At 46.7% G+C, this 1,153,433-nt stretch overlaps 1 protein-coding gene across 3 annotated transcripts; it reads left to right on the forward strand.

Annotated features, from left to right (window-relative positions):
• Positions 1-375,562: 375,562 nt before the first annotated feature.
• Positions 375,563-897,140, forward strand: LOC147726023 (transcription factor COE3-like). 3 transcript variants are annotated; one of them, XM_086960140.1, is made up of 17 exons: positions 375,563-376,564; positions 588,682-588,838; positions 601,032-601,095; positions 602,827-602,882; positions 618,530-618,603; positions 620,917-620,985; positions 793,264-793,345; positions 808,486-808,603; positions 809,373-809,506; positions 810,511-810,637; positions 831,441-831,529; positions 873,679-873,744; positions 879,745-879,922; positions 886,600-886,785; positions 888,731-888,934; positions 889,730-889,805; positions 894,848-897,140. In XM_086960140.1, the coding sequence occupies exons 1-16, from the start codon at positions 376,431-376,433 to the stop codon at positions 889,798-889,800; spliced, it is 1,809 nt and encodes a 602-aa protein (XP_086816266.1). In that variant the 5' UTR covers positions 375,563-376,430; the 3' UTR covers positions 889,801-889,805; positions 894,848-897,140. The 3 variants fall into 3 exon arrangements, with proteins under 3 accessions (XP_086816266.1, XP_086816264.1, XP_086816265.1); XM_086960138.1 differs by lacking the exon at positions 889,730-889,805 and having other exon boundaries at positions 376,292-376,564; positions 894,848-895,019; XM_086960139.1 differs by lacking the exon at positions 889,730-889,805 and having other exon boundaries at positions 376,292-376,564; positions 809,376-809,506; positions 894,848-895,019.
• The last annotated feature ends 256,293 nt before the right edge of the window (positions 897,141-1,153,433 follow it).

A 1,153,433-nucleotide genomic window follows, 5' to 3' on the forward strand; every position in this document is an offset into this window, starting at 1 on the left:
GAGTACGGATAAATAAAAGGTGAAGCTGATGCTAAGTACAAAGATTACGTAGGGTGAAAACAGTGGTAAGGGCGCGCGCACACCCCGCACTGAATATGAATAGAGACCAGCTCTGAACAACCCTAAGAAAAATAACCTCTAAACTTAAAGTAACAGCAAATACAAGAAGCACCCAATCATGAACCTAAATCTGGACCACTAAATTTGTACCATGTAAGTAGCAACAACCAATTAAATCATAAAGGTAATACAGACTTACTGCTGTATAAAGCATTGAAAGTAATACAGTCTTACTCGAATTGCTGTACCAAGCGTTGAAAGTAATACAGACTAGAATCGCTGTATAAAGCATTGAAAGTAACACAGACTTACTTGAATTGCTGTATGAAGCATTAAACGTAAAACAGCCTTGTTTGAATTACTGTATGAAGCATTAAACGTAATACAGGCTTATCTGAATAGCTGTATAAATCATGAAAACAAAACAGTCTAACTTAAATATCAGTATAAATAATCATAAATGTAGAACAGCAGACTTACTAGATTGCTGTATGAATTATTTAAACATCACTGCAATCTTACTTACATAAATTGCTGAATGGATAACTTCACGTAAAGCAGACTTATATGAATTGCCGTATAAATAATTAAAACATTACAGTATTAGATATATAGCTGTATCAAATTACTAAAGCCTTACAGACTTATTTAAATTGCTGAAAACTTTAAAACATTACATATAAGTAGTTATAAATATGAGCTCCATGTATAAATGTGAGCTCCATGAAACATGGACATTCAAGGAATGAATACAAGTTGAGTACCAACTTAATCCAGAAGATGGCAGCATTGCACAGCACAGTGAAAGTAAGATTACACACTCGTGAGGAAAAGGGCTCCGAAAATTCTTGCAAGTAAAATTGGCCCATAGCTTGATGTTGGATCGACAGGATTCCAATGAGGATTGAAGACAAGCTTACTTTACTGAATCCGAATTGCAGCTGCACTGTAACAGTGAACACACGTCAAGTGATGAAGCACAAAGAAACTCCCAACAGCGCACATGTTGTCATACAAAAAGAATAAAAGTGCTTGTGAGTTCCTTCCGTTTTTTTTTTTAGAAAGGAAAGTTTATTAGTAACAGCATGCACTGCCAATATTAATATGGCGGCACGCTGTGTCACGGCTTGCCGAGGACCTCTGACCTCTGAACTAGACGTCTTCCTCACGCACGTTGAGATGACGTGCTGACATGTCCAAGAAGAATCACTGGCTCGTATCCCTGATGACGCATGAAGCACAAACGCTGACTCCCAAAGAAAGTTCTACAGCGTCATCAGAATCAATTGGAGACTGCACAGTAAAGAGCTCCAGAGTAACGGACTTTCCCAAGGATAAATAGAGAACAGTTGAACACTCAGACGAGCCAGGTTAGGTGAACGAGCCTTTTTTAAATTCACAGCTGGTACGTGGTAATGCTGGAAATAACCACTTTTACCAATGAATAGCAACTTAGTCTGATGTCTAAAAAGTATGTTTTAACACACGGAGATGTCAGTGTGCAAAGAGCAAGGCAGTTGGCAGTTGGAGTAAAGTAAGATCGCTCATCTATTGTTACCAAATTAACTTCAGACTTTAATGGAAAACACCTGTTTTTTCAATGAAAACCACTCGTTTTTTCCTCTTTGCAGCAAACTGTATTTTCCTTATAGGACAGTCTTTTTTAAATTTCTTGCTCTCAGACTTCCTCACAACTGAATTTTAAATGAAAACCATTCGTTTTTCCCCTCTTCTTGGTAGCAAGAAAGCGAGTGTCATAACAGTACCTGACTTTAAATAGTCTTTTCAAGTTTATTCGTTAGGCAAACAGTACTTTTAATTTAAAGGTCAAACAATTCTCATTGGGTTTGTGACCTTGAGCTAGATCTGGCACTTATAAGAGTTTAGGGCGACCGATTTCGGGGTCACTGGTGGGGTTTCGAAGTGCCAGGTAGCATAACAAAAGTTTAGAAATGTAAAAGTCCTTTACCTTAATGAATTCTTCTCCTTAGATTTGTATTGCTTGAAGGTACCTTAATTCGCTTGTAAATAGTATGTTGCACGCTGTCAGTTCTTCAATCGTCGCCAAAATGTAGTGAATAAAAATGATGAATGGTCAGGTAGATTCTTGAAGCTCTTTATTTGAAGTAAGATGAACAGGAGGAAACCCCACCAGGAACAGGATGGTCACTGCTCAGCCCTCTCTCATCAACTGTCATTCCACATACACACCAGGCACACTAACATTCTACTCACTCTGTCATCCAGCATTCAACATTCCACACAGACATCACATTCATACTGGCTGAGCAGCAGGCAAGGAGATAACATAAGGCACAACACAGGGCAGCAGTCCTTCGTAGCCGTCGGAAAGCGGGGAACCTCGCAGCAAAGACTTTCGGACCACGACGACATACAGGGGTCGATGAAGTGGCAGGCCTTACTCCAGAATTTTCACACAAAGCTCCTCACGATCTTCAGGCTTGGACCGGTACAGCTGAAGTCGCCCCACAGTGGGCGCCAACTGAAGAACCGGGTTTTAGAACCCAGCGGCGCGAGGGATAACGCCTGATGTCTTCGGATTCCCCAGCCTTGGCAAACAGAGACACGGGACACTTCTTGATGACGTCAAAGACCAAATTTATTGGCTGCAACCAGGAACAGAGGTCTACGAAGCACAACACGGGTGGTTCGCTAGAGACTGGACAAATTCATAGAGCGGAGCATCGTTCCAGCCCACCAAAAATGACCAAGCAAAATCCAACATTCCTGTTCGAACTGGCCGGACAAACCCATCGTAAAGACCTCAGCCCAATCAATAATTAAGCCATAAAGGAAGGAACAGAAGCAGATGAGAAGCAAGATAGAAGGGTGTGTGCATGTACCATAAACTCAGCAATGTCCTACTCTTTGATCTCTATCTGACCAGCTGCTTAACAAGGAACTGGCTCAACGAGGTCAGCCTCGGACAAGGGAGTCAGTTCGGTCAGGTCACTCAGGAGTCAACTGAGGTGTACGTGTCCCAAAGACTCGTTCGGCCGTAGTCATCGGCCTGTGAGGGCAACCACACAAAATGGCTGCCGTACACAAAATGGAACCCGATGGTTCGAACGAAATCCATGAATATGTAGCGTTCCCATTGATCATGACGAAAACACTCGTACATACCGCACTCGTCATTTGCGGTCCTCTGACACCAAAATCGTCCATATCCGACGACCTTCATTGAACGGGTTCAAAATCATGGAACCACAGGACCGTAGAACCACACAGCTTGCTAATAGAGCTATAGAATTATCGCCGCTTAGCGGCCGAAAACGGCCGCTAAACCAGCGATAATTGCCTATCGCCCCCCCTGGTAATATGCCCCTATGTTTTGATGTCTGTGTAAGTCTGAAAACATCCATCAGTGTTAGCTCTTGGAATCTTCGGGGTGTACGGCAAAATGTCCTTAAGTGGATCACCTCCGTCCTTACATGACACACACAGAGCATCCGGCTGCCTCCCTTCACCTCTAAACCCAAGGGTCATCCCTCTGCCCCACCTTATTCAGCACATTCATGACCCACCTCCACCTCTCCCCTCACAGATGTCATCACATCCCATGGCCTAAACATATTCTCCTTTGCAGACGACACCCAACTTATCCTCTCCCTCACAGATGACCCCTACAACGTCAAAACAAACTTCTGTGATACCACGATCAACACAGCCAACTGTATGAAAGACAGTTGACTAAAACTCAACTTCCACAAGACTAAAGTCAAATCTTCAGGAAGAACACTCCTGTCTGGGTCCACAGCTGGTGGTCAGCAGACATCGGACCATCACCCACACCAATAGACAACACACGCAACCTAGGCATCATCCTCGATGGTAAACTGTCTGTGACATGACAGATCAACGCAGTCGCCTCCTCCTGCTTTCGCACCCTCCTCATGCTCTGTCGATTCTTCAGATGGATCCCAGTCAACACCAGAAAGACCATTACTCATCAGTGTGAGAAGTTGGCCCGATATGCAACGTTCGCTATTCTAGCGACCGCTATGTATCATTCCAACGACCCTTATGGTGTTTGGTTGTAAGTCAACCTATAGACCAGCTATCCTAGTAGCGTGGATACGAGCAGTCTAAGGCTAAAGACTCGAGAGGGCGTGTTAAGCCAGCTGTTTACCACACATGTACCCCTTGAACACCCAGTGAAAGGACACCACACAAGTGTTATGAAAATAAACAGTATATTTATTAAGAATCACAACAGCCCTGTACTCTTTATGAGGACAGGGTACTAAGCACAAACCAAATCTCTTTAGCAAATACTTCAAGTGCACAATTTAAAAACAAGTGTCCGAGGACACGGGAAGGTTAAGATCTCGGGCGGACCCGATAAGGCAAGTCGGAAGCGAGGGACTCGGGACCCTAGAGTAAGGAGGCTATGCAGGCACCGAAATGCCGAGTTACCTAGCCACGAGGGCTGCGGCTGCACAAGTCTTACAGGCGTCGGGGTCTTCGCTGACGAGCCAGGAGCCGGAAGAAAAGGAGTTGCTGGCCGGCGACCAGTGCTGAATAGTTCGTAGAGATCCAAGCCTGGATCGGAGATTGAAGAAACCTGAAAGCAGAGGGGACCAAGTTCGTACTACTAGCCAGTAGTCAGAGGGTACCAGGAAGGCACCGGTTGGCCGTCACCTCGACCAGGTGAGTGGGCGACGCTAGGCTCTGCAGTCTCACGGACCAGGAGGCGTTGTCGGCGACCACGGTGGAGGTGCGAGCTGTCCCACGAAGGATGATGCTGTCGGCGTCGCTGGGCCCAGGATGGGGCAACAAGCCTTGGCAGTTCTCAGGGCCACGTGGTGGGCCTAAGATGGCGTCTTGAGTGGACCAGGAGGGTCCGGGGTGCTTCTCGCAAAGATGGAAGCAAGGGCCAGTCTGGAGCAACCAGACCAGCAGGGATGATTCTCGGATGTCGTCACAGAAGGACACAAGCCAGCGGCTAGTGACCAGACAACGTGCTGAGCAGCGAGCAGAAGGGCCCCACGCAGATCGTGGAGATGCTGGGAGACTGCACTTCGGTGCTGGAGCGGCTCAGGGTCGGGGCTTCTCGGACCCCAGAGCACTCACCAGAGAGTTACCTCGATGGTCGTGCTGGTTTTTAAGAGCGTGCAGGTTCTGATGATGGCCGGTCCCTCGAGGTCTCGTCGCACCCACAGATCACAGCTGAGCTGATGACGGGGGTAGAGGTCAGAGGTGCCAGGGAAGCCGGTTCTCGTCGAGCTGGGCCGTCGGATTCCTTGAGGAAGGACTTACAGCAAACCGCAGAGTTCTTAGATGGTGCCCGCTGATGCAGGGTGACTACTCCTTAGCCACAAGGGAGAAATCTTGAGAAGAGTCTTGAAGTCCTTTCGTAGAAAGTATTCTTGATTCAAAGATGATCTAATTTGGAAGGGTCCCCGCTCCGGCCTTTATCCTAAAGAAAGGGGTGGGTACATGACTAGGTCCTGCCCTAAGGGTGAGACCAGGAAGGGGGGTAGTTACACCCCTCTCCCCTGCCGGACTTTCCCCAGGCCAGGGCTGTCGCCCCTGGAACTGGTTCTAACCGGCAGATGCGTAGTGAGCACCGGGGTGCCACTCCGCAGTCACCTTCTCGCAAAAGCCCTACCTACCCAGAATACACAAACCCTGTCTGGGACGGTGCGAACACCGCCCTCGACAGGAAACCCTTTGTCCAAGCGCTCCTCGCTGGAAGGACTCCCAGCAGCAGGAGGTCAGACTCGTGTCTGTGGTGGCAGCATCCATTTTGTGGAGCTGAGGCTTTCGTTAACTTTAACCGGGGTTCACAGTTACGTACATGTCGTGTCCCTCTAGAAGGGCGGAATGCTAACCTCGTCGCCAGAGTTGGTGAGAGGGCAGCATCCCGATTCGTATGACACCTTACTCGACATGTCTTGATAACGCGACACCGAAGTTACCGATGTGGTACGCGTTATCATGGAACAGCCATTGGGTCTTTTTCTCCGCAAGCTGCAACCGGCTCGGCTCGGGCCAGAACACAGTTCACGCGAGCCCATGCACTCTGCCTTCAGGATTGTCAAGGCCTGCCATAGGAGTGACTGATAGGGACTCGGGTGTCCATTGTATGGTTAGATATAGAGCTACTATATCTAAAGCAAAGGGTGATTACACGACTTCGCCCCAGCTGTCATGCAGCCAGTTGTGTCAAATTTAGGAGGCCAGCCAGGGGTGGCATAATACATGCTGCAGCCCCTGGCGGCCCTGGGTACACCTATGCCCTGAGTTACAGGGTCTGATAAGGTGGCCCAGTACCAATTGGTAAATGCACCTAGGGTACATATCGTAATTTAGAAAGAGAACAGCCAGGCTGTGGGTCTGATTGGCAGGCCCACAGCCAGAGGAAGTCGTAAACCAGTGAAACAAAAGCAAAAAATCTGGGTGATCATAGGATTGCAGACCCTACTCTCCTACATGACCCCCCCCCCAAACGTCGGAACAACTAGCTAACCTTGACCAGGTAAGTCTTCTTGTTCTAAGTGGAAATATCTGGAGAGCCCATCGGCATTGCCATGATCAGTACCAGGTCTATGTTCCACTGTGAAGTCCATCCCCTGTAGGGAAATGGACCACCTAAGCAGTTTGGGGTTTTCACCCTTCATCTGATTTAGCCACAAGAGGGGCTTATGGTCGGTCTGAATCTTGAAGTGAGTGCCAAACAAGTATGGCCTCAGCTTCTTCAGGGCCCAAACCACAGCAAAGGCCTCCCTCTCGATAGCTGACCAATTCTTCTCTCTAGGGGTCAGCCTTCTGCTTATAAAAGCAATGGGCTGGTCTTGACCATCAAAATTCAGTTGAGAAAGAACAGCTCCCACACCCAACTCAGAAGCATCTGTTTGGACAATGAATGGTTTGGAGTAGTCCGGACTCTTGAGGATAGGCGCCGTGCACATGGCCTGCTTTAGGTCATCGAATGCTTTTTGACAGCTCGCTGTCCACTGAACCTTTTTTGGCATTTTCTTACTTGTCAGTTCATTTAATGGTGTCACGATGGAACCATAGTTCCTGACAAACTTCCTATAGTAACCAGTCAGGCCCAAGAAAGCTCGAACCTGAGTCTGGGTGGTTGGAGGAGCCCAGTCCCTGATTGACTGTATCTTGCTCTCCAGTGGCTGAACCTGACCTCCACCTACAAGGTGGCCCAGGTATACAACCTGTGTCTGCCCTATCTGGCACTTGGTGGCCTTGATAGTGAGGCCTGCTGCTTGCAGCGCCTCCAATGTCTTCCGCAGGTGGACCAGGTGATCCTCCCAGGTGGAGCTAAAGACAGCAATATCGTCAAGATACGCCGCACAGAAGTCATCCAGCCCAGTAAGGACGTGATTCACCAACCGTTGGAAGGTGGCAGGTGCATTTTTCAGACCAAAGGGCATCACCACGAACTGATAATGCCCACCAGGGGTTGAAAATGCTGTTTTAGGCTTGGCGTCCTCAGCTAACCTGATTTGCCAATACCCAGCTGTCAGGTCAAACGTACTTAAGTAGTTGGCCGAAGCCAGCCTATCAATAAGCTCGTCTGCCCTTGGTATTGGGTGGGCGTCAGTCTTAGTGACTGCATTGAGACCCCTGTAGTCTACGCAGAACCTCATCTCTCTCTTACCACCCTGGGTGTGAGGTTTCGGCACTAGAACTACGGGACTAGCCCAAGGGCTATCCGAGGGTTCAATGACTCCCAGCTCCAACATTTTCTGCACTTCACTTTTGATGCAGTCTCTAACGTGATCAGGCTGCCTGTAGATTTTACTCTTTACGGGCAGGCTGTCACCAGTGTCGACCTCATGGGTGCACCAATCGGTCTGACTGGGTGTCAGAGAAAACAGATGTCGGAACGACTGAAGAACCTGTTTACAGTCGCTCTGTTGATGTTCGGAGAGGCTGCCACAAAAGACAACACCATCTACCGAGCCATCGTCAGGATTCTGAGTGAGCAGGTCGGGGAGAGGGTCACTCTCCTCTTCCTGTCCCTCATCTAGGGCCATGAGCAAACTCATGTCCTTCCTGTCGACATATGCTTTTAGCCTGTTGACATGAAGCACCCTGTGGGGGCTCCGGGGAGTTCCCAGGTCGACCAGGTAGGTGACCTCTCCCTTCTTCTCCAGGATGGTGTGGGGCCCGGACCATTTGTCCTTGAGTGCTGCTGGGGCCACTGGCTCCAACACCCACACCTTCTGTCCGGGCTGGTAAACAGTCAAGACAGCCTTTTGGTCATGCCAAGTTTTTTGGAGTTCTTGGCTGGCCTTAAGGTTTTCGGATGCCTTCTCCATGTATTCAGCCATCCGCGAGCGGAGGCCGAGCACATAGTCCACTATGTTGGTTGCCGGCTTTTTGAGAGGTCTCTCCCATCCTTCCTTCACCAAACACAGGGGTCCTCTTACAGGATGCCCGTACAAAAGTTCAAAAGGGCTGTAGCCAACCCCCTTCTGTGGGACTTCTCTGTAGGCGAACAAGAGGCAGGGGATCAGGACGTCCCATCTACGCCGAAGCTTTTCCGGTAGTCCATGAATCATCCCTTTTAGGGTCCTGTTGAATCTCTCAACAAGCCCATTGCATTGTGGATGATAGGGTGTAGTGAACTTGTAGTTGACACCACATTCCTTCCACATAGCAGTTAAGTAGCTCGACATAAAGTTTGCACCTCTGTCGGAGACGACCTCCTTAGGGAAGCCCACTCTGGAGAATACTCCAACCAGGGCTCTTGCCACAACAGGTGCTGTAGTGGTCCTAAGGGGAATAGCTTCAGGGTACCTGGTGGCATGATCCACTACCACCAGTATAAACTTGTGCCCTGATGCTGTTGGTGGTTCCATGGGACCGACGATGTCGATCCCCACCCGTTCAAAGGGCACCCCCACCACAGGCATTGGTATAAGGGGGGCCTTTGTCGTGCCACCTGACTTACCACTGGCTTGGCAAGTGACACAGGAGCGGCAAAACTCCTTGGTATCTTCATTCATGTGAGGCCAGTGAAAGTGCGAGACAAGCCTGTCCCACGTTTTCGTCTGGCCTAAGTGACCTGCTAAGGGAATCTCGTGGGCCAAGGTAAGTAGGAAACCACGCTGAGACAAGGGGACGACCAGCCTCCTGGTCATGCCAGGCTTGGGGTCTCTTGACTCAGTGTACAGGAGTCCATCTTCCCAGTATACCTTGTGGGTACCTGTGGCGTTCCCAGCAGCCTCAGCAGCAGCCTGCTGTCTGAGGGGTTCAAGAGAAGGGCAGTCTAACTGGTCCTTCCCCAGGTCTTCCCTTGAGGGTCCCCCTGAGCCCAAGAATTCAACTTGATCAAGTTCGAACTCCCGAGGCTCAGTTTCCCTCAATTCCTGTAGGTCAGCCTCCTCTGAGACTTGATCCTCGACCTGGGGCAAGGGGGAAGGCGCAGCCTTAACCCTACTGCTCTTTTTCTTGGGAGGTGTCTGGTCCGTTGTTCCAGGATCCAGCACCTGTTCAGTGGGGCATTTCCTGACCTGTGACCTAGTCACAGCGAACACATGTGCTGGCAAACCTAACATTTCCATGTGAGTCCGGTGCTCCACTTCTGACCATTGTGACGACTCCAAATCATTGCCCAACAAACAATCCACTGGGAGGTCTGGACTAACTACAACCTTCTTTTGGCCAGTTACCCCTCCCCAGGAGAAAGCTACAATTGCCATACTGTGATTGGTAGTGACATTGCTTGCATTGGTCACCAGGAATTCTGTACCTGGCATGATCTGTCCAGGGTCCACAAAGTTAGGCGTCACCATGGTGACGCTGGCACAAGTGTCCCTATAGGCCTGAGCCATCTTTCCATTTATGAAAGGCGTCTGTCGGTATTTGCCCAGCGTATTGGGACTTATGTCAGGGGACACGTCCGCGTCCCCCGTACTGACAAGGACAGCCTGAGTGAGTGTGCCAACTAAGTTGTCACGCCCCTCAGAACCCAGGGTTAACCCTACTAAACCCTTGGGAGGCGCACTACCACTGCTGACTGTACTAGGGGGCACAGGTGCCTTAGGGGCTGCAGTGGCAGGAGTCTGCCCTCCTCCTTTCTTGGTGCACTCACTAAACCAGTGAGATTTACTTTTACAGTACTGGCACCATCTTTTGGATTGGCCTTCTTTCTTCTTTTGGGGAGCCTGACCCCCACCCTCTTTGGGTTGTTGGGGACCTGTCGAAGACTTCTGGTCATTTTGTTCCCCCTTAGAATCTTTACCCTTTTGGTCTGCTTTCTTCTGACCACCTTGATTCTGGCCCTGGTTCTGTTTAACTCTCGTACGAACCCATCTGTCTGCCTTCTTTCCCAATTCTTGGGGAGAGGTCAGATCCGAGTCGACAAGATGCTGATGCAACAACTGGTTCTGACAATTGTTTAAAATTTGTTCTCTCATCATCAAATTATACAATCCTGTGTAATCAGTAACCTTACTGCCCAGCAACCAGCCCTCAAAAGCCTTAGTGGCACAATCGACAAAATCAGACCAGTCTTGAGCCTGCGTTTTCTGGGTATCCCTGAACAGCACCCTGTACTGCTCAGTGGTTAGGCCGAACCCTTCAACGAGTGTATTCTTCAAGACTTGGTAATTATTAGCGTCCTCTACCCTTGTGGTGAGGAGCTTGTCTCTTCCTTTTCCTTCAAAGGAGAGCCACAAGATAGCTGCCCACTGACTCTGGGGAACGCCTTGCACAGTGCAGGCCCTCTCCAAAGCAGTAATCCATTTGTGGATGTCGTCCCCTTGTTTAAAGGGGGGCACTATCTTCCCAAGGTGTTTCGTATCGAAACTCTTTTCCCTATTACTAGGTACATTGCTGCCACCAGTGGGGATTGCCCCACTTAACTGTTGCTCTCTAGCGAAAGCAAGCTTTTCCTTGGCCAGGGCAAGTTCTTCCCTTTCGATCCTTAGATTAGCTGCCCTTTCCTTCGCTTCGTACACTCTCCTCTGAGGGGACGTCATCCCTCTTTGAGAAGAGTTGTGAGAGCCGTTGGTATGAAGGGATCTGCCAGAGTCTCTTGACAGAGATCGGGCTCGTCCATTCCCCATGTTAAGCGGAACCGACAGTAGCGCCGGGGTTCCCCCAGTACCACTATCGTGTCTGCTTAAGTTGGACCGTGTTAGTCTGACGACTTCTACCTGTCCCTTATCTGCCTCGTCCCCAGAGAGATCCTCATCCTCGTCCTCCTCTCCCTCTTCGTTCTCAGTTACGAGGTGGATGAGGTCAGGATCATCTCGGGTTCCCTCGAGGGGAGGCATGTCTCCTTCTGGATTAGAAGAGCTACGAAGTTTCTCAGCTCTCCTGGCATCATAAGTCTCCAAGAGACCAATCAGAAAGGACGTTGTGGGGTTAGACCCCTGCTGAATCTTCCGGGAGTGACACAGTCGTCTTAACTCCTTGAAGCTCAGCACAGTATATCCTGAAGGGATGACCTGTGGAGGGTCAACTGACACAAGGGGAGACTCAGAGTTTCCTCCTTGGCCCGACATACTGTTTCTAGTGTGGTGTAAGTGATGCACCTACCTACACTATGTGTTTTCCTACTGATCCCTTGCTAGGAGTTGTAGCCAAGGTGTGCTAAGCCTTGAGGAGCTACAACAGCTGGTTCAGTAGAACTCAGAGTATTCTAAGCTTTAGTTATATGTACTAACAGTACTTGCGCGATCTTTCAACAAGATATTCTTAGGATACGTGTGGTAAAACAACAGCAAGCTCAAATCCCAACCGCTGCTCACCAATGTGAGAAGTTGGCCCGATATGCAACGTTCGCTATTCTAGCGACCGCTATGTATCGTTCCAACGACCCTTATGGTGTTTGGTTGTAAGTCAACCTATAGACCAGCTATCCTAGTAGCGTGGATACGAGCAGTCTAAGGCTAAAGACTCGAGAGGGCGTGTTAAGCCAGCTGTTTACCACACATGTACCCCTTGAACACCCAGTGAAAGGACACCACACAAGTGTTATGAAAATAAACAGTATATTTATTAAGAATCACAACAGCCCTGTACTCTTTATGAGGACAGGGTACTAAGCACAAACCAAATCTCTTTAGCAAATACTTCAAGTGCACAATTTAAAAACAAGTGTCCGAGGACACGGGAAGGTTAAGATCTCGGGCGGACCCGATAAGGCAAGTCGGAAGCGAGGGACTCGGGACCCTAGAGTAAGGAGGCTATGCAGGCACCGAAATGCCGAGTTACCTAGCCACGAGGGCTGCGGCTGCACAAGTCTTACAGGCGTCGGGGTCTTCGCTGACGAGCCAGGAGCCGGAAGAAAAGGAGTTGCTGGCCGGCGACCAGTGCTGAATAGTTCGTAGAGATCCAAGCCTGGATCGGAGATTGAAGAAACCTGAAAGCAGAGGGGACCAAGTTCGTACTACTAGCCAGTAGTCAGAGGGTACCAGGAAGGCACCGGTTGGCCGTCACCTCGACCAGGTGAGTGGGCGACGCTAGGCTCTGCAGTCTCACGGACCAGGAGGCGTTGTCGGCGACCACGGTGGAGGTGCGAGCTGTCCCACGAAGGATGATGCTGTCGGCGTCGCTGGGCCCAGGATGGGGCAACAAGCCTTGGCAGTTCTCAGGGCCACGTGGTGGGCCTAAGATGGCGTCTTGAGTGGACCAGGAGGGTCCGGGGTGCTTCTCGCAAAGATGGAAGCAAGGGCCAGTCTGGAGCAACCAGACCAGCAGGGATGATTCTCGGATGTCGTCACAGAAGGACACAAGCCAGCGGCTAGTGACCAGACAACGTGCTGAGCAGCGAGCAGAAGGGCCCCACGCAGATCGTGGAGATGCTGGGAGACTGCACTTCGGTGCTGGAGCGGCTCAGGGTCGGGGCTTCTCGGACCCCAGAGCACTCACCAGAGAGTTACCTCGATGGTCGTGCTGGTTTTTAAGAGCGTGCAGGTTCTGATGATGGCCGGTCCCTCGAGGTCTCGTCGCACCCACAGATCACAGCTGAGCTGATGACGGGGGTAGAGGTCAGAGGTGCCAGGGAAGACGGTTCTCGTCGAGCTGGGCCGTCGGATTCCTTGAGGAAGGACTTACAGCAAACCGCAGAGTTCTTAGATGGTGCCCGCTGATGCAGGGTGACTACTCCTTAGCCACAAGGGAGAAATCTTGAGAAGAGTTTTGAAGTCCTTTCGTAGAAAGTATTCTTGATTCAAAGATGATCTAATTTGGAAGGGTCCCCGCTCCGGCCTTTATCCTAAAGAAAGGGGTGGGTACATGACTAGGTCCTGCCCTAAGGGTGGGACCAGGAAGGGGGGTAGTTACACCCCTCTCCCCTGCCGGACTTTCCCCAGGCCAGGGCTGTCGCCCCTGGAACTGGTTCTAACCGGCAGATGCGTAGTGAGCACCGGGGTGCCACTCCGCAGTCACCTTCTCGCAAAAGCCCTACCTACCCAGAATACACAAACCCTGTCTGGGACGGTGCGAACACCGCCCTCGACAGGAAACCCTTTGTCCAAGCGCTCCTCGCTGGAAGGACTCCCAGCAGCAGGAGGTCAGACTCGTGTCTGTGGTGGCAGCATCCATTTTGTGGAGCTGAGGCTTTCGTTAACTTTAACCGGGGTTCACAGTTACGTACATGTCGTGTCCCTCTAGAAGGGCGGAATGCTAACCTCGTCGCCAGAGTTGGTGAGAGGGCAGCATCCCGATTCGTATGACACCTTACTCGACATGTCTTGATAACGCGACACCGAAGTTACCGATGTGGTACGCGTTATCATGGAACAGCCATTGGGTCTTTTTCTCCGCAAGCTGCAACCGGCTCGGCTCGGGCCAGAACACAGTTCACGCGAGCCCATGCACTCTGCCTTCAGGATTGTCAAGGCCTGCCATAGGAGTGACTGATAGGGACTCGGGTGTCCATTGTATGGTTAGATATAGAGCTACTATATCTAAAGCAAAGGGTGATTACACGACTTCGCCCCAGCTGTCATGCAGCCAGTTGTGTCAAATTTAGGAGGCCAGCCAGGGGTGGCATAATACATGCTGCAGCCCCTGGCGGCCCTGGGTACACCTATGCCCTGAGTTACAGGGTCTGATAAGGTGGCCCAGTACCAATTGGTAAATGCACCTAGGGTACATATCGTAATTTAGAAAGAGAACAGCCAGGCTGTGGGTCTGATTGGCAGGCCCACAGCCAGAGGAAGTCGTAAACCAGTGAAACAAAAGCAAAAAATCTGGGTGATCATAGGATTGCAGACCCTACTCTCCTACAATCAGGCCCTCATCACCAGCAGTCTTGACTATGGTAATGCTTGCTACGCTGGCATCTCCACCCAGCTACTACGAAGACTCCATCCAGACCATAAAGAATGCTGCAGCGTGACTCATCCTGGACACCACCCCTCACCCCAGAAACCTCCCCTGGCTCCTCATCTAGAAGAGATGTCAGTTTAACCCCTACGATGAGGCACAGTGGAGCTGTGCTCATGACGAGCCGAGCTCGTCATAACTGCCGCAGAACGCCCACGCGGAGCTGATTCCCATCCTGTGCGGACATTCCACGGGAGTGGGCGGAGATGTGACAAGCTCAGCTCACGAGCTCGCGGCGCCACACATAGTACAAAATAGTAGGAGTTTAGAGAGCAATAAGGAGAGGTTTGGGGAGGGACATGCAAATACAAACACTCATAAACAAAGAGTTATCTCATTCATTTTCACAGACTAGACTTCTAAAGTTACTACAGACAAGGAGGTCCCAAACCAGTAACTTTTAACAAATGTATGTGTGTATGTATCTAGGTGAAAATGTTTGTGTATATATATATATATTTCCTTTTTTAGTACGGTTTAGGCAGAGAAAATGTTACTTTCACCCAAAGGATGCCTGAGTGAAACAGCCAGCCTGTTTGCTTCTTGATCCTCAAGTGTGAGAATTTGTTTCTCATTTACCTGCACCAGGAATCAGGAGCGCATTGAAAGTCATGAAACTTGTAGGGAAACCGCAGTGCACTTTTCATAACCATGCATCTACTGGCTGAAACTTAATTTGCTAGCCATGGTCATGAATGATTGATTGTATTCCCTCTGAGGATGTTGGTGTGCACTGCAGTGCAGCACACATGCAAAGTTGGAAAAGCTTTGAGAAATAAAAGCATGCCTCCTAGTTAATGTCAAAGAAGTGTTATTTTATGGTGCAAAATACTATCTACTACTGTTCGTAAATAGAGCTTTGTGTCCAAAAGCCAATGGTGGTTGCATAAGAATGCAGGATACGGAAGCGTCCTAACTTTCAGTGTGTCATCCCGTCGGATTATGTACCTGCCACTTCGTTGTATGTTTGTATCTATGTTACATTTTTTATACTTTGAACCATCCCCCATGATTTCAAACTGTACCTTTATTGTGTTCCACATTATGATATACACTAGTGATGCTCCAAACACGGCCCGGGGGCCGCAGGCGGCCCTCCTGTCCTGGTCACTGAGCTGCTGTTCACTGGGCTCAGCATTAACATTAAAAAAGATTGCAAATAACATGCTCACCTTTGTTTAAAGGTTAATTTAAGTTAAAGAAAGGAAGTATCTGCACTGCTTAACTTTAAGGGCACTTTCCATCACTGTTCAACATCTACATGGAGCCACTCACCATCATCCTCAAAAAAGCCAATATTCCCTTTGATCTCTATGCTGATGACACCCAGACCTATCTCAAAACCTCCACCGTAGCGGACATGCAAAGACTCAATGACACCCTAGTAGAAGTCCAAAAATGGCTGCCTCAAAACCATCTGAAACTCAAGCAAGGCAAAACGGAAATCCTCCTCAAAGCCAACAAAGAGCAGACCACCGAATCACGGAATGGATAAAGTCTATCGATGTTCTCGCCTGCACTCTCATCCCGGCAGACTCTGTGAAGTCATTGGGAATCACTCTAGACCCCAAACTTGACATGGTCAAACACATCAAGAACACCGCAAGATGGGCCTTCTTCAACGTAAAACTACTAAACAAAATCAACCCCTTCATCTCCCCAAATGACCTTAAGCAAGTCACGCATTCCCTCCTGCTATCCAAATTAGACTACGGGAACGCCACCCTCACAGGCACGGCTAAACTACACCTTGCTCCTCTTAGATCACACTAAATGCAGCAGCCAGAATAGTGACGGGAGTAAAGAAATATGAACACATCTCCCCCGCTCTCAAAGAACTTAAGTGGCTCCCAATGGAAATGCGGGCTAACTACAGAACTGCCTGTCTCACCCACAAAGCTCTGTACACTGGTAAACCCACCTATCTAGCCGCCAAACTCAACAAAGCGGGACAGACAAGAAATCTCAGAAGCACCAACACTCTGCTACTCATCCCCCTGAAAACCCGCAAATAAAATACCTTATCTCGGTCTTTCTCCAGGAAATGCACCCAGAATTTGGAATGCCATCTCAATACATATCGGGAATAACTCATCCTTCAAAGAATTCAAAAGCCAGCTCAAAGTGCTCTTCCTCACTCAAGCCCGAAAAGAACATCTCATTACAGCATCTTCCTCTTGACCCGCACAGTCCTCCCCCTACTTTTACCACCAACACTACTGCTCTGCATTAGTCTCAGGCAAGCCTCATGTGAAAGGGCCTGCGTCAGCCTTACGCCTGCTGTGAGGCAGGCGCAAGATTTTGACGCAACGGCGTCCTAAAAGTGACGCAGTGAAATCTCATAGATTTCTCTGTGTCACTTATTTATTTATTTATTTATCGATTTGTTAAGCGCAGTTGCTGCCCAGCTGCGTCCAAGCGCTGAGTATAGACAGAGACGTGGCAGAGCACACAAGGAACTAAAGGGACTTCATGAATAGTATAGTTTTCAGTTTCCTGCGGAATGACAGCAGGTCGGGTGTGGATCGAAGAGCAAGGGGGAGGGCATTCCAAAGCTTGGCGGCGTTCAACGAGAACATCCTGCCCCCAGACCTGGCTCTCTTTACTCTGGGTACCGCTGCCAGAAAAGCACCGGTAGACCGGAGGTTCCTATTAGGGTGGTAGGGGGTGACAAGGCTGGCGTTGATTGCTGATCCGGTCTTCCAGAAGGCCCGATGGGTGATACACAGAGCCTTGAATGCCACTCTCTGTCTCACAGGCAGCCAATGTAGGCTTTTCAGTCCCTGTCTGCCGGACTGAGACCGTGGGATTTGGAGTATGGTACGTGCTGCGCAGTTTTGTACCACCTGTAGCTTTCGGAGAGTCATCTCAGGCGCCCCTAGGTATAGTGCGTTGTTTGAGTCCAAACGGGACTGGATGAGGCCTTGTACCGCCACCTTCTTGGCATCCAGAGGTAGAAGTGGCAGGACCTTCCTCAGCGTTCTTAATAGTCCAAAACAGGTGGCAGACAACTTGGTGGCCTGAGTGGAGAAGGAGAGTTTGTGGTCTAACCAGACTCCCAAGCTCTTAACACTGTCCTTGGGGGTAGGAGGTGCCCCTAGGCCAGCGGGCCACAAGGAAGAAAAAGATAGTGGTGAGGCTGGACCCAGGAGCATAAGTTCAGTCTTTCCTCCGTTCAGTTTGAGGGAGGAGTTGGTCATCCATTCCCTCACGCTCTCCAAGCAGTTCAGCAGGCCGGCTGAGGCTTGCCCACCGTTCTCTTGAGCCAATGAAACCACTAGCTGGGTGTCGTCGGCGTACGACACGATTTTGATGCCGTACGGTTCTACTACCCCAGCCAGTGGTTTCATGTATGCGTTGAACAGTACAGGGCTCAGCGATGAGCCCTGCGGAACTCCACAGCTAAGGGGCTTGCTGGTAGATGTTGTGTTCCCATCAATGATCTGGAAGGATCTATCAGCCAGGAAGGAACTGAACCACCTTAGTGCGTTTCCCGAGACTCCGATGTTCTACGACCCTTCCTTGCGTCAATACGCCCCCCTTGCATATATTATCCCTGGCGCAGGTATAATGTGGCGCAGGGGTTTATAAAGTGGCGCATCTACCTAGATGCGTCACTTTGTGAATATGGCGCAACAAGGCGCATTTTTTACGCCACTGGTGCGTCACAAAAAGTGACGCACAGCCTCATAAATGAGGCCCCATGTTTACTGTGCCACTCTGTGTATACTTGTCTGTCATTGAAAAATGTTGTAAAGCGCTCCAATACCTTCGGGTCTGGCTTGCGCTATATAAAACTCCAAAATAAATAAAAAATAAGTAATAAATAAACATCTTGCACAAGAAAAGAGTAAATCTATGATGTTTGCTGCAAAATTCAAAAAGTATATTTTAATATTATGTAAAAGTGTTACACCTTAGTATATCAGATCACATCAGTGCATCGATAAGTATTTATTTTTACAAAGTGATAGTTTTCGAACAGGAATTCAGAATCGTTCATTAAAGAAAAGTGACACTCGATTGTGTTTTCTTAATTTAATGTGGTAGAATTGTAGACGCGTGAATTTCACATAAATATTCACACGAGGGCGCTTTTCTACCAAAAATATATAAACTGTCAAATGAACTGACGATGAATAGTTTTAGATGCTATGCCTGGTTGTATTTCGCAGAGCGCTCACATTGACACGTTTCCGGTCCTTTAAAACTTTCCCCTTAAACTTTTGGTAAATCTTGACCCCAGACCGCGTTTTTCAGACACGGTGACTTACCTCTAATAAATGCATCCGGCCCCGTGCATTCAATGTCCACGGAGTTTTACAAAGCACGTCATTTTAGGAGGCGAATCAATCGACCAGCAAAGAATGCACTTCGTGTATCATCCATGACGAGTGTTAGTGCAATAGACGTATAATCTATTTAATGCAAAATTATCACACAGCATTTCTATAAAGTCCTGACTGATAAAATAAGCAGTAGCTTTCTTTAAAATTAACCTAACGGCAATGGTCTCTTAGATATTGAAGCAAACTCAAGGATGTCGCGTAACGGCCAGATTTGCCGACTTTGGAACTGGGGAACCAGGTTCGAGTCTCGGTGGCGGCTCAAAAGCATGTGATTCTGGGAAAATCACTTAGGGGCAGATTTACAATAACTGGCGCATCCCCAGGGATGCACCAGCTATTGTGCGCGCAGCTCCGCCAACCATGGTGCGTCACATTTGCAATGCGGCGCACCATGGGGCAAAAATGGCACAGATGCGTGACGCATCTGTGCCGTAAAGGTGGCGCATTGCTGGAGTTGCGCTGCAAGCGCGACGCAGCTCCAGCAAGGCTCGGGTGTGCCCTATCTGTCCAATGCTGTGCCAAGCCTTACGCCTGCTTCAAGCAGGCGCAGGGTTTTGACGCAGCATTGGCCTAAAAGTGACTGAGTGAAATCTTGTAGATTTCACTCAGCCACTTTTGCGAGGCGCACCTGCCCCGGAACGCCCACCCTGCGCCGGAACGCCCACATGTGGCGCAGGGCTGTGGAACGTGACGCATCTGCCTAGATGCGTCACGTTGTAAATAGGCCGCAGGGATGCGCCACGTTTATGCCACCATTGCGTGACGCAAAGGCGGCGCAAGTCCGACATAAATCTGCCCCTTAATTCCCCCATGCCTTCCAAAAATTAATGTGTCCTTGTGTAATGTAACTGGTGTTCATTTTAACCCCTTCACTGCGGCGGCTATTCCGCCACAGTGCTAAAGGGGTGGGGGGGCCGAGCGGCGGTCCCGTGCTCGTGACGGAACCGCTCCGTCACGGCACGCGGGTGAGCTGTGCTTGTGATGGTACGGTTCCGTCACGGCCCCACCCGCGCTACAGAACGTTAGCGCAGGCGAGAGGGCCGTGACGGAACCGTTCCATCACCAGCACAGCCCACCCGAGGCTCGTGACGGAACAGTTCCGTCACGAGCATGGGAGGGGTTAAAGCGCTTCAGTACCTTTGGGTCGAGTTTGCGCTATGTAAAACTGAAAAAAATGTAAATAAATAAAATAAATGGCTCTCGTGTTTTACGTATCCCAGTCACCCTTCAATAGGGACAACCACAGAACGTCCTGGTATGTAGAAGGTACAAAGAGCGTCTGCAATAAAATGACCCTCACATTTATAACAGAACTGCACAAACAATTTTTTACAGGAGAATCTCCCCATCTTTTTGTTTTTATCTTTAATAATACTCTGCGGGGCAACTCTGGCAGAAATCTCTTTGCTTCAGGATCGAGTTATAGGTTCACCGGTCGGAGATTATCTTCATAGCTCTAGATACCAGTTTTCTGCCCTATCTAGGCGCTCAGGTTTTTATACACCTATGGGCCTTATTAACAATATTTTGGTGCACAGCAGCACAGCAAACCTTCCTGCTACGCTGCCAAGCGCAAAAAAAAAAACTGTAGGATTGCGCTATATCTATAAAATTGCACATTCATGACCTTTCCCCCTGCACTAGCATGCAACGGGCTGCCATGCGCCAACGCAGTCACCCTTGTGTCATGGTGCAAGGGTGTCTGTGTTGTAGGGGGGGATTATTTTGTGCATACCTACCTGCACAAAGATAATCACAAGGGACGTTTTCCTCTTTCTATGTGTGCTGCAGCACACATATAAAAAGGACTAGAAAAAGGAAAAACAAGGAGAAATAATCGTACTTTTTTTTCCTGTTGTCTCCCTTATGCCTTCCCTAAGGAGGTGTAGGAATCTGACACATTCCCAGGTTTACAGAACCTTGTAGATCTGGGAATGTGTCAAGTTCCATGGTTGCTGTGTAGGCCCACAGCAACACCCATGGAACAACCCTTTTTCGCAAAGCAATGCGTGAAACAGGCCCAAATTTGCAAGGCCATGAAAAGTCACGCAGGGTGACTTTACGTGGCCTTGTATATATGGGCAAGCCCACCGTGCTGCAGGCACGTAAAAAAAAAGTGCCTCACCAGCGGCACAGTGTGCTTGTAAATAAGCTCTTTAGGCTGTTGAACCACATCAGATACATGTTTTTTTCTGGATGACACAATCTTCACCCAGGGCATGAACTGGGATTAAAACTTGGGCCTCCCGTTTCAGAGAGAACTTGTATATTACACACCAGACCATATCCTGGGCAGGACACGTTATGTTAGACGTGTGCCTTTGTATTGCGCATGCTCACTCTTTATATCATCTGAATTCTGAAAGTGGTTTATTTAGTGCAGACATCACACTGGGGTATCAAAGTTCTCTGCAAGAGGACAGGTACAGCAAGAGTCAGGGGTGCAACCTGACCCAAATTTCAGAGGACCCTAGGACTCCCAGCCGAGGCCGGCTTTAGCACTGGTGGCACCTGGTGCTACAATCTTTAGTGGCGCTCTTCTCCCCCATAACCTCCTTCTCCATGAATTCTCTCACTACCAGTCTCCAACAGTGCACCTCATCTCTCCATAGCCTCTCTCTGACATACATTTCATTTTTTTATAGTGCCATTTATAGTTCACTCACATTCAGTTCTGCGATCTGCATGGTACACGTTCTTTGCAGCAGGCACATTAACCCGCAGCGCTTCTTTACGATGAGCCAAAACTGCCTCTAGACAAAATTCCAAACTCTCACCAGTAAGAACATTAGTCACCTGTGTTATCTTGACATTTTAATTGTTTCCTGAAAACTGCTTGATGCACAAAGAAGTTTGTGTGCTTTTAAACTTAAAATAATTTCTAAACACATTGCCCCCCCACCAAAGTCAATGCCTGGTGCGGCTGCACTGGATGCACTGCCCTGAAGCAAATTCTGCTCCCAGCAATGGGGCAGGGCAAGCATTTCCAGAAATGGAATTATATCTGCTAACCTCATAGCTATTATATGAGGAAAAATACCTATGTTAGTGGTGGGCGGAGATACTTCCCCAAATTACAGCAAGCAAAACAATTGAGCAGATGTCTTGTAGATGATATAAGGGAGTGTGGCCCTTTCCACTGAGAATTTTTTTAAACTCTTGGGATTAGATTTCTGAAACGCCGCAGATCTTATGGGCATTCAAGAAATATTCCAGTACTTTCATGGTGCACCAGGGAAGCCTGGCCTTTCCTAGGCGTAGGTCTTGTTTTTTTCAATTGTCTTACGTCCGAAATTACTTCCACTATTCCAAGGTAATCTGATTTTTTCATTTTTAAGCCCCTTATGCCAAGGAGTACATTCAATAGACCCTGCCAGAAATGTACCATGGATATTTCAGCCACAGCCACGGGTACCTCCCAAAATTCCCTCCAGTATACAAGGGTCTGTATTTTGCATTTGACACCCCCTTTAAAACGAGTACAGGAAATCTAATCGATCAATTAATCAGGGAATTGTAAGCACTCTACTCACCCGTGAGGGTCTCAAGCAGCTGAGAGGGGTCAGGGGTGAGGGGCGGGGGCCAGTAGATCTGTTTAGCCGAAGAGCCAGGTCTTGAGGGTCTTCCTGGAGGTGTTCAGGGAGGGGTAGCATCTAATGTCTGCCGGTAGCTCATTCCAGGTCTTGGCTGCAAAGTGAGAGAAGGATCTTCCGCCTGCTCTGGCTCTGTGGATGCGCTGGGTTTCGGCCAGTGCGAGGTTGGAAGATCGGAGGTTTCTTTTGGGTTCGTGGAAGTTGATTCTGTTGTTGAGGTATTTGGGTCCGTTGTTGTGTAGGCATTTGTAGGTGAGAAGAGTTACCTCAGATATCAGTTCCAACATTTTCTATGGATCTACCCCATATGCTAAGAATTGAGTGCACCATGTTAGGGTCTTCCGCCAAGTGTGGTGGCACGTGTTCTGTGTTCCTGCCACTGGGTCTGACTGGACAAGCAGCTTTTTCAGTTCAAGTCCTCACAGTCAATGATGGTGTCCTAATTGAAGAATGTCTGGCCTGCAGTTTGTAAAGAAACTGGAGCCTCATCAGGTGCCACAGCCCAGGATACACAGCAAAATATGGGAAACAGATCTACTAAGGTTCCACCAGCTACTTTTTATTTTAATCCAATTTATTCCGCAAGTAGTCCAGATTTTGACCTTAATTTTTCATCTTTCAGACTTTCCAATAGTTCAACGAGTTCCAATCTAGGCTTTACTCCAAGACACAAAAGATTCACAATCCTATACAATTTAACATTAAGGTGGGGATCCCAATGCATTTCAGGCAGACATTTATTTTAATTATGATTTTTTGCTGGATGATACGAGGTTCTCATGTGTTTCTTCTTTACAGTAATAGCCCCTGAGGAAAATCATATCTGCCCAAAATGCAATGGAATCCACACCATTACGATGAATCTGAACCACTTGCGGAATAAACTGAATTAAAATAAGAAGTTACTGGTTGAACGGCATTGGATCAGTTTCATGTATTTAGCTGTGCATCCTGGACTGCGGGACCTATCGAGGCTCCAGCAACTTTACTGCTATATTCTCGTACACGGATGGAGCGTGTTCTAGGGTAGGACGCCCCACACACTGCCTAGAATATCGCAATACAATGAATTCTGCTGTTTTCCATAGGTAACACCTCCCATTCATATTCAATTAGTGCCCTTGTCCATAAGGCAAGAACAACCTCCAATATACCAGACATGCAGCACACTTGCATGCACAACACACACACTCACACACACACACATTCTCGCTATTTCTCTTGCACTCTATTGTACGTTTGTACTCTAACACACAGACACACTGTCTTTCACACTTCCTTTAGTCAATCTGCTTATATTGTGCTGAAAAAGCTTGCCCTGCTGCTCCTGCTATAACTGCATTGCATTTTTGTGAAGCTTAACCCCTTCGCTGCGGCGGCTATTCCGCCGCAGTGCTAAGGGGGTGGGGCGGCCGCGCGGCGGTTCCGTGCTTGTGACGGAACCGCTCCGTCACGGCTCGCGGGTGAGCTGTGCTTGTGACGGAACGGTTCCGTCACGAACCCACCCGCCCATTAAAACGTCAGCGCAGGCGCGGAATTCGCGCCGTGCAGGTGCTGCGAGCGGGCCGTGACGGAACCGTTCCGTCACAAGCACAGCTCACCCAAGGCTTGTGACGGAACGGTTCCGTCACAAGCATGCAAGGGGTCAATAAAAAATATTCTCCATACACTATTAAAAAACAATAATATATTGCCTTGTGAATATTTGTTGCAAGTATGATGTGAATGAAAAGTGCACTCCCTAAAAATAGCTGTGCAGGGCTTATATTTTGTTTCAAGGTGGATGAAGCAGTTAAAGTATTGGAAATTAAATAGTCCACATCCCAACAAGTAATATCACAGCATCCAACTGATCTGATGAAATGCTTGACTTGTTCGGCAACTATGGATTTTTTCATGAAACACTTTGCATTTTTTGAAACCTAATTTACAATGTAAAATAAATAAAAAATGCCCCAAAATGAAGCATTGAGATGAATGGAAAGCCAGGAATGGCTGAAGGTGTCACTTGATCCTAAATCCATCACCATACCCCAAAGCCTCAGACCAGGTATCCTTCCTCACACCATTCCACATTCTCAGTTCACTCGCCCTTCTGGCACCAGCCCCATTGTTGCAGATGGAATTAGGTAGGCATCTAGTACCACGGAAAGAGCGGGTGCTTTGTAGAACTTGTGAGAGGTGTGCTTATGTAAGTGCTGAGTGATGTTGAGTAGTGTGAGTGAGTGCTGAGGGAGTGGTGCTAGTGTAGGGTGGAAAATGTGATGATGTGAGTATCAGGTGAGCTGCATGAATGCAATGTGAGAGAAGGGCCAATGTGAGCGTTGGGTGAGAGGAATGGCTGCAGATTAAGAGAAGTGAGTGCATGGTGCTGTGAGCCGTGTAAATGCAGGGTGAATGGTGTGCTAGTGCATGGTGCAGGGTGAGCAGCAAGAGCGAAGGGTGATCTGTGAGAGTGAACTGATGAGTGCATGGTGAGAGGATTTAGTGCAGAGGGAGTGGTGTATCCCTATGTGTTTCAGCAAACTATTGTCCATGTGTACAGGCAGCATGAACAGTGTGCCTGTATGAATGCAGGCTGAGAGGTTTCTCTGTGTGAGTGCAGGGTGAGAGGAGGAAGTGCAGGGTAAGTGGAGTGACTCCAAGGTGAGTGCTGTGCTTGCTTGCCTGGTCTGAGTGCAGGGTGAGTGCTGTGCCCATGTAAGTGAACGGTGAGCTGTGTGAGTGACAGGAGTGCCTACTTGAGTGCATAGTTAGCGATGTGACAGTGTAAGAGTAGGGTGAGACGAGTGACTTCAGGGTGAGTGATGTGACATTTGGGTGAGGGTGAAAGTGCAGAGTGGGAGGAATTAATGCATGGTGAGAGTTGTGTTTGAGTGAGATTACGGAGTGAGTAATGAATGACAGGTGAGTGCAGTGTCACATGAGTGCATGGTGATTAGTGTGCTTCTTTAAATGCAGGGTGAAAAGCATGAGTGCATGTTGAGTGGTGTGGGTGCACTGTGATCAATGTGAGTGCAGGGTGAGCGGTGTGCTCATATGACCGCAGGGTAAGTGGAGTGAGAGCACCACGAGTTCATGTCGAGGGCATGAGTGCATTGTGGTCGCTATGAGTTCAAGGGGAGAGGTGTGCTTGTGTGAGCACAGGGTAGGAGGAGGATGAATGGTGTGAGTGCAGGGTAACAGCGTGATTGCAGTGTGATTGCTGAGTGTAGGGTGAGTGGTGAAAGTGACAAGTGAGCGGAGTGTCATGTTCCTGTCGGTTAATGGTGTGCTCATATGAGTGCAGGGTAGAAGGAGGGTGAATGGCATGAGTGCATTGTGAGCAGTGTGAGTGCAGTGTGATTGCTGTGAATGCAAGGTGAGCAGTGAGAATGAGAAGTGAGTTGTTTGAATGCAGGATGTATTCCCAGACACCTGGAGTTGCTGAGCATTGTATTGACGGCTAGCGTAGGGTTTCACATATAAGTTAAACGGTACACAGACAAAATATCGAGTTTTAAATTTCGATATACAATTATATCGAAGTTTAAATATCGATGGGACAAAATATCGAAGGTAAGTAATATCGACAGTCTTAATATCGATATTAGTATGATATCAGTAATATCGAAGTTTTAAATATCGATGTCAATAATATCTAAATAAATAACTTTGATGTTACTAATATCAATTTTTAAATAAATTTAGTGTATATTATATTGTATTTATTATGTTTTATTATTTATTTTTAATGTAATTTAATTAAATATTGTCTTTTACTACTGTAGCGGGTTGTGGGTTTATAGGGGAATAGGGTGGGAAGTAATTTAATTATGTTAAATTAATTGTTAATTAATAGGAATTATTAATTAATTAATTGAGAATTAATTTTTAATTATTTTTAATTAATTGATTAATTGATAAATATGTTCTGTAGCGGGTTATGGGTTTATAGGGGAATAGGGTGGGAAGTAATTTAATAATAATTAATTAATTAATATATGTTTGTACATATTTTATTTAATAATTAATTGGTAATTAATTTATATTAATTAGTTAAATAATTAATATAATTTTGTACATATTTTTAATTATTAATTAGTTGGTAATTAATTAATATTAATTAGTTAATTACATTAATTAGAGTAATTTTTTTATATATAATTTTTTGTTATTCTTAATTAATTAATTGGGAAAAATAATATTAATTATTACATTAAATTAATTACAGCTAATGTGCTAATATATTTACTTTATTGTTATTGGTAATTAATAATTAATTGGTAATTAAATAATATTAATTAATTTTGGGTAAAGGAGTATTTTTAGGGTTCAGGGTCAGTTTTCAGTTTTTGGGTAAAGGGGTATTTTTAGGGTTCAGGGTCAGTTTTCAGTTCTTGGGTAAAGGGGTATTTTTAGGGTTCAGGGTCAGTTTTCAGTTTTTGGGTAAAGGGGTATTTTTAGGGTTCAGGGTCAGTTTTCAGTTTTTGGGTAAAGGGGTATTTTTAGGGTTCAGGGTCAGTTTTCAGTTCTTGGGTAAAGGGGTATTTTTAGGGTTCAGGGTCAGTTTTCAGTTTTTGGGTAAAGGGGTATTTTTAGGGTTCAGGGTCAGTTTTCAGTTTTTGGGTAAAGGGGTATTTTTAGGGTTCAGGGTCAGTTTTGGGTTTTTGGGGTACAGGGATATTTTTAGGGTTCAGGGTCAGTTTTGGGTTTTTGGGGTACAGGAATATTTTTAGGGTTCAGGGTCAGTTTTGGGTTTTTGGGGTACAGGCGTACAGGGTAAAAATAATTTTTTTTTTACATTAAATCAATTAAATGAAATTAAAAAAAAAGAAAATTACATTAAATTATTAAGTGTTTTATTTATTTTAAATGTATATGTATTAGTTTTAATTTTGTTTTAATATTTTTATTTAATATATGTAAAATTATATGTATTTTAAAATTATTTTTACATTATTATTAATACATTTAAAAAAACGATATTTTTAATTTCGATATTTTTGTACTACGATATTATTTTTTCGATATTTTTGTACTTACCTTTATGAAGATATGACTCCGATATTTTTGATGTCGATATTTTTGTGCCGATATTTTTGTATTTCGATATTATGTCTGTCGATATTATGTCAGACATTCAAGTTAAACTATTGGTATTATGGCATCAATCAGGGATGGAGGAAATAAATAATGTGCTGGTCCTGCAACAATCTTTCAGTCTCCTGATTAGGGTTGCCAGCTGATCAGATTTCTACCAATACCATTGATAATTTAATGTCCCAGCCACTACAACAGTTAGCAAAATCACCTCAAGGTGGTATTTTTAGCACTTATCTGTGCATACTTCAAACAGCAAATAGAAATAGAAAGCAGTTTTACATGTGTTCTTGGGCTGCATTAATGATCCTTGACTAATAATTACAGTTTAAGTTTAATTAAAGAAAAGGAAACAAAGACAGAAAAGTCATGTTACAAGTCAATACACACAATTTTATTTACAACCCCCTTTAGTGTCATGGCAAGGCCTTTGCAGACTCTTCTAACAACGGCAAATGGCGGGTATTTTAATTTTGGAAAGATGGCATCCCGACTCGCGAGATGTGTTTTCACTAAATGCATGCCCCCACTGTGGCAGTAAAAATAAAATACAAATATAATGAATAGGCAGAGGGGGGATTAAGTGGGTACTGGATCCAGTGAACAAAACAAACAAAGCCCTCTTAACCAGTTCACAAAAGACACGTCAATATGTAAATGGTCTTTTAAAGGCCTGTGAAAAGCTCGGGTGTGGTGGAGATAAGGCTCCAGGCACTGCCCGCCGATGCTATCTCAGCTCAAGCTGCAGCGGCCCGGTCTGAGATACATGATGGGGTGAGCCTAAAGCCACTTCAGCCCTATGGACGTTGCACGCCTGGCAGGAGTACATTAGAACATTCCTCCATCACCTTGTTTCTTGTAGTAGATGCCATTACTGAGAGGGCTATGCCAAGATGAGGATCCCGGGCTCATTTTGATTTAGGACTCCAGCTATACCTCACAGACGAGACATAAGTAGGTTGAAATTGGGCTAGGGTTACTTGTGCTCCCATCTGCATGGCATCTGACCTGGCAGCCATTCGAGTCCAATTTATCCTTACTTTCTCTCCATTCATTCAACTCATTTTCCGTAGCTTCAGCTTGGATGGATTTCACACTCTCAATCGTATCTTCACACATACTTTTCTCTGGAACCCATCTCGCCGAACCTGCAACATACATTCGGCTCATCACATCTCTTTCATTATCTTGTTTTCTTTTCTTTTTTTGCTGGAGTACATTTACACTTCTTCATAACTTTAGGGCTGTGATAGCATTAGGAGTGTAATTTGTAGCCATAGTCTTGCATTTTTGTGGGTATGTATTTGTATTCGCATATTTCTCCCTAAACTCCTCCTTATATTTCCCCGAAGCCCGCCCATTTGCAAATAAATATTCTGTATTTTTCAGCCACTCGTCCATGTTTACTTCCTTTGATTGCAGAGCTCTCCACTCTCTGTTCAGAACATTTGGGGGGCTGGAGGTCTCTGCACATAGGTTTATGCATAGGGTTTGTGAACAGCCTTTTGTAGTACATGAGTTAAAATCATCAATCAGCACCTGTATACCGCAGCACTGTCACCCCTGGGAGTATCTGGGTGCTGTGGATGTGAGGTCTCCTTTGAAGAGCCAGGTCTAGAGTTTTCAGTGTCCAGGGATGAGGGTGGGGTGCTGGGAAAAGGATAACAGTGGGAAGAGGAAAGAAACAAGCAGAAAGAGGCAAACTAGAGGTGAGAAACAAGTAGAAAGAAGCAGAATAAAGGTGAGAAACAAGCAGAAAGAGGCAGAATAAAGGTTAGAAACGAGCAGAAAGAGGCAAAAGAGAGATCAGAAAACGAGCAGATAAAGGCAAAATAAAGGTCAGAAACAGGCAGAAAGAGGTATAATAAAGGTCAGAAGTGAGCAGAAAAAAGCCAGAAAACAAGCACAAATCGATCAGAGGAAGCACACCCAAAGGCAGCAGATGGAGGTGGACTGCAGACAAGTTGGACAGGAAGACTGTTGCAGGGGGAGCAGACACAGGACCTGCATGCTATGAAATGCAGTTTGTGTAGAGGGCCTTTACATGCATGTGATAGCTTATTGTTCACTTCTTCAAAATACATTATCTGAATGAGAGAGAAAAATGTACACTAATTTCAGCTGTCTCTTCCAGAACAAACCAGATACCAAGATTCATATTAGGTGTGCAATCCAGTAAAAGGTTTGACTGCCAGATACAGTTGTATTGATAACAAAAGTAACTTTTGAACGTTGTACAAATTGGAAATATTTTGCCTGTGATTATTATTCATTTGCCAAGGTACTTGCCATTGCTGTGAAATGGAAAATTGATGAAGCTAGTAAAAGGAGTTTGATGTGTTTTGTGGGAGTCACTTTTCAGAGTGTGAAGATGAGAAATAAAACAATTCAGAGAACTTACAACCCAACTTCTCTCTACGTTTGTTTGGAGGAAGGGTAATATTTCATACATCATTGCAGGCCTTCGCTGGGATGATACATTCTGGTACTTGCTGTGCTAGTTTTCCCTTTATTATTAGACTCACATCTGCTTAGCAGCAGGATACCCTCTCGGTGATTGTGCACTCGACAAATCTGTAAAACTTGAATCTAAAATAACATATATGGCGCTACAAGTTCCTGAATGCACAATAAAAATAGAAGGGGATGACCAGTTACAGTTGGACACCTTAAATCCCCTTCTGTAATTCTTATGGTGAAAGGGTGATTTGCCTGTGATGAGCACCTTGGGGTGGATTGCTCTCCACTCCAAATCATGTTCAATCAATCAAACAGGATTTATAAAGCGCTGCTAATCACCTGCGAGGGTATTGAGAAAGGAAAAGGGGGAGAAGCAACTCATGATACCCTAGAACCCCGGAAACATCAGGACACTTGGAGGAATCCACGTTTACAAAAGATTCCGTTCAGTGCTCAGAAGGAGAGTGCTGGACCAGTAGCTTCGCTGCCAAGATGGCTTGACTCGCATTGGTTATTGTTTGCGCGGTCATGATCCCAGGTGCAGGCACTTAGGGCCCGATTCACAGAACTAACTTAAGACAAAATCCTAAACTTACTACCATTTTGGTAGTCACAGAAGGCACGTACTCATTTCCGTATTTACAGAAGTTAGGAGTCCTAACTTTAAACTCCTAAATGCCTTCTGTGAATACCGAAAGTCTTGAAGTTAGAATTTTCTCAGTTTAGGAGGTGTAAAGTTAGGACTCCTAACTTTAGGACTCCTAAATTGAGAAAAATCCTAACTTTAAGACTTTCGGTATTCACAGAAGGCATTTAGGAGTCCTAAAGTTAAGAAACTGAGTTGCCCCCAGGAGAAATGTACTCGCAGCCGGTATCTTACCAGAGAAAGACGGTTTATTAGATTCCTTTTTCCCAGAAATTCCATGCCTGATGCGTTTCGGGCCAACGCCCTCATCAGAGGCAATCTGTGATAGAAATGACAAAGTTACCAATAGAAACATCCCCTCTTTTATGTCCATTACCTCAGGTGAGTCCAGGAGGCAAGTGCTATTATTTCTGTGAACCGTAGTTCACAATATTACCCATGTGGGCTACCGAGTAAAGGCCTTTTGATACATTTGGTAGAAAGTGACATTTGGGAAGTTTGCCAAGATCGACATTGAATTATCAATAAAGATGTAATAGCATCAAGAGGCATTGTGGGCCTTGGAGTCCAAAAATGGAAAACAGAAGTATGAACAGCGAAAACGTTAGGGTGAATCTTAAGTATACCAAAAGAGACTTCTGTACTATACATAATAAAGGAATTAAGCAAGTACTCATGACCTTAACTGAATAAAACAATTTACAGATAACAACGATATAACGGACTGCCTCTTTAAGCGAACAGACATTTGTCCTTCTACAATGTCTAAGTTACGTGTGAAATAGCTAACGAACCCTCCCTTGCAACTATGCATATGATTAAGAGGAGTCTTAGCTTGAAACGCGTCATGCTGTTTGGCTGGAATAAAAGTTTTAAAATTACGCTGGTGTGGCCGGTTTCATGCTGCTGAAGGTTGCATGTGTGCTTTGTTTGATATATATATACATATAGATATATATATATAGATATATATATATATATATATCTATATATATATATAGATATTACCTACTGGCGGTCGCCAGTAGGTATATATAGTTAGGATTTTTTCTCTATGGGATTTTTGAAAATTCTATGTCTAATAACTTTGGCGTTTGTGGACGGAATTGGCTGAAATGTTCAGGAAAATGGAACATTTTGTTTCTGAGCAGCCCCTGACAATTTGGGGGGGGTTTCATCAAGGGGGGGCCGAGAAAAAAGGGGGGTCCCAAAACGCGTTTTTCCCATGTTAATTTCCATAGGGCGGTTGGCCTCACTTTTAGCTCGAACGGCTGAATGGATTTGCACGAAACTTGGCAAAATTGTAGGGACTGTTAGTCCGATGTGCCTTTGCTAGGTCTCAATATATGTGCTCCAGTGGATTTTGAGTAATTTAGGTTCAAAAAAAGATATATATCTGGGCGGAGCCTAACCACACATCTGATCTGATTGGCTGTCAGCACTTCATCCAAGAAGTGTTGGCAGCCATCTTGGGACCAATATACATGATAGCACCTCATTAAAAAGCATTGTAGTTAATAGAGGGTTTTAGGACTTTAGTTACATTATAAATCATTTGTTGATTGTACCATACTCGTTTTAGGAATTGTGGTGGGTTCTAAGGTGATTTTACCATGTGAAAAAACCTTCTGCTGTGATATCATGAATATTGTTTGAAAGAAAACTAATATCTCATGATTTTCCCACCGTGGTTTGGAAGGGGATCTATGAGCTAAACTGAAAGCATATTTTCTGTGAATTCACATTATCTTTCTCAGTCATGTGAAAATTAAGTCTGACATTCTCAGTAAAACATATACATCCAACAAGGACAGAGACTGTCAGTTGATTCCTTTGTGCTCTACTGCAGCCTCCTAAAGTGTTCTAAAGAACAACAAGAGCGCTAACAGTCCTTCGTATTACAAAGGTATAGCACACCTGGAGCCATCGTGATGGGAATAAAGTGGTAACTCTTAAAACATTTAATTTAAAAAGGAACAAAATGAGGGGGTATATTATGCAATAGAAGGTATTATTAGTGCTGCAGAAAGAAAAATTAGGGCACATTTTGAGTGACTTCTCAAACCCTCTTCAATTTCATTAAATAATTCTGACATACAGTCTCCCAAGATGGCCACCAGAGACAAAAGAGCCTAAATGTAGCCCAAATATCACCCAGATGTACCCCAAGTATAGCCCAATGACAGAATGTCCCAGAGTGTTCTGAAGAACTAGAGCGCTAACAGTCTTACTTATGACAAAAGTATGGCACACCGGAAGCCATCTTGATTGGAATGAAGTGGTAAGTCTGAAAACACTCAATTTAAAAAGGAACAACATGAGGGGGTTAATTTTGCCATAGAAAGTATGATTAGTGCTTCAGAAAGAAAAATTAGGGATCATTTTGAGTGACTTCTCAAATCCCATTCTATTTCATTAAAAAAATTCTGACATGCAGACTGAAACATGCACTTTGAATACCAGCAGCAGACGTCCCTGGTGAGCAGTAGCATTACTACAGTGATCTAATGTGCAACTAGAGTGCTAACATTCAGAATTTATGGCAAATGTGTGACAAATCTGAATGCCTTCTTGATGGAACCAAAGTAAACAAGCATTGAAAATGCAATAGATCTCGCCCTCGTTTAAGTTAAAGCCATTCTGTTTGTAATGAGGTGGCTTTTTAGCTTTGCTTTTATTAGTGTTTTTTCAACTTTCATGTAAATAACATGCATCTGTATGCATATAAGTATATGTATGCATGCATTTATGTTTGTATTTATATGGATATACAGATGATATATGTTTATATATGTATGTATATATATATATTCACTGAAAAAACCATAGGTTATAGACCATATATAGTTAGGAATTAGCATTTACAAAACCTTGAAAATTCACTGAAAAAACCATAGGTTATAGACCATATATAGTTAGGAATTAGCATTTACAAAACCTTGAAAATTCACTGAAAAAACCATAGGTTATAGACCATATATAGTTAGGAATTCGCATTTACAAAACCTTATTTTACTCACACAAAACCATTGAAATTCCATATATAGTTAGTTGCACTAACTATATATCGCGCACCCGCAATCCACTGCTGATGATGTCACATATTACATCATTCATGACATGGTCAGTGACATCACTGATGACATCTCAAATGACATCACTGATGACATCACTGATGACAACATCCAGTGACTGTATGTTTCTGTAAAGTTAAAATATGTCTTACATATTGAAGAATGAGTGGATGTATAAGTGTCTGGATGAAGGATTTAGTAGGTGCATGACTGACTGTATGAGTGAGTGATTAAATGTGTCTCACTGAGTGCATGGGTTAGTGACTAAACTGTCTTAATTTGTGCATCATTATGTCTGTTGTTCTGTAAACTGTTGCATGTGTTGATAAGTAGCTATATGAGTAACTATATGGGTTATTGATTGGTTGCCCAAGTATTTGTATGGGAGACTGAGTGTGTGTGTGGGTGGCTGGGAGGTGTATGACTCTGTGCATAGATGTGTGAGCAGTTGATTCACTAGATGTATGGTTTCAAAAGTGCATGTGGAAACAGCTGTATGGGCGGTTGACTGTGTGCATGAGTGTATTGGTGAGTGAATGGATATCTCAGTGCTACATGTCAAAGTAAGTACATATGTAAAACACAGTACATGTGAGAGTTGACATATATAAATAACTGTGCATAAGAGCCAGTGAATGTGTGAGTGGCTGTATGGATCATTGTGAACTTGTATCAGGGATTGTATAAGAGAGTAAATATGTGTTAGTATATGTTTGCATAAGTAAAATTTGTATAACTGTATAGTTGAGGAAATGGAGGTGTGATTGATTCTTTGCATGACTGACTAGGTGTGTGAGTAACTCCATGGATGAGTGACAGTCTGTGAGTGTCTGTTTACACTGATTGTATCTAAGGTTATATTAGAGTCTGAAGAGGTTCATCGTATTATCACATGAATGATATCATCAGTGATGTGATCAGTAATGTCAAATGAGATGTCATCAGTGATGTCATCAGTGATGTCATTTGAGATGCCATCAGTGATGTCATTTGAGATGTCATCAGTGATGTCATCAGTGATGTCACTGACCATGTCATGAATGATGTAATATGTGACATCATCAGCAGTGGATTGCGGGTGCGCGATATATAGTTAGTGCAACTAACTATATATGGAATTTCAATGGTTTTGTGTGAGTGAAATAAGGTTTTGTAAATGCGAATTCCTAACTATATATGGTCTATAACCTATGGTTTTTTCAGTGAATTTTCAAGGTTTTGTAAATGCTAATTCCTAACTATATATGGTCTATAACCTATGGTTTTTTCAGTGAATATATATATATATACATATATATATATATATATATATATATAAATACACGTTAAGAAACTGAGTTGCCCCCAGGAGAAATGTAATCGCTGCCGGTATCCTAACAGAGAGACGGTTTATTAGATTCCTTTTTCCCAGAAATTCCATGCCTGATATGTTTCGGGCCAACACCCTCATCAGAGGCAATCTGTAATAGAAATGACAAAGTTATGAATGGAAGCATCCCCTCTTTTATGTCCATTACCTCAGGTGAGTCCAAGAGGCAAGTGCCAAGTGCCATTATTTCTGCCAAACGTAGTACACAATATTACCCATGTGGGCTGTCATCATCACAACAACCAAAGTTCATAACTTAGCGGAAGGAATCCAACAACAATGACTTTCTTTAATTTAGAGTCCCGCTGTGCCACTCCTTGCTGGCCCCAACAAGCCGGCTGTAGCCCCGCAGCTCAATCTTGCGGTGGTGCATTTTCTGACCGATATATATATATATATATATATATATATATATATATATATATATATATATATATATTTAATGTGTGGATGTTTTCCGGCCGGTCCCGGTCGGGGAGATGGCCTCTCGCTGAAGTGCGGGTCCTCAAGGTTCCATTGGTGCCTACAACTAGGAAGGAGGAGATCTGGCGCCTTTCAGGAGGGGGCCAGATTGCTTTTGATTGCAGCAACAAAGCGGGGCAGATAATGCACTGTGTCCTCACCTACCCACTGGGGAAACATTTCTGTGTACTATGGATGACTTTTGCAGCACGCCCACTTGGGAATAATCATCGCGCACTTCAACAACCAGAAGGCTGTGCATACGGCCACGCCCTCACAGGCAGGTGTTTATATTTGACTTGTGCGTGACGAAAATGTGCTCCCAGGCTCCCATTATTCACATGCCACTGAAGAAAGGACTGCTACTGTCCTGAAACGCGTCTGGCTTTTTAAATTCTGGAGTGATTTCATTGTTGCCGTGTCTGCTTGCAAGCTGCAACTAAAGAATAAAAGCGTCACTGAAATCCTCCTGTGGTCTCTCCGCTTTGGGCAAACCTGAAATGTGTGGATATATATATATACCTTGGCCGTGGAAGAGGGGCACCACTTCTGCTTCCAACAAAACTCAGCGGGAGCACAAAGGCGCTTCTGAAATGGAACTGTTTCCCTTTCATCGGAAGTACACGTTGTCTTACGAATTTCAGCACACCTAAGCCAACCTTTTTTTCCTACTTAAGGATTTGAAACGCAAACAATTAATAAAGGGACTGAGCCCACTTAGGGTTAAAACATTGGACTCACGTTACCAAGGACTGCAACTACCAGCATTCCGCTGGATATTTCAACTGCTGCCACGCCCAGTGCAGGGCGTTTTTCCCTCAATAAAGGTCGGAAAACAAAGGTATAGTGAGATGTCATTCCCTTTATGCGCAGTTCATGAGGAAGGGGCGTTGGCCCTGAAACGCGTCGAACTTGGATTATAAACATTATGAAGGTTGCCAAAGGGTGCTGCAGGGCAATAAGGCTGGATGGCTGACAGCGTGTGAGTAGCCCTCTTCAAGCTCCAAGGCTGTTGCTCTCACATTACTCACACGGCTACCTTGGCCGTGGAAGAGGGGCACCACTTCTGCTTCCAACAAAACTCAGCGGGAGCACGAAGGCGCTTCTGAAATGGAACTGTTTCCCTTTCATCGGCAGTACACGTTGTCTTACGAATTTCAGCACACCTAAGCCAACCTTTTTTTCCTACTTAAGGATTTGAAACGCAAACAATTAATAAAGGGACTGAGCCCACTTAGGGTTAAAAAATTGGACTCACGTTACCAAGGACTGCAACTACCAGCATTCCGCTGGATATTTCAACTGCTGCCACGCCCAGTGCAGGGCGTTTTTCCCTCAATAAAGGTCGGAAAACAAAGGTATAGTGAGATGTCATTCCCTTTATGCGCAGTTCATGAGGAAGGGGCGTTGGCCCTGAAACGCGTCGAACTTGGATTATAAACATTATGAAGGTTGCCAAAGGGTGCTGCAGGGCAATAAGGCTGGATGGCTGACAGCGTGTGAGTAGCCCTCTTCAAGCTCCAAGGCTGTTGCTCATATATATATATATATATATATATATATATATATATATATATATATATATATATATATATATATATATATATATATATATATATATATATATATATATATATATATATATATATATATATATATATATATATATATATATATATATATATATATATATATATATATATATATATATATATATATATATATATATATATATATATATATATATATATATATATATATATATATATATATATATATATAGTTAGGATTTTTTCCCTATGGGATTTTTGAAAATTCTATGTCTAATAACTTTGGCGTTTGTGGACGGAATCGGCTGAAATTTTCAGGAAAATGGCACATTTTGTTTCTGAGCAGCCCCTGTAAATTTGGTGGGGTTTCGTCAAGGGGGGGGGCGAGAAAAAAGGGGGGTTCCAAAACGCGTTTTTCCCATTCATTTTTCCATAGGGCGGTTGGACTCACTTTTAGCTCGAACGGCTGAATGGATTTGCACGAAACTTGGCAAAATTGTAGGGACTGTTAGCCCGATGTGCCTTTGCTAGGTCTCAATATATGTGCTCCAGTAGTTTTTGAGAAATTAACGTTCAAAACAAGATATATATCTGTAACAGCGCTCCGGGCAGCGATCCGGTCCGCTTACTTTTCGCGAAACGGAACTTTGCGCGCAGAAAGCTGATTGGCTCTCCGGTGTCTGTCAACATTCTAAACAGTCCGGAGCGGCCGCCATCTTATCTCTCGGTAGGATCGAGAGAGAAGAAGAGGTGAAAAACGAAGGGGGAATTTAATGAAAGGGGACAAGGTATACCCCTCTTGACCCCCTAGGATTGTTGTTGGGGTTATTAAAGGGTCCCGTGGGGAAAATAAAAAAAAAAATGATTTTTCACGGTAGAAGCGCTTCACGGGCCGCGAACTGGGCCGCAAACTAGTAGCGAAACGGGAATTCGCCATTTTGTGCTTCGTTTTAATTGTTTAGAGACAAAAATTATCGCCGCACATCGGCCACAATGCATGAATATCGCTGAAAAGTCAGCGATATTCATGCATTATCCAGCAAATGCTCTTAGCCATGTTATCCACCTTCCATTGGATAACAGAAAGCTGATTGGCTCTCCGGTGTCTGTCAACATTCTAAACAGTCCGGAGCGGCCGCCATCTTATCTCTCGGTAGGATCGAGAGAGAAGAAGAGGTGAAAAACGAAGGGGGAATTTATTGAAAGGGGGCAAGGTATACCCCTCTTGACCCCCTAGGAATGTTGTTGGGGTTATTAAAGGGTCCCGTGGGGAAAATAAAAAAAAAATGATTTTTCACGGTAGAAGCGCTTCGCGGGCCGCGAACTGGGCCGCAAACTGGTAGCGAAACGGGAATTCGCCATTTTGTGCTTCGTTTTAATTGTTTAGAGACAAAAATTATCGCCGCACATCGGCCACAATGCATGAATATCGCTGAAAAGTCAGCGATATTCATGCATTATCCAGCAAATGCTCTTAGCCATGTTATCCACCTTCCATTGGATAACATGGCTAAAAACTGCTCTGTGCGTGAGCTTTTTTTTTTTTTTTTTGCTGCGTGACGTTTGTTAACGTTCGATTCGATGGAAATCAGGAAGTGTTGACCACCATTTTGTCACTGCGAGTAAATATTTTGTTATAAATGAATCCTTATTGATAAACATTGTCTGCGCCATCTTGCGTTTTTGTCCAATGCCACAATTTTGTCGTGCACGGCAGCCATTTTAGATGCCTTGACCAGGGCCACTCTCTGCACGCCGCCGATCCTCAGCATGGCTCCCCACCCTCGCAAGCATCTCCCCCACGCACTGGTCACCCCCGCTGTTTCTCTCATGCATGGGCCATATACTTCCCCCCATCTGCGCTGCTCTTCTCTGAGAATCACACCCTGTGCCCGCCCGACACCTCCCTTTCACCCTATTCACTACCGCACCCTCTGACACTCCTCTTCCTCTGTGTCCGATTGTCCAGGCCGGACCTAGGCTATCACCTAGCCCTGCGGATGTAGTTTATGGCCCCAGCTGTAGAGTATCCAGACATGCCAACCCTCCCGATTCAGGCGTGAGACTACTGATTTCAGTGCTAGTCTCCCGCCTCCCGATTCCTGCAAGCAAAAACCCGGGGGCATATTACCAACAACTAGCGATAATTTTTGTCTCTAACTTGTTTAGAGACAAAAATTATCGCCGCACATCGGCGAATTTTATCGCACATAAACCTTGCTATTAGCAAGGTTTATCGCAAATGCGATAAAAAACGGCCGCAATGCATGAATATCGTTGAAAAGTCAGCGATATTCATGCATTATCCAGCAAATGCTCTTAGCCATGTTATCCACTTCCCATTGGATAACATGGCTAAAACTGCTCAGGGCAGGTGTTAGCTTTTGGAGATATTCGCGCTTAGCGCGAATATCTCCAAAAGTTGGTAATAGGAGATAGCGATGGTTAGGGACTGTTTCCAGTCGCTAAAATCTTGGCACGCCCACTTTGCATGTCATTAGTGATAAATATCACTGATATGCAAAGCGGGGCCCAAGATGGTCGCTATCACCTTTTAGCTGTCACTAACTGGTGTTAGCGACAGCTTGGTAATAGGGAGATAATTTTATCTCTTTTTTTTTTGGCTTTTAAAGCCCAAAAAGCGGAAATAAACCCCCTTGATAATATGCCCCATGATTTCTCGGGGGTTTCAGCTGACAGGGCTTGGTATTGTGTTACGTGCTAATTCTTCCAGGAAACGTCAGAGGGTCGATGCAGGGGCTCTAGAAGGGGTGATAAACCATTTAAGCCTCATGAACAAGCGCATGGTCTTTTAAAGATTTGTGAAGTACTCGGGGCGGCGGTGTGTGTGTGCCCTCTTTCAGGAGCGGGCGGGGGGGGCACTGCCAGCAACTTGCCAGGCCAGGCAGTGTTCAACACGTGCATCACCCTTTCTCTGCCTGCTATTGCGCTCCATGCTTCGGAAAGGTAAGAAAAAGAACGTGCATTTGAGTTTGAAATGTCCGATCTTGTAGCAGTACACTTGCAAAGCCCACACATGACAATAACCCGATTCAAGCCCCATTCACTCGATTTTTTAAACATATATAGCACTCCAACAAAGTTAGATTTTAAATCTTTATTAACATTTAACTATAATGAATGGAACAAAAACTGTAAAAACATTTAAACATTTTTCACCCAAAAAAGCAACAATGGTCAGAAGCTGTCTTTTGTGCGAATAGTCCCAAGGCAGCACAACGTGCAGAGTTCTGGACGGCACCCAGGTGATGTCGCCTGGGTGCCGCACTGGTTTTGGGATCCTACAATGCTGCTCCGAAAATTGGCGTGGGGCGTCCCGGGTGGGGCGGGGGGAGGCCTCGTCACTAGCGGTCTGTTGTGCGAATAGTCCCAAGGCAGCAGAACGCGCTGAGATGTTGATGGCACCCAGGTGATGTCCAGTAAACTGCCGCACTGGTTTTGGTATCCTACAATGCTGCTCCGAAAATGTGCGTGCGGCGGCCCGGGGGGGGGGGGGGGGGGGGCGTGGGGGAGGCGGCGTGAACGGGCCTCCCCAGGTGGCGGCCATCCAGCTGAGTTGCGCCCGCTCTTGCGGCTACAGCGTCTCGCTCACCATGTTGTTGAGTTGCTCCCACTCTTGCAGTGCAGCGATAGGCGCCTGCCACATGACTCTTAAAATGGCGGACGGCTCTTCGGTTTTGGGCCTGGTCCACTGAAATGGCCCTGGGACACCTTGGAACTCGGACGCTTGCCTGCTAGGGCTTGGGCTCCATTCTCGAAAAGCGTCCCCTCAGCCGTGAAGATTCTACAAAAGTCTTGGGGGCCCCCGACTCCCGCAGGCTTCCGGTGGGGAGCGGCTGCCATGATTGCTCGCGGAATGACCACGACGGAGCCACGAGATGGTGGTGCTCTCATGCTGACGCCAGCTTCAGTCTGAATGATCCAGAAACAAGGTGGGGCTTTCATCGTTTGGGAAAAAAAAATGTTCTAAACCAATGAAAAGTGTTATTTTTAGGTCATATGACCAAGCCTTCCACCTTTAGGAAACCAAAAGTAAAATGATCCAATGAAAAGTTTTATAAACAAGTCATATGACCTGTTATGCGGCATAGGGCTACAAAAAGCGTAGAAAATCCGTTGGCACGTGAGGCGGCGTCAGTAGCGGACCGATGTGCGAATAGGCCGAAGGCAGCACAACGCGCCGAGATCCGGATGGCACCGAGTTAGTGTCCAGCAAGTTGCTGCACTGGTGTGGCTATCCTAAAATGCTGCGCCGAAAGACGGCGTATCCAGCTGAGTTGCGGTGACTCTTGCGGTACAGTGACTCGAACGCGCCGAGATCCGGATGGCACCGAGGTGGTGTCCAGCAAATTGCCGCACTGGTGTGGCCATTCTACAATGCTGCGCCGAAAGACGGCGTGTCCAGCTGAGTTGCGGTCACTCTTGCGGTACAGTGACTCGAACGCGCCGAGATCCGGATGGCACCGAGGTGGTGTCCAGCAAATTGCCGCACTGGTGTGGCCATCCTACAATGCTGCGCCGAAAGACGGCGTGTCCAGCTGAGTTGCGGTCCCTCTTGCGGTACAGTGAGTCGAACGCGCCGAGATCCGGATGGCACCGAGGTTGTGTCCAGCAATTTGCCGCACTGGTGTGGCCATCCTACAATGCTGCGCCGAAAGTCGGCGTGGGGTGCCCCATTGGCTTATGAGGTGATGTCAGTAGTGGACCGATGTGTGAATAGGTCGGAACCAGCACAAGGCGCCAAGATCCGAATGGCAAGTCCTGGATGTTGAGTGCCTCAGTTGAGATTTCTGAGCAGTGCTTGTAAGACTGTCTGAAGCTTATTTGCACCTGCTGCAGCTTCACTATTGCCCTGGTGTGGCCAAAGGTCGCACATGACATAGGCGGCCGGCTCCCGAGGTCCGGCGGAACTTTTTTCCTTTTCCTTTCTGCTTCTTTTCCTACAATCCGTTTCATCTGAAGACACGACCAGGTCCCTGAATGTGTGCAGGGGGACGCTATTGATTGAATGAAAATGGCGGCTTGACACAAAGCTGACTCAAGCGTTGCTGTTGATGCTATACAGACAAAAATTGGTTTTCAGTTTGTACATTCTTCAGGATTTTTTTTTCTATCCAAGTCTGATTGAGAGTTTGTAGAAAAATGGCTTCAGATTTTCCACATACTACTCTTCAACATTCTTCCTAAATGTAACAATGTGAAACTCACTAGGAGAACGGCTGTTTCTGTTTCCTTTCAAAATGCTGCCAACAATATTTTCTGAATGGAAGACACCATCTTGTAGCATAAAGGGCCGAAAGGGGTTCTGGTCTGGCCGATGGTTGGTGGAGACATTTTGACTATATCTTGGACCTGCCCGGTCTCGCACAAAATGGCGCCGGTATAAATGGGACTCGTAACTCCTTGCCCGCAAATGTATATCTAGAAAATGTTATTGTAAGTGGCCCTGTCGTATTTTAATTACAAAATGTACGTCCACCGATTCCGCAACTGTTAGACACCTTTGTTCTTGCAACCTAATGGCCCGCTCGTTACGTTCCTCTACAGTGTAAATGTCTCCTCATCATATACGATTTCTGTTTGCTCCGTGGCCGGCCCACGTGGTTATAGGCCCGTATTTGTATACTGACATTTTCACAATAAAGGTTTTTAAAACAAAACACGGTAGTAGTATTTACATTGGTAAAGTTTTTACTTTTAGTCACTGTTTTCGAATCAGTAAAAGGCAAGTGAAATAAAGCAGTCCAATTACATGACGGATAAAAGGTATAATATGTAGGAACGCAGTAAAGATAAATGGTCAAGGGCAGTTGTGTTTTTCATTTCTGCAACATAAAGTGATCGATAAGAATCTGATAATCAGGCGTATCGGCGACTAAGACAGCAGGCCGAGTCTCTTTTACTCAACGGCTCCGTCATGGAACGAAGAAACGCCCTTTTTCTCGAAAAAGGAATATATTTTACTTGCAGGACAGTTGTAAATTTTCCGGGAAAGTACATTAGCCTGGAATATTATAACATATATGTTTTAAAAAAAATAATGTTCGAAAACAATAAAAAGCCTAATTTTTAGGTCATATGACCAAGCTTTTCATCATTAAAATAACAAAAGCAAAATGAACCAATGAAAAGTTTTATTAACAAGTCACATGACCTGTTATGCTTACGTTACGCGCTGCGCGCCGCGCCTCGGATCACTTCCGGGTGCGCTAACGCGGCGTGTCATATAACGCATTACGCGACAACGTAGGTCAAGAATATAGTCAAAATGTCTCCACCAACCAGCGTTCGGAACACAACCCCTTTCAGCAGTCTAAAAAGTTCTGTTAAATGACAACAGAGGGGACAGGCAAGAAGAACCATCAGTCAAAGAGGGGAGGGCAAGTTCTTCTCTTCCGGGTCATGTTGGGGCGCTACCGGAACTGATCGAATTGGTAGTCTACAGTGTTTCTGGATGTTTCAGACTAAAGCTGGCGTCAGCATGAGAGCACTACCATCTCGTAGCTCCGTCGTGGCCATTCCACGAGCAATCATGGCAGCCGCTCCCCACCAGAAGCCTGCTGGAGTCGGAGGCCCCCAAGACTTTTGTAGAATCTTCACGGCTGAGGGGACGCTTTCGAGAATGGGACCCAAGCCCTATCAGGGAAGCGTCCGAGTTCAAAGGTGTCCCAGGGCCATTTTAGTGGACCAGGCCCAAAACCGAAGAGCCGGCCGCCATTTTGAGAGTCCTGTGGCAGCCGCCTATCGCTGCACCGCAAGAGCGGGAGCAACTCAACTACATGATGAGCGAGACGCTGTAGTCGCAAGAGCGGGCGGTAAACAGCAGAATGGCGGAAGAGGCACAGTGTAGCAAAAGCGGGCGGAATGGCAACTGAAACGGTAAAGGGGCGCCCCACTACAGCGTGTCTTCAGGTCAAACGGATTGTGGGACAAGGTCCCGAATTGAAGAGTCATCAAAAGGCAAAAAGTTCCGCCGGACCCCGGGAGCCGGCCGCTTATGTCGGGGGCGATCTCAGGCTACACCAGTGCTATAAGACTTGGGGAGGGTGTCGGAGCCAAGCGTCTTCTCCGAGTCCATGGCCATCACACCGCCCCTCAGGGGCCTCCGTCAAGCTGTTTAGGAAGGTAACATATCACATTGTTTTCTAATGCAGTCAGGTCCACAAACGACACTCACTTACTTTGAGAATAGTGAAGCTGCAGTAGGTGGAAATAAGCTTCAGACAGTGTTACAAGCACTGCTCAGAACTCTTAACTATGGCACCCAACATCCAGAACTTATGCCATTTGAGAATGGCAGTGACATTGAAGCAACTCAGGGACCAAAACCATTAACGTACTTTCACGTATGAAAAACTTACTTGGGGAGGGGGCAGGAGCGAAGCGCCCCCTCCCAGTCCGCGCCACCACACCGTATGTTGAAAATCTGAAGCCATCGTTCTACAAAGTCAACCAACCTTGGATTGAAAAATCTAGAAAAATGTACAAACTGAAAACCAGTTTTGGTCTGCATAGCATCAGTAGCAACGCTTGCTATCAGAGTGCATGAGTTTCATGCTCAATCGATTGACCTAGCCGGATCGGGCAATAAAAAGTATAAAATAGTTATGTAAATAGTTATTTAATAAAATGTTTTACCCTCTTTCTTTGCTGGTGTGTTGTCTATATTTTTAATATTTGCATAGGGTTTGTCGTTATTTTGGGCGGGGTGGGTGACGGAGTCGAGCTGTCTTGCAGCCCTCATCGTGTGGAGCTCAGTTCATCTCACTATTTTCGTATTTCTCATGAAGGGTTGTTCCTAATATTTCTATTTTAGCGAGGTCAAAAAGAGATCCAATTAGTGGCCTACTGATTTTGCTCGATTACTTTTATTTTTTTACACGATTTTTCACTATCTGCAAAGACTAAACAGAGTATTGCGACTTTGTGCTTGTTTGTAAATAGAGAATGATCCAAAGAGAACCAATTCTAAAACAGTAAATGCTTGGATAACAATCAATCAAATGGAGAGACAAGCAGACACGACGGATTACAACGGGGGCAAAGGCCTGCGTTAACTACCGTTCACTATCTGCAAAGAGAGAGTACTACTAAGCGAAAAGAGGGGAGGGGGGAGCAGCGTTCAAAGCACATCAGCGTGCATAAATACGAAAATGTTTTTATCTATCACGTACTTGACATTTTAAAGCTTTTCATATTTGCTATTAAAAAACCAATGAAATTCACAGAAAAAACCATAGGTTATAGTGGATATATAGTTAGGAATTTGCATTTACAAAACCTTGAAAATTCAATGAAAAAACCATTGGTTTTAGGCCATATATAGTTAGGGATTTGCATTTACAAAACCTTATTTTACTCGCATAAAACCATTGAAATTCCATATATTGTTATAAGCTCTAACTATATATCGCGCACCCGCAATCCACTGCTGATGATGTCACATATTACATCATTCATGACATGGTTAGTGACATCACTGATGACATCACTGATGACATCTCAAATGACATCACTGATGACATCACTGAAAACATCTCATTTGACATGACTGATAACATCACTGATGATATCATTCATGTGATAATACCATGAACCTCTTCAGACTCTAATATAACCTTAGATACAATCAGTGTAAACAGACAGTCACAGACTGTCACTCATCCATGGAGTTACTCACACACCTAGTCAGTTATGCCAAAAATCAATCACACCTCCATTTTCTCAACTATACAGTTATACACACCTTACTTATTCAAACATATATTAACACATATTTACTTTACTCTCTTATACAATCTCTGATACATGTTCACAATGATCCATACAGCCACTCACACATTCACTGGCTCTTATGCACAGTTATTTATAGATGTCAACTCTCACATGTACTGTGTTTTACATATGTACTTAATTTGACATGTAGCACTGAGATATCCATTCACTCACTAATACACTCATGCACAGTCAACCGCCCATACAGCTGTTTCCACATACACTTTTGAATCCATACATATAGTGAATCAACTACTCACACATCTATGTACAGTCACACACCTCCCAGCCACCCATACACACACACTCAGTTTCCCATACAAATACTTGGACAACCAATGAATAACCCATACAGTTACTCATATAGCTACTGATCAACACATGCAGCAGTTTACAGAACAACAGACATAATGATGCACAAATTAAAACAGTTTAGTCACTAACCCATGCACTCAGTGAGACACATTTAATCACTCACTCATACAGTCAGTCATGCACCTAGTAAATCCTTCATCCAGACACTTATACATCCACTCATTCTTCAATATGTAAAACATATTTTAACTTTACAGAAACATACAGTCACTGGATGTTGTATTCAGTGATGTCATCAGTGATGTCATTTGAGATGTCATCAGTGATGTCATCAGTGATGTCACTGACCATGTCATGAATGATGTAATATGTGACATCATCAGCAGTGGATTGCGGGTGCGCGATATATAGTTAGCGCTTATAACTATATATGGAATTTCAATGGTTTTGTGTGAGTGAAATAAGGTTTTGTAAATGCGAATTCCTAACTATATATGGTCTATAACCTATGGTTTTTTCAGTGAATTTTCAAGGTTTTGTAAATGCTAATTCCTAACTATATATGGTCTATAACCTATGGTTTTTTCAGTGAATATACATATATATATATATATATATATATATATATATATATATATATATATATATATATATATATATATATATATATAAATACACGTTAAAAAACTGAGTTGCCCCCAGGAGAAATGTAATCGCTGCCGGTATCCTAACAGAGAGACGGTTTATTAGATTCCTTTTTCCCAGAAATTCCATGCCTGATATGTTTCGGGCCAACACCCTCATCAGAGGCAATCTGTAATAGAAATGACAAAGTTATGAATGGAAGCATCCCCTCTTTTATGTCCATTACCTCAGGTGAGTCCAAGAGGCAAGTGCCAAGTGCCATTATTTCTGCCAAACGTAGTACACAATATTACCCATGTGGGCTGTCATCATCACAACAACCAAAGTTCATAACTTAGCGGAAGGAATCCAACAACAATGACTTTCTTTAATTTAGAGTCCCGCTGTGCCACTCCTTGCTGGCCCCAACAAGCCGGCTGTAGCCCCGCAGCTCAATCTTGCGGTGGTGCATTTTCTGACCGATATATATATATATATATATATATATATATATATATATATATACATATATATATATATATATATATATATATCCACAGAATCCTCTCGTTCCGAACAAGGATGACAAGCCACACCATCAGGTACTTCAGAAGGTTGTTTATTTGGGCATAAACAAACGACGCGTTTCGAGCTCACGGGCTCTTGGTCACGTGGAGGGATTTCACGTGCGTAATGTAGAGTACGCATCCACTTGGATTAACATTGGCAGCAACTACAACACGCAGGAGGCAGTTCGCCTCCACGCCCTGGGAGGGGCAGGTGTTTCCGTTTAAAAGTAACAATGCGAGAACTCCTTCGTTTGCATCATGCCACTGAGGAAGGGAGCTTGCCATGCTCCCGAAACGCGTCTGGCAATTAAAGACATGAAGGTGCCGGTTTGTTTTCCCTCAACAGCACACTGTAAATAAAAGCGTTCGAAATCGACTTTCGTTTGGTGTCCTTCCACATTTGGCTCCTGGACTGTTGGAATATATATATATATATATATATATATATATATATATATATATATATATATATATATATATATATATATGCAGCTCCAATTCCTCAACTCCTCGGTAAGGAAACAGCACTCGGAGACTGGACTGGTGCTAGTACTTAATTTATTTTCTCAAACAGAGTGAAACAGATGCGTTTCGGCTACAAGCCTTCCTCGGTGTCAACCGAGCCTAGCAGGTGAGCCATACATATTCTGTAAGTTGGGTTGTAAACATAGACGACGGACCACAACCATAGCGCATCCATGGGGGCCATCTTTGAGTGGAGTTTTGGTGTTTGTGTTGCCGTGGATCGGCATGTCACCCTTCAAGAGAAATGCTGTTGAGGGTTTATATGGTCTCATAGGTATAAATGATAGTTTAAATGATTTCTAAACAATCTAAATTATCTAAATTAATTAATTCATTTGTCAAATGGACCCAAATATATTGCCGTGGATCGGCTGGGTACCCTCGTCCGAAAACTCTAACGAGGGCCATACCTATGTAGACCATATAAAATATCATAACAACTCCATGTTACATCTTCAGTTGAATACCATTTTGCATAACCATATGCAATGTTTACAAAACATCAACATTATCAGTACTGTACATCTGTGGGAGCTTTATCTGTCTAGGAATTAGTGTAAAAGTAGTAAATACGATACTTCAAATAATTGCGTTTTAATTTATCACATCATAAGGCTGGATTTGCCCCATATAGAAAGAACGAAGAGTTCATGAGCCCATAAACTAACCAATTTGCTTGTCCAAGCAGAAGAAGAAAGAAGAAAAATGGAAAAAATAGAAAAAGGAAGAAGAAGGAAAGAAAAAGGAAAGAAAAATTTATAAGGAAAAATATATATAAAAATGTAATTATAGTTATAAATATAAATAGACAAGAGGGAAAAAGGAAGCAGGGAGAAAAACATATGATTTGGAGAATAAGTTGTCTATATATACATACATTCAAACTAAATTCATGGAGTAAGGTAGGTCAATTTGATTTGCTATCATGCTCAGATTTAAATTCTAATTCCCAGTCATTACCTTACATTTCATGAAGCTTACTCACAATATTCTCATAAGTCTCAGTTTTATCATGTTTTGGCACTTTCCACATTTTTAGCATTTTTAGCAACTATAGCATTTTAAGCACTTCAAGCAGATGATATAGCGAAATACGGATCTCTATTCTTACCAGTGTATTATCTACTTGCCCAGGTGAACAGCCAGTTCTTCTCCGCTGTTCAGCCCTCGAGGTACCTTTGTCATCAGATCAATTATGTATCTTGATTCTAGACGTCTAAGTTGTTTTAGTCTATCACCTCCCCGAATGCTTGCTGGGATACAATCAAGCCCGAAGTATTGTAGCTTACTCCTATCTCTGTTGTGTGCCTCATTGAAGTGTCTTGCGACTGGGTTTGATGTATCGACCTTCTCAATCGCCCTTTGATGTTCCAGGACCCTCATCTTTAATGGATTGATGGTGCTACCCACATATCTTAGGCCGCAAGGGCAGACAAGACAATAGACTGCAAATGGTGTACTGCATGTCAAAAATTTCTTTATGGGTTTCATGATATCTGCTCCCGGTACATGATAGGATAGTATCCGTCTGCTCCCAGCACAGGCTTTACATTTACCACAAGGGAAAAAAACCTTCATTTCGGTTAGTGTCTGTTGTTTGGGTTTCCTCTGTTCGAAATGGCTTCGCACAAGCGTATCTCTGAGAGATCTCGCTTTGCGGAATGTGATCTGTAGTTTCGCAGGAATATCCTCTTTGATTGTCTGATCAGTCAAGAGGATGTGCCAGTTTTTGGCCATTATCCCTTTAAATATGTGTGATTCTGAGCTATAGGTTGTTATCATGCGGAACTTGCCGCCTATGTCTTCCTTTTTTGCTTCAATTCTCGTTTGGAGTAAACCTGCCCTTGGAATTTTCCTAACCTTTGCCAGTGTTCTTTCTAAAGAGTATATATCATATCCTCTTTTGATAAATCTTTCGATGCTCCCCTCTGCCGCTAATTCAAAGTCTTCATCTCTGCTGCTGTTTCTCTTTAGCCTTAACAGCTCTCTATAGGGAATGCTCTGTATGAGTTTAGTTGGGTGATTGCTGCTTGCCCTTAGAATTGAATTGCCTGCCGTGGGTTTACGGTATAGTGAGGTATGCAGTCTTTCCTGGTCAACAAACACTCTCAGGTCAAGAAAATCCACTGCCACTGGATCTACCTTTCCCGAGAAGTGTAGATTGTAATTGTTGGCATTTAAGACCTCGATATACCTCAGAGCCATCTCCATCGTCCCTTGCCACACGATGAAGAGGTCGTCGATATATCGGTGCCACCTCACTACCCTGCCTGACTCTTGTCCATCTGTGCAAAGTACCATGGGCACCCGCTCCTCCCACCAGCCCACGAACAGGTTCACGTAGCTGGGAGCGAAGCAGGTACCCATGGCCGTCCCAGATACCTGTATATAGTGATGATCATCAAACAGGAAGATATTACTTGTCAGGCAAAATTCGACAAATTCCAACAACATACAGTTATGTAAGGCAAATCTTGCTGGTCTCTTATTAAGATAATATTCGACAGCTGTAATGCCAAGTTCGTGTCTTATGTTCGTATAGAGACTCGATATGTCCAAAACCATCAGCAGATAAGTTGGTTCCCATGTGAGGTCCTCAATTTTCATCAGGAAGTCTTTAGTATCCCTGATGTGAGATTTCAACTCTCTAACCAATGGGAATAGATAGTTATCGATAAACTTGGACATATTCTCCGTCAGGCCATTAATCGATGAGACTATTGGTCTCCCTGGTGGTTCAGTGGCATTTTTATGGAGTTTCGGCAGGTGATAGAATGTTGGTACCGTTGGGTTATTGCTACGTAGGAAGAGATTTTCCTCACTGCCCAGCATTGATCTTTTATACCATTTATTTATCAGTTCGTCGTATTGCTTTACACTCTCGTTGTATCTCTCCCCAGTTGTTTTCTGGTAGTAGCTAGTGTCCGCTAATTGTTTTAGGGCTTCTTTATGATAATAGTCCCTGGAGAGGATCACAACATTTCCACCCTTATCCGAGGGTTTTATGAAGATTTCTTCATCTTGTTGCAGATTTTTGAGTGCACTCCTTTGCTCGACTGTGATAGTATCCGCCCATTTTGATGTTTTTGGCTTGCCTCTCATTTCCACTAAATCTTTCAAGACTGTTTCTGAGAATGCATCAATGGCGTCCCAGGGCATGATTGGACAGAAGGTAGATGCTGGTTTAAATGAACTTTCATCTCTGTCCTGTTCAATTTCATTCCTTAGTGCTCTCTCCACCATTGAGGCCTCTTGTGAGTTCGGTGTGTCGACATTTAATCTCAGTCTCTCGAGATTGTCCACACTCCTTAGGTCATTGCACGATAGGAGGTCAGTGGCCGTCATTCTTTTCAATATTGTTTTCGTGGTTTTTGTTGCTGCTCTGATCTTATGATATTTGTGCAGTTTAAGTTTTCTTACAAAGCCATGTAGATCGATTCTAGTTTGCGTGTATTCGGATCTACTGTTTGGACTGAAGGTTAACCCCAAACGCAGTAGATTTTCTTCCGCTTCAGTTAATGATTTATTTGTGAGGTTAACAACAGTTAGATCCTCAGATGTTCCTAAAATCTGTTCGTTTTCTTTCGGTTTCTCCTTGGCCGGCTTTGTTCTCCTCCTGCCACCGCCTGCCCTGCGTGTCCTGCGTTTTGGCTCTCCGGTGGTTTCACCTTTCCCCCACGCAGCCATGCTTGGCATATGACCTTGAACTCGTCCTGTAAATGGGGAGTTGAGGCTGCCTCTTCGCCCTTAGATCTCTCGGCTGTAGATTTCTTATGGCGGTCCTCCACTGATTTGTTATCCGTTACATCTGATTCAGATGTTACTTCTGGTGAGACTACGCCCAATGCTTTCCTTCGGTATACCTCCTTTCTAGGGGCGTCATATTTCTTGGCAAAGGTAAGTACTCTACCTTGTAGATAGTCGTTTTCGTCTCTGGTATATTTTTCCTGTTTTCTTGTCTTTATTTTTTCTTCATATTTGGTTAGTCTAGTTTTCATCTGATCCTTTAGTGTTGAAATTTTGTCAACTGCTTCCTCCTTCGCCAGATCTGCTTCTAATGTCGCAATCTCCGCTAGAGCTTTGTCGCGGTCACTCCAAGCATACTGGACCAAGATTCTTAATGTTCCCTCACAGTAATTAGCGGTATGTGCCGCCCAGTCTGTCAGCAGTTGGGGATCAGGGTTCTCATATGATAGGATGGTATATACTCTGAGACCTCTCGGCACCCTTTTGTCGTCGATGTAACTCTGCAAGCTTGTTGCTTCCCACCACTTGTACACCTCGTGCTCATAAAGTCTCTCCAACTTGATCAGGAGCTCTTCCAGCTTTGTGTGACTCTGTGGCTGCTGTGTATTTGTTACTACAGCTGCTGCATCCTGTTTCCTAAACGTGTCCCTGGCTGCATCTCTGCGTGCATTCTCGCAATACATGCCCTGAATGGGCTATTTGTTTTCCACTCTGTTTGTGTCAGTACGCGTGCACCAGTCTCTGGTTCCCTGTCACCCAGCTGCGTGTCGCAGTTGCTCAACATATGCTTTTGAGCGCGCGCTCACCTCGGGAATGGATCTAGCTCCGGTCTCCTCGGGCTGTCATCATCACAACAACCAAAGTTCATAACTTAGCGGAAGGAATCCAACAACAATGACTTTCTTTAATTTAGAGTCCCGCTGTGCCACTCCTTGCCGGCCCCAACAAGCCGGCTGTAGCCCCGCAGCTCAATCTTGCGGTGGTGCATTTTCTGACCGATATAACACCTGCCCCTCCCAGGGCGTGGAGGGATTTCACGTGCGTAATGTGAAGGAGTACGCATCCACTTGGATTAACATTGGCAGCAACTACAACACGCAGGAGGCAGTTCGCCTCCACGCCCTGGGAGGGGCAGGTGTTTCGGTTTAAAAGTAACAATGCGAGAACTCATTCGTTTGCATCATGCCACTGAGGAAGGGAGCTTGCCATGCTCCCGAAACGCGTCTGGCAATTAAAGACATGAAGGTGCCGGTTTGTTTTCCCTCAACAGCACACTGTAAATAAAAGCGTTCGAAATCGGCTTTCGTTTGGTGTCCTTCCACATTTGGCTCCTGGACTGTCGCGGAGCGCCGCGAGGCAAATTTGAGGACATTTTCAGGCAGATTCCCCAACCGGCGCCAAAGTTATTCCCAATAGAATGTTGCAATTTCCCCATTAAAAATAATCCTAACTATAACTACCTACTGGCAACCGCCAGTAGGTTATATATATATATATATACCAGTAGGTAGTTATAGTTAGGATTATTTTTAATGGGGAAATTGCAACATTCTATTGGGAATAACTTTGGCGCCGGTTGAGGAATCTGCCTGAAAATTTCCTCAAATTTGCCTCGCGGCGCTCCGGTCCTTCTCTGACAGTTTTGGGGGAATCCGTCAAGCGGGGGCCGAGATAAAAGGGGGGTCCCAAAACATGTTTTCCCCATGTTAATTTCCATAGGGCGGTCGACCTCACTTTTAGCCCGAACGGCTGAATAGATTTCCACCAAACTTGGCAAAATTGTAGGGACTGGTAACCCGATATGCCTTTGCTATGTCTCAAGATATGTGCTCCAGTGGATTTTGAGTAATTTAGGTTAAAACAAAATATTTATCTGTAAGCGCGCCCCCGTACGCGCACCGGGGCGTGAACCATCGCACTACGCGAGTTCACGCCCCGGAAAGCTGATTGGCTCTAGGGTGTCTGTAAACATTCCAAACAGTCCGGTGCGGCCGCCATCTTGTGTCTTGGTAGGATCGAGACACAAGAGGTGGCAAAAACAAAGAGGGGAAATGACCAAAAGGGGGCAGGGTAGATCCCCCTGACCACCTAGGTTTGATGTGGGGGCCATAAAAGGGCCCCGCGAGGCAAAAAAAACAAAAACGATTTGCACGGGGGGAGCGCCCGGTACGCGCACCGCGGAGCGTACCGGGGAGCGTACCCAGGAGAAAAAAGAATGACAGAGTTTTTTAAAAATGTAGTTTTTTTTAATAAATTGGAGGTAGTTCTAAAAACAGTTTTTTTATTCTTTTTGTTGTTTTATATTTTTTTATTCTTTTTTTGAACATTTTTTACTTTTTTGGGGTTTTCTGAACAGTTTTATATTTTTTTTGTATTTTTTATGTGGAGAAACAAAAAACAGGGAATTATAAACGGTTCAACTGGAGAAAAAAAAAACACAAAAATAATTAGGGTTTCTTCGGGCACTTGTGGTTATCACCAGCAATGTTGATGAGGGTAATACTCTTCTCACCATAAGTAATGGTTTTGCCACAATAAATGTAAACGATTTTGAAACCACCAAACTTAGTTTGTATATTTGGAACCATCTGACTTGCTTCTGGACCTGATGGAGTGGGTTCTTTGGTTGTTGTAGTGCTGGCAGACGATTGTGGAATGCTTCTGCACAGTTCTCTCACCTCTGCTGCAGAATAGTTGGGGTGCAATCGTTGCATGTGCCGAATCATCGTGTGATTCCCAAATGAATATTTTTTTGCAGGGTTCCCCCTGGATAGTACAGCGCTACAGATGAGACAAGTCACCTTTGCAGCGTTTACCTTCTTTGCACCCCTTGGGATTTCAAAAAACTCCCATATAAAGTGCTCCTTAGGTTTATATGGGGCTTTGTCTTCAGGCAGGAAATGCCTTGTCTGCCTACACTCCTCCTCCTCTTCCTCCTCTTCTTCTTGACCACCAATGTGATGTTGTGGTGGTCCTTGTGGTGGTGGTGGTGGTGCAGATGCTCCAGCTGCTGCTGCAGCCATTTCTCTAACAATAGAAGCAGGTCTTCCTCACTCAAACAACAAAGTGAGAATGAGGAAAAAAGGTGGGGGCTTTCATCATTTGGAAACCAAAAGTGTTCTGAACCAATGAAAAGTGTTATTTTCAGGTCACATGACCTGACGTGCTTACGCTACGCGCCCCGGGGAGCGTTAGGGCGCGCCCTGTGGCGCTTATGTAGCGCAATCGTATGTGCTCCGGTGATTCCGGGTGCGCTTACGCCGTGCGTCATAACACGCATCACGCGGCTACGCGATACGTCACGATGATGTTCGTTCGCGGCAATAGCGCAAACGGGGCGCTCACTGGTACGCAAACCGGTGCGCGGCAAAACTGCGCTTACCGGTAAGCACATCGGTTCGCGCCCCGGGAGCGCTCCGGGGCAATTTTTAAAAAAAAAACATAAAAAAATAGTATTATATAAATATACAATATAGGATTCATTTAAAAAAATATTACATTTCATAGTTATAGAAATTTGCTATTAAAAAACCTTTGAAATTCACTGAAAAAACCATAGGTTTCACACCAGTTATAGTTAGGAATTAGCATTTAAAAAACCTATGAAATTCACTGAAAAAACCATAGGTTTCACACCAGTTATAGTTAGGCATTAGCATTTAAAAAACCTATTAAATTCACTGAAAAAACCATAGGTTTCACACCAGTTATAGTTAGCTGGACATTTTACTAACATAAAACCATTGAAATTCCCACGTTATAGTTAGTTGGACTCACTATAACTTGCGCGCCTGCAATGCACTGCTGATGACGTCACATATTACATCACTCATGGCATGGTCAGTGACATCACTCATGACATCACTCATGACACCATCCTTGTGACAGACTGACAGACCTCCTTTCAGTGTAATGTAACCCTTGAAACACATATTCAAAAATAGAAACTAACATTTTCAAAAAAATGGAGATACCCATACCAGTTACAACAACCAATTCAGTAATTCCAACATCTATATACACATCCACTCATTCAGCAACAGTTCTATATACTCACTCATCATATGAAGTGAAACACATATACATCCTGTTACACACCGACAGTCAACCAAAAGTTACTCACACACATACTCACACATGCAAATAAACTATTGAACATCCATTTATTTGCATATACAACTATACACACACTCGTACATTACTTCTAAGGAAACTTACACATACTCTCTTAAACAATCCCTTATAGAAACACATACTTATTTAAGCAGGAACTCTTTCAATCTCTCACTCTCACACATACTCACTTATATACATCAATACTCACATATACTAGATTAAAAGATATGTAGTTACTCATAAAGACACTAGTGAGGCAGGCATTCACTCACTAACACACACATATACACACTCATCCACCCTTACAATCCAACACATATGCTGTCTTCAAAACACATACAAACAGTGAGTCAGTCACAAATGCTTCTATGTGCTAAGTAATACCCCCACCAAACCATACGAACACTCATACTGATATTAAAAAAAATCTAATAACCCATACACACACACACATGTAGCTACTTACCAACCCATGCAGCCACTTATACACAAAGTGAAACACTGATTCTTATATTTAAATATTGAAAAATTACTTGCTAATATATGTATTCACTAAGATACACTTAATAAGCCAGTTAACCAATCATTTTTTTTTTAAACATCCATTTAGACACTTATATACAAATGTATTCTTCCATCGACCTTTACAAATACATATGTAAAACATATTTATTTTACTGAAAAACACACATTCACTGGATGGTGTCATCAGTGATGTCATAAGTGATTGATGTAATATGTGACGTCATCAGCAGTGCATTGCAGGCGCGCAAGTTATAGTGAGTCCAACTAACTATAACGTTGGAATTTCAATGGTTTTATGTCAGTAAAATATCCAGCTAACTATAACTGGTGTGAAACCTATGGTTTTTTCAGTGAATTTAATAGGTTTTTTAAATGCTAATTACTAACTATAACTGGTGTGACACCTATGGTTTTTTCAGTGAATATAGATAGATATAGATATATATATATCTCTCTCTCTATATATAGAGATATATATATATATATATATATATAGAGAGAGAGAGAGAGAGATATATTATATAGAGATATATTTCTTAGACTCTCCTCACTTCGACCTTCACAGTAGAAGTCACGGCACAGCAAGCAGGTAAGATTTTTCAAAAGTTCTTTATTCACACCTCATGTGCAAATTAACGTGCATTGAATCGGACGGCCTACGCGTTTCGGCTACTGCTAGCCTTCCACTGGACCATAGAGTCCCTGGAGTCTAGACCATTTTTAAAGTGCTCAGTGCAGTAAAAATATATATATAGATCTATATATATAGATATATATATATACTAGCAGCCCGTCCCGACCTTGTCCGGGAGCAATAAGGCTTCCCCGACCCCCGGCTGCCCCGACATTGTCCAGCATTTCGGGCCCCCGCCCACCCCGTGCCCCGCCTGCCCCTGTCACAGCAGTGCACTATAATGTAAAACCGTCTCACTGTATTGCAGCTATAACTCCAGCCTTTGCCTGGAAATTACCATTTCCATGTGTTTAGAGTGGGGATAAACCGATCCAGATTTCCTGGCTTTCCTTCGGACTGCTTGCTTTGCCTGTCCCCGCCCGCCCCGTCCCCCGCCTGCCCCGACCCCTGCCTGCACGGACATTGTCCTCCAGAGCCTTAAAAAGGCGAAATATGATAGTCACAGCAGTGCGCTTCGGGCTGTTTACTTTCCCCGTCCACATGAAAAGTACCACGAAAAGAGGGCACATTTAAACACGGCTCCGAGGTTAACGGATCACTTTCGCCTGTGGGGTCTCTTTGAGCGGGGTTTACCCTTGACGGAGCTCGGCGTGCCGAGATTCCAGCATGGTAACATAATGCCCGCGTGTCAACCTAATGACCCTAAAAGCTGAAACGCTGAAACGCTGGCGCTCTGCAGTTCAACTTCCTGAGCTGTGTTTGAGGTAAAACTAATGAGCGTGATCGTGGTAGTTTGGAGCCTTACATCACCCCGTCCCCCGCCTGCCCCGACCCCCGCTGCCTTACCTCACCCGCCGCTCCTCAGTCCACCGCTCCTCGCCGCTCGTCACCGCTCTTCCCCCGTGCCATGTCCGCCGCTCCTGGATGCCGCTCCTCCCCGTGCTCCTGACGTCAGCACGCAGGTCGCGGCCGGCGCTACTTCGAGGGGACTACTTTTTTTATAATGTAAATTTTTGAAATATAACATATTTTTTAACTTTATATAGCCTATGTCCATCTGCACACCCTGAGGATTCCAACGAGGTATCGGGTGTGTGGATTTGTGCTGTGGTTCCCGAGTTTACCCGCCTCAAAGCCTGAAAGTTCTTCCTTTATAATAGTAGTATAGATATATAAATACATATATAAATGGGAAACATTTTTTTGTAAAAGAATACATTAATATCAACAATGTTAACATTTATATGAATTAACATTAAAAATACAATTAGTATCATAATTAATTAACAAATAAAATTAATATTTAAAAAAGTAAAAGTAAATTAAATATTTGCATAAAAACTGATATAAACATTAAAGAAAAATACACAATATTAAAAAATAGGAATCAAAAACTTGCCATACTGGCAAGTATCCTTCATTGCTTTATGGTGTTGTAAAGCCTGCTCCATGTAAACAGAATCATCTCTACACCCAATGCTGATGATATTGAACTCCTTCTATGATGTTTAAGAGGGACATGGTGTTGAGATTGTGATGCTGAGGATGGGATGCGGTGGACGACATCCACATGCTTTTCAAATGTCCATCTCTGATAGGATTCTGGAGCAGTGTGGGTAAAGTACTATCAATGATCCTTAAGAGTGAGATTACTCAGGGCCACTGGAAGTCTGCAATTCTGCAGGTGTGGTGATTTCCACATAGTAATGGATTTGTTGCATTTGCCACATAATCCATTCTTGTGCCTCAGAATCTGCTGATTCTAACAAAGAAAGAATTTTGTTTCTAGCAGATATAAATCAAAAGTTACAAAACAATATGGTGACATGGGTTCTTGCAGGCTGGAAGGCTTCACACAAATGTTGACTGCTAATTTTTCAGAACGGTATTGCTGTATCTTGGTTTTAAATGTATACTAATAGGGTAATCTATTTTTCCTGACACTGCTACCAGGTGTAAAACGACTAAATAAAGTAAAACTAACACAAAATGTGCCACATTCTGCTGCATAATTTGCCTTTTCTTTCTGCATAATTTAGTCAGCCCTGCTGCATAAATTGGTCCTTCTATGCTGCATAATTCCAGTGTTCCTAGCTTTACCTTTAGTCTTATTTGGTGTTGTAGTGAACGAACTGGGAATGGTGGAGATGGGCTTAGATGAGAAAAAGTAGATTTTTTGCCTAATGCTGGATTTATGAAGGGCTTGCTTTGCTCTTGCGTCATGCAAGGTGACGTAAGGCAGTGCAGGCTCTTAAATCAGACTTACTGTGCCGCGCAGAGCCATCCTGTGTGGTTCTGCATGGCGTGGTAAATCTGGAGTACCGCGAGGCAGTGCAAGTCACTGTGTTGCGTGACTCTGCACTCGGAAGGCGGTCCATAGGGGAGCGTAGGTGTTCCCACTCATTCGCCCATCTTTTTTTCCGTATTCCCGGATTTACTTACACTTGTCAATCTGGAATGTGTCAAAATGCTAAGCCCCCCAGGTGAGGTGTAGCGAATAGAATATCTTTTTCTCCTCGTTCATTCCTCTCTCTGCATGTGCCGGATTCTGCAGCACACATAAAAACAGAAAATTGTCTCAGAAGATTGTTTTTGTGCAGGAATGTCCCTCGCAAAACCAATTCTGCCTGTAATGCTGGCATCCTTGCACCATGGTATAAGGGAACCTCTGTTGGCGTAGGCTGCAGTCAGTGTGCTAATTCAGAGAGAGAGCAGAAATGCACCATATTTTAGCATAAATGGCCCAATCCTGCCCTCTCCATGTGATGCAGCAATTTGTGTTGCTGCACAGTGTTCCGTCAAATCTTTGTAAATTTGCCCCTTAGTTACCACCAATATTACATAGGAAGAGAAAGGTGAAACCCCCGAGGAAGGGAGGAAGAGGGGAGCCTCGCCTGCTTGAAGGTAACCTTCTGTAGCATAACAGAGAAATCTGTACAGGAAAATAAGAAATGACAATTAACTAATTGGCGTAAATTGTGTTCTAGAGTATTATAAAAACAGAATGATATGATATCTACCAAACCTGAAAGTGGTAATGGCATAAACTGGACTGTAGGAGTCTATGTTATCCACACTTGCTTACATCACATCCAAGGAATATTCTGTACAAGCAGAAAATACACTCGTAGAATCAGACAAGATGTGGCCTCTTAAGAAACAGTTCTAGTTAAGTCCAGGTTATTATTCAACAATAGAACATCATAACGTTTCCGGAGCCCAACTGTGCCTACCGGCCCTAAGACTTACTAAATCTTCGGGAAATTTCATAGAGTATGAAGAAACTCCGTCACATGTTGAAAACTTACAACCAATTAAAAGTCCTTTGCCTGGCTTAAGAATCAGGAGTGCTTTAGAATGGGCCAGAAACTCCACTTAGCCAGACTGACCACAATTTTCCTTTTAACGCCTGCAATTACTTTTTTTCAGACACTTCTGTACCCTTCCGGTAGTGTCGTCTGCCGGAATGTTCTGGTATAATGCTGCAACGCACAGCATGCTGGGAAGTGTTGTTCCAAACACTATCAATGAGTAACCAATCAGCAGAAAACACAGCCTGCTGGGTACTGTAGTCCTAAGAATTGCAAACACCTGCAGCAACATCTGTGGCCTTGAATAGGCCACACAACCAAATCACCACGTTTCCGTTAAATACCGAAAGGCCTGCTCCATACCCCCTACACTGAGATGGGGCCAAAGATGAGGCTAGAGTCATTGGCCTGGGGTTTTTTCCCAATATTCAGGGCAGCGGTTGTATGGACGTCATTCATGTAGTTCCACCCTTTGGTGCAGGGACAATTCTTTTGAAAAGAGGGGTCTGCACCATAGTAGATTGCATGCACCTGGGCAAGGAGGAAAGCTCTCTCCTTCGAAGAGGTGGGGTGGAAAGGCCACCATCAGATCTTGGGTGTTTGGATTTAGAAAAGGTCCAAAATGTATCTTACATTCAGGGCAGAAGATCACCGGCACATGGAGGGTCAATCCCTGATTCCTTAAATGTCGGCATCTCTTGATGACACATGCAAATGGTCACACCCTTGAGATGATGTTTGTGGTGCCGGGTCTAGTGACTGCCTCTTAATTTAGAGTGACCATCAACTCATCCCTTTGTTTGTTATCCTGCTGCCCAGAGCAGCTACCACAGGACCAGCCTTGAACACGATGGGCCCGATACACAAAAGTAATCTGAGACAAAATCCCAACTTTACGACTTTTGCTTTTCACAAAAGGCATTTAGGTGTAGGAAAGTTCGGATTCCTAACTTTACTACTACTAAATGATTTTTCTGAATACCGAAAGTCAGAAAGTTAGGATTTAGTCTCAGTTTAGGAGTAGTAAAGTTCGGATTCCTAACTTTACTACTACCAAATGCCTTCTGTGAATATCGAAAGTCGTAAAGTTAGGATTTTGCCACAGATTACTTTTGTGAATCGGGCCCAATATGTTTACGGTGTGGGGGGGGACTCTGCTTTACAGGGGGAACCTCTACCTTTGAGTACTTGACTCCTATCACACAAAGAGCTCTCCCAACAAACTAATACCAGAGGTGGATCAGGTCTTCAACTGGCTTATCCAAGGCTTTGACAGTCTCCCTAAAAAGACATTCTCTTGCCACCAAGCACATACCAAGGATCCCTTGGATGAGTGGAAAGAGAAAAAAAGAAATAAGTTAGTTCCGTACAATGCAATGGGCAAAACCAATGCAGATCTGCCAACAAAGCCACAAAAGTATTGACAAATTATGTATCAATAGTGCAGAAAGTCGTGACTACTCCATGCACATTAACAATGCAGAAGGGGCCATCAAAAGAAAAGCATAAGATGGACTTCACATCTCAGCATGGTCATCAAAATGCCACACTCACTTAAAAGCCTTTTGCAATGTCTTAGCTACCAAACTTGTCACCTAACCAAATACCTGGATGACAACTTCAGGAGCAAGACCACAACATCCCTTCCACAAAGATCATGATGACACATCAAGGGCCTTATTTTAAAATGGGAAAAAGTGACGTACCTGTGGCGCAAGGCCTTCATAAATGAGTCCCCAAGTGTCAAGACACAAGTCTCTGCCCATCTTAAGACCGCTCTTAGAATCCAAATGTAAGGAACTGGATAAGGCAATCAAGCCACCTGGCTCTCCAAAATTCTACTCCAATATAGCTCTAACCCAGGGAAGAGGGGTCTCGGCATCTTGGATTTGGGCAGAGAAATGCACTGTGATATTGTTTTGTGTCAATACCCCAGGAAGTGGTCTAAGAGTGCATACGGAATCTTTACAGCTTTGAATATATCAGCTCGTGTCTTTGCCCCTCAAAGCCAGAGGAGCTGAATGTTTGCTTGTTTTCTTTACATAGCCAGTTGCTAGGTCTCTGCTCTTTTTCCTTTTATCTATAGGTTCCGCTGCGCTCTTGTTTAGCGCCTAGACTCGTCCATCACTCGCGCAGAGCACTGACAGGACTCCTTGCCTCTGATCCCCTGTTATGAGAAATAAATGCAGGAGGTGCGCCTCAGAGGGCAGGGTGGTGGGGACAGGGAGGGTCCGGTGCCGTGTAGGGGTGGTAATCCCATTACTGCCTCATCGCCTCCTGTTACCGGCTGCCACGCACCAGGGCTGTCCTTTTTCATTTCCTAAGCCCTCTGTCAGGGGTACACCCAGGCAGCGGAGGGACAGGACAACGGGACAATTTAATCGAAAAATTGCCTTCCATCACTTCATCAGGAGTATTATTTAGCAATTTGTTTATTAAATGATCTTGCTTAGATGCGTGCCGCTCTTACCAATTAGTTAGTGGTGAAACCGCGCTGTGCAGCATGAAATGGGATAAAAGCCATGCATGGTTTGACTTATCAGGTCTGATGTCATCAGATGGCTCTGATGAAAGCCTTTCAACGCAACTGTGGAAGGGAAGCAGGGGAGGGATGTTCATGGCTGCCTCTCCCCCTGCTGCACCCCAGTCTAAGTTTCCTTCTCCACCCTGGGTCTCTACCCTGCTTTACTCAGGGGGCCTCATTTATGAGAAATTACGCATGGCTGCGTGAGAGCAGCGATGCGTTGCTTCTCAGTGCGCACTCCTTGCGACATTCCTTATTCATCATATTTAATGTATGACGCATCATGTCGCAAGGAGTTACAGACACTTCAGTATTTCTGACGTATCTATAAGCGCAAAAGTGACACATTGCTGGAGTGTGTCACAAAAGTGACACAACTCCAGAAATGCGTCCTTTCACACGGGGCAAGCCCCATGTGAAAGGGCTTGCGTCAGTCTTACGCCTGCTGTTAGGCAGGCGCAAGATTTTGACGCAACGGATCCTAAAAGTGACGCAGTGAAATCTCATAGATTTCACTGCGTCACTTCTACGACCCCTCCTTGCGTCAATACGCCCCCCTTGCATACATTATACCTGGCGCAGGTATAATGTGGCACAGGGGTTTACAACGTGATGCATCTACCTAGATGCGTCACTTCGTGCTTCAACATCCTACGCATGCTACGGAAGATCTTCTGGTGGATCCCCACCGAGACCAGGAAGACCGTCACCCAGGCCCTCGTCACCAGCCGACTGGACTACGGCAACGCCCTCTACGCCGGTACCACCGCCAAGCTCCAGAAGAGACTCCAGCGGATCCAGAACGCCTCAGCCAGACTCATCCTCGACATCCCACGAACCAGTCACATCTCCGGACATCTGAAAGACCTTCACTGGCTCCCCGTCAACAAAAGAATCACCTTCCGCCTCCTCACCCACGCACACAAAGCCCTACACGACCAAGGCCCGAGCTACCTCAACAGCCGAGTCAACTTCTACGCTCCCAAATGCCACCTCCGATCAGCCAACCACGCCCTCGCCGCCGTCCCCCGCATCCGAAGAGCGACTACAGGAGGAAGGTCCTTCTCCTACCTGGCCGCCAAGACCTGGAACTCCCTCCCGACCGACCTGCGCCTGACCCAAGACCACCTCTCCTTCAGGAAGAAGCTGAAGACCTGGCTGTTCGAGCAGTAGCGGCACCCCCCCCCCCCCCAGCGCCTTGAGACCCTACGGGTATGTAGCGCGCTTTATAAGTGTCAATGATTGATTGATTGATTGATTTGTAAATATGGCGCAACAAGGCGCATTTTATATGCCACTGGTGCGTCACAAAAAGTGACGCACCGGCGGTGTAAAAGTGACACAAGGGCTCATAAATGAGGCCCCATGGTCTTGAGGACCCTTCCTTAGCCACTTACACCAGTGTCACAACCACTGCCTGCTAAGCTCCAAGTTTGTGTGTCTGCCTATAACCATCATATTGTCCTTTCTCGAGCAAATCACAGGAGGAAGGCTAACGGCGCGTTCATTCACCATATGGAACTGCATGTGACCTCTTAGCATATGGAGACAGTTGTACTGTGAAGTACAATGGGGCCTTGCACAAACCTCTATTTTAGTTACACATTTTAAACTTGACATCTTTTTCTAAACGGTGACTATCTGCTTTTTACATGCCTTGCACTTACACAATAACATGCTTAGAAATATTCTGCAGGCAGTACATTTCTAAGCATAATATCATATTGTTGCCACATTCTATATAAGGCTAAGGAACACTGTGCACAATGCCCTTCATTTTAGTTGTCCGGTTTGCGACAACTCTGAGCCTCAAGACAAACAATTCCATCGTAGTTGTACCATTGACACTGTCTAATTGGGAACTGTGCTTTTGTTATATAAATCACCTCTGAGCTAACTTAAGCAGAGGAGCACTTCGTCTAAGGTTAACCTGGAACGCTGTGCCTGAAATGCAGCCCTGTTGACTCTAGACTTCATCCCACTGTAGAAGGTAGCCTGCTCTACACCAGATTAGCTTCCTGATACAAGTGTGAGGATGTTGGGTTGTCCCAAGAGATCTGGAAAACAGTAGTTCCACTGTGTTCTCGATAGTGTAGGTAGAATTAGGATAGGAGAATACATTTATAAAAATAACCATTATCACACTGGAATGTTGTAATGGTTGAACAGTTTATCTTTTTCACTATTCTTGAAATGCAGGTAACAATGCTTTCTTTCATTCTACTAATTACAGCAGCTCACACTTTTTACACAATAATACAATTGCTTTAATAAATGTTTGAAAACCAATATGTATCTTTCTTGGGTCACCCTTTGGGCATGCCTGAGTAACAACGAAAGGGTAGATCTGTTTCACGATTTCCTTGGGAAATGAGAGGGGTCATGTTCTGAAGCTACAGATACCATCTGGTATCCTGGTCAATTTACCGGTCCAGATGGGGACTGTGAGCTAGCTAGGAATTAGGCCAACATACTCAGGTGATATGTGTGGGATTATTCCCCATATTTTGACAGTTATGTCTGCCAAATGCACAGTCCTACTTAATTTGGTGTAACCGTATGACAGTTGTCAAGATGGCTGCTATAAATGAGCCTTTACTGAATAGCCTCTGGTGATGGTGTAAAGTGCCTGAGCGAGGCTGCCGCAGGTTGACGCCCGCCAAGGCTCACATGATCTGTGTAGTGCATCTTTAGGTGGTAAATAAAATGCAGAAATAGAACATGCCGGAAGCTAGGTTATACTGCTCTGCCATCCAGGGCTGCACAGAGTCTGTTCTCTAATAAAGGTGGACCCCAGTCTATGGTCTGGGGGTCATGAACTGGTCCTTACACAATCCCTTACGGACAGCAAATTGACCAGATCACTTGTGTAGCCTGGGCTCAGAGGAGCATTGTGGGGACAGAAGTTCCCCTTGCTTGGTGTACAGTAGTGTCCCCCGCCCAGTGCCCGACTGCAAGGATCTGGTATTCTGAGTTTGGTGCTGGTTTCACGCTAATCTAGTTTATGAACAGAGGCCCAGGCCTGTCCCTTCACATAAGTAAGCCCTTGTCATGTGACCTGCAAGGAGGCACCAAATGTGCCCTAATTGGCAGGCAGTGGATGGCTGCCCCTTTCTTGGGTTTAGTACATAGAGCGATAGTGGCAGTGTAGCAGGTTTTGTGAATCCATAGCTGGGGCCAGACATTTTTATTGGTGTAACAGGATTAGAGGCGTGTCAAACATGAGGATAACCATGGCACTCTGATCAGTTCAATATTGTTACATATGTAGTTCTCAAATCAATTTGGACAGGCAAGGAACAATTTTTGACTTGTACAATTTAATAAAGTTATATGGAACATACAAGTTTAACAGTGTACTAAAAAGCAAAGCATTCCAATAACATTATATTTCACAAATGGGGGGCACAGATCAATAATCCTCCTGGAGGGCATTGGACCAGCAGCCAACATGTGTTTCATTACAAAGTAACTTTTTCAAGACTGCAAAAAATGCCATAGCGAAATATTAGATGTTACAAACTCGATAAGCAGGAAACAAGAAGATACGAGTATAGGAGCAGTGAGAGTTAGAAAGAATGTTTAAAAATGTATTAACCATAGTTACCAAACTATGGTATTGTAGTGATGGGCAAAGAATTATTTCGGTGTTACGTACAAAGCTAGAGAAAACAGACCCAGGGTAACCAAATAGTGATATAAATTGTTCATGCTGTGCTCAAACACCCAATAAAGAAAATAAAGGTGGTGAAAACAAGAGATGGTGAAGGATTAGTATAAAAAGTCCATGACTAGTTTAGGCATCAAGATCTATACCTTAAATAAATATTGAATTTGGCTCAACAGTATTCCATACGTGTTCGAGGTCTTCCAATAAAAAGATAACCACTTGTCTAACAGAAATAATTGAGGAAAAACGAAAACTTTTAATAGTAGAAATCTTGATATAAGAAGAGATGTATTATTGTTAATGTTACCCCTATCGGGTTCCCTAAAAAGTGCATGGTGATGACAAATATACCTATTAGTCTATTTTGATATCTCTTGTCCGGGACGGAAGTGGCAGCACACATTTTCAGTGGATCCAAATAGTTGCCTTCTACAAAAAGAAAAGAGGGGGAAGGGAGAATAGTCTGCCTTCAAAATTAGTCAGAAATAGCCCCTCATACATTCCCAATAGAGGAAATATGGATTAATATCTCCAACGATAGTGGAGTGGTGTGGCTCACTGGTTAGAGGCGACAGACCAGAGTGCTGAGGACGGCCCGGGACCAGGGTTCGATTCCTGACGCAGCAGGGTCGTGGACCAGGGTCAGCAGACTCGATAATTCTCACCTCGGTGCCTACTCTAACCAGGGATCACACTCGGCAACTCTGGGCATTAGCTTGCCTCATCTCCACAACGGCCCCCACATACGCCAGGGATGCCTGGTTTCACCATCTCACAGGGAAAGCCAGGACAGGTTCCCCAGCGGTCTACTGCGCAGAGATACTCCTTCGGGAGTCAATTCTAGCGCATTACAAACCCACAATTAATTAATTAATGATAAAAAGTCAAATTGTATAAAGGTATTCATTCTTTTTTAAAATAACAAGATCCTGCAGAGAAAATAATCGTATTTATAAATATGCAGGAAATTTCTCGCCATCACTACATTGACGATAAATCTTCAAGTCCCATGTTTTTGAACAACCGAGTATGTCAAAACGGATAGCGGGAGGTTGCTGCTAATCTCAAGTGGCCTATAGTTTATAGTTTAGTATATAGTATATTCAATGTGTAAAATAAACTTTACCAGAGGCTAAGATGGCTTATCTTATCGTATATTTACACAATTTTCTGTATTTAACTGTTAACAGGAGACATGAGACAGAAAACAAATGTACACGATGTAAGCAATGCTGGTAAGAACATTTCAAGCTTTGGATATAATAACGTAATTTTTTTATTTCAAATGATTTTATTAGATAATTATTATATATATAGTACAGTACTGATACAGTGAGGGCAATACTGGTAAGCTTCAGACGCCGTTGGGGTTACAGTAGGCGTATCGTCGAACATGAATATTCGGGTGTACAGATGGTAGGTGGTCAAGATCTTGGTGTCTCTTGCCATGGAGTAAAATTGCATTACCCTTGAAGCGGGGAAAGCGAAAGAGGGAAGAAGAGATAAATAAAGAAAAAGAGAGGACAGAGTGGGTAGCGCGATAGTTGACCTCCATGCTTCCAGAGATTGCGGTTACGGTTGTCGGCCTACCTCGGGAGGTTTGTACGATCCCAGGTGTTTGTCCAGGGAGGTCCACATCTCGCCCTTTGCTTTGTGGTTGGGGGAACATTTTGATGTTATGTAGTCTGCCCCTCTAAGGAAGGTAACCCAGTTGAACCAACTTTTGTAGGAAGCCTTTCCTGTGTCTTTCCAGTTCATTAGGATGTTTTAACAGCCACTGTGAGCAGGAGATCAATTAGATCACTGTCGTTTTTGGATTGCAGTTCTGGGGCCATGAATGCGGTGATTATCCCTATGAAATCTGGCTGCATGTAGTGTCCCACTATGTTGTTTATGAAGTCTCTAACCTTGCCCCAGAATGTCTTGACCTTGGGGCAGTAAAATATAAGGTGTGCTAAGTAAACCTTTTGTTTGTGGCAGTTCCAGCATAGGTCGCTCTCCCGGATCCCAACCACCGCTAGGCGGGTTGGGGTCCAGTACGCTTTGTGGAGGAGCCAGTATTTAGTTTGGGCTAGTGTTGGAGTGACTTTGTTTTTGGCTGTTGAGGTCCACAGGCTGAGCTTTTCTTTCTTACCGAAGCGTCTATTATGTAGGTTTTCCCCGAATTCTAGTGTTTTGGCATTTAGTTTTGTCGTATCTGGGCTCAGAAGTTTGTATAGGTGGGATGTTTGGTGGCCAATCTTGTTTAGGTTCGCCATGTATTGCATGATAGTAGGGGCCTCCTTACTAAAGTTTGCTCTCGTAAGTGCCGCCCTGATTTTTAGGAAGACATAGAACTCAATGTCAGGTAGCTTGTGCAGGTGTTTTAGGGTATCGAATGTGAGTGGCGTGCTGAGCTTTTCTAATTGTATGGGGGTGGCTATGCCCCGTTCGTACCAGGCGTATTGTTCAGTATCTTGTCTTTGTATTTTATCTTATTGTTGAACCAGATGGATTTCCATCTTGTGTTTTTAATGCTTTGTTCCATTCTTTTGTCGACCCTGAGGAGGGCGGTCCTAGTGTTTTTAAGAATGATGTTGTTGGCCTCAGGGTGCTTGTTCGCTGTGAGTATGGCTAAGGGATCGAGACCATCCAGGATTGCTCTCTCAAGTGACAGCCATACCGGCGTGTAGTCTTGGTCTGGCGAGAGCCAGTATATCCACTGTTTGGCTAAGCATGCAGTCTGGAATGTTTTGAAGTTAGTGAGGTTAAGTCCCCCTAAGTTTTTGTTTAGCTTTAGTTTCTGTCGACTTATCCTTGTTTTTTTCCTCTCCAGAGGAATTTATTAGTAATGTTATCCAGCTGTTTGTGAAAATCATCTGTCGTTATAAGTGGGGGCATACTGAGCATGTAGTTAACCATGGGCGTTAACATCATTTTAATTGACTCCGCCCTCCCCCACCAGCTGATATACTTTAGTGACCAAGAATCCAGCTTCTCTTTCAGCTTCTTAAGCATTATTTTTTCATTGTAGTCTTGTGTTGACTTGAGGTCCCTACCAAAGTAAAGACCAAGGTATTTCAGGAATTTCTTCTGCCAGTCCAGCCCTGAGTCCCCTAGAACTGCACTGGTAGTGTGGACATTCAGAGGTTTGCATTCTGACTTATCCCTATTTAGTTTGTACCCCGAAACCTGTGCATACCCCTCAATGGTGGTCATTAGGGCTGCTATCGATGGGCCGGGGTTCTCAGTTATAATTAGTATGTCATCCGCGTATGCCACAAGCTTAACCGTTTTCCCCCTGATTGGGATTTCTTTTATCTCGGTATTACTCCTGATCATGGAGAGGAGTGGTTCGAGAGCAAGTAGAAAAAGTGCAGGGGAAAGAGGACACCCCTGTCTCGTTCCTCTCCCTAAGGATAGTGGTTCAGAGGGGCCCCCCTTAACTACCACTCAGGCTCGCGGTTCTTTATAGAGTGCCATGACCATTCTTCTATAGTTATCTCCCAGACCGAAATTTTGCATACAATGGTCAAGGAAGGGCCATGACACTCTGTCGAACGCCTTCTCTGTGTCAAGTGCGATCATGACTGCTGGATCATTGATGGTGGAGGTGTGATTAATTATGTTGCATAGGAGTCTCGTATTATCTTGGGACATCCTGTTCTTGAGGAATCCCACCTGTGAGTTGTGTATTAGGTTTGGGAGCTGCGTGTTAAGCCTTGCCACTAAGACTTTTGCATAGATCTTGCAATCAACATTAATTAGGGAGATTGGACGGTAGTTTTGGGGGTGTTGTGGGTCTTTGCCCTCCTTTGGGATGACTATTAAGTTGGCCTCTGCCATTGAGCATGTCATATTCCCCTTTTGGACACAGTGCATGAAGACCTCGACCATTGTGGGTTTTAGTGGATTGAGGAAGTGCTTGTAGAAACCCGCTGTGTAGCCGTCCGGCCCAGGTGCTTTGTTATCTTTGAGTGTTGCCACTGTTTTCTCTATTTCTGGCCCGGTTATATCTTGTTGTAGCGACTTTCTCTGGTCCTCTGACACCTTGGGTAGGGTTAGCTTGTCTAGGAGACTTGCTCCCCCATCTGCTTTAAGGTCCTTATCCTCCCTGTAGAGGCGTTCATAGAAGTCCTTAAAGACCTTGAGGATCTCTTTGTTTGACGTTTGTGACTTGTTGTTACTGTCCGTTATTGCGGCAATCGTGTGCTGTCTCTGCTTGTATTTTAGGTATGAGGGTAGTGTTTCCCTGCTTTGTTCACTGTACATAGGTTTATTGCCTTGTATTTATTTATCCACATACTGCTCTCTCACTTAAAATGTTTTTCAGTTCATATTTCTTCTTGGTTAGGTCTGTGAGGGTGTTCCTGTCTGATAGGTTGGCACAGTGGCCCCTTTCCAGGTCCCTTATCTGATTTTCGAGCTGTGATACCTTTTTTTTTCTTTCCATATTCATTTTGGCTTTGATGCGGAGAAATTTGCCTCTAATTGTGGCCTTCATGGCGTCCCAGAGGGTGCCTCTGTCTGTGTACGTGCTGTCATTGAATTCAAGGTATTCTTTAATGGCCTCCTCAATTTCAGCTATGGTAATAGGGTGTCTAAGTATGTCACTGTTCAGTCTCCATCTGCGGTTAGCGCACTCATTGTGTCTCCCACTAAGAGTTAAGCTAATGTGCGAGTGGTCTGATATTGTCCTCGGGGCGATTTCAGTTTGGTCTATAAGGTGCGTGTGTGAGGCCGACATGAGAATGTAATAGATCCTACTGTATGAGTTATGTGGGTGCGAGTAGAAGGTGTAGTCCCTGGCGTCCGGGTGTTGCAGTCTCCAGGGGTCTCTAAGTTGGAGTTTAGTGCACAGGTTCTTCAGGATGTTCTGCCCCTGGGAACCGTGGCTAGTTCTGTGCGGGTGCCTATCTGTAGTCTGGTCAAGCACCTGATTGAGGTCGCCTGCTACCACCAGAAGGTCATCCTGGGGGAGCTTACTCAATCTGTTCTCTACCTCTTCCCAAAAATGCCTTGTCATCTGTGTTGGGCCCATATATGTTGGCAATGTGGATCATCTCCTCCCCTCCCTTGAGGCTGGTTATTAGTATTCTCCCTTCCACATCGGCATAGCTCTCATGTAGTGTGAGTCTGGCTTTCTTGTTTATGAGTGTGATAACCCCTCTCTTTTTATGCACAGCCGGTGAGCAAAATGACTCCCCTATCCAGTTCGCTCTCAATCGTTGGGCGTCCTCTGCTGACAATTTCGTTTCCTGGAGCACGCAAACATCGCTCTTTAGTTTTGTTAGGTGTTCTATCACTTTCCTTCTCTTAACCGGGTGGTTGAGCCCCTTGACATTAAAGGATACTACTTTGATATCTGAGAGTATCTGACTGTGCGCTGGGAGTGTCATCCCTTAGAGTGAATGTCGCTCATCAGTGTGGTGTCTTTGGGAGTGTCTAGCCGCCCTGCCTGGTTCCCCCGCCCATCTTTTGTTATTGACCCACTGACATACAGGCCTGGAAGCACTGGCTGGCTTAGTAATTGTTTACATCTGTTCACGAAGTAGGAGGAAAATATAGTGAAAGAGGGGGAAACGAAAAGGACGAAGAGTAAAGGAAACAAAGATAACTGTACTTGTTGATCCCCCCAGCACCCCCCAACCCCCCACCCTGCCAACCCCCTCCCCGCAATACTTTGGCATACGGGCGTGCAACAGCAAGGGTCCCTCCCTCCCCTCTTCCCCCGAGGATTGTGGTGGGCTTAGTCCCAGAGTGTCTTACATTATAGTCTGAGTCCCCAAGTGGTCATAATAGGCCCGCGATCCTGCTTGGCCATGACATGCCCCTAAAAGAAAAGAAAAAAGAAACAGCTTATTAATGTTGTAACCCTAATCATAAGACTATGGGCCAGATGTAGGAAGCCTAAACCGGTCGGTAATGGCTGAAATTACCGAATTTCGGCCGTTATTGACCGGTATTAGACTTTTCAGATGTAGGAGGCCACATTACAGGATTCGGTAATTTACCGAATCAGTAATTTAAGAAATCAGTAAATTACCGAATTCTTAAAATACCGATTTGGTAAAAAACTCAAGTGAGTGCTTCTTACATTAAGGATTTGTTATTTACCACCAACTATTAGTTGGTGGTAAATGACAAATTCCTTTTAAAAAGCAATTGTTTGCTTCTTATTCAGTGCCATTGGGCAGACATACATGCCCTTAGGGCATGTATGTGTGCCATATGTGCACCCATGCACTATTCAGGGGTGCAACAGGGTGTCAATGTGACACCCTGCCACCCTTATTTATTTATTTATTTATTTTAACATTTGTAAAGCGCGAAACGAAGGCCCGTGGGCATCTCGGCGCTAAGTAACTGCAATGTTTGGCCAACAAGGGGATTAGGAGATCATTGATTAAAAAGCCAAGTTTTGAGGTTTTTTCGGAAAGACCAGAGAGACGTGCTGGTCTTGATCGAATGAGGCAGTGTGTTCCATAGTTTTGGAGCAGCCACCAGGAATCTTATGTCACCCCAGTTGACAGATTTAGTTCGGGGGATCACCAGGTCCAGGGAGCTGGAAGAGCGCAGTGCTCTAGATGGACAGTAGGGGGTAAGGTTCTGAGTGAAGAACGCTGGGACGGCGTTGTGTAAAGCCTTGTATACCAGGCACAAGGTTTTAAACTTAATCCTCTTCCTCACCGGAAGCCAATGGAGTTGTTTCATGGTGGGTGAGACCGGATGGAATTTGGGGATTCGCCCTAGGAGCCTGGCGGCCGCGTTCTGTATAGACTGCATTTTTGTTAACACTCTCTCCTGGGCCCCTAGAAACAAAGCGTTACAATAGTCTAGGGTGGAGAGCACCAGGGAACTTACCAGTGTTTTCGCCATGTTTTCCGGTAAAAAGGGCAGAATTTTTTTGATGAGCCTAAGTTTATGAAAGGCTGAAGAGGATATCTGGTTGGCATGTGGAAGGAAGTTCAGACGGTTGTCGAACATGACACCCAGGTTCCTCACTTTGTCAACCGGGGCTGGGGGCTGGCCCATGGATGACGGCCACCAAAGAGGGGACCACTCCGGAGAGAGATTGCCGAATATTACAACCTCTGATTTGTCGGAGTTTAGCTTCAGACAATTGTGTGACATCCAGTTCCCGATAGCCGACATGCCCTGGTTGAACAAGTTGGCTTTCTGAAACCCGTCATTTTTGACGGCAAGGACCAGTTGAGTGTCATCAGCGTATGAAGTAAGGCTCATCCCGTGTGCCCTGATGACGTTGGCAAGGTCCGACACATAAATGTTAAATAGTGTCGGACTAAGGGATGAGCCTTGGGGAACTCCACACGGTAGTGACAGGGGGGAGGATTCAAAAGGTCCCACAGTGACGACCTGGGTCCTGTTGGCCAGGAAGGAGGCAAGAAGATTTTTGGCGTTACCTTGAATGCCTATGCTCTCGACACGGTCGACCAAGGTGGTATGGTCGACCGTGTCAAAGGCCGCCGACAGGTCTAGTAATATCAGGACGGTTCCCCCTATTACCGATTCGGTATTTACCGAATTGGGATTTACCTAATCGGTAATTCCCATTCATTCCTATGGACCTTCAGGCCCATAGGAATGAATGGGAATTACTGAATCGGTATTTACCGATTCTGTAAATACCGAATCTGTAAATACCGATTATTAATTACCGAATCTTACCGATTCGGTAATTTTTACCGAAAAATTATCCACATTCCATTTAACTATTCTTAAATACCGAATCGGTAAAATTCGGTATTTAAGAATAGGTAAATTGAGATTACCTACATCTGGCCCCCTATATGTGATACTACTATTATGTAAATTATTTTTCTATTTTTAGATTTAAATAAAGCAAAACTTCAATATAATGGCTATTTGTAATCCAAAATTAAATACGATAATAGCCATCCATCAGATGTCATTGCTTACAATGCTACAGACCTGGATAGTTAATAAGTTTTGATAATAATAGTAAGAACAAGGCTTGTTTATTTAAGGCTTGTTTATTTAAAAAGCCCCAAGCCACCACTATTTCGTTTTGGCCATCCTATGTTATGCACTAACCTGTTCGTGTGAAGTTACGCTGTATATGGCACTGTCCCGAGTAGGTCATCGACGGGTCGCTAGGTTTTACGACCCCCTTTTAAACTTCACCTCTTTGTTTAAGTATGACGCATTTCCGACAAATGGAGTGCCGACACATTGATTGTTAGAAAGTAAGAGAGGACAAAGGATCATTCTCTACTATTAGAACAGCGGCCATTACTAAGTGGTTTTTTATGTCTCCATATAGTGTTCAGTATCACGATCCTGTTATTAATAAAATTCTCTCTGCAGTTAAAAGTTTATTTATGTGAGAAAAGGCATCTTAGTGAGCGATTCATGCCAGTACATTTTTAGGGTAAAAGATAAAGGTTAATAGAGGTTGGCGTTAGTAAATTTAAAGGCAAGAGGTTAGTTGATTATAAGTGATTTTTTTTGTAGTACCTTCTAATTTCTATTGTAATATCAACATGTAACCACATAGGAAAAATATATATATATATATTTTGTGTCAAACCTAAATTCAAACTTTAACATCATAGTATATCTTCTAATCTACAATTTGATAACAGTATCATAGTCATTTTCCTGTATTTGTGGCAGCATGATGGAGCAACAATAACATCTCCCAACATGTACTGAGAGAACATGTCTTTTTGGTTGATCAGACATATCGGTCATAAAATGATTTCCATATCTTATATTTAGAATCTATTTATAATCAATTTATGACACGTCTTACATTTCAGCTTATATTTTTTTAAAAACACCCATTCATTGTCAAATATATCTCCAAGTTGTGACATCGATGATTTTGAAATACATGAATAGAGATAATGGTCTGTTCTCATAAATTCTATCTAATCTTTCAGAAAAACATGTATTTTTTTATCAATGTTGATACCTATCTCTACTGCACGAAGGCAAATAATCCATTGTGCTTCAGCTTTTCTCAAAGCTAATGTTCTATCCCCCCTCTAGCACCCATCTGTACTTCTGCAATACCATGGAAACTGAGACCCGTGATAGTTCTATTGGGATGGTTGGTATTGTAGTGTACCGCTAGAGGGTAGCTCAAATCATTGTTACGGCTGGCCCTCATATGTTCTTGGATTCTCTCCTTCAACGGACGTATTGTGCTGCCCATATACATTAGGCCACCGATGCAACGTATACAATAGATTACATATTTTGTGTTGCAATTCATAAACTAACAAATTTGATATGTTGTGTTTGTATTATATCTGAAATCCTTCAATTTGTTGCAAGCAAATTGACACATGTTGCAACGTGCACATTTGTAAAAGCCATTCAGTTTACCGGGTAACCAGGTATTGTCAATATGTTTAGGGGGTAAATAACTTGAGCACAGAAAATTCCTTAGTGTCCTGCCCCTTCTGTATACAATGTAGGAATTGGGTGGAACAAACTTCTTCATTGATCCGTCTAAATTCAAAAGATGCCAATGTTTCTTCCTGATTTTATATATTTGGAGGCTTTGAGAGTTATATTTAGTTATAAGACAAATTTTTTCTCTAGTCTTCTTCTGCTGTCTGCCACCTGATTTTTTTTTGTTGAATGTCTGGTTTTCTGTAAGATTCTTTTCCTAGATTGTTTTAACACGTTTTGAGGATATCCTCTACTTTGGAATCGAACTTCAAGATTCATCAGCTGCTGATTGAATACATCCTCCGTCCTGTGATCCTGGAAGCTTTAAACACCTCCATTGTGTCCAGGTCGGTCCCACTCGCTTGGAAGTGTGCCATGGTGAGGGCGCTTCTCAAGAAACCCTCCCTGGACCAGAACAACCTGTCCAACTACCGCCCCATTTCGTTGCTTCCCTGGTTGAGTAAACTGCTGGAGAGGCACACCAACAATATCTTAACAGACTATCTGGAATCCAACTGTCTGTTGCGTGTCTCCCAGACAGGTTTTCGCCCTCAAAATGGCACAGAAACTGCCATGTTGGCAAGCACAGAGGAAGCAAGAACGACTTTGGATCGGGGAGGAAAGGTGGCCATTATCCTGTTAGACCTTAGTGCCGCGTTCGACACGGTGAACCATGCCACGCTAGTATACCGACTGGCGGGCATGGGCGTGTCGGGCGCAGCTCTGGACTGGCTCACCTCCTTTTTGAGTGAGCGCTTTTTCCGGGTCTTTGAGGGTGAGACAGTCTCTCCAAAACATCCTCTCAGGTGTGGGGTCCCTCAGGGCTCCTCCCTGAGCCCGACCCTCTTTAACGCCTACATGGAACCTCTGGACAGGATAGTCCATCCCTTTGGTGTGCGTATAGTCACCTACGCGGATGATACGCAGCTGGTGGTCTCGTTAGACCACGCAGATGGATCATCCAACACCTTAGGCCCCTGTCTAGAGGCTGTTGCCAGTTGGATGCAAGCTTCCTGTCTCAAGCTTAACGGGGAGAAGACAGACATCATTCTCCTTGGAAATCCCTCCCCGTCTGCTCTTGCACCCGTCTGGCCACCATGTCTTGGCGCTCCTCCTGCGCCCAAGTCTCAGATAAAGAGCCTCGGGATCTGGCTTGACACTGCCCTTGATTTCTCTGTCCAGGCTACTAAGACTGCTGCCACTTGCTTCGGACTAATGAGGATGCTCCGGCGGGTGCTCCCTTTGCTCCCTTTCCAGGCGAGGAGGATCATGGTCCAGGCCCTCATTCTCTCTCGCCTGGATTACGGGAACGCTCTCTACCTGGGAGCACCGGCTTTGGTCCTTCAGAGGCTCCAGGTCACACAAAACAGTGCGGCTCGCCTATTGTTCAATCTGTCCCGTCGGCAATCGGCGAGGAAGGCTCTGAAGGACCTTCATTGGCTCTCAATGGCTGCCAGAGTGCAGTTTAAAGCTCTGTGCATCATGCACAAATCCTTCCACCGTGTAGGCCCAGCAATTCTGCACCCTCTGGTTACGCCTTATGTTCCAACACGCCCCCTTCGGTCTGGTACCCTGCAGCTGGCCACCTCCTCTAAAATTAACAAAGCCCGTTGGGGTGGCCGCTCTTTTTCCCATTCGGCGACCAGACTCTGGAATGCCCTCCCCTTTGCCATCCGGGGTAACAGCAACCTCCTCTCGTTCAGGAAGGCCCTAAAAACGCATTTGTTTGCTAAATCTCTCTGATCGGCCCCGAGCCTGCGCTAAAACCATTTTATCTTCAAGCGCTGCGAGGCCCTAGGGCGGTTATGCGCTATACAAATGCAATTTTTCATTTCATTTCATTTCATCCTCCTCACTACAATTCCTCCTGAGTCTGGTCATTTCCCCAAAGGGAATTGCGTTGACCTGCATTGTGGGGTGGGCACTGGAGGCATGCAATATAGCATTGTATGCCGTTGGCTTCCTATATAGTCTTGACATGATTTTGTTGTCCTAGATGTAAATGGTGACATCCCAAAAATTCTATCTTGGATTTGTCATGTTTGGCAGTAAATTTAAATTGGAGATATTGTTGTTGAGATAGTCCGTCAGGGCCTCAAATTGGATCACGCTACCAGAACAAATGACAAATATGTCATCTATATAGCGTGTCCAATACACTATACGTTTTGTCAATTCAGGGGGTCCTAGTAGCCACACATGTTTGGCTTCGAATCTCCCCATGAGATTAGTGTACGATGGGGAGAACTTCGATCCCATGGCAACACCCATTGATTGTTTAAACCATGTGCCTTGATGTAAGAATAGATTGTTATCTAGTACTATCTGTGTAAAGTCTAGCAACACCTCAGTATGTTCATACCAATGCCCTACAGGAGGATTACTGAACTGTGACCTCCATTTGTGAAATATAATGTTATTGGAATGCTTTGCTTTTTAGTACACTGTTAAACTTGTATGTTCCATATAACTTTATTAAATTGAACAACAAGTCAAAAATTGTTCTTTTCCTGTCCAAATTGATTTGAGAACTACATATGTAACAATATTGAACTGATCAGAGTGCCTAGGTTATCTTCATGTTTGACATTTGACACCGGGTTCTTTTAGGACCTTAGTGGTTTGACACCTTAGATAGTGGGGTGTAGGTGTAGGTATCTAACCTTGAGGGGCACCAATACCACAAAACTCATATTGAATGCATACAAAGAATGATGAGCTACCAGTGAGACCACCACTACCATTTATAAATAGGATTAGAGGCCTACTGGCCCTCTCGTGTAAAGTTCCACTTCTATGATGCTTGCCTAGTTTCTGCTCTAACATCCTGAGTCTAGGTTATGCTTGTTTAGTAGTGTGGCCTGTGTGGTACATGGATGGTTTGTGTGAGTGAGCCAAAGTAATGGAAGCCTGCTGGAACCATTTTGAATGCCTAAAGCCTGGCCTTTGCAAAAGATGGAGGTGAGGGTTGTTTTTCCAGACAATTACTGAAGCTGGATGGAGGATATCTGGACTCTGAAGTGAGGAGAGTGGAGAATGGATTCATTTAGACATTCGATTAGGACCTTTGGTTATCAAGGAGTTGTTGATTAGTCTTTTTGAAAATCTCAGTTTTGTGTATGGGAGGAGAGAGGAGTGGGACTACAGATTCTGCTGTGCAAATTGGGGAAACCTTTAGGCAAAGCTTACCCTTTTGTCTCCTCCTGCTTACTCCCTTGCTTTGGCTGATAGCAGCCAGGTTCATAAACCTCATACTGTGTTCAATTCGCATGTATAAAAGTAGGGCCCTGCTACTTCTCTTGTTCCAATTCCAAGTGCTCTATGGCCTAGGAAGGGTATGCTCTGCAGAGTACTCAGAGGACTGCATTGCAACTAGGGCTAGTGTCTGCTTGACAGATAATCTGCCAGAGGTGAGAGCATTGGTGAAAGAATAGCCCCTGTGGTATGGGGGGGCCTGAGCTGCAAGGAACCCCTTCAAGCTATGTGCACGGACGACAGGCTCCTGGCCTGAGAGCTCCTAACTGGGTTAGGATTTTGAGGACCCCCCTCCATGTACTTTGCGGGGTCCCCCTCAAGTTTCATTACATCACTGGGTGAGGGAGCATCACCGGAGTATGGCTCTCTTGCTAGAAGAGCTGGGTAGCTTTTCTGAAGCAACATCACAAAATAAAAAGATGGACAAAGTGTTGAAACCTTTCAAACACTCACTCCCAGCCCTAGATCTGGGTTTAATCCATTGTTATTTTGCTCCCATGTCAAGGCTAGCATGAATCCAGTGGCGGAGCGAGCAAGGGACCCACGTCTGGGCATACCCTTAGCCACTTAGTGTAAACATAGCAACATCACAAAGTAAAATGATGGATGGAGTGTTGAAACACTCGCCCCCAGTAACAGACCTGGGCTTAATCCATTGTTATTTTGCTCGTCACGTCACACCCAGACATGGGTCCCTTGCTCGCTGTGCCACTGGAGTTGAGCTAGCCTGGCTGATGAGGGGTGATACCCCGAAACCGCTCCCAGGATGCTTGTTTCTGGTGAAGGGAGGACCTGGCCTGGCAGTTCGGTCTGGATGGTTCCCATGAGGCACAGGATTAAGACTGATTTGCATATAGCTGGGTCTAAACTAGGGTGGCATGGTGAGCAAAAAAACAATGGTTTAAACATGGATCTCTTGACTGGGGGTGAGTGTTTGAACATGTTCAGCATTCCGCCCATCATCTTGTGTTTGCTAGCTTTTCCTAAGCACTTAGAAGCCTTCCTGCCTGCTAATAGAGGAAAGGAGCCTGCCAATCCTGTAAGCCTTACCGAAGAATAAAAGGCGAGGTGCAGTATGTTTCAGGTTCTGTAGAGAAGACGAGGAAAGTGATCTGCTGGTCCACAGTGGCATCTGCTCCATGTCCTTCTCTGTGCTTGTTCTTTGCTAGAACTGTAAACCTGTGACCGCAATAGCCATGCCCCGTCGGGGCTGTGATTGAGTGTCAGATCCAGCCTTTGCATGGCCACCACTGTCAGCTGATGATTCCACCTGCGCATAGGCCTTTTTTAGATGACAAGAGTGCTGCCTTGTTGCATTGTCATTTTGCATCACACAACGTGGCAACCATTATGAAAGTATGAATATATTGCTTCCTGCACTTTGGAATCAGCACTGCCTTACATTTTCACATGGCACCAAGCACATGGCGGCCATCTTGAAAGTATAGAAAACAACTTTTTATATACTTTTAAGAATGGAAAACAATGTTTTTTTAAATAATTATATTAGGCCGGTCATAACAATCGACTTTGTGAATATCAGCACATTTTAAAAACATTCAGCATTGACAAAGCCAATGATGGCAGCTGCACAGCATTGGCAAAGTGAAGCCAATTAGCTTGGCCAATGCTTGTAACTCCTGTCTCTAGAGCCTTCACGATGTAGAAATTTGGCACATATACAAAGTTCTACAGAAGGTATGGCAGTAGCCTTTCACTGAAGCTTCCCAAAAACTAACATGGACTTTTAGAATCCTTTCACCACAGATAACTAAAAGCCTTACAGCAGCGTTGAGCTGTAGAATTCAAGCATGATTAAAGCAGGGTGCTGCAGAGACTAAAATCTCAAACCTGCATTGAGAAGAAAAATCCACTCACCAAATCAAACCAAACTTTTATAGCAGCATAGAGCTGCAGAATTGCCGCCCACCTAATAATTCAAAGTCTTAAAATTACAGAGTTTCAGACTCTTCTCACCACAGCTACTACACAACCATGTCGCAGCAAAGAGCAGCAGAAGCCACCAAATCCACCTCAGAGTTTACAGCAGCACAGAGGTACAGAACCCTCTCACTCCAGCTAATCAAAGATTACCAGCAGCACAGAGGTACAGAACCCTCTCACCGCAGCTAATCAAAGATTAACAGCAGCACAGAGGTACAGAACCCTCTAACCGCAGCTAATCCAAATACAAACAGCAGCACAGAGGTACAGAACCCTCTCACCGAAGCGAATCCAAAGATTAACAGTAGCACAGAGGTACAGAACCCTCTCACCACAGCTAATACAAAAATATACAGCAACACAGTGGTACAGAACCCTCTTGCCGCAGCTAATCCAAAGATCTACAGCAGTGCAGAGGTACGGAACCTTCTCACCCCAGCTAATCCAAAAATTAACAGTGGCACAGAGGTAGAGAAGCCTCTCACCGCAGCTAATCTGAAAATTAACAGTGGCACAGAGGTAGAGAAGCCTCTCACCGCAGCTAATCCAACAATGAACAGCGGCACAGAGGTAGAGAAGCCTCTTGCCGCAGCTAATCCAAAAATCTACAGCAGTGCAGAGGTATGGAACCCTCTCACCCCAGCTAATCCAAAAATGAACAGCGGCACAGAGGTAGAGAAGCCTATCACCGCAGCTAATCTAAAAATTCACAGCGGCACCGGGGTAGAGAAGCACAGCTGCACAGAGGTAGAGAAGCCTCTCACCGCAGCTAATCCAAAAATTAACAGCAGCACAGAGGTAGAGAAGCCTCTTACCGCAGCTAATCTAAAAATGAACAGCGGCACAGAGGTAGAGGAGCCTCTCACTGCAGCTAATCCAAAAATTAACAGCGGCACAGAGGTAGAGAAGCCTCTCACCGCAGCTAATCCAAAAATTAACAGCGGCACAGAGGTAGAGAAGCCTCTCACCGCAGCTAATCCAAAAATTAACAGCGACACAGAGGTAGAGAAGCCTCTCACCGCAGCTAATCCAAAAATTAACAGCGGCACAGAGGTAGAGAAGCCTCTCACCGCAGCTAATCCAAAAATTAACAGCGGCACAGAGGTAGAGAAGCCTCTCACCACAGCTAATCCAAAAATTAACAGCGGCACAGAGGTAGAGAAGCCTCTCACCGCAGCTAATCCAAAAATTAATAGCGGCACAGAGGTAGAGAAGCCTCTCACCACAGCCAATCCAAAAATTAACAGTGGCACAGAGGTAGAGAAGCCTCTCACCGCAGCTAATCCAAAAATTAATAGCGGCACAGAGGTAGAGAAGCCTCTCACCGCAGCTAATCCAAAAATCAACAGCGGCACAGAGGTACAGAATCCTCTCCCCACAGCTAATCCAAAAATTAACAGCAGCACAGAGGTAGAGAAGCCTCTCACCGCAGCTAATCCAAAAATTAATAGCGGCACAGAAGTAGAGAAGCCTCTCACCACAGCCAATCCAAAAATTAACAGCGGCACAGAGGTAGAGAAGCCTCTCACCGCAGCTAATCCAAAAATTAATAGCGGCACAGAGGTAGAGAAGCCTCTCACCGCAGCTAATCCAAAAATCAACAGCGGCACAGAGGTAAAGAAGCCTCTCACCGCAGCTCATCCAAAAATTAATAGCGGCACAGAGGTAGAGAAGCCTCTCACCACAGCCAATCCAAAAATTAATAGCGGCACAGAGGTAGAGAAGCCTCTCACCACAGCCAATCCAAAAATCAACAGCGGCACAGAGGTAAAGAAGCCTCTCACCGCAGCTCATCCAAAAATTAATAGCGGCACAGAGGTAGAGAAGCCTCTCACCACAGCCAATCCAAAAATTAATAGCGGCACAGAGGTAGAGAAGCCTCTCACCACAGCCAATCCAAAAATTAACAGCGGCACAGAGGTAGAGAAGCCTCTCACCGCAGCTAATCCAAAAATTAATAGCGGCACAGAGGTAGAGAAGCCTCTCCCCACAGCTAATCCAAAAATTAACAGCAGCACAGAGGTACAGAACCCTTTCTCACAGAGGTAGAGTGGAAACAATCACAGACATATAAAGCTCAGGCAAAGGTTGATCAGAGCAATTTGAGGTAAAGATGCAGTCTGATGATGAGCTGTTTCCTTTGGGCTTGAAAGAAAGATGCTAAAAGCCTGAAACCTTTTGACGTCTGTGTGCCGGGGCCAATATCTGAAAACAAATTGAACGGAAAAGTCAAACCCGGCCTGGATCTGAATTTAAATAAACTGAAAACTGTGATAAGTACACCTGCAATAAATTATTATTACCCAAGAGTAATTAGTGTGATTTTGGCAATTTTACATTACTCTTGTGGCGCATAATTACTGAAAATTGTGCGGATACACTCGTTCATGGAACTTTGGGTAATTTGGGGGAAAAAGTGCTTACCCAAGAGCACAGGTAGTGTGATTGGCTGTTGGGTGCTGCTGTTCCTGTTCTGTTGTATTTCGCTCTATTTTATTAGCCCAGAATGCATCTTCAGGTCCATTTTGGGCACAAGGGTGCAGTGTGTGCTAAAAATATAGCGGTAAATGCAGGATTATATTCTTCACATAATTCTGTGTATTTTGCGTAACTACATTACAGGATTTTTTTTTTAAAGGGGAAGCCACCTGAACTACCAACCTCTTATCACCCTTTTTGTCTGATAAACTGTGATGCTAAATTATTTTTAAAAGTTTTGACCAACCGGCTAGAAACGATTATAGTCACTTTAGCCTCACCATGGCAGCATTGCTTTATATCGGGCAGGGGACCACAGATCATGTAAGGTGAGTTATCTCTCTGTTGGATATAGCTGAAGCTACGGGGGTGAGATGGCTGTGATCCATCTAGACGCAGAGAAAGCCTTTGACCGGGTCTCATGGCAATATTTGTGGGGGGTTTTGGCAGAGAGAAGGTTCGGCCCCCGTCTTATCACCGCTATACGAGCAATGTATTATAAACCCTGTGCCCGCTACAAATGATGGGTAATGCATCGGGGGAAATAGAGGTGGCCAGAGGGACGAGGCAGGGCTGTCCCTGCTCACCAATCCTCTTTGCTATGTATATAGACCCACTTATCAGTCTGATCTTACAAAATCGAGAAAAAAAACGGTAACCAATAACAGGTATGATACCAAGATCTTGGCATACGGGGACGATATTGCTATTATCACCACAGGCCAGGAGTAGTCAATTATATAGGTTGAAATCAGGGCAGGGGAATTTGGGAGGGAATCTGGGTACTCCTTGAATAAAGGGTAGATGCAGAAAATCTGCTCTAGAAGCATTAATTTTCAAGATCCTTGAAAAGTTATATTTGCTACTTATCTGGGGGTCAAGATGAGTAATACCCTGGATGGTATTTGGCCTACTAATATAGACCAGCGACTAACCAGTATAAGCATTGAATTAGGATGCTTAGATAAGCTACATTTAACAATTATAGGGAGGTCTAACATGCTTAAAATGATAGTTTTTCCTCAACTGAAGTATTTATTTCGCTCTATCCCCCTAGAAGTAGCAGATATAACTATTAAAAAGCTGAATGCTATGTTTATAAATTTCATAGGGCAGTACCAGAAAACCCATAGAGCACTAAAAACTCTGCCGCACCCTTAGGAAAGAGGTGGTTGGGCTGCTGCATTACAACAGATGGGAATCTTGTTTACAGCTGATAGATTGATTACTAGTGACTTAGAAATTCCCTCCATCTACCAGCTGGCTATTGGAAGCGAGGCACCTGGGGTTCTCCTTAGAGAACTTGAACCTAACTACCACAAAAATACATTTTTCAAGTGTATAAGGGCTGCTTGGGAGATCTGGATGAAGGCTGGTAGATTGCCTAAAATTTCTATGATAGGTACACTCCTTTGTGGCATTCGTTGCTTTTCTCGGCTGAGCTCTATGATGTAATGGGTAAGAACTGGGAAGAAGCAGGGATTGGCAGGATACCACACCTGTATAATGCTGCCGAGGTCTCCACATTTACAGACTTAGTCCAATGCTATGGGATAGACAATAGAGCACAATTTAAAGATATACAGATTAAGGAATGTCTCATACGATTATCCACTGGGTCTTTTATTCTAGATAAAATCCCAATTTTGGAAATAATGGGGCATGGGGACTACAGGATCACGGGTATCTATAAAATCCTAACTGAAACCATCCCAGAAGACTTAAAAAAGATGGAAGCGAAATAGGCTGTGAAGGTAGGGGATGGGAATGTAGATCTAGACGTGTCATTGACAATTGTGATGAAGATCTTCCTATCTGCCAACTTGAAGGCACAGCACTACAAAACAATCTTTAATCTATACTATCCACCTGCAATGCTATTTGACTGGGGGAAGAGGGAAAATGATAATTGCCTGAGGTGCCAAAAAGAGCCCGCTGAAAGTATACACATGTTCTTTTCATGTAACAAAGTGTAGCCTCTAAGAACTGGCATTGGGTCCTTCTGGCAACAAACAGTTAACAAGGTAACCTATATTAGTCCACTTTAGATGCTACTGGGATATGATGGTCAGGGTGACCTAAATGCAAAAATAAATAAATCATTTTATATTTGTCTCAGTTGCCGTGGCCTGCCTATTGATAGCTACGGCATGGAAAGACACAGATCCCCCTACATATCAGGCTTGGATTAACCACTTATTGAGCATTTATGTGTAGGAAACATCTTTGTATAATTGTAAAGGCTACTGTGAAAGAAATAGGGACTGTGAGATCTGGGCACCTCTGACAACATGGCTTAATAATAGGTTGGGATAGAGGAGTAGCTATGAGCTAGATATAAATGGGATTGAGAATCTTAGTATATGGAACGCTGTGGGTATCTAGCTCTCTCGTGTTATGCTCTGTGCCCAAGTAGGACCTAAGGAATGTGGTGTGGTAGGCTTCTTCCAACATGGACATGCAGTGGCTTAGCTAATCGGATGTAGAACTTCATAAACTAAATGAGAGGGATCTGGAGTACACCGAGCTGCCTAACCAACCATGTGCTCCCACAGACTATTTCGCTGCTTACTCTCTTCTTTTTATTAACTTAGAGGATTAATGGAGCTCTGTAGCTATGTATTAATGTACGTTCAAAGATTATTATGTATGTTATTTATTCTTCTTTTTACCTTTCTGAGCAAAAATTTAATTAATTAAAAAATGCAGGGTTATGCTCTTCACATAATTCTGCGTAATCTTGCATACTCTACAGGAAATTATGTATGTTACGCCCACCCCTCCTGACAAGTGATTCTTGTACTGAGTGCTAGATACAGCAACAGGAAAGCCTGAGAGAGATCCTTCAATCTCCATCTTATATTGACTAATAATGAATCAATACTGAAAGCAGGAGGCAACCCATGTCAAGTACCAGTACATTCCAAGAAATGAAGCTGAGAGTGGAGACTCCAACATCAACACCACAAGTACAAGGGACAAGTGCGTGCCTTGCAGAGAGAATCCGCCAAAAACCAAACTCCATCCCAGGGAAGAAGAGTAGGCTGCTAGAGATAAATCACAAACCACCAGTCAACCCGCAGCAGTGATGGTGTAATGGCAAAGTCAATACACTGTAGACTCTATCCCAGGGAAGAATGACAGGCATCTGGAGATAAACCACAAACCACCAGTCAACTCCCAGGAGGCCTCATGCCTCACCCTATTGTGTAATGCCTAAGCCACCTCACCAAAGACTACATCCCAGGGAAGAAGAACAGGCAGTTAGAGATAAACCACAAACCACCAGTCAACCCCCATGAGTGATGAGGCCTCACCCTATGTTGCTAATGCAAAAGCCAAATCACTGTAGACTCCATCCCAGGGAAGAAGAGCATGCCGCTAGAGGGAAACCACAAACCATCAGTCAACTCCCATGAGTGATGATGCCTCACCATTTGTGTAATGCCAAAGCCAACTCACCGTAGACTCCATTCCATGGAAGAAGAGCAGGCAGCTAGAGATAGACCAAAAACCACAAGTCAACCCCCAGGAGTGATGATGCCCCACCTGTAGTGTAGTTCCGATAGTACCCTTTCATGCAGGACCTACGCTGTTTATGGATAACATATACTGTGGACTTGGTGGCAAACTGACTCTGTACACCCCCAACGAATATGTCAGCCTATGTTTTCGCATGAGCTAGCTCACAGTGCCACTAGTATCTCCTATTATCAGAGAGATTTGTTTTTGCAACTTCAGAACATAATAACCTCAGACTCTTGGAAACAATATACTACTTTTCACCCAGACACTCGTGCTTGCTTTTTTTGCTCTCAGAGAGATACATAGAAGAAACAGTCGAGCGTGTTTACAATAAGAATTTATTGTACCGTTGTTCTTCTCCTGTAAAATAAGTGTGCTGCTACAACTGTAACACAGTAGCAGAGATATAAAACCAGCAGTACAGTTAATAAGAAGAAATAGTATTGTTCTATCATTTTACAATAGTCATGAACACATACATGAATATGAAATGCATTTGTAAAAGAAAGTATGTACTCCTAAGATGCCTGTTTAGATGTACCTAAGTGTACCAAGAGCCAAGTACCAAGTGCGAAAGAGCCTAAGTCTAAGTGCCAAGAATCCCACTAGGATTTACTCGAACCCCCATACCTGAATAGTGAGAGTGTGGGACCTCGTCCTGGACTTGAGTTGGACACCCTGCAAGGGATTGTCAGAGCACTGTCATCTGGAGCGATGGCATGCCGGAGCTGCAGCGTCTCTGGTCAGTGTGTCGGCCTAGAAGTCTCGGTTCCCTCCTGCCTACTGATAGCAAGAGGTGCTGTATTTATACAGTCTATGTGCGTATGTTCCCCATTGTTCAGTCTGAAGATGACGTTGGGTAATAAACTTTGTGCGCTGATGGGAGAGGTGAAGTGGACCTCCTGTAGAGTGTACTCATAAATTATTCATATGTGCTAAGGATGACGTCTTAGCAATATCAATTTCGGAAAACTCCCCCTTGACATGGAACTTGGTGAAAGGTTTAGTCCATAAAAGGCTACAGTCCTTATAAGGCGTTATGTCCAGACAAGGCAGTCTGTCCTTATTTGGAGTTATGTCCCTATAAGGCTTGTTCATATGAAATGACGGGGAGATTATGAAGGGAAAGTGTACTATGTTCACAAGACCTATATCAGGGTACCGATATGAAATATGAAATTAAATGAAAAGGGCATTTGTAGAGTGCATGGCTACCAGAAGGCCTCTCAGCGCTAGGCATGCCTGGAGAATATAACACACTCTATGGTGTGATGGCAAAGTCAACTCCTGTAGACTCCGTCCAAGGGAAGAAGAGCGTACAGCTAGAGATAAACACAGACCACTATCCAACCACCATGCGTGATAATGCTTAACCACCTGATGCATTTCCAAAGTCAACTCACCCTAGACTCCATCCTAGTGAAGATGATCAGGCAGCTAGAGACCACCAGTCAACCCCCAGGAATGATGATGCCTCACCCTCTGGTGTAATGCAAAAGCCAAATCACTGTAGACTCCATCCCTGGAAAGCAGAACAGGCAGCTAGACATAAACCACAAGCCCCCAGTCAACCCCCAGGAGTGATGATGCCAAGGTTTTCTTACATTTTTGACCAGAGAAGGAAGAGTGCCTAGCTCCTCTTGCCACCAATTTGGAGACCAGAATGTGATGTGATTGCCAGACAAAATAACATCTTGGATGAATTGAGCTTCAGACAGTTTTTATCCATCCAGAGACTTACTTGCGTCATGTAGCTCCAGAAGGGGGTACTCATGTCAGGAGCCTTATCAGATATCAGATATTGAAACCACAAATCATCAGCATAAGATACCAGCGACAACCCAAACGATTTGATTAAAGCTGCTAGTGGGGTTACATAGAGCTTGACCAACGTAGGGCCCAACGATGAGCCCTGTGGTACCCCACAAAGCAACGTGAAGGGATCAGAAGTAAAATTCTGTGATGTAAACTGATTGAATGCACTCCGTAAGGAATGATCGCAGTTGGGAAACGACCTTTACAATGAAGTCTTAACCACACAATGCCTTTACCACAAAGTCAAAACAAGACATGCCTTTACAACGCTAATACCATTACCAGGAATGCTTTAAAGAGGACTGCTAAAACAAATGGTAGGTGGTTTCAAAAACTGTTGGATTTTTTGAGGATCTATTCTAATTGGATTTGAGTTTTTTTTAAACAAAGATGGCTTTAGTGGAGTAGCCATATTTTTCGAGATTTTGGTTTTTTGTTTGGTGGTAATTTCCCTGCAAGGACTTGGATTAAAGTAGACTCTTGGTGACAGAAGTATTTGAGAAGTCACCAGGGGTTGAAAAAAAAGAAGACAGCTACAAGTAGGAACCCCAACATTTTTTCATTTAGATTTAGAAAATTGCTAAAATATGAATGGAATTGTAGTGAGTTTATAAATCTGGAAAGCAATGTAGGTAGTTGTTAGTAGGGGTTAGACATGTAATATGTATGCCAAACTATCTAGGTAGTCTGAAGCCACCATCAATCAAAATTGTTTAATTTTGCCCAATAGCCTTTCGAACATATCCTTCCTTTTTTGGGACACCCGTGGGTTCAGGCTACCTGACAGTGATGGGGCATGTCTCATTTCTTGAAAGCTTTTTGTCCTTCTTCAAAATTTTCAAGAAGTTATAAAGGTTCGGGTGATGTTTGCCAATTGATTTGTTGAAAGAATTGTGCCATCACTCTATGGCATTGTTAGTTTTTGCACCATATCTCTAAACAGGCCATGTAGCAGTTACACCTTTCAATGGGAAACCTTGGTTTCCTCCTGCTTAGACAGCTAATCCACATATCTTCAAAATAATGTAGTAATGGAGCCAATTTGTCTTAATTTTGTGCAAAATATTTTGATTCAGTATCTGAAGTGTAGAACTCATCTACACTGTTATGTGGTATAAAAGCATAATGCAGTTAATGTTCACAACTCATACTGTAGTTTACTGCTCATCAAGTAATCCTCAAATAAGGATGTTTTTTAATTATTCACCAATATACCTGTGAAAAGTGAACAAAACATCCTTGTATTTGGGTATCAGGGTACAATTTAGTAACAGTATTACTCATTGTCAATTCAAAATCAATTATTACTTTTCTTCATCGTTTGGATTTGATCACTGTTAAAAACCCAGTGCAAGTTGAGGATTGCTTGTCAGGGAGTAAGGCATACACTAGCGGAACAGTTGGGTTGTTTATGTTGGCTTGAATAGTGTACATTTGGGTGAATGGATGGGGGTTGACTTAAATGTTCCATCCATCATCCAAATTGGACTATTCTCCAGGGTAACTAGGTATGGGGTGTGCTTAAAACTAAGGGGCTTATATGCAAGTCCCTTGCTCCGATGGTGCATCACTTTTTCTGGCGGTAAAAGGGGCTTGTAAATAAACCACTAAGATACTTTTCTGATGGTTTTCATTGCCATGCAGGAGGAAAGGTTCTTCGGGGAAAGTCACAGTTAATTAAGGGGGATGTTAACATCTCCATAGGTTTGGGGAGTTACATGACGGGAGTTACTTGCCTGTTTTTGTCCCTGGACCATTCTCTTAAGGTTGGGTATGGTGGGCATGCTACCAGCGATGCATATGGGAATGTTTTGGGCTACCTCCCTCAAAACTGAACCATAGGACTCATTGGAGGTGTGTGCTAGTTTTCAATATGCTGTGCATGTTCACATACTTCAAATTCCATTGCGCAGGGAGAGTTGTTATGCTCAGTTGTCCTAACAACTGTCTTCCAGAGTAACCGTTATATTCTGTGCAATTGGAAGAGAAATATTCCGTGGACCTCCAATGACTCCTGGACTCAGTCAACTTCTCCTTAGAGTAGAGAGAGCCACCATACTTTAATAATCTGTTGCCTCTTCTCGACTTAACAAAAGGAGCCCAGCAAGCTGATGCCATTGCTGTTAGATATACAAAAAAAGAGAAATAAAGAACTATTTCACTATTTGCTGTTACCGATTTAATGCATTTCTGAATTTTGTTGTTTTACCTGGTACGAGAAAGACAAAACTAATTGTTAATTACTGTGCTCTGGGAAAAAAGAAAAGTGTTTAAATGCCCTTTGAATTTAGAAATTTTAATGTTTGTTATTTCTTTTGGCTTAAAAAAAATGTAATTGTGATAGGTTAATAGATATTTCATTTGTAGTTTATTACCTGAGGATTTCTGTCTCTTGTGGCTTGCTGATGGAAAGGAGTGGTACTTGTGTTTTTGTTTTGGAAGTGGTGTTTTTGGAGATACTGGTAATTTCAAGTATTGTTCTTTTCTGATTACAATGATAAAAACGTAATTTTCAATATATTAATATGGTAAAAGAATAATGGTAACTTTCTTTCTAGTCTCCAAACAATAGTAATAATATTATTAGTAGTATTAGTAGTAAGTTTTGCCCCCAGACACTGTCCAGCACCTTCCCTGAGGCAAGCACTCAGTGGAGTTAGAATATTGATTTTGTCCCCCAGACACTGTCCAGCACCTTCCCTGAGGCAAGCACTCAGTAGAGTTAGACAAGTACTGTTGTCCCCAGTCAGCATCCAGCACCTTCCCTGAGGTAAGCACCGAGTAGTGTTAGAATAGTAACTCCCCCCCCCCCCCCCCCAGTCAGTGTCCAGCACCTTCCCTGAAGCAAGCACCCGGTGGAGTTAGAATAGTTATTTTGGGCCAGATGTATCAAGCTAAATAGCGATCGCAAACGCGGAATTGTTTTGCTGTGTGCAATGTAGGAAAGAAAAATCTACTTGCAAAACAAGGAATCGCAAAATTTGCAATTCCCTATTGTGCGTATGCATTTAGCGAATCACAATTTGCGATTCCCTAAAGGCTATTCGAGTAGCCATCACAAACTGCAATATTGCTGTAAGCAATCGCAAATTGCCACCAACTTCAAGTTGGTGGTAATTTGCGATTTCATCAAAAAAAAACTTTTTTGCTTTTTTCAATGTGCCATGTGGCACACATACATGCCCTTCAGACATGTATGTGCACCACATGTGCACACATGCACATTTCAGGTGTGCATCAGGGTGTCATTTTGGAACCCTTGCACCCTTGAAATTGCGGGTGCAATTTGCAAGTACCTATTGGGTACTTGCAAATTGCGCATACAATTCCAATTCATTCCAATGGGCCTCTTGGCACAAATGAATAAATGGGAAGCCATTCCATATTTGCACCTCGCAATTTGAGAGTCGCAAATAAGGAATGCGTAGGAATCGTTATTTTAAATGCGAAACCTACCTGCATAGCAGTTTTGCAGTCCTTAATAGCGATTCGCAAAAAATTGCTATTAAGGACTCGCAAACCTGTTCTTTCATACATGTGCCCCTTCATCCCTAGTTACTGTCCAGCATCTGCTCTGAGGTAATGCTGGAGTTGTGTATTAACTAAGGAAAACTTTTAAATGCCCTCTTGAATTTAGAATTTTTATTATTTGTGATCTCTTTTGGTTGAAAATAAATATTTGGGTTAGGTTAATAGATATTTCATTACCTGACAATTTTGTAGTTTGCTGAAGAAAAGGAGTGGTACTTGTTTCTTTAGCTTAGTATTGGTGTTTTTGGAGATACTGGTAAGTACTGTTCTTTTCTGTTTAAAATAATAAAAATGCAAATTAAAATGTATTTATATGTTGGAAAACATTTAGAGACTGATTACGAGTTTGGCGGTCCTCCTGTAGGTCCCAGGAGGACCGCCAAGCCCGTGGTGCACCTGCCTGCCGGATTCCAAGTTGAATCCAGGGCGGGCAGTGTGATGTTAGGTCTGTTAGGTGTATAAGAGAGCCTAACAAGCGGACCACCACCATGACTGTGCTTACAGCACATTCCTGCATGGTGTGGCATTCACCATGTCGTGTATGCCACATATTGCAGGAACAAAGGTGCAAATATGGGGAGCATGCACGCTCCTCCATAGGCAAATTCACCTCGTAGCCCTGTTAGGACCCCCTTACATGCATGTCCACCATCATTTTTTTTGGTGGGGTCACTGCCATGAAATGAGCGTTAGAAATGCACCTCGGAATATGCTCGCCAGTGGTAGCATTGGCATAGCCAGCATATTCTTGCCCTTTTTCACACCACTACCTCAGAGGGACCCTGGGGGTCCGACTGTCACCCTTGAAATACGTTGAGTGGACCCGCAGGCGTGGCAGTGGTTGAGCTGCCACTGCGGGTCCGCTGTACTCGTACTAAGCCCCTTGGTGATTTACTTTCAAGTCTCTCTTGATTTTTTCTAAACTTGGTGGTAATGTGATTTTTCTGTAAAATATGTTCCTCTATGTGAAGATTTTCTGTTGTTTTTTGGTAGGTTTATCTGTTTAAATAATGAAAAATATTGTTCAAGTTGTGCATTATTTAAGTTTGTATTTTACATCAGCAGCCATGGTCCAAAACCTACATTGAGGTTAGTACCCGGCGTAGTTATATTAATTTTGCCCCCAATTACTGTCTAACATCTTCCCTGAGGTAAATAGTCTGTCAGAGTGTGAATAGTAATTTTCCCCCAGTCACTGTCCAACACCTGAGGTAAATATCCGGCAGAGTTTGATTAATAATTTAGCCCAGCAGACACTGTCCAGCACCTGCCCTGAAGTAAACATAGTAATTTTGCCACCCATCCACTGTCCAGCACCTGCCCTGAAGTAAACATAGTAATTTTGCCACCCATCCACTGTCCAGCACCTGCCCTGAAGTAAACATAGTAATTTTGCCACCCATCCACTGTCCAGCACCTTCCCTCAGATAAGTACTCAGCAGAGTAAAAATAGTAATGTTGGCCCCTAACCACAGCCCAGAAGACCCTAAGGTAAGTAACCAGCAGAGATAGAATAGTTATTTACCCCCCGGTATCTGTCCTAAGTTGAGTAGCTGGTGGAGTAAGAATAGTAATTGTGGCCCCCAACCACTTTCCAGTACCTTCTCTGAGGTAAGCATTCGGCAGAAATAGAATAGTAATTTTGCCCCCCCAAAATGACTGTCCAACACTTTGCCTGAGGTAAGTACCCTGCAGAGTTAGAATACTAATACTAAAAGTACCCAATAGAATAAGAATAGTAGTTTTACCCCCGAGTTACTGTCCAGCACCTTCACAGATGCAAGTACCTGGTGGAGTTTGAAGAGTAATTTTACAGCTAGTCACTGTCCAGCATCTGTTTGGCTTTTTAGTTATTTTTTGTTTTGGAGTCTTTGGCTGTTACTCTGTTTCCTCTTCTTCGCGCCAGGATACTCTGGCAGTAATTGAGCGCGTTACAAAACAGCATAATAATAATAATAATAATAATAATCTGCAACGAGGGTAAAGCCTCCTTACATTACTATTTGTCTCATTTCCAGGCAGTGTACAACAATAGCCCTGAGGTATTCTGCTGGGTGTCTTACTATTGTTAGTTTTAACTGAAACATAACACCTAGGAACTGTCCTATTGAGATACAAATTTGAGGTGGCACATTGTGTTAAAAATTGCACAAAAGACATAACATTTAGTAGTACAGTAATTATTTTGTGCTTTTTCACCTTCTGGAATTGTGGAATAACTAAGGGATCTTGAGTGGTCCGCTGGAGCAATTAATTTCAAAGTTTGCGAAATACTTTTTTAAACTAACTCAATACATGCTCAGGTATTTTTCTAGTATTAATATTGAAGTTTTTCATAATGATATACCTACTTGGGTGGCTAAATGGCAGTATTTCCAACTGGCTACGACTGATTAGTTCTTCGCTCGTAACGATGTGTGTGGTCACGAAGGAACTCAGTATACCAGTGACCTCATAATGGTGGACGCTTTTTATATATGTTTGGTGTGTGGTGTTCCATAATTTTAAAAAGAAAATATGTTTTAAGCAGCATTTTTTAGCGGGCGTTTGATTGTGACAGAACGTATATTTTTTTGTTCGGTTTAAAAAATGATGTTTATTTGCGTTCCTCACATAAAACCCCAGCCACTTTAATGTGGAGTGCATGTAATGTGCTATGAAAGTAAAGGAAGGACTATTCTGTAAACGGGATACCTTGAAATCCGTTTATGCAAAAACATGATTATTTGGCCTCGAATTAGTGTAAATGGTAAATTTTGAAATATTGTGTTGCCAATACTAATGTACTGCTTAGTTTTTTAAAATTGTTTTTTAATACTTTTCCACAATATTTGAGTATAAGCATAGTAATGGAATGCATAGCCAAGGTATGCATGGTCAAGGGGCGTGCAATTTATGCATATGCATGGTAGACACATGCGTGGTAAAAACTTGCATTGTAGTGGTAGGGTCGTTGTAGCACTTGTGTTGAAAAGGCATGCGCGGTTAAAAAATGTGATGTCCTGTCATCCAACCATTGCAGGCAGGTTCAAGGGGGCACCATGAGTCCCCAAAGCCTGTGACTAGTCAATCAGAAGGTCATGACTGACCCTGTCAAATGCCGCAGATATGTCGAGCAGGATAAGGGTGGCATTTAGGGACAGGCGGCATGGCTCGCAGGTGTCAGGAAGGCACAGGGGGCACGCAGGAGAATCGTGTAGGGTGTCGCAGGCGGCGAATAAAAAAATAAAAGTAAAAAAGAAACATAACTTTCTGCGTCTCTGCTCCTGCTCTACTGTCTCCACTCCAGGAATAGGAAGAAGGCAGCCAGGCTCCCTCCCCATAACCAATCACAATGCTGCAGCATTGTGATTGGTCTGAGCACCGTGACACGGCTCTCAGCCAGGGGCTGGAGGAGAGGGCATGTTATCCATGCAGACTGTAATGCAGCCTGCATGGAGATTGGGGAAGTGCACATTACTTTTTTGGGCAGCCCAGGAGGGCTGACCAAACAGTCATTGCGCACTTAGGAGAGGGTAAACCACTCCTCCCCTGCCCGGCTACGAGAGCAGAGCAGACCCGCCCACCCGCCCGAAAAACAGCAGGAAGCATAAAATGATAATAACGCAAAGTTATTATCATGTTATGTTGCTACTATGTATGCCACGCACTGCTTAAATGCAGTGGGGCAATGCTCCTCCACCATAGCAGAGGAGCTGCCACTGGTGGCATTAGCGCCCATATCCACTCGGGCCCTGATCTCTTCGGTGGCCACAATCACTACTGACTCCGTACTGTGGACACCACGAAAGCCAAACCGTGTGTCATTGAGCAGACCATTGTTCTCCACAAAAGCAGCAAGCTGGGTGTTCATGGCTTACTCCACCAGCGTTACTGGAAGGGGAAGACTTGAAATCAGACAATAACTCTTCGGGTCCTGTTCACTTAGGTTTGGTTTTTTCACTACTGTAAGAAACTGTAAGAAGTACTGAAGAAAACCAACCACTGCTTAGGAAAAACACCAGAGCAAAACATAGCATTGAAAAAAAATGTTAAAACTGGGGCCGCTGCATCAGGGACTCGGTTGAAAATACCGGGAGGATGGGGATCCAAAGTAGAACCACTGGAGATAAAAATAATTAAAATCACCTCCACTTTTTGTTGAAAAGAATTCACCAAAGAATTACCGACAGCTTGGCTACCTCCCTCCATATTACGCGACTCTGGTACCAAGAGTTCAGCTACGGTTTGAAATTGTGCCTTAATTGAATTACTGGCTGTTGTAAAGTGGGTTTCTGTTGCAGTAACCCCACTCACTTTTTGCCAGAATTCTGATGCTCTTTGACAGAGTGTGCCCTGGATAACTGCCAAACAGGTTCCCAGGGCCTGTGTTCTTTCCCTAAACCTCTACCATTGTTTCCACAATTGGCACAACTCTGACCTACCTGCAAACCCCTTGTAAAGAGGGCCATGGGCATGGTGGGCAAGGAAAAGCCCCTGAGGGCTGCAGCATGTATTATGTCACCCTCAGAGACCTCTCACCACAAACATGACCCGCCGCCATTGCAGCCTGCATATTGCAGTGCAGCTAAAAGGGAAGAGTTGACATGGCACACATCCCTGCGTGCCATGCCTACCCAGCACTGCGTGAGGCCTAGATAAGTCACCCTTAAGGCAAGGTGCCCCATACCTCATGTGAGGACCTACCTGCATGAGCAGACAGGTCCCTATAATATCTAAGGCCATTATTAAATATTATAAGTACCCAGTAAAGCCATCCTGGGTATAAGGTGTGTAAACTGGTTATTACGAGTTTCCTAGCACCATAATAGCTTTACTGATTCCTGGGATGTTTGGTATCAAACATTTCAGAATAATAACCCTGTACTGATTCCAGTGTCAGATTTATTATTCTCTGCACTCAGGGGCCCCATTTAGAGGGGACCCCTGAACGAAACCATCCTCTGGTAAGTTCCTGACTAGTGACCACAAGCATGCTTCCATGACACAAGTTTCTGGACCCCTGGGGTGGGAGCCTCGCTTCCTGGGCCTGAAACATAGATTTTCCTGGGTGGAGGTGTTCACATCTCCCCCAGGTCAGGAAGAGCCATCAGTGGCAGGGGAGCTTCAAAGGCCTTGCCGCCTTTGCAAAGCGACCCCCAGTCTCTCCTGCTATCAGGAGCAGGCCCCTTACTGTCTCATCCCCTTTTCAGCTGGAAGGGTGATGGGAAAAACTAGAAAAACCCACTAGATGTGCCCACATCTGCCAACTTCACCCCTCAGGTGGGGGAGGCAAGGTGAATCTCATTCTTCAGTGCCCTCCATCTTGCAGATGGCAGTCATCATCCAATCAGGGTTAGGGAGTGTTCCCACTCTCCCACGTGGGGTGAGCACACTAAGGTGTAGTCACCGTAAGGCCAGTATTACATTGATTACTGACCTTGAGACCCCTAAAATGCCCCCTAAATATAGTATTTAGGGGGTAGCCCTGAACCCAGAAGTCTGTTCTCAATGACCTAAGAAGATTGGAATCCGGAAGACGTCGCAACAGTGAAGACTCCTGGCCCAACCGACTTGGCCCCAGTCCTAATGGCCAGCCTGCAGCTTTGAAGAAAACTTTGGATCTAAACAGGATCAGCAATCTCCGGTCTTGCTTAGGGCTGATCCCCCACTTCAACAAAGACTTGAGACTCCCGAGGACAGTGGCCATGTCCACAAACGAAGATCCAGCTCCTGCGGGACCAAGTAACCCTGCTCCAGGACTTACAACTTGCCCCCTCCACCGCGACCGGACCGGTAAGCAGATTCCTGATGTCAAAAGGCACACCTGCAGTCTCTGACCCGGTGCCCTTCTGACCCAGTCCTGAAGTGTCCAGACATCGAGGGACAGCTGTTCTTACCTGCCCAGCTGTTGGTTCCTCCCAGACGACTTCCTGGACTGAGCCTGCAACCGAAATCCAAAACTGTCATCCTCCATAGGATTGCATTGGGCTCCTGACACCTCCTAGACACCCTGCACCTGGCCACTCCTGCACCGCTGGTAGTGTAGTCTTGGTGATAAATTGGGACCCCTTTGCCCTCACCTTAACCCCAGGAGCTTGTCCCCAAGATCAAGTGGCCTGCCCGTGAGTGGCCCCCATCCGAGGGGCCCCATAGCACCATTGGCTAACATTGGCACTCTGCACCTGGCCGCCCTAGTGCCACTGGTGGTGCCCCGTGAGTGCCAACCTGAACCTTGGGGAAGCTTGGTTTTACCCCCAAAACTCCATGTTTACTTACCTGTAAACTTAACCCTTCCGTTTTCTCCATAAGATTGTATGGTGGATTTTCTCTGTAAAATATTGTGTTGAACTGTCTTGTACAGCAACAAAATCAATTCAGTGCCTTTAAAAGAGTTAACATATTTACTGATGTCCTGTGCTGTTTAAAATATGTTAGGGGTTTGATTCAAGTCAAACTAGAAAAGTATGTTCAAAGTAATCTTAAAGTAATTTCAAGTGTTTTTGAACAGCTTACAAACCATTTTGTTAATTGCAAAAGTAAACTGAATGTTCCTACAAAGCCAATGCTCACTGCCCTTTGAAAAGTAACATTGAATGAAAAGTATAGCTTACCTGCTAATAAGTAAATCTTGGTCCTAGAAATAAAACAACAAAATAACAACATTTTATACAAACAATTGGTTTGGATTCAGTCTTTGAGTGTGTGACATCATTTCTTGCCAGAGTGTGTACAACAAGTGCTTAACACTACCCTCTGAGAAACCTGACTGCTCGACCACACTACCACTAAAGAGAGTGAGGTATTATCTACTTAAGCCTCTGCTAAACCTCTGGGGATCCACTGGACTCTGTGCAAACTATACCTTACATTGATATAGTATATACCGAGCAAACTTCCTACACCCGCTGATTTTATTTGGTCGATAAAAAAGTCTGATTTAACCTCCAGCACACGTTTTCTTATATAGCGTGATGCGTGATTTGTCTTTTTCTCTCTCTAGGGGGGTCATGGTCCATCTTCCAGATTCTCTCTTGCCTACAACAACCTTGCCTTGTAACTCTGAGAGTATCATTGAACCAAGGTACCGTAGGCTTACCTCTTCTAGTAATTTTCAATTCAGCTGGGGCTAATTCCGTAACCGTCACATTCAGCCAACCAGAAAAGTTTTCGCATATTAAGTGCACATTGTTGCTTTCTTCTTGTAGAGAGCTCGCAAGAATGGAAACAATTAATAGTGTCAATTAACAATTTTGTGTTAGGGTCCAAATGATTATCAATACAAAAATTGATGTCTCCCAATAGCGTAAAGGTTGATTTGTTTAGAGAAGTTTCCCGGAAAGATTCAATAGCATTGATGAAAGTGCTTCTCATCCCAGGCAGGCGATAGATCAAGTGACCATTATACGACTGAGTTTTGGCTAGTTCTATTTTAAACAAAAGGCCTTCGTGCACATCTGAAGATGCTGGCGTGAATACAGCGGAGAAGGAGTCGCAAAAATTGACTGCAATCCGTCCTCCATTTTTATTGGGTCAATGTAGCCTAGAGATTTTTTAACCTATAGGTACCACAAAAGTCTTCTCAGGACCTGAAGTCTGGTCGGCCCAGGTTTCCGTGACAAAGACAATGTCGACTTGAAGCGTATCGATGAACTCAGAAAAGTCGACGTGGTGATCAACCAGTGATCTAGCACTGATCGGAGCACAGCAGACTCTTGGGCATGGTGTCCCTTCTTTGTTTGTCCTTCCTCCTAAACCCATAGTCAATGAATATTCAACCTTTTGGAACCTAGGTTATCAAGCTTGGTATTAGACACCTGAGGGTTTGAATAGATGGTTTCCGGAGCAGTGGGGCTTAGAAGCGCGCAAAGCTGGTCATTAACCGGAGGTCTAAGTGCTTGGAGTGCCTCTCTTGAATAGGTCTTCCGGGGGGATCTCTGTGGATTGCCTGGGGAACAGGCCCTGGGCCCGGTCCAGGCACAGACAGGCGCAGACGGGCTTGCTCCAGGGAGCCCTAAATGGCAGACCAAACAAACAGATGGGGCAAATCAAAGGTCACTGGGGTCCAGCAACCCCTTTTTCAAATCGCAGGTTCACCTGCGAGGCGCAAGATACTGGTATTAAAAGAAGTTCATAGTCATCTAGTGCTAATTCAAGCAACAAAGGAAATAGAATTTCATGTTAGGAAATACATGATTTGCTGAATAATTTAGAAAAAAACAATTAAAGTAAGGCTTCTCTTAAAAGATAAAAATGCTGCCTATAGGTGTTACAATTATTACCTTCCCCTTTGAAGGGAGGGGTCTAATTGCAGTGTCGCTTCCACGGCGTGCGTTGTTACCAATGGCGACTGCTCCTACGTCTACAGCTTATGCATATTCACAGGGGAAAGCCCACCAGTTTGCGTTCCGATGGCATGGTCATTGATACAAGCTGCTTCCTATTGACAGAATGGGCTATTGAAAAGCACAGTATTGATTTATGCGCTTCAAAGGTAATGGCCCTCGACGCTGCAAAGGTCCAATGGATTTTCTTTCTGGCTTGAGAAGTATCCACTTAACTCTGCATAGTGACTGGTTCGTAAAACTTTACGAGAGCCATTTACCCTTCTTTAGCTAAGGGCGAGGTATTCCCACTACTAGGGACAGCATTTTTAACACTCAAAAGGGCGTGGTGATTTAATGTTGTCAAGTTGACCCAGCACTGTCACAAAACAAACATTTGCAATGTAATAGGTCTCGCATTTGTGAGAGTTTGAGCTACTGACATTATAAATGATAATGCCTTTTATTTATGTGTTTTCAAAACCTGCAAGCGGTGCATGAACACATTTTGCAGGTTTTCTACACGCATAAATAAAATTCATTGTCATTTACAATGCCAACAGCTCAAACTCTTGCAAAACAAGACCTTTGTGGCACTCGCACTTTAGCTGTAAACATTGCTAGCTAAAGCGCGGGTGTAAAAATAAAGAAATAGAAAAACCTTTTTTTTTCAATTTCCTTAATTTTTAAGCAATAGTGAAAATCGTGCTTTTGCTTAAGATGTTTAAAGCGAAAGCGCAATTGCTGCGATTGTAACAAAAGTGAACGAATAGAAAAGAAATGGCAGCTGCACGCTTTTTAAAATGTGTTTGCTTTTGCTACAATGGCAGCAACCGCGCTGAGGCTTTGAACATCTTAAGCTAAAGCAAGGCACAATTTTTTCTATTTGTTTACTTTTTAAGCAATCGGGCACCCGCATTTTAGCTTAAAATGTTTAAAGCTAAAGCGCAGGTGCTGACATTGTTAAAAGAGTAGATAAATACCGCGTTCGGCGATTGCAAGAAACAAAAGAAAACGCGCGTCCACCATTATTATTGCCGAGGCGTGCTGTGCTAGTGAAATAAAAGAAGAAGAAAAAAACATTGCAGGAGAACTTGTCCTTCCTGCAAAAGGAGGCTGGAGAAACCCCGATAAGAAATTAGTACTCGGATGCTATCATTAAAATCTACAGAGTAACAACACATGTAGTGTCTTCAAAGGAGGTTACAAGAAGTGAAAAGGTGGTACTAAAGGAGGGACTACTAAGCCTATTGACCACTGAAAAGCCACCATTTACAAATAACAGGGAAAGGAACTAATTAAAAAGATGGGAGGAAAGTGGGCGGAGCTTCACACCTTTATCACGAATACAAAGCGGTACAAAAGGGGGTGGTGATGGACAGAGCATCTGAACCAATCAAACACTCACACCCAGTCAACAGATCTGGGTTTAATCCATCACCATTCTTTAGACCACTCTGCCACCCCAGTTCAGACATGGCCATATGCAAATCAGTCTGAGTTCCTTTTGTACCACTTTGTTCGCCATAAATTGGCAGGGTATGCTCAGACGTGAGTCCCTTGCTCACTTTGCCACTCGATTCAAGCAAGCCGGACTGAAGACGGCTGCAATGCCAGAAACCGGTCCTCGAAGCTTGTTTCCGGTCCAGGGAAGGCATGGCTTGATAGTTCGGGCTGGACTGTTTCCATGAGGCACAGGCTCAGACTGATTTGCATATGGCCATGTCTGAACTGGGGTGGCAGAGTGGGCTAAATAACGGTGATGGATTAAACCCAGATCTGTTGACTGGGTGTGAGTGTTTGATTGGTTTAGATGCTCCGTCCATCACCACCCCCTTTTGTGCCACTTTATCATGAATACAGCATGTCTAGAAGAGACAGCGCAAGCTCTGAATAGACGAGATCTAAAAAGAACATTCTATTATTATTAATGAAGGCGAATAGAATTATTAATAACAGAGCAGCGAGGTTACAACCTAAACAAACAGGATTGTGTCACCAGCAACAAAGAGGTGCAGTAAACTTACAAAGCACTAAGAATGGGATTCGCCATTGTCATCAGTAAAGGGGTGTGGTTTCATCACCCACAAAGAGGCGCATCATTGTCATCAGAAAAGGGGCATGGCACAGGACTACAGGAAGTGGACTCGCACTGATATTGGTTTAGGTTACTAAGGCGCGTTCTATTAAGATTATCACCCAGAGAAAGAAACTTTAGGCTGGCTGATTTTTAAAGGTCTCACATTTGAGAAGTTCACAATATAAAGTAACTACTCTAAGGTGAGACCTTTCATGTTGGATAATGACCCCATGAAATAAAGGCCTCAGCTTGACCTGGAGTCCCATGTTTTCCATCAGGGTCATTATTCCTTAATGATAGTTGCTCCAGAAGAAGACATCCTATCTGGTAGGGGTATTAGCTATGAAATGTAAAGAATTGCAGGCTGAGGTTTGTCAATATCAGTATATCAGAATCTTCCCAAGTTTCCAGGGCGCTGAAGCCACAGTGTGTGATGAACAAGTCCCATTCCTTCCTTCATTAATTCAGAAATTAACCACTTTGGTAATAGTAAGTTCAGTTTTTCATCATTTAATATATAGGGTCTTGATTACACTTAATCCCAGTGTGCACTACAGATCTGATGTAAACACAGGGCCAGGTACTGCCCGGCACTGGCTAGCCTACTGTGGTACCCAAAGGCCTCAGAGGTGCTGGATAAACCTTGTCTCTGCCTTATTTCTTTCGTGAGGTACTGAATACAAATGAATATAGAATTCTATCACTAATCCAGAGCATAAAGCCAGGAAATAATTTTATGCATCTGTTATACAGTTAGATTGTAGATTTACATAGCGTGGTTTATCTCCCGTGGGGTTATCCTGTCGCTGGTGGGTGCGGGAAGATCAAAGGCCTCCTTTACAAGAAAATCATGCATTGGCATTGATGCGTCAGTTTCAGTGCGCCTTCTCTAAATGTCCTTGCGACACCATGGATGCGCTGAATTTATAATAGGCTCAAGGATTAGCAGATGCGTTAGAAATTCTGACACATCTTTTGGCGTAAAAGTGGTGCATTGCTGAAGTTGGTCGTAAAAATGATGCAACCCCAGCAATGCATCAGAACACGGAGGCGGGTCTCATTGTGAAAACCCTGCGTCATTCCTTACACCTGGTCTGAGCAGACGTAAGGATTTTGACGCAGTAAAATCGAAGAGGGATGCTGTGAAATATTGTAAATTTCACTGCATCACTTCTACATGCCTTTTTTTTGCATTGGAACGCCTACCCTGCATACATTATACTTGGTGCAGGTATAATATGACAAAGGACTCTACAATCTGATACATTGGACCCAATGTGTCAGTTTGTAGATATCACACAGTATGGCATTCTGATTGTGCCTCTGCCGCTGTGTCAAAATAAAGTGACGCAGCAAATGTGTAAGAGGCCTTCAGAGTTTGCGAGAATCACAAGCTATTAAGCCGATGCAGAGAACAGATTCCAGAACCCCAGATCTCAAGTTGGCAGCTCTGACCGCTGCACCACATCCTGCCCCCCACAAATACATTTAATTAAATCAATAAAAGATTTTGTTTAACCAATGTCTGAGAAACCTTCTCGAACAAACACTTGAATATTTGATTTGTATGCCATAATGCAACAAATTCATACAGACAAATCATTTACAAATTAATAAATAAGTCCCAACCCCTACCCATCCCTAGAGTGCATCCCTAAAATTCAACCATTCTCTCAAATTCATCCTCAATCTCTCAAAATTAAACAGAAATAAACTTGACTTCATCAGGCTCTGAGCAACACTCAAGATGCAAGCATTGTTTTCACCTTCGATGATTTATAAAGTGTAGTTTTTCAACTTTCCATTGATCTATAATGTTTATTGAACATAGCTTTACAAAGCCTTATTAAGGCTCTGAAGATCCCATTATCGTATTTCTTATGATCACCATCCATCTTTTTTTTAAGATCACAGTCCTCGAAGCTGGTTTCCACACAGGGTTGTACATTCCGAGATTTTTGTTTCTGGTTATTGTTGGACCGGGCCCGCTCTGCAGGGTCATACCCAAACTGTCTGCCTTAACCCTCCTGTTTCCTGAATTCATTTTTATTGGCATTTAGGACTCCACACTTTACCACTGCTAACCAGTGCTAAAGTGCTTGTGCTCGCTCCTTCAAACACGCTGAAACTGGCTTACACCCAATTGGCACATTTGATTTGCTTGTAAATCCCTAGTAAAGTGGTACTGGTACTGCCTCTACCCAGGGTCAGTACATGAAATGCTACTAGTTGGCCTGTAGCACTTATTGCGCCACCCACATAAATACCATTTTTAAACATGTATCAAACCTACCATTACATCCTGTGTATGCAGTTTTAAACTGCTGTTTCGACCTGGCAAAATAAACGTTTTGCCAGGCCTACATCTTCCTTTTTAATACATATAAGTCACTCCTAGACAGACCCTAAACAGCCCATAGGGCAGGGTGCATTCCATTTAAAAGGTTGCATATGTACTTTTAAGTTTTACATGTCATGGTAGTGGAAAACTCTCAAATTTGTTTTTCACTATTGCAAGGCCTTCCTATCCCATACCATAAAATTGGGTAACTCTATTCAATTTAATTAGTTATAACGTTTGTGTGAGAATAGGTAGCAATATCATGTTTGGTGTATGAGGAATTCTAATTTAAAACCCTTTTTAATGGTAACGTCATATTTTAAGTCACAATTCTGAAAATGGAACTTTTAGAAAGTTGGCATTTTCTTTGTCATAACTATTTGGTGCCCGCGGCCGGGTCCTGGGAGTAGGAAAGTGCCCCTTTTTGCATGGTTACCCCCCCCCACGTTTTGCCTGACATCCGATGCAACCTGATTTGATGTACCCTGGGTACCTGCCACTCAGGTTCCCAAGGCGTGTGTTCTCTCTGCAGGCTGTACCTTTTTACTCACAATTGGCACATCTCTGGCCACAGGTAACCCTTGCAAAAGGTACCATAAGTGACCGGGAAAGCCTCTAAAGGCTTTAGCACCTATTGTGCTACCCTTAGAGGCCCTGTAACTAAACACCCACACACTGCCATTACAGGCTTCGTGTTTTGGTGCAGAGAAAAGTGAAGAGTCGACATGGCACACATGTTTGCCATGCCGACAACCCACTGCCAGAGGCCTAGGTAAGCCACTCCTCTAGCAGGGTGCACTAGCCCTCAGGTTAGGGTACAGTGGCATGAGCCCTATACACCTACAGTGTCTAAGTGCATTCTTATACATTGTAAGTGTAGTAAAGCCATTAAGAGTATATGGTCTGGGAGTTGTACATTACAAACTCCAAAGCTCCATAACGGCTTTAATAAACCTGCAAAGTTTGGTAGCAAACTACTCAGCACAATAAACCCACATTGATGCCAGTATGGGATTTAATGTAAAATGCACCTAGAAGGCATCTTAGAGATGCCCCCTGAAAAACGACCAGCCCTGGTGTGGTTTCTGAATGGCTGCCCGCCATTTGTCACCACCACACAAGTTTCTGGACACCAGGGTAGAGAGATGACGCTCTTGGGGTCCTGACGCTTAGTCCATCCTGGGTAGAGGTGTCATGCCTCCTCCCCCAGGATGGGTGGGTCCACAAAGGGGAAGTTCCAAAGGCCTGCCGTTTTTGGAAGCTGTCCCTGCCTTTTGCCGCCCTCAGCAACTGGCTCCCACCGGTTCTGCCCCCCACTTTGGGTGGGAGAATCGGCAGGAAAACCCAGCCAGGAAGAGAGGTGTACCCACCTTTGCCAACCCCACCCCTCAGGTGGGGGAGGCGAGGTGAAGCACAAATTTCAGACCTCTCCATCTTGAAGATGTGGGGACTCAGCCAATTAGAGAGAGGCTCATGCTCCCTCCCAGTAGAGGGTGGCATAATAGGGGGTGTAACCACCCGATGGAAAGGACTCATTGGTCCAGACCTACACACCGCTTTAAATGCCCCTACATTTTGTATTTAAGGGTAACCCTGAACCTTGTCTCCTCAGATTTGAGGAAGAAAGAAAAAGGACAGAGGAGCCGTGCTGACCCAGGAAGAAGACTCTTCCTCCTGCTTTGGCGCCAGCCCTACCTGTCTGTCCCAACTCCAACCTGCCTACAGCAAAGAAACCAGCATGTCCAGCAGCCAGCAGCCACTCAGAGCCGAGAGGACCTGCTTTGCACTCACCCTATAAACTCTGTCTCCCGTGAACACTGGATTTGTTCAAGCCAAAGACTCCAAGACCAGAACCCGGATACAGGTGGCTCTGTGGTCCTGCACCACTCTGCACCTGGCCGCCACGGCCCAAGTCCGAGTGGCCCAACACTATGAGAAGGTCTCCCCAGCTATCCTGGCCTGGGATTTGGTCCCACAAGCTTTGAGACAGCGCCTGCAGCATCAACCTGAAGGGTTCCCCCTAACTGCGACCAAAGTCGGTAAGAAGACCCCGACGGAAGCGGTCTGAAGAGACCTACCACGACCCAAGGCGGTCAGAAGAATCCAATGCCAAAAGACACCCAACGGCTTTGGGTGACCCCACCGACAGTGTCGAGGCATCCTCAAAGATCCCAACTTACCTCTCCAGCCTCTGGTCGCCTTCAGAAAGTCTCCCTGCCCATGCCTGCAGCCCCTTTTCCAAACCGAAGATCTCCATTGATATCCACTGGGTCCTCGACGTCGCCTTGGCACTCTGCATCCGGCCACCTCTGTGCCGCTGGTGGTGCAGCTCCTGGGCTGATTGTTTGTCCCTGCAGGGCTGATCTTAACCACAGGAGCTTTGCTCCCACACCCCTGTGGCCTGCTCTTAAGCAGCCACTGACCGAAGGCCTCTTAGTTCCATTAGCTAACATTGGGGCCCTGCACTCTGCACCTGGCCGCCTCAGTGCCACTGGTGGAGCAACTTGAGTGCCAACCTAGACCTTGGGGAACCTTGGTCCTCATCCCCAAAACTCCCACTCGTAAGATGTTGGCTTACCTGTGAAACCGATAACCATTTTTCTCCCATAGGAACCAATGTGTTAAGCTGATGTTTTGTATAAAGTAACTACACTGCAATCCTAAAAAGTCTTACTTACTTTGTATTGTGAGATCACTGGTGTGGGATCTAGGCATACCACCCCATGTAGCCTAGGCATTCAAAAAGCAATCTAAAAGCAATCCAAAAGTAATTACTGTTTAATTTAAACTGCTTTTTTAAACCATAACAACCTGTGACAATTGCAAACCCATTCCCAATTGCCTTTCTGTGTAAATGTTAAACATTGAAAGTATTTTCTACCTACCTGTACCAAGTCCTGCTTAGTACTAGAAATAAAACACAAGTATACCTTTTTTATACTTACCCAATTGGTCTTGATTCTGTCTCTGAGTATGTGTAATCAGTCCTTGATTGAGTGAATACAATAAATGCTTAACACATCCTCTGGATAAGCCAAACTGGTTGCCCACACTACCACAAAGAGACCTGTTAGTACTTACCTAATTTGGTCTCTGCTATACCTCTGGGAACTCCTGTTTTCTGGGCACACTATACTTTACTTTGGTATAGTATGTACAGAGCCAGCTTGCTACACTGGATAACATGACTAAGTGTACTTGGCAGTTGGCCTTTGTGTATCCCTTCCAGGCAGTATCACAATAGAGGGTCTGGGTCTTGGCAGAATGAGCCATCTCTATCAAGATGGGCGGGGCAGAACTGTCTCGTACCACACTTGCATTTCAAAGGCAATGGCCCAGCTCACACAAAAGGACTTCATACTAGCCTAGTGTCCCCCCATACAGACTGAGATCAGTGCAGGGAGGCCAGAAACTACAGACAACTTTAAAGGGGCAAACTCTAGAGGCTTCTTCAACTTCAAAGTGGGTGCCAGGCATACAAATGGGACCTTGAGACCTCTCTTCAGTAAACTCCTGGACCTGTAGATACTACAGAATAAGTACACCATGCTGCTTGATGCCTGCCCTGCTTGCTGCGAAGGTAGACTGGACCCACACCTTTGATCACAGGCTGAGGTAACTCAGGGGTCAGCTGACTGAGCTACACAACACAACAAACGCCAGAGGCCTCTCTGCAACTGCCCAGCTGACCTGCCGCAACTGGACCTGCGCGGACATTCTTGAGCCCTGAAGACCTCTGCTGGAGTGAGTCAGTGAGCACCAAAAGGCACCTCCTAGGTCCTGAGCCCTTGGTGTGTCATCAGTTGAGCTCCTCCTTGAAGAAAAGGAAAAATCATGACGTTTTGGGCTCTTTATGAGTGTGAACGGGACTGTTGACCCCAAGATCTTGCCACCAGCGCTGACCGCCAACAGGAAGCTCTGGTGAACCAGACTCTTCATGCTACTGCGACCAGCAGAGACACCCGGCAATGCAAGATCGGCACTTTGCGCTACAGCATTGACTGCCAGAGAAGACCGCTAATGCAAATTTCGAACAATTACTGTCTGTGACGCGCAGCAGTTTATTTGCGATACAGCAACGACCATCTGCAACGCCTGGCCTGCTTTTCACGCTACAGTGCCGAACATCCACAACACTCTCCCTGCTCCTCGCAGCCTCCTCCACCTCGAGCTAAACTCTTCTCACTGGACTTTACAAGGTAACTCTTTCCGCGGGACTAATCTGGTCCCTGCATCCGGCCCATGCCCTATTGGAGTCAGCCTGTACTTCTCTCTCACACGACCAGATAGCTACAAGTGGAGTTTTGTGCTTTTAGGCACTATACTTACCAGAAACCTTTAAAATTGATTATCTCCATTTGTATTGATTAGATTTTTGTCATTTTGGTGTCAAATAATTTACAAACTTTTACGCTGTGTTTCTAAATTAGTGTTGGATTTTTCTTGTGTTTTGTCTTCACTTTATTACTGTTAAAGTGCTGCATAAATACTTTACACATTGCCACTAAGTTAAGCCTGGCTGCTTTTGTGCCAAGGTACTGGAGGGTTAAGTGCAACCTAATTTCGTGACTTTTTGTGGTTCACCCTGACCAGGATTGTGGCTGTTGCTTGAGTGCGGCTCCATCCCCCACCCCCTTTCAATCAACAACCCAATTTCTCACATTTATAGTCCTGAGCAGACATAGGTTGGAGGGATAAATGCTCAGGAGATATGCTGTGATGGTCTTTTTTTTTCAATCATCTCTGATATGAATTTCATCGTGAGATTTAAATAAGTGGAAATAGGAAAGTGGTCTAAATTAGATCCTCTGGTTGCCAGCGGCATACACGTAAGCTCTTCAGTTATTCCATGCCTGTTTGGTTGGAGATGGGTGGTTTGCTGCTGTGGAGAGGTACAGTATTAGGTGAAAGACACAACCTGTAGAGTTCTGTCTTACATGAGTCTAAGAGTGCCAAGCAGTATAAGGGAATTATTACTTCTTAAATTACTGGAGATAGAAAGTTGTAAGACAGTTTGCCAACAACTGAAACGTGTGCTGGTCTGACTGTTGCACATGTGGACTGTAGATTGTACTTAAAAAAGAGAATATCGTTCTGGGTTACTTTTATCTCAGGGTTATGGGGTGGTGTAGTTTCCTGGTGACAGCCATGTTTTCCCCTTCGCTTCTGAACTATAGGTGCCCTTGGATGGTCAAATCTTGGCTGGGAGTCCCTTGCAGAGCTTACAGGCCTGTACAGAGAAAGAAGCACCGAATATATGTATTTCTTATAATAAGACATGCTTGTCAGTGGTGAAAGGCTGAAGGACAATGCCCAATATTGCTTGCATTGACTGACTTTCATTTGTTCTTTTAGAGTTACTGATATTCAATTTCCTGCATGATATATATATATATATATTTTTTAATTATTATTTTTATATACCTTATACATTCACAATTAATGTTACAGGGTTAGCCACGAGTGGCAGAGATCATTCTTACATTATAGTTTATGTAGCTACCCCTTACTTTTATCTTTGGAGAGTGAAAGAAGTGTAAGGAGGAAAGGATAGGAAAACTTAGTGGTGAAGCCAAAGTGGGATAAGACAGGCATGTAGAGAGGTACAGATGTTTGGTATTCCATTGGTGGCAGCTATACCTACTACATTATGACTTTTCAGATATACGGTGTCTGTGAGTCCACGTGCGAGCCTGCACGAGCTCTGTTTCGGTCTGCGGCTGTTGCTCGAGGATCGGCCATCTAAGTGTGGAGGCCAGATGTTTATGGAGGTTTATAAGGATCTAGGTACGTGCCTAGCGCTTGCCACAGCCCCCTCAAGGACGCTTTCCTTGCTGAGTGCTGTAGCGCGATGTTGTTCTCTCCTGTGAGGTGTGTGTTCCAGTTAATCCATCCTTTGTACTTTGTTTTGCTTGCATCTTTCCAGTTGGTTAGTACCACTTTAACCGCTGCTGTCACTAAAGGTCTATTAGATCTTTATCCCTCTCGGAGCTTAGATTTGTGCGTATAACCGCCGTTTGTGAGGGTCAAGAGTTCCATCGCTAAATTACAGCTAAACACATTATTGATGAAGTCAAAAACCTTTCCCCAGAATACCTTGAGTGTTGGGCATAGGAAGATAAGGTGTGCTACATCCCCCTTCACTGTGTTACAGTTCCAGCAGAGGGGTCCTCACTAAGTCCAAGTGTGTGTAGTCTGGCTGGGGTCCAGAACGCTTTGTGGAGCAGCCAGAGATTAGTTTGCGCTAGAACTCGGGTGATCTTATTACGGAGGCCGCGGCCCACAGCGTTGCCCATTCCTGTTTGTTTAGCGGGGTGTTGGACTGTTTGTTCCAGTATGCTATTGTTTTGTCATTAAGTTTGTTGGTTTTGGGGCGTAGTAGCTTGTATAGTTGTGAGACTTGGGGGGTCATTAGGATGACAGGCGGACTTATCGGCCCCCATCCTATCGGTTATTGGGACCGCCCGCCATAAGGGCGGGGGTCCCGTGGGGGGTATTAGGATGCGCCCGCCACTGTGGCGGGCGCATCCTGCATTTTTAGCATTGTGGCGGGCGGTGCTCTCAGCACCGCCCGCCACAATGCTAAAAATGCACGTATGAAATTTGCATAAACAAAGCGGCAAGCACCTTGCGGTGCCTGCTGCTTTGTTTATGCAAAGGCAGGGGGGTACCACAGGTACCCCCCATGTGCACCCCCACCTCTCCTTCAGTCTGGGGGCCCACAGGGGGCCCCCAAAGTGAAGACCGCATCACCACCACGGAAAGCATCTACAAAAGACCATGTTAATATGGCTGGCGGTGTCTATTAGATACCGTCACCACATTGGATCTTTTCCGCCCGGTCGAAAGGCGACCAGGGCAGGAAAGCGGCGGACGTTCTTTCCGTCCGCCGCGGTCCCCCCGCCATCCTAATATGGCGGGGGGGGTCATTTAGGTGAGGATGGCGGGCGGATTGCCCCCGCCACCGCCAGCCTGGCGGGGGCAATCCGCCCGCCATCCTAATGGGCCCCTTGGTGTGCTATTTTGTTAATGTTTGTGACATATCGAAGATTGAGGGATGGTCACTAGTTAGTTTACTCTTTGATATGGCTGTTCTTATTTTCAGGGATCTGTAAAAATCTATGTAAACTGATGTCTCCAAATGTATTGGCTCCATGAGCAATATTCACAATGATCAGTATAAAACAACGTTGTCGAAGACTCTCACAATAAAAATAGGAAGCATTGTAGAGATAATTCACAAGGGAAATTGTGAAGCATAAAATCATAAGTTTGTGGAAGACGCTCAAGAGAAGGATGTCTATCGAAAAATGATAGTTTGGCCCTTTACTGGAAAACCCATAAGGGCTGAGGTGGCCCTACCAGAGTTCAAACTTGTTATCTGGAAGTATTCAGTGAGGAGGTAACTCACAGACTATTACCAGAGTTCAAACTTGTTATCTGGGAGCAGGGCTTTCAGTGGGATGAAAAAACTGGGGGGTCTCTCAAAGGGGAGTGGCCAATATAATTAAGGGCGTGGCTTAAAACACACAAGCTTAAAATTTGTGCTTAGCATAGTGTGCCATCCGGCTTTTATTTTGCTGTTTCTGTGGTAAACAACCTTTACAACGCAGTCAAAACACCGCAGTGGCATCACAACTCAGATTTTAAAACACAAGCCGTTACCACGACTTGCACTGGAGGTCGCTCTAGACTAAGGAATAGTAGATTTACTATTCCAACACCTTCCCTACTCTATGTAGGCTGGAGCTGGAATAGTAAATTGTACTATTCCTAAATCCAGCCCCCTACAGTGCAAGTTGTGGTAACAATGTGCGTTGTAAAAGCTGCGTTGTGATGTACCGCGATCATTTTGATCGCGTGGTAACATTATACATCCGTTTCTATCATTGCATCCAGATATATGATACAACAAGTAACATCATACTTACAACAAGTCACGACTATTGGCTTTCTCAATGGTTTTTAGTTGTATAAGATAAATAAGCAGCAACTATGAACTATGGCTTGTATAGAATATATTGAAAAAGCTTCCACTTAAAGCCCTGGTGACACCTCAACAATGTTGCTGCTCCTGAGATTCAAAAAGAGAAGTGGCAATTTGCAGTGTTCGCTATGCAATAGGGCCCCCTAACTCGCAAAAGCACTCAGAGTCTTATGCGGTAAAAAGCAGACACATGGGAGATGTAAGAAGCAAGGATTTCCCTTCTCCTTCAACGCTCACTTGGTATGACGTCATGCCGTAACCTCTCCATTAGTAAGAAGTAAGCAGTGTGAGCAGCGCACATCGATGTGCCTGCTCTCACTGCAGTCCAGAAAACAACGCACTGCCCGTTTCGAGGCCCCCTTTAAAAAACTGCTGGTGCTCAGACCGGGTGAGACCTGGCCCACTTAAAGCCCTGCCTGGAAATAGTCAGTGTGAAGGTAACTCACAGACTATTCATCAAGGGGATCCCCACATTTGTGATGACAAATGCCAAGGGCATATTGTTAGGCTTCAAGGACAATATATATATATATTTTTTCCACTGGACAAGTGGGCTCGATCGCCTTCAAAACAACCCCTTTGGCTGCCAGTTTACAGTAACACAATATGGATCTGTGAAAGAGCATAAAACACAAAAGGATAGATTTATGCAGATATGGTTGGCCCTGCACATCTAAAGCTAAGAGACCAACTCACAGATTTAATCCTGAATTTATCAAGCTATAACATGCGTAGTCCCACAGCCAACACGTGTTTATTGATTTGACTCTTCTTCAGGGCTTTTGTGGGATTGTTAATGCGTGAAAAAGGATATAGCTGGAATGCCAAGTAGTAATGAATTCCTAATTTATTATTGATTCATCCTATATTTAAACCTGTTAATTTCCACATCTTATATTAACTGTATTATATAATCAATCAAGACTTGCTTGTGCTCATTTTAAAAATGGGTGTGCGAAACGTGTGTAATTTGCTATAGTGAATCTACGCAACATTGCTGCAAAATGAATGCTTCTCACATTCAAAGAATTTCCCGAATACACTGTTCAGGTAAAACTTGCACTCAAAAAAGTAATTTTGAGTTAATTTCTGCTCGCTCAAGTTCAAAACACTGCCCTTGTTCGGATTTGTAGTTTTGCTCTCAGAAATTACCCGGAAAAAAAATTCTACTTGACATTCCACTTGCATTCAAAAATTACCAGAATTGTAAATCTCATATAAAAATTTCTTCCCAAAATTACATGATATGTAGTAATTTCACATACATTTTGTTATGAAAAATTGCCATAATTACGCCAATTACTCTGGTGTAATTAAAATTTTGCCGAGGGGGGAGGAGCCAGGCTGGCGACCGAAATGGCCGCTTAGGCGCTCGGCTCCGTGGACCTCTCTGCCCCGCGATGGTATCCTGCTCGATATCCTGTGCCTGCACTGCAGTTCCGTGAGGGTGAATAGTCGGGAGTGCCGATCGTGTGCCTCCGAGGATTCTACCAGCTGTGATGCTGGAGAGGCGTCCCGTCTTTGACAGCTGCCTGTGATGGCGCCGGAGCCGGGGCTTTGAGTGGGACATTACGCTGACCGCCGATACAACAATGGCGGCCACAAGTGACGAAGCCTGATCGGTCGCCCGGAGCGGGAGAATGACTTGCCCTGTTCCATCGGCAATGACTCAGCCCCACTAGCGGTGCAATTGAGAGGGTCCGGACCACCACCGCATCGACAACAGCTTTCGGAACCGGAGTGCTTGCTGGTGTGGTACTCGGACGTGGAGTGTTGCCTCTCCCGATAACAGCGGGAGTCTCCCGAAACGTGAAGGAGTCTGTTTTTGTCCATGTGAAATATAACTGGGGGCGTCGGTGAGTTGATTGATGCACCCGATCTTACAGGCTTGTAAGTGACACCATGGAATCTCCCACTCCTTTGTTTGGAACCGGCTCCCGATCCTGCACAGGGCTGGATGCAGGACGAGCCGCAATTCGGGACAGTGATATTCTGCCTCATGTATCCCAAGGCGATGGGGGACTCGGCGCAGGAAGACACGCTGAGGTCGGGGCGCATTGCGAAGGGATAATGGTCGGTGATCTTGTTCTTGCCCTCGGCGCCCTGAGCAATGTCCTAGAATGTGGCGCACGAAACCTGGGTGAAAAGTTAGACGCCATTACTGCTACCCCGAGGAAGAGGACGCCAGTCGGATCTGGGGCGATTGAACATTTGCAAGATTCCGAATCAGTGGGCTGTGCTTTTGATATCCCACCGACAAGTGAGACTCTGAGGGACCCGAACCTTGCAACTCCTATCTGGCCTACGAGAGGTCCACATGATTCGGTAGGTTTTGGACTTGTAACGCCGGAGGGGCCGATGGAACGCGCAGCGCCCTCGAACAAATCAACAAGGTTCCGTCGGTGGGATGACGATGTGACTCTTCCCCACTTGCTAAGGGCCCCACGCTCAGACTTGCTACGGTGTTTGGTGAAAGTATTGGGGTGGATTGACCTCTGCGACGATGTCTTTTTGCATGGCCGACTGCTCCCCCCACTTGGGTCACCCGGGTCTCCCGTAAAAACTTTCTTAGATGCCGACTGGCTGCTATGTTTGGGTGGGCTCGACAGGGTGGGCCAAGGTTAGGGGTGGTTTTACTATGCAAGGATTGCTGACTGGCTGATGGAGGGGCGAAGACATGGAAATGTTATGTGACTATGTTGCTTTGCAGGCTAACAAAGTATCTTATAAACCTTCGGCGGACTGGTTGTATCCAGTTTAGTTTTGTTTATTGCACTGAGGGTTTAGCGTGGGGTGGGGAGGGGCCGGGGGGCTGGCCTGGAGGTCCTCCTCCACTTCACTCGTTACTATTTTCCTTTCTTCCTTAGATAGTTTAGTTATTATACTCTTTTGGGGGTTTCAATTTCTTAGGGCGACAGGCACACTGTTAGGGGGGGTAGGCCGTAGCCATCTACAGGAGTGCAGGGTGGGGGGATAGGGGATGGGTCTTTCTTGGTTTTGTCCTTCTATTGTTTCTATGGCCCTTTTCTCCTTTCTATTTTCTTTTCACTTTCCGGGATCTGGGTAGTGTATCTCTGTATTTTTTGCTAGTCTATTTCACTAGGGTGGATGTTCCTACGATATTCATAGGTGTGGCGGACGGATGCTACAACGGTGCAAAAGTGTAATGTTTTTATTGATTATCCTGGTTAATGCGTGCCGGCGCCAATATTTCAACTACAGTAATCCTGCCGGTGAATATCCTGTAATGTGGTGATCCCTTAATTTGTTATTGATTGATTATACGATACCAGATCCTGTTCTTCTTTATACTATAAAAAAGAAACCTTCTTTAATCCTGACATAAACGTGATATGCTTAGGGGCAAATGTTATTCAGCTTTAATAATGGGCCTGCGGGTGGCGGATTATTGTCTCTCCTGATATGATTGACTTGATTTGATCATAACCGAATTAGCGGCCAGCCATGATGGTTGTAGGCCCATGCCTGTACTTGATTGACGTAACAATAAAGGTTTACCAAAAAAAAAAAATAATAAATAAATTTTGCCGAGATGTAATTTAGAATGTGTTTTCCTAAGAATCCGGACCAATGGTAAAAACTAAGACCATGACTCTGCACTGCTATTCGGCTAGACGGCCGGTGAAATGAAAGATTCGAGAGATACTGTGTGTCATGAAAATTGTAGCGTTTGATTGAAAATGTTGGGAAAACGGATGAATCACTATTTTTGTATCCATCATACCTGAAAGTGAGGAGAATATTAGAGGACCAGCAACATGATTATTTGTTCACAGGGACCTTCCTGATAGATCAATCTCATGCACCCAGGTAAGATTTGTGGTTTTCGTTGGGCGGTAAGGTGTGGAGGGAACCATCAGCATTCATTTTTTTGAGACCATCACCTACTTTTCTTAATATGACTTTCACCCAGATCAGGTAAAGGACAAATACATAAAGGGAAAAGAAAGAAGATCAGAAAAATTGAAAAAACAATGACGAAGGGAGAAAGCAAGAATTTGCAAGAAAGAGTGTCTGGTGGTGGATTATATAGGCATGAGGTAGAATCAAGACTATGGAACCTTGGTATTGGACACACTAACCATCAAGAGCCCTGGCTGTGGACTTATCAGCAAAACCTGGCCCGAACACTTATTTGGTTTTACCATTCAAGCACTGGCACATGTGATTGTATTGATGCACATTGATGACTTTCAGGAAATCAGAGGAGTTCACAGAAGTACACCGAGCAAACATTTGGGAATTCAATTTTTGCATGTGCAGAACTGTTGCAAATCTACCTTCTGTACACCTCCTTTTCCCCTTCCTTGTCAGAAGTACACTTTCAGTCTTTTCCATGGGAACAGATTAATGAGGAATTGGAGATACCCATAAGCATATCATTTTGTGGGTGTGCACGTGCTCACAGAGTATTCTAAACCTGTAACTACTACTCCTGCCTACTTCTGCCTTCATGTAGATGTGGAAAGGTGACAAAATCGGAGTGTTGCTAGAATCCAAAACCTGATATAATGCTATCTCTAGTAAGATCAGGGAGGCTAGTTTACAGGATATGTTGATTTATGTAGGACCCAACCATCCTTACGACAAGTAGATTATTTTTTTATTAGACACCCCTTTACCTTTATAGTTTTCCATTAACATCACAAGATTGTAGTACCTTCACTGGGTACTACACTCTTCACGGAGAGTGCAAAAGAGCATGCACAATGGTTAAAGTCATGATATTCTATTATAAATCCAATTTTCTAAACAGTGCTAACTTTGCATTTTTAAGCAGTGAAATGCACATTGCAATTGCATATTCTTTCACATTTTTCCCACATATAAATTTCTCATTTTAGTTGGTAAAGACTTAGGGCCCGATTCACAGAATGAATTTAAGACTAAATCCTAAACTTACTACTGTTTGGTATTCACAGAATGCACTTACTACTTTCGGGATTCACAGAGTGAACTTACTACTTTCGGGATTCACAGAATGAACTTACTACTTTCGGTATTCACAGAATAGATTTAAGACTACTAACTTTACGTCCGAACTCGGGCCGTAAATTCCGGCCCAGAGGCGGAGTTTCCGGCCCAGAGGCGGAGCTTCCGGCTTGGGGGCAGAGCTTGCGGCCCGGAGGCGGAGCTTCCGGGCCGGAGGCGGAGCTTGCAGCCGAAAAGTGGGGATTTAGCCATGGCTGAAATGCCCACCTCTGGGCCGCAAGCTCTGCCTCCGGCCCGGAAGCTCCGCCTCTGGGCCGCAAGCTCCGCCCCCAAGCCGGAAGCTCCACCTCCAGGCCGGAAACTCCGCCTCCGGGCCGTAATGTACGGCCCGAGTTCGGACGTAAAGTTAGTAGTCTTAAATCTATTCTGTGAATACCGAAAGTAGTAAGTTCATTCTGTGAATCCCGAAAGTAGTAAGTTCACTCTGTGAATCCCGAAAGTAGTAAGTGCATTCTGTGAACACCAAACATTAGTAAGTTTAGGATTTAGTCTTAAGTTCATTCTGTGAATCGGGCCCATAGAAGAGAGATTGTATCAGGATGTATGACGTTACAACGCATACTTTTACAACGCATACCTTTACAACACATTTTTACAATGCAACATCCATTACAACGCATTCCATTACAACGCATGCCATTACAACGAATTTTTAAAAACTACCTTTACAATGCATTCCAGTACAACGCATACTACCTTTACAACGCATAACATTACATTGCATGTAAGGTAAGTATTGGATAGTGTAGGGGTACAAATTACTATTCTAACTCAAGGGGGTGCAACAGTAGGGTAAGTGTTGGATAGTGTAGGGGTACAAATTACTATTCTAACTCCAGGGGGTGCAACAGTAGGGCAAGTGTTGGATAGTGTAGGGGTAAAAATTACTATTCTAACTCCAGGGGGTGCTACAGTAGGGTAAGTGTTGGATAGCGTAGGGGTAACAATTACCATTCTAACTCCAGGGGGTGCTACCGTAGGGTAAGTGTTGGATAGTTTAGGGGTAAAAATTACTATTCTAACTCCAGGGGGGGTGCAACAGTAGTGTAAGTGTTGGATAGTGTAGGGGTAAAAATTACTATTCTAACTCCAGGGGGTGCAACAGTAGGGTAAGTGTTGGATAGTGTAAGGGTACTATGTGTTGTAATGCTATGCGTTGTAATGGTATGCATTGTAATGACTGCGTTGTAATGACATGCGTTGTAGTGGTATGCGTTCTAATGGATGTTGCATTGTAAAAGTTTCGTTGTAATGGTAGTGCGTTGTAAAAGTTGCATTGTAAAGGTTGTTTCCCATTGTATCATGGTTAATTGTTCCCAGTGCACATTATTTTTAAAACTTAGGGCCCGATTTATATGTTGGTGGTAAGCATACTCTGTTGCAACGGAGCATGCTTACCGCCAACATAATGGTCCGCCTCCCAAACTTAAACGAGGGCGAACAGTAGTTTGATCACGATGGAGAGTACTCTGTCTCTGCCATTGCCAAAGATCTGCGATGCCTCGCTTAGTAAGGGCCGTTGGAGAATTGGTTACATGCCGGCCTGCCTAATTTAGATGGGCGTACAATAAGCTGGTCTTTACTGCCCATTACTGCCAGGAAAATCCTGGCATTAAAGGCAGGAAAAAACAAAATATGACCCCTTGCCTATAGGAGATGACTGCTATGGTGAGGTTGGCATTGTGATTTTTTATTTTGAATAACATTATCCCACTTCGTGGTTTTATTTTTGAAAATAAAGAAACTTTGGAAACTTTGCGGTTACGGATCCATCATGTTCGACGGAGCCGTATGACGAAGTTCAAATGCATTCACAGGAACCACTTTGACGGCGGTTCTTGTGAATGCTTGAAATGTCAGTCGGGCTAACGGAAATTGTTTAGTTTGGCGGTTGGGACCGCCACCAGGGCAACAGAGTAAATTAGTCCGTAGCCCTGACGCAGGACAGATAACGGACAAATTATAAATTGGGACCATGATCAAAAATTCTCAGGACTCATTTATGAGAAATGTAAATTGATACTTGTATAGCGCACTACTCACCCGCAAGGGTCTCAAGGCGCTTGTACGAATACCGCTGTGGAACCCGTCCTGGCTTTCCCTGTGAGGCGTCCACTCCTGGGCACCACCAAGGTGAAGGCCAGGCATCCGTAGTGTTGTGGGGGCCGTTGTGGAGATTAAGCAAGCTATTGCCCAGAGTTGCAGAGTGGGACTATATGATTAGAATAGGCACCGAGGCGAGAATTATCATGTCCGTGGAATTTTTGAGCCCAAGACCCACCGAGGCGGGGAATTGAACCCTGGTCCCGGGCTAGACCTCTGCATCAGGGTCTGCCGCTCTAACCATTGAGCCACACTTCTCCATGAGAAGTGACGCATCACTGTGTGAAAGCACCAATGCGTCACTTCTCAGTGCGCCCTCCTTGCGACATGATGGATGCGTCATATTTACTGTATGACGCATCATGTCGCAAGGAGTTACAGATACGGCAGTATGTCTGAGGTATCTGTAGGTGCCAAAGTGACGCATTGCTGGAGTGTGTCACAAAAGTGACACAACGCCAGCAATGTGTCCTTTCACATGGGGAAAGCCCCATGTGAAAGGGCCTGCGTCAGTCTTACGTCTACTGTGAGGCAGGCGTAAGATATTGACGTATTTGCACCCTAGAAGTGGCGCAGTGAAATCTCGTAGAGTTCACTCCGTCACTTCTACGAGGCTTACTTACCTGGGAACTCCCACCCTGCATACATTGTACCTGGCGCAGATATAATGTAGCGCAGGGGTTTACAAAGTGACGCATCTGCTTATATGCATCACTTTGTACATAGGGCGCAACAGAAGGCATGTTTAACACCTCCAATGCGTCACAAAAAGTGACGAAGCGGAAGCGCAAAACTGTCTAAAAGCCTCATAAATAAGGCCCTATGCATTTACTCTCTGATCTGAATTTTACCTCATTGAAACACATAGAAAACGAATTTCTTAGTATTGTACACCAGCAGAGCTGGAAAGACAGAAAACAAATTAACAAAATGCATTGACACAGCATTTTTTAGATTGATCTGAATTGATTAGTTCACCTTCAGCAGGACCTCCTGTCAATTATATTTAATCCAATATTCAAAAATCATCTCCGCTGTAATGGAAAGGTCTTACAACTGCTCTCCTGGGCGGACAGGTTCCCTCATCTCTACATAAAGCATAGGATGTGTCCAGTGTTATTTCCTATAATAATTGTTGACAATTTAAGAGGCCTTGTACGATTAAGTTATTGCCTATTTCAGATTTTATTTCCAGGATGCATGCATTTAGAGCATTGTTTGATGTGCATGTGCAAGAACTCTTCTCCGCATGGAAAGTCTATCTGGTGTGAATAATCACTGTCATATGTTGTTCCACAGACAATCACTACACAAAGGGGTCTATTTATAAGGCCGTTTGCGTCGTTCTAGCGCAAGAGTGACGGAAACCTTAAAACAGATTTTTGGCTCCAAGAATGTGGAGTAACAAAAGGGAGCGCAAATTGCAGTATTGCGTTGCTCTGTCATGGGAAGTCGTTGCATGGGCGCAGTGTGGGTGTTCCCACACAACTATCATGGATTTTGACCCATCCGCAGATTTACAAGAAATTGTGAACCTGAGGATGTGTCAAAATCTTACACCTTGTGAGTTGAAACCAGGAAAACGATATCTACTTCTCGTGTCTTCCGTTTTCTAGGTGTGCTGCATTCTGCAGGAATATGCCTCCCAGGAATGTTTTTGTGCAGGAAGGCTTCCTGCGCAGACACAATACTGCATGCAACACAGGCACTCTTGCACGATTGTGCAAAGGAGCCTGCGATGCCGCTAGGCAGCCAAAAGTGCATCAGCGCGGGCAGAAAGGACAGGAATGCACCATATGATGTTAAATACAGTGGGCCTCATTTATGAGAAATGACGCATCGCTGCATGAAAGCAGCGATGCTTCACTTCTCAGTGCGCACTCCTTGTGACATTCCTGATGCGTCATATTTAATGTATGACGCATCATGTCGCAAGGAGTTACAGATACGTCAGTATTTCTGACGTATCTGTAAGTGCAAAAGTGACGCATTGCTGGAGTGTGTCACAAAAGTGACGCAACTCCAGCAATGCGTCCTTTCAAATGGGGCAAGCCCCATGTGAAAGGGCCTGCGTCAGTCTTACGCCTGTTGTGAGGCAGGCACAAGACTTTGACGCACCGGCAGCGTAAAAGCGATGTACAGCCTCATAAATGGGGCCCAGTGCATTTCTGCCCTTTCCCTGTCACGCAGCTCAGCAAGCTGCCTTGTGCGTTGCAATGCATCAGCCCCAAAGATCTTTGCATTGGTGCAGGGATGACTCATGGTATCTTTTGAGTCTGTGTCGTTCAGCATCAGCGTGGCATCCCCATCACAGTGGGTTCTCATCCCCCAGCACAGACCTGCCTGATGCCTCTGAGGGAGGCTACCTGCTGCTTTCCTGACACATGAACCTAGGTATCATGTGGACCAAATTGGAGGGGAAAAAAGTTGAAAAGTTTGTACCACAATTATTACCAATACTATTTGTTATTCATATAATTTCTTTGCCGCGGACCAGGCCGAGGGTGGCACTAAAATATCTCTTTCTTCATAAGTCCATCCATTTACATAAAGTATTCTTGCCTGAGACCTGTAATATGTCATAATCTTGTCTTGTTATATTAGGACACTATTGACACTATTATTTCTTCAGGTGGGCATTGGCATTAGGGTCAGTGCCTCTGTGTACTGCAGCCAACACAGCAGCTGGCACTGCCAGTCGAATGTTTACAAGAGATCAATGGGAAAGAAAAATCGAGCACAGTTGGTAAAAACAAATCTTGTGAATAGATCAATGGAAGAAGCTAGAATGTCTTTTGCACTTGAGGGCATATTCATCAGAACTGTGGCACAGGGCAGCACAGCAATTCACCTTGTTGCGCTGCGTCACAGTAAAAGGAGAGGAATGCACTGTATTTATCCAATACGGTGCACTCCTGTCCTTTACCCCCTGCACTGGCACTGTTTCGGCAGCCTGGAGCCAATGCAGGCACCCTTGCACTATGGTGCAAAGGTGTCTGTGCTGTAAGCAGGATTCTTTTTGTCCAGGAAGGTGACCCTTCCTGGACAAAAGCCATCCGTGGAGGAGTTTTCCTTTTTCCATGTGTGCTGCAGCATGCGCCACACAAGGAAAGAGGAATTAACAAGCAGAGATAAAGATATTTCTTGTTGCTGTAACTCACCTGGGGAGGTGTAAAATGTTGACACATTCCCAGGTTTACGAGTACTTATAAATCTGGAAATGTATCAAAAACCATGAGAGGTGTGTGAACACCCACCGCAACGCCCATGGAACACCTCCCTTGCGTAGAGTAAGGCAACGCAGTGATTTGCGCTGCGTTGCATTAATCCATATTTGTGAAGCCAGTCAAAGCCAAGCGAAGTGTCTCTGTGTGACTTCATAAATATGTCTTAGAGATGTGCATCAATCATATACAAATATCCTGCTTGGTTGGAAAGAACCTGTGTCCACCATGGGTGCAGTGCGCGGCTCGGGAAAACCTATAAACTTCACCATAAAGATCATGCTGGGCTACTGTCGACCTGGTTCTCTAGATTTCATCTAACTTGAAGTGGCCTCCAGGAAACCCTCAGTGAATAAATATAAATACAAACATTCAACAAACACAGGTTCACATTACCTTGAGAAATCATTGTTGGGATGGAGAAGGCCCAAGCATGGTGGTGGATATGTATCCCTGCTCTCAGTGCCCCAGCTGCCGTGATATATGTATCCTTGCAAACAATTTTTGGTCATGGACCAACACTAATCATGCATGTGCACCATGACCTATGCCTGCCTCATGGATTGTGGTCTTGCTAGGCCCGGAGGGGTTCCCAAAGTGCTACCCTTAAGTGACAGAAGGCTACTGCCTTCACCGAGAGTTAAGCAGCACGAGCACGGTGGTGGCAGTGTACCATGTAGTGATCAGTAGGAGTGAACAGGTATTTTTACCTGTGTCACAGGAGTGATGCCTCATGGCCCACTCTGGTAAAGTTCCGCTGCTGGGTGCTTAGTTTACACCCTTGGCCTGCACTGGGTTGTATGCAGTGCTGGGCAGTATCTCACTGTGCATGCTGGGATATGTGCAGGGCTGGACTGGCTGTAGCGGGCACCGGGTGTTACCCTGGTAGGACGGAAGGGTGAGGGCTAGTTTTCTACTGGTGAGGGCCGTTTTTGTTACTGGGGGCCAGTTTTGCAGCAGTGTTGCAAAATCAGCCCCCTGTAACAAAAGCGCAGCAGAAGTGCCACCCCAGCCACCCTTCCTCCTGACCCTCACCTCTCCCCCCGGCCAGTCCGATGTAATTGCCTGAGCGGGTTTGCGATCCCAGTCTGGCCCAGGATATGTGTGTTTCTGTGAAGTAGTACAGTGTATGAGGGTAAGGGCCCGCTGTTGTGTGTGCGTGCTGGAGTTCATGTTGGGTGTTTGTACCAGGACTGGGCACTAAGGGTCCGCCTGTCTCCCTGCTGGGTGAGGGGAAATCACCCAGGAGAATGAAGTCCACTCTCCCTGGTGTTTGGAGCACCAATGTCTGCCTGGCCCAAGACCAGGGAGATTGCCTGGAGAGAGCACGGTTCAGTGGAGATCCTCTCTAGTGGCTCCCAGGAGCAGAGTGTGAGGTTCAGGTCCAGGTCGGGACCGCTGCATCGATTGAGCCATGTGTACTGTTCACGACCACCATATGCCAAGTGGGGACCATATAGCAGGTCCAGGGTCATTGCCTTGGTGCAGCATTGTGGTAGGCCTGGGCTGTAAATTCCATTCCGTTCGCAGAATTTGCCGAATTTGAGAAATTTCGCGTACCGCAGAGAATGCGAACTTGCCGAAAAGCCTACGTTCCGCAACTTCGTGAAATTTTTTGCTTGTTTAAGTTTTCAAAATACGTGTTCGGGAGATATTTCTCCCCGAGCACGCAAACAGCGATTGCGAATAGTAAAAAAGCATTGAGAACAAGCAATTCCGCGTGTTCGCAGAACTTCTGCTTGTTCATGGAGATTTTTTACCCTTTCCGGGAGATTTGTGTAACGCGATTCCGCAAATTTCGCCCACCCCTACATTGTGGTGTAGAGGGCAGAGGCGGCTGGTGGATTTTTAAAGTGGTGAGGCGAAAATGTTCTACCCAAGTATAATGAGTGTCTGCACTCTTCAGTCTGTGGGCACCTACTCTTTTTCTTGCCAGACAGCCTCACGGGAAAACAACGGGGGTATCTGCAAAAGACTATGCGAGTGGGCTGGAGAACCATACAGCAATTCTCGCAAACGACCTCTGACACTCCACAGCACGCTCCCTGCAGCCCACGCGCCCCGCAATTCTAGTGCCCAACCAAAGACTAATGTCAGCCTGACTTAAACATCAGGAGATGACACAAGGGCATTCAGCCAGCAGAGCACTGAGGGTTACTCGGTGGTTCCAGGCATCTAGCGTCCCCACGTGAACAAATGTACCTCACCTCGGCCCAGGGAAATCGGTGTGTGTAATCCCAGGTCGCCTCCTACACCAGCAGCAGCCAGCATGACTGGGGGGAAGGGGAGGTGGGGGGTTCCCGCGGGGACGGGGGGAGGCGTTTATTTAAACGAATAAGATAAAAGCAAAGTTACCAGGCATCTCCTCTGCCGGTTCCACGTCGCATCACGCACGTCTCTTCTCACACACTTGAATAACTTCTCCCTGCTCTTTTGCTTGACTGGCAAGTGGCATGACTGGGGGCGGCTACTATGCTCAGGTTGTATCCTAACATTTGAATGGGCATGGGGCGACTGTACGTCACCGCCCGAGCAGGATCCCATCTCCAGACTCCTGCACTACACTAGGCATGCACAGCATGCCTAATGTAATGTCAATGGAGTGGGGGTGCTAAAATAAAAAACTCCCCTCGCAGATGGGCAGTCAGAGTCTGGACTCCTGCTGCTCTGGCCTGCGTGCACTGTGCGTTAGTTGTTGACTCATGCGCACTTGAGGCTGTGAAGCAGCTGCCAGAAAAGGGCGGAAATGTAAACAGACGAATTGTCAAAGCTGTCAATTCGTCTGCTTACATTTCTTGCTGCCCGATTATTAATATTGAGCAGTCAGTTTTGCCTAGTGGGGCACTGTCCTGTCGCCCCCTATGGAGTAGCCGCCACTGGAATTGGGCCGTTGCCCTGTGCAGCTTTGAGACATGAAGCGTACACCACATTAGCTGAGTTTGTGGTCCCTGTATGCCAGGTGGGGGCCACAGTGAGTCTTAGGGGCTGTCTCCCACGTGCAGCGTAGTGGTGTAGAGAGCTGTCACCCTGTGCAACATTGTGACCTGAAGAGGGACATCTGCTCAAGTGCTTGTTTGTGGCTCCTGTATGCCAGGTGAGGGCGACGATGAAGCTTGAGGAATTTCGCACTCATGTAAGATTGTGGTATTGAGATGACTGCCACCTTGGACAGTGTTGTGACCCGCAGAGGGACGTCTTCTTGAGAGCACAGGAAGTTACCCCGGTATGGCAAGAGGGGGCTGTGGAAGAAAGCATGGGCTGTGATCATGAACCGAGTGCCAAACTGTGATCCGAGCTGCTCCATCACCTTCAGAACATTAGGAGCATCCTGAGTCTGCCATCAAGGCCAAAACTCGGTTGTGTATATAGCGGGTAAGACCAACCTTGAGTCATTGAGCCCATGGGTGGAGGCTACCGGTGTGCCTGTACCACCGAGGGCACTGGGACACAGTGGGGCATATTTACAAGCCCCTTGCGGCACCTTTACGCCGCCGTTACGTCTCTTTTGTGACGCAGCGGCGGCGCAAAAGATGCACCATGGTGTGGGGTATTTACAACGTGACGCATCTGGGACATGCGTCACGTTGTAAAGCTTTGTGCCAGAAGGAGGCATTCCTGCGCAGGGGGAGGCGTTCCGGTGCAGGAACGCCTCCTGAAAGTAGCTGAATGAAATCTACAAGATTTCACTCAGTCATTTTGGGGCCCATGCTGCGTCAAAACCCTGCGCCTGCTTGAAGCAGCATTTGAAGAATAGGCCCCCCTGCGAGCATTGCGGAGCTGCGTTGTGCTTTCGACGCAACTCCAGCAATGCGACACTTTTATGGCACAGATGCGTGACGCATCTGTGCCGTTTTTGCCCCATGGTGCGCCGCATTGTAAATGCAGCGCAACCATGTTGGCGTAGGCATGGTGCACAATAAGTGGCTTTGACTTTAGCTAGCCATGGAGTGGCTACTAAGGCTCGTATTCTCTAGTGGAGCGTATCCTGGATGTTGCCTCAAGTGAATGGGAAATAACCCGGTCTGTAGTTAGAATAGTGGGATGCTATTGCCATGGAGACCGTGCTAGAATACAGACCTTACAAAGAGTGTTTTATCATTTATTGTGTACTGTATTTCACTTTGTCTGTGTTGAAATACTACTTTTTATAAAAGCAAGTATTTGTCTGGACATTCAATAAATATAATTGCTGAATGTTCTAGTTGTGAGCCCTACAGCTGCCTCTTCCCCGAGAAGCCTTCAAAGGCCTGACTTGTGGTACTACTCAGAGTCAAGTGTGAAAGGGGCAGTAGGCCCAGTTACTGGGAGCCCATCGGAGGCCGGGTTCTGGTACATCAGGACTAAAAGGCCTCAACCACTGTGGTTTTGTCCAGAAGCTCCTGCGTGCCCCGTGACCATGTGAAAGGGGTTCTACTGAACAACATCCCATGTTTGCATTTACAATTCTGGCATAGGTCCCCTTTCAGGCGGGGAAATGGTTGCATGTGCCATCAAAAAGAAGCACATGTGGACTCTGTACCACAGGCACATGCAGAGTATTTTGCTGTCCTTTTCCAAACTGATTAATTATGAATCCTGCTTTAACCCCTTCAGCACCGTGCTGAAGGTTCTATTGAGCGGGCGGGCCGTGACAGAGCGGTTCCGTCATTAGCACAGCCCAACCGGCGTTCGTGACTGAACCACTCCATCATGAGCACCGCAGGGGTGAACTCATTTTCCAATAAACGTTTCCTCTATTTATTGATGCGCCTTGGACGGACCAGGCTATCTCAATAATTCTGAAAAATATTATACAAAGAAAGGTAAACATACATTGTCTCATTGTTGATAGGCGTGTCTGTCCTACTGTCTCTGTCTTTGTCATAATACATCTGACTGTCTGTCAGTCTCTCTGTTACTTATAAATAAGGCTCCCAGTGTTCAGTTTTTAATGATTTTTACAGATAAATACAGACAGAAAACAATGTGTTTCCTCTCAGTATACATTTTTAAAAGAGGAAAAATACAGATAATTGGACTTACTGCTGTTCCATACTCCTGTTCCTGAATTCCTGGCCTATAGCTACACAGATTGACAGCATCAGGAGTATAAAAACAGGATAAGATTTCCTTGCATAACTCCACATCTCAACATGTGTTTGTGGTACTGTGCTAATATTGCCATGTGGGTGTTTTATTTTATTATATTTGACTTTATAATTTGCTAAACCCAGACAGGCATCAAAGTATAAAGTCACATTTTCAGTTAAATAAATGTGGAAATATATGAGTTACAACTTCATTTGATCACAAAACCCAAATTAAATAATGATAAATACTGGTTAGATTGACAGAAACGAAATATGGCTAAATACAGATGGAAATGTTAAAAAATAAATACTATATAGCCGGGTGCCATATTTACGTAACACTGACACTACAAGTTTATTGGGTGCGTAGCAAAAAATATTGAAGGACAAATTACCCAGTGGTTACTTACTTTATGCTGAATTATACAATGTCCCATTATTTAGAAGTTTCGGTCTGTAAAGCTATCTTTATATATCTATATATATATCTATATCTATATATATATATATATATATATATCTATATCTATATATATATATATATATATATATATATATATATATATATATATATATATATATATATATATATATAATTCACCTCTGTATTGGCACTATGAGAAAGTACAGGCAAATGTATTCATACATATAGTATTTTATCTATGTCCATCACTTTGACATGTGACTGCACTATACAACTTTAAAAAGGGCAACAGCGATCTGTATCGCCATGTGACCAAGGCCGCTGGGACGGCCGAAACGCGTCATGACTTTCTGGTTAATGGCTGAATAAAAAAGATGCTGAGAAAAGCTGGTCCTTGCCTCGTGTTTCTTTGAAGGAGCGCTGCTGCGAGGTATTTGCATATATATATATATATATATATATATATATATATATATATATATATATATATATATATATATCTTGTCTGTATGCTTACCTAGACCTCTGTCTGTCTCTGTGTCTATCTGACATACAAGAGCTTTGAAACTGTTGGCATATCTGGCGCACTAATCACATTAATACATGGCATAAACTCCAGGGAGAAGCCACCCATGGTGCATGCAGGCGCTACTGGGCCCAACCCTGTGGGGGTTGAGGTATTTTACTTCTAATATCCCAGGGCCCGACCTATTATGGATCCTGGACAACTGGGCCATGTACCCCTTCTGTACTTCTCTCAGTCGAAATGTAGTTGATCAGCCCAAGGCTCCCTCGGCGGGAGGTGGATACAGGGTAGTGAACCTCGACTCACAACTCAAAATGTGTGCAGCAGCAGCAATACATCACTGTCCAGCTAAATACTCAGTTTTATGAAAAAAATAAATGAATTTTTCATTACTGCTTACCAACACAAATGAAAAATAGACATTCACTAACACTACACAATCCCCTTTAGGTTGTGGCTCTAGTGTTTCCCTGATGTCTTCCTGTCCCTCTTTCTCTTCACTCTAGTGATAGTGGTTATTTCCCATTCACTTTTGGCATAATCCAGGGTATGCCCCAGTAGCAGTCAAGGGTCCCAGCACTGATGCACTAACTAGTCGGCAAGTTCCCCCTGGGCCGACTGGCCTGAAGTCTTATCCACACCAGCAGGCTCGGAGGTTCTGTAGTTCCTGAGTGTACCCCCTCTGTGAGTATCGGAGTTGCAGCAGCTGGTATAGGTGAGTTTACTGCACAAGGCCCAGGCACTCGCCGATCTCCTCACATGTGGGCATGCTACCGCGGCGATCAGAGGTTTCTCTCAGCTCCTCATTGCAGGTAAGTGTTTTGGTCTCTCCCCCGATGGGAGGAAGATGATGAGAAGTTCCTGGTGCTGATCCATCATCAAGGGGTCCTTGCGTTGGGGTTTTCCATGGTGGTCTCACTCATTCGATGATGCTCTGGGTCAGTACACACTTCTGGCTAGTTCCAGCGACCTCCCTCTGGCATTTGGGGTCACCGCGTCAATAATCTACAAAGGTTCTGACCTGCTCAGCACAGAAGGTGTCTGTGCGGCAGCGCCTGCAGGGATATGAGGCTGCCAATCCATAGCTGCACACCTCCCGATCAGAATAACGTTCAGCCAAGTTGAGCCAAGTTCACTTGCGTTAATATGTGCTTCACGCATGGCCCATTTTAGTTTCCCTATGTTAGCCTAGCTGTGCACATTTTAGGCCACATTTCTTTGCACACGTTACTAAATAAACACGTTTGCTTTTGCACCACGCTGTATTCTCACACAGAACCTGCTTATATTTTCGTGTTCTTTTCTTTTCCTGGGATTTAGTCTGAGCACCATACACATGGTCAAACAACAATGCCCCTTGTTGTTCTCGCTGGTCAGACACTAGCACCTAAACATAACATGAGAATGCAGCTGCTGTTTATGAACACACGTCATATACCTGAGTACAGGATTTCTAAAAACATACTCACTGAGCGAAGGTCCTGAAGCAAGATTGCTGTACATCTGAGATGTAGAATGTCCTTCTATGTAAGCTAAGGTACGGGGTCCATCACTAAGCCTAGAGATCTTTGATATATGATCATTTAGCTTCATTAGGAAGAGGGGGTTAGGCCAATCTGTTTTATATTTTTGATATGCATTTGTTTTTTAATTTTTTTAATTGTGGCTTGAATACTGCATCCTAGTGCACAATAGTTTAAATAAATATTCTAAACTTCCTTTGTGTCTCTTGTTTATCTTATTGTGGACAAGTACGAGTGAGAGGACATTTTTGGGGTATTGCCGGATCCCGCCCAGCCCGAGATACTTGTGCATATCTTGTTCAGCATTTTTAATTTGCTTACAGAATACTCAGGAAAGCTCTATTAATAATACAATGGACCATAGTTGTGATTGTCCATGCTGCAAGATAAACATATCTTGTTGTAACATGTCAATTGCCGACAATAATGTTGCCCAGTGAATATATCCTACATATTAATGTGGTCATACCATTGTCATACCATTGTCATACCATTGTCTACCACAGCCAAAGCCTTTTCTAAGTTAACCCTGTCAATCTTGCGCAGTTTCTAAGCAGCCTCCTGTTTATAAACTTTCCACAGCTCGCTGTATATTGCATACAAGAAGCGCGTTGGATGTCGATTCTCTTTACTTTTCCCTAATTTTTCACTGCTTTCTCCTTGCCTTTTCTCCCATTTTTTTGAGAGCCTTCGCCTTACTTTTGCCTCATTTGCCCCAGCTGTCTCCTTGTTTTTCCCTCATTGCGAGTAAATGAACAGATCACCATGAAGCAGTTAGCAACCCCAGCGCCTTGAGACCCTCACGGGTGATTTGCTGCGCTTTTGTAAATCTTTGATTGATTGATTGATGATGCATTGTCCTTTCTATATATGCTGCATCCTAATATCTCATCTGCCTTAACATGTTTTTGCAGAATGTTAAACACATTTATTATGCAAGGTTCGGTGTGGGTTATACGTTCTATATAGTCTATCACATTCCAGGCACAGATGAAGTCTAGTGATCGCAGTTTCACTTCCAACAGACTGGTATGGATGGACTAGAGTCCGTCTTATATCTTCAGCGGTTTCTGTGAGGCTATCATGTCTGTATCAGAGATGAAATCAAATTAGTAGGCCTGGGCGGGCATAATTTGCATAATTGTGTGAATTTTGTGTTAGGCTTGTTACTCAAAATTCCTGAAAATGAGCCATTATGCCATGCAGTTTACTTATGCACCATTTGCAGTAAAAGAAAATGGCTGTGTTAGCGCCATTGACTGTAAAATGTAAAACAAATTAACTGGAAGAACAGAATGCGAGCTGCAAAATTCGTCTTCAAATCATAAATTGACGTGAGGATACATTTTACACTAAAATGTAGTGCTAAATGATGGATTTGCATTTCACATTATCACTATCTTCATGCAATTTTTATGAAATTAAATATGCGGTATGCCAGTGAACCTGATATGGTCACTTAATAAGGGTAGTGCTGGATCAGGGTCAGTAACATGTTAGATTGATGACCTAAGAGGAGGCAAGGCTAGACATAATTAGTAATCTTTCGTGCCTATTGGAGGCAGAAGAGAAGTCAATCGCGTATTAGTCCAAGGTGTGGCAATTGAGGTTATAGAAGGTTCTCCGCATACCAGGGCAATACCTCTAGATTGCTGAAAGAGCTGGAGTACAGTGAGTTGCATTTTAAGTTGGTGTCTCTGGAAGGGTGGGTTTGTGTGCAGTCAGTTACTTGTCAGGTCAACGTCCCTGTAAGGTGGAGGGTCTGGGGCAAAGTCATTCACATCTCAGAGAAGGGTTTTAAGTGTGAGGCCAGAATGTTATAATCTGGTTTCAATTGCAAAAACTATGAAAAATTCATGAGGTTGGACTTTTGCATGAAAATGCGTAAATCTGAGCTTTCCTGAGTATTCTGTAAGCAAATTAAAAATGCTGAACAAGATATGCACAAGTACCTCTGGCTGGGCGGGATCCGGGGGGGTGTTGGGAATGGGTTCGGGGGGAAGGCTGGGGAGGGAGGGGTGTGTTCAATTTGTTGTAACATCTGATTTTAAAAAGACTGTGTAGATTGCCGATTTGAAATGAGCCATTTTATTGTGCAGTTGACCTCGGTGTGTGAGGGGCTGCTTTATCTGTGCAATCTCTCAATAAAAATGTGTTCTAAAAAAAAAAAAAGATATGCACAAGTACACAAAATTCTTGCAAGTTACAGGTGCACCACACATTAAGAGAGCTTCCAAATAAAGCACAGCATTGTATACAGTTGTATACGAAATGTGGAAAAGGTATAGGTACCAAATAACGCTCTCAAGAGAAATCCATGCGCGTGCCTTAGGTACGAAACCATCTCACCTGTTTCACTCCTCCCATTTCACTCTACAACCTCCTTTATATCCCCATTTTCCCCTGTCACTTGCCCTCCAAACATCTTCTCATGAATTTCATTCATGCTCATTATATCCCACGCCTGCCATCAATCACCTGTTTTTCGTGCCCCTCCTAGGGGTAGATCCGCCTGTATGTGACTAACTACCCGTACAAAGTACCACAAACAAGGAAACCTCCATAGGGAGGTTGTCTGCCCTCCGCAACAGTTCCTGTGCACCTTCCCCCCCTCAGTATTCCTTGCAGCACCAAATGGACTCATTCCATTGTCGCGTTCTAATCTAGGACCCTGATCGATACAGTGACCTTATGCCCCTATACGGCTATAATCCCTTTCTACCCCTATATTGGCATAACCGATCAAATGCAATATTCAGAAACTCGTCTCTGGCCTCACACGAACAGAGCCACATTTCAGAATTGCTTCCTCTGCAACTTCCTTTGCAGCTCATTAGGGCAAATGACACAGCAGAAGCTACTATCTGAGATTCCTAGATTACACTCAACAAGATAAAAACTAAGCAACCAGGGAAAGCCCCGCTTGCTATGTTTTGATTAGTAATAGAACTCTAATGAGCACTGAGAGACGATCACTTCCTAGTGACATCTTTATTGACGTCTTATGTCCAAAAACCAGGCACCTTTCAGGTATAAATATTACCAACGTTGCCTTAAGCAAATGCTGATGATACCATCGCTGACTATCGCTACTGCTATCGCTGCTAACGAGCGAACGATGGTGTGGTGCACATAGGAGCTGAACAGCTGTCCCCCTGCAAGAGCCCAGCAGATGCAAGCTGCCCGCGGACGCTGCCCCTCCTCTTCCTCGACGCGCTGAGAGAGACGCTGTCTTTTCTCCTGCCGAGAAATCCAGCTCCGGTGTTTCCAGCCTACTCTTGCGAGTGACTGGTATATCGAGTCCCTGGAAGGAGATACCAGACCTCCAAAATTCTATTTCAGAGGTATGGTGTCGACTAAACCCTTAGAGAGAATTCTTGAAGCAAACCTTGGCAAAACCAACTTAACTAAAACTGCTACTTACTTACTCCCTCCCAAGTATTAGGCTTAGGTCAGGTACACTGGGGTAGGCGTAGTTAGAAGCACCAGTTGAGTACATTAGCCTAATGTATATATGAATGTATATATGTTTTATTCATTCTAAACCATTGTATGGCTAAGAAACCATATCAATGCTTTTACAGTATTATTTCGCAATACTCATTTTACTGTACGCACTTTTTATAATAACAAGTCTTGCAATTGTGGCAATTCATTTCTCTTGTACGAGAAGAAAGACTGTTCAATAAATAATACCTTTTTATTGAAAACGCCCGTCTCTCTATTCTCTGCACTTTGGTGAAAGTAATCTGCACAAAACTGACTGAGTAAAATAACTGTCTATTGTTTCACACAACTCTAGAGATTGACTCTTATTCTAAGGAGCAAAGTTGTCATGTTTATGCGGTTGTTGGAAAACTGAATCCCTTCTTGTCTGTACCAGGGAAGTTGACCACTTCCTATTCAGTCAAGAAAGTTTCCAGTGACCTCTGAGCTAGTTGGTAACAAACCCAATTAAGTGTAGCATAGTCAGTGGAGACCTGGAAGATCCACACTTCTACGTCCATACTACTGTTTATGTTATTCCAATGCGCAGGGCCTATTGGGAAAATAGGAACTTCACTACATGGCATCCAAACGTTTAGTAAGGCGATAAACTAAAGCAAGACGTTAGAGTAACTCAGTCGTGCATTTTTCACACAGACCCCTTTCTCCCGTAAATACTCCAATAGACGTCTGGAGTGGGTGAAAGGTTAAAATCCGCCCGACCTTAGTAGGAAGAGATTCCTATGTAAAGCTCTGGTTTATTCAACGTTGAAGGATAAAGTGTTCCAAAATATTGTGCACCTAATCTTTATCTCCTTGGAGACCTGCTCAGCAAACCTTGCATTTATACAATGCCAGGAGAAAACGAGACCGTTGAAACCGCAGTAGATGCAAACCAACGGGACGCCGGCACATTTAAGAAAATCTATAACGTCAAACTTATAGAAAATGGACTGACCACACAAGGTGGCACAGTCGTCTTCGTGATAGAGGCACACGAATATCGGCAGACAGATGTATTCTATTCTTGGATAAAATTTCCAGCGGCAAACGCCGCAACACACGAGTTCCACTACTATATAGTAGGGGATCCACCGGAAGAGTACGATCCTTTCGAGGAGACTGAAATCCCATTAAAATTCCAAGAGCATTTGCTCTGGTTTAAAGGCGCCCTAAAACACAATGATCATATTACCAGTCTCGGTCCACTAGGTAGACCAGGAGCAACGTGGCTGGTTCTAGCCAGCTACACACCACATCCGGACATTGCAAAAATGTCTAGTGAAGAACTCTTAGTAAAAATAAGAGAATTAACAAAGGCATATAGAGAGTTAGTTCAATTGACAATGGAGGATACAACGATCTGCCAGAAGTTGAAGGAAACAGATATAACAGATCAACCAATTGAGCTTGCTAGAATCATAGAAAAATGCTATGAAGAACTAGGTAGAGACAGCTTGGGTGGAAAACCAGCTCGAAAATCCTGAAAAATTATTTATTAAAAATAATTCAAACACTCCTAAAAAGAGCTGGGATGGAAATAAACAATCCACTCCCAAGGAAAAAGTTTTCCAGTCCAGAGGAAGGTCTCCTCGACGGAGGGAAAGAACTCCGACTCAAGAACACCAGTCTCCCCAGAGGGAGCCCTCTGAGAAAAGATATAACCTTAGAAATAGGGATAATTTGAAGAAGCCTGATAGATATCAAAGTATTGATACAAGTCCCTCTCGATCTTTTTCGCAGAAATCGGAAAGAAGAGGACGGTCAGACCCAGGAGAGCACACCAAGTCCAAATACAAGGAACCTGCTCAAAGTAAAAAAAACTCAATTTCCAAGAAAGAAGGTAGCCAGTATTAGAGTAATCGAACATGCTGAGAATAATGAGGACACAGCTGAAAAAGGGGAGTGGGCACAGACAATGTTAGACAGTGCAGCAGAAATCAGTATAGCCGCAAGATCCTGATGAGTCATCTGGAGACAGTGGACACGAATTAATACATTCAGGTTGAAACTGCCGACACTAGAGTTAGCGAGCCCCATAAAATATACGAAATAACATTGCGTATAGAGGGTGATAAGACTAGGAAAATAAGGGGTCTATTTTGGGATAAACTCTCAAAAGGCTATGATATTCTGTTAGCTGAAAAAGATTGGCCCCCAGAGTTTGTCAGGGAGTGCCCTCGTGGCGAAGAAATTATTATGCCTGCCTTCTCGAATCACATTCCGATTCACAAAAAATATACTTATACAAGGAAATGGGCAGTAGCCCAGGCACCTGCATTATATAAAAATCATGTAGGATGGGATGAGGACTCTCCTCCTCACAAAATCCAGTTAAAAAGTGAACCAACTGCACAAAGGCAGTATCCCATTAAGCAAGAAGCTAAAAAACAAGTCAGGGAGATTTTAGATCAACTTGAACACCAGGGGGTGATTGAAACATGCACCTCTCAAATGAACAATCCTTTGTTTCCTGTCTCCAAACCAGACAATTCATATCGTCTAGTTTTGGACTACAGACACCTGAATGCATGTTGCAAAACATTTGCAGTACAAAATTTGCATAGTGCTGCACTAATGAATAACATAGTTAAGAAAACATATAAAACAACATTAGACATATCTAATGGTTTCTTTTGTCAAAATATTGCACCAGAAAGCAGATACTTGACCGCTTTCTCAGTAATGGGGTCACAGATAAATTTCTGTAGGCTCCCACAGGGATTCAAGAACAGCCCAGGACTATTCTCAGCCAGAGTAACAGAGTTACTACAAATATATGATGATGAGGCATTATCTTACGTAGATGATATCTATCTCACAGACGACGACTTGGATACTCACTTGAAAAGAGTGAACACCATTATACTTGGGTTTGCAGCAGAGGGTTACAAATTCAACTTTAAAAAGTCTCGAATTGCCCATCTGACAGTATTATTTTTAGGATACGAGTTATCAAGTCAAGGAAAAAGCCTAGCGGACAACTTCTTAGAGAAGTGCGCTGTACTCCAAGCTCCAAAATCGCTGAAGAACTTACAATCGATTTTAGGCTTCCTGAATTTCGGTAGAACTTACATTCTAAATTATGCGGAGAGGGTTAAACCTCTCTAGGAATTAATTAAACCTGATTTTAAACAAATCACCTGGACTCAAAAACACACAGAAATTTTGAGATCACTGCAAACAGACATGTTAGCAAAAACAAAATTAGATACACGTGACAACACAGGCAATCTTGTAATCCGAGTCATCCCAGGAAGATGCGGATTCACGTACCTAACCTCTAATGAGGGAGAAAAGATACCAATAGCTTACAAATCACATTTGTACACAAAGCCTGAAATAAAATTGAGTTCAACTGAGAAAATTCTAACTGCGGTTCTGACGGCTGTGGCAAAAGAAAGGGCCCTAGCACAAGGTAAACGAATAATAATCGTTACACCTATACCGGCTTTAGAAGCGGTAACTAAAGCAAGCATTCCTAATGCTAAAGCTTTGCATCCGAGATGGACCCAGTGGGTTAATTCTCTTGCTGCAACAGACGTAGTTTACGAATTTGATCCTAACTTAAAGACACAGGAATTTTTACAATATGAATATGAATGTCCTCTGCCAATTGAAATCCTGCCTCTAGAAGAATACGGAAGTATTATATATACTGACGGATCACCACAACCCGCAGTTGGGGGCAAACAAGCTTACAGTGCTGCGTGCGCGATTGTTAAAGGTCGGTGGCACAAAGGAAAATTTAGACCAATGGTCACTAAAACACAGTCTCTAGGAGATTGCTTAGCTCAATGAGCTGAATTGGTAGCATTTAAGATGGCGCTAGAAAATACCGAACGCGAATTCTCCACACTAATATTGTGTGATTCTTAATATTGCGTACAATCTTATAATGAATACTTGCAGAATTGGGTGGAAAATGGTTTCAAAGATGCAAAAGGTGGCACAACTAAGCATAAAATGCTTTGTGAACAAGTAGTTCTTTTACAGAAGGAACTACAAAAGACTCACGTGATACACACTTTGAGTCATCAACGTGATGGCGTTGCAGGGAATTCATTGGCTGATGAAGCCTCGAAGGCAGGTGTGCAAACGGCTTCCGTAGCTGCGATTTCTCGGTCACAAACAAAAATAGACAGCGACATTCTACAAGCTGTCAGTGCGTCAGTAAAAGATGATAAGAAAACACTCCCAAAAGGGATTCCAGAAAAGTACTTATATTCAACAGATACAAATAATGTTCCTTTTGCTCGAATCCCTGGAGTGGGGGATAGAGTAATTCCAAACATGGAACACAGGTTAGGACTAATAAAAGTGGCACATGAAGGGCTTGCTTCTGCACACATTGGCGTTTCCGCAACAATATCACTATTAAAACAAAGATATTGTTGGCCTCGCATGAGAATACAAACTAAGAAGTATGTATTAGAATGCGAAATATGCCAAAGAATGAAAGTATCAACAGTAAAACGACCAGCGCAGACACCCCTTCTCATCTCAGATAAACCATTTGCATGTGTTTACCTGGACCACTGTGGTCCCCTACAAAGGGACGGCAACTATAGATATATCATGGTCGCAGTGGATTCCTGTACGAGATTCATATGGATGTGGCCCGAGCGCTCGGCTGACGCCAGAACGGTTATAAAAGATCTGCGAGTCTTTATCGGCACATACGCAATTGCCATGGTCCATTCTGACCAGGGTCCTGCTTTCAGCTCTCAAGCTTATAAGGAGGCCATGGCCAGCATGGGCGTTGGCTTGTGGTATTCTTGTCTGTCACACCCTGAATGGAACAGTGTGGTAGAAAGAAAAAAACGGGACATAAAGCAATCTATAACAGCGAAGGTATTAGGTTCTGGTGCTGGGTGGGTCAAACATTTAATAAGTGTCCAGTTAAGCCTAAATAACTTGCCAAGAATTTCTCTAAAAGGTTTCAGCCCATACGAACTATTGTTCGGAACTAGAATGCGAATTCAGGACTTAGATAGTCAGGTATCAGTGGTAGAAGATAAGAAAACAGTCTTTGACATCAGAGATCGTTTGGCTGTTTTACAGGACTTGAACGAAACAAGAAAATCCTTAAGCAACATAAAGTTAAAGCAACAGCCAGCTACCACTGACGAGGCACCACCAGCCCCAGCAAGGCCTGTCTGGATTCCAAAGATTGGGGATATAGTCAGAGAAAAAATAGCGGTAAAGAAGGAATTTGGGCCTTCTTACAGAAAAGCAGTACCTGTCTTAGCAGTCAACGGAACAAGATCAGTAGTACTACCGCCCCTTGCTGGTAAAAAGGAGAACAGAGTTATATCAATCGACCTGGTAAAACCACAAGGATGTGGCCTATAACCAACAGTAGGCCCAGTGGACTCCCGAGAAACAACAGAATACCCAAACTTGCAACAATTCAAGAGGTTCAAACTGAAAGACTAATCACATTCGATCAGCCTGCAGTGCACAGAGAGGGACTATGCAATAATGCCATGGAACTCGTGCCTCTTGAGAAACAGTTTGTCAAGAAACACCAGTCTACAATGATGTGGCATCAGAATGTGCTACCGAAAGACAAATGGAAAGAACAATTCCGACAATTGACAGAACTGCCTCTGGCTCCTTCATCAACTTTGATAACTTTTCTGAGGATCAAAGCAACCCAGAAGTGATGCCAGAAAAAAAATACTTTTAAAGAAAAAGCAACAGAACTCTTTCAACAAATCAAAGAAGTATATCTGGATGCACCGTTGATTGAGCATTGGATTATTTCAGGGGTATTCATACTCCTACTATGCCTAATTTTAGTTTTAATTTTAGGAAAGTTTATTACAATACAATGGACACAGCAAGTTAGAACATCAACTTAGTCCTCAAACCACACAGATCATCCCACGTGAAGAAAAGAGACCTGTCAACAGTAAATGTCACAACCATTCCAATAACCGGTGGGGTAGTATGGGAGAAAACTGACTATGAAATCTATGGTCCGGTCGAGATCCTGAAGTATCCTCATCAATTCAAGGTTTCCTTAAGTGACTTTGTAAAACCTAGTACATTCTCTGATGATTGGGACTTTGAAAGTATTATTAATATGATGTCTGATTTAGTAATGTCAGCTAGATTCACAGATCATGATTATTTACAAGGTTCGTCTAGTTATGAACAGATGTTCTGCTACACATACTATGGTGATCATTACTTGCATTAATCTGCACAACCTAGAAATGTTTTTAAGTATAACCAATGGGAACATTTTGCTACACCACCTAAAAGCAGTTCTAAAACATTCTATGAGAATTTTCAGTACTTCTCAGGGTTTAACACCAGTGATGCAGAAACGTTTTTATTACAAACTGTTAGATAAAGCAGGATTGAAAACAATGCTGACAAATACTAAATTGATATATTCAGAAGCATTTTATGAAAAAATGATGACATTTGGTTTTGATTATTGGAAAAATAACATTGAAACAAAAACAATCTGGGGTACAAAAGAGTGGCAGGTACAAGGCCTAGAAGCACTATTTCGAGCCTGCATGATCCCAGAGCAAATAATGTTTTTAAATGAAACAATTCACCAAACAACCTGTCTTGGCCTAGCTAAGATCAAAGACCTTAACAAACCGTCTATTCCAAAGCCAATACCTGATAATGCAACAACAGATATTGAGATAGACGTATCTAAAATTTTACATTTAAACAGAACACATCCTGATTGGAAAAAGTGGTTAATCTGGCCTACTGACACAAACAACTGTCAAGATAGATTCCTGAACAAAACACAGGGGTTAACAATGTCCAGACAAGAGCCTAGATACTCCCAGAGACAACACCCAGGGATAGTAACAACATACAGTGTCGGGAAGCTGTGCCTTGAATGGCTAGAATCATCCGCACTGGCTGATATTAAGCAACACTTGTCTTTACTTAAAGATGGTGCTGATTTGCGCGATTTTATTATGGGACCACACAAACAGCGTCAGAAACGCTTCATAGCGGCCAGCACCTATGCTGCATACAACGAGGCTTGGAAAGTCACGCAAATTGAAACAGCTGAAAAAATACGAGAAATTGATCGTATTCATTTGGAAAAATCACTTTCTGTTGTGGACAATGGGTTAATGACTCTGTCCTCCAGAATATATTCACTGGGCAGTATTGTATCATCTGCCATAGATATAATAGACAAAGACTTGCTAATGTTACAGCATGGCCAGTCACAATTGCGTTCTATTGTACAATTAGGCTGGACGCTGCAAAATCTTCGTTCAGGCTATGTGCCTTGGCGTTTAATCAACACAACGTCATTGTTTTCCATCTTTAACCTTACTGATAAACAAATCAGCTTGGCACAGAAAGGAGCAGACTATACAATCCTGAGCATCGAAAAACTTGAGAGATTACCTTTGACAATGTCAGAAAGTCCTGTCATTGAATGGATAATACACAGGATTATCACAATTCCGATAACAACTTTCCAATATAAAAAATGCCTTGAATACATACCTACTGGCCAGTATGAACGATTGGGGAAAGGATATATTAAGTCAACATGGAAATGACCATACACACACACATGCTATAGTGACAGCAACAAAAATGTATTTCTTAGTGGTGAAAACTGTAAACGTTCACTAAGCGGTATACTTTTGTGCCAGGGTATTCATTTACACGGAGCCTGTGAAGGAAATTCTAACAACCTTTCATGCCACCAGCATGTCACACCTGCAACGCAGATAGTGCCTGACTTTAAACAGCTCTCGAATGGGAGTTACATTCTGAGAACGGATCACAGATGTTGTGGCCTTTTGCCAGGAAAAGCCTATCTCGTAAGCGTAACATCCATGGTCAAATGCTGTATGCAAGCATTGTTTCCAAATGGCCCTGGAGACACTGAGACTCCCTTATGGCCTCATTTGAATTTCTCTTCTATGCGAACTGATACTTTAGGCAGAATGAAGTCTGTGCTTTTGCAGACAACAGTGCCCATCACGTCATCAAAAGAGACGTATGATCTCCTAGTCGCAAGGACGTCTACAGAGATTCATGACCTTTTATCAACAAATTGCCCCGTGCATTTCACAGAAATGCTTAGCCAACTCCTTAACATGTCTAGTGCCACAGGCATCCCAGGCATATTTAAGACGATTTTTACAGGACTGCTAACACCATTTCAAGCAATTCTGGGAATCATTCCTAATTTTGTCCATTCAGTCTTTGGCGGCATATCCCTATTTTTGGGACTTGTAGCAGGCATTTTATTTTTGACCCTCCTGCTCCGATATGGCAAGCCAAAACTCAGACATGACTCCTACAAGGATGGAAGAAACGATCCTAGCAATACGCTACCGGGACAGAATAACTAGAGTCCTTGGATTGGCCAGGCTGAGAGATCTAAACATGACCTGGTTTCTTTCATTCAGACCAATATGGCAGACCTGCATCTTACCTGTGCTTCGATGTATGCTATGCGGAGATGAGTGCGTGTTGGACATCTGTCTTGCACTTCCATCAGCAGTACCAATGGATATCGATACTTTGCTAAGTCCGATAACGGCTCACGCATTGTGTTGTCCCCAATCCTGATGACGGCATTCATTGAGACTCCTGTGCTACGACTAGGTGGTAACAGTTGAGCGAGAAATAAAAGCAACATCACCCAGGTACGACCTTCTGTGAGCATTGCTGATCCAGACTTTGATGACAGCAATCATTGTCACACCTGCCAAGTTACAGCGTTATGGAACTTGGTCGAACTGTCACCTGATTTTATAGACCAATTCTTTGAGAGCCTGTCTGATATGATGTTCTCACCTGAACAGAAACAATAACTTTAGAGAAGCATTCTGACACACAGCGTTCCCATGAACTCTGAATTCGGCCTTCAGTTTTGATCAACAAAAACTGCTGAAAAGCGTTGGAACTCTATTTCCCCCGTTCAAATAAGAATTTTTTTTAATTGAACACTTTTGAAAAAAAATATATATTCCTTTTTTCTGGCACGAAAAATCTTTGCTTAAAGTAGACCTATTCATAAAGAACAGAAGCTTCTACTTCTATTTATAGGTAAATCTAGAGACATAATAACTTTACTCCAGCCTCTACCACATTTTATAACAAATACATTTATATGTGATGAAATTATCTTGCACTTCTTTTCTGTATTAAGAGATATTTCATGTGTAATTTTTTTTGCAAAATCGTTCATTGATTACATATGCTATCATTTTGAATGATTTCTATGCTTAAAGACGTACAGTACATTCCATGTATTTTCAAATACGCCATTTCAAATGCATATATGTATTTTGGGGTGGGTAATGTTACACGTGCATCTTTTGCTATAGTTTTTAGTAAATTGATGGACATAAAATCGTGGAGTGGGTGTCGAGTTCTAATCTAGGACCCTGATCGATACTGTGACCTTATGCGCCTATATGGCTATAATCCCTTTCTACCCCTATATTGGCATAAACGATCAAATGCAATATTCAGAAACTCGTCTCTGGCCTCACACGAACAGAGCCACATTTCAGAATTGCTTCCTCTGCTACTTCCTTTGCAGCTCATTAGGGCAAATGGCACAGCAGAAGCTACTATCTGAGATTCCTAGATTACACTCCGAGTTCTTCAACAAGATAAAAACTCAGCAACCTGGGAATGCCCCGCTTGCTATGTTTTGATTAGTAATAGAACTCTAATGAGCACTGAGAACGATCACTTCCTAGTGACATCTTTATTGACATCTTATGCCCAAAAACTTACGTCAAACCAGGCACCTTTCAGGTATAAATATTACCAACGTTGCCATAAGCAAATGCTGATGATACCATCGCTGACTATCGCTACTGCTATCGCTGCTAACGAGCGAACGATGGTGTGGTGCACATAGGAGCTGAACAGCTGTCCCCCTGCAAGAACCCAGCAGATGCAAGCTGCCCGCGGACGCTGCCCCTCCTCTTCCTCGATGCGCTGAGAGAGACGCTGTCTTTTCTCCTGCCGAGAAATCCAGCTTCGGCGTATCCAGCCTACTCTTGCGAGTGACTGGGATATCGAGTCCCTTGAAGGAGATACCAGACCTCCAACATTCTATTTCAGAGGTATGGTGTTGACTAAACCCTTAGAGAGAATTCTTGAAGCAAACCTTGGCAAAACCAACTTAACTAAAAATGCTACTTACTTACTCCCTCCCAAGTATTAGGCTTAGGTCAGGTACACTGGGGTAGGCGTAGTTAGAAGCACCAGTTGAGTACGTTAGCCTAATGTATATATGAATATATATATGTTTTATTCATTTTAAACCATTGTATGGCTAAGAAACCATATCAATGCTTTTACAGTATTATTTCGCAATACTCATTTTACTGTACGCACTTTTTATAATAACAAGTCTTGCAATTGTGGCAATTCATTTCTCTTGTACGAGAAGAAAGACTGTTCAATAAATAATACCTTTTTATTGAAAACGCCCGTCTCTCTATTCTCTGCAATTTGGTGAAAGTAATCTGCACAAAACTGACTGAGTAAAATAACTGTCTATTGTTTCACACGACTCTAGAGATTGACTCTTATTCTAAAGAGCAAAGTTGTCATGTTTATGCGGTTGTTGGAAAACTGAATCCCTTCTTGTCTGTACAAGGGAAGCTGATCACTTCCTATTCAGTCAAGAAAGTTTCCAGTGACCTCCGAGCTAGTTGGTAACAAACCCAATTAAGTTTAGCATAGTCAGTGGAGACCTGGAAGATCCGCACTTCTACGTCCATACTACTGTTTATGTTATTCCAATGCGCAGGGCCTATTGGGAAAATAGGAACTACACTACACCATAACTTACTAATCACATCCCGCATCTCCATCAAATAGTATGCATACCCCACCCGCGAAAGGGGCACCCCATCTTCACTGAAAAATAACGGCTCCTCCAACCTGAGACCCTCATGGGCAATCACCTTAATGTCCTTGGTCTGGCAAAATACCCTCATTGCCCTATTCAATTTTCTGCTAGACTTATCAAAGGTTTCATGCTTGACAGCCCCCTCCATACTTTGCAAGGCACAAACTCGGTCCATATTTGGCATGTTCCAGCAAAGTTCCTCTTTATCACCTCTAAATCCCTCCGCATGTGCTGCAGTAGCGACAGGCCTGACAAACGCACCAGTTCCTTCTCTCCCAGGTGTATTACCAGCATGTCTGGGCAACCCCTCTTCTGTACCATTTTCATCAACCAAGGCAATAACGTCCCTCATCGCATTCCCCCTTTATGCCACCAAAAGACTTCATGATGACTACTCGTCAAGCCCAGGTTTCATCCATAAACCTGTTGGTCTTCATATTTAGCTGCCAAGTGGTCGAAAGAATATCCCAAGATCCAGGTAATCATCTTGGTTCCCAGGCGGCTCAAGCATCCTACGACAGAAAAGACATTGATCAGCCCTGAAGAAAACCTCCCCTCACCCCTGTGCTCAGGCCCCTCCTGCCCCCGGCTCTGCCCCAAGCTCCATGCCTCTATTTGCGCACATATCTCTCGTAGCACCGGTACCTCGATCCTCCGATCTGCTAGATTTTCCCCAAGTCCACCCTAAACATGCCTCCCCTGTGGCAGCCCCAATGCGAATGGAGTGTGTGCCAAACTCGACTGGCTCCTTTCCCATCTTGCGTAATGCCATGCGCAAAACTGTCAGCATCTGAAACACCGTCACTCGTCCTCCAGATGCATGACAAAAAAAATCTGGAAACGGCCGCCCCGGTCTTGACATCTACTCCCTCCATTTTTGCACCAGGTATACTCCACTGCAGGCACTCTCATTCAACCAAACCCATCTACTTCTGCATGCCTGATCTGTATTAGAATGACTGGGCCAGATTCCCAACCAAGCCTGGTACAATCGCACTTCCCAATACGACACCCCCACCTGCCTTCCCCAACAACTCCAAAACCCAAAAAAGCACAAAAACATTAAAATCCCACATAGTCTGAAGATTGACACCTCAAATGGGTCACAACATCATTTCGGCAAAACCCCCAACAACTCTTGCAACAGTTCAAATGGGATGGCCTCCCTCAGACCCCACCCCACCTCTCTCACGTCCCCAACTTTCAACATCCTGCTCAAAATCTTTGGCAGGATCAAAACCTAAGTATAACTTGCAGTAAAAAAATATCCCTGCCAGCTTTCCTGCTACTGTCGTCTATGATAAACCTTTGTCCATGCAACGTAAAACAAAACTCAACACTTACTGCTCAGTGCCCTGACGCTTGCGGCTCAGTGCAGCTACTGATTGACCCATAACCTCCCCAAATTCTGCCCACACGAGCATGTAGCTCTGGCTTGTAGATTCCGCCAAAGACCTCTCGACCAGGCCTATCACTCTCACTCCCCGCAGGCCCAGATGTTGTCCGGTAGCTCTGTCTTGCATTCGTTCATTCCCGGCGCCAGTCCTTGTAATCACTGCCACTGCGAATGAGACAATGCATCCATGATGTAATTGCTCGCTCCTGGTACATGCTTGGCCCGAAACACAACATTCAGCCTTAGACACATTAGCATAAAATGCTGCAACAGCCTCAAAACCCTCAAGTCTCTCACTTTCTGCCTGTTCACCAGTTCTACCACTGTCATGTTGTCCACATGGAAAAGCACTGTCCGACTCTACGGCTTCGCCCCCCCAGATGGCCAATGCCACCAACAGCGGAAAAAACTCCAAGAATACAATGCTATGTTCTTGCCTCAACCAGTGTGCCGGCCACTTTTCTGTGCACCTGAGTCCATCCCAAAACAGCCCAAAACCAGAAGCTCCAACCGCATCTGAAAAAATATGAAACTGCCAAACTGCGTTTTCTTCCACAAAGTCCAACAACACTCCATTGAAATCAGCAGAGAACTTTTGCCACACCCCCGAGTCTGGCCTGACCCCCATCAAATTCCTCATCCTGTGGTGAGGCATCACTGCTCCTGACAAAGCCATGCCTAGGTGCTGGAAAAACATTCTCTCTGCTCTCACCATCTTGCATGAAAAAATTCAGGAAGCCCAGCAACTTCTGCACCGCTCTGAACTCAATCTTCCTCTGACCCGCCACCTGTAACAAAAAGGCCTGGATGTCCTCCACTTTTTCTTTGGGCAGCCACGCCATCCAGAGTACTGAGTCCAGTTCGATACCCAAAAAGGTCTGTCTGCAAAGGGGCCTAGACGGTTTTTCTGGTGCCAACGGCACCCCAAAACCTGTGTCAATCCCTCAAAGTGATATAATGCTTTTACAGCACATCACATCGCACAATCCCCGGAGGCTACCTTCCCTATGAACAGAAAATCGTCCAGGTAATGAGACACACCAAGTGACCGCTACTTTTTGTGAAGAGCCACTTCAGAACATCTCAAACCGGGCACAGTAGATTGTGCAGCCTTTTGGCAATACGTTGTCCACATATATGGCTCCCTCAAACTGCATCCCTAGTATTGGGAAATTCCCCGGGTGTATTGGCAGCAAGCAAAGGGCAGATTTGACATCACATTTTGCCATTTCTGCTACCTGCCCACAGACCTTCACCAAGCGAATGCCATCATCCGCTGAGGCATAGAGAACCCTAGAGTCTTCTTCTGCGATTAACTCATTGACGTACTCCCCTTCCGGCCAAATTAAATGGTGAATCATTCTGAACTCCCCAGGCTCTTTCTTAGGCACCACCCCGAAAGGCAAGATGATCAAGTTCTCCAAGGGCCATTGTATGAATCCTGCCTTCCTGCACTTCCTTTCTCAATTTTGCTGCTACTACCTGTGGCAATTCTTTAGCTGATTTAAAGTTTTCCGCCCACCTGCACCCGTGGACCTTGGTATCCCACCCGGAAACACTTGATGAATCCCACTGTATCCGTAACACCGCCTCCTTGTCGGGGTACATCAAGTGCCATGGGACCATGGCCTCGATCCTAACTGGGGTAGGGGCTTTTTGTACAGACTGCCCCATCCTTTAGTGGCCCTCCACTGCTTCTCTGTGGTGGCCAACATGAAACACTGTTCAAGTGGATGTAAATGTTGTAAATGTTTGTATACTTGTAAAGCGCACTATCACCTGACAGGCATCTTGGCGCTGTATACCGCTGTGGAACCCGTCCTGGCTTTCCCTGTGAGATGCTCCCTTCTGGGCACCTCCAAGGTGAAACCAGGCATCCCAGCGCTTTAGGGCCGTTGTGGAGATTTAGCAAGCTATTGCCCAGAGTTGCAGAGTGTGGACCCATGATTAGAGTAGGCACTGAGGCGAGAATTATCAAGTCCGTGGACATTGAGCCCAAGACCCTGCCGCGTTGGGAATTGAACCCTGGTCCCGGCCATACCTCTTCATTGCTCTAACCATTGAGCCACACAACCGCATTTGGAGCATTTGTTTTTAAAGTTCCATGGGTGCCTGGAACAAAATCCTCTATTAAAGTTCCACATGACCCTGTGGTGGCCCCCGCCTGTTTTGGTGTGAAACCTGCCCCTCCTACCCCAAAAGTTGCTGAGCGGCACACGCCTGAAAGGATCGACACACCACCGGCAAGCCTCTGGCCATATGCGTGGATGCTGAGGATTGTGAAGAGGACATCAACTTCATCCAAAACTCTTGACCTACCTCACCTCAAGGTTTATCTGTGTTGATGCTGAGCTTGGCCCTGAATTCCTCATCATAAGTCAGCCTGGCAAAATCCCCAAAATGCATCTGTGCCTTACGGATAATATCCATGTATTTCAATAAGGCAATCGCACTATCCAGGTGCTTCTCGCAGTAAATACTGGCATAGATCAAGAAAGCTGAGGTCCAGTTTTCCATGTTAATGGGCACCCTCGGTCTTCTTTTCAATCCTCCTCTTTAGAGCCCTCCTTCACCTGTATCTCTCTATTCAATAATTTGAAAACATCCACATACTTGTGCTTCCACATCCTGTTCATTATTTTCTCAGATGAGTGCAACCTAATGGCATCGCCAGCCCCATGTATGGCAACTTCTAGTGGTGTTTATCCTCTGCTTTCCCCTCCTTATCTTCACTCTCCTCCACCTTGTCCATCTGGACACTTGCGCCTACGAAACAATGTGCGCCGCTTTTATCCCTGTCCAACACAGATGCCGCAGCTGCACCTGTCGCTACTACCGATTCCCTCACTGTCCCATTACCCACTGACCGGCAGGATTTCCCCTTTTGTCCTTTTTCACCCCCATCCCATGCCGGCCACCATTCCCCTGTACCTGAGAGTCCGCCTTGGACCTTCTTGTCCATGTCCTGGCTGGTGTGCTTCTTCTGTCCCACAGGTTTCAACATGGCCGGTTGGCCGCACTTGCCTCCTGTAAAGCACCAATCTTCATGGTTGCTTCTCCGTTGCCCCAGAGTCTCCCTCAGTCGCTTCCTCCTCATCGCGCTCTTCTCCTTCTTCCCATTCATCGCTCTCATCCCCGTAATCTAACACTATCTCTGCCTCACTCTCCATCGCGCCCCAAATCTCATTAAACACCACTTGCTTCTGTCCTTTCGTACTCATGCCACGCTTTACAGCTCAATCCTTTGGTATCGTGCTCACTGCATGCTCCCTCTTTGGAGGGCAGGCCACCACGGACCCCCCTGCTGCTTTTGAACAGCATTCCAGAGCCGTTGTGCACCTCGCTGGCATCAAACTCCCTCTACTGGCCTCTTTTGACGGTCTCGTCCCCCCTCCCCCTCATAAGAGACATCAAAGTTCCCACCAATAGCAGTCATATCTTTGTGGCCCACTGCCACCTGGGCCCCAGCCCTTCTGGACTTCTTTGAGGCTAGGCCCAGGCTGCCTGCTCTCCCCTGGAAGCTTATTCCGGGCTTGGTCTCTGCCGGCGCCAGGCTCCAGCCCCACCCCACTGCTTACCTGTTCTTCACCCTCTTCCTTTTCTGGCAGCCGTGCGGGCAGGTTTTTCCTCATGCCCAAGCGCTTGGCTCCCTCAACGTCTTTTTTTAGGGCCCTCCCACGACCTCCTGTAGTCTTCCCGGCATGTGGCGGCTCAGCAAGGCACAGCCGCCGCCACACTGCTCGACGCAGACCGCGTGGGTCAAACACCAGCAAGGCCGCCCATCCCGCATTGCTATCGGGTGACGCCATAACTCCTCTGCCGCACAACCAGGTAAGCCTAAACCAACTGGGCAGAAGCTGCTGCCCTAACTATGCCTCACCCTGCCCAACCAAGTAGGCCCCGCCTAAAACAATACCACTAATTTAACAAAATTCCTATCCTCCCGGTGGTGCTATGTGTCAGGAAGTGGCTGGCTCCTCCCTTCCCGACACCTTTATACCACCCTCACTCCCGCCCCTTCCCTTGCTCCAATCAATCAATCAATCAATCAGACAATTTGAACCCAGTAGGGTCTCAAGGCTCCCTATGACCCCTCCCCCCCTCGTCCTTCCAGCCCTGTGTGAAGTGTCCCGGGGGAAGACTGGTCTGCAACCTTCAAGCTGCCTCCTGCTGAACCACTGCACTCGGATCCATTTTACTTTAAAGAGAATTAACATTCAGCATTATAGTGGAGTGGTGTGGCTCACTGGTTAGAGGCGGCAGACCCGGAAGCAGAGAACGGCCCGGGACCAGGGTTCAATTCCCGACGCGGCAGGGTCGTCGACCAGGGTCAGCGGACTTGAAAATTCTCGCCTCGGTGCCTACTCTAACCAGGGATCACACTCGGCAACTCTGGGCATTAGCTTGCCTCATCTCTACAACGGCCCCCCACATTCGCCGGGGATGCCTGGTTTCACCTTAGAGATACCCAGTAGGGACCATCTCACAGGGATAGCCAGGACGGGTTCCCCAGCGGTCTACAGCGCCACGACGCCTCAGCGCAGCAGTGCGCTTTACAAGACACATACATACATACATATTAAATAAACCAGGAAGTGTTTATTCACAAGCTAACATGGAAATGAAGCAAATAAGGTATTACTTTTTTGAGACATCTTGCAACAAACCATTAATAATAATAATACACATTTTCTCGTAAAGCAAAAAAGTGTATTTCATTAACAAGCACAAGTGTTTCGCTTTAGAACACCAGATTAGATTAGTGCATCGAGAAGTATTTTTTAAAAGTCATTATTTTAAAAAATTAGCAAAGAAACATTCATTTCTACTCCCACCCCGACAACAATGCCTGTAGTGAACCAAGAGGCAGGTCAGGTGTGACATAAAACCCTCTGGGTGACCTGGGTTGTTATGATACATGGATACCATTATAGTTTATTAAATCAAACACAAGAGAAGTTTTTGTACAGTGTGCCTCATAAATGCATGTATTTCAAGGTGCTCTTTCATGTGATAATAAACAATAAAGGAGGCAAGGTGAAATAAACAATTGCCAAGGATCACTCAATTTGGCCAAGTGGGGAAGCCGGGATTGAATGTAGGTGTTCTGGTTTCACATTGTGCAATTCTATTTCGTTCCAACCAAGAAGGAAGTAACTTCTTTTTTACACTTGACTCTCTGGAGGTAGTGCTAGCACGTAAATAAGGCTTACCCCAGGGTGGGGTAGAGGTAAAAAGATTCGGATATAGCATAGTACAGCATTGTTAAATCTATGACGCACTTAGAGACTAGGGGCTGAATTTAGAATGCATTATGGAGTGAAAACCTCAAAATAGCTCCATGACTCACTGACTACACCATGTACATGCTTCTCTTCCCTAAGATCCACATCCGCCTTGTCTCTTTCTCCCCCACCCCTCACACACACAGCCTCACCAGCAAACCCCACTCCCAATCTGCACACCTGAGACCATACCTCGTGGCCCCTGGGAAAGTGTTTGCGAGCACCCCTGCTCACAAACACTTTGTTACATGTATATCTGTATCTTGTTAAAGAAAAAACAATAAAAATATATTTTAAAAAAAGTTAGCACACCCCTAACCAGAGCCTTCCAAACTTTCAAAAGGAACTTGCAGAAGGAGTCATCCTATCAGGATGAAGATACCGTTCCTGCTCTGCAGCCACGAGCTCTGGGGGCGGGTCCACCCGAGGAGGCCGGCAGAGGCGCCATTAATCACACTTCCCTGTGTTTGTTGGGCCTCATTCCAGGCTGGCTCTCTGCAGCATGAACCAGGCCCAAGGGCCCCAGAGCTCTGCACAGCAATTAGAACCAGGTCTAAAACAGAGAAATAGATCATATTTTCAGGTCGAGGACATCCATAAATCACTTTTAATAACTGGACAAGGAGTGCAGCGCCTTCATTAGAACAGACTTACCTCGAGGTGGAGGGGCAAAGGGCGCAGGGGGGATCCAACTGGAGGATGTCAGAGAGGGCTTTGGGAGGCGTGGGGCTGGCATGGGGAAAGGGGCATCAGAGAGGGAAGATGAGGCAGGGGGCTAGCGGGGAGGAGGGGTATCAGAGAGGGAAGAGGAGGCATGAGGCTAGCAGGAAAGAGGGGTATTTGAAAGGGAAGAGGGGGCATGAGGCTAGCAGGGAGGAGGGGTATCAGAGAGGGGAGAGGAGGAAGGAGGCTAGCAGGAAGGAGGGGTATTTGTAAATAAAGAGGAGGCATGGGGCTAGCAGGGAGAGGGGTATCAGAGAGAGAAGAGGAGGCATGAGGCTAGCAGGGAGGAGGGGTATCAGAGAGGAACAAGGAGGAATGAGGCTACCAGGGATAGGGGTACCAGAGAGGGAAGAGGAGGAGTGGAGTTAGCTGGGATGGTTATCAGAGAGGAAAGAGGAAGCATGAGGCAGCAGGGAGGAGGGGCATTTGTAAATAAAGAGGAGGCATGGGGCTAGCAGGGAGAGGGGTATCAGAGAGAGAAGAGGAGGCATGAGGCTAGCAGGGAGGAGGGGTTTGAAAAGGGAAGAGGAGGCAGGGGGATAGCAGGAAGGAGGGATATCAGAGAGGGAAAAGGAGGAATGAGGCTACCAGGGATAGGGGTACCAGAAAGGAAAGAGGAGGAGTGGGGTTAGCTGGGATGGTTATCAGAGAGGAAATAGGAAGCATGGGGCAGCAGGCAGAGGGGTATCAGAGAGAGAAGAGAGTCATGGAGCTAGCAGGCAGAGGGGTATTAGTGAGGTAAGGGGAGGCATGAGGCTAGCAAGGAGGAGGGTTATCAGAGAGGGAAGATAAGATGTGGGGCTAGCATGGAACATGGGTATCGGGGAGGGCTTTGGGAGACATGAGGCTAGCAGGGACAGGGGTATCATAGAGGGAAGGGGGTTTTAAGGCTAGCAGGGAGGAGGGGTATCTGAGAGGGAAGAGTAGGCAAGAGGCTAGCAGGGAGGAGGGGTATCAGAGAGGGCTTTGGGAGGGGTATCAGAGAGGTACGATGAGGCATGGAGCTAGCTGGGAGGAGGGTTATCAGAGAGGGAAGAGGAGGCATGGGGCTGGCAGGAAAGAGAGATACCAGAGAGGAAAGAGGAGGCATGGTGCTGGCAGGGAGGAGGGGTATCAGAGAGGGAAGGGGAGGCATGAGGCTAGCAGGGAGGAGGGGTATCAGAGAGGGAAGAGGAGGCATGAGACTAGGAGGGAGGAGCGGTATCAAAGGGAAGAGGAGGCATGAGGCTAGCAGGGAGGAGGGGTGTCAGAGAGGGGAGAGGAGGCAAGAGGCGAGCTGGAGAGTGGGGGATCAGAGAGGGCTTTGGGAGGCATGTGGCCAGTGTTCTGCCTGGACCTTTTGGGGCCACCAGTGGCCTCAATGACTTGGCGCCCTTGCGCAGGGGTTGGCAGCACGCAGCAGCACAGAAGACACCGACACAGGGTCACTGTCGGAAGTGACGTGCACGAGCGCGCGCCCTCCCTTTATTGTACGCCGCAGGCCACGCCTGGCCTGCGGGTGCATGGGTGCGTGTACGTGCGGAACACTAGAACGTTGCAGGACACTACATCCCTCTCCAACTTGCAAATGTTGGTTTTTTTCTCTCTAACAGATAACAAGAAAAACAGATTCAGTCTTATAACATGTGATATGAGAATGCCTGGGTACTTGCGTGTCCCCTGGTGTTGGGCTCAGGACATCAGCCGGCAGGCATAGTCTTTCAGCATCTGGCTCGGCGGGGGGGTTAGGCCTTAGATTGTATTTTCGGGTGTTGCTCCTACCACCTTCACTAGTCTGGTAAGTGTCTCTGTTTGCAGCCGCCGGTGTTTGGGGCGCTGCCACGGAGTCACGTTCTTCCGCTCGGCATTCGGGGGCACTGATGTTTTCTTCGTCGGTCGTCGCCACTCCACTGGGTCGGATTTCCTCTCCTGCCGCTTCCGGTCGCTGACTGGATTCTTGCAGAAGCGCCTTGAACCACGAGGTGTTTTGTGATATTTCCTCTCCTCCTCTTTTGGCTGTGACCATGGTACCTTTGGTGGACGTAACAGTCCACGGGCCTGGTTCGTATCGGGTTTGGAACTTCCCACCGGGACGTCGGTTACGAATGATCACTCGGGTCCCCGGGCTGAGGCTTCTCGGCTGGGCCCTCCTGTACGTGCTGGCACATCGGTTTTCTTGTTGCCTCCGTAGCTGGGCCTCTTCCATGTCGGCCGGGGGTGGCGCCCATCCTGGCGCAGTTGGGAGGAGGTCTCTCCGTGGTCCTTGGAACATCAGGGTCCATGGGCTCCTTTGTGTCGCACAGTGTGGTGTGCCTCTGTATTCCCTCAGGAATTCGTGTAGTCTTTGCTCGGGATCAGCTTGTTCCACCAGAGCGATACGGAATACTTTATTGAGAGTCCGCATAAACCTCTCCGTTTGCTTGTGGCCACTGAGGGGTAATGCGGTGGTGTTGAAGTCCCCGGGTCGTGAGGAACGTGGCAAATTCTGCCCCTTGGAACGGCGGCCCATTGTCGCTTCGGAACTCCGACGGGTAACCGAACATGGAGAAGATCTTCTCTAGTGCTGGTCCCACATGAGCAAATGCCGTGGAGACGACTCTCTCCACTACTGGATATTTAGAGTATGAGTCAATGGCTACCAGTGTATGTCCCTCTCCCGGAAAACTTCCGAAGTCTATACTGATTTTGGTCCACGGGGAAGTGCAGGCCTCTTCTGTGATTATTGGCACGGGTCTCTCCAGGTCACTGGTCAGCTGACAGGCCATGCACCCTCGTACGTATTCTTCCACCCTACTTTCCAAGTCTGGAAACCAGACCTTTTCTCTCATCCGCGCCTTCATTTTCGTCGAGCCTTGATGTCCTCCGTGGGCCAATTGTATTGCCCGGTGTCTCAGGCTATGGGGTATGACCAGCCTTGAGCCTCTCAATAGCACTCCGTCTTCCATGGCACTCAACTCGTGCCGGATTCGCCAGAATCTTGTGAGTGATTCTTTGTCTTCCGCGCCCCAGGATGTGGGTGGGCGCAGGTATTCTGTCCACGATCCATCCTGCACTGCCTGGATGGTCCTCCGGTACACATTATCATCTGTTGCGGCTTCCTTTATTTCATCTATGGTCATGCTGTTCGGGCATGACGCAATGGCCACCCACTGAGCGTACTCCTCGCGGTCATCCTCCATTGATTCATGTTCCTGGGGGGAGGGGTGGCGTGACAGATAGTCCGCGGGATTCTTGGCTCCCGGGCGATAAGTGACTTCCATCTCGTAGGATTGTAATTGTATCACGAACCGTTCGATGCGAGGTGGAGGGTGTGGAGCGGTTCCTTTGAAAAGGGACACTAGCGGTTGGTGGTCAGTGACCATTACGAACGGATGTCCTTGCAAGTAAAGGTGGAAGTGGCCGCAGGCCCACTTGATAGCAAGAGCCTCCCTTTCGATTTGGGCATATCTGGTCTCCGTCGGGGTCAGGGCCTTGCTGGCGAATGCTAGCGCCGTCCATTGGCCGGGTTCATGTTCTTGGGTCAGGACCGCGCCGAGTCCCACCGGGCTGGCGTCCACGATCACCTCTGTACGCTTCTTAGGGTCGAAGTAGGATAGCGTGGCCTTTTCCAGGAGCGCCTCTTTGATTCCCCGGAAGGCCTCTTCTTCCTACGGGCCCCACTGCCACGAGACATCCGTCTTTGTCAGTGCTCGCAGCGGTTCACTCCTGGTGGCGAAACCCGGTACGAACCGGCCACAGTATGTGGCCATACCAAGGAAGCTTCTCACCTCCGTCGGGGATTTTGGCGCGAGGGCGTCTTTGATGGCCTTGGACTTCTTTGGATCAATTTGAATGCCCTCCTGATTGAACACGTAACCAAAGAATTCTATCGAGGGCTGAAAGAATTGGCATTTCTCTTTGTGGAGTGTTGCTCCATGGACGCTGAGTCTTTTCAGGACGTCTCTCAGGTGCTTGTGGTGTTCCGATGCTGTGGCAGAGTGTATCAGGATGTCATCGCTGACGTTGATGACCCCCGGTAAACCTGAGAGGAGTTCACGGATGGTGTTTTGGAACACTTCCGCCGCTGACGAAATGCAGAAGTTTAGTCGTTTGTAACACCGGAGTACCAAGTGAGTGCTGAAGGTGGTAATGAAGCGACTCTCCTCCGCTAGTGGCAGTTGGTGGTATCAGGTGTTTCGATCTATCTTCGAGAACCACTTCGACCCATTTACGTCAGCAACGATGTCGTCCATGGTTGGAGTCAGATGTCTCTCTCTCCGGATGGCGGCGTTTGGTAGCCGCATGTCGATACACAGGCAGATGGCGCCTGGCTGCTTAGGTTTTTCTACAATCACCATAGGTGACACCCATGGGGTGGGCCCTGTGACTTTCTCGATGACCCCGAGAGTCTCTAGTTTCTCCAGTTCTTTCTCCACCAGTGGGCGTAGGTGGAAAGGTATTCGGCGGTGCCGCAAAGCGGTGGGAGTGACGGATTTATCTATATGCAATTTGATGGGCTCGCATTTGATACTGCCTAGGCCCTGGAACAGTTCGGGAAATCGCGCCAAAAGTTCATCCACCTGGTGTGATCTAATCCGATTAGCGAAGGCGATGAGTTTCAAGTCCTCTGCTGTGTGACTGCTGATTCGGGTGTCGGCTTCCCGGTTGATGATGTGGATTGTTGCCATTACTTATGCCTCATCAGCCTGAATTGGTATTGTTATTTTTCCTTTTAGCGGCAGGGGAGTGTCCGCTCCATAAGCAAAAATCCTGGTCTTGGACGGTAATATTTCGGGCCGTGGGCGTAGTCTGTTGAATTGTTGCAAGCCCATTACGTTGACAGTAGCGCCAGTGTCGATTATGGCCTTAACTTAGTTTCCCGCCATTTGCACAATGCACGTGGGCTGTGGCCGTCGTCGCTGTTTTAGCTCTCGTGCAAACGACACGATGTATGCCTCTTCATCCTCCGACTCTGAGTCATCGTACACCATGGGAAGGTGTTTCTCTGCTCTGGCTGGTGTTGCTTCTTCCAACGACAGCTGACGGACGGCTTTTGTGGGTGCCCGTGGCCTCCGAAAAGGTTTTGACGTGTTTCTTTTGCGGCATACCGAGGCGAAATGATTTGGTATCCCGCAGTTCGCGCAAGTTTTGCCTTGAGCCGGGCAGTCTTTTGCCCCATGAGGTTCATGTCCGCAATACCCACATCGCACCCGCGGTGGATCTCTCCGATATTCCCTTTGCGGTGGTCCCCGTGGCTGAGGTCGTACAGCATCCGCCCGTTCTACCTTGATGACCTCTGCTTTGACCTGTGGTTGGTGTAGTGCCTGTTCCATGGCGGAGGCCCTGACGCTTGAGAGTTCATGAGATCTAGCAAGGATCAAGATGTCTTCTAGCGTTATGCCTGGCTTGCGTAGGATCGCCCCTCTCAGCGTTTTGTCCCGGCACCCCTGGATGATCATCCGCCTTATGGCCCTTGGTTGGTCTTCATCGGTGGAGCTGGCCAGCTCCCTGACACGGGTGTGGAATTGGTCCATCGTCTCACCTTCCCTTTGACGCGCTTGACCCAGCTTGAAGACCTCGAAGTCTACGTTCAGTTGGGGGTCGAAATGGCCGTTCAGGGCGGCGACCGCTGCGTCATAGTCGTCTCCTGTATTGGGCAAATGTTTGAACAATCTGAAGATTTCATCGCCAGCATAGTGTAGTAGAAGTGACCGCTTCACCGCTTTATCGGTTTCCCTTGTGACGATGAAATAATTTTCCAACCGTTCCAACCATATCTTCCATCTTGGGGAAGCCGTAGACGGGTCTGCCGCCTCGCTAAAAGGTGGTAGCACCCCTGTCGCAGCATGCTGGAATGGGATGGTGATAACCGGCGCCGGTGCGTCTTCATCCGCCATGGTAGTGGTACCACGGGGTCGCTAGTGAGTCTCTCTTGTCTTGTCCTCCCTTGCGCACACACTGCGACGTCGCGCAGCTCACCTCTGTGTAGTCGTCGCAATGGCAGGCCTCAGGACACCTTGTGATGGTCTCGCTGCAGGGCGTGTTCCTCCCTTGGTGACGAGGAGCTCGAGGAGCACACAGGGTGTGGCGCGCCGGTCCCACAGCTGCACTGCTGCTGGCCACAGTGGGGGGTCACTCAGGGAGTGGTGGGTGCACCCTTCGTCCTCTATCCCCAAGCACCACTGAAACCGCTTTCAGGTTGTTCCAGGCGTCACACGCGCAATGCGTGAGGAAAACAGGGCACCGGGCCATCCGCGTCACACGCGCAATGCGTGAGAAATGGCATGTGAACGCAGAAGGCGGGCCGGCTCCGTGCTCAGCCGCGCCGCTTGACTTCCCTCAATGCAGGGGGGGTCCTCCGCCCCAGGTAGCCCTTCCACAAGGTTCGAAGGGGTGAATAGGCCTGAAGCAAAGGCCCAGATAGGCACACAGGTTCCCAGAGCGGACAACTGCAGAAAGGCCGCAGAAGCGCGGTAGGCACCGCGGGATGGAGCGAGACTGCTCCGAGGTGGCACGGGGGTGCGAGCGAGGGTTGGACCCCCTCCGCTCGTCACCAGTGTTCTGCCTGGACCTTTTGGGGCCACCAGTGGCCTCAATGACTTGGCGCCCTTGCGCAGGGGTTGGCAGCACGCAGCAGCACAGAAGACACTGACACAGGGTCACTGTCGGAAGTGACGTGCACGAGCGCACGCCCTTCCTTTATTGTACACCGCAGGCCACGCCTGGCCTGTGGGTGCATGGGTGCGTGTACGTGCGGAACATTAGAACGTTGCAGGACACTACAGCTAGCAGGGAGGAGAGGTATCAGAGAGGGAAGCGGAATAATGAGGCTAGCGGGGACGAGCGGTATCAGAGAGGGCTTTAGGAGATGTGGGGCTGGCATGGAGGAGGGGGATCAGAGAGGGAAGAGGAGGCATGAGACTTACAGGAAGGAGGGGTATTTGAGAGGAAAGAGGAGGCTTGGGACTAGCAGGGTAAGAGGTATCGGAGGGAAGAGGAGGCATGGGGCTGGCACAGAGGAGGGGTATCGAAGAGGAAAGAGGATGTGGGAGGCTAGCAGGAAAAGGGGGTATCAGAGAAGGCTTTGGAAGGCATGGGGCTAGCAGGGAGGAGGGGTATCAGAGAGAGAAGAGGAGGCATGGGGCCGGAAGGGAAGAGATGTACCAGAGAGGGAAGAGAGGGCAGGGGCTGGCACGGAGAAGAGATATCAGAGAGGTAAGGGGAGGCATGTGTGGCTCACTGGTTAGAGGCGGCAGACCCGAGAGCAGAGAACGGCCCGGGACCAGGGTTCGATTCCCTACGCGGCAGGGTCTTGGACCAGGATCAGCGGACTGATAATTCTCGCATCGGTGCCTACTCCGACCAGGGATCACACTCGGCAACTCTGGGCATTAGCTTGCCTCATCTCCACAACGGCCCCACACAAACGCCGGGGATGCCTGGTTTCACCTTGGAAACCCCCAGGAGGGACTATCTCACAGGGAAAGCCAGGACGGGTTCCCCAGCGGTCTATAGCGCTACGAGGCCTGCGGTGCGGGTAGCAGTGCGCTTTACAAGACACAATTTACAATTTACAATTTACATGTGGCTAGCAGGTAGGAGGGGTATCAAAGAGGGAAAAGGAGGTATGAGGCTAGAAGGGAGGAGGAGTATCAGAGGGAAGAGGAGGCATGAAGCTATCAGGGAGGAGGGGTACCAGAGAGGGAAGAGGAGGCATGGGGCTTGCAGGAAAGAGGGGTATCAGAAAGGGCTTTGGGAGGCATGTGGCTAGCAGGGAGGAGTGGTATCAGAGGGAAGAGGAGGCATGAGGCATGCATGGAGGAGGGGTATAAGAGGGAAGAGGAGGCATGAGGCATGCATGGAGTAGGGGTATAAGAGGGAAGAGGAGGCATGAGGCTATGCGCCTAGCAGGGAGGAGGGGTACCAGAGAGGGAAGCAGTGTCATGAGGCAAGCAGAGAGGAGGGGTATCAGAGAGGGAAGAGGAGTAATGAGGCTAGTAGGGGGGCGCTAGAGGGCGCCGGACAAGATGGCCGCACTTGCGTGAGGCTCTGTCTGGACCACACAATATTCGTCCATTAATCCTGCTTACTTCGCAGCCTGCACCCTGTAATTGAGCTGGGGGGGCCCCGCTGACACTGGGGGCCTGTTGCATACCCTTTGGACGGAATCTGAGGCTGTCCTGAGCGCAGTTGGGGAGGAGCGCTGCGAGCCGGGAACCTGCCGCCTGCAACGCTCGCACCTCGTGGACCTGGATTGCCGCTGCTGGCTGACTTGGGCACCCGCTGGATCCTGTAGCTGCCGGTCGGCGGAGACGGGGACTGGGACCGGCGAAAGCGAGGCGGAGCGGGGTCGACCCGCGGTGTGTCCCCGGAGAGGCGCAGGAGCGGAGAGCGGCCTGGACCCGGCTCCGCCGGGGTTGGTGAGTGGGGCGGGGCGCTACGCAAGCCCGGGGCTGCGGAGGTGGCGCTGGGCCTGCCGAGGCCGCGCCGCGTGAGCCGATTCCAGTGGGGGCAGGGAAAGGGGGTGAGCGGAGCTGTGGAGCGGAGGGGGGCCACCACTGACTGCAGCGCCTTCACCCTGGACAACGACTGGGCGCTAGTTTGGCCGCCTCTGCACTGCTACCTTCCATAGCCATGTTGGATGCGTGAGAGATCTATGGGAAGCCCGCCAATTCACTGTTTCACGCTGCAGGCTTAAGGCTATCGGTCCCTGAGTGGGGGGCTGAGACTCGCTACTTTGGGGGGGAGCGTTGCGATTATCTAGACTTGATTGGGGTGCTGGTTCCTGTTGGGAGCGGTGACCTTGCTTGAACTTCGGACAGGTACATTACAGTGGGCTGAAGCTGCGGAGCCCGCCTGATAGTTGCAACGGACCCACTCGGCTGGCACGTCGGATCTGCTAACTTGTATACTTGGTAGTGCTGAGTGCTCTGCAACCATGGGCCGAACGGACAGGAGCCAGCCGAAAATCACATTCGAGGCAAAAAAAACTGCACTCTCGTCCTCCCAGGCTCCGGTGGACACTGACCAGGGGGGGGCCGTGGGGGGCGCCCCGAATCTGGAGTCCACGTTAGTAGCCATGCAAAAAACCCTACAATCCATCGAGGGCACCATGGAGTCAGTCAATCGCCGTCTCGATCAAATGGCGACGCAATTTGACCGCCAAAATGAGCGAATGGGGGAGGTGGAGCAGAGAGTGTCTGCCACGGAGGACGGTCTGGCCACTGTCTCATCTAAAGTATTCAGCATGGAGAGGGTTCTGGCGGTCATACAGGCGAAGAACGAAGAGTTGGAAGGGAGGTCCAGGAGGAACAACGTAAGGGTCACGGGCCTGCCGGAATCCACGAATGTAGGACGCATGGAGGACTATATGGAAAGGATGCTCATTGACATATTTGGAGCAGATCAGTTGTCTAGGGTCTTCATAGTGGAGCGCGCCCATCGTTCACTGGCCAAACGACCGCCACCTGGGGCGCCGCCGCGGCCGATAGTAGCCAGAATTCTGAACTATAGGGACAGGGACACTATACTTTGGCTCGCCAGGGAGAAGGGGGCCATTGAATATCAGGGCAACAGGCTAGAGTTCTACCCCGACTTCACCATGGCGGTGCAAACAGCCCGTAAAGAATTCGCTCCGGTGAAACAACTGCTGAGGAATAATGACGTTGCGTACGCCATGTTGTATCCTGCGCGCCTGAGGATAGGGCCACCGTCGGACAACAAGATCTTCTCCTCCCCCAAAGCAGCACTGGACTACGCCAAAAAATTGAAAAAGCGCGCCAAGGAACCGGACGGGAGACATGCGGCTGAAGATGAGGGGCAGGAAGAGGCCGAGTGAGCTGTGTTTGGACTGATTGATTGCGACAGGGGCGCTGCTGCGGGGTGCTGTGCTGAGCTCTCCCCTGTGGTCTTTTATCTGCTTATTTTCTAACAATGTTGAGCGATCCACTGAGGCCTGGGGAATTTCAGAGCGAGAACATGTACATTGCGGCATGAGGGAGGAGCTGGCGGAAGGCATTTTTACATTTGCTGTGGACTTACGGTTAGCTGGCTCTGTCCCCACTGCACAAGATTGAAAGCTTGATCGGGCGGTGGGCACGGGGGGGGGGGCTGGTACTGGGGCTGCCTGTGCTCTTGGTTATGCTTATAGCGCTGATGGTTGTGGACAAATCCGGGGCACTCCTGACAATGTACTGCCAATGTTTGTCTTACCACTGGGTGTTTTGATTACGACATCAGGGTTGTAAGGTTGGAGGTATTTTTATTTAGAGTGGTCCACGCTCCCGTCACTTCTTGGCGGGGGAAGTGTGCCTCTACGCCCCCCGATATGGGAGATCCCCACACACTGTTGGTTGTCTTGTTGAGGGTTGTGCGGTGTTGGGTTTCGGGATGGCTTTGGCAAATTGGGTGCGCTGAAGTGGGTGGTGGGATGGGGGACGGGGATTGGAGGGATGTTGGGGGATTGTTTTCATTTCTGGTCTGGGATGAGGGATCTGTGATGCTGGTAATGTATATTCGACTCCATTGGTTGGGGGTCGACCTTCTCAATGAAGATATTCCTGTTGCTCATGGTTTGTGGGGTGCAGAGGTGGGGTCCTCGGGGTGGACAGGGGGGCTGCTCTACTGGCTTTTGGGAGGCTTACAGAACGGGAGATATGGATAGGGGGGGTAAGATCACATGCGTAACTTGGAATGTACGGGGTCTTAATAGGCCGCAAAAGACAAGACAAATGCTTGCATTTTTGAATCGACATGGCGCACAAGTGGTGTTCCTGCAGGAAACACACCTTCAGGGCAGGGCGGCTGAAATGGTGGGCAGACAATGGGCGGGGGTGCGCTTGGCCACTAAGTACTCTTCCTATGCTCGGGGGGTGATGATTTTGATCAAGAGAAATATACCCTTTGAAGTGGTACATGAGGACATAGATCAGGAGGGAAGGTTTATTATTGTGCAGGGCAAATTATGTGGTACGCTGATTACCTTGCTTAATGTGTATGGTCCAAATATTGACGATCCTGATTTCTATGTTATGCTCTGGAACAAACTTTATGTGCTGGCTCCGTCAGCTATCATATGCGGGGGGGATTGGAATGTCACGCTGGACTCGGAGCTGGACAAGAAACATGATAGACCTGTTGTGCACAAGAGGGCGGCGGAAGCGGTGCGAGAGGGTATGGCTGGGCTGCAATTGCTGGATGTATGGAGACTACGAAATCCGACTGCGCGAGTGGGTACTTGTTACACATCGGCACACGACACATGGTCGAGACTGGACTTCTGGCTGGTGACTAGGGATGTGAGTGGATGGGTGGTGGAAGCTGCGCATTTGCCTCGCACTATCTCAGATCATGCACCTACTACACTGGTATTGCGGATACCATCACATGCTCCGCCCCCTTTCACTTGGAGACTCTCTCCCGGGATACTGACCGATCAGGTGCTTTCCGAGCGCCTGGGGCAGATAGTGGAGGATTTCTTTGTTAATAACGTGGGATCTGTTGAAGAGATAGGTACGGTGTGGGAGGCCTTTAAGGTGACGGTGAGAGGTGCATGCATAGGTTTGCGATCAGGGGTGCTCACGTCCATCAGGGACTCCATGTCCAGGCTGGAAAGGGAGTTGTTATCCCTTGAACGACGGTTGGAAGAGGGTGCGGAGGGCACGATACTTGCAGATATCAGGCTGAAGGTCACTGAGTACAATGAGTTGGCGGAGCAAGAGGTGAAATTCATGGCTAAACACGCTACTGCTAGATACTATGGAGAAGGGGGCAGGCCGGGAAAAGGGCTGGCGGATCGCATCAGAGAGCCGTGGGCGCGTCACTGCACGGTACATGAGATCGAGGACCAAGGGGAAGTGGTGACTAATACTGAAGGCATCTTGGCTTGCTTCTCGAAGCATTATGCGCAACTCTATGAGCGAAGGGACACGGCTGATGAGGAAGAGGTGAACCGTTTCCTAGAGGGTGTTGCCTTGGTGTGGCTCTCCAGAGGTCAGCAAGAATTCCTAATGCACCATATTACGGAAGCTGAGTTTAGGGATGCTATTGCGGCACTTCCGAATGGGAAGGCAGCCGGCACGGATGGCCTACCCTCCGAATTTTATAAAAAATATGCTGATATCCTGATTCCGCAGCTGGCGCAGGTCTTGGAAGAAGCGTTTGAGTGCGGGCGACTCCCAGCGTCCATGAGAGAGGCGCTCTTGGTGGCGCTGCCCAAACCTGGAAAACCACCAGATAAATGCGATTCCTATCGTCCCCTATCGCTTATGAATACGGACGTCAAGATCATTGCCAAAGTCTTAGCTACAAGACTGCGTCTCCTCCTGCCGGTCATGGTACTACCGGACCAATCAGGATTCATCCCCCTCAGGTCCACGTCGCATAATCTGCGGACCCTTTTCGCCGTATTACACCTGCTTAAGCCGGACCTTCCTGCAGCTGCAGTCCTGTTGGATGCGGCTAAGGCCTTTGATTCGGTGGCATGGAAATATATGTTAACTGTTCTTCACCGGATGGGGGTGCCTTTTTTCTTCACTTCCCTTATTGCGCTATTGTACACTGCGCCGACTGCAAGAGTCAGGGTCAACGGGCATGTCTCCTCGTCGTTCCCGATCCAGAGGGGGACAAGGCAGGGGTGTCCTCTATCGCCGCTACTATTTGCCATCATGATGGAACCTTTAGCCTGTATTCTGCGGCAAAGATACGCGGAAGCAACGTTAAAATTCCCCCTCAGATCGCTGGCTGTGTCGATGTATGCGGACGACATGGTCCTGTATGTAAGAGACCCGGGGCTTCATCTCGAAAATATACTCCGCGAATTCATTAAGTTTGGTCGGCACTCCGGGTTGACTATCAATTGGGATAAATCGGTGATACTCCCACTCACGGATGCGACTAGCCAGATACCGCTGGAATTCCCTCTGGAGTGGGCAACGGAGTCAGTTCGCTATCTGGGCGTCTGGGTGCACAGGGACTGCCAGGAGGTCATAAGGGCTAACTACGGGGACGCCATATCTAAGTTGGAGGATCAGGTGGCGAGATGGACTCGGCTCCCTCTAACGCTTGCTGATCGCACCTCATTAATTAAAATGGTGGTTCTGCCGAAGTTTCTTTATCTATTCGTAAATATCCCTGTACAGATGAAGTCGCACTTTTTTGCGAGACTGAAGTCTCTTCTGATCTCGCTCACCTGGGCCGGCAAGAAACCGCGTGTGACTTGGGACGTCATGATCAAGCCGCATGCCCTGGGTGGGTTCGCCTTACCGGACATGAAGCTGTACTATCTATGCGCGCAAGCGCAATTTGCTAGTTATTGGATACAAGCTCCGCCGTATACACCACATGTGGCGCTTGAAGCTAGTGCAGTCCTGCCGTATCCGCTTAGGGCGATGATAACTAACAAACATTCGATATTTGAGAAAGGGGAGATCGATACTGTGCGGCGCACGGCATCCGCCTGGGAGGAACTTGGTAGACGAGCTGCCAGATTGCCGCTATATGCCCCGGCTGTGCCTCTGTTGTACCACTCAGATGTCTCAGTGACCAGTGAACCCGGGGGATTGCAGGTTTTGAGGGAAGCTGGAGTTCAGACCATGGGGGATCTCTTCCCAGGGGCGTCCTTTCTTTCTTTACAAGACATGACAGCAGGCCCCACCAACGCAACTATGGCTACCTTTGTTTATGCACGATTGAGGGCAGCGGTACGAGATTTGTTTCCATCATATCCGGCGGAACCGCCGACGCTTGGGGCGTTACAGCTGCTCTACACAGCCAAAGATAGAACTAAATTATTCTCTAGACTTTATAAGGCTGCGCAGGAGGATGAGGGAGGAGGGGCGGTCTTGGCCAGGGCGCGCTGGGATAGGAGCCTACCAGAACCTCTGAGCGATGGTGAATGGGAAGAATGCTGTAGCATGACTGGGGGGTGCGTGATTAATGGGAACTTTCGCCTTCTGCACTTTAAATTTCTGCACCAATGGTATTACACACCGGTCCAGCTTGTCAGATATGGGCTCCGGGCTAGTGCCCAATGTGTTCGATGTGGAGCTGACGACGCCGATTTTATACACCTGGCATGGGGTTGTCCGCGTGTGTATGACTTTTGGAAAGAGGTGACTGAAAGACTGACTGTTATGATCTCTAGCGAGGTAAAATTGGATGTGCGTCTCTGCCTCTTGGGCATCGCTTCTGGGGTACCAGCCCAATCGAGACGGCTTGTGGTCCTGGCTTTGCAGTTGGCTAAGAGAAGAGTTGCGGTTGGATGGGGGGGAGACGGGCGCCTGATGTACAGCTGTGGCTGAAAGACATGGCCTACTGTAGAGACCAACTGCACTGCTATTATGAGGGGCTGCCAGAGAGATCTCGTCCGAAGGATGTGTGGGAGCCGTTTACGCTCTACGTGCTGTCATTGGAAGATTCTGATAGCGAAAGGAGTGAGATCGTTGAATTGCCGGGGGGGGTCCAGGAATCTGCTTAAATGCGGCCACACTCTGTATGAGACGTCCCTGCTATGTGGGATGTATGACTAGTAATGCCCCCTGGGTCTCTCGCCTTTGCCCTGAGAAATGTCGGGAATTTGCTGGCCTTTGTTGCTCCGTACTAATGTGATTGTTGAAACAGAAACTGTGGGATATTGCCCAACTCGTTTCTGTACCCTGTTGAACCAGTTGACATGTGTTCCACACACTGACTTGATTTGGTATCTTCGTTAGGACCAGGATGGAGAAGGGAGGGAGGGTGTTGGGGTTGGATGTTGGTTACCTTTAGTTCTACAAAAATGGAAAAAAGACCGAGATCACATAAGGGCTATACGGCCGGAATTGATAGTGCACCTTGGACAACGTTTCTGGAACATTCGTGGTGCCTTCATGGGCTTAGCATACACTGCATATGCGATTGTACTGAACTGACACGATGTATTGCTTGCCCTGTCTATTCTGTGGTGCTCTGATTGCGGCCGGCCCTATCAGTGGGTTGTAGGCACACCGCTGTGTAAATGTATAATGTACAATAAAGGTCTACCAAAAAAAAAAAAAAAAAAAAAAAAAAGAGTAATGAGGCTAGTAGGGAGGAGGGGTATCAGAGAGGGCTTTGAGGGACATGGTGTTAGCATGGAGGAGGGGATCAGAGAGGGCTTCAGGAGATGTGGGGCTGGCATGGGGGAGGAGGATCACGGAGGGAAGAGGAGGCATGAGCCTTACAGGAAGGAGAGGTATTTGAGAGGGAAGAAGAGGCGTAGGGCTAGCAGGAAAGAGGGGTATCAGAGAGGGCTTTGGGAGGCATGTGGTTAGCAGGGAGGAGAGGTATCAGAGAGGGAAGCAGTGTCATGAGGCAAGCAGAGAGGAGGGGTATCAGAGAGGGAAGAGGAGTAATGAGGCTAGTAGGGAGGAGGGGTATCAGAGAGGGCTTTGAGGGACATGGTGTTAGCATGGAGGAGGGGATCAGAGAGGGCTTCAGGAGATGTGGGGCTGGCATGGGGGAGGAGGATCACGGAGGGAAGAGGAGGCATGAGCCTTACAGGAAGTAAAGGTATTTGAGAGGGAAGAAGAGGCGTAGGGCTAACAGGAAAGAGGGGTATCAGAGAGGGAAGAGGAGTAATGAGGCTAGTAGGGAGGAGGGGTATCAGAGAGGGAAGGGGAATCATGAGGCTAGCAGGGAGTAGGGGTATCAGAGAGAATAGGAGGCATTATGCTAGCAGGGAGGAGGTGTACCAGAGAGGAAAGAGGAGGCGTGATGCTAGGAGGAAAGAGGGGTATCAGAGAAGGCTTTGGGAGGCATGGGGCTAGCAGGGAGGAGGGGTATCAGAGAAAGAATAGGAGGCATTGGGCGGCAGGGAAGAGATGTACCAGAGAGGGAAGAGGAGGCAGGGGACTTGCACGGTGGAGGGGTTTCAGAGAGGGAAGGGAAGGCATGAGGCTAGCAGGTAGGAGGGGTATCAGAGAGGGAAAAGGAGATATGAGGCTAGGAGGGAGGAGGAGTATCAGAGGGAAAAGGAGGCATGAGGCTAGCAGGGAGGAAGGGTACCAGAGAGGGAAGAGGAGGCATGGGGCTAGCAGGAAAGATGGGTATCAGAGAGGGCTTTGGGAGGCATGTGGCTAGCAGGGAGGAAGGGTACCAGAGAGGGAAGTGGAGTCATGAGGCTATCAGGAGGGAGGGGTATCAGAGAGGGTGGAGGAGTAATGAGGCTAACAGGGAGGAGGGGTATCAGAGAGGGCTTTGGGAGGCATGGTGTTAGCATGGAGAAGGGGGTCAGAGAGGGAAGAGGAGGCATGAGGCTAGAAGAAAGGATGGTTATTTGAGAAGGGAGAGGAGGCATGGGGCTAGCAGGGGGAGGGGTATCAGAAGGAAACAAGGGGGCATGAAGTTAGCAGGGAGGAGGGGTACCAGAGAGGGAAGAGGAGAAATGAGGCTAGCAGAAAAGAGGGGTATCAGAGAGGGCTTTGGGAGGCATGGGACTAGCAGGGAGGAGAGGTATCAGAGAGGGAGGGAAGTGGAGACATGAGGCAGGCAGAGAAGAGGGGTATCAGAGAGGGAAGAGGAGTAATGAGGCTAGCGGGGAGGAAGGGTATCAGAGAGGGCTTTGAGAGGCATGGTGCTAGCATGGAGGAGGGGCTCAGAGCGGGCTTTAGGAGACTTGGGGCTGGCAAGGAGGAGGGGGATCAGAGAGGTAAGAGAAGGCATGAGGCTAGCAGGAAGGAGGGGTATTTGAGATGGGAGAGGAGACATGGGGCTAGTAGGGAAGAGGGGTATCAGAGACGAAAGAAGAGGCATGGGGCTACCATGGAACAGGGGTATTAGGGAGGGCTTTGGGAGACATAAAGCTAGCAGGCAAGAGGGGTATCAGAGAGAAATAGGAAGAAGAGGCATGAGTCTGCAGGGAGGAGGGGTATCATAGAGAGAAGCGAAGACATGGGATGGCAGGGAGGAGGGGTATCAGATAGCAAAGAGGAGGAATGAGGCTAGCACAGAGGAATGGCATCAGCGAGGTAAGAGGAGGCATGGGGCTAGTAGGGGGGAGGAGGTTCAGAGGGGTAAGGTGAGATATGGGGTAGCACGAAAGAGGAGTATCGGTGAGGGCTTTGGGAGGAGGGGTATCAGAGAGAGAATGGGAGGCTTGGGGCTAGTAGGGAGGAGAGGTATCAGAGAGGAAAGGGGAGTCAGGGGGCTAGCAGGGAGGAGAGGTATCAGAGAGGGAAGAGGAAGCATGAGGCTAGCAGTGAGAAGGGTTTCATAGAGGGAAGGGGAGGCATGGGGCTGGCAGGGAGGAGAGGTACCAGAGAGGGAATAGAAGGCATATGGCTGGCTCAGAGGACGGGTATCAGAGAGGGAAGGAAGGCATGAGGCTAGCAGGGAGGAGGGGTATCAGAGAAGTAATAAGAGGCATAAGGCTAGCAGTGAGTAGGGGTACCGAAGAGGAGGCATGAGGCTAGCAGGGATAGGATTACCAGAGAAGGAAGAGGAGGTATGAGGCTATTAGGAAAGAGGGGTATCAGAGAGGGCTTTGGGAGGCATAGGGCTAGCATGGAGGAAGGGTATCAGAGAGGGAAGGGGAGGCTTGGGGCTAGTGGGAGTAGAGGTATCAGAGAGGAAAGAGGAGTAATTAGGCTAGCAGGGAAGAAGGGTATCAGAGAGTGTTTTGGGAGGCATAGGGTTAGTAGGGAGGAGGGGATCAGAGAGGGCTTTGGTAGATGTGGGGCTGGCACGGAGGAGGGGGATCAGCGAGGGCTTTGGGAGACATATGGCTAGCAGGGAGGAGGCGTATCACAAAGGGAAGAGAGGAATGAGGCTAGCCAGGAGGAGGGGTCTGGAGGCTAGCAGGGAGGAGGGGCATCAGAGAGGGAAGAGGAGGCATGAGGCTAGCAGGGAGGAGCAGTATCAGAGAGGGAAGAGGAGGCTTGGGGCTAGGAGGGAGGTGGGGTATCAGATAGGGAAGGGGATACATGGAGCTAGCAGGGAGGAGTGTATGCGAGAGGGAAGAGGAAGCATGGGTCTAGCAGGTAGGATGAGTAAGGAGGGATATCAGAGAGAGAAGTGGCGGCATTGGGGCTAGCAGGGAGAAGGGGTAAGGAGGGTTATCAGAGAGAGAAGTGGAGGCATGAGGCTAGAAGGGAGGAGGCGTATCAGAGAGGGAGGAGGAATCCTGGAGCTAACAGAAAGGAGGGTATCTGAGAGGGAAGAGGAGGCATGAAGCTAGCAGGGAGGGGGTATCAGAAGGAAGAGGAGGCATGGGGCTACCAGGGAGGAGGGGTAAGGAGGGGTATCAGAGAGGGAAGTGGAGGCATGAGGCTAGTAGGGAGGAGGGGTATCAGAGGGGAGACAAGGCTTAGGACTAGCAGGGATAAGGGTTAAGGAGGGGTATCAGAGAGGGAATTAGAGACATGATGCTAGCAGGGGGAAGGGGTAAGGAGGTGTACCAGAGAAAGAAGAGGAGGCATGGGAATAGCAGGGATCAGGGGTATAAGAGAGGGAAGAAGAGGTATAGGGCTAGCAGGGAGGAAGGGTAAAAGAGAGGGTAGAGGAGACACGAGGATAGCAGTGAGGAGGGGTATCAGAGAGGGAAGAGGAGTCTTGGGGCAAGGAGGAAGGAGGGGTAAGGAGGGGTAATCAGAGTGGGAAGTGAAGGCATGGGGCTATCAGGGAGGATGAGTAAGGAGGGGCATTTGTGAGGGAAGTGGAGGAATGGGGCTAGAAGGGAGGAGGCGTATCAGAGACGGAGGAGGAGGCATGTAGCTAGCAGGAAGGAGGGGTATCAGAGAGGGAAGAGGAGGCATGAGGCCAGCAGGGAGGAGGGGCATCAGAGAGGGAAGGGGGCTTGGGGCTAGCAGGCAGGAGGGGTAAGGAGCGGTATCAGAAAGGGAAGAGGCGGCACGGGCTAGCAGGAAGGATGGGTATCAGAGAACTCTAGGGAGGCATGAGGCTAGCAGGGAGGAAGGATATAAGCAAAGGAAAAGGAGGTATGAGGCAGGCTTAGAGTAGGGGTATCAGAGAGGGAAGTGGAAGATGAGGCTAGCAGGAAGGAGAAGTATCAGACATGGAAGCGGAGGCACAAGGTTAGCAGGAAGGAGGGGTATCAGACAGGGAAGAGGAGGCATGAGGCTAGCAGGAAGGAGTGGTAACAGACACGGAAGAGGAGGCACAAGGCTAGCAGGAAGGAGGGGAAGGGGAGGCATGAGGCTAACAGAAAGGAGGGGTTTCACAGCTGTAATAGGATGTGTGGGTCCTGGAGAGAGGAGGGGTATCAGAGAGCGAAGAGGAGGTAAGGAGAAGAAGTATCATAGAGGGTAGTGGGGGCATGGAGCTAGGAGAGAGGAGGGGTATCAGGAGGGGTATCAGAGAAGGCTTGGGAGGCATGGAGCTGACAGAGAGGTTGAGTATCAAAGGCTGGGGAGGCATGGGGCTAGCATGGAGGGAAGTATTAGAGAAGAAAGAAAAGGCGAGCAGGGAGAAGTATCAGAGACGGAAGAAATTGCAAAGAGAAGAGGTATCATAGCGGACCAGGGAAACATGGGGCTACGAGGGAGGAGAGATATCAGAGAAGGCTTGGGAGGCATGGGGTTAGCAGGCAGGAGGGGTATCAGAGATGGTTTGGTAGGAATGGTGCTGACAGGGAGAACAAGGATCACAGAAGGCTGGGCATGCAAGGAGGAAGGTTTCATAGAGAGCTAGGCCATCATAGGGCTAGCACAAAGGAGGGGTATTAGAGAACTCTTGAAAGGCATGGAGCTAGAAGAGAGGAGGGGTATCCGAGAGGGGAGAGGAGTCATGAGGCTAGCAGGGAGAGGGATAGCTGAGAGGGAAGGTGAGGAATGGGGATATCAAGGAGAAGAAGTATTGAAGGGGACAGGAGAGGCATGAGGCTAGCAGGGACTAGGTGTATCAGAGTGGCAGGGAGGGTTGGGGAAAGAATAAGCTATTAGGGAGAAGGAGTTTGCAGAGAGGGCTGGGGAGGCATGGCGCTAGAGAGGGGGAGGGTTTCAAAGACTGCTATTGGGGGAATTGCAGTAGCGGGATGCCTGGCATCTGAGAAGGGGGAGTCTTGGGGTTAGCAGGTAGGGAGGTTATCAGAGAAGTTTGGAGAGGCATGGAGCTAGCAGAGAAGAAAGTTATTGGCACAGGCTGAGGGAGGCGGTATGGCTAGTATGTAGAAGGGGTAAGAGAGAGAGTGCTAGGGGGGATAGGACAAAGAAAGTTGGGGAGATATATAAGTAAGGGTGGGCGGACATTTCCGTTCCATCCACGGAATGTGCAATAATTTGCACCTTCCACATAGAAGGCGGAAAAATGGGGCAAATTTCTGTACATTCGTGGGCGGAACGGAATATCGCGGAGAGGCACGGAGATATGTCCCTTCCGCGACTTCCGCCCACCCCTATATATGAGTAGCAGGTGTGTGAAAGGAAAGGACACATACATGTGTGCCATATTTATTTATTTATTTAGTTATCATATGTATAGCTCTCGGTGCTATTATATTTATATGCTAAGGCCTTAGGCATGGTTTCCCGGGTGCCCTTATGCCCCATTGCCATGCACTGCTTATTACCTACCATATTACATGGCTTATGACACGTTCAATGACATAATTGATAATATCACTGCAACATCTGAAATTACATCATTGATGACTACACAGTAACTAGCGTGTTATAGTTACTTTAAAGCATGAGTTACGGTTACTTGAAATAACTATAAGTGGTAAATTTCAGTGGTTTTGCTTGTTTAAAATGGTATGTTTCGACTGACATTTTCACCCACTATAATCTTTGTTTTTTTTTGCAGTGAATATATATGTTTTCACTAGGTAGTTATAGTTAGGACCACTTTTCCATAGGAAAAGATTTTTGGGTTGGCTTATAACGTTGGTGCCGTTTTATGAATCTTCACAATACTTTCCAAAGAAAAGTTTCATTCATCTCAGCTCATCCCTGGAAAGTTTCGGGGTGATCTGTCAAACTGAGGCCGAGCAAAATGGCGGGGTCCCAAAACACTTTTTCTCCATTCATTTTTCCAAAAGAAATTTCGACTAAGCTAAAACCTAAATGACTTAAAAGATTTACACCAAATTTGGCAGAAAGCTAGATCATGCTCTAGAAAGCATGCTTTTTAAATCTCGCCTGCAGCAGCACATGGGCTCTTGCTTGTGGGAGATATTGTATACAACCAGGGGCTTGGAGCTCGTCCATTGCTGAACATTTTTTGGCTTCATTGTAACTCTTTTTTGCTGCCTTCTAACTTTATATCCTCTTCTTTCGGATGGAACATGGACCATTTACTGATTGCTTCAGCTTGCTTGCTGTCCCTCCGCTGATCGTGGTGTGTTGAGGTACTGCTTTTATTTTTTCTTCTTCCCTGTGATCCTCGTTAAACCTCTTGTCATTTGCAGCTATGTTTTACTCTGCCACATGCACTTCAAAGGGGCCCCTTTCTCCCTTGAAAGTGATGTTTAGTGTGACGATGGATGTTACCTGCTGCTATATGTTTCCAAATGCATTTTTATTAAGACATGCACATGCATGTAATTGCTTTCTTTATGTATGTAATAGGATTTCTTGCCCGATGTTATATGTTTTTCTTTCTCATACATGGGGAGATTAACTTATTTCCTCAGAATCACAGGGGTGTTGGCTAGGACCTAAAAAGCATGGGTAAAGCCAATAGATCTCATCTTTGAGACTGTGGGGGCTGCAATTTGCTTTTGTTTGTGCTTTAAAGCACAGGGATTGCCAACTTTGGCAATGATTTGTAGCCATGCTCTATAGCAGCATGGCTAAAAATAATGTTAAGAAAAGCATTATGATGCATCCGGTGTTAACAGGCTATTATAACAGAAGTGCTTTAGCCCTGGCTGCATCAAAGTACTGTTCATTATTAGTTTTAACCACACTGAGCAGCATCTGCGCTGCTGTACAGCGTGACTAAAAAATATTTGCCAAAGCCAATAGCTCTAATAGGCAAGACCTACTGGCTTAGCCAATGCTTGTTGTGATTTGGTGTCAATCTGTTCTGTTTATTTTTTAGATATTAAGGCTCAAAATGTATAGATATTTCGTGCCACAGAGAATTCATGGAGCTTAAAGATCTCAAGATGAGATCTGATTGGCTGCCACCTTGTTAGAAATTGGGACTCTAGTTGGCAGAGATGTTCACCCTGTCCAAGTAAGGACCACCATCCTAGTAAGGGCAAGTCACTACACGAGCTAAATTATCCTGTGCTCACCCTCTGGTAGCTTGGCACAGAGCAGTTAGGCTTACCTTAGAAGGCATGGTGTAAAGTATTTGTGCAATAACTCATACAACAACACAGTAAATACACCACAAAAAGACTCCACACCAGGTTAGAAAAATAGATTATTATATTCTGAACAAAACAAGACCAACACAACAACAAAACGTGTAGAAGTTGAGATATTGAATTTTAAAGTGATAAATGCAGTAAAGTGCTCATAAGCAAGTAGCGCTAAAAAGGCTAGTCTATGTAGAGCTGTACTGGGGCAAAGTCAAAGCTCGGGCCGACCTTGTGGAACACAGGCCGGCTATGAGACCTACGCTGAATATAGTGAGCAAAGTACTTTTCCTTGTCACAAGCTACGAGATGCGTGGATTTTTTCCACTTCATGGAGGCAATGTGTTGGTTCTGAAGGTGAGTTGCAGGAGTTGAAAGGCATTGAGTATGTGCCAGACTCTGTCACGCAGTCGAGGAATGTGTTGATCTAACCAAAGTGCAGTAGTACCGAAAAGCTGTGCAATGCGTTGCTCTCGGAAGGTAAATCACTGGTTCCGATGCAATGCGCCGATTTTGCTCCCATAACCGTTATCACACGCATACTCAGCTCATCTGTAGCCATGCGGGGTGTCCCCACGTCTCCAGCCGACACAGCCCTTCCGGAGGCTATATGCAAAGCCCGGTCCTGGGTGGAAGGGTGGTGGGCCAACAAAGGTAGGGAGAAAGAGCGTTCCGACATCCAGGCCGATGAGAGCGAGGACAGAAGGAACTACAAAATACAGTTCCCATAAGGCAAAGCGGAATTTCGGCGATTGCCTCATGGGGAAAGAACTGCTATGTTCCTGGAGGTCCGCCCCTGGCACCCCGGGCCTGGGGCGCGCTAGTCATGTGACTCCTGATAATAAAAAGAGGTCTTGCACGCACGCAGGCGTTCAGAGGCGCGCAGACCAAGCAACAAAGTTATTCCCAGTGTCCGACTGAGTTTATTCTAGGGCCACGTGTTAGGCCTAGTTAGGATTAGATGCCCCGGAGGGTAGGTCCCAGATTGATACCCCTAGGGCGATCTCTCCCCATCTGCAGGACACAACAATTGGCGACGAGGGTGGTTGCCGACCCCTCGCTACGGGCGTGTGTGTGCCCATTCCAGGGTGAGGCGGCTGCGAGCGCTCTCATTTGCTCGTGGTGCTCGTGCCTTGCTGCCACACACACCCCCACACGGCGCACCTGGAGGGACGACGACTTCTATCCCTGGCTCCTTGAAGGTGAGCGGCGCTGCCCGCCGCTACCCTGCTGCGCTTCGAGGCATAATTGGTCGCGCGAGGCCATTCCCCCGCAGGATCTTCCCGTCCGGTGCCGCACCGTGCTCGGTGGCACGTGCGTGAATCGCACCTCGGCACGCCTGGCGAGGCGATCTGGACGGCGTCCGGTCCTGCCTAGCTGCTCGAGGGGCCGGGGTGTCTGCCCGTCCCTAGGCGCTGCATTGCCGCCCGAGTCCGGAGCGCCGGTCGCATGCGCTCCGCTGCGGTCGCTGAGGGAAACACTGCGATCATCGTCCGCACTGCCGGTGGGCATTGACGCGTCCGTGCAAAACCCCAGTCGTCGACGGCCCCATCGAAGTGTCTCCTCGGACCTCACCTCGGCCGGCCACGGGCCTAATCAAGCGCGTCCTGGGCGATTGCTACCATTCCGCCCATTGAACCGTTTGTGGTGGAGGGTGCGTCCTCCACTCTCGCTCCGAAATGGAAGGAGTGGGTGGACAGGCTCCTAATATTCTTCGAGGCCACCAAGGTCCACAAGGAACAGAAGCGTGCCATGGTTCTCCACCTTGGTGGCAAAGACATTCATTCCATCGCTCGGACCCTCACAGAGGCGACCCCCAAGACTCATCATACCCTGATTAACGCGCTCAATGCACACTTTGAGCCAATGGCGAACCAGGACTATGAACGGTTCATCTTCCGACAAGCACGGCAACTGCCGGAAGAGTCGCTGGATGCCTACCACACCAGACTTAAGAAACTGGCGCTAACTTGTGGGTTCCAGGATGTAACGGAGGAGATCAGGGGACAGATAATTCAAGGGTGCGCTTCTGCAAAGTTGCGAGAGAGGATCTTGGAAGAATCGGGGAAGCCTCTACCCGACATTCTCACCCTTGGCCGCACGAAGGAGCTGTCCAAGGCCAGGGCGGCCCACATGGAGGCTGCATTACAAGCCAATGTGAAGGTGGAACCGATCAACAAGATACAGGTCCAGACACCGTCCAAATGGCCCAAAAGAGCGACCCCCCCTCAAGGCGGGGCATCAGGACAGTCATGCGGCTACTGTGGAGGCCCGAAACACCCGGCACCAGAGTGTCCAGCACGGGGCAAAAAATGCTCAGGATGTGGCAAGATGAACCACTTCGAAAAGGTATGCCGGTCCAAGAGGTTCCTCAAGCCATGCCAGACGGTGCACACGGTCGCAGAAGGTGAGCCCAGCAACAGCGACATGGATGACGATGACGAGGAGGAACGGACCGTACACAAGGTGCACATGATCGGCACCGCCACCAGATGCACCAGGACACTGCCCCAATGCTCCATCCAGGTGGCGGATCAGGAAATCATGGCGGCAGTAGACACCGGCGCATCTATAAACCTCATGAGTGCGTCTCTCTACAGCAACATGTCTACACCTCCGAGACTCAGCCCCACCCCCATCACGGTGTATGCCTATGGTCAAGACATCCCGCTTCGGATCCGTGGGAAGTTCAAAGCAGCAGTCCGCCATGGGGACAAAGTCACAAGAGCCAACATCTTCGTGTCGGAAGAGGGTCAAGGCATGCTCCTGAGCTGTAGAACAGCCGAAGACCTGGGGGTGGTCACTTTTGCCTTTGGAGTGCATGAAGAGTCGGTGCAACAGCTGATCATGGACTTTCCTGATCTATTTGAGGGAATTGGGTGTCTCAAAGGTCGTGAAATACATCTGCACGTGGACCCCACCGTGCAACCTGTGGCCCTGCGACACCGTCGCATTGCATTCCACCTTCGGCCACTAGTGGAAGAAGAACTGCAGAAGCTGGAAGCAGCCGGAATAATCGAGAAGGTATCAGGCCCCACCCCCTGGGTTTCGCCCATCGTGGTCACGCGGAAACCAAAACAGCCGGGAGCAGTCCGGATCTGCGTAGATATGCGCCTCCCAAATGCTGCCATCAAGAGGGAGCGCCATATCACCCCCACGATAGATGACTTAATCGGGGAAATGGCTGGAGCCTGTTGGTTTTCCAATCTTGACCTTCGTGCGGGGTATCACCAACTGGTGCTAGACAAAGAGTCAAGAAACATCACAACCTTCTCCACCCACATTGGGCTTCGCAGATACACCAGACTCAGCTTTGGGATATCCAGTGCGGCTGAAGTCTTCCAAAATGTCATTCAGGAGCTGATCGCTGGCATACCTGGAGTGATAAATGTCAGCGATGATATCATGGTGCATGCCCGGACAATTCCAGAACACAATCAGCGGTTGGCGCAAGTATTCCGCAAGCTCCGCAGTGCGGGACTCACGCTACACCGAGACAAGTGTGAATTCTTACGGACCAAATTAGGGTTCTTTGGGTATGTCTTCTCAGCTGACGGCGTCAACCCCGATCCTGACAAAGTCAAAGACATTAAGGATGCGCCACCACCCACGACGGTCACGGAAGTCAGGAGTTTTCTTGGCATGGTAAACTACTGTGGTCGTTTCATCAAGGACCTGGCCAACCTGACCCTCCCGCTACGTGAGCTCACTAAGGACTCCACTCCGTGGAGCTGGGGACCGGAACAGGAGAAGGCGTTCCAGGACATCAAGAGCTCCCTCTCCAGCAACACCACGCTGGCGTTCTTCGACCCGCGAAACTCCACACTTATCGCGGTAGATGCTGGACCGGCGGGGTTGGGGGCCGTACTTATGCAAAGGCCAAGAGATGAAATCGACTGGACACCAGTTGCCTTCGCCAGCAGGTCCCTCACGGACACTGAGCAAAGGTACTCACAGATCGAGAAAGAAGCCATCGCAATTCATTGGGGATGTCGCCACTTCCACCTGTACGTCTATGGGAAACCGTTTACGGTAGTGACCGACCACAAGCCGCTGGTGGCTCTGTTCTCAGGGACCTCATCGAAACCACCCCCAAGAATTGAGAAATGGATATTGCAACTGCAGGAATACAACTGCAACATCGAGTATCAACCAGGAGCGAAGAACCCGGCAGATTACTTATTGCGACATCCCAGACCTGCGACTCCAGAAGAAATGGATGAGGCGGAAGAGACAGAAGCGTATGTGAAGTGGGTAGTGGCCAGGTCATGCCCGCGTCCCATATCCCTGGAGGACGTCGTGAGCGCCACGGCTCAAGACGCCTGCATACAGCGGGCCAAGGACCTCCTTCGGACTGCCAACTGGCAGAAAGCTAAGGAGAGCTGGAAGGCGCTCACCCCGGAGGCTCAGAAAATCATGGAAAGTCTGTACCATGTCAGGGCTGAACTTAATGAAGACACGGCAGGATGCCTACTGCGAGGACATCGCCTAGTAATACCAACGGCTCTCACGGGACAAGTGATACAACTAGCCCACATAGGTCACCAGGGAATGGTCAAAACCAAGGCCCGGCTGCGAACCAAAGTATGGTTCCCCCTCATGGACGACATGGTGGAGAGCGTGGTGAGGTCGTGCACTGCCTGCCAAGTCACGGGAGACACCTCCCGGGAAGCCCCCATCATCGTGGAGCCCCGACCACAAGGACCCTGGGAGCGGGTCAGTATGGATTTTGGCAGTCTCCCGGATGGAAGACACACTCTGGTAATGATAGATGACCATTCAAAGTACCCCGAAGTGGAAATCGTAACAAGTACCAGTGCAGACTGTGTCATACCCAAAATGGAAAAGATTGTTGCCACTCATGGTGCCATGAAGGAACTTTGAACGGACAATGGACTGCCATTTCAAGGACAGGATCTGGCCACCTACTTGTCATCTCTTGGGACACGCCACAGGCGCATAACCCCTCGGTGGCCTCAAGCCAATGGGGAAGCCGAGAGGTTCATGAGGACACTGAACAAAGTTATCCGTATTGCTCATGATAAGGGACAGTCCGTGGAAATGGCCATTTTCACGTTTCTTCGAAGCTATCGCCAGACCCCTCACTCCACAACGGGGGTTGCCCCAGCACATCTTCTCCTAGGACGAGTGATAACGGATTCCATCCCTCATCATCCACAGTGGTCACCTAAAGTGGTAAATGAGGAGGTGGTTGCGAGGAGATGAAACACCACGTTCGCCAAAATCAGCCAAAGACGACGGACGGTGCCACCCCAGTTCAGACGAGGAGATGTGGTGCTTCTTCGCAATCGCGTCACTAGTGGCAAGTTTAGACTCAATTATGAGAAAAGGCCGTGGCGAGTGATTGGAGTGAAAGGCACCCATCTCACAGCAATTCGAGGACGAGAGAGGGTGACTCGCAATGTGTCTCACTTCAAACTGTTTCATTCAGCAGCCCCGGAGTCAGAGCGTCGGCAGGGTGGTGAACAAACTGAAACTGCAACTAATTCACCAAATGTCGAATCAACACCCAGTCACAAGGTCAGACAAAGTAACGATCCACAGGCCTTCAGTGAAGAAGTGGGAGGTGACGCGGAGGCCCTTGAGGAGGCCCCAGATCCGGAGGGGGCCGACAGAGAGGCGCCAAGTCACGAGTTGGAGGCTGGAGCGGAAATGCTGAGTCACAGGGGGTCGCAACGTCGATTAAGAGACAATCCCACCCCCTCCGGCTGGTTAAGAGACTACTTCACGTAAGACTGTTCCCTTTTAAATATGCATATAGTTGAGCAGACCAGCCAGTAAAGTGGCGCTGCGTTTAAAGGACGCTGTAGGTATCGGTCCTAATGTTCCCTGGAACGGGAGTGGAAATGTTGAAGTGTGATTTTGTTTGTGTTTTGGTTTTTCCTTGTTTTAGGAGGAATGTTATGTTCCTGGAGGTCCGCCCCTGGCGCCCGGGCCTGGGGCGCGCTAGTCATGTGACTCCTGATAATAAAAAGAGGTCTCGCACGCACGCAGGCGTTCAGAGGCGCGCAGACCAAGCAACAAAGTTATTCCCAGTGTCCGACTGAGTTTATTCTAGCACCACGTGTTAGGCCTAGTTAGGATTAGATGCCCCGGAGTGTAGGTCCCAGATTGATACCCCTAGGGCGATCGCTCCCCATCTGCAGGACACAACAAGAACCACGTGACCTGGAAGCAGTAATAGTTCAAAAGAACCTCTGGTGCCGGACTCGAAGCTAATTATTCTTCGTGATACAGCGCAATGTGCTGCCAGTCCCTGTTTTGTTTCCCTGGTACCTGTAAGGGTGCACATGCACCAAGACTTTGATATATAGAACGGCAAACGCTTTAAAAGCACGTTTTGGGATTCTCATTGGAGGCATCTGGATAACATTGGCCACCGGTGGATTTGGAGTGTTTTCTAACTTGCCTTGACGGTCCATACCAACTACATTGTTGCACGCTGACCTACTAGCACCTGTGGGTGCATTAGGTGTTTAGTAACTATGTTCATATGAAACCGACCATTGCGCACAATTTTTATGACTTGAGATATATATAATTTCCGAGGCAGTAAACCAAAAGTAGTATTTTGTGTGATTGTTGTTTGTGCATTCCTAACAGGGGGTTCAAGACGCAGTCTTTTGCTCTTCCCCTGTGAAGCGGGCACTGCCAGGCCTGATGCGCAATTCCCCCTTCCCTGCGAGTCTAAAGATAAGGTTATTCATACAGTCCTTCCTTGGAACGAGGACAGTTATTTGTTTTACAGGTACGCAAGGGTCAGTAGGTAGAAAGAGGGTTGCCTTATATAAATATTCAGGGTTGGGACTGGTGAGAGGTGGACCCCGTTTTGGCATCGTACCGTTCCTGAGGAATCATCGAGCTGACAACCGTGTTGATGCGTCGGTTGTGCTATGAACAGAAAGGAGCTGTGTTGAAATCTATGTTGCAGGTACCTTGGACCTTGGCTATTTCCAGTGAGTCAGACACAGGAACAGGGGTAAATACTTTGATTTCTTAGAGTCTCAAGCCAACTGGAGGCAAGCCAACAAGCCCTTGGAGATCACATGGAAGAAGACGGAGTCTAGCTCTTCTTCAGCACAGCCAGAGGGCAGCAGGCAGTAGGGCAACAAGCAGAGGAACAGTCCTTCCAGAAATGCAGTCCAGTTGAGTACTTTGAGGAACACAGCAGTTCTTCTGATAGAGTCTGATTTGTGGGAGCTTGGGACTGAGTACTTATACTAAAAAGCGCCTTTGAAGGGAAGATAGTCAGCCCAGGGGTTAAGCCCAATGACAGGAACCAGGTAGGGCCAATAATACAATATACACAGAAAAAGTACCTGGATTCCCACTTTTTAATTTTTAAATTTTTAAATAAACCACACTTATATTCTTTTTGTGGTTTGGGTTATTTATTTAACCTCTTGTTTTTTTTTTTAATTCTCACTACTTATTCAAAATAGGAAACCTCTTCTTTCTCAGAAGGACATACAATATACACCACAAATACACATTAAACACAACAACATATATAAATGACCTGGATCAAAATTAATTAGACTAAATGAACGAACATATATTCACAAATTGCTCCAAAATTGCAACATACATTAAAGCTCACTGCATTTAATTTATGCAAATGTATTCACGTTTCTTTTTGATTCAAGGAAAATGCTGCTCAATACAATTCAACCAAGAAGCAACAAAACAGATGATTGCCTATTTCTAAAACACTCTGCTAGAATTTTATCAGTTCATTCAATTTAAGAATATGCCAATATGCCAATAGGCTTACGGCCCAGGGGATAGAGACCCCCCAGGGTCAGTATTGGTTCAGGGATGGGGTTGCCTGGCTCCCTCCCCTCTAAATGAAATTGGGTCCCACCATATGGAGTCCCCACGGCCAGTGTTGGGTAAAGAGGTCAAATGCCCCCCTCTCCTTTAAATGAATTTGGCCCTGGGTGATGGGGTCTCCGGGCCTTGCTGGTTTGGGAGAGGTGTCACATTTCCCTCCTCTTTAATTAAAGTTCAGCCCGAGAGATGGGGTCTCTGGGAACAGTGTCAGTTTAGGAAGTGGGCCACATGACTCCTCCCAAATATATATATATATTTTAAACAAAATGACTGGGCGGCTCCCTCTGGCACCTAGGATGTGTGCTGGCCGGGGAGCCAGCGCGGCCGCGGGGGACATGGTGCTCCCCCAATCGGTGCCCAATAGAAAAAATATATCTTGGTGTTCTGGGTTGGCACTGGGGCCCACAAAATATACATTTGAAAAAAATGAAAAATAAATAAGCAGCAGGAGCTGCTCATTTAATATTTACTGCTCCTTACAAGGAGTAGCACATGATGCCCTGAAAGGGCTTTTGAAACATCAGCCTGCTGATGCTCCTAGAAGGGGTAAGGACACCAACAAATGTGTTTTATTGTTTAGGGCGCTGCAGGGTGTGCAGCAGCCCCCAGCAACATTTTAAAAACTGTAAGTCTCCTGAGTCATTAAATCCATGACTCTAGGAGAGCTTACCATATTGTTTTAAAGCACTCCTGGCTGGAGCTCTATGCTTTTCAGCTGGAGTGCAGAGCCCTCTTGTGGTCAGTTCTATGGCTGCAATTTATAGCTTGAATAATGTTAATAAAGACTCAAGAAAGTGTTGATGCTTTTTTAATAATACTTTTCATTATTAATGACAATCACTTTTATTAAACATTGAACTAAGTGAAATATAATATATGATTATAATTATTGGTCATTTTTTTTACAAAGAATATACAGCTTCATAAATCCACTAGGCACACTTTTTATATTTTTATATTATGAACCTTTGCCAAAGTCAGTAGCTCTGCCTTACTTTAAATGACACCCATTATATTCTATATAAATCAATGTGGACTAGCTAGTTTAGGGGGGAGGTTTTTTAATGACTCAGGTACATCAGACAATAATAGATAAGGAAAAAAGCACTGTTTTCCTTATAAAGCCCTCACCCACCGACCTAGTCGGTGGCATGCTTCATCATCGGGCCCACCACAGTGGCACCGAATGTGCCCCGGGTGTGCTACAACGCCAGGTGACTGCGGAGCTGGTATATTGCTGAGTGTGCAGTGAAGGGGTGAGATAAGTGAAGTTTAAAATGCTATACAGGAGGTCCCAGCACCCGAGGGTTAACAATATTTAATAAACTGGGCCTCTGTTAGCAGGTTAAAAAGGCAAGAGGACGTTAAAGGAGTGTTATGATGACCTCCGGCGTCCAGTGTGGTCTACATGTTTCAGCCAGTGCCTTTTAATTCTAAGCTGGCTTTCCTCAGGACCAAAGAGAAATGTGATAAGGTGCAAACTTATAATAAACTTAACTTAAGTGTGTGTCTCTTTTTGACTATGTGTTGCGCACGCTAAGGCGCTATAACTGTTAGAGGGGGATTCCCTCAAGCTTTTTCTGTTATTTCTCAGTAAAAAGCCTCATGGGTCGCCTGGCAGAGAAAGAGACCGAGTAGTTCGGTCTGGTTCCTCCTTGGACCTATTCGTCCTTCCGCGGCGCCCGAATAACAGAAAAAGCTTGAGGGAATCCCCCTCTAACAGTTATAGCGCCTTAGCGTGCGCAACACATAGTCAAAATAAGACACACACTTAAGTTAAGTTTATTATAAGTTTGCACCTTATCACATTTCTCTTTGGTCCTGAGGAAAGCCAGCTTAGAATTAAAAGCCACTGGCTGAAACATGTAGACCACACTGGACGCCGGAGGTCATCATAACACTCCTTTAACGTCCTCTTGCCTTTTTTAACCTGCTAACAGAGGCCCAGTTTATTAAATATTGTTAACCCTCGAGTGCTGGGACCTCCTGTATAGCATTTTAAACTTCACTTATCTCACCCGTTCACTGCACACTCAGCACTATACCAGCTCCGCAGTCACCTGGCGTTGTAGCACACCCGGGGCACATTCGGTGCCACTGTGATGGGCCCGATGATGAAGCATGTCACCGACTAGGTCGGTGGGTGAGGGCTTTATAAGGAAAACAGTGCTTTTTTCCTTATCTATTATTGTCTGACGTACCTGAGTCATTTAAAAACCTCCCCCCTAAACTAGCTAGTCCACATTGATTTATATATATAACATTGGGGATACGGGCTAGCTTACCTAGTCCTCTCTCTCTCTTTGATCTGCATAACCCATTATATTCTAACATGTGCACCCACAGGAGTTTGGGCTTCAACAACCCGCTTCACATGGCTTGTGCGCAGCAGGGGGATTGGACATCTGCAGGGGTTGGGCATAGAGCCTTGCCCATGGTTAACTCCAACCTGCACATGGCCACAGGCCATGCATGTCATGCTTTGGTTGCCCGTGAGTTTTGGACACAGCTCCTGTGGTTAGCCTTAAGCCACACACAGTCGAAGGCCGCATGTGGCGTGGGGTTGGCTTCTAGCAAGGGGTTGGATTCTGGGTCTGGCCACAGGCTAGAACCTGTGACTGACCCCATTCCACGCACGCCTGTGGGCAACGTAATTGATGACAACACTGTGCATGGCAGAGGTGCATTTTATACAGTGACGGCTCCTCAGCAATGGCGGAGGAGCGTCGCCCTACTGCCTGGCTCAGAGCCAGCAAATGTAAAATAAAACAATGTTCTTGCATATTTTATTTTACATTTGCCAGCAGTGTTGGGAGGGGTGGGTCGAGGCATGGGAAGGGGAGGAGGAGTGCTAGTGCACTCGACTCCCTAAGAACTCATCTGTGTTCGGCTATCCAAAACACACATGCACACTTAGGTTTTCTCCAGCCCGGCTGCAATGAGCAGCTGGGCAAGGAGAAACACCCACAGACTCCCTGGTCTGAGCAGGGCATCTTTCCTGCCTGCTTGGACCAATCTCTGTGGTGCTACACAGCATGGGGATTGGAAAGGTAGTCTGTCCCAGGGGCTGCTGGGACAAGCAGGAAGAGAAGAGGCGGTGTGACGAGGCACAACACTGGAGGCGGCCAGCAGCAACCCATAAATTCATTTAAAAAAAATATTGTATCCCCCCCTAGCACAATGCCTTTCATGCGACCCCACCCGCCCCACCACTCTTTGTTTATGGCAGCCACAACTGCATTTATAGTTACTTTAGGGCACGAGTTATAGTTACTTGAGAAAACTAAAACTGATGAATTTCAGTGGGTTCACTTGTTTAAAACTGTGAGGCATATGTACTAGAAAATTGTGCAGTGCTACAAACCATCTTGCTCAGCTGAGCTGCAACATTAGGAAAATGCAGGGATGTGTTGTATTTACAGCAATACCACGCATCCCTGTGCTTTTCTCTGCGCTGGCACACATTTGGCTGCCCATGGTGCAAGGATGCCTGCGTTGTTTTTGTGAAGGAAGGGACTTCTTCCTGCACAAAACAGTCATTGATGGCGTTTTCCTGCTTGTATGTGTGCTACATATAAATAGAAAAGAAGGAGGAGAAATAAAGGTATTTTTCCTCGTTGTGCCACTTTAACGCCTCCTGTGGTAAGACGTTAGAATCTTGACCCACTCCCAGGTTCATGACGCTTTGTAAAACTGGGAATGCATCAGAATCCATGGGTGTTACGAAGGAACACCCGTAACAACACCCATGGAATACCCATTCACGCAGAGTAATACTTGAAAGGAGGATATATTTACAAGGCCATTAAAGATACACTCTGTGGCTTTGTGTGGCCTTGTAAATATAGCTAAGCATTGTGTGCCACCAGAGTGTCAAAAAAGTGACGCTCCGGTGGCCCAGCGGCCTCGTACATATGCCCGTGTGTTTTAACTGACATTTTCATCTAACTATAACATTTGTTCGATCTTTTAATCTTTCGTGGTATATATATTGAAAACCAAGGGTAGTTTATGGGGATTGGTGTCACTACAACGCATGCTTTTACATCGCATGCCTTTACAACGCGTTTTTTACCACGCAGTCCATTACAACGCATAATGCTTTTAGGCGCTGGATAGTGAATTATTTAATTTACTATTCCAACTCCAGTCCCCGTGGATAGCAGGGAAGGTGTTGGATAGTAAATTAAATATATTCCCTATCCTAGAGCGCCCCCCAGCGCAATGCGTTGTAATGGTATGCGTTGTAAAAAATGCGTTGTAAGTGATGTTCCCCGTTTATGGTGCCTATGTCTCTTTCCCCAGCTTGCTGAGGTTAACTGCAGTGGGTATGATGGGAAGGCTTCAAGAGTGCGAGGGTGAAAGGAAGAATGGGGGAAGAGAGACAGCAAGAGAAGGGAGAGGAAGAAGAGAGAGAGAGGAGGGATAGAGAAAATGGATGGATGAACAGAGATAGATTGTGCAAGGAGAGCAATGGAGAGGGGCTGGTTTGAGCTTATAATGCCAGGGCTGCTCACGGTTCCCCGGTTCGGCCCTGGTTTTGTTCAGGATATTGTTATTCATTGATATGTGTGTTCGATATTCAATAGTGCATTCCCGAAAAATATGTATTGGCTTAGTTAATTCTGGACAGGATTTCGGCTTTCACCGAAGACTACAGATGCAGCAGAACAAAAGAAAGTATATTTTTGCAGAGAGTGTACTTCTTTAAGGAAGGTTCGTATCTTTGTATTCTTTATTCGAGAATCGTTAAGGTGCATTTTATCATTTCATTGTACTGTCTTCAGTTTACTGCCTTGCTATTGAAGTGTCCAGTCATGGGTCCTACATGTGGAATAAATCCTGTTTCCAACTTCAACCTCCCTTGGATTCTTACTTTGGAAATAACTTTGGATTCTATGGCAGGACCGGAGGCTTCTGATTATGCTTTCTCATTTCTTTACTGCAACAACAGCAGCCAATGAAAATGAAAGTACACATGTAAAAAATAACATTTGTCATGAGGCTTTGAACCACGCCTCTCTTACAACAACCAATCACAATGGTATCATGTCTATAAATCCTGGAGACACTACTCCGGCCTCCTCTTTCTTTGCTGCTCCGCAGCCCAGATAAGTGCTCTTTCCTTTCATGTTTGCTTTATCACTTGTGACTTATGCCTTTTGCATTGTTTGGTGCCATTGATTATTGTTTCTTCATTATTCGTGTATATTGCATTACTTGATTGATCGCTTCACGCTCTCTTTGGCACTGTTTATTCGTACATTGTCCGATTTGCTCTTAGATTGGGGCCGGAGCTTCGCTCCGTTCCCCTTGGTGGCGCGTGTTGCGCACTTAGGCCCGTCCAACCCTTCCCCCCGACTTCCAGTCATCGCTGCCTGCGGCGCACGCTTCGGCTAGCCGCACTAGTGAGGGGTGTAGCCCCCCCTCGGGGACGAGCGTACGTCGGAGCCGTTGAGGCCTGACGTACGTCTCGGGGAGCCCGCGCACGCCGTGTTGGCACACGCAGTTCTCGAAGGTGCCAGATCGACGCTCTGCCCCCGGCTGAAGTGGGGATCGACGCTGCTTGGGCCAGGAGCCATGGGCGATTTCCGTGCTCTTGGCAGCTTACATTGGTTCAGGCGACGGTGCCTACCTGCTTGACCTTGTCCTTCCAGAAGATTCTGAGACCTTTTCATATTTTCCTCCGTTAGCCCTAGAGTGGGACTATACCTTGATCTTGTTTTTTCCTAGTATTTCCGGCTCCTGCGCCTGGCACCCCCCACCATCGACGCCCCTGCTTGGGCTGGTTTTTGCTTCCCGCTGGGGATTAGAGTTGGAATTTCGGATTCCTGATTGCGATGGCAGACGCTGAGTACTGCGGAGAGGAGGATGCTGCGTATGGTTATCAAGGCCAACAAGAATTCTATGAAGGGGACTCCATGGAGGAGATCATAGACAAAAAACTCGATGCCAAATTGGATAAAGCCCTTTCCTCGGCCCTCTCCCCTTTGGCCAAGAAGTTGGACCTGCTAGTTCCGGGTAAGCCGATGCCCGCTCCGGGCAAAGATCCCCTTAAACCCCCCCCCCCCTAAGAAGGCTGCTCATGACCTATCCTGGCCTTATGCCCAGTCTTACGACAAACTTTATAAGTCTCAGGAGTCCCGGTCCCAGGACAAGCCTGTTACCTCTCCCCTCACTTCCCCCCTGGTTATCACCACTACGGATACTGGCACCGATACCGATTCCTCGGATGCCGCTCCCCGCAAACGCACTAAAAAGCGTAAGCACACTTCACCGGTCATTCCCACCCCCTTTTCATTTGATCCGACGGACATTGTCCACCCCAGATCATCCGACTGGGTTCCCCCTCCTGCTGTGGCGGCCTATCTGGAGACTCATCTCCGCAAGGGATTCGACAAGGAGGTTCGTTCCCGCCTGAAATCTGAATGCCCACGCCCTGATTTGCCCCACAAAGTGGCTATCACGCCAGATATAGACCCCTCCATGACCACTTTTCTTAATAAGTATAAGAAAGACCCGAAGAAAGGGATTGATCGCGCGCTCAGAGCGTGCCAAGATAAGGTCCTCGACCTTTCGGGCCCGTTGGCCATCCTGGAGTTGGCCCTGCAGGCGCAAGAGACCGGTGCCGCCATACATCCTGAGGTTCTGGCGGGTTGGGCTCAGAGGGCCATTTGTATGCTGGGCAACGCGAATTGCGCCCTTGCCTCTGAACAACGGAAATCCGTCCTTCTCCGAATCGACCCCCAACTGATGGAATTGGCTTCCTCGGAACCGGGTCCTTTGGCGGAAGGACAGTTGTTTGGGGACAATTTTGTTAAGGATATTGCCAAGTTTGTGAACACTTTTGCTTCCTTGGACAAGTCTCAGGCCTCGCTGAAACGTGTTCTGCAGGTCTCTGGTAGGGCCGGGCGTGGCAGAGGACGCTCGACCGGCCGCTACTCAAATCCCAGTCCTCAAAGAGGCTACGCCCCTAGACGGGGAAGAGGGTACACACAAGAACCGGATCAAGCCGGATTTTACCCGTCCCGATCACGCGGCTTCAGGGGCCGCTATAACAAGGGAATCACTCGAGGCTACAAGAACTTCGATAACCAATCTTCCGGTAAGTCTCTCTCTTCCTTTACTTCCGTTAGGAGGAAGATTGCGCCATTTTGTCAAGAATTGGGCAGTTCTCACTTCAGATGTGTGGGTCCTTCGGACCGTCCAGGGTTACGAGATAGAGATGGTGTCTTGCCCCACTCAGCCCTCACCCCCCCCCGTCCTCTGCTTTTTTCCCATCTCGAACAGAGTTTTATAGGCTCAGAACTGGACGAGCTTTTGGCAAAACAGGCCATTGCTGTAGGACCCTTCCTTCCGGGAGGCTTCTGCAGCAACGTCTTTCTTGTTCAAAAGAAAGGAGGCGGTCAGCGCCTCGTGTTAAATCTGAGGGATTTCAACCCCTTTGTCACGTATCGCCATTCAAGATGGAGGGCATCCATCTTTTGCGAGACCTTCTCTTAGAAAATGACTGGATGGTCAGACTGGACCTGAAAGATGCTTACTTGACGGTCCCAGTCTGCCCATCACATCAAAAGTTTTTGCAGTTCCCCTGGAAAGGGCGTTGGTTTCGTTACGAGGTACATCCTTTCGGACTGTCCTCGGCCCCTTGGGTGTTCACCAAACTGCTCAAGCCGGTGGTCTCCCGCCTCCGGGAGATGGGAGTTCGGCTGATTGTCTACCTAGACGATATGCTGATCCTGGCCCAGGACTGGTCCCTCCTTCTCACGCATTTGGAGTGGACGACGTCCTTATTACAGAATCTGGGATTCGTGATCAACACCAAGAAATCGGTGCTGATACCGAATCGGCAGATGGAATTCCTGGGCTTCCTGATAGACTCGGTCTCGGCCCAGCTTCTCCTTCCCCTTTCAAAGATCAGGTCGATCAAGAGAGAGATTACAGCTACCCTGGCCAAAGAGAAGATTTCTTTGAGGGTTTTGGCACGAATTGTGGGCCTTCTGGCCTCTTCGATTCAGGCCATTTTCCCCGGACTTTTGCATTACAGAGCTCTGCAGAGGCTCAAGATCTTCTACCTGCAAAGAAACTTTCACTACGATCGTTTGATCCCTCTCTCCCCCGAGTCCAGGGAGGATCTTCAGTGGTGGCTGGACCACATGTCAGCCTGGAACGGCCGAGCTATTTTCGGCACGGCCCCGGATGTGGTGGTGAAATCCGACGCCAGCCAGTGGGGCTGGGGCGCTCGCTGCGGCGAGTTTGCCACAGGAGGACGTTGGTCTGCAGACGAACTATCACTACACATCAATTGTTTAGAGCTTCTGGCAGGGTCCTTTGCCATCAGATCTATCTCACCGCTGAAGAGCAATTGTTGTATTCTCCTTCGGATGGACAATGTCTCCGCGGTGCGATACATCAATCGATTGGGCGGGACGAAGTCCCGGATGTTGGTGCACATTGCGAAGGAATTCTGGCACTTCTGCCTGGATCGCAAGATCTCCGTGGTGGCGGAATACCTTCCCGGGAAACTCAATCAGGTAGCGGATTGGCATTCCCGATTTCTCCGGGACTCTAGCGATTGGAGACTCCACCCATCGCTGTTTTTCCGGATCATGTCACTACGAGGCCCATGTCGGATAGACCTGTTTGCCTCGCGCCTCAATGCCCACCTTCCCCTGTTTTACAGTTGGAGACCGGACCCGATGGCACTGGGGACGGACGCGTTCCTTCATCATTGGGGACATCAGAGGAATTATGTGTTTCCACCGTTTGCACTGATCCCGAGAGTAGCGGCGTTGCTACGCCGACAGGAGGCGACGGTGGTGTTGGTAACGCCTTATTGGTCGACTCAGTCGTGGTTTCCCACACTGTTGGAATTGTCAATAGACCTCCCCTTCCGGCTCCCAGTCTTCCCAACGCTTCTGCAGGACCCAGTGGGAACGTGCCACCCCCTGGTCCTGCAGAACCAACTGTCATTGATGGTATGGACGCTCTCCGGAGACATGAACGCCTTGCAGGCCTTTCACGAGAGGCTTCCAGTTTTATGCAGCAGGCGTGGGCTCCTTCCACCCGAAAGCGATACTCTGCTTCTTGGAAGAAGTGGGTGGGTTGGTGCCTTTCAAAACAGGTGGATCCTGTGGGATCAAATATAACAGAGGTATTGAACTTTTTGTCAGAGTGCGCGACTTCTGGCCTGGCTTACAGGTCGGTTAACAACTTCAGGTCTGCTATTTCTGCTGGTCACGACCACATAGATGGTAAACCTGTGGGGATGCATCCCTTGGTATGTAAGTTGCTTAAAGGTGTGAGTGTGGCCAACCCTCCTCGGCCCAGGTATTCCACCATGTGGGATGTTAATAAGGTTCTGAATTTGTTGGAATCCTGGCCCGATAATGGTGATTTGTTGCTGAAACAGCTCTCTGCCAAGCTTACTATGCTGTTGTGCCTTATTTCATGTCGGAGGGTTTCGGATGTCAGAGCTTTGGATTTGGCTGGGTGGATGTTTTCACCCCAAGGTGTATCCTTTGTCATTACTAGACGTACTAAGACCATGTCCCGTTCGGTTGATTATCCAGCCTTTCCTCATAACGGCAGGCTGTGTGTTCTTCAATGTCTTAAATGTTATGAGGAGCGTACTAGTGTACACAGGACAGATCCTCTGGGGCAGTTATTGATATCTATTCAAAAACCGTTCAAGCCAGTCGCTGCTGCTACTTTAGCCAGATGGGTTAGGTGGATCATGTCGGAAGCCGGCATTGATATTTCTGCTTATGGGGCACACTCTGTGAGGGGTGCGATGGCTTCCAAGGCTTACTTACTGGGTTCCCGCTTGGAGGACATTCTGAAGGCAGCTGACTGGTCCTCAGATTCAATGTTTAAAGTGTTTTATTACAAACCGATTCCTCATGTTTCTGATGCTGTGATTGACGAGATTTAATGTGAGCTTTGAACCAGCATAATCAGAAGCCTCCGGTCCTGCCATAGAATACAAAATGTTCTAGCTATCGCGACAAGAATTTTAGATTCTATTAAGGACACGGAGGCGAGGATCATCCCACCCGTTGGGACTGTTATGCAACTGTTGTTGTTTACGTGGTTTTATCTAACAGTTTGCCCACCCTTACAACGATCTAGGTTGTGGTGGAAACTTTTCTCAAACTTCCTTTTTCTGTTCTAGGAAACGACTCCAACAAGAGTTGAAGACCGCCTGTGGTTTTGGCTGCCGCTCCTTCCGGATGGAGGTTTTCCTTTGCTGTTCAAATTTTCTCCGTTGAGACTTCTGGTGGATCTGTTTTCCGTTGCAGAAATAAACTTTTCAGTGTGAAGAGACTGTTACTGACTGTTCGCGCAAAGAAAGAGGAGGCCGGAGTAGTGTCTCCAGGATTTATAGACATGATACCATTGTGATTGGTTGTTGTAAGAGAGGCGTGGTTCAAAGCCTCATGAGAAATGTTATTTTTTACATGTGTACTTTCATTTTCATTGGCTGCTGTTGTTGCAGTAAAGAAATGAGAAAGCATAATCCTCGCCGCCGTGTCCTTAATAGAATCTAAAATTCTTGTTGCGATAGCTAGAAAATTTTGTATTCTACTTCCTACAATTATTGGCGACGTTGTTTATTTCAAGACCCACCGGCTTCTGGAAGAAAATATTTGGAAGAAAGAAGATTTCCTTTATACTCTCTCTACACCTTTCAGGTACTTTTAATTTGTGTTGGAGATTTTGACACCTACTTTAACGAAAACGTTAGCTCTAATTTTATTGTTTAGCTAACTAGAGCTCGTGTGGGAATATCGAGCATTTCTGGCGCTTGTGCTTTCATCATGCACAAAAGAAGCATCGTGCGCACAAGACTTAATTTATTTCATTCACTCTGCGGCTGACTTTTAACAACGTTGGCACAATTCCTGGGGCATTTCCATGCTTGATTCAACAATGAATGTCTCACAGGCGCAGTGCAACATTTGAAATATCGCTCCTCTCTCAACAGCTGCTTTTACCTGCATTCTCGCGTGCCATTCCAGGAGCCTAGCGGCTTTGTTCCTCCATTGCAGGTGACTTCTAGACGTTCGCGTTTGTGACGTACCAAGGTGCTCACTGCTAAAGGTCAAGCCAGCGCGTCAGCACGTCACGTTAGAGTGTCGAGGTCACGCTCTGTCACCATCTTGGATTAGTATTGCGGCTAGAATCGCCTTTTCAAGGGATTTGGAGCAACTTCACAGCGCGTCTGATGGAAATTTGATTTTTGCTTCTTTTCAATGCAATGTTTGGAATTCTTACAGTATCTATTTTTGAAGTGCTTTTTCTTCAGTGATAAGCACACATGTGATACAAGCTTCTGATGGTGACATTATTTTTACAACTCAATATTTATAATTAGCATATCTTTCAAGTTATTATATTACCATTCATTTTAGTTTTAATTTGTGCTTTCTTATTTATACTTTGCTGATTATCTTTTATTTCAATTCTACAGTGTATATTTATTTAGAAGAAATGTCCTCTGCTTCTTCTAATAATGTGGTGCAACCTCCTCCTTTTCTACAGGTTCCTGGTAAACCTTTAGTACCTTGGCACAAGTGGTTTAGGGTTTTTGACAACTACCTTAAAGCTATTGATGCTACTAAGTATGCTGCCTCACGTAAAAAAGCATTACTATTTAATCATTTAGGTATTGCTGGCCAAGATGTTTTTGACAATTTGCCTGTTGTAGCAGCACCATCTGGTGATGACGCTTGGAATGTTTACAGAGAGGCATTACCTAGACTTGGAAGGAATTACGTGGATGAGCCCTCTGTTATGGTGGAGAGGCAAGTTTTTTTCAAAAGAAAACAAATGCAAGACGAGTTCATAGAAGACTACCTTGCTGTTTTGAGAGTATTAGCCTCTAAATGTCAGTTTGGAGATTACCTAGACACTGCACTAAGGGATCAGTTGGTCTTCAACTGTTTTAATAAAAAAATCCAAGAGCGAATATTAACCTGTAAGAATCCAACTTTGGACGAGGTTATGGACATTGCTCGCAGTATTGAGAGATCTGTAGTCTCTTCAAAAATTTTAACACAAGATGTGTCAAACAAACTCACAGCTGCGGATCCTTCATCTTGTGTTAAGGGCAATTATCCTACTGTTAATGTTATTTCCTCAAAACCTAAAAATGCTTATGTACATCCTGATGGTAAAATGGCACATGCTGATAGTAAAGGGGTTTGTTATAGGTGTGGTTCCAAGTACCACTTTGGCAATAATCCAACTTGTCCAGCTATGCGTAAAAGATGCATTAAATGCAAGAAAATTGGCCACTTTAATACAGTGTGTAGAGCTTCTAAATATAAGAAAAAGGTGAATTCTCTAGAAATTGATGAGGATGAATTATGCCAAGCAATGAGTAATACTCTATCTACGATCTTGCGATCTTGCGATCTTGCGATTAGCGAGGGACTTTTTGTACCTAACCCGCATATCCTTGATAAGCACCGGATCTCTTGGTTTAGTTTTCAATGCTATCTTGAGCTCACGGCTAGCCTTAGAGCAGTCTTTATCAAACCACTTTGGATTACTATTTACATTCCCTTTGACTGGTACCGTTAACAGTGATTCTACTTTTAAGGCAACCTCCTCAAATGATGCTAGAATTTGTTGCGGTGCTGATACAGGTGATGTACATACTGAAAGTTCCGGACTACACACATTATTAATAGAAGTATACACATTTTCACAATCCACCAATGACCATTTTAAGCAACGCTTTCCATTTATACATTTTGTAAATCCCCGATCTACACGTGGATTTCGTTTTTCAAAAATTTTCGCACCTATTTTAATGCATATAGGATTATGATCACTATAAATGCTCATTTGGATGCAGTAGTCCAGAACAATATTAACAAGGTCAGCAGACAATAAAATATGGTCTATATATGATCCTGTTGCATGGCCTTTAAATGTGGGAATAGAAAAGAGAGTTTTGTCCGCCACTGTGGACATTGCTGTGATAAGGTTATTTTCATTCATTAGCGCGTTTAGCTCTGTTCCACGTCGCGAGTGGTCAAAATGGAGACCTTCCAGGCTATTACATCCCAGTTGGCCAACAGTGGTCTCTCCAGGGTTCCCACATAGATGTGTGTTAAAATCACCTGCAATTATTTTTTGGCGAGGCAAATATCCATCATTTTCCCTTAAGAATTCACATAAAGGCTGTATGTTACAGTCGCCAGTCTGATTCACTGCATTATAAAAATTAAACAATATGCGCTTAGTTTTTCCCCTCTTTAACTCTAACGCCTGGATATTTCTATTACCAGTGTAATGTTCAACTTTGAGGCATGTAAGGGCCAAATTGACATATATTGCCAACCCCCCTTTTGCTCTGCCACTAGCTGAGGGAACTGCTGGAAAAAAGAAACTTTGATAACCCTCAATGTGTACGTTTTTATCCACCACCCATGTTTCTTGGAGACATATTACCACATATTCCTTGACAAAGGACAACCAACCTTGATCACTGGATTTGTCATAGAGCCCGGCTATGTTCCAAGATATTAAGCTTTCATTACATGTTAATGGTGAGCACAGAGTTTTATCTACATTTTCCTTTTCATCTATGATAAGGAGCATTTCGCCTGTACTACTGTCTACCGTTACTGCTACAGAATTATATATAGTGGGAACTAGACTAGGAACAGAATTTATTACATTAGGTAAAATTGTTGATCCATTTATCTGAACCGATGGACCCATCATCTCAGTGTTAAGTCCATACGGTGCAGGTACATGGTCCTCTTTTCCCAGTCCTACATCTCGTTGTGTACGATCAGTATAGGCAGGAGTGAATGGTGTAGCAAGAAGTCATTCCACCCCTTCCAACCCTCTCTGGCCATAGAAGGCATCAAACCTATTAGATATGGGAATGTTGTACTGGTTGTTAAAATGGATAGGGTATTGATATTCTTGCTGGTGTGTCTGTTGCGGACCACCCCATCTGTCTGAGCTAAACCCCCAATTATTAGTTGGGGCACCTTGGTCCCAACCATTTGTTGTTCCAGGCCACACTGGCCTGGTGTAGGTGTAAGTTGGCTTGGGGTATGTCATGCTTCGCTGTTTTTTGCCGAAAAATTCTAGGGTAAGTGGAACAATGGTGCCTCTCCTGCGCTGCGGAGGGAGAATGTTTGATAGAATATTTGGTAATACAGCGGAGTTTGTAAAGTTTAAAACTATACAGTCACCTTTGAATTTTTTGGGATTTTGACCTATCCAGGGTACCCTTCTGGCTGATTTAAGGTCTCCTGCTAGCTGTTGTTTCCCCCAGGGGGCCATCTGCATATTACCAGACAGCCAATGCAGGGCATTGCTTGTCAGTGCTGTGGGGGATTCTAGTTGACCTATAGCCAATGGGGGGACATTTGTCAGTACCAACACTAGGGGTGATGCATCTTCTATGAATTGTAGTGAGTCTTCTTTTGTACCTGATGTAGTCGTTACAGATGGTTTTGGGGGCTGATCCTCTCTTATCATTGATTGATTATGCACTGTTACTAGGGCCTGTCCAGTGGGGTTGGTATGTAATTCATTTGTACCTCTCTCCATTTCTCTCGCGGTAAACTCTTTTGTAGTAATGGCTAGATTTGTGACTATGGTTGTTATATTTGTCACTTCTTTCGCTATCTTTTTCTGGACCGCACCTAATTTCTTTACATCAGCAGAAAGCTTATCTAATTTAGCCACTACTGGTTTAATGAGTGCCTTAAATTTACAATCAATCATGTCAGCTATCCTAGTTAGGAGCTCTTTATCCATAATTTGTATCCCATTTTCATCAAATTCTCCACTATTGCGTATCATTTACTCACGAGATGAGTTACTTGCATTACGCATTAATCCCCCGGAAAAGTACCCTGTTACCAACATGGGTGCGCGGATACTCCCCCCACGAGGATTGGACGCATTGCCTCATCCTCCTCCTGATAGAAGTACTTTACTATGGGGCATGCTTAATTGCAGGTCACTTCCGTGTCATGCCGTAGAAATTAATATTCTTATTCAAGAGCACGAACTAGACATCTTGTTTCTGTCGGAAACGTGGATTACTTCTAGTTCTGATGCGGACATTGTACCTGCCCTCCCTCCAAGTTACCTTATCGGTCATTTGGATAGACCTGAGGGACGAGGGGGTGGACTTGCCGTTATCTATCGTGATAACCTTAATTGCAGGGTCTGGAGGGGCTTGGTGGCAGATTGTGAGAGTTGCCACTTTTCCATACAGGTATTACCAACGGTTACATTGGCTGGCCTGCTGATTTATCGACCCCCGGGTAAGGTCGGCAACTTCGTAAGCTCGGTGATGGAAACGGTAACCCTCTTGGCAACATCCACATCTTCCTTCATTGTGCTAGGGGACCTGAACCTGCACTTTGAGGACACTGCGGATAGGATCGCGGCAGACCTCAAAGGAGATCTATCTGCTTGTGAGCTCCGGTTAGTCAACACAGGAGCCACCCACGTGAAGGGCCATTTGCTGGATCCGGTATTTTCGAACATCCCTCGGCTGAGGGCCAGACCAGCTCTTCCGCTCCCATGGTCAGATCACTCCTTAGTGTCGATGGAATGGCAAATCAATCTGCCCTTTAAACCGACATCTCAAGAGGTGGTGGTGGACCGTATATGGTCCAGACTACCGATCGGTGACTGGACTCAGGCCCTGGCAAATTCACAACCCGTAGCTGAGGCAGACCCGATTCAAGGAGATGCTGACCTCAACCGATGGTTGATTGCCTCGCTTGATGGCTTCATACCGGTGAAAACCCTACAGAAGAGGGAGAAACGAGTGGGCTCCGCCCCCTGGTTCACGGCTGAGCTCCGCCTGCTTAAGAAAGGATGTAAGAAACTGGAAAGGGCCTGGAGGAAGAAATTTGATGCGGCCAGGCGTAAGGACTACTGGACAGCGATGAGAGCCTATAAAGCGGCCCTCCGCCTGGCAAAAGCACAATTTTTTGAGGAGCGAATACAACTTGCCTCAAACTCCTCCAGGGAGACCTTTAAGGTGGTGCAAGAACTACTAAAAGTTCCTGAGCCACCAGTCACCCATGACCCTGAGAGGTGTAAGGAGTTGGCCAATTTTTTCCATACTAAAATAGTAAAAATACTAGACTCTTTACCCCAGGTTGCTATATCTCATGGGATTCAAGAAGAACCCCTCCCTGTGGAGATAAAAGAGTGTCCTTTCTCCCTTGACACGTTCGGCCCAGTTTCAGAAAGTGAAACATTAAAAGCTATAGTTTCCATAAAAAGCGGTTCCCCCATGGACCCTGTCCCTTTTAAAATCCTAAAACAAGCGGCAATCGCTGTGGTTGGGCCCATTACGAACTTGATCAACGCCTCCTTCTCTCGTGGTCTGGTGCCACCCACCTGGAAAAAAGCCGTGGTCAAGGCTCTTCTAAAAAAATCTAACCTTGACGCGGCTGAGCTGGCCAATTTTAGGCCCATTTCTCTGTTGCCAGGTCTCAGCAAAATTGCTGAGAAACTTGCTAACCATCGACTGTCCAACTTTCTTGAGTCAAATGGTCTGCTCCGAGACTCGCAGACCGGCTTCCGTCCCGGCCATGGCACCGACACGGCCCTCCTGGCGGTCGTTGAGGAATCGAGGCGCATCTTAGATTCGGGAGGATCAGTGGCAGTGATCCTCCTGGATCTGAGTGCGGCATTCGACACCGTTGACCATCAGGTGTTGACCCAACGGCTGTCAAAGGTGGGTGTGGCAGGTGTCGCCCTGAAATGGCTCTGTTCATTCCTGGAACACCGCTCCTATCAGGTCTGGGAAGGAAGCAACAAGTCTCCATCTATTTCTCTCCAGTGGGGGGTGCCGCAGGGCTCGTCCCTGAGCCCGACATTATTTAATGTCTATATGGCCCCCCTGGAGGATGTGGTGACCCCTTATAACATCAAAATCATCAGCTATGCTGATGATACTCAGCTGGTGGTCGCCCTTCCTCAACTGGTGGAGAACCCTGACTTGTTGCACTCATGTCTGGCGGACGTCCACACCTGGATGAGCAGTTCAGCCCTGAAGCTGAACGGCTCTAAAACAGAGATCATGCTGCTTGGAAACAAAGCGCCACCACTGTCACCTTCATGTTGGCCAAGCTGTATGGGTGACTTTCCAACCATGAAAGAGGAGATCAAGAGCTTGGGAGTCTGGCTGGAGCAAGATCTTTCCCTTAGAACTCACGCCAAAAGAACTGCGGGTGTCTGTTTTGCCCTGCTGCGGGCGGCGCGGAAAATTCTTCCGCTTCTTCCTTTTCCATCAAGGAAGTTGTTGATTCAGGGTTTGATAACATCTCGCCTTGATTACAGCAACAGTCTGTTTCTGGGCGCCCCTGAATCGACTTTTAACAAGCTTCAGCAGGTGCAAAACGCGGCAGCTAGACTCCTTATGGGTATCCCCCGAACAGAATCCGCCAGACCTGCTCTCAAGGCACTGCACTGGTTACCGGTGCGGGAGAGAGTACAGTTCAAGGCACTGTCCATCGCCCATAAAACATTCCAGGGCGGTGGGCCTCCTCTTCTGGGGAGCTTGGTAGTACCTTATAAAGCGAATAGAGCACTGAGGTCTGACCAGAGGTGTCTGCTCCAGGTCCCGAGAGTAAAAAGATCACGCACGGGAGGAAGGCGATTCTCGGTGCATACAGCAATGCTCTGGAACTCCCTCCCATTAAAACTCCGCGCTGAGACCTGCACCCTGCGTTTTCGCAGAGGCTTGAAAACACATCTGTTTCCCCTGTGAGTCGCTATCTTTTTTCCATGGTCCCACGGTTGATGTACTGTTCATAGCGCCGGGATGCCCCAGGGTAGCTGCGCGCTATATAAGTTTTAATAATAATAATAATAATAATCTCCTTTCCCCCTATTTTTTTCCTTAATTTTCGGTGGCGACGCAGCCCTCTTCCTCCCTGTATGAGACCCACCCCGATGTATTTGTGGTTTTCTGCACTTTCTAAACGCCCGTGTAACCGGTACAAGAACAGGGGGGTCTTCATCTACAGTATTCGTCTGTACACCCTCCTGCACGGGGGGATCTTGTTCTGTATCATCTATCTGGGACTCTGTATCATTATCTTGGGCTAAATCTTGATCGGATTCTATGAGTACACTCTGGTTAGGTGTCCCACTATCCTGTGTCTCTGTATCTGGGATTTCGATTCCCACATCCTGAGATGGTATGTCTACCCACGGTGAGTTTGGCGGTGGGCTCAGGGGGGAAAGATTAGGGGATTGACTTAAGCCTAATGACTGTCTCCTTTCATTATTTATCTTGGATACCACATGTACCATATAATTGTCCCACAGCGACTGGAATCTTTTTTGGCATCCTCAATAATATTAGTAGCAATGCTTGGGTTTTTTTTTTTAAATTTTATTTCGCGTAGGTGGGTTTGGCAAATAAATATATCAAAAGTGCTATACAAATAAGTCACACAGAGAATATATTTAAGAGCAATTAGTCTTACTGCTGCCAGATGAGTCGTGTTCATCAAGGACAGTATAACGTGCCCAGTCCAGTCACGGCCTGTCACGGACTGTCTAAGACTGTCCGCCCTTTGTCCGGGCTTAGTCCGGCGTCCTGCATGCGTCCCGCTTAGCGTCGGGGGAGTGTTTTTATAGGAGGAGGAGTAGGGGGCGGGAAGAGACTCCAGGTGCTCTACGATGATCCTGCGCGGAACCCTGGGTCTCGCAGTCCCTGCCCCTGTGTGGACAGCCTCACTCGAACCTGGTGGTAGATTTCTCCTTTCCTCAATGCACGGTATGGACAAAAAGCCAAGCAGAGTCACAGTATCAGCAATCAGCTGCGAGCGGCACCACAGAGAGGTCAAAGCTGGAGACATTGTTTGGGTAAAGTAATTCAAAATGGATGGTGAACAGATATCATCATTGTAGGGGCGAGACCTCAACATCTGTAATAAGGAGAAGAATGACATAGGCTGAACCCTCTTCTCTTATTTTATATTATTTTATTGAAAAAGATAGTTGGGGTGCACATTAGGTCAAATATGATAAAAATAAGCAAGCATTTTCTCTTAAGTTTATTATATTTGGCAGTAGCATATATCCATTCCCGAAACTGCATGCAGCTGAACAGTAATACATAAGAGTACATTACAAATTTAGGGCCCTGTTTATCAAGAGTTTGCACCACGTTTGCACCACGCAACATGGTGCATGCATGATGCAAATGCTAAAATGTGATTTATCAAGCCAGGCAAGGCCACTTTGTATGGCCCTACCTGGCTAAATGAAACCGGAGTAACCCATCGCTGTGTGAATAACTGCTTAACATTACTCTGCTGTGGGATGGGGTCCATGGGAATTGCATAGGTGTTCCCTAATTTACCATCAGTGGTAGACCTAGGAATGCACCAAAAAGATACACCGTCTCAGGGGAGGAGTAACAAGGAGAAATATATTTATTTCTCCTCGTTACTTTGTCACCACACATAGAAAGAGGAATGTGCCTCTCAGGACTGTTTTTGTGCAGGAAGGTGCCCATTCGCGCACACAAATAAACCTGCATGCAATGCCGAAACCCTTGCACTATGGTGCATGGGGGCCTGCGTTGGAGCTAGGCTGCCCAGTTTGCTGCAAAGTTCTGCCCATCCCTGTAACAAAGCGCAGCAAGCTGACTTGCTGCACTGCAATGCATTAGTTAACTTCCAACCAGGTTACTTCCACCGGTTCAGTGTAGCTTGAAATTTCCCCCTGCTATTCCTAACTTTTCGCTTATGGACAGCTGCCTCCAACTGAGATCTCTCCATATATTTTTCCCACTGTTGCTCCACATCTGCTGGGTTTGAAGTGAACTAGTATGTGGCTTTGTGGGCTCGGCGGTGTAGAGGTTTAAAGTCTGATAGAAAGGGAGGAAGAGAAACTGCTTAGCAACCTCCTGACAAGATGGAGGAAAGCCTGTCAAAGGCCCGCCCTCCGACTCTGACCCCTGCCAATCTGCCAATAAGGGTGGACTGGGAGACAGTGTCAAAGGTCGTGGAAGGATCTAGTAGGATGAGGATAGCTCTGTGCCATGCATTCATTAGAACTCAGAACAAAAACAAGAACTCTTTGCATGCAATATTATGGATGAAAAGTGATGGACGAGCATCACAGTGGGGTGAGGCTCCAAACAGCAGACAGAGGAGCATTGGCAAAAGACTCTGATTGTGGGAGCATCAGGAGGAGGGATGGAGGGCTGGCTAGAGAGAACTGTGGGATCTGCTGGAAACTTCTTCAGAAGAGGGGCTAGCAGCACCTGCTTCCAAGAGTTGAGGCCAGTAGCGGCTCATGGTAGGAGTGCTGCAGGGCGGTGGGGCGGGGCGGGGGAGGGGCAGCGTGGAGGGTTGTAAACGTTGGCATACGGTCGACCGGAAGTAAGTACATAAATAAATAAAATTAATTATATTGCGCACGCTGCAATGCCATTTGCGTTGCAGCGCGTGCAATGTAATTTGTTTTATTTATTTATTTATGTACTTACCTCCGGTCGGCCGTATGCTGGAGTTTACTACCCCCCTGCCCTCTCCCTCCCCCCCAACCTGCCGCACCACCCCGCAGCACTCCCACCACGAGCCGCTACTGGCTGAGGCTAATACCTTGTGAGAAGGAAGAGTTAAACAAGTCCGTCCAATGAGGGGCAGTAAGTGGAGCCCATAGATTCAGAAGCTTGCTGGGCATGCCACAAGTGGAGAGCTTCAGGACAAGGGGGTGATTTTGTCCTGTTAGCTGTATAATTTATATATGTTCTAGCCTTCATTCTTGCAAGTTTGACAAATTAGATTTTTTCTGTTGTTCCTTATTTTTATTTATTTTTATAAATGTTACCATACATTTTCTATGGGCTCTTATTTACTTTGTTGTCTTTTGATTTTTATACACAGACCTGTTTATTCGTCTTGTTGCAATACTGTCCTGGGGGACAATATTTTTGGTCTTTAAAGTACAACTGATTGATGAATTGCTTAATCGTATTTAAATTATCCAGCTTCTTAAAGACATTGAGTAGCCCCGATTTTAATGATATAAATTTGGATGCTCAAGTCTTTGAGACTACAAGGATTTTGGAGGAAAAACAGAGATATGTCTAAGATTACTGTTAGATTAGGAGGAGTTACTATACAAAGAAGAGTAACTTGGTAGAAGATGACTACAAGGAAGAGACGTGATATGGTCAGTGGCAGGAATGGTTTATATTACTGTATTATCCTGGTTCAGTAACACAAAGTGATGTCATCGAGTCGATGAGAAGCACATAGAAGGGGATATTCTCAAGAACGTGTGAGAACTATAATAAAATTAGCTTAACGCAACTTTCAACATCGTAGTCTATCACGGGAAAATGATGCCGTGTTAACTAAGTATTCACAACACGGCGATACCATGCAATAGTCTCACGATAACGAATCAAATGACTGCATTAAAATAAACGCGATGCCGCAAAAATGCAAAACACGAACGCTTACAAATGTACGATGAGGCCAATCGGGATACAAAAATCAGTGAAAACCAGCGACAGGCCTGCAATTCACAAGCCTCAGGTGGGAAAAATCACCATAAAATTTGAAAAAAAGCCAGCAAACAAATACCAAACAACAGCAAAGCACAATGGATGTTGCCGAAGCCAGTACGGAGAAAAACCAGAACCCTACAAGCCACCCCAGAGGACCTGCCTGGGACCTCGAGGTCAGGGAAGGCCAAGGAGGAAGGACATGAAGAAGCAGTTCAGTCCGCAGGAAAACAGGATCCTGATAACTGAGGTGGTAAAAGACCATCAACAACTGTTCATCACCTCCGCTGTGTCATTGGCAACCAAAGGTGAACTATGGCAGTCCATCGTGGACAAGGTGAATGCAGTCGGAGTGCTGAAGAGGACAATGGAAGAGGTGAAGAGGCGCTGGAATGACGTCAAGCGCAAATCCAAGCTGAAACTCGCCAACAACCGGAAAGCAGCAATGCAGACTGGAGGTGGGAGTCCTGCACCACAGGAGGAGCTGGACGATATGGAGGAAATGGTGTCCACAGTCATCAGTGGGGAGATATGGGCAGGAGTTGGGGGACTGTACACTGCTCAACATGACCGGACACAACAGCACCAGAGTGAGTAACGACCAGGAACTGGGGGGATGGAGGGAGATGGGCACAATGGCACACATGCACAATTGAGCTGAGAACATCTGTGGACAAACCATGCCCCAGCCCTCAACTCCCACCAAGAGGCCAATGCACCCACGTATGCAACAACTCAGCACTGTATAAGCACAGAAGTCAAAGGCACATCGCATGAAATAGAGAAGGGGCAGCAAAATCAGAGCTGCAGGTGCAACTCCCCTGCAGCTCTCACACACATAACATGCAGAGCACATCAACACTGACATTAATGTGGTACAAAATGCAACAAGTCCACAACAGACTACAGGATACAACTGGTCCCGACTGGGTGTAGACACTGGCCAATCACATTTGGCATTGCAGTGAAATGTGAGTTGATAATGTACAAGTACAAACACACATCCGTTATGTTGTCAAAATGACCACTGCCCCCCAACAAATAGGCAGCACCTCCCAAACAGCCACAATGTACACAGTCATGCAGTCTGTATGAAAACATGTACAATGCGACAACATACTTGTGGACACAATGTTAAACTGCATCCCCCCCTTCACATTGCAGAGGGAGAATCAACAGGTCCTGCAGAGCAGCCCAACCTCTCTTCTCTGATGACAAAGAGGACCACCATAGCTTCGACTCTGATGCTCTCCAACAGCTCGTGGACAGCCTTCGCAGCCCACTTCCAAGAGCTGGTCAGCCCAGCTGCATCGATGGGACCCCACCCCCTGCACAGATCACACAGCAGGCAGCACCCACCACCACAACAGCTTTCCAGGACCCCCACGAACAACACATGGCCTTCTAACGTCGTGTGTTGGGATACCAGGAGATTCTGGCTGAACAGGTGCGGGTGGGCTTCGACCGCATGGCAGACAAACTAGATATCATACATGGCTGTCTAAGTCCCATCATGGACCACTCACAGTCCCCAACGGACACCCACATTCCACTCCATGAACTCCAACGGACCATGGCTGACATCGCTGGAGTCCTGACTCAGAGAATAGAACAACTGTCCAGCCAGAGTGCCTCTAGCGATGTCACACAGGAGTTGGGAAACATGCAGAGGTTAATGGAGACCATGAAGCGGGCAAATGCGGAAAGATTGGCTGCCACGGCTGCACACCAGTGAGTGGTAATTGGGCTCCTCAATGACTTCAAGACCATCCTCATGGCATTGCTGTCACAAGGCCTGGTGCTGATGCATGCAGCTGCTACCGATGCATTCACATCTCCACCCCCTGAGTTGTCACCGCCACACAGTGCAGGAGACAGACACACATGAAGCACATGCAACAGCAGTGAACAAAGATGTGGATGAACCTGCCTTTGTGGTAATAAGGACGCAGTAGCATTATTCTCCACCATATGGCCGGTTTCTGCTTGGTTCTGCCCTCTGCATCATCACCTGCCACTGTCCCCCGAAGCACTCTGCGACACTCACCTTGAACCTCGACATGGACTGCCATATTCTGCTTGATCACCAATGACACAGCAATCAGACTGCAGACTGAACTCTTCCTCTTCCTTTGGACTTGTCATTCCCTGAAGGAGTCTGGCTGGCTCTCCACAGGCCAACATTGTCATGTGGGGTTTGTACAGTCCTGTACTGCTCCAGATGCAACACTCCACCGAATGTGCATTAAACCTTCCTAACACACAGATGTGTCATGTCTATGGTCTTTCAAGTGTGGAAGTATGGATGAATGTAGTGTCAGTGAATTCCTCTTACGTCCATGTGGCTCATGTTAAAGAACTTGGGTCACAGGGTGACACAGTGCCGAATGCGGTCCGGGTAGCGCGGACACAAAAACAGGGACACACACATTAGTTTCTTCCTTGTCCAGCCCCGTACGGAACCACACCCAGAGCTCCGGGGTCATTGTTCACACCCTAACGGCTGGACTAGCATACGCCCACTCCGCTTATGCTCACAGGGGGGACAGCAACGCTACATGTCCCGGGTCTACCCTGTAGTGATCTGCTAATCACCGGTCTAGTTGTCAGCATGCCACAGCCACTCCCTCACAGCTGGTGTACACCCACACCACACCCATCCCGGACACGCATCACAGGACATGCGACCATGCCAATAAAAAGGGCCGGGCGCACGTGCTCAACGCCATTTCCAACCCCTCTCTGGGTGTATCCGTGTGGTGTTCATGTAGGCATGAGTGCCCAGGGCCTGCAACATCACATTCCCCTGGCCCGGAGGTGACATGATGGTGTCGGCACCATGATACCCAATCATACAGGGTCCATGACTTGCGGGGCACAGACTTGGTGGCACCAGTTACACTGCGGCCATCACAGGCACACCACCACGAAACGGTGACTTTCGGTGCACTGAGGTAGGTGCACCTTAAGCGCTGAGCGGGTGTGCAGCCTGCGATGATGCCCCGTCCCGGCGGTCCAGACTGCTCAGGATTTCTGTGCCCTGCTGGACTGCAGTGTAGGCCAGAGCCAGAGGGGCAGCTCGGGCCTACCTCCATGTGGCATCACCTCCAGCATCACAGAGTTGAGTTAGTGGCAGCCTGCAATGATGCCGGCTGCACAGGTATGTCCTCTGCCATAGCGAAATCAAGACCCAGAATCAAATGTGAGACCTGATGGCCTCTGGAGCGGGGCTGCACAATGTGGAGGGTGCCATGTTCGCGGGCCCCGGCTTGGAGCTTGCAGCGGCACATGGTGGGCCCTCATTGTGACTCGCCGGTGGCGGAAGGTGAGCTGTGAGGCCTGGGTGCGTAGGGGCCAGAATGCACCAATGGGCGGTGGGAGGGGCTGGGGTGCAGCTGCCTGGGTGCCCAGGGACGGGCATGCACCGCTGGGTGGCGGGAGGGGCTGGGGTGTCGCTGCCTCTGTGCGCAGGAGCGGACAGGCGATGATATTGTGTGCAATTGTATGGACTTTGCCATTAACGTATCTGGACTCTGTTTCAGATGACGGATCTGTTTTAGATGTGGGACCTGGTGAACTGCACTACATACCGGCACGCTGTTGGAAACACACCGGTGACAGCAGGTGAGCAGTGAGGCCTGGGTGCTCAGTGTCAGCACTCTCTCTCCCTGTCCATCTCTTCTGTTATCTGTTTCTCGCTCCCCCTGTCTTTCCGTCTTTCTCTCTCTCCCCCTCTCTTTCCATCTTTCTCTCTCTCCCCCTCTCTGTTCATCTTTCACTCTCCCCCTCTCTGTCTGTCTTTCTCTCTCTCTCTCCCTCTCTGTCCGTCTTTCTCTCACTCCCTCTCTTTCTCTCTCTCTGTATCTCTCTCCTTCGCTCTCTCATCTGGATTTTTGTCTTGCAGGCTGTGACCTACAGATTGTCGCGAGGAGAGTCGCCATGTGTCTTCATTTCTGTTCTGTGTTTATTTGAATACATTTTCAATTGTTAATTCGAAGGTGAATGTGTGATGCTCATTTTTCTGATGACACATGCATGTCACCAGATGTGATTGTGCAACATCAGGCAGATTATTTGGTACATGTTTCGTGTAGTTGATGTGGCATGTATTTGCCCGGGGGGGATTGGTGCCCGGGGAGGGGAGGTACTGGGGGTGGTGGCGGTGGGTGTTGTGGCCCGATTAGGGCTTCCAGCCCCATGATCGTTGGCTCCATGTCATCTGTTACCCTTCAGGTGTGGCTGTGGGCTGGGCTCCCTGTTGTGGTGCAGGCTTTCGTCTGACTTTACATCAGGTCAGAGGAGGTGTCAGTTTCCTGCTGCTAACGCCGCCTTATCGCCTGTTTTGGATTCTTATTGCAGATCTGGCTGGTCGTTGAGAATGTTGCAGAGTGGTGTTGTCATAGCTTTTGGCACGGGAACGCCTACTCTGCATCTCATTAGCGATAGTTGCAGAGGTCATCTGTGGCGATGTTTTTTGCAGCTGCTAACTCAGGTTAACTGGTGATTTGAGCTGTTTGCACCAGCTTGTGAATAGGGTGATGTATTTATCGCCACTTTGGCTGCGATAAAGTGCCGTTAACTCGGCGATAGCTCCTTGAGAATATGCCCCTGCGCTTTTTTAAATGCACACTCATTTAAAAAAGTCATTTTATTGTCGGCTCCTCTTCAGTAAAACATTCTATAATGGTCATAAGTACAGGTACTACTAAAATCCCTTTATTTAAGATCTACAAAAAAATGTGGCGATTTGAAAATAATAACCTCGTCGCCATTCGTATTTCACAGCTTCTCAACTTTTGTTGTAGATTTTTAAAATATTGTTTTCGAGTCCGAGTTGCAGTGTTTTAAATGTCAATGCGGAGGCCCCGTCTCGGTAATGAGGTAAAGACGACAGATGCGCGGCCCTGTCAGCCGTCTCGGTGGTGGCGCATCGCCAGGCCTGGACGCCTGGACCGATTTCAGGTGCAAACCTCTCCAATTAGGGTCTAATGCCATGCTTCTGTGGGCTGCTGAGGCCCCCATTAGCCGAACACATCTGCACAAAAGTGAACACCGGGCCCTGTTTGTCGATCAATACTCGTCTCGCTCCACAAACAAAGCCACAATCGAACATAGTATTGCCAAATAGGTTTATAAACAACACAGCGCATCGTTAGTTGAAACTCAGTGTGAGGTTACACCTGTGTTTTTTTAATTCATTATCTTGTAGGTAATGAGCCAGTTTCGACTCACAAAGAATGGTATTACAGAGTATTGTCTTTCTAGACATCAGGGGTTTCTTGAGAAGTAACAGTTTGTAACACAGAGTGAACATTTAACGAGAGCCACTGTGGAGTCATACCACTTAAAGTTACTTATCAGTATTGGGAAAGGTACAATTTACTGCTTTTGTCAAGTGCATTTATATTAGAAATCCACTGAAAATGCAAAAGAAAACATTCGGATGTAAATTACTGATGTTTTTTGGTTGATCAGGCCACTTCAATGTAAGGATGTTTATGTTTGAAGGTGGAGCTCACAACTACTTAACATCCCAAAAGTAGACATATTTTTCACAGTTGTAAGTATATGAAAGGGTTTGGGAAATGAGTTTTTCTCTGATAGATGCGTGTGGACGACAAATGGGAATATTGTAATTACAAATTTCCCAATGTTTTTTCTACCCCAAATAGACTCATAAAATTAGCTGCGTGGAGAGAACCCAAAGGCAGCATTTAAGGAGAAGAAGGGTGAGTTTACCAAATAAACGCCTAACGATTGTCCAGAGTCCTGACAAATGAGTTAATTAGCTAAACTCACTCACAAATCTTAGACCTAGTAATGTCTTGGGATCAAACCCTATTATGTAAGATCTGAGCTCACTTTTTGTGTTAAATCGCCTTTTTTGCTAGCTTATGTGAGTTTGAAACATATGAACTTGCTCCATGAGATTTGCTTATTAAATATCTTTATTTTAGATCTTTTTGCGCGATGCAGCGCGACACCAACTATATCGAACGACCGAACTCTCCAAGTTCATGAACGACCCCAAGACCTGGCTCTTCGATGGATTGCAGTGAAACCCCAGGATCTGCGCACCCTTCCCCACAGCGCCTTGAGACCCTATCAGGTGAGTAGTTGCGCTCAACAAACCTATGATTGATTGATCAGCTTGCCCAGCCGAAATGTTTTTTGTGTGGAAAGTTGTGAGCGAGGTGCCAAATCATTTTGTGTTGAGTTGTTCAAAATATCCAGCAATGCATGCAAAGTGGGTGCGATGGGGCAGGAATGACGCATACCACTGTTGGCATCAACGCTTAGCGATGCCTGCTGAAACCATGCAAGTAGTGTGGCATAGCATCAGTGGACATTGCGTAAAATACACCACCACTGGAAAGCAGGAGCAAGCAATGAGGAAAAATTGGAGTGGGCAACATTGCATGTTTTTTTCTGCACATAATACATTACATTTTGCACACATGAAGCAATTTACCTGTGGGCTTTTGCCTTCCTGAAGTTCATACTTGAGGCAGGTGAACCAAGCAAGGTACTACGCATGCATTGATTGGTTGCCTGGCTTACGTTTCTGTTACTTTATTGGGTTAGGTCGAGCAGGAGATATTGCATAGACTTCTCTTTTGATGGGTCACTCGCCAGAAGCACAAACTCTCAAGGATACATTTCTAGAAAATCTCTTCTGAGAAACACCACTTTAACTTCACAGGTTTTGTAGTGCTTATCTGATTTCAAATTTAGTGCATCCAAGTGTTATGTTATGTTATGTTAAGGGGTGTCTTATATAGCGCACGGTTACTCCAAGGAGTGTCCCGGCGCTTTCTGACCCATGGCTGAAAAGAGAGATAAGGAAACAGGGGACATACCAGTTATTGATTGTAAAGCCATGTTTTCAAGGCCTTTCTAAAAGCCAGCAGATTGGGAATGCGGCGCAGATCGACAGGAAGAGAGTTCCACATTTTAGGGGCGAGATCTTTAAACGAGCGTCCACCTATCCTGACTTTCTTAACCCCTTCCAGGCTCATGACGAGCTGGGCTCGTCATGGTGTAGCCTCCTCGCACACTGATGACGAGCCCAGCTCGTCATGAAGCATGGGATTTAGTAAATCCCAGCATAGAAGGAGAATTCCACTAGCGCGGATGTGGTTAATGGGTGGAACAGTTGCCAGGCCAAGGAATTCAGATCTAAGAGATCGAGTGGGCTTATAGAGAGAAAGCCGTTTCTGAATATAATCGGCACCTGCCGAATGGAGTGCCTTATGGGCCAATGTAAGAGCCTTAAATGTAATCCGCTTCCTGACAGGAAGCCAGTGAAGGGAAAGAAGCAACTCCGATGCCCTGGCATGGCGGGGTAAGCCAAAAATGGCCCTTGCCGCGGAATTCTGGACTACCTGAAGTTTGTGCAGGAGGTAGTCTGGCTAACCAAGGTAGAGGACATTGGAGTAATCAATCCTGGAACAAATTAAAGCCTGTACCGTCAGCTTCCTGTGGACCAAAGGGAGCAGAGGAAGAAATTTGTGCAGCATTTTTAACAGACCAAAACAAGTACTGGTGAGACCTGTAATTTGGGACTTCAGTGAAAGGGTGTTGTCAATTTTAATCCCAAGGTTTTTAGCAACCGTGGATGAAGAAGAAGAGGGTGACATACTCACTGGCCACTGTGCATCATTTCTCAGATTTATACAATTTCTGGGGATATCTATGGTACAAGAACATACCAGGATCTGTACAACTCTATTCCACCTGAATGTTAATTTGTGTTTCTATACACGGGGGGGTTTATATGCAAGGCCATTGTTCTGGCTATTTTGACTCACCGGTGGCACAGAGTGCAGACCCATATCTAAGAGGCCACCCAAAGCCACTTAGCGTGGCTTTTCATGCCCTGGTAGAAATGGAGTAAGGCAAAGCAATGCAAGTCGCTGCGTTGTCTTACTTTGCATCAAAGAGATTTTCCATGGGCGTTACCGTGGGTGTTCACACGCAACACCCTTGGATTTTGACGCATTCCCAGATCTACAAGTGAGGCATAACGAGGAGAAATGTCTTTATTTTTCCTCGGTTTTTCTCTTTCTATAGAAGAAAGAAACTCATCCATTGATTGTTTTGTGTAGAAAGGTGTCCTATCCCCTTGCACGCTTTCAACAAGGTGCAAGGGTGCCTGCGTTGGCACAAGGCAGCCATTTATGTACAGTGCACTGGAAGAGGACAGGAATGCACCGTATCTCTTAGATACACAGCATTCCTGCCCTTTTCTTTTGACACAGGCCAGCACAGCAAAGCGACTCGCTGTACTGCCCTGTGCCAAAATCTAGTAAATAAGCCACCAAGTTAGGAATGGATTGGTCAAAAACAATAGTAACCAAGCACAAGAGCCATGCTATTAACACAGAAAGGACTTTATTTCCAGACAAAGGGAATTCAAAGAATATCAGGATTCATGCCTAGACATTATGCTTAGAAAATTAAAAAATATATTATCGTATATATGAGTGGATTAAATGTAACCAAGAAGCACCAGGAAGTGGTACAATTTTGGAATAAAGGATACACAGTCGAGGTAGTGATCAGCAGGAAGGAACAGACCTTTTTACCTGTGTCACTGCAGTGAGGCCGACGGGCTAGCTCAATTTAAGTCCTGCTGCTGTGTGCTTAACTCACCCTTGGTTTTGTGTGTAGTGCTGCACAGTGCATGTGCTGGGTGTGCGTGTGTGCCTGTGAATGGTACAACACATGAAAGATGTGCAGCTGTGCAGTGTTTGTATGCTGAGTACATGTGCTGGGCGTATGTGTGCCTGTGAGGAGCACAATACATTGTGTACCACTGCATTTATGTAAGCTGGGTGGGACACACTAGAGGAAGGGTGAACCAGGCTCTCCAGCACACTTCAAAGCATGCTCTTTATTCAGAGAGATGTTGAAGGGAAGGGGTCTAGACACATCTGAGGAAAGAGATGGGGCTGACAAGAGACTCATAAGGAATAGGGCTGGGACCCGGGGCTAACCTTCTGATGCACATAGTACTGTGGCTGACATCTAAGTGTGAACCTCTCGTCACTCCCATGGACGGTGTTGTGGTGCTATCAGAGTTGGAGTGGCCCCTGTTGTGATGGACTGCATTCGGAAAGAACTGAGAACAGAGGAGGGGGCACTTCAAAAGGAAGCTGACCCCTATCCTAAAAAAAATACATTTGGTGTATGGAAATTTACTATAAGAAGGACAGCCTGAGGCCCCAAAAATAGCAAACAGCCAGTCAGGATGTGCATGAAGGGAGGAGCTCTGCAGGACTTCTGCCCGAAATAAGGATTGGGGACCAAGGTCTGATAGTTTCCCGCTGGGAGAGGGGATATCACCAAGGAAATCCAAGACCACCAGTCTTTGGAGTCTGCAGCACCATCGCCCGCCTAATTGCCAAGACTAGTGTGCCTTTGTAAGGAAGAGAAGAGCTTTGGAGGGAGCAAGGTCCAATGGAGGAGTCCTGGTGAGTTGATCTCTGTAGCAAGGTGTGAGGAGATGGCTACTATGCTAATTGGGTTGTTGTTCGTGTGCAGGGGAAAGTCGGCAACCCCGTTTGCCAGGAGATGGCTGCCGTGAAGTGAGCCGTAATTGTTGCTGCATTAAACCTGTCATCTCCCATGTCCAGTATCTAGTCAGGATCCTGTATGCCAGGTGAGGCTGCTGTGAAGTTTGCTGCTGTGCCGATCAGACTGTAGCTTATGTGTAGAGGAGGAACAGTGACCCCTATGCCAGGTATAGCTGCCAGGACAAAGCAGGAAGCATGGTGTGATCGAGACCATCAACAGAAGAAGGAGGCCTCCGTTGTGACCCGAGCAGGCCCAAGCAGCAATGGAGTACTGTAGTACAGTGGGCTGCTTGAAATGCCCCCCCCCCCTATTGTCCCTATTTGGACTTCCAGATGCTGTGGTAATTGATCTGAAAGTGTGCTGTGTCCTCCTGCTAATCAAGCCCAACACCAGTGCTCTTTCCAATAATCTGTAAACATGACTTGCTGCACCCAATTGGCAATTACGTATACACCCTGTAAGGCCTTAGTATATGTTACAAGTGGTACCCAGGGCAGGAATATAAAAGGGGTACCAGGGCTACAGCACTTCTTGTGCCACCCTGAGTGACCCGAGTAAAAACAAAGTCTTCAGGTCTGCCATGTCAACCCTGCACAAGCAGCTTGTCTGCTCGAAGTCGACCCAGCACACACTAAGGGGCCGATTCCGATTCGGGTCGAAATCGGTCTGACTGACTCGTCCCGGGAACGTAGTCCGACTGACACCTACAGGCACCGTACGACCTATGAAGTACGATGTGAAAGCCGTTACCTACAACTGAGCCGTACGATAAACAAGCCATACGACCGAGCCGTAAAAAAATCAGCCATCCGGCCGGAAAATGGGTACGAGCCGCACTGACCGAACCCAACCCGGAATGAACACGACTGATAAGTACCCGTAACGTCCGAGCCGCACAGTACGATGCTAAACGTATGAAATCCGACCGAATCGCACGGAGCCAAAGCCTCATGACCTACCTGAACCAAAAACGTATCTGAAGCGAGAGAGACCACCAAGATCGACTCACATGCAACACAGAACAAAATCAGCATGAAAGACACGGAGCAGCCCGCACAAGCCAACATGAGCGTCCGAGTTGGTCAAAAGAACGTCTCCTACATGCCCACCAAAAACAATGACAAAAACACAACAAAAGGACCAGTCACGCAATGACAAAGTCAATAAATACAACAACAAAAAACAAAGACACACCCACAACTCCACCTATAAAAAGGCAGAAATACACTACCATGATCCTTTGCAAATACAACAGAGCAGCCAGCACACAACAACTTGAGACACCAACCACTGACACACACACAGCTCACCCATCACACAACCCACACACCATCAGCACCCCTCCAAAAACTCACACACATACACCCATCCAAAACAGACAAACAACCACCCACCCTCAATTGCACCCACCCACCCACATCACTCCTCACCACCAACCAACACCATGCCCCCTAAGAAGAATCCACAGTTCACAGACATTGAGCTACAAATATTGGCAGATGAGATCCTCAGAGTGGAGCCACATTTGTTTGGCGCATTGGTATAAAGGACCCCCATGTCACAGAAAACCAAGATGTGGGACTGGATCGTGGACAAGGTGTAAATGTAAATGTAAATGTAAATTGATACTTGTATAGCGCACTACTCACCAGCAAGGGTCTCAAGGCGCTTGTACAAATACCGCTGTGGAACCCATCCTGGCTTTCCCTGTGAGTCGTCCACTCCTGGGCACCCCCAAGGTTGAGGCCAGGCATCCTTAGCGTTGTGGGGGCCGTTGTGGAGATTAAGCAAGCTATTGCCCAGAGTTGCAGAGTGGGACTCCATGATTGGAATAGGCACCGAGGCGAGAATTATCAGGTACGTGGAATTTTGAGCCCAAGACCCGCCGAGGCAGGGAATTGAACCCTGGTCCCGGGCTAGACCTCTGTATCAGGGTCTGCCTCTCTAATCATTGAGCCACACTTCTCCACAAGGTGAACGCACAAGCACCAGCGTATCGCATAAAGACCGACATCCAGAACAGGTGGTATGACGTGCGCAGGAGGGTCAAGAAGCTCCTCTAGAAGGAACACACCCTAAACCAGATCACTGGCAGTGGGCCTCCTGCCAAACCAGTCTACTTCAGGTCCTCGGAGTAGAAAGGTGCGGGACATCCTACCACCAGTGGGCATCCATGGCCTATCTGACATACCAGAGCCTGGTGAGTTCACAACCAATATACCCAATATTGTGTCGCAATACACACACATCACCGTTAAGGGGGCAGTGAAACCATGCACTGATAGCAAAGGCCCAGTAAACAAAAGACAATCAGCCCAAGAAGTGTATGCTAGTCAGACCAACACAATAATGGTCACGTCATAGTGATTTGTAACTGTGTCATGACATGTACAAAACTACCAACAAATAGGGCAAGGCATTAGCACTAATCTGAGTAAACACTGTCAGACATCCCTGCCACCACAACCAATATCTCACAGTGAAGCTGACTGACAGGAAGGAATAGTGGGTATGCTTGTGAAGTCAGTGTATACCAAAGCACGATGGTGTTGTTGTTACAGATAATGCACCCCCTCACAATTGTACCATCCACACCTCTCTGAAGAATTCTCACCTTAGAGCGGCTGCAAATGGGCTGGCAAGTACTCTGTGACTGGGTTCTGTTGTGGGGAGAACAAGGCCCTGCTGGGAATTGGCCAACACCAAATACTTATACTCTACTGTCAGCCATCTTGTCAGTACACAGACCCCCTCACAGGGAAGCAGAGTCGGAAGGAGGGAAGTGTGGGCATGCTGGGAAGGGGGTGTAGCCAAGAACATGCTGGGAGTTGCAGTCACTCACAATTCCCACCCACCCAAATGGCCCAGCAAGCTCACACTGAACCATGCTCATCTCATCTCGTCAGCACAGGCACACCCTCACAAGGAAGCAGAGTCAAATGTTAACAGGGAACACACTTCTGTGTCAGCCACCTGAAGGCCCTTGAGTAACAATGACCATGTACATGGAAATCCATACACGAGCTGGGTATGTGCACACATCAACATGTACATTGAAAGGCTTCATGCTGGCAGGACAATGCGCTACCACATCAATCTCTGTCTGTGACGACTGAAGACAATGCAGTGTTCAGGCATGCATCCTGACGTCACGTTGCAAATGTCATGTAGATCTAACATTATCACAAAGATCAAGGAGGGGTGAATGGTCCACTCCTCCTGTGCAAACTGGTTCATAACTGATTGTGTTGCCTCCATTGAAAGCCTCACATATGTACACATGCGTAGTGCGTGATATCATGCTAATCCGCATCAGTGTACTGTAGCAGCAGCATCATTGGCTCCCCCTTGTTGCAAATATGCTGTGCCTCCACCTGGTGGTAACCTGCCTGGTTCACCAGTAGTGCCCAGAGAAGAAAACTGAGAGTGTGTTTGTGCTCAAGGGCTGTGAGTCAAAAATACACTCAAAGGCAAAGCTAAAATGTTGAACTTTGTGATGTATGAAGTAACAAACAAAGGTGTTGTGTGTGTGGATCCAGCTACTGATCCACCGCACCTAGGGTTGGTCACTGTTGGTCAACATGTAGCAGCCCCAGGTGATCCTAGAGCTAATATCTCCTCTGGACACTACTGGGAAAGCAGCCAGTCTACCTCCAGGTGGAGGCACATCATATTTGCGGTAAAGGTAAACCAAAGTAAATGCAGCTAAAGTACACTGAGGCAGCAATCCAAGAAGCACCGCCCCATTCCTGTATATGTATAGGAGGGAATTTACTAAAGAATGATATACTGTACATACCATGGCTGCAAAGGATGAGTGATCCCTTGCCCCCTCCTTCATTGTTAGTACTACCCATTGCAAGATGAATGTATCAGTACCTCTTCCTCCCTCCCTGTTGCAATATACATAGTTCAACCATTGATGTCTGTAGTAACATGGCTGACAATGTCTGTTTCTTCCAAACACAGGTGCCACTGGGGAAACAGCAGCAAGTGAGGATGAGTTCCTGGCCCAGACTCTGGTGGATGATGTGCACTCTGGTGTGGATGTGGCTCTGTCCTCTTCGGATGACGAAGATCAACCTGGCACCTTCGGTGTGAGTCATCAGGCAGTCCCACCATCAGAAACACCTGCACCCCCTGCAGCCACGCAAAAACCATCTGGCCACAGACCTAACACCCCCGCCAACACGGACTGACCTAGGAGACCTAGTTAAAGCAGCACAGGGGCCCCGGCCACACAGGACGCTACAAACAATGACACCAGTAGCAGCACCCAAGGGGCCCCAGGGTGAACTGTGCCTGCCACCACAGGTACAGCCCGTGTGTCTAGGGGTGGTGGGAGTGGTGTTAGGTAGAAGTCACGATCTGCAGAGGGGCCTGGACTGCCTGATGACCCCCAACTGGTACGCAACATAGATGCGTACCAGGATAGCACCGGAGGATTCATGCAGGTAGTGTGGGTCCTCAAGGACATGCAACGGGAGCAGGCTGGCCATCATGCACGCATGGAGGACAAGTTAGACAAACTTACAGCGGTGCATATGGACATATTAACATGCCTCCGCCAGATCAGCACAAATATGTCCACACCTCCCTGTGTGCCCACAACATCTCTTGCAACAACATCTGCAAATGCCACAGGTAGGGAGGATGAATCCGGTGGAGAGTCCGATGCAACATTGGCACATGCTCCTGAGGATCCCCCACAGAAGAAGAGGAGGGGTCGTCCGTAGAAAGACAAGTGAGCCTCAGTTGTCCCTGCACATTCCCCAGGAACCCAGAACCTGTTTTGGATGTTGGTCTTTGTGTGCAAAGCATTCACCTTGTTCCACATGACAACTCCACAACATGACTTGGAGGGTCCATGTTGTACTAATGTAGAAGATGAATGTGGACTTCACTCTGGACATTTCATCTACCAATACTTCTAACTCATCTGTGAACTTTGGATTCTAAACATCATGTACAGCACTATCTCCACTCATGTATGTAAATAAACTCATTATTATACTATATTTGCCTTTGTTGTGATTCAAACTTGGTATGTGTCATGGAGCTGATGAAATGACGAAGTACACAGTGCATGCCGACTACTACAGCAATGTCCTTACCGTTATGTGACTCATGTTGATGTGACACCTATGAGGGAGACATACCAATAGGGCACCACAACCCATACTCACCATGGACGGTTCCATGTTCAAATATCGTTAACATAAATATCGTCTGATAAAAATATCGTCACTAAAACATCGTTTACATAAATATCGTCATCCTATACTTAAACTAGAATTCACACAAATATCGATATTTTTTTATCGACAACCCTAATATCGTTCACACTAATATCGACTACTTAAATATCGACTACTACATTATCGACTTTATTTTAAATAACATTACCTTTGACATATATATCGACTACACTAACATCGACGACCTATGTGCTCTAAAAATATACAAAAAATATCGTCGTTTTGTTTATAACTCGAAATGCACTATTCTTGAATTTACTCATTTTTTTTGATATTTTTTTTACAAAACTATGAACACATATTATTTTTTTGTTTTCCTATTACTTATTTGTAACATAAAATATTAATATAGTGATTTTTTTTTTACTTTTACTGATACTATATTACACTCCGATGGCCTAAATATTATAAACATTTCTTTATTTTCAACATATAAACGATTTAAATATTACACAAAAATGTAACTTATAACACATTTTAATATATTCTTTTACAAACAAACAGTGAAACAACATAGTCTTACGAAAATAACGGTTTTCCCATGCCAAATAACGTTCTCAACCAATGAATTTGAATTTTCACTAATTGAACCAATCAAAAAGTACCATTAATTAACTCACTAATATAAATACAATGACACACTTAACGTAATTTACCATTTTTGGCCCAACCTTGGAGAAAAACGGTTACCTTGCTGAGAGAAGAGAATACAAACCAACGACTACAACTACAATACATCACACTACACTTCAAGTAAGTTAAATACCATTTTTTCTTCGAACTTACTATAAGTAGATAAAGTCCCTATTTTTAAAACTGTTGATCTTTAGAGTGAAAACTAAACATGTTGAACTTATCAACAACGACAATACAGTTAGATGTAAAAACATTTATAAACTACCTTATCCATGTCTATTTAGATAGCTGATAAAAATTATTTAAACTTGCTAAGTAAATGTACAATGTAAATAATATGTATCCAACTATTATCATCCAAATACTACAAGTAACACAATGATAATTTTTTCCACAGACTCTACAAAATTATTTGCCTATCTACAACTACACTACCAACATCCTCTACTACATCAAGTAAGTATAGTCAGTATATCTATAACAATTCAGAAAGTAAAATGATACACCTATTACACTAAAGTATTTCTTTCTATTATTCTTTAACACTACTACAGAACGTAAAAGGGAGACAATTCTGAAAAATAAATAAGAATAAAAGGTTTACCAGTGAAGCCACATAGTAAGTATATGTTTACACTTTTGCCTAGTCTTATACACACCTCTAAAATGGTGTTCAATGTTCTAAAAAAGACATATATATATTTCCACAGATCTACCTTAGACATGGCAACTGGAGCTACTTTCATTACTTCGCAAAAAGGAAAACTAATGCTGAGCTACATGGGTTACACCTACACCCAAGAAAGAGTGAAAGCTAATAAGACCCATTGGAAATGTAGTAAATATTACTCAAATGCATGCTATGGTAGAGCAACAACTGTTGATAACAATGTGGTAAATGTACGTGAGCATAACCACCCACCAAATGTAACTGAAGTGGAAGTGAGAGAAGCACTAGAAACATTGAAAGATGCTAGTACAGGATCACAAGAAACAAGCACTAGCATTTTGAAAAATGTTTTAAGCAAAGTGCCTGAACATGTGACAGGACAGCTACCTTCTATTCCCAACTTAAAGAGATTAATTGCTAAAACTAAACGTGCTTCTGATCCAACTCCACCAACACCAGAAAGTTTTCAGGATATAAAAATATATCCAGAATATACCATTACACATAATGAGGATACATTCTTAATGTATGACAACAACAGTCATGAACAAAAGAATTTTACTTTTTGCTACTAATAGTAATTTGCAAAAGCTTAAATCATGTGAAACATGGATGATGGACGGGACTTTTAAAGTTTGTCCCAAACCTTTCTATCAACTTTACACCATTCATGGGGAATACCAAGATACAAATATACCTCTAATTTATACTCTGCTGCCAAACAAAACAAATACTACCTACGTTGAAATTTTAACAACGATCAAAGAATTAACTGATAATTACTATCCTCAAAGAATTGTAATTGACTTTGAAATGGCCATGATTCAAGCTATCCTTAAAATATATCCCCATACCTCCATACAAGGTTGTTATTATCACTACAACCAAAGCATATGGAGGCACTTACAAAAATCAACTTTAAGCATTGAATATTGTACAAACAGTAACTTTGCTTATCAAATAAAGAAGTTGATAGCATTAGCATATGTACCAACAACAGAAGTAGCTAACTACTGCAATTTATTAATTGACAGCCCTTTCTACCGCACCAATGAAAAAAAGCTAACTCCCTTCTTAGACTACTTTGAAGATACATGGGTTGGAAGATTACATCGTTCAGGCCACCGTAGAAAACCTAAATTTCAAATTCCATGGTGGAATGTCTATGCTAGTACAATAGCCCAGAAAGCTAAAACTAATAACGCAGTTGAAGGATGGCATAATGCCTTCCAAGCGACTTTAGGAAGAAGTCAACCAACACTTCACAAACTGATCCAAAGCATTAAAAAAGAGCAAAGCTACCAAGAACTCAGAATAGAGCAATCACTTTCAAAAATTGGCCCTAAACTAAGTAAACAAACATTAAACATGTACGAATATCTCCAGCAAAAAACTAGAATGTACCCAAGTATAGAAGGTCTAGCATACTTAGATCTAATAGCTAAATCAATCCTTTAAATATAAATTCCCAAAAAGTGAGCAAAGGACAATTAAAGATAATATGTAGTTAAATATCGTAATATTATGTCATGTAAAATGATCAATAATATATTTTTACAAGACATAATAATATAACATTTAACTAAACAGTAGACTATACCACAATGCAACCCAAAAGTAAATATCACTTTTACTTACGGTTCTGCTGCTGTAGAATATGTTCCATGGTGATGATTTCCACAGGAATAATACCAAAAGCTATCCATGTCCAATATCGAAAAATCCCAATCAAAATGCAAAAAATACAACTGTTTGATAATACTCCCGTTGCAATCCTCTCGAATTGGAAACCATAAAAAAGTAGATAAATCTTCACGAGTAAAAAAAGTAGAGACCCCGAAAATGCAGGACATTTTCAAAAATATGTACCTGCTTAAAAAAAAAAAACGTCACAGTCCATCTGCTCACCAAAACGAAGACCTGTAAATTATCGAAAAAATAACAAACCTCAAAACATTGGAAATACGCATAGCCTACACATAGCATATAACACATAAAAACAATCTGAATTCATCCATTAATACAACAGTAAACGTTACTTTTGTTCGAACTACCTCACAAAGTACGCTCTCCATAACGACGCAAAATAACACGTAATTCGCACATAATATGTAAAGTACTACACATATCTACACGTACACACTACAACTATCACTAAACTTAAGCTAAATATCTTTAAAAGTAAAGTGAAACAAACTTACCTTCACAAACAAGAAACAGCTCCCAACCGCGAGCTTCCGTTTTCTAAAATGACCCAAACAACGATGTTGATAGAATAAAAAGTGAAGTTCCAAAAAGTAAAATGGCTGCATAATAAAAACTAAAATAGGACAAAATAGCCTTTAACTAAAAAATAAATTGTATTAAATAGCATAATATATGCAATATGTATTAATAATTTTTTTTCTTGTTAAAAAACATATGAATATTGTAAAATAGACATTAATATGTTTAAAAGAGTTATGTATTAATTGTTTTTTATTAAAAAAATGTATTTCATTGTTAAATATTTTTCTCAGATATTACAAAATGTTAATTTATGTTATGTACATATCTTGATAAAAACAATGCCATAATAAATATGTAATATATTAAATTTTAATTATAATTATTAAAATTTAATATAATAATTTATGTATAATACAAACAGTATTTATGTAAAAAAATGCTATATAATTTGTGACCAAAAATTATGTAAAATGTTTTTTGAAAAATTGTAATATCTTTGCAATACCAAACTAAACTCTCAATAAAAAAAATTTTATAAAAATTTGTTTCTTATTTTTGACTTGTCATATTAATGTAAAAATGTTATAAAAATGTTTTTAATGTATATTTATGAAATGAATATTACTACATAACATATATGATTCTTATTAAAAATAATAAATAGATACTGCTGAATTAAAAATAATAATAATTCTGCTGGACAGTAAACCATAATAAATTACTATTCTAACTCCAATCCAACATAAGTCAGGGAAAGTGCTGGATAATAAACCATAATAATTTACTATTCTAACTCCAATCCAACATAAGTCAGGGAATGTGCTGGATAATAAACCATAATAATTTACTATTCTAACTCCAATCCAACATAAGTCAGGGAAAGTGCTGGATAATAAACCATAATAATTTACTATTCTAACTCCAATCCAACATAAGTCAGGGAAAGTGCTGGATAATAAACCATAATAATTTACTATTCTAACTCCAATCCAACATAACTCAGGGAAAGTGCTGGATAGTAAAGCATAATAAATTACTATTCTAACTCCAATTCAACATAAGTCAGGGAAAGTGCTGGATAATAAACCATAATAAATTACTATTCTAACTCCAATCCAACATAAGTCAGGGAAAGTGCTGGATAATAAACCATAATAATTTACTATTCTAACTCCAATCCAACATAATTCAGGGAAAGTGCTGGATAATAAACCATAATGATTTACTATTCTAACTCCAATCCAACATAAGTCAGGGAAAGTGCTGGATAATAAACCATAATAATTTACTATTCTAACTCCAATCCAACATAACTCAGGGAAAGTGCTGGATAGTAAAGCATAATAAATTACTATTCTAACTCCAATCCAACATAAGTCAGGGAAAGTGCTGGATAATAAACCATAATAAATTACTATTCTAACTCCAATCCAACATAAGTCAGGGAAAGTGCTGGATAATAAACCATAATAATTTACTATTCTAACTCCAATCCAACATAATTCAGGGAAAGTGCTGGATAATAAACCATAATGATTTACTATTCTAACTCCAATCCAACATAAGTCAGGGAAAGTGCAGGATAGTAAAACATAATAATTTACTATTCTAACTCCAATCCAACATAAGTCAGGGAAAGTGCTGGATAATAAACCATAATAATTTACTATTCTAACTCCAATCCAACATAAGTCAGGGAAAGTGCTGGATAGTAAACCATAATAAATTACTATTCTAACTCCAATCCAACATAAGTCAGGGAAAGTGCTAGATAATAAACAATAATAATTTACTATTCTAACTCCAATCCTACATAAGTCAGGGAAAGTGCTGGATAGTAAACCATAATAAATTACTATTCTAACTCCAATCCAACATAAGTCAGGTAAAGTGCTGGATAATAAACCATAATAATTTACTATTCTAACTCCTATCCAACATAAGTCAGGGAAAGTGCTGGATAGTAAACCATAATAAATTACTATTCTAACTCCAATCCAACATAAGTCAGGGAAAGTGCTGGATAATAAACCATAATAATTTACTATTCTAACTCCAATCCTACATAAGTCAGGGAAAGTGCTGGATAATAAACCATAATAATTTACTATTCTAACTCCTATCCAACATAAGTCAGGGAAAGTGCTGGCTAGTAAACCATAATAAATTACTATTCTAACTCCAATCCAACATAAGTCAGGGAAAGTGCTGGATAGTAAACAATAATAAATTACTATTCTTACTCCAAACATAACTTAACTCAGGGAATGTGCTGGACAGTAAAATTTAAAAAATTACTATTCTAACTCCAATCACACTTATATCAGGGAATGTGCAGGATAGTAAACAATATACATATTACAATTAAAATTTCGTGACAATTTCAAATTTTGATTTGTAAATTTCGAATTCTGATTAAATTTCTAATTTGTTCTTAATTTTCGATTTTTTTAATACATATTATCTAATTTACTACCCACCCTTATCCCCTATTATACCAATAACCCGCTACTAAAATATTAATATGAAAATTTTCCCTATCATTACAAAAATAATTTCGTTTAAATTTCTAAATTTTATTGTTAAATTTCTATTTCTGATTTATTTTCGATTTTTTTATTATTTTTTTTTTTATTAATTTTCAAATTAATACCCACCCTTAGCCCCTAAAATACCAATGACCCACTACTAAAATTTAAATATGAATTATTAATTAATGATTACAAATAAAATTTCGTGAAATATTCTATTTAGAAATTTTAAATTTCGAATTCTGATTAAATTCCTATTTTGTTCATTTTTTATATTAAATTTTAAATTACTACCCACCCTTATCCCCTATAATACCAATAACCCGCTACTAAAATTTTAACAAATCTTTTGTAAAAAATATTTTTTTATAATTATTATTATTAAAAGTATTTTTCTAAATTTTTTAAAAAAATATTAATTATTGTTTTTTTTTTTTAAACACATTATATTTTTTTGTCGATATTATATACAACGATTTTTTAGTCAACGATATTCTATTCATCGATATTTTTGTTTGACGATATTTATGTCATTCTAACAAAACGATATTTTTTACAACGATATTTACTAAGACGATATTTTTTTCTTTCGCTATTCTTACCACGATATTAATGCTAGTCGATATTTTCCCGTCGATATTCTATCTTAATACCCCATGGACATGTGACACATTGCCTACAAAGATGGTTGCAAGATATATGGTAGAATGCACAGACACCACACCTTTCCACTGTCACTGACAACAAACCCACAGGTGAGGTTACCAAATATCAGTCAGATGTGTGAAGACAGACAACCCACATAACTAAGTGAAGCACAGGTTTATTACAAATCAGAAACTAGTTTATTACACAACAATATCAAGGTAAATCCACATGACAGTGGCAACATGGCCACCAAGTACTGTCAAATGGTGATTTAAGGGTGGATTCTGGTAGCCGGTGTCAGACTTGCCACAGCAACTGGCAAAGTACCTTGGGAAGGACAGACATGAGACACAGTTAGAAGCACACAAGAACAGGATGGAAATGCAATAAACATGTCACAAAAAACCTATACAGTAACAACTTAACATGTCAACACCATTGTGGACTACAGACCATCTGACAGGACACATCCCTGCACACATCCAGTCAAGTAGCACACAGACAAACTCAAACAGCAACTGAGAGCTGCACAAACACATCACAGGCTTACTCAGGACATTGACATGACAACCCTGTGAACTCACCTTCAGCGGAAGAAGTTGTTGATGAGCTGTGTGAGGACATCACCCTCATCATCATCAGTGGCCTCGTGGCCCAGGCCAGGATCCTCCACAGGTGGTGGATGTTGGTCGTCGTCGTCCTGGATGAGAGGCACCTCCTTCCGTACTGCCATGATCTGTAGCATGCAGCAGACGATGATGATTTTATACACCCTGGCTGGCTCATATGGGAGGTCCCCTCCGGTCTTGTCCAGACAGCGGAAGCGGCTTTTCAGGAGACCAAAGGTACACTCGATGACTCGCCTGGTTCTGCCATGTGCCTGATTGTAGCGCATCTCGGATGCTGTCACAGGGTTCCTCAGGGGTGTCAACAACCATGGCATGTTGGGGTATCCAGAGTCACCTACATACAAAGAATCACACATTAGTGGAGTATTGTAAGGGTGCAGGAGACAACATTGCAAAATACACACAATGGTAAACAGTACACAGCAACAAGCCAGGCACGCTGGTTTGGCATCTGTGACATCATCAACGGTATGCGACTCCTCCTCAAGATGTAGGCATCGTTGGCCGAACCAGGGAAATGTACACACACATGTGTAATCACCAAGTCCGCCAGGCATACCACAAGAGCATTGATTGAATGGTATTGTTTGCGGTTGCGGTATGTCTGTTCCTGTGCCCATGGTGGTATTAGGGCCACATGTGTGCCATCGATTGAGCCAATCACGTTTGACATCCTCCCCAGTACATAAGGCATCCTTGATCTCTGCGAGTTCACCCGGGCTAGGAATCTTGATGTAGGAGTCCAGGTGAGTCAACATCCCCTCCAAGACATCTCAAAGCACACAGCTGAACATAGTTTATGACATACCACCAACACTATGCACAGTGTGTTGGACCGTACCGGTGGTAAAGAAGTACAGGGCTGCCATCTCCTTCACATTTGGTGTCAGTGCGGTCGGGTATGTGCGGCCAGGTAGCAGATTTGGTGCCAACTGCTCCGCCAACTCATTGATCATGCTCCTGGTGAATATTAACCGTCGGATGCTGTCGCGTTCCTACATGGTCTCGAGGTCAGGGAACCGTCTATGGACTGCTGGGGCCCTGCAGTACAGAGATGAGCAAAGTAACATCATATATTCAGCTACCCATGTGGCACTCCCCTTGCAAACACATTATACATCATTATTATTATTATTATTGACATTTGTTGAGCGCACGGCTACCCCCAACGGGGGTGTCCCGGCGCTGAGGACTGCGAGCAGAGGGAGATAAATTAGCAGCCAGAAAATAGAAAGGTCTTTAATTTGCCCCTGAATTGAGATTCGCTATCAATGAGACGAAGGCTGATGGGTAGGGAGTTCCAGAGTTTTGATACCACCACTGCAAAAGCGCTACCACCCTTTCTCGCAAGGCGGAATCTGGGAGGGATTAAGAGACGGAGATGGTTTGATCTGAGATTGAGAGACGATTGGACTATTTTTAGTCTATGTCTAAGGTATCTGGGGCCTTTTCCGTTCAGAGCTCTGAAAACTAGTACAAGGGCCTTGAATCTGATGCGAGCAGTGATAGGGAGCCAATGCAACTTCCTCAAGTGAGGTGAAATGAAATATCAAAAGGGGACCTTGCAGATCAGCCTGGCTGCGGTGTTCTGCACGATCTGCAGCCTGTGTAGTAGGTAGGCAGGAAGTCCTACATACAGACTGTTCGCATAGTCCAGGTGCAAAGTAATCAAGGCGTGAGTCACTGTCTTCAGTGAATCAGTGGGGAGAAAGGGGGAGATTTTTTTTAACATGTGGAGTTTACCAAAACATGCCGAAGTGACTTTCTGGATCTGGGTTTTAAAGGATAATTTGTTGTCGAATTGGACTCCAAGATTACGTGCCACCTTTACCGGGGAGGGCGGAGGATTGAGTTCCGCAGGCCACCAGGTGGCGGGTGACATGGGAGTCGCTTGATTAAAAAACTACACCTCCGTTTTGTCCGTATTAAGTTTTAGCGTGTTCAGAGTCATCCAGGCTACAATATTGGAAAGACAAGTTCTAAACATTTTGAAACCAAGGGGTGAGTGGTCTCTGATGGAAAAAATAAGCTGAGTATCATCAGCGTAGGAGATCACTCTAACCCCAGATGTCTCGATCACCTTTGCCAGGGGTGCAACATAAACGTTAAAAAAAAGAGGACTGAGGGCAGATCCTTGGGGGACCCCACAGCCGAGCGGTTTCTTGTCTTTAGACCAGAACGGTCGGCACCATACTTGTTGTGTACGGTCCGTTAAAAAGGAGGTGATCCAGGCTAGAGGGGTATCACAGATCCCCATCTCTAGGAGTCTGTTCAAGAGGATGACATGGGAGACCGTGTCGAAAGCTGCGGACAGTTCGAGGAGCACAAGCATGGCTACCTCTCTCTTGTCCACACTCTCCCGCACGGTCTCTGAAACCTCCAGAAGTGCTGTCTCAGTACTATAGCCGGTCCTAAATCCAGATTGTGAAGCATGTAGGAGATCATTGCTTTCTAAATAGTCAGAAAGTTGTTCTTGGACTATTTTTTCCAGGATTTTAGCTGGTTTTGGGAGCAGTGATATCGGGCGATAGTTGCTGAGTACAGCAGGGTCAGCCTCTGTTTTTTTCAGGAGGGGGATAAGAATGGCCTGTTTCCATGTCTCCGGGAACTGACCTGATGAGAGAGAGGAGTTCCATATTGTTGCAAGGGGTTGTACAATCGCAGGAGCAACTGCAGAAAACACTTGAGCGGGCATAGGATCTAGGGGTGAACCTGATTACATAGCTGAAGTTTATTCAATGCTGCGTCTAGAGTGAAAGGTTTGAACGCGCTTAGCCTAATGTCCTTAGCAGTGGGATGCGTAGGAGGTGTGACCTTTGTGTTAGATCTGTTCGCTACATTGAAAGAAGCATAGATGAGGTTCATTTTCTCGTGGAAAAAAATTGACAGTCCATTGCAGAGTTCTTGGCAGGGCTCTGTCTTGTGCGTGAGGGCCGCAGGATTGGTGAAATCTTTCACAATCTGAAAGAGCACCTTGGCTGAATTATCTGCGGATTTAATTTTGCTGGCAAAATATTCTCTCATAATATTTTGTTTCGTTTTGTGAATTTTTTTTAGCGCCACTCTATAAGTTGTTTTGGCAGCTGCATCATAAGTGCGGCGCCAAAGGCGTTCTAACCTTTTACATTTGCTTTTTTCTTCCCGTAACAACTGGGAGAACCAGGGTGCAGAAGGTTTGGTTCTGGCTGAGGAGAGAAATGTAAGGGGAGCGATGCTCTCAATGGCCGTGGTGAAGTATTGATTTAGGTTTGCTACGTCCTCATTTATGTTTATGGGTGGTTGCCATTTGAGCTCTGCTAATGCCGGCTCTATCGCTTCCAGCGTTACTTTGAACCACTTTCTTCCCACCTTCTCTGTCCTACAGATAGGAGTCATAGTTGGTGGGAATTTAAGGTTAAAAGGAATGATAAAATGGTCTGACCATGTCACAGGGAGGGGGGCAAGGGTAGAGAGGCCAGGCAAGTTCGTGAAAATAAGGTGTAGAGTGTGACCAGCAGTATGGTGAGGCCCACAACTTTCTGAAGGCGGTTAATGCCCGCCATAGTTTCTACTAGGGAACATGCTTTTGCACAGTTACTGTCATCTACATGTAGATTAAAGTCCCCAAGGACAGTGAAATGGGGGTGTTTTAGCGAGAGGTCAGCCAGGATCGTAAGTAAATCCGTGGTAAGGGGGGGGGTGGGGTATTGGGTGGGTTGTAAATTAGCACCCCTGCACCAATGAGGAGAGAGGCCTCGGAGATACTGAAGTACATGGCTTCAATAGACCCCAGGTTAGCTAATTTTCTGGAAGAGATTTTCCAGTGGGATCTAAGAATAATAGCTATGCCTCCCCCTATTTTTGATCCGGGTCTGTTTAACCCGACAAATTGATAGTCTGGGGGGACTGCTAGAGCAATATCGGGATTGGAGGCATCTTTCGTCCATGTTTCCGTAAGAAACATCAAATCCCAGGCGTTCGATGTGAGAGAGAGCCAGATATCACTAGCATGTTTAGGCAGGGACCGACAGTTGACTAGGCAGGCTTTCAGTTCACGTAGGGGAGTGAGAAGGCGTCTCTCTCTTGTGTCCTTGCATGGATAAGGCGGAGGGGGATGGAAATAATAGTGGCAGTTTGAACAGGTGTAATGTTCCTGTGATAACGCAGGGTCGTACCTTGTGTGATTACCTACTTTTGAGGGTCTCAGTTCTAAGAGACTTTCTCTAGACCATCTGCGGCATTCTATCGGGTCGATTTGGGCAGAGTGACCGGCGCTGGGCGCGGGACAGGCGCGGACGGGCGCAGACGGGCTTGCCTTAGGCGGGCCCGCTGCGCTCGCCCGCTGCGCACGCGCTGACACATGGGTTATGTAGAGAGCGAAGCTCGTGATCAGCTCTGCCCCATGTACTGCCGGGAACGCCCTGCGCGTTCTAGTGCCCGGTCTCCACGCCCTCCACACAAACAGCACACAGCTGCGGGGACCGAGGCGGGAGCTAAGAGAGGTACAGAAATATATGTGTGCAAATAAGGCAAATTTAACAGTTTTTAAAATCGCTACTCATTTTAAAAACATTGCTGAGTTTAAAAGGAATACAAAAAGCTCTGCTCAATTCATAAAGTGAAACACCAGATAGTATTAGTCTCAAACGATGTTGGTGGGGTCAGGCAGCCGCCTACTCACCGCAATCCTCAGAGAGCAGTGATGACATCATAGCTATTCACAATTTACCAAGGTGTGTGCGGTTGGTCATGGACACATATGTCACCTTCTTGCCCATCATCTCACATATAAATCACACATGTGTACATGAGTTTCTTGGGTTGCAATGGCAAATCATTGGTCTGTGGCACAGTACCCATGGACTGCAGTCACGTTCAGTACATACGACACAGTGACATGGGAGGACTGATGTTTCACAGGCATCACAAATCCATGTCAGGGAAATAGCCATGGTCCCTGTATTGCAACATGTGCACTGGAATGACATGTTGTATCATGGACATCACACAACCAATAATGTGTCACACAGTTAGTGGCCCCTGTTGTCCCTGCAGACCATACATGGATGCCCCTTAGACACACACACAGCATGAAATTGCATGCACAGGGCACATGGAGGACCCTGTCCCACATTGGGCACATGGAACCACAAACATCAGAGACACAACATGCACACAGACTGTGAGGTTAGATCATGATTGTAGTCATGGGTCTGGCTGAGACGTACATGACATGCAACCCTGTACTCATGTTGTATGTGACAGGTCATACACATCTCCAGACTGGTACAGTGTCCAGGACTCATGCCAATAAGACAACACTTGGACATTACATTTGTGAGGTGCACCACACCAAAACCAATCTGTCGCCATGAACTCCTGCCCAGCCTGGGAGTAGCTTGACCTAAGTGCCATTCAAGAATAGAAATGTTGCCCCCCCCACACACACACAGGTGATACAGCCATACATGCCATCGGATGCAGTGTGGGACATGCTGTGGTGTTGAAGGTTTGGCCATGGCACTTAAATCTTTTTTTTGAAACCGTCTGCAAGCCACACCAATGTGATCCGACACGGCTGACTGTGTATGCAGACGCGCTGTACATGCATGGACAGAGTAGTGCTCACATCTTGTCCATTGACTGCACGATGTGTATGCATTAGTCACCCATATCGGATCACATTGATGCCAATGGACAATGCGTGCGCACGGCTCGATTCATGCATGTGGGACGTGTATGCAATCTGACCCAAAGCGGGTGACTTGTAAGCATATGCGTTGTACAGGCATGGACCGAGCTGTGCGCACGCATAGCTCATAGATTCATATCCAGACGAATGCGTCCTGTTAAAAAAATATGCGTCAGATAGTCAGTTTACCGAGCTGTGCGCACTCATTGGCAGTGGGCTGTCATGGAGATGGATGCGAATACAAAAAACGTTGGAGTCGTGCGCTGGAAATACAGTTGGATGCGTACAACAATGTTGCAATCCTAGGGCGTCCTGAAGGTGAGTGATTTGAACGATGCGGAAGACATGTAGGAGTTTTACATTTACATGGATTGGACAGATTCATAGAATGCACCCGTGTCTGGCCTATCAGTGAGGGGCAATGTCACAGAATCTGCCTCTGCAGCACTGATTTAAGGCTGTCAAGCCCCCAGGGAGCTTACTTGCCTGCACTACATGCTACAGGACCACTTTCACCAATCCACTGCTGCTGCTGTCTCTGCTTCCTCTGGATCCTGCAATGGCACGTACTTTGGAGAGGGCCCCAGCATTCACTGAGGAGGAGAACCAGGCCCTGCTGGATGGGGTCCTCCCAGAGTACAGCAAGCTGTATGGGAAACCAGGGGAGCAGGTGAGTGTGCAGTCCACTGCCTTTCATTTTATGCAAGTTTTCTGACTAAAAGTAAGAGAAGTGTGCACAGCAGTGTGAGGCATATGCACTGAGTACTTTCACCTAACTATTTATGTGGGTTCATGTGATGAACAGGTGTCCTGCTGCAGTAAGATCTGTGGGGGTCTCAAGCGCCGGATTAGCAACTGCCATAAGAGGTGACAGGACCTACGTGGCTGGACCCGGAGGATCACGAGGGTCCAGCTGAAGCTGCCATCTCCTCGCCGTAGGGGTGGACACCGGACCCTAACCCCCCACATGCTCAGGATTCTGGCGGTGGTCTTGCCGAACATGGATGGGCAACTGAAGGCCAGACAGCAGCAAGGAGGGGGTAAGTCCAAGCCTGATATGTGAACATGTTTGACATGCCATTTGCAGTCTTTTGCTGCCTGGTCATACTCCCCCATTACCTTGGTCTTGGAGTCCAGGGCTCTTGTCCCTCATTTGTGTCCGTCACACTCCTCCTCTAATCCACAGTTGTGGCCCCTACAGTCTGTAACTTTTTTAACTTGGGCACTGTGTCCCTTCATTCAGCTATGCTGAGGGTCCTGCACAGCATATATTACTGGGACTCTGATGTGTGCATCGTGGGTGGGTCTGTTCTTTGCACTATGCCTGGTCTCTGACATGTGTTCTGTGTGTGCCTTTCATATGTGTTCAAATTGCTGGTCTAGTCACAACATGTGTGTGGGGTTCTTAAAACATGCCCATGAATCAGGTGAGTCCATGTGATGTCCTCAGGAGTGTGTTTGGGAAGTATGTCACACTTGCACAGACACCTGCCTACTGTCCAGGCCAATACACTGTTTTAGGTTTCCCTGGTCAGTCATGCCCACTCCATGGCATTGGGAGAGTCTGTACTCACACTCACGTGTATGGACCTACTGATTGTGCTTCCTGAAATGTGCCATCAGGTGTCTGACACAATGTCATTGTGGTGTGGCTTCCTTTTTGTGACAACTGGTGTGTTGAGGATTTTAGTGTGAGCAGGACAGCTGAGTTGTGACAATGGTGATCACACCTGTGCAACATATAGGGGTGTGGTCAGTTAAATGTGCACAATGCTGTATGCAAGAGTGACTTACACGCAGCTGTGTGTCATTGTCAGCAGACTGCGCGGTGCTCATGTTCATGTAGTTGTGTTTGCAGTCACTCATATGTCAGATTTGGTTGATGTAGGTTCATCATAGTCCAAGAACAGTGTGTGGCAGGGGACAGAGTGGTGCACTGGTCGGCTGCAGAGTTTGGTATGGGCACGACCTATGAATGTGACGCAGTGCAGACTGATGTTGTCCGGGTGCATTGCCCCATGACATGTGACAGTGAAGACTGACTTACCATGCATGTCTGTGCCAGGGCATGGACTTGAGAAGAGGGATCCTGCATTGGAGTCAGAGGTGCTCCAGGCACCCCATTGTGTCATTCACTTTCAGGACGTAAGGACATCATTGTGTGTTGTGCTGCTAGGCATCACAAGATTGTGAAATGTGAGTCTTGGCATACATTCATCCAGACAACTGTACTGAGTGATTGGCATGCGCTGTGATGTATGTCAATGGTATTGTACTTCTACATGGTCATTTGCATGCTCAACAACTGTGTATGTGGTGCATGTGTGCACTTTGGGGGTATTATCAGCCAGCATGCAACAGACATATGGGTCCAGGTCCAGGAGGGATTTGTGTGCCATGGTTGATGTTCAGACTGGCTATTGCCCTATGTACACCTGTGTGCGCATTATGAGCACATATCAGCTAAGGATGCCAGTGCATGGCCTGTGATGTGGTGTATTTACAGTGTTGTGTGCAGTCAGTGCAGGTGACTAATGTGGTCCTTCTTTTCCTACTTATATGCAGATACATCCACGGACACAGGAGACAGCGCCACGGAACAGGAGGAGCCGCAGAGCCAGCCTGGGCCAGCGACTGTGGAGTCGGAGGGACCCAGTGGCAGGAAGGGTGAGGGGAGCCACACCGAGGAGTCCTCAGCACCATCACCTCAGCTGAGGACCACAGCAGCTCGGAGGATGACTCCCTTGTGGGGGCGGGTGTCAGCAGCCAGGAAACAACAGATAGTGAGGCTGTCACTGCCACCACCACCACCACCCTCCCCGTGGCAGCTCCCGTGTTCGGGAGCATGTCTCCTACCTGCCAGGCACCTCACCCCCTGCACCTGTGTCCCCTGCTGCCCTGAGTGTGGAGTCTGTGGACCAACTTAAACAGATCCATGTAGGGTAGACATCAATGCTGAGTGTCCTCAATGCACACACCGACACAACTGGTGTCGTTCATGGCGGGCATCTCATCTGGCACGTCTGCCCTACAGAGGACCAATCAGTCCAAGGCCTCCTCACTGACAGCAGCAGTATCCCTCTTCCAGCAGTCCATGACCCCTTCAGCCTCAGCCCAAACAACATCTCCTAGCACCCTACCTGTCCCCAGCACACACACACCTGCACAGTCACCAAAACACACAGACACAAACAGCACACAATCACCCAAACATAAGTCTAAACGTGCACGCAAGCTAAGTCAGGGGACTGATACCACACACACAGGTGATGGGTCGCATACATGCACACAGGCATCCACAACCACTACCCAGTCCTCAGAACCATCTCCCTCCAAGAGCCCTTCCCTTGCCTCACCTGCAACCCCATCTCCTAAGAAGCTCTTCCTGTGTGACCTAGGCCTCTTCCCCTCAGATCCAGCAGATCCTGACTACAGGGGAAAGGGGAAGTCCCCCCACACAGAGAAGAGTGCCCGTCACACCCAGACACCCTCCCCCAAGCGCAGGCAGACTGAGGCCCCTACCCGCAAGTCACCCCGTACCCAGAAGAGCAAGTCCCCACCCCCACCCCCCAGCTCCACTGCACAGTCTCCTTCCTCCATCCCCCAGGTCAGCACACCACAGGTTCCCCCGCCACTCCCTGTCCCAGGTTCCCCCACCCACAGATACATCATCCCCAAAATGCTCAGGCCCTCCCCAACTCGCACTTGCTCTTCCACTGACACCACCACCAGTCTGTCTCTTGCTGTAACTACTGTGGGGAGCGTGTCCCCCCAGCTATCCTGACTACCTCACCTGCACCCCTTTCCACTCCCATGGGGTTAGGCACTGCAGTGGAGTCCACGCCCACCCAGTCTGACATGAGCACTGCAGTGGTGACCATCTCCACTAGACCTGACCTGCCCACTGTAGTGGTTCCAGCACTCACCCCATCAGACTTGTGCTCCACAGTTGTGACGGCACAACCCATGTCAGACCCCTCCACTGCAGTCTGACTCCCCTGCACCCAGCACCCCTTCCCAACCTCCTTCTGAGCCCTGATCCTGTCCCTGTGGTGCCTGGCCTGCTCCATGTATGCCCCTCAGAGTGGATTTCCCCAGTCCTTATCAGTGCAGGGAAGCAATGGATGACAGGTGTCACTCACACCATCATTGGACTTTTGATTTTCAAATGGACATTGGACTACATTTCATTTTTGTTTTTCCCTTCCAAATGGCAGATTGCTGATTAAAGCATGTTTTGTTCTCCTTGTGCATTTGATTGAGCTGTAGATTTTGTTGATGCTGTTTAGCCTGACCTTGCTGTGATGATGCAGGATTTACAAATGTCTGTTACTGAGGTGTTGATGTGGTGTACTCCATGTGGCCCATGAGATGTGTTTTATGTTCAGGTTGGTATCCATGTCATCTTTTGCAGCTGAGTGGGTGTGTCATGACTAACTAATTTGGCACAGGGATGGTAACATTCCATTGGCATGGCCACATCTGTGGCTTCCACCCATGCACATATGATGTGCTTCACAATGTCCAATTTGACACTTTCCCAGACTGTTGTGCCATCTCCACTGTACATGCAGGTGTGGTCATCACTGGTGTAAAGTCAACTGTGTCCTCTGTGCAACTTGGTAGACATATGTATTGTCTATGTTCAGGTGACTTAAGGGGCAATACCGTACCCAGGCGTATGTCACCAGTGCCTACATTGGGTGGTAGATGAAGGTTGACTGTACAGGTGTTGTGCTGACATGGCCAGGAATCATACATACTGATTGGCATGAGCTGCTATTTCCATGATGACACCTACCTTGTGGTCACTGTGATGATGGGCAATGTTCACCCTTTGTCACAATGCTCAACTTTAGCTGCAGTTTGTGTCCACACATTTTACATTGGATGTGCACACTGATGGGGTGTTTTCACACATTGGCCCAGTGCTATTTCAAAGCTTGACTTGTGTAGCCCACACTCTGGTGTCGCTCACACATGTGATGGTAGTTACTATGTGTGTCATGAATCAAAATCACTGCTGGGGCTATTTGTCAGGCACTACACACTGTTGGCATGAAGTGGTTGATGTTTGATGATGTGTGTCGCATCATCCTCCCTATGGGTGGGGGTGTCAATATTGCCTGCCACACTGACCCCTATGGGTGGGTGAGGCAGTATTGATAGGTAACATGACACATATGGGTGGGTTGGCAGTGGTGGTGGGTGACATGACCTTATGGGTAGGGTGGCATCAGTGATAGGTAACATGCCCCTATGGGTGGGGTGGCATCAGTGATAGGCAACATAACACATATGGGTGGGGTGGCATCAGTGATAGGCAATATGCCCCTATGGGTTTGGTGGCATCAGTGATAGGCAACGTGCCCCTATGGGTTGGGTGGCATCAGTCATACGCAACATGACACATATGGGTGGGGTGGCATCAGTGGTAGGTAACATGCCCCTATGAGTGGGGTGGCATCAGTGATAGGTAACATGCCCCTATGGGTGGCATGGCAGCAGTGATAGGTAACATGCCCCTAATGGTGGGATGGCAGTGGTGGTGAGTAACATGCCCCTATGGGTGGGGTGGCATCAGTGATAGGTAACATGCCCCTATGGGTGGGGTGGCATCAGTGATAGGCAACATAACATATATGGGTGGGGTGGCATCAGTGATAGGTAACATGCCCCTATGGGTGGGTTGGCATCAGTGATAGGCAACATGCCCCTATGGGTGGGGTGGCATCAGTGATAGGCAACATAACACATATGAGTGGGGTGGCATCAGTGATAGGTAACATTCCCCTATGGGTGGGGTGGCATCAGTGATAGGTAACATGCCCCTATGGCTGGGGTGGCATCAGTGAGAGGTAACATGACACATATGGGTGGGGTGGCATCAGTGATAGGCAACATGACACATATGGGTGGGGCAGCATCAGTGATAGGTAACATGCCCCTATGGGTGGGGTGGCATCCGTGATAGGTAACATGCCCCTATGGGTGGGGTGGCATCAGTGGTAGGCAACATGACACATATGGGTGGGGTGGCAGTGGTGGTGGGTAACATGCCCCTATGGGTGGGGTGGCATCAGTGATAGGTAACATGCCCCTATGGGTGGGGTGGCATCAGTGGGAGGTAACATGACACATAAGGGTGGGGTGGCATCAGTGATAGGCAACATGACACATATGGGTGGGGCAGCATCAGTGATAGGTAACATGACACATATGGGTGGGGTGGCAGTGTTGGTGGGTAACATACCCCTATGGATGGGTTGGCAGTAGTGGTGGCCATGGGTTCCCTAAGGAGGTGTGGTAATGGTGGACACAGTGTGGACCCTCTGGATTTGTTTGTGGGGTGGGTGTCTGACTTACCATCTGCACAGTCCACGCCTGTTCCTGATCCGGTCATGTATGGACAGGACTGGTATGACCTGCACGATTGGATTCATGCTCCTTCTCGATCCGTTGCTGGCTGCTCCATTCCAAATCCGTGGAATGGGTTACTGGCGCGAATCGGAGTTGATATGCAGCTCTTCCTGGTGCTGTGATGTGCTGTACTTGGAGACCCGTCCGGAACGTAGGAACTGAGCTTCGTACCTGACCGGCCGGAAGTAGCAGTGTTTATGGTGCCGTGCGGCGCGATTGGGTGTTTCTGGGTCAGGCTCGGACGGAAATTGATGATGGAGTCGGAGCGTGCGGATCAGTCGGGGATTTGGCACTTTTCCGCATCGTACTTCCTCACCCGGACGGTCCCGCTCTTGGTACGGTTCGGCCGTAAGGTAAGGCTACTAGCACGTCTCGGAGGGCTGACCGACCGAGATCGGAATCGACCCCTAAGTGTGACAGTGTCACCCCACTGCATTTAATATAAGTCAGCCATCTCTAAGGCAGGCCTCCTACAGCCCAGGAGGGAGGGTGCAGTATATTATATGTGTGATAATATATGTGCAAGCATACTGAGGTGGATTAGCAGCAGGACTAGATGCCCATTGGCTACTAGCCCTCATACCCATTAACACCCCCTAAATCCAGGATTTAGAAGGCACCCCAGACACCAGAACCTTAGATTCGATGAGAAACAAGAGATCCATGTCCGAACGAAAGCATGACTGCACAAAAAGAAAGGCGTGAAGTACTGCACCTGCACAGCCACACTGCACCCGCTGGACTATGACTCACCCAGGACCAGAGACTAGTTCCAAAAAGAAGGTGAAACTCTTTGCAACCTAAAGACTTCGAAGGAACTCCCTAGGATTAGAGGAACTAGTCCCTTGCAGTCGGCAGGCAAGAAACAGCATTTACAACGCTATCATTACATTTCCCTACTATTACAACACAGTTGTTAAAACAACAGAGTTGTTAGTAGGTGAGGCATTTACATCGCAAGTCATTACTACGACTTGCACTAGGGGGCGCTGAGGTATTGGAAATTAATTCCAACATTTTCCCTACTGTTGCGCAAACTGGAGAAGGAAAAGTAATTAATGCTATTCCTAAGTCCAGTGCGCCCCTAGTTCAAGTCTTTTAATGACTTGCGATGTAAATGCATCATGTACTAACAAAGCGGTAATTGTAACGACTGCGTTATAAAAGCACGCAATGTAATACATCGCGATGTAATGAGCCATATTCTGGGCAGGCACAAACCGCTAAGTACACAACTTTGAAATCCTGTTTCCCGAGCTTTCTGGCATGGTGTCTCAAAGTCCTTGGGCAGGTGGCTTGTGGAAACTGTAGTCTTGACCCTCAGTGAGGTTGACCTTTCTACAACATTCCCTGGTTCTCTGGATATAGATGTCCTCAACCGGAGTGCTTGCAGGTACCAAGGCTTTTTGGTGGTCAGTCTGACTACAATCTGCTTTAGTCAATGCTTCAAGAGAAGAGATTCATCTGCTTGAATGACGAGCCACCCCTGTGGCTCCATAGGAAAGATATTTCATTTATTTTTACCCTCTCTAGGCACTCCTGCCAGCTCCTCTTGCCGCCGATACGGTTCAGCACCACGGACAGCCAGAAACACCTCTGCACCCGAGTCCCCCGAGCCAGGTAGATTGGATTTGCTTGTAGACTCCTGGTCCAGGGCAAGCTCCTTGCGTAAGTTCGAAAGGGTTTTGCTCAACTCACCTGCAGTACCTTTTTGCTAAGGAAACCTTAACCACTACTGCAAGCCTGATTGACAGCTGCGTTTGACAGCTAAAATACACCTCTGCATGTTGAAAACTGCCTGTTGAAAACTGGTATAGGGACTCATGACACCTTAACTCTGAGTGGGCTCCATTAAACCCACTCTCTAAGTAACCAATTGCATATATGTGTTTTTCCCATTGACCACAACGCCAATGTTTACACATTGGAAAGTACTCATTAATTTAATGCTTCAAAATTGATAACTCAGATTATATAGTATGTATTGATTTGATTTTGGGGTCTAAAAATCAGAGCTATTTTTATAAGTTGGTGTCAGATTTCTCGTGAGTCGTGTCAATTGCTTATCGTCTATGTTGGTGATAAGAAGTGTTTACCATTTGTCCCTCTAGGTAGCCTGTCTGCTCTCTGCCACTCTACCAGGACTGAGAGAAGGTGTACTAAGAGGGTACCCCGGGACCATCTTTGCGTATTGTGCTAATATTACATGGTTAGGCCCTCCTGCCATACCACATGATACTTGCACCTTGCAATAAGGACCAACACCAGTATCGTCACCCTCTCCCCTACCCCCCAGTCCATGGGAAGGAACCTGGGTAACTGTTCAAGCATCAGAGGAGCATTGAGCACCCCCCGGATGCTGCACGACCACATGTGAGGAACAGGAGGACACCGGACCGCAGCCCTTTCGAGCCGCGCATGAAAGACTTACCGGAGACAGCAACTGCAGCTTCAGCACCGGTGAAGGAGGCGTGCTCAAAGACGCTGTCGTTCAAGTACTGTTGGTGCAGGTAAAATTGATTTTTGGGCCAGAGGGCCCGGGGAGAACTTGTTTGCGAGAGAGTTTTGAAAAACTGGAACAGTACTGGAACACTTTTGACTTCAATCAAGATTTGAAGTTGGAGTTCTGAGTCTCGGACTACTATTGGACCTTAAACTGAATGTCTAAGTGTCTCAGTGAATGGGGAATAACCTCTAACACTATCTAAAGGGGAGTGGGACCCAGGGACCATCCTATCAAGCACTACAGTCCTGACCTCAGGGCACTTTTCCCGAGCCAGTGTCGGCTGCGGAACAGCTCGTAATTTGGGGGTGATCTTCACCCCAAATTTACAGCTTGACATGCACGTCAATAAAACCATCTCCACGTGCATGATGCTGCTACGCATGTTGCGTAAAGTTCTGCCCCTCCTCCCCGCTCAGGCCAGGCCGGAAGTAGTCCGCGGGACCATACTAAGTCGTTTAGACTATTGTAATGCGCTACTTCTGGAGGCCCCAAAAAACCTGCTGGGGAAGTTACAACGGGTGCAGAATATGGCCGCCAAGTTGTCTCTTTCCCGCCCTAATTTTAGCTCTTCTACTCTAGCTCTAAGAGATCTACACTGGCTACCGCACCTGCGTGTATTGTATAAAGCGGCGTGCCTGGTGCTTAAGGTGGTACATCAACAGGGTCCAGTGCCCTTGCAGAATATGTTCGCCTGGTACTCTGCTTCGCGGCCCCTCCGCTCTTCTTCGGCACAACTGCTTGTGGTCCCGAGGTTTCAGAGAGTCAGGATGGGTGGCCGCTCATTTAGTGTTGCAGCGGCCAAACTTTGGAACTCCCGGCCAATCTCCTTGAGAAGCCACAGGGATTATTTCCCGTTCAGGAAAGCCTTAAAAACGCATCTCTTTCCTAGAAATGTCTGAGCAGTGAAAAGTGTGATCATCCGAAGTTCAAGCGCCAGGATGCCCTTCGGGTGACAGGATTGCGCTCTATAAGTACACCTGCATACATACATACATACTGTGTGTATTGTTTGCGAATGTCGTATTTTACTTTCTGGTGGTATATAAATAATCTTTTTCTTCATAAAAGCAAGTATTTAACTAGAATATCATTTATTGCTGCTGCTGCACATATTTTGAATTTTGAGACTGTGTTCACACCCCTGTTGTCTACTCCCTCCACCCCCGAAAAGCCTTGGACTGCTGGATCCACGCTACCACTGAGAGTCAAGTAATTAAGGGGTTCTTGGCCCAGTTGCTGAGGATACATAGTAGGTCGGTCCAGGGCTCCAGGTGGAAAAACAGTGCTTAATTTGAGCTGGGGGTTTCCGGTGCCTGGCACGGTACTTAATTGATAGCACTGCTCTAGTGACAGTCCACCACATGGTGGTGCTGTCTGCCTAAATTTGAGATGCGTATAATAACACAGCTTAGTAAGTCAATATACATTAAACAAAAATGTTTCCTGCCACTCACGCCATTGTTATAGCTTTGAATGGCCTAGAATAGGCAGAATTTTCACACTTGTGTGATGGTTTATAGTTTAATTGGTTCTGCTATTGGCAGTGCTGGCAAGTGTGATGGGTGGTGCAGGCCACAGTGGCCTCCAGAGAAAGGCCCAGGCACTTACTTTTTTACAAATTAAGTACTAAGAATAAGGCCCAGTGGCGGCTAGAAATATAAAAATCGAGGGCCCGAAATTTGAGAACTAACTTAAGACAAAATCCTAAACTTACTACCATTTTGGTATTCACAGAAGGCACTTACTCATTGATGAGTAAGTGCCTTCTGTGAATACCAAAATGGTAGTAATTTTAGGATTTTGTCTTAGGTTAGTTCTGTGAATCAGGCCCATGGTGAGGCACGATGGCGCCAAACTCACCATAAAAACTGCTCCTGCCCGGTGCGGCACTTCTCTCCCAGCGATCAGTGTCCACGAGCAGAAAAGGGAAATACTTCCTTCCTGCTGAGTGGAACACCAATCAACCAATCTTAGAGCTGCTTTCATGCTGTTTTCAGCATGAGAACAGATCCAGGATTGGGTGGAGCTAGCTAACCCTGTGTTCATTTTGAGGCTAGGGGCCTGTGGCAGCTACCCCCCAGCTGTTTCACTGCCCTGGGATTGCTGGGTCCACAGTGCGCATGTCGGGTTGTCCATCCCAAGGCAGCTGGCCAACCTGACATGTGCACTGGCAGGGACAGCTGCCATTCTGCCATTGCAGGTTTCAGCCCTGCCCCCTGCCCACACACGTGTGCTGGTGGCACAATACAATGGTACTGCCATGCCATTTTACTTATTTGTGTTTGCCTGCTGATCTAGAAGCGGGTGGGGTGACGCTCCTCCACCCTTAAGGAGGAACCGCCCAGGAAAAGGCCTCAACCCTCACGGCTGGGACCAGTAGCTCCTGCTTTTTATTCATGGTGCAAATCTGTCTTGGGAAATGACTGTCTAAATTGGGGTGTTGGCAGGGTCTACCTCTGGGACTGAGTCAGGCAGTGATTGGTCATGGACATAGGAAAGTGCAAGGTCCGAAACTGTCACAGTTTGCTTTTAGGCCACCAAAACTGACACACATAGACCCTGCCAGCCTGAGTCTGTCACTGTTATGTGAAAGGTCATGTCCATCTTCTGAAGTTTGTGTAACCTCTGACCGTTGTGAGATGTAGTTTGTACAGGCACCTTTATTATCTTTCACATATGTGTACAATGTCACTGTCACTCTTAGCGGGGGCTCACATTTATCAGAGAGCTCCATTTAAAACTTCAAATCTGTTGGTAGATTGTAACAAGAATCAGGATTGTCAGTGGGAGGAGAAGGAGCCACTGGTTGCTGAAGGTGGAAAATATATGGAGTTTGGGATGGTTAGCATTTTTTTTAAACGTGGGCGTGATGTAAGGTGGTGTCCTGTGGTAAAGGCTTTCACTCAGCTCTCATAATAGGTTGAGGGTAGGCATCGCAATGCTGTAGCAAACAGCTCACCCGCACACTCCACTCAGCAGATCATAGCAGAAGGCCAGTTGCGGCAGGCATGGCTCGTGGGTTGTTTGGCAGGCACGGGTGGCAGGGTGGGTGGGGGTTAGAGGGTGGGGAGGTGTCATGCATGGGGGTCAGAATAAATGAAAACTTACCTTGAGGCCGGGTCCCACGTCTTCTCTGCTCGCATCGTCTCTGCTCCTGCTCTCCTGCCTGCGGCTCTGACAGGAATGGGAAGAAGGCAGCCAGGCTCCCTTCCCTAAGCAAATCATAACTCAATGCAGCATTGTGATTGGTCTGAGCGCCATGACACGGCGCTCAGCCAGGGGTTGGAGGGGTGGTCATGTTCTCCATGGAGGCTGTAATGCAGCCTGCATGGAGAATGGGGAAAGTGCGCATGACTGGTTTGGGCGTCCCGAGAGGACCAACCAAACAGTCATTGCACACTTAGGAGTGGGTAAACCACTCCTCCCCTGATCCGAGAGCAGAGCATCCGGCCCACTTGCCCGAAGCGACACAAAGCATAAAATGTTAATTAATCTAAGTTATTCTTACTTTATGTTTCCCACTGCTTAAAAGCAGTGGGGCAGTGCTCCTCCACCATAGCGGTGGAGTCATCCCTGAAGCAGGCATGGCTTCTTGTGACTGCTTGTAGCAGCATACATAACTGCAAATGAAGTGTGGTGCATGAGGGCACCGTCTTTTCCCTCACCCCCACCATGAATTACACCATAGAACGTCAAATGGATTTCTCAGTTTAAGATGAAAGATGCAGTATGTTGCCAGATTGGTCCTAGAATCTCAGCATAGTGTTGTTTCTGACCATAGTTGTATGTCACTGTATCAAAATCTGTAGTATCGATCTATGTTAATATCGCATCCAACTACACAGGCTGCTACTACACCACAGGGTAAGGGCATATTTACTATTCTTCACTCAGCCCATACTTTCCCAGAGATGCAGTGGTTTTGTTGATGCTGTAAACACATATTTATTGTTCTGAGATATTGTGTTTGCACTATTGTGACTGTGTCCTGTCACTTGCTTTATCAATTGTGCTGCGATCCCCCTGATGTTATGGCTATTCATACAGAGCTAACTATCTCTGATGAGGTGCAAAATATTTAATGGAATGCTGGGACACTGCTCTGTGAGAACCAATGCCAGTTTTTAGTCAATTAGGCAGTTTAATCAGATCTGCTTAGCCCAGAGTGATCTCCACTGGATTGAAATCGAGAAGAAGGTGCATTTTAAATGATTCTGTATAGCACATACCCTTAGGACATTAATGGGCATGATAAACATGAGCATTATTTGACTGTACAGTCCTATATCCCTTCTCAGTAGCTGCACTCCCTATATCCGTGTTCGGTCTCTACAATCTATATATCCCTGATTGGTTACTGTGATACTTATATCCCTACTCGGTAGCTGCGATCCTTATGTCCGTGCTCGGTTACTGCAATCCCTATATTCCTGATCGGTCACTTCGATCACTATATCCCTATTTAGTTGCTGCGTTCCCTATATCCCTGCTTGATCGCTGCAATCCCCATATCCCTGCTCAGTCCCCGCAATCCCTATCTGCCTGCTTGATCACTGCAATCCCTAGATTACTGAGATATGTGGCTGTGCTCAGTCACTGCCATTCCTGGATCCCTGCTCAGTCACTGCAATCCCTATGTCTCTGTACGGTCACTGGGATCCCTATATCCCTGCTCGGTCACTTTGATTCCTATATCTCTGCTCTCTCACTGCAATACTTATATCTCTGCTCGGTCACTGCGATCCCTATATCCCTGCACAGTCACTGTGACCCGCATACTCCTGTTCGGTCTCTCCGATCCCTATATCCCTGCTCGGTCACTGTGATACTTATATCCCTGTTTGGTAGCTGCGATCTCTATATCCATGGTCTGTTACTACAATCCCTATATTCCTGCTTGGTCACTTTGATCACTATATCCCTACTTGGATGCTGTGTTTCCTACATCCCTGCTTGGTTGCTGCAATCCCTAAATCCCTGCTCGGTCACTGCAATCCCTATGTCTCTGCTGGATCACTGTGATCCATATATCCCTGCTCAGTCACTGCCATCCCTAGATTCTTGCTGGGTCACTGTGATCCCTATATCCATGCTTGGTCGCACTGATTCCTACATCCCTCCTCAGTCGCAGCTCCTGATATCCCTGCGCGGTTACTGCGATCCCTAGATCCCTGTTTTTTTTTTGTCCTCATATATGACTTACGCCCAAGATTTATGCTGGGAATGACTTGGGGTGCAGCAGTGTTGATAATGGCTTAGTCTCCTTTTAGAGCCTCCTTCAAACCATTTAGGAGGAAGATTGCATTCAGCGTTGCCAACCTCCTCAGCTCTTGAAGTGTGTCTTAATCCTCAGACTGTTCTGGCGATTATTGAGCCTATAAAAGTGCAATATTGCCGCCTGGCAGGGCCAACCCACTCATCATAGTGCATCACCCGTATATTTGCGAGCAGTAGATACCACATGTTTTTCCTTTGAGCAGACCCAATTTGAGCAGTCCAGCCTGCAAATATGTCTAGTAAAGGTCACTCACTAAGATATAGATGGTGTAATAGGGGAGACCCATTTCGTGCAAATTTCCCTTTGTGCAATTATTATCAGAATAAAAAGCAGTTGAGCCCAAACTTTCTCCAACATGTGATAGTTCCCATCACCAACTGAAATCCCAAAGATGACCAGTTCAAGGCTTACCTCTATCTTACCCTCAAAAAAGTCTCAACAGAAAGTTATTGATGTCTTGCCAGAGGAGTTGGATCGTTGGACACCGCCATAATAGATGAACATCATCTGCATTCTCTAGCACACACTTAGGGTACAGTCTCTTCTTACTTCTTCCCAAATTTGACAGCTTCTTAGGAGATCAGGATGCCCTGTGTAAAGTAAACAGATGGTTCCTCCTCAGGGTTGCAGATCTCACCGTAACCCAAAGTGCAGCCATAGATACTTGCCATAGGTTTAGAATGTCTAGCTTCGGCATGTCCATCTTCCAAATCTACTCTGGTAATGTTTGAGGACGATTCTCCTCTTGCACCATCATCCAATACCATTTGGACACTTACTTCATATATCTCTGTTCCCTCGTTATCTCTTCCTCCTAGTCTGTTTTAAGCCCAATATGAGGTTGCTTATGGGACAAGCTCACTAGTTGGTGGTATTTAAACCTTGATAAAGTGAAGTTAGTGCTGGCTACTAAAGAGTCCCATGATGCCAAGGAGCCTTGATCAAACAGGTGACCCCATCTTGTCAAGCCTGCTGTTGATAAGGGCACAGCTAGTGCATCTAAAAAGCATTGAGGGATTCCAGGCAAATTCCATATCCGGGTATTGCATCTATGGTACGGGATTTCAAGAATCTGTTTAACTTGAATCCACAGTTCACAGGCTGCTGATAAAACCGTGAATTTAATTTTCTTAAAAAACATAGGGTGGTCAAATTTGAAAAGAAAAAAGTCGCCCTATATCCCTGCTCAGTCACTGCTATCAGCAAATCCCTGCTTGGTCACTGTGATCCCTATATCCCTGTTCAGTCTCTTCCATCCCTTAGAGTCCTGCTCAGTCACTGTGATCCCTATATCCCTAATCGGTCACTGCAATCCATATGTCCTTGCTTGGTTACTGCGATCCCAATATCCCTGATCGTCAACTGCAATCCCTATATCCCTGCTCGATCACTGTGATCCTTATAGCCCTCTTTAGTCACTGCAATCCCTATATCCCTCATCAGTCTCTGTGAGCACAATATTCCTGCCCAGTCACTGCAATCCTTATATCACTGCTTGGTGAATGTGATATCCCTGCTTAGTTGCTGTGATCCCTATATCCCAGCTAAGTCACAGCGAGGCCTATTTCCCTGGTTTGTCACTGCAAACCCTATATCCCTGCGCAGTCACTGCAATCCCTATATCCCTGCTCAGACACTGCTATACCTATATCCCTGCTCAGTCACTTGTATCCCTATATCCCTGCTCAGTCGCTGCAATCCCTATATCCCTGCTCAGTCACTGCAATCCCTATATCCCTGCTCAATCACTGCAATCCCTATATCCCTGCTCAGTCACTGCTATCCCAATATCCCTGCTCAATCACTGCAATCCCTATATCCCTGCTCAGACACTGCTATACCTATATCCCTGCTCAGTCACTTGTATCCCTATATCCCTGCTCAGTCGCTGCAATCCCTATATCCCTGCTCAGTCACTGCGATCCCTATGTCCCTGCTCAATCACTGCAATCCCTATATCCCTGCTCCGTCACTGCAATCCCTATATCCCTGCTCAGTCACTGCTATCCCTATATCCCTGCTCAGTCACTGCTATCCGCTTATCCCTGCTTTGTCACTGCAATCTCTGTATTCCTGCTCAGTCACAGCGACACCTATATCCCTGCTTGGTCACAGGAATCCTTATATCCCTGTTCTGTCACTGCAATGTCTAAATCCCTGCTCAGTCTTTGTGATCCTTATAGCCCTCTTTAGTCACTGAAATCCCTATATCCCTGCCTAGTCACTGCAATCCCTATATCCCTGTTCGGTCACTACAACCCCTATATCCTTACCCAGTCGCTGCTATTCACATATCCCTGCTCAGTTTCTTCGATTTCTGTATTCCTTCTTGGTCACTGTGATACTTATATCCCTGCTCAGTCACGGCGATGCCTATTTCCCTGTTTGGTCACTGCAATGCCTATTTCCCCGCTCTGTCACTGTAATCCTTATAGCCCTGCTCTGTCACTGCGACCCCTATTTCTCTGCTCGGTCACAGTGATGCCTATATACCTGCTCTGTCACTGCGATCCCTATATCCCTGTTTGGTTACTGTAATGCCTATATCCCTGCTTGGTCACTGGGATCCTTATTTCCCTGTTCTGTCACTGCAATGCCTAAATCCCTGTCAGTCTTTGTGATCCCTGTTTCCCTGCTTGCTCACTGCGAACCCTATATCCTTGCTTGGTTACAGTGATCCGTATATCCCTGCTCAGTCTCTGTGATCCGTATATCCCTCATCAGTTGCTGCTATCCCTATATCACTGCTCGGTCACAAGGAGGCCTAGTTCTCTGGTTTGTCACTTCAAACCCTATACCCTTGTTTGGTCACTACAAAGCATATATATCCCTGCTCAGTCTTTACAATCCCCATATCCCTGCTAGGTCACTGCGATCCCTCTTTTCCTATTTGGTCATTGTGATCCGTATATCCCTGCTTGGTTCCTGCGATCCCTATGTCCCTGCTCAGTCTCTGTGATCCATATATCCCTGCTCAGCCAAGGGGACTTCATCCCCTAACCAGTAGTGCGCCAGGAGGCCCCTGTGAAGAGTGGTTAAGAAATGGGGTAAGGCATCTGACAAAGTCTCAGCAATCCCACTGTGGGGAACCTACTTGTTGCAACAATAGGGGTTCCTGGCCCCTAACTACCCTGAACAGCCAAGGAGACTTCATCCTCCAACCAATAATGCCCCAGGAGGCCCTTGTGCAGAGTGGTTGAGAAAGAGGGCAGGCTTCCGAAAACATCTCAGCAATCCCACTGTGGGGGATTTACTTGTCGCAACAATAGGGATTCTTGGCCCTTAACGACCCTCAGCAGCCAAGGGGACATGATTAGTGGTGGCCAAGCAATACTCCGCCCGCTCACGGAACTTCACGGAATATGGTGGAGTTTTTTGGCAACTCAGTTGAATTCCGCAGAGTGAAACTTCGTGAGCACCGCCCAGGCCTAGATATGATGTCCCTAGAGAGGCTTTGATTGGGTAACAGCATCACTGTCAGTGCAGGCTGTTGTAGTTCAAAAACTGCAGGAACTACTCCACGTGCATTAACATGAAAAACTGCAACAACTACCCAAGTGTATTAACATGCAAAACTAAACTAACTACCCCTGGTGCATTAACATGCAAAACTGCAACAACTACCCAAGTGTATTAACATGCAAAACTGCACTAACTACTCCATGTGCATTAACATGCAAAACTGCAACAACTACCCAAGTGTATTAACATGCAAAACTGCACTAACTACCCCAGGTGCATTAACATCCAAAGCTGCAACTACCCAAGTGTATTAACATGTAAAACTGCACTAACTACCCCTGGTGCATTAACATGCAAAAACTGCAACAACCACCCAAGTGTATTAATATGCAAAACTGCACTAACTACCCCAGGTGCATTAACATGCAAAACTGCAACAACTACCCAAGTGTATTAACATGCAAAAATCCACTAACTACCCCAGGTGCATTAACATGCAAAACTGCAACAACTACCCAAGTGTATTAACATGCAAAACTCCACTAACTACCCCAGGTGCATTAACATGCAAAACTGCAACAACTACCCAAGTGTATTAACATGCAAAACTGCACTAACTACCCCTGGTGCATTAACATGCAAAACTGCAGGAACTACCCAAGTGTATTAACATTCAAAACTGCACTAACTACCCCAGGTGCATTAACATGCAAAACTGCAGGAACTACCCAAGTGTATTAACATGCAAAACTGCACTAACTACCCCAGGTGCATTAACATGCAAAAATGCAACAACTACCCAAGTGTATTAACATGCAAAACTGCACTAACTACCCCAGGTGCATTAACATGCAAAACTGCAACAACTACTCAAGTGTATTAATATGCAAAGCTGCACTAACTACCCCAGGTACATTAACATGCAAAACTGCAACAACTACCCAAGTGTATTGACATGCAAAACTGCACTAACTACTCCAGGTGCATTAACATGCAAATCTGAAACAACTACCCAATTGTATTAACATGCAAAACTGCACTGACAACCCCAGGTGCATTAACATGCAAAACTGCAGGAACTACCCAAGCGTATAAACATGCAAAACTGCACTAACTACCCCAGGTGCATTAACATGCAAAACTGCAGGAACTACCCAAGTGTATTAACATGCAAAACTGCACTAACTACCCCAGGTGCATTAACATGCAAAACTGCAGGAACTACCCAAGTGTATTAACATGCAAAACTGCACTAACTACCCCTGGTGCATTAACATGCAAAACTGCAACAACTACCCAAGTGTATTAACATGCAAAACTCCACTAACTACCCCAGGTGCATTAACATGCAAAACTGCAACAACTACCCAAGTGTACTAATATGCAAAACTGCACTAACTACTCCATGTGCATTAACATGCAAAACTGCAACTACCCAAGTGTATTAACATGTAAAACTGCACTAACTACCCCTGGTGCATTAACATGCAAAAACTGCAACAACTACCCAAGTGTATTAATATGCAAAACTGCACTAACTACCCCAGGTGCATTAACATGCAAAACTGCAACAACTACCCAAGTGTATTAACATGCAAAAATGCACTAACTACCCCAGGTGCATTAACATGCAAAACTGCAACAACTACCCAAGTGTATTAACATGCAAAACTCCACTAACTACCCCAGGTGCATTAACATGCAAAACTGCAACAACTACCCAAGTGTATTAACATGCAAAACTGCACTAACTACCCCAGGTGCATTAACATGCAAAACTGCAACAACTACTCAAGTGTATTAATATGCAAAACTGCACTAACTACCCCAGGTGCATTAACATGCAAAACTGCAACAACTACCCAAGTGTATTGCCATGCAAAACTGCACTAACTACCCCAGGTGCATTAACATTCAAATCTGAAACAACTACCCAATTGTATTAACATGCAAAACTGCACTGACAACCCCAGGTGCATTAACATGCAAAACTGCAGGAACTACCCAAGCGTATAAACATGCAAAACTGCACTAACTACCCCAGGTGCATTAACATGCAAAACTGCAGGAACTACCCAAGTGAATTAACATGCAAAACTGCACTAACTACCCCAGGTGCATTAACATGCAAAACTGCAGGAACTACCCAAGTGTATTAACATGCAAAACTGCACTAACTACCCCTGGTGCATTAACATGCAAAACTGCAACAACTACCCAAGTGTATTAACATGCAAAACTGCACTAACTACCCCAGGTGCATTAACATGCAACAGTATAATATACATGATAAGCAAATCATAGCCCCGTGAATAAGATTCTCCCACTACACAGGGTTGAAGGGGGATAGCTCAGTGTGTCTGAGCCAGAGCTGCAGTGATTGTGCGCAGTACATAAAGCACATCACTGAAAATTGAACTAGAACGAACCTTTGAATGTAAGGGTGCTCCTGCTTCTCAAAATAAATCTGGACAACATCTGCTGTTCTGGGGTGTATGGTGTGCTGGCAATGTGGCTTTTATTAATGCAACAGTGGGTCAAAATAGCATAGGCACTGGCTTTGAAATGCAAAGATGCAGGTGGCAAGTTGCACAAAGCATATAGTGAGTGAAAAATATCTTTTCAACTCACAAAGTGTACTTTGCGACCCACAGTGAATTGCAAATTAAAGAGGGCATGTGATGGGTGACCCAATCACCTTTGTAATTGGCTATACAATGCCTCAATGCTTTCTGGGCAGCAGATGCAGTGGGCAGGCACTGATCTGTGTGGTAATGTGTTTGCAAAGTGGAAGCTGTCTGGAAGGGCCCATTTTCACATTGTGCTTGGTGGCTGTAGACATTGGAGGGAGCACAGAGTATACCAGAGCACCCCTCACCCCCCATTTCATGCTCTGAATTATAACTTTATCTTTGAATGCAGTTGTCTCTTTAACGGGAGAGATGATTTACAAAAATATGTAACATATGCTGGGGCTGGATCTGCAGTGGCGCTGGAGTCTCCATCCCTGTGAGATGCTAAAGGCAGCATGAATATTAATGAAGCAGGAGTTGTTGTGATTTCCTGTGAGTGGGTATTACACAAGGAACAGCTAGTTTATGGGTACCAGGGAATATGCTTGTTCTCATCCAGCCGGGCCTACATCATGGCTCCTGTGCAGGCTCGCCTCCACGAGTGGTCCTCCACACAGGTCTGTCAGCTGGGCCATGTGCGTGTCCTCCAGGCCTTCCCTGTGTGCCCCAGTCAGTGGTCGAAGTGGACTGGAGCTGAGGGGCACGACGTGCCCATACTATTTAATTAAATCTAAACGGTTCCCCTACTTTTTGAGGAAAGACAACCATCCCAGGATGGTTAATTCCGGTATTTGAAATGCTTCAGCTGAAGTGTAAAGCAGGGAGACTCCTGGGCTGTGAAACCGAGGGAGGAGCAGGCTGCTAAACAAGCCTTCAAGCCAGGGTGCTTGCTTGCCTGAAAGAAATGCAAAGGTTCTCAACTGGTCAATTTGCAAATGTGAAGGATTCTTGTAAGCTGGTATTGGCTTTAATTGATGGAATCACTTGAAGCTTCCTGATAACACAGATTTATTCATTTTAATTGCTAATGCAACGAAGTTACCAGCTGAGCTGTGAAGTGGATGCTTTTAAAAGACAGTTATGAAAAAATTGCTCTACTTACAGGCTGAGTGTTACTAAAATCTATATTTTGGAAGCACTTTTTTTAATCTTAAAATCTTTTGCACATTTTACAGCAGCCTAACTTATACTGTGTGTAATGTAAGAATCAAATAATGACTTACATATTCACAGTGTTTTTTGTCACAGACTAGGACCTCCTAGCACTAAACATTCATAAGTCACTATTCTCTACTGCACCGACGAGGATTTCCCATCGATTAACTTAACTTGCTGTTGTTTTTCATTTAAACTGTGTGTTATTTTATATTACTACTCAAAGATAAAGACAATGAAGGGTCTCATACTTGGTGCACTGGAGAGCAGTCCAACTAAAGAGTCTTGTAATCATTAAATAAGCGAATCAAGCTCAACTTCCTACGAGAGGCATCGTCAATGACCTCTACAACTATTAAATAAATCAAAATAGGAGAGGAGCGTGTCAAGTTATAGTAATCAATATCATATTTCAAATCAAAACATCACAAACAAGAATCAACAATCAATAACAATCTTCCAGATGAGTACTGTATGATGATTTTCTTTTTATTTCAATACGTATATTGCCATCAGTCAGCTTGATACCAGTTTAAAACAAAGTCAACAGCCGACGCATTTCGTCCCCTCATGGGACGGGGAACAGCGTTTACAACGCAACTTTTACCACGCAGTACCTTTACCACGCAACTTTTACAACGCAAGTCGTTACAACGACTTGCGCTGGGGGGCGCTGTAGGATAGGGAATAGTTTAATTTACTATCCAAAACCTTCCCTACTATCCACGGGGACTGGAGTTGGAATAGTAAATTAAACTATTCACTATCCAGCGCCCCCCCAACGCAAGTCGTTGTAACACTTGCGTTGTAAAACCTGCGTGGGACAGGCATGCGTTGTAAAAGCATGCGTAGTAGCGACATACATCCTCATGGGACATCATCAAGGCTTTCTCTAAGTCTTGTGGTTTTGGACAATAGGGAAACAGTATCCTACACTCCACTTGTTTTCCAGTAGATGACCAAAAACTCTAGTCGTGCCTCAGCCTGGTCCTTCACTCGGTCAACTCAAGCTCAAATGTTCCCTGTCCTCAATATCTTCCCATCTGTAATACATGGCTGCCTGTTATTTCAGAATGTTTGTCCCCATCAGAAATCCATCCCTACGAAAAATACTCCAGTACCGCTCAATTCTTTATGCAACGTCACTAATTAGGGCAGATTGGAACCTTGGTACTTCCCAATGGTCCATCACCGCTTTAAAAAGCTTTACCAACTGAGGAAAAGTATTTTTCGATCGACAAACATTTTAACAGGACTCCATTGGTCTTTTGCATTGCCATCTCGTGGCAAACACTTTCCCACAACCCATGTGGTTGTTTTTTCTGATGTACGAGAAAATTCTATCAACACGACACAAAGTCCATTCTTGCAGCCTGCATTCCTGCCCGGAAACTGTTGTGCACCCAACCCCAGTTCATAACAGTTCACAGGAATATTACAAAACAATCATGACTTGCGGAAAGGATTCTTCCTCTCCTGCTCCCAGCCTGATAAAACATCCTTGACACCATGATCGGGTTATCTGGACAATGGTCTGCCTGCTGAACTTTCATCCAGACAATCGGAGAATGGCTCGTAAAGCCGGGGCTTTTTGATCAAGGCAACTGGGTACAGAAAACCTGAGGAAACTAAGCCCCGATCAAAGCTAAACTAACATTTGACTGGGTACTTTGCCTTGACCAGGTTGCTAACTACAAACACCACCTGGATCCAGCTAATCAACAACAATCACTGCCCTGATCGAACAATGGATTAACAGCCAAATGAATATAATAAGAAATATATAAAAGGCATGTAAGCTACAGAGTGAAGTAGCAGCCTCCTTTGCACTGTCGCTTGACTTGCTTGGGACTCTCTTCCATAGCACGGGCTATTGCAATAAATCTGGATACCTCCTGCAGACGAAGGTTCCTTTGTCTCCTTTTTATTTAAGTATGCAAAGTATGGAAGACTAGGACGATCCCCCCGTCGCCGAGACTCAGGGAGTGGGTTAATCCGGTTCTTCAAATGGCGCCCGAATAGGAACTCCACGAGTTCGGTGGTCAGACCCGGTGGATGTGAGAAGGAGCACAGAGAGACTCCGATGGAGGCGCCTACCCGAAGGATTCTTGTATTCCGGTAGACCGAACGATTTACCCGCTGCTCCTCCTGACCCGGTCTGGGCCACTTGACCGCTTTCTCGCTGGAGTCCATTAGCAAGTAATGCAGAAGAGAACTTCCCCTGTAAGGTAAGGGTGGACTGATCATCCACCAAGTCAGGCTGTTCTGTTATTGACTTTCGCAAAAGCCAAGCAAGCGAGGTAAATTTTAAAACCCGCTGGTGTCTGGTCTGTATGGTTCTGTATGTATATTGACTGATATCTGTTCTTAAACATGCCGATCAATAGTAAGTTCAAGAAATTGTGTTGTTGTATGTGTTCACAGGACTCCCAGCTAAGCATGGGCGGAAAATCCGTTCGGCTCGCGGATTTTGCGGATTTTCGGTAAATTCGCAATCCGTGAGATTTGCGGATTTCCCGCAAAATACGCAAATTCGCACGCAGCGGATTTTTTTTTCTTGGTGATACAATTTTGCGGCGTGCGGCGTTCACTTACCGTCATTCAGCGTTTGCCGAGTTGTTTTTCTCGATATTTTGCGAGTGCTGCGCCATTTTGGATCTTGCTGCGGGATCCCGCGGGAATTTGGCAAGCGCGATTACGTAATCGCGGCTTGCCAACTTTTACAGCGAGAGTTTGTCAACGCGAGTACGCCGTGATCACGTATCGCGGTACTTCGCAATTGCGAGCTTTGAGATGCGGCGACCAGCAACAATCTCGCACACGCGAAAATATAAAATTTGCAATTCTGCACAAGAAATCCACCAGCAAGCAGCATAAACCTTCTGGAAATGATGATTTTTATCTGAATAACTCCTTAGGTTGACATTTGCCTGCACTTTTTTTGCGAGGAGTCCATTTTGGGGAGGGGGGGCGGTAGGAGGAAGGAAGTGCCCCACAGTCTTCAACTTCCTGTTCCTGTCCAGCAGGCTCCTCCCAGTGCTTTGTCCATCTCCTGGTCACTTTTCATTTGGATCTGGAGCTGGAAGGATTACTTTTTGTGGATGCTGCTGGATATTTGGATTTGAGGCCTTTTTGACTTTCTTTGGATCACTTTTGGATTAGAAATTTCACAAGTAAGTTTGTTTGGGGCATTACAGTTGCTGCAACTACAATTTTGGAATTTTCGATTTTTGGGCTGTTTTGGGGCCTTTTGCCCAGGGGTACTCAGTGGTGGGTGCACTGAGTCTTTCTGTGGGGTGTTTTGAATTTAAACATCATGGAGGGGCTGGATGGCTTGGGATTGTGCTGATTTATCTGTGATTTTCGTTTTTTTGGCCTGTTGTGGCCTTTTCACCCGGGGTAGTGAGTGGTGCATATGCCTAGTCTTTCTGTGGGTTGTCTTGAATTTAAACATCATGGAGGGGCTGGATGGCATGGGATTGTGCTGATTTTTCTGTGATTTTCGTTTTTTGGGCCTGTTGTGGATGGACAGGCCATGTGGTTGGGGGCCATTTTGAGTGCTGCTACAGGCCCTGGCCATGTGCTGTGACGGAGGGGGCTATTTTGAATGCAGGCAGTGTTCTCAGGCCTGCACCCATTTTGCCTAGCTTTCATCCATTATGCCCAGGGCCCAGGGGTAGTGAGTGGTGCATGTGCCTAGTCTTTCTGTGGGTTGTCTTGAATTTAAACATCATGGAGGGGCTGGATGGCATGGGATTGTGCTGATTTTTCTGTGATTTTCGTTTTTTGGGCCTGTTGTGGATGGACAGGCCATGTAGTTGGGGGCCATTTTGAGTGCTGCTACAGGCCCTGGCCATGTGCTGTGATGGAGGGGGCCATTTTGAATGCAGGCAGTGTTCTCAGGCCTGCACCAATTTTGCCTAGCTTTCCTCCATTATGCCCAGGGCCCAGGGGTAGTGAGTGATGCATGTGCCTAGTCTTTCTGTGGGTTGTCTTGAATTTAAACATCATGGAGGGGCTGGATGGCATGGGATTGTGCTGATTTTTCTGTGATTTTCGTTTTCTGGGCCTGTTGTGGATGGACAGGCCATGTGGTTGGGGGCCATTTTGAGTGCTGCTACAGGCCCTGGCCATGTGCTGTGATGGAGGGGGCCATTTTGAATGCAGGCAGTGTTCTCAGGCCTGCACCCATTTTGCCTAGCTTTCATCCATTATGCCCAGGGCCCAGGGGTAGTGAGTGGTGCATGTGCCTAGTCTTTCTGTGGGTTGTCTTGAATTTAAACATCATGGAGGGGCTGGATGGCATGGGATTGTGCTGATTTTTCTGTGATTTTCGTTTTTTGGGCCTGTTGTGGATGTACAGGCCATGTGGTTGGGGGCCATTTTGAGTGCTGCTACAGGCTCTGGCCATGTGCTGTGATGGAGGGGGCCATTTTGAATGCAGGCAGTGTTCTCAGGCCTGCACCCATTTTGCCTAGCTTTCATCCATTATGCCCAGGGCCCAGGGGTAGTGAGTGGTGCATGTGCCTAGTCTTTCTGTGGGTTGTCTTGAATTTAAACATCATGGAGGGGCTGGATGGCATGGGATTGTGCTGATTTTTCTGTGATTTTCGTTTTTTGGGCCTGTTGTGGATGGACAGGCCATGTGGTTGGGGGCCATTTTGAGTGCTGCTACAGGCCCTGGCCATGTGCTGTGATGGAGGGGGCCATTTTGAATGCAGGCAGTGTTCTCAGGCCTGCACCCATTTTGCCTAGCTTTCATCCATTATGCCCAGGGCCCAGGGGTAGTGAGTGGTGCATGTGCCTAGTCTTTCTGTGGGTTGTCTTGAATTTAAACATCATGGAGGGGCTGGATGGCATGGGATTGTGCTTATTTTTCTGTGATTTTCGTTTTTTGGGCCTGTTGTGGATGGACAGGCCATGTGGTTGGGGGCCATTTTGAGTGCTGCTACAGGCCCTGGCCATGTGCTGTGATGGAGGGGGCCATTTTGAATGCAGGCAGTGTTCTCAGGCCTGCACCCATTTTGCCTAGCTTTCATCCATTATGCCCAGGGCCCAGGGGTAGTGAGTGGTGCATGTGCCTAGTCTTTCTGTGGGTTGTCTTGAATTTAAACATCATGGAGGGGCTGGATGGCATGGGATTGTGCTGATTTTTCTGTGATTTTCGTTTTTTGGGCCTGTTGTGGCTGGACAGGCCATGTGGTTGGGGGCCATTTTGAGTGCTGCTACAGGCCCTGGCCATGTGCTGTGATGGAGGGGGGCATTTTGAATGCAGGTAGTGTTCTCAGGCCTGCACCCATTTTGCCTAGCTTTCATCCATTATGCCCAGGGCCCAGGGGTAGTGTGTGGTGCATGTGCCTAGTCTTTCTGTGGGTTGTCTTGAATTTAAACATCATGGAGGGGCTGGATGGCATGGGATTGTGCTGATTTTTCTGTGATTTTCGTTTTTTGAGCCTGTTGTGGATGGACAGGCCATGTGGTTGGGGGCCATTTTGAGTGCTGCTACAGGCCCTGGCCATGTGCTGTGATGGAGGGGGCCATTTTGAATGCAGGCAGTGTTCTCAGGCCTGCACCCATTTTGCCTAGCTTTCATCCATTATGCCCAGGGCCCAGGGGTAGTGAGTGGTGCATGTGCCTAGTCTTTCTGTGGGTTGTCTTGAATTTAAACATCATGGAGGGGCTGGATGGCATGGGATTGTGCTGATTTTTCTGTGATTTTCGTTTTTTTGGCCTGTTGTTGAGGCCTTTTCACCAGGGGTAGTGACTAGTGAGTGTTGCATGTGCCTAGTCTTTCTGTGGGGTGTCTTGAATTTAAGCATCAAGGAGGGCATGGGATTGTGCTGATTTTTCAGTTTTTTTTCGATTCATTTTGGGGTGTATAACTGAACTGATGTTCCTCTGTCTTCCATTGCTTTTAGGTGCACAAGACTCAAGAGAACCACCAGTGCCAGGAAGAAGTCCTGCAGCGGTGTGTGTGTGCAGCATAACGTCACGCGACGTAACGTCTGGCCTCAGACAACTCTACAATTCGTGCAACTGCAGCCTGCTGTCTGACCTGCTCTGAAGAAGATGGCCCCAAAAAAAGGTCTCCGTAGCTCCTCTAGCAAGAAAGTTGCTAGTAAGGAGCAGAAGAAGCAAGTTACCAAGGAGGCTGGTGTGCCGGCTGCCCCGTTTTATGGGAGCAAAAAAAAAAGTACGCCTGCAGCAGCAGCAGGATCTGCTGTGGACCAAGCTGGGAGCAGCACCCCCGCTCCATTGGGTTCAGTACCTCCACCACCACGCCAACTTAAGTCAAAGCCCTTGAGTGCTTCAGAGGCAGTCAGTGTACTTCTCCAATCACCATCGACCAGTGATGTTGGCTCATCGCAAGAAAGTAGCAGCAATGTCCCTGAATAAACACAGGTTGTTGTAACTCATCTGACAAGTGTTGAACAACCACAGCCGCAACAACAACACCATGTGCAAGTACAAATCCCAAGTACATGTGGAAGGAGAGGCAGCGCAAGGAGATGCGCAAGCAGAGGTGCATGGAGGGTCACAAGTGCCCACAATAGTTGTTCCTCCCGAAGTAGGGGCACATCAGGAAATCGACAATCAAGCCGAGGTATGATTGGAAGCCACTCCTCCTGATGATCATTCATTGTCTTCCACATCCCTAGCAAGGAAAAGATCAAGGTTGGTGTCTACATCTTCTTCAAGCCCACCTCCTTCTGATGATACGGATCCCAATTGGGAACCAGCACCACTGCCGTCTGAGAGTGAGGCACACCATGATCTGACAAAGGTACCTAAGCGTAAAAGGAAGGTCGTCGAAAAACTCATAGCTATGGAGTGTGATGAGGCTCAACAAGAAGTGACGGATACTACTGCTGATGAAGCCTCTCACGATGACGACGAGCCAGTCATCATAAAGGTCACTGCAGCCCCAGCGGGCATGCAGCAAAGAGACATTTTGACCCTATCCCGAAAAGCTGCTGAGCGTGATGATGATGTCGACGAGGAGGCAATGGAAATGGAAACACAACAATCATTAGATTTGGAGTTAACTAGTACACCAACACCTACCGCTTCCATATTTCTTTATCGCAAGAAGGGACCTCCATCCACCTCGACCTCAATTAGTGGTGGTGAAAGTGCAAAACGCACTGAAGTTCGGCAATCCACATCCTCCACTTCATCTGGCATTAGCAGCAGGACCACCACCACCAGTATCGCCGCCTCCTCCGGCCCCCAAAGACATTTCAAGTCTCCAGTTTGGGACTTCTTTAGTGTTTGCCCAAAAAAGGAAAACGTAGCCATTTGTAGCATTTGTAAGCTTCGAGTTAGTCGTGGTAAGTTTGGTACCAACTATGGTACCGGAGGCCAGAGAGGTCATCTTAGGAGAACGCACACTGTCCAATGGTTTGCGCACCTAGAGGCGGTCAAGGAAGCCCGAATTGCACGTAATGAAAACGGTAAATTTTCATCTGATGATGACGAGGAGGAAGAAGACGATTCAAACACTTCACTTACACCCAGTACCCCTGTCAGCAGCACACCCCATGTGAGCCACACTAAGAGTGTGGGAGAGAGTGAGACACCAATGCAAAAAAGTTCATCAGCGAGCGTAACTGGGTCGAAGATATCATCATCATCATCCCGTAAATCCTTGGTCCAGGGCAACATTAAAAAGATGTTATTTACAGAAGCGCAATGTGAACGCAACCACCCACTGACGCGTCTGTATAACACTAAGCTGGCTAAAATGCTAGCTCTGGACCTTCTCCCTTTTTCTTTTGCAGAAGGGGTTGGTTTTCTAGAATTAGTGGCAGCGCTCTGCCCTAAATGGAAGGTTCCTAGCCGGTTCTATTTTGCCCGAGTTGCGGTTCCAGCACTACATGAAGATGTTCTGGAGGTGATTGGGGCAGCTTTGCAGAAGAGTGCTGTTCACACTATACATCTGACAACAGACATGTGGACCAGTGGCGCAGGCGCTGATTACATGTGCATCACTGCACACTGGGTCTCTTTTTCAGGGGCTAAAGCAAAGCTAAACGCAGGTGTTGACCCGGACATTGTTTTTAAAGCTGCTCGGAAACATGCAACACTAGCCATGTTTGGTTTGGAGAAACGTCACACAGCACAAAACATTTTGGATGTCTTCAACACAAAGGTCCTTGACTGGCTGTCCCCAAAAAATGCCAGGTTGGCTATGTTTCCACGGACAATGGCTCCAATATAGTTAAGGCCATGCAGCTGGGTGACTATTTCAGAGTGCCGTGTTTGGCGCACTGTATAAACCTGGTTGTCAAAAAATTCTTGGGTGATAAAGACAGTGCAGCGTACAGAGTAGTGGAGACCTGCCGAAAAATGTGCAACCATTTCAGCCATTCTTTTAAGGCCCGGAAGCATCTGAGGAGCCTGCTATATGAATGTCAAATGCCAGTGAAAGCACTCATCCAGGAGGTGGTAACACGTTGGAACTCAACCTTCTACATGCTTGAGCGTCTGTATGAGCAGTATACGGTACTCGATCACTATTTCTTAACACAGGGTACAGCTCAGAAGGAGGACCTGAGGATGGGTGTGGTGCAATGGAACATAGTTAAAAGCCTGACACGCATGCTTCGTCCTTTTGAGTTCTTCACGCATGCAGTCAGCAAGGAGGACTGTAATTTGGGATAAGCTATCCTATTGTTGTACATGCGGGAGCACCAACTGAAGGAGGTGTGTTCTGTGTTTGAAAAAGATGAAAAAAACCAAGACCCTTTTGTTCTGGCTGAGAAATTATTAGTGTATGAATGGTTGGGGGTATTGCACTCTATTACTCAAAGTTTGATTATTTGTTCGATATGTGTGCTGCACTAGATTAGTGCCTGCTGAACTCGTGTGTGACAATGAATATGGCCTGGGATCGCTAGATCACCAGGACTCTAGTGCGCACTACTAAATAATAAGTTTTTAAAAATGAAACCATTTTTCAATATACGTTTTATCTTTTGATAAATCTCAAAATTATTTTCTTCAATTCAAATAATACATGATCCATAAACAATCATTATATAATACTCATACACATGTCTTGAATCAATGAATACACAACACAATTATATGTACAACCCAATGCATTTCGGGGTTCACACCCCTTCGTCAGGGGTCTATGAGAAGGAAAGAAGAACAGAAAAGGAAACTAGATTAATCTGGATACTTTAGGAGATATGTTTTGTGTAGTCTAAGTTAATACGTGATTCTCTTACCAACATAACTGGTTGTAGCGTAGTTGTGTATGCTGTGGAGTTTTAGGATAAATCTGAAGGAATTAACAGAAGAATCAATAACGTGATCCATACGTAAGAAAGCACTATGCATTGAATAGTACTCAAATAGATTACCTTGATTGCGGGTTGGGAAAAACCTATCTGTAAAATAATTGAAAATATAAAAATCAAGAACTGTCTTTATAATACCTAATAGTTTTAAATGGACTAAAGCACAAAGCTCACCTGCATTTCTTCTGAAATTAGCCGCAAAGTTATGGAATCTATTAAGATAAATAGACGGATATTGCTTATAGCCTTATGCAAACGTTTTTAGTTTACTATGCAGTTACCGAGATTTGTTTATAGAAGATGTTTACCTGCTAGCCTTGAATTAAATTGTGATGGTCTCGCTTGCAACGGCGTACTCCCTTGCTGGAGAGAACAAAAATAAACAAATGCCGAATTTTAATACTCGGTTTACCATGTTGGCAACCTTCGTGTATTAAGACTTTAACGGGAATTCGCTTACCGGGAGACAAATCCGACCGGCTTTGTAACGGCGTCCTCGCTCGATGTTTGCACCGATGGCGGAAACGTGTGTGAAGAGTCCTTTCTCTATATTCGTATGGTGAATCCGACATTAAAAAAGGACTGAATTGCGGACTGATGGCGGCCATATTTAAATGGGAAAATATCCCGAGTAACTAAATGAAAATTCGAACGAGGTGAGAATGTTGTTTTGGTTCGTAATGTGCAATAGCCTTATGTCAGTGTGTGAGCGAAAATAATAGTCATCAGTTTAGATGAAGGAAAAAAGTAAAAAGGTAAAGAAACATTTTCCTATGCCGATGACTTAAATTATGCATACAATAAACAACAGAATACCATATTGGCACAAGCACTTAAAGAAATAAAGATAAAATAATAAAATATAAATGATCAAATTTTACAGCTTATGGTGGGCAATGTGTTTTTGCAACCTATTGTGAATAACACTGTGTTAGTAAACCCTTTGAGAAATCAGCTTTGTGTCCTGATGTCCAAGTTCCTGTTTATAGGAAGAATATCATTTCTAGTTTGTCATTTAGCCCTCTCTCCTCAGGAGGATTTTGGCATTGTCAAATCCCAATCGTTGTGGAACTTGTTCGATAATTTGGAAACGAATTTGAGCTATCGTGTGTCCCATTTCGATCCAATGCCTTGCCAATGGTGATGTTACATTTTTATTCCGAATTCTACTCTTGTGTTCAGCCAGACGTGTTTTCAATTTCCTGTCGGTTTTACCGACGTACAGTAATCCGCACGGGCACTTTATCGTGTAAACCACATGTTCTGCATTGCAGTTTGCCGAATGTCTTAAACTTATCTTTTCTCCTGTGCGGGGATGTGATAAAGTACTCCCTGTAATTACATTATTACAGTTTTTACAATTAAAGCATTTTGTTGTGCCTTTAGGCGTGACTGCACTGAGTTCCATGTCTCCTGGTTTATTTAGAAGTTCTTTTAGGTTCCTTGACCTTGCAAAAGCAAACAAAGGTTTTTGTTGATAAAGTTGTCCAAAATCATTTTCCATTTGTAGAATTTCCCATCTCTTGATTATAGTTCTTTTTATTTCTCTTGATGCAGTAGAATATTTTGAAACAAATACCATTCTCTTGTTCGCAACTTTGATCTTTTTTTGCAGAAGTTCTGCTCGTGGTATTGTTTTAACCCTTTCCATTTGCATAGTGATGAGCTTTTCAGGATACCCTCTTTCAAGGTAACATTGTTTTTGCTGTTCCAGACTTCTTGTACATTGAGTTTCATTGGACGATATCCGTTTAATTCTCATGAATTCGGGATATTGGGAGATTGTGTTTCAAAGTAGTCGGGTGGAAGCTTCCATACTGTAATGAGGTATTTTTGTCCGTGGGTTTTTTATATAGTTGTGTAACAATAGTGCTGCCGTCTATTCCCACCTGAACATCCAAGAATGGAATTGTAGTAGTGCTCATTTGACTCGTGAATTTAATTCTGGGATTCACAAGATTTAGACTGTCAATATTTTTCATCAAGTCTGCAATTGGTTTCTTCCATATTAAAAATATATCATCGATATATCGTTTATAGAATAGGATACCATTTTGCCAAGTGATATCTTCCACTATATACTCAAGCTCAAATTTCGCCATGAATATATTTGCGTAGATACATGCTCCCGGAAAGCCCATGGCAGGGCCACTTAGTTGGGTGAAGTATTCGTTTTGCCAAACGAAATAGCTATTGTTCAAACAGAACTCCAATAGCTGTAAGATCAAACATTTCGTCTCCATAGGTAAACATCTTCTATAAACAAATCTCGGTAACTGCATAGTAAACTAAAAAAGTTTGCATAAGGCTATAAGCAATATCCATCTATTTATCTTAATAGATTCCATAACTTTGCGGCTAATTTCAGAAGATATGCAGGTGAGCTTTGTGCTTTAGTCCATTTAAAACTATTAGGTATTATAAAGACAGTTCTTGATTTTTAAATTTTCAATTATTTTACAGATAGGTTTTTCCCAACCCGCAATCAAGGTAATCTATTTGAGTACTATTCAATGCATAGTGCTTTCTTACGTATGGATCACGTTATTGATTCTTCTGTTAATTCCTTCAGATTTATCCTAAAACTCCACAGCATACACACCTACGCTACAACCAGTTATGTTGGTAAGAGAATCACGTATTAACTTAGACTACACAAAACATATCTCCTAAAGTATCCAGATTAATCTAGTTTCCTTTTCTGTTCTTCTTTCCTTCTCATAGACCCCTGACGAAGGGGTGTGAACCCCGAAATGCATTGGGTTGTACATATAATTGTGTTGTGTATTCATTGATTCAAGACATGTGTATGATTATTATATAATGATTGTTTATGGATCATGTATAATTTGAATTGAAGAAAATAATTTTGAGATTTATCAAAAGATAAAACGTATATTGAAAAATGGTTTCATTTTGAAAAACTTATTATTTAGTAGTGCGCACTAGAGTCCTGGTGATCTAGCGATCCCAGGCCATATTCATTGTCACACACGAGTTCAGCAGGCACTAATCTAGTGCAGCACACATATGAACAAATAATCGAACTTTGAGTAATAGAGTGCAATACCCCCAACCATTCATACATTAATTTTCTACTGCACCAACGCGGTATTGGCACCACGGGAATAATGTCTTTTGACTCCATAGCAGCATTAACGGACAACCGTGCTAATACTAAAGCTTATACGCCGGATGAAGCAACACAAATATACAAGCTAATAAAGGAGACCAAATCTTTTGATGCACAAGGAGGCTCAGTTATACAACAACTCAAACAACTTGAGTATTTGTCTAAACGTGAACTCAATCAACGTTTACACGCAACCACTCTTATTCAGTACCACCGTGTTAGGAGAATCCCGCGAGGATTGAGCTTGCCATCAGACCTATGCTATATCGATTAAACAGCAATCCAAAATTCATGGAGAAATGGTTCGAAATTTTGAATAAGTGTTCTCTGGATTTGATATTGCTACTCATTGAAGAACTTGCCAAAACTATAAAAGATCTAGAGGATGAAATATACAATTTAAAAAGAGAACTATCAGAAAGGATTGAAGACGAGCCATGGAGCAAATATTTGGAAGAAATAGATACTAAACTGGAAAAGTATGGCAAAGAATTACAGGAGACAAAATTGCGCAAATTCAAGCGTGATACAATAGATTATAATTTGAATGAGGCCTACACATGGGCAGAAGTTTATGCCAAGAGACGATTCACAGGAAAGAAACAACAAACAACTTCATCTCAAGAGAGCGTGGTCTCTGATAGTGAAACAAGCATTTCTAGGCAACCTTTACCGCAAGAGCAATCACGTAAAAAAGATTCTGAAAAGACCGTAACGATAGACCTGGCCTCTACATCAGCTATAGATCCTTTTTTAGAGAGGGGCATAAACTTAGGCAAACCTCCAGATCAGGCAACAACACTGAGTGGCGACAAAAAACAAGAAGAGGACAAAGCAAAAGAAAAAGAGAAAGAGCAAGCGAAGAAATCGGGACTACGGAGTCAGAGCAGAATATAGTAATCAATATTTCCAAATACTCACCATCTAAATTTGAGATTCAACTATTAAACAAAGGACCTACCTTCGTAAGCACCTATCGTATGAATGAACTTGAGACCAAAGTGGCCTTCTCCAAATTTATGAGGATTTTACGCTTGAAATACTTTTTCACCATTCTAAATCCCATAGAGTCACCGGACAATGTAGTTGATCAGTTCAAACCCAAAAGTAACTTCATGGCTCCAGTTTCACACAAAAGCCTGGATTTATTCGAAACTTTGGTCAAGGCAGACATGACTAAAATTCAGTACAAAAGTAAACTAAAAAATTTGACACGAGCAAAGCATAGTGCACTACGCGCTTTGAGTAACAACAAAGACATTGTCATTCAAAAGGCAGACAAAGGGGGAGGCCTTGTTATTATGGATTCTGATTTCTATACCATGAAAGGAAATGAACATGTTTTAGATGGTGAATTTTACCTTAAACTTTCACAAGATCCGACAAACGAGATATCCCACAACCTGGACCAAATTCTAGACAAGGCTGAGGAGTTAGGCTGGATTACCCTTGCAAAAAAAGATACCTAAGACAAATATACCCAAGGCGACCAAAAATATACTTTTTGCCAAAAGTGCATAAACATTTACAAAAACCACCCATCAGGCCAATTGTATCAGGTTGTTCATCAATTTTTGAGAACTTGGGCATATTCATTGATTCTCATATGCAAGCTTTCATACAAACTAGGCCTACATATCTGGAAGACACTTCGCACTTTCTAAGAAGCTTGACTTCTCTCAATTTGGAAGAAGAAGAAAATCTGATACTCTGCACTATCGACGTCATGTCATTATACACTTCGATTCCCCACAAATTAGGCCTTGAGGCTATGGAATGGGCCCTGTTGAGGACAGAAAAACCTATGGAGACCCGAAATGTTTGATCTTACAGCTATTGGAGTTCTGTTTGAACAATAGCTATTTCGTTTGGCAAAACGAATACTTCACCCAACTAAGTGGCACTGCCATGGGCTTTCCGGGAGCATGTATCTACGCAAATATATTCATGGCGAAATTTGAGCTTGAGTATATATTGGAAGATATCACTTGGCAAAATGGTATCCTATTCTATAAACGATATATCGATGATATCTTTTTAATATGGAAGAAACCAATTGCAGACTTGATTAAAAATATTGACAGTCTAAATCTTGTGAATCCCAGAATTAAATTCACGAGTCAAATGAGCACTACTACAATTCCATTCTTGGATGTTCAGGTGGGAATAGACGGCAGCACTATTGTTACACAACTATATAAAAAACCCACGGACAAAAATACCTCATTACAGTATGGAAGCTTCCACCCGACTACTTTGAAAGACAATCTCCCAATATCCCAATTCATGAGAATTAAACGGATATCGTCCAATGAAACTCAATGTACAAGAAGTCTGGAACAGCAAAAACAATGTTACCTTGAAAGAGGGTATCCTGAAAAGCTCATCACTATGCAAATGGAAAGGGTTAAAACAATACCACGAGCAGAACTTCTGCAAAAAAAGATCAAAGTTGCGAACAAGAGAATGGTATTTGTTTCAAAATATTCTACTGCATCAAGAGAAATAAAAAGAACTATAATCAAGAGATGGGAAATTCTACAAATGGAAAATGATTTTGGACAACTTTATCAACAAAAACCTTTGTTTGCTTTGGCAAGGTCAAGGAACCTAAAAGAACTTCTTAATAAACCAGGAGACATGAAACTCAGTGCAGTCACGCCAAAAGGCACAACAAAATGCTTTAATTGTAAAAACTGTAATAATGTAATTACAGGTAGTACTTTATCACATCCCCGCACAGGAGAAAAGATAAGTTTAAGACATTCGGCAAACTGCAATGCAGAACATGTGGTTTACACGATAAAGTGCCCGTGCGGATTACTGTACGTCGGTAAAACCGACAGGAAATTGAAAACACGTCTGGCTGAACACAAGAGTAGAATTCGGAATAAAAATGTAACATCACCATTGGCAAGGCATTGGATCAAAATGGGACACACGATAGCTCAAATTCGTTTCCAAATTATCGAACAAGTTACACAACGATTGGGATTTGACAATGCCAAAATCCTCCTGAGGAGAGAGACCTTTTGGATTCGAAGATTGCACACTTTGGCCCCCGACGGGCTAAATGACAAACTAGAAATGATATGCTTCCTATAAACAGGAACTTGGACATCAGGACACAAAGCTGATTTCTCAAAGGGTTTACTAACACAGTGTTATTCACAATAGGTTGCAAAAACACATTGCCCACCATAAGCTGTAAAATTTGATCATTTATATTTTATTATTTTATCTTTATTTCTTTAAGTGCTTGTGCCAACATGGTATTCTGTTGTTTATTGTATGCATAATTTAAGTCATTGGCATAGGAAAATGTTTCTTTACCTTTTTACTTTTTTCCTTCATCTAAACTGATGACTATTACTTTCGCTCACACACTGACATAAGGCTATTGCACATTACGAACCGAAACAACATTCTCGCCTTGTTCGGATTTTCATTTAGTTACTCAGGATATTTTCCCATTTAAATATGGCCGCCATCAGTCCGCACTTCAGTCCTTTTTTAATGTCGGATTCACCATACGAATATAGAGAAAGGACTCTTCACACACGTTTCCGCCATCGGTGCAAACATCGAGCGAGGACGCCGTTACAAAGCCGGTCGGATTGGTCTCCCGGTAAGCTAATTCCCATTAAAGTCTTAATACACGAAGGTTGCCAACATGGTAAACCGAGTATTAAAATTCGGCATTTGTTTATTTTTGTTCTCTCCAGCAAGGGAGTACGCCGTTGCAAGCGAGATCATCACAATTTAATTCAAGGCTCGCAGGTAAACATCTTCTATAAACAAATCTCGGTAACTGCATAGTAAACTAAAAACGTTTGCATAAGGCTATAAGCAATATCCGTCTATTTATCTTAATAGATTCCATAACTTTGCGGCTAATTTCAGAAGAAATGCAGGTGAGCTTTGTGCTTTAGTCCATTTAAAACTATTAGGTATTATAAAGACAGTTCTTGATTTTTATATTTTCAATTATTTTACAGATAGGTTTTTCCCAACCCGCAATCAAGGTAATCTATTTGAGTACTATTCAATGCATAGTGCTTTCTTACGTATGGATCACTTTATTGATTCTTCTGTTAATTCCTTCAGATTTATCCTAAAACTCCACAGCATACACAACTACGCTACAACTAGTTATGTTGGTAAGAGAATCACGTATTAACTTAGACTACACAAAACATATCTCCTAAAGTATCTAGATTAATCTAGTTTCCTTTTCTGTTCTTCTTTCCTTCTCATAGACCTCTGACGAAGGGGTGTGAACCCCGAAATGCATTGGGTTGTACATATAATTGTGTTGTGTATTCATTGATTCAAGACATGTGTATGAGTATTATATAATGATTGTTTATGGATCATGTATAATTTGAATTGAAGAAAATAATTTTGAGATTTATCAAAAGATAAAACGTATATTGAAAAATGGTTTCATTTTGAAAAACTTATTATTTAGTAGTGCGCACTAGAGTCCTGGTGATCTAGCGATCCCAGGCCATATTCATTGAGAAATTATTAGAGCACCTACAAGGTGATGAACGTCTTAAAATGATCCACTCAAACCAGCATTACATTTGTGCTACTATTCTGGATCCACGCTACAAAAAGGCGCTGGCAGGCCAAGCATTCTTTCCTTTTGCTGATGAAGATGTTACAAAGTACAAACAGTGGATAGCCTCCTCAGCCAAGAGGTTTGAAAGAGAACGGCAGCAAATTGAAGGAAAAGGCAGTACATCAGCATCAGCAGGCCATCCCCAGTCACAACAATCCACTTCTGCACCTGTGGATGCGGCACAAGTGACCTCTCAGCCGTTAAAGAGACCGGTAACCGGATCATCTGCACCACCAGACACAACAGTAACATTGGAGGCTGAAGAGGATTGGCTAGCTCGGCTTGGGTTTGGTTCTCAAAAGGTCACAGCAACAGCTAAGCAAAGTGGAGGAACCTTGGAGGAGAACCTTGATTCGATGGTCAAGGACTATCTGAATGACTCAACAGAGGTCTATGTTAATGCTGACCCATTGGCGTATTGGCATGGGAAAAAATAATTGTGGCCACAGCTCACCAACCTGGCTTTAAACTACTTGTCTTGCCCACTCACAAGCGTGTCTTCTGAACGTGTTTTCAGTGCTGCTGGTGGCATTGTAACTTCCAAACGGAGCCGCCTCTCGTCCAAAAATGTGGAGAGGTTAACAATGATCAAGATGAATCACCACCAGATTTCAGAGTACGAGAAAGCGCACCGGATGAAGACGAGGTGGACAGCAACATAGATGAGGGAATTTCTTCTCTGTCAGGTGACACTGACCTCACCCTGCCTGAATTCGCAGAGTATGATGACGAAGCCTTATTCTTATTCATGGACCGTGATACCGAGCCCTGAAAATGAGACAACGAATCAATAACTTTCTTTTTCGTCCTTATTCACTTTTATTCCTGTGTGTCTGTCTTTCTTTGTTGTGCACAGTTAATATAATTCAAACTTTAATCAGATAATCACAAAAACAAGCCCATCAGCAGAACTGTCTTCACTTGTTTGCTAATTGATTTGAAGGTGCCGCAGTCTGCATTCCTCAGGTTCACAAGTTCAGAAGAACATGCTCCTCTATCCTCCTCCTCCAGACTCCTATTTCCATCAAAGCAGAGGGCTGGTTTACGCCCAATGAAGAAAGACTCAGCACTTGTGGGGGTGTTGTTCTACCTCTTTGCAGGTGAGTTGACGGCTCTGGGGCCATTGCTGGGAAGCTCTAATACCGGATAAAAGTGGTTTGGACCAAATCCGAGGCGGAATTGTTTTTGTTTTTGCTGACTTGCTTGCGTTTGAGGTGCTCTTAGGGGGGTTTCCGTCTGTTTGTGGGTGAGTTTCGGGGTCTGTGAGCACTGCTGGGACACTCTAATCTTGATTGCATTTGCTTTTCAGGAAATCCGTGGTGGCAAACCGGACTTATGGCCTAGCTACGCAACGCGTTTGGACCGAAGGCCGAGAAATATTGTAAGTAGGAGATGTTGCTTTTGGCCTGTTTGGGGGTGTTATGCTTTTTGGCGGGTGGGTTGGCGGGTCTTGGGGCATTCCTGGGAAGGTCTAATACCGGGTAGAAGTGGTTGGGACAAAATCCACGCTGATTTTTTGTTGTTGCTATTTCTGACATTTTGCTCAATGTAGCCTTTTTCGGGGGCCTGTTTGGGGGGATTCCTGGTGTTTGTGGGTGGGTTTCGGGGTCTGGCAGCACTGCTGGCTATAGATACTTTACTTTGCAAGAGGTTTGAAGCAAATCCATGGTGGCAGAGGGGAGTTAGGGCCCAGCTGCAGAGCGCGCGCGGAGTGATTTGGGAAATTTGGAAAAAAATGATTAAGTCCCCATTTTTGTACTTTTGCTCTTTGGCTGTTTGGGGGTCTTCTACTCGTTTTCAGGTTGACGGCTCTGGGGCCATTGCTGGGAAGCTCTAATAACGGATAAAAGTGGTTTGGACAAAATCCGAGGCGGAAATGTTTTTGTGTTTTTGCTGACTTGCTTGCCTTTGAGGTGCTCTTAGGGGGGTTCTGTCTGTTTGTGGGTGAGTTTCGGGGTCTGTGAGCACTGCTGGGACACTCTAATCTTGATTGCATTTGCTTTTCAGGAAATCCGTGGTGGCAAACCGCACTTATGGCCTAGCTACGCAGCGTGTTTGGACCGAAGGCAGAGAAATATTGTAAGTAGGAGATGTTGCTTTTGGCCTGTTTGGGGGTGTTATGCTTTTTGGCGGGTGGGTTGGCGGGTCTTGGGGCATTCCTGGGAAGGTCTAATACCGGGTAGAAGTGGTTGGGACAAAATCCACGCCGAAAAGCCTTTTGGCACTTTTTGTAACTTAGGATTCGTTAGGGTTAGCCCTAGCAGCAGGATTGCATGTGTTTCGGGGTGTTCTAGATTTTTGCAACTGAGTTCTGGGGTCTTAGAGCACTCGTGAGAATGTGTAATTTTGGTTGCAAGTCAATTGAAGAAAATCCATGGTGGGAAAAGGGGGATTTGGCATAGTTAAAGAAAGCCTTTGCCACTATTCTTAACTTAGGGTTCGTTAGGTTTAGCAACAATTTCTATTGCATGTGTTTGGGTGGGGGGGTTTTCGAGTCTTGGAGCGATGCTGGCTATGGATACTTTTGCTTGGTTGCTTACAAGTGGTTTGAATGCAATCCACGGTGGGTAAGGGGGTATTTGGGCCTACTTTTACTTTCAAAGTACGTTTTGTCACCAGTTTTCTGCTAGGCCTCGTTTTTTGCGATTTGATTGGGGGTCTTCTACATTTTTGCGACTGGCTTTCGTAAGGGTCTGGGTGGGAGCACTGCTGGGAAGATCTAATTTTGTTCTAATACACAGTTTACAGTATACCTAGCTTGAGGGGAAAGATCCGCTACATTAATTTTCCCATACTTATTTATCCTTCAAAAGGTGACTCAGACAGAGTACGCACTGTCAAAAATATTGTACTGTCGACTAGGAAAATCAAAGTGTGACTTTTTGCACGCCACAGCCTACATACCTTATATTTATTTATCAGTGGTGTTGTAATATTATATCACTTCCTGTTTTTCGTTGAATAATTACAGGCCGGGTTTCAGTCTGTGCAATGGGGAAAAAAGGATGGAGTCAGGCTTCACATTAGCGAGCCGCAATTCAGCATCCGCCAGGCAGGCAGTGGACAGGGTGTCTTCTGGTCACCAACATTGATGGACGAAGCGTCAGATGGAATGGAGGAGTGCCGCTAATAAGAGGATTTTTTTTCTGCATGCAACTTACTTACCAAATTCAACAGGACAACTACAACAACATACAGATACAGTATCCATTGTGTTTTTCTATGACTGTGACTGCATTTCTTGGATCTCTCTCTGCTTCTAAATTGATCCCTTAATACATCACTTAGTCCACTCCACTATCACATCTGCACCACACATAGTCATTTGTAAGTGCTCCTACGTAATTCGCAAGTCGCAGCACGCCCCAGCCCGTAGAGGACTGGGATGGCCCCAATGATGAAGCATGTCACCAAGGGGCAACCCTGGTGAGTGAGGGAACACCTAGAAAAAGAGCAATTTCTCCTTTTCTATCTACTACACCTTCCAGACCAACCCCATTGAGTGTTGTGAATGGATTTATAGTGACCAGCAAGGCTCTCAGGTATCTGGCAACAGAGACCTTATGTTGAATATAGTTATCAATAATTCCACACACGCCCTGTACTGTCGCATTCTTTCTTCCACAGTTGTCGAAAGTACTACTTACTTTTCACTGACATGCATGCAGTAGTGCATGCACTTTCAAAGATTGATGGATAGGTTTGTACCCAAAGATTTGTTTATGTTCACAATTGTTTGTCCATGCTGTGCTATTTTTTCTTGTCTCACAATACCTTTCCCAAAAACCCCCGTACCCATCCATTTTTCAAACCCCAACCCTCTTCCCCCGGGCTGTGTGGTTTTGATTGATGTGTGACTAAATTACAGCAATAAATCCAAACACTTGCTGGGGAGGATAAGGTGATACCAACAGGCTGGTGAAGAAATCCGAGGATATATTCTTACTCTGCTTGACAAAGACCCATGGCTAATGTCAAAGAACTTCAACCAAATTAGTAGTTATACTTTACCATTTGTTAGGCTACAATGTGGCACTGTTCTAGTGTACTGTCACCTGCTATATTCTCTATTGTACCGTTGTATTGCTCAGGAGGACAAACCAGATTTCATTTTCTGTTTTTTTCATAGGCATGCAACTGCCACTGTGTCACACCACTAGTACCACCGCCATGAGGAAATTTTATCCGCCCAGGATTGCCAACCTTATTCACTGTTTCCCGTGGAGCCAGCCCTGGGCCTAGCCCTACTTGCAAACAGAAATTACAGGTAAGATAGGCGTTTGGTTGGAGGTAGTATAATGGAGTATTAGGAGAGACGAGAGATTGACGGTAGTACCACTAAAGTCCTAGGACTATTCAGGAAAACAAACTTACTGTTAAACCCCCACCCACCAGACTCAAAAGCAGTAAAAAACAGGTATGTCAGATAAAGTTTCAAAAAGTATATTTTTATAGCCCTAACAAAATAATCTCCTGCAAGACCCTCCCTAACCCCAACGATTGTCCTTCAAAAGTCCCCAAAAAACCCAACTCCCAATTCCCACCCCCCAAAAGTCTCTAAAAAAGGGGCAAGGAACACTATGGCAGGGTGCTGTTGGCTTTAGCAGCCAGGGCATCATGCTCCTTGCGGAGAGTGGCAAGTTCGAAGTGGAGGCCCTCCACCAAGTTCTTATAGTTCAGGACCTCCTGCTCCAGGTAGGACAGTCTGAGGGATAAGCGGCGCCGGTGTGCCTTGCAAATCCTGTGGGGGGCAGCTGCTGTCTTTGCTGCTCGGCGTTGGCGTTTGGCTTTGGTAGCCCGGCTCCGTACCGCTGGAGCACTGCGCTGGCTGGCAGCCCGCACGGAGGAGGATGCAGCTGTCCCCGTGGACGTTGTTGTTGTACCAGACTGCGTCTCCTCCTCCTCCAGGGCCACCTGCCGCCGATATTCAGTGACAGTGGCTTCCAGCCTCCGTTGCCGGGCCATTCGAGCCAGCTCCTTCCTCCTTGATGGTGTCTTGGATTTGAAAGGAGCAACTACATGAAGAAAGAAAGACATAGTCTGTAACCAATGCTCCTTAAGATTAACACAAAATGATTGAGCAGAAAGTTGTCACAGTACAAGTAGCAAATTGAAAGCACAGTACATAACTATTGAGGACAGTATCTATGTAACCTCCGACTTCTTCATCCTTGCTCTAACATTAGTGGGAGTTTAAGGAACAAATTCTACAAGCACTATGGACTTCCATTACAGTCGACTATGACAGTACACCAGTCTTCTTCTTCTTCTTCTCTCTTGTTTAGGAAAATTGGTACGTTATCTTATGCAAGACGGCATAATGCCAGCGCAGTGAACTTGCACCCGAGAAAAACAGATGCACACCATGGTGAGTGAGACAGACTTGCGTTACTGTACCGGTCCAATACATGCAGGTGGTGAAGCTCTTACTTTTCTATTACGGGTGGCACTGAGATTACTCTGTTAAAAGGGCTACTGCTTAATTAATTTAGCTTTCACCCTACAGTGCAAATGAGTATTAGAAAAGGAAAATAAAGAAGCTAAATAATCTGATTATCTATCACTTCACATGGGATGTATTTGATGACATATGGGATGACTTTAGGTGCTTTGCTTATTATTGAGTGAACAGTGATACCCCCACACATGAATGACGTACTACTACTAAACTAAAGTTATTAAGAGAGGTAGGGAGTGTCCACCATAATAACCGGATATATGCTGTGCTTGCAGTTGCAATACAAACTACTGCTACTATTCATGGTAGTATTTGGACAAAATTACAACTTCTTTTCCTTGCCTTTCCTACACTGGAACGGACGTGCGGGTGCGGTCCTACATGCTCTTCAAAGTAACACTTAGTTCATCCAGTGACCGTCTACTCTCTCTAGATACACATATGCTATCTAAGAGTCAGATAGTACCATGAATGATCCAGGCATCCATCCATTCAAAGTATATGCACACATACAGTTTCTGTTTCACCCACCCAGGCTGTTCTCCTTACACCCATCCTTGCTTCATCATTCACCCAGCCATGCACCATACCATATTCTTTCCTTCCCAGCCACCTCGGGGACCAAGCAAACACATATCATTCTTCTTTGCCAGTCATCATTACATTTCTCGTCCTTCCACACTTACTTACACCCTTCTTTCGCTTTTCGTTCATCCCTTCCATCAAGTTCACCTCAGATCTGATTGGGATTCTTCTCGCCAAAAACTTCACAGCTAAGTCGAAGTACATTTAGAGGAGGCTACTACCTGGTTTATTTATAATACACCCGTGCAGAAAGCACACTCTGCAGTCTTCAATCTCAAATGAGTAAGGAATGTATAGCTTACCTCTGCCCGCCACCACCGTGTCATCCCCCACAGATTTGTCCGGCACTTCCACCGCCTCCTCCCCAGAGTTGTCCTCGTCCAATGCCACCACCACCTCGATGCTGGCCCCGCCTCCAGATGTTCCACCTACAAAGTGGAGAAGTGTGGCTCACTGGTTAGAGCAGGCAGACCCTGAAGCAGAGGTCAGACCCGGGACCAGGGTTCGATTCCCGGCGCGGCAGGGTGTTGAGCTCAAATGTCCACGGACTCGATAATTCTCGCTTCGGTGCCTGACCTAATCATGGGTTCACACTCTGCAACTCTGGGCATTAAGCTTGCTTAATCTCCACAATGGCCCCCCGCGGCGGGATGCCTGGCTTTCACCTTGGGGATGCCCTGTAGGGGCTATCTCACAGGGAAAAACCAGGACGGGTTCCCAAGGCAAGCGCGGAGATACCCCTTCGGGGGTCGATTCTGGCGCTATATAAGAAATGTAATAATAATAATAATAAAGTACATTTAATAATGTTAGAATACACCACTCACTACTATATAATATTTGGTCTAGGAGGAAGAAAGAAATGTGAAAAAAAACAGTATACAATTTAATAATTTGTGACTGTCTACTGTAAAGTAAAAATGTCCCTTTTTCCAAGGAAGGCTGTAGTCTTGCTGCACTTTTTGGCACAACAGATGAATGCTTGCTTTTTATTTTTAACACGCACCACTTTTTCTCCTAACAGACAGAAGCTTGACTTCTAAGAACACGAGCAGGATCAAGTTCAAACCAGGTGAGAGCTCGGCTCGACCACAAGAAATGTGTCCAATTAATCGTCAGCAATAAGCACTTTTCCATTTCCAGTTAAACGTTTACTTTTATGACAAACTTGATTTCAATAAATGTGTTTACTTTTAATAAAGCTTTTAAACTTAAATAGACTCTGTGGTTTTTGGTCCTCCAGACTAGAGTGGATGAGCTAAAGGTTTTGGAATTTTTGCAAGCATAAGTCCGTGCCTCTGCCATCGGTGACTTTGGGAGCTAAATGACTCTGCCACACTATCTAGTCAGTAAGGAGATTGGGAGTTCAACTACAAAGTCTGTTATCACTGAGGTATGTGGAAAGTCTAACAGCACCTATTATAATTGAGAAGCTAAGCAATGCATTATTTAGTGTCCATAGTTCTGTTTGTGCAGATTTGTCCCTGCAACAGTAGAAGAATGGATTGTCCTCCTATCCAAACCAAAAGTAAAGTAGTACCTTATTCTTTCTTGGTGGTCATTCACCTTTTTATTGTTGGCAATTGTCAAAGCATAAACATTTAGAATACTTGAAAAGACATTATGGGCAATCCCAGAGGACTGCACTCAGTGCATAGAGCTATTGCTGACTAGAATGGGAGTCCAATGGAAATGCCAAATGTGCAATCTTAGTTAGCTACACAGACAGACTAATAAGAATAATCTAGTAATACCACACGGAGTCATAGTCGAGGCAGGATAAGAATTTAGATCCTGTCTACAAGAAGATCAAAGACGATTTATAAAAAATCGAATGAGGAACGCTAGGAAAAAATAAGTACTCTATATTAAAATTAAAACTTACTGGGGCCAGCAAAGGAGCCCTCGCCTGCCCGGTCCTGGCCTGCATCGTCAACAGCACCCTCCTCCTCCTGTGTCCTCCTCTTGCCCCTGGGGGAAGCTGATGTACAACATGAAAGAAAGAAAAACAGAAAACATGGATGATATTTGTCAACCAAATCAAACATTTCAAAAGAACTAACAAAATATTTTTGTGAAATAGCAAATAGACAACTACTCCACGGGATATATTATTGACCAATCTCATGTGGTCGACTACGTTATTACTTTAGTATTGCTTGATTTACGGACCGTCGAATTGGAAATTACCTTATGTAACTCACTAAACAAAGTACTAAAAAGGTTTGCCTAGGATTGGCAGGCAGCAGTCCGCAGCACGCGAAGTGACAGCTAAAGTCCATCGTGATTGAAGATCAGCGACAACACTAAAGTTTCCTACTACATTAACCAGTCATTAAAATACTCAAACTATCAATCCACCACCACTATTTCTTCTTATCGCCATGTGTACAAAGGAAGGACTGGACTTGAGTCTGTAGGGGCTGATTTAGAAGCCCCTTGCGGCTCTTTTGCTCCATTGTTGCGTGACTTTTGTGACGCAGCAGCAGCACAAAAGAGGCGCAATGGTGCGGCGTATATTAACAACGTGACGCATATGGGAGATGCATCACGTTGTAAAGCCCTGCGCCAATAGGGGGAGTTCCGGCGCAAGGGAGGGCGTTCCTGTGCAGGAACGCATCCTAAAAGTGGCTGAGGGAAATCTACAAGATTTCAATCAGTCACTTTGAGGACAATGATGCGTGACTCAAACCCTGCGCCTGCTTGAAGCAGACGTACTGCTTGCCGCAGCATTGGGGAGATAGGGCACCCCAGAGCATTGATGGAGCTGCACCATCGTTGCGACGCAACTCCAGCAATGCGCTGCCTTTACGGCACAGATGCGTAACGCTTTGGTGACGTTTTGGGCCCATGGTGCGCCGCATTGTAAATACGGCGCACCATGGGTGATGGTGGCGTGACGCACAATTACTGGCGCATCCCTGCTACTTTGCAGGGATGCGCCGATAATTAAAAATCTGAACCTTAGTGTGTAGCATTACGCAGTTCTTTAAACTACACTCATACATAATTTCACAGGCCAATGAAATGAACACAAAATCTAAAACAAATAAGCATAGTAGCAACACTACTGAGAAGAAGGAGAGCAGTGTACCTGAAATGCACAGAAGATTTTGAAATATAATTTACCTACAATGTAATGAGCAGCATTATTGCTCTTGGTAAAAAACAAAAATTTGCAATATAATAACACAGCAGGAGAAAACATAGTAGTAAAGAAATAGCTACTACTACTCACCAAGCCCGGGGATCTCAAGGCCAAGGAGGTCGAGCAGATCTCGCTCACGGGTCAGGACATCCGTCCAGCGGTGGGTGGCCTGGTTGTAGGTGCGCCAGACCCAAGAGTGGTGGTAAATGGCCTGGCACACCTTCTCCCACCGCTTCCTGCGCTCCCGGACCCCGTACCCGGCACTGACCTTGCCGCCTCCCGTGATGGTCCTGGGAAGGCGGCGATGAACATAAAAAATTAGTTGGCCCACCTCCTCCGGGCTAAAGATCTCCCTGGGTACGACCTCCTCCCCCCTCAAACGCCCGCACGGGAGCCGGACACGGGGTCCGGGACCCTTCCCTTTCTCGGGATGCTTCCCGGCTCCCTTCACCATGGTCTGGGCGGAAAGGAATAAAGAAAATAGAATAGGGAAGAGAAGAAAAGAAAAGAGTTTAAAAAAGTAGTTTAAAATTAACCAAAAGTAGCAGTAAACACAAAAATATAGGGCTAGAAAAATAGAGGGATAGATAATAAGTAAAATAGATTAAAAAAAACTTCAAACAAGCAAAGGATGGCAGAGATTTAGAGAGGATACAAAGACCATGCCCAGAACCATAGCAATGAATGAGAAACAAGATGGCCGCGCCCGTTCACGACCGCACGGGTAAGTTCGCGCGAGATTTTCCTTGCGAACACTCGCGAAACTGTACTGGCGAGCCGCACACTTTGCGAGATTACACTTCGCGCCCAGAAACGGAAATACATCAGGCAAACAAGATGGCCGCGCTCTTGAACAACCGCGAGGGTAACTTCGCGCCTTGCGCTACGAGCGGCTCGCAAAAATGCACAAAACCTGGCGAACTAACACGCCGCAAAAAAACAAATTGCATATTCGCATGAATTCGCGGCTTCCGAATCCGATCTCGCGAGTGTTCGCGCCCCGCAAATCCCGCGAAATTGCAGTAAAACGAGTTTTGCAAAACTGAAAGCACTCGGCAGGTGCAAGAGTTCAAACTCATCATTAGTAACAATTCCCTGTAGTGCTTCCTGACTGGGGCCCCTCCAGAATTCAGTTGCTAGTTGCAACAATTGTATGACCCTGCTCTGACCCTCACAGCAGGCTCATAGAATAGCTACAAGTAGGCCACAAAGGTACTGGAAAAAAAAATACACTGCAACAGAAAGCAAACTACAGAAAAGGAAGCAGGTGCCAGACTGGAATTTTAAAACAGTGACACATTAATAAACTAACCCCAAATTAATTCATGTCAGTTGAAGCAGGGCTGGTGTGCTTGCTTTCCCCTCCCATAATCTACAGTGATGATGAACCAGAGGGTGGCATTGATGTAACAGAGGGTGGCAGTGGTGAAACAGAGGGTGCTGGGAACCTGTGATAATGAACCAGACGTAGAAACAACATAATCGCGACCGTTGCGAGCCGAAATGTAAGTTCGTAAATTGCGAACTGGTACGAAACCCTCGCAAACTCGCAGAAATCCTTGCGAACACACAAAAAAAATCCGCTAACTCGCAAGAATTCGCGGATTTTGTGGATTGCGAGTTCGCAAATCCGCAAAATACGCGAACGCGAGATTCGCAAAATTCCCCCATACTTACTCCCAGCTGGAGGCAGCTTGTCCGCTCCCTCCAGAAGGGACCCCTAGCCGTACGATGTATGCTAAACATGGCCCTTTTGCCAAAATGTTTTCCTCACTTTGGGTAAAATATACCAGACGTAGTAGCCCCAAATTACAGTGGCCACTTTTTGGCTCCTTTAATTCCCAAGTTCTCACCAACTTGGAAGACCAGTTAATGAAGTGAAAAACACGCCCATCTATGTTTGAATCGGTCCGATTTTGGAGAAAAGAGATAGAACAGAGAGCTAGAAAACAGAAAGCTCAAGAAAGAAGACAGGAACATATGTCTATGGCCGACCACGCCAGAGACAATTTACAAAGTCAGATGATAAAATCAGTAGAAATAGCTGAAAGGGAGAATGGGGCACGGGTACAGAAATGTTATCCAGCTCGTGAGGAAAAGGGGAAAGGCCATATAGAAGAAGGAGGAGAACGCAATTTTTTACTTGATACTATGCTAGAAAGCCCTCCTGCGTATGCCCCGATGTACCCTACCCTGACGCCGACACTCCACATGTTCCCCGCCACCGCCCACTCGTGCTCCCACTGCCCCTCCTCCTGTTTTCCCTGTCGCTCTGCCATCGCGACTTTTCCTATGGCCCTAACCACGTCCGTCAACCCTGTCCTCATCGAGGGAATGACAGCCAGTTCCCATTTACCCGACCCATGCGACTTGACCCCTACCCACCCTTCTTCTACTTCCCCGTGGTCTACGGTTAAACAGGATTTGTATAAATTGCGGAATTCCCCAAGTCTGGCCTCCCTGCGCTCTGCAGTCAGCTTTTCGTCCCTTCGAGAAAACAACCTACAGAGGCAGCAGTGTGAGTGTTGGATAAATAACGGAAAAATATATACCTTTAAAGAAATATGGTCCACCCTTTCTCAGTGGAAGATTATGGAACAGACCACCTGGGCTGAACATATGTGTACTTTAGTCATGCAAAGATTTGAGAAAGCGCTTAAACCAGTACCCACTGGATTAATGAACCTTAGGTCCCAAATAAAAAGAGGCGATGATCAGGGAGAGGACATGTTTAGCGATATGTCTGCTGTAGTTACTTACCGTGATATGATAGCCTTCCTCAACACCACTCTGGACACGGCTATGCTAATGAGAGAGGCCGCCCCTGTATTTGTTAATGCCCTTACTGATGCCCAAAATAATGGCTGTTGAAGAACATTGGCGCAGGCTCTGGGTTCATGTTCCTTGGAAAAGGTCAGAAGTCATGCAGTTAAAGGGACAGTTACCAGATCCCCGAAAGAACCCGGATGCCTTTTACCGAGAATTAGGTCAGATTATATCTGCAGGTAATCTTGTTCTAGAAGATATAGAACGGTGGTCCCCACTGAGCTTTGGGACAAAATTCGGCACACCGACCATGAAGTAGCGTTGGGAGGTAAATGGGCTGACCTAGAGGCCATGGAAGAAGCCAGGGTAGGAGGGACTAAACCAGAAGATGCTATCCTGACATTACCCGGCAAAATCATGACGTTTATGAAAACGCTTTTGACGTAAACTGTCATTAACTGGGATAAGATAAACACCTATAGGCAGCGAAAAGATGAGAATGTAGCTGATTTCTTTACCCGCTTTGAGACAGAATACAATGGACATAGTGGTTTGGATCCCCGGACCCCGGGTTCAGGCCCAGTGTTTGTCGATAAGTTCGCCAGCAACCTCCTTCCTGAGATCTCAGCCAGGCTTAAGAAAGTTGAGAGCAAGTGGTCTGCCCAAACTATGACTGGTATCTTGGCTATGGCATAATATCACGAGAATAGAGAGAATGAGGATAAAGACAAGGAAAGTAAGAAGGTTAAGGATCTTAAGACTAAGGCCCTTCTGCAACAGGCTTACCCTCCCTGAGGTCCAGAAGCCTGTGGAAATTTTGGTCCACAACCCCAACCCCCTCCGAGGGCCCGCCAGTCTACCCCGTCCAGCCCGCTATGTACGGGAGCCCTCCAAACCGATCAGTGCGCCTATTGTAAGGGATACGGATGAGTATCTGTGGATAGATGAGTGTCCTATATTAGCTGAAAACATTCGAACAGGGAGGAACCGGCCTCGCGCTCCCAGGGAGGGGAGGCCGACTAGGGACAATGGACCGCCCCTTCGACAGGATAAAGAACGTAGGCCCAGGGATGACACTCCCGTCCGGCCACGCCCGGCCAACAGGTTTAATGGATACGAAGCAACACGCACGTATTTCAATGAAGATTATAAAGAAATTGATGAAACAAGATCCTACCAAGCATAGGACAGCCAGGAAAGGGGTATTACCAGAGTGCAAATTCAGTGGATTTTTCTGTGATTTTCGTTTTTTGGGCCTGTTGTGGATGGACAGGCCATGTGGTTGGGGGCCATTTTGAGTGCTGCTACAGGCTCTGGCCATGTGCTGTGATGGAGGGGGCCATTTTGAATGCAGGCAGTGTTCTCAGGCCTGCACCCATTTTGCCTAGCTTTCATCCATTATGCCCAGGGCCCAGGGGTAGTGGGTGGTGCATGTGCCTAGTCTTTCTGTGGGTTGTCTTGAATTTAAACATCATGGAGGGGCTGGATGGCATGGGATTGTGCTGATTTTTCTGTGATTTTCGTTTTTTGGGCCTGTTGTGGATGGACAGGCCATGTGGTTGGGGGCCATTTTGAGTGCTGCTACAGGCCCTGGCCATGTGATGTGATGGAGGGGGCCATTTTGAATGCCGGCAGTGTTCTCAGGCCTGCACCCATTTTGCCTAGCTTTCATCCATTATGCCCAGGGCCCAGGGGTAGTGAGTGGTGCATGTGCCTAGTCTTTCTGTGGGTTGTCTTGAATTTAAACATCATGGAGGGGCTGGATGGCATGGGATTGTGCTGATTTTTCTGTGATTTTCGTTTTTTGGGCCTGTTGTGGATGGACAGGCCATGTGGTTGGGGGCCATTTTGAGTGCTGCTACAGGCCCTGGCCATGTGCTGTGATGGAGGGGGCCATTTTGAATGCAGGCAGTGTTCTCAGGCCTGCACCCATTTTGCCTAGCTTTCATCCATTATGCCCAGGGGTAGTGAGTGGTGCATGTGCCTAGTCTTTCTGTGGGTTGTCTTGAATTTAAACATCATGGAGGGGCTGGATAGCATGGGATTGTGCTGATTTTTCTGTGATTTTCGTTTTTTGGGCCTGTTGTGGATGGACAGGCCATGTGGTTGGGGGCCATTTTGAGTGCTGCTACAGGCCCTGGCCATGTGCTGTGATGGAGGGGGCCATTTTGAATGCAGGCAGTGTTCTCAGGCCTGCACCCATTTTGCCTAGCTTTCATCCATTATGCCCAGGGCCCAGGGGTAGTGAGTGGTGCATGTGCCTAGTCTTTCTGTGGGCTGTCTTGAATTTAAACATCATGGAGGGGCTGGATGGCATGGGATTGTGCTGATTTTTCTGTGATTTACGTTTTTTGGGGCTGTTGTGGATGGACAGGCCATATGGTTGGGGCCCATTTTGAGTGCTGCTACAGGCCCTGGCCATGTGCTGTGATGGAGGGGGCCATTTTGAAAGCAGGCAGTGTTCTCAGGCCTGCACCCATTTTGCCTAGCTTTCATCCATTATGCCCAGGGCCCAGGGGTAGTGAGTGGTGCATGTGCCTAGTCTTTCTGTGGGTTGTCTTGAATTTAAACATCATGGAGGGGCTGGATGGCACGGGATTGTGCTGATTTTTCTGTGATTTTCGTTTTTTGGGCCTGTTGTGGCTGGACAGGCCATGTGGTTGGGGGCCATTTTGAGTGCTGCTACAGGCCCTGGCCATGTGCTGTGATGGAGGGGGGCATTTTGAATGCAGGTAGTGTTCTCAGGCCTGCACCCATTTTGCCTAGCTTTCATCCATTATGCCCAGGGCCCAGGGGTAGTGTGTGGTGCATGTGCCTAGTCTTTCTGTGGGTTGTCTTGAATTTAAACATCATGGAGGGGCTGGATGGCATGGGATTGTGCTGATTTTTCTGTGATTTTCGTTTTTTTGGCCTGTTGTTGTGGCCTTTTCACCAGGGGTAGTGACTAATGAGTGTTGCATGTGCCTAGTCTTTCTGTGGGGTGTCTTGAATTTGAGCATCATGGAGGGCATGGGATTTTGCTGATTTTTCTGTTTTTTTTAAAAAAAATTTGGGGTGTATAACTGAACTGATGTTCCTCTGTCTTCCATTGTTTTAGGTGCACAAGACTCGAGAGAACCACCTTTGCCAGGAAGAAGTCCTGTAGCGGTGTGTGTGTGCAGCATAACGTCACGCGACGTCACGTCTGGCCTCAGACAACTCTACAATTCGTGCAACTGCGGCCTGCTGTCTGACCTGCTCTGAAGAAGATGGCCCCAAAAAAAGGTCTCCGTAGCTCCTCTAGCAAGAAAGTTGCTAGTAAGGAGCAGAAGAAGCAAGTTACCAAGGAGGCTGGTGTGCCGGCCGCCGCGTTTTTTGGGAGCAAAAAAAAGAAGTACGCCTGCAGCAGCAGCAGGATCTGCTGGGGACCAAGCTGGGAGCCGCACCCCCGCTCCATTGGGTTCAGTGCCTCCACCACCACGCCAACTTAAGTCAAAGCCCTTGAGTGCTTCAGAGGCAGTCAGTGTACTTCTCCAATCACCATCGACCAGTGATGTTGGCTCATCGCAAGAAAGTAGCAGCAATGTCCCTGAATCAACACAGGTTGTTGTAACTCATCTGACAAGTGTTGAACAACCACAGCCGCAACAACAACACCATGTGCAAGTACAAGCCCAAGTACATGTGGAAGGAGAGGCAGCGCAAGGAGATGCGCAGGCAGAGGTGCATGGAGGGTCACAAGTGCCCACAAAAGTTGTTCCTCCCGAAGTAGGGGCACATCAGGAAATTGACAATCAAGCCGAGGTATCATTGGAAGCCACTCCTCCTGATGATCATTCGTTGTCTTCCACATCCCTAGCAAGGAAAAGATCAAGGTTGGTGTCTACATCTTCTTCAAGCCCACCTCCTTCTGATGATACGGATCCCAATTGGGAACCAGCACCACTGCCGTCTGAGAGTGAGGCACATCATGATCTGACAAAGGTACCTAAGCGTAAAAGGAAGGTCGTCGAAAAACTCATAGCTATGGAGTGTGATGAGGCTCAACAAGAAGTGACGGATACTGCTGCTGATGAAACCTCTCACGATGACGACGAGCCAGTCATCATAAAGGTCACTGCAGCCCCAGCGGGCATGCAGCAAAGAGACATTTTGACCCTATCCCGAGAAGCTGCTGAGCGTGATGATGATGTCGACGAGGAGGCAATGGAAATGGAAACACAACAATCATTAGATTTGGAGTTAACTAGTACACCAACACCTACCGCTTCCATATTTCTTTCTCGCAAGAAGGGACCTCCATCCACCTCGACCTCAATTAGTGGTGGTGAAAGTGCAAAACGTACTGAAGTTCGGCAATCCACATCCTCCACTTCATCTGGCATTAGCAGCAGGACCACCACCCCCAGTATCGCCGCCTCCTCCGGCCCCGTAAGACATTTCAAGTCTCCAGTTTGGGACTTCTTTAGTGTTTGCCCAAAAAAGGAAAACATAGCCATTTGTAGCATTTGTAAGCTTCGAGTTTGTCATGTGCTTATCTAGGTTCCTGATCGATACTGTGACCTTATGCCCCTATTCGGCTATAAATCCATTTATTCCCTATATTGGCATAACCGTTCAAGTGCGATTTTCTGTAAAGTCATCTCTGGCCTCACACGAGCAGAGCCACAGAGCCACATTCCAGCATGACTCTCTGCTACTTCCTTTGCGACCAATTAGTGCAATGACAGAGCAGCAGTCACTATCTGATATTCCTAGATAACACTCCGAGTTCTTCAACAAGATAAAAACTTAGCAAACCTGGAAATCCCCGCTTGCTATGTTTTGATTAGTAATGGAACTCTAATGAGCAACTGATAGCTGCCACTTCCTAGTGACATCTTTAATTGACGTCTTATGTCCAGCAAACTTGCGTCAAACCCGGCACCTGTCAGGTATAAATATTACCAACGTTGCCTTAAGCAATACGAAGCTGTGAGCTGTGAGAGCGAAGCTAACTGCTGTTGAGCGTTGCCTGTCGCTGCAGCCTGCTATCCTGTGGTGGTGAAGCTACTGATTACCATTATCGCCGCTACAGCGCGACCTATGGTGCAGTACGCTTGAGGAGCCGTGCAGCCGTCCTCTGCGAAGACATCCAGCCCAGCTGCCCGCGGACGCTGTCACCCCTCCTTCCTCCAGACGCGCTGAGAGAAGCCGCTGCCTTTCTCGTGCAGAGAAATCCAGTCCCGGCGCTTCCAGTTTACCCTCGCAGGTGACTGGGATATCGAGAGAGACCCCTGAAGGAGATACCAATCCTCCATCATTCTATTCAGAGGTATGGTGTTGACTAAACCCTTAAGACGAGAATTCTTGAAACAAACCTTGGCAAAACCAACTTAACTTAAACTACTTACTTACTCCCCCTTCTCACGTGTTAGGCTTAGGTCAGGCACACTGGGGTAGGCTTAGTTAGAAGCACCAGTTGAGTATGTTAGCCTAATGTATATATGACTGTATATATGTTTTATTACTTTTAAACCATTGTATGGCTAAGAAACCATATCAATGCTTTTACAGTTCTATTTCGCAATACTTATCTTACTGTACGTACTTTTTATAATAACAGTTATTGCAATTGTGGCAATACATTTCTCTTGTATGAGAAGAAAGACTGTTCAATAAATGTTAACCCTTTATTGATACACGCCCGTCTCTCTATTCTCTACATACTGTGAAAGTAAACTGCACTAGACTGACTGAGTGAAATCTGTGTCTATTGTTTCACACGACCCTAGAGATCGACTCTTGATCTGAGGAGCAAAGTTGTCATGTTGCACGGTTGTTGGAAAGCTGAATCCCTTCTTGTCTGTGCCAAGGAAGCTGATCACTTCCTATGCAGAGAAGAAAGTTTCCAGTGACCTCTGAGCTAGTTGGTAACACAACCCAATTAAGTTTAGCATAGTCAGTGGAGGCCTGGAATATAAGCAGTTCCACGTCGATACTACTGTTTATGTTATTCCAATGCGCAGGGCCTAGTGGGAAACTAGGAACTACACTACATGGCGCCCAACGTTTGGTAAGGCGATAAACTAACGTAAGACTTGTAGAGTAACTCAGTCGTGCATATTTCACACCCCTTTCTCCCGTAAATACTCCAATAGACGTCTGGAGTGGGTGAAAGGTTAAAATCCGCCCGACCTTAGTAGGAAGAGATTCCTATGTAAAGCTCTGGTTTATTCAACGTTGAAGGATACAGTGTTCCAAAATATTGTGCATCTAATCTTTGTCTCCTTGGAGACCTACTCTGCAAAAACTGCATTTATACAATGTCAGTAGAAAACAACGGCACCACTGGGGCCGCAGTAGATGCGACTCAGCAAGGTCCCGAATACACAGACCCGGGTGCTATTATCATCCCGGTCCAGTTAAGAAGATCTATAACTTTAAAACTTATAGAAAACGGACTGCCACCTCAAGGTGGTACAGTAATTTTCGTGATAGAGGCTCACGAGTATCGGCAGACAGAGGTATTCTATTCATGGATAAACTTTCCAGCGGTAAACGCTATAACACAAGAGTTTCACTATTACAAAATAGAGGAACCTCCGGAAGAGTACGCTCCTTTCGAGGAGGTTGAAATTCCACTTAAATTTCAAGAGCACCTGCTCTGGTTTAATGGCGCCCTAAAACACAATGATCACATAACCAGGCTCGGTCCACTAGGTAGACCAGGAGCCACGTGGCCGGTTCTAGCCAGCTACACACCACATCCTGACATTGTAAAAATGTCTAGAGAAGAGCTGTTAGCACAGCTAAACACATTAATAAAAATACATAGGCAATTAGTCCAATATGTAATAAGGACTGCTACAGTCCAGCCAGCTGTTAATACACCACAGCTGACCCCTCATCAGGGGAACACAAATAAAATTACACCACAGAACATACAGTCATGTCTTGGTAAAACACCCGTAAAACGGGAACAAATTCCTTTCTGGTTAGCCCAGAAAATCACTCAAATAGAGGCAGTATTTCCTGATACTACCCCTGTTGAGAAACACAGAATCTTGACCATCTGCCTTCCCATGGGAATCGCACCACACGTGGAGGACTGTGACACTTGGGGTACAGTCTTTGCTTCCATTTACACAAAAACACACGGTGTTCCGTCTATGGCGGTAATACCAGACGTGCTAAAACAGATTCAAAATGAATTCGGTCCAGAACCAGCTTTAAATCTAGGTATGAAATTACTGAAAGACTTCAAGCAGGTCACGGCTATATTATTAGCCAATGTAAAGGGAGAAGCAGCATCTGTGGCGATTCGCCAGAAGTTGAGGGAAACAGATATAAAAGATCCTGTTGAGCTTGCAAAAATCATAGAAAAATGCTATGAAGAATTAGGTAGAGACAGCTTGGGTGGGAAACCAGTTAAGCCCCAACTGCTCGAAAATCCTGAAAAATTATTTATTAAAAATAATTCAAATACTCCTAAAAAGAGCTGGGATGGAAATAAACAATCCAGTCCCAAGGAAAAAGTTTTCCAGTCCAGAGGAAGGTCTCCTCGACGGAGGGAGAGAACTCCGACTCGAGAACGCCAGTCTCCCCAACGGGAGCCCTCTGAGAAAAGATATAACCTTAGAAATAGGGATAATATAAAAAAACCTGATAGATATCAAAGTATTGATACACGTCCCTCTCGATCTCTTCCACAGAATTCGGAAAGAAGAGGACGGTCAGACCCAGGAGAGCACACCAAGTCCAAAGACAAGGAACCTGCTCAAAATAAGAAATCTCAATTTCAGAAAAAGAAGGTAGCCAGTATTAGAGTAATCAACCATGCCGAGAATACTGAGGACACAGTTGAAAAACGGGGAGTGGGCATTGACAATGTTGGACAGTGCAGCAGAGATCAGTATAGCGCGCAAGATCTTGATGAGTCATCTGGAGACAGTGGACACGAATGAATACATTCAGGTTGAAACTGCCGACGCCAGACTTAGCGAGCCCCATAAAATATACGAAATAACATTGCGTATAGAGGGTGATAAGACTAGGAAAATTAAGGGTCTATTTTGGGATAAGCTCTCAAAAGGCTATGATATTCTGTTAGCTGAAAAAGATTGGCCCCCGGAGTTTGTCAGGGAGTGCCCTCGTGGCGAAGAAGTGATTATGCCTGCCTTCTCGAATCACATTCCGATTCATAAAAAATACACATATGCAAGGAAATGGGCAGTAGCCCAGGCACCTGCATTGTATAAAAATCATGTAGGATGGGATGAGGATTCTACACCTCACAAAATCCAACTAAAAAGTGAACCAACTGCCCAACGGCAGTATCCCATAAAGCAAGAAGCTAAAAAACAGGTCAGGGAGATCTTAGATCAACTTGAGTACCAGGGGGTGATTGAAACATGCACCTCTCAAATGAACAATCCTTTGTTTCCTGTCTCCAAGCCAGACAATTCATATCGTCTAGTTTTGGACTACAGACACCTTAATACATGTTGCAAAACTTTTGCAGTACAAAACTCGCATAGTGCAGCCCTAATGAATAACATAGTTAGGAAAAAATACAAAACGACATTAGACATTTCTAATGGTTTCTTTTGTCAAAACATTGCACCAGAAAGCAGATACTTGACCGCTTTCTCCGCATTTGGGTCACAGAAAAAATTCTGTCGACTCCCACAGGGGTTCAAGAACAGCCCAGGACTATTCTCAGCTAGGGTAACAGAGTTACTACAAATCTATGATGATGAGGCATTATCTTACGTAGATGATATTTATCTCACAGACGACGACTTGGATACTCACTTGAAAAGAGTGAACACCATTATACTTGGGTTCGCAGCAGAGGGTTACAAATTCAACTTTAAAAAGTCCCGAATTGCCCATCTGACAGTACTATTTTTAGGGTACGAATTATCAAGTGAAGGAAAAAGCCTAGCGGACAACTTCTTAGAGAAGTGCGCTGTACTCCAAGCTCCAAAAACGCTGAAGAATTTACAATCAATACTAGGTTTTCTGAATTTCGGAAGAACTTACATACTAAATTACGCAGAGAGGGTTAAACCTCTCTACGAACTAATAAAACCTGATTTAAAACAAATCAATTGGACTCAAAAACACACAGAAATTTTGAGATCACTGCAAACAGACATGTTAGCAAAAACAAAATTAGATACACGTGACAACACGATCGATCTTGTAATCCGAGTCATCCCAGGAAGATGCGGATTCACGTACCTAACCTCTAATGAGGGAGAAAAGGTACCAATTTCAATTAAATCTCACTTGTACACACAAGCAGAAAAAACATTCAGTCGCACAGAAAGAACTGTGAACGCAGTGCAAATCGCATTAGCAAATGAACGAGAACTAGCACACGGCAAACGGATTAATATCCTTACAGCGGAATCCGCCTTCGAGGCGCTATTCAGCCCAGTAAACCTGCCTACAGTGTCACTGGATCCAAAATGGATACAGTGCATAGATTCTCTAGGAGCGGAAGACGTGAAATACTATTTCGCCCCGCAATACGAAGAACTGAATGATTTAGAATATGAAGAAGAATATCCTCTGCCAATCGAAATCCTGCCTCTCCCACAATACGCATGTATAATCTATACAGATAGCTTTGTACAGCATTTCAACGTAGAGAGAAAATCCTACGATGCAGCATGTGCGATTATTAAAGGTCGTTGGCTGTGCGGTAAATTCAGACCGAAAGTAACAAAAACTGAATCTGTAAGAAACTGTTCGGTTCAAAGAACTGAAATCAGATCTTTAAAGATGGCGCTCGAAAATGCAGAACGCGAATTCCCCACACTTATAGTGTGCGATTCTCATTTTTGCGTCAATTCTTACAACAATAAACTGCAGAGTTGGATCGAAAACGACTACAAAGATGACACAGGTGCCACAATAAAGCATAAATTGCTTTGGAACGAGGTAGCTCTTTTAAGTAAAGAACTACAAAAGACTCACGTGATTCACGCACAGAGTCTTCAGCGTGATGGCGTTCACGTTGCAGGGAATTCATTGGCTAATACAGCCACCGCGGAAGCAACTAACCCGGCTTCCGTAGCCACAAAAAAGCGTACAGATAAGTACATAGACGGGGAAACCATGCTGGCAGTAAAAACGACCGTAAAAGGCGACTGTGCAGCACTACCCGTAAACTATCCACTCAATTATGCATACATAATCGATGCAAACTCCGTTCCTTTTGCTCGAATCCCTGGAGTGGGGGACAGAGTAATTCCAAACATGAACAGGAGAATATTTTTAATAGCAGACGCACACATGGGTTTGGGTCTACGGCACAGAGAGATCAAGGAATCACTGACTGAATTACAATCAGTATTCTGGTGGCCGGGAATGAGTGTAGAACACCAAATATATGCAAACAACTGTGAAAACTGCAATAGGGATCGCAGTAACGAACCTTGCTACCGGCTACCAGTCAGAAAGAGCGTAACGCTGCCTACACCCCATCCTGCGTCCTATTAATAGTTAAGACGAAATACACTTAAAAAAATGAGGCCTCCAGCGCTCGGCTGACGCTAGAACGGTTATAAAAGATTTGCGAGTCTTTATCGGCACATACGCAATTACCACGTTCCATTCTGACCAGGGTCCTGCTTTCAGCTCTCGAGCCTATAAGGAGGCCATGGCCAGCATGGGAATTGGGTTGCGGTATTCTTGTCCGTCGCACAAGTGTGATAGAAAGAAAAAACCGGGACATAAAGCAATCTATAACAGCGAAGGTATTAGGTTCAGGCGCTGGGTGGGTCAAACATTTAATAAGTGTCCAGACTAGTCTTAACAACATGCCAAGAAATTCTCTAAAAGGTTTCAGCCCATACGAACTATTGTTCGGAATTAGAATGAACGTTCAGGACCTCGATAGTCAGATGTCAGTGGTACAGGCAGAAACAAAGCAGTTTGAAGTAAAAGACCGTTTGGCTGTTTTACAGGAACTGAATGAAACAAGAAAATCATTAAGCAACATAAAGTTAAAGCAACAGCCAAATACCACTGACGAGGCACCACCCGCAACAGCCCCAGCAAGGCCTGTCTGGATTCCAAAGATTGGGGATCTAGTCAGAGAAAAGATCGCGGTTAAGAAGGAATTTGGGCCTTCTTACAGAAAAGCAGTACCTGTCTTAGCAGTCACCGGAACAAGATCAGTTGTGCTACCGCCCCTTGCTGGTAAAAAGGAGAACAGAGTCGTGTCCATCGACCTGGTAAAACCACAAGCATGTGGCCTATAATAAACAGTAGGCCCAGTGGACTCCCAAGAAACAACAGAATACCCAAACTTGCAACAATCCAAGAGGTTCAAACTGAAAGACTAATCACATTCGATCAGCCTGCAGTGCACAATGAAGGACTATGCAATAATGCCATGGAACTCGTGCCTCTTGAAACACAGATTGAAACAGTTCGTCAAGAAACAACACCAGTCTACAATGATGTGGCATCAGAAAGTGCTACCGAGAGACAGATTGAAAGAACAATCCCATCAATTGACAGAACTGCCTCTGGTTATTTCATCAACTTCGACAACTTCTCTGAAGATTTAAATGACCCCGAAGTGATGCCAGAAACAAAAAAGTCTTTTAAAGAAAAAGCAACGGAACTCTTTCATCAACTGAAGGAAATCTACCTAATTTCCCCTTGGCTAGAGTTCTGGTTCGGTCTAGGTGTATTTTTCCTCCTGCTTTGGCTCATCATGGTACTGTGTTTGGGAAAATTCATTGAAGGAAAATATATTACAATGGACACAGCAAGTCAGAACATCAACCTAGTCCTGAAACCACACAGATCATCCCACGTGAAGAAAAGAGAACTGTCAACAGTTAATGTCACAGCAATTCCAATACCTGGTGGGGTAGTATGGGAGAAAACAGACTATGAGATCTATGGTCCGGTCGAAATCCTGAAGTATCCTCATCAACTAAAGGTTTCCTTAAGTGACTTTGTTACACCTAGTACATTCTCTGATGATTGGGACTTTAACAGTATTAATGACATGATGTCTGATTTAGTAATGTCAGCTAGATTCACAGATCATGATTATTTACAAGGTTCATCTAGTTATGAGCAGTTATTCTGTTATACCCACTATGGGGATCATTACTTGCATAAATCTGCACAGCCTAGAAATGTTTTTATGTATAATCAATGGGAACATTGTTCTACACCACCTAAAAGCAGTTCTAAAGCATTTTTTGAGAAATTCAAATATTTTTCAGGGTTTAACACCAGTGATGCAGAAACGTTTTATTATAAACTGTTAGATAAAACAGGCATGAAAACAATGCTGACAAATTCTAAATTGATATATTCAGAAGCATTTTATGACAAAATGATGACATTTGGTTTTGATTATTGGAAAAATAATATTGAAACAAAATCAATTTGGGGTACAAAAGATTGGCAGGTGCAAGGCATAGAAGCACTGTTTAGAACCTGCATGATACCAGAACAAATGTTATTTTTAAATGACACTGTACACCAAACATCTTGTCTTGGCCTAGCTAAGAACAAAGAAATGAAAACACCGTCTATACCAAAGCCAATAGCTGAGAATACAACTGCAGATAATGAGTTAGACGTGTCACACATTTTACATTTCAACAGAACACATCCGGATTGGAAAAAGTGGTTAATCTGGCCTACAGACACAAATAGCTGTCAAGATAGATTCCTGAACAAAACACAGGGTTTAAAAATGACCAGATTAGACTCGAGATATTCCCAGAGACAACATCCAGGAATTATAACCACATACAGTGTAGGTAAACTCTGCCTAGAATGGCTAACTTCATCCACACTGGCTGAAATTAAGCAACACTTGTCTTTGTTAAAAGATGGTGCTGATTTGCGCGATTTCATTCTTGGACCACGCAAACAGCGTCAAAAGCGTTTCATAGCGACCAGCATCTATGCTGCTTACAACGAGGCTTGGAAAGTAAAGCAAATTGAAACTGCTGAAAAGATACGAGAAATTGATCGTATTAATTTGGAAAAATCACTTTCTGTGGTAGACAATGGGTTAATGACTCTGTCTTCCAGAATATATTCTTTGGACAATATTGTATCCTCTGCCTTTGATGTGATAGACAGAGATTTGCTAATGTTACAACATGGCCAGTCTCAATTACGCTCTATTATAGAACTAGGCTGGACGCTGCAAAATCTTCGTTCAGGCTATGTGCCTTGGCGTCTGATAAACACAACGTCATTATTTTCCATTTTTAACCTTACTGATAAACAGATCAGTTTGGCACAGAAAGGAGCAGACTATACAATTTTGAGCATCGAGAAACTCGAGAGATTATCATTGACAATGTCAGAGAGCCCTGTCATTGAATGGATAATACACGGAATTATCACAATTCCGATAACAACTTTCCGATTTCATAAATGCCTTGAATACATACCTGCTGGCCAGTATGAACAATTGGGTAAGGGATATGTTAAATCCGAATGGAAATTACCATACACTCATTCTTGCTATAGTGACAGCGACAAAAATGTATTTCTTAGTGGTGACAACTGTAAACACTCACTAAGCGGTATACTTTTGTGTCAGGGTATTAATTTACACGGAGCATGTGATGGCAATTCAAACAACCTTTCATGCCACCAGCTAGTCACACCTGCAACTCAGATAGAGCCCTTCTTTATGCAACTCGCAAACGGGAGTTACATTCTAAGAACGGATCACAGGTGCTGTGGCCTCGCGCCCGGACTAAGTTATCTAGTAGAAGTAACGTCCATGGTCAAATGTTGTATGCAAGCATTGTTCCCGAGCGGGCCTCCAGACACAGTGACTCCCCTCTGGCCTCGTCTGAATCTCTATTCTATACGAATTGATACATTAAGCAAAATTAAATCTGTGCTTTTACAGACAACAGTGCCTATAACGTCATCTAAAGAGACGTATGATCTTCTAGTCGCAAGGACGGCTACTGAGGTCCATGACCTTTTATCAACAAATTGCCCCGTGCATTTCGTACAAATGCTCGACGAACTCCTTAACATGTCTAGTGCTACAAGCATCCCAGGCATATTTAAGACAGTCCTTACGGGACTGCTAACACCCTTCCAGGCAATTTTGGGAATCTTTCCTAATTTTGTGCACTCCATCTTTGGTGGTATTCCACTATTTTTTGGACTCATCGCAGGGATTCTATTTTTGACCCTTCTGCTACGTTATGGCAAGCCTCGGCTCAGACATAGCTCCCATGGGAATGGAAGAAACAATCCTAGCAATGCGCTACAGGGACAGGATAACTAACGTCCTCGGATTGGCCAGGCTGAGAGATCTAAACATGACCTGGTTCCTTTCATTCAGACCGATATGGCAAAATTGCATTTTACCTGTGCTACGGTGTATGCTTTGCGGCGATGAATGTGTGTTGGACATCTGTCTTTCACTTCCATCAGCAGTACCAATGGACGTCGATACTTTGCTCAGTCCAATAACGGCTCACGCATTGTGTTGTCCCCAGCGGCTACCAATCCTGATGACGGCATTCGTGGAGACTCCTGTACTACAGCCAAGTGGTAACAGTGGAGCGAGTGACAAAAGCAACATCATCCAGGTACAACGTTCTGTGAGCATTGCTGATCCTGCCTTCGATGACAGCAATCACTCTCACACCTGCCAAGTTACAGCGCTATCTAATTTGGTTGAACTATCACCTGATTTTGTAGACCAATTCTTTGCGAGCCTGTCTGATACGATGTTCTCACCCACAGAGAAACAATAACTTTTGAGAAGCTTTCCGACACACAGCGTTCCCATGAACTCTGTATTCGGCCTTCAGTTTTGATCAACATAAAACTGCCAGGAGCTTTGGTAAACTGATTTTTCTTTTGGACAATTTTTTTAAAAAATATTGACCCTCTCTTTTTGGCACGAACAATTCTTTGCTTAACGTAAAAACTATTCTTAGAGAACAGAAGCTTCACACTTCTATTTCAAATAAACACATCTAGAGACATATTAACATAACACCAGCCTCTAGCACACATATTATTACAATGCATTTTTATGTGATGATTTATCTCGCATTTCTTCTGTCAGAGGTACTTCATGTGTAATTCTTTTGCATAATCGTTCATTGACTTCATATGCAATACCTTTTGAATGATTACTATGCTTTAAAAAACGTACAGTACCTAAATTCCATGTATTACAAGTACGCCTATTTCGAATGCATTTATGTATTTTGGGGTGGGCTATGTTACACAATGTTACACATACATCTAAATTGCTTAGTTTTAGTAATTTTGATGGACATGAATTCGTGGAGTGGGTGTCATGTGCTTATCTAGGTTCCTGATCGATACTGTGACCTTATGCCCCTATTCGGCTATAAATCCATTTATTCCCTATATTGGCATAACCGTTCAAGTGCGATTTTCTGTAAAGTCATCTCTGGCCTCACACGAGCAGAGCCACAGAGCCACATTCCAGCATGACTCTCTGCTACTTCCTTTGCGACCAATTAGTGCAATGACAGAGCAGCAGTCACTATCTGATATTCCTAGATAACACTCCGAGTTCTTCAACAAGATAAAAACTTAGCAAACCTGGAAATCCCCGCTTGCTATGTTTTGATTAGTAATGGAACTCTAATGAGCAACTGATAGCTGCCACTTCCTAGTGACATCTTTAATTGACGTCTTATGTCCAGCAAACTTGCGTCAAACCCGGCACCTGTCAGGTATAAATATTACCAACGTTGCCTTAAGCAATACGAAGCTGTGAGCTGTGAGAGCGAAGCTAACTGCTGTTGAGCGTTGCCTGTCGCTGCAGCCTGCTATCCTGTGGTGGTGAAGCTACTGATTACCATTATCGCCGCTACAGCGCGACCTATGGTGCAGTACGCTTGAGGAGCCGTGCAGCCGTCCTCTGCGAAGACATCCAGCCCAGCTGCCCGCGGACGCTGTCACCCCTCCTTCCTCCAGACGCGCTGAGAGAAGCCGCTGCCTTTCTCGTGCAGAGAAATCCAGTCCCGGCGCTTCCAGTTTACCCTCGCAGGTGACTGGGATATCGAGAGAGACCCCTGAAGGAGATACCAATCCTCCATCATTCTATTCAGAGGTATGGTGTTGACTAAACCCTTAAGACGAGAATTCTTGAAACAAACCTTGGCAAAACCAACTTAACTTAAACTACTTACTTACTCCCCCTTCTCACGTGTTAGGCTTAGGTCAGGCACACTGGGGTAGGCTTAGTTAGAAGCACCAGTTGAGTATGTTAGCCTAATGTATATATGACTGTATATATGTTTTATTACTTTTAAACCATTGTATGGCTAAGAAACCATATCAATGCTTTTACAGTTCTATTTCGCAATACTTATCTTACTGTACGTACTTTTTATAATAACAGTTATTGCAATTGTGGCAATACATTTCTCTTGTATGAGAAGAAAGACTGTTCAATAAATGTTAACCCTTTATTGATACACGCCCGTCTCTCTATTCTCTACATACTGTGAAAGTAAACTGCACTAGACTGACTGAGTGAAATCTGTGTCTATTGTTTCACACGACCCTAGAGATCGACTCTTGATCTGAGGAGCAAAGTTGTCATGTTGCACGGTTGTTGGAAAGCTGAATCCCTTCTTGTCTGTGCCAAGGAAGCTGATCACTTCCTATGCAGAGAAGAAAGTTTCCAGTGACCTCTGAGCTAGTTGGTAACACAACCCAATTAAGTTTAGCATAGTCAGTGGAGGCCTGGAATATAAGCAGTTCCACGTCGATACTACTGTTTATGTTATTCCAATGCGCAGGGCCTAGTGGGAAACTAGGAACTACACTACAAGTTAGTCGTGGTAAATTTGGTACCAACTATGGTACCGGAGGCCAGAGAGGTCATCTTAGGAGAGCGCACACTGTCCAATGGTTTGCGCACCTAGAGGCGGTCAAGGAAGCCCGAATTGCACGTAATGAAAACGTTGATTTTTCATCTGATGATGACGAGGAGAAGGAAGACGATTCAAACACTTCACTTACACCCAGTACCCCTGTCAGCAGCACACCCCATGTGAGCCACACTAAGAGTGTGGGAGAGAGTGAGACACCAATGCAAAAAAGTTCATCAGCGAGCGTAACTGGGTCGAAGATATCATCATCATCATCCCGTAAATCCTTGGTCCAGGGCAACATTAAAAAGATGTTGTTTACAGAAGCGCAATATGGAAGCAACCACCCACTGACGCGTCTGTATAACACTAAGCTGGCTAAAATGCTAGCTCTGGACCTTCTCCCTTTTTCTTTTGTAGAGGGGGTTGGTTTTCTAGAATTAGTGGCAGCACTCTGCCCTAAATGGAAGGTTCCTAGCCGGTTCTATTTTGCCCGAGATGCGGTTCCAGCACTACATGAAGATGTTCTGGAGGTGATTGGGGCAGCTTTGCAGAAGAGTGCTGTTCACACTATACATCTGACAACAGACATGTGGACCAGTGGCGCAGGCGCTGATTACATGTGTATCACTGCACACTGGGTCTCTTTTTCAGGGGCTAAAGCAAAGCTAAACGCAGGTGTTGACCCGGACATTGTTTTTAAAGCTGCTCAGAAACATGCAACACTAGCCATGTTTGGTTTGGAGAAACGTCACACAGCACAAAACATTTTGGATGTCTTCAACACAAAGGCCCTTGACTGGCTGTCCCCAAAAAAACGCCAGGTTGGTTATGTTTCCATGGACAATGGCTCCAATATAGTTAAGGCCATGCAGCTGGGTGACTATTTCAGAGTGCCGTGTTTGGCACACTGTATAATCCTGGTTGTCAAAAAATTCTTGGGTGATAAAGACAGTGCACCGTACAGAGTAGTGGAGACCTGCCGAAAAATGTGCAACCATTTCAGCCATTCTTTTAAGGCCCGGAAGCATCTGAGGAGCCTGCTATATGAACGTCAAGTGCCAGTGAAAGCACTCATCCAGGAGGTGGTAACACGTTGGAACTCAACCTTCTACATGCTTGAGCGTCTGTATGAGCAGTATACGGTACTCGATCACTATTTCTTAACACAGGGTACAGCTCAGAAGGAGGACCTGAGGATGGGTGCGGCGCAATGGAACATAGTTAAAAGCCTGACACGCATGCTTCGTCCTTTTGAGTTCTTCACGCGTGCAGTCAGCAAGGAGGACTGTAATTTGGGAAAAGCTATCCCATTGTTGTACATGCTGGAGCACCAACTGAAGGAGGTGTGTTCTGTGTTTGAAAAAGATGAAAAAAACCAAGACCCTTTTGTTCTGGCTGGGAAATTATTAGAGCACCTACAAGGTGATGAACGTCTTAAAATGATCCACTCGAAACCAGCATTACATTTGTGCTACTATTCTGGATCCACACTACAAAAAGGCGCTGGCAGGCCAAGCATTCTTTCCTTTTGCTGATGAAGATGTTACAAAGTACAAACAGTGGATAGCCTCCTCAGCCAAGAGGTTTGAAAGAGAACGGCAGCAAATTGAAGGAAAAGGCAGTACATCAGCATCAGCAGGCCATCCCCAGTCACAACAATCCACTTCTGCACCTGTGGATGCGGCACAAGTGACCTCTCAGCCGTTAAAGAGACCGGCAACCGGATCATCTGCACCACCCGACACAACAGTAACATTGGAGGCTGAAGAGGATTGGCTAGCTCGGCTTGGGTTTGGTTCTCAAAAGGTCAGAGCAACAGCTAAGCAAAGTGGAGGAACCTTGGAGGAGAACCTTGATTCCATGGTCAAGGACTATCTGAATGACTCAACAGAGGTCTATGTTAATGCTGACCCATTAGCGTATTGGCATGGGAAAAAAGAATTGTGGCCACAGCTCACCAACCTGGCTTTAAACTACTTGTCTTGCCCACTCGCAAGCGTGTCTTCTGAACGTGTTTTCAGTGCTGCTGGTGGCATTGTAACTTCCAAACGGAGCCGCCTCTCGCCCAAAAATGTGGAGGTTAACAATGATCAAGATGAATCACCACCAGATTTCAGAGTACGAGAAAGCGCGCCGGATGAAGACGAGGTGGACAGCAACATAGATGAAGGAATTTCTTCTCTGTCAGGTGACACTGACCTCACCCTGCCTGAATCCGCAGAGTATGATGACGAAGCCTTATTCTTATTCATGGACCGTGATACCGAGCCCTGAAAATGAGACAACGAATCAATAACTTTCTTTTTCGTCCTTATTCACTTTTATTCCTGTGTGTCTGTCTTTCTTTGTTGTGCACAGTTAATATAATTCAAACTTTAATCAGATAATCACAAAAACAAGCCCATCAGCAGAACTGTCTTCACTTGTTTGCTAATTGATTTGAAGGTGCCGCAGTCTGCATTCCTCAGGTTCACAAGTTCAGAAGAACATGCTCCTCTATCCTCCTCCTCCAGACTCCTATTTCCATCAAAGCAGAGGGCTGGTTTACGCCCAATGAAGAAAGACTCAGCACTTGTGGGGGTGTTGTTCTACCTCTTTGCAGGTGAGTTGACGGCTCTGGGGCCATTGCTGGGAAGCTCTAATACCGGATAAAAGTGGTTTGGACCAAATCCGAGGCGGAATTTTTTTTGTGTTTTTGCTGACTTGCTTGCCTTTGAGGTGCTCTTAGGGGGGGTTCTGTCTGTTTGTGGGTGAGTTTCGGGGTCTGTGAGCACTGCTGGGACACTCTAATCTTGATTGCATTTGCTTTTCAGGAAATCCGTGGTGGCAAACCAGACTTATGGCCTAGCTACGCAGTGCGTTTGGACCGAAGGCCGAGAAATATTGTAAGTAGGAGATGTTGCTTTTGGCCTGTTTGGGGGTGTTATGCTTTTTGGCGGGTGGGTTGGCGGGTCTTGGGGCATTCCTGGGAAGGTCTAATACCGGGTAGAAGTGGTTGGGACAAAATCCACGCCGATTTTTCTTTTGCTATTTCTGACATTTTGCTCAATGTAGCGTTTTCGGGGGCCTGTTTGGGGGGCTTCCTGGTGTTTGTGGGTGGGTTTCGGGGTCTGGGAGCACTGCTGGCTATGCATACTTTACTTTGCAAGAGGTTTGAAGCAAATCCATGGTGGCAGAGGGGAGTTAGGGCCTAGCTGCAGAGCGCGCGCGGAGTGATTTGGGAAATTTGGAAAAAAATGACTAAGTCCCCATTTTTGTACTTTTTCTCTTTGGCTGTTTGGGGGTCTTCTACTCGTTTTCTCCTGGGTTGACGGCTCTGGGGCCATTGCTGGGAAGCTCTAATAACGGATAAAAGTGGTTTGGACCAAATCCGAGGCGGAAATTTTTTTGTGTTTTTGCTGACTTGCTTGCCTTTGAGGTGCTCTTGGGGGGGGTCCGTCTGTTTATGGGTGAGTTTCGGGGTCTGTGAGCACTGCTGGGACACTCTAATCTTGATTGCATTTGCTTTTCAGGAAATCCGTGGTGGCAAACCGGACTTATGGCCTAGCTACGCAGCGCGTTTGGACCGAAGGCTGAGAAATATTGTAAGTAGGAGATGTATTTTTTGGCCTGTTTGGGGGTGTTATGCTTTTTGGCGGGTGGGTTGGCGGGTCTTGGGGCATTCCTGGGAAGGTCTAATACCGGGTAGAAGTGGTTGGGACAAAATCCACGCCGATTTTTTGTTGTTGCTATTTCTGACATTTTGCTCAATGTAGCATTTTCGGGGGCCTGTTTGGGGGGCTTCCTGGTGTTTGTGGGTGGGTTTCGGGGTCTGGGAGCACTGCTGGCTATGGATACTTTACTTTGCAAGAGGTTTGAAGCAAATCCATGGTGGCAGAGGGGAGTTAGGGCCTAGCTGCAGAGCGCGCGCGAAGTGATTTGGGAAATTTGGAAAAAAATGACTAAGTCCCTATTTTTGTACTTTTGCTCTTTGGCTCTTTGGGGTCTTCTACTCGTTTTCTCCTGGGTTGACGGCTCTGGGGCCATTGCTGGGAAGCTCTAATAACGGATAAAAGTGGTTTGGACCAAATCCGAGGCAGAATTTTTTTGTGTGTTTTTGCTGACTTGCTTGCCTTTGAGGTGCTCTTAGGGGGGGGGGGGTCCGTCTGTTTGTGGGTGAGTTTCAGGGTCTGTGAGCACTGCTGGGACACTCTAATCTTGATTGCATTTGCTTTTCAGGAAATCCGTGGTGGCAAACCGGACTTATGGCCTAGCTACGCAGCGCGTTTGGACCGAAGGCCGATAAATATTGTAAGTAGGACATGTTGCTTTTGGCCTGTTTGGGGGTGTTATGCTTTTTGGCGGGTGGGTTGGCGGGTCTTGGGGCATTCCTGGGAAGGTCTAATACCGGGTAGAAGTGGTTGGGACAAAATCCACGCCGATTTTTTGTTGTTGCTATTTCTGACATTTTGCTCAATGTAGCGTTTTTGGGGGCCTGTTTGGGGGGCTTCCTGGTGTTTGTGGGTGGGTTTCGGGGTCTGGGAGCACAGCTGGCTATGGATACTTTACTTTGCAAGAAGTTTGAAGCAAATCCATGGCGGCAGAGGGGAGTTAGGGCCTAGCTGCAGAGCGCGCGCGGAGTGATTTGGGAAATTTGGAAAAAAATGATAAAGTCCCCATTTTTGTACTTTTGCTCTTTGTCTGTTTGGGGGTCTTCTACTCATTTTCTCCTGGGTTGACGGCTCTGGGGCCATTGCTGGGAAGCTCTAATAACAGATAAAAGTGGTTTGGACCAAATCCAAAGCGGAAATTTTTTTGTGTTTTTGCTGACTTGCTTGCCTTTGAGGTGCTCTTAGGGGGGGTTCCGTCTGTTTGTGGGTGAGTTTCGGGGTCTGTGAGCACTGCTGGGACACTCTAATCTTGATTGTATTTGCTTTTCAGGAAATCCGTGGTGGCAAACCGGACTTATGGCCTAGCTACACAGCGCGTTTGGACCGAAGGCCGAGAAATATTGTAAGTAGGAGATGTTGCTTTTGGCCTGTTTGGGGGTGTTATGCTTTTTGGCGGGTGGGTTGGCGGGTCTTGGGGCATTCCTGGGAAGGTCTAATACCGGGTAGAAGTGGTTGGGACAAAATCCACGCCGAAAAGCCTTTTGGCACTTTTTGTAACTTAGGGTTCGTTAGGGTTAGCCCTAGCAGCAGGATTGCATGTGTTTCGGGGTGTTCTAGATTTTTGCAACTGAGTTCTGGGGTCTTAGAGCACTCGTGAGAATGTGTAATTTTGGTTGCAAGTCATTTGAAGAAAATCCATGGTGGGAAAGGGGGGATTTGGCATAGTTAAAGAAAGCCTTTGCCACTATTCTTAACTTAGGGTTCGTTAGGGTTAGCAGTATTTCTATTGCATGTGTTTGGGTGGGGGGTTTTCGAGTCTTGGAGCGATGCTGGCTATGGATACTTTTGCTTGGTTGCTTACAAGTGGTTTGAATGCAATCCACGGTGGGTAAGGGGGTATTTGGGCCTACTTTTACTTTCAAAGTACGTTTTGTCACTAGTTTTCTGCTAGGCCTCGTTTTTTGCGATTTGATTGGGGGTCTTCTACATTTTTGCGACTGGCTTTGGTAAGGGTCTGGGTGGGAGCACTGCTGGGAAGATCTAATTTTGTTCTAAAACACAGTTTACAGTACACCTAGCTTGAGGGGAAAGATCCGCTACATTAATTTGCCCATACTTATTTATCCTTCAAAAGGTGACGCAGACAGAGTACGCACTGTCAAAAATATTGTGCTGTCTACTAGGAAAATCAAAGTGTGACTTTTTGCACTCCACAGCCTACATACCTTATATTTATTTATCAGTGGTGTTGTAATATTATATCACTTCCTGTTTTTCGTTGAATAATTACAGGCCGGGTTTCAGTCTGTGCAATGGGGAAAAAAGGATGGAGTCAGGCTTCACATTAGTGAGCCGCAATTCAGCATCCGTCAGGCAGGCAGTGGACAGGGTGTCTTCTGGTCACCAACATTGATGGACGAAGCGTCAGATGGAATGGAGGAGTGCCGCTAATAAGAGGAATTTTTTTCTGCATGCAACTTACTTACCAAATTCAACAGGACAACTTCAACAACATACAGATACAGTATCCATTGTGTTTTTCTATGACTGTGACTGCATTTCTTGGATCTCTCTCTGCTTCTAAATTGATCCCTTAACACATCACTTAGTCCACTCCACTATCACATCTGCACCACACATAGTCATTTCTAAGTGCTCCTACGTAATTCGCAAGTCGCAGCACGCCCCAGCCCGTAGAGGACTGGGATGGCCCCAATGATGAAGCATGTCACCAAGGGGCAACCCCGGTGAGTGAGGGGACACCTAGAAAAAGAGCAATTTCTCCTTTTCTATCTACAACACCTTCCAGACCAACCCCATTGAGTGTTGTGAATGGATTTATAGTGACCAGCAAGGCTCTCAGGTGTCTGGCAACAGAGACCTTATGTTGAATATAGTTATCAATAATTCCACACACGCACTGTACTGTCGCATTCTTTCTTCCTCAGTTGTCGAAAGTACTACTTACTTTTCACTGACATGCATGCAGTAGTGCATGCACTTTCAAAGATTGATGGATAGGTTTGTACCCAAAGATTTGTTTATGTTCAATTGTTTGTCCATGCTGTGCTTTTTTTACAGGGTGTCTTCTGGTGGTGACCAACATCGATGGATGAAGCGTCAGCTGCAATGGAGGAGTGCCGCTAATAAGAGGATTTTTTTTCTGCATGCAACTTATTTACCAAATTCAACAGGACAACTACAACAACATACAGATACAGTATCCATTGTGTTTTTCTATGACTGTGACTGCATTTCTTGGATCTCTCTCCGCTTCTAAATTGATCCTTTAACACATCACTTAGTCCACTCCACTATCACATCTGCACCACACATAGTCATTTGTAAGTGCTCCTACGTAATTTGCAAGTCGCAGCACGCCCCAGCCCGTAGAGGACTGGGATGGCCCCAATGATGAAGCATGTCACCAAGGGGCAACCCTGGTGAGTGAGGGGACACCTAGAAAAAGAGCAATTTCTCCTTTTCTATCTACTATACCTTCCAGACCAACCCCATTGAGGGTTGTGAATGGATTTATAGTGACCAGCAAGGCTCTCAGGTATCTGGCAACAGAGACCTTATCTTGAATATAGTTATCAATATTTCCACACATGCCCTGTACTGTCGCATTCTTTCTTCCACAGTTGTCGAAAGTACTACTTACTTTTCACTGACATGCATGCAGTAGTGCATGCACTTTCAAAGATTGATGGATAGGTTTGTACCCAAAGATGTGTTTATGTTCACAATTGTTTGCCCATGCTGTGCTATTTTTTCTTGTCTCACAAAACCTTTCTCAAAAACCCCCGTACCCATCCATTTTTCAAACCCTAACCCTCTTCCCCCGGGCTGTGTGGTTTTGATTGATGTGTGACTAAATTACAGCAATAAATCCACACACTTGCTGGGGAGGATAAGGTGATACCAACAGGCTGGTGAAGAAATCCGAGGATATATTCTTACTCTGCTTGACAAAGACCCATGGCTAATGTCAAAGAACTTCAACCGAATTAGTAGTTATACTTTACCATTTGTTAGGCTACAATGTGGCACTGTTCTAGTGTACTGTCACCTGCTATATTCTCTATTGTACCGTTGTATTGCTCAGGAGGACAAACCAGATTTCATTTTCTTTTTTTTCATAGGCATGCCACTGCCACTGTGTCACACCACTAGTACCACCGCTATGAGGAAATTTTATCCGCCCAGGATTGCCAACCTTATTCGCTGTTTCCCGTGGAGCCAGCCCTGGGCCTAGCCCTACTTGCAAACAGAAATTACAGGTAAGATAGGCGTTTGGTTGGAGGTAGTATAATGGAGTATTAGGAGAGACGAGAGATTGACGGTAGTACTACTAAAGTCCTAGGACTATTCAGGAAAACAAACTTACTGTTAAAACCCCACCCACCAGACTCAAAAGCAGTAAAAAACAGGTATGGTCAGATAAAGTTTCAAAAAGTATATTTTTATAGCCCTAATAAAATAATCTCCCGCAAGACCCTCTCTAACCCCAACAATTGTCCTTCAAAAGTCCCCAAAAAAACCAACTCCCAATTCCCACCCCCCAAAAGTCTCTAAAAAAGGGGCAAGGGACACTATGGCAGGGTGCTGTTGGCTTTAGCAGCCAGGGCATCATGCTCCTTGCGGAGGGTGGCAAGTTTGAAGCGGAGGCCCTCCACCTAGTTCTTATAGTTCAGGACCTCCTGCTCCAGGTAGGACAGTCTGAGGGATAAGCGGCGCCGGTGTGCCTTGCAAATCCTGTGGGGGGCAGCTGCTGTCTTTGCTGCTCGGCGTTGAGTTTGGCTTTGGTAGCCCGGCTCCGTACCGCTGGAGCACTGCGCTGGCTGGCAGCCCGCACGGAGGAGGATGCAGCTGTCCCCGTGGACGTTGTTGTTGTACCAGACTGCGTCTTCTCCTCCTCCAGGGCCACCAGCCACCGATATTCAGTGACAGTGGCATCCAGCCTCCGTTGCCGGGCCATTCGAGCCAGCTCCTTCCTCCTTGATGGTGTCTTGGATTTGGAAGGAACAACTACATGAAGAAAGAAAGACATAGTCTGTAACCAATGCTCCTAAAGATTAACACAAAATGATTGAGCAGAAAGTTGTCACAGTACAAGTAGCAAATTGAAAGCACAGTACATAACTATTGAGGACAGTATCTATGTAACCTCCGACTTCTTCATCCTTGCTCTAACATTAGTGGGAGTTTAAGGAACAAATTCTACAAGCACTATGGACTTCCATTACAGTCGACTATGACAGTACACCAGTCTTATTCTTCTTCTTCTCTCTTGTTTAGGAAAATTGGTACGTTATCTTATGCAAGCCGGCATAATGCCAGCGCAGTGAACTTGCACCCGAGAAAAACAGATGCACACCATGGTGAGTGAGACAGACTTGCGTTACTGTACCGGTCCAATACATGCAGGTGGTGAAGCTCTTACTTTTCTATTACGGGTGGCACTGAGATTACTCTGTTAAAAGGGCAACTGCTTAATTAATTTAGCTTTCACCCTCCAGTGCAAATGAGTATTAGAAAAGGAAAATAAAGAAGCTAAATAATCTGATTATCTATCACTTCACATGGGATGTATTTGATGACATATGGGATGACTTTAGGTGCTTTGCTTATGATTGAGTGAACAGTGATACCCCCACACATGAATGACGTACTACTACTAAACTAAAGTTATTAAGAGAGGTAGGGAGTGTCCACCATAATAACCGGATATATGCTGTGCTTGCAGTTGCAATACAAACTACTGCTACTATTCATGGTAGTATTTGGACAAAATTACAACTTCTTTTCCTTGCCTTTCCTACACTGGAACGGACGTGCGGGTGCGGTCCTACATGGTCTTCAAAGTAACACTTAGTTCATCCAGTGACCGTCTACTCTCTCTAGATACACATATGCTATCTAAGAGTCAGATAGTACCATGAATGATCCAGGCATCCATCCATTCAAAGTATATGCACAGATGCAGTTTCTGTTTCACCCACCCAGGCTGTTCTCCTTACACCCATCCTTGCTTCATCATTCACCCAGCCATGCACCATACCATATTCTTTCCTTCCCAGCCACCTTGGGGACCAAGCAAACACATATCATTCTTCTTTGCCAGTCATCATTACATTTCTCGTCCTTCCACACTTACTTACACCCTTCTTTCGATTTTCGTTCATCCCTTCCATCAAGTTCACCTCAGATCTCATTTTGATTCTTCTCGCCAAAAACTTCACAGCTAAGTCGAAGTACATTTAGAGGAGGCTACTACCTGGTTTATTTATAATGCACCCGTGCAGAAAGCACACTCTGCAGTCTTCAATCTCAAATGAGTAAGGAATGTATAGCTTACCTCTGCCCGCCACCACGGTGTCATCCCCCACAGATTTGTCCGGCACTTCCACCGCCTCCTCCCCAGAGTTGTCCTCGTCCAATGCCACCACCACCTCGACGCTGGCCCCGCCTCCAGATGTTCCACCTACAAAGTACATTTAATAATGTTAGAATACACCACTCACTACTATATAATATTTGGTCTAGGAGGAAGAAAGAAATGTGAAAAAAAACAGTATACAATTTAATAATTTGTGACTGTCTACTGTAAAGTAAAAATGTCCCTTTTTCCAGGGAAGGCTGTTGTCTTGCTGCACTTTTTTGCACAACTGATGAATGCTTGCTTTTTATTTTTAACACGCACCACTTTTTCTCCTAACAGACAGAAGCTTGACTTCTAAGAACACGAGCAGGATCAAGTTCAAACCAGGTGAGAGCTCGGCTCGACCACAAGAAATGTGTCCAATTAATCGTCAGCACTAAGCACTTTTCCATTTCCAGTTAAACGTTTACTTTTATGACAAACTTGATTTCAATAAATGTGTTTACCTTTAATAAAGCTTTTAAACTTAAATAGACTCTGTGGTTTTTGGTCCTCCAGACTAGAGTGGATGAGCTAAAGGTTTTGGAATTTTTGCAAGCATAAGTCCGTGCCTCTGCCATCGGTGACTTTGGGAGCTAAATGACTCTGCCACACTATCTAGTCAGTAAGGAGATTGGGGGTTCAACTACAAAGTCTGTTATCACTGAGGTATGTGGAAAGTCTAACAGCACCTATTATAATTGATAAGCTAAGCAATGCATTATTTAGTGTCCATAGTTCTGTTTGTGCAGATTTGTCCCTGCAACAGTAGTAGAATGGATTGTCCTCCTATCCAAACCAAAAGTAAAGTAGTATCTTATTCTTTCTTGGTGGTCATTCACCTTTTCATTGTTGGCAATTGTCAAAGCATAAACATTTAGAATACTTGAAAAGACATTATGGACAATCCCAGAGGACTGCACTCAGTGCATAGAGCTATTGCTGACTAGAATGGGAGTCCAATGGAAATGCCAAATGTGCAATCTTAGTTAGCTACACAGACAGACCAATAAGAATAATCTAGTAATACCACACAGAGTCACAGTCGAGGCAGGATAAGAATTTAGATCCTGTCTACAAGAAGATCAAAGACGATTTATAAAAAATCGAATGAGGAACGCTAGGAAAAAATAAGTACTCTATATTAAAATTAAAACTTACTGGGGCCAGCAAAGGAGCCCTCGCCTGCCCGGTCCTGGCCTGCATCGCCAACAGCACCCTCCTCCTCCTCCTGTGTCCTCCTCTTGCCCCTGGGGGAAGCTGATGTACAACATGAAAGAAAGAAAAACAGAAAACATGGATGATATTTGTCAACCAAATCAAACATTTCAAAAGAACTAACAAAATATTTTTGCGAAATAGCAAATAGACAACTACTCCACGGGATATATTATTGACCAATCTCATGTGGTCGACTACGTTATTACTTTAGTATTGCTTGATTTACGGACCGTCGAATTGGAAATTACCTTATGTAACTCACTAAACAAAGTACTAAAAAGGTTTGCCTAGGATTGGCAGGCAGCAGTCCGCAGCACGCGAAGTGACAGCCAAAGTCCATCGTGATTGAAGATCAGCGACAACACTAAAGTTTCCTACTACATTAACCAGTCAATAAAATACTCAAACTATCAATCCACCACCACTATTTCTTCTTATCGCCATGTGTACAAAGGAAGGACTGGACTTGAGTCTGTAGGGTCTGATTTAGAAGCCCCTTGCGGCTCTTTTGCTCCATTGTTGAGTGACTTTTGTGACGCATCGGCAGCACAAAAGAGGCGCAATGGTGCGGCGTATATTAACAACGTGACGCATATGGGAAATGCATCACGTTGTAAAGCCCTGCACCAATAGGGGGCGTTCCGGCGCAAGGGAGGGCGTTCCTGCGCAGGAACGCATCCTAAAAGTGGCTGAGGGAAATCTACAAGATTTCAATCAGTCACTTTGAGGACAATAATGTGTGACTCAAACCCTGCGCCTGCTTGAAGCAGACGTACGGCTTGACGCAGCATTGGGGAGATAGGGCACCCCAGAGCATTGATGGAGCTGCAACATCGTTGCGACGCAACTCCAGCAATGCGCCGCCTTTACGGCACAGATGCGTAAGGCTTTGGTGACGTTTTGGGCCCATGGTGCGCCGCATTGTAAATACGGCGCACCATGTGTGATGGTGGCATGACGCACAATTACTGGCGCATCCCTGCTACTTTGCAGGGATGCACCGGTAATTAAAAATCTGAATCTTAGTGTGTAGCATTACGCAGTTCTTTAAACTACACTCATACATAATTTCACAGGCCAATGAAATGAACACAAAATCTAAAACAAATAAGCATAGTAGCAACACTACTGAGAAGAAGGAGAGCAGTGTACCTGAAATGCACAGTAGATTTTGAAATATAATTTACCTACAATGTAATGAGCAGCATTATTGCTCTTAGTAAAAAACAAAAATTTGCAATATAATAACACAGCAGGAGAAAACATAGTAGTAAAGAAATAGCTACTACTACTCACCAAGCCCGGGGATCTCAAGGCCAAGGAGGTCGAGCAGATCTCGCTCACGGGTCAGGAGATCCGTCCAGCGGTGGGTGGCCTGTTTGTAGGTGCGCCAGACTAGGCATGAGCGGATTTTGCGGATTGGCAATCCGCGAATTTGCGGATTTGCGAACTCGCAATCCGCAAAATCCGCGAATTCCCGCGAATTTGCGGATTTTTTTTTTTTTTTGTGTTCGCCCGTGTTTCTGCCAGTTCGCGAGGGTTTTTACAATTTCGCAATTTGCGAACTTACCTGTCGGGTCGCAAGTTTTGCGAACTTGTTGTTTCTACGTGTCCAACCTGTTTGGGACACTCTTCTTCATCACTGCCACTCTCTGTCACCACTGCCACTCTCTGACTACTCATGCCACCCTCTGGCCCACCCATGCCACCCTCTGTTTCATCACCACACCCTCTGGTTGTCCAGTGTACATTATTTTCGGCAAAGCAAAGCACACCTTCCCTGCCTCAAGTGACCTGAATTAATTTGGGGCTGATTAATGTGTCACAGAATATTTTTTTAGCTGGCACCTGCTTCCTTAGTGCGCCCTGATTAGTGATCTTTTGCACTTGCTAAGTGCTTTCATTGTTGCAAAATTAGTTACAACACCTGCCCTGCCCCAACTGACAATAATGAATTAGGGGCTGATTAATGGATTTTAACTTCCAGCCTGGCTCCTGCTTGTCTCCCTTAGCTGTAATTCATGACCTTTGTGGCATATGTGTAACTATTCTGAGGTTCAGAGCAGGGTCACATAATAGTTTCAACTGGCAACTGAACTCTGGAGGGGCCCCTCAGGAAGCACTACAGGAAATGGCTACTAATGATGTGCCTGAACTTTTGAACCTGGTAAGTAGTTACTTTCAGTTTTGCTTAGATCATATTTCTGCAATTTCGCACTTATTCGCGGGGCGCGAACTCACGCGAACAGTGCGAGCAGTGCGAGCAAAATCCGCTGCTCGCGGATTTGCGGATTTTGCAGGAAATTCGCAAATCTCGCGGATTGCGGATTTCCCGAAAATCCGCAAAATCCGCGAGCGGAACGGATTTTCCGCCCATGCCTACGCCAGACCCGAGAGTGGTGGTAAATGGCCTGGCACACCTTCTCCCACCGCTTCCTGCGCTCCCGGACCCCGTACCCGGCACTGATCTTGCCGCCTCCCATGATGGACCTAGGGAGGCGGCGCTGAACATAAAAAAAGAGTTGGCCCACCTCCTCCGGGCTAAAGATCTCCCTGGGTACTTCCTCCTCCCCCCTCAAACGCCCGCACGGGAGCCGCACACGGGGTGCGGGACCCTTCCCCTTCTCGGGATGCTTCCCGGCTCCCTTCACCATGGTCTGGGCGGAAAGGAATAAAGAAAATAGAATAGTGAAGAGAAGAAAAGAAAAGAGTTTAATAAAGTAGTTTAAAATTAACCAAAAGTACCAGTAAACACAAAAATAAAGGGCTAGAAAAATAGAGGGATAGATAATAAGTAAAATAGATCAAAAAAAACTTCAAACAAGCAAAGGATGGCAGAGATTTAGAGAGGATACAAAGACCATGCCCAGAACCATAGCAATGAATGAGAAACAAGATGGCCACGCCCGTTCATGATCGCGCGGGTAAGTTCGCATGAGATTTTCCTTGCGAACACTCACGAAACTGTACTGGCGAGCCGCACACTTTGCGAGATTACACTTCGCGCCCGGAAACGGAAATACGTCAGGCAAACAAGATGGCCACGCCCTTGAACAACCGCGAGGGTAACTTCGCGCCTTGCGCTACGAGCGGCTCGCAAAAACGCACAAAACCTTGCGAACTAACACACCGCAAAAAAACAAATTGCATATTCGCACGAATTCGTGGCTTCCGAATCCGATCTCGCGAGTGTTTGCGCCCCGCAAATCCCGCGAAATTGCAGTAAAACGAGTTTTGCAAAACTGAAAGCACTCGGCAGGTGCAAGAGTTCAAACTCATCATTAGTAACAATTCCCTGTAGTGCTTCCTGACTGGGGCCTCTCCAGAATTCAGTTGCTAGTTGCAACAATTGTATGACCCTGCTCTGACCCTCACAGCAGGCTCATAGAATAGCTACAAGTAGGCCACAAAGGTCCTGGAAAAAAAAATGCACTGCAACAGAAAGCAAATTACAGAAAAGGAAGCAGGTGCCAGACTGGAATTTTAAAACAGTGACACATTAATAAACTAACCCCAAATTAATTCATGTCAGTTGAAGCAGGGCTGGTGTGCTTGCTTTTCCCCCCCATAATCTACAGTGATGATGAACCAGAGGGTGGCATTGATGTAACAGAGGGTGGCAGTGGTGAAACAGAGGGTGCTGGGAACCTGTGATGATGAACCAGACGTAGAAACAACATAATCGCGACCGTTGCGAGCCGAAATGTAAGTTCGCAATTGCGAACTGGTACGAAACCCTCGCGAACTGGCAGAAATCCTTGCGAACACACAAAAAAAAATCCGCAAATTCGCAAGAATTCGTGGATTTTGCGGATTGCAAGTTCGCAAATCCGCAAAATTCGCAAACGCGAGATTCGCAAAATTCACCCATACTTACTCCCAGCTGGAGGCGGCTTGTCCGCTCCCTCCAGAAGGGACCCCTAGCCGTACGATGTATGCTAAACATGGCCCTTTTGCCAAAATGTTTTCCTCACTTTGGGTAAAATATACTAGACATAGTAGCCCCAAATTACAGTAGCCACTTTTTGGCTCCTTTAATTCCCAAGTTCTCACCAACTTAGAAGACCAGTTAATGAAGTGAAAAACACGCCCATCTATGTTTGAATCAGTCCGATTTTGGAGAAAAGAGATAGAACAGAGAGCTAGAAAACAGAAAGCTCAAGAAAGAAGACAGGAACATATGTCTATGGCCGACCCCGCCAGAGACAATTTGCAAAGTCAGATGATAAAATCAGTAGAAATAGCTGAAAGGGAGAATGGGGCACTGGTACAGAAATGTTATCCAGCTCGTGAGGAAAAGGGGAAAGGCCATATAGAAGAAAGAGGAGAACGCAATTCTTTACTTGATACTATGCTAGAAAGCCCTCCTGCGTATGCCCCGATGTACCCTACCCTGACGCCGACACTTTACATGTTCCCCGCCACCGCCCACTCGTGCTCCCACTGCCCCTCCTCCTGTTTTCCCTGTCGCTCTGCCATCGCGACCTTTCCTATGGCCCTAACCACGTCCGTCAACCCTGTCCTCATCGAGGGAATGACAGCCAGTTCCCATTCACCCGACCCATGCGACTTGACCTCTACCCACCCTTCTTCTACTTCCCCGTGGTCTACGGTTAAACAGGATTTTTATAAATTGCGGAATTCCCCACGTCTGGCCTCCCTGCGCTCTGCAGTCAGCTTTTCGTCCCTTCGAGAAAACGACCTACAGAGGCAGCAGTGTGAGTGTTGGATAAATAACGGAAAAATATATACCTTTAAAGAAATATGGTCCACCCTTTCTCAGTGGAAGATTATGGAACAGACCACCTGGGCTGAACATATGTGTACTTTAGTCATGCAAAGATTTGAGAAAGCGCTTAAACCAGTACCCACCGGATTAATGAACCTTAGGTCCCAAATAAAAAGAGGCGATGATCAGGGAGAGGACATGTTTAGCGATATGTCTGCTGTAGTTACTTACCGTGATATGATAGCCTTCCTCAACACCCCTCTGGACACGGCTATGCCAATGAGAGAGGCCGCCCCTGTATTTGTTAATGCCCTTACTGATGCCCAAAATAATGGCCGAGGTGCTGTTGAAGAACATTGGCGCAGGCTCTGGGTTCATGTTCCTTGGAAGAGGTCAGAAGTCATGCAGTTAAAGGGACAGTTACCAGATCCCCGAAAGAACCCGGCTGCCTTTTACCGAGAATTAGGTCTCTGCAAGTAATCTTGTTCTAGAAGATATAGAACGGTGGTCCCCACTGAGCTTTGGGACAAAATTCGGCACACCGACCATGAAGTAGCGTTGGGAGGTAAATGGGCTGACCTAGAGGCCATGGAAGAAGCCAGGGTAGGAGGGACTAAACCAGAAGATGCTATCCTGACATTACCCGGCAAAATCATGACGTTTATGAAAACGCTTTTGACGTAAACTTTCATTAACTGGGATAAGATAAACACCTATAGGCAGCGAAAAGATGAGAATGTAGCTGATTTCTTTACCCGCTTTGAGACAGAATACAATGGACATAGTGGTTTGGATCCCCGGACCCCGGGTTCAGGCCCAGTGTTTGTCGATAAGTTCGTCAGCAACCTCCTTCCTGAGATCTCAGCCAGGCTTAAGAAAGTTGAGAGCAAGTGGTCTGCCCAAACTATGACTGGTATCTTGGCTATGGCATAATATCACGAGAATAGAGAGGATGAGGATAAAGACAAGGAAGTCAGAAGGTTAAGGATCTTAAGACTAAGGCCCTTCTGCAACAGGCTTACCCTCCCCGAGGTCCAGATGCCCGTGGAAATTTTGGTCCACAACCCCAACCCCCTCCGAGGGCCCGCCAGTCTACCCCGTCCAGCCCGCCATGTAAGGGAGCCCTCCAAACCGATTAGTGTGCCTATTGTAAGGGATACGGATGAGTATCTGTGGATAGATGAGTGTCCTATATTAGCTGAAAACATTCGAACAGGGAGGAACCGGCCTCGCGCTCCCAGGGAGGGGAGGCCGACTAGGGACAATGGACCGCCCCTTCGACAGGATAAAGAACGTAGGCCCAGGGATGACACTCCCGTCCGGCCAGGCCCGGCCAACAGGTTTAATGGATACGAAGCAACACGCACATATTTCAATGAAGATTATGAAGAAATTGATGAAACAAGATCCTACCAAGCATAGGACAGCCAGGAAAGGGGTATTACCAGAGTGCAAATTCCAGTGGATCAAAGGGGCCAATAAATGTTCAAATGTCAGTTGTGGGGAAAGATAAGAATTTTCTTTTGGGTACTGGGGCCACCAGGTCTTCTATTGCACATCTGTCAGTCCCGGAGGCACCCCTTTCTGGCGATATGAATGTCTCCGTGGGTTTTTCAGGAACACCTGTGACTAGCCCTGTCTCTGAACCCCTCCCTCTCGATATTGGCCCTGCACATGTCGACGCTTCCTTGGTCCTTACTGACGGTTGCAGTGAAACTTTGTTAGGCATTGACCTACTGAAAGCTCTGTGTGTGCGACCATATCATGTAGCCCCCAAGGTGTAGCCCTAACAATTTCTCCCACCACAGCTTCCTACATGTATCTGTCAGGTCCTCTTCCACCAGAGTTTCAGTTTTTACCTTCCTCCCTCTGGGCATCATCAGACACTTATGTAGGGTGTCTCAACATACCCCCTCATGTGTTACACGTCCAGCTAGGTGCAATTCTCCCCTGCCTCCGACAGTATCGACTACCCGCGGAAGGAGAAATGGCCCTTTTGACAATAATATCTGAGTTAATGGACAAGGGCGTAGTGGAAGAGACACGTGGCAATATCTGTAACAGTCCCATCATTCCTATTCTTAAAAAGACCAATGGAGATGCTCTCTCCCCTAAAATATACCGATTTGTGATTGATCTGAGAGCTCTTAACAAAATAACAATCTCTCAATACCCTGTTGTCCCCGACATCACATCCCTCCTAACAATGGTCCCTTCTGATGCCACACACTTCTCTGTCATAAACCTGAAGAATGCCTTTTTAAGTATTCCAATACATCCTGACAGCAGACATTATTTTGGTTTCTCCCTTGGTGGGCGGAGCTTTAGATTCTGCTGCGCCCCCCAAGGTTTCACCGAGAGCCCCAGTATATATAGTCAAGCTCTAAAAAGTCAACTAGATTCCTTGGAACTCCCTAATAATTCCACACTATTACAGTATGTAGATGACCTCCTCATAGCTGCAAATTCTGCCCCAGCATGTAAAGAAGCTACTATCTGTCTGTTACGCCACCTTGCCCTTCATAACTACAAAGTTTCTTTGAAAAAGCTCCAGTTTTGTCAAGAGAAGGTGACCTATTTAGGTCATCTTATCTCGAAGGAGGGAAGGCAGCTCACCGCTGAACGTGTAGCCACGCACACAATTCAGCGAGGACATCGCCGACTTCGTCAGCCCGCATGCCCTCCCCTCCGCTGACTACATCCTCCTGGGGGACATCAACTTCCACCTGGAGAACAACAACGACCGCAACACCATCACCCTGCTCGACAACCTCGCCAACCTCGGACTCAAGCAGCTGGTGTCCACCCCCACCCACCTCGCCGGACACACACTCGACGCCGTCTTCTAATCCAGCAAAGACATCGCCTTCAGCCACGCCACTACACTCCACTGGACGGACCACAGCTGCGTCCACTTCACCTTCAGAAGAACGACGATCCACCACCACCAGCAACAGGTTGCTCAAAGAAGCTGGAACAAGATCACAGCCGACCAGCTCGCCGCTTCCCTGAGCCAGCACCCTCCCGCCAGCTCAGCGAACCCCAGCCAGGCCGCCGACAACCTCACGAAGTGGATCAGCAACTGCGTGGACGAACTCGCCCCACTGAGGACCCCGCCCAGCAGACCCGGCAGCAAGAAGGCCCCATGGCTCACCGACGAACTCAAGAGCTCCAAGAAGAACTGCCGAGCCCTCGAGAAAGCCTGGAGAAGAGAACCAACACCGGACAACATGACCACCCTCAAGCTTGCCACCCGGAAGCACCACCAACTGATCCGCGCCACCAAGAAAACTGCATTCAAGGACCGGCTGGACAACAACGCACACAACTGCAAGGAACTCTTCAACATCGTGAAAGAGCTCTCCAACCCCAACGCCGGAAACAACGACATCACCCCATCGCAAGACCTCTGCAACTCCCTCGCCTCCTACTTCCACAACAAGATCGCGGACATACACAACAGCTTCAGCACTCAACCGATGCACGCCACGACTGAACCACCGCCCCCCACCACCACCCTCCGTGCCTGGACTCCAACCAGCACCGAAGACACCGTCCGCATGATGAACTCCATCCACTCCGGATCTCCGACGGACCCCTGCCCTCACCACGTCTTCAACAAGGCCGACGCTGTCATCGCACCCCACCTGTGGGACATCATCAACACCTCCTTCGACACCGCCACCTTCCCGGAGAGCTGAAAGCATGCCGAACTCAGCGCTCTACTAAAGAAACCAACAGCGGACCCCACCGAACTCAAGAATTACCGCCCCATCTCGCTCCTCCCGTTTCCAGCCAAAGTCATCAAGAAGACCGTCAACAAACAGCTGGCCGCCTTCCTCGAGACGAATGGATCCCTCGACCCCTCACAGTCTGGCTTCCGAGCCAACCACAGCACCGAGACCGCCCTCATCGCTGCCACCGATGACATCCGAGCCCTGATGGACAACGGAGAAACAGCGGCCCTCATCCTCCTAGACCTCTCTGCGGCATTCGACACTGTCTGCCACCGCACCCTAGTGCAGCGCCTCAGCAACGTCGGAATCCAGGAGAAGGCACTGGAATGGATCATCTGCTTCCTCGACGGAAGAACACAGAGAGTCCATCTACCACCGTACAAGTCAGAGGCCACCGAAGTCATCTGCGGCGTCCCTCAAGGATCCTCGCTGAGCCCCACCCTCTTCAACGTCTACATGAGCCCCCTCGCGGTCATCGCACGCCAACACAACCTCAACATCATCTCCTACGCCGACGACACCCAGCTGATCCTCTTCCTGACCAATGACCCTGCCGCCGCCAGAGCCAACCTTCACGAAGGGATGAAAGACGTAGCCGAGTGGATGACGACCAGCCGCCTGAAACTGAACTCAGACAAGACAGAAGTCCTCATCCTGGGCTCCTCGCCCTCCGCCTGGGATGACTCCTGGTGGCCCCCCGCCCTGGGCACCGCACCCAAACCGACAGACCACGCACGCAACCTGGGCTTCATCCTGGACTCCTCCCTCTCCATGACCAGACAAGTCAACGCCGTCTCCTCGTCGTGCTGCAACATCCTGCGCATGCTACGGAAGATCTTCCGGTGGATCCCCACCGAGATCAGGAAGACGGTCACCCAGGCCCTCGTCACCAGCCGACTGGACTACGGCAACGCCCTCTATGCCTGAACCACCGCCAAGCTCCAGAAGAGACTCCAGCGGATTCAGAACACCTCAGCCAGACTCATCCTCGACATCCCACGACACAGCCACATCTCCGGACATCTGAGAGACCTGCATTGGCTCCCCGTCAACAAAAGAATCACCTTCCGGCTCCTCACCCACGCACACAAAGCCCTACACGATCAAGGCCCGAGCTACCTCAACAACCGCATCAACTTCTACACTCCCAAACGCCATCTCCGATCAGCCAGTCACGCCCTCGCCGCCGTCCCCCGCATCCGAAGAGCGACAACAGGAGGAAGGTCCTTCTCCTACCTGGCCGCCAAGACCTGGAACTCCCTCCCGACCGACCTGCGCCTGACCCAAGACCACCTCTCCTTCAGGAAGAAGCTCAAGACCTGGCTGTTCGAGCAGTAGCAGCACCCCCCCTCCCCAAAGCACCTTGAGACCCTCCGGGTAAGTAGTGTGCTCTATAAATGTCCTTGATTGATTGATTATCAATGCCATGACGGCTCCACAAACTCAAAAGCAGGTACGAGCTTTCATTGGCTTAGACAGTGGATCTCAAATTGAGACCCTCCGGGTAAGTAGTGTGCTCTATAAATGTCCTTGATTGATTGATTATCAATGCCATGACGGCTCCACAAACTCAAAAGCAGGTACGAGCTTTCATTGGCTTAGACAGTGGATCTAAAATTTTTCGGCCATGGTAAAACCCCTCCTTGCCCTCACCACTAAGGACATATCAGATAGTTCCTTTCCATGGACTACAGAACATGCAAAATCCTTCCAAGATTTGAAGAGAGCCCTGTGTATTGCCCCAGTCCTTGGTACTCCTGACTATAACAAACAATTCTTGCTTTTTGTACACAAAACGGACGGCTGCGCATGCGCTGTCTTGACCCTGATTTTCGGAGGTCACCAACGACCATGTGCCTATTTCTCAGCCACCTTAGATCCTGTTGCAAGGGCTCTCCCAGGATGTCTACGAGCAACCGCTGTGGCCGCCCTCATGGTCCACCAGAGTGCGGGAATCGTCATGAACTCCCCCCTGACTCTAATGATCCCCCATTCGGTAGATACTCTCCTCGATAACACCAAGACACAGTACCTCACTAGCGCACGACTCACAGGGTACGAACTGACACTCTTTGCCAGCCACATTAACATCAAACGATGCACTGTACTAAACCCCGCCACATTACTCCCATGGGATACTCAGGATGCCCACTTAGACCCACATGACTGCATATTAAGGACAGAGGAGGAGACGAAGGGACGGGTTGACTTACAGGATACCCTGATAGGAGAACGAGAAGGTACACTGTATGTGGACGGATCATGTCTCAGAGGGCCAGATGGTAACACCTCAGCCGTCTACGCCCTCACGACATTAGGGCAAATAGTAGAAACAACCCAGATTCCACAGTGCTCTGCTCAAGCAGCAGAATTAGTGGCCCTCACTAAAGCCTGTGAGTTAAGCAAGGGAATGACAGTAAATTTATATACTGAGAGTCAGTATGCCTTCGTGGCCCACAACTTCAGGAGGCTGTGGAAAGAAAGGAATTTCCTTACTTCTCATGGGACCAAGATTCAACATGGCCCCCTAATTCACCGACTGTTAGACTCCCTGACACTCCCCAGAAAGGTGGCCATTATAAAATGCAAGGCCCATAAGAAATTAACAGATGATGTTGGGAAAGGCAATGCTCTGGCTGACCAAACGGCCAGACAAACAGCTCTTAGGAAAAGGGAAGGCATGTATGTAGGAGGTCCCACCATGTGGGTGGCCGACGAGGGCATGATTGAAAACACAGTGCAGAGTGTAATTGATATTCAGTCTCACACTACTCCTGAGGAACTAAAGGTATGGAAGGAGCAATTAACAAAGGAGGGAACTGATGGTTGCTGGGTCCGTATGACTATAGAAAGACAATGGATGTTACCTGACAGTCATGTGCCAGCAGTAGTCACGATGGCTCATGGTCCCGCACACATTAGCGCAAAAGGAGGGGGGCGTGGCTTGGATGCCGAGGAGGTAGGCAGCGTGAGCTCGGAGCTCCGTGCCCGATCCCGGAAAATATCCTGAAAATGTATTCGAACCCCGAGATAAAGGACACTATCCGGTACTGGACGGTACTGCGGAGGGTCCGGGACCCGCGGAGGACGACACCGAGCCTTCCCACAGCAGTATCTTAACTTTGAAAGCTGAACTCGGCCGAGAAGTCGCGGACCCCAAAATGGCGGCGATGGCATGAGATCGCTTGTGACGGAGACATCTGCCCGGAGACCCACTGAAGACCGCTCCCGGACACGCTAGAGGTGCTGGCGGCCGCGTCGCGCCTCTCCCCAGGTGCCGGAAGGACTTTGGGCGCGCCCTTGGGCGGTGGTTGAGGACCGTCTCCTGATTGGGGCGACAACGGTGCGACAGTGACCCGGAGACGAGAACCCCGGACCTCTGGCGCAACTGGCGCTGGCCGGGCCACGACCGCTCGGTGCTTCCTGCCTCTTGGCGACATTTCTGGACCTGAGAACCCGGCCGGAGGACGGTGCCCGGCGACGCTCGGAGGGCGACCAGGAACACATTTGAGGACCACCGCCCATCCCGGCCCAGATGGGGAAGCCGAAGGGGAAGGGAGATGGCGCGACCGACACTGAGGCGGCGGAAGGAGCGGAGAGAGACCAAGCGGCGTTACAGCGGATGCAGGATCGTATCCTGGAAGCCATCGCCACCACAAAGGATGCCCTGCAGCAAGATATAGCTCAGGTGGCAACGGGCTTGGGCCTCCTGAAGGCCGACCACGACAAACTTAAGAACAGGGTGAAATCCGTGGAGACCACGGTTAAGGACTTAGCCCCGGCCCAGGCAACGGTGAAGGCCCAGATGGCCGACGTGATGGACCGTCTGAAGGTGCTGGAAAGGAGGGCCGAGGATGCAGAGAACAGGAACAGGCGCAACAACGTACGCCAAGTGGGCCTGCCGGAGAAAATTGAAGGCGACGACATGGTGGGCTACTTGGATAACTGGCTGCGGACGGAGGTGGCACCTGAAGGTCTGTCCCCCTTCTTCTCCCTGGAGCGGGCACATAGAGTTCCGGCGCGTCCGCCAGCCTTGGGCCTTCCTCCTCGCCCGGTGGTGTTCAAGTTGCTCCATTACCGGGACAGAGACTGGCTTTTGCAGAGGGCGAGAGAGGCAGGGCCCTTTCAAGTGGAAAACAACAGAGTCACCATGTTCCCGGACTACACGTTTGAGACTCAGCGACTTCGGGCAAACTTCCTGTCCCTCAAGCGAGAGCTCTGCCAGGAAGGCATCAAGTACTCCCTGTTGTTTCCTGCCAAGCTAAGAGTGGTGGTGGACGAGAAGTCTTTATTCTTCACGACTTCCGCGGATGCATGGGACTGGTGGGACACTTATAAGGCGGGAACGGACGGTGCTAAGGCCAGGGAGGAAGAGGCCAAGGTGGAAAAGCCGATCAGGCAGTCCCAACGGATCAGAAGGAATCGCAAGAGGACCGGGAAACCCTCGATGTCGCAGACGGAGGCGGAGAGGCAGGCGGCCCTACAGGCGGTGGTGGACTTATCTAGAGCCGCCAGGACTCAGTCTGGGAAGGGCACGGATTCGGAGGCCCCGGGAACGGGCTCAGAGACAGGACAATCGGAATTTGGTGGAGCCCGGGGCCCTATTGTGACGCCGCAGACCTCGGGAGAGATACTGGAGGCGTGTTGAACTGGTTTGGCGGAATGGACTCGCTGGTTGGACACTGGGGCGATGGACCCGCAGCAGTGGAAAGACATTGATTGAGGTTTTGGGGATCTGTAATGTGGGGATTGTGGGGTGGAGCGCGCGGGGCTGATTTGTTGGAGGTCTTATAGCATTGAGCCGCGCCTTACTGGCCCCTAAGGTCATCGCAGTGGGGACTGCGAATATTACCACCTTTCCTTGAGGGGTGGTCGGGAGTGTTGGTTTGGATGGGGGTACTTCCAGTTGCGGGGGGGCCTGTCCTGGGGGGGTGGGAGTTGCGAGCAGTTGGGGTTGCTCAGGGGGTTGTAGTTGTTGGAGGGGTTTGGCTTCCTGTTTGGAGAGGGTGGGGGGGAGGGTCCGTGGTCGCGGGACTTAAGCGAACGCTGTTCTTTGCTGTATGGTCCGGTTGTGTAGGGGGGAATGGCTAGTACTGGAGCGTTGAAATGTGTGACCTGGAATGTGTGGGGTATGCAGTCCATGACGCGCAGACATAAGGTTCAGGCGTACCTCAAGCGTAGGGGGGTTCACATTGCGTTCCTGCAGGAGACGCACCTAAATAAGCAGGAAGGGGCGGCTCTACAAAGGCGCTGGAGGGGGCAGTTATTCTACACGACATTTTCAGCATTTGCGAGGGGGACATTGATTTGGATACGGGCGGGGGTCCCCTTCCAAGTCTCGAAGTCGTCGATAGACCCAGAGGGCAGATATGTGGCGGTGGAAGGAAGGCTGAGAGGCAGGATGATATCGCTCTGTAATGTGTATGCTCCTAATGTAGACCTGCCCGCTTTCTTGTCTAACATCTCGGGCAAATTGGCGGGTTACTTGGCAGGACCGGTCCTCTTGGGGGGGGACTTCAACTCGGTTGAGGATGTGCTACTAGATAGGTCCCATCCCCCGCTGCGCGCGTCCCCAGCACATAGGATCGCCAAGCGTAGATTAGAATGGCAGGAGAGCTGGGCCCTCACGGATGCATGGAGGGCGTTGCACCCCACCACTAGGGACTACTCCTTTCACTCGCACCTGCATGATTTACATGTGAGGCTGGATGCGTTTCTTTGTTCGGAATGTGTGCTCCCTGCGGTGGGAGGGGCGGAATACTTGGCCAGGACGATATCGGACCACAACCCCTTGTTGATGTCTCTGGAATGGATGGTGGCTGTTAACTGCGTGCCAACATGGCGCCTGCAACCTGACACCCTGGACGACTTGTTGTTCAGGGAGGCCCTGAGTGAACGTATCGAGAGGTATTTTGAGGAGAACAGTGGCTCGGCTTCCACGAGGGCGGTTGAATGGGATGCTTTCAAGGTGGTGGTGCGGGGACACTGTATTGGGCACACGGCAGGGGCACGGAAGACTTTGTTGGATGACTTAGATAAGGCTGAGACACGGCTGAGGGATCTTGAGAAGAGGCGCCCGAATCACCCTGAACTGCAGGAGGGGCTTAGCGGGGCGCGGGAGGGGCTGGCGGTAGAGCTAGAGCGGCTGCGTAGTTTCGACCACAAGGCGTACGTGACGAGGGCGCATGCGGAAGGTGATAAGGCGGGGGCGATGTTGGCTTGGCTTGCTAACCCTATCCGGGGGGGAGGGCCGATCATGAGGATCCAGGAGCCAGGGGAGGAGCCTTGCCACTCCCAACCCGGGATCCTGAACAAGTTCCGAGCCTATTATGAAGGGCTCTATCTGAGTGGTGACACGGGAGGGACGGAGGAGCTTGAGGAGTTCTTGGACGGGCTAGAGTTGCCGCGAGTGGAGGACTCGGAGGCAGAAGAGTTAGGGCGGCCCATCTCCCTCGGAGAAATAGGTTGTGCTGTAAAACAGATGGCTAGAAACAAGACCCCGGGCCTTGACGGTCTACCGATCGAATTTTATGGCAAATACCTAGAGCATCTTGCTCCGCGGCTGCGCGAGGTATACAATGAGGCGCAGGAGAAGGGCCGACTCCCGGGCTCTATGTGCGAGGCCCTTATGATCCCACTCTTGAAGCCGGGCAGAGAGGGTGCGGCGCTGTCCTCGTACCGTCCGTTATCTATGTTGACGACGGATTACAAAATCCTCAGTAAAATTCTGGCCAACAGATTGCTAGTGCACATGACGAGCCTGGTTCATGGTGACCAGTGCGGTTTCATACCGACACGCAATACCACTCATAACATCCGCAGACTCACGAGACTGATGGGTGTGGACTGGCTGGACACCGTCTCGCCATTTGTCCTGTCCATCGACATTGAGAAGGCATTTGACAGCCTCGAATGGGGATACCTGTACGAGGTGATGCGTCGCTTCGGGTTGGGAGACGGATACATACAGTGGACCAAGGTCCTCTATACTGAGGCGGTAGCGAGGGTCCGGGTGGGTGCGCTGATCTCGAGACAATACCCGATCAGGCGTGGCACTAGACAGGGTTGTTCCCTATCCCCGCTACTGTTTGCGTTGGCAATGGAACCCTTCGCTGCGGTAGCCAGACTGGGCCGCCACTACGCAGGTTTGCCTTTTAGGGGGAGGCCACACCTCATCTCCCTTTATGCGGATGACCTGTTGATGTTTTTGGCCGATGCCGGCGCCGAACTTCAGGGGGCGCGGAGGCTACTGGAGCAGTTCGGTAGGTTATCGGGCCTGAGGGTCAACTGGCCTAAATCCTGCCTGTTTCCCCTGAGGCCGGGAGAGCCGTGCCCACTCACTGCTCAGGAACTCCGGTGGGAGCCGCGCTGCCTACATTATCTAGGGGTTTATGTTTACCACACCCCGTCCGACCTGCTGGATGGCAACGTAACTCGCTGTATTAACGCCCTACGTGGATCTATGGACTTCTGGGCGACTCTACCGCTCTCCCTGGCTGGTAGAATTTCCCTGCTTAAAATGATAGCCCTGCCCAGGCTTTTGTATTATTTTAGGACACTGCCGGTATGGATCCCGAGTTCGGTTTTCAAACGCCTGAGGTCACTGATCATAGCGTTCCTGTGGGGCACGGGTAGGAGACGCATAGCGCTCGACACGCTGTTACGCCCCAAAGATGAGGGAGGTATGGCAGTGCCGGACTTCGAAGGATATTACCTCGCTGCCCAGCTGCAGACTTTTACTCAGGAGGTGGCGAGAGTGTATAGAGGTCCCGAGGACGCGAGAGTCGAAGGCACCCCGCGACACGTACTGGCTTATATTACGCTGCACCAGAAACTCCGAGTGGGAGACCTGACGGTCGAGGAGCAGACTTTCCGGCTATGTTGGGACCGGGCCCGTAAGCGGGCGGGTGTCCGCCTTATGTATGCCCCCGAAATACCGCTGGGAATGGTCACTGCCCTCCCACATGGAGGTGACTGGTCACGCTTGCTAGGGTGGGAGGAGGCGGGAGTACACGTGCTGGGTGACCTCTACGAAGATGGGGTGTTGCTGCCGTTTCGGGACCTGCAGGAGAGATTTGACCTACCGAGGGGTGACTACCTGCTGCACGCGGCAGTCACAGGCGCCATGCGAGCCCACTGGGGGGAAGGGCTGCAGGAACCAGGTACCTCGATGGCCTGCCAGTACGCCATGATGGCGGCGGGAACCTTTAAGGCCGTCACGTGCCTGTACTCGAGGATGCAGCGGGAGGCCTTGCAACCTTTGGCAGCCCTGAAGGCCAAGTGGGAGCTGGACCTCCAGGTGGAGATACCAGACACGACCTGGGCCAACTGCTGAGGAGGGCGCGGAAGAGCTCGAGGAATGCCAGGTTCCAATTGATCCACTTTTATGTTATCCACAGGGCATACCTCACGCCCGGGAAAATCCAACAGTACTTTGGGGCGACCGACGCTGCTTGCCCCAGATGTAATACAGCGGGGGCGGATCTATGTCATATGCTGTGGGATTGCCCCTCTTTAGGCGACTATTGGCAGGAAGTTGGGCGGGCCCTTAACGGTGCGACGGACAGGGATATCCAGTATACTAAAGCAGTTGGCATCCTTCACTGGTTCCCACACACACCTAGAAATACGATGTCAAGTAAATTTATAGACTTAGGGCTTATCTTGGCCAAGCGGGAGATCACACGAAATTGGAAGTCCAGAGTGGGGCCCACGTATAAAAGATGGTATGGGGAGTGTCTGAGATGGGCCGCGTGTGATAGTACCCTACGATACCAGATGGCCTGGAGGTCGAATGACGAGAAAGCACTGGAAAGGGCGACTGCATGGGAGGTGATGGTGCAGGCGCTCAGGGATGTGGACGATGAGGGGCGGGAAGGCGAGAGCGAAATAGATGAAGCAGACCCTAACACTATACAGGAGAACACACCTTAGCGATTGTTTGCTTCCTCCTACAACACACCAGGCACTGATACATGGTTACTCAAGCGCAGCGCGACCACGGGGGAGGGCGGGTAGGAAGCTGGTTTGGAGGGATGTTGGGGTACCGAAATTTGGGGAGGGGGAGGGGCGTAAATCACAAAAGCATTCCAGGGTTATGTGCAAAATGAAGCGGTCAGACAATGTAAGAAGTACGAGACCAAGACGGAGATGAAGCCGCCCGCGTCAAGAGCGGGGAGATCCCACCGGACGAAGAACGAATGTCTTCAATTGAACTGGTTCATATCATACTAATCTTGCTGAATATCTTGTCTGTACATTTATATTGGTGATGCAATAAAAATGATGTTAAAAAAAAAAAAATTAGCGCAAAAGGAATCTGTAAATTACTGGCACCCACATGGTACAACTCCAAGATCCTAGCATATGCTGAAAAACTGGTAAAAACATGCATGATTTGCCTAATGTACAACCCAGGGAAGGGCACAGTCACCCCTAAAGGAGGGTTCTCTCCTCCTACCTTCCCTTTTGAAGTCCTCCAAATGGATTATATCCAGATGGACCGATGTAACAACTTAAAATATGTTCTGGTTTTGGTCTGTGCCTTCAGCCGATGGGGGGAAGCCTACCCCGTCAAAGACTGCACCGCTATCACTACCGCCAACGTCCTGTTAAAAGAGTACCTCCCAACCCATGAGGGTTGTGAGGACACAAAAAGATGGCTAAACAGTCCCCTTCATAGCAGTTTATGGAGAACATGAATATAGAAGACAAGAGGAGCGGTTGGCGCTCTAGTTGTTCAAGATAGAGCAGGTACTTCTGAAATATTGTGGCTGTCTTCAGGGTGGAAAGGCACAGAATCAGCACGTGAAAGGGCTCATGCGGTTCTCACCAACTGGAAAAGTTTAGTGAGGTTTCGTGGTGATACTCCAGTTTACACAGTTTCCCCGCTCCTTCATGTTTGTTTTGTTTTCCCTTTAGATTGCTCACATAGCTAAGGACTGCGGCTTTATTGTCTTGGCTCTTTCCCTCTGCTGTGGGACGAAGGCTACATAAAGTGCTTAATGGTCTACTAAAACAGCACCTTCATTTGGGAAGTTGCTTCGAGACCTGGTAGGCAAGGAGCAACTCGAGGTTTACACTCAAGAGCTCCAGAAGCGTCTAGACCTAAAGATTTTTTGGCCCCGCTAATTGCTTATCTCCCGGTAAACCTGGACCTAGTATAAGCAAATCGAAAACACTTGGACGAGTGCACTAACAGAAATATGTAGAAATTTACAGTTGAGATGCCTTTGGAGTGCATCTCAAAATGTAATGTAATACTGACATACCTGCCTGAGTTGGTTTAAATGGTTATTCTTCTTCTTTTTCGTAAATTATTGGATATAGATGGGTGGGTTTGGGACACATCTGCTGGAATAAGACGAGCAAGTCTACAGTCATGTGAATGTTATGTCATTGTTTATCGCAAGTGAGATGCTCGCCGCTGTATTTGCAATTCAATTTGTTGAAATAAAATCAATTAAAAAAAAGAAAAGTGCTTAATACGAGCCAGTGTTTTCTGGTGCTCGGCACTGGCACTTATTTGTCAGCATCAGCAGTTATTTGACAGCTCACCACACAGTGGCGCAGTCTGTCTATATTTCAAAAGAGCACATCAGAAGATTGTTGAAAATGTAATATGCTTTAAAATAAAATTCTACGTCTAAGACATTCTTAATGGCTTTGGTGAAATGTTTGTTGGAGTGTGACAGTTCTTAGTAAAGGTGCGCTGCATTTGGCACCACTGGCACGGTGTGCGAGCTGCAGGGGTCTCCCATGAAGTACATAGGGTCCTGGCACTTTTTCTTTTTTTAAACAAATTAATCACTACATACAGGACTCAGAATTCAGAACATAGGATTAAAAGGTGCACACAAGGGACAAATCACAAATCACTCCGTTCAAACACAGGACATACATACTAGATAAAGACCAAGATGGAGTCGGAAAGTGTGGATTTGTAGGCTGGACCTGGGGAGACTGGTCTTCCAGGACATACACAGATGATCGCTATCTCTCTGTCCGCATAACAGACCAAGTGCCTTATGTATTAAGATTCTCATTAGGAAATAATAAATTGCATCAAATAACAATTTGCGATTTCTTACAAGGAATCTACTAAAATGCGTTTTGTTAAAAGTGGGTGCAGTTTGCTTACTCACTTCTACTAAATACATTGGTAATTTGTGAACTAACCAATGTTTTAATATGTTGGTTACCAAAATACTGATTCATGGTGGGTCGCAATTTGACCTACCTCATTAGGATGGTAAACAGACAAAATATCGACTACAAAATATCGAATGGACATAATATCGAGTACAAAATATAGGCTGGACAGAATATCGAATGGATAGAATATAGACATCAAAAATATCGTTTTGAAGGTAAGTAATGTAATATCGAATTTTGAAATATAGATAGTCAAAATATCGAAGTACATAATATAAGTTCATAAAAATATCGAACATTTAATAATATCGAATTTTTTATAGTGTATTTTATGTGTTAAAAGTGTTTATTTATGTTATAATGCTATTTAATTAATGAATTTAATGATATTTAAATTTTGTGTAATTTAATTCTGTAGAGGGTTGGGGGTTTATAGGGGAATACGGTGGGAAGTAATTTAATTATAATTAATTAAATATGGAAATTTATTTATTGGTATTTGTTTATAATGAATTGTTAATTAATTTTTATTTTGTAATTAATTACATTTTAATTGCCAATTCATTTTATTTAATTGATTAATTGATTATTATGTTAATTTACCTAATTTATTTTCTGTAGCTGGTTGTGGGTTTATAGGGGAGTAGGGTGGGAAGTAATTTAATTATAATTAATTAAATATGTTCATTTATGTAGTGTTATTTATTTATAATTAATTGTTAAATAATTTTATTTGGTAATTAATTACATTTTAATTGAGAATTAATTTTATTAAATTGATTAATTGATAATTATGTTAATTTTACTAATTTATTTTCTGTAGTGGGTTGTGGGTTTATAGGGGAATAGGGGGGGAAGTAATTTAAATATAACTAATTACATATGTTAATGTTTTGGGGTATTTATTAGATTTTAATTGTTAAGTAACTTTTTAATTACTAATTAATTAATTGTTAATTTGTAATAATTAGTATTTATTTATTTATTTTATTTATTTATTTGGCACATTTGTAGAGCGCTCTGTTACCCGGAGGTGTCCTGGCGCTGGTATGATAGAGCTAGCGTGAGTGAGCAGGCTTACTGAGTAAAGAGCCAAGTCTTGAGGCCTCTTCTAAAGGCCATCAGATCCTGAGATTGTCTGAGCACAAGTGGGAGTTTGTTCCAGGCCTCTGCCGCCCTAAGGGAGAAGCTCCTACCTCCCCAGCGAGCTCTTTTGATTCTGGGGACCGTGACCAGAGCCAATTCTCCTGACCTCAGGGTTCGTGCTGGTTTATGCCAGCGAAAAAGCAATTTCATGTGTCTAGGGCCCATATCATGAAGGGCTTTGAAGACCATGCATAGTGCCTTCAATGCAATTCTCTTACGAATTGGCAGCCAATGCAGTGCCACCAGGTCCTGAGTTACCGAAGCAAATTTGGGAGTATTGGTGATCAGGCGGGCGGCTGCATTTTGCAATAGTTGGAGTTTGTTGAGTACACTCTGCTGGGCGTTTAACATCAGGCTGTTACAGTAGTCCAGGCGTGAGAGCACTAGACCTGTAATAATCGTTTTCCTGTGTTTCTTCTCCAGATACGGGAGAATTTTTCTAATGGTTTTAAGAGTATAATGGATGGAGGAAGAGAGTGCATTAATGTGGGGTTTAAAGGACAGGGAGCTGTCCACCAGTATGCCCAGGTTTTTTACTTTCTCTACCGGCACGGGGAGTGGTCCCATTTCGCCTGGCCACCACCTCAGGGACCAGAAGTTCTCCATAGCTCCAAAGAGCAGGACCTCTGTCTTCGAGGAGTTCAGTTTAAGGCAGCTTTGTGCCATCCAGCACCCCACTTCGTGCATACAGTTTTTGAATCTGTCTGCTGTATTATCAGTGTTGCCGGGTAGAAGGGACACCACAATCTGTGTGTCGTCGGCGTAAGCCGTGAGTTGAAAACCGAACGATCGAATCACCGAGGCGAGGGTCGACACATAAACATTAAAAAGGGTGGGGCTAAGCGAAGATCCCTGGGGGACTCCACAGGGTAGTACAAATGAATGCGATTCATGGCCTCCTAGCGCCACTGACTGGGTTCTATCGGACAGGAAAGCCTGTAGGATTTTTAGTGCTTTTCCCTGGATTCCACAGGCCCTCAACCGGTCCACCAGTAATTTGTGGTGGACCGTATCGAAGGCCGTGGAAAGATCCAACAGAATCAGGGCCGCTCTGCCTCCTGCGTCCATCACCTGCCTTATGTCTTCCATTGATTTGATCAGGACGGATTCCGTGCTGTGTTCCGCACGAAAACCGTGCTGGGAAGAGTCAAGATGATCCCCTGTTTTTAGAAAGGCGCTTAGTTGTGCATTCAGGCTACCTTCTATTATTTTGGCAGGGAGGGGGATTCGGGCTATCGGGCGATAGTTGTTCATCTCAGTGATGTCTAAGTTAGGTTTTTTTAGTAGGGGTAGGATGGAGACTCGCTTCCATCTAGAAGGATATTCCCCTTTCTCCAGCATCTGATTAAAAAGGGGCGTGAGTCCCCTGGCAATGGCATCTGATGCTAGTTTGGTTACTGCAGTGGGACAGGGATCATGAGGGGAGCCTGATTTAATTTTTAGTATGCGTCTCATCACTTCCTTTTCCGTGATGGGCTGGAAGTGTTGAAGTGTTACCACAGGTCTGAGGGGATCCGGGTCCTCGCTCGAGGAAGAAGTCTTCACCTGACTGTCTAGGGAAAAAAAGATGTTCTCAACCTTTTCACGAAAAAAGGTGGCCAAACTTTCACAAAGTGAGAGACTGGAGGGAATTTCTGTGGTTTTTGGGTTTGCTAGGGAAGAGACCGTTTGGAATAGTTCTTTGGGGGTATTGCTGGCATCTTCTATCTGTTTAGTGAGAAAGGCCTTTTTTGCTTGTAGGATTCTTTCTTTATAACGTCTTTGCTCAGAATTGAGAATTTGTTTATCCGACTCGCTATAATTAATTCGCCAGATTTTTTAGAGCTTTTTACATCGTATTTTGTGTTCCCTGATTTGTTCTGTAAACCACTGGGCAGCGGGATTAGCCCGGGTGGAGTGGGTGGTTTTGGGGGGAGCCAAGAGTAAGCAAGCCTGGTCCAACCAGGCCGTATAGGTCCTAGCTGCTTCCTCCACGTTGTTAGGAAGAGGGGTCAGGGAGTTTTTTAGTATGTTATCCAGATTGTCCCCTTTAATGTTCTTCCATTTTCTAACTTGTCTCGGGACGTTTCTAGTGCTGGGTGGTTTTTCAGGAGTGGTGAGGGGAATGGCAAAGTGAATTGCTGAGTGATCTGACCAGGAGACTGGTAAAACCGAAGTAACTTTTAGACTGGGAAGATTCGAGAAAGTCCCATCTAGGGTGTGTCCTGCTCTGTGTGTGGGATCAGATACCAGTTGCATCATATCAATCCCCAGCAGTAGGTCTATTAGCTCTCGAGTATCTGTGTCTGCATTGCATTCCAGATGAAAATTAAAGTCACCCAGTAGAGTGAACCTTTGGGTACATGCTGCCGCTCCTAGTAGTTTACTCAATGCTGCTAGAAATCGGGTTTTCTCACCTAGGGGCCTGTAAACAAGGCAGCCTGTGAAGGACAGGTGGTTTGAGAGAGTGAAATTAAAAAGCAGAGATTCATCAAGGCCGGCGGGACCTGGTTGAAAAGAGCCTCTAATGTTTTTGTGGTGGATGATGGCTAGGCCACCCCCTCTCCTCTTGTCCCTGTCTTGGGTGTGGCAAACAAAGTCCTGGGGGGTGGCTTTAACTATATCTGGGCCTGATGCTGCATCAGTCCATGATTCAGTAATGAATGCTATTTTTATATCCTCATCCTGGATTAGCTCTGCTATTTCCGAGCTGTGTTTAACTAGCGACCTCGTATTAAGAAGGAGGCACTTCACCAGTGAGTCTTTTTTTCTAATGAAAGCAGTGTTTTGGTTTTCTTGGGGTGCAATAGGTAGCCAGAGAAGTGCTTTCGTCCCAGGTTCCCATACTTTACAACCCTTGCTGGAGGACTTGTTGTTTAAGGCCCAGAGTGTCTCTCTATTGTAAGCCTGTTTGAGTATAGGGCTTAGATTAGGAGAGGCAGGGGGTATGGCCCTGGGCACGGGTCCGGCACGGACGGGCGCAGACGGGCTCGCCTTTGGCGAGCCTTCGGCGCGCCGCCGGCGCGCCCACTGCGCTACTCCGCCGCGCTTCCTAGTGAGGGGAGCCATTTAATGAGGAAAGGGCGGGAGGGGCGGAGCACTGCACTGCTCGGCCGGCTCCCGACCCAAAATGGCGGAACCCACAGGAGCAAGTAGCCTCCAATGATGGGTTCGAGTACAGTGCACAATAGTGGCAGTTTTAGTAAAATAAGTAACACGCAAACACAGGTGTATTTTAAAAAGTATTACTCATAAAATAAACAGAGCAGCAATCGCAATGTTTTTAAAAGTAACAGTAACACCGTACCGTATTAATAGATAACTTATTGTAATGATTAAATTAAATTAGTATTATTAATTATTATATTATATTAAATTGGTAATTACTTTTAATTATTTTTTATAGATATTAATATATATTTTTAAATAATATATGAAGTATCTACTTTCCCTACTGTTGCACTCACTGGAGTGGGAATAGTAATTTTTACCCCTACGCTATCCAACGCTTTCCCTACTGTTGCACTCTCTGGAGTGGGAATAGTAATTTTTACCCCTACGCTATCCAACACTTTCCCTACTGTTGCACTCTCTGGAGTGGGAATAGTAATTTTTACCCCTACGCTATCCAACCCTTTCCCTACTGTTGCACTCTCTGGAGTGGGAATAGTAATTTTTACCTCTACGCTTTCCAACGCCTTACCTACTGTTGCACTTTCTGGAGTGGGAATAGTAATTTTAACCCCTAAGCTATCCAACGCTTTCCCTACTGTTGCACTTTCTGGAGTGGGAATAGTAATTTTTACCCCTACGCTATCCAACGCTTTCCCTACTGTTGCACTCTCTGGAGTGAGAATAGTAATTTTTACCCCTATGCTATCCAACGCTTTCCTTAATGTTGCACTCTCTGGAGTGGGAATATTAAGTTTTATCCCTACGCTATCCAACCCTTTCCCTACTGTTGCACTCTCTGGAGTGGGAGTAGTAAGTTTTACCCCTACGCTATCCAACCCTTTCCCTACTGTTGCACTCTCTGGAGTGGGAATAGTAATTTTTACCCCTATGCTTTCCAACGCTTTGCCTACTGTTGCACTCTCTGGAGTGGGAATAGTTATTTGTACCCCTACGCTATCCAGCGCTTTCCCTACTGTTGCACTCTCTGGAGTGGGAATAGTAATTTTTACCTCTACGCTATCCAACGCCTTATCTACTGTTGCACTCTCTGGAGTGGGAATAGTAATTTTACACTTCCGCTATCCTACGGTAATAATATTGGATATTTTTTAATTATATTATGTTACTATATATATATGTTTTAACAAATATGATTGTAAAAAAAATTATTTATAACTTTAATTAATTATTTAATTATTATAAGGTATTTTAAGTATTTTTAAGTATATTTTAGTAAATACTTTTTAATATTAATTTAATTTAACATGGTTTTTAATAAAGTCGATATTTTTACAAACTATATTTTTGTAAACAATATTTTTTACTTTATATTTTTGTACTTACCTGTTTGTAGATACGTCGATATTCTGTCTGTCGATATTTTTTCGCCGATATTTTTGGTAGTCGATATTATGTCCCTCGATATTATGTCAGTGATCCCATTAATATACATGAGGTAGTTCGCAAATTGAGACCGTCTATGATTGGCTACTGTCGCAGACATGGTTGTCTGCTGAAGTGAGCAGAACACCATGGCCAGGACTGCTTATGAATAAAACAGTCGAGCCTGGGCAGCACATACGCTGCTCTGCGAGGTGTGCTGTATTCAGGTATGGACTTGAAAATCCGCCCATTTTCCATCCATCTTTTCAATTGGCTCCTGTTACTGTCCTTTCTGATTGGTTGCTTTTGATTCATGAATTCATGAATAGGCTTAGTAGTCCCTCATTAGTACCGCCTTGTCTGCATTTGCACACTCCCATGAGGAGTGGACATTTTAGTTGTGTTGCTATACGGTCTCTTTTAGCTACAGTCTGTGAGCACTATTTTCATTTATGTCTTTATACTACCTACTATTGCAGCCATGACAAGCTCTCCTCAATCAACCCTGAGTGCCGCGCCCGCACATGGATGCTGCACTTTATCTTTAAAACATACTCCCTGCACAGTGCGGGACTTCTGCATGAGCTATGCCGAATAACAAATTTTTTTTTTTGTAAAAGCAGCACATACTGAGCTTACACTTTAATGGCAGCCACGCACCTTTCTCTAGATGGGGGTTGTCTAAAGAAAGGGGTGTGGCCGCCATTAAAGTGAAAGCGCAGCAGGGGCTGCTTTTACAAAAAAAAACATCTAATAAGTAATAGGTCTCCCATTTGCGAGAGTTTAAGTTATTGGCATTGCAAATTACAATGCTTTTTATTTGTATTTTAAAAACCAACACATAAATAAAAGGCATTGTCATTTACAATGCCAATAGCTCAAACTCCCGCAAATGCGAGACCAATTGCATTGCAAATGCTTGTTTTTTTAAATTGAAGGGATGCATTTTAAAAAGAAAATGAATACTTTTCTGAACATGTTTTATGAGCAGGCAGTGGTCCAAGGAGCCACACTGCTTGCTCGTAAAATATGTTTTTGTTGACATTCACAAAGGAGGTGCTCTTTAGAGGCCTCTTACCGTTTGCAAATGCTTACCACAACTTTTGATTCGGTGGGAAAAAAACAATGTCTTGTGACCGGATTTTGGTTGCAAAACATTAATACATAAGCTGAAGAATCTGTATTTGGAAGGGATGCCCATTACATACTTCTTCCATGTACTGATTTTCTATTGATTCTAAAACCCAAATTGCGATTCAGAAGCAAATTACCAAACTGCAATATGTTGTTATCACATTTAATAAAGGTATTTTGCAGTTGCAATGGCTCAAATTTGACTTTTACTCCTGTAAAATCGCGCGATACATGGGGCCCTTAGAGCTGTGCCCTCCAGGGCAGCCACCTTGCATATTTCGTTGTTGTAAGGTTCCCAGCGCCATGAGTCATCCACTATTAGGATCCCATCACCTCAGTTGTTTTTCTTCCCAGCCTCTGGCCTTGTGTTTCTTTGCAGGAACATGTCACTGTTTGAAGCCCGAGTGTGTCTAGCTCATACCGACCAGCCTTCCCAGCTTCTACTGGCTACTCTTCCAGGGTCTGGGCTATCAAGGCGCTGTGGAGCCCTGGTGTGCGGTTACGCCTCTTGTAACTCTGTAAGTCATGTTTGCTGGCTTTATCTCCAACACTAATTTGTGGTGCCCAGGCCCGGTGTTGGCCCCCTTTAGACGAGGTCAGACACCCAGTGAAGACGCAGGGTCCTCTGATATCACCTGTCTGAGGTCACTCGTGAGCCGGAGGGGGCTCTGCTGAGGCTGACCCATTCTCCTCACCTGGAGGCCACTACCTGCGGTGATGTCCATCCTGCTCGGTTTTGGCCTCACAGAGTGTAGGACGGGTGGACACGCATCAGCCTCTTCCTCGCCTCCCCTTTCACGCCAGGACCTGACACGCTGCTCATTCGCTCTGGGTTTCTTCCTTGTGTGTATCCAGTTCTGCCCGGCTGGGCGTACGGTGACCAGACGTCCCGCATTTGGCAGGACAGTCCCAGTTGTTGAACGCGTGTTCTGGTGTCCGACAGTTTTGCTTCAAATGGAATGGAGCAAAATATGGAGAACATGACCCGGTTTTGGACGTATATACCAATGCCAGTGTTGTCCAATGAAATACATGTCCCAGTTTTGGACGTATATCCCAACGCCAGTGTTCTCCAAATGGAGTACATATCCGAAGTTTTGGACGTATGTCCAGTTGCCAGTGTTGTCCAATGAGATACATCTCCCAGTTGTGGGCATATGTCCATGTGTCAGTGTTCTCCGAATTAATGACATGTTCTAGTTTTGTACATAGGTCCCATTTCTAGTGTTGACCAATAAAGTACATGTCCCAGTTTTGGACTTATGTCCATGTGTCAGTGTTCTCCATATGGAGTTACATGTCCCAGTTCTGGACGTATGTTCGGTGCCAGTGTTCTCTGAATGACATACATGCCCCCGTTTTGAGAAGGAGGTCAGGTGTGCCACAGCTCTGCCCTTCAAATGCTGCACTTAGATCTGACCCTCTCTTGTGGTGATGCTTTTTACAACTCGCTCAAAAATACCCACCCTCCATTCTCTCAGCTTCATTCAGAGCTGAGCTTTGCATGTAACATGCCACACAGCGTGTTGCATGTTTTATGACATGTCATTTTAAAAACATTTTCAAAAACTTTTGTTTGTGTCCTGCAAATCAGGCATGACACGTCTGCATAGAGCAGGTCAGGTCTCTGGCACCACCATATCAGCCATTTCCATTGCCACGGTTCACTCCCCTCACCCTGTCTTGACATTGCATTGCCAAGTGCTTATGCTGGAAATGGAAATTTAATCTGGATCTGAACATTTGCATTTAATGCCCTTTGTGGTTACCACCAAAAAGCCTGTTCAACGTTGTGTGATTGGTATTGCTATTAGTATCAATACAATGTATATTACATGGGGCCTGATATAAGTCTAGTCAGACAGATTACTCCGTCACAACGTGCCTGATATAGCTCTCGGCAGACAGGTTACTCCGTCACAACAGTGACGAATATCCCATCTGTCGAAACATAAATCCCATAGGATATGATGGGATTTATATTTTGGCTGACATGTTGTCTGTCACCGTTGTGATGGAGTAACCCGTCGGCCGAGATCTAAATTAGGCCTGTTGTGACCGAGTAACCCGTCTGCCGAGATCTAAATTAGGCCTGTTGTGACTGAGTAACCCGTCGGCCGAGATCTAAATGAGGACTGTTGTGACCGAGTAACCCGTCTGCCAAGATGTAAATTAGGCCTGTTGTGACCGAGTAACCCGTCGGCCAAGATCTAAATTAGGCATGTTGTGATCGAGTAACCCATCGGCTGAGATCGAAATGAGGCCTGTTGTGATCGAAAACCCGTCGGCCGAGATCTAAATCAGGCAGATATTATCTAGCTTTTGTGCTATTGTTGTCCTCATCGCAGAGGGCTATTATTATAGTGCTATTTCTATATTAGTAGAATGTCCCGGTGTTTGCTTTTGAGATTCCGGTCACCCAAGCTTGGTGGGGAGTTTCCGCTGTTACCCGGGGCATGGAGTCAGTTCTTGTTCTTCTTCCACATTCTTCACCTCCAGTGAGAACGACAGCCTGGCAAGGTGGACTAAGTCAAACACATAAAAGATCATGGGCGGATGCTTACAATCATTCTCATCAATAGCAATCACTCAGGGTGGCATTCCAAACCATCGTTGTTTTGCTCACCATGCCACCTCAGATGAGACCCAGCCATATGCAAATCAGCCTTGACCATGTGCCTCATGGGAACAGTCCACCCTGAACTGCCAGACCCAGTCCTTCCTAAACAGGAACACAAGCAGCCCGAGAGCTGTTTGACACTGATTGGGAATCTTCAGTTGGGTGCAGCTTGGGTCCAGTGGCACAGTGAGCAAGGGACCCAGTCTGGGCATATCCATGGCCACTTAGGGCATTGCATCGAACACACAGAAAGTGATGGGAGAGATGCTAGCAATAAGATAGTTGGGTTCCTTAAATGTGTGCATAATTCTGATGTAGTTGTTCTGTGATTGTGTTTGTTCGGACTGATCTCTTCAGGATGAAACGCCTTCTATGGTCCACTGATATAACTAATTGATTGATAAAGTTGAGTGGGCCGGAAGGAACCACTGTTCTCTGTGTTGATGCCTGGTGAGAATGTATCAGCCAGTTGGGTGTGGGGGGTTGGGGGTAGATGGTCAGAGGTCGCATCAGACAGAGAATAGCGGGCAGCACCTACAGGAGACCCTCCAACCTGGCATGAAACAACGCGTTCTCTGCAGGGACACGACTGCTGAGAACCAATGGTACTGAGAATCCATAATGGAAGCTGAGAGGGACCTGAAACGCCTCAAAGCATACATTTAAGACATGTTGTGCTCTGCACCCCATCCTGATCTCCCTAATCCTGAGCAGTGCGCTTACTGACTGTGGACTCAGTGCTTAATTTGTGCCTGTTTATTCCAGTGCTCATCCTTGCCACCTTCTCCTCATGACTTTACTTCATAAAGTCTCTATGACAATCATTAGCCCCCACTGAACTACCCCACACCCCTCCGTCCCTTCTCCCAACTGCCTCTTCCTGCCCCGTGCTGTATTTCTCTTGAATGTAGATGACTTATCAGTTACTTTATTTATTTATTCATGTATTTATTTGTTTAATTATGTATTTATTTATGTACCTAATCATGTGTTTTTTTTATTTATTTAAAAATGTATTTTCGCATTTATTTATTCGTTTGTTTATTTCTTTATGTATGTAATCATTTGTTTATTTATTTATGAATGTATGTACGTAATAATTTGTTTGTTTGCTTATTTATTTATTTGTTTGTTGGTTTATTAATTTATTTACGTTTTTATTTATGTATTTAGTTGGAGTTTTACAAAAGCACTGTTAATCACCGTACAGTGGTCTCAGAGTGCTCTCAGGGAGGGAACATACCCCTGGGCGCAGAGTCCGTCCGACGTCCTGTGGCGACGACTAGTACAGGAGACAGCAGCACGCCTTTGAGTATGATCCTGAGAGGGTCTTTAGACCTGATGAAGGACAGTTCCACTCTTAGGCACATGACCGAGTGGACATTTGATACGGCTGAACTAACATGAAGATGGGACGGAGGGGAGATACTCCAAAAGCCAAATGAAAAAGTTGAACTTTAGGCACAGGGGGACAGATTTACAACTGCTGGTGCATCTCTGCTAATCAGCAGGGATGCGCCAGAACAGTTGTGACACGCCAAACCACCGGTGTGCCACCACTGATGCACCGCATTTACAATGTGGTGCACCGTGGCACACGGATGGGCAGATGTGTGTCGCGTCCCTCGGAGGAAAGGCAGCGCATTGCTTGAGTTGCGTCGCAAGCGCGATGCAGCTCCAGCAATGCTCTGGGGGACCCTATCTGTAACATGCTGCGGAAATCTTTACGCCTGCTTCAAGCAGGCGCACGGTTTCGATGCAACATGGCGGTAAAAGTGACTGAGTGGAATCTTGTAGATTTCACTCAGCCACTTTTACGAGGCGTTCCTGCACCGGAACGCCCCACCCCTGTGCCGGAACGCCCACATGTGGCGCAGGGTTTTACAACGTGAAGCATCTCCCAGATGCGTCACATTGTAAATACCCTGCAGCATGGCGCTGGCTTCACGCAGCTGCCGCATCACAAAAGTGAAGCAACGGCGGCGCAACTGTGCCATACGGGGCTTGTAAATCTACCCCTTTGTGAATTTGGGGAAGCCATTTCCCAGCCAGCTGTGAATGGGCTATGGGTTCCAGAGGGAGGAGCCATTAAAGGGAAAATATAGCTCTTTTATCTGAGTGGTTAGATTGGCAGGGAGATCCTTTCGGCAGATCTGAGGCTTCAGAATGAGTGATAGGAAACAAAGTGTCTTACAAGGTAGTTCAGTGTGCAGCCATGAAGCGCCTTGTGAACGAAGGACAGGGTTTCAAATGGCACTTTTTCCTTTAATGGGCACCAGGGGAGGCATCTGAGGGCAGGGCTAGGGTGGTTCTACTGTTTCGGCCTAAGAGGAGGCATGCCACATAATACTCCACTCTGTGGTGTTTTGAGAGGGATGCAGTGGAGAGGCCAGTATAAAGGCTCCTACAGTGACTATGGTCAAATATGGCCATGGTGAGGATAATAGTGTATCGCCGGTAACCTTGCTTCATTGGCCGGAGACCTTTCAACAGCTGTAGGCGGTGGAATACCAGCTCTGATGCTATTTTAGTCTGGAAGGATGAAGGGAACATGAGACCCCCTGTCCCAAAGACATAAATTGGCCTATCTAAGGAAGACAACTGGGGTGGGAAAATTGGGATAGACCGGTGAATTTATTCCCAAGTGGCGGCGACTGGTGAATGTGGGACTAATCGGCGTGAGGAAAGGCGGCTGGAGTGCTTGTAAGCTGCACGGCGCTAGCGAGCAAAGGCTGGCCAGACAGTTTACACTTGAGAGCCACACGAGGAGCACCGAGCCAGCCACCGGAAGGCCAAACTTCAAACCTTCTCCTTGCTAGATGGATGGTGCCATGGTCGCAGGGCTTAGTGTCTACTTGTCTCTAGACATGGTCCCTTCCATCATTTACTAGTAGCGGTTGGTTTTACTGCTGCCTCCTCTGTGGCAGTTTCCTTGTAGTCCTCATGAGTTGACCCTTTTATCCTTCTGAACAACAGTCATGAAAGGATTATGACTTTAGTGAAGCTCTCCTCCTGTTCATTGGCCTGCTCCTCTTACTTGCACATTTTCTAGGGCCATTCTATCTTTCCCTCTCTAAGAAATGTAAATATTATTTGGGGTGGATGGCTACCCCCTAAAGGAACAATGACAACGCTTGTCAGGGTGAGCCCTCAGAGTCACTGAAATTCCTGGTAGATATGGCACAGGGTGACAGGCTTAGCTTAGGGCAACATGCAAAGTATTTATGCAGTACCCAAAAAGCAATAAAGTCAAAATGCAAAACAATTAAACTCCAAACTGAATTAGAATAGAGCTCAATTTAAAAATGCATAACAAGAAAATTTCAAACTGAATTAGAATAGAACTAAGTTTAATAAACATAAGACTTTCAAAAATGACAAAAATCCAATCAGGGGAATCAGAGAATTAATCTTTCAAACTTTTAATTAGAATTAGCGCCATAAAAGTATGAACTGCTAATGATAGTCAATGGTCGCAGTAAACCAAAAACCAAACTCAGTTCGAGGCTGACCGTGATAAGAGCGGGTTACATACACCAACCAGGTGAAAGATTTTACCTTCTGACTTGTTCATGTAAATCCCAAAGTACCACAAGAGCACACTTCTAAAGCTCAAACCCTCTCCCCCCAGGACATCAGTGTAGATACTTAGAGATGCATAAGGAATCTTTCTGAGGCCAACAGGAGGGTCCAGTCCAGGTCCAGGTGCCACTGGTCAGCTGGGAAGTTGCAGGAAAAGTGTCTTGCAGCTAGTTATCTCCCTATAGCTTGAACAGAAGGTCTTTGAACCTTGGAGTCCACTTCTTTCGCCTGGGTGCAAGTGTGAGCAGGTGCAGTCCTGCAGGACTCCTTTCAGGTCACAGGCAGAATGTTCAATCCTCTTCTGTTCTACCTAAGGTCCAGCAGTGTTCCTAACTGGATGCCTGGAGGTGCGAAATGTATGCCTGGCATGAGCTAGTGTTAGGATTTTAATCTGCACTCTGGTTTTCTACATAGAACAGCTAGGCCCCCAAGTTTTAAATGTAAAAATTAGACACAAAAGTCTGGTAGGACAAAATCAGGATTCTTCAGCAACCAGACAATGGATACACAATATTTGTCTTGGCATCATGTTCCCTTACTTTCATGTGTGCCCCAAGTGTTACATGTAAAATCCAGAGACAGAAGTCTAGTAAAACAAAGGCAGGATACTTCAGCAGCCAGACAGTGGACATTGTTCTGGCATCCCGTTCCCTCCCTTTCAAGTGTGTCACAAGTAATTTTGACAATTTTATTAATAAACTGCATGATTACTTAAAATCTTTACAGTATAAAAAAGAAAAAAAAGAGAGAAAAAAAAAGAATAAAAAGCTTTATGAACGTCCCGACTCCCCCACTCTCATGACCCATCCAAACATAGAGGTGAGAGTGACTTTAAGTTAAAATACTAACATATTAGTCCTGATTAGCTGTCCAAAACAGGGTTCTTTTAAAAAGAGTGATGCATAGGTTGAATAAGTGATTCCCAGCTAATAAAAGGGGGCACATGAAAGTTCTGTAGAGTCAATTCATGTACCAAGGGCTGTTGATGAAAGATGGATTCTTCGTGGATCTTTATACCAGCCCAGGTTAGATAACTGGGGCAGAAGGCTTCCGGTTACTTTGCTGACAATGCCGTTAAGTGGGAGTCGAGTGCCATTTTTACCTGGTGTATAAATTTCCCAACTCTGGCTATCAAACAGGTCGTGGAGACTGAGAGGCACCAGTCCGAGGCCTCTCTACAAGTTCTATTGGCCGTATTCCGTAACATCGGAAGCAGCAAGCGATGGCGGTCATTGGCCGGCTTTGGGCAGCAGCACAGCAAGTGTAGCCAGGATTCCCTGCGGTAATTGCATAGACGACAGGCCAAGGTGCCATCCGTACGGGCCCATTTGGGGTTGAAGTCCGTGATCCTGAGGGCCAAAAGTCGAAAGTACAAAATTTTCTTTCTCGCATAAGCGGATACTGGATCTTGCAGGTAAGGTTGAGGTTTACCTGGAATATATGATTTGTCCAGGGCCTGAGTTAGTGGATTTTGCCGAAGCGATGCAAGGTCAAGTCCAAAGGAGATGGTCCGGACTTGGCGCTTAACAGCTTGGGCCCAGGCTGAGAAAGGAATTTCGTGCAGGGGCAAACTCTTTCTTTCGATTTTCAATGCTGCAATAGCTTGTCCTACCTTTAAGTACCAGGGGGAGCCCGCCTCCTCAAAGATTGATCTTAGGGAGTGCTTTAGCGAATGTTCTGGTGCTTTCAGTACTCTAATATAGAGTTTTCAAAGGTCCCCTCATAATACCAGCTCCGGTCGCTTAAGGCCTATTTCTAGCCTTAATCTAGTGTTCCTTGCGTATCTAGGGGCCTGTAGCACCAACTTATAGGCTTTCGCCTGGGTCGCGTTGACCACTTTGTCAAATGCACCAGGGTAGGCTGTGTGCCCATAAGCAATGGCAGGGATCAGTTTTGCCCGGAGCACTGTCAACATTGGTTCTGCTGAGGGACTGTCCAAGCGGTGGCATAGGCGTCTTAGCGACAGAATGGTTTTGTCAATTTTAGGTTTAAGCTCCTTCAGATGTTTGGCTGCAGAGGCATTCTCGGAGACCCAGGTGCCCAGATAGTTGTAGGATGAGGCAGTGATGATACGGTGCTCCCCCAGAGACCATGAAACTTCTTTTTTGAGGGGGTATTTGCCAAAAATGACAATTTTGGTCTTGCCCACGTTGATCCGTAAGTCATTTGACTTATTGTATAATGCCAAACTGCTTAAGGCTCTTTGGAGCCCCACCCTATTGTGGTCCATGATCACCGTGTCGTCTGCATACTGGAGTGTTCCCAAGACGAGCCTCCCCAGTTTTGGAGGTGGTAAGTTGGCATCTTTCAGAGCTGTCCCCATGTCCGCAGTATACAAGTTAAACAGCATGGGGGCCAAGACGCACCCCTGCTTGAGGCCCGAGTTGGTTTCAATTCTTGCAGTTGTTATTGTAGGGCTTAGCTTCACCTTGACCCAGGTGCCCTCATAGAGCGCTTTTATAGCTTTTAGTAGAGCCTGTGGTAGCCCCCACAAGTCGAGTTTTGCCCAGAGCCGGCCCCTGTTCACTTGATCAAAGGCTGTGGAGTAGTCTATGAAACAGCAGAACAGGGGCGGTTTGTTCCTCATATTGGCCTTCTTCGCAAGGTAGGAAAGGGCTAAGATGTTGTCAAGAGTGGAGCTGTGAGCCCTAAAGCCGGTCTGTGTGGGCGGAAGAATACCGTTCTTATCCACCCAGTCCTCCAGATCCCTGAGAAGAAGGCGGGCATATATCTTTGCTTCTACGTCGAGGAGAGCTATAAGCCTATAATTGGCCGGGTTCGTGTGGTCCCCCTTTTTATGGATGGGGAAAAGAATAGAGCCTTTCCAAGAGGATGGCAACATTGCCGTGGCAAAAGAATGGTTAAATAAAGGGGTGAGTCTGGATGCAAAAAAGGCTGAGGCAGTTTTCAGAACCTGGGCCGGAATTCCATTTGGGCCTGGAGCGCCATCAGATCTAATGGCCTTGATGCACTTTAGTACCTCCATTTCTGAGAGCGATCCGATGCAGGTCAGATTTGCGCCTTCTGTCGTAACTCTTTCGGGTTCGATAATTTCCGCCGCCACCTTGGACCACGCACAGCTTCCTGCTGTGGGATGATTTGACTCGCAGGTATACAGCCCCTTGGCATACTGTTCCCACACTTTCCCTGCAACACTATTTTCCTTTTGCTCTCCTCTGGGGGTAAGACTGTTGATGAAACGCCAAAGCTTGCTGTTGTCATTTCCTTTAATTAAGGAGAACACAGTCAACCAGTTCTGTTCAGTCTGCCGTTTTTTGTGGGCCCAGACTTTCTTTTTATAGTCAGTTCGCAGAGCAGCAATGGAGTATCTCCCTGACAGATGAGTGCCTTTCTTTTGTGCCCTGATTGCCTTATTTAGATCACGCTTACACTGTGACAGGCACCACGATGTTAGACGGCGAGGATCCGAGTGAAATTGGCGACTTCTTGGATGACGGTTATTGCCCAGATGTTCCAATAAATCGAAGGTCAGAGTTTCCCAGCCGTGGATGAGATTTTTAGTTTGAACTGGGTTAGGTTCTTCCTCCCTTCTAGCTACATAGTCTAGCAGGCTTTGACTGAGATTGATTGACCATTTTATTCTTTTAAGCACATTATGATGTTCCTCCCCCGTGGTAGTTCCAATAGCTACTTGTAATTCTGCTTGTACCTGTGCCAGATTGAATGTGGCGCGGAGGGGCCTATGATCACTTTCCTCTCTGTCGTCCACTGTGAAGTTGCTAAGATTGTGGACAAGCCCTTCGTTGATAAAGATGTAGTCTATAGTAGAGACATTTCTAAAGGTCGGGTTGGTGATCCATTCAGGATGAGTCTTTTTTTGTATTCTATGGGTAGAGTGCAGCTTGAAATTTGCGAGAAATTCAGTCAGTAAGGCTGACTTCTTGCTTGATGGAGCCTCCGAAATTAAACCCAAGCCTCTGTGATTAAAGTCGCCCACGATTATTACGTCTTGGTCATTCCAATTTATTAAAAGATCTTCCAAAATTGAAATAAGTGATTCCATGGCCTGGGCGGATTGATACGTATTTGGATTAAAATAACAATTAATTAGTAGAAGGGGGCGAGATATTTGTCCCGGTGACAACCCACTGATTATGATGGCTTGAAGATCAGGAGACCCCAACTTTAATTCAGTTGTATTAATTTTGCACGCATGACTTACGTAGATAGAAAGACCTCCTGACGGGCGTCCAAAGATTGTCCTTTTGGTCGCTGGTTTAAAATGTTTGTAAAAGCCACCAATGGCGGTCGTTGCCCTTGCCCAGGTTTCGTGAATACACAGTATGTCCCCCTGTGCGAGGTATTCAGATGTAGTAATGTCCCTAAAGATGTTGCTCACCCCCGCAATGTTCCATGAAATAATGGATAACTCGCGAACTAGGCCCCTGAGTGAGTTTGAACAGGCATTATTTGCGTGGCGGTTTATTAGGTTAGGGACGCTGTCTCCATGTGGCCTCCAGGTGATCCGATGTCTGGAGATGCCGCTGCACCCTCTGTTGCCCGTCATTTTGCTGGATTTTGATTTTTAGCGGGGTTTTTGCCCGCCCTTATTTCGCCCCTATTTCTGGACGGGTGTGCCTTATGCCTTTAAGAATGGATGCCGGTTCGTGTGTGTCCTGTTGCGGCAACAGGACGTGTGGATATTTCAGTGTTCTTGGAACAACGACTTCAATGCCCCATTCAGCGAACAATGTTGCTTCCTTAAGGACAGCCTGTTGGACTTGCTGACTTGCAAGTCCGATTATGGTGGAATCGTCGTGAGTGTCTGTCTCCAGTCTCTTGAATATCACTAAGCATGGGCGAATTTTGGGAATCTCGCGTTCGCGAATTTTGCGGATTTGCGAACTCGCAATCCGCAAAAATCCGCGAATTCTCGCGAATTTGCGGATTTTTTTTTGTGTTCGCGCGGGTTTCTGCCAGTTCGCAAGGGTTTTGTACAATTTCGCAAACGCTAACTTACCTGTCGGGTCGCAAGTTTTGCGAACTTGTTGTTTCTACGTGTCCAGCCTGTTTGGGACACTCTTCTTCATCTCTGCCACCCTCTGTCACCACTGCCACTCTCTGACTACTCATGCCACCCTCTGGCCCACCCATGCCACCCTCTGTTTCATCACAGCACCCTCTGGTTGTCCAGCGTACATTATTGTGGCAAAGCAAAGCACACCTTCCCTGCCTCAAGTGAACTGAATTAATTTGGGGCAGATTAATGTGTCACAGAATATTTTTTTAGCTGGCACCTGCTTCCTTAGTGCTTCCTGATTAGTGATCTTTTGCACTTGCTAAGTGCTTTCATTGTTGCAAAATTAGTTACAACACCTGCCCTGCCCCAACTGACAATAATGAATTAGGGGCTGATTAATGTGTCACTGTTGGATTTGAACTTCCAGCCTGGCTCCTGCTTGTCTCCCTTAGCTGTAATTCAGGACCTTTGTGGCATATGTGTAACTATTCTGAGGTTCAGAGCAGGGTCACATAATAGTTGCAAGTAGGCAACTGAACTCTGGAGGGGCCCCTCAGGAAGCACTACAGGAAATGGCTACTAATGATGAGCTTGAACTTTTGAACCTGGTAAGTAGTTTCAGTTTTGCTAAGATCGTATTTCTGCAATTTAGCGCTTATTCGCGGGGCGCGAAGTTGAACTGGGAAGCCGCGAACTCACGCGAACAGTGCGAGCAAGCCATAAAATCCGCTGCTCGCGGATTTGCGGATTTTGCGGGAAATTCGCGAATCTCGCGGATTGCGAATTTACCGAAAATCCGCGAGCGGAACGGATTTTCCGCCCATACTTAAATATCACCCACTCAATATTTTCTGAGGTGATTTGGGCCAGCGAGGCAATATGGCCAAAGAGGCGGACAATATTGGACCTGTTCAAGATGTCAAAAGAGCCTTTTGCTGTATATCTTGGGGTTAACTGCAGCTCATAGGTGGATTGTTTGTTTTTTTGTGTGATGGAGCACAAACTCACCCCTTCTCCCTGGAGCTTTAGACTCGAGTTATTGAAATTTAAAGGGTTTATGAGAGTGGATTCAGGCTGGTGCCCATTGGGCCCCACGCTTGATTGGCCTTCCACACTCTGACATCCTTGCCACTCCCCCTGGTCTGATGTTAAATTTAGGTAATGTTTGAGTGCGACTCCTGGTTGCTGATTCCCTTGCCCCTCAGTTGGTGGACCTACCACTCTTGACAGTACTGGTTGTGCGCCCTGTTGTAGTTTGGGATTTGTTACAAACTCATGTTTCAGAACCCAACCGGAAGGGCTGGGGGCACTTAAAGGTGCTGAGACGGCCACCTGTGAAGGCCTTTGTTGAAGAGCCTCATTAGTTTGACCCTCCATGAGAGGGATTTGTTGGCTTTGGGCCTCACCGCGAACAAGAGGAGCGTCACATGGCTTGCCCATTTTAGACACCTGCTTGGGTATGAAAATGGGGAAGAGTGGTTTGGGGATACATTTAGTTTCAGTGTCGCTCAGGGTTAATACCACCGAGGATGTGTTTCTGCTTCTAGCTTTGGACTTCTTAAGTTGTTTTTTAAGTCTTTTTTTGGCTCTCCTTGATAACGGAGCTTTGGCACTTGATAATGCTCCTTCGACCCTCTCCTCTTGAGGGGTAGTAACAGAAAGGTCTTCACTAACGGTCTCGAGATCCGAGGCCTCTGGGTCACCGTTCCCTTTATTAGCCGAAGTAAAGTTAATACGGGGCCCTACTAGGGGAACCTTAGTGGCGCTATTGCCCGTTTTAGTATTATATGTGGCTCACAGACCTGCCATCAGAATCTGATAGGTAAAAAGGATGCCCACAGCCCCACAATGCGTATTCTGTTGATCTCAGTGGAATTATCTCTGCACATCCCGGTCAGCCTATGGTTTGCTCCAGGAAGGCATTTCACACTTATTCAAGACTAATTCCTGGCTGAGAGCTGGCAGAGGAGTATGCTAATTAGACTTTTGACAGTTCAGGTAGGTAAAGAGTAACTTTCTAAAAATTACTTTTCTTTAACACATATTGACAATCTGACTACACCATTGAATTGAATTTTTAACAACTGTTAAAAATGATTGTATTTTTTTTCTAGCTAGTGCCATTCCTGAGATACAGTATTAGGATTTTAATATGCACCCTGGTTTTCTACATAAAGCAGCTAGGTCTGCAGCAGTGAACAATAGCTTCTGGGTGCTAGTCACTGTAAAGACATGTTAACATTAAATTTCTATATGCTCTTCTTTTCAATACTATTCACAAGGCCTACATAAGGGTTACATTATTGTTTAAAAAGGAGGTTTTGACCTGCCAAAAGAGTTTATTTTGATAGACTGAATTGCAGTTTCACACTGCCATTGTCAGGCTACAATGAAGCCTGAAGCCATGTGTTTGCACTGTCGCTGCAGTGGATAGCACCACAGGTGCTGCACTCCAGTGCGGGCATTAAACGTCCAGGTTCTAGGTACATCTTGTGCCATATGTTAGTATTTAAAGGTAGTTAAATACACCAATTTCGAGTGTGCAAAATCGATCATGTTATAAATAGGAGCACAGGCACTTTAGTACTGGATCAATCAATCAATCAATCAATCAATCAATCATAGCATTTGTAAAGCGCACTACATGCCTGTGAGGGTCTCAAGGCGCTAGGGGGGGGAATGCTACTACTGTTCAAAGAACTAGGGGCATATTATCAAGGCCCTTATCGCCGCTTTAGCTGGACTTTTTCCCGCTAAAGCGGTGATAATTTCATCGCCCTATTAGCAAACTGTCGCTAACAGCAGTAAGCGACAGTTTGTAGGCGATAGCGACTGGTTTGGGGCCCACTTTGCTGTCAGCGATATTTATTGCTAGAGACATGCAAAGTGAGCGTACCCAACCTGTTAGCGACTGAAAGCAGTCGCTAACATCGCTATCGCCTATTATCAACGCAGGCACAGCGATAAAGAAAGTGTGCTAAGCGCGAATATCGGCAAAAACTAACGCCTGCTCAGACCACTTCTTAACCTGTATATCCAATGGGAGTTGGATATTCAGGTTAAGACCCTATTGGCGTTAATGCCTGAATATCGCTGGATTTCCAGCGATATTCATGCATTGAGTCGCTATCGCTGGATATTTTATCGCATTTGAGATAAATGTTACTATTAGCACGTTATCTCTGCGATAAAATCCGGCGATGCACGGCGATAAAAAAAATATCGCTAAGCTCACTCAGCGATAAATATCGCTAGTTGTTGATAATATGCCCCCAGGTCTTGAGGAGTCTCCTGAAGGTTAGGAGGTCTTCGGTCTGCCGTAGGCGGATGGGAAGAGTGTTTCACGTCTTGGCAGCGAGGTGGGAGAATGATCTGCCGCCAGCAGTCACTCTTCGGATGCGGGGGACAGTGGCGAGGGTGCAGTCTGCAGAATGGAGCTTGCGTGATGGGGTGTAGAGGCTGAGTCGGCTGTTGAGGTACGTGGGTGAGGAGCTTGACGGTTATCCTCTTGTTGATGGGAAGCCAGTGCAGGTCTCTCAGGTGGGGTGTGAAGTGATGTGGCTGCGGCGCGGGATGTCGAGGATCAGTCGTGCGGAGGCGTTCTGGATGCGATGGAGCCGCTTCAGGAGTTTGGCCCTGGATCCTGCATAGAGTGCGTTGCCGTAGTCCAGTCTACTGCTGAGGAGGGCCTGGGTGACCGTCCTTCTAGTTGTGGTGGAGATCAACTTGAAGATCCTGCGAAGCATGCGGAGGGTGTTGAGGCAGGAGGAGGAGACGACGTTGACCTGCTTTGCCATGGAGAGTGTGGAGTCGAGGATGACCCCCAGGTTTCGTGCGTGGTCGGTGGGTGTAGGGGATGCTCCTAGTGCCGTCGGCCACCAGGAGTTGTCCCAGGCTGAGGGGGTGGAACCGAGGATGAGGACCTCCGTCTTGTCCGAGTTTAGCTACAGACAGCTGTTCCCCATCCAGTCGGCGACAGCCTTCATTCCTTTGTGGAGGTTGGTTTTGGTGGTGTGGGGGTCCTTGGTAAGCGAGAGGATCAGTTGGGTGTCATCAGTGCAGCAGATGATGTTTAGGTCGTGCCGTCGGGCGACGTGGGCGAGCGGTGCCATGTATACGTTGAACTGGATAAAAGAGGAGAAGGAGTAAAGTGCACAGATTTCTAATGCCAGTAAAAATATATGGCAAACATCTGGGGTACACCAAACACAAGGGGGTGAGTTCCTATACCCAGTGTCTCCAGACTTGGAAATGCTGGATCTGCAGCTCTGTATCAAATTATTCTAGACCAGGACACACCGGACGCAGACCTCTATGCTAAGTAGGATGGCGGACAGCGTCAGCTCCTGCCCTCCTTTCCTGCAGTGTATGAGGGGAGGAGCCAATGTTCTAGCCTCACCTGCTCTGCCCTCCCACCGCCACCTTCACCATAGGCCTGCAACCAGCCCCCGGCACACATTGACAATGGGCCTGAAATAAGCCCTCAATGTGTGAGTATGTGGGCCTCTTGTATCTCCGAAATAGGGTCAACGTGAGAAATTGGACCCGGTATTGCTGTGTCTGTGTGTTATTCCCCCTTCTAGGCAAACACTTTGCCATCCATAGATTTAAGTGCACGGTTGGCAATCAGAGATTCCGGTTTCCATGCACCTACATCTGGTCAATTTGCAAAAGGAGCCCCAACTGCTTTGCACCCTGCGCATTATTTTGCAGATTTTTTTCTTAAATCACACCCTGTCTCTAAAGCGCCTGGGGTTGCTTTTAAAAATTAAAGTTGGTGCTGCTGTATTGCTATTGATTATAGATTTGTTTGTGTTACCAAAAATGTGATGCAACAGATGACTATATGGATACACGGATATGCCTTGTACCTGTGCACACGCTCTACCCATACCCCCTTCTCTTCTATAAATTCCCTTCTTTTTTCAAAAAACTCTTTTCATCAAACAGAGCTATAGATTCTCATACTTCTGATCCGAATAAGGTATGAAGACCTTTTGATTAATTTCAGTTTTGATTCCCTGTTGCTAGCCTTGTGTTATTGCTTGTTTTTTAAAACTCAATAAAGATTATTTGAACAAAAATAAAATGTGAGTTGGCAGCATGGGGGTGGCACAGAGGGGAGCGTTCAGAGCCCCCCAAGGGTGGCAGCCGTCATTCTCAAAATGGAAGATGCACCACTTTGTGAATCAGAGACCCCCCCAGGGTGGGTGTCAGTGTCTGCTCGTTGTTGTGGTCTCAAATAACTGATGCATTTCATTAGAAATCGCAATGATGGTAGAGAAGCCCCTTCCACACTCCCTTTTATTTGTGATTCCCAATGAGTTGCAAAAGAAAGTCAGTGAGCCTGAAAAACTCTCCCTACGTGTAGAGTAGGGTGATTTTATGGACCGCAGGATTAGCGACTGCCCAATAGTTTTGTGCGCCTTGTGTCTATATGCACGCAGGGATCCATAAAGTGTGAATCTAGATGCAAAGCAAAAAACCTCTGAACAAATGTGGGAAGGGGTGAAGAAGATCCTGTTTCACATGAGGGATAAAATAGTGCCCATGTTGGACACCCCTTGCCCCAGCTCCAATCTGCATTAAAAAGTAATAACGTGTAGCTGCTGCCAGTAAGAATGAGTCATTCCAGGTCTGATCTGTTCTTCCTGGTGACATCATCAGACACCGGCTGAGGCAGTCACTCTATGATGACCTCATGGAGTGGTGATGTCATCAGAAGGCAGATGAAAATGTACTTTCAATGAGCAGCAGCAGGGACAATTTAACAAGATGCCTGTGTGCTCTGATGGGGGCTGGTGATGGCAGGGTGGGGCATGAGGTCACCTTTCACCACCCCTTGTCTCACGGCTGTGAAGGCCCTGGCAGGGCACAGCAAGTTTGCAATTGTTTAGCAGTGGAACAACAGTGCTGTGATGTATTGCTCTCCGCCCCTGACTCAAGACTTCAGAGAGTCCACTCCTGTCAAGCAGCCTTACCCTGCCTGCAGCCCCTTTGCCACCCCTCTGTTGCTTTCCTATTGTTCTGTGCCCTTTAGTTTCCACTCTATTTTCTGCAGGATTCCCTACAGATTGTCTGCCTCTGCAGCATCCCCCTTCCTTGGGGCTCTTTATCCCTTCAACAACAACAAGGTGATGGATGGAATGCTTGAATTAACCTCAGCCACTGGTAAAAGCTCGGGCCGCATGCCAATCCATGGTTGTTGTCCCACCATGCCACCTCAGTTTGGACCCAGCCATATGCAGATCAGCCTTGCCCTGTGCCGCATGGGAACAGCCCAGTCAAATTGCCAAGCAGGTCCTCCTTGACCCAGAAAACAAGCAACCCAGGACCGGTTTCGCCCTTGTTATTGGCTCGTCAGCCAAGAGTAGCTTGATTCTAGTGGGACAGAGACCACGGACCCATGTCTGGGCATGCCCGGCGCACTTATGCCATCAAGTGCAAAAACAACACATTGACGGATGGAAAGCTTGAAATGATCTCAGCCACTGACGGTTGTGGTTCTTTCTCCCTTCACCCCTGCATTCTTTCGGTCTTATTTGCTCTTTTACTCCAGCCTCAGATCTCAGCACACCAGACCCTGATGTCATGCTCCAGCGTTGGCCTCACTCCCACCCTCAGCCGCACATTCACTCTTCCCTTCATCATAACATCATTATTAATCAATTCTTGTTGAGCACATGTCTACCCATAGGCATCCCAGCGCTATGGAAGCAACGGACAGAGACCAGGGCCTAGATGTATCAAGCCTTTTGCAATTCGTTAAGGCCGAAATTCGCAGAATTTCGGCCTTAAGGAATCGCAAACGGACATTTAGCATCTTTTGGGATGTATCACACATTAGCAAAATAAGGAATCGCAAAAAATTGCGATTCCTTATTTTGCTTATGCATTTAAGGAATCGCAATTTTGCGATTCCTTAAATGGCATGTATGAAACTTTTTTAAATTGCGAATTCGGGTTAAGGAATCGCAAATTAACACCAATTTGAGGTTCGTGTTAATTTGCGAAATCCTTTTAAAAAACAAAGGCCTAGATGTATCAAGCCTTTTGCGATTCGTTAAGGCCGAAATTCGCAGAATTTCGGCCTTAAGGAATCGCAAACGGACATTTAGCATCTTTTGGGATGTATCAAAAATTAGCAAAATAAGGAATCGCAAAAAATTGCGATTCCTTATTTTGCTTATGCATTTAAGGAATCGCAATTTTGCGATTCCTTAAATGGCATGTATGAAACTTTTTTGAATTGCGAAATCGGGTTAAGGAATCGCAAATTAACACCAATTTGAGGTTCGTGTTAATTTGCGAAATCCTTTTAAAAAACAAAATATGACTATTTTGAAGGTGGCATGTGACACACATACATGCCCATAGGGCATGTATGTGTGCCATATGCACACACATGTAAGTTTCAGGGGTGCAGCAGGGTGTCCATGAGACACCCCTGCACCCTTGAAATAATTCTCAAATTGCGATTAGCAAATTGCGAATTCGCAATTTGAGAATTACTGCACAATCATTCCTATGGGCCTCCTGGCCCATTGAAATTAATGGGAAATTATTCCTTAATTGCGATTAGCAATTTGCTAATCGCAATTAAGGAATTTTAAGGAATCGCTAAAAAATAGCGAAATTCTACATACATACCATTTTGCACTTCTCAAGTAGCGATTCCTTAACAATCGCTATTTGAGAAGTGCAAAATGGTTTCTTGATACATCTGCCCCCAAGAGTCTTTACTGCAGGTTCTGGAATAACCATGTTTTTAGTTGTTTCCTGAATGTTAGGTGGTCTGGAGTGGATCTGAGCTTGGACGGGAGGGAGTTCCATAGGGTGGAGGCATTTTAGGAAAACATGCGTCCACCTGCTTGCACTCGCCTTGTTTTAGGTACTCTGGATTGAAAGAGGTTGGCAGATCTTAGATTACTCATGGGTCGGTGAAAAGTTAAGAGGGCATGATTTATTTTTGGGCCTGTGCCCCAGAGCCTCTTGTGCGCAATGCATAGGGATTTAAACGTAACGCGTTCTGCTATGGGCAGCCAGTGCAGTGCTATTATTGCTGGTTTCGCTGATTGTTTTCCCGGGATTTTGTGTAGTAAATCTGCAGGGTGAGCCCGGATTGGTCATAACCTCTGGTGCATGTCTTTCTCATCAGTGTCCCAAACGCAAACGGTCCTGCTCTGTCTACGTACACCGTCTTTCCCATCCTGTCTCCTCCAGTTCTGAATGCAGCAACTCGCCGTATGTATCTCACCCTAACATACTCTCTGCTAAAATCCTTCTCCAGACCAAGGCTGTCAATTGATTGATCCACCATCACAGTCTTCTGCATTCACTCACTTCTCTTCTATTTACTCCTTGTTCCTCAGTATCTCTCAACATCTCACAACTGCATTGCAGCACCCCACCAGTGACATCACCATCGCACCGCTCACCATCACATCCGTTCAATCCATACCACCTTACAACTCAACAGCACCAACGCATCAGCCCATCACCACAATCTCATCACTCACTATAACATCCAACCAGTCTATCACCATTGCACCACACACCATCACATCCCATCAATCTATCAAAACCACCTCACATTTGAACAACACCAACTCATCAGCCCATTGCCACAATCTCACCACTCATTTTCACATCCAACCAGCCCATCACGTCACTCACCATCACATCCCAACAATCCATCAAAGACATCCCACCACTAACTAAAACCACCATTACAGTCCATCACCGCAATCTCACCACTCACTATCACATCCAACCAGTCCATCACACCACTCACCATCACATCCCACCAATCCATCAAAAACATCCCACCACTAACCAACACCACTCCAACTGTCCATTGCCACAATCTCACCACTCACTATCACAACCCACCAGTCCATCACACCATTGCACTACTAATCAAAACCACCTCACAACTAAACAACACCACCTGATCATTCTATTGCACCACTCCCCACAATCATCTTACCATGCATCAACACCACCCAACCAGTTGATTATCACCATCTGACCATCACGTCTCATCAGTCCATTGCCACCATATAATCATTCACCATCACAACCATCAAACCGCTCATCACTGCATATCAGCAATCTATCAAACCATCTAAAACTAATAATGATCATTCCACCAATCCATTACCATCTCATCACTCATCACCATCATGCACCTGTCCATCACCATGATCCCACCACTCAACCTTACATCCCACAATACTACAAAACAATCTCACTTATAAACCATGCCACCCCACCAGTCCATAGTCACCATTTCACCACTCACTATCACATTGCACCAGTTCATCAACACCACCTCATCACTCATCACCTCCACCCCACCTGTGCATCACCACCATCTCATCATTCACCATCTGAACCCTCACACCACTCATCACTGCATCCAACCGATTTATCAAGATCATCTCACCACTAATCAACACTATTCCATCACCACATCTCAACACATATCACAAAGATCCCAAGAGTCTGTCACCACACTGGCACTATTCTATTAATACTATCTTTCCAGTTCATTCACTACACTGCACCATTCTATCACCAATGTGTCACCACTCATCACCATCATCCCACCAGTCTATCACATCAGAGTGGAGATTGGAACACAAGGACCAGACATTAGTCTAGTTTGTGCATAGAATGATAAGAAACAGAGCAGTGTTAATGTTAATATTAATGTTATTTGTACTTGTAGAGCGCTAACTGATACCCGAAGGTGTCCTGGCGCTGTGAGAAGGCCTACTGTCAGCTTAAGAAATGGGGCATCTCCAGTTATGTTGTAAACAACCAGGTTTTAAGTTCTTTTCTGAAAAGGAGGAGGTTGGGAATGTTTCTTATGTTTAGTGGTAGTGAGTTCCAGGATTTTGCCGCATTAGTCGTGAAACTCCTTCCACCCCAGTTTGCTTTTCTTACTTGAGGAGTGCCGATGAGCTTTTGGTCGGGTGACCGCAGTGCTCTATTTGGTTTGTACCAGGTAAAACGTTCTTGAAGAAATTTTGGTCCTATGCCATGAAGAGCTTTAAATACCAGGCAAAGTGCTTTGAATTTCGTGCGCTTACTGACTGTAAGCCAGTGAAGCTGTTTAATTTTGTTCGAGAAGGATTTGTATTTGGGTGTGGCTGTTATAAGTCTTGCAGCTGCATTTTGTATCATCTGCAGCTTGTTCATTGATCCTTTTTGAACAGTTAGGTACAGACTGTTGCAATAATCCAATCTTGACATTACAAGGTCTGCTACCACGGTTTGTTGAGCTTCCTTAGGTAAAAGGGGCATCATTTTGTTGCATGATTTGAGGATGTACGATGTGGTGGAAACAGCCTGATTTATTTGGTTCTTAAAATTCATTTTATCATCAATCAGGATGCCCAGAGTTTTAACTTTTTTTATAGGGATCGGCAGTGATCCCATCTCTTCAGGCCAGCAATTGGGAGTCCCGAAATTGGGGTCATTGCCAAAAAGAACCACCTCTGTCTTGCCGGAGTTAAACTTTAAGCAATTTTGGACATCCAAGCTCCTACTGCTTTCATGCAATCCTTTAATTTTGTTGCGGTTTCATATAGATTTTCCAGTAAAAGAGACACGACGATTTGGGTGTCATCGGCATATGATGTTAGGGAAAATCCGAAACTTTGAATTAAGAGGGATAGGGAGGACACATAGACATTGATCAATGTTGGGCTTATTGATGATCCCTGTGGCACACCACACGGAAAGGAGAAAGGTGTGGCCTTAAATTCATCCAGGGTCACAGTTTGGGTTCTGACTGTAAGAAATGACTTAAGAAGTTTCCATGCGTTGTTTTTGATTCCTAGTTTGTCCAGTCGATCCATCAACAGATCGTGATGGACCGTGTCGAAAGCCGCAAATAAATCCAGCATTATCAATACGGCTTTCCCTCCATGATCTAGAATGGTTCTGATCTCTTCTGTGGACTTCAGGAGTGCTGTCTCTGTACTGTGGGCCTCTCTAAAACCATATTGGGTTGGATCAAGAGCATGTGTGTCCTGTAGGAACTTATAAAGCTGGGAGTTCATGTTACTTTCTATGAGTTTTGCAGGAAGGGGAGCCTGGAAATTGGTCTAAAGCTGTTTGGAACATTGGTGTCCAGGTTTGTCTTTTTTAAGAGGGGTAGGATGGTTGCGTGTTTCCATTCCTTGGGAAAATAGCCCTCCTGATAGATGATGTTGAATATATTGGTTAGCTGTAAAGCAATGGGTCCAGCAGCCATTTTTACTATAGAGCAAGGGCATGGATCGGTTGGGGAGCCTGAATTGACCTTATTTAGAAGTTTAAGAGTATCATCTATCTCTAATGTAGAGAAGACGTTGAGAGTTGGAATTTCGGGATTAGTTGCTTGCCAGTTAAAATTTGTGCATATGGTAGAGAGATGCACGAAAGAGAGTGGTGCTGACCGTCGAAGGATAGTCCATTATGTGACCAGAATCAACAACTAAACAGGCAGCAAACAGTCGCTATTGAGGACAAGGAGCTAAGAAGTCAATTTATTTATTTATTTTTGAGTTTTATAGAGTACGAACTTGACCCATTAGGGTATCAGAGTGCTTTACAGGAATCAGCAGTAGTATACAAAGACTTGGGGGGATTTTTATTTATTTTATTTATTTTAGGTTTTTCTAAAGCGCGTAGTCACCCAGAAGGTATCCCAGCGCTGAACCTCTTACTCACAGGGGGGAGAAAGCCAGGAGAGATAATGACTCAGGGAAAGAGTAGGGTTTTGAGAGATTTCTTGAACCTCAGGAGGTTTGGTTCTGCTCTGAGGCTCAGGGGGAGTGCGTTCCATTTTTTTCCCGTGTTGACCGGCTTTCTTCACCTTGGGGATCGTGATGAAGTTTCCATGTTCGGAGCGGAGCGCTCTCGTGGGTCTGTAGGGTTTGATCCAGTTATTTAGGATTGGGGGGCCAGTGTTGTGAAGTACCTTGTGGGCCAGACAAAGGGCCTTGAAAGTTACCCTTTCCCTGATAGGGAGCCAATGCAGCGTCCTCAGTGCGGGCTTGGCAGATGTTCTGGCCGGGGTGTTCGTTAGAAGTCGGGCTGCGGCATTTTGAGCTTTTTGCAGAGTTTGGAGAGTGGATTTTGGGGATCCCAGGTAAATGGCGTTGCTGAAGTCCAGCCTGGATAAAATTAGGCCTTGGATCAGCAGGAGACGCGACTGGAAAGGCAGTAGAGGGATCACCTTCCTGCAAGATCTAAGTAGTCCGTAGCATATGCCGGCCGTCTTTCTTGCCTGTGTCCTGAAGGTGAGATCAGTCTCCAGCCACACTCCGAGACTCTTGACCTCCGTCTTGGGGGTGGGGGGTTCACCCATGCAGGCGGGCCAGATGTTAGGGGGGAGGTTCGTGGTGTTATGCCCTAGGAGCAGGATTTCTGTTTTGGAGCCGTTTAATTTCAGGGCAGAGTCACTCATCCACTGATGTACGTTGGAGAGGCAGTCGTGGAGATTGGAGGGCTCTAGCTTGGGGTGGGAAAGCGTCACCACCAGCTGTGTATCGTCGGCGTAGCTGACGATAGTGACTCCAAAGGGTGAGACCAGTTCCTCCAGTGGGGCCATGTACACGTTGAACAACGTGGGGCTCAGGGATGAGCCCTGTGGCACACCACACTGGAGGGGGATGGAGGGGGAGCGGCTTTCACCTTCCCAAACTTGAAAAGAGCGTCGGGAGAGGAAAGACGAGAGCCATTTCAACGCCCTGTCTTTTACCCCGATGTTATCGAGACGTTGGATTAAGACCTGATGACTGACCGTGTCAAAGGCCGCGCTCAGATCGGATCTGGATACATAAGGGATAAAAAATACAAGTAAGTACATTTTACATTTACACTTTATGAGAAATGAAGGTCCAAGGGTCCATGAAGGGATGCCGGGAGGTGCAGGGTGGATAGTGTCTGGGTACTCAAGGGGGATGCATTAAACGGAAGTAGAGCAAGGTCTCTGGGTGATTAGAAGGCAAAAGTTAGGTGACTAATTTGCCCATTAGGAAGGTTTTGGCATCCTTTTTTAACCGAGCCAGAGAAGGGATTCAATCATGATTACAACCCATAACTCCAACAACACAGTTTCATCACTAATCTTCACATCCCACAAGTCCATCAGCACTATCTCACACTCAACACCACAATATCACCACTCATCACCACCATCCCACAACTCCAACACCATGTCTCATTACTAATCTTCACATCCTACCAGTCCTTCAGCACTATCCCACACTCAACACCACAATATCACCACTCATCACCACCAACCCACAGCCCCAACACCAGCATCTCATCACTAATCATCACATCCCACCAGCCAATTATCACTATCACACACTCAACACCACAATACCACCACTCATCACCACCATCCCACAAATCCAACACCACTGTCCCATCAATATTCATCACATCCCACCAGTCCATCGGCACTATCACACACTCAACACCACAATATCCCCATTCCTTCATTGCCATGTCACCACTCATCACCACCATCCCACAACTACAACACCACCGTCTAATCACTAAACATCACATCCCACCAGCCAATCATCATTATCACACCCTCAACTCTACAATATCACCACTCATCACCACCATCCCGCAACTCCAACAGCACCGTCCCATCACCAATCATCACATCCCACGTATCAATCAGCACTATCTCACACTGTCACTATTCTATCAGCGCCATGTAACCACTCATCACCACCATTCCACAACTCCAACAGCACTGTCTCATCACTAATCATCAAATACCACCAGTCCATCAGCACTATCTCACTCTCAACACCATAATATCACCATTACATCAGTGCCATGTGATCACTCATCACAACCATCCCACAAGTCCTTCACCACCGTCTCATCACTAATCATCATATCCCACCAGTCGATCAGCACTATCTCACACTCAACACCACAATATCACCATTCTGTCAGCGCCATGTCACGATTCATAACCACCATCCCACAATTCCAACACCACCAGCTCATCACTAATCATCACATCCCACCAGTCCATCAGCAGTACCTCACACTCAACACCACAATATCAACACTCATCACCACCATACCACAACTCAAACACCAAAGTCTCATCACTAATCATCACATCCCACCAGTCCATCAGCACTATCTCACACTCAACACCACAATATCACCATTCTATCAGCGCCAGGTCACCACTCATCCCCCCATCCGCCAACACCTTCACCACTGTCTCATCACTGATTATCTCAATTGACCAGTCCATCATCACTATCTCACACTCAACATCGCAATATCACCACTCATCATCACCACCCGACAACTCCTTCACCACTGTCTCATCACAAATCATCACATCCCACCTGTCCATCAGCACTATCTCACATTCAACACCACAATATCACCACTCATCACCACCATTCCACAACTCCAACACCACCGTCTCATCACTAATCATCACATACCACGAGTCCATCAGCAGTATCTCACACTCAACACCTCAATATCACCTTTCTATCAGCGCTATGTCACCACTCATCACCACGATCCCACAACTCCTACACAACCGTCTAATCACTAATTATCACATCCCCCCACGCCATCATCACTATCTCACACTCAACACCACAATATCACCACTTATCACCACCATCCCACAACTCCAACACCACTGTCACATCATTAATCATCACATCCCACAAGTCCATCAGCACTATGAGGTTCCGTGATTCTGAACCCGTGCAATAAAGGTCGTCGTATCGTGACGATTTTGGTATCAGCGAACCGCAAATGACGAGTGCGGCCTGTACGAGTGTTTTCGTCATGTTCGATTGATGGATTCACTGTGTATTCAGGGATTTCATTCTGAACCTTTGGGCTCCATTTTGTGTACAGCAGCCATTTTGTGGTTGCCCTCACATAGGCCGATGACTACGGCCGAGCGAGTCTTTGGGACACGTACACCTTTATCTGACTTCGGTGTGACCTGAACGAACTGACTCCATTGCCCGAAGCTAACCTTGTTGAGCCAGTTCCTTGTTCGGCAGCTGGTCAAGATAGAGATCAAAGAGCAGGACATTGCTGAGTTTATGGTACATGCACCCTCCCTTCTATCTTGCTTCTCATCTGTTTCTGCTCCTTTTTTTATGGCCTATTTATGGTTTGGGTTGAGGTCTTTTATTATGGGTTCGTCCGGCCTGTCCGAGCAAGAATGTTGGGTTTGCCTTGTAATTGATGATGGGCTGGACAACTGAAAAGTGGGCTTGCCGTTATGCGATATCTTTTGAAATGTCACTTGGTGATTGGACAGTTTGTGAGTAATTGTTGCTAGTCAGGAATGTGATTTTTGGCATAAAAGACATGTCTCGCAATACGAAATTGTGCAGTCTCTAGCGAACCACCCGTGTCGTGCTTCGTAGACCTCTGTTCCTGGTTGCTGCCAATAAATTTGATCTTTGACGTCACCGAGAAGTATCCCGTGTTTTTTTATTCTAAGACAGGTAAACCCGAAGACATTAGGCGTGCCCCTGGCGCCGCTGGGTTCTAAAACCCGGTTCTTCACTATTTCACACTCAACACCACCATATCACCACTCATCACCACCCTTCCACAACTCCAACACCACCGTCTCATCACTAATCATTACATCCCACCAGTCCATCAGCACTATTGAGGTTCCGTGATTCTGAATCCGTTCAATAAAGGTCGTCGTATCGTGATGATTTTGGTATCAGCGAACCGCAAATGACGAGTGCGGCATGTTCGAGTGTTTTCGTCATGTTTGATTGATGGATTCACTGTGTATTTAGGGATTTCATTCTGAACCTTTGGGTTCCATTTTGTGTACAGCAGCCATTTTGTGGTTGCCCTCACATAGGCTGATGACTACGGCCGAGCGAGTCTTTGGGACACGTACACCTTTAGCTGACTTCTGTGTGACCTGAACGAACTGACTCCATGTCCCGAAGCTAACCTTGTTGAGCCAGTTCCTTGTTCGGCAGCTGGTCAAGATAGAGAGCAAAGAGCAGGACATTGCTGAGTTTATGGTACATGCACACCCCCTTCTATCTTGCTTCTCATCTGTTTCTGTTCCTTTTTTTATGGCCTATTTATGGTTTGGGTTGAGGTCTTTTATTATGGGTTCGTCCGGCCTGTCCGAACAAGAATGTTGGGTTTGCCTTGTAATTGATGATGGGCTGGACAACTGAAAAGTGGGCTTGCCGTTATGCGATATCATTTGAAATGTCACTTGGTGATTGGACAGTTTGTGAGTAATTGTTGCTAGTCAGGAATGTGATTTTTGGCATAAAAGACCATGTCTCGCAATACGAAATTGTGCAGTCTCTAGCGAACCACCCGTGTCGTGCTTCGTAGACCTCTATTCCTGGTTGCAGCCAATAAATTTGATCTTTGACGTCACCGAGAAGTATCCCGTGTCTCTGTATTCTAAGACAGGTGAACCCGAAGACATTAGGCGTGCCCCTGGCGCCGCTGGGTTCTAAAACCCGGTTTCACCTTTCTATCAGCACCATGTCACCACTCATCACCACCATCCCACAACTCCAACACCAGCAGCTCATCACTAATCATCACATCCCACCAGTCCATCAGCACTACCTCACACTCAACACCACAATATCACCACTCATCACTAGCAACCCACAACTCCAACACCAAAGTCTGATCACTAATAATCACATCACCAGTCCGTCAACACTATCTCACACTCAACACCACAATATCACCATTCTGTCAGCGCCATCTCACCACTCATCACCACCATCCCACTACTCCAACACCACAGTCTCATCAATAATCATCACATCCCACCAGTCCATCAGCAGTATCTCACACTCAACACCACAATATCACCATTCTATCAGCACCATGTCACCACTCATCACACCCATCCCACAACTCCTTCACTATCGTCTCATCACTAATCATTACATCCCACCAGTTCATCAGCAGTATCTCAAACTCAACACCTCAATACCACCTTTCTATCAGCGCCATGTCACCACTCATCACCACCATCCCACAACTCCAACACCACTGTCTCATCACTAATCATCACATCCCACCAGTCCATCAGCAGTATCTCACACTCAACACCACAATATCACCATTCTATCAGCACCATGTCACCACTCATCACACCCATCCCAGAACTCCTTCACTATCGCCTCATCACTAATCATCACATCACACCAGTTCATCAGCAGTATCTCACACTCAGCACCTCAATATCACCTTTCTATCAGCGCCATTTCACCACTCATCACCACCATCCCACAGCTCCTTCACCACCGCCTCATCACTGATCATCACATCCGACCAGCCAATCAATACTATCACACACTCAACACCACAATATCACCACTCATTCCCATCATCCCATAATTCCTACACAACCGTCCCATCACTAATTATCACATTGCACCACTCCATCATCACTATCTCACACTCAATACAACAATATCACCACCACCATCCCACAACTCTAAATCCAACGTCTCATCACTAATCATCAATCAATCAATCAATCAAGGCATTTATAGAGCGCACTACTCACCCGGTGGGTTTCAAGGCGCTGGGGGGGGGGGGGGGGGGGTGCCGCTACTGCTCGAACAGCCAGGTCTTGAGCTTCTTCCTGAAGGAGAGGTGATCTTGGGTCAGGCGAAGGTCGGGAGGGAGGGTGTTCCAGGTCTTGGCGGCCAGGTATGAGAAGGATCTTCCTCCTGTTGTCGCTCTTCGGATGCGGGGGACGGCGGCGAGGGCGTGATTGATTGGTCGATCGCAGGTGGCGTTTGGGAGCGTAGAAGAGAGGCGGTTGTTGAGGTAGCTCGGGCCTTGGTCGTGTAGGGCTTTGTGTGCGTGGGTGAGGAGACGGAAGGTAATTCTCTTGTTGACGGGGAGCCAGTGCAGGTCTCTCAGATGTCCGGAGATGTGGCTGCGTCTGGGGACGTCGAGGATGAGTCTGGCTGAGGCGTTCTGGATTCGCTGGAGTCTCTTCTGGAGCTTGGCGGTGGTTCCGGCGTAGAGGGCGTTGCCGTAGTCCAGTCGGCTGGTGATGAGGGCCTGGGTGACCGTCTTCATGGTCTCGGTGGGGATCCATCGGAAGATCTTCCGTAGCATGCGCAGGATGTTGAAACAGGACGAGGAGACGGCGTTGACTTGTCTGGTCATGGAGAGCGAGGAGTCCAGGATGAAACCCAGGTTGCGTGCGTGGTCTGTCGGTTTGGGTGCGGTGCCCAGGGCGGGGGGCCACCAGGAGTCGTCCCAGGCGGAGGGCGAGGAGCCCAGGATGAGGACTTCCGTCTTGTCTGAGTTCAGTTTCAGGCGGCTGGTCGTCATCCACTCGGCTACATCTTTCATCCCTTCGTGGAGGTTGGTTCTGGCGGTGGCAGCGTCGTTGGTCAGGGAGAGGATCAGCTGGGTGTTTTCGGCGTAGGAGATGATGTTGAGGTTGTGTTGGCGTGCGATGGCCGCAAGGGGGCTCATGTAGACGTTGACGAGGGTGGGGCTGAGCGAGGAGCCCTGAGGAACGCCGCAGATGACTTCCGTCGGCTGCAGATCTGAACGATGGTAGGCGGACTCTCTGTGTCCTTCCAGCGAGGAAGGAGATGATCCACTCCAGTGCCTTCTCCTGGATTCCGATGTTGCTGAGGTGCTGTATTAGGGTCCCAGGCACTCCACACCACTTGGAGTCAAGCTAGCCGGGCTGATGAGAGGTGTTACCCGAAACCGGTCCGGTCCTCGGATGCTTGATTCCGTTCTGGGAAGGACATGGCTTTTGTAGTTCGGACTGGACTGTTCCCATGGGGCAACAGGGTCAGAGCTGATTTGCATATCGCCATTGTCTAACCCAGGGTGGTGTGGAGTGCAAAAAAAACGATGGATTTGGGCCCAGATCTTTTGACTGGGGGAATGTGCGACATTGATCCACATTCGGTCCATCACTTGTTGTTTTTGCAATTGCCGCCCTAAGTGCGCTGGGGATGCCCAGACGTGGGTCCCAGGCACTCCACACCACTTGGAGTCAAGCTAGCCGGGCTGATGAGAGGTGTTACCTCGAAACCGGTCCGGTCCTCGGATGCTTGATTCCGTTCTGGGAAGGACATGGCTTTTGTAGTTCGGACTGGACTGTTCCCATGGGGCAACAGGGTCAGAGCTGATTTGCACATCGCCATTGTCTAACCCAGGGTGGTGTGGAGTGCAAAAAAAACGATGGATTTGGGCCCAGATCTTTTGACTGGGGGAATGTGCGACATTGATCCACATTCGGTCCATCACTTGTTGTTTTTGTATTAGGGTGCCGTGGCACCCTAATACAGCGCATCACATCCCACCAGTCCATCAGCACTATCTCACACTCAACACTACGATATCACCACTGATCACAACCATCCCACAACTCCAACACAGTGTCTCATTCCTAATCATCACATCCCACCAGTCCATCAGCACTATCTCACACTCAACACCACAATATCATCACTCATCACCACCATTCCACAACCCCAACACCACCCTCTCATCACTAATCATCACATCCCACCAGTCCATCAGCACTATCTCACACTCAACACCACAATATCACCATTCCATCAGTGCCATGTCACGATTCATCGCCACCATCCCACAACTCCAACACCACCAGCTCATCACTAATCATCACATCCCACCAGTCCATCAGCACTACTTCACACTGAACACCACAATATCACCACTCATCACCACCAACCCACACCTCCAACACCAAAGTCTCATCACTAATTATCACATCCCACCAGTCCATCAGATCTCTCTCACACGCAACACCACAATATCACCATTCTATCAGTGCCATGTCACCACTCATCCCCACCATCCCACAAATCCAACACCACGTCTCATCACTAATCATCACATCCCACGTATACATCAGCAGTTTCTCACACTCAACACCACAACATCACTGCTCCATCAGCGCTTTGTCACCACTCATCACCACCATCTCACAACTACAACACCACTGTTTCATCACTGATCATCACATCAGACCAGACAATCATCACTATCACACACTCAACACCACAATATCACCACTCATCCCCACCATCCAACAATTACTACACAACCGTCTCATCACTAATTATCACATCCCACTACTCCATCATCGCTATTTCACACTCAACACCACAATTTTACCATTCATCACCACCATCCGACAACTCCAACACCACTGTCTCATCACTAATCATTACATCCCACCAGTCCATCAGCAGTATCTCACACTCAACACTACAATATCACCATTCTATCAGCACCATGTCACCACTCATCAACACTATCCCACAACTCCTTCATCACCGTCTCAGCACTAATCATCACATCCCACCAGTCCATCAGCAGTATCTCACACTCAACACCTCAATATCACCTTTCTATCAGTGCCATGTCACCACTCATCACCACCATCCCACAACTCAAGTGCCACCGTCTCTTCACTTATTATCACATCCCACCACTCCATAATCATTATCCCACACTCAACACCACAATATCACCATTTCCTCTGCGCCATGTTACCACTCATCACCACCATCCCACAATTCCAACACCACCGTCTCATCACTAATCATCACATACCACGAGTCCATCAGCAGTATCTCACACTCAACACCACAATATCACCATTCTATCAGCACCATGTCACCACTCATCACCACCATCTCATCACTAATGATCACATCCCACCAGTCCATCAGCAGTATCTCACTCTCAACACCTCAATATCACCTTTATATCAGCGCCATGTCACCACACATCACCACCATCCCACAACTCGAGTGCCACCGTCTCATCACTAATCATCACATCCCACCAGTCCATCAGCAGTATCTCACACTCAACACCTCAATATCACCTTTCTATCAGAGCCATGTCACCACTCATCACCACCATCCCACAACTCCTACACAACCGTCTAATCACTAATTATCATATCCCACCACACCATCATCACTATCTCACACTCAACACCACAATATAACCACTCATCACCACCATCCCACAACTCCAACACCACCGTCCCCACTAATCATCACATCTCACCAGTCCATCACCAGTATCTCACACTCAACACCACAATATCCCAATTCCATCAGTGCCATGTCGCCACTCATCACCACCATCCCGCAACTCTAACACCAAAGTCTCATCAGTAATCATCACATCCGACCATTCCAAAAGCACTATCTCCAACTAAACACCACAATATCAGCACTCATCACCACCATTCCACAACTCCAACACCACCGTCTCATCACTAATCATCAAATCCCACCAGTCCACCAGCACTATCTCACACTCAACACCACAATATCACCACTCATCACCACCATCCCACAACTCCAACATCACTGACTCATCACTAATCATCACATCCCACAAGTCCATCAGCAGTATCTCACACTCAACACCACAATTTCACCATTCTATCAGCACCATGTCACCACTCATCACCACCATCCCACAACTCCTTCACTATCGTCTCATCACTAATCATCACATCTCACCAGTTCATCAGCAGTATCTCACACTCAACACCTCAATATCACCTTTCTATCAGCGCCATTTCACCACTCATCACCACCATCCCACAACTCCTTCACCACCGCCTCATCACTAATCATCACATCCGACCAGCCAATCATTACTATCACACACTCAACAGCACAATATCACCACTCATCCCCCCCATCCCACAATTCCTACACAACTGTCTCATAACTAATTATCACATCCCACCACTCCATCATCACTATCTCACACTCAACACTACAATATCACCACTGATCACCACCATTCTACAACTCCAACACCACTGTCTCATCACTAATCATCAAATCCCACTAGTCCATCAGCACTATCTCACACTCAACACCACAATATCATCACTCATCACCACCATTCTACAACTCCAACACCACTGTCTCATCACTAATCATCAAATCCCACCAGTCCATCAGCACTATCTCACACTCAACACCACAATATCACCATTCCATCAGCACCATGTCACCACTCATCACTACCATCCCACAACTCCAACACCACCGTCTCATCTCTAATCTTCACATCCCACCAGTCCATCATCACTATCTCACACTCAACACAACAATATCACCACTCATCACCACCATCCCACAACTCCAACACCACCATCTCATCTCTAATCTTCACATCCCACCAGTCCATCATCACTATCTCACACTCAACACAACAATAACACCACTCATCATCACCATCCCATGACTCCAATAACACCTTCTCATCACTAATCAGCACATCCAATCAGCCGATGATCATTACCTCAGCACTCATCATCACATCCCTCCATTTTTAGTCCATCGCCACCATCTCACCACTCGCCATCACCCTACCGCCACTCATCAGACAGTAACTTATTATATCAGCCCCAGTGTCTCACAACTATCCCATCATTCCCTCCCCACAGTGCATCACCGTCATCTCACCACAACATGCTCACAGTGCCTCAGCTCCATACTACCACCACCAATAAAGCATGCTATACTCTGTTCTTCTTTTATATGAAGGCAGGACGCACACCATGTGTTTACCAAATGTAATCCGTAGTTTTCATTCATTTATCATTCCGTGCGTGCGACTTCACTATGGTGCCATACCCAATAGCACTAAGGTACTAACATGAACAGAGGTGGGACTGCATCCAGTCCCCAGTGAATGCACAGCATAATGCCATTTTCGGCCAATATTTTATGCATCATTTAATCCTTGTCATTTTTATCCTTGTCATCAGCATCCTTAGAACCATAGTTATCATTTTTTGAAGTTTTATGAAACGGGACGACACGCTGCGTGTACACGTTATTTTCAAGTTTCTACTGTTCAACGGCGTCAATATAGACTTTTTCCAAGAACATGATGGATACATGAATTCATATAAAGCAGTGTTTATTCCAATAAAATCACCCCATGCATTTCTGGCTGCATACCCTTCTTCGGGGGTCACTGTAGAATAATTACACAATCATACAATTAACATACTGTTAACTCAACTTTTCACGTCATTTAATCTAACAGCTTTTACTACAAAGTAACGCTATCTGTTCTGCGCAAAGTTAATCACCCCGTTTAGAAGTGAATGAATCAACATAACATGCCACTCTGATCAACGTATCTATTATCCACCCATGATGATGTATTTCAAAGCTTTTAACATTCGCTATGCCCCTTCTAACCTCTCTAGGCCTTCCTCTATTGTGTGTCTAACATGCTGTTCAAACAGTAATACAAAGATAAATCAATATTTTCACTTTTAACATAGTTCCCCTCATCACCACCATTCTACAACTCCAACACCACTGTCTAATCACTAATCATCAAATCCCACCAGTCCATCAGCACTATCTCACACTCAACACCACAATATCACCATTCCATCAGCACCATGTCACCACTCATCACCACCATCCCACAACTCCAACACCACCATCTCATCTCTAATCTTCCCATCTCACCAGTCCATCATCACTATCTCACACTCAACACAACAATAACACCACTCATCATCACCATCCCATGACTCCAATAACACCTTCTCATCACTAATCAGCACATCCAATCAGCCGATGATCATTACCTCAGCACTCATCATCACATCCCTCCATTTCTAGTCCATCGCCACCATCTCACCACTCGCCATCACCCTTCTGCCACTCATCAGACAGTAACTTATAATATCAGCACCAGTGTCTCACAACTATCCCATCATTCTCTCCCCACAGTGCATTACCGTCTTCTCACCACAACATGCTCACAGTGCCTCAGCTCCATACTACCACCACCAATAAAGCATGCTATACTCTGTTCTTCACCACCAAACACCACTCAATCCTCACTGTGCCACACCAGCTCTTCTTCATGGTACCTCACCCTCTCATCACTTGGGCTTTATCCGCCCTCCTCTTACCCAGCTCACCCTCAACTAAAACATTTCAGTTGGTGTTACTTTTCCTGCACTTTAAAACTTATCAACAGAAAGTGCATCTCTACCTTACCATTTGCCTCAGTCACCACAGACCAATCACCGTGAAGAACATCTCTCAACTCCTATTCATGCTGCACAGAATCCAGATCCGTGCCTCGTCTCTACGCTTACCTCACTACCTCCACCCCAGTCACCCTTCATCATTGCTATCACATATCTACCTTCAACTTTAATATTATCTCATCATTATTCTCACCTCATTCTCACCTCTCACAGCACCACACATCACATATCTACTCTCACCTAAACACCTCCAACCTCTTCACATCACCTCTACTGTCATCCCACCATCTCTAACCAAATCACTATACTTTGTCTGCTCTCACCTCACTACGCCCAGGCCTATCATCACATCATCTTTACTATCACCTCCCTACCTCCAACCACAACCCCACACATCACGTCACCTCTACTTTCACCTCATCATGTCTAACCACATCACTGTATCATGTCTACTCTCACCTCCCTACCTCCAAACACATCACCACACATCACGTCACCTCTACTTTCACCTCATCATGTCTAACCAGATCATCATCTCGTCTTCTCTCACCTTCCTACTTTCAACCACATCACCACACATCACATCATCTCTACATTTACCTGAATACCTCTAACCACATCATGATCTCATGTCTACTCTCACCTCGTTACCTCCAAACACATCACCACATACAAAATCACTGGACCTCGGCATGAAATTCTGCTCAGCTTGCTGAGTTTGCGGAGTGTTTCTCACTCTGTGTAGAACGTGGAGTTCTGCAAAAACTCTCTGGAGCGTAGCAGAGTTTTTTCTTTGCTCGCCAATGATAAGTTGGCAAGCAAGAGCGAGGAAACTCTAACTCCAGACCACCTCCCGGCGAGATTTCTCAACGCGGGCGGTCGGGATGGTCACTAGCGCTCGTGTTGAGAAATCTTCAGCTTGCGTTGATGAAGTTGCCTCTCTAGTAGAATATCTACTCGAGCGGCAGAAAGAAGCAGCACCCTGTTGCACTGTGCGTGATGCCTTTTGAGCTGATCATGTCTACTCTCAATTTCCTACTCCCAACCCTATCACGACACACTGCATCGTCTCTACTATCACCTCAACACCTCCAATTACAACGGAAAAGCAAACCAGTGTAGACTCTCTGATGCTGGCACTGGTATGTGCAACGACATATTTGATTAGAATTGAAAGTGATCCACTGTTCATGAACCCACTGCTAAGGAATCACATCATAAGCAAATTTAGAAAGAGATGGGAACAAATGTGCTAGTATTGCAAATATATCAATCTCAATTTGAGGATATTAGGAAGCCAATGTTCGTTGTGTCTTATCTTTTCAATACCAATTTAGTACAAGAAACATGGAAAAGTCCTATTACAACGGAGTCACGCATTCATGTGGTAAATTCTTCTTTTATTTCTCTTTAAAGCTTTACATCAATCAGCCAAGCCAACACGTTTCATCCCTGAGGACTTCATCAGGGTTCTGGTAATATCTATGTGCATGCCTGACAATTCACTCTGTCTGTTACCCAACTTCAAAATAGTTCTTGTAGAGTTGTATTCATTTTATACGTTGGGCATCGCCATTTCTAAGAGAGTGTCAGTCCAATCCGTACACTCAAGATGCCACAACCTCGTTGAAGGATTTGATTCGATGGAACTTAAAATGTTCTCAAGTCCAGCGCGCAACGCCCAACCACATCACCATACACCACATCAATTCTACCCTCACCTGAACAGCTCTAAGCACATCATAATCTCATGCCCACTTTCAGCTTCATATTGGCACTACATCACCTCTACTCTGGCCTCAACTCCACCAATACTGTCTCCTCCTACAATATGTTTATGTTTATGTTTATAGGATTCGTAAAGCGCGTGACTACCCTTGGGCATCTCAGCGCTGTTACATCCAACCACATCAAAACACAGCCCACCTCCTTTGAACCCTTCCCTCGCCTTCACCAAGCCCTCTGCCAGCCATGCCGCCCTCTCCATCTCTGCTCTAAACTGCATGGACACAGATGCCACAGTGCACTTCAAGTGTGTCAAGGGCCCTTGTGCAAAGCATGAAATGGGGTCCTTGGCCGCTGTCTGGCCTGTGGAGTGCATAAATAATCAGGGTTCAGTGGGATCCTCAGGCTCTGGGCCCCGGAGCCACTGCACCTGCTGCACCAATGGAAGCTATGCCTCTGAGAGGGCATGTACATCCCACTGGCCTCTTTAACCAACCCACCATCACCACTGGTACTCTCACCCCAGTCCCTGGTCGCACCTCTGGTGCTGCACCTCACCAGCCCTTCTGGCCTCACCTCCATGCCTCAGCAACCCCACAACACTGACCCTCCTCTCTGCTCACCCCCGCTCCTCACCCCTCCAACACCACACTTGAACCCCACCACCCCATCAGTAGACACACAAACTCCTCCTCGCTTTGTTTATATCCATCTCTCCCCTACTCCTCCCTCCCCCTATCTGTCACAACCGCCCCCCCACACCCTCACACACTTCATCAGCCCATCCCTCCATCTCAACTTCTCATACTGCACCGACCCCCTGCAGTCGCTTCCCCTGGGACCCGACCACCCCTCTCCCCCCTCTTACCTCCGCAGCTTCCCCTGGGGGCAGCCCCTCCCCTCACCACGACCCTATTTATTTATTTAATGTGATTTTCTATAGCGCAAACATTACCCGAAGGTGTCAGAGCGCTTTACAAAAGAACCAGTTGCGATACATAAGGATTTAGGATTACATGAGTTACATAAAAGATACAAACAGGAAAAAAAATTGCAAATGTACAAGTTGTAAAGTCACACATGGAAGAGGTACAAATAGAAAAAATTGCAAATGTACAAGTTGTAAAGTCACTCAAGGAAGAGATACAAATGGATAAACTCTAATAATCACATAGGAATGGTAGTGAGTACAAAGGTCTACTGCATATACTAGTGGTTATAGTTAACTCTATAAACATATATATACAAATAGTAGATTTTCTCAGGATTCCATTGTAGCAGCGATGGGGATGCGCGTGGGGTCCTGAGCAGCCACACCTCCCCTACCCCTCTCGGCCGGAGGGGGCGCCCGGCCGCTGCTCCGGGAGGATGGATGGATGGAGGGAGGGATAGATGGATGGAGGAGGGAGGGAGGGGCCGGGTGAGCTCCGGCAGCAGCGGCTCCAGCTGCAGCTACCCAATCCCCCGGCTCCCCGGGGACGGGCGGCTCGCAGAGCCCCGGCCAGCCCAGCCTCCTCCCCCCGAGGCAGCAGCAGGCTGAGCCCTGCATGGTAATGATCGGCGGCAGCAGAGCTGCTCCGCACTCCTCCAGGCAGCAAGCACCTCTCCCCGCTCCCCTCTGCCGCCCCCTCCGGGCACAGCGCCCCCCGCCGGCCGGAGCACCCCTGCGCCCTCACACTTCCACAACTCTGGCCCAACTTCCCTGGCAGGGTGCCGGTGCGTTATCCCACGGGCACACGGTGCGTCTGCGGACAAGTTCTGGTCCGGAGGAGCGTGAACGTGGTTTCCATGCCCCACCCAGCAGCCTTGACGCCCCCCGCGGAGCCACCCCAGGACCGCTGCTGAGAAATCCTGAGAGCACGGGGCAGCTGAGACCTCCAGCGACCACCACAAACATCTGCAGCCCAACCCTGATGCCCCCGGGGCACTTATGAGACCCCCGTGCAGTGTCCGGAGACCTCTGCAGAGCAGGCTGGAGACGGCCTCGGCGCAATCCTAGGACCACCACAGACTGCTTCGAGACCACCGCCGGCAGCCTTGACAGCTCCAAGACCTCCTCGTCCAGCGCCCTGAAGCCCACCGGGGCACCTTGGCGCTCTCCCGGAGACGGCCCCTCGTCCGCCGTGGAAAGGATCTGGGTTGGCTTTGGGTTGGAGAGACGGCGCCGCGCGCAGAGAGGACCCCGCGTGCCCGGATCGTCCTGATCGCGGAGTTCACCCAAGCGCTCTCTTCTTCCTTTGTGGGATTTGCTTCTTGGCGCTACTTTGATTCACTCGGAGACAGGACCCCGCTGTTTTGATGTTTTCTATCCAGGATACTCTGCCCCGAGGGGGGCTGACCATGAAGGAAGAGCCGATGAGTGGGGGCCTGACCTCCGTCCGCTCCTGGATGCAGAGCAGCGGGATCCTGGACGCCAATACCGCGGCCCAGAGGTAAGGACCGCGGAGCCCCTCACGCCCCCCCCCCCATCCCACCCCCCCCCCCGTGGGTGGGACCCTCACGGCGCCCCGTGTGATCTGTGAACGGCTCCCGCTCCAGACCTGACAATACCAGCTTGAAATATCAATGTGCATAGAAGTGGAAGGCGCTTTCTAGTTTAAGGCGCTTTGCAGGGCACCTTCCTGCCTGGGGTCACGTATTCACTATTATCGTTCAGTAACAGAAGAGAGGCAGGAAGCTCTGCCAACTTCATCCCAAACTATGGACTTGTTTTCCCTTTTGATATTTGACCCCCTGTTGGTATTTTCACCCAAAAACAAATTGCATTTATGTAGCGCTTACTAACTCTGACCAAATGTTCGAGCGCTTTGCAGCGAGCAGTAAGCTATCCCAGAACTCTTTGCCGCTCTCCATCACTTTGTGAGTAGGGCGCTAGGCTTAGCAGATCCGTACCACCCAGAAGCCATGTCACTGTAACCTAGCGCTTGAGCACAATGTGGTCATAACCCAGTGGTTTACGCTATAGTATGTGCTACGCACACTGATTGGATTGCGTTTCTTTAACATAGCCCTTGAGACCTCCTTGTCGGTGCTTCAGTGCGCTAATCTGGATAATTACTTGGCGAAAGATCAGTAGTCTCGAGCGTTATAGTTTTCTACAGAAATATAAAGTACGTTCTATATTTCAGTAAAAAAAAAAAAGAAAAAAAGATCATAAAAAATACATTCTAAATGTGTCTACAAAACAGTGTCGGCGATAAAGTTATCCGAATGTCTGGAGTTCCGCGTGTGGTGTGCCCGCAGAGTCGATGCTGTCCCGCGCGCCTCTCCCAGAGCTCGGCGAACACATCTCTGGGAATCTAGCGCTCATCGCGGCTGCAAGAGGCTGCCAGGCGCTGCTCCTGGAAGACATTAGACTTCCGCCCCCCGTAGCGGCATCGCGTCTGCATTATTAGGACAGCATCTTTCAGGCAAAGTCACTTTAACTTGTTACAGCTCTGTCGGCGCTATGCGCGCGCCTACATCTACACCACTCGCTTCAAACGTACATTAACGGAGCAAACCATCCTAAACAAGCGTGGCAAAGGCAGCAGCCTTCATCCAGCACACGCTCAGAAGGGGGCAAATGTCACGGAACCACCCCATCGTTCCCCGCGATTCGGGTGGAAAATCCGCTGCATTAGGACTTCTATCCGCTTTTCGTAACAATCTGGGACTCTGGTTCCAAGCAGCGAGGTTTGTTCCGGTCCTTTTACGCGCACCTCCAGCAGTGAGGGGGGCTGCTGCGCGGTATACGGGGGGCGCCGCTGTCTCCCTTCTGGTACCCCGAGCTTCTCCCACGTTTGTGGTCTGCTCAGGTTGAACTGATTCTTCCAATGGGAGTGATGTGCGCGGATTTCTGTCAGTTTGGGCGCACATCCCGTTAGAGCGCAGGCACTGCGCGCACGCGGGTGCTCCCAGAAGCCCGCGCAGGGATGCTCACTCTTCGGGACTGGGAGGCTTTCCTGACTGACGGACCCTTAGGGGGTCCGCCTGGACTGAGCGCCCGCGTCTGCGCCAGCCCTGCGCCGCGCAGTCTCCAAGAGAGCGCAGGCTGGGATGGATCTGAGGGACGCCGTCCAGGTCCAACTGCGGAAATGATACATGCGATTATGTCACTTTACCGATCGAGGATAAATCACGTGAAACATGTCAGCCTCTCCAAGCCACTACATCAAGGGGGAGGCGCGCAACCGCCCTGCGTGCCGAAGATGGGCTGGCGAGGGGTCCGAGCGCTGCCTCAGACAGAGGACTGTTCGCGTCTTCTTCTACCCTTGTGTCCTAAAGAAGTTTTGAGTGTTGCTTGTCATGTTGGTTTTGTATAGTGCTTACTTTTGGTAATTGACGGGTTTCTAAGCACTCCTTCAGAGGCAAACTGGTGACCGGAAATGAAAGTGGTTAAGATCACAAGATAAAGTAAAATTAGGAAGCTAGGATAAGAAATCTGCCCCCCACGCCGTGCACAGCTGGAAACTTCACCGCGTCTTCTCCCAGCCTGTGCCCAGAGGCTGTGAAGTCTGTGGCGGGTGCTGTGCCCGTGGACGCCACGCTCTCTTGGCTGGCACACTGCGCGCGTGGTGACCTTTCCCTGCTGGCTGCATCCCTGCACGGCTGTGCCAAGCATGCCCACCGCTGCATCTCACCAGCGCCCGCTGCTTGCTGCGGGCATTGCACTGGGCGGGACCTGTTATAGCTAGTTCGGGGCTAGCAGGCAAGCGCGCTTCTCCAACCCCGCTGCATTTGCCCAGAGCGCCGAAAGTGCTGCTAGGCGCTGCGTACTACCCGTCCCTCGCAAACAAATACACCTTTACAACGTAAATGCCCGTGAAACAAACGGCGTATGCCCGCCAGGTAGTTGTGCACCATGTGTATGTGGTGTACTCTCCGTAGCTTGTGCCAGGGCACTTCAGCGCTCGGAAGCACCCTTCTGGTGCGTGGCACTATAACAAACACACGAACTATTAATTAAATAAAACAAATTCTTCCATAACACTGCAATGTGCGTAATACAGTGCTCCATGTTCAGTGCACAATTTAAAAAGACGGCAGATAAATGTACACCGTGGGAGTAAATTAATGGGGCCCATGCGCAAACGCTCATAAATTCACTACGAAATAAACAAACAAAAAGAGTCTTTCGCTGGACTGTTCAATCCCCACTGGATATTCCAGCGCCCGCATACCTTGTATTTGAAGTAACTCTGCTTCTGTGCGCTGATCTAATGATTTTTGCGACACCTAGCGCTGAACAGCCAACCCCGCTTTATTTCTAAACACTCTCAATTGCTGCAGGTGAAGCCCGCACATGTTGCAATTTGCCCAGGAACACACTTTTTGTAAACAGGGAACGCCGGGATTGGAAGTCCGGTGTGCTCGACTCCCTGCTGACAACATTCTCCCATGTTTTACTGCTTTACAATTACTGTCAGGGTAACATGAACCATATTTTGTTAAGAACTACGGAAGTATAATGGACACATTAATTTGTGAACCCACGAGCGAGTGAACAGAGTATTATTATCGCGACAGAAGGGGCCGCACACATAGTTTACAGCGCACGCCCACCCCACTGTTAGTGAAGTTGGGGTGTTCTTTGCACCCTCCCCATCCTGCTAGCACCCCAGTAAAACAGCTCAAACTTCGACACTCAGGCGATTCTATTCGGAAAAAGTTTCTTGAACTCAGGGGCGTCGTTTCGTCTTCACTCTCGTACAACTGCCTAACGGAGTATTACATATAAATGGATACCACCCTTCATAGCGCACACCGCAGAACTTCGGTGCATGTAGGCGCTTCAGGGAGATAACCAGACGGATTCGATGCAGGGGCCTAGCACAATGCATTGACCCATCGCCCTTATGTATAAATTATTTTTAGCGGCACTCTTTTCATCATCGGCAAAAGGATGAAAGGTGAGTGGGCTCTGACTGAGTTCAGACCTGGGGGCTGCACGCGCCCCCTCGGCTGCGGGTGCTGATCAGAAGCAGCCCCCTGTCTCGGAGGGCACCCCGTGCCCCCGTGTGTGACTGGCACAGTCCGTGCCACACTCCTCTGCCTCTGGAGGGAGGGCAGCGCTCCCTCGGACTGGCAGCTGTTGCCATTTCACACCGGCAGAAAATACCAAACTGGTCCTTTTGAAACGTCCCGCAACATTTCTGAAAAGTCGGCAGTTCGCAGACCGACCCGAATTATATTTACTTTAAAAGACAAGCGAGGTGCGGTCTTGCATCTGTGAGTGCGGGAGACCTGGACCTCAGAGCGCCCACTGTCCGGGCCGAGCCGCTCTTTCGGGCTTCTAGGCGCAAGCGGACCCGCTCTGGGATTCTGCACAGCTTATTGGACACGGCATTAACAGCTGGCTTTATATAGCGTCTCAGGGCCCAGTTCGAAGCGCTGTAAATATCATGCGTTAGTCTTACCCAGCTAAAGGGTCCTGCACCTGCTGACCTTGGAAGCATGGACGCCTAAACGGGCCCTGCCTAAATGTACAATCTGCAGCTCACTCACTGCACCTCACTGAAGCAACCTACCAACTTTGGAGCCGCAGAGTCTACTGGTGTGCCCACGTGTGTGTGCGCCGGGACCACAGTGCCCCGTGGGCACAGCCGCGTCCCGGTCCGGGGAGGGTTCCATCCCTACAGTATCCATGGAACAATGTGTCTCACAGACACGGACACGTCCTTAGCGCTGGCTGCAGTCATTCCGCACGTGGAATACATGTCTTACTCTCGCCCTTTGTCCAGGCCAACGAGCGCCCTTCACAAACTTGAGTGCACACACTGGTTTGTTGACGAGCAAAATAAGCAGTTTGCTTTGGTAATTTCACACCTCATATCTGATCCACAGGCTCTGGATTAGGGGAATTAGAAAAATCCGAAATTTCACTCTGCGGCATTGGATGAGGCCCCGCGCAGCCGACTTCAGAACCCAGGGCCCCCTGCCTCGGCGCACGCCAACATCGTGTGATTCTGGGCAAATCCCTTGACCTGCCTGTACCTCAGAGCTTGTATTCTAATGTACGAGGTGTACTTGTTTGATGTACACAATCTAGTCTTCCAACCCCCGGTAATGCAGTGTCCGCTTAAGGATTTTTGAAGATCTGGGCCAGAGAAGTTTTGGAATACCTGTTAGTAACGTTTTTGAATATTGTTATGCATCTTGCTTTTTTTAAGCCCACAAAAGCCAAACAAACATTTAGAAAGTGTTCACACAAAAAAAAAACTTTGAAATGCCTCTTTCCCAGGCACCTAAAACAAATCTTAAAATACTTCTAGGCAAAGAGAAACAGAGTTAGAGGCAGAGCTAGGCAGAGAGAAGGAGAGAGGCGGAGATATAGAAACAGGTGAGCTAGAGAGGGAGAGAGTGTCCATTCCATGGGGCAGCCCATGGCATGTGGGGCCCTGGGCATCACTTTCCCCACGCCTTAAAATGTCTCTGAAGTATTGTACAGTGCCGCGTTACCAGTTCTTAATTTGAGCCGGTGGCTGCATCGGCACTCATGTTTGGGGACCCAATTTGTTTCCCTCATCCTCCTATGACCCAGAACAAGAGAGAAGAAGACAAAAGGCAGGGAAGAAGAGAATGACAAAAAATGGCGACAGAGAAAGAAAATAGGGGCGAAAAAGAACCTAAAATATTGAGTTGAACTGGCAGTGAGTACCTGATGGTGGGTGAACGAAGGATGACGTGGGATCAAAACTCCGCAGCCTGAGTATTCAGCACCCCAGACATGCAATAGCCCCATTTCTGAGCAAAACTTTGAGCCCTGGCATGAATTCTTTCTACAAATTAAGCGCTGGATTCCCCCATGTAATAGCGCTCCGTTATTTCAGAGCTAGGCTTGCGCTATACAGATACCAGTGACACAGGGGCAGATGCTCCCATGTTTACAACATAGCAGAAGTGTTGAGGTTAGACTTGATTCTGAAAGGTGTAGGGGCAGCCAGGTGAGTTGACAGTGTTCACAAACACTTTACAGGTTGTCTCTTATCAGTGAAACACAAGCACATACTCACTCCTGTGGGCAGCTGGAGGGTGGGCCACCCAGGGAGGGGTGGGGGACCCCCATAGTTCACAGGCGAGCGGGAGAAAGCAGGGGTACCCTGGCCGTCCTTGAGTACAATTCACAAAGCTTTTTCTGTGAGTTGTGGTTACACCATGCATAGGTGTGACATACTCATGAATTTCCAGGAGTAAAACAGAAGTATTCACAGCAAACAGCGTTGTGAGTCAGCGGCCATGAGCACGTCACACCCCAGGCTGCGTCGGGACTCGGCTGCTCACACCAGCGGTTGTTGAATCAGGCCGGGTGGTCGGGCGTAAATCATACCTGAGGCAGGAGGAAACCCAACTACTCACACCAAGCGCTTTCTGAGTTTGGCCTTGAAGTCCAGCAGTTAGTCACACCTGAGACAGAGCAGCGGCTCAGAATCAGTCCCAAAATGTAGGTTACATTGTAATGGAACACTGATCCCATTACGGCCGTCGGGGCCCCTATCACACCCAACACCCCCAAAAAAGGACTGTAGTTTATCAGAAGTATTGAGTGACAGAACAACTGAAAGTTATTTTATAGCGTAAAGTACTCTCTCATGGGTGTCTAAGCGCTTTACAAAATATATGAATCTGTATAAATCAAATTCTGTTATTGGCGGAGATTAAAGATATTTGTATTGACAGCAGAACAAGAAGGTCATGAGTCAGGCCCGCACGCCACCCCCAAGGATCGCACAGGTTCCTGCAGCAGGCGCAATAGCCCGCTGCGCTATTTTACAGGCAGGATAAGTAGAGCACTCGTGCCACCACGAACGCATACATTTCTGCATCAGGTGCACTGGCCCGCTGCGCTATTCTGCAAACAGGATGAGTGCACACGTGTCCGCTTCAGGTGACTCACGGTGTTCTGCAGCAGGTGCACTAGCCCGCTGCACTATTTTACAGCCTGGATGAGTGCGCTTGTGTTAGCTTCAGGCGACGCACTCATTTCTGCAGCAGGTGCACCAACCCGCTGCACTAGTTCACATGCAGGATGAGTGAACTCCTCACACTTTCAGGTGACGCACACATTACTGCAGCAGGTGCACCAACCCGCTGCACTAGTTCACATGCAGGATGAGTGAACTCCTCACACTTTCAGGTGACGCACACATTTCTGCAGCATGTGCACTAGCCCGCTGCACTTCTTTACATGCAAGATGCGTGAACTCATGCCACTTTCAGGTGGCGCACACATTTCTGCAGCAGGTGCATCAACCAGCTGCACTAGTTCACATGCAGGTTGAGTGAACTCCTCACACTTTCAGGTGACGCACACATTTCTGCAGCATGTGCACTAGCCCGCTGCACTTCTTTACATGCAAGATGCGTGAACTCATGCCACTTTCAGGTGGCGCACACATTTCTGCAGCAGGTGCATCAACCAGCTGCACTAGTTCACATGCAGGTTGAGTGAACTCCTCACACTTTCAGGTGACCCACACATTTCTGCAGCAGGTGCACCAATCCGCTGCACCATTTTACAGACAGGATCAGCGCACTCGTGGAATGTCTGCCGCTGCAACAAACTACAAGCTCCGAAGATCGGAAGGCGGAAGTGACGTTAATGTAAACAATACGCTGTCGAGATTAAAGCATGAGATGAGTAGGCAATGTGAACGAATGATTGGATTAACCAAGTGTGTAGTGCCTGGGACAGGCCTGTCGCTCCCACAGCGCTACCACCCTTGCAGAGGCACTGGATTTCAGGAAGTTTCTGCCCCCACCCCTGCACACACCTTTTGGTGAAAGGCGTGACTGTGCTGTTGTAGGAAGTGACATCAGAGGCCCCTCTGGGGCAGGGACCGGGCAGTTGGGGGCCAATGCTGACGGAGGAGCGCTCCTAGGGGTGAAGCTGTCCCTCTGCAGGGCTGCTGTGCGCAGCGGGGGACACGCACGTCCTGATGACGCGTTTCATATTATTACTTAGGCCGATTCAGGCCCCACTCTTTAAAAGTCCAGACTCAGACCCAGCCGTGAAGAGCGGAGCCAGGCCTACTGCTGCTGCCGCCTGCGTCTCGCAGAGCAGTGCAACAGCGGTGGAGGCCAAAGCGCTTCGAGGCCGAGGGACACCAAGCGCTGTAGGAACGGAGCGAGCCAAAGGGGCCGCGCCTGCTGCCCTCGCCTCGCTCTCCCGCCTTTACACTAATAAGATGCAACAATTTGTGTTTACATTTAAATTTCATATATATATATATATATATATATATATATATATATATATATATATATATATATATATATATATATACATATATATATATATATATATATATATATACATATATATATATATATATATATATATATATATATATATATATATATATATATATATATATATATATATATATATATATATATATATATATATATATATATATATATATATATATATATATATATATATATATATATAGCGCTTACTAACCCGGACGACCTTGACAGCACTACAGTGGGGCATTCAATCATTTTCACATTTGCACGTCCATCTATTCATTCATCATCCTGTCCAACATTGCTAGTGTAAATAATATCCATCCATCCGTCCATCCGTATGTCCGCCTACCCACTTCTTTGTCCATTATCAATTTTTCTACTAACCACCATCCGTACACCAGCCTGGTAATTTACCTGTCCAGCCGTCTGTCCACGTAGGTGAGCCTGTCTCTATCTGCTCACCTATTACAGCCTTTGTCTGTTTGTCCGGTTCGAATTCTATCTACCAGTTCACCTATCTGTCATGCTTCTGTCCTTCTGTCTGTCTTCTCACCCACCTGTTTATCTGCTCTTTTGTTTGTCTGTACGGTCATTTGTCGGTCTGTCCATCTGTGTATCCCTCCCGTTGCTTATGTGCCTATCCATCTGACCATTCACCTGCCCGTATGTCCACCCGTCTGTCTTCTCTGTCCGTATTTTGTCTGCCTGGCCATCTATTCATCTGACCGTGCACCTGCCCATATGCATGCATTGGAATTATGCGGCAATGGATGGCCACATTATTTGGCAGTGTTGAGTAAATTATACGGCAAGAAAGTGAAAATTATGCCACGTAATGCGGCACATTTGTTGCTAATAATACTTAATTATTTTGCACTTTTTACACTTGTCACCAGTGTCTGGGCATTTTGTGCAGCTCATTAGTTCTAGTTTAACACCAAGTATAGCAATAAGCAACCGAAAGGTGACCAGTCAACAGTTACAAAGGGCCTTCCACCGCAGGGCAACGGGTTTTTAGTAACTTTTGAACTGTTTGAGCTAGAAACAATTTTTTTTGTATTAAAATCTGAAGATTATGCAGCAGATGATGGAGTCAGTAGCAAATGCAGGAAATCTATAATCATGCAAAAATCACCACAGAACTGCATAATTCCAGTGGCCATGCCCATATGTCCCTGTGTCTGTCTACATCATCCTTATTTAGTCTGTCTGCCCGTATGTCCACCTGTCTCTCTACCTGGTCCATATTTTGTCTCTCTGCCCATCTACCCGTCTGGTCATTGATTTGTCTGTTGTAATAAATAAATAAATAATAAATCCACATTTGTAAAGCGCACAATCACCCGCAAGGGTCTCTAGGTGTTGGGGGCCGTGGGGAAGATTAAGCAAGCTATTGCCCAGAGTCACATGGTGCTGGGCTAATCTGCCACCGGTGCCGGGGATCGAACCGTAATCCCCAGATTCCGGAGTCAGTCGCCCTAGCCGCGGCGCCACACCTCTTCCGTTGTCCGCTTTGTCTTTCCGCTGCCCTGTCCACCTCGCTCTTCCGTTGTGTATTTCACGGCCGTTGCGGTGCCGTACTCTTTTCTTGTAGTAGACATTAGATTCGGTCACTCCTGGACCGAGGCCCACAGAGAGGTGCATGTTTTGTCTGGACATCCTACCGCTGACCACAGAAATAAACAGAACACTTGACGCGTCCAGGAAAGTGGCCGCTCCCCTATTGGGTGCAGTACCGGAATATTGTAACCGAACTATCGTCGCTCGGAAATATTGTGTCCTAAATATTGTTTACAAAAAAATCACAGCATTTGAGTTAATAATAGAAAATCTACTCTTAGGCCCTGATCACGAGTATGGGCGCTGTTTATCGCACCTGATAAAGTACATTACCGCGGGGTACGTTATTTAACGGGTGTGATAAATAGCACATATTACGTGTTTGTGGGGAATAACATGCAGATTTTTTTTTTGAACGCAGTAGAATCTGTGAGATATAGTAAATATTGTTTGCCGTTTCCACCATTAAATTTCGGCAGGTTTGACCTGCTGAAATTTAACATAAGTTAAGGAATTGAATGCATCCAATAATTATCGGATATATTAAATACCTAACAACTCGTAATTCCGACCCGTGCGTAAACAAGCCTTTGTGCTTGGGTCAGAATACACCGACCAATTTGTAACCGGGGCCTCAGTGGGAGGACGCTTTAAGCCGGATGTTAGCTTTGCTAAGAATATTCTGATGTACCACCCACCCCGTGCTTGGTGTATACCACATAGGGCCTTTCTTCTCCTAGGGATGGGGTGGACCTCTCTAAAGCTCGGCCTCATGCAGGCACCACTGGACCCCCCCATACACCCCCATCTCGCGGTCTTTGGGTTGATGTCACAGAGTCTGAGCACTTTGGCCCATCTCATCTGGAGCAACAGGTAAATGTAAAATGTAAATGTAAATTGATACTTGTATAGCGCACTACTCACCCTCAAGGGTCTCAAGGCGCTTGCACGAATACCGCTGTGGAACCCATCCTGGCTTTCCCTGTGAGGCGTCCACTCCTGGGCACCCCCAAGGTGGAGGCCAGGCATCCTTAGCGTTGTGGAGGCCTTTGTGGAGATTAAGCAAGCTGTTGCCCGGATTTGCAGAGTGGGACTCCATGATTGGAATAGGCACCGAGGCGAGAATTATCAGGTCCGTGGAATTTTGAGCCCAAGACCCGCCGAGGCGGGGAATTGAAAGTGGAATCACCAATGAACGAGTCCCTTAGAGTCCGACTGACAAGTGTTTCTGTGGACAGCTGTGTCCTACTTCTGACTAAGGGTATCATCACAAAACCCCTGTTTTACTTACAAGTGATACCCAGGGCCACTGGAATTATACGGCAGGGAGGGACAATTTATGTGGCAGGGTTGAGTAAATTATGCTGCAAAAAAAGAAAAATTATGCGGCATTATGTGAGACACTTTGGGATAGTGTTACTTCATTATTTTGTCATTTTTAAACTTGTTAAGACTGCCTGGGCATTAGTTGCAACTCATTAGTACCAGTTTAACACTCAAACAAAGCAATAAGCTACAGAAAAGTGACCAATCAATCTTTGCAGAGAACCTTCCACTGCGCTGCAACGTGTCGATTAATTATTAGTATCTTTGAAACTGCTTGAGCTAGAAACAAGTTTTCTGTAAAAATCGGAAGATTATGAAGTAGATGATGGATTATGTGGTAAATGCTCTAAATGTATAATGATGCCAAAACTACCACAGCCGCACAACCACGCAATTCCAGAGGCTCTGGACACACAGCACCCCTAAAAGGCAATACATTTCACTCTGAACGCCTGTTAAAAGTCGGGCACACCGTGTGGAATCTAAGCTTCACTCCCCAATGCTGTACATTTTACGCACTCCAATAGTTTTCCTGTTGACATTTCACCAGGTCTGTTTTCTGGGGTGAAATGTGAACTGCGGATATTTCCCGATGCCCCTAATTCCCCGCTCAAGTTACACTTCCCAGTCCTGTGAAAACGTCTGCCCTCCAATGAGGCCCTCAGATGTGACACACGCAGTTTGTGCCAGGAATAAGTTACACAGAGGTATATTTTCTTTAGATACTATTAACACGTGCACTTAATGGACTCTAAGCGCTATGCATCTAGTCGGACACAGAGGCAACAGAAGGGGTGGGCAGTTAAGGGTATGTAGTGATTGCTACATACCATTGCACTGTGCATATTAGGGTCGGACTGGGCCAGAAAACAGGCCTGGGCAGCGAAACAAAGTGGCCCCCATTAGTAAATCAGAAAGCTAGAAGAAGGGCCCGGGCGTGCAAACCGGCCCTTTTCTATACTTGTAAAAATACGCTGTATGGGTGTCTTACATTGTACGGGAGAAAATGCGTTAGGGCTTGCAGCATGCAATGCTTGTTTTAATATCAGGGGGATCAACAGTAAAAGCTGGCCCACCAGATCACAAAACAGGTCAACAGACCACCAAAATGAGACCAGCCCTTCTGACGCTGCCTGAATGCCTCACAGGCAGGGTCACCGGGATTATGCGATTGTGTCCGCTGCAATGTTTGCATGATTCGCGTTTTGCCGCATTTGCAACATAATACATCATCTGCAGATTTAACCAAAAAAAAAAAAATCTAATTCAAATGGTTCAGAAGTTACTAGAAATGATGCACCACGACAAGTGTTACTGCACGGTGGAAGGTCCTTTGCGAAGCTGGACTGGGCACCTGTCTGTTGCCTTGGGTGTTAAACAGGTTCTAACGAGGTGCATCCAATAGCTAGACAGTGTTATCAAGTTTAAAAAGGACAAAAAAACTAATACTTGAAAAAAGATGCCACATTATGCTGCATAATTTGCCTTTTCTTGCTGCATAATTTACTCCACCCTACCACATAATTTGTCGCTTTCCTGCCGTAAAGTTCCAGGGGCCCTGCTTGAAGGCCAGTCCGACCCTGACACACATTATGGAGCTGGGGCAAGGGCTGCGCTGGAGAGGGTGAGGGTCTCACAGGGGCTTAAAAGAAAAATAAACACCTGTTTGGCTGAGTCAAAGCATCCACCCTGCTAAGATCAGCATCACAGACCAGCTCTGACATCCGCCCCCCCCCCCACCGGGAAAGAGTGTCAGGTGCAAGCGATACAGATACACAGCCCCCAGGCTGAGCTGACGTCAGCTCAGCGTTTGATAAGCAGCGTCACAGCCAGGCGTCGACAAATAGCGCCAAAGCAGCCACGCCCACACCTCCATGGGTTCATAAGCGATACACGGGTCAGGGTCTTGACACCCAGCAGCACACGAGGCTGGTGCCCCCTCCTCTCTTTCAACAATTACCACCAACAACATGGTCGTCCCGTGGCCAATCAGGACCACAGACAGGACCGGTGCCCCCTAAACTCTGGACAGCAACACCAACCGACCCAGGGTCAGCTCTTTGAATAGCATCACCCACAACATGCCAAGTACCACGACTATGCTTCCACCAGTCAGCAGCACAGCCAGGCCTGATGTCATGTCCACCCATTGACCAATCAGCGTCGCAGCCAGGCCTGATGTCATGTCCACCCATTGACCAATCAGCATCACAGCCAGGCCTGATGTCCTTTCCACCTATTGACCAATCAACATCACAGCCAGGCCTGATGTCCTTTCCACCTATTGACCAATCAACATCACAGCCAGGCCTCATGTCCTTTCCACCTATTGACCAATCAGCATCACAACCAGGCCTGATGTCCTTTCCCCCTACTGACCAATCAACATCACAGCCAGGCCTGATGTCACCTCTATACTTTATATAAACAGCACCACAGCCAGGCCTGGTGTCACCTCCATACATTACATAAACAGCCCCACAGCCAGGCCCAGTGCCACCTCAATACTTTTCATAAACATCACCACAGCCAGGCCCGGTGTCACCTCCATACTTTACATAAACAGCCCCACAGCCAGGCCCAGTGCCACCTCAATACTTTTCATAAACATCACCACAGCCAGGCCCGGTGTCACCTCCATACTTTACATAAACAGCCCCACAGCCAGGCCCAGTGCCACCTCAATACTTTTCATAAACATCACCACAGCCAGGCCCGGTGTCACCTCCATACTTTACATAAACAGCACCACAGCCAGGCCAGGTGTCACCTCCATACTTTACATAAACATCACCACAGCCAGGCCCGGTGTCACCGCCATACTTTACATAAACAGCACCACAGCCAGGCCCAGTGTCACCTCCATAGTTTACAAAAACAGCACTGCAGCCATGCCCGGTGTCACCTCCATACTTTACAGAAACAGCACCACAGCCAGGCCCGGTGCCACCTCCATACTTTACATGCACAGCACCACAGCCAGGCCCGGTGTCACCTCCATACTTTACATGCACAGCACCACAGCCAGGGCTGGTGTCACCACCATACTTTACATAAACAGCACCACAGCCAGGCCCAGTGTCACCTCCATAGTTTACAAAAACAGCACTGCAGCCATGCCCGGTGTCACCTCCATACTTTACAGAAACAGCACCACAGCCAGGCCCGGTGCCACCACCATACTTTAAAGAAACAGCACCAGAGCCGGGCCCGTTGTCATCTCCATAGTTTACAAAAACAGCACCACAGCCATTGCAACTGTCACCTGCACCAAAGCCAGGCCCGGTGTCACCTCCATACTTTACAGAAAGAGCACCAGAGCCAGGCCCGGTGTCATCTCCATAGTTTACAAAAACAGTAGCACAGCCATTCCAACTGTCACCTCCATACTTTACAGAAACATCACCACAGCCAGGCCCGGTGTCACCTCCATACTTTAATTAAACATCACCAAAGCCTGGCCCGGTGTCACCTCCATACTTTACAGAAACAGCACCACAGCCAGGCCCGGTGTCACCTTCATACTTTACATAAACAGCACCCCAGCCAGGACCAATGTCACCTCTATACTTTTCATAAACAGCACCACAGCCAGGCCCGGTGTCACCATCATACTTCACATAAACAGCACCACACCCATTTCTGGTGTCACCTCTATACTTTATATAAACAGCACCACAGCCAGGCCTGGTGTCACCTTCATACTTCACATAAATAGCACCACATCCAGGCCGGTGTCACCTCCATAATTTACATAAACAGCACCACAGCCTGGCCCAGTGTCACCTCCACAGTTTACCTTAACAGTACCACATCCAGGCCCGGTGTCACCTCCATACTTTACAGAAACATCACCACAGCCAGGCCCGGTGTCACCTCCATACTTTAATTAAACATCACCAAAGCCTGGCCCGGTGTCACCTCCATACTTTACAGAAACAGCACCACAGCCAGGCCCGGTGTCACCTTCATACTATACATAAACAGCACCCCAGCCAGGACCAATGTCACCTCTATACTTTTCATAAACAGCACCACAGCCAGGCCCGGTGTCACCATCATACTTCACATAAACAGCACCACACCCATTTCTGGTGTCACCTCTATACTTTATATAAACAGCACCACAGCCAGGCCTGGTGTCACCTTCATACTTTACAGAAACAGCACCAGAGCCGGGCCCGTTGTCATCTCCATAGTTTACAAAAACAGCACCACAGCCATTGCAACTGTCACCTCCATACTTAACATAAACAGCACCAAAGCCAGGCCCGGTGTCACCTTCATACTTTACATAAACAGCACCGCAACCAGGCCCAGTGTCACCTCCAAACTTTACATAAACAGCACCACAGCCAGGCCCAGTGTCGCCTCCAAACTTTACATAAACAGCACCACAGCCAGGCCCGATGTCACCTCCATACTTTACAGAAAGAGCACCAGAGCCAGGCCCGGTGTCATCTCCATAGTTTACAAAAACAGCAGCACAGCCATTCCAACTGTCACCTCCATACTTTACAGAAACATCACCACAGCCAGGCCCGGTGTCACCTCCATACTTTACATAAACAGCACCACAGCCAGGCCAGGTGTCACCTCCAAACTTTACATAAACAGCACCACAGCCAGGCCTGGCGTCACCTCCATACTTTACATAAACAGCACCACAGCAAGGCCAAGTGTCACCTCCAACGTTTACATAAACAGCACCACAGCCAGGCCCAGTGTCGCCTCCGAACTTTACATAAACAGCACCACAGCCAGGCTCGGTGTCACCACCATACTTTACATAAACAGCACCACAGCCAGACCCAGTGTGGTCTCCAAACTTTACATAAACAGCACCACAGCCAGGCCCGGTGTTACCTCCATACTTTACATAAACAGCACCACAGCCAGGCCCAGTGTCACCTCCATACTTTACATAAACAGCACCACAGCCAGGCCCGGTGTCACCTCCATACTTTACATAAACAGCACCACAGCCTGGCCCGGTGTCACCTCCATATTTTACATAAACAGCACCACAGCCAGGCCTGGTGTCAACTCCATACTTTACATAAACATTACCACATCCAGGCCGTGTCACCTCCATACTTTACATAAACAGCACCACAGCCAGTCCTGGTGTCACCTCCATACTTTACATACACATCACCACATCCAGGCCCAGTGTCACCTCCATACTTTACATAAACAGCACAACAGCCTGGCCCGGTGTCACCTCCATACTTTACATGCACAGCACCACAGCCAGGCCCGGTGTCACCTCCATACTTTACATAAAAAGCACCACAGCCAGGCCTGGTGTCACCTCCATACTTTACATAAACAGCACCACAGCCAGGCCCGGTGTCACCTCCATACTTTACATAAACAGCACCACAGCCTGGCCCGGTGTCACCTCCATACTTTACATAAACAGCACCACAGCCAGGCCTGGTGTCACCTCCATACTTTACTGAAACAGCACCACAGACAGGCCCGGCGTCACCTCCATACTTTACATAAACAGCACCACAACCAGACCCGGTGTCACCTCCATACTTTACATAAACAGCACCACAGCCAGGCCCGGTATCACAATCATACTTTACATAAACAGCACCACACCCAGCTGAGTTTTCACTCCACTCTTTAAAAAGCACCCTATCCACCCTGTATAGATTAGCACGAGGTGATGGGGATTACACAAGGGTGAGTGTGTGTGTATGTGTGTGGTGTTATCATCCTATACAACAGCCCTCCTTTTATCAGCCATCCTAGGGGTCCACCCGTCGGGGTTTGGAGCCTGTGAGTGTTTGCCGCAGTTGTTTTCATCCTTTCTACCACGAGGCGAGGCTAACTTTATTCGTTTTCGCTCACTTTCTAATGGAGCTGCGAGGAGGCGCGAGACACACATTCCCTATTGTCAGGAAGCGCCGAATCAGCGCCTATTTTTATATTTCATATTATTATTTTATATGGCTGGGGTCTGACAAAGGCCACATATTTTTCTTTTTCGTTGATGCTGACACTAACTGCAAAAAGCAGTTGTTAAAGCCCGGAAGAAGGCCTATTATCCCTCAGAAAGTGTCCCCACCCTGGCTAATGAGACTATTAAGGTAAAATGTAAGCCTGGGAGTCCTGGTGGTTTATGAACCAGGGGGGCAGGAGGCGAGGCCGAGGCTGTAATTGCCTCCGTCCGCTCCTCGCCCAGCACTTTATCATTCCTACCCTGGTCCCGAAGGGCCCTCCCAGGAGTTTGCCGCATTATTTGGTATGGGTCAATTAAAGTTGGGCTTGGCAGTGTGCGCTTAACCAGGTGGAATGCTGGGAGCTTTTTTCCCCGAGAGTGTGCGTGATTTTCCCACCTCGAGCAAGTGATTCATGCCTTGGCCAGCCAGAAACCTACCTCAGACTCCTACCTCAGGATGACGAGGTCAGGGCGATGGACAACAGACAGTGGTTAATTTGTAAAAATGTAAGTGCCAGGACCCTCGTCAGTAGACCACTGCAGCTTGCACCACCCATTGCCCAGCCAGCGCTACCCATGACCGTACCAACACAACTACGAACCATCACGCGCCTACAAGTGTGACAATTCAGACTATTTCAGGTCCCCAAAGCTATAAGAATAACTTTGGTGGCAGGTAACAGTCTATTTTAATGTCTAGTGAATTAATGATTAACTGTTGCTGTGGTCATGTCTAAATTAGCCAGACAGCGCCATCTTGTGGCAGACTGTCAAAAGCACAGGTGTAAATAATTAAGTGTAGGTGCGGAGCACCGGAAACCACCAGCTCAAATTAAGCACTGACCACATTGTATTATGTCTGGCCTGCTGTCAGGGTCCACCACCTGTAGGTTACTGGCTAAGGACTTCCAAATGTCCTTGGAGACCAAAGTCCCTCATTGGGATGGGTACCGCGAGTAATGGGTGAGTTTGGTTGCCTTGACTCTACGTTGACCTTGTTTGTCTCGGCTCAACCTTGGGCCTGGTCACATTTGATTTAGATGCTATTTAAGGTCTTACATCCACACGAAATGTTGCTATCTTGGCTCAATATTGATTTGGGGATCTAGGTCAATATTGCGCTTTGGTGTTTTAGCAACTTGGGGTTTAGTGTTAGCGCAGCATTGAGTTTTGTGGTCTTGGATTGACATTCAGTTTGGTTTTTTCTCACCAGCAATGGGTGGTGGTAGTGTAGCTTGGTCTTGCATGGACACTGACTTTGGTGGTGTTAGCTCAACATTTAGTTGGATGTTCTTGCACCAACCCTGGGTGTGTTTACTTCAGCATGGAACTTGCTGGTCTTGGACGTGCACTGGGTCTGCTGGTTTTTGGTATGACAAAGAGATTGCTGTTCTTGTACAGACACAGTTTGAGGCTAGGTCCAATCCTGAGGTTCGAAGTCTTTGATCAGCCTGGAGATGCTGTTTTTGAGCACCCTGGTTCATTTTTAGGAGTTGAGGCGGCTGATTGGATCACTGCAGGTGATGTTTAGATGTGTTTCTGTATCCTTAAGGATCCCTTGTTTACCTGTGGCAGTAGCAAATATGTCAACGTCTCCACCAAGGGCTATATTTTCGCAAGTGGAGTCAGGAGAGCCAGGATTCGAATCCCAGCTGTAACATTTTATCTAGTTGTGCGATCCTAGTAAAATCCCTGTAACTGCGATTATATCTTCATACCTCAGTTTTCAAATGTGTGAGCCTTTGTAGAGCGGTCAATCAGTGGTATTTAGCAATTTAGGAGCTACAAATATATGGAGGAACCCGCGGCCCCCCTTCAACACTCGCGCTCGTTCCCTGAAAACGTTTTCTTGGTAAATTGACGCTAGATGAAGCACTACCTTCATGATTCTTTCTGATCACAGCCAGACAGAAGACACTGGCCTTGCACCACCGAGAGCGAGAGAGAGCACAGACATATCTAACAGCATAGAGTGTCAGAGACTGCAGAATGAGGCTTTAAACCGTAGGGTGCCAGAGACGGCAAAAAGTACAACTAAACCACCATGGTGTCTCATAACCCAGAGAGAGGCCTTAAAGCACGTCCCGCAAGAAGAGAGTGAGAGACGGCAAAGGGTGTGCGTAGATCATGTGCATTAAAAACAATAATATAAGATCATGTTTTATTGCACAATGACTTGAAATCATCGCAATCATGTTGGGTTAAAATCAAAATATCACTTGCATGGTGTATGACAGTATGCTTTCAAAAAATACTTAATTCATAGAGTGAAAGGAACTGAAAAGAGTTTGCCATTACACCACAGTCTCGCGCAGCACCCTCAAGGCAGGGAGTGTCTATTAAATCATGGGGTGCAGTGGGTAGCAGAGAGCACCTGTGAGGGACAGCAAAGAACCCCTGAAACCCCTCCTGGGCCACAGACTGCAAAGAGAGAACCCTCTGAAACTATAGTGTCAGAGACTGCAAAGGCCACTCTCACATGGTGACCCGAGAGGCCAGAGAGAGAGCATCTTCTAACTATGGACCAGGAGGCGGTAGACAGTCCTTTCCGTGGAGGGTTACTGGCGACAGGAGGCGCCGGCGTATATGGAGAGAACAGCTTATACCAAAGCGCGTCATAGCACACAGAAATCACTGTCACTATGGTGTCTTTCCCACCGCAGAGAGCACACTCAAACCACAGAGATGCACGGACTGCAGGAAGCACACATACCATAGAGTGCTACAGACCACAGTGATCCCATTTGAATCATAGAGTGCTATGGACACCAGAGACCATGTATGAACCATAGAGCACCTGGTGTTGCAGGAAGCACCCATACCATAGAGTGATACAGACCACAGTGAGCCCCTTTGAACCATGGAGCACCTGGTGTTGCAGGAAGCACACATACCATAGAGTGTTACAGACCACGGTGAGCACCCTTGAATCATAGAGCACCTGGTGTTGCAGGAAGCACCCATACCATAGAGTGTTACAGACCACAGTGAGCACCCTTGAATCATAGAGTGCTATGGACACCAGAGACCATACGTGGACCATGGACCACCAGGTGTTGCAGGAAATACCCATACTATAAAGTGTTACAGACCACACTGAGCCCCTTTGAATCATAGAGAGCTATGGACACTAGAGACCATGTTTGAACCATAGAGCACCTGGTGTTGCAAGAAGCACCCATACCATAGAGTGCTACAGACCACAGTGAGCCCCTTTGAATCATAGAGTGCTATGGACACCAGAGACCGTGTTTGAACCATAGAGCACCTGGTGTTGCAGGAAGCACCCATACCATAGAGTGTTACAGACCACAGTGAGCCTTTTGAACCATAGAGCACCTGGTGTTGCAGGAAGCACCCATACCATAGAGTGTTACAGACCACAGTGAGCCCTTTTGAACCATAGAGCACCTGGTGTTGCAGGAAGCACCCATACCATAGAGTGTTACAGACCACAGTGAGCCCCTTTGAACCATAGAGCACCTGGTGTTGCAGGAAGCACCCATACCATAGAGTGATACAGACCACAGTGAGCCCCTTTGAACCATGGAGCACCTGGTGTTGCAGGAAGCACACATACCATAGAGTGTTACAGACCACGGTGAGCACCCTTGAATCATAGAGCACCTGGTGTTGCAGGAAGCACCCATACCATAGAGTGTTACAGACCACAGTGAGCACCCTTGAATCATAGAGTGCTATGGACACCAGAGACCATACGTGGACCATGGACCACCAGGTGTTGCAGGAAATACCCATACTATAAAGTGTTACAGACCACACTGAGCCCCTTTGAATCATAGAGAGCTATGGACACTAGAGACCATGTTTGAACCATAGAGCACCTGGTGTTGCAAGAAGCACCCATACCATAGAGTGCTACAGACCACAGTGAGCCCCTTTGAATCATAGAGTGCTATGGACACCAGAGACCGTGTTTGAACCATAGAGCACCTGGTGTTGCAGGAAGCACCCATACCATAGAGTGTTACAGACCACAGTGAGCCCTTTTGAACCATAGAGCACCTGGTGTTGCAGGAAGCACCCATACCATAGAGTGTTACAGACCACAGTGAGCCCTTTTGAACCATAGAGCACCTGGTGTTGCAGGAAGCACCCATACCATAGAGTGTTACAGACCACAGTGAGCCCTTTTGAACCATAGAGCACCTGGTGTTGCAGGAAGCACCCATACCATAGAGTGTTACAGACCACAGTGAGCCCCTTTGAACCATAGAGCACCTGGTGTTGCAGGAAGCACCCATACCATAGAGTGTTACAGACCACAGTGAGCCCCTTTGAACCATAGAGCACCTGGTGTTGCAGGAAGCACCCATACCATAGAGTGTTACAGACCACAGTGAGCCCCTTTGAACCATAGAGCACCTGGTGTTGCAGGAAGCACCCATACCATAGAGTGTTACAGACCACAGTGAGCCCCTTTGAATCATAGAGTGCTATGGACACCAGAGACCATGCAGAACCATAGAGCACCTGGTGTTGCAGGAAGCACCCATACCATAGAGTGTTACAGACCACAGTGAGCCCCTTTGAACCATAAAGCACCTGGTGTTGCAGGAAGCACCCATACCATAGAATGTTACAGACCACAGTGAGCCCCTTTGGCCCATAGAGTGCTATGGACACCAGAGACCATGTTTGAACCATAGAGCACCTGGTGTTGCAGGAAGCACCCATACCATATAGTGTAAAGACCACGGTGAACACTCTTGAATCATAGAGTGATAGGGTCACCAGAGACCATACGTAAACCATAGAGCACCAGGTGTTGCAGGAATCACCCATACCATAGAGTGTGGAGACCACTAGGAGTCATTAGAACCATAGAGTGCTAGGGACACCACAGACCACCCTTTGAATCTTAGAGTCAGGACCATTGGGATTATGTGGCAGGGATGGGTCAAATTATGCGGCAGGGCTGAATAAATTCTGCAACAATAAAAGGCAAATTAGGCAGCGTAATTCAGCATATTTTGTGATAGTATTATTTCATTCTTTTTTTCATTTTTACCTTTAGTAACACTGTCTGGGCATTGGTTGCACCTCATTAGTACCATTTAACACACAAATATAGCAAGAAGCTACAGAAAGATGACAGGCCAAACTTTGCAAAGGGCCTTCCGATGAGCGGCAGCTTATCACTGCGTTGAACCCTTTGAGCTAGAAACTATTTTTTGTGTTAAAATCTGCAGATTACGCAACAGTTGCTGGATTACGTGGCAAATCTATAATTATGTGAAAAAAGCAGCTGCTGCACAATCACATACCAGTGACAAAGCATAGAGGGCTGGGAACAGCAGTTAGAACCCTAAAGCCACAGAGTGTCAGGGCCTGCAGAGTGCAGACCTCGGCTACAGTCTCTTTTATCGACTCAGTACAATGAGAACCTCATCCCTTCTACACTCTTACCTGCTTTTTATATATATATATATATATATATATAGTTCAATTCATTTAAATAACATTTTTACCTGTGCTGTATAGAAAGATACACCAACAGTAAGTAAACCATATGTCCAAATTTAAATATGACAAATAGAACGGGAAGGAGAGAAGTCTGTTTGTACTCTCTGAAGATGTGTTTGTGCACTCCAATTGTAAGGTATATACAGTTCACTGGAATTCTGCAATTCTGCAGCTCTTTTCAAACAAGTTTGGTTTTGTCACATTTTTCACATAATCCATCATCTGCTGCATAATCTGCAGATATTAACAAAAACAAAAAAATTTCTAGCCCAAAGGGATCAAAAGTTACTAAAAACATGGAGAAATGCGTTTACACACAGTGGAGGGCCCGTCACAAAGAGTTAATGGTCATGTTTCAGATATTTATTTCTGTATTTGATTGCTAAACTGGTACTAATGAGGTGAAGTCTTTACCCAGATAGTATTACTGTCTGTAAAAATGTCAAAATAATGAATTATTCCTCTCAAAGAGTGTGCCGCATAATGTGCCATTTCCTGCTGCATAATTTGGTACTCCCCTGCCGCATAATGCCATTGGCCCTGGGTATATAGCTGAAGACATATTTAGGAGGGGGTCACTTTTTATTTTAGGCTAGCTGCTCCTAGATTTGTTGACATAAAGATAGAGCAAAAGATTGAGATACAACTCATAGAGAAACAGAAGTGAACAATGAAGAGAGTGAAGGGTAGAGGAAAGCAGGCAGGCATGACGTAAGATAAAGCACAGATAGAAAGACAAGGTAAACAAAGGACAGAGTCAGTGTGGAAAGTGTGTTTGTATGCATGAGGTGTAAAACATGGAGCTCCCTGCAAAATAAACTGGAAACAAAAAGTAATAAGATGACATAGGAGGACAAAGGAGAGAGAAAGAGCAGTATATAAAGTAGGAAAGCTAGAAAAAAGAAATTGATAGAAAAACTAAGAGGAAAATGACAATTTCTACATAAAACAATAAGCTTTTGTAATGCAATAGGTCTCGCATTTACGCAAGTTTAAGCTATTGGCATTGTAAATGACAATGCCTTTTATTTATGTATTTAAAAACAAAAATAAAAGGCATTATTATTTGCAATGTCAATAGCTCAAACGTGCGTAAATGCAAGACCTATTGCATTGCAAATGCTTGTTTTGTTTGCACCCATTAGTTCGGCTAGTTTCCTCTGTACATTCTCAAATCGGCCAGTGCTCTAACGCCTTTGGGCCAAGTTAACGCTATATAAAACTGCATTATCCCAGTCCTTAGTTTTTCTTGGTGATTGAAATTATACGATTATTGAGTGGCAAAACAATTCATTTTGTATTGTGTGCCTCACAAATAGCCCTTACTAGTGCAGTTAAACACATCAACCTACATAAGTGGAATGCTTTACATATAAAATGCTTTAAATAGGCATTTTTCACCAGTTAAACCATGGACTGAACATATCTTGCTGTCCAGCGTTTTTGTACAACCATTATAACACACATACTCTTCACCTTTCTTATTCTTAATAATGTAAAGCACTGTAATGTCTGGCTTTATCTCTTGACTTACTTGTTAAGTCACAAGGCAGGGCTTAAGTGTGTTCCCTGTGATAGGCTAGAAGCAAGGAGATGACTGTCCCCGGTTCAGGGGCGGCTCTAGGCTCATAGCGGCCCTGTGCAGGGAGCGTAGGTAGGGGGCCCCGGAAGAGGGGGTCCAGCGGGGCGGAGCAAGGACGCCAGTGAAGAGGGGGGGTCAGGGTGTTTGGAAGTGGAACAGAGCCGGAGGCCGCCAAATCCCTGCCAGGGGCCGCCACACAAATATGTGTCCATCATCAGAGGATTATTATATTAAGGATATATATTGGCATGGTGGCCCCTGGGGGTTTGGCGGCCCTGTGCAGGTGCAGAGCTTGCACATGCCCAAGGTCCCCCCTGCCCGGTTGTGCTCCCTTAGACTTTGACACCTGCTCTTAGCAAGGGCTCAGGTGACAAAATGAATGACTGAGTTGTGGTGCAGTTGTGGTACTGCAAGTTTTTCATCACTGCCATGCAGACTAATGAAAGCGCCTGGGCCCCAGCAAACATTTGGGCACCCTTAATATTCTGTACCCTGACTGTAGGCTGGACTGGAAACCAAAGCCAGCCCTGGCAAAAATGTTTCCACCAGTTCCACACTGCAGGGGGCTGCTGCTAAAATTGTGTTATAGTGGGATCATAGCAGCCCTTCCAGCTCTAAAATAAGCTCCATAGGCCAAAGCCCACTTCCACAACAGAAAGCCAATCAGCGCACAAAGCCACGCCAAGATACAATCGCTCAACTCCTGGGTCAACAAGGTCCACAGCAGAAAGCACATGGAAACTCTAATGCCAATCCCGACCCAAAGGAAAATAAAGGAGTCAGGGTGGTGGATTTTTTTAAATCTACTTCTTAATGGGAAGTAAACCTTCCAAAATCTACTTCTCATTTAAAATTAGTTTGGCTAACACACACATATTAGGATTTATAATTTGTTTTACTGGAACTGCCAATTAAAATGAATGTTTTGTAATGATCCTAACGTGAAACTTATTTTTTATTTGGAAAATATATCTGAGGAGAAGTTTGAGGTTGCCTTGGTTGTGACGTGGTGCATTTTTAAAGAACGTGTTTCAATTTGTTTTTTAATCTCCTCGTTATAATGCCTGGCGTCTATCGATATGGAGCTGATACTGTAGATAAGGTATCTGTTTCACTAGGACTGACACCCCTCAGCTACAGGTTTCGCAGCAACAAGTGCAGTGGCTGCATTCACCCACTCCCTACTTCAAATAGAACTTGTTAACACCAGCTTACGCTCAGGTCTCATTTGGTGGCGTTTAGGAATTCATCTACCAGTCCCATACTCAGCAGAATATACTCCAATCAGACGTGACCCAGACAATTACCCCATGAGGCCCTCATTATTTTTAGTAAGGGCTATTCCTTTAAAAAAAATATTTGAATGAACATTTTGTCACAAAAGGTAGCCATGCTTCGGAACAAGGACGTAATAAATCATGGAGCCTGCAGCAGGTGGAGGATTGTAAAACAAGAGATGTGCAGCAACAGTCATTATATATATTTTTTCATATATTTCTGTATTAATTTTACTCGTGACATATATCGTTCACCGTAAGATATGGCAGTACAATTGTGTAGTTTAATCTGACCCAGATGTTCCGTGCGCTATTGTATCCATATAGTACTGAAAGGATAAACATCATTCCATGTTAACACTAGAATTAGAACCATGCATCTAAATAAGGAAGAAACAATGATCAACAATACAATCACCTCCGCTCGTCTCCCCGTCTCACCCACCCGCCCCTAATTCCCAGGAAAAGAAAAGCAATATCACTCTAGCGGCATAAAACAACACCTCAAGGACATCAGCGTGGGAGATCCTGGCTTGTTCGGCAGGGCGTCAGTAAATCTACATTGCATTGTTTCTCGCCGCTACATCTATTGGTGTAAATTGTGTGAAAAAAAATAATGAAGCAAGAAAAGAAAAAAATACATTCGATCTAGCCGAAAGTGTTTGTCGTACCAAACATTCTCTCAACATAATCTCTCTAAGGACACTGTGGGTAATTGTATAAGGGATTGGTGTATAGCTAACATGTTTGTGGTGGGGAGGGGCCTCCTGTATTTCTCGAGTGTATTCACCCGTGCAACAAGAATACGTCAACCAGGCCAAACCTAAACAATGGAAAGCATGTGTTCGGACAAAAAATGCGCGTGCGTGTGCACAGCCTTATGCTAATGAAAGTAAACAAAGATAGCGTCGGGCTGTCCACATGCGCGTGCATTTTTTTGTCAGTACGCGTGCATGTTTACGTGGTGGCTGGCGAGAGCAGCCATCTTTGTCTATCTGGACGTGCGTGCTTTCAGCTTTGGCTGAATCAAGTACAAAAGGTCCTCCATATGGCGAGAGCAGCGCATGCGCTGCTTTCGCCCAGCGAGACCTAAAAATGGACACACAGTGATATTGAAAGTGTGAAGTAAAGAGTAGTTCAGCAGAATAAAGATCTGAAAATATTGAGAAAGAAGTGATACAAGAGAATAAGAGAAAAGGAAGAAGATTGAAAAGGAAAAACTAAACAAGATCAGTTAGAAGAAAGAGAAAAGAAGGAAAAAAACAAAGAAGGAAAAAGTGAGTCATGAAGAAAGAACACAGGAAGAAAGAAACATAATATTTAAGAAAGTGCGAGATGAAAGGGAATTAAATAGGAAGAGGAAGAAAATAGAGTGAATCAGAGTGAGGGAAGTATTCAAAGAGACCGTGGGAAAAAACAAAACGTGAAAGAGGATTGTAGTGAAGAACGAGAAAAACTAGTGGAAATGAAAGAGGGGTAAAGGATGGTATTTTAAAAAAACAAGTGAAGAACGGGAGAAGAAAGGAAGAAAGAAAAACAAACGATATAAGTGGATTTAGAAAACAGATGAAAGAGAAGTGGACTTGAGGTTATGGAAGGGATAGAAATGAATGGCTGGATAATCTAGAAGAGAGACATGCTAGTCGAAAGAAAGGAAATAGAGAGAAAGATACACATGATGAATGAAATCTGAATGAGGAAACGTAAAAAAGCGAAAGTCAAGGAAGAAAATAATAAACAACAGAGACGGGCAGTGGAAGGACTGAAAGAGAAATACGACAAAATATTAACGAGAGAAGGTACGGAGTGTAACGATAAATAATTAAAAACAGACTGCAATAAAGGAAAGGGAGAAGGAATATTGAAGCAAATGGAAGGAATTTAAGAAAAGAAGAGAAAAACAGGTCGGAAAAGCAGTAGGAGAAATAAGAGAAAGTCAAACATAAAGGAAGAAAAAGAATAAAAAGAGTGAAGGTGGAGTGAAAAGAGAACGTTAGCAATCATTGACTTCATAAAGGCGCTTAACACCAAATAAGCGCTGTTCTTTATTTCTGTGTATTTATTTATTATAAAGCGCTGCGAGTCGCTAATAAGTGGCATCGTGTTGCTATATAATGTGCTTCTTATGCAAGCCTGTCTGAGACCTGCTCCCTTATCACCTTCGGAAAAAAACAGTCACAATCCAGTTTATACTTCTCTGTGCACCTCTTTCTCTACGTCAAAAGGCGCCTTGAGGAGATTCGATGTGAAGCAGCAGAGCAGCTCACCCATCAATTCATTCATTCATTCACGGAAGCAGTCTGATATGAATGAATCAATACGGAGGCAGAGCGCGGAGGGGGAGGCGGGCGCACTTCCTTTCAATAGCTCCTCCCTCTTCGCACCTCCCAGAAGGGAATAGGCAGAGAGCGCGCTCCCCCTCCACCCCCCTTCCCCCTTCTCGGCCCACTCCAGGAGCTGAGCCCCCAGAGCCGAGAACCGCAAAACACAACCAGAAACGAAACACCCAAAATACGTCGAAACGTAAACGGGAATAAAGTTGTCGTGTTCCCAGTTGGCTAATGAACTGGGCCGCGTGGAACAGTCACCCCACCCCCCTCCTCACCCATCTGTGTTGTTGGTGAGGCAAGAGAGGGTGGTCTCGATTACGTTTTTCTTTTAAAAAAAGAACACCATCTGCAGCCCCTCCCCCCTTCCAGCCACCCGTTAACAACCCAGTTGCAATAACTTTCTGAGTATTACCATAACCTGCGGAATGTGGAACACATAAGGAAAGGAGAAGGAAGGGAAAAAAGACAAAACGAAACGAAGGAAGAAGAAGAAGAAATAAGACGAAAACATGTACAAAGGAAAAGAAACACATTATTGGCATGGCTAAGAAACGTGGCAAAAAATGTAATGAACAGAGCACACATTGGAAACATATGGAGCACATGTGAAGAAAGAGAGAAGTCTACAACAGCAGAAGATTGTAGAGTCATACATGGCAAAACAGACAAAAAAGAAATATACGAAGAAAGCAGGGTAAAGGCAGGCACACGGAAACTATGAGAAAGAAGGCCGCGAGTACTCAAGAGGAAGGACAAGAAAGAAAGAAAGAGGGAGAGAGACTGAAAGTAAGATATAGAGAAGCAAATACAAATAAAACAGAGGAGAAAAGAGAGTAGAGGAATGAGAAGAAATGAGACCTCGACGAGTGAACGGATGTGAGTTTGTTAAAGTAGTGCACACGGCGCATTGAAGCTGCCTGTTTAGGAGCTGCGGGGCTTGGCCTTCTAGGAAGAGCTCGTCGTGAGCTCTGGGGCATCTTCGGTCGCGGGTCCTAGAGTTTACTTTCGCTTTTAACGACCCACTGTGCTTCTGTTTATTTCCAAGTACTCGCCATGAATACACACCGCAGGAAAAACAAAGAGAAATACAAAAGAAACAGGGAGCAGGAGAAGAGAAACGGGCACCTACTTCGGATCTAAATCGTGGGAAAAAAACATGAAAGTCTGGGTACATCTAGGTGCAGTAAGTGTACCCCGTACTTTGCACGGATTTCCTCCTTCCGGTTATCCATAAAGGGACAGGCCTGCTCCCGTGACTGTCTCCCTCCCCAGAGGCCCGCCGTGGGCCTTTCAACGCCAGCCTACGACTGGCTGACTCTAAGCGCAAAGGTTACAGTAAAAATGCAACCCTTTCCTTTCTTTTTCTCACCTTTGAAAATAATGTCCTGTTGAAGAAATACCTTCAGTTACATCTCTTAAAAATGGGGAGTTCTTTCCTAAACTCAAGCATCACTTACGCCAAAGTGAGTAGGTGAAACTTTCAAAGTACGGTAAATAGGAACTGTTTGTGAACACACCACAATGTTGCGCCTTTGTCAGTGGCACGCGGTCCCCTTCTGCATCCAACAAATTCTTGTGGCTGGGAAATATCCTTCCAGCAGGCGGGATTCCCGGAGTGTGGAGACCTGCGTCTGGGGGGCTCTGTGATTGGCGTTTTGTGACTCAGGATCTGTTGTTTGTGGGGGTCACATTATGTGTGAGACGTCCCAGGCACTGGGGCAGAAGCTTTTAAGAATGAGGCTGGTGAAGTGTTTATTTACAGACAGTTCTTGTCAGCTACCACCTTACCAGCTCAGGTGTGGGACCGCGCCACATAGTTCTTGTTGACTACCACCTCACCAGCTCAGGTGTGGGACCGCTCCTCATAGTTCTTGTTGACTACCACCTCACAAGCTCAGGTGTGGGACCGTTCCACAAAGTTCTTGTTGACTAGCACCTCACCAGCTCAGGTGTGGGACCGTTCCACAAAGTTCTTGTTGACTAGCACCTCACCAGCTCAGGTGTGGGACCGTTCCACAAAGTTCTTGTTGACTAGCACCTCACCAGCTCAGGTGTGGGACCGTTCCACAAAGTTCTTGTTGACTAGCACCTCACCAGCTCAGGTGTGGGACAGATCCTCATAGTTCTTGTTGACTACCACCTCACCAGCTCAGGTGTGGGACCGCTCCACATAGTTCTTGTTGACTACCACCTCACCAGCTCAGGTGTGGGACAGATCCTCATAGTTCTTGTTGACTACCACCTCACCAGCTCAGGTGTGGGACAGATCCTCATAGTTCTTGTTGACTACCACCTCACCAGCTCAGGTGTGGGACCGCTCTAAATAGTTCTTGTTGACTACCACCTCACCAGCTCAGGTGTGGGACAGCTCCACATAGTTCTTGTTGACTAGCACCTCACCAGCTCAGGTGTGGGATCGCTCCACATAGTTCTTGTTGACTATTACCTCACCAGCTCAGGTGTGGGACAGATCCTCATAGTTCTTGTTGACTACCACCTCACCAGCTCAGGTGTAGGACCGTTCCACATAGATAGTTCTCGTTGACTACCACCTCACCAGCTCAGGTGTGGGACCGCTCCACATAGTTCTTGTTGACTATTACCTCACCAGCTCAGGTGTGGGACAGATCCTCATAGTTCTTGTTGACTAGCACCTCACCAGCTCAGGTGTGGGACAGATCCTCATAGTTCTTGTTGACTACCACCTCACCAGCTCAGGTGTGGGACCGCTCCACATAGTTCTTGTTGACTACCACCTCACCAGCTCAGGTGTGGGACTGCTCCTCAAGGCCCATGGGACTTATGGAGTATGGACAAGACATACCTGTGACCCTCTGGAAACAAGGCCCGGACAATTCAAACACCCGCTACTCAGGAAGAAACACGCTCTGGTGGCAGCCATCTCCACCTAGGCATAGTTTGAAATCTGCCTTTTTTTGTCGATTTATGCTCCTAATATATTTTGATCGATATTCAGAATGATAGTAAGTTAGTAGTATTAATGACAGAATGGTGAAAATATTGACCACGAGCATGCCTACCCCCTTCACCCTCAATGGCTGATGACGTAGCGGCTCTGAGTTGGGTACCTTGGGTCTAAGGAGCCCACCGTGATGGGCAAGTAGAGTTTCATCATGTTAGGTCATCGAGGAAGCAGCATTCTTACCTCTCAGGACTTCTCCCCTCTCTCATTCTCACGTCCTACCTGTCTGCACTGAGAGCTTCCTGAGACCTGTCTCTTTGAAGTGTGGACCCCATCCCTATACCCGCTCTGCCCCAACCTCCTCTGCCTGTCTTTATCTCTACCACCTGATATTGCTTATTTGTCTCTGCAAATTTGTAAAGTCTCTGATACTCACAAGGGTCATGTGCGAGCTACAAAGCTATCAAAATAAATAAATAAAAAAGCTACAAACGTGAATGCGGACGCCCACCGACTCCCTGTAGGGTCTCATGCTGCCCCACAGACTCCTGAGGACTCGCTCTGGTCTGATCGTCTTCTCTGTACATTATATATAGTCTATAGTACATGCCTTCTCCTTGCTGATATAGTGTACTGTAGCTGCTCGTTAACAGGCTGGACATTTGTTGCTATATATCTATACTAATATAATAAAGAGAGAGACCAAACCTTTGAGGCGGGTAATCTCAGGAACCACAGGACCAATCACAACACCCAATACAGCGTTGGAAAGGGCAGTTGCAGCAGAAGGACATAGGCTATGCAGACGCCCACCATATACATTTAAAAGGTAAAAGAACGTGCCAGCAAAGTAGTCCCTTGTGGGCGTGTCTGCGTTGTGCTGTGGGCGTGTGCTGGGGGCGTGACAAACGCTGGGGGCGTGTGGTACGTTCCGCCCTTCATGCCATATCTCATATTGTGTGCTGTGGACGTGTGCTGGGGGCGTGGGCGTGTGCGGGGCGCGGGATTACGGAAAAAAAAGCGAGCGTTGTGCCCAATATTTCATTGCTTTTTCTTCCCAGGTTCTGTACATTCCAGCTCCGGGTGTGCTTGCCCTGCGCTCCCAGTGACGTGCACCTGCTTTACTGTATGGAGGTCAGGCATGGCGCTATTCCCAAGGGCCGGAAGGAGCGCAAACAGGGGCCATTGTGCAGGAAATGTAATCTCGCCTTAACTTCCGGTGACGCCTGAAGTGCACACTGGAGATTTTCCACTTCTGTTGCGCACAGGCCTCGCGCCACGCACATCCGGACACAAGGCCCGCCTCCACGGAAATAGCAAGAAAGGGAATGGGAATATGTGATGATATTCCGCAAACCAACATCCCGCATACTATCACTCTGCAATTTTTATAACGCAGGACTATTACTCGACAAAGACATCATTTCTAAAACTTTTACAACGCATATGACTTTATCACTCATGCCATTATAACGCAAATGCATGTGTGGTAAAGTCATATACATTGTAAAAGTACATTATTAAAACATCAAATATATGTTTGTATATATATATATATATATATATATATATATATATATATATATATATATATATATATATATATATATATATATATATATATATATATATATATATTCCAACACACTTTAACTCGGTTGAGTTAAAAAATGGCAAGCACTCAGATATCCGTTCACCCAATGCTTTATTACAAACCCCTCACCCCCGACAGACGCGTTTCCCTTTGCAGCTTCTTCAGTGTCTGTTAGTGTACACAAAAAGTCGCCATTTTAACCCTCCGGTTTACCCAGAAGCTTCAACAACATAGAAGACGGTGCCTAATGCAGCTATTGCAAATGAAGTGGCCATCTTTAAATATATCTGTACTTTTTTATTTGATTGGGTTATCATGGAATACAATAAAGAGCTCAAGTGCTCATCAAAAAAAATATGCGACAGCAACTAATTAATCAAGTGCATACGTGCTTTGAACATTATTAGGGACTTTTCGACATGATTATATATACCATTAAGTTGAATTATCATGTGCTCTCAATGGCACTTCGCAATGCATATGTCAGATCAGTGTCCCTTTATATATTTACTAGCAGCCCACCCCAGCGTTGCCTGGGGCAGAAGGGGGCTGGGGGCTGCATTTGTAGCCGGGGCCAGAAGGTGGCTGGGGCAGCATGTTGTCTTGCGGTGCACCCGCCGACTCCCTCCCGCCGTCCCCCGCCTCCAGCCTCCAGCCTCCCGCCCCCGCCTCTAGCCTCCCGAGTACTGCCCGACTCCCTCCCGCCCCCGACTATTTACTTTTATTACCTGACCCGCCGCTCCTCCTCTTCATGTCGCCACCACTGCACCGCCGCCCCTTCATGTCATTGCCGCCGCTACTCACTGCACCACTGCACCACCGCCCACCGCTCCTCCATGATGCCGCCGCTCTCCATGACGCCGCCACTCCTCCTTCGTGATGACGCACGTCGCGTCCAGCGCTAGGTCCCGGCCGGCGCTACTTTCAGGGGACTACTTTGTTTGTTTGTGCCGGACTTTGTGTGCCTGCTCCTCCTTTGAAAAAGACCGTGGAACGGTCGAAATGCATCAGGAATTAAACGGAGCTTTGAAAATATACCAGCTGAAAACCTACCGCATTAAGTGTGCGACTCATCTTTCTCCTTGTGAGAGGCTGCTGAAATCTATGACGGCGTGGTCTTGCCGTGGAACACCGCACCTCCAAGCAACGAGCGCTGCATCTGCCCGAAAAAGACCAAGAAATAATTCCGCCGCCAGGCATAGGGCAGTGGCTGCCGCCACGGACTGGACTGTGGAATGGCCCTTATTAGCTCGCAAAAGAGTTGTGAGGGTAATGCGGAGCAAGTCAATCAGGCAAGAAAATCACCCACTGAAGGGAAAACATTGCCGGTTTCAAATCGCACTACAGGGACCAGGATGCTCACAGTGAAATGAAACGCCCATGATGGGCTGGACTAAATAAATGAAGCACCGATATGGCCCTGTGAGACGAAATGCTGCCGGACTTTGTGTGCCTGCTCCTCCTTTGAAAAAGACCATGGAACGGTCGAAATGCATCAGGAATTAAACGGAGCTTTGAAAATAAAACCAGCCGAAAACCTACCGCATTAAGTGTGCGACTCATCTTTCTCCTTGTGAGAGGCTGCTGAAATATATATATATATATATATATATATATATATATATATATATATATATATATATTACCTACTGGCGGTCGCCAGTAGGTATATATAGTTAGGATTTTTTCTCTATGGGATTTTTGAAAATTCTATGTCTAATAACTTTGGCGTTTGTGGACGGAATTGGCTGAAATTTTCAGGAAAATGGAACATTTTGTTTCTGAGCAGCCCCTGACAATTTGGGGGGGTTTCATCAAGGGGGGGGCGAGAAAAAAGGGGGGTCCCAAAACGCGTTTTTCCCATGTTAATTTCCATAGGGCGGTTGGCCTCACTTTTAGCTCGAACGGCTGAATGAATTTGCACAAAACTTGGCAAAATTGTAGGGACTGTTAGCCCGATGTGCCTTTGCTAGGTCTCAATATATGTGCTCCAGTGGATTTTGAGTAATTTAGGTTCAAAAAAAGATATATATCTGGGCGGAGCCTAACCACACATCTGATCTGATTGGCTGTCAGCACTTCATCCAAGAAGTGTTGGCAGCCATCTTGGGACCAATATACATGATAGCACCTCATTAAAAAGCATTGTAGTTAATAGAGGGTTTTAGGACTTTAGTTACATTATAAATCATTTGTTGATGGTACCATACTCGTTTTAGGAATTGTGGTGGGTTCTAAGGTGATTTTACCATGTGAAAAAACCTTCTGCTGTGATATCATGAATATTGTTTGAAAGAAAACTAATATCTCATGATTTTCCCACAGTGGTTTGGAAGGGGATCTATAAGCTAAACTGAAAGCATATTTTCTGTAAATTCACATTATCTTTCTCAGTCATGTGAAAATGAAGTCTGACATTCTCAGTAAAACATGTACATCGAACAAGGACAGAGACTGTCAGTTGATTCCTTTGTGTTCTACTGCAGCCTCCTAGAGTGTTCTAAAGAACAACTAGAGCGCTAACAGTCCTACTTATTACAAAGGTATGGCACACCTGAAGCCATCTTGATTGGAATAAAGTGGTAACTCTTAAAACATTTAATTTAAAAAGAAACAACATGAGGGGGTATATTTTGCCATAGAAAGTATGATTAGTGCTGCAGAATGAAAAATTAGGGCACATTTTGAGTGACTTCTCAAATCCTTTTCTATTTCATTAAAACATTCTGACATGCAGTCTCCCAAAATGGCCACCAGAGACAAAAGAGCCCAAATGTAGCCCAAATATCACCCAGATGTAGCCCAAGTATAGCCCAATGACAGAATGTCCCAGAGTGTTCTAAAGAACAACTAGAGCGCTAACAGTCCTACTTATTACAAAGGTATGGCACACCTGAAGCCATCTTGATTGGAATAAAGTGGTAACTCTTAAAACATTTAATTTAAAAAGAAACAACATTAGGGGGTATATTTTGCCATAGAAAGTATGATTAGTGCTGCAGAATGAAAAATTAGGGCACATTTTGAGTGACTTCTCAAATCCTTTTCTATTTCATTAAAACATTCTGACATGCAGTCTCCCATGTCCCAGAGTGTTCTAAAGAACAACTAGAGCGCTAACAGTCCTACTTATTACAAAGGTATAGCACACCTGGAGCCATCTTGATGTGAATAAAGTGGTAACTCTTAAAACATTTAATTTAAAAAGGAACAAAATGAGGGGGTATATTATGCAATAGAAGGTATTATTAGTGCTGCAGAAAGAAAAATTAGGGCACATTTTGAGTGACTTTTCAAATCCTCTTCTATTTCATTAAAAAATTCTGACATGCAGTCTCCCAAAATGGCCACCAGAGACAAAAGAGCCCAAATGTAGCCCAAATATCACCCAGATGTAGCCCAAGTATAGCCCAATGACAGAATGTCCCAGAGTGTTCTAAAGAACAACTAGAGCGCTAACAGTCCTACTTATTACAAAGGTATGGCACACCTGAAGCCATCTTGATTGGAATAAAGTGGTAATTCTTAAAACATTTAATTTAAAAAGGAACAAAATGAGGGGGTATATTTTGCCATATGAATTATGATTAGTGCTGCAGAAAGAAAAATTAGGGCACATTTTGAGTGACTTCTCAAACCCTCTTCAATTTCATTAAAACATTCTGACATACAGTCTCCCAAGATGGCCACCAGAGACAAAAGAGCCTAAATGTAGCCCAAATATCACCCAGATGTACCCCAAGTATAGCCCAATGACAGAATGTCCCAGAGTGTTCTAAAGAACAACTAGAGCGCTAACAGTCTTACTTATGACAAAAGTATGGCACACCAGAAGCCATCTTGATTGGAATGAAGTGGTAAGTCTGAAAACACTCAATTTAAAAAGGAACAACATGAGGGGGTTAATTTTGCCATAGAAAGTATGATTAGTGCTTCAGAAAGAAAAATTAGGGATCATTTTGAGTGACTTCTCAAATCCTCTTCTATTTCATTAAAAAAATTCTGACATGCAGACTGAAACATGCACTTTGAATACCAGCAGCAGACGTCCCTGGTGAGCAGTAGCTTTACTACAGTGATCTAATGTGCAACTAGAGTGCTAACATTCAGAATTTATGGCAAATGTGTGACACATCTGAATGCCTTCTTGATGGAACCAAAGTAAACAAGCATTGAAAATGCAATAGATCTCGCCCTCGTTTAAGTTAAAGCCATTCTGTTTGTAATGAGGTGGCTTTTTAGCTTTGCTTTTATTAGTGTTTTTTCAACTTTCATGTAAATAACATGCATCTGTATGCATATAAGTATATGTATGCATGCATTTATGTTTGTATTTATATAGATATACAGATGATATATGTTTATATATGTATGTATATATATATATATATTCACTGAAAAAACCATAGGCTATAGACCATATATAGTTAGGAATTAGCATTTACAAAACCTTGAAAATTCACTGAAAAAACCATAGGTTATAGACCATATATAGTTAGGAATTAGCATTTACAAAACCTTGAAAATTCACTGAAAAAACCATAGGTTATAGACCATATATAGTTAGGAATTCGCATTTACAAAACCTTATTTTACTCACACAAAACCATTGAAATTCCATATATAGTTAGTTGCACTAACTATATATCGCGCACCCGCAATCCACTGCTGATGATGTCACATATTACATCATTCATGACATGGTCAGTGACATCACTGATGACATCACTGATGACATCTCAAATGACATCACTGATGACATCACTGATGACAACATCCAGTGACTGTATGTTTCTGTAAAGTTAAAATATGTCTTACATATTGAAGAATGAGTGGATGTATAAGTGTCTGGATGAAGGATTTAGTAGGTGCATGACTGACTGTATGAGTGAGTGATTAAATGTGTCTCACTGAGTGCATGGGTTAGTGACTAAACTGTCTTAATTTGTGCATCATTATGTCTGTTGTTCTGTAAACTGTTGCATGTGTTGATAAGTAGCTATATGAGTAACTATATGGGTTATTGATTGGTTGCCCAAGTATTTGTATGGGAGACTGAGCGTGTGTGTGGGTGGCTGGGAGGTGTATGACTCTGTGCATAGATGTGTGAGCAGTTGATTCACTAGATGTATGGTTTCAAAAGTGCATGTGGAAACAGCTGTATGGGCGGTTGACTGTGTGCATGAGTGTATTGGTGAGTGAATGGATATCTCAGTGCTACATGTCAAAGTAAGTACATATGTAAAACACAGTACATGTGAGAGTTGACATATATAAATAACTGTGCATAAGAGCCAGTGAATGTGTGAGTGGCTGTATGGATCATTGTGAACTTGTATCAGGGATTGTATAAGAGAGTAAATATGTGTTAGTATATGTTTGAATAAGTAAAGTTTGTATAACTGTATAGTTGAGGAAATGGAGGTGTGATTGATTCTTTGCATGACTGACTAGGTGTGTGAGTAACTCCATGGATGAGTGACAGTCTGTGAGTGTCTGTTTACACTGATTGTATCTAAGGTTATATTAGAGTCTGAAGAGGTTCATCGTATTATCACATGAATGATATCATCAGTGATGTGATCAGTAATGTCAAATGAGATGTCATCAGTGATGTCATCAGTGATGTCATTTGAGATGTCATCAGTGATGTCATTTGAGATGTCATCAGTGATGTCATCAGTGATGTCACTGACCATGTCATGAATGATGTAATATGTGACATCATCAGCAGTGGATTGCGGGTGCGCGATATATAGTTAGTGCAACTAACTATATATGGAATTTCAATGGTTTTGTGTGAGTAAAATAAGGTTTTGTAAATGCGAATTCCTAACTATATATGGTCTATAACCTATGGTTTTTTCAGTGAATATATATATATATTGCTGGTCCGGTCCTCTTCCTTGCTGGCGTGGAGGCGGTGTCTGCGAGCGCAGAGCAGGCTGGGGAGGAATCCTTTTTTCATATATATATATATATATATATTCCAACACACTTTAACTCGGTTGAGTTAAAAAACGGCAAGCACTCAGATATCCGTTCACCCAATGCTTTATTACAAACCCCTCACCCCCGACAGACGCGTTTCCCTTTGCAGCTTCTTCAGTGTCTGTTAGTGTACACACAAAGTCGCCATTTTAACCCTCCGGTTTACCCAGAAGCTTCAACAACATAGAAGACGGTGCCTAATGCAGCTATTGCAAATGAAGTGGCCATCTTTAAATATATCTGTACTTTTTTATTTGATTGGGTTATCATGGAATACAATAAAGAGCTCAAGTGCTCATTAAAAAAAATATGCGACAGCAACTAATTAATCAAGTGCATACGTGCTTTGAACATTATTAGGGACTTTTCGACATGATTATATATACCATTAAGTTGTATTATCATGTGCTCTCAATGGCACTTCGCAATGCATATGTCAGATCAGTGTCCCTTTATATATTTACTAGCAGCCCACCCCAGCGTTGCCTGGGGCAGAAGGGGGCTGGGGGCTGCATTTGTAGCCGGGGCCAGAAGGTGGCTGGGGCAGCATGTTGTCTTGCGGTGCACCCGCCGACTCCCTCCCGCCGTCCCCCGCCTCCAGCCTCCAGCCTCCCGCCCCCCGCCTCTAGCCTCCCGAGTACCGCCCGACTCCCTCCCGCCCCCGACTATTTACTTTTGTTACCTGACCTGCCGCTCCTCCTTTTCATGTCGCCACCACTGCACCGCCGCCCCTTCATGTCATTGCCGCCGCTACTCACTGCACCACTGCACCACCGCCCACCGCTCCTCCATGACGCCGCCGCTCTCCATGACGCCGCCGCTCCTCCTTCGTGATGACGCATGTCGCGTCCAGCGCTAGGTCCCGGCCGGCGCTACTTTCAGGGGACTACTTTGTTTTGTAAATTATTTTTTTTATTTTGCTTTTTTTTAAAATTTATATTGCCTATGTCCATCTACACACCCTGACATTTTCAAAGATTTATCGGGTGTGTAGATTGGCGCTGTGGTTCCCGAGATTACCTTGCCAAAAGGTGCAAGTTCTCTCTTTATAATAGTAGTATAGATTTGTATAGCCCTGTATGGGCAAATTATTCCTGTTTAAATACATTTACTAGACAGGCAAATCACACACTGGACTAAAGGATGATATATATCTGCTATATCTTGCTATTCTCGCCCCCTACTACAGTTCTCTCCAGGACTACTTTCCTACATGATCCCATGTCGGATTTAGAGGTGTACCCACATTTCCTCATCATTATTAAGCCCCCATGGGGCCTGGTTTTTAGATCGATGATGTACTTTGATTCCAACACTCGGAGTGCCTTGACCCTGTCTCCTCCTCGTTCTGAACAATCTATTTGATCTATACAATAGAAACTCAATTGTTCCCTATTACTCTGGTGCAGATCTGAAAAAAAAAATATATATATACAATTTTTTTATTTAATTAAAACATTTATTCTTTTAAATTGCATTATTTATATTATTTTTATTTATTATTTTATTTTATTACCCTTTACACCCTAAAAACTAATCCCACCCTGCTCCCTTTAAATACCCCTGCTCCCCATAATCATAACCCACCCTTACTCCTTAAAATACCCCAACACCCTTAAACACTAACCCATCTTAACCCTATAAATATGCCATGTACCCCAAAACCCAAACCTATCCCTAAACCCTAAAAATACCCCTGTACCCCAAAACCCAAAGCTACCCCTGAGCCCTAAAATACCCCTGTACCCCAAAACTCAATCGTAGCCCTGAACCCTTAAAATACCCCTGTACCCTAAAACCCAAACCTACCCCTGAACCCTAAAAATACCCCTGTACCCCAAAACCCAAACCTACCCCTGAACCCTAAAAATAACCCAATACCCCAAAACCCAAACCTAGCCCTGAACCCTTAAAATACCCCTGTACCCCAAAACCCAAACTTACCCCTGAACCCTAAAAATACCCCTATACCCCAAAACCCAAACCTAGCCCTGAACCCTAATAATACCCCTGTACCCCAAAACCCATACCTATCCCTAAACCCTAAAACTACCCCTGTACCCCATAACCCAAAACTACAAATGAACCCTTAAAATACCCAAACACCCCAAAACATATACCTCAGTACCCCAAAACATATACCCCTATACCCATACTTACCTTATCCTAACAAAAAAAAAACATGCTTTTACCATTCATGCATTTACAACGAATTTCGTTGTAAATGTATGCGTGGTAAAAGCATATAAAATGTAATGCTATGCGTTATAATGGCATTGCGGAGTCATGGTACTTTCGTAATGAAAGTATGCGGAGTGATGGTATGCGTAAAGAAAGTTGCGGAATAATGGGTGTTTACCCTCCCCCGGTAAGTACATTGGTGGCACGGCGGCCCACATCTCTAGCAACATATTCACATTTTTTCACCACCCATTTGAAAAATGCACAGGTGTCTCTCATTGATGGCCAGCACCGACATACACTTTTAGACACACCTCCCGCCACAAGTTCTAGAATTGCGAACTTTAGAGCTGGGGAGCTACGTTTGAATCTCGGCATCAGCTCAACATCCTGTGATTCCAGGCAAATCGTTTTGTCTCCCCGTGCCTACCACAAATGAATGTGTTCTTCTGTAATGTAAATTGTGCTCATGCCATGTTGTCGAGTTCGCGCTATATAATATTGCAAGGAAAAATAAAGTAGGGAAACTCGAGTTCACACACTACTGAATGCGCACTCTTAAGTGCATCAGCAATGCACTGTGAATTGGAGCATTTCACAGGCCTGTCACAGATAATAAATGCTATCAAAACGAAATCCTACAAAACAATATACTATTGGCCGGCAGCAATTCATATACGGACAACGTCGGGACGGGCTGCTAGTTTATTATAAAGAGGCCATCCAGAGAATGATGTCATGTTACATTTTAAAACCCAAGCTGACGTCATCAACAAGGCCACATTCTAGAACGCCTTTTGTCGGTGATTGTTAGAGATGCTGGTGATTGGTTTAAGGTGTGTGTGAATAATTTGCATAATTATACAAAATGTCAGCAAAATTGTGCAAAATGACACGTAATTACAAAAAATGCTAATCTGTCATTTAGATCTATTTTTGAGCACACAGTCCTTGCATCAATTTTTTAAAAATGTAAGTCTAAAAAAACAGTGCAAAAAAAAAAAAACAGAGCATCATGTTGTTTCTGTGCGCTCGTTGTGAATTTTTACTCCGAATGGCATGTATGGCGAAGTGGCATAATGATGTGATTTCTGGAATTTGCATAACAAGGAATCACAAAAAACCTAAAATGACGTAAATGATGCCAGCGTAATTTACATTTCTCCCAGACCTATGTGATATCCGGTTGCTGCTACTGTAGGTATGGTACATGGGTGCTTCTGTGGTTTACTGTTACTGTAATGTTACATTGTTTCTGCTATGGCATATAATTTCTGGTTTTATACATTGTTGCTGCTGCGGCCACAGTGGTACGAGCTTGCTACAATGTCTTATTGCTATGATACATTGTTACTGCAATGGTATGTTGATGCTGATACTGTGTGTTGACGCTATTTTTGTATATGGTACGAGTTTGTAGCTGCTGTGATGGAGCTTGCTGTTACTGTACTCTTTAGCAGCCCTAGTATTATTTCCGCGATGGTGTAAGGCTCTTTCTACGATGCTTTGCTGCTAGTATGGTTTATGACTGCTGATACGGTATCCTGCTTCCCCTAACAAATGAAGCTGCTGTTGTTTGCTTTTATGGTACATTGTTGCTCTCAGGCAATATAGTTGTTGCTTTGGTTAATTGCTGCTGGTATAATATACAGTAGCTGCTATGATACATTGTTTCAGCTATGAGATATTATTTTTGTTGTGGTAGATGGGTGTTACTAGGGCACACTTCTGCTCCTGCGTTGTATGGTTGATGCGTTTTTATATTGTTACTCCAATTGTATATTGGTTGCTATGGTATACACTTGTTCCTATGGTACAAGGTGGATCTAGAGTTTTAAATATTGCTGCTATGATATACATTTGTTCCTATGGTACAAGGTGGATCTAGCATTTTAAATATTGCTGCTATGATATACATTTGTTCCTATGGTACAAGGTGGATCTAGCATTTTAAATATTGCTGCTATGGTATACATTTATTCCTATGGTACAAGGTGGATATAGCATTTTAAATATTGCTGCTATGGTATACACTTGGTGCTATGGTACAATGTGGGTGTAGTGTTTTGAATATTGCTGCTATGGTATACACTTGTTGCTACGGTACAATGTTGATCTAGTGGTTTAAAAATTGCTGCTATAGTATACACATGTTACTACGGTACAATGTGGATCTAGGGCCAGCGTTACAAGGTAATTGCGCCACTTTTGCGTCACTTTTAACATGGGAAAAGTGACGCAGAAATGGCGCAAGGGGCTTGTAATTCTGCCCCGTAGTGTTTTAAATATTACTGCTATGGTATTGTCTTGTTGCTATGGTACAAGGTGGATCTATTGTTTTAACTGTTGCTGCTCTGGTATAAACCTGCTGCTATGGTACAAGGTGGATCTAGTATTTTAAATACTGATGATATTGCTAGGGTACTATGTGGATCTAGTATTTTAAAATACTGCTGCTATGGTATAAACTTCTTGCTATGGTACAAGGTGGATCGAGTATTCTAAATATTGCTGCTATGGTAAACACGTGTTCCCATGGTACAAGTGAAATCTAGTCTTTTAAATATTGCTGCTATGGCATACACTTGTTGCTTTCGTACACGTTAAATCTAGTGTTTTAAATATTGCTGCTATGGTATACACTTGCTGCTATGGTACACGTGAAATCTAGTGTTTTAAATATTGCTGCTATGGTATACACTTGTTGCCATGGTACAAGTGAAATCCAGTCTTTTAAATATTGCTGCTATGGTATACACTTGTTGCTATGGCACAAGGTGGATCTAGTATTTTAAATATTGCTGCATCAAGCGTGGTATATTGTAGGCCCAGACAAAATGTAAATAAAGTCAATGCCATTTTCATATTTTCAGTAATTTGCATTACACTTATTACACGAGATTCCCGGGATTACAGCATTATGCTACATTGAGTAATTATGCTGTACCTTGTGGCTAAATTATAGCAAGACAGTGTGGGACCAATGCGCACTGCCTGAACGTGAGAGGGTGTGGTACGCAGCAATAATAATTTTTGCACTGTGTTGTACTTTAAAAGAGTCCTCCTTTCAAAGATTGACACGAGGAGGCAATTGATGCTAATATGTAGCACTAAATGTCAGATTTCCTTTTTGCATCAGGTCTGCTTAAATTTCAAGTAATTTCCCCCACATTTCACACTATTACTGGAAAGAAAATAACTCCAATGTCACACACTTCTAGTATCTCTCTGATGCTGTTCTTTAACGTATTCGTTTTAGTATCATTCTGCGTGCAAATATTTTATGGAAATGTCTTGAAAATCTGACATGGATCTGGCCCTCCAGAACTTATTTATTTTGTATTCATTTTATGAATTTATAAAGCACGTGGCTACCCTAAGGCTTCTCAGTGCTAGAATGATGAGAAGACTGCAGAGAGAGCTTACTGAGGGAAGAGCCGGGCATTGAGCACTTTATGTTGGAAACTTGGGATGAGATGCTGTTCCTGCCACTTTAAGGCTCTTTATGACTCTGTATACTCTGTAGACATACAAAGATACAAACACAAGCGTGAATTTAAATTAATTGTTGCCTTGGTGGAGGGTACATAGTCCCCCTGGGGGACCTGGTCTTCCCCCATGATGCTTTCAATAAAGAGTTGAGGGTTTGTGTATGTGGATAGACACCTGGATCAATCTTTAAAGCCACAACTCCTGTCAGTGTTGTTCAGTGGCGACCAGGGGCCAAGAGCAGTTGGTATCCTCTTTAGTCTTATAAGGCTGTCTCTATGACGCCCACCATCCTAGGAGATCTCAACACCGACAACATCCTCCTTTCAAGCCAGAAATGGGCAGATATGGGGAGGAAGGTCGGGCAAGGGAACACTGTTTTATTTTTTTTGTCTTTATTTTGCTGTTCACTCATTTACTTATTGTCATATATTGGGCTGGCCTCAGTCTTTCAAGAGGACCAGGAGCCCCCAAAAGGATGCTGGCCCAAAATTGAGAGTGGTGGCTGCGAGGCTATGAATTTGTGGTGATGGGAGGAGAAATCAGTGGCTGTGTTTGTTAAAAGTTTCATCTGAAAAGCTGTCCAAGGAGAGAGGAGACCTAGACCCTCACCAGAGTGGGTGTTCTTAATAAAAATTTCCAGCAGATGAGGGGAATTCGGTTGGTGAAGGGGGGGTCAGTGGAGGCCTTGAATGCAAGTGCTGGTTATTACTTTCAGTGGACTGCCTTCTAATCAGGACCACAGGAATTATGCAATTGTGCGGCTGATACGATTTTCACATAATTATAGATTTACCACATTTACCACATAATACATCATCTGCTGCATAATCTTCAGATTTAAAAAAAATGTTACTTTCTCAAGTAGTTCAAAAGTTACTAAAAATGCAGCAACATGTGTTGCTGCATAGTTGAAGGCCTTTTGCAAAGCAGGACTGGTCACCTTTCTGTTACTTATTCCTATTTGCTATATTTGGATGTTCAACTGGTACTAATGAAGTGCAACCAATGCCCATGCAGTGTTACCAAGTTTTAACATGATGAAATAATGAAGTAACAGTATTACAAAATGTACCATATTATGCCACGTCATTTGCCTTCTCTCGCCACATAATTTACTCAACACTGCCACATAATTTGCCCCTCTCCTGACGTGTAATTCCAGTGATATGCCTATAGGGAAATAAGTAGATTTCTGTAGGACCCACCGCGGGCTGGTATTATACGGCTGACGTTAGGTGCCTGCCTATCACCTGTATCAACGTCCTATGTGGTGAAAGCAAGGATATCCCTCCAGCGCCCGGGTGGGCATCAAACATCACTTGGTGTAGTCTGCTTTGAGAACACCAAAACACATCCCTGCCTCTGTGGTAAGCCCCTACACTCTCTTCTCATTACACCTTATTTTATTCCCATACTCAGCATCTCTTCAGGTTTCTTAGCCCCACCCCCTACCGCGAAGAGTAACGAGCACTTTGCGTTCACTCTTCTCACCCAGGCCTGAGGCTGATTTCCCTCGTGAGCAGAATCTGGTGAACGTGCGTGACATACAGCCTCGGGGATGGGGACACATCAAGGGTTAGTTTGAAATCCCTGAGACGTCTATAGGATGGGGAAAGACACAGGCTGACTGGCAACACACAAAACCAGATAAAATACCAATCTCATTCCGAATTATAGTTATCAAAGCAAGACAAAGGCAAAACGCCATCGTTTAAAAAATTCCTAAAAACTCGACTAACACGTTGAGGGCCATATGTACGACATTTCCATTTTGCATTTCCTAAATAGCGAATCCCAAGAAATCGCTATTTAGGAGATGCAAAATTGAATGTACAAAAATAGAGATTTCTTAAGAAGGAATCGCTATTCGGAAATCGCAAATTAGGAAATGCAAAACTAAAGGTGCCTATGGGCCTAAGGCCCCCCCTTAATGTACCCCCAAATTGCATTACAATCAAATGCCCATGGGGCATGTGTGTGCTACATGGCACTTTAAAAAATGCATTCTGGGTGCATTTCTTTAAATTACACATGGTTACCATGGACTTAGAGTGAATGGTAAAATAATTTGCTAAATTCCCATTTTGCATTTAGGAAATGCTTCGTAGATGTGCTTAGGTTATTGCAAATAGGAAATCCCTATTTGAGATATCCTATCTAGGGAATAGCAAAATTTAGATTTCTGCAGAGTAGAAATCACATTTTGCTATTCCTTCTCTGCCTTTGTACATATGAAAAGGCAATTTAACACTTAACGGACCGGAATTGCAATTCGGTTCGTTAAGAAATGCTAAATCCGTTCGTGCACGCGGCCCAAATGTTTTAAAAATACAGAAAATGCTGAGGATAATTCCATAAAACATTTAAACACTTGAAAAAAAAACACAATTCATATTCAGTACACAATTAAAATATTCACAGTTGCAGCCAACTCAACGGATACAATATCAGTCATACACTCAACACAAACGCACCTCAGGGACAGGAGGACGCCGGATACACAACAGAGGGCAAATTAACCACACAATCCTATATAATAAAAATCCTGTTGCACGATCTTTAAAGAAATCATAATTTGTTTAAATAAATGAACTCAGAGGTTATAAAAATCGTATGCTGAAACATTGTTATCCATGAGGAGCGTGAATTTACTTTAGATCCAAACTAAGAAAATTGTAATTCATTTCACTATTAAGACTGATTGGTTTGAGGACCACTATATATCTATATTGCTCTGCTGACCCCAGCAGGCCACCATACCTGTGATGGCTGCGATTCCTAGTGTTTTGCAAACTGTGACCTACCTCATTAGATCGGGTTATGATCCACTAGGAATTGCAAGCATGAAACAAAGAGTTTTATACGTAAGGAACAGCGATTTCCAAATAGTGCTTCGGATGAAATTGCTATTCCTATTCTGTGGACATTAGACCCTAAGTGTGATGTGCACCTGGGGCCAATGCTAGGTGTGGCCTGGAGGGGCCCCTGCAGACCTGTTGTTTGTTGACACAGGTGGTAAGTATAAGACTATGAGGCTGATTTTTGGAAATGCTTCAGAAATTAAGACCACTGCGATTTTTGCTGATCAATATTTAGTATTGGCTGATTGATAGGTATTTTTAAAGAAAGCTCACCAGACTCAGAACACCCCCATTTGTTTATTTTCTAGGGATCACCACAGAAAAATGTACCATATTCTGGAAACTCAGAAAAACAGACGAAATTGCAGGTCTTTCTTTTTTCCGAGCAAAATAAGTCTGCTCTTATGCGAAGCCTAAGCTCTGTTCACTTATGCTCACGTCCCATCCACCCCAGAGCCACCCACCTGGGGCAGACCCAGCACCCGCATGAGAGATGGTCTGGGCAACTGGGCCATAACTTAGTCCCCTGGCACAACCACATTCTTCACCACCCCAAAGGGCCATAGAAAGTTAGAGCAGAGAGCGGGCATTGGGGGACAGCATAAGTGAGTGCCTCAACCCCCAGCAAAAGTGCAGTGTGATGAATATGCCCCCTTTGATGTCCTTGTAAAACTGCTACTCTATGTGCCTTATTCCCTGTGAGATGACAAGGTGATCAGAAGTTTCCCGAAACCCCATGAAATCACTTCACCCCTTGTCAACAATAGGCAGAGAATATAACATACAACTTATTACGAGCAGGAAACAAAAATGAGACCTAATGCCATCAGTATACACCCTAAAAACTCTGTAATACACGGGATGGGTGGGCGGAAACAAAGGAATGGGGGGTTTTGAGTGGCAGCTGCGGGAGTCATGTCGGTTGCAGGTGGCAGCACGTCGGCATCGGCGGGGGCGGGGCGCAGGAATAAAGAGACAGAGCCCTATGTCCCTGTAATCGCATTTAAATAGCAATTTGCACCCCTGACGGGGCGTTAAAGCGCTATTTGGTGTGTAACACGCTACTCCGGAACACAAAAAGGATTTTGGGTGGATTAATATAGTGAAATATAAGATCATTTGAGCAGTGGACATGTGAGTCTGTTAGTTGGATTCAAAATGATGAAGGAGAGATAGAAGAGGGAAGAGACCAGAAAGTGTTATTTGGGAGCTCATATTCGCTAGATGAGGTTTGGGATGAGTAAAATGTGAGACGGAAGAGGGAAGAGTCTCTAGAAAGGGATGAGGGAGATCGTTGTGGTAGAATGAGCTTTGGGATGAGTCAAAGGAGGGATACACGAGGGAAGAGTTTAGAAAGGGAAGTTTAGGAGATTATAGAAGTAAAATGAGGGTGTGGGTGAATCAAGGAGGGATAGAGGAGGGAAGAGTCCAGAAAGGGTTATTTTAGAGATCATAGTAGTAGAGTGAATTTGGGATGAGTCAAAGAGTGGAGGTAGAGGATATATTGAGAGGTGTATGGGGTGAGACACAGAATAGTGCATCGGAGAGAGTCAAAGGATGTTTTCCTTCTTCTACAGTAAGAGTCCAGTAATAAATATATAGATACATAACTACATCCAGAGCGTTGGGTCATATACGGACCGAGCCCATAGCCAGGTGGTACATAACGCTGATTATGTCCCGAAATCAGCAATGTAATCAATCCAATTTTTTGCGTATTAATTGCAGGAAAACTTATCCTGGATTCCGAGTGTGCATTTAATACACAAAAAATTGGATAGCTACATAACTACATAGAGAGGGTATACATGCATAAGGAACATATTATATTGAAACTGAATGTTGTATTGTATGAACTCAGACTTTCTAGTGTTGCTAAACTTGAAGCGAATTTATTTGTGTTTTATACTTATTTTTTTTATTTTACCATTTCCTCAACATGTCAATAGTGAAGTTCTTGCAAATTTTTTTTTTATGATAATATTCACATATTGTAACAGGTAAATAAAACAGAGACCCATAAGCATCTAATCAAATAACCTATTCCAAAACTATGAAGTAACCTCTAAATATGTTAACCATACAATAATATATGCATATATATTTAATCGTAAGTAATATATACATTTGTTAAGCAGACCTAAAGAACATCTATATATTTTAATGACCATATTAAATATTGTACAAAGAAATACACATATCTGGATACATATATATATATTCAAATTATACATTCTTACAAACACAGGGGTGTGCTGTACATTAGTTTTTGAGCATGGGATTATGAAGGAACGAGCCAAGTCTTGAGTATCCTTCTGAAAGATGGTATTGTTCTCCTTGGATCTAATGCGGGGGTTATGAACACCATAGTCTGGCTGCTTGAACAGAGAAGGATGTACCACCGACTTTTTTTTCTTGTTTTGTGGTGTTTTGATGTGAGGTGCCAATCTGGTACAGAGGTTCCGTTGCTTAATGCATTTTGTGATTTTATTTCTGACGAAAACCGGTCCTGTTCAATGGATTGTTTGTGGTGGTACAAGGCAGCTTGGAGATGGATCTTTTGGCAAAAGGTGTCCAATGTAGGCTCACAAAGCCTATGAAGGTGGAGGGGAGACCACGCCAATGTTTAATTTGAGCTGGTTGCTTCCGGTGCTTTGCCCCAACCTAATTGTCAGCGCTAGGGACAGTCTGCCACAAGGTGGTGCTGTCTGGCCAATTTAGAGATGACCACAATAGTTGTTTATTAATTAAATAAACATTAAAATGACTAGTACCTGCCACTGCCACCTACGCCATTCTTAGAGCTTTGGGGGCTGAAATAGTCCGCATTGTCACACTTGTAACAGTGTGAGGGATAGTAGTTGTGTTGTTACTATCATTGGCAGCATCACAGGGCAATGTGTGTCAGAAGCTGCAGTGGCCTCCTGACAGAGCATGGACAAATTAAGCACTGGCCATGCCCTGCCGCCCCAGCAGTCTCAGGACTCCCACTGAACCGGAAGCAGGGTGGCCCCCAGGTACAGGATTCTAATCCTTGCTTGCCCCATCTTGCCTCTTCCGGCCCGCTGCGCCCTCCAGAGCATCAGCTCTCCCCGTTCAGAGTGTGTGCTCTTGGACATGTCTGTGTGCACACATCTCTTGCCACGTCACAGTGCTCCCTCTGTACCTCTAGCAGGGCCCCTGCCTCAACGTGTATATCCATCAATGTGTCTGTTTCGACACTATCCCTCTGTCCCTCGTGATTACAGCAGGGGTGTCTGTGACCCACACTGAGGGTGTCCGTGTTCTATCCTGTGTACAATGAGGTCTGTGGTTGATGGTGAATGCACTAGCAGTGTTTGTGACTCATGACGTCAGTGAAAGTGTTGGTGCTTCCTCGTGATGCAACGAGCTGCGGTGCGGTCTACACCCCGCCCCCTCCCAGCACGCGAACCTGTGCCCAGCTGCCCGGGGTGGACAGAGGCATTCAGGGTTAGTGACGAATGCCTGCTCGTTGTACCCCAGACATCCGGGAGCTGCGACCAGACACGGCCTCCCCGAGCCAGGACGTCACGGCTTTAATGTTGAACCTTCACTCTCGCCGCCCTCGCTTCTTATCTTGCTTCTTTTTCACTCCCACCATTCCTCTTCACTCCCCCTTATAACGCCCTTCTTCTCACTTTTCGTCCTCTCCCTCACAACCCCACAGCCGTCCCCTTCTCACTTTCCTGACTCCTACCCCTCCTCCTCTTTGCCGGATCTGGTGGCTCGACGGTGGGTTGTAACAATTTGTGTTTGACCTTGTAGCCACATGTTGAATTTTGCAGGGCCGCTAAGCCATTTATATTTCCGAGGTCAGTACTCTTATTCCACTGCAATCAAAAACTCGGCCCTTTCTCCGAGACTCCGTGTGATCTTCAGTCGGGCAACGATTGATATGGGATACAAGTGTACTGAAATATCTATTTTGACAAATGTATGATATGTGGTGTTTGTCAAGTTTTAAGTTCACTTCTTTTAAGCTGCACGCAAATAAACACGCTTGTCAATGCGGAATCCATGATAACTCAGGCTTGTTAATGGCGAATTCTGAGGCCAAACTGTTATGTGGTTACTTTTTTGTTACTTGATGACTGTTTGTCCCTGGCTTTAACACTTTAACTACACAAATTGTGCTGGAAAACGCACGAGCTCGCAAAATTGCAACTATCTTCCCTTCAAACCATTGTGAAGTTTTTTTATTTTTTTATCTTGGCAATCTGTGCGAAATTCACGAAGAATTAAAGTTGGAAAAAAAAATGTTGGGTGAAAAAAATCTTGACAACTTATGGTTTGTGCAACCTCTTTTACGTGAAAAAAAATCCAAGTGAAGACTTTTGAGCGGAATTTCTATTTTTTAGTTCTTGCAAGAGTTTTGGTCTGCAGGCGAATTCTTACACAATTCATGAATTTGGCACGCTTGTGTGGATGCAAAGTTTGTCACCTTCTTTAAACATTCCTGACACAAGGACCATTTTGCGCATCATCCAAGTGAAACAAGACAGGTACAGTTGTGTTTTGTTATGTTAGTGGCACCGGTGTCACACATAGGGTGCTTCGCCGTGGTGGGTTCTGGTGTCGTTTGTTAATTAGTCTGCACTCTGCCCTCGATATGGTTGAAAGATTTAAACCCAGACTGCAGTCCTAGCAGCCTCATGTGATAAACATCTGTTTTGTGTCTGTGTTCTACTCAGTCCCTCGGCTGGGGACCAATATCTAATTCAATGGACTCTGGGTTTTGTGTGTCACTTTATGGCTTTAGTGATGCTGACGCCTAGCTTAGGGTTTATCAATAAAATTAGATACAACTTGGAGGGGATGGGAAACAACAGAAATATTTTTTCATATAGATCCAATAATTTATTTTAACTCATAGTCCATTATTTCTTATTGAACACATAGGAAAAAAAGTTGCCCAAAGTATCTTCAGAATGTTTATTCTTCTCAGATTGCCATCAGATATCTTCACGGCCAGATGGCGTGTTTCACAGAAACCCCTCTTTTTCAAGGCACCTGATGAGCACAAAATATGCCGCGTACAGCCCTCATTCTGCCAATTCCTATATTTTATTAGCGAAATCCACTTCAATCTAAATCTTCTATTTTGTCCTCAAGATATGACCATCCACTCGTAACTCTTAGAAAGCTGTGAGTGTCATCTTCATATTAATCTACATCTGTGATTCAGGCAATGGAACACCCTGCAGCGGGGCGGCCTTTTGGCTTCTTTCATTGACCACATTTTGTTTCCATATTGCATTTAATTTTTTTACTATTACAATCTCCCTAGTGGGTAACTAGGGATCTGGAAGGTGGAGTGCCAGGCTATTTCGTGGTTTACCCCATTGCGTTTAGTAAACGTAGCTTTGGTTGTTAACCTATTCATTGCCCGGCTGTTATTGGCGGTCTAGACCTGGTGTTGCTGTCTGTGTACCATTGGGTCGGGCAGACTAATATCCGCGCGTGCTTTCTGTTGAGGGAAATATTGTGGGCTAAGAACATGCAGGGGGTTTGGATCCCGCCCATTGCTTGCCATTGGCTGCCTTTCCTGTCACTCTCATCTGCCTGGTTCCTATTGATTGGTTTGCCTTGCCCTTCCTGTGTCTCATTCGTCCCATGGATTGTCAATTTACTTGTGTCCTTTCACTGCTCACTTTTAGGGAGCTACTTTTTTCTCTTCTCTTGAGCACACCCATGGCCAGACTGGCTGTAGTGGGCACCAGGCGTTTCCCCGGTGGCCACCATGGTGAGACTGCATGTTTTTTCCAGCTGTCTCCCCAGTGTGCTTCTCTTCACTCCTCTGAGCTCAGTGTGACGCTCTCTCACCTGTAAAGTTCTCCAGCCACCCCTTCCACACTGCTCTCTCACCCTTTGCTTCCCCCCACCGGGCCCTCAGTGTCGCTTTCTCAAAACCCTTGTCCTCCTTCTCTCTCGCTGGTTGTTTCTTTGCCTCATAGTGCCTTCGTTAAGTTTATTTCACTTAACCATGCTGCAGAGCCTCGAAGATAATATGCTGTACGGCTAAAATCCATTGTCAAACCCACAAGCTCCGAATGCGAGACCTATTGGCTTTGCCAGTGTTTGTTTTTAAGCTGTGTTGGACACGTGTGTTGTGTTACGAGTGAGCTGTGCTCTAAAGGTGTGTCCGAGTAGCTTTGGTGAATGGGTTTGTGTAGGGCGTTGTGCCTAATGTGTTCTGTTAGGAGTTTGAGCGTGGTGTATCTTACTAAGTGCTGTTGGCGTTAAGAGGGAACTGGAGAGGGGGGAGGGGTGTAAAAAAAAACCTAGAGACGAAATTAGGCGAGAGGGAGACGGGTGATACTCGAGGGTAGAGGATTGGCAGAGTTTGGACTCACAGTCCACCAATGGAAATAATTTTCGGGAGGCCATAGAACGAGCCCGTGGGAGTCAGTGTCCACCTCCCTGGCTCCAGAGTGTCAGGGGCAGACCTCTCATAAACCCTCTTCTCCTGTTCACACATTTAAAGGATTTAGAAGGTGAGGAGGGTGCCCGAGCCTTCCTCCTTGACCCAGGTGTTCGGGCCTTTAGAAGGACAGGCGTCCTGGGGTTCGGACAGGATTAGGCCTCGGCGGTAAATTCCATACCTGCTTGTGAAATTTGTGGAGTTTGGGTAAATTTGCGTTCCGCGGAGAACGCAAAATTGGCCAAAATTCTGCGTTCCGTGACCTCGCGAAATTTTTTGCTTGTTCACATTCTAAAAATGCGCGTTTGCGAGATATTTCCCCCAAGCACGCAAACAGCGATTGCGTACAGTAAAAAAGCATCGCGAACAAGCAATTCAGCATGTTCGCGGAATTCCTGCATGTTCGCGGAGATTTTTACAGCTTTGCAGAGATTTGTGTAACGCGATTACGCAAATTCCGCCCACCCCTAGACAGGAGCCTTCTGCCGGGGGCAGATGGGTGGGCCTACAGTGAGCTGCCCCTAGCTCCCAGAGATGAAGGCCTCAGCCCAGGTGTCCACACTGGCCCTTTCAGAGAGGCTACCTGTGCTTACCCTGCACAGGGCGAGTGCTTTCATGCACAGGGCACAGAACCCAGCCCTGTACGCAGCAGGATTTCCAGGGTGCAGCAAGTGGACAGATTTGGCAGACCTGGAGTTTACCAGTGCTTAATTAGTAAACGAACAAGTGCCAGGGCCATGACTCAGGAGGCCACTGCAGGGTGCACTACCGACTGGAACTGCCATCGCTGCCACATGCCAGTTTGAACACTCCCTGCTAACCATCACACTCCTATAAATGTTACAGCTTGGACTCTTCCAGGCCACCCAAAGCAGTAAAAATGGCCGGAGTGATCTAGAATTATTTGCATCTAGAATTATTTTTTAAATGTTAATTTAATTGTTAGACTAATGTGTTCAAGCAGACAGACAACGCCACCATGTGGTGGGCTGCCATAAGTAAGTGCAGGTATTGACAAGTGTCACACAGGCAACCACCATCACAAATTAAGCACTGGTTCTGATGCTGCTCAGACTGTTGGCACACCTGAGGGAGGGCATCCATTTGCAGTACGACATTACATAATGAAAGGGACTTGATTGGGTTTAGTGATATAGATTAACTATGCCCCCCTCCTTACAATTGTATGGCACCCCTGCCCACCATAACCCCACCTCTTTCCGCCCAAAATGTGCTAACGATCTAGAGCCCTGAGATGTCTCTCTCCTTCCCCAGAGATACACTCTCCTTGTGCCAGGGTGTCTCCTCTCCGTGCCCCAAGCATTGAGCGCTCTGCATCCTAGTCTTCAGTGTCCTGGGTCTTGATCTGACCATGCGAAGAGAGCAGGAGTGCAGATACCCAGCCACACCACTAGATGGCAGCTTACCTAATTTATAAGAAAGCTGGTTGGGGGAGGGGCATGATATGTCTTAAACATGGAGGCTCGCTTTACCCGAGCCTTCCATTGTCAGGTTGAACAAATATCTAAGACGGGCGAGGGCCGAGCCTGGTGTGGGTCTGAGGTGCTTACTGGTCTGATGAGCTAGGACTGGTCCTAGGAGCTAAAATCAGTCTTGGGACCTAGGAGCTTGGGAGCTAGGATTGGTCTGAGGAGCTAACACTGGTCTGAGCAGTGAGGGCTGGTCTGAGGAGGTAGTACTGGTCCAAGGAGGTAAAATAAGTCTTGGGACCTAGGATTGGTCTGAGAAGCTAACACTGGTCTGAGGAGTGAGGGCTGGTCTGAGGAGGTAGAATAAGTCTCGGGACCTAGGACTGGTCTGATGAGCTTGGAAGGGTCTTTGGAGCTACGACTGGTCCAAGGAGCTAAATCTAATCTGAGGGCCATGGACTGATTTGAGGCGCTAACACTGCTATGAAAAGATGTCACTGGTCTGAGAAGCTAGCAATAATCTGAGTAGCTAGCAATTGTCTGAGGAGCTAGCAATGGTCTGAGGAGCTAGCAATTGTCTGAGGAGCTAGCAAGGGTCTGAGGAGCTAGCAATGGTCTGAGGAGCTAGCAATGGTCGGAGGAGCTAGCAATGGTCAGAGGAGCTGAGAATTAACTAAGGTGTGAAAAATTCAGATCCAGAGAACCTGACTAACTACTGGAACATGACACCTTTAGGTCTGTTGCAGAAACAGGGAAAGAAAACTTTTTCTTTATAGTCCCCTCACTCACCGGAGTTTCCTCACGGTGACATGCTTCATCATTGGGGCTTCTCAACCCTCTACGGGTTGAGGCGTGCTACGACTATCGCAATTGCATAGGAGCACTTTTTTATGAAGACTATGTGTCGTGTAATGTGAGAGAAAGGGGAAAATGAAGTGGAGTGAAAAAAATTTAAAAATATCCTGCTAGTGAGCTAAACTAACTTTATTCAGGCTCCTAGTGGATATATTAAAAATGGGGTGGTTTACTAGGTAAACCGGTTCTATTATGGAACACAGTGCCTAGTAAAAGTGTCAACTAGTTTCGAGCTGTACCCCACAGCTCTTCTTCAGGACTACAACAGGGTCCAGCCCTGTGAGTACCACTCCAAAACAAAAAGTGTAAAGTATGCCTATATTAATTTATGAATATACATACTCTTTTCTTGCAATTCAATGGCATATCTGAAAAGAAAAATACTTTCAATGTTATAGGTTCAATGTTCATTTGTCAAGTGGAGTAATCAGAATTAAAAGTGACATTTCATATTAAATGGTGTCTAAATGACCTTCTTAGTGATAGTATAGTGAACACCTTCACCCATTTCACATACACACTTTTCAGAACCGAGTGGTCCCTTCATCTGAAGGAGCACCCTTCGTGAATTGCCTGTGACTATACATCAATATAAACAGCACACATGCGACCTGGTCTGTGGGTCCAACACAAAACATAACGGACGAAACAAACAAAAAAGGAAAAATTCATACTTTTTCTAAGGTTTCACTGAACCTCATGGTCAATCGCGGGAAAGTCATATGTCCCCGTAATTACCTGAAAGATGAAATAATCAGAAACAAGTATGGGTTCTAGAATATTTAGATATCGGAGCAATACGCGCTTACGAGAACGCGTGGTGCTGGTAGCTGTGTTATTCCGATAACTAGGATGGATCTTACTTGTTACGAGGCTCTGTCTTGGCGGTAAACCTACTCGGCTCCCCTAGAGACCGGCGATCGCTGTCTCATGCTGGGAAAGTGTGTATTAAACTTTCCCAATACTCGTCTCGCTTCCGGTTGCGGAGCTAGACCGCGTTTGTTGTTCAAAGATGGCCGCTCGTGTTGGAACCGAGCGAGTGCCAAATTTGAATACTCGGGGTGGTCGGATATTGAATTTGTACAGAGTTACAAGGAGATCAAAGTAATAATGGTGATTGAAGCCAACATATAAAAGAGAATTACGGATATTGCAGAACTAGTTATTTAAGCTTATACATATCGTGATCTCTTAACCATAGAATTATGTGGCTGATGGGTAATACTGCTAATACGCACAAATCTTTGTATTGATAAACATTATCTAGACAAAGAGCATCACAGAACATTGTATATTAAGCTTATCTATTTATGGTCTTGCTTGAGATGCAAAACTAGACTGCTTTTATTATTCAAAAATGGCCGCTCGTTATGGAGCCAAGTGAGAGCCATCTTTGGATGCTTGGGTTAATTCAAGAAACCAGATTGGTACAGTATTGTTGCAAGTTAATCAACATGACAATGGTTATAGACAACATATAGAGGAAACTTACGGGTTTTTCAGGAACTCAGTATTTTTTAGCGCATACAGATCATGATCTCCAATCCATAGATCTTTATGCAGGGTGGGTTATGCTATTAATAAACACAGTTCTTTATATTGTTTACCATTATTTCGCCAGGAGGCCCCATGGGATGGTGTCATTAAGTCCATGGGTGTCAGTTTTCAACTTGTACACCCAACGTTGTTCTTTATTCAGGAGGCGATGTTCCAAGTTATCCTGTCCATACAGTCTTTCAAGAATTACCCATTTCATATCGTTGGGCGTGTGATTACATTCAATAAAATGGGATATCATTTTGGTTGTAATTTTCTTCCGTCTGATATTACTTCTGTGTTCGACTATCCTAGTACTGGCTTTTCTAGTTGTCATTCCGATGTAGTGCAATTGACAGTTACAGGTTATCATATATACTACTCCAGAAGTATTACAATTCGTGAAGTCTTTCAATTCCCAAGTCATGTTGTTGTTGAATGTTATTCTTTTTGTGGCTTTTGTCAAATGATAGACACTACAATCCCCACATGGGTAATGTCCTGTAGGCACTGTACTGATGGTTCTTTGTTTCGGGTTTCTGTTTTCCACTTGTGGGCGAGTATGGACTAGATGGTCCTTCAAATTTTTGCTTCTTTTATGGCTGAACATCGGTTTTGGTATATCCAGACTGTCACAGTTCAGGATGCGCCAGTATTTTCTGACGATATTTGTTACCATGTTAGAGGCAATATTGTAGGTGGTAATGCAAATTGGTCTTTTTTCACAGTTCTCTTTGGCGATTTTTGGTTCCAATAATGCATCCCTGTTATTATTAGCAGCTCGTTTTTTTGCTTTTTTCACCAGATGTGTTGGGTATTGTCTGTCTAATAGTTTTTTCGTGAGGTCATTGGCTTGTTGGTTAAAACAAACTTGAATCTTAAGTATGCCGATGCTTTCCTAAGACCACTGATTCAAGCCACTGAGACCTATCTACAGGACACAAAATCGGTCCTCACAGTATTAAGAGATCTACCATTTGACCCCACAAAGAATATCCTGATTGGATTGGACGTGGAAAGTCTTTATACTAGCTTACCCCATGCCGATACCCTACAGATATTGGAAGATGTTTTATTTGAAGAAGAATGGGAGTATCAGACACCACGCCATGTCGTTTTGGAATGTTGCCGCTTGGCCCTAACAGAAAATTTCTTTCGCTTCGAAGACACTCTCTTCCGACAGTCCCATGGCACTAGCATGGGAAGGACTTTTGCGCCGAGCGTAGCAGGGTTATACGTTCACCACCTGGAAAAATGGAAAATTCTTAATGATACTAACCCTCACAAACAGCATGTGAGTCTCTGGAAAAGGTATATCGATGATGTCCTTCTCATCTGGGAAGGTACGGAGATAGAGGCACAAGATTTCCTGCTTTGGCTAAACCAACAAGATCCTTTTCTCAAATTTACTCACACTATGAGTAGGTCACAACTAGTGTTTCTGGATTTAAATATCATGGTTAATGGATTGTCTCTCAGCACTACGACGCACTTTAAACCAACTGCAAGAAATTGCCTTTTAGTGTTTGATAGTTTTCATCCTAGACATTTAAAAGAGAATTTACAATTTGGCCAGTTTCTAAGACTGAGACGAAATTGTAGTTCCAAGGAAGATTTTAACCAACAAGCCAATGACCTCACGAAAAAACTATTAGACAGACAATACCCAGCACATCTGGTGAAAAAAGCAAAAAAACGAGTTGCTAATAATAACAGGGATGCATTATTGGAACCAAAAATCGCCAAAGAGAACTGTGAAAAAAGACCAATTTGCATTACCACCTACAATATTGCCTCTAACATGGTAACAAATATCGTCAGAAAATACTGGCGCATCCTGAACTGTGACAGTCTGGATATACCAAAACCGATGTTCAGCCATAAAAGAAGCAAAAATTTGAAAGACCATCTAGTCCATACTCGCCCACAAGTGGAAAACAGAAACCCGAAACAAAGAACCATCAGTACAGTGCCTACAGGACATTACCCTTGTGGGGATTGTAGTGTCTGTCATTTGACAAAAGCCACAAAAAGAATAACATTCAACAACAACATGACTTGGGAATTGAAAGACTTCACAATTGTAATACTTCTGGAGAAGTATATATGATAACCTGTAACTGTCAATTGCACTACATCGGAATGACAACTAGAAAAGCCAGTACTAGGATAGTCGAACACAGAAGTAATATCAGACGGAAGAAAATTACAACCAAAATGATATCCCATTTTATTGAATGTAATCACACGCCCAACGATATGAAATGGGTAATTCTTGAAAGACTGTATGGACAGGATAACTTGGAACATCGCCTCCTGAATAAAGAACAACGTTGGGTGTACAAGTTGAAAACTGACACCCATGGACTTAATGACACCATCCCATGGGGCCTCCTGGCGAAATAATGGTAAACAATATAAAGAACTGTGTTTATTAATAGCATAACCCACCCTGCATAAAGATCTATGGATTGGAGATCATGATCTGTATGCGCTAGGAAATAATGAGTTCCTGAAAAACCCGTAAGTTTCCTCTATATGTTGTCTATAACCATTGTCATGTTGATTAACTTGCAACACTACTGTACCAATCTGGTTTCTTGAATCAACCCAAGCATCCAAAGATGGCTCTCGCTCGGCTCCATAACGAGCGGCCATTTTTGAATAATAAAAGCAGTCTAGTTTTGCATCTCAAGCAAGACCATAAATAGATAAGCTTAATATACAATGTTCCGTGATGCTCTTTGTCTAGATAATGTTTATCAATACAAAGATTTGTGCGTATTAGCAGTATTACCCATCAGCCACATAATTCTATGGTTAAGAGATCACGATATGTATAAGCTTAAATAACTAGTTCTGCAATATCCGTAATTCTCTTTTATATGTTGGCTTCAATCACCATTATTACTTTGATCTCCTTGTAACTCTGTACAAATTCAATATCCGACCACCCCGAGTATTCAAAGATGGCACTCGCTCGGTTCCAACACGAGCGGCCATCTTTGAACAACAAACGCGGTCTAGCTCCGCAACCGGAAGCGAGACGAGTATTGGGAAAGTTTAATACACACTTTCCCTGCATGAGACAGCGATCGCCGGTCTCTAGGGGAGCCGAGTAGGTTTACCGCCAAGACAGAGCCTCGTAACAAGTAAGATCCATCCTAGTTATCGGAATAACACAGCTACCAGCACCACGCGTTCTCGTAAGCGCGTATTGCTCCGATATCTAAATATTCTAGAACCCATACTTGTTTCTGATTATTTCATCTTTCAGGTAATTCCGGGGACATATGACTTTCCCGCGATTGACCATGAGGTTCAGTGAAACCTTAGAAAAAGTATGAATTTTTCCTTTTTTGTTTGTTTCGTCCGTTATGTTTTGTGTTGGACCCACAGACCAGGTCACATGTGTGCTGTTTATATTGATGTATAGTCACAGGCAATTCACGAAGGGTGCTCCTTCAGATGAAGGGACCACTCGGTTCTGAAAAGTGTGTATGTGAAATGGGTGAAGGTGTTCACTATACTATCACTAAGAAGGTCATTTAGACACCATTTAATATGAAATGTCACTTTTAATTCTGATAACTCCACTTGACAAATGAACATTGAACCTATAACATTGAAAGTATTTTTCTTTTCAGATATGCCATTGAATTGCAAGAAAAGAGTATGTATATTCATAAATTAATATAGGCATACTTTACACTTTTTGTTTTGGAGTGGTACTCACAGGGCTGGACCCTGTTGTAGTCCTGAAGAAGAGCTGTGGGGTACAGCTCGAAACTAGTTGACACTTTTACTAGGCACTGTGTTCCATAATAGAACCGGTTTACCTAGTAAACCACCCCATTTTTAATATATCCACTAGGAGCCTGAATAAAGTTAGTTTAGCTCACTAGCAGGATATTTTTAAATTTTTTTCACTCCACTTCATTTTCCCCTTTCTCTCACATTACAGGACACATAGTCTTCATTAAAAAAGTGCTCCTACGCAATTCCGATAGTCGTAGCACGCCTCAACCCGTAGAGGGTTGAGAAGCCCCAATGATGAAGCATGTCACCGTGAGGAAACTCCGGTGAGTGAGGGGACTATAAAGAAAAAGTTTTCTTTCACTGTTTCTGCACCAGACCTAAAGGTGTCATGTTCCAGTAGTTAGTCAGGTTCTCTGGATCTGAATTTTTCAGATCTTTTTTGAATAAGTATTGCTGTGGAGAGCGAACCTGGCTGATCTCTCCCTCTACCTCCCCCTGTTTTGTATTTCAATTAACTAAGGTGGTCAGACGTGTCTAAGGAGTTAGAACGGGTCTAAGGTGCTAGAACTGAAACGAGGAGCTAACAGTGGTCTAAGAGGGTAGCAGTGGCCTACGGAGCTATTACTGCTCTGAGGAATTAGGAGTGGTCTGAGGAGCTAACACGGGTCTGTGGAGCTAGCAATGGTCTGAGGAGCTGACACGGGTCTGAGAAGATAGCATTGAAATGAGGAGCTAACGCAGGTTTCAGGAGATAGGACTGATTTGAGGATAGGACTGGTCTGAGGAGATAACACTACTATACGGAGACAACACTAGTCTAAGAAGCTAGCAGTGGTTTGAGTAGCTAGGACTGGCCTACGGAGCTATCACTGCTCTGAGGAATTAGGAGTGGTCTGAGGAGCGAACACCGGTCTGAGAAGTCAAGACTGGTCTGAGGAGCTAACACAGGTCTGAGGAGCTAACACAGGTCTGAGAAGTCAAGACTGGTCTGAGGAGCTAACACAGGTCTGAGGAGCTAACACAGGTCTGAGAAGTCAAGACTGGTCTGAGGAGCTAACACAGGTCTGAGGAGCTAACACAGGTCTGAGAAGTCAAGACTGGTCTGAGGAGCTAACACAGGTCTGAGGAGCGAACACCGGTCTGAGAAGTCAAGATTGGTCTGAGGAGCGAACACAGGTCTGAGGAGCTAACACAGGTCTCAGGAGATAGGGGTTTTCTGAGGAGCTATAATTGGTCTGAGGAGCTGACACGGGTCTGAGAAGTCAAGACTGGTCTGAGGAGCTAACACAGGTCTGAGGAGCTAACACAGGTCTGAGAAGTCAAGACTGGTCTGAGGAGCTAACACAGGTCTGAGGAGCTAACACAGGTCTGAGAAGTCAAGACTGGTCTGAAGAGCTAACACAGGTCTGGGGAGCTAACACAGGTCTGTGGAGCTAGCAATAGTCTGAGGAGCTGACACGGGTCTGAGAAGATAGCATTGAAATGAGGAGCTAACGCAGGTTTCAGGAGATAGGACTGATTTGAGGATAGGACTGGTCTGAGGAGATAACACTACTATGCGGAGACAACACTAGTCTAAGAAGCTAGCAGTGGTTTGAGTAGCTAGGACTGGCCTACGGAGCTATCACTGCTCTGAGGAATTGGGAGTGGTCTGAGGAGCGAACACAGGTCTGAGGAGCTAACACAGGTCTGAGAAGTCAAGACTGGTCTGAGGAGCTAACACAGGTCTGAGGAGCTAACACAGGTCTGAGAAGTCAAGACTGGTCTGAGGAGCTAACACAGGTCTGAGGACCTAACACAGGTCTGAGAAGTCAAGACTGGTCTGAGGAGCTAACACAGGTCTGAGGAGGGAACACCGGTCTGAGAAGTCAAGATTGGTCTGAGGAGCTAACACAGGTCTGAGGAGCTAACACAGGTCTGAGAAGTCAAGACTGGTCTGAGGAGCTAACACAGGTCTGAGGAGCTAACACAGGTCTGAGAAGTCAAGACTGGTCTGAGGAGCTAACACAGGTCTGAGGAGCGAACACCGGTTTGAGAAGTCAAGATTGGTCTGAGGAGCTAACACAGGTCTGAGGAGCTAACACAGGTCTCAGGAGATAGGGGTTTTCTGAGGAGCTATAATTGGTCTGAGGAGCTGACACGGGTCTGAGAAGTCAAGACTGGTCTGAGGAGCTAACACAGGTCTGAGGAGCTAACACAGGTCTGAGAAGTCAAGACTGGTCTGAGGAGCTAACACAGGTCTGAGGAGCTAACACAGGTCTGAGAAGTCAAGACTGGTCTGAAGAGCTAACACAGGTCTGAGGAGCTAACACAGGTCTGTGGAGCTAGCAATAGTCTGAGGAGCTGACACGGGTCTGAGAAGATAGCATTGAAATGAGGAGCTAACCCAGGTTTCAGGAGATAGGACTGATTTGAGGATAGGACTGGTCTGAGGAGATAACACTACTATGCGGAGACAACACTAGTCTAAGAAGCTAGCAGTGGTTTGAGTAGCTAGGACTGGCCTACGGAGCTATCACTGCTCTGAGGAATTGGGAGTGGTCTGAGGAGCGAACACAGGTCTGAGGAGCTAACACAGGTCTGAGAAGTCAAGACTGGTCTGAGGAGCTAACACAGGTCTGAGAAGTCAAGACGGGTCTGAGGAGCTAACACAGGTCTGAGGAGTGAACACCGGTCTGAGAAGTCAAGATTGGTCTGAGGAGCTAACACAGGTCTGAGGAGCTAACACAGGTCTGAGAAGTCAAGACTGGTCTGAGGAGCTAACACAGGTCTGAGGAGCTAACACAGGTCTGAGAAGTCAAGACTGGTCTGAGGAGCTAACACAGGTCTGAGGAGCGAACACCGGTCTGAGAAGTCAAGATTGGTCTGAGGAGCTAACACAGGTCTGAGGAGCTAACACAGGTCTCAGGAGATAGGGGTTTTCTGAGGAGCTATAATTGGTCTGAGGAGCTGACACGGGTCTGAGAAGTCAAGACTGGTCTGAGGAGCTAACACAGGTCTGAGGAGCTAACACAGGTCTGAGAAGTCAAGACTGGTCTGAGGAGCTAACACAGGTCTGAGGAGCTAACACAGGTCTGGGAAGTCAAGACTGGTCTGAAGAGCTAACACAGGTCTGAGGAGCTAACACAGGTCTGTGGAGCTAGCAATAGTCTGAGGAGCTGACACGGGTCTGAGAAGATAGCATTGAAATGAGGAGCTAACGCAGGTTTCAGGAGATAGGACTGATTTGAGGATAGGACTGGTCTGAGGAGATAACACTACTATGCGGAGACAACACTAGTCTAAGAAGCTAGCAGAGGTTTGAGTAGCTAGGACTGGCCTACGGAGCTATCACTGCTCTGAGGAATTAGGAGTGGTCTGAGGAGCGAACACCGGTCTGAGAAGTCAAGACTGGTCTGAGGAGCTAACAGAGGTCTGAGGAGCTAACACAGGTCTGAGAAGTCAAGACTGGTCTGAGGAGCTAACACAGGTCTGAGGAGCTAACACAGGTCTGAGAAGTCAAGACTGGTCTGAGGAGCTAACACAGGTCTGAGGAGCGAACACAGGTCTGAGAAGTCAAGACTGGTCTGAGGAGCTATCACAGGTCTGAGGAGCTAACACAGGTCTCAGGAGATAGGGGTTTTCTGAGGAGCTATAATTGGTCTGAGGAGCTGACACAGGTCTGAGAAGTCAAGGCTGGTCTGAGGAGCTAACACAGGTCTGAGGAGCTAACACAGGTCTGAGAAGTCAAGACTGGTCTGAGGAGCTAACACAGGTCTGAGGAGCTAACACAGGTCTGAGAAGTCAAGACTGTCTGAGGAGCTAACACAGGTCTGAGGAGCTAACACAGGTCTGAGGAGCTAACACAGGTCCGAGGAGCTAACACAGGTCTCAGGAGATAGGAGTTTTCTGAGGAGCTATAATTGGTCTGAGGAGATAAAACTAGTCTAAGGGACTAAAACACCTTTGAGGCGGTAAGACTGTGCTGCAGAATTAGGACTAGGCTGCGGAACATGGGCTAGAACTGGTCTGAGGAGCTGTGCTTGGTTTGAGGCGCTAACACTAGTCTCAGGAGCTCAGATTAGTCTAAGAAGATAACAGTGTGGAGCTAACATTGTTTTGATGAGGTAAGACAAGAGTCTTACCTCATCAGAGGAAGGACTGCCCTGTGGAACTACAATAGTCGGAGGAGCTCGGACTGGACGGTGGCGCTAACATTGGTCTGATGAGCTAAGACTGGTCTGAGGAAGTAGGACTGGTCTGAGGAACTAAGACTACTCTTAGGGGCTACTGAAGCTCTGAGGAGGTAGGACTGGTCTGAGGAGCTAGGGTTTGTCTGAGGAGGAAGGACGGGTCCGTGGAGCTAACATTAGTCTAATGAGCTCATACTGGTGTAAGGAGCTAGGACGTGTGTGAGACGCCAGGACTGGTTTGGGGAGCTAACAGTGATCTAAGAAGCTAACACTGGTCTGAGGAGCTAGGATTGGTCTGAGGAGCTAGGATTGGTTTGAGGAGCTAGGATTAGTCTGAGGAGCTAACACTGGCCTGAGGAGCTAACACAGTGAGTGAAGGTAGAGTCAGAGCTCTCAAGGCCGGTGATTTCTAGATACCGGGGACGCGTATAGCACTAACGGCCAGTCTTGGACACCACCTCAGCGACGTGAAAGTAGGCCGTACTCTAGGCAAATGTAGCGATTTCAGAAAAAGATGAAACCCTTAATGGCTAGCAGGGCTGGGGCAGAGTCATAGACATGGAACGGTGTGATTTTAATATAAGATACGACCTCTACCATTCAGTAGGGCTTTGGCAGAAAAAGACAGCTATGTTATCTTTTAGAAATAAATATTTTTAGGGATGTGGTCTGTTAGCTTTGCAATATTATGTTTGTTGTACACGTTAAAGGAATAGTTCTTTTTAAAGTTCTTTAATGCGAAAAGGCGTCATATTTTAATAGCTGTGTTCCTCTTTTTAACGCTCCTATTTAGCACTGCTTAAATAAATATCGCAGAATTACAGGCCTGCTATTAACTTTACTGGCGTTCACTTCCACCATATTTTAAACATTTCTACACTTAGGGGGATTATTTATCAGGCCAGACTGTAGTCCTTTCAACCAAATATTCCTCTGCGCTGCAGCTTATGTGCCTCGATATCTAATCGATACCCTCCATAAATACAATTACTTTACAATATTGTATAATAAGCATTGTTTCTGTCGGTCATTAGCACAAAGCTGCCTGGCGAGAAAAGGCTGCCACAGAGCTGAGATATTTCCGGCCACAGCCGAGGGTGTGGCCTAATACCGGCACGACTCCGAGTCATTTCCAGAAATGTTTGGATCATTTCAAACTGCCAGTAACCCAATTAACAGACACTTTCCCTTTCAAGCGCTACTGGCATGATTAGAATGAATTTCCAAAGCATTTTTGTGGATTTTAGATTCAGAGTATGTTTATGCTTCTTTTGGTTGGATTATTGCCTTGTTTTCAAGGGTGGTGGTGCTTGCTTTGGATTTTATTCCAGACAATACTGCTCTCAACGGCGTGACGTCATCTTGAAAATACTGAACGCAGCGTCCTGACGTAAGCACGGCACCCCTAATGTTTATAGTGTCACTGGGAAAGAGCACATGAAGAAAAATAACTTTTATGAAACATGTTGACTTAAAAAATGGTAAACTCATTTTTGTTGCCAAGTTTGTTGCCAGCGTCTGTGAGATCAAGAACTGGGCTCCTGGGGGCGAACGACAAAGTCATTTATGTTTACAAGAAGGGGTTCAACAGGAGTACTCATTAGGTACTCTTACATTCCTTTGTTAATTGGTCTTCAGCTCCATTTTAATGAAGGTGCAGAGAACACAGCCCTTTCTATTTTTATTAATTTTATGGGATTATTTCCTGAATATTAGCCTTTCAAATGTGTTGGGGCCAATTTACAAGGTATGTACGAGTAAGGTAACAGGTATTTTGTGCGCCAATATACCTTTGTGAATTGACTCCCTGGACCATTGTCCTCCAATCAACCCTCTTGATCAATTGTGTGATCTTTGGCACGCTAAAGATGTGTGCTAGCTCCCTCTGCCTTGGTTTCCCTATCTGCCAAAACTCTCTGTAACCAGGTCTGGATTAATGTCAGTGTTAAATGGCTGAATGCATTTACCTAAATCGGTAGAGCTTTAATGAATTGTTGTGTTCTCTTAAGCACCTCTGTGGCAACAGGGGCACAGTGTTCGTCTGAGCGCCTTTTAGGACCAGAATGGAAACAGTGCTCGGTTACTGTTTGTTCACCACTTACCACTGGCTTTCAGATGGAGGCAACTGTCCAGATTTCACAGGAAAAAGAAGCATTGGCAAAACCTTTAGTTCACACTTTTATAATTCGACTACTGAGTGGTTGGGTTTGCCAATGTTTGTCTGTATTGTATTGTTTAAAAAAGATAACATTAAAATCAATTCTAAATACTGCAGGAAAAGCATGTGCATAGCATAAGGGATCTCAAAACTGTACTTATAAATGACCTGATTGACTTTTCAAATACTTTTTGCTCAGGAAACACCATATAGAATTAAAAAACAATAAGGATGTCCCAGAATGTAAAGGGAAACACTTATCAAGAGCTAATTTACGCCATTTGGCCCTCTGCGGTAGCCCAAGGAGCAGATTTATGGGCCTCAAGAAGAAAAGTCATGCTTCTGCCTCAGCTGCCTGGGGAGTGCTTAGGTGGCCCTTCCCACAGCGCTATAAAAGCCTCTGTGTGCCGAAGCATGTTCTTCCCTGCAATATGTGCAGTGCTAGAGATACGTCGGCTCCGAAGCCGTACACGGATACAATATCCCTGTTGTTGTCCTTTTACAGACAGGGTGTGACGGGTAGGGAACAAAACAGTGTTAATGGAGACAGGTAGGGGGGAAGCAGCGCAGGAATCAGAGCTAGAATACACACGGGGGAATATTAACAAGGGCCTTATCTCTGCTTTTTTGGCTTTAAAAGCCAAAAAAGCAGAGTTGATCTTTTCCCCCTATTTGCAAGCCGGTGCTAACATGCATTAGTGCATGTTAGCAGCCGCTTTGCAGACGCCTCGCTTAACATCTCTAATGAGATGCAAAGTGGGCGTCACTAGGCGTACCCATGACGGACTACCTTGTAAATTATCGTGAAATGCACATCGCATTATTTACAAGGTGGCCCTCAGGATTTATAGCAGACGTTTTACCTGACTTACCTATTCATAACATAGGGGGTGGATTATGCTGATACGACCACAGGGTCGTATCACCAAGGTTATCGCCGTTTTCCATGGAACATCACTGGAAAACCAGCGATGTTCCATGGAAAACACCGCTATCGCAGGAATAATTATCGCCATTGTGCTATGCGTTGTTGATGCAGCGCTAGCATGGTGATAATTTCATGCAATAAAAAAACTATCGCTAAGCGCGGCCAGTGATAATTATCTCTGGCCGTTGATAATATGCCCCATGCACTCTCATGTAGTGCTGAATGCAAATGAAAAAAATAGTTCCCTGAATGTGAAAAATAGAAGGATACATGTAAACCAATCAAAAGGACTGTAAATTGGAGCCAGGGGAGGGACAGCACAAGAGAGGAAGACATGCCATTCAATAGGAAACACATGAGAGTGACAATAAAGCCGGCCAATGGTAAGAGCTGGGCAGGCCGTAGACCCACTGTAAGCTAACAACAGGTCTTTTGCAATCAGAAGCTTGCCCTGTTTGGAAAGCAAGACCTAAGGAGATAATATTAATTGAAACATGGGTGTCAAGACATCTTAGTCTTCTTTCTTCTGTAAGTCAAGTGGAAAAACCCTGCAAGCTTGGGACACGAGTACCACCCACGGGCATTATTTAGCACGTGACATCACCGACTGGGCATGAATGACTTCAAAAGATTCACTGCCAGGCACGTGCCTTGGAATGCTACCAGCTGTGAACTTTTGGAGTACTTCTGAGAAGTTATTCCCTGACTGCTTGTCATGTGATTATTTCTGGCATTAAATCTACATTCAACATTACTTTTCTTTTTTACTTGAATTGCTAAGACCTTTTCAGTTGTTACCTTATTGTGTGCAGCTGCACTACTGGTGTAATTGTGCCTCGCACAGGCACCTTTAGAGCAGGTGGTCTGCTAGTGATAAGAAACACCTAGCTCCACCTTCTTGCACCAGGATCAGAGCCTGATAGCACTTTGCCACCAGCTCACACAGAGTGTCAGAGGTATACTCGTTCAGCTGCCAAGTCAGTGCAGTTCCTACAATGTTACCTTCTTTTCCAGAGTGCACACATGCTGTCAGTACAACCTCATGGAGCTATGCTCTGCACATCGTGTCAGCTCCCATGGTGTGTCTGTGGTATTGCGTGTTGTGTATTGTGTTGTGACCAAGCTGTGCTCAGTGTGTAATGTGACACATGTCCACTGGATTCATGAGTGGGCATGACAGACGGTTGGCAGGCAGAGGTGGACTTTGCATTGGTGGGGCACTTGAGGAAGTGTTTGCAGGGGTCGAGGAGGGAGCAGAAAGGAATCTCTGCTCCTGGGGGCTTGAGGTTCGCATGTGATGCGTGGCCGTGGAGTGTGACACTCCGGTGGCGCAAACTACAAAATCATATCTATGAGGTCTCACATGTTGCCAAAACTATACGTTTCCTCAGCGGAAGCACAATTAGGCAAGATAACTTTATTCCTCCTCATTTGTTTCTCTTTCTATGTGTGCTGCGGTATGCCGCACTCATAGAAAGAGGAAAACGCCTCCCAGGATCGCTCTTGTGCAGGAAAGTGCCCCTTCCTGCACAAAAACAATGCTGCCTACTAGACAGGCACCCTTGCACCGTGGTGCAAGGGTGCCTGAGCTACCTTGCTTTGCTCTCATTTATTTGTTTTTGATTCCCCGTGAAATAATATTTTGATCAATTCAATTCAATACCTTTTCAGATATAATTATTTTTCTGTGTGCTTCTTGTATCTTTTTGTTTTTGACATTGAATGTTTTCCTTATTGAAAATAACTGTATTGTTACCCTATGGGTATATTCTAGTTAGATTCTTTAGAACTAACTCTATTGACTGATGCCATCAAATTAATTCAACTCAGTAAACAAACCAAATCCCTTGGAGCTTTTCCCTACTCTGAAATGCTGTTGTAACGGCGCAAGGGGAAAGGACTGGAATGCGCCATATTGAATAAATACGATGGATCCCTGCCCTTTCACTTTGACGTAGGGAAGCATAGCGCGGTGCCTTGCTATCCTGACCTGCGCCAAAACCCCATAAATGCGGCCCCACAGTGTCTTATTGTTTGAGCTGTGAGTTTGTATCAATATTCTGCACGCATGACTAGAGTTTTCTCTTTCTTATGTTACTTCCGGGTTTAGTGAAGGGCGTAGCTATCATAGTGCCGCAGGTGCAGTGGCACCGAGTGTGAAGGTCTATCTGCACCTCAAAGATGCTGCCAATCTATGGTTGGTGACCACATTTCCATTGCTTCAATTGAGGCCCATGGCAGCTTTGCTACACCACTTTTTGTTAGAGGGACGTTTGGTCATTAGAATTCATCCACTGGTCTGTTGATTTTGCTTGCACCCACCACTGCTAATACTGTGGGCAGAGAGTTAGCCCACTTTACCCATTGGCTTTCTTTTCTTTGAGTGACTGCATAAAGCTTGTGCACATTGTTCAAATCCCCTCAGAAATAGTTTCTTTCAATTCAGACACAAAGCTCTTGCAAAGTATTCTTTTCAGTTTCATTTTTATATAGTTTTTTTTTTAATTGCTATTTATTTTGCTTCCACTCAGGCGCCAAGTTAGATAATGATTTATTTCCTGTCTGTTTTTTATGTCTGGTATTAGCCAAGGCCTTTTAATTTTAATAAAATTATACGTATTACATAATTTCTGATGGCTTTCTTCATTCATTGGTCTGTTAGTGAGTCATTTACATTTTAGTTCTGCCCATCACAGCATACAGCATGGGGCACAGGGTTATCCCATTTGCCCATTGACTTACCGCTCAGAAAGGGACATGATTCTAATCTATCAGAACGTGCACGAACCCACAAAGAGTAGTGCCCTCACACAGTTTTACAAAAATGTTTACAAACATTAGCAAATCCAAAATTCGGCAGGCAACGCAGACCTATTAGCTTTGCCAATGCTTGTTGAAGTTACTGTTATAATGTTTGTATGTGACATTGTAGTTACCTGCAATTTGAGTGCTTCAGTGGGTCATGATTTCTTCTCACCTTCATAAAAATTAATAGTAACATGTGCAATAAACCTGAAAGTTCTTTATCATAAAAAATAATACTAACATAGCTATATCAGTGATTTAAAAAAAATGTCATTTAACATTTGTATCACACACATACTGTGACCACATTTATTTGGAAGTCTTTATTCATTTTCTTTATTTTTGAGGTATATGCTTGCTATAATAAATGTTAAAAAATGAATGCCTAGCATAGGTTTTGTAATAGAAGGGCCTGCTTAGACATACTTTGAAATGTTCCCATAGGTGAAATGAAACCATTCCTCCTGGCCTGCACCTGCCTCAAGGTGTTATTGTTTGCCATGAAGCCCTGTCTACCATTGTTAATAATCAGGCTTTGCGTCAAAAAGCCAAGGGCGGTTGCGTGGGAAGGCCCATGTACCGCCACCCAGAGGACGCCCTTTTCTCACAAAGTAGCACAAAGCAGTGCAAAGCGCTATTCGTGTTACTTTTTGGGCAACTTTCTGGTGCAAAATTTTTTTGCACTGCAAAGTAAATAGATAATCAAGACTTTGCACCAGATTGTGTCTTTTTTGTGACTTTGCAGCTGTGCAGATTCTTGACTATTCCGCCTTATTGTGAGCATGCTTTTGGAATGTTGTTTGAGCACAATGCTGAGATTGTGTGTTGTTTGCATGTTTATTTGGGAGCAGTGAGGCCTAATTCATCACATGAAGCCACCACTTGCCAGCCATACCTGAAAGCAGCCTTCTAAAGAACACTCTGCTGACCAGGATCCTAACGCTGCCCGTACGGGAATATAGGACCCTGGGCGTAGCGGGCGTAGCGGGGCTACGCGGAGGTCCACGGAGTTGCAAACAAACTCAGCGAAACTCTGCTATGCCACCCGGCCCCCCCCTACATTATCAATTAAATCTACATTACATACTAGTAGTTAGATTCCGTGGCTGGCAATTTTCTGGTTGGCACAGAGTGTTCCTTAGGTTTTGCTCTAGGACCTAGATGTTCTATAAATGCCCTCTCTAAGTGTTCATTGTTCATTTTGGGTGCCGATGGAATACTGCTGCTGGTAATATCTAAATTAATTATTTCACTGTTTGTGTCTCTGTTGGCATCTACCCTTCGGCTGCCTTGCTGAGCCCTCATGCTAATTTTATCAAGATTTCCACTTAGCTTGTGAACCTCCCTGGCTAAATGATCAACCTTGTCATGGAGTGGCCTAAGCAACTCAATTAATCTCTCAAAGATAACTTCTAAATTTGGTGTGCCATGGGCCACATCGGGGCCTTGTTTATTATTTGTAGTTACTGTATCCCCCCGTAAAGAAGATTTCTTGTCTTTTTTGGCCTTTGCATTTCCCTGGCCTGTTGTTTTCCTTTTGTATCCCTTTATTTGATTGGGGAGACAGGTGAAGGGTGGGGGAAGGGGCCAGGTTAGATAGTCCGGGTGTATTAGAAATGCGGGAGTGCTCTACTTCAATGTTAATCGCGCCGTCAATTAAACCGATTGTATCTGTAGGAGTAACAGCTAGCACAGAAGCATTCATCTGTCTTCAGTCTTCACTAGACAAAATAGGTTCTTCACTTACACTGACCTTGTCTCCAAACATGAGACTAGACCCCTTAGATAGGCGTCTTTCCGTACGATTGATTTCCTCGGATAAGGCGCTAACTGCTTTTACTAAATATGTATATATAGTGGTCGGAGTTTTTTCCATCAGGGGTTTTGCTCATCGCCTTGCCATAGTGGGGGGATAAACAGTACTCAATCTAGCACTACAATATAGTAACTTGGCTTAGAATCCTGAGTAATATAAAATTGGGGGAACAATAATACCATTTACAAGCCCTAACCCAGCAACACAACTTCAGTACTTTATTAGAAGTCCACACCCAGTCCGTTTCAGAATTTAGGGGGGTGGCCCAGCCCGGCCTACTTTGGCCTCTGATGGGCGCGGACGGGCCCGCCCTTGGCCCAGGCTTCGCCAGCGCGCGTCCCGGGCTGCAGGAGGGCCGGGCCGGTCTTAAGGGCCTCTGGCGCCCTACAACCAGGCCACTGGCTCCGCACCTCGCGAGGTCCCCTGGGAGTTGGAGTCCTGGGCCTCGGGGGTGTCCTACCGACTTCGCTCTCCCTCGGTGCGGCAAACGATGGTGACAGAAGTGAAGGCTGGGTCGTCGGTGCACTGCTTCCTCGTGTTAGGGCCCCTACAGGTAAATGCTGGTTGCCGTTCCCCTCACGGCTGACTCTCACTGGTCCGCGTCCTGCGCTGCGGGAGGGCCGGGCCGGTCTTAAGGGCCTCTGGCACCCTACAACCGCATCACTGGCTCCGCGCCTCTCGAGGCCCCCTGGGAGTTGGAGTCCTAGGCCTCGGGGGTGTCCTGGCGACTTCGCTCTCCCTCGGTGCGGCAAACGATGGTGACAGAAGTGAAGGCTGGGTCGTCGGTGCACTGCTGCCTCGTGTTAGGGCCCCTACAGGTAAATGCTGGTTGCCGTTCCCCTCACGGCTGACTCTCATTGGTCCGCTTCCCGCGCTGCTGGAGGGCCGGTCTTAAGGGCCTCTGGCGCCCTACAACCGCATCACTGGCTCCGTGCCTCTCGAGGCCCCCTGGGAGTTGGAGTCCTGGGCCTCGGGGGTGTCCTGGCGACTTCGCTTTCCCTCGGTGCGGCAAACGATAGTGACAGAAGTGAAGGCTGGGTCGTCGGTGCACTGCTTCCTCGTGTTAGGGCCCCCACAGGTAAATGCTGATTGCCGTTCCCCTCACGGCTGACTCTCACTGGTTCGCGTCCTAGTCAAACTTATCAGTGAGTTTGCATGCGTGTAAGAGCCCTAGTCATAAAAGCCACGGAGTTTATACCAGTCCTAATTACGAGCTCTTCTTTACTCTTTTACGAGCGAAACTATTCCACCACCTAAACACTGCACAAAATTAAATGACGTTTGCTCGACTAGTTTTACTGTTACATACTAGTAAATTTAAACCACTTACCTAGCATAAGGCAGGGGCGGCTCTAGGTTCATGGTGGCCCTGGGCAGGAAGCGTAGGTAGGGGCCCCCGGAAGAGGGGGTCTGGGCGGGGCGGAGCGCAGAGGCCAGTGAAGAGGGGGGGTCCGGTTGTTTGGAAGTGGAATAGAGCCAGAGGCCACCAAATCCCTGCCAGGGGCCGCCACACAAATATGTATCCATCCTCAGAGGAATATTATATTAAGGATATATATTGATGTGGTGGCCCCTGGGGTTTGGTGGCCCTGTGCAGGTGCACAGCTTGCACATGCCTAAGGCCGGTCCTGCATAAGGCATCCTCCTCCGCCTCGCAGGAACGGTAATCCTTGATAAAACTGCGCATGCACGCGTGCCAGCGCATGCTCATTTTTTGCAGGAAATTTGCATGCACAGGTGCCCGCTCAGTTTTCTTAAGGATTATCGATACAGCGAGGAAGAGGAGGAGGTCAGCCCGGGGACACCGCATGACAGGTAAGTGGTTTAAATTTACTAGTATGTAATGTAGATTTACTTGATAATATAAGGGCGGTGGAAGCGGGGCTGGCCAACTCCGCTCCGCTGCGGAGTGTGCGAAGATTTGCCTTCTCCCTGTAATGCGGAGGAGGCCAAATCTATGCACACTCCGCGGGCGGAGCGGAGGTCTCCACCCAGGCTTAATATAGGTCCCACTGGAAGAGCATTCCCCCAGGTCATGGACAGTGCAGGCCGAGCCAATATCCCTCGCATTCGGCAGTGCCCATTGTATGTTGTTGCTGTTGCCCTGCACCGCTGCTTCAGAGCCGAGTCTAGGAGCATTTGTTCTGCAAAATGCTATAAGAACATGCAAAGAGGCCCTGATATATATTTTACATAAGTTGTCCCAATGGAACCAGCATCGATCAGCAAGTATTTTGCTATTGCTCGGAAGCTTTTGCGAGATGCCCTCCCACCCTTTCAGACAGCCACTTGACAGTCTTAAGTATGAACTTAGAATGACATTGATTGATATGAATATATATGATAGATAACCTGGTACTATGCACTTCGAAAGAAATGATCTTCTCTAGTCATAGCCACACCTTCGTTATGTCTTTAACAAGCTATGTTTGATTACAAACCTCTGAGCCAGCATGTGGCACTTTAACGATATAGCACCCTCGTCCTACAAGCGGATGCCCCAAGGCGGGCTTCGATTTGACTCACCTGATTAGTTTTGACATCGCGGCACTGTGTACTGTGACTGGTATGCACGTTTACAATGTGCTCTTGCCCCAGCACGTGGCACTTCAGTAAACAACTCTACAACTTGGCTCCTTGTATCTTACAAACATGTGCATGCTTAAAGATTGCTCTTGCACCAGCGCGTGGCACTTTAATGAGCAGCTCTACAACTTGGCTCCTTGTATCTTACAAACATGTGCACGCTTAAAGATTGCTCTTGCACTAGCGCGTGGCACTTTAGTTAGCAGCTCTACAAATCGGCTCCTTGTACCTTGCAAACATATGCATGCTTAAAGATTGCTCTTGCACCGGCGCGTGGCACTTTAATGAGCAGCTCTACAACTTGGCTCCTTGTACCTTGCAAACATATGCATGCTTAAAGATTGCTCTTGCGCCGGCGCGTGGCACTTTAATGAGCAGCTCTACAACTTGGCTCCTTGTATCTTACAAACATGTGCACGCTTAAGGATTGCTCTTGCACCGGCGCGTGGCACTTTAATGAGCAGCTCTACAACTTTGCTACTTGTATCTTACAAACATGTGCAGGCTTAAAGATTGCTCTTGCGCCGGCGCGTGGCACTTTAATGAGCAGCTCTACAACTTGGCTCCTTGTATCTTACAAACATGTGCACGCTTAAAGATTGCTCTTGCGCCGGCGCGTGGCACTTTAATGAGCAGCTCTACAACTTGGCTCCTTGTATCTTACAAACATGTGCACGCTTAAAGATTGGTCTTGCACCGGCGCGTGGCACTTTAATGAGCAGCTCTACAACTTGGCTCCTTGTATCTTACAAACATGCGCACTCTTAAAGATTGCTCTTGCGCCGGCGCGTGGTACTTTCGTGAACAGCTCTACAACTTGGCTCCTTGTATCTTACAAACATGTGCACGCTTAAAGATTGCTCTTGCGCAGGCGCGTGGTACTTTAGTGACCAGCTCTACAACTTGGCTCCTTGTATCTTACAAACATGTGCACGCTTAAAGATTGCTCTTGCGCAGGCGCGTGGTACTTTAGTGAACAGCTCTACAACTTGGCCCCTTGTACCTTGCAAACATATGCATGCTTAAAGTTTGCTCTTGCACTGGCGCGTGGCACTTTAGTGAAAAGCTCTACAACTGGCTCCATATGCACGCTTAAAGATTGCTCTTGCACCGGCGTGTGGTACTTTAGTGTACAGCTCTACAACTTGGCTCCTTGTACCTAGCAAACACATGCACGCTTAAAGATTGCTCTTGCACCAGCGCGTGGTACTTTAGTGAACAGCTCTACAACTTGGTCCTTGTACCTTGCAAACACATGCGTGCTTAAATATTGCTCTTGCACCGGCGCGTGGTACTTTAGTGAACAGCTCTACAACTTGGCTCCTTGTACCTTGCAAACACATGCACGCTTTAAGATTGCTCTTGCTCCGGCACGTGGTACTTTAGTGAACAGCTCTACAACTTGGCTACTTGTACCTTGCAAACACATGCGTGCTTAAAGATTGCTCTCGCACCGGCGCGTGGTACTTTAGTATGGGATGCTGTGAACCCGGTGGCAGTGGGTTCTAGGCTAGCTGCGTGTGTGTCGTGATTGGCGGTCGGCTTTTGGCTGCACAAATTCTATTTTTAAATTGTACCCTCACCTTACTTTTATCCTGTGTTTCTTGCCTGGCCCCCGCTCCCCCAGCCCCAGTCCGACACGGCTGAGTGCCGATTGATCGGAGGGCTGACGGGGTTGTTGGTCGCCATCTTGGGAGCCTTCTCCCAGGTGAGTGCTCTAGTCTCCTGCGCCTCTGACCTACTTAAGCCTCCCCTCATGCGCACGCGCAGCGGATGCTGTGAACCATGTGGCAGTGGGTTCTAGGCTAGCTGCGTGTGTGTCGTGGTTGGCGGTCGGCTTTTGGCTGCACAAATTCTATTTTTAAATTGTACCCTCACCTTATTTTTATCCTGTGTTTCTTGCCTGGCCCCCGATCCCCTAGCCCCAGTCCGACACGGCTGAGTGCCGATTGATCGGAGGGCTGACGGGGTTGTTGGTCGCCATCTTGGGAGCCTTCTCCCAGGTCAGCGCTCTAGTCTCCTGCGCCTCTGACCTACTTAAGCCCCCCCTCATGCGCACGCGCAGGGGATGCTGTGAACCCGGTGGCAGTTGGTTCTAGGCTAGCTGCGTGTGTGTCGTGGTTGGCGGTCAGCTTTTGGCTGGACAAATTCTATTTTTAAATTGTACCCTCGCCTTATTTTTATCCTGTGTTTCTTGCCTGGCCCCCGCTCTCCTAGCCCCGGTCCGACATGGCTGAGTGCCGATTGATTGGAGGGCTGACGGGATTGTTGGTCGCCATCTTGGGAGCCTTCTCTCAGGTCAGCGCTCTAGTTTCCTGCGCCTCTGACCTACTTAAGCCCCCCCTCATGTGCACGTGCAGCGGACGCGCACAGCGGGCGCGCCGGCGGCGCGCTAAAAAGGCAAGCCCGTCTGCGCCCGTCCGCGGCCGGCAGGGGCTAGGGGCAACCCACTATGCCCGTTTTCTTTCTTACTCCGCTGCACAACTCTGTTTTCATCAGGCTCCCTGGCCACTTCAGCCAGCCTCCCTTACACGGGTCACAGAACTTGGCCTGGCCCGAGGAAGGCCCTCATGCACTCTTCCTGCTTCTCTGTCCTTTCTCTCCCCCCCTCTCCTTTCCCAAAATCCTCCCTTCTCTAACCCTACACCTACCACTTCGGTTTACCTTCTGAACACCAGGTCGGCGGTCAAGCATCAGCTTGAACTGTTTAACCTTTTGGATTCTCACAAACCAGACCTCTTGTGCCTGACGGAAACGTGATTTCGCACAGACTCACTACCCAGTATATTAGCAGCTCTTCCCCCCCCTACTTCATCCTCCGTGCCGATCGGCCGGAGGGAAAGACGGGGGTGGGGTCGCCCTGATTGCCCGCACCGGTTTCCATTTCCAGGTACTTCCTTCCCCTCCCATATCAGCGGTCGACTACCTAGTTGTGCGTTCCGCTTCCTTTCAGACCCCCATCACGTGTGTGTTAATTTATCGCCCACCCCAGCCCTGCCCATTTTTTATCCCAGCCATTCAAGACTTACTTGCCACATTGGTAGTCAACAATGCATCTGTTCTGGTCCTAGGGGACTTCAATTTTTGGTCCAATGACCCGGCGGAAGACGCTATGTCTAGAGACTTTACCCAGCTTCTTCTTAGTCTTAATTTTGCTTCTCAGGTTCACACCCCTACTCACTCCCGAGGTCACACTTTCGACCAAATCTGGACCCTCAATATCCCAGTCACCACCCCTATTGTTGCACCCTGTGCGTGGTCCGATCATTTCCTGATTTCTTTTTTCCTGGACCTCAGCTTTGCAAAAAAAACCTTCCTCCCCAAAAACACTTGGGCAGGAACTGGAGCAGAGCAGATGTCCCTTCCCTCTGCGCCTCCCTCTCAGCCACCTGTCCTGATTTAGCAGGTCGTACTTCACCATCTCAAACAGCCACCCTGGACAGATGGCTCTCGAGGGCCTGTGACCAAGCGGCCCCTATGAAGCGTGTTGCAATTGTAGAGCCCATCAGGCTAACAAGTGGTTTACCCCTGACCAAAAAGCAAAAAAACTTGAAGTGCGCCAAGCAGAACGAGCCTGGAGGCTCGCCTATTGTCCTACCCTTAAAATCCGTTATACTTCCACCCTTAACGAATACAAAAGAGACATCCTCCTCGCCAAGACCGAATACTTCTCGGGTAGGATTCTCGCAGCCGAGAGCCAGCCAAAAGAAATCTTTGCTACAGTTCCTGAGCTGGCTTCCTCTGACAGGACATCTTCCAAAACCCCCCCTCCCAGCTTCTTTGCGACTCTCTCAATGATTTTTTCACTGAGAAAGTCGCACTTATCAAGGCCAACATACCCCTCCTTTCCCCTACCTTTTGTGACTCCCAGCCGTCACCTAACAAGTCCAGCCTGACCTACATACCCCCATTGACCAAAGAAACCCTCCTCCCCCTGTTAGCCCGTGTCAAGTCAGGATCCCCTGCTGACCCTTGCCCGGCTCACGTTTTACGTAAGATCTTCTCAGATTGTTATCTGGCCCCCCTTACCCTCCTTAACGACTCCCATAGGCTGGGCACTGTCCCCGCCCCCTATAAAACGGCCACTATTATTCCTATCCAAAAAAAGCCTGGTGCCGATCCCTCTTTCCCTTTAAACTATCGCCCTATCTCCCTCCTCCCCTTCTTGGGTAAGGTCCTTGAGTCCTACGTCACCAAGGTGCTTAGCTCCTTCGTGGAAGACAGCGGCTACCTCCCACCGTGCCAGGCGGGTTTCCGCCCTCGACACTCCACCGAGAAGGTGGTCGTCTCTGTCATAGACGAACTCAGGGAGGGGCTGGACTCCAACACCCCTCAGGCCCTCATTCTTTTAGATCTGTCCGCCGCCTTTGACACGGTTGATCATTCTATTCTTCTCTCCCGTGTCAAGGCGGGGGGCATAGGAGGCCCGGTGCTGGCTTGGCTCAGCTCCTTCTTGAGCGATCGCACCCAGGCCGTCCAGCTTGCCGATTTTTCTGCTTCTCCGTGCAAGGTGCAGTGCGGCGTCCCTCAGGGATCGTCCCTTTCCCCCTTATTGTTTAACCTGTACATTTTCCCCCTTATTTCTGCACTTCAGGAGATGGAGGTCACGGTGTACAACTATGCTGATGACCTCCAGCTCATTTTCAATCTCTCTCATTCCTCAGCTACCGTTCATAATTTTCAATCTGTCATGCTGTTTATCAGGGACTGGATGAACTTTAACCATCTGAAATTAAACCCGGATAAGACAGAGTTAGTCCTTACCGGTGGTAGTCGTAGTCCCTGGTCCCCCACCTTTTGGCCCCCCCTCCCTGGGTTCCCCTCCTTCACCGTCGTCCTCTGTTAAAACACTTGGGATCACTCTAGATCAACACCTCACACTTCATGCCCAGATCAGCTCTGTAGTTTCCTCCTGTTTTTTTACCCTCCTCACCATTCGGAAAATCTCCCGATTTTTTTCTTTTTCTGCTTTAAAATTGATTCTAATGGCGATGGTCTTATCGCGACTGGACTACGGGAACATTGTGTATAACGGCGTTCCCGCCTGTGCCCTTCGACGCCTCCAACTAGTGCAAAATCAGGCTCTCCGCCTGATTCATGGGCTACCCAAATCTTATCACATTAGTCCCATACTCAAATCACTACACTGGCTACCCATTGAAGAACGGGCTCTCTTTAAGCTGGGCTGCACGACCTTTCAGGCTCAAGCGGGGTCCGCCCCCACTTTTATTTCTTCCGTTATCATGGCCTTCCGCCCCTGCAGAGAGCTACGCTCCTCTACCAAGCTCCTTCTCTCTGTACCTCGCTTCAAGAAAAGCAGGTCGGGAGGCCTGACATTTTCTGTCCTTGCCCCCACTTTTTGGAACGCACTCCCCCCGCTATTAGATCTGCTCCTTCCTACATTGAGTTTCGAAGGGCTCTCAAAATGTTCCTTTTCCTACAAGCCTTCCCATCCTAGTCCTATGCGCTACCGCCATTGGTTTTTCAGTATCCCCCCAGCGCCAAGAAACCGCTTGGTATACGCGCGCTTTATAAATTCTTTTAAATTAAAATTTTGTGAACAGCTCTACAACTTAGCTCCTTGTACCTTGCAAACATATGCATGCTTAAAGATTGCTCTTGCTCCGGCGTGTGGCACTTTAGTGAGCAGCTCTACAACTTGGCTCCTTGTACCTTGCAAACATATGCATGCTTAAAGATTGCTCTTGCACCGGCGCGTGGCACTTTAGTGAACAACTCCACAACTTGGCTCCTTGTACCTTGCAAACATATGCATGCTTAAAGATTGCTCTTGCTCCGGCGCATGGTACTTCAGTGAACAACTCTACAACTTGGCTCCTTGTATCTTACAAACATGTGCATGCTTAAAGATTGCTCTTGCACCGGCGCGTGGCCCTTTAGTTAGCAGCTCTACAACTTGGCTCCTTGTACCTTGCAAACACATGCACGCTTAAAGATTGCTCTTGCTCCGGCGCATGGTACTTCAGTTAACAACTCTACAACTTGGCTCCTTGTATCTTACAAACATGTGCATGCTTAAAGATTGCTCTTGCACCGGCGCGTGGCCCTTTAGTTAGCAGCTCTACAACTTGGCTCCTTGTACCTTGCAAACACATGCACGCTTAAAGATTGCTCTTGCACCGGCGCGTGGTACTTTAGTGAACAGCTCTACAACTTGGCTCCTTGTACCTTGCAAACATATGCATGCTTAAAGATTGCTCTTGCACTGGCGCGTGGCACTTTAGTGAAAATCTCTACAACTGGCTTCAGATGCACGCTTAAAGATTGCTCTTGCACCGGCGTGTGGTACTTTAGTGAACAGCTCTATCACTTGGCTCCTTGTACCTTGCAAACATAATCACGCTTCAAGATTGCTCTTGCACCGGCGCGTAGTACTTTAGTGAACAGCTCTACAACTTGGTCCTTGTACCTTGCAAACATATGCATGCTTAAAGATTTCTCTTGCACCGGCGCGTGGCACTTTAGTGAACAACTCCACAACTTGGCACCTTGTACCTTGCAAACATATGCACGCTTAAAGATTGCTCTTGCGCCGGCGCATGGTACTTCAGTGAACAACTCTACAACTTGGCTCCTTGTATCTTACAAACAGGTGCATGCTTAAAGATTGCTTTTGCACCGGCGCGTGGCACTTTAGTGAGCAGCTCTACAACTTGGCTCCTTGTACCTTGCAAACACATGCACGCTTAAATATTGCTCTTGCGCCGGCGCGTGGTACTTTAGTGAACAGCTCTACAACTTGGCTCCTTGTACCTTGCAAACATATGCATGCTTAAAGATTGCTCTTGCACTGGCGCGTCGCACTTTAGTGAAAAGCTCTACAACTGGCTCCATATGCACGCTTAAAGATTGCTCTTGCACCGGCGTGTGGTACTTTAGTGTACAGCTCTACAACTTGGCTTCTTGTGCCTTGCAAACACATGCACGCTTAAAGATTGCTCTTGCACCAGCGCATGGTACTTTAGTGAACAGCTCTACAACTTGGTCCTTGTACCTTGCAAACACATGCGTGCTTAAATATTGCTCTAGCACGGCGCGTGGTACTTTAGTGAACAGCTCTACAACTTGGCTCCTTGTACATTGCAAACACATGCACGCTTAAATATTGCTCTTGCGCCGGCGCATGGTACTTCAGTGAACAACTCTACAACTTGGCTCCTTGTATCTTACAAACATGTGCATGCTTAAAGATTGCTCTTGCACCGGCGCGTGGCACTTTAGTTAGCAGCTCTACAACTTGGCTCCTTGTACCTTGCAAACATATGCATGCTTAAAGATTGCTCTTGCGCCGGCGCGTGGCACTTTAGGGAAAATCTCTACAACTGGCTCCATATGCACGCTTAAAGATTGCTCTTGCACCGGCGTGTGGTACTTTAGTGAACAGCTCTATCACTTGGCTCCTTGTACCTTGCAAACATAATCACGCTTCAAGATTGCTCTTGCACCGGCGCGTAGTACGTTAGTGAACAGCTCTACAACTTGGTCCTTGTACCTTGCAAACATATGCATGCTTAAAGATTGCTCTTGCACCGGCGTGTGGTACTTTAGTGTACAGCTCTACAACTTGGCTTCTTGTGCCTTGCAAACACATGCATGCTTAAAGATTGCTCTTGCACTGGCGCGTGGCACTTTAGGGAAAAGCTCTACAACTGGCTCCATATGCACGCTTAAAGATTGCTCTTGCACCGGCGTGTGGTACTTTAGTGTACAGCTCTACAACTTGGCTTCTTGTGCCTTGCAAACACATGCACGCTTAAAGATTGCTCTTGCACCAGCGCATGGTACTTTAGTGAACAGCTCTACAACTTGGCTCCTTGTACATTGCAAACACATGCACGCTTAAATATTGCTCTTGCGCCGGCGCATGGTACTTCAGTGAACAACTCTACAACTTGGCTCCTTGTATCTTACAAACATGTGCATGCTTAAAGATTGCTCTTGCACCGGCGCGTGGCACTTTAGTGAACAGCTCTACAACTTGGCTCCTTGTACCTTGCAAACATATGCATCAGAATGCTCTTTCCCCGGCGCGAAGTACTTTAGTGAACAGCTCTACAACTTGGCTCCTTGTACCTTGCAAACACATGCGTGCTTAAAGATTGCTCTCGCACCGGCGTGTGATACTTTAGTGAACAGCTCTACTACTTGGCTCCTTGTACCTTGCAAACACATGCACACTTAAAGATTGCTCTTGCACTGGCGCGTGGCGCTTTAGCGAATGGTCCTCAAACATGGCTCTTTCCTCCTAGTAAACAAATGCTCGATATGTGACACTCTGCACTATGCACTTTGAAAGAAAGTCTTGCTCACAATTGTTGTTGGATATGCTTGTAACACTTCAGCGAGCTTGCACTCTTGTCACTTAGGCTGAAATCTGAAGTAATTTGGAAATCCCCTTTCTCTGCTGTTTCTTAAAATGTTAGTGCGATACACTAAGTTTTGTGACTCGTGCAGTTGGTCTTGTGACTCAGGAAGTAGGTCTTCGTCGTGAGAAGTTTGGAGCCACTCGAAAAGCTCTGACCATCTGCCACTTACACTCTAAATATTAAGGCCGCTCTTTAAACCCTACCTGAAATGTTTACTCCCTTGGGCTGTTAATCTTTTGTGATGTTTAATTTTATAACTTGCTAACCCACAGATCTAGCCCTCTTCACTATACACTTTGAAAGACATGCTTGCCTGCAATTGTCGCTGGATCTGCACACGTCACTTTTGTGAGCTTGCACCCGTCACTCATGCCGAAACCTGAAATTATTTTGGACAGGCCGCCCCAGTTGTTTCTTAAAAGGCAGGTGTAATACATTCCGTATTGCGATTCTTGCGACTCAGGAAGTACGTTTTTGTCCTGCTAAATTTTGAGCCACTTGAAAAGCTTTGCCCATTTGGAACTTTCCCCTTTGAACATTATGCCTGCTTCTTAAATCTTATCTGAAATGTTTACTCCCTTGTGTTTTTAATTTTTTGTGATCAATTTTATAACTTGCTGATCAACGGACCTATGCCCTATGTGTTGCCCTTGTTTATTAGAATTATTAGAATCTCAAGGGTCCGGTTTCAGGGCCTCATTTACTTGCCCATTGCGCCGTCGGTGCGTGACTTTTTATAACGCACTGGCTGCACAATCAGCTCGCCCATATTAAGAAGGCCACGTAAAGTGACCCGGCCTGACTTTTCATGACCTTGTAAATATGGGCCCTTTTCATTCTGTGTGAAGGGGGTGCTCCGAGAGTGTTGATGTGGGTCTTCCCACGCAACCTCCATAGAACCGGACGCGTTCCCAGATTTACAAAGTTTTCTACAGCTGGGAATGCGTCAACATCCTATGCTTCCACTGGGGACGCATAGGGGTGGCGCAACGAGGAGAAATACTTTTATTTCTCCTAATTTTTTCCCCCTTTCTATGCTTGGTACATTCTGCAGCACGCATTGGAGGAAAACACCATCACTGATTGTTTTTGTGCAGGAAGGTGTGCCTTCCTGCATAAAAGCAATCTCCCCACGACATGGGGGGATTGTCGCAACTCAGGCACCCCTGCAACATGACACAATGGTACCTGCCCTGCCGAAGGGCAGCCAATTGTGCGCCAGCGCAAGGGAAAGCGCACGAATGTGTTGGGTTGTTCACCCAATGCATCCCTGTGCTTTTAAAATGACGCAGCTCGGCGCAGCAAAATGGCTTGTCATTTTGTAGTAAACGAGGCCATTAGAAGGGTGTTTCATATCAGGGGTGTATTTTATTTCAAAGGTGTTCTCTGGCGCTCTGATGGAATTGTAAAGATTGTAAGTAAACACACAATAAAGCACTACAGACTGACTGCTTCATGGGTTCCCTTGTGCAGTCCTTCTTTCCTCATTACACTCGGCAGATAGGCAAGGGTTGTTCACTGTTGTTCACTATTGATAAAGGTGCCTGAATTCGACCTTTTGCACGCCCCAGAGAGTGCCTCGAAGTCCCTTCACTGGCTGCAGAGCACTGGATGCACAGCTGGCACTAAACCATAATCAATGGAAACTCTTGTCTTTTTGTCTGACTGAGTGAGTGAGTGTCTCTTTTGAGTGAGAGCTTCTGCGGCGCATGGAGTGTGGGCTGGGCTCCCTCAGACTGCAGCGACGGATAGAACACCTGGATGGATGGATGACCCAAGTCAGTGAAACGTATGGATAACGATTTGGCTGAATGTTCATAGCCTCAAATTATAGCTAAGTAACAAACATGAAGAGAAAGCCAGGGAGACTTATGTCTATCCCGTCTCAATAAAAAAAGAAATAGCTTCATGATGTTATTAGTTATCAGTGGAGAAGTGTGGCTCAGGGGTTAGAGGCGGCAGACCCGGAAGCTGAGATCGGCCCTGGACAAGGGTTCAATTCCCCGCCTCGGCGGGTCTTGGGCTCAAAAATTCCACAGACTCGATAATTCTCTCTCCGGTGCCTTCTCAACTCACGGGTTCACACTCTGCGACTCTGGGCAATAGCTTGCTTAATATCCACAACGGCCCCTCGCGGCGGGATGCCTGGCTTTCACCTTGTGGATACCCTGCCGGGGTTATCTCACAGGGGAATACCAGGACGGGTTCCCTAAGCAAGCGCCGGGAAACCCTTTGTGGGTAGCTGTGCGCTATATAAGCTCAAATACATTTACATTTACATTAGTCAGGCCTCAGATCTGCAGAGGATCACAAGGCTTCATGACGTGATGGCGTCAGGCCCCAGATCTGCAGAGGATCCCAAGGCTTCATGACGGGGTGGGGTCAGGACCCAGATCTGCAGAGGATCACAAGGTGCAATGACGGGTGGCGTCAGGCCCCAGATCTGCAGAGGATCACAAGGCTCCAGGATGGGGTGGCGTCAGGCCCCAGATCTGCAGAGGATCACAAGCCTCTAGGATGGGGTGGAGTCAGGCCCCAGATCTGCAGAGGATCACAAGGCTCCAGGATGGGGTGGCGTCAGGCCCCAGATCTGCAGAGGATCACAAGGCTTCATGACGGGGTGGCGTCAGGCCCCAGATCTGCAGAGGATCACAAGGCTCCAGGATGGGGAGGCGTCAGGCCCCAGATCTGCAGAGGATCACAAGGCTCCAGGATACAATGGCGTCAGGGCCCACATCTGCAGAGGATCACAAAGCTTCATGACGGGGTGGCGTCAGGCCTCAGATCTGCAGAGGATCACTAGGCTTCATGACGTGGTGGCGTCAGGCCCCAGATCTGCAGAGGATCACAAGGCTTCATGACGTGATGGCATCAGGCCCCAGATCTGCAGAGGATCCCAAGGCTTCATGACGTGGTGGCGTCAGGCCCCAGATCTGCAGAGGATCACAAGGCTCCAGGATGGGGTGGCGTCAGGCCACAGATCTGCAGAGGATCACAAAGCTTCATGACGGGGTGGCGTCAGGCCCCAGATCTGCAGAGGATCACAAGGCTTCATGTCGGGGTGGCTTCAGGCCCCAGATCTGCAGAGGATCACAAGGCTTCATGACGGGGTGGCGTCAGGCCCCAGATCTGCAGAGGATCACAAGGCTTCATGACGGGGTGGCGTCAGGCCCCAGATCTGCAGAGGATCACAAGGCTCCAGGATGAGGTGGCGTCAGGCACCAGATCTGCAGAGGATCACAAGGCTCCAGGATGAGGTGGCGTCAGGCCCCAGATCTGCAGAGGATCACAATGCTTCATGACGTGGTGCCGTCAGGCCCCCGATCTGCAGAGGATCACAAGGCTCCAAGATGGGGTGGCATCAGGCCCCAGATCTGCAGAGGATCACAAGGTTCCATGACGGGTGGCGTCAGGCCCCAGTTCTGCAGAGGATCACAAGGTTCCATGACGGGTGGCGTCAGTCCCCAGATCTGCAGAGGATCACAAGGCTCCTGGATGGGGTGGCATCAGGCCCCAGATCTGCAGAGGATTACAAGGCTTCATGACGGGTTGGCGTCAGGCCTCAGATCTGCAGAGGATCACAAGCCTCCAGGATGGGGTGGCATCAGGCCCCAGATCTGCAGAGGATTACAAGGCTTCATGACGGGTTGGCGTCAGGCCTCAGATCTGCAGAGGATCACAAGGCTTCATGACAGGGTGACGTCAGGCCCCAGATCTGCAGAGGATCACAAGGCTTCATGACGTGGTGGCGTCAGGCCCCAGATCTGCAGATGATCACAAGGCTTCATGACGTGGTGGCGTCAGGCCCCAGATCTGCAGAGGATCACAAGGCTTCATGACGGGGTGGCGTCAGGCCCCAGATCTGCAGAGGATCACAAGGCTCCAGGATGAGGTGGCGTCAGGCACCAGATCTGCAGAGGATCACAAGGCTCCAGGATGAGGTGGCGTCAGGCCCCAGATCTGCAGACAATCAAAAGGCTCCAGGATGGGGTGGTGTCAGGCCCCAGATCTGCAGAGGATCACGAGGCTCAAGGATGGGGTGACGTCAGGCACCAGATCTTCAGAGGATCACAAGGCTCAAGGATGGGGTGGCGTCAGGCCCCAGATCTGCAGAGGATCACAAGGCTTCATGACGGAGTGGCGTCAGGCCCCAGATCTGCAGAGGATCACAAGGCTTCATGACGGGGTGGCGTCAGGCCCCAGATCTGCAGAGGATCACAAGGCTCCAGGATGGCTTGGCGTCAGGCCCCAGATCTGCAGAGGATCACAAGGCTCCAGGATGGGGTGGCATCAGGCCCCAGATCTGCAGAGGAACACAAGGCTCCATGACGTGGTGGCGTCAGGCCCTAGATCTGCAGAGGATCACAAGGCTCCAGGATGGGGTGTCGTCAGGCCCCAGATCTGCAGAGGATCACATGGCTCCAGGACGTGGTGGCGTCAGTCCCTAGATCTGCAGAGGATCACAAGGCTCCTGGATGGGGTGGCATCAGGCCCCAGATCTGCAGAGGATCACAAGGCTCCAGGATGGGGTGCTGCCAGGTCCCAGATCTGCAGAGGATAACAAGGCTCCAGGATGGGGTGGCGTCAGGCCCCAGATCTGCAGAGGAACACAAGGCTCCATGACGTGGTGGCGTCAGGCCCTAGATCTGCAGAGGATCACAAGGCTCCAGGATGGGGTGTCGTCAGGCCCCAGATCTGCAGAGGATCACATGGCTCCAGGACGTGGTGGCGTCAGTCCCTAGATCTGCAGAGGATCACAAGGCTCCTGGATGGGGTGGCATCAGGCCCCAGATCTGCAGAGGATCACAAGGCTCCAGGATGGGGTGCTGCCAGGTCCCAGCTCTGCAGAGGATCACAAGGCTCCAGGAATGGGGTGGTGCCAGGTCCCAGATCTGCAGAGGATCACAAGGCTCCAGGATTGGGTGGTGTCAGGCCCCAGATCTGCAGAGGATCACAAGGCTCCAGAATGGGGTAGTGTCAGGTCCCAGCTCTGCAGAGGATCACAAGGCTCCAGGAATGGGGTGGTGCCAGGTCCCAGATCTGCAGAGGATCACAAGGCTCCAGGATTGGGTGGTGTCAGGCCCCAGATCTGCAGAGGATCACAAGGTTCCATGTTAGAATAACACAGGTTCCAGATCTACATAAGATGACAAGGTTCCATGACTGGAGAAGGTCAGGCTCTATATCTACAGAGGACCACAAGGTTCCATGACTGGATGACGACAGAGGACCTCCAGGACCCACGATGGGATGACATCAGAGGACCACAAGGTTCCATGACGGGATGCCATCACAGGACCGCATGGACCAACGATGGGATGACAATAGAGGACCACAAGGACCAAGGATGGGATGTCGTCGGATTCTAGGTCTATAGAAGATCACAAGGCTCCATGATGGGATGACGTCAGATCGACAGAGGACCACACGGTTCCATGATGGGATGACGTCAGATCGATAGAGGACCGCAAGGTTCCATGATGGGATGAAGTCAGATCGACAGAGGACCACAAGACCCCCTGGCGGGATAACGTCAGAGGACGGCCAGGACCCGGGATGGTTTGACGTCAGAGGTCCTCAAGGGCCCCTGGCGGGACGCCGTCAGCCTCCCTCTCTGCTCGGCCCTGCGGCCGCCGCTCCCTAAGATGCCTTTTAGGCCGCGCCTGTTCCGGGCAGAGCGCGGCCAGAGACGGCTGTAATTGCATTAGACGGCTCCTCGCTCCGCAGCCGCGGAGAGGGCCCCGAGCTCAGGAGGCCGCTTACGGTAACTGCCGCGCTCATTTCCCGGCCTCATTTACGAGGAAACGCTGCGATGTGCTTCAATAATTAATGTCGGGCCCATCACCGCACTCGGAGTCACCGGGCAGCCGGAGAGCGCAGATGCTGTTACTCCAGATGTATCTGCGATCCGAGCTCTCTGCCCCCTGTCTCCACCCTCTCCTGGTGTTGTATCTGTGATGAGAGCTCCCTGCATCCCTGGCCTCCATTCTCCCCTGTTCCTTCCGTGATGCGAGATACCTGCATCCCAGGCCTCCATCCTCCCCTGGTCCTTCCGTGATGTGAGCTCTCTCCATCCCTGGCCTCCATCCTCCCCCGGTCCCTTCCTTCCGTGATGTGAGCTCCCTGCATCCCTGGCCTCCATCCTCCCCTGGTCCTTCCATGATGCGAGCTCTCTGCATCCCTGGCCTCCATCCTCCCCTGGTCCTTCCGTGATACGAGCTCTCTGCATCCTTGGCCTCCATCCTCCCCCGGTCCCTTCCTTGATGCGAGCTCTCTGCATCCCAGGCCTCCATCCTTCCCCGGTCCCTTCCTTCCGTGATCCAAGCTCTCTCCATCCCTGGCCTCCATCCTCCCCCGGTCCCTTCCTTCCTTGATGCGAGATCTCTGCATCCCTGGCCTCCCTCCTCCCCGGGTCCCTTCCTTCCGTGATGCGAGCTCCCTGCATCCCAGGCCTCCATCCTCCCCGGGTCCCTTCCTTCCGTGATGCGAGCTCCCTGCATCCCTGGCCTCCATCCTCCCCCGGTCCCTTCCTTGATGCGAGCTCACTGCATCCCTGGCCTCCATCCTCCCCCGGTCCCTTCCTTCCTTGATGCAAGCTCTCTGCATCCCTGGCCTCCATCCTCCCCGGGTCCCTTCCTTCCGTGATGAGAGCTCCCTGCATCCCTGGCCTCCATCCTCCCCCGGTCCCTTCCTTCCTTGATGCGAGCTCACTGCATCCCTGGCCTCCATCCTCCCCGGGTCCCTTCCTTCCGTGATGCGAGCTCCCTGCATCCCTGGCCTCCATCCTCCCCCGGTCCCTTCCTTCCGTGATGCGAGCTCTCTCCATCCCTGGCCTCCATCATCCCCCGGTCCCTTCCTTCCGTGATGCGAGCTCTCTCCATCCCTGGCCTCCATCCTCCCCTGGTCCTTGCGTGATGCGAGCTCCCTGCATCCCTGGCCTCTATCCTCCCCTGGTCCCTTCCTTCCGTGATGCGAGCTCTCTGCATCCCTGGCCTCCATCCTCCCCGGGTCTCTTCCTTCCGTGATGCGAGCTCCCTGCATACCAGGCCTCCATCCTCCCCTGGTCCTTCCGTGATGCGAGCTCTCTGTATCCCTGGCCTCCATCCTCCCCCGGTCCCTTCCTTCCTTGATGCGAGCTCTCTGCATCCCTGGCCTCCATCCTCCCCGGGTCCCTTCCTTCCGTGATGCGAGCTCCCTGCATCCCTGGCCTCCATCCTCCCCCGGTCCCTTCCTTGATGCGAGCTCACTGCATCCCTGGCCTCCATCCTCCCCGGTCCCTTCCTTCCTTGATGCGAGCTCACTGCATCCCTGGCCTCCATCCTCCCCGGGTCCCTTCCTTCCGTGATGCGAGCTCCCTGCATCCCAGGCCTCCATCCTCCCCGGGTCCCTTCCTTCCGTGATGCAAGCTCCCTGCATCCCTGGCCTCCATCCTCCCCCGGTCCCTTCCTTGATGCGAGCTCTCTGCATCCCTGGCCTCCATCCTCCCCGGGTCCCTTCCTTCCGTGATGCGAGCTCCCTGCATCCCAGGCCTCCATCCTCCCTGGGTCCCTTCCTTCCGTGATGCGAGCTCCCTGCATCCCTGGCCTCCATCCTCCCCCGGTCCCTTCCTTGATGCGAGCTCTCTGCATCCCTGGCCTCCATCCTCCCCTGGTCCTTCCGTGATGCGAGCACTCTGCATCCCTGGCCTCCATCCTCCCCCGGTCCCTTCCTTCCGTGATCCAAGCTCTCTCCATCCCTGGCCTCCATCCTCCCCCGGTCCCTTCCTTCCGTGATGCGAGCTCTCTCCATCCTTGGCCTCCATCCTCCCCCGGTCCCTTCGTTCCTTGATGCGAGCTCTCTGCATCCCTGGCCTCCATCCTCCCCGGGTCCCTTCCTTCCGTGATGCGAGCTCTCTCCATCCTTGGCCTCCATCCTCCCCCGGTCCCTTCGTTCCTTGATACGAGCTCCCTGCATCCCTGGCCTCCATCCTCCCCGGGTCCCTTCCTTCCGTGATGCGAGCTCTCTCCATCCCTGGCCTCCATCCTCCCCCGGTCCCTTCCTTGATGCCAGCTCTCTGCATCCCTGGCCTCCATCATCCCCCGGTCCCTTCCTTCCGTGATGCGAGCTCTCTCCATCCCTGGCCTCCATCCTCCCCTGGTCCTTGCGTGATGCGAGCTCCCTGCATCCCTGGCCTCTATCCTCCCCTGGTCCCTTCCTTCCGTGATGCGAGCTCTCTGCATCCCTGGCCTCCATCCTCCCCGGGTCTCTTCCTTCCGTGATGCGAGCTCCCTGCATCCCAGACCTCCATCCTCCCCTGGTCCTTCCGGGATGCGAGCTCTCTGCATCCCTGGCCTCCATCCTCCCCTGGTCCTTCCGTGATGCGAGCTCTCTCCATCCCTGGCCTCCATCCTCCCCCGGTCCCTTCCTTCCGTGATGCGAGCTCCCTGCATCCCTGGCCTCCATCCTCCCCTGGTCCTTCCGTGATGCGAGCTCTCTCCATCCCTGGCCTCCATCCTCCCCTGGTCCTTCCTTCCGTGATGCGAGCTCTCTGTATCCCTGGCCTCCATCCTCCCCTGGTCCTTCCTTCCGTGATGCGAGCTCTCTGCATCCCTGGCCTCCATCCTCCCCTGGTCCTTCCGTGATGCGAGCTCTCTCCATCCCTGGCCTCCATCCTCCCCCGGTCCCTTCCTTCCGTGATGCGAGCTCTCTGCATCCCTGGCCTCCATCCTCCCCTGGTCCTTCCGTGATGCGAGCGCTCTCCATCCCTGGCCTCCATCCTCCCCCGGTCCCTTCCTTCCGTGATGCGAGCTCTCTGCATCCCTGGCCTCCATCCTCCCGTGGCCTCTTCCTTCCGTGATGCGAGCTCTCTGCATCCCTGGCCTCCATCCTCCCCTGGTCCTTCCGTGATGCGAGCTCCCTGCATCCCAGGCCTCCATCCTCCCCTGGTCCTTCCGTGATGCGAGCTCTCTGCATCCCTGGCCTCCATCCTCCCCTGGTCCTTCCATGATGCGAGATCCCTGCATCCCTGGCCTCCATCTTCCCCTGGTCCTTCCGTGATGCGTGCTCTCTGCATCCCTAGCCTCCATCCTCCCCTGGTCCTTCCGTGATGCGAGCTCTCTGCATCCCTGGCCTCCATCCTCCCCTGGTCCTTCCGTGATGCGAGCTCTCTGCATCCCTGGCCTCCATCCTCCCCAGGTCCTTCCGTGATGCGAGCTCTCTGCATCCCTGGCCTCCATCCTCCCCTGGTCCTTCCATGATGCGAGATCCCTGCATCCCTGGCCTCCATCCTCCCCTGGTCCTTCCGTGATGCGTGCTCTCTGCATCCCTAGCCTCCATCCTCCCCAGGTCCTTCCGTGATGCGAGCTCTCTGCATCCCTGGCCTCCATCCTCCCCTAGTCCTTCCATGATGCGAGCTCTTTGCATCCCTGGCCTCCATCCTCCCCTGGTCCCTTCCTTCCGTGATGCGAGCTCCCTGCATCCTTGGCCTCCATTCTCCCCGGGTCCCATCCTTCCGTGATGCGAGCTCCCTGCATCCCTGGCCTCCATTCTCCCCGGGTCCTTCCGTGATGCGTGCTCTCTGCATCCCTGGCCTCCATCCTCCCCTGTTCCTTCCGTGATGCGAGCTCCCTGCATCCCTGGCCTCCATCCTCCCCCGGTCCCTTCCTTCCGTGATGCGAGCTCCCTCCATCCCTGGCCTCCATCCTCCCCTGGCCTCTTCCTTCCATGAGGCGAGCTCTCTGCATCCCTGGCCTCCATCCTCCCCTGGTCCCTTCCTTCCGTGATGCGAGCTCCCTGCATCCCTGGCCTCCATTCTCCCCGGTTCCCATCCTTCCGTGATGCGAGCTCCCTGCATCCCTGGCCTCCATCCTCCCCTGGTCTTTCCGTGATGCGTGCTCTCTGCATCCCTGGCCTCCATCCTCCCCTGTTCCTTCCATGATGCGAGCTCCCTGCATCCCTGGCCTCCATCCTCCCCCGGTCCCTTCGTTCCGTGATGCGATCTCTCTGCATCCCAGGCCTCCATCCTCCCCTGGTCCTTCCGTGATGCGAGCTCTCTGGATCCCTGGAATCCATCCTCCCCCGGTCCCTTCCTTCCTTGATGCAAGCTCCCTGCATCCCTGGCCTCCATCCTCCCCTGGTCCTTCCGTGATGCGAGCTCTTTGCATCCCTGGAATCCATCCTCCCCCGGTCCCTTCCTTCCTTGATGCGAGCTCCCTGCATCCCAGGCCTCCATCCTCCCCTGGTCCTTCCTTCCGTGATGCGATCTCTCTGCATCCCAGGCCTCCATCCTCCCCTGGTCATTCCGTGATGTGAGCTCTCTCCATCCCTGGCCTTCATCCTCCCCCGGTCCCTTCCTTCCGTGATGCAAGCTCTCTGCATCCCTGGCCTCCATCCTCCCCTGGTCCTTCCGTGATGCGAGCTCTCTCCATCCCTGGCCTCCATCCTCCCCCGGTCCCTTCCTTCCGTGATGCGAGCTCTCTGCATCCCAGGCCTCCATCCTCCCCTGGTCCTTCCGTGATACGAGCTCTCTCCATCCCTGGCCTCCATCCTCCCCCGGTCCCTTCCTTCCGTGATGCGAGCTCCCTGCATCCCTGGCCTCCATCCTCCCCTGGTCCCTTCCTTCCGTGATGCGAGCTCCCTGCATCCCTGGCCTCCATCCTCCCCTGGTCCTTCCGTGATGCGAGCTCTCTCCATCCCTGGCCTCCATCCTCCCCCAGTCCCTTCCTTCCGTGATGCGAGCTCTCTCCATCCCTGGCCTCCATCCTCCCCCGGTCCTTTCCTTGATGCGAGCTCTCTGCATCCCTGGCCTCCATCCTCCCCCGGTCCCTTCCTTCCTTGATGCGTGCTCTCTGCATCCCTGGCCTCCATCCTCCCCGGGTCCCTTCCTTCCGTGATGCGAGCTCCCTGCATCCCTGGCCTCCATCCTCCCCCGGTCCCTTCCTTGATGCGAGCTCTCTGCATCCCTGGCCTCCATCATCCCCCGGTCCCTTCCTTCCGTGATGCGAGCTCTCTCCATCCCTGGCCTCCATCCTCCCCTGGTCCTTGCGTGATGCGAGCTCCCTGCATCCCTGGCCTCCATCCTCCCCTGGTCCCTTCCTTCCGTGATGCGAGCTCTCTGCAACCCTGGCCTCCATCCTCCCCTGGTCCTTCTGTGATGCGAGCTCCCTGCATCCCTGGCCTCCATCCTCCCCTGGTCCTTCTGTGATGCGAGCTCCCGGCATCCCTGGCCTCCATCCTCCCCTGGTCCTTCCGTGGTGCGAGCTCTCTGCATCCCAGGCCTCCATCCTCCCCCGGTCCCTTCCTTCCTTGATGCAAGCTCCCTGCTTCCCTGGCCTCCATCCTCCCCTGGTCCTTCCGTGATGCGAGCTCTTTGCATCCCTGGAATCCATCCTCCCCCGGTCCCTTCCTTCCTTGATGCAAGCTCCCTGCATCCCAGGCCTCCATCCTCCCCTGGTCCTTCCGTGATGCAAGCTCTTTGCATCCCTGGAATCCATCCTCCCCCGGTCCCTTCCTTCCTTGATGCGAGCTCCCTGCATCCCAGGCCTCCATCCTCCCCGTGGTCCTTCCTTCCATGATGCGATCTCTCTGCATCCCAGGCCTCCATCCTCCCCTGGTCCTTCCGTGATGTGAGCTCTCTCCATCCCTGGCCTCCATCCTCCCCCGGTCCCTTCCTTCCGTGATGCGAGCTCTCTCCATCCCTGGCCTCCATCCTCCCCTGGTCCTTCCGTGGTGCGAGCTCTCTGCATCCCAGGCCTCCATCCTCCCCTGGTCCTTCCGTGATACAAGCTCTCTCCATCCCTGGCCTCCATCCTCCCCTGGTCCCTTCCTTCCGTGATGCGAGCTCTCTCCATCCCTGGCCTCCATCCTCCCCCGGTCCTTTCCTTGATGCGAGCTCTCTGCATCCCTGGCCTCCATCCTCCCCCGGTCCCTTCCTTCCGTGATGCGAGCTCTCTCCATCCTTGGCCTCCATCCTCCCCCGGTCCCTTCCTTCCTTGATGCGAGCTCTCTGCATCCCTGGCCTCCATCCTCCCCGGGTCCCTTCCTTCCGTGATGCGAGCTCCCTGCATCCCTGGCCTCCATCCTCCCCCGGCCCCTTCCTTGATGCGAGCTCTCTGCATCCCTGGCCTCCATCATCCCCCGGTCCCTTCCTTCCTTGATGCGAGCTCTCTGCATCCCTGGCCTCCATCCTCCCCGGGTCCCTTCCTTCCGTGATGCGAGCTCCCTGCATCCCTGGCCTCCATACTCCCCCGGTCCCTTCCTTGATGCGAGCTCTCTGCATCCCTGGCCTCCATCATCCCCCGGTCCCTTCCTTCCGTGATGCGAGCTCTCTCCATCCCTGGCCTCCATCCTCCCCTGGTCCTTGCGTGATGCGAGCTCCCTGCATCCCTGACCTCCATCCTCCCCTGGTCCCTTCCTTCCGTGATGCGAGCTCTCTGCATCCCTGGCCTCCTTCCTCCCCTGGTCCTTCTGTGATGCGAGCTCCCTGCATACCTGGCCTCCATCCTCCCCTGGTCCTTCTGTGATGCGAGCTCCCTGCATCCCTGGCCTCCATCCTCCCCTGGTCCTTCCGTGGTGCGAGCTCTCTGCATCCCAGGCCTCCATCCTCCCCTGGTCCTTCCGTGATGCGAGCTCCCTGCATCCCTGGCCTCCATCCTCCCCTGGTCCTTGCGTGATGCGAGCTCCCTGCATCCCTGGCCTCCATCCTCCTCGGGTCCCTTCCTTCCGTGATGCGAGCTCCCTGCATCCCTGGCCTCCATCCTCCCCCGGTCCCTTCCTTGATGCGAGCTCCCTGCACCCCTGGCCTCCATCATCCCCCGGTCCCTTCCTTCCGTGATGCGAGCTCTCTCCATCCCTGGCCTCCATCCTCCCCTGGTCCTTGCGTGATGCGAGCTCCCTGAATCCCTGGCCTCTATCCTCCCCTGGTCCCTTCCTTCCGTGATGCGAGCTCTCTGCATCCCCGGCCTCCATCCTCCCCTGGTCCTTCTGTGATGCGAGCTCCCTGCATCCCTGGCCTCCATCCTCCCCTAGTCCTTCCGTGATGCGAGCTCTCTGCATCCCAGGCCTCCATCCTCCCCTGGTCCTTCTGTGATGCGAGCTCCCTGCATCCCTGGCCTCCATCCTCCCCTGGTCCCTTCCTTCCGTGATGCGAGCTCCCTGCATCCCTGGCCTCCATCCTCCCCTGGTCCTTCTGTGATGCGAGCTCTCTCCATCCCTGGCCTCCATCCTCCCCTGGCCCCTTCCTTCCGTGATGCGAGCTCCCTGCATCCCTGGCCTCCATCCTCCCCGGGTCTCTTCCTTCCGTGATGCGAGATCCCTGCATCCCTGGCCTCCATCCTCCCCTGGTCCTTCCGTGGTGCGAGCTCTCTGCATCCCTGGCCTCCATCCTCCCCTGGTCCTTCCTTGATGCGAGCTCTCTGCATCCCTGGCCTCCATCATCCCCCGGTCCCTTCCTTCCGTGATGCGAGCTCTCTCCATCCCTGGCCTCCATCCTCCCCTGGTCCTTCCGTGGTGCGAGCTCTCTGCATCCCTGGCCTCCATCCTCCCCTGGTCCTTCCTTGATGCGAGCTCTCTGCATCCCTGGCCTCCATCATCCCCCGGTCCCTTCCTTCCGTGATGCGAGCTCTCTCCATCCCTGGCCTCCATCCTCCCCTGGTCCTTGCGTGATGCGAGCTCCCTGCATCCCTGGCCTCCATCCTCCCCTGGTCCCTTCCTTCCGTGATGCGAGCTCTCTGCATCCCTGGCCTCCATCCTCCCCTGGTCCTTCTGTGATGCGAGCTCCCTGCATCCCTGGCCTCCATCCTCCCCTGGTCCTTCCGTGATGTGAGCTCCCTGCATCCCAGGCCTCCATCCTCCCCTGGTCCTTCTGTGATGCGAGCTCCCTGCATCCCTGGCCTCCATCCTCCCCTGGTCCCTTCCTTCGGTGATGCGAGCTCCCTGCATCCCTGGCCTCCATCCTCCCCTGGTCCTTCTGTGATGCGAGCTCTCTCCATCCCTGGCCTCCATCCTCCCCTGGTCCTTCTGTGATGCGAGCTCCCTGCATCCCTGGCCTCCATCCTCCCCTGGTCCTTATGTGATGCGAGCTCCCTGCATCCCTGGCCTCCATCCTCCCCTGGTCCTTCCGTGATGCGAGCTCCCTGCATCCCTGGCCTCCATCCTCCCCCGGTCCTTCCGTGATGTGAGCTCTCTCCATCCCTGGCCTCCATCCTCCCCCGGTCCCTTCCTTCCGTGATGTGAGCTCTCTCCATCCCTGGCCTCCATCCTCCCCTGGTCCTTCCATGATGCGAGCTCCCTGCATCCCTGGCCTCCATCCTCCCCTGGTCCTTCCGTGATGCGAGCTCTCTCCATCCCTGGCTTCCATCCTCCCCTGGTCCCTCCCTGGCAGCGTTAGGGCCCCTGGCACGGCTTGATGGACCTCATGTGCCTGTGTGTGGCCCTCAGACTCTGCAGCTGGCAGGATCCATCCCATCCCTCGTCCGCGAGCAGGATCTGTGTGTAACCAGAAGGCCACGGCTCGACTCCCAACAAGACGCATCCTTTCATCACCCAAGCGGTCCATAATGCTTATTATCGCCCTCTCCTTTCATCTTCAGCATATTTATTGGGTAAAAGACAAACAGTGACGCTAGAATAAAAAGAATAGGCTAAAACATCAAACACTGATGCAGTTCTGCAAAGGTCCGAAGGTGCTATGTTCATAAATTACTAAATGCTGATTTAAACTGAGAGATACATATTGCTGATAGGCTGAGTGATTTAGACAAATGCCAACACAAACCTGACATGACGCAAACGGAGGACAGACGTAGCACAAATAGCAGTCACATAGCAAGGCAAGGAAACTTGTAAGGTAACTTGAAAGGCCCCCAGGGCGAAGCGCACTGAAGCGAAGAAGCACTCGCCGTCTATATGAAGAACACGACCACCATTGATTTTGTGAATTTACAGTAACCCCCTCACTTAGATTCACATATTGTCTCAGCCAATCAGAGGGTTCAGAGTGTAGGCATTAAGGGGCATATTTACAATAAGTGGCGCATCCCTGCATATCAGCAGGGATGCGCCACTTTTTGTGCGCCATGTCAACGCCAACATGGTTGCACTGCATTTACAATGCGGCACACCATGGGGCAGAAATGGCTCAGATGCGTCACGCATCTGTGCCTTAAAAGCGACGCATTGCTGGAGTTGCGTCACAAGCACCACGCAGCTCCAGCATTGCTTGGGGGGGCCCTATTATTCCAATGCTGCGTCAATCCTTACGCCTGCTTCAAGCAGGCGCAGGGTTTTGACGCAGCTTGGGCACCAAAATGACTGAGTGAAATCTTGTAGATCTCCCCCCCTGCACAGGAACTCCTCCTTAAGGCGCAGGGCTTTACAACGTGGCGCATCTCCCAGATGTGTCACGTTGTAAATATCCCGCACCATGGTGCATCTTTTGCTCCGCCGCTGTGTCACAAAAGTGCGCAAAAGCGACTCAAAGGGCTTGTAAATATGCCCCGACTACTTTACTCTGCCTGCGACGAGAGCTCGTGGTACAGAGGCCTGGGAGAGCGCGGGCCGCGCCTGTGTGTGTGCGTTTGTGTGTGTTTATAGTGTGCGTGCCAGCCTCCTGGTGTCTGTCAGTGGAGTGGGCTCTAGTGCAGTGTGTGCCAGCCTCCTGTCTGTCAGTGGAGTGGGCTCTGGTACAGCCAACTGGTGTCTGTCAGTAGAGTGGGCTCTGGTACAGCCTCTTGGTGTCTGTCAGTGGAGTGGGCTCTGCTACAGCCTCCTGTCTGTCAGTGGAGTGGGCTCTGGTACAGCCACCTGGTGTCTGTCAGTGGAGTGGGCTCTAGTGCAGTGTGTGCCAGCCTCCTGTCTGTCAGTGGAGTGGGCTCTGCTACAGCCTCATATCTGTCAGTGGAGTGGGTTCTGCTACAGCCTCCTGTCTGTCAGTGGAGTGGGCTCTGGTACAGCCTCCTGGTGTCTGTCAGTGGAGTGGGCTCTGGTGCAGCCTCCTGGTGTCTGTCAGTGGAGTGTGCTCTGGTACAGTGTGTGCCAGCCTCTGATGTCTGTCAGTGGAGTGGGCTCTGGTACAGCCTCCTGGTGTCTGTCAGTGGAGTGGGCTCTATTGCTGTGTGTGCCAGCCTCCTGTCAGTGGAGTGGGCTCTGGTTCAGCCTCCTGGTGTCTGTCAGTGGAGTGTGCTCTGGTACAGTGTGTGCCAGCCTCTGATGTCTGTCAGTGGAGTGGGCTCTGGTACAGCCTTCTAGTGTCTGTCAGTGCAGTGGGCTCTGGTACAGCCTTCTGGTGTCTGTCAGTGGAGTAGGCTCTGGTACAGCCTCCTGGTGTCTGTCAGTGAAGTGGGCTCTATTGCAGTGTGTGCCAGCCTCCTAGTGTCTGTCAGTGGAGTGGGCTCTTGTACAACCTCCTGGTGTCTGTCAGTGGAGTGGGCTCTATTTCTGTGTGTGCCAGCCTCTGATGTCTGTCAGTGGAGTGGCCTCTGGTTCAGCCTCCTGTTGTCTGTCAGTTGAGTGGGGTCTATTGCTGTGTGTGCCAGTCTCTGATGTCTGTCAGTGGAGTGGGCTCTGGTACAGCCTCCTAGTGTCTGTCAGTGCAGTGGGCTCTGGTGCCAGCCTCCTGGTGTCTGTCAGTGGAGTGGGCTCTGGTACAGCCTTCTGGTGTCTGTCAGTGGAGTAGGCTCTGGTACAGCTTTCTGGTGTCTGTCAGTGGAGTGGGGTCTATTGCTGTGTGTGCCAGCCTCCTGTCAGTGGAGTGGCCTCTGGTTCAGCCTCCTGGTGTCTGTCAGTGGAGTGGGCTCTATTGCTGCTGTGTGTGCCAGCCTCCTGTCAGTGGAGTCGGCTCTGGTTCAGCCTCCTGATGTCTGTCAGTGGAGTGGGCTCTGGTACAGCCTCCTGACTGTCAGTGGAGTAGGCTCTGGTACAGCCTCCTGGTGTCTGTCAGTGGAGTGGTCTCTGGTACAGTGTGTGCCAGCCTCCTGCCAGTGGAGTGGGCTCTGGTTCAGCCTCCTGGTGTCTGTCAGTGGAGTGGGCTCTATTGCTGTGTGTGCCAGCCTCTGATGTCTGCCCTGTTCCCATGATGCACTGGGCCAGGGTCAGACTAATTTGCATATAGCCAAGTTCTGAGCTGGGATGGTGCAGTGAGCTGAAAAATGGTGATGGATCAAGCCCTGATCTTTGGACTGGGTAAGAGTGGTCTGCTTAATTCAGACACTCTGTTCATCACCACCCCCTTTTCTGAATCATTTTTGTCCGCCATAAGCGTGGAAGGGTATACTCAGATGTGAGTCCCTAGCTCATTGCACCATCAGGATTCAAGCAAGCCGGGCCGAAGACGGCTGAAATGCCAGAAACCGGTCCCCGGTAGCTTGTTTCCTTCCCAGTATAAGAATTGGCTTGGTAGTTTGGTCTGCCCTGTTCCCATGATGCACTGGGCCAGGGTCAGACTAATTTGCATATAGCCAAGTTCTGAGCTGGGATGGTGCAGTGAGCTGAAAAACGGTGATGGATCAAGCCCTGTTCTTTGGACTGGGTAAGAGTGGTCTGCTTAATTCAGACACTCTGTTCATCACCACCCCCTTTTCTGAATCATTTTTGTCCACCATAAGCGTGGAAGGGTATACTCAGATGTGAGTCCCTAGCTCATTGCACCATCAGGATTCAAGCAAGCCGGGCCGAAGACGGCTGAAATGCCAGAAACCGGTCCCCGGTAGCTTGTTTCCTTCCCAGTATAAGAATTGGCTCGGTAGTTTGGTCTGCCCTGTTCCCATGATGCACTGGGCCAGGGTCAGACTAATTTGCATATAGCCAAGTTCTGAGCTGGGATGGTGCAGTGAGCTGAAAAACGGTGATGGATCAAGCCCTGATCTTTGGACTGGGTAAGAGTGGTCTGCTTAATTCAGACACTCTGTTCATCACCACCCCCTTTTCTGAATCATTTTTGTCCACCATAAGCGTGGAAGGGTATACTCAGATGTGAGTCCCTAGCTCATTGCACCATCAGGATTCAAGCAAGCCGGGCCGAAGACGGCTGAAATGCCAGAAACCGGTCCCCGGTAGCTTGTTTCCTTCCCAGTATAAGAATTGGCTTGGTAGTTTGGTCTGCCCTGTTCCCATGATGCACTGGGCCAGGGTCAGACTAATTTGCATATAGCCAAGTTCTGAGCTGGGATGGTGCAGTGAGCTGAAAAACGGTGATGGATCAAGCCCTGATCTTGGACTGGGTAAGAGTGGTCTGCTTAATTCAGACACTCTGTTCATCACCACCCCCTTTTCTGAATCATTTTTGTCCACCATAAGCGTGGAAGGGTATACTCAGATGTGAGTCCCTAGCTCATTGCACCATCAGGATTCAAGCAAGCCGGGCCGAAGACGGCTGAAATGCCAGAAACCGGTCCCCGGTAGCTTGTTTCCTTCCCAGTATAAGAATTGGCTTGGTAGTTTGGTCTGCCCTGTTCCCATGATGCACTGGGCCAGGGTCAGACTAATTTGCATATAGCCAAGTTCTGAGCTGGGATGGTGCAGTGAGCTGAAAAACGGTGATGGATCAAGCCCTGATCTTTGGACTGGGTAAGAGTGGTCTGCTTAATTCAGACACTCTGTTCATCACCACCCCCTTTTCTGAATCATTTTTGTCCACCATAAGCGTGGAAGGGTATACTCAGATGTGAGTCCCTAGCTCATTGCACCATCAGGATTCAAGCAAGCCGGGCCGAAGACGGCTGAAATGCCAGAAACCGGTCCCCGGTAGCTTGTTTCCTTCCCAGTATAAGAATTGGCTTGGTAGTTTGGTCTGCCCTGTTCCCATGATGCACTGGGCCAGGGTCAGACTAATTTGCATATAGCCAAGTTCTGAGCTGGGATGGTGCAGTGAGCTGAAAAACGGTGATGGATCAAGCCCTGATCTTTGGACTGGGTAAGAGTGGTCTGCTTAATTCAGACACTCTGTTCATCACCACCCCCTTTTCTGAATCATTTTTGTCCACCATAAGCGTGGAAGGGTATACTCAGATGTGAGTCCCTAGCTCATTGCACCATCAGGATTCAAGCAAGCCGGGCCGAAGACGGCTGAAATGCCAGAAACCGGTCCCCGGTAGCTTGTTTCCTTTCCAGTATAAGAATTGGCTTGGTAGTTTGGTCTGCCCTGTTCCCATGATGCACTGGGCCAGGGTCAGACTAATTTGCATATAGCCAAGTTCTGAGCTGGGATGGTGCAGTGAGCTGAAAAACGGTGATGGATCAAGCCCTGATCTTTGGACTGGGTAAGAGTGGTCTGCTTAATTCAGACACTCTGTTCATCACCACCCCCTTTTCTGAATCAGCCTCTGATGTCTGTCAGTGGAGTGGGCTCTGGTACAGCCTCCTGGTGTCTGTCAGTGGAGTGGGCTCTATTGCTGTGTGTGCCAGCCTCCTGTCAGTGGAGTGGGCTCTGGTTCAGCCTCCTGGTGTCTGTCAGTGGAGTGTGCTCTGGTACAATGTGTGCCAGCCTCTGATGTCTGTCAGTGGAGTGGGCTCTGGTACAGCCTCCTGATGTCTGTCAGTGGAGTGGGCTCTGGTACAGCCTTCTGGTGTCTGTCAGTGGAGTAGGCTCTGGTACAGCCTCCTGGTGTCTGTCAGTGAAGTGGGCTCTATTGCAGTGTGTGCCAGCCTCCTAGTGTCTGTCAGTGGAGTGGGCTCTGGTACAACCTCCCGGTGTCTGTCAGTGGAGTGGGCTCTATTGCTGTGTGTGCCAGCCTCCTAGTGTCTGTCAGTGGAGTGGGCTCTGGTACAACCTCCTGGAGTGGGCTCTGGTACAACCTCCTGGTGTCTGTCAGTGGAGTGGGCTCTGGTATAGCCTTCTGGTGTCTGTCAGTGGAGTGGGCTCTGGTACAGCCTCCTGGTGTCTGTCAGTGGAGTGGGCTCTGGTACAGCCTTCTGGTGTCTGTCAGTGGAGTAGGCTCTGGTACAGCCTCCTGGTGTCTGTCAGTGAAGTGGGCTCTATTGCAGTGTGTGCCAGCCTCCTGTCAGTGGAGTGGGCTCTGGTACAGCCTCCTGGTGTCTGTCAGTGGAGTGGGCTCTGGTACAGTGTGTGCCAGCCTCTGATGTCTGTCAGTGGAGTGGGCTCTGGTACAGCCTCCTGGTGTCTGTCAGTGGAGTGGGCTCTGGTACAGTGTGTGCCAGCCTCTGATGTCTGTCAGTGGAGTGGGCTCTGGTACAGTGTGTGCCAGCCTCTGATGTCTGTCAGTGGAGTGGGCTCTGGTGCCAGCCTCCTGGTGTCTGTCAGTGGAGTGGGCTCTGGTACAGCCTTCTGGTGTCTGTCAGTGGAGTAGGCTCTGGTACAGCCTCCTGGTGTCTGTCAGTGGAGTGGGCTCTGGTACAGTGTGTGCCAGCCTCCTGCCAGTGGAGTGGGCTCTGGTTCAGCCTCCTGGTGTCTGTCAGTGGAGTGGGCTCTATTGCTGTGTGTGCCAGCCTCTGATGTCTGTCAGTGAAGTGGGCTCTATTGCAGTGTATGCCAGCCTCTGGTGTCTGTCAGTGGAGTGGGCTCTAGTGCAGTGTGTGCCAGCCTCCTGTCAGTGGAGTGGGCTCTGGTACAGCCTCCTGGTGTCTGTCAGTGGAGTGGGCTATATTGCTGTGTGTGCCAGCCTCCTGTCAGTGGAGTGGGCTCTGGTACAGCCTCCTGGTGTCTGTCAGTCGAGTGTGCTCTGGTACAGTGTGTGCAGCCTCTGATGTCTGTCAGTGGAGTGGGCTCTGGGTCCAGCCTCCTGGTGTCTGTCAGTGGAGTGTGCTCTGGTACAGTGTGTGCCAGCCTCTGATGTCTGTCAGTGGAGTGGGCTCTGGGTCCAGCCTCCTGGTGTCTGTCAGTGGAGTGTGCTCTGGTACAGTGTGTGCCAGCCTCTGATGTCTGTCAGTCGAGTGGGCTCTGGGTCCAGCCTCCTGGTGTCTGTCAGTGGAGTGTGCTCTGGTACAGTGTGTGCCAGCCTCTGATGTCCGTCAGTGGAGTGGTCTCTGGTGCAGTGTGTCTCAGCCTCCTGGTGTCTGTCAGTGGAGTGGACTCTGGTTCAGGCTCCTGTTGTCTGTAGACTCAGATGGCTACGGACAATCACCTTGGTTGGTGTCTGTAAAATGTGACATCTGCAGGCCGCCCTGGGTGCGAGGACCATAATTTTTCGGAGGGGGGGGGAGGGGGGGGAGTTGGAGCGCGTTGGGGCGGGGGTGGGTGGTGAGTTCGGGGTGGGGGGGCAGGGGGGATGTTCTGGAGCTCACCCCGCTCTCCCCCTTTGCACAGACCCGGCTCGCCAGTGCCCCCCCAGGGAGAGCTCGTTCTCACGCGCCCCCCCTCCTTTCCCCTGGGAAAGCCTTGGGACGAGGACTTGCAGCGGGATGTTTACATGACCCTTGACCCCGACCTACAGGGGGGGGGGGGGCGCCGAGCAATGAGGGGGGCTTCTAGGCGCGGACACATTCGGTCCTGTAGGGACTGTCTCGGGAGGGGGGGTGGGGGGCGCGGGGGCCAACTCAGGGGTCTGTCAGGCGACGCACTCGGTACCGGAGGGGAGAACACCCGGGGCTGGGAGCCCCCGGGACAGTGTTTACAATGGACAGGTTCTGCCCAGTACTGAGTACCAGCACTTCTCAGCACTGCTGCAATACATTTAATGGGAGAGTACCGGCACTTCTCAGGACTGCTGCAGGACATTTAATGGGAGAGTACCGGCACTTCTCAGGACTGCTGCAGTACATTTAATGGGAGAGTACCGGCACTGCTACGCACTGCTGCAGTACACTTAATGGGAGAGTACCGGCACTTCTCAGCACTGCTGCAGTACATTTAATGGGAGAGTACCGGCACTTCTTAGCACTGCTGCAGTACACTTAATGCGAGAGTACCAGCACTTCTCAGCACTGCTGCAGTACATTTAATGGGAGAGAACCGGCACTTCTCAGCACTGCTGCAGTACACTGAATTGGAGAGTACCGGCACTTCTCAGCACTGCTGCAGTACATTTAATGGGAGACTACCGGCACTTCTTAGCACTGCTGCAGTACACTTAATGCGAGATTACCGGCACTTCTCAGCACTGCTGCAGTTCATTTAATGGGAGAGTACCAGCACTTCTCAGCACTGCTGCAGTACATTTACTGGGAGTGTACCGGCACTTCCCAGCACTGCTGCAGTACATTTAATGGGAGAGTACCGGCACTGCTAAGCACTGCTGCAGTAAACTTAATGGGAGAGTACCGGCACTTCTCAGCACTGCTGCAGTACATTTAATGGGAGAGTACCGGCACTTCTTAGCACTGCTGCAGTACACTTAATTGGAGAGTACCGGAACTTCTCAGCACTGCTGCAGTACATTTAATGTGAGATTATCGGCACTTCTCAGCACTGCTGCAGTACATTTAATGGGAGAGTACCGGAACTTCTTAGCACTGCTGCAGTACACTTAATGGGAGAGTACCGGAACTTCTCAGCACTGCTGCAGTACATTTAATGGGAGAGTACCGGCACTTCTCAGCACTGCTGCAGTACATTTAATGCGAGATTATCGGCACTTCTCAGCACTGCTGCAGTACATTTAATGGGAGAGTACCAGCACTTCTCAGCACTGCTGCAGTACATTTAATGGGAGAGTACCGGCACTGCTAAGCACTGCTGCAGTACACTTAATGGGAGAGTACCGGCACTTCTCAGCACTGCTGCAGTACATTTATTGGGAGAGTACCAGGACTTCTCAGCACTGCTGCAGTACATTTAATGGGATAGTACCAGCACTTGTCAGCACTGCTGCAGTACATTTACAGGGAGAGTACCGGCACTTCTCAGCATTTTGGCTGTAAATTTAATGGGAGAGTACCAGCAGTTCTCAGCACTGCTGCAGTACATTTAATGGGAGAGTACCAGCACTTCTCAGTATTTCTGCTGTAAATTTAATGGGTGAGTACCTGCACTTCTCAGCACAGCTGCAGTACATTTAATGGGAGAGTATCAACAATACTCAGCACTGCTGCAGTACATTTAATGGGAGGGTACCAGCACGTCTCAGTGCTGCTGAAGTACATTTAATGGGAGAGTAATGGCACTCCTCAACACTGTTATCATACATTTAATGGGAGAGTACCAGCACTTCTGAGCACTGCTGCAGTACATTTACTGGGAGTGTGCCAATACTTCTCAGTATTTCTGCTGTGAATTTAATAGGAGAGTACCAGCACTTCTCAGCATTTCTGCTGTACATTTAATGGAAGAGTGCCTGCACTTCTCATCACTGCTGCAGTATATTTAATGGGAGAGTACCTGCACTTCTCAGCACCGCTGCAGTATATTTAATGGGAGAATACCAGCACTTCTCAGCATTTCTGCTGTACATTTAATGGAAGAGTGCCTGCACTTCTCATCACTGCTGCAGTATATTTAATGGGAGAGTACCTGCACTTCTCAGCACCGCTGCAGTATATTTAATGGGAGAGTACCAGCACTTCTCAGCATTTCTGCTGTAAATTGAAGGGGAGAGTACCAGAACTTCTCAGCACTGATGCAGTACATTTAATGGGAGAGTACCTGTACTTCTCAGAACTGCTGCAGTATATTTAATGGGAGAGTACCAGGACTTCTCAGCACTGCTGCAGTATATTTAATGGGAGAGTACCAGCACTTCTCAGTATTTCTGCAGTAAATTGAATGGGAGAGTACCTGCACTTCTCAGCACTGCTGCAGTATATTTAATGGGAGAGTACCTGGACTTCTCTGCACGGCTGCTGTATATTTAATGGGAGAGTGGCAGCACTTCTCAGCATTTCTGCGGTAAATTTAAAGGGAGAGTACCTGCACTTCTCAGCACTGCTGCAGTACATTTAACTAGAGAGTACCAGGACTTCTCAGCACTGCTGCAGTATATTTCATGGGACAGTACCTGCACTTCTCAGTATTTCTGCTGTAAATTTAAGTGGAGAGTACACACACTTCTCATGACTGCTGCAGTACATTTAATGGGATAGTACCTGCACTTCTCAGCACTGCTGCAGTGTATTTAATGGGAGAGTACCTGGACTTCTCTGCACTGCTGCTGTATATTTAATGGGAGAGTGGCAGCACTTCTCAGCCTTTCTGCTGTAAATTTAAAGGGAGAGTACCTGCACTTCTTATCACTGCTGCAGTACATTTAACTAGAGAGTACCAGCACTTCTCAGCACTGCTGCAGTACATTTAAAGGGAGAGTACCGGCACTTCTTATCATTTCGATTGTAAATTTAATGGGAGAGCACCAGCAGCTCTCAGCACTGCTGCAGTACATTTAATGGGAGAGTACTGGAACTTTTCAGTATTTCTGCTGAAAATTTAATGGGTGAGTACCTGCACTTCTCAGCACTGCTGCAGTACATTTAATGGGAGAGTACCAACACTACTCAGCACTGCTGCAATGCATTTAATGGGAGAGTACCAGCACTTCTCAGCACTGCTGCAGTACATTTAATGGGAGAGTACCGGCACTTTTCAGCATTTCTGCTGTACATTTAATGGGGAGTGCCTGCACTTTTCAGCACTGCTGCTGTATATTTAATTGGAGAGTACCAGCACTTCTCAGTACTGCTGCAATGAATTTAATGGAAGAGTAGTGGTATTCCTCAACCCTGCAGTAATGCATTTAATGGGAGAGTACTGGCACTTCTCAAGAGCGAACAAGCACTCTAAATAGTGAGTACCTACACTTCTATCTTTCCATTTAAAGCACTGCCCTTGGAACCACTTATTCCCCCACTCGGAGTGAATTGCAGTAACTTAAAGAAAAGCACCTCAAGGTGCTGGTTTAGGGTGGTGAGCAACCTCTTCATCAATTAGTAAAGTACACCAGTCATTCTAAAGAGTCTTGCAATTGACCTTCTTTTAAACATGGGGTTATTCATGTAGAAAAACCAAAGGGGATGATGGAGTGTTGAACATTGCAAGCACTCACCCCCAGTCAACTGATCTGTGTGTAATCCATCATCACTCTTTAGCTCACTCCACCACCCCAGTTCAGAAATGGCCATATGCAAATCAGTCTGACCCTGTGCCTCATGGGAACAGTCCAACCCGAACTGCCAAGCCATGTCTTCCCTGGACCGAATTCAATAACAAGAGGAGCTTAGAGGGAAAATTACGGGTATTAATGGGAAAGGCCCTCCACTCATTGAATACAATCCAAAAGAATTCCCAAAACCCGGGACTTATGTTAGTAATTATCTAACAGGCATGCGACTTTAATCCGCCTAAATTCTCAGAGAGTAGAATCTCGGAAAAACACCCGATATTATTTCTATATTGAGGTGTTTGTTGTCTCTAATGCCTTACTGTCCTAAACAGACAGTCTGGTCTGTCATTATTACTGATTGTGGGGGGTTCCATATATTTTCAACTCGGCGCAACCAAAAAATGTCAGCCCTGCATAGGACCATACACAGACCCACACATATACCAAAATTATAAATGAAAAAATGTGTGGCGGAGAGGAAGGCACCTCACGGGCGAACACCCTCGGGGCAATCTGGTCAGATGTTTACCAGAGACTTAGCCCCTTTCTCATCATGGGCGGCCGTTCCTGTTCCAGAAATTTGGTGAATAAGTGAGAAGAAAGTAAAGAGAAGGTGCATAGCAAGGAGATTTAGAGCGTGACTCCTTGAACAAACAAAACAGAGTGAAGGATAAAATCAACAGCCGCACCACTTGAACTACTTTTATTTATGAATAGGGTGTGCGAAGTTGAAATAAAAAGGCTGGTAGCTTAAAGTTGCATACCACTACCTGTGACCGACATGTTTCACTGCCCAGAAACCTTTATGGCAGATTCATCAGGGTCAATACTCTGTTACTGCATCTTCCGTACGCAAGAGAAACTGGGGCGTTGTATCATCTGTTCCTGGGATGATACAACGCCCCAGTTTCTCTTGCGTACGGTTGATGTGACAACCGACTGCTTGGCGGAGTACCCTTTGTTCAGCTGGTACGAGGGAGCATAGCTGAATAAGGCTTCCGGTTTAAAAGATGTTGGAAGTGGGTGCAGTAACAGAGTATTGACCCTGATGAATCTGCCATAAAGGTTTCTGGGCAGTGAAACATGTCGGTCACAGGTAGTGGTATGCAACTTTAAGCTACCAGCCTTTTTATTTCAACTTCGCACACCCTATTCATAAATAAAAGTAGTTCAAGTGGTGCGGCTGTTGATTTTATCCTTCACTCTGTTTTGTTTGTTCAAGGAGTCACGCTCTAAATCTCCTTGCTATGCACCTTCTCTTTACTTTCTTCTCACTTATTCACCAAATTTCTGGAATAGGAACGGCCGCCCATGATGAGAAAGGGGCTAAGTCTCTGGTAAACATCTGGCCAGATTGCCCCGAGGGTGTTCGCCCGTGAGGTGCCTTCCTCTCCGCCACACATTTTTTCATTTATTATTTTGGTATATGTGTGGGTCTGTGTTTGGTCCTATGCAGGGCTGACATTTTTTGGTTGCGCCGAGTTGAAAATATATGGAACCCCCCACAATCAGTAATAATGACAGACCAGACTGTCTGTTTAGGACAGTAAGGCATTAGAGACAACAAACACCTCAATATAGAAATAATATCGGGTGTTTTTCCGAGATTCTACTCTCTGAGAATTTAGGCAGAGCATGCCTGTTAGATAATTACTAACATAAGTCCCGGGTTTTGGGAATTCTTTTGGATTGTATTCCCTGGACCGAAACAAGCATCCTAGGAACGGTTTCTGGCATTTCAGCCGTCTTCAGCCAGGCTAGCTTGAATCCAGTGGCAAACTGACCAAGGGACTCACGTCTGAGCATACTCTGCCAACTTAGGGCAAACAAAGTGATACAAAAGGGGATGATGGATGAAGTGTTGTACATTGCAAGCACTCACCCCCAGTCAACTGATCTGTGTTTAATCCATCATCATTCTTTAGCTCACTCCACCACCCCAGTGCAGACATGCCATATGCAAATCAGTCTGACCCTTTGCCTCATGGGAACAGTCCAGCCCGAACTGCCAAGCCATGTCTTCCCTGGACCGGAAATAAGCATCCTGGGACCGGTTTCTGGCTAATCAGCCATCATCAGCCAGGCTAGCTTGAATCCAGTGGCAAAGTGAGCAATGTATTTAATGTATATATTAAGCATATTTTAAAATGACACAAAATGTTTTAAACATTTACAAAACTCCTCTGAAAGTCAGTAACATTCAATCATCAATCAATCAGGGAGTTTATATAGCAAACTGCTCAACCGCGAGGGTCTCAAGGTGCTGTATTCTATAAAAGCAAGAAACGCTGGTTTTCTCCAGCTTCCTTATCAGTTCTGTGGAACGAGAGCAGAGAATACGTTTCGCAGAATAAAAGTTTGCCTTCTTCAGGGCTTATACGGTTCCTCGTCGAGATCCATCTGTATCGCTGCATCATCATGTTATGTATCAGATCTTTATCAGTTTATTAACGGGCTACAACGCTATAATATCCCGGATTTATTATAATAAAATTCCTGGACGCCTTAGATTGATAAAAAGTTTAGGCCTCTTTATAAGGTAAGCTTCCCCTCCAGACTTGGGAATGCAACCGACACCAATAGTTAAAAAGGCTGTCAGTAGCATTGATATGATATCAACTCGAATCCTGTGTCGAAGAAGGACCCCTGGCAATGTCTGCCCAGACTCAGTCCTTGTGCTGATCCCAGCTGTGAAATGCTGTGTATCAAGTGTTGCTAAAGATTCTGTATTCACAAAACATAAATGCGCATTTCTGATGTGTGGTAATCACGCCTCATAAATGTGATCACACTGTGGTCTAGTGATATATGTAAACAAACCACCCCAGAGGGGGCGACTTGTGGGAGTCAGAGGGTGGGGGTGCTTTGGGAGCTGCTAAAGACCCATAACCTTGAGAATTGTGGGATTTCATCAATATTTACAACCACATTCTCTCCCTGAATTGAGATGAACAATTACTCATGCCACAGACGTGAGTAAATGCAAACCTGAGTGAAACTGGGGAGAGAACATCCCAGACTGGAGTAAAAGGAGAGGAAAACATTTCTCAGATGAAGCACATGAAAATAAAACTCAGCAAGTAAAAATTCACTCCTGCTAAGTATTTACATGTGTGTAAGTGTATGGAAGTAACTACTCCTGTAAAATGACAATGCTGCAATGTCCCTGGGGTAATCATATTTCTTATGAATTCCAAATAAAGCTTGATTTTATTTCAAATATAAGGGTAATCATTCAGTAGTTCTTTTGTCCTTGTGATAAGGGTCTGTGAGCTTTATAGTGGATCATTGACTCACAGCTATGTATTTATTTCAGATGCATTCATTTTCTTTTTACAAACATAGAGTCATTTTATACAACATATTAGTGGTGGGCAGAACATGCAGAGTTACATAAAAACGATGCCAGATTCTGTGGAGTTCTGTGAGTGGATAGAATTCTGCATGCCGTGCTGCTCACGCCAATTTTTAGCACCTGAAGCTTGTTTTGTGCTGTGAAATCTGTGCGAACAGCACTATGCAGCACGCAAGATTTCGCTGCATCTTTCTGCTGCTCGAGTAGACTATCTATTAGAGCGGCGGCTTTCTCAGTGCGAACGGTCGCGAGCTGTTGCATCCGCCCACATTGATAAGTCTCAAAATGAGGCAATCCAGCAACCAAAAATCATGCTAGGAGACGGAAATTCGCGCTCGCCAACTTAGGGACAGATTTTGATGTCGTGCAGAAAGCCTCTGACCAACAGTCGGATTCTCCTATACCGTTTAGGAACCCATCCGCCCGACTCGGTCAGATTCCAATCTGCACGACCGATTATAATGTTCAAGGTTGGAAGGGAAACCGTTCGGTCAATCCGAATCAGTTCCCACAGGCTCTTGAAGAATCCGTTTCGGTCGGAGCCGCATCGTACACCTCTACAGACAGCGTTACTGACTGAGCAATTACGATGTCGGATCCCAACAGCCTTTCCGAGTTAGACTGTCCAAAACGAAAAGGCTGTTGGAAACTGACTTTGTGGGCTCCTAGCAGGCTCCCCTTTATCCCGTGGCCTCCGGCTGGAACCCAAGGGGGCACCCATGGGACCCCCCTGTAAAACCATACACTGTGTGGCAGGCATCATGGTGTGCCTGCGACAGGGTGCAAGGTTTTCCACAAACACCCTTTTCACCATAGGGGCCAGTGTTGACGGTCGAAACATGGGCTCCCATAGAAGTCAACGGAACTCTGCCTGAACAATGTCCGGTCACATCGTAACCGGTCATGCGTAACCGATGATCGCAAATTGGTCAGAATCGATTCCGAGAAGGAGTCGGGCAAAAAGTTTCCACTCAACATCGTAATAGGCCCCTAAATGTTAGTGAGCTGCGCATGAGAAAAACCTCTGCCACGCGCAGGTGGCAGAGTCTTGCTGGAACTCCACGTTTGAGTAGGCAAAACTTTGCCTGTGGAGTGGAGTTTTTTGCCCACCACCACAATATATTTATGCTTTTAAGAAGCACTTAAGATGTTCTTGTACTGCCCTTTAAAACGTTTATAATTCTCAGAAAAATATCCAGTGCTGGCCCTTTAAGACAACACAATAACAAATACTCTAATGTATATTATAACTAAGGCTGCCATTTTTCTGTTTTAAGTGACTTTTGTAGGTAAATTCCAACAGAAAGCAATGTGCATTGTATATGTATTTTTAAAATACAAAGATTAGGGACAATTGGGCGTCTTTTGCATGAATCTCCATGCTGTCATTCTTGAATTCCAGGTCAATAGCTGAGCGGACTGACAGCTTGGAGACTTACAAATGGAATGAAATTCCAATAAATAATTACATATTTCTACATATATTTGTAGTATAATGCTGATATTCTGATATGTGTGCATTATTTTGTTATATTTTTATATTTGGCTCCTTAATTTGCAAAAACCCAACTGACATCAAAGAATAGGTGCACATTTCTCAGTTACATGTATGTGGAAGTATACTTGTCACAACTTAATTTATTCATAAAAAAGAAAACAATATGGATAAATACTGATAAAATGCCAATTGCCAAAGAATGCATAAAGATAAATACTAATCGAAAAGTTACATAAATAAAAATCATAAAACTGCGAGTCCTACTTATAAGACCACCTCCATGCCATGGACATTCAGGGCTACAGAAATATGTAACATAACATGCATGTATGTAAAGTGCACAATCTCGGAAAGATGAAGGGCTGAGTGGGCCTGACGGGATTCAAACCTGTGACCACGAGGGCAGACAGTGACCGCTGGTGCTTATGCGATAGACCTCTGGGCCGCCACAACCTAGTGACTGCTCTCGTCAGAACTCTTTATGTAACACTACTACTACCACCAGGACTGCCACTGTTATTGATAACACATACTAATGACAATATTAATATTAGTACCAGAGCTTGTCTTATTATTATTATTATTAATATTATTATCAGTAGTAGTGGTAGTAGTGTTATTAATATTAATAATAAAATTAATAATAATGAGAATATCAATAATAATATTAATAATAATGCTAATAATATTACCTAGAGCAATAACAATAACAATAATAGTATTACTAATAATAATAGTACTAATAATAATAAACATAATAATAATAATAATAATAATAATAACAATAATAATAAACATAATAATAATAATAATAATAATAATAATAAGAAGAAGAAGAAGAAGAATAACAATAATAATAAAAATAAACATAATAATAATAATAATAATAATAATAACATTAATAATAATAACAATAATAACAATAATAATAATAATAAACATAATAATAATAATCATAATAATAAAAATAACAATAATAATAAAAATAACAATAACAATAAAAATAAACATAATAATAATAATAATAATAATAATAATAATAATAATAATAATAACATTAATAATAATAATAATAAGAATAAGAATAAGAATAAGAATAAGAATAATAGTAATAATAATAATAATAATAAAAATAATAATACTAATAATAATAAACATAATAATAATAATAATAATAATATTAAGATAACTAGCTCTCTCTCAATCAGTGTTGTGGCACTCTGGATGAGAAAAGCGCTTTACAAACTCATTTGTTCATTCATTCACTCACTCATTCGTTCAGTCATTCCTTCATTCATTCATTCCTTCATCAGTGCCTCATGGTACACCAGGCCTTACCCTTGCTCTCAAAAAATAAAACGGGTTTGCTAGATGCTTGTCTCCCTACGTTACTTCCATTCCTTGCTCCCCCTAGTAGTTTATCAGAAATTAGTAGGAAGTCGAGTGGCTATGGGCGGGGCCAGGGAGCAACCATATGAATGTTAGGGGGGTAAAGTGTGTGTGACGCAATCCTAGCCTCCCCGGCCACTCTGCTGAGTCTGAACCTGAGCACCACATGTCTGAATGCTACTACACATTGGTATCAGGTCTAAAGCCTTGAGAATTTATATTGTGCTTGGGAAAGTCACAAAATTTGAGTACATCATGTTACATAAAATTCATGACATTTAGTATTGCGCAATTTCGCATCATTTTTTGCTTTGTGTGAAAATTGTATAGAAGAATTATAATTTAGATGTCAAATTATACACAATTGTGAGATTTTCGAGAAAACATACAATTTTGCACACCTTTAGGATTTCCGTCTTAACTTTCCTAAAGATAGGTTTAGTAGAAGGCTCTAGAAATGAACCACAAGCTAGAGAAATCAAAGTTAGATATTGAGGCCCATATTTAGCAAAAACCAGCTGCGCAACTCAGCAAACCACCTAGCTGCACTGCGTGGAGAGGAGAGGACAGGAATGTGCCATGTTTACCATTATGAATGGCACTCCGGTCTTTCCCTACTGCTGGCATACTTTCAGCTGCCTAGCGCCAATGCACGCTCCCTTGCAGCATCGTGCAATTCTGCTTATGACGCAGCAACACTTGCACCATAGTGTATGGGTGCCTGCATCATAGGCAGGTTTTTTTTGTGTAGGAGAGGGCACCTCCCTGCACAAAAACAGTCCTCTGAGCTTTTTCCTCTTTCTCTGTGTGCTGCTGCATGCGACATACATGGAAAGAGGAAAAAACGAGGAGAAATAAAGATATTTCTCCTCATTGCACCTTTGTTGGGGGTGCATACTATTCTGATGCCCTGCCAGGTCTACCAGTGTTGGTAAATCTAGGAATGTGTCAGAATCCATGATGAATGCGTGCGAACACGCATGTTCCACTCATAATATGCCTCCCTGCTGCACAGTAACGCAATGGATCGATTTCTGCTCCCTTGCGCTATTTTGGATTTATCAAGCTACTCAGGGACATGCAAGGTGGCCTTGCGCGGCTGGATAAATCGCATTTAGGTTTTGTGTTGCAGCCGTAGTCCTTGCGTGGTGCAAGGGCGATGCAAAACCTTGCTAAATATGGCCCTTAGTTCTAGGCCTCCGGTGAGTTGTGGCCATCTCCTGGTTGTTGGCAGTTGTCCCAAAGACATGGTGCCAACACGCCAGCAAGAAGCTGATGCTTTGAGTCACAGAACAGGGGATGAAGAGGAAATATGCCCTCAATGAAGCCCAATAAACATTAGGGGAATATCTTTTGAAAGTTCATGCAATGTAGAGCAACAAGCAAAGTTGCTCCGCTGCGTTACATGAACGGCGAGAGCTAATCAACAACATATCTACAATACTCTTCAGTTCTCTCCCTGCACTGGTGTACTTTAGCCTGCCTAGCACCAAAGCAAAGGTACCTACGTTATGGACAGGGTTGTCTTTGTGAAGGAATGCATACCTTCTTGTGCAAAAACAATTACTAGAGGTATTTTCTTCTTTCTATGTGTGCATCACGTATAGAGAGAGGAAAAAGCAAGGAGAAATAAAGATATTTTAGCTCATTACAGTTATGTTGGGCAAATGCACCGTTCTGGTGCAAATCAGGTTTATAAGCCTTGGTAAATCTGTGTTTGCATCCAAAATAAATGGGTGGGTGCACCGGAACACCAATGCCCCATCCAAGTAACGCCTTCCTAATGCAAGGCAACGCAAGGCAGCGATATGCACTGGATTACGATTCATGGTATTTTCTGAACCACGCAGAGCCACCCAAAGATGGCTTTTTCGTGGCTGAGTAAATTCCAGAAAGGTTTTGGATTTGGGCTACCCCCCAAAAGTGAAGAAACCTTGATTCTAAAGCCTGGTAAATCTGGGCCCGAATCGAAGAGGTCAGTCTAAGAAACCACCAGAAATCACAATTCTTATCTGTGGAAGAGAGTCAGTATCCCCTCTAGAAGGGTACACCTTTAGAGCTTGTGCATGCATTGGCACCTCAAGAAGGGATTTTTTAGGGGGTGACACTAATGTGATTTTTAAGAAGGCACTCTAAGGGCCAGTGATAAAACTTTTGAGGCTCCCTATAACAGACAAACAAAAAGAGTGTTTGCATGCATGTGTGCATGCATCAGTGCTTAATTTGAGCCAGTGGTTTCCGGTGCTCGGCACCAGTACTTAGTTGTCAACACCAGCGTTTGTGACAGCCTGCCACAAGGTGGCGATGTCTGGGTAGTTTAGAGATGACCACAACAACCGGTAAAAAGAGGATGTGACCTAATGGCTAGGGTGGTCGACCTTGAAGATGTGGAACTGGGTTTGAGTCTCGGCAAGGGCGCTCAACATCCTGTGATTCTGGGGTAATCGCTTAATCTTCCTGTGCCTAACAAAAATTAATGTGTCTGTCTGTATGTAACGCAACTGGTGCTCATGTAAAGTGGTCTGATACCTTTAGGTCTAGTTTGCGCTATATAAAACTCGCAAGAAAAAAAAATCTATATATATTATAAATGACTACTACCTGTTGCCAAAGCCATTCTTCATAGCTTTGGAGCCTGAAATAGTTAGAATCTTCACAATTGTAGGAGGGTGATAGTGAGTAGTTGTGTTGATATTACCATTGGCAGCATGACAGGGGCAATGTGTGGTGCAAGCTGCAGTGGACTCCTGGCGAGAGCCCTGGCTCTTTTTTAATTAAGCACTGTTTGTATGTATTTATATATTTTTGCTTCTTGTGTTCTCCTTCTTTCTCTATCACAATATTTTTTTCTTTTTTGTCTTTTAGTTTTACATTTTTTCCTCTCCTTTCTTTTTTAATTTTGATATCATATCCCTATTTTCTTTACATCTTGCATTTTCTTTACATTTCTTCCCCCACAGCGCCGCTCTGCATCCTCCTGCAGGCTTTGCTGAACAGCTCGAGTCTCTTTTTTTTCTTGCCTTATAAATCTGGTGAGGGGGACTCATACGGAATGCAGCAGGGTCTGGGGCCCCAGTTGGCCCCATAATGATGAGAGGGCAAGGTCCCAGATTGACACCTCTGGTGATTGAAGGGAAAACCAAACTCCTCCAATCACTGGTTCTGCCACACAACTACCAAAATGGCAGTCATGCCTGGTAGTCTAAGTTGTGATTCCATTTATTTATTTTTTGTGTGAACTGAGGTGGTGAAGTGAGCTAAAGAATGATGATGAATTCAACCCAGATCTGTGACTGGGGGTGAGCGTCTGGAAAGTTTCAGCGCTCCGTCCATCATCTCCTTGTGTTTCCTTTGTTCGCCCTAAGTTGGCAGGGTATGCCCAGACCGTGGGTCCCTTGCTCACTCTACCACTGGATTCAAGATAGCCTGGCTGATGAAGGGTGTTACCCAGAAACCGGTCCCAGGATGCTTGTTTCCGGTCCAGGGAAGACATGGCTTGGCAGTTCAGGCTGGACTGTTCCTATGAGGCACAGGGTCAGACTGATTTGCATATGGCCATGTCTGATCTGGGGTGGTGGAATGAGCTAAAAAAATATGATGGATTAAACCCAGATCAGTGTTAAAAAAATAACAAAGTCCCAATTCAGAGGACCAATGGAATTTGTCCTGTGTTAGTGTTGGTACTACGAGTTTTATCTTTAAATAAGCATGTCGATAAATCGACGAGAAAGGCAAAGGTACAATGAAGTGTGATTAGTTATCAATATATATCAGTTCCACACTATAATCTCAGGGACAAACATGGGTTGTAGGTAAGTTCGGTATAATTGTTTACAATACATTCAAGAAAACTAAAAATTAAATCAAGACTTATCACAATATATATTTGGTAACGTTGTTTTTAGATTTTATTACACATTATCAATTTACAATTCACAATTCATATAAAACATCCTTAAAAACATTTTGCAATGTGCATATTACTAAAAATGTTTTGCATTAATAAAAATGAAAAGAATCACAGAGTCGACGCGGCGTTTCGGATTTCTTTTGTACACCTTCCTCAGGACTGATTCTTATTGCTCCAGATGGAATTATTGCCCATGTGGAAATTATTGTTATAATGAAGGTCCTGTGTGGTATGGGACGATCAACTGAGCACAAGATACTGGCTTCAATTTGTAAGGTGTGCTGTCTCTAAAAACAAAGGAGTAATTTCAATTTTCCTTTTGGTCTCGTTTGTCTATTTGTTTATAAATCCAATTTTCATATCTGTGTGTACTTCTGCCGGATTTTAGCTGCCAGAAGGAGCCACCGTTTTTATGAAGGTTATTGGTAATATTCTCCCATAAGACCCGGGGGATCGGTAATTACAGTCATAGGCCTCTTTCAATTAGGTCTGCGCCTGACGTAGAGACGATCAACACGCTAGGGATTCGCCTCACAGGGTTGTCGTTCACTTCGTAACTAATTCCGGCCTCCCTGCTCCTGATTCAAGATAGCCTGTCTGATGAAGGATGTTACCCAGAAACCGGTCCCAGGATGTTTTGTTTCCGGTTTAGGGAAGACCTGGCTTGGCAGTTCGGGTGGGCTGTTCCCATGGGCACAGGGTCAAGACAGATTTGCATATAACTGGGTCTGAACTGAGGTGGCAAAGTGAGCTAAAGAATGATGATGGATTCAACCCAGATCTGTGACTGGGGGTGAGTGTCTGAAAAGTTTCAGCGCTCCGTCCATCATCTCCTTGTGTTTGCTTTTGGCACGGTATGCCCAGATGTGGGTCCCTTGCTCACTTTGCCACTGGATTTAAGCTAGTCTGGCTGATGGAGGGTGTTACCCAGAGACCGGTCCCAGGATGCTTCTTTCCGGTTCAGGGAAGACCTGGCTTGGCATTTCGGGTGGGCTGTTCCCATGGGCACAGGGTCAAGACAGATTTGTAAATGTAAATGTATGTAAATGTATAGGCATTTATATAGCGCACTACTTACCCGTAGGGTCCCAAGGCGCTTCGACCGCTGCGAAACCCTTCCTGGCTTCCCTGAGAGATGGTCCCTTAATGGGTATCTCCAGGGTGAGACCAGGCATCCCCGGCGGTCTGGTGGGGCCGTTAGTGAAGATGAGGCAAGCTAATGCCCAGAGTTGCCGAGTGTGATCGCTGATCAGAGTGGGCACCGAGGCGAGAGAATTATCGAGTCCGCTGACCCTGGTCCAGAAACCTGCCGCGCCGGGAATCGAACCCTGGTCCCGGGCCGTCCTCTGCTCTCGGGTCTGCCGCCTCTAACCAGTGAGCCACACTACTTCACCCTTCAGATTTGCATATAACTGGATCTGAACTGAGGTGGCAAAGTGAGCTAAAGAATGATGATGGATTCAACTCTGATCTGTGACTGGAGGTGAGTGTCTGAAAAGTTTCAGCACTCCGTCCATCATCTCCTTGGGTTTGCAAAGTTGCCACTTGTCATTTACTAACTGGGGTGGTACTGCTGACTCGGTTTACATACATCAACTAGAAATTTGCTGGGTGTTAATGGTCACTTAACTCCTTAGGTTGATTTGAACTGCGACCCAGAGGTGAGAGGTTACTGACCTTTCGCCAAACATGTGATCAAACCAGGCCCTTTCTGAGCCCTGCTGACTGGTTAATGACTCAGAACATACTTCGGTTTATGCAGATACAGTGCTTAATTTGTAAAGAGATACGTGCGGGGGCCCAAAGTTTTGGTCAGAGCCCGAGACACTGAATACCGAGGCAGCACTCTTCTCCATGCCACTTTAATCCACCACCAGGCACTCCCTGCCCCATTATCTCATGAATCCTAAGGATGTGTACTCTTGAGTGCACCTCGTGCCTCTCTCATCCACTACCAGACACTCCCTGCCCCACATTTACATTTACATTTACCAGACACTCCCTGCCCCTTTATCTCATGAATCCCAAGTGATGATCTCACTCTTGGAGGTTCAACTTCACCCCTGGTTTTTAGGTCTTGCACCTGGCGATACAGCGCGAAAGCGCTGTCGCCTGCGAGACCTATAGTTGTCGAGTTTGCTTCAAAGGCCCTAAAAGGGATACAGGAGATGGGCACGCGCAGCCTCAGGAATCGGATCAGGTCGCGCACGCGAACACGCGTTCCATTGGGAGTGTGGACAGCATGCCAGAAACACACTTGTGCACACACACAGACACACGCGCACACACAGACACACGCGCGCACACACACACACACACACACGCACACAGACACACGCGCGCACACACCCCGTTCCCCTTCCCACTCACCGGTCTCTTTCCGCTGCTACAGGCTCTGTCACTCCACCGCATCACCTGGCACAAGCTGCTCTTCCTGGAAAGTAAAGGTACAGCCTACCACGCTGGTTGTTACATCAGCTCGCTCGCGTGCGCACCCAGCGTTCTTATTAGCTAGGGGGACCTTCAATCAGAAAGGTGACGATTCGCTGCTAGTTTTTCCAATTCCAAGCGACGACACTTGAACGAACTGTAATAACTAAGGGTGGGCGTAGTTCGCGATGTAGCGCTCCGCGAAGCTCCGCGAAGCTCCGCGAAGTGCACTTCGCACTACGCGAATTTCATGTAGCACTACGCGAGCTGCGTAGTAGCATGTTCGCACTGTGCAAGAAGTGTTTTCAATGATTGCACAGTGCGGACAAGCATCCGGCACTGTGCAATCATTGAAAACGGCATCTTGCACCGTGCGAGCTGTAGTTTTCTGCTGCTCGAGTAGATTATTACTCGAGCTGCAGCTTTCTCGACGCGAACTAGTAGTTTCTCATTGAGAGCGGTCGCGAGCATACGCAACCACTCACAATGAGAAACCTTTCCTCCCCTCGTTGAGAATCTCGCCGGGATGTCATTTTGCTTGCTCGCGGTCGCAAACATGACGTTCAGGACCGCGAACAAGCAAAAAATGAGCTCTGCACTACGCTATGCTGCACTACGCGTGTTCGCACTGTGCTACGTGCAGCTCGCGTAGTGCGAAGTAGCGCAAACTTCGCAAACTCCGCGAGCGTAGCGTAGTGCTTCGCCCAGGCCTAGTAATAACATACTTTTTATCCTATCAGTTAACAGAATACCGGAAGGGTTATGTACAGATGTGCTTCATGCTTATCATTGAAGAGAAACAGTCACAGCCGTCTTCATACCAAATGATTTGAGCAGGTCTCGCAGGCGTGTTTTTTTTTTACATTTAACAGGCCCCGCTGGCCCCAGGCAAGGAGAAACTGCTTGCCGTAGGCGCTGGCGACGGGCCCAACCTGCCCCTCGGACCCACGCCCAGCCAGAGCCGTTTCCAGGTGGACCTGGTGACAGAGGGGGGAGCCCCGATGTACCCGAGACGATGAGTCCGTGGCAGGGTGAGCTTTTATAATGGCGACACGGCGCTGAGCGAGGCAGAGCATTGTGTTGGTAATATGCAGAGTGAATTCATGACAGACAAAGGAATAGAGGACAGGTGCAGAGCGAAGAGAAACGGCAGGCAAAGGTAAGTAGGATGCTCAGTAGTAGAGGCACAGTACCGAGTATAACGATCTTTTGGTGTAGGTTGGCTAGAGATCGGCAGTGCCACGCAAAGGGTATGAGTCATTTATAGGTGGACATGGAATCCACCCTAATCGTGGAGGGTGCAGAGTTATCTGGTGGTCAGGAATGTGATATGTCTAACAACTAATGTGTGAGGACACCTCAAAGAGTGTTTGAACCTGCCACATAGCCAGAATGACAAGGGTGCATTAGACTTGTATTGGGAAGTATGTGCATAGCAGCGATACGGTGTATGCAGTGACAGACGCAGTAAGTGCTATGGGCAGGGGGCACCGACCTGAGTTTGTTGTCAATGCAGTCGTGTAAGTGCAGGGCCATGTCCTAGAATGTGGATGATCCGCATGTAGAAGTTGCAGAATAAAAAGGGTACGCTCATATTTTGCAGTTTGCATGGGGCATGAAGGACCGTGATGGTGGTCAGGACAGCTATCTTGTCAGTTGAGTGTAATGGGATGTGCAGACTTTTCGCATTAATGACCGAACTTGTGCAGGGTCGTGTGTGTGTGTTTGCATCTGTTGGAGTTTGTTCATGGGCTGCATTTGTTATAAAATTGCACGGTGTGTGCAAAGTCCTCAAGGGACAACATAGAGGAATTGAGATGGATGTTTAGTATTTGTGTAAAATGACGAGTGAGAATTCTACATAGTCCTTTCTTACTGAAGTGACAGCACAACATGGCACCCAATGGCTCGTTTACTGTGTTATCTTAGAGTTAATTTACAGGCAATAGGTCAGCAATGACTATGCGAGGTATGTGATTGCTGGCTGGTCGTGGAATTAATCCCAATCTAATTGCTGATGCAGACAATAGCCAAGTGCAGTTGGTTGCTGGAAGAACATTCTGATCAGTGTCTGGTTAAGGGACTACTTAATGAACGCTTCTAACTTGTTTTTACTTATCTCCAGTTTTTATTACTGTAATAGTGAATAATATACAATTATTCCCTGTTAGAGCAATTAAAAAATACGCTGAAAACGAGGGCGAAGCAGCCACTGTCTTCTGGGCTCTGAGGCCAGGGGTCTCAAAGGCTGTGCCAGGGGTCACAGTGAGCAAGGCAGGGGCCACAACTGCGACCCCTAAATGACATCCATGGCTTCCACCTCCCCCACGCCTTCCTCGTGTTGCTTGTTTGTGATTGTAGCTTAACCCCTTTGCTGCTGGGGTAATTCCCCCACTGTGCTGGGGGGAGGGGGCACACACAGCGCCCGAATGCTCATGACGAGCTCAGCTCGTCATGAGGCAAGGCGCTCCTGTGCTCATTACGAGCTCAGCATGTCCCAGGTGCACCGGCTCCCGTGGAACGCTCAGCACAGCAGGGGAATTCTCCCCGCACCTGAGCGTTCCACGGCACTTGACGAGCTGAGCTCGTCAAGAGCAACGGAGCACCGTGCCTCATGACGAGCGCACCTCGTCATGAGCATGGTAAAGGTTAAGAGGTGTGTTCCAAGATGCTAAAATAATGCAGCTTTGACTACCCCATTCTGCATTTCCATGCAATTTTCCTCTCGAAGACCACCACCGTCATGTAGAAGGTTCTTAGAAAGGGCCTGTGAAAATAACCGGTAGAGAAACTACCCATCTCAGGAGCATAGAGCCATGCCAGAAGCCAGAACATCACCGGACTGAAAACAAAAAGGGCAAAAACCTAGTAGAAGACAGGCCTTATCCTTCTCTGCCCCATCCTCGGGTGCAAAGACCCTGTTAACATTAGAACTGCCCAAACCATTTTCAGGGAACACATCTCTGCGCAATATGGAGGGCTTAATTTCTTAAAGAAAAAGTGCTGTAGCCCAAAATTTTGTTCACAATTCTGTGTCTGGCGCTATCAAAGGTTGGCGTACCAGATACTAATGCTGCATTGACTTGATTCCATCTCATGCCTCTTTATTCCACCACTACACTTTAGCTTATCTCACTCTAGCAGACTATTTTTCATCCCTGCTTGCTCCCTCTGTCAGCGTTAATCAGTTTTCTCTTTCCCCCTTAATGTTTTTCTCTCGCTACCTTTGAATCAAACTTTGTTGAAGAAAAATAATTGCCAATCCCAAAAAGGAGTGTTGGTAGACCCCACCTGCAACCACCAGCAACCACCAGCTGAAATGAAGCAGTGAATAAGTCTTGTCACACATGAATGCTATTCTCCATTTTAACAATCTAAAAACACATCTCAGAACTCCCCTTGTAAACTGCTTTACAAACACCTATGTATACATTTAGGGGTCGATGTACTGACCCTTTTCAAATTATTTCAATTATACTTATGGATAGACGACAAGCTGCATTGAACGAATACAAGAGTGCACACAATTCACAAAGGTAAAATATATGTGTTTAACTATATTCTCTCTCTGTGCAATGTACACTAACTCTTGGTACATTATGAACATGCCAAGTCCCAACAAATGGGCAAAATATGGCAAACCCAAGGAATTGTCAAAACAAGAAGGCCTCACTCTATCTATCACCCTCACTCTATCTATCTATCCATCTATCGGCCTCACTCTATCTATCTATCTATCTATCTATCTATCTATAGGATAGGATAGATAGGATAGGATGTGCATTTGTAGAGCGCGAATTGCTATGTATGTATCTATCTATCTATCTATCTATCTATCTATCTATCTATCTATCTATCTATCTATCTATCTATCTATCTATCTATCTATCTATCTATCCATCTATCTATCTCACTCACTCTATCTATCGCATCACCACAGCATCACTCAGCACCACCACAGCATCACTCGGGCACCACAACATCACTATGCGCTACCACAGCATCACTCGTTGCCACCACAACATCACTCAGCGCCACCACAGCATCAATCTGTGCAACCAATCAACAACAACTGGTTCAAATATGTTCTCTCAATGTTTCAAGCTTTATTAAAAATGTCACAAAAATATGTTAATATTTCACTTCTGTTCTTGGATTTTCGTCACAATAAAATACACTGAACATAACCTATATAAAAGTTATTTACAATAGTTTAAGCTATTGCCATAATAAATTACAATAACTTTTATTTAAGTTTTAATTATTAAAAATAAATTAAAAGCCATTGTTATTTGTAATATCAATACATGTAAGTCACGTAAATACAACACATATTGCATTACTAATGCTATAGGTGTCACATTTGCAAAAGTTAAAACTATTGGCATTGTAAATGACAAAGCTATTAATTTTGCTATTTTCAAAACCAACATATAAATAAAAAATATGTCATTTACAATACCAATAGCTCAAACTTTCCTAATGCGAGACCTATTGCATTGCAAATGCTTGTTTTCTTTCTCACTGTTTTCTGCTTTTCTCTTCCTCTTTCTTGCCCCTGGTATGTTTTTACCTCTCTTGCTTTTGGTCGAAGTCTGATGAGGAAAGTTAAGTGGCAGTCTCTTAAAAATGAGTGCCGGTGGGCCCAACAACCGTCTCAAATGAAGCACAGCAGTTACTCTCAGACCAGGAAGAGCATGCCAGCCAGAATCCTAGCATAATAAGTAACAATGTTGCCTAAAAAATGTGATGTTGTTGGAACATCTGAATGACAACATTGGTACCAATATATGGCATTCCTAATTAAAACAATTGTTATTATTGGTCCAAATGAGTAAAAACCTTGGGTTTTATGAATGACATTCTTTGTCCAATGAGTGACATTCTTTGTCCAAATAAGTTACATTCTTTAAGCAGATGAGTGTCATTCTTGTTCCAAATAAAGAATGTGCTTCATCCGAAGGAGTGACATTATTGCAACAAATGTGTGACATAGTTGGTCCAAATGAAAAAAGTATTTGATTGTAAAGAGTGCCACTTGTAATCCAAATGTAATCCAGATGGGCGACACTTGTGTAATCTTTGATTGAGATGTGTGACATTCTTGAGTAAGACATGCAACATTCTTGAGTGAAACATGCAACATTCTTGAGTGAGACACGCAACATTCTTGAGTGTGTCACGCGACATTCTTGAGTGAGACACACGACATTCTTGAGTGAAACACGTGACATTCTTGAGTTGTTAAAAAGGGTTCCAAAGACAACCAGTAACCAAAGACCCTTTTTGTTGCCCGGCGGTATCGCCTCTATGACCCACCAATGTTAATCAATGAAGAAGCAGGCGCTGGAGACTGGAAGGCAGGAAACGAGGATTTTATTCTCTCCGGAGGAGAACACATCAATTCAGACAGCAAGTATCGTCACGAGGTGCTCTAACCACATCTCTGAGGCCTGGCCTCTTATACTAGGGTTTATGATCTTTATTGCACATAACACATTCTCGTAACACTTTGGTACTTGAAAGGACATCCTCGGAATCTCCCCTTCGGATTCGTTCCCACATACATTTACAGTTGGATTCCCCACCCCGGTCACAACAGGTGATGGTTGTCGCACAGCAGGGCATTCCGCCGATTCACGGAATGCATGGGATTGATCGGATCTCATAGGGTGGGGGCTTTGATCGGCTCGAGGGTCTTTTGATGGGGAGGGGAAGCTTCCTACTGTATGGGGTAATAAACAGCATCCGCAGGGTCAGGTGGCGGCCTGGGAACAAGGAGGACAAACGGGGACACAGGAAAAGGGGGTTTGCATCAAAAGGATTTTGAGGCCATGAAAGGAATGAGGGGAGGTGTTGCGCTGGGAACAGGATGGGGTTCCGTGGTGAAGCTGCGCTGAAGAGGGGTTTATGACCCAGGGCATGAGAGAGCGGGGGTTGTCAGTGTGCGGGGGGATGCTTGCGAGGTTAAGAGAGAGAGAGAGACGCGCTGGCTATCAGCGAGGGGCAGGGAGGCCATGGTGCTCAAAATGGCTGCCGCTTACGCGCACGAATGGGCGTGAAAAGGGGCAAGATGGCGCCGACAATGTTCACCAAGTTTGTATTTATTTTCCACAGTCCTCCCTTTAACATTTCCAAGACATCTTGCTGGCCTATTTCCTATCTACGCCTATATGCAGCGATCATAAGTAAGGGAGAGGGGACTTAGGCAAAAGAACTGTACATAAACATCACATTATAAACATCATATTGAAAAATCTCGTCATCTAGTAGGCGGGTTCATCGTTAAGTTGGTTGCAGAAAAAGTCATCGTAATGCAATATCAGACTAGAAGTACGTAGCGAGGGCGTTGGGTACAGATCATAGATACTTATAGTCATTTGGAATAAGAACTGGTAAGTTATCATATAAGTAAGTCCTTTTTGTACTCGGCGGGAGCATAGTCAGTCCAATGGTGGTTGGGAGAGAAATGAGATATAATAAGAAATAAAAATCAGAGTTCTCAGTGTCTATGCCGTCTTCTGTTGGCACTGTTGAGCACCTGGATTACCTATCAACAGAAATGTTCATGTGGATTGAGTCGTTGGGGGTCTGCGGGGAGGGGTGCATTTGGTTTGGTTTTCGTCAGACCTCGTAGGAGAAATGCGTTACGATTTTGGAGCAGGTGCATTTTCTTCCGTAACCCAGTGCATAGTTAGTAGGAGGCAGAAAGGATGGTGATAAGAAAGTGCAATTTGTCTTTGAGTGGTGGGGTCTGTTTGTTTCTTGAGTCTTTGTGATGGGTATTTCCTGTTGCCTCCATCATCTTCTTATCTGGCGTTTCCATCATCTTCAAGGTGTTCGGTAGCGGGCAGAACCACAGACTTTGTTTATCTTTTCTTCGGGGGCGACCCTTGGTGGAGTTCTAGGTCACCGTTCTGGGATTTAACATAGTTCGTGGTCTACTTAGTCGGAGCTCCCTCCCTTCTGATGCAGGGAGTACTCTTCTCTGGGTAGCTCAGTAGGATTTGGAGGAACTTGGGAGTTCGGGTGGAAAGGTGCGGGTGTGAACAGTCCTTATGGTAGGTCGGAGGAGGAGGGGATGGAGCAAGGCCAAGTCGGGAACAGATCAGGGGGACGGAGAGTTCGCGACAGGCGGGTCCGTAACCATGTTCAGAGAGCGGGGACTTTTTGGCACACGTTGATCATAGAGCAGGGGCTTCAGGTCAGCCCTTTCCTTAGCTTTGTCTGAAACAGTGCCCCGTCCTGCGACTCCTTACTGCTGTGGTCTCGCCTCGGCCTCCGTCGCTGATGTTCCACAATCCGCAGTCAGGCCGCGTGCTCCCACATCCGGTCTCTTTCTCCTCCGACAGTGATACCCTTAAATGAGTGTTGAAAAGACAGTCTTTAGAGATTTTGCAGAAGAAGGTAATTACATAAATCTATTTCTCTCCCAACACCAAGCAACTGGGGTAAGCACTCGCTACATTTGAGATTTTTGCGGCTAACGTATAAACAATTGATGATGGGTTTGCTGGATTCCTTATAACTTCCTTTTGTTGGCTAATTCTTTGGCGCTTTGATGATTATTACGTTCATTTGTAATAGGTACGAGGTCTGGTACTCATTTATTGCATACGTCTATTATAGTAGATGTCAGTTCTTCTGGTAGAGACCCATTTCTCTAGTACGAGTCTTGCAAGGCTAGGCTGGTCTTCAGGGCCTTGTATTTTACGAAAAAGTGCAACGTGCTATTCACCACAGTCTGATAGGCATCCTTCTAAGGGGTGAACATGGGCTAAACAAGTCTTCATTACATCAAAACATCTTATTTTCAACAAGGCTTACTGCAACAAGTTCTTTCGATTTTCGATCTAATTTTTTTTTTTTTTTTTTTTTTTAACTTTGCACACATCTTTCTAACTTTCTATATAAATCCTCGCAACCTGGTTACTACAAAAAAAACTCGGGGGGTGGTTTGCGATAATTATTAAACTTATCCTCGGGGAAGGTGGGATCTTATGGAAAACAATTAGGAACACAGTGAATTGGAGCAGGGGGCGTTTTTCAGGCTCTCGTTCAGGGCAGCTGATACCAAACTGGGGGCATTTTGGGAAGACGGGGGTGTCTCGATCATTTCTTACTATTTGGGGTATGGAGACAATTTGGAATGGGGATGGTCGCATTACCACAGACATATTTTATCATAGAAGCCACTGACAAATAGTTCCCTGGTTGTGGGTCAAATTTGGAGAACCTTAGTTGTCTTACCTGTCCTTTTCCTTTCGGTCAATTTAAATTTTATCCGTATTTTAGTAGAAAAGGAGAGGTAGTAACGTGGTACCGATACAATTTTATTTAGGACAAATTTGTGCAAATACTTGTGGTATTTGGGGCCAATCAGGAGGTGCACCAGGTTCGTCAATTAGGTGCCAGTCGCTAGGAAGAGGGAAAGTGTGGAGGGGTGAAAGAGTGAGAGAGAGAGAGAGAGAGAGAGAGAGAGAGAGAGAGAGAGAGAGAGAGAGAGAGAGAGAGAGAGAGAGAGAGAGAGAGAAACAATAGGCCAAACAGTACACGTGGGACATGGAGAATGACCATGTATTGTTTGGGCTATTCAGTGCGTTACCCAACGTTAGACGTTTCGGGTCTGTGTTAGGATGTAGAAAGCATGCAGTTGTGGGACAGAAGAGCATTAGATCAGGTACAAAAAAGGTCGTGCATTGGGTAGGGCGTCTTTTTGTGTCGTCTTGCAGCGTTAGTCCGTTTTCATGCATCGGGCGTGACGTGGCTCCAGATCCCTTACGATACTCTTAATCGGGATTCTAATGTAACCTGCAGAGGGAAAAAGGGGGGGAAAGGGGGAGGTGGGGGGACAACATTCGAACACATCAAATGTACGGGCACGAAAGTCCTTTACTTACCGCATACTCGTACTTATCTCTTCGGGATATAATCCTTAGGGTCTTGGTCTCTGAAGTTTAAGGGGGCGGGCAATGTGATAGGTGGTTCATGGGGGGTTCGAGGATGGCATTAAGGATCGTGTGTAGGGAAACGCTAAAAAGATCAGAGGTGCCTAGCGTGAGGTACCCGGTTTTGTAGATGTATCCGGCCATCGGGATCCTTAAATCATTCCCTAAAGCTGTGATGTTCTAAGGCATATCAGTTCTTCGTTCAACCCTGTACCTGAGTACCTTCAACCACCATAACTTTATAGCATTTTATCAATCACACCGCTTTACTTTTACCCATTCTCAGAAGTCGAGGTCCTTCTTCATACGTAAGTTCCTGAGTTCAGTCGCATATTTTGGAGGCAACGTATCATACCTTCGATTCGATCATCAATCCAGGGCCGAACAACCATTTCTTCAGATAACCTTAAAAAAGGAACAGAACGGTTGCGTACAGAAAAACCCTCCCACTGATTCCCACATTTACAAAAGTATGTGATGCCTATTCATAGTTTTGAAGACCTTTATTTGCATAATTATTCAGTACGTAAAATGTGAAGAGTGCAATCATATTTTGGCCGGACATGTCGACGATGGAAGCACATGCAGTAGGGGGTTATTTTGTGGCACAAGAACATGTAAGAAAGGCCTAAGTTATTATTTGCAAGTAACTGAAAATATTTCATTGCGTGACGAGGGAATCAGGGGCATTTCAGTTCATAAATGGAAACACAGTCAAGCTCATCGGAATCACATTTCCTAGATGTAAACCGTGGGTGTGCATCATAAGCGACGTTATGTACCAGTTACAATAAATATCAAAAATAAATTGTTCATTGAAATCAACATTTTTACGGAGCCCCTCTCAAATGTTCGCCAAGTGAACCCTCCTCCCTTTCTCATCGAGTGCACAATGGTTCGTATATATATCTTAGTACATCAAGTTTCATTAGCTAAGGAACACCACGAGGCATCCGTTAGTTTCCATTGATACCGGCGCCATTTTGGGCGAGGCCGGTTTAGTCCGGAAGTAGCATCAGAGGAAAAAATGTCCCAGATGATTGGCGGTTGGACCAGAGTCCCTTTCGGCAGTTCAAAAGAAAACTGTGCTAACAGAGGGGCTGGTGGTGTGGACCGTCAATCAAGAGAGGGAGGGGGTAGAGTCTTTCTTACCGGGTCGTGTTGATGTTCAGCCGGAACTTGTTCGAGTTCGTTAGCCCATAATGTTCCTGGGTGGTTCAGACGGAAGTTGATGCAGACACGAGAGCACCGCCATCTTGTTGCTGTGCCGCGGTTATTTCATTAGTGACCAATGCAGCTGTTCCCCTCCGGAAGCCTGAAGGGGCTGAGGGCTCTTGGGACTTTGGTAGAATCTTCAAAGTCGAAGGGATGTTTGTCGATGGTGGGGGGGTCTGCGCCCAGGTGGGCAAGTGCCCGAGTTGCAATTTCGGACAAAGTTACTCCAGCGGCCTAGACCCGCCTTTCGAGGGCCCAGACGCCATTTCGAGACCCTGCGGCAGCCACCCTTTGTCGTATCCATCAGGAGTGGAAGAAACTTCTTGTGATGGCGAAGGACAGAGCATCATGCTGCTGGAGCAGGACATTTTGGTTCGGGGCGCCAGGGTGCAGCAGTGGAGCCCTCGTCTGGGGAGGTGAGGGAGGCTCGTCCGTGCCGCCTTCCTCTCCCGGCGCATCCTACGCCGTCCCTCTTGAATCAGGGGTGCACATGATGACCACCCTACACCCCTGATTCCGACTCTTGGGGGACCATTGTACATCCGGTGCTCCGTAAATATGCCCGTCGGACATTGTATGTCCTGTGCTATGCAAATATACCAGTCGGGCGTTGTATGTCTTGTGCTGCGAAAATATACCAGTCGGGCATGATATGTCCTGTGCAGCGTAGGTATATGGCCGTCGCCCGGCTGGAGGACATCGGCGCCGGGCCAGGGCAGGGGAGCCTCCTACCTGTGGAGGCGGGAGAGGCTCGTCCGCGTCGCCTCTCCCTCCCTGCCCACCCTGCATCCGTTCGATGGAGGAATTCGTGATGGCCGGACCAGGAGATACGAGGGAGGGGGTCATTTGCAGCCGCCCCCTCCCTACTCGTGGCCCGGGGGACGCCATCCCTGGAAGGGTAGTATGGGAAGACCATTTCATTGCCTGCTTTGTGGAGCCTCCAGTACCTTCTCGCCGGCGATCTCTTTTGGCCCACGGCTGCTGGCAGGCCCCGCCCCACACGTGCTATGTGTTTCAGATGGGCGGGATCATCGAACTGTTATATTTCGAGGACTTCCGGAGTGAGCATAATATGTTTTGTATTTTTCCTATTAGTAATGTTTTGTTTTAGAGAGAGTTCTACTAGTTATTATATTTACTGTTGGTTGTGTGTTTTCTTTACCGTAATTAAATCCTAAGTTATATAATAGACGCTTGGCTTTCTTGGGTCTTTTCTCTAACGGGGGGTTGTTTACACTGACCTGCAGTTGTGTTTGTTTTTTTTTTTTTTTCTTTTTTCAGAGTGGGGGAGCAACAGAGAGCAATCAGTCCCAGAACTCTAACATGTCGTTAAAATTGGTCTGACGAAATCTGTGCCATCGAGCATAATCAAACGGGGTGGTCCTGTTTGTTCTGTCTGCACTAGTCTGATTGGTTTTTATCTCGCGCCTTTTTCCTTTCTGTCGGCCTGTCCTTTCTGTCGACCCTCCGTTCTTACCTATGCTCTGCAGAGTCGGGCATTGGGCTTTCCAGTGCCCGAGGCATTTACAGAAAGCACATTGGTTCTGTTTTAAATCTATTCGTCCTGTGTGCAGTGTCGGGGGATTACCTTTGGGTCGTTGTGTCCCGGGGTTGACTTGTCGGCACACCCCTTTACACCGTTCTCTTTTCATGTCTACTCCTCGGGACTGTGCCATCGCTGGCCCTTCCCTTTGCCTACTAGACGTTTGGAGGGTTGTCCGTCGTGTCCCTTCACCTTTTCTAAATTCGTCGCCTTCCCTTCGTCGTGTGGCTTCTTTGCGCCACATACCGAGACTATCGAGCATAATAGGTGTTGTTTCATTCCTACGAAGGGCTATTTCTACCGTTTCTATTTTGTCAAGATCAAAGGATCCTCTCAGTGGCCACTGACTTTCTCGATCCTTTTTCGTATATTTATGCCACAGCTCACTATAGGCTATAGCGATTAATCCATGCTTCATGAACATGTCCTTATTAGGGGTGCCTTCCAGCGGAGCCGGATGGTTCATCTCTAATAAGTGGTCCGGGCTAAACAGGCTACTAACCAGTGGGGAGAAGACAGGCATGACGGATCACAATGGGATAATAGTCAGCACTACCTATCTTATCACTGCGCGCAAAGACTAGACAGAATATTTCTATTCTACGTTGTTTGCACGTAGTGAATACCTCATGAACCAATCTTGAGCAATCAATGTTAGGTCAAAAATAAAAAATCAATATGGTCAATGGGAAGAATAAATAGGCTCGCAAAGGTTCGCGTCACCTACCCTTTCACTATCTGCAAAGAGGGGACCTATTCTTCCCTGTTTGCAGACAGAGAATCTCCAGAAAACAATCTATAACAGTTAATCAATGGGGGGTGGGGGGCAATTGTTCAAATGGGGGAGAAAGATAGGTCCAACGGGTGCGTACCTATCCTTCGCTGTTTATAAAGGGAGAGCCTGTTGTTTCTCCGTTTGCAGACAGTGAATCTCCAAATAAATTAACAAAAAGTAATACTAGTATTTTCTCAACAATTATCAATCACTTTCAATTATCTATCACTTTCGCAATTCGTCGTGTTTACACGACCTTACCCGGACCGCATGGACAGTTTCTTGTCTTCCGAATCCAGCGCCCGATCGTCCTCTTCTCTTCGTACTTCTCGTGGCACTCCTGATGGTTCCCAGTCAGGACCGCAGATCACTCGAGAGAGGTCTGTTCGGAACCAGTGAAGTTCGGATGATCGGCTGTCAGACGAGGGTCTATCGGACAGGGTACCTTCCGATCGTTGCAGTCGTTCACTCTGTCGTCAGGACCTCTCCCACTGGATCCACGAGTCGCTGATGGGCCCCACGTTTGGGACGCCAATTGTTAAAAAGGGTTCCAAAGACAACCAGTAACCAAAGACCCTTTTTGTTGCCCGGCGGTATCGCCTCTATGACCCACCAATGTTAATCAATGAAGAAGCAGGCGCTGGAGACTGGAAGGCAGGAAACGAGGATTTTATTCTCTCCGGAGGAGAACACATCAATTCAGACAGCAAGTATTGTCACGAGGTGCTCTAACCACATCTCTGAGGCCTGGCCTCTTATACTAGGGTTTATGATCTTTATTGCACATAACACATTCTCGTAACACTTTGGTACTTGAAAGGACATCCTCGGAATCTCCCCTTCGGATTCGTTCCCACATACATTTACAGTTGGATTCCCCACCCCGGTCACAACAGGTGATGGTTGTCGCACAGCAGGGCATTCCGCCGATTCACGGAATGCATGGGATTGATCGGATCTCATAGGGTGGGGGCTTTGAACGGCTCGAGGGTCTTTTGATGGGGAGGGGAAGCTTCCTACTGTATGGGGTAATAAACAGCATCCGCAGGGTCAGGTGGCGGCCTGGGAACAAGGAGGACAAACGGGGACACAGGAAAAGGGGGTTTGCATCAAAAGGATTTTGAGGCCATGAAAGGAATGAGGGGAGGTGTTGCGCAGGGAACAGGATGGGGTTCCGTGGTGAAGCTGCGCTGAAGAGGGGTTTATGACCCAGGGCATGAGAGAGCGGGGGTTGTCAGTGTGCGGGGGGATGCGTGCGAGGTTAAGAGAGAGAGAGAGACGCGCTGGCTATCAGCGAGGGGCAGGGAGGCCATGGTGCTCAAAATGGCTGCCGCTTACGCGCACGAATGGGCGTGAAAAGGGGCAAGATGGCGCCGACAATGTTCACCAAGTTTGTATTTATTTTCCACAGAGTGAGACATGCGACATTCTTGAGTGAAACACATGACATTCTTGATTGAGACACGTGACATTCTTGAGTGAGACACGCGACATTCTTGAGTGAGACACGTGACATTCTTGAGTGAGACACGTGACATTCTTGAGTGAGACACATGACATTCTTGAGTGAGACACGCAACATTCTTGAGTGAGACACTTGACATTCTTGACTTTCTTGAGTGAGACAAGTGACATTCTTGAGTGAGACACACAACATTCTAGAGTGAGACACGCAACATTCTTGAGTGAGACACATGACATTCTTGACATTCCTGAGTGAAACACGTGACATTCTTGAGTGAGACACGTGACATTCTTGAGTGAGACACGTGACATTCTTGAGTGAGACACGTGACTTTCTTGAGTGAGACACATGACATTCTTGAGTGAGACACGCGACATTCTTAAGTGAGACACACGACATTCTTGAGTGAGACACGCATCATTCTTGAGTGAGACACGCAACATTCTTGAGTGAGACACATGCCATTCTTGAGTGAGACACGCAACATTCTTGAGTGAGACACATGCCATTCTTGAGTGAGACACACAACATTCTTGAGTGAGACATATGACATTCTTGACATTCTTGAGTGAGACAAGTGACATTCTTGAGTGAGACACACAACATTCTAGAGTGAGACACGTGACATTCTTGAGTGAGACACATGACATTCTTGAGTGAGACGGCGCGACATTCTTGAGTGAGACACGCGACATTCTTGAGTGAGACACGCAACATTCTTGAGTGAGACACGTGACATTCTTGAGTGAGACACATGACATTCTTGAGTGAGACACGCGACATTCTTGAGTGAGACACGCGACATTCTTGAGTGAGACACGCAACATTCTTGAGTGAGACACGTGACATTCTTGAGTGAGACACGCGACATTCTTGAATGAGACACATGACATTCTTGAGTGAGACACGCAACATTCTTGAGTGAGACACATGAGATTCTTGAGTGAGACACGCAACATTCTTGAGTGAGGCACGCAACATTCTTGAGTGAGACACGTGACATTCTTGAGTGAGACACGCGACATTCTTGAATGAGACACATGACATTCTTGAGTGAGACACGTGACATTCTTGAGTGAGACACGTGACATTCTTGACATTCTTGAGTGAGACAAGTGACATTCTTGAGTGAGACACACAACATTCTAGAGTGAGACACGTGACATTCTTGAGTGAGACACGCGACATTCTTAAGTGAGACACACGACATTCTTGAGTGAGACACGCATCATTCTTGAGTGAGACACGCAACATTCTTGAGTGAGACACATGCCATTCTTGAGTGAGACACATGCCATTCTTGAGTGAGACACACAACATTCTTGAGTGAGACACATGACATTCTTGACATTCTTGAGTGAGACAAGTGACATTCTTGAGTGAGACACACAACATTCTGGAGTGAGACACGTGACATTCTTGAGTGAGACACATGACATTCTTGAGTGAGACACGCGACATTCTTGAGTGAGACACGCGACATTCTTGAGTGAGACACGCAACATTCTTGAGTGAGACACGTGACATTCTTGAGTGAGACACATGACATTCTTGAGTGAGACACGCGACATTCTTGAGTGAGACACGCAACATTCTTGAGTGAGACACGCAACATTCTTGAGTGAGACACGTGACATTCTTGAGTGAGACACGCGACATTCTTGAATGAGACACATGACATTCTTGAGTGAGACACGCAACATTCTTGAGTGAGACACATGACATTCTTGAGTGAAACACGCGACATTCTTGAGTGAGACACGCAACATTCTTGAGTGAGACACGTGACATTCTTGAGTGAGACACGCGACATTCTTGAATGAGACACATGACATTCTTGAGTGAGACACGTGACATTGTTGAGTGAGACACGTGACATTCTTGTCGGAGATGCTTGGCTGTCCTTCAAAGGGTTTTGATCCTTGTGCAAATGATGACTTTTGAACATCATGTCTCAATGAGGGAGGCAGTAACACTTGTTACTTTTGGGGGTATACAAAATTGCAAACCTTTTTCTCATGAGGTTTTGGTAAATTTCATGAAAATTTTGCGAAGTTATGCTTTTATAGTACACTATGGCTTACCGGTATCTCCAGGCACCCTGTTCACCCAAGCACTCACCTTCCATAAACGCCTCACAAGATAACAGCAGTAGCTTGGTTCGAACACAAAATGTTTCTTGGTAAACATTTTCTGTAAGAACCAGATTCTAGCAGGGAACTTGTTAAACCTTTAACTAATAGTGTGTAAACAGGGGTAATATAAAAGTTAGCCAAAATGATGTAAAATGTAGACACAATTTGTGAATTTCACGTAAGGAAAGATTCAGGTATTTTCACGAACACCACATGCACAGCTTTGCTAAAGGACTGTGTTAATGTGTTACTACATACAGCGAATCCTAGTTGTAAAGTGGGCCTATTTGCCTATTGTTCTATAAAAAGCGCTTGTCGTGCCCAAGGACTGCTTCAGGGCACTGTTATTGCCCTCCCACCCACCCGTTCATAAATACATTTGTATCCTTTTACATTACGTATGATGCTTCATGCAGATAATTGCAGTCCAAATAGGATGTTTGGAGCATATAATTGATAAATCAGAATACAATACGCAGTGCCAGAGTTGGACAGTTGGACACCCATCTGCAGAGTGCGCTAACAGAAGACTGCCCCTGTGTGGTGGCCTCTTCTGCAGAATGTCACTAATGGACGGTTCCGTCTGTATGAGCAGGGGGGCACTGTCTAGAAGGGGCGTTTCTATGTCTCACTCAGCTGCCCATTAGGTGCTGACCAAGAACAGCAAGGTGTGTCCAGTTACGAAGTACACCAGGGCCCCCTATCAACACATGAAGTGCACACACTCAGTGTAGTGGGAATTAATCATTCCATTCAGGAAAGGGGGGACCTTTCTTCACAATATTTGAACGCTACTGAGTATGCATGTACCTTCTGTATAGTAGAGAGTCAAAAAAGCAAAGATGCAGTCAATGTATTGTATTTTAGCCCTGTTTTAAGCTAGTCATTTTAAAAGTTACAAGGAAGGGCACTGAATGAATTTTACCTGGTTATCACTGCACCTTTTGTAATCGTCGTCTTTCTGCTGCTAATTACCGCTTCTTTGCACAGTTCCTATTGAAGACAGAAACGCGACCACCATCTTGCAGGTCAGCGCTCTAGCCTTCTCAGCCCCATAGCTTTAAATCCACATGCTAGCGCGAACGCACCGCTGGCGCGCCAAAGGCAAGCCCGTCTGCGCCCGTCCGTGCCCTGGAGTCCACCAGAGCCAGGAACCCTGCATCGTCCTCGCTGGACACAAGTAAGGCCATGAGGAAGCTCTACTTACAGGATGAGCTACTAAGTTTAAACATGACCCCGTGTAGTACCCGTGTTACTAATGGTTGGCCATGGTACGAGGGTATGTTCTCCTGTCTGAAATGTAAGTTTCAAGCTCCAACAGATGAGAATTGTATATACAATGATAAAACTATACCAACTTCTACACTTACCCAAGCCCCATGTTCTAGTGCCTCCAAGGTATGGAAGAGTCCGCTATGTAATGTTAGATCTCTTCCCAAGCACTGTGTAGAAATTTGGGACTTGTTATTTTCAGTACAACCCTATTTCGGGTTTTTTAGCGAAACATGGCTGAAACCACACACCGTTCCTGCCATCACACTAGCCCTGCCTGAAGGCTATAAAATAGTTCATCAGGAAAGAGTGAATAAAGGGGGGGGGGAATTGCCATAGTTTATAAAGAAAAAAATCCAGAATACATCTTGGACCAGTCTAGCGATTCTACAATGGAAATACTGATTTTCCGGATGAATATTGCTTCTCAGGAGAGCTGGAGAGGGCCTTTGGTATACCGGACCCCGGGTCCTTTGAACAACTTCCCCCTCAGATTGATGGAATTGTTTGCTCCCCACGTTGTTGCAAGCAAGAATTTTCTGCTATTAGGCAACTTCAACATTCATAGTGAATGTGAAATGAATAAAGGCACAGGGTGGCTTATAGAAGAACTATCAACTCTTGGATTAACAAAGTTAAATGAGGGCCGCACCCATTTAGCAGGGCATACTCTAGACATTATTTTTTCAAACTCCCCCACCCTTCAGTGCAAGGCCCCTGAAACCCTATCATGGACTGATCATAGTCTTATTGAATTCAGTATTCAAACAGCTCAGGAAAGTCCTGTAGCCAGTACTAATAAAGAGGGTCGGACTGGATGCCGGAACAAGATCAACGCAGATCATTTTAGCACTACTTTTATTGAACCATGTATCTCAGAATCAGATCACAGGGAAGCTGCGTTGAACAAGTATAACACTGCCATTTCAGAGGCGGTAAACTCCATAGCCCCTTTAAAACGCACCCCTGTGTTACGTATAGCCAGGCACAACGCTTGGTATACTAGTTCACTTCGTAAGCAGAAATTAGCCTGTAGAAAGCATGAGAAACAATGGCGCTCCACCCGCAAGAAGGAGATAAAAGCCGATTTCTGATTACCTTAACTAACTACCATCGCAATTTGAGAACTGCTCGTAAGAAACACTTAGCCCTCCAATTGGCTAATGCAAACAACGATCCAAAGGTTCTCTATCGGATATTGGAATCATTCGCTAATCCCAAGGCCTGCGAAAATCCAGTGGTTCCCACTCAGGACTAGACAATGATATTAGCAATTTTTTTGTGCGGAAAATTGACATTATCTATGCCAAAATTACTGACCCCATATCTCAGCAGTCAGATACTGAACCTTCTGGAATTAGAGGGCCAAGGGACTCCCTGACTCTGAACTCCTTTTCTCCAATAACACAAGCACAAGTTGAACTGTTGATGAAAGAAGTGAAGTCAGGTTCTCCGGCAGACATTATTCCCGCAAGAATAACAACTCTTCTAACAAAACAGCTTTCCCCAGTGATCACTAAGTTTCTCAGTCTATCTCTGCAGAAGGGCATGGTACCCAGAGAATAGAAAACTGGTCAGGTCATGCCCATTCGCAAAAATAAAAAATAATGGACTCCCACTTTTGGAGTTATCCAATCTTCGCCCTATTTCTCTTCTCCCTTTCATGGGCAAGCTCCTGGAAAAACACGTAAATAAGCAACTATCCAATTTTATTGAAATCGTCAACAGGTTAGATCCATCACAATTGGTATTCCGGCCCAAACACAGCACTGAGTCTGCCCTTCTAGAAGTCACTGACAATATCAGAAGGACTCTAGATAAAGGGCACTTAATGATCTTAGTGCTGCTTGACCTGTCAGCAGCTTTCGACACTATCTCGTATAAAATCATGAGGCAGCAATTGGAAACAGTTGGACTCACAGATCAAGCCTTGGAATGGTTAGTTAGCTTCCTAAACGCTCGGACCCAGGTAGTAAACCTCGGCAATTTTAGGTCATCTTCGGTAACTCTGTCCAAGGGAGTCCCCCAGGGCTCCTGTTTGAGCCCAACTCTTTTTAATATCTATGTGGCTCCCTTGGCAGAACTATTAAGAAGCAGCAGATTCATCCCCGTTTCATACGCGGATGATATCCAACTGCTGTTTCTATTTGAACAATTCACGCCGGAGGTGAAAAGGGCATTCTCCATTGGAATGGGAAAAATTTCCAAGTGGATGAAGAATAATTATCTTCAGTGTAACGTAGGAAAGACCGAGATCAAGCTGTTTGGAGCGGCCAAGTTATCGTGGTCACTGGATTGGTGGCCATCGGATATGGGTATATCGCCTGCTCCTAAAACAGACATTAAAAACCTAGGGGTCCGCTTGGAACAGACTCTGACAATGAAAGCCCATGCTGCCCAAACTGCTGGAGCCTGTTTCCATATATTGAGGATGTTACGTCGAATTTTGTCCTTATTACCGGACTCTGCACGTAAGACGATAACCCAGGTACTTGTATTGAGTCGACTGGATTACTGCAATGGTTTATTACTAGCAGCCAATGAATCAGCCTTACACAGACTGCTGGTCATGCAGAACACGGCGGCCAGGCTGATTCTGAATCCCCCGGTAAAATCAGCCTCCAAGCCATTGCTCCAGCAATTACATTGGCTGCCCATTCGGAAACGGGTGCAGTTTAAAATCCATTGCATCGTTCACAAGGCATTGTTGAACCAAGGCCCAAAATATATGAAAGATAAATTTTATATATATGTCCCCACACGGTCTTTGCGTTCGGTAGTAAAACACCTACTCAATGTACCAAGAATAAAACGGACCAGACAGGGTGGTAAAGCCCTTTCTGTGCTTGTCCCCAGTAATTGGAATAAGCTACCCGCTCTACTCCGCTTAAGTGCGGAGAATTCTGCCTTTAGGAAACAATTAAAAACTTTTCTTTTCAGCGCCTGAGCAATAATTCCCTCTGATAATGCGTTTCCCAGCACGGAGATACTCCTCCGGGAGTCGAGTCAGGCGCTTTATAAGTATATAAATAATAAATAAATGTGTGATTGGAGGGGTTCCTGCTCTGTGGACTGTTACTTCGTTGTGATGTAGTGTTTGTTCTGTAAAGAGGTGTGCCTTCCGCTCTCTCCCCCATTGGAGCATGGTTGGGGCGCTCCTGAAGCATACAGTGATACATTACCAGCTCCTGGATACATAGCTTTCTTGTTCTTTCTATTTTTGCACTTCTTTGCCATTAGTCTGCTGTTGTCCTAGCAGCCAGTGAGCCAAGGGTGCCCAGAGGTGGCCAGCTGATCAGCCAGGTAGGTCTGGGTGCCAGCCAAGATGGCTTTTCAGAAGATAGAGTGGGTCGGCCAGGGAAGCCAGTGGAGTTCCATCAGAAGAGGGTGATAGTTCTCCATGCCTCGGAAGTAAAACCCACCAGAAATAAGACAATAAAAGAATGGGAGATGAATGGCAACAGTAAGAAAAGATTAAGCAAAGGAGTAGAGTCTGCGTGCAGAAATAAAAAGATATTTGTGCACAGTCATCAGAGCAGCAAATAAGGCATGATGCGACCAAGCGAGCAGCTCCCGTTGCATTAAATATTCAAAGCGAAATTCAAATAAAGTTAATAAGATAGTTAGTTATAGAGAAATGCTGATTTTCTCTTGTAGCAAAATCCTGAGTAAAATTTCCAAATCAAACTAAAAAGAACTTCTTGCATGTTTCTGTTGGATTTTTCTATTTCTAATGAAGCCAAAGAATGTTTGTGAGCCAGCCCTTGGTCTGTGCCCTGCGAGGGAGTCACAGATCCTTAAGCGTTGCTCTTCTGCCGCCATGAAAGCATGACTTACCCCTGTGGGTGAGTTCCTGTGAGTGAGTTCCTGTGAGTGAGGTCTTGTGAGTGTGGGAGTTGGTGATGTGATACAAAATGGGCAAGGCACCCTAATCCATAGTTTAACTTTCAATATATGAAGTATTTCTTTCATGTCTACTCAAAAGATGCTTAGTTATCACAGGGAACAAAATGTGGGTAATTGTCACCCACCTTATCAGATCCTTGGCGTTTGTTCCGAATACCCACAAAGTTAAAGGAATTAACCTGATGGCCGCTCGCTTTCTCTTCCCTTTAAAGGGTTGCATGAGAAATCAACGAAAATTAAATTTATTGAAACATCTCTGAGACTCCTTGCTGTCAAAAAGTTTTTTTTTTTAATTCTCATCTCAAATGGCATTCACCAAGATGATGAACCCAGTCTTGTGAACCCTTACTCTGATGAAAATTGGCGCGTACCACAACTGTTTTACCACAATTTCTGTTTAGGTCATTTTGAGGTTTGGTGTACTGCACGTGAACCACTCATGGACAGCATACTGTATTGCATTCCTACTTTAAAGTGCTTTGGCTCAGCCTCCTTTAACCATTGGCCTCTTTTCCTCTAAAACCTTTAGCCATTGGTTTGAGAAATCATCAATGACATATTTGATTGATCCATTGGAGTATTTTACTCTCACTGTTTTCTATTGGTTGTTTGGGACCAGTGCTGTAAAATAGCAGATTGTGCCGGATCACGGTTCCGGCGGGTCTTTCTGGGCCAGATCTGGGATCTAGTCGACCCAAAAAAATATGCTAAATGTATCCCGGTCTGATTTTCTGACATCAGGACCCAGTTCACCAGCGCCGGGACGTTGTCTGCGTTCCATTTGGTGCAGCAATGTGCTGGCAGCAAGGGAGCTTCCTTATTTCCACTTCCAACCTTGCACACACAAAGGCCTGATTTAAAGGGCCAAGAGCCATTCCTCTGTTTAGGTATCACCCTGGCTGGAGCTATCTCAAATCTATTACCTACAGGCCAATGCAATGGAAGGAAACAAAGGCTCATAGCTTATCACTTCACAAGCATTTGGGAGAAACTGTGACTTGGAGGCAGGGTTTTGACTTTCTTCAATCCTCCCCTGTAAGAGATGTCTATGCACTAAAAGAATGCACATGTATCTCTGTGTTTGAGTAATTAGATTAATAATAGTTTAAATCACTCACATCCATTTGTTTTTATTTAGTTCTTTTATATCACTACTCATCCCTGTGTTGGGAGTTAAAGCTCAGTCCATCACACACTGAGATACAAAAACGTATACACATGTGTAAATCCAGAGACAGAACATGTTACATGAGACAATGTGTTAAAAGTAGTGGTAATCACATATTGTAAATACTTGTAGAATTTATATGTTAAGAGTGAACGGTCGAGAGAAACAAAACGTCAGGATATGAAAGGTAAAAAAAGAGTGGGGTTGTCTGCACTAACAAGACTTTATTCATGCCCAGAAAAGGCCTTCTTTGCAATCTTAGAATAATGACAGATTGAGAAAAAACAATAAAGATCTAAACCCAGGACTTACAGTCTTCGTGCAGCTTCTTGATGTTGGTAAGGAGATCTCGGTGCTAATTAGAAGGCTTGCAACTTATGAACTGGAAGTAACAAAACGACCTCCGTGTCAAAAGCAGTAGCCCACTTACCCATCTACATAAAATACAAATCTCTGATCTGCATGTTGCACAGTGTGCTTTGCAGCAGCCACATTAACCCTCTATGCTACTTTAGGAGTCAAAGCTGTGATTTGACAAAACACAGACCTCTCCCAGAAGTACATTAACCCCAAAGTTATCTTATCATTATTATAACCCCCTAAATATTTCTGGGCACACAAACATCTCTGCAGCAGGTGCCTTAACCCTGTAAGATATTTTAAAATACTGCCTCTTTGTGACCAATTTAGTAACTTAGAACCGATTCACGGCCACATTTGTCTTTTTTCCAATTTCTTTGCAGCAGATGATTTTAAACAAACAGTATGAGTTGCCTATCAGACTCTGCTTGTCAAGCTCTGTCCCTCCTGACTCCATCCCCTTCCTATGTCACACCTTAACCCCCAATTTATGAATTCCAAGAGTATTCTTTCCAATTCCAGCTTTGTTTGGGACTGAGGCCAAAGGAGTATAATTGTTGTAATGGCACAGAGTTACCTGCTCAGGTGCCCTCTGGTAATGTGCGATAGGGGAACCCTACACAAATGATGCTCCAGGAAACACCTGGAAAAAAAACTGTACAATGGTGCATGTGTGTGCCTAGGCATATGTTCACAAAAGAAAGTATGCAGATTTCTTTCACACATGATGTGTAAGAGGGTGAAACGAGTACTTAGATTAAGCAATATGTCATCTGGCGTAGATTCAGAAGTCTTAACTTCATATTACTCTCTGCTTGCTGTGTGATCTTGGGCATATGGTTGGTCTCTCATTCTGCGTCAGCTTCTCAACCAGAAGTTGGGAGCATTTTAAAGCGACCTTTATGGAATCAAAACATGGAAATCCTTGAGTAAAACCTGCTGAGCTCTTCTTCCAGAACTGAGCTGCGTCCCGCCATGCCTTCTGTAGGATATGGCACGGTCCCAAAAGAGACGGAGCACTAGAAAGCTGGAAGCAAAAAACATATTTAATCAGGCCAAGATTTTTTCCTGCAAATCGATGTAAAGACAACTCAGACCACATGCTTCCCATTCCCAGGCCCACTGTGGGTAGAGTTACCTCTGTGCACAGCAGGGGTCTCAGCTGGGCCTGAAAGGTGGGGGCTCTGGCGTTGGAGGGGTTTCAGAGAGCCCTAAAGGCTATAAGAGGTGTGCATGTATATTTATTAGTTACTGTTGCCTTGCTAACTGGCACTCGAAATATGCGTAGTTTGAGGGATGAATGGCTGAGGTGGCCCTGCTTGGATTCAAACACTTGCCGTCCAAGACACACAAGCACTCGGGGGCAGCACTTAAGTCAGTGAACCATCTTGCCTATCCACAAAGCAACATTCAAATTGCTTTCCACAACCGAGCTTCCCCTACACCTCTCTCCAACTCTCTACATCCACTTCTCTCATTTTAGAAACGAGGACGTCGTCTCATCCTCTAGTTGCTGTCTCGGCTTAATGGACACTTCCCATACGGTCGACATCCTTGCCCCTTCTTGCACCTTCCTTACATTATGCAGTTTTTAGGTCTTGTCTGGGACAGCGCATGCACTGTCGCTTGCAAGACATTTTGTTTACTTACAGAGAGTTAGAGCGCGCTCATTGCTTATCGTTGGCTGGCTTCATCGTCACTCTCATTTCGTTGCTTCTCTTTGGTCCGCAAGTGGTGGCTTCACTTCCTCTTCATATGTTTGTCCCTCCCCAGAGCATGCCCAAAGTACTGCTTCATTGGCCAATGTGTGTCCTCACTGGTTTCGCTTTTGGAAGTACCTTTTTTTTCTTTTGGCTTGCTCCAATCCTCTTTACCCTTTTTCTAACCCTCAGCTATGCTGCCCAGCCATGGCTAAAGTACATAGACAAAGTCAATTCTCCCAAATAGGCACAACCTATTTGCTTTGCCCATGCCTGTTGTTTGGAGCCTCATGGTGACTGCTGGGCTTGTTTATGATATTTCTGATTGGAGATTGGTCAATGCATGCCCCGTCTTATGAGTTTTTAATGAAGCTGCAGCGCAGAAAGTCAGTTTGCTGCACTGCCCTGTGCCAAAAGGTAAGGACAGGAAAATGACGTATTTATCATATATGGCGCATTCAATCAATCAATCAATCAATCATACCATTTGTATAGCACACTACTCACCCGGGAGGGTCTCAAGGCGCATTCCTGACCTTTCCCACTATGCTGGCGCAATTTTGACAGCCTTGCGTCAACGCGGGCGACCTTGCACCATGGGATTCTGCATAGTTTGCAGGATTGCTTTTGTGCAGGAAGGGACATCTTCCAGCACAAAAACAATCAATGGAGGCTTTTTCGTCTCCACATCACCCATAGAAAGAGGAAAAATCGAGGAGAAATAAAGATATTTCAACTCGTTAGGCCTCCCTTGGTGAGGTGTATGGTTTCATTGTATTCCCAGGTTTGCATGTCCTTGAAAGTCGTGGAATGCGTCATTTTCTTGCGTGGGAAAACCCACCGCAACGCCCATCGAGCACCCCCTGGTGCAGTGTAAGGCAATTCAGCGACTTGCACTTCATTGCCTTACGCCATATTTACGAGGCCATGAAAAGCCACGCAACGTGGCTTTGAGTGGCCTTGTAGATATGGGTGTCCACTCTGTGCCACCAAAGCATCAAAATAAGTGATGCCTCAGTGGCGCAAGGGGCTTGTAAATAAACCCCTGGGTGACAGTTGAAGAAGCAGCCTGTTTTCTATGTTTATTCTTTCTACAAATGCTCTTCCCCAACATATCTCTCCTGTAGCAGATATATTTTAATTATTAATCATCTCTGTACATTGTTTACACTTTGAAAAACTTATTATTTAGACCCACTGTTTCAATTAAGTCTCTATAATTCTGGAGACAGGGGGTCTCAAAAGTCAGGGGCCCACCCAGCTGCATCTTCCAATTAAACACAGGCCACTGGAATTGTGGGGTAGCTCAGGAATTCATTAAGTGACAGCATTGACCACAACAAAAAAGATGACAGAGAATGAATAATTGTGTCTACTCTATTTGAATTATATTAAGTTATTTAAAGTTTTAGTTGCTGAAAGAAGCCCTCCCTCTAGTGCATCAAAACTAGAGGTTTAGTTGTCTGCACTTATCTTCATTTTTCGACCCAAGAAATATTAGGGCAGCTGATGTTTGAAAATTGTATTTCTCCTCAAAATTTCCTGTAAGGATATAGGTCAGGAGGAATGAAGCGTTGATTCTACTGTCCTAAAAGAAGCTGAAAAGACTAGGACAGTCAACCAGCGTTGATGCCTCAGTGGACCAAGTGGCTTGCCCAGGTGTCTGTGATGAGCTCCTTGGATAGCGCTTCGAATCCCAGCAGGTTTACTCATATGTTCATCCTACAGAAAATGATAAATCAAACACCATTGACGGTGATAGCCTTGAAGAGCCACTTTCTGTTTACAGCGACACCCCATGTGCGCCCATCCTGGAACAGCATGTTCTGTTCATGAGGCTGTGCCCTGCAGAGAAGTAATGCATGGGCAAGGTGAGCTCTGGCCCAGGGCTACAGCCTTTCAGCCCCCTCCCCCCTCCCAGAGCCAGCTCTGTTCTGCGAATCTTGCCCTGATGACCTTGAATAATTCTTAGATTGTTTTAAATTCAATTTTCCTTTAATTTATTTTGAATGTGGGTGATGTGTGAGGAGACATTTTGCAGAGAAATGTTGCATTATGTTTCAAGCAACATCCACAGAAAACTTTCTTTTAGCTCAAAACAGGACCTCGCATATTCATATCCCACAGAGATTATTTGCAGTAATATTAGCGAGCTGCTGCTCTGCTACAATATTGAAAGCACAGGTCCCTATCCCAGAATATTAGAATTTAGACACGACCCTGGGCACTGTCAGGGACCTGGCCAAAGAAGGCATAAAAGAGCCGAAGCTAGACCATCATTTCAAAGCTGTTCTGAACAGGGGCCCCCAAAATATGTTTGGCCCCAAATCCTTAACATGTCCCTGGGGCCGCGTCTTCTGGATTGCTGTAAGAGCAACGAGGAAAGAGATTTAAATAAATTCTGGAGTTCTCGAGGTCCCGCCAAGTCATGCGGCTGCAAGGGTGCCGCTGGCCGACAGGTGGCGCTGTTCTATTAAACGTTACTTTCCTCCTGGGCCTCGCCGCCTGTTGCTGTCTCCCAGCACAGCACTGGCTGCACGCCGGCGGATCCTTTAGCTGAAGTGCACCCTGTCGGTGTTGGTGCACAAAGACAGAGGAAGGAATCTGATATAGTAGATATTGGGGGAGAAGAGCACTTGGCACTCTGCAGACGAGCTGGAGCAGTAAAGGCTCTTTTGTGGCTTCCAATCCTGCTGGGTCTGTGATCGCGGAGAGGCTCTTCAATGCACAGACAACCCTTTAGGGGTTGCTGCTGCGAATTGCAAACAGGACGAGCTGTCAAAGGGAGTGCAATGCAGTCACAAACCGATGGCCAGTTTACCCACCACAGAGGGTAAGTGATTCCCAAAGGAGAGGCTCACCCTTTGGGAATCCCATCAGTGGCTTTGTGGACACAGACAGTCCCCCCTCTTCCAAACCGTGAAACATTTCATTTTAAAAGCAGCGCCTGCGCCTTTAAGAGCCAGGAGGCAGCGGCTGCTTTTCAGAAACATGCTCTTCATCTAGCAGATAGAATGCAGGGATCAAAGTCTCCACCAGGCACCCGTGACCAATCACAGTGGGGCACAGATTGGGACCTATCTAATTCATTCCCATTAAGCTTCTCCGACTCTGGGATTTGTGCCCCATCCCATTGGCACATAGGTGGCATCACACTGCATTCCTATCCGTAAACTAGCCGGAGTCCAAACTCCATATCCCTGGACTGCAATTTGGAATAATATCTGTGACCCTCAGTTCTATGCCACCCTGGCATAGATGCTAGGTCTCAAAGTGCCCTTTCTTACCAAACCAGGGTCAACCCTTCATTTTCGACTCCAATGCCCTTTCGATTTGAGGTTCTAAGTGCAGGGCCTATGGAGGGTTATATTGTAGACTTATCCATCTCATGGAAGAAGGAAAAAAGAGAGCCTTGTCTTACAAAGGCAGAGAAGGAGTTATCTGACATTTACACCTGTTCGATCACTCCCATATTTTAGCTCACTTTTTAAAAAAAACAAAAAAAACGTTATTCCTCAATTTGCACAACTGGTGCAGGGCTCTGTACCCCAGAGACCACTGCGGCATCGTGTTACACAATTACAGGCAGCAATTGACTTTTTGGAAAAACAACACAGCTAGCATATTTGACACTAAGCATCATTCAGGATAACATACCCCCTTGCTCCAACTATATCCCCCCACCACCCCCCCGAGTTGCTTCACCACCACCGAGAGCCACCCACCCGCACACACATGCACACCAGACCGCCCCCCCCCCCCCACCCACCAGGCCCAAACACCCATCCCTACCCTCAGTCCACAAGAATATCATCCATTTCAACCGGAACTCCAACCACACACCCCTATAGTCAGCACACCGCTTCCAAATTTTATAGTGCTTATGCGGACACCCATGGGCCTCAAAGGTTGGCCGCTCTAACCCCATGCAGAAGTCAAGGCCGTTCTTCCATGCGGCCACCGAGGGTGCCCGCACATCCTTCCACATCCTAGCAATGTCACGTTTCACCAACGTGAGACCCAGCTGTAATAGGTGCCTTTTATAGAGATTACCCCCAATCCCCTCCATCACATGTAACCGTGCAAGCTGTGGCGTACGTGGAAGCGACCATCCCAGAACCTCGGAGAGGCAGGCGAATATACCTCTTCAAAAGCGGTCCAGCAACAGGCATTGCCAGACTGTATGCAGAAATGTGCCCTCCGTCCCACCACATCTGAGACATTCCGGGGAGGCAATCAGTCCCGCCCGCCACAGTCGTACCCGAGTAAAGTAGACCCTGTGAAGGTACTTTAATTGGATAAGGCGAAGACGCATTTCAATGGCTGCCCACGAGGTGCAGCTAGGGCCTCCCTCCAGTCTTCCTCCTCCAATGCCCCCACATCCTCCTCCCACGCCCCGTAGTTTCTCCAGTGAGGATGCGCTTTGAGTGACCAGGGTTTGCTATATTCGCGATATTTTCTTGGTCTCCAGGTCGCCCATCAAGACTTTCGCCTCCAGTGGGTGAGCTAAACTCAGGGAGAGAATCGAGGCCCTCCAGGCTGGGAGTAAGCGCATGCCTGAACTGGAGGTACCGGAAGAATTGCAAATGGGGCATTTGATATTCCACTTGCAGATCGTGGAACGATTTGAGGGAGCCATCGCGCACAACATTGCCCAGGGTGGAGATGCCAATGGCATCCCAACCCCGAAAACCCTGGTGGGCAACCAGGGTCGGCAGGCGCCCATTATGCCATAAGGGGTTTCTTCTGTCAGTGTGTTCCACCACCCCATACGCTTCAGAGATTGTCGCCAGATTTGAAAGACTACTTTTGTCGCAGGCTGCAGCGCACCACGCGACGCAGCTGAATAGAGTATCGTATGGAGAGTGCACTGCCCCATCATGTAGCGCTCCACAGCGTAGGCCGGGTCCATCCTGTCTCCATACCACCACTCATTGAAGACCAGCAGGTGCAAGGCCTGACAGTAGGAAAGTACATCTGAGGCACCCTATACCTCCTCCCCTTTTATCTCATGAATGAGTCTTTTTAGTCTCGACTCCACCACACGTCTCTTTCTGCCACCACCCTATACTTCCTGTCCCTTTATTTCATGGATGAGTCTTTCTAGTCTTGACTCCACCACATGCCTCTTTCTTCCACCACCCTATACCTCCTGCCGCTTTATCTCATGAATGAGTCTATCTAGTCTTGAATCCACCCCATGCCTCTTTCTCTCACAACCCTTTAATTCCTGTCCCTTAATCTCATGAATAAGGAGTCTGTCTTGTCTTGATTCCACCACATGCCTCTTTCTTCCACCACCCTATACCTCTTGCCCCTTTATCTCATGAATGAGTCTTTGTAGTCTTGACTCCACCACACCCCTCTTCCTTCCACCACCCTTTACTTCCTGTCCCTTTATCTCATGAATAAGAAGTCTGTCTTGTCTTGATACCACCACACGCCTCTTTCTTCCACCACCCTATACTTCCTGTCCCTTTATCTCATGAATGAATCTTTCTAGTCCTGACTCCACAACACCCCTCTTTCTTCCTCCACCCTATACCTCCTGTCCCTTTATCTCATGAATGAGTCTTTCTAGTCTCGACTCCACCACACGTCTCTTTCTTCCACGACCCTATACTTCCTGTCCCTTTATCTCTTGAACGAGTCTTTCTAGTCTTGACTCCGCCACATGCCTCTTTCTTCCACCACCCTCTGCCTCCTGTCCCTTTTATCTCATGAATGAGTCTTTCTAGTCTCGACTCCACCACACGTCTCTTTCTTCCACCACCCTCTCCCTCCTGCCGCTTTATCTCATGAATGAGTCTATCTAGTCTTGAATCCACCCCACGCCTCTTTCTCTCACAAGCCTTTAATTCCTTTCCCTTTATTTCACGAATAAGAAGTCTGTCTTGTCTTGATACCACCCCATGCCTCTTTCTTCCACCACCCTATACCTCCGGCCCCTTTATCTCATGAATTAATCTGTCTTGTCTTGATTCCACCACATGCCTCTTTCTTCCACCACCCTATACCTCCTGCCACTTTATCTCATGAATGAGTCTTTGTAGTCTTGACTCCACCACACCCCTTTTTCTTCCACCACCCTTTACTTCCTGTCCCTTTATCTCATGAATAAGAAGTCTGTCTTGTCTTGATACCACCACACGCCTCTTTCTTCCACCACCCTGTACATCCTGTCCCTTTATCTCATGAATGAATCTTTCTAGTCCTGACTCCACAACACCCCTCTTTCTTCCTCCACCCTATACCTCCTGCCCCTTTATCTCATGAATGAGTCTTTGTTGTCTTGACTCTACCACACGCCTCTTTCTCTCACCACCTTTTACTTCCTGTCCCTTTATCTCATGAATAGGAAGTCTCTCTTGTTTTGATATCACCACACTCCTCTTTCTTCCAGCACTCTATACCTCCTGCCCCTTTATCTCATGAATGAGTCTTTCTAGTCTTGACTCCACCACATTCCTCTTCATTCCACCACCTTTTACCTACTTTCCCTTTTTCTCATGAATAAGAAGTCTGCCTTGTCTTGATTCCACCTCACACCTGTTTCTTCCAGCACCCTATACTTGATTTCCCTTTATCTGATGAATAACAGGACTGACTAGTCTTCATTCCACCTCACGCCTCTTACTTCCACCAGCGTACACTTCCTATTTCTTTATCACACTGCTGCAGATTCTTTTTCATCCTTGTGTTCTCCCTTGTCACTTTTGTCTTATCTTTCTCTTCCTTTTCCTATCTCTCTCCCTTTTCTGCCTTTCTCTATTTTGATCGAGGTTAAAGTCTTATGATTAAAATAAGTTCTGGGGCCTTATTACATAAAGCGCCCAGGGCACAACGGTGGTGTCTGCATGCTTTCTGCCCCCCGGGGCACTGTGGTATTACAGAAAGGGCTGCAGACACTTGCGGCGCTAGGACGACCCCATGTAAAGTGAAGGCTTTCACAATTCCTCTTCCTGTAACAAAGTGATATAATTGCACATCATCTATACTAATTAGTCCCATGCTTTTAAATATTGTGTATTGTTTCTGGATTCAGGGTAAACATCTTCTGTGTCACAGAGAGCCACTGGCTCTATGTGAGGAATTGAATAAAATTTAAGGCACAGTGCACTGCCTATAAAGCCTCTCGAAACTTAGGTCCACAGTTCCTACTAAACTCTCTAGCCATCCATACCCCCAACAGGCCACACCGATCTTCCAATGCATACCTTCTGTCAGTGCCACGGACCAAAACTGCCTCTTGTGGCGTTCAACGTTTTGTTGTCTCGGCGGAAAAATTGTGGAATTCTCTTCTGTTGGAGATCAGATGATGCCAAACCTTGTTGGCCTTCAGAAGAAAAATAAGGACCTGGCTGTTTAATCAATAATTCTGTTTCTCTCTGTCACGTCCGTAGCGCCGAGACGCCCCTGGGCATTTGCACGCTTTATAAGTTTCATAAATAAATAGTGTTGAAATAAATTAATTATAAAATTAATAAATCCTTTGTCTGGCGGTTTGAAGAATGTGATCATTTCCAGGACGTATCCAATAGAAATCCTGCTTAGGCTGGGGCATCCCGCGGCAGGGAAAGCCATCTGGTCTTGATGTAGATCTGGCCTCCACCAATAAATTGTTGACCCTGGCTCAATTTGATCACAGAATTCTGTATCATGGATAAAACTAAACCCACCACAACCCCAAATAGTCTTTAAATTAAAAACAGGTAGTTGTGAAGTCCTGTTCCTCTTGTACTACTTGTAAACGTGGCTGTTCTGGTTGGGCTGGACCTGAGTCACCTTATCTGTTGCTAAAGCGGCGGGAAAACCCGTGTTGGGTAGCTATTGCGCTATATCAGCTTTCAAAGTAAATATGTAAGCTTTTTAAATAAAAATGACATATCAGTAAAAACTAGAAATACAGAATGGGCCTAAGATGCCGGCTGTCCTTCAGCTCTGAGAAGGACAAAGCAGGACCACAAATTACGATTGAGCAGCCAAAACGGGTCAGTTCAAAATGGTGGCGGTGCTACTGGATGCTACTGGATGTCCATCAATGAGACAATGTAGTCAAAGTTCCACTTTATTGGCAAGGACCATCGTTGAACCAGATGTTCCGTTTTTGGATAACTGAACACTTGATAAATAGCACATTTCAGAAAAAGTCGACAAAACTAAATAAAGGGCTGGTGTTTAATTTGCTCAGACTTCAAAAAGGAATCTACGATGGTGTATAATAATTCTTCTAAAATATTTAACCCCTTCGATGCTGATGACGAGCTCAGCTCGTCATCAGCCACGGGTGGCGTGTGCGGATGACGAGCTGAGCTCGTCATGTAACGCGGTTTTGCGAAAACAGCCGCATAGCGCAAAAATGACCGCAGCAGCGATGCGGTTAAGAATAATGCACTGAGTACAGAATGACAGGAAACTGGACTAGCAATGAGGAAAAAGTGCTGGTAGCGTGTGTCTTTCGCACTGAGGAGCTGAATTCATATTGGACTCCCACTGGAATCTTTGTTTGCCTATTGGGAGCGAGCCCTTACCTACACAGTGCTTAATTTGTAAAAAAAAACATAAGTGTCACGCTTCACCTTAGAAAGCCACTGCAGGTAGCACCACACATTGCCACTGCCAGCACTGCCAATGATAGCAACAACAACACTAATAACTATCAATCTCCTATAAGTGTGACAATTCAGATTATTTCTGGCCTCCAAAGCTATAAGAATTGCTTGGGCGGCAGGAAGTAGTCCTTTTTAATGTATTTTGAATAATTAATTAACAGTTGGTGTGGTCATCTCTAAATTAGCTAGACAGTGCCACCTTGTGGCAGACTGTCACAAGTGCCAGTGTGGACAATTAGCTGCTGGTGATGAGCACCGAAAACCACCGGCTCAAATTAAGCACTGCCTACGTATGTCAGTGGGAACTGGGCTGTCAACACTCATGATCTCGGACATGTAACATGCACTGCATTAGTGTCACAATAAGATGGCCACCTCATGGATGATGTCAATATCTACAAAGCATAGATTTTGAACTGTCAAACTCAGGTGTTTATAACGGCAATGATCGAGCGCTCCGGAGTTGGGGTTGAGGAAGTGTGAGTTTCTTACATTGCATGTCAGTGGGTCAAAAAGGTGTTCAAAATACATGCTCATCCACTCCTTGGCATCTCTGTAGAGTGCACAGAGCAGTGGACACATATTCCAGTTCCGACTCTGTCCAAACATGTGACGGATGACGTCATCTCTACAATGCTGCGGGGAATGAGATTTTGATACCGTTTTTAATTAATTAATTAGATATTAATCTCATTCTTGTTCGGACCGATTTTTTCTGTACTTGAGTAAAAGACAATCCCTTAATCAGGTTAGACCAACCCCAATAATTGATACGACTCTAAAGAACCACTGACAACTAATAAAGTTTAAAAGTTTTATATAAAAGTCAAAATTAAATGCGATTACAAAATCCTCTCAGGATCAAATTCGAGAGTATACAAGACTAATACAATGAAATCTATTCAGAAATCTCCAGTTGTCGTCTCGATGTGATGTGGTTCTTTCGTATGATCTACAGAAAGATAAAATCAACAGGTTAGCTCTGTCCCTACTCTGTTCTATGTGACTTCCCTAATTCGCAAGTTCCTTAACCTAAAAAGGTGTCAGCAGTTTGACTCCCAAAGAAGTTCAAACTCTCTTAGCCTCTAAAGGTAACTTAAGTTTAAGAAGCAGTACCCTCTCTGCCTACCCATCCGTTCTCTAAGGGTCCTCGGCCTACTGCTCCCTTGCGCTCTGATCTCTCTCAGCGCATCTGGTCTGAGCTAATTGCTAATCGCCAATTGCTCTCCGCTATCTTATCCCCGGGATACTGTCCCTAAATACACAATCACCGTGTGAATGGAACGCCCCTTGACGCCCACCACATCTCAATTTACGCAAAGTCATTCTCTGGAAGTTTCCACTTCTTCCTTCCTTCGCGTCGTCCGTTAAGTTGACCCTTCTCCTTAGATGTCATCTTCATCTTCTTACTGGTGACTTCATCCAATATTACAATTGACATTTCAAAACACAAGTCGACAACCTCAACAGAACCTTAATCTTTATAGTTATATGTATAACCTCTCTTGGTCCTGTGAATGGTCATTTCAAAACAAGTTTCAAATTCCAAGCGCTTCTTATCACGTTTGGACCATAAACTTCGTCCAGCGTTGTCACCTTAAATCTAACAAGTGCTAGACTTCTTGGCTCTCACGTCCACAGCAAAGCTATTCACGACTCCTGTGAGCCCACTAAATTACAACAGCGGACTACACCCCTGTGAACCCTTGGCCTAACAGGTTAAAACTACAAATGACCTAAACCCTTCTAACGTTCACACAAAAAGCCTTCTACACAGTGTAACCTTTAGCATACATTTCTATTTCGTAATTTTTAACTAAAACCCTTACATAGAATATAAGTGAATATCATCTAAGAATACAACTACATAGAACATAACTACACATTCTCAATTGTTATATCGTTCTATACATTTCTAAACATTTCTGTTACATTTCGTTTCTCCGTTTAAAGTTACACGCGTTATGTGAATTCTACTTTACACGTTTTACCATGCTTATACATTTCTACATCAGTTATACATCAGCCCACTACTTGTTCGGGCCTTCTAAATCTAATACATTTCTACAGTGAATACAGTTACATTTCCTATATTACTTTTAACTACATCGGTTAACTTTATGCTGTAAGCGTCAACTTCACGTTACGATGTGCATCTTTCCCTACGTTATGTGCTGTGCTTGTAAATACGACTACCTCATACATATATTTCAAAATTGCGCTCTCTCAGTCCCCCCTTTGATGACTTTTAGGAGTCATCACTAAAAGCAATTTTGAATAACATTCTAAATAGAACTAGTTTCAACATTCCTTCTTTTCATCGTTTCGAGTGCTCTTAAGCTTTTGTATTGTTGATCTTGTAAAGCTGCTAACCGCCTTTCTTGTTCTCTCATCGTTCTTTGTAAACGGTTTGACCTATACCATTTATACAGTTTTACTAATCCTAATAATGCAATTATACAAATTAATATTATCAATACAGGTTTCAATATATACCATACAATGCTTTTACCAAGATTGGCAAACCAACTACCAACCTTTCCTACTCCATGACCAACTTTTTCCCATACATTTGTTTTCGATAAATCTTCGATTTCTTGATGAATCTGTGTAATGTTTTGTATAACTTTCTCAAGTGGTTTTGAATTATCAGGAATGTAAGTACAACATTCTTGAACCTTCAAAGCCTTGCAAACTCCGCCTTCTTTTGCTAGCAGTACATCTAAAGCAAGTCGGTTTTGAAGAACCATTGCTCTAATCGACTGCATCTCACCCTCTACTAACATTAATAATCTTGCAGTACTTGCTGATAGTCTATCTACAACAGTCGCTAGTCTCCTGATCTTAACATCGTTAAGTATTAATCCTAACATAGGAAACATCGCTCCAAATACATCTCCTACTACTTCCGCATGTCCTACATCCCTTTTCATTCTTTTCGAAGCCTTTCCCTCTATGATCGCTAAATCTCTTGCATGATATATTTTGGGGAAGACAATTGCCAAGTAACACGAGCCAAACCAATTGTCAGGCAGTTTTACATAGGCATTTCTTCCACATACAAAATATACATTAGGAATTGCTTGCATCCCTTTCATAAAATCCTTGGTGTAATACTCTAGTCGAAAAGCATGTTCGCAATTTACTTCACCTACAAATACACTCTCATAATATGTCTTGCTTCGAGTTAAACATAACTTTCCCTTCTGCGTTCTATCCAAAGCTATTGGACCATTGCTACCCTTCCTTTTATGTGCCTTCTCTTCTTCGGTCCAATCCGTTTTCCACTGTCCTGACATCTTCAAAATTTTCTGCCTTCTGTACCTGTCATCTACTTGTCCTATAAACTTCTTCTCTACCTCTGATACTTTGCAAGTTAGATTATTTCTGCGTGCATATGAAGTATCTAGTGTATCCCAAGGAAGAAAGAACTTTGCTAGTCTATCCTCCTTTTTATGATAGTCCCACTTATTCATTTGTTTATAATTCGGAACTTCAGGCAGTACCGAATCATAATTTGAAAAGTAGTACTCAAACCCTTCTCTACCATAAAATATACTAAGTAATAAGCTACATGTTATCCCATACGTCAGTGGGAGATGATGATATCTGATGCCTTCGTCTACGGAAGCCGGCAACTGCATACATACATAGCATTCTTTGGCCTCCATCGCATCAATATACTCATACAGTAGCTTGGCATATGCATTTGACCTAAAATTTCCTTGTGATTCATCTATGTGTAACCTACGTTTTTCATCTGTCAGTAACGCCTTTCCACGTATAACATTGCTCTCTTCCTTCTTCCCAGTAAGAGCAGGTTTCAAAGTCGTTACTGGTTTTGCATCTGCTATTTCTTTATCGGTTTCACGTCCTATTACATATGATATAGTTACTACAGCAATTATAAGAACTATTACTACGGCTATAAGTGTACCTACTATACATCTAGCTTTACGGTTTGGGTTGTCACTCTCCATGTTATCAAACACAGTTTAACTCCTTCGTTTGCGAAACTTTCTTCTGCAGTCTTTGCTCTATTTGCTTTCTCAATCTGTAAAGTGCTTTTTATCAACAAAGTCTCTTTTTCGCAACAATGTCTCTTTCTTTTCAACAATAGACAACCCTAACCCTTCTCCGTCCGCTAAATGTAATCCCTAATTTTATTCTTCTTTCCACTCGGCGCTAGGTTATCTTCTCCTTGATAACTTATATACAAAGTCTTTTATGCATCTACAATTATTCTTTCACCTGTCGCTTTCACAACGATTTCCAATAATTCAAAACAAATGACTTTTTCTTCTTCAGCTGTCATTTGCTGACCAAATGTTGGAAATTGTAATCTTTTCAATACTAGATCTTGAATTTGACTCAAATATGGGGGTATTGGAAGTGTGAAAGTCAGTAATCCCTCAGTCTCGAGTCCAGGAGTCAACATCCATATCTCCACTGCCACAAATGGATGGTGATCGATTACTTTCACTTTCTTCACTCTCCCAGATTTCTGTCCCCAAGACATCTGCCAGATAAGTCCACTCTGGGGTGGCGTACCTTTTGCACGGAACGCGTACCCTTCTCGATCTTCTTGGACTTTCTGTTCCAGAGTCTGTAGTTTCTTCTTCTTGATCTGATTCTTCAGCGATTGGGACAAGAGTCTTTTCGTGATTTGCCTTCAAGCTCGACCTTTTTCTCCTCTCTGGCCAAACAGCTTCATCACTTCTTGTCCTCCCGCTCCTTGTCCGTGGACCTGTCTCTAGGTCACTTTCTGTTTGTTCGGTTTCCGATTCAGTTTCCCAATCACTTTCTTTTTCTGAAGCGACTTCGGTCTCACTGGGATTCTGTTCTTCGTTGACCTGTTCCGTTTCAATTTCCGCTTCTTCGCTCACCTCCACAGCTTGGCTTCCCCCCTTTATAGCTTCTCCACTTTCTGCTGGATTTTCATCCGAGAGAGGAGCTGTTTCTTCTAGAGGTGTTGGCACTCTTCGGGTGTGTGAGGCATGTATCCAGTTTGGCAGACCTTCACACTTTACTGCGGTATTCGTCACAAGTATGACTTGAAACGGTCCTCTCCAGCGCACGTCTAAGCAATTCTTCCTGACATGTTTCTTCACCAGGACCCAGTCGCCAGGACTCAGGTCATGGCACAAGTCTTGTGCTGATGGAACCTCTGCAGCCTGGACCTGGAGGGACACAGAATTAACGGCGTCAGATAGTCCCTTACAGTAGTCCAAGATCAAATCGTCTGTGATGTTCACTAGAGCTGCAGTTGGAACCGATGGCAATCTCATGGCTCTCCCCATTAGCACTTCATGTGGAGAGAGACCTGTTTTTCTATCCGGTGTACTACGTATGCTCATTAGAACCACTGGAAGTGCGTCTGGCCAACTCAGGGATGTTGCTGAACAAACTTTGGCAAGTCTGGATTTAATCGTGCTGTTGATTTGTTCTACAATCCCTGAAGCTTCTGGTCGGTAGCTACAGTGTAACTTCTGATCGATACACAAAGCTGAACATAGCATCTTCACTATTTCGCTATTAAAATGAGTTCCTCTGTCCGATTCCAAAGAGGATGGCACCCCAAACCTCGGTATTAACTCTCTAAGTAACAGTTTTGCTACTGTGAGTGTGTCACATCTACGTGTAGGGTATGCCTCAACCCATCTGGAAAATATGCAAACAATCACTAAAACGTATCTGAGTCTATTGCATTTTGGCATTTCAATAAAATCCAACTGCATCCTATTGAAAGGCCCCCCAGACCTCCCAATGTGACTCAACGTGACTGGTGTTCTCTTTCCTACGTTTAGTTGCTGACAAACAGTACATCTCTGACACACTGCTTCTGCCGCTACTCTAAACTTAGGATTAAACCACGTTTGTCTAAAAACCCTCACCATAGCATCTCTTCCTATGTGAGCTGATCCATGCAATTTCCTTGCCATTGGACTAACAAGTTCATTTGGTAAAACTGCTCTCCCATCTGCAGAAATCCAAAAGTCTAATTCACCTTTAATACATCCAGCTGTTTCCCAACTCTTTTTCTCATCATCTGGTGCATTCTCCTGAACACATTTCAATTCATCCCACGTATCCACAGTGTCCAATATCATTGTCAATTCAGTTCTTTCGTGGATTCCCCCCACTTTCACATCAGTGTGAGAATATCCCTGCTCTGCGCAATAACGCGCTACTTCATCTGCATAGCGATTACCTAGAGATACAAAATCCGTATTTTTGGTATGCGCAGCGCATTTAACCACTGCGATAGCTGTTGGACCTTGTAATGCCTCTAACAGAAGTCTCACGAATTCTCCATTCCTGATAGGAGAACCCGAGGAGGTCATATAACCTCTTTGAGACCACAGCTGTCCGTAATCGTGAACTACCCCGAAACCGTACTGGCTATCGGTGTATATAGTGACTCGAAGTTTGTTGCCCGCTAAGCAAGCACGAGTCAAAGCCACAATTTCAGCTACCTGAGCGGAATGTACTCCTTCCAGGCAAGCGGCTTCTATCACCCTTGTAATTGTGCAAACCGCATAAGCTGCTCTCAGCTGTCCGATATCATCTCTTACGCATGAACCATCAACAAAGAAAATTTCGTCTGGGTCAGTCAATGGCTCATCTACGATATCGGGTCTGGGTTTGGTGCATAGTTCAGTCACATCGAGGCAGTCATGGTCTGTACAATTTTCATCATCCACTTCATTTGGAAGCGGCATCAACGTGGCAGGATTCAAGACGGAGCATCTTTTTAGGGTCACATTCTCGGCAGCCAGTATGACTTGCTCGTAGCGTGTGAGCCTGCTATTCGTCAGATGCTGAGTCTTAGTCCTGGTCATTAACAATTCTACAGAATGAGGTACATAAACCAAAAGCTGATGACCCATTACTACTGATTCAGACCTTTCAATGCTGACACCCGTTGCGGCTACGGATTTGAGACATCCGGGCAACGCTGCGGCTACTGGATCTAATGTAGCCGAAAAATACGCCACTGGCTTACGCGCATTTCCATGAATCTGGGCCAAAACTGCTAAAGCGCATCCCTCTCTTTCGCAGCAGTAAAGCAAAAATGGTTTGGTATAATCTGGCATCCCCAAAGCCGGAGCACGACATAAGTCCTCCCTCAGCTGCAAAAATGCCATCAAACAGTCTTTGTCCCATGGTACCGGATCACTTACTCCTTTGTGCGTCAGCTGTAATAAAGGTTTTGCCTTCAGTGAAAAGTTGGCTATCCACTGTCGACAATACCCAACCATGCCTAAAAACATCCTGACTTCTCTTTGTGTTGTAGGCGCGTTCATTTTCATGATCGCCTCTATTCTGTCTGGAGACACCTTCCGTTTTCCCTTTTCGATCCTGTGGCCCAAGTATTGCACTTCAGTCTTACAATATTGCAATTTACTTGGAGACACCTTGTGTCCATTCTCAGCCAAGTGATTTAACAAGGTTATGGTGTCTCCTCTGCAAGCTTCCTCAGTTTCTGACGCAACTAGGAGGTCGTCTATGTACTGGACTAGAACCGAGTTCTTGGGCAGTACTAGACTTTCAAGATTTCTTTTCAGTAGCTGGTTAAAGATCGATGGGCTTTCAGTATACCCCTGAGGAATACGACACCATGTTAAAACGCGATCTTCCAGCTTAAATGCGAACAAATACTGACTCTCTTCATCTAAGGGAATCGAAAAGAAAGCCTGACACAAATCTATCACTGTGAACCATTCAGCTTGGAACGGTATCTGGAATAATATCACTGATGGATTCGGTACCACTGGACAACATGAAACAACAATATCGTTGATTTTTCGAAGATCCTGCACTATTCTGTACTTCCCACTAGGCTTCTGTAAACCCATAATCGGGGAGTTACATGGACTTCCCACGATCTCCTTCAGTATTCCCTGTTTAATCATGAATTCTATTACAGGCTTTATTCCTGCTATAGTTTCCGGAGTCAACTTGTATTGTGGAGTTCTTGGATACTCAGCATTGGGTTTAACCACGATCTTTACTGGTTCTACTCCTTTAATCAGTCCTATTTCCTCTCCGGTAAAATCCCACACTTCAGCTGACACTTTCTCCCTCAAGTCCTGTGGAAGTTCCTCTATTGTTAGGGTAGGATATAATTCCACGCACTCTTGCGAGTTTACAACTTTAAAATCAGCATCCTCATCATTAGTCTGTACTTCTACTCCTTCAGGTGTGCAATGTATTGTGCAATTCAGTTTACACAACAGATCTCTTCCTAGCAAACACACAGGGCTAGAATCACAGATCACAAACTGATGTTCGTCACTGTAATTCCCTATCTTCACTGATACTGGTTCAGTCAGAGGATTCGTCATCCTCCTGTTTGCGACTCCTACCACCTGAATCGTCTCTCCCGATATTGGTAAACCTGGGACTACCGCTGATCTCAACGTGGATCTAGTGGCCCCCGTGTCCACCAAAAAGGTTGTAGGACATCCAGCTACTTCAGCTTCTACGTATGGTCCTTTTTGATCAACTTCCAAGGCTGCACCTAAAGTACAATCTTCCTCCTTATTTATTCGTTGTCCTGTAAGAGGATCAACGTAATAGCATTCTTCTCCTCCTACAAAGAATGGCATCTGTCTATATGTTTTCCCTCCGTTTGAGATGCGAGGTGGTTGAGGAAACGGGGCTCGAGGAGTCTGCGTCCCCCCTTTGACAAACTTTCCCTTTGGGGCTGCTGCTCCCTTAACCGCGTTAGTCTGTACCTCTTCCTCCTCCTGCTCCAATTCCCCTATCTCCACATTGTAAGGACATTCGCGTCGCCAATGTCCCACCCCGTTACACTGATGACATCTCGTTGTCCTTTTCAGTGTCGCAAGATCCATTCTTGGTCTCGGTCTCTCTTCCTCATCTCTACTCTGATTATTCTGTTTCTTTACTTGCGCTCCTGTTACCTGCTGTCGCTGTCCACCCTTTCCAGCTGCTTGCATTTGTACCAGCATTAATTTTTCCTTAAGCTTCTTTGCTTTTGTCTCTATTTCGTCGCTACAGTATCTCGCATACCTCAGAATCTCGTCTAACGGTTTATTCTGCCAACAAATCAGATGCTGTTGTATCATGAGACTTATGTCCGGTCTCAATCCTAAAACAAACTTTGACACAAACTGTCCTATGTCTTTAGGATCCATCACGTCTAACCCACTATACTGCTTGAACGCTTTCAAAAGCCTCTCGTAAAACTCGTGAACTGTCTCCTTGGGCTCCTGAGTTGTTCTATCTATCTTAACCCAGTCTATGTCTTGCACTGGCACCTTCTCTTTTAGCCATGTTATCACTCTTTCATATTTCTCCATGACTCTATCAGATGGACCATTTGTTCGCGCATCTCTCTGAGGCTCACAAGCCGGCCAGTCGACACTAAGCTTGCATGCCGTCCATAAATCTCCGGGTACTACGATATCGAACAATGTGTTCAAATCGATCCACAGCACCTTAGAGATCTTCACAAACCTCTCTACTTGCTTGTACCACTCAACAGGATTTTCTCTAAGCTTTGGGAAGGAGTTGGTGAATGCCGCCAAATCCCCCCTGCTCCATGGTACATGGACGTAGTTTCCATTCGCGATTTCTCGCAAAGGGAAAGCTTCCATTCGCATCAAGTCTGTATCCTGAGACTTCACAATTGTACTTCTCCTAACCGATCCCTTCTTAGACCATTTATCTTCCCATCTATCCAGATCTCTCCATATTCGGATACACATAACTAGTTCTCGTATATGTACTTTTAATCCAATCGTTCTACGCTCATCCAAATCTAGGTCTGTGCAATTCAGCCTATGATTGGGCTGTAAAGCTTTGGTCCTTGACAAATCTACCATGTATCTATTTGCCAAGTTCGTTAGATTTTCATGAGCTGATCTCGCTCTGCGGGTAATATCTTTGGACAAGAACAGAATTTCGTCTGGAGCATACAGTTCTAATCTCTCTATTGCCACTGTGCCATCAATCATTTCATCTAAGTCTGACTTCAGACTCATTACATCGAGCCGTCTCGCTTTTATTTCAGCTCTCAGTACGTCTGTCCTAGGTGGTTCGGTCCTAGCTCTCTCATCTCCACTATGCGCCCTACGCCTGGACACAGGTGAATTATGAGGAGTTTTCTTTCCATCTCTTTGTTCCCACCTCTCTAGATCCCAAGCCTTTCCATCTTCCCGTGGGGTGTGGTGGAACATTACTCCATCCCCCATCCCTACATTACGTCCTTTCGGCTCGGTTTCTCTAGATTCGAGATAAGATCCACCGTTCTGTTCTAAACCACTGTAACTCGCTTGCTGTCTGGTGTCGCTTAATAACCGATAAGGTCCTTCACGGCCCTCCATGCTTCCGCGATCTCGTTCTTGATCACCAGAAGTATGGCGAGACCCTTCGCGACTCCCTATGTTCTCATGATTTCGTCCATGATCACCGGATGCATGGCGAGACCCTTCGCGACTCTCCATGTTCCCGTGATTCCAATGTTGTACTGTTTCGCCCGGGGTATGGTGAGAGCACTTAAAAGTATTCCTGTACTCTTGCGTCCTTCGTTCCCCCTCACTGAAGGTGACACGAGGCACTTCGCCACACCCTGTGCTTCTGTCTTCGCACTTTTGCCTATTGTCGCTAATGTTAGGACAATTAGTTCTTCTGCTCTCCTGACTCCCTCTCTCCCATTCTGTGCTGCTTTCGCCAGCTCCACAATGAGAAAGAATCCTGTCATCCTGTTCTCTACGCTCCGCTCCTGCTTCCAAACTTCTATCCTGTGCCTCTTCGGCAGTGTCCCATTCTTTCAGGTATTCCCTTAATTCCTTAAAGGTTTTCGGTTTCGGTCCCCTCAAGTCTGTTGGCCCTCTTTGACCCCTTTGTTCTACACAGGGACCCGTTGCTGAATCTAATGGGGTACTCCGATTTCTTGGTGCTAGCATCTGTCTCTGAGGATTCATCATAGTATCCCTATTCTCTGTCTCTGCTCTTTCCCTTTCCCATCGTGCCTGTTCCTCCTGCTGGACCCCTTCTGGGTTATAGATCGACACAATAGGACCTATGGTAACCGGTACTTGTAGAGCATCTGGCATTTGGTACGATCTCGCATTTTGCGTTTCCGGCATCTTCTGGACCACGAATCTTCCCACTACTCTCTGTTCGGGACTAGATCGAGGTACTTCCTCTTCTTTCCTGGCATCCCACTCTGATACTGGGATCGATCGATATTCCCCCCATCTAGCTCCTTCTTCCTGTGGTACTATAGGACTTGCGGCCCCTCCACTGTACGGAGGTGGTCTGTCCGTTAGTAACCTCTCTATCAAGTCCTCTTCTGCTTCACTTTCCTCATCCTCTTCTAGAGGTTTCCTTTCTCCCGTGGCTTCTATCATTGTGAATAGTTTATCTGCTTCTATCTTCTGCACCCTCCATTTTTTAGCTTCTTCGTCCCATTTAGCATCCTGTACTGCCTTTACTGATCGTCTCACTCTTTCTTGGCGCCTCTTTAGACTCTTCTCGTGTGCTGTTCTGAACCACACACTGAGTGCTTCGAACTGTGTTGGCCTCGGTAGAGGTCTTGTTGCAAGCATTACCGCTTTCAGTTCGTTCAACACATCTAGTTTAAACGTTCCGTATCTCGGAAACGTCAGTTCCTTTTTCTCTTCAGTTAGCTTATTCCACTCGGAGATCCAAAATATAGAGTGCAAGCCTACATTTACTGCCATATAATAAGCTGGTGTGCCTTCTGGTGGAGCTTCTTCTCCAGCATATACATTTCTCTTATTTCTTCTAAAGAGTGCTCTTAAACTCTTAAAACACTTCATTTTTCCAATAATCTACGATTTTTCCTTTTAACTCTTCCTTGTTTACGTCCCGATGACAACCACTAACCAATCTCTACGCGGCTCTCGCTAATCGGCTAATCTCAGCGCGACTCTACGCTGACGTCTGACAAACTAACCAATCTCAGCGCGGTTCTATGCTGACGTCACTCGCTCTTTCTACAGCAGTTTTCGCTTACTTCTCAACCCGTCTCACGATCTCATATGCGTTTTCATTCATACACTGAAAAATGACTACTTCCGACCAAGCGATCACTTTTCTCTAATTGTACGGCCACAGTCTAACTGTAATTGTCACCTTAACTGACGAAACGTCTTTCCTCTCACGGTCGGACGATCGCCTCAACTGATAGGTTACTTACACACAGTAAACGTTCGACCAGCGTCCGCTTACTCTTTCACTCACTCATACGCTCCCCCTATCAACGGTCTGTCGGGAAATCAATGGTACCTCATGACCCCCTTTCAACGGTAGACAAATTACTCTGAGTGTTCGATACACCCGAACCACTTAAGCTCTTCCTTGAACTCAAGATTTTAATCCAGTTGCGCGCGCTCACAACCTTCCCTCAATCATACTACAGGCATTCAAACTCCGCTTGACATTACAACACAGGAACAACACAAAACACCGCAATCTTACAACGCATGACCCTTATACTCACTCTCGACCGATTCTGCTGCTTTTCTCTCGACGCACCGTCAGCACCGTCTTCGGCTGGAATTCTTCTTCTGGTCGTCGATGACTAGGGACCTTGGGGTAATCTAAACCTGGCCTAGGTTGTCTTCCTCAAGAAGAAAACCATCATTCTTCTGCTACCAACTGCGGGGAATGAGATTTTGATACCGTTTTTAATTAATTAATTAGATATTAATCTCATTCTTGTTCGGACCGATTTTTTCTGTACTTGAGTAAAAGACAATCCCTTAATCAGGTTAGACCAACCCCAATAATTGATACGACTCTAAAGAACCACTGACAACTAATAAAGTTTAAAAGTTTTATATAAAAGTCAAAATTAAATGCGATTACAAAATCCTCTCAGGATCAAATTCGAGAGTATACAAGACTAATACAATGAAATCTATTCAGAAATCTCCAGTTGTCGTCTCGATGTGATGTGGTTCTTTCGTATGATCTACAGAAAGATAAAATCAACAGGTTAGCTCTGTCCCTACTCTGTTCTATGTGACTTCCCTAATTCGCAAGTTCCTTAACCTAAAAAGGTGTCAGCAGTTTGACTCCCAAAGAAGTTCAAACTCTCTTAGCCTCTAAAGGTAACTTAAGTTTAAGAAGCAGTACCCTCTCTGCCTACCCATCCGTTCTCTAAGGGTCCTCGGCCTACTGCTCCCTTGCGCTCTGATCTCTCTCAGCGCATCTGGTCTGAGCTAATTGCTAATCGCCAATTGCTCTCCGCTATCTTATCCCCGGGATACTGTCCCTAAATACACAATCACCGTGTGAATGGAACGCCCCTTGACGCCCACCACATCTCAATTTACGCAAAGTCATTCTCTGGAAGTTTCCACTTCTTCCTTCCTTCGCGTCGTCCGTTAAGTTGACCCTTCTCCTTAGATGTCATCTTCATCTTCTTACTGGTGACTTCATCCAATATTACAATTGACATTTCAAAACACAAGTCGACAACCTCAACAGAACCTTAATCTTTATAGTTATATGTATAACCTCTCTTGGTCCTGTGAATGGTCATTTCAAAACAAGTTTCAAATTCCAAGCGCTTCTTATCACGTTTGGACCATAAACTTCGTCCAGCGTTGTCACCTTAAATCTAACAAGTGCTAGACTTCTTGGCTCTCACGTCCACAGCAAAGCTATTCACGACTCCTGTGAGCCCACTAAATTACAACAGCGGACTACACCCCTGTGAACCCTTGGCCTAACAGGTTAAAACTACAAATGACCTAAACCCTTCTAACGTTCACACAAAAAGCCTTCTACACAGTGTAACCTTTAGCATACATTTCTATTTCGTAATTTTTAACTAAAACCCTTACATAGAATATAAGTGAATATCATCTAAGAATACAACTACATAGAACATAACTACACATTCTCAATTGTTATATCGTTCTATACATTTCTAAACATTTCTGTTACATTTCTGTGAAAAATAAATACAAACTTAGTGAACATTATCGGCGCCATCTTGCCCCTTTCCAGACCCACTCGTGCGCGTAAGCGACAGCCATTTTGAGCACCATGGCCTCCCGGCCCCTCACTAATAGCCAGCGCGTCTCTCTCTCTCTCTCTTAACCTCGCAAGCATTCCCCCGCACGCTGACAACCCCCGCTCTCTCATGCCTCGGGTCATAAACCCCTCTTCAGCGCAGCTTCACCACGGAATCCCATCCTGTTCCCAGCGCGACACCTCCCCTCATTCCTTTCATGGCCTCAGATCCTTCTGATGCAAACCCCTTTTTCCTGTGTCCCCGTTTGTCTTCCTCGTTCCCAGGCCGCCACCTGGCCCTGCGGATACTGTTTATTACCCCGTACAGTAGGAAGCTTCCCCCTCCCCATCAAAAGACCCTCGAACCGATCAAAGCCCCCACCCTATGAGATCCGATCAACCCCATGCATTCCGTGAATCGGCGGAATGCCCTGCTGTGCGGCAACCATCACCTGTTGTGACCGGGGTGGGGAATCCAACTGTAAATGTATGTGGGAACGGGCCTGAAGGGGAGATTCCGAGGATGTTCTTTCAACTATCAACGTGTTGCGAGAATGTGTTATGTGCAATAAAGGTCATAAACCCTAGTATAAGAGGCCAGGCCTCAGAGATGTGGTTAGAGCACCTTGTGACGATACTTGCTGTCTGAATTGATGTGTTCTCCTCCGGAGAGAATAAAATCCTCGTTTCCCGCCTTCCAGTCTCCAGCGCCTGCTTCTTCATTGATTAATATTGGTGGGTCATAGAGGCGATACTGCCGGGCAACATAAAAGGGTCTTTGGTTACCGGTTGTCTTTGGAACCCTTTTTAACAATTGGCGTCCCAAACGTGGGGCCCATCAGTGACTCGTGGATCCAGTGGGAGAGGTCCCGACGACAGAGTGAACGACTGCAACGATCGGAAGGTACCCTGTCCGATAGACCCTCGTCTGACAGCCGATCATCCGAACTTCACTGGTTCCGAACAGACCTCTCTCGAGTGATCTGCGGTCCTGACTGGGAACCATCAGGAGTGCCACGAGAAGTACGAAGAGAAGAGGACGATCGGGCGCTGGATTCGGAAGACGAGAAACTGTCCATGCGGTCCGGGTAAGGTCGTGTAAACACGACGAAATTGCGATAATGATAGATAATAGGAAGTGATTGATAATTGTTGAGAAAATACTAGTATTACTTTTTGTTAATTTATTGGAGATTCACTGTCTACAAACGGAGAAACAACAGGCTCTCCCTTTATAAACAGCGAAGGATAGGTACGCACCCGTCGGACCTATCTTTCTCCCCCACTGAACAATTGCCCCTTCCCCCCTATTGATTAACTGTTATAGATTGTTTTCTGGAGATTCTCTGTCTGCAAACAGGGAAAAATAGGTCCCCTCTTTGCAGATAGCGAAAAGGTAGGTGACGCGAACCTTTGCGAGCCTACTTATTCTCCCCATTGACCATATTGATTTTTTATTTTTGACCTAACATTGATTGATTGCTCAGAATTGGTTCATGAGGTATTCACTACGTGCAAACAACGTAGAATAGAAATATTCTGTCTAGTCTTTGCGCGCAGTGATAAGATAGGTAGTGCTGACTATTATCCCATTGCGATCCGTCATGCCTGTCTTCTCCCCACTGGTCAATAGCCTGTTTAACCCGGACCGCTTATTAGAGATGAACCATCCGGCTCCGCTGGAAGGCACCCCTAATAAGGACATGTTCATGAAGCATGGATTAATTGCTATAGCCTATAGTGAGCTGTGGCATAAATATACGAAAAGGGATCGAGAAAGACAGTGGCCACTGAGAGGATCCTTTGATCTCGACAAAATAGAAACAGTAGAAATAGCCCTTCGTAGGAATGAAACAACACCTATTATGCTCGATAGTCTCGGTATGTGGCGCAAAGAAGCCACGCAACGAAGGGAAGGCGACGAATTTAGAAAAAGTGAAGGGACACGACGGACAACCCTCCAAACGTCTAGTAGACAAAGGGAAGGACCAGCGATGGCACAGCCCCGAGGAGTAGACATGAAAAGCGAATGGTGTAAAGGGATGTGCCGACAAGCCAACCCCGGAACACAACGACCCGAAGGTAATCCCCCGACATTACGCACAGGACGGACAGATTTAAAACAAAACCAATGTGCTTTCTGTAAATGTCTTGGACACTGGAAAGCCCAATGCCCGACTCTGCAAAGCATAGGTAAGAATGGAGGGTTGACAGAAAGGACGGACCGACAGAAAGGAAAAAGACGTGAGATAAAAACCAATCAGACTAGTGCAGACAGAACAGACAGGACCACCCCGTTCGATTATGCTCGGTGGCACAGATTTCGTCAGACCAATTTTAACGACATGTTAGAGTTCTGGGACTGATTGCTCTCTGTTGCTCCCCCACTCTGAAAAACAAACACAACTACAGGTCAGTGTAAACAACCCCCCCCGTTAGAGAAAAGACTCAAGGAAGCCAAGCGTCTATTATATAACTTAGGATTTAATTACGGTAAAACACACAACCAACAGTAAATAGAATAACTAGTAGAACTCTCTAAAAAACACAAACTTTACTAATAGGAAAAATACAAAACATATTATGCTCACTCCGGAAGTCTTCCAATGTAACAGTTCAATGGTCCCGCCCATCCGAAACACATAGCACGTGTGGGGCGGGGCCTGCCAGCAACCATGGGCCAAAAAGAGATCGCTGGCGAGAAGGTACTGGAGACTCCACACAGCAGGCAATGAAATGGTCTTCCCATACCGCCCTTCCAGGGATGGCGTCCCCCGGACCGCGAGTAGGGAGGGGGCGGATGAAAATGACCCCCTCCCTTGTATCTCCTGGTCCGGCCATCCCGAATTCCTCCATCAAACGGATGCAGGGTGGGCAGGGAGGAAGAGGCGACGCGGACGAGCCTCTTCCACCTCCACAGGTAGGAGGCTTCCCTGCCCTGGCCCGGCGCCGATGTCCTCCAGCCGGGCGACGGCCATATACCTACGCTGCACAGGAAATACAATGCCCGACTGGTATATTTTCTCAGTACAGGATATACGAGACCCGGCTGGTATACTTGCGTAGTACAGGACACACAATGTCCAACGGGCATATTTACGGAGCACCGGATGTACAGTGGTCCCCCAAGAGTCGGAATCAGGGGTGTAGGGTGGTCATCATGTGCGCCCCTGATTCCAAGGGACGGTGTAGGATGCGCCGGGAGAGGGAAACAGCACGGGTGAGCCTCCCTCACCTCCCCAGGCGAAGGCTCCACTGCTGCACCCTGGCGCCCTGAACCAAAATGTCCTGCTCCAGCAGCATGATGCTATATCTTTCGCCATCACAAGAAGTTTCTTCCACTCCTGATGGATACGGCAAAGGTTGCTGCAGGGCCTCAAAATGGCGTCTGGGCCCTCGAAAGGCGGGTCAAGGCCGCTGGAGTAACTTTGTCCGAAATTGCAACTCGGGCGCTTGCCCACCTGGGCGCAAGCCCCCACCATCGACAAACATCCCCTCGACTTTGAAGATTCTACCAAAGTCCCAAGAGCCCTCGGCCTCTTTAGGCTTCCGGTGAGGAACAGTTGCATTGATCTCAAATGAAATAACCACGGCACAGCAACAAGATGGCGGTGCTCTCGTGTCTGCATCAGCTTCCGTCTGAACCACCCAGGAACATTATGGGCTAACGAACTCGAGCAAGTTCCGGCTGAACATCAACATGACCTGGTAAGAGAGACTTTACCCCCTCCCTCTCTTGATTGACGGTCCACACCACCAGCCCCCTTTGTTAGCACAGTTTTCTTTTGGACTACCGAAAGGGACTCTGGTCCAACCGCCAATTGGCGGGGATATTTTGCCCCTGATGCTACTTCCGGACTAAACCGGCCTCGCCCAAAATGGCGCTGGTATCAATGGAAACTAACGGATGCCTCGTGGTGTTCCTTAGCTAATGAAACTTGATGTACTAAGATATATATATATGTACAAACCATTGCGCGCTCGATGTTGAAGGGAGGAGGGTTCACTTGGCGAACATTTAAGAAGGGTTCCGTAAAAATGTTGATTTCAATGAACAATTTAATTTTGATATTTGTTGTAACTGATACATAACGTCGCTCATGATGCACGCCCGCGGTTTTTGCATTCAGGAAATGTGATTACGATGAGCTTGACTGTGTTTCCATCTATGAACTAAAATGCCCCTGATTCCTTCGTCACGCAATGAAATGTTTTTGGTTACTTACAAATAATTAATTAGACCTTTTTACATGTTCTTGTACTACAAAATAACCCCCTACTGTATGTGCTTCCATCGACGACATGTCAGGCCAAAATATGAATTGCGCTCTCACATTTTACGTACTGAATAATTCTACAAATAAAAGTTTTAAAAGCTATGGATAGGCTTCGCGTACTTTTGTAAATGCGGGTATCGGTGGGAGGGTTTTTCTGTGCGCAACTGTTCTGCTCTCTTTTTAAGGTTAGCCGAGAAATGATTGTTCGGCCCTGGGTTGATGGTCAAATCGAAGGTATGATACGCTGCCTCCAAGATATGCGACTAAGCTCAGGAACTGACGTATGAAGAAGGACCTCGACTTCAGAGAGTGGGTAAAGTAAAATGGTGTGATTGATGAATTGTTATAAGGATATGGTGGTCGAAGGTACTAAGGTACAGTTGAACGAAGAACTGGTATGCCTTAAGAACATCACAGCTTTGGGAATGATTTAGGGACCCCGATGACCGGATACATCTACGAAACCGGGTACCTCGCGCTAGGCACCTCCGATTCCTCTTTTTAGCGTTTTTCACTACACACGATCCTTAATGCCATCCTCGAACCTCCCCATGAACCACCTATCACATTGCCTGCCCCCATGACTTTAAGAAACCAGAACCCTAAGGGATTATATCCCGAAGAGACAAGTACGAGTATGTGGTAAGTAAAGGATTTTCGTGCCCTTACATTTGATGTGTTCGAATGTTGTCCCCCTACCTCCCCTATTTCTCCCCCCTTTTTCCTCTGCAGGTTACATTAGAAATCCCGATTAGAGTATCATAAGGGATCTGGAACCACGTCACGACCGATGCAGGAAGACGGACTAACGCTACAAAATGGCACCACAAGGACGCTCTCACGACCTTTTTACCAAATCTAACGCTTTTCTGTCCCAAAACTGCATGCTTCCTACCTCCTAACACAGACCCGAAATATCTAACGTTGGGTAATGCACTGAATAGCCCAAACAATACACGGTCATTCTCTATGCCACGCGTGTACTGTTCGGCCTATTGTCTCTCTCTCTCTCTCTCTCTCTCTCTCTCTCTCTCTCTCTCTCTCTCACTCACTCTTCCACCCCTCCACACTTTCCCTCTTCCTAGCAACTGGCACCTAATTGGCGAACCTGGTGCACCTCCTGATTGGCCCCAAATACCACAAGTATTTGCGCAAATTTGTCCTAAATAAAATTGTATTGGTACCACGTTACTACCTCTCCTTTTCTACTAAAATATGGATGAAATTTAAATTGACCGATAGGAAAGGGACGGGTAAGACGACTAAGGTTCCCTAAATTTGACCCACTCTCAGGGAACTATTTGTCAGTGGCTCCTATGATAAAAATGTGTCTGTGGTAGTGCGACCATCCCCATTGAGAATTGTCTCCGTACCCCAAGCTGTAAGAAATGATCGAGACACCCCCATCTACCCAAAATGCCCCCAGTTTGGTATCCATAAGATCCCTCCTTCCCCGAGGATAAGTTTAATAATTATTGCAAACCACCCCTCCCGAGTTTTTGTAGTAACCAGGTTGCGAGGATTTATATAGAAAGTTAGAAGGATGTGTGCAAAGTTGAAAATTAGATTGAAAAACGAAAGAACTTGTTGCAGTAAGCATGGTCGAAAATAAGATGCTTTTATGTGATACAGACTTGTTTAGCCTATGTTCATCCCTCAGAAGGATGCCTATCAGACTATGGTGAATAGCACGTTACTTGTACTAGGGAAATGGGTCTCTGCCGGAAGAACTGACATCTACTATACTAGACATATGACAAATGAACGAAATAATCATCAAAGCGCCAAAGAGTTAGCCAGCGAAAGGAAATTGTAAGGGATCCAGCAAACCCATCATCAATTGTTTATACGTTAGCCGCAAGAATCTCCAATATGGCGGGTGCTAACCCCAGTTGCTTGGTGTTGGGAGAGAAATAGACTTATGTAATTACCTTTTTCTGCAAAATCTCTAAAGACTGTCTTTTCAAAACTCATTTAAGGGTATCACTGTCGGAGGAGAAAGAGACCGGATGTGGGAGCACGCGGCCTGACTGCGGATTGTGGAACATCAGCGACGGAGGCCGAGGCGAGACCACAGCAGTAAGGAGACGCCGGACGAGGCACTGTTTCAAACAAAGCTAAGGAAAGGGCTGACCTGAAGCCCCTGCTCTATGATCAACGTGTGCCAAGAGTCCCCGCTCTCTGAACATGGTTACGGACTCGCCTGTCGCGAACTCTCCGCCTCCCCCTGATCTGTCCCCGACTTGGCCTTGCTCCATCCCCTCCTCCTCCGACCTACCATAAGGACTGTTCACACCCGCACCTTTCCATCCGAACTCCCAAATTCCTCCAAAACCTACTGAGCTACCCAGAGAAGAGTACTCCCTGCGTCAGGAAGGGGGGGGCTCCGACTAAGTAGACCACGAACTATGTTAAATCCCAGAACGGTGACCTAGAACTCCACCAAGGGTCACCCCCGAAGAAAAGATAAACAAAGTCTGTGGTTCTGCCCGCTACCAAGCACCCTGAAGATGATGGAAGCAACAGGAAATGCCCACCACAGAGACTCAAGAAACGAACAGATCTCACAATTCTGGAACAATTGCACTTTCCATTGCAAAATCTATGCTCTGCATTACGGAGGAAGATGCACCTGCTCCAAAACCGTAACGCATTTCTCCTACGAGGTCTGACGAAAACCAAACAGAATGCACCCCTACCCGCAGACCCCCAACGACTCAATCCACATGAACATTTCTGTTGATAGGTAATCCAGGTGCTCAACAGTGCCAACAGAAGATGACAAAAGACAACGAGAACTCTGATATTTTTACTGTCTCTCCTTTCTCTCCCAAGCACCATTGGACTGACTACGCACTCGCCGTATACAAAAAGGACTTACTCATATGATAACTTACCAGTTCTTATTCTCTGATCTGTACCCAACGCCCTCGCTACGTAATTCTAGTCTGATATTGCATTACAATGACTTTTCCTGCAATCAACTTAACCCGCCTACTAACTGATGAGATTTTTCAATATGATGTTTATAATATGATGTTTACGTACAGTTCTTTCACCTAAGTCCCCTCTCCCTTACTTATGATCACTGCATATAGGGGTAAATAGGAAATAGGCCAGCAAGATGTCTCGGAAATGTTAAAGGGAGGACTGTGAAAAATAAATACAAACTTAGTGAACATTATCGGCGCCATCTTGCCCCTTTCCAGACCCACTCGTGCGCGTAAGCGACAGCCATTTTGAGCACCATGGCCTCCCGGCCCCTCACTAATAGCCAGCGCGTCTCTCTCTCTCTCTCTTAACCTCGCAAGCATTCCCCCGCACGCTGACAACCCCCGCTCTCTCATGCCTCGGGTCATAAACCCCTCTTCAGCGCAGCTTCACCACGGAATCCCATCCTGTTCCCAGCGCGACACCTCCCCTCATTCCTTTCATGGCCTCAGATCCTTCTGATGCAAACCCCTTTTTCCTGTGTCCCCGTTTGTCTTCCTCGTTCCCAGGCCGCCACCTGGCCCTGCGGATACTGTTTATTACCCCGTACAGTAGGAAGCTTCCCCCTCCCCATCAAAAGACCCTCGAACCGATCAAAGCCCCCACCCTATGAGATCCGATCAACCCCATGCATTCCGTGAATCGGCGGAATGCCCTGCTGTGCGGCAACCATCACCTGTTGTGACCGGGGTGGGGAATCCAACTGTAAATGTATGTGGGAACGGGCCTGAAGGGGAGATTCCGAGGATGTTCTTTCAACTATCAACGTGTTGCGAGAATGTGTTATGTGCAATAAAGGTCATAAACCCTAGTATAAGAGGCCAGGCCTCAGAGATGTGGTTAGAGCACCTCGTGACGATACTTGCTGTCTGAATTGATGTGTTCTCCTCCGGAGAGAATAAAATCCTCGTTTCCCGCCTTCCAGTCTCCAGCGCCTGCTTCTTCATTGATTAATATTGGTGGGTCATAGAGGCGATACTGCCGGGCAACATAAAAGGGTCTTTGGTTACCGGTTGTCTTTGGAACCCTTTTTAACATTTCGTTTCTCCGTTTAAAGTTACACGCGTTATGTGAATTCTACTTTACACGTTTTACCATGCTTATACATTTCTACATCAGTTATACATCAGCCCACTACTTGTTCGGGCCTTCTAAATCTAATACATTTCTACAGTGAATACAGTTACATTTCCTATATTACTTTTAACTACATCGGTTAACTTTATGCTGTAAGCGTCAACTTCACGTTACGATGTGCATCTTTCCCTACGTTATGTGCTGTGCTTGTAAATACGACTACCTCATACATATATTTCAAAATTGCGCTCTCTCAGTGCCCGGCCACAACCTGTAACAGGAAACTGTCACTGGCAGCTTTTTTTCCTGACACACGTACCACCATGTGACTGCCATGATGTGGGTGGGGTTTTTGAAGCTTATTGTTTGTAATCGGTGGGGGTTTGTTTCAGCTCAGGGTGCTCCTGGTTTAGGCCCTGGCTCTCTGGAATGCATACATAGCCGTGGCAGCCATGAAATGTTGTGTGTGCATTCCAAGTGCCCTGAATCTCATCTGGGGAAACAATCATAAGGTCTTGGAGACCCTGGTTCCTGTCTTCCTGTATGAGTAGGAAATGGGGGACAGAAAAAGAGAGATAGGACTAAGATACCCTCGCGGGTGAATGTGCGGATAAAATAAGGGGGAAGAAAATGAAGGGAAACCTAAATGATGAAAACCACAAAAAGGCTGAGATAAAACTAGAGGGCTTTAAATGGGCCGGGTCTCTCCTGGTCTCGGACCTAGTAGTAATTAAACGCAGACATTAAAACTGGACCCTTTAGTTCCTATATTCATGTCCACCAGTTTACTGACAACAACACTGATCTAGTTCTGAACAATGAATAAAACTAGTGAAGGTAACCCATGTCAGCGATTTCGTTTCTCTTTATATTTCACATGCGTTACTTAATATTGCGTCCCTTAAGTGTGTTAGCCATTTCCAGGGTGTTGTTTGTGTATTTTTTCGTGCAGCATGTTACTCTTGTATAGTGTGTATTTTGAACAGAGTCACCCTCAGGTGTGTATAACGGCCATGATTGAGTGCACGGAGTTGGGGCTGCAGAAAGTGCGAGTTTCCTACGCTGCCTGTCAGTGGGTCAAAGAGGTGTGCAGAATTCATGGCCATCCAATCCTTGGCCTCTCTGCAGAGCACACAGAGCCACAGCCATGTATTCCATTCCAGTTGTGATTCTGAACAGAAGTGTGAGAAGGAGGTACACACTAGTTGACAAAATATTGAGAAGGCGCAAGTAAAATAAAGTGCAGTGCTAGAGGCGAGTGGGTTCGTTGCGTGAGAAAGTGACTGAGATGTGGGGAAGTGCATTGAGGAGAGTGAAAAGAGGGCGTTGAAGAGGAAAGAGGTGAGGTTATCTGAGGTGTAACTGGAGTGATGGAGAACTACTGAAGAGCACTACCCCTTCCACAGGTCTCAGTAATGTTTAAGTTACAGTCTTCAAAATTATTTACAAATCATCATAATTAAGAATGTATTTTAAGCAGCGAGCAACTACTGGCAAAGCCAATAGTCCTGGCTGGTTTTAGGTTTACATCAGTTGTGTTATGTATCTCGATAAACAAACAGAAAGCTCATAGACATACCAAAAATACCAGTCGGAAGAAACACTATAGGAAACAAAGAAATGTAATTTCCGTGTTTAAGTCACACCCCTAATTGCATAGGCCACACCTCTTTCAGAGACCTCCAACTTTTTTTTTTATCCCACTAGAAAGAATTCAAAACAAGGAAAATGTATCTGGGCAAAAAAAGAGGGCAGTTCATTGGTTTTAAATTGCATTCTACATTAAATGTGCCTTCACGAGTGAACGTGAAGTGGAGTGGAACTGGTCTATGAGTGCACATGTATGTGAGTGGAACTATTCTATGAGTACATGTGTATCTGAAGTGTAACTATTCTATGAGTACACGTGTATGTGAAGTGGAACTCTTCTATGAGTACATGTGTATGTGAAGTGGAACTCTTCTATGAATACACATGTACGTGAAGTGGAACTATTCTATGAATACACATGTATGTGAAGTGGAACTCTTCTATGAGTACATGTGTATGTGAAGTGGAACTCTGCTATGAGTACATGTGTATGTGAAGTGGAACTCTTCTATGAATACACATGTACGTGAAGTGGAACTATTCTATGAATACACATGTATCTGAAGTGGAACTATTCTATGAGTACATGTGTATGTGAAGTGGAACTATTCTATGAGTACACGTGTATGTGAAGTGGAACTCTTCTATGAGTACATGTGTATGTGAAGTGGAACTCTTCTATGAAACACATGTACATGAAGTGGAACTATTCTATGAATACACATGTATGTGAAGTGGAACTATTCTATGAGTACATGTGTATGTGAAGTGGAACTATTCTATGAGTACACGTGTATGTGAAGTGGAACTCTTCTATGAGTACATGTGTATGTGAAGTGGAACTCTTCTATGAATACACATGTACGTGAAGTGGAACTATTCTATGAATACACATGTATGTGAAGTGGAACTCTTCTATGAGTACATGTGTATGTGAAGTGGAACTATTCTATGAGTACATGTGTATGTGAAGTGGAACTCTTCTATGAATACACATGTACGTGAAGTGGAACTATTCTATGAATACACATGTATGTGAAGTGGAACTCTTCTATGAGTACATGTGTATGTGAAGTGGAACTCTTCTATGAGTACATGTGTATGTGAAGTGGAACTCTTTTATGAATACACATGTACGTGAAGTGGAACTATTCTATGAATACACATGTATGTGAAGTGGAACTATTCTATGAGTACATGTGTATGTGAAGTGGTACTATTCTATGAGTACACTTGTATGTGAAGTGGAACTCTTCTATGAGTACATGTGTATGTGAAGTGGAACTCTTCTATGAATACACATGTACGTGAAGTGGAACTATTCTATGAATACACATGTATGTGAAGTGGAACTATTCTATGAGTACATGAAGTATGTGAAGTGGAACTATTCTATGAGTACACGTGTATGTGAAGTGGAACTCTTCTATGAGTACATGTGTATGTGAAGTGGAACTCTTCTATGAATACACATGTACGTGAAGTGGAACTATTCTATGAATACACATGTATGTGAAGTGAAACTCTTCTATGAGTACATGTGTATGTGAAGTGGAACTCTTCTATGAGTACATGTGTATGTGAAGTGGAACTCTTCTATGAATACACATGTACGTGAAGTGGAACTATTCTATGAATACACATGTATGTGAAGTGGAACTATTCTATGAGTACATGTGTATGTGAAGTGGAACTATTCTATGAGTACACGTGTATGTGAAGTGGAACTCTTCTATGAGTACATGTGTATGTGAAGTGGAACTCTTCTATGAAACACATGTACGTGAAGTGGAACTATTCTATGAATACACATGTATGTGAAGTGGAACTATTCTATGAGTACATGTGTATGTGAAGTGAAACTATTCTATGAGTACACGTGTATGTGAAGTGGAACTCTTCTATGAGTACATGTGTATGTGAAGTGGAACTCTTCTATGAATACACATGTACGTGAAGTGGAACTATTCTATGAATACACATGTATGTGAAGTGGAACTCTTCTATGAGTACATGTGTATGTGAAGTGGAACTCTTCTATGAGTACATGTGTATGTGAAGTGGAACTCTTCTATGAATACACATGTACGTGAAGTGGAACTATTCTATGAATACACATGTATGTGAAGTGGAACTATTCTATGAGTACATGTGTATGTGAAGTGGAACTCTTCTATGAGTACATGTGTATGTGAAGTGGAACTCTTCTATGAGTACATGTGTATGTGAAGTGGAACTCTTCTATGAATACACATGTATGTGAAGTGGAACTATTCTATGAATACACATGTATGTGAAGTCTAACTATTCTATGAGTACATGTGTATGTGAAGTGGAACTATTCTATGAGTACACGTGTATGTGAAGTGGAACTCTTCTATGAGTACATGTGTATGTAAAGTGGAACTCTTCTATGAATACACATGTAAGTGAAGTGGAACTATTCTATGAATACACATGTATGTGAAGTGGAACTATTCTATGAGTACATGTGTATGTGAAGTCGAACTATTCTATGAGTACACGTGTATGTGAAGTGGAACTCTTCTATGAGTACATGTGTATGTGAAGTGGAACTCTTCTATGAGTACACATGTACATGAAGTGGAACTCTTCTATGAGTACACATGTACATGAAGTGGAACTCTTCTATGAGTGCACATGTATGTGAGCAGACCTCTCCTATCAGTACACGTGTCCGTGAAGTGGAACTCTTCTATGAGTACACATGTACGTGAAGTGGAACTATTCTATGAATACACATGTACGTGAAGTGGAACTATTCTATGAATACACTTGTACGTGAAGTGGAACTGTGCTATGAGTACACATGTATGTGAAGTATATTTATGAATATTGAATTGCCCCTTGAATCCTCCATACGCATGTGCAACCCAGCTCTGCTGTGCCTCAAAATATTGTAAATAAGACCCTAGGTTTATTATTCCCAATCTCAGTGAAGATCAGATGATCAGCACTGCAAGGATGAATGTCTGGATTCAAACGTGTGATCTGCAAGTTCGACAGAGACTACAGCAGATGTTGAACCAAATGTGCCAACTTTTAAACTTTTAAAGCTTGAAAAAAAAGCCTTAAATCTACTGTGTTATCATTCACTTTTGTCCTAAACCGCTCCAATCACTGTAGGCGAGCTCACCATATCAGGAGCTTCTCAAGATGTACATATGGGAAGCTCGTGTTCTTCGACTCGGTCTCTGGGGTGAATCCGAGACAAGCTCTTTGTATGACAGTCTGCCTCTCAGGAAGCAGCAGAGGCGTGACCGTGGGCCTCTGTTCAGCAGCTATCTCTTTGCTAACAAGCTGTTTGGCCTTTAGAAATGCAGACGATTTAAATGCTGCAGATGTGCAGTGACTGAGCTGCAGGAGGGCTGCCATGATTGGTATAATCACAAACATTGCCCGACCTGTCACTTTTTATCTGCAACATCAAAAGTGCTTGTGCAAACAGATGGACTGGTTGTGTGAAGCAGGTTGTCTGGGGAACACATTAGTGGTTTCTTGTAAAATTATACACAGCAAACATTTCTTTTATTGCTCCAAAGGGCACCAATGAAGTTTACATCCTGTGCAGAGGAGTACAGGGTGCGTTTGCCTAGAAGCCGTAAGCATATTAAAAGTCCTGTAGGAAAGGGAAGGCAAGTGGATTTTGAGATATCACAGACTTACACCTGTTGGTTTAAATGCAGACGCGGAACAAGAAAGCATTTTATGGGGTTCCTTGGTTTTATCAAAGGTATTTTGGGCTGATTATATATTTAAATAATCTGCAGTGCATTATTGATTCTTTGGCCATTGAGATGACTTTCTAGTGATGGATTTCCTCCGAGAGCTGCATCTCCGCACACTCGTGTGTACCTGCGTACCGCAAGCTGTCGGATGCTGGGATCTGCGGGTCTCTGCTTCTGCTGGGCATTAAAAATGAATGCCCTGTGCCAGATCTGGACAGCGCTGTGCAGCCGCCCGTTTGATTTCCTTTGACAGATGTGCTTGGTACATGCCTGGAGGTGAATAAGCTTTCTCAGGCCCTGAGCCAGAGGTATCCAGAGGAACATGAACAGGCCCAGGGTATTGATAAACAGGGTTCAGTGGAGCGATGGACCCGCACAGGAAAGGGGCTTATTGCAGAGTAAATAACGGACTATTGAGGGATTTTGCACACCTTTGCATGCAGGCAAAATTCACTGCAAACATGTTTTCGCAGGAAACTTGAAATGCTAAATCTTTTAATTACTAAAGGATTCTTATACAAGTGTGAATTCCTAGTAAATTTAAATCTTCCAGGAATTTTCTCCAGCAAAATTGACTTTTCTATGATTTTTGTATTAACTGTGCCAGCTCAGTGAACGTCAATCTGTGGGCAGAAGTGAAGTTGGGTTGCGTGGCATCATGATCGACTAGGCTAACCGTGCCCCGGGATTCTTTGATGGCTCTGTTGTAACACGGTGTCCACTTCCTTGGCTTCTTTTCTAACGTTCCATACATTGTCAGACTTGTTTAACCCGTTGGCTGCGGGGGTTATTCCCCGGCTGTGCTGGGGGGCGTGCAGGGCGCCCCGGTGCTCATGACGAGCTTAGCTCGTCATGAGCCACGGTGCTCATGTGCTCGTCACGGCCACACCTGTTTTCTTAGAACGCTCAGCACAGCAGGGGAATTAGCCCCGCATGTGAGCGTTCTAACGGTCATGATGAGCTCAGCTCGTCATGAGCACACGAGCACCGTGGTTCATGACGAGCTGAGCTCGTTATGAGCATGGGAGGGGTTAACTCTGAGCTGTATTGCGGTGTAGCTGTGGATAGCTGTCTGTCTGTGTGGCCATTTGTGAGGTAGTGTAGTCATGAGAGTCACAGTAGTTGCACCTCTGTTGTAGGGGAGCACACCTAGAAGGGATCCAACTTGTGTTGCCCGATTATTGTACAACAATGTGATTAAGATCATGAGGTTGATGGCATGAACATTGCTTCCGTCAGTTGCCTTTATTGTCGCTCTTACTTCCTTCATGTTCACTAACTTGCCTTCCTCTTCTTCTGTTTCGACATTCCCAATAATGTACCCTCTTTACTCTCCTTTGCTTAGCTGACTTGTATCTTTCCACTGCTCACATTTAGGGAACTACTTCTTTCTTTTTCATTAAGCACCCCAAGAGAGTGCATGTGTTTCTTTGTTCTCTCTTGTGTGGTGTTGCTACACCCCTAAAATACTCGCCCGAGCCTGTTGCCTCCACTTCACCAGACAGACCCCCACCCCTCTCTGCTGTTGCTCCCCTGTCCCTCACAGTATTGGTAGTTTTAATGCCGTGCCATGCAGCTGCTTCTTTGCCCCTGCCGACACCCCATTGCTTTTCCTCACCCAATGCCCCCCCTGCACAGTCATTCTTTTGGGGAGGGCCTGGCTGGGCTGATCTGCTATAAGAACAGTGCTTTTGCACAAATATACGTATTTGGTGAGATGACAAGGAGAGGCCGGACAGAGACGAGGCCTGGGTTCCTGTATCTGCCTTGTGGGGGTTCAGGCTGCTGGGGGGGCACGGAGGTGGGGGGGAGGGGGGGTGCTGTATCCCGGTTCCCATATGGCTCTATTCCTTGGACGCTGCGCCTGCCTCGTGCCCGGATTCCCAGCAGCCCCTCTGATGGGCCGCGCCGCGTTCCCCTGGCACAGACTCCTAATGTGTAGACAGTGGGCACACTTTAAAGTGTCATTAGGAGATCTCGGAGCCGTCTCTGGGGCACCGGGCGGCGGGGGCTGGGGGCAGCAGCAGCAGCGGAGCGCGGTCCCTGCTGTCTCTGCGTTTTATGGCTTTTTAAGTGCGTTAGCGCTCGCTCTGAAAGGCTGAGGAGGGTAATGGCATCGCGCGCACCCCAGGGAGCGGCATAAAAAGGTGAGGAAAGGCCCCATTTAGGAACTATTTGGATAAAGTGCTGCGCCGCGTGCCCCGGGTCAAAGCTCCCGCGCCCCGAGGGATTGGGGTCCGTGTGTTACAGTTATTGGAGTGTCTGCGGTGGCTTTCACACTCGCTGCTGCTTTCATGCGAAACCAGGGGCGAGCACCCACCTCTGGGGAGAGGAGGCACGGATTCTCTTTCTAGGAAGATTTCAGATTTACAGGAGGGCTCCGAAGCTAGGGGATCTGCGGCGGTATTCATGCGGCGGTATTCATGCTGCGGTATTTATGTGGCGGTATACATGCTGCGGTATTTATGCGGTAGTATTCATGCTGCGGTAGACATGCCCTGGTAGACATGCTGCGGTATTTATGCGATAGTATTCATGCTGCGGTAGACATGCGGTGGTAGACATGCTGCGGTATTTATGCGATAGTATTCATGCTGCGGTAGACTTGCAGCGGTATTTATGCAGCGGTATTCATGCGGCATGCATGCAGCGGTAGACATGCTGCGGTATTCATGCGGCGGTAGACAAGCTGCGGTATTTATGCAGCGGTATTCATCAGGCATTCATGCTACGGTATTTATGCAGCGGTATTCATGCGGCATGCATGCAGCGGTAGACATGCTGCGGTATTCATGCGGCATCAGACATGCTGAGGTATTTATGCGGCGGTAGACATGCTCCGGTATTTATGCGGTAGTATTCATGCTGCGGTAGACATGCAGTGATATTTATGCAGTGGTATTCATGTGGCATGCATGCAGCGGTAGACATGCTGCGGTATTCATGCGGCGGTAGACATGCTGCGGTATTCATGCGGCGGTAGACATGCTGCGGTATTTATGCAGCGGTATTCATGAGGCATTCATGCTACAGTATTTATGCAGCGGTATTCATGCGGCATGCATGCAGTGGTAGACATGCTGCGGTATTCATGCGGCGGCAGACATGCTGAGGTATTTATGCGGCGGTAGACATGCTGCGGTATTTATGCAGTAGTATTCATGCTGCGGTAGACATGCAGTGGTATTTATGCAGTGGAATTAATGTGGCATGCATGCAACAGTAGACATGCTGCAGTATTCATGCAGCATGCATGCAGCGGTAGACATGCTGCGATATTCATGCAGCGGTAGACACGCTGCGGTATTTATGCAGCGGTAGACATGCTGCGGTAGTATTCATGTTGCGGTAGACATGCAGCAGTATTTATGCAGCGGTATTCATGCGGCATGCATGCAGCGGTAGACATGCTGTGGTATTCATGCGGCGGTAGACATGCTGCGGTATTCATGCGGCGGTAGACATGCTGCGGTATTTATGCGGTAGTATTCATACTGCGGTAGACATGCAGCAGTATTTATGCAGCGGTATTCATGCGGCATGCATGCAGCGGTAGACATGCTGTGGTATTCATGCGGCGGTAGACATGCTGCGGTATTCATGCGGCGGTAGACATGCTGCGGTATTTATGCGGTAGTATTCATACTGCGGTAGACATGCAGCAGTATTTATGCAGCGGTATTCATGCGGCATGCATGCAGCGGTAGACATGCTGTGGTATTCATGCGGCGGTAGACATGCTGCGGTATTTATGCAGCGGTATTCATGCGGAGGTATTCGTGAGGGGGTTTCAACTATGGTTCAATCTAGTGCCCTCTCCATTCCCAGATCGGATTCGAGACGGAGAGATATACGTGTCCTGACTGTGCTGCTTTCAAATAGTCACTGTCAGTCAGGGGCAGTCAGGGGGCGAAAGCTACCAGGTAGAGGTTGTGCACAACTGTGCCAATTCTTCGGGCAGTGTGGCACAGAAAGCAGCAGAGGGGAGGCTGTATACAGCTGTGCCAACTCATAGGGCAGTGTGGCACAGAAAGCAGCAGAGGAGAGGCTGTATACAGCTGTTCCAATTCATAAGGGCAGTGTGGAACAGAAAGCAGCAGAGGAGAGGCTGTATACAGCTGTGCCAATTCAGAGGGGCAGTGTGGCACAGAAAGCAGCAGAGGAGAGGCTGTATACAGCTGTGCCAACTCATAGGGGCAGTATGGTACAGAAAGCAGCAGAGGAGAGGCTGTATACAGCTGTGCCAATTCACAGTAAGATATTGTCCATTAGGAATCTTTTGGCTTCCAGTTTGAAAGCAGTCGTTGCAGAGATTCTGATACTTCCGGTGGAAGAGAGTTCCATATCTTTGGGGCCGTGTCAGAGAAGGTTTGGTGACAAGTTCTCTTTTTGCTCAGAATGGGTGGTTTTAGGAGGAAAGTGTTAGCGCTTCTTGAGGCTCTCCCTCCACAGGATAATTCAAGCACTGTTCCATCATGCGATGCTGCTCTTCTTTACCGCATGGTGTGCCCCTTCGGAGCCCGTATATACCTGTTTTTTGTGTTACTTTCCTTTGTGTCATTTGTCTTTGAATCATGCCATTATTCATGTTTTGTATTCTTACTAGATGTAGGTATTGGCTTTTGCCCTTCCTTCCACCCTTTTGTAAAGCGCTCTGATAACCTTCGGGTTCTTGTTCACCCTATATGAAACTTTATTAAATAAATAAATAGGGACTGTGTGGCACACAAGTGCCAATTCATAAGGACAGTGTGGCCCACAAGTGCCAATTCATAGGGGCAGTGTGGTACAGAAGTGCCAATTCATAGGGGCCGTGTGGCCCAGAAGTGCCAATTCTTAGGGACAGTGTGGCCCACAAGTGCCAGTTCATAGGGGCAGAGTGGCACACACCTGTGCACACAGGAACAGCCTGGCACAGAGATGCTATAGGAGAGATGCTCTGTATAGCTGTGTAAATCCACATGGATGACCTGGCACAGAAAGCCATAGGTAAAGGGCACTGTATAGCTGTGCCAACTCATAGAGGCTGACAACCATAGGGGTGGGGGACACAGCCACCTATAGGAGAGAGGATGTGTACAGCTGTACCAATTCAAATAATCAGGCTGGTGCAGATAGCCGTAGGGGAAAGGCCCTGTAGAGAGAGTGCCAAATCATAGAGGAAGCCCGGTACGGACAGCCACAGAAGGAGAGGCTTCCTACAGCTGCGCCACTTCATAAGGCCAGCCTGCCTGGAAATAACCATACAGGCAGGCTCTGTACAGCTCTGCCTGTCCATATGGGCAGCCTGGCAAAGACACCCACAGTAGAAAGATTCTGTAGAGCTGTGCCAAGTCATAGAGGCAGCCGGGCATAGCCAGTCATAGAGGGAGAGCCCGTACAGCTGTGCCAGTTTATAGCATCATCTTGGTACGGACACCCATAGGGTACAGAAAAGTCTTAGAGGCAGCCGGCACCTAGAACCACAGCGAAGCATAGACCCACAGACACCCATAGGGTGCAGACAAGTCATAGAGGCAGCCAGCACTTGGAACCATAGCGAAGCGTAGACCCACAGACACCCACAGGGTACAGACAAGTCTTAGAGGTAGCTGGCATTTAGAACCACAGCGAAGCGTAGACCCACAGACACCCATTAGGTACAGACAAGTCATAGAGTCAGCCAGCACTTAGAACCACAGCGAAGAATAGACCCACAGACACCCACAGGGTGCAGACAAGTCATAGAGGCAGCCAGCACTTGCAGCCACAGCGAAGCATAGACCCACAGACACCCACAGGGTGCAGACTAACCCTGGGCATAGTTTGCGTAGTAGCGCTACACACAGATACGCGAAGTGCACTTCGCACTACCCGAGCTACGCGTAGCTACGCGAACTGCGTAGTGCACTGTGCAAAATGCTGTTCACACTGATTGCACGGTGCTGAATGCTTGTCCGCACTGTGCAATCAGTGCAAACCGCATCTTGCACAGTGCAAGCGGTTGTTTTCTGCTGCTCGAGTAGATTTCTATTCGAGCGACAGCTTTCTCAACGCGGACTGGTAGTTTCTCATCGCGAGCATACGCGACCACTCGCAATGAGAAACCTGACCTCCCCGCGTTGAGAATCTTGCCGGGAGGTTTATTGTCCACTCTCGCGATCGGCCACTTGATGTTGCTGGTCGCGAACAAGGAAATAGCCTCGCCGGGATGTCATTTTGCTCGCTCGGGGTCGCCAACTTGCCGCTGAGGACCGTGAGCAAGCAAAAAATGACCGCTGCACTACGCTATGCTACTCTACGTGTGTTTGCATTGTGCTACGTGCAATTCGAGTAGTGCGAAGTAGCGCAAACTTTGCAAACTACGCAAGCGTAGCGTAGTACTTCGCCCAGGGTGCAGACAAGTCATAGAGGCTGCCAGCACTTAGAAACACAGAGAAGCGGGACCAACGGACACCCAGAGCAGACAGGCAGTGTAGAGCTGTGCAAAGTCATAGGGGCAGTCTGGCACAGACACCCACAAGAAGCCCAGTGTCGAGCTATTTCAAGTCACAGAGGCAACTGGCACCTCAAACCCTAAAGGGAGAGGTCCTGTACAGCTGTGCCAATCCATAGGGGCAGCCATTCCATGTACCTAAACATAGAAGGTCCTCGTGCCAGTTTATAGGGCTCTAATGCCCACTGAGCCCTAAAGCAGCGAGGCTCTCTCACCTTGTACTAAGATACAGTGATATTGGCTTTTTTGAGAAACCATTGCATCAGTGTGACAGCCAGACCTATTGAGAAGTGATGTATGTGAATTAATGTAAAAACGAAAACTGGGAAACCACACTGGAAGAAACCAAACCATGAAAACACAACTTTCTGGAAAGACTATCTGAAGGAAATACAAATAAATCGAACATTAAAGGAATCATTTTAAAGGGAAGATAATTTTGAGAAAACATTCAAAATCACACATTTGGGTGAAGATTAGGGCTTGTTAGGGTTTTTTTGGGTTCAGGAATTTAGGAGTGATGTTTAGGGGTGATGAGGATGTTTTAGGGATCAAGCTAGGGTGGAGTTTAGGGTGGTGAGGGTTTTTTAGGGCTTAGGCATGGGTGGAGTACAGGGTATGAGGGTTTATCAGGGTTCACGGATGAGTGGAGTTTAGGAGTTGGTGAGAGATTTTTAGAGTTCAGGAATGAGTGGCATGCAGGGGTATTGAGGTTTTTAGGTTTTACGTATGGGAGGAGTTTAGGGCTCTGAATCTTTTTAAGGTTCAGTCATGGGTAGAGTTCTTCGGGTGGTGAAAGGTTTTTAGTGTTCGGGAATGGGTGGAGTTTAAAGTAGTGTGGGATTTTAAGGGTTTAGGGATAAGTGGAGTTTCCATGTAGAAAGGTTTTTAGGGTTCAAGGATGTGGAAGTTTAAGGGTGGTGAGGAGTTTCAGGTGGCATGAATGGGTGTTCTTCAAGGGTGATAAAGGTTTCTTTAGTGTTCACAGATGAGTGGAGTATAAGGGTGGTGCAGGATTTTAAAGGTTCGGGGAATGGGGACTTTAGGAGCAGAAAGAGCTTTAAGGGGTTAGGGATGGTGGAGTTTAAAAGTCAGAGATGGGTGGAGTTTAGGTGTGATGAGAGTTTTTTAGAGTTCAAGGATGGAAGGAGTTTAATAGGTTAGAAAGGGGTGCTACAGTTCAGGGATTTGTGGATTTTGGGGCCAGGGATGGATGTAGTTTATGTGTGAGGAAGCATTTTTAGGTGGCAAAAAATGAAGGTGTTTAGGAGTGGTGGGGGTTCAGCGAATTAAAAGCATCCAAAGTAATTCTTTGACAATGTAAAATATATAATTCTGAAATAATATCCACTGACATAAAATATTGTAATAAATATGTTAGCCAAAAATGTTCACTGAAAATAAGACCAGCTAAAATTTTATTAACACCGTAAAACTTTAGAAAGAAAATACATTTTATGAATTGGGTTATATGAAATAGTAAGTAATTCATACTGAATATTTGCATTAAACCATTTAGATGAAATGGTTTCACAGTAATGGTATTCCATTCAACAGTTTTTCTATTAAATGAAATGCAACCATTGAGAAAGCATAGTGACAGTTAGGCTTACCAAGAATTAATAGTGCCTGTGTGACAATTAAACCTATCGAAAAGTAGAGAGAGCTCTGTGACCCTGTGCAGGTTCAATGTGTCAGCAGGAACGGCAGCTCACAAGAGAAGGGAGCATAGCGAAGCCTTTGCTAATTCTTAGGGGCAGATGAGGCACACAGAGTGGAGGAGATTGGGTTGGTAACCTATGCCAGTCCATAGGAGCAGTTAGACCCACTGACCCCAGTATTTATTCCTATTGTTTTTTGTTCTGTAACCCTGCGGCAGTCGAGGGAAGCAGTACCACAGAGATGGAGATGTTAAGGCGTTCTCTTGCACTTCATCCTAGCACGTTTTCCAAGTAGCCGCACACATTAGTTATGCGAGCTCCTTTCAGGCGGCACATCCTCTTTCTGTTGGGTGTTGCCATCCCAAGCCCAGTCTCCGTCCATAGAAGTTCCCGTCATACCAATATCAGCGCCTGCCCTATCGCCCAATCCTGCCTTTTATGCACTCCTGGCCCCCACTCTTCTCTCTTTCCACGTCCATGTCTCAGTCCACTTGCATTTGTCATGCCTCTTTTGAACATGAAATATTCATAGCGCTGCTCGCCCTCCTGGGAGGACTCTGTGCACGTTTTTCCCAGTTGACTGCACTCCTCTTTCACCACTTGATTAGTCGTATCAGCAAAGGAGACGGTGGGAAGGGGACAGGCTGCACCTCCAAATGAACATTTGCTTCTTTGCCTGCTCCTGATCTCTGTTTCAATTTAAAGGAAAGTACTACACCATTTTACCAATTTATGCAAAATAAATTTGTTTTAGATTGAAGAGCTGGTCGATAAGTCTATAGATTACGCTAGGTAAAATCTTTATTTTATTAGAATGCATTTATTTCCATAAGCTATGCTTCATCTGTACCATGTGACCAAATTGCCATTGAGCTTTTCCTGAAGGATCTTGTCCAATAACCCACTTTCCTTGAAAAATGCAGAATTGTTTCCATTTACCTCCTCACCCAAGGACTCCATGCCATGCTTCCTCTAGGAAGATATTCACTAAAGTATTTTAAATCTTCAAAAATGTAAAATGACAAATGACTACCAAATATTTAGACATGGTGTGTTATGGCCTCTTGTCCAAACCAGGAGGATAAAGGAAGCTCTGATGATAATCGGAGTCGGAAAGAGTATTCATTTGAGTCGTTTCTGCCCTGCAGGAGGCCAATCATGGTCAGCCTCATCGCGCTGCGCGTCGTCATTTTATGCACTCATTGGTTGGTATTGCAACCAGATCAGAGGATACCTATAAAATAGGAGATTGATCCATGAGAATGTTAATTTGCTTGAAGCTATTCCTTTTGTGAATTGATCACCATATGTCTTGGATTCAGAAATCAGTACAATGTGTAAAGGGGGCCATAAAGCCTTGCAAACATGGCTTTTTTTCTATTTTGGGGTACAGTACAATGTATTCCAACTCAGTGCCAACCATCTCAAGCAGTGGCCCCTGCTTTCTCTCCCCGAAAAACAGTGACAATGTCCACCACCCTTATGCAAAGTCTTTCTTGACTCCGGCTGTGACCACTAAGACTGATGTTTAAATGTATTTGGAAAAATACGGGGCTTTCTGTGATGAGGCGTCCATTGTACAGTAAGAGTACACTCTGAAGAGTTATGACCAATCAGTGGTTTCCTGCTTCAGAAAAATCGACATATCGATAAAGCAGACAATGCAAAAAATCTGGCCTTCCACTCAGATATTAATGTAAATGTAAATGTAGTATTACTTGTATAGCGCCAGAATCACCCCACATGGGGTCTCCGGTGTTTGTACGAATACCGCTGTGGAACCCTTCCTGGATTTTTCTGTGTGAGGCGCCGATTCCTGGGCACCCCCAAGGCCCTCCCAGGCATCCTAGTGCTGTTGGGGAGTTTAGCGGTACAAAAGGAGGTGGTGATGAACGGAGCATCTGAATCAATCAAACACACACCCAGTCAAAAGATCTGGGTTTGCTTCATCCATCACCACCCCCTTTTGTACCACTTTTGGCTGCCATAAGTGTGGCAGGGTATGCTCAGACATGAGTCCCTTGCTCACTTTGCCACTGGATTCAGGCAAGCCGGGCTGAAGACGGCTGGAATGACATAAACCGGTCCTCGGAAGCTTGTTTCCGGTCCAGGGAAGACATGGCTTGGCAGTTCGGGCTGGACTGTTCCCATGAGGCACAGGGTCAGACTGATTTGCATATAGCCATGTCTGAACTGGGGTGGCAGAGTGGGCTAAAGAACGGGGATGGATTAAACCCAGATCTTTTGACTGGGTGTGAGTGTTTGATTGATTCAGATGCTCCGTCCATCACCACCCCCTTTTGTACCGTTGGGGAGATTAAGCAAGCTATTGCCCAGAGTTGCAGAGTGGGACCCATGATTAGAACAGGCACCGAGGCGAGAATTATCAGGTCCAAGGAAATTGAGCCCAAGACCCACTGAGGTGGGAATTGAACCCTGGTCCCGGGCCAGACCGCTGCATCAGGGTCTGCCGCTCTAACCATTGAGCCACACTTCTCCACTTAATCGGGGCTACTGCCTGAAAACATGTATTCCAATTTTTTTTATCTTTAACTGGTTAGGACAAAAAGCTGAGTTAAGGCTGTGATGGAACATGAGCCGTGCACATGGCCACAAGGAAGTCAAATCATATTCAAAGATCGTTGCCACAATTTGTACATTTGAAAGCAAGTTTATAGCTGCCTGGAACTATTTCACAGAATAGAAGGGTACCTTCTATTGCACTTACATGTCAGCGTTGCACAGAGAGTCAATATTTTACTATCTGCCTGTTACAAAAATCTATAAGTCCATTGCATTAGATTTAATTGTTCCCAGTAAACAGTTATCTATCTACTCGCTTCGTTTAATTTTTTACTAGCCATGGGCAATTGGTTGATTGGCTTTTCAGAAGTCCTTACTCAGTAGTTTCACAAGCTTCGACAACACGGTAGCGGCATTAAGTGCTCCTTTTAAGAAACCTAACATGTATAATTCAGTAACGCAAGGAGTGTGGACAAACCACTTTAAAGAGGTGCCTCCTAGAGAAACGAGGACTGGTCCTTTTAAACCTCCACTTGGATTTACCATCATTCCTAGACTTAGGAAAGAAGCGCTCACTCTCAGAAATGTACTGATAAGGCAGGCGTCACCTGTAGTTTGATGTAGGTAGGGGCCTTGTGGACTCCATGTGAAAACAGAGAAGGTAATATGGATTTACAAAAAGGAACCTTAATGTGAAGTCATGGATAATACAAATGAATCACTCTAGGCCAGTGTCCATATGAGGAAAATCCATAATAACAGCCACAACCCTTGTCCTTTGCCTGGGGGGCGTGGCTTGGACGCCGATCGGGATGGCGGCGTGAGCTCGCAGCTCCGCGCGGAATCCCGCTAATTCTCCTGTTTTCGGGACCCTAGGCGACCCGAAGACGACGCTCCTGCCCTCTGAAGTGTAAGGGGACAGCTGGGCACAATCGGAGAGTCGCTGGGGGACTGCTGGCCCCGGGAAGATCGAGTGGAGAGGCGGCCGAGGTGTTGCCGAGGGTGCGAAGAAAATGGCGGCGAGGAGGTCGGACGGCCCCGAACTTCAGCCCTGAGCCAAGTTGTCGCCGACTGGCAAGAGATCCTGCACTCGGCTGATCGAGGCACTAGGATCGGCGGTGCTGTGTCCTGAGTCCAGGGGACGCTGACCTGATTCGCCCAGGAGCTTGGGGACCTTCGTTGGCCACCGCCCTAAGACTCATCCTTCCCCCCTCAGGCTTCGGAGGGGGGCGACGGTACGGAGCTCGTCTACCTGGTCATTGCTCCTGAGAGCGTCGGTGGGGACATTGCACTGCCCGGTGCCCGGAGACTGGCACGGAACCACGGGCGCCAACGCAAAACGGGCGCCTGGACCTGTGACGCAGCACCCTGGCATGGCGGCGATCGGAGGGCCGATGCCCGGGAGTCGCGCTGAGGGGGACTCGGCGACATCAACTCGGCTGAGCGAGAGTCCCTCCCCGGAGCTTGACCAAGAACAGCGGCTGAACCGGCGTTTGGATGCCATACTTGATGCGATCACCTCAACTAAGGAAGCATTGCACCATGACATTGCCCAAGTGGCCACGGGCCTGGGGCTGCTACGCGTGGATCACGCGAAGCTGGCGGATAGGGTCAAGGACCATGACCAACTGTTGCTGGACCTGAAGCCATCGGTGGTGACCGCGGAGCACAGGATCACGGACATTTTGGCCCGACTGGACTCACTGGAGCGGAGGGCGGAGGATGCCGAAGGCCACAATAGACGGAACAACGTGCGGGTCGTAGGCCTGCCGGAACGGATTGAGGGGGAGGATGCGGTGGCCTATATGGAGAACTGGTTCCGCACTTTGGTAGCGCCGGAGGGGCTTACTCCTTTTTTCACCCTGGAGCGAGCTCACCGAGTGCCTGCTCGCCCGCCGGGGCTTGGCCGCCCCCCCCGACCGATGGTGGTGCGGCTCCTCCACTACAAGGACCGGGATCTCCTCATCCAGCGGGCCAGGATGTCGGGCCCGTATGAGGTGGAGAACAGTAAGGTTACGATCTTCCCGGACTACACTCAAGCGGTCCAGAAGAACAGGGCATCGTTCCTCGCGGTGAAGAAGGAGCTCAGGGAGGAAGGCATCCAGTACTCCTTGCTCTACCCGGCTAAGCTGCGGATCATACTGGATGGCTCTACGCACTTTTTTCAGACTCCGGATGAAGTTTGGCAATGGCTGGAGTCATATAGAGCGGGGACGGACAGATCGCATAAAAGTAGGCGAGACCAACCCAAGCAGCCCCGGGTGAGGCAGTCACAACGCATCAGATCCCGCAACAGGCGCCAGCGGGAGAAACGGGAGGCTCAAATGGCAGCGGAGAAGAGGGATGCGCTCGCAGCGACGGCGGCCATTACAGGGTCGCAACAGAACAGTGAACGGGCAGAAACGGACTCGGGAGGGGAAGGCAGCAGGACGGGAGAGGAACTCTCAGAGGCGGAAAGCTCGAAGGGGCCGATAGTGACCCCACAGACATCGGATGGTATTTTCTGCGGCTGAGATAGAATTGGGACTAGATCGGGACTTCATGGCAAGGTGGTATCCTGTTGATGGAGGGCGGGTTGCCGGGAGGGGGAGCTGTGTGCTTCGGAGGGGATGAAGGCGCGGGGTGCGGGCTCCGCTTGCTGGGGTCGGCGGTGACTCACCCCCCTTGGGCCCTTAAGGCCGACTGTGGTGGAGACCACAGGGTAAGAGTGCGAGAAGTTGGTTCAAGGTTTGGATGGGGGCGGCCATTGGGTTTGTGTGCTCTGTCCTGGGGAGTGGGGTTTGGGATGTTTTTCAGTTTTGGGAATGTTCGGGGGGGGGGCAACTGCATTGGGGGGGCTATGAACCTTCGTTATTTGAATCGGACTGTACGAAGTTGGAATGGGGACATTACCTAATTTGAAATGCCTGACGTGGAATGTCCGGGGGCTACGGACTATGGTGAAACGTCACAAAGTACATGCATATCTAGTACGCAGGGGGGTTCAGATTGCTATGCTCCAGGAGACTCATCTCACCAAAAAGGAGTGCGCTGCCTTGCAGAAAAGATGGCGGGGCCAGGTGTTTAGCACCACTTACTCAGCGTATGCCAGGGGGGTGTTGATCTGGGTGAGGGCGGGGATACCCTTTCAAGTGCTGAATCAAGTAGTGGATCCGGATGGACGGTTTGTGGCGGTGGAGGGGAGGTTATATGGACGGGATGTGGTTTTCTGCTGTGTATATGCACCGAACACTGAACAAGCTCGATACTTTGATAGCCTCTCGGGGTCCTTGGCCTCTTTCCTGGCGGGCCCGATAGTGTTAGGGGGGGACTTCAATTCGATCACGGATGTAGCTCTGGATAGGTCCCATCCCCCCCTGGTGGACTCCCCGGTGCGCAGGCTGGCCGCGCACAGGAAGGACTGGCAGGAACGATGGGGGTTGCTGGATGTCTGGAGGGAGCGGCACAGGGGAGCCAGGGATTACTCCTTTTATTCTGCTCTCCATGATCTGCATGTCAGGATTGATTCGGTGCTCTGCGGTGGATCCCTAGCCCCATTGATTTCCCATGCGGAGTACCTGGCTAGGACTATCTCCGATCATAACCCCCTATTGGTACACATTCAGTGGCAGAGAGAGCGCTCAGTGATACCAACATGGCGGCTTCGGCCGGAGACGCTTGAGGATTCTGTGTTCAGCGACGCGGTTCGGCAAGGCATTGATAGCTATTTCGGAGTGAATGAGGGCACGGCCACGAGTAGGTCCACTGAATGGGATGCAATGAAAGTGGTGGTGAGAGGGGTGTGTTTGGGTAGGTTCTCGAATGCTCGCACGACTGTGTTGAACGACCTAATGAAAGCGGAAGAAACTTTGAGGGACTTGGAGCGCCGCAGGCCGGCTAGGCCAGATTTACAGGCCCAGTTATTGGAAGCGAAGGAAGTGGTTGCCACCGAGACGGAACGTTTAAGGTGTTATGACTACAGGCAGTATATCATCAGGGCACATGCAGAAAGGGACAAGGTGGTTACCCTCTTGGCCAGACTAGCTAACCTGGAACTTAGGGGCTGCCCGATCCTCAGCATTAATAATGCGCAGGGAGAAATGGTGTACTCCCAGGCAGCGGTATTGGAACGTTTTAGGGGGTATTATGAGGAATTATACCAGAGTCAGCTGGGAGTGGGGGTTCAGGACATTGCGGAATACCTGGAGGAGAGGCGGCTTCCGGTCCTGGACGAGGAGGACGCGAAGGAGCTGAGTAGCCCGATCACGCTCACGGAAATACGGATGGCCATCAAACATATGGCCCGCAACAAGACGCCCGGGGTGGACGGACTGCCGATTGAATTTTATCAACAGTATGTGGACAGCTTGGCTCCCAGGCTGCTGGTGGTGTATACGGAAGCTTTCGAGGCGGGGGCATTGCCTGGGTCCATGCGGGAGGCCTTGATTGTACCGCTCCTAAAGCCTGGCCGGGATGCCGCGGATGTGAGGTCTTATCGCCCGCTATCCATGCTGACGGTAGATTATAAGATCCTGAGCCGAATCCTAGCCACCAGGCTGGCCCCACATATGACGGGCCTGGTACACAAGGACCAGGCCGGGTTTATACCCACGAGGAGCACGGCGCTGAATATCCGCCGCCTGGTGGGAATAATGGACGCCATCTTGGACGGGGAGGGAGCTCCGGCGGTCCTGTCAGTGGACATCGAGAAGGCCTTTGATAGTTTGGAATGGTCTTTCCTGGATGGAGTGTTAGAGAGGTTTGGCATGGGCGAGGGGTTCCGCAGGTGGACGAGGGTCTTATATACCTCGGCAACGGCGAGAGTGCGTTTGGGTGGCCTAGTGTCTGCGGCGTACCCGGTGGGCAGGGGCACACGACAGGGATGTTCTCTCTCCCCCCTATTGTTTGCTCTGGCGATGGAACCCTTGGCGGTCCATGCGAGGTCAGGTGACAGGTACGCGGGGATAGTCAGCGGCGGGCAGTGGCATTATATATCGCTATATGCGGATGACTTGCTCCTGTACCTAGCTGACACCTCGGGGGCATTGGTCGGAGCGATGGATCTGTTGTCTGAGTTCGGCCGGCTGTCGGGCCTTAAGGTCAATTGGGCGAAGACTTGTGTGTTCCCGCTGCGAGCGGGATCGCCAGTCCCTGGCAGCGATTTGGGTGTGGTATGGGAGCCCTCTTGCATCACCTATTTGGGTGTTCGCATCTACCACGCGACTGCAGACCTATTGGAGGGCAACATTGGTCGCTGTGTCCGGGCACTGCGGGGCAGCTTGTCTTTCTGGTCGACCCTCCCGCTGACGGTTCTGGGTAGGATTGCACTGTTGAAAATGGTGGCGCTCCCCCGCTTCCTCTATTATTTCCGAACGCTGCCTGTCTGGATTCCCCAGGGGGTCTTTAGAGACCTGCGGTCAATGATTATTGGCTTCCTATGGGGGCATGGCCGCCGTAGAGTGGCCCTGAGCACGCTACTTCGCCCCAAGCTAGAAGGGGGCATGGCTGTGCCCGACTTCGAGCTGTATTATCTTGCGGCGCAGTTGCAGGTCCTTACACAGAACGTGGCTAGGGTGTTTCGGGGTCCAGAGGAGGACCGGGATCGGGGGATACAACGCCACGTGCTGTCCTACATCATCATGCAACAGAGGCTCGAGTTACGGGCCCTCACCATGGAAGAGCGGACGCTCCGGCTGTGCTGGCAGAGGAGCCTTCGGAGAGCGAGGGCATCGCGGCCTTATGCACCGGAGATCCCGATCGGAATGCTGACGGCTTTGCCGCACGGTGGAGATTGGTCCCCGTTGCTGGATTGGGAAGAGGCGGGACTGCAGGTAGTGGGCGACTTATACATAGACGGGGCTTTGGCGCCGTTCGAAGCGCTCCGGGACCAGTTCGGGCTGCCCGATGGGGGTTTCCTACTACACGCGGCAGTGGTGGCTGCCATACAGAAGCACTGGACAGGGGGGCTCATGGAACCCTCAACGACTATGGCGTGCCAATATGTGGTGATGGCGGCAGGTACGTTCAAAGCTGTGACGTGCCTCCATAATAGGATGCTGAATGAGGGACTGGAACCACTCCAAGGGCTCAAGGCTAAATGGGAGGTGAGCGTAGGCCGACCCATACCGGATACGGCATGGGGCCACATCCTGCGGCGCACGTGGAAGGGCACGAGAAATGCGCGCTTTCAGCAGGTACATTTCTATGTGCTTCATAGGGCTTATTTAACTCCTGAGAAATTACAGCGGTACTTTCAGGTGCCGGATGCTCGATGCCCACGGTGTTCGTCTCTGGGAGCGGACATGGACCATTTGTTTTGGGGGTGCTCACACCTAGGGACCTATTGGGCGGAGGTAGGGGAACTCCTGAATGAAGTGACTGATAGGGAGGTGGAATTCGATATGGCGGCGTGCCTGCTGCTCTGGTTCCCGCATACTAAACACACCAAGGTGACAAGCAAATTCATAGACCTGGGTCTGATATTGGCGCAGAGGGAAATATCGTGGCATTGGAAGTCCAGGGGGGGACCCTCACTGCGTAGATGGAAGAATGAACTGCTGCGGTGGTCTGACTGCGAGAGTGTGCTCCAGATGAAGCAGGCTGTCAAGATGGGGAATGAGAAGGCATTGGATGCGGCGCGTGCATGGGAGTTAGTGGTACAAGCTTTGCGTGATTCTTTGGTAGAGGATGAGGATGGTGAGAACTAAGCCGATGGACACCGCGGGGCGAACACAGAAGTATTGTACCACGCACTGTAGTGGATCCATCCAATTCGACGGGACGAGGCACACACCTTAGCAGTTGCCAGGGGAGGGGGGGTTTTGGGGGGGCTGGTTAACGGGAGTTTGGGGTGGGCCGGAAGCCATTAGATCAGAGGTCTTCAAACTTTTGTAGGTTGAGCCCCCCAGCTGAAATTTTTTAGATGTTGGGCCCCCCCACCACCTGACAGAAATTTCTGGACTCGACCGCCACGCGCACATTCCGGGCATATTCAGCGAATAACATTCAATACAATAAGAGTGTTTAGTAAACTGCAGGTTTGTGAGTGGGAGGGCGTGGTGAAATGACAGAGGCTTATTACACAGCTCAAAACACCACTTTCCAAGATAAAATGTGTTCATAATAAGGCCAATGTACAGCTTACTTACAGCTCGCAGCAGCCTGCAAATCACAGTGTCAACGTTGCATACGCAATGAGCGTGTATTGTTTAACAAATGATGCAACGCTAAAAACAAACCGCAAGTCTGATTTCGATGTAGGAGCCGTGCACTGCTTATGCAGGAAATTGAGAAGCGAGGGCAGCATGGCAGACAGGTATTTTGGCTGATTTTGAAAATCACACAATGACCTTGTTTTGCTGTTGTGCGACTGGAATGCTCTCAGGCAGCCCTGGAACGTCCTTGACCGAACGTATAATTTCTAGCCGGCCGTGCCGACTGATGCCCGATACAAACACTTCTGTGCCCCATTTCTTGTACTATGGCCAAGTCATACTTGAGGTGTGCAGGATAATAAAAAATATCACTGAGCCCTCACTGAAACTCATCTTACACTACTCGGTGTGGAGGACGTACACCTGTGAACTCGAACGTGTAGTCACATTCACAGGCGAGTCTATTGGGTCAGTGTGTTGGCTTGTCTATCGTCCACAAAACATTAACAACAAGCAAAGAAGTAAACTTTTACGTTTATTGCTTGTACTGACTAGGCCAGTAAGTCCTACTTTGATGTTTTATATATCCAAACCTGCTCTCTCTAATGACAGCATAATGATGCTACCCAATGCTTGCTTCTAAATGCCTTGAATCCTATGCGTCATGTCGAAAGTGTCACCAGTTGGTAGGAAGACCAAAAACGGGTTCCTAAATGTTGGCTCTACTTCAGGACTGGAGATCCTGGCATGTTTTGCTTGACCTGTGTCCTTGGCCTGGGCTCTTCTGTCAAGCACTTAAACCACCTTAAACACTGTGTATATTCTTCCCAGTCTCCAGCTTTAGCATCCAGATGAATTTACTGACCGTCTTAGCACTTAAAAAAATATGGATTCAAAGCCCCTACGAACGAACAGCCTGATTCATCAAGCTGAATTGCGCTCGCAAAGGGCCAGATTCTGAGAATCTGGCCCTTTGCGAGTGCGATATTTGCATTTGGGATTCATCATCCCAAATGCAAAAATCGGTAATAGCGATTTCGCTATTTTGCGAGGAATTACATTTAAGGAATCTCTATTTGAGATTCCTTAAATGCAATTCATCATCCATTTTTAAATAGCGAATTCGCAATTTCGGCCCGCTATTTACCGCGAGGCCAAACCTCGTGGTAAATAGCGAAAACTTAGAAAAATGCTTTTAAAAGCATTTTTCTAAGTTGCATGTTGCACACACACATGTCCTTTGGACATGTGTGTGCACAACACCTGTTTAAATTTGCATTTAAGGGGTGCTAAAGGGTGTCCTTTGGACACCCCTGGCACCCTTTAAATCGCTATCTTATTTGCGATTAGCAAATTGCTAATCGCAAATAAGGAATACTCCCCATTCATTCCTATGGGCCTTTTGGCCCATAGGAATGAATGGGGAGTTATTCCTTATTTGCGATTAGCAATTTGCTAATCGCAAATAAGGAATATGTAGGAATCGCATTTTTTTTTGCGATTCCTACATGAATCCCGTTTTGCGAGCCTGTAATAGCGATCCCTTATGAATCGCTATTATAGACTCGCAAAACGGGTCGTTGATGAATCAGGCTGGAAATGTGCTCACTTTGCTGTTTTGCCACAAACGGGCTGTTGGATTTGTTTTTTATTTGATGGTTTTATTATTTGTGATGAGCACATTACACATGGGAAACTAATGGCGGCACTTCATGTGTTGCCATCTGGGTCTTTTAAGAGTATTTATGGCCAGATAGCAGGAATCGCACCAGTGCGTTGTCTTCATTTTTGGAAACCCTCCTGGATGCCTTCGTCAGACTAACACTTCAATTTCCGCACTTCCCAAATATAGCAAGAACAACAACAAAAAAAAGAACAACTAAAGTTGAATTTTTTTATGATATTGCTGCGTTCCCTCATGTGTTGTTTTGTTAGGCACGGGGAGATTAAGTGATTTGCCCAGAATCACAGGATGTTCAGCTTCTTTGCCGAGAGTCGAACTCTGGAAACTTTGTCTTTCTAACTCTCTTACTTGCAAATGCAACAAGGGCCGGAAGAAGTTTGATGTGATTTCATATTAACCGCCTTTGTCCAGTTACTCTGTAAGATGAAGTAAAATTGAAAACGGAATGCATCCGAGAGACGAACACGGCGAACTTCCACGTACTGACTCACCATCAGAAGCCTGTAAATAAATAAGGTGCAAGGTTTCTCGCTAAAGCAGGTAGAGGGATTGCATGAAAGTCCAGAATCCCGCAAAGCTTGCGTAAGAAGCAGGCACCGGAGGCACCTTCCATGCACACAGGCATATGATTGAGGAAATGGATGGGAAGAGACCATCAAGAAGCTCAAATCTACGACTTTATGAGCACCTGTTGTATAATATCTTCACAAGGGATGACTCTAAACTGCACATTAGATCTGATTCTGGCTAAAAACAATGCATGTCAAGTTCACCCATGTGATTCCTTATCACTGATACCAAAGCCACACTGGCAGCTTCAGGGAGCACCCAGTGAAATCTAGAATCTCCCACAGAGAGGGCACTGGGGGTCCCCCAAAGGACTCGGACCATAAGTCATAATTTATGAAGGCTCTGCCATTTCGGGGGATACTAATAACAGAGAGAGGCTAATTATGTATTAAATAATGCTTCTCTCCGAGTGTATGACCGCAAAAAGTATGTCAATCACAAGCTTAGAGTACTATTTTGTGTCTTTCCACATAATTCCCTAAAACAGTCCATGGCACAATAAAGTGCGGATAAATGGCTCGCACCTCCCTTCACCCTTACTGCCTAGGAAGCACTGTGATGTTTGAAGGACTGGGTTGGCCTTAGTTATTAGCTACATTAGAAAGTTCCACTTTGTTTTCAACCTTCCTTAACATTTCCATCGGTCACAAGAGCTGCACATAACTCTTCCCGACACTCTGCCATGCCAGCAATCTTCCGCAGATAATAGAGAAGGCCGTGTTCCACTTAGGAGTTCTAACTCTCCCAGGAGGGGGTTAATTCACCAAGCTGAAATGCTTCAGCTGCAGTGGGAGGCGAGGGGTCTCCTCTGCTAAAACCGAAAGCAAACCAACAGACACGCTTCGGTTTTAGCAGAGGAGACCCCTCGCCTCCCACTGCAGCTGAAGCATTTCAGCTTGGTGAATTAACCCCCTCCTGGGAGACTTAACAAGACAAAAGAAAGGGCACGTCGTGCCCCATCGATCCCCCTCCCTCCCCCTTCCATATACCAAAATCCTTCAAGAAGACTTGCAGGGACGGAGTGACGGAACAAAGGTGAGATTGAAGTGGAGTGCTCGCCCCCCCTGGGAAGGTGTCGCGCCCCCCCAGGGGGGCGCGCCCCACAGATTGAAGAACACTGCATTAGATGGTAGCTCGTTAGGGCACCTAGGATCTACTAGGACGGTGGGTACTGTGTGGAGTGTGGAATGGCTGGGGAGAGCGGCCAGGCGTGACAAACCCATAGCACCTAGGGCAGGTCCCGACAAGGGCGGTACCACTGATTATCACTGGGATGGCTGACGGGAGTGATGTTGTGGGTGGGGGGGTAAAAGCTGATACGCAAAACGACATTTCAACCATGGTCCCTATGGGACGTGCACCGGGATGTTTTCCTATTGAATGAAGTAATATGCCGCCCGGCCTCCGGGATGCGGGCTGAATGGCTGTGTACGATTGGGATTTCTTATTGGACGGGGGGATATCACGAGTGAACTGGCTGATTAATTGTATCCTGTGGTTTATAATTCTGCAATAAAAATATATTAAAAAAAAAAAACCCTTGTCCTTTGCCTGGCAATTACGATATCCTAATCCCGTGCTCTAAACCATACCAGTTGCTAACCCTAAACTTAACACGAAAGCGAACCACGTCCCTAACCTTTTTCCTTCCTTAACAGTAACATGTAATTTAGTCAAGACCATTTCATGTCCTTGCCCTAACGCTAACCCTTACTCTGGCCCAAAACTTTAATCTAACACTTACAAACACTAACCGGAACACTTACTCTAATACTATCTGGTAAGTAACCCTAATCCTAACACTAGTCCAAGGACCCAACCTCTTAACCATTAATTTAAAACTAATACTCAAACTCACACTGGCCCAAACCCTTAATCTAACCCTTCCACAAATACTAACCCTGTCACTTACTCTAATACTCTCTGTAAAGTATCCCTAACCCAGCCCAAAAACCCACACTCCTCATGTAACCCTTGCCTTAAAACTAACCCTAGTCCTAAATGAAATCCTTAAACTAACCCTTATTCAAACGCCACCTGCAACCCCCAATCTAAACACTAATCTTAGCCTCAGACCAAAGGCCCAAATGCTCAACTAACCCCCTTAACCTTACACTCTCTCAAACTCTTCGTTTAACTTTTACACAAACCCCAACCCTGTCACCTACTTTAATGCTAATTTTAAACCTAATTCTAACCTACCCAAACCCAAAGGCCCATACTCTTAACTTAACCCTTGCCTTAAACTAACCATAACTCTTACACTGGCTCAGACTGGTAACTTAAGCCTCACTCACACACCAGCCATAATCCTTATCTTAACCCGAGCATTTACTTCAATCTAAACCTGTAGTCTAGCTTTTATCCTGAAGCCTAACTTAGTCCTAGTGCTAATGCTAACTTCAACCTCGTCTTGTTACTTCTCCCAGCATTTAAAAATGGACTCCAGGCAATAACCTTATTTTAAAACCAGTCCTAACCACTGTCCTATTCCAGACCCTCGACCCACCACTTACTCTAGTCCTGACCTTAAACTAACCCCAACCCCGGTAACAACCATTATGAATTTAACAACTCTTGAAGCTCAGCATTTATTCCTCTTGCCATTATTACCTAAAATAACTGACCTGCCAAGATCATTGTTTTCATATTATTTCTGAGCGTCTTAATATTGTTTCTTTTTGCCAATTTTCACGTAATAGGCTCACTGCAAATCGTGATCTGAATTTTCCCCTTCTTTTGACATTATTCCAGGAGCCTTGATAAAACTCTGGGAGATATGCGTACTGTACACATCACATAACCTAACATATTCTAACCTAACATAACATGAAATAAAATAACAGAACAGAACATCTGGTTTACGATCACTTTACTTACCTGGTCCACCTGTCCTCCTGTACTGGCAGGCCCTCGTAGCAGCAGGGCACTAGTCCTAAAAAAAGAAGTGGGGGGACTAACCAGGTTAGCCAGTATGCAATTGAAATCATGACGCATGACATCACAGCGCACAACATCACTGCGCATGACACTGCACGTGACATCACAGGAAGTGACATCACTGGAAGTGACATCACTGGAAGTGACATCACAAGAAGTGACGTGAGGTATGAATACCTCACACATATCAGGTATATCATGAGTACATTTAAGCACCAAAAAAGTGGTGTAATCCTGATGCAAATTCTGGGCCTCAACTAATACTTTTTTTTTAACCCTGCCACAAATAAATTGGCAACAAGGAGAAGCATGGCAGTAGATCTTTTATGTTTAATTGGTTGCAAAGTCTACATTTTAAAATATTTCACTGGTTTAAGACATCTGCTATAAAGGTGCCCAGTAAATCTCAGGGAATAGTAATAATAGTGAGATAACTCAGGAGTTTAAAGCATTTGTTAGAGAGATCTGTGTTTTATGAAGTGCCAGATTTGAATCAAAGTAGTTTAAGGTTAATGTGTCTCCTGCAAATCACATGCAGATGGCAGATTTTTATTTTATATAGCAGGGTAAGTGAGTTACTGCTTTCAACACAGAGATCATTTTGTTACCTGAAGTTCATAAATTGTAATCCTTCTAATATAGCACAATGAGCTATGAAGGACAAGTGACTCCTACACCTTGTAACCCTCCCTGTCTCATGTAACTCATCTTGTACATTGATTTACACATGTACATTATTCATTGTCATTGTATAATGTGTATGTTACGTAAAGAGCTCTGACAGCCTGCATTGGGTTGCGTAGCGCTATAAAAGAAATAAAATAGTGTTATTGAAATTGTTACTTTTGTAAATACTGGGACAGACGAACACACCTGACTTTCATGCGGTGCATGCAACTCTTATATACAAAGACCGAACAAGGAAAAAACATGTATCTCAAGTTCTTGTGAAGAGATAACAAGCTGTGTGCCTTTGTTTCCCCTCTGTGGCATTTACGTTTAAGTGTGAGGTTCCAGGCCTCCAGTCAGGGTCGGATTGGGATCACAATTTGGCCCGGGCACTGACGAAAAAAGTGGCCCACATTCAAGGGGCGCGGCCCACAATTAAGGGGCGTGGCCCACATTCAAGGGGCGTGCCCTTTCAGGAAACACCATTTGGTTACACACGTCAATGTCCTTGAATATTAGATGTAAATACATTAAGAATTTGGACAATTATGGTAGTGCACTGTCCAGTGACCAGCTGAAAGAGGGCACCAAAGAGCAGAAATTGGATTATAAATTCAAATCTGTTCCGAACAGGGGCTCAAAAATATGTTTGGGCCAGGGCCCCCAAAATCCTTAAGTTGTTTGGCACAGACAAGGAATGAAAGTGAGAGGATACTGTTGCACAGGACACAGGGCCAAGATGACAACGGCGAGACACCGGCCCGAATGCCCGCATTGCCAATCCGCCCCTGCCTCCAGTCAGGATATTCAAACAAAAGGAGGCTAGCGGGTCCTGAACTTCGGCCCAGCTGGAGGAGGCTAGCGGGTCTAGCGGGTCCTGAACTTCGGCCCAGCTGGAGGTTAAAAAAAAGCACCCTCACTGCCTGCATGTTGCTGCTAGGAATGGAAAGCAGACAGCGTACAGGCGCTGCTGAACCCCGGTGTCTGAAAATGACACCAGGACAAGTTCAGCATGTTTCTGTGGGGCCCAACGTCTTGTCAGTGGTGACAGCGTCCACCCTGTGAAAATTGTGGGTGGACGTCTTGTACCTGCGTGTACCCCGACTTGTGTCCTGTGTGTCAGAGTTTTGACCCACTCACTACTAGCTTTCAAATTACATCTGCTCGAGGCTGAGACCCCCCCAAGACTGACACATGCTGCCCCCACAGCTGCGTGAGGCTTGTTTTCCAAAAGTTTACAGGTTGACAATACACTGGCATGAGACCAGGCGTTTTGGTGGTGATACGCCCCGCCCACTTTAAGACACACCAACGTAATTGATCAAAAGTTAATGGATCACCAGTTACTAAGAACGTGGTGACGTACTTGGCACAGTGGAAGGTCCTTTGCAATGGTGAACTGGTCATCGTTCAGTTGCTTTTTTTGTATTTGTTCAACTAGTTCTAATGAGTTGAAATCTTTGCCCAGATCGTATTACCGAATAAAAAAATTACTACATTATGCTGCATAATTTGCCTTTTATTGCCACATAATTTTGTCAACCCTGCCACATATGTCCAGTGGTCTTGACTGTGAACCCAATTCTCTTATTTCTCCAGTTCTAGTGGAGTCTGGCACACGCACTCCCCAAGCTTGAGGTGCTCAAACAATGGTGCCACCCACAAGCCTCTGCGCCAGCCCTCTCACTGGGCCCACAGTTGGAGAAGTCATTTCTGCTGAAGGAAGCCCCCCTCTGAGCTGTGTAGGCCCAGGGAGTGGCTAACCACAGCCTGCCTTGTTCTCTGAAGTCATTTGCTGAGCGCCTCAAACGTTCTCAGTGGGGCACAGTGGGATTTTCATCTTGCAAGTGCAGTGCTGGGAAATGATTTGTGTCGTCTGGTGTTAATCCTTTCCCCAGCTCCCCAGGGCATGGCACCAGCTTCCAACGTTACAGTTCCTCTGGGAGTTTGGGCGTTAGATGCTTTTCTGGGCATAAGTTGTGATTTGACTTTGCTTTCCATCATTTTTTATACAACACAAAGAAAATCAGCATTTGGTTAGAACGTTACAAGGCCAATGACTGGGTACAAAGCCAGGAGGTTTATATTAGAAGAAGGGGACAAGAGAAAACCCACTCCTATTGGTAAAATGTGCGCAAAGCTGCACTCCTGAGCACATCACAGCTCAGCCTTTCTTTGATATGTCTCAGCGGGTTGAGCTCCTGTTGTACAGATCCCTGCATGTATCATGCAGACAGCCTCTCGTCCCTGCACGCGTACCTCTCCTCTCCATCCTTCCGTGCAAAATAAAATAAGTACCGTAAGTTGGGTAATGATAGCATTCCATCATTCAAGCGCGAAACAACATATAAGTTTATGGTGAGCGCTACCAAATTATAAGGGCTTATTATTGAAATGCCTCCTCTATATCTTGGAGTACCTTGAGCCCGGAGGACAGACTTCCCCTTACACTGGGACACGACACAGATCTGGGCTCAGTCACCACGCTACCGGAAGACGGAGAAATGACCGGAAATGAACGAAGTACAGCAGCCCAGTGTGACCCTCCCAGAACAAGCACAGACAGCGCCAACACAAGCCAAAAATCTAATAATAAAGAAACAGAAAAAAGGTATAATTCAAAACACGTTTCCTTAGCGTACACTCTCAGCTGTTGGTGTTCATGAGGAAATATTCATTTGCCATTTTTGGGTGAGGATCCAAACATTTTTACTGCAAATGCTCTTAACACGCTCCATTTCTGATAAGTGTTTGCGGAGTGGCTTGAAGTGAGTCATGCAGGCGCTACCCTTGTCAATCTAGGTATCTCTCGTGACCGTGGGAAAGGGGGCAGTGGGGAGGGGGCTTTTGACCTTTCGCAGTAGGCAATAATTGGCAACTTACGGGCATCTTTGTCACCAGACAAAGCTTATATAGCATTGATGTGAAAAATGGAGCCTTTTGTTTATCGGGCACTCTGCCTTTTGGGGTGATTGCGTGGAGATGGGCCGAGATATGGTCGGCGAGGAACAGTACAGAAAACTACATATATGTGTCATATAAAAATAGCAGACCATGGTGTGTCATTGTGTTTAATTCCGAACATCATTGTGTCTTATTGTGCGCTACTGAGAACATTGAGTGTCCTTTTGTCGAACCGGTCGCTCCAGTGTGTCCCTCTATGTCGAACTGTGTCATTGTGCGGAAATGTACACTATTGTGTATTATTGTGCCAAACTGAGAACACCATTGTGTGTGCGTCACATTGTAAAGCCCTGCGCCATCAGGAGGCGCTCCGGCGCAAGGGAGGGCGTTCCTGCACAGGAACGCCTCCTAAAAGTGGCTGAGTGAAATCTACAAGATTTCACTCAGTCACTTTAAGGCCAATGCTGCGTCAAAACCCTGCGCCTGCTTGAAGCAGGAGCAAGGCTTGACGCAGCATTTGGGAGATAGGACCCCCCAGAGCATTGCTGGAGCTGCTTCGCGCTTGCGACGCAGCTCCAGCAATGCGCTGCTTTTACGGCACAGATGCATGACGCATCTGTGCCGTTTTTCCCACATGGTGCGCCGCATTGTATATGTGGCGGACCATGGGTGGCGGAGCTGCGGCGTACAATAACTGGCGCATCCCTGGGGATGCGCCAGTTATTGTAAATCTGCCCCTATACATTTAGCCAACGAGGGAGCACTTACTGATTAGACAGTAGAAAGTACTCCAGTTGAGTAGAGGTATTGCACAAAACGGTGGCATCTTCGTGGACAAACACGCAGGGCGGGATTCATTCTGCCCCCTGTTAGACTCATTTTTCCCTTGTTTTTCTGCCCTTCTGCCCCCTGTTAGACTCGTTTTTTGTGCCCTTCTGCCCTCTGTTAGACTCATTTTTCCCTTTTTTTTCTGCCCTTCTGCCCTCTGCTCAACTCATTTTTTGTGCCCTTCTGCCCTCTGTTATTCCCTTGTTTTTCTGCCCTTCTGCCCTCTGTTAGACTCGTTTTTTGTGCCCTTCTGCGCTCTGTTAGACTCGTTTTTGTGCCTTTCTGCCCCCTGTTAGACTCGTTTTTTGAGCCCTTCTGCCCTCTGTTAGACTCGTTTTTCCCTTGTTTTTCTGCCCTTCTGCCCTTTTTTAGACTACTTTTTGTGCCTTTCTGCCCTCTGCATCACCACATCATCACTCAACGCTACCCCAACATCACTCAACGCCACCACATTATCACTCAACACCACCACAGCACCACTCAGCACCACCACAGCTTCATTCAGCACCACCACAGCACCACTCAGCACCACCACAGCATCACTCAGCACCACCACAGCACCACTCAGCACCAACACAGCACCACTCAGCACCACCACAGCATCACTCAGCGCCACCACATTATCACTCAGCACCACCACAGCACCACTCAGCACCACCACAGCATCACTCAGCACCACCACACCACCACAGCATCACTCAGCACCACCACACCACCACAGCACCACTCAGCACCACCACAGCACCACTCAGCACCACCACAGCATCACTCAGCACCACCACAGCACCAATCAGCACCACCACAGCACCACTCAGCACCACCACAGCATCACTCAGCGCCACCACATTATCACTCAGCACCACCACAGCACCACTCAGCACCACCACAGCATCACTCAGCACCACCACAGCATCACTCAGCACCACCACAGCACCACTCAGCACCACCACAGCACCACTCAGCGCCACCACAGCATCACTCAGCACCACCACATTATCACTCATCCCCACCACAGCACCACTCAGCACCACCACAGCATCACTCAGCACCACCACAGCATCAATCAGCACTACCACAGCACCACTCAGCACCACCCCAGCATCACTCAGCACCATCCCAGTATCACTCAGCACCACCACAGCACCACTCAGCATCACCACAGCACCACTCAGCACCACCACAGCACCACTCAGCGCCACCCCAGCATCAATCTGCGCAACCATTCAACAACTTGTTCAAATATGTTCTCTCAATGTTTCAAGCTTTATTACAAATGTCACAAAAAGATGGTAATATTTCACTTCTGTTCTTGGATTTTCGTCACAATAAAATACACTGAACGTAATCTTCACAAAAGTTATTTACAAAAGTTTAAGCTATTGCCATTATAAATTAAAATCACTTTTATTTAAGTATTAATTATTTAAAAAGCCATTGTAATTTGTAATATCAATACATCTAAGTCACGTAAATACAAAACATGTTGCATTACAAATGCTATAGGTGCCACATTTGCGAAAGTTAAAACTATTGGCATTGTAAATGACAAAGCTATTAATTTAGCTATTTTCAAAACCAACACATAAATAAAAAAAATTGTCATTTACAAGACCAATAGCTCAAACTTTCCTAATGCGAGACCTATTGCATTGCAAATGCTTGTTTTTATATCTGTCAGTGCTTCCTGTTGAGGTTTAATTTTCATGACAGGCGCCTCATTGCCTACTTGTAACTATTCTCTGACCCTGCTTCAAGGGTCAGAGCAGGGTCAGAGAATAGTTGCAAGTAGGCAACGAGGCGCCAGGAAGCACTTACAGGCTTACAGCAGCAGGTGCCCAAGTTGAAGTTAATTTCTTTGTAACCCTTTTGTAAAAGGTTACAAAAAATTAGCTTCAACTTTTGCACCTGCTGCTGTAACCCTGTAAGTGCTTGGCTGAAAATTTGTCCCGCTGCTTCGCGGATTTTACCGCGATTTTGCGAGATTCGTGGATCGCGAAATCGTGGAAAATCCACAAATTCCGCAAGCGGAACGAATTTTCAGCCCATGCTTACTGGGAACACCATTGTATGCCTCTATGTCAAACTGTACCATTCTGCCGAAATGTACATCATTGTGTATCATTGTGCTCAACTGAGAACACCATTGTGTATTATTGTGCCTAACTGTCAACATCATTGTGTTGAATTCAGACACCACTGTGTACCACTGTCATAGACTAAGAACTCCTCGTGTGTCATTGTACTGTTCTAAAAAATATAATTGTGTGCAATTGTTCTGAAATGCAACCACTATTGCGTGTCATGATATTAAACTGAGATCTTTACAGAGTCATTATGTCAAACTGTCACACCCGTTGCCGCACTGAGTAAACCATTGTGTGTCATTTTACTTCATTTACAATAATTCCATTGGCAGAATTCTGATGGTGGATTGTAGTAAATGGCAGCTGTAAAAGGGTGGGGTTCACTATTCCAGGAAAGGGATTCTGAGTACCATGCCTCTCTTGCCTCCGTCCTATGGGATATTCTTTTACTTCAAATATAACCTGCTATCCAACCAATCACAACACACTCATATGAAAAAGAGGAAGCCTCATTGGCCTCCTGCCAATGAGCTGAATAGACATGGGCAAACAGCGTATATTTCACCATAGGCCACATCAATTTGATGCTCTGCATCTGTTGGTCCAGGTGCAAAGCATGTAACATAAGGGTAGAAGATCTGACATATCGGTCAGAGGCGGTGACTTTGGAGTGTGGGAACAAGGTTCGGTCTCGGGGTCGGCTCAATATCCTGTGATTCTAGGCCAATCACTTAAACTCCCCATGCTTGCCAAAAACATGAATGTGTCCTTGTGTAACATAACTAGTGCTCATGTAAATCACTCCAGCACCTTTGGGATTAGTTTGTGTTGTATAAAACTGCAATAAATAAATAAGTAAATCCTCCATATCTGTCTTTGATGTTTCAGAAATCTCGCAGGGACACCTGCCCCATGTGCTATGAAAACCTCTGCACTGTGCTGTCTTACAATTTTTATGTTGTCCTGTGGCCAGTGTGTTGTAGGAGCCTTTTCCATGTGCTGTCGTATAATCTTCACATTTGGCCCATGTATTACAAGAACCTTTCCTGTTTTCTTCTCTTGCAGCGGTGTGGGTCTGGCCAGAGCTCACTTTGAGAAGCAGCCTCCTTCCAACTTGAGGAAATCCAACTTCTTCCACTTCGTCTTGGCCATGTACGACCGCCAGGGGCAGCCAGTGGAGATTGAGCGGACGTCCTACATAGACTTTGTGGAGAAGGACAGGGTAAGAGAATGGTTCAGTTGCCCTTTGTTCTTCCCTCAGTTTCTTTTTTTAAAACTTTTTTCTGAAAGAATATTTTTGATATTAAATCCCTGTCTACAGCTATTGGAGCTTGCAGCTACCCAGAAACATGTCCAAAACCAAACCAAGTACTAGAAAAGCACATAATGACTTGACCAACAGCACTAAACAACATAGAAAACACAGTGTTGCATTAAAGGGAAATTGAATGCACACATAGTATTATCATTAAATTGCTTTCTGATAAGGGCTGCTAACTAATCCTGCACTGGAACACTTTAAAACGTGCCTCAATCTGTTGTCAGTAAACCCTCTCTAAAAACAAGGACTTGCGGTACATTTACAGAAATCAGCTCAGACATATGGTGAAAAAAAATGCGCTGTCTTGGCAAAACTGAGGCGCTGGTCACCCTATACCACATGTCTTCAAACCTTTTTGGGTCAAAGCTCACCTTGAACAACATTTTTTAGTGCGATCCTCCTCCCTTTCAAAACCGTACAGTCAGAAAGATTGTGAGGACAAAGGAGACGGGACTTAATGCATTGAATCAGGCTGGTAAAAAAACTTGCAAAAGCCATTATTAGGTCTCAGCTCTAGACAGTGCATGCGCTGTCTCAAAGAGACATGTTGTATATACTTTGTTTACTTCATTCCGCTCATAGACTTCCTATTTGCTGGCTCCATCATCACTCTCCTATTCTTTCTCCTCATTTGTCCATAGCATGCATGTGTCATACCTCTTCCTGTGTTTAGCCCTCCCAGAGAGCATGGACAAATTACTTCTTTTCATCCACAGCTCCTATTTTAGCAGCTGTTTCACTGACTACTTTTTTCTTTGTTAAAGAGCACTTAACACAAGCCTTTGTGTTTTCACTTGCTCAGAGATCCGTTTCTGTAAAGAGGCCTTTAAATCTTATCCTCATCTCGTCACATTTGCTGTATTCTGAGGGTGCCTGTTTACTTTTCTTTCTCTGATTTCAAAGGGAGAGGATTAGCGGCCCATGGACTTTGTCTTGTATTATTTGTCTTGCTTAATCTGGCTTTGTAAGGCGGTCCTGCCATCTTTTACCATTTACATTCGACTTACGCGGTTAAATACGCTTAAACGCTCTTGTGGATGACGGGTACTGCCATATAACAAGACTTTGAAGCAGACTCGCTGGCCTCATTTTCATGCGTTTACATACACATACACTGAAACATGGGTCCTTTGTCCTGTAGAGGAATGAGCTAGACACTCATTTGACATTTGATTGTCTCATACACTTAAATGCTTTGATGGATTATGGTAACTGTTGCATACAGAGGTTTTGAAGGCAGACTCGATGGTTTTGTTTCCATGAGTTGATATATGCTTAAACGGAAACCTGGGTCTTATGGAATATCAACACAGCATATACTTATTAGAGACTCTTTACCTCCCGGCTTCCCTTTACCAAATATGGCGGCCCGCACTTAGCTGTGCTTTAGCTTCACAAGCCGCTAAAGTTTTCTATATTCTGGAAATATGTTTACAGACTGACTGATTGATATTGGCTTGAGTTGTGTTGCTTGACTCGCCCCATGCTGTCTTGCTTGACCCATCCCTGCCTTCTTGACAAAAATGCGCTAGGACCCGGCCAGCGCTTGTCACATCATAGCAGTGTTTTTAAGGGCTTTCAGCCACGATGAACAGCAGCTGTTGAGAGCACCAATAACTCTGGCATTGCTGAGCCCTATTGGTTTTGCCAATGCTTGTTTGTATTTGAAATAAAAACGTAAAATATCAGATGTTTCTAAAGGGATTTCTTCTTGTAGGTCAGTGCTAAGTAACCTATCCCTCAATGCCTGCTAAGGCAAAGAGATGCGGGACTGAGGGTTACCAAAGTATTCCAAGCTAGGGCATAATGCACCCCCCTTCAACATTTTTAGAAACCTTGAGTGAGCTTGTGGGAGGCTTGTCCTTGGTTGAAGGTTGATGAGACTAAGGTCGGCGACGCCCTCACCAAAAGAGGGTGAAATGAGATATGTGCATGGTGCTCTCAGCCCAGGGCAACCGAGACAGCATCCATTTGCAGTCAGAAAAAGAAGACCTCAGATCTGTGTCTGTTCACAAAGTGCTTTCTAATTTGTAGCATTTTCTGTGTGTTTACAAAATGTCATTGAACAAAGTTCTCTAACCACAGCTCTTTCATATAGAAACAGCTCAGACCTGTCCAGTCATACAGCTCAGACCTGTCCAGGCATACAGCTCAGACCTGTCCAGTCATACAGCTCAGACCTGTCCAGTCATACTGCTACATTTTGAGGTGTGCTTTTATGTGTTTCTTTAAGCAACCAATCCTCTGTTTCAGTTAGTTTTTTATTAGAATATTTGCTGATGTAGAGTGAGATGGGATGCTGCAGCAAGAAGGATCCGCCCACATCTTGCCCCTCCCACCTCCCCTGGTCCACAAAGTGGGCAGTGCCCTTTTCCTATTTGCAAGACATCACAGTTAGGCACCCTCCTGCCTCTGCCACATTGCTCAGAGGACCCAGCATGCAGTGTATTTCTAGTGAGCTCACACCTCGCCCCTCCCTTTGCACCTAACTCATCTCCCATTGGCCATAATTAATTATCCCAAACAGTCTAGAAAATGGGCAACTGAGTGCTGGATGAGTGTCAGTGCTTGCCCTGGAGAAGTGTGGCTCACTGGTTAGAGGAGGCAGACCTGGAAGCAGAGGTCAGCCCGGGACCAGGGTTCAATTCCCCGCCTCGGCGGGTCTTGGGCTCAAAAATTCCACGGACTCGACAATTCTCGCTCCGGTGCCTACTCGACTCATGGGTTCACACTCTGTGACTCTAGGCAATAGCTTGCTTAATCTCCACACCGGCCCCTCGTGGTGGGATGCCTGGCTTTCACCTTGTGGATACCCTGCCGGGGTTATCTCACAGGGGAATACCAGGACGGGTTCCCTAAGCAAGCGCTTAGATACCGGGTCGGTGATTTGCGCTATATAAATACATGTACATTTACATTTACCTATGGGGCAGCAAGCTCTGGCTCCCCCTTCCATCATTGTGAAAGAGGTGCTAAAGACTAAATGGAAACATACCAAAGAAACAAGGCCACACTTCCAGGCTATATTTACAAGCAATGGAAAACTGCCCTACGATACCCCCACCGCAACTTTGTGAGTCTTCTAACTTTCCCCAGGGGCAAGTGCCCCCTGAAAATAGCACTGCAGCCCTCCCGGGGGGCCAAAACCTAGTTTAAAGACATCTGCAATAAACTGATGCCCTAATAAGTGAAACATGGTATTTCCAGAAGTCCTCCTGGTGAAGCCATTGAAATTGCTCATTCAACGTGTGATCGCAACATGCTGTACAATTAGTAGTGGCTTTTGCACAACTAATAATCTGTAAATTTAGGCATCAATCTCTCTCCTTTATTGTGGCTGCATACTGGGTGGATACATGCTTGTGATCACTTCTGTGCCACTGGTGATCATGTCTGTGTTATGGTGGATGAAAATGTTCAAGTTTGCCTAAAAATTTGGCAAACAATTCTTTACATGCCCGCTTTGCAAAATTTCACCCGCTTGAGAACATTTTGCTCACAATTATTTTGTGCAAGACATCTTTACTCCTACATGTGGAATTTTCCTGAGACTTTTTTCCATATCACCTATTTTTGGAAGATGTGTTGCATACGGAAATCTTTCTTGTACACCAATAATATATGTTTCTTGTATTCATGTGGATATATTCTTTGATGCGAATATGTCACTGTCAATGAATGCCTATTTTTGAACGTGTTGAATTGTGTAGTTATCTGCAGGCTTCTTTCATTTTGCTGCTGCATTCTAAGTGTGTGTAAGCCTCGGCATGCAGTTGTATTGCTGTTTGTGGTAATTTTTTTATAATTGAACTTCTTCTCATGTCCGTGTATAGGTGTCTAGCTGTAATTAAGGGGAAACAGCATTTACTTTTTTTTAAGTTCAAATCTTTTTTATTGAGCAATAACAAAAATGGTAACGGCATTAATGCATCTGTAAAATTACAATTGTATCGGAGTGATGCCGCAGCAAACATGGATCAGTACATATAAAACAATACATACATACCTACAGTAAAGGAAATAAAGTATAATGAAAAACAAGAAGATAAACATCAGACCGGATCTGCAGAAAAGATGATAAGGTGAAAGAATAAACAAAGTAATATACCATCATTGCATTTTACGGTTGCACACAGTTCCGTAGAATCCTCCATCCAAAACTTAGACATTTAGTACCATACAAATTTTGTCGTCCCTGCACAGTGGAACTAAGGCTGTCTAGCTCACGGACACAGGTCACAGGTCACACCCAGAACAGTACATGAAACGGGCACCCCCCATTTACTAAGCCTTGACCTCATCAGTTAGTACTTCATGGTGGGTCAAAGGTGAAGGATGCCTGATCTAAGGAAGACCATAGTCTTTTGTTGGTAACTTGCCATGGAGACGAGTGTAGAGCGGGATTGTCAGTGCCCCTAATACAGGACAGCCATTCCCTCCAGGCAGCGAAAGAGACCCCTGCCGCCGATTTCCAGTTACATAAGATCACCTTGCACGCTAATGTAAGCAAGAGATCCAAAAGCTGGCGGTCATGTTCTCCCTTTAGTAGTGGGTCTAAGGCTCCTAGGATAATGTAGATGAATTCCCTTGTAGGATGTATGGCAAACGTGTGTCCAATGAAGTCAAAGATTTCGGCCCAATATGTGTGAAGCATGGGGCAATTAAACAGCATATGCGGGAGGTCACCAACACCCAAGGAGCAATTCCAGCAAGTCGGTGTATCTCGCAGGCCAACCTTAAACAAACGCTGTGGGGTCCAGAATGCCCTGTTAAGGATCATATACTTGGTCTGCGATAATATCGGCGAGACCTTGTGTGTGAGTGCTGACGCATGTATCTTGACCCAGTCTATGTCTATGCCAGTGTTGTTTGGTTCTGATTCCCATTTGATTTCATTGCGCCTCATCGCTTTATTGGGTGTTGGAACAAGAAGTTTATATATTTTTGAGACGAAGTGTCCAGAGGAGTGAAAGTGAGGAAGCATAGATTTTAGCCAAGGTGTCGCTAGCTTGAATGTTCTAGTGGAGAGGGCCGGCTTCAGCTTCAAGAAAGCGTAGAAGTCAATCGGTAGTAGAGAGTGTCTAGCCTGCAGAGCCGAGAATGGCAGTGGCATGTTATTGTCGTGGAGATCTGCAACCACATTAATACCTTTATCAGACCAGTGATCCCATATGACGGGCGATCCGCCGATTTTAATTGACGGGTTACGCCATAGAGATGCAGAGGATGAATTGTGGATCTGCAAACCAGTACTGTGAACGCGATCCAGTCGCAAAAGAGCCCTCTTGGTATTAAGCATGATGTATTTAGAATTCGTAAGATGTGAGAGGTCCATCGTAAGCGCGGCAGAGAGTGGGGCCTTGCCCACAATGGATCTCTCAATATCAATCCAGAGAGGCACATAAATAGGGTCTTCGGCAAACCAGGAAGCTCCCTGTCTACAGAGAAAGGCGGTTTGGTAGTTTCTGAAATTGGGCAAACCTAACCCCCCTTTAAGTTTTGGAAGTTGCAGTTTTTTCATTGCAATTCTCGGTTTCTTCCCTTTCCATAGGAAATCCGTGAACGAATTCTCGATTTTATGTAGAAAGTCGTCCGTGAAGGTCATGGGGAGCATACACGCCATGTAGTTTACCAAAGGACTGATCATCATTTTTAACGTTTCGGCCCTACCCCACCATGAGAGGAATTTCGGAGACCAGCCCTCTAACAGCTTTTGTATTTTTTTATAGAGTATCTCCTCATTAATTTTTAGGGTGGTTATCAAATCCCTCTCAAATTCCAAACCTAAGTATTTAAAACTCTTCGGCTGCCAGGTAAGCCCGGAATCGCCCAGGATGTTTTTATCACACAGGTTATTTAATGATTTCACTTCAGTTTTATCCTTGTTCAGGGAGTATCCGGATACCTTTGAGAATTCTTCGATGGTGGAAAGTAATGCTGGTATAGCCTTATCAGCTTTTTCACTCATGACCAATACGTCGTCAGCATAGGCTGTGAGTTTAATTGTACAGTCTGCGAACCGAATTCCCGTGATGTCAGGATTATCCCTTATATAGTACAGGAAAGGTTCAATTGCCAGGAGGAATAAGGACGGGGACAATGGACAGCCCTGCCTCGTGCCTTGCTCTACACCAAAGGGTGAGGAAAAAGCGCCACCAGCCCGTACTCTAGCGGAGGGACAGGCATAGAGGGACATGACTAATTTAGTGAATAGAGGACCCAGGTCAAATTTGTGTAGCACAGCATTTAAGTAAGTCCAGTCTACTTTGTCGAACGCTTTCTCAGCGTCTAGTGTAATTGCTACGGTGGGTGTGGATAAAAATTTAGCTTTTTCAATAACGTGCGCCAGAATTCTCGTGTTATCACTCGATAGCCTGTTCTTCAGGAACCCTGCTTGCGAAGGATGTATTAGGGACGGCAGGACCTTCTGAATGCGTTTTGCTAAAATCGAGGCCAGGAGCTTACAGTCCAAGTTTATCAGCGAAATAGGCCTGTAGTTTTTGGGTAGTTTAGGGTCTTTACCTTCCTTGGGTATTACCGCAATTACGGCTTCAGCCATAGTTCCCTTAACCTCTCCTGTGGTGCTAATTTCTTGAAAAACCTCTAGTAGAGGAGTTGCAATAATATGGGCAAAGGTCTTATAAAATGGTGCTGTATAGCCATCAGGGCCAGGGGCTTTCCCCTTTTTGAGGGATTTGATCGCGGAAATAACCTCCGATTCAGAGATCGGTTCGTTCAGGGAGTCCCTTTCTGTGGCCGAAGGTGTAGGGAGTGTGCAATTTGATAGGTACTTCTCCATTTCTTCTCTATCAACGTGCAGGTTCTTAGCATAGAGTTTCTCATAGAAATCTTTGAAGATATTCGCAATTTTAGTGGGATCAGAGTTAGGAGTGCCAGTCCCATCGAGTAGGGAAGTAATGGTGTTTTTTTGAATTTTAAATTTAAGATAAGCCGCTAGCCCCTTTCCTGCTTTGTTCGATTCACAGATCTTAAAACGCTTCCTCTTGTCCAGCCAAATACCCGCCTTCTCACTGATAAGTTTGTTATAGGTATATTTTTGATTAGACAGTTCAGTAAGGTCTTCAGGGTTTCTACTCATCAGGTACCTGCGCTGCAGTGTTGAGATGTCCCCTTCTAACTTCAGCAAGGCCGCGGTACGATCCTTATTAACTGCAGTGGATATTTTTATAATAAGTCCCCTTATAGTGGATTTCAGTGCCTCCCAACGGATGGTGTCCGAGGTGTCCCCTCTCTTGTTTAACAGTAAGAATTCTTTAATGGCAGTATCAAGGGTTTCTCTGTGTTTCGCGTCATTAAGAATAGCATCGTTGAACCGCCACATAGACTGACGGGTGGTTGGTTTAACATTAGATAGTGTGAGGGAGACGCAGGAATGATCAGAGACTAATCTGGGAGCAATGTCCGCGTCCTCAACTTTTGCCACCGCATTTTTAGATATGAGTACATAGTCAATTCTCGAAAACGAGTCATGTGGTGAAGAGTAGAAGGAATAGTCTCTACCATCAGGATGCAATAAGCGCCACGTGTCTACCATATGGAACCTACTGCACAGTTTCATGAACGCCTTATGGGCTCTGCCTGGGCGAAAGACGCATTTAGAGTCCCTATCTAGTATCGGGTCATATGGGAGATTGAAATCGCCGGCCAAAATATGGACTGCCGTGTCGGGGATGGAGATGATCTGTTTCGTGAGGCCTGCCCAGAAAGACGGATCATGTGTATTTGGTGCGTAAATTGTTGTGATAAAGAATTCAGTGTCGTCTTTGAGTAGTTTCGCCGAGACCCATCTACCTTTCGTGTCTGTTTCAGTAGAGACCACCTCCACATTCGCATTCTTGGCCACCAGCATCACCACCCCGTTCTTTTTTGAGATTGCTTCAGAGCCTATCACTTCGATGTAGTATTTGTTGCGCAGTGTGTGGAATTGTTTCGCCTCTAGTTTTGTCTCCTGCAGTAAGGCTATATCTCCACGTTGCCTACGTAGATAATCAAGTATCTTCTGGCGTTTAACCGGTTGGTTAAGGCCTTTCACATTCAACGATAATATTCTAAGATTGGCTATAGTTGTTGTGCCTATTGGAGTATCTATAACAGGAGCCATCAATTATACAGCAAGTAAGATCGACCCATAACACATGTGTATGCATAAGAATTAGGCCGTGAAGAGAGTCTCATACCTTTGGCAATGCCAGCAGTGTCCTCACCCACACCAAATGCAGGGCTAGTACAATATGCAGGGAATTGAAGGATAGAGTATAAACCTCGGAACATAATGTGACACAGTGGATGCAAGCTAGGATGCAGGATGGGCAAAACTAAACAAAACAATATACAAAATGCAAAAACAATCCCCCCCTTCCTCCCTACCAACCTCCCTCCACCCTCCTCCCTCACCCACAGCCCACCCCTCCCTCCCCAGTAGTAGAAACAGAACATGGCGACTCGGGAATGACGACCTCGAGGCCGCCTCCAAACAGCTTACTCATAACTATTAACCTTCGGGGCTGCAACCCCAGTGTAGAGAAGAAATAACCCAGGTATGTGGGCAACAAGAAACAACAACGATGCCATAACATTGAGCACAGGAAAATTACTACACTGACTTTGGTAGCGTGAACCTAGCACATCAGTATTAGCAGGAAAAGCATTGTGGATGCATCCAACATCAAGGAGGAGTGCTACAAAACAATACCAGAGCATAGCACCTATTTTGGGGCCCATGAGTAGCACGAGCAATAACATGGTAGCATAGATATAACTTTTAAGATACCACTTTTAATTCAATGAATCAAAAAGACGATCCAGTACAATTCCTGGTACCAGAGGAATCGCTGGCAAAGGGTTCAATGGGTTCATAGAACAGTACCGTACCTAACAGAACAGAACAGAACGGCCTTCAGGTAAGTGGGCCCTAATTGTACATCTTACAAAACCAGTCCTGGCCATTAACCATGTAGCAGTACCAGATAAGACCCTCATATCGATCCCAGTTCAGAATAGGTACTTCTATGAGGGCTTAGGAGCAGGAGAGTAATAGTACCAGAGCTTCGAGCTTAAGACTCATCCTAGGCCTGACGAAGAGGCTCCTTGTTGAGCTGAAGGGGAAACTTCCATAGTGCCATCTCCGTGGTCGAACAGGAGTTGCCGCAATCTTCTCGGGTCAGAGAACACATGAGTCACACCTTGTATAGTTACCCTAAACTTTGTAGGACCAATAAAGCCATACATGTGGCCAAGTGACTTCAGTTGTGGCCTCAATGCAAGGAAGGCCTTCCTGATTTCCATAGTTTCCTTACTGAAGTCCTGTGAGATGAAAATTTTGTGACCCTTCCATAGCACATGATTATGCTTGCGAGCGAAGGTAAGTATCTGCTCTGTGTGCTGGTATCGTAATGGTTTACATACGATCGCTCTTGGGCCCCTCTGGTCCTTAGAGATTCGACCTGGTACTCTATGTGCTCTATCGAACTCCAGTGGCTGAGTGAAGGTTAGATTTGTGGCCTTCGTGAACCACTCCTCGAGGAAGGGTATGCATGAGTCATGGGATTCCTCTGCTTTTTCTGGCATACCAAAAATTCTTAGATTCCCCCTTCTGTTTCTGTCTTCCAATTCTGCGACCTTCCTCACAAGGTGGTCTGAGCACAAGGAGAGGTTCTTGATAGCTCCACATGTTTTATTCTCAAAGTCCTCCAATTTGCTTATCCTGCTCTCGGACTCCGTAAGTCTTGAGTTGATATCTTTGATATCCTGGCGGATAGCAACAACCTCATCTTTGGTGGATTTGGCCAAATCCCTGACTTCTTCTAGCCGGCTCAAAATTGTATCTATGGCTTCCGCCATTACTTTATTCCCTTTAACTGGCGTTGGAGGGTTAGATTTCAGGCGTTTAGAGGTTACACCATTTTCCTTATCTCCCATTCTTAGTCGTATGTAGCGATGTGTTGAGTAAATACCCTGACTCTCACCAGCCCCACAGCGTTGAGACCGATCTATGATGTGGCAGTGTAGGCAACAGATTAGGCGCTTCTCCCTTAGTGAAGGTTATTCATGCAGAAGGGGTCATGTAAGCATTGATAACCTACGCTCTATAAACTGCAGACCCTTCCATGGGCACCCATCAGCAGGCGCCGCCTTTTTGTAAAATGTTAATACCACTTCTTGCAAGTACCTTTACATTGAGTTGTAGCATGGATCAATCAGCCTAGCACATCATGTTACAGGTAAGTCCACATGCAGATGCTCCCAGTTGACCTGATCGCTAATGACCTGAAAACTACCCCGACATCAATCGCAAGACAGCACTGTGGGTAGTCATAACAGTTAACAGGCACTTAAATTGTTTCCATGAGTGATTGCAGTGATTGCAGTGACTGCAGCTCAGGGTAATTCACACGCAATGTCAGAGTCGCTGGGGAGCCGTCATTCCCAAGCAGTCAGTTATAATCAGTAATCAGTTGCCACACGTTTTGATGATAGCGCGGCGTCACGCGCATTGAGAAGTCGCCATTGCAGTCTGGCATTACAGAGAGGTAACTCCAGCAACTCCGTCTGCACCTGGTGTTTCAGCGTGGGGGAGAGACAGCATGAGAGACGACAGAGTGCATATGCCCTTCTTAGCATTGAGAGCCATCGTGAGGTAATGAGGCTGTGTTACTGTGCGCTAGCTTCAAACTCGATGCACTAACCGCCGCCATTTTATTGAGTAATTGAGTAATGCCTCGTGTCCTTAATTACCTCGCCTTGCACGCAGGTCCCTGCAGGCTCCGGGGCATTATAATCACAGGCTGGCTAGAGGGTATGAATGGCATCAGTGAACAGAAAAGGGTCTCCTCAGGCCATAGGAGCGGGAATGTGCAGTGCCGCATATGCGGTCGGGAGTTCGATCAGTCCGCCATATAGTCCGCCACTATCTTCGCGCCATTTCTCCTTCCCTCATTAGGCTGTCTGTCTAAACAGGGTGAGACGCAGATCCTTACTCACGGTTCTGGTGCAAATGGTGGTTCAAACGGCGGGACCGTGTAGACTCCGTTACGGGCCTCGCTGGAGCAGATCAGGTGCCCCGGTCAGCCTCGTCGTTTTAGCCGGCATCAGTCTCCGTCTCACTCCGCGGCCATCCGCGGTCGGGACGAAGAGGTCCTGTTCTCCATGATTCCGAGCTCGGAATCAGTCCAAATTCTCAGGGCATGTTAGGGGAAGATTCCGATGTGCAAATTCCTTTAGTGCAGGAGCTGGGATCGGATAGCAGCCCTCTATGATCAACGAAGGAGCAGCTGCCTGGAGGAGGACAGAATTACGCCGCCATTCTTCCCGGCGTCCAAGCCACGCCCCCGGAAACAGCATTTACAACGCAACTTTTACCACGTAGTACCTTTACCACGCAACTTTTACAACGCAAGTCGTTAGAACGACTTGCGCTGGGGGGCGCTGTAGGATAGGGAATAGTTTAATTTACTATCCAAAACCTTCCCTACTATCCACGGGGACTGGAGTTGGAATAGTAAATTAAACTATTCACTATCCAGCGACCCCCAACGCAAGTCGTTGTAACGACTTGAGTTGTAAAACCTGCGTGGTAAAGGCATGCGTTGTAAAAGCATGCATAGTAACGACATACATTCGTAATTAAGGGTGGGTATACCAGGCCCAAGCACATTTTTACTATGTTGGCATCATCTTGCATTTATTTTTGAAATTCGTGTTAGGCCTTATAGGTGAAACTCCTGAAATTACCCGATTATACCACATAATTTTAACACAAGAGCACGGGAACATTGCAAATGACCAGAATGTGAACAGCTATTGTTCAGGCACTTATGTGCACATTTTTTTGTGTGAAACATGTCCTCAAGTCCAAAATGGACACATGGACGCAATTCCCTCTAAACTGTAGTACTGAATACCGATTTTTCATTTTGTGTAATTTTGCATTATTTTTGCAGTATTTCATGCCATTACGCAAAAGTAAAAGTGAATTTCGTACACCCGTAATGGCTACTCCACCCCATTGTGTGTATAGTTTGGACCACTTTCATACCTATTCTTCATTCATGTTGTCCTGTCTGCATTTTTTCAGGAACAAACGGGTGAGAAGACGAACAACGGCATCCACTACCGGCTGCAGCTCCTGTACAGCAACGGTAAGACGCGCGGGGACCTGAGCGCGTAGGCACGGCGACACATAGGTATAGCATTTACTCTAATCCTTCTGGGAGTTTCTCCTGCAGAGATAAACTTTAATGGAGGAGCACCTCAACACTTGGGGTGCAGGTAGAGTGTGTGCCTAGTTCCGTGCTACCAGAACACCATGTTTTTAGTCTTGCCCTACCAATCGACGACTTAATGCTATGTGGCACCTGTAGGCGTGATCTGCTTCTGTTGAACCAATGCACCTGGGGCCAGATCTACGAACATTCACATTTGCGAGTCGCAAATTGAGTTGAATTGCGACTCGCAATTTGCGACTTGCAAAAGCGAATGTACAACAGTGTCTCAGACACTGTTTTCGGCTCCCAATGGGGTTGCTTATTGCATGCCTCATTAATATTCATGAGGCTGTCTCACATTGCGACCCCATTGGAAATGGCTAGCACTCACAGGGAAGGTGACCTGCTGGGGTCAGCAGACCACCACGTCTGTGACTGCTTTTTTAATAAAGCAGTATTTTTTTTTAATGCCGCCCGTTTTCCTTAAAGGAAAACTGGTTGCATTTAAAAAAGAAAATTGAGGGTATCCCTTCCTGTTTGAGAGTGGTTACCACCCTTTTGAAAAGGGTGATAAACTGCAAGTGTTTTGCGACTGCAAGTGCGGTCGCAAAACAATCATACATTGCAGTCAGACTCGCTATTACGAAGGGACGCCCTTGGCACGCCCCTTCCTAATAACGAGTCGCAAACCCTATTTTGCTAGTCGCTAATAGGTTAGGGACTCGCAAAATATGGTTTGTACATGGGGCTGACCAAATTTGCAGTCGCAAAGGGGCCGAATTCCCGTTTGTGACCGCACAATATGGTCGTACATCTGGCCCCTGGTAATTTGTATCAGAAAATCTCAGGACTGGACACATGGGCTTATTCACAATGGCATGTAAGAACAAGCAAAAGGGTACCCCTGTTGCACTCTTTTACATACCTTTACATGTCTTCATGAACTGGCTTCAAAACATCTAAGATGGTTATAAAATGTGATTATAAGGGACTATTCACACATAAAGCATTGGTAGAAATTACAGCACCATTTGGCACTTTTATTAATGTGGAGTTTGGTGTTTCAGTGTGATTCACAAAGGCATGTAAGGGTACATAAAAGAGTGATCCTGTAGTACCACTTTGCATACTCATAAATTCTTTTTTGAATTGCCCTCAAGGTTTCTTTTTGATATAAAGTGAGGTGACAAGCTTTGCTAAAAGCAAGAGTAAGTGCATTTGGTCTTGATCCATCTTGTGTCAGAGAGCAGGGGGTGACATGGGTGCTGGCAGCGATACAGCGGTGGAGAAGTTGCGTCTTCTTAGAAGTCACAGGTCTAAGGTGTTTGGTGAGCTGTGTGTGGGTGTTATGGGGTGAAGATTAGAGTTGAGGTGCAACACCAAAATGCACTGAGATCCCAGAATGGAAAAAGAGACCCTAGTGAAGGTCGAGATGACTGTCACATTTTTGGGACCTTCTTCCCCTTAATGCAGATATTCCACAGTTTTAATGGGTAGAAAATCAAGAATTGATTACAAACTTTGCATAATATTGGCCTCTGTGCGTTGCCATAAAATCATGGGTTTTAATGATTCATCTACCTTAATGCTGGTCATCCATCTGAATTATCGTGAGTTTCTATTCCAACGGGAAGCCTGATGGGAGTCTCTTTTGTCGTCTTGCAGGGATCCGGACGGAGCAGGACCTCTATGTCCGACTCATAGACTCGATGTCCAAGCAGGTAAGATCAAGAGACGTGCCCAGCCCAGCTCGGGCAGGGTCATTCCAGCCAGGGACATCTTAACGATTTGGGGGCCCTGGGCCAAATGTATTTTGGGGGGCCCTGTTCGGAACAGCTTTCAAATTATGGTACATTTTCATCTATCTCAGGCCCTCTTTGGCCAGTTCACTGATAGTTTACAGGCACACAGCTCACATTTCTGAATGGTTTTACATCTAATATTCAGGGATAGTGAGGTGGGAATCCAATATTGTTACACAATAGCAACTCACTAACATTACTGCAAATAATCTCTGTAACACCCTCTCATTTCTCATGTGTGAGGTTCTGCTTTTATCCAAAAGAAGTAGAACATTTTATGGCTGTTGCTTGAAATACAAACATATTTCTCTGCAAAATGTCTGTAATAAATTCTCACTCATCGCCCAAACTAAAATAAATGAAAGAAAAACTGTATTTAAAACAATCTGTTTAAGAATGAGGAAGAGGTGTGGCGCTGCGGCCAGGGTGACTGACTCCGAAATCTGGGGATCACGGTTCGATCCCCGGCACCGGCGGCAGATTAGCCCAGCACCATGTGACTCTGGGCAATAGCTTGCTTAATTTTCCCGACGGTGCCTAGAGACCCTAACGGGTGATTGTGCGCTTTACAAATGTGGGGTTATTATTATTATTATTAAGTCATCAGGGCAAGACTCTGTAGAACAGAGCTGGCTCTACTAGGGCCCCCCTCTACAAGGCAAGGGCCCTGGGCCAGAGCCCTCTATGCCCATGCCTTAAATTGTCTCTGATTCCAGCAGCAGTTTGATAATAACACCATCATTATATGGTACCCAACAACTCTCACCTTCCATTTAGGATCACGAGCAAGCGAAGGAGTCCCTTCTCATGTCCGGCAACTCAGTGGGCATCTCACCTCTAGGAAAGGCCTCGAAGCCTGACACTTGTCTCAAATATCTCACAGCTTGTCGGTTCTCACAGCTTTGTTCAGCAGGACAAGTGTGCAGAAACTCTTTGGGCTACTAGGGAACTCACTCAACAATTTAATCTAAAACTAGTTTGCAGGTTCAATGCTTCAAAGTCAGTCACCTCAAACCACTTTCTATTGACACTTTTTAAATACTCCTCCAGAGAGGGATGAAGGGAGGATACACTGAACCCAAAGGATTCAGCTTTGTGGGGGCACGGACAATATTGTGTGTGTTTCATCTGCACCATACCATAGCTGGGGGTCCTGTTAGGAAACTGCAAACATCAGGATGAGCGCTCTCTGTAAACAGTGTGTAGGACACAGTTTCTGGTGATGTAGAAGCAATTGGAACGATGACATTAATTCATATTTACATATAGATCAGTATATATCAGGAGGGCAACGCAGGCTCCTGCAGCGCAGGGGGCCCCCAACTTTTCAAGGGGGCCCTTCCATCATTCCAAGGCTTAAGAATATCTGTGAGATTTGTGAGACTCAGAGGCCCCCCTCATCACATTCTGCAAGGGGTCATCAGTTTGTGTTACGGCACTGGAACATATAATAGTAAACACCATGGGCACTCACAACCATTTTCCGAGGGGCCAAACGTTTGGCCTGTAGTGTGACCAAGGGCCACACTAATGGCAGCAAGGCAGTGGTCGGGTTGGGGTTGGTAAGGTAGTTGTAGGGGGAGCGTAGCATGCACATCTAGAGGCTGATTGAATAGCACGATGTGGAAGCAGAAAGCCTGTGATCAATCCCGGCTTCCCCACTAGACCAAATTGTGTGATCCCATGCAATTGTTTTTTCCTACTTTCTTTCCTCTTTCCTCATTATCACATATAGAAGGAACTAGGAATACCTGAGTTCAGGATGTGTGTTGTACAAAACTTTCTCCTGTGTTTCATTTAATAAACTATAATGTTGTTCATATATAACAGGTACCCAGGCCACCCCAAGGATGCACATAACAGCTGACCTGCCTCTTAGTTCCCTATTGACATTGCTGTCAGGGTGGCAGGAAGCATGAATGTTTCTAAATATATTTTAAAAAACTATCACTTTAAGAAAAATACTTCTGACTGCACTGATATAATCGTATTTACTAAGTTGAAACGGTTCTGCATACTAATGAAATACACTTTTTGAATTTTGAAGAGACTTTATTATATTTTTTACATGTTTTCTGCTAAATGTCTTAAAAAATGAAGGTGTTCCTAAAGTTAAATGGTACAGCACACTAATTACTTCCTTCCTAACACTGCAATTAACCTTTGAATACATGCTTACTGGTTTATTTAACATCTATTTAATGTAAGTGCTGAGTGGAATAAACAGCACCCTAGGGCCGCTGTTGACCAGGGGGTCGCATGTAATGGTCAGGAGGGCCACGTGTGCCCCATGTTCACCTTTGAGTATCACAGGCAAACACTTTTTAAGAGGGTTTTGTAATTAATAGATAATTTACTGGCAACCTGCATACCTCTTCCAAGTCAGGGCAGACAGAGCCAAAAGGTTGTTACTGAGAAGGAACTGTGATGAATTTGGAACCTTCTGGAGTGTGAGAACTGCTTAAGGATTACATTATTTCCTGAGGTTTAACACAAGGTAAGTGAGTGAAAAAGGCACGTGGAACATTTGACTTATCAAGCGTAACATGAAGTTCCCAAAGTTACATATAATACACCTGCGTGGTACAATATCGTCTGGGGCTACGGCTAACCCGCAGGAAAAGGAAATTCAAAATAATGCACGAGGCAAACTCTGAATATCAGATGTGTCTATGCAACAGGTCTTGGGTCTCACCAGGTTTTACTCCCAGAGAAGAATCTTCCCTTGGTAAAAAAACAAAATACAAAAAACTGCAAACTCCCCTCTTCCCCTGCACCCTCAGTCTGTGTTAACCGTGGAAATTCCTTTTATTTTATTTTTTTTAATTATAAAGTTTTATATAGCGCAAACTTTATCCCGCAGGATATTAGAGCGCTTTACAATTTGAGGCAAAGGTAACAAATCAGAACATTAGTCTAACATGGGGAATCTAATGGGCATTGAGATGTTAAGCATTGGAGTAGTGCACGTGCATGTGTTTCCAGGGTGGGGAACTGCCTGTATCTGGTTTGGGGGTGCACCAACTGCAGTGCATTTGTGGGTTCTTCTCAAAGGTGCTCCTTACAGAAGCCATATTTGCGTCATTGACTGTACTGGCGGATGACCATCCGATTAAATGTAAATGTGCCTTGATGCTTCTTAGCAGCAAATTTATGTGTGGCATTGTGGTCTCTTTTGGGGGTTGAAAGGTCTCTAATAGGCAGCATTAATTCCTTTTAGTTGAAGGCAATGCCTGTAATAGCATTAATGCTTCTAAGTTTGATGTAATGTATTTCAGGGCCTTTACAGATGATTTTTAGCAGAGCTTCCACACCATTAACAGACAGTATTAATGTTACATAGCAGGTCAGCAACACATTTAGAAGGCAATATTACCAGGATGGTAATTCTTTTAGTGTGCTGCATTAATGGTTCTTAACTTGACTGCAGTGCCTATAATGGGCAGTACTAATGCTTCTTACAGGCCAGCCACAACTTTATTAGACAAGATTAATGCTTCTTACAGGGCTGTCACACATTTATTAGGGAATATTAATGCTTCTTACTTGGCTGCCGCAATATTATTAGGAAATATTAATGCTTCTTACACGGCTGCCACAATTTTATTAGGAAATATTAATGCTCCTTACATGGTTGCCATAACTTTATTAGGAAATATTAATTCTTCTTACAGGGCTGCCATAACTTTATTAATACATATTAATGCTTCTTACAGGGCACCCACAACTTTATTAGGAAATATTAATGCTTCTTACAGGGCTGCCATAACTTTATTAATAAATATTAATGCTTCTTACAGGGCACCCACAACTTTATTAGGAAATATTAATGCTTCTTACAGGGCTGCCACAGCTACACTAGGAAATATTAATGCTTTTTCCAGGGTGGTCGTAGCTTCATTAGGTATTATTAATGCTTCTTATAGAACCGCCATAACCTTATTAGGAAATAATAATGCTTCTTTAAGGACTGCCACAACTTTATTGGAAAATATTAATGATCCTTACAGGGCTGCCACACATTTATTAGGGAATAATGATGCTTCCTATAGGGCTGTCACCACTTTATTAGGAAATATTAATTCTTCTGGCAGGGCTGTCACACTTTATTAGGAAATATTAATGCTTCTTACAGGGCTGCAACAACTTTATTAGGAAATATTAATGCTTCTTACACGGCTGCCACAACTTTATTAAGAAATATTACTGCTTCTTACAGGGCACCCACAACTTTATTAGGAAATATTAATGCTTCTTACAGGGCTGCCATAACTTTATTAGGAAATATTAATGCTTCTTACAGGACTTCCACAATTTTATTAGGAAATATTAATGCTTCTTACAGGACTTCCGCAATTTTATTAGGAAATATTAATGCTTCTTACAGGGCTGCCATAACTTTATTAGGAAATATTAATGCTTCTTACAGGGCTGCCATAACTTTATCAAGAAATATTAATGCCTCTTACAGGGCACCCCCAACTTTGGGGTCAATTAGGATGGTGGTGAATCCGCATCCTCCGGGCCGGCGGAAGCCACCGCCAGCCCGGAAGATGCGTATTCACCGCTGCGGACCTCCAAAACACCACCAGCCACATTAGGATGGCGGTGGGATCGGCGGCGGACGGCAAGTCCGTCCGCCGCTGATCCGCGGGATTTTGTCCGCAATTTGGTGGCGGTGTCTGCAAGACACCGCCAGCCAAATTCCGAAGGGTGAGGAAACATGCTTTTCCTGCAGCGGATTTTCCGCCGTGCAAAAGCATGTGGACCTTTTCTTCTGGGGGCCCGTTGCGGGCTCCCTGGGTGTTGGGGGGTGGGGGGTGCACATGGGGGGTACCTATGGTACCCCCCGGCATATGCATGCACAAAGCGGCAGGCACCGCACATTGCCTGCCGCTTTGTGTATGCATATGCAAAGCATGCAATTTTAACCTTGCGGCGGGCGATGCTTCAAGCAGCACCCGCCGCAAGGTTACAGATACGGGATGTGGCCGCGAGGGCGGTGGTCACATCCTAATTTGCACGGAGGGACCGCCACTGCCCCTGCGGACGGTCCCTCCACCTCGGGGGTGGCGGACAGACGCAGGTCCGTCCGCCATCCTAATGAGACCCTATATTAGGACATATTAATGCTTCTTACAGGACTTCCGCAATTTTATTAGGACCCATTGACTCTTCTTACACGGCTGCCACAACTTTATTAAGAAATATTCATGCTTCTTAAAGGGCACCCACAACTTTATTAGGAAATATTAATGCTTCTTACAGGGCTGCCATAACTATAATAGGAAATATTAATGCTTCTTACAGGGCTGCCACAACTTTATTAGGAAATATTAATGCTTCTTACAGGGCACCCATAATTTTATTAGGAAATAATAATGCTTCTTTAAGATCTGCCACAACTTTATTGGAAAATTTTAATGCTTCTTACAGGGGTGTCACACACTTATTAGGGAATATTAATGCTTCTTTCATGGCTGCCAGGAAATTGTAATGCTTCTTGCAGGGCTGACACAACTTTATTAAGAAATATTATTGCTTCTTACAGGGGTGTCACACACTTATTAGGGAATATTAATGCTTCTTTCATGGCTGCCAGGAAATTGTAATGCTTCTTGCAGGGCTGACACAACTTTATTAAGAAATATTAATGCTTCTTACAGGGGTGTCACACACTTATTAGGGAATATTAATGCTTCTTTCATGGCTGCCAGGAAATTGTAATGCTTCTTACACGGCTGCCACAACTTTATTAGGAAATATTAATGCTTCTTACAGGGCTGCCATAACTTCAATAGGAAATAACAATGCTTCTTACAGTACTTCCGCAATTTTATTAGGAAATATTAATGCTTCTTACAGGGCTGCCATAACTTTATTAGGAAATATTAATGCTTCTTACAGGGCTGCCATAACCTTATTAAGAAATATTAATGCTTCTTACAGGGCACCCCCAACTTTATTAGGACATAGTAATGCTTCTTACAGGACTTCTGCAATTTTGTTAGGAAACATTGATGCTTCTTACACGGCTGCCACAACTTTATTAAGAAATATTAATGCTTCTTACAGGGCACCCACAACTTTATTAGGAAATATTAATGCTTCTTACAGGGCTGCCATTACTTTAATAGGAAATATTAATGCTTCTTACAGGTCTGCCGCAACTTTATTAGGAAATATTAATGCGTCTTTTAGGGCAGCCTCAACTTTATTAAGAAATATTAATGCTTCTTACAGGGCTGGCACAGCTAAACTAGGAAATAGTAATGCTTCCTACAGGATGGCCATAGCTTAATTAGGTATTATTAATGCTTCTTACAGGACCACCACAACCTTATTAGGAAATAATAATGCTTCTTTAAGATCTGCCACAACTTTATTGGAAAATATGAATGCTACTTACGGGTGTGTCACACACTTATTAGGGAATAATAATGCTTCTTTCATGGCTGCCAGAACTCATATCAGGAGATTGTAATGCTTCTTGCAGGGCTGACACAACTTTATTAGGAAATATTAACGCTTCTTATAGGGCTGTCACAACTTTATTAGAAAATATATATGCTCCTTGCAGGGCTGCCGCAAATTAATTAGGAAACATTGATGCTTCTTACAGGACTGCCACAACTTTATTTATCATGAAGTATTAAAGTTGCTTACAGGGTTGAAACTACTTTAATGGAAACTAGATCCTTTTGTGGACAGTAATAATGCTTCTTAAAGAGGCTTCTTACAGCTTTATTAGAAAATAATAATGCTTCTTACAGGCCTGCTCCAACTTTATTAGGAAATATTAATGCTTCATACAGGGCTGTTGCAACTTTATTAGGAAATATTAATGCTTCTTACAGGCCTGCTCCAACTTTATTAGGAAATATTAATGCTTCATACAGGGCTGTTGCAACTTTATTAGGAAATATTAATGCTTATTACAGGCCTGCTCCAACTTTATTAGGAAATATTAATGCTTCATACAGGGCTGTTGCAACTTTATTAGGAAATATTAATGCTTCTTACAGGCCTGCTCCAACTTTATTAGGAAATATTAATGCTTCATACAGGGCTGTTGCAACTTTATTAGGAAATATTAATGCTTATTACAGGCCTGCTCCAACTTTATTAGGAAATATTAATGCTTCATACAGGGCTGTTGCAACTTTATTAGGAAATATTAATATTTTTACAGGGCTGTAGTACCTTTATTAAGAAATATAAATGCTTCTTACATGGTTTTTGCCACTTTATTAGGAAATATTAATGCTTCTTACAGGGCTGTAGTACCTTTATTAAGAAATATTAATGCTTCTTAACAACTTTATTAGAAAATAATAATTATTCTTACAGGGCATCTGCAACTTTAATAGGAAATATTAATGCTTCTTACAGGGCTGCTGCAACTGCATTAGGTAATATTAATGTTTCTTACAGGGTTGACACAACCTCATTAGGAAATATTAATGCATCTTACAGGATTGGTGCAACTTTATTGGGAAATATTAATGCTTCTTGAAGGGTTGACACAACTTTAATGGGCACTAGTTCCCTTCGTGGACAGTACCGATGCTTCTTAGAGTGACCCACATTTGTTATGGTCACTATTAATGCTTATTACTGGGCGGCACCTCTTTAACAGACATTAATAATTCTGCTTAGCAGGTCTGAAGTTCCTTTGGCGACCAGTACTGACGCCCTATTGCTGGGCTGATCCAGTACTGCTCAGAAAGGCTGCAGTACCATGGATGCCCTGTGAGACTCAGCCTGGCAGGTAATTGGTTGGAGGGGACAGCAATGCCCCCTTGGAGTGGGCAGTCGGCAGGAAATGTTGCTTGCTGCCACCCCCCTGTCATCCCCCCCTCGCCGCCCCCCACCCCCGGTCAGGCCGTGTGTATTCTGAGACAAGGACTGTTGCCTGGGGCCCCTCTGGCCAGGGCCCTCCCTGGCAATGCATGTACTTCATGAAGAGCTCAGGGTGCTGCCTGCAGCCCGGGAGGCCTGGGCCCTCGCTCTGAAGATGTCTGAGAGCAGGGTGCTAGGATCATATTTCTTGATAAAGGCGCTGTCTTGTCTTCTGACAAGCTCTAATCGCTTCCAATTTGCTCGTGACCTCCTGCGCTCAGCCCTTTTATTGTTAGCCATCTGTTTCCAGCGCTGACTGGCACTTAGTAACAGAGAGCGTGGCGCAGACGGGAGGAGTGGATGGGTGTGGCACTGTGTGTGGAGGAGGTGTTTGACTGTGGAGGGGAGTGTTGCACGGTGTGTGTGGAGGGGTTTGAGACAGTGAGTGGAGTCGAGAGTTGGATTGTGTTGGCTGTGGAGAGGAGTGTTTGTCTGTGTGTGGAGGGGATATTTGACTGTGTGTGGACTATGGAGGAGAGTGTTTCACTGTGTGTGTGGAGGGGGTGGGACTGTGGAGGGAGTGTAGAACTGTGTGTGGAGTGAGTGTTGTACTGTGGAGTGTGGATGGGAGTGTTGCACTGTGTGTGTGGAGGAGTGTGGGGCTGTGTGTTGGGAGTGTCTGACTAAGTGTGGACTGTGGAGGAAGTTTAGAACTGTGTGTGGAGGGGAGTGTTGGACTGTGTGTGAGGAGGGGTGCATAACTATGTTTGGAGGGAATGTGGGATTGTGTGTGGAGGGGAGTGTTTGACTGTGGAGTGTGGATGGGAGCGTTGTACTGTGTGTGTGGAGGAGTGTGGGGCTGTGTGTTGGGAGTGTTTGACTAAGTGTGGACTGTGGAGGGAGTGTAGAACTGTGTGTGGAGGGGAGTGTTGGACTGTGGAGGGGAGTGTTGCACAGTGTGTGTGGAGGCGTTTGAGACTGTGAGTTGAGTGGAGACTTGGATTGTGTTGGCTGTGGAGGGGAGTGTTTCACAGTGTGTGTGGAGGGGTTGGGACTGTGTTTGGAGGGAGTGTAGAACTGTGTGTGGAGGGAGTGTTGTACTGTGTGTGAGGAGGGGTGCATAACTATGTTTGGAGGGAATGTGGGACTGTGTGTGGAGGGGAGTGTTTGACTGTGTGGACTGTGGAGGAGAGTGTTGTACTGTGAGTGGAGTGGGGTGGGACTATTTTTGGAGGCAGTGTGGAACTGTGTGTGGAGGGATGTGGGACTGTGTGTGGGGGTAGTGTTTGACTGTGTGGACTGTGGAGGGGAATTTTGTACTGTGTGTGGAGGGGTGTGGGACTGTTTTTGGAGGAGGTGTGGAACTGTGTGTGGAGGGTATTGTTTGTGCAGGGAGTCAGACTGTGGAGGGGAGTATTGTACTGTGTGTGTGGAAGAGTGTGGGGCTGTGTGTTGGGGGTGTTTGACTGTGTGTGGACTGTGGACGGGTGTGCGTCACTATGTGTGGAGGGATGTGGAGAAATGTGGGACTGTGTGTGGCGGGATGTGGGACTGTGTGTGGAGGGGAGTGTTTGACTGTGTGGAGTGTGGATGGGAATGTTGTACTGTGTGTGTGGAGGAGTGTGGGGCTGCGTGTTGGGAGTGTTTGACTAAGTGTGGACTGTGGAGGGGTGTGCATCACTGTGTGTGGAGGGATGTGGGACTGTGTGTGGAGGGATGTGGGACTGTGTGTGGAGGGGAGAGTTTGACTGTGTGGACTGTGGAGCGGAGTGTTGTACTGTGTGTATGGAGGAGTGTGGGCTGTGTGTTGGGAGTGTTTGACTGTGTGTGGACTGTGGAGGGGTGTGCTTCACTGTGTGTAGAGGGATGTGGGACTGTGTGTTGAGGGGTGTGGAGCAGTGTGTGGAGGTGAGTGTCTGTGTGGAGTGTGGATGGGAGTGTTGTACTGTGTGTCTGGAGGAGTGCGGGACTGTGTGTGGAGGTGAGTGTGGTCTGTGAAGGGTAGTGATTGACTGTGTATGGAGGGTATGGGACTGTGTGTGGAGGGGAGTTCTTGACTGTGTGTGGACTGTGGAGGGGAGTGTTTGTATATGTAGAGCTGTGGGACTGTGTGTGGAGGGAAGTGTTTGACTGTGTGAGGAATTGTGAATGGGGGTGTTGAACTATATGTGTGGAGGATGTGGAGCTGTGCGTGGAGGTGAGTGTTTGTGTGCTGGCTGTGGAGGAGAGTGTTGTTCTCTGTGTGTGGAGGGATGTGGAACTGTGTGTAGAGGGGAGTGTTTGACTGGGTGGGGATGGAGTATGGTGTGTGTCTGGAAGGTTGTGGGTCTTGCTCTGGAAGGACTGTGGGAATTTTGCGGGGCACTCTGGAAGTGCTTGAGGAGGGACTATGCTGTTAGCCCTGAGGGGGGGCTTGACCGTATGTGGAGGGACTGTGGGGCTGGTGTGGGGGGGGTGTAGGACTGGGTAAGGAGGGAGTATGGTGCAGGCTAGTTGGGGTATATATCAAAGCCTGGATTGTGTGTTATGTTTGTTGAGACAGTAACAAGCTTGTGCAATTCCGTGGGTGTGCAGGGTGGCTGCGGTTTGTGAGAAGGAGGTGTGTTGTGGGAGCGGGTGCAGAATGAGACTAGTGCGAATGGTGTGTAGGCGTTCTGTAAAGGGTTCTGGCTTGGAAGCAGAGAGGGACTTGTGAGAAGGCTGTGTGGGGTTGGTGTGAAGATGATGTAGTGCAAATGTAGAAGGAAAATGTGGCTGTGTGGAGTAAGTGTTTGGACTATGGATAACAGGTAACAGTCATTTGAATGTATACTGAATTAACAATTAACTGCTGTTGTGGTCACATCTAAATTAGCCAGACTGCGCCACCGTGTGGTAGATTGTCCCAAGCACTGGTGTCGAAAATTAAGTGCTGGTGCTGAGCATCGGAAACCACTGGCTCAAATTAAGCACTTGTCCCACAACAAGGGGACAGATTCACTGATGGAGAGAGGGTCTTATGAGTTACGTATCCATGGGCATAGAATCATTCAAGCCACTGAAGCACATTGATTTGTAGCTACACCGCATCTCCCTAGAATCTCCGCTCACACATCCACTCTCTTCAGACCTACCAGGCTTCTCTATTCTGCCTGTCCTGGTGGACCCCTCCACACATTTGGCTAATACCAGTCCTTCTCAGGCGGTAATGTATTGCCCCTCACGCTTCCATTCCGCAGAGGCATGACTCCGCACTTGCTTTCCATAAATCGTCGCTGACGCACTTTTGCCCACTCCTCAAGCGGCCTTAAATAAATGCCACCTTCCAATTTCACTTCCAGGATCTCGCTCTGCGGACGCCACCGCGGTACCTATGCGACCAGGGCTCATGTAAAACAAGGACGCAACGTGATGGGTTTCAAAGATGGAGAAGAGAATAGAATTCTTATTTGAGTTATTGATCGAACCGCAATCTGTGCGAGATAGAAGCATGGCTGTCGCGGTTGTCCTATGCATACAAAGCGGCAAGAAGCCAGAGCTTCTGGAACCAGTGTCTTCCCTGGTGGAGTTTAACAATATGGTCACTACATACATGACCAATGGAATTATGTGGAAGGGGACGATCAATTTTGTGAACAGGTTGGCTAAATTATTTAGCAACAAAAGTCAAGGTATGTTCTATGGAATTACTTCTCTAGTTTGACTTTTTAACACAATCTTTTGTGCTCTACAAGCTAAATTGGCTTCTCTTGTGAAGCCTGACAAATCATTATATCTCATGGGCAACGATTTTAATATTCCTTTCTCCATTTAATTCCTAAACACGTTTTCACTTCATATGCCATGCCTGGTGGCTTTGTAGACTACTGCATCCACTGTAAGGGACTGTGTTCGACCTCATGGTCACAGGTTCAAATCCCAGTGGTTCCACTCAGCCTTTCATCCCTCTGAGGTTGATGAAATGAGGACCATTGAGTTGGGTAACAATAAACATCTGTTATTCAGCAGCAAGATACCCTTGGGTGAACATGGGCTTTACAAATACGCATTTTGTTGTTAAAATGTGCACATTATGCAGAACATTTTAATTATATGGCAAGTATACACACAGGAAACTCTGCGGCCACAAAACGACATTTTTTTCTCACTGGCCCTGATTGTATTCCATCATGCTACAGGGAAGCAAGGTATGTTTCTGGCTTCAAAGTCCGAAACAAAAGGGCCTCTTGAAAAGTCTGGCACATTTGTACGGCTTGATTCTTTGGCCATTGAGTCCATTTTTTGGTGCTTTTAAGCACCAAAAAAAAAAGTTTAAATAAAATATATTGATATATATCCGTATATAGATTTATATATATATAGATAGATATCTTTATAGATATCTAAGGGCAGGGGTACTATTTTCAGGGTTTAGGGTTAGGTAAACAAATTTAGGTGGCAAGGGTATTTCTAGGGTTGCGGAGTGGGTGAGGGTATTTGGGTGGCAATGGTGTGTTTTGGGTTTAGGGTGGGTGAGGGTATTTTGGTGGCAAAGGTATTTTTGAATCTAGCGTGGATAAGGGTATTTGGGTGGCAAGGGTATTTTTAGGGTTTAGATTGAATGGCAATATTTGGGTGGGAAGGGTATTTTGTGGGTTTATGGTGGGTATGGGTTTTTAGGTGGCAAGAGTGTTTTTAGGGTTTTAAGTGGGTAAGGGTATTTAGGTGACAAAGGTATTTTTAGGTTTTAGTATGGGTACGGGTATTCGGATGGCCGGATATTTTTAGGGTTTAAGGGCGGTAAGGGTATTCATATGGCAAGGATGTCTTTAGGGGTTAGGGTGGGTGAGGGTATTGGGTGGTAATGGTGTATTTTGGGTCTAGGGGTGGCAGAGTACATATATAGGCTCGAAACCACCTTCACCAGTCCTGGTGAAAGAAACAAGCCACTCCAGCCGACTTAATGTGCATATATATAGATTGCTGTGCCGAAACGCGCCTCTCCAGCCGCAGGATCGAGGTAGATCCGAGGAAAATAAAGAAGTCTTATTGCTACAGTCTTGAGTTCGTGCCTTTGTCCTTGCGGAGCAGGAGTGCTGTTTGTTGATATATTCAGTCACAATCAATGCCGGTAGTCCAGGGCTTTAGCTAAGCGGCGGTCCCTCCCAAAAAAACAGCGTTTCTTGTAATATCATACACAAAAACCTTCTGGATTCAGAAAGTAGTCGGGACACACCGTGATGCTTCAAAATAACTTTATTTGCAACAGATGGGCACAAACCGACGCGTTTCGCCGCAAGCCTTATCCAGAAGGTTTTTGTGTATGATATATATATATATTGACAAAGGCGGTTGCCGAAACGCGTCTGAGAGTTTTTGAATAATAAAAATATTTGAATTGTCCCCCGTGAGTGCTGAGTGCTTTGTGCACAGGAGCTGAGTCTTGGACTGGCGAGGTACCGTCTCCCGCCGTAATAGCACCTGGTCGCGAGTGAAGGGGAGCAGACGGGTAGTGAGCTTTGATATATATATATATATACATATATATACACTGAATTTAAGGGTGTTAAAGAAAGTGACAGGTAGTAGCCAATGGGCTACTTACATTTAGGGTGCCTTCACCCTCTAAGTGACCCCTTACTGTGGGAGGGGGCACTAACATAGCCCTGATAGCTTGTTATTCTACCATCTCAAGATAGAGCATAGTGAAAAGTTGTGTCTACATCGCCAGGCCCACCCTAGGGGTGGTATTGGCTGAATTTTGGCACACCACTTCATCTAACTAATATTATCGCCTTTCATCCCACCTAAATTGGAGCCGGACAGGGAGGATGGCATCCTTCACTATCTTCAGCTGCCTGGGTTGCACTTCAAAGGCTGCATCGCCTTTAAAGATTCCCACCCCATAAGGCCATCCCGGCCTGAAGGAGGTGTGAAGCACCCCCGCTCAGAGCAAGCTTTGTACCTGGCCTCTGAGAGCAGGCTCTCACCCCATGAAGTCAGAAACATGTCTGGTGGTGGCAGGTCAGCTAGGACTAGATAAGTCTGAGGGTTCCCTATGGTGGCACAATTTATGCTGCAGCCCCATAAAACCCTCTTCAGTGCCTATGCCCTAGGAACCATGGATACCACGTACTAGGAACTTATAGAGGTGACTGAAGTGGTACCAATTGTGGTACAGTTTTGGTGAAATAAAACTGTACTGGGAACGTGGTTGGCAGTGACCCAGCGCACTGCAGTCAAAATTGCATCAAAAACCAGGCACAAAGTGGGGGAGTGCTGCAACAAGAAGCCAGTTTCTCACAATGAGTCTCTGCGTGGGTCTGTGAGTGGGTGCAAGAGTCTCTGAACGAGTGGATGAGTTGGTGCATCAGTGTCTGAGTGGGTCTGTCAGTGGTAGTAAGAGTGTGTGACTTGGTCTGTTATTGGGTGCATTTGTTTCTGAATGGGTCTGTGACTGGGTGTGTGAGTGTCTGAGTGGGTCTGTCAATGGTAGTAAGAGTGTGTGAGTTGGTCTGTTAGTGGGTGCATTTGTTTCTGAATGGGTCTGTGACTGGGTGTGTGAGTGTCTGAGTGGGTCTGTCAATGGGCATATGAGTGTCTCTCTAAGTCTGTGAGCGGGCGTGTCAGTGTCTGAGTGGGTCTGTGTAGGAATCTGTCTCTTTATGGAGTGTACTAAAATGAAGTATGCTCTGTAGAGAGTCCAGTGGATCCCTTATAGGTAAACAGAGGTAAAAGTAAATAATACTTAAACTCTTTTTGTGGTAGTATGGGCGAGCAGTTAGGCTTATTAGAAGGTATTGCTAAGCATTTGTTGTACTCACAGAGGCAATAAATAAGATACACACTCAAGAATAAATCTGAGACCAACTTGTAACAATAAAATCAATGTTTTTATAATTTTTCAGACCAAGAGCTAAATTCTAAGGTAACTAAATTTAAAGCTAAGATTTTTCAATTTCAAATTTGACAAACCTTAGAAATTCACTTAAAAAACCAAATGTTACAGGGACGTTATAGTAAGGAAATTTCTATTTAAAAAAAACATAGAAATTCACTGAAAAAACAAAGGTTACAGGGAGGTTATAGTTTGGCTCAGATTTCACTCCAACAAAACCAGTGAAATTCAGCAGTTATAGTTACCTGAGCTAACAATAACTGACGCCCCCATAATGCAATGTTTATGACTTCACACATTACATCACTCATGGCATTGTCAGTGACATCACTGATGACATCTCAAAAGACATCACTGTAGACATCATTGATGAAATCATCAAGTGAGTGTAAGTGTTTTTAAGAGTTTATAGGTCTTAAACATATATACTATCCTACTGCAAACATTAAATTAGTATACTAGGTGCACTACTACTGAGTAATGCTACTTCTAACATATACTATGTGAATGGCTCTGTGACTGTACATATCCTTGTGTATATGGGTGTGTGAGTGGCTGTATGGGTGAGTGATGCCACATGACACTACAGGTGGTACAGCTGAGATCTGTGGCTAACACCTCGATAGAGATAGTGCTGGGAACGTGTGTTCAATCCCAAATGTTGTACATTTTCTTCCATGTGCAAGAATAATTCTAAAGGTGGATCTGTGTGCCTTTTTTTGTGAATCTTGCCCAAGATATGATGAAACTTTTCTTAACTGAAATTCACTTCTGTGATGTATGGTTGTGTTCCAATCTGCAGTCCAATGTATTTTGCTGTCCTAACCTCTTGGGCTCTGCTTCTGACCCCTTTGGTTTCTCTTGGCAGGCAATCATCTACGAAGGACAAGACAAAAACCCCGAGATGTGCCGGGTGCTCCTAACACACGAGATCATGTGCAGGTGAGACACCTTCGGGGGGCGTAGCGCTTTCATCTTAAGGAGACTTTGAGTGGTATCAGCCAACTTTCTAGTCGCTTAATGTATCATAAAGAGCTTTTAAATGTAAGGTATATCTAATGCAAGGGTCACTAGGGCAGGTGCTGGGGGACGGTTCCAAGCCACATTTACAGGATAACCTTGACAAATCATCTCTAATAAAATGTCTACTTTATTTATAAATTAGACAAATATATTATGTCTTTCTTTCTTTAACCCCTTGCCTGCTGATGACGGAACCGCTCCGTCATCAGCTGCGGTGGCGCTGTGCTGATGACGGAGCGGTTCCGTCATGGCCCGCTCGGAGCGCCTGCGCGGCGCAAATTCCGCGCCTGCGCTGAGCGTTCCATTGAGCGGGGCGGGCCACGACGGAACCGCTCCGTCATAAGCACAGCGCCACCGACGCTGGTGACGGAGCAGTTCCGTCACCAGCATGCGGCCGCCGCGCGGCCGCCCCGCCCCCTTAGCACTTCGTGCTAGCGTTAAAGGTTAGATTAATAACAAATGTATGAATAAAGTTTGACTTTGACATTGACTTCCATTTGCTGTGTGAACATAAACCCTAAGTGGATAACATGAAACCTCCATTGGATCTTGTTCACCTGGGCTTATGTTGGACACCACTCGTCTAGTGAAGAAAATTAGTCCTGGGCAAAAAGCGCATTACACTGGCATCGAGAGCATCATTTTGTGTTACTCTGACATTCCAGAAATTACACTATTATGCCACAACGTGCAATTTTGAACAATGGAAAGCCAGCGGCTGTTGTTTGCTTTGCTTTTGTTTTTTGCACTATTCTTTAGTAAGAAATGAATCCTTGTGTCCAAAGTGGACACACAAATGTTTTTTTGTGCTAAAATATAGAACCAAATGCCAGTTTTGCATTTTGTGTAATTACGTGTGGTTACACATAATGTTGATAACATTTTACAAAATGACACAAAATGAATTGAAACGAATTTTGCACACCCCTAAATAAGATTTGGCCTGCACCAGAGGTATCCTTATCCTCTATCTGTCCACAAGTTTGGCAGAATGCATACCCATCTCATACTGATATTTAGAAATTCTGGCCTGGATCTGAAATCCTAGAAGTAATTGCTGAACTTCCACAATGTCATCATTTTGTGCAGTTTTGCAGATGTTACACCTACACTTCGATCCCAAAAGACTGTTGTAATTGTTCAAGTTGGACATGGGATCGAATGCATCGTGCTACTGATTTTCAGCGGAAAATATAAAAAATAAAACAGAATTATGCTTCTGATGTGTAAAAACGTAGGGGCAGATTTACAATTACTGGCGCATCCCTGCATATCGGCAAGGATGCGTCAGTAATTGTGCGCCGCAGCTCCGCCACCCTTGATGCGCCGCATTTACAATGCGGCGCACCATGGGGCAAAAACGGCACAGATGCGTCACGCATCTGTGCCGTAAAAGTGGCGCATTGCTGGAGTTGCGTACAATGCTGCATCAATCCTTAAGCCTGCTTCAAGCAGGTACAGGGTTTTGGGCCCAAAAGTGACTGAATGAAATCTTGTAGATTTCACTCAGCCACTTTTGGGAGGCGTTCCTGCGCCGGAACGCCTCCCCCTGCGATGGTACACCTCTTCTGGCGCAGGGCTTTACAACGTGACGCATCTGGGAGATGCGACACATTGTAAATACCCCGCACCATGGCGCATCTTTTGCGCCGCCGCTATGTCACAAAAGTGATGCAACGGCGGCATAAAAGCAGCACAAGGGGCTTGTAAATCTGCCCCGTAATATCGCATCACCATCACATCTAGGATAATTTTCATCCAATTGACTGCAAAGAGCAGCGAGCGATGCTTACCCATTTGACGTCTGTGGACCCCCACTGAATCTTTACTGGAAACCGCGGACCCCTACTGAGTCATTATTGGAAACTGGGGACCCAATGCCTCTGCAATTTCAATGATTTTAACCTCAAAACAATACACGAAAATATAGAAACAAGTATATGCGAACAAATGCTCCAATATTTAAATATTTAATTCACAGCCAAATAAAGAAAAAGGTTTAGAATTTTCAATTTTGCTTCTTTACTTTATGTACTTCATGAACTTTAATTTTTTTTTTCAATATTATTTGAATTTTGGAAACAGTCGTGGAGCCCCTAAGTAGGTCTTGCGGTCCCCCAGGGGTCCACGGAACAGAGGTTAAGAATCACTGGTGTAGAGGACAAACTTGCCCTGGAAAGGATGAAAGCCATCTTCTCTCAATAAACGACATCCTACCCTTTTCACTTGCAGCCGGTGTTGTGACAAGAAGAGCTGTGGAAACCGGAATGAAACACCCTCTGACCCCGTCATCATCGACAGGTAGGATACTGCCTGTCTTCACTTTCTGAAAGAGCATGTTATTTCACCAACATGATAGGCTACTCTTTCAACCAATCAGAATAGAACCTTGAACAAGGACCATCTCTATTGGCTGCTGGAAAACAATCACAATAGCTATGATAATTACTGCCCTGACTTGAATGTTGCCAGCAGTTTCACAGTGATTTGTGGGGCACTGATATATACCGGCTGTTGTTTTCACAGTTTTTTCAGTAAACAGTAACCATATTTGCCCTGGAATTCGGTTCTGTTTAGCACCATCTAAAAATAATTGTTGGGCCCTATCCATTGATCCTTGGGGCAGATGGAGGCTTGTGCACAATATGGCCTGCCACTAGTAGCTTCTGCTGCTTCCTCCTTTCCTCAACCTGTCTGGCAGCTAGATATGTTGTGGAGAGCTTTACGTCCATAGCTGTGGTGGAATCTGTCAAAGCCAGTAGGAGAGACTGTAGGAGAGGCCAGATGGCAATAGAGTCACATATCCTACAGTCAGGTACAGTATGGAACTTTGGAGTAGAGAACGTTTCGACTCCGCAATGGGCTTCTTCAGGATTTTGCATTTTCCTATTGTTACAAAGTGTGTTTGAATGTAATTCTTAGAGAGTTACATGGTAAAGACATTTATATATCAGTGACCCAACATCATCTTTTCTTGCATGGCGGTTAGTAGGAATGCCTGTATTTGATAAATTTCCTTAGCTGTCGGTTTACCTCATAAGAACTGTGAGTGTGATTCTTAGTGAAAGTATTGTGCATGTTGCACTAAAAGTGCTTTGTTGCAATATTCAAGCTTATAGCTCACAGTGCCAGGAAGCTCTTACATGGGTATGCTCTACAAATATTCTATAATAACAATAGTGACTATGGGAAGAGATTTTTTTCACTCCGCCCCCTTTATGTGATCTCATGTTGGGTTCAGACATTCATGATGTTAAGTGCCTCTGTCATTATTGTTCTCAAACAAGCAAAGCATTCCAAGTGTAAAACTTTGGGTCTGAAGTTTGTGGTGGTGCAACCATCATGTCTGCAGTCTGTCCTTCCTTACTCTGTGACCTCAGTGAAGACACAATAGTACAAACATCTTAACCTGAGAGACAGAGGGGGGTTGGGCATTGATTACATTCCCTGTGTACACTTTATAGCTGTTTCTGCTTTCATTGACCCGGTCTGTTAGGTGAATCTCGGCCTGCATCAAGTAGGTGTAGGCAGTTTTTATAATTTGTTTAGTGACAGTCGTTTATAACATGCTTTGTCCTAGATCAGCTGACCAGGAAGTAAGGAATGTGGGATTCCTGGTTTGGCTGTTGACTATGATGTGTTGTGATGCAAGTGCTCGCCTGGGAGATAAGCAGAAGAGTTTGGCTAAGGTTATTACACTTGTAACTGCTAAAGAAATGTATTTGACAACCCAGTGCATTCTGGGGGTTGTAGTCCTGGTTTGCCTTAATTGTAATAACGTTCTGCAATACTGTGGCTTGTAACAAGATACTGGGGACAAGAACATGTTGCCATTGATAACATGGAGTCATGTGGTGATCTCAGATTCAGGCATATATTTTATATTAAGCTAGTAACCTGCACTGCATGAGTGTGTGCACGTGAGTGACACAGGTGTGTGTATATAACGCACACCCACATATATATATAGCCAAACATCCCAGGACAGTTCATTTCGAAAGTCGAAATGCTTCAGCAGAGGTCTGAAGCTGGGTGTCTCGTCTGCTGTGAAACAGCAGAAGGGACAGCCAGCTAAACTCGAAACAAGCAACCTTTGCCCAGGTGATTGCTCGCCTGAAAGAAATGTAAATATGCGCAACCAGTTAATCTGCAAATGTAAAGGCTGCTTGAAAGCCCTTATTGGCTTTAATTGATGGAATCACTTGAAGCTTCCTGATGACACAGTATTATTCTTTTCGAGTTGTCTTGCGAGAGAATTGGCAGCTGAGCTGAGAAGTGTGTGATTCTAAAGAACAGCTATTTCTAAATTGCACTACTTACAGTCTGGGTATTACTAAAAGATATATTTTGGTTTCGGATATCTTTTATCTTAAACCTTTTTGCACATTTTGTAGCAGCCTATCCTATACTGTGTGAGTGTGTGTAATGCAAATTTAAAGCACTGACATATATTTACAGTGCTTTCTGTCACAGACTGGGACCTCGTAGCACTGAACGTACACAATTAAGTGTTCTCCACTGCACCAACCAGGATTCAATTATGTTGCTCCCCGTATACAGACACAGACCGCTGTAGTGCATTAACTAATAGAGGTTTTCATAAAGTGCTATAGTGCATTTAACTTAAGTTGCCTTTATTTATCATGTTGTTGCCTAAATGTTTAGGACTGAAAACATTTCCAGAAAATTCTTTTTTTAGCCATGCCTTTGACCCTGCCCCCATGCTCGCACATCATAGTTCCCATACTTCATTCCATGCACTGTAACCGCTTGGGATGGTGTGTGCGCGTGCGTGTGTGTGTGTGCGTGTGTGCGTGTGTGTGTGTGCGTGCGTGTGTGTGTGTGTGTAAAAGGAGAGTAACAGAGGATGGAATGGGTGGATGGGACGAAGCGCTAGTGAAAAGGGGCAAGAGAGAAGAATGGGTTCAACATGTTTGCCACGGCTGCTTCTGGTTCTGAGTCCGGCCTCAGCCCTCACATGGAGCTCCCTGGTCCCGAGTCTGGCCCTCAGCCCTCACATGGAGCTCCCTGGTCCCGAGTCCGGCCCTCAGCGCTCACATAGAGCTCCTTGGTTCCGAGTCCGGCCCTCAGCCCTCACATGAAGCTCCCTGGTTCCGAGTCCGGCCCTCAGCCATCACATGGACCTCCCTGGTTCCGAGTCTGGCCCTCAGCCCTCACATAGAGCTCCTTGGTTCCGAGTCTGGCCCTCAGCCCTCACATGAAGCTCCCTGGTTCCGAGTCCGGCCCTCAGCCACCACATGAAGCTCCCTGGTTCCGAGTCCGGCCTCAGACCTCACATAGAGCTCCTTGGTTCCGAGTCCGGCCCTCAGACCTCACATAGAGCTCCTTGGTTCCGGGTCCAGCCCTCAGCCCTCACATGGAGCTCCTTGGTTCCGAGTCTGGCCCTCAGCCCTCACATGGAGCTCCTTGGGTCCGAGCCTGGCCCTCAGCCCTCACATGGAGCTCCCTGGTTCCGAGTCCAGCCCTCAGCCCTCACATGGAGCTCCCTGGTTCCGAGTCCGGCCCTCAGCCATCACATAGACCTCCTTGGTTCCGAGTCCGGCCCTCAGCCCTCACAAGGAGCTCCTTGGTTCCGAGTCCGGCCCTCAGCCCTCACATGGAGCTCCCTAGTTCCGAGTCCAGCCCTTAGCCCTCACTTGGAGCTCCCTGGTTCCGAGTCCGGCCCTCAGCCCTCAAATGGAGCTCCCTGGTTCCGAGTTTGGCCCTCAGACCTCACATAGAGCTCCTTGGTTCCGAGTCCGCCCTCAGCCCTCACATGGAGCTCCTTGGTTCCGAGTCCGGCCCTCAGCCCTCACATGGAGCTCCATGGTTCCGAGTCCAGCCCTCAGCCCTCACATGGAGCTCCCTGGTTCCGAGTCCGGCCCTCAGCCCTCAAATGGAGCTCCCTGGTTCCGAGTCCAGCCCTCAGCCCTCACATGGAGCTCTTTGGTTCCGAGTCCGGCCCTCAGCCCTCACATGAAGCTCCTTGGTTCCGAGTCCGGCCCTCAGCCCTCACATGGAGCTTCCTGGTTCAGAGTCCAGCCCTCAGCCCTCACATGGAGCTCCCTGGTTCCGAGTCCAGCCCTCAGCCCTCAAATGGAACTCCCTGGTTCCGAGTCCGGCCCTCAGCCCTCACATAGAGCTCCTTGGTTCTGAGTCTGGCCCTCAGCCCTCACATGGAGCTCCTTGGTTCCGAGTCCGGCCCTCAGCCCTCACATGGAGCTCCCTGGTTCCTAGTCTGGCCCTCAGCCCTCACATAGAGCTCCTTGGTTCCGAGTCCGGCCCTCAGCCCCTCACATAGAGCTCCTTGGTTCTGAGTCCGGCCCTCAGCCATCACATGGACATCCCTAGTTCCGAGTCCGGCCCTCAGCCCTCAGATGGAGCTCCCTGGTTCCGAGTCCGGCCCTCAGCCCTCACATGGAGGTCCTTGGTTCTGAGTCCGGCCCTCAGACCTCACATAGAGCTTCTTGAATGAATGAATGAATGAATGAATGTATGAGTTTCATCTTATATTGCACTACTTAGTCCGAGGGGCGTCAAGACGCCTAATCAAAAGAGAGATCCACATAACAAGCTTATTGATAGGCCTCAACAAAGCACCATGTTTTTAAAGCTTTCCTGAAAAGAGGTAATGAAGGCTTCATCTTTATGTCGGGGGGGGAGGGCATTCCACAAACGGGGGGCCACGGTAGCAAAGGCCCTGCCTCCTCATCTAACTTTCTTGCTACGCGGGATGCACAGAAGATTCTTGTTTGAAGACCGAAGGCTCCTACTTGGAGAGTAGGAGGTTAATAGAGATCCTAGGGCATCAGATGGTCCTATCGCAAGTGCTCCAAAAACCAGGCAGAGGATTTTGAACACAATTCTCTGCTGGATCGGGAGCCAGTGAAGGTTTTTCCTGGCTAAGGTAGCAGAGAAGGACCTAGGGGCATACAACACGAATTTCGCCGCAGCATTCTGCACGCTCTGAAGGCGTTGAATAAGGCCCTTGTTGATGTCTGCATACAGAGCGTTGCAGTAGTCTAAACGTGAAGACACCAACGCGACTACAGTCTGTTTACGTGCCTGAGGGGAGAGATAGTGAGCGATTCTCCTTAGAATCCTAATGACTTCCCAACAGGTGGCCACCGTTCGATTTACCTGCAGATTCACAGCCAAGGAAGTATCGAAGATGACTCCAAGGTTCCTGGCAGAAAGCGAAGGTGTAGGACAGGCTCCTAATGATGGAGGCCACCACTCACTGGACCAGACATCTTTGTCCTTGCCAAAGATCAGCACCTCGGTTTTATCGCCATTCAGCTTCAGGGAGTTGCGAATCATCCATTCTGCAACTGTTTGCATACACTCCCTGAAGCTGGACGCGGTGGTGCTGACCGAGTGGGTCAAGGACACCATAATCTGTGTATCATCTGCATATGATACAACCTCCATCCCCTGAGATTTAACTAACCTAGCAAGGGGGGCCACATAGATATTGAACAGGGTCGGACTTAACGCCGACCCTTGTGGAACCCCACATTGCACCGGTTTCGCAGGGGAGAGGAACTCTCCAAGCTTAACCCTCTGCTCCCTGAGTTCTAAAAAAGAAGACAGCAGGCTCAGCGCTGGGCCCTGCAACCCTACCTCCGTCAGACGAGTTCTTAAAGTCGAGGGGGGACAGGGTATCAAATGTTGCTGTCAGATCTAAAAGGACTAACAAGGTGGTCTGTCCTTGGTCAACCTTAGTTCGGATATTATTTATCACCACAGTAAGTGCAGATTCCGTGCTGTGTGATTTCCTGAACCCATGTTGGGATTGGTCCAGGTAGCAAGAGGAATCAAGAAAGGTGGTGAGATGAGAATTAAGGTGAGACTCCAGCATCTTAGCGGGGGCAGGGAGCAGGGAAATGGGCCTGAAGTTTTTAAGATTATCTGGATCCAGGGTAGGTTTTTTTGAAAGGGGCTTAACAATGGCCTTTTTCCAGGCTACCGGAAAAATGCCCTGAAGGATAGCACCATTCATTATCTCCAATAAAGGTGGTAGTAGTGTATCCTTACACTCCCTGAGAGTCTTTAATGGGCAGGGGTCCAGAGGGGAACCCAACTTCATTTTATTCAGCAAAGCGTCCAGGTCTTCAAGAGAGAGGAGGGGGAAGGCCGTAAAGGTCTTAACTGAGTCTCTAAACCTGGGCTCTGGACTGTCTTGGGTAAGGCTATGATCGTCGTCCAGAGTCTTTTTCTGTGCTTCTAACATGGTGTAGATATCCACTATTTTAAAGTGAAAGAAATCAGAGATCCTGTCGCAGAGATCTTGAGAGGCTACGACTGGATCCGGTTCCTGTAGAGTGCACAGAGTATCCACGATCTTGAAGAGCTCCCTGGGAGAGGTAAGGGACTCCTGCTTTTCCTTAATGATCGCAGCCTTATATTCTCCCAGTTGCCGCTTATGGCAGTCTCTGTCCGTGGGCTCCCAATATTTCCGCCATTTCCTCTCCTGGCTCCTGCACTTCTGTCTCAAGAGTCTTAAAGGCTCAGAGAACCAGGGGGCCGAGGGTTTTGCCCTAGCTGAATAACAGAGCGAGGCTGGGGCTAATACATCAACAGCTCTCACGATGGAAGTGTCAAATTCAAGTGCAGCAGCACCGGCATCTCTGGAAGCCAGATCGGCCATAGATCCTATTATAGGGGCAAGAGCCTCATTGGTAATATTCCTAAGGCTTCGCTTGGGAATTCTATTGGCGGAGGGCTGGGAAGTCGGGGGACCCAAGGGGATGGTCAGCACCAAAGGCACAGCTAGATGGTCAGACCAGACTAGAGGTACGGGGGGACCAGAGGATAGCCTAGGGTCATTTGAGAACACCCCGTCGAGGATGTGTCCTGCCAGATGGATGGGGCTAGACACCAACTGGGGGAAACCACATGCTGTGAGGGGGTCAGTTAGAGAAAGAGTGTCTTTAGAGCTCAAATCGTCAAGATGGAAATTTAGATCTCCTAGAATAGTGAGATAGGGTTTACCGAAGTAGGGCTCCATGATTCTAAACAAATCTTGACCAAAACTAGATCTCGGGCCCGGGGGTCTATAAATAAGAAGGCCGGTAAAGGAAGACGTAGGGGAAGAAGAAATAATGAAATATAAAGCCTGAAATGAATCAGACGGCCCAGAGAGAGTTTTTATGTGACATGAGAAGGATGTTTTATAAAGAATCGCCAATCCTCCACCCCTACGTTTCACTCTATCCAATCTGTGTAACGCGTAGCCTTCCGGGATAGCGAGGAGGAGGTCCGGACCCGATGAGTCTGAAGCCCATGTGTTATATCCTGATCATCTCTTCCCTGCTGCTCAGCCTGTGTGTGTGTGATGTCATTGGAATGTTCCTGTGTGCATGGTTTGAATGTGTGGTCAGTTTGATTGAGTGGGCTGAGCAGCTGGATGCTGCTCCCGGTGGGGCCTTCTCCCTTACTCCTCCTTTTTACCTCCTTCCTATTTACCTATTTACCAGCTTTTAACTAATAAACACCCTTTCAAGATTACCTACGACTTCTGGATCTTCTTACCTTACAAATTACAATATATACTTTGCAACAATGGCGACGAGCGAGAAAGAACTACGTGTGCAGAAATTACTTTTGAAACATGGAACTGAAGAGATGGAAAATGAAAATTTTAAAAGAAGACAAACAACGCTTTTGATGCCCCACCGGTGTCATGTCACATCTGACAGCCTACAGGAAACATCTATAAAGGTATGTTTCAAGCGTTGGTCTTTATGGAGTTTATTGAATTTTAAACTAGGAGATTTATTGGCAAGAGCGTCAAAATTTCGAGTTATGACTGTTGTCAGAGAAAAACGCTGGAAAACTTAAATATATTTCGTCAAGATGTTCAGAGCCCAACTTAAAATGACTGTTTATATTTCAAGGGCAAAGATGTGAACCTTTCAGCAATTTAAATGACTACTCACATTTCAAGAGTAAAGATGTGAACCTTTCAGTAATTTATCTGAGGCGGCTGTTCTGTTCATAAACTTTGAAGTTAATAGAGACCAATTACTGCGCTATTTCCAAGTGGATTGTTACTGTGAAACAAATGTGCGGCGTTTGTATAAGCTGTCTGCAAGCATGTGTACAGGCTGTGACATTTTTCCACTCTAAGTCTTCCGTTTTCATTAAAATTAGCAGTTAATTGGAGCAGTGTTTAGCAGGGAATTGGGTGCCAGTGTGATCAACTTAACAGGTGCCAGAGCGCCCAACTTAACGGAGCTGTAACATTGCTTTTCACATAAATCTCTGACACTCACCGTCCTGTTTGGGAATGACGGTTGAGCTGTCAGTTGGTCTGCAGCGATCCTTGCCTTTCCCCTGCTTCACGCTGTGTGATGACGTCTTCAGAGTGTTTCGAGGAGTTGGCGAAGGGGAGCTCTCCTCGTGTTCCATTTCCGTGATGTCAGCCTATGACTCACCGCCTTAGTTTCAGCACATCTTCTCAGCCTATGAGTCATTGCCTTTCATCAAGTGCATTTTCACTGTGAGCCATCGGGGCGAAGACATGACAGTGTGAAGGTTGCTGCGTGCCATCATCATTTTCCAAGAGTTTTCCGATGTAAAAGACATTTAATGCGCTAATGTAGTCCTGGATCGAGCCTTTCATTTCCAACAGCGTTTCTGACATGAAGCTTTTCCTTTCTGGGTGTCTGCCTTCGTTTTCATCATCGTGTCACAGCGATTGGCACGCTAAGTTATTTTAAACCCTGCAAGTCCCTGAGATGTTTTCATTTATATTTCAAGAGACAAGGTACTGTTTTTCTATTCAGGTCTCGCAATTCACAACATCTGATATGACAACGGTGACTACTTTTATTATTTTAGTTTCTTATTTTCCATCAGTCACTATTTATATATAAATTGATGTACATGTTGTGTTCTAAGTGATTTATGGAACTGTTATGTACTGAAATTGAGGTATTGGTTTATTTGTGTTCTGAGTGATTTACTTATTTTCTTACACTACTTGGAACTGTTATATACTGAAATTTATGAATTAATTTATTTACACTTTGCTTTATAGGTTGATTTTAATGGTCAAGTTTTGATATGCTGAGTTCTGGCAATGTTTGAATTTATTTATGAAAATGAACCACATTTGTGCTCAATTAATTTGAGGTGTTCATTAAGTGTTGAGATTTATTATACTTATTTTTGATGAACCACTTATTTAACAGTGCTCTATTTTAGATAGAGGAGTTCACGTTGTACTGCAAAGAGTCTACATTTATTGCTTGAACTTTGAGGAGTTCACATTTTACTGCGAAGAGTCTACAGTCTACATTTATTGCTTGAACTTTGAGGAGTTCAATGTTAGTGTGTATTTTGGATTTGTTGCGGAGCCACATAAGTGCTCATGTTTTGAGGTGCTCCATTTGCTTGTATTAATGGTATGAGGTTGCAAAGTCCTCAGTTCTGTTTATTCATGTTTTTATTTCCCTGAACCACGCATGTGCTCTATTCTACTAGAGGTGTTCAGTTATTGAGAGTTGTTAAGTAACCATGTACCCTTGCATTAGGTGTTATGCGCTTTGTTCTTTATACTTTATTTAAGTGGTTTTGGGACAGCGTGGTAACTCCTACGTCCTAAATTTGTTATTCTATTGGGACACTATTTTGTTTAGTTTGATTCCCTAGTATTGCTTTTCGTGACAGTCTGGCCAACTGGCATGATTGGTAATATTTTGGGTTTTTCTTTGAGATGGGGGATGGTTGTATGTGATTTCTCTCTCTGTTTGGTGCGAGAAGATATTATTCCTGGTTTTGTGCGAAAAGATATTTTTCCTCTCTATGTATCTTTCATGATGATATATTGCTATTTCATGATATTATTTACAGTTATTCATTTTCTATGTTGACTGTTCATTTCATGATATTATTTACAGTTATTCATTTCCTATGTTGACTGTTTATTTGAAATCCTGTTTTTGTCATCATCAGGACATACTGTATTTAGTTTCACCCTCTCTCTTTTGTTTTCATTGTTTTAAAGGAGGGAGATGTGTTATATCCTGATCATCTCTTCCCTGCTGCTCAGCCTGTGTGTGTGTGATGTCATTGGAATGTTCCTGTGTGCATGGTTTGAATGTGTGGTCAGTTTGATTGAGTGGGCTGAGCAGCTGGATGCTGCTCCCGGTGGGGCCTTCTCCCTTACTCCTCCTTTTTACCTCCTTCCTATTTACCTATTTACCAGCTTTTAACTAATAAACACCCTTTCAAGATTACCTACGACTTCTGGATCTTCTTACCTTACAAATTACAATATATACTTTGCAACACCATGTTTCAGTTATGAAAACCCAAAAGGGATTTCTAGCCGTAACACAGTCATGGAAGGCAATATTATTCTTGATAAGCGATCGTGCATTAATTAAAAAAAAACCTTCCGCATGAGAGGGAGCCCGATCCAAGGAGGAGACAGAGAGATTTCCTAGTGCAGTATTAGAAGAGAGATCTGTATGGCAGGAACGGCAAAGAAGAGAACCTACCAGGTTCTCAGGGGTACATTTGTGATGGCATGATAAGAGAGATGGTTTCAAACTAGTCAGATCGCCAAGGGAATAGAAACGAGTCACCTGACTAAGTGCCGCAGAAACTTCTACAATACCACCGGGCAGGTCCTGCAACACGTCCTCAGCGCGGACGGGCGCAGATGGGCAGAACTCTGGCATAACTCCGGCAGAGGTCCGGCGACCCCGCTGCACGAATCCGCTGAGCGTCAGAGTGACCTGCTTAAGTAGCCGCCGCCTAGCGTCCTAGTGACAACTAGACCGTTACCGCCGCCGGGCTAGCCTTTACCGACCAAAGATGGCCGCCAAAGAGCAGCTACGTCGGGAGTGCCGGCTAAGGGAGAAGGGACCCGCCAAACAGCGGTGTATTTATCCGATTAGAATGCATGTAAGTGGGCAATGCAAAGTGGACTGCAGAATGGCTGGAATTAAAAAGAGGTCGAATAAAAAGCAAGAGCCAACAAAAATACAAAAACGGGGTTAATTAAAAGCCTACAAACAGGCAGCTATATGGATAACAGCAGTGCAGCGCGCTCAGCTAGCGCAAACAACTTTTTACCTCAATTTACCCTGCTTAAGTAGCCGCCTAGCGTCCTAGTGACAACTAGACCGTTACCGCCGCCGGGCTAGCCTTTACCGGCCCAAGATGGCCGCCAAAGAGCAGCTACGTCTGGAGTGCCGGCTAAGGCAGAAGGGACCCGCCAAACAGCGGTGTATTTATCCATTTAGAATGCAGGTAAGTGGGCAATGCAAAGTAGACTGCAGAATGGCTGGAATTAAAAAGAGGTCGAATAAAAAGCAAGAGCCAACAAAAATACAAAAACGGGGTTAATTTAAACCCTACAAACAGGCAGCTATATGGATAACAGCAGCGCAGCGCGCTCAGCTAGCGCAAACCTTGGTTCCGAGTCCGCCCTCAGCCCTCACATGGAGGTCCTTGGTTCCGAGTCCGGCCCTCAGCCCTCACATGGAGCTCCTTGGTTCCGAGTCCGGCCCTCAGCCCTCACATGGAGCTCCTTGGTTCTGAGTCCGCCCTCAGCCCTCACATGGAGCTCCCTAGTTCCGAGTCCGGCCCTCAGCCCTCACATGGAGATCCTTCGTTCCGAGTCTGCCCTCAGCCCTCACATGGAGCTCCTTGATTCCGAGTCCAACCCTCAGCCCTCACATGGAGCTCCCTGGTTCCGAGTCTGGGCCTCAGCCCTCAAATGGAGCTCCCTGGTTCCGAGTCCGGCCCTCAGCCCTCACATGGAGCTCCTTCGTTTCGAGTCCGATCCTCAGCCCTCACATGGACCTCCCTGGTTCCGAGTCCGATCCTCAGCCCTCACATACAGCTCCTTGGTTCCGAGTCCGGCCCTCAGCCCTCACATGGAGCTCCTTGGTTCCGAGTCCGACCCTCAGTCCTCACATGGAGCTCCTTGGTTCCGAGTCCGGCCCTCGGCCCTCACATGGAGCTCCTTGGTTCCGAGTCCGATCCTCAGCCCTCACATAGAGCTCCTTGGTTACGAGTCCGACCCTCAGCCATCACATGGAGCTCCTTGTTTCCAAGTCCAATCCTCAGCCCTCACATAGAGCTCCTTGGTCCCGAGTCCGGCCCTCAGCCCTCACATGGAGCTCCTTGGTTCTGAGTCCGGCCCTCAGCCCTCACATGGAGCTCCTTGGTTCCGAGTCCGGCCCTCAGCCCTCACATAGAGCTCCTTGATTCCGAGTCTGGCCCTCAGCCCTCACGTGGAGCTCCCTGGTTCCGAGTCTGGCCCTCAGCCCTCACATGGAGCTCCTTGGTTCCGAGTCCGGCCCTCAGCCCTCACATGGAGCTCCCTGGTTCCGAGTCCGGCCCTCAGCCCTCACATAGAGCTCCTTGGTTCCGAGTCCGGCCCTCAGCCCTCACATGGAGCTCCTTGTTTCTGAGTCCGGCCCTCGGACCTCACATAGAGCTCCTTGGTTCCGAGTCCCGCCCTCAGCCCTCACATGGAGCTCCTTGGTTCCGAGTCCGGCCCTCAGCCCTCACATAGAGCTCCTTGGTCCCGAGTCCGGACCTCAGCCCTCACATAGAGCTCCTTGGTTCCGGGTCCAGCCCTCAGCCCTCACATAGAGCTCCTTGGTCCCGAGTCAGGCCCTCAGCCCTCAAATGGAGCTCCCTGGTTCCGAGTCCGGCCCTCAGCCCTCACATGGAGCTCCCTGATTCCCAGTCCGGCCCTCAGCCCTCACATGGAGCTCCTTTGAATCCAGTCCAGTCTGAGCCCTCACATTGCTCTGTGCAGGTAGCACAACCCCAGGTGTCAGCAGGCTCTGCTGCAGGTAGTACAGCCCCTGGTGTCAGCAGTCTCTGCTGCAGGCAGCGCAGCCCCAGGTGTGAGCAGTCTCTGCTGCAGGTAGCGCAGCCCCAGGTGTCAGCAGTCCCTGCTGCAGGTAGCACAGCCCCAGGTGTGGGCAGTCCCTGCTGCAGGTAGCACAGCCCCAGGTGTGAGCATTCTGTGCTGTAGGTAGCACAGCCCCAGGTGTGAGCAGTCTCTGCTGCAGGTAGCGCAGCCCCAGGTGTCAGCAGTCCCTGCTGCAGGTAGCACAGCCCCAGGTGTGAGCATTCTGTGCTGTAGGTAGCACAGCCCCAGGTGTGAGCAGTCTCTGCTGCAGGTAGCACAGCCCCAGGTGTGAGCAGTCCCTGCTGCAGGTAGCACAGCCCCAGGTGTGAGCATTCTGTGCTGTAGGTAGCACAGCCCCAGGTGTGAGCAGTCCCTGCTGCAGGTAGCAGAGCCCCAGGTGTGAGCAGTCCCTGCTGCAGGTAGCACAGCACCAGGTGTGAGCAGTCCCTGCTGCAGGTAGCAGAGCCCCAGGTGTGAGCAGTCCCTGCTGCAGGTAGCACAGCACCAGGTGTGAGCAGTCCCTGCTGCAGGTAGCACAGCACCAGGTGTGAGCAGTCCCTGCTGCAGGTAGCAGAGCCCCAGGTGTGAGCAGTCCCTGCTGCAGGTAGCACAGCCCCAGGTGTGAGCAGTCTCTGCTGTAGGTAGCACAGCCCCAGGTGTGAGCAGTCTCTGCTGCAGGTAGCACAGCCCCAGGTGTCAGCAGTCCCTGCTGCAGGTAGCACAGCCCCAGGTGTGAGCAGTCCCTGCTGCAGGTAGCACAGCCCCAGGTGTCAGCAGTCTCTGCTCTAGGTAGCTCAGCCCCAGGTGTCAGCAGTCCCTGCTGTAGGTAGCACAGCCCCAGGTGTGAGCAGGCTCTGCTGCAGGTAGCACAGCCCCAGGTGTGAGCAGTCTCTGCTGCAGGTAGCGCAGCCCCAGGTGTGAGCAGTCCCTGCTGCAGGTAGCGCAGCCCCAGGTGTCAGCAGTCTCTGCTGCAGGTAGCACAGCCCCAGGTGTGAGTAGCTTCTGCTGTGAGTAGCACAGCTCTATGTGTCAGCAGTCTCTGCTGCAGGTAGCACAGCCCCGGGTGTGAGCAGTCCCTACTGTAGGTAGCACAGCCCCAGGTGTCAGCAGTCCCTACTGTAGGTAGCAGAGCCCCAGGTGTCAACAGTCCCTGCTGCAGGTAGCACAGCCCCAGGTGTGAGCAGTCTCTGCTGCAGGTAGCACATCCTCAGGTGTGAGCAGTCCCTGCTGCAGGTAGCACATCCTCAGGTGTGAGAAGTCTCAGCTGCAGGTAGCACAGCCCCAGGTGTGAGCAGTCCCTGCTGCAGGTAGCACAGCCCCAGGTGTGAGCAGTCTCTGCTGCGGGTATCACAGCCTCAGGTGTGAGCAGTCCCTGCTGCAGGTAGCACATCCTCAGGTGTGAGCAGTCTCTGCTGCAGGTAGCACAGCCTCAGGTGTGAGCAGTCCCTGCTGCAGGGAGCACATCCTCAGGTGTGAGAAGTCTCAGCTGCAGGTAGCACAGCCTCAGGTGTGAGCAGTCCCCGCTGCAGGTAGCACATCCTCAGGTGTGAGCAGTCCCTGCTGCAGGTAGAACATCCTCAGGTGTGAGCAGTCTCTGCTGCAGGTAGCACAGCCTCAGGTGTGAGCAGCCCCTGCTGCAGGTAGCACAGCCCCAGGTGTCAGCAGTCCCTGCTGCAGGTAGCACAGCCCCAGGTGTGAGCAGTCCCTGCTGCAGGTAGCACATCCTCAGGTGTGAGCAGTCCCTGCTGCAGGTAGCACAGCCCCAGGTGTGAGCAGTCCCTGCTGCAGGTAGCACATCCTCAGGTGTGAGCAGTCTCTGCTGTAGGTAGCACAGCCCCAGGTGTGAGCAGTCCCTGCTGCGGGTAGCACAGCCCCAGGTGTGAGCAGTCTCTGCTCTAGGTAGCACAGCCCCAGGTGTGAGCAGTCCCTGCTGCAGGTAGCACAGCCCCAGGTGTCAACAGTCTCTGCTGCGGGTAGCACAGTCCCAGGTGTGAGCAGCCCCTGCTGTAGGTAGCACATCCCCAGGTGTCAGGAGTCCCTGCTGCAGGTAGCAGAGCCCCAGGTGTGAGCAGTCTCTGCTGCGGGTAGCACAGCCCCAGGTGTCAGCAGTCTCTGCTGTAGGTAGCACAGCCCCAGGTGTGAGCAGTCCCTGCTGCAGGTAGCACAGCCCCAGGTGTGAGCAGTCCCTGCTGCAGGTAGCACAGCCCCAGGTGTGAGCAGCCCCTGCTGCAGGTAGCACAGCCCCAGGTGTGAGCAGCCCCTGCTGCAGGGAGCACAGCCCCAGGTGTGAGCAGTCTCTGCTGCGGGTAGCGCAGCCCCAGGTGTCAGCAGTCTCTGCTGCAGGTAGCACAGCCCCAGGTGTGAGCAGCCCCTGCTGTAGGTAGCGCAGCCCCAGGTGTGAGCAGTCTCTGCTGCAGGTAGCACAGCCCCAGGTGTGAGCAGCCCCTGCTGTAGGTAGCACAGCCCCAGGTGTCAGCAGTCCCTGCTGCAGGTAGCACAGCCCCAGGTGTGAGCAGTCCCTGCTGCAGGTAGCACATCCTCAGGTGTGAGCAGTCCCTGCTGCAGGTAGCACAGCCCCAGGTGTGAGCAGTCCCTGCTGCAGGTAGCACAGCCCCAGGTGTGAGCAGCCCCTGCTGTAGGTAGCAGAGCCCCAGGTGTCAGGAGTCCCTGCTGCAGGTAGCAGAGCCCCAGGTGTGAGCAGCCCCTGCTGCGGGTAGCACAGCTCCAGGTGTCAACAGTCTCTGCTGCAGGTAGCAGAGCCCCAGGTGTCAGAAGTCTATACTGTAGGTAGCGTAGGTAGCACAGTCCCAGGTGTGAGCAGCCCCTGCTGTAGGTAGCACAGCCCCAGGTGTCAGGAGTCCCTGCTGCAGGTAGCACAGCCTCAGGTGTGAGCAGTCCCTGCTGCAGGTAGCAGAGCCCCAGGTGTCAGGAGTCTCTGCTGCAGGTAGCACAGCCCCAGGTGTGAGCAGTCTCTGCTGCAGGTATCAGAGCCCCAGGTGTGAGCAGTCTCTGCTGAAGGTAGCACAGCCCCATGTGTCAGCAGTCCCTGATGCAGGTAGCACAGCCCCAGGTGTGAGCAGTCCCTGCTGCAGGTAGCACAGCACCAGGTGTGAGCAGTCCCTGCTGCAGGTAGCACAGCCCCAGGTGTGAGCAGTCCCTGCTGTAGGTAGCACAGCCCCAGGTGTGAGCAGTCCCTGCTGCAGGTAGCACAGCACCAGGTGTGAGCAGTCCCTGCTGTAGGTAGCACAGCCCCAGGTGTGAGCAGTCCCTGCTGCAGGTAGCACAGCCCCAGGTGTGAGCAGCCCCTGCTGCAGGTAGCACAGCCCCAGGTGTGAGCAGCCCCTGCTGCAGGTAGCACAGCCCCAGGTGTGAGCAGTCTCTGCTGCGGGTAGCGCAGCCCCAGGTGTCAGCAGTCTCTGCTGCAGGTAGCACAGCCCCAGGTGTGAGCAGCCCCTGCTGTAGGTAGCAGAGCCCCAGGTGTGAGCAGTCCCTGCTGCAGGTAGCACAGCCCCAGGTGTGAGCAGCCCCTGCTGTAGGTAGCAGAGCCCCAGGTGTCAGGAGTCCCTGCTGCAGGTAGCAGAGCCCCAGGTGTGAGCAGTCTCTGCTGCGGGTAGCGCAGCCCCAGGTGTCAGCAGTCTCTGCTGCAGGTAGCACAGCCCCAGGTGTGAGCAGTCTCTGCTGCAGGTAGCACAGCCCCAGGTGTGAGCAGTCCCTGCTGCAGGTAGCACAGCCCCAGGTGTGAGCAGCCCCTGCTGTAGGTAGCAGAGCCCCAGGTGTCAGGAGTCCCTGCTGCGGGTAGCACAGCCCCAGGTGTGAGCAGTCCCTGCTGCAGGTAGCACAGCCCCAGGTGTGAGCAGCCCCTGCTGTAGGTAGCAGAGCCCCAGGTGTCAGGAGTCCCTGCTGCAGGTAGCAGAGCCCCAGGTGTGAGCAGTCTCTGCTGCAGGTAGCGCTGCCCCAGGTGTCAGCAGTCTCTGCTGCAGGTAGCACAGCCCCAGGTGTGAGCAGCCCCTGCTGCGGGTAGCACAGCTCCAGGTGTCAACAGTCTCTGCTGCAGGTAGCACAGCCCCAGGTGTGAGCAGTCTCTGCTGCCGGTAGCACAGCTCCAGGTGTGAGCAGTCCCTGCTGCAGGTAGCACAGCCCCAGGTGTGAGCAGTCTCTGCTGCAGGTAGCACAGCCTCAGGTGTGAGCAGTCCCTGCTGCAGGTAGCAGAGCCCCAGGTGTCAGGAGTCTCTGCTGCAGGTAGCACAGCCCCAGGTGTGAGCAGTCTCTGCTGCAGGTATCAGAGCCCCAGGTGTGAGCAGTCTCTGCTGAAGGTAGCACAGCCCCATGTGTCAGCAGTCCCTGATGCAGGTAGCACAGCCCCAGGTGTGAGCAGTCCCTGCTGCAGGTAGCACAGCACCAGGTGTGAGCAGTCTCTGCTGCCGGTAGCACAGCCCCAGGTGTGAGCAGCCCCTGCTGCAGGTAGCACAGCCCCAGGTGTGAGCAGTCTCTGCTGCGGGTAGCACAGCCTCAGGTGTGAGCAGTCCCTGCTGCAGGTAGCACAGCCCCAGGTGTGAGCAGGCTCTGCTGCGGGTAGCACAGCCCCAGGTGTCAGCAGTCTCTGCTGCAGGCAGCGCAGCCCCAGGTGTGAGCAGTCTCTGCTGCAGGTAGCAGAGCCCCAGGTGTCAGGAGTCCCTGCTGCAGGTAGCACAGCCCCAGGTGTGAGCAGTCTCTGCTGCGGGTAGCACAGCCCCAGGTGTGAGCAGTCCCTGCTGCAGGTAGCACAGCCCCAGGTGTGAGCAGTCTCTGCTGCGGATAGCACAGCCTCAGGTGTGAGCAGTCCCTGCTGCAGGTAGCACAGCCCCAGGTGTGAGCAGTCCCTGCTGCAGGTAGCACAGCCCCAGGTGTGAGCAGTCTCTGCTGCCGGTAGCACAGCTCCAGGTGTGAGCAGTCCCTGCTGCAGGTAGCACAGCCCCAGGTGTGAGCAGTCTCTGCTGCGGGTAGCACAGCCTCAGGTGTGAGCAGTCCCTGCTGCAGGTAGCAGAGCCCCAGGTGTGAGCAGTCTCTGCTGCAGGTAGCACAGCCCCAGGTGTCAGCAGTCTCTGCTGCAGGTAGCACAGCCCCAGGTGTGAGCAGGCTCTGCTGCGGGTAGCACAGCCCCAGGTGTCAGCAGTCTCTGCTGCAGGCAGCGCAGCCCCAGGTGTGAGCAGTCTCTGCTGCAGGTAGCAGAGCCCCAGGTGTCAGGAGTCCCTGCTGCAGGTAGCACAGCCCCAGGTGTGAGCAGTCTCTGCTGCGGGTAGCACAGCCCCAGGTGTGAGCAGTCCCTGCTGCAGGTAGCACAGCCCCAGGTGTGAGCAGTCTCTGCTGCGGGTAGCACAGCCCCAGGTGTGAGCAGTCCCTGCTGCGGGTAGCACAGCCCCAGGTGTGAGCAGTCTCTGCTGCGGGTAGCACAGCCCCAGGTGTGAGCAGTCCCTGCTGCAGGTAGCACGGCCCCAGGTGTGAGCAGTCTCTGCTGCGGGTATCACAGCCTCAGGTGTGAGCAGTCCCTGCTGCAGGTAGCACAGCCCCATGTGTGAGCAGCCCCTGCTGCGGGTAGCACAGCCGTAGGTGTGAGCAGTCCCTGCTGCAGGTAGCACAGCCCCAGGTGTGAGCAGTCTCTGCTGCAGGTAGCACAGCCCCAGGTGTGAGCAGCCCCTGTTGCGGGTAGCACAGCCGTAGGTGTGAGCAGTCCCTGCTGCAGGTAGCACAGCCCCAGGCGTCAGCAGTCTCTGCTGCAGGTAGCACAGCCCCAGGTGTGAGCAGTCCCTGCTGCGGGTAGCACAGCCCCAGGTGTGAGCAGTCTCTGCTGCGGGTAGCACAGCCCCAGGTGTGAGCAGTCCCTGCTGCAGGTAGCACAGCCCCAGGTGTGAGCAGTCTCTGCTGCGGGTATCACAGCCTCAGGTGTGAGCAGTCCCTGCTGCAGGTAGCACAGCCCCATGTGTGAGCAGTCCCTGCTGCAGGTAGCACAGCCCCATGTGTGAGCAGCCCCTGTTGCGGGTAGCACAGCCGTAGGTCTGAGCAGTCCCTGCTGCGGGTAGCACAGCCCCAGGTGTGAGCAGTCTCTGCTGCAGGTAGCACAGCCGTAGGTGTGAGCAGTCCCTGCTGCAGGTAGCACAGCCCCAGGTGTGAGCAGTCTCTGCTGCGGGTATCACAGCCTCAGGTGTGAGCAGTCTCTGCTGAAGGTAGCACAGCACCAGGTGTGAGCAGTCCCTGCTGCAGGGAGCACAGCCCCAGGTGTGAGCAGTCTCTGCTGCGGGTATCACAGCCTCAGGTGTGAGCAGTCCCTGCTGCAGGTAGCACAGCCCCATGTGTGAGCAGCCCCTGCTGCAGGTAGCACAGCCCCATGTGTGAGCAGCCCCTGTTGCGGGTAGCACAGCCGTAGGTCTGAGCAGTCCCTGCTGCGGGTAGCACAGCCCCAGGTGTGAGCAGTCTCTGCTGCAGGTAGCACAGCCGTAGGTGTGAGCAGTCCATGCTGCAGGTAGCACAGCCGTAGGTGTGAGCAGTCTCTGCTGCGGGTAGCACAGCCGTAGGTGTGAGCAGTCTCTGCTGCGGGTAGCACAGCCTCAGGTGTGAGCAGCCTCTGCTGTAGGTAGCACAGCCTCAGGTGTGAGCAGTCTCTGCTGCAGGTAGCAGAGCCCCAGGTGTGAGCAGTCCCTGCTGCAGGTAGCACAGCCCCATGTGTGAGCAGCCCCTGCTGCAGGTAGCACAGCCCCATGTGTGAGCAGCCCCTGTTGCGGGTAGCACAGCCGTAGGTCTGAGCAGTCCCTGCTGCGGGTAGCACAGCCCCAGGTGTGAGCAGTCTCTGCTGCAGGTAGCACAGCCGTAGGTGTGAGCAGTCCATGCTGCAGGTAGCACAGCCGTAGGTGTGAGCAGTCTCTGCTGCGGGTAGCACAGCCGTAGGTGTGAGCAGTCTCTGCTGCGGGTAGCACAGCCCCAGGTGTGAGCAGTCCCTGCTGCAGGTAGCACAGCCCCAGGTGTGAGCAGGCTCTGCTGCAGGTAGCGCAGCCCCAGGTGTCAGCAGTCTCTGCTGTAGGTAGAACAGCCCCAGGTGTGAGCAGTCTCTGCTGTAGGTAGCACAGCCCCAGGTGTGAGCAGTCCCTGCTGCAGGTAGCACAGCCCCAGGTGTGAGCAGTCCCTGCTGCAGGTAGCACAGCCCCAGGTGTGAGCAGGCTCTGCTGCAGGTAGCGCAGCCCCAGGTGTGAGCAGTCCCTGCTGCAGGTAGCACAGCCCCAGGTGTGAGCAGTCCCTGCTGCAGGTAGCACAGCCCCATGTGTGAGCAGCCCCTGCTGCAGGTAGCACAGCCCCATGTGTGAGCAGCCCCTGTTGCGGGTAGCACAGCCGTAGGTCTGAGCAGTCCCTGCTGCGGGTAGCACAGCCCCAGGTGTGAGCAGTCTCTGCTGCAGGTAGCACAGCCGTAGGTGTGAGCAGTCCATGCTGCAGGTAGCACAGCCGTAGGTGTGAGCAGTCTCTGCTGCGGGTAGCACAGCCTCAGGTGTGAGCAGCCTCTGCTGTAGGTAGCACAGCCTCAGGTGTGAGCAGTCTCTGCTGCAGGTAGCAGAGCCCCAGGTGTGAGCAGTCTCTGCTGCAGGTAGCACAGCCCCAGGTGTCAGCAATCCCTGCTGCGGGGGGCTTCGCAGAACTCTGATTGGGCAGGCTGGACTCCTCTGTCCTGCTGCCAGGACTCAGTTCGGTCTCTCTTTTGACTGACAGGTCTGAGGCCCGCCGTGGAATAGATGTCTCACTGATCAATAGACTGCGTGCTTTGTTCAGCGTGAGAGCCGCGTCTCAGGGGCCAGGCCGCCGACTGGAGGCTGATAAACCCTTCTCCCTGTGAGGGAGTGACAGGGAGGGGAGACGAGGAGGGCATACGGCGGCGGTGTGTGAGAGAGGGAAGGAGGCACCGCGAACGGGAGGGAGAAAGAGAGACAGGAGGGGGAAGAGAACTGGAGAGAGACACAAAGGAAAGACAGAACCCGGGGCAGAGAATAGAAGGGACAGACATGGAGAGAGGTGGATGGAGACAAAGAAGGGAGAGAGAGTAAAAGAGAAACCCAGAGAGCTGGAGAGCTGGAGAGAGGCAAAAAGGAGTGACAGAGCCCTTGCCAGAGAGACAGGCCGAGAATAGAAGAGACAGCCATTGAGAGAGCTGAATGGAGACAGAGAAGGAGAGAGAGTAAAAGAGAAACCCAGAGAGCTGGAGAGCTGGAGAGAGGCAAAAAGGAGAGACAGAGCCCTTGCCAGAGAGACAGGCCGAGAATAGAAGAGACAGCCATTGACAGAGCTGAATGGAGACAGAGAAGGAGAGAGAGTACAAGAGAAACCCAGAGAGCTGGAGAGAGACAGAGAAGAGAGAGAGAGTAAAAGAGAAACCCAGAGAGCTGGAGAGAGACAACAAGCAGAGACAGAACCCGGCGCAGAGAATAGAAGGGACAGACATGGGGAGAGATGGATGGAGACAAAGAAGGGAGAGAGAGTAAAAAATAAAGGACAGAACTGGAGGGATGCAGAGAACGCAGGGAGACAAGCATAGAGAGAGAGAAAAGGGCAAAAAAAAGAAAGAGAGAAAGGCAACGGCAGAATAGGAGGACAAGGTGGAGAAAGGTAGAAAGAGGCAGCAAAACTGAGAAAGAGGAAGGAAGGGTGAATGAATAAGGGCGAGACAGGCGCAAACAAAATGAGTGGGAAAGATAACGGGGGCGAGAGACGCAGAGGAGGGGGCTGGGTGCGAGTCTGAAGGAAAACAGACAGTAACTCTGCGCCGAGCGCGTTTCGACTCAATCTCTTCCCTCGATTTGTTTCAAACGAATGCCATTCCCGGGAGAAGAATCCGTCCTGGGAGTTCACTCTCTGAGGATCAAATAGATCCCTCGGATCCCTTGTAAGGGGTGCGGGGTGGGGTTAGGTGTGTGTGGGGGGGGGGGGGGTGTAGTCCCGTACCCCTCTTGTGCCTGTTCGCTATTTACAGCAGGCTGCCTTGTTTGTGGGGGGACCCCCTCTTTCCTCTCCTGCACCTGTCACCCACCCCTCGTCTATTTCTCTGTGTGCCTATCTTCAGCATCCTTACTTGCACCCACCTCTACCTGTGCCCCTCCCCCGCGCCCCCTTCTCTCCGCAGACCTATCCCCTTGTACCTACATCTGACCGCTCTATTCCGCCATATTCTCTAAAACCTCTATTTTTAACAGTACACTAATGCCCCAACTCGAACGTATACCCCAGAATCTCTACTCCCCCATATCTGTGATCTTTACTCACGTGTACACGCTATTACTTCTATTGCAAATTATACCCACCTGTACCCTATTTCTGCCTGTACTGTCGTGCACTGAACTCTACCCCGGTGCCCTACCCATGGGAGAAACCTAGAATCTGTATGTCTGTCTGTCTGTTCACTTGCATCTCTACGCCTAACTACTGCTTAATGTCTCTACCTCTACTATTCACTCCTACCTTCAACCTTCCTTTACCTCCTCCCCCTCTATGCACTGTAGTGCGTCTTCCTCTGTTTGTACTCCTGCCTCTGTACCCCTAGGTGTCCTAGAATCTGTCTGTCTGCTCCTTTGCTTCTCTGCTCCTACACGTATCTTAGTACCTCTGCCCCTACTATTCACCAGCAGCTCTGACCTTACTTTACCTGCTACCCCTATCGATACTGTAGTGTTTCTTCCTCTGTCTGTACCCTAACACCTCTACCCTAGGTGCACCCTAGAACCTATATGTCTCTCTATGCCCTTGCTTCTCTACCCCTACTTATATCTTTGTCACACTGCTCATACCTATAATCTGGTACCTCCACTCTTCCCCCTCCATTTACTCCAACACCTTTCCCTTTTCTTTCTTTGTGTCCCATTTTCTGATATTTTTATTTTCTGAATTTCATCAATTTTTTAAAAGAAAATCGATGTTTTTACTTCTGAAATTCACAAAAAATGTTTCCCCTGCCCGGGGGTCATGCGGGTGGTCTGTATTTTGTATTCTTTGCTCCAGAACGAGGGAGAGGTCAGAAAGCGAGGCATGGCATCAAAAAGAGGGTGGGACTAGAGGGGCACAGAAAGGACGGCAGGGTGGGAGAGCAGGGCAGAGAAAATGAGGGGGCGAGAGGAGGGACCAGGGAGTGTGAGCAGAGGAGCAGACAGGAGAGGCTGTGGTGTAAGCAGGGGCACACGTACAATGTGCCTGGGCAGGAATGGGCTGGAGGGTCAGGGTGAGACCAGCGGGGCACCATGTTGTTTTTTCCCTATAAAGTTCTCATTTAACTACTTGCGAAGTTTTGGGTTCACCTTGGCCCAAGTACATTTTTCAGAAATGTGAGATCATTTTCACCATACAACGCAATCATTTTCATGGGAATTTAACCCATGAACCCCACAAAAATGTATGTATGCTCTGTAAGTTTATCTTTTGTAGGGCTTCTTGGTGCACAGAGTTGTTGCACAGTAAAATACAATCTTCTCGTTACTGGCCTGCTGAATACTAAGGCTCTTTTGGCGCCACCCTACACTTCCTGTCTCTTTACGCTACTGTTGAAAGGTTCTGTTTTTGCTCCCTGTTGTTTCTCTCTATCATTATTTTTCTATATTTCTCTTCATTCTTGTGACTACATTTTCTTCCGTTCTATCTTATTCTTCTCTGAAGCTGAAAAATACACCTCGGTCCCCAGATGTGAGTGCCTGTGCCAAACAGCTGCAACCACCGGCACAAATTAAGGTGGTTACGAAACTCCTAACCTGACGACCTTTGGTTCTAACAGCCTCTGCCTTTCCTAGAAGCTCTAAAGACACATTTATTTACACAACCCTCCTCCGCTGATACCCAGCCTGACCTTACTAGCTCGGGGTGGAGTATTCAGCTGTGTATAAATACCAATCAGAATGGACTGGATTGGAGGTGGAGTGTGCAGAAGGAGGAGGGAGGGCGACTCAGAGAGAGAGAGAGAGAGAGAGAGAGAGAGAGAGAGAGAGAGAGAGAGAGAGAGAGAGAGAGAGAGAGAGAGAGAGAGAGAGAGAGAGAGAGAGAGAGAGAGAGAGAGAGAGAGAGAGAGAGAGAGAGAGAGAAATGGAAAGACAAAACTAAGGAGAGAGAGAGAGAGAGAGGGGGGAAGACAAGAGGAAGAGAATGGTAAAGGAGTTAGGGAGAGGCAGGGAGAGGGAGTGTCCGTCAGAGTGGGAGCCTGAATAAGAGATATGTATATTGAAAGAGAGAGTCCGAGGAAACATGATTCTGAGTGAGAGAGGGGCAGATTGAGAGACTGGGGGGCAGGTTGAGAGGGAGCCAGGGACGGAGTGTCTGAGTGAGAGAGGGGCAGATTGAGAGAGTCTGAGGGAGCAGGCTGAGAAGGAGTCAGAGACAGGAAGTGTCTAAGTCAGAGAGGGGCAGATTGAGAGACTGGGGGGCAGGTTGAGAGGGAGACAGAGAAAGAGAGTGTGTGAGTGAGTGTGAGCAAGGCACATTGAGAGAGTCTAAGGGGCAGATTGGGAGTCAGAGGAAGGGAGTGTGTGAGTGAGAGAGGGGCAGATCGTGAGAGTCTAAGGGGCAGGTTGAGAGGGAGTCAGAGACTGGGAGTGCCTTAGTGAGAGAGGGGCAGATTGAAAGAGTCTGAGGGGGTAGGTTGAGAGGGAGTTAGGGGATGAGAGTGTGTGAGTGGAAGCAGGGCACATTGAGAGATTTAAAGGGGCAGGTTGAGACGGAGTCAGAGACAGGGAGTGCCTGAGTGAGAGAGGGGCAGCTAGAGAGAGTCAAAGTGGGTAGATTGAGTGGGATTCACAGGAAGAGACTGTCTGAGTGGGAGAGGTGCAGATTGAGAGGCTGGGGGGGCATGTGGAGAGGGAGTCAAAGGCAGGGAGTGTCTGAGTGAGAGAGGGGCAGATTGAGAAAGTATGAGGGGGCAGGTTGAGAGGGTGTCAGAGAAAGGGAGTGTCTGAGTGAGAGACGGGCAAATTGAGAGTGTCCAAGGGGGCAGATTGAGTGGGAGACAGAGGAAGAGACTGAGTGAGAGAGGGTCAGATCGAGAGACTTGGGGGCAGGTTGAGAGGGAGTCAGAGGAAGAGAGTGTGTGAGTGAGAGCAAGGCACATTGAGAGAGTCTAAGGGGGCAGATTGGGAGTTGGAGACAGGGAGTGTCTGAGTGAGAGAGGGGTACATTGAGAAAGTGTAAGGGGCAGGTTGAGAGGGAGTCAAAGAAAGGGAGTGTCTGAGTGAGAGAGGGGCAGATTGAGATTCTGGGGGGGGGGGGAAAGGTTGAGAGGGAGACAAAGAGAGTGTGTGAGTGAGTGAGAGCAAGGCACATTGAGTGAGTCCAAGGGGCAGATTGGGAATCAGAGGAAGAGAGTGTGTGAGTGAGAGCAGGGCACAATGAGAGAGTTTAAGGGAGCAGGGAGAGAGGGATTCAGAGAAAGGGAGTGTCTGGGTGAGAGAGGGGCAGATTGAGAGACTGGGGGGCAGGTTGAGAGGGAGACAGAGAAAGACAGTGCGTGAGTGAGAGTAAGGCACATTGAGAGAGTCTAAGGGGCAGATTGGGAGTCAGAGGAAGAGAGGGTGTAAGTGAGAGAGGGGCAGATTGTGAGAGTCTAAGGGGCAGGTTGAGAAGGAGTTAGAGGAAGAGAGTGTGTGAGTGGGAGCAGGGCAAATTGAGAGATTTAAAGGGGCAGGTTGAGCGGGAGTCAAAGAAAGGGAGTGTCTGAGTGAGAGAGGGGCAGATTGAGAGAGTCTGAGGGGGCAGATTGAGTGGAGTCAGAGGAAGAAACTGTCTGAGTGAGAGAGGGGCATATTGAGAGGCTGGGGCTGCATGTGGAGAGGGAGTAGGAAGAAGCGAGTGTGTGAGTGAAAGTAGGGCACATTGAGAGAGGGGGCAGGTTGAGAGAAAGTCAGAGACAGGGAGTGTCTGAGTGAGAGAGGGGCAGATTGAGAGAGTCTGAGGGGGCAAGTTGAGTGAGAGTCAGAGGAAGAGACTGTCTGAATGAGAGAGGGGCATATTGAGAGGCTGGGGGGCATGTGCAGAGGGAGTCAGAAGAAACGAGTGTCTGAGTGAAAGTAGGGCATTGCCGCTACACTGATATTGATTAGTGCGCTTTAGGCTCTATTATTACTCGCTTTGCATTTTCTGCCCCTGGCTGCGCTCGCCTTTGACCCTCCATTTTGTGTTGTTGTTGTTGTTTGGCCCCTGGTCAGCCCCTCTTCCCGCCACCGCCTCCCAGCTGCTGCCCCTCCCACCCACGATTAACTCCTGTACTCGCTTCTGAGCTCGCTATGACCGCCTGGACCCTCCTTCAGTCCGGTTGCTCCTCCACACTCCTGTCTGCTATCACGCTGGTATCGTTTTGATCTCCTACCCTGCATTTGTAAAGCCCTCTGAACGCCTAGCGCTGCACGCATCTATTTATTTATTTAACTACAGCGCTGCTCTGCCGATCCATTAATTTACTCGCGCTGCACTGTTGAACAATTATTTATTAATTTTGTAGCGCGTCCTCGCCGAGTCTGTCACAGTGATTGCCGCTACACTGATATTGATTAGTGCGCTTTAGGCTCTATTATTACTCGCTTTGCATTTTCTGCCCCTGGCTGCGCTCGCCTTTGACCCTCCATTTTGTGTTGTTGTTGTTGTTTGGCCCCTGGTCAGCCCCTCCTCCCGCCACCGCCTCCCAGCTGCTGCCCCTCCCACGCTCCGCCCCCCCCAACATCCATTTATGGCCAAATGCCCCCACGTGCAGCGTCCACGCGCTGCGGCCGCGCCGAAGGTGCGCCAAAGGTAAACCCGTCTACGCCCGTCCGCGCCTGGATCGCGCCCAGCGCCAGACCCCCTGGCCCTCGTCTTGCCCAGCCCTCCCGCATTACCTACGACGCCGCCACCCTCCTAGCCCTTAACCCCGGTCGAGCCCCCAACTGCGTCCAAGCAGCTCCTGGACACACCCATGGACCTTTCTCCTGCTACTCCTGCAAATTCAGCGGCACCGACTACATCTCCGCTACGACCACACCACAGATTCCCGACCCCAACCACCTACAATGCATCCTTCTCAACACCCGCTCGGTCCACAGACACGCCATTGACCTATGGAATCTACTAGACACCATCTCTCCAGACATCGCCTTCCTAACGGAAACATGGATGAACGCTTCCTCCGCCCCAGACATCACCATTGCCATCCCTGAAGACTATAAAATCACTCGCAAAGACCGTCCCGGCCACACAGGAGGAGGAATCGCTATCGTCCATAAGAAATCAATCCGCATCTCAACCAGCTCTGACGCCAACCTCGCCAACTCCGAACACCTTCACTTCCAGATCCACATCGACCCCAAGACCACACTCAGAGGCACCCTCCTCTACAGACCACCAGGACCCCGCGCAAAATTCAGTGAGGACATCACGGACTTCATCACTCCACACGCGCTCCCCTCCAAAGACTACATCCTTCTGGGAGACCTCAACTTTCACCTTGAAAAGATCAACGACCGCAACACCACCACCCTCTTGGACAACCTCACCAACCTCGGACTTAAACAACTGGTCACTTCCCCCACCCACATCGCAGGTCACACACTCGACCCCATCTTCACCTCCAGCAATCATGTCTCCTTCAGCCACACTACGGATCTCCTCTGGACTGACCACAGCTGCGTTCACTTCACCTACAACAAGCCGAAACCCATCAACCACCCCCAACCAACTCTGCAAAGAAACTGGAACAAAATTACCACCGACCAGATCTCCTCATCGCTCCTTCTAAACACCCCAGCCCACTCCTCTAACCCAGACCAAGCCGCCGCCAACTTCACCCTATGGTTATCCAACACCGCCGACACCTTAGCACCACTGAAAAAACGTCAAAGCAAACCTGGCAACAAGAAGGCCTCATGGTTCAACGATGATCTTAAGAAGTCCAAGAAACTCTGCCGCTCCCTTGAAAAGGCCTGGAAAAAAGACCCAACCACTAGCACCGCATAGCACCAAAAACGCCACCCGCACTCACCACCAACTAATCCGAAAGGCCAAGAAAACAGCATTCAAGGATCGACTTGACAACAACGCCCACAACAGCAAGGAACTTTTCAACATCGTCAAGGAATTTTCCAATCCCTCGGCCAACTCCAACGACATCACACCCTCTCAAGCCCTCTGCGACTCCCTAGCCTCATTCTTCCACAACAAGATTGCAGACATCCACAACAGCTTCGACAACCAACCCGGAGACCTACCCACCCAACCATATGCTGAACATTCTCCCCCCGTGAACACCCTTAACGACTGGAACCCAATCTCCACTGAGGACACCATCCGCCTGATGAACTCCATCCACTCAGGATCCCCCACAGACCCATGTCCTCACCACATCTTCAACAAAGCAGACTCCGTCATAGCACCGCACCTCCGAGACGTAATCAACTGCTCCTTCAACTCCGCCACCTTCCCGGAAAACTGGAAACACGCTGAACTCACCGCCCTTCTGAAAAAACCCACAGCGGACCCCACCGAACTCAAAAATTACCGCCCCATTTCGCTCCTTCCATTCCCGGCCAAAGTAATCGAGAAAGCTGTCAACAACCAGCTCGCCGCTTTTCTCGAAGCCAACAAATCCCTCGACTCCTCACAATCTGGCTTCCGAGCAAAACACAGCACTGAGACCGCCCTCATCGCAGCAACAGACGACATTCGAACTCTACTGGACAATGGAGACACAGTCGCCCTCATCCTCCTCGACCTCTCTGCAGCATTCGACACAGTCTGCCACAGCACCCTTTTAAAACGCCTCAGAAACATCGGAATACAAGGAAAAGCACTTGAATGGATCACATCGTTCCTCACCGGAAGAACCCAGAGAGTCCGCATTCCACCATTCAAGTCCGAGGCCTCTGAAGTCATCTGTGGCATACCACAAGGATCCTCACTCAGCCCCACCCTCTTCAACGTATACATGAGCCCCCTCGCGGCCATCGCCCGCCAACACAACCTCAACATCATCTCTTACGCGGATGACACTCAACTGATCCTTTCTCTCACCAATGACCCCAGCACCGCCAAAACTAACCTACACGCAGGAATGAAAGAAGTTGCCGAATGGATGAAACACAGCCGTCTGAAACTGAACTCAGATAAAACAGAAGTCCTCATCTTAGGTACATCCCCCTCTGCATGGGACGACTCTTGGTGGCCGGAAGCCCTTGGAAAAGCATCCATTCCGACAGACCACGCACGGAACCTAGGCGTCATCCTGGATTCTTCACTCTCAATGAACAGACAAGTCAACGCCGTCTCTTCATCCTGCTTCAACATTCTTCGCATGCTCAAAAAAACATTTCGCTGGATCCCCACCGAAACCAGGAAAACAGTCACCCATGCTCTGGTCACGAGCCGACTGGACTACGGAAACACCCTCTACGCAGGTATTACCGCTAAACTCCAGAAGAAACTCCAACGAATCCAAAACGCCTCAGCCAGGATCATATTAGACATCCCGCGCAACGAACACATCTCTGGTCACCTGAAAGACCTCCACTGGCTACCCGTCAATAAGAGAATCACTTTCCGACTGCTAACCCACGCTCACAAATCACTCTACGACATCGGACCAGAATGCCTCAACTCACGACTGTCCTTCTACACCCCCTCCCGCCAACTACGTTCTTCCAGCCAAGCCCTCGCCACTGTACCCCGCATCAACAAGACCACCATGGGAGGCAGATCCTTCTCATACCTGGCTGCTAAAACCTGGAACTCACTCCCCACTTACCTTCGCCTTACCCAGAACCACCTAGCATTCAGAAAGCAACTTAAAACGTGGATATTTGACAAGTAATCCTCCCCCCCTTCCTAAGCGCCTTGAGACCCTCTGGGTATGTAGTGCGCTATATAAATTACTAGACTTGACTTGACTTGACTTCCATCTCCTCCGGCCTGATGGATCTTTTACCACCGGCCCTGCCGCCACCTCAGAGGTTATTTATTAATTTCTTTTATTTATTAAGATCTTTATGCCGGGTGCCTCCATTTAGCAGATGTGCACCGGTTTGCAGGAGAGCCCGTTTTCTTCCACGTGAAGCTATCCATCTCCGCGCATCGCCCACGGAGTCGCGGTCCCTGAATACAAACTGTGGGAAGTGGAATCAATCGGCTCCCCTTCCCAGGTGACGGCGGCAAGCGAGCTGCTAACAAGCACTGGCCAACCCTCCGCGACTTGGCACCGCTTGTTCAAAACTCATCTGCAAGTGGATATGTCGTAAGTACGCCCACAGGAGATGTCGGCACAGCCGTGAAACTTTGCAATGGCCACATCTGGCGAGGGATTACTATACCGTGGAAGTTGAATAACATTGATAACGACCCCTGAATACGTGCCGCAAGCAACAAGAACCAGTAAAATGAACCTCGGGTGGAGCAGGCGGAGTTGCTCTACGCGGAGCTCTACCGAGTTCGGCATAAATTCTGTGGAGCTCCGCTCCACTCCGCTCCGTGTCTCTCACCCCCGCAATAAATATTTTTCTCCTGTCAGAAGTACTTCATGGTAGGACTGCGCTTGCGCGCGCATGCACAGTCCTACCATGACGTATGTCTGATTTAGGGGATTACGGCGAGGAGGGCAGCCAACAGACGCCGCGCTAAAAGTAAGTGCACTTTTCTTTATTTTAATTGTAATTTTTATTTGAATAATATTTATTGAGGGGGTTGGGATGCAGGAGGGTCCAGGGCTGATCTCCGCTCTGCGGCGTAGTCGGAAGTTTCGCAGGAACTTCGCGTTCCCAGAGGAACACGGAGTATGCATAAATCCGCAAACTCCGCCAGCAGAGCAGAGGTCGTGGCCCAGGGTTCATTAAAATACACAAACAACCAAATATCCAATCTTGCTACTGATGGACCATCTCAAACTATAGGAAACCAACCTTGCACTGTGACACAGTCAAATAGATCTGGGCACAAAGTTACCCCAATGGTGACGTCACCTCATGGGCACACTAATGGGATTATGATGCTTTATAAATATCTGTAACAGTTATATGATGGAACCCCGCCCGCAATTACCATGCATACCTTTACACTGCAGTCAGTACCCTGTCTGCAACTTTACCATGCAGGTCGTTACAAGGACTTGCAGGTAATCAAAGGAAGAGTGTCCAAAAGGACAGGATATATAGAAAAGCGGTTGTCGCACGTGAAGTCTGAGGCCAGTTGTAAGTGGTCCGATAGTAAGACCAATTTCATGAAAAAGTACACTGTTTTTTCAGGAAACCCTCACTCACCCTAGTGGTGACATGCTTCATCATCGGGTCCACCGGGAGAGATCGAGTACCTCCCCGGTGTGCTGCGACGCCAGGAGACTGCGGAGCAGGTTTTTGTGTGAAGATGAAGTGTGAAAAAGAAATGAGGTTAAAAATGTCAATGGTTGTACCAAAAAAACTTTATTCACTGGTCAACCTGACATATTAAAAACTGGATATGTGAAGGGAAACTAGCCAATTATATTATACTGGTGTTTACCCTGTAAAGGAGGTCAACATGTTTCTGCCCATTCTATGTGTTAATTTACTGGGCTTTCATCAGGACCGGTAAGCGAGTGTGCCAATGACAGGAGGGGCGCGCTAAGGCCCGCCCTGCCAATGGTCGTGAAAGTTAAAAATAGCACTATGTGTAAAATGGTGCAAAAAAGAAAAAACAAACTCATAAGTTGTGGGGGTTTACCTCTTTTGCGAGGAACCTAGGAGTTTGTAAGGAAATAGATCCACGCCCCATAGAACTCAGGAGGGGGGTGGGAGCGACAATGGCACACCGCCCGCAACGCTCAGCACCCGCTCGGCACCTAGCTGCACCCTCGCTGGATCTCGTTACAAGGACTTGCCTGAGGAGGACGCTGGACTTTGGAATAGTATATATTAATATTCGAACTCCAGTCAGTGTATAAATAGGGAACGTGTTGAACTTAAAATCCAACATGAGTCCAACACTGCGTCCCCTAAAGCAAGTCGTTGTAATGACTTGCGTGGTAAAGGAACTTGTTGTAACGTCGTATCGCAGTATCTCACGTTGAACTGGGAATGCTATGGTTCCTTAGTATATATTGTTTGTTGCAGGTTTGTCGTAGAAGGGTTAGTAATCCAATGTTTAGCTTGAAAGTAGTTTGCCTGATTTTGAAAGTAAAATGACTCTCGGAGGTATCACTGGCGTTTTACGTCTATAGGTGGGTGCAAAGGTCTTTCATGTTTTATCTCTGGATTGGTTGACAAGTTGTCCACTGCTTGTGCATTATATAAAAGCATCTTGTGGTGTCATATTGTGAGTGTACCTAATGTTTATGCTACTTTATTTGTTTGTTTCTGGGGTGCGTTTTGGTGGGGGGCATGACACAGCCGCGGAGCTGCCAGCTCGAAGGTGCTGCTGCTGTGTTGTGTGCATTATGGGGAAAGGGATCTGTCAAGTGGGTGCTGGTTGTCAATGACCCTACGGTGCAGTGTGGTGTCACTGATAGGGAGGGGCATACACAAACTTCAGCGCTGAGCTCCCTCCACAGCAGCGCACAGTGACGTGAACTGAAGCTCCTTTGAGTCGTGATAGAGACACACAAATATAATACAACAAAAAGCAGACATGTATTAACTACAAACAGTTTAACTCTAAATAAAGTAATGGCGATCAAACATAACAGATCATTTGGTGTGGTAAAAACATCTTGCCTTCGAGTAAAACGTTTGTTGTAAGGGTGGGCGGAGTTTGTGTAATCGCGTTACGCAAATCTCAGCAAAACGGTAAAAAATCTCAGCGAAAACGTAGAAATTCCGCAAACACGCGGAATTGCTTGTTTGCAATGGTTTTTTATTGTTCTCAATCGCTGTTTGCGTGCTCGAGGGGGAAATATCTCGCGAACACGCATTTGAGAACGCAAACAAGCAAAAAATGTTGCGATGTCGCGGAACGCAGAATTTTGGGCAATTTTGCGTTCTCCGCGGCCCGCGAAATTACCCAAATTCCGCTAATTCCACGAGTGGAACGGAATTTACCGCCCAGGCCTAGAAGAAGGCCACAGAGTCAACGGAAAAGTTGGGAAATATCTCAGAAAATATCTTGGAAAAGCTATGCAAGTGCAAGTAATTCAGAAGACTACTAAGGCCTTTAGTTTGAGTTGTGCAGTAATGGGAGAAGTGCACAGTGAACACGTTTCTACATATTCCTACCTGCACATTACTACCTGTCCAGTGGATTAAAGCATTGTACCACGCGAAAGGTGCCTGGCTCTCACCAGAAAAAACAGATGCTCATAAATGTTTTTTTTCTAAATAAAGTGAGGCTAAATCAAGAAGGTTGGGGCCTGGCCGATGGAGCCCAGGGTTTTATTCACTTATGGAATTTGCCTTGGTCACCAGTCCTTTACATGATGAAAAGACTTGCAGAGCATGTGAGGGTGGAAAGTTATCAGGGTGTAGGATCTGCTGTGCATCTTTCTCCGATCTTGCCTGATTTGTTACTTACGATGGCCCTAATAGGTCACTCAGATATTTCTATCTATTCTTGTCCACCGTCCCCACTGTTAGAAGAGCCAGAACTTATGGACGGTCTTTTAGTTTTATTGTGGCCAAGCTTTGGAACTCCCTTCCCTTGGCTATCCGATCAATGGATGTGTTGTGTTTCCGGAAAGCTCTTAAGACCTGGCTTTTTAAGAACTGACTTTTTAGTTTCTTTCTCTGACCTCAGTGGGATAGCTTCTTTTCTCACCCAGCGCTGGGATGCCTTCGGGTCGCCATGTGCTCTATAAATCTCGTAGCATAGCAACTTCCATGTTTACCTGTGTAGTTTACGGACATGCAACCCATGTGCGCTCGCTCCATCACAGGCTCCACCATCCTACGCCATTGCTCCTCTCCAGTTTTTCTCCACCCACTCTTAGCTTCTCTTCCACGGACCATTTTCAAAGGAGGTCTCCAATGGAAGTCTGAACCTGTCTCCGTCAGCTGAATCTCACCTGTCTTCGATGTCTGCTGATGTCTGTTCGGAAGATTCGGCTCAAAGTTGTTTTTTTTTTAGAGTTTTATATAGCGCAAACTTGACCCGAAGGTATTGGGTATCAGAGTGCTTTACATAGCATCAGTTGCGTTACATGAGGACGCATTAATTTTTGTTAGGCACAGAGACATTAAGTGATTTGCCCAGAATTACAGGATGTTCAGCGTCATTGCAGAGACTCAAACCTGTTTCCCCAGATTTGCGGTCAACCGCCCTAGCCGTTAGGCCAACTCCTTTCCCCAGTTTGAAGTTTTGAATCCCCTGCCCCTTTATATGTTTGCATAAGGTGACTCTCAAATGCTCCTTTGGTGATCTTTTTTCTTTTTACAAATATCAAAAATTTCCACCCAGAGTGTCAGGTATGTTCCTGTCTCATGGTGCTTATGACTGCTGTAAACTCCGGAGCGACGCGTGTGGGTTGTAATCAAAGCCCAGAGGGTGATCAGTGACTCAAAGGGGGTGCCATCCCCTGCCACCCGCTGCCTCCCTCCAGTTGTGCCCGTGCATATGAGCAGGGCATGCAAAGAGAAGACCCCTACCCCCACGCCCAGCTTAGATTTACCGGCTGACGGGCTGCGTGCATTTGCATGTCATTCACCCCATAAAGTTGGCCTTTCGAGGTCTGGACACCACGTGCACTGGTGATAAATCACTAGGACGAGCGTGCTCTGCAGCCCCGGTCCATACAAATTGTTAGCCTCATGTCCTGCCCGGGAAGCTAATGGCCATGTCCATTGTCCGTTGTGTAGTAAATCACACGCAAGGCACATAGAGAGGTCTGTGCAGGGACATTTTGTGCAGTTTTACATAGCGCGAACTAGACCCGAAGGTATCAGAGCGCTTCACGTGAGCACCAGTTACGTTACAGACGGACACATTCATTTTTGTTATGCACGGGAAGATCACGTGATTTGCCCAAAAATCACAGAATGTTGAGCATCCCTACCGAGCATCGAACCTGGTTCCCCAGCTCCGAGGTCGACCGCTCTAACCGTTAGGGGGCACTTGCCAAACATATTTTGGCAGCCACTGTTCAGAACAAGTTTGAATTTATGATCCAATTTCATCTCTTTCACGCCCTTTTTGGCCAGGTCACTGACACTACACAGGCAGACTCTACAAATTTTAAATGTGTTTACATCTAATTCAGGAATAGTGATGTGTGATTTCAATACTGTAACACAGCAGCAACTCACAGACACCCACCTTTCAAAACAAAATGAAAGGAAAAAGGTATTTTAAACAATCTGTTTAAGAATTATTCAAGGTCATCAGGGCAAGACGCACTGCAGAACAGAGCTGGCTCTATCAGGGGGCCCATGAAATTCTATGGCCCGGTGCCAGGGCCCACTTTGCCCATGCCTTAAAATGTCTCTGGGTATGTGGAATAAACTCCCGCTTATGCCTCTCGGCGCTGTGTGCGCCTCTCCACAGGACCCTTGTGGGGCATAGTGACCAGCATGCCACATGCGACTACTGCCGTGGGGTTGGGGGCAGGAAGAGACGTGGTATGCACTTGACTGTTGATAAAATTAGGCTTTTAGCTAGAATAAAGCATGTTTGGTGTTTGTGTGTATGTGTAGCTGTGCGTGTATTTGCATGGACATATCACTGTGTGTGTGTGTCATTGCATGTATACAAGTCCTGTCATTGTGTATGGCCTCACTTACAGTGTGTGCGGGGTTTTGAAGCCCAGTCACGGGGAAGCATTCATATGTGGAGTGGTATGTAAGTGTTTCCATGTTATTGTATTGTGTGTCTTAACGTGGAAGCGTTCATATGTGGTGTGGTGTATAAGTGTTGGTATGGTATTTGTTTATTTATTTTTGGGTTTTATATGGCTGGAACTAGACCCGAGACATCGGGTATCAGAGCGCTTTACATGAGCTTTAGTTTTATTACAGATGGACACATTCATTTTTGTTAGGCACGGTTGCATTGTGTGTCAACGTGGAAGCATTCATATGTGGTGTGGTGTATAAGTGTTGGTATGTTATTGTTTTGTGTGTCATAATGTGTCAGCATTTATATGTGGTGTGGTGTACAAGTGTTGGCATGTTGTATTGTGTGTCTTAACGTGTCAGCATTCATATGTGGTGTGGTGTATAAGTGTTGGTATGTTATTGTATTGTGTGTCTTAACATGTCAGCATTTATATGTGGTGTGGTGTATAAGTGTTGGTATGTTATTGTATTGTGTGTCTTAACATGTCAGCATTTATATGTGGTGTGGTGTATAAGTGTTGGTATGTTATTGTATTGTGTGTCTTAACATGTCAGCATTTATATGTGGTGTGGTGTATAAGTGTTGGTTTGTTATTGTATTGTGTGTCTTAACATGTCAGCATTTATATGTGGTGTGGTGTATAAGTGTTGGTATGTTATTGTATTGTGTGTCTTAACATGTCAGCATTTATATGTGGTGTGGTGTATAAGTGTTGGTATGTTATTGTATTGTGTGTCTTAACATGTCAGCATTTATATGTAGTGTGGTGTATAAGTGTTGGTATGTTATTGTATTGTGTGTCTTAAAGTGTTAGCATTTATATGTGGTGTGGTGTGGTATATAAGTGTTGGTATGTTATTGTTTTGTGTGCCTTAACATGTCAGCATTTATATGTGGTGTGGTGTATAAGTGTTGGTATGTTATTGTTTTGTGTGTCTTAACGTGTCAGCATTTATATGTGATGTGGTGTATACGTTTGGCATGTTATTGTATTGTGTGTTTTAATGTGGAAGCATTTGATGTAGCATGCGCAGTCCTCCCAAGACTTATAGTTTAGGGGTTTTGCATGGACGAGGAGAGGAGACAGTCAGGAGGAGGAGGAGGACAGCCCGGGCACAGCAGATAATGCCCCATGTATGTCGTGGCGGCCTCGCTACGGGTGGGTGGCAGGGACAAACTCCGCCACTCCATGGAATCTGAGTTTTTGCTGAACTCCGCGTTCCCAGCGGAGCGCGGAGTTGGCAAAACTCTGCAAACACTGCTGGCGGAGTGGAGTACGCCACCCACCCTTAGTGTATACATGTTGGTATGGTATTGTATTGTGTATCTTGACGTGGAAGGATTCATATGTGGCGTGATGTATACGTGTTTGCATGTGCCGGGCATGCAACTGAAAGGGGTCTCCTCTTGTGTGCTCTTGTGTGCCCTCGTAGAGATAGTTGCATATGTTTTACCTCTTTTTAGCTATGGCATTTAGCGGGTGTATGGTTTTGTGCTCATTTTTGGATGAATGAATGAATGCCGTGTGACACAAAAGCCAATAAAACATGCATTATTATGTTGTGGTGGGTGGAGTACAGCCAGAAATGAACACCCTTGGCTGCTCAGCGTGGCCCTAGATGGAGGCCCGTCTTAGTATTCATTGGCTCAGTGCACACAGTAAAATGAGTTTGGCCTTGTCTAATAGACAGCATCAGTCATTTCCACCTCAGCAGGATGAAGGCTGATCCAACACTGTTGTCACAAAGTGATCTTTAGACGCACCCTGACCTGGTCTGGAGCTTCCCCCTATGTCCGTCTAGCTGTAAAAACAGTAAGGATAGGATATTAAAAGTCGCCCCAGCAGGAGAGCGTAAAGATCCATTGCACAGGACCCACTGCACAGGACACATTGACCGGTGCCCACACTTGGGCAGGAAGCTGGGAGGTGGCACAGTAGGTGCTTGTATGGAGCCTGGCATTCAGGGGCACGCTGCAAGGCTGTAGGTCCATGGACATGCAGGGTGCTGGAGCAGACAAGGGTGGGGGAAGGTGAACTGCCAAGGTCTTCAGAACAAGCAGGTGGCTGTCAGACTAGTGAGGCAAGAGTGAGGGGCAGAGAGTGCTCCCAACCAGCTGAGATGGGAGATTGATGACACACAAGGCTTCTCAGAAGCCCTTGAATGACCCCATTGCCTCTACGGCCCTACAGACCGAACAATGTTCAGAGGAGCATTGAGACCCCATCAGATGGAATCTCCCCAAATGCTGTGTGCAGCACAGTGTCACCCCTCACATGCAGGAAGCAAGGGCTGAACCAGGACAGTGAACACACACAAACTGAACTCAACTTTAGGAGGCTCCTAAAAACATGGATATTTGCCACCCCAGACCACCTAGTGTTATCTCTGATTTAAAGTATCTGTTGTAGCATCCTTTTCCTCTCAAACATCGTCAGATGTCCCTTTTACTTTCTGATAAGCGCCAAGATGCTCCTTGGAGTGAATGTCGCGCTATACAAAAACCTTTCATTCATTCATTCATTCATTCATGCAGGGTCAAAACGCAGCAGATACCTTCTCTGGGTCTTCCAAGACCACCCCGTGCCCAGCTGAAGAAAGGGCAGATCCAACCTAGCTAGTGGCTGCGGCAGAGAGGACGTCCCCTGTGCCCAGCCAGGACCGCCATGCCAGCTGCCATTTTTCACCCGTTAGGCCTTAGATAAAGGTGCAACCAGACCAGTAGTCCGCCTCCATGTGACCTGCTGTCTGGGTTCAGCCGAACAGCATCTCAGTGCCCAAGCAGGCCTTGGCTGTCTGGCCCTGGGAGAGGCCGATGCAGCTAAAGAGAGAACCTACACTCGCCCTACAAGGGCTCTCTCGTGTCTCCATCCCAGAATAGAGTTCTTTGTCCTTGGAGGGCCCTTGTAGGGGCACGGCCTTCACAGGGCGGGCCGAGCCCCACGGCGGTGCTGGCCGCTGAGTGGCGGTATCAAGGGGAGTGATGGCGAGCCCATGGCTTGCTAGGGCCAGTGTTAAAGCCTCCACAGGGCTCTCCCCACCAACGTGAAGCACCACAGGTTCTAGGTGACGTCAGAGGGTTACAGCCAATGTACGCCTCATCGATACCCCTTGACTGACATACAAGGTATGGAATTGAGGCTGCTAGTTGCGACCCAGATGCAATCCACAGAAATAACATTAACAGTCTTCACAACTAAACTACACTCACCTGACCTGTGAACAATAAATACACGGATACCAGGTGGGGGGGAAGGGGGGGGGGTCAACGTGAATAGAAACTATTTATTTATTTATTTGAATAGTTTTATAAAGCGTGAAAAAGACCCATACAGGTATCAGAGCGCTGTACAGAAATGGCGAAAGCAAGGGTACAAACAGAAGGGACAGTAGGTGAAGTTACAACAAAGGGGGAAATCGATCAGGTTAAGAGTTGGGGTATCAGAGGTGCCCTAGAGCACGAAGAGCGTAACAGCATACAATAAAACGCACCAGGGAAGTGCAACTAGAATCAGAGTATTAACAAAAACAAGATCAAGATCACAAGTTGATGCAGTAAAGGTGCCCTGGAGCAAAATAACATCAAAGCATAGAATAAACCGCGTCAGTGCAGTACAACAAGCATTCGAGTACGATGGTTTCAATGGGATGCTTGTGCTACACTCGATTGCACAACGAAGCAAGATTTGGCCTCTCGTCAACAAATGTTTCGCAGATGCGATCTGCTTCAGGGCTTCACGTATCGGATACAAGTTGACCACCGGACGAGCATCAGTTTGCACCTATTCTGGTCCATCAAAACAGAGCAGCGGCAAAGCCTTGCTGACTGTCCCTCGCATTAGAAAAGCTAGAGCGGGGGTGGGGGTGGGGCAGGTCTTTTTCCTATTTGGCCCCCTCTGACTGGAATGAACCACTTTACGACATTCGTACCTGCGTAGATCATTGCAAGATCTGAAGGATGCTCAAGACAGTGTGGGGCAGATTTATAAGCCCCTTGCACCACTTTTGCGTCACTTTTAACATGGGAAAAGGGACGCAAATGGCTTGTAAACCTGCCCCTGCTTTTCTAACTCCGAATCTTGGCCGACAGTGATTTTGCTTCAGCGCCGAGATACTCCTCGTGGGGTGATTGATGGCGATACTAACTCACATTAACAGCCAGTGCAGTGCTGTCCATTGATTGTCAAGTTATTAGATTGCCCGGGTGACACAAAAAGTAGGAACCTCCTAAACATCCATTTGTATGAGGATTGGGACGACAACACATGAGAGGGGGGGCAGAATGGGCAGCGCTGGGATGCGAGACACCCCAGAAGTTGACAGAGGGCCACCCCTCCTTGGAAGCTCTACTTCAACGGGGGAGAGAGGTGTTGACGTCACCACTGGTTCATTGGCAAATCTGTTTTAAGTCTTTCAACCTTATCACCTGCACAACAGCAAAACCTTCTCCACACAGGGGGTTCCCCTCATCGGTGTAACAAACTGGGGGCATGCATGGTGCCAACTGGGCAACAACGAACAACAAGCTCCCAGACCTGCAAACCAATGTAAGTCAACAACGAAGTATGCGTGGGGTTCACCTATCGGTGCCCCAATTTTGGGGTGGCTGGTCAGTGCCTTACCTTGGGGGTTCACCTGTCAGTGCCTCATTTATGGGGTTCATTTATTGCTGCCTCGTGTGTGGAGTTTACTTGCCACAGCCTCATATACACGGTTCACCTCTCTGGTCCTCACAAGTCAGTGCCTCAGTTGTGGGGTTCAGTTCTCAGCTCCTCGTGTGTGGGGTTCAGCTGTCAGCGTCTCACTTGAATATTCACTTGCTGGTGCCTGCATTGTGGCACGTGTTAATGCCTCACTTGTGTAGTTTGCTTGTCAGAGTTTCATTTGTGGGGTTTACGTTCACCTGTCAAAGCCTCACTTGTGGGGTTCAACGATCAGTGAATCGTGTGAGGGTTTACCGTTCAGCACCTCACTTGTAGGGTTACCCAGCTCGACCTCAGTTGTGAGGTTACCCAGCTCGACCTCAGTTGTGAGGTTACCCAGCTCCGCCTCAGTTGTGGGGTTACGCAGCTCAGCCTCAGTTGTGGGGTTACCCAGCTCTGCCTCCGTTGTGGGGTTACCCAGCTCCGCCTCAGTTGTGGGGTTACGCAGCTTGCCCTCAGTTGTGGGGTTACCCAGCTCGGCCTCAGTTGTGGGGTTACCCAGCTCAGCCTCAGTTGTGGGGTTACCCAGCTCTGCCTCAGTTGTGGGGTTACCCAGCTCAGCCTCAGTTGTGGGGTTACCCAGCTCAGCCTCAGTTGTGGGGTTTACCGTTCAGCACCTCAGTTGTGGGGTTACCCAGCTCGGCCTCAGTTGTGGGGTTACCCAACTCGGCCTCAGTTGTGGGGTTACCCAGCTCGGCCTCAGTTGTGGGGTTGCCCAGCTCGGTCCCAGTTGTGGGGTTACCCAGCTCCGCCACAGTTGTGGGGTTTACCGTTCAGCACCTCAGTTGTGGGGTTACCCAGCACCACCTCAGTTGTGGGGTTACCCAGCTCGGTCTCAGTTGTGGGGTTACCCAGCTCCGCCTCAGTTGTGGGGTTACCCAGCTCCGCCTCAGTTGTGGGGTTTTCCGTTCAGCACCTCAGTTGTGGGGTTACCCAGCTCGGCCTCAGTTCTGGGGTTACCCAGCTCGAACCTCAGTTGTGGGGTTACCCAGCTCCGCCTCAGTTGTGGGGTTACCCAGCTCGGCCTCAGTTCTGGGGTTACCCAGCTCGGTCTCAGTTGTGGAGTTACCCAGCTCAGCCTCAGTTGAGGGGTTACCCAGCTCGGCCTCAGTTGTGGGGTTACCCAGCTCGGCCTCAGTTGAGGGGTTACCCAGCTCGGCCTCAGTTGTGGGGTTACCCAGCTCCGCCTCAGTTGTGGTGTTATCCAGCTCAGCCTCAGCTCAGCCTCAGTTGTGGGTTACCCAGCTTGGCTCAGTTGTGGGTTACCCAGCTCAGTGTCGGTTGTGGGGTACCCAGCTCGGTCTCAGTTGTGGGGTTACCCAGGTCAGCCTCAGTTGTGGGGTTTCCCAGCTCGTCCTCAGTTGTGGGGTTACCTAGCTCGGCCTCAATTGTGGGGTTAGCTCGGTCGCAGTTGTGGGGTTACCCAACTCGGCCTCAGTTGTTGGGTTACCCAGCTCGGTCTCAGTTGTGGAGTTACCCAGCTCAGCCTCAGTTGAGGGGTTACCCAGCTCGGCCTCAGTTGTGGGGTTACCCAGCTCGGCCTCAGTTGAGGGGTTACCCAGCTCGGCCTCAGTTGTGGGGTTACCCAGCTCGGCCTCAGTTGTAGGGTTTCCCAGCTCTGCCTCAGTTGTGGGGTTACCCAACTCGGCCCCAGTTGTGGGGTTACCCAGCTCGGTCTCAGTTTGGGTTACCCAACTCGGTCTCAGTTGTGGGGTTACCCAACTCGCCTCAGTTGTGGCTTACCCAACTCGCCTCAGTTGTGGCTTACCCAGCTTGCCTCAGTTGTGGGTTACCCAGCTCAGTCTCAGTTGTGGGGTTACACAGCTCGGTCTCAGTTGTGGGGTTACCCAGCTCGGCCTCAGTTGTGGTGTTACCCAGGTCAGCCTCAGTTGTGGGGTTTCCCAGCTCGGCCTCAGTTGTGGGGTTACCTAGCTTGGCCTCAATTGTGGGGTTAGCTCGGCCTCAGTTGTGGGGTTACCTAGCTTGGCCTCAATTGTGGGGTTAGCTCGGCCTCAGTTGTGGGGTTACCCAGCTCGGCCTCAGTTGTGGGGTTACCCAGCTCGGCCTCAGTTGTGGGGTTCAGCTGTTACATCCTGAGTTGGCGGTTTCACCTTCCTAGTCTGACTCGTAAGATTTAACTACCCTGTGTCTCAAGTGCTCTTCGATCCTAGGTTGTGTGTTGGTGGAAATCAGAATGTGGGGTGCAGCGCTAGTCTTGACTGTTTTGCTGTGTTTGTGTGTGTTGGGTAATGTGTGTGTGCTCAGTTTGCGCGTATTACTACGCAGTGTGTGTTTTGTTGAATGTATGTGCGTCAGTGTCTCTCTGTCTGTCCTTATGAATCATATGTTAATCATTCACTTACGGAGTGTCAATATTTGTGTTGTGTGGTGTTATGGCATGGGATGTTCAGTGTGTTGTTGTGTAGTATGTCTTGTCTGCAGTGGTTGTCTGTGTTTCGCAATGTGCTCTGTCATCTCATGTCACACGGTGTTCTTGTGTGTTGTGAGTGCTGGTACTGGTAGTGGTATAATGTGCCCTGTGTTCTGTACACCACGTCCTGCACCCAGGCCTCACTTCCGGTGCGCCCGCTGTCCCTGCTTCCGTGTTTACCTTCCCTCTCTCCTCCACAAGGAGACGGATTCCTTACGAGGCCCCCTCCCCACCCCCCACCCAGCCCTACCCGCCCCTCCCGCTGGCCCTAAATCAGCCCTAAGGAGCCCGGGATGGCTTGCTGCCACTTAGGGCCACCAGGCGGGTAATTGTGCGCACATTTAAGCGATGCAAAGACAGACGTGACAGATGGTGAAAGTGACATTTGCCGTCAGCGCAGCGCCTTCTCAGCAAATACAACAAATAAATAATACAAACAACGTCTCGCGGCTTCCGTCAGCCAAGCGCGGGAGCGGGCCGGGCCGTCTGCCACTCTGCTGCGCGCAGAGCCCTGCGCACAGATGCGCAGCCGCGCAGGAGCGCGCAGGGCAGAGTGAGGCGCGGGGGGGGGGGGGGTGCACTCAGGGGGAAACACACAAGGAGAGAGCGGCCAACACACCACAGGCAACACACGAGCACACAGGGCACAGACACAGGCAGGCGGGGAACACAAAGGGGGCAACACACAAGAACAGAGAGGGCAACACACCACAGGCAACACACAAGCACACAGGGCACGGACACAGGCAGGCGTGAGGACACAGAGCGGGCCGGGCCGTCTGCCACTCTGCTGCGCGCAGAGCCCTGCGCACAGATGCGCAGCCGCGCAGGAGCGCGCAGGGCAGAGTGAGGCACACGAGGGACACACAGGAGGCAATACACAAGGAGAGAGCGGCCAACACACCACAGGCAACACACGAACACACAGGGCACAGACACAGGCAGGCGGGGAACACAAAGGGGGCAGCACGCAAGAACAGAAAGGGCAACACACCACAGGCGACACACAAGCACACAGGGCACAGACACAGGCAGGCGTGAGGACACAGAGCGGGCCGGGCCGTCTGCCACTCTGCTGCGCGCAGAGCCCTGCACACAGATGCGCAGCTGCGCAGGGGCGCGCAGGGCAGAGTGAGGCACAGGTGGGGCACACAGAGGGCAACACACAAGGACAAAAGGGTGATACAGCACAGGCAACACAGGCGCAGACAGGGCACAGGCAGGCGGGAAGACAGAGCGGACCGGGCCGTCTGCCACTCTGCTGCGCGCAGAGCCGTACGCATAGATGCGTAGCTGCGCAGGGGCGCAGGGAAGAGTGAGGCACACGAGGGGACACACAGGGGGCAACACACAAGGACAGAGCGGGCAACACATCAAAGGCAACACACGAACACACAGGGCACAGACACAGGCAGGCGGGGAACACAAAGGGGGCAACACACAAGAACAGAGAGGGCAACACACCACAGGCAACACATGAGCACAAAGTGCATAGGCAGGCGGGCAGACACGGGGCCTCATTTATGAAAAGTGATGCATCGCTGCGTGAAAACAACGATGCGTCACTTTTCATTGCGTCCTCCTTGCGACATGCTGGATGCGTCATATTTATAATATGACGCATCATGTCGCAAGGAGTTACAGATACGTCAGTATTTCTGATGTATCTGTTGGCGCAAAAGTGACGCATTGCTGGAGTGTGTCACAAAAGTGACGCAACTCAAGCAATGTGTCCTTTCACTTTGGGCAAGCCCCATGTGAAAGGGCCTGCGTCAGTCTTACGCCTGCTGTGAGGCAGGCGTAAGAAATTGACGCATTTGTGTCCTAGAAGTGGCGCAGTGAAATCTCATAGATTTTACTGCGTCATTTCTACGACCATTGCTTGCGTCAATACGCCCCCCTTGCAAACATTATACCTGTCGCAGGTATAATGTGGCGTAGGGGTTTACAAAGTGACGTATCTACTTAGATGCGTCACTTTGTAAATATGGCGCAACAAGGCACATTTTTTACGCTAGTGGTGCGTCACAAAAAGTGACGCACCGGTGGCGTTAAAGTGAAGCACAGCCTCATAAATGAGGCCCACAGAGCGGCTCAGCTGCCTGCCACTCTGCTGCGCGCAAGGGCGTGCGCATAGATGCGCAGCTTTGCTGGGGCGCGCATGGCAGAGTGAGGCACCAGTGTGGTGGGAGTGAGGGCACAGAGCAGTAAACAAACAAGGACAGAGCGGGGCAACACACCACAGGCAACACACGCGCACACACCCAGCAGCACAACACAGGCAACACACGCGCACACAGGGCACAGCGGCAGTCAGGCGTATGCACAGATGCGCAGCCTCGCTGGAGCGCGCAGGGAAGAGTGAGGCATACGGGGGATACAGAGGGGGCAACACACCACAGACAACACATGAGCACACAGAACACAGGCAGGAGGATACAGAGCAGGCAACACACAGGAACAGAGAGGTGCAACACACCACAGGCACAGCAACACAGGAGCGCACAGGGCACAGAGCAGCAGCAACACACAGCATACAAGAGTAGAGAGAGGGAACGCACCACAGTCACAGCAATACATGAGAGCACAGGGCACATAGGGGCAGAGGGCACAGACACACACTGACACACAGGAGTGCACACGGGCACTCACAGAGATCGTACAGAGAAGTGAACGTGCACAACAGAAGGAACACACACAAACATAGGCAGACAGGGGCGCACTGCGCAGAGACACACAGGAGCAATCAAAGGCAAACGTCATTAGCAAACACAGGCGCAGGCCAGACTTGGTGGGAGCAACATACAAGAACAGACAGAAGCATACACAAATACAGCCAGGTATATTGACGATTCAACAGCACTCACAAACAAGCACACAGGAGCACACAGGGGCAATAGACAGGGGCACACACAAACACTGGTACTCGTACAAAGGAGAAAAAGACAAGGGTCTGCATACACATGCACTCACAGATGCACAGGCGCACAAAAGGGCAATAAAGACACTTATGCAGTTTCAGGGGCTCACAGGGAACACACAGACACGGCCACACTGAGGTACACAGGGGCAACAGACGAGGGCACACTCACATACATGCTAATACAGTCACACAGGAGTGCCTTCTACCGACAAACAGGGTTTCACAAACGTGCAAGAGTGCACAGGGCACTGAGACACACAGACAGAAGCTAACAGGCATAGGCAGACACAAACACAGCCATACTGAAGTACACAGGGGCAACAGACGAGGGCACACTCACATACATGCTAATACAGTCACACAGGAGTGCCTTCTACCAACAAACAGGGATTCACAAACATGCAAGAGTGCACAGGGCACTGAGACACATAGACAGAAGCTCAGAGGCATAGGCACAGATGAACACAGCCAGCCAGGAACGCAGATGATACCGACAAAGGTACACACAAATCCTGATGCATAGGAGGGAGCATCGGGACACAGAAACACTGGTGCCCAGGTGCTCACATAGTAAACAATCAGAGATCGAAGTGGGCGGGATTGAAGGGGCATGAGGTACCTATACTTTTTTGATTTATGAAAAACCGTTCCCCTAAGTTTTGTAAGAAGACAACCGTCCGGGGACGGTTAATTCCAATAGTTTAACCCCTTGCCTGCGGGGCTGATTCCCCCGCTGTGCTGGGGCGAGGCGCACAGCGCCCCAGTGCTCGTCATGAGCAACGGTTTCTGTAGAACGTACAGCACAGCGGGGGAATTAGCCCCGCGTGCAAGCGTTGCGGACGTTATGACGAGCTCAGCTCGTCATGAGCACACGGCCACCGTGGCTCATGACGAGTTGAGTTCGTCATGAGCATGGAAGGGGTTAAAGGACACAGCTCAAGCATCATTCAGTGAGTCTCCTGTGCTGTGAAACTGAAGCTGGGCAGACAGTCTTCCTGCCAGGGTGCCTGCTGCCTGAAAGCAACAAGTTAATCTGCGCAACAAGTTAATCTGCAAATGCAAAGGATGTTCGGGAGCCACTACTGGGTTTAATTGATTGAATCACTCAAGTTCTCTGATGACAAGGATTTATTATCTTTAAGTAGTAGTGCAAAGATTTAACAACTGGGCTGTGAAATGCCTGGTTTTATTTGTATTTGTATGTGCGTAGCTCTTAGTACCCTTATAAAGTGTTGAAGGGACAATTATGCAAAGAAAATTGCCTCACGTACAGTCTGGGTATTACTAACAACATATTTTGGAAGCACCATTTCATTTTTTTTTTTTTTAATTGGTTTTTATTCCAGAATTAGAAACAAGATCACAAAATAGGTCAACCAGTGCACCTAAGACATCACAAAGCATAAATAAAAGAATAGTAAATTCGTACACAGCCAATTAGCCCACAACCCGAAGGCCGGGCGGCGCATCAGGTCGTATGCACAGCAAAGATGTCACAGTGGTCACCCCATAGGGGTATCTGGTTAACAACACCATTTGGTATCTGCATTTTACCCCCCTAAACTCCCACCCCCCTCTACACCAGCAAACATGCCCAGGCGCCCTATGTGGGTGATATCGGCATTGTGTCACCTGGTCCTGCGCGTTTCTGTCAGTGGATGTCTATGGCGTCTGTTCCAGGGTGTTCCTATTGTTACCTCCCGGCAACCTCCTGAACCACTCTCGGGGACCCACTGCTGTGTGCCCAGCCCTAGGTTTCAACTGCAGGTATCTTCCTTGGAAGCACCATTTCATCTTAAAGCTTTTTGTGCATTATGTAGCTATCTTATACTGTCTGTAATGCAAATTCCCAGTGATTTCTGTCCCAGAATCTGACCTCGTAGCACTAAACGTACACAAGTCACTATTCTCCACTGCACCAACCAAGATTTAATCCTGTGGCGCTCTGATTACACACAGACCCCTGCAGTGCAGTGCATTGACTAACGTACTATACTCCATTTTACATTGAGTAACAACTTTTTCATTTATTTTTCCTTTAAGCTCCGTGTTATTTTATATGTAGCTACCTGACGGTGAAAGACCAAAAAAACGTGCAGAATATTTTTGTTATTTTAGCCACACCTTTGACCCGGCCCCCATGCTTACTGACCCCGCCCCATTGCACGCAGAATTATAGTTCCCATACTTTTTAAAATACTCTTCAACCGCTGGCAACAAACATGGACCCACACCAAGGGAGACAAAATGACACAGGAGCATAGAGGGGACGGGCAGGGGCGCACACAAACACAGACAAAGAGGAGCACACAGGAGCAACAGACAGGGTCACACTCACACAGGGACACAAGAGTGCACAGTGGCAACAAACACACACACAGAAGCACCACACTTGGTGCTCTAGTGGTCAGAAATTGTCTAATGTTTGCCTTCGATCAACAGAAACTGATTCTGTTTGGACACCTTCAGTTCTGGCTGCTCCACCCTCTCTCAACGATGCTGCTGGACTTTCCAAGTGATGCCTCAGCCTCTGTGGGTACTCCTGAACCCCAAACTATCATGTCACCTATGCTTCCATATGTTACCCGGCAAAGAAAAATATTCCGATGGGTGATCAGTGGAGCTTGGACAAAAATAGCAACACGATGCACTGACTCAGTCCCCCATAACTGCCAAAGCTTTGATCTGAGAGTCCAAAGGCAGAACCATATCTGTTCCTAAAAGCGTCTGGAAACCCTGAGTGGGCGGCCATTGCGCTACATAAGCTCCTTAACATAACACAACATAACATAACATAATAAGGGCACCATTCAGGAGTGTGGGTAACATGTCTGGAGGCAAAGAATATAACCTTCAGGCTTTGGTTAGAATGTATGTAGAAAAGGGGGGTTTTTACAGGTCCAAGCCAGCATATAGGGTGGGACATCAAATGCGATCAGACCAGGCGCAGGCCAGAGAACTGAACAGCCACAGAGAAGAGGGGGAGCAGAGCCCTGGAACCAAGGGAAGGGGCTCACAAATTATCCTCTGAGAACATTTTAATTATTGCAAGAAAGTCCTAATTTGCCCGAATCCTGCAAAAATGATTCTTTCGGATGGCTCCGAGCAGGCAGGTGTTATTAGTCTACAAAGTGCCGAAAGTTTCTTGTCAAGGTAATCATAACTCCCCGAATCACTTTTCTTTATAATTTTATTAGCATTTTCAAAGAAAAAAGAAAATCTTCAGTGTCTTACACCAAAGGCCAAGAGACACAGTGTAATGCAGCGTCAGATATTTCCAATAATAGTAACATTAACAAATCATCAGAACTGAGTAAATAAAAGCCATGTTAAGCTAAACTTATTAAAACTGCTAAACACCTCTCAATAATGTTGTCTTTTAGATTGGGAGGGTTTTATCATTTTAAAAGTGAGACCAAATCGCATTACAAATAAATTCCTTTTCATCACTTGTCCCAAAAAATATTCATGTCAACTTCAAAGTAACACACATATATATATGTCATTTTTTTTCTAGGCTTATATCATTATAGAGTTCAAAACAGGGTTAGAAATCATCAAACGAGCAAGAGTCGTATTGCCATATCTTATCATTCCTTCAGAGTCGTTCTGCAGGAATCGAGGCCTGGCACTTAGTAATTATTTGTAATACATTCAAGTCCTTAAACTGAACATTAATTGCTAAGTGGGTTCGATGCCCAATTTACAAACCAACACCTCTGTGCATCTCTCTCAAGGTCGGACTGAACAGTAACATCCTCTGGCGTTGGAAGTTGTCCAAACCTATAAAGGATAAAAGATCTTCGTGCCTCCTGGGAAATTAAGATATCCAGATAATTAGGGCAACTTTGTGCCCTGTAGGCATCCGTGTATTTCTCGAGAAAAAAAAAGGTTTAAGCAGAAGCGTTCATAATCACAAATTCCATAATGTGAATGGCTTGAGCAAACTTAAAAAAGAAACAGACCAATTAATGGAATGTTTAACCGTTTCACATCGATATGAAACAACTGGTGGCGTTGGTTCTTTTTTTAGACAATGAGCGATATGCAGGTTACTCACTGCACAATATGAGTGGTGAAAATAGCTCAGGTGCATTTATAGAGCGCTTTCTACCCCTGACTAGGTGTAAATACATTACCGTAAGAGGGAGCAGCAGTCTCATCTTTAATGCCCTGCTATGATGGGGCTGCTGATCACACAATAACTACACTCCACACTGTTACTTGAAGCGTAATAGGCCATTTATTAGGATCGTACCATGCAGCTTATTCTCACGAGCCATCCTCAAACCATCTCACCTGTTTCACTCCCCCCTTTTCACTCTGCAACCTCTTCTCTATGCCCCATTCTCACCTTCACTTGCACTCCAAACATCCTCTCTTGAATTTCTTCCGTTCCTCATTCATCCCGCGCCCGCCCTCAGTCACCCGTGTACCCTTCTCCCCCCCGAGGGGTGGATCCGCCCGAGGGGTGGATCTGCCCGTATGTGACTCAAGACCCCTCCAAAGTACCGCTGTGCCTAATGCCCCGCAACCTGTGCTAAACTGGCAGGCTAAACCATCACCCGTGCTCCTCTTCTATAACCAGTAGGGTGGGCGGGTGGCCTAACTTAAACCTGCCTTCCCCTGTGGTTTTAGGTGTCAGGAAGAGGCCGGATCCTCCCATCCTGACACCTTTATAGCCCACTATATTCCCGCCCCTCATCCCACTCCCTTGACCCCGTCCCCACCTTGTCCTTCCAGCCAGCGCTGAGTTCCCCGGGGGAAGACTGGTCTGCGACCTCCCCCGGGGAAGACTGGTCTGCGACCTCCCCGGGGGAAGACTGGTCTGCGACCTTCTCTCCCCCCGGGGCCCGACATTCTGCTGTGAGTGCAAAGGGACCACCAAAGTGCCACTAATCACAGGAGCAAATTGTGAACATGCACTGTTTGTGCAATCCAGAATGGGAACCAGCATGCGCCATTAGCACATTATTCCCCATTCCAAGGTTTCTATCGATAATCAGGTGCAAACTGCTCACCTGCTAACTTGCACTATTACAACTTAGCTGGTGTGCAATTTCTGCCCAATTTTTGTGGCTCCTTCCCAATTGGGCTCTTAGCTGAAGTTTTTCATGAGGTATAATTTAAATGGAACATAGCGCTGCTGCTATATCAATGCAAATGTGACCGTGGATTCGCAGGTGCACGTGGGAAAAAAGGAGGATGTCCTGAACCCTTGAGGTGGAATCCCTCCATATAGTGAGCACCCAAGGCCATTTACAGCCAGGACATGTTGGAACAAGGGACTCTGCTTCAAATGAAGTGTGAAAGTAGAGCCAGCCCCTTTTAAGGTAAACACCTTAGACTGTAAAAGAGTAAACTTTCGAGGAACATGGGTTTTATTAACGAGGCGCTATTATATGAAGGCAGGGTTGATGGTGTGAAAGAGTACTAGGTTAAAAAAACAGAGACAATACAAGTTTAGAGTGGTCCTTAACTCCTTCGCTGCAGTGGCAATTCCGCCGCAGCGCTAGGGGGGGGGCAAGCGGCGGCCACATGCTCGTGACGGAGCCGCTCCGTCACGAGCCGCGGTTGAGCTGTGTTCGTGACGGAGCGGTTCTGTCATGGCCCCGCCCGCTCAATAGAACGCGCCGCGCAGGCGTGAAATCAGCACCACACAGGCGCGGCGGCAGAGCCATGACGGAACCGCTCCGTCATGAGCATAGCTCAGCCGATGCTCATGACGGAGCGGCTCCGTCATGAGCATTGGAGGGGTTAAAAAAAGTAAGGACGAGCAAAGTTGCAGACTTAATCTGGGCCTAATCACTCATTCATTTCCCTGAACTTTTACTGAAAGGAGGTTGGAAAAATGTAATGACTTGGTGACCAGCAATGTTATGTTATGCAGATTTGTAGGGCACACTATTGCCCAAGAGGGTATCCCGGCACCGAATGCCTCACAGTCAGTACCGTGTTTATCTAAAGGGATGGACTGACAGACCCTCCCACCCCTGTGCACAACACGGAGGTGCTGAGTGTGACTCCCAGTGTTTCTAGGCACGCTTCCAAGCACTGCGCCTGCAGTATTTATTTATCGATATTTATTTATTTCGTGTTTTATTTAGCATGAACATGACCCAGAAGTGGGGTATCGGAGCGCTTTACATTTGCATATCTATAAACAGTTTTGTTACCAAGTCAACAATAATCGTACAAATGATTTTGCGAAAAACATTAAAGCTCTAAAACATATATACGGTACCCCAAAGAGGTGAATGTCCGATGAGAGGTAGCATGCGTATGATCATGTTAGATCAGTGATAATGTCAAGTCTGCTGCGATTATGGGAGATATTTGCTCATTTAAAAAGATTTGGCTTCAATTTGAAAGCAGAGATTGATGACATTTTTCTAATGTTAGGGGGAAGAGCGTTCCAAATATCTAGGCGCTGCACCAGAGAAAGCTCGGTCATAAGTTCTTTTCTTACGGAATCGGGCAGGTTTCAGTAGTAGCCCTTCCTGACTCCGGGAGACACGGCAACCTCCTGATAGTGTGATTTTCTGGGCTAGGTACGCTGTTGTTTTGTAGTGTACCGCTTTATGGTAATACAAGCCATTTTTAGTTGTATTCTCGCTTCATACGGCAGCCAGTTGAGGGGAGTGCATGCACGTTGGTGTGACACTGTGAAAATCTCCAGTGTGGACCCTGCAAAACTGGAGCCCCCTCAGTGACAACACTGCTAGGCCGAAGCCCCAGTGCCCCACTGACGCTGGCGCCCATGGCTAGGGGTGAAGCGCAGGGTGGCATTTTTTCAGTGTGTTCAGTACCTGAGGTGGAGGGGGATTGTACCTGGCAGATTTTGAGACGGTGGGGTCCACAACCTCAGTGAGGGGCAGCAGACATCCTTAAGTCTGGGCTTGCACTCACGAAAGAGGTGTGTGCTGACCATGTACTTAAGGCAGAGCCTTGATGGAATTTGCACATACGGTTCCCACCTGGCCGGGGTTTTAACAGCATGACCAGTATTTTAATGTCCCAGCAGGTACAAATATTAGGAATATCACCTAACATGTACAGTATTTTTTCCCCTTATCAATCCATAAGGTAAAGAGTAAATATAGGAAGGAAGCATATTTTAAAATGCGTTCAGCAGTTGTCATAATGATCCCGGCTGATAATTAAAGTAAACAAAGGCAGAAAGCACATGTTTAAAAAAAAAAATCTGCAAAATGTTATTTAAAGTCATGTCCAGAATCTTTAAATGTGAACAAAATGGCCGGCATTTTTCTCTAAGAATTTTGGCTAACCTACTTAGGGCCTGTTTAAGACTATGGTGGTCCACGCCAGCGGTGCGGGCACCACCGCACCAGCGGTTCGACCACCCTATTACAAGTTGGGCGGTTGGACTGCCATAGATCCACTGGAACCGCCTGGGATCAGCGATGTTGGGGTAGTCTTGAGGCCGTAATATGCTTGGCAGTGGGGCTCCGGCACCACCAAGCATATTACGAATTTCTTCTCTTCGATTTTCATGGCGGTGAGACTGCCATGAAAACTGTTGCGCAGAGGGAACAAAGGAAAGGGGCCCCTACAGGCCCCCTGTTGCTCCACCCATGGGGTGCATGCAGGTGGGAACATGATGTGCCCCTGTGTACCTGCACCCCAGTTCCTGCATGGCATGGACTGCACCAGTCTATTCTGTGCAGGAACTTGCTCAGATGCTCCCATTACGGTGCCTTTTCATGGCAACTGCCATGGGACAGCCAAAGAACTGCCCGTCAGAAACTAAAAAAGTCTTAATCTGGTGGGCTGTGTCAGTATGGCTTTGGCGGTCTTGGAGCGGGGCGGCAGCGTGGCAGCCCTGCTCCAAGACCGACAAATTCGTAACTAGGCCCCTAATATGTAGAGGGCCCTGGCGCAATTGCCATCCGTCTGAAAATATTTAAAGGGTTGTTGGCAGCTCACCCGTACAACCTAACCAGAAAGGATCTGGGGACTAAGGGGCTCATTAGGATGATGGACGGACTGGAGTCCATCCACCATCCCTGTGTAGACCGGGACTGTCCGCCATACATGCAGCGGTCCCGCACCACAAATTAGGATGCGACTGCCATGGCGGACGCATTCTGATGTTTAACATTGTGGCGGGTGCTGCTGAAAGCAGCACCTGCGGCGAAGTGCAAATGGCATGTTGTGCATTTCACAGTACTATGTGGCAAGCACCACACAGTGCCTGCTACATAGTGCTGTGAAATGTAGGGGTACCCCCCAAGTGCATCCTCACCACCCCCTACACAAGGGCGGCATTGCTGCCAGCCATGGAAAGGCCTTTCAAAAACACCACCGCCCCCATTTGATGCTCCCTGCACCGTCCGCCAGGCAATGAGAACGATTGCCTTTGGCAGCTCCGTGGCGGACAGTCTTTGCGTCTGCCGCGGTTACCACCGCCATCCTATTTCGGCAGTGGGAACATCGCTGTATGATGGCGGAAGGACCGCCACCGCAGCCGGCCCTGCGGTGGCTGTCCTTCCTCCATCAAAAACGACCGCAAAGTGCATACACGCTACCTGACCTGATTCCGGCGCGAGACTCCGGAATTGTCAAGCCCAAAATGGCTTTATTTTAGGTGTCTCTCGCCTAAAATATCCTCTGCTTCTATGTAAGTCAAGGGGGAAAATCAATTCCCTTGTGCTTTTTTTTTTTTTTGTCTCCCTCTTACCAGGTTAAAAATGTTGGTATGCATGTAAGTGTGCAAGTAGTTCGCTCTTGTAAAACCTGGGGGGGGGGGATGAGGCAGGCAAGATTGGAAACTGCAAGCCAGTCAGCCTGGCTCAGGTGGGAGGGAGAACGGCATCACGGGTGGAAAGAAAAGAAAGAGTCGAATACCTTGGGGGTCTCGTGCCTCAGGATTCATGGCAGCATGGTTCACAGGAGGAAACTCATGCCAGACAAATCCAATCGAGTTCTTTGCCTCGGTCGCCAGGGAAATCAATCAAGGCAGAGTGATGGATGTGATCTACTTAGACTGGAGGAGAGCCTTCGATACAGATGACTTGTAAACAAGCCTAGCATCCTTGGGATGTGAGCCAGGCGGGGGGAGGGGCTTAGGAACTGGCTGAGTGATGAGAGACAAGGAGTCCTGATGGAGGGAGTTTATTCTGAGGAAAAGGGGATTGCAAGAAGGGTGCCAGCCTTCTCCTTCCTGGACTTGCAATGGATGAGTGAAATTACCACTGATTTGGGACAGAATGTTATTTTTCCATCACTTTTTATTGGCCAAATGATGTAGTTATTTTTCATTTTTTTCTTTTTCTATTCTAATATACTGTAATTTAATGACATTATCGCATTGGGTGTTTTTCTGGATGTCTTTCTGCCATGTGTGTGCTTTGTATAGTGCCCGATACCCATTGGGCCTTGTAACAGTTATATATAAATGTGCGAAATAAGTACATGTGGCGCTTCGAAGACTCCCCAAAAGGGGAAGAACAGTTTAAAAGTGAAACATTAGGAAGTGTGCATCAGTGAAATCTCCAATGTCAAGCGATATACCAAGGGAGGTGTTGGGGACTATGGAGCATATTATGACATTGGCGGTGCGGGAGAGGGCTGCCATGCCAGCGCACCGCTCCCGCACCGCCAAAGCCATAAACAAACCACCCGCCGGATTCTGACTGTATTCCAGGTTGGCGGGCCTATGGCGGCTGTCCCACAGCGGTGCCTGTTTAAAGGTTCATAGGAGAGCTGTAACAGGCACCTGAATAGGAACGCCATTCCAGGTTCCTGCCGAGCATGGACTGTCAAGACCATGCCCTGCAGGAATTAGGGGTGCTTGCAAACGGGGGGCACACCATGTGGTCCCTTGTTTCCTCTGTGCCAGTGGATGTATGCATCCATTCCCTGGCACCGAGGCAACAATGGGCCCTGTTGCTTCCCCCATGTTTCATCTCTCTGCCACACTTTTCAAGGCGGGCTCACCACAATGAAAACCGTGCTTTTTTCATATTACAAGATGGCCACCGCTAATTTTAATGATCGCGCTGGGTTGCAGTCTTATGTTTATGTTCATGATAGCAGAATCATCGATTGCTTTATTAGTTCGTTTCATGCACATTCTTTTTGACATGAGCAAGGCTTCACAGCCGAAACATGTTGTCAGAGGAATAAACACCCTTGGAATTACTCCTGGCTTTTGTTCGAATTATTGAGAGTGTACAGCATTTGGGACCTTTGATAACAATAATAATAGTAGTAGTAGTAATAATAATAGCAACAGTGACAGTAATAATAATAATATTAGTCATAATAATAGCGATAATAATAATGCTAGTAATATTAATACTAATAATACAAATAAAAATACTATTGATAATAATACAACTAATAATACTGGTAATAATACCTGTATTAATACTAATATTGCTACTGATAATAATAATACTTATATTAAGAACAATACTAATAACAAATATTTTACTAATAAGTATAATATCAATTCTACTTCTAATAATAATAACACTAATAATGATGATAAAAATAATGCTATTAATAATGATAATAATAATAATAATAATAATAGTAATACCAATAATGGCCACAACAATAAAAATATACGAATAATACTAACAATTATAATAGTAGTAGTAGTAGCACTAATAATAATAATGTTTTAATAATTAATAATAATAATAATAATAATAGTTATAGTAATAATAACAATCATAATAGTAATAATAATAGGAGTTATAATAATAATTCTGATAATACTGATAATAATAACAGTAATAACAACACTACTATTACTACTAATAATAATTATTCTACTAACAAGTATAATAATAGTACTAATAATATTAATAATAATATTACTAAAATACTACTAATAATAAAAGAAGTAGTAGTAATAATAATAGTAACAGTGACAGTAATAATCATAATATTAGTCATAATAATAGTGATAATATTACTAGTAATATTAATATTGATACTTATGATAAAAATAAAAATACTCGTGATAATAATACTACTAATAATACTGATAATAATACCAGTATTAATATTAATACTGCTACTAATAATAATAACAATACTTATATTAAGAACAGTACTAATAACAATGATTTTACTAATAAGTATAATAACAATACTACTTCTAATAATAATAACACTAATATTTATGATAAAAATATTATTATTATTAATAATACTACTACTACTAATAATAATAATAATAATAATAATAATAGTAATGGCCACAACAATAAAAATATACTAACAATACTAACAATAATAATAGTAGTAGTAGTAGCAGCACAAATAATAATACAAGTACCATTAATAATAATAAGTAATAATAACAATCATACTAATAATACTAATATTATTAATAATAATAATATTAGGGATAATAATAATACTAATATTAATAATACTGATAATAATAATAATAATAATAATAGCAGCAGTAATAATACTAATAATAGTAATAGTAATAAAACACTACTATTACTAATAATAATAATTCTTCTACTAACAAGTATAATAATATTGATAATAATACTATTAATAATTCTAATAATAAAAATAACTCTAGTAATAGTAATAATAATATTATTAATAATAATATTAATAGTAATAACAAGAATACTAATCGTAATACTGCTAAAATACTAATAATTATATTTATACTAAGAATAATACTAATACAAATTGCAATACTAACAATAATATTACTAATAACACGTATATTATTAATATTAATAATAATAACAATATTATTAATAATAATAATACTAAAATACTAATAGTATTAATAATACTAATATTAATACTAATACTACTAGTACTAATTGCAATAATGATAATGATAAATATGTGGATAGTCCTTTGACTCTGTTGTGCGCTCATGTATTCGTCTGCCTCAGTCCTGTTCTCTCTCTTCAGACACCTCTCTGCCCCTCTCCCCTTCTTATTCTGCCCTTTTCTCCACCCTTCCCGTGGTACAAATATGGGGCCTTGTTTTTCACCCTCCATTTCTTTCTCCAAAGCTATGTTTTTTTCTCTGAATTGTGTCCTCTCTCCACACCATCCACTCCATCCATACCCCACCCTGCACCTCTCATCACTTCTGCCCAGATGTCGCCACCTCTCTGCCTCTCAGGTCCACCCATCTTCCCATACCGCTGCCCTCCTGTCCCATCTCTGCCCGTGGCTCCCCCTTTCTCCTCCTAGGCCACTCTCTCCCAATAGGGGTCCCTCTCCCCTCACCTCAGCCCCTCTCTGCCCTACTTCCGGTCCCTCTGGCCTCATCTCAGTTTGCCTCCATCTTTGACCCTCTTTTGTCGCGCGGGGGCCCTGTCTCTGTCTCGGCCCACCATCATATCCTGTCTCTCCACTGCTTAGTTTGTCTCTTTCCATCTCGACACCTCTCCCACCTCTCACCCCTCTCTGCCTCAGCCCCCCCCCCCCCCCCCGTCCGAAGGGGCTCCTCTCTCCATGTCAGCCCCACTGCCCCATACTCAGACCCACCCTGGACGCCTCACTCACTCCCTCGTCAGCCATTGCACCCAGATACGCCCCTCTCTCCCTGTCTCAGTCCACTCTCCCCCTCAGCCCCTTCTCTGCCCACCTAAGCCCCTCTCTCCCCTCCCCCTTTTCTTGTACAACCCCCCCCCCCCCCCCCCCCCCTCTCAGGCTCTCTTGTAAGTTGTATTTGTTGTGCTTGATCCAGCTTTCCTGCGCGGCTGTTTGGAAACCCGAGACAAGGCAGCAACACAATCCTTTCATATATATTTGATGGCTTTTTCTGATCATCACACCCGCGGCAGCTCCTGCCCCCCCTGCCCCCGCCCCCCCGCGAGGCACAGCCTCGGGGAATCAATATTACTTTATAATTCAGGATCAGTAGCGGCCGGCTTTGGAACCAGTGTCTCCGGAGCGTTTATAAATATTACAGCGTTATTGACTGCGGACGTGGCGGCCGCACCGGGACGCCTTCCCTTCTCTTTTTAATTTCAGGGGCGGATTTTTATTGAGGAGTCTGTTGTGGGAGAAGCAGACCTCGGAGCGCTCGCCTCCTGCCCTCCGCAGATCGGCTCCTCCTTTCATCTCTTTCTCTTCTCCTCCTTGTCCTGAGCATCCTCCACTCGCCTCGCTGTCCTCCCTCCTCTCGCACCCGAGAGCACGGATTCCCATCCCTCCCGCTCGATTCTTGGCTTGAGAAGCTGCAAGCACGTGCTGCAAGCCGAGGAGCACGTGCTGCAGTCTGTGGAGCCCTACTGCCCACCGGGAAGCCATCCTGCAACATGTGGAGCACGTGCTGCAGTCTGTTGAGCCATACTGCCCACTGATGAAGCGCCTGCTGCAAACTGTGGAGCACGTGCTGCAGTCCGTGGAGCCATACTGCCCACCGGGAAGCCATGCTGCAAACTGAGGAGCACGTGCTGCAGTCTGTGGAGCCATACTGCCCACTGGTGAAGCGCATGGTGCAAACTGTGGAGCACGTGGTGCAGTCTGTGGAGCCATACTGCCCAATGGTGAAGCACATGCTGCAAACTGTGGAGCACGTGGTGCAGTCTGTGGAGCCATACTGCCCAATGGTGAAGCACATGCTGCAAACTGTGGAGCACGTGCTGCAGTCTGTGGAGCCATACTGCCCAATGGTGAAGCACATGCTGCAAACTGTGGAGCACGTGGTGCAGTCTGTGGAGCCATACTGTCCACTGGTGAAGCGCATGGTGCAAACTGTGGAGCACGTGCTGCAGTCCGTGGAGCCATACTGCCCATTGGTGAAGCACAGGCTGCAAACTGTGGAGCACGTGCTGCAGTCTGTGGAGCCATACTGTCCACTGGTGAAGCGCATGGTGCAAACTGTGGAGCACGTGCTGCAGTCCGTGGAGCCATACTGCCCACTGGTGACGCACAGGCTGCAAACTGTGGAGCACGTGCTGCAGTCTGTTGAGCCATACTGTCCAGCGGTGAACTGCATGGTGCAAACTGTGGAGCACGTGCTGCAGTCTGTTGAGCCATACTGCCCACTGGTGAAGCACATGCTGCAAACTGTGGAGCACGTGCTGCAGTCTGTTGAGCCATACTGTCCACTGGTGAAGCGCATGGTGCAAACTGTGGAGCACGTGCTGCAGTCTGTTGAGCCATACTGTCCACTGGTGAAGCGCATGGTGCAAACTGTGGAGCACGTGGTGCAGTCTGTGGAGCCATACTGCCCAATGGTGAAGCACATGCTGCAAACTGTGGAGCACGTGCTGCAGCTCACAGTCTGTTGAGCCATACTGCCCACTGGTGAAGCACATGCTGCAAACTGTGGAGCACGTGCTGCAGTCTGTTGAGCCATATTGTCCACTGGTGAAGCGCATGGTGCAAACTGTGGAGCACGTGCTGCAGTCTGTTGAGCCATACTGTCCACTGGTGAAGCGCATGGTGCAAACTGTGGAGCACGTGGTGCAGTCTGTGGAGCCATACTGCCCAATGGTGAAGCGCATGCTGCAAACTGAGGAGCACGTGCTGCAGTCTGTTGAGCCATACTGTCCACTGGTGAAGCGCATGGTGCAAACTGTGGAGCACGTGCTGCAGTCTGTTGAGCCATGCTGCCCACTGGTGAAACACATGCTGCAAACTGTGGAGCACGTGCTGCAGTCTGTTGAGCCATACTGCCCACTGATGAAGCACATGCTGCAAACTGTGGAGCACGTGCTGCAGTCTGTTGAGCCATACTGCCCACTGGTGAAGCACATGCTGCAAACTGTGGAGCACGTGCTGCAGTCTGTTGAGCCATACTGCCCACTGGTGAAGCACATGCTGCAAACTGTGGAGCACGTGCTGCAGTCCGTTGAGCCATACTGTCCACTGGTGAAGCGCATGGTGCAAACTGTGGAGCACGTGGTGCAGTCTGTGGAGCCATACTGTCCACTGGTGAAGCGCATGGTGCAAACTGTGGAGCACGTGGTGCAGTCTGTGGAGCCATACTGCCCACCGGTGAAGCGCATGCTGCAAACTGTGGAGCACGTGGTGCAGTCTGTTGAGCCATACTGCCCAATGTTGAAGCGCATGCTGCAAACTGTGGAGCACGTGCTGCAGTCTGTGGAGCCATACTGCCCAATGGTGAAGCACATGCTGCATACTGTGGAGCACGTGGTGCAGTCTGTTGAGCCATACTGCCCACTGGTGAAGCGCATGCTGCAAACTGTGGAGCACGTGCTGCAGTCTGTGGAGCCATACTGCCCACTGGTGAAGTGCATGCTGCAAACTGTGGAGCACGTGCTGCAGTCTGTGGAGCCATACTGCCCACTGGTGAAGCGCATGATGCAAACTGTGGAGCACGTGGTGCAGTCTGTCATTATGGAGCCATACTGCCCACTGGTGAAGCGCATGGTGCATACCACGGAGCACGTGCTGCAGACTGCGTTGCACAGGTCACGGATCGAGTGGCCTCCTCTCTCCACATCTTTACAGACACTGTTTCCAGGCCTGGACTTGTGTGTGATGCCTCATGGAGTCTGGGTGTTGTGAACTGATTAGAACAACTCACCTTGAATCAATGACTTGCAGGTGAAATCTTCAGGACTGGAGGCAGAGTCTGCAATGACCTGGAGGGAGGTGGCCACCGTGCCAGAGACGGTGCATCATGAGGGGGCACTGGAGCATGCCTGCAGACTGTGGAACATGCGACGCACACACTGTGAACAGATAAGCTAGACTGCATGGCACATGCTGCAGACTGTGGAACATGCGATGCACACACTGTGAACTGATAAGCTAGACTGCATGGCACATGCTGCAGACTGTGGAACATGCGATGCACACACTGTGAACTGATAAGCTAGACTGCATGGCACATGCTGCAGACTGTGGAACATGCGATGCACACACTGTGAACTGATAAGCTAGACTGCATGGCACATGCTGCAGACTGGGGAACATGCGACGGACACACTGTGAACCGATGAGCTATACTGCAGGGCACGTGCCGCAGACTGGGGAACATGCGACGCACACACTGTGAACTGATAAGCTAGACTGCATGGCACATGCTGCAGACTGTGGAACATGCGATGCACACACTGTGAACTGATAAGCTAGACTGCATGGCACATGCTGCAGACTGTGGAACATGCGATGCACTCACTGTGAACTGATAAGCTAGACTGCATGGCACATGCTGCAGACTGGGGAACATGCGACGGACACACTGTGAACTGATAAGCTAGACTGCATGGCACATGCTGCAGACTGTGGAACATGCGATGCACACACTGTGAACCAGATGAGCTAGACTGCAGGGCACATGCTGCAGACTGTGGAACACGCGATGCACATACTGTGAACCAGATGAGCTAGACTGCAGGGCACATGCCACAGACTCGGGAACATGTACAACAAATTGCATAGCACATGCTTCAGTCTGTATGTAGATCACGTGCTGCAGACTGTAGAGTCATGTTGCACAATGTAGCACATGTGCTGCAAGTGACATACTTCCAGCTCTGGAATACATGTTGCAGTCTGTGTATCATCGGTTGGAGACTGTGGAACACATGTTGAGGACTCTAGGCCACGTACCCCAACTTTGGGGTACAAGTTGCGGACTATGTAGCAACGGACACAGATTGGGCAGCCTATGATGATGTTGCAATTGTGTAAAAGCGATTACAGCCTGTGGAACACATGTTGAGGACTGCTGGCCACATACCCCCAGATCTGGGGTACATGTTGTAGACTGTCTATCACCGGTTAGAGACTGTGGAACACGTGTTGAGGACTGCTGGTCACATACCCCCAGCTTTGGGGTACATGTTGTACACTGTCTATCACCGGTTAGAGACTGTGGAACACGTGTTGAGGACTGCTGGCCACATACCCCCAGCTCTGGGGTACATGTTGTAGACTGTCTATCACCGGTTTGAGACTGTGGAACACGTGTTGAGGACTGCTGGCCACATACCCCTAGCTCTGGGGTACATGTTGTAGGCTGTCTATCACTGGTTGGAGACTGTGGAACACGTGTTGAGGACTGCTGGCCACATACTCCCAGGTTTGGGGTACATGTTGTAGACTGTCTATCACCGGTTTGAGACTGTGGAACACGTGTTGAGGACTGCTGGCCACATACTCCCAGGTTTGGGGTACATGTTGTAGACTGTCTACCGGTTTGAGACTGTGGAACATGTGTTGAGGACTGCTGGCCAAATACCCCCAGCTCTGGGGTATATGTTGTAGACTGTCTATCACTGGTTGGAGACTGTGGAACACGTGTTGAGGACTGCTGGCCACATACCCCCAGCTCTGGGGTACATGTTGTAGACTGTCTATCACCGGTTTGAGACTGTGGAACACGTGTTGAGGACTGCTGGCCACATACCCCTAGCTCTGGGGTACATGTTGTAGACTGTCTATCACTGGTTGGAGACTGTGGAACACGTGTTGAGGACTGCTGGCCACATACCCCTAGCTCTGGGGTACATGTTGTAGACTGTCTATCACCGGTTTGAGACTGTGGAACACGTGTTGAGGACTGCTGGTCACATACCCCCAGCTTTGGGGTACATGTTGTAGACTGTCTATCACCGGTTAGAGACTGTGGAACACGTGTTGAGGCATGCTGGCCAAATACCCCCAGCGCTGGGGTACATGTTGTAGACTGTCTATCACCGGTTTGAGACTGTGGAACACGTGTTGAGGACTGCTGGCCAAATACCCCCAGCTCTGGGGTACATGTTGTAGACTGTCTATCTCCGGTTTGAGACTGTGGAACACGTGTTGAGGACTGCTGGCCAAATACCCCCAGCTCTGGGGTACATGTTGTAGACTGTCTATCACCGGTTTGAGACTGTGGAACACGTGTTGAGGACTGCTGGCCACATACCCCCAGCTCTGGGGTACATGTTGTAGACTGTCTATCACCGGTTTGAGACTGTGGAACACGTGTTGAGGACTGCTGGCCACATACCCCCAGCTCTGGGGTACATGTTGTAGACTGTCTATCACCGGTTTGAGACTGTGGAACACGTGTTGAGGACTGCTGGCCACATACCCCCAGCTCTGGGGTACATGTTGTAGACTGTCTATCACCGGTTTGAGACTGTGGAACACGTGTTGAGGACTGCTGGCCACATACCCCCAGCTCTGGGGTACATGTTGTAGACTGTCTATCACCGGTTTGAGACTGTGGAACACGTGTTGAGGACTGCTGGCCACATACCCCCAGCTCTGGGGTACATGTTGTAGACTGTCTATCACCGGTTTGAGACTGTGGAACACGTGTTGAGGACTGCTGGCCACATACCCCCAGCTCTGGGGTACATGTTGTAGACTGTCTATCACCGGTTTGAGACTGTGGAACACGTGTTGAGGACTGCTGGCCAAATACCCCCAGCTCTGGGGTACATGTTGTAGACTGTCTATCACCGGTTTGAGACTGTGGACCACGTGTTGAGGACTGCTGGCCACATACCCCCAGCTCTGGGGTACATGTTGTAGACTGTCTATCACCGGTTTGAGACTGTGGACCACGTGTTGAGGACTGCTGGCCACATACCCCCAGCTCTGGGGTACATGTTGTAGACTGTCTATCACCGGTTTGAGACTGTGGACCACGTGTTGAGGACTGCTGGCCACATACCCCCAGCTCTGGGGTACATGTTGTAGACTGTCTATCACCGGTTTGAGACTGTGGACCACGTGTTGAGGACTGCTGGCCACATACCCCCAGCTCTGGGGTACATGTTGTAGACTGTCTATCACTGGTTGGAGACTGTGGACCACGTGTTGAGGACTGCTGGCCACATACCCCCAGCTCTGGGGTACATGTTGTAGACTGTCTATCACTGGTTGGAGACTGTGGACCACGTGTTGAGGACTGCTGGCCACATACCCCCAGCTCTGGGGTACATGTTGTAGACTGTCTATCACTGGTTGGAGACTGTGGAACACGTGTTGAGGACTGCTGGCCACATACCCCTAGCTCTGGGGTACATGTTGTAGACTGTCTATCACTGGTTGGAGACTGTGGAACACGTGTTGAGGACTGCTGGTCACATACCCCCAGCTCTGGGGTACATGTTGTAGACTGTCTATCACCGGTTTGAGACTGTGGACCACGTGTTGAGGACTGCTGGCCACATACCCCTAGCTCTGGGGTACATGTTGTAGACTGTCTATCACCGGTTTGAGACTGTGGAACACGTGTTGAGGACTGCTGGCCACATACCCCCAGCTCTGGGGTACATGTTGTAGACTGTCTATCACCGGTTTGAGACTGTGGAATACGTGTTGAGGACTGCTGGCCAAATACCCCCAGCTCTGGGGTACATGTTGTAGACTGTCTATCACCGGTTTGAGACTGTGGACCACGTGTTGAGGACTGCTGGCCACATACCCCCAGCTCTGGGGTACATGTTGTAGACTGTCTATCACCGGTTTGAGACTGTGGACCACGTGTTGAGGACTGCTGGCCACATACCCCCAGCTCTGGGGTACATGTTGTAGACTGTCTATCACTGGTTGGAGACTGTGGACCACGTGTTGAGGACTGCTGGCCACATACCCCCAGCTCTGGGGTACATGTTGTAGACTGTCTATCACTGGTTGGAGACTGTGGAACACGTGTTGAGGACTGCTGGCCACATACCCCCAGCTCTGGGGTACATGTTGTAGACTGTCTATCACTGGTTGGAGACTGTGGAACACGTGTTGAGGACTGCTGGCCACATACCCCCAGCTCTGGGGTACATGTTGTAGACTGTCTATCACTGGTTGGAGACTGTGGAACACGTGTTGAGGACTGCTGGCCACATACCCCTAGCTCTGGGGTACATGTTGTAGACTGTCTATCACTGGTTGGAGACTGTGGAACACGTGTTGAGGACTGCTGGCCAAATACCCCCAGCTCTGGGGTACATGTTGTAGACTGTCTATCACCGGTTTGAGACTGTGAAACACGTGTTGAGGACTGCTGGCCACATACCCCCAGCTCTGGGGTACATGTTGTAGACTGTCTATCACCGGTTTGAGACTGTGGACCACGTGTTGAGGACTGCTGGCCACATACCCCCAGCTCTGGGGTACATGTTGTAGACTGTCTACGGGTTTGAGACTGTGGAACACGTGTTGAGGACTGCTGGCCACATACCCCCAGCTCTGGGGTACATGTTGTAGACTGTCTATCACCGGTTTGAGACTGTGAAACACGTGTTGAGGACTGCTGGCCACATACCCCCAGCTCTGGGGTACATGTTGTAGACTGTCTATCACCGGTTTGAGACTGTGAAACATGTGGCGCACACGGGGAAGCAAATATGGTCAACAAAGAAAAATGCTGCAGACCAGAGCATGATGCTTAATGCAGGACATGTGTTGTAGACTGTGATGTGCATGCTACATGTAACCTGTGAGACATGTTCTGTAGATTTAGGGCACGTGCTGCAGTCTGTGTAGCACATGCTGTGGACGGTGGAGCAGGTACCGACTGGTCTCACCTCAGAGGTGGGTGCCTGCAGCTGAACTCTGCACGCCTCCTCTGCTCCTGTTTCATGCCTTCTCTGCTCCTGTTTCTCGCCTCCTCTGCTCCTGTTTCTCGCCCCCTCTGCTCCTGTTTCTCGCCTCCTCTGCTCCTGTTTCTCGCCCCCTCTGCTCCTGTTTCTCGCCTCCTCTGCTCCTGTTTCTCGCCTCCTCTGCTCCTGTTTCTTGCCTCCTCTGCTCCTGTTTCTCGCCTCCTCTGCTCCTGTTTCTCGCCTCCTCTGCTCCTGTTTCTCGCCTCCTCTGCTCCTGTTTCTCGCCTCCTCTGCTCCTGTTTCTCGCCTCCTCTGCTCCTGTTTCTTGACTGCTGCGGGTTTCTTTGCAGAGTCAACATCATTGCACCACCAGACTTACTTGCACTGTACGGTTTTTCAGGCAGTAGCTCCAGCAGCTCCTCTGGGCATGCATTTCAAAAGACTGTCCAGCTTTTAGAAGACTGCTGGTAATCTTAACCCTGCTGAAAGGAATATCCAGCGTAGAGCAGACTCTTTCCACCCCTCGCATCCCTGAGTTAGAGTTTAGCCCTATGTGAAGGAACTGACATGAACATGGCCGCTCCCACTGGCTGGGCTCGCCCACGTGACTGCATTCAGGGCCTGGAGACCGGCTCCAGTGGGTCTGACTTCTGCTCAGTTGACTGGGTGGCCACTCAATACTTCTGTCAATAACTCTGGGAACGCGGTGCCGTCCACGCCCTACTCAATACAGCACTGTCTTGTCTATCTTCGAGGAACCCCAGCCATGATCTCATAGCTCATGGTGTTTCAGACGAGAATCAGCTTAGCTTCTAGTTCTACTTCTAAAACAAGCATTGGCAAAATAAATAGGCCTGGAGTTAGCTTACAGTCTTTTATCTTTGCTAATGCTTGTTTCATCATAGTTTTTGTACAACTATATTATTCTAAGAGCCTCCTGGACCTCTCAAATATATATTTTTTAAAACATTTGCTAAAAGCATAAATGTTTTAGGTCTCAATGGCACACTTTGCCATAGTAGTCAGTGGGACTATTGGAAAGTACTTTAGATGGACGCCCTCCTTGTAAAAGGACCAATCATTGAAGTTGGCTGACTCACTGCTTCTTGCTGCATTCTGTACCGGAAAAAAATAAAATGTGATTAGCACAAAAGCAGACCAATGGATGCAGAGGGATTGGATGAAAACCCCCACAAAAATATATCAATATATGTATAATTTTAGTGAAATCAAAAGTTCTTGGCTAATGCATGACATAAAAAGGACAATAGCTTTGTCAATGTCGTTTCTGTCATCTATGACCTTATCAAATACAAAATGCACACCCTTCCATGCACTTCACTTAACGCTTGAAGAATGGCTTTTGTGCAATGTGCAGCTGTTCTCTGATGTATGATTGGGTTTGGATTCCAGATTGTCCCTATTTTGAAAGATGTCCGGTGACCGCTGGATTGCAGAATGTCCTTGTGTTTAATGATGCCTGGTCAGTTGTTGGATACCAGAATGGCACCTCATTTGATGATGGCTATTTGGGGTTTGGATTCTAGACTGCTGCTTTGTTTGAATTTTTCTTTTACACTTTGTATTCCAAAATGTCCTATGTTTGGTGGTGTGCTTGGGTTTGCATAGTAGAATGTCCTATGTTTGGTGATATCTTGTTAAGTGTTGAATTCAAGCATGTTGTTTTCTCTCAGACATGGATTCCAAAATGTTCCTTCATTTGATTAAGTCTGGCTGGCATTTGGAATTCAGAATGTGGCTTTGTTTGATGGATTTAATATTTGCTATTGCCTGCTGGTGTTTAATTGGGTTTAGAGTCTGGAATATTCCTTTGTTCGGTACTTGAAATCTAGATTTTCCTTTTGTTTGATGATGTGTGGTTGGGTTTTGGATTCCAGAATGTCTTTTTTGGATAGTTTCGGATTGGGTCTTAGATCCATAATTGTGCCTTGCTTGTTGACATTTGGGTAAGTTCTTAATGCCAGACTGCTGCTTTAACCCCTTGTGTGCTGGTGACGGCTCCCGTCCGTCATGGCACACAGTGCTCGTGTGCTGATGACGGCCGGGAGCCGTCACGACCACGCCCGCGATCGGAATGTGCCGCACAGTAGCGGACTTCCGGCCGCGGCAAAGGGGTTAATTGAGGATGGCTGGTTCAGTTTTGGGTGCCCGCTTTCCCTTTTGTTTAATGGTCACTAGTTGAGTTTGGAATTCCAGACTGTTATATTCTTTTATGTCTAGTTGGTTTTTCACCCCTATTGTGACCTCTTTTACCGATGACCCCTTTTAATTATTTATGGAAGATCCTCCCTTCTTTCCAAGATTGGAAGTTTTCGGGATGCAGTTCTTCTCAAATTGTGTAGAGTTTATCAAATCTTGAGTGATGTATCCTTCACTAAGGATGACGATTTCTGAGAAAACTTGAGGATGTGACCAAGATTTCAAGTGAGTGAAAACATGATTTGATTAAAAGAATACATACATTTTTGCAGCATGAATCTTTCTGGATTCACTATGCTGTGCATTATAGCCCAGGTGGACGTCGACGTCCCACCTTTTGGTGTACTTCCTGTGACGTCGGCACGCTTCCTGCGGAAGCTACCACCTTTGGGCGCCATCTTCAGATTCTTTTTTCCGCCATTGGGTCTGAATCATTACAGAGGGGCTCCAGAGTTTTGGAGGAAAGAAGACTCAGAAAAGTCGAATTTGCACGGAAAAGACTGAGAAGACGATGAGGAACAACACCATTGAGCCGGGACGACGAAGAAGGAGAACTTCGAGAACTTCGACATCCAACGGAGAATGCACACACTGGGGGCCCCCTAAGCGCAAGAAATGGACAAGACACCTTTTAAATTCTGCCGTAACTGCCACCACAAATACTCTCAGAAGGACCAGCACCCAGTTTGTAAACTCTGCTCACCGGTCGACGACGAGAGCAAGGACTGCAACGCCTGCTCCGCCTTCACACCAAAGACTCTCCAGGTTAGAGAGCGACAGAGAAGAGCCAACTACAGCATGCAAGGCAAGGAACAACCACAGTCCCTTCGAGACCTGGGCTCTCGAGCAACGAGGAGGACAACCCCACCAGAGAAGACGACGACTACACGGTTGTAAAGACCGATAAGAAGACTTTTAAAGAGGTAGGCGAGTTGACGACCCCTAAACCCCCGACAGAACCTCGAAAGTCTGAGTCAGACTCTCGAAAGAGAGAGTCGAAGTCCTCGAAGGGAGCACTGGCACTGAAAATCTTGACGGCCGCAGCTGCATCCAAGGACAAACAGCCCCGTGGATCCTTCGAAAAGGACTCCCAGGCGGCGAAGACCAGCGAAAAGCCAAGGTCGCCGAAGCACGTCCCAGAAAAGGAACGTTCAACTTCGAAAGAGAAGGACCCGAAGGTCGCTTCGGCGTTGACTAAGGACCCCAAGCCCATTTCGACATCGACGTATACGTCAAAGAGATCAGCCGAACCGTTTGACGCCGAACAGGCCGCCAAACTGGAGAGAAAGAAAAGACGGCTCGAGGCCGAAATGGATAACATCCTGCTCCCGATGGCTGGTCCCTTTGCTCTGTTTTGGGCGCACATAGTTTAATGCACGTAAGTGCAATATAGAGCCTAGAAACCACAATTGTGGAAAACCCTGCCTTAGAAGTACAGTTCCCTAATAAATGCGTATCTGGAAATTCATGGTATGACCTCCCTGTATCATCTTTGTCTAATGATGCCAGTTGGACTCTGCTCTGTTTCTGAGAGTTATAAAGCTCTCCTATCTCTTCTTAGACGTCGCTTCTATTGCAGTCCTCTTTACTTCATTGGTTTTGCTCCATCTACTGCATCTTCTCTCTTTCCTCTATTATCTTTTTATTTATTTCTCCCTTTCTTCCTTCAGTCAAACATTCCTTCGTCCTTCTTCTCACTTCTCATCTTCTTCCTTACTCTCTTCCTCCATCTACTCCTCCATCTTTTCTTATTCTCTTTATTATCTCTTCCTTGGTTCTCCCTTCCTTCCTTCCCTTCATCTGATTCCTGATCACGAACAAGAGAGCCACTTCACAATTCCTCCCTACCAATTGTGCCCTCTGGCTTGGGCCTTTGTCCCACCTGAGGTGGGATAGGCTGTGCTCACCTTGCCCAGGCCAGGACATACACTTTACTACAATAGCAATGTTTAAGGAGATTCTCTCAGCATCCACAGCTTGAAGGAAGTGATACAGTCCTGAGATACCAATCTTCGTTGTGTTTTCCAATTCTGGCTGGTCATCAGCTTAGTTGTAGCCTGTCTAGTTGTAAGGTTAGATGAGGTCTGTGGTGGGCTGAGGCAGGCACTGAGGAGGAGTAGTGCACGGATGGAGCCTTACGGTAAGCCTGATTTGATGCTGAAATGCGGTGATGTGAATGTGGCAGCTAGAGAATACTTTATCTGCCGTAGAGGTAGCAGGAAACCAGTCAAGGTGGTTTTCCTTGATCGCAAGCTCCTCTAGCCTATCTAGGAGGGAGTTGTGGTGCACTGTGTTCAATGTGGCTGACTCCATTCCAGCCCACGGCAATCGTCAGACCATCCCAGACGAAGAACAGAGTAGACTCTCTGCTTCTCCCAGGTGAAACTCAATTTGTTGATTTTAGCGCAAGGGATTTCCTTCGAAGAAGTTGCAGATCTGAATTAATGCCGCTTTTTCGATCGATTATCCTAGAAACAGTACATTAAAGGTTAGTCTGCAGTAGGTCAGGTCTGCTGGATCTAGATTCTTCTTCTTGATGAGAAGTTATATGAAGAATATCTTGAGGTCAGGGAGTTGTTGACAATGGTTGTAGCCGCCGTGATTCATCACTGATAGATCTGTGGTGATGGTGAGCCAGCTGGTCCTCTGGGCATGGACCTGATCATAGCATCACTCAGAGGATGAACTGAAGGAAGCAAATGTTCAGTGTCTGTCAGTCAATCATGGCCTAGGGTGGCTGAGGGTGGGCTTCCTGTTAGTGTAGTTCTGGCGTCATTCCTTTGGCCACAAGGTGGACTATGATGAAGTTAGAGAAAGCCTGACAATGTAAGGTCACTGTGGGCTGCACTCCAACTTTGGGAATTTAATCAGGATCCTATAGAGTTCCTTGTGAGCTCATGTGGCATTGAAGAACTGCTCCTAGTGAGGAAGCTTGTTTGCTTTCTTGGTGGTGGCTGTATGTATCCAGTTTAATCACTGGAAAGGGATTTGGGTGGGTGCTTTGCTGGATTTTATCCATTAGCATTGAAGTGCAGTGGTTGCTGAGTTTCTCTTTATCTTATGTCAGCCTTTGGGTGCTTGAATGTTTTGAAAGGCATGAGTTTGTCGAACACTCTACTGAGCGACTTGTACAACTGTTGATGTCTTTTTAATCGGGCAGTGAAATCTCAAAGCAGTGCTTAATTTTCAATAAAGTACTTTCCACGCCCCTCATCAGGAGGCCAATGCAGCTCGCACCACCCATTGCCCCTGCCAGCTCCGCCAGTAAAAGAAGAACCTACACAACTACTGACCATCAAACCGTACAAGTGAGACAATTCATACTATTCCAGGTCCCTAAAGCTATAAGTATGGCTTGGGCCGCAAACATTTGCCATTTTTAATGTAGATAGAAGTAATAAACAACTGTTGCAGTGTTTATGGCTAATTTAGACTAACAGTGTCACCATGTGGCAGATTGTCTTAAGCGATTTAACCCCTTCGCTGCTCAAGACGAGCTCAGCTCGTCATGCAGTACACTGGTCGTGTGCTTATGACGAGCTGAGCTCGTCATGAACAATGGGGAATCTGAAGTAACAGCACAGGAGGGGAATTGCCTTAGCACTGATGTGGTTAAAAACCATTACGTTAGTCCATGTGCTTTGCTTTATTCAAATGGTAAATGTAGGGTGGTTAAAAACAAAGTGAACGGTGGTATGGGATATTATTCTCCCTTCACCGTATGAAATGCAGTCGACATGTTTCTGCTGAGGTTCCCCGAAGGGTACGTAGCATTCTCCAGGACCTAAAAAAGGGGGTTCAGTGACAGGATTTTCCTTCCATTTTTCACTAGTTAAAAGGAAGTGAACACATATGGTATACACTCCTCCCTTTATCCCCTTTTTTTAGGTCCTGAAGAATGCTACGTACCCTTCGGGGACACCTCAGCATTGATGTAATGGTAATGTAATGGTTTTTAAATCACTTATCACTCCCCCACGGCCATCACTTAGATTTAGAAGTGCATCCCTGTCTCCAGCTGTATGCTCGCTCTCTATCAAACCAAGTTTTTGGAGGGCGAGGACAGACGATGATGAAGCGTGACACAGGCAGTGTGTGAGGCCAGTCCGTAACTTTTTATGAGCGATGCCCTCACTGGTAGTGCATCTATACAGAACTCTGTGGATAAACATAGGAACTGATTCAAGGGGCAGCCCACTTTTGTGTATTCATGAGATAGTGCCGGCTGGCTCGCCCTTTGGCCCACGCCTCTGGTTCACACCCTCAGCAACATTGCTGGGGTTTGTGTCTGTGGAGATTGTCATAAGCGCCAGTGTTGACAATTAAGTGCTGATGCTGAGGACCGGAAACAACTGGCTCAAATGAAGCACTGTCTCCGAGAGCTGGGAGTCAAATACAGAGGTTATGAATGTGTGTCAAAGTTTGTAGGGAGCTGAAATCCAGGTTACTGTAATCTTTGTTTTTGAGGGTGAAGGAGTTGAGGAGGGGGTCCCTTCAGGAGGAATGCAGGTTTCCTGTGACCATGATGAGTTCAAGCATGTAGAAGATGACACGTAGAGTGCGGATGTCTGTGCATCTAAATTCTGTGATAAGGTATGAGTTTGCAGGTTTGAGTTCACTCCTCTTGGCTGAGCACAAAAGGTTGGTTGAACCAAACGACCAGTATATCGAGGTTGTGATTGGTCGGTGAGGTTGGTTATAGTTAAATGTGACCAATAGTAAGCGCTCATAAATGATTTTCCAATTTAAGTGCCACTTGGTTAAGTCTTTTTTTGTATACATATGACGGATCCTTCCTTCTCTGCCTTCCTTGCCTTCCATCTTTCCAACCTTAGGTCCTTATTTCTTTTGTTGTATTTTCCTCCTTGCTTCCTCTCACCCTTCCTTCCATACATTCTTCCCTCATTCATTTCTTTTTCCCTTTTATCTGCCGCTTCTACATCCCAAATTTCCTCTCTTCACCTCTCTGCTTCTCTTTCTCATGTACTCCCTGCCAACACTACTTCCTTAATTACTTCCCCTTTCCTCCCACCTTACTTCCTTCTCGGCTTTCCTTCTTCCCCTCCTGCTCGCGCTTTGTCTTATTTGTAAGAGCTCTGCGTTACTTTTGAACCATGTAAAGTGGTACATGCATGACACAGGGCTCTCATGTCGATTTGCGAAGCCATGCAAAGCCACCCTGCACGGCTTTGAGGGGCCTCATAAATCATGAGTAGCACGACGTAGCGCAATTCGCTGAGGGCGTTGCGGTGGGTTTTGCTACTCAACACCCATGGATTTTGATGCTGCCCCAGATTTGCAAAGTCATGTAAACCTGAGGAACTGCCAAATTCATACGTCTCCCAAGGTGAGGTGTAACGAGGATACAATTCTCTATTTCTCCTCGTTTTTATCTCTCTCTTTATGTGTGGTGCGTTCTGCAGCACACACAGAAAGAGGAAAACACATGTTAGGATTGTTTCTGTGCAGGAAGCTGTCACTTCATGCACAAAACAATCCTGCCTGCAATGGATGCACCCTTGTACCATGCAAGGATGCCTGCATTGGCAGGCAAAAAGGACAATAATGCACCTCATTGCTTAAATATGGTACATTCTTGCCCTTTCACTTTGGCATCGGGCCCTTTGTTTCTTTCCTTCTTCCCTCCTTTACCTCAAGTTTTCCTTCCTCCATCCCTTCCAACCATACTTTCTTCCCTCTCGCTCTTCTTTCCCCAGCCGCTGGGGGCGCACAGTCATTCGTCTGTCTCCAGCTTCCCCTGCGTTCCCCTTTGCCTGTGTTTGCTGTTGTTTTAATTGGTTCACATCCTCGCCTCTCCAATTGCTGCTAAGTTGTTGCGAAGGGAGCTCTCAAGGTGAAGAACACATTACGAAGAGGAAGGTTGACAATTAATTTTGTGGGCGTCGGGGTGCATTGTGGGTAGCGATAGGAGCCCAGCTGTCAGTTTGAGAAATGAGGTCTGATGTGGGGAGCCAGATGTGTGAGAAATAGAACCGCTCATTAACTAATTACTTATGCAAATCACTGGTCTCATACCTCTTTTGAACTGTACTGCGGTACCGGTGGGGAAGAGGGAAAAAAAAGTTTCAAAGTTTTAAATATGCAAATGAGCCCCCCTGCCTCCCTGGCACGCAGGCCGGCATGCCTGTAAGGCCTGGCCTTTGTCATGCGAGGGGCGCGCGAGGGGGCTCCCCGCTGCCTCGGCGCGCGTGCCAGCTGACGGTGCCAGGCCTGCCAGAGACGTGCCAGCTGAAGAAGCCACAGGACAGCCTGCCCGCCTGCCAACCGAGCTGGCTGTTTGCAGACAGAGGGCTGGCGCGTGGATACTGACGGTGGGTTAGCGCTGCCAGGGCCAAAGCGTCGGCAGTGGGTACGGTGCCCGGCCCGCAGCAGAATGGTAGCGCTGCCTGTTCTAGCAGTAGTAGGGGCACCGCGAGGCAGGGCGTTGGCAGGGCTAACCCCCTGGGCCCAGGGCTGGCGGTGGGCACAGAGGTCATAATGATACCACCTGGGGTACCACAAAGCAGCAGTGGCCACGGGGTGCACACAGGCCGGAAGGAAGGTTGGCAGGGACTGTCCTGGTGACCTGCAGGGATGAGCTGTGCAGGGTTGTAAGAGTCCGAGGGCTGCAGGGCACCAGGGGGTGCCACAAGGGGCAGCATTTTACAAGAGAGTTTACTAGTGAAGTCATTTGTACGAGAAGCTTGTACGTCACTGTGGGTCTACCACTCTCCACAACACCAGGAGAGAAACAACCACTCTTCACAACACCAGGAGTAGAACTACCACTCTCCACAACACCAGGAGTGGAACTGCCACTCTTCACAACAACAGGAGTGAAACAACCACTCTTCACAACAACAGGAGTGAAACAACCAATCTCTTCACAACACCAGGAGTGAAACAACCAATCTCTTCACAACACCAGGAGTGAAACAACCAATCTCTTCACAACACCAGGAGTGAAACAACCAATCTCTTCAGAACACCAGGAGTGAAACAACCAGTCTCTTCACAACACCAGGAGTGGAACTACCACTCTCCACAACACCAGGAGTGGAACTGCCACTCTTCACAACACTAGGATTGAAACAACCAATCTCTTCACAACACCAGGAGTGGAACTACCACTCTTCACAACACCAGGAGTGAAACAACCAATCTCTTCACAACACCAGGAGTGGAACAACCAGTCTCTTCACAACACCAGGAGTGGAACTACCACTCTCCACAACACCAGGAGTGAAACAACCAATCTCTTCACAACACCAGGAGTAGAACTACCACTCTCCACAAAACCAGGAGTGAAACAACCACTCTCCACAACACCAGGAGTGGAACTACCACTCTTCACAACCAGGAGTGAAACAACCAATCTCTTCACAACACCAGGAGTGGAACAACCACTCTTCACAACACCAGGAGTGAAACAACCAGTCTCTTCACAACACCAGGAGTGGAACTACCACTCTCCACAACACCAGGAGTGAAACAACCAATCTCTTCACAACACCAGGAGTGGAACTACCACTCTCCACAAAACCAGGAGTGAAACAACCACTCTCCAACAACACCAGGAGTGGAACTACCACTCTTCACAACACCAGGAGTGAAACAACCAATCTCTTCACAACACCAGGAGTGGAACTACCACTCTTCACAACACCAGGAGTGGAACTGACACTCTTCACAACACCAGGAGTGAAACATCCAATCTCTTCGCAACAGCAGGAGTGGAACTACCACTCTTCACAACATCAGGAGTGGAACAACCACTCTTCACAAGATCAGGAGTGGAATTACTACTCTTCACAACACCAGGAGTGGAACTTCCACTCTTCACAAGATCGGGGGTGGAATTACTAATCTTCACAACACCAGGAGTGGACCAACCACTCTTTACAACACCAGGAGTAGAACTACCACTATTTACAACACCAGGAGTGGAACAACCACTCATCACAAGATCAGGAGTGTTACTACCACTCTTTACAACACCAGGAGTGGAACAACCACTCTTCACAAGATCAGGAGTGGAATTACTAGTCTTCACAACACCAGGAGTGGAACATCCACTCTTCACAAGATCAGGAGTGGAACATCCACTCTTCACAAGATCAGGAGTGGGGTTACCACTCTTCACAAGATCAGGAATGGGGCTACACTTTTAACAAGATCAGAAGTGGGTCTACCACTCTTCACAACACCAGGAGTGGAACTGCCACTCTTAACAACACCAGGAGTGGAACCACCACTCTTTACAACACCAGGAGTGGAGCAACCACTCTTTACAGCACCAGAGGCGGAAGAACTACTCTTTACAATACCAGGAGTGGAACTACCACTCTTTACGACACCAGGAGTGGAACAACCACTCTTCACAAGATCAGGAGTGGAATTACTAATCTTCACAACACCAGGGGTGTAACAACCACTCTTCACAACATCAAGAGTGTAACAACCACTCTTCACAACACCAGGAGTGGAACAACCACTCGTCACAACATCAGGAGTAGGTCTACCACTCTTCACAACACCAGAAGTGAAACAACCAATGCCTTCACAACATCTGGAGAGGAACTTTCATTCTTCACAACATCAGGAGGACCAACCACTCTTCACAACATCAGGAGTGGGTCTACCACTCTGCACAACACCAGGAGCGAAACAACCACTTTTCACAACACCAGGAGTGGTACTACCACTCTTCACAAGATCAGGAGTGGAACTACCACTCTTTACAACACCAGGAGTATAACAACCCCTCTTTACAACATCAGGGATGGAGCAACCACTCTTTACAACATCAGGAGTGGAACAACCACTCTTTACAACACCAGGAGTGGAACTACCACTCTTTACAACACCAGGAGTGGAACAACCACTCTTCACAAGATCAGGAGTGGAATTACTACTCTTCACAACACCAGGAGTGGAACTACCACTCTTCACAAGATCGGGGGTGGAATTACTAATCTTCACAACACCAGGAGTGGACCAACCACTCTTTACAACACCAGGAGTAGAACTACCACTATTTACAACACCAGGAGTGGAACAACCACTCATCACAAGATCAGGAGTGTTACTACCACTCTTTACAACACCAGGAGTGGAACAACCACTCTTCACAAGATCAGGAGTGGAATTACTAGTCTTCACAACACCAGGAGTGGAACATCCACTCTTCACAACATCAGGAGTTGAACAACCAATCTCTTCACAACACCAGGAGTGAAACAACCAATCTCTTCACAACACCAGGAGTGAAACAACCAATCTCTTCACAACACCAGGAGTGAAACAACCAATCTCTTCAGAACACCAGGAGTGAAACAACCAGTCTCTTCACAACACCAGGAGTGGAACTACCACTCTCCACAACACCAGGAGTGGAACTGCCACTCTTCACAACACTAGGATTGAAACAACCAATCTCTTCACAACACCAGGAGTGGAACTACCACTCTTCACAACACCAGGAGTGAAACAACCAATCTCTTCACAACACCAGGAGTGGAACAACCAGTCTCTTCACAACACCAGGAGTGGAACTACCACTCTCCACAACACCAGGAGTGAAACAACCAATCTCTTCACAACACCAGGAGTAGAACTACCACTCTCCACAAAACCAGGAGTGAAACAACCACTCTCCACAACACCAGGAGTGGAACTACCACTCTTCACAACCAGGAGTGAAACAACCAATCTCTTCACAACACCAGGAGTGGAACAACCACTCTTCACAACACCAGGAGTGAAACAACCAGTCTCTTCACAACACCAGGAGTGGAACTACCACTCTCCACAACACCAGGAGTGAAACAACCAATCTCTTCACAACACCAGGAGTGGAACTACCACTCTCCACAAAACCAGGAGTGAAACAACCACTCTCCAACAACACCAGGAGTGGAACTACCACTCTTCACAACACCAGGAGTGAAACAACCAATCTCTTCACAACACCAGGAGTGGAACTACCACTCTTCACAACACCAGGAGTGGAACTGACACTCTTCACAACACCAGGAGTGAAACATCCAATCTCTTCGCAACAGCAGGAGTGGAACTACCACTCTTCACAACATCAGGAGTGGAACAACCACTCTTCACAAGATCAGGAGTGGAATTACTACTCTTCACAACACCAGGAGTGGAACTTCCACTCTTCACAAGATCGGGGGTGGAATTACTAATCTTCACAACACCAGGAGTGGACCAACCACTCTTTACAACACCAGGAGTAGAACTACCACTATTTACAACACCAGGAGTGGAACAACCACTCATCACAAGATCAGGAGTGTTACTACCACTCTTTACAACACCAGGAGTGGAACAACCACTCTTCACAAGATCAGGAGTGGAATTACTAGTCTTCACAACACCAGGAGTGGAACATCCACTCTTCACAAGATCAGGAGTGGAACATCCACTCTTCACAAGATCAGGAGTGGGGTTACCACTCTTCACAAGATCAGGAATGGGGCTACACTTTTAACAAGATCAGAAGTGGGTCTACCACTCTTCACAACACCAGGAGTGGAACTGCCACTCTTAACAACACCAGGAGTGGAACCACCACTCTTTACAACACCAGGAGTGGAGCAACCACTCTTTACAGCACCAGAGGCGGAAGAACTACTCTTTACAATACCAGGAGTGGAACTACCACTCTTTACGACACCAGGAGTGGAACAACCACTCTTCACAAGATCAGGAGTGGAATTACTAATCTTCACAACACCAGGGGTGTAACAACCACTCTTCACAACATCAAGAGTGTAACAACCACTCTTCACAACACCAGGAGTGGAACAACCACTCGTCACAACATCAGGAGTAGGTCTACCACTCTTCACAACACCAGAAGTGAAACAACCAATGCCTTCACAACATCTGGAGAGGAACTTTCATTCTTCACAACATCAGGAGGACCAACCACTCTTCACAACATCAGGAGTGGGTCTACCACTCTGCACAACACCAGGAGCGAAACAACCACTTTTCACAACACCAGGAGTGGTACTACCACTCTTCACAAGATCAGGAGTGGAACTACCACTCTTTACAACACCAGGAGTATAACAACCCCTCTTTACAACATCAGGGATGGAGCAACCACTCTTTACAACATCAGGAGTGGAACAACCACTCTTTACAACACCAGGAGTGGAACTACCACTCTTTACAACACCAGGAGTGGAACAACCACTCTTCACAAGATCAGGAGTGGAATTACTACTCTTCACAACACCAGGAGTGGAACTACCACTCTTCACAAGATCGGGGGTGGAATTACTAATCTTCACAACACCAGGAGTGGACCAACCACTCTTTACAACACCAGGAGTAGAACTACCACTATTTACAACACCAGGAGTGGAACAACCACTCATCACAAGATCAGGAGTGTTACTACCACTCTTTACAACACCAGGAGTGGAACAACCACTCTTCACAAGATCAGGAGTGGAATTACTAGTCTTCACAACACCAGGAGTGGAACATCCACTCTTCACAACATCAGGAGTTGAACAACCACTCTTCACAACACCAGGAGTGGAACAACCACTCTTCACAACATCAGGAGTAGGTCTACCACTCTTCACAACGCCAGAAGTGAAACAACCAATGGCTTCACTACATCAGGAGAGGAACTTTCATTATTCACAACATCAGGAGGGTCTACCACTCTTCACATCATCAGGAGCGAAACAACCACTTTTCATAACATCAGGAGTGGGGACTACCACTCTTCACATCAGGAGTGGGTCTACCAATCTTAAGAACATCAGGAGTGGAATTACCACTCTTCACAAGATCAGGAGTGGAACTACCACTCTTCACAAGCTCAGGAGTGGAACTACCACTCTTCACAAGATCAGGAGTGGGTCTACCACTCTTCACATCACCAGGAGTGGAACTACCACTCTTCAGAACACCAGGAGTGGAACAACCACACTTCAGAACACCAGTAGTGGGTCTACCACACTTCACAACATCACAAGAGAAGCAGCCACTCTTCACAACACCGGATTGGAACTACCACTCTTCACAGCATCAGGAGTGAAACAACTACTGTTCACAAGATCAAGAGTGGGCCTACTTCCCTTCACAATATTCCTAACATGTCTACCACTCTTCACAACATCAGGACTGGGTATATATTACAATTTTATAGCAGTAATAGGACTGGTAATAATACTAATAGTACTACTCCCATAACTGCTACTACTACTTTTACTACTAGTACAGTACTATTATTACTACTAGTACTGCTAGCACTAACACAAATATAATTTGTAAAAATAATAACAATATTCATAATATTACGACTAACACTGCAACAACTCCTACTACTAATACTAGTACGACTGCTACTTCTACTACTATTATTCATACTGCTAATAGAAGCTAGAATAACAGTAATACTAATGTTGGTAATTCTACTAATATTACTGCTGCCAATATTGTTACAACAACAACTACTGCTGATTTACCATTACTACAACAACCACGACTATTAATATGAAAAATAATATTAACAACAGCGATAATAACAATAATGACAACAATAATAATAACAATAATGATGCTGCTGATTATCTCCTTCCGTGCTCATGACGGCTCCCAGCTGTCATGAGTCACGGTAGGCGTGTGCTCATGACGGCTGGGAGCCGTCTGAAAGTTGCCGCACTGCCCATGCAGTGTTAATTCCCCGCCTGTGCGGGAGAATTTATCAGTGAGCGGAATTCGAACAGTTCCCGGCCATCATGAGCACACGCCCACCGTGATTTATGATGGCCGGGAGCCCTCATGAGTACCCGAGCATCACACACCTGATAAGTGTTATGTCTTTTGTCCAGCCGGACAAGGAATTTATTTAACAATTCTCATAATAAAACAGAATGAGTACATTAATAACAAGTGGGCACAGCCGTGACCCACAACATTCAGACAAAACAATGAACAGAATGGTAAAAGGAGCAAAGCAAAAATATGTCTGTGTACTTGTAGTCAGTGTTACAGACAAAGATTGTTATAACCACACCATTGCATTTCACAATATTTTAAATGTCATATTGCATAAGGGGGTTTTTTGGTCGACGGCGTTTCGATGCCTTAAGTTAAATGAGGGGCATCATCATCAGGACAAGATTATAGTCATTGTTGTCTTTAAATATTACACTGCCTTTTAACGCAATTGCGTATTACAACAGGCAATGCATCGGATCAGCGGATACCGCGAGCAATGGCGGAATCGGTACTGCCTTGTCCAGCGAGGAGAGTCGTCTGGATTGGGAGCGTAATAGCTCGATATGCAGAAGTCAACGGCGCTGTGGCAGATAGTGGGGTTCTGGTGAGAACCCCACTATCTGCCACAGCGCCGTTGACTTCTGCGACCCCTCATTGGCTCCACAGACCGGAAAGAAGTGACACCTCTGTGCTGCATCTCTTGCCATAGACTTTCAGACCCTCTTCCCCTACACTCCCAGCCTGCACGCGCTTGCCCCCTCCCGTGCCTGGAGGAAAGGCCCTGATGAAGTGTGCAGAGGCGGGGTTTTACACAGGCTGTGCCTGTCGCTTTTATGTTTATATCTGATCACTCCACAGTGAGTGAGTGAGCAGGAGCGGGGCACCGAGTGAGTGAAGGAGTGTGCGAGAAAGAGAGAGGAATGAGTTTCCAAAAGTGAAAAAGTGAATTTTGAAGTGAGATGTTTTTTTGCAGTCTTCTATTGGGCGAACTCGACCACTTAGTATATAGTATCCGTTATATTACACTGGGACACAGACTGGGCGACTGTACTTACGATAAGTAGATTGTGAAGAGAGTGATCGAGAGGGTTAGTGTGAAGTGTAGTGAATGTTAGTGAGTCAGAAGGGGAGGGAACGAGTAGAGAAATGAAGTGACGGGATGAAATGAAAATGAGAGAGGAAACAATGAGTGACAGGTTGATACAGCTGGAGTGAAGGTGGCTCAGGCATATTTATTTATTTAATAAGGGGTTGTGTGTGTTGCTTGTGGCTGCTTGAGATCACCAAGGGTAAACAGTAGAGTAGAGGGAAGGACAGCCCTCAACTCCCCGGAAGGCCGCCTTCTTTTATATGTTAATTTTCATTCTTTTTCAAGGCATTCCACTACCATGGACCCAGCAACTCTGAGCATTCCACTACCTTGGGCCCTAGAACTCTGAGCATTCCACTACCAAGGACTCTGCAACTCTGAGCATTCCACTACCTTGGGCCCTAGAACTCTGAGCATTCCTCTACCTTGGGCCCTAGAACTCTGAGCATTCCTCTACCTTTGACCCTGCAGCTTGGGGGCATTCAATTGCCTTGAACCCTGCAACTCTGAGCATTCCGCTACAATGGACCCTGCCATTTTTAGCATTCCACTACCATTGACCCTGTGACTCTGAGCATTCTACTACTATTGACCCTGTGACTCTGAGAATTCTACTACTTGCACCCTGCAGCTTGGGGCAATCCACTACCATTAACCCTGAAACTGTGCATTCCACTACCCTTGACCCTGCAGCTTCGGGCTTTCACTACCTTGGACTCTGTGACGCTGAACATTCCACTACATCTGACCCTGCAACTTGGGGCACACAACTACCCTGGAGCCTGGAGCCTGCAGCTTGGTGCATTCCACTACCATTGACCCTGGAACTCTGTGCATTCCACTACCATTGACCCTGAAACTCTGTGCATTCCACTTTCCACTACTATGGACCCTGCAACTCCGAGCATTCCACTACCATGGACCCTGCAACTCTGAGCATTTCACTACCATGGGCCCTGGAACTCTGAGCATTCCACTACCATGGTCCCTGGAACTCTAAGCATTCGACTTCCATGGTCCCTGGAACTTTGTGCATTCCACTACAATGGACCCTGCAACTCTGAGCATTCCACTACCATGGGCCCTGGAACTCTGAGCATTCCACTACCATGGGCCCTGGAACTCTGTGCATTCCACTACGATGGACCCTGCAGCTGTGAGCATTCCACTACCTTGAACCCCACACTCCACGGGGCTCTGTGGAGTGAAGTCTCTTCAGTGAGCACAGTAACTAAGTGATCAACCATTTTGTCAGTCAGTGAGGCCTCTAATGTTTAGCACGCATTATAGCTCCACCCCCAGAGGCACTGCCAGGACCTGTAACTGAAGGCCACATGTTTGATGAAAAAGTAATTGAAGGGGCGTTCTGTGGCACAATAATTGCAGAACAGGTAATCTCTAGCACTGTGAGCAAAAGTCAGCTATTCTGTAACACGGTGACTGAAGGTCAGATATTCTGCAGTGAGGTGATTGAAGGTCAGATATGTGACATAGTAACTCAAGGTGAGATATAATGTGGCATGGTAACTGAAGGTCAGATATTCTGTGGCATGGTGTCTCAAGGTAAGCCATTATGTGGTACAGTGAGTGAATGTCAAATATTCTGAGGTGAGGTGACTGAAGGTCAGATATTATGTGGCATGTTCACTGAAGGTCAGATATTATGTGGCATGTTCACTGAAGGTCAGATATTATGTAGTACGGTGACTCAAGGTCAGATATTCTGTGGCATGGTGACTCAAGGTCAGATATTCTGTGGCACGGTGACTCAAGGTCAGATATTCTGTGGCACAGTGACTGAAGGTCAGATATTCTGTGGTGCAGTGACTGAAGACCAGATATTCTGTGGCATGGTGACTCAAGGTCAGATATTCTGTGGCACGGTGCCTGAAGGTCAGATATTCTATGGTGCAGTGACTGAAGATCAGATATTCTGTAGTATGGTGACTCAAGGTCAGATATTCTGTGGCATGGTGAGTCAAAGTCAAATATTCTGTGGGACAGGGGTCAGATATTCTGTGGTATGGTGAATTAAGGTCAGATATTCTGTGGTACGGTGACTGAGGATCAGATATTCTGTGGCATGGTGACTGAAGGTCAGATATTCTGTGGTACGGTGACTGAAGGTCAGATATTCTGTGGTGAGGTGACTGAAGGTCAGATATTCTGTGGCATGGAGACTCAAGGTCAGATATTCTGTGGTACGGTGACTGAGGGTCAGATATTCTGAGGTATGGTGACTTAAGGTCAGATATTCTGTGGCATGGTGACTCAAGGTCAGATATTATGTGGTAGAGTGACTGAAGATCATATATTATGTGGTATGAGGCGTGTCGGACAGATATTCTAAGGTGAGGTGACTGAAGATAAGATATCCTGTGGCATGGTGACTCAAGGTCAGATATTATGTGGCATGGTGACTCAAGGTCAGATATTCCGTGGCACTGTGACTGAAGGTCAGATATTCTGTGGTGCAGTGACTGAAGATCAGATATTCTGTAGTACGGTGACTCAAGGTCAGTGTAGGAGAGTAGGGTCTGCTATCCTATGGTCACCCCAATTTTTGCTTTTTGCTTCACTGGTTTTCGACTTACTGAGGCTGTGGGCCTGCTAATCAGACCCCCAGCCTGCTGTTCTCTCTCTAAATTCATAATACATGTGCTATAGGTACATACCACAATTGGAAATGGACTCCTTGTCAGCCCCTGTACCATGCACTATAGGTGCCCAGGGCATAGGTGCCACCAAGGCCTACCAGGGGCTGAAGCATAGCTTTTGCCACCCCTGGCTGGTTCTTAAATTGACACAACTGGCTGATCACTCAGCTGGGGCAAGTGGGTGTAATCACCCCTTGCTTAGATATAGTATACCTATATCTAAACCTATATCTGGACACATATATAGCCTGTAAGCCACTCCTATGGAAGGCCTCATCAATCCTGGAGGCAGAGTGCGTGGTTTTATGTGAGGTAGTGCTCTGGCATGAGCTGAGCCTGTCTGCAGCTGTCGGGAACAACTCCCTAAGCTGATCCGGGATAATGCCATACCATATACTCGTAAGCGCCTTATAATCCTCGCGGTTATATAGCAACTTTGGTTTGGCTTTATCAAAACATGTCGTGTAAGGTGTCATACGAATTGGAATACTACCCCCTCGCCAGTTCTGGCGACGGGGGTAGCATTCCACCCTTCTAGAGGGAGAAGACATGTTACTTTGCTGAAACGCGGTTGATTTAAAATGAGCCTCAGATCCACAAAATGGATGCCCCTGCCACAGACACGGGTCTGACCTCCTGCTGCTGACCGAAACCTGGCAGAGGAGGCCTGGACAAAGAGTTTCCTGTCACAGGGCGGTGTCAAACCACCCCAGACAGGAGATAGTGGATTGGAGTAGGGAGGTTTCAATGAAACCAGACACTGCCTGGGGAGCACAAGGCTGCCCCTTGCAGGATCCGGCCAAACCGGTTCTGGGGCCTCCCAGCCCCTGTCCCAGCGTGGCCAGGATCAAAGGAGAGGGGTGTAACCACCCCCTTCCTGGGTCCCACCCATAGGAGGGGACCTAGCAGGATGTCCAACCCCCGAGATTCGAATAAGAGGGGGAGCAGTCCCAACGGACCTCAGATCATCCTGAAGAAACATAAGAAACGAAATCTGGACCCTTCGACTTTCTACACGACGTGAGAAGACTGAAGAATCTCCCTTGTGGTCAAGGAGTGACCACCCTGTGCAAACAGGCACCATCCAGCCCTCGACCCTTGCTTTGTTGCAGTTCCCGCCGGAACTCGAGCGACAGAGATCGACGAGATCAAGCTTGCCTGCCTTCTACCTGCCCGATCCACAGTCCCTGCAGAGCTGAGACCCGTGGAGGCGACCGGAAGCGTGGGGCACGCCATCTTGAAAAGGCCACGAGACGCTGACCGTGCGGCCCACGAGTGACCCTCGAAGCTGTACACCGGGGTTTGAGAAGCCCCAGCCCCGAGCTCCACTTGCACCAAAGCTCACCCCTCCACACTCGACGAGTGCTGCGTGGGGCCCTTCTGCTTGTGTGCGCTCGACGCGTTGGTCCGGTCACTTGCCAGCTGGCTTGTGGCCCCTGTGCCGACGAACTTCGAAATACGACTTGCTTTTCTGGTTGCACCAGATCTGCACCAGCTCCTGTGAAAAGGAGCACCCACTCTGACCCTCCTGGTTCGAGTGATAAGCAATCTCCCGGTTCCGCGTGGATTGCTTTTGCCAAGTGCTGTTTGCTGCAATCTTGAAGCCGACGGTGCTGACGGCGAGAGCCTACGTGGGACAGATCGTGACCTGCTCCTGGACGTCGCAGATGCCCCAGAGCCCACGTGACAGCGGAGAGAAGCCTATCGACAACCGCCTGATTGCGCCCGACATTGCCTGGTTCCGTCCTGGTTCCACCCTGGTCACTGCTGAGTGACCCAGACTCTGTCCCCTCTGCTTTCAGGTACTTTTCTACTTCGATCCACCCTTGGATCGCACCGGACACTTCTGCTTCACATCGCCTGCAGCTTCAACAGTTTCAAGCACCAAGAACCTGCGTGCCAGAACCCGACGCCACTTCGACCCTGTGCACCCACGGCCTGTGGGTGAGGTAACATTGCAACGCCGGTGTCCATACACTGGTACACACCTCTAGGGTCTGTGTCTAAAGTTTTGTGTTCCTAGGTTCAGCGGAAGTATCTTTTTATTCACTTTAACTGACTTTTACGCACCATTGACAGTGCATTGGTGCGCGCTGCACTTTCCGTGCTGCACCCGTCTCCTGTGGGCTACTCCCGACTTCTTCATTGCTTGTCCTGACTGCTCCCAGCGAATCTCTAGGCCCTAGGCCTAACCATTGTTCGTAAAGTGTTACTTATACCACTTTTTTGATATATGGTCTGAGTGGCCACCCGCCCTCATCCATAATTGTGCAACTTTATATGTTTAACAGTGCTTTTGATTTAACGCTTGTGCCCCTTTCCTCATAAAGAGTACTGGGGAGTAATTTAGAAATAAATACATATATTTTTATAATATATACTTGTGTGGTGTCCTTTCATTTGATTACAGGATTGTATGTGGTAAAACAGCTCGCTTAACACGACCTCTTAAGTTAAGCCTTTAAGGCTGCTTAGTCCATGCTACCACTAGGATAGCTTGTCTAACAAGGTTGACTTACAACCAGACATCTTTGGGGTTTGTTTGGACTGTTACCAAGCGGTTCCAGAATTGGAAACACTACCTAACAGGCCAACTTCTCACATTGGTGTGCAGCGGTGCGGATTTGAGCTTGCTGTTTGTTTTACCATTGCAATCTTTATCAAATTGAAAGATCACATCAAGTACCTCTAGGTACATATAAATCAAAAGCTTAGCATATTAAGTTCTACTGAACTTAGTAGTTGTAGATTAAAGGGATTAGCACACCCTGACTACAACTCACTAGCAAGGTACAGTAGGAAACCACTTAGTGTAGGTAAGTGCACCACTTACACCTCACTAGCAGTCATGTCTGATACAGGTAGAGCTTCAGGCTCTGCTCCTGTAGAAGTTGATCCTATAGGGACAACATCCAGATATGACAACCTTAGCCACAAAGACCTGAGTGCCTTGTGCACAGCCAGGGGGCTAAAAAAGGGCAGAGGCCCTACCATTCCTTCCCTGATAGCTCTCTTAGAAAGGGATGACCTAGATAAGGTGAGTCAGACTCCCTTAGAAACAGAGGAAGGGATAAACTCCCCTGAGAATGAGGATCTTCAAGAAGGAGAGGAGGAGGAAGACCCAGAAGAAAGCTCTGATATAGATGAGCCTGAGGATCAGGATCAGGGGGGAAACCAGGTACAGGTTGCCAGGCTTAACCAGGCCAACTTGGACCTACATGGGAATGGAGGGGGCCAGCACCACTCCAGATCTCATAACCAAATTCTCCCAGGTAATAGAAGGGAGAGATCTCTGTCAAGGGACTCTCACCTTTCTAGTGCCTCAAGAGAATCTCAAAGAGGAATGACTTCCTCCCAGAGAAAAGAGCATAGGGCTAGAATGAGGGCTGTCCAACTCCAGATAGAGAGGGAGGAGGTAGCTCTGGCTCAAGCTAAACTGACCTTAGCTCAAGCTAAACTTACCTTGGCTAGGGAACAGAAAATAAGTGGCTTAGATGCCACTGGTGGCAGCAAAGTTCCTAAAGAAAAAGACAGGGCCTATGACAATAGAAACCTGACAAAAATTGTGCCCCCCTACAAGGAAGGGGATGATATCCACAAATGGATGACTGCTCTTGAGAGGGCCTGCATGGTACAGCAGGTCCCTGAGGATCAGTGGGCAGCAATTTTATGGTACTCCTTTTCTGAGAAAGGGAGGGACAGGCTCCTCACTGTTAGACCTGAGGATGCCAAAAACTACTCTGTTCTGAAGAGTGCTCTTATTGAAGGGTTTGGCCTAACCACTGAGCAATACAGGTTGTTGTTCAGAGACACCCAAAAAGCACAGACTCAGGACTGGACTGATTTTGTAGATTGTGCCACTAAGGCTCTGGAGGGTTGGCTGCAGGGAAGTAAAGTTTCAGACTATACCGGATTGTACAATCTTATGATGAGAGAACAGATCCTTAATAACTGTCAGAACCAGCTGTTGCATCAATACCTTGTTGACTCTGATTTGACCTCTCCCCAAGAATTGGGAAAGAAGGCAGACAAATGGGTCAGAACAAGGATTAAGCAGAAAAACCAGAACCAAGGTGACCAGAAGAAAACAGACCAGAAGGGTGGGAATCAGAAAGATAAAGAAAAGGACCAGAAGTCTTCAGGCCCCCAAACTAGCAATAAGGAGGGGGGTTCCCAAAATGGAAACAAGAAAAAGAAGAATGATGGCCCAAAGAAACCTTGGTGTAATACCTGCAAATCAGTTTCACACTGGGGCAGTGAATGCACTAAGAAAAATCCAGTCCCCACCACTGCAGCTCCTAAAGCAACTGCACCCCCTAGTACAGTCAGCAGTGGTGGTACACAGCCAAAGGGTTTAGTAGGGTTGACCCTGGGTACTGAGGTGGAATCTGGCCTAGTCAGAATCCCCACACAGGCAGTTCTCCTATATGATGTGGACATATCTTTGCCCACTGCAGTAAGCCCCAGTAACCTGGGCAAATATAGGCAGACTCCCTTAATTAATGAGAAACTGGCTCAGGCCTACAGGGACACTTGTGCCAGTGTCACAATGGTGGCACCTGGCTTTGTGGACCCTGGACAAATTGTACTAGGTGAAAGTTACCTAGTGACCAATGCAAGCAACTCCACTACTTCCCATAGTGTGGCTGTTGTGAACTTCTCCTGGGGAGGGGTAGATGGCCTAAAGAAAGTTGTTGTGAGTGCAGACCTCCCAGTAGACTGTCTGTTAGGCAATGATCTTGAAAGCTCAGTTTGGTCAGAAGTGGAGTACAGGACTCATGCAGAAATGCTAGGGATTTCAGCTCATGTCCTTGCAGTGACAAGGTCTCAGGCTAAGAAGTGCCTTCCTGAACCAGTGGTGGATCTTGAAACAATAGACCAACCACAACCCAAGAGAAGGAGCAAGAGGGTTAAGGCTGTGCCTTCCCCCTTGCCCCAGGTTGAGGATCAAGTTTCACAGGAAACTGATTCTGCAGTCCAAGAGGAGACTGTCTCTGAGGAGCTTGAACCTGATCAGGTTGAGTTTCTGGGGACAGGGGGACCCTCAAGGGCAGACCTGGGGCAGGCCCAATTAGATTGCCCTTCACTTGAACCCCTCAGACAGCAAGCTGCTGCTGAGGCTGCAGGGAATGCTCAAGGTACCCATAAAGTGTATTGGGATGAAGGACTCCTTTATTCAGAGGCTAGAGACCCCAAGCCTGGCACAACCAGGAGGTTGGTTATACCTTTGAAGTTTAGGGGCTTCCTTCTTACCTTGGCCCATGATATTCCCCTTGCAGGACACTTAGGCCAGAATAAGACTTGGGACAGGCTTGTTCCACACTTTCACTGGCCTCACATGTCAGAAAATGTCAAGGAGTTTTGTCGCTCCTGTGTCACTTGCCAAGCCAGTGGTAAGTCAGGTGGCACAACAAAGGCCCCCCTGATACCACTACCTGTGGTGGGGGTACCCTTTGAAAGAGTTGGAATAGACATTGTGGGTCCCATGGATCCTCAAACAGCATCTGGGCACAGATTTATACTGGTGGTAGTGGATCATGCCACCAGGTACCCAGAAGCAATTCCCCTGAGGACCACCACAGCTCCTGTGGTGGCAAAAGCCCTCATTGCAGTTTTCTCAAGAGTGGGCTTTCCAAAGGAGGTTCTTTCAGACAGAGGTACCAACTTCATGTCTGGATACTTAAAAGCAATGTGGAAAGAGTGTGGAGTAAACTATAAGTTTACCACACCCTACCATCCACAGTGCAATGGGCTTGTGGAAAGATTCAACAAGACCCTAAAGGGAATGATAAAAGGTTTACCAGAGAAGCTTAGGCGGAAATGGGACATCCTTTTACCCTGCTTGCTCTTTGCTTACAGAGAGGTCCCACAGAAGGGGGTTGGCTACAGCCCTTTTGAACTTTTGTTTGGCCACCCTGTAAGAGGTCCATTGAGTTTGGTGAAGGAAGGATGGGAGTTACCTCTCAAAAAGCCTAAACTAGACATTGTGGATTATGTACTTGGTCTCCGCTCCAGGATGGCTGAATACATGGAGAGAGCATCCAAAAACCTTGAGGCCAGTCAGGAATTACAGAAAGCCTGGCATGACCAAAAGGCTGTTCTGGTTGAGTACCAGCCAGGGCAGAAGGTGTGGGTGTTGGACCCAGTGGGGCCAGCAGCTCTCCAGGACCAATGGACTGGACCCTACCCTATCATTGAAAAGAAGGGAGAAGTCACCTACTTGGTTGACTTTGGCACCCCTAGGAGCCCCCACAGGGTGCTCCATGTCAATCGTTTGAAAGCATTTGTTGACAGGGAGGACATGAGTCTCCTCATGGCCACAGATGGGGAACAGGAGGAAGAGAGTGACCCTCTCCCAGACCTGCTTTCCCAGAACCCTGATGATGGTTCAGTTGATGGAGTAGCCTTGGCAGGCAGCCTCACTGAGCAGCAACAGGTGGACTGCAGACAGGTGTTGCAGGCCCACAGACATTTGTTTTCACTCACACCCAGTCAGACTAACTGGTGCACCCATGAGGTGGATACTGGTGACAATCTGCCTGTGAAGAATAAGATCTACAGGCAACCTGACCATGTCAGGGATTGTATAAAGGCTGAGGTGCAAAAGATGTTGGAGCTTGGAGTGATTGAGCCATCAGAGAGCCCATGGGCTAGCCCAGTGGTCCTTGTGCCAAAACCTCATACCAAAGATGGGAAGAGAGAAATGAGGTTTTGTGTGGACTACAGAGGTCTCAATGCTGTCACTAGGACAGATGCTCACCCCATTCCAAGAGCAGATGAGCTCATTGATAAATTGGCTTCTGCCAAGTTTCTGAGCACATTTGATTTGACAGCTGGCTACTGGCAAATCAGACTAGCTGAAGAGTCAAAAGCCAAAACAGCATTCTCTACCCCTAGTGGGCATTATCAGTTTGTGGTAATGCCCTTTGGTTTGAAGAATGCACCTGCCACTTTCCAAAGGTTGGTGAACCAAGTCCTTGCTGGGTTGGATGACTTTTGCGCAGCATATCTAGATGATATTGCTGTCTTTAGCTCCACCTGGGAGGATCACCTGATCCACCTGAAGAAGGTTCTGGAGGCCCTGCAAAAGGCAGGCCTGACTATCAAGGCTACTAAGTGCCAGATAGGGCAGAGCAAGGTTGTGTACTTGGGCCACCTAGTAGGTGGGGGTCAAGTTCAACCACTGGAGAGCAAGATCCAGACCATACAGGACTGGACTCCTCCAACTACCCAGACACAAGTCAGAGCCTTCTTGGGCCTGACTGGGTATTACAGAAAATTTGTAAAGAACTATGGGTCCATTGTGACACCATTGAATGACTTGACATCCAAGAAGATGCCCAAAAAGGTTCAGTGGACAGTTAGCTGTCAAAAGGCATTTGATGACCTGAAGAAGGCCATGTGCTCTGCACCTATCCTGAAGAGTCCTGACTACTCCAAACAGTTCATTGTACAGACAGATGCTTCTGAGTTGGGGGTGGGAGCTGTGCTTTCACAACTTAATCAAGATGGTCAAGACCAGCCCATTGCTTTTATTAGCAGAAGGCTGACCCCCAGGGAGAAACGTTGGTCAGCTATTGAGAGGGAGGCCTTTGCTGTGGTTTGGGCCCTGAAGAAGTTGAGGCCATACTTGTTTGGTACTCACTTCCTAATTCAGACAGACCATAAGCCCCTCTTGTGGCTAAATCAGATGAAGGGTGAAAATCCCAAACTGCTCAGGTGGTCCATTTCCCTACAGGGGATGGACTTTACAGTGGAGCACCGCCCAGGGACTGACCATGGTAATGCAGATGGTCTCTCCAGGTACTTCCACTTAGAACATGAAGACTTATCTGGTCAAGGTTAAGTTTAATGTCCCTGCGTTTGGGGGGGGGTTATGTAGGAGAGTAGGGTCTGCTATCCTATGGTCACCCCAATTTTTGCTTTTTGCTTCACTGGTTTTCGACTTACTGAGGCTGTGGGCCTGCTAATCAGACCCCCAGCCTGCTGTTCTCTCTCTAAATTCATAATACATGTGCTATAGGTACATACCACAATTGGAAATGGACTCCTTGTCAGCCCCTGTACCATGCACTATAGGTGCCCAGGGCATAGGTGCCACCAAGGCCTACCAGGGGCTGAAGCATAGCTTTTGCCACCCCTGGCTGGTTCTTAAATTGACACAACTGGCTGATCACTCAGCTGGGGCAAGTGGGTGTAATCACCCCTTGCTTAGATATAGTATACCTATATCTAAACCTATATCTGGACACATATATAGCCTGTAAGCCACTCCTATGGAAGGCCTCATCAATCCTGGAGGCAGAGTGCGTGGTTTTATGTGAGGTAGTGCTCTGGCATGAGCTGAGCCTGTCTGCAGCTGTCGGGAACAACTCCCTAAGCTGATCCGGGATAATGCCATACCATATACTCGTAAGCGCCTTATAATCCTCGCGGTTATATAGCAACTTTGGTTTGGCTTTATCAAAACATGTCGTGTAAGGTGTCATACGAATTGGAATACTACCCCCTCGCCAGTTCTGGCGACGGGGGTAGCATTCCACCCTTCTAGAGGGAGAAGACATGTTACTTTGCTGAAACGCGGTTGATTTAAAATGAGCCTCAGATCCACAAAATGGATGCCCCTGCCACAGACACGGGTCTGACCTCCTGCTGCTGACCGAAACCTGGCAGAGGAGGCCTGGACAAAGAGTTTCCTGTCACAGGGCGGTGTCAAACCACCCCAGACAGGAGATAGTGGATTGGAGTAGGGAGGTTTCAATGAAACCAGACACTGCCTGGGGAGCACAAGGCTGCCCCTTGCAGGATCCGGCCAAACCGGTTCTGGGGCCTCCCAGCCCCTGTCCCAGCGTGGCCAGGATCAAAGGAGAGGGGTGTAACCACCCCCTTCCTGGGTCCCACCCATAGGAGGGGACCTAGCAGGATGTCCAACCCCCGAGATTCGAATAAGAGGGGGAGCAGTCCCAACGGACCTCAGATCATCCTGAAGAAACATAAGAAACGAAATCTGGACCCTTCGACTTTCTACACGACGTGAGAAGACTGAAGAATCTCCCTTGTGGTCAAGGAGTGACCACCCTGTGCAAACAGGCACCATCCAGCCCTCGACCCTTGCTTTGTTGCAGTTCCCGCCGGAACTCGAGCGACAGAGATCGACGAGATCAAGCTTGCCTGCCTTCTACCTGCCCGATCCACAGTCCCTGCAGAGCTGAGACCCGTGGAGGCGACCGGAAGCGTGGGGCACGCCATCTTGAAAAGGCCACGAGACGCTGACCGTGCGGCCCACGAGTGACCCTCGAAGCTGTACACCGGGGTTTGAGAAGCCCCAGCCCCGAGCTCCACTTGCACCAAAGCTCACCCCTCCACACTCGACGAGTGCTGCGTGGGGCCCTTCTGCTTGTGTGCGCTCGACGCGTTGGTCCGGTCACTTGCCAGCTGGCTTGTGGCCCCTGTGCCGACGAACTTCGAAATACGACTTGCTTTTCTGGTTGCTCCAGATCTGCACCAGCTCCTGTGAAAAGGAGCACCCACTCTGACCCTCCTGGTTCGAGTGATAAGCAATCTCCCGGTTCCGCGTGGATTGCTTTTGCCAAGTGCTGTTTGCTGCAATCTTGAAGCCGACGGTGCTGACGGCGAGAGCCTACGTGGGACAGATCGTGACCTGCTCCTGGACGTCGCAGATGCCCCAGAGCCCACGTGACAGCGGAGAGAAGCCTATCGACAACCGCCTGATTGCGCCCGACATTGCCTGGTTCCGTCCTGGTTCCACCCTGGTCACTGCTGAGTGACCCAGACTCTGTCCCCTCTGCTTTCAGGTACTTTTCTACTTCGATCCACCCTTGGATCGCACCGGACACTTCTGCTTCACATCGCCTGCAGCTTCAACAGTTTCAAGCACCAAGAACCTGCGTGCCAGAACCCGACGCCACTTCGACCCTGTGCACCCACGGCCTGTGGGTGAGGTAACATTGCAACGCCGGTGTCCATACACTGGTACACACCTCTAGGGTCTGTGTCTAAAGTTTTGTGTTCCTAGGTTCAGCGGAAGTATCTTTTTATTCACTTTAACTGACTTTTACGCACCATTGACAGTGCATTGGTGCGCGCTGCACTTTCCGTGCTGCACCCGTCTCCTGTGGGCTACTCCCGACTTCTTCATTGCTTGTCCTGACTGCTCCCAGCGAATCTCTAGGCCCTAGGCCTAACCATTGTTCGTAAAGTGTTACTTATACCACTTTTTTGATATATGGTCTGAGTGGCCACCCGCCCTCATCCATAATTGTGCAACTTTATATGTTTAACAGTGCTTTTGATTTAACGCTTGTGCCCCTTTCCTCATAAAGAGTACTGGGGAGTAATTTAGAAATAAATACATATATTTTTATAATATATACTTGTGTGGTGTCCTTTCATTTGATTACAGGATTGTATGTGGTAAAACAGCTCGCTTAACACGACCTCTTAAGTTAAGCCTTTAAGGCTGCTTAGTCCATGCTACCACTAGGATAGCTTGTCTAACAAGGTTGACTTACAACCAGACATCTTTGGGGTTTGTTTGGACTGTTACCAAGCGGTTCCAGAATTGGAAACACTACCTAACAGGCCAACTTCTCACAGTCAGATAATCTGTGGCATGGTGAGTCAAAGTCAAATATTCTGTGGGACAGTGACTGAAGGTCAGATATTCTGTGGTATGGTGAATTAAGGTCAGATATTCTGTGGTACGGTGACTGAGGGTCAGATATTCTGTAGCATGGTGACTGAAGGTCAGATATTCTGTGGTACGGTGACTGAAGGTCAGATATTCTGTGGTGAGGTGACTGAAGGTCAGATATTCTGTGGCATGGAGACTCAATGTCAGATATTCTGTGGTACGGTGACTGAGGGTCAGATATTCTGAGGTATTGTGACTCAAGGTCAGATATTCTGTGGCATGGTGACTCAAAGTCAGATATTCTGTGGCATGGTGACTGAAGGTCAGATATTATGTGGCATGGTGACTCAAGGTCAGATATTCTGTGGTATGGTGACTGAAGGTCAGATATTCTGTGGTGCAGTGACTGAAGATCGGATATTCTGTAGTACGGTGACTCAAGGTCAGATATTCTGTGGCATGGTGAGTCAAAGTCAAATATTCTGTGGGACAGTGACTGAAGGTCAGATATTCTGTGGTATGATGAATTAAGGTCAGATATTCTGTGGTACGGTGACTGAGGGTCAGATATTCTCTGGCATGGTGACTGAAGGTCAGATATTCTGTGGCATGGTGACTGAAGGTCAGATATTCTGTGGTGAGGTGACTGAAGGTCAGATATTTTGTGGTATGGAGACTCAAGGTCAGATATTCTGTGGTACGGTGACTGAGGGTCAGATATTCTGAGGTATGGTGACTTAAGGTCAGATATTCTGTGGCATGGTGACTCAAGGTCAGATATTATCTGGTAGAGTGACTGAAGATCAGATATTATGTGGTATGAGGCCTGACGGACAGATATTCTAAGGTGAGGTGACTGAAGATAAGGTATCCTGTGGCATGGTGACTCAAGGTCAGATATTATGTGGTAGAGTGACTGAAGGTCAGATATTATGTGGCATGGTGACTTCAGGTCAGATAGTCTGTGGCATGGTGACTCAAGGTCAGATATTGTGTGGTAGAGTGACTGAAGATCAGATATTATGTGGTATGAGGCCTGACGGACAGATATTCTAAGGTGAGGTGACTGAAGATAAGATATCCTGTGGCATGGTGACTCAAGGTCAGATATTATGTGGTAGAGTGACTGAAGGTCAGATATTCTGTGGTACGGTGACTGAAGGTCAGACATTATGTGGTTCAGTGACTGAAGATCAAATATTTGTGGCATGGTGACTGAAGGTCGGATATCAGTTAGATCAGTGTTTTTGACCCAATGCAAGGGTGTCCCCCTGGTTGGCAATAGCAGGGTGCCGGCCTTGCTCATAGCTCGTACAGCTAATAGTTTATACAGCTTTTAATTGATTGCTTTTATGATTTTCTGGGTGGCTTATGCATGAAATTCATTCTTCGCAATCTTTTCCTATGGTGTTAGGGCCAAAGAAAATGAAAACCAGAACCCATGTGATTAGGTGGTCGCAGATTCGTAGGGCGGATTATTTCAGCTATTTCTGCATCCGGATAGATGCAAAATTAAAGTGGGATTCCCTTATTAGGGCCCGTGTGCAATCTTTTAACAGAGCGACCCATTGCATTGATGCATTTGAAGAAAACTGGGAAATCCTCATGTTAATTGGCTCTTTTTGGAGCCAGGTGTGTTCCCACATTATCCTTTGACGCAGAGGTTTGGGAATATAAGGCGTGCCACCCCATTCAGGTGGCAGAGAACAAATTCCTCAAGAGGACTCTGAGGTTACCGCAGTCGGTACCTGCAGAAGTCGTCCATGAAGACCTTGGAATGGGTTTTTATCTCAGATTACATTCAAATCCGCCCTGTTATATTATGGTTCTCTGTTTGGCTAAAAAAAAACGTGGAATTCAATAGAACTCTTTTGAAAGACTTGTTTGGGGTTGGCATATGGTCCTTTCATTCCATGGGTACAGTACCTCAAAGGTATGCTGAGGGTCCTAGGTAGGCCAGAGTTGTTCTCTCGCCTGGAGACACCTTCGAGATCTGGTGTGAGCTGGTTTAATGAGACGTTTCAGCGGTACAACCAGGAAAGAAGGGGAACCAGGTCTCTGTCCAGAGAATCATGTCGGGATCACGCAACGGTCAAACATTCAAGCGAGTCTGGATTGTACCTAACACTTCACATGTCGGTCTTTCATAGGTGACTTTTGTCGTTTTTTCGCCAAAATTTGTTCCCCCAGTTGCTAGTCGGACGGTACAGACCTTCAGAACCTGTAATTTGCACTTGGGATAATGTTACTACACTTGATGCTTTACCCCTTGTCGTTTTCATTTGTCTATCTGAGTTTATTCGGCCTTTATTGCGGCCATTGGGTTTTACTCAAGCGAGGCCGGCCTTACTTTACCTACAATTTCTAGAAAGCTATTCAGTTTGTTTTCACTTATCATGGTTTTTAGCTGGAGTTTTCCATGCCTCATGATAAATGGTTATAATGATATTTGCTGTTCTTAATAATTATTTATTGTTTGTGTTTTATGATTTATTATGATAATGATTTGGTCAGATATTTTGTGGCATGGTGAATCACGGTCTGATAATTTGTGGCACGATGACTGAAGGTCAGATATTCTGTGGCATGCTGACTGAAGGTCAGATATTCTGTGGCATGGAGACTGAAGGTCAGATATTCTGTGGTACAGTGACTGAAGATCAGATATTCTGTGGTGAGGTGACTGAAGGTCAGATATTCTGTGGCATGGTGACTCATGGTCTTATAATATATGGTACAGTGACTGAAGGTCAGATATTCTGTGGCATAGTGACTGAAGGCCAGATATTCTGTGGCATGAAGAATGAAGGTCAGAAATTCTGCGGCATGGAGACTGAAGGTCAGATATTCTGTGGCATGTTGATTCATGGTCTTATATTATTTGGTACAATGACTGAAGGTCCGATATTGTGTGGCATAGTAACTGAAGGTCAGATATTATGTGGCATGGAGAATGAAGGTCAGATATTCTGTGGCATTGGGACTGAAGGTCAGATATTCCGTGGCATGGTGACTCATTGTCTTATATTATGTGGAACAGTGACTGAAGGTCAGATATTCTGCGGCATCGGGACTGAAAGTCAGATATTCTGTGGCATAGAGACTGAAGGTCAGATATTCTGCGGCATTGAGACTGAAGGTCAGATATTCTGTGGCATGGTGACTCATGGTCTGATATTATGTGGTACAATGACTGAAGGTCAGATATTCTGTGGAATGGGGTCTGAAGGTCAGATATTCTGTGGCATGGAGAATAAAGTCAGATATTCTGTGTCATGGGGACTGATGGTCAGATATTCTGTGGCATGGTGACTCATGGTCTGATATTATGTGATACCGTGACTGAAGGTCAGATATTCTGTGGCATGGAGAATGAAGGTCAGATATTCTGTGGCATGGGGACTGAAGGTCAGATATTCCGTGGCATGGTGCCTCATGGTCTTATATTATGTGGTACAGTGACTGAATGTCAGATATTCTGCGGCTTGGATACTGAAGGTCAGATATTCTGTGGCATAGAGACTGAAGGTCAGATATTCTGCGGCATGGAGACTGAAGGTGAGATATTCTGTGGCATGGTGACTCATGGTCTGATATTATGTGGTACAGTAACTGAATGTCAGATATTCTGCGGCTTGGATACTGAAGGTCAGATATTCTGTGGCATGGGGACTGAAGGTCAGATATTCTGCGGCATGGGGACTGACGGTCAGATATTCCGTGGCATGGTGCCTCGTGGTCTTATATTATGTGGTACAGTGACTGAATGTCAGATATTCTGCGGCTTGGATACTGAAGGTCAGATATTCTGTGGCATGGGGACTGAAGGTCAGATATCCTGTGGTAAGGTGACTGAAGGCCCGATTATCCTGTGCGAAATCCCAAAATACTATCTCCATGTAGAGGTGAAAAACTGACATAACAGTTCTAAAAATATTCAGTCATTGCAGAAGATTTCGCACTCTTTGGATGCGGGTAACAGTAGGATACAGTATGAAGCACCTAGAATCCCCCTTTATAAGTAATATTAAATATGATTTAATAAAAAGACTAAACAGACAAGACAGTATATGGCGAAGGAGGTTTATTTGTCAAGAAATACCAGATAGGCGGCTTCTGCTGGATCTCTAGCTAAGCCAGCAATGGAAAAGCTTCCTCAGGACTACTTTGTCTCTTTTTCATTACTGTTAACCCTTTCATGGATGTGGTTGGGTGAGGAGGCCTGCTCCCAAGAGGGGTCTTTGTTCAGGTGGTTCGCAGCCGCTGCCTGTGCCCTGATTTCCTCAAGATGCCTTTTTGCTCTCTGACAATACAAGTTCCGCTTCCAGGAAGGCGGCGGGCTACAACTGAGGGAAGCGCGGCTACGCGCAATGAAAGAAGAGGTTCCGGCCGTCAGACTGACAGCTGGTGCGCAGGCCCTGATAGCACTTGGCTGACATTTCTCCAGGCTTTTGTCCATGGTGATAGCCATCTGACGCGTCAAGAGTGGCGGGAATGCTGGCTGTCAGTCAGGCCACCAAAGCGGGTGTGGGCGGTGCACGCGGACAGGCGAGCGGCTATCTGGAGGGCCAGGGAGATTACAGAGAGGAGAAGAAGGCCTTGTCGCAATCTCTCCTGCACCGTCATTGTGTGGTCTTGTCGCTCCTCCGCCATGCTTCTCCTGCTAGCCCTTGCCCGGACCGCTAGGGCAAGGCTCTGACGCAACACCATGGAGGTAGTCAGTGCTTCAAGTGGAAATATGTAAGTGCAGGTACTCACTATTGAGAGTACCTGTTTGCTCCTGAGAAGTGCCGGTACTCACCCATTATATGTATTGTAGCAGTACTGAGAAGTGAAAGTATTCTCTGCTTCAAATGAAAGAAGTGCAGGTACTCAGTACTGCCCATTTAACTACTTCGATGCTGATGACGGAACCGCTCCGTCATCAGCTGCGGTTGGGCTGTGCTGATGACGGAGCGGTTCAGTCATGGCCCGGCCGCCGCGCCTGCGCGGCGCTGATTTCGCGCCTGCGCGGCGCGTTCTATTAGGCGGGCGGGGCCATGACAGAACCGCTCCGTCACGAGTACAGCCCAACCGCGGCTGGTGACGGAGCGGTTCTGTCACCAGCATGCGGTCGCCGCATGGCCGCCCCGCCCTTTTAGCGCTGCGGCGGAATAGCCGCCGCAGCGATGTGGTTAAAGCACTATGAGGCTTCTTTACAAGCTCCTTGCACCACCAGTACCTCACTTTTTCCCATATTAAAAGTGACACATGGGCCTCACTTTTTCCCATATTAAAAGTGACACATGGGCGGTGCAAGGAGCTGTGCATAAGCCTCTAGATGTAGTGAAAAGTGCTGAACACCAATAAAGAGCCGGTACATCTGGCTTCTCGAGCTAGATTTAATGCCTGTTTTAGAACTGATCCTTCCTTGATGCTTGCACAACCTGAGCAGAAGGGGTTAATGTATCTGAACAATGAAAACGAATTGTATTGTTCAAATATGCATGTATATTTGTTAAAAAAGATCCCCAGGACATGAGACTGACTCTGCCCCAGACCCTCCTCACTTTTAAGACTCCTAGGGCACATACATCAAGACATGCTTTTGCGATCCTTATTTGCGATTATTAAGGAATCGCAATTAGGGACTCGCTAAAGCCCATGCATGTAGGAATCGCTATAAAAATAGCGATTCGTAAACATTCCTTAATTGCGAGTCGCAATTAAGGAATGGCTTCCCATTCATTCCTATGGGTCTACAGGCCCATAGGAATGAATTGGAAATTGCATGCGCAATTCACGAGTACCAATAGTTCAAAATGACACCCTGTTGCACCCCTGAAATTGTGATGTGCACCCATGTTGCACACACATGCCCAAAGGGCATGCGCACACACATGCCCAAAGGGCATGTGTGTGTGCAACATGAAATTACCGAGCAGTTTAATTTTCGGGTAATTTGCAGCCCCAAATAGCGAAATCGATATTTCAAATTGCTTCTAGCATTGCATTTAAGGAATCGCAAATTGCGATTCCTTAAATGCAATTGCAATTTGGGAAATTGCAAAAAATTGCATTTACTGAAATTGCGCACCCCAAATAGTTTCATACATCACAAAATTCCTTTTGCCATCGTAAACGGGTGATTTTTGCGAATTGCACTGTTTGCGATCGCAAAATCCCTTGATGCATGTGTCCCATAGACTATAAGGAACTTTCCCAAAGGAGAAAAAGCATTCAGAAGAGGATGTTAACGTGTTCCCGCGGCAGACACTTCTCCCATACTAATGTTCCAACTCTGAGCTTCTCCTCTGTGGGCCACAGCTCTTAGCCCCACCAGCACCAGATGTGTAGGGATCAGTCCCCCCTTCACCCAGTGACACACAGGGGAAGAGCAGCCCTAGCTTCTGCTGCCTGTCAACCCCCAACCCGCCTGCCTTTGCCCCTCCTCTGCCTCTTTCTCGAGGACACGTGGTGTTTTTTTCCATTTCTGATGTCCGGGACCCTACCAAGTAGAGATTCAGTAACGGGGGGACTTAGCAGTAGAGGACCGAGGACCCTACCAAGTAGAGGTTCAGTAACAGGGGGACTTAGCAGTAGAGGCCCGAGGACCCTACCAAGTAGAGGTTCAGTAACAGGGGGACTTAGCAGTAGAGGACCGAGGAACCCTACCAGGTAGAGGTTCAGTAACGTGGGGCCTTAGCAGTAGAGGACCGAGGGCCCTACCAGGTAGAGGTTCTGTTACGGGGGGGCCTTAGCAGTAGAGGACCGAGGGCCCTACCAGGTAGAGGATCAGTAACGGGGGGCCTTAGCAGTAGAGGCCCGAGGACCCTACCAAGTAGAGGTTCAGTAATGGGGGGCTTAGCAATAAAGGCCCGAGGACTCTACCAAGTAGAGGTTCAGTAACATGGGGACTTAGCAGTAGAGGGCCGAGGACCCTACCAAGTAGAGGTTCAGTAACGGGGGGCCTTAGCAGCAGAGGGCCGAGGACCCTACCAAGTAGAGGTTCAGTAACGGGGGGCCTTAGCAGCAGAGGGCCGAGGACCCTACCAAGTAGAGGTTCAGTAACGGGGGGGCCTTAGCCGCAGAGGGCCGAGGACCCTACCAAGTAGAGGTTCAGTAACGGGGGGGGGGGCCTTAGCAGCAGAGGCCAGAGGACCCTACCAAGTAGAGGTTCAGTAACTGGGGGCCTTAGCAGTAGAGGGCCGAGGACCCTACCAAGTAGAGGTTCAGTAACGGGGGGAACCTTAGCAGCAGAGGCCAGAGGACCCTACCAAGTTGATGTTCAGTAACGGGGGGGTCCCTTAGCAGCAGAGGCCAGAGGACCCTACCAAGTAGAGGTTCAGTAACAGGGGGACTTAGCAGTAGAGGGCCGACGACCCTACCAAGTAGAGGTTCAGTAACGGGGGCGGGGGCTTAGCAGCAGAGGCCAGAGGACCCTACCAAGTAGAGGTTCAGTAACGGGTGGGGGGGCCTTAGCAGCAGAGGGCCACATCTGGCCACACTTTGACAACCTGTGGGCTGGGCATTGCGTTTCCTCTCACCCTCCCCCAATGAGGCTCCCCTAACTCCTTCCGGAAGTTGAGAAATATCGGAATCATGCTGCATCTGTCCAAACAGAGGATTCAAACATGGAAGTAACCAGCCTGTGGGTCTGCTGAGCGGAGACGCCAGTCCGTGCACCAAACTGTACCCTGGACTCTCATTCAAGTGAACTTAGGTGCATCAGCAGTGGTACAAGTGTCTCTAAATCTACGACACCATGCCTGGGAATGATTGTCGTATGACAAGTTCATGGCAGAGTGCTAGCTACTGAAAACACTTTATTAAAAGGAGGTTATGGTGTTTTACTCAAAAGCAAAATATCACTGTTAGTAAAAAAATTAAAAAAAGAACAGAAATTTCCTAAAAACCCCACTCAACAGAATATTTAAATTATGGTCTAAAAAGTAAATATCACATAAATTCTCCACTTATGGCGAGCAACGCAACCCTACCCGTGTCCCACATTCAGTCCACCAGACACTCCATGTACTACTGGGGTCTTGCCTGAATCCTAAATGTTGAGCACAGACCCACCTTCAGTGGTAAAGGGCACATTGTTCACGTAGGACGTGTACTCGGTCCACGCACCCTGAGACCCTACAGGGCCTGGCCTTCGCCCATGGCACTCAGCTCTGTCACGGGAGATCACGCGCAATCCTGTACCCAACAGCTGTGTCCCCAGGATCTACTGCAGGCTGCCAGCTGTTTATACCTTTTTATTAAACACAATTCGAAAACAGTTTTTTTGATTCTCAAATCTAGTGCACCAATTTAAACGTGCAAAAAAGTTGTTTTCCACTCTTCCCACTGCTCCCTCTGTCCTTACGGTGTGTGCCCCCCTGTTCCAGCCTGGTCACAGAAGATATTTTTTTTCCAAGACACTTATTTTTCTCTAACTCCTTTTATCATCTAATTCAGACTGTTTTTTTTTTTACTGTCACAGATTGAGGTGTTGCTATTCAAATGACGAATAGAAAAAGAAGTACCTCAACCAATCAGATTTGTGTTACAATTCAAAATCCCTACTCAAACTACCTGCATTCTTTTTTTTTTTTTTTTTTTAAACTCTTTATTCGTGACTGTCACAGGATACCATACATTTCTGTACATTTTCTTATCTCAGCGTACATCAGTCTTTTCCGTTTTCATAACCATTAATTTGTGGGAGCAGTACATTACAGATATAAGTTGCTTGTCAGAGAGCTCCCCGGATACATCCCATATATACTCTGTAAACTCCAGAATCGTGTCTTGTATAAGTGTCACACCCCAACTGTCCCTCCCTTCCCACCAAACTACCAGCATTCCTGAGGCATTCTCAAACACTTTTCAAATGTACAAAATTTTAACCTTTAAAGCCCAACAAATACCTTTTGCAGTACAAATGTCTCGAAAACTGCTAAATATTTTTACACCAAACTGCAAAAACGCTGTGTACATATATGGTGTAATTTTGTTATTTTGTTATTGTAACTTTCAATCAGGCAGGATTTGTATGAGGGTATCCAGGTGTAAGGGAACAATGCTCAGTTGAAAAGCGTCTTCCTGAGTTCTGCCAGCGAGGGTGATATCCAGAGGTGGAGGGGAAGGCCGTTATAGGAAATGGCTACGAGGCCGGAGAACGAACGGCCTCCGCTACGGCTTCGGCAGATGTGCGGTGTCTGTGCGAGGGCGGCAGAGCGGATGTGTCTGGACGGCTATTGTAGGTTCAGGCCATGGTTGATGTATGCTGGTCTTAGGTCGCAGAGGGCTTTGTAGCCGTGTGTTAGTGACTTGGTAGTGAAGTAGTGTGGCTCACTGGTTAGAGGCGGCAGACCCGAGAGCAGAGGACGGCCCGAGACCAGGGTTCGATTCCCGACGCGGCAGGTTTCTGGACCAGGGTCAGCGGACTCGATAATTCTCTCGCCTCGGTGCCCACTCTGATCAGCGATCACACTCGGCAACTCTGGGCACTAGCTTGCCTCATCTTCACTAACGGCCCCACCAGACCGCCGGGGATGCCTGGTCTCACCCTGGAGATACCCATTAAGGGACCATCTCTCAGGGAAGCCAGGAAGGGTTTCGCAGCGGTCGAAGCGCCTTGGGACCCTACGGGTAAGTAGTGCGCTATATAAATGCCTATACATTTACATTTACATTTACACTTGAACTGGCATATTTTCTGGATGGACAGCCAGTGGAAGTTCCGCGGGTGTGGGGTGACGTGGGTCCATTTGGGCATGTTGAGGATGAGTCTGGCATCTGAGTTCTGTATCATCTGCAGTCTATTCATGAGCTCTGTGGTGGTTCCTGTGTTGCCGTAGTCCAACCTGTTGGTGACTAGGGCTTGAGTGACGGCTTTCCTTGTGTCGTTGGGGAGCCATAAGAAGATTCTTCAAAGCATGCAGAGAGTGTGGATGCAGGCAGAGGATACTGCATTAATCTGTTGCTTCATGATGAGTTTGTTGTCCAGGATGATATGGAGGCTGCAGGTGTGGTCTGTCAATGTGGAAGTGGGTCCGAGATTGGCGGGGCGCTGGGATCGTTCCAGGGAGAGGCGTTGTTGCCAAAGATAAGCACTTCGGTCTTGTCCGTGTTGAGTTTCAGACAGTTGGTCTTCATCCAATCGATGACATTATTCATGCAGTTGTGGAAGTTGATTGATCAGACATTCTTGCTGTAGCATTTGACAAAAAATCCTATGGTGTTTAAAATCAGAGATTTTACTTTTAAATTAAAAAAAGACATTATTTGTCAGCCAGTTACTCATGAAGCATCAATGCACTTCATCACTTCATCACTTTTAAGAAGCTCGTAGCACTTCGACGTCTTTGTACCAAATTTGATATGAAGATGCTGCACTAGACATATCAGGCGACAGCTATATATCACTTTTTTACTCAATCATTGTCAAAGATAGCAAAAAATCAAAAAGATATGTGTAAACGAAACTACAACTTTACTGTGACTTCAGAGTTTTGGTCTTGGACTTTATAACATTATCACTTCATGAATATGCAGAAGAAGCCCTTTAAAATAGTTTTGATCTAAGAAGGGCTGTTGGATTCACAAAAAATAATGTTGGGACACTTGATGAAAATCAAATAATTCGTGGGGCGAAAGGATGGGTGTAAATCCTCAAAATATGTAAAAGTAATGAAATTGCTTACCAATGTGGATAGAAAATAAAGAGAGAAGAGTTGGGGAAGTGTGTGAGGCATGCAATTTTCTTAGGATATAAGTGGGAAGTGTGAGTTTCTACAGGATAAGCGTAGGAGAGGGAAAGAAAACTTTCAAAAGAAAAGGATTCTGGAGGGATTCTAAAGAGGGAGAAGCTAAGACCTTCATGCCTGTCTGGCTGGCACAAGGACTATGGGCTCAACTTTGGTGTTACCCTTGCTTCTATCACTATGTTACATTTATTTTTGTATGCAAAGGGAAGATGTATGCCCCAGGTGTGTGTGCAGGATGTGTATGTGTTAAAGGGAAGATGTGTGCCCCAGGGGTGTGTGTGCAGGATGTGTATGTGGTAAAGTGATGATGTGTGCCCCAGTGGTGTATGTGTGTTGGGTGTGTATGTGGGAAAAGGGAAACGTGAGCCCCAGGAGTGTGTGTGCAGGATGTGTATGTGGGAAAGGGAAGATGTGTGCCCCAGTGGTGTGTGTGTGCTGGATGTTCATGTTGTAAACTGACGATAAGTGCCCCAGTGGAGTATGTGTGTTGGGTGTGTATGTGGGAAAAGGACGATGTGTGCCCCAGAGGTGTGTGTGTGTGCAGGATGTTCATGTGGTAAAGTGACGATGTGTGCCCCAGTGGTGTATGTGTGTTGGGTGTGTATGTGGAAAAAGGAAGATGTGTGCCCCAGTGGTGTGTGTGTGTGTGCAGGATGTCCATGTGGTAAACTGAGGAAGTGAGCCCCAGCGGTGTGTGTGTGTGTTGGGTGTGTATGTGGGAAAAGGAAGTTGTGTGCTCCAGTGATGTGTGTGAGTGGATGTTTATGTGGGATAGGGAAGATGTGCGCACCAATTGTGTGTGAGTAGATGTGTATGTGGGAAAGGGAAGATGTACGCCCCAGTTGCGTGTGTGTGCTGGATGTGTATGTGGGAAAGGGAAGGTGTGTGCCTCAGTGGTGTGTGTGCGCAGGATGTTCATGTGGTAAAGTGATGATGTGTGCCCCAGTGATGTGTGTGTGTTGGGTGTGTATGTGGGAAAAGGAAGATGTGTGCCCCAGTGATGTCTGTGAGTGGATGTGTATGTGGGAAAGGGAAGATGTGCACCCCAGTTGTGTGTAGGTGGATGTGTATGTGGGAAATGGAAGATGTGTGCCCCAGTGGTGTGTGTGTGCTAGATGGGTATGTGTGGGAGGGAAGATGTGTGCCCCAGTGGTGTGTGTGTGGGAAATGGAAGATGTGTGCCCCAGTGGTGTGTGTGTGGGAAATGGAAGATGTGTGCCCCAGTGGTGTTTGTGTGGGAAATGGAGGATGTGTGCCCCAGTGGTGTGTGTTTGTGTGTGTGCTGGATGTGTATGTGGGAAAAAGAAGATGTATGCCCCATTGATGTGTGTAAGAAAGGGAAGACTCTTGCCCCAGTGGTGTGTGTGTGTACTGGATGTGTATGCAGTAGAGGGAAGAAGTGTTCCCCAGTGGTGTGTGTGCTGGATGGGTCTGTTTGAGTGGGAAGATATGTGCCCAAGTGGTGCGTGTGTGCTGAATATGTAATTTTGAAATGGAAGATGTGTGCCCCTTCGGTATGTGTGTAGGAAAATTGAATATGTGTGCCCCGGTGGTGTGTGTGTGGTAAAGGGAAGACATTTGCCCAAGTGGTAAATGTGCTGGATGTGTATATGGGAGAGAGGCCTGAAGTCTGAGGGTTTGTGTCATACAATTCTAGACTTGTATTTCTCAGCTAGTGTAGGTTAGACTATGGCTGGGAAGCATTTGTGAGCATCACTGAAAATTCTGTTTAAATCGCTTTGGTGGCCTTCACTGATTATACATATAGGAAGCCCCACATTTTCAATCAAATTTTAGTTCTGGTAGTAGATCGCCCGACTTCCCGCTCCATCACACATTTTGAAAATTACATCATTATGAAGATGCAATTTCTACGCACACAGCATTCATACCTTTATCAGCAATGTATGTATGTACTTCCCGAGGACCATACCCCTATGTGTATTCTTCCTGAGTCACACACCCTATGTGTATAGCTCCAGATTACAACACCCCTGATGGTATCCTTCCTAAGTACCTAAGTATAATTCCTGAGTACCACAGCCCAATGTTTATACTTCCTGAGTACCACAAACACACATGTGTACCTCCCAAGTACAACAACCCCAAGTGTATAATTCATGAGCAGCACACATTCACAGTAGGCCTGGGCGAAGTACTACACTACGCTCGCATAGTTTGTGAAGTTTGTGCTACTTCGCACTACGCAAATTGCAAGTAGCACAGCGCATACACGCATAGCGTAACGTAGCATAGTGCAGCGGTCATTTTTTCCTCGTTCGCGATCAGCAACATCAAGTTGCAGATCGCGAGAGTTGAAAATAAACCTCCTGGCGAGATTCTCAACGCGGGGAGGTCAGGTTTCTCATTGCGAGTGGTCACGTATGCTCGCGACCGCTCGCAATGAGAAACTACCAGTCTGCGTTTGCAAAAGCTGCTGCTCGAGTAGAAATCTACTCGAGCTGCAGAAAATGAGCACTTGCACTGTGCTGGATGCAGTTTGCACTGATTGCACAGTGCAGACAAGCATCCGACACTGTGCAATCAGTGCAAACAGTATTTTGCACAGTGCACTGCGCAGTTCGTGTAGTGCGAAGTGCACTTCGCGTAGCTACGCGTAGTGCTACTAAGCGAACTACGCCCAGGGTAACACATGCATACCTCCGAGTAAAACACCCATATGTGTATAATTCCCGAACAGCACACATACACATGCATGGTTCCTGACTACTACATACATTTGTTCATACCTCCCGAGTACAACACCCCTATGTGTATAATTCCTGAACAGCACACATACACATGCATACTTCCTGAGTACTCGATACGTATGCACATACCTCCTGAGTACAACACCCCTAGGTGTGTGCAGTAATATACAGTTCAGTGTGATGCTTCAGTCAGACCTGAAGGATAATGATAGTTCTGCTTTTGGATATAAAGTTAGATTCATAGAAAATGTTGGTTACTCATGTTTTATATGTCCTTATCACGGCTTCGACCGATGTATGTATGTATATATGTAGTATTTCTATAGTGCGAACATAGCCAAAAGGCAGAGGCGCACCATACATGTTCAAAGACAAGAATAAGGATTGTCCACCATTGGTCCATAAACAGAAGGGCTGGCAGTCAAGATGGAATGTGTTTCACTAATAATTAAAATGTTAAAACATTGAACATGAAATTAAACGTAACATGCATTGGCAAAGCCAATAGATTTCGCCTATTAAAGAGCCTTGGCTTTGCCAATATCTCTTAACCATTTCGTAGATCAGCACAGCTGCTGTTCAGTATGAAGAGAGGAGGCTGGGTTGAGGATGGTTTATGCATTGTGAGGTAGTGTTCTTTAAAGAGGTGCACCTTCAACTCTTTCCCAAACTGGAGCAGCATAGGGGAGTTCCAGATCGATACAGAATGTTGGTCCAGATCCTGGGTGCGTAGATGGAAAGGCCTGCTGTCTTGTTTTTTCATTTTTAACTTCTTAGTCTGCAGTCTGATAGCGTTTTGCATGCTGGCGTGCTCAGATAAACCAGAGATCCTGAGCTTGTCTGCAAAATAAGCGTGATACTGGTCATGATTCATAGTTTTGTATCACCACCAACTGCTTTTACGAAGGTGCAGGGCGGCAAGTGAAGCTAATCGAGTTCCATAAGGATGGGGAGGTTAGATTATATTTCTTCAAGCCCTGGATGAGCCATCCTGTGGTGTGTATGGGTGCCAGTGTGAAGCCTGGGAGACCCTAGACTAGGGAATTATCACCGTCCAGATGCAAGAGTACACAGGCTGGAACAGCAGCACTGAAGTAGCTTTCCAGGTGAAATACTTTGACTTTCTTTAGAAGAGAGAGCTGGCACCAGGACAGCTTTGTTTTTTAGCATTGTGTTCCTTGAGGGTTAGGTTGGTGTCCAGAGGGAATGCCAGTGACTCGGCATTCAGTGAAAGTTGGGGTTCACAGCTATCAAGGTTTCTGTCACTGAGACAGGTTTGTACTGCATCTTGTTTGTTGTTCTTGGCAAATAACACGAATTCTGTCTTGGTTGGGTTGAGCTTAATGTGGGTGCTGGACAGCCAGGTCTTGATGATGTTCAGGCAGTGTTTGCGGCATTGGAAGTCTGAAGCAGAGGAAACCTTCAATTAGAGTTGCGTATCATCTTCATGATAGTGAATCTTGGTGCTGTTAGCTGTGAGTAGAGCTCCCAGCGGCTCCATGTAGAGGTTGAAGATCACAGGAGACCAAACTGGTGATGATTGGTAAAGTAGGAAGAGAACCAGGGAATGACATTGCAGATGAATCCCATTTGAGACCTGGCTGAGTATGAGTGTGGGAGGGTGAACTGTGCTGAAGCCAGCTGAGAGGCCTTGCAGCCTCAGAAGGCAAGGGTCATCTTCATGTAATGTAATGTAATGTAATGTAATGTAATGTAATGTAAAAATTACTTATAAAGCGCGGCATTCACCGGACGGTTTCTTGGCGCTGATCACTTGTTTGGTAGAGGCAGAGGGCGGGAGGGGGAAGGCTTATGTGTAGATGCTACGGAAGAGATGAGTTTTTAGGAGAGACCTAAAGTTAAGGTAGGAAGGAGAGAGTCTCAGTTCCAGCGGGAGGGAGTTCCAGAATGAAGGTGCCAGAAAGGAGAATCTGAGGCCTCCGTGTTTTTTGCGTCTAAAACGGGGAGTCTGGAGGAGCGCAAGATGAGAAGAGCGGAGGAGCCTAGAGGGAGCATAAGGATGCAGGATAGAGGAAATAAAGGAGGGACCAATGCCGGCCAAAGATTTATGAGTCAGGCAGCCCAGTTTGAACTTACAGCGCTCTGAGACTGGAAGCCAGTGTAGGGCTTTGAGGAGGGGACGGACGTGGTGGTGTTTTGGTTGGTGATAAATCAGGCGAGCTGCCTGATTCTGTATCAGTTGTAGTCTATTAATTTGATATTGTGGGATGCCAGCGTACAGGGCATTGGCGTAGTCAATCCGAGAGATGACTAATGCCAACAGTGCTAGGGGGAGGGCCTCAGTAGTCAGAAAGTGGGCGATTTTCCGGATCTTCCTAAGCTGGAAAAAACAGGAAGACACAGTGGCACTAACCTGGTGCTTCATTGATAGGTCCTGGGAGATGTAAACCCCCAGGCTTTTCACTTTGTCAGCAGGGAGGGGGGGGGGACCAAGGGAAAGGGGCCAAAAAGTGGAGTTCCAGGGATTGGATGGGCCTCCGACAAGAACGAGCTCCGTCTTGTCGGGATTAAGTTTAAGATGATGAACGCCCATCCAATTACTGATGTGGCAAAGCGTGGACTGGAAATCTTGGGCCGCTTCATCCGAGGAGTCGAGATTGAAAACGAGCTGAATGTCGTCTGCATAGTTGAATGCAGTGACATTCCTGCCGCGGAGGGAGCGGATCAGGGGGGAAAGGTACAGGTTAAAAAGAAGGGGTGACAGGGACGAACCCTGTGGGACACCACAGGTGACCCTCGTCCTGCCTGCCGTAAACTGGGAAAGACGGACTGATTGGTGGCGGTCCGCCAGGAAGGAGCGAACCCAGTTAAGGGCCGTTCCAGTGATACCCGCCTCTTTGACACGGTCGACTAAGATGGTATGGTCGACCGTGTCAAAGGCCGCCGACAGATCTAGGAGCACCAGGGCTTGACTGATGTTGGAGTCAGCGCCTCTACGGAGTTCCTCCATGACAGAGAGGATAACCGCCTCTGTCGAATGGGCAGGTCTAAACCCGGCTTGCTGGGAGTCTAGAAAGTTGGAGTCCTCAATGAAGGAGCTGAGGACGCTGGTCACATGTGTCTCAAGTACCTTACTAAGGTAAGGAAGAAGGGAAATGGGACGAAAGTTACCCAATACCGAAGGGTCGGCATTGGGTTTTTTTAGTATGGGGACCACTTCTGCATTCTTGAACTGACTGGGGACCATGCCGAGCAGGAGGGAATTGTTCAAGAGAGTTAATGGAGGAGTAGGGCAGGCCGAAAAAGCGGCCCGGAGAATCGCCGGGGGGCAACAGTCAGTGGGGGAACTTGGTCAAGAGGGAACCTACTATGATGTGTAAAGTAGAGATCGCAGAGTTGCAGCTTGATCTGAAGACGTAATGGCAGTCATGCAGGAGATGGCCAGCATCGGTGTGATCTGGGCTTCGAGTGTAGGCTGCTTTTTCAGGGATCTTGCAGATGAATGGTAGGTAAGTGATGGGTCAGTTGTTGGGCATCAGGGTCTTGTGCAGGTTCTTTCAGGAATGGGTGGATCCGGCCTGTCTTGAGAGCTTCTGGGAACATTCCTTGAGTGAAGGAGGCATTGACAATGGTGAGTAGAGGTAAAAGTGCAAACCCAAAGACAGCTTTGGTGAAGGATGATGGGACAAAGTCATCTTCATTCTCTCCTCTTTCTCTCTCTGAAACTATTTCTTCCAGCGATAGTGAGTATTGAAACTGCAACACCTCAGAGTCCACGTGCTTTAGTGTGGTGACAATGCTTTAAACATACTCTAAGAAATGATGCAATGACAGAATTTCATGTGGGGAACACTGACTTGACTGTGCTCGTGCTACAGATCTAGTGCCTAAGTGTATGTTTATTGTGCCTGGGCAGAGCTCACAGGGTCCTGTTACGCGAAAGTCTGCAAAGTGACAAAAAAACTTTGCTGCGTTACTCGGGGGTCCGCAAACAGAGTAGTAAGGTAAGCAGTGCTGCTCGTGCTGATCTTTAGTGATGGGTGTTTGTCCCGCACTATAAAATCAGCAGGAACTGCTCCACACGCAGCACAACAGGGCGCAGCTTCTTTCTGCCACTCGAGTAGATGTTCTACTTTAGCGGTAGCTTCCTCAGCTTAAGTCGCAGGTTTCTCAACATGAACGGTGGTGACCTGCCGCGACCGCCCATATTGAGAAATTTCACAGGGAGCAGGTCTAGCATTGTATTTTCCTCACTCGAGCACACCAACTTACCGTTGGCAAACCGCGAGAGAGGAAAAACTCCACTCCGCACACCAATGTGGAGTTTTTGGGAACTCGGCGCTCTATGCAGAGCATGGAGTGGGAATAGCTCTGCAGACTCTGTAGGCGGATCAGGGTTTACTAACCAAGCCTAATGTCTATGTCTTGGAAAGGCATGTGCAGTGTTTTTAGACGAGAGAGTTGAAACAGTAAAAGAAATATATGCACAATGCCATCTCTAATAATGGATTAATAAAGGGATCATCCAAGTGGCCCTGTCATGCCAAATTCAAAGAGAAGCTGAGGGTGCAGCTGGCAGGGTGCATTTGTATTTTGACTATCCAGGTCACAAATATCATTCCACAAAAATACTGGCTCCAGGAAGTCGACTATCATCACATCTTGACCGTAAGTATATAGCCTAAGATAGACGTATTATTCTTAACTCCATACTACTTAACTTGATGATGTGCCTACAAGATACATAGAAGTTAGGCCCAGGTAAAACTTTGATTACACCACCGTAATCTTGCGAAAATTCTGTCATTTCAAGTTACATGTGTAACGTAAAATGCCTGACATATAGTTGAGATTTTGTTCGAGTGAAAAATTCATCTCAGAAGCGCATGGACAATGTGAAGGAACAGAACCTGGCCAGCTTTTAATTGCAACAGATATGAGTTTGCACTTTTTTTTAGCATGGAATGCATCCTTGCACCCAAAATGGGTGTGAGAATACATCTTGCACTTACAAATAGCACAAAATGGCAGACAGTGAATTTTGCATAATGATGCGTAATGTTATGAATTTATAGGGGCATTTTGCATTAATTGCACAAAGGAAATTTTGTGAATTTCGCCCAGATCTAGTAGAAAGTTCCTTGGATGATAAATATACAAACATCTCCAAGGTATGCAGGTAGGGAGTTAGGAATAGTAATCTATACTGACCTACATATACTTAACTTCCCCTCATAGAGATAGTCGATGTTATGCAGTCAATATTTTGTAGGCCGGTGAGAAACAGTAGATATTTTGGTACTACACCCTTGGCGCGAGTTACAGTTAGGCCGAAAGGACAATGTATGTGCCGGTGAACAACCTTTACAACAAAACTTTTACAACGCACTACCATTACAACGCGGTCATTAGAACGCAAACCATTACAACGCATTGCGCTGGGGGGCGCTCTAGGATAGGGAATAAGTTTAATTTACTATCCAACACCTTCCCTAGTGTCCACGGGGACTGGTGTTGGAATAGTAAATGAAACTTTTCACTATCCAGCACCCCAAAGTGCTATGCGTTGTAATGGATTGCGATGTAAAAACCGCGTTGTAAAGGCAGGCGTTGTAATAGCCTGCATTGTAACGTCATACATCCGTATGTGCCCTCCCGCCCCCCACACACAGAAAACACTACCACAGAACAGCACACGTGGCACGGCGTGCTCAGAGACACCATGATGTCCCAGAGACACCTCAGCGCATCCTACAATAATTGCTGTCCCTTCTCCTCCTCTTCTTCAACCCATTCACTCTGATGCTCCCAGGGAGGGGCAATGCTTGCTGAAAGGCAAGAGGGGGAAGGCCACGTCTCCTTTGTGGAGCTGTGAGTCAAGTGTTGCACAGTGTGTTATTGTTTCATGCCAGAGGGGCTGGATGCCTTTCACCCACCATGAGGGTTTGAAGCAGTTGATGATGGGAGAGAGTGTATCCTGGGAGCTGTGAGAGGGTGCAAGCAAGCTAAAAGGGTTGTCACAGGGATAGTCAAAGATGAAAACCTGCCCGGGGGCACACAGAGGACAGGTTGCAGGTTGGAGCTCCCTTTTTAGGTCTCGCTACGAATGCAGTGCAGCTGCTTCACTAGCGAAGACTCTATTGCTGTTGCTTTGGTGCACGAAGGAAAAGTGAAAGTGCGCAATGCGCACGCTGTGCTGACGGTTTCTCTGCTGAAGGGAGACAGGAGGTGGCACGCGCGGACAGGAGAGGTGCACTCCTAACCCGTGCACATCGCCTGTCCGCGCGTGCCATCTCCTGTCTCCCTTCAGCAGAGAAACCGGCAGCACAGCGCGCGCATTGCGCACTTTCACTTTCCCTGCCTCCCCTTCAGGAACCCAGACATTGACTTTGGAATTCTTACTTAGAACAGCTTTCACGCTGCTTAAGATGGATAGTGAGTTAGATTTTAATTCGCTGACCAACTGTGGGTAAATATTTTTTTGTCTGGCAGCGGCTTCATCGTGTTTCTGCGTAGCAGAAAACACGTCCGGGTGGTGGCGTAAATAATTGTGTTTTTTTTAAGAAAACGGAAAGGGGGCGGGGTAAGCGAGGTACGGGGGGTGCAAATGCTCGTGTCAGATAATTTAAAGTGCACGCAGAAAAAAGAATACTGAATTCACTTCACTCTTATTCTATGTGAAGGCCAAATGCGCTGCGAGGTGCCGCAGGTCACACACAGCGTTGGAAGCCTCGCGGTGGAGCATTACGGTGATCCCGACACTGGGTTGTCAGTGGGGGATCGTGCAGGTGTCACCTTTGTCTCCAGGAACCTGTAAATAGTGAGGAGCTAGTGAGATTTAAAAAAAAAACATCAGTTTCAGGAGCGCACTCTTCACCACTGCCAGAATTGTGATATACCAGCCCGACCAGAACTTTTAAGCAAACCCCCCCCAGACTGAACTCGGCGAGATAGCTTAGTGAGTTCAGCACTAGTTGCCGGCACCTGTGCCAGGCCATTGGTCGCAACTTGAAATCCGGGCACAAGCGCTTGCTCAGCCTTGCCTCGTTCACGATGAGCGTAAACTGAGCACCATCGGGCAGGTGCCTAATTATAGCGCTTCAAATCGGTCGGCCTGTGGGAGCAAGCGCTATAAAGCGATTTATTATATGTACTAGTAGTATTTCTATTCTGTGCCAGGACAAGTAAATCACTCCTAGTTTGCTTCTAGCCAAGTGCGCTAGCACTGGTGGGCGCGCAAAGCTAGGCTCGCATTTCACTTGTCTTGACACGGACTCTTTTATTTGTATCCTTCTGTTTGTGTAGGGCGTGCGGAGTAACTTAATTGCTTCTAGGCGCTTGATAGAATGACTCCAGGCCTGGGGTCATGATTGTGAAGCTTGGCCTGCCGGTGCCTTGCAGTAGTGAAGGAGTTGTAGGGTCTGTGAAGACCGAACCAGAGACCGCTGGTTCCATAGACCAGACATCAAGCTGCCAGTGCCACCTGGGTGATGTTTGGATTGGCACCGCCAGACTTGGATTTAGACCCTTGGCCAAACACTGTGGAAGGCTTGGAAAGCATGCCACTACTTCAACTCTTCACTGGACCTGAACTTCTGTGGTGTAGGATTTGGGCTTTTTCACCAAATGCCTCTTTTATTCGTCCTTTTGTGTTCCTCAAATCGGGACAGATGTGTATAAGTCGTGCAAGTGATACTCCAAGCGAAGCCATTATGAAAGCATGAATCCCTGCCAAACCAGCTTGTGAGAGGGTGTGGAGGGCTAGAGGGAACACAAATACAAATCCACCTTTTTATTTATCCCGAAATAACATTTTCTGCTCTCATCCACTAACTTCAGCGTGTTGCAGGTAGGACAAACAGTGGAGGGGCACAGCCCAGACAGCTGCACATAGATGCAACAATTGTAGTGCATCTACCTTTATAAACCCGCTGTTCTCTTATGTTGAGTAGTAATAAAAATAGGTATGTAGGTAGGCCCAGAGCACAGTCTCTTTGCATAAGTGCATGGGGTAAGCGGTGACGATCAAGAGAAGGAGACAGACAGTCGTCACAGGAATGTCCGCTCCACTGTGGTAAAACCGTGGGATTTGAGTTTTGCTCTGTAGTAATAAATCTCTAAATCTGCATGGATTACTACCCTTCCACCAAATACCATGTCATTGGGTTAAACTTCTTTTCAATGGCATGGAGTATGCGTGTGTAAATGGTACAATGGTGCTGGTTGCTTTTCTGCACACAGCATGGGTGCTCCTTCCCACATAACAGTCGCAAAGTCCATGGGCGAGCTTTGTAAACACGAGGGCCTGACAGCTCTAGCTTCAGCCCGTGCGCCTTAGGAGGTCCCCGAGCCTGAGAGGTTCGCCTTCACCCCTGCACACTCTGTGGCCCGCCAGCATCCCCCCACTCCGCGTATTCGCTCACGCCCAAGGAGTGCTGTCTCTCTCACAAGGAGTGCAGAGGTGGGCCTGGGTCTGATCCAACAGGGTGCCCCGGACCAGGACACAAGTCGTAAAAAAAGAAGTGGGGGGACGCTGTCGCCGGAAGTGACGTCACAACAGGAAGTGACATCACGAAAGGTGCTGAGCTCCTCGTCCCACAGAGGCCAAAGAGTGAAGTCCAGCTGTTTGGCCGGGGGAACGCCGTCCACCCGCGTGGTCCCCTGACTCGAGCCCTGCCCAGGACACACACGACGCGTGAAATGCGCGCTCATTACTAAACAAATAACCGCCGTGTAGTCGCCGGTGGTGGCTGAAGAGGGTACAATGCCTTTGCACAGCAGTGCCTCAACCTCCTCTTGTAGGTAACAGGGAGCCATTGTGCCTGAACACAGTGAAAGTACATACCAGCACTGCCCCCTCTCCCTTCTGCTGAAAAAAAGCTGCCGCCCCATGAGGGACGGATGGCCCAGCTGTCTACCTGTAGGCCAAGCTCCCCCACCTTAACACCCATCTGACCCCCTCCCTTGGAATTACAGTTAGATTAAGTTTAGAGGCCGGATTCCCGAAGTTTTCCGGTGTGCGTGACTAAGGCCAGACATAAGTGTGACTCCCTCATAAAGTTTCAGAACTCGGTAAATTCCATACCTCAAAAAAAGCTCTGTGGAGCTTTGCAATTTCGACAAAGCCGTAAATATAGGCAATTTCATGTGCATTATATTATCACCCCGTCACAGTGACTAGTCACAAACGGGCTTAAAGTTAACTGAGAATGGTGGGCCTTTGTGGTAAACAACACACCTTTGGCGGGCATTCAAAAAATCACACTGGTAATACAGTTATGTACATCAGAATTTCTAATATTCTTTCTTGCCTTGTCATTTGCTTGTCCTGTACTCAGTTCCTTATTCCCTACCTTTTGTTTTTTTCTCCTTTTGATCAGTTTTTCTCGTGTTGCATTTTTCCTTCTATTTCTTCTTTCGTACTTCTTCCTGTCAGTCTTCTTTTCTTAGTTTGATTCTTTTACTTAATGTATTTGTTTTACTTCTATCTTTCATTCAGTCTTTTTTCTCTTTTCTTACTTCTCTGCACTGCTTCTTATATTTATGCCCTATGGAGGTGTAACTATTGGTCTTCCTAATTATTGTTACCATAAACACATTAGTCTGTCCCTTTGGGCAAATTATGTTGTTATTTCCTTCTTTCCTTTTTCTTTCTTTCTTTTGTTTTAATTTCTTTACATTTCATTTTTACTTGTTTTCTTTATTTCTCTTTTTCTTATTTCTTCCTATTTTTTGTATTACTCCATGAAGACTATCAATTGAACAAACATTATTTCCACATTTTTATCTGCAGAGTAATTAGTGGGCTGTTTATTTCTATCAGTCTATCTTTTTTTTCTTTTCTTGTTCTTTCTTCATTTTTGTTTCTTTCTTATTTTCCTTTTTTTGTTTTATTTATTTTCCCCATTTCCTTTCCATTCTTTCTTTTTATCGTATGTTCATTCTTTTTGTCCGTTCTTTCTGTTGTTCTTACTCTTGCTGTCTTCTGCCTCTCCTCCCCCTCTCTTTCTTCATCTTCCTCCCTTCCCTGTCTATTCCCCAGTGGAGGTGTAACTCTTGGCCTTCTTAATTATTGTTTACAGTAGATATTTTAGTCTGTCCCTGCAGGGAAATTATCCGGTTGTTTGTTTCTGTGCCCCGAGGTGACAGCGAGACCTTGGGGAGAAGGGAATGTCGGGGTGGGGGCTGGGGTGGAAAGTAATTCGAAAACATCAGTTTAATCATAATGAAAGGGAGGGGGCCCGAGTCATGGCACCTCATTTATTCCTGTTGTTTTCACCGAGCCCCCCTTGCACTTTGTAATGAGAGTTCATTCATGGGTGGGCTTGGTTTCAGAAGCCCCCTCCCTGGGGCGGTGCAACTATCACTTTCAAAAGTGTGTTTAATTTTGTTAAAAAACAATGGATCTCAAATCTGCTTTCCTACATTAAAAGGCATGGTAAAATGCGTTTCAAACATTACAATAATGCGCTTTAAAAACCATAAATTGTAATTCATTCTACACCCTGACTGATTATTTGCTAGGCACCTTAGTTGCAATTTTTCCAAATGTGCTCCACTGCAAAGTGTTCAGGATTGTCCATCATTGGTCCAGAGCTGGCAGGCAAGATGGAATGTGTTTCACTTAAAAAAAAAAGGTAAAACATTGAACTTGTAATCCAATTTAAAAAAGAGGCATATTGACAAAACCTGTTGAAGCGACTGACAGCACAACTGTGGAATGGCCACACTCAGCCAATAATTGGGATATTTTTTCCCTAATTCTGTGTTAACACAAATACTGAGCTTTAGGAACATCTGACACACTTAAAGGCTGGTTCGAATTTAGGTGCAGGGATTTCAGGCAGATATCTGTGTTGGCCTCTGATGTCATGTGACATCACTTCCGCGAAGTAGCAATGAGAGCATCTGTTGGCGCTCGGGCATTACTTTGTAAGAAGAGTCTTCTAGATCAATATAACATCAATTTCTATTGTAATGAATGCATCTGTCTGTTGATGATATAAAATGGTTTACAGTTTTCTATAGCGCTGGCCTGACCCTAGGGTATCGGAGCGCTTTACAGCAGATACTAACAGATAATCACCATATACATAGTAGGTAGTCACCATATACACAAAAGGAGGGAAAACATGTTAAGAAAAGTGCACGATAGAAGAGAAACACATTGTAGTGCAGGAAAGATTTGACTTCAAGGTTATTCGGAGGTATTGAGCTTGGACAGAGCTAGATGTCTGCTAGCTGTCTCGCATTATCCCTTCCCTAGGGAGCAGTTGAGGAATAGGGTTTTGAGTTGTCTTTTGAATTCAACAAAGGAGGAAATGGTTCTTATGTGAGGGGGAATGGAGTTCCAGATTTTTGGAGTGCTTACGATGAAGGATCGATCCGCAATCTTTTTTCTTCTAGTTTTTGGAGGGATGAGTAGGAGGGAGTTTGAACTTCTCAGGTTCCAAGACTGGGCGGCCTTTTATAGTTTTTTTGCCAAGTATTCGGGTTAGCCGGTGTGAAGGGCTTTATGGGTGAGGCAGGCTGTTCTGAAGCTGATCGGCATTTGGACTGGAAGCCAATTAAGTTCTCTGAGTGCTGGTGAGATATTTTCGAATTTCTTGATACCAGTGATCATTAGGACCTCCAGAGAGGACTGCGTTCCTGTAGTCCAGTCAAGACAATACTAGTGCTTGTGTGGCCTGTTTGAGATCACTGGGTGATATGAAGGGTTTTATTTTGTTCAGTAGTCTGAGGTTAAGGAAGGCACTTTTGGCCGAATTCTTGATATGTCTCGTCATGTTCAGTTTTGGGTCTAGGGTGTTGCCTAGAGATTTGACAGAGTCTGCTAGAGTGAGATTCCCATTAAGCGCATCAATGGCTTTCAACCATTCCTCAATTTGAGGGTTCTCTTTCTTGTTTGAGATGAGGAGTATCTCCGTCTTGTCGGAATTTAGTTTAAAGTGGTTGCATGTCAGCCAGTCCTGGATGTCTCTCATTACATCATTGAGTCTTTGAATGTCTTTGAGAGAAGTAGTTTCCAGATAGATCTGGGTGTCATCAGTAAATTGGAGAGCGGTTCCTTGTAAATGTTAAAGAGTTGTAGTGATAGCACCGAGCCTTGAGGGACGCCTTTATTGACTTGTTGGAGGTCGGAGGTGACGTTTAAAATTTTTTTTTTTTTTTAGTGCAATTGTGCAGAAAGGAGGCGAACCATTTGAGGACTACCTCACCAAGACCAGCTCTTTCTTGGAGGGCCCTTATGAGGAGTTTGTGGTCTTTAGTGTCAAAAGCTGCAGAGAGATCAAGGAGAATGAGGAGGCAGCACTGGTCAGAGTCTAGTGAACCGTGGATATCGTCGATGATGTTGAGGATCGCGGTTTCTGTGCTACAGCCTTTTCTGAAGCCGGACTGGTGGGGATCCAGGAGGTTGATGTTGTCCAGGTGTTGGGTTAGTTGATGTAAGATGCATCTTTCTAGGGTTTTTGAAAGAAGGGGGAGGTTCGACACCATTCTGAAGTTGTTCAGGTCCGTAATATCTAGGCCGGGTTTTTTCAACAGGGGTTTGACTTTACCCATTTTGAGGCAGTCTGGAACGATTCAGTTTTCTAGGGAGCTGTTTATGATTGTGCTCCAGAGAGGCGCTAGAGCGTGTTTCAGTTTTTTGGTCAGTAGGGGAGGAATGGGGTCTTGGACATGCGCTGAGGGTTTGGTGGAGGAGATCAGCCTGACTATCTCAGTTTCCTGAATGGGGTGGAAGCTTAGCCAGGAATTGACGGAGGAACCAGGAGAAAGATCATTCGGTCCAGCCAAGATACTCTTCATGAGGTGCGTGTTGTTGATGTCCAATGAAAGTTCGATTTTCGTGATCTTATCATTGCAGAATTTGGCGAAGTTATCGCATAGTTCTTTGGAAGCCTGTATGGAGGAGGACACGGGCTTGGAGGTTTGTTGTCTAATGATACTATACAGCTTCTTGGGTCTGTTTTTGAAACTGTCCAGCACCGAGTGGAAGAAGCTGGTTTTCTTGTTTTTAATGTGATTGTAGTTATTCCTACGGACTGATTTGAGTTGATCACGGAGGATGGAGGTAGGGTTATTTCTCCATTTTCTTTCTTTGGCTCTTAGTTCTCTCCTTTCAGGGATGATATCAAATGATAATTTATATTCTCCTAACACTCAACAATCAGCACTGAAGTTTGTGAGCCAGGGTTGGAGTAGACTTACTCAGACCCGTCAGACATTGTTGTACTTTACCTTCCTCAGTCGATAGTCCAGTTAGCTTCGTCTTGGCCCGTACTACTGCCGTTTCCGAATAACGTACACAATCCTCGCTCAGTAGGCTGGCATTATAGGAGATCATAAGACACGCCTATATTTCAATGTACTAACTCCTTCTTCGGTCATTACTCTAACTCTAATGTTATGATCACCTGTATACATAACACCAAGGGAAGGGCATGGATTGACTTGATGGTAACGCTAATGTCTTATCAATGTTAACGTAAACTTCCGACCCCGCACCACAGCTCGAAGACAGACCTGCTATAGCTTTTAGTAGGTACCCCTTAAAACTGTAATACAAATGTGAGTCTTCTACTTGTCATGGCATAACTATGGCATAACTACTTTTGTTGGTGGGTTTCTTGATTCAATGCTATTATCTTAGCACGCAAAACATAAAACAGGGCCCACTGCCCCATAGTCATTAAATGTTTTGGACCCTCAACTGTCCAATCTCCCATTAAGATTTTGGAATATGTCAGCCAGGCTTTCCAGAATATGTTCTGGGTAACATTGCATCAACCAGCTTTTCCAGACTTATCTTGAGGGTAATGTCAGATCAACCACCCTGTCCAGAGCTAAGTTGTGGACAATGTCAGGTCAACCAGCCTGTTCATAGCACGGTTGTGGGTAACGTCAGGGAAACCAGTCTGTACAGAGTTTGGCCGTGGATAACGTCCGGTCAACCAGCCTCCTGCATTTAAGAAAAAAGTACTTAAAAAAAATAAAAAGTACTTTAAAAAAAAAAAGTTTGGGACGTATTGCCAATTGTCCTGTGAACTACTGCCCACTCCCAGATAAACTTTTCTTTTCATTGACAAAGGGGAAAGGGTCCCCTAGGGACTCGTTCCCTTTGCCAATCAGTTCCAACCTCTTTTGAGGAGTTGTAACCTATCAATGGTTTGCGACCGAAATTGCGGTCGCAAACCATTCATAGATAGCATTTTGATTTCCCAATTTGGAATGGTCTCACTGAACACCTCTCTTTCAATTTGCAATTCATTATGTATCTTAATCTCATGCTGCATTCCAGTGAGCACTTAACAAATTGCAAAATGGGTTTAGTACATTTAAAAAGTGTTTTAGCGGTTGAAAACCCTGTGATTTAGCAAATTGCAGACTTTGTGGCATCTAATTGGCTTCCTTTGGTTGGCCCATACCTGTTTATCATATTCCTACTGGCCAGTCTGTCCCCTCGTGGTTGTATGTCAAAATATTGTTATAAAATTGTCAACTGCCAGAAATAGTGTGTCCTAAGTATTGTTATTGTATCACCTTACTGGGTTTAGATGTTATATTACTAATGACAACTGGGCAACACATAGGACACTAAATATGTCAGAAGAAATTTTGGTTAGGATAATCTGGTACCATGCCCCCATATGCGCTTACTCAACTCTACCACATTTCCTACACAACAAGCAATGGTTACTACAAATGTAGGTAGCATTGCACGGTTCCTACTCACAACAACCCTCGTCTTCGTTGGACATTTCATTACTCCATCAATACTATCACGCCATAAGGATAAATTAGACCTAGCATAAATGGGACAAACTCCTATTGTTGGCTTACGACTGTCCGTAAAACGACTATCACTGCATTCCCTCTCAGTAATGTTTCTCACTACCCTTGAGACCAAGGCTTAGTGACCCTACTCCCATCACAGTGCGCTCCAGGATGTAGAGGCGTCTCTACTGTCTGTTGAGGCAGAAATTGATCCAACCAGACCTCCTCTTACCTCCCTCAGCCAACATGTCTTGTGTTGGTAAAACTACTTTACTGTGTTTAACCAAGGAGGTTTCTTAATTTCTAAACCCCCTTCTCGTGCTCCTAAATGATTGTCCCCTTTTCGGGAGCACAATGATGCGCGCTTAAAGTTTGAGTGATGCATGAAACAGAGTGTGCTCAACCACCCCTACTGAATGTAGACGTAAGTTGCAGAATTAAATGGAGGCGCATTCACGCGAGACTGCGGTTCGTTACCTGGCTGAGGTGCAGTACCATGCCAAACAAGTCACCACCTTTTCTCCCTGACCTTGGATGGGATGGCATCACGTGGCGTCCTGGGGGCTTACACCAGCCTCCCAGTGGTGTCAGGATAACTCAGCATGGCGGCGGCCTAAAGCGAGTATGTCATTGCATGGCTTTCCAGTAATTGTGGCATCTGCATGTTCTGATCTCAGCGTGGGAGTGAACTCAGTATATTAATCACTGAACAGTATCACACTCAGAATCATGAGGTACCATCCCCACACATGCCTGTGCCATGCTAACGTATGCACTTTTCTCTGAATGTCCACATTGGGAGTCTTATAAATAAGAAATTGACGCAGGGCAGCACCGCAAGTGTTCTTACTATGCTGCCCTATGCCAACGCGAAAGGGCAGGAATGCACAATATTTATCTAATACGGTGTATTCCTATCCTTTCCCCCTGCGCCAGCGCCCAGCTTGCTTCCTAGTGCCAACATAGGCACCCTTGCACCATGGTACATGGGTGCCTCTGTTGCATGTACAATTGTTTTTGTGTAGGAAGGGTCACCTTCCTGCACAAAAACAATCCCGAGAGGCGTGTTCCTCTTTCCATGTCTGCTGCACAGTGCAGCACGCATGGAAAGAGAGAAAAAACGAGGAGAAATAAACATATTTCTCCTCATTACGCCTGCTCTGGGGAGGCGTAAGGTTTTGGCGCTGCCCCGGGTTTACATGATTAAGTAAATCTGTGGCAGTGTCAAACTCCATGGGTGCTGCGTGGCAAGACTCACTGCAACGCCCATAGAGCACCTCCTTGACACAGAGTGAGGCAAGGCAGCAACTTGTCTTACTCCTTATCTATGAGGCCATAAAGAGCCTCGCAGAGTGGCTTTGCATCGCCTCATAGATATGCTTGAGGGGCTTCTGCCGCCAGACCCTCAAAATAGTGATGTTCCAGCAGCGCACACCCCCTCTCCCCATAGCCTTGACCAATGAGGACAAGAAAATTGCCTGTTTTGCACCAAAGACTAGACAACAGACAAATATCTGAATTGTTGCTACAACCAGTTCAGCTCTCCTCCCTTTTGGAATGACAGAGGAGCAGCAAACCTAGTGGACATTTGTCGAGTATGTTTGCACTGTCTGAATGCGCCATGGTGTTCAACCTCGCCTAGATCTGCCCCCTATCTCATACCCTTCTTTACGGTTCCCTTAACAGGACAAATTTCATGTGTGATGACACAGAGGGAATAAAAAGTCCCTCAAGACTCCTTGGCCAATGCTTTTCTAATTACTTCTGCTGAATGAAGTGCATTCTTGGGATGAGGTGCCGTAAACACACATCTACTAACAATTCTGGACCATAAATTCTCATGTACCTCCAAGAATTTCTCTGACATGGTGGTCAAAGTCTGAAGTGAGGTTGGAAGGACAATATCTGCATGGGTCAGTTATCCTTAGCAACAATGTCCACACTGGTCAGGGTCCCCTCCTCCGGCACTGACTGAGGCCCGGTCTAGCTTGGATGGGTGTCTGCGTGCTCTCGCTGTTGTCTTCCACCACGTATGTTGCTGTGTGTTCCCTGTGGATGTAGAACGCATGAGTAAGTGCACACTTTTCTGTGATGAACAGGCCGGTCCTTCTACAAATGTGGTGGGATGTCCTCAGCACAATATTTTATTCTGAAGATATAATGACCTGTCCGCATGGCAGTGTGGTGGCCTTCTGCATGTACACGGGTGAGCATGCAGCGTGGCTGGATCAGGGTTGCTATAATGCCATGACATGCCAACACGTCAATCAGTGTATTTTAGAGTGTAACACCGAAGATAATGCGTATGATCCAGTTGGGTGTTCAAAAATTACGAAATATAAGCACACGGAAACTAAGATCTTCCAGCTGGTGATGCGAATAGGTAAAACCTTCCTCGGGCTTTAAAGAAGAGTAAATCCCTATGAGCTGGATTAGGCATAGCCTGTGTCCTATTCCCCAAGGCCATATAACATGGAGGCTAAAGATGAGAGGAGCAGTGTGACAGGACCAATGGATGGAGAAGAAAACCATCCATTGGAACAATCAATATGTTGAAACCATCAGTGCCCAAATCTCCTTCCACTGGTGGGAAAGCGGCCCATCTCTCTTAGCTGACCTTCTTCTTGTTTCATATCACCTCTTGACCATCTTTGAGATCTCAGATCTTGACTGGGTGTCCTAAAGTTGGCCACTGGAGATGGAGACAAGCCAGCTTGCCTCCCACCATCATACACACTCCTCTGCCACTCACTCTCTTCAGCTGGTGGGAAAGCAGCCCATCTCTCTTAGCTGACCTTCTTCTTCTTTCATATCACCTCTTGACCATCTTTGAGATCTCAGATCTTAGCTGGACATCCATTGGTTGGCCATTGGAGAGGGCAAGAAGTCTACTTGCCCCCCACCCACATACACACTACTCCTGCCACCCCGCTCTCTCCCACGCCCAACCCCGGCGCTTTAGAGAGCTCGGTAAGTGCCCTATCAACATGTTAATCAAATTACTTAGGAGCCAAAATTGACGCTTTTCATTAATTATACAAGATTATTCTAATTGCAAATTCAAATTTATGCACTCCGAACAGAAGGTGCTCAGCAATGTTTCAGGGAATTTGCATATTAAATGGGGAGAGCGCTGCATTATGTATGCTAATGTATGCGCATTGTCTTTATTTTTAACTCGCGGGCCATATGCACGGCTGCCGCCTAAGTAGGTGAAAAAGTCCGACGTGTTTCATTTTGCTTGGCCAACATGGCGGAGCGGCTTGTCAGGAGCAGTGTGCTCGGTGTCAGTCTTCATTTGTTGGTTTTTTTAGGTTGGTTTTTTCGCATTCCCCGCCCCTTCTTCTCCATTTTGATTACCACCTGGGAGGATGCTGGTCTTTTGCTCAATCCTCGCTGGAAGCCCTTCCCAGCGAGGCGGCTCTCAGATTATACAGTCACTTATTATGCTGAATTTGTGTTTTTTCATGTTTGATTGGTAATGATGAGAGGGATCTTATTACAAAATAATGTGCAGCGTTTTGGGCTTTCATTCTCCGCTACCACTCCCCTGCTGCCTCCATTCGCCGCCCCCACATGCCCTAGGCGCAGCCCCCCCTTCCCATACTCAGCTTTAAACAAACTTTATTGTTTTCAATAAAAACATAAAGCAATAGCTACAAGGATATGTTTCAAATAATGACTAATGCACTGCAGTAGCTCATAAGAGATAGATTTTAAAAGGACAAGCAAGCAAGTACATATCATAAGCTGGTTAAAAATGACAAGCAAGCAAGTGCAGTCCGACTGCAAAACCCATTTAAACCTACCCTTAGCCCACTACAGCTTCCAACTAGCAAACTACAACCACTATCTCCCCGCCCCCAGTTGCCCCTTGCAAAGCTGCCATATATAGAGGGCCACAGAGAGCCCTTTTTACCCCGATTGGAATACCACAATTCTGTGGGTGCGTGGTCCATACATGTACCATAATTATTACACACACGTGTTCCCAATACACACTGTCACCAAGGGGGTGCCACGCCACAGGCAGTCTCACACGTGATATTACCACAGGAAAAATATTCCTTTATGTGCCCTTCCTCAAGCATTGATATTTTTATTCCAACTTTACGGTATGCATTGGGTTATAACAGTACCTTATGTTTAGAACACTGTCTCAGGCCGTGGGAGTACCACACTATAGTGTGGCTAGTGTTCAACGTTTAATTGTTTTCATTATACATCACCTCCAGAAACACTGTCATTAGTGTGTCTTCTATTTCTAGTAAAAAAGGGTTCAGGTGGAAGTGAATGCACACCTCCATGTTTAGTGCAGCGCCAGGCAGCACTGGAGGTTGCCATGTGAACCTCCCTGCTATGTCTAAGGCGCGAAGCATGCTAAGACATTATAGGTATATGGGCTAGTTTTTGTGTTTTTTTTATTTATTTTTATTGCCTTAGAGAGGCAAAATAAACATGGCAGTGTATTACTTAGTATAAAAACATTGTTCACAACACATACACAGTTAACTATAAAATAAAATAGCATGACATTATGAGTTTTCTAGGGAGTTCTAAAGCGGTGCCCATCTCCCTTCTCTTCCCATTTCTCATCTCAGAAATGTTAAGTTCATGGAAAGTGAAGAATCACTGAACTCCATCATTCTACACAGACTTTGTACTGAATGTGAAACAGGTATAACCGTAGCCTGGTCAGGAGGCTTGTTGTCCGCTTATTGTCTAAGTCTTTCTTCACTTTCTTTGGCTGAAGGCTCAGACTGATGTTTCACATTTGTTCTACTTTGTATTGTCCTTCTGCACAATAACACCACAATCTTTAAACCAGGACTTTCAGTCTGGTCCTGAAATAACAATGTCCATACATTTTCAAAAGGTAATGAATGTGTTAATTTCTATATTATATTAGAGGTCCTAGTTTTATGATATATATTTTTTAATATTTCAGTCTGTATTTGCCCATCTTTATATTTTGGCCATCTTATTGGTATTTATCCATATTTATTTTGTGTTTTGAGAATAAATGGAGGCATAAAATGGAATATTTCCATATCTATTTAACTCATACTTTGATGCTTTTCTCATTTTAGTAAATTAAGGCGTCAAAACATAACATAACATGACACCCACACGTAAATACTAGCATTGTATACAAATATATGTTAACATACGGCTATATTACAAATATATACAAATATATGTTAACATATGCCTGTATTTAAAGAAATCCTGTCCTGTTTTTTCAACTCCTAGTGCTGTATATCTGCTCAGCTTTTGGCCTGGAATTCATGAAGGACAGCATGGAGCACCTTTTTTGCATTTTTCCACTTTTAAAAATATAGACAGACAGGAAACACATTGTTTTCTGTCTGTATTTATCAGTAACAATGGAAAACTGGGAACCTTAATTATATTGTATTCGCTCATACAAAAGTAAAAATCTCTTGCCAACATGTGTTTCGTTCCAGCAGCGTACATCCATGGTACTTCATCAGGGCTTACAGCCAGTATTCCAAAATGTATCAATACAAGATTAAAAACGCTCAATTGGCATCTCAACATAGGTACTGTATGGATCAGCTGTATACTCAATATTGCGAAATCATCCATAGTGGCCACCTCACATCTGTATGTCAGTTGTACCCCCAGACATCGCCTTGAGGCCCTCATGGGTGAGTAGCAGCGCTTTACCAACCCTGACTGATTGATTGATTGACATCACGGACGCCACAGACCCAAAGCCAGGAGACTGATATGACCCTACAGGGCAATACAGATTATGTAATAACTTGGGTTTTAAAATGCAAGATTATAAGATTATTGGATGTTGAACAGCCTGGTTTCAGCTCCTAACTGCAAATTTCACCTCGGTGTCATGACTTGAAAGCGTATCCTGTAGATTGTGCAGAGTATAGCGTGTGAGTTTCAAATTGAGTCTTTAACATTAGTCCTTCTTCTAGATGTGTGTCCACTTCTACAGGCTTATTCAAACTTGAAGCACTTCTCCTTTCTTTTAGTTCGTATTTTGAACACATGGCGGTTATCGCTCTAGTCTTTTTTAGGTCTCGGGCCTAGTGTACACTGCGCATGCAGTGTCGCACAGCGCAAGCCTATTCTGGGCGATTTGAAATAGACCTTGCATTCCATAACGCTCGTGCCGTTGGGGAATCCAAGGTCCAATTTCATTAACCTTCGAATGCGTGCTGTTTTTAAACAGAACACGCAATAGGCCATAGGCGGTCGCATAGCTACGCCTATGGCCTATTGGTGTCCAATACGTGCACCAGAGGCCATATATCTTCAATTATCGCGGCCGTCACGGCCGCGGTAATAGAAGATATATGCTGGCAGTGGCGTGCGCGCATGCGTGCACCACTCGCCAGCGTTTTTTTTTTTTTTTTTTAAACAATAGCGATCACGAAAGCGATCGCTTTCAGTGCTGCTTGTTTGTATTTGTAAACTTCCTCATAGGCTAATCAGCACACCGTATTTCGCCTGGCACTCACTTACTTTGAGTACTGGAGAAACAAATCTGTACGTCAGTCAGCTCGGGAGTGGTTGAGGGGCCGCGCTTCTTGACTGTAAGGTGTCTCCAGTATTGCTCAATGTGCCTGGGCTCTTGCCGTTTCTGACATTCTTGGGGTGTGAAGGCGCTTCTGACGAAATGCTTCTTCCGCCTGAGGGTCTCACGGCTAGTCTCAACCTCCTGCCTCCCGCCCCCGCCCGTCCCTAAGAGCAAGTATACACACAGAGCAGCGCATGTGTGTGTGGGTGTGCGTGTTGGTGCACAAAACGCCTGAGCGTCTCTAGTTTTTAGGTCTCGCCTGTCGATGCGCATGCGCATCGAGCAAGGCGAGAGTATTGGGACTTATCCACTCTTTATCCACACTGCAAGGAATCGTGGCGATTCCTTGCAGTGCCCGTGACTTTTAAGCTCAATGCGCATGCGCATTGAGCTTAAAAGCGCGTGCACGTCCGTCTTTGTTTACCCGCTCCGCCCCCTCCCCTTCCCGCCGTGTCGCATTTCTCCTCCCCCCTCCCCTCTCCTCCGTCCGTCCGTCTTGTTTGTTTGTTTAATTTAACCCGCTCCGCCCCCTCCCCTTCCCGCCGTGTCGCATTTCTCCTCCCCCCTCCCCTCTCCTCCGTCCGTCCGTCTTGTTTTCTTTGTTTTTGCTTTTTTAACTGTGAATTTACGAAACAGCGCTCGGTATGCGAGTTTGTCAAAGTTTGCTCTTCACAAACATAAAAAAAGAATTAAAAGTGAAAATCCGTGAAGTGCAGTCGTCATGGCCGCCCCTCAGTCCTGTTTCTTGCAGGTTCCCCAAGAAGTTGTTTGTCTTACGTTGGTCGTTATTTCATCCCGCCGGCCCGAAGATTTGGGCCTTCGCCTGTCGCCACCTCGATTCTCCTTCCTGTTCTTAATCTGCTCTTCCGCCTGGCTTTACAAACACATGGCTTTCATTGCCTGGCCCCCAGAGATGGACGTTTTCTTTGCCTTGTAACCCCACACTGTGTGCTTCAAGTTAATACACTCCTCGGCTCTTTTCTAAAGCTTTTCAGGTCCCAGTGGGAAGTCCTTTTGATGAGCAGCAAGTGGAACCTAATGTGTCACCAAACAGCTAATGAGCCCAGGGCCCTCAATGTGTGTTGAATGTTTGTAAAAACGTATGAATTCCGACTCCGTTTCAACAACTCTAATTAACGCACATTGACTCCACACATTTCGAATTTAAATATTCTGTCCGAGAATTTACTATTGATTGCAATGTTTAGTTTGTGCTGCGCTGTACAAATATCAGGGCGGTTGAAAACAAAAGTCACATGTTTTTATCTCCGATTTGGACAATGTCCCAGTTTATGAAATCTGAGCGCTGCACATGACTTGTCAGAATCTGTTATTGAGAAACGGTGTTCCCACTGTCCTGGCTCGGCTTCAGCTGCGTGTTGCATTTTAAGCAGCCCAGATGGTCACCTGTGAAACATGCAGAGAACTGGCCCAGCCTTCTGAGAATCAACGGAGTACTATTACATTGGGCATCATTTAGAAATGGCAACAGTGTTATACGAAGCATTGTGTAAACAAGTTAGAATTACTGGTCATAAAGGTATATTGTTTATACAGAATTACCGTTTCGATTAGTTTCAGGTCATAAAGTGACACCTGTCTAACGGGGTTCACAGAAGTGCTGCATGCTTAAAGTGCTTTTATCACAGTTTGCATTTCATAAAATGGAGTACTTTAAATACCATCAGATTTGGAGAAATCTGTTTAAAAATGACCAACTCTAGGTGGTTTGCAGATGAAGACGAGTTTCTTTCATGCCGAAACCTAAAACCCACGTGCCTTTATTATTTATCGCTCTCTTTCCTTTATTGTTATTTATCTCTCCCTCCCTCTCGTTTGTTATTTCTCTCTCTCTCTCTCTCTCTCTCTCTCTCTCTCTCTCTCTATCTCTCTCTCCTTTATTGTTATTTATATATCTCTCTCTCTCCTTTATTGTTATTGATTTGGACTGATCAAAGTGAACAACACTGCTGGAGTCCTGCTCACACGTTGTCATTGGTGCCTGAATCTTGTTTCCCGTGGGTCTCAGCCGGTCGGTCATCCCTTTGTTTTGAATCTGTGCTTTGTACATATGAATATTGACAAAAAGGGGAGGTTCACAATAGGCTGCAGCATCACAGTCATGTGTTTTGTCTTGTTTTGGGTAATTACAACATGACTGTGGGCTCCGTCACTGCTCACGCGTCCACGTAGCAAGACTAATAAGCATTTGCAATCCAATAGGTCTCGTTTTGCTTTGAAGCCAACTGCACCTCCCCTCTCTCTCACGGCCGCCAGGCCGTGTTATTTTGCTCGCATTTCTCCTCCCCCTCCCGCATTTCTCCTTTCCCTCCCCTTTCTCTCACGGCCGCCAGGCCGTGTTATTTTTTCAGGCTCCCCTTTTTTTTCAGTCCCTGTTGTGCCGCCCGACTTGTTTCTGTTTGTTTTCCGACCTACCCTCTCTCTCACGGCCGCCAGGCCGTGTCTCCCTTTACTTCGAATTACCTGATAACAACGTTCATTTTCTTTCTTTTTAGCATCACATGGCAGTCTGAAAATAGAATTCTTAATCAGTGTTGCATTCCAAATGCTATAGGTGTCACATTAGCGAAAGTTATAACTATTGGCATTGTAAATGACAAAGCTATCAATTTAGCTGTTTTAAAAACCAACAAATAAATAAAATATTTGTCATTTACAAGACCAATAGCTCCAACTTTTCTAATGCGAGACCTATTGCATTTCCAATGCTTGTTCTATTGGTAAAGACTTACAGAGATGTGTTCATACGAATTACCTACAAAGTATTCATTTATTCATTCATTACTAAAGGCAAATGTGCCATGTTTGGACTGTTCCTTTATTGAAAATGATTGTACAGACACGACTGAACGAAATCAAATTAGTTTGAAAAGTTTGAATGGGAAATTGAGAACTCAAACGAATTTCATTAATGGAAAAAATACTAATGGCGGAAAAAACGATAATTCGACATAACCTACAGGGAGTGTGGTGAGAGGCGGAGGGAGACAGGAGGACTGCAAAAGATAAAGAACTATGGGCCTGACATCTAGGGGAATGAAGTGGTACAGAGTTAAGCAATGAGGAAGGTGATAGTAGGTGCCCTCCATTTTGAAAGAAACATTTTGATGGAGAATAAAGGAGTGATTGGGGCATAGGGTCAGGGAAAGGTAAATAGGCCTGATAAGAAAGGGGTTCAGGGGTACGAAGTGGGACAGAGTGGCATAGTGATACTTTTTTTTATTTTAATTTTTTTATTTATTTAATGCGATTTTATATAGCGCGAACTTTACCCGAAGGTGTCAGAGTGCTTTACATAAGAACCAGTTGCACAACATAAGGACTAAGGATTACATGCGTTACATAAAAGATACAAATAGAACAAATTGCAAATGTACAAGATGTAAAGTCACACAAGGAAGAGATACACACCGAAAGAAAAATTGAAAATGTACAAATAATAAAGTCACTCAAGGAAGAGATACGAAAGGATATACTCTAAGAGTCACATAGGAGTGGTAGAGAGTACAAAGGTCCACCTCATATACCAGTGATTAGAGTTATCTCTATATACATAAGGAAGGGATACGAATAGATATACTCTAAGAGTCACATAGGAATGGTAGAGAGTACAAAGGTTTACTGCACATACTAGTGATTAGAGTTATCTCTATATACATAAGGAAGGGATTTGAATGGGTATACTCCAAGAGTCACATAGGAATGGTAGAGAGTACAAAGGTCCACCTCATATACTAGTGATTAGAGTTATCTCTATATACATAGGGAATGGATGCTCAGAAGCATGCATTGCTGAGGCAGTGAGATAAGGGCACACAATAAAAACAAACAAAAACTCAAGACCCACTGCTTACAAATTGAATCTTAAAATTCGAAACAGGTACTTACCCATTCTGAAACAATGGGAAAAGACAAACGGAAAGGCATTAAAAGGGAAATGACAAGACGTTTCTGGAACTAACTGCATTTATTTGGTCCACGCTTTACAGATGCAAAGGGCAGTCACGGCGCTGAGCAGTCAGTAGGTCTGGCTGAGGTGTAGAGTGGGAGTATCTTAATATTCCTCTGACTGAGCGGAGAGTGGAGTTGAGTTTGACCCAGTGGAGTGGGCAGTCACTGGAACTCGCCTGACTCCAGGGGCCCTGAAGTTTGTTTAGGGATTCTAAGGAGGGGAGGTTGTTCAAGTGGGTGGAGTTAAGGCTTAGGGTTCAGGCAGGGAAGAAGTTAGGGAGAGGGGAAGTGTGTGGAGTTAGGACTTAGGGTTCTGGCAAGGAAGGGGGCAGGGAGAGAAGTGGGTAGAGTTAGGGCTTATGGTTCAGGCAGGGAGAGGGGAAGTGAGTGGAGTTAGGGCTTAGGGTTCAGGCAGGGAGGGGGGCAGGGAGAGAAGTGGGTGGAGTTAGGGCGTATGTTCAGGCAGGTAGAGGGGAAATGGGTGGGGTTAGGGCTTGGGGTTCAAGCAGGGAGGGGGCAGAGAGAGAAGTGGGTGGAGTTGGGGCTTATGGTTCAGGCAGGGAAGGGGGCAGGAGAGGGGAAGTGGGTAGAGTTAGGGCTTAGGGTTCAGGCAGGGAAGAAGTTAGGGAGAGGGGAAGTGAGTGGAGTAAGGGCTTAGGGTTCACGTAGGGAGGGGGTCAGGGAGAGAAGTGGGTAGAGTTAGGGCTTAGGGTTCAGGCAGGGAAGAAGTTAGGGAGAGGGGAAGTGAGTGGAGTAAGGGCTTAGGGTTCACGTAGGGAGGGGGTCAGGGAGAGAAGTGGGTGGAGTTAGGGCTTAGAGTTCAGGCAGTTCTTACAAAGTGCTTCACAAACCCACCATGAAAGGTCCTCTGGGCGCTGAATAACATCAAATATATCTCCTACCAACAAACAGTTCAGATTAAAAATCCTAAACAGACAAAAAAACATACGCTAGAAAAAATGAGACTGAAATAAGGACGATACAATCCTTTTTTTTGTTTTAAACTGTCCAAAAAGTCCCACACTCCTCCTTTGAAACAATTCGTTGGGGGGGAGAGGGCATGATCACAGAGAACTAGCAGGGTTCTCTCTGAAGCACAGTAGATAGATGTTCAAAAGTGTTGGGTGTCCAGATGAAGTGTAGGTTGTGTGGACTGATTTAGCTGCAGAGGTTGTGGGTAGATTTCTGGGTAAAACAGCTGCCACAGGCAACTTTTTGTCACGTGGTGTGTCACTGGTTTCATTCCTAGGAAAGAACGTTATGGGGAGCATCTAGACCCCCAAAGCCTTATGGGGTCCCTTGCTTCTCATGCCCATTACAAGAAAGAAAGGGTTCCCTGTCAGTCACAGCTGTCTATTGCTATGACCGTTGCATTCTGGGACTTGCAGTCACATTGTTACTATGAGAAAAGCAAAAGCAGCATGGCATAAGCTACTCACAGCTGACATTGACCAGCTTGAGAGCTGAGCTGTGCACACACTCGAAAAAATCTGCTCACAACCCCTGCGACCTGCCCCACCACCCACAGCTGTACCAGAGGCAATAAAGAGGTACAGTCCGGATACAGTTTTGGGTAAAATGTGGAAACAGAACTGCACTCAGACTTGTTTGCTCCAGTTGTTCTATGCATATAGCTGCTGCTGAGCCCGTGCAGCTAGATTCAGCAGGAAGTAGCTCTCTCCGGAACTTCACTTCCGGTTTGAGTGGTCAAAAGGAAATGCAGGATTCCAAACTCAAAAACTGGATATCCCTTTAAAAGAGACCTAACACATCTCATCCTCTTATCTCTCTTAGCTGCAGATCTGTGGAGCCGCAGGCCCTGACTCAAATGGCAGAGCGATTGTCTCTAATTTGGTTTCAATAATGTGGAGCCGCGAGCTCGTCGCGGCGGCCACCTTATTAAATACTACAGAGCCTTCATTAGCTTTCAGATGCCGAGGCCGTAACACTCACCAGGAGACGCGTTAATGTGACGAGCGCTCCAGGCCCACCGACAGGGTGCTCGCCAAGGACCGCGCTCCGGCTAATGAAATGATGGTCGCTCCTGAGCGGATCCACCCCGCCACTGATCTGGTGTTGACGTGACGCGGGAGTGGAGCCTGTTCTGTAGCGGCCATTTATTAATGGTTGAGATCAATGATGGCGGGTGAGCTGTGCTACACCCAGTGGAGCAAGAAGCATAAGAGCCCTGAGAATCCAGTCTTGTTACTGACTGGGGCCAAAGGTCACACATGATGATGAGGTGACCACAGTGTACTCATCTCAAGTGTGAAGACCACTGCCGAAGCACATGCAGAACAGCACCTTATCCTACATGACTAGGGTAAACACCTCACCCAGTATCATCGCGGATACTTATCCCACTCTTGAACTTTTGACTAACAAATCGTGGCTAACAGGTGTTACGGTCTTTTTAGTTCAATGGAAGCAAACCAAGACCACAATACCCAGAACGCATTAGGCTGACACTCGTAAACCCAAGACAGGAAACCGTGTCCTTGATAACATTAATTCACACTAGCTGGTACTGAGGATTTGGAATAATTTCCTGTAGCCTCAGCTAAATGCAAAGCCACTCAACTTGAAGGTGGGCCCATGGAGCAGGCATTATGATTAGGCTCCCCGTTTTATGGTATTTATTTTGTGTACATTCCTGTCTGCATTCATCCATATTTATTTTTTGCTAATTTTATCTGTATTTATCCATATTTATTTTGGGTTTTGTTAAAAAGTTAATCCTAAATATGTACATTTCTACATTTATTTGACCAATAAATATGCACGCTTGCCTGAACATCTGACAGGTTTCAGGGATATAAACACACTCAGTTGATAAAATATGCTCTTATAAGAAAACATACACATTTTAATATCAAATTTGTGCATACCTATTGCTGTTTAAGGCTCTTTACTAAAATTCCTTAATTTTTTTAACCCCCTTACCTTTTGATCAACAGAGCTATTGGCCTGGTAGTCATGATTGACAGTATTTAGAATAACTCAACAAAAACAACCCAATTTCCGTTACTATTCACATTTAAAAGTAAATACAGACAGGAAAATAAACGGTTTTATGTCTGTTTTTATCCGTAAAAATCTGTAAAAATGAAAAACAGGGAGCTCTAATTATGATTCTGAGATAGTGACGGAGACCTCATTTTTATTTATTGGGTGTCCAGAAATCTTGAAAAGTAATGATGCGCACGTGTCTGCGCACAAGCAGTGTTTGACAGTTCCCTATCATGCTGTTGCACAAGAAGGAAGAATATTTTCTTCAGCACAAGTTGGAACAAGCATTGGCAAAACCAATAAGTGTTGATTTAGTATGTCAAGGCACGTAAACATAGGCATTCACAAATGCTGTCTACATGCTGTTTATAACAGCCAGCCCTATTGACTTTTCTTTTCTATGACACATATTGGCAAAGCCAACATGTCTGGTGTTCTTGTGCCAATGAATGTAAACATAGGTATTCACAAATACAGTTTACATATGTTGCAACCCAGTGTTTATCAGATTAAAGCCTGCTGTATTGATTTTGCCAGTGCAGGGGAAAAATGAGGGCAAAGGATTGCGCTCTGTATAGAATGCGCATGGGAGATAACAAATTAACTGTGACAAAACATGATGATTGAATGTACTTTTCATGTGTGAAATAGTCCCTAATGCTTTCCACTAGAAGTCCTTCCTGTAAGGTGGAATGATACACCTATCAGCCAATAGCATGACCGCTAAACCTGAGCAAAGATGAACATACAGAGCCCCAGAGAGGGAGGCATAAGTACCATTCTTGAGTAGATACACAATGCATACCATGAGAAGGAGACATCGACAGGGGCAGTACGAACCTTGGCAGAACACGCCTGACCCAGTCCCGAATACGCCTCCCGACACAGGCAGGAGATATGGCTATGAAGACTGTGGACCCCAGGTGGTTGTGGGATCGGGGTCAGTGGAAGGCATCTTGGGAGAAGAAGGTTGGTTGGGCCTAGCTGAGGCACATTGCTCTTCCGCGCACTTCTCATTACGCCTTTTTCACGCAGACCGCCCTGGGATTCGAGGAACTACATGAAAGCGTGGAGTGTACATCAAGAGACCTTCACACGCGATGGAGGTTTAAGGCAGGGCATTAAGTGGGCTGGGTCTCACGGTGCTGAGCACTGGCAGTTTTTGAAAGGAGGCTTCCAAAATGGGTCTCAATCGGGCTCTGTTTTGTGCCCTGGCACAGGCAGTCTTTTTTTCCACACTGCAGTGACAGCAGGCACATCGAAGTGAAAAGCGTGCTCACACTACTCACTTCTCACTAGCGGAGAAGTTACAGCATAACGTCATGTCAGGTGAGTGTTGTAGGGGGAGGAAATCCTTTAAAGAGAGTCATTATCTCTCTCGATTTCCCTTCTCTTTTGAAACTCAAGAGCAGCAACATTGTTGTGGTGTCACCAGGGCTTTAAGTGGGTGCTTTTTCAATATTATATACAAGCCACAGTTGCTGCTTATTTATCTTATGCATTTAACAACCATTGACAAAGCCAATAGTCCTGACTTTTTGTAGGTATAATGTTACTTGTTGTATCATATATCTGGATGCAATGACAGAAACAGCAAAATACAAGTCAGGCGGTACACTATGCTTAGCACTGATTTTTAGCTTACGTGTTTTAAGCCACTCCCTTAATTATATTGGCCACACCCCTTTGAAAGATCTCTCAGTTTTTTCATGCCACTTAAAGCCCTGGTTTAGGGGAGATTCACTTTACATTGTGCCTTTGCAGACCCTCACCTCCATCTCAGGGCCTGAAGTTAGGGCCTTTTGGCGTGTGTCACAGAGGAGGCGACCAACAGAAGCAGAGTCCAACCGTTCATCCCAGGTCTGGGTCCGAGAGGCCTCCTCGGGCCTGTACAGTGTCTTACAGCTCATTGGGGGCTCCCCGGAGCCTGTGCCACATCTTACAACCAAGGCAATCTTTATCCGCAGATTCCCACCCTGCACCCTCAGTTCAGGGTCCGTGAGGCCACCCCGAGGCCTGTACCACATCTTAAAGCAGAGGCGACCTCTACAGCAGAGTCTCACCCTGCACCCCTACATTCGGGCCCGAGGAGCCACTCCGGGGACTGTACCACGCAGGACTATAAGTGGGAGGTAAAAAAACAGGGGAGGGGGGTCTCTCAAATGAACGATGAACTTAAGAGCGAGGCTTAAAAACACGTAAGCTAAAAACCTGTGCTTTGCATAGTGTGCCTCCCAACTGGCATTTTGCTGTTTCTGTCATTGCATCCAGATATATGATAAAACAAGTAACATCATACCTACAACAAACCAGGATAATTGGCTTTGTCGTTGGTTGTTAGTTGCATATGATAAATAAGTAACAACTATGTATTTGTTGCATGTAGTATTGAAAATGCTTCAGTTCTGAAATTATGAGACTGTGAAAGAATCAGTGCTTGAAATGGGAAAATAGAAGTGCAGGTACTCTGTAGCAGAGTACCCACTTGTTTCTGAGAAGTGCTGGTACTCTCCAATTAAAAGTATTGCATTTCTCTTGAGAAGTGCAGGTACGCTCCCTCTTAAAATAAAAAAAGTGCTGCCGGACAGTACTGGCCCATTTAAAGCACTGGAAAGAACCATAACGAGTCTCTGTGAAGTTACCTCAAAGGCAGTGAAAGGCGATACTGCTGCAGAGTTAAGATTTATTTTTCGATGCTGAGCACTGGCAGGACCCGGCCCACTTAAAACCCTGGTACAAGGACTTACAGCCCCGAGGGGCCACCCTAGGGACTGTCCACGTCTTATAGCTGCGCGGGGCCACTCCGGGTCCTGCACTAAGTCTTAGAGCCCAGACTTCCATCAGCAGGGGGCCACCCTGCCTCCACCGGGCCCCGGCCTGGCACCCCCTCCCTCAGACGCACACGTGTCCCAGGCCCGGTTCCTCCGTCTTCATTAGCGCCGCGGCGGAGCACCGGCCCCCGTGGCGGGAGTGATGGAGAGCCGGCGTCCCATCATCGGATGCAGAGCTGCCCCCTCAGTCATCACCTCCCCTCCGGCGGCTCTGATTGGCTGGTGCACACTCAGGCAATCATCACTCAATCTAGCGCCGGCCTCAGCCCTCACGGGGGGCCTGCCACTCAGTGCGGCTTAGCCTCTCGCTGCGCTGCCCGCCCCTGCTGCGCCTCCTTTTACATGTCGCGTTATCAGCTTCATGGCGCTGTGAAGTGCTTACAGAGTGCCGACAGCCCTTAAGAGTCACCACATCTTTATAGCACACACACCTAACTCGAGCTGCCTTCTTGTCCGTACCCCCCTCGCTCTTTGCTTCTTTAGCCCATTTTCCTCGTTCTCTTCTTTTTTTTTTTATTATTCTGTGTATCTTTGACTTATCGCCCTTTCTCTTCCTTCTTTCTTACTCTTTGTGTCTTTGGCCCATTGCTCATATTTGCTGTATTTACTTCTTCACTCATGTTCTTTGTTTTTTTAGCTGGTTGTTCTAATTTAGTTTTTTTTCTCACGTTCTTTGTGTTTTTTGACTGATTATTCTCGTTCCCTCCTTCCCTTTCACTCTATTTCCTTCTCCCTGTCCTTTTTCTTCTACTATGTTCTTTTATCCTGCCTGATTGGTTCGTTTCTTTATTTGTATTCCTTTTTATCTTCTACTCTGCCCTCTTTCTGTTTGTCTCCCCGTCTGTTTTCACCACTCGCCCCCAGCTGGCTCCCCATGCATTCTCTCACACTACCCTCTCCCTTTCCATGTGTGCCCACTTCCCCTCTCCCATGCTCTAAGATTTCTCCCTCTGTATCTCCTGATGCTGGTCGCCCTCTTCCTGCCTCTCTCGTCCGCTCTCTCTTTCCTAAAAGCCCTCAGCTTTGCCAGGAAGGAACGCCGTCTCCTATACCCTGGCATAGGGCTCTCCTGGCTACTAATGTGCTGAGGGCCTCTTGCCAACTCCCTTTATGTCCTGAGATGGAGTCTTATGTCACTTCCTGCCTCAAATGTGCCATTCGAGGATGACATAAGGTTCCTGGAGTGAGGAGATAGTCAGTGGGTCGATTTATTCCTTCAATCAATCAATTAATCAGGGCTTGCAAAGCGCAGCTATGCAACATGAGGGTCTCAAGGCGCTTAAGGACCTTCCGGAATTGGATCAGTGACGCGGATTGCCTTAGGTGAAGGAGCAGGTTGTTCTTGGCGGCGAGGTAGGACAAGGATCTTCCTCCGGTTCTGGTGTAGTGGATCCTGGGATGGAGGCCAGGGCGAGTGGGAGGATCGGAGTTGCCTGGTGGGTACGTGGAAGGTGAGGCGGTGGTTCAGGTACGCTGGTCCTTTGTCGTGTAGGGCTTTGTAGGCGTGAGGGAGGAGCTTGAAGGTGACTCTTTTTTTGACTGGGAGCCAGTGGAGTTGCCAAAGGTGTTACATGATTTGGCTGCGGCGGGGAATGTCGAGGACCAGTCTGGCGGTGGCGTTATGGTTTCCTCGGTGGTGGAAAATGGCCACTAGCTCCAGACAAAGGGTAGAGGATGTAGCCTAACGTCTAGAGAGGTCTACCTTGAAGCTGGGGAACTGAGTTTGAGTCTCGGCATCAGGTCAACATCCTGTGATTTGGGGCAAATCACTCAATCTTCCCGTGTCTAACATAAATGAATGTGTCTGTCTGTAATGCAACTGGTGCTCATGTAAAGTGCTCTGATGCCTTTGGGTCAAGCTCGTGCTATATAAAACTTAGATTGTTAGGCTGAGCAGTTCAGCTCCAAAGTCCCGGTGCATTTCTGAACTACAGCAGTCAGGTCTAGATGCTCATGTTAGATCACATGCTTCAGTTCTGGATTTTTATTGCTGGAATAAACTGGTCAATTCTGAATTCTGATTCAATTCGGAGCACTCAATGTCGGGGCAGGTTCATATTGGTATCCCTCCTGCTGTGGTACAAGGTTCTCCTTGTAGGCTGCAAGGTTCCGTTCTAGATCTTTATTGCTAAAATACACAAGTTACTTCCGGGCCCTCATTGTTAGCCGATGCAGTTCTATTCTTCTGCATTGTTGAAACAGATGGTTGAATTTCTCCTCCGTCCTGCTGGAATGTATGGTTTGCTTCTGAATCTTTAATATTGGAATTCACTTGTCAAATCTGGATCCTTATTGTCATCTCGCAGAGTGCAAATATGGCCCTCAGCGTTGAGAGAGATTGATGACCACTAGGTCAAGAATCAATTCTAGATCCTCACTCTGAGGCCACATACTTAAGTTTTGGGTTCTTTTTCTTGATAAACATGTTTCAATTCTGGGGCTCACTGCTGGGAACCATGGTTTAGTTTTAGTTCAGCAGTGTTTGGGGTTGCGGGCACAGATTGACTAATGTTTTCTGCAATCCAAGGTTGCATCTGAATTTGCTGTGCTGCGTTGTGCAAGGGGGAATCTCAGAGCAGAGCCGTATCTTGCACGATTGGCCCAATGCTGGCGTCATCGGCTGTACTGGGACTCCAACTAGTCTTGCTTGTGTGATTCGTAGACTTTCCTCTTAGGGCCGAGCGTGTGCTGCCAGGCACAGGACTTGTACTGGAAGCCGTCTCTTCCAGTATAAATTCATCTGCATGGACACACTCTAAAGTGTCCCCTTCATTGGACCTGTGCTGTGGATTGCAGCACACATGCCACGCCCTGTTTTTTTTAGATATTAAAATATGTTTGTTTGTCAATCCCTGCTCAAAGGAGGCATTCGTTTTTGATGCAAAGCCCAGCCTGGTTATCTTAGTACAATGGTTTGGTGTCAAAACCTATGGGTGTTTGCGCCAATCTGCCTCAAGAATGTCCCCGGGACACAAAAATCCATGAAAGGAAGAGTAGAGGGGTGTTTGTGCTGAGAGAAGGGCACCATTCAAACACAAAACACCCTTGCACTGCAGAGTGAATAGCACGTGCTGCTTTGCATCACTTTGAGTCACTTTGTACTGGTGCAAACAGCCTCGTAAATCCAGGCCATGGTTCATTCCTAGTTCCGCGCTGCGGGTACACACAGCTGCATTGTGGATTCTGCCTTTTGGGGACACAGTTTTGGTTCCACATAGTTGAACCCCTGAGCGAAGGCTCAGGTCCTCATTGCTAAACATATAGGTCTGTGACTTGACAAGAAAGGCGATGACCAGATATATGGTTTATCACTGTGGGGATTTATTCATTTAGTGGAACCACTGAATAGGTAACACACTTCAAGTAAGTTAAAGAGTTAATAGCACTCCTTTCACGGCACGAGCGAGGTAGATTGTTCCGTCTCCTCACTCTCCCATCTTCTTCTTTACTGACGCCCTCAGGAAACACAAACAAAAAGCACCCAATACTAGTATTGTATACTGTGTTTTAGTGGTCCTCAACAGCAGTCTATCACCATTGTGTCACATTGTTTCTCTATGATTATGAAAATCAGATACTAATTGTTATCATTGTCCCTGTCAAATATATTTGAGTATTTTTTAAATTTTATTGTGTGTTGTTTACATATTGTATGAATGAATTAGTATAAATTGGGTGCTGTTTTAGCATGAAATGTTTTTTCAGTATTTAATTGATTATCAATAAAAACACTTTTTACTTCATATAGACAAACATATATTGTTGGTTCTCCTTTGTTTTTTTAAATATATTTTGTTTAGTTTATTGTTGAAATTATGTGATGTTGGTATCATTGTTGCCTTAAGTCTTTACACTTGTTTTAGTGGTACCCCACCAGTCACCACTGTGGAAGAAGGGAAGTCTAGGTCAGTGAATTTCCTTGTCCTCTGTTCCAATCCCTGGAACTTCCTTGTCCTCTACAAGGAGCTGGAGGGAAGTTATTAGAGTCTCTTTCTGCTCCTTTCTGTCTCTTTCCTTTGAGTCCTCGTGTTATCACCCCACACGTGCTCTTTCATACAGTGTCTCAGGGACCCATAATATGAGTCCCATTTGCTGGAGCTACTCATGCACAGACAGTACTTTCCTGAGGCCGTGACTCCTGACCGGAGTCACGGCAGCCCCGTCCAGCACGCCTTCCCTTGGGTTCTCGCGACATTGGTAGGTGGTCCTGTCCTCCTCTTCGGTCCTCAGATCCAGGTCCGCAACTCCCTTGAGGTCCATCACTGGGATTCCACTCTCCGCTCCAATTCTGCTGCCAATGGTCAGTTCTACCAGCCCTACCTCGCCTTCCCAACACCCTCGTCCTCCTGTGTCTCCGGCTCTGAATACTCCTCAACCTTTTTGTCTCCCCAACCTCGATTTCCCCTCTGTCTCAGGCCGTAAGGGTACTTCTGGGTCGTACAGGAACAAAACTATGTTCCGTGCCTCCAGGGGATCGCCCCTTCGACAACTCCAGCTCCCTGCCACAAGGAAGACCTGAAACACTTGACTCTTTAGTCAAGGCTAGCTCCACTGATTGGCCAGACCTCTGCTGTAATAGTCACTTAGCACTGAGACACCTCTGTTTGAGGTAGCTGTCACACTCTATAAATGCTTATTATTATTATTATTATTATTAACGTCAATTCTAGTTTCACATAAATAGTGAGTTGTCACAGAACAACCAACACATGTACCTAAAACAAGGCAGACATATCAGCTTTCCGCTGCTTGTTAGCAGGATCAGACAAATGGATCACAATTATTTTTTGGGGAGTAATTAGAAATGAAAATGTTTTAATTCTGAAAATAGGAGACTGTGAATTAAACATAACTGTAGTGGTGTAGTAGCCTTTGGAAGGCCTCTGGCCATCCCGTTCACGCCACTCAGAGGTCTCTCACTCTATCTGACCTTTGCACTCTTTTTCTACACACATCTTTTCTGAGATGCTCCATCTGCATATCAACAACATGACCAAGTCTAAGAATAACTTCCGGGTCATTGACAACCTGCTGAATCTTTTATCTCCTGGGTCATCAGAGATGCTTAGATCAGCACCTTTAGTTGGGGATACTGGCCAAGCAGTTACAGTTTACTTTAGAAATGGGGTTCAGAGGGGGGAGCCATTAAGGATGTCCTCATGAAAATACAACCACGTGGTTTCAGATCACGTAGGGGGCCATTGTTGGCTGTTAATACACCTAATTATCTCTACACCAGAAATGTCACTTCTGGTCTAGGAGAGAAGATGTGTCCTGGGTGAAAGGTGATGTTGACGTTGTGCCCTGTCATTCAGTAGCGCGTGTAGTGCGCGTCGCGTGAAGACCTCTCACCCTCCAACCGCGCTCAAGTGACATGTTTAATCTGGTGACGAGCGTTGGGTGCATTCTAATGAGCGTCTAACAATAGGCCAGATGAGACAGTCCACGCTGTGCTCTCTCCTCCAATTAAATGCTCGCCACGCCCACCACGCTGAGCTGCCATGATGAACTGAGGCCTGGAGTCCCGACACTCATCAGCATGAGAGGCGAGGGCCTCCCCTGTCCGTCTCTGCCCGGCATTGCAGATTAAGGGCCTTATTTATTGTTTGGTGGACAGGATACCCATCATAAACATGATGGATAGCCCGTCCATCATATTACAAGTGGCAGGGGTAGTAATTAAGGCTCCCAGACCAAACAATGTGTTTTTTATCTGTATTTATTTTGAACCCGTTCACTGCGCCTGTCGGCCAACGGCCGTCACAAGCACTATCTCCATAGTGCTGCGCACGTCCGTTGGCCGACGCGGCCCCACCTGCGCAATTGAACACCCGCACCGCGGCGGAATTTACACCGCGGTTAACAGGATAAAAGCAGAAAAATACAGAAAATTGTGTTTCTTGTGATTGACTCTAGGCTTTGCTTCATGAATCCAGGCCTACAGTTGAGCAGATAGATAGCATGGGGAGATAAAAAGCAGGTGCATTTTCTTAAATACAGGCATATGTTAACATATATTTGTATATAATGCTAATATTTACCTATCGGAGTACTGTTTTGTTATATATCTGGCAACTTAGTTTTCTAAAGCTCGACTTGCATCAATGTATGAGCGCATGTTTATCAGTTAAATAAAAGTGGAAATATACCATTTTACAACTCTGTTTATTCTCAAAATACAAAATAAATATGGATAAAAATGATAATAAATACCATGAAACCAGAAGCGTTACTTATAATGCACTTGTACTATGGAGGAGTACCCTGTCCACAAACCTGTAAATTAGTCCCTAAGTTTTGTTTATGGTGCAGAAAAGACTGACTTATACAGGTAGACTGTCCTGTGAGGAAACATAGATTTCTGGGGAAGCCTGGGCAGAGTTCACATGTCTTGCAGCCATGCCATGACCCCCGCTCTATGGCTCTTCAGAGCACCGCCTTGTTGGGAAATCCAGTGATTACCCAATTCGCAGATCAGCCCTTTCCCTACCTGCAGTGTATCAACTCTCAATCTCGACGCCTTTCAGGGGGATGGCTCTTCTGGCCAGGGATCCTATTGGCTGATTACCACAGCCACCTTTACCTCTGCTGAAGAAGGCCAGAAATGAAAAGGTGTAGGTTTGAGCCGCCACACTGCACACAGGTTGGTGGAAACAAGCTTGATTGAGCAGCCAAATACTAGTTTATTTGCTGCCTTTCCAGCCAGGGGATTATTTAGAGCGGTCCAGAGAGGGCGATGGTTGGAAGGACGGGGCACTCATAACTGGCCTTCACAGATTTCAGAGAGGGTTTAGAAAACTCATTCCTTGGGTGAAGCCCTTGGCGTCCAGTGTATCACCAGGTGTCCACCATGTACAAATGTAATACCCCTCAGGAGGTAGTAAGGGCTGCATCTGATGGTGCTACCCTTGTGTGTGTAGTACTTTGGAGCAGTGGAGAAGTGTGGCTCACTGGTTAGAGGAGGCAGACCTGGAAGCAGAGGTCAGCCCGGGACCAGTGTTCAATTCCCGGCTCGGCGGGGTCTTGAGTCCTAAAATGTCCATGGACTCGACAATTCTCGCTCCGGTGCCTATTCGATTCACGGGTTCACACTCTCCGACTCTGGGCAATAGCTTGCTTAATCTCCACAACGGCCCCTCGCGGCGGGATGCCTGGCTTTCACCTTGCGGATACCCTGCCGGGGTTATCTCACAGGGGAATACCAGGACGGGTTCCCTAAGCAAGCGCTTAGAGACCAGTTGGTGATTTGTGCTATATAAATTCCTGTACATTTACATTTACTTTGAATACTGCCGTGAGTCCTGCCATCAAGGGAGCATTCCTTAGGGCCGGGTTTAGGTTTCGATGGTTGGTTTATTCTATCACAACGGTGGCGGATATCCCTTCCACCATAATTTAAATCCTATAGGATATAATGGGATTTCTATTTCGGCGGACGGGATAGCCATCTCCGTCGTAATGGAATGACCCGTCAGCCGAGATCTAAATCAATCCCTTATCTTTCCGGGGTCTCGCATACTGTGGAGAGAGGTGCAGGTCTGTTAAAATTCAGCCACTTTAACTCCAGCCATGATCTTCTTGATCTAACCACTTCAAGTGCCTCAGTCAGTTCTATGTCTGTCCACACCGGAAGCACTTGCAAAAAAGCCAGTATTAGTAACTACTGTCCTTTTCACTGCTCTTACAACATGGCATAGTAGAGTTGTAATATCAGCTCGGTTAATCGTTCGCCACCCTAGTGGCGTTTGCTCCTCATCACTGCGCATGTGTAACCGGGAGGAAAAGAGAGTGTGTGACCAGTGCAAGAGAGAACCAGTGTGGCGTCACCTGTGAAGTGGCAGTGAGTGAAGCTGTCTGCGATAACCTCGTTAGGCTGTAAATGTTCCAGGCAGATTGAGTCTACGATGATCCACAGATGGGCACTGCCAGGCACTGGCACTCTGCCCACTGACTGATGTAACACAATAGACTTCATTTGTCCTCCATTTCTGTCTTTGCTCATCCAGTGCTCCTTACGCTGATAGTCACTGTTGTGCAATGGTAAACTGTGCACCACGGGGCCTATTCCTCTACACTCGTGTTTGTGTTTTCGTTTTTAAGAGCCTGTATGTAGTGTGCACCTATGTAAGGGTACTCTTGTATATGTATGTCCATATGCATAATTGCATGTATTTGTGTCTACAACTATTTTTGCTATCTACTCTTGTGTGTATGTGCTATTGTATGTTGCCTCAATGTAGCTATATGCCTTTGGGTGTGTGTATGTACTTATACACATACCCCCGTGTACAATAGTGTGTATCTAAATGTCTGTGTGTGTACCTCATTGTGCCAATGTGTGGGTACTATATTGTGAAAGTGCAAGTGTGTTTATGTATCACTGTGCTGGTATGTATGTGAGTGTGCGCCTCATTCTGTCAGAGCAAGTTGTGTGGGATGTGCTTGAATGTGTGCAATGTGTGTGCCTGTGTGTGTGTGTGCTTTTGTGCTGTTTTCAGCTCTCCCTTTTAAAGAAAGTTAAACCCTAGCTCCCAGAAGCCAAACGCAGAACTGCCGTTCAAGGCCTCGTACTCACATATTTGAATGGCGAGAATGCCTTGGTCACCCTTTAAGGGCATCCTACAAACTGCAGCACACATCATCTGATGCCTGAAGAAATGGGATCACATCAGCCCCACCCTGATGGAACTCAATTGGCTCCCCTGGCCAGCCGGCACCATCCTCGAAATCCGCGTCATCATTTGCGTAGGCCATTGTGACCGAGCACCACCATCTAGTAACAGAGTAGCTCACCACCTCCAATGGTCTTGGGGCACCTACTGCCAAGACACCAATGGACTGAGGCGAAGAAGTGCAAAAAGAAACAAGCATGGTAAATCCAATTGGTCTGGGTTAAATGTGCATGTGTTACCGCATTCGGGTGAGGCACACAGGCGGAAGCAAGCACGCAGCGGGGGGAATATCGATGTGAAATAGTCCCTCCTGCAGTCCACTGCAGTCACTGAAATAGAGGCAGAAAAATTCACCCAAACAGGCAATAGAATTAGGTGAGGCGTGAATACTCTAATGGACTGACTCCAACCGTGACTGACAGAGTCTGAAGCCGAAAGTCAGTAGTAAAACAGGGTGGAGCAAAGCTCAGTGTTATGTATATTGTTAGCAATAGGTCATTGCCAGATCTAAAAACAAGGCAGCAAGCCTCTGGAACACCCCTGTGTCCGCCAGGGCCACCTGAACCGTGCTCAAATCTAGGAAAGCGTTGAAGACGCTCCTCATTAAAGAACACTACATCAACCTGTAGTAACCCTCTACTCCTATGCTCAGAACCCAGCTACGGTGCCAACTAACCGCTGACAGGTTGTGCCTTGGATATTTGATCCGGGTTGAAGGCAGTAGGAGAGCTCAGGCACCATACTCATCCGTCTTATTTCTGGCTCCGCTCACAAACCCACCTATCCGATCACCGCCGGTGTCCCGGCGCCTGGGTCGGCGGGGTTGGGGACAGTCAAGGCCTCAGAGCGACTGTAATGGGTCAGCAGCAGCCTAGAATCACAGGTACCAGTGACCCCTAAACTCGGGCGGAGCTCAGAGGAACCCTACAGAGCACTGCCAGCCACAGCTGGATGACCAAAGAACTGCCAGTCACATTACATATACACAGTAGCCCCGGAGGGTCGACCAGAACACTGCCAGTTCATATAGGATATACATAGCACCCCCAGTGGGGCGACAAGAGCACTGCCAGTCCACAAGGCATGTATTTTTAATTTTTATTTTATACAATTTATAAAGCGCACAAATACCCATAGGTGTCTCGGCGCTGTACACATCAGCCCCGGCGGGTTGTCCAGAGCACTGCCAGTCCACATAGCATGTACACATCAGCCCCAGTAGGTTGTCCAGGGCACTGCCATTCCACATAGCACATACATAGCAGCCCCGTGGGGCGACCCGAGCACTACCAGTCTACATAGCTTTACACAGCCCGCAGCCAGTCTCAGAGGCCCCCTCACAGAGCACCACCAGCCTCAGAAGTCCCTGCATAGAGCACAGCCAATTTTACATAGTCCCTGGCAGAGCACTAACAGGACACAGGACTCCACACATGGTATTGCCAGTCTTGGGGGGACTTTAAAACTGTACTGCCATCCTCAGGCTGCCCCACCGAGCACTGCCAGCATCACTGAGGTGGGCAGTGAAGCATAAGTGGAGCTCCTCGCCAAGCTGTGCCCAGTCATTGGCCTGACCTCTCTCAAGGGAAACTGCTTCTGATTTTGATGGACATGGTAGAAGTGGACAGGAAGGACAAACAAGCATTGGCAAATCCAATTGGTCTTGCTTTGTTACTGCTGGGAAGCTAATACTATCGACATTGCCAACGCTGCATGCGCTTAAAGTGAAACTATAGAAAACATTGTTTTGATACAAGTGGAGTCTATCTTGTAAGTATAGAAAGCAGTGTTTTCACAGTTTCTCCATGACTGTCAGTTTGCATAGTGCAATGTGATGACGCACTGTGGTACCTATTGAGAAAGTAAAAAACACTATCTTCTGTCATTTCTAGATGGCCCCCGCACTGTGTGACATATCTTGGAGGCCAAGACAACAATATCTTCTATACTTTCAAGAATACAAAATAATGTTTTTATAGTTTTCCGATGGCTGTTTGCCCCTGTGGGATTCGCCAATGCCGGCACATTTTAAAAGCCTCCTGCAACACAATACAATACAATACAATGGCATTTGTAGAGCGCACGGCTACTCCTAAGGGAGCGTCCCGGCGCTTTCATATCCAACTTGCATATCCAATAGTGAGTGTGGGAGAGAGAAGCAGCAAGGAAGGTGAGGAGATAGGGAAAAGGTACAGCACGAAGCACGAGAAACTGCTGCCGGACAATACCCTGAGCATCACCGACCATCCCATCCGGCACCTGCACACCACAGACCACTCTTGAGAGGGAGTAAAGGAGGGGTGAGGCTGCGTGGGCAGCTTCGGGGCTGCGGGCAGCATCTAGTGCATGACCAATCACGGCACTCGAGGCCTGGTGGGCAGCAGAGGGTTACCGAGGGGAGGCACACCCTCATGCATTAAAGCAGAGACTGAAGGAGGGCATGCATAGAGTGCTAATCAGAGCTTTAAGTGGGAAGAAATATGGGAGGTCTCCCAAAGGGGCGTGGCCAATGTAATTAAAGGCGTGGCTTAAAAACACGTAAGCTAAAAATCTGTGCTTAGCATAGTGTGCCGCGCGACTTGTATTTTGCTGTTTCTGTCATTGCATCCAGATATATGATACAACAAGTAACATCATACCTACAAGTCAGCACTGTCTGCTTTGCCAATAGTTGTTAGTTGCATAAGATAAACAAGCAACAGCTATGGCTTATATATAATATTGAAAAAGCTTCCACTTAAAGCCCTAGAGACACCACGACAATGTTGCTGCTCCTTTGTTTCTAAAAGAGAAGGGAAATTAAGAGAAAAAAATGACTCTCTTTAAAGGATTTCCCTTCCCGTACAACACTCCCCTGGCATGACGTCATGCCGTGACTTCTCCTCTAGTGAGAATTGAGTACTGTGAGCAGCGCACATCGATGTGCCTGCTGTCACTGAAGTCCGGAGAAAACGGACCGCCTGTGCCAGGCCCCAAAACAGAGCCCGATAGAAATCCGTATCCAGGCCTCCTTTAAAAAACTGCTGGTGCTCAGTACCGGTGAGACCCGGCCCACTTAAAGCCCTGGTGCTAATTAAGAAATGAAGTAGAGAAAGAAGTAGTTCTATGATATAAACAGTGGAAGGGTACACATTATCCAATGAAAAACAAGGGTCAACAAACTATGCTGCAAACACAGAATTCAGAGGAAAGCCATCCAATAAGGAGCAGAGAAGGGAGACAGACAAGAAAGCTATCAAATCACGAGCCATGGGCGGGCCCACCACCCACTCCATGCCACGGGGTGCACAAGGCTGCCTGCAGCGGCGGCTGAAGCGTCTGTAGTGGTATTGATTTACCATCCTCGCTGCCCAAGTGCTGCTAATTAGTCCTGGCTGAGAAGCGCCCGCCTCTGTGAGGCCGAAGTGAATGCTCTGGAGTGCAATAGAGGCAGGGATGTTTGGAAAGTGCTTGACAGGTAGTAAACAGCCCTGAAGCATATGGAGTCACTGGCTGCAGGACAGCAGTTCATTGCAGTTTAAGCTGCACTCAGTGGTGAGCTTAGAGCATGATATGGGGGAGTCTTGGGGGGAAGTATAGGGCTGTAGAAAGAGGAATAACCCAGACCCTATGCTGTGTTTTAAGAGGGCCAGCAACATGCACCAAAAATACCCAACCTGGAGTGATGATCTAACCTAGTGGAAGAGACATATAACCCTTCTTCTTCTGGGAGCCGCATATACACTGAAAATATATTGTGTTTGTCTTAGCACTGAAAGCTCAAATCCACCTTGTGTTCAGCAGGGTGACTCCACCCGAGGGGTGGGCTGGAACACAGCCATGCATGCAGCACATTTATACCCAGGAGAAATGCCAGTGCATAGACAGACCACCAGAGGGCACAGCTCCTTGCAGGAGGAGCCTGGCACAGCGATTATTAACCATGTGGCCTTCTAAGCACTGCAGATATCAGCAGTAAGCGTTAACTCACTGAAATGCCTTGTTGGACAACTATCTGTGTCACTACAATGACCTTAGACCTCATAGAAAGCAGGTGCATTGAAATACTAAGTATAGCCCAGCTAAGCAGCCTCCTCCGAATACAGTCCTTAACTGCTGTTATTGGACTTCTCAGGTACATGTACAAGAACACAGCTCAAGGAAACCTGAGCAAGGAGGGGAGAAGAGTTGTTGATGGGATCAGTGGAGAGGGAGGACACAGAGCAATGGGGCAGCATTTCTGGCACACTCATTTGACAGTAGCATTGCCAGGCTTGGAATCGGTCAGTAACAAAAGTTGTTGCCCCTTGCACACTTTATGTACTTTTGCCAGCAGCCCCAGGCCATAAATCTAGTGAAGTGCAGTACCTACGTTTATAGACCTTCCCCACAGCCCCCAGTGCTCCTGAGAAGGGCTGCCACTGTTACATTAAAAATATATCCCCCTCTCCCTCCTTTGGAAAGGCCCCAAGCTCTCAGTTAAAGCACACCAGAAAAGCTCCAAAGCTCTCAATAAAATAAACCGGCAGTGCAGAGAAGTGCTGGTACTGTCTCATTCAAAGTGCTTTAGCATTACTGAGAACGTTCAAAACCTCTCAGTTAAAGTATAGTAAAAGTGCTGAGAAGGGCCGGTACTGTCCCATTGAGCTGAGAAGAGCTAGTAGTGTCTGGTTGAAAGTGCCCTCTAGCCACTTTACTTTACAACACTCTACACCAATTCACTCTACTCCAGTCCCCTCTTCGCGTTGACACTCCAGTGTATGCCACTCGGCGCGACTCCGCTCTACAACACTTTACTCCACTCTTCGCCATTCCACTCTACGACACTCCACGCCACTAACTTAGAGCTGTGCTGAGCAGCAGCCATGCTGGCCTACAACATGGCTGAAACATGGGCAGAGCCAATAGCTCATCCTAGGCAAGACCCATTGCCTTAGCCAGTGCTTGTTTGCCTCCCTCCTTCTATCCTCCTTCACACCCCTCTCCTCCCTGCTGTCTCTCGTTCTCCTTCTGTCCCCTGACTCCCCCCTCTCCATCACACCTTCCCCCCTTCCCCCCTTCCCCCCACCCACCTCCCGGGTCCTTCTAGGGGACGGATCCCGGGCTAGGGTTCCCTGATTTATTGTATTCTGCAGCAATAAAGCCCATTAGCTGCCTGCATTGCAGACGGATCAAGTCTCAATCAATAGCGCTGCGCGCGCGAGGGAGGCTGCGGGGAGGCGGGGCCTTAAAGGGCCAGCGCCGCGGCGGCGAGGGCTGAGCCGAGGCGCTCTCCGGGATCCAGGCCCGAGCCGTAGTACCAGCATCTTCGAGAGCACATAACACCACGTATCCCTTTAATGAAAAACACGCGTCCCCCCAGCACCTGTCTGCTGGCCAAGCCTGTGGAGTCTGCGCAACACGGGAAGGCAGGGGTGCAACAGGTTGGGGAGCTTGAGACGTCACTTCTGGGAATGGAGGACAGCAGAGCTACCCCGAGTCCTGCCCACAAGGGTCTGACATTAAAATAGCAGAGGACACCGGCATCCGTTTCACAGGTCGATTACAGCTCCTTGAAGCACTAAGACGGGGCACTCATCAGCATTCACCTCCATCTCAGGAAGGCAACAAAACATGGCGTGTCACTAGACAACACACAGCCGTTCACTCTTGAGTGTGACGATGGGGCGTTGCACTTTCACTATTATTTTCGCTTGTGTTGCACAGGAAGTCTTTTGGCACGTGAGATTTTGAGGCAAATGTTGAGGAAATGCAACTATTGTGTGATGAATGTTTGGTCAAATGTCCCCTGCTCAGACTGCAATTTTACTGCATTTTCTCTGCTTTCCACCTGTGTTTTGCTCTGAATTTTCAGTGCATATATCGTGCGCCTGCCCTGAGAAAGTTTTTTTTACCTCAAAAGTTCACTTGCAGCTTGGGTGCCTACAGAATGCTCGTTTTCTCACCTCGATGGGCCGAGACCACAGGACTGAGGTGGACCTGCCCCCCCTGGATGACGCACTCGATGCCCCCCCCCTCCCCTGGCTGACACACTCGATGGACCCGACCACAGTACTGAGGTGGACCTGGCTCCCCTGGCTGACACACTCGATGGACCCGACCACAGGACCGAGGTGGACCTGGCCCCCCTGGCTGACACACTCGATGGACCCGACCACAGGACCGAGGTGGACCTGGCCCCCCTAGCTGACACACTCGATGGACCCGACGACAGGACCGAGGTGGACCTGGCCCCCCTGGCTGACACACTCGATGGACCCGACCACAGGACCGAGGTGGACCTGGCCCCCCTGGCTGACACACTCGATGGACCCGACCACAGGACCGAGGTGGACCTGGCCCCCCTGGCTGACACTCAATGGACCCGACCACAGGACCGAGGTGGACCTGGCCCCACTGGCTGACACACTCGATGGACCGACCACAGGACTGAGGTGGACCTGGCCCCCCTAGCTGACACACTCGATGGACCGACCACAGGACTGAGGTGGACCTGGCCCCCCTGGCTGACACACTCGATGGACCCGACCACAGGACCGAGGTGGACCTGGCCCCCCTGGCTGACACACTCGATGGACCGACCACAGGACCGAGGTGGACCTGGCTCCCCGGCTGACACACTCGATGGACCCGACCACAGGACCGAGGTGGACCTGGCCCCCCTGGCTGACACACTCAATGGACCCGACCACAGGACCGAGGTGGACCTGGCCCCCCTGGCTGAAACACTCGATGGACCGACCACAGGACCGAGGTGGACCTGGCTCCTGGCTGACACACTCGATGGACCCGACCACAGGACCGAGGTGGACCTGGCCCCCCTGGCTGACACTGAATGGACCCGACCAGAGGACCGAGGTGGACCTGGCTCCCCTGGCTGACACACTCGATGGACCGACCACAGGACCGAGGTGGACCTGGCCCCCCTGGCTGACACACTCGATGGACCGACCACAGGACCGAGGTGGACCTGGCCCCCCTGGCTGACACTCAATGGACCTGACCACAGGACCGAGGTGGACCTGGCCCCCCTGGCTGACACACTCGATGGACCGACCACAGGACTGAGGTGGACCTGGCCCCCCTGGCTGACACACTCGATGGACCGACCACAGGACCGAGGTGGACCTGGCCCCCCTGGCTGACACACTCGGTGGATCGACCACAGGACTGAGGTGGACCTGGCCCCCCCCCCTGCCCTGGCTGACACACTCAATGGACCGACCACAGGACTGTGGTGGACCTGGCCCCTCTGGCTGACACACTCGATGGACCGACCACAAGACCGAGGTGGACCTGGCTCCCCTGGCTGACACACTCGATGGACCCGACCTCAGGACCGAGGTGGACCTGGCCCCCCTTGCTGACACACTCGATGGACCCGACCACAGGACCGAGGTGGACCTGGCCCCCTGGCTGACACACTCGATGGACCCGACCACAGGACCGAGGTGGACCTGGCCCCCCTGGCTGACACACTCGATGGACCCGACCACAGGACCGAGGTGGACCTGGCCCCCCTGGCTGACACACTCGATGGACCCGACCACAGGACCGAGGTGGACCTGGCCCCCCTGGCTGACACACTCGATGGACCCGACCACAGGACCGAGGTGGACCTGGCCCCCCTGGCTGACAAACTCAATGCTCCCGACCACAGGACCGAGGTGGACCTGGCCCCCCTGGCTGACACTCAATGGACCCGACCACAGGACCGAGGTGGACCTGGCCCCACTGGCTGACACACTCGATGGACCGACCACAGGACTGAGGTGGACCTGGCCCCCTGGCTGACACACTCGATGGACCGACCACAGGACCGAGGTGGACCTGGCCCCCCTGGCTGACACACTCGATGGACTGACCACAGGACCGAGGTGGACCTGGCCCCCCTGGCTGACATTCGATGGACCGACCACAGGACCGAGGTGGACCTGGCCCCCCTGGCTGACACACTCGATGGACCGACCACAGGACCGAGGTGGACCTGGCTCCCCGGCTGACACACTCGATGGACCCGACCACAGGACCGAGGTGGACCTGGCCTCCCTGGCTGACACACTCAATGGACCCGACCACAGGACCGAGGTGGACCTGGCCCCCCTGGCTGACACTGAATGGACCCAACGAGAGGACCAAGGTGGACCTGGCTCCCCTGGCTGACACACTCGATGGACTGACCACAGGACCGAGGTGGACCTGGCCCCCCTGGCTGACACACTCGATGGACCGACCACAGGACTGAGGTGGAGCTGGCCCCCCTGGCTGACACTCAATGGACCCGACCACAGGACCGAGGTGGACTTGGCCCCCCTGGCTGACACACTCGATGGACCCGACCACAGGACCGAGGTGGACCTGGCCCCCCTGGCTGACACACTCGATGGACCCGACCACAGGACCGAGGTGGACCTGGCCCCCCTGGCTGACACACTCGATGGACCCGACCACGGGACCGAGGTGGACCTGGCCCCCCTGGCTGACACTCGATGGACCGACCACAGGACCGAGGTGGACCTGGCTCCCCTGGCTGACACACTCGATGGACCGACCACAGGACTGAGGTGGACCTGGCCCCCCTGACTGACACACTCGATGCACCGACCACAGGACTGAGGTGGACCTGGCCCCCCTGGCTGACACACTCGATGGACCGACCACAGGACCGAGGTGGAGCTGGCCCCCCTGGCTGACACTCAATGGACCCGACCACAGGACCGAGCTGCACCTGGCCCCCCTGGCTGACACACTCGATGGACCGACCACAGGACTGAGGTGGACCTGGCCCCCCTGGCTGACACACTCGATGGACCGACCACAGGACCGAGGTGGACCTGGCCCCCCTGGCTGACACACTCGATGGACCGACCACAGGACCGAGGTGGACCTGGCCCCCCTGGCTGGAACTCTATAGACCCGACCACTGGTCTGAGGAGGATCTTGCTCCCCTGACTGGCACCCGATTGACCTGACCACAGGACCGAGGTGAAAATGAAAGGCCGGATTGATTTATAGGTGTACCCTAGTGGAAAGTTCATAGGAGGGTGCCTGAGGCAATATACAACAGCACACATTTCAAATGATTTTTTTCTGCAGGGGAAATGGAAGTGTCCCCCAGGATAAATCTTTCCCTACTTCACCCACTAATTCAGGAGGTCTAGCCATGGCTTCCCCACCACAGAATGGCTCTGACTAGGGGTGGGTGGTAAATTCTGCTCCGCCAGTAAATATTTGCCCACTCCACGTTATGCGTATCAGAATGGCTCTGACTAGGGTTGGGTGGTAAATTCTGCTCCGCCAGTGGATATTTGCCCACTCCACGTTATGCGTATCAGAATGGCTCTGACTAGGGGTGGGTTGTAAATTCTGCTCCGCCAGTGAATATTTGCCCACTCCACGTTATGCGTATCAGAATGGCTCTGACTAGGGGTGGGTTGTAAATTCTGATTCGCCAGTGGATATTTGCCCACTCCACGTTATGTGTATCAGAATGGCTCTGACTAGGGGTGGGTGGTAAATTCTGCTCTGCCAGTGGATATTTGCCCACTCCACGTTATGCGTATCAGAATGGCTCTGACTAGGGGTGGGTGGTAAATTCTGCTCCGCCAGTGAATATTTGCCCACTCCATGTTATGCGTATCAGAATGGCTCTGACTAGGGGTGGGTTGTAAATTCTGATTCGCCAGTGGATATTTGCCCACTCCACGTTATGCGTATCAGAATGGCTCTGACTAAGGGTGGGTGGTAAATTCTGCTCCGCCAGTGAATATTTGCCCACTCCATGTTATGCGTATCAGAATGGCTCTGACTAGGGGTAGGTGGTAAATTCTGCTCCGCCAGTGGATATTTGCCCACTCCACGTTATGCGTATCAGAATGGCTCTGACTAGGGGTGGGTGGTAAATTCTGCTCCGCCAGTGGATATTTGCCCACTCCACGATATGCATATCAGAATGGCTCTGACTAGGGGTGGGTGGTAAATTCTGCTCTGCCAGTGGATATTTGCCCACTCCACGTTATGCATATCAGAATGGCTCTGACTAGGGGTGGGTGGTAAATTCTGCTCTGCCAGTGGATATTTGCCCACTCCACGTTATGCATATAACTCAGAGTTCTGGCAAAACTCTGCCAACCACAGCGTGGCGGAGTTTTTCTGCTTCTAGATCCTTACGTGTTTACATATCATGGTGGAATAGGAGGTTGAAAAAGTGTGTGACTATCCATGAACATACAACTTTGTGTGGTTCAGGAATACAAAGGGGGCGCTCCAGGGCTGCTTCCTAACCTTGCCCCATCTCTTAGGATTGTTCGAATGGACAATCTCTGAAACTTGCAGATTTTCCTCAGGACGGTACCTGATTTGGAAACTGACACATCCCCTGGTAGCAATTCTGTGACTCTCTCCTAGGGAAGTTGTGCCATCCAATCAGTTGTTTTGCTGGTGAATTCCACGTCTGTGTATCAACCTACAACGGATCGTTGTACCTTCTACAACTGATGCATGTGCACCGACGAAATAAGGGTCATGTTTATGTACCTGTAACCTAGCTGCACTGCATTACAGGGGCGGGGCAGGCATGCTCCCTATTTATCACAATACAACCCACTTCTGTCCTTTCCCCAGCGCTGCAGCACATTGGGCTGCCTAGCGTCAACCATGGTGTAAGGGTGCCTGCGTTGCATGCAGGACTGTTTTTGTGCGGGAAGGAACACCTTCCTGCACATAAACAATACCCTGAGGCAAATTCCTCTATCTATGTTGCTGCAGTTAGTTATTTTAATTACAATGAAATACAGGATTCTAAGTGTACTTTATAATTTCAGAATTGTCTTATCACTTCGCTGCAGCGGCTCTTCCGCCGCAGCGCTGAGGGGGCGGGGGGGCCGCGCGGTGCGCCCATGCTGGTGACGGAACCGCTCCATCACCAGCCTCGGTTGAGCTGTACTCATGACGGAGCGGTTCCGTCATGGCCCCGCCTACTCAATAGAAAGAGCCGCGCAGGCGCGAAATCAGCGCCGCGCAGGCACGACGGGCGGGCCATGACGGAACCGCTCCGTCATCAGCACAGCTCCACCGCGTCTGATGACGGAGCGGTTCCGTCATCAGCACGGAAAAGGTTAAAGTGACTTTAAATAGCAGGTCATTATTTTTCCTGCACCACTTTGCGAGCCCAGTTACAAGCTGATTTGATTTCTAACTTCTTTTAAAAGTTGCAGTGTTGAGGTGACATTGTAGCCTCCTCCTATTTGAGTGCTTCCGTAGATGGTGATTTATTATTTTCAGCTTCACAATTAATAATAAAATGCATGGCACAACTGAAAGGCGTTGGTATATAAAAAAATCACTCATTAACTGGCCAAATAAATGAATATTTCTCAAATTAAACACTTTTAATGCAAGCATGTCGCGACCATGTTTAGTTGTCGATTTATGTTTGTTTTCTGGCACATTCATGCAATAACATGTAAAAGAAAAAAAAATGAATGATCACACCCGCACGTCAAACCCAGAACTATTGGCTTTAACATTGATTGTTTAGATTCTTACTTAACCACACTTTCAAGAAGCCTCTCGTTACCGGACAGGTACTGTTCACTTACTATTTTTTTTTAACTTGTTTTGGGCTAACTCCATAAATCTGAAAGCTGGCTAGCACTTACTACTGTCAGATCCCAGCAAAAAAGTTTGAGCCTGAGCAAGTGCTCTGACGTCAGCTCCAGCAAATAAAGAACATATAAACGTCCTTCTCTTGAGGGCAGTTCAATAGTAAGTGTTCCAGAGATTCAATATTTAGATTCCATAACCCGGTCCGTCTCTTCGAGCTGAGGTCCTGTCCCAGCCCAATGATTTCCAATACAATGATGGAATATAAGCCCCTCTTTAAGTAGCCGTATTGTATGTCCGACTCTTACAGAGAGCGAGAGTTAGAAGTAGCATTCGTTGGAAAAGCCAATAGGTCTTGCCTTTATAATTCGATCGCTAATTTAGTGGCTATGCAAATGCTTGTTTGTAAAGCATTGCAAAAAGAACATTTTGAAAATGTTTAAACGATCAGAGGCCTTCAAGCCACGCTTGTTGTTTGAAGAAACCCGCTTCGGCAGGTCGGCGCTGGTATCATACACAGACGATGCGCAGATAGTCATTGCATTGTCACCGGATACCAACGTCGGGGCATATTATCAAGGAACAGCGTTAAAATTATCGCCGCTTTAGTGGCGGGAAACTGCCGCTAATGCGGTGATAGTGGGCTTGATAATACGCCCTTTAGAATTCCCACAGAAGCCCATGTTCTGGTGTCCGTCCTTCAGCGAGTCTGAGCTCTTGGAAGAAGAGAGAAGTGCCTGCTGAAGGGCAGCGTGTGGTGGATGTAGCCACAACGCCCTTGTGGTGGTGCACTGTGTGCCAACGGGCAGGCGTCGAGGCGCTTCAGAGGCTGTGCCCTGCCTAGCGTGTGCCACAGGGCAGGCGTTGAAGCACTTCAGAGGCTGTCTCATGGCTAGCGTGTGCCACAGGGCAGGCGTCGAGGCACTTCAGAGGCTGTCCCCTGTCACAGGGCAGGCGTCGAGGCACTTCAGAGGCTGTGCCCTGGCTAACATGTGCCACAGGGCAGGCGTCGAGGCACTTCAGAGGCTGTGCCCTGGCTCGCATGTGCCACAGGGCAGGCGTTGAGGCGCTTTAGAGGTTGTGCAAGGCTAGTGTGTGCCACAGGGCAGGCGACAAGGTGCATCAGAGTCTGTGCCAGGCTAGCGTGTGCCACAGGGCAGGTGTCGAGATGCATCAGAGGCTGTCCCATGGCTAGCGTGTGCCACAGGGCAGGCGTCGAGGCACTTCAGAGGCTGTGCCCTGGCTAGCGTGTGCCACAGGACAGGCGTTGAGGCGCTTTAGAGGTTGTGCAAGGCTAGCGTTTGCCACAGGGCAGGCGACAAGGTGCATCAGAGGCTGTGCCAGGCTAGCGTGTGCCACAGGGCAGGTGTCGAGATGCATCAGAGGCTGTCCCCTGGCTAGCGTGTGCCACAGGGCAGGCGTCGAGGCACTTCAGATCAATCACAGTATTTGTAAAGTGCACTACATACCCGTGAGGGTCTCAAGGGGCTGGAGGGGGGGAGGGGGCTGCTGCTACTGCTCGAAGTGCCAGGTCTTGAGGAGCCTCCTGAAGGTGAGCAGTTCATGGGTCTGCCGTAGTTGGGTGGGGAGGGTGTTCCAGGTCTTGGCAGCGAGGAAGGAAAAGAATCTGCCTCCAGAGGTGGTCCGCTGGATTCGGGGGACTGCGGCGAGTGCGAGATTGGCAGAGCGGAGCTGGCGGGTGGGGGTGTAGACGTTGAGTCTGCTGTTCAGGTAGGTTGGTCCGGCGTGGTGGAGTGCTTTGTGTGCGTGGGTGAGGAGCTTCAAGGTGAACCTCTTGTTGACGGGGAGTCAGTGCAGGTCTCTGAGGTGGGGGGTGATGTGGCTGCGACGTGGGAGGTTGAGGATCAGTCGTGTCGAGGCGTTCTGGATGCGTTGTAGTCGCTGTAGGTGTTTGGTTGGAGTTCCAGCATAGAGTGCGTTGCCGTAGTCCAGTCGGCTGCTGACGAGGGATTGGGCCACTGTTCTCCTGGTTTAGATCGGGATCCACTTGTAGATTCTGCGAAGCATGCGGAGGGCGTTGAAGCAGGAGGAGGAGACGGCGCTGACCTGCTTGGACATGGAGAGGGAGGAGTCGCGGATGAATCCCAAGTTGCGTTTGTGGTCTGTGGGTGTCGGTGTTGTTCCTAGTGATGTCGGCCACCAGGAGTCGTCCCAGGCCGATGGGGTAGGGCCGAGGATGAGGACCTCCGTCTTGTCCGAATTCAGCTTCAGGTGGCTGTTCCTTATCCACTTGGCGACGGCCTTCATACCTTCGTGGAGGTTGGTTTTGGCGGTGTGCGGGTCCTTGGTGAGGGAGAGGATGAGCTGAGTGTCGTCGGCGTAGGAGATCATGTTCAGGTCATGTTGGCGGGCCACTTGTGCGAGTGGGCCATGTAGATGTTGAACAACGTCGGGCTGAGGGATGAGCCCTGGGGTACGCCGTCGATGAGGTTGGTTGCTTCAGCTCGGTATGGTGGGAGGCGGACTCTCTGGGTTCTGCCCGAGAGGAAGGAGGTGGTCCAGTCCAGGGCTTTGTCCCGAATTCCGGCTTCTTGGAGGCGCCTTCTTAGTGTTCGGTGGCAGACCGTTTCGAAGGCAGCCGACAGGTCCAAGAGGATGAGGGCAGAGGTTGAGCCGTTGTCTAGTTGGCGTGGAATGTCGTCTGTGGCGGCGATGAGGGCTGTCTCTGTGCTGTGGTTCCTTCTGAATCCGAATTGCAATGGGTCTAGGATGAGGTTGTCCTCGAGGTTGCTGGTAAGCTGTATGTTGGCGATCTTCTCAATGACCTTCGTCGGGAAAGGGAGCAGGGAGATAGGCCGGAAGTTTTTGAGGTCCTTGGGGTTCGCCTTGGGCTTTTTGAGGAGGGTGTTGATTTCGGCGTGCTGTGCCAGGCTGTGCCAGGCTAGCATGTGCCACAGGGCAGCTGTTGAGGTGCTTCAAAGGCTGTGCCAGGCTAGCGTGTGCCACAGGGCAGGTGTCGAGGCACATCAGAGGCTGTGCCAGGCTAGTGTGTGCCACAGGGTAGGCGTCGAGGCGCTTCAGAGGCTGTGCCAGACTAGCGTGTGCCACAGGGCAGGCGTCGAGGCGCTTCAGAGGCTGTGCCCTGGCTGGCGGTCATTCCCACCCACAGAGACCTGGTTCGCATCCCTGGCACCACAGGGCGCACGCCTCTTGTTTTATTGTATTTTACCCAGGATTAAAACCCTCTTTCTAACGATGCTGTGGGGGGTCGATTGGAATTACTGAGTGAGAGACAGATGAGAGCTGAGCTCTCTTTTGAAGACTTCGATCCGCTACAACGCATCTCCCGCCCTCCGGCGCTTCCCACGGAGGCCATCTTTAGACGAGCAACTATCCTGACTGGGCGACGATGAGGCACAGACCACGGACAGTGAGGCACAGACCATGGAGAGTGAGGCAAAGACCACGGACAGTGAGGCACAGACCATGGAGAGTGAGGCACAGACCACGGACAGTGAGGCACAGACCATGGAGAGTGAGGCACAGACCACGGACAGTGAGGCACAGACCATGGACAGTGAGGCACAGACCATGGACAGTGAGGCACAGACCATGGACAGTGAGGCATAGACCACGGACAGTGAGGCACAGACCACGGACAGTGAGGCACGGGCCAAGGAGAGTGAGGCACAGACCATGGAGAGTGAGGCACAGACCACGGAGAGTGAGGCACAGACCACGGAGAGGGAGGCACAGACCATGGACAGTGAGGCACAGACCATGGACAGTGAGGCACAGACCACGGACAGTGAGGCACAGACCACAGAGAGTGAGGCACAGACCATGGAGAGTGAGGCACAGACCACGGACAGTGAGGCACGGGCCAAGGAGAGTGAGGCACAGACCATAGACAGTGAGGCACAGACCATGGAGAGTGAGGCACAGACCACGGACAGTGAGGAACGGGCCATGGACAGTGAGGCACAGACCACAGACAGTGAGGCACAGACCACGGACAGTGAGGCACAGACCATGGAGAGTGAGGCACAGACCACAGACAGTGAGGCACAGACCATGGAGAGTGAGGCACAGACCATGGAGAGTGAGGCACAGACCACGGAGAGTGAGGCACAGACTGTGGAGAGTGAGGCACAGACCACAGACAGTGAGGCACAGACCAGGAAGAGTGAGGCACAGACCATGGAGAGGGAGGCACAGACCACGGACAGTGAGGAATGGGCCATGGACAGTGAGGCACAGACCACGGACAGTGAGGCACAGACCACGGACAGTGAGGCACAGACCATGGAGAGTGAGGTACAGACCACAGACAGTGAGGCACAAACCACGAACAGTGAGGTACAGGCCATGGAGAGTGAGGCACATACCACGGCCAGTGAGGCACGGGCCATGGAAAGTGAGGCACAGACCACAGACAGTGTGGCACGCACCATGGGGAGTGAAGCACAGGCCAAGGAGAGTGAGGCACAGACCACAGACAGTGAGGCACACACCATGGAGAGCGAGGCACAGGCCACAGACAGTGAGGCACAGACCACAGAGAGTGAGGCACGGGCCATGGACAGTAAGGCACAGACAACAGACAGTGAGGCACGGGCCAAGGAGAGTGAGGCACAGGCCACAGAGAGCGAAGCACAGACCACATGAGGCACAGGCCATGGAGAGTGAGCTGGAAACGTCGTCAGGGCTATACGGAGTCAGTCAGTCCCATAAGGCAGCAAAGGCAGAAATCCTGACACCCCTCCGCCCCCAGCAGGCTGGACCCTCGAGAGAAGAGTAGAGCCACGTGGATGTGCACCAGCCAACCAAGAAATCTCACTGGATATGTCATTGACACTCCAAAGTTATGAGGACATTTCCGGAGCATTAGCGCCAGGAAATCCAGATATTACATGTAATTGCATTTTTATAGCGCTTACTACCCCTGACCCCTGAATCTAGAAAAGTGGTAATCAGCAGAGAAGCATGCTTTCCAAAGGCCACCGGCGCATGAGTGAAAGTTGAAGACTGCAACCACTGTCCCATATCAGACCGTTCACTGCCACCCTGGGCTCGGCCGTGTGCCAGCTCACCCTTCACACGCGACCTCTGCCTCATATCAGACTGTTCACTGCCACCTTGGGCTCAGCCATGTGCCAGCTCACCCTTCACACGCGACCACTGCCCCATATCAGACCGTTCACTGCCACCCTGGCTCAGCCGTGTCCCAGCTCACCCTTCACACGCAACCACTGCCACATATCAGACCGTTTACTGCCACCCTGGCCTCAGCGGTGTGCTAGCTCACCCTTCACATGCGACCACTGCCCCATATCAGACCGTTCACTGCCACCCTGGGATCAGCCGTGTGCAAGCTCACCCTTAACAGGCGACCACTGCCCCATATCAGACCGTTTACTGCCACCCTGTGCACAGCCGTGTGCCAGCTCACCCTTCACACGCGACCACTGCCCCATATCAGACTGTTCACTGCCACCCTGGGCTCAGCCGTGTCCCAGCTCACCCTTCACACGCGACCACTGCCACATATCAGACCGTTCACTGCCACCCTGGGCTCAGCCGTGTCCCAGCTCGCCCTTCACACGCGACCACTGCCCCATATCAGACCGTGTACTGCCACCCTGGCCTCAGCGGTGTGCCAGCTCGCCCTTCACACGCGACCACTGCCCCATATCAGACCGTTCACTACCACCCTGGGCTCAGCCGTGTGCCAGCTCGCCCTTCACACATGACAACTGCCCCATATCAGACCGTGTACTGCCACCCTGGCTTCAGCGGTGTGCCAGCTCACCCTTCACATGCGACCACTGCCCCATATCAGACAGTTCCCTGCCACCCTGGGATCAGCCGTGTGCAAGCTCACCCTTCACACGCGACCACTGCCCCATATCAGACCGTTTACTGCCACCCTGTGCACAGCCGTGTGCCAGCTCACCCTCCACACGCGACCACTGCCCCATATCAGACCGTTCACTGCCACCCTGGGCTCAGCCGTGTCCCAGCTCGCCCTTCACACGCGACCACTGCCCAATATCAGACCGTTCACAGCCACCCTGGGCTCAGCCATGTGCCAGCTCACCCTTCACACGCGACCACTTCCCCATATCAGACCGTTCACTGCCACCCTGGGCTTAGCTGTGTGCCAGCTCACCCTTCACACGCGACCACTGCCCCATATCAGACCATTCAATGCCACCCTGGGCTCAGCCGTGTGCCAGCTCACCCTTCACACACGACCACTGCCCCATATCAGACCGTTCACTGCCACCCTGGGCTCAGCTGTGTGCCAGCTCACCCTTCACACACGACCACTGCCCCATATCAGACCGTTCACTGCCACCCTGGGCTCAGCTGTGTGCCAGCTCACCCTTCACACGCGACCACTGCCCCATATCAGACTGTTCAATGCCACCCTGGGCTCAGCCGTGTGCCAGCTCACCCTTCACACGCGACCACTGCCCCATATCAGACCTTTCACTGCCACCCTGGGCTCAGCTGTGTGCCAGCTCACCCTTCACACGCGACCACTGCCCCATATCAGACCGTTTACTGCCACCCTGTGCACAGCCGTGTGCCAGCTCGCCCTTCACACACGACCACTGCCCCATATCAGACCGTTCACTGCCACCCTGGGCTCAGCCATGTGCCAGCTCACCCTTCACACGCGACCACTGCCCCATATCAGACCGTTTACTGCCACCCTGGCCTCAGCGGTGTGCCAGCTCACCCTTCACACACGACCACTGCCCCATATCAGACCGTTTACTGCCACCCTGTGCACAGCCGTGTGCCAGCTCACCCTTCACACGCGACCACTGCCCCATATCAGACTGTTCACTGCCACCCTGGGCTCAGCCGTGTCCCAGCTCACCCTTCACACGCAACCACTGCCACATATCAGACCGTTCACTGCCACCCTGGGCTCAGCCGTGTCCCAGCTCGCCCTTCACACGCGACCACTGCCCCATATCAGACCGTTCACTGCCACCCTGGGCTCAGCTGTGTGCTAGCTCACCCTTCACACGCGAACACTGCTCCATATCAGACTGTTCACTGCCACCCTGGGCTCAGCCGTGTGCCAGCTCGCCTTTCACACGCGACCACTGCCCCATATCAGACCATTCACTGCCACCCTGGGCTCAGCGGTGTGCCAGCTCGCCCTTCACACTCGACCACTGCCCCATATCAGACCGTTCACTGCCACCCTGGGCTCGGCCGTGTGCCAGCTCGCCCTTCACATGCGACCACTGCCCCATATCAGACTCTTCACTGGGGAAATGCCCGCTACAACGCAGCCGTTTCCACGCAAAGCTTAACAACGCATGCATTACAACGCAGGCTTGGTTACCACAAAAGCCTTTACCACGCATACCTTTACTACGAGATACGTAGTAAAGGCATGTGTGGTAAAGGCTAAAATTAGAAAAATGGGACTTGGGGGATCTCCCCCCCCCCAAAAAAAGTGTGGGAAAAAAATGCCCCTGATGTCACGTCGCGAAGTGGAGGCAATCGGCGTCGTATGTGAGGAAACAGAAAGAAACTTCCGCTTCCTCTTTACAACGTACGACGTCACCCATACCATGCATAAATTTACAACGAAAATTATTGTAAAGGTATGCGTGGTAAAGGAATATTCGTGGTAAAGGTTATGCGTGGAAATAGCATTCCGTTGTATCGCATGCGTGGTAAAGGCATGCTTTGGCACGGAATGCGTTGTAACAACATACAACCCTTCACTGCCACCCTGGGCTCAGCCATGTGCCAGCTCACTATTCACACGTGACCCCTGCCCCATATAAAACCCTACACTGCCACCCTGGGCTCAGTCATGTGCCAACTTGCCCTTCACCCGTGCCCCCTGCCCCATATCAGACCCATCACTGCCACCCTGGGCTCTGCCATGTGCCAGCTCACCATTCACACGCGACCTCTGCCCCATATCAAACCCTTCACTGCCACCCTGGGCTCAGTCATGTGCCAACTTGCCCTTCACCCGCGACCCCTGCCCCATATCAAACCGTTCACTGCCACCCTGGGCTCAGCCATGTGCCAGCTCACTATTCACACGTGACCCCTGCCCCATATAAAACCCTACACTGCCACCCTGGGCTCAGTCATGTGCCAACTTGCCCTTCACACGTGCCCCCTGCCCCATATCAGACCCATCACTGCCACCCTGGGCTCTGCCATGTGCCAGCTCACCATTCACACGCGACCTCTGCCCCATATCAAACCCTTCACTGCTACCCTGGGCTCTGCCATGTGCCAGCTCACCATTCACACGCAACCTCTGCCCCATATCAAACCCTTCACTGCCAACCTGGGCTCAGTCATGTGCCAACTTGCCCTTCACACGCGCCCCCTGCCCCATATCAGACCCATCACTGCCACCCTGGGCTCTGCCATGTTCAAACTCACCCTTCACATGTGACGTCTGCTCCATGTCTGACCTTTCACTGCCAGACTGGACTCAGCCCATGTTCTAAATCACCACTCACATGCGCCTAGAGCCACAGTTTATTTTTTGTCCGAGTTTGGTAAAGCGGTGAGTGCGCTGAGGTTGAGCACGCAGAGCCCTGTGTTCTTGTACAGCTGGTGCGCTAATATTCATCACTTATGTCTTGTGTGCGTGAACCATCGGTCACTATGGGTTCAGCCTCATTTTTCGAATGCACTAGACGGCACAGCCATTAAATTACACTATGTCATGATAAACGATTTCTATAATGTTCACCAATCACATTAGGTTCACAAGGCATTCTTATCAGAGGTCTGTGGTTTGAGGGCTGTCCCAGGGAAGGCCCTGTAGAACCTCAGTACTCAAGGTGCACCCTGATTGGACGGCAGACTCTTCCCTCTGACATGGGCACCTCCTACAAGCCCCATGAAATCTATTGTCTCAGATCAATAGAGAGGGAGGTTTTACATCCAGTCTAGTTCTCCCAGATACAGCAGTGACTCACAAAAGGGCATCTGGACCCCGAGGAAAAAAAAGAACCTGCCAAAAATCTATTATCTTCCTGGGGTATCCAAAGATCTTGGATTAGTCACCTCACTGATCGTGACATGCTTCATCATCGACGCCTATACACACCCTGGTAGGGTAATACCACCAGGGCGGACTCTGCGAGTTCTTAGATAAAATTTAACTTGGACAGTGCAGCAATCCAGAAAGGTGTGGTAGGTAGTGAGTTAAAAATACCTCACAGTTAATCCCCCAAAAATCTTTTATTAGTAGGATACTGTGGGTTTGGTTAAAAATATGAGAATAACAAGGCTATACTTTAGAGTTATTACTCAATTAACCTTCATTTAAGTGAGTGCCAACATGTTTCGGCCCTCACAATGAGGCCAAAGTATCTGGGGCCTTCTTCAGGGCTGAAGTTCAATCCCTGCATGGAACGGCTAAACATTCTTTCTATATGTGTGTAAGAGGCCTATAGCTCTCACCTAAGATTATAATCCATCTGTGGATCATAACTTAATTGTGGGTTATTTAGGCATCAAGCATATCTGGCGCCATCCTGTAGTCACACTTGTGTCAAGGTACTGGCACCGCCCATAAACCTATGGGTTCCCGCTCCTCAGATTACCGCCGACTCTTCCAGGGTGTGGATAGGCGCAGATGATAAAGCATGTCATGATAAGTGAGTGAGGCGTCTAATTACAAGGTCATTGCATACCCCAGGAAGATAATAGATTGTTGGCCGGTTCTCTTTTTCATCATGGCCCAGTTGCCCTTCTGTGAGTGACCCCTGAAATCTGTGTCATTGGCTCGAATGCATCAGAAGTGTGAGGAAGAGTCGAATTGGAGCAACCAGCGGGGTTTAGGCCTGGCACCTTGATTTAGCTTCCTAATATAGAAGTAATATCAATGCAGCATTTTACTGGCACGCACCTTCAGCCTCAAATCACTGACAGTCAACAGCGTTGTTGTTATTATCCCAATGAAGCAATACTAATTTTATTCACAAATATACCTACCTAGCTATCCAAATTTCTATCACTGTCTGACTAGCCATTTCTTTGGACTGAGCACAAGTGCCCAGGGATTCCTCACAGGTACAAATCCCGCTGGGTCCACTCAGCCTTTTATCCTTCTGAGGTCGATAAAATGAGTACCATTGAGTTGGGTAACAATAAACATCTGCTATTCAGCCCAAGATACCCTAGAGTGGATGTGCACTTTATAAATACACCTTATGTTATGTCAGAATGAAAGGATAATGCAATTAACCGTACAGAGGATAGATAAAATTCGAGATGTAGGTTGAGTGTCTATGCCAGCAGCAGGCTCTGAACCCATTGACTTACCAACCTACTGTCAGGGACAGGTGATAGACAGGGGTGATATGTTCTTCATCTGTGAAGTACAGCCAACACAGGATGTATTCAGAGTTATTGGCAGCCACCTCTCTCTGGCTCCAAACTCGCCAGGAGCACGGTGCAATGCCAGATGTCTCAGCACAGGTGTTTTACATATATTTATTTTTGAATTAGAGGTTTTGGAAAGTGGAAGGAGTGAGACTGAGACCTACAATAAACGAATCGGCTGAAAATGTACGTTTGCAAATCATAGCTAAGGTTTACACATATGTGGAAGTGTCAGATTTTTGCTAGTTCACGTACATTTCATTTTAATACATGCTGTTGATACTGGTAGACCAAGGAAATAGTTATAGTCCATTAGGTTTTCAGTGTGAATTCCAGATCCAAAAATCCTTACACCACAACAAGACACCTCAATAGCACGTCCACGCGAGGATGGGTCGGGGATGGTGTTAAACCTCAGTTTCAGGACCCTGTGTGCCCTGAGACAAGGCACCAAACAGCGCATCAAAAAGGCAGGTAATTAGGCAAGAAAAGACTTAATATGTGAGTTCTAGGGCAGAATTATAAAATCTTAAAAGATTTATTACAAAATTTAAAATGGTTCAATCCAGAAATCATAAATGCCCTTTGCCATGAAGTCTCTCAGTTATAAGGCTATTCAGATTAATAAGCACAATCAGAAAAATTCTAAGTCCCAATGAGCAGCAAAATCAGTAAGAAATCGGACAGCTGACCGAGTGGCATCGGAAAGGTCTCCGGAAAGTTGCTACTGAATACTGATGGATCGCTATTAGGAAAGACCAAAAGTCCTGTTCCTTCTAACAGTTTCCTGAAGTCCATATGTTCCTCTCTCCTGGCAATGAGTTAGTTGCTTTTCTAGGTCTGAGCGAATTTCTGAGGTTGGCATTAGTTAAGTTTATCAAGTAAAAGTTCCCCAATTGTATTATGTTAGTAAAGATTAAAAAGCACAAGGGTCAAAAAACCTGCTCGACTGTGCAGCTCCTTGCAGACATATTGTTAACAATGATATAAAGTATACGTAGAGCGGGGTTTGGTTTCGCCCAGAGGAGTATCACTCACTCACCGTAGGCTACTGCCTTCTTGGTGCCTCGTTCTGCCCTGCAGGAAGTCCTTCCGTTGGAATCTGAAAAGTACACTCAACCATCATGTTCTTTCTTTATTTTCTATATGCATTATATGTGGAAAGCAAACCTTTATTTGCCACTTTTTACCAGCAGTAGCTAAGCCGATATGTGTATTTAACATGAAATACAGCATTTTGTGCATGAAAAAAGCATTTGTGAATGTCTGTGTTGATGTGTGTTTCCGTATTAAAGCATGGCTATTGGCTTTGTCAACACAAATTATATTTACGTAGGTGTTATAAATACCACTGCAGCAATATGTGATCTCTTTAGCTAATGCCTAGATGAACGACATTTGGGAATAAAACGATTTTTGATTGGATACATTTCACTTTTTGTACAGTGTTAGATGCCTTGACTTGATTTCTACAGATTTATTAATCGCTCTATGAAGGGATCAGTACAAAAAGTCTGTTGACAAAATGTCCTAATGACATCATGCAAGTTGTCGTATAGATGGCATAGACCTCTGGCCCGGTCACTGGTCACAGACCGTCTCTATTTAAGGTGCCATGAAAGATGAGAGCTGTGACTGTGCGCACAAGCTGCTTCTTCTCTTATTACAGCCATTCAGTCTCCTTTTGTGTCCTAATTTATTAATGAGGCAGAGTAAGTGGTCCCCAGGAGAAGGTGGAGGGAGGGAGAAAGGGAAAGCTAAGGACAGGAGGCAGGCTGGCATGAAGAAAGCGTCTCTGACTCTTTAGTCCTGCCGGAGCACCCATAATCTTATATTTGTTTTCCCCCTCCTTGTCTCAGGTTCTTCCTCAAGTTTTTCCTGAAGTGCAATCAGAACTGTCTGAAGAATGCTGGAAACCCCCGGGACATGAGACGGTTCCAGGTATGTGGAGAGGTTTACAGGCATGTTACACTGCAGATAGCTCGACAGCATTTGGGAACCTGGGAGGTGATAATAGAACTAAAAGAGGAAAGCCATACACCTGCAGACATGCTACAGGTCCAGGTATGTGGAGTAATTAATTTGGAAGCATGGTATACTCCAGGTAAACGGACATCATGGGAGCATCAAGTGGGGATAATGGTATTATCTGAAGAATGCAGGAAAGTACCCCACCCTCCCACCAGACAAGAGGTAAGTCAAGATATATTGAGATGTTTACAGACAATTTAACCATGGGCAGACCCTCCAGGATTTTGTGAGTTTGTGATTGGACAAAACCATCAAGAAACTGGAACTTTTGTTAAAATCCAGCCATTTTGGTTGACCTTTCTTATACTGACACTGACTGTTGCTGGGCCAAAAAAACGCGGGTGGGGCGGAGCTAGATGTTTGCTTCCTCCTTCTCCTGTGCTGCATGGCCTCTGATTCCACTACAAGCCCGCCTTCAGGGAGCTCAACATATGCCACCAGCACAGAGTGTTATAGAGTAGGACGCAGGGGTTATGTGAAAGTCCCAGCCTCCTTTGGCAGTGATACTCCTGACTCCCCCTACGTCTGTGGCAATCTTCCTCCTGCGGCCCTGCCCTGTACCCCTCATCCTCCTGCCCCCTTCACCTGTGGCGCATGTCCTCATGCCTCCCTCCCCCATGGCATTTGCCTTTTTGCCTTCCCCTTGTGGGACTTGTGCTTCTAAAACCCTCATTATGCCACCCTTACTCTTGCCCATCCCTCCACCTGTGGCAGACTTTCCACTGCCTCTCCCTCCACCGTGAGGTTCCTCCTCCTTGACCCCATGCCCTAGACAGCACGCGCTATTCTCTGGTCATACAACCACCTCTCAGGGCCCCTTTGATTTGTTTTACTCATCATCACCCACTTGACATACATGGTACTTGAGGGAGCTGTCACTTTAGCCACATTATAGTAACATGGCAGGAGTGTGAAGGGGTCTAACATAAGATCTCCCTCCAGTAACATGCCAACATCTCACGTTGGGGCTTTTCGGAAGCAGGATGTCAGGGTGGAGCTAGAGAGAGCCTTTAACTTGAACCCTACCACTATCACCGGACATCCCTCTGTCCACCTGTCTCCTGTTGTGCGGTGCTGCTTTGCTGGCTTACCACTGGACCATGATATTTTTGTGAGAGACAAATTTAGTGCTTGGAGCAAAAATGTTGCACATTTTGCCTTTTTGAGCTGCAGAGTTTATGCTTTAAGGCCGCAAACTTTGGCAAACTGGGCAATGATATTCTGTAAGGTCTGCATAGGTAATCCAACTTCCTAAGAGCTCTGGGCCTGGCAGAATGGAACTATCTGAAAAATGCCAGCAACTCCAAGAAATATGGGGGTGCCAAGCATGTGGAGAAGTTTACAGACATGGTGTTCCACAGGTAACCCTGTGCCTCTGGGGGCAGGAGAAAACAGGATGGGGCTGTTGAAAAGATGTAGCTAATTCGAGGTACAAGGAGTGTTATAGGTATTAACAGAAGGTTACATGTATTTCATGCTTCAAGCGCCCCCATGTCACAGGGACACGAAGATTGGATCATAGCTGGAAGTGCAATGTGGGAGTTGTCATTATGCACATTCAGAAATAAGGTGGGGGAAAATTCACAAGAGTCAAGCAAATTTTCAGTCCATCTATCAAATTACTGTTCAAACAATTAAGTCAATTATATGGGATAAAGTACCCCCTGCCTTACATTATAAGCATTTTGCCCGACACTGTGTAGTTCAATAACCATATAGAGGATCAAGGTTGAAGGTTATATTCATTTATACAGTCATGGAAGTCCACAGTGACTTACAATGTCTTTATAATGTGTGGTGGGGTACTTTATTCCTTGTAATGCATGGTCATACTATCACCTTTCCCTCATGCTATTTTCACATGAAAAAGAGAGGATGTCTGAAGACATGAAGAATCTCTAGTGTAAAAATAAAAAAAACAGTTACATATTTGATTCATGATACAATGATAATAGAATCAATTAAATGTAGGTCAGATTTAAAAAAAGACCATAGCTCAAAATGTGTAAAAACATGCTAAGAGATTCTCACTTTCCGAAAATTACATAAAGTATGCACAAATAAACATATTGCCATACATATTTCCTTTCTGCTAATATCACAGTTCATTTAGAAAAAAGAAAAGCAAGTTCTCATTTTTGTTGTTAAAACTGCAGCTTTAGTTAGGCTCTGTTCTCTTCCTTTGCTCCTGGGTGATGCCTCTGGCAGCCAGACTGTGACGTCAGAACTCAGCTGTAATAATTTATTGCAGGTGACCAGCTTCATCATTCATAATTCTATATTACAGGTGACCTCTCATCTCACCTATAAAAAGGAGATTAGAGATGGGTTTTCACTTGGGGATTCCAGACAGCTAATTATTCTATATCTCACAATGAGAAACAGCTGTCTGGAACTGAATACATGTCCCTGTCTTTTGGAGTGTTGTGACCTGCGGTGTGTAGAGTCCCATGCACCTCAGTGTAATGGGGCGTGGGTGTGTGTTTGTGGTTAGTGTTAAACAAGAGTGTCAGCTAGCTTTCCTAGAATTAGCTTATATCCAGTGCGGCATATCTGTCCTGAGTTGTGGAGAAAGGGTGCTTTCAGGGGAGCTCGTGCAGAACCCCCAACCTGCAGTTCGATACATACAACAAGATGGGGTGTATGGGGCCAAACATTTGGAAGGCAGGCCAGTAGCTGACATGCCACACCTCTCTGCAGCAAAGTAACACACTAGCTGCAGAAAGCATGCACGCATGCAGTACATGGAGTTTACTGTCTCCACCTGCACAGAGGCAAATGTTAGTGCCAATGTGCATCAAACTATGTGCAAGGTATCCAGGGAGCCACCAGAGAGTGGCCTCCCTTTCCCTGGATCATGTTGGTGATCGCAGTGGGGGTAACTGTAGGAACCTTTGTATCACTGGATAGCAGGTAGACACAAGCAAGAGTTTGACTCCACAGTTGGGTAAGAGAGAGGAGGAGTGCAGCCCGGTCCCAACCCCGCCAAGAAGGTGACGCCAAGGTGGACCCAGGCTAGGGAGCTGGCAACCAGCAGCCAGGCAATGAATTCTGAAAGAATTGGATCACAGTGCATGCCCCAGCCAGTTAACAAAGTGTTAACAAGGGGCCTGATAGCAACACAGGTCCGAAGCTTTGATAATATGTGCTGCCAAATTAAAGACAATTGGGGCATATTAGCAAGGGCCATATCGCCGCTTTAGCGGTACTTTTTGCCGCCAAAGCGGCAATATTTTTAAAGCCCTATCAGCAAGCTGTTGCTAACAGCAGTTAGTGACAGCTTTTAGGCGATAGCGACCGGTTTGCGTCCCGCTTTGCATGTCAGCGATCTTTATCGCTAATGACATGCAAAGTGGACGTACCCAAACTGAAAATAGTCGCTAACACAGCTATCGCCTATTATCAAGGCAGGCGAAGCGATTAAAAAAAATTGCGCTAAGCGTGATTATCGCTATGATCTAACGCCTGCTAAAAAGTTGACTTACGTGTATAGTCAATGGGGGTGGATTATCAGATTAAGCCCCCATTGGCATTAATGCATGAATATCGCTTGATTTCCAGCAATATTCTCGCATTTCGCAGCTATCACTGGTTATTTTAACACAATGGAGAAAAACATTGCTAGTAGCATGTTTTCTCCTCTACAATATCCAGCGATAGGCAGCGATAAAAAAAATTGCTAACCATGTTTAGCGATAAATATCGCTATTCCTTGCTAATATGCCCCTATATTCTCCTACACTGCGGCTGAAGTGGGTCTGTTTATGAACTGTCCCAGCAAATCCCCGCTGTTTAATATCGTGAATGGGGCGCCCCGTGACGCTGCCCCGATGACGTAGCTTGTTTGCCTGTAATCTGCAGGCGGTGGGCTGTGCTGGTTTCCTGGTTCTGGCTCTAAGTTTCATTGTCTTCCCTCATCAGAGAGTAGCTTATCTCTGCCCCTGTTCTCTTGTGAGTCTCTACACCTCAATACACCCCCTCAGCAGGCTAGTAAGGCGGGGTGGGTCAGGCGCCTCAGTCCAGGCCTGGTTGGTTTCTCTCCACCATTGGCGGTGTCTTTACAACTGAATCTTGCACCATAGACTTCTGCCTTCCAGGCTGTCTCTCTGCCGTCCCTCGCCCCCTTCCCCCCTCGCTTATCCCCAGGGTGGGGGCGCTGTGAAGCCCTCTCCAGTGTATTATATTTCCTCTGCCCCATTTAGAGCACGTGCCTTCCCAGCAGGGCTGATTACCGAGCAGCGTCCAGGAACTGCCTCTTCACAGGCTGATGCAATTACAGGCGGAGTGCGAGGCGCGTTCACGAGACCCCGGATGTAAGGGGGGGGGTTTGGGGGGGGCGATCGACTGCCGATGGAAGCTCTGGCAATAACTATCATTAAAATAAAAATCATCATCATCATCATAATGGCAATAACAGTAATAATATTAGCAATGATAGCAATAATAAGAATATCAATAACAATAACAATAATAACAATAATGATAATAATAATAATAACAACAAGAATACCAACAATAATAATAATAATAATAATAATAATAATAACAATAATAACAATAATGATAATAATAATAATAATAACAATAATAATAATAATAATAATAATAATAATAATAATAATAATAATAATAATAACAATAATAACAATAATAATAATAATAATAGTAATAATAATAACAATAATAATAACAACAATAATAACAATAATGATAACAATAATAATAATAATAATTGTGACAATAATGAAAACAGCAATAATAATTATAGTAATATTTATAACAATAATAATCATAATATTGGCAGTAATACTATTAGCAATAAAAGTAATAATGAAAATAATATTAATAGTACTACTACTAATAATAGTAATAACAGTAATAGTAATAATGGCACGATTGCTAACAATAATTCTAATAATCATAACCAATGATACTGCGGGTGCCACCTTCTGAATGATCTCAAAGGTGTAATCTGGGTGTCATTATTTATGTTACTACAGGTCCGGCTCTTGTAGGTGCGGGGATAGTAGTGGTTCCAAAACTCATAATTCGTGAAAATGCCACCATGCCTGTGAATTATTGCCTGTTACCATGTAGTAATGTTATTCATCTGAGTCACAGAGTTTTAAACATGGAAGGCCTTAAATAACAGAGACTGGATATGCAGGACAGCACAGACTCCGGTTTGTGGCGAAAGCCTTGAGACCGGAGCAGGGAGGTACCAGAAACAAATAGCGCCGCAAAGCAATGCTAATGGCAATGCAGCACTGTACAAGTCTCCTATGACATAACATAACATAACATAACATGGCATGACATGACATAACATACATTGTGATTTTACAAAAATGTCTTCGGTTTCTGATGAAATTTACAAAACTGGTTTCCCATCACCTTTTGTGTGCTTGAAGTGATGCGCCAAGTGACCCCGGGTATGCACAGTCGTGGTTCCGTTTATCGCTGTGCCGCTGGAACCAAGCTATGCCCGGATGAAGACCCAATAAAGTTAAAATCGGTTTTGGGCTGCTTGTGTTCCGGTCCAGAGAGGACCTGGCTCCGCTATTTGGGCTGGACTGTTCCTATTGGAGCAGGACCTCGGTTGATTTGCATATGGCTGGGTCCAATCTGAGGTGGTACAGCGGGCAAAAGAACGATGAGTCAGAATGATGCCCCGAGAGATTGTCAGTGGTTAGACAAGGTGCAAGCTTCCTCCCATCGCAGTTGTTTGTTTCAGGGAGGACCCAATACTCATCAGCTGTTTCGTTGTCTGCCTTGTCAACCTGCAGGGCTGTGGGAGGAGCTCCCGCAGGAAGGCAGACTCGTTGCCTGGTCTTTGGTACATCAGTGCGATAGTAAATAGTGAGTTGGAATGGTGACGCACCATGTGGGCACATGCTCCAATCAGCTGTGTTTACTGTTGGACGCTTTCCTTGTTTTCTGCGGCCTCTTCTGGCCTTTCTTTGTCCTCTCTGCATTACATTGATTGTTTAAGAAACACACAATTGCGCTCCAGTGAAAAGGGGCTTATATTGTATCGTATTGTATTGTAATTGCATTTGTATAGCGCTTACTACCGCTGATGAAGCGTCAAAGCGCTATTTCGGCGAGTAGCACGCTACTCCGGGACCCATCGAGGATTAGTGTTGAATCAGTATAGTGAAATATGAAAGTAATTAAAGCGGTGGATAGGTTAATCAGTTATTTGGATTTGGAAGGATAGCATATTGCTGCCACGTTGCCAGATACTACGTCTGACATCATCAGCCTGGTCTGTCTTTCTGAGCCAACGTCACTTTACAACTCAAATGTTATATACAAGGCCAATGTTCTCCCCCCGTACCAGACACAGATGATTCAGACGCCCAGAAGCTCTTGGTGCTATCTGGGGCAGCTCCACTGTAGGTCTCTGCTGCCTTTGCTACAAGAATCCTTCTTGTACCACTCACCGCCTGATTGCAGGCAGCAGGGGGTAGATGGTGCCAACGCCGTGCATGATACGAGTTTGAGGATACCAGCGGTTACGAGTCACAAGTCCTTGCTGTTTTCAAAGATCTCTTCCAGGAAGGTCTTATTCCAGACTATGGGGGGTTCCAAACTACCACTAAGGTCTTCTGAAGATGTTGTTTTTATGTGTTCACAATCTTTGCACTTCACATAGCTTGGGAAGTGCAAAAGAACGCTATTTCCAGCTGTGAGTTGGCCACATTTTCAATCTGATGTATAGAGCAGTGTCCTGGCAGCAGAAATGTGGGTTTGAGTGAAAGCCACGCCCATGAAGAGTTTGTGTAAAGAGTACTGACCTCATCGGCCGACATTTTGGATTGGGTTTTGAATAACCCTGGGCGTAGTTCGCGTAGTAGCGCTACGCGTAGCTACTCAAAGTGCACTTCGCACTATGCGAGCTACGCGTAGTTACACGAGCTGCGCAAAATGCTGTTCGCACTGCTTGCACAGTGCTGGATGCTTGTCCGTACTGTGCAATCAGTGCAAACCGCGTCTTGCACAGGTCAAGCGGTCGTTTTCTGCTGCTCAAGTTGTTTTCTACTCTCAACTCGGACTGGTAGTTTCTCATCGTGAGCGGTCGCGAGCATACGCAACCACTCGCAATGAGAAACCTGACCTCCCAATGTTGAGAATCTCGCCGGGAGGTTTATTTTCCACGCTTGCGATCGGCAACTTGATGTTGCTGATCGCGAGCAAGCAAAAAATTACCGCTACGCTATGCGTGTTTGCATTGTGCTACTTGCAATTCGCATAGTGCGAAGTAGCGCAAACTTCGCAAACTATGCGAGCCTAGCATAGTACTTCGCCCAGGGTTAGTTTAGACCATGGTCATTGTAATTTTCTTTAAGTTGTTTGAGAGAGTGCAGGGTTCTTTGTGAACAAGTGACACCATGGCGTACGGTCTGCATTGCTTGTCACAGCCGACAACAGCTTTCATTATAGTTTGTTGGCTTGCTTTGACTGCATCTCGCAGGGGTCTTGTCACGGGGGTGGGAGGTATCTGTCCTTTCTTCAGCAGAACATGGCGATGTTCCTTTAAAATGTTACTCCGGGGAGGCTTTCTCTGTCTTCGGGAATCAGCAGTCCTTGTATTCCTCTGTATTTCCTTAACTCTAAAGTCTTCATTGTTTTCTCTGAATGTGTAACTTTCCTCCTTTGTTGTACTGTAAGCAGCAGTAGAGGAAGGGCGCCCCGTCAGTGCTTAATTTGTAAAAGAATAAGTACCGGGCACAAAGGCTTGCACTGAACCCCGCAGCTGATGCACTCAAAGGTTGGAGGGATGAATGCCCAGGTGGTGTAGTCTTGGTTCCACAATCCACCACCAGACACTCCCTGCCACTTTACCCCACTCCTGTGTCTTTCTTCTTTTCCATCCCCGCTTTCTCCTTGTCAGTGTATTCTCATCTTTCCCAACCTCCTTTTGCCTCCTTTTGCCTCCTTTTCTAATTTTCTCTAAATTGCTCTGGTTCAAAGTTTGTTGAGGAAACAAGAGCCAGACCCCAAAAATGAGTGCCAATGGGCCCAACCTGACACCACAGACCCGAAACCTACAAATCACTCCGGCCCCCCGGACCGGTGAGCCAACAGTGGCCCTGTGCCCATTTTTCACTCTGATTGACATTGTTGGAGAGGTTGGTGGTGCCACAGCTCCAGCTCTTCTAGCAGCTTCATAGCATCTTGTAGCTCGAAGAAGCCCCTGTGAGGGTGGCCGTGTCAGAGATCCCTCCCGTGCAGGACAATCTCAGACAGGGATTGTTTCCAGCTGCTATGAACACTCTGCTTTTGCCTGATTCAAGAGCTGTTCCCCATACGGTTGACCATGCCAACTTACCCGGGAATCGGCTGGTGCATGCAGTCGTTCATCATACGGCTCTTGTCTGGATCGAGTCAACAAGCATTGCCTTTTCCACTCGTTGGCTCGCTTGCAGTCCACGTCGAGCGCAAGACTCCGCCCTATCACTGGCTTTTGTTTTATGCACAAAGTCTCCTCTTCGTTTCGGTTACTGTGTTCATTCTGGTGAATACATCGACAGTACACAGCGAATGGGAGGCAGGGCTTTGTCTATGCAGGCTTATGCTTTCTGTAGGGGTGTCCTCTAAGTCTGCGGCCAAGGCCCATCTAGTGTCTACTGAAGACCCATGTATTACGGACCCTCTTATCACCAATGCAATAGTTAGATTTCCTCTGCACCAGGAGGCCACGCGTAGAAAAAGTGAATGAAATAACAGTACACAAAAACATGGGGGGTCTATTTACAAGCCCAGTGCACCGCAGGAACGGCACTTTTAATGTTGTCCCTGCGGCGCACTTGTCTTACCCATATCTACGAGGCCACGTGAAGCCACCCGGCATGGCTTTTCATGGCCTCATAGCTATGGTGTGAGGCAACGCAGCATGTTGCAAGTCAGGGAATGTGTCAAATGCCATGAGTGTTACATGGGAACACCCCCCACAGAGTCCATGGCACGCCTCCCCATCGCAGTGTGGAGCAACGCAGTGACTTGCGCTGCATTGCCTAACTCCATATATACAAGGCCATGATAAGCCACGCAGGGTGGCTTTACGTGGCATTGTGGATATGGGTAAACCCAGTGCACCGCTGGTACGTCCTTAAAAGTGACGTTGCGGCAACGCACTGGGCTTCTAAATAAGCCCCCTTGTGTTGGGGGTAGGGGGAGCTTTAAGGCACATATTGTTGCGTTTTTGGCACACCACATTATCTTCTTTGCACCCCAGTAGTGGAGACTTCACTAGTTCCAGGCTTCTGAAGGGTGAATGAGGGGTGTGACAGGGGCATTAAACAGCCCATGGCCCCCTTTTGCCCGCACCGTTCACACCCCCCCACTCTGCCATGTCTCAGCTCCTCTAGGCCTGAGCTCCCCGCGCGCCGCACAGTGGCGCTCCCAGGTTCATTAGGGGGCCAGGTACAGCTGTGCTAATTAAGACGTTTTTGCATGATTAGCTTGGCGCCTCATTTGCATAGTATGATGTCAATCCCAGGGAAAGGATCCCCTCCTCGTGATGAGATTGCAGCGCAGCTCGGGCACCGGGGGTCCTGCAGGTAGATGCACTGAGCCATGGGGAGCGGAGTCTCATGCCTCCCCGCTCTGTGGGGGGGGGGGGGGGGGGGTCAGTCTCCCCCCATCTTTATGGGGCTCCACGATGATCCATAAGAATCATTGTTGGTCTCCCCCGCACTGTATTTCTGTATTTTTTCATTGCATTTAATGCTGTCTAGAGATTCACCAATGAGTGATTTGGTTCTCGTTTCATATCCATCTCCCCATCTGCAGTGGTATTTTATGTTATGTTTATTTATTTAACAGAGTTTTATATAGCGCAAACTTGACCCGAATCGGGTAACTTCGAGTTTAACCAATCAGAGCCCTCCAAAGGGCATGTCGGGTGATTTGTTGTCCCAGAGTGCAGTGCGGGGCCACAGAAATGGAAGGGATTGACCCAAAATTGTAACATTGCGCGTAGGCATGGCTTGAACCAGTGGTTGATTCAGTCATTAGCGATAAAGAAAACTGTGTTCCTGGTTAAACGCAAAGAGTGTTGATTTGCACTGAGCAAAACATGTGTAAAGTACATGTCTACCAAGAAGGGACATGAATGCTGAACAACAGATGTTTATTGTTACTCAACAGTACTCATGTTATCAACCTCAGAAGGATGAGTGGACCTGCCAAGATGTGAACCTGTGACCTTGTGGTCAAACACAGCCAGGCCCCTAGAAAGGGTGCAGCTCTGGCTGGCCCCTCACCCCCTTTTCTACGTCCCGAAAGCGAATCTGAACTTTTCTGGATTAAAGCCAGATTGTTGAATTCTTGCTAAAGGCAGTCGAAAGTCCATGCTCTCTGGTGGCTTCTGTTTCACTCCCCCAACTTTTCCATCCTGCACTTCTCTCGGGCTAGATATGTTTCAGGTGATCACATATTCACCTGCAATAGACGTGATTTCTAAACCCAGCTTCCCCACTTTAGTACATTGTGTACTCCTGGGCAAATACTTGGGGGCAGATTTATGAAGGGCTTGCGCCACGTTTACGCCGCTGTTGCGTGACGCAATGGCGGGGAAACGTGGCGCATCCCTGCACCCTATTTACAACGTGACGCATCTAGGAGATGCGTCACGTTGTACAGCACTGCGCCATGAGGAGGCGTTCCTGCGCAGGGGGGGGGGGGGGGCGTTCCTGCGCAGGAACGCCTCTTGAAAGTGGCTGAGTGAAAGTCACTGTTGGGCCCATGCTGCGTCAAAACCCTGCGCCTGCTTGAAGCAGGCGTAGGTCTTGACGCAGCATTGAAAGAATAGGCCCCCCCAGAGCATTGCTGGAGCTGCGTCGCGCTTGCGACGCAACTCCAGCAGTGCGACACATTTCCGGCACAGATGCGTCACGCATCTGTGCCGTTTTTGCCCCATGGTGCGCCGCATCATAAATGCGGCGCACCATGGGTGGCGTAGCTGTGGCGCACTGTGGCGCATGTTAACTGGCGCATCCCTCGGGATGCGCCAGTTAACATAAATCTGCCCCTTGCTCTTTTTGTGCCTCAGTATCCATATCTAAAAGTTTTGGGGAAAGGGCTTTCACATGTATTCTCAATTCTTGCTCCTCTCCTTCCCTGCACCCACTCCCCTCTCCAGAGCCCCCCGGGAACCTTCACCACTCGAGGCCTGCTCACTTTCACCAGCTCTCCTTGACTCTCCTCATTGGAGCACAGAAGCCGCATTATTGCAGCCACTGACCAATCTACACCCCTGAGACCATTCTAGCCTCCCTCTTGCTTCTGGCTCACTTGTTATGGTATGGTATGGTATGGTATGGTATGGTATGGTATGGTATGTTAAAGCTACTTGTAAATCCCACCAATACCTGGAGATGTCCTGGCACCATCTCTACAAAACAGGATACGGGGGAATTATTAATTTCAGAAATGCCAGGCTGTAATGCTTTTATAAAAGATAGCACGTAAAAAAGTAGTCCATGCTTTAGCAGTGCAGGTAACGAGGGGCCATATTATCAAGCAAGGGCGATACATTATCGCCCCTTTTATTGGCAGGAAACTGCTGCTAAAGCGGAGATAATGGGCTTGATAATATGTCCTTGTGAATTCCCATAGAAGCCCAGGTTAACACCAGAACCTGGGCTTCTATGGGAATTCACAAGGCCATATTATCCAGCCCATTATCGCCGCTTTAGCGGCAGTTTCCTGGCGATAAAAGCGGCGATAATGTATCGCCCTTGCTTGATAATATGGCCCAAAGTTTCTTCTGTCCCAAGTGGAGCGGTTGACTCTGGGGACTATGACATTTCTGGCCCGATGAGCGCAGCCTCCTGCTTGGCTCGTACCATTTAAAGCTGTGTCCCAGATAATCCGGGCCAGAATCGTGCAGTTCTCTATAAGCGATACACAATGCCTTCAACCTGATCCGTTGCCTGATTGGAAGCCAAGAGAGTTTTTGGATCTCTCTTCCAAACTAGGCTGGCATTTGCCAAGATTGAGACCCATCAGACGCATCCTGTAGCCATCTTCCCGGTATCCATAAGGATGGGGGATGGGTGTGCCATTTATTTTTTTGACATAGCCATGGAGCATGACTAGGGGGAGTTTACCTCTCTGGATGCTCATTCCCTGGGTGCAGAAGGGGGAGATTTGCAGATTGCTGGAGAGAATTTTAGAGATAATGGTAATCACGAAAGCCGAAAAAAATCCATCCGGCGTGACTGTGCCTAGGGAAGATGGTCTAGGGATGACCACCATTACAAGTACCCATCTCATAACTTGGTGGTCAGCAGGCAGCATTAACCCCTTCCATGCTCATGACGAGCTGAGCTCGTCATAAACAATGGGGGTCGATGATTGTCAGCATAGAGGGAGAATTGCTGTAGCATTGATGTGGTTAAGGCCAATCTGTGAGATTCAGTATGGGTTGCGAATCTTCATACCAGCAAAAAAGAGATATGGCGGTGAGTGCTTCTCCCAGTGACTTGTTCGCAGCCATATTGTCAATTCATGTCTGCTGTGATGTCAGCCAATTTGCATGGCTGTTAATGTTTGCGTCACCCAGATTTTCAGAGGCGTACTTCTTGATTGATACCGTTGCGTCAACCAGACATTTCACTCTATGTACGCCCCGGTGAATACACCGGAGCAACACGAGCATCTATTCCATATTCCAGAGGATCTCAGCCTAGGTATCACATCCTCCCCCAAGTCCTAGACGTGGTGCAGACTTATCGCAGAGCCCTCACAGCCTTCTCTCCAGGACCTTAGGCTCACAACATAGAAACCAGAGCTATCTCCAGAGGCTCAGTGTTGATATCACAGCCTCCTCCTCATGTTCTAGAGATCATGCAGCCTCGTCCCATAGACCTCACATCCTTCTCTCCAGAACCCTCAGGCTCACAACGTAGACAGCAGAGCTACTGATGTATTCTACAACAGTTCAGCATAGAAAGTACAGCTGGTTCTCAGACCATTTCACACACACCACAAACAACACATCTACCCCTACTGAAGTTGCACCCACACCAATGATAGCGCAACTATCTCTAAAGCGCTCACACGCACACCATAGACAGCAAAGCTATATCTCTGGCACCTACGTGCACACGATAGACAGCATGGCTATCTCTCCAGCACTTGCATTTACACGATAGGCAGCACAGCTAAATATTTATATATTTATTTATAAAGTTTTATATAGCACGAACATGACCCACGAGGGTATCAGAGCGCTTTACAATAAAAGAACATAAATGGTTGAGGTGGTATACAAACAATGAAATTTCTCAAATTGTGCAATAGCAATATGAAATATATACATAACAAACATAGAGGACCCAGATTCTGCGGGACGTTGTACAATAGACAGTTAATGAACGTTAGGAGATTGTGCTAGCAAACAAATATATCATAACTTCTAATGATTCAAAGTTGATGTATAAAATGTTTAGATGACCAGGCGGACCCACAGCCAACTAAGCATTAGACAACATACTGTTATCAAACAAAAAGGGCTGTGATATAAATCTTACATATGGTAGACTGTACCTAACCCTTTTAGATAGGTAGTGGTGATAGGATCTTAAAGATGACTCAGTGACCTCCTATAATTAAAACTTAGGAGATGAATTTGTTCATTAGTAGTCTTTTTACTTCCTTTTTGAATGCAGTAAAGGAAGTTATTCCACGCACTAGTGGAGGTAAAGAGTTCCAAATCTTTGGTGCAATCCCTGAGACAGCTCTACAGCCTATTCTCTTCTTATGGAAGGATTGAGGTTTCAGAAGGAAAGTGCTTGCACTTCGAAGTTCTCTCCAGCACTTACATGAACATGATATGCTGCACAGCTATCTCTCCAGCACTTACAAGCACATGATAGGCAGCATGACTATCTCTCCTGGCTTGCATTTACACCATATGCAGTGCATCTATCACTCCAGGAATCACACTTGACCCATAGACAGCGCAGAAATGTCTCAGCGATTGCGCGTGACCCACAGATACTGCAGCAATCGCTCCGGGTTCTTACTTACACCATAGACAGTGCAGCAATGTCTCCGCGATTGCACGTGACCCACAGATACTGCAGCAATCGCTCCAGGTTCTTACTTACACCATAGACAGTGCAGCAATGTCTCCGCGATTGCGCGTGACCCACAGATAACGCAGCAATCGCTCCAGGTTCTTACTTACACCATAGTCAGTGCAGCTTTCTCTATAGGGGGAGCAGTTCCGTTAACCCATAGACATAGGAGGCCCGAATCCTAAAGGAAAAGTTTAACCAAAAGTCTAACTTTACTACTTTTCGGTGCTGGCAAAGGAAAGATACTACTAGAAAAGTTTGACTTCTGATCTAACTTTACCTTTCTGAATACCCAAAAGTAATAATGTTAGAATTTTGGACTAAGTTTACCTTTGTGAATCGGGCCCAACATTTATTACTTCAAGTCCAACAGCTTAATTCTGTAGACATTGAGTGTTAGACGCTTGCTGGCAATGTTATGATGATGTCGTATAGAACTAGGAATGCAGTGAGGTTCCAGGTTCTAGTTACTGATCTCACGTTGCAAAGATGCTAGTTGGAGCCTGACTGGCTGAGGTATAGCTTATTTAAAACATCTCAACCTGACGTTAACATTGAATACCTATCTGCTCCAGAAGCAGCAAACAAAAGAGGAAGAAGATGGCGGACGTCAGGATCTTATGGGGCTTTAGTGTTCTATTCTAATGTTTGTTGCTAAGTCCTATTCTAAGTTCTTTAAAGTGCTGCAGAAGTGGCGAATCAAAGTATTTATGCATAATGATAGCCTCCTGTCTTGCCACAAAACCGGTCTGTAAAGCGACCCACTCGAGTTTACAAACCTTAGATGCAGCCGTACCCCGTGTTAAAACGCTGGCCCTGCCCATATGAGGTGCTGTGAGGCCCCGAGGCACCACGCTTGTGTGTCACAAGGGTGGCATAAAGACACAGCAGGCTGGCCATCCGGATTTAGGTTACCCAATGCTGCCCTTCTGAGCCTCGTGTGGTTTTGTCTCCCAGGTGGTGGTGTCGACGACAGTGAACGTGGATGGCCATGTCCTCGCAGTTTCCGACAACATGTTTGTGCACAACAACTCCAAACATGGCCGCCGAGCACGTCGCCTCGACCCGACGGAAGGTAGGACCTTTCAAACATCCCCTCCCCTCCAATCAGGTCTGACTTCCTGTCTCTCTCTTTTAGTCCCACTTTCTCATCAGGCCTCAGTTTTTTTTCCTTGCTCTACTTTTGGTGCTTCTCTTCTCACAGCTTCTCTTCCTGTCTCCTGATTTACCTTACTCTCTTTTCTATTCTTGTTCATCTCTGTTGTCCTCTATTATTCTCCATTTGTCTTCATTTTTCTCTTATGTTCTTTTCCATGTCTCTTGTTTTCCTGCCTGCTCTACTTGCCTTGCTTCACATTACTTTCTGCTATTTTGTTTCTGAATGAATCTCTTAATTTGTATTTCTCTCATGTGTATCAGCTTCTTAATTCTTTCCTCTGCTCTGTCTTCCTCTTACTCTTCCTCTTTGTTGCTCTTCTCTCATCTTTGCTCTCTGCACTGTCTCTTCTTTGGTTTTATCCACCTCTGGAAGCCCTCACCTGGGTGTTGAGTTGTGTTGTACCTTTGCTTGAGGGGTTTGTTTGTAGCACTCTGACTTGTACTGGGGTCCTTGACGCCCTCTCAGGGAACACGATGGAATAGGGTGCTGGCTGTAGGGTTGCCCACCTGGAACGCATTGGGTGAGGTTATGTGATTGGACACGTTCTTTAAACATGTGCGGCAGCGTCCTTGCGGAGAGTGTGAGCGTGGACGCAGACCCACCAGTGGATATTGTCTATCACTAGTTAGGTCATTCATGGACCTCAGTACTCACTTCTTGTTCCTTGCCTCCTCTCTGTCTAAAGCAGCCACCCCTTGCATCAAGGCCATCAGCCCGAGTGAAGGATGGACCACTGGAGGGGCCACCGTCATTGTCATCGGCGATAACTTCTTCGACGGCCTGCAGGTGGTCTTCGGCACCATGCTGGTGTGGAGCGAGGTAGGTTTAACAGCGTAAAACACTTATTAAGCTGTGCATGCTCATGTTTGGTTTCATCGCCTTATTTTCAAAGTTTAAGGCCAAGCGGTGGTAGCCGTGGCTCCCTAACACTGGTCTGGTAGCCACCCTGCTGCCAGCTGGTGGTCGGTAGAAGATTATCTACCCTGTGGCACCACGCCCTACCAGCAGTTGATGCTGAGGGGGTCTATACGCTTGTTCTTGTAAACCTCTAACAGAGTTTTGCAATTGTGGATAAACATAGGTAAGAGGTTCAGCTTAGATTAAGAGTAAGACTCTCAGTTTTCAGTTTTTACTGTTTTTTACAGATAAATAACAATGTGTTTCCTGTCTGTATTTAATTTTAAAAGCAGAAAAATATTGGAAATTGTGCTGCATGTGATTGACCGGCCATGTTTTCTTTTGTGAATTCCTGGCCAGCAGCAGAGCAGATGGACAGCATGGGGAGTTAAAGAACGGAATGATATTCCCTTTAGTACAGGCATATGTTAACGTATATAGGAGTATAATGGTAATATTTACCAGTGGGTGTAGTGTTGTGTTATATTTGGCTGCTTAATTTACTAAAACACGACAGGCATCAAAGTATGAGTGCATGTTCATCAGTTAATTAAATGTTGAAATGTACCATTTTACGACTACATTTATTCTTAAAATTCACAGTAAATACCAATGAGATGGCCAAAAAAGAAATATGGATATATAGATAGAAGTGCTTAAAAACAGCAATGCCATAAAACTGGGAGCACTAATTACGAGTAAGTTAAGACTCCCTGCCTCAGGTGTACCCAGTTTGTGAGCTCTGCTCCCGACTAACAGAAGAGCCGGCCCATGAGACTGGCCGACACATGTTCTAGTCGTGGCCTCGAGGTTACGGGCCATGTCCGTTTCTCCTTCATTTGATACGTCTGTCCCTGGCCAACTAATGATGTTCTGGTCACCTGTGTAGAAAGGTTTCATGGTGTCCCCTCCCTGTATCCCTACAGCTGATCACGCCTCACGCCATCCGAGTGCAGACGCCGCCACGACACATCCCCGGTGTGGTGGAGGTCACGTTGTCCTACAAGTCCAAGCAGTTCTGCAAAGGAGCCCCGGGACGGTTCATATACACAGGTAAGGAGCAGGAACAGAAGCCGTCCACACACCTGAGCTGACATACACCTAGGAGCTGACACATATCAGCAGGCGTAAACACACAGCGACACACAAAATACACGCACAAACACTCTCGCGAGATGAACACTTTAATTTCTCTGGTTTTTTTGCCTTGGAATAATTTGCAGAACTCTGGTTATCTTTCTATATTTTCTTTTACATTCTCATTGATAGGTGTATGTCAGCAAATCAGCCCACTTTTAGATGCTTTTGTGGTGCAGCAAACCGCTGCAGGTCAAAACAAGATTCCTTCCCCATGGTGGGTGTGTCTACCAGCAGACAGGGCAGCTGCTGTGACCATCTGGTCACTAAGGAATTATTTTATCCTAAAGTACCACATGCCAAGGTGTCAATAAGCTGGAGTTCTGGTCGCCAGTTTCAGTAGTCATTACTGTAATCCACCTTGTATGATAATAACTGAGCATCTGGGTCTGGTGGCTTAGTGAACTAACACCCCCACTGTAGGGGCCTGTGTTTGACCTCATGGTCACAGGTTCAAATCCTAGCAGGACCACCCAGCCTTTCATTCTTCTGAGGTCGATAAAATGAGTACTGTTGGGTAACAATAACCATCTGTTATTCAGCACCAAGATACCCTTGGGTGAATGTGTGCTTTACAAATACCTTATGTTATAACTTATTCAGGTGTTGACGCTTTTCCAGAGATGTCTGAACAGTTGCAACGATTTCGTAGGTGAGAGTAACATGACACGTCTTTCCCTCACAAGGATTGAGTCACTCACTCACGAGAAAAAGTGAACACTTTTATTCACTCGCATAGAAAATGCACTGCAGATTGTTTTGACGCAGTTTCGCAGTACTTGTGAGAAAAAGGTATATATATTTTTTGTTCTGATACATACATGTGATAGACAGCTACTCGACCAAGCCTGAGGGACAATCAGGAAACTATGAATACTAAGTGTAGGCATGGAATCAGGAGTGTGTTAAACTTTTGTCACAGAATTAAAGGTCTGCACACCCCTAGTGCACATTCCCAGTAGGAGGTGACGACCCAGGAACCTACTTTTTAAAGAGTAACCTTGCTGTCTCTTGTCCCAAGACCCTTGAAGGCCTCTCTGTAAAGGACTTCTGGAGGTCTTCCTGTGTTCCCATAGACTGTCCATCCATCACAAGGCCACCTACATAGATGTAACACAGTGTTAAAATGAGCAGTGCATGCAGTGTGGGTAAACAACAGGTTTAGTGTATGTACAGGGGACAACAGAAGGCATTTCTTGTGAGAGACACTTTTTTTCCTAGACTTTGCGAGTTACGGGCAGGATCCCTGGAATCACTTTGCAGAGGCGGGCAAAATTATGGAGCAACATTGACTAAATGATGCGTTACCAGATGCAAAAATGTCAAAAGAATGAAGTAATACTATCACAAAATGTTCCGCATTATGCCACATAGTTTGCCTTGTCTTGCCGCATAGACCCATGATTCTTTACCTTTTGACTTCTGTAGAACCCCACTTTAGTGGAATGCGGGGAACCCCAATGAATCATTAAGAAGATTCGGGGGTTCCTCACTGAGCCATTACTAGAAGCTGGGGACCCCGGCGTAAGTAATTTTGATGTCAACCTAAAAACAAAACACAAAAATACAGAAACAAGTATTCATCAAAAAAATACTTGATTAAATGTTTTCTTTAATTCACAAACAAATATAAAAAATGAAAATCTGTATTTTAGTGGGAAGGTTTGGGCTTTTCTAAATTCAACTGAGGCCGCCCATCTTCGACACTATCGGGCATATTATCAAGACAGGCGATAAAATTATCGACGTTTTAGCGGCACAGCGATAATGTGCTTGATAATATGCTCTATGGAATTCCAATGGGGAACAGCCATGACAACGCGGGGATTACCCCGCAACGACATTACAACGCAGGGATTACAACGAAAGTCGTTACAACGACTTTCGGTGGAGGGCGCTGTTGGATAGGAAATAGTTTAATTTTCTATCCAACACCTTCCCTACTGTCAACGTGGGCTGGAGTTGGAATAGAAAATTAAACTATTCCACTCTCCAGCGCCCTCCAGCGAAAGTCGGTGTAACGACTTTCGTTGTAATCCCCGCGTTGTAATGGCATGCGGGGTAAAAGCCCGCGTTGTAATGCCATACAACCATTCCAATTAAAGCCCATGTTAAATGTGAAGGACATCTAACATGGGCTTCAATTGGAATTCCATAGAGCATATTATCAAATCCATTATCGCCGTTTTAGCAGCAGTTTTCTGCCGCTAAAACAGCGATGATTTTATGGCCTGTCTTGATGCCCCTATGCTCTTTCTTATGCATTTGCAGTGCTCCCACGAATCAATCTGAGGACATCAACTTAATTTGTAGCCTCTAATTTCAAACGCCTTCACCTTTACGGAATGTTTTTAAACTTTCAATGTTGAATCTTTATTTAAATACACTTTATTATTATGCTAATATTATTTAATTGTGGCCCCCCTGAACAGGCGTCGCAGACCCCCAGAGGTCCCCGGACCACAGTGAAGAACCACTGTCCTGGACCAATGAAACTGGTGCATGATCCCACCGTGCAGCTGTCCGGGTGTCTTAAAGCCCCTCTGCTCTTCTGGGGTCCCCCCGTTGGGTTTCGAAGTCTCCTCCCCCTCCCCCTTCACCTCGCTCTCTGCACTGGGCCCACGTTGGGATGAGTTAGTTGTGTATTGTGCTTCGGAAGCCCTCCTCAGGAACAGAGGGGGAGCCTGTTGGGCCTGTCCTGAGTTGGGGTGCACGTGATGTGTTCTACTGAGGCCCTCTGATGCACCGTCCGGCTTCCGATACACCCGTCTTGGGGTAGCGTGCAGGTCTATCCCCGTCACCGAGTATGCATTACTGTGGCTTGCAATTTTATCCAGTTTACAGAACATGCAGGGTGCAGTCCTGTGCAGGGCATGCAGAGTGCAGTGCGGATCTCCCAGACAGAGCCTGCATTGCTGGCTTGTGCAGTCTCTTGCGAAGCATGCAGTGTGAGGTGCTGATCATTCATTCAGAGCCTGCATTGCTGCGATGTGCAGTGCAGTGCAGAGCATGTGGTGTGCAGCTCTGATCTCCAGATGCTCAGTCACATACAGATCCTGCATTGCTGTGCTGCAGTCTCATATAGAGTCCGCATTGCTGTGCTCCAGACATGCAGTCTTATACAGAGCCTGCATTGCTCTTCTGCAGACATGGAGTCTCATGAATCTCATACAGAGTCTGCATTGCTCTATTGCAGACATGCAGTCTTATACAGAGCCTGCATTGCTGTGCTGCAGACATGCAGTCTCATAAATCTCATACAGAGCCTGCATTGCTGTGCTCCAGACATGCAGTCTCATACAGAGCCTGCATTGCTTTGCTATAGACATGCAGTCTCCTGGAGCCTGCATTGCATGGGTTATAACCCTGGCAGTCCAGTCCCCACTCTTTGCTTGTTTGTAGGTCCACGGATGGTAGATTGACGGTCCTAAACCTACCTTTCTCTCCATCCTCAGGGATACCCTCTCTCTCTCCTCATCTCCACCCCCACCCCCTGGGAGCAGCCCTTCCACTCTCCTTTGTTAGCTATGATGACTCCACTCACTGAGCCAGTTAACCTGCCTACACTTTGTCAATCTCAGTTTAAAGAACATGCATTTTCAATGAGCATTGATCTGGCAGCCAGGAGGTCTGGCAAAGTAAGGGGGGCATGGTGGGAGGCAGGGGGGTGGAGGTGGTGGAAGAAGGGAAGGAAGAGGGAGGGTGAGCAGGGCGGAGCTGCAAAGATATTGGAATAGACCATGGTAGAGAATGGTGGGGGGGAGGAGAGAGAGGTAGGTGCTGGTGTGAGAGAGTGGAGTGAAGCTTGTTTGCAGAGGTGGGAGTTGAGAGGAGTGTCATTGGGTGTGAAGAGAAGAAGGCGTGGATTTCGGGAGAGTAAGGCGAGATGAGAGTGGTGTGGGCAGGTTTAAGGAGAGGGAGGCAGTGGGCGAGGGACAGTAAAGAGGGGGTGATGGGAAGCAGTGGATGAGGGAGGGTAAAGAGAGAAGGCATGTTGTGGGTGGTGAGAGGTCAGAGGAGAGAGTGTGATGCTCACTTGTGAAGAATAATTAAAACCAGAGATGGAAAACGTCATAAGAAGTATGGAAGGTGCCTTTAGGGAGGAGAAAGACTGTTGAGGGGAGGGACGTGGGGTGTGAAAGGTTTGCAGTAAGAGAGGCTTGCACTGCCGGAATTGTGGTTTCATCATGTTGTACCTCTCTTTACCGCCACTTTCACATTTCATTCTTTGCAATTTTACTTACCATGTCTCCAGCACTCCTTCTGCCTTCCTCTGTTCATTTTTTCTTTCTCTTTTTCTTACCCTCCATTTCTTATTCACTTTCTTCTGCTCTTCTTGCTTATGGTTCTTTGCACCTATGACACACACACACACACACACCTCTTGACCTGGCCCTTACCTCTGCGTCCCAGAAGCCCCTCCCCTACATTTGACCTATCGCCAATGGACAGCTTTGAGGTCCACGTGAAGACACCACCCCATGATTGGCCAGGCAGGAACACCATGATCTGGAACCCATGTATTTATTTATTATCTTAAAAGTTTTATATAGGGCGAACATGACCCTTGCAGGTATCAGAGCGCTTTACTCATGTTCAGAGAGCAGAGACATATCGAACCAACAAAACTCCCCAGATATGGGAGGGGTCGCCTCAATATATTGAAACAACTAGTAACGAAAGTACAAAAACAACAGCAAAAACAATAACAGCGTGCAGTACTCATGAGAGTAATTTACGAGTCGAGAGAAGTACGGAGAGAGGCGAGCCTCGGGTCTAGGGCACACATGTGTTCATGAGTAGAACTTTAACTTCTTTCTTGAAAAAGCAGTTGAGGGATTCAGTCTGATTTCAGGGGGAAAGGAGTTCCTAATTCTCGGGGCAATCCCAGAGACAACTCGGTTGTAGGTTTTCTTTTTGGAGATTCTCTGTGGTTTCAGCAGTAAAGTGCTTGAGCCTCTGGAGAACCAGCAGCCGCCAGAACGTTCCAGCGTCTGAGGGGGTATCTCGGGGTATTAAAGTGGAGGGATTTATAGGGCACCCAGGCAATTTTTTCCTGAATGCTTACTTCATAAGGGAGCCAACTGAGGGATTTCAAATCAGTTTTTCCTGTTGTTTTTAGTTTTATATATCGCAAAATTGACACGAAGGTGTTAGAGCGCTTTACATGAGCAACGGTTGCATTAAAGACGGACACATTCATTTTGTTAGGCATGGAGAGATTACGGGATTTGCCCAGAATCACAGGATGATGAGCGTCCCTGCCGAGACTAGATCCCAGCTCCCCATCTTCAAGATTGACCGCTCTAGCCATTAGGCCACATCCTCTCCTTATATGGTTGTTTCATTTTGATCTCCTGATGAGTCTTGCAACAGAGTTAAGGGAGGCCCCTAGAGGAGCCGTTTTGGGTCTGGGCAGGCCGCAGAGGGTTGCACTTCCTTAGTCTAACCTGGGAATTAGAAGAGATCACACTGCAGGTTTGAAGCCACTGGGGGTGGGGGAGGGTTTTAGTGGAGTTGTTGATGGGTTCCTATGGGACAGCATTGATTCTTTTTTCTCTCTCTGGACCAACACTCTGGCAGCGACTGGTCCCCGGCCGTGGACGGTCGCAGCGATAGGCTCTCGTACTCTCTCCATGCGAACCCTCTTATGAATACGCAGAAGTGTTGGACACCTTTGCATTCAGGACCACATGAGGTGTCCCCTAATGAGGATAACCTCAGGGTCTCCTAAACTTCACCTGTCTTCTCAGCAACATCTAGCTAGTACCATAAATGGCCTTCACCCCCCCACCCCCACGAGCTTCAGTGTCCCACCCTCCACTCTGCAGTTACCCAAAACCAGTGCTTAACTTGAGGAGGTGCATTGCAGAGCTCGGCAATTGTCAACACCGGTGCTTGTGACAGTCAGGCGCAAGGGGGCGCTGTCTGCCTAATTTAGAGATGACCACAACCACAGTTAATTATCAAATCAATATATATTAAAAATAGCCATTGCCTGCCACCCAAGCCATTCTTATAGCTTTTTGAGCCTGAAGTAGCCTGCCTTGTCACACTTGCAGCAGTGTGATGTTAGTAGTTGTGGTGCGAGCTGCAGTGGCCTCCTTACGAGAGCCCTGGGACTTATTTTTTTAATATTTAAGCACTGAAAGTCGTACTTTTTGCAGCTTTTGGATTTGTTCACTGGGTTATTCAAAGAAATGCACCCACTTTCTTGTCTCTAAATTCCACCTTCTTCACTCTCAGTACACTCTCGGATCCACTGGCCAGTTTCTGATGAATTTCCCTAAAACTAGAACAGTAACATTTGGTGACAAAACCTTCCCAGTGAGGGCTGCAGGGGAAGAGAAAGAGCTTCAAGGCCAGCTCCTGTCTACCACCTTATCGCTTCTTTCCTAAGGCACGGTCGTCTTTACTTTTACACCAATCCTATTAAATTGATGTTTTTTTTTCTGTTCGTCGTTGTGTTATGGTTATACTTGGAAGAAATGTTATTTCTGCCAGAGCAATCTGAGTAGTTTTATTAATTACGCATAACTCTTTTGGCGAGAATTAAACAAAATTATGCGATTATGCCATCTTGAGTAATTAAAAGAAATTTGGGGTAAAAATCCTACCGCAGGAGCACAAGAACAACGTACTCTGAGCGAGTGCGCCTTTTTTTCGTTAGAATCTGCAGATTATACAGTAGATGGTGGATTATGGGGCAAATGCGGCAAATCCATAATTATGAGGTAAACGCTTTGGCCACAGAATCACTTCACTCCAGTGGAACTGGGTTTAGCATCGGGCGCTTACTTGAGTCGCCAATGTGATTCCGCCCTTCTTGTGTGGTAAAGGGCTCCTAGAGCTCCTGTCACCCCCTCCCCCGAGGCAAGGCCGTTCTGCACTCAGGCGCGAGGGTATCAGCCTGATAAAGCGCCTCTAGGCACCTCTCGCGCTTGTTTTCAACGCAGTCCACATCCACCGGGTGGTCCACACACTCTAACAGTATTCGGCATCTTCCCAGCACCCACAACTGCTAGACCCCTCCCCAACCCAACCCCCCCTCTGCTCGACTCCTACCTGGAAGCTACCTTTGCAGAACACACCTGCTGCTACAAGTGCTCCTTGAAAACTGTAACAACGTGTGCAGATGGGCACACGTGTGCTCTGGAAACATTATACGGCTGAATGTGTACATTTAGATGTCTGTCTGTCCGTGCCCCACAGCCAGGCCCACAAAGCACCCCAAATAGCCATGCCCCGTATTTATTGCAGTCTAGAATTTCTTGGGGAAAGGACGTTTGTGCTCCAATAACTCAGTAAACACTGCCCGCCCGCCTCTACTCACTCCTTCCTACTACCTTTCCTATATCCACTCTCCTTCTTTCATCCTCAACCTAACACTGTAACCCCTCTCTATCTGCTTATTCAACAGTCCTCGTGTCCTTTACTTCATCGCTGAATTATTATTTTTCCTTTTACACCCCTAAGACTCTAATGCCTCATCCTATGATAACAAATTGCCCTATGTTGATCTGTTGTTCATGTGTAATTTATCCTGTAAAGCGCTCTGATACTCTTGGATCCTGTAGCGCTATATACAAGCTTTTACATAAATAAATAAATAAATAAATCATGTGGTACCATGGGGGTGGGGAGGAGGGCGTGGGGGGGAGTGCACCGTCTGTGTCTATGGAGGTCACTGCTTGCCTGCCTCTGCCTTCTGCCCCCTTCCTGTGGTGCCATGGGGTGAGGAGGAGAGGGTGTACAAGCCGTGTCTGAGGATGTCACTGCTCGCCTGATGCTGCCCTCTGCCCCCTTCCTTGGTCCCATGGCTGGAGTGCACTGTCCGTGTCTATAGAGGTCACTGCTTGCCTGCCTCTGCCCTCTGCCCTCTGCCCCCTTCCTGTGGTGCCATGGGTGGGACAGATCGTGGGGGGCTGGGTGGAAGGTAGGGTGCACAAGCCGTGTCTGAGGATGTCACTGCTCGCCTGATGCTGCCCTCTGCCCCCTTCCTTGGTCCCATGGCTGGAGTGCACTGTCCGTGTCTGTGGAGGTGGCTTCTTCTGTGTACACTCCCATCTCTTGGGATTCCTGCGGCGCTGCTGCCCTCTAGAGGACAGAGCAGGCCTGTGCAGTGGCTGGCTGCTGTTCGCTCCTGTTGAACAGGTGCCACGCGGGCACAGATGCCACCGAGGCTGTGTGCATGCATGTATCATGCAGGGGATTGACGGCAGCTCTCCCGCACCACTGCTCCCACGGACGGGCCTCCTGGAACCAGTCAAACAGCTCATATTCGGCATCGGCGAGTGCTTTTAGCACCTGTGATCTTGCTCTGCCAGGCCAGGGGTCATACTGTGCTGCTACAGGCAGTGTGGAGTGGAGTTGCAGGTGACTACATGCCTTTACTGCTCAGAACTACAGACCGCACATTAGATTGTTTACACGTGTATTACAGGTGTGGCTGTTTTATAGCAGAAACAGCAGTACTGTTTATACCAGACCTGTAGTCTTGGTGTTTATTGTCTGGAAATGGCTCTCCTCTCCATAGTTACATACTCAAGAAAATATGAAACCAGGAAAATTAGTTCTACAGTCTGATTTCTTTCTCACCACTCAAATTGTGTGTGTTAATTTGTGTGTGTGTGTTTTTTTGTAACATTTAAGTTTCTGTCACGCACACATCTCGTCTTTCCACTACTTTAGGCTCCTTTGGCTCAAATGTGCAACCTTGACTTCTGACCGGCTCAGAACCAGGTGGGTTCAGAAAGTCTGTGGTCTAGTTAGGTATATTCGTAGTTTCTGTCCCTTGATTATAATGAAGGGGTCCTTGGGGATCCTGCGTGGAATCAACCCACCCTACGGTGTACTTGAGGCAAGGCGTTTACAGCTCTTCCCTGATATTTGGTTGTATCATTTGTTCCCCAGAGTCTTTCATCCATGTTTATTCTGCATCATCTTTCATTGTTTTTGCAAGGGAAATAGGACTTTCCAACTGAAATGCAGACACTAATTGTAATGCAGCTGTTGTTAGCAAAGAACCCTTCTTGTAAAGAGTATACATGACATAAAGGCTGCTGCGGTTATACTCCCCAGCAATACATATCGTCAAAGACATTAAAAGAAGTACAGAAGCTTCAGTACAGCGGTGCACAGACAGATGTCCTCACAGGGAAAGGACAGAGGAACACGTCTGTATTTCCACATTCCGGAAACAGATGTAGAAAACAGCAATTGTATGTGCCTCCAGGAATGTAATCAATAAAGCTGATTGAAAACTGATATGTAATTTCATTTCCAGTTCAAATGTCACCTGGTACACAAAGAATGAAGCCTGGCTATAAATAGCCTTTTAGACAAGGCCACTGGAATTATGAAACTCCGCTGCCCCTGAGTTTTTTGCATTGCTATGGATTTGCTGTATTGGCCATACAATCCATCATCTGCTGCAAAATCTGCAGATTTTAACAGAAAAATATTGTTTCTTTGAAGTGAAATAGGTCTCGCATTTACGAGAGTTTGAGCTTTTGCCATTGGAAATGACAATAGCTCAAACTCTTGTAAATGCGAGACCTATTGCATTGCAAATGCTTGCTGTAAGTGGTGGGCTGGAAGAGTTTAAAAATTCAGTTGCTTATTCCTGCGTGTGGTTGTTAAACAGGTACTAATGAGGTGAAATCTTTGCCCAGTGTTACCATAAGTAAAAATGACAAAATATTGAAGAAATGCTATCACAAAATGTGCAGTATTATGTCGCAAAATGTGCCTCTTCTTGGCGCATAATTTAGTCATGTCAGTCAAAGGGAAATCCCTGTCGCATAACTCGGTCCTTCCCTGCCGCATAATTCCAGTGGCCCTGCTCATAGACGCTACTTGTATTTGGAAGGTTGCAGTAACACTATTAGCATCCGTAAGTCTTTGCAGTGGGCAAATACAAACCTGTAATCCCACTGTCAAGAGACAGATGCAAGAGAGGCCAATTGCTTGCAGCTTCAGCCCTGTCATTGGTGATGTCACTGGTAATGTTCTACGTTACGTCTTTTTTTACATCGACTGGAATATCATGTGTGAGCTCCAGAGAGGGACAGTAACTAGCCATTTCTGTGCTTTTTCGATTTTCGATTGCAACCATAAACTCTCTGTATTTTTCAAGTTCAAGGACGTTGGGCCTTTGTTAGAGATTGGTGGACGGCGGACAACCGCCAGAAAGGCGCGACTGTCCCGCCTGCCGCATTTAGAGTGACACTGACATGAAAACACTCCTAATATGGCCGACAGGGCATCCTCCACATTTTGGCAGATCCACCGAACGGTAAACAAGGCCCATTGTTTTCATACATGATACTGGAGGCTGAGGGCCTGATATACAGCTCAGCGGACGGGTTACTCCGTCACAACGGTAATGGATAAGCCGTCCTCCTCCGATATATGAATCCCATAGGATATAATAGGTTTTGTATTTCGGTGGACAATATATCCGCCACCATTGTGACGGAGTAACCCTTCCACCAAGATCTAAATTATCCCCATAGTAATCCTGCACCAAGTTCCAGTCCTTCTGCTGTAAGAGCCCTCTATGTATGGCTGAAGGCAGTGCTCACCAGCCTCTCTGGCCAGTGTGAGGAATTCATCTCAGCCCTGCGACCACCCCTCTGCCTCCAGTACCTACCGGGCATGGCCGAAGACTATGCCCAGCTGGCAGTGCTTAATTTGAGACGGTGGTTGCCACCGGCATTTAATTGTCAATACCGGTACTTCTGATAGTCTGCCACATGGTGGCGCTTCACCGGCACTCAATTGTCAACACTAGTACTTATGACACTCTACCACATGGTGGCGCTGTCCGTCTACTTTAGAGACGGGGGACCTGGAATAGGCTGAATTGTCATTGGCAGCCCTGGGAGGGGCAATAGGTGGAGCAAGCTGCAGTGGCCTCCTGACGAGTGCCCTGGCACTTATGTTTTTTAACAAATCAAGCGCTGTCACCATAGCTGTGACAAAGACATCTACAATTTCAGCCTTGCTAACAATGTTTTTTAGCACACCTTTCATTTATGCTTCATTCTTGTGCTGTTATGTTCATGCTCATAAGGAGCGATGCTGTTTTATCACAAATTGATATGTCTTAAAGTGCAGACCCATCATTTAGGACCACATTATGAGCAGTACGGTACTGGTGGGGCGCATACTCTGTGGTGTATGATAGAACAACGCATGCCTGAAGCACGTGGTCTTAACCATGACCGCGTCTTTACCATATATGTCTTTACCACACAGTTTGGTGGCAAAGACATGATTGGTAAAGGGACATGTGTGCTAAAGATCATACCCCTGCCCTAAGCCCTTAAAACTGTCCCTTTTCTCCCGCCCCATCAAGAACCCTAAATCTGTAACCAGGCCCTAAAGAATACCCCAATCCTAGCCCCCCCACTCTGAGCCCTAAAAACTGGCCCATACCCCTTTAAACTACCACAGCCCAGCTCCCCTGCGGCCTAAAACTGCCTCCACACCCTACAAATGACCCCTGCCCCCCACTATGAGCCTTACAAACCAACCCCACACACTAAAACCGACGCCAGCACTCCTACCCTGAGCCCTAAACATTGTCCCCATCACCTGTAAAATACCCTGACCCAGCCCCCCTGCCCTGAGCCTTAAAACTGCTCCCTGCCTTAAAACCCACCCAACCCCCCTGAGCCCTAAAAACGACTCCACCCCCGCCACCCCAAAACCCGGCCCCAGCCACACTTACATCACCGCGACCTCTCCTGATCCTTCCTCCTCGGGTCTTCCTGTGTCTGCTCATCTGCTCTGCGTCTAGACCGCACATTGTCTTAACAACTATATGCATTGTTAAGGCATAGGCATGATTAAGGCAAGTGTGGTTCGGCTTGCGGGGAACGGCACCGGTGGCTGAGCGGTCGTTGTTAAGGCCTCTTCCCTACGCACAACACACACACTGGACAGTGGACCAAAAAGAAACCAGTAGGGCCTCAATCCCATGCAATCACCAATTAAAATTATTGAAATACAAAATAGGTTCTTGTGTGCGAATCTCCAAATGTGCCCCCTGTCCAAGAGCACTCCCCTATTACCAGGGGCAACAAAATGAAAACACTAAATTAGAGATGCACCACTTTAGGACAATATTCAAAAGTCGTTCAAGTAGTAAATTTCTAAGGAGCTACGAAGCAGTTGTACACAGGTTGTTTTTCTTTTCCTTTATTGGTTCATTCTTTAAAAGACAGACAGCCAACGCGTTTCGTCCTTAGAAACAGGACTTCTTCAGGGCAATGTGGAATCTATGCAGAGTATTTTAGATGAATAGAAACGGTAGTAACCCTGGACAAATGGTATGTTGCGGCAAGGGTGGCAGTTAGCCCCTTGCGTCGCACTCGTCTGTTGGAGCCAAAAATGATCGAATCAAGAAGGAGAGATGATAACATGTTGGGTGTCCTTTCATGTTCTTGTTGTACTGTAAAAATTTCCAGCAGGGTGTAAAGCATGTGTGGTATAATAGCCACGGCGGAATGTTGTCAAAGTGCAGTTGTTACTCCCTAGACCCTATCCAAAGTCTAGCAAGAGTGCTTTCTATCTAGTAGTAACATGCCACATCGTAGATGGTGTTCTCCTGCCGCTCATCCCTACTCTGCACCTGTAATTACCAGTGTCATGCAGTGAAACACCAGCAGCACCATACAAGTTAAGCCCCATGGAATGCAGGATAACTCTGCTTATCAAGTTTTACAATGCACATAAGACCACACAGAATTTCCAGTTCTGAGGAGTTTAATGCTCCTATTTACCACCTGCTCTGATAATGTGGCAGATGTGAGCAGATGCTTCTGTGTTGGGTGGGGAATGGAAGGAGATGGGAAGGGTAAGAAATATCGCGGTGGGGGAAGCATTATGGGGAGCATTGCATGCTCTCTTCTTACCAGAGAAGGAGAGTGGAAGGGGCCATTGCAGCAAGGCCTACTGCTGTAGCAGCCAACGCCGAAAGCGATTTTACAGGATAAGTTTTCCAGCTGGTAAAATCGGGTCCGGTGTTTCAGCACTCAGGAAGAACAGGTGCAAAAAACCCTGCCATTTGTGATTGGTCAGAGTGGGATGCCATATGGGAATTCCTCTCCACCAGACTCAGAATGAGGACCTTTATATCTTTTTGGGCGAGTGCCTAATTTGAGCCGGTGGCTTCCAGTGCTCAGCACTGGCACTTAATTATCAACACTGATGCTTGTGAAAGTCTGCCACAAGATGGTGATGTCTGGCTAACTTAGAGATGACCATAACAACAAGTAATTATTAATTCAGTATACATTAAAAATGACTATTATCTGCCTCCCGAACCATTCTTATAGCTTTGGGGTCTGAAATAGTCTGAACGGTCACACTTGCAGCAGTGTGATGGTTAGTAGTTGTGTTGTTACTATCATTGGCAGCGTGGCAGGAGCAATGTGTGGTTAAAGCTGCAGTGGCCGCCTGACGAGAGCTCTGGCACTTTTCTTTTTGTTACAAATTAAGCCCGTGGTGTTCTCAATAGAGAAAGCTTGATTGCCGCAGTTCTAGGTTTGAATCCTTAGCTCCGTGCAAAGAGAAGACCCTGTTCGTCAGTGCGAAGCACAGACCACACTCTGCAAAGAGATGTTTTCCCTCATTAGGATTCTGACCTTGCCTGTGAGGTTTCCCACAGCACTGAGATGGTACACAGCAGAACAACATGTTCCCTAGTTAGAAGCAGAAGTCACACGTGTCACTAAAAAGAAAGACACTGCTCTTGGCTTCCTTCTCTTGCTTCTAAAAATGCCCTGAATCTCTCAACGGGGTCTGTCCTTGAGCCTCAGGATGAGCTGATTTCAGTCGGAGATGTCTTCCATTCCTTGGACCACCCAAACTTTGCTACTGCAGGAGTGAATATTGGGCTGGGATGCGGCCCTGAGTGATTACCCCTGGCTGAGATTGATTCAAGCATTCCATCCATCACTTTTTTGTATACTTTAGTGGGTCACCCTAAGAGGGGCAGGTGTACCCAGACGTGGGTCCCTTGTACACGGTGTCACTGGTACCAAGCTGTACCTGGCTGATGAGCCTGGCTTCTTGTGTTCCTGTTGAGGTTGAGGGAGGACCTGGCATAGCCGTTTAGTCTGGACTGTTCCTATTGGATCAGGGTCAACACTGATTTGCATATGGCTGTGTCCAAACTGAAATGCAAAATAATGAGGCCCTGAGTAAATTACCAGTGGCTGAGATTAATCCAAGCATGTCATCCATCACTTTTTGTATACTTTTGTGCGTTGCCCTATGTAGGGCGGGTATGGCCAGACATTGACCCGTGCACACTGTGTCACTGCAATTAAGCTATAGCGGGCTGACGAGTCCTAACTATGGCTAACCCAGTCCTGAGTTGCTTGTGCTCTGGTTCTGGGAGATCCTGGCCTGGCTGTTCGGTCTGGACTATTCCCACTGGAGCCGGGTAAAGACTGATTTCCATATGGCTGGTACCATACCGAGGTTTGAACCCAGTCATTTATGCCCAATGGAAATTATAAGTGCAGGAATATTCTTATATTTATTTCAAATGAGGCTTTTGGGTTGTTCATAACCTGACATTTATCCCATGTAGAGTGTGAGCTCAGGCATTGTTTTCCTGATTGCCCACAGTAAGAGCTGTGTGCTCAGGTGTATCCCAAAATGCATCTCAAATGAGGATTGAGGGACACACATTTTAAGCTGTCTCCAAAGAGAACTGCGAGTGCTGACATATCCTGAAATGTATCCCTACTCAAAGGTTGGATCTCAGGAATATCAGTATGAGCGGTCCCAGAAGAATTGGGGTGCCGCTGTACCATCCCGAGAGAGGCCTGTTGGCTCAGGCACATCCTGAGATTGTTCACAATGATGAGTTTAGGCTCATGCTGAGGAGAGGAAGGTGGTCTGGGACATATCCTGAGGATTGTCCCCTGAGAGGGTAGAGCTCAGGTAGAGTCTTCTGCTCTTCCATCCCGAGAGAGGACTGTTGACTCAGGTACATCCTGGCGATTGTCACAATGATGAGTTTAGGCTCATGGGATGTATGACGTTACATTGCGGTCTTTACACCGCGATACGTCTACAACGCAGTCATTACAACGCAAGTGGCACTGGACTTGGAATAGTATGATGTACTATTCCAACTCCAGCCTACGTAACACCAGGGAAGGTGTTGGAATAGTAAATCATACTATTACTTTGTGTATAGCGCCATCCAGCGCAAGTCGTTGTAACAACTTGAACGACTTGCGCTGTAATGGCCACGTTGTAAACGTGTAAAGACCGCGTTGTAACGTATGTTTCCCAGGCTCATGCGGAGGAGAGGAAGGTGGTCTAGGACATATACTGATGATTGTCCCCTGATGGTAGAGCTCAGGTCGAGTCTGCTGCTGAGGACCAATGAGGATTGTTGACTCAGGGACATCCTGACCTCATCCTGCCTATACTGGCCCCTCTCCTCCCCTGCCAGCTCACCCCGGCCTATACTTCTCTCTCCTCTCCTTCCACCCCACCCTGTCCTACACTGCCCCCTCTGCTTCCACCCCACCCTGTCCTACACTGCCCCCTCTCCTCTCCTTCCGCCCACCCTGTCCTACACTGCCCCCTCACTTTCCACCCCACCCTGTCCTACACTCTCCCCCCTCTCCTCCCACCCCACCCTGTCCTACACTGCCCCCCTCCTTCCACCCCACCCTGTCCTACACTGCCCCCCCTCCTTCCACCCCACCCTGTCCTACACTGCCCCCTCTCTCCTCCCACCCCACTCCTACACTGCCCCCCCCTCCATCCACCCCACCCTGTCCTACACTGCCCCCTCACCTTCCACCCCACCCTGTCCTACACTGCCCCCTCACCTTCCACCACACCCTGTCCTACACTGCCCCCCTCCTTCAAGCTCACCCTGTCCTACATTGCCCCCCCCCCCCTCCTTCCACCCTACCCTGCCCTACGGCCTTCCCCTCTCGGTGTCCGCTGTGCTTAGCGGTGAGCACAGCTATGGTTGTATTAGAGGAGTGAGGTGTCACGCTCGCCCGCTCCGCCCCCCAGGCGGGGGCGGTGTGGGGGGGGGGGGGGGGGGGGGGCAGTGGAGGGCGGGAGCCACGGCTGTGAAATCAATACAAATTACTGAGGAGAAAGCCGGGGCCGGGGGCGGCGTCGCGGCATATGTTTACGCTAAAGCAGGCAATCTGTCTTCATCTGAGCTCGGTAATGGAGCGGGGTGACAGTCCGCGGGGGGGGCCCGGGGGGGTCAGGGGGTCGCACAAGCTCGCTCTCCTCATGCAATTACTCAGCCTCCTGGGGAGGAAACAGGTTATCGATTGGCTGCTGGGAAGAGATACCTCGAACCAATTAAAATGGGGTTGTTGAAGCTGGGGTGGGGGCAACGGGGGAGTACCGGGAAAGGGGGCCCTGGATGTGCGTTCCCTGCGTCACTCATCGCCGCGGAGCTACGGAGGCCTGCGAGGTTTGCAGCAGAGCCTGGGCTCAGGCCTCAGCCCCCAGCTGTGATTGTCCAGGTATTACACCGTGAAGAATCCAGTCCATTGATTCAAAGTAACATACCAGAGGTACAGGAATATGAACCGGCCTGCCCAGGATCACACTGTGCGTAAAGTAATGAAGCAGGGATCATGAGAACTCTGGACTAGATACAGTACACACGCTGCTCCTTCCAATGCATCCGAGGTCACCTGAGCCCTGGGGGGTCCTCTGCTGTACCCTTTGAGGTCCTCTGCTGTACCCTTTGAGGTCCTCTGCTGTACCCCTTGGGGCCCTCTGCTGTACCCCTGGGGGCCCTATGCTGTACCCTTGGAGGTCCTCTGCTGTACCCCTGGGGGCTGCTGTACCCCTTTGAGGTCCTCTGCTGTACCCTTTGAGGTCCTCTGCTGTACCCTTTGAGGTCCTCTGCTGTACCCCTTGGGGGTCCTCTGCTGTACCCCTTGGGGGTCCTCTGCTGTACCCCTTTGAGGTCCTCTACTGTACCCCTGGGGCCCTCTGCTGTACCTCTTGGAGATCCCCTGCTGTACCCCTTTGAGGTCCCCTGCTGTACCCCTTTCAGCTCCCCTGCTGTACCCTTTGGGGGTCCTCTGCTGTACCCCTGGGGGCCTTCTGCTGTACCCCTGGGGGCCCTATGCTGTACCCCCTGGGGGCCCTCTGCTGTACCCCTTGGGGGCCCTCTGCTGTGCCCCCTATTTCACTCTTTAAGGGCATCCAGTGCAGAGAAAAACACTTCTCTTCCCCCAGCCCTGCATCACTCAATCACCACCAATAGGCGCCCAGAACGCTGCTTTGTATGATGATATCACCTGGTGACAGAGACCACCGTGACGTCACTCGCTGGATGGCTCCTCCTATTGGTTCACTGTGTTCCTTGGGGGAGGTGGGGCTTGCCTGGGGTTAGCTGAGCAGGAAGGAGCTGACGGTACTCATTAAAAACCCTGCTTTCTTTGTATTAGATCGAGCCCTTGACCCCGCATCACACAAATAAACCTATCAGCGTGGGGCAGGGGCAGGGGCAGGCCAAGTGACAGGAGACAAAGGGAAGTCCGTCTGGCTTGAGGGAGGTGGGGGAGGGGTGGAGGACAGCGCGTGCCAGCGGGCCGTGATAGGGCACTCCATGCTTCAGGGCTGCCAGGAGGAGTTTATCGTGACACCCATCATCCACCAGCTAAAATCGATGACTAGAGAAGCCACTTAATTAGCCACCTGATGCGTTTTAGCGCCTTGGCCGAGGTGTAAAGCGCTATATAAATGAATCAGCACAATACAATGGTCTTTAGAAAACAAAAACTGAATTACCTCCAAGGCTACTGACAACCACCGTCCAGTTAGTCACCAACCCTAGCCCAAACGGAGCTCAGATCTGGTTGTGCACTAGACTTGCTCACGAGCTGAGCGTAAACAACGCGCACCCGTTTGAGCTCATTCTATCAACTGGAAAAAATGCAAGAACACAACTGAAAGCTGCATATGTAGGCCCATATTTATGAAGAGGTGGGGCTGCGCAGCACTTGCTGCGGTGCATGTCAGTGTTGTGCACAATGCGCTGCCTCGCGCTAACGCAGGCACCCTGCCACCTTGCGAAGGAGGCAGGGTTCTTTTTGTGCAGAAAGGGACAGAAAAACAACCCCCCCCCCCCCCCCCCCCCCCGAAGCATTTCCCTCTTTCTGTCTGCATCATACATAGGAAGAGGAAAATTGGAGGAGAAATGAGATATTTCTCCTCGTTACGCCTCACCTCAGTAGTGGTAGCGTTTTGTCTCATTCCCAGTTGAATCTGGCAATGCGTTGAAATCCATAGGTTTTGTGCGGGAACGCCCACACACCACCCATGGAACTTCTCCCTCGGGCAGAGTAATGCAGCTCTTTGAGCTGCGCTGTGTTGCGCTGCGTTACTCTGGACTTATCAAGTCATTCGAGGCCTAGAAAAGTGCCATTTCGTGACTTGATAAATCGCAGTTTAGAGTTGCGTCGGGCATGCACCCCAAGTGTGCTCAAGATTGACTCAAGCACCCTTTCAGCAGGGATCCCCAATTTACAACCAGACCGCACATACACCTATGATCTGTCAGTGACCCCAAGAACCAAGAATGACCCCAAGAAGCACCGGGCACACCCAGGAGAGGCAAGCCTCTGGCATCGTAGCATAAACATACACAGACTCGCATGCCGTGACTAGGCCTGGCCAGAATTTCCTTTTTTAATCGGAGTTACAGATAATTACACGATTACTACTCCTTGCACAGTTAATAGTAATTTTGGCGTAAAAATCTAACTCAAGAACACATTTATTGAGCATTAGTGGCCGCCTGACTATCTGTATTCTGAAGCATTTTGCGCTAAGAAAATAGGGCTAAAAGTAAATTGGGGGGGAAATCCTACGTCAAGAGCGCATTTATCGAGTGCAAACAGCTGGTCACACTCACTGTTCGCGTTCTGTGGCCTTTAGCTCCATTTCTTAGCTTAAAACGCATCCTTGTGTCCATTTTGGATGCAAGGATTCATTTTCTGATAAGAAATAGTGCTAAATGCAGAATTACTCTTCTGTTGTTCTTCAAGCGTAATCTCATGGGCCTCATTTATGAGAAATGACGCATCGCTGCGTGAAAGCAGCAATGCGTCACTTCTCAGTGCGCACTCCTTGCGACATTCCTGATGCGTCATATTTAATGTATGACGCATCATGTCGCAAGGAGTTACAGATACGTCAGTATTTCTGACCATTCTGTAAGCGCAAAAGTGACGCATTGCTGGAGTGTGCCACAAAAGTGACGCAACTCCAGCAATGCGTCCTTTCACATGGGGCAAGCCCCATGTGAAAGGACCTGCATCAGTCTTATGCCTGCTGTGAGGCAGGCGCAAGATTTTGACGCAACGGCGTCCTAAAAGTGACGGAGTGAAATCTCATACATTTCACTGCGTCACTTCTACAACCCTTCCTTGCGTCAATACGCCCCCCCCTGCATTCATCATACCTGGCGCAGGGGTTTACAAAGTGACGCCTCTACCTAGATGCGTCACTTTGTAAATATGGCGCAACAAGGAGCATTTTTTACGCTGCTGGTGCGTCACAAAAAGTGACGCACCGGTGGTGTAAAAGTGACGCACAGCATCATAAATGAGGCCCATGGAATTCAGGTCATTCTGGGTGATTTCGCAACGCGGAATTACCCGAGTAACGCCCACCCCTAGCTATAACATCATAGCATTACCCCAAATATAAGGGAAGAGGCATTCTGCAGTCTGGTCAGATGTACATACCACCTCTCGGCTGGCACCGCTTGGTATCACCCTGCCAGCCTCAGCCAACAGTAGGCCAACTCCCCCTCCCCCCCCCCCCATCAACAGCGGTAGAGTGGCATCATTAGGCGAGCCCATTAATGCGGGAGGCTGTGGGGGCTCTGACGCTGTGTTTTCCTGTTTGTCCTGCTCTTGCCAGCCAGTCCCTGGCAGGAACAATACAATACTTTCCCCAGTGCGAGGGAGGGGCATTGATTTTGGAATGAAACAAAAAAAAGAAATGCCATCTAGCTAGCCACGGTGCCAGGGCCCAACCGACCACTAGGCATTCAGGAATTTGCCAAACTGATCCTGACGTGTTAGCCATGCGTGCACAGTCACGGCAGGAGCAGTTTGGCAAATTCCTGCATGCCCTGGCACCGGTGCACTTTCACGGCACGTCTGTCGGCGAGCTTTACATATACATCTTTGCTGCGGGGGGGGGGTGGTAGGGGTTGCCCACGGCTGGGGGAGGGGTGCCTCTCCTGCCCTGCTGATTGACAGCCTGGCGTCCCACCTGTCAAATCATGCATAGCCCTGGCAGTGCCTTGTAAGTACCCCGTGAGACAAAACCGAGGACTTAGACGGCGTTGTGTGTGCACACCATAACACGATGTTTCCATTGTCTAGACAGAGATACTCCTATCACCTGACACAAAAGCACTTACTCCACCCTGCAATGATAAAAAGCTGGGCCAGCCCTGCTTGGTCTTTGGCCTCTTGGTTACTCACAGGACTTTGCATTTGATGCATAAATGAACGTATTCAAATGATTGTCTGAACAAAGTTATGCAGAAGTGAAGTACAGATGGGCCAGAAACTCACAAGTAACACTAGAGATGCATGCCTACGTGATGACGTCATTGTGCAGCTTCCCATTCGTTTAATAAGTCTGTCTTTCTTTTCTTCTGCTCCCTTTTGACCAGCACTGAATGAGCCCACGATTGACTACGGTTTCCAGAGGTTGCAGAAGGTGGTCCCGAGGCACCCGGGGGACCCAGAGAGGTTACCGAAGGTAGGACCAGCAGCCTCTAACTCTTACCCCAAGAGGGCGCCCGTGCCACCTTTAAAGAAGGGCACTGTACCTCAAATTGTAGAGAGTTGCCCTAAAAATAGCATGACTGTGAAATAAATGTGACGGGGGGGAGGGGAGTGGGGGGGGTTCTCTGTGCATGAGGATGAAGACATTGAGGCAACAAGTGGGAAATATAATTTAAAAAACTGACTACAAAAGTAAAAAACAAAAGAAAAGAAAGGAAAGGGGCTACTGACACCCATTGTGAATGCAGAAAAAGATGCAAGATGGCTGCCTCCTGGAGCCCCGCTCATTCAGTTGAAACTAGGGGTGGGCTGAATTTGCGAAATTGGCTTTCGCAAACTTCCGCGAAATGGCAAAAAATGTCAGCAAACACGTGGATTTTCGAGGCCGGGGCCTGTTTGCGAGTTCATAGTTCTTATCCTACACTACGGTTGCGTAAAGGGCCAGAAGAGTTGTCTCTCCAGTGAACATGTGTGTGTAACTTTGCCATCGCGCCAAGGAGGGGGCGGGAGTCGGGGAGACAAAAAAGAAAATGAAAAAAGCCCTAACCTTTTGCCAGGCGCTGTCTCTCCCCTTCAGTCCCTGCACACGCCTCCTTCTCCTTTGCCTCTGTGGCGGAAGGAAGCACGAAGCACACAGGCTCCTTTCCCTAAGCCAATCACAACGGTGCAATGCAGCATTGTGATTGGTCTGAGCACTGTTGTTTGGAGCTCAGACGTGGAATGAGTCGCTGGGCATGTTCCTAAGCAGGCTGTCCATTACAGTATATGGTGAGGAGCATGCAAAGTGGGCATAACTGTTTGGTCGGCCCAACACGTCAGGCCCAGCAGTCATGCGCACTTGGAGTGTGAAAACCACTCCTCCCCCTTTAACCCCAGCCCTGCCCTAACCCACCCCGTAGTGAAAAATAAAATGATAATAACATGCTCTTAAAGCAGCGGGGCGGTGCTCCTCTGTCTTAGCAGAGGAGCCGCCACTGGTGTCCATGTCTCCTCTGACTCAGTCCTTGCATTGTCTTCTGTGGGTGCGCTCTGTGCCATAACTGATGTCCTAAGCTAGCGAGGACCGAAGGCTGCCTGCTGACAACCTGGGGAATGAGAAAGGGCAGGACAAAGAAAGAGACTGCATTGAGCTGTAAAAGAGTCTCCAATTGTAAATGTCCAGTTTTAGCGTAAAGTATAATTGTAATTTGTAAATTTATATAGCACAGCTTATCACCCGTGGGGGAATCCAGGCGCTGTCTGTGGGCAAGGGGAGACCAAGTGATTTGCCCAGAATCACAGGATGTTGAGCCGACATTGAGATACAAACCCGGATCCCCAGCTCCTGAGTCGGCAGCTCTGGCCTCTGCACCACACCCTCTCACCCTAAGAAGGAGTTTAATCATGCAAAAACTGGGCTTAGATCCAGATGAAACCTAATACCATCCATAGTTTAAACACCATACCGCCTTCATTGATGATTGGCATCTTGGTGCTGGTGCAAGCAGTGATTAATTTGAGCTGGTGGCTTCCAACACTCCACACCAGCTGTAAATTATCAATGCTGGCACTTAAGATAGCCTGCCACAAGGTGGTGCTGGCTATCTAATTTAGAGATTAGGGCAACAACAGTTGTTTATTCATTCAATATAGATTAAAAATTACTACTACCTGCCGCCTGAGCCATTGTTATAACTTTGGGGGGGGGGGCTGGAATAGTCTGAATTGTCACACTTGTAAGGGTGTGATGCTTAGTAATTTTGTTGGTAGTGTCATTGGTAGCACTGGAAGAGGCACTCAGTGGCAGAAGCTGCAGTGGCCTCCTGACGAGGACCCTGGCACTTATTTTTTTACAAATTAAGCACTGGCCGCACAAGAGCCTGGCGACCTACGTTTCTGATGAACCTGCAAGACAGATGTTTGAAAATTCATGCCTGGGATGAGCGTGTGGCCATTTTAAAATATGGTACCTTGTGTGTGTGGAGTGAGGAGATCTTAGGTACTTGGAGCCATGTGTGGATGGTGCCACAACCACCCCACACTGACCCAACGCACCACGCCATCCTGCCGCTGTGCCTCATTCTAGATGCTGCATCGTACACACAACACATCGCTCAGGACATTGTGTGCGCCTCACATCCTGCACGGACGTGGCGTGGTGGTGAGAACAAGTGCAGTCCTGGGCGGAGCAGAGAACAATATGTGGAAAAACATTTGTGTTTTTTTCGCTGCACTTCAGTGGAACATTATTTGTTTTCAGACAAGCTTTTATCCGCACTGCATGAAAAATACATGTGTACCCTCATACAAAATACATGGTAATGGGCTCATTTCAGAACAACAGCTTCCTAAAGACACGCCACACCACTGCGCTATCCGTGACTTCACACCCAGCAGCCTCCTCGCTACCAGACAGGCAAGCATCCATATTCCTCCTTCAGATCTGTCCTGGGGTGGAAACAGCCGTTGCATTTGCCAGCATTTTTATGAACATCTGGGCACAGTTCTGTCTCCTGCAGAACATTGGGGGTGCACCGTAGGCCTCTTCCGTGCAAGACCCCCCCCCGATTATACATTGGCCGCCCTGAGTTCTCATTGTAGTGATGCCTGCATGTCATTCTCCTCACACAGTAGCTAATATCCCTTTACAGATGCTGAACTATTCCGGTGCTAGGCTCGAGCTTTATAAATACCTCCAATAAATACAATTCATAAAGAGCGCCCCTCCATAGGGATAAGTGGCATTACCGTGCTTGTAGGGCGTGTAGTGACGCTTCCATACTCACCTTAAGCCGCTTGGCTTGTTAATGGTCTGTGGTAAATGCGGAGAGCACAGCGTTGGCCTATGAGCTGCCTTGGATACGTGGGCGTCGTCTCGCGTGCCAGCCATTGCGCGCATTGTCCAAAGGGGTATCCCCAAAAGAGAGTGGGGTGCATTGGACAAACGCATCACCCAACCAGCTGTACACCGGACAAGGAAGCAGGACCAAAAGCCTGTCCAATGGGGTGCATTCGGCAAACAAGCATTGTCCACCCAGGGGTTGCACGGCTCGCATTGGACAAAGGAGTAGTAGCCGGCTGGCAGTCGTATGGGACGCACTCGACAGTAAAGCATTATATACTTCAGTACCTTATGTAGGCCTTGGTAACAAAGCATCTCTATATGCATCATTATACGAAGGGTGATGAACAAAAGAGTAGTGTCCAGCACGTCAGTCCTTAGGCTGCATGCACGTCAGTCCTTAGACTGCATGCACGTCAGTCCAGAGGCTGCATGCACGTCAGTCCTAAGGCTGCATGCACGTCAGTCCTTAGGCTGCATGCATGTCAGTCCTTAGGCTGCATGCACGTCAGTCCTTAGGCTGCATGCACGTCAGTCCTAAGGATGCATGCACGCCAGTCCTTCGGCTGCATGTACGCCAGTCCTTAGGCTGCATGCAAGTCAGTCCTAAGGATGCATGCACGTCAGTCCTTAGGCTGCATGCACGTCAGTCCTTAGACTGCATGCACGTCAGTCCAGAGGCTGCATGCATGTCAATCCTAAGGCTGCATGCACGTCAGTCCTTAGGCTGCATGCATGTCAGTCCTTCGGCTGCATGCACGTCAGTCCTAAGGATGCATGCACGCCAGTCCTTCGGCTGCATGTACGCCAGTCCTTAGGCTGCATGCACGTCAGTCCTTAGGCTGCATGCAGGTCAGTCCTAAGGATGCATGCAGGTCAGTCCTAAGGCTGCATGCAGGTCAGTCCTAAGGCTGCATGCAGGTCAGTCCTTAGGCTGCATGCATGTCAGTCCTTAGACTGCATGCACGTCAGTCCTTAGGCTGCATGCACGTCAGTCCTTAGGCTGCATGCAGGTCAGTCCTTAGGCTGCATGCAGGTCAGTCCTAAGGCTGCATGCAGGTCAGTCCTAAGCTGCATGCAGGTCAGTCCTTAGGCTGCATGCATGTCAGTCCTTAGACTGCATGCACGTCAGTCCTTAGGCTGCATGCACGTCAGTCCTTCGGCTGCATGTACGCCAGTCCTTAGGCTGCATGCACATCAGTCCCAAGGCTGCATGCATGTCAGTCCTTAGGCTGCATTCACGCCAGTCCTTCGGCTGCATGCATGCCAGTCGTTTGTGTTTCGGACCGAACATACTACTCTTTGTGTGAAATAGCACAGACGAACTTGAAAAGGTTACCTACGAGGTCATCGTGACAATGGTTCACTGGAGAGGGAAGCTTTTCAATACATCCCATAGTTCTCCTGTCTTAAGAGTGGAGTGTCGCAACCATGCGCAGGTCCAAGCAGTGGACTACAACAAGGGCTATCATACAACAGCGTGACCTAAACCGCACACTGCGCAGCGGGCACTGCTCTTGGAGTCAGGTTATAGGGCGATACTGGACACCCCTCAATCTAACCTTTGCATCAGTCATGAGCTTGCACTCTCTTTGAAAATCCTTGCATCGATTTATTGGTTTTCACCAAGAAGTAATAAACCTTTAGTACATATGAGCAAACCTGCCAACACACATGTTGCGACCGTGTGCCACACAATATCGACTCTGAGCACGCAGTGTCCTGGTGAGGAGCTGATGTCGCATGGTGATGCAAACCCCCCTCGGTGTGAGGTTCCAGCTCGTGTTTGTAGGCTGGACACAGCTGGTGGCCATCGGTTCTTTGCAGGCTAGCCAGGACATTAGAGGGTGCCTTGGAACCTTTGTTGGGGGAGTTCCATGCATTGACCCCTCTCCTTCGCCCCACTCCATTGTGCCTCATTAATGGTCTCAGGGCCCATTTAAGTCCCCGGATCCTCTCACTCAGTGAGAGTTATCTCACAGTTGTGAGATCTGTATGGGTTTACTTTTAAAGCACGTCATTATCCCAAATCATGTTAAAGAGTATTTCTTCCATGTCTATCTTATCTTATCCTAAGTGCAACTTATAGAGCGCGCTAACACCAAAAGGCTTCCTAGCGCTTTAAGACAGAGTGAGTGAGGGGGAAGCGTGAGAGACGAAATTTTAACCAAGGGGTGGGAAGAGGTGAGTTTTGAGTGATTTTCTGAAGTTCAGGAGGGAAGGGCTGGATTTGATGGAAAGAGGGAGGAGATTCCAAAATCCGGGAGCTAGGTGGGAGAAGCGACGACCACCGAATTTCTTGGTTTTAGCTTTGGGGGTGACTAGCAGATGAAGGTGGGCTGATCGGAGGTTGCGCGTTGGTCGATGAGGAATGATTAGGGATTTGAGAAATGCGGGGCCGGTGTAGTGGAGGGCTTTGAATGTGAGGCAGGCCACCTTGAAAACTGCCCTTTGGCCTATTGGTAGCCAGTGCAGTCTGTGAAGTAGAGGTTTTGCCGATTGCCATCTGGGAGTTTTATGAATGGGGCGAGCCGCTTGGTTCTGGACAACCTGAAGGCGGTGCAGCAGAGATTGTGGGAGACCATGGTAGAGGGAGTTGGAGAAGTCCAGACGGGAAAGTACCAGCGAGATGACAACCTGGGTAAGTGCGGCGAGCGGAAGTAGGTGGCAAACTTTGCGGATCTTCCGGAGCTGGTACATACAAAATGAGATGACCGCACCCACTTGAGCTTTGAGAGACAGTTCGGTGTCGATAATCACACCAAGGCTCTTCACTGATTTGACCGGGACTGGGGGGGGGGCCTAGCTCAGGGAGCCAGAACTGCGGACCCCAATGAGCCTGACTGAGTCCAGGGAGGAGGAGCACGGTTTTCCCGGGGTTTAGCTTTAGTTGATTCAGGTTCATCCAATGTTGGATATGGATCATGACAGTGTGAAACGTATTGATGGCATGAGGTGAGTTGAGAGGGAGGACAATCTGCAAATTGTCGGCATAGTTGTAAACAGTAATGTCCAGTGGCGTAACAAAACACAAGGGGGCCCCCCTGCAAACTACATGGAGGGGGCCCCCCTCCCATTCTCCGTGCCAGTCTAGAGCTCTCAGGCCAGCGACCCGCCATACTGCAGGGGATGCGGGGCGATTGTTATGCCACTGTCACCAATACAGCCGTTATAAGTAACACTTACCTTGCATCCTTCTCCTCTCTGCCTTGCACCCTTCTCCCCCGCCGCCTTGCACGCTTCTCTACCCTGCACCCTTTTCCCCTCTGCCTTGCACCCTTTTCCCCTCTGCCTTGCACCCATCTCCCCTTTGCCTTGTACCCTTCTCCCCTTTGCCTTGCACCCTTCTCCTCTCTGCCTTGCACCCTTCTCACCTCTGCCTTGCACCCTTCTCACCTCTGCCTTGCACCCTTCTCCCCCTCCGCCTTCCACCCTTCTCTACCTTGCACCCTTCTCCTCTCTTCCTTGCACCCTTCTCCCCTCTGCCTTTCACCCTTCTCCCATCTGCCATGCACCCTTCTCCCCCTCCGCCTTGCACCCTTCTCCCCTCTGCCTTGCACCCTTCTCCCCTCTGCCTTGCACCCTTCTTCCCTCCACCTTGCACCCTTCTCCCCTCCACCTTTCACCCTTCTCCCCTCCGCCTTGCACCCTTCTCCCCTCTGCCTTGCACCCTTCTCCCCTCCGCCTTGCACCCTTCTCCACTCTGCCTTGCACCCTTCTCCCCTCTACCTTGCACCCTTCTCCCCCTCCGCCTTGCACCCTTCTCTACCTTCCACCCTTCTCCTCTCTTCCTTGCACCCTTCTCCTCTTTGCCTTGCACCCTTCTCCTATTTGCCTTGCACCCTTCTCTTCTCTGCCTTGCACACTTCTCCCCTCTGCCTTGCACCCTTCTCCCCTCTGCCTTGCACCCTTCTCCCCTCTACCTTTCACCCTTCTCCCCTCTGCCTTTCACCCTTCTCCCCTCTGCCTTTCACCCTTATCCCATCTGCCATGCACCCTTCTCCCCCTCTGCCTTGCACCCTTCTCTACCTTGCACCCTTCTCCCCTCCACCTTGCACCCTTCTCCCCTCAGCCTTGCACCCTTCTCCCCTCTGCCTTGCACCCTTCTCCTATCTGCCTTGCACCCTTCTCCCCTCCGCCTTGCACCCTTCTCCTCTCTACCTTGCACCCTTCTCCCCTTCCACCTTGCACCCTTCTCTACCTTGCACCCTTCTCCTCTCTTCCTTGCACCATTCTCCTCTTTGCCTTGCACCCTTCTCCTCTTTGCCTTGCACCCTTCTCTTCTCTGCCTTGCACCCTTCTCCTCTTTGCCTTGCACCCTTCTCCTCTTTGCCTTGCACCCTTCTCCTCTTTGCCTTGCACCCTTCTCCTCTTTGCCTTGCACCCTTCTCCCCTCCGCCTTGCACCCTTCTCCTATCTGCCTTGCACCCTTCTCCCCTCCGCCTTGCACCCTTCTCCCCTCCGCCTTGCACCCTTCTCCTCTCTACCTTGCACCCTTCTCCGCCTTGCACCCTTCTCTACCTTGCACCCTTCTCCTCTCTTCCTTGCACCCTTCTCCTCTTTGCCTTGCACCCTTCTCCTCTGTGCCTTGCACCCTTCTCTTCTCTGCCTTGCACCCTTCTCCTGTTTGCCTTGCACCCTTCTCCTATTTGCCTTGCACCCTTCTCTTCTCTGCCTTGCACACTTCTCCCCTCTGCCTTGCACCCTTCTCCCCTCTGCCTTGCACCCTTCTCCCCTCTACCTTTCACCCTTCTCCCCTCTGCCTTTCACCCTTCTCCCCTCTGCCTTTCACCCTTATCCCATCTGCCATGCACCCTTCTCCCCCTCTGCCTTGCACACTTCTCTACCTTGCACCCTTCTCCCCTCCACCTTGCACCCTTCTCCCCTCAGCCTTGCACCCTTCTCCCCTCCGCCTTGCACCCTTCTCCTACCTGCCTTGCACCCTTCTCCTCTCTACCTTGCACCCTTCTCCTCTCTACCTTACACCCTTCGCCCCCTCCACCTTGCACCCTTCTCTACCTTGCACCCTTCTCCTCTCTTCCTTGCACCCTTCTCCTCTTTGCCTTGCACCCTTCTCCTCTTTGCCTTGCACCCTTCTCTTCTCTGCCTTGCACCCTTCTCCTCTTTGCCTTGCACCCTTCTCCTCTTTGCCTTGCATCCTTCTCCTCTTTGCCTTGCACCCTTCTCCCCTCCGCCTTGCACCCTTCTCCTATCTGCCTTGCACCCTTCTCCCCTCCGCCTTGCACCCTTCTCCCCTCCGCCTTGCACCCTTCTCCTCTCTGCCTTGCACCCTTCTCACCTCTGCCTTGCACCCTTCTCACCTCTGCCTTGCACCCTTCTCCCCCTCCGCCTTCCACCCTTCTCTACCTTGCACCCTTCTCCTCTCTTCCTTGCACCCTTCTCCCCTCTGCCTTTCACCCTTCTCCCATCTGCCATGCACCCTTCTCCCCCTCCGCCTTGCACCCTTCTCCCCTCTGCCTTGCACCCTTCTCCCCTCTGCCTTGCACCCTTCTCCCCTCCACCTTGCACCCTTCTCCCCTCCACCTTGCACCCTTCTCCCCTCCGCCTTGCACCCTTCTCCCCTCTGCCTTGCACCCTTCTCCCCTCCGCCTTGAACCCTTCTCCACTCTGCCTTGCACCCTTCTCCCCTCTACCTTGCACCCTTCTCCCCCTCCGCCTTGCACCCTTCTCTACCTTCCACCCTTCTCCTCTCTTCCTTGCACCCTTCTCCTCTTTGCCTTGCACCCTTCTCCTATTTGCCTTGCACCCTTCTCTTCTCTGCCTTGCACACTTCTCCCCTCTGCCTTGCACCCTTCTCCCCTCTGCCTTGCACCCTTCTCCCCTCTACCTTTCACCCTTCTCCCCTCTGCCTTTCACCCTTCTCCCCTCTGCCTTTCACCCTTATCCCATCTGCCATGCACCCTTCTCCCCCTCTGCCTTGCACCCTTCTCTACCTTGCACCCTTCTCCCCTCCACCTTGCACCCTTCTCCCCTCAGCCTTGCACCCTTCTCCCCTCTGCCTTGCACCCTTCTCCTATCTGCCTTGCACCCTTCTCCCCTCCGCCTTGCACCCTTCTCCTCTCTACCTTGCACCCTTCTCCCCCTCCACCTTGCACCCTTCTCTACCTTGCACCCTTCTCCTCTCTTCCTTGCACCCTTCTCCTCTTTGCCTTGCACCCTTCTCCTCTTTGCCTTGCACCCTTCTCTTCTCTGCCTTGCACCCTTCTCCTCTTTGCCTTGCACCCTTCTCCTCTTTGCCTTGCACCCTTCTCCTCTTTGCCTTGCACCCTTCTCCTCTTTGCCTTGCACCCTTCTCCCCTCCGCCTTGCACCCTTCTCCTATCTGCCTTGCACCCTTCTCCCCTCCGCCTTGCACCCTTCTCCCCTCCGCCTTGCACCCTTCTCCTCTCTACCTTGCACCCTTCTCCGCCTTGCACCCTTCTCTACCTTGCACCCTTCTCCTCTCTTCCTTGCACCCTTCTCCTCTTTGCCTTGCACCCTTCTCCTCTGTGCCTTGCACCCTTCTCTTCTCTGCCTTGCACCCTTCTCCTGTTTGCCTTGCACCCTTCTCCTATTTGCCTTGCACCCTTCTCTTCTTTGCCTTGCACACTTCTCCCCTCTGCCTTGCACCCTTCTCCCCTCTGCCTTGCACCCTTCTCCCCTCTACCTTTCACCCTTCTCCCCTCTACCTTTCACCCTTCTCCCCTCTGCCTTTCACCCTTCTCCCCTCTGCCTTTCACCCTTATCCCATCTGCCATGCACCCTTCTCCCCCTCTGCCTTGCACACTTCTCTACCTTGCACCCTTCTCCCCTCCACCTTGCACCCTTCTCCCCTCAGCCTTGCACCCTTCTCCCCTCCGCCTTGCACCCTTCTCCTATCTGCCTTGCACCCTTCTCCTCTCTACCTTGCACCCTTCTCCTCTCTACCTTACACCCTTCGCCCCCTCCACCTTGCACCCTTCTCTACCTTGCACCCTTCTCCTCTCTTCCTTGCACCCTTCTCCTCTTTGCCTTGCACCCTTCTCCTCTTTGCCTTGCACCCTTCTCTTCTCTGCCTTGCACCCTTCTCCTCTTTGCCTTGCACCCTTCTCCTCTTTGCCTTGCACCCTTCTCCTCTTTGCCTTGCACCCTTCTCCATTCCGCCTTGCACCCTTCTCCTATCTGCCTTGCACCCTTCTCCCCTCCGCCTTGCACCCTTCTCCCCTCCGCCTTGCACCCTTCTCCTCTCTACCTTGCACCCTTCTCTACCTTGCACCCTTCTCCTCTCTTCCTTGTACCCTTCTCCTCTCTTCCTTGCACCCTTCTCCTCTTTGCCTTGCACCCTTCTCCTCTGTGCCTTGCACCCTTCTCTTCTCTGCCTTGCACCCTTATCCTCTTTGCCTTGCACCCTTCTCCTCTCTGCCTTGCACCCTTCTCCTCTCTGCCTTGCACCCTTCTCCCCTCTGCCTTGCACCCTTCTCCTCTCTGCCTTGCACCCTTCTCCCCTCCGCCTTGCACCCTTCTCCTATCTGCCTTGCACCCTTCTCCCCTCCGCCTTGCACCCTTCTCCTCTCTACCTTGCACCCTTCTCCCCCTCCGCCTTGCACCCTTCTGTACCTTGCACCCTTCTCCTCTCTTCCTTGCACCCTTCTCCTCTTTGCCTTGCACCCTTCTCCTCTTTGCCTTGCACCCTTCTCTTCTCTGCCTTGCACCCTTCTCTTCTCTGCCTTACACCCTTCTCCTCTTTGCCTTGCACCCTTCTCCTCTTTGCCTTGCACCCTTCTCCTCTTTGCCTTGCACCCTTCTCCCCTCCGCCTTGCACCCTTCTCCTATCTGCCTTGCACCCTTCTCCCCTCCGCCTTGCACCCTTCTCCTCTCTACCTTGCACCCTTCTCCCCCTCCACCTTGCACCCTTCTCTACCTTGCACCCTTCTCCTCTCTTCCTTGCACCCTTCTCCTCTTTGCCTTGCACCCTTCTCCTCTTTGCCTTGCACCCTTCTCCTCTTTGCCTTGCACCCTTCTCCTCTGTGCCTTGCACCCTTCTCTTCTCTGCCTTGCACCCTTCTCCTCTCTGCCTTGCACCCTTCTCCTCTCTGCCTTGCACCCTTCTCCCCTCTGCCTTGCACCCTTCTCCTCTCTGCCTTGCACCCTTCTCCTCTCTGCCTTGCACCCTCTCCCCTCTGCCTTGCACCCTTCTCCCCTCTGCCTTGCACCCTTCTCCCCTCTGCCTTGCACCCTTCTCTACCATGCATCCTTCTTCCCCTCTGCCTTGCACCCTTCTCCCCCTCTGCCTTGCACCCTTCTCGGCCCCCCATTTCCCTCTCCCTGCGGACGCCCATGGTGTGTTCTAACAAGCGTGCTTACCTGAGGGCACCATTTTGCTGCCTCGTCCCTTCTCATGTGAGCTTTGCCCTGGAGAATACTCTGTCTGGGGGCCCCCACTCCCACCCTTGTCAGGGTCCCGAGCACTGCTCTGTGCTGTCTCTTGCTCTTGCTCTCTGAGGCCCCCACCCCATCCTTGTCCCTGCCTCTTCTCTTCTCTTGTGGGTGGGCCCCCCACCCCATCCTTGTCCCTGTCTCTTCTTGTCCCTGTCTCTTCTCTTCTCTTGTGGGGTGGAGCCCCCACCCCATCCTTGTCCCTGTCTCTTCTCTTCTCTTGTGGGGTGGGCCCCCCACCCTCTCTTCTCTTCTCTTGTGGGGTGGGCCCCCCACCCCATCCTTGTCCCTGTCTCTTCTGTTCTCTTGTGGGTGGGCCCCCACCCCATCCTTGTCCCTGTCTCTTCTCGGATGGGGGCCTGTCCCTTTCTCTTCTCTTCTCTTCTCTTGTGGGGTGGGCCCCCCAACCCATCCTTGTCCCTGTCTCTTCTCGGATGGGGGCCTGTCCCTGTCTCTTCTCTTCTCTTGTGGGGTGGGCCCCCCACCCCATCCTTGTCCCTGTCTCCTCTCTTCTCTTGTGGGGTGGGCCCCCCACCTCGTCCTTGTCCCTGTCTCTTCTCGGATGGGGGCCTGTCCCTGTCTCTTCTCTTCTCTTGTGGGGTGGGCCCCCCACCCCATCCTTGTCCCTGTCTCTTCTCTTCTCTTGTGGGGTGGGCCCCCCACCCCATCCTTCTCCCTGTCTCTTCTCGGATGGGGGCCTGTCCCTTTCTCTTCTCTTCTCTTCTCTTGTGGGGTGGGCCCCCCACCCCATCCTTGTCCCTGTCTCTTCTCGGATGGGGACCTGTCCCTGTCTCTTCTCTTCTCTTGTGGGGTGGGCCCCCACCCCATCCTTGTCCCTGTCTCTTCTCGGATGGGGGCCTGTCCCTGTCTCTTCTCTTCTCTTCTCTTGTGGGGTGGGGCCCCCACCCCCACCCCATCCTTGTCCCTGTCTCTTCTCTTCTCTTCTCTTGTGGGGTGGGCCCCCCACCCTCTCTTCTCTTCTCTTGTGGGGTGGGCCCCCCACCCCATCCTTGTCCCTGTCTCTTCTGTTCTCTTGTGGGTGGGCCCGGCCCCCACCCCATCCTTGTCCCTGTCTCTTCTCGGATGGGGGCCTGTCCCTGTCTCTTCTCTTCTCTTGTGGGGTGGGCCCCCCACCCCATCCTTGTCCCTGTCTCTTCTCTTTTCTTGTGGGGTGCGCTTTGTTGAGAGGAGAGAGTGGGGGCCGGGCTCTGTGCTGCCTCAGAGGAGCAGTGGAGACTGCTGTCTCTGGTGCCCCCATCCTCTTTCCAGGACTGCCTCTAGCTCTGACTGAAGAGAAACAATGTATATTGATACTTTGTTTCTCTTCAGTCAGAGGGAGGGGGCGAAGGGCTCCGAGCAGGCTGCACCTGCTTCAGATGCAGAGAGAGAGAGGCTTGCTTCAGCGCAGACCTCTCTCACAGCTCTCAGAAGAGCTGAGGGGGCCGGGGACCCCTGGGGGCCCCTTCATTAACTGTAGAGAGTGAGGCCCCCCCGCACTGCGGGGTCTGCGGGGGCGTTTGTTACGCCCCTGGTAATGTCCCATTTCTGAAGTGAGTGGATCAAGGGGCGGAGGTAAAGGTTGAATAGAAGCGGTGAAAGGGAGGAGCCCTGAGGGACTCCACAGGTCGTGGGGTTTTATGTTGCGGTATAAGGGCCCAGGCGGACAGCCTGTGTTCTTCCGGTCAGGAAGGACTCAACCCACTTAAGGGCAGTACCCTGGATGCCTGCCTGTCCGACACGGTGGAGAAGGATGTTATGGTCCACTGTGTCGAACGCGGCCGACAGGTCCAGGAGTACAAGGGCTTGGGGGATCCCCGCATCCGCATTACTCCTAAGTGTGTCCAGGACTGCCAGAATGACGGCCTCGGTAGAGTGGGCAGGTCTGAAGCCAGCTTGGTTCTATGTTCCCTCTCACTGTGGTTGTGTCAGTAGAGTTGTTCAAAGACTCTTTTTGGACGGTGACGTTTTAGGAAGTTTGTAAATGTTGCTCTTCGTGAACTTTACGAAGTTTCCCAAACAACCTTTGCCTTCCCACGTGCAAAGTTTTTCTTTGAATTTCAAGACAATTGCATTACACAATCATGTTCGCAGGAGCAGAGCACTATTTTCCCTGAAGTGCGGCTCAGGCAGACCCATCCCGCTCTGCGTGCGTGTGTCGCCTTCGGATCTGTGCAAGGGCTACTTAAAGTCTGCCAGTGATGACGTCAGCAGGACACTGGTCCAGGTGCTGGGTGGAGCACCCTTGCAACCTCTCAGCGCTGTGCATGTTCTCTGTCCTCAGGGCCTGGTGCAGCCAGGCACTGCCATTGCTTTGTGTTGACGTCATCAGGAGGCAAAGAGCTGCATCTATGACAGGGGACTGATGCACTCAGCAAAAAAACTCCACTCAGTGGAGATCAGTTGTCTGTGTCCAAGGCTTGGATGATGTCACGTGAATTCAGCTGCAGGTCCTGCAGAAGGGGTCAGTGGCAGCCAATCAGCAGCAGTTGTTGAATATGGGGTTAGTGGAGCAGTGAGGGAAGGTACTTCTGCCTGTATATATATATATATAATATATGTATATTAGCTCCATCATTACTATGCAGACACATCTCAGGGCTGCTGGTGGAGGTTCTAGACTCTTGACTGCCTTCGCAGCTCAGATTATCTTGCTTTGGCTTGCCATAGAGCTGCGGATGCCATGTTTGTTACCCTTTCATGTTGTTATTTTTCATACCCACATAACTGCTGCAGGGTTTCATTTGTGGGGCCCTGCCAACCCTGGACACTTAGTTCAAGGCTCTCTTCTTAGCTCAGTGGCTTGGGTTTCAAAGGTGAGGTATGTTTTTTGGTTGTTTTTTTCTGCTTTGAGTGCTTAACCATGCTTCGTGTTTTCTTTAGCACAAAGTATGCGGTGACGTACCACTTTGTTTGTGTTCATCAGTCATTTGGCTTGGCTTTCTCTCCATAGAGCAGAATGTTTGGACAAAATGTACCTGTATGGTCCCCAACCTCAAATGTTGTGCCCAGAGGACTGTTATGCCTGTGTATTCATCCACACTTATCACAGTTCACAGTTAAGGTTGATTACACATTGCCTGTACCCAAAGCTTGCAATGCCATGTCACTTTGTAGAGTTTCCATGGTGGACAATGTCTTTACTGACGTTTGTGTTGGATGACCTTAGAAGCTCGCAGAAGATCTCAGCAGTGGAGGCAATGCCATAGGGGAGCGGTTTGTACCCGCTGAGGTCCATGTGGGTGATGCACACGGCATATGAAACCTCCGAAAGTCCTTGTAGAAGATATACTGCCTCTTTAGTAAATTTACTCTTCCATTTTAATCTTTAATTTAATTTAATTTAATTGAGTGCTGCTTCCCCGCCAATATACTAATTTGTGTTTCTCCAAATCTTGTTTCATTTTGGGAGGCCCTGCCGGACTGTGGGTAGTGCATTTGCTCAGCCCTGATTACAGCCATTATCGAGGGAATATCATGTAGATATTGAAAATGGGGCACAAGAGAAGGAAAGAATCCCAACCCTCCAAATGTGTCCTTGTGAACAATTAGGCTCAACACTTCAGATACACTCGGGTTAACGAGTGGTGCCAGTATTTCAATTTCCCTTTCTGGTTTTTCGTTCTATGAACATACTTCAACCGGGTGACCTGTGCTCAGATTTCATGTCGCACAAACACTTTCTTTGCACCGTAAATTAATTCATGCATTCACATTAATCTATTTATTCAACGCCAAGTTTGTCAATGATCTGACCCTGAAGTGAACATGGTTAGAATCCGCTCACTTTTATGCTGTATAACGTCAGGTATCGGCTATCGTGTACGAGACACATGCCTTCTTCTGATTAGCTTTATTACAGTCAGTCATTTGCTTGCTGTGTAATTAAACACTACACTTCCCATTTTTTAAATTGATTAATTATGTAATTGGTTATCCTGGCGACAGTGGCGACTGAGTGAATCATTGTATTTAAGTGGCCCAAGCCAGGGTGAAAATACTATACCCGGAAGAGGAGAAAATGAAATGGTGTTTTGGGCTTTCATCTAGCGCTTGGATCACTTTGCAGCCGTATGAAAGTGCCTAGAAGGGTGAAATAAAAACGTTTGGGGCAGAGTGAACGATCTGCTTATCAGCACTCGTTGACGTTAGTGCTGTCAGCGAATATGAAGACAGGAGTGAAGCGCACATTAGAATTGTAACTATCTTCTCCCACCCTGAGTTGGGGAGGGGGTTCCCTGAGGGCTCAGCCGTCTAGATATGGGCATCTCCCCCAAACCTAGGGTAGCTTTTAGTTGGTTTGGTGGTTTGCAGATCACTTTTGTACTCCACTACGCAGCCTGTCATCTCAATGGAAACCAGTGTTTTACCTTGACCTGTTTCTTGCCTCCCATGGCACCGCCACCCATTGCTAAGGACACTCAGTTCAGCTTTCAAGTAAAATGCATAAAATGGGGGCTTTTTCCTTGAAACTACTTGTGAACAACCCACCAGGAGGAGGATCATTCTGACCATATCGTCATTCAAAACTATCGAGCCTTGAAAAAAGTCAAGCGCGAAACATGTGTCGGCTGTTCACAATCAATCTTGGATTATGAAGAAAGGATTATTTTCAAACTTTGGGGTATGCACCGCATCTCTTTCTTGTTTTGAATATTATTAAGCAGTCAGTTGCAGATGCTAAGAGGTGTGTTGCTTGGCATGTTAAGCAACAGACTGGCACACAAAGAGTTGACAATTGTGTTTTTTCATTATTTTGGTAGCGGCCCAAATGTTTTCCAGCCATGAAATAAGTGCATTTGGGTAGGAAGTGGGTGAGCAGTGGGTGATGCTTTCGATGCCATGCTAATGGTAGGACCTGATGCCATAGGGATTGGTTCTTGACCCAGTGCACGTCGATGTATGCATTGGTGTCAACGTCTGCAGAAGTACTGCTATGTGGGCTGGTGGCTGTCGGCTGAGGAATGGGTTTGATATTCTACTAGGGAGATTGTAGCGTTTGTAGCGCCTTATGACCTCCTGAGTCACAATACAATCCTGCTGTGAGCAGGAGAGGAGGCGGAAGAGAAAGCAGTGTACCTTTAGGGCCGATCTAGAAAAAAAAACAGTTCTCCATATCGAGCCCTGCATCACTAACCATCACCACGGATAGGTTTCTAGAATGTTGTTTTGTTTGATGACGTCAGCTTGGGTTTCGAGATGTACGTGATGTCATTCCATGGATGGCCCTTTTAAGCCACAGAACACCTGGGCAGCATTACAGGATGATAAATGAAGGTCCACATCTGGGCTGCTGCCAGAGCTGCCGACTTTGCAACTAAAGAAATAGATTTGAGTCCTGGCGTTGGTTCAACATCCTGTGATTCTGGGCAAATCGCTTCATCTCCCCGTGCTTACAAAAATATGAATGTGAACTTGCGTAATGTAACCGGGGCTCACATAAACTGCTCCAGTATCCTTGGGCCGAGTTCATGCTATATAAAATCACACAAAAAAAAAACACAAGACAGAAGGTGAAATTATCAAACGGTAGCTAGACCTGGGCGTAATTTCAATTACACCAGAGTAATCGGAGTAATTTTGGTAATTCTGCATTCTTTTTTTCCCAGAACTACAGAAATAATCGTATTACACCCGCTCATGTAGTTAGGAGTAACTTGGGGGGAGAAAATCCCACCACAGTTGCTCATCTAGTGAGCGCGGGCTGCTGCTGCCGCAGCTGTTTATGTATTGCTGCATTTAGTGCTATTTCCTTAGCGCAAAATCCATCCTCGTATCCGTGTTGGATGTGAGGATGCATTTTGTGATATGAAACTAGTGCGAAATGCTGGGAGTAAATTGGAGGAAAACCTGATCCCAAGTTCACGTTTAGTGAGCGCTCACTGTTCATGTTCTGCTGCATTTAGTGCTGTTTCTTCGTGCAAAACGCTTTTGCTGTGCCCATTTTGGGAATAAAGTGATATGTTTGTGCTAAGAAAATACCGCTATGGGGAATTACGCGTAATTACGCTAAACGGAATTACGCTAGTTGCGCACAGGAAACACTGGAAGTGTATAAATCATGGGGCAGAAATGAGGAATGCAGTGTTGCCCAGGGAGAGAAAGAAACAGCTGGAAAGGGTAATTGTAGAACCTCTTTACACGTTATCAAAAAGTCCTTCTTTCAGCTTACGGTAGCCAGCTCGGTTCTGCTGTTCACATCTGAGTTGGATAAAATCAGGACCGCTGGAATTATGCGATTGTGCAGCGTTTTTTGGTTAATTGTAGATTTGCCGCCTTTGCCACATAATTCATCATCTGATGCATAATGTGCAGATTTTAACAACAACAAAAATTGTTTCAAGCTCAAATGGTTCAAAAGTTGGTAAAAACTCAGCAAAGCATGTTGCCACGCAATGGAAGGCCATTTGCAAACGCTGCCTGGCCACCTTACTGTATCATATTGCTATATGTGGGTCTTAATCTAGTAATAATTAGGTACAAATACTGCCCAGAAAGTGTTAAAAACCTTAAAATGACAAAATAATGAAGTAACACTGCGATAAAGTGTGCTGCATAATTTGCCTTTCTTGGGGCATAATTTACTCAATCGTGCCGCATAATTTGACCTTCCCCTGCCGCATAATTCCAGTGGCCCTACATATACTAACTGGAGACAGTTCAGAGACGCCAGGACAGGTGTTCTGTGTATAAACACAAGGCCGATTGACGTAAGACCCAGAAATGAAATATACATTTCACTGCACAAGTTGTGTACCAGGAGTGAAACAGGCCATGGGGTCTGGATGGACTTGACTGAGTAGGTGGGCCTGTGTGACGTGTCTCTTCCACGCCCAGTGCGCGGGATTCTAACGCCTAACAGCCTTGGCAGTCGGCGCTTTGTACATCATCCGTCGCGTGGCTCCCGGCGCGCCGCCGCCACGCCGTGTGATCACGGGCTCTTTCTTGCCATTAAATTGAGTGACATTGTTTAGCGGCGGCAGAGTGGCCTGATTGACTGGGACTTTCAGAGGGTGTGATTTTGCTCGGGGCGCCCCCTCCCCTTCTGTCCTCGCCGGGGAGGCACCGGTAATGACCCCGGGCAGGAGCAGGTTGTCTGGGGAAGCGGGGCCGGCTGATCAGGAGTGGCAGCTTAAAACAGCTGCCAAATTGAAACCATTCATCACGGCGTGACAGGCCAGCGCCGACCACAAAGGCCCCGCCTCGGAGCGCCTTTTCATGCTGCTGCTGCTTGTGATGGGGGTGATTGATAGTCGGAGGCTGAGGATGGTATGCAGCTGGGGCCCGGGGTGCTGCAGCCTCCCCCAGTTTTGAATGACGTGGCCCTTTTGTATAATGCCGGCCACAAACTGGACCTTAAAATGGCCAATTGTTTATCAACCTCGAAAGATGGAATTCAGACGAATCCAGCCCTGTGTCAGGTACTCAACCCGCTGAGCTGCTTCACGAACTTATTCGAAACTGTCTCTTGACAAGTGACGTCATAGGCCTGTCAAAAGATGTACTGGTAGCGCCTCCTATGTGTTACTATAAGCCAAATCATTTTAAGTCCCCTGTCTGATGGAATAAAGCTAGTATTACAGGTAAACATTTACTAGAAATTTGACACAATGATATTAGCAAACATTTTTGAGGACCAAAACGTGCAGTTGCAATATGACGTATGAACGCTCTCTGTGCGCGTGTACGTACAGTATATGCAGACGCACAGACGATTAATATGCTATTTATTATACTACAGGCTTCGTGAGGACGCACTACGTTTTTTTGTTTTTGTTTAGTTCTAGAATGGGATCTGTACGTGTTAAGCAGTGTTTGATGAAGTTATTATCTCCTGAAGTAACACATGATGAATCTGTGCTGACCGGTGCACTTGCTCCAAAAACACACAAGCACAAAAGATCACGTACAGATCTGCGCCGCCGATGCATAAACCCACTGTGCTTTGTTACTGAGATTCAAGCCTGTGACTGGCTGGGCACATACACATCTCTCTGTAGAAGGCACTGCTGGCCCACCTCCCCAGCAGGTGCAAGAAGTGCCAAGAGCTGCTGCCTTCAGATGTTACCTCTTCATGGGACTAGCATATGACTGACTCCGCCCCAGCTCCACTGGCCGCGCACAGGGGATGCCTCTCTTGAAACACCAGCCCTGCTCTGCAAATGTAGACGAGGGCCAGAGAGGATGATAGAAAGAAAGCAGTGGGCGTTTGTTTTATTACACAGAATGAATAAACAAGTATAGATTATAAAAGGGCCCTCAATTTGTAATATAGAAACCATTTGTCTATGAAGCAAAAGGTTGAAATACCAACCCCAGCTTCGACTGGCCAGCTGGAGTTTTGAGTGGTCAATTTCCCATCCTTTTAGTTCACTTGTGTTTCTCATATATATTTTTTTGCGTCTTTAGAGATGAATATGCTCCCGTCCACCTGGAATTCTGATTGGTCATTAGGATGCCCCATTAATAATTTTGATTGGTCGTTGGGATGTCCCATTAATAATTCTGATTGGTCGTTGGATGTCCCATTAATAATTCTGATTGGTCGTTGGATGTCCCATTAATAATTCTGATTGGTCAGTCAATCCCTTTACACTTACTTTGTATCCAAAAAACTCTTTGGGTCTGAACTCTGGAAGGATGGTCAGTTTACCGATGTTGGTGAATCAAAAATAAATCGAAGTAGGACATTGCCCTTGCAATATGGGAAAATATTTGCTGAAAGCAAATTAAACAAGCAGTAATCTTCCCTGCATCTGGTAGAAACATTACCACTGCTAGTAAGTGAATAAAATCCACCTTTCCTATCATGCAAATTAAGAATATCTTTAAAAAAAATCAGATAGTGTCCATTCCAAAAATAAGATCAGCCATGAGAAGGCCTTAAGTCGTTTCACATCCCTGCCCAGGCCGCACCACGTGAGGTGTATGCTTGGCAGCAACACTACTCATGAAGGTAGTGATAATGCAGTGTTTGCACAAGCCGTTGTGCAACGCACACTTGAAGTCACTTTTTTATTTCTAGACCGGATATTTGTCACCGATGTCCCAAATGAGTAAAAGTCAAAACATAGGACCCAGGTTTACTAAAATGTGAACAGCGCTGCGTGAAAATGTCTAGTTCTTCTTTGCACCAAGGGTGAAAATGAGCGCAGCACCGTATATAGTGACAGAGGTGTGTAGTAGTTGTGATCAGCTGCACTTGTTGAAAAAGGGTATATTCTTCAGACACTAACTGTTGTGCTGCCGTGCAAAGGTGCGTCACCACTGTCTTTTGTGTGTTTTGCACATGAGGTACACACTCCAGTACAAAGCGTGAGACTTGTACGCAAAGTACACACTCCAGTACAAAGCGTGAGACTTGTACGCAAAGTACTGGACTTGTACGCAAAGTACACACTCCAGTACAAAGCGTGAGACTTGTACGCAAAGTACACACTCCAGTACAAAGCGTGAGACTTGTACGCAAAGTACACACTCCAGTACAAAGCGTGAGACTTGTACACAAAGTACACACTCCAGTACAAAGCGTGAGACTTGTTCGCAAAGTACACACTCCAGTACAAAGCGTGAGACTTGTACGCAAAGTACACACTCCAGTACAAAGCGTGAGACTTGTACGCAAAGTGCACACTCCAGTACAAAGCGTGAGACTTGTACGCAAAGTACACACTCCAGTACAAAGCGTGAGACTTGTACGCAAAGTACACACTCCAGTACAAAGCGTGAGACTTGTACACAAAGTACACACTCCAGTACAAAGCGTGAGACTTGTTCGCAAAGTACACACTCCAGTACAAAGCGTGAGACTTGTACGCAAAGTACACACTCCAGTACAAAGCGTGAGACTTGTACGCAAAGTGCACACTCCAGTACAAATTTCAACTCAAGGACAACAGTCCAAGTGCAAGATGCGGAAAATGTGCAATTTAAAAGTTTACGTATTATGTGTAAAGATATCTCACAATATCCAACTTGTGCTTTTTGAGCCTGGTTGTATTTGGTGATAGGTTTTCTTACAAAGATGAGCCTTGCTGTTTAAGTACATCTGTCTCTGTTTGAAAACATGATGGGGTTTGCACTGAACACGCCGAGGTACACACCCTCTGCCAAGATATTACAGAGACTTGCATGCCACATTGCAAAGCTGTTTTGCCACTGAAATTCTATCCGCTATTTGCACGAAATCATTTTTAAGTGTGCAAATTAATCAGGGCTGACGTGTACCGCCTTAAGTGACATCACACGAGTGCCCCAACTAATGTATAGTTAATCTGTGCCCAGATATTCTGCCATTGAATTTTACCACAAGTGCTAATACCGTGCCCCCGAGATTCCCTGGCGCACTCAACTGCTGACATTAAAAACTGGTATTTCATATGAAATGGGCTTCTGTAATCCAAACTCAAAACCTCTCGAGCAAAATTCTAAGGAGCAGATTTACAAGCCCCTTGCGCCCCTTTTACGCCGCCGCTGCGTCACTTTTGTGTGTCTTCCTGATGCGTCACTTTTGTGACGCAGCGGCGGTGCAAAAGAAGCGCCATGGTGCGGGGTACTTACAATGTGACGCATCTGGGAGATGCGTCACGTTGTAATGCCCTGCGCCAGAAGGAGGCGTTCCAGCGCAGGGGCGGGTGGGCGAGGGGGGGCGTTCCGGCGCAGAAACGCCTCCTCAAAGTGGCTGAGTGAAATCTACAAGATTTCACTCAGTCACTTTGGGGCCCATGCTGAGTCAAAACCCTGCGCCTGCTTGAAGCAGGCGTAAGGACTGACGCAGCATTAACAAGATAGGGCCCCCAGAGTATTGCTGAAGCTGCGTCGCTCTTGTGACGCAACTCCAGCAATGCACCGCTTTTACAGCACAGATGCGTCACGCATCTGTTCCGTTTTTGCCCATTGATGCGCTGCATTGTAAACGCGGCGCATCAATGGTGGCGGAGGCATGGCGCACAATAAGTGGCGCATCCCTGCTGATATGCAGGGATGCGCCACTTATTGTAAATCTGTCCTAATGTGTTGATTCACAACTGTGATTGAAAACAAGGATCTCAAATTGTAATCGTTTTGCAATATAACTATAATACAAGGGCAGCAAAGGGGGGTTGGGAAGAGGCTTCTGGGGTTGTCAGAGTGGCACTCCTTACAAGGGGTTCATCGGAGAGCAGAAAAAGGGGCGATAACAGAGAGAGCTGAATAAAGAGAGACAGAGATAGAGAACATATCCAAAAGACTAAGGAAAACAGGGCAAAACGACAGACAGCTAGAGAGAGAGCGTGTGTGGTTGTGTGTGTGTGTGTGGCTGTGTGTATGTGGCTGTGTTTGTGTGTGCAGGTAAATGTAAATGTAAATGTACATGTATTTATATAGCGCAAATCGCCCACATCGCAGGCATCTATGCGCTTGCTTAGGGAACCCGTCCTGGTATTCCCCTGTGAGATAACCCCAGCAGGGTATCCACAAGGTGAAAGCCAGGCATCCCGCCGCGAGGGGCCGTTGTGGAGATTAAGCAAGCTATTGCCCAGAGTCGCAGAGTGTGAACCCGTGAGTCGAGTAGGCACCAGAGCAAGAATTATCGAGTCCGTGGAATTATTGAGCCCAACCCCCGTCGAGGCGGGGAATTGAACCCTGGTCCAGGGTCAATCTCAGCTTCCGGGTCTGCCGCCTCTAACCCCTGAGCCACACTTCTCCAGGTGTAAAAACAAATCTATTGGTTCAGCAGCAAGAGAACCCTCAGGGTTGTGTACTTAACAAATACATGTTATGTTATGTATTGTTATGTTTTGTTTTTGTTAGGAGAGAGCAAGTATGTCTGAGAGTGTTTAATGTTCATATTGTCTGTAGTTGCGTGTGTGAGAGAGGGAAAGAAAGCGTGCCTGTAAGCATGCGCAAGTAATAGAAAAAATGATAACGAAAAGGTGACAGAGTCAGAGACTCAAAAAAGATAAACAGAAGGCAAGAAAAGCTGAGTTGAAACAGAGATATGCAAAAGAAGTGTGAGAAGCTTAAAGGAAGTTTGGAAGAATGGTTACAGCAAGAAATAGAGAAATAAACTGACCCAGAAGATGAGATTTTTACACACATTGTAAGTGAAAAGGACTCGATAGACAAGAAATAGGAAAGAAAAGTCAGAATGAGAAGAGAAAGAAGAATGAGTGAGATTAGATGTGAGATGCAAACAAGGATAAACAGCACGCGAGAAGGTCCAGAAGTGAAAAATATATAAATGAGAGATCAGAGGGGTAGAAAAGGTGCCACAGCCCTTAGTGCAAGCACTCGGGGGCCCTAAGACAAAGACATTGCGAGCGACAGTGAGATGTGGCCTTTGTGGATAAACTATGGACCAAGAGTCTAATCCTGGCTTCAATGCCTTACTGCAAATTGTGTGATTAGTGGCACGCCACTCAATCTCCATGAGTCTAAAAGCTGTAAATATGTGTAATGTAATTCAATGGTACACTTAAAATGTGTGAAACGCCATCTGATATGCACCACCTTGCGTCATCACTCAGCCCCTCCCACCCCCAGTTAATGTGCAGCACTCGGGGGCTCTCTAGTAAGTTAGTACTATATAAATACCAACTGATACACGAAACAGAGAATAGTTTGTTTTTTGTACACTTCTTGCTACCAGACTTTTGCAGGTTTCGAATAATAGTTACTGCGATTCCCAAGACACTGGCCAGTTGGAGTGTACGCATTTCTACAGCAGGTGCATTAACCTGCTGGCGGATATTATCCGAGCTAAACAGTATGATAAAAGCAAATCACAAGCCCAGATAAATACATGAGAGACAGAGAAGGAAATAACAAGGATAACGGAGGAGATATACATGGGGGGAGGGAGGGAGAGAGCTTACAGAGGAGATGGCATATATAATAGAGAGACAGCAAAACTGAGGTACAAATAGCCAGAAAGGGTTCATAGGCAGACAGGAATTACAAAAGGTAACAGAGAAATGGACAGTGAACTGGTAGATGCTGAACATTATGAACGATAGAACCTGGAGAAGACGAGAAAATTAAAAAAGATGTGATCAGTGGGAAAAGATTGAGAGGCATAAATGTAAGACTGAAGCGAATTATTGGATAGAGAACTGAGAACAATAATAGGACTGCACCAGGGAAAAATAAAGTAAAGCAAGCGAAAGGCGAACAAGAACATTAAAAAAGTAGAGCAGAAAAGAGCCAGATCAGAAGAAAAGATAAGACAAAATGGAATGTAAAAAAAGAACTGGAGATAGAGATTAAAAGAATGATAGAGAAAGAAAGGGGATATATGCAAAGAGAGAACAGTCTCAAAGAAAGAGAAAACATGAGAATTAATTGAGAGGAAAAGGAAGAGAAGGATAGACACGAGATAAAGAATTAGATTGAAGTTATAGAGAGAATAAAATAGGTAAAGGGGGGTGCGGAATACGGTAAATAAAGGATGTTAAAAGTTTGGCATTGGGATAGATCATAGAAGATCACATAGGCCCAGCGAGGTAGTTTCATGGGATAACGCACATAGTTTGGGGTTCTAAGTGTAGTTTGTAGGTCAAAGGTTCCAGCCCAGGCAGAGCCTACTCAGAATTTCATCCTCCGATTAACACCACTGCTTTGGTCTAACCATAGAACCTGCTATGCAGGGTACAAGTCGTAAAAAAAAAAGTGGGGGGATGCTGTCACCGGAAGTGACGTCACGACAGGAAGTGACGTCACGAAAGGTGCCGAGTTCCTCGTCCCAGAGAGGCCAAAGAGTGAAGTCCAGCTGTTTGGCAGGCCGGTAAAATAAGTGGTGGTGGGACACCGTCCACCCGCGTGGTACCCCGACTCAAGCCCTGCTGCTATGTTGTTGCTCGAGACAGTTTAGTGCGTGACTCACACTCAGTGACTGGCTTGTTTCAGGTCACAAATAGAATAAAAGTTCTAATGAGGAAAACGCTAACAAAACAAGAGGGACAAAGTGAGTTAGGCGAAAAGAAACACATATAAAGGGAAGAAAGGACACGTATAAAAAGTGACAGAAAGGGCAATAAAGGCAGGGCTGGGTGAAACACCCATCTTGGGGAGGGGGAGAGGCGCGGCCAGAGCCCCAGGATTGCCATGAATATGATCTGCGCCCCGCGGCCCCAGGGGGCCCCGCACAGACGCGAGCGCGCGTCTCCGGGCGGCGTTCCAAGCGCAGCCTTTATTAGAGCCGACAGGGACGTGTCTCCATCCGCCGCCTGCGGGGATTGGCTGGCCCGGTCGGCGCGTCGGTCCGTCGCGGCGCTCCCATTGGTCGAGGGCGGCTCTCCCTCCGCCGTGGCGTGAGGCGGGGGGCGGAGGCAGGCCGCGGCCATTCATCATGGTTAGGCGAGCTGTCTGCGGGCGGCCGGGGCCAGCCTGACGGCGATCACTTGTAGGGCGGTAATTGGACACCTGAAAAATGAGGCCCTCTCACCTCTGCACGGCCGCCGAGGAAGCCGTCCTCGGATGTGCGCACAGCAGAGGCTGCCTGCCCCTGGGGTGGAGGGGGGAAGCAGTCAGAAACCCAGCTGTAATGCAAAAAAATAGCCTAACGCCAGAAGAGCTGCAGATACGACTCTTTCTCTGACCAGTGCTCGCTTTATTAACTCTCTGGAAATTAACCTTTATCATTAAAAGCTCACCTACAGCATGCACTCAACCTGTCCAGCTACCTCACGGTGCCACTGTTCCACGCCTCTGTCGAGAAGGCTGACTTTATGTTTTTCTTTTCTTGACCAGCATGCGTGCATTTTGGTGCACCCCACACTACCGCTGAATTTCCTTCACGACCATTTTACTGTCCGACTTATTATCACCATCATGATTTTCTTCGGCAGTTGAAAATTAAAAGTTTACATTCATCCTAACTATATTCTTGAAAGTCACAGTGTTTCTGTATTTAAGTTATATATTTCATACAATGCTGTATGCAACTGGGGTCCTTATAATCTAATGGTGTTTATATATATATACATATATATATATATATATCCAACCACCTGAGTCGCTGTGGAACCCTGCCGCTTTTCAAAGGCGGGCCTCGAACGGGATAGCGAATCCCTGAAATATCCAGCCAGTACTTCTCCAGTAAGAAAAGGAATCCGGGCCACTTTGAAGTGCAAAGCCAAAATAAACACGCTTTGCACTTCAAAGTGGCCCGGATTCCTTTTCTTACTGGAGAAGTACTGGCTGGATATATATATATATATATATATATATATATATATATATAGCGCTTACTACAATATACAAGGTGTTAAAGCGCTTCTATATGCTTACAGCACCTGTGTTAATATACATTTAGCTAATGTTGCCTAATTAGAAGCAGTACATTATCAGATTCAATTATAAGTGAAGATATTTCACATTTTTAAAAATACTTTCCCACTCACCAGCCTCCATCCACCACCGATCAGACGCCTAAGGTCAGCCACGCATAACATACTTGTCTAGCTTAGATACATATAAAAAAATGTGTGTGGAGCTAGGCCACTCCACACACAAAGGTCCTCTCTTCGAGTCTCCTCACATCCACATCAGACTTGATTTACACGAGGGGTGTCAATTCTCTTGTGCCCCGAAGAACAAGAATAGCTGGCAGTGCCACAGTGCTCTCTGAAGGATAGCTTTCTGACTTCTCCACTGTGTCTCCTATTGGGTAAAACACGAGCGTGAAGGGGCGTGACGCCGATTACTGAATGAGGTATTTATGTAAAAGACGTTGTTACCGCAGTTTACACTGCTAGTCACTATTGTGTTAATTTATGGAGGTACATCTTCAAAAAAAGATATAAATTCAGGGCCACAGGAATTATGTGGCACGAGAGGGACAAATTATGCGGCAGGATTCAGTAATTTATGCATCAAGAAATGGCAAATTATGCGGCATAGGGCAGCACATTTCGTAATAGGATTACTTTATTATTTCGTCATTTTTAGACTTGGAAACACTGTCTGGGCATTGGTTGCACCTCATTAGTACCATTTTAATACCCAAATATAGCAATAAGCAACAAAAAAGTGATAAGTCCAGCTTTACAAAGATTCTTTCAGTGCGCGGTAATACGTATCGCTGCATTATTAGTAATTTTTGAACTATTTGTGGTAAATACATTTCTTTTTGGAAAAATCTGCACATTATGTGGTAGAATATGCAATGTGTGGCAAATGCGGCAAGTCTATAATTATGCAAAAATCGCCGTGGTGGCACAATTGCATAATTCCAGTGGCCCTGTATATATTCAAAGCAAAGCATATGTATCTTGGGTGGTAGACCGTCCCAAGAGAAACGTCTCTACCCGTTGTATGGATTGCTATTGTTCCTGGTTCCCGCCGGCCCACTCCACTCACGACGCTGGCTGCAACTGATTACTTTTAATATGTAGCATGAGAATTTTTTGCTTCCTCACTGCTTCAGCAGGCCGACGGGGAATCCAAGAGGAATGCACTTTGGAGCAAAAATGGTCTCCCGGCATTGTCTGTTTCAAGTAGCAGCTTCCCAGAGCACAGCATGTCCCGTCTAACCCCTACTATGACACGAGGCGTGGAAACAAAGGTGGGGGCTAGCCACAACATGGATGTGGAAAGATGATGGCTGAGGGCCAGGTTGTGAAGCAGAGTGATTCCTGGGAGAAGGAGGCTTGCTCTTGGCACATTGCTTGCACATTTCTTTCAGATGGCGTAAGCTTTAGAACTGATTGAGCTTTCCCAGAGGAGACGGTGGTGCAGCTGTTCGGGCACATTGGTAGGCTTGTCACGGGGCAAATCTAGGCTATGGGGCCACTGCTTTTAAATAAATACCCCAGCAGTTTATCCAGTTGAAACAAAGTGTGAGATTTCTCAACAGGAAGAGGTCTGCATCACACTATGGGGCATATTAACAAGAAACGGAGTTAAAATTATCACCGCTTTAGCGGAAGAAAACTGCCGCTAAAGCGGCCATAGTGGGCTTGATAATATGCTCTTTAGAGTTCAAATAAAAGACCATGTTTTGATGTCAACCTGGGCTTCTATTGGAATTCTCAAGGGCATATTATCAAGCCCATAATTGCTGCTTTAGCGGCAGTTTTCTGCCGCTAAAGCGATGATAATTTTAACTCCGTGCTTGATAATATGCTCCTTGCTGAACAGGGACATGTGACTGACTCCCCCCAGCCCTAATCAACTTCAGAGGAGCGTGCATATAGAAGTCTCTTTATTGCTATTTACTGCCTACAGACAGCTTTCAGCCCAATGTACACTCCAATTATATAATACCAAAATGTTTACCTTACATAAATATCACCTGTCAAAAATATTGACCTAATGCTCAAACCCACTATCACGCTGTACCTCCAGCCAAGCTAGGAATGGAGTTCTGGCCCAGTACTACAGGGATGGTTCCCCGTTTAATGGCATTTATTTTTATAACAGTGCCGTCTGTATTTATCCATATTTATTTTGTGTTTTGAGACTGATTGGAGTCGTAAGATGGTATATTCCACATTTATTTATCTGATGAACATGCACACATACTTTGATGCCTGTCGTGTTTTAGCAAATTAAGAAACCAAATATAACAAAACACTACACCCACAGATAAATATTACCATTATACTCATATATATAGATTAAAAAGATATGCCTGTATTAAAGGAAATCTCATCCTGTTCTTTAACCCCCCATGCTGTCTGTTGGCTGAACAGTTGGCCAGGAATTAAAGAAAGAAAGCTTGGCCAGTCACTCACAAGCAGCACAACTTTCAGTATTTTTCCACTTTCAAAAATAAATTCAGACAAGAAACACATTGTTTTCTGTCTATATTTATCTGTAAAAACCAGTAAAAACTGAAAAACCAGGAGCCTTAATTGCAAGTGACCCAGGAGATCTGGATATATGCGGGTAACTCCTATTACCGGCCTAATTGGAATTAGGACTAGTGCGGCTAACGTTACACCCTCACACCTGTCCCTAGGTAAATTACGGTAGTTCAAACCTACTGATCTTTACAAAGGAAAAATGCCTGGTATATACAGAGGTATGCAGATTTTATCACATTAAGCACCAACATCTGCATGTTGCGCCCATTTATGCGGCCAAAACTTGGAAAAGAAAATGAGGATCACACCTGATAAATTCTGAATACCCCTGTTTCAGATTTCATCTGGTGGGATAACTAGCCCATCCGACATAGGGCACTCGTCATCGAGTGTAACTAGTAATTGACCCAGTCCAGTTTTATGTGAAAAATGACATTGGCTGATTTAGGAATTAAATGCAAATCAAGATTTTTGTAGAGAAATATACAGGGAAGGTCATTATTTTAGCAATTTATAGACTAAAATCATTTTTTTTCCCAAAAGATGCCTTTTGCATTTTTTGTTTTCACATTAAACTGTATAAGTCTGTATAATTTGTAAACCGACCTGTCCTTGTCACCCCTATCCTGTCTCATACTGCACCACTCATGATAAAATAGCAGATCCTGTGACAGTGTGGATAGCTGCATATGTCAGGAATTATGCGATTCTGCGGCTGCAGCGATTTTTTCGTATAATTATGGATTTGCCACATAATCCATCCTTTGATGCATAATCTGCAGGTTGCATGAAAAATAATTATTTCTAGCTCAAACGGTTCAAAAGTTACAAAACATATGGTGACCGAGTTTATGCACTCCAAAAGACTTTTTGCAAAGTTTGGCTGGTCATGTTTTTGTTGTTTATTGCTGTATTTGGGTGTTAAATTGGTACTAATATGGGTGAACTGTTTTCTCAGACACTGTTACCAGCTGTCAAAATGACAAAATAATGAAATAATACTATCACAAAATGTGGCACATTCTGCCACATAATTAGCCTTTTCTTGCCTCATAATTGAGTCAACCTTGCCGTATACCCTCGTCCTCTTCTGCCGCATAATTCCAGTGGCCTTGAATATAGGCTAACAGGAGGCTGCCAGCTGCCATCTGACTGGAGACAACACTTTCTGGCTGTAAACATGTCAGCTAGTTCAGGTGACTACTTCCGGCTTCCTGTGGCCTCCCGTGCTCTTTGACCTGCGGCTGGCTCGAGCACCGACCACTGGGCCTGGCTCTCAGAGTAATGTCAGCGTGGGGGGCAGGGCTCGGTACGGAGGCCGGGAAGGAAGACATATTATATCGCACTAACTGGAAATAATTCTGAATAAAGGGCTGCCGGCCGCCAGCAGCAGGAATCGTGTGCTGTGTTACTGGATCGATGGGGGGGAATTAGCGAGGCCGGCAGAGCACACATCTGTGATTGCCAGCACTTAACTTGACAGCAATCCAATACCGGCCCCTGATGTACAGGCCTGGGCCTGCAGCCGGCCTGGGTCACTGCCAGGGGGGGAGGCAGGGAAAGGGGGCGCTGCCCCGGTTCCGCCCCGGGGGTCCTCCTGTCTTCCTCGCTGACGTTGACTGATGGCTGACAGTCACGGGGGCTGCTCCCTTAATTAGCCCAGAGCCCCTCCAAGACAGGAAGTCGATACTCTGCCCAGTCCTACTGGTCGAGGGTCACACTTCAGTGCGCTGCTGCGCCGGCGAAGAACTTGACCTTTAGCTAGGGAAGGAGGGGTGCTGGTGGGTGGGGGGATAGAGACGAGTGTGGTGGGAGGGGGTGGTGTCAGCCTTGGCCCGGGCCATCTGTAACACAGCATCTCTCAGTAAAGAGCCCTCCCCAGTGCTTAATTTGTTAAAAGTATATGTGCCAGGGGTCTCGACAGGAGGCCACTGCAGCTTGCCCAACCCATCACCCCTGCCACAGCTGCCAACGATAGTAGCAACGCAACTACGAGCCATCACCCTCCTACAAGTGGGACAATTCGGACTATTTCAGGCTCCCCAAGCAGTTAGAATGTCTTGGGTGGCAGGCAATAGTCATTTTGTAATGTATATTGAATTAATAATTACCTGTTGTTGTGATAACCTCTAAATTAGCCAGACAGCGCCACCTCATGGCAGATTGTCTCAAGCACCAGTGTTGACAACTAAGTGCCGTTGCTGAGCACCGGAAACCACTGGTACAAATTAAGCACTGGTTCACCTGTTCTAAAGACACCCCTACCCCGGAATGAGACGTACATTCAACCACTGGCGCATGATCAGTGTGTGAAAGGTGCCTTAAAATGGTGAATCTGCCCTTAAAAACAATACTGCAGATGGCTATTGCAACTTGAGAAACTATTGGAACAGTGAAATAATATATAAAAACCCACCCTCTCATTCTCTAAATTCATTGCCCCTTCTGGCCTGCCTGTCTCTCTGATCTCGTGACCCGCCTGTCCCCCTGAGACTCCCAGGATGCTGTAGTCCATCTTTACCTATCCATGATCTAGTCTCCAGACTTTATCACTTTCGAGTTCTATTGGTCCGGATGTCCATTGTTTACAAGTTAAACTTTGCTTCCTGGATTTAATGTTCCCTGTGTGGCCCCAAGGGCATGCATCACTTCCTATTTCCCAGACAGTACACTCCATCCTGTCTTATCCCAGGTCAGCTAGTCCCCATCTCCAATCCCTACTGGTTTATCTCTCCATTTCCTTGTACTTCCGGTTTAGATCTTCATCACCACTTCCTACAGATCTGACTTCACTTCCGGTACCTCTTTTGGCCCAGGACCTACCTCTATTCCTCCTGATCATCTCCAGACCCACCAGCCCATGCTTCCTTAGCCCAGACCCACCAACCCATGCTTCCTTAGCCCAGACCCACCAGCCCATGCTTCCTTAGCCCAGACACGCCAGCCCATGCTTCCCTATCCCAGATCCACCAGCCCATGCTTCCTTAGCCCAGACACGCCAGCCCATGCTTCCCTATCCCAGATCCACCAGTCCATACTTCCCTATCCCAGATCCACCAGTCCATACTTCCCTATCCCAGATCCACCAGTCCATACTTCCCTATCCCAGATCCACCAGCCCATGCTTCCCTATCCCTGACCCACCAGCCCATGCTTCCCTATCCCTGACCCACCAGCCCATGCTTCCCTATCCCAGATCCACCAGTTATTGCTTCCCTATCCCTGACCCACCAGCCCATACTTCCCTATCCCAGACCCACCAGCCCATGCTTCCCTATCCCAGACACGCCAGCCCATGCTTCCCTAGTCCAGACCCACCAGCCCATGCTTTCCTACCTATGACCCACCAGTCTGTGCTTCCTTAGCCCAGACCCACCAGCCCATGCCTCCCTAGCACAGACCCACCTGCCCATGCTTCCCTAGCCCAGACACACCATCCCATGCTTCCCTAGCACAGACCCACCTGCCCATGCTTCCCTAGCCCAGACACACCATCCCATGCTTCCCTAGCCCAGACACACCTGCCCATGCTTCCCTAGTCCAGACACACCATCCCATGCTTACCTAGCCCAGACACATCATCCCATGCTTCCCTAGCCCAGACACACCAGCCCATGCTTCCCCATCCCAGATATACCAGCCGATACTTCCCTAGCATGGACCACCAGCCCATGCTTCCCTAGCCCAGACACACCATCCCATGCTTCCCTAGCCCAGACACACCAGCCCATGCTTCCCTATCCCAGATATACCAGCCGATACTTCCCTAGCATGGACCACCAGTCCATACTTTCCTAGCCCAGACCCACCAGCCTGTGCTTCCCTAGTCCAGACACATCATCCCATGGTTCCTATCCCAGATATACCAGCCCATACTTCCCTAGCATGGACCACCAGCCCATGCTTCTCTAGCCCAGACCCACCAGCCCATGCTTCCCTATCCCAGATCCACCAGTTCATACTTTCCTAGCCCAGATTCACCAGTCCATGCTTCCCCAGCCTAGCCCCACCAGCCCCCACCCACCAGCACATGCTTCCCCATCCAAGACCCACAATCCATGCTTCCCTATCCCAGACCCACAAGCCCTTGCTTCCCTAGCCCAGACTCACCAGCCCACACTTTTCTATCCGAGACCCACCAGCCCACGCTTTCCTATCCAAGACCCACCAGCCCATGTTCCCTAGCCCAGACCAACCAGCCCATGCCTCCCTAGCCCAGACTCACTAGCCCATGCCTCCCTAGCCCAGACCCACCAGGCCATGCCTCCCTAGCCCAGACCCACCAACCCATGCTTCCTATTCCAGACCCACCAATTAATGTTTTCCTAGCCCAGGCACACCGGCCCATGCTTCCCTATCCCAGACCCACCAGTTAATGCTTCCCTATCCCTGACCCACCAGCCCATGCTTCCCTATCCCTGACCCACCAGCCCATGCTTCCCTATCCCAAACCCACCAGCCCATGCTTCCTTAGCCCAGACACGCCAGCCCATGCTTCCCTATCCCAGACCCACCAGTTAATGCTTCCCTATCCCAGATCCACCAGCCCATGCCTCCCTAGCACAGACCCACCTGCCCATGCTTCCCTAGCCCAGACACACCAGCCCATGCTTCCCTATCCCTGCCCCACCAGCCCATGCTTCCCTATCCCTGCCCCACCAGCCCATGCTTCCCTATCCCAAACCCACCAGGCCATGCCTCCCTACCCCAGACCCACCAACCCATGCTTCCTATTCCAGACCCACCAATTAATGTTTTCCTAGCCCAGGCACACCGGCCCATGCTTCCCTATCCCAGACCCACCAGTTAATGCTTCCCTATCCCTGACCCACCAGCCCATGCTTCCCTATCCCTGACCCACCAGCCCATGCTTCCCTATCCCAAACCCACCAGCCCATGCTTCCTTAGCCCAGACACGCCAGCCCATGCTTCCCTATCCCAGACCCACCAGTTAATGCTTCCCTATCCCAGATCCACCAGCCCATGCCTCCCTAGCACAGACCCACCTGCCCATGCTTCCCTAGCCCAGACACACCAGCCCATGCTTCCCTATCCCTGCCCCACCAGCCCATGCTTCCCTATCCCTGCCCCACCAGCCCATGCTTCCCTATCCCAAACCCACCAGGCCATGCCTCCCTAGCCCAGACCCACCAACCCATGCTTCCTATTCCAGACCCACCAATTAATGTTTTCCTAGCCCAGGCACACCGGCCCATGCTTCCCTATCCCAGACCCACCAGTTAATGCTTCCCTATCCCTGACCCACCAGCCCATGCTTCCCTATCCCTGACCCACCAGCCCATGCTTCCCTATCCCAAACCCACCAGCCCATGCTTCCTTAGCCCAGACACGCCAGCCCATGCTTCCCTATCCCAGACCCACCAGTTAATGCTTCCCTATCCCAGATCCACCAGCCCATGCCTCCCTAGCACAGACCCACCTGCCCATGCTTCCCTAGCCCAGACACACCAGCCCATGCTTCCCTATCCCTGCCCCACCAGCCCATGCTTCCCTATCCCTGCCCCACCAGCCCATGCTTCCCTATCCCAAACCCACCAGCGCATGCTTCCCTAGCCCAGACCCACCAGCCCATGCTTCCCTATCCCAAACCCACCAGCGCATGCTTCCCTAGCCCAGACCCACCAGCCCATGCTTCCCTATCCCAAACCCACCAGCGCATGCTTCCCTAGCCCAGACCCACCAGCCCATGCTCTCTATGCAAAACCCCCCAGTTGCTACTTCCCTGTCCCGGACCCACCAGTCCTCATCTCCTCCTTTTCCTACTGGTTCGACCCTTTACCTCCAGGTCCTACTGGTGCAGCTCTCCACCTCCCGTTCTTCCAAGTTTTACATTATATTGTGGATCTAATGTTCCTTCTTTTTCCCCTACAAAACGTAACACTCCTCTGAGACCCTTCCTGAGCTACCTGTCGCCCAGAGCCTACCACCACTATCACCTTCAACACCCCTGTGCCATCCCTTTCCTAAACAAGTAAAGGTAACATCCATCCTTTTACCAGAAGTGGAGGGGGGGGGGGGAGAGGGTTAGAAGAATATTTGGAGTCCCTTCTCTTTTGACACTGAGTTCCAGCTGCTATATAAGGATATAAATAAAAAAGATCTACTGATGGCCTCTTATGGAGCAGCTTTCTGTCCCTCATTTTTGTCATTTTAAAACAAAGCACTGTTATCAGCACAATGCTAATGCAACCCCCCTCCCATCCCCGCCTCACTAGAGGCCTCCTTTGGGGTGGGGCCTGCCCCCCCCCCCCAGTTTGAAGACCCCTGTTGAACAACTTCCATCCCTCATACCAATAAATATCTGACCACGTCTTCTTTTCCAATGCAAAATCTGTCCTTGGCATTCACTCCTGCATGTGGTTAATCTGTCCCAGGCCTTCTCTCTGGCTCATGGATGTGTTTAATCTGTCCTAGGCATTCCCTCCTGCTCATGCATGTGGCCAATCTGTTAAAGCCATATCTTCTGCTCATGCACGTTTGGTTTTTTCTACTGCTCATACATGCGTTTAATCTGTCCTAAACCTAAGCCTTTTCTCTGGCTCATACATGTGTTTAATCTGTCCTAAACCTAGGCCTTTTCTCTGGCTCATACATGTGTTTAGTCTTCTCAACTGCTCATACATGGGTTTAATCTGTGTTTAATCTGTCCTAAGCCTTTTCTCTGGCTCATGCATGTATTTGGCCTTCTCCCAGCTCATGCATGTGTTTAATCTGTCCTAGTCCTTTCCTCCTGCTCAAGCATGTGTTTAATCTGTTTAGGCCATCTCTTCTGCTCATGCATGTTTGGTCTTCTCAACTGCTCATACATGGGTTTAACCTGTGTTTAATCTGTCCTAGGCCTTCTCTCCGGCTCATGCATGTGTGTGGCCTTCTCCCCGGCTCATGCATGTGTTTAATCTGTCCTAGGCCTTCTCTCTGGCTCATGCATGTGTTTAATCTGTCCTAGGCCTTCTCTCTGGCTCATGTATGTGTTTAATCTGTCCTAGGCCTTCTCTCTGTCTCATGCATGTGTTTAATCCTCCTTTCAAGAATGCCCCAGCACCCCTTCCATCACTTGTAGTGCCAGTCATGTTCAATTTCCCATAAATCCTGGAGCGTGCTCTTCAGCTCCCGCCCGCCCTTGATGCACACGGTTGGCATCTGTGTCACTATCAATGAGACAGTCGATATGAACCAGGATTGTCCACCTCAGGATGTTTCCCTCTAAATCTGATGTTGTAAGTCATGCTCTCAAACAAAAAGAGCTCAAAAGTTTCAAACAAGTCCCATCTGGTCGATGCAGACCTGTGGCTTACAGAAATGTATCTCTCTTACTAAACATCAATCTAAAAATTCAGTCCTGCCAAATCAGCAGCCTGACAGATCCTTACCCCCCATATACTGTAGCTTGTTCCTGATGTTGTTTCCAAATACCTAGCTAAGGTACGTAATAAAGCGATTGACTGGCGTATTACTTCTAGCTTGGAAGAATTCGATACCGTGTTCGACTCCATGCTAGTGAACCACCTAGCTCATCTAGGGATGCAAGACAACGCCCTGCCACAAACAGGACATGAACGGTAGCTTCTAACCATTTCACCTACAAACCATCCTCTCTGCCTTGGGGTGTCCGTCAAGGTTCATCTTTGGACCCTACTCTTTATGTTTCTTCACTCGTTGACTTGATAAGACCCTTTGGACCCTCTGTCCTTCGTACACTGGCGACTCCCAAATAATAGTCACCCTATCCTACACTCCCCAGGCAGCGGAAGTAAATTTCCATAACTGTATCCGTGAAGTCGGATGGAACTCCAACTGTTCGAAGTTCAACGCAAAAAAGACTAAGGGCTTGGTTTCGATCTTGGCTGATGGGTTACTCCATCACAAGGATGAAGGGTAACCCTTCTGCCATATTACAAGCGCCGTACATATAATAGGATTTACATTTCAGCAGACAGGATTTTCATCACTGTTGTGACAGAGTAACTCGTCTGCAGAGATCAAAATCAGGCCCCAATTTCTAACTATTTGGACCCAGACTCGACTATATCAACCAACTCCAGGTGGCCCACCGCGTCTGGCACCTTACGAACACCAGGTAAATCAGCCTGGAAGTTTGGAACGCTCTTTGATGATTCATGACCTTTTATAATCGTATCGGTCAATTTACCGCGTCCTGTGTCAGCATTCTGAGGAATCAGCAGAATCTTTTCTTTTATCCCTGTTTACACACAGAAAGTGGTGGTCTCTGCCTTTATACCTTCCGCCTGGACTACTGCAACGCTCTCTATCTGGGAATCAGGCAGACATCCCAGCATAGACCCGAGGTAGAACAAAACGCGGCAGCACGTCTCATTCTGATCACACCGAAGCATCCTTCTGTGTCCAAGGAGCGGACCAAGCTACGCTGGCCACCTGTACGCAGGAGGGCTATGTCCAAGGCGTTGGCTTCGCACAGAAAGCTCTCTGTAAAGAAGGACCTAAATTCTTAGCATCGAGGTTCCACCTTGGTGTATTCCTGAGCATCATCTTAGAGCAGCTGACATCAAAAACATGATGGGACTGAAAGCCTAACGTAGTCGTTGGGGGGCAAATCATTCTCTTTCCCGGCGACCAAACTTTCGAACTCTACCCCAGCAAATGAAGTTCTCTCAATGCCACATGCGCTGTAGTAAATCCATAAAGACCTGTAATTTCACACTATAAACAGTTGGCAGTTTGTTTAGTATTATTTCTCTGACCTGAGTGGAGAAGTGTGGCTCAATGATTAGAGCGGCAGACCCTGATGCAGCGGTCTAGCCCGGTACCAGGATTCAATTCCCCGCATCGGCGGGTCTTGGGCTCAAAATTCCATGGACCTGATAATTCTCTCCTCGGTGCCTATTCCAATCATAGAGTCCCACTCTGCAACTCTGGGCAATAGCTTGCTTAATCTCCACAACGGCCCCCACAATGCTAAGGATGCCTGGCCTCCACCTTGGGGGTGCCCAGGAGTGGACGCCTCACAGGGAAAGCCAGGATGGGTTCCACAGCGGTATTCGTACAAGCGCCTTGAGACCCTTGCGGGTGAGTAGTGCGCTATACAAGTATCAATTTACATTTACATTTTACCTGGTTAGTTGGCTTTTCTAGCGCCAAGACACCTCATTCTGTATGTGTGCTTTACAAGTTCTTTCAGTACATTACTAATTCATTTATACATCGCTGACGTGTACTATTCGCATGAGTTTTTATCACTAACATAATGTCCTTTACATATTCACATTTTTATGTTGTGTTTGATGTGCACAGCACTCTGGCCCTCAGAGAGGCCTAGATAGCTCTCTAGAAAACCACTAGTAAATACATTTAGAAATGTGGGTCCTAACTGAATCAGACCCCAGTCCCTTCCAGCTACAGCCTGCTCCTTCACACCACAACTACACGGAACCACATACAATCTAAACAGTAGAGGTTTGGTATATGTCTCATGATTTGAACCATAACTACATTGTGTCACATGGAAGTTACACAATGGTAGTTTGGTCAGGGTCTTCATTCAACCAGATGTGAAGTTCTCCTGTCACCATTAAGGTCTAAGGTACCAGTTCTGTGAACAAAAAAAAATCTAAAAATGAGGGGTTTAGGCAGCCCTCCCACCTCCCCCCTAGCCCTCCTCATTCACTGCACCCGGTGTCCTGGAGTTATTCTAATAAACTCACCGCAAAGATAAATAAAAAAGCTGCTCTCCATCGCACACCCCCCGAGGACCACGTGCTTTCATTAAGTTTTATTTACCGCCATTCCGCAGAGAGCGCGGGATCGCAAAAACGAAATAAATAAATAATGGGCGAGACCTAATTAACTGATGCACACTAATTAAAGCCCTGCTAATGAACTGAAAAGTGCAAGCAGGAAGAAATGAGAGGCGTCTGATTGTCCAACCTGCTGTTCTTTGAATATGGATGGGGCTGTGTGCCGCGCGGCGTGGGGTGGAGAGGTAGGGAGAGATGGGCACCGCCAAATGAGGAGAGCTGTGAGGCGGAGTGTAGAAAAGTGCCCTTTTTGTATAGTCACCCCCACACTGTATTCCTCAACGCTGATAGTTTTGACTCTGAAAGTGCACAGAGACCTGGTAACCAGGCCCCAGTGACAGCGTTCTCTCCCTAAAATATGATGCATGTGAATTGGTAACCACAAGGACTTTCACCTCCCTTATAAATCCCTGGTAAGTGCAGGGCATGGTAGTTAAGGGGTCACCAGCGCCTGAAGCACTGTTTGTGCCACCCTGAGGGACCCAAGTAAAAAGATGACAGCATGCTGCAGGAGCAGTGCAACTGCTAAAACTCGAATTTGCCCTAGTGGCAAGGTCACTGCACTGTTTACAATATATGCCAATAACCCCTAAGGAAGGTCTCCTGAGCCCAGGAGGCAGGGTGTATTGCATTACAGGTGTGGACATATAAATGCAAGCTTATATGCCCCTATAATGTCCTCCTTCCATTAAGGACTAGTATAAGTGTTCAGGGGTCATAGGATAACATGGGCTGGCACCAGGGCACCCCCAGGTTGCCAACTCCATTATGGCCCCACTGAAAAGTGTAATGTTTTGTATCAAACAACTTGTCTCATCAAACACAACCCTTTTCTAAAGTCGGATTTAATGTGACATGCATCCAGGCGGCTTCCTTAGAAGTTGCCCACCTGGTTGCTCCAGCCTTTCCTGTGCCCTGGCTGAGAGCCTGCAGCTGCTGCACCAAGACTGGAATCTGACCCCCTGCCAAGAGCTGTGAACTCTCTCAGGAGGCACAAACGAAGGCCTGCATGGGCAGGAGATGTCACGTCCCTCCCTGACAGGATGGCTAGTGAAGTGGCACATCAAGGCGGTGAGCTTCAAAGCACTCACTGCCTCTGATATGCAATCATGCTTCCTTCCGCAGGAGGAAAAAGCCAACCCCCAGCCCCAGGCAGATTTACAACACAGGTGGGAGATGTACACCCCCAGAAGTCTAGTCACACCCCTAGGGTGGGCTACCTGGTCTTTACAGCCAGAGAAGGGTTCTGCCATAGAGGCTTCTGGGTGGAAAAGGTGCCACCCTTCACAGGAAGTTGTCATCTCAGGAGCGAATTAGAGGCTGGGGCAAGTAGCTCATTTGCTACTAGCATCCGCACCCCTAGATGTAGGATTTAAGGGGATCCCCTAGGACTTAAAAATCAGATTTGATTGACTTGCAACCAAAGGCAAAGAAGAGACTGGTCTCTGCGACTTTAGGACCTGCACAAAGCAAAGGTGCAATTACCTGTGGCAGCCAGCCTTCAACTGCACGACTTCGACACTTCCCAGACCAGAAACTGGCTCCAAAGGCAAGGGAAACCCCTCAGAAATCCAAAAGCAACACCAGACCTCTCTTGGATGAGAGGTACTAGTACCTTGCAGCCGGCAGATAAAACACGATCTTGGGACCAAAGAAGAACTGCCCATCGGTCCACTGAAAGATGGCATAAAAAGAAATTGTGTACCCAGTGTATTGTGGGTCCTGACCTCCAGCAAATTTCAGGCAGCTACCATTTTCTCCCGGATGTGGAAATACCACAAGGCTCAGCTTGCCGCTGCACAAACTTGTTGGTGGCCAGTCTAGCTACCACTACCTTTGTTCAACACTACGCCTCGAGGGAACCCTGCAGCGTCCTTAACCTGCCACCTCAGTGGCCCTGATGTCGAGTTTTTGCACCACTTTCCTCACCAGCACGTCTAAGCGGTTAAACCAGGAAACCTACGGTTCCCACTTCAGCACCAGGGACAGCCACACCAACTCTGCACCTGGGCCCTACAAGCCTGGTAAAATTCAACTGACTGTCGGACCCTGGTCCCGGGGCCCACATCACCTCAACCCCCAGTAATGTCCACTGAAATGGACCTGTATGTGACTGATTGTCACAAGTGTTTTTTTCCCATTGACCGCAATGTTAAAGTTTTGCTAGAGTGAAATTCACTGATGAGTTAGCGAGCTAGAACAGGGAGAGCGATGGACGAAGGAGGGCAGGTAGCGATCTAGACAAGGAAAGAAGAGCAATAGGCCAATGATGGAGGGTTACGATGAGATGCACTCAGAAGAGAGACATGTGACAGAACAAACCAGGAGTGATTGTGAACTGAAGAGGTGTGACTCAAGAGATATAAGTAGACACAGAAAAGAGGAAATTGTTGACCAGGAGCAGAAGAGAGAGGAGTAGGTACCATGAATCTCTTCATCCAGGCACCAGCAGAAGCTGTAACTGTGCAATAAAATCATATTCCTGCACCCTCTTCAACTAAAGACTGATATCTCTCATACCTGGTGAACATGCACAGACAGACGTGATCCACTATTAACCAGGCTCTCACCCAATTCATGTGTCATGAGTGTGCCGGGTAGCACACACAGGCCTGCCGATCTATGGTGTATATTAAAGCGCATAGAAAACTTCCTTGATGAAGTTCAAAAATGACTAACTATGTGAAAGTTTGCCAGTGGAAAGAACTATGCATGTCCCTAAAAAGTCCTTCTGTGGGGCTAGGAAAGTGTGTGTGATACAGCTTGAGATGTCCCGCAGAAGGCTGCCCGATTACAAAAAGGCGGTCGAAACGTTTTTTATACATTGCCCAGCTGGGGAGGATGTACCTGAAATGAGCCACAAGGGAGAGTCTTTGGTGTGCTCATTTTATCAGGAAATTTTACCAGTTTTCATTGGGATGACGCAATGATTGTGGGTTTGGGTGATTTGCCAACTGTCATACCAAGGAGACCTCTTACCTGTAGATCCCCATAGAGCTGCAATCCTCAGGGCTTACGTAGGGCAACATGTGGCGTACAGAGTTATCATTCGACAAATGTACTGTGTCCTAAATGTTGTTTATAAAAAATCATCCCTTTGTCTGTAGAGCTTCTCTTATTAACCCCAGTCGGGCAATATTTTTGCAAATGATATTGAGGATACAAAGTGTATGTTAGCGGATGTTCTGACTATCATTTTCCGGTACCACACCTTTAAGAGCTGTATTGTGCAGGCTCGCCTTGTGCTGCCTACGTCACGGTGACAGTGCAATGCCAGTTTCACATGGTTTGTTTTGTGTCCTTCACAGGAAGTCCTGCTGAAGAGAGCTGCTGACCTTGTAGAGGCCCTCTATGGGATGCCGCATAATAACCAGGTACGTGATACCACACAATAACCAGGTACTGGATACAGTGAAATCACCAGGTAGAGGTACCACACAATAACCAGGTACAGGACTTTACACAATAACCGGGTGCATGGTGCCACACTTAAACAGGTACTGGATGCCACACAAGACACTGAACCAGGACTTCACACAATAACCAGGTGCATGGTGCCACACAATGAGCAGGTGTCTGATGGCACACACTAGCCAGATACAGGACTTCACACCATAGCCAGGTGCATGGTGCCACACTTGAACAAGTGATGGATGCCACACAATAACTAGAGGACTTCACACAATAATTAGGTGCATAGTGCCACACATTAACCAGTTACTGGATGCCACACAATAATCAGATACAGGACTGTCCACAATACCCAGGTGCATGGTTCCACACAATGACCAGGTATCTGATGCCACATGACAAACAGGTGAGGGTACAAACCAACAGCTAGATAGGGAATTCAACATATTAATACAATGTGGCTGGAAATGCCCCAAAACTATGCGGAATACAATATACAGGTACACAATTACACATATTAATCAAGCACACAATGCCACACAGTGGCTATATGTGGGTTGCCACAACAGTAAACAGGTGTGTACGTTTGTGGGATGCCAAGCAATACGCATATGCTAGAGATTCTCTGGGTACTGGGCACGCCATCCACAGTATTGCCTATGCCATTTGTAGTTGCTTCCACTCGGCTTTACTAGGCATAGCCTGACTGTGCAGCTCTCTGCAAGAGCTGTTGTTACACATTTTTTTAACGTAGACCCAGCATGGTCTTTGGCTCCTCCCACAGCAGTATTACCCTCTCACCTCATGCTATTGACTATTTGGCGTATCATTCCATCTCCTCTGAAGTGTTTGCATTGCAATGCGTGAGGGACTATTTTACATCACAAAAGTACAATGGATCATCATGCATTAAATTATAAATTGCGTTGTACACAGAAATAAATCACATTTTGTTTTTTCCACTGCAGCAGGTTTTAAAACTATTTTAGACAGTAAAATGCCTGCCAAACATATTGGCTTAGCTGGTTAGCTTTAGAGCTATGAAGTAGTAATGCCCAATAACAGACTCTTTGTGCACAACCCCTTCTTCTTTTCTCTCATAGTGCTCGTGACTTTAAAATGTTTGACCTCCTGTAAATACTGCTTGACAATCCCATTTCTTATTGGGCCACAGAGCAGGCTGCATTCATATGTGAGTTTTTTGTCACAACAGCCCTTTCCAAGCTGCAAGCTCAGGGTGGCCTGCTGATGGCTTCCCACTCGGAGACACAACTAAGCAGAGGCTTTCTGCTGCAGCTGTGGCTCCCCCCTACCCCATATTGGTTTTATGTTACTTACCGCCCCCCCTGTGTCCCCGGACATCAACCCCAGATAAATTGCTTGCCAGCACATCACCTGATATTCCATTGTTTCAGGAAGTGGGCGCCCCCTCAGAGCCACTTTCTTTTTTTTTTAAGCATGTTAACCTTTCCCATATTTCTTCCTAAAAGTAATTGTTGTGCTGAGGCAATGTAGTGGAAGTGATGTTGCAGCAGTTTACCTCCTTGTTTTACTCATACCCAGACGTGGGTCCCATGCTCTCAATGCCACTGAAGTCAAGCTATCCTGGCTGATGAAGGCTGAAAGCTCGAAACCGGTCCTAGGATGCTTGTTTCCAGTACAGGCAGGACCTGGCCTGGCAGTTTGGGCTGGACTGTTGCCATTGGGCGCAGGGCCAAGACTGATTTGCATATGGCTGGGTCCAAACTGGAATGGCATGGTGAGCAAAAAAACTATGGATTCAAGCCCAGATCTCGTTACTGGGGTGAATGTATGACATTGGTCTGCATTCTGTCCATCAATTGTGTTGTACCGTCATACATTCGCCCTACTGGGGTCAGCAGACCACCATATCTGTGATTGCTTTTAAATAAAACAATGAATTTTTGGGGGAAATGCAGCCCGTTTTCCTCTTGTTGTCTTTGCACAGGTGTGTCAGCGCCTCCTCGTGGCAGCTTCCTGGAATGGCAGTTTCAGGTGTGAGACAGCGCCCCCTTGTGGTAGCTCTCCTGGCTGGCAGTCTCTCCTCTCGGTGTCCCTGCAGAGCTGTAAATCAACGCCTCCTTGTGGCTACTCCCTGGAATGGCAGTATGAGGTGTGAGTCAGCGCCTCCTCCTGGCTGCTTCCTGGAATGGCAGTCTCTCCTCTCAGTGTCTCTGGACAGCTGTCAGGGCGCCTCCTTGTGGCCGTTCCCTGGAATGGCAGTCTGAGGTGTGAGTCAGCGCCTACTCTTGGCTGCTTCCTGGAATGGCAGTCTCTCCTCTCAGTGTGTCTGGACAGGTGTGAGTCAGCGCCTCCTCATGGCAGCTCCTGGAATGGCAGTCTCTGCTCTCTGGGACTCTGGACAGCTGAGAGTCAGTTCCTCCTCGTGGCCGCTCCCTGGAACGACAGTCCAGAGGTCTGGCCCGGGACCAGGGTTCAATTCCCCGCCTCGAAGGGTCTTGGGCTAAAAATTCCACGGATCTGATCATTCTCGCCTCTGTGCCTATTCCAATCATGGAGTCCCACTCTGCAACTCTGGGCAATATCTTGCTTAATCTCCACAACGGCCCCCACAACGCTAAGGATGCCTGGCCTCCTCCTTGGGGGTGCGCAGGAGTGGATGCCTCACAGGGAAAGCCAGGATGGGTTCCACAGCGGTATTCGTACAAGCGCCTTGAGACCCTTGTGGGTGAGTAATGCGCTATACAAGTATCAATTTACAATTTACTCGTGGCGGCTCCCTGGAATGACAGTCTCAGGTGTGAGCCAGTGCCTCCTCTTGGCGGCTCCCTCGAATGACAGTCTCAGGTGTGAGTCAGCGCCCCCTCTGGCTGCTCCCTGGAATGACAGTCTCAGGTGTGAGTCAGCGCCTCCTCGTTGCCGCTCCCTGGAATGACAGTCTCAGGTGTGAGTCAGTGCCCCCTCGTGGCGGCTCCCTGGAATGACAGTCTCAGGTGTGAGTCAGCGCTCCCTCGTGGCGGCTCCCTGGAATGGCAGTCTCAGGTGTTAGTCAGCGCCCCCTCGTGGCCGCTCCCTGGAATGACAGTCTCAGGTGTGAGTCAGCGCTCCCTCGTGGTGGCTCCCTGGAATGACAGTCTCAGGTGTGAGCCAGCGCCTCCTTGTGGCCGCTCCCTGGAATGGCAGTCTCAGCTGTGAGTCAGTGCCCCCTTGTGGCTGCCCCCCAGCCCTGCTGTCTCTGCTGAGGCCTGCTCGTGATGCTCTCGTCTAGAGGCTCCCAGTTGAATTCCCTCCCCCGGCCTGAGCCCTTGTCTCCACTCGGGCGCTGCCCGGGTCCCTGTAGGGACATCTCCCGCCCTGGCCACGTCTGCCCCTTCATTAGCCTCAGACTCGGGCACTGCCCCTTCCAATTACCGCGCGTGAAAGGTCGCGGTGGTCACCATGTCGTCCAGGGGCTCGCGCTGTCACAGGAGCTGACGGCGGCACGTGGCCCGAGTTACATATTCATTCATTACTTCTCATGGAAGGCTATTATCCGCATATTGACTGAATGCAGCGAGCTAAAGAAAAGAGCTTACCGTGCCGAAGAACACGCGTTTTAGTATGTCGTGGGCAAGCAGTTGCCACTTGGAATGTGGCTTTTCCCTTCTACTTACATAATTGGTGGTTTGATAACGCCTACTATTTTAAATTGTTGGCAAATCATTTCTAGGCACTCAACATTATGTTCAAAAGTATACATTCTAGAAGCTTTTTTTGCATTTATTTTTTATTGTGAATAATCGTCTGGAATTTGTGAAATCTAATAAGCTTTACATTTTACGTAGACATTATTATAACTTTTTTAAAGGGTTTTACAGAGTCTAAACTATTTTTCATTTCAACAAAATATTCATACCATTTCACAGTATGTCTAAATATACAACATCCCACAGAAAATTCAATTCAATAGGAACCGACGTTTTCTTGACAATTTCACTGAGATTTTCTGTGAAAATATCCACGGAATATTCCTAGATCTGCACCCACAAAAATCCTCATTCTGCTGAAACTTTGAACTGATTTTTCTTGAAAGAAAGATATATTTGGGTAACTATTCTGTGAAATCTCTTATGGGGAAATGTTTTTCTATTCTTGGAAAGTGCCTGCGAAATGTAGAGTCTCCAGGATTTCTGCACAAATGTCCCTGGACGCTTTCATTGAAACTTTTGCCAAAATCTCAAGAAAAGTGGTTTGTCATTCTATTAAAGTTGCAACAGAATGGAGAATTTATCGCAACTCTGTCTAAATTACTTTGATACATTTTATTGAAATTTGTAAAGAAAATGGAATATTACTAAGAAAAGGACAAATTTCCTTGGAAATGTTTTCTTAGTCAGGAATTCCCACAATGTCATCAGTAAAAATGTTCTGCATCCTGTGCCATTAAGTGATCAGAAACTTGACAGTGACTAACAATGTCCTAATTCTGCATGCTTGGGAGCAATCCGGCCCTGTTTCGATACTAAGATATGTCTGCTTTCATACTCAGATGCAGCAGAACTGACTAATGGTTTAATATGAGATGCATTGCATTGTGATGGTGTTTGTATACAGATTTATTTCCCCTGATAAGTAACAGGCATGTTAACATACAGAAAAATATACACAAAATATGCCACTAAAGTAAGTAGAACTATAAAAAAGACAAGCTAAATTTAAGCAGCCTTTTGGAGAAGCAGTCAATGAGAGATAAACCATGTATCATTTAGACAATATAACTTTAGCATACACTTCACCTAAGGTTTGCAATTAAATGAACTTTTGACGAGAAACACACTGTTTGACATACTTTATTTTTTCTAAGAATCTTTTTTGTGGCTTGATTTGCCTGTTTCCTTTAGGTAGCCTTGAGTGCAGTTATTTGCACTCAATCTCTGTTGAGAGCTGTCAAGAGCTGTACCCATCTGTTGAACCCATGGGCAGCCATTTTGCCTCAGGTTGTGAACACGGTTTTTTGTTTGAGAAGGCAAGAAATATCTGATTGATGTCTAAAGCATAGGCCCATAAAAGCCTAGAACCATACTCTAAAAAATGAAAAAAATCTAAAGTTTATATGACTGCTATTGGTGGGAGCAGTAAAATGTTTCATCTCAAGGCAGATTGTTCCATTCCATGGTAAACATGAACCAACTCGCTCTTATGGGGTATCCACGGTGCCACTTAATTAGGAGTCCCTGTTTTATGGTATTTTTATTTTTTGCATTTCTGTCTGTATTTATACATATTTATTTTTTGGCCATTTCATCTGTATTTATCCATATTTATTTTGTGTTTTGCGTATAAATGAAGTTAAAAAACTGTACATTTCCATATTTATTTAACTGATAGATGTACACCTCTTACTTTGATGTCTGTCGTGTTTTATCTATTTAAGCTGTCAAATATTACATAACAATACATCCACTGGTAAATACTAGCATGATACCATGAATGTTTGTTGACATATGCCGTTATTTAAATACATTTCATGCTGTGTTTTTATTTCCCATGCTGTCCATATGCTCAGCTGCTGGCCTATAATTCATCAAAGACAGCATGGAGAGTCACTTTAAAGGAGCACAATTGTCTTTAATTATCCCCTTTAAAAATAAATGCAGGCAGAAAACACATTGTTTTCTGTCTTTATTTATCTGTAAAAATTCGTAAAAACGGATATCAGGGCGCCTTACACATAATAGTCTTGTTACAGTTGTGATCCTTCAACATGTATTTATGTACAGAACCCCTTCCCAGTCCATGTCAGTGTGTCTCCTATTCCTCTCTCTTGTGAGTGAGTGATTCAAAAGTATACATTATTACATTTGAACCTTTTACAGTGTTTCACCTGTCAGTCATAGGAACTGTCATAGAGTTCGTACAAGGGGCCAAAATGTGCCATCTTGTGAGTTGTGTTCTGGTTCCAGGGATGGAGCAGAGCTCATTTTTTGCCTCTGCCTTTGCAGGACCACCTCTTGAAGCGAGCAGCGGACATTGCCGAAGTCCTGTACAACGTACCGCGCAACACCAGCCAGCTGACGTCCCTCACCGGCAACCACGCCCACTCAGGAATGATGGGAATCAACTCCTTTGGAAGCCAACTGGCCGTGAACATCGCAGAAGCAAACCAGGGTACGGATCAAGGTGAGCGCATGCGTGTGTGTCTGATGGTGGGTCATGGCTAAGGCGGGCGTAAAGCTGGGTCTGGATCAAGGCGAGCACATGCGTGTGTGTCTGATGTCATGTCATGGCTATGACAGGCGTGATGCTGGGAATGGATCAAGGTGAGTGCATGTATGTGTGTCTGAGGTGGTGTCATGGCTAAGGTTGGAGTAAAGCTGGGTCTGGATCAAGGCGAGAGCATGCGTGTTTATCTGATGTCGTGTCATGGCTGAGGCTGGCATAAAGCTGGGTCTGGATCAAGGCGAGCGCATGCATGTGTGTCTGATGTGTCATGGCTATGGCTGGCGTAAAGCTAGCAATGAACCGAGGTGAGCACACGCATGTGTGTCTGATGTCGTGTCATGGCTAAGGCTGGTGTGAAGTTGGGTCTAGATCAAGACGAGCGTGTGTGTCTGATGTCATGGCTATGGCTGGTGTAAAGCTGGGAATGGATCAAGGCGAGCGCATGCATGTGTGTCTAATGTCGTGTCATTGCTAAGGCTGGCATAAAGCTGGGTCTGGATCAAGGCGAGCGCATGCTATTATTATTATTATTATTATATAAAATTTATACCGCGCTCAGTTACCCGGGGGCATCCCGGCGCTGTGTGTTAATGTCGTGTCATGGCTAAGGCTGGAATAAAGCTGGGTGTGGATCAAGGTGAGCACATGTGTGTGTGTCTGAAGTCATGTCATGGCTAAAGCTGGCGTAAAGCTGGGTCTGGATCAAAGCAAGCGCATGCGTGTGTTTCTGATGTCATGCCATGGCTGTGACAGGTGTGAAGCTGTGATTGGATCAAGTTGAGTGCATGTATGTGTGTCTGATGTCGTTTCATGGCTATGGCTGGCATAAAGCTGGAAATGGATCAAGTTGAGGGCATACTCGATGTCGTGTCATGGCTAAGGCTGGTGTAAAGCAGGGAATGGATCAACGTGAGCGCATGCGTGTGACTAATGTCGTGTCATGGCGAAGGCTGGAGTAAAGTTGGGTGTGGATCAAGGTGAGCGCATGCGTGTCTTTTTGATGTTGTGTCATGGCTAACGCTGGCATGAAGCTGGGTCTGGATCAAGGTGAGTGCATGTATGTGTGTCTGATGTTGTGTCATGGCTAAGGCTGGTGTAAAGCTGGGAATGGATCGAGGTGAGCACATGTGTCGTGTGTGTGTCTAATGTGTCATGGCTAAGGCTGGCGTGAAGCTGGGTCTGGATCAAGGTGAGTGCATGTATGTGTGTCTGATGTTGTGTCATGGCTAAGGCTGGTGTAAAGCTGGGAATGGATCGAGGTGAGCACATGTGTCGTGTGTGTGTCTAATGTGTCATGGCTAAGGCTGGCGTGAAGCTGGATCTGGATCAAGGTGAGTGCTTGTATGTGTGTCTGATGTCGTGTCATGGTTAAGGCTGGTGTAAAGCTGGGTCTGGAACAAGGTGAGCGCATGTGTGTGTCCAATGTCGTGCCATGGCTAATGCTGGTGTAAAGCAGGGTGTGGATCAAGGTGAGCACTTGCGTGTGTGTTTGATGTTCTGTCATGGCTAAGGCTGGCTTGAAGATGGGTCTGGATCAAGGTGAGTGCATGTATGTGTGTCTGATGTTGTGTGATGGCTAGGCTGGCATGAAGCTGGGTTTGGATCAAGTTGAGTGCATGTATGTGTGTCTGATGTCATGCCATGGCTAAGGCTGGTGTAAATCTGTGAATGGATCAAGGTGAGCAAGTGTATGCATGTGTGTATGTGTGTTTGTACTCATGGGTCCTTAGATACACCAATGCAAAGTGCAGGTTAGCACATAGGGGTAGATCAGTTGGCATATACTCACCAGAAAACATATCTAGGCAAGGAATAGAAATAAATAGGACACTGATAAAGGAGGGTGCATACACACATGTCTGCTATCAGGTCATTGCAAGGGCTAGCACGCCACGGAGAATGCGTCAAGATAAAAAGAAGCAGATTATTCTCCCTACTAATCAAGTCAGTGCCTACTCCAAAGCTGCAACCAGGGAAAAGGCAAGACTATGCATGGGGTGTGTGCGCATATTTGCGTGTATGTGTATGTGTCTTCTGATAGATCTCATGCAGGATAAGAAAAAAACAGGACAGATGCATGTGAGTGTACCTCAGCAGGTGTCTTTGGACATGGCTTGGCCCCAGTTTAATGTAAGCCTGTGAGCCTTCATCTGGTTCCAGACTACACAGGCCTGCGCAAACAAAGTCTTTGGTGGGGCGGAGTCCATATGTGTCTGCCTGCTGACTGAGCCTGGACAGAATTGGCAAAAGCAGGTTAGGCATTGAGGTAAATCGATGAATGTACACATGATGAGATGGTCACCGGGACCAGAGTAAGGGTAGGATTAGAGCTAGTTGCTGCGCCTCCCAGTTGTCAGAGCAACGAAGCGCTCTGTCACGCGACCCGTCAGCTCAGACCCATTTCTCTAGAGGTCTCAGATCGCCAGGCCAACTAGGACCTGGATCTAAATGCAAGGCTGGTTACCATTACAAATTGTGAACCAGCATTGCAGTAGTACTAGAGTTGAATAATTGTCCTAAATACGGTGCTGATGAAGTGCCACTAGACCCGCTAAGGGCATGAAACATGTCGCCCAACGTCCATTACACGTGCCCTGTAGGATCATTATATCCACTCAGGGTCACTCTCTTTTAATTAGGCTAGTGCGCCCTAGGAATAAAATATTAGAAAGGGTTGTCCTAGACCTATTTTAAAATCACTCATACACTCACCACACTACCTAGCCCACAAGCCCGCACACACCTTATGGCTTAATCAAAAAAGATCTCCGCCAAAGAGCCCCATCTTGGGTGCCTGTGGGGCATTGCTGCTCTGGCCCGACGAGGAGCCGACCCAAAGATGAAGTATTACATTCTTCGGGGTGTGTGAGGGCACTTTTTAGAAAGACCTGAATTTTACTTCACTTCAAGGAACTGTATACCCCCTGCATGTTGAGAGATGCCAGCACAAACTGGCACAAAGACGGCTAGATTCCAAGATGAGTGCATGCATGACGGCAGGAGTAGTCACAGATATTACACCCTTGTACTATTTAGTGACCCATGTTCACATCTTAAATTCTAAAGCCCTATTTAGAGGGTTTTTGCTCTTAAATGTTACTTTAAAGGATTATCAATTGTAAAATAAAAATTGCCTCTAACATGCTCCACATGGCCCTATTTACCACTCAAGAGCACTCCCAATAACATTGAAAGTTTCTTATTAATATTTGATTCCAAAAATCCAGTATTAAGCGTCAGAATTGGTGCTCATTGCCACAAAAGACCTTGGCTCTGATTTGGAGGTGGACACATTTTTTTTGGCACCAGCCCTGTCCACCCAACTTAGAGTGTACAGACTCCATATCAAGGGTGGACAGGCCATCTGCCAGTTTATGGCCAATGGCATCCATCTGCCAAAGGGTCTTTGTATAGAACGCATCTACTGAGGTGGGCGTTAGGCAAGTGTGCAGCGCTCACCCAACAGTCACAAAAAATACTTTATTGCACAGGTTCTCACCCACGGTGCTCTCAAAAAGAGGGGAGAACCACCCTACTCCACCAATATCCAATCCTAGGATTGACACACATTGTTTTGACGCTATGAGGCACTCGACATTATATCAAAACGTAGTCTCTAGTACAGTATACAGTACAGAAAGAGAAATGATTCTTGATGATATGACTTTATTATTTGGTGCTCCGACCTCTTCTTAAGACAATCTTGTAAGCTTTAGCCAACACGTGTTTCCTCCCATATGGAAAGGTCTCCCCATGACTTTCTCAAGGCTCTTAGATTCCGGAGATCCTATAGATGGTCCTCAGTTCCGGTTGCATTTACACCTCCAATATGTAATGTCCAGCCTTCATGTGTCTCATTAGAAATGTAAGCGTCTGAGTCAGTATGCTGGAGATCAGCATTTGTCCCAGACTTTCTCTATGGAGGACTCTCCCGGTCACTTAATTACTATTGGACAGGATGGAAGATATTCTTACATCTAGAGACCAAGTAATTGTATTGCATACTGCATAGATCATATATTGACCTTTAATGGTGGCAAATATACATACACAATATTGAGGAGGGCAATAGGAGGCGATATTATTGATAGCAGATTATTGTTCTGCAGCAAACATAATATAGATCACGCTACAAAACTTATATTCTGGGCAGACTCCACAGAAAATTCTGCTGCTTACATTTCTAGTGGGACACACTAAGGCTGGAATAAAATATTGGATGTTTAAATGCAATCAGAACTGAGGATCTTCTATAAGATCTCAGGTATCTAAGACCCTTGAGAAAGTCGTGGGGAGACCTCCCCATATAGGACGAAACACATGTTTGGGAAAGCTTTCGGGATTCTCTTAAGAGAACAATAAAGTTTTATCATCAAGAGACCTTTCTCTTTCTGTATCGTACACTGTACTAGATAGTAAGTTTTGATATAATGACGAGTGCCTCATAGCGTCAAATCTTTGTATAGCTGTATAGAACAAATCCCTCATCTGATTTCACTTCCCTGCAGTCATCACTGTTGCAGGATGTTTCACGGGTCAGTAATGCTTTGTTGTGCCACATGTGACCCACACAATAGTACAGTAATAGGCCAGTGACATATAGAAGGGATATCTGAACGAAAGCAAGGAGCTATCCATCGCATATGCACATCCTTGGAGGCCTTTGTCACCGTTAGCCACATAATCCTACTTTGGCACCTGGAGACCATGCTCAAGCCAAAAAAACACAATGGGATGGTTCCACTTATTTCTTGATACATGTTTCTTGCCTCTCCTCCCCAAATGTATTAGTCACCTGTGGACTACACATGTCTCTCACCTGGTCTCTTCACATAACGACTATTTCTCTCTGCAGAGGACTAAGGGCTATTTGCCTCAATTGGTAAAATGCAGTGCTGTTCACTGTCCATGAAGGGGGTTCTTAAATCATCTGCCTGACCTCAGATATATACATAATCACAGGGTACCATGATCAAAAATAGGTTTATAGGTGTGATAAGTACTCCAGTAGTGTCATCATCCTGCACCAAAGAATCCTTCCCCACTTCTACTGGCATGCTTCATCCTAGCGTCTTGTCCACATTGAAGGTACATACTTACCTGAATGGGCTCTACCAACTTGGAGGTCTTATTGACGTTGCACTAAAGGATCCGGTTGTATTGTTAAAATTATCAAGCAAGTCACCCAGATAAATTCTTTGCAGGTACCACTGATGAGATAAAAACCTAAAAAGATAGGGATTTTTCAAATGCTAATTATTTTCACAGTTTTATGTCGACCTGTTTCGACCAACCCCAAAGCCTAGACAGGTCAGTCGCCTCCCTCAGGATCAGAGATCGCTAAGACGTGCTCTAGTAATCAAGTAATACGTTGTATTTAAAGATGTTCCAGTGCAGTTACATGAAAGTAAATTTTTTAAACAAATTAATATGCTAAATATTACAGATGACATAATTCAAGTGTTTCCTGGCAGTTAAAAACAAATAATACATTGTCATACAATCACTCTCATTTATTACCACCACAAATCAAAATCCTGGTGTGCATGATACACCCATGTGCATTTCTGCCAGCCAACACAATGCAAAACTCATCTAATTGTGAAAACTGAACTTTTGGTCTGCACATCATCACCAAATTGTTCTCTTTTGACCATTGATTTAAAAAGAATTTTCTGAAACTAAGGAATACTAATTTCGCATACATGTTTACATTGCTGGTTTTACAAAAATGATATGAACTATGAAAACTGGAAATAGTGTTTCTGTGATATTTTACAAATGTGTAACAAGTTTGTATATTTATTGACATAAACAAGTATTATGGAATAATCTTGATATCTTCAAAAAAAGAAAAGATAAAAATAAATGATATAAATATATACTGGCTTAATATTTGTCTTCATCATCAATACCATATATGGTGTAAGTCTAGAGTTTCTCTGCATACTTTAACTGTAACTCACCGTGCCCAGGTGTGCCTTTACACGTTATTGAATACTCCCTGTCAGGGCTTGTTTATCCTTCATACAGGTGCCCGATTCTTTCCAAGATCTTAACTGATGGAATCTACAGACAGATTCACTGATGGGATAAGATGGATGTGTAGAGATAGACGGAGGATTAACTAATGGGATTTAGAGATAGATTCACTGATGGGATAAGATGCTGTATAGATGGACACAAGATTAAACCGATAAGATTTACAGATAGATACGCTGAGGGGATAAGATGGAGATATAGATGGATGGAGGATTAACTGGTGAGATATATAGAGGCATATTCACTGATGGCATACAATGGATAGAGGATTACACTGATATGATATACAAGTAGTTTCACTGGTGGGATAAGATGGATGTAAAGATGGAAAGAGGATTAACTGATGGGATATACAGATAGATTTACTGATCACAGAGAATTTGATGAATATTTATAAATGTGAAATATTTGTGTATGGGAAGGTATGAAATCTGAGTGAAAGATCCCATCTTTCTTATCCCGATTATCTCTTCTATATTTGTCCTAACATTGTTCCATGCTCCTCCTACCTCTGAATCCCACCTGTTTCTCCTTCACTCAGTGACACAACTTACACTACATCTCTAACCCTTTTGCTTCTTCCACTCTCGCAGGCTATTCTAGGAACACAAGCAGTGTGTCGCCCCGGGGGTACGTGCCCAGTTCCACCCCACAGCAGTCCAACTACAACACCATAACGTCTAGCATGAATGGCTACGGCGGGGGTGGAATGACTGGCCTTGGGGTGCCCGGGTCACCCAACTTCTTGAACGGATCCACTGCCAACTCTCCATATGCCAGTAAGTTTTCTGTAACATTCCTGAAATCTAGAATTTTTTGCCAGTTGCCAGCCATGGATTTAGGATACAAAAGTTGGATAAATTGTTCCATAGCTCAGAAAACAAAGATGTTCTAAGTCCTGACAAGAGTCGGGGAAAGAGATACCTTGCCCGTAAGTGCACATTTCCTCCTCGCTAAAATGGCTTCTCCTGCCTCATAAGGTGATGACAACCACTGACTTTGGGAACTGTGAGGCTATTGGGAGTAAGAGACTATTTCACAAAGAGGTCTAGGATGTGATATAACATTACTTGGTGCCCTGCTTGTAGTGGTTGGGCCACAGCACTTGTAACGTGTGCATTGAGTGTTTATCAATGATGATGTGCATTACTCTGCCATTTTGCTAGAGATTCATCTCATGCAACTTAAGATTTCTGGCAATAGTTATTTTTAATGAAAGTTTTTGTAATTACCTTTTTGTTGTTGTAAAGAACTGCTTCCCACCCTAAGGTGGGCTTGCGGAGTTTGCATAGTTTTCCCCACTCGCGCTCCCTGTAGAGCGCGGATTTCTGAAAAACCTCCACCTAGTGGAGTTTTTCCTCTCTCACTGCTCAAGGAAAATCCAATGCTATACCACCTCCCGGCGAGATTTCTCAATGTACCTCACTCTTCCGCTTGTGGAACTCATGCGGAGCTCGGAGGAGTATTTTACCCCACAAACTCAGCCCAGGCCTACCCTAAGGCCATTTTGCAGAGCTCAAGTGTGCAGGGAGGATTGCAAGCTGAGCAAGGTCAGGCAAAATCTGATCAGTCCAGTATTTGTTTGTTTCCAGTCGTAGGACATTGCACAGTTGGTTGACTATCTGAAAAATCAGTATTATCAAGTTTCCTGAATCGCGTGTACTTTGGTTCGACAGAGAGTGTTGGGCCACATGGTAGGGCTGAGAAAAGTTTATATGTCACACACCAAGTTTTTAGCAATTTCCAAGCATTACACTTCACAAAGATTTGCTGTAGAATACTGGAAAAAGATGAGTTTTTGTTAATATTTTTCAGTTGTAAAAGTTTTACGTTATTTGAGCGATAGTCTGAGCTGTTGGTGTGATCGTGGCCTATTCACAAATGCCCATTTGGTTATAAACTTACATTTGTAAAGGAATTTTTTTTTTACGCCATCTAGGAATTTCAAAGGCGTACCTGTAGCTGTAAACAATTTCACATGTGTGGATTTATCTAACACAAGTGCAGAGAAACATTTACCTGGGAAATCCCATTCAAGGGGTAGGAAGAGGGTGTTCCAGGGTTGGTTTGCCTTGAAAGTTTAGGGATGCCCACAGGCATGTACGGTTGTGGGCATTACAGAACATTTGTTCAATCCTTAAATGGTTAGAGATGTACTCCTGTCGAAGAAGGAAATGGGAATAGATCACCCCAGATTTAGGGTGCAGGGGTAAGAAAAGGGCTTTCCCAATGAAGAAAAACATTTTCGCTGTAATAAAGAAATGTGCGCTTCCACAGAAGGATCGATTCCTCCTGTCTGGATTTCTCCACTATAGAGAACTCCACACAGGATGAAAAGGAGACCTTTTAAAAAGATATCTGACATCTTTAGTAGTACGCCTGGAGGTCTGTGCCTGACTCCACTTTATAGACATACTACTAGGGATGTTAGTAAATAAATGGAAAGTACACTCCGGTCTGGGAGTAAATCTCTACATGTACATTCAGGTTTATTCTCGTGGATCAGGCCTATTGCCTTTAACTATTTATTGGCCAGCTCTTAGGGTACAGCCTGTTTCTTGATACCCAGTGTTTTGTTGACATGGCCGCTGGAAACATGTTCAGACCAGACTTTATGGACAAAATGTTTGTACCTCCATAACCTGCTGCATTGATTGTTGGCTGACTCATGGGCATTGTTACCAATGTTTCAATATTATCTTTTTTCTCCCTGTCTCTATCTAGTTATGCCCTCAAGCCCACCCCTCGGTGCTTCCTCCATCACACTTCCTTCCAGCGGCAATTCCTCCGCGTCGGCTGGCGTCTTCTCCTTCTCGCCAGTCAACATGATCTCTGCCGTCAAGCAGAAGAGCGCCTTTGCCCCCGTTGTCAGGCCGCAGACCTCCCCACCACCAACGTGTACCAGCACAAACGGAGGCAGCCTCCAAGGTGAGTGCAGCGGTATGAGGTTCTACTTTCAGACAAGGACTGGGCCCAGATGCGATGGTCAACATCACTGGTCAGCGACAGTGCCCTGCAAGTGTATTGATGCTGCTGGCCTAGCGGGTGAGGGGTCACGTGATCTCTCCAGAACCTTCAAACTCTGTGTCGCATTACCTAATTGCCTGTCCTTCACATCTAGACTTTCACCGGGGTTAGTTTGTTATTTTGTGATTTTGTAACCAAACAGTGGGCAAGGAATTTCAATTTTAGTATACCTATAAATCTTAGATTGACCCATTTTCACTATTGTTTTTATATCCTGTTCTTTTCCTAATCCCCTTTTGCTACCTTGCTGATGCAATCTCCTCTGCTTGTCCACCATTCTCTCTTCTCTTGTGTTTTTATTTCGGGCCACAGCTCTTCTGGCCTCTGCCCTTTGCCCCCATGCTTCTTATCACACTTCCAAACTTTTTATCTGTGAGTCTGTGATCCACACTCTCTTCTTTTCCTGGATCTGAATACTCTCCATGTCTCGTTGCCTCCCTCTTTTTTTTAAATTGTTGTTCCCTTTTGTTATCACTACTTTTTCCTTACTGTTTCCTTTATTTCTTTCCTGTTTACTTCTCCTCTCATATTCCTTTCTTCATCAGTCCTTTTCCCAACCTTAGCCGGCATGCTGCTCTCTTTCTCTGTTCCTTCTCCTAAATTCTCCCTCTGGTGCCTCCACCCTTCCTTTGTGTTTGACACCTGTTTCTTTTTCTCCCTTCTCCCAATGCCGCTCTCCATTGACCTGCTCTACAGACCAGTCTTTTGAGGACTCGGACAAGTACCACCCTCCTGCTCGCTCCATGCAAGGGCTGACCTATTCCTAAGCACAGTACGTCTCTCTCTTCCTCTCACTGTTCCCCTTTCACTGCCTTAGCATGCTCACCAGCGCCCCCTGTAACATGTAACATGCTGGACTATAGGAGCCGTCATCCATGGGCTCATTCCATTGGTGGAGTCAACTAATCTGGCTCCACCCATGTAGATGTCAGAGCAATGGGCTGCATCGATTGGCTTTATCAAGGGCCATGTTTCTGTTTTAATGTGCTGTTCATTGAATCACTCTCAACTTGAATAACACTAATCTCTTGGAACAATGGCGTGCTAGGGCATCAACAATTCAAAATGGCCACTCGCTAGAACTCCAATTCACCACACAAAAACATGCGGATCAGACAGTGGCAAGTACCAACAAACTTCATCTCCCATACAACGAGAAGAACTTCCTAATTCCTGGCCTAAGCCTCATTCTTGGCCTCCATCCTTGAAAGTATGTAAAAATGGGCCTGAAAGACACCTGCAGCTATGGTGTTGTCATTCACATAATGGAACCTGAAAACCTAGTACAGATTCTTATCTTTTACTCAGAATTCCGAGGCAAAAACAAGCCCATAGAAAGATTACAAAACTATTGTGGGCAGAGGCCCTTAGTGGGCCACACAGGGCCAAAGAATCAGTTTCCTTGTTATTTTTTCTTCTACTCCTGAAATGGGCCTAGTTTGCTGTTGCATAGTTACACAAAAAATTTGAGAAAACTACTCAAAATGATATGTAATTACACAAAATGCAAATCCTTCATTCGTTGCTATTTTTATGACACAAAATACATTCTTGGTCAATTTTTTAAGGTAAGACTAATTTCATGTTTATTAAGAAAGTTGAGTTTTCTTAGAAAAGAAAATAATGAAAAAACTCTTCCCAGAGATGGGTTGTCTGAGACATTTAGTTCCCTTTTCTCCTTTTCCCTATTAACGGCTGTGCAAGTAACATCAACAATTCAAACATTTTTCTCCGGATCACCTCCAGACCCTTATGCTATTAAAGGATTGAGACTTCCTTTAGACTCCATTATCCCAAGGTTGGGGATTCTCACATGAATCAAGCAAAGCTTCTAGCTATTGGAAGTGGGTAATAGACGCTTTGTTGGTGAAGAAAACTTTTGATGATCTAACTATGAACCAACAGTAACACTCCTTTTTCAGGTTAGAATTGATGAAAGTTTTGCTACCACTCAGTTTACACAGTTTATTGTATCCTGTAACATCTTGGATTCTTTCGGTCATCAGACAGCGCTGAAACTGTACTGACCACAGTCGCAAATGACCTCCATTGGATTTTGGACAGAAATGGAACTTCTGCGCTGATTTTTTTTTGATTTGTTGGAGGCGTTTCACACCATAGCCTACCCTGTTCTTAAACAATGGCTTAGGGATGTTGGTGTGAAAGACCCGTCTCTGAGTCTGTTATTCTCCTTTCTCTTTGGTGCCTTTTTATCTCGGAATTTAAAAATTACTATTTCTTGAGGATTGGCACTGAGCCCTACCCTGTTCAAAGTATATGTGGTGTCATTAGCTGACCTAACATTCGCTTTGAGAGTACATTTTTACTGGTATGCAGATGAGACCCAGCTGATTGTGTGTTTGGACTGCATTACTGCTCCCTCTTGTAATACATTTAAAGAGTACCTTAAACTGTAAAGTTATTGAAGAATGAAACTCCTTTCATATCAATAATGACAAAAAAAGGGTGATCATTTTGGGAAATTCATCTTTCTGATCAGCCCCTTGGTGTCCAAACAAATTAGGTTCTTACCATGTTTCATCTACCTCCTCCTGAACTCCAGGGGTAATTTTTTGTTTTAAAAGACCTTTATTGAACGTATTTCCAGAGGCGATACATATATATCAGGGCCTACAACCTACCGGGCCGGACTCTTCAAACATTTTCTCAATTAAAACTGTTCAGTAGTACACAGCCGTATGTCCGACAACCCTGGGGTCCGGCAGCGCACTCTCAATCATTCCCTACGTACTATCCTCTAATGCGCGTTTTTTTTGCTGTTAGGTCTTATTTTGTTATATTTTATTTTGTCTGTGTCATTAACCATAACTCAAAACTGTGGCCAAGATACATACTCACACTCAGCGGCTATTGCCATGTCCGTTTCTGTCCATTAACTAACACCTTACTACACAGTGATTTAAGCACGTGTCAGGTCTCACTCAAGGTGTAACTCCCAGGTCTTCTATTACAGGGGTAATTTTTTAATAGAAATCTTTTGTTTATAAATGATCCTGCCGAACTCTCAAAAAACAGAGGGCCCGATTCACAGAACTAACGTAGGACAAAATCCTAAACTTACTACTTTTGGTATTCACAGAAGGTAGGATTTTGTCTTAAGTTTGTCTTAAGTTTGTCTTAAGACAGACTTAAGACAGACTTAAGACAGACTTAAGACAGACTCCTAACTTAAGTCTGTCTTAAGACAAAATCCTAACTTCTGTGAATACCAAAAGTAGTAAGTTTAGGATTTTGTCTTAAGTTAGTTCTGTGAATCGGGCCCAGAGTCTTCATTTTATGCGCTTTGAGGAAAATTCTTCATCCTCTCCCAGACGCGCAGAGAAAATCAATAGTCCTGGTGCAAGTGAATTCAAGCCTGGACTACTGCAACTCTCTTTATTTGGAGCTTTCTTCTTATCTTCTGTCTCAGTTGTGGCATATTGTGGCAAAATTGATCCTGCATCTGCATGATCAATATTGTGTCTAACAAACATATCACACATGTCTTTTCATCTTAGGTCACTTTATCTGCTTCCTGTCTATAAAAGATGCTTCTGCAAAGCTGTGTGGCTTTATCAATGTATTACCTACATTCTAATTGCATGCAAAATCATAGTAAAAGAAACATTTCCACTAGAACCCACCAATCTCAACACACCAACTTACCTGTGATATCTCAATTTGCTAGAGTCCATAAACATGGCTCTATATTCTCTTTACTTACAGCGAAGGACTGAGCATCTCTTTCTCAAGAACTTCAAAACGACTGCTGTCCTCCTGTGCATTCACAAGCCTCTTCCAATCCAACTCTTTCATTCTGCTTTTTGTGTAATTGTTTAATAGGTTCTGGTTATTATCTCAGGGACCTCAGGTTAATTGTCATATTGTCTATGACAATAACTCAACCAAAATCAGTTTGTAGGTAAGTGGACTCAGTTCCAAACAGGAGGCATCCTTGTAGAAGGAGACTCACATTACAATGGTATATTGAGGAATTCCCACTACATATCCCCCTGTGATCTGCAAGAGGCATTGGAAATTTGAATTTTATGCAAAAATGGAGCTTCCCTCCTGCATACATTTTTAAGTAAATTGTGACATTTGGCCTTGATAATGGCACTCAGAGACCCCCATACATTATCCATATGCTTTTCACTGATTCTTCTCTACTTGGGAACACATTTTAAAATTATTGGTTAATATAATATTTCTACAGATAAACAAGGCTATGTGTGTGCTAATGGCAAGACTAGACAAACAGCATAAGTCATTATCCGCATATCTCGCCAGCTTATTCTTGGTTAGTGGACCCAACCACTTACACAAATGCTGAGCAAACAGGTAACATGTAAAATGTAGAACAATAGTGACAGGAGCTATGTAGGTTAATGACTTCCCTAGGATTCACAAAGGAAAACACATGGAAATTTGTACCAAAATATAAAGATCATTAAAAATATCCCATGGACCCTTATGACATATAATCCTATTGGAGAAAAAGAATGGAACTGCTTTGAAACATAGAGATGTAAGTGGGGTTTTCTAAAGTGTGCACCCATTTTGTACAATATTAATTCTCCTCTGAGAGTTTAGTGGCACCTAGAATAGGACAGCAAAAGGTTTCAAATTTCATATGAGCTGTCCAAGTGGGTGGGGTTTGGACATATCTCCTCCGGAGTGTCGACTTAGAGACAAATGGCGATGAAGATACTTCTGTGTTCACCTGTGTTTGAGGAGGTTCCTTGGGAGATCCACTAACTTTTTTTATTAGTTCATCTCTCGAACCAGCATACAGCCTGTCGATCAGCAGTTCCCTCCCTCTCCTCGGACTGGCAGAATATTTAAGACTTAGAAGATGATCCTGTACTAATTTCAAAACATGGCATAGCCTTCCAAAAGGAGCCTTTCAACGTATATAGAATCCCTGCCTGGTCTTCTGGCTAAATATTTCTATATATACCTGAAAGAATTTCTATATATAACTAATAGAAGATGCTCAATCAAGACAGCCTTATGTGTTTGATATGAGGAATAGGAAGAGCAAGAATCCATGCTGCACAGGGAATAAATATAGCCTTATTTCACGCTGCTGAGGGCTGTAACTGTTGTTAAAGTTGTTAAAGGCCCGAACCCGAGTTATAGGCCCAAGACGCACGCAAGGGCCTATAACAAGGGAGAGGGCCTTTAACAACCGGTAGAGCCGTGGCAGAAGGGCTTTAAGGCTATTATAAAATTTCATCCACTAAGGGTAGAATGCTCTAAGTTAAAGAGGGAGAAGCATAAAGACAAACATTGGAATGTTGGAATGTATACCAGCCATTATAAGCCCTAAGCTACTCCATTGAATTCAATTGAGCACTCAACATTCCAATGTTCTAATTATATTCCTGACTATTTCTCTCCCTTTATTACTTTTCCTTGCATTCTCCCCCTCTTCATTTTTGATGGTACATTTTAGTAAAGCATTTGTGATCTGCTCTCCAAAGATCTCTCAACATTTCCAATTGGCAGAGGGGGAGGGTGTATCTTCTCTCCAGGAAACAACTGTCTGACCCCAACTTCTTTCCAAACATATTTTGTAAATTGACAGACTTCTCTTCTGCTACACTTCAGTTATGTATTCCTCTGCCCACTGCAAGGTGGCTGGGGTGCACTCTCTTCAATCTGAGATTGTTTTTAAATATTTAATCCTTATTGATATCAATGAAATCATTCAGGAGTTCTCAATGCATCTTGCCTCCTGCAAAGAAATACCCAGCTCTGATTATTTACACCTGGGCCTCAAAGTAACCGCTGTATTTTTCTATCTTACAGCCCTGTCCGGTCTTCTCGTGCCGCCGATGTAACACCAGGAAGAAGCGATCCAACACCGACCGACGGACCAATAGGGACACATTCCAACAATGACAATGGACAGAGGGTGGGGAGAAGTGCCCTGGACTTGCCTTGAGGTGGAATCTTGGGGTTTTAATGAAGTACTTGCTTCTTGTTTTGTAAATCTGGGAAATTTGGCCAAGAAGGCAAAACCTTTTCGGTGGGCATGTTTGTAAAAATAAATACGCATGAAGATCCTGCTGTCAACCGCAAGCCATGAAATGGAAAGAGAAGAAGGACTTCATCACAGATGCACAAGCCATGAAACGGAAAAGAGAAGAAGGACTTCATCGGAGATGCACAAGCCATGAAATGGAAAAGAGAAGACGATGGGCGTCATCAGAGACCTTCTTAGGCAGTGGGGCTTTCTTGTCCTTTCACACCCCTTTGTTGGGAGTGACCAGGCAATGTTCTGTTCCTTCCTACCACCCCAGGTTTTTTAAAAGGGATGTTAGGTGATGCACACTTGTTTCTCGTGGCACAAGGCGACAAAGACTGACGTCAATAATATATTCCAAGCGAGTGCAATACAGTCTCTATCAGCCCTGTAACGCTCTTATGCACATTGTGAACTGGATGTGCACACGAAGAATCGCTCCCACCCGCATCAGACTCGAGAAGAAAGTACTCTGGTGAGATGCGTAGGTATCCTGATTCATGTCCATGCATGCCCAGGGAGGATCCGGCAAATCTCAAAATCACAAATATGAGATTACATCAAGGAATGTGGCTGGTGGCAGCTTCTGCAATGTATGCAGAGACCAGTGTCTGCGAACCACAGTCCATTCTATCAAAAAGTAATGAAAGCCTTTCTAAAATGAGCATCATTAGGGCAGTGACGATGGGCGTGTTTGTGGTTTGACCCTTATACCCAACATCAATTTCCTCCTTGATTCTTTGATACTGGTGTTGAGTCATCAGTATTGGTATAGAAGCACAATACCATCCTGGACACAGGCATCAGTGGCGGCCTGTCTGGGATCTCCGTCCATTATGAAACATTGAACACTCGGGGCCCCAGGAGCCTCTACCATGGCACGCAACTGAGGTTTGGCCCTTGGAGCCTCTCTCATGGTACACAGCTGAAGTTCTTCCTCCACCTGTATTTCAAAGAGGGGGTGCATTATAACAGCAGTAGAGCGGGTTGCGAGAGTTTGTGGGTGTAGTTGGATAGGGTTTGAAGTAGGCACAATGTAAAACAACCTATATAGCCTTGTAGGATGTGAAGCTTCTGAGCCACGGATTGAACCAAGAATAGATCAAGATTGAATTGGAAATGAAGGACGTGGTTCCTATGCTTTGAAGGAGCTAGATATACCTTCTGGCAGTTTACATTTCCCGTATTTAGTTTAGTTTTTAGGGCAACCAGCACTTCAATGAGCTCATTTCCCGAAGAGCGTTAGCTTGAGGGGGGTTTATTTATTAGAACAGTGAGTACAATGTCCTAGCTTTCTTGGGACTATGAAATCCTAAAACCAAATCTGGTGATTGACAGCCACTTTCTGGTGGCCACATACATTTCTTCTAGCTTGCTTCCCAAAAACAAGGTCGCAGGTTGGTTCTCAATTCAGCACACAGCATCTGTAGTGCACACACCTTATGAAATTATTTGTTAAAATTCATATGTCAATCTGTAGCTGCTGTAGCCAGCAGGATGGCCATGAATCCCTAATGTCATGGTGCATAAGGTCTGTTACTACTGCACTTTATTCTGTATACCTAACACACTGAACTAAAGATTAGTCTGCAGACTCCTCCCCAGCTCAGCGAATGAGCACGTCTTCCGCTACACCTGTCCTATGGTGTGATGAGAGTGAGAAGCTTGAAGCAGCAGCTACTTGTGAACATAAGAAACAAAAAAGAAATATCCATTCATTTTTCTGGCCCAGATCAGCACATTTCTACCTGATAATGATAAAATGGGAACTTGCAGTTCTAGTCTTTCTTCCATGTCTGTTGGAGCCTTCCATTTGAGACAAAACATAGGAAGACATAGTAGGCAAAAGTAAAATGGCAAAATGATGTACATGGTGACAAACAACAGGCCTATTAGAGTGATTGGTTCCATTCAAAGTCAAGAATGTAGTCATAATAGAAGATGTTGACTTAGCAATAATATCCAGGAGCTTGTCTAGTCTCACAGTAAACTTGTTTCTGCTGCATTCTAGCTAGATACGCATTGTGGTTCTCCTGGTTAGATCCTCGATGATCTGCCTTCTTGCTCATCATTGCACCACCCATGGCTAGAAGCACATATTGTAAAAAATCAAAACCTGTGCACATCTTTCAAGTTTTGTTAAAACTGACTGAATGATGTGTTCTTGGCTTAGGGCCTCATTTTGATTTCAGGAGATGGGTTACTTTACGACAAGGGTAACTGATATCCTGTTTGCCGAAATATAAATCTCATAATAACCTTTGGAATTTATCTTTCGGCAGATGGGATATCCTTCACCGTTGTGACAGAGTAACCCATCCCCCCAAATCTAAATCATGTCCTTATTTTGATAATGTTATATTCCCAAATCGCAAAATTTTGCCTTGCTACTGAGCCTTCATCAGGGATTGAGGGGCATATTACCAAGGGCCTTATCGCTGCTTATGCGGGAATTTTTCCTGCTAAAGCGGTGATAATTTTATCGCCCTATTACCTAGCTGTTGCTAACACCAGTTAGCGACAGCTAGTAGGAGATAGCGATCATCTTGGGGCCCACTTTGCATGTCAGCGATAATTATCGCTAATGACATGCAAAGTGGGCGTGCCAAGATGTTAGCGACTGGAAACAGTCGCTAACATCGCTATCTCCTATTACCTACTTTTGGAAAAGTTCGCTCTAAGCGCGAATATCTCCAAAAGCTAACACCTGCCCCTGAGCAGTTCTTAGCCATGTTATCCAATGGTAGGTGGATAACATGGCTAAGAGCATTAGCTCAGTAATGCATGAATATCGCTGACTTTACAGCGATATTCATGCATTTCCGCCGATTTTTATCGCTTAGGAGATAAACCTTGATAATAGCAAGGTTTCTAAGCGATAAAAATAGGCAAAGCACGGCGATAAAATTATAGCCGCTAACCAAGCTTAGCGATAATTATTGCTTATTCTTGGTAATATGCCCCTGAGTGACAAGACCAACATGTAATTTAAGAGACATTTTCTTGAACATGTGCGTTGAAAGTGCAACAAATGTTTTAGTCACTGTTGATTTTTCAGATAAAGGTGTGGGATTTGTGGTCATTCAGCGGCTGGATTCCATCCTACATATACCCTGATAATTCAATGATTCTACAAAAGTCCAAGAGAGTGTAGTAGATGCCAAGAAAACACAATAATCAATAAATCATGTAAACAGTGTATTTTTCTGAAACAATCCTTGAGGAGAGAAGGCCAATAGGAAGAGAGCAAAGGTTGCCAGTGGTTGGTTGATGCTTCCCATTTAAAAGCTGAAGAAAGACAACAAGTCTCACAATGCACGCTGAAGGAGGGCGCAAGTTAGTACATCGTACAGCCTTCTAAGGACATTAGCCGCAGTACACACTTATAGTGAACTCTGAACTGCCAGAGTAGAGCTAAACAGTTTGATTAGCTGATTAAAATAGCCAAACAAGTTGTTTATTGTTGCCTTGGGAGTTTGTGGTTCTTTGCCAGAAAAGTGCTTTTGCCTTCCATGTCACAACTAAGGGCCAGATTACAATCTTGACGCACAGGGTTTCTCCGTCATAAACGGGACGGATATCACGACCGCCTAATTACAATTCCATTATATCCTATGGAACATGGTATCCCATCCGATAAGATTATAGTCAGGCCCTAACATCTCTGGGAAAGGGAGGATGCAAGAGCGGAAGTGCCCTCAACTTTGCCCATGTGCTTCCTGTACAGTAAATTCCTTGAACATTAGGTACGCTAGAATCCATTGCATATGCCATGCTCCTGTGCATTTTTGTATGTAATTTATAAAAGACACAACTTTTACTTTCTTTATATGCAAGGAGGTTCCTGGGTGGGAGGTGGGGTGGGGATTAGATGGGGGGTGGCCAGAAGGGTAGAAGCTCCCAGCCCAAAGGACAGGCAGTTTAAAATGCGCAAGCACCTGTTGATGTCTTTTTAGCAACAAAATAAAATCACTCTTTTTGTAATAAAAAATAAAATGACAAAGAAATAAGGGAAAATAATGCAAGAAACAATAGGCAGCGAAACAAACAAAAAAATCTGTAGCCTACCCCCCACCACCTTCATTTTAGGGGGTGTGGGATTGATAGCAATTTTGTAAGAAAAAATAAAAACAAAGTTGAAAACAAAGACAAAAAAAGAGAGAGAGAGTGAGAAAAAAACTTTTATCTAAGTATTTATCATGTTATTCGGAATTGCTTCCTGGATCATTTTTTTATGACTGTTATTACTGTTCTGTCTGTTTGTGTGTTTTGTGATGACCGTAAATATATGATCCCAATGTTTACTTCATGCACTGTTTAAATGTAAGCACATGTACGGCAAATATTAGCCTGTTTAATGACTTATAGGAAACGACACTAGAATATATTTCCTGTATCTGCCTTCTAAGGAACTGTCATTCTTTGGGTGGGGGTTTCTGTTCTTCTATAAAGGTATTTGCCATTGAACAGGAGTAATAAGGCAACAGTTTTTGTATCATTTTAATAGGTTTACATCTCAAAGCCTGTTCTTGTACATATTTTATGCATCACGAAAATGTGTGTTTATTAGTAAAGTATTTGTTTACATTTGGATATGTCCGGATTGTGCTACTCGAACATATTCTTCTAGTAAATTTATTATTTAAGGTTGGAATTTTATGTGTGAGCATCTGAAACTTAAAGAAAACTCGCCTTAGTTGATGTGCCCTGTTTCAGTGAATTTCTCTTCGCTTGGTAATGTGATAACTGATTTCTTGATGGGACTGAGCCAGGAAAGTCTTCCTTCTATGTCTTTGAGAGTAGAAAGAGGAAGTAGAGGCTTTCACGTTAGTCCATCTTCTATGTTCATGCCAGGAGCCAGTTGCTGGTGGAAGATGTCATTCTTGAGCTGCTTCTTTTCTTCCACAAGTTAGAGCAACCATAGTGAGGTATGCAGACAGGTTTATGTTAGACTGGACCATTCCACTTTACTTGGGCATAAACAAAGAGCTGTGAACATTGCTCCAGAAACCATAAAATGCAAACTTTCCAATTGTGTTGTCTCTCAGGAAACCATGCAGTAGATGGACTAAGACAAATGTGTTGGTTGCCACCTGAGGTCTGAGAAACCTCAAGATTGCACGCCTCATTCACAGGACCAGTCATTGACAGGCAAGAGTCCGCCTCTGTGGAAATTGCCAGAGATACCCAAACTCCTTCACTTCACCTTATTATTTCATTGGGCACTCTCAATACAGTGTGTTTCAATAGATGTCTCACTGGGAACGTCCAAGTTAATAAGCAGACCAACTTAGACCTGTTTCCACCAGGATTGTCTAATGTGTGAGGTAAAGTGCTGAACTTCGCACAGCCACTTGGCTGCCATTTTGAAAGGCTTCTATATTGGCAACCCTCTGTGCAGAGCCAAGCTGTGCTAGCTGTCTCCTGTCCCTCACATAAAGTCTGGAGGCCTCCAACACTAAAGTCTACAAAGCTGCACCACCACCATCTCCTTGGAAAGCCTCATTCCCTGAGAACCTTCACACTATATACACATCACTCTTGTTAGAGCCTGAACAAGCTAGTAGGGCACTTCACTGGAAACCCCAATCTCTAATTCACTGACATGTCAATAACCTACCCTCTCACGGATCACGCGTGAGCAAGGAAAGGTCCCAACAAGCAGCACTTCCGAAGGCACCATAACATCTTACTGGTTTGCTTGGTGTAGGTGTTCAAGATTGGGCATTTGTTATGAGACACAAAGCCACTCGAACACAAATCGCAAACTGACCAAAGGTTCTTACACAGCAGGTAAGGAAACTCCAAAGAGTCATAACAACATTCCTATAGGTTGGACTTATTTTAGGGGATGCGCTTAAGCTGGAGCCTTATCTCCTTGGTCCTACAACCCTCAGCTTCTTACACCCTCTTCTTTGAGGCTGCTTTTGTTTTCTTGTTATGTCCTACCATTTGTAGACACCATTACATCATGGAGTCTGATATTTCTTTGTTGATGACATTCATATTAGTTTTGTCTAGGCGTGGGCAAAAATGTACGCTCTGCTGGCAGACTTTGCAGAGTTTTGCCCACTCCGCGTTCCACATGGAGCATGGAGTTCTGGCAACACTCTGCCAACCGCCTCATGGCTGAGGTTTTTCTTGAGAGTGTCTTGCCAGCATTAAGTTGGCAAGCGTGAGGGAGAATAATGCACCCCCTAGTGTGATTTTAGGGTGCTAGAACACCTCCCAGTGAAATTTCTCAACACGGACATTTGCAGCAGGTCACGACCGTTCGCGTTGAGAAAGCTGCTGCTTGAGTAGAAAATCTACTCGAATGCAGAAAGACGTAGCACCCTCTGGCATGCCGCTTGGTGCAGTTTGCACTGATTTTACATCACAGAACAAGCTCCCGTCACTAAAAATCAGCATGACATGCTAAATTCTACCCGCTCACGGAACTCTGCGGAATCTCGTAGAGTTTGCATGTAACTGTGGAATTCCAAAGAGTGAAAGTCTGTGAGTTACGTTCACTCCTAGTTTTGTCTGCTTAATTTGGATGGGTGGATGCTAGCCAGTTTGTTAAAGCTCAGTGGGAACTAAACCGAGGTAGGATTGAATGCCAGTCTTAATCTTAAAGAAGATTTAAGCCTGATTTATTTGGCTTGCCAGTGCTGGAAAAAAAGTATGAACAGAACTGTTTTCTGTGTTGAATGCATATAGGAGATGACTAATTAGAAATTAACAAACGGGTTATGTTTGCTTGTTCTTTTAAGATCTTATTTAGTCCCTAATGCATTCCAATGGAAGCACTTCCTGGAATAAGAAATGACACAGTAAATAGCCAATAGAATAAGGTGAGAGAGTAATGCTCTTCTGGCTGGAGACAAATCCTACTTTGTGTGTTTTAAAGAACTGATAACAATATGTTTTACAAAGATACAGGCCCCCTGCTGCTAAATGAGAAGTTCCTCTAGGCAGGAAAATAATAGATACTGTAAATTCCTTGGGCAACCTCAACGACTATTATGTCCTAAGCCAACAAGTAAATACTGGGAGAGACAAGTGGGATGGGATAGATGATAATAGCCATTTTTTTCCCTTCAATATACCACCCCACCTGCTCTCCAACCCCGACCTTTGACAAATTCATTTCAGTCCCCCCCGACACCATCTCACATCTCATCTTATCATCAAACTCAGGATCCCCCGAGGTTCCTTGTCCCCCCACTACCCTGAAACTTAACTGGGACATTATTGGAGCCAATATGGCTACCATAATCAACTCAATGTTCAAAACTGGAATTTATCCTGCCATATAGAAAAAGACAGTCATCAAGCCCCTCATCAAAAAAGCCAACCTAAATCCAGCTGACACAGCTAGCTACAGACGCATTGCATCTCTGCCCCTTCCAGCAAAAATTGCTGAGAAAGTGATGAACATCCAACTAGCTCAGTTCATCGAGCAACATCACTTACTTGATGACACTCAATTCGGATTCAGAAAGGGACACAGCACAGAAATCGCCCTCTTCGAAGCTTCAGATGAGATCAGAAAAATAATGGATACTGGAGGAGCCGCGGTCCTCGTCTTGCTCGACCTCTCAGCAGCATTTGACAAGGTCTATCATTCCACTCTGATCGACCGTGTCAATGCCTTAGGAATGGGCCACATGGCCAGGGCCCTGGTATCATCATTCCTAGCCAATCGTTCACAATCTGTTACGCTAGGCACCTTCACATCGCCCCCATTTTTCTTCCCATGCGGGGGGCCCCAAGGATCCTTGCTAAGTCCGACTCTATTCAACATCTATGTGACGGACTTGCGCGGGTCATCAAATCCTTTAATCTGAGCCTTACCTCTAACGCTGACGACACCCAACTTTTCAATATATGAAACCTTGTTTGTCAACATATTAAGTACATGAACTGATGCATTTGAATTTTTTTAAAACACTCGATTATTTTTACATTTTTTGAAGACTGGGCCTTATTTTTAGGCTTTTAATATACAACGCGTATCTGTGTTGTGAATCGACTTCAGTTCGCGGGTGGTTTCTACGAGTATTTCAGCATACGAATGTCTTCTTGAGGAAAAGCCACCTCAGATAAAGGTACTATCTGAAAAAATTAAACATACCGAAAACATATACCGTCTCTCTTTTCAGATAGAAACAATATTCAATGATTAAATATACAATTTTTGAGAAATTCAACCAGCTCCATATTTAAAGGCCAGAAACCTAATGATGATTGTTCAGAATGGATGAACGAGAAAAATAATTAGAAGAATAGTTAAATAATTAAAACATATATATATATAAGAATAAGAACTTAGGGGCATATTATCAAGGGGGTTTATCTCCGCTTTTTTGGCTTTAAAAGCCAAGAAAGCGGAGATAAAATTATCTCCCTATTACCAAGCTGTCGCTAACACCAGTTAGCGACAGCTAGTAGGAGATAGCGACCATCTTGGGCCCCACTTTGCATGTCAGTGATATTTATCACTAATGAGATGCAAAGTGGGCGTGCCAAGATGTTAGAGACTGAAAACAGTCGCTAACATCGCTATCTCCTATTACCAACCTTTGGAGATATTCGCGCTAAGCGGGAATATCTCCAAAAGCTAACACCTGCCCTGAGCAGTTCTTAGCCATGTTATCCAATGGGAGGTGGATAACATGGCTAAGAGCATTTGCTCGATAATGCATGAATATCGCTGACTTTTCAGCGATATTCATGCATTTCGGCCGTTTTTTATCGCATTTGCGATAAACCTTGTTAATAGCAAGGTTTATCTGCGATAAAAATCGCCGATGTGCGGCGATAATTTTTGTCTCTAAACAAGTTAGAGACAAAAATTATCGCTAGTTGTTGGTAATATGCCCCCTACTTCCATAACTATCGGCTAAAGGAAGCCATAATGACAGCAGTAAGGGACTGTGGCCCAATCTCATTCACAGGCGTAAAAGTGTGACTCTACCAGGACCTGCCTCCTTCATGCCTCAGCGGTGCTGCTCCTTCAGAGCGGCCACTACCTTCTTAAGTGAGCAAAGGATCAGGTACAAGTTCCGTCTGATCATTGCCAAGAACAAAGAAATACATATGGTCTGCAACATGGAGAAGCGTGTGCCATTCTGGGACTGGAACGTCATTTGATGACTCAGATCATAGTCTGCGGTCCAAGACTCCTTGACATGCAAGACAACTGCTAGAAGAGCCCAGGCCCCCTCAAGGAAAGCTGCCCACAAACCAAGCACAGATAAAAGCCATAGAGAAAGGGCAGCCTTACTACCACAACTTCAGAGCCATAATGCTGCTCAGAAGCAAAACACCAAATAACTCACTAGCTATCTGACTCAAGCAACATATGCGCTATACACCCCCTCAAGGTCACAATCTCCAGGCAATGCAGACAGGTGAATGACCCTTCAGGTTAGGCCGATGCCATTGACATATCCTAATGCACCACCCCTTTAAACGATTAACCTGTTCCAATGCATCATGACTCCCATGGAGGGAGAGGTTGCATTCCTTGTTTTTTTCCCAGTTAGTTAACATTCCCTCCCAAGGTCCCACCCACTGTCAAGTTGAACACCTTAGGGATAGGACACACTATGTCCCACACTGTGTCACAAATTGCCCCACCTCACACAGCCACCACACACCTGATACTGACTAGATGGTTAAAAAATAGAGCCTCAATTCTTGAGGGCTCAATGTCCCTGCAAAACTGCTTCCTCCAAATGAAAGACCCAATTGGCAATCCCATTTAACTGGTCTGGAAAGCACTGAAATCAGTAATCAGGGGAACCTTTCTAGCTATCTCCACAAAACTCAACAAGACTTGAGACCCTCTGGGTGAGTAGTGCGCTATATAAATGCTTTGATTGATTGATTGATTGATTGATTGACTATGAGAGATCAGTGCTCTGAACTGGAGAGTCTTCGAGGAGGCCCATAAACAATCTGGCGCTCACAGAGTGTGAAGAAAATTAACCCATACCAGAAAACAGCTTAAAGTCAAAGTCAAAGGAACTTATTGAGTGCACTAACCACCTGAAAGGTCTCACGGCGCTTGCGAAGATTCCGTATAGGCTAGAGATCAGATCTGAACAACATTATTGATGGTCGTATAGCCAAGTTTTTAGCTCCCACCGAAAAAGCTTGTGATCAGAGATGGAAAGAAGACGAGACGGAAGCTTATTCCAAAACTCGGGTGCAAGATAAGAAAAAGATCGACCATCGCTTCTTACAGTGCGAATTCGTTGCGGGGTGAGAAGTTGTTTTGTGCTAGATCTTAGGAGTCTCCCTGACTGACACCAGTTTAGTTTCTTAGCTAAATAACTAGATCCGGTTCCGTTTATGCTCTTGTGAGTGAGGCATGGAATTTTAAAAACAACCTCTCTTTTTTACCGGAAGCCAGAGAAGAATTCTCAGATTGGGGGTTGATGGGGCTCTTGATGGAAGATTTAAAATGAGGCTGGCAACCTTGTTCTCCAAGATCTGAAGTTTTGAGTATAGATCTTCATTTATGGAGGCTAATAAGGCCTTCCCATCGTCCATAAGACTTACAATAAGTTCCTGTACCAATAGTTTTCTGGATTCAATGGGAATCCATTTAAAGATTTTGCGTAATTTCTGCAAAATCCCGTAGCAAGTGCCCATTACAAGATTTACACGATTTTTCACCTGACTCCCATATCCCAAAGCCGTTGTTCTTGAATGCTGTGGGAGATGGTGCCGAAAGCGGCTGACAGATCCAAAAGGACCAGCATGGCTGATTCCCTGATATTATCAACTACCTCTACCACTGCTGTTTCGGTACTATGTGCCGTCCTAAACCCTGATTGCGATGGGTATAGAAGTCTGTGGTTTTCCAAATGGGCGGTAAGCTGTTTATCAACCAAGGACTCAAGTACCTTTCCAAAGTATGGCAGCAGCGAGATAGGATGGTAGTTGGCTGGTACCTTTAGGTCTGAGGCAGGCCTTTTTTAGAATTGGCTTAACTTGTGCTGCTTCCCATCTAGTAGAGACCGTGGCCTGATCTAGTGACATGTTAAATATTTCTGTATGTTTAGTTATGAGAAGAGGGGCTATGTTTGTGCAGGAACGGGGTGGGAGAGGGTCTGCTGGGGATCCTGGTTTGATCTTGGTAGGGCTACGGAGACTTCTTTTCGATTGACTACTTCAAATTCCAATAGTAGAGGCAAGGTAGAATGCCTGTTAATGTCTAGATAAGAGTCTAGATAAGAGTCTACATTATTAATGTCTGAACTTCCTTGTCCCACTAGTAGCTGACAGCACCTTCTTAGGATTATATGCCTCAAAAGTGACCAGATGATGATCGGACCATCTAACCGGCAAAACCTCTACTGTTCCCAAGGCCTGTTCCTTGGTTAAAACCAAGTCCAGTGTATTCCCCCCTTATGAGTAGCCTCTGTGATCCATTGGTACAGGTTCAGGCTTTCACAGGAGTGGATGAGATTACTGTATCCTGAGTCCAAAATTCTATTTAGCCATAGATTAAAATCACCCAAAATGAACAAATTAGAGTGAGTGAGGGCCATGTTACAAAAGACATCTATCAGTCCCTGCATATGTATGGCGCTAACTACTACCAGGGTCTGTAACAAATTATACCTGCTAGTAGTTGTCCTTTGGCGTTTTTAAGTGAAAATCCCATCAATTCAAACCTCGCACCCTCATCAACATGCATTAGGGTGAAATCACATACATCCTTAAAAATAATCTCCACTCGACCTCCTCGACATACGATTTGTGGTTTATGTAAAACTTTATAACCTAGAGGACATGCCATTCCTAGTTCTAGGTCATATCCAGGATGATTCCAGGTTTCAGTCATAAAGGGTACATCGAAGCAATGATTTTCCAATAGCAGCTGGATCTCCACATAATGTTTTGGTTGAGATCTAACATTGAGCAGCCCTCCCACCAAGGCATCTCCTCTAACAAAATCAGACTCTATGCCAGCCGTATTCTCAAAACTCAACAAGCCAGTTTTCTCACCCACCATCTTACCTAACTCTCGAAATGTCTCACTACTGTAGCAGAGCTTCTTGTGGGCTGCCCTCCCTTCCTCGTAACGAGCAGCACGGCTGGCGCTGAGCGCGGCCGGTGCGCGGACGGGCGGAGACGGGCTTGCCTTCGGCGCACCAGTGGCGTGCCGGCTGCGCTTGTCCGCTGTGCGGCCATGCCAGCGTGCTGTTTAAATAGGCTTCGGTGAAGACTAGAAGGTTGACCAGCAAAGATGGCGGGTCCGCTCTTACAGACGGGCACCGCACTTTAAAGTCAATCAATTACACGTTCTGGCATGGAATACGAGCGCTGCTAAGTTTCCAATAAAAACACTAAAATAATTCAATTTTAAAACATGATTTCCTTCCCTAGCACTGTGCAAGTGCGCAGAGTATCAGTCACCACCACCACACAGTATATTTCACGTAGCTTTGTCTAATTAAGTTTTATTGAGAAGGAAATGCAGTAGCAACATCAGGGGAAGCCTGTTGATGGAGCCATATTTCTGTTATAAAAAGTATGTCAGAATCCAAATGACTCCATAATTCCAGTGCATGTTTGGGGATTGACCGGGCATTGAGATAGAGCCCTTTAGTTGTTTGGCGGTATCAGAGGGCTTCCCAGTTATGTTTACATGAGGAGTGGAGGAGGTCATGGGTTCATTGAAAATGATTTGGGTGCAAACAGCGGGAGAGACGATTTGCACCTCAATATCTGATAGTGTATTAGGTTTAAAAGTGATAGGAGGTTTATTTAGTAATTTTAGCTCTTGGCTAGAGTAGCACTGTGTGGCCATAGTTAGAGTGAACCAGGCGTAGTTATGCTACCTATCAAAAGCTTAAATAAAACGGGCAGGGGTCCTGGTGGCTGGCGGCGGTCTGGCGCGGACGGGTGCCTTCCTGCTTTAAATAGGCAGGAGGAGAGGAAGCGTGGAACCACTAGACCACTGACCTAGCCAGCAAACTGGAAGTTGAACAAGCATTGGAAATGCAATAGGTCTCGCAGCATTAGAGTTAGTGCTTTTAGAATTGTTTATGGGTTTTTTTTGTAAATCTTTAGCATTTTTGTTTCCTGTAGCCAATGCTAAAGAATTACAAATAAAAAAAGCCATAAACATTTCTAAAAGCTCTAACTCAAATGCTCCGAGACCTATTGCACTGTGTGAGGGTGAGGGGTTGAGGGTGAGTGAGGGTGAGGGTGGGTGAGGGTGAGTGAGGGCGAGTGAGGGTGAGTGAGGGGTTGAGGGTGAGTGAGGGTGAGGGGTTGAGGGTGAGTGAGAGTGAGGGTGAGTGAGGGTGAGGGTGAGTGAGGGTGAGGGTGAGTGAGGGTGAGGGTGAGTGAGGGTGAGGGGTTGATGTTGAGGGTGAGGGGTTGAGGGTGAGTGAGGGTGAGTGAGGGGTTGAGGGTGAGTGAGGGTGAGTTAGGGTGAGGGGTTGAGGGTGAGTTAGGGTGAGGGGTTGAGGGTGAGTGAGGGTGAGGGTGAGGGGTTGAGGGTGAGTGAGGATGAGTGAGAGTGAGGGTGAGTGAGGGGTTGAGGGTGAGGGGTTGAGGGTGAGTGAGGGTGAGTGAGGGTGAGGGTGAGTGAGGGTGAGTGAGGGTGAGTGATGGTGAGGGTGAGGGGTTGAGGGTGAGTGAGGGTGGGTGAGGGTGAGTGAGGGTGAGGGGTTGAGGGTGAGTGAGGGTGAGAGGGTTAGGGTGAGTGAGGGTGAGGGGTTGAGGGTGAGTGAGGGTGAGTGAGGGTGAGGGGTTGAGGGTGAGTGAGGGTGAGGGGTTGAGGGTGAGTGAGGGTGAGGGGTTGAGGGTGAGGGGGTGAGGGTGAGTGAGGAGTGAGAGTGAGGGTGAGTGAGGGGTTGAGGGTGAGGGGTTGAGGGTGAGTGAGGGTGAGGGTGAGGGGTTGAGGGTGAGTGAGGGGTTGAGGGTGAGGGTGAGCGAGGGTGAGTGAGGGTGAGGGGTTGAGGGTGAGTGAGGGTGAGTGAGGGTGAGTGAGGGTTCAAATCGGTTTTTGGGGGGTAGCTTTGAAATCCGTAGTCTTCGATCTGAACCGGGAGGGTTGGAATGTAAGGTGTCTGGCAGTGGATTAATGAGTCATGACCTGTATTTAAGACCATCCGCCTCGATATCAGGCGAGACGAGATTTACTCGTACAACCGTGGGCTTCTGAGCAGAGCTTCGGGCATAGACACTTTGTTTTTAAAATAAATTAAACACTGCTCTTAGTCCCAAGTCAGACACTCTATCACTGACGCTTTGGGAGCTTACGGGATTATTGCCCCAGCTACCATGTCAGCGAGGGAACGAGAGAAGCACCGGGAAGCCAGCAGCTCCCAGTGCACTACAGGAGGCCTCGCTGCGGTGAGTTAATCGACCTCTATACAAGAACGCCCAATGCCCTCCCGCATGCCAGAGTCCACAGGGCCATTCATCAGGAAGTGGTGCGTGGCAGCGCAGACCTCAGCGTGCGCCGGCCCTGTGCGGCTGGGTCGTTCTTTCCTGATAATCAAGGGTCAGTTCCGGGGCAGCTAGAGAGAGACCTCTTCCGCTGCAGAAAGGTTGGCTGGCCCACCTTTTTTGGGGCGGGTTATGTGTTTTCTAACCAATGGCAGGGTAAACTGGAAAATACAGCCACAAAGACTCTCCAAGCTCCGCCTATCATCCTGTCAATCTGTTTAACACCAGTTTTCCGATAATCTTCTCTTGTTTTGGAAATTGAAGTTTAATAGAAATGGACTTAAAGTAGAGACGCCCGGATGTTTGTGATCTTCATTTGGAAGTTTTCAGGTAAGGCTTACATGCAGGAACATTCCGCCTGGATCCGGAAAGTTAATGAGTAGGATGTTATCGCTAATCGATTGAGTAAACGGAGGGTAAGTGAGGTACAGGAGAGCTAGGGATTTAGAAATACCGAAGACATACGTCGGATAGAAAAGTGTGCCAATTTGGAACAGGAGGCAGAGTTGCAGCAGAGGTTGGGGAGGCGTTGTAGAGAAGTCACGGCAGAGAGAGCAATACAGGGCACATGTATACTTAATGTGGCAGGGAGGAAAGAGGCACTGATTCATGTCTGTGATTCGGAAAGAGTGACTGACTGCAACAAGATCGTAAATGTTGATGTTAGGCAGGTGGCAAACATGGTAGCTTAGGGCAGGGGAGGGGGCGGAGCGGGGAGAGGGAACAGATGGAGCGAAGGCTGATAAGGGGAGGGGGGAGGAGAAATGCGACACGGCGGGCAGGGGAGGGGGCGGAGCGGGGAGAGGGAACAGACGGAGGGAAGGCAGATAAGGGGAGGGGGGAGGAGAAATGCGACACGGCGGGCAGGGGAGGGGCGGAGCGGGGGCCTAGTGCGGCTGAGGGAACTGATGTGCCCGCGCTTTTAAGCTCAATGCGCATGCGCATTGAGCTTAAAAGTCACGGGCACTGCAAGGAATCGCCACGATTCCTTGCAAGTTGGATAAAGAGTGGATAAGCCCCCATAGTCTCGCTTGCTCGATGCGCATGCGCATCGACAGGCGAGACCTAAAAATGAGGCCACAAGTCCCTCCACGTAAATGGCTGGCACAAGCCGCAGTGGAACAGGGACAGATAGCGCCCACAGTACAGAATAACAAGAATGAGGAGTAGCTACTAAATAGCAGGATGGTTTACAAATTTCACAATATTAATAGCTATTGCCAAAGAAAATGTGCAAATAGTGCAGAATAGAAGATTAAAAAGATTTAAAAACAAGATCACAATGTAAACAAATGCAGAGACGGCTGAAGTCTAAACACTGACCACCGGACTAGAGTCCGCTGCCCTTCCGCATCCCTTCCTGCTTTAAATAGGCAGGAGGGGAGGAAGCGTGGAACCACTAGACCGCCGAACTAGCCAGCAAACCGGAAGTTGAAAAATTAAGCCACAAGTCCCTCCGCGCAAAACGGTACAAGGCGCGGCGGAACGAGGACAAACAGCGCCTACAGTGCAGAATAACACGAATGAGGAGTAGCGACTAAATGGTAGGAAGATTTACAAATTTCATAAAATAATAGCTAGTGCCAAAGAAGATGTGCAAATACCGCAGAATAGAAGATTAAAAAGATTTAAAAACAAGATCACAATGAATGTAAACAAACGCGGAGATGGCTGAAGTCCAAAAACTGACCACCTGCCTGGGGCTTAAAGCTTTAGACTGGGACAGAGCTGAGTATGCGCCCCTCCACACTAAGCAACCATACTGCACAGGAGGCAATAAGGTCAAGTGCCTCCTTGTTTCATAAATTCAGAGTAGAAATTCACAAGGGCAGGATTGCAGAAATCCAGACGAAAGAAGGGGCATATCATTAAGGGCTGGCGATATAATTATCACCGCTTTAGCGTCCGTTTTTGGGCGAAAAGCGGCGATAATTATATTGCATTATTAACAAGGACACACTGTCGCGTGTTTCGTTGATTCAGCTCCCGTTTTGTTCACGCCTCGCTTTGCATCTCTAATGAGATGCAAAGTAGGCGTTCCCTGCAAAAACGAATGGAAAATGATCGCTAACTGTTCTTCTCCGTATTTATAATACGGCCTAGGACACCCATAGCGATATTAAAAACAGTGCTAACCTCTTTTATCGCAGGTATTGTAGGACTGCTTTTTTCTTGACTACCCTATCTTTGACAAGGGAGGTGGATTCAGTGGCTGAATCCACATCGCACTATCATCAAGATTTCCCCTTTTGTGCGAGAATATTGCTGGATTTCCAGGGATATTCCCGCATAACACCGCTTTTGCTCGATTATTTATCACCCTGGAGAAACACGTTGTTGATAAGGCGTTATCCGGGTGATAAATTTCAGCGATAGGCGGCGATAAATATAAAAGCGCTAAGTGCTCTTTGCGATATTTATCGCCGTCTGTTGCTGATATGCCCCAGGGTTGCAGAACTTACTACGATATAGACATCGCACAAGCATTCGACCCCTTCTGTGGTGACCTTTATACAGCTATTGCAATAGATCCCAAGGAAGTATATACCTCCCCGCAGCACACATCACAATCATACCAAAGAGAGGCACTACTGGGAGCAAAGATTCGAGTTGATGAGATTCTAAACTCAGCAAGGCCCCCAGCTGGACGGGTTTACCCAGGGCTTTAAGTGGGAGGAAAAAACTGAGGGGTCTTTCAAAGGGGCGAGGTCAATGTACTTAAGGGCGCGGGTTAAAACACGTAAGCTAAAAATCTGTGTTTAGCATAGTGTGCCGCCCAACTTGAATTTGGCTGTTTTTGTCATTGCTTCCAGATATATGATACAACAAGTCACATCTTACCTACAAGTCAGGACTATTGACTTTGTCAATGGTTGTTAGTTGCATAAGATAAATAAACAGCAACTATGACTTGTATATATTATTGAAAACACTTCCACTTAAAGCCCTGGTGGTGACATCATGACAATGTTGCTGCTCCTGAAATTCAAAAAGAGAAGGGAAATCCAAAGAGAATGACTCTCCTTAAAGGATTTCCCTTCCCCTACAACGCTCACCATGCGCACAACGATGTGCCTGCTGTCACTGCAGTCCGGAACTAAAAATTGACCGCCTGTGCCAGGGCACAAAACAGAGCCCGATAGAGATCTGTTTCGAGGCCCCCTTAAAAAAACTGCAGGTGCTCCGCACTGGTGAGACCCGGCCCACTTAAAGCCCTGGGTTTACCCTGGATTTGTAAAATTATTTGGTTCTCAACTAGCTCCCAACAACATCCTGGACCCGTCCCAGTCTGGGTTCTGCAGCAACTACAGCAGCGAAACGGCCCTTATCCTCCTGGACTTGTCAGCCACCTTCGATACTGTCTGCCACCGCACCCTACGCACCCGCCTCCACAATGCAGGAGTCCGAGGCAAATCTCTGCACTGGACCACCTCCTTCCTCTCCGGCAGAACACAGAGCTTCCTCCTCCCCCCTTTCCGATCCGAAGCCTCCAAGATCATCTGTGGCGTACCCCAAGGATCATCCCTCAGCCTGACATTGTGCAACATCTACATGGCCCGCTCGCCCACGTGGCCAGACTGCATGAACTCAACATCATCTCCTATGCCGACGATACACAACTGATCCTATCCCTCACCAAGGACCCTCTCACCTCTAAAACCAACCTCCATGAAGGAATGAAAGCTGTCACCGAATGGATGAAGAACAGCTGTCTGAAGCTGAACTCGGACAATATGGAGGTCCTCATCCTCGGCTCCACACCCTCAGCCTAGGATGACTCCTGGTGGCCGATCGCGCTGGGAGCCGCACCAACACCCACCAACCATGCATGCAACCTGGGATTCATCATCGACTCAACTCTTTCCATGACCAAGCAAGTCAACGCCATCTCATCCGCCTGTTTCAACAACCTTCACATGCTCCGAAAGATCTACAAGAGGATTCCCACCGACACAAGAAGAACGGTCACCCAGGCCCTCGTCAGCAGCAGGTTGGACTACGGAAACGCCCTCTAAGCGGGAGCACAGGCCAAACTGCTGAAACAAATGCAACGCATACAGAACGCCTCTGCACGCCTTGTCTTCGACATCTTTTGCCACAGCCACATCACACCCCACCTGAGAGACCTCCACTAGCTTCCCATCAACAAGAGGATCGCCTTCAAGCTCCTCACCCACGCACACAAGGCACTCCACAACACCGGACCAGCACACCTCAACAGACAACTCTCCATCTACACCCGAACCGTCAGCTCCGTTCCGCCGACCTGGCCCTCGCCACCGTCCCCTGTATCCCAAGAGCAACTACCAGTGGCAGATCTTTCTCCTACCTCGCCGCCAAGTCCTGGAACACCCTCCCCATCCTCCTACGGCAGACCGAAGACCTACTAACCTTCAGGAGGTTACTCAAGACCTGGCTTTTCGAGCAATAACAGCACCCCTCCCCCTAGCGCCTTGAGACCCTCACAGAAGAGTAGTGCGCTCTACAAATGTATTGATTGATTGAAGTGTCCACTTTCCCTGCTCTGTCGCTGTCAGCTGCCCCCATCTCTTTCTTACCCTTATTCCCTTCCTTCCTGTCTCTCTATCGCGGCTCCTTGCTTGCTTGCAACCATGCTACAACCTATTCCCGCCATACTTGCTTCTCAAAAGGGGCCGCTTCAGGGACTACAGCTTCTAGCTGTCAACACGAGCCCAGGAGGAAGGTGCAAATGACCGGCAAGCACAGTTCTGTGCGCCAGGCTCCACAGACATGCAACGTGCTTGCGACGCGCCCAGGCAAGTGCCTGGGTAAAAACCGGGCCCAAACCGGGCCCTTCTGCAGCAAGACATGGCTGGGCTTGACCCACTCTTGGCTCCTTGCTTCTCCCTCAACACTCACAATAGGGAAGCACCAGTTACCGACATCTAAGGTACAAGGTAAGCACAGTTCTTCAATATCGAACTATCCAATAAATACTATGGGTGCCCTTGACAAAGATATACCCGCAGTTGAACAGAGTGTTTGTTCCTGTAACCACTCTGCCGGGACATCGAAAGTTTCCTCCACATTGGCACCCTTCTTCCACAGGCCACAGGAACATCTCTGGTTGTACCGTAATGTAGCAAACGGGTGGGTTCACTACTCTTCAGATGCAGTTCATTATATTTCTCTCTCCGAATCTTTCACAGACCCACCTCTTAAACGCATAAAACACCCAATCCCTGCTTCAATAAACGTCTCTTATCCTTTGTTTCCTTTACGTTCTTTCATCCGTTCCCCTGTGAAATGGATCTAAAGATGAAAGAAACACTTTGGTTGGAAATATTCTCTTTTTCTTACATTTTTCTGTTCCAAAGTGCAGTCTTGGGCCAAGAGAAAAATTAGTGCAAAATACGAAAAATAAATAACAAAACATAGCATTATAGAGGGGTCTCAAAGTGGCCAGATTGGTTTTATTCTAACCCAAACACATTAGTGCCACTTTACAGAGTTTGTCAATGAAGCGCTATTTTCTTTTTCTCGCATTCTTTGAAAAGCATTGTTTTTCCCGGGAGTGGAAGTGCAACGTTCCTGGAGGCTCTGCAATACCTGGTTGATGAATGGAGTGGAAAACGTTTAATGTGATCCTTATCAGCTTTTTTCTTTATTTTAGTTTATAATATGTGTACTACTGCTTACTGTTCAGGAATGTTGTCTTTTTAAACTATGCTACTTACGTTTTGTAAGGATTTAAGCAATGTACATTGAAACGGGTAAAAGGGAGGGGGCAGCATTTTTCAATTCTCGACTAGGGCGGCAAAACACCTAGAAACGGCCCTGACTACACAGCTATCAAGCATTGGATCGCTCAACCGTTGATCCTCCCCCCACACCAGCAAACAACACAACAAATTTGAGAAATGGCTGCTCTCTAGGAAGGAAAACAAGGGCCTACTCTCGGACATATATAAGACCCTACACAATCTCCACCCCAGAGACAATGGAATACCTAGTTGGAGTGCTATTTCACCTCCAAGGAATAGTCTGACTTTGTTCACAGAGCCCACAACTTCTCCTTCAGCACCACAGGGAAATAAGCTATGTTTGAGATGACTACAGACTGGCGCAATGGAAACCAGCCCAGACATATGCTGGCGTAAGTCCGCCCCCTCTGTCATGCTCACTCATCTTCTCTGGCACTGTCCAAAATGAAAAAGATGCTGGGAAGATCTTTACAGCAGAAATCCACTGTCTCCCCATCTATATATGATATGACTAGAGCTCCCAAATGCATTGACCTACCCACTGCGGTTCACTGACATAATATCGACCCCCAAAATATCCCACCATACAAATATTGAGTTTTTAATATCGATGTCAAAAATATCGACTTCCTATATTTATTATTGTAAGTACAAAAATATTGAGAAAAATATATTTATGTACAAAATATAGTTGTACAAAATATCGATTTTAATATCTATAAAAAATAATATTAAATATACATAAAAAAAGATTATCTTAGCAAAAATGTAGATTTAATATACATTTTAATAAATACACAAATAAATGTAATTAAAAAAAATTAAACATACGTATATAAAATTTAATATATATATTTACTTTAAAAGAATTAATAAACTATTTTTTAAATTTATTTTATAATTGTATTGATCAAAATGTATAAATAAATATGTATATATGTAAATACACCAATAACACAAAATCTATTAAAAACATTATATTATAAATTAAAACAGTAAACTATTTAAAAGTCTTTAAAATTACATTTTCAACTTCCATGAATGCAACAGTAGATAAAGTGTTGGATGGCGGAGGGGTAAACATTACTATTTTCACTCCATTGTGTGCAACAGTAGGGAAAGTGTTGGATATCGGAGGGGTAAAAATTTCTATTCCAACTCCAGTGAGTGCAATAGTAGGGAAACTGCTGGATAGCGGAGGGGTAAAAATAATTATTCCCACTCCAGTAAGTGTAACAGTAGGGAAAGTGCTGGAGAGCAGAGGTGTAAACATTACTATTCCTTCTCCAGTGAGGGTAACAGTAGTGAAAGTGTTTGATAGTGGAGGGGTAAGAATTAATATTCCCACTCCACAGAATGCAACATTAGGGAAAATTTTTGATAGCGGAGGGGTGAAAATTACTTTTCCCACTCCAGTGTGAGCAACAGTAAGGAAAGTGCTGGATATCGGAGGGGTAAAAATTACAATACCCACTCCAGCGAGTGCAACAGTAGGGAAAGTACTGAATAGCGGAGGGGTAAAAATTACTATTCCCACTCCAAAGAATGCAACAGTAGGGAAAGTGTTGGATAGCAGAGGGGTACAAAATACAATTCCTACTCCAGTGAGTGCAACAGTAGAGAAAGTGTTTGATAGCGGAGGGGTAAAAATGAATATTCCCACTCCACAGACTGCAACAGTAGGGAAAGTGCTGGATAGCATAGGGCTAAAAATTACCATTCCCACTCCAGTGATTGCAACAGTAGGGAAAGTGTTTGATAGCGGAGGGGTAAAATTTACTATCCCCACTCCAGAGAGTGCAATAGTAGGGAAAGTGTTTGATAGCGGAGGCGGAAAATTTACCATTCCCACTCCAGTGTGTGCAACAGTAAGGAAAGTGCTGGATAGGGGAGGGGTAAAAATTACCATTCCCACTCCTTTGAGTGCAACAGTAGGGAAAGTGTTTGATAGCGGAAGGGTAAACATTACTATTCCCACTCCAGTGAGTGTAACAGTAGGGAAAGTATTGGCTATTGGAGGAGAAAAAACTATTCCCACTCCAAAGATTGCAACAGTAGGGAAAGTATTGGCTAGTGGAGGGGAAAAAATTACTATTCCCACTCCAATGAGGGCAGCAGTAGGGAAAGTGCTTGATACCGTAGTAAAAAATTTACTATTCACACTGAAACACTTAAAAAATATATATACATATATATATATATACATTCAGTCCACAAATCTTCACAATAACGAAGAACACAGGACACCGAGAGCTTCAGTTCAGGAATTTATTTAGGCAGATGAAAAAGTCTCCACGACGCGTTTCGCCAATAAGGCTCGTCAAGTGGTGCTGACAGCCATTTTTAAACCACCCAACACCCTCGTGCACAAATGACAACACGAAAAAGCGGAAGACATATTGTAATAGGCATAAACTCAAGGCACTCTATTGATACAAAGCATTTAAGCAACATATTAATCCACCAAGTATCGTAATAACATATTACCAAATAATATGGTGGTTTCGCCATTATTACGACAAATTTGACAATCTCAAAATAAATGCCAAATAGTAAATGCCAAAAGTAGTATACGCTCATATCTAATCGTGGCGGATATAACTGTATATACAAAACATATCATAATTCTATATTTATGCATCAGTGTCAAATATATATGATATTCATTACAAAGCATGGTATTTATACAAGCTTCGTTCTGATTGGCCCCTTTTAGAAAGCTGCTGTGTTATAGGCCAGAGTGTCGCTGTTGCTAGGAAACTCAAAGACAATAATAACATAATGCTATCGAGTGTCCGTGGGGAAATATAATTTCACGGTGTATAGCACTTCTCGTTTGAATCAAAGGAGCTGGCATATGATAACGCCAAGAATAAGTTACTCTCCTAAAACAAAGAGTTCCTAGGCGTCAGTATAACAGTATTCCCGCCCCAGTGGGCAATTGATAATGATAGGACAACCAGTAACAACAATCGCTTTGTTTGGAAGAATAAAAGAAGTCCTAGCCACGATGTGTAATTACACAAAATGACTTTAAAGGCACAGATGCTGTCCCGCCCCAGTGGGCAATTAGATCAAACACAAGGTCTATCATAGTAGTACACAGTTCCGCATTGTCATCGACATTCTTCCGCTACATCGTGCTACATGAAATCTAAAAATAATGAAAAAATGTAATTTAAAATCAGGAAGACCGCAGACAATATGTACATGATACAGTAAACAAATCATTCATGTAGGTGTATCGATAATTCTTCACTAATGTTCAAACCTTTGGGAGTCAACATTCAAAATCCACAATGTACTTAGATTCTAATTTTCTGAGGGATAGTTCTCGATTACCTCCTCTTACACCTAGATCCACATTGTCGATCACTACCAACTGAACAAGTTTCTCATTTTGCATATGTTCTGCAAAAAATGCCTTGCTATAGGGTATTGTCTATTGTTGTTGTGAATGGCACGTAAATGTTCCAGCACCCTTTTCTTTGCTTCATGTTTCGTGCTGCCCACGTACCATTTGTTACACGGACATATCAAACCATATACACTGTAAGTTGTGTTACAAGTAAGATGTTTACGTATAGTAAACTCCCTCTTAGTGTTTGGGACAGTGAGTGTTTTACAATCATGGCTGTATTTACAAGCTTTACATCTGCGGCAGCATTTAAAGCCTACACCTTCCTGGTTTCTCAAAGCTCCTGCTGAGGTGATATAGTTGTGGCTTAGCTCATCTCTAAGCGATCTCCCTTTGCGAAATGTGATTTGGGGATTGTCATTAAGATATTCTTTAAGATGGATATCAGTCTGTAAGGCATGCCAATGTTTTTTTTAAATCTTTCGCACCTCCTGCGCTTGTCCAGAAAAGGTAGTGATGAATTTACCTTTCTCTGATTCTTTACTTACTATTCTGGGGTTCAGTAATTCTTCTCTGTTTTTTTTGATCAGCACGTATTTTAGCTGGGTTGATCATTTTCTGACTGTAACCTCTGCTCCGAAATCTTTCACACATGATTTTTTCTTCCTCATTATATGATTCCTGTGTGCTACAATTGCATTTAGCGCAAAGAAGTTCTCCGTAAGGAATGCTATATACCAGATTACGGGGATGACAGCTGTTGGCATTCAGAATGCTGTTTCCCGCAGTCTTTTTACAAAATAATCTGGTATTAAGCTGGTTGTTGGTAACTTCTACAATCACATCCAGGAACTCTTTCAATTGATTGCTGATATGTTCAGTCAATTTCAAATTCAAATGGTTGAGATTGAGTTTATCAATAAATAATTGTACAGACACCTCATCTTCACACCAAATGAAAAAAATGTCATCTATGTATCGAAGCCACAGGGCAACGTTGTTAAATTCTGCCATTTCCCTGACGACCTGCTCCTCCCACCAGCCCATGTAAAGATTTGCATAGCTGGGGGCGAAGCAGGTCCCCATGGCTGTGCCCTGTGACTTTCGGTACAAGATGTCGTTAAAGAAAAAAAAGTTGTTTTTAAGACAGAAATCGATCATGGATATGATCATTTCGGAGTGTCTTAGGTAAGAAACGGATCTTGTTTTGAGAAAGTGTTTGACTGCCTCTAGGCCATATTTGTGTTGAATGCTAGTATATAGACTGCTCACGTCTAACGTGACCAAGATGTAATTCGTTTCCCAATGTAACCCATTGACAACAGTTAGAAAATGTGTGGTATCTTTGATATATGATGGAAGAGCCATCACATAGGGTCTGAGATAATGATCTATGTATTTTGAAGTGTGATCCTAAAGAGATCCAATAGAGGATACGATGGCGCGTCCAGGCGGTTCAAAGGGGTTCTTAAGTAATTTGGGGAGTAAATATAAAATCGGTGTTCTGGGATGCGCACAATACAAATATTGAAACTCTTCACTCTCCAGTAATCCCTTATCACTCCACTCCAACAACAGATCCCTAAAAGCTATATTAGATCGTAATAGCTCGTCACAATCAGTTTTACAATAACAATTAGCGTCATTGAGTTGACGTAGGCCCTCATTCAGATATTTGATCTTGTCTAGTACCACAACATTCCAACCCTTGTCACTTTGTCTGATAACAATACTGGTGTAAAAAAAAAACAAAAAAAAAACAGAGAAGAATTACTGAACCCCAGAATAGTAAGTAAGGAATCAGAGAAAGTTAGATTCATCACTACCTTTTCTGGACAAGCGCAGGATGTGCTAAAGATTTTTAAAAAACGTTGGCATGTCTTACAGACTGATATCCATCTTAAAAAATATCTTAATGACAATCCCCAAATTACATTTCGCAAAGGGAGATTGCTTCGAGATGAGCTAAGCCACAACTATGTCACCTCAGCAGGAGCTTTGAGAAACCGGGAAGGTGTAGGCTTTAAATGCTGCTGCAGATGTAAAGCTTGTAAATACAGCCATGATTGTAAAACACTCACTGTCCCAAACACTAAGAGGGAGTTTACTATACGTAAATGTCTTACTTGTAACACACCTTACAGTGTATATGTTTGATATGTCCGTGCAACAAATGGTACGTGGGCAGCATGAAACATGAAGCAAAGAAAAGGGTGCTGGAACATTTACGTGCCATTCACAACAACAATAGACAATACCCTATAGCAAGGCATTTTTTTGCAGAACATATGCAAAATGAGAAACTTGTTCGGTTGGTAGTGATTGACAATGTGGATCTAGGTGTAAGAGGAGGTAATCGAGAACTATCCCTCAGAAAATTAGAATCTAAGTACATTGTTGATTTTGAATGTTTGACTCCCAAAGGTTTGAACATTAGTGAAGAATTATCGATACACCTACATGAATGATTTGTTTACTGTATCATGTACATATTGTCTGTGGTCTTCCTGGTTTTAAATTACATTTTTTCATTATTTTTAGATTTCATGTAGCACGATGTAGCAGAAGAATGTCGATGACAATGCGGAACTGTGTACTACTATGATAGGCCTAGTGTTTGATCTAATTGCCCACTGGGGCGGGACAGCATCTGTACCTTTACAGTCATTTTGTGTAATTACACATCGTGGCTAGGACTTCTTTTATTCTTCCAAACAAAGCAATTGTTGTTACTGGTTGTCCTATCATTATCAATTGCCCACTGGGGCGGGAATACTTTTCTACTGACGCTTAGGAACTCTTTGTTTTAGGAGAGTAACTTATTCTTGGCGTTTTCATACACCAGCTCCTTTGATTCAAACGAGAAGTGCTATACACCGTGAAATTATATTTCCTAACAGACACTCAATAGCATTATGGTATTAATGTCTTTGAGTTTCCTAGCAACAGCGACACTCTGACCCATAACAAAGCAGCTTTCTAAAATGGGCCAATCTGAACGAAGCTTGTATAAATACCATGCTTTGTAATGAATATCATATATATTTGACATCAATGCATAAATATAGAATTACGATATGTTTTGTATACACAGTTATATCTGCCACGATTAGATATGAGCGTATACTACTTTTGGCATTTACTTTTTGACATTTATTTTGAGATTGTCAAATTTGTCGTAATAAGGGCGAAACCACCATATTATTTGGTAATATGTTATTACGATACTTGGTGGATTCATATGTTGCTTAGATGCTTTGTATCAATGGAGTGCCTTGAGTTTATGCCTATTACAATATGTCTTCCGTTTTTTCGTGTTGTAATTTGTGCACGAGGGTGTTGGGTGGTTTAAAAATGGCTGTCAGCACCACTTGACGAGCGTGACCAAGCCTTATTGGCGAAACACGTCATGGAGACTTTTTCATCCGCCTAAATAAATTCCTGAACTGAAGCTCTGGGTGTCCTGTGTTCTTCGTTATTGTGAAGATGTTTGGAACAAATTTATTAGCCTGCTGGTGGCTACACAGGACCGCCCGTGACAGCCTGACTTCTTCACCAGCATTAGTGGAGTACATATATATATACATATCTATTAAAAAATAAAAAAAATAAAAGTGACTATTCAAGATTTTAAACATTTTAATTAAATATTTAAAACATATAAAACTAACATATAAAATAATAGTAATTACATAAAACAAAAACATTCAAATATTATATAGAATAAAATAATAAATACAATTAACAATAAAAATTAATTTTAAAATACTAAGGGGCCTATTATGATGGCACCCTAGCGGTGCTGGGACTGGCCGCCAGTGGTACGGCGGTCCCGCACCTGCAATTAGGATGCCACCACCACGGTGACGGTGGTATCCCCCATCCACATCAATGTGGTGGGCGGTGCACACAGCACTGCCCGCCACAATGCTGTGACTGCACACTGTGCATGCACAACGTGGCAGGCACCGAGCGGTGCCTGCCACATTGTGCATTCAAATGCAGGGGGGTACCACAGGTATCGCCCATGTGTCCCCCAAATCCCCCAAAATCCTGGGAGCCCACAGCGGGCCTGCAACTGCGAAATCCGCATGCCGTTGCTGCCACGGAAAGGCTGAATCCCCATGCATACTAATATGGATGGCGGTGTCTAGCACCGAGATCTAAATCAAACCCTGAGTTATAACTTGGTTGTGAGAAGTTCCTGAAGAATTCAATAAAAGAGTTAAAACAAAAAGTAACTCTAGAGGGTGGAGGCCAAACACTGAGCTCTTCAAAAGGGTAATATGTCATTTTGACCAATTCCCAAAATGAAGAAAGGTTTGCCTTACGAAAACAGGCTGACAAAACTTCATTAGAGAGAAAAGTTAAAATGAAGTTAAAATGGCAAAATACATTTTCAGCGAAAACATATAGGGGCCGATTACGATCTTATTCAGAAAGCATTCTTACTGAATCAGATCCGGAATGCTTTCCGAACAACTTGACAGCGTGCTGACCGAACGACGGACTTCGATGCAATGCATGTTATACTCCCACCGACTCATTTGGAGCGCAATCAGTCCGACTGAAACATCAGTAAACAAGCCCGATACAAATGACATTCGCAAATGCTGAAAAATAGCATTACTGCTATGAATCAGACTCAGTTTACCCCGCGAACAGATGGCGATGAATCCGACACTGTTTTTGAACTGTCAGTTCGTCACAAATGTCAAGTTTAGATTGTCAAAACAAGAATTGGCAATACCAATTTTGAAAAAAAGATCTAAATATTAGCCACGCCCACGAATCCACCTATATAAAGGGACAAACAGATTACCATGATCCTTTGCTCCAACTGAACTGCTGAGAGGCCGCAGGATTAGCCACACATTCCCTGCTCTTTACCTCATACACTCACACTTCACCCATCACACAACTTGCACAGTTTTATTTGCTTAAGAATTCAATCAAACACACACTCTTTTACTTATTCACAATCACCCTCATCTTCACACTCACCCTCACCTCCATCTTCACACTCACCCCCACCCTGGCCCCAAGAAATCAGCCAAGGTTCACAGAGAAGGAGTTGGAAGTGCTTGTAGATGAAATAGTCGGAGTAGAGCCACAGTTATTTCGGAACCTAGTCCAACAGACCCCCTGTCCCAGAGAAATAAGATGTGGGATAGGATAGTCAACAAGGTGAACCCACAAGCACCTGTACGGCACACAATGGATGATGTCAGGAACAGGTACTATGATGTGCGAAGGAGGGTAAAATAACTGATCGCAAAAGAACACGCCCAAAGTCAGCAGACAGGCAGTGGCCCTGCTGCACAACCTGTTCACTTCACTTCCTGGGAGGAAAAGGTGTGTGACATCATTCCAGCAGATGGTGTCTATGGAATACCAGGACCACGAGAGTCTGGTGAGTACCTACTCTACATTCCAACAATGTTACCAATTAAACATCCACAGACATCACCGTCAAGGATATAGTGATACACATGACTGTTTTCAAAGTTACAAAAATCTATAGTTAATGAGCATCTGGTCTGTATGCCATATTAGCAAACAACATTCCTGCAATGGAAATAAAGCTTTATTAAATTACTATCATGTGCATACCTCTTACAAACTCACAGCAAGGCTTTGTGCTCCAAACACAAGTCACCAGCATCAGCCATCCTGCCAGCACAGTTTCAATCACTCCCAGGTAAGCCAATTCCCAGGTAGGCTAGATGAAATGGCTGGTAAGGTGGATGTGGGCACAGGCCTGAAGGGAGTTGTAGTCACAGCTAACACTCCTCCTCTCCACATAGCCCAAAAAGCCCACCTGGAACTATACTTTCCTGACAGTGAGTGGAAATGTTCTAGCAAGATGGCTGATACTAGGGACTGGTGTGAGGAGCACAAGGCACTGATGGGAGTTGTGGTCAACTCAGACAACAGGCACCAGTGTCAGACATCTTGATAGTACGCTACCCATAATTGTCAGGACACCCCTCTTCCTGGTGTGCAGTTTGAGCTGTGTGGGAAGGTGTGTGTGGGCCCAGGCCAGATGGGAGTTTGCAATGACAGCAAACACTCCACCCCACATCCATCCCAATTAGCTCATCTGGGCCAATGGCTATCTGACAGTGTGGGGAAGTTGGCTTAAAGTTCAACTCCAGTCACCAGTGTCAGCCATCTTGCCAGTACACTTCTCCTCACTGTGAGGTAAGCATAAGCCCAGAGGAGTTCTCTGGCTTCGGTGTGAGTTTGAGTATTTGCAATGGCTACAACTCCCATCCGACCTTGCCCCACACACACCTTCCCACCCAGCACCAGAAGCCTAGCTGTAGCTCATCTTCCCTGGCAGTGAGTGGGAATGGACTTGCAAGTTGTCTGACACTGATGACTGGTGCCTAATTGTTCACAACTCCCAGCAAGGCCTTGTGGTCAAGAACACCAGTCCCCAGTGTCAGCCATTTTGTCAGTACATTTCCACTCACTACCAGGTAAGCATGGTTCCTGATGGGCTATTTGTGTTGTTTGGGAGTGCTTGATCCAACACATACATTCTTTTCTTACTTAGTGGCCGCGACTGCTCTACCGGATTATCTTCAAAGGCTTTTCATTGACTTAAGGGCCCCACAACCTCTTCAAACAAGACAAACATGCAAGGAACGCTTGGTACAAAAACGAAAAGTGATAAGGATGCCACACCTGCTGGCGAGTGTATCTTGCACATTTGTTTCTGCACCTCTTACCAGGTATTCACTATTATCTCCTCTTGCAAATGGAACTCATTAACTCTAGCTATCAGACTGACAACTCTTAGGGGCAAATTTATCAATATGTGACGCAGCTCAGCAAGACACCTGCTATGATGCATGACAGGGAAAGTGCAGCAATGCGCTCTATTCAACATAATACGGTGAATTCCTGCCTTTTCCCAGCGCTGGTGCACAATGTGCTGCCTAGCACCAACACAGGCAATCTTGCACCATGGTACAAGGGTGTTTACGTTGCATGCAGAATTGTTTTTGTGCAGGAAGGGACACCTTCCCCCTCAAAAACAATCCTCTGAGGCATTTTCTTCTTTAAATGTGCGCTGCAGAATGCAGCACACAAAGAAACAACGAGGAAAACTAAAGATGTTTCTCCTCATTGCACCTCCCCTGGGAATGTGAAGAAGTTTTGACGCATTCCCAGATCTACCACTTATGGTACATCTGGATATGCATCAAAAGCCATTGGTGTTGCCTGGGAACACCCACTCACCACCCATGGAAGGCCTCCCTGAGGCAGGGTAACGCAATGGAGCGATTTACACTGTGTTGCGGTACTCCAGATTTATCAAGCCACGCAGGGCCACTTAGCAGCAGCCGCTTCTGTATAAGGGAGCAGGGGCTCTACCCCACTCCTTTTAAGGCTCATAACATAAGCTTATTTAAATAAACAACAGTAAAACAAAGGTCCAAAAAGCAGTAATTTTTTGGGCATTTTTAGAAGGCCTTCTGCGCCTGCGTGAGCATGTGCCTGATTGAGCCCTGCCAGGGCTTACCCGCGCACAGCCCTTGTCTTTCCTCACAGAGCTGTGACATCAGTCTCATTTCTCCACCTTCCCCTAGAGCGCCCCTTAAAAACAGCCTGTGGCATTTTGCTTCAAGCCCGGGCTGTACAAGTGTATATGTCACTCGGCAGTAGTAACTCCACCCTTTACAATCTCCCTACAGGGTGAGGTGTGGCCCACAAGCTTCACTGACCACACCCACCCTGTAATGTGATAGAAACGGTGGGGGGTATTTGGGAAGCATTCCAAAGACGCCACAGACACACATATTTTGTCACCGCCGAACCAGATGACCGTATCAATGACAATACGCGTACTGCTGCGGATACACTCTTCCTGAGTCTTTTTGAAAACTATACGCCTCTTCTACTTGACAAAGGATTTGATAGGCAATTTTTAAACCCTGAAGAAGTCCGGTAACGGACGAAACGCGTTGGCTATTTCTCCTATAAGAAAATTGAATAATTTTAAACTTCAAGAATTTGTGATTAACTTCACTTTGGGAAAACAGACGTGGACTTTCGAATTTGTTTATTACCAATGTATAAGGATTGATATTTGAAAATACACTTAAATTTGATTTATTAGAAGGGTGCGGAGCCATTGTTTGTACCCATATTTTGTCAATCTGTGGTGTCAGGTGACCTTTTATTTAGTGTATTTTAAATCCGTGAATCCTCGATTCAATTGTGCTTTGGTGATGTGGCCTTTTCCAGCAACGTGCCCAAATCAGCAGCTGCCTCTAAAACAAGTAAATTGGGAGGAGTAGAATTCTGTTCCCTCTTGTCTTGCTGTTTCGGGTAATGAATTGTAGACTGTGCATAGGTTAGTGTGTAAGTGTTAGTGAATGATCTTGTGTAGTTGGGTAAGTAACTAAGTGGCTGACTATGCATGATAGGGTGGGTAGACGAAAGCTCATTAAAACACCATGCATTGACTGACATACAACCTTCTGCCTACAATATTATATTATAATAAATGAAAGTACAATAGTGAATGGGTGAGGCAAGATGAATTAGGTGAATGAGTGGTATGGTAGATGAGAATGCTTGATTGAGTGAATGAATGAGTACGAGTGAGAGGGTAAATGGCAGAATAGGTGATTGCGTGGATGGGAGTGGATGGTTCAGTTGGGGTACGAGATTGTATGGGTGGAGGGATGAATTTGAGTTGGTAGAAATGGAGCAAAGCTTCAGCTTGTTATATTGGTGATGGGTTGAAGGGAATCTGGTCAGTCTCAGGCCTCTTGCCTCTTAACTGAGTCTGGAGGCTCACTGGACTAATGTATCCACTAACCCTTCCGACAAATCTGATGATCTGTATTTGACCCCACGACTTGAACTTCAGCTCCTCACTCAGTCTTTCGTCCTCTGAAGGTCGATAAAAAAAGACTGTTGAGTAGAAATGAATATCTGTCTTTACCTTCCCATTCTACCAATTTTTCCAACCACCAGCCGCCACTGCCACTCAGGGACACTCATAACAGCCTTGTATGTCTTGATAAATCGCAATCAAAGGTTGTGGCATGCAAGAACCCCGATGTGTTGTGCAAAAGCGACACAAGTCTTTACTAAATGTGGTCCTTATTGTTCTGAGAATCCCTCAAAACTCTATCGGTTGAGACAAGAACCTCTTGATCTAGACTGCATTGCCTCCACTTTGTAATTTCAATTATTTGACTTTGCTTCTGTTCTTTTTTTCCTGAAATAATCATGTCTTCCTTGTTTTATTATATGCCAAATTCTCGCACAGCACCCTACTTCCTCCAGGCTAGGATGTGATTTATGTTTTTTTTTAAATAAATAAAATTGTAGCACTGTTGATTGAATGAAACAAAACGAAAATACTGCTCAGCAACTTTCAAGGTCATTTGCAGAGGTATGAGCAAAGAATTTGGAACACTGTCCACTGTTAAAAATAGTTCATTACCATCTCCAGTTGACAGATCGAGATGCCTAGCAGTCGCCCCCAGGGCTGTGGGTCAGCATAAAAACCAGCACTGATAAATATTACCAGCAGCAGCACCCTCCGAGCAGCAGCATCATTTGAAGCTTTCGCTGAGATAAGCTTCTGTGCCTGTGTCATTGGACAGATTACTCAGAGGCTTGCGTCATCCTCTAGGAACTCAAGGGCGTATTTACAAGCCCCTTGCGCCGCTGGTGCATCACTTTTTATCACATGCAAAAGTGGTTCGTGGTGCACAGCAGCACATTTCTGCGCTGGTGCCAAGGAGAGGAAGTAGAGTGTCATCCCCCTAGATTCATCAAACATCCATTTTGCGATTCCTTATTAGCGAAAAATAAGGATTCGCTAATAAGGAATTGCAAAATGCAATGCATGAAGAAGTCGCTTAAAAAATAGCGATTTCTTAAAATTTGTTTATTGCGATTTGCAAATTGCGAGTCGCAATTAAGGAATACCTCCACATTCATTCCTATGGGCCTCGAGGCCCATAGGAATGAATGGGAAGACAATCTCAATTTGCGATTCTCAATTATAGAATCGCAAATTGAGATTGCAATTTCAAGGGTGCCAGGGTGTTAAAAGGACACCCTGTTGCACCCCTGAAATCTACATATGGGTACATCTTGCACACATACATGCCCTAAGGGCATGTTTGTGTGTAAAATGGAACTTTGAAAAATGCACTTTAGCGCATTTTTCAAAGTTTTTGCAAATTATAATGAAGTTCAACATCACGGTAATTTGCTCCCCCTATTAGCAAAATCGCTAACTTTAATGCATTGCATTTAAGGAATCTCAATTTGAGATTCCTTAAATGCAATAGCAATTTAAGTTATCGCAATTTTGCGATTTCTTAAATTGCGATTTTCGCATTTTTGCCCCTTTGCGAGCGGTTTTTAGCTTGATGCATCTGGGCCATAGTTATGTAAAGATGGTGCTCTCTTGCGCTCTCTCAGGCAGCACTGCATTTGAAGCCGCTGCACTGTGTGATAAACTAGTTAATCTGGGCCCAAGTGTCTGCATCAGCCCTGTCACATACCCAAATAGACTGTGGTGGGATGTCATCAAACATGGGGACCAGTTGAACTAATTGCAAATATTTCATCCAGGGTTTCGATACAAAATGTAGGGCTTATAATGTCCCATATATGGAATTAAGTACTCCTTACTTTTCGTTACAAGGACTCTGCAAGTCATGGAGGTGTCCCATGAGTGTATTAAAGCAAAGCTATAGCCTGATGCGGTTAAGGGTTCATTGAAATTCATGGTGACCTCTTTCTAAGACAAGATCACATTTTCATCCTTTCCCTGATACTGGTTTAAATCCGATCTCATGCTCCTTGTCCAATCGTATTGAGGGATTTATATATGGAGCATCATTCCCTTGAGGAGGTCACAAAGCACTACAATTTGGGTCAGGTTCCCGGCACCCAATGGAAGTGCCAGGCTGATGGGTTATTTGATGTAAGAGAGGTGCTGTGTGAGGACAGTGCAATGATGATCACCTAGAAGCAAGCAGACATCCAACCCCTGGAGACACAGTTAAACATCCAGGAGATATATATATATATATATATATATATATATATATATATATATATATATATATATATATATATATATATATATATATATTTTTTTTTTTTTAATGGAGAATCCAGATAGAATCCGGTTGAGTTCATGAATGAACACAGTGTCAAGGAACATGAACCAATACTTGCCACGAGACAGAAAATCAGGGGTAGTTGGACAGGACTTTCCTATAAAAAACAGCTGGGTCATGGACAAATAAAACACATATATACAAAAAATGATATGGAGAAATGATCTATTAAATGATGCTCATATATGCAGGTATAGGCAAAACACCAAGATAACATCATACAGTGAAATTGGGTCCAAAAATACAGTTATGAAAAGGAAATACCATGTAAAAGGAATGTTTTGTACTACCAGACCCAGAACGCATCATAATATGCTAGCAGGTATTACTGGTATAAAATGAAGAAATAAATGTAGGACTAATGTTTTACACTGTGACCTAGACCTGCCGGTCGAAACGAGTAGGTGTGGAGAGAGCTGTCAATGGCAGAAGCCTTGAAAATAAACCTTTAATTTGATTTATCTGGGAGAGTGCGAGCGTATTCTGTTTGGTGGTTAATTGAATCCGGGGAAGGTCCGTCCCCACCGCTCACACCGGCTGTGAGAAGCGCGCCCTCCGTGCTTGGACGAAATAGGTGATTCATATATATATATATATATATATATATATATATATATATATATATATATATATATATATATATATATATATATATATATATATATATATATATATATATATATAAATATATATATAAATATATATATATATATATATTCTCTCAACACAATTTGTCCTGTCGCAGAGGGAGCGCTTAGCTGGTTGGTGCTGGAGTCGAAGCCAGGACAGGGCTCCGTGTTTGTATTTCACACGAGAAAATTAATTCCAGCACTCCGTTAGTTTTAAGTTTTAGGGTTTATTTCAGTGCTCAAGTACAAGCCTACGCGTTTCGAACCTAATGGTTCCTTCTCACGGCGGCATAAACAGTTGTCCTACTTCACTTTCAGTATTTAAGTGATTGTAGTTACTTGGTGCATTATGGGATATGTAGTTTTTTTACTTACATTTCAAATATAGTAAATTATACATTTGTTCATGAAATTCAAACACAAGCATCTTGAATGTCTCAATTAAGGCTGAGTGCCCTAGATGTAATTAAAGTCCCAAAATTTGCACTTTTTGGCAACCAGGCAGTGTTCAGATCTGCACCTTTTGTGAACAACGCATGTTCCAATTTACAAGAATTGACATGTTTTTTGTACTAAAAAAGTGCAAAATTTGGGACTTTAATTACATCTAGGGCACTCAGCCTTAATTGAGACATTCAAGATGCTTGTGTTTGAATTTCATGAACAAATGTATAATTTACTATATTTGAAATGTAAGTAAAAAAACTACATATCCCATAATGCACCAAGTAACTACAATCACTTAAATACTGAAAGTGAAGTAGGACAACTGTTTATGCCGCCGTGAGAAGGAACCATTAGGTTCGAAACGCGTAGGCTTGTACTTGAGCACTGAAATAAACCCTAAAACTTAAAACTAACGGAGTGCTGGAATTAATTTTCTCGTGTGAAATATATATATATATATATATATATATATATATATAAATATATATATAATATATATATATATATATATATATATATATATATATATATATATATATATATATGAACAGAACCTTCTCCACAGGCAAGAAGAAGAGACCACAGCAGGGGAGGCAGTGGAGGCGTCCTTTATTGCAGGTAAAACCAATTACATCTCCGAGGCGAATGCATTTCGGCGATCTCTGTCGCCTTCTTCAGCGCCAAAATGGTTTTGAGCAGGAGCTGGGCGTTAGTCAAGGTTTTAATGCCGCTGGCCCCTCCTGCCTGATGTCAGTAACCTCCGCCCCCTCAAACAGCAATAGTTCGTGCTCTTGCTTGATTGACAAGGAGGACGCCCAGTGCATCTGTACTCCAAGTCCCAGAATGCTGTGGACTGCTCTGGGAATGTTTGAGGTAAATGATGAACTTCTTTGCGGGGTACTGGCATCAATTAGTTGCAATGCCGGCGTCTCCTCAGCTCCCCAATCCGCACCCCCACCGAGTCACAGCAAAGCATTAAGCAGGGGTAGATCCGGAAGTCCAGCTCACCCAGCGTGGCGTAGAATTACTCCAGCACTGCCCAGTTGTCTGCTAAACCCGGGGTGGATCCCGGTACTCCCAGTAACCTAGGTGCAAGCGTCAATATATATATATATTCAATCCACAATTTGCTTAGAAGCATTACGCGCACTCGGTAGTAAAGATGCAATTCTTTATTCTCAAAAAACGTTACGCGTTTCGACACCAAGTGTGTCTTGTTCACACGTTACCTCACACCACATTTTGCTTGCTTAAATAAACATAAAAAGAGGAAAGTATAATCGACAGAGAGAATGTCCACATATTCTGTCATGATGTTAATTCTGGTAAAAGAATCAGCCATTTTTGAGTGGTATTGTACCGAGTAAATTAACATTTGATTACAGATAAATGTTAAGAAAATGCATCCCTGTCGTGTGTGTGCATGACAGGTAATGTAATTGCATCATTTTGTTACATTGTTGATTCAAATCAGAAAAACAATGGCCTCAAGGAACGGAAGCGGACAATATAAAACCACTATTTACGTCTATGTTAGATAAGTATAATAGTGTCTGTCAGTGAGATAGTCTCTAGCTTCCTATGAAAGTGACTCAATAACAAGGTCTAGTGCCTATAATCATAACAATTGCCTTCACCATATGGAAATCGAGTATAAACAATATATTGCATATTTCTAGCGGTCTAGTGCCCTAGAGCTCATTTACCATACATTTTAGGAAATGTTCATACGGTTATATAACAGTCATAGGAGGTGGTGTGGGGTTACTAAGGTTTTGGCATTACTAAAAGATCTGTCCAACAGGGTTGTTTACGTTCTATACAAAATCTAAATTGTATATAGGATGATATGATGATAGCAATTTGCATTTAGATACACATAAGGCTAATTTTAGGTCTTTGATGCATTATTTTTATAAATGAATCGTCATGTAAATAGTGTAAATAGATGTATATTTATTTATTTATACATTCTTTCTTTATTCTGTTTTATACAAAGATGGGCTATCTTTTTGCAACCTGGATTTTGGTCACATCATTCAATGTTTGTGTATTGTAAAATGAGATCACGCATTTATGCTGTAATATCAATTTTGTACCTTTTTAACTCACAATGCATTCATGCGGTGTATTATTTGGTATTTTGTTTATGTTCATGGGTTGAACATGTGACTCACTAGAGAGGTGGAGCATCACCAAAAACAAATGTATATAAATAGTCAGCTGGCTGGGTGTAAGGTGTGTGAACAAGAGCACTCGTTACTCGAAACGCGTCGCCCGTTGAGAGGTTAATAAATCTGCCTTGCCGACAGCCTGGGGTCAGTGTCTTCATTTCGCCGAGCATCGGAAGTGGTGAAGATCTGTGGTTTATATATATATATATATATATATATATATATATATATATATATATATATATATATATATATATATATATATATATATATATATATATATATATATATATATATATATATATATATATACATATATATATATATATATATATATATATTCTCCTTTGATTCCTCTCGCCTCCTTTTCCTCCCGGCGGAAGTCACGGCACAACAGCAGGTATGTTCAATTATTAAATGTATTCTTTTTAAAACACCATGTGCAAAAACGTGCAAAAATAGGACGGCCTACGCATTTCGGCTACGATTAGCCTTCAACTGGAACATAGAGTCCCTAATGTCTAGGCAATTTTATAAGGTGTTCAGTGATAGTACCATTTTTAGTTTTTACCCAAACCCTATACTATTAACCTAATTCACAGATTATGGCCAAAAGCGGTCGCCATTTTGCTTTGCTTACATCACAGTGAAGTACTTGTAAAGTGCAAAGTGCCGCAAGATAAATAAATTCATTTTTCACATTTTAAACCATGACCTTCCTCATTGAACGAATATTCACAATCTGTACAATTTTACAGGGCACAATGAACATTTATCATTTTAATTCTACTGTTGAGTCTTATTCCGATCCATGCTGATCCCATACTTCCTTGTAAAGTACCTTTTTCAGAATTGAGGCACAGTATGAGTCATTGATCATTTCCTACATCTGATTCATGTTCCCGACATGTTATTCATAAATATGTACAATTTCAGTCGTTATATTTGTTCTTATAGAGTGTCATTGCAAAGTTCCATTTTCTGTAGAAACCATCATATGTATTTCACAATGTAATCACTGTTCCTCATGTATTGACCCAACAACTGGTATTCACTTTTGCTGCAACACCTGTCCATTTCTGGTAAAATACACATTCATTTCATAAGTGTCCCAGCGGGGTTGTGATGTATGTGATATATAGCCAAACATTCATGCTTTAGTTTTATCCTAACGGGTTCTACTTCATATGAAAAAAATAGGTGTAAAAAATATATGAATATATATATATATATGTATCTGTTGTACATATGCCACTTTTCCAAAGTTTTTAAGGACAGAAAAAGTTATATTTACATGATATATACAACTATACACAAAAGACTATTCTCTCCCTGAATGGAAACTTTCCAGACTCATTGCTGATAGTTCTTCATCATGTTTACAGATGTACAAATAGTTCAGCATCCAGATTATGTCCGTATGGGTATACTGTTCCCATCCCCAATATCATCCTGGATTCCATTTTCTGCAATTTCAATGTACGATAGCCTCCTCTTTCCAATGGTTTGATGATCTTGATCCCAGAATATTTCAACTGGCTGCAATCGTTTTGATGGAACTCATTGAAATGTTTGGCCATTGGGTAATTTGGGTCCTTGTTCTTTATTGCACGGAGATGTTGGAGTATCCGCAATTTTAATTTGTTAATCGTGCTCGTTATATAGTACTTTCCACAAGGGCACATTAGCCTGCAGATCACAAATTTTGATTCACACGTAATGTGATCCACGATTTTCTCAGATCTCCCATTCTGTAATTTGTATTCTGTAATATTCGAGCCATGTTCGCATGCTCTACACTTGGAGCATTTCCAAAACCCTGGTGTTGTTAACCATGAGATCTTTCTTGGTTGTTGGATCTCCAGATGACTGTGAGTTAGGATATCTCGTAAAGAGGCCGTTTTTCTGTTGGTAATGCTTGGATACGGTGTTAGATTTTCTTTGAGAGTTTCATCCAATAGCAAAATCTCCCAGCTCTTCCTTAGCACTCTCTTTAGATCTTTACTTTGATTGTTAAAATCCATGATTAGGCGTGTTGTACCATCTGTATCACCTACTTCATTGTTATTCCTTTTTATTCCATCTGTCACTGGGAATAAGAGGTCTGCTCGTTTTTCAAAATTTATTCTGGATTTCGCCGTTAGAATTACTTTCGCTGGATAGCCTCTTTTCAGGAATCGACTACTCATTTTTTTAATTTCTTGCTCCAAATCCTCTGTTTCTGAGCAATTTCTTTGGGCCCCGAGCATTTGACCTTAAGGTATGCTCCATTTTAGTTTTACTGGATGTCCACTGTTGGCATGAAGAATGCTATTACACGATGTTGGTTTCCTGTGCATCTTAGTGCACAGTCTATTGTTCTTGATAAAAACTTCTACATCCAGAAAAATGATACTGGTTTTCAAGTGAGTCGATAAAGGCTTGTAGATCTTCCTGACACCCGTCCCATATGAGGAATAAATCGTTGATGAATCGACACCACGTTTTTATTTTTGAATGTTTTTTATTTTCTTCCTCCAAGATTTCAGTTTCCCAGATAGCCATCATTAGATTTGCATAAGCTTGGGCAAAAGATGTCCCCATTGCGTGCCTTGTTTCTGCAAATACAGGCTGCCCAGGAAGAGGAAAATGTTGTGTCGCAGACAGTAGGTCAACATGTCAATTAACATGGCAGAGTGTTCCTAGTGACTGACCGATCTTTTTTCAGACATTTTTTGATTGCTCTTACTCCATCCATACACACACCATGCAAGCTTCACCTAGATGCAAGCAGATGGCCAAAGCCTGGAGATACAGTTAAACATCCAGGATATATATATATATATATATATATATATATATATATATATATATATATATATATGAAAAGCAAACTCCCAACTGCTCTGGACGCAGTTAAAGCGGGCGCAGACCTCCAGCAATCCTTCGAATCAAAAAAGATGAGCCAGCAAAACAACGGTGTTTAGTTTGTAGCAGTGCATTTAATGAGCAGTGAATAGTGCAGAGCAAGTGCCCTCCATGACGCGTTTCGCCCCGCGGACGGGGCTTGGTCACATGACGCGTCAGGAGTAGGCGGTGGATTAAATCATAAATAAAAGCCCAAACACCTAAAGAAACAGGTTGCAAGGGTCAAATAACAACGTGAACTGGCAATTAAAAATAATGTGACTACATGTCCATAAACAATACTCCATCCATACACACACCATGCAAGCTTCACCTAGATGCAAGCAGATGGCCAAAGCCTGGAGATACAGTTAAACATCCAGGATATATATATATATATATATATATATATATATATATATATATATATATATATATATATATATATATATATATATATATATATATATATATATATATATATATATATATATATATATATATATATATATATATATATATATATATATATATATATATATATATATATATATATATATATATATATATATATATATATATATATATATATATATATATACACCATGCAAGCTTCACCCAGATGCAAGCAGATGTCTAAACCCTGGAGACACAGTGAAACATACAGGATATATATACAACATGCAAGCTTCACCCAGATGCAAGCAGACGTCCAACCCCTGGAGACACAGTTAAACATTCAGGATATATATAAATACACCATGCAAGCTTCACCCAGATGCAAGTAGATGTCCAACCCCTGGAGACACAGTTAAACATTCAGGATATATATAAATACACCATGCAAGCTTCACCCAGATGCAAGTAGATGTCCAACCCCTGGAGACACAGTTAAACATCCAGGATATATATATATATATATATATATATATATATATATATATATATATATATATATATATATATATATATATATATATATATATATATATATATATATATATATATATATATATATATATATATATGGAGCAATCTCTGTTCCCAGTTTAGACCACAGAAGTAACGGACCACCACACGATTTAGCAGAGTGTCACAGCGAACTTTTATTATCCATTTTGTCAGCAGTTCAGGTAGGCATGACGCGTTTCGGGCAGGGACTGCCCTTGATCACATCAATATATATATATATATATATACACCATGCAAGCTTCACCGAAATGCAAGCAAACGTCCAACCCCTTGAGACACAGTTAAACATTCAGGATAATATATATATATATACACCATGCAAGCTTCACCCAGATGCAAGCAGATGTCCAACCCCTGGAGACACAATTAAGCAAGTGGAGGGTATACCAATTAAGTGGCCAACAAGAGGCAAACAGAGGCACTTCTCCTGGACATACGGTTAAACAACAAGTGCATATACCCTTGGATATCCACCCAGAAGCATGCAGATGTACATTCTAGGCAGACACTGTTAAATAACCATGGTACGCATCATGCAAGCACCACCCAAAAGGGAATATGCACCCAAGCTGGAAGCACTGCTAAAGAACTGAAGTATATACCTTGTGGGGTCCACTCAGAAACAAATAGATGTTCAACTCCTGGAAACCCATTAAACTGATGTAAAGTCCTACGGTTCAACCCTATTTTAAATATGCCCGACTCCTTCTTAGATAATGAAGGCTGCCTTATTCTCAAATTTAGGTAAAGGGAGTCACCATTTTCCTCCAATTTATTCAGGATCACTATCATGTCTGCCATTGAAGCCAATGTTGTTTGGCCTTATCTTTCAAAGAACTATGAAAGTGTCAAGTCATTTGGCAAATGGACACTTGATGCAATATCAATCTGGGACAAGCTCCTACATATCACCATATCAAGGTCAAATAAGAACAAATGAAGACATATAACCAAAATTGTGTATTCTGAATTGACGTCTGTAAGAAACTGCCCTCTTTCTTGCTTGGTATGTTCCTGCTTTTTGCTGAATTGCTGATGTTCTTCGACTGAGTGTGCCCTGGGCTCCTGCTAATCAAGTTCCCAGGGCCTATGTTCCTGCTCCAAAACTGCATTGAAGCCTAAACCCAATTGGCATCTCTGGCCACATGTCTGCCCCTGGTAAATGGTTAAACACGTACCCAGGGCACTGTGACCAGAGTTGTACCTCGACACTCACACACTGTCTTTGCTGGCTGGCATACATCAGTCACCCCTCTAGCTGGGTGCCCTATGCCAGTGATGAGGGTACAGTTGCATGAGCCCTGTACCCCTACAGTACGCAGATCCCTTCCTGGGCACTGTATGTGCAGTGCTGCCATTAAGAGTATATGGTGCTGGGAGTTTGTTATTACGAACTCCACAGCACCATAATGGCTACACTGAAAACTGGGAAGTTTGGTATAAACCCACACCGATGCCAATGTGGGATTTAATGTAAAATGCACCCCGGAGAGCATCTTAGAGATGCCCCCTGAAACTCAACCAACTTCTAGAGACCTGTCTGAGTGGCTGCTTAGGCTGCCACCACCAGACATGTTTGTGGACCCCTGGGAAGTGAGCTGCTTCTCTCGGGGGCCTGAAACAATGCACATCCTACGACGAGGTGCCAGCCCTCTTCCCCCAGGATGGGCAGGGTTCACTAAGTAGAAGCTTCAAAGGCATGCCGCCTTTGTGAGACTCTCCAGACCAATTGCTGCTTTCAGCAACTGGTCCCCACTTGCTCTACCCACCACTTTGGGCAGGGGAACTGGCGAGAAAAACAAGTGAGGAAGAGAGGTGTGCCCACCTCTGCCAACTCCACCCCCAAGGTGGGGGAGGCGAGGTGAAGCACAACCTCGAGTCCCCTCTATCTTATGGTTTTGAAAGCGAATTGTAGTTGTTTTGATTTTGTTTTCCCAAGGTCTAGTAGGATGCCCAAATATTTGTATTCTTCCGCCTGGTTTAGAGTACAAGAATTTATTCTCCAAACAAATTTTTATCATTTTTTGCAAGTCCTAGAGAAGCATAGGACGCTAGATTATTTTAGGTTTATTGTTAAATATGCGTTTGAGATGTACAGCGCGAGTTGTGAAATTAGCCTTTGTAAGCCAAGTGGAGTTTGAGAGAGAAGCACAATATCATCCGTATATTGCAGGCTCACTATGATGGTTTGTCCCAATTTCGGTGGGTCACCCTGGATTGTGCCTAGGTTGCTCTCTAGGTCGGAAGTATAGATGTTGAATAGGCTAGGGGCCAGCACGCATCCTTGCTTTAGCCAATTTATTGTTGAAAATGTCTTTTTTATTTGGACCCAGATATGCGAATATAAATTGATGATTGCTCCCAATAAGTTAGGACAGGTGCCCCAAGATTTCATTCAAGCCCATAGTTTGGCTCTTGGCACTTTATCAACAGCTGCTTTGAGGTATAGAAAGCATGTATAGTAGGTTGGATGCATAGATCTTGGCCTCAACTTCTATTAGGGCTTTTAGCCTATAGTTGTTTGGGTAATTTCTTCCTCATGGCATCTTGTCTGCTTTGATTGCCCTGTCTTGGCTGTATAAAACCCGCTTAGTTTCCCTCCTGTCATTGGATTAGGTTCATATTGAAGTCGCCTGTTATTATCATGTTGTTGCTTGGGTAGGTGCTTTTCAGCGTTGTAATTGCTGCTATTAGTTGCTAAATTCTTTGCCCTTTATGTTTTCCCACTGGGTGCATGTATAGATTCAGAATTAATAGGCCCATGGAAGGTGAGATATCGACTTCAATGCAAACATCTCTCCAAAGGAAGTCAGTGGATATAAAGGTTGATAACCCTCCTTTTGCCCTACCGTGCTGTGCCTCCTTTTGTGCTGGGATGAAATGTTCTTTGTAATTCACGAGAGGCGAGTTTTTTGTCTGCCAGGTCTCCTGAAAGAGAAGTAAGTTGTGTTGTGTGATGAACTCTATGAAATCGTCTTCTTCTAACTTTGAGCTTAGAACGTTAACATTACAAGAACAGATCTTACAACCCTGCTCTTTTCCTGATGTTTGTCTTGGGTTAATTCATTATACGCCCCCCCTTTTTTAAAGCCAAGGGAGCTTGTGGGTGCCCCTCATGTGTGACTTCTTCATGTTGGGCAATTGTGATTGTAATTTGCCCAGGTGGGAGGCCTTTGTCTGCCATGATGCTCCTTTGGTCTGGGCCTTTCGCCTTTTAGGAGGCACCTTTTTGGACTTTGTTTCTGTAGTGGACTGGGGTATTGTGCAGGCTCCAGCTTTATTAACTCTATGCCCCAGTTGGAGAATTCCTCCCTATGCTGCAGAATTTGTTCTGTAAAGCTGTGTTCAGTCCATGTTACAATCGTGGAGTCTGGGCCTGTTTGGTGAGGGTTTGATTTGAATTCAATTGATTCCAAATTGCCTGATTTTATATGACGCAGAGCTGGTAATTCTTCTAAGAGTTTTAAAATGGACCCTCTATTCAAGATGTCGTGTGGCCTCCTCGAGCTGTATCGCAGAATTAGTTCAACTTTTTTGCTTGGGATGAGTCGTATTGGTTCTATGTAGATTTTTTCACTCCCCCCATTGGTTGATGTGGCTGTGCCTGCCCGGGTAGCATCCGGGTCTGAAGGGGCAGAGTTAGTTTGATGTTGGGAGCAGTTTCTCTCAAAGTTGCTGGTGTTCACAACTGGTGGGACGTCTGTTACTCTCAGCCGCTGTGCCCGTTTCTTTCTTCCGTTGGGCTTCGTACACCTCTCTAAATCCACTTTGCTACTATTGGGGGTCGCTTGTATATGGGGGGTCTGTGATTTTTAATATTTCTGGGCTCATTGGTTTAAGTTCTTCTTTCCCTACCAGGATATTGAATATACTGAACACTTTCCTTGCTTGCTGGATTGGGCTGATTCGTTGGTTTGGGCTGTCTGGGGTTGTGGACTCCTTTGCTGAGGAGTTGTCAGTTCGAATTGTCCCAAGTACAGGCTTTGTTTTATTTTGAGAGGAGTCTCCCTCTATCAGTACCTTGTCATTGATATCATTAGAATCAAGATTGTTTTTTTGATGATGTATCGCCGGCGGCCATCGGGTGTTTAATTTGATTTTTCTTGCTTTCCTTAAGCGGTTTCTTTCTTTCTTTCTTTGTGAAAGAGATTGTCAATTTGGATTGTTTAGGGCTTGTTTGGTCTATTGTTTGTGAATCCTGGTTTGTGGTGCATCCTCTTCCACCTCAGAATGAGCTCGTTCATCTGAGTTGGCTGGCATCTTGATGTTGTCTGGAGTGGAAGAGCTTGACTGCTCTGTAATTTGTAATTTGTAACTGGGTTTTGTATCGCGCCAACTCACCGACAGGTCTCAAAGCGCTTCTGACCAAGTACAGCAATAAGAAACAAGATGAGAGTATAGGAGTGTCTAAAGATAGTGACCTAACTACTGGAATGTAAATGCGTCTTTGAAGAGTAAAGTCTTCAAGGACTTCCTAAAGCGGAGAAGGTTGAATTCTCTACGAAGCGCCTCCAGTAGCTTGTTCCAGATGATAGGAGCCTGAACTGAGAAGGATCTGCCTCCTTTTGTTGCCAGTTTAAAGCGTGGGCAGGATAGCAAAAAAGGGCCGGAAGATCGCAAGGCGCGCTTAGGTTCATATATTTTAAGCCTATCTTTTATATAGGCTGGCGCCTGTCCATGGATTGCTTTGTGGCAAATGCACATACTCTTGAATTCGACTCTTTGTATTATAGGCAGCCAATGTAGCCTATAAAGCAAGGGGGAGGCATGAGTCCGCCTCGGAACTCCAAATATCAGACGCGCTGCGTCATTCAGGATGACCTGAAGACGATTGGTGGAGTTTTTTGGGAAGCCTAGGTATAACGCATTACTGTAGTCAATTCTAGACACTATTGTGGCTGAAACAATGGTTCAAAGCATATTCCTCGAGAGTAGGGGGACAAGCTTACGTAGTTGCCTGATCAGGTTAGTACAGGAGCCAACTACAGCGGACACTTGGTTGGCCATCGAGAGTTCCTGATCGATTTTCATACCGAGGCTCTTAACACTAGGGCACGGTTTTGGGGTAGGTCCAAGTTCTTGTGGCCAGAACAAATCATTCCAGGGGGAAGTGGAGGTTGAAACTACGAGGACTTCCGTTTTGTCTGGATTGATTTTCAATAGATTGGACGACATCCAATTTACTGTGAACCGTAGTATATCTTGGGCCATGGACTGAGCCGATGTTGTGTTGTCGATACTCAGCAGTAGCTGAGTATCATCGGCATAGTTAAAAACTTTACAGTTCATGTTTGCCAGGGATTCTATCAGTGGCTGTAAGTAAAGATTAAATAAAAGCGGAGAGAGCGCAGACCCCTGCGGGACTCCACAAACTAAGGTGCCCACATCGGAGACCTGATCTGCTAGCTGGATCCTCTGCGTCCTCCCTGATAGGAAGGCTGTTAGCCATTTGAGAGCTTGCTCACCTATCCCGGACCTGGCTAATCTGTCCAGGAGCAGTGCATGGCTGACAGTATCAAACGCCGCTGAAAGATCTAGTAATATCAGGGCGCTTGGCTTTTTACTGTCAGCCATGCATCTGAGCTCATCTAGTACAGACAGCATTCGTAGTTCCGTGCTATGGTTGGAGTTCTGGACTTTTTGGTTCCGTCCAGAGGTGTCAGGGAACAACACCCAAAGACCCCGGAGTTCCACCTGCCTTGGTGCGCAAATGAACAGAAACACGGGCTTCTCGATGGTGGCGTCAAAGACCAAAGGTTTATTACTGCAGGGACACAGAAGTCACAGAAACTACACATGGGCAGTAACTAGGAGCCTGTTCAATTTGTACAAAGAGGGTTGCTCCTTATATACTGATTTTTGGCCTTCAGGCGAATTCTTCACATGTTGGTACATTCCCAAAACCTTTGTGTCACAAACAATAAATATTTGGCGTACACAGGAACCGTTGATAAAATCTGATACAAAACATCTACGGAGAGGGGTTCCCACTAGTTCATCACAATCCCTTGTCAATATTGCATTCAAGAGCCGGACCGCCTCATCGTAAATTTCGTTACCTCCCCCTAATAAAGATTCAGAAAGAAAGAAACGGAGCCAGGTGTGGAAGATAGAAAAGCGGGATAAGGGATGTTTGTGGGTCGTAAATGGGCAAGGCTACCGGCTTCGGCCACCTAATCGTGATCAGGACAATGGACACGAGAACCAGTTTATTTGGGCTGGCCTCGGGCAGAGGAGGCAGCCTTTGTCGAGTCATGTAGCTACAGCGTGATCTGGTTTAAGGTGCACGTGTCATGAGAGAGGTGAATCTCCGGCTAAGGCTACGTGTCCTTAATCGAAATGAAGTGATCAGAGGTTATTGCGTATGTGAGGGCAAGAAACACAAAATGGCGGTCATGATCTAAGATGGATGCCGTGGGTAGATCAGAAATGTGTTTGTAAAAGAAGTGCTCTTGCTCGTAGCATAGCGAAAACACTAGGATATGCTAAATGGATCATTTGCGGTTCGCTGATACCAATATTATGTATTTCCGACAATATTGAAAACACGGGTTCAAATCGTCACGGAAACGGCACGAAAACCAGCTTGCCGCTCCTGGAGAAGGTGGTGAGATTCCAGGAGGGATGACAAAGATTTTAACACGTGCTGTTCTAGTACTTTTGATAGAAATGGCAGCTGGGAAATTGGCCTGTAATTCTTCAGGCTAGTTGGATCTGCCCCAGGCTTTTTTATCAGGGGTCTGACGCGTGCCTCTTTAAAGGTAGTTGGTAATGATCCAGTAGCTAGTGAAATGTTTAGGAGGTCTAAGATCTGATCCTCTAGAATCGGAATTGCTAGTCGAAAAATATCGGGTGGGCAGGGATCGGCGGGGGAGCCTGACTTGGTGGATGCTACTAGTTGTCTAAGGGTGATAGAGTCGATTTCGGGAAATCTAGTGATGATAGGGGTGTTGCGTGTTTATCTAGGTTCCTGATCGATACTGTGACCTTATGCCCCTATTCGGCTATAAACCCATTTATTCCCTATATTGGCATAACCGTTCGAGTGCGATTTTCTGAAAAGTCATCTCTGGCCTCACACGAACAGAGCCACATTCCAGCATGACTCTCTGCTACTTCCTTTGCGACCAATTAGTGCAATGACAGAGCAGCAGTCACTATCTGATATTCCTAGATAACACTCCGAGTTCTTCAACAAGATAAAAACTTAGCAAACCTGGAAATCCCCGCTTGCTATGTTTTGATTAGTAATGGAACTCTAATGAGCAACTGATAACTATCACTTCCTAGTGACATCTTTAATTGACGTCTTATGTCCAGCAAACTTGCGTCAAACCCGGCACCTGTCAGGTATAAATATTACCAACGTTGCCTTAAGCAATGTTCGTTGCCTGTTGCTGATGCCAGCTGCCTGCATGACCCTGTGTTGGTAAATCTAGCACTCTGTCGCTGCAGCCTGCTATCCTGTGGTGGTGAAGCTGCTGATACCATTATCGCCGCTAAAGCGCGACCTATGGTGCAGTACGCTTAAGGAGCTGAGCAGCCGTCCCTCTGCAAAGACATCCAGCAGATTCCAGCTGCCCGCGGACGCTGTCCCCCCTCCTTCCTCGACGCGCTGAAGAGAAGCCGCTGCCTTTCTCGTGCAGAGAAATCCAGTCCCGGCGCTTCCGGTTTACCCTCGCGGGTGACTGGGATATCGAGAGAAACCCCTGAAGGAGATACCAATCCTCCATCATTCTATTCAGAGGTATGGTGTTGACTAAACCCTTAGACGAGAATTCTTGAAACAAACCTTGGCAAAACCAACTTAACTTAAGCTACTTACTTACTCCCCTTTTCACGTGTTAGGCTTAGGTCAGGCACACTGGGGTAGGCTTAGTTAGAAGCACCAGTTGAGTATGTTAGCCTAATGTATATATGACTGTATATATGATTTATTACTTTTAAACCATTGTATGGCTAAGAAACCATATCAATGCTTTTACAGTTCTATTTCGCAATACTTATCTTACTGTACGTACTTTTTATAATAACAATTATTGCAATTGTGGCAATACATTTCTCTTGTACGAGAAGAAAGACTGTTCAATAAATGTTAACCTTTATTGATACACGCCCGTCTCTCTATTCTCTACATCTCGTGAAAGTAAACTGCACTAGACTGACTGAGTGAAATACATGTCTATTGTTTCACACGACCCTAGAGATTGACTCTTGATCTGAGGAGCAAAGTTGTCATGTTGAACGGTTGTTGGAAAACTGAATCCCTTCTTGTCTGTGCCAGGGAAGCTGATCACTTCCTATGCAGAGAAGAAAGTTTCCAGTGACCTCTGAGCTAGTTGGTAACACAACCCAATTAAGTTTAGCATAGTCAGTGGAGGCCTGGAATATCCGCAGTTCCACGTCGATACTACTGTTTATGTTATTCCAATGCGCAGGGCCTAGTGGGAAACTAGGAACTACACTACATGGCGCCCAACGTTTGGTAAGGCGATAAACTAACGCAAGACAGTAGAGTAACTCAGTCGTGCATATTTCACACAGACCCCTTTCTCCCGTAAATACTCCAATAGACGTCTGGAGTGGGTGAAAGGTTAAAATCCGCCCGACCTTAGTAGGAAGAGATTCCTATGTAAAGCTCTGGTTTATTCAACGTTGAAGGATACAGTGTTCCAAAATATTGTGCACCTAATCTTTGTCTACCTTGGAGACCTACTCTGCAAAGCCTGCATTTCTAAAAAAATGACAGACAGTGAAGAAGAAAGGGAAGCAGTTAGACTGGCATCCCTGCTAATAGAGGAAGACACGAGTCTCCTAGAAACAGACCCGGATGCTATTATCATCCCGGTTCACTTAAGAAGATCTATAACGTTAAAACTTATAGAGAACGGACTGACACCTCAAGGTGGTACAGTAATTTTCGTGATAGAGGCTCACGAGTATCGGCAGACAGAGGTATTCTATTCATGGATAAACTTTCCAGCGGCAAACGCTAGAACAGAAGAGTTTCACTATTACAAAATAGAGGAACCTCCGGGAGAGTACGCTCCTTTCGAGGAGATTGAAATCCCACTTAAATTTCAAGAGCACCTGCTCTGGTTTAATGGCGCCCTAAAACACAATGATCACATAACTAGGCTCGGTCCTCTAGGTAGACCAGGAGCCACGTGGCCGGTTCTAGCCAGCTACACACCACATCCTGACATTGTAAGAATGTCAAGAGAAGAGCTGTTAGTACAGCTAAACACATTAATAAAAATACATAGGCAATTAGTCCAATATGTAATGCGGACTGCAACAGTCCAGCCAGCTGTTAATTCACACCAGCTGACCCCTCATCAGGGGAACACAAATAAAATTACACCACAGAACATACAGTCATGTCTTGGTAAAACACCCATAAAACGGGAACAAATTCCTTTCTGGTTAGCACAGAAAATCATTCAAATAGAGGCAGTATTTCCTGATACTACCCCTATTGAGAAACACAGAATCTTGACCATCTGCCTTCCTATGGGAATCGCACCACACGTGGAGGACTGCAACACTTGGAGTACAGTCTTTCCTTCCATCTACACAAAAACACACGGTGTTCCGTCTATGGCGGTAATACCAGAAGTGCTAAAACAGATTCAAAATGAATTCGGTCCAGAGCCCGCTTTAAATCTAGGTATGAAATTACTGAAAGACTTCAAGCAGGTCTCGGCTATATTATTAGCCAATATAAGAGGAGAAGCAGCATCTGTGGCGATTCGCCAGAAGTTGAAGGAAACAGATATAAAAGATCCTGTTGAGCTTGCAAAAATCATAGAAAAATGCTATGAAGAATTAGGTAGAGACAGCTTGGGTGGGAAACCGGTAAAGCCCCAACTGCTCGAAAACCCTGAAAAATTATTTATTAAAAATAATTTAAACACTCCTAAAAAGAACTGGGATGGAAATAAACAATCCACTCCCAAGGAAAAAGTTTTCCAGTCCAGAGGAAGGTCTCCTCGACGGAGGGAAAGATCTCCGACTCGAGAACGCCAGTCTCCCCAGAGGGAGCCCTCTGAGAAAAGATATAACCTTAGAAATAGGGATAATCTGAAAAAACCTGATAGATATCAAAGTATTGATACACGTCCCTCTCGATCTCTTCCACAGAATTCGAAAGAAGAGGACGGTCAGACCCAGGAGAGCACACCAAGTCCAAAGACAAGGAACCTGCTCAAAATAAGAAATCTCAATTTCCTAAAAAGAAGGTAGCCAGTATTAGAGTAATCAACCATGCCGAGAATACTGAGGACACAGTTGAAAAACGGGGAGTGGGCATTGACAATGTTGGACAGTGCAGCAGAAATCAGTATAGCGCGCAAGAACTTGATGAGTCATCTGGAGACAGTGGACACGAATGAATACATTCAGGTTGAAACTGCCGACGCCAGACTTAGCGAGCCCCATAAAATATACGAAATAACATTGCGTATGAAGGGTGATAAGACTAGGAAAATTAAGGGTCTATTTTGGGATAAGCTCTCAAAAGGCTATGATATTCTGTTAGCTGAAAAAGATTGGCCCCCAGAGTTTGTCAGGGAGTGCCCTCGTGGCGAAGAAGTGATTATGCCTGCCTTCTCGAATCACATACCGATTCACAAAAAATATACATATGCAAGGAAATGGGCAGTAGCCCAGGCACCTGCATTATATAAAAATCATGTAGGATGGGATGAGGATTCACCGCCTCACAAAATCCAATTAAAAAGTGAACCAACTGCCCAACGGCAGTATCCCATAAAGCAAGAAGATAAAAAACAAGTCAGGGAGATCTTAGATCAACTTGAGTACCAGGGGGTGATTGAAACATGCACCTCTCAAATGAACAATCCTTTGTTTCCTGTCTCCAAGCCAGACAATTCATATCGTCTAGTTTTGGACTACAGACACCTTAATACATGTTGCAAAACCTTTGCAGTACAAAACTCGCATAGTGCAGCCCTAATAAATAACATAGTTAGGAAAAAATATAAAACGACATTAGACATATCTAATGGTTTCTTTTGTCAAAACATTGCACCAGAAAGCAGATATTTGACCGCTTTCTCCGCATTTGGGTCGCAGAAAAAATTCTGTCGACTCCCACAGGGGTTCAAGAACAGCCCAGGACTATTCTCAGCTAGGGTAACAGAGTTACTACAAATCTATGATGATGAAGCATTATCTTACGTAGATGATATTTATCTCACAGATGACGACTTGGATACTCACTTGAAGAGAGTGAACACCATTATACTTGGGTTCGCAGCAGAGGGTTACAAATTCAACTTTAAAAAGTCCCGAATTGCCCATCTGACAGTACTATTTTTAGGGTACGAATTATCAAGTGAAGGGAAAAGCCTAGCGGACAACTTCTTAGAGAAGTGCGCTGTACTCCAAGCTCCAAAAACGCTGAAGAATTTACAATCCATTCTAGGTTTTCTGAATTTCGGAAGAACTTACATTCTAAATTACGCAGAGAGGGTTAAACCTCTCTACGAACTAATAAAACCTGATTTAAAACAAATCAATTGGACTCAAAAACACACAGAAATTTTGAGATCACTGCAAACAGACATGTTAGCAAAAACAAAATTAGACACACGTGACAACACACGTGATCTTGTAATCCGAGTCATCCCAGGAAGATGCGGATTCACATACCTAACCTCTAATGAGGGAGAAAAGGTACCAATTTCAATTAAATCTCACTTGTACACACAAGCAGAAAAAACATTCAGTCACACAGAAAGAACTGTGAACGCAGTGCAAATCGCATTAGCAAATGAACGAGAACTAGCACACGGCAAAAGGATTAACATCCTCACAGCGGAATCCGCCTTCGAAGCGCTATTCAGCCCAGTAAACCTGCCTACAGTGTCACTGGATCCGAAATGGATACAGTGTATAGATTCTCTAGGAGCGAAAGATGTGAAATACTATTTCGCCCTGCAATACAAAGAACTGAATGATTTAGAATATGAAGAAGAATATCCTCTGCCAATCGAAATTCTGCCTCTCCCACTGTACGCCTGTATAATCTATACAGATAGCTTTGTACAGCATTTCAACGTAGAGAGAAAATCCTACGATGCAGCATGTGCGATCATTAAAGGTCGTTGGCTGTGCGGTAAATTCAGACCGAAAGTAACAAAAACTGAATCTGTAAGAAACTGTTCGGTTCAGAGAACTGAAATTAGATGTTTAAAGATGGCGCTCGAAAATGCAGAACGTGAATTCCCGACACTTATAGTGTGCGATTCTCATTTTTGCGTCAACTCTTACAACAATAAACTGCAGAGTTGGATCGAAAACGATTACAAAGATGACACAGGTGCCACAATAAAGCATAAATTGCTCTGGAACGAGGTAGCTCTTTTAAGTAAAGAACTACAAAAGACTCACATGATTCACGCACAGAGTCTTCAACGTGATGGCGTTCACGTTGCAGGGAATTCATTGGCTAATACAGCCACCGCGGAAGCAACTAAACCGGCTTCCGTAGCCACAAAAAAGCATACAGATAAATACATAGACGGGGAAACCATGCTGGCAGTAAGAACGACCGTAAAAGGCGACTGTGCAGCACTACCCGTAAACTATCCACTCAATTATGCATACATAATCGATGCAAACTCCGTTCCTTTTGCTCGAATCTCTGGAGTGGGGGACAGAGTAATTCCAAACAGGAGCAGGAGGGGCTTCTTCTTACTGGAAGCACACATGGGGATGGGACTGAAACACCAAACAATCAAAGCCTCTCTGAAAGAATTACAATCAGAGTACTGGTGGCCAGGAATGAGTATAGACATCCAATGTTTTGCTCAAAATTGTGAAAACTGCAACCGAGATCGCAGGAATGAACAGGCCAGTGTAGTTTCAGGATCCCTTCAAGACAGCATAAGGCGGTCTATCTGCGCAATCAAAGAAGAGAAGCGCGTCCCAGTGTACACCATTAAGACGAAAAGCACTTAAAAAATGAGGCCTCCAGTGCTCGGCTGACGCTAGAACGGTTATAAAAGATTTGCGAGTCTTTATCGGCACATACGCAATTACCACGTTCCATTCTGACCAGGGTCCTGCTTTCAGCTCTCGAGCCTATAAGGAGGCCATGGCTAGCATGGGAATTGGGTTGCGGTATTCTTGTCCGTCATACCCCTGAAGGGAACAGTGTGGTAGAAAGAAAAAACCGGGACATAAAGCAATCTATAACAGCGAAGGTATTAGGTTCAGGCGCTGGGTGGGTCAAACATTTAATAAGTGTCCAGACTAGTCTTAACAACATGCCAAGAAATTCTCTAAAAGGTTTCAGCCCATACAAAATATTGTTCGGAATTAGAATGCGAGTTCAGGACCTCGATAGTCAGATGTCAGTGGTACAAGAAGAAACAAAGCACTTTGATGTAAAGGATCGTTTGGCTGTTTTACAGGAACTGAATGAAACAAGAAAATCATTAAGCAACATAAAGTTAAAGCAACAGCCAAGTACCACTGACGAGGCACCACCCGCAACAGCCCCAGCAAGGCCTGTCTGGATTCCAAAGATTGGGGATCTAGTCAGAGAAAAGATCGCGGTTAAGAAGGAATTTGGGCCTTCTTACAGAAAAGCAGTACCTGTCTTGGCAGTCACCGGAACAAGATCAGTTGTGCTACCGCCCCTTGCTGGTAAAAAGGAGAACAGAATCGTGTCCATCGATCTGGTAAAACCACAAGCATGTGGCCTATAATCAACAGTAGGCCCAGTGGACTCCCAAGAAACAACAGAATACCCAAACTTGCAACAATCCAAGAGGTTCAAACTGAAAGACTCATCACATTCGATCAGCCTGCAGTGCACAATGAAGGACTATGCAATAATGCCATGGAACTCGTGCCTCTTGAAACACAGATTGAAACAGTTCGTCAAGAAACAACACCAGTCTACAATGATGTGGCATCAGAAAGTGCTACCGAGAGACAGATTGAAAAAACAATCCCATCAATTGACAGAACTGCCTCTGGTTATTTCATCAACTTCGACAACTTCTCTGAAGATTTAAATGACCCCGAAGTGATGCCAGAAATAAAAAAGTATTCTAAAGAAAATACAACAGGACTCCTTCAACAAATCAAAGAACTATATCTGGATTCACCGTTGATTGAGCATTGGATTATCTCAGGGGTATTCATACTCCTACTATGCCTAATTTTAGTTTTAATTTTAGGAAAGTTTATTACAATTGAATGGACACAGCAAGTCAGAACATCAACCTAGTCCTGAAACCACACAGATCATCTCACGTGAAGAAAAGAGAACTGTCAACAGTAAATGTCACAGCAATTCGAATACCTGGTGAGGTAGTATGGGAGAAAACAGACTATGAGATCTATGGTCCGGTCGAAATCCTGAAGTATCCTCATCAACTAAAGGTTTCCTTAAGTGACTTTGTAAAACCGAGTACATTCTCTGATGATTGGGACTTTAACAGTATTAATGACATGATGTCTGATTTAGTAATGTCAGCTAGATTCACAGATCATGATTATTTACAAGGTTCATCTAGTTATGAGCAGTTATTCTGTTACACCCACTATGGGGATAATTACTTGCATAAATCTGCACAGCCTAGAAATGTTTTTATGTATAATCAATGGGAACATTGTTCTACACCTCCTAAAAGCAGTTCTAAAGCATTTTTTGAGAAATTCAAATACTTCTCAGGGTTTAACACCAGTGATGCAGAAACGTTTTATTATAAACTGTTAGATAAAACAGGCATGAAAACAATGCTGACAAATTCTAAATTGATATATTCAGAAGCATTTTATGACAAAATGATGACATTTGGTTTTGATTATTGGAAAAATAATATTGAAACGAAAACAATCTGGGGTACAAAAGATTGGCAGGTGCAAGGCATAGAAGCACTATTCAGAACCTGCATGATACCAGAACAAATGTTATTTTTAAATGACACAATACACCAAACATCTTGTCTTGGCCTAGCTAAGATCAAAGACCTTAGAACACCGTCTATACCAAAGCCAATAGCTGAGAATACAACCACAGATATTGAGTTAGACGTGTCACAAATTTTAAATTTCAACAGAACACATCCTGATTGGAAAAAGTGGTTAATCTGGCCTACTGACACAAACAGCTGTCAAGATAGATTCCTGAATAAAACACAGGGTTTAAAAATGACCAGATTAGACTCTAGATATTCCCAGAGACAACATCCAGGGATTATAACAACATACAGTGTAGGGAAACTCTGCCTCGAATGGCTAACTTCGTCCACACTGGCTGAAATTAAGCAACACTTATCTTTACTAAAAGAAGGTGCTGATTTGCGCGATTTCATTCTTGGACCACGCAAACAGCGTCAAAAGCGTTTCATAGCGACCAGCATCTATGCTGCTTACAACGAGGCTTGGAAAGTAAAGCAAATTGAAACTGCTGAAAAAATACGAGAAATTGATCGTATTAATTTGGAGAAATCACTTTCTGTGGTAGACAATGGGTTAACGACTCTGTCTTCAAGAATATATTCGTTGGACAATATTGTATCCTCTGCCTTTGATGTGATAGACAGAGATTTGCTTATGTTACAACATGGCCAATCTCAATTACGCTCTATTATAGAACTAGGCTGGACGCTGCAAAATCTTCGTTCAGGCTATGTGCCTTGGCGTTTAATCAACACAACGTCATTATTTTCCAGTTTTAACCTTACTGATAAACAGATCAGTTTGGCACAGAAAGGAGCAGACTACACAATCCTGAGCATCGAAAAACTCGAGAGATTACCATTGACAATGTCAGAGAGTCCTGTCATTGAATGGATAATACACGGAATTATAACAATTCCGATAACAACTTTCCGATTTAAAAAGTACCTTGAGTACATACCTGCTGGCCAGTATGAACAATTGGGTAAAGGATATGTAAAATCTATATGGAAATTACCATACACTCATTCTTGCTATAGTGACAGCGACAAAAATGTATTCCTTAGTGGTGAGCATTGTAAACATTCACTAAGCGGTATACTTTTGTGTCAGGGTATTAATTTACACGGAGCATGTGATGGAAATTCAAACAACCTTTCATGCCACCAGCTAGTCACACCTGCAACTCAGATAGAGCCCTTCTTTATGCAACTCGCAAACGGGAGTTACATTCTTAGAACGGATCACAGATGTTGTGGCCTGACGCCAGGGAAAAATTTTACCTGTGCTACGGTGTATGCTTTGCGGCGATGAATGCGTGTTGGACATCTGTCTTTCACTTCCATCAGCAGTACCAATGGACGTCGATACTTTGCTCAGTCCAATAACGGCTCACGCATTGTGTTGTCCCCAGCGGCTACCAATCCTGATGACGGCATTTGTGGAGACTCCTGTACTACAGCCAAGTGGTAACAGTGGAGCGAGTGACAAAAGCGACATCATCCAGGTACAGCGAGCTGTGAGCATTGCTGCTCCCGAATACGATGACAGCAATCATTCTCACACCTGCCAAGTTACAGCGCTATCTAATTTGGTTGAACTATCACCTGAATTTGTAGACCAATTCTTTGAGAGCCTGTCTGATACGATGTTCTCACCCACAGAGAAACAATAACTTTTAGAAGCTTTCCGACACACAGTGTTCCCATGAACTCTGAATTCGGCCTTCAGTTTTGATCAACAAAAACTGCAATAAGCTTTGGAAATCTATTTTTCCCCGTCAAGCAATAATTCTTTGAATTGGACAATTTTTCTAATATTGACCTTTTTTGGCACGAACAATTCTTTGCTTAACGTAAAAACTATTCTTAGAGAACAGAAGCTTCACACTTCTATTTCTAAACACATCTAGAGACATAACAACATTACACCAGCCTCTAGCACACATGTTATTACAATGCATTTTTATGTGATGATTTATCTCGCATTTCTTCTGTCAGAGTTACTTCATGTGTAATTCTTTATGCATAATCGTTCATTGATTTCATATGCAATAATTTTTGAATGATTACTATGCTTTAAAAAACGTGCAGTACCTAAATTCCATGTATTACTAGTACGCCTATTTCGAATGCATTTATGTATTTTGGGGTGGGCAATGTTACACATGCATCTAATTGCTTAGTTTTAGTAATTTTGATGGACATTAACCCGTGGAGTGGGTGTTGCGTGTTTATCTAGGTTCCTGATCGATACTGTGACCTTATGCCCCTATTCGGCTATAAACCCATTTATTCCCTATATTGGCATAACCGTTCGAGTGCGATTTTCTGAAAAGTCATCTCTGGCCTCACACGAACAGAGCCACATTCCAGCATGACTCTCTGCTACTTCCTTTGCGACCAATTAGTGCAATGACAGAGCAGCAGTCACTATCTGATATTCCTAGATAACACTCCGAGTTCTTCAACAAGATAAAAACTTAGCAAACCTGGAAATCCCCGCTTGCTATGTTTTGATTAGTAATGGAACTCTAATGAGCAACTGATAACTATCACTTCCTAGTGACATTTTTAATTGACGTCTTATGTCCAGCAAACTTGCGTCAAACCCGGCACCTGTCAGGTATAAATATTACCAACGTTGCCTTAAGCAATGTTCGTTGCCCGTTGCTGATGCCAGCTGCCTGCATGACCCTGTGTTGGTAAATCTAGCACTCTGTCGCTGCAGCCTGCTATCCTGTGGTGGTGAAGCTGCTGATACCATTATCGCCGCTAAAGCGCGACCTATGGTGCAGTACGCTTAAGGAGCTGAGCAGCCGTCCCTCTGCGAAGACATCCAGCAGATTCCAGCTGCCCGCGGACGCTGTCCCCCCTCCTTCCTCGACGTGCTGAAGAGAAGCCGCTGCCTTTCTCGTGCAGAGAAATCCAGTCCCGGCGCTTCCGGTTTTCCCTCGCGGGTGACTGGGATATCGAGAGAGACCCCTGAAGGAGATACCAATCCTCCATCATTCTATTCAGAGGTATGGTGTTGACTAAACCCTTAGACGAGAATTCTTGAAACAAACCTTGGCAAAACCAACTTAACTTAAGCTACTTACTTACTCCCCTTTTCACGTGTTAGGCTTAGGTCAGGCACACTGGGGTAGGCTTAGTTAGAAGCACCAGTTGAGTATGTTAGACTAATGTATATATGACTGTATATATGTTTTATTACTTTTAAACCATTGTATGGCTAAGAAACCATATCAATGCTTTTACAGTTCTATTTCGCAATACTTATCTTACTGTACATACTTTTTATAATAACAATTATTGCAATTGTGGCAATACATTTCTCTTGTACGAGAAGAAAGACTGTTCAATAAATGTTAACCTTTATTGATACACGCCCGTCTCTCTATTCTCTACATCTCGTGAAAGTAAACTGCACTAGACTGACTGAGTGAAATACATGTCTATTGTTTCACACGACCCTAGAGATTGACTCTTGATCTGAGGAGCAAAGTTGTCATGTTGAACGGTTGTTGGAAAACTGAATCCCTTCTTGTCTGTGCCAGGGAAGCTGATCACTTCCTATGCAGAGAAGAAAGTTTCCAGTGACCTCTGAGCTAGTTGGTAACACAACCCAATTAAGTTTAGCATAGTCAGTGGAGGCCTGGAATATCCGCAGTTCCACGTCGATACTACTGTTTATGTTATTCCAATGCGCAGGGCCTAGTGGGAAACTAGGAACTACACTACAGGGGTTGAGGAGTTTAAAGGAGGCAGTGGTTCAGTGTGTATGACTGGATTATCCTTCTTGATATCTGACAAGATGGTCGCTACTTTTTCAAGGAAATATCCTTGAAAGGTATCACAGTCGATCAGTATGTCTGCCTTTTCCTCCTTCTTGCTTAGCTCTTTCAGGATTTGGAAGGTTTCTCTCTGGATGTTTGTAGCGTTATTCATGCGTGTCTCGTAATAATCCTTCTTAGCTGATACAATAAGCTTTTTATATATTTGAAACGATGTTCTGTATGATTCCCTATCGGTGTCCTTTTTTTGATTTCCTCCAACATCTTTCGAGATAGCGGAGCTTTCTTTTTTGGTCTCGTAGACTTTGGGTAAACCAAGGGGCTCCTTTCTCTGCACCCTTTACTTTTTGTGTCTTTTCGGGGGCTATCTCATCAATTGATTGCCTAAGGGTAGTTATTATCGTATCATAATTTGAGTCAAGGTCAGTACCATCTGATGGAATTATGGATTTCTGTTTGTATTTGGGCAAGACTTTGATCAGAGTATCAGAATTTACTTTTTTCCATTGGCGCACTTTTTTAGTTTTTAATCGGAGTTTAGTCTGGGAATTATTATGCGGTATGTCATATTGTATTGTATTGTATTGGCATTTATATAGCGCACTACTTACCCGTAGGGTCCCAAGGCGCTTCGACCGCTGCGAAACCCTTCCTGGCTTCCCTGAGAGATGGTCCCTTAATGGGTATCTCCAGGGTGAGACCAGGCATCCCCGGCAGTCTGGTGGGGCCGTTAGTGAAGATGAGGCAAGCTAATGCCCAGAGTTGCCGAGTGTGATCGCTGATCAGAGTGGGCACCGAGGCGAGAGAATTATCGAGTCCGCTGACCCTGGTCCAGAAACCTGCCGCGCCGGGAATCGAACCCTGGTCCCGGCCGTCCTCTGCTCTCGGGTCTGCCGCCTCTAACCAGTGAGCCACACTACTCCATCATACAGGATTAGGTGGTGATCCGACCAGATACAGGGTGTAATGCTTGTGATGACCGCCTTTGGCATAGAGGACCAGATGAGATCTAAAATATGGCCTTTTATGTGGGTTGGAGCTTCCACAAATTGTGCCAATCCAAGAGCGGTCATAGTGGTCTGCAGTTTCTGGACTGATGGATCTTGATCCCTTTTATCCCAGTGGACATTAAAGTCACCAGTTACCAAGATGTTTTTGTAGCGTGTGCATAAGTCTGATATTATAGGAAAAAAGAGATCGTTGAACATTGAGGTACTTTGGGGTGGGCAATAGACTGTTAAGATAATGAGACAGGAGTTGTTCATAATGATTTTTATCCCTAGTAGGTCGACGGCATTTATGGTCTCCATAAGGATTTTGGTTACCGTAAGCTGCCTTTTAAAGATCGTTGCTACACCACCGCCTCGGGCCCCCTCTGGTCGATTATGCCAGATCATATCATACCCGCTAGGAAGGGCGGCTATGATATCCGGGGAGGAGGTATCACTCAACCAGGTTTCGGTGAGTGTCAGGATATCAATAGTCTCGTCCTGTAGAAGGGTGAACATTTCCAGGTGGTGTTTCTGCAATGACCTGGTATTAAGGGTAGCTAGCTTTAGAGGGGGTGTAAGACTGGAGTTCTTAAGGCTAGGGATATGCAAGATGTTATTTTCCTTAAGAGCGGCACATATGATAGGGGGCAGGGTATACCTGTCAGATTTCAGTGCCAGGAGATCCGCTGAAGTATAGCAGGTACGTGTGCCAGAGTCCCTAAGCCCTAAGCCCGGTCGTGCGCGGACGGGCGCAGACGGGCAGGACTCTGGCACGACTCCGGCGCAGGTCCGGCGCGTCCGCTGATCGCGTCCGCTGCGCGAAGCCATCACTAACTGTTTTTATAGCGCTGCCCGTCGCGTCACCAGCCCAACCCGACCCAAGATGGCCGCCAAAACCGGCTCCCTGCCTTCGGCGTCAACACTCAGCCGAGAGCAGGACCGGAGCTACAGGGAGGGGGTGAGAGAGAATGAATCCAAAGTGCTACTAAGCGCAGGGGGTGTCAGAGGGTCTCAGCACACCTTTTGCTCAGGTGTTGAAACAAAGTTCTAACAAATACAGTGCAAGTAAAAACGGCAATTAAAATGCAAGGGATAGATAGAAGACCTCCCGGCTTCCGCCTCAGGAGGGGGAAAGTGCGTGTAATGTCAGAATTACCAGCTCCTTGCCACAGGCGCCTTTTGTAGCGCTGTCCGTCGCGTCACCAGCCCAACCCGACCCAAGATGGCCGCCAAAACCGGCACCCTGCCCTCGGCGTCAACACTCAGCCGAGAGCAGGACCGGAGCTACAGGGAGGGGGTGAGAGAGAATGAATCCAAAGGGCTACTAAGCGCAGGGGGTGTCAGAGGGTCTCAGCACACCTTTTGCTCAGGTGTTGAAACAAAGTTCTAACAAATACAGTGCAAGTAAAAACGGCAATTAAAATGCAAGGGATAGATAGAAGACCTCCCGGCTTCCGCCTCAGGAGGGGGAAAGTGCGTGTAATGTCTGGTACTGCGGGTCTCTCTTCATTGCTCAGGGCACCACTTGCCCTGCCACTTCCCTCCTGGCCATCTTGTTCATCTCTTTCCTGTCTGGTAGATTTGCTAATTTAGGGGATTCCTTGACAACCCCTAATATCTGTAACATCAAAGTTGGTACAGTTGCCAATTTGTCAATTATTTGGGGACAGTAGCAAGTACGAAATGTGGTGTCCTTGTCGAGCTGCACCTTCTTTATCATGGTGTTAAGATCATGCAAGTTTGCTTCTATCCCCTGGATGTGGATAGCCTGGATGTTAAGCAGATCGACTTGCATATCTAGTTTGTCTGCATGGTATGACATTGCTCTGCCTATGGTTTCCATGGTATTTAATAGTTGCAGCCATATGGTTGCTTTTGGAGTGCTCTTCTATGTTTCCCCCTGTATTTTGGTTAGTAGGGGTGTGTATTCATGATACTCGAGGTGCTCTGTGTAGGTATTGTACGCATGTGGTTGATCACTCCTCTGAGTAGTCTTGTTTGGAGTGTCCTCTTCCTTTTCTGAGCTTAGCTCGTATGTTTCTAAGGACGGGCGCCTGCAGTGTTTGATGTCTACTATTTCTTTTACTTCTTGTGAATTGAAGGTTTTGATGTTTTTGATATCTAAGGCTGAGAGAAGAGTACTGTGATTTTCCCCCATATTATCTTGTTCCAAAGGAAATTGCTCTATCATTAAACTGGGAAAATGAACCATTGATAATGAGCTTGGGGATTGCTCCACTTGATCTTGGGTAAGATTTTGGTTGTGCGGAGTACCACCTTCTGTTTCTTTAATAGTCGTTTTCTGGTCTGTCCAGTGGCTTTGTTGCGAGGGAAGAAGGTTGCTGCATATGTCGGGATCCCAGTGGACGAGGGCACAAGCCATTTGAGGGTGAATTGCTTGTTGAGCCTGGGGAGGTGGCAGTGCTGAAGGTAAGTCTAATCCTTTAACTGGTTGTAGCCTGCTTTGATCATCTAGCCCAGGAAGGTCGATAACAACTCCCACTGAGTTCCCTATTGTTTTTGTTTTGACGGCATTGCTGGACTTGCTATTGCTCAATGATTTGTGACTTGAGATTGTTAATTTGTGGCTGCTGTAAGGGAGATCCGTACCGTCCTAGGGATTTTAAATGTGATTTTCAACGTTAACGTTGATGCTGTCTTTATTTTCTGTTGCTCCTTGCCGCTCCCTGTGGAAAGTCTATGGCATACTTTAAGAAAGTCAGAAAATAGCGCCCGTTTGCTGGCTTTAAAGCCTGGGCCTGGTGCATTGTGGGCAGGGGAGGCTATTGCCCCATTGTCTATTTCACCCTTATTTTTTGCTGGTCGGATTTCTGTGCTGTCAGTGTAGGTATCCTCTGTGACACTAGGGACAGGGGTAGGGCTCCATGACCCTTGTTTTGTAGAGTCTAAAGATGCTGAAGGATCTGTGTATGGCCCGTTGTCTGTCGCTTTCTGAGATATTGGCCTTTGGAGACTTGTGCCCCTGCCCGTGGCCGTTCCTAGATCTGCCTCTTTGTTTGTGCTAGGTGAGGCCCCTCTTCCTTTTTTTGTCTTCCCCGGAGGCTTTTCTTTGCCACCTTGAGGCTTCCCTCATCTCATTGTCTGTTCTCTGAGGGTTGTTTCTTAGTTGTTAGTTGTTGGTTGTTGGTTATTTCTTGGTTCCAAGAAATTCCAGTGACACCCCTATACAATGTTTTTCCAGGTTATGACTGGGGGTCTTCAGAGCCCACTGTGGAGATCTTCTTTTTATTTTGTTCAGGCTCTTGGCAGGGGATGGGAGCGGGGCCTCTGGGCCTCCCCACGATGCTCCCGGGAACCCCCTTCACTGCTTCTGCATCTCTCATGACTTGGTGGCTCACTTGTTAGCTGCCCCCCCCTGCCGATCACCCCCTAAGCTACAAACACCCCCTGCCAGTCGGCTGTCTCCACCAACTCGCTCACCTCCTCTCTCCATTGGTAGGGTTCGGGACTGAGGTCCTTTCAGGGCTCTTGGGCACCAGAGATGCAGGCTTCTAAGCAGGCCCTGAGCAGCTCTCGCAGGTCGGTGCTACCTTGGTGCTCCTTGTAGTCTTCTTTGGCCACTTCTCGGCCCCCGCTGGGACGCTCTTATGGTAGGTGGGTTGAGAGGCGAAGTTGAAGAGAAGTAGAAGCGGCAAGGCAGCAGTGCGCGGGCTGCGAGTGAGCTGCTGAGCCGCTGCGAACTGCCGTGAACCTCCTGGCCTATCCTCACATTAGCGTAAGAGTCAGCTTTTGGCCAGGCTCCACTGCTGCTCTTCTGGGAGACTATAATGATCCACTTTCCTTATCTGGTGGAGAACTGGCAAGCCTGAGCGCACAAGATCTAGGTGCCCCTGAGGGTGCACTTTCTGTGCCTACTTTTTTCCCCTTTTGCCCTGGCCTAAACCCCAGGAGCTTTGCTCCCACTACCGTGTGGCCTGCTAACCAGCAGCCACCAATCGGAGACCTCCTAACCTCCATAGGATAACATTGGACACCTGAGTCTAACCCCAGAACCTTAACTCCCACAGTCGTTTACTTACCCGCAATCCGATAACCTTTTTTTCTTCCATAGAATAACATTGACAATTTTCTTTCGCAAAACGACTAGAGGGCCGATTAGGATTGCGGTGATTCCGCATCCTCCGGGCCGGCGGAAGCCACCGCCAGCCCGGAGGATGCCCGGAGGATGCGGAATCACCGCAGCAGTGCCTCCAAAGACCCCCCGCCAGATTAGGATGGCTGGGGGGTCATTGGCGGACGGGAAAACCGTCCGCCGCTTTTCCGCCGCGGTCGCCTTCTGACCGTGGCGGAAAAGCTCTAATATGGTGGCGGTGTCTATTAGACACCGCCAGCCATATTAGGATGGGGCAGGAAGCATGCTTTTCCATGGCGGCTTTTCCGCCGTGGAAAAGCATGTGGTCTTTTCAGTTTGGGGGCCCGTTGTGGGCCCCCAGGGTGTCAGGGGGTGGGGGTGCACATGGGGTTACCTATGGTACCCCCCTGCATTTACATGAACAAAGTGGCAGGCACCGCGCGGTGCCTGCCGCTTTGTGCATGTAAATGCAATACATGCATTTTTAACCTTGCGGCGGGTGCTGCTTCAAGCAGCACCCGCCGCAAGGTTAAAGATATGGGATGTGACCACCAGGGTGGCGGTCACATCCTAATTTGCATGGAGGGACTGCCGCTGCCCATGCGGACGGTCCCTCTACCTCGTGGGTGGCGGACGGACCCTAATGACCCCCTAACTGTGGAGTTTTGAAAACAAAAGATATTCTTTAAAAATCGTAACTATAACCTAAACACATTTTCTCAACTGTTTTCAGGAAACGCCCCAGTGCTGAATCTAGGCATCCAGCACTGAGTTAGAAAATGTACTGTAAAAGTTACTTACTTGCAATAATGGAAAAAGCCCGTTCATTTGAATGTACTATACCTGCTAAGTGTTGCAATCTGCTTCCTTAACTGTAAACAAAAACCAGTATAATTTCTACTGCAATTTTGAACTGTGTTCAGACAAGTAGTTTATTACTGCAAAGTATATTTATGCTTACCTGTGCCAGGCTTGCTTGGTTCTAGCAATGAAACAACAGTATACCTTTTTATACAAAAACAATTGGCCTACAGTTCAGTTCTTGAGTGTGTGAAACCATTTGCTGACTGAGTGTGTATATCAAATGCTTAACACTGTCCTCTGATACGTCTTAGAGAGTAAGGTTCTATCTAACTTTAACCTCTGCCTACCTCTGGGGACACTTGGACTCTATAAACACTATACCTCATTTTGGTGTAGTATATATAGACCCATTTTCTTACAACGTCCTTTCACTTTATACGTTCATAAGGAAACATCTGGGACGCATACCTTGATACACATTATCTATGTCAGACGTTTCTAAACTTATAACAGGCATTCATAATTTCTGATAAGATTTAGTATCTAAGGGCTGCCACTTGTCAGGAGAGGTCCGTCGCCCAGATTATCTCACAAGATTTTGCCAGATATGGTCTCACCTACAGCGAGTGCACCCCAAAGGTGCAACACCTCATCTGCTAGTGATGAAGCCGAGTCCCTGAGGAAGGCTGCTAGGGAACACTGCCTTCACGTCTCTACAGATAACAACAGCTTTTGCTGTCAAAAAGGTATGCAGTGAATCTCTTCTCCCCAAGGAACTCTAGAGTGCAAGTTGCTCTACTTTCCATGCTCTCTCAGTGTAGCGCATACAAGCATGTTTTAGGGTGTATGGTTTGCAATTACATTTTAAACATGTTAGAAATGTTTGTTTTCTTCAAGGTGATCACAACATGCATTCTTGATGTTTTTATGATATTCTGTGTAGTAGTTTTAGATGTGCTGAGAAACAGGTTCACCCTGTAGTAATAAATACTTTTAGTTAAAAGTGTCTATTCTTCTTAGTGCGATGTGTGTGACTTTTGTGAATAATGAAATAGGTTTTTTTCTGTTATGTTATATTATGTTATGTTAGGGTTTTTTTGTAAAGCGCTCGTACGCCCGTGGGCTTCATGGCGCTGTTGAAGTAGGAACCTAACACAACAACTTACTGAAAATAAGCCTGTCTGAACAGCCAAGTTTTATAAGAATGTCTAAAAGTTAGAAAGTCTGGGCTGAGCCTAAGGGAAAGTGGTAGGGAGTTCCATAGGACAGCGGCTAAGTAATGGAAACAGCTGCCGCCCTGACGCTTTCTCTTGTAAGAGGGAACAACCAGCAAGTCTTTATTGATGGATCTAAGATTGCGAGTGGGCTTATATTTGGAGACCAACTGATTGATGAACTGAGGCCCTGTGTTTTGTAGACTCTTGTATATGATACAACCGGACTTAAACATGATTCTTTGAGATACAGGCAGCCAGTGTAATTGTTCTAGACCAGGCCTGATGGAACACCGCCTAGGCTGTTTAAGAACAAGTCTGGCTGCCTGGTTCTGCACTAGTTGGAGTCTTTTTAAAAGGCCAGATGGAAGGCCCAGGTACAGACTGTTAGAAAAGTCCAGCCTGGAGAGTACCAGTGCAATGGTAACCTGGATAAGGGCTGAGTATGTCAGAAATTGTGCAATCTTTTTTCTTTTTCTAATCTGATAAAAACTAGCAGAGACAACTGCTCCAACTTGAGCTTTTAATGAAAGATCCGATGCAAGTGTAACACCCAAACTCTTCACTGAAGAAGCAGGGACTGGGGCAGGACCAAGGCTCAAAGGCCAATAATGAGGGCCCCAGCTGATACTGCTGTCCCTGGGAAGAATTAACTCGGTTTTACCCGGGTTGAGCTTAAGGTGGTTTAAGCTCATCCAGCGTTGTATCATAAGCATAGTTTGGTGAAAGTGGGCGACTGAATCAGGAGTATTCAGAGGGAAAATTAGCTGTAAATTGTCAGCATAATTAAAGATTGTGACATTGAATTGTTTTAGAAGGTGAAGAAGGGGGCGCAGATACAAATTGAAAAGCAAAGGGGAAAGTGAGGATCCCTGTGGGACCCCACAAGTGGAGATGGTTCTCGAAGCAGTGAAAGGCCCTAAGCGAACCGCTTGAGTGCGGTTCGAGATAAAGGAAGTGATCCACTCAAGGGCGGCGCCCCTGAGGCCGGCCTGCTCGACACGGCTAATTAGAATAGCAAAATCAACCGCGTCGAACGCGGCCGACAAATCAAGGAGAACCAGTGTCTGGTGGATGCCTTTATCCGCATTTGATCTTAATGTGTTTTGAACGGCCAAAATGAAGGATTCCGTCGAGTGACAGGGACGGAAACCTGCTTGGTTAGTTTCAAGGTAGTCACTATCCTCTATAAATTTGGAAAAAGATGTGGAGATGTGCGCTTCCAATATCTTCGACAAATATGGAAGTAAAGAGATTGGTCTATAGTTGACCAAAGCTTGAGGATCAGCCCCAGGTTTTTTCAATAGAGGAATAAGGAGGGCCTGTTTGAATCGGGGGGGGGGACCATGCCACTCACCAGTGAGGAATTCAGTACAGATAGAATAGTTTGAGGCAGGGTTTGTCCTATTTCTCTATATATATGTGGAGGACAAACATCCTCAGGGGAGCCTGATTTAACTCGGGTAAGCAGTTGGGACAGCAATTTGTTGTCAATTGGTGGGAAGGCTTCAAGTGTGTGAGGATTGAAAAAAGCGTCCTCCAATGAAGGAGGGACCGGGGAGTTGATAATGCCTTGTTTTATATCCAGAATTTTATTGATAAACAATGTGTTTAAAGAGTCGCACATATCTTGAGTGGGGACAACAGGAGGAACAGTTCTATCGCTGTCACACAACTCGTTCACCATCTTAAAGATATCTTTGCTTTTGTTTTGCGAATTTGCAATAAGCTCAGAGAAATAAATGGTTTTCTGTGACGAGATGGATTTTTGATACTCTTTGCGAGCAGCGCGGTAGTTCTCCCTATCCTGCTTAGAATAGTTAGATCTCCAGATCCGTTCTTTTTTACGGACTGCAAGTTTTTCCGCCTGCAATTGTGGGGTAAACCATCTGTGTGTGTTATTCGGGCGGGAGCGGGGAGGGAGAGTCCATGGGGCGTGCAAATCTGCAGCACCTCCAATCCAATGGGAGATAGATTCCTCCATCTCGTCTGGACTACCTACAATAGATGGTAGGGTTGTAGTTAGCGAGTGTAGAAAATCAGGAGTACTGATACTCTTCCATTTCCTAATTTTCCCCAGTTTCTGGGGTCTCAAGGCCTTGTCGCAGCTCACCAAAACGGTGAATTGGATGAGGTAGTGGTCTGACCAGATGCATGGTTCGGCGACCAACGTGGATATGTTAAGGTCATAGGACCATACCTGGTCAAGGCTGTGACCCTTTCTGTGAGTGGAAGACTCAATGTGTTGGCATAGGTTAAGGTTGAGCAGGAGGTCTTTTAGTTCTCCTGCTTGAGCATCTGCTTCTGCTGCGTCGAACCAAAGGTTAAAATCCCCTAAGAGAAGGGTTTTAGAATAAGTTGTAACCAATGGGGCAAGTTGCTCCGCTAGGGCTGAGGGGAAAGCAGGCATGGAAGAGGGGGGACGGTAAATTAAAACAGTTAAAATAGCGCCACAGTCCGTGTCAATTTTGAAGACAAGGTTTTCAATGCCTGGCAATTCAAGTGAGGGTAACAGTAGGGGTTTAAGGGAGTTCTTGAAAATGGCGGCAACTCCGCCACCTCTCTTGCCTGAAGGGCGGTTCACAGCAAAAATATAGTAGTCGCCAGGGAGAGTGGCCAGAATATCAGGTAGGGAGTCCTGGGTTAGCCAGGTTTCTGTCAGGTATAATACATCCGGTTTTTCCTCCGTGAGTAATAGAAACAGATCTGTTTGATCTTGTACCATAGAGCGCGTATTAAGGTACATACAATTAAGGGTCTTGGTGAGGGGCGTAGGTGGAATTTTGCCGACGTGCCGGGGGGTGTCGGGGAGTAGCTCAGGCACTGAAAATGTGTGCGAGGCAACACCGTAAGTGCTAATGCGTTTACGTACATAAGGGACAACGATAGGGCATAGATGCTCGGGTGGTCTGAGAGCCTGAAGTTGCAAGCTCGAATAAGCATATTTTTGGGCATAGTGCCTGGCCCCTGGCTCCGGACGGGCGCAGACGGGCTTGGCTTAGGCGCGGCTTCGGCGCGCGACCGGCGCACCCGCTGCGCCAGCCCGCTGCGCCGTCTGGTCCCTAGGCACATTATATAGGTGCGAGGAGGGTGGGAGGAAGGCGCGACTAGAGCGCTCCTCCTGCCTGACCCAAGATGGTGCCCACCGCCGCCGATTATCGGTCCAAGGCGGCTGGGCAAAGTACAGAAGAGGTGGATAGCGTGTTAGTGTGCCTGGCAATTATTATTTCCCCTAATCTTCAGAAAAGCCCCCCAGAGTTCAGAGAACACAGAAATGCTCCGCAAGTTAAAAAGTTAAAAATAGTACACAGCAATAATTCGGAACAGGTAAAAGCAGTTTAAGTTGTTCGAAAGGCTCGCAGCCCTAGGTACTCCCGCTAGGGAGAGCTCATTAGGCGTCGCGCATCAAAGAAATGAAGCCTAAATACCTTGGGAGGGCGGGAGGAAGGCGCGACTAGAGCGCTCCTCCTGCCTGACCCAAGATGGCGCCCACCGCCGCCGATTATCGGTCCAAGGCGGCTGGGCAAAGTACAGAAGAGGTGGATAGCGTGTTAGTGTGCCTGGCAATTATTATTTCCTCTAATCTTCAGAAAAGCCCCCCAGAGTTCAGAGAACACAGAAATGCTCCGCAAGTTAAAAAGTTAAAAATAGTACACAGCAATAATTCGGAACAGGTAAAAGCAGTTTAAGTTGTTCGAAAGGCTCGCAGCCCTAGGTACTCCCTCTAGGGAGAGCTCAGTAGGCCCTGTTGCTTCAGTGCCCCTGATCCCATTGCAGGGATTGTTAGTAACCCAAAAGCAGTACCTCTGCCCCCACAAGGTATTGGGTGGGGTTATGTGTTGCTACAACAACCTTTCTTTCACTCTCAGCATTGGTGCATGGAACTGAGTTTTACCATGTCACCTGAGGGTGGGAAAGCAAACCTTGTATTACCACGCCAGAGTCATAGTTTACGTAACAAAGCAGAGTATCTACCATGTACGTCCCACCCAGAAATGAACGGAGATACATCCCACCCCACCCTCTAAGAATCTATTTTCCTGCTCACGACCCTTGGGGGAGCTGGTGAATGGTAGCTGGAGCCAGGGGACTGCACCTTGGAGCTCAGATGTTAAGCAACCTGATCATGTTCCCCCAACTGACTCTTTGGCCTTCTGAACAGTTCAAAAGAACAAAAAACTGGTGTCAAGAGCTAACAGCACCTGTTTTGATTCAACACTTAAGCGAACACAATAAAAACTGAAAAGCTCTGGACAACCATAAGCTCCATTTATCATAATGCACATGGGGAGCAATGGAATAGACCTGTGACCATTGTGCGACGCCACCGCACAGCAATAGAGGTACAACCCTGTCTGGTGAGGGCTGCTGGATCTTAGGTAGTCTTATGGGAGAGAGCATGTTTACAACAGAACACAAAACATCTGGCTAAAGATGAAACGAGAGCTTGAAATTTGCTACCAAATTATACTTTAAATATTTTAATTTAAGCCATTTTCAAACCAGCTTGCGTATAAATGTGGGGGAAATATAGATTACCTCTGCTTTTGAGTGATGCACTTCAGCTTCATACTAAATAAACTTAATGTAATAAATGCCTATTTATTTATGCATGATTAATGAAAACCATAGCAAATTGATAAAACAATAAAATATGATAATAAAACAGTCTATTAGTGGTTACCAAACCGTGGACTTGAATACTGAAGTACATTACCGTTAGACTACACGGTTTGACCAAACAGTTCTTAATTATAAAAATTGAATATATCAAATGCTTAAACATGTATGTATATTATAAATACAGTCCATGGGACAACTAATATAATTTTCATCGATAATAATAATTCTATTGCGATAAAACCATTTTTACTAATACAGAGAGGTAGTTTCCTAGTATATTGTTCTAGGTTTAATGACCAGAATACAAAAGTCTAAGGGCTTTATTATGAGTTTGGGGGTCCATTGGACTGCGGAACACATGGTGGCGGTCTCCGGACCACCAGACTGGCGGTCCACCCTCCGTATTGCGACTACAACAGTGGGACCGCCACAGGACCACGCTACCACCAGGATCCTTCATCCCATGGCCGTGGCGCTGCAATCAGAGGTCCCAATATGCTGGTGGAGCAGCTGCGGCACTGCCAAGCATATTATGAGTTTCCTCACTGCCACAGCTTTCGTGTGGCGGAGAGGAAACTACGGGGACCCCAATGGTCCTCCTGTTGCCTCAGGGCCTGGGGGTGCATGCAGGGGTGCACACGGTGTGCCACCCCCGTAGGTATGCACCCCTTGTTCTTGCACGGCATGAGCCATGCCATGCAGGAACGCGCTGTGTTGCCCCTGTTGCGGTGCCCTTTGTCGCAGGGTTTCCGTTCTCTCACAGAACTGTGCACAGAGATCTAGAACCTGGGTGAGTTAGGGTGACCCACAACTCACCTTTGTTTCAGAAATCCCCTTACCAAGCTAGCTACAGTGTCGCATCGGGAGTAAATACTTCCCAATGACTTAGACAATCCAGAACATGAACTTAGAATACCTCAGGTATCGTGGAACACATGAACACTCTTTCGTTATATTATCATTCCAAACCGAAACTGGGAGGCAAAGAAAACACGTGCAAGTTTGAAATGTTTATTTTTCAATGCAGCATTCTCAAACGCAGTATCTTGTATAATATCAACATACATATTATAAAAATCAGAGTCAGCAGCATAGTCACTAATCCATAGTAAGCAAAAGGTGATAACATGTTATGATGCAAAAATCTATAGAATTCTGTTTCACCTATATTTCGCGCACCCTAATTAGCATATTATATTATATCTAAGAAGGTCTCATCTGGGTTCTCAGCAGGGCGGACCCATACCTCTAATTCTCTGTAGGAGGAGATCACATCAACAGCTACCAGCTCTCAGCATGCTCAGCATCAAGTGTGTTTTCTCATTCCCTGTAACTGTATCTTAAACCCACGTAGAGCCAACTGTTGGCACAAACATTATTTGTGTTATGACTAACATGGTGCGAGGATCAGGCCTGCAGCAACCTTGTGTTAGGTTATTCTGTATTATGAGAGTGTGCAGTTCTCAGTGTGCAGACAGTTGTACCAAGCACGACTGATACCAGTGCAATAACATATTATTCTCAAATAAATCACATCTTTCGTCTAGGTTAAAAGCTGCAATAACAAGTAGGTGTCGTGTGTACACCGAAGCAGAAAGAAAATATGGCGTTTAAACATTTAATAAGCACATGCTAACTTAACACAATATATAGAAACGTAGTAACCATATGACACCCCCCCAATGATCCGAGGACGGTTAAAAGAGAAAAATATAAGCCAATACTCTATGAGAGGCAATACATGAAAGCAGAGTTCAATGATATTGAGCCAAGCTAAATGTATGTAAATGTATGTAAAATTTAAAAACACAAAAATATATGTATGATTGCCTAAAGTGGCCACACAAAATTTAAAAAGTCGAACTTGAGGCCCAATCTCAGTTAATAGGCCTAGAACATATCAAAAATCGAATGTTCGTATTGAAAAAGGCACCATTCAGAATTACTAAAAAGTCACGTGCTATAATGATGGAAGTATTCAGAGTCATTCCTCGTTGAATGAATAAGCAAAATAGGTAGCTACAGCTTCCAACATGAAATCACTGCCATCATCCGAAAACAGTTCAGCCATCCAATTAAGCAATGGGAAAGAACATACGTGCTCCTCCAACACTGATTCCTCTAGCAACATCAGAGGACAACTCAGTGGGTTCTCGAGAACGCTCTGTGCCAGAAAGTCATGCGCCGCTGCGAATATGTCCCACTGACCCATTAGTCCATGCATCGCTGCCACAGCCATAACCCTTTCGCCAGAACAGACCAACTCGTGAGCCACTACGGGGTACATCAGCTGATCAAAGTTGACGTCAGGAGAAGTCGGTAAACAGAGACACAAATCAATGGCACAGTCGAAATCACAGCTCAGGCAATGAAACACAGGCTGGACACAGGTGAAATAGGAAAATCTGAAGGATAATCCAAAAGCCGTGCTTAATGTCGCAAGCGGCAATGATCCATAATAATCAAGCATCCGGTTGCGAAACTGCATCAGTAGGGGCTGTGCGTTTCCTTGCGCAGGATGGGCATCCATGTTTTATAAAATAAAATATCACTAGAACGCCTGCAGCCAAAGCCAGCAAAACAGGAAATCCGCCAAACAGGCTAGCGAATATAGAATGAAAGAACGCAGGGATAATACCAAATACTTTTTCAAATGTAGTCACGAGACCACTGCTAACCATTTTAAAAAAATGAGCCAGGCTCGTTGTGGAGGAGGCATTGAAGATTTGATGAACCAGCTCGCAAAAATGAAACGGCAAATCAGTACTTAAAAGTGCTTTTACTTCTGTGCGTGTGTTTGCTATGTGAAGGACATAAGTTTCGCGGGCAGAGCTCAGGGCCACCTGTTTTTGAGACAAAAGGGCTCTTATACGGCCTAAACCATTGAACTCAGCTCTCAAGGTTGGTATCCTCGGCCAAATTAAAACTTCTGAATTCCCATGCGTGGGTGGATACAACACATTCTTGCAGCAAACCACCCTTTCTGACTTGGTAACCACATATGCGATACCAGCCTATAACCCACAACAAAACTCGTTATTCAAAAGTAAATAACTACCGTTGGACAACAACGTGAACGTGGGAACTATTGCAGGAACTGGTGTCCCTTTCAAAACACAGGCCAAATTAGGTTTGTCCTGATTACAAGAACCATGCAACTGGATGTGTCTGCATATTAGTGAGCGGTCAGGCGACTGTGTGCATTCTTCACCATTCAAATTCACTTCATTTCCCTCCTTAAGGCATCTATAAGTGTATGGTAAAGACCATGTCTCATGGAGGAAAGCGCTGCCCAATGGTTCATATCGCCCTATGGCTATATATTTCATACAATTTGTAAATTTATACAAAGCAAAAGGTAAAGTTATAACACCATGGATAAGCCATGTCGCCGCAGTTACCTCAGCCACATAAAATGGTAGGGATTCTAATTTTTCAATATGTAACATAGAAAATGTTGCATCTCTCATTGATAGCATTCGCTGTTTTTCAGTCAGATTAAATGGGGCAAATAATGAAGACACGTTCAGAAAAGTCCATGGCACTCGACCAGACTTAAGAGTCTGTAGTGTCCACGCGAATTGCATCACAGAACGCAATTGATTTTGACCATGATATAACACAGACACTTCATCATGTACAATGTCAACAACAGAAGACACAATATTATTTAACGTGTAAATTTGGGAAGAAAGCGTGTTAATGCTGTTATCAACAACTGCAAGCACTTTCTCTAAATTAGCTTGATCAATAGCTCTCAGGCGTTTAGCAGCCTCAACCTGGGTAACTTTCCAAATTTCATTGTAAATCGCATACAGCCATCGTTTAGATCTACCTTTAGCTGGGCCTTTTATAAAATCGTTCAAATCCACATTATCATTTAATAGAGACAAATGTAGTTTAACTGCAGCCAAAGTGGAATGTTGTAACCAATTCTGACACAGCTTTCCCACAGAATAAGTCGTGACAGTATAGTCTTCTTCAAAACGGGGATCGAGTCTGACTTTTGTGAACCCCTTAGCCAAACCCAGAAAACGGCGTTGGCAAGAATCAGCACTTCTATGCCACACTAGCCAACCCTTGGAATCCAAACTGGAAATGTTAAAGGATGAATTGTGTAAAAGAGTTTGCAACTCATGAATGGACTAATCAGTAGAATTACCCCAACCTGTATATTCCTCTAAATCTGGGAGAGTCGGTGTATTTAATTTTTTAGAAGTAGCTAATCCAAAGCATGTTGTTTGGAAAATGGACGAATTTAAAAACAACATGTGATTCGGGATGAGACATGCACGGTGCAAAGCCTCAGTGCCTTGTACCTGCCAATCTTTGGTACCCCAAACCGATTTAAGGTCAATTGTTCCTTTCCAAAACTCGTAGCCATCCACAGCCAACCTGTCTAGAAAGGACTTCGAATACAGCAATTTTGTATCGGTAAGTCTAACTATGGACATGGACTTTTGTGTCATTTTAAAATAAAATGACTCGGGATTAGATTGATTAAAGTCTGTAAAATAGGTGTATTTTTTCAGAAACGTATTGGAACTGCCCCCAAATGGAGTAGGGCAATGTTCCCATTGTGTATAATGTACAGCAACCCTCCTGGAATTTGTTTTATGTAAAAAATGATTACCATAGTGTTGAAAACAAAACAAATCACCATAATTAATAGAATCTGTGTACAGATCCTCAGCATCGAAGGCAGCATAATACTTTAAATCAGAGAATAATGCTTCAACGGCCTGAATATCCCAATCATCAGAACGTATATCTTGTTTAATTACATCTCCCATGTTTACTCTAAGCACATTTGGAACATTAATCACTTCAGTAGGCCCATGTATCTGAAACCTAACCGCATCCCACACAATCCCATCAAGGACAGGCCAAGCAGTAATGTTAACTGTATTTAAGTTTCGTTTCAGTCTGTGCGCAGAATGTGAAGAGGAAAGAGGGGCCAATGTTCCATTAAGGTACCGAATTCACGTTCTTTCTTTAACGTAGTGACCATCAATCAGGCGGAAAAAATAAAACACAAAACCAATTGACATAAAAAGATAGAATGAAAATAGGATTAACCAAATGTATGTCCAAGGTGGAATTAAAAAATGTTTTTTAAACAACGTGGCATATCTTGCAATGTTTGTGGGTTTCTTTGAAGTTTCCGAAACAGAGTCAAAAGAGAATCTGGACTGGCCTGCCAAACGGGTCTGTAAATCAGGCATCGATAAATCAGCAGGATAAGTGTAGTTTAGCTCATCAATGTTAGTATCAGGAATAGTATTTAATAAAGGACTGGATATGGCAGGCATCTCGAGGGACACCTCCTGTTCTGCACCAGATGTAATAGCCAGCACAGAGTGCCTCACCATGGAAGGACAGGATACAGCTGGTGTCATGCTATGAAGAATCGGCCACCCTGTGTGTCTTGACATTGTCAATAGAAATAAATCTGTTTTCCTTACGACCTGGAAGTGGTGGTAAAATGACTGTTCTTGTGCCCTTCACTCCAAGAACTCGAACCGGTGCTCAATATGAGGGACCAAACTCTTTCTTGTTATCGATCTTCTCTCGAACCAGTTCTCCAACTTGGGGTAGCCAGCCAACTACCGGGATCTGCAGCGCATCATCCGATGTGGAGGGCAAATGTTCCTTTGCAAGACTGTCTCTGGTCTTTTGTAGATTCTGTAAAACATTGCAATGTTCATCTACGTCAAAGGACGTGGCCTGGGCCTTGCTGTCTAGCCCATCGAGGTCAGGTACATACATCTTGATACCAAAGAGCATTTCGTATGGGGTCCGCCCACCCAGAGACCTTCTAGGGAGATTATTAAGCGCACGCTGCACGCCTATGAGGTGGGCTAACCAGTTTCTGCCAGTGCCTATAACTCGAGCTGTCAAAGATTGCTTTAAGTCGCGGTTCATTCGTTCAACTACACTATTACCCTCGGGTCTGTAGGGACTCGAAAATTTGACTTGGACCCCCATCGAAACCATAGCATCCTTATACGCCTTAGAGGCAAATGCCGGACCCTGATCCGAATGGAAGGTACCACAGGCAAAAATTCCCACAAAGACTCGCAAATCCTTAATGACAGTACGTGAATCAGCGCTACGATGCGGCCATACCCACACAAAGCGTGTGCATGAATCAACTGCTACTAAGATGTACTTATACGCAGTATCAGAAGAAAATGGACCGCAGTGATCCAAATAAACACATCCAAGTGGTTTATTCGAGATGTACAACTGTGTCTGAGGCGGACGCGCAGCAGTTGAAGGCTTAATCTGCTGGCAAATGTCACATTGAAGAACATATTCACGCGTCTGTTTGTACAGTCCCCGCCACCAGAACCTCTGTTGTAGCTGAGTTACAGTGGCCGAGACGCCCGCATGCGCAGACGCCACACCTTCATGAGCCGCTGTAATCAAAGCAGCCCTGCGATCCGAGTTGGGAACTAAACGTTCGCCAACTTCAGGGATTTTCACATAAGGAACCTTATCGGGACTTAAGTGGTATGTGTATTTAGAAGGGAACCCCGCAGGATATTTACTTCCCTTCTCCGTTGCAGCAATAGCTGCCAAGATGTCATCATCTATTTTGCTTTTGGACCTCGTGACTGCTGCAACTAAGTATTTTGATACCGCTGACTTCGCTGCTTCATCAGCAAGCGAGTTGCCAACAGCGTGGACCCCCACGCGCTGATGACCGAGAGTATGAATCACATAGACAAGTGGCAGTTTCTCTTTAAGTTCCGCCACTCGTACCCAGATCGTCTTGTGTTTTATTGTGCTACCTTTGGAGTCACGAAATTCATTCTGAATCCAAAAGAACAAGTTTTCATTGTAAGACTGGACACAGTAGTAAGAGTCACTTACGATCAAAGTCGTCACACTAGGATCTGCGTACTCCAATGCAAGCATCAGAGCACGAAGCTCTGCTAATTGTGCGGTGCAGTCCCCAAGCGTCTGCGTGTGCACGACACTGGACTTGAACTCATCGTTCACCATGGCACCGACCACAATGGCACAAGCAGAAACGTAGGCATGTTTAGAGCCATGCGCAACCTGCGCCGAACCATCAGTGTAAATGATGCAATGGAAGTCCTCCAACGGCCGCATTGCTAATGGAGCAGGATGAACAAATTCATACTGTAAATACTCCTGTGACCGTAAAGTGGCGTCAAAAATAAACGTGACATCCTGGGACGTCAAGGATGCAGCCCATTGAATCCACCGAGGGTGCAAAGCTTTGGAATTAGGTACACTGGCTTTCGTAACCGCCTCTAAGGCAGGACACGGGGTAACAACCAACATGCGCTTTCCTTGTGACAGGGCACGTTCCTTAAGAATCGCCATCTGCACAGCCGTCAAAACTTTCTCCACAGTGGAAAAACGCAGTTCAGCCGAAGTGTACAAGTGTGACTTGTAAGCAATAGGTACTGTATCTCCTTCATTAAAAGTCAGGTACGTGAAACCCACCGCCCCAGGGATAATTCTTATCACCAGGTTGGTCTGGTTATCACGAGTCTGTAAGTATTCAGAAGCGAGCAAATCAGCCTGCAAAGACTGCAGAATGGCCGAATGCTCAGGCGGCCAGCATGATTTGGAAAAAGATGGTTGTATCAAAGCATACAAAGGCTTGATACGCTGGGCATATTCCGGAATGTATGTCCTCCCGAAATTCAGAAAACCCAGAAGAGATTGTAATTTTTTCTGTGTTGTTGGAGAGCACAATTGTGCGCATTTCTCCAGGAAATGGGGTGCTAAACCCTTCCCTTCATGGTTAAGCTCATAACCTAGAAACAACACTGTGTACTCTGCAATGTGCGACTTTGCAAAGTTAAACTTGTAACCCATGTCAGCAAAGTTACAAATTATGCTATTTACTCGACACAGATGCTCCCAAAGATCGTCGTCTGTGAGATAAATGTCATCCACATACGAACAAGCAACTGGGTCGAAGCTCTCCAAAAGAGAGACTATGCGTGCGGAAAAAACTCCAGGACTGTTCTTGTAGCCCATTGGGAGTCGTTTAAACATTTTTTGCACACCGGCGCATGTAAAACTGGTCCATTGGGAACTTAGACCGTCTAATCTATGGGCATAAAAACCATTGGAAATGTCAAGCGTGGTTTTGAACCGTTTACGCTCAAGACTATTCACTAACGCAGAGCCATGCGTATTCTGTACTGCACAGTTACGGTAATGCGAGTTCAAATGCCTATAATCCAAAACCAAACGATATGAGCCGTCCGGTTTGTTCACAGTAAAAAGGGGGTTATTCATCGGTGACACACACGTTTCAATTACACCTTGATATTCCAATTGTTCAAGGATAGCTGCGACTGAAGCTTTCGCTTCACGCCGTATAGGATATTGAGGTTGAGGCTGTGGCTGCGACTGTAAAGGAATCTCGTGGCTTGGTGACAATTTATCCCAGCCACACTGATTGCGGTACACAGCCGGCGCAAGCGCCAGAGCCCACTCTTCTGCAAAATGCAGCGCCTCCACCCTCGGCACAGTGTGTGCGAAGCTGGGTAGGATTACCTCCTCCCCTCGCGGAGCTGCGAGAACAAAAGGTGGGGGCCAGTCAGCCTCCGAAAGCAAAATGTCATACGTAGACGAGAGATTTTCCCAAAATACCCCTTTTACAGTTCGCTGCATGTCACCTTCAATTAACAGGACAATTTCAAAAAGTCGTTCAGGGGGAGCAACATGCGTATCAGCAGTTTCAATCACAACAAAAGAATCAGTCGCTGTCACCTTCAACAGTGGACGGAGGGCCTCTCTCACTATGGTAATCTCTGCTGCGCTGTCCAGCAAGGTCAGAGCCCACGTCAGATTCCGAAGTCGCGTTCTCACTATCTGGGGCATAACGATGCGCGGTCAGGGCAGCGACTTTCTTCGTGCCAAACTGTGGTCTCTTGGGCGTAGAGCCTTCCTGCTGATCTCCACTGGCACGCGGGCGGGGCTGACCACGTCCTTGCTGGCCACCCCGGCCCCTGCCGCCCCCTCCACCACCGGTTGACGGAGCCGATGAGTCCTGAAAGGAACGAGGAGAGCGTTGGTCAGAAACCTGAAACCTCTCAGGCGATTTAATCATCGCGCGGTCGCGCAAATCATAAACACGATCCGACTGCGCAGGCAACGAAGACGCAGGAGCAGAAACCTGTGTTTGTTGTTGTTGTTGCTTACCCTGATTCTGCTTTTTTGGCCAATTTTGCTTTTTGGACTTTTGTTGACCACTAGTTTCCGATGTCTGACCCTGGGGCTGTTTCTTCTCCTTATCAGGAAAAGATTTAACCCCCTTCGCATTGCGGCCAACCATTCTGTAAGCAGTCACAATAATCTTCGCCAACTGTCGGGGTCGGTCGGGCTCGGGAACCAACGATAATGCGTTAGCAACTTGAAAGTTCACTGCATCCCCCTTGACATTCGCAAGGATCAGATCGCAAACCACATCAAATGAGCCACACAGGCGCATGCCCAATTCAACAGCCGCCTCTGGTCCGTGTTCGTCTTGAACACGTTTAAGGACCCCACCTAGATTGGTCACAGACGGGGAGCCATAGCACCTCGAATAGACCGCTGCAAAAGTTTTTCCCCAGGTCTCACAGTCAGCAAGGTCAGGAGCCAGATCTTTCGGCAAACTTAGTGTAAGAATCCGGTGTTTATCACCCGGACTCGTATTGGGAAACACAGCTACCAGCTGGCCGAACTTCTCAGCAAGCCAGAACGGAAAATTGTCCTTTTCCTGGGGCTTTTTACCCATCACGGAATTAACCATGACCGGATTGATTTTCAGACCAGCATGTTCTGCTCGAAGCTGTGCGCCTCTAGGGGCTGCGTCCTGAACATTACGGCTAGTGTAATGAACAAGCGCTCTAATCACTTCCAACGCGACTTCATGAAGTCGCCGCAGTTCTCCCACGTTACAAGTGGCACGTCGGGGGTGAGGAGTAAATCCAGCCAAAGCGGGCCAAGGAGTGCCCGGAATGGACAATGGGCCTAACCTCGGAGCGGTTAAAGCGTGCGGTAGGGCGCCACCAAACCAAACTCCATGCTGCCAAGCGTCAATAGGAACTTCCAGTGCTCTGTACGGAGCGTACGCAGCCGGTACTTCTGAAGCAGTGTATGAGTGGAACACATGAATAAAGGATAATTCAAAAAAGGGTTTGTAGTGTCTTTTTCTTTATATATGTTCCTCTTACTACTCCCCTCAAGAACCTAAAAACCCCTTTAGAGAAAAATATTCACAAGGGGAAGCAATGTTCCTTGTATGGTTTCCAGGGGGATGGCAAATCATATCTTTTTGTAAAAGGACCCTCACTCACCACTAGTTGGTGACATGCTTCATCATTGGGTCCCCGCTGGGGTGGCCGAATGCCTCCCCAGCGTGCTACAACGCCTGATTTACAGCGGAGCGGGATGTGGTGAGTGCAACAGTGCCCAAATTAAGGTGTGAGTGTAACTGTGGGTGCAATATTAAAAATACAAGGTTGAGGCATGTACAAAAAATTTTTAATACCGACCAACCTGTATTAAATTAAAAACAAAGTGGCGGACTACGAGGTTCAGTTTCAGGAAACCTGTATCCTTTGAACAAACAACTGGTCAACATGTTTCTGCTGTTACAACTGCAAATTTGCTCAGCATTCGTCAGGACCTAAATTTAGTCCTCCGGTGGTGTACGCGCGTTATGGCGCACCCTCCCGTGAGGCTCTTAAATGTGAAAAATTATTTTTTATGAAGTATTATTCACGGTTAGTCGCCGTGGTAACTCACTGCGATTTGCAGGAGTAAAAAAACCTGTGGAGAGAAAAAGACAATACACAATAACACTTAATGACACACTGACATGAAATAAGCTTATCATATTAGCAGAATATAGTGCATAGCGATATTACATGCACAATGTCAGAATGGTGTCAAAGCCATTATTTTGTTTGGGGTGACCATTCCTAGGCACTGAAATTCACAGAGAGCCTTCAAGGTTTTCTGATGTCCCCCATCGATAAAGTGAAAGACTTTTCCACCCCAAGGTAATGTTAACAAGCTGTATTTCAGCTGCTTTTATTTTAATGTGGGCAGAATGTAGAGGGAGTATATTTTACTCAATCTGACACTGCCAAAAGTAATAATTAAAGAAAGAGTAGCTAACATGCTTCGTCCTAAATAGTGTCGTGCCTCTTCCAACAGTGCCTGGAAAACCAGTGTAAGAAGGGGCCCCTGGTAAGATCTCAGTGGTGCGCTTATCAACAGCGACATACGAACACATACACTCACGTTACAAGAATAATAGACTCTCCCCATGGGACGAGACAGCGCGGGATGCCTTCACGCGGAGTTTATCTTCACCAAGGGGTGAATATTTTTCTCTAAAGGGGTTTTTAGGTTCTTGAGGGGAGTAGTAAGAGGAACATATATAAAGAAAAAGACACTACAAACCCTTTTTTGAATTATCCTTTATTCATTTGCACCTAGTCACTCCTTAGTTGTTGTTGAAATATTGATTGGGGTACAGGAGTGCCTGCTCATGCCCTTACTCTCTAGTTGTTTATTGATATATTGCGCAGCGCACAGCTGTGAGAGTTTCAGTTCTCTGAAGTAGTATAGCTTCGTCTGTAAAATCAATCCACCATGGAAGATTAGTGTCTCTCCTCTCCCACAGAAGAAGTGGTTATTTTATTAGGTGATAATACTCTAATTTTTGACCCTTTTCTACTACATGCCATCTCGCAAACTAGTGACCTCAAGCGCAATGACTCTAGTCTAACTTCATGGTCCCGCTGGTTGAATCGACTGCCGGCCTGCAGCCTTGAACTAATATATAAATCCATATGTTAGACACTCTTGTAATTATTACACTAACTAAATCGGGCATTATGAATTTTGGCATGGCTTAGTGAGCATTGTCTATAATACTATAATATTTGCTCCATCTCGCACATGGGGGATTTGAACCCCGAATGTAAACATATTATCAAGACACTATCTCTTTAAGAGCTGGAGCCCAGCGTAAAGGAGTTTACGTCAGGCTACCCACGTGATCGGAACTCCCTTGAACTGCATTTTAAATGCGATCCCGGGAAAATGCATTTTGCTTCCGGGGAGACAGCAGCCCAGAGTGCAGGTACAATGCGGGGAGTCGCGAGAGCCGAAGTAAGTCACAAGCTCTGACTTGATTTAGCGGCAACAAAGGAAAATAATTCTGATTCGTGGGATAACATTTTTTTCCCCCCTTGGTGAAGATAAACTCCGCGTGAAGGCATCCCGCGCTGTCTCGTCCCATGGGGAGAGTCTATTATTCTTGTAACGTGAGTGTATGTGTTCGTATGTCGCTGTTGATAAGCGCACCACTGAGATCTTACCAGGGGCCCCTTCTTACACTGGTTTTCCAGGCACTGTTGGAAGAGGCACGACACTATTTAGGACGAAGCATGTTAGCTACTCTTTCTTTAATTATTACTTTTGGCAGTGTCAGATTGAGTAAAATATACTCCCTCTACATTCTGCCCACATTAAAATAAAAGCAGCTGAAATACAGCTTGTTAACATTACCTTGGGGTGGAAAAGTCTTTCACTTTATCGATGGGGGACATCAGAAAACCTTGAAGGCTCTCTGTGAATTTCAGTGCCTAGGAATGGTCACCCCAAACAAAATAATGGCTTTGACACCATTCTGACATTGTGCATGTAATATCGCTATGCACTATATTCTGCTAATATGATAAGCTTATTTCATGTCAGTGTGTCATTAAGTGTTATTGTGTATTGTCTTTTTCTCTCCACAGGTTTTTTTACTCCTGCAAATCGCAGTGAGTTACCACGGCGACTAACCGTGAATAATACTTCATAAAAAATAATTTTTCACATTTAAGAGCCTCACGGGAGGGTGCGCCATAACGCGCGTACACCACCGGAGGACTAAATTTAGGTCCTGACGAATGCTGAGCAAATTTGCAGTTGTAACAGCAGAAACATGTTGACCAGTTGTTTGTTCAAAGGATACAGGTTTCCTGAAACTGAACCTCGTAGTCCGCCACTTTGTTTTTAATTTAATACAGGTTGGTCGGTATTAAAAAAATTTTGTACATGCCTCAACCTTGTATTTTTAATATTGCACCCACAGTTACACTCACACCTTAATTTGGGCACTGTTGCACTCACCACATCCCGCTCCGCTGTAAATCAGGCGTTGTAGCACGCTGGGGAGGCATTCGGCCACCCCAGCGGGGACCCAATGATGAAGCATGTCACCAACTAGTGGTGAGTGAGGGTCCTTTTACAAAAAGATATGATTTGCCATCCCCCTGGAAACCATACAAGGAACATTGCTTCCCCTTGTGAATATTTTTCTCTAAAGGGGTTTTTAGGTTCTTGAGGGGAGTAGTAAGAGGAACATATATAAAGAAAAAGACACTACAAACCCTTTTTTGAATTATCCTTTATTCATTTGCACCTAGTCACTCCTTAGTTGTTGTTGAAATATTGATTGGGGTACAGGAGTGCCTGCTCATGCCCTTACTCTCTAGTTGTTTATTGATATGAGTGGAACACACCAGAATTAGCGCCCACTGCCGGAAATGTCACCCACGAATAAAACAGTTCGTACGGGTAAGCATGTTCCGCACTCACCACCAGAACCACAGCCAAGCCTTCCAAAGGAACATCATACATCCGCAAATGGTCACGCACCGCAATGCGACTATGCTGCGGGATGTCCACGGCTTGAGCCATGTCAGCACAGGAACGAGAAAAAACAAATAATACTTTGTAGCACAACTGGGTAGTAATTCAAAGAAACCGTTTTAGATAGATTCAAGCTTGAAAAGGACCTATTTCAAAAATAGGTAGGTTTTTCCGACACTGCCGTTTTCCGGAAACGGGAATGTAGGCGTTAAGGTTTGAATGATATACTACTCAAATGTCATGATATAAGGCCAATCAACGTATGGGCGCCATGTCGCAGGGTTTCCATTCTCTCACAGAACTGTGCACAGAGATCTAGAACCTGGGTGAGTTAGGGTGACCCACAACTCACCTTTGTTTCAGAAATCCCCTTACCAAGCTAGCTACAGTGTCGCATCGGGAGTAAATACTTCCCAATGACTTAGACAATCCAGAACATGAACTTAGAATACCTCAGGTATCGTGGAACACATGAACACTCTTTCGTTATATTATCATTCCAAACCGAAACTGGGAGGCAAAGAAAACACGTGCAAGTTTGAAATGTTTATTTTTCAATGCAGCATTCTCAAACGCAGTATCTTGTATAATATCAACATACATATTATAAAAATCAGAGTCAGCAGCATAGTCACTAATCCATAGTAAGCAAAAGGTGATAACATGTTATGATGCAAAAATCTATAGAATTCTGTATCACCTATATTTCGTGCACCCTAATTAGCATATTATATTATATCTAAGAAGGTCTCATCTGGGTTCTTCGCAGGGCGGACCCATACCTCTAATTCTCAGTAGGAGGAGATCACATCAACAGCTACTAGCTCTCAGCATGCTCAGCATCGAATGTGTTTTCTCATTCCGTGTAACTGTATCTTAAACCCACGTAGAGCCAACTGTTGGCACAAACATTATTTGTGTTATGACTAACATGGTGCGAGGATCAGGCCTGCAGCAACCTTGTGTTAGGTTATTCTGTATTATGAGAGTGTGCAGTTCTCAGTGTGCAGACAGTTGTACCAAGCACGACTGATACCAGTGCAATAACATATTATTCTCAAATAAATCACATCTTTCGTCAAGATTTAAAGCTGCAATAACAAGTAGGTGTCGTGTGCAAACCGAAGCAGAAAGAAAATATGGCGTTTAAACATTTAATAAGCACATGCTAACTTAACACAATATATAGAAACGTAGTAACCATATGACACCTTGTAGTGTAGTTCCTATTTTCCCAATAGGCCCTGCGCATTGGAATAACATAAACAGTAGTATCGACGTAGAAGTGCGGATCTTCCAGGCCTCTACTGACTATGCTAAACTTAATTGGGTTTGCTACCAACTAGCTCAGAGGTCACTGGAAACTTTCTTGACTGAATACGAAGTGATCAGCTTCCCTGGTACAGACAAGAAGGGATTCAGTTTTCCAACTACAGTGCAACATGACAACTTTGCTCCTCAGATAAGAGTCAATCTCTAGAGTCGTGTGAACAATAGACAGTTATTTTACTCAGTCAGTGGTTGTGCAGTTTACTTTCACAATATGTAGAGAATAGAGAGACGGGCGTTTTCAATAAAGGGTAACATTTAGTGAACAGTCTTTCTTCTCGTACAAGAGAAATGAATTGCCACAATTGCAAGACTTGTTATTATAAAAAGTACGTACAGTAAGATGAGTATTACGAAATAATATTGTAAAAGCATTGATATGGTTTCTTAGCCATACAATGGTTTAAAATAAATAAAACATATATACATTTATATATACACATTAGGCTAAAATTCTCAACTGGTCCTTCTAACTACGCCTACCCCAGTGTACCTGACCTAAGCCTAATACTTGGGAGGGGAGTAAGTAAGTAGCTTTAAGTTAAGTTGGTTTTGCCAAGGTTTGCTTCAAGAATTCTCTCTAAGGGTTTAGTCAACACCATACCTCTGGAATAGAATGATGGAGGTCTGGTATCTCCTTCAGGGGGTCGATATCCCAGTCACCCGCAAGGGTAGCCTGGAAACGCCGGAGCTGGATTTCTCTGCAGGAGAAAAGACAGCGTCTCTCTTAGCGCGTAGAGGAGGAGGAGGAGGGGCAGCGTCCGCGGGCAGCTTGCATCTGGTGGGCTCTTGCAGGGGGACGGCTGTTCAGCTTCTAAGTTCACCACACCATCGTTCGCTCGTTAGCAGCGATAGCAGTAGCGATAGCAGCTATGGTATCATCAGCATAACAGCAGCAACTTCAGCAGCGAGACAGCGTTTGCTTAAGGCAACGTAGGTAATATTTATACCTGAAAGGTGCCTTGTTTGACGTAAGTTTTTGGACATAAGACGTCAATAAAGATGTCACTAGGAAGTGATCGTCTATCAGTGCTCATTAGAGTTCTATTACTAATCAAAACATAGCAAGCAGGGATTTCCAGGTTGCTGAGTTTTTATCTTGTTGAAGAACTCGGAGTGTTAATCTAGGAATCTTAGATAGTAACTTATGCTATGTCATTGCACTAATTGGTTGCAAAGGAAGTGGCAGAGAAACCGATTCTGAAATGTGGCTTTGCATTTGATCGGTTATGCCAATATAGGGAATAAATGGATTTATAGCCGAATAGGGGCATAAGGTCACAGTGTCGATCAGGGTCCTAGATTAGAACGCTACACCCACTCCACGAATTCATGTCCATCAAATTACTAAAACTAGAGCAATAAGATGCATGTGTAACATTGCCCACCCCAAAATACATATATGCATTTGAAATAGGCGTATATTGTAATACGTGAAAATTTAGGTACTGTACGTTTTTGAAGCATAGAAATCATTCAAATTATAGCATATGTAATTAATGAACGATTATGCATAAAGAAATACACATGAAATATCTCTGAATACAGAAGAAGGGCGAGATAATTTCATCACAAATAAATGCATTGCAGTAAAATGTCCTAGAGGCTGGTGTAAAGTTATTATGTCTCTAGATATATATAGAAATAGAATTATAAGCTTCTGTTCTCTATGAATAGTTCTACTTTAAGCAAAGAATTTTTCGTGCCAAAAAACATGAATATTAAAAAGTGTTCAATTCAAAAGAATTATTGCATGAACGGGGAAAATAAAGTTCCAACGCTTTTAGCAGTTTTTGTTGTTCAAAACTGAAGGCCGAATTCAGAGTTCATGGGAACGCTGTGTGTCGGAATGCTTCTCTAAAGTTATTGTTTCTGTTCGGGTGAGAACATCATATCAGACAGGCTCTCAAAGAATTGGTCTACAAAATCAGGTGACAGTTCGACCAAATTTGATAGTGCTGTAACTTGGCAGGTGTGAGAATGATTGCTGTCATCAAAGTCGGGATCAGCAATGCTCACAGAAGGTCGTACCTGGGTGATGTTGCTTTTGTCACTCGCTCCACTGTTACCACCTAGTCGTAGCACAGGAGTCTCAACGAATGCCGTCATCAGGATTGGTAGCCGCTGGGCACAACACAATGCGTGAGCCGTTATCGGACTGAGCAAAGTATCGATATCCATTGGTACAGCTGATGGAAGTGCAAGACAGGTGTCCAACACGCACTCATCTCCGCATAGCATACATCGAAGTACAGGTAAGATGCAATTTTGCCATATCGGTCTGAATGAAAGGGAACCAGGTCATGTATAGATCTCTCAGCCTGGCCAATCCAAGGACTCTAGTTATTCTGTCCCGGTAGCGGATTGCTAGGATTGTTTCTTCCATTCCCATAGGAGTCATGTCTGAGCTGTGGCTTGCCATAACGAAGCAAGAGGGTCAAAAATAAAATCCCTGCTACAAGTCCCAAAAATAGGGGTATGCCGCCAAAAACAGAGTGGACAAAATTTGGAACAATTCCCAGAATTGCTTGAAATGGTGTAAGCAGTCCCGTAAAAATCGTCTTAAATATGCCTGGGATGCCTGTGGCACTAGACATGTTAAGGAGTTGGCTCAACATTTCTACGAAATGCACGGGGCAGTTTGTTGATAAAAGGTCATGAACCTCCGTAGCTGTCCTTGCAACTAGGAGATCATACGTCTCTTTTGATGACATGATGGGCACTGTTGTCTGCAAAAGCACAGACTTCATTTTGCTTAAAGTATCAATTCGTATAGAAGAGAAATGCAGACGAGGCCAGATGGGAGTCTCTATGTCTCCAGGCCCGCTCGGGAACAATTCTTGCATACAGCATTTGACCATGGAAGTTACGCTTACGAGATACGCTTTTCCTGGCAAAAGGCCACAACATCTGTGATCCGTTCTAAGAATGTAACTCCCATTCGCGAGTTGCATAAAGAAGGGCTCTATCTGCGTTGCAGGTGTAACAAGCTGGTGGCATGAAAGGTTGTTAGAATTACCTTCACAGGCTCCATGTAAATTAATACCCTGGCACAAAAGTATACCGCTTAGTGAACGTTTACAATTTTCACCACTAAGAAATACATTTTTGTCGCTGTCACTATAGCATGAATGTGTGTATGGTAATTTCCATGCGGATTTTACATATCCTTTACCCAATCGTTCATACTGGCCAGTAGCTATGCATTCAAGGCACTTCTCAAATCGGAAAGTTGTTATCGGAATAGTGATAATTCCGTGTATTATCCATTCAATGACAGGACTTTCTGACATTGTCAATGGTAATCTCTCAAGTTTTTCGATGCTCAGGATTGATAGTCTGCTCCTTTCTGTGCCAAGCTGATTTGTTTATCAGTAAGGTTAAAAATGGAAAACAATGACGTTGTGTTGATTAAACGCCAAGGCACATAGCCTGAACGAAGATTTTGCAGCGTCCAGCCTAATTGTACAATAGAACGTAATTGCGACTTGCCATGCTGTAAAATTAGCAAGTCTCTGTCTATTATATCAAAGGCAGAGGATACAATATTGTAAATGAATATATTCTGGAGGACAGAGTCATTAACCCATTGTCCACTACAGAAAGTGATTTTTCCAAATTAATACGATCAATTTCTCGTATTTTTTCTGCTGTTTCAATTTGTGTGACTTTCCAAGCCTCGTTGTATGCAGCATAGATGCTGGCCACTATGAAACGCTTTTGACGCTGTTTGCGTGGTACCTGTGAGGAGGATCCCCCCCCTTACCCGGAACTTACAGGGACGTACATGGTGTCACGATACCACCCGAGGACTACTACCCCTGCATGACTCTCATGTTTTTTCGCAGGGGACTGGTGATCGTTCGCATAACCCGGAAGTCCAACCCCCATGCCCCGGAAGCGATTGGCGAAAGCCTATAACCTGCGCTCAAAGGCAGGTCAGGGAGAGAAGGAGGAGAGACGCAGAAACGGCGAGGACGAGAGAAGACGCGGGACCCGAGAGAGAAGACGTGGGACCCGAGAGAGAAGACGCGGGACCCGAGAGAGAAGACGCGGGACCCGAGAAAGAAGACGCGGGACCCGAGAAAGAAGACGCGGGACCCGAGAAAGAAGACGCGGGACCCGATATCGAGAACAGCGGCCCTGACAACCCTGAAGAGGAAAGCTGGTCGGAGGACTGGTGGTGTCCGGAGGAGGCTGGAAGGCGGCCGTAACTCGGAAGAGAGTTACGGCGGGGTCGGTGAGTTAACTGACTCGGGGACACTAGGGGTAGGGAGTGTGAAAGTATAGTGATTGGAAAGCACACTGTGTAACGTAAACCTGAAAGTCAGATTTGTACCACGCTGTTTTGCGTAGTATGCCACTGTTTGAGTATATATATACCAATGTTCCTTCCTAGGTACTTTAAAATGCACATTCCGTCCCACATTATTAATTAAAACCACTCGCCATTGATAAATCCTGACAAACAAGAGTGTGGTGACGGTATACGTTTTTGTTAAAAGAACTCCATTCTGACGATTCCCCTTTGTCTATTTTCCCTTCTTCTATGAGCCTCCGGAATAACCAACCCGGTCCAGACGACCTAGAAGGCAAGAGAACAGCAACACCAACTTCTGGCTCCTCTGACTCATCTCGGGAAACCTCGGAAGAAGAAGAAATTCACAATCCCCCTCCAATCCCTCATTCCTCTAATATCAATAAACCTACTTTCAAACCTATATTGCAGCCTCCACGCCTGTTTATCAAGCCCTCGCTCTCACAAGTGGTGTCAGAAGTGGGATTGAAAGGCGAAATGGAGGCTGCCCTTGCAAAAATGGCCGAAAATCAGGAACACCTGAGCAAGGTTATGGAACGTTTCTTAACGGTCGTGGAAGAAGACCGAGGCAAGTACCAACAAGCCATCACAGGTCAGGGACAGACCCATGAAGCAGCAATGGGTAAACTTACTGAAGCATTGGGTAACCAGAGAGGTCCTACTACCTTGCCGTCTGTAGTGTTACAGCGTTATGTTGCAGGAGAGGACCCTGACTTTTTCTTTAGTAATTTTGAAAGGATGGCGACTGCGGCATCATGGCCAGCCGATAAATGGGGACAGTACTTGGGTCCATTATTGTCCGGTGACTTGCAAGCAGCTTACCAGGCAGCCACCTTACAAGGAACAGTGTCTTATGCAGACATCAAGAAATGTATTCTAGAAAGACTAGGTGTGGATGACGAAACCTATAGACTTAAATTGAGACAGATGAAAGAGGGTCCACAAGAAACTCCTCGCGCTTTATACTTCAGAGTGAAGGACATGGCCGACCGTTGGCTAAAACCCGCAACCACCGACAAGGATGGTATCATGGCCAAAATCTATTTGGAACAGTATTTAACGTCCCTTCATCCCCCTATTCAACGATGGGTGAGACAGCAAGCCAACCTTACCCTAGAAACAGCTGTAGAAATAGCTAGTGCATACAACCGGGCCCAGGACTTTCAGAAAACCCGGGATGAATCAACTGGGAAAACAGGTGGTCACGTGCCAAACCGTTCACCTCGACCCCCACTCATTAAGAAACCTGAGCCTTTGACTCTCATTCCCAACAACCCATTGCCTAGTGTCCCCATCGTGAGACCGTCTATGTCGGGACCACAATGTTTTCAGTGTGGAGGTATGGGACATATCGCTAGATTTTGTCCTCAAAAAGAAGATCCCATGGAGATAGGGTTGGCTCGTAATTATTTCTGTTCCCCCCATGAAAATCAAAGACTACCCCCATACAAGTGTAACGTGTCCATGAACGGACGTCCTGTTACTGCCCTGGCTGACACTGGTTGTTTACATAGCGTGGTTAGACCCCAGGATTTGGGGAACAGCATTGGACCCATAGAAGGAATGGTGGCGATTAAATGCGTTCATGGGGATGTGAAACCCTATCCCACGGCTCGAGTATTAGTCCAGCATCCGAATGATTCAGGAACATCACTAACGGTGGAACTAATACCTCGACTTCCTGAACAAGCAATCCTCGGGAATGATTATGACAAATTACCCCAGTTATTACAGGAATCTTCCCTGGCAACCGAGGACTGGTTGTCCTCTGCACCATTTGCTACAGAGACTGATAAAGAATGGCCGACTCCCAAGGAACGGAAAAGTCGCAGTCAAAGACGGGCTGAAAAACACAAAGAGCCCTTAGTGACACCTGTAATTCCGGTAGAGAATCCTTGGGAAATGGATCGTAACTTCCATGCAGCTTAACGAGAAGACCCTGTTCTTCGGGAAGCCTGGAACAAGGCTCTTGATGAAGAGGACCCACAACATGTAGGTTCATATTTTTTTGAGAAAAATGGCTTATTATATAGAAAGTACTCCCCACAACAGAAAGCTCAATTGGTAGTTCCAGGCCCCTTTCGGGAGAAAGTTCTATATCTAGCTCACAGCCATCTCCTAGGGGGTCATTTTGGATCAGACAAGACAGAGAAAACTATTTTGGAGAATTTCTATTGGCCAGGTATCTATCAACAGGTAAAGAAATATTGTAGGGAATGTCCTGTGTGTCAAAAACACAGTAGTTATCAACCCCCAAAAGCCCCGTTGATTCCACTCCCCGTCATAGATGAACCCTTTTCACGGGTTGGCATGGATATTATTGGTCCTTTATTGCCATCTAGAAGCGGGTGTCGATACGTATTGGTTCTGGTAGATTATGCTACTCGATTCCCAGAAGCCATACCCCTACGCAGGCCTGATACCGCCAATATAGCTAAAGCAATGGTTAGTGTTTTTTCCAGAGTCGGTTTCCCGAAAGAAATTCTCACTGACCAGGGAACCCCCTTTACCTCTAAGATGATGAGAGACATTTGTAAGCAGTTAGGCGTGAAGCAAATCCGCACCTCAGCCTACCACCCCCAAACGGATGGCCTAGTTGAGAGGTATAACGCCACTATTAAAACCACTCTAAAAAAGTTACTAGAGTTAGAAGCCCGCAAATGGGAAGACATTCTTCCCCTAGCTCTCTTTGCCATCAGATGTAAAGAGCAAAAGAGTACGGGTCACTCCCCCTTTGAATTGTTATACGGGCACCAGCCTCGTACTCTATTAGATATGGCAAAAGAACAGTGGGAAGCAGAACAGAATGATGCTAGACCTCTCCCCGAATACGTTTCTAATCTTCAAACCCATTTGAAACAAATTCGGAGTATTGTCAGGAACAACCTAGAGAACGCACAGATAGCTCAGAAAAACCAATATGATCGAGGGTCAAAGACTAGAACCTTTCAGGTAGGCGATCTAGTATTGCTCATGATGGCCTCTTCGGACCAAAAGTTATTGGGACAATGGCAGGGTCCCTATAAAGTTATTCAACAAGTGACTCCAGTGACCTATAAGATTGAAACAGATTCCCAGAAGAAGGTATCACAAATTTACCATGTGAACCTACTGAAGAAATGGGAGGGACCTGCTCCTGTGGCCGTAAATAGCGTAGAGCTTCAAACTCCCCTGTTTCAAACATGTATAGATAGCGAATTGCCTGTTGAATACACACAGGATTTGATAAAGGTTTTACAACCTTTAGCTACGGTATTTTCCACCACGCCTGGAAAAACCACACTTGTTGAACACACGATAAAGACTCCGCCAGGTAAACGAGTGAGACTACGACCATACCGTATACCGGAATCTCGCAGACAGGTCATACGAGAAGAGGTAGAGAAAATGCTACAGCTAGATGTCATAGAACCTTCTACAAGTGAATGGAATTCACCTATAGTTTTAGTCCCAAAACCTGATGGATCTGTAAGATTCTGTATCGACTTCAGGGAGGTGAACAAAATTTCCGAGTTTGATACATATCCTTTACCAAGGGTAGACGAGATGGTAGAAAGGATAGGGAAGGCCAAATACATCAGCACATTAGATTTGTGTAAAGGATATTGGCAAATTCCTTTGAAATCCGAGGACAAAGAGAAAACAGCATTTTCCACCCCAGATGGGTTATATCATTTCAAAATGTTACCCTTTGGCTTACATGGAGCACCTGCTACATTTCAGCGAGTCATGAATACAGTCCTCAGACCACACGAGGAATATGCTGGAGCATACATAGACGATATCATAATATATAGTGACTCCTGGAAACAACATGTGATCCATCTCTCACAAGTGATAAGGACACTAGGGGTTCATGGATTAAAAATTAATCCAGCCAAAAGCCATTTGGCAGCCCAGACAGTTAAGTACCTCGGATACCTCTTAGGGGAAGGGGTTATAAGACCCCAAAATGCCAAAATATCCGCTATAGCCCAGATACCATTTCCTAAGACAAAGAAGGACCTACGAGCTTTCTTGGGATTGCTGGGATACTACAGGCGGTTCATCCCTAACTTTTCACAAATAGCAGCTCCTTTGACGGATCTGTTACAGAAGAATATTCGAACAGAAGAAGTATTACAAGCTCCTCCCACTGCAGTAGTACGATCGTTCGAGACCTTAAAAAATTCCCTAACCTCTGATTCAGTGTTGATCAGTCCAGACTATTCTCGTCCCTTTATTTTACAAACGGACGCCTCTGACCTGGGTCTGGGAGCTGTTTTGTCCCAAGAGACGTCCCAAGGAGAAAAACCCATCCTGTACATAAGCCGCAAACTTTTTCCTAGGGAAAAGAATTATGCTACCATCGAAAAAGAGGCACTTGCCATTAAATGGGCAATAGAAACTCTGAGATATTACCTGGAAGGTAGGGAGTTTTTCCTTTTTACCGATCACGCCCCTTTAGAGTGGCTAGCGAGGAATAAGGGTCATAATGAAAGAGTTCTGAGGTGGTTTCTTTCTTTGCAACCCTACTGATTTCTTACTAAGCATAGAAAAGGGAAGGATCAAGGGAACGCTGACTACTTGTCTAGATATCCTCAGGATAATTCCCCTAGAAGAAGGACAGCAAAGGAAAGGGGATCTGAGGAGGATCCCCCACTTACCCGGAACTTACAGGGACGTACATGGTGTCACGATACCACCCGAGGACTACTACCCCTGCATGACTCTCATGTATTTTCGCGGGGGACTGGTGATCGCTCACATAACCCGGAAGTCCAACCCCCATGCCCCGGAAGCGAGTGGCGAAAGCCAATAACCTGTGCGCAAAGGCAGGTCAGGGAGAGAAGGAGGAGAGACGCAGAAACGGCGAGGACGAGAGAAGACGCGGGACCCGAGAGAGAAGACGCGGGACCCGAGAGAGAAGACGCGGGACCCGAGAGAGAAGACGCGGGACCCGAGAGAGAAGACGCGGGACCCGAGAAAGAAGACGCGGGACCCGATATCGAGAACAGCGGCCCTGACAACCCTGAAGAGGAAAGCTGGTCGGAGGACTGGTGGTGTCCGGAGGAGGCTGGAAGGCGGCCGTAACTCGGAAGAGAGTTACGGCGGGGTCGGTGAGTTAACTGACTCGGGGACACTAAGGGTAGGGCGGGTGAAAGTATAGTGATTGGAAAGCACACTGTGTAACGTAAACCTGAAAGTCGGATTTGTACCACGCTGTTTTGCGTAGTATGCTAGTGTTGGTACAGTATTCTATCTATGATTATTGGTTCTCCACTGTTTGAGTATATATATACCAATGTTCCTTCCTAGGTACTTTAAAATGCACATTCCGTCCGACATTATTAATTAAAACCACTCGCCATTGATAAATCCTGACAAACAAGGGTGTGGTGACGGTATACGTTTTTGTTAAAAGAACTCCATTCTGATGATTCCCCTTTGTCTATTTTCCCTTCTTCTATGAGCCTCCGGAATAACCAACCCGGTCCAGACGACCTAGAAGGCAAGAGAACAGCAACACCAACTTCTGGCTCCCCTGACTCATCTCGGGAAACCTCGGAAGAAGAAGAAATTCACAATCCCCCTCCAATCCCTCATTCCTCTAATATCAATAAACCTACTTTCAAACCTATATTTCAGCCTCCACGCCTGTTTATCAAGCCCTCGCTCTCACAGTACCATAATAAAATCGCGCAAATCAGCACCCTCTTTAAGTAAAGATAAGTGTTGCTTAATTTCAGCCAGTGTGGATGTTCCTAGCCATTCGAGGCAGAGTTTCCCTACACTGTATGTTGTTACTATCCCTGGATGTTGTCTCTGGGAGTATCTAGGGTCTTGTCTGATCATTTTTAACCCCTGTGTTTTTTTCAGGAATCTATCTTGACAGTTGTTTGTGTCAGTAGGCCAGATTAGTGTGTTTTGTTTTGTCGGTGTCTGTGGGGTCAGTTGGTTTCATGTGTGTAATGGGATACATGATATGTTTTGTATTTTTCTGACAGGAAGAAGATTTCCTTTCTATCTCCTGTGGACATTGAGGTTACAAGCTTTGGGGAGATATTGACTTCCTTCAGCACAATGCACGTACTCTGCATGTTATTGTGTATTTGTATATTTAACACACCTTGTTGCAGTAGCTTATCATCTGTATGGTCCTGATGAAAGCTGGAGTAAACACTCCGTTAAGCTGAAACTAGTTGACCACTCTGCACAGCGCCATAATGTAGTCCTACTCATCTACTACTAGGCGTGTTTTTAATCTTGACACCTACGCTATCTTCTATAGGCATTCCCCTCAGACTAGGTAGTCAATTTTAATAAGCACTTCTCCTACAGCACTGCACTCACCTTACAATTTCCTTTTCTTGGAGCATGACTGTGGCTTAGTGTGCCGCTCCTTACTGTCGCACCGTCACTTAAAGATATGAGCGGTGCAGGAGCGACCACCTATCCCCATATGATGAATTGCCGCCACGAGGGCGGTCTGATGGGTATTTTTCTGGCCCAGCGTGACTCAACACATACCCTTTCACACATGCACCTATAGCTCTCATTCACCAGTCAAGGCAGCACACCACCATAGACCTGGTCTACTCTTTTTGTGTATTGAAGTAGGCCAGATTAACCACTTTTTTCAATCAGGATGTGTTCTGTTAAAATGTAAAATTTTAGTTACGTCTATCTCAATATCTGTTGTTGCATTTTCAGGTATTGGTTTTGGAATAGACGGTTTGTTTAGGTCTTTGATCTTAGCTAAGCCAAGACAGGATGTTTGGTGAATTGTGTCATTTAAAAACATCATTTGATCTGGTATCATGCAGGTTCTGAATAGTGATTCTAGGCCTCGTACCTGCCAATCATTGGTACCCCAAATGGTTTTTGTTTCAATGTTATTTTTCCAATAATCAAAACCAAATGTCATAATATTTTCATAAAATGCTTCTGAATATATTAATTTAGTGTTTGTCAGCATTGTTTTCATTCCTGTTTTATCTAACAGTTTGTAATAAAACGTTTCTGCATCACTGGTGTTAAACCCTGAGAAGTACTTGAATTTCTCAAAGAATGTTTTAGAACTGCTTTTAGGTGGTGTAGCACAATGTTCCCATTGATTATACTTAAAAACATTTCTAGGCTGTGCAGATTTATGCAAATAATGATTGCCATAATGTGTATAACAGAACAACTGTTCATAACTAGACGAACCTTGTAAATAATCATGTTCTGCGAATCTAGCTGACATTACTAAATCAGACATCATGTCATTAATACTGTTAAAGTCCCAATCATCAGAGAATGTACTAGGTTTTACAAAGTCACTTAAGGAAACCTTCAGTTGATGAGGATACTTCAGGATCTCGACCGGACCATAGATCTCATAGTCAGTTTTCTCCCATACTACCCCACCGGGTATTGGAATGGCTGTGACATTTACTGTTGACAGTTCTCTTTTCTTCACGTGGGATGATCTGTGTGGTTTGAGGACTAGGTTGATGTTCTGACTTGCTGTGTCCATTCAATTGTAATAAACTTTCCTAAATTTAAAACTAAAATTAGGCATAGTAGGAGTATAAATACCTCCGAAATACTCCAATGCTCAATCAATGGTGCATCCAGATATACTTCTTTGATTTGTTGAAAGAGTTCTGTTGCTTTTTCTTTAAAAGTCTTTTTTGTATCTGGCATCACTTCGGGGTTGCTTTGATCCTCGGAAAAGTTGTTGAAGTCGATGAAATAACCAGAGGCAGTTCTGTCAATTGTTGGGATTGTTCTTTCAATCTGTCTTTCGGTAGCACTTTCTGATGACACATTATTGTAGACTGGTGTTTCTTGACGAACTGTTTCAATCTGTGTTTTAAGAGGCACGAGTTCCATGGCATTATTGCATAGTCCTTCTCTGTGCACTGCAGGCTAATCGAATGTGATTAGTCTTTCAGTTTGAACCTCTTGGATTGTTGCAAGTTTGGGTATTCTGTTGTTTCTTGGGAGTCCACTGGGCCTACTGTTGATTATAGGCCACATGCTTGTGGTTTTACCAGGTCGATAGATACAACTCTGTTCTCCTTTTTACCAGCAAGGGGCAGTAGTACTACTGATCTTGTTCCGGTGACTGCCAAGACAGGTACTGCTTTTCTGTAATAAGGCCCAAATTCCTTCTTCACCGCTATTTTTTCTCTGACTAGATCCCCAATCTTTGGAATCCAGACATGCCTTGCTGGGGCTGATGCTTGTGGTGCCTCGTCAGTGGTATCTGGCTGTTGCTTTAACTTTATGTTGGTTAAGGATTTTCTTGTTTCATTCAAGTCCTGGGAAACAGCCAAACGATCTTTGATGTCAAAGTCTGTTTTCTTATCTTGTACCACTGATACTTGACTATCTAAGTCCTGAACTCTCATTCTAATTCCGAACAATAGTTCGTATGGGCTGAAACCTTTTAGAGAATTTCTTGGCAAGTTATTAAGACTGATTTGGACACTTATTAGATGTTTGACCCACCCAGCACCCGAACCTAATACCTTCACTGTTATAGATCGCTTTATGTCTCGTTTTTTTCTTTCTACCACACTATTCCCTTCGGGGTGTGACGGACAAGAATACCGCAACCCAATTCCCATGCTGGCCATGGCCTCCTTATAAGCTCGAGTGCTGAAAGCAGAACCCTGGTCAGAATGGAACATGGCAATTGCGTATGTGCCGATAAAGACTCGCAGATCTTTTATAACCGTTCTGGCATCAGCCGAGCGCTGGGGGCCACATTTTTTAAGTGTGTTTAGCCTTAATGATGTACAATGGGACGCGTTTCTCTTTTTTGATAGCGCAAATAGATTGCCTGATGCTTTCTATTAGGGCTTCTGACACTACACTGGCCGGTTCTCCACTGCGATCTCTGTGCAGTCTTCACAGTTTTTTGCAAACTCATGAATGCCTTCACTCATTTCCGGCCACCAGTACTCTGATTCTAATTCTCTCAGAGAGTCCCTGATTGTTTGGTGTCTCAGACCCAACCCCATATGTGCTTCCTGTAATAGGAAGCCCCTCCGGTCCCTGTTTGGAATTACCCTATCCCCCACTCCAGGGATTCGAGCAAAAGGAATGGAGTTTGCATCGATTACGTATGCATGATTGAGTGGATAGTTCACGGGTAGTGCTGCACAGGCTCCTTTTACGGTCGTTTTTACTGCCAGCATGGTTTCCCCGTCTATGTATTTTACTGCATGCTTTTTTGTGGCTACGGAAGCTGGTTTTGTTGCTTCCGCTGTGGCTGTGTTAGCCAATGAATTCCCTGCAATGTGAGTGCCATCACGTTGAAGACTCTGTGCGTGTATCACGTGAGTCTTTTTTAGTTCTTTCTGTAAAAGAGCTACCTGTTTCCAGAGCAATTTATGCTATATTGTGGCACCTGTGTCATCTTTGTAATCGTTTTCAATCCAGCTCTGCAGTTTATTATTGTAAGAGTTGACGCAAAAATGAGAATCGCACACGATTAGTGTCGGGAATTCACATTCTGCATTTTCAAGCGCCATCTTTAAAGATCTGATTTCAGCTCTCTGAGCCGAACAGTTTCTTACTGATTCAGTTTTTGTTACTTTCGGTCTGAATTTACCACACAGCCAACGACCTTTCACAATCGCACAGGCTGCATCGTAGGATTTGCTCTCTACGTTGAAATGCTGTACAAATCTATCTGTATAGATTATACAAGCGTATTGTGGGAGAGGCAGAAGTTCGATTGGCAGAGGATATTCTTCTTCATATTCTAAATCATTCAGTTCTTCGAATTGCGGGGCGAACTAGTATTTCACATCTTCCGCTCCAAGAGAATCTATACACTGTATCCATTCCGGATCCAGTGACACTGTAGGCAGGTTTACTGGGCTGAATAGCACCTCGAAGGCGGATTCCGCTGTGAGGATATTAATCCTTTTACCATGTGCTAGTTCTCCTTCAATCGCTAATGCAATTTGCACTGCTTTCACAGTTTTTTCTGTGTGACTGAATGTTTTTTCTGCGTGTGTGTACAAGTGAGATTTAATTGAAATTGGTACCTTTTCTCCCTCATTAGAGGTCAGGTACGTGAATCCGCATCTTCCTGGGATGACTCGGATTACAAGATCGCGTGTGTTGTCACGTGTATCTAATTTTGTTTTTGCTAACATGTCTGTTTGCAGTGATCTAAAAATTTCTGTGTGTTTTTGAGTCCAATTGATTTGTTTAAAATCAGGTTTAATTAGTTCGTAGAGAGGTTTAACCCTCTCTGCGTAATTTAGAATATAAGTTCTTCCGAAATTCAGAAAACCTAGTATGGATTGTAAATTCTTCAGCGTTTTTGGAGCTTGGAGTACAGCGCATTTCTCTAAGAAGTTGTCCGCTAGGCTTTTTCCTTCACTTGATAATTCGTATCCTAAAAATAATACTGTCAGATGGGCAATTCGAGACTTTTTAAAGTTGAATTTGTAACCCTCTGCTGCGAACCCAAGTATAATGGTGTTCACTCTTTTCAAGTGAGTCTCCAAGTCGTCGTCTGTGAGATAGATATCATCTACGTAAGATAATGCCTCATCATCATATATTTGTAGTAACTCTGTTACTCTAGCTGAGAATAGTCCAGGGCTGTTCTTGAACCCCTGTGGGAGCCTACAGCAATTTTTCTGAGACCCCATCACGGAGAAAGCGGTCAAGTATCTGCTTTCTGGTGCAATATTTTGACAAAAGAAACCATTAGATATGTCTAATGTCGTTTTATACTTTTTCCTAACTATGTTATTCATTAGGGCTGCACTATGCGAGTTTTGTACTGCAAAAGCTTTGCAACATGCATTAAGGTTTCTGTAGTCCAAAACTAGACGATATGAATTGTCTGGCTTGGAGACAGGAAACAAAGGATTGATCATTTGAGAGGTGCATGTTTCAATCACCCCCTGGTATTCAAGTTAATCTAAGATCTCCCTGACTTGTTTTTTAGCTTCTTGCTTAATGGGATACTGCCGTTGGGCAGTTGGTTCACTTTTTAACTGAATTTTGTGAGGAGGTGAGTCCTCATCCCATCCTACATGATTTTTATATAATGCCGGTCCCTGGGCTACTGCCCATTTCCTTGCATATGTATATTTTTTGTGAATCGGAATGTGATTCGAGAAGGCAGGCATAATCATTTCTTCGCCACGAGGGCACTCCCTGACAAACTCTGGGGGCCAATCTTTTTCAGCTAACAGAATATCATAGCCTTTTGAGAGTTTATCCCAAAATAGACCCTTTATTTTCCTAGTCTTATCACCCTCTATACGCAATGTTATTTCGTATATCTTATGGGGCTCGCTAAGTCTGGTGTCGGCAGTTTCAACCTGAATGTATTCATCCGTGTCCACTGTCTCCAGATGACTCATCAAGATCTTGCGGGCCATAGTGATTTCTGCTGCACTGTCCAACATTGTCTGTGCCCACTCCCCGTTTTTCAACTGTGTCCTCAGTATTCTCGGCATGGTTGATTACTCTAACACTGGCTACCTTCTTTTTTGGAAATTGAGATTTTTTACTCTGAGCAGGTTCCTTGTCTTTGGACTTGGTGTGCTCTCCTGGGTCTGACCGTCCTCTTCTTTCCGATTTCTGCGAAAAAGATCGAGAGGGACGTGTATCAATACTTTGATATCTATCAGGTTTTTTCAAATTATCCCTATTTCTAAGGTTATATTTTTTCTCAGAGGGCTCCCTCTGGGGAGACTGGTGTTCTTGAGTCGGAGTTCTTTCCCTCCGTCGAGGAGACCTTCCTCTGGACTGGAAAACTTTTTCCTTGGGAGTGGATTGTTTATTTCCATCCCAGCTCTTTTTAGGAGTGTTTGAATTATTTTTAAAAAATAATTTTTCAGGATTTTCGAGCAGTTGGGGCTTTACTGGCTTCCCACCCAAGCTGTCTCTACCTAATTCTTCATAGCATTTCTCTATGATTCTGGCAAGCTCAATTGGCTGATCTGTTATATCTGTTTCCCTCAACTTCTGGCGGATAGCCACAGATGCTGCTTCTCCCTTTATTTTGGCTAATAATATAGCCGAGACCTGCTTGAAGTCTTTCAGTAATTTCATACCAAGAGTTAAAGCAGGTTCAGGACCGTATTCATTTTGAATCTGTCTTAGTACATCTGGTATTACCGCCATAGACGGAACACCATGTGTTTTTGTGTAAATGGAAGCAAAGACTGTACCCCAAGTGTCACAGTCCTCCACGTGTGGTGCGATTCCCATAGGAAGGCAGATGGTCAAGATTCTGTGTTTCTCGATAGGGGTAGTATCCGGAAATACTGCCTCTATTTGAGTGATTTTCTGCGCTAACCAGAAAGGAATTTGTTCCCGTTTTATGGGTGTTTTACCAAGACATGATTGTATCTTCTGTGGTGTAATTTTATTAGTGTTCCCCTGATGAGGGGTCAGCTGTGGTACATTAACAGCTGGTTGGACTGTTGCAGTCCGCATTACATATTGCACTAATTGCCTATGTATTTTTATTAGTGTTTTTAGCTGTACTAACAGCTCTTCTTTTGACATTTCTTCAATGTCCGGATGTGGTGTGTAGCTGGCTAGAACCGGCCACGTTGCTCCTGGTCTACCTAGTGGACCGAGCCTGGTAATATGATCATTATGTTTTAGGGCGCCATTAAACCAGAGCCGGTGCTCTTGGAATTTTAGTGGGATTTCAGTCTCCTCGAAAGGAGCGTGCTCATCCGGTGGTTTCTCTATTTTGTAATAGTGAAACTCTTTTGTTCTAGCGTTTGTCGCTGGAAAGTTTATCCATGAATAGAACACCTCTGTCTGCCGATATTCGTGTGCCTCTATCACGAAAATTACTGTACCACCCTGTGGTGTCAGTCCATTTTCTATAAGTTTTAACGTTATAGATTTTCTTAAATGTACCGGGATGATTATTGCCCCCGGTTCAATAGTCCCGTCGGGACCCTGCTGAGTCGCATTTACTGCGGCATCAGTTCCGTTGTTTTCTACTGACATTTTATAAATGCAGGTTTTGCAGAGTAGGTCTCCAAGGAGACAAAGATTAGGTGCACAATATTTTGGAACACTGTATCCTTCAACGTTGAATAAACCAGAGCTTTACATAGGAATCTCTTACTACTGAGTTCGGGCGGATTTTAACCTTTCACCCACTCCAGACGTCTATTGGAGTATTTACAGGAGAAAGGGGTCTGTGTGAAAAATGCACGACTGAGTTACTCTAACGTCTTGCGTTAGTTTATCGCCTTACCAAACGTTTGGGCGCCATGTAGTGTAGTTCCTATTTTCCCAATAGGCCCTGCGCATTGGAATAACATAAACAGTAGTATCGACGTAGAAGTGCGGATCTTCCAGGCCTCTACTGACTATGCTAAACTTAATTGGGTTTGCTACCAACTAGCTGGTGGAGCAGCTGCGGCACTGCCAAGCATATTACGAGTTTCCTCACTGCCACAGCTTTCGTGTGGCGGAGAGGAAACTACGGGGACCCCAATGGTCCTCCTGTTGCCTCAGGGCCTGGGGGTGCATGCAGGGGTGCACACGGTGTGCCACCCCCGTAGGTATGCACCCCTTGTTCTTGCACGGCATGAGCCATGCCATGCAGGAACGCGCTGTGTTGCCCCTGTTGCGGTGCCCTTGTAGTGTAGTTCCTATTTTCCCAATAGGCCCTGCGCATTGGAATAACATAAACAGTAGTATCGACGTAGAAGTGCGGATCTTCCAGGCCTCTACTGACTATGCTAAACTTAATTGGGTTTGCTACCAACTAGCTCAGAGGTCACTGGAAACTTTCTTGACTGAATACGAAGTGATCAGCTTCCCTGGTATAGACAAGAAGGGATTCAGTTTTCCAACAACCGTGCAACATGACAACTTTGCTCCTCAGATAAGAGTCAATCTCTAGAGTCGTGTGAACAATAGACAGTTATTTTACTCAGTCAGTGGTTGTGCAGTTTACTTTCACAATATGTAGAGAATAGAGAGACGGGCGTTTTCAATAAAGGGTAACATTTATTGAACAGTCTTTCTTCTCGTACAAGAGAAATGAATTGCCACAATTGCAAGACTTGTTATTATAAAAAAGTACGTACAGTAAGATGAGTATTACGAAATAATACTGTAAAAGCATTGATATGGTTTCTTAGCCATACAATGGTTTAAAATGAATAAAACATATATACATTTATATATACATTAGGCTAAAATACTCAACTGGTGCTTCTAACTACGCCTACCCCAGTGTACCTGACCTAAGCCTAATACTTGGGAGGGGAGTAAGTAAGTAGCTTTAAGTTAAGTTGGTTTTGCCAAGGTTTACTTCAAGAAATCTCTCTAAGGGTTTAGTCAACACCGTACCTCTGGAATAGAATGATGGAGGTCTGGTATCTCCTTCAGGGGGTCGATATCCCTGTCACCCGCAAGGGTAGCCTGGAAACGCCGGAGCTGGATTTCTCTGCAGGAGAAAAGACAGCGTCTCTCTCAGCGCGTCGAGGAGGAGGAGGAGGGGCAGCGTCCGCGGGCAGCTTGCATCTGCTGGGCTCTTGCAGGGGGACGGCTGTTCAGCTCCTAAGTTCACCGCACCATCGTTCGCTCGTTAGCAGCGATAGCAGTAGCGATAGCAGCTATGGTATCATCAGCATAACAGCAGCAACTTCAGCAGCGAGACAGCGTTTGCTTAAGGCAACGTTGGTAATATTTATACCTGAAAGGTGCCTTGTTTGACGTAAGTTTTTGGACATAAGACGTCAATAAAGATGTCACTAGGAAGTGATCGTCTATCAGTGCTCATTAGAGTTCTATTACTAATCAAAACATAGCAAGCGGGGATTTCCAGGTTGCTGAGTTTTTATCTTGTGGAAGTGTTAATCTAGGAATCTTAGATAGTAACTTCTGCTATGTCATTGCACTAATTGGTTGCAAAGGAAGTGGCAGAGAAAGCGATTCTGAAATGTGGCTCTGTTCGTGTGAGGCCAGAGACGAGTTTCTGAATATTGCATTTGATCGGTTATGCCAATATAGGGAATAAATGGATTTATAGCCGAATAGGGGCATACGGTCACAGTATCGATCAGGGTCCTAGATTAGAACGCTACACCCTGGCATGGCGGTGCCCTGGCATGGCGGCCCCCTGTCACCCACCCAAACTCATGATAAGGCCCTCAGTGCCTGATTTAGAGTTTGGAGTATGGGCTGTCGTTACTCGGTCTTGGAGGAACTGATCCCTCTGTCTGGCTGATGAAATACCCCCGTCGTTTTTAAATGCAATGCTGTAGGCCCACTGAGATATCATTGTCTATACTCAGCACTGAAGGCATTGTGGGAATTCCAGGTGGAGTGGAGACTTGTATGTCCAAATAAAACTTCTTTAAACCTAACCAATTCACCCTCTCTCCACTTTGGTTGTCCTATTCTCTCACTCAAATCTCTTCACTAATTGCAGCCTATTTGCAAAACCATCAAACATGTCTGTAACTACAAAATACATGCCTTTACTATTCACTGTATGAACGTGAATGTTTAATGGTGGTGGGTGGTAGTCCTCTGGAAGTAATCAAGTCACTGTTATGTGCAGTCAAATGTTTCAAATACATACACATGAGCTCAACCCCTTTAGGTGCAGTCAAATGGTTCAATAATTTAAATGTGAGCTCAAACCCTTACAGCTATGGGAGAGAGCAGACTGGCGTAACTTAAAGATAGTGTATAAAGCATTTAGAAGTAACAAAACTGTTAAAAAGTCAAAGACACAACACACAAAAAACACACTCCAATTTGTAAAAACTGTTCAATGTTTAAGAAGGAAAATGTCACCAAAGTTACAAAAGTTACAATAAGTGGAGCCAGAGATTAGAATTTTTAAAGCTAAATATAAATATGGCACCAAACTACCTAATTTGCCAGTCATTAGACCGCGTGCTGGGTATGACTACAATGGAGCAATGGCCATATACACAAGGGGAGGGTTGGTCACGGTGGAAGTATGGAAGTCAAAAATGTGCACAACAATATTCAAGTTCCAATGCAGAAATGGACCTAAATGTCAAAAGAATTTCTTAAAAAATTATGAAGGGGGTCAGTGAGATGGCGGTGAACCCACCACTGACAAGCTGTCATCAGCGGGTTCACTGCCACCATGAGACCATTTCCCGCCGCCTTATTATAATGGCGGGCAAGTTCATGGCTGTCGGAAAATCCGACCGCCATTAGCCGACAGGTTCCTTGAGCCCGCTAGTCCGGCGGAAGCCTTCCCATCCCCAAAATGGTGGCGTGTCTACCAGGCACCACAGTAGGGATTAGGATGTGCCTCCCCACCAGCCTTGCGAAAGGCCGGCGGGGATGGACTCGGGGGGTCCGTTGCAGGCTCCCCTTGTGCAGGGGCAGTTCAGTTTTGTACTTGGGGGCAGCTATGGTGGCACCCTACATTTTCCTGCACCATGTGGCAGGCACCACGTCGTGCCTCCCGCGTAGTGCAGGGAAATGCAAAACTTTCATTTTTTCCATTGCAGCGTTTGCTGCAGCCAGCAGCACCCGCCACAATGGAAAACATGGCACTTGCGGCCACCGTGGTGGCTGACGCATTGTAATTCCATAGGTGGGACCACTGCCTTATAGACGGGTGGTCTCCATCCCTGGTACGATGGTGGACGGACAGAAGTCCGTCCACCATTGGATGCATGCACAAAGTCTCTTTCTGCATTAGAACTTAGAAATCTTTTTGAAAAAAAACATTAAGAGCACACGATTTTCAGGAGTGCCTCCCCATAAAAGTATACAATCAGCAGTTTCACTGAGTCAAATAGATTTTCAGATTCACCTTGCTCAAAACTCCCTCCAACTCCGAAAAAAGGACAAAGGGGCATATTAGCTAGAACCTTGTTAAAATTATCGCCGTTTTAGCAGCAGGAAACTGCTGCTAAAATGGCTATAATGGGCTTGCTAATATGCGTTATAGAATTACAATAGAAACCCAGGTTCAATGTGCAAGACATCTAACCTGGGCTTCCATTGGAATTCTATAACGTATATTAGCAAGCCCATTATCGCCATTGTAGTGGCAGCTTCCTACCGCTAAAACTGCGATAATTTTAATGAGGTTCTTGCTAATATGCTAATTGCTAATATGCCCCCTTGTTCCTTTCTGTATTTGGACTTGGACACATTTTCAAAGAAATCCTCAAAAGTTCACAAAAATAAGCAGGACCAAAGTTATTGGTGTGTCAGACCAGGGCTCCATTGCGATCAGCCACAAGTGTTATGAAGCATCGGAAAGTTTTAATAAATAATGGAGTATCATTTGATAATTTTATTTGCTTTTTTATAGGTCAGCCATGCAGATAATAACCAGCAACCTATATTCTGGTGGCCACTCTGCCTCAAAAAACACCATCCAAGGCATTCAGTGGGAGCAGCTATCATTCAATGATTAACATTTGGAAGAGCTGCCAGATCCATCTGGCTTGTGTGGTCAGTGTCCTACATTTACCCTCATCTATCAAGACTCTAGATGCAATACATACAACACAGTCCTGTCCACATTAGAAACATCTGTGCACCCACAAGATCATGAACTGTGGCCACTCTTGTTCTGGCTCCTGTGACAACCACAGCCATTACAACTGCTGTTCAGCCAGGACAGACAGTACCTGTGGCCACCAGGACAAGGTTATAGGGTTGATTTGACAGGGCTGAGGTAGGATCAGCGGCTGGAAACACGGCTAAGAGTGCAGCAACACACGTTAACACCAAGAGCCAACCCTGATGCGTGCAGCTACATGGCAGGAAGCACACATAGGCCATATTAATTAGATCCAGATGGCCCGATGATCTACTGGAGCAGTACAAGTGTCTAAACTGTACATTTTGGGGCGGTGCAGGGTGGTATTAGATCATTGCCTATAGCAGTGTCCAATTTAGCTGAACCTTCCTGTGGTCAAGCAACATCTGCTCCCAGCTTGATTCCAAAAACATCTCTAAATGGCAGCCCCATACAAAGGGGATACTTTTACCCAAGGAGCCACCTGCAACCTTCTGCCCAGGTGACACTCAGGCCATATCAATGGCCTATAGGACGGTCGTCCATCTGGCCCAGTTAAGAACAACACTCAACAACCCGCTTCCAAGAGTTGCAAAGAATGGAATTCTTCTGTGAGCGTATGAACTATTCATCTTGTCCACCATCTTTCCTTCTTGCAATCCACTCATGGTCAGTTCACTGGGATATACCTGTAACCAATTGTAGGCTTGTTTTTATTTCTAATACACCATTTCTGTTTGCTCATTTTTAAAAATGATAAATTGTTTACTATTATCTTTTTGATCTAATAAAAATAAAATTTATAAAAATAATGTTTGTTAGGATATTTTGCTAATACTAAGAAATGAAAACTATTTTACACATACCTACTGTATGGCAAAATTATTAATTGAAACACAATTATAGTTCAAGTAGTTTTCTCTTGTCAGACGCACTTGTAACTCTTCTTCTTTGAACCATCGGTACAAGATGACCTCAGATTCCTTCTCCACATTCCGCATGGACAGTAGTCCTCCCTTCTGCAGGTTAATTATTATTGCCTTCAACTCCTTTTATGCTTCCCTATCTTTTCACATAATGAGCCTTTCTCCATTCGTTAGATCATCGTAACAGCCGCCTGCAGAGGGTAGAAAAACACGAAACTGAAAGAACAAGCATTTGCAATGCAAAAGGTCTTGCATTTACTCGACTTTAAGCTATTGGCACTGTGAATGACTATGCCTTTTATTTATGCTTTAAAAGAAAAACAAAATAAAAGGCATTATTTTTTGCAATTTCAATAGCTCAAACTTGCGTAAATGCATTACCTATTGCATTAAAAATGCTTGTTTGTATATGATTCCTAAATTATTGCTCTTTAGATTGTTTAGTACTAGCTACAACCAGTTTTAGATGTCTGCTTGAGCTCATGTAGTCACAAAAAGTTTAAACAAGAAAACAACGGAGTGATTGGAGTGATTGCCTCAGTGACCGGGAGATGAGTACTTTTTTATTTTTTAATAAAAGTACAATTGCAACACAAAGTTGATCGTCCGCTCTACAACACATATATATATTAAAAACGTTAACAAAGACAATAGCTCTATCTAAACATTAACGTCTCAAAAGCGAGACCTATTGGCTTTGCCGGTGCTTGTTTCTTGTGGTTCAGAGGGGTGGGTAATCTTCAGTTCCCTGGTAGTAGATTTGTCTTTGCCAGTTCTTGTTTGCTGCTGGTGGGTGTGAGGGGAGGGTACCAGTGATCTTCAGTTCCCTGGTGTTAGATTTGTCTTTGCCAGTGCTTGTTTGTTTTGGGTGTGAGAGGGGCAGGCCGAGTGATCTTCTGTTCCCTGGTGGTTGATTTGTCTTTGCCTGTGCTTGTTTGTTGTGGTTGTGAGAGGGGAGGGCGCGAGTGATCTGGTGATTAATTTGTCTTTGCCAGTGCTTGCTTGTTGTGGGTGTGAGAGGGGAGGGAGCAAGTAATCGTCAGTTCACTAGTTGTTGATTTGTCTTTGCCAGGGCTTGTTTGTTGTGGGTGTGAGAGTGGTAGGTTTGTCCTTGCTTGTGCTTGTTTGTTGTGGGTGTGAGAGGGGAGAGCGTGAGTGATCTTCAGTTCCCTGGTGGTTGATTTGTCTTTGCCAGTGCTTGTTTGTTGTGGGTGTGAGAGGGGATGGAGCGAGTGATCTTCAGTTCCCTGATGGTAGATTTGTCTTTGCTTGTGCTTGTTTGTTGTGGGTGCGAGAAGGGCGGGTGCGGGTAATCTCCGGTTCCCTGGTGGGAGATTTATCTTTGCCTGTGCTTGGTTCTCGTGATTGTGGGAGGGGCGGGAGGTAGAGGTGATAGAAGTGCAGATTGATCTTGACTGCCTTCAGTTGTAGATTTGTCTTTGCCAGTGCTTATTTCTTGTGGGTATGAGAGGAGCTGGTGATCTTCAGTTCCCTGGTGGTTGATTTGTCTTTGCCAGTGCTTGTTTGTTGTGCGTATGAGAGGGAAGGGCGCAAGTGATCTTCAGCTCCATGGTGTTAGATTTGTTGTTGCCAGTGCTTGTTTGTTATGCATGTGAGAGGGGAGTGCGTGAGTGATCTTCAGTTCCATGGTGGTTGATGTGTCTTCGCCAGTGCTTATTTGTTGTGGGTGTGAGAGAGGAGTGCACAAGTGATCTTCTGTTCCCTGGTGGTTGATTTGTCTTTGCCAGTGCTTGTTTTTTGTGGGTGTGAGAGGGGAGGTTGTGAGTGATCGTCAGTTCCCTGGTGTTAGATTTGCCTTTGCCAGTGCTTGTTTGTTGTGCGTGTGAGAGGGGAGGGCGCGAGTGATCTTCAGGTCCCTGGTGTTAGATTTGTCGTTGCCAGTGCTTGTTTGTTGTGCGTGTGAGAGGGGAGGGCGCGAGTGATCTTCAGTTCCCTGGTTGTTGATTTGTCTTTGCCAGTGCTTGTTTGTTGTGGGTGTGAGTGGGGAGGGCGTGGGTGATCCTCTGTTCTCCGGTGTTAGATTTTTTTTCTTTGCCAGTGCTTGTTTGTTGTGGGTGTGAGAGGGAAGGGCGCGAGTGATCTTCAGTTGACTGGTGGTTGATTTATATTTGCAAGTGCTTGTTTCTTGTGGGTATGAGAGGGGCTGGTGATCTTCAGTTCTCTGGTGTTAGATTTGTCGTTGCCAGTGCCTGTTTGTTGTGCGCGTGAGAGGGGATGGCGCAAGTGATCTTCAGTTCCCTGGTGGTTGATTTGTATTTGCCAGTGCTTGTTTCTTGTGGGTATGAGAGGGCCTGGTGATCTTCCCCGGGTGTTAGATTTGTCGGTGCCAGTGCTTGTTTGTTGTGCTTGTGAGAGGGGAGGGTGCAAGTGATCTTCAGTTCCCTGGTGGTACATTTGTCTTTGCCACACAGTAGCCATTACACCACAAAGTTGATTGTCAGCTCTACAACACATATTAACCCTACAATGCTAAAATTTCCACCCAGCCATGGGAGATGCAATCTGAAGGCCTACGATTTTTACTGAATTGTGGGCAACACGCAGTTTCAAAAGCAATACGTTGTAATTGGAATTTGATTAAGACGTGTGGGAGGACACTTCAGTGGTATTAATAACAAGCTGGCTCTGTGGAGCCGAGGGGGGAGGAGATGTGCACGTGTACGGAGTGCACATCTGCTGTCCGCGAGTGCACATCACCGGTCCGCGCTTGCTACTTTCTGTCTCCCTTCGGCACAGAAAGCAGCAACTATAGGTCTCACCAGGCGTGCAGCTCATGCGCTGTATCGCTAGGCGAGACCTAAATACATTAAGTGAAGATTAAACATTGTGAAATTGAAATGCTTAAGGCCTTTGGTCAAGTTAGCATGTCTAAACTCCATAACACATTATAACAGCACAATACGAATACATAGCCAGTCACATTATAAGTGTAAATGCAACTTCTGATGAATACGTGTTCCATTACATACCATATGCAGAATAGTCTTAAGCAGATACAATTCCATAAATGAGCATGAAACACCCCAAATAAAAACTAAGATAAATAGTAACATACATTAAAATTATCTAAAAATTGCAAATACAATAAGACTGGTTTTGGTTGCTTAAAATTCAGAGGCAGAAGAAGAGGACGAATACACTTATATCATAGGCCCACCCACGTAGGCCAGATAAAAATAATATGTAAAGTGTCTGGTGCAGAGACCATGTCACATGAACATGGGTTGGGGATCTGACGGCTTGTGCCACCCCACTAATATTTGTGGAAACAAGTGCAAATAATACATTAAAAGTCTTCAGAGCAAAACCTGCATGTCCGGCGTTAAATACAATTTAATTTTGCTCATAGATTTCACCATCGCATATTGTGTACAGAACCTCTTGGACTCTGAGCCTATGGCCTTGCTTCTTGAGTATGGACCAAACAGGTTCCCTTTACCCATGCTATATCTGATTTAGAGATCAACTCTGATTTACTATAGAGTTGGGATTTGCCCAGTTCTCTGAGAGTTGTTTTTATGTAGCTCAGCATGGTATATATTGACTCTGATCCATGCTCAAACAGCCTTTTAAGATCTTCCTATTGAACTCTAGGTCACTTGTAAGCCATACGGAAACCTCAAGATGATGGGGAAAATGTGTTTGTAATCTGCAATAAAACCTGCACCCAACTCTTCGTGCACTGCCCCTGCAGGTACACACTGGGGACACTGCAACATTCTCCTAAAGAATTTAGGGGCATATTATCAATGGCCAGCGATAATTATCGCTAGCCGTGCTTAGCGATAATTTTGTTATCGCAGGCTATCTCTGGAATTTATCGTCATGGTAGCGGTTTATTACCAACGCGTTACTCCAAGGCGATAAAAATTTCAGAGATAGCGAAGTTATCGCCGTTCTGCAGGGAACATCGCTGGTTTTCCACAGGGTCGTATCAGCATAATCCACCCCAATGTTAGGGATAGGTAAGTCTGCATTTTAGCAGACGTTAGTTTTTGGAGAAAACAGCAGTTTTCTCCAAAAACTAACAAGTGTTATAATGCTGGGGCAGCCTTGTAAATATCGCAATGTGAACATCAGCGATATTTGAAATGTTGTCTATCCGGGGTACGCCCATTAGAGATGCAAAGGGAGGCGTTGGGAAAAAGGGTGCTAGCCTGCGATTATGCATGTTAGCACCCTCTTGTAAATAGGGTGATAGTTTTATCTCCGCTTTTTAAGCCAAAAAAGCGGAGATAAATCCCTTGTAAATGTGCCCCTTATTTTCTGCCACTTGTATCAGAAGACAAGGCTTATATTCCCAGATCTCTGCCCCAAAAGATGCAGTTGGAACACATTTCACAATATTGAGATATAATAAAGATTTAATATGGTTATAACCTAGGCTCCTAGAGACAGCATTGATACTGTGGGCACCCTGTCAAAAGATTGGACATTTGATCTCATCAAGGAATCCCAGTTAATTGTATGATCCAACAAGATGCCAAGGTAACAATGGCCTAGATGTATCAAGCCTTTTGCGATTCCTTAAGGCCGAAATTCTGCGAATTTCGGCCTTAAGGAATCGCAAACGGACATTTAGCATCTTTTGGGATGTATCACACATTAGCAAAATAAGGAATCGCAAAAAATTGCGATTCCTTATTTTGCTTATGCATTTAAGGAATCGCAATTTTGCGATTCCTTAAATGGCATGTATGAAACTTTTTTAAATTGCGAATTTGGGTTAAGGAATCGCAAATTAACACCAATTTGAGGTTCGTGTTAATTTGAGAAATCCTTTTAAAAAACAAAATATGACTATTTTGAAGGTGGCATGTGACACACATACATGCCCATAGGGCATGTATGTGTGCCATATGCACACACATGTAAGTTTCAGGGGTGCAGCAGGGTGTCCATGAGACACCCCTGCACCCTTGAAATAATTCTCAAATTGCGATTAGCAAATTGCGAATTCGCAATTTGAGAATTACTGCACAATCATTCCTATGGGCCTCCTGGCCCATAGAAATGAATGGGAAAATTATTCCTTAATTGCGATTAGCAATTTGCTAATCGCAATTAAGGAATTTTAAGGAATCGCTAAAAAATAGCGAAATTCTACATACATACCATTTTGCACTTCTCAAATAGCGATTCCTTAACAATCGCTATTAGAGAAGTGCAAAATGGTTTCTTGATACATCTGCCCCAATATTTGTCCACATTTCCAATGCGATGATGCTTAATTGAATATGCTTTAGTGTTGGTGGTTTTCGGACCTACTGTCATGGTGTAAGATTTGGTCATAAAGTCATAACATCGATCTAACAGAAGCTGTAAGCCGTTAGCTGTATGTACTATAAGGATGGAATAGTTAGCGTACAGTAGGGCTGGACCTACTCTATTTCCTATGTACCTTTGGTACATCTTTGCAGTGCTCTCCCAAAAACCGATCTGGCCAGTTAAAACCTGGCTTTTCTGTATTCAGGCAGGGACTGATTAGCCCTGCCTTTCTCTACCGTCTTGCTCATTTGGGGCTTCAGATGATCTGCCTTTCCCTCTCCCATTTCTCCCTACTTCTTACTGGGTTAATACTTTAGCAGGGGACACACCGGGGGGTGTAAACATGCGCTTTATAAATGGTGAAAATAAAATAAATGTAAAGAATAAAAAGCATGGGACCCAACATGCATCCCTGCTGGACCCCCTGCATAGTTGGAAGTGCATAGGGCATTCTCCCATTGGCCCAGATCTTACGGAGGCTTCAGGCCCCGTGTGCAAATCATGCAAAAAGTCTACAAGGGCATGACCCACTCCCACACCCTTCAGCACTGCCCACAGTTTCGATCTAACCACTGTGTCAAACGCTGTGCTGAGGTCCATGATGGCCAGATGACTGCTTTCTCTGGTAATTTAAAGATAATTTAAAGATAAAGGTTCAGATTTTGTTCTACTGTTCCTCATCTAAAACTATATTGACTTCTTGAAATGGTTTCATTTCTCTTTGCCTAGTCCATTAGTCGATTAAGCAGGACCCTACCCAAAACTTTCACTTCAGCGTCTATCAATAAAATTGGTCAATAGCATGCCAGGTTCGCTCGATTCCCTTTTTTAAAATTGGGACAATAACTGATTGCGCCCATGATGTAGGAATGAGGCCTCGAGCTACTGGATTTAGATGTTGAGTGATTAGTGGGGCCCAGAGGTCAGTACATGAATTATAAAGGTCCTTGGGTACCCTATATGAGCCAGGCACCTTCCCAGATGTAGGTTCCACTATATCTTCACTCACCGCAGCCAATTCTGATTGTAACTTTGTCTCCCTATCAGAAGGTGCAATCTGAGTGGGATCATTATTGCTCTCATAAATATGTTCAAAGTGAGCAAACAATTTCTGATATGGTATGGTCTGACCCCTGTCCGGTGCTGCTACCTAGATAAATAGTGGCTAATTCACAGCTTTCCAAAAAGCTGAACTATCTCTAGAGCTACAGGCCTCCTTAAGCTCTTCCCAGGCATCCCTCTTAAGGACTCTCTCTCGATTCCTGCTTGCCTGTGCATATATCCATCTGGCATCTTTTTTCTGCTACTTTCGTTCTTGACTTGTGTTTAAGAGTAACCCTGGCCAGAGTGTGCTGAGTTGCGCTACGCAAAACTCAGCGAAGTGGAAAGAAAACCTCTGCAGCGCTACACGGAGCTCCTCAAGCAGTGGAGTCCAATAGAAAAATGCAGTTTGCCGTGACTTTCAGTGCCGGATGCTTGTCCGCACTAAGCAATCATCGTGAATGGCACCATGCACAGCGCAAGCAAGCGCTGCTTTACTTTCTGCAGTTTGAGCAGATTCCTACTCGAGCTGCAGCTTTCTGAACGCGAACGGCCAGTTTCTCAACGCAAGCGGTCGCAAGCATACGCTACCACAGGCAATGAGAACCTTGATCCCCCCTTATTTTCCACACTCGCGCTAGCCATCTTGATGTTGACGATCACGAACGAGGAAAAATCTCATTGGGAGGTTGATGGTCCTCGCTCACGCTCCCCAAATTGACGTTGACGAACGCAAGCGAGGAAAAAAACTCCGCTCCATTATGCGGAGCGGAGTTTTTCGGATCTCCGTGAGCTCCGCGTAAACCAGATTTCGGAAAACTCCACAAATGGAGCGAATATCACCGCCCAGGCTTATTTAAGAGCTGACATTAATTATTTATAATCCTTTGTGCATCTCTATTTGAACCATTTAGAGCCATATCTATTTGACGTTAGACATTTCCTAGTTAGGACAGGATGGACTGCTTTACAGATGTTATAAAATGAGTCCACAAAGGCTTGATTGGGGGAATCAATTATTTTCAGGCACACCTTAAAATCAGGACTACACACGTGTTCCAGATCCCTCATAAAATCCTCTGGGATAATCCTACCCCATCCAATTAGTCTGCATTGCTCCTTGGTTAAAAGAAATCCTTCATATGTATTGCTAATCTTAACCCTAAAATCATACCAGCCAAACTCAGCTGAGATTGGGTTGTGGCAACTAAAGATGCTCCACTCGGTCGTAAACTTGGTGAGGAAAGGGACCAGGCAATTAGACACAAAGATACAATCAGTAAGGTAAGGTAATACTTTATTGTACAGTTAATTAAAACCATTACAAACCATTGTCAATAAAAACGGTTTCGTGTTTCTATAGCAGCCATAAAAATTTGCATTAATATTGTGATAAAATGTAACAAAAGCTGCAATTAAAAGGTGCTGAAGCTAAAACTGTTAAGAAACAGGCAGGATGTAAGATTGGCCCAAAGCTAAGTCGCTTCTATCATACAATTGAAGAGCTTTACATGGTTGGGCTGACCTGCTTTCCCCTTCAAAATACAGTTGATTATTGTAGTCCATAATCTGCCTGGGTAACAAGAAGTTATCCTCCCTGTAAGCTTGTGCTTTGTAGCGATAAAGCCCAGTGGGCTCCTGAATGCCAGCGGGGCCCTCGTTATCAACCGATGTTTTTAGCTTCGAGGATACGATGTCCTTCCTGATATTTGCTAATATGGGTACCGTCCCTTCTTCGTTCAGGTTGTGTTGCTGGCTTCTGCTCTACAGCCAGGTTAATTTGGCTTTTTCTGTTTGTTCTTTCTTTTTGTTAAGACGGGCATCTGCTTCTTCAAGGTATTTTACCAGTCGGCAGCTCAATTGGACTTCGTCACCCGAGAAGCATGCCAGGCCCGCTTGCCTGCATGACCTTATTCTTTTTTTGTTGAAAAGTGTTCTCAGAAGGTTCACTATGATCTTGTAGCAGATCCTTACAGTGTAAGATGTTTTCTTCGCCGTTGCCACAATCAGTAGTAGAATTGATGTCTTGTGCCTTGAGCCCCTCAGGGTGAGTAGTCGCACTCAACAAACCCATGATTGAGTGATGCCTCTACCCTTAATGTAGGAACTAAACCAGAGGAAGTATATTCATCTTTGGTTGAAAAAGTTAATAACATTAAATTCATATACCGTAAGATGTAAAATGTCTCCCTGACAGGAGTGACTAAATTGAACCTGCATTGGCTCCTCACGCTGACCTTGTTCCCTCCTCTTGGCAGTACATGAGACACACGGATGTATAATAAAATCCCCTGCTAGCAAAATGATAGGCAAAAAAGACAAATCACGCAGGGTAGTTTCCCAAAATGTTCTTAACTTTGCTTCCAGTGCTACCTCTGACGAGAGTGAGGTATACATGTTAAATATCAAGGTATGATCTTATGTGGGAAGGATAGTAGGACTGCCAACATCCCTGAGTCAAAAGACACTTGCGCCATATTCCAACCTCACCCTAAGCTCACAAGTGTCGCCAGGCCCCCTTTAGCCCGACCGTGCTGGCAGTGAACCCATCCCTGAAAGAGGTCCCCTCTGCGTTCCAGGCCTCCTGGGAGCACACTATCTCATAGGGTTTACATCGCTCCAGCCCGTGCTCATCAGCTAATAGTGATCTTATCCCTGCAGCATTCCAGCTGAGTACTCCCAGTTTATACTTAGAGGTCGCCATAGAAGCCCATTCCCACTTCGGTGCCTCTTTTGTAGTAGCCTCCACCGAACTCACCCTTTCCGCAGGATCAGCTAGAAAAGAGCTGATATCCACTTTATTGAGTCAATCTATGCCTGCTAAGACATTAAATCGATTATAAGTGGGAACCCCGAGGGGGCTAGCACGACCAATAAAAGGCAAGTGGCTCAGGGATTGGACTTGTAAAAATATCCCAGGGGCAATAATACAATATTACTGATTTCTATCTGGGTACTCATATGCCCAAAATGTAAGCTTTTAGCCAGAAATGGTGAGTTGAAATTGACAATAATACAATTATTTTGGAGATCCACTGGCCCAGTGCCAATCCAACCCACCCTCATTATCAGCAAAATGTTATTGGCCAAATCGTCTATGACGACCCAATCAATTCATAGTCTTATTGAGTAACTCTCCATGGGTCTCCTTTTGGCTTTTCATCAAACCAGGAACTCCTGCACGGAGTAATAAGTATGGAGACTGCAGACAAGTCTCCATACAGTCAGGAGACTTGAGACAAGCCTATGACTAGCTGTGTTTCCACTTGAACTTTCCTCCTTCCGCCATTTTCTCCAGCTCTCTGGTCTGACTAATGTTGAGGCGTTGCCCTTCAGATTGGGTTCTGTTGTTACTTTCTTCAGTCTCCCCATGACTGTGAGGCTTATCATGAGTGTTTGAGGGGTTTGTACCAGCACTAAGCCCGGGTGGAGTCCGCTTAGCCACGCTACGCTGAACTCCGTGAAGTGAAAAAGTGACTCCACAGTGCTAAGCGGAGTTCCGCTAGCAGGCAGATTCACACAGCATGCATGTACTGAGGTACCTGTAACGTCACCACACACCACAACACTCAGCAGCGCTCCTCTGCTGATTGGCTCAGCAGCTCTGAGGTCCCAGTGACCCCCTCCCCCCCCCCCACCAGCACCATTTTCATTCGCTAGACTTCAGCATTCTAAGGCAGCTCAATACTGGTGCAGGCACTCACCTTTGCATCTTCAAGATGCCAGGGGCCAGGCATTCGCCCTGAACCCGTAACATGCACAATTTTTGTCACTCACCACTGCTCTTCATGGAACAGATTGGCCTTGGTTGCGGAGTCCTCAGTTGTGGCCTGCACTGCAGCTCTTCTCCTGCACAGGTGACATCCCAGGCCCTTTCAGTGCTTCATGCAGCCACAGTGCCTGGGCCTGATCTCGCCACAGGTGCACTGCCAAACATCTGCTCTGACCCCTCAGGATGTTCTTCCCGCGTGGCTCCGATCCTTCCTTAGTCCTTCACCAGAGGTGTCGTGAGTCACGTGACCTGGTGGCACCGGAAGTGGTTGTCCTCTGCCGGCGCCCAGTTTCCTTTGCAACGGAGATTAATGGTGGATGGTGGTAAAAAAAACTCTGCCACGTGGCGGAGTTTTGCCAAAACTCTGTGCCATATATGGAGGCGTGGAGTGGTAAAACTCTGCTGAATCATTTGTGGAGCAGAGTTTGATGCTCACACTTAACCATCACTTGGAATGTCAGGCGTAGAATTTATGGTGGGGGTAGACAATTGGAGGGAGTGATGTCCCTGTAAATTAAGCTTTTGTGTGCATGAAGGGCCTGCGCTCCAGTGGCAGCCACAGCTGAATAATAACAAGCATGTTCCAATACATCCTTTGACTTTTTGAGATCCAGTAAAGCGCGGTCCATGGCATTCAGTCTATAAAACATTGGGAGCAGCTCTGCCCGCAGAATCTCCATGACTTTGGCCAAAACCTCCCCACCCCGAATCCTTGGCCCACCAATATCACGCCTGTCGTTATCTGATTCATCCCCCACTGACAACATGGTTGTGTCAGCTTCTTTTGTGGCTGTAGCGGCGTCTGGATGCGCTGAGTGACCTTTTTACCGACTTAGGGGTCTATTAGGATGGAGGGCCAAAGGTCGCTGCCTGTCCAGCGGGGGCAACTGCCGGACTAGCAGCGGTCATCCGCCCGCGATCGAAACCCGGAAAACCGCCGGCATCGCGGTCATGACTGCGGCGGTGTGATTTTACACCCGCCATTTTTCTGCCAGTTGTAGTCCACCCGTGGGCGGAGCTCAACCGCTATAATTGTGGCAGATCAGGGCCAAGCACCGCCGGACAGAATTATGAATCTGATGCCGGGGGTAGCCAGCCTTTCCGCTGTGGAGGAACCGCCATGAAAAGGCATGCAGAGAATGTCTCTGAGGGCCCATTGCTGGCCCCCAATGTGTTGGGTTGTGTGTGTGGGTGCACTGTACCCCCTTACATGTCCCTGTATCATATGGCAGGCACTGTGCAGTGCCTGTCACGCAGTGCAGGGAGATGTAGGACATGCTCGTTTTAACATCACGGCGGTGCTGCTGGCAGCAGCGACCGCCGCAGTGTTGATCGCCAGAATCTGACCGCTGCAGTCGGATTTCGACTGTGGAGCATCCTGATTGGACCAGCAGTTATGCCGAGGTCCCTACGAGCGGTCTTTTCCCACTACCATTGCGGTCGAGGAGGTTTTCCGATCCCCATCCTAATAGACCCCTTAGTGCGTTTTGCCTCGCTGCGTAGATGTGTGCTGTCGGGGGAGAGAGAGCTTGAATGCAAAGATGTTACACCTGTGTTTGGCACGGGGAAAGCTGGAAATAAATGCTCTTGGCTATTCGACTGGGGAGCTTAAGAACAAGGGGAGACAAGGGGGCTAATTTTAAAACCTAGCAGTTGCGGTAAGGAACAGTCTCTTCCGTGTGATCTTTTTTTTAAAATTCTTTTTATTGACAACCAAACAAAGGACATTAATAATTACAATCAGATGGAATAAGTCAAATTTCACATAGACATACACACATAGTGCTGTTTTACTGGATAATACTGTAGTAACATCAGCTATGGCGTATCTGGATCTTCGAGAGAGGGAACACTTGGTGGTACACAAATATTAGCACAATATTCATTCCATTTGCTCCATATAGAAGACCATTTTTAAGGCATCCTCTCACTACATATACCGTTTTCTTCAATCTGTCATAGCGTCTGTCATAGTGTGCTGAATCATTCTGTCGAGTGAGGTAGGTGCAGAAGGGGATGGGGCCATGCTCAAGCCTGTTCTCCATTTCCTCTTGCCCATCTTATCGCCTCTCACTCCAACAAAGTCAAAGCGGAGGCCTCAGATGTGGAAGATTGACAGACCAAGAGAGGTGTCCCAGCCACTTTGGGACTATGACGGGCACTGACAGGCCTGCCCTTGGCTTGGGCTTTGCCCGGGCATGGCCGCACCTACCTGCGTCTCATGCTGCGGGAGTCCCTTGTCAGCACCTAGCCCCTCCTCCTCTACTGAGTCCCACCTGAGCAAGGGCACAGTAAGAGAACCACCAAACAGGCAAGTGAACGTTGCGAGCCTCGGTCACACACAGCATCTTGTTACTGCAAAAGTAGCATTAGTGCACACACATTTAAATGTTGAGATTACATAGCAAATGCACTTACTACAGAAGTTTAAGTGCATTCGAGTCCACTAATCACATTGTACGACATGAACACATAAGGCCTTTAAAGTACACATAAGTGGCCTAATCGATAACAATATAGGTGGAGCCACAATTGTGCTACTTCAAGTGTTAGCATTATATGTTTGCCTGAACACATAGATTTGTAAAACTATGGGTCCACTTAGTGACTAGAGGTGTGGGAGGGTACTATTATTGTATAAGATGAGCATTTAACAGGGGTATGTTGTGTGAGGTATGTGGCCAGACAGAGTCAATAGATAGTACACCTGATTTGGAGGACATAAAGTTTAATACTATCGATTGTTAACACAATGCATTTATAAAAGGTTACACATAGCTTCTGTTTTGTTGTGCTTTGTGTTAGTGTTCATGTAGCACTGCCAGACAGAGCGCCAGGCCTGAGAGTAGCAAGCACATGTTGCTAGAGTATGTTTTGTGGTTGTTGTTTGCAGGGTTTGACTTATTTGTGCTTTCTCACCGGTGTGGAGGATAATCCACCATGTTACCGTCAATAGAAATTATGCTCTACATATGTAGGGTGACCAGACGTCCAGGATTTGCCCGGACAGTCCCGGTTTTTCACCAGTTGTCCCAGCAGATTTCGGAAATTTTGGCTCATGTCCCAGTTTTTAGAGGATGTTGACTGAAAATGGTGAGAGGCACTTTTTTGGGTGATCTAAGCTTTGCTAGTTAGAAACTGTTATAAGTAAGCACTTTAATTAATAGGTGTGATTTTGGTTGTAGAAATGACATTTTATTTACTTTCTTAATGCATCTTCTGTGATCCTTTGTTGATGACAGCTGTCATTCTGAGCCATTCTGGGGATCAACACGTGTAGTCCTTCTTCTATTTTTCCTAAATATCCCGGTTTTTCGTTCTCATGATCTGGTCATCTTATACATATGGCACAGAGAGTAGTGACTTTCTGCTGTTTCCTCCATCATATTTAGGGAATAGTGCAATTGATGGAGGAAGGAAACTGAGGCGGAGGCAGCACATGTCAAACTGTCCTACTCTACATCTGACGGACGGACCTGCATGGCAGCGGACGGGTAAGCATATGGTTTTTAAAGGTCTGCCACATTCACTATACTCTAAATCAGATTCTGGTTTCTGTGTGAAGACTTCACGAAGAGCAGCTCCAAATCTGTGTCAAAGTTTGTGTGAAAATGGGAACTATCTTTGGGCACCAGGTCACATTTTATGCAGTGCTTGATTTGAACCAGTGGTTTCCGGTGCTCAGTACCAGGACTTAATTGTCAACACCGGCACTTATGACAGCCTGCCACATGGAGGCACTGTCTGTCACCTTTTGAGATGAACACAATAACAGTTATTTATTCATTTAGTATACATTGCAAGTGACCGCTACCTGCCGCAAGCCTTTCTTATAGCTTTGGAGGCCTAGAATAGTCTGAATGGTGCACTGGGAGGTGTGTGATGGTTAGTAGTCATGCTGGTACTGTCATTGGTAGTCCTGGCATGGGTGATGTGTGATGCAAACTGCAGTGGCCTCTCGAAGAGGATCCTGGCCCCTATTTATTTCCAAATTAAGCACTGATTTTATGGCTCCAGTGACATCATGTTTGTTGGACCCGGCCCTTTTGGCCGGTTCACCCCGAGACTTTTTGCTTTTTCCTAGCCTGTTTCTGTGACCTGGTGTTGGTGATTTTAGGCCTCTGCGCACTGTTTCACTGTGGTACAGTGTAAAGTGCATGAGCTCTCTGTGTATGTGTGGTGAGTGACCTGCCCTCCCATAGGAATGCATAGGGAATATGTGTGACCATGGTAGTTCCTGATGTGTGGGGAGTGCAGGGCCGAGTTTGGTATGTGCGAACTCGTGAGATTGAATGCTGCGCAATTATATATGCGGCATGATTGTGTCTAGTGTAGAAGTGCCACTTTTAGAAGTTGGCATATTTGTGTAATTTGTGTCTGGCGTGTGATTGGCTGGTGAGCCTGGCTCCAAGAGTCTGGGAGGGTCTGCCCCGGTGGTGAATGGAGTGTTTAGCATGCTGATGTGAGGGGAGGGATGCACCTGGGCCTGAATAGGGCTGGGCTTTCCCCACACAATGCTGGCTCCACCCCCTGTGGTGTGTCTGATGTCCCTAGCCTGGCCTGTGAAAGGAGTTCCCTATAACCAGTTGTAGCTGGTTCTCACACTGCCTTCACCCTTCTAGACAAAGGATTTCTCTGTATAAAATGGGGCTGTGTCCCATTACAAGATGTTCTTGTTCTTAACTTGAATCCTGCCAGGGGCATGCTGCTGCTTGGGCCCAGGGGAAGGCTTGCCTCCCTGGGCCCTGCCCATCCCCTGGACTCCGAAGGACTTTGCTGGACTTTTTGTTCCCTGTGGCGCTTGGGAGCGCTCTGCCTTGTCCCTAGCACTGGGAGCGCTTTGCTTTTATCCCTAGCGCCTGGTGACGCTTTATTTCTGCCTTTAGCGCTAGGAGCGCTTTATTCCTGATTATAGCGCTTGGGAGCGCTTTGTTTGCTGGAGGACGGTGCCCACCCGACATTTGCCTAGGATTGTGTGAGGAAACGCGAGTGCCCACCTCGCTTCATTTTTTTATTATTTAACTCGAGGGAGCCCACCCCTCGGTTAATTCAGCCCCAGCCTACGGGGCCTGGATGGGCCGCCGCGATGCCCGCGATGACCCGGAAGCAGCTAGCTGGCCGGCCAATCACGGCCCAGGAGAAGGCCCGGAAGTCCCGCCAGCCGGCCGGAGCGGGAAGCCTTGGCGACGTTGCGGGTCTCCCATGCGACGGAGGGAGAAAGGAGATGTGCCCAGGGTGTCGCGGCCTGTAGCGGGGCTCCCCTGTGCTGAGGGAGCCCCGGAGGAGAAGAGAAGGAGCTGAGCAGTGGCGGAGGGGGCGCGAGGCACATTGCCGGTGCCCGCCCCTGCCGCAAGTCAAGACCCGGGGGAAGAGGCAGGGAGGTGACATCCTAGCGAGGCTCCTGCCAGGGAAGAGGAGCCCCGCCTGCTGCCCCCGAGGAGTACCGCGATGAGGAGAAGATCCGCCGCCCCGAAGAAGAGACGCCTGCTGAAAGACCCGGATCCCGCGAGCGCCCCTGAGCAGCCGGTGAGTTGGGCCTGGGGGATCCATGCCTAAGGAAGAGGGCGTCAGGGCACATTGCCGGTGCCCGCCCCTCCCCTCCAGCGTGAGGACCTTGGTGGTTCGAGCCAGGAGGCTCAGGGGGCATATCTGTTCTCGAGTCCCCCAGAGGGGGGGACACCACCGACCGGCCACATTTGTGAGAGGCTCAAGCTGCATCTTTGTTTCACGAGCCCCAAGAGGCTCACAGCACCCCATTTGTCGAGGAGCCCACGAGGGGCTCAGGCGCCACCGTTGGTGAGGAGCCCACGAGGGGCTCAGGTGCTACATTTGTGAAGGAGCCCATGAGGGGCTCAGGCATTACTTAGATTTGGAGCCCAGTGAGGCTCTTCAGGGCATTTTATATTTAGAGTCCAGTGGGGCTCACCGCACACATGATCACATGATATTTAGAGCCCAGTGAGGTTCTTGGGGGACACGAGTGTTGTGTTCTTGAGCCCACGAGGCTCCAACGTTGGCATCATCAGTGTTTTTCAACTGCCCAGCACTTCGTGGGCATTTGCCACATTTAAGCTTGTGTTCTTGGCTGCCTGCGCAGCCTGTCTGACATTTGGACTTCGGGCATTTGAGCCCTTGCGAGGCCATTGGCCTGAGGACTGCCACAAGTGGTCGCTTATGTAAGTTTTTGCGCTATTGAGTTGTGGTCTGACACCTCTGAATGTTTTTAGGCATCATGTGTTCTTGCGCTATTGAGTTGTTGTCTGGCACCTCTGAATGTTTTTAGGTTTAAAGTATTTTATTCAGCATGACACACCAAGACAAATACACACTATCATGGAGCAACCTGTTTCGGCTAGAGAACCCCAACCTTGGCAAAAAGCTATGAGGCTTAGTCCATATATGTTAGTCCAGCATGGCAATAGAAAGAGTGCATTGACCCAGTGTGACACGACATTTCAGTACAAACACCCCCCAACCCCAACTTCCCCAGCCCAACTCCCACCCACCCTCCCCACCCGTCGTCCAGTGCACTATCTTCATCCAATGCGTACATAGAGGCCACAGCTCACGGGGAAAGTGAGTCTCATACCAAGTCACCGGTCAGGTGCTGCCGGGCTCGTAAGCCGCAGGAGGCGGAGATATCTGGGACAAGTAAGTTCTCTGAACTCCGTGAGCAATAAAAAGTGGAACGGTTGCCAGAGTTCATTAAATTGTGCTATGTCCCCAGCCACCATGAGGGACAGTTTTTCCATACCCAGCACATGCCACAATCTATGGAGCCAGCCTGTGATGGTGGGCGGTGTGACAGTGCGCCAATGTATCAAGATGTTCTGGACCGCGGAGCCTAGGGCGATGGCTATTTGCCTACCTCTACTGGACCTGAGGGGATACATTAGGCTATTTGGGAGTCCTAACAGGGTATATGCAGGGAAGCGCGGGAGCTCAACACCAAAATGAGAATCTATTTCATCCAGCACCTCCTTCCAATAGGCGTCCAAAAGAGGGCAATCCCATAAAATGTGCGTGTGTGTGCCCCGATGTCTGCAACCCCGCCAACATGTGTCCTCCTTACTGCGGTCGAATTCGTGGATCCGCTCAGGCGTGTAGTACCAATAGGTGGAGACTTTGGTCAGTGTGTCAGTGAGGCCCATGTGATATGCCGAGTGACGCGCCCTATAGGTAATGTGTTCCCACTCCGTGGGGCTCAATGTTCTCCCTTGCTCCCGCTCCCATCTCTCCCTCCCCGGGTTGTGGAAGTGTGTTGAGGGTAGTTGTAAAAACCTGTACAGATCCGTGATTAGTTTCGAGTCTGACGTACGGGACAACAGCCACCTCTCATACGGTAAGAGAAGCCTATCCGCCATTTTTCTCACTTGTGGCTGAAGAGCCCAATGTCGGGCTTGCATATAGCGGTGTCTCTCGGTCTCGGGAAGAGAGAATTCCTGACGGAACTGCGTAAACGGGACGACCCCCTCAGGGCCATACATATGACATAGAGCTCTACACCCCGCCTGCCTCCAATGCGTAAAAGCCCCTTTCTCCATTCCTGGGGTAAAGTCTGAATTGTCTACTAATGGTGAGAGCGGCGACGGAAATGAGGTGAGGTCATACTTAAGGCAAGTAGCGTCCCAGACCCGCAAAGGCACCCTGGTGTTAAAGGAGGCGTATAGATTCTTAGGTCGGTGAGACCGGTGCAAGAACGGTACCTCCTGCAGAGGCCTACCTGCCACCGCCAGGTCCTGGAAAAGCCAATGCTTATCCGATTCCCATCTGCACCATTCTACAAAATACCGCAGTTGCGTTGCCTGAAAGTATTTACGAAAGTCGGGAATGCCCAGACCTCCTGCCTCAGGAGACAAAAGGGAGAGGGCCCTGTGCATCCTGGGTTTTTTCCCTTGCCAAATGAAGCGTGCCACCTCTGACTGCAGCTGCGGGATCCACCCGGTTGGTGGCTGGAGCGGCAAAGCCCTGAACAAATAAAGATCGTCATCTTAATGGCAGCAATCCTTCCTAACCAAGAGAGGATGCCGCGGTTCCAGCGACCCAGTTCCTCTCTGATCTTTGCCCCCAAGGCCAAATAGTTAGCCAAAACCATAGCCGGTAACGTGGGCGCTATCTTAATCCCCAAATATGGTATCGCCCCCGATGACCAGAGCATGGGGAATCTATTCTGTAGGTACTTCCTAGTGGCCGGTTCTAGGGAGATATCCAAAGCTACTGACTTCCCCACGTTCATCTTAAAGCCTGAGACTGCACCAAAGGAGGCCAGCTCCTCCACACAAACCGGCAAGGCCGTCCGGGGTGTAGCTAACGTGAAGATGACATCGTCAGCATAGAGGCTGATCGCATGCGTAAAGCCACCCATCCGTATCCCTTCCACTGCCGGGTTAACTCGAACCCTTTGGGCCAACGGCTCCATGTATAAAGCAAAGAGCAAGGGTGAGAGTGGGCAACCTTGCCTAGTGCCTCTCTCAATGTTGAAGGCCGTAGAAGTGTATCCATTCACGCGGACCACAGCTGTCGGCTCTTTGCAGCAGTTGAGGGCCATGGAGCGGAACTTCTCCCCTATGCCCGCCTTCACCAGGACCTGTTCCAGGAAGGGCCAATACACTCGGTCGAACGCCTTCTCTGCGTCCACCGCCAGCATCATTCTCTCCCCAGGAATCCAGGAGGCCTTCTCCAGCAAGTGGACCACCCGCTTTGTGTTGTCGACCGTCTGCCTCCCTGGGACAAAGCCCGCCTGATCGGGGTCAATAAGACCAGGTAGGTGAGGAGCTAGTCGACTGGCCAAGATCCCGGTATAGAGTTTTAAGTCCACGTTCAAAAGGGATATCAGTCTATAGGACCCACAATATTTCGGATCCTTCCCCGGCTTAGGGATGACCGTGATGGAGGCTCACAGGGGATCAGACGGGATGGCTCCAGGTTCCGCAAATGAGTTAAAAAGGCGAGTGAGGACAGGGGCTAGCGATGTGCAAAATGTTTTATAAAAAAGCGCGGAGTAGCCGTCCAGGCCCGGCGCTTTGCCATGTTTAAGTTTGGCAATGGCCGACACCACCTCTTCTATTCCAATATCCCTATTTAGGTGTTCTGCCTGCAAGGGATCCAGGGACGGCAGGGTGACCGAATCCAAATAAGAGGTCGTGGCTGCCTCGTCCGGTGGGTCACCGGCATAAAGGTTTGCGTAAAACCCCCAGAACACGGCCGAGATACGAGCATCCTCCGTCTCCACTCTCCCTGCGGTATCGGAGATCTCCTTTACTTGCTGGCTCTGACGTACAACACGGAGCCTATTGGCCAACAGCTTGCCACAACGGTCTACCCCTGAATAAAATGCATGGCGCAGCCGGAGAGCCGCATACTCTGCCCGGTTCATATCCAGGGCTGCCAGAAGCTTCCTTGCCTCTTTGAGCTGTCGCCAAATCCTTGGCGCCCCCGTCCTGCGGTGGATCAACTCAAGCTCCCGGACCCTATCGGTAAGCTCATCCCTCTTGGCCCTTCGTTCCTTGTTTTCAGCTGCGGAGATCGCCAAAAATTCCCCCCTGAGGACAGATTTCAGAGCTGCCCACTGTGTGGCTTGGGTGGTGTCAGCGTTATCATTGTGGGCCAGATAGTCACGGAGCACCTCCTCAATACGGTCTACCACCACCTTCCTATGTAGCAGAGTATCCCGAAGGCGCCATGTCCTTGAAGGATGAGTGGCGGGGGGCAGACACAATGAGGCCTCGACTGGTGCGTGGTCCGATAAAGATAATACCCCCATGTCCGCTGTCGAGACCAACGCCTGCACTGGCAATGTAACCAAAAGATGATCAAGCCTCGCATAGGTCTAATGTGCGTGGGAATAATACGAGTAATCCCTGTCTGTGGGGTGCATATGACGCCAAAGGTCCAGAAGATCTACCTCTGCCAGCCGTGCCTTACAGCAGGCCGAGAATTCTCCGACCTGCGGGAAGCGCAGCGCCGATCTATCCATGGCATATTCGAAAACCATATTAAGATCTCCTCCGAGGATAATATGCCTGTCTGGCGAGGCAGTGATATCCTCCACTGCCAACTGCAGGAAGCGGTCCTGCCTGTCATTGGGGCTATAGAGGGAGCCGATCGTGAACGTGAGTCCCCCCACCCTGAACCTATGTGCCAGCGTCCTGCTCTTCTGCTCAGCGAACTTGTGGAGATGCTCCCCCTTAAAGTGTTTGGCCACTAGGATCGCCACCCCTGCTGTCTTGGTGGTGCAGGAAGAGAGGAATTGGATTGGAAGTTTATGGGAGAGCAGTCTATGTGTATCTTGTGGCAGCAAGTGTGTTTCCTGGAGGAGGCATATGTCCGCGTGAGTATTCTCCAGCAGGGAGAGCACTGCCCGTCGCTTGACGGAGTTATTCAGACCCCGAACATTCAGGGTCATAACCTTAAACGTGTAAGGAGGCATAATGGATGGAGTGTGTGGAAGCGTGGTCACTCTGTGCGGAGGCCGCAGAAGGTATGAGCACCCACCCTAGCTTCAGTAGCAAAACGGCGGACAGAGAATAGTATATGGACATAGAGCCCTCCTCGCTAGGTAACCTGCTGCGTGTGGCTGACACCTGTGTGTCCGTGGGCTGCGCAGCGCATTGTTCAACCCATCCCTTCTTCTCCGCATGCGCACCCCGTCCCCTTCCGGCCAAAACAAGGTAAAGAAAGGCAGCTAAAGCAACAAATACCTGCACGGTGCACTGGACGACCCCTTCTCCCTCACCCAACTCCCAGATCCCACCCTGACACTCCCACACCCCAACTAGACCCCCCCCCCACACCCCCAACCCCACCCCCTTCTCCCCACAAACTGTTCCAAAGGAACCATTGTCCAAGTCCGGCCCGTAACAGACAAGACTATGGAAAGTCACAAAAGTGGACGTCCAGCCACCACGCAACCCCCGCTCCCCCCCCCCTTCCCCTGGGCCCCCAAACCTGATATTCCAAGAAAGCGATGTCGGTCTCCCCCCGGAGCTCTCATTAAGCGGTCAGTGCAACTTCACCAGTCGCCGTTTCTCTAGCAACTCCTCTCACTGCACTGTCCATTTCCGCCCGGATAGTAGGCGAGACAGGTCTCGCCGAGGAAGCTGAATGTCGGCGGCCAGGGACTGATTGCCAGCCATCTCTGGTGACACGTCTACGGCGTGGAGTGGGTCCGTCCTCGTCAGTTGCGGTGATGCCCAATACCGCACAGGTGTCTTGAAGGGAACGCAGCTGATGCAATGTACCATTCCATCGGAAGATGAGGCAGAACGGGTGGCCCCAAGAGTACTGAGTGTCATGCTCTCGTAGGAAGTCAGTCGCAATTTTAAAGGACTTGCGTTTCTGTAGTGTGACCACCAAAAGATCTTGGTAGAGGGCCACACGATGACTCCTGAACTCCAGAGAAGGCTGGTTCGGGCCACCCGGAGGATCCTCTCTTTTAAGGGGTAATCCGGCAAGTAGGCCAAGAGGTCGAGAGGGGGCGCCGGGGATCTGCGCCGCAGGCCCACCCTATGCGCCCTATCGATTCTGACAAGAAAGTCGGTTGGTTCATCCCATATTTCTTTGAACAGGTCCTGCAGGTAGCCCGCAGCGTCCTCCCCTTCCTCTCCGAGAGGCACACCCCGGACCCGAATGTTGTTCCTCGGAGAACGGTTCTCAAGGTCCTTTACGTGTGATTGAAGATCGATTTGTTGGTCCCGAAGCCGTATCACCTCTTGCTGAAGCTGCGTGAATTCTTCATCTCGAGCGTGTCCGGCCTCCTCTACGGAGGTCACTCTCTCTCCCAGGCCATCGACCTCCCTCCGTATTTCTCGAACCTCTCCGGCCACCTCTTGCTTTAGTGTCTGAAAGTCCTCTCGGAGGGAGCTGAAGAGTGATTCAAGAAAGGACCTGGTGACTGGCGGCTCCCCTCCACTCGCCCCTTGGGAGCTGCTCGATTGTCCTGGGGAGTGCTGTCCTCGGTCTTGCCGCACCGTGCCCCTGTTCAGCATGTCCGGTAGGGTACGATCACCCTTCTTACTCCCTTTATTGCCGGCCATTCTGAGCGATATACTGGATTCCTCAGTCGCCACCAGAGATACCAATGGTCGCCGCACCTCTGGGCCACTAGCCAGCCGACCTGCCCCGGTCTCCTGAGTCCCCTGCACTCTTATGCCGTCACCTGGTGCCTGCACAGCGGCAATCCGGCTATTCCCTGGGAATCCGGCTCCACGTGCTGGGGCCGGCCCAACCGTAGGCAATGAAGGCGAGGCGGTCCACCCAGAGCAAAGCACCACTCTTCCAACAATCTGAACCACCACCGGGCTCGCCGGTCTCTGCTAGGGCCACGCCAATGCCGTCCACCACCACTCGGACCGGCTGGGGGCAGGACCTCATGCTCCGAGGTCAGTTGTGTCCCAAGGTCCAGCTAGGCCCACCGCCGTCTCACCGTGCCACTGCGCCACCAATTTACCCGGGTGGCCACCCGTCAGACCGGACCGGCAGGCACCCAGTCCCTCCCAGGCAATGTTGAGGGGGGGCCGGATGGGGCCGCTTTCACCTCCGCCTTCAGGGCCGGCTCTCTACTGCCAACTCAGGGCCCATAGGCCGCGGCCGCGGCGTCGCGCAGATTCCCCCGCCGGTAGGCCACACAGTCCCCTGTTGTCCGGTCGACCTCCACTCCTCGCTTCTCCGGCTTTGTCGGGGTAGGGGGATGGAGCCCCAATCACCCCCAGGTCTGCCCGCAGTCTCCGACGGGCAAGTGCGTCTCCTGGCTCCTTCGGCCTCCTAGGCACCCACCGAGCGGCCGTTCGCTCCGATGTCTCCTTCTCTGGGGCGCGGCCCGTCGCCGAGCTAGCCTCTGCTTCGGGTCCACCGAGCCTCCAGGCCGGACCCAGTCAATGCTCCTCAAAACGCTACCCCTGGTCACCGGTGGGGGAGCGCCGACTTGCTGCCTGGGGGGCCCTTATACAGCTCGTCTCAGGCCCTCTGGGAGGGGAAGCTGGGGCCTTGCGTGATTTGACTGCCCCGACGGCAGCCAGGGATGCAGCCAGCCCCGAGTGGTCTCTCTCCCGGATAGGGGCACTCGTCACCGCCGGGCCGTCAGAGAGGACCGTTTCCGCACTTCTCGCGGGTCCAATCAAGCCGGGGGCCCTGCCCGGCGCCACCCGGGTCCTCCTCACGGCCGCGACTCAGCCTCGCGTTGCACCCGGACCCGGCCCGTACCTGCAGCCCTCCGCGCCTCCGTCTCCGGGGATCAACCAGCCGGGCCCCTTACGTGTATCAGCCAGACCCGGCAGAGGCTCCCCACAGTTCCGGGCTGGTTCTGCGGCCGCAGGACAGCTACTCAGGCTCGGCCAACGCCGCAGGGCGGACCCGACTTCACTTCCGGCCGGATTCAAAGGCCTTCTCTGTTCCCGGCTCGGCGTCTGGAGCTCGCCGATCGCATCCCCAAGCTTCCTCTTCTCTCGGAGCGAGACACCTGAGTCCCCCACACCCTCTGCTGCCGCTGGATAGCAGCGTGGGGGGAGATCAGCGGTGATACAGCAGCCTAGGGGCGCAGGCTCGGAGGAGATCGCGGCAAGTGCGACCACTCACCCCACCATCTTGGCCACGCCCCCCCTGAATGTTTTTATGCACCATGTGTCTTCCTTGTTCTTACACCTCTGAATGTATGTTTTATGCATCATGTGTTTTCCTTCCCTACACCTCTGAATGTTGTGATGCATCATGGGTAATGTGTTCTTGCTTATACCCCTAATTGTATTGTGATACTTAGGTGGTTGTTCTTTCTAGTGCAGGTGGTCCTAGTGAGGTCCTGGTTCACTGCGTGACATTCTCCTAAGGTGTTTAGGGTTGCGTAGGTGGTACCTACCTGTTACCAGTTGTTACTGGTTGTATTTGAATTTGAATTTAAAAGAACTTATAAAGCGCGCGTACACTGAGTCAGTTTCATGGCGCTGATGAGGTCCCTAACAGAGTGAGATAAAAGAGCTAATGAGGATTAGAGAGCTAGGTGCAAAAAACCTGCTGGAATAATAATGTTTTTAGTGACCTCCGAAACTCCAAATAAGAGGGAGAGAGTCTTAAAGATAGGGGGAGGTCATTCCAGAAGGTGGGAGCAAGTACGGCAAACTTCTGCCCCCCTGCCCGCTTCTTTTTAAACCGGGGCGTAGTTAGCAGAGCTAGGCTGGAGGAACGAAGGTGCCTAGAAGGAACATAGGCAGAAATTGCCGAATTAATGAAGGCCGGGGCTGTGCCCGCCCTTGCTTGAAAAGTCAAGCACCCTAGCTTGAACTTAGCTCGCTCTTTTATCGGGAGCCAGTGTAAGCTCTTGAGTAGAGGGGTCGAATGATGGGACTTAGACAGGCCAAAAACCAGGCGGGCAGCCTGGTTTTGTACTAGCTGTAGGCGCTGCAAGGCATATGCAGGGGCTCCATTATAAATGATATTACCGTAGTCCATCTTTGACAGGACCATGGCCATCAGGATTAGCTTTAGGGCAGGGGTGGAAAAGAATCTGGCAATTTTCCGAATAACTCGAAGTGTGAAGAAGCAAGAAGAGACCACCGAATTAATGTGTGAATGGAGGGTTAATTGGTTGTTAAGCGTGATCCCAAGAGTTTTAACTGAACGGGAAGGAAGGGGGGGGGGACCAAGTGAGGAGGGCCAAAAAGAAGAGGACCAGGGATTGGCAGCACCGCCCGTCGCCACAAGTTCAGTTTTATCCGGATTGAGTTTTAACTGGTTGATGTTCATCCAGTCTCGGATAAATAGCATGATGGACTGGAAACTGCCAACCCCTGAAGGGGAGGAAAGGTCAAAAATGAGTTGGAGATCATCTGCATAATTATATACAGTGACCTCCATATTCTGTAAAGCATAAACCAGCGGGAAGATGTAGAGGTTAAAAAGTAGAGGGGAAAGAGCAGAACCCTGAGGTACACCACAGTTGACAGTGAGTGGGGAGGCCGAGAAGGTGCTGAGATGGACTGTCTGATTACGGTCCTGCAGGAAGGACTCGACCCAGGCGAGTGCAAGCCCCCCAATCCCCGCCGCCCTGACCCGTGACAACAAGATGTTGTGTGCTATATTTGCTACTTTGTGCTACAGTGATTTTATATCCTATATTCTATGTTCTAGAAGTGCTATTTCTACTAAGTGCAGATTCTGACAGTGGCCCACGTGGCCCTGTCCTGTGTAAATAATCCCATGTGAATATTGCCCGTGCCAGTTGGCACAATGTATATGTGTGATTACTATCTGATGTGTTTTGACAATACAAAAGTTATTTTTATATAACCTTGTGTGGAGTCCCTTTTGTGCTGTGCCTAGGATGTTGTTGCTGTTGTGTGCGTGCGCAAATGCTTTACACTTTGCCTCCGGGATAAGCCTGTCTGCTCGTGCCAAGCTACCAAGGGGGTGAGCAGGGGTTATCTTGGCGTGTGACTCTCTTGCCCTGACTAGAATGGTGGTTTCTGCCTGGCTTTGGCGTCAGCCTTAGCCAACCAGAAATAGCCAGTTCTAACAATGTTTAGCTGGTAAACGACGAGGAGGCGGAGTTGATCACCACCTATCGGCGCAGGAGAGCTTTGCAACATTTGTGAATCCATCTGGTGTTTGTGGATTAAAAAGGTGAGGATTCTGCAGGTAGAACTATCCATCAGAAAAAGCAGCTATCTCTTACTTTTTTGATCATTTTTCAAAGGCCTGTCTATCACAAAGGCTACAGGCTCTGGTAGCAGACGAAGTGACTTCACTGATCACCAGTCACAAATTAAGTTAAAGAAAGGATTTAAGGGGCATATTATCAAGGCAGGCAAAATGACATTATTGTCGCTAAAAGGATAATTTCATCGCCCTATTAACAAGCCGTCGCTAACATCAGTTAGCGACAGCTTTTAGGCGACAGCGAATGGTTTGGGGCCCACTTTGCATGGTAGCGATATTTATCGCCAATGACATGCAATGTGGACCTATCCAAACTGTTAGCGACTGAAAACAGTCGCTAACATTGCTATCGCCTATTATCAATGCAGGCGTAGCGATTGAAATTTTCACGCTAAGCGCAAATATCTAAAAAAACTAACATCTGCTCAGGCCAGTTATTAGCTATTATATCCAATGGGAGGTGGATATAATGGCTAAGACCCTGTTAGCAATAATGTGTGAATATTGCTGTGTTCTCAGCAATATTCACAGATTTCGCCGCTATCGCCGGAAATATTATCGCTTTTGAGATAAACGTTGCTAATAGCACGTAATATCAGCGATAATATCCGGCGATGCGCGGCAATAAAAAAATTGCCGCTAACCCTACTTAGCGATAAATAGTGCTAGTTGTTGGTAATATGCCCCTAAATCTCTGGCATTACAACCCCTATAATGTACCCCCTTAGAGCTATGTGGAATGAAATGCTGCATATAAGGAATACATGTACACCTCAGAGATTTCGCGATCACGTATTTTTTGATTTGATTTGAAAAAGATTTGTAAAGCGCGGCTAACACCATTAGGTTTCTTGGCGCTGTGCTGGGGCGTGGTGAAAAAAAGATGTGAAACAGGATCTAAGGGTATGAGATAGTGAAGAGGAAGGTTTTAAGAAGTGATCTGAAGCCAGAGTATGAAGGTGCAAGTCTAAGGGAGAGTGGAAGGGAGTTCCAGAGGGATGGAGCCAGAAGAGAAAACCTTAGGCCCCCGTGTTTTTTCCTCTTGAACCTGGGGACGGATAGCAGGGCCATTTGGGATGAACGTAAGTTGCGGGACGGGGTATAAGAATGGAGAAGGGAAGAAATAAAAGAGGGACCTAAACCAGAGAGGGACTTGAAGATAGTGCAGCCCAACTTAAATTTGCAGCGGGCGGATACCGGCAGCCAATGAAGACTCTTTAAAAGTGGGCGGACATGCTGATCTTTTGGCTGGTGGAAAATCAGGCGGGCAGCCTGATTTTGTATCAGCTGGAGTCTTCTCTGTTGATACTCAGGGATGCCGACGTACAACGCGTTAGCATAGTCGAGTCGACTGATCACTAACGCCAGGAGTGCTAACGTGAGCGCTTCGGTAGTAAGTAGGCAAGATATTTTCCGGAGTTTCCTGAGTTGGAAGTGGCTGGCGGACACCACTGCACTAATCTGGGGAGTCATAGAGAGGTCATTACTAATAATGACACCCAGACTTTTGGCAGAGTTGACTGGAGAGGGAGGGCTTCCAAGGCTGGCAGGCCAGATGGAAGGTTGCCAGGGGTTGGAGGCTCCCCCGACAAGAATCAGTTCAGTCTTGTCGGGGTTAAGCTTCAGGTGGTTTAGGCTCATCCAGTCACTGATAAAGCAGAGTGTGTTTTGGAAAGTAGAGATGGAGTCCTCGGAAGAGTCAATATTGAAAATCAATTGAATATCGTCCACGTAGTTGAACGCAGTAACGCTCAACCCGTGGAGAGCACGGAGTAACGGGGCTAAATACAAATTAAAAAGGAGAGGGGATAGTGAAGAGCCCTGGGGGACACTACAGGACAACTCAACCTGGGTGGCGGAGAACTGAGACAGCCTGACAGCTTGTTGTCGTTCCGTCAGGAAGGACTGAACCCAGTCAAGAGCGGTCCCTCGGATTCCGGCCTCTCCGACACGGTCGACCAGGATCCCATGGTCGACCTTGTCGAAGGCGGCCGATAGGTCCAGAAGGACAAGGGCTTGTCGGGTGTTAACATCAGCCCCTCTGCGCAGTTCGTCCAACACGGAGAGAATGACAGCCTCCGTGGAATGCGCAGGTCTAAACCCTGCCTGCTTAGAATCTAAAACACACGAGTCCTCGATGAAGGAACTGAGTGTGTGGGTAACGTGCGTTTCCAGGACTTTGCTGAGGAAGGGAAGAAGGGATATAGGGCGGTAATTGCTCAAGATGGAGGGATCTGCCGAAGGTTTTTTTAAAATGGCAACCACCTCGGCCTGTTTAAAGGAACACGGAACTACCCCGGTGGCCAAAGAGCTGTTAATGAGGGCCAGGGGGGGGCTCGGGGCAGGAGATGAAGGCTGCTCGAAGGACCGAGGGAGGGCAGCAATCACGAGGAGAACCAGAGGAAATTTTGTGCAGAAGCGAGGAGAAAATGACCGTCGAGATGGGAGGAATAGCAGTGAGAGTGTGAGAATTGGAGTATTTAGAGAGCTCAGTAGTTAGGGGGTGAACAGACGAAGTTTGGGCAGCAATACTGGATTGAATTTTTGCTATTTTTTTGATAAAAAATTCATTCAGGGAATCGCACAGGGTTTGGGAGGGGAGTGGCCCTAATGTAAGTCTGGCTGGGTTGGATAGTTCTTCTACAATAGCAAATATGTCCTTTGACTTATTTGTGGAGTCCATAATTTTATTTGAAAAATAAGTAGATTTGGCCAGGGCTATAGCGGTTTTATAGTTTTTGAGTAAAGAGGAAAAGACCTCCTTGTTCTCAAGGGAGTACCCTCGGCGCCATCGTCGTTCTGCTTGGCGGAGGCCTAATTTAAGAGCTCTTAGGTCCTCGGTGAACCACCTTTGAGCGTCATGGCAGCGTCTGGCTCTGACTAGTTTTAAGGGAGCTACTACGTCGGCAGCAGAAGTAAGCCAACGGGTAAGGTTTAGTGATTGGGTGTCAATAGGGACAGGTGGATCAGAGGTAGAGGGGACTGAGGAGCTAAGAATAGAGCGAAAAGTGTTTAGATCTGACCTATTCCAGTTGCGGGCCAGGAAGTTCGTCTCTCGAGGCTTGGTGGTAGGCCTGGGTATCCCTAATGTAAATGTGATTAAAAAATGGTCTGACCATAAACATGGCAGGACGAGAATGACGGATATGTCCAAACCGGATGTCCACACCTGATCTAAGATGTGCCCTTTTATATGCGTGGGCGAATGAATATGCTGAGTGCAATCAGGCCTGACATGAGGTCTGAGAAGGCCAGTGAACTGGGGGATTCGTGGGTGTCCGAAGGCCAATAATTAAAATCGCCCAAAACCAAAATATTAGAATTGTTGATGGTGAGCTGAGAAATGAGGTCACCAAACTGGACAGGAAAGTTGGGCATAGATAGAGGGGGACGGTAGGTCAGAACACATATAAGGGAGGACCCTGACAGTTCCAATCTGAGTACCAGACAGTCTATCAGAGGAATGCTGGTAGTAGGCACTATGGATGGAGAAGCGGATCGGGTGCTTGAAGACAGCGGCAACTCCCCCTCCGACTTTGCCGGAGGCACGATTAGCTTGTAGTATATGATAACCGGGGGGGATGGCGGCCAGGATATCGGGAGCAGAATCATCTGTTAACCAGGTCTCGGTCAAAAATAAGATGTCAGGTTGTTCTGACTCCAGAAGATGGAAAATATCTAGTTGGTGACTGACCAGAGACCGAGTATTGAGGTAGGACACCGAGAGGGAGTGGTGGGAGGGTTTTGTCGATAAGTGGGTACCAGGTCTGGGCTCCGTGACCAGGGGCCTTGGAGTAGAGCATGGCCTTATTATTTCGGGAAATGAGTTGCGGGTGGTGAGCAAACCTAAGGAGACCAGCCTGGGGACAGACTCAGGTGGGGGAAGCGCGGGATTATGACATAACACGAGAGATATTTACAACAAGGGGTGGTGAGGGACAGAGTCTCTGAATTAAGCAGAAAGCTCTCACCCAGTCAAAAGATCAGGGCTAGATCCAACACCGTTTTTTAGCTCACTGCACCATCCCAGTTTCAGAACCTGGCTGTATGCAAATTAGTCTGTTCCTGTCCCAGTGCATGATGGGAACAGGGCAAACCAAACTACAAAAGCCAATTCTTACACTGGGAAGGAAACAAGCTCCCGGGGACCGGTTTCTGGCATTACAGCCGTCTTCGGCCCGGTTTGCTTGAATCCTGATGGTGCAATGAGCAAGGGTCTCACATCTGAGAATACCGTTCCACGCTTAGGGTGGACAAAAATATTTACAACAAGGGGTGGTGAGGGACAGAGTCTCTGAATTAAGCAGAAAGCTCTCACCCAGTCAAAAGATCAGGGCTAGATCCAACACCGTTTTTTAGCTCACTACACCATCCCAGTTTAAGAACCTGGCTGTATGCAAATTAGTCTGTTCCTGTCCCAGTGCATGATGGGAACAGGGCAAACCAAACTACAAAAGCCAATTCTTACACTGGGAAGGAAACAAGCTCCCGGGGACCAGTTTCTGGCATTACAGCCGTCTTCGGCCCGGTTTGCTTGAATCCTGATGGTGCAATGAGCAAGGGTCTCACATCTGAGAATACCCTTCCACGCTTAGGGTGGACAAAAATATTTACAACAAGGGGTGGTGAGGGACAGAGTCTCTGAATTAAGCAGAAAGCTCTCACCCAGTCAAAAGATCAGGGCTAGATCCAACACCGTTTTTTAGCTCACTGCACCATCCCAGTTTCAGAACCTGGCTGTATGCAAATTAGTCTGTTCCTGTCCCAGTGCATGATGGGAACAGGGCAAACCAAACTACAAAAGCCAATTCTTACACTGGGAAGGAAACAAGCTCCCGGGGACCGGTTTCTGGCATTACAGCCGTCTTCGGCCCGGTTTGCTTGAATCCTGATGGTGCAATGAGCAAGGGTCTCACATCTGAGAATACCCTTCCACGCTTAGGGTGGACAAAAATATTTACAACAAGGGGTGGTGAGGGACAGAGTCTCTGAATTAAGCAGAAAGCTCTCACCCAGTCAAAAGATCAGGGCTAGATCCAACACCGTTTTTTAGCTCACTGCACCATCCCAGTTTCAGAACCTGGCTGTATGCAAATTAGTCTGTTCCTGTCCCAGTGCATGATGGGAACAGGGCAAACCAAACTACAAAAGCCAATTCTTACACTGGGAAGGAAACAAGCTCCCGGGTACCGGTTTCTGGCATTACAGCCGTCCTCGACCCGGTTTGCTTGAATCCTGATGGTGCAATGAGCAAGGGTCTCACATCTGAGAATACCCTTCCACGCTTAGGGTGGACAAAAATATTTACAACAAGGGGTGGTGAGGGACAGAGTCTCTGAATTAAGCAGAAAGCTCTCACCCAGTCAAACGATCAGGGCTAGATCCAACACCGTTTTTTAGCTCACTGCACCATCCCAGTTTCAGAACCTGGCTGTATGCAAATTAGTCTGTTCCTGTCCCAGTGCATGATGGGAACAGGGCAAACCAAACTACAAAAGCCAATTCTTACACTGGGAAGGAAACAAGCTCCCGGCCACTATAGGTGTGGCAGGGTATACTCAGACATGAGTCCCTTTCTCACTGCTCCATCAGGATTCAAGCAAGCCGGGCCGAAGACGGCTGAAATGCCAGAAACCGGTCCCCGGTAGCTTGTCTCCTTTCTGGTGAAGAATTGGCTTGGTAGTTTAGTCTGCCCTGTTCCCATGATGCACTGGGCCAGGGACAGACTGATTTGCATATAGCCAGGTTCTGAGCTGGGATGGGGCAGTGAGATAAATAACGGTGATGGATCAGGCCCTGATCTTTGGACTGGGTAAGAGTGGTCTGTTTAATTCAGACACTCTGTTCATCACCACCCCCTTTTCTGAATCATAACACGAGAGAGGCACGGGTGTACGTGAGGAGAGGGACAGAGTAACAAGCCCCTAGCCCCGGTCGGCCGCGGACGGGCGCAGACGGGCTTAACTCAGGCGCAACTATGGCGCGCCTACGACGCGCCCGCTGCGCTGACACATGGGGGCCGTTGAAATAGGAGGATGGCGAGGGGGTGTGGCGAGGCTCTAGCTCGTGGCCAACCCGTTTCAAGATGGCGCCCGCGGCCGCTGGGGAGCCCGTTAGGCGGACCAACCACAGCAGGCGGCCAGGCACCACGCGGGAGGCGATGCAGTCGGGAGAAGAGCGTCCCCGCTTGTACTCAGCGGATGAGGTAGGATGTTTTAAAAGTAAAGGTTGCTGCTTGCAATCAGCAGGACCAGGGTAGATTAAAATAGCTGCTCGTAGTCAGCAGAAGTCAGGTAAAACAACAAATGGCAGCGCACCAGCAGTTGCGTGTCAGCCCCCTGCCACAGGGCTGCTTAGCAATCCACCTAGCTGTGTCCTCAGCCCATCGCATTGCTACAACTTTTGTAAATAGTCCAGGAGAGAGACGAGGGCTGTCCTGTGTTTAGCATTTTACCGACCTCATCTGGAGTAGGCAGTGCCAGTTCGGTTGTGAGATGCCACCTATATTGCCCAAAATTAATATTCTTCAACCTAGCGTAAACATTAAACTTAGATCACCCCTGTAAATACGTAAAATGAATTTATAAATGCGTGAGGATAAAAATCCCCAACTGATGTGCATCACCCCTCCCCCCCCACACCCTCCCGTCCCCCACCGAGGTTGCCCTACATAAACACCAACACATACACAAATACACATACATGAAGGGTTTGCAACCCTCGCATGTAGGCGATGTGTCCTGCTGCTATGTTCAGCACCCCTCTGGCACCCGGGGCTAGGGTTGTTCTTTATAAAAAACAAAATAAAAGTAAATGCAAAGTAATCAAAAAAAATACTGGTATGAGCTTGCAAGTCTTGGAGCTGATATCAATGTAATTCTGGCCTCAGCCAGATTGGAGCAGGAGCGCCGCTGTTAGAACTGTCCTCACTTCTGCTGTGATTGATATAAGTTTTGTCCTTGCGTGCCTTGCTAGGACAGATTCAAGCACAAACTTGGAAACATAACATTTTGACTTCATTTTTTCTGTAGGGAAAGAGAGAACAATAAATCGCGATAGCATGAGTTAAAAAATGCACAAATAAACAGACGGAAATATTTAAACCAAATACCATGAAACCGGGAGGCTTAGCATGACACATTCATATGGAACCCGGGACCTCCGCCCCCTTAGGGCTGTCACATTTAATCAAGTAAACACGCGTAGTTCTCACAGGCATGGGCCAGAGAGCTGAACAAACAGATGATTTCAGGCGAGGGGCGGGGCCCGAGGAGTTCCCATTGTTCGCCGCCCACATCAATGCGCAGATCTTGGCGCGCGGCTGACTCGGGGGTGTTCGGTGCTCCTCGCCCAGCTCTCTTCTGGCCTGGCCTGCCAGGGTGCGTCTCTGCTGGACTGGAAGCAGGACATGGGTGGGGATGGCCTTACCCTGGCTCTGACAGGACCGTCAGCCTCCAAATATTTATTGAGGCTCAGTTAAAAGGGACCCCTATTCTGCATTAGTAAACACATGGGTTATGTTATGTTATGTTAATCTTTATTTGTTAAGCGCACGTACACCAGGTTGGTTTCTTGGCGCTGCTCTAAGGTAGTTAGGCTGAGATGGAAAGGAGGATCTGATTTAATTGACTGAGATGTTAACAGTAAGCCTGCTTGAATAGCCATGTTTTTATTAGTTGCGGAACTGCATGAGGTCTGTGCACGCTCTGGCTTCCAGAGGTAGGGAGTTCCACAGTTTGGGGCCTAGGGTGGCGAATCTTGATCCTCCAGCGCGTTTTAGCCTGAAGGGGGGTATGACCAGAAGGTGTAGGTGGGCAGATCGCAAATTGCGAGTGGGAATGTATCTGTTTATCAAGTTATCAATGAATTTAGGGTTTTTATTGTTCAGGGATTTGGAAATGATACATCCCATTTTAAAAGCGCATCTCTGGGTTATAGGGAGCCAGTGTAGCTTCTTCAGCAGAGGGGTGGTATGTTGGCGCTTATTTGTTTGGAAGACCAGCCTAGCCGCCTGATTTTGGATCATTTGAAGGCGGTTAGTGAGGTAGGCTGGGATTCCAAGGTAAAGGGAATTGGCATAGTCGATGTGGGATATTACCATCGCCAGGACTGCCTGGATCTTCGCTTCCTGGCTGAGGAATCTGCTAATTTTCCTTATTTTTCTTAACTGGAAGCAGCAAGTGGAGACCATGGCTCCAATTTGTTTATTCATGGTAAGATCACTGTTTATTATTACTCCCAGGGTTTTGGCAGAGGTAGAAGGGGTGGGGGGGCTGTTCCAGCTCTTTAGGCCAGAAGAGAGGGCTCCAGGGGTTCGTTAGGCCACCTGTGAGGATGACCTCCGTTTTATTTGGATTCAATTTAAGGTGGTTACTGTTCATCCAGTCACAGATGACCAGCATAGTTGTCTGGAATTCGAGAACATTTGTGGGGTGTTGTTGATTGGGAAGATTAACTGGAAATCGTCAGCGTAGTTAAAGGTTTGAATTTTTCTTTCCTTAAGTGCATGAATGAGTGGGAGAAGATATAGGTTAAATAAGTGAAGGGAAAGGGAAGAGCCTTGGGGGACGCCACATGTGTTTTTGATCTTGGAGGTTGTGAAATTTCCCAAATGGACCACTTGATAGCGGTTGTTTAGGAAGGAGCTTATCCATTTGAGAGCTAGACCTTGGATTTCTGCCTCCATGACCTGGTCGACCAAGATGTTGTGGTCGACCGTGTCAAACGCGGCGGAAAGATCAAGAAGCACGAGTGCTTGCGGGGATCCTCCATCCGCTTTTGCTCGCAGGTGGTCCAAGACTGATAATACAACCGATTCCGTGGAGTGAGCATGGCGAAACCCTGTCTGGTGAGTGTCCAGGTAGTCTGATTGTTCCAGGAAGGCCGACAAGTTTTTGGCTACGTGGGCTTCAAGTAGTTTGGCCATGTAGGGAAGCAGAGATATGGGTCGGTAGTTGGCCAGGGTCCGGGGTCTGCTCCTGGTTTTTTCAGGAGAGGGATGACAGAAGCCTCTTTAAAGTTATTGGGGACATAGCCTTGAGATAGTGAGTTGTTTAGTAAGGTCATGGGGGGTCTGGCAGGCTGTAAAAACTTCCTTTAAAATCCATGGGGGACAGCAATCCTTCAGGGAGCCAGATTTAACTTTCATCATGAGGTCCGTGAATGCTTCTTGGTCAATTCTTGGGAAGTGTTCAAGCCTTTGAGTGTTTTTAGGTTTTGCTTGATACGTGGGTTTTGCACATACGGGGATGCTTGCTTTGATGTTTTTTATTTTATCAACAAAGAAGTTGTTAAGGGAGTCACAAAGGGCTTGTGAAGGTATGATATTTTGGGTTACTCGGTCAGGGTTAGAGAGTTCATTGATTATTGAGAATACATCCTTTGATCGATTTGTCGAGGTAAGGATTTTTTGTGAGAAATATTCAGTTTTTGCCATCAAAATTGTTTTTTTGTAGGTTCTGAGGGCGGCTAAGTAGATGTTTTTGTCCTCTGACGAATAGTTATTTCTTCATTTCCTTTCTGCTTGCCGTAGCGCTAGTTTTAGTTTCCTTAATTCAATGGAGAACCACTTTTGTGCATCATGGCGGCGTGCCCGTTGTATTTTCTTATTTTTTAGGAAACAAGGGGGACCCTATTATTGGCTGTGGACCAAGGGTTATTAACAATTTGTAAGCAAACAGTGGTCCAAAGCAGTGCATGAATAAAGAAGAAATATTAAGCAAAGCCTTAATAAGCCGCTTGTATTTGTCCAAGTCCAGCCGGACAAGGAATTTATTTTCACAATGTAGGAATATTTGTAAATCACGTTACAAAAAATGTACAAGAGCACAGTCCTGTGCTTTACCACAAAACAGAAAAGATCAGGGAGATTTAGAGGTAAGAAGAGGTTTTACAGGCAAGAAAGAAGAGCAAACTGGACACTTTTTAAAATCAAAAATGCAAGTGTTTTGCCAGAGTAGTCTATACAGTGAATGATACACATTGTATTATACTGTACAACTACTGTAAAAGGTCGACGTTTCGATCCCCCGCTCTAAGATACATGGGGATCATCATCAGGACTTATTAATTTTGTATTGTCTGTTGGGAAAAGTTTTATACGCCTCTTTAGAGGAGAGGTGCATATGAAGAGGCTTGGGTATCTTGGGTGTCTCGATCCTTGGGTTAGTAGACAGGAATCCTGCAGGGTTATGCCGCATGAGTGGGCGAGCAAGGTCGGCAGATGGTGCTGGTTGCCGGGGCCACGTTTCCCGCGACGGGGAACTGCTAATTGATTATCCAGTTTTTTTGCCGAGTCGCAAAATGATGGCGGTACCGGGTCGATGCACGGATCCGCTGGTTTCGGGAGCGATGTCCTCGTATACCCCGGTGCGGCTGATGCTGCAGTTAGTCCGTCAGTTACTAATCAGTTCCGGGAATACGAGTTGGCATAGGACGGTTTTTCAGTGCTCAGCCGGGAAGACTGTCGCCGAAAGCTACCAGTGTTGTTGCAGTCGAGTCGACGCATTTAGGACACGATCTTATACGTAATTGTGGCTGTCACCGGAAGAGTGTGTCTACATACCAGCGCCTTTCACGCATCAGAATCCGGAAGACCCATTCATCCGTGTCCGCATTTGAGCAGTTCTAGAGTTGATTGCATCACCTAGTAATACCATGAATCATCGTACAGTTCATCATTAATTGCAGGATATCAAGACAAGCCATCATCAATATCTCATACATCGCGATTCAAGTCTTTTATTTTAATGCCCCTGAAGAAAGGAACCCCCCGAAATGCATTGGGCTTTTTTTTCAAATTGTGTTCTTTCATTATGCGCTTGTTTAGGCATTTTTGAGTTCAAGCATATGATTGATTGAGTTTAATTACCTGTACAATTATTACAAAACAAAGCTGATGCATCTGTATTTTGAACTTTCATGTATAAATTTATTAGTTCGCAGGAGCAGTAACAACAATGTATTGATCGAAGAAATATAAGATCATAAACATTTTTTTCCATAAAAAGCTTTTATGAGTGATTACTGAGATTAGATAAAATGCATTAATTGTTTCTTAAATGTAATACTTTACATAGGTAGTGCGTTTGGTATACTAGTGGAGTTTCCACAAGAGGTTGATCATAGTTATAAGGTGAGTCATCTGTTCACCTAGGGAGTGTGGAAATTGTGGCCTGTTTTGTGGTGGTCGATAAAGTATGACACATATAAGCGGAGCCGAATCGGACTCCAGTTTTATCACTAGATTCTCCAGTTTTATCACTAGATTCTCCACTAGTGGCAGGTCTAGGGGGGCAAGCGCTGTGAATTTTAGATCTCTGTGTATTATGGCTGCCACCCCCCCCCCACCGGTTTTTCCCTGTTGGCGGTTGGCTTGGAGGATGTAATAGTTGCTGGGTAGTGCTGCTAGGACATCGGAGGAGGAGTACTGTGTTAGCCAGGTTTCTGTTAACAGTAGGATGTCTGGTTCATAAGTTGAGAGTAAGTCGTGTATTTCTACTTGGTGTTTGACCAGGGAGCGGGTATTGAGGTAGGTTACTGTGAGGTTGTTGCCTTCGTTTTTTGCTTTAAGGTTTGTGTTTTTAAATTGATGTATATCCTTATTGCGTTCAGGGAATGAGGATCTTGGTTCCATTATGCCGTTTGCAGTTATTTTTGCCCGGCAGCGTTGGTCAATTTCTAGTTTCTTAGAGTGAAGGGATTTCAGGTCGGTAATGGAGTAGGTGATCATTTGGTCATAGTGGCTTGCCCCTTGCCCCGTACGGTCGCGGACGGGCTTGCCTTTGGCGCACCTTTGGCATGCCAGCGGTGTGCCCGCTGAGCGCTTCCGCTGCGTGTTTGCTTGCACATTGGTCTAATGTAGTGCGAGGCGCGGGTGCCTGGCTCCGCCCTCACGCCCACCGGAAGTGTCTAGTGCTTGTCAGCTGCTTCCTGTATGCCTTCCACTCAATCGGCACCCTGCCGTGGTGGACCGGGGCTAGGAGGTCGGCCGACACAGGGAACAATAAAGTGACAGTGACAGGTAAGTTTAAAAAAAAAAAGAAAGCCTGATCGTTCCTTTTCTTTAAAAACTGGTGAAGTAAAATTCGAGCCTAGTCTCTCTAAGTGTCCGTGTCCAGATTGACAGCGTACTGTGCTGAGTACAAGTGGCTGGGTCAAAGTTAAGAGGCAGGTGTTTCACGCTTGTTTCAGCAGCAGCCTTACCTAAATAGAGCTTGTTTACAAGCCCCTTGCGCCACTTTTGCCTCATTTTTAACATGGGAAACGTGATGCACGGGCTTGTAAATAAGCCCTAATGGTATCTGCTTTTATAATGGCCCTAACACCTCGCTGGGGACACCTTCCCTGCAGGTAAGTGTGTCTGTGCTCATGAATTGGAGAGCTGCAGTATCCTGCACTTGTTTTTAGGTCTTGCCTTGCATACAGCTCTCAGCTCTCATCTGTCTGGCAGGGGGAAGCCTATTGTGGATTCTACCATAACAATACAGAGGGCTTCTGACACCCGTTGCTTACCATTGGTTGCCATTGTTGTCCCTCCTATTTGCTTTCTTTTTATTGAGTGGCTTTCCTTGGCCATGTTGTGTTTGTTCCTCCCCCTTTTCAATTTGTCTCTCTCCTGGATTATAGCCAGGGCCACTGGAATTATGCGATTGGGTGGACACGACGATTTTGGCATATTTGTAGATTTTCCGCACATGCCACACAATCTGTCATCTGACGCATAATAAGCAGATTTAAACAATTTTTTTTTTTTTAGCTCAAATAGTTCAAAAGTTAGTAAAAATGCAGCAACACATGCTGCCATGCAATGGAAGGTCCTTTGCATCAGTTGACTGGTCAGCTTTCTCTAGCTTATTGCAATTTTGGTGTGTCAAACTGGTACTAATAAGGTATAGCAAATGCACAGTGTTAACCAATGTAAAAAGGACAAAATAATGAAGAAATACTATCACAGAAGGTGCCGCATAATGCAGCATTATTTGCCTTTTCTTGATGCATAATTTATTCAACTCTGCTGCATAATTCCAGTTGCCCTGATTATTGCTTATTTATTATCCTTTTTATTGGATGACTTGTATCATACTAATGCTCATATTTAGAGAACTACTTTTCCCTTCAACACTCCGGGAGACTGGAGGTGTTTTCCAGCTCTCTCCCTTGTGTGCTACTTCCCTTTGCTCTCCAAACTCCCCTGTGATGCGCTTGCATCTCTTCACACAAGTTTGTCCATTGCTTGCCCCACCCATCCCTGACTTGTTACAAAAATGTAAACCTCCCCACGCCCCAACCTCAAACACCTGTTACTTCGTTGTTTCTGCCCACTCCCAGTTGCTTCCCGCCCCCAACCTGCCCCTCTATCTTCACAACCTCTTGTGGTACTTTTTATATTTAATTATTTTGGGAGGGCAGGCAGCACATAGAGGACTCTCATGCAATGCATCTCTGTCCCAGACCTGGAGTAAAATGAAAACTCCGGAATTAGAGGTGGCGCTATGTCATACCTGATCTCAGTGGTGACACGGAGAGGACTGTGATAGGCAGCACATATTTGGCTTCGAGCAGGGCTAGAGAAGGGAGCTCCCTCCGGATAGACTGGTAAAAATAGTCGTATTTTTACCAAAAAGTTGGCTCTCTAACTTTTTTTTTCTTTACAATCTCTATTCGGTTTATTACACAATAAACCATAAAAACCCCATATCATATATCATTAAATCATAAAAACACATTAATCTGCAATCATTAAAACTGCATTGCATCACACACAAAAAATCATATTATAGCCTGAATACATAACATTGAGATCAAAATTTCTGCCGCGAAGTACAAATAAGCCACATCATGTGTACTTGCAAAGAAGCAGCAACTAAACACATCCCGAGACCATATATGTCGGTGCAGAGACAGAATATCGACGTCGAAATATCCTATTGCATAAATATCAAGTCAAGAATATTGATGGTGGAAAATATCGAGGTAAGTTTTTTCGTTGTTCAAAATATCGATTGTTGTGTAATGTAGAAATATCAATTTTGTAAATATTGATAGCAAATATATTATTGTAAATATTATCGACTGTATTTTTTTCTTTTTATTTAATGATTTTTTTAAATAATTTGGTACTAGTTATTTTATAATTGTCTATTAATTTATTATGTGAAAATGTTTGTTTTTATTTTATTTTAATTTATTTTTAGGGGCAGGATGTTGGATTTATAGGGGATAAGGGTGGGGAGTAATGGAAAATATTTATTTAACATTTTAATATATTTTTAATTTTATGTTAAAAATTAGGAGCAGGATGTTGGGTTTATAGGGCATAAGGGTGGGGAGTAAATTAAGAATGTTGGTTAAAAATAAATGTTAAATAAAAAATATTGAAAGATATAAATAATTTTTTAAAAAAATTGAAATGTAAATTTTTTTACTATTTGGATTTTTTTGGGGTGCTAATATTTTGATGCAAATTGTGCAAAATATTTTATAAATATTTTGTTTAATAAAAATAAGTAAATAAATATATTATCAGTTTATTGCTAGTAATTTTGTTTACTTTTTTTATTCTTTTTTTTAGTTTCAATATTTTTTTTAGTTTTAATAATTTTACATTTTAATTGTTAATTCTGATTTAGAATTTAATTTTATATTTTTTTTGTGGGGAGAAGGGGGTGTTTCAAATTTTTAATAATAATATTTTTAATATTTGTATTTTTTAATCCTTAATTTTTAAAAAATGTTTTCATTAAATAAAATGGTAGCACCAGTGTAGTTAGATTTGTTGTAATTGTAATTGTAATTGTATTTGTACTTTTGATTTGTAGCGCGTATTATCACCCAAAGGTCTCTAAGCGCTGTCAGAGGACGAACCTGAACTAGGTGGAGGAGAGGGGGGAAAGGCTGCTTAAGTCGTGCCCCATGCTTCCAGGAAGAGCACGGTTTTAAGCTTCTTCCTTGAGGGAATGAGATTCACTTCCTTGCGTAGGCTCACCGCTAGTTTCATAAGCTTTACGCCAGGCTCTCTCACTCTGGTGGAGAGATTGTTTCAGTATCCTAAGAGCATCATTGAACCAAGGGGCACATTTGCCCTTGTCCAAGATTCTCACCCTGCCTGCAGGTGCTACTACATCTATGGCGCTCTTAAGCCTTAGTGATAGGGTGGAACTATCGGCCTCTAAGTTGCCCATGAGGTTGCATTAATGGATCTGAGTGTCTTAGGGTGGCTATCAGTTCGTCCGCGCTGATCTGGTTCCAACTTCGCAGAACTTTCCACTCTGCCGGTGCATTTACCGATCGACATGGAAAGGGAGAGTCGGCCCTGGATTAAATGATGGTCTGACCAGGAGCAGGGGGCGGTAACAATCGGGCTGGTCAGCGAGAAGGATGACCAGATCAGGTCCAGTGTGTGACCCTTCTCATGCGTAGACCCAACCACCCTTTGGCAGAGTTCTAGAGATGTCAGGGCCTCTTCGAGCTGTTTTGCCTGACTGTCCTTTGGAATTTTCTCCCAATGGAGATTGAAATCCCCCATTATCACCAGTCCTTGATAGCGAGAGCGGAGGTCGTGGACTAATTCCAGGAAAGGTTCAGCAAACCTGGTTGGCATGCGTGGTGGGCGGTAGACTAGAAGTATTACAAAGCAGTCTATGGGGGAACAGAACTTAACCCCTAGTACATCAGCACCCTTAATGCTTTCCGAGCAGAGAGTTTTTGTCTTGAAAGAACGGTTGTAGAGGAAGGCAACCCCCCCTTTCATGCTACCCGATCTCTTATGGTGGATAGCCACAAAGTTAGGTGGCAGAGATGCGACCTGATCTGTGGTTGAGGACTCTTCCAACCACGCTTCTGTGACCCCTAAAATGTCGAGGCGATCTTCCTGGAGGAGTGAGAAGACCTCGAGTTTGTGCTTCTGTAGTGAACGGGTGTTGAGCAACGCAAAGCTGCATCCCTGTGGGCTTGCAGACCTTGGGGGGGATGGTGTGTCTTTTCATTTTTTAGAGCTTGGTTGTGACTTTAGCAGCCTTCTCGCCAGAGCCTGGCTGTTAGTGTGTGGTGTGGCTGCAGTACTCCATGATTTAAGGATAAGAGTTCCTGCCTAGAGTACAGGAGGCGGGGCCAGGGGTCCTGGCCTCTGGTCCCGGCCGGGCGCGGACGGGCCTAGACGGGCTTGCCTTAGGCGTGCCTACGGCGCACCTGCAGCGCACTCGCTGAGCGCGCACACTGCGCGCACGCGCTCCAGCCTTGCTTATGATGCCCGTGACTCCTCCTACCCACCACTCAGCCCTGCTGTGCAGCGGCTGCCAATTCCAGATACTAGACTGAGAACTGCCCAGAAGTGCCAAGGCGGAAGGGAGGGATCGCTGGGAGCGAGATGCGTGAAAAAATCAATTGCAGGATACAATAACACAGGTGAACATTTTTAAAAACAGGATTAAAATGTCAGCGATATCAGCTTTTGCAATAGCAGCATTTTTCAAAATTCAGTCAAGCGGTGTTACCAAGCAGCCCACCACGAGTCAAGGTGAGGCCCTCTAACACAGCGCGCATAGGATGTTAATTGTTCATTTTTGGTGTAGTTAGGTGTTGTTTTGGTAGTTTAGTGTTTTATGTGTTTGACGTAGTGTTGCATAGTTATGTGTTGTTAGTTATATTGTGTAGTATTTAATGTTGATATTAATGCTTGTGGGTTTGTACATGTTACTGTGGGAGGGTGTTCTTTTTTTCTTGGCAGGTTTTCCATTTTGTGAACGATGATGATGATGACACATTTATTTTTTTTAACAACAAAAATTTCTTTGAAATAATTAGATTTTTTTTACATTTCCTTTTATTTTGCGGTTTGTTGGAACGTTTTTTTTTAAACACTTTTTCTGATTTGGGAGGGTTTTGTTATTGAGAGGATTGCGTCTGTCGTTGGAACCTTTTTTCTACCGTTCTATTTTTGCAGGTTTTTTTTGGCTAATTTTCGTGTTTTTGAGCATTTGTTATTGAGTGAATTGCGTCTTTGGAGCCTTTTTTCTACAGTTGTATTTTTGCATTTTTTGGGGCTTTCTTTTCTATTGGATTCGTCATTCAATTTATCTACTATGGATTTGTTCATTTTTGAGGACTGTCTACTGCAAAATAACTCTAAGTTATTTTTATTATTATGGGTGGGAAATGTTTTTGGTTACATTTGGTTTGTTTGTTTCTGTATTAAATTATATTATGCCATATATTTATATGTATGTTTTAAAATTTTAAAAGACATAATTTCAATTATTAATTTTAAAAAAGTGTAGAATTGTGTAGTTTAAATGTTTTGTGATTTTAAAATGCTTATGATGCTTATTATGTTTAAGATTGTTTTTTGTTTATACTATTGATTTAGAAATCATGCCTAGGTATTCTAGCCCTTTGGTGTTTGGAAATAGTCGAGTTTTATGTTGTAGGTATTCATATATTATTTTTGTTTGATTACTGAGTTTAGGGTCGATTTTAGTTAGGGTTTGCTCTACACTTAGCTCTTGATAGCTCTGTTCTGGTTTGTATGGCTTCTATTAGTTTGTGTAAGGTTGGTTGTTCTCTTCCTATTGTGGCTTGGAAGGCATTGTGCCATCCTGCCACCGCTTTATTAGTTTGACCTTTTTTAGCTTGAGTGCTATCATAGGCGTTCCATCAGGGGATTTGGAACTTTGGTTGTCTACGGTGCCCTGACCTTTGTAGCCTTCCCACTCAAGTGTTCTCAAAGTAGTCTAGGAGGGGAGTTAGTTTTGTTTCGTTTGCTTGGTAGAAAGGGCTTTCAAGAAGTAAATTTTAATGGTTGTCTACTTCCGTTGTTGGTATCCATTTTTTTGATTTGATAGGCAAAGTTGCTATTGGTGGTGTAATCTATACTTTGATTAGATTTTTGTAGCTCCATGTAGGTGGTATTTTGCGTATTAGGGAGTAGTGCATATATGTAGTGGATGTTAGTGTCTTCATATTAACCTTGGATGGCATATAGTTGGTAAAAAGGCTTGGGGCAAACTTTGAATGTGCCATCCATTATCAACGTTTTGCAGTTTTTTTGTTTTTGTATTTTGTTGTTCATGGCAAAGATGAAAATTCATTTTTCCTGACTTTTATTGTCATGAAGAATGATTTTTTTATCTTTGTGGGTGACAGTGTATTCACGTAAGATTTCTATTTCTGCAAAAGTTTGGGGAATGGTTGGTGTTTGAGCAGTAGTCTTTTAGTTCCGGCTATTAATCTATTTAGAGTGGGGATGGATGGTAGTTGTTCTGTGAGATGTTCAGGGACCCTAGTTAATAGGTTTTTAGTATTTGTGTACTGGTTTGTTGGGAGCTGGTGCTTGCTACTCTGATTGTTTCTAGAGCATCTCTGATCTCAATTTCTGTCATGGTGGGATGGTTGTGTTCCCTGACATTAACTACATTTGTTTCTACTGTTGTGGCTCTCCCATAGCAAGACTTGAGGTAGTATTTACTACAGTTCCAATGGATTTTGTTTCCGGTTATTTGTTTTTGCGCATAAGGGTAGCCCAGTAGCCCATACAGCACAGAAGTAGTTTTCCCTTTTGTGATGTGATACAGTTTGCTCCTTCTGCCATTTTTTGTCTATCTGTGACTATATGTATATATTTATTTATTAATTAGAAGGTCTTGAATATGCTTGTGTAATTGTTATATTTTAAAATAAACGTACATTTGTCTTGCTTTAATTTTCTTGTTGGATATTTTATCAATGGTCATGGTTTGGTTTCCTTTTTTCTGTTGGTTTAAAAGCAAAATTTTATTTTGATTAAAGTGTTACATTTAATTTGATTATTTTGTTTATTTAGTTTCTATTTGTATTACGTTGAGAGAAAAAAATGCTTACTATCTTTAGTTGATGAAGTTTATTTTGTTGATGTTGTTGTATGTTGAAGTTTGTAGAAGCTGTGAAGAGAAAAGTATTTGTTAGTTATATTTTGCTTTTTTCTTAAATTTATTGTTTTTTATCAGTTTGCTCTATTTTGTGGTTAATTTATATAATTACTTAGTTTTATATTTGTGTTTAATGTTGATTTGGTCCTTGTTTTCAAAGGTAATCCTTGTTTTGAGCTTTTTAGGTGCAGTATAATGAAGTGCAATCTGTAAAACACAAAAGAAAACGTTATAGTTTTAGTTAATTTGATTATTTCCATTATTTAGACCCTATTCTATTTTGTTAGAAATAAAATATGCTTACTATTTTTAGTTAATGAAGTTTATTTCATTGATGTTGTGGTTTTGTTGACTTCTGTAGAAGCTGTTAAAAGAAAAGTATTTGTTAGCTATGTTTTCCTTTTTTATTACATTTATTAGTTTTATATCCTTTACTGTATTTGTTGGTTATTTCATATACTTACTTTGGTATATATTAATTTATGTAATGTTGATTTTATTGTTGTTATGGAAGTAAATCTTTGTATTGAATATTCTATGTGGAATTTTAGTGAAGTTTAAAGTATGACATGTAAAGGAAAACATGTTATAGTTTTAGTTACATTTGTTTAAGCTAATTTTATTTATTTAGTTACAACGTTTTGTTCTTACCTTTAATGAGATATTTTTAGAATAGTTGTTTGTGTAGGTCTTTTATGGTCTCTTTTCTGGAGTTGATGTTGTATCAGTGATCCATATATGTCATACCTTTCTCACACATACAACATCAATAAGAAGCTTTCCTATACCATAACGACATTAACATATTTTTAGGGAGGAAACTATTAAAATGTCTTCCTATAATCAAATGACGTCTCTATAAAAATATTAATTTTAAAAATCAATCCTAAAAACAGGTAAAATTTATATTAAAGTACTATGTGCAGTATAAATCTGTGGACACATGGGAATTTCAAAGTTTTAAAACCCCAACAGCCCCTTGTCAAAAGTACAGAATATTAGGTTATATTAAAGAGACTTTGATCTAAAAGAACCCCACATCATATTTAAATGTAAAATTACAACTGCTAAACACCTCCCATTTCCAAATATGTCACAGCTTTTCTTGCAAGTAGAACATTAAGAAATAATTTTGCTACAGCATACAGTGGCATTTTTTACATCATATAAGTATTGAAATGTGTCCCGATATTCAAACAATAGCTCTCTTAAAAATAACGGTTTTAAATACTGTTTCCTATATGTAAGATAACATTTACAAAAAATGTACTAGGTCCAGTGTTGGCTGAATAGATCTGTTGACACAGGGACATTTCAGGTTATAGGGTCACAACAGTCCCTGTTCGGTAATGCAAGAAAATGATGGATTATAGATTATAGAAAAACAGATTGAGTCAGAAGATATCGGTGGTGCACATTGGAGACTAAACTAATATAAGATTGAAACCCTGGATGCCTATGAAGCGACATCTAGCTCCCCACAGAAATTGTACTCTGGTCTCTCAAATGCCTTTTCTCAAGCTGATTACGTAATCTTTTAAACCCCTTTTCAAGAGCAGTACAATATTTTCTGGAGTAGTCTAGAGTTTCCCATCTTAATTATCACGTCCCATTATAATATTGTAAATAAAGGCTATACAAGGAATTGTATGTGCCTGGTCCAACTCTAAACAGTCTTTAAGAATTGTTTTGGTAAACTCAGCCTGTTTTAGACCAGGCTGGGTGCCATAAAAGCAATGGTAACCTCTATTATAGCTATTAAAAAGTGAACCCTTAGCTCCATGTGCAGAACAGTCTGGAGTTGATTATAGCACTGCAAGGAGTCTTCTCAGAAACTTATTCTCTTACTTGTGTAAAAATATATTGTTTCCCCTCCCTAAATTCCTGCACAGTATGTTGCTGCAGCAACTGTTTTGGTGCTATAGTTGGTCATCCTTTCTGTTATCAGCTTGGTATACCTAATTATGTCATTAATCTAAAAACCCCTTTGTTTTTTCTTAGTATATTGGTGGAAACAAGTTTTCCATGATAATTCCAGCCATCTTCCGATGGAAATCGTAGGCCTAAATAACTTACATTTTTTGTATTTAAAATCTTTCTCCCAATTATACTAAAGGGAACCAACTCATTTGCAGCTGCAAAAAGCTTGTAAGAAACTTGAGCATGGAGAAAACAATGCTTACCATGGATAAAGCTAAGTATAAGGAGTAGAATGTTTCCTTCTGCCGGCGGTATTGGCAGACCTTTGACACTCTGCGTTATCTTGTAACGTGGCATTCCGGACAAATTACACCAATCGGTGTGTGGTGGGAATAATTTTTCCTGCGAGGCTCCAGAAATGTGAGCTGGCAAACGTGATTGAGATTAGGCGTCTCCTAATGCAATTTTTTGTAATTCAAACAGTTGCGGGCGGTCTCGAGTGGTTGTGGTCAGAGGGCTGCTTCTAACATAGATTTGCTGCCACTCTAGAAGATGTTCTACTAGAGTGGTAGCAAAGTCAAGTCAAATGGCGGCACACTCTTGCACACCACATGGTGCTGTCCAAGCTTATTTTTCCCCGCTGCTCATGCTACCACCGCTAAATTGGAGCACGGGCAGCACGACGTGAATATTATCTTCCCGTTGATGGAACTCCATGGAATCTCTTTGAGTATTTATGTAACTCCATGGAATTCTGCAGAGTGAAACCTTGTGAGTCAGTCCCTCCCAACCCTAATAAGGAGTCGGTAAGGAAATATCACATGACCATGAAGATGGACAAAGCCTCTTATTTTGAAGGTAAAATTGCTAGTGCCACAAAATGTGAATGAAAAATCTTTAAAATAGTTTAGATGTTTTTACACCCAAGGCTTTGACTCATCCCATTACTACCTACTTCAAATTATGCGACAACTTGTCGGAATTTTGTAATTGTGAACATTACTAAGATAGAGGCTATCCTTTGAGCACCAACAGACATCCCAAAGATGGAGCTCACGTCCATAGCCCCTTCCTGGTTTGGTTGAAGGTAGCTTCTTCAATTTAAAGCTACTTCATTGGAGGAATCGGAAATGGCCATCTTGGGTGGTACATCAGGTTCTCTGACAAATCCATGCCCACCTTAGTCTCTGTATGCAAAGTAGTCAATCCCATATTCAACCAGATCTTTGACACCTACCTACAGATAGCACAGCTTCCAACTAGATGGAAGGAACCCAAAGTGATCCCACTTCTAAAAAAGTCCATGGTAGACTGGTCTCAGCTGGTCAATTTTTGTCCTATCTCTCTTTTGCCAGCAGCCTCTAAAATGTGGAAAAAGTTGATTAGCATTCAACTCTCAGTGTATCTCGAAAGACTCAGGCAGTGGCATCTTTCTCCGTCTGGCTTTTGCCTGCGGCATAGCAATGAATCGCCCATTTTCAAGGTCCAGTTCCATCCTTCACCTTGTTTACACTGAATGATGCCAGAATCTGAGTACCTTCTTTTTTCACTGTCACCTTAAATAACAAAACCTTTTCAGGGCTCCCAGAAGATTAGGAGGACTCACAGAACAATATAATCACTGCTTCATTGCAGCCAGTAGCTGAAGTTGGGGAGCACCGGCACTCTGTTTTGGGGACTGGGGCTTATTTTTAATCATCAGATCTGGACTCAGAACAAGAGAGAAATATACACCAAAAGGAGACAGAAGGAGGAAGAGAAAGAAAGAAAAACATTTGTGAAGGAAAAAAGCAGAGGTGAAAAGGAATCTACAGAGTGTGATATGGGGCAGCAGGACTACACGGGTAGATGAAAGAGGCATGGAGTAAAATAAAGACTAGACAGCCTTGGTATTCAGCAACTCTGACATTCAGCAGTGGTACAGGCATGCTCCTTAGAAAGATGTTGTCCCTGCCACTTATTCTTTCACAAATTAGCCATTGGATAATTACCACACTAGAGCTAGAAGCTCAATCTTGACCGCCACCATGGGAGCAAAAGAAGCAAGGCCAGATCATCTGGGAGAGGCCCAGCTATCCAAACTGAGCATAGGGTTGAAGTGGGGAGCAAGAGAAACTCAATGCTTGTGATTGCCTTGACCAGGAAGCAGCATAATCTATCACACAATATGCAACTGAGGTGAGAATTAAACTTGCTGATCTACCTTAGGTGGGGAGTGTCTTGAGCCTTTCCACAGGCGCAAAGATGTGTAAAAGTTTTTTTTTAGGTTAATATTTTTGAGTGACAAATAACATTGTATAGTAATGCTTTTTGTGTTGGAATAACTATGGGAATAGTAAAACAATATGTATGCAGTTGAAACGAGTTTAATATAAGGTTTGGAAGTGTGTTTATTAACATGTCTTGGCCAGGCCACATTTTAGAGACACACCATACTTGTTCAAAAGGATGCTGTTTCCCTTTCTGTCTTTTCAGTCCTGCATTCACCCCCTGTCAGCATCAGCATCTTCTCTACCCACAGGCTCAGCGAAAGTGAAGTCTACTGATGTACTGTGTTTTCTTGATGACTATAATGCAAAGACCTATTGAAATGAAGCTTGCAGTGTACTAGGACAGTTGACTCGTTCAAGATTTCTTCCACTGTGCTTTAGTGCCAGAGATTACTTCACATCTTCATGAATAGCTTTTGTGTAAGTGTTGTAAGTTATGTTGAAAATGTCTCCAGAAGACTGTAGGACTGGTGAGCATCCTGCTTACTCAGAAAATTGTGGCAGATTTTTCCTTGCAGATTTTCCCATTCAGTTGGGGATGTTCTCCGATTTCTTTTGATTGTGCTACTCATTTGAGACTTATTATGATTTATTGGCTTTCGACTATTCTTTATAACTTTTCAATCTGAGCCTTCATGGTATTATTTTGTACCACTTGATTTTTAGTATTTTTGTAGTAGACCACTTTAACTTTTCCCTGATCTTGAACTCAGTTATTGAGTGGTCTCTAGACTTATTATATTACACAGTGGAGGCTGGTGACATTTGAAAGTGGTAAGGCATAAAACAATTCTGGTACTTCACTGCAGCGAGCAAGCCTGAACCACCCAGAGGGAGGACATTTTGAAAAAAGAGTTGGAAAATTGTACATTTTCAAGCAAACCAGAAGGTGTGAAGAACAGCTCAGTCAATACTACTGTTTAGAGTTGTAGGAGTTAAGAAATCTTATAGAAGTTTGACACATAATGAGAATGCTTTGGGAATATGGAACTAAAATTAACAACAAAATAAACTGCAATTTACTGGTACCGCAGTTGCACAACTATTCTTAATCACACTGGATAGAACCACAAGCTAACATGTACGATACCATGATTGACAGGGTGATGAATTTACTTGGACACTAGAGCTTAGGAAATGTAGCTCATCATTTTATCATAAAATGACAATTGCTTCCTTAGGATTATAATATCCCTCAGCAGCTCACTGTGGGTGACTCCTGTGGTTACTAAGAGAGACGTCCTGGAGTAGGTCCCTTTGAGAGACTACAAGCAGTGTCCCAGAGCAGCAGCCGTGAGAGGCTCCATGAAGACACATCAGTGACACTGAGAAACTCCTGCCGTATTCCTCCGCAGCTCACTGAGGGAGACTCCATGGAAATGCCCTCTGCATCAGCAGCCACTGCGCGAGGCTCAGCTGCAGCAAGCAGTGTCTGCAGTTCAGTAGGGAGACTCCCTATAGCCGTAGCAGGCTGCATCCACCTCCCGCCAGAGGCTCTTCAGGAAACCCTCAATGCTGCCCCAATATCATGTGGCAGACTCAGCCTCTCTGGGAACAGATTTAATCGGTGCAAGATGGACTTTAGGTGTGCCGGCAAGTGTGGCGTTGCCATAGTCAATCCTGGAAAGGACAAGCGATTGTACAACGGTTTTAAAATCATCAGCTGGAATAAAAGGTTTGATTTTTTTGAGGTGGTGAAGGGTGTAAAGAACACTTTTGGCTGCATTTTTAATGTGGGGGATGAGGTTAAGATTCTGGTCGATGCTTATGCCTAGGGATTTAACAGAGTTAGAGGTGGAGAGGGAGCAATTAAGTGCTTTGATATCGTTGATCCAGAGTTGAATGGGAAGGGAATTGTTTTTGGGAGTGAAAAGGATGATTTCAGTTTTTTTCGGATTCAATTTTAGATGATTCAGATGGAACAATGCTTGAACTCTAGTCAAGGTGTCATTAAGGTGAAGAATGTCATTGTGAGATTTGATCTTGTAGTAAAGTTGGGTGTTGTCAGCATAAAGGTAGTAATTGATTTTGGCTTGTTTGAGAATGAGAGTGAGTGGTTCCATGAAAAGATTAAATAGGGTTGGGGAGAGGATGGATCCTTGAGGGACACCGAGTGAGACAGGTTGTGGATTAGAGAGGTGGTGGTTGAGCATGATTTGCTGTGATCTGTTTTGAAGGAACGAGGAGAACCAATTGAATACAGTGCCTTCAAAGCAAAATCGATTTTTGAGAGTGTTGAGAAGGGTGGGATGGTGGACAGTATCAAAAGCAGCTGAGAGGTCAAGTAGGATTAGTAGTGATGATTCACCTCTATCTAGGGAGCGATGGATGTCATCTGTGATATTTAACATAGCAGTTTCGGTGCTGCATCCCTTTCTAAAACTTGATTGGAAAACGTCCAGGAGATTAAAGGAGAGGACATGGTTCTCTAATTGGGACAGGACACACTTTTCAAGGGCCTTAGAGAGGAAAGGGAGGTTCCTACTAGCTGTCGCTAACTGGTGTTAGCGACAGCTAAGTAATAGCGCGATACAATTATCGCCGCTTTAGCGGGAAAAATTCCCGCTAAAGCGGCGATAATGCCCTTGGTAATATGCCCACCAGTTTATTCAGAGCTTCTCGCTGGGAGAGTGAGAGCTTTCTTAGTTCCCCCTTATTAGTGGGGTGTGCTATACTAAAACTGCGAACTCTCAAGTTCCACTGGTGTATTTTTATTGGGAACATCCTTCATAAAAAAAAAAAAATGTTTCTGGTCTGGCAGCATATGGAGGGCCCCATACACACAGCGAGAAAGACTGAAAGGAAAGAGTTTCCTTACTTTATTGTGTATGTAACAGCATTCACAAAGCACAAAGCTTGCAGCATTTATAACAGAATGGAGCGCATGGTCTAGGATGCTGGAAGTTATCGGGTGTTCTGTCACACTTGAAGAATAGATACAAAAGGGTATTTGTGAAGGGGCAGAGTTAGTTAAATAAAAAGACATTTGTGACAAACATATGAGAATTCGGCCGATATTGAGGTAGAGAGGAAAGGAAGAATCAACTCTTAACTAGTACAAAACAGCTAAAGAGAGAGAAATGAATTGATGAACTTACTCTCTCAGTTGGATGAAAATGCCTGACTTTACAGCTGCCCAGATTGAGATACTGGTAGATATCGCCAGCAAGCTTAAACATTACAGAGAAGCCCCATAAATATACCCACGGGGAGAAAATGAGACTATGGGGCTCATTAGGATAGCGGATTTTCCTCATCCTCTGGGCCGGCGGAAGCCACCGCCGGCCCGGAGGATGCGGAAAATCCGCTGCGGACCCACCAAAGACCCACCGCCACATTAGGATGGCTGGTGGGTCCTGGTTTCAATCCACTGCTTTTCCGCCACGCAGCGGAAAAGCTCCAATATGGTGGCGGTGTCTCTCAGACACCGCCAGCCATATTAGGATGGGTTTAAAAAAATGCTTTTCCGCAGCGGGTTTTCCGCCGTGGAAAAGCATGTGGAACTTCACTGCAGGGGCCCGTTGCGGGCCCCCTGGGTGAAGGGGGGGTGCACATGGGGGGTACCTATGGTACCCCCCTGCATTTGTATGCAAAAATCGGCAGGCACCGCACGGTGCCTGCCGCTTTCTGCATACAAATGCATTGTATGCATTTTTACCATTGCGGCGGGTGCAGCTTGAAGCCGCACCCACCGCAATGGTAAAAATAGAGGATGTGACCGCCAGGATGGCGGTCACATCCTAATTTCACAGGAGGGAACTCCGCAGGCCATGCGGGGGTTCCCGCCTACTCTGGGGTCGCGGACGGACGCAAGTCCGCCCGCGATCCTAATGGGCCCCATAATTAGGGGTCATAAAGGGTGTGTCAATCACTCAATCTCTCACGGGGGCTGGTCATTGTTGTATCCCTTTAACACCAGTCATGCAAAGTCATCTACATGCGAGTTGCTATCTTGGGTATCTTACATATGATCACATTGCGAACATGCATGGGTCGCTGTAAAAAGACAGATCAAAGTTACGTGTGAATGTGGTCCTAGAAATATGGTACAGGATAATTATACACATAAACAGTTCCAAACTTCTAGGCACTGTACCTGAGTTCCTGCAATAAATAAGAGAAATTTGTTTAAACAACCCCACGCACACGATGCACATGGAGTCGTGTGTACGTTTTCAGCAGAGTCACATGCACCAGCGGCTGAGCATAAATATCTCCTCAGAAGATGTGGTCAATATTTCCACTTGAGGCCAACATCAAAGGAGTGAAGAAAAGTACCCCTTCTATATATAACACGCGCAAGAGCTTCCAGGCACATGTTGAACCAGGAGAGAGCTACCACGGCTCAGACCATGATTTGAATCTTGTATTTTTGAGCACACATTCATGCGCGCCTTTTGGTGATAAGTTATCCACTCCATTCTCACACCAATTGTGTATATTAGTACATATAGCATATGCACATATTGGGAATCACAACCCATTAAAGAATGTATTTTTCGCCACGTTCAGTCGCAGCTGGAACAACACGACTGTGGTTCCAAATACGTCCATCATCGATTTTTACAGCATTCTTGAAAAGTTTAATAACAGTTTTCACACTAGTAAATTTTTTACCAATTCTGGCATTCTACTGGGGCCTTAATTTTGACTTTGTCACCAACCTTGAAATGGAAAACTTTACTTGACCTTTGCAGATCAACAGAAATGTTCCTTTTTCTCTGAAGAGATAATTCTTTGTCTCTCCACTTACCAATGTCATTGTTCTTTAGACCTTTATCCAAGATCATCCAACCTGGACACAAACTAGTATTAGAAGACCTTCTTCTGAATAATTCAAAAGGAGTTTTTCCTGTTGTAGAATGTGGAGTAAATCTGTAAGCTGTTAGGCGATTTTGTAACTCCTTCCTCCAATCAAAACAGTTAACTCTTGCCAATTGAATGCTCTCCTTCAAAGTTTTGTTGAATCTTTCCAGGGCACCATTAGATTCGGGATGATGTAATGAAATTCTTTTATGTACAATACCACACTTAAGTAGATATTCTTCCATTTCCTAAGAACAGAATTGACGTCCATTGTCCGAGAGTAATGAATTAGGAAAACTCTCATGTTTAAAAATAGATTCTAAAAACTTTATAATACATTGATTTGTTATCTCCCTAACAGAACTGACTTCAACCCATCGAGAGTATAAATCCATCAAAACAATTAAATGTAAATGTAAATGTAGGTATACTTATATAGCGCAACCTGTCACCACAAGGGTATCCTGGCGCTTGCCTAGGGAACCCGTCCTGATATTCCCCTGTGAGAAGCCCCGACAGGGTGTCCACAGGGTGAAAGTCAGGCATCCCGCCGCGAGGGGCCGTTGTGGAGATTAAGCAAGCTATTGCCCAGAGTCGCAGAGTGTGAACCCGAGAGTTGAGGAGGCACCGGGATGAGAATTATCGAGTCCGTGGAATTTTAGCCCAAGATCCGCCGGGGCGGGAATTGAACCCTGGTCCAGGACCGATCTCAGATTCCGGGTCTGCCGCCTCTAACCCCTGAGCCACACTTCTCCACAATTAGATATGGTGTTTGTTGTTCACCATGTAACAGACCCATAATGTCAATAGCTACTTCATCCCAAGGACATATTGACAATTTCCTACAAACCATTGGTGGATGCCAAGGCTTGAGTACTTTATCACTCAATTGACTAGGGACACAATCACGAATGACACGTTCCACCATTAAATCAAGACCAGGCCACCAAAAATCTTGTCTAATGCGTTCTTTGATTTTGGAAATGGCCGTATGTCCTTCATGTGCCATATTTACAAAGTTTTTTCTTTAAACTTTCTGGTGGAATTGATCTTGTACCTCTTGTTAGAACGCCATCAACAATAGCTAATTCATGAAACACTAATGACCATGGTTTACTAAGACTGATAGTCTTATTCTGTGATAACAAATTCATCACTGTCTACAACTCATTGTCTTTATTTAATTCTTCCTTCCACTCTTCTTTTATGGCACCTAAAGTTATGTCACACACTTTTGCTTCAAACTCTTCTTCATACTGGCCATCCTCCCCAGAAAGATCTGTTGTTTCTACATTATTCACTAAGCGTGACTGACTGTCTGCGCAAACATTAGTACTTCCAGAAATATATTCAAACTTAAGGTTGTACTCCTGAAAAGAGATGACCCATCTTCTAATCCTTGAAGAGATAGAATCTAGGGGCCCGATTCACAGAACAAACTTAAGACAAAATCCTAAACTTACTACCATTTTGGTATTCACAGAAGGCACTTACTCATTTTGGGATTCACAGAAGTTAGAACTCCTAACTTTAGGACTCCTAAATGCCTTCTGTGAATACCAAAAGTCTTAAAATTAGGATTTTTCTCAATTTAGTAGTATGTTATGTTATGTTATGTTAAAAAAATTTGTACCGCGCACGTACACCGAGACGGTTTCTTGGCGCTCAAGTAGTAGTAAAGTTAGGACTCCTGAGTGATTTGGATTATAAGTATGAATAGGGTAATCTGATTGATGCATGTTGTGCATATGTGTTGTACACGTGTGTTTGATAGATTGTTCAATTTGTGAAATATTTGGTAATGTGATGCTTATTGTTGATTCAGCTATTGGATTAGTTACAGTTCTGTTGACGTATACTTCATATTTGCAATTTATTCTTATTCAATATATTAGTTGGTTTGATTATTAGTCAAAATCCAAGATCACTAGATATTGCCATATTACTTGTCTGCATAAGGTAGTGTATAGTGCAAGGCGCTGTTTGCACAAAATGAGGAGATTCTGAAAAAACAAGTTTTTCTTTTCTAGGATTGCAAGCCTAATATAGGTTGGTGTATCTTTTTCCTAAGTGTACAGGAGTAAGAGCATTAACCAGGGTGGATTTCTGTGGATGCGGGTCTCTCTTCAAATCTATTAAATGTGAAATTTGACCTATAATACTGTAGCCTGTCAACTTTATACTTATTTAAATTATGCAGGCAAGAGTCTAATGAGTTTAAAGTTGATCTAAAAGGTTCTGAAATTGTTTTCTGTGTTCATGGAGAAGTTGTGCTGTGATTGGTTAGTCAGGCACGGAGCTGGGCTGTGATTGGTGAGACACCACTAAACCATGTTGTCATTGGTTGGTTGCTGACAGAGATGCACTGCGATAAGTTGATGTTTGCCATAACCGCACTGGGGTTGATTGTTGTTCACTAACTTGTTTATTGTTATTTTGAGTAAATTCTGATAAAAATTAATGGGGAATGTTTTAAAAAAAAAGCCTGCAGATTCTGTTGTGCCTTCCCTATAGGTTAAAAAAATGCCAGATGAGGGAATGCCTGCCTACGGAATGATGATCGATATTGGGTACTATACTTGTACCTGGATTTCTGAATGGTATGATAACACTGCTGCTAATGAGAGACTATCCATTGCCTTTAAAAAGTTCCTTTGACATTAAAAAGTTGTATTTCGTAAGACAGACAATGAGTCTCATGAAGCTGATGCTGAGACGGATCACGGTCAAACGGGCCCATGCAGCTAACAGGTGGTTCAACTCCTACCTCAAGGCGAAAAAATTAGCTGCACGGAGAGCTGAGCTAGCCTGGAGGAGAGCCTATTGTCTTTCACTAAAATTTGTATACCTCTCTGTCCTACAGACTTATAAAAAAGGCATCCTCGAGGCTAAGACAGAATACTATTCAGGCAGGATACTAGCGGCGGAGTCCCAGTCCAAAGAAATTTTTGCTACCGTTCATGAACTGGCAGCATCCGACAGAGCAACGGCTAAGATTCCCCCCTCCCAACATCTGTGCAACTCGCTCAATGAGTTTTTCATTGAGAAGGTTGCGCAGATCAAAATTAACATCCCACCTCCTTCGTCAACATTTGTCAATACTTCCCCCCCTCCAAATGCCTCTAAATTGGCTAGTATCCCCCCGCTGACCAAGGACTCACTTCTTCCTCTGCTCCGACGGGTGAAGTTGGGTTCCCCCCTGGATTTTGGTCCCGCCCACGTCCTAAACGAGATCTTCTCGGCTTGCCCTACCCCCCCTCACTTTCCTCAATGATTCATTATGTAACGGTGTTGTCCCCAGCTCTCACAAATCAGCGGTCATTATCCCAATTCTAAAAAAAGCTGGCGCTGATCCCTTATCCCCATCCAATTACCGCCCCATTTCCCTTTTGCCCTATTTGGTAAAGGTCCTAGAAACACATGTCACCAGCACTTTGAGCACCTATGTGGAGGCAAACCATTGCCTCTCTCCCTGTCAGGCGGGCTTTCGACCTCTGCACTCCACGGAGAAGGTAGTGATCTCAGTGATGGACGGACTCCGCGAGGGTATTGACACCAACCTTTCGCAAGCCCTTGTCCTGCTGGACCTGTCCGCCGCTTTTGACACGGTGGATCACTCCATCGTCCTCACCCGTGTCAGGGCGGCGGGCATAGAGGGCTCAGCCCTCTCTTGGCTTAAATCTTTCCTGTGCGACAGGGCACAGGCTGTCCATCTCGCTGGCTTCGCTGCCTCTTCACAAAAGGTGGAGTGCGGCGTCCCCCAGGGCTCTTCTTTATCCCCTCTTTTGTTTAATTTATACATCTATCCCCTCATTTTTATGTTGCAGCAGCTCGAGGTCACGGTGTTCAACTACGCCGATGACCTCCAGCTAATTTTTAATCTTTTCCACTCCCCTTCTTCTGCCCAGAACTTTCAAACCGTTATGTTATTCATTCAGGACTGGATGAACTGCAACCACCTCAAACTCAACCCTGACAAGACAGAGCTGGTCTTGACAGGAGGTGGTTGCCGCCCCTGGCCCCCCTCCTTTTGGCCCCCTTCACTTGGTGCCCCCCCACTCCCGGTCCCTAAAGTTAAAACCCTCGGGATCTTCCTCAATTCTCAACTCTCTGTACACAACCAGGTCAGCTCGGCGGTATCTTCCTGTTTCTTCTCCCTCCGGACAATTAGGAAACTATCCTGCTTTTTCTCCCTCCCTGCACTTAAGATAATTGTGATGGCAATGGTGCTCTCACGCCTCGATTATGGGAACATAATCTATAATGGCGCGCCGGCCTACGCTATACACCGCCTGCAACTAGTGCAAAATCAGGCTGCCCGTCTGATCCATGGGCTACCCAAATTCCACCGGGTTACCCCACTGTCGAAGTCGCTGCACTGGCTGCCTGTGAGAGAGCTGACCCAATTCAAGCTAGGTTGCCTCACTTTTCAGGCCAGGATGGGCACCGCCCCTGAGTTTATTTGCTCAGCCATCAGGCCCTATTTGCCGGGTAGAGAACTCCGCTCCACCCATATGGCACTCCTGGCTACACCCCGTTTCAAGAAAAAGAAAGCAGGCGGGGCGAAATTCGCGGCCCTTGCACCTGTCTTCTGGAACTCCCTTCCTATGACACTCAGAACCTCATCCTCCTATTTGGAGTTCCGGAAAAATTTGAAAACATTCTTATTCTCCAGAGCCTTCGCTGTCTAGTCTGTCCTTCTGCTGTTGCCGCTGGTCGCAGTCCTTAAAGCGCCATGAAACCGCTGGGTATAAGTGCGCTCAATAAATGTTTTTAAATTCAAATTCAAATTGATGTCCAGACCAATGCAGTTTGAGGTGCTAAATACATTGGATTGACTGGAAACAGAGAAAGGTAAAAAGAAAATGTCAAAACAAGTGAAGGGATCATTCAAACAGCGGTAAGAGAGAAACAGGAAAAATGCTGGAGGGAGGAAGTGATGGATGGAGTGAGTGAGAGTTAATTCTACTATTGAGGTTCCGTGATTCTGAACCCGTTCAATAAAGGTCGTCGTATCAAGACGATTTTGGTATCAGCGGTCCGCAAATGACGAGTGCGGCATGTACGAGTATTTTCGTCATGTTTGATTGATGGATACACTGCGTATTCAGGGATTTCGTTCGAATCTTTGGGTTCCACTTTGTGTACGGCAGCCATTTTGTGGTTGCCCTCACATAGGCCGATGACTGCGGCCGAACGAGTCTTTGGGACACGTACACCTTTAGCTGACTTCTGTGTGACCTGAACGAACTGACTCCATTGCCCGAAGCTGACCTTGTTGAGCCAGTTCCTTGTTAGGCAGCTGGTCAGATAGAGATCAAAGAACAGGACATTGCTGAGTTTATGGTACACGCACACACCCTTCTATCTTGCTTCTCATCTGTTTCTGTTCCTTCTTTTATGGCCTATTTTGGGTTGAGGTCCTTTTATTATGGGTTTGTCCGGCCTGTCCGAGCAAGAATGTTGGATTTTGCCTTGTCATTTATGGTGGGCTGGACAACTGAAAGTGGGCTTGTCATTATGCGATATCTTTTGAAATGTCACTGTGTGATTGGACAGTTCGTAAGTAATTGATGCTAGTCGGGAATGTGATTTTTAGCATAAAAGACGATGTCTCGCAATACGAAAATTGTACAGTCTCTGACGAACCACCCGTGTTGTGCTTCGTAGACCTCTGATCCTGGTTGCAGCCAATAAATTTGGTCTTTGACGTCACCGAAAAGTATCCCGTGTCTCTATATTCTAAGACAGGTGAACCCGAAGACATTGGGCGTGCCTCTGGCACCGCTGGGTTTTAAAACCCGATTCTTCAGTTGGTGCCCAACGTGGGGCGAGTTCAGCGGTACCGGTCCAAGCCTGAAGATCGTGAGGAGGTTTGTGTGAAAATTCTGGAGGAAGGCCTGCCACTTCATCAACCCCTGTATGTCGTCGTGGTCCGAAAGTCTTTGCTGCGAGGTTCCCCTCTTTCCGACGGCTACGAAGGACTGCTGCCCTGACTGTCGCCCTGTCTTGGAGCCTTTTGATGATTTGTAGAGCGAGACAATAGACGGGTCTTCTGGCGACGTCATCGATATTTCAGTTAAGTATGAGTAGAGCGTCTCCCAGTCCTTAGTTTTTTTTGGGGTATCCCCTTGGGATCTTTGATTTGGGACTTGCAAGCTCCAAAGCCGAGGGACTCGTGTATTCGCGAGGCTATCGTGTTCGATATTCCATTGAAGTTTGAAGCTAGACTAGTGAGCGAAGATGCCTGGTCTTAGCAGACTTGGAAAAATATTTTGTTGTGGTTGTACTAGGGATTCCCGATTCGAGGACTCGTGTCCGGTGCCTCTGATTGGAACTCCGACCTATGAGCTCTATTTAAAAACATGGCGGGGGCCCTATCACGTATAATGAAGTATGGATTAGATATACTAGGAAGGATGGTGTCCTAAAGTGGCCCCAATATGGTAGTTATGACACAGAGATTTTAGATAATTTAGAAGTTAAACTTTTCAAGAAGAAAGCCCGGCCGGCGATGTTTGACTCTTTCCGCCTCTGGCGAAAGGAAGCCAAACAGAAAGAAATTAAGTTAGCGAAGAGAAATAAAAGAGAGAAAGGTATTTCGATAATGCAAGCTGCTATTCAGTTTAAAGATAATGAAGAAGAACAAGCAAGTGAGCAGTTGCACAGGCAACATAAAATGGCGATTGATAAGTGTTATCCAGCTTTACCACCTCAACAGCAAGGTGCAACGAAGGACCTTGAGAAAGATCCTTTGATGTCACATTTGTTGAGTTCGCCACCCCCTTATGTGCAGAGTGCTACCACACCTCCGCAACCTTTAGTTGCACAACCTCTGGTTGCTTTGCCTCCTGTTGCTCTACAACCGCCAGCTCCTCTTCAGTTGGCTCCTATTCCTTTGGCGCAGCCTTCTGCAGGGCCGCCGACTTTGCTACCTGCTCCGTCTCCAGCTCCTACGACTTTGTCTCCTGTACTTGCTACTTCATCTGCTACTGTTCCTACGTTGGTTTCCTCTCAGTCTGCTGTGTCTCCTGTCCTTCTGTCAACTTCTCCTTCTGTTCGACAGAGAATGACTGATACTGTTACTGGTCTCTTTTCTCCTCCCTTTGGGTCATTGGGTATGACCCTTGTTTCGGCACGTACACAGTTGCGTAGCCAACTGCCTGGTCCCAATGAGCGGGAAGTATTGAATCATTTAGCACGTAAATGGGTTACTATTCCTTTGAGATATGATTTAGAGTCTGTTATGGATGTCTTCCATCAATGGGAAGCACCGAAGCATAGATATGTTTTCGAGAAGATGTGTACTTTCCTTCATGAAGAATGGAAGATGGTGATTTGGGAAAGACTCCGCCTGAGTTGTTCCTTGTACAGTCCGAGTTTGCGAAGGGAACTATAGTGGGTTTCGATGTTGAAAGAGCAGTTGCGACATTGTTGTCGTTTAGGAGTGAGTCTCCTTCTCAGCCGTTGTTTGAGCCTGATTCTTCTGTTAGGAGGACAGTGCGTCAATATCCGATGAGAGAGGTTCCCCCGTTTGTAGAGCGGGAGATGTTGCTGCTAATCCACCTATTCCGCCACATTTTCAGCGTGTTTGGGTACATGTTCCATGGAAGCAAGCTGAAGTTTTGGCCCTTAAGCAGACTTTGCCTGATCCACGTAAAAATCCTGCAGGGTACTATAAGGAATTATCACAGACTGCAGACTCATGTGTTATGAATTTAGCCGATATAGACATGTTGTTTGGGAATGTAGTTCCACAGCCTTTATGGGGATTGATTCGTCATACGGATCATGCGCAAGAGTTAGGTGATCCATGGGCTAATGTTGGTGCTGCGGATGGCCGACAAGTTGGTGGTGCTAAACCTGAGCCTTTAGTTGCACAACTCCCCGGTAGGATCATTAATTACATGAAGACTTTGATGCCTGCTATGCGTGTAACCTGGGACAAATTGTCTGCATGCAAGCAGAAGAAAGACGAAAGTGTGTCTGATTTCTTCACTAGGTTTGAAGAGACGTTTATCGATCATAGTGGTTAGGACATGAGTACGGAAGGTGGCCAACGATTGTTTGTCGACAAGTTCGTGCATAATTTGCTTCCAGATTTGTGCACTAAGTTGAAGGATTCTGAGAGTTCTTGGGCTGTTTCTTCGTCGGCACAGATATTGGCTACTGCACAGTACTACAAGAATAGGGATAAGGATGAGAAAGATAGAGCCGACAAGAAGACTAAAGAGTTAAAGACGAAGGTTCTTTTGCAGCAAGCGTATCCGCCTTGTAATAATCAGCGTGATTATCAGCAACCTCAGCAGTATCAGAGAAACTCGCAAAGGTTCGAGTCTTCTCAACAGCGTTTTCCTGTAGGCCCTAACCAGTGTGCGTATTGTAAAGAAGAGGGTCATTTCAAAAATAGTTGTCCGGTTCTGTTATAGCGCACGAATGGTGCTTCTAGTGTGAGAGGTCGAGGTATTCAGCAAGCTCCTAGAGGTAGAGGACGTGGTGTGTTCCCTCATAACGTGCGTTCCTTGCCTCCACAGACTTCGATGAATAGTTTTGATCAACAGAATGGTGCGACTGGTAAGACGGCTCAGTACTATGCAGACGACTACTATGTCGAAGGTGAGAATATGGACGTAATGATTGCTAGGACAGCCATGGACAAAGAGAGGGAGTTGTTTCAGTTCCAGTAGATCAGAGTGGACCAAATGTTGAAGTGATTACATCAGGTGTGTCAGAGCCTTTTCTGTTGGATACTGGTGCTGCGAAGAGTTCTATTATGCACTCTAAACTCCCTGGCGCACCTTTGTCTGGCTTGACGAATGTTTCAGTAGGTTTTTCTGGCGCCCCAGTTAGTAATCCGATTTCTAGTCCTTTGTCTCTTTCTGTTGGACCTTGTGAATTCGAAGCACCCCTTATTCTAACGACAGGTTGTGGCAAGAACTTGTTGGGATTGGATTTGTTGAAAAGATTGTATGCGACATTACATTGTTCAGGAGTACAGCTTACATTGGGTAAGAGAGTGATCTCTCCGATGTATTTGTCTAAAGATCGACTAGCAGCTGAATTGTCTTCTCTTCCTGATTCTCTTTGGGCTACTGGTCTGAACGATGTGGGTCTTTTGGAGATCCCGCCATACGTTGTGATGCTGAAAGCGAATGCTAGATTGCCACGTATTCCCCAATATCGGATTTCCAGTGATGGTGAAAGAGCGCTTTTAGCAATCATCTATGATTTGATTGAGAAAGGTGTGATTGAAGAAACGAGAGGTAATGTGTGCAATAGTCCGGTTTTGAAACATACAGATTCTTCACAACCGCCTGTATATAGGTTTGTGATCGATCTTCGCGAGGTGAATAAGATCGTAGTTCCGCAATTTCCTGTTGTGCCAGATATCACTGCTTTACTGACTTTGATTCCGGCTTCTGCCACATGGTTTTCGGTGATTGACTTGAAGAATGCTTTCTTCAGCATCCCGATTGCCGTAGAGAGTAGGGATATCTTTGGCTTCTCTTTGGGAGGCCGAAGTTTCCGGTTCAAGCTCGCTCCTCAAGGCTATTGTGAGAGTCCATCGATCTATAGTCAGGCTTTGAAAACACAGCTTTATACGTTTGTTTTACCTGATGGTGCTTGCCTTATTCAGTATGTTGACGACTTGTTATTTGCTGCTGACAATGAAGAGATTTGTAAAGAGGCTACTTTGTCGTTGTTACGTCATTTGTCTGATTTCCATCATAAGCTTTCTCTTTCGAAGTTGCCATATTATCAACAAGAAGTAACCTATTTAGGTCACCTCTTATCGAAGGAGGGAAGAAGATTGACTCCAGAAAGAATTCAAGCGATTGCGAAAATGTCTGTGCCAACGACACAGAGAGAAGTGCGTGCTTTCCTGGGTATTACGTCGTATTGTAGACAATGGATTCCAAATTTTTCGCTTCTTGCGAAACCTTTGATAGCTCTTACTGTTAAGGATACTCCGAATCCTATTCATTGGACTGACGAATGTCAGAAGAGTTTTTCAGAATTGCGTAATTCATTGTGTTCGTCTCCTGTGTTGGGTACTCCCGACTACAGCAAGCCTTTTACACTCTATGTTCACGAGAGAGAGGGATGTGTATTGTCAGTTTTGACACAGCAGTTTGGCGATAAGCAACGTCCATGTGCGTATTTTTCGTCGACTTTGGATCCGGTAGCTAGAGCATTGCCGAGTTGTTTGAGAGCTACAGCAGCAGCGGCTGTCTCTATTCGACAGTCTGCTGGCTTGGTGATGGATAATACGTTGATTGTGATGGTTCCACATGCAGTGGATACCTTGTTGAATAGGACAAAGACACAGCACTTAACTAGTGCTCGGTTGTCAGGTTACGAGTTGACACTCTTAGTGAGTCATGTGCATATAAAGAGATGCAACACGTTGAATCCAGCTACGTTGTTGCCGATTTCAGTTGAGACAGATGTTTCTGAACAGCATGATTGCTTTCTTAGGACAGAGGAGGAAACAAAAGGTAGAATAGACCTTAGGGACACTCCTCTTCCAAAGTGTGATGGTACCTTATGGTTTGATGGTTCGTGCTTCAAGCTTCCGAATGGTGATAGGACTGCGGCATATGCTGTTACGACTTTGCATACGGTTGTTGAAGCTGCACGTATCCCACATAATTCAGCGCCAGCAGCGGAGTTGATTGCATTGACAAGAGCGTGTGTGTTGTCGAAAGGGAAACGAGTGACTGTGTATACTGATAGCCAGGATGCGTTTGGTGTGGCTCATAGTTTTGGTCGATTGTGGAAAGAGCGTGGGTTCCTGACTTCGCATAGAACTAAGATTCAGCATGGTCAGTTGGTGAATGAACTTCTTGAGTCACTTACTTTGCCGTTGCAAGTTGCGATTGTGAAATGCAGTGTACATAAGAACGTTACTGATGACATTGGTCGTGGTAATGCGTTTGCAGATGAAGTTGCGAAAGAAACAGCGGGAGATGTGATGAATCAAATGTATGTTGTGGGTCCGGCGAGATGGGTTCCAGATAGAAGTATGTGTGAAGATACGATAGAGAGCGTGAAGTCCATTCAAGCTGAAGCTACAGAGAAAGAGTTGAATGAATGGAGAGAAAGTAAGGGTAAAATGGATCCGAATGGTTGTTGGGTTGAGTTGTCAGAGCATCAGCGATGGTTGTTACCCGATGCGTATGTGCTTCCAGTGGTTACGATGGCGCATGGAATGGCTCATATCAGTGTGAAAGGGATTTGTAAGTTGTTAGCTCCAGTATGGCAAAATATTGGAATTCCTAAGTGTGCAGAGAACTTGGTTAAGAATTGTATGGTTTGTCTGATGTACAATCCTGGTAAGGGAACTCCAACTCCAGCTGGTCATTTTGCACCTCCGACATATCCGTTCGAGGTTTTGCAGCTAGATTTCATCGACATGGAGAGGTGCAACAATTTAAAATATGGCCTCATGTTTTTTTGTGCCTTTTCGAGATGGGTAGAAGCATACCCCCTAAAAGATAACACTGCCTTGTCCACAGCTAAAGCCCTTGTTAAGGAATTTTTCCCTAGATTCGATTTGCCGAGAATGGGCTGGAGTGACAATGGGAGTGAATTTGTGGGTCAAGTGATTGAAGAGAGTGTGTGATGGTTTAGGAATCCGTCAGAAATTTCATGCTGCAAATCACCCCCAATCACCTGGTTTGGTAGAATGCTATAATGGCACCCTTAAGCTGAAACTGGCCAAGATTCAGGCGAGCTCCGGTCTACAATGGCCCGATGCCTTGCCATTAGCACTTCTGTCAACAAGGATGACTGTACATTCACGAATGGGACTTAGTCCCTATGAAGTAGTTTTTAGTCGCCCGGCAAATATATGGGGAGTGCCGCAGCCGAGCAAATTTAGTGAAATAGAGCACCCTGTAGTGCTTGATTATCTCTATGAATTGACGGCTAAATTGCGTGTTTTGCATCAACAGGTTCATGATACATTGCCACAAGCATCTGAAGATCCAGGACATGTTATCGAACCTGGATCCTGGGTTTTCGTGAAGAACTTCCAGCGGACTAAGAACGATCATCCCCGCTGGATTGGACCCTACTTGGTGCTACTGTCCACGCGATCAGCAGTGCGAGTGCGCGGTAAAAAGTACTGGATCCACGGCGTACATTGTAAGAGGGCCCCTTTGCCTCTGCCGTACGACCAGTGGGTCCAGAATGGTATTCCTGACTCTGAAACTGAAACCGTGCCTCGTTTTCTGCTTTTTAGCGATGCACGTTTAGTTGGGACGAACTCTGAACGAGAAAGTGACGATCTTCTGCAAGAAGCTGTGCTTCAGTCAAATCGTTTGGACAATTCCGAACCTGAACTTTTGTTCCGTGATCAGACATTGCCTGGCAAAGGCCGTTATAATTTGCGACCAAGAGTCGTGGGACATATAAAAGGAAATTCTTTCTTTGCTATTTTTGAAAATTGTGTTCTCTCCTCCGAGGAACTGTTTTGATTTTAGTTTTTTGAACCGCCATCCTGGTTCAGCTGTAAGGTCGCGGTGCAAAGACTTGGGAGTGCAAGCCGAAGACACTAGGTCGACAGTTCTGGTTGGTCTTAGGGCGTTCCCTGGACTGACAGACGCATTCCTTAGCACGGAAGACCCAACCGCCGCGAACAGCACGGTTAGAGGATGGAGTTTTTCGAGATGGAGAGACCTTTTGAAAGAATGAGCTTTAAGAGCAAAATATGTACAGTGATGAGCAGAAAATGTTTTTTAATATTAAGTTTGTTGATGTTATTTAGTTTAATGATATTTTTGATGGGATATATAATATTCTCTTTTCAAGTGATGTTTGCACCCACTACACAACCTATGCCTCCCCCTACTGTTTCTTCGCATTCTTTTCACCCTCTGTCTGAACATGAGTCCATTAGAAGCTTGGAATTCGTTAATAACTCCTTTGTTCAGCTTCTGCACCAACACCAGCTAGTAGTGAACACGACTAATTGTTGGGTGTGTGGTCTTATGCCTCATACCACTGATAAAGGTATTCCTTACCTGGTTCTGCCTTTTAGTTATAATGGTTCTGTGTGGGCATACAGAACGATGTTCATCTATGCTCGTGAAGTTTACCCCCTACGTTCTGTGAAGGATAGTCCAAAGAATAGTGCTCTAGTCAAGGGTATAGTTGATATGATTAGAGGAATTAGTTCCTATGAGACTATCCCGAGAGATGAGACACTAGCGTATGTTGGATGGAACGTTACTGGATATGGAGTTAGTCTGAGTGAGAACCAGCGAGCGAAAAGATCCTCTCCGATTTGGATTGTGCCCCATCAGGGTCATTACTGTCTGCAAGGTAATGGCAAGAATCCGAGAGCTCAGTTAGGGAAGAGTGTTTGCACTGAGACGTATGTTTTTGCATCCCAGACTTCCCCATCGTTTTTAGCAGCTAAGGGTACCTATTTCATTTGCTATGACAGAGCGTATACATGGTTGCCCCCTGATTTCTCGGGCACATGTTTTGTTTCGTTCCTGTTGCCTCCTACGTATACAGCTGTGGCAGTTTAACACAAGACGAGAGTTGTTAGAGGTGTCTTCAGTAAGGAAGATACTGCAGGACAAGAATTAGGAGATTTCTTGAAGGGTTTTCTGCCGTTTTGGGGACCTATGGCTAATAGCAGGAACATTCGACAGCTGACGAGAGTGGTTGAATCCACCATAGTTGAGACTGCCGGTGCCCTTAGTAACTTGACTGCTGAGCTCCAGTCGGATCGCCTCATGACTCTTCAGAACAGAGTTGCGTTAGATGTCATACTTGCAGATAGAGGAGCGGAATGCAAATTGATTCAATCGAGCTGCTGCGTTTTCATTCCAGACAATGCTCCAACAGTGTACCAAGCCATTTCCAAGCTACATAAGATCTCTGAGTCTGTACATGTGGACGAAGGAGATTGGTCGTTAATGGGATGGTTTTGGGGATTGTTATCTACCTGGGGATGGAAGATTCTGATGGTCATTGGGATGATCTTAGCTATCCTTTTCCTGTTCTGTCTTTGCGTACAGTGTGCTCCTGCTATATGTGGCCTTTGTGCTACTTCGTGTGCAAGGAGACCTGTCCAGAGAGAGCTACTAAGTAATAGGATGATGCTACAGCAACATCTTGATGATCTGATGAATATAGACCTGGATTCAGACTAACATGAGTTTGGGTTTATTTCCTATGTAAGGGCAAAAGGAGGGTCTAAGGTTCCGTGATTCTGAACCCGTTCAATAAAGGTCGTCGTATCAAGACGATTTTGGTATCAGCGGACCGCAAATGACGAGTGCAGCATGTACCAGTATTTTCGTCATGTTCGATTGATGGATACACTGCGTATTCAGGAATTTCGTTCGAACCTTCGGGTTCCATTTTGTGTACTGCAGCCTTTTTGTGGTTGCCCTCACATAGGGCGATGACTGCGGCCGAACGAGTCTTTAGGACACGTACACCTTTAGCTGACTTCTGTGTGACCTGAACGAACTGACTCCATTGCCCGAAGCTGACCTTGTTGTAGCCAGTTCCTTGTTAGGCAGCTTGTCAGATAGAGATCAAAGAACAGGACATTGCTGAGTTTATGGTACACGCACACAGCCTTCTATCTTGCTTCTCATCTGTTTCTGTTCCTTCTTTTATGGCCTATTTATGGTTTGGGTTGAGGTCCTTTTATTATGGGTTTGTCCGGCCTGTCCGAGCAAGAATGTTGGATTTTGCCTTGTCATTTATGGTGGGCTGGACAACTGAAAGTGGGCTTGTCATTATGCGATATCTTTTGAAATGTCACTGTGTGATTGGACAGTTCGTAAGTAATTGATGCTAGTCAGGAATGTGATTTTTAGCATAAAAGACGATGTCTCGCAATATACGAAAATTGTACAGTCTCTGACGAACCACCCGTGTTGTGCTTCGTAGACCTCTGTTCCTGGTTGCAGCCAATAAATTTGGTCTTTGACGTCACCGAGAAGTATCCTGTGTCTCTGTGTTCTAAGACAGGTGAACCTGAAGACATTGGGCGTGCCCCTGGCGCCGCTGGGTTTTAAAACCCGGTTCTTCACTATATTTAAGGAGACAGAGGAACAAAGCAAGATTAAAGGGAAAAAAGAAACAGAACAATGATACTGATGAGGAGGATAATTTCTTTACTGATCTGTTAAATTCTAGACCTCCGCTATATTTCTGCTGCATCAGCAGGGATGGGTGCTTGTGTTACCTCGACTCCTATATTACTATTCCAACATGCCGGTATGTGTCCCCAATCGCATTTTCCGGGAGCTGGAAAGTATGGTAAGGGCACTCATCAGGAACACGGGACGACCCAGGGTGGCATTGCGGAAGCTCTATGCCCCTACAAAGGCAGGGGGTCTGGCGGTCCTTAACCAGGAACTTTACTACATAGCCACGCAGCTGCAGTGGGTGGTCGGTTGGATAGCCGGGAGAAACCTGGGGGACACGTCCTCGAATGCGGCAGCCCTGACACACACTCAGGCTCTCAAATTGTTCCATCCCTTGACTAAGGTGCCTCATCCGATGCAGTTGCATTTAGCAGTGGCGTATCGATGTTATAGGCGCGGCCTATGGCTCACGCGGGCGGTGACATCTTATGCTCCCGCCCTTCCACTGCTGGGAACCCCCAAAGACAGAGGGGCCATTTCCGCAGCTACATTGGAACATTGGGAACAAGCAGGGATATAAACGATAGCTGACCTATACATAGATGGTGCCCTGCTTCCGTTTGATAGGTTGATGGCGGACACATATTTACCAGCAGGGCAGTTCTTGTTACATGCATCCATAGTGCTCACATACACAGCAGCCTGGGGAGACATATCTGAAGAGCCGCAGACACACCTCCTAATACAGTATTTACACATCATGGGAGGTGGAACACATGTGGTACACTGGCTGGCACAGGCATCATTAACGCACACCGTCTGCACCCTCCAATCATTAAGAGACAAATGGGCGACGGATAGAGGCAGGGACTGGTCGGACAAAGAATGGGAGAGAATATTGGAGGGACCCAGCAACATCCCACGTAACTCCAGTGCTTAATTTGTAAAATATGAAGTGCAGGTGCTGAAATGTTTGTCGGAGGCCATTCCTACTGTTCGCTGGCTCCACCCACTTCCTCTACTGGCTCCACCCACTTACTCACACCGCATCATCAAAAAGTCTGCAACCTTGAATTTTTCTTCAAAGGACTTAAAATCAGCCGCAGAACTTCGCCACTCAAAAAAACATATGTCAAAATCATCTAACATTCTCCTAGAAAACAGAGTTGATTTCTCAAAGCACTACATTTAATATTTCATGGACAGCCAAATGTTCTCCACAGAAAATAACATACATGGTGACTTCAGCACTAAGATGGAAAAGAAAAACAAGAAGTGTTCCTGCAACATCAATATTCATGTGAAGAAATTCAACTTTCATTGACCCACTAACACCCTCCTCCCTCAAAGCCAGAAAAACACTAGTCATCTTTGTCCCTTTCATCTAACTTTTGCACAGACCATCAAGGTCAACAGACCCATCATCGCCTCTACCCTTTCAATATAAAACAAGTGAACCCATATCACACTATCCAAAAATGTCCAAAGAAGATCCTGAAAAAAACTCCTAACAAATAAGCCAAAAAGTTCAGGGGGCCCACCTCAGCCAGGCACTGGAAAACATTGAACACATCACTGATGTCAACTCCCATGTAAAAGAATATATCACAAAAATCTAATCATACTCAAATAAAAGCACCACATTAGCCATCAAAAAACATCTTTGAATGGCAAGCATTGCATACTTTTGAGACAAATCAAACAAACAAATTACAACTTAGGAAAAAGAAGCATCAGCGAAGCACCGAAAGATCAAAATAACACTCTTTCTTGTGGATGAGTGACATTTCAATGACTGAGTGACACTTTCGCACAAGCAAAATCAAGCAATGAAAATGAGGGAAACATATGAATATCACAAATTACACCCATTTGTGGAACGAGAAACTTTAAGAATATCTTAAAACTGCAGCAAAGCACCAGATATGCAAGGGCACTGTGGGGAACTGACTTTACCAAACAGGATGCGAGAGACCATACTGCCTGCAAATGAGCCTCATCATCCATAACCACCACCCCCCCTCTCCCGCACCCAACAAAAACAGGATAGATCTCCCATGGGTGTACATAAGCAGAGCCACGAGCCTCACCCTCTGTATGAACTGATCAAACTCTGCTGAGAAGCCCCAGCACAAACCATCACAAGCAGTGCACCCCCCTCCCATACCATGCAACACTCCAACCCACCTTCGACACCAATGTCACCTCATTAGGAGGGTTTGTTTACTGTGCATTTGTAATTACAGCAGAGATAGACTGGCCTTTCCTGTACCTCTGCAAGGGGAAAAAGAGTGCATTCGCAAGGAGCCAAACTAAAATACAACTATTGAAAATTACAAATCAAAAGCATTAAGACCAAAAGATATTTAATTGTAATAATGCTTTAAAATTTTTATATTAACCGAACATCTCGCATTTTTGTTAAAAACAATAACTCTAAATATGTATTGGCGTGTGGTCAGTTGCATTTACCTTACTTTTCATCCTGGAAACGTGCCATTTTCTTTGTATTCTGATTCAATCACAAACTTTAATAGTTTTTTTATGTTTACAGAAGTTGAGAACAGAGAAATTGAAATAACAAGTTGGCTTTTTAATTGGATATGCATGAATGCTTGTGTGACGCTGCAAAGCATGAACGGGAAAACATTCCAAAAGGACGATATGGAAGGTCACAGAAACCGTCTGGACTGAAGTCTGATTTTCTGACTGTTTTAAATAAACTGTGAGACTCAGGGCAGCCGAGTGTTAATTCACAAATTAGCATGTTAGTGGCAGTGGGATCAGCTGCCTGTGGGTCTGTGCCTGGACTGGAGTCTCATTTCCTGTTTTACATTGTTCATGCAATTCGGTGGGGCTGAGACGGGGAGCGCAGATCGAATCTGCATGACCTGATAAGTGGCACTTAGCCGCTAACTAAGAATCCAGTGCGCTCCCTAAATGACGACCTTGTGCCCTCAGTATGTGGCCAGTGGCCGCACCCAAACAATGTGTATTGCTGAAGTGGCCCGACAGAGTTGGTGAGGTGGGCCTTGGGAGTGCAGCCTACGATCTGAAATAGGCCATGTCTCCGGAGGCGAGTGCATGGGATGACCTGTGAACCATTAGCCCCCTGAGCTCAGATCGCAAGAGGGTTTATGAGGGGGGGACAAAACAATACATATAACACGAATATACTTATGGTACTGCCTGGCACTCAACAGTGACTGAAAGGTGGCATGGTGGCAAGACATAAAAATGCAATAGGTCTCGCAATAGAAAAGTTTGAGCTTTTGGTGTGGAAAATGTAAATATTTTTTAATTTTTGTTTATGTTTTTCACAATATAAAAGTATTAATTTTGTTATTAGAAATGCCAATAGTTATAAAGTTAGCAAATGTTACATCTATAGCATTAGTAAAGCTACATGTTCTGTTTTACCCTGTCTTACATGTATTGATCTGACAAATCACAATGTTTTAACAAGAACAGAAGTGAAAACATGTAACATCTTTTTATGACATTTGTAATAAAGCTTGAAACATTGACATAAAGTATTTGAACCAGTTGTTGAATGGTTGCACAGATTGATGCTGTGGTGGCGCTGAGTGATGTTTTGGCGACAAGTGATGCTGTGGCGTTCAGTGATGCTGTGGTGGTGCTGAGTGATGCTATGGTTATGCAATAGATAGAGTGAGTACGATAGATAGATAGAGGGAGGGTGATAGATAGAGGGAGGGCGATAGAGTGATTGAGGGCGATAGAGTGAGTGAGGGCGGTAGAGTGAGTGAGGGCGGTAGAGTGAGTGAGGGCGGTAGAGTGAGTGAGAGCGGTAGAGTGAGTGAGGGCGGTAGAGTGAGTGAGGGCGGTAGAGTGAGTGAGGGTGGTTTTCCGTTGGGAGGGTATTGCAAAAGGACCACAAGTTAATGAATGCATTCAAATAACAGACTGAGATGCGGTGGACCCAGCTTTAAGTAATAGTATTAGCAGTGCAATACACCTGTGAACGGTGGATCGTACTGTATACCGTCCCAAGGCAGCGCACCCCGGTCTATATGCTTGTAGGTCGGCATTCCGGCGGTACAGGATCCAAAAAGGGGATCTAGCATTCTGCTAAAGCCCAACAACCCGGCGCCATGTCTTTCAGAAAGTAGGACGGCCGGAGCCCTCGCCCTCAAGAGGTATGTTGCTAGTTCTCTAAAACTTAGGGAACATTACCGTAGTCAGCGCGATGTCCGCTGCTAAATATCTGAAGCATTGGTGGGTCTTACCTCGGTAGCTGCAATGAAGTGGTCAGTACTCACAGTAACTCGCGCCCACTCGGCGGAGGACCTAACCTGTATTGCCGGTTCCGGCTGCTGTTATTCCTGGAAATGATGCACAGCGAAGAGTGTCAGCGTTGCGACACGAGAGCTGAAGTGCTAGCCAACTGGCTTCATTAAGAGTGTGAGTGGCGGCCATGATGAAGGAGGAGGAAGCTTGTAGAAGGGGGCACCATCTTAGAGTGATATTTAAGAAGTATGCTAGCACACCTAGTGGCGCCATGGCTTTCAGAAAGCAGGACGGCCGGAGCCCTCGCCCTCAAGAGGTATGTTGCTAGTTCTCTAAAACTTAGGGAACATTACCGTAGTCAGCGCGATGTCCGCTGCTAAATATCTGAAGCATTGGTGGGTCTTACCTCGGTAGCTGCAATGAAGTGGTCAGTACTCACAGTAACTCGCGCCCACTCGGCGGAGGACCTAACCTGTATTGCAGGTTCCGGCTGCTGTTATTCCTGGAAATGATGCGCAGCGAAGAGTGTCAGCGTTGCGACACGAGAGCTGAAGTGCTAGCCAACTGGCTTCATTAAGAGTGTGAGTAGCGGCCATGATGAAGGAGGAGGAAGCTTGTAGAAGGGGGTGCCATCTTAGAGTGATATTTAAGAAGTATGCTAGCACACCTAGTAAGGATGCATGGCAGGGATGGGATCTCGGTTAGTGTTAAGAACGGCTCTGGTTGTCCAGGATGTGGAATGTAAGCTAGTGATCTAATATTATTAGATTATTTCCTGTTGTGCATTTGTCGTTTGCTATAATGATATCCCATGCTCGTAGCAGCCGACTGACTAATTAAAAGTGAGTCCCTCTGCGAAGACATATGCTTAGGGGTAGCAATGTTAAACAAGCTTCTGTGTTCTGCGACACGGCGGGCAGGGGAGGGGGCGGAGCGGGGAGAGGTGCGACACGGCAGGCAGGGGAGGAGAGTAGGAGGAGGAGGGGGTAGGAGAGTAGGAGGAGGAGGGGGGAGGAGAGTAGGGGAGGCACGGCCTAGCGGCCGTGCAACCAAGAAGTGAGGGGGCGGAGCTGGGGGAGGCTGTGAGAGAGAGAGTGGGCAAGGCAGGCGGCTGGGGGCATGTGCACGCGCTTTTAAGCTCGATGCGCATGCGCATTGAGCTTGAATTTCACGGGCACTGCAAGGAATCGCCACGATTCCTTGCAAGTTGGTTAAAGAGTGTTTAAGCCCCCATAGTCTCGCAAGCTCGATGCGCATGCGCATCGACAGGCGAGACCTAAAAACACTGTATTCTATGGACGTCGAGGAAGAGTCCCTCGTTAAACTACAACACTTGTAAATCCTAGTTTGCATTTTGAACTTCCTGGGAGCAACAAAATCTGCATTACCCGGTGAAGTTTGTCAAGTTACACCTGATAAATTAATCATGTGGCAAAAGTTCAGTTAATATCAGGACATGAGCATTTTGAAACAAACAGAAAGCACGAAAATCTGCATGTTATGCCACATTTTAACAGAGGGACTTGTAACTGGCGATATTTATCGCATTCGATATATACCAGTCCATAGGATATTGTTTTTGATTCTAGTAGAGAGGCTCAGCTGGTTGCCACGCCATGGCATGAAAAGAGAGACCTTGGGAATAGACTAGGATGTCACGTCCTCCCGGCAACTGACTGGGCTTCCTGTGTCCCCCGACCCCGCACTTACACCACCAAGAGCCCGATCGCACTGAGGGGGTTCATCTGACCTACAGTGAGTTTTAGTTAGCTTCTTAGCGGCAGAGTGCGATCAGCTGCATGCGGGTCGGTGTCTGACTGGAGTGTCATTTTCTCTTTACATGAACTATGCACAAAAGATATGAGACTCCAGTTCAGGCACCGACCCACAGGCAGCTAATCGCGCTGCCGCTAAGAAGCTAATTTGTGGATTACCACTCGGCTGCTGAGTCTCACAGTGACACTGTCACTACACTTACTTGTGAGACTTGGCACTGCAATTCGATATATGGACCAACTGCCGGCAGCGGCTATTCCAGGCCTCAACATCGTCCGTCCGCACTTGCTGCTAGCGGCCGTTAACCACTAGGACTCGGCACTCGGTGGTGGGTGAGGTGGGCCTGCGGGTTATGATGGGCGTGGCAATGCAACGAATGCGCGCGCATTCTGAAAAAATGTGCGCCTGCTGCCGTGCATGCCCCAACCCCCGCAGAAGCCCAAATCCAGCCCTGCCCAGTGTCCGGCGCGCCCCACACCCACTGGGCGGCCGGCAACACAGAGCCACAGCCACTCGGCTGCTACCGCCAGACAATGCCTCTGCAATAATGTGCCACTACCGAGTGCCGTAGTGAAGTAAATTAAGTTAAGTGCACTAAATGCGTGTAGACCCGGCCCTGCTAATTAAGTGCCGGTGCTAAGCACCGGAAAGCCCCGGCACAAATTAAGCACTGCGTAACTCCCGCTTTAAGATCATTCAATTCCATATTACACATAGAGCATATCTATCTCCGGACCGCATAAACCAATATTTTGGCATAGGTACATCGGAATGTCCACGCTGCTCCCAGGTAGGTGTGGATATACTCCACATGCTCTGGGTTTGTCCCAGGCTACATACTTATTGGACAGCAGTGGTGACACTGTTGACGAGGGGGGCCGGGGCGGAGCTGCCGCTCACGTGGGAGGCCTGCTTGCTTGGATTATTCAAGAGGACAAAGCACACTAAGGTCCACTCCAGGTTCTGGGATCTGGGGCTTATCACCGCCAAGCGATTAATCACCAAACGCTGGAAAAAAAGAGATCCACCCTAGCTCCGGTACTGGTACACCTCTTTCAACAACTGGGCGGTGGTGGAGGAGGTGACCCTGTGCAGGGAGGAAACAGCAGGGCTGAGGGCCATACCGATAGCGCAGCTGTGGAGGGACATCTTACAAACTTTCCGCCAGGCATACACCAACCAGGACGCACCTCAGACACCACCAACACCTAATGACACTAATGTGTCAGCAACGCAATAATGGCGGACACACAGAGGACATGATGGGACAAAGGGAAACATCAACATTTCTCCACCGTGGTGCGACAAATGACTGTCTTTCACTGCCTTGAGTTGAAACACCCTCCCCCAGGTGCACCACCGGGTGTCGCTACCATGCCTTGCCCCTGCCTCGGGCGGGGCCGCCCTCCCTGGTCGCTGGGCTTCCGCCTGTTCGGACGCGAGACCACACCCACACTGAGACACACGGACATGACACCTGATTATGTGCCCCACTGGACATGTCTTACTGGCGTATACCCCTTATTTTCTTTTCCCTTTTTTCTTGACTCGCCCGTTTTAATTGTTGCAGGGAGTCTTATCCCAACTTTCCTTCTATGTAAGTTTTCTTCCCCCTCCCATTTTGCTCAGTTTTAAAATCCTGATCCCCTTCCCACTTACCCTAGTTGGACGTTAAATAGAGAATTGATACCGGGACTCCTTAGTTGCTCTGGTGGCCAATGGCTAAGACGTAGGCACATAACGACATTGTCAGTGGCGGATAGCACACGCACCAGAGGCTGCGGGGGTACTCCATGCGAAGGACTCACTGGAATCATCCGCAGAGGCGATGTAAAGCGCAGCACAGATGGCAAAAGAGGCCTGCCTATACACGTAACCACACCGCATTTCGCTCCCATTAGAGTTGGGAATGTAACTACTGCTCTGATATAACGCCGGACGCGCCCAAACGTCACGCAATGGGGTACAGTCATGCAATAACTGTAATGAATCAGGTATGGCGGGGGCATCGGCCTCGCTGAAAATAGCATACCACCCAATGGACTTGACAAGCTTGAGTTCCCTTTACAAAAATGAGAAATTATTGTGTGATTATTGTGGCCCCTTCATTCCATCACTGCTACCCGGGGCATGAGATTGCTGCACTGTATAGTTTCAATGTTGTACATGCTTAATGTAATGCCTTACATGAGAATGTTTCCTATTTCTCTGCTCCCATGGCTATCCAAACTTGCAGAGGCCCATGGAAATAGCGTCCTAACCCAACACATGGACCAAAATAATATCCTGGACCCATCGCAAAATGGGTTCAGACCTGGCCACAGCACGGAGTCTGCTCTCCTGGCTACATCCGAACATCTCCGGACGATTTTAGATTCCGGTCAAAGTGCTGCGCTGATTCTCCTTGATCTCAGCGCAGCCTTTGACACGGTATCCCACGACATCCTTCTTAATCGTCTGGAGACGGTTGGAGTCTCCGGCCTTGCTCTGACATGGTTCGGCTCCTTCCTCAAAGACAGGTCCTTCCGAGTGTCAGCCCCCCCCATTCTTATCCAAATCTCACTCCATCGCTCAGGGAGTTCCACAAGGCTCTGCACTAAACCCTTTCCTCTTCAACCTTTATGTGCAACCACTTGCAGCAGTGGCCAAAGAGTGGGGCCTGACACTAGTGTCGTATGCCGACGACACACAGCTGGCCATCACCCTCACGGAAGGTCCTTCCATCTTGGCCTCTAGATTCAGGGATGGTCTTGCTGCAGTGGCCCGTTGGATGACGAATAACTGCCTACAGCTTAACACCAGGAAAACGGAAGTGCTACTCCTGGGCAAAAACACCAGCCACTGGAATGAGCATTGGTGGCCTTCATCCTTAGGCTCCATTCCTCCTCCCAAGTCCCTAGTAAAAAATCTGGGTGTCTGGATGGATGCCTCACTTAGCTATCAGACCCACACTAAGAAAGTGGCCGCCACCTGCATTGGCTTGCTGAGGAGTCTCAGCCCCATACTTGGCTTTTTCGATGCTAAAGTCCGCCAACTTATCATCCAAGCGACAATCCTCTCTCGCTTGCACTACGCCAATGTCCTCCTCCTAGGCGCTAACAAAAGTGAATTAGCAAGACTGCAACGCGTGCAAAACACTGCGGCAAGAGCCCTGGTCGGCCTCCTCCGCAGATGCTCGGCCAGAGCCACTATCTGCAAATTGCACTGGCTACCCGTCGACTCCAGAATTCAGTTCAAGAAACTCATCATGACCTTCAAAATCCTCAAACTTGGAAGCCCTCTACTGCTACGTCCTCTTCTCACCCCCTATGTTCCGCGACGTGATCTTCGATCTTCTTACCAGCACCTACTGAGCGTTCCCCGCTCAAAGCTTTGTCGCGTTGGCGGCCGCTCCTTTAGGGTTTTAGGAGCCAAGCTCTGGAACGCCTTATCTCTAAACATCCGTTCCCTAGAAAACCTTTCCACCTTCTGGAAGGCCATTAAAACTCACCTGTTCCCCTCTCTCTAGCTCTCCTCTCTCCCTGAATACCTAGCTCTGGTAGAGCTTCTGTGGCTTCTATAGCGCCGGGACGCCTCTTCGCTGGGGCAGCTGTTTGCGCTTTACCAAAACCATAGAATAAAATAGAATTGTCCTGCTTGAACGGTAGCTATATGTGATATTTCAATGGTATATTCTCAATAAAAAATATATTTAACAAAAAAAAAATCAGCAGGGATGGGTGCTACTGATACTGATTTCGGTATTGGTTTTGGTTTGAGGCCTGACAAGGGAGCAGGAGTAGATGGTAAAACCGTGAAAGCTCCTACAGCTGTAGTGTGAAGTGTACTTGTTGGGACAGAATTTACAACAATGCCTAGTAGGGATTCCCAACCTGTTACTCAGGCTAAAATCGACTCACCTGAAACATAGTGGTGGTTCAGGAGCTTCCAAAGGCTATTAACATTGGTGTGAAAATAGAATTTGCTGAAATATTACAGAGAAACCTTGATTTAAACAGGCTGCTGACATATAATGCTGATGCAAAGACGCTGCCAGATGTGCAAATGAAGCACGTGTAAAGCTAGACGATTTAGGTGATGAATGCAAAGTTGATATCAGCAAAATGTTAAATGAAATTACAAAATGCATTTGACTCATGATGAGATCAGAGAAATGGGCTTGATTACTTCAAGAGCTCAAATGATTCAGAAGCTGAGATGGGAAGTATTCTGGAGATTCGTCTGAGAGAACTACATGGAGGGAATTCTGGGTGTGTGCATCTTTATGCTTTAACTTCAAACTTTCCTAAATTGCAAGAGGAGCCAGAGAAAATGGTATGAATACATAGGTTGACAAGAATATCACAAATGCAGTGGACTAGTTTGAATTCATTATTTGAAAATATGGTTCTCAGTTATTTGTGGGCAGAGTGCTAAGCAGCGGTTACTTGGCCAAATGCAAAACCAGCTACAGTTGCTCCTTCTGAGGAGGTAGCCACTAATTCAGTATCCAGAAAAGAGAGAGCCCGAAACAGATCTTAAGTGGGTAAAGATTTTAGGAATTCACAAGAGCTAAAGAAGTTGTCCAGAGTTTTTATAAGAGGCTTGTGTAGATTTTCAAGAAACATTACAGACCCGAAAAACATGGTGTTAGTGGATTCGTTTCTGCTTTTGTCATGGATTTGAGACCAGAGCTTAATAAGCATAGGCAGCAGAGTGAATTGTGTTTGCAGACAAAGGGTATTGATGAGATTTTGGAGATGACCAAGTATAGTAGTGATTACTTTGCTTCAAAGCTGAAGAACATTAAGGAGAAGCTCATGATTGGTAAGATAAAACAATTCAAAAAAGATCTCAGAACCAGATAGGTTCAAATGTGAATTTGGTCAGACTGGAATGATTCAAATAGCTGGCATAGCAATAGGAATGGTAGAGATGGAAAGAGGTGGGGGAGGAATGGTGAAGGGATGAATATGAGTGTTCAAATTGAAAAGAAACTCTGCGTGTCAATACTGTGAGAAAATAGGGCACTGGAAGCAGAAGTGTCAACTATATCCCAAATTCAGAGAAATATGATATCCCCAGCTCAAATCCTGAGCAGGGTCAGAGGAAATGCTTTTAACTCCACTGATGCAGCGGAACATCAGAGAGAACATGCCATATAGTGCAGGGTAAGAACCAAATCCATTGATTCTGAATGACTCAGCAGGAAGCCTTTCACAATGATGGCGCATGCAGGTGAGGAGGATTGCTTACTTGGAACAGGTCTAGAGGTAGACTAAAGTGGCCCATATTTTGACAGTGAAGTCAATGGCCATCCTGTTTCATTTTTTATTTATAAGGGGCAAACTGTTCTACAGTTCATTCTGTAGGAGTTACAACCCTACCCCTCATGAGAAAAGCAGTCGAAGTTGTTGGAATTAGTAATAATTACAATTGTTAGTCAGTTTACAGTAGATGTCCCAGTTAAAAATTGGTCAATTAGAAAATATATACAGCTCATTTTGTGTGATTCAAGGTCTGTGAATCTCCTTAGAAAATACTCATAATGTAAAATGAACTTTGTGATTTATTGCACACTGGATGATGTTGCTTTTGAAATACAAGATGAGGACTCAGTGTTTAAAATATGTTGACAAAAGATTACCTGCCTCCTGGTTTAAGAAATTCTGTCAAGGATGAGGTATGGGTTAACTCTGCATAGGAGACTGGAAATGTGCTGAGCTACTTGAAATAAAAGTGAGACCAGATGCAGTTTTCTTAGAACGAAACAGTAAAATCTTACCAAACACTCAGTAGAGGTAATGAAATCAGTAATTGGAAAACTGATTGAGCAAGGAATCCTCTGGAAGGTACTTGCTAGTCCTTGTAACTCCTCTGTGATGGGAATAAAGAAACCTGGTGGGATATGGAGAACTGTGCCAGATCTCCGTAACATAAATAAAATTGTCATTCCATGTTTTCCTGTGGACCGTATCCAGCAGTGATTTTGTTTCAAATTCCTTCAGATGCAAAATGCTATACAGTCATCAATTTATGCCAAGTGTTCTTCGCAATTTCTTTACATGAGGACAGCCAGTTTCTTATGTGTTTCAATTTTTGAATTAGATTCTTGTGTGGTGTAGCATCCCACAAGGGTATAAAGAAAGTCATTTAATTTTTTGTCAAATTCTAAAATAAGTTCTGGAGAGTTTGATGGTGCAATATATAGAGGATCTACTTATTGTATCTAAGACAATAGAGAATTGTAAACTTGAAACTATTGCATTGTTGATTCATCTAACTGAAAGTGGACATCAGGTCTCCCCAACAAAAATGCAGTACTGTAAAAAGGAAATGATCTATTGTCTTGTATTGTAATTGCATTTATATAGCTTTACCACCCCTGACAAAGAACCAAGGCTCTTTTTTGGCAAGTAGCACGCTACTCCAGAACCTATAAAGGATTAGTGGTGAATTGGTATTGTCAAAATATGAAAGCAAATTGAGTGGTGGATATGTTAGTCAATTATTTGGATCCAGACATTAAATGGAAAAAAGACGAAAGGAAAGTCTCAACAGAATGCAATTCTGGAATTCTGACATTGAGCCCACCAACCCCTCAGAGCGATGTTCAGATGTTTCTTGGAATTGTTGGCTAATGTTGTTAGTGGTTTCCAAGCTCTTCATTGATTGCAAGACCCACAGTGATGTACAAAATCTAGTACCAATTGATGAAGAATGCACTCATGCAGTTACATATTTTAAAGAGACCAAAACAGACATCCGATCCACCACTATCGTGGATACTGATAGGGAAGTCGGGCACTGTTGTGGAAGGACCAGGAGGGATCCCGCTCTGTCGGAACTAGGGTCCTCACACACCCATCGAGCTAGGTGTTATGCTTCATCATTTGGACCTGCTCCTCATTGGGTCGGCGCTGCAATACCCAACGGGCTCCTTAGAAAATACTTTGAAAATACTCATAATGTAAAATGAACTTTGTGATTTATTGCACACTGGATGATGATGAAAGGCTCTTTGTCGGAGATCTTTTGTTCCTTGCCGTATGATGAAGTGGGGGTGTGTGGCCTGTGAAGTGTAGATGCAGTCAAGTGTGTGAGTAAAGCAAGTAGGATAATCCAAATAATACTTTTATTCAGGCTGATTATCCCCATGATTAAAAACGTGTAGGGTGGCAGCTTTCCTGGCTTCTAGGTTCAGTACAAGCTGTGCTCATCTCCTAAGGTCAACATGTTTCTTGCCCAATGGTTCTAATAATACGTGGCAATTCTTCAGGACCTACTGTAATGTGAAGTGAATCTATCTACACTCAGTGGTGAGTCTAATAGCTACCTATCACATGTAGTCACTATGTTAGAAATATTCAATAGTGTGGTTCAGTGATCTAGAGAGAGGGATATATAACAATATAAACAAGTGAACACCCTTGTTGTTGTTACATGGTGTATTTAATAAACTCAATGAGCACCTCATGATGTCCTCCATTATTCCCACCAAATCGGGAAATGAACTAGGCATATAAACAGATACAAAGCATTACGCATGGTATCCAGAAAATGTAGGTGTGTCAAGGTGCATATATGAAAACATATTTGGAACCAGTCCAGCTACATATGAAAGACTAACCTGCCCCATAAGTGGGGTGACAGTTTTTAAATTACAAATTCAGAAACAGAGGAGAAAATGGTGACAATGGTGAGGATGCAAGGCCCCATAGTCAAGGTGTCATGTGTCACTATAAAAGCGGTCGAAATACAGTTACACAGTACCAGGGTTCATCATACAATAGCTCACCTCTCATAGTGGTGGATATTGCCTCAATCGGTGTGCGGCTATTCTATTGGACACCCAGTAGCTTGGTGTCCTGTACGAAACAAAGTTAAACTTAAAGACAGGCTGGTGAGTCATAAGCACGTGGAGCAATCAAAAGCAACCGCACCCCTCTTGTCGCTAGCCCAAAAAGATGCCGGGGCCGGAGAGTGTCCACGCTTACAACCGGTCACCCAAGCCGCCCGGGCCAAGGCATGTCCACGCACCACACTCAGTCACCAAAACTGCCCAAACCACACATTTATCACCGCTGCAGTGGCCTAAGGGGCTAGCTTCAAGGCAACAGAGTGGCAAAAAGCCCACCAAGTATAGCCGCCCTGTCGGTTTCCGAATCAAGCCACACACCCCCACGCTCACTCAGTTGTGCGTCATAAGGTTGTGAATAGGGAGCACTGAGTGTATAATTCTATTACAGAATATAATGAAAGAGGAGCGGAGATTGTGAGAAATTTAGAAGAAGGAAAATCTCACAAAGGAAGTAGAAATTAGCTTGTCAGGTTTGCACCCTAGATTGAGAATGGAGCAAGAAAGAAGGGGCGTATTTATGAGCCGCTTCCACCGGTGTAGCATAACTTTTCGTGACACACTGGCAGCGTGAAATATGCACCACTCTGCAACATATTTACAATTGAAAACAGAAGCACCTCCTGCAATGTGTCCTTTTCCTGCATCAGATGTAAGGATTTGACACAGTGGCACCCTAGAAGTGTCGCAATGAAATCTCATAGATTTCACTACAACACTTCTACGAGCCATTTTTGCGGGGGGCCGGCTGTAGGAGAGTAGGGTCTGCAATCCTTTGATCACCCAGATTTTTTGCTTTTGTTTCACTGGTTTACGACTTTCTCTGGCTGTGGGCCTGCTAATCAGACCCACAGCCTAGCTGTTCTCTCGCTAAATTGACATGTGTACCTTAGGTGCATTACCCAATTGGAACTGGGCCACCTTGTCAGACCCTGTAACTCAGGTCATCGGTGTACCCAGGGACTACCAGGGGCTGAAGCATGTATTATGCCACCCCTGGATGACCATCTAAATCTGACACAACTGGCTGCACGACAGCTGGGGCAAGGTGGTGTACTCGCCCTTTGCTTTAGATATAGTATACCTATATCTAACCCTAAAATGGACACCCGAATTCCTATCAGTCACTCCTATGGCAGGCCTTGACAATCCTGAAGGCAGAGTGCGTGGAATCGTGTGAATTGGCGCTCTGGCATGAGCCGAGCCCGGTTGCAGCTTGCGGAACCAAGACCCAATGGCTGTTCCATGATAACGCGTACCATATATCGCTAACTTCGGTATCGCGTTATCAAGACATGTCGAGTAAGGTGTCATACGAATCGGGATGCTGACCCCTCACCAATGCTGGCGACGGGGTTATCATTCCACCCTTCTAGAGGGACACGACATGTACGTAACTGTGAACCCCGGTTAAAGTTAACTGAAGCCTCAGCTCCACAAAATGGATGCTGCCACCACAGACACGAGTCTGACCTCCTGCTGCTGGGAGTCCTTCCAGCGAGGAGAGCTTGGACAAAGGGTTTCCTGTCCGGGGCGGTGCTCGCACCATCCCAGACAGGGTTTTGTGTATCCTGGGTAGGCAGGGCTTTACAGGAAGGTGACTGCGGAGTGGCACCCCGGTGCTCACTACGCATCTGCCGGCTAGAACCAGTTCCAGGGGCACCCCAGCCCCTGACCTGGGGAAAGTCCGACATGGGAGAGGGGTGTAACCACCCCCCTTCCTGGTCCCACCCCTAGGGCAGGACCTAGTCGCGTACCCACCCCTTTCTTTAGGATAAAGGCAGGAGCGGGGACCCTTCCAAATTAGATCATCTTTGAATCAAGAAACTACTTTCTACGAAAGGAACTCTCGACTCTTCTCAAGATTTCTTCCTTGTGGCTAAGGAGTAGTCACCCTGCATCCGCAGGCACCATCTAAGAACTCTGCGGTTTGCTGCACGTCCTTCCTCAGGAATCCGACTGCCCAGCTCGACGAGAACCGGCTTCCCTGGCACCTCTGACCTCTACCCACATCGTCAGCTCAGCTGAGATCTGTGGGTGCGATGAGACCTCGAGGGACCGGCCATCATCAGAACCTGCACGAGTTCTAAACCAGCACGACCGCCGAGGGATCCTCTGGTGAGTGCTTTGGGGTCCGAGAAGCCCCGACCCTGAGCAGCTCCAGCATCGAAGTTCAGCCTCCCTGCATCTCCACGATCTGCGTGGGGCCCTTCTGCTCTTTGCTGCTCATCACGTTGTCTGGCTACTAGCCCGCTGGCTTGTGGCCTTCTCGACGACGCCCGACAACAACGCTGCTGGTCTGGTTGCTCCAGACTGGCCTTTGCTCTCTTCTGAAAGAGGAGCACCCCGGACCCTCCTGGTCCACTCAAGACGCCATTTTAGGTCCACCACGTGGCCCTGAATTTGCCAAGGCTTGTTGCCCCAATCCTGGGCCCAGCGACGCCGACAGCATCAACCTTCGTGGGACAGCTCGCACCTCCATCCTGGTCACCGACGACGCCTCCTGCTCCGTGAGACTGCAGAGCCTAGCGTCGCCCACTCACCTATTCCAGGTGACGATCATCCGGTGCCCTCCTGGTACCCCCTGACTACTGGCTAGTAGTTACGAACTTGGTCCCCTCTGCTTTCAGGTGTCATCCATCTCTGATCCAGGCTTGGATCTCTACGAACTATCTCCACTGGTCGCCGGCCAGCAACTCCTTCCTTCCGGCTCCTGGTTCGTCAGCGAGGACTCCCGACGTCTGTAAAGACTTATGCAGCCGCAGCCCCTGGGCTAGGTAACTACGGCATTTCGGTGCCCGCATAGCCTCATTATTGAAAGGTCCAGAGTCACTTTCGCTTCCGACTTACCTTATCGGGTTCGCCCGAGAACACTAAACTTTCCGTGCCCTCGGGCATTTGTGTCGATTGTGCACTTGAAGTATTTTCCTAAGAGTTTTGTTGTGTGCGTAGTACCCTGTCCTCATAAAGAGTACAGGGCTGTTGTGATTCTAATATATACACTGTTTATTTTAATAACACTTGTGTGGTGTCCTTTCAATTGGTGTTCAAGGGGTATATGTGATGGTATAACAGCTGGCTTAACACGCTAGGATAGCTGGTCTAAGGTTGACTTACAACCAATCACCATAAGGGTCGTTTGGACTGATGCATAGTGATCACTAGAATAGTGAGCACTGCATATCAGGCCAACTTCTCACATTGGTGAGCAGCGGTTGGGATTTGAGCTTGCTGTTGTTTTACCACGCGTATCCTAAGAATATCTTGTGAAAGATCACATAAGTACTCCAGGTACATATAACTTAGCTTAGAATACTCTGAGTTCTACTGAACCAGCTGTTGTAGCTCCTCAAGGCTTAGCACACCTTGGCTGCAACTCTTAGCAAGGGATCAGTAGGTAAACATATAGTGTAGGTAGGTGCATCACTTACACCACACTAGAAGCAGCATGTCAGACAAAGGAGGAAACTCTGAGTCTCCCCTTGTGTCAGTCGACCCTCCACAGGTCACTTCCAGATATGCTGCACTTAGCTTCCAAGAAATGCGACAAATCTGTACATCCAGGAAGCTAAAACGGGGTGCAAACCCTACCATTCCGTTTATGATTGGTCTCTTGGAGACTTATGATGCTAGGAGGGCTGGTAACACAGACCCTTCTCATCCAGATGGGAATATGCCCCCCCTCGAGGGAACCTTAGGTGACCCTGACCTTATCCATCTCTCCGCAGAAGGTGAAGAGGAGGACGAGGATCCAGAGCCATCTGGGGACGAGGCAGACAAAGGCCCAGTAGTAGTTAGCCAGCTAACTAGGGACAACTTAAGCAGGCACGAGAATGGCACTAGGAGACCCCTGGGGCCCCTCTCAGGCCAGCTTAACATTGGGAATGGACGAGTTAGGTCTCTATCGAGAGGCTCTAATATATCCGTTCGAACCAATAGCTCTCGAGGCTCTTCTCAAAGAGGGATGACATCCCCTCAGAGGAGAGTGTACGAAGTTAAAGTGCGGGAAGTCAATCTGAGGATCGTAAGGGAAGAACTTTCCCTGGCCAAAGAGAGACTCGCCTTTGCTAGAGAGCAAGAATTGAGTGGGAAAAACCCCACTGGTGGCAGCATTCCCCCACGGGAAAAGAGGAGTTTAGACACTAGACACCTGAGTAAGATAGTGCCCCCCTTGAAGCAAGGGGATGATATCCACAAATGGATTACTGCTTTGGAGAGGGCCTGCACTGTACAGTGCGTCCCCCAAAGTCAGTGGGCAGCTATCTTGTGGCTCTCCTTTGAAGGTAAAGGTAGAGATAAGCTCCTCACTACTAGAGCTGAGGACGCTAACGATTACCAGGTCCTGAAGAACACACCGATTGATGGGTTCGGCCTAACCACTGAGCAGTACAGGTTGCTGTTCAGGGATACCCAGAAAACTCAGTCTCAGGACTGGTCTGATTTTGTCGATTGTGCCACCAAGGCTTTGGAGGGCTGGTTACTGGGCAGTAAGGTTACTGATTACACAGGATTGTATAATTTGATCATGCGAGAACAGATTTTAAACAATTGTCAGAACCAGTTGTTGCATCAGCACCTTGTCGACTCGGATCTGACCTCTCCCCAAGAATTGGGAAAGAAGGCAGACAGATGGGTCAGAACAAGGGTTAAGCAAAACCAGGGCCAGAACCAAGGTGGTCAGAAGAAAGCTGACCAGAAGGGTAAAGATTCTAAGGGTGAACAAAATGACCAGAAGTCTTCGACAGGTCCCCAACAACCCAAAGAAGGGGGGGGTCAGGCTTCCCAGAAAAAGAAGAATTAAGAAGGCCAATCGAAAAGGTGGTGCCAATACTGTAAAAGTAAAACTCACTGGTTTAGTGAGTGCACCAAGAAAGGAGGGCAGACTCCTGCTACTGCAGCCCCTAAGGCACCTGTGCCCCCTAGTACAGCCAGCAGTAGTAGTGCACCTCCCAAGGGACTAGTTAGGTTAACCTTGGGTTCTGAGGGGTGTGACAACTTAGTTGGCACACTCACTCAGGCTGTCCTTGTCTGTACAGGGGATGTGGATATGTCCCCTGATGTCAGTCCCAATACTTTGGGCAAATACCGACAGACGCCTTTAATAAATGGAAGAATGGCTCAGGCCTATAGGGACACTTGTGCCAGTGTCACCATGGTGACACCTAACTTTGTGGACCCTGGACAGATCATGCCAGGTACAGATTTCCTGGTGACCAATGCCAGCAACGTCACTACCAGTCATAGTATGGCGATTGTTGCTTTCTCCTGGGGAGGGGTAAATGGCCAGAAAAAGGTTGTTGTTAGTTCAGACCTCCCAGTGGATTGTTTGTTGGGCAATGATTTGGAGTCATCGCAATGGTCAGAAGTGGAGCAGAGGACTCACATGGAGATGTTAGGCTTGCCAGCACATGTGCTTGCTGTGACTAGGTCACAGGTCAGACGATGCCCCACTGAACAGGTGCTGGATCCTGGAACAATGGACCAGACACCTCTCAAGAAGAAGAGCAGTCGGGTAAAGGCAGCGCCTTCCCCCTTGCCCCAGGTCGAGGATCAAGTCTCAGAGGAGGCTGACCTCCAGGAATTGCGGGAAACTGAACCTAAAGAACTCGAACTTGATCAAGTTGAGTTTCTGGGCTCAGGGGGACCCTCACGAGAAGACCTGGGGAAGGACCAGTTAGACTGCCCTTCCCTTGAACCCCTCAGACAGCAGGCTGCTGCTGAGGCTGCTGGGAACGCCACAGGTACCCACAAGGTATACTGGGAGGATGGACTCCTGTACACTGAGGCAAGAGACCCCAAGCCTGGCATGACCAGGAGGCTGGTTATCCCCTTGTCTCAGCGTGGTTTCCTTCTTACCTTGGCCCACGAGATTCCCTTAGCAGGACACTTAGGCCAGACGAAGACGTGGGACAGGCTTGTCTCACACTTTCACTGGCCTCACATGAACGAGGATACCAAGGAGTTTTGTCGCTCCTGTGTCACTTGCCAAGCCAGTGGTAAGTCAGGTGGCACAACAAAGGCCCCCCTTATACCAATGCCTGTGGTGGGGGTGCCCTTTGAACGAGTGGGGATTGACATTGTCGGTCCAATGGAACCCCTGACAGCATCAGGGCACAAGTTTATACTGGTGGTAGTGGATCATACCACCAGGTATCCTGAAGCTATTCCCCTTAGGACCACTACAGCACCTGTTGTGGCAAAAGCCCTAGTTGGAGTGTTCTCCAGAGTGGGCTTCCCTAAGGAGGTTGTCTCTGACAGAGATGCAAACTTCATGTCGAGCTACCTGACTGCTATGTGGAAGGAATGTGGTGTCAACTACAAGTTCACTACACCCTATCATCCACAATGCAATGGGCTTGTTGAAAGGTTCAACAGGACCCTAAAAGGGATGATTCATGGACTACCTGAAAAGCTCCGGCGTAGATGGGACGTCCTGATTCCCTGCCTTTTATTCGCTTATAGAGAAGTCCCACAGAAGGGGGTTGGCTACAGCCCTTTTGAACTTTTGTACGGGCATCCTGTAAGAGGACCCCTGTGTTTGGTGAAGGAAGGATGGGAGAGACCTCTCAAAAAGCCTGCAACCAACATAGTGGACTATGTACTTGGTCTCCGCTCTCGGATGGCTGAGTACATGGAAAAGGCATCTGAAAGCCAGTGGCCCCAGCAGCACTCAAAAGACAAATGGTCTGGGCGCCACACGATTCTTGAGCAAAAGGGAGAGGTCACCTACCTGGTGGACATTGGAACTCCCCGGAGCCCCCACAGGGTGCTCCATGTTAACAGGCTCAAAACATATGTCGACGGGAAGGACATGAGCTTGCTCATGGCCATAGATGAGGGACAGGAGGAAGAGAGTGACCCTCTCCCAGACCTGCTCACTCAGAATCCTGATGATGGATCAGTGGACGGTGTTGTCTTTTGTGGCAGCCTCTCTGAACATCAACAGAAGGATTGTAAACAGGTTCTTCAATCCTTCCGGCATATGTTCTCTCCAACACCCAGTCAGACCAATTGGTGTACCCATGAGGTTGACACTGGTGACAGCTTGCCCGTCAAGAGTAAAATCTACAGGCAGCCCGATCACGTTAGAGACTGCATCAAAACTGAAGTGCAGAAAATGTTGGAGTTGGGAGTCATTGAACCCTCGGATAGCCCTTGGGCTAGTCCCGTAGTTCTAGTGCCGAAGCCTCACACCCCGGGTGGTAAGAAAGAGATGAGGTTCTGCGTAGACTACAGGGGTCTCAATGCAGTCACTAAGACTGATGCCCACCCAATACCAAGGGCAGATGAGCTTATAGATAGATTGGCTTCTTCCAACTACTTAAGTACATTTGACCTGACAGCTGGGTATTGGCAAATCAGGTTAGCTGAGGACGCCAAGCCCAAGACAGCATTTTCTACCCCTGGTGGGCATTATCAATTTGTGGTAATGCCCTTTGGTTTGAAAAATGCACCTGCCACCTTCCAAAGGCTGGTGAATCACGTTCTCACTGGGCTGGATGACTTCTGTGCAGCGTATCTTGCCGATATTGCTGTCTTTAGCTCCACCTGGGAGGATCACCTGGTCCACCTGAGGAAAGTGTTAGAGGCTCTGCAAGCAGCAGGTCTCACTATCAAGGCCACCAAGTGCCAGATAGGGCAGACACAGGTTGTATACTTGGGCCACCTTGTAGGTGGAGGCCAAGTTCAACCACTGGAGAGCAAAATACAGTCAATCAGGGACTGGGCTCCTCCAACCACCCAGACTCAGGTTCGAGCTTTCTTGGGCCTGACTGGTTACTACCGAAAGTTTGTCAGAAATTATGGATCGATTGTGACTCCACTTAATGAACTGACAAGTAAGAAAATGCCAAAAAAGGTTCAGTGGACTGCAGGCTGTCAAAAAGCATTCGATGACCTAAAACAGGCCATGTGCACAGCACCTATCCTCAAGAGTCCAGACTACTCCAAACCATTCATTGTCCAAACAGATGCTTCTGAGTTGGGTGTGGGAGCTGTTCTATCTCAATTGAATTTTGATGGTAATGACCAGCCCATTGCTTTTATAAGCAGAAGGCTGACCCCCAGAGAGAAAAATTGGTCAGCTATTGAGAGGGAGGCCTTTGCTGTGGTTTGGGCCCTGAAGAAACTGAGGCCATACTTGTTTGGCACTCATTTCAAGATTCAGACCGACCATAAGCCCCTCTTAAGGCTAAATCAGATGAAGGTTGAAAACCCCAAACTGCTTAGGTGGTCCATTTCCCTACAGGGGATGGACTTCACACTGGAGCATAGACCTGGCACTGATCATGGCAATGCAGATGGGCTCTCCAGGTATTTCCACTTAGAACAAGAAGACTCACCTGGTCAAGGTTAGTTTATTGTCCCAACGTTTGGGGGGGGTCATGTAGGAGAGTAGGGTCTGCAATCCTATGATCACCCAGATTTTTTGCTTTTGTTTCACTGGTTTACGACTTTCTCTGGCTGTGGGCCTGCTAATCAGACCCACAGCCTAGCTGTTCTCTCGCTAAATTGACATGTGTACCTTAGGTGCATTACCCAATTGGAACTGGGCCACCTTGTCAGACCCTGTAACTCAGGGCATCGGTGTACCCAGGGCCTACCAGGGGCTGAAGCATGTATTATGCCACCCCTGGATGGCCATCTAAATCTGACACAACTGGCTGCACGACAGCTGGGGCAAGGTGGTGTACTCGCCCTTTGCTTTAGATATAGTATACCTATATCTAACCCTAAAATGGACACTCAAATTCCTATCAGTCACTCCTATGGCAGGCCTTGACAATCCTGAAGGCAGAGTGCATGGAATCGTGTGAATTGGCGCTCTGGCATGAGCCGAGCCCGGTTGCAGCTTGCGGAACCAAGACCCAATGGCTGTTCCATGATAACGCGTACCATATATCGCTAACTTCGGTATCGCGTTATCAAGACATGTCGAGTAAGGTGTCATGCGAATCGGGATGCTGACCCCTCACCAATGCTGGCGACGGGGTTATCATTCCACCCTTCTAGAGGGACACGACATGTACGTAACTGTGAACCCCGGTTAAAGTTAACTGAAGCCTCAGCTCCACAAAATGGATGCTGCCACCACAGACACGAGTCTGACCTCCTGCTGCTGGGAGGAGAGCTTGGACAAAGGGTTTCCTGTCCGGGCTGGTGCTCGCACCATCCCAGACAGGGTTTTGTGCATCCTGGGTAGGCAGGGCTTTACAGGAAGGTGACTGCGGAGTGGCACCCTGGTGCTCACTACGCATCTGCCGGCTAGAACCAGTTCCAGGGGCACCCCAGCCCCTGACCTGGGGAAAGTCCGGCATGGGAGAGGGGTGTAACCACCCCCCTTCCTGGTCCCACCCCTAGGGCAGGACCTAGTCGCGTACCCACCCCTTTCTTTAGGATAAAGGCAGGAGCGGGGACCCTTCCAAATTAGATCATCTTTGAATCAAGAAACTACTTTCTACGAAAGGAACTCTCGACTCTTCTCAAGATTTCTCCCTTGTGGCTAAGGAGTAGTCACCCTGCATCCGCAGGCACCATCTAAGAACTCTGCGGTTTGCTGCATGTCCTTCCTCAGGAATCCGACTGCCCAGCTCGACGAGAACCGGCTTCCCTGGCACCTCTGACCTCTACCCACATCGTCAGCTCAGCTGAGATCTGTGGGTGCGACGAGACCTCGAGGGACCGGCCATCATCAGAACCTGCACGACTTCTAAACCAGCACGACCGCCGAGGGATCCTCTGGTGAGTGCTTTGGGGTCCGAGAAGCCCCGACCCTGAGCAGCTCCAGCATCGAAGTTCAGCCTCCCTGCATCTCCACGATCTGCGTGGGGCCCTTCTGCTCTTTGCTGCTCATCACGTTGTCTGGCTACTAGCCGCTGGCTTGTAGCCTTCTCGACGACGCCCGACAACAACGCTGCTGGTCTGGTTGCTCCAGACTGGCCTTTGCTCTCTTCTGAAAGAGGAGCACCCCGGACCCTCCTGGTCCACTCAAGACGCCATTTTAGGTCCACCACGTGGCCCTGAATTTGCCAAGGCTTGTTGCCCCAATCCTAGGCCCAGCGACGCCGACAGCATCAACCTTCGTGGGACAGCTCGCACCTCCATCCTGGTCGCCGACGACGCCTCCTGGTCCGTGAGACTGCAGAGCCTAGCGTCGCCCACTCACCTAGTCGAGGTGACGATCATCCCGTGCCCTCCTGGTACCCCCTGACTACTGGCTAGTATTTACGAACTTGGTCCCCTCTGCTTTCAGGTGTCATCCATCTCTGATCCAGGCTTGGATCTCTACGAACTATCTCCACTGGTCGCCGGCCAGCAACTCCTTCCTTCCGGCTCCTGGTTCGTCAGCGAGGACTCCCGACGTCTGTAAAGACTTATGCAGCCGCAGCCCCTGGGCTAGGTAACTTCGGCATTTCGGTGCCCGCATAGCCTCATTATTGAAGGGTCCAGAGTCACTTTTGCTTCCGACTTACCTTATCGGGTTCGCCCGAGAACACTAAACTTTCCGTGCCCTCGGGCATTTGTGTAGATTGTGCCCTTGAAGTATTTTCCTAAGAGTTTTGTTGTGTGCGTAGTACCCTGTCCTCATAAAGAGTACAGGGCTGTTGTGATTCTAATAAATACACTGTTTATTTTCATAACACTTGTGTGGTGTCCTTTCACTTGGTGTTCAAGGGGTATATGTGATGGTATAACAGCTGGCTTAACACGCCCTCTAGAGTTTAGCCCGAAGTCTGCTCGTATCCACGCTACTAGGATAGCTGGTCTAAGGTTGACTTACAACCAATCACCATAAGGGTCAATTGGACTGATGCATAGTGATCACTAGAATAGTGAGCACTGCATATCAGGCCAACTTCTCACAACGGCCACCCTACATACATAGATAATGTAGCACAGGGCTTTACAAAGTGTCCCATCTTAGATGTATTATTTTGTAAATTTGTAGCAGTGTGGTGCATATTTTAGGCTCCAGGTGCGTCACAAAAAGTGACACACCAGCAGCGCAAGGGCTCATAAATAAGCCCCCATGAGATTTCACTGTGCCACGTCTAGGACCCCACTGCTTCAAATCCTTTTGCCCGCTCACAGCAGGTGTAAGACTGACACAGGCCCAGCCACATAGGGCTTGTCCTGTGTGAAAGCACATGTGGCTTGCCCCATGTGAAAAGACACATTGCTGGAGTTGCATCTGTTTTCAGACCCACCTCACCAATGCACCACTTTTGCGCCTACAGATATATCAGAAATTCTGACGTATCTGTAAATCCATGCGACATGGAGCGCCATACAGTAAATACGGTGCATCCACGGTGTCACAAGGAGGGCGCACTGAAAAGTGTTGCATTACTGTGTTCATGCAATGATGTAACTCTTTTCATAAATAAGACCCAAGAGGTGAGTTGTGTGTGTTACAGCATATTTCTTTACAGTGAGAAAAGGCTGAATTGGTAGGAGAAGGTTTTTGCGATATAACCTATGAAGTGATTGGGAAATATTTACTGGGAGGAGAGCCATTTCTGAGAGGGAATTATTATGTCTGAGGAAAGGTTACTTATTTTAATTTACTGTGAAACTGGGTTGGATCTTGTTTCTTGGCTTTAATGTTGCCTAGAGTTTATCATATGGTTGAAATTTTTTTTGAAATTAACATGAGAAACACAGCTTTGGCAAAGTAGTTTTAGAAATATTAGCTGCTATAATTCCTGCATTAGGAGAGGCAATCAATGATGTAAAAATTAGGGGCAGATTCACAAGAAACGCTGGTACACGGAGGAGCGCCAAACTTGGCAGCGCTTCGCTTCGACATTTTCAAAACACAGGGATACGTCGTATTGACAAGAATACAGTGTAACCCTGTATTTCCCCATGCACAATAAAAGCTTCCTAGTGCCAGTGCAGGCACCCTGCCGCCATGTTTCAATGGCGCCTCGCTGCAGGTACATTTACTTATGTGCAGGAAGGGTTACCTTCCTGCACATAAACAATCAATAATGTAATGGTGATTTCCACCTTCTATGTCTTCTGCAGAATGCAGCACACATAGAAAGAGCAACAAAATGAGAAAAAATTGATCATTTCTCCTCGCTGCGCCATTCTAACGCCAGGCATTCCATGGCATTCATTTTTGCCTCTGACTCGGCTTTTTATCCTTGGGCAGCATCAAAAAACAATGGGTGTTGCAGTGGAACGCCCACATCAACACCATTGCATTGGCCTATTTACAAGATGACGTTAAGCCGCGGAAAGTGGTGTAATGCCACCTCACAAATATGGAAAATGGCGCAGTGCTACTAGAGCATCATCAAAGATGATGCTCAGGTGGTGCGGAGGTGTTTGTAACTATGCCCCTAGGTGTCTGTCTACAATTGCAGCGAGTACTGCAGGTTCTTTGAACTTAGTAAACATTGATTGATGGCTATGAGGGGCTTGGTAATGCAGGATTGTTTAGTATAAGATATCCTCCTGGGGAAAGAGGATGGAATCTGAAAAATTATAAAGGCCATGAGGTGTTGTACATTCATTCCTGATAACAGCAGTGTTATTTATTCCTTCATTACTAACATGACTAATATTTTGCATGAAGTTCAATTATTTGAGGAGCAGGGCTTATGGGAAACTGTAGGCTCATGGTTAAGTGAGATAGGGAAGGGTTCTAGAAAGGTTGGTGAATCAGTAGATAGTGTAGGAGAAAGTGCATTGCATTTCATATTAACACCCATAATAACCATAAGGATTTTTGCAATTGTCTTTTTTCTGTTTCAAAATTGTCTGGAGGGTTGTTAAAAGGTGTACAAGGAAAAATAGTGCTATAAAGACTAAGAGAAAATTTGAAGAATAGATGATTGAAGATGTCAAAGAATATATCCAATATATATATGAATATTTTTTACGTTTAGATTTTTGTGTGACAGATAATATTGAGCATTATTGACTTTTGTGTAGAAATAAATATGTAAATTGTAAAATGATATGTATGTAGTGGAGTTTAGAGAGTGTTTATTAAGGTGTCTTGGTCATGCCATATTTTAGAGAAAGGTTACATTGGTTAAAATGGATTCTGTTTCTGTCTCAATGTCTTCACTCCTGCATTCATCCCTTCTCATCAGTTTGCTCTGTGCATCTTCTCTCCCCACAGGCTCTGCGAGACTATGGGGCCCTATCCCAGTCCATCGTTGGACTGGCATTCACACCATGCCAACTCAGCTTTCACCCAGCCATATGCAAATCAGTCTTGACCCTGCCCCAATGGGAACAGTCCAGCCTGAACTGGCAGGCCAGGTCCTCCCTCAACTGCAATGCAAGCAACTAAGGACCAGTTTGCCCTGGTTAGGGCTCATTAGCCAGCTGTAGCTTGATTCCAGTGACACTGTGTGCATGGGATCCATGTCTGGGCATACTCGTCCCACTTAGGGTGACACACTAAAGTAAACAAAAAGTGATGGATGGAATGCTGGAATTACTCTCAGTCACTGGTAATTTCTCTGGCCGCATCCAAATCCATCATTATGCAGCATCCTCCCTTACCCGGTAACATGCAAAGGACCATGCCACACACAAAGCTCTGTAGGCCACGTCTTTAATCTTCCGAATGCAACCATTAACTAACTGTACACACTGCATCATGAACTTTATTGACCACACCCAGACACACACAAACAATTACATAATTCTTTTATGGAGTCCCTCAGGGGCTAAAAGGGTCCCGCAATGCATATTTACAAGACATAGAGTTCATCATCTAGGTATGGCTTAATTCCAGTAACATAGTGTGCACAGTATCTACGCCTGGTAAGGTACAGCACCTGCTGCAGCAATGACAGCGGTGTCTACCACAACACCTGCTGCAGTAATCACAGCCGAGTCTGGCCCAGTGTGTGCTTCAGGAATGAGGGTAGTGTTCGGCACAGCTCCTACTACAGTTATCGCACCTGCATGCAGCCGGGTCTGCAGACCTAATGACAGCTGTGTTCAGCACAGTGGCTGTTGAAGTAATTACAGCTGCAATTGACACAGAGCCAGATGCAGTAATGATGGCTGTGTACAGAACTGTACCTACTGCAGTAATGATGGCTGTGTACAGCACTGTGCCTGCTGCAGTAATAACAACTGTGTCTGTCACAGTGCATGCTGGAGTAATGACAGCTGTACCCAGCACCCGCTGCAGTAATGACAGCTGTATCTGGAATAGTATGTGTTGTAGCAATGACAGCTGTGGCCATTACCAAACCTGCTGCAGTTAAGACATCTCCATTCAGCTCTGCACCATGTGCAGTAATACCAGCTGTATCTGACACTTTGACTCCTGCAGTAATGTCGGCAGCGTCCAGCACAGCATGTGCTGCTGTAATGACAGCTGCCTCCAGCACCTCTCCTGCTGTAGTTAAGACCGCTGCATCCTGCACAGCACCTGCTGCAGTAATGACAGCTGTGTCCAGCACAGCACCTGCTGCAGTAATGACAGCTACCTCCAGCCCAGCACATGCTGCAGTAATGACAGCTGCGTCCAGCACCGCTCCTGCTGCAGTTAAGATAGCTGCGTCCAGCACCGCTCCTGCTGCAGTTAAGACAGCTGCGTCCAGCACCACTCGTGCTGCAGTTAAGATAGCTGCGTCCAGCACCGCTCCTGCTGCATTTAAGACAGCTGCCTTCAGCACTACTCCTGCTGCAGAAATGACGGTTGCGTCCAGCACCTCTCCTGCTGCAGTAATGACAGCTGCCTCCAGCACCAGCTCATGCTGCAGTTAAGATAGCTGCCTCCAGCACTACTCCTGCTGCAGTTAAGACAGCTGCATCCAGCACCGCTCCTGCTGCAGTTAAGACAGCTGCATCCAGAACAGCACCTGCTACAGTAAAAGATTCTGTGCCCGGCCCAGTGGATGTTGTAGTAATGACAGCTGTGTTCTGCATAGTAATTGCTGGAGTAGTACCAGCTGCCTTCTGCACAGTACCTGCTGAAGAAATGACAACTGCACCCTGCACGTTGCCTGCTGCAGTAAAGAATTCTGTGACCAGCTCTGCACCTGCTGCAGTAATAACAGCTGCATCCGGCACTTTGACAGCTGCAATAATGACAGCTGTGTCCAACACAGTGAACGTTGTAGTAATAAAAGCTGTCTCCTGCACAGTACCTGCTGGAGCAATAACAGCTGCATCGTGTTCAGTTCCTGCTACAGTAAAAAATGCTGTATCTGACACTTTGACTCCTGCAGTAATGTCGGCAGCGTCCAGCACAGCATGTGCTGCTGTAATGACAGCTGCCTCCAGCACCTCTCCTGCTGTAGTTAAGACCGCTGCATCCTGCACAGCACCTGCTGCAGTAATGACAGCTGTGTCCAGCACAGCACCTGCTGCAGTAATGACAGCTGCCTTCAGCACTACTCCTGCTGCAGAAATGACGGTTGCGTCCAGCACCTCTCCTGCTGCAGTAATGACAGCTGCGTCCAGCACCGCTCCTGCTGCAGTTAAGATAGCTGCGTCCAGCACCACTCGTGCTGCAGTTAAGATAGCTGCGTCCAGCACCGCTCCTGCTGCAGTTAAGACAGCTGCATCCAGAACAGCACCTGCTACAGTAAAAGATTCTGTGCCCGGCCCAGTGGATGTTGTAGTAATGACAGCTGTGTTCTGCATAGTAATTGCTGGAGTAGTACCAGCTGCCTTCTGCACAGTACCTGCTGAAGAAATGACAACTGCACCCTGCACGTTGCCTGCTGCAGTAAAGAATTCTGTGACCAGCTCTGCACCTGCTGCAGTAATAACAGCTGCATCCGGCACTTTGACAGCTGCAATAATGACAGCTGTGTCCAACACAGTGAACGTTGTAGTAATAAAAGCTGTCTCCTGCACAGTACCTGCTGGAGCAATAACAGCTGCATCGTGTTCAGTTCCTGCTACAGTAAAAAATGCTGTGTCCGGCACAGTGCCTGCTGCAGTAAGGACAGCTGTGACCAGCAACAGACCTGATGCAGATTAGACAGCTACGTCCAGCTCCACCCCTGCTGCAGTAATAGCAGCTGCATCTGGCACTTTGACAGCTGCAGTAATGACAGCGGTGTCCAGCACAGTGCACGTTGTACTAATAAAAGCTGTCTCCTGCACAGTACCAGGTGGAGCAATAACAGCTGCATCCTGCTCAGTTCCTGCTGCAGTAAAGGATTCTGCATCCAGCACCGCTCCTGCTGCAGTAATGACAGCTGCGTCCAGCACTGCTCCTGCTGCAGTTAAGACAGCTGTGTCCTGCATCGCTCCTGCTGCAGTAATGCTAGCTGTGTCCAGCACTGCTCCTGCTGCAGTTAAGACAGCTGCGTCCAGCACTGCTCCTGCTGCAGAAATGACAGTTGCGTCCAGCACCTCTCCTGCTGCAGTAATGACAGCTGCCTCCAGCATCGCTCTTGCTGCAGTAATAACAGCTGCGTCCAGCACCGCTCCTGCTTCAGAAATGACAGTTGCGTCCAGCACCTCTCCTGCTGCAGTAATGACAGCTGCCTCCAGCACCGCTCTTACTGCAGTAATAATAGCTGCATCCAGCACCGCTCCTGCTGCAGTAATGACAGCTGCGATCAGCAACGCTCCTGCTGCAGTAAAGACAGCTGCGTCCAGCACTGCACCTGCTGCAGTAATGACAGCTGCATCCTGCACAGTGCCTGTTGCAGTAATGAGAGCTGCCTCCAGCACCGCTCCTGCTGCAGTAATGACAGCTGCGTCCAGCACTGCACCTGCTGCAGTAATGACAGCTGCATCCTGCACAGTGCCTGTTGCAGTAATGAGAGCTGCCTCCAGCACCGCTCCTGCTGCAGTAATGACAGCTGCGACCAGCACTGCTCCTGCTGCAGTTAAGACAGCTGCGCCCAGCACTGCACCTGCTACAGTAATAGAAGCTGCATCTGACACTGACTGCTGCTGTAATAGCAGCTGCATCTGGCACTTTGACTGCTGCAGTAATGACAGTTGCATCCTCCACAGAGTCGGCTGCAGTAATGACAGATGCATCCTGCACAGTGGCTGCTGCAGTAACGAGAGACATTCTGACCCGTCAGACCACAGTAACAAATTCACCCACAGCTAGCAGATCAATCAATCAATCACAGACATTTATATAGCGCACTACTTACCCGGAGGGTCTCAAGGCGCTAGGGGGGGGGGGAGTGCTGCTACTGCTCGAATAGCCAGGTCTTGAGCTTCTTCCTGAAGGAGAGATGGTCTTGGGTCAGGCGCAGGTCGGTCGGTAGGGAGTTCCAGGTCTTGGCGGCCAGGTAGGAGAAGGACCTTCCTCCTGTTGTCGTTCTCCGGATGAGGGGGACGGTGGCGAGGGCGTGGCTGGCTGATCGGAGGTGTCGTTTGGGAACGTGGAAGTTGATGCGGTTGTTGAGGTAGCTAGGTCCTTGATCGTGTAGGGCTTTGTGTGCGTGGGTGAGGAGGCGGAAGGTGATTCTTTTGCTGACGGGGAGCCAATGCAGGTCTCTCAGATGTCCGGAGATGTGGCTGTGTCGTGGGATGTCGAGGATGAGTCTGGCTGAGGCGTTCTGGATCCACTGGAGTCTCTTCTGGAGCTTGGCGGTGGTTCCGGCGTAGAGGGCGTTGCCGTAGTCCAGTCGGCTGGTGACGAGGGCCTGGGTGACCGTCTTCCTTGTCTCGGTGGGGATCCACCGGAAGATCTTCCGTAGCATGCGCAGGATGTTGAAGCATGACGAGGAGACGACGTTGACTTGTCTGGTCATGGTGAGGGAGGAGTCCAAGATGAAGCCCAGGTTGCGTGCGTGGTCTGTCGGTTTGGGTGCGCTGCCCAGGGCGGGGGGCCACCAGGAGTCGTCCCAGGCGGAGGGCGAGGAACCCAGGATGAGGACTTCCGTCTTGTCTGAGTTCAGTTTCAGGCGGCTGTTCGTCATCCACTCGGCTACGTCTTTCATCCCTTCGTGAAGGTTGGCTCTGGCGGCGGCGGGGTCGTTGGTCAGGGAGAGGATCAGCTGGGTGTCGTCAGCATAGGAGATGATGTTGAGGTTGTGTTGGCGTGCGATGGCTGCGAGGGGGCTCATGGATACGTTGAAGAGGGTGGGGCTCAGCGAGGATCCTTGAGGGATGCCGCAGATGACTTCGGTGGCCTCTGACTTGTACGGTGGTAGGCGGACTCTCTGTGTTCTTCCGTCGAGGAAGGAGATGATCCATTCCAGTGCCTTCTCCTGGATTCAGACGTTGCTGAGACGCTGCACCAGGGTGCGGTGGCAGACAGTGTCGAAAGCCGCGGAGAGGTCTAGGAGGATGAGGACCGCTGTTTCTCCATTGTCCATCAGGGCTCGGATGTCATCGGTGGCAGCGATGAGGGCGGTCTCGGTGCTGTGGTTGGCTCTGAAGCCAGACTGTGAGGAGTCGAGGGATCCATTCGTCTCGAGGAAGGCGGCCAGCTGCTTGTTGACGGTCTTCTCGATGACCTTGGCTGGGAACGGGAGGAGCGAGATGGGGCGGTAATTCTTGAGTTCGGTGGGGTCCGCTGTAGGTTTCTTTAGTAGGGCGCTGAGTTCGGCGTGCTTCCAGCTCTCCGGGAAGGTGGCGGTGTCGAAGGAGGTGTTGATGATGTCCCGCAGGTGGGGTGCGATGACCGCGTCGGCCTTGTTGAAGATGTGGTGAGGGCAGGGGTCGGTCGGAGATCCGGAGTGGATGGAGTTCATCATGTGGATGGTGTCTTCGGTGCTGATCGGAGTCCAGGTGCGGAGGGTGGTTGTGGGGGGTGGTGGTTCGGTTGTGGCATGCGTCGGTTGAGTGCTGAAGCTGTTGTGTATTTCCGCGATCTTGTTGTGGAAGTAGGAGGCGAGGGAGTTGCAGAGGTCTTGCGATGGGGTGATGTCGTTGTTTCCGGCGTTGGGGTTGGAGAGCTCTTTCACGATGTTGAAGAGTTCCTTGCTATTGTGTGTGTTGTTGTCCAGCCGGTCCTTGAATGCAGTTTTCTTGGTGGCGCGGATCAGTTGGTGGTGCTTCCGGGTAGCAAGCTTGAGGGCGGTCATGTTGTCCGGTGTTGGTTCCCTTCTCCAGGCTTTCTCGAGGGCTCGGCAGTTCTTCTTGGAGCTCTTGAGTTCGTCGGTGAACCAAGGGGCCTTCTTGCTGCCGGGTCTGCTAGGCGGGGTCCTCAGTGGGGCGAGTTCGTCCGCGCAGTTGTTGATCCACTTCGTGAGGTTGTCGGCGCCCTGGCTGGGGTTCGCTGAGCTGGCGGGGGGGGTGCTGGCTCAGGGAAGCAGCAAGCTGGTCGGCAATGATCTTGTTCCAGCATCTTCGAGCAACCGGTTGCTGGTGGTGGTGGATCGTCGTTCTTCTGAAGGTGAAGTGGACGCAGCTGTGGTCCGTCCAGTGGAGTCCAGTGGCGTGGCTGAAGGCGATGTCTTTGCTGGATGAGCAGACGGCGTCGAGTGTGTGTCCGGCGAGGTGGGTGGATACCAGCTGCTTGAGTCCGAGGTTGGCGAGGTTGTCGAGCAGGGTGATGGTGTTGCGGTCGTTGTTGTTCTCCAGGTGGAAGTTGAGGTCCCCCAGGAGGATGTAGTCGGCGGAGGGGAGGGCATGCGGGCAGATGACTCTATACCCACCAATAAACCACAGACCCTCTCAAACACCTCCTGTCACATGCACCTCTCCCTCACCAGAGCTCTCAAGCATCAGTCATCCAATGCTCCTCACTCATCTGTCTCAGCCGTGCTCCAGTAATACTCATACACTGTCTCATGTCACAGACACTTCTTTCATCTCCCTTCAGTGATCCCAAGAGATCTTGGGTCCACATTAGACAAAAATCATCTCAGTTCATAACATGGAACAGAAATGTATTCATTCAGTTTGATTTGCTTCTCAGAAAAGCCATCAACAAACTGCTTTTCTGGAAGACGTGAACGTTCATCTAACACAAGGCTAGTATTAACACAGGGTTTCGCTTAAAGACTGGCGGGGTGAGCCCCCTGCCTTCAATCAATCAATCGATCAATCAATCAATCAATCAGGGACTTTTAAAGCGCTCTACTCACACGTGAGGGTCTTAAGTCACGGGGCTCAGTTCACCAGTCCTATATAGAGGTTGGAGAAGCCCCAGGTTCTGACGGTGAAGCCTCACCTGCTCTATTGTCGGAAACCTGTAATCCAGTAGCCCATCTACAGCAGGGCTGAGTCGCAAAGGATGACTGTAATTCCCCGACCAAGACTGCTATGTGAGGCTGTGGCCCTGACTAGCAGAAAGAAAACTCAGTAAGGTCAGTGACTTTTTTAGGTCGTAGTCTACCAGACAACGCAGCAAACAGACTTATTGTGGGAATTCTGCAAGCTTACTTGGTAATTCATTCCACCCATTCCTTACTATTGGCCTTGTGGTTTGTAACTCACATTTTCTGACTTTCCATTTGCTGTCTGTGTTTGTTTTAGGCTGCAGCGGCGGCTTCTCCATTATGGCGTAGGAGCGCTGCCCCGTCCCTGGAGTGCAGCAGACACACACATTAATAAAATGGCAATGAATACCATTTTATGAATGCGTCCCAGGCTCACACTGTTACAGAGCAATGGCAGGGGGCGGGGCTGATTACTGCAATTGCACTAGTAATGCAACCTCTGCCAGTACGCATGTGAGATTGGCCGGCTGCCTACAGCCGACCAATCTGACGTGTGCACTTCAGAACCTGCAATCCAGAGGCTGAGGGATTGCAGCCGCAGGCTCCCAGTGTCAAAAGGGGCACTAGGTGAGCCTGGTCCATCAAGTTCTGGAGCTGCAGCACAGCTCCAGGATTAGCTGGTTTTGCGTTGTACTAGGGCGGAAGTCCTTCCCTTTCTGCCTGATTCAGTCAGGAGAGCGCCAGGGGGAAGAAGGAGACCGCATCCAGAGCCTGCGAGGTAGCAAGGACACGGAAAAGAGCGTCAGGTGGCAATAAGTTCTTTGTATTTTTTTTAATGTGTATTGTTGTCTGTTTACACTCCTCCTCCCAGCTGCCCCCAACTCCACCCACCACAACAGCCACTGCTGTTAGGCTGTCTGGAATGGAACAAAGCTTGTTCACCAGCTTTCCTTGTATTCTTCAAATTCTGTAAACAGGCCTAGCTGTGAATCTTGTTCTTATCTTGACACAAATTGCTGTGAATTTAAAGACAAAGGTCAAATGTCAGGCTCTGTCTTTCAGGGAGTTTGGTGTTTAATTTCCCTTTCCTTACTTTAAAGTGAGAGGATTTATGTGATAATCTTGCTGAATACAAGGAAGGAAAATGCTTTTTAGCACACACCAAAATGTAAATGTCTTTAAATGAACTGTCCTTACATTTCAGAATATATAATTTAGGAAAGCACAAATTAAGCACATTTTTGTTGCAAAGTGTTTGCAGGAAAAAATATTTTAATTCAATCAAAACAAATCAGTACATTAAGTGATGCAATTTCCAGACATTATCATTTGTGCACTGTTTAGTTTTATCAGTAAAAATGTATTTGCAATTGTAATGGCCATTTCAATTGAAAACGTGTTGTCTGTAATGGTAGTGTGCTACCACACCATGCATACACAATTACACTTTATGACACTCCACTCTATAACACTCCAATTGACTCTACAACTATTTACTTCAGTACACTCTATGCCACAATACTGCACTCCACTGCACTCTATTCCGCTCTACGGCTCCCTATGCCACTTCAATCTAGATCACACGACTCCACTCTGTGACACTCTATACCACTCTTCTCCACTCTACATCTCTCCACACTACACTACCCCACTCTACCATTTTACTTCACTCTACACCACTGCATTCTACCCCACTTCACTCTACGTCACTGCACCCCACAACACTTTACTCCTCTCTCCGCCTCTCTACACTACACCCCTCCACTTTACGCTTTCTCTGCTCTACTCTACTGTACAGCACACCACAATACTCCAGTCCATGAAACTCCACAACACTCTAACTCACTCATTATCAACATACTCCACTCATCACCAATCTACTCCTCTTGTCGCCAACATACTCCACTCATCTCCAATTTACTCCAGTCATCGCCAATCTGCTCCACTCTTTGAAAACTCTACTCCACTCTTTGTCACTTTACTTCATGCCACTCTCCTCTACACCACTAACTTTTTGCCATGCTGAACAACAGCCATGCTGGTGTACAACATGGATAAAACACATTGGCAATGCCAAATTGCTCTTGCATACTTGAGAGCTATCCGCTTTGCCAATGCTTGTTTGGTTGACTGAAACAAACTTCTGCTTTGGGACTTTATTTCAATAAAGTAAAAACAATCCCCAAAATATTCCCAAGCAGAAACAATTTTTAAAATCCAAGGTGGCCGCTCTGTAAACTGCTGGGCCTTCAGTGTGTTGCCGCACTGGAGTGTCCACTGAAGGTACAAAGATCCTTGCAAGGGGATGTCTAATTATGGTGGATGGACACTCTGATGCCCTGCCACTGTGGCGGGTTGCCCATCAAGGGGTAAATTACCCCCTTAATGCTTGAACTCTCAACAATTGGACTCATTGTGGCAAACATATGAAAGTTCTTGTCCCCAGATCAAGTTCTACTTTCATTTATGTTGCTCTGCCACGTTTCATAGTTTCCCAATGCTGAAAGTGACCTTCAAACTCCCTCTTTCCCCCTCAGGTTCCTTCACACAGTGTATGGCCTTGTAGCTTTGGGCCAGATTCAAAATTAAACCAAGCCTGTTCTTGCCTGCCCATCTCTAGCACAGGTATTCGAATATTCGGTCCGAGTGAAAAGTTATGCTGCAAAAATAGATTTTTCAGAAGCAAACACTCCATAATATCATCTGCCCAAATAAGGGCCTAACATAAGGTTCTCCCTACAAATACTTGAGCCGGAATCGAATCGATTACCTAAAACCATCCCAGCTCAATGGATTAACTTATTACTCTCCAGTCCTGTCATCTTCAGATGCAGGCTGACTTTCTTGAAGGTAGACATTTATGCTAAGTTGAGAATTTCACAGTCTATATTTTGGAATCTATGGACCACGTGTATGTAGGTGTTTTTCGTCTTGCAAATATCTTGATTTGCAGATCAGGACATTTACGACTGAAAAAATGCAGTTTTCTATGTACCAAACCCGTTTTACGATTCGGTACCCTATTAAATTCCAAAATGGGTTAGTGAGTCGGTATTAGAAAGGGTCACGTTAAGGGCGTCACTTCCTAATAGCGACTTGCACGGGTATGTAAGAATGCTTTGCAATCGGAATGCATTCGCAAAATATTCACATTTTACCACCAACTTCAAGTTGGTGGTCACCTATTTGAAAATGGGAAGCGGTTCTTAGGAGACCCTCTTCTTCTTTGTGATTGGTAGCAAAAACGTTTTCTAAGGGTAGGTACTGGACCTTCAGACCACTGCCTTTTCTTAAAAAATGAAACTGAATCGATTTATAATTCTTTTTGAAATGCACCACATTTTTCTTTGGTTTGGCTGTATTTAAAAAAATTGCTTTAGTTAAAAGGAAACACAGACATGAGGGTCTGCTGACCCCAGCAATCCACCTACTCTGTGTATTTAGCAAGTCCAAATGGATCGCAAATTGTGACCTACCTCATTAATTCTAATGAGGAAGGTCAATTGCGACTGCATTAGGAATTACAAAATGCGTCAAATAGGTGCTTGTGATTTCTTAATATCGAATCACAAAAATTAGCTATTAGGAACGCGCAAATTGAAACCTATGTACATGTGGCCCTAAGTTTTTACTAAAATGTGTTCTTTTTGGGAAGTTGAGGAATGTTCCTGAAGGGCAGAAGAGTCCTCAGACATGGGCTTCACCCCCGCCTCCTGCCACAGTGACCAGACAGTGACCACTTAGATTCACTCCAAGGGCCTTCGCCCCCATTCCCTTCTCACAACTGCCGCCATCCACTGGCAGGGGTGTATCATCGGGGGTGTCCGAGGGGCCATGGCTGCAGAACTTGGGCATGCAAGAGTTGAAACGTGGAATCAGGATTCTGGTGGCACGCTCTGTGTCCAGATTCACCTCTTATCAGCAGGTCTTGTCCTACAGAACATCTAAAGATGACTTTTATCAAACCACCGCCACCCGACACGCACAACACTGTGCAGGGAAAACAAGTCATTACAACAAATGAAGTCTTTCTGAAGCTCCTACTGGCCATGCGATCAGGTTGATAATACTGTGCATTGAGTGTGCCTTCTATCATGAACGGAGGGTTCTTTGCTTGATGGTTTGTTTTCTAAGAAAACATATATCCAAGCCTTCTCAGGTAGTGCCCCGAGAATCTGGAATGCCCTACCCCCTGAAATCAGACTCAACCCCTCAACTGCATCATTCAAGAAAGAAGCTAAAGTGCTACTGTCGAACGAATCTCTGCTCTAGAACTCACAAACTTCTCCCAGCCACTATATGTTGCATAGTCTTCACCCATGATTACTTGGATGGTATTCTTATTTTTGGTTTTTTGGTTTTGCACCCTTGGGTGGTCTCTCTGGTGATGCTGTTACACCTTGTTCCATCCTGAAGAATGTTGTTGTTTATTCTGACACCTCTTTCCTGAACATTTGTAAAGTGCTCTGATACCCGCAAGGCTCAGGTTCGCGCTATATAAAACTTTATGAATAAATAAATATGTCTGATGAAGCTGAGAGGAGAGGAAGGCTGTGTATGCAACACGCAGAGCTATCATTTATCCTTCTGGGCAGGCATTACCAGCGTCTACATAGGTTCATGTTTTACTGGTATCCACACACATGTACAGTGACAGAGTGAATGTACAGGGAATCAGAGCTGGTTTGTCATATGTGACTTAAACATGCGTCGCAAACTCTTCCTGGCACAACACAGGGCGGAAGGCGAGCTCGACACATGTTCTTCCCCCGGTGACCCTGTATGTGGGCAGCCATTGTTCTGTCGATGGACATGGGATCATGGATAGGACCTGGGGCTGGTGCAGGTGTGAGTCAGCCCGGGCGTCGCACTATAAACAATGGGCTGTTCGACCATGAACAATGGAGCGCCTCATAGCTCCTGGCCAGTCATTCCAGGCGCTTGGCCGTTGGCGCAGAGCACACATGGCCACATAAGGAACCACTCTGCGCTGTGGGCTTGGCCGTGAGCAGTGGAAAAGGAACATTGTTCACTTTTGATTTCTGAACAAAACAAATCTGTTTCTTGTTTTCTTCTTATTCCTTTAGAGGGAAAGGGAGAGAGAGAGAGTGTGCATGTGTGAAAGAGAGAGTTCCTGTGGGTGTAGGCAAGTGAATATGAGTGGATGTTTTCGCAAGTGCCTGTATGTTCATGGGTGCACATGTGCCCAAGTAATCAGTGGTTGCCTTTTCTGGCGGTGTTAAACCCTCCTAACAGTGGCACACAGGTTGCACACATGTCTCTGCCAACCCAAACATCCTGCCAGAAGGCAGAAGAAAAAGGCAAACAGGTGTAGAGCAGAGAGAAAAACCCTGAACTGCGGAGGGATTTCACGGTGCTGAAGTGTGGCCGGACGGGCACTGGCAGGGTGTTTCCGCAGGCCTCGGGCTCTGGCAGAGAACGGCTTCCCACTGAAGGATCTTTTAGCCAACACCTGGCCACATGTGGCACGAGCATGCTTCAAACCGGCCAGCCCTGTGCTAGGACAGAACCCGATACGCGTTGTGTTCTGTCTCCCCATTGGCTCCCATCCAAGGGTTAGAGCAGGAAGTGGGAGGCGGGGTGGAGAATTCACCAGGTGGTTTCACTTAAGACCCTGGGACCACCATATATTCACTTTTCATTTATAGGGCCTGATACATATTATGTTACGTCTACTTTTGGTTCAGACCCAGCACATGTCAGTAGAAAAGAGTAAACAGAGGGCAGCAGGCAGGGCCGGACTGGCCATAGCGGGCACCGGGCGTTTCCCCGGTAGGCCGCTAGGGTGGGGGTCGGTTTTGGGCCCCTGGGGGGCCGTTTGTGTTACCGGGGGTCGGCAATGTCGGTCCCGGTAACAAAATCGGCCGAAACCGGCCGTCGCAAACTGCTCACCTGCACTCCCCCTGACCCCAGGGGGCGCCAGCTGAGCAGTTTGCTGGGGCGGTTTCTGTTCTCAGTCCGGCCCTGACAGCAGATGTCGGAAGGACCCCCTTTGTGGTTTCTTTTCATTATTATCACAGCACAGTGAGCTCTGACTTCATACGGTGTCATATATATTATATTTGATTATAATATATAATATTATATTATATTATATTATATTATATTATATTATATTATATTATATTATATTATATTATATTATATTATATTATATTATATTAACAACTAAAGTATTCAGGAAAAGCAAGAGCAGGATCAATGAGCGCCTAGACTAGTCTCCCTCATTGGTCCACAACTACCACACCTTGACCTTTGACCTGCCAGTAGCTAGTCTACCTGGCTGTCAGAAGTCGGAGTGGGAAGCGATGGCAGGGTAAAAGCAGGCCTGGTGCGTGTCCAGTAAATATGAAGTACCCGTACACAGCGACCTTTGACCTTATGTATGTATGCTCTAATAATATTAAGATTCTCCTGTCGGGCTCTCTTTCCTATGTGGGGTGTAGCGTGATCAAGGTCTGTGTCATGTGCACTGGTTGGCTGCTCTCCAGACAGCCATTGTTAGTGCACCCAGAAGGACAGCAAACAGTGTTCTCAAAATCGGTGCACTTACCTCACTTGTGCAGGATCCGTGCGCACACGCTGGTGAGCAGCGTGGAGCACTTTCATGGAAGGTTCCAGATTCTACTGCAACGTTCATGCAAGTACTGACACTTACGGGGCTTGAGTAAACTGGAAATATAATAACATCGAAATGTAGGGCATATTTATTAAAAAGTAATGCAACGCAGCTCCGCAAGTCACCTAGCTGCGCTGCATTACAGGACAAGGGCAGGAACGCCCCGTATTTAACACAATACAGTGCATCCCAGACTTTTCCTAAGTGCTAGCACACAATGTGCTGCCTAGCGCCAACACAGGCACCACAGTGCAAGGGTGCCTGAGCTGCATGCTGGATGGTTTCTGTGCAGGAAGGAGCACCTTCCTGCAGAAAGGCAATCCCCTGAGGCATATCCCTCTTTCTAGGTGTGCTGTAGAATGCAGAGTACATCGAAAGAGGAAGTAACGAGGAGAAATAAAGATATTTCTCCTTCTTATGCCTCCCCTGAGAAGTATATAAATATTGCCGTGAGTGTTTAACAAAACTGTAATAAAAATGCATGGCTGTTTTTTATGTGGTTTCGTAATCTACCGGCGTTATTAGTGATATTGACATAAGACATCAAAAGGCATAAGGTTCTTTAGTCTATGCCATGAACGGCACAGTTAAGAGAGGTCAGACCAGTGACCTCTGGCAGCTGCTGCTCGGTCAAGACTGCTGGATATTCTGGTCCGGTTTGTGAATGGGTAGGACTCGGACCGACAGAAGTCTGGTTTTCTTGTTAACTTCCATGCCTGTGGGGTGTGGAAGGTTTGTGGATTAACGCAGGGACTGGCCGTAGTGGGCACCGGGCAATCCCCCGGTGCGCCACACGGGTGGGGGGCCGGTTTGGGGCCCCTGGTGGCCGTTTTTGTTACAGGGCCGTTTTTGCAGCATAGCTGCAAAATCGTCCCTGTAATCGGGGGAGGGTGGCGTGACGACACTGGTAGGACGCTGGTCCTTGGCATGCGTGGTTACATTGGGGCTACCATAACACCATGCTCTAGTCAAATGATCAGAAATCAATAGGCCGCGCTTGAGTCCAGTAGACACCATTAGTTACTTTCCTGCACGTGACACTTGCACAACACCGGGGCCTGTCCCCGGTGATCAGGCGGCCATGACTTCACCTGTCACTAAATTCTAGGTGGTCAGAAGTCAGTACAGGATGAAGCTACACAACTCTACTCCTTCAGGGAGTGGATCCGCGCAGGTGAGCGCTACCAAGACGCGCTGATCCACCGCAGAGAGATGCTCAACCCTGGCATCACAACCTGCCGCCCCACAAAGCCCTGCAGCAGAGCAGCAGAATTAATAAACCCGCTCCTCCCGCCGTCAAAGCTTCTGGGACCCGTCCCTCCTGTTCTTGGCACCAGCAGAGATTGATGAAGCTTTTCCAGCTGAGTAATCAGAAGCAGCTTCTTCCGCGCTCCCCCGGCCAGGGGCCTGCTGGCTCCCGGCGTGAGAGAGCCCCGAGCCCGCCTGGGAGGTGGAGGCTCAGCCCGGGGCTGTGGAGGCGCAGCCGGGCGCGAGGGGCCGAGCACGTGCTCGGAGGAGGGCGGGAACCGGAAGTCGGGACCGAGGGATCCGCTGAACCGGGGAGCTGAAGGCGCGCGTGCACCGGAAATCGGACCCCCTGGGAGCCGCGGTTCTCCTGGCGGGAGAGCGGTGCAATTATTTACATTCACAAAGCTACTTGCACATGTAAATTTAGCTTTCACGTGCCGACAGAGACGTATTTGTAGGAGTGTGAAACACTGTTTGTGGTTCACAGTAGGAGGCGTTAATAATCATGAAACATTTACTCATTAGAAGGGTTTCCTGTGAGCAAATCTACTCCCAGGTGAGGGCAATGGGGAAATATCCTGAAAATGTGGCACACCCACTATTTTAATCCGTGCTCACGTCAGGTGAACCTAGACCGATTCCCATTCTGGCATCTATTCTTGTGCCATGACTGGGTTCCGGGCTGGCCCAGCGAATCGTTCTACCTAATGCCAGGGTTTGGTGGCTCAGTGGACTAATGCTCCCACTGTCGGTGCTTGTTTTCAACCTCATTATCACAGGTTAAAATTCCGACCGGTCCACTCAGCCTTCCATCCTTCTGAGGTCGATAATATAAGTACCATTGAATTGGGTAACAATAAATATCTGTTATTCAGCGCTAAGAAACCCTTGGGTGAACGTACACTTTACAAATACATATGTTATGCCCAAGTGCAGTGTCCTGACACGGGAGCCGTCGCTGTGATGCCTGCAGAATGAACCAGCAGCATGCCACTGCTGATCTAAACATTTTCAAAACCTTAACTGCTGCCTGGGACACTGCCAAAGTTTTTTTTGTTTTTTAAAAAGGACTCAATAATGTCCCGCACGATGGCGGGAGAAGGCTCCACTTGTCACTCAGTTCCTCAAGAGGACTGCAATTGCTGTGCAGCTATATACTGTCCATTACCCGGCTACTGAAACTCCTGCCGGGGCTGGTTGTGGACATTGGCAAAATATAAACCAGGTTATGTCACACCAGGCCCAACTTAATTGCAGCGGCAGCTCCTCCACTAAGGTGGAGGAGCGTTGCCCTCTGCGAGCAGTGTAGAAAGGAAAACAAAAAAATGATAATAACTAATGTTCTTATCATTTTCGTTTTCCTTCCTGCTTGGATGCGGGGCATTGCTGGGGGTGGGGCTAGGCTGGCCAGTGCAGGGGTCAGGAGTGTTAAGCACACTTCCTAAGTGCGCATGACTGCTTGGTTGGCCAAACCATCCTGCGCACTTTGCATCTTCACCACCAGGCTGCATTACACATTCTGGTGGGGAACATGCCCAGACTCCAAGCCCCTGTGTGAGCACCGAACCACGGCGCTCAAACCAAGCACAACGCTGCTGTAAGGCAGAATTGTGATTGGATAAGGGATTCTGGGAGGCTGTGTGCTTCCTGTCGCTGCGCCAGAAGACAACGGCACCCAGGTAAGTCAATTCTTTTTTGTATCCCACCCTTTGTACCCCCTCTCAGACCCACCACCCGCTCTCAATAGCAGCCGCTACTGCTTAATAAGCGCAAAGTATGTGTGTGGTTTACAGATCCTGCTGTGCAGAGCTGTGTCCATCTGTCTGCTTACATTGTTTTCAGATGCTAAGCACACACTGTTCTGTGATTTATGGTTCTAAAAATGGAAGGTATGTTAAGTTGGGTGTCTGGCATTGTGTGATGGATTCTTCACATGGAGAAATTATTTCCATTATTTCAGTCTCTGCGTGGCGTCAGGTTCCACCATCACTGTACGGAGCACTTGGTGGGAATTTGGGAAGCTCTTTGTCATCAACGCCTGGTCTTTTGGCTGAGATGCTGAGTGTAGAGCTGATCTCAAAGGCAGATTGCACCATCGTCTATGGACGTCCATGCCAGGAGGTTTGTGGGAAAATAAATTCTCACTGTGTGAGGCCGTTACACGCCCACCCTATGATCTCTGCAGAAATGTTCATTTGTGACAGCAACACAGGATTCCCAGACATTTCTGAAAGGTAGACATGGCAGCACATGAGACGTGGAGGTCTTCCTATGATACTAGGTACAGGGCATGATTTAATGCAATGGGCGCTGTAGACAAGATCGACCGAGAGCCACAAAAGAAAATACATTCTTTATAAACGACAAGCAAAGGGAGGCATTCAGTCAGACCTCTTCATCTAATGGCCGGATTCAGTGCCATTTATTTTGCTGCTGCATCCAACAGCATGCAGCATGGGATAATGGGCCAGCCCACTTCATTCTCTGATTAATGGCCTAGTGAATGACAACATATTGCCTCTCTCTTCCGTATCCACTTTAGGAAGGGGCGAACACGAGCACAGCAGGAAAAAGAGTCTCTTACTGTAGAATCTCCACTGAACTCCCTTCCACTCCCAAGAAGTTCCTTCTGGCTGTGCTCCTGGGGGAGTTGTTGTTGGTCAAAAGGCAAGCCATATTGGCTTTGCCAATGCTTCTTTATCTAGTAGCTCATACCACACCTTGCACTCTTAATAACAGAATTTACTGATATCCAATTTATGAAACTCAGGGGAATATTTACAAGCCCCTATTGTCACAGGATCATCGCCACAGGAACATCACGTTCCTGTGGCAATATGGGCTTTTCCTTATTTACAAGGCAGCATGATTCCTCTTAACGTGACTTAGCGCCGCCTTGTAAATAAGGCACACTTTCATGCTGGACTTAGCGTGAATGGGCAGGGAAAGGGGTGTTGCTATGGACGTTCCACGGCAACACCCAATGATTTTGACGCTGCCCCATGTTTACAGAGGCAGCGTCAATCTGGGGCAGCGCCAAAATTAAGACCAGGGAAAACCTGGACTTTAAACAGGCGCCCTCGCTTTTGCTGTTTTGTATCTGTGCTTTGTTGTGCAGCACACATACAAACAGCAAAAGGCCATTGATTGTCTATGTTTAGGAAGGAGTCCCTTCCTGCACATAAACATTAATTGACATTGAGCAGCACACATATAAGTTACAAAACACCATTTAAATATTGTTTATTTGCAGGAAAGAACACCTTCCAGTACATAGGCAATCTTCCCCTGCAATGCAGACATCCTTGCACTATTAGGCAAGGGTGCCTGCTTAGGCACTAGGCAGCTAAATTTAGCGCCAGAGCAGGGGGAAATGCAGGGCTGCACCATATTCTTTTAAATATGGAGCAGCCCTGCGTTTCTAAAGTGACAGAGCGTGTCGTTAGCCTTCTTGGCTTAACGTCACAATTCGCTACTTTACTAGTGAATCTGCCCCTGTGTTTGCTTTGCCAGGCTGCAAACTCATGACCTCCAGAACACTGCATTTGTCAGTGTTTAGATCACTGAGCCATCTTGCTGGCTTTATTACACTCGTTCTGTGACCCCAGTGCATCTGTGTTCGCTGTCTACATTTTATCATAGATTGAGCCTGTCTGCTATAGCAGAGACTGAAGATCTGAGATGCAAAATACCAAGAGATTGAGGAATATAATAAGACACCAAGAGAAGAACACACACTTCAGTTCACTAACGGAAAAATAAGTACTGCTAGACACCAAGGGAATAAACAGGTAACACTGTAAGAGACCAATCGACCAACCACCACTGTCTGACTAAAGACTAAATAATATTATAAAGCACTCGTAAACAGAAGACACCTAACAAACACTTCAAGTCACTAATGGATTTGTACAGATTCCTTGACACCAACGGAACAGGTAACACTGTAAGAGACCAATCAACCAACCACCACTCTATGACTAAAGGCTAACGGCCTCATTGTGATGTCAGGCGGAACTCCATCACACAGCTTGAAGGAGGCCTTCCACCCGACATCAGAGGTTTCCATCCGACCGCCGTATTACGATACTGGTGGTTGTAGAGAAACCTTTATGGAAATACCACTCCGCTTCCGACAGGCTCACGGAGCCCGTCAGGGTTGCAGTCGGAGAGGTAATCCACAAATGGCAGTGGAGCCAGCCTCGGCCCGCCGTCGGAATTACAGTTTCTCTTTCCGCCTGCCCTTTAATGGTCGTCTGCCCGTCATGAAAATTCAAGTGGAAAGTGACTTTAGGGGTCCCCAGCGGGGCACCCTTCCTCACTGGCCCTCCTCTATGGGCCGGGGGCATCTGTGGTGCCCCCCTAAACATCCCTGCACCGTGTGGCAAGCACCATGTTAAGCTCTGCATTTTTTCTATTGCAGCTTGGGCTGTGAGTGGCAGGAAAAGACACAATGAAAAAAATACAGGATCCAACCACCAACACAGGGATCAGAACGTAATCTGGGAAGCGGGATCTCCAGCACCTTGCGGTCAGTCCGCTTACCCTATGATGAGGGTCAGACACGCGTCCGACCGCAATGTTAATCAGCCCCTAAATAACATTATAACGCACTAGTACACAGAAAACACCTAACAAGCACTTCAAGTCACTAGTGCATTAATAAGTGCTATTCGACACCAAGGGACCAAGTAACACTGTAAAAGACCTAGAGACCAACGACCACTGTATACCATTAAAAGATTAAATAACAGTATATGGTACCAGTTAACAGAAGACACCTAGAAAAAACTTCAAGACTCTCATGGTTTAATAAGTACTACTTGACACCAAGGGAACAAGTAACACTAAGAGACAAACAGACAAACCACCACTGGGTGACTAAAGACTAAATAACATCAGAAGGCACCAGTAAACAGAAGACACCACTTCAAGTCACTAATGGATTAATAAGTACTGCTTGACACCAAGGGAAAAAGTAACACTAAGAGACCAATAGACAAACCACAACTGGATGCCAGCAAAAATATAAATAACATCAGAAGGCACCAGTAAACAGAAGACACCACTTCAAGTCACTAATGGATTAATAAGTACTGCTTGACACCAAGTGAAAAAGTAACACTAAGAGACCAATAGACAAAACACCACTGGATGCCAGCAAAAGTATAAATAACAACAGAAGGCACCAGTAAACAGAAAACATCCAACAACACTTCAAGTCACTAATGGAATAATAAGTACTGCTTGACACCAAGGGAACAAGTAACACTTTAAGAGGCCAACAGACCAACCACCACTGGATGTCAGCAAAAGTATAAACAACATTATACAGCACCAGTAAACAGAAGAGCTCTAACACATACTTCAAGAGGTTAATGGAGTAATAAGTACTGCTTTAAACCAAGGGAACAAGTAACACTGTAAGAGACCAACAGACCAACCTCCACTGGATGCCAGCAAAAGTATAAATAACATCAGAAGGCACCAGTAAACAGAAGATATCTAACAAGCAGCATAGGGCAGAAAGAGGCCAATGACTGTTATAAGACAATGTGAATGAGAATGTTGTTGCCATGAGGTCTTTGATGCAGAAGGTGATATTTATTATAAGTAATAGTGAATCGTATGCATCCTATTTTAGGTGGTACAAGAATAGAAGTCAGAGGAAGGCGTCTCTAAGGCCCTTTGTCACCTCATGTAGGAATATATATGTGCCTCAAGTCCTTGTAGGTAGAATGTTATCATAATCATCCTTGCCCCTCTCTCCTCTGATCGCCCGCCCTAGGGCTGGCATTGATAGCCTTTCTCCTCTTCTGGAGATTACTTGAGGAGGGGACCCATTGTCCAGTTTCCGCACCCCTTTATTCCTGGGGCCCCAGTGACCTGAGAATGGTCCTCACTCCTGAGGCCTGTAAGGATGAAGGTGAATGCAGCATCAGAGCATCTTCCAGATCTGCACCACGTCCCTCCTTTCTTTTGTCGTACAAAACTCACCCCCCCCAATCCACAGGACCCTATTTCTTTGGTGGTGGAAAGGGGATGCGTCAGAGTCTGTCCAGCATCGTCCACCATGACCTGGTGGAGGAAAGTTATATGGAAAAGGACCACCACCATCACAACTCCCTTTGAGGTTCCGTAATTCTGAACCCGTTTTGTAAAGGTCATGGTATTGTTACGATTTTGGTAGTAGCGAACCGCAAATTACTAGTGCGGCAAGTACGAGTGTTTTCGTCATGTTCGATTGATGGATTCACTACGTATTTAGGGATTTCGTTCTGAACCTTCGGGTTCCATTTTGTGTACGGCAGCCATTTTGTGGTTGCCCTCACATAGGCCGATGACTACGGCCAATCGAGTCTTTGGGACATGTACACCTTTAGCTGACTTTTAGATGACCTGAGCGAACTGACTCAGCTGCCTGAAGCTTACCTTGCTGAGCCAGTTCCTTGTCCGACAGCTGGTCAAGATAGAGATCAAAGAGCAGGACATTGCTGAGTTTATGGTACACACACACACACACCCTTCTATCTTGCTTCACATCTGTTTCTGTTCTTTCATTAATGGCTTATTTATGATTTGGGTTGTGGTTCTTTTATTATGGGTTCGTCCGGCCTGTCCGAGCAACAATGTTGGGCTTTCCTGTGTAATTGATGGTGGGCTGGACAACTGAAAAGTGGGTTTGTCATCATGTGATACCTTTTGCAATGTCACCTATGATTGGATAGTTTGTAAATAATTGGTGTTTGTCAGGAATGTGATTTTTAGCATAAAAGACGATGTCTCGCAATACGAAAATTGAGCGGTCTCTAGCGAACTACCGTGTCATACTTCGTAGACTTCTGTTCCTGGTTGCAGCCAATAAATTTGATCTTTGACGTCACCGAAAAGTATCCTGTGTCTCTGTATTCTAAGACAAGTGAACTCGAGGACTTTGGGCGTGCCCCTGGTGCCGCTGGGTTCTAAAAACCCAGTTCTTCAGTTGGCGCCCACGTGGGGCGACTTCAGTGCTACCGGTCCAAGCTTAAAGATCGTGAGGAGCTTCGTGAGAAAATTCTGGAGGAAGGCCAACCACTTCATCGACCCCTGTATGTCGTCGTGGTCCGAAAGTTTTTGCTGCGAGGTTCCCCGCTTTCCGACGGCTACGAAGGACTGCTGCCCTGACTGTCACCCAGTCTTGGACCCTTTGACGATTTGTAGAGCGAGACGATAGACGGGTCTTCCGGTGACGTGATCGATACTTCAGTTAAGTATGAGTGGAGCGTCTCCTAGTCCTTAGTTTTTGGGTATCCTTCTGGATCTTTGATTTGGAACTTGCAAGTGCCATAAGCCGAGGGACTCGTATATTTGCGAGACTATCGAGTTTGGTTATCCCTTGAAGTTTGAAGCTAGACTAGTGAGCGAAGATGCCTGGTCTTAGCAGACTTGGAAAGATATTTTGTTGTGGTTGTAATAGGGATACCCGATTGGAGGATTCGTGTCCGATACCTCCGGTTGGAACTCCGACCTATGAGCTCTATTCGAAACATGGTGTGGGCCCCATTACGTATAATGAAGTATGGATCCGCTACACTAGAAAGGATGGTGTCCTAAAGTGGCCCCAATATGGTAGTTATGACACAGAGATTTTAGATAATCTGGAAGTTAAATTATTCAAGAAGAAAGCCCGGCCGGCGATGTTTGGCTCTTTCCGCCTCTGGCGAAAGGAAGCCAAACAGAAAGAAATTAAACTAGCGAAGAGAAATAAAAGAGAGAAGGGTATATCGATAATGCAGGCTGCTATACAGTTTAAAGATAATGAAGAAGAACAAGCGAGTGAGAAGTTGCACAGGCACCGTAAAATAGCTATCGATAAATGTTATCCAGCTTTGTCACCTCTTCAACAATGTGCAATGAAGGACATTGAAAAGGATCCTTTAATGTCACATTTGTTAAGTTCTCCACCCCCTTATGTGCAGAGTGCTACAGCACCTCCGCAACCTTTAGTTGTGCAACCTCCAGTTGCTTTGCCTCCTGTTATTGCACAGCCGCCAGCTCCTCTTCAGTTGGCTCCTATTCCTTTGGCGCAGCCTTCTCAAGGTCCGCCGACTTTGCTATCTGTTCCGCCTCCAATTCCTACGATTTTGTCTCCTGCATTTCCTACTTCCTCTGATACTCCTTCTGATACTACTTCTACGTATACTTTGTCTCATCCTGTTTTTCCTCCTGTTCTTGTGGCAACTTCTCCTTCTGTTCGACAGAGAATGACTGATACTGTTACTGGTCTTTTGTCTCCTTTCTTTGGGTCATTAAGTATGACCCCTGCTTCTGCGCGTAAACAGTTGCGTAGCCAATTGCCTGGTCCCAAAGAGCGGGCAGTATTGGATCATTTGGCTCGTAAATGGGTTACTAATTCTTCGAGATATGGTTTAGAGTCGGTAATGGATTTCTTCCGTCAATGGGAAGCACCAAAGCAGAGGTATGTCTTCGACATGATGTGTACTTTCCTTCGCGAGGAATGGGAAGATGGTGAGTTGGGACATACTCCGTCAGAGTTGTTCCGTGTACAGTCCGAGTTTGCGAAAAGGACTATAGTGGGTCTCGATGTCGAAAAAGCAGTTGCGACATTGCTTTCATTTAGAAATGCATCTCCTTCTGAGTCGTTGTTTGAGCCTGATCCTTCTGTTAGGAGAATAGCGCAACAATGTCCAATGAGAGAGGTCCCTCCGGTATGGAAAGATGCAATTCAGGCCGATGTTGCTATTGGTATTCAAGCTGTGGATGCTCATTTTCGGCGTGTTTGGGTACATGTTCCGTGGAAGTGAGCTAAAGCTTTGGCTCTTAAACAGACTTTACCTGACCCCCGTAAAAATCCTGCAGGGTACTATAAGGAATTATCACAGACAGCAGACTCATGTATTATGAATCTAGCCGATATAGATATGTTGTTTGGGAATGTGGTTCCTCAACCCTTGTGGAGAATGATTCGTCATGTAGATCATGTGCAAGAGTTAGGTGATGCATGGAATAATATTACTGCTGCAGATGGTCTTCAGGGTGGAGGGGCTAAACCTGAAGCTTTAGTTTCAGAACTCCCTGGTAGGATCATTACTTATATGAAGACTTTGATGCCTGCTGTACGAGTGATTTGGGATAAGTTGTCTGCATGTAAGCAGAAGAAAGACGAAAGTGTGTCTGATTTCTTCACTAGGTTCGAAGAGACGTTTATCGACCATAGTGGTCAAGACATGAGTACGGAAGGTGGCCAACGGTTGTTGTAGATAAGTTTGTGCATAACTTGCTTCCCGAGTTGTGTACTAAGTTGAAGGATTCAGAGAGTTCATGGGCTGTTTCTTCGTTGGCGCAGATATTGGCTACTGCACAATATTATGAAAATAGGGATAAGGACGAAAAAGATAAGGCAGACAGAAAGACTAAAGATTTGAAGACGAAGGTTCTTTTGCAGCAAGCGTATCCACCTCGTAATAATCAGCGTGACTATCAGCAACCTCAGCAGTTTCAGAGAAATTCGCAAAGGTTTGAGTCTTCTCAACTGCGTTTTCCTATAGGCCCTAATCAGTGTGCGTATTGTAAAGAAGAGGGTCATTTCAAGAATAGTTGTCTGGTTCTGTTACAACGTACGAATGGTGTTTCTGGTGTGAGAGGTCGAGGTGTTCAGCAAGCTCCTAGAGGTAGAGGACGTGGTGTGTTCCCCCAGAATGCACGATCCTTTCCTCCGCAGAATTTGATGAACTGTTTTGATCAACAGAATGGTGCGTCTGGTAGGACGACTCAGTATTATGCTGACGACTACTATGTCGAGGGTGAAAATATCGACGGTAATGATTGTTAGGACAGTCATAGACAAAGAGAGGGAGTTGTGTCAGTTCCAGTAGATCAGAGTGGACCTTATGTTGAGGTGATTATATCAGGTGTGTCAGAGCCTTTTCCTTTGGATACTGGTGCTGCGAAGAGTTTTAATCATGCACTCTAAACTCCATGGTGCACTTTTGTCTGGCTTGACAAATGTCTCAGTAGGTTTTTCTGGCGCGCCAGTTTGTAATCCGGTTTCTAGTCCTTTGTCTCTTTCTGTTGGACCTTGTGAATTTGAAGCACCCCTCATTCTGACGACAGGTTGTGCTGAGAATTTGTTGGGATTAGATTTGTTGAAGAGATTGTATGCAACATTACATTGTTCTCCTTCAGGAGTACAGCTTACATTGGGTAAGAGAGTGATCTCTCCAATGTATTTGTCTAAGGATCGACTTCCAGTAGAATTGTGTTCTCTCCCTGATACTCTTTGGGCTACTGGTCCTAATGATGTGGGTCTTTTGGAGATTGCACCATATGTTGTGACATTGAAAGCGAATGCTAGATTGCCACATATTCCTCAATATCGGATCTCTAGCGATGGTGAAAGAGCGCTTCTAGCGATCATCTATGATCTGATCGATAAGGGTGTGATTGAAGAAACGAGAGGTAATGTGCGCAATAGTCCGGTTGTGCCTGTTCTGAAATATACTGATTCTTCGCAACCGCCTGTGTATAGGTTTGTGATCGATCTTCGCGAAGTGAACAAGATCGTAGTACTGGAATTTCCTGTTGTTCCGGACATTACTGCTTTGCTGACTATGATTCCTGCTACTGCTACCTGGTTTTCAGTGATTGATTTGAAGAATGCTTTCTTCAGCATCCCAATTGCCGATGAGAGCAGAGATATTTTTGGCTTCTCTTTAGGAGGCCGAAGTTTCCGGTTCAAGCGCGCTCCTCAAGGCTATTGTGAGAGTCCATCCATCTATAGTCAAGCTTTGAAAACACAGCTTGATACGATTGTCTAACCTGATGGTGCTGCTCTTATTCAGTATGTCGATGATCTGTTAGTTGCTGCTGATAATGAGGAGATTTGTAAAGAAGCTACTCTCTTTGTTGCGTCATTTGTCTGACTTCCATCATAAAGTATATCTTTCGAAGTTGCAGTATTGTCGACAAGAAGTGACCTACTTAGGTCATCTCTTATAGAAGGAGGGAAGAAGATTGACACCAGAACGAATTCAAGCGATTGCGAGAATGAGTGTGCCAACTACACAGAGAGAAGTGCGTGCTTTCTTGGGTATTACTTGGTATTGTAGGCAATGGATTCCAAATTTTTCGCTTCTTGCGAAACCTTTGTTAGCACTTACTATTAAGGATACTCCGAATCCTATTCCTTGGACTTACGAATGCCAAAAGAGTTTTTCTGAATTGCGTAATGCATTGTGTTTGGCTCCTGTGTTGGGTACTCCCGACTACAGTAAGCCTTTTACACTCTATGTTCACGAGAGAGAGGGATGTGCATTGTCAGTCCTGACACAGCAGTTCGGCGATAAACAACGTCCATGTGCATATTTCTCGTCGACTTTGGATCCGGTAGCTAGAGCATTGTCGAGTTGTTTGAGAGCTACAGCGGCAGCGGCTGTCTCTATTCGACAGTCTGCCGGTTTGGGGATGGATAATACGTTGATTGTGATGGTTCCACATGCAGTGGATACATTGTTAAACAGGACTAAGACACAGCACTTGACTAGTGCTTGATTGTCAGGTTACGAGTTGACACTTTTAGCGAGTCATGTGCATATAAAGAGATGCAACACGTTGAATCCAGCTACGTTGTTGCTGATTTCTGTAGAGACAGATGTTTCTGAACAGCATGATTGCTTTCTTAGGACAATGTAGGAAACAAAGGGTAGAATAGACCTAAAAGACACTCCTCTTGCGAAGTGTGATGGTACTTTATGGGTAGATGGTTCATGTTTCAAGCTTCCGAATGGTGATATGACTGCGGCATATGCTGTTACGACTTTGCATACGATCGTTGAAGCTGCACGTATCCCCAAAATTCAGCTCAAGCAGCAGAGTTGATTGCATTGACAAGAGCGTGCGTTTTGTCGAAAGGAAAGCGAGTGACTGTGTATACCGATAGCCAGTATGCGTTTTGTGTGGCTCACAGTTTTGGTCGCTTGTAGAAGGAACATGGGTTCCTCACGTCTCATGGAACGAAAATTCAGCATGGTCAGTTGGTGAATGAACTTCTTGAGTCGCTTACGTTACCGATGCAAGTTACGATCGTGAAATGCAGTGCACACAAGAAGGTTACCGATGACGTTGGTGGTGGTAATGCGTTTGCAGATGAAGTTGCGAAAGATGTGGCGAAAGATGTGATGAGTCGAATGTATGTTGCGGGTCCGGCAAGATGGGTTCCGGATAGAGGCATGTGTGAAGATACGATAGAGAGCGTGAAGTCAATTCAGGCTGAAGCTACAGAGAAAGAATTGAGTGTATGGAGAGAGAGTATGGGTAAATTGGATTCGAACGGTTGTTGGATTGAGTTGTCAGAGTATCAGTGATGGTTGTTACCTGATGCGTATGTGCTTGCAGTGGTTACAATGGCGCATGGAATGGCTCACATTAGTATGAAAGGGATTTGTAAGTTGTTGGCTCCAGTATGGCAGAATGCTAGAATTCCTAAGTGTGCAGAGAATTTGGTCAAGAATTATATGGTTTGTCTGATGTGTAATCCTGGCAAGGGAACTCCAACTCCAGCTGGTCATTTTGCGCCTCCGACGTATCCGTTTAAGGTTTTGCAATTAGATTTCATTCATATGGAGAGATTTAACAACCTGAAATACGTCCTTGTTGTTGTTTGTGCCTTTTCGAGATGGGTAGAAGCATACCCCCTGAATGATAATACTGCCTTGTCCACAGCTAAAGCCCTAGTTAAGTAATTTTTCCCAAGGTATGGTTTGCCAAGAATGGTGTGGAGTGATAACGGGAGTGAATTTGTGGGTCAAGTGATGAAGAGAGTATGTGAAGGTTTAGGCATCAGACAGAAGTTCCACACTGCGAATCACCCCCAATCTGCAGGCTTAGTTGAATGCTATAATGGCACTCTGAAGCTGAAATTGGCCAAGATTCAGACGAGCTCTGTTCTCCAATGGCCCGATGCTTTGCCATTGGCACTTTTGTCAACTAGGACGACAGAACATTCTAGAGTGGGACTTAGTCCTTATGAGATTGTGTTTGGTCGTCCGGCAAATATATGGGGAGTGCCGAGGCCGACAAAGTTTAGCGAGATTGAACATTCTGTACTGATCGATTATCTGTATGAATTGATGGCTAAATTGCGTGTTTTACACCAACAGGTTCATGAAACATTGCCACAAGCATCTGCAGATCCAGGACACGCCATCGATCCTGGCTCGTGGGTCCTAGTCCGGAATTTTCAGCGGACAAAGAACGATCAGCCCGCTGGACCGGCCCATTACAAGTTTTGTTGTCAACACGGACTGCAGTGAGAGTGCACGGTAAAAAGAACTGGATCCACGGCGTACATTGTAAGAGGGCCCATTTGCCTCTGCCGTACGACTGGTGGGTCCAGGAGGGTATAGCCGATTCAGAGACTGAGACCGTGCCCCGTTTTATGCCGTTCAGCGATGCACGTTTAATTGGGACAAGTTCTGAGCGTGAGAACGACGATATTCTGCAAGAAGCTGTGCCTCCATCAGTTCGACTGGACACCACTGAATCTGAACTATTGTTTCGTGATCAGACGTTGCCTGGTAAAGGCCGCTATAATTTACGACCGAGAGTCGTTGGACAAATAAATTGAAATCTTTTCTTGCTATCTTTGAAACTACGCTCTCTCATCTGGGAAACTGTTTTGATCGATTTTTGTTTTTCGAACCGCCATCCGAGTTCAGCTGTAGGGTCGCAGTATAAAGCCTCAGAGTGTGCGGCTGGAAGACACAATGTCGACAGTTCTTGTTTGTTCTAGGGCGTTCCCTGGAACATTCAGAGCGACTTGAGCGTACACTTGAGCGAAGAGAACCAACTGCCGCGAACAGCACGGTAAGAGGATGGAGTTTTTTGAGATGGAGAGAACTGTTGAAGAAATTAACTTTAAGACAAAATTATGTAAAATGATCAGTAGAAAATGTTTTCTAATAATGTGTCTTTTGATGCTACTTAGCATAATGATTTTTTTGATGGGATATATTATTTTCTCTTTTCAAGTGACGTTTGCCCCCACTACACAACCCTTATCGTTTCCTACTGTTTCTTCGCATTCTTTTCATCCTTTGCCTGAACATGAGTCTATTAGAAGATTGGAATTCATTAATAACTCTTTTGTTCAACTTTTGAACCAACACCAGCTAGTAGTGAACACCACTAACTGTTGGGTGTGTGGTCTTATGCCTCATACTATTGATAAAGGTATTCCTTACTTAGTCCTGCCATTCAGTTATAATGGTTCTGTGTGGGCATACAGAACGATGTTTATCTATGCTTGTGAAGTTTACCACCTGCGTTCTGTGAAAGAGAATCCGAAGAATAGTGCTCTAGTTAAGGGAATAGTAGACATGATTAGATAAATTGACTCTTATGAAACTATCCCGAGAGATGAGACACTAGCGTATATTGGATGGAACGTGACTGGATATGGTGTTAGTCTGAGTGGAAACCAGCGAGCGAAAAGATCTTCTCCGATTTGGATCGTACCCGATCGTGGTCATTTTTGTCTGTAAGGTAATGGCAAGAATCCGAGAGCTCAGTTAGGGAAGAGTGTTTGTACTGAGACGTATGTTTTTTCGTCCCAGACTTCCCCATCGTTTTTAGCAGCTAAGGGTACCTATTTTATCTGTTACGATAGAGCATATACATGGTTGCCCCCTGATTTTTCAGGTACATGTTATGTCTCGTTCCTGTTGCCTCCTAAGTATACAGCTGCGGCAGATTACCATAGAACGAGAGTTGTTAGAGGTGTCTTCAGTAAGGAAGATACTGCAGGACAAGAATTGGGAGATTTCCTGAAGGGTTTTCTCCCGTTTTGGGGACCTATGGTTAACAGCAGAAACATACGGCAATTGACGAGAGTGGTTGAGTCCACCATAGTTGAGACTGACGGTGCCCTTAGTAACTTGACTGCTGAGCTCCAGTCGGATGGTCTTATGATGACTCTCCAGAACAAAGTTGCGTTAAACGTTATACTTGCAGATAGAGGAGTGGTATGTAAACTGATTCAATCGAGCTGCTGCGTTTTCATTCCAGAGAACGCTCCGACAGTGTACCAGGCCATTTCCAAGCTACATAAGATCTCCGAGTCTATACATGTGGACGAAGGAGATTGGTCGTTAATGGGATGGTTTTGGGGATTGTTATCCACTTAGGGATGGAAGATTCTGATGATCATTGGGATGGTTTTAGCTATTCTTTTCCTGTTCTGTCTTTGCGTACAGTGTGCTCCTGCTATGTGTGGCCTTTGTGCTACTTCGTGTGCAAGGAAACCTGTCCAGAGAGAGTTACTAAGTACTAGGATGATGCTACAGCAATAGCTTGATGATCTGATGAATATAGACCTGGATTCAGACTGAAATGAGTTTAGGGTATTGCCTATGAAAGGGCAAAAGGAGGGTGTGAGGTTCCGTAATTCTGAACCCGTTTTGTAAAGGTCATGGTATCGTTTCGATTTTGATAGTAGCGAACCGCAAATGACGAGTGCGGCAAGTATGAGTGTTTTCGTCATGTTCGATTGATGGATTCACTACGTATTTAGAGATTTCGTTCTGAACCTTCGGGTTCCATTTTGTGTACGGCAGCCATTTTGTGGTTGCCCTCACATTGGCCGATGACTACTGCCGAACGAGTCTTTGGGACACGTACAACTTTAGCTGACTTTTAGATGACCTGAGCGAACTGACTCCGTTGCCTGAAGCTAACCTTGCTGAGCCAGTTCCTTGTCCGACAGCTGGTCAAGATAGAGATCAAAGAGCAGGACATTGCTGAGTTTATGGTACACGCACACACCCTTCTATCTTGCTTTACATCTGTTTCTGTTCCTTCTTTTATGGCTTATTTATGATTTGGGTTGTGGTTCTTTTATTATGGGTTCGTCCGGCCTGTCCGAGCAAGAATGTTGGGCTTTCCCGTGTAATTGATGGTGGGCTGGACAACTGAAAAGTGGGTTTGTCGTCATGTGATACCTTTTGCAATGTCACCTATGATTGGATAGTTTGTAAATAATTGGTGTTTGTCAGGAATGTGATTTTTAGCATAAAAGACGATGTCTCGCAATACGAAAATTGAGCAGTCTCTAGCGAACTACCCGTGTCGTACTTCGTAGACTCCTGTTCCTGGTTGGAGCCAATAAATTTGATCTTTGACGTCACCGAGAAGTATCCCGTGTCTCTGTATTCTAAGACAGGTGAACTCGAAGACTTTGGGCGTGCCCCTGGCGCCGCTGGGTTCTAAAAACTCGGTTCTTCACCTTCATGGGGTCCTGATTGGATGGTAGCAGGCTTGGCCCTGCCCTAATCCTATTACTCTGTTTCAAATGGTTTCTGATGGATTACCACCCAGTCTCCCTTCAAATGACTTGCCTCCCCTTCCTCCCTGAGTGCCTTCCAACATGGCAGAAGTCTGTTCTCACAGAACCAATGGATTCTCTGTTCATCTGCTGCCAGCATGGAGATGGGGTCTCTGGGCATGGGAGAACAGGCTACCAACCCTGGTCTTCAAGGTAACAATCACAAGCACTGGTAGTCAGGGGTGCGACTGTGCAGCGTCAGGTGCAGGCCAATGGGTATGTTACGGTACACGTGACCTCCTCCTCACTTGACTTAGATCACCTACTGTTTGTGGAGGTCAACTCATGAACTGGACATCACGAAAGCCAAGTCATGTGAGTGACCTGAAGTACCCTACACTGTGCCCAACATCAGTAATATGGGAGGAACTAATATGGGAGTTCACAGAAACCCAGAGACCAGCTTTAACCATATGGCACCAAGGGACAATGAACACTGTTAGACACTGAAGGAACCAATGAATATCACAGTCACTCACTCCTTCTCTGTCCCACACATATTCATTTATTCACACATGCACACAGACATAAAAATCCCCACCCTAGCCCAGAAATACCACACGTTCTTTTACTAACATGCTCATTTCATATCTGGCCGGCTTCACTTCCTAGTCACAACTTTTGTATCACAAGTGCATTACTAGACGTAGGGACCGCAGAGCTCAGCAGTCAGCGACAAACTGGATGCTCATACTCATGACACAAGTGCAGGCCGGCACTATCTACCAGAGGGCACCCTTAAAGCTGCTTTGAGTGTCAAAGTCCCCCCAGACTTTCAGCAGCTTTAGGGTAACCTGTGACTGTGGGGTTGGTGGCTGGGATATGGGCAATTCAGTCACTCGTAATGTGGTACAGGCTGTACCACGCTCATTGCTGAAAGAAGCCATTGAAGATTCTGGGGAGCAGAATCAGAGTCCCGCCCAATGAGACTTATCAGAACAGGGCCACCTCGGTGGAAAGACTTTGAGATTTGATCTTGGGTCAGAAGACCTCTCTTGATAGAGTAGTATTTATTTATTTATTTATTGAGTTTTATGCAGCGCAATCTTTACCCAACATCAGAGAACTTCACAGTGTTAGCACAGTATCAGATACATGAGTTACAAATGTAGTCAATACAAATTAATTGTGACAGTATGTAAGAGAAGTGTACAATGGCCTTTGGGATCTGTGAGCGATAACGTCTATTAGATGCAATGCATCAGAGCACTTTGCTGTGTTAGCACAGCATCACATTTTGCATGATGCATTTTGAGTACATAAAAATTTATAGTGACAGTATGTAAAAGAGGTATATGAATGAAAGTCCGGTATGTAGACAATAAGGATCTGAGGTAGTTGAACATGATATACAGTAGGATATAAGGTTAATACGTTATGCAGTAGATATGAAAGGATGTTGTTGAGGTGGGTCGAGTAGAGGCACATTTTTCCTCTGAGGTAGAGATACTCATTTATTTGAAGTGTGTATACAGAAGGCTTGGGGGAGAGGGTTTATGTATTGATTGAAAAGTAAGAGTTTAAGTTTATTCCAGAAGCGAGGGATTTATTGGTTGCCACTTAGGTCCTGAGGGAGTGAGTTCCAGATTCTAAGAGTGTTCCCAGAGAAGGAGCGGGGGCGAGGTTTTTCTTTCTTAAGTTTGGGAGAATTAGGAGTAGACTGTTAGAGCTTCGTAGAGGTCTCTTTTGGCTGACTTTTGATAGTTTGTTAGCAAGGTAGATTGGTTTTCCTGTGTAGAGACCTTCGTAGGTAATAGAGGCAGTTTAAAAATGTATTTTGCCTTGATTGGTAGCTCGTTGTGTTCCTTGAGAGTGGGAGCAATATGATCAAAGCAACTCTCCCCTGAAAGCAGTTTGGCCCATGTGTTTTCGGGGCGTTACCCTAGTCGAGCTTGGAGAGGACTAAGGGTTGCACCACAGTCTTTAGTTATTCTTTAGGGATGAAGGAATTTTTTTTTTAGGGTGCTTCAACAAGTTGAATGCAATTTTGGGTGATGCATTGATGTTTTTTTTTATGCTCAGGTTTTTGTCAAGTGTAATCCCCAGAGATTTGACAGAGTTGGAGATGGATACTTTGTAGTTTAGTGCATTGGGGTTGTCGAGCCAGATGTCTGTGGGAAGGGACTTTCCTTTCAGTTGGATGAGGAGGAGTTCGGTTTTGTTGGGGTTGAGCTTGAGGTGGTTGTAGGTTAGCCAGGATTGCACAGTGGAAAGAGTGCTGGCTAAGAGTTAGATGTCTTTGACTGCCGATATGTTAAGTAAGAGTTGGGTGTCTTCTGCATAGAGGCGATAGGCAGTTCTGGCTTGTTTCAGGATCACTGCAAGGGGTTCCATTTAGAGGTTGAAAAGGGCAAAAGACCGTATTGGCCCTTGAGGATTTCCTTGTGAGACTGGTATTGCTTTTGAGGTGTAGTTGTTTAGTTTGATTGGCTGTGACCATTGGCTTAGTAAAGATGCAAACCATTGAAGGATATTTCCACTGATACCAGCATGCTGTGAAATAGTGTTTTGGCAGGTGTCATGGTAGAGAGCTGTGTAGGTCATCTGTGATGTTCAATATTGCAGTCTCTGTACTGCAGCCTTTCCTGAAAAATGATTAGAAGGTGTCATGCAGGTTGTATTTTTTGATGTGGGAGTTGAGTTGTGCCAGCACACATTTTTCAACGGTTTTTGCAAGGAGGATGAGGTTAGTTATAGGTCTATAGTTCTTAAGGTCGTTCTGTTCAGTGTCTGTTTTTTGATGAGGGATTGACTTGGCCGAATCTGAGGGAAGCCAACATGGAGCCGTTCAATAAGGAGGCATTCTTGATTTTGGTCCATGCATGCAAGATGGTGTAGTTGAGATTTTTGACAAGCGTGGCAGAAAGGGGGTCTGAGATGTGCAAGGTTGGCTTCATGCAAGCTAGTAATTTGATGACTTCATTTTCAGGGATATGGTCAACTTCAGACCAAGTTGCATAATTTTTCAATTGCACAAGGTTGCGGTAGGAGTTCTGGATTGCTGTGGTGGGAGTTTGAGGGACAACCCTTAGTTGGAGGTGGATCTTTGGGAGAATCTTCTGTGCTAGTGGGGGTATCCTTGGTGCAGGGTGGGGAAGTGGGAGGGTCAAGAGAGAGTTCGATGTTAGATATTTTTTTCAGAGAAGAATCTTGTGAACTCTTCACAGTGTTTAGTGGAGCCATTACTTGAGTACTGAAGGAACACGGAAGTTTGTTGTTTGATGATGTTGAAAAGGTCTTTAGTTCTCTTACTGGATCGGTCAAGTTTGGCTCGGAAGAAGGACAATTTTTCTCTTGAATGTGTTTTTCAGCTCAGAGGATCAAAATGGGAAACCTCTGGTTGTTATCTCTAGTTTCTTTTGGCCAATGGGAATGGTCATCTCTGTTTGTTAAGGTCTTCATTAAACCCGGATCTGGAGAGGATAGTTAATGATTTCTTGAGTTTGAGAGGGGTGACGGTCAAGGAGTTCTGCCATTTTTGTGTTGTAGTGGGCTGTGAGGTCATTTGTGGTGGTGAGTGTAAAGGTTATCTATGTAGCGGCACCTTAGGGCCTGTGAGCGGAGGAAGATAAATAAAACCATCACTCAGTATACAGTTGGGTTGAGTGCCCACGTGCGGCCTCCCCCTTTAATTTATCACCTCGGGCCATGCCTGGCCCAAGCGCATGGGTGGACTGCTGACTCGTTACATCCCATCTCTTTTCCCGTTCTCCTTCGTGGCTCGGCACGCTGGCTGGCTGCTTGCCACCTGGCATATGAAATCCTTGAGTCTGGAACTTGGGAGAGGATTTCATCGCCAACAGTATCTGGGGTGTTGACTTCGATCGCTTGGTTGGTCACTTGGCTCCGAGGGTGTCACGTCGGGCCCCTGGTTGGTTTCCCCTGGTGTTGCTGGGTGGCCACTTGCTGAGTGTCCCAGCTGGTCTTCCCATTAAACACCTGCCTGTTATCTTCTCCCTTGGATCCGCTTGTGCCTTCTGTGATTTGTGGCATTGTTTCCACTTCCTTGAACAAGGAGGCATTACTGGTCACTTCTTCCCCTTCTTTCACTGCGTTGACCATGGTCCCCTTGACTTCAGTCGATGTCTAGTGGCCAGGTTCGTAGGGAGGCCGGAACTTGGCTTCTGGTCTCCGGTCATATATTATCACCTGCTCCCCTGGCTGTAGATTACGGAGTCTGGGTCTTCTTTTCTGGCTGGTGGCTAGGTTCTGTTTTTCTCTCCGTGCTAGGGCCTCGGCTTTGTTGTAGTGTTGCTGAACCTCTCCGGGGTATACGGGGATAGGGTCTCAGCGCCGGCCATTGAACATCAACGCCCAGAATGCTTGGTAAGTCGTGCTATGTGGTGGGCTCCATTACTCTCTGGGGAACAGCTCTAGTTGGCATTCAAGGTCTGTGCTTTCAGCCACCATCATGCACAACACCTTGTTTAGGGTCCAGATGAACCTTTTGATCTCTCCGTCGGCTTGCAGCCATTACGGGGTGATCCGGCAGTCTTGTACCCCGTGCAGTTGAATGAATTCTCAGAACTCGTCTCCCTGGAATGGGGGCCCTTTGTAGTTTTTTACTTCCTATGGACCTCTGAACATTGCGAACGCCTTCTCCAGTACCGGGGCAACTTGGGAGAATGCAGTGGAGCTGACAACTTCCACTTTCGGGTACATGGAATAGCTGTCCATCATGAGCAGTGTCGTCCAGCCATCAGGGAAGCCCCCAAAGTAGATGCTTACTTTCTCCCATGGGGCTTTCCCATGGTCCTCCGTTTGAACAGGCACCTGTCGTTCTGGCGCGCTTGTCAGCTGACACGCGAGGCACCTCCTCACGATCTGCTGTACCTGGTCTTTCAGCCCTGGGAAACAAACCTTTTCCCTCATCCTGACTTTCATCTTTTCGGTCCCTTGGTGCCCTCCATGGGCCACTTGTGTCTAGTGATTGTGCAGGGCTGCAGGGCTGTGGGCCTGGCATAAGGAGTACATACTGGGTTACTCTCAGTTTGTGGCATATCCTCCACATTTTGGTGAGGTACTCCCTTTCTGATCCTGACCAGTCGTTAGAGGTCTGTAGGAAACGGTGCCAGTTGCCTCCCTGGACAGCATCGCGCACCTTGGTGATGATGGGGTCCCTTTTGCCTGCTACTATGATGTCTGCCAAAGTCAGAGCTTTGAGGCACACATTCGTTGAGATCATATGGATGTGTGCCTCAATTGCTTCAACCTCTTGTGCTTCTTCCTGGTGTTCTCTGGGGGCGGGGTCTCCAGATAGAAAACCGTCCGGATTCTTCACACCTGTTCGGTATACCACTTCTATTTCATACTGCTGCAGCCCAAAGGCCAGTGCTCGATCCTTAGAGATGGATGAGGCGATGACGCCCTGAATAGGGGTACTAGTGGCTGATGGTCTGTGATGACCCTAAATGGCTGTACAGGTGGAAGTGCCGGCATACTCACCGGATGGCCAATGCCTCCCGTTCGATCTGTGTAAACAGCGTCTCGGTGGGGCAGAGAGACTTGCTGGCATAGGCTAGTGCAGCTCACCTACCGGATTCCTGCTCCTGGGCATGCACCGCCCCTAGGTCCACCGGGCTGGCATCCACAAGGAATTCTGTGCATTTGGCTGAGTCGAAAAACACCAGAGTGGTGTGATCGAGGAGAGCAATCTTGACCCTCTGGAACGCGGCCTCTTCCTGATGTTCCCACTTCCTCTTGGCATTGGAGAGAGTGAGGCTTGAAAGGGGTTCTGCGAAGGTGGCCAGGTCCGGGATGAACCATCCCAAGGAAGCTTCGCACTTTCTACACCATTGTGGGGGATTGTGCGTCCTTTATGGCCTCGGACTTACGCGGTCCACTTGGATCCCTTCTTGGTTGAAGATGTGCCCAAAGAATTCTATCCGTCTCTGGAAGAATTGGCATTTTTCCCGGTGCAGGGTGAATCCACACTTCTGAAGTCGTCTTAGCGTGGCCCTAGGGTGTCGGTAGTTTAATCCCCGGTGGTGGAGTGGATGAGGATGTCATCCCTAATGTTCAGTACACCTGGCAACCCCATCAGGATCTCATGTACGGTGTCCTGAAACACCTCGACCACAGAGAATATTCCAAAGTTGAGGCGCTTTCGAGCGCCGCAGTCCGAGGTGAGTGCTGAACGTAGTGATATAACTACTTTCCTTCGTGAGGACCAACTGGTGGTACCCTGCGTTCATGTCCAGCTTCGAAAAACACTGGGACCCGTTGACATCAGCCACTATTTTGACCATCGTCGGCGTGATGTGCCGTTCCAGCCGGATGCTTTTATGGGAGCCGCATGTCGATTTATAATCTAATTTTCCCCGATTGCTGCAGCTTCTCTTCTATAACCATGGGGGACACCAAGGGAGTTTGCCCGGATACTTTTTCAATGACCCCTTGGTCCTCTAGCTTCTGCAGCTCCTGCTCCACCAGCAGCCTCAGGTGGAAAAGAATCCACATGCGGCAAAGTGCTGTCAGGGTCACTGCTGGGTCGATGTGCAGTTTTACCGGGGCTCTCTTGATGCATCCCAGGCCTTCAAGAGGTTTGCGAACTGGTTCAACAGCTCTTCTGTCTGATTCGCTCACACGCTCCTTGCGAAGGTTACCATGCCCAGATCCTCGGCAGCATGGCTGCTGAGTAGGGTATCTGTTTCCTGATTAATGACGTGCAGGGTGGTGGTGATCTCGTTGTCATCTGACCGGATTGGCACAATCATTTTCCCTTGTAGAGGTAGGGGTGAATGGCTTCTGTACATGAAGATCTTCGTCTTGGAAGGTGTGAGTTCGGGCCTGGGTCGTAGCTTGTTGTACTGCTGTATCCCCATGATGTTCATGGAGGACCCAGTGTCAATGAAGCCTTTACTTCCGACCCAGCTATCCTCACGGTGCACATGTGTTGTGCCCTCCTCCGCTTCTTTAGCTCTTGAGTGAATGAAACTAGCTATGTCGCGACCTCATCATCTTCTGTGGACATGTCTTTTATCCGGTAGGTGGCGTGTTCGGTCTTCTTGGCATTGCTCATTGGTGTCAGGGGGCACTTGATAGTTGGTGCACCATCCTCCTCATTGGTTTGCCCCCTTTGGTGTCCTTTCCTTGATTCCTTTTGCAGCACACTGACGCAAAAAGGTTTGGGATCGCACAGTGGGAGCACGTCTGACCCTGGGCAGGGCATGTCAGAACAGGGTGTTCCTTGCACTCACAGTACCTGTATTGGCCTTTCTGGGTTTGGGGTAGACAGCCTTGCTGCCCACTCCTTCTGTCTTGTGTTCTTACTGCATCAGCTCGCTCCGTCTTGATGGCCACGCTCTTGTCTGGTGTCCAGGTTAGGGCCAGGTCAATTTCGTCTGCCCTTGCTGCGGAGAGGTCGTGTGTTCTGGTTATCACTAGTATGTCATTTAGGGGTATGTTTGATTGCCTCAGGAATAAACCCTCGTAGTATCTTGCTGCGGCCCCCCTGGATAATTTGTGCGCGGATTTCTTCTGTGGCCCTGTTGTCTGCTGCATGGGAGCCTGTCAGCTCTCGCAGTCACGAATAGAAAGCATCAATCAACTCCCCTTCCCTTTGTCGGGATTGGCGCAGTTTGAATCTCTCAAAATATAGGTTCAGCTGCAGGTCGAAGTGTGCGTTTAGCACCCTCATGTCGGCCTGTAGTTGGAGGGGGCTCCTTTATTGGAAAGGTGTTTAAAAAGGAGGTACACCTCTTCCTCTGTGTAGTGGAGAAGCAGCGATTGTTTTACCGCTCCGTCCATCTCTCTTCTTGCTACGAAGTATCTCTCTAGGCACCTTGGCCACGTCTTTTACCGTTTGGATGCTGTGGAGCATTGGCTGCCTCGCTGAACAGGGGAAGGACTACTGTGGGGGCATGTTGCTTGCCTATGTGTTGGTGGCTGGCTTGCATTGGGGTCATCTCTCGTTGTCTGCCATGGCTGCTCTCTCAGGCCTGCTGTGGATGGGTTTGTGTGTCCTCCTCTAACTCAGCTGTGCTTTTGGCCTTGTGGTGTCCTCTGTTCTGTGTGTCCCTTTTACTCCGCCCTCTGCTTACTGTTACTTTCTGTGCCTTCTTTTCCTTTGTTTATTGTCCTCTCTTTTTTTCTTTCAACAGCTCCTTTGTGTCCTAGCCCTTCCTGTACTGTGTGGGCTCTGTAGGGGGGTTATGCTCTCCCCTTCATGTTGCAGGGGAGCTGGGTTGGTGGTTGGGAGTCTCCGCCACTATGCGCATGGATCTGGCCATGTGCGCCCCCTTCGTTGCGGCGTTGCACGCGTCTTACACCAGCCAGGGCAGCCAGTTGGACAATGTAGGAGCTGTGCTCTTTCCATCTTTCTTCTTCTTCAGCGTGTGCTGTAGTTGCATGTAGGCACTTCCCTCGTGGATCTGTGGCAGCTGTAGGGAGAGCGGCAGTGTGGCCGGCACTTCACCTCCTGGGAGGCAGATCAGTGGTAGCACAGCGGGAGGGACTCCTTTGGAGAATGCACTCGTCGTAGGGGCATGGACTCGTCTCCACCCTCGTTGCCAGTATAAAGGTGTGTAATAAAGTTGAGAGAGTCCAAGTAGTTTAGATAAGCAAGTATAGTTTATTCAGCCCCAGCCAACAGTCAGCTAACAACTCGCAAACCTGGAATTACCAGTCATGGGAACCTTGGTGACATATGGTTCTAAACACTAGGTTCCAACATGGAACCAGAATATCTAGAAAGGCAAGTCATCACACTTCTCCCTCTTAAATATTAAACAGGTTTATACATCCAGCAATGAAGAAGGCAACAGAAGGATAAAGAAATAAAAGAAGAAACTACCTAGACATAATCTCGCAAGTGAACAGAAGGCCTGCATACTCTCACACTCTTGCGAGGATAATTAGCGTGCAGATCAGGAACAGCAACAACATCATCATATTTCCCTTTACCCCCAAAATGAGAAACACGACTATTGTTCCAGATACGACCATCCTCCGTCTTTACAGCATTTTTGAAAATTTTCACAATGGTTCTAGGAACAGAAAACTTCGACCAGTTTTGACAGCCAACAGGAGCCCTGATCTTCACTATCTCCCCCACCACAAACTTTGAATCCTTAGCTGAATTTCTTCTATCCACATATATTTTCCTTTTCCTCTGTAGTTCCAATTCCCTTTCTCTCCATGCCCCCACCTCATTATTTTTTACACCTTTGTCTGCAATCATCCAGGCAGGACATAAGCAAGTGTTAGGTGCTCTACCCTTGAAAAGTTCAAACAGAGTTTTTCCTGTAGTTGAGTGAGGAGCGAATCGATATGCTGAAATTCTATTCTGTAACTCCTTTCTCCAGTCCAAATTGTTGACCCTTGCCAATTGAATGCTTTCCTTCAAAGTTTTGTTGAGTCTCTCCAAAGCACCATTTGCCTCAGGGTGATACAAAGAAATTCTCTTGTGAACAATGCCACACTTACTGAGGTACTCCTCAACTTTCCCTGAACAAAATTGTGGTCCGTTGTCAGAAAGAATGGAGTTGGGAAAACTCTCACGTTTAAAGACAGACTCCAAAAAAGAAATAACAGACACGCTTATAATCTCCCTTACCAAACTAACCTCAACCCATCTAGAATACAAATCCAATAGAACCAACATAAATGGAGTTTGGTGCTCACCATGTAAAGCCCCCACAATATCCACGGCAATTTCATCCCAAGGGGACCTAGGCAACCTTCTGCAAACCATAGGAGAAGACCTCGTCCTCAAGACTTTATCACTTGCCTGACAAGAAGAGCAATCTCTTACAGTGCGCTCCACCAACAAATCGATACCAGGCCACCAGAAGTCCATTCTAATGCGTTCTTTCGTCTTTGAAATACCCAAGTGTCCCTCATGAGACATGTCAACCAGAATACTTCTGAGATTAACTGGTGGAACTAACCTAGTCCCTCTCATGAGTAAGCCATCCACCACTGCCAACTCATCGGCAATCAAAGACCAAGGTTTCTTTAAAGAACGAGACCTACCACCTTCCAGCAATTTAATGACCTCCTTCAACTCCTCATCCTTGCCCAGCTCTTCTCTCCAATCATCTTCTTTCACCGCCCCCAAGGTAACGTCACACACCTTTAAATCACCCTCAAAATCGTCAGCCAAGGCTTCCTCACCATTCCCTACCACATCCACCAACCTTGACAGACAATCTGCCGAGACATTAGTTTTACCTGGTATGTACTCAAACTTGAACACAAACTCCTGCAACGAAATTACCCATCGCCTAATTCTTGCCGAGATGGAGTCTAGCCCCTTTTTTTCGAAGACCTCCTTTAGTGGTTTGTGATCAGACCTGACGGTAAAGGAGGAACCCCACACAAACTTCCTGAATTTATTCACAGCCCAATATATACCTAGTGCCTCTTTCTCTATGACAGAGTAATTCAACTCTGCCCCCTTCAAACACCTCGAAGCACAAGCTATCAGGACCTCCTTGTCCTTCCTCACCTGTAACAACAAAGCACCCAGACCCTTGCTGCTAGCATCCGTTACAATAAACGTCGGATCCCCAGGAACAAACGCCTGCAAATTTGGTGCATTCCTCAGATCCATCTTCACCTGATCAAACTCCCTGCAACACTCTTCAGTCCAATTAAACACAGCATTCTTGCACATGATTTTCCTCAGATTAACAGTCTTATCTGCAAAATATCTGACAAACTTATTGTAAAATTCCGCCATGCCCAAAAACGATGAAACTTCTTCTTTTGAGCACGGTTCCTTCAACTTCTCAATTGTTTCTACAAGATTCTTTTTTGGAGAAATGCCCTTCCTTGAGATGTGGTTGCCCAAATAATCTAGCTCATTGACACCAAACTTGCACTTGCTTTGACGCAGAGTTAAACCAACTTCCAACATTTTCTTCAACACAAGGCAAACCCTCTCATCATGTTCCTGCTCGCTCTTACCAGAAATGAGAACATCATCCTGATAACACCTTACCCCCGGTATTCCTTTGAACAGATCTTCCATAATTTTCTGGAATACCGAGGCTGCTGAAACCAGCCCAAAAGGCATTCTTAAGAACTTGAATGCACCCATTGGTGTAATGAAACTAGTAAGCTCTTGACACTCTTCTTTCAGCGGAACTTGGTGATAGGCTGAAGCCATATCTAAGGTGGTAAAATAGCATGCCCCATCTAATGTAGAAACCAACTCCTCTATGTTTGGTAAAGGGTACTTGTCAACTATTACCTCTTTATTTAAGGCCCGAAGATCAACACACAGCCGAATCTCATTATTGGGCTTCCTCGCGACCACGATTGGTGTGAGCCACTCAGTTGCTTCCACTGGTTGTATAACCCCAGTCGACAACAACTTCTCAATCTCTTTACCCACAGCATCTTTTACACAAATTGGAATGCGCCTTACTTTAGCAGCAACAGGTACTGCACCCAACTTCAGCTTTATGTTGTGGTTGTTCCCCTTTATGCATCCTAGTTTTTCACTGAACAACTCCTTAAAGTTCTTTATAAACTTGTTCTCCACATTGTCTACAGCCTGTACTTGAATAACTGGATGAGCATTTGGATTGAGACTCACGCCCAACCTTGCTTGATGGGACCAACTCAACAAGTTGTCTCCCCTGTTTACCACATACACTTTTGCTTCTGTATACCTTCCCTTATATTCAATGCAGTCAAAAAAGTAACCCATTATTTTTATGGGATGTTCTTGATAACCTGTTGGTCTTATATCCGGTTTACACAAAGACTTATTCTTTCCGAACGTATTCTCAAACAGTTCGTTTGAAATAAAGGTGACATGTGAGCAAGAATCAAATTTCATCAACACACGTGCTTCTCCTATCAACACATAATCAGAAGGATGTTCAACCACATCATCATTAATCTGAAAGCTAACTAACTTGGTCTCGGTCTTCGTTTCTCTCCCTACTCTTGTTCTGCAATTTCTACCAATGTGTCCCTTTCTTCCACACACATTGCAATTGAATTTAAGGGCAGGACACTCTCTCGCATTTGCCATATGCCCATACCTTCCACATCTGTAACAAGTACCTTGAAAAGGAGTTGTGAATTTCTTACTTGTCTGTGTTTTAGAAATACCACCATCAACCTCCCCTTTCAATTGGCCTTGTTTTTTTTTTAGACCAACCCCAAATGGCCGCCACACAACGATCAGACTTCTTTCTTCGGCTGATCGGGCTTGTTTCTTTTTCTTATTAAAACGCTCCCATTCAAAGATGTCTGCCACTTTCCTACAACAAACAGTCTTTTTTCTATGGGAATTTACCCACAAAAATCGACGTCACTCTCAAACTCCGTTTTTTCTCCTTTTCCTTATTAAATCAAAGAAAAGAGTCTACCTTTGCCGATTTTCGCCGCGTTTTCGTCTATCTCTTCCACATTTACAGCCCAATCTTCGTTTTGCTGTAATCTTCCTCTGAGGATGCCACTCCGCTTTCCTTCTACCACACAGCAGCCAAGTGAGTGTTTTCCTCTTCTTTTCAGTTTACACCTGTTGTTGAGGCTGACTTGCACACGTAGGCCTTTCCTCAAATGTCGCCAGTGTAATAAAGTTGAGAGAGTCCAAGTAGTTTAGATAAGCAAGTATAGCTTATTCAGCCCCAGACAACAGTCAGCTAACAACTCGCAAACCTGGAATTACCAGTCATGGGAACCTTGGTGACATATGGTTCTAAACACTAGGTTCCAACATGGAACCAGAATATCTAGAAAGGCAAGTCATCACAAGGTGCTCTAAGCAGCGGCACCTTAGGGCCTGTGAGGGAAGGAAGATAAAATACACCAAAACTCAGTAATACAGTTGGGTTGAGTGCCCATGTGCCACCACCCCCCTTTATTTATCGCCTCGGGCCACGCCTGGCCCAAGCGTGTCGGTGCGACACATCCGGCTCCCTCCGGGTGGAGAACAGGACCACTGACTGGTTACTGTGAGGTCAGTAAGGGGGAGAATTTGGGAGCTGACTAATGCTTCTAATTCTGCCTGGGGGATTCAATGTATGTTCCTCAACCAGTGCTTGGGACGGATGGTCTGTTGTATGGCATTAGGTTGAATGGCGTTGAGATAAAAAAGAGTTTGGCGGTGGTCAGTCCAGTCAGTGTGTAGGATAGAGTGGAGGGATTAGGTGTTGTGCTTAGAGTGTGTCAAGGGAAGAGTTCTTATTGTGGGTTTGTTTATTGAGGTCGTTCGCTGCCAGGAGGGTGGATAGGGCTTGCACTATTGGATCTTTGAAAAGTTTAGGTGTCTTAGTATAATATTTGTGCTGCCTTTTAAGGAGCTTTGTGTTACTAGGTCAGTCCAAGAAGTGTGTTTTTTAACCTGGAGGATGATAAATGACATGAATTTTGATGGGATTAGGGCTTTTAGAGGCAAGATGAACTCCCAAATATTCAAAGGTGGGGTATTTGGTAGTGTGGAAGGGAGTTAAGCATAGATTGTTTTTGTGTATGATGGCTAATCCACCACGGCACCAACGCGATTCTTGCCGTCGCAACAAATGTTTGAGAAGCCTGGTGGGTTGAGGAAATCAACGACAGTAGATGAGTGGTCATTTAGCTACGTTTGGATTGAAAGCAAATGTCATTTTTGTATTGTAGGATATTTCGCTGTATCAGTGGCATGCTTGGCTGCTAAACGTCAATTTAGTAGGCCTGGGTGTAGCTTGCAGAGTTTCACTCCGTGGAATTCTGCAGAGAAATTGGGAAAAGAGCAATGCAGCGGACCTCTGTATGGGACCCCGGCTGCTTGCAGGTCACACTGCATGTCTACATGACCTTCATCCACAAATCACAGTCCCCTGACCCGAAACCCAGCCCAGACACCAAGGCCACCCTGACGCCTACCTCAGTGGTCCTCGTGGGACTGCTGCTTGGATGGGGTCCTCCTGCTCCGAGCTGCGCAGGCCTCCTTCAGACCCCAATAACCACTTTGGAACACCAAGGCTGTGCAGGTCCAGCACTCCCCGGATTGTGGACTGGTCTCCTCGCCTCGCTCTGCCTCTGGATTTGACAGCTCACCCAGAGCGTGCTGCTGATTGACTTGCTGGCCAATGTTGCAGCAGTAAGCAGGGGTGTTCTGTTCTCCCCAGCACCTGAATTCCTGTGATGCTGCTCTGTGAGGGTTGCACCAGTGCTCCACCTCCGAGCGGACAGAACCATTGCAGCGTGAAGTTGAGTTGGAGGGAGGCTGCTTTAGGCCATACCAGGCGCAGAACCAGGGTATGCTTCCCCTCATTACACAGAAGAAGCCCTGATGCCACATCTTCCAGGCGCAGATGGTCATTGGTGAAGGAACGCAGAGCCAGTTACTCTTCTTTTGTTTGTTTGGCACGCGGTAGGCATCGCCTACCAGGCACTGGCAGCCCCCTATCAATGCCTAGACTATTGCAACAGATGCAGGCTGGGAAACTGGAGTTTCGCCGGGGGCTGGCACTGGGTAAACTCCACTATGCGCTGGTGTCTGAGTTTTTTGCCGAACTCCGCGCTCCAAGCAGAGGGCATGGTTGACAAAACTCCACAAACTCCAGGGGTGGAGTAGTTTGCTGCCCACGCCTGCATTTAGTAACATGCAGCAAAGCGTGGGTAATGTTCTCGAACCAGGTTGATTGGGGTGGATGGTAGTTAACTGCACTGATGGTCTTGAGGGGGGCGAATGGTGTTCAGGGTCCTATTCGTGACATAGATGACCGGGAACTTGTGCTGGTAAAGTTGGCTAGGAGCATTGTCATATATGTTGCTCAAAAGTTCAGCTCTCCACTCGGTTTGAGGTGGTGATGAGTGTAGGGAATAGTTTGCCTAGGGGTGCAGCATGGGGGGGTCGACGTGTATGATTGCAGCAGGATTGGAGTTTGCTTTAGAGGCGTGAGGTTGGGGCAGGATGTGGCTAATCTCTACTTCCTTATGTAGTGACACAATTTCATCCAGAATAGTGTTGATTTTGAGCTCTACACGGGCTATTGTAGGGATCAGCTGAGTGGTCGTTGGGTCTGTGATAGGGACTAGGAATGCTGGAGCTCATCAGAGTCTATGCTGGAGGTCAAGGAATTATCTAGCCTGCTGTAGTTGGAGGACTGAGGTGATTCGATGTGGAAGATAAAGCCAGATGGGAAGAGGAGGTGTGCCATGGGGCGGGAGAAAGTTATACAGGTAATAAAGCTGAAGCTTCACGGTGCCTGGACATGGAAGAGGCTCCAGGGGCAGTGGCAGTGGTGACAAGGCATTGGGGGAGAGGGAGTAGAAGGTTCAGATAGTAAACAAGGGGGTGCATGGGTGGGTTCTCTAGGAGAAGGTGGGGAAAGGGTGGTGGGCACAGATGGCATGGAGGTAGGTGCAGAGAGAAGGGAAGTGGCGATCTAAAATGGGTAGGTTTTGTTTGGAGGCTTGGATTAGAATATTCCCATTTCGGTGAATGGTTATGGATAGTTCCCCTCTAAAGCTCTGGGCCGCTGATATATTGAGTTTAGATCCATAAGGGACATTTGTAGTGTTAGTTACAGGTGATGTGGGAAGTTCTCTCTCCGTTTGGCGTTTTTTTTAGTGTAGAAGATAAAGTCTGTGTTAAGGCAGACAGGTGATGTAAAACCAGCCACAGAAGGTAGGCCGAAGGGAAAAGAAGCACCCACTGCCTCCAGCCATGATGAACAGTGTCCTTGTCCCAGCAGCTGAGCCCAAACCAAGACAGCCGCCGGGCACAGAAACTGATACCAGGAGTGGAGCCGGTGGGGTGTAGCTGGTCAGCAAGTGTAGAGGGGGTAAGTATCCTCCTCAGGATTGTTCCTGCAATGCCACAATTGCGATTCAGCCGATGGTCAGCAGAGGTAGTCATGGAGCGTTAATGTTAAGGTGTTAAGCGCCTCCTGGTAGATCTAGTAAGATTTGGGCTACACTGGCAGCATCGGAGGCCTTAGCGCCTGCTCCCATGTCTGTAGGCACTGGTAATGTGGGGGACAAGTAGGGGGTAGGCGTTCTTTCCAGCCTCCCCAGGATGTTATCTGCAATGCCAGAATTGCGGCTAGGCCAAAGGTTGGCAAAGGTAGTCATGGAACTTTAGTGTTAAGGTGTTGGGCGCATCCTGGTAGATTTAGTAGGATTTCAGCTAGCTCTGCAGCATCTGAGGCCCCCAGCACTTGCCCCACATCTGTAAGCACTGTTATTGATGGAGGTAAGTAGGGGGCAGGCGCTCTTCCTGACTTCCCAAGGAAGGTTCCTCTACTGCCCCAGTTGCAAATTTGGACCATGATTGCGCCCGTATCCTCAACTCTGCTCTGGAGCGCACCTGTTCCTACGCCCATCTAGGCTCCGTTATGCAACACTTACAGCCGCCTCATCACATCCAAGGGGCCGCAAAAGAGAGTACATGCTGTTCAGCAGCACAGTGCTACCAATTCGATCACTCTCAACTTCTGCAACAAGCCTCAGGAGGCCCCAGGCACTCACCCCGCATCTGGCCGCTGGTGAATAGACGGGCGACACGAGGAAAGAGGTCTGGGAGCAAACCAGATCCAAGCCATTTATACTCATATGCTGGGAGGTAAGTTGTAACTTCTCCACCACAGCCGCTCACCCGGAGTTTGACTCCTGCAGGTTCCTTCAGGGATATTCACATAAAGTGATTCCAAAGCCCAGGAGCTTCTCAAAGGCTCACCCACCTAGCGGCCATTTTGTCATCAGGAATAATATAGACAACAGCTTCCAGGCTGAAATGACAGACTCTTGTGGGAAATTCTAGTCAGGTGAACACCTACTGTGCAGGGTACAAAGAAAAAGAATTAAAAAGACGCTTACGCCACCTTTGCAAGGGTGTGTAGTTGTCAAGCATCAGTGTTTGCAACTGTGTGTACTTTTAATAACTGAATGCAGCTACGTGTAAATGCATAACTCTGGGTACTGTAAAATAAGACAATACTCAGTGCAAAGGGGAGACTTGTGATGGAGCAAGGTTTTACATATACCCGAACTTTCTTGGACTCAGCCCTCTCGAAATACCGAATAATATATTATTCAACACGTTTTGTTTACTATTATTTGCATTACACAACATTTCTAGTATCTAGAGGAAGCTTGTCCATGTGCTCTAACTAACATTAACCCAAGTGTCTTAATAAGGCCACAGAAAACGCGGGAACTGTACTGCGCATGCGTCCGCCACATCTACGTGGTGTGACGTATTTCTGCTATGGAGGGAATTTCTCGCTTCTGCGCACTAGTGCCAGAAATGGGCGCTTTAAATCTCACATGCTAACGCTTATGCGCCTGCTTGTACTAAGCTTGTTCGTTCTGCTTAACTAATAATGCAAAGGTTAAAATAAAGTTATGGGGTTAGAGTAGATATAAGTGGTAAACAGTGCATTCATTTATTTTTGTGTTCTAATATGTTTCCCTTTTACTTTGCTGATAGCTCATACTTTGGCCTGAATACTGATAAAACTCCATCTTGGACAAAGCTGCGCGTGCGCACTCTAGCTCCCAAGTTGCTGAAGCATTGGCATTGAACGACCAGACAAGAATCATCTTACTCATGATGTCTGTGAGAAAATGCCCTTCTGACCTCAGGAGGAACTGAATCTATATAAAATGTATCAATTTGTTGAACAGTATTGCATGGGAAAATAAATTATGGGCGGTAACCGGAATCAACTGAAACCAATGATGAAATAATCTCACCTTTGTATGGTGTGATGACCTCTGCTGGTCTTTCTGACCAATCACTGAAGGGGAACACATAGATTTGCAACATTTAGGGGTGGTACATTGCCCTCGAAATGGTATAACTAAGGTAGGTTTAGATAGAGAAATTGTCCGACTTGTCCGAGTAGCTGACCTGTCACTGACCCAACGCATGCTATAGGAGATCGAGAGCAGAGGTGCTGGCGGAGCACTCTGTCAGAAGAATCGAGGTGTTCGGGAAAATGATTGATTACCCAGTCAGGGTACTAATTGGCTTTCCCGAGAGAGAGGGGTGTGATGCTGGCGTTGCACTTAGAGAAGGTCACCTGTCTTGACCTGCACCTGTTTTGTCCCGTGAGCACCTGATTAGTCGGGAGCCTGGTCCATATTTGTCCCAGCCCGAGGCCAGGATTGGTCATTGCACCATTCTAGGTAAATATAATCCATGTGGTCTGTCCTTCTGCTATTTCCCTTTCTCACCCTTCCCAGGTACCGATATTAAAAGATGTTAACGTGATTTCTTACAAACTTTATGTCCTAATGGTTGTATTCTTGCTTGTAACATTTATGGTCACGGTATTGTGGCCTCTTTCATTTTGACTCAGAAAATCTTTCATAGATAAAGCTTTTAAAACTTTCCCGAGTCTGTGGTTATTACAGGAAAGGTAAATGTGTTTAAATATTGCCTGTTTGGATTGGTAAGTCATGGTTTACAGGTATACGTCCTTTATGGACCTCTAGGCACTGATAGCCCATTAATTAGTAATAAGTTAGGCAGGACTTCTAGTTCAAAGTGTGAATTTTATATGGGCCCCTGTGAGTATGGTAAAATTGAGCTAGTGGTCCCTGCGCGCTCTGTCACTTGTACCACCTGGCAGCCCTCAACCTTGTGCCTCGCTGTGAATAAGGACTTTATTTCTCTTGATGCCACCTCAGGAAGAATTCCAAACACATCGAAAATGACCAAGCAGCCCATAGTTGGCCGCTTCAAGGGCAGGCTTTGGGAAGTGCGACTGGTGCAGCCACACTGGGTGCTGACCTGTGGAGGGGGCACTGACCTCAGGGGGTTGCTGTGTTTAGCAATAACATATGATTGGAGAGATGAGGAGCACTTTTGCCCGGTGGTAGAGAGAGAATACGAGGAGGTGGTCATGGGGTGTGGAGGTGGCAAAAATGTTTGTCTCACCGGGCGCTGCCGGCGCTAAAGCCGGCCCTGGCCACTACTGCTCCAAGCGATGTTTTACTGTCACCTGTAGGCTGTCTCTGCCTGCCCACATCAGAACCCGCCCACATGTCCAATCAGCACCCCTCGCACAACCCCTTGGCATTGTCCCACATCCCCTTCTTGGCATCTCCATTGGAAGGGCCCCTCACGGGCATGGGATGCTGTAAGCAGAATGTCCCATCGATAGAAATTCTAAAACAGGAAATAATATAGGGAGAAAAAAACTACTAAAAGGAGCAGAATTTCTCCCATTTTTCTGCTGCAGGCATATGCGTAATCCACAATACACACCGTCCCGTACCATGGCCGTATCCTTGGCAGTACCCCATGTGGCATGTATGGCAATTACAATCAACCAATAACTGGCGAATGTTGGCTTGTCAATACGTGAATGGTGCCTCTAACAACCAATGGGAGAGGAGGCAGACCTTTAGCCCACTCTGTGGTTAGGTTGTGTGGGCTCTCTGAATTATCTAAAGCGGTCACTAACCAGACCCAAGAATGTAACAAGTGAGGTCTGGGAATACCAGCGAATGTGCAAGATCAGAAAAGAGATAAAAAGTAAATTGAGAAGTAAAAGTACAGAAGCAAAGAGATAAAGAGTGACAGAGGGGCAGGTTATCAACCGCCAGCGATAATTATCTCTGGCCGTTCTTAGCGATAATTTTATTATCGCAGGCTATCTCTGGAATGTATCGCCCTGGTAGCTCAATATTAACAATACGTATCTCCAGGGCGATAAAAGTTCCAGAGATAGCGAGGTTATCGCCGTTTAGCAGGGAACATCGCTGGTTTTCCAGCGATATTCACTGCAAAACGGCGATAACCTTGCTGATACGACCCACAGGGCTGTATCAGCATAATCCAACCCAATGTTAGGGATAGGTAAGCCTGCATTTGGAGAAAAACTAATGTTTGCTAAAATGCTGGGGCAGCCTTGTAAATATCTCGAAGTGAACATCAGCAATATGTGCAAGGTTGTCCATCCGGGGTACGCCCACTGACGCCCACTTTGCATCTCATTAGAGATGAAATGGTAGGCGTTGGGAAAAAGGGTGCTAACATGTGATTGTGCATTTTAGCACCCTCTTGTAAATAGGGTGATAGTTTTATTTCCGCTTTTTTGCCTTTTTAAGTCAAAAAAACGAAGATGACGCCCTTGTAAATATGCCCCCGAGATGGGCGGAGAGAAACAGAAGAGGGAGGGATAGGCAGACAAGGAGTGAAGAGAAAAGAGCAAGACAGGACTGGGGAAGGAGAGAGGGAGAGGTAGAGACAGAGACGGGAGAGTGAGAGAGAGAGCTAAAATGAGAGAGCGAGAGAGAGAGGGAGGAAACGGTAGGGCAGAGTGGGTGCAAGTTGCAAAGACAGAAATATTGATAGAGAGAAAAAAAGGCAAATGATGGAAGTGTTGACGCTGTCAAGCGCCTCGCTGCAAACCTCTGCTCCCCACTGCCCTGCACAGAAACAGCAGATGGCAAAGTGCTAATGCAACGCGAACCCCCGGAACACCGATGGGCTGTCAGGCTGACGTGGGACTGAGGGGGGGGGGCATGGGAGAGATGCCAGCCCCCTCTTCATCACATCCAGTTAGCGTCAGACTGCGCTGGAGCTGACAGGAGCAGGTTAGGAACAGTGTACAATAAACTGCGGGGGGTGTGGGGTGGGGGGAGAAGCCAGGCCTGCTTCCACTTACTGAGAGCAGAACCTGGCACCCCAGGCCCCTTCCACTCAAACAGCAGCAGCCAGCGATGATTTCATTTGTATATGTTTTATACATACCTATAAGTATGTGTTGGTGTTTATAAAGCGGGAATCTAAGTGAGGCGCTCCACTTGGCGCTAGATAACTACAGAGAAGTAAATAACACCTGAAACTACAGCTCCTAGAAACGACAGAAGAGCGGTATGATGCGCTATAACACACGAGTTATAAGAAAGATTGTCGCCATGGCAAGAGGGCGCAGGGAACGATTCGAGGTTGTCAAGGGCATTGGTGTGGTTTCATCTTGCAGGTCAGGACCAGAGGACCTGGGAGCGAGTCTATTTGGAGACCAGTATCACAATTTTTAATATTCTTTCAATAGTCTTGTCTTTCTGTATCACCAAAAACAAATAAAAAGCATTGGTAAAGCTAATTGGTCTCGCCTAAGTAAGAGCTATTTTTTTTGTTTTTTTATTGCGGTTTTATAATGCGCAAACTCAACCCAAAGGTATTGGAAAACTTTACATGAGCACCAGCTAAAACATCTTTGCCAGTGGCTGCAGTTCAGCATGGCTAAAAGTTAGGAAGGTAAAGGAGATTGGTGTGGAGCGTCATAAAGTGGAGTAGAGTGGAGTCTTATTGAGTGGCATAGAGTGACATTGGGTGGCGTAGAGTTGAGTGGCGAAGATTTGAGTATAATGGAGTAGCATCCAGTATTGTGGAGTGTCGTGGGAGA

Source organism: Lissotriton vulgaris, chromosome 3_1, assembly GCF_964263255.1.
Source record: "Lissotriton vulgaris chromosome 3_1, aLisVul1.2, whole genome shotgun sequence".
In the NCBI taxonomy this organism is placed as follows: domain Eukaryota; kingdom Metazoa; phylum Chordata; class Amphibia; order Caudata; family Salamandridae; genus Lissotriton; species Lissotriton vulgaris.

Bases quoted from the DNA above. Each gene is read 5' to 3' on its own strand.
- LOC147726023 (XM_086960140.1), top strand. From the start codon at position 376,431: ATGTTTTCTATCCAGGATACTCTGCCCCGAGGGGGGCTGACCATGAAG. The intron at 588,839-601,031 runs GTAAGAGAATGG...GCATTTTTTCAG, and splicing joins ACTTTGTGGAGAAGGACAGG to GAACAAACGGGTGAGAAGAC. The intron at 601,096-602,826 runs GTAAGACGCGCG...GTCGTCTTGCAG, and splicing joins GCAGCTCCTGTACAGCAACG to GGATCCGGACGGAGCAGGAC.